This window comes from Truncatella angustata, assembly GCF_020726525.1.
Source record: "Truncatella angustata strain MPI-SDFR-AT-0073 chromosome Unknown BKA67scaffold_2, whole genome shotgun sequence".
Taxonomy (NCBI): Eukaryota; Fungi; Ascomycota; class Sordariomycetes; order Amphisphaeriales; family Sporocadaceae; genus Truncatella; species Truncatella angustata.
In genome coordinates, this window is record NW_025763382.1 from 3,585,348 (window position 1) to 4,573,200 (window position 987,853).

At 49.2% G+C, this 987,853-nt stretch overlaps 321 protein-coding genes and 3 non-coding genes across 324 annotated transcripts; 168 read left to right on the forward strand and 156 right to left on the reverse strand.

Annotated features, from left to right (window-relative positions):
• Positions 1-1,492: 1,492 nt before the first annotated feature.
• On the reverse strand, positions 1,493-2,478 carry BKA67DRAFT_532490 (Alpha/Beta hydrolase protein; the record flags this gene model as incomplete). The annotated part of the gene is made up of 2 exons (XM_046099541.1): positions 1,493-2,223; positions 2,280-2,478. 2 exons carry the CDS (start codon positions 2,476-2,478, stop codon positions 1,493-1,495), a joined length of 930 nt encoding a protein of 309 aa, XP_045961510.1.
• A 365-nt stretch (positions 2,479-2,843) lies between these two features.
• BKA67DRAFT_184366 (protein phosphatase 1 regulatory subunit SDS22) lies at positions 2,844-4,637 on the forward strand. The gene is made up of 3 exons (XM_046095306.1): positions 2,844-3,459; positions 3,535-4,413; positions 4,476-4,637. Exons 1-3 carry the CDS (start codon positions 3,204-3,206, stop codon positions 4,493-4,495), a joined length of 1,155 nt encoding a protein of 384 aa, XP_045961511.1. The 5' UTR covers positions 2,844-3,203; the 3' UTR covers positions 4,496-4,637.
• Positions 4,638-4,796: 159 nt separating this feature from the next.
• BKA67DRAFT_513602 (aldo/keto reductase) lies at positions 4,797-6,112 on the reverse strand (the record flags this gene model as incomplete). Its single annotated transcript, XM_046097581.1, has 2 exons — positions 4,797-5,623; positions 5,968-6,112. 2 exons carry the CDS (start codon positions 6,110-6,112, stop codon positions 4,797-4,799), a joined length of 972 nt encoding a protein of 323 aa, XP_045961512.1.
• A 1,551-nt stretch (positions 6,113-7,663) lies between these two features.
• On the forward strand, positions 7,664-9,669 carry BKA67DRAFT_532493 (cytochrome P450; the record flags this gene model as incomplete). The annotated part of the gene is made up of 4 exons (XM_046099542.1): positions 7,664-7,905; positions 7,961-8,722; positions 8,775-8,942; positions 9,099-9,669. The coding sequence occupies 4 exons, from the start codon at positions 7,664-7,666 to the stop codon at positions 9,667-9,669; spliced, it is 1,743 nt and encodes a 580-aa protein (XP_045961513.1).
• A 511-nt stretch (positions 9,670-10,180) lies between these two features.
• On the forward strand, positions 10,181-11,114 carry BKA67DRAFT_655553 (uncharacterized protein; the record flags this gene model as incomplete). The annotated part of the gene is made up of 2 exons (XM_046106776.1): positions 10,181-10,765; positions 10,818-11,114. The coding sequence occupies 2 exons, from the start codon at positions 10,181-10,183 to the stop codon at positions 11,112-11,114; spliced, it is 882 nt and encodes a 293-aa protein (XP_045961514.1).
• Positions 11,115-12,343: 1,229 nt separating this feature from the next.
• Positions 12,344-14,665, reverse strand: BKA67DRAFT_532495 (Noc2p family-domain-containing protein; the record flags this gene model as incomplete). Its single annotated transcript, XM_046099543.1, has 1 exon — positions 12,344-14,665. One exon carries the CDS (start codon positions 14,663-14,665, stop codon positions 12,344-12,346), a length of 2,322 nt encoding a protein of 773 aa, XP_045961515.1.
• A 421-nt stretch (positions 14,666-15,086) lies between these two features.
• BKA67DRAFT_532496 (ESCRT-1 complex, Vps28 subunit) lies at positions 15,087-15,847 on the forward strand (the record flags this gene model as incomplete). The annotated part of the gene is made up of 2 exons (XM_046099544.1): positions 15,087-15,170; positions 15,218-15,847. 2 exons carry the CDS (start codon positions 15,087-15,089, stop codon positions 15,845-15,847), a joined length of 714 nt encoding a protein of 237 aa, XP_045961516.1.
• A 2,343-nt stretch (positions 15,848-18,190) lies between these two features.
• Positions 18,191-20,764, forward strand: BKA67DRAFT_184558 (uncharacterized protein). The gene is made up of 3 exons (XM_046095308.1): positions 18,191-18,612; positions 18,669-18,697; positions 18,854-20,764. Exons 1-3 carry the CDS (start codon positions 18,302-18,304, stop codon positions 20,590-20,592), a joined length of 2,079 nt encoding a protein of 692 aa, XP_045961517.1. The 5' UTR covers positions 18,191-18,301; the 3' UTR covers positions 20,593-20,764.
• On the reverse strand, positions 20,744-21,512 carry BKA67DRAFT_184554 (uncharacterized protein). The gene is made up of 2 exons (XM_046095307.1): positions 21,157-21,512; positions 20,744-21,038 (listed from the first exon to the last, which is right to left on the reverse strand). The coding sequence occupies exons 1-2, from the start codon at positions 21,415-21,417 to the stop codon at positions 20,937-20,939; spliced, it is 363 nt and encodes a 120-aa protein (XP_045961518.1). The 5' UTR covers positions 21,418-21,512; the 3' UTR covers positions 20,744-20,936.
• A 717-nt stretch (positions 21,513-22,229) lies between these two features.
• Positions 22,230-23,726, forward strand: BKA67DRAFT_512984 (DAHP synthetase; the record flags this gene model as incomplete). Its single annotated transcript, XM_046097524.1, has 2 exons — positions 22,230-22,732; positions 22,790-23,726. 2 exons carry the CDS (start codon positions 22,230-22,232, stop codon positions 23,724-23,726), a joined length of 1,440 nt encoding a protein of 479 aa, XP_045961519.1.
• Positions 23,727-24,619: 893 nt separating this feature from the next.
• Positions 24,620-24,691, reverse strand: BKA67DRAFT_t59. Its single transcript has one exon. It is a non-coding gene; the product is annotated as a tRNA-Gly (tRNA).
• Positions 24,692-25,941: 1,250 nt separating this feature from the next.
• BKA67DRAFT_184585 (galactose mutarotase-like domain-containing protein) lies at positions 25,942-27,380 on the reverse strand. Its single transcript, XM_046095309.1, has 2 exons — positions 27,009-27,380; positions 25,942-26,882 (listed from the first exon to the last, which is right to left on the reverse strand). The coding sequence occupies exons 1-2, from the start codon at positions 27,264-27,266 to the stop codon at positions 26,190-26,192; spliced, it is 951 nt and encodes a 316-aa protein (XP_045961520.1). The 5' UTR covers positions 27,267-27,380; the 3' UTR covers positions 25,942-26,189.
• A 1,082-nt stretch (positions 27,381-28,462) lies between these two features.
• BKA67DRAFT_554842 (Rap1-interacting factor 1 N terminal-domain-containing protein) lies at positions 28,463-34,506 on the reverse strand. Its single transcript, XM_046102019.1, has 3 exons — positions 31,137-34,506; positions 29,285-31,082; positions 28,463-29,229 (listed from the first exon to the last, which is right to left on the reverse strand). The coding sequence occupies exons 1-3, from the start codon at positions 34,191-34,193 to the stop codon at positions 28,694-28,696; spliced, it is 5,391 nt and encodes a 1,796-aa protein (XP_045961521.1). The 5' UTR covers positions 34,194-34,506; the 3' UTR covers positions 28,463-28,693.
• A 172-nt stretch (positions 34,507-34,678) lies between these two features.
• On the forward strand, positions 34,679-35,222 carry BKA67DRAFT_554844 (uncharacterized protein). The gene has a single exon (XM_046102020.1). The coding sequence runs from the start codon at positions 34,726-34,728 to the stop codon at positions 34,924-34,926; it is 201 nt and encodes a 66-aa protein (XP_045961522.1). The 5' UTR covers positions 34,679-34,725; the 3' UTR covers positions 34,927-35,222.
• Positions 35,223-35,982: 760 nt separating this feature from the next.
• BKA67DRAFT_655561 (guanine nucleotide exchange factor) lies at positions 35,983-37,604 on the forward strand (the record flags this gene model as incomplete). The annotated part of the gene is made up of 5 exons (XM_046106777.1): positions 35,983-36,016; positions 36,066-36,140; positions 36,200-36,276; positions 36,339-37,447; positions 37,496-37,604. 5 exons carry the CDS (start codon positions 35,983-35,985, stop codon positions 37,602-37,604), a joined length of 1,404 nt encoding a protein of 467 aa, XP_045961523.1.
• Positions 37,605-40,700: 3,096 nt separating this feature from the next.
• On the forward strand, positions 40,701-41,720 carry BKA67DRAFT_655563 (polyketide synthase; the record flags this gene model as incomplete). The annotated part of the gene is made up of 2 exons (XM_046106778.1): positions 40,701-41,306; positions 41,457-41,720. 2 exons carry the CDS (start codon positions 40,701-40,703, stop codon positions 41,718-41,720), a joined length of 870 nt encoding a protein of 289 aa, XP_045961524.1.
• Positions 41,721-43,522: 1,802 nt separating this feature from the next.
• On the forward strand, positions 43,523-46,943 carry BKA67DRAFT_512972 (choline sulfatase; the record flags this gene model as incomplete). Its single annotated transcript, XM_046097522.1, has 6 exons — positions 43,523-43,583; positions 43,620-45,102; positions 45,156-45,252; positions 46,019-46,167; positions 46,259-46,436; positions 46,545-46,943. 6 exons carry the CDS (start codon positions 43,523-43,525, stop codon positions 46,941-46,943), a joined length of 2,367 nt encoding a protein of 788 aa, XP_045961525.1.
• Positions 46,944-52,041: 5,098 nt separating this feature from the next.
• On the forward strand, positions 52,042-53,924 carry BKA67DRAFT_655566 (uncharacterized protein; the record flags this gene model as incomplete). The annotated part of the gene is made up of 4 exons (XM_046106779.1): positions 52,042-52,220; positions 52,298-52,505; positions 52,563-53,275; positions 53,327-53,924. 4 exons carry the CDS (start codon positions 52,042-52,044, stop codon positions 53,922-53,924), a joined length of 1,698 nt encoding a protein of 565 aa, XP_045961526.1.
• Positions 53,925-55,487: 1,563 nt separating this feature from the next.
• On the forward strand, positions 55,488-57,576 carry BKA67DRAFT_590880 (lysophospholipase; the record flags this gene model as incomplete). The annotated part of the gene is made up of 3 exons (XM_046104635.1): positions 55,488-55,535; positions 55,599-57,320; positions 57,517-57,576. 3 exons carry the CDS (start codon positions 55,488-55,490, stop codon positions 57,574-57,576), a joined length of 1,830 nt encoding a protein of 609 aa, XP_045961527.1.
• BKA67DRAFT_184945 (uncharacterized protein) lies at positions 57,554-59,072 on the reverse strand. Its single transcript, XM_046095310.1, has one exon. The coding sequence runs from the start codon at positions 58,874-58,876 to the stop codon at positions 57,653-57,655; it is 1,224 nt and encodes a 407-aa protein (XP_045961528.1). The 5' UTR covers positions 58,877-59,072; the 3' UTR covers positions 57,554-57,652.
• An 817-nt stretch (positions 59,073-59,889) lies between these two features.
• BKA67DRAFT_655569 (uncharacterized protein) lies at positions 59,890-63,786 on the reverse strand (the record flags this gene model as incomplete). Its single annotated transcript, XM_046106780.1, has 2 exons — positions 59,890-60,478; positions 60,539-63,786. 2 exons carry the CDS (start codon positions 63,784-63,786, stop codon positions 59,890-59,892), a joined length of 3,837 nt encoding a protein of 1,278 aa, XP_045961529.1.
• A 2,229-nt stretch (positions 63,787-66,015) lies between these two features.
• On the forward strand, positions 66,016-67,954 carry BKA67DRAFT_184984 (cation efflux protein). The gene is made up of 2 exons (XM_046095311.1): positions 66,016-66,336; positions 66,397-67,954. The coding sequence occupies exons 1-2, from the start codon at positions 66,127-66,129 to the stop codon at positions 67,840-67,842; spliced, it is 1,656 nt and encodes a 551-aa protein (XP_045961530.1). The 5' UTR covers positions 66,016-66,126; the 3' UTR covers positions 67,843-67,954.
• Positions 67,955-74,814: 6,860 nt separating this feature from the next.
• On the forward strand, positions 74,815-77,786 carry BKA67DRAFT_514091 (glycoside hydrolase family 3 protein; the record flags this gene model as incomplete). Its single annotated transcript, XM_046097625.1, has 7 exons — positions 74,815-75,009; positions 75,062-75,187; positions 75,242-75,500; positions 75,559-75,778; positions 75,840-77,142; positions 77,192-77,682; positions 77,738-77,786. The coding sequence occupies 7 exons, from the start codon at positions 74,815-74,817 to the stop codon at positions 77,784-77,786; spliced, it is 2,643 nt and encodes an 880-aa protein (XP_045961531.1).
• A 1,537-nt stretch (positions 77,787-79,323) lies between these two features.
• Positions 79,324-82,193, forward strand: BKA67DRAFT_554898 (calcineurin-like phosphoesterase). The gene is made up of 2 exons (XM_046102021.1): positions 79,324-80,065; positions 80,138-82,193. The coding sequence occupies exons 1-2, from the start codon at positions 79,685-79,687 to the stop codon at positions 81,929-81,931; spliced, it is 2,175 nt and encodes a 724-aa protein (XP_045961532.1). The 5' UTR covers positions 79,324-79,684; the 3' UTR covers positions 81,932-82,193.
• Positions 82,194-82,858: 665 nt separating this feature from the next.
• BKA67DRAFT_513377 (general substrate transporter) lies at positions 82,859-84,703 on the reverse strand (the record flags this gene model as incomplete). The annotated part of the gene is made up of 3 exons (XM_046097561.1): positions 82,859-84,176; positions 84,234-84,503; positions 84,600-84,703. 3 exons carry the CDS (start codon positions 84,701-84,703, stop codon positions 82,859-82,861), a joined length of 1,692 nt encoding a protein of 563 aa, XP_045961533.1.
• Positions 84,704-89,297: 4,594 nt separating this feature from the next.
• On the reverse strand, positions 89,298-91,401 carry BKA67DRAFT_513325 (putative fumarate reductase Osm1; the record flags this gene model as incomplete). The annotated part of the gene is made up of 4 exons (XM_046097557.1): positions 89,298-90,843; positions 90,902-91,139; positions 91,213-91,281; positions 91,368-91,401. The coding sequence occupies 4 exons, from the start codon at positions 91,399-91,401 to the stop codon at positions 89,298-89,300; spliced, it is 1,887 nt and encodes a 628-aa protein (XP_045961534.1).
• Positions 91,402-93,123: 1,722 nt separating this feature from the next.
• Positions 93,124-94,450, reverse strand: BKA67DRAFT_554913 (uncharacterized protein). The gene has a single exon (XM_046102022.1). The coding sequence runs from the start codon at positions 94,341-94,343 to the stop codon at positions 93,603-93,605; it is 741 nt and encodes a 246-aa protein (XP_045961535.1). The 5' UTR covers positions 94,344-94,450; the 3' UTR covers positions 93,124-93,602.
• A 2,269-nt stretch (positions 94,451-96,719) lies between these two features.
• Positions 96,720-97,544, reverse strand: BKA67DRAFT_532518 (B-cell receptor-associated protein 31-like-domain-containing protein; the record flags this gene model as incomplete). Its single annotated transcript, XM_046099545.1, has 4 exons — positions 96,720-97,095; positions 97,148-97,300; positions 97,358-97,443; positions 97,524-97,544. The coding sequence occupies 4 exons, from the start codon at positions 97,542-97,544 to the stop codon at positions 96,720-96,722; spliced, it is 636 nt and encodes a 211-aa protein (XP_045961536.1).
• A 984-nt stretch (positions 97,545-98,528) lies between these two features.
• BKA67DRAFT_655576 (FAS1 domain-containing protein) lies at positions 98,529-99,241 on the reverse strand (the record flags this gene model as incomplete). Its single annotated transcript, XM_046106781.1, has 2 exons — positions 98,529-98,621; positions 98,678-99,241. 2 exons carry the CDS (start codon positions 99,239-99,241, stop codon positions 98,529-98,531), a joined length of 657 nt encoding a protein of 218 aa, XP_045961537.1.
• Positions 99,242-100,397: 1,156 nt separating this feature from the next.
• BKA67DRAFT_655577 (uncharacterized protein) lies at positions 100,398-101,320 on the reverse strand (the record flags this gene model as incomplete). The annotated part of the gene is made up of 3 exons (XM_046106782.1): positions 100,398-100,944; positions 101,025-101,157; positions 101,215-101,320. The coding sequence occupies 3 exons, from the start codon at positions 101,318-101,320 to the stop codon at positions 100,398-100,400; spliced, it is 786 nt and encodes a 261-aa protein (XP_045961538.1).
• Positions 101,321-101,537: 217 nt separating this feature from the next.
• BKA67DRAFT_554929 (At2g23090 like protein) lies at positions 101,538-102,637 on the forward strand. The gene is made up of 4 exons (XM_046102023.1): positions 101,538-101,848; positions 101,975-102,046; positions 102,132-102,202; positions 102,278-102,637. Exons 1-4 carry the CDS (start codon positions 101,840-101,842, stop codon positions 102,348-102,350), a joined length of 225 nt encoding a protein of 74 aa, XP_045961539.1. The 5' UTR covers positions 101,538-101,839; the 3' UTR covers positions 102,351-102,637.
• Positions 102,506-104,187, reverse strand: BKA67DRAFT_554931 (uncharacterized protein). The gene is made up of 2 exons (XM_046102024.1): positions 103,761-104,187; positions 102,506-103,620 (listed from the first exon to the last, which is right to left on the reverse strand). The coding sequence occupies exons 1-2, from the start codon at positions 103,958-103,960 to the stop codon at positions 102,597-102,599; spliced, it is 1,224 nt and encodes a 407-aa protein (XP_045961540.1). The 5' UTR covers positions 103,961-104,187; the 3' UTR covers positions 102,506-102,596.
• Positions 104,188-104,541: 354 nt separating this feature from the next.
• BKA67DRAFT_185449 (WD40-repeat-containing domain protein) lies at positions 104,542-107,830 on the reverse strand. Its single transcript, XM_046095312.1, has 3 exons — positions 107,568-107,830; positions 106,390-107,512; positions 104,542-106,340 (listed from the first exon to the last, which is right to left on the reverse strand). Exons 1-3 carry the CDS (start codon positions 107,589-107,591, stop codon positions 104,581-104,583), a joined length of 2,907 nt encoding a protein of 968 aa, XP_045961541.1. The 5' UTR covers positions 107,592-107,830; the 3' UTR covers positions 104,542-104,580.
• Positions 107,831-108,311: 481 nt separating this feature from the next.
• On the forward strand, positions 108,312-108,673 carry BKA67DRAFT_655581 (RNA polymerase N/8 kDa subunit; the record flags this gene model as incomplete). Its single annotated transcript, XM_046106783.1, has 3 exons — positions 108,312-108,347; positions 108,404-108,549; positions 108,622-108,673. The coding sequence occupies 3 exons, from the start codon at positions 108,312-108,314 to the stop codon at positions 108,671-108,673; spliced, it is 234 nt and encodes a 77-aa protein (XP_045961542.1).
• A 3,861-nt stretch (positions 108,674-112,534) lies between these two features.
• BKA67DRAFT_554938 (uncharacterized protein) lies at positions 112,535-115,193 on the forward strand. Its single transcript, XM_046102025.1, has 6 exons — positions 112,535-112,824; positions 112,877-112,975; positions 113,029-113,145; positions 113,198-113,363; positions 113,420-113,831; positions 113,883-115,193. Exons 1-6 carry the CDS (start codon positions 112,693-112,695, stop codon positions 114,928-114,930), a joined length of 1,974 nt encoding a protein of 657 aa, XP_045961543.1. The 5' UTR covers positions 112,535-112,692; the 3' UTR covers positions 114,931-115,193.
• A 57-nt stretch (positions 115,194-115,250) lies between these two features.
• On the reverse strand, positions 115,251-116,010 carry BKA67DRAFT_554941 (uncharacterized protein). Its single transcript, XM_046102026.1, has one exon. The coding sequence runs from the start codon at positions 115,795-115,797 to the stop codon at positions 115,372-115,374; it is 426 nt and encodes a 141-aa protein (XP_045961544.1). The 5' UTR covers positions 115,798-116,010; the 3' UTR covers positions 115,251-115,371.
• A 2,055-nt stretch (positions 116,011-118,065) lies between these two features.
• On the forward strand, positions 118,066-119,120 carry BKA67DRAFT_554943 (HAD-like domain-containing protein). Its single transcript, XM_046102027.1, has 2 exons — positions 118,066-118,279; positions 118,335-119,120. Exons 1-2 carry the CDS (start codon positions 118,233-118,235, stop codon positions 119,056-119,058), a joined length of 771 nt encoding a protein of 256 aa, XP_045961545.1. The 5' UTR covers positions 118,066-118,232; the 3' UTR covers positions 119,059-119,120.
• On the reverse strand, positions 119,121-121,453 carry BKA67DRAFT_554945 (RNA polymerase I-specific transcription initiation factor-domain-containing protein). Its single transcript, XM_046102028.1, has 2 exons — positions 121,111-121,453; positions 119,121-121,044 (listed from the first exon to the last, which is right to left on the reverse strand). Exons 1-2 carry the CDS (start codon positions 121,348-121,350, stop codon positions 119,206-119,208), a joined length of 2,079 nt encoding a protein of 692 aa, XP_045961546.1. The 5' UTR covers positions 121,351-121,453; the 3' UTR covers positions 119,121-119,205.
• Positions 121,454-121,623: 170 nt separating this feature from the next.
• BKA67DRAFT_554947 (pescadillo) lies at positions 121,624-124,072 on the reverse strand. The gene has a single exon (XM_046102029.1). It carries the CDS (start codon positions 123,829-123,831, stop codon positions 121,726-121,728), a length of 2,106 nt encoding a protein of 701 aa, XP_045961547.1. The 5' UTR covers positions 123,832-124,072; the 3' UTR covers positions 121,624-121,725.
• A 348-nt stretch (positions 124,073-124,420) lies between these two features.
• On the forward strand, positions 124,421-125,776 carry BKA67DRAFT_590882 (GPI transamidase-like protein component PIG-U; the record flags this gene model as incomplete). Its single annotated transcript, XM_046104636.1, has 2 exons — positions 124,421-124,568; positions 124,656-125,776. The coding sequence occupies 2 exons, from the start codon at positions 124,421-124,423 to the stop codon at positions 125,774-125,776; spliced, it is 1,269 nt and encodes a 422-aa protein (XP_045961548.1).
• Positions 125,777-126,615: 839 nt separating this feature from the next.
• BKA67DRAFT_554951 (outer mitochondrial membrane transport complex protein-domain-containing protein) lies at positions 126,616-128,767 on the reverse strand. The gene is made up of 2 exons (XM_046102030.1): positions 128,162-128,767; positions 126,616-128,042 (listed from the first exon to the last, which is right to left on the reverse strand). Exons 1-2 carry the CDS (start codon positions 128,310-128,312, stop codon positions 126,805-126,807), a joined length of 1,389 nt encoding a protein of 462 aa, XP_045961549.1. The 5' UTR covers positions 128,313-128,767; the 3' UTR covers positions 126,616-126,804.
• Positions 128,768-139,580: 10,813 nt separating this feature from the next.
• Positions 139,581-140,752, reverse strand: BKA67DRAFT_532530 (uncharacterized protein; the record flags this gene model as incomplete). Its single annotated transcript, XM_046099546.1, has 2 exons — positions 139,581-140,287; positions 140,518-140,752. 2 exons carry the CDS (start codon positions 140,750-140,752, stop codon positions 139,581-139,583), a joined length of 942 nt encoding a protein of 313 aa, XP_045961550.1.
• A 324-nt stretch (positions 140,753-141,076) lies between these two features.
• BKA67DRAFT_554965 (tRNA synthetases class I-domain-containing protein) lies at positions 141,077-144,471 on the forward strand. The gene is made up of 2 exons (XM_046102031.1): positions 141,077-141,289; positions 141,343-144,471. Exons 1-2 carry the CDS (start codon positions 141,240-141,242, stop codon positions 144,173-144,175), a joined length of 2,883 nt encoding a protein of 960 aa, XP_045961551.1. The 5' UTR covers positions 141,077-141,239; the 3' UTR covers positions 144,176-144,471.
• Positions 144,472-149,078: 4,607 nt separating this feature from the next.
• BKA67DRAFT_186077 (general substrate transporter) lies at positions 149,079-151,608 on the forward strand. The gene is made up of 3 exons (XM_046095314.1): positions 149,079-149,584; positions 149,644-151,110; positions 151,170-151,608. The coding sequence occupies exons 1-3, from the start codon at positions 149,528-149,530 to the stop codon at positions 151,281-151,283; spliced, it is 1,638 nt and encodes a 545-aa protein (XP_045961552.1). The 5' UTR covers positions 149,079-149,527; the 3' UTR covers positions 151,284-151,608.
• A 375-nt stretch (positions 151,609-151,983) lies between these two features.
• Positions 151,984-153,051, forward strand: BKA67DRAFT_655594 (Endonuclease/exonuclease/phosphatase; the record flags this gene model as incomplete). Its single annotated transcript, XM_046106784.1, has 3 exons — positions 151,984-152,064; positions 152,215-152,275; positions 152,336-153,051. The coding sequence occupies 3 exons, from the start codon at positions 151,984-151,986 to the stop codon at positions 153,049-153,051; spliced, it is 858 nt and encodes a 285-aa protein (XP_045961553.1).
• Positions 153,052-155,017: 1,966 nt separating this feature from the next.
• On the forward strand, positions 155,018-155,587 carry BKA67DRAFT_655595 (uncharacterized protein; the record flags this gene model as incomplete). The annotated part of the gene is made up of 1 exon (XM_046106785.1): positions 155,018-155,587. One exon carries the CDS (start codon positions 155,018-155,020, stop codon positions 155,585-155,587), a length of 570 nt encoding a protein of 189 aa, XP_045961554.1.
• Positions 155,588-155,917: 330 nt separating this feature from the next.
• On the reverse strand, positions 155,918-157,057 carry BKA67DRAFT_532535 (uncharacterized protein; the record flags this gene model as incomplete). The annotated part of the gene is made up of 1 exon (XM_046099547.1): positions 155,918-157,057. The coding sequence occupies one exon, from the start codon at positions 157,055-157,057 to the stop codon at positions 155,918-155,920; it is 1,140 nt and encodes a 379-aa protein (XP_045961555.1).
• Positions 157,058-158,179: 1,122 nt separating this feature from the next.
• Positions 158,180-160,450, reverse strand: BKA67DRAFT_513487 (Sodium/calcium exchanger protein-domain-containing protein; the record flags this gene model as incomplete). Its single annotated transcript, XM_046097571.1, has 2 exons — positions 158,180-158,652; positions 159,454-160,450. The coding sequence occupies 2 exons, from the start codon at positions 160,448-160,450 to the stop codon at positions 158,180-158,182; spliced, it is 1,470 nt and encodes a 489-aa protein (XP_045961556.1).
• A 1,959-nt stretch (positions 160,451-162,409) lies between these two features.
• On the reverse strand, positions 162,410-163,760 carry BKA67DRAFT_655598 (major facilitator superfamily domain-containing protein; the record flags this gene model as incomplete). The annotated part of the gene is made up of 2 exons (XM_046106786.1): positions 162,410-163,568; positions 163,636-163,760. 2 exons carry the CDS (start codon positions 163,758-163,760, stop codon positions 162,410-162,412), a joined length of 1,284 nt encoding a protein of 427 aa, XP_045961557.1.
• A 1,205-nt stretch (positions 163,761-164,965) lies between these two features.
• Positions 164,966-166,348, reverse strand: BKA67DRAFT_643344 (uncharacterized protein). Its single transcript, XM_046105823.1, has 7 exons — positions 166,250-166,348; positions 165,939-166,089; positions 165,827-165,856; positions 165,705-165,762; positions 165,635-165,638; positions 165,186-165,528; positions 164,966-165,134 (listed from the first exon to the last, which is right to left on the reverse strand). Exons 2-7 carry the CDS (start codon positions 165,998-166,000, stop codon positions 165,035-165,037), a joined length of 597 nt encoding a protein of 198 aa, XP_045961558.1. The 5' UTR covers positions 166,001-166,089; positions 166,250-166,348; the 3' UTR covers positions 164,966-165,034.
• Positions 166,349-168,295: 1,947 nt separating this feature from the next.
• BKA67DRAFT_655599 (uncharacterized protein) lies at positions 168,296-170,019 on the forward strand (the record flags this gene model as incomplete). The annotated part of the gene is made up of 5 exons (XM_046106787.1): positions 168,296-168,385; positions 168,448-168,561; positions 168,614-168,728; positions 168,777-169,041; positions 169,095-170,019. 5 exons carry the CDS (start codon positions 168,296-168,298, stop codon positions 170,017-170,019), a joined length of 1,509 nt encoding a protein of 502 aa, XP_045961559.1.
• Positions 170,020-170,344: 325 nt separating this feature from the next.
• Positions 170,345-172,094, reverse strand: BKA67DRAFT_590888 (putative cellulose 1, 4-beta-cellobiosidase; the record flags this gene model as incomplete). The annotated part of the gene is made up of 7 exons (XM_046104637.1): positions 170,345-170,402; positions 170,456-170,586; positions 170,642-170,885; positions 170,945-171,157; positions 171,214-171,302; positions 171,355-171,558; positions 171,693-172,094. 7 exons carry the CDS (start codon positions 172,092-172,094, stop codon positions 170,345-170,347), a joined length of 1,341 nt encoding a protein of 446 aa, XP_045961560.1.
• Positions 172,095-173,546: 1,452 nt separating this feature from the next.
• On the reverse strand, positions 173,547-175,155 carry BKA67DRAFT_532541 (uncharacterized protein; the record flags this gene model as incomplete). Its single annotated transcript, XM_046099548.1, has 3 exons — positions 173,547-174,813; positions 174,876-174,995; positions 175,151-175,155. The coding sequence occupies 3 exons, from the start codon at positions 175,153-175,155 to the stop codon at positions 173,547-173,549; spliced, it is 1,392 nt and encodes a 463-aa protein (XP_045961561.1).
• Positions 175,156-175,536: 381 nt separating this feature from the next.
• Positions 175,537-176,871, forward strand: BKA67DRAFT_186261 (D-isomer specific 2-hydroxyacid dehydrogenase). The gene is made up of 2 exons (XM_046095315.1): positions 175,537-175,978; positions 176,073-176,871. Exons 1-2 carry the CDS (start codon positions 175,672-175,674, stop codon positions 176,789-176,791), a joined length of 1,026 nt encoding a protein of 341 aa, XP_045961562.1. The 5' UTR covers positions 175,537-175,671; the 3' UTR covers positions 176,792-176,871.
• An 80-nt stretch (positions 176,872-176,951) lies between these two features.
• BKA67DRAFT_655603 (isoflavone reductase) lies at positions 176,952-178,154 on the reverse strand (the record flags this gene model as incomplete). Its single annotated transcript, XM_046106788.1, has 4 exons — positions 176,952-177,486; positions 177,605-177,669; positions 177,723-178,004; positions 178,062-178,154. 4 exons carry the CDS (start codon positions 178,152-178,154, stop codon positions 176,952-176,954), a joined length of 975 nt encoding a protein of 324 aa, XP_045961563.1.
• Positions 178,155-179,391: 1,237 nt separating this feature from the next.
• BKA67DRAFT_512097 (beta-glucosidase) lies at positions 179,392-182,442 on the reverse strand (the record flags this gene model as incomplete). Its single annotated transcript, XM_046097446.1, has 12 exons — positions 179,392-179,900; positions 180,086-180,244; positions 180,295-180,422; positions 180,477-181,043; positions 181,094-181,260; positions 181,306-181,435; positions 181,498-181,607; positions 181,658-181,746; positions 181,793-181,926; positions 181,977-182,140; positions 182,191-182,282; positions 182,334-182,442. 12 exons carry the CDS (start codon positions 182,440-182,442, stop codon positions 179,392-179,394), a joined length of 2,358 nt encoding a protein of 785 aa, XP_045961564.1.
• Positions 182,443-183,904: 1,462 nt separating this feature from the next.
• Positions 183,905-186,886, forward strand: BKA67DRAFT_655605 (uncharacterized protein; the record flags this gene model as incomplete). Its single annotated transcript, XM_046106789.1, has 1 exon — positions 183,905-186,886. One exon carries the CDS (start codon positions 183,905-183,907, stop codon positions 186,884-186,886), a length of 2,982 nt encoding a protein of 993 aa, XP_045961565.1.
• A 639-nt stretch (positions 186,887-187,525) lies between these two features.
• Positions 187,526-189,181, reverse strand: BKA67DRAFT_186298 (uncharacterized protein). Its single transcript, XM_046095316.1, has 2 exons — positions 188,449-189,181; positions 187,526-188,384 (listed from the first exon to the last, which is right to left on the reverse strand). The coding sequence occupies exons 1-2, from the start codon at positions 189,021-189,023 to the stop codon at positions 187,613-187,615; spliced, it is 1,347 nt and encodes a 448-aa protein (XP_045961566.1). The 5' UTR covers positions 189,024-189,181; the 3' UTR covers positions 187,526-187,612.
• Positions 189,182-189,712: 531 nt separating this feature from the next.
• BKA67DRAFT_554993 (uncharacterized protein) lies at positions 189,713-191,233 on the forward strand. The gene has a single exon (XM_046102032.1). It carries the CDS (start codon positions 189,874-189,876, stop codon positions 190,966-190,968), a length of 1,095 nt encoding a protein of 364 aa, XP_045961567.1. The 5' UTR covers positions 189,713-189,873; the 3' UTR covers positions 190,969-191,233.
• An 875-nt stretch (positions 191,234-192,108) lies between these two features.
• Positions 192,109-192,476, reverse strand: BKA67DRAFT_513757 (uncharacterized protein; the record flags this gene model as incomplete). The annotated part of the gene is made up of 2 exons (XM_046097600.1): positions 192,109-192,192; positions 192,267-192,476. 2 exons carry the CDS (start codon positions 192,474-192,476, stop codon positions 192,109-192,111), a joined length of 294 nt encoding a protein of 97 aa, XP_045961568.1.
• Positions 192,477-192,828: 352 nt separating this feature from the next.
• BKA67DRAFT_554996 (nineteen complex-related protein 2-domain-containing protein) lies at positions 192,829-194,491 on the forward strand. The gene has a single exon (XM_046102033.1). The coding sequence runs from the start codon at positions 192,895-192,897 to the stop codon at positions 194,395-194,397; it is 1,503 nt and encodes a 500-aa protein (XP_045961569.1). The 5' UTR covers positions 192,829-192,894; the 3' UTR covers positions 194,398-194,491.
• Positions 194,492-200,391: 5,900 nt separating this feature from the next.
• BKA67DRAFT_532549 (uncharacterized protein) lies at positions 200,392-201,430 on the reverse strand (the record flags this gene model as incomplete). Its single annotated transcript, XM_046099549.1, has 4 exons — positions 200,392-200,425; positions 200,483-200,714; positions 200,768-201,183; positions 201,249-201,430. The coding sequence occupies 4 exons, from the start codon at positions 201,428-201,430 to the stop codon at positions 200,392-200,394; spliced, it is 864 nt and encodes a 287-aa protein (XP_045961570.1).
• A 3,631-nt stretch (positions 201,431-205,061) lies between these two features.
• BKA67DRAFT_532550 (uncharacterized protein) lies at positions 205,062-208,151 on the forward strand (the record flags this gene model as incomplete). Its single annotated transcript, XM_046099550.1, has 2 exons — positions 205,062-207,579; positions 207,628-208,151. 2 exons carry the CDS (start codon positions 205,062-205,064, stop codon positions 208,149-208,151), a joined length of 3,042 nt encoding a protein of 1,013 aa, XP_045961571.1.
• Positions 208,152-209,398: 1,247 nt separating this feature from the next.
• Positions 209,399-211,697, reverse strand: BKA67DRAFT_532551 (WD40-repeat-containing domain protein; the record flags this gene model as incomplete). Its single annotated transcript, XM_046099551.1, has 4 exons — positions 209,399-209,990; positions 210,044-211,352; positions 211,424-211,526; positions 211,578-211,697. 4 exons carry the CDS (start codon positions 211,695-211,697, stop codon positions 209,399-209,401), a joined length of 2,124 nt encoding a protein of 707 aa, XP_045961572.1.
• A 4,162-nt stretch (positions 211,698-215,859) lies between these two features.
• BKA67DRAFT_512545 (P-loop containing nucleoside triphosphate hydrolase protein) lies at positions 215,860-220,662 on the forward strand (the record flags this gene model as incomplete). The annotated part of the gene is made up of 3 exons (XM_046097480.1): positions 215,860-216,171; positions 216,227-219,642; positions 219,699-220,662. 3 exons carry the CDS (start codon positions 215,860-215,862, stop codon positions 220,660-220,662), a joined length of 4,692 nt encoding a protein of 1,563 aa, XP_045961573.1.
• Positions 220,663-220,881: 219 nt separating this feature from the next.
• BKA67DRAFT_555013 (uncharacterized protein) lies at positions 220,882-222,030 on the reverse strand (the record flags this gene model as incomplete). The annotated part of the gene is made up of 1 exon (XM_046102034.1): positions 220,882-222,030. Exon 1 carries the CDS (start codon positions 221,715-221,717, stop codon positions 220,884-220,886), a length of 834 nt encoding a protein of 277 aa, XP_045961574.1. The 5' UTR covers positions 221,718-222,030.
• A 1,784-nt stretch (positions 222,031-223,814) lies between these two features.
• BKA67DRAFT_619486 (aspartic peptidase domain-containing protein) lies at positions 223,815-224,882 on the reverse strand (the record flags this gene model as incomplete). The annotated part of the gene is made up of 2 exons (XM_046105461.1): positions 224,396-224,882; positions 223,815-224,332 (listed from the first exon to the last, which is right to left on the reverse strand). The coding sequence occupies exons 1-2, from the start codon at positions 224,856-224,858 to the stop codon at positions 223,815-223,817; spliced, it is 981 nt and encodes a 326-aa protein (XP_045961575.1). The 5' UTR covers positions 224,859-224,882.
• A 2,387-nt stretch (positions 224,883-227,269) lies between these two features.
• On the forward strand, positions 227,270-228,648 carry BKA67DRAFT_532555 (putative zinc metallopeptidase; the record flags this gene model as incomplete). Its single annotated transcript, XM_046099552.1, has 2 exons — positions 227,270-227,447; positions 227,516-228,648. 2 exons carry the CDS (start codon positions 227,270-227,272, stop codon positions 228,646-228,648), a joined length of 1,311 nt encoding a protein of 436 aa, XP_045961576.1.
• Positions 228,649-231,249: 2,601 nt separating this feature from the next.
• On the forward strand, positions 231,250-235,382 carry BKA67DRAFT_514537 (uncharacterized protein; the record flags this gene model as incomplete). The annotated part of the gene is made up of 4 exons (XM_046097653.1): positions 231,250-233,263; positions 233,312-233,541; positions 233,592-234,523; positions 234,572-235,382. The coding sequence occupies 4 exons, from the start codon at positions 231,250-231,252 to the stop codon at positions 235,380-235,382; spliced, it is 3,987 nt and encodes a 1,328-aa protein (XP_045961577.1).
• Positions 235,383-236,508: 1,126 nt separating this feature from the next.
• BKA67DRAFT_532557 (uncharacterized protein) lies at positions 236,509-237,002 on the forward strand (the record flags this gene model as incomplete). Its single annotated transcript, XM_046099553.1, has 2 exons — positions 236,509-236,640; positions 236,730-237,002. 2 exons carry the CDS (start codon positions 236,509-236,511, stop codon positions 237,000-237,002), a joined length of 405 nt encoding a protein of 134 aa, XP_045961578.1.
• Positions 237,003-237,246: 244 nt separating this feature from the next.
• Positions 237,247-239,186, reverse strand: BKA67DRAFT_186928 (uncharacterized protein). The gene is made up of 2 exons (XM_046095317.1): positions 239,089-239,186; positions 237,247-238,954 (listed from the first exon to the last, which is right to left on the reverse strand). Exon 2 carries the CDS (start codon positions 238,861-238,863, stop codon positions 237,430-237,432), a length of 1,434 nt encoding a protein of 477 aa, XP_045961579.1. The 5' UTR covers positions 238,864-238,954; positions 239,089-239,186; the 3' UTR covers positions 237,247-237,429.
• Positions 239,187-239,216: 30 nt separating this feature from the next.
• On the reverse strand, positions 239,217-247,423 carry BKA67DRAFT_555042 (uncharacterized protein). The gene is made up of 3 exons (XM_046102035.1): positions 240,224-247,423; positions 239,566-240,170; positions 239,217-239,509 (listed from the first exon to the last, which is right to left on the reverse strand). Exons 1-3 carry the CDS (start codon positions 247,037-247,039, stop codon positions 239,392-239,394), a joined length of 7,539 nt encoding a protein of 2,512 aa, XP_045961580.1. The 5' UTR covers positions 247,040-247,423; the 3' UTR covers positions 239,217-239,391.
• A 288-nt stretch (positions 247,424-247,711) lies between these two features.
• BKA67DRAFT_186950 (uncharacterized protein) lies at positions 247,712-250,511 on the forward strand. The gene has a single exon (XM_046095318.1). The coding sequence runs from the start codon at positions 248,087-248,089 to the stop codon at positions 250,169-250,171; it is 2,085 nt and encodes a 694-aa protein (XP_045961581.1). The 5' UTR covers positions 247,712-248,086; the 3' UTR covers positions 250,172-250,511.
• A 430-nt stretch (positions 250,512-250,941) lies between these two features.
• On the forward strand, positions 250,942-252,159 carry BKA67DRAFT_186953 (eukaryotic translation initiation factor 4E-1). The gene is made up of 3 exons (XM_046095319.1): positions 250,942-251,376; positions 251,442-251,513; positions 251,588-252,159. Exons 1-3 carry the CDS (start codon positions 251,188-251,190, stop codon positions 252,074-252,076), a joined length of 750 nt encoding a protein of 249 aa, XP_045961582.1. The 5' UTR covers positions 250,942-251,187; the 3' UTR covers positions 252,077-252,159.
• A 487-nt stretch (positions 252,160-252,646) lies between these two features.
• On the reverse strand, positions 252,647-254,517 carry BKA67DRAFT_532562 (AMP-binding enzyme; the record flags this gene model as incomplete). The annotated part of the gene is made up of 2 exons (XM_046099554.1): positions 252,647-254,238; positions 254,295-254,517. The coding sequence occupies 2 exons, from the start codon at positions 254,515-254,517 to the stop codon at positions 252,647-252,649; spliced, it is 1,815 nt and encodes a 604-aa protein (XP_045961583.1).
• A 1,141-nt stretch (positions 254,518-255,658) lies between these two features.
• BKA67DRAFT_187038 (bola protein) lies at positions 255,659-256,628 on the forward strand. Its single transcript, XM_046095320.1, has one exon. The coding sequence runs from the start codon at positions 255,864-255,866 to the stop codon at positions 256,329-256,331; it is 468 nt and encodes a 155-aa protein (XP_045961584.1). The 5' UTR covers positions 255,659-255,863; the 3' UTR covers positions 256,332-256,628.
• Positions 256,629-256,925: 297 nt separating this feature from the next.
• BKA67DRAFT_590901 (uncharacterized protein) lies at positions 256,926-259,373 on the reverse strand (the record flags this gene model as incomplete). The annotated part of the gene is made up of 3 exons (XM_046104638.1): positions 256,926-257,228; positions 257,295-259,126; positions 259,199-259,373. 3 exons carry the CDS (start codon positions 259,371-259,373, stop codon positions 256,926-256,928), a joined length of 2,310 nt encoding a protein of 769 aa, XP_045961585.1.
• Positions 259,374-259,660: 287 nt separating this feature from the next.
• BKA67DRAFT_187048 (uncharacterized protein) lies at positions 259,661-262,996 on the reverse strand. The gene is made up of 3 exons (XM_046095321.1): positions 262,183-262,996; positions 261,822-262,136; positions 259,661-261,768 (listed from the first exon to the last, which is right to left on the reverse strand). The coding sequence occupies exons 1-3, from the start codon at positions 262,573-262,575 to the stop codon at positions 259,948-259,950; spliced, it is 2,529 nt and encodes an 842-aa protein (XP_045961586.1). The 5' UTR covers positions 262,576-262,996; the 3' UTR covers positions 259,661-259,947.
• Positions 262,997-264,065: 1,069 nt separating this feature from the next.
• Positions 264,066-266,926, forward strand: BKA67DRAFT_555054 (histone acetyltransferases subunit 3-domain-containing protein). Its single transcript, XM_046102036.1, has 3 exons — positions 264,066-264,173; positions 264,257-264,872; positions 264,987-266,926. The coding sequence occupies exons 2-3, from the start codon at positions 264,392-264,394 to the stop codon at positions 266,516-266,518; spliced, it is 2,013 nt and encodes a 670-aa protein (XP_045961587.1). The 5' UTR covers positions 264,066-264,173; positions 264,257-264,391; the 3' UTR covers positions 266,519-266,926.
• A 2,528-nt stretch (positions 266,927-269,454) lies between these two features.
• BKA67DRAFT_187140 (uncharacterized protein) lies at positions 269,455-272,172 on the forward strand. The gene is made up of 3 exons (XM_046095322.1): positions 269,455-270,706; positions 270,758-271,649; positions 271,719-272,172. The coding sequence occupies exons 1-3, from the start codon at positions 269,583-269,585 to the stop codon at positions 272,037-272,039; spliced, it is 2,337 nt and encodes a 778-aa protein (XP_045961588.1). The 5' UTR covers positions 269,455-269,582; the 3' UTR covers positions 272,040-272,172.
• An 800-nt stretch (positions 272,173-272,972) lies between these two features.
• On the reverse strand, positions 272,973-275,036 carry BKA67DRAFT_555059 (uncharacterized protein). The gene is made up of 3 exons (XM_046102037.1): positions 274,701-275,036; positions 273,835-274,215; positions 272,973-273,781 (listed from the first exon to the last, which is right to left on the reverse strand). Exons 1-3 carry the CDS (start codon positions 274,878-274,880, stop codon positions 273,332-273,334), a joined length of 1,011 nt encoding a protein of 336 aa, XP_045961589.1. The 5' UTR covers positions 274,881-275,036; the 3' UTR covers positions 272,973-273,331.
• Positions 275,037-278,602: 3,566 nt separating this feature from the next.
• On the forward strand, positions 278,603-281,653 carry BKA67DRAFT_514153 (heterokaryon incompatibility protein Het-C-domain-containing protein; the record flags this gene model as incomplete). Its single annotated transcript, XM_046097630.1, has 6 exons — positions 278,603-278,726; positions 278,793-279,071; positions 279,195-279,476; positions 279,539-279,718; positions 279,780-280,327; positions 280,379-281,653. 6 exons carry the CDS (start codon positions 278,603-278,605, stop codon positions 281,651-281,653), a joined length of 2,688 nt encoding a protein of 895 aa, XP_045961590.1.
• Positions 281,654-281,909: 256 nt separating this feature from the next.
• On the forward strand, positions 281,910-282,963 carry BKA67DRAFT_555065 (family 45 glycoside hydrolase). Its single transcript, XM_046102038.1, has one exon. The coding sequence runs from the start codon at positions 282,354-282,356 to the stop codon at positions 282,789-282,791; it is 438 nt and encodes a 145-aa protein (XP_045961591.1). The 5' UTR covers positions 281,910-282,353; the 3' UTR covers positions 282,792-282,963.
• A 4,374-nt stretch (positions 282,964-287,337) lies between these two features.
• Positions 287,338-289,026, forward strand: BKA67DRAFT_655631 (uncharacterized protein; the record flags this gene model as incomplete). Its single annotated transcript, XM_046106790.1, has 4 exons — positions 287,338-287,390; positions 287,451-287,526; positions 287,583-288,936; positions 288,989-289,026. 4 exons carry the CDS (start codon positions 287,338-287,340, stop codon positions 289,024-289,026), a joined length of 1,521 nt encoding a protein of 506 aa, XP_045961592.1.
• A 245-nt stretch (positions 289,027-289,271) lies between these two features.
• On the forward strand, positions 289,272-290,412 carry BKA67DRAFT_187276 (uncharacterized protein). Its single transcript, XM_046095323.1, has one exon. It carries the CDS (start codon positions 289,565-289,567, stop codon positions 290,156-290,158), a length of 594 nt encoding a protein of 197 aa, XP_045961593.1. The 5' UTR covers positions 289,272-289,564; the 3' UTR covers positions 290,159-290,412.
• A 462-nt stretch (positions 290,413-290,874) lies between these two features.
• BKA67DRAFT_555076 (family 47 glycosyl hydrolase) lies at positions 290,875-293,102 on the forward strand. Its single transcript, XM_046102039.1, has one exon. The coding sequence runs from the start codon at positions 291,142-291,144 to the stop codon at positions 292,894-292,896; it is 1,755 nt and encodes a 584-aa protein (XP_045961594.1). The 5' UTR covers positions 290,875-291,141; the 3' UTR covers positions 292,897-293,102.
• Positions 293,087-294,385, forward strand: BKA67DRAFT_555078 (uncharacterized protein). The gene is made up of 3 exons (XM_046102040.1): positions 293,087-293,216; positions 293,270-293,410; positions 293,463-294,385. Exons 2-3 carry the CDS (start codon positions 293,390-293,392, stop codon positions 294,228-294,230), a joined length of 789 nt encoding a protein of 262 aa, XP_045961595.1. The 5' UTR covers positions 293,087-293,216; positions 293,270-293,389; the 3' UTR covers positions 294,231-294,385.
• Positions 294,386-295,768: 1,383 nt separating this feature from the next.
• BKA67DRAFT_555080 (Mss4-like protein) lies at positions 295,769-297,354 on the forward strand. Its single transcript, XM_046102041.1, has 2 exons — positions 295,769-296,476; positions 296,668-297,354. Exons 1-2 carry the CDS (start codon positions 295,937-295,939, stop codon positions 297,181-297,183), a joined length of 1,056 nt encoding a protein of 351 aa, XP_045961596.1. The 5' UTR covers positions 295,769-295,936; the 3' UTR covers positions 297,184-297,354.
• A 1,591-nt stretch (positions 297,355-298,945) lies between these two features.
• Positions 298,946-300,952, forward strand: BKA67DRAFT_555084 (Clr5 domain-containing protein). Its single transcript, XM_046102042.1, has 2 exons — positions 298,946-299,245; positions 299,305-300,952. The coding sequence occupies exons 1-2, from the start codon at positions 299,094-299,096 to the stop codon at positions 300,653-300,655; spliced, it is 1,503 nt and encodes a 500-aa protein (XP_045961597.1). The 5' UTR covers positions 298,946-299,093; the 3' UTR covers positions 300,656-300,952.
• A 985-nt stretch (positions 300,953-301,937) lies between these two features.
• Positions 301,938-302,309, forward strand: BKA67DRAFT_532576 (uncharacterized protein; the record flags this gene model as incomplete). The annotated part of the gene is made up of 1 exon (XM_046099555.1): positions 301,938-302,309. The coding sequence occupies one exon, from the start codon at positions 301,938-301,940 to the stop codon at positions 302,307-302,309; it is 372 nt and encodes a 123-aa protein (XP_045961598.1).
• Positions 302,310-302,707: 398 nt separating this feature from the next.
• Positions 302,708-304,439, reverse strand: BKA67DRAFT_655637 (cytochrome P450; the record flags this gene model as incomplete). Its single annotated transcript, XM_046106791.1, has 3 exons — positions 302,708-303,758; positions 303,843-304,034; positions 304,093-304,439. The coding sequence occupies 3 exons, from the start codon at positions 304,437-304,439 to the stop codon at positions 302,708-302,710; spliced, it is 1,590 nt and encodes a 529-aa protein (XP_045961599.1).
• A 4,927-nt stretch (positions 304,440-309,366) lies between these two features.
• Positions 309,367-309,987, reverse strand: BKA67DRAFT_655638 (prokaryotic phospholipase A2-domain-containing protein; the record flags this gene model as incomplete). Its single annotated transcript, XM_046106792.1, has 2 exons — positions 309,367-309,550; positions 309,644-309,987. 2 exons carry the CDS (start codon positions 309,985-309,987, stop codon positions 309,367-309,369), a joined length of 528 nt encoding a protein of 175 aa, XP_045961600.1.
• A 1,374-nt stretch (positions 309,988-311,361) lies between these two features.
• BKA67DRAFT_512827 (uncharacterized protein) lies at positions 311,362-314,898 on the reverse strand (the record flags this gene model as incomplete). Its single annotated transcript, XM_046097508.1, has 3 exons — positions 311,362-312,159; positions 313,129-313,144; positions 313,412-314,898. The coding sequence occupies 3 exons, from the start codon at positions 314,896-314,898 to the stop codon at positions 311,362-311,364; spliced, it is 2,301 nt and encodes a 766-aa protein (XP_045961601.1).
• Positions 314,899-315,901: 1,003 nt separating this feature from the next.
• On the forward strand, positions 315,902-318,074 carry BKA67DRAFT_187399 (uncharacterized protein). The gene has a single exon (XM_046095324.1). It carries the CDS (start codon positions 316,060-316,062, stop codon positions 317,797-317,799), a length of 1,740 nt encoding a protein of 579 aa, XP_045961602.1. The 5' UTR covers positions 315,902-316,059; the 3' UTR covers positions 317,800-318,074.
• A 3,991-nt stretch (positions 318,075-322,065) lies between these two features.
• BKA67DRAFT_555095 (uncharacterized protein) lies at positions 322,066-322,692 on the forward strand. The gene has a single exon (XM_046102043.1). It carries the CDS (start codon positions 322,170-322,172, stop codon positions 322,653-322,655), a length of 486 nt encoding a protein of 161 aa, XP_045961603.1. The 5' UTR covers positions 322,066-322,169; the 3' UTR covers positions 322,656-322,692.
• Positions 322,693-325,182: 2,490 nt separating this feature from the next.
• Positions 325,183-327,720, forward strand: BKA67DRAFT_590911 (calcium spray protein; the record flags this gene model as incomplete). Its single annotated transcript, XM_046104639.1, has 4 exons — positions 325,183-325,904; positions 326,007-326,558; positions 326,685-327,078; positions 327,154-327,720. The coding sequence occupies 4 exons, from the start codon at positions 325,183-325,185 to the stop codon at positions 327,718-327,720; spliced, it is 2,235 nt and encodes a 744-aa protein (XP_045961604.1).
• Positions 327,721-329,098: 1,378 nt separating this feature from the next.
• On the forward strand, positions 329,099-330,165 carry BKA67DRAFT_555100 (small-subunit processome). Its single transcript, XM_046102044.1, has 2 exons — positions 329,099-329,286; positions 329,355-330,165. Exons 1-2 carry the CDS (start codon positions 329,191-329,193, stop codon positions 330,063-330,065), a joined length of 807 nt encoding a protein of 268 aa, XP_045961605.1. The 5' UTR covers positions 329,099-329,190; the 3' UTR covers positions 330,066-330,165.
• On the reverse strand, positions 330,166-332,561 carry BKA67DRAFT_555102 (uncharacterized protein). Its single transcript, XM_046102045.1, has one exon. The coding sequence runs from the start codon at positions 332,124-332,126 to the stop codon at positions 330,378-330,380; it is 1,749 nt and encodes a 582-aa protein (XP_045961606.1). The 5' UTR covers positions 332,127-332,561; the 3' UTR covers positions 330,166-330,377.
• A 1,991-nt stretch (positions 332,562-334,552) lies between these two features.
• BKA67DRAFT_555106 (FAD dependent oxidoreductase-like protein) lies at positions 334,553-336,173 on the forward strand. Its single transcript, XM_046102046.1, has 2 exons — positions 334,553-335,518; positions 335,584-336,173. The coding sequence occupies exons 1-2, from the start codon at positions 334,870-334,872 to the stop codon at positions 336,033-336,035; spliced, it is 1,101 nt and encodes a 366-aa protein (XP_045961607.1). The 5' UTR covers positions 334,553-334,869; the 3' UTR covers positions 336,036-336,173.
• Positions 336,174-336,690: 517 nt separating this feature from the next.
• BKA67DRAFT_655648 (uncharacterized protein) lies at positions 336,691-337,347 on the forward strand (the record flags this gene model as incomplete). The annotated part of the gene is made up of 3 exons (XM_046106793.1): positions 336,691-336,902; positions 336,977-337,113; positions 337,172-337,347. The coding sequence occupies 3 exons, from the start codon at positions 336,691-336,693 to the stop codon at positions 337,345-337,347; spliced, it is 525 nt and encodes a 174-aa protein (XP_045961608.1).
• A 1,025-nt stretch (positions 337,348-338,372) lies between these two features.
• Positions 338,373-340,899, reverse strand: BKA67DRAFT_590912 (glycoside hydrolase superfamily; the record flags this gene model as incomplete). Its single annotated transcript, XM_046104640.1, has 3 exons — positions 338,373-339,288; positions 339,344-340,536; positions 340,603-340,899. 3 exons carry the CDS (start codon positions 340,897-340,899, stop codon positions 338,373-338,375), a joined length of 2,406 nt encoding a protein of 801 aa, XP_045961609.1.
• Positions 340,900-341,282: 383 nt separating this feature from the next.
• On the forward strand, positions 341,283-343,160 carry BKA67DRAFT_187473 (arginase). The gene is made up of 8 exons (XM_046095325.1): positions 341,283-341,710; positions 341,775-341,871; positions 341,940-342,200; positions 342,252-342,275; positions 342,343-342,364; positions 342,423-342,465; positions 342,556-342,781; positions 342,853-343,160. Exons 1-8 carry the CDS (start codon positions 341,414-341,416, stop codon positions 343,074-343,076), a joined length of 1,194 nt encoding a protein of 397 aa, XP_045961610.1. The 5' UTR covers positions 341,283-341,413; the 3' UTR covers positions 343,077-343,160.
• Positions 343,161-343,345: 185 nt separating this feature from the next.
• BKA67DRAFT_655652 (uncharacterized protein) lies at positions 343,346-344,470 on the reverse strand (the record flags this gene model as incomplete). Its single annotated transcript, XM_046106794.1, has 2 exons — positions 343,346-344,040; positions 344,122-344,470. 2 exons carry the CDS (start codon positions 344,468-344,470, stop codon positions 343,346-343,348), a joined length of 1,044 nt encoding a protein of 347 aa, XP_045961611.1.
• Positions 344,471-344,861: 391 nt separating this feature from the next.
• BKA67DRAFT_532590 (uncharacterized protein) lies at positions 344,862-346,063 on the reverse strand (the record flags this gene model as incomplete). The annotated part of the gene is made up of 4 exons (XM_046099556.1): positions 344,862-345,664; positions 345,725-345,925; positions 345,979-345,992; positions 346,044-346,063. 4 exons carry the CDS (start codon positions 346,061-346,063, stop codon positions 344,862-344,864), a joined length of 1,038 nt encoding a protein of 345 aa, XP_045961612.1.
• A 110-nt stretch (positions 346,064-346,173) lies between these two features.
• BKA67DRAFT_555128 (raffinose synthase Sip1) lies at positions 346,174-349,645 on the reverse strand. The gene is made up of 5 exons (XM_046102048.1): positions 348,643-349,645; positions 348,388-348,586; positions 348,122-348,335; positions 346,668-348,071; positions 346,174-346,605 (listed from the first exon to the last, which is right to left on the reverse strand). Exons 1-5 carry the CDS (start codon positions 349,299-349,301, stop codon positions 346,376-346,378), a joined length of 2,706 nt encoding a protein of 901 aa, XP_045961613.1. The 5' UTR covers positions 349,302-349,645; the 3' UTR covers positions 346,174-346,375.
• A 292-nt stretch (positions 349,646-349,937) lies between these two features.
• Positions 349,938-352,066, forward strand: BKA67DRAFT_187603 (mitochondrial processing peptidase beta subunit). Its single transcript, XM_046095326.1, has 5 exons — positions 349,938-350,346; positions 350,419-350,544; positions 350,608-350,685; positions 350,753-351,438; positions 351,492-352,066. The coding sequence occupies exons 1-5, from the start codon at positions 350,179-350,181 to the stop codon at positions 351,877-351,879; spliced, it is 1,446 nt and encodes a 481-aa protein (XP_045961614.1). The 5' UTR covers positions 349,938-350,178; the 3' UTR covers positions 351,880-352,066.
• Positions 352,067-352,687: 621 nt separating this feature from the next.
• On the reverse strand, positions 352,688-353,442 carry BKA67DRAFT_655656 (uncharacterized protein; the record flags this gene model as incomplete). Its single annotated transcript, XM_046106795.1, has 2 exons — positions 352,688-353,017; positions 353,074-353,442. 2 exons carry the CDS (start codon positions 353,440-353,442, stop codon positions 352,688-352,690), a joined length of 699 nt encoding a protein of 232 aa, XP_045961615.1.
• Positions 353,443-356,458: 3,016 nt separating this feature from the next.
• Positions 356,459-357,475, forward strand: BKA67DRAFT_555133 (uncharacterized protein). The gene has a single exon (XM_046102049.1). It carries the CDS (start codon positions 356,676-356,678, stop codon positions 357,330-357,332), a length of 657 nt encoding a protein of 218 aa, XP_045961616.1. The 5' UTR covers positions 356,459-356,675; the 3' UTR covers positions 357,333-357,475.
• On the forward strand, positions 357,476-358,726 carry BKA67DRAFT_555136 (uncharacterized protein). Its single transcript, XM_046102050.1, has 3 exons — positions 357,476-357,817; positions 357,874-358,032; positions 358,085-358,726. Exons 1-3 carry the CDS (start codon positions 357,622-357,624, stop codon positions 358,480-358,482), a joined length of 753 nt encoding a protein of 250 aa, XP_045961617.1. The 5' UTR covers positions 357,476-357,621; the 3' UTR covers positions 358,483-358,726.
• Positions 358,727-358,835: 109 nt separating this feature from the next.
• Positions 358,836-360,778, forward strand: BKA67DRAFT_555137 (tetrahydrofolylpolyglutamate synthase). The gene is made up of 2 exons (XM_046102051.1): positions 358,836-359,075; positions 359,213-360,778. Exons 1-2 carry the CDS (start codon positions 358,941-358,943, stop codon positions 360,698-360,700), a joined length of 1,623 nt encoding a protein of 540 aa, XP_045961618.1. The 5' UTR covers positions 358,836-358,940; the 3' UTR covers positions 360,701-360,778.
• Positions 360,779-361,077: 299 nt separating this feature from the next.
• Positions 361,078-362,316, reverse strand: BKA67DRAFT_494104 (Mur ligase; the record flags this gene model as incomplete). Its single annotated transcript, XM_046097014.1, has 1 exon — positions 361,078-362,316. A coding segment is annotated over one exon (1,239 nt), but the record flags the coding sequence as incomplete, so codon positions are not given.
• Positions 362,317-363,221: 905 nt separating this feature from the next.
• Positions 363,222-366,165, reverse strand: BKA67DRAFT_555143 (UTP-ammonia ligase). The gene is made up of 8 exons (XM_046102052.1): positions 365,942-366,165; positions 365,792-365,800; positions 365,691-365,737; positions 365,578-365,633; positions 365,492-365,526; positions 365,158-365,188; positions 363,746-365,104; positions 363,222-363,682 (listed from the first exon to the last, which is right to left on the reverse strand). The coding sequence occupies exons 1-8, from the start codon at positions 365,988-365,990 to the stop codon at positions 363,520-363,522; spliced, it is 1,749 nt and encodes a 582-aa protein (XP_045961620.1). The 5' UTR covers positions 365,991-366,165; the 3' UTR covers positions 363,222-363,519.
• A 1,201-nt stretch (positions 366,166-367,366) lies between these two features.
• On the forward strand, positions 367,367-367,963 carry BKA67DRAFT_655661 (uncharacterized protein; the record flags this gene model as incomplete). The annotated part of the gene is made up of 1 exon (XM_046106796.1): positions 367,367-367,963. One exon carries the CDS (start codon positions 367,367-367,369, stop codon positions 367,961-367,963), a length of 597 nt encoding a protein of 198 aa, XP_045961621.1.
• A 912-nt stretch (positions 367,964-368,875) lies between these two features.
• BKA67DRAFT_590919 (pyruvate dehydrogenase E1 component beta subunit) lies at positions 368,876-370,462 on the reverse strand (the record flags this gene model as incomplete). Its single annotated transcript, XM_046104641.1, has 2 exons — positions 368,876-369,918; positions 370,420-370,462. The coding sequence occupies 2 exons, from the start codon at positions 370,460-370,462 to the stop codon at positions 368,876-368,878; spliced, it is 1,086 nt and encodes a 361-aa protein (XP_045961622.1).
• Positions 370,463-370,798: 336 nt separating this feature from the next.
• BKA67DRAFT_513595 (S-adenosyl-L-methionine-dependent methyltransferase) lies at positions 370,799-372,020 on the reverse strand (the record flags this gene model as incomplete). Its single annotated transcript, XM_046097580.1, has 2 exons — positions 370,799-371,731; positions 371,805-372,020. The coding sequence occupies 2 exons, from the start codon at positions 372,018-372,020 to the stop codon at positions 370,799-370,801; spliced, it is 1,149 nt and encodes a 382-aa protein (XP_045961623.1).
• A 3,654-nt stretch (positions 372,021-375,674) lies between these two features.
• Positions 375,675-376,494, reverse strand: BKA67DRAFT_655664 (uncharacterized protein; the record flags this gene model as incomplete). The annotated part of the gene is made up of 2 exons (XM_046106797.1): positions 375,675-376,004; positions 376,057-376,494. The coding sequence occupies 2 exons, from the start codon at positions 376,492-376,494 to the stop codon at positions 375,675-375,677; spliced, it is 768 nt and encodes a 255-aa protein (XP_045961624.1).
• A 2,447-nt stretch (positions 376,495-378,941) lies between these two features.
• On the forward strand, positions 378,942-379,691 carry BKA67DRAFT_532602 (uncharacterized protein; the record flags this gene model as incomplete). The annotated part of the gene is made up of 3 exons (XM_046099557.1): positions 378,942-378,990; positions 379,046-379,325; positions 379,376-379,691. 3 exons carry the CDS (start codon positions 378,942-378,944, stop codon positions 379,689-379,691), a joined length of 645 nt encoding a protein of 214 aa, XP_045961625.1.
• A 635-nt stretch (positions 379,692-380,326) lies between these two features.
• Positions 380,327-381,607, reverse strand: BKA67DRAFT_590921 (uncharacterized protein; the record flags this gene model as incomplete). The annotated part of the gene is made up of 5 exons (XM_046104642.1): positions 380,327-380,370; positions 380,438-380,616; positions 380,676-380,897; positions 380,952-381,148; positions 381,200-381,607. The coding sequence occupies 5 exons, from the start codon at positions 381,605-381,607 to the stop codon at positions 380,327-380,329; spliced, it is 1,050 nt and encodes a 349-aa protein (XP_045961626.1).
• Positions 381,608-385,183: 3,576 nt separating this feature from the next.
• Positions 385,184-387,050, forward strand: BKA67DRAFT_187828 (peroxisome membrane protein). Its single transcript, XM_046095327.1, has one exon. The coding sequence runs from the start codon at positions 385,461-385,463 to the stop codon at positions 386,649-386,651; it is 1,191 nt and encodes a 396-aa protein (XP_045961627.1). The 5' UTR covers positions 385,184-385,460; the 3' UTR covers positions 386,652-387,050.
• A 1,389-nt stretch (positions 387,051-388,439) lies between these two features.
• On the forward strand, positions 388,440-389,814 carry BKA67DRAFT_655668 (uncharacterized protein; the record flags this gene model as incomplete). The annotated part of the gene is made up of 3 exons (XM_046106798.1): positions 388,440-388,720; positions 388,863-389,113; positions 389,180-389,814. The coding sequence occupies 3 exons, from the start codon at positions 388,440-388,442 to the stop codon at positions 389,812-389,814; spliced, it is 1,167 nt and encodes a 388-aa protein (XP_045961628.1).
• Positions 389,815-390,345: 531 nt separating this feature from the next.
• On the reverse strand, positions 390,346-390,435 carry BKA67DRAFT_t58. The gene has a single exon. It is a non-coding gene; the product is annotated as a tRNA-Asp (tRNA).
• A 1,754-nt stretch (positions 390,436-392,189) lies between these two features.
• BKA67DRAFT_655669 (uncharacterized protein) lies at positions 392,190-392,747 on the reverse strand (the record flags this gene model as incomplete). Its single annotated transcript, XM_046106799.1, has 1 exon — positions 392,190-392,747. The coding sequence occupies one exon, from the start codon at positions 392,745-392,747 to the stop codon at positions 392,190-392,192; it is 558 nt and encodes a 185-aa protein (XP_045961629.1).
• A 5,725-nt stretch (positions 392,748-398,472) lies between these two features.
• BKA67DRAFT_655670 (uncharacterized protein) lies at positions 398,473-399,603 on the forward strand (the record flags this gene model as incomplete). Its single annotated transcript, XM_046106800.1, has 1 exon — positions 398,473-399,603. The coding sequence occupies one exon, from the start codon at positions 398,473-398,475 to the stop codon at positions 399,601-399,603; it is 1,131 nt and encodes a 376-aa protein (XP_045961630.1).
• A 2,961-nt stretch (positions 399,604-402,564) lies between these two features.
• Positions 402,565-404,823, reverse strand: BKA67DRAFT_590923 (P-loop containing nucleoside triphosphate hydrolase protein; the record flags this gene model as incomplete). Its single annotated transcript, XM_046104643.1, has 2 exons — positions 402,565-404,425; positions 404,519-404,823. 2 exons carry the CDS (start codon positions 404,821-404,823, stop codon positions 402,565-402,567), a joined length of 2,166 nt encoding a protein of 721 aa, XP_045961631.1.
• Positions 404,824-405,070: 247 nt separating this feature from the next.
• BKA67DRAFT_555181 (uncharacterized protein) lies at positions 405,071-406,342 on the forward strand. The gene is made up of 2 exons (XM_046102053.1): positions 405,071-405,267; positions 405,322-406,342. Exon 2 carries the CDS (start codon positions 405,338-405,340, stop codon positions 405,863-405,865), a length of 528 nt encoding a protein of 175 aa, XP_045961632.1. The 5' UTR covers positions 405,071-405,267; positions 405,322-405,337; the 3' UTR covers positions 405,866-406,342.
• Positions 406,343-406,461: 119 nt separating this feature from the next.
• BKA67DRAFT_512589 (ferulic acid esterase) lies at positions 406,462-407,529 on the forward strand (the record flags this gene model as incomplete). The annotated part of the gene is made up of 3 exons (XM_046097488.1): positions 406,462-406,666; positions 406,719-406,888; positions 406,939-407,529. The coding sequence occupies 3 exons, from the start codon at positions 406,462-406,464 to the stop codon at positions 407,527-407,529; spliced, it is 966 nt and encodes a 321-aa protein (XP_045961633.1).
• Positions 407,530-408,215: 686 nt separating this feature from the next.
• BKA67DRAFT_655674 (uncharacterized protein) lies at positions 408,216-409,064 on the forward strand (the record flags this gene model as incomplete). The annotated part of the gene is made up of 1 exon (XM_046106801.1): positions 408,216-409,064. The coding sequence occupies one exon, from the start codon at positions 408,216-408,218 to the stop codon at positions 409,062-409,064; it is 849 nt and encodes a 282-aa protein (XP_045961634.1).
• A 483-nt stretch (positions 409,065-409,547) lies between these two features.
• On the forward strand, positions 409,548-410,966 carry BKA67DRAFT_590925 (putative lipoprotein; the record flags this gene model as incomplete). Its single annotated transcript, XM_046104644.1, has 2 exons — positions 409,548-410,655; positions 410,710-410,966. 2 exons carry the CDS (start codon positions 409,548-409,550, stop codon positions 410,964-410,966), a joined length of 1,365 nt encoding a protein of 454 aa, XP_045961635.1.
• Positions 410,967-412,014: 1,048 nt separating this feature from the next.
• On the reverse strand, positions 412,015-413,870 carry BKA67DRAFT_532613 (protein kinase dsk1; the record flags this gene model as incomplete). The annotated part of the gene is made up of 4 exons (XM_046099558.1): positions 412,015-412,545; positions 412,599-412,857; positions 412,906-412,954; positions 413,096-413,870. The coding sequence occupies 4 exons, from the start codon at positions 413,868-413,870 to the stop codon at positions 412,015-412,017; spliced, it is 1,614 nt and encodes a 537-aa protein (XP_045961636.1).
• Positions 413,871-414,525: 655 nt separating this feature from the next.
• Positions 414,526-416,105, reverse strand: BKA67DRAFT_532614 (uncharacterized protein; the record flags this gene model as incomplete). The annotated part of the gene is made up of 3 exons (XM_046099559.1): positions 414,526-414,820; positions 415,117-415,940; positions 416,082-416,105. 3 exons carry the CDS (start codon positions 416,103-416,105, stop codon positions 414,526-414,528), a joined length of 1,143 nt encoding a protein of 380 aa, XP_045961637.1.
• Positions 416,106-419,567: 3,462 nt separating this feature from the next.
• On the reverse strand, positions 419,568-420,689 carry BKA67DRAFT_655677 (uncharacterized protein; the record flags this gene model as incomplete). The annotated part of the gene is made up of 1 exon (XM_046106802.1): positions 419,568-420,689. One exon carries the CDS (start codon positions 420,687-420,689, stop codon positions 419,568-419,570), a length of 1,122 nt encoding a protein of 373 aa, XP_045961638.1.
• A 2,985-nt stretch (positions 420,690-423,674) lies between these two features.
• On the reverse strand, positions 423,675-425,370 carry BKA67DRAFT_188231 (uncharacterized protein). Its single transcript, XM_046095328.1, has 3 exons — positions 424,736-425,370; positions 424,192-424,670; positions 423,675-424,131 (listed from the first exon to the last, which is right to left on the reverse strand). Exons 1-3 carry the CDS (start codon positions 425,273-425,275, stop codon positions 423,858-423,860), a joined length of 1,293 nt encoding a protein of 430 aa, XP_045961639.1. The 5' UTR covers positions 425,276-425,370; the 3' UTR covers positions 423,675-423,857.
• A 795-nt stretch (positions 425,371-426,165) lies between these two features.
• BKA67DRAFT_655679 (Di-sulfide bridge nucleocytoplasmic transport domain-containing protein) lies at positions 426,166-427,749 on the forward strand (the record flags this gene model as incomplete). Its single annotated transcript, XM_046106803.1, has 2 exons — positions 426,166-427,314; positions 427,399-427,749. The coding sequence occupies 2 exons, from the start codon at positions 426,166-426,168 to the stop codon at positions 427,747-427,749; spliced, it is 1,500 nt and encodes a 499-aa protein (XP_045961640.1).
• A 747-nt stretch (positions 427,750-428,496) lies between these two features.
• BKA67DRAFT_590930 (fungal-specific transcription factor domain-containing protein) lies at positions 428,497-431,213 on the reverse strand (the record flags this gene model as incomplete). Its single annotated transcript, XM_046104645.1, has 3 exons — positions 428,497-429,032; positions 429,120-429,641; positions 429,710-431,213. The coding sequence occupies 3 exons, from the start codon at positions 431,211-431,213 to the stop codon at positions 428,497-428,499; spliced, it is 2,562 nt and encodes an 853-aa protein (XP_045961641.1).
• Positions 431,214-434,237: 3,024 nt separating this feature from the next.
• On the forward strand, positions 434,238-435,928 carry BKA67DRAFT_590931 (S-adenosyl-L-methionine-dependent methyltransferase; the record flags this gene model as incomplete). Its single annotated transcript, XM_046104646.1, has 3 exons — positions 434,238-434,257; positions 435,009-435,848; positions 435,898-435,928. The coding sequence occupies 3 exons, from the start codon at positions 434,238-434,240 to the stop codon at positions 435,926-435,928; spliced, it is 891 nt and encodes a 296-aa protein (XP_045961642.1).
• A 50-nt stretch (positions 435,929-435,978) lies between these two features.
• BKA67DRAFT_188325 (uncharacterized protein) lies at positions 435,979-437,003 on the reverse strand. Its single transcript, XM_046095329.1, has 2 exons — positions 436,250-437,003; positions 435,979-436,187 (listed from the first exon to the last, which is right to left on the reverse strand). Exons 1-2 carry the CDS (start codon positions 436,861-436,863, stop codon positions 436,106-436,108), a joined length of 696 nt encoding a protein of 231 aa, XP_045961643.1. The 5' UTR covers positions 436,864-437,003; the 3' UTR covers positions 435,979-436,105.
• A 1,863-nt stretch (positions 437,004-438,866) lies between these two features.
• Positions 438,867-440,432, forward strand: BKA67DRAFT_532622 (cytochrome P450; the record flags this gene model as incomplete). Its single annotated transcript, XM_046099560.1, has 1 exon — positions 438,867-440,432. The coding sequence occupies one exon, from the start codon at positions 438,867-438,869 to the stop codon at positions 440,430-440,432; it is 1,566 nt and encodes a 521-aa protein (XP_045961644.1).
• A 733-nt stretch (positions 440,433-441,165) lies between these two features.
• BKA67DRAFT_655683 (uncharacterized protein) lies at positions 441,166-441,618 on the forward strand (the record flags this gene model as incomplete). The annotated part of the gene is made up of 1 exon (XM_046106804.1): positions 441,166-441,618. The coding sequence occupies one exon, from the start codon at positions 441,166-441,168 to the stop codon at positions 441,616-441,618; it is 453 nt and encodes a 150-aa protein (XP_045961645.1).
• Positions 441,619-442,661: 1,043 nt separating this feature from the next.
• Positions 442,662-443,664, forward strand: BKA67DRAFT_188450 (uncharacterized protein). Its single transcript, XM_046095331.1, has 3 exons — positions 442,662-442,854; positions 442,919-443,277; positions 443,332-443,664. Exons 2-3 carry the CDS (start codon positions 442,974-442,976, stop codon positions 443,469-443,471), a joined length of 444 nt encoding a protein of 147 aa, XP_045961646.1. The 5' UTR covers positions 442,662-442,854; positions 442,919-442,973; the 3' UTR covers positions 443,472-443,664.
• Positions 443,665-443,688: 24 nt separating this feature from the next.
• Positions 443,689-444,867, reverse strand: BKA67DRAFT_188432 (uncharacterized protein). The gene is made up of 3 exons (XM_046095330.1): positions 444,612-444,867; positions 444,497-444,559; positions 443,689-444,440 (listed from the first exon to the last, which is right to left on the reverse strand). Exons 1-3 carry the CDS (start codon positions 444,719-444,721, stop codon positions 443,858-443,860), a joined length of 756 nt encoding a protein of 251 aa, XP_045961647.1. The 5' UTR covers positions 444,722-444,867; the 3' UTR covers positions 443,689-443,857.
• On the reverse strand, positions 444,786-446,109 carry BKA67DRAFT_555215 (uncharacterized protein; the record flags this gene model as incomplete). The annotated part of the gene is made up of 1 exon (XM_046102054.1): positions 444,786-446,109. A coding segment is annotated over exon 1 (874 nt), but the record flags the coding sequence as incomplete, so codon positions are not given.
• A 1,897-nt stretch (positions 446,110-448,006) lies between these two features.
• Positions 448,007-449,087, reverse strand: BKA67DRAFT_655687 (uncharacterized protein; the record flags this gene model as incomplete). The annotated part of the gene is made up of 3 exons (XM_046106805.1): positions 448,007-448,421; positions 448,523-448,790; positions 448,847-449,087. The coding sequence occupies 3 exons, from the start codon at positions 449,085-449,087 to the stop codon at positions 448,007-448,009; spliced, it is 924 nt and encodes a 307-aa protein (XP_045961649.1).
• Positions 449,088-449,379: 292 nt separating this feature from the next.
• On the forward strand, positions 449,380-450,326 carry BKA67DRAFT_188547 (uncharacterized protein). Its single transcript, XM_046095332.1, has 2 exons — positions 449,380-449,447; positions 449,505-450,326. Exon 2 carries the CDS (start codon positions 449,728-449,730, stop codon positions 450,208-450,210), a length of 483 nt encoding a protein of 160 aa, XP_045961650.1. The 5' UTR covers positions 449,380-449,447; positions 449,505-449,727; the 3' UTR covers positions 450,211-450,326.
• Positions 450,327-450,894: 568 nt separating this feature from the next.
• BKA67DRAFT_655689 (thioesterase-like superfamily-domain-containing protein) lies at positions 450,895-451,866 on the reverse strand (the record flags this gene model as incomplete). Its single annotated transcript, XM_046106806.1, has 1 exon — positions 450,895-451,866. The coding sequence occupies one exon, from the start codon at positions 451,864-451,866 to the stop codon at positions 450,895-450,897; it is 972 nt and encodes a 323-aa protein (XP_045961651.1).
• Positions 451,867-452,446: 580 nt separating this feature from the next.
• BKA67DRAFT_555224 (uncharacterized protein) lies at positions 452,447-453,698 on the forward strand. Its single transcript, XM_046102055.1, has one exon. The coding sequence runs from the start codon at positions 452,670-452,672 to the stop codon at positions 453,552-453,554; it is 885 nt and encodes a 294-aa protein (XP_045961652.1). The 5' UTR covers positions 452,447-452,669; the 3' UTR covers positions 453,555-453,698.
• An 88-nt stretch (positions 453,699-453,786) lies between these two features.
• Positions 453,787-454,891, reverse strand: BKA67DRAFT_188569 (uncharacterized protein). The gene has a single exon (XM_046095333.1). The coding sequence runs from the start codon at positions 454,587-454,589 to the stop codon at positions 453,879-453,881; it is 711 nt and encodes a 236-aa protein (XP_045961653.1). The 5' UTR covers positions 454,590-454,891; the 3' UTR covers positions 453,787-453,878.
• Positions 454,892-455,043: 152 nt separating this feature from the next.
• On the reverse strand, positions 455,044-455,604 carry BKA67DRAFT_590933 (uncharacterized protein; the record flags this gene model as incomplete). The annotated part of the gene is made up of 1 exon (XM_046104647.1): positions 455,044-455,604. The coding sequence occupies one exon, from the start codon at positions 455,602-455,604 to the stop codon at positions 455,044-455,046; it is 561 nt and encodes a 186-aa protein (XP_045961654.1).
• A 569-nt stretch (positions 455,605-456,173) lies between these two features.
• On the reverse strand, positions 456,174-456,754 carry BKA67DRAFT_655693 (uncharacterized protein; the record flags this gene model as incomplete). Its single annotated transcript, XM_046106807.1, has 2 exons — positions 456,174-456,430; positions 456,481-456,754. 2 exons carry the CDS (start codon positions 456,752-456,754, stop codon positions 456,174-456,176), a joined length of 531 nt encoding a protein of 176 aa, XP_045961655.1.
• Positions 456,755-456,893: 139 nt separating this feature from the next.
• On the reverse strand, positions 456,894-459,046 carry BKA67DRAFT_188576 (uncharacterized protein). The gene is made up of 6 exons (XM_046095334.1): positions 458,645-459,046; positions 458,496-458,591; positions 458,405-458,441; positions 458,287-458,354; positions 457,826-458,229; positions 456,894-457,767 (listed from the first exon to the last, which is right to left on the reverse strand). The coding sequence occupies exons 1-6, from the start codon at positions 458,753-458,755 to the stop codon at positions 457,281-457,283; spliced, it is 1,203 nt and encodes a 400-aa protein (XP_045961656.1). The 5' UTR covers positions 458,756-459,046; the 3' UTR covers positions 456,894-457,280.
• Positions 459,047-462,376: 3,330 nt separating this feature from the next.
• On the reverse strand, positions 462,377-462,832 carry BKA67DRAFT_532633 (uncharacterized protein; the record flags this gene model as incomplete). The annotated part of the gene is made up of 2 exons (XM_046099561.1): positions 462,377-462,467; positions 462,513-462,832. The coding sequence occupies 2 exons, from the start codon at positions 462,830-462,832 to the stop codon at positions 462,377-462,379; spliced, it is 411 nt and encodes a 136-aa protein (XP_045961657.1).
• Positions 462,833-463,431: 599 nt separating this feature from the next.
• On the reverse strand, positions 463,432-464,968 carry BKA67DRAFT_555231 (uncharacterized protein). Its single transcript, XM_046102056.1, has 4 exons — positions 464,713-464,968; positions 464,552-464,645; positions 464,339-464,497; positions 463,432-464,284 (listed from the first exon to the last, which is right to left on the reverse strand). Exons 1-4 carry the CDS (start codon positions 464,729-464,731, stop codon positions 463,594-463,596), a joined length of 963 nt encoding a protein of 320 aa, XP_045961658.1. The 5' UTR covers positions 464,732-464,968; the 3' UTR covers positions 463,432-463,593.
• Positions 464,969-465,161: 193 nt separating this feature from the next.
• BKA67DRAFT_188636 (fungal-specific transcription factor domain-containing protein) lies at positions 465,162-467,378 on the forward strand. The gene is made up of 5 exons (XM_046095336.1): positions 465,162-465,633; positions 465,690-466,024; positions 466,088-466,187; positions 466,374-466,404; positions 466,472-467,378. Exons 1-5 carry the CDS (start codon positions 465,240-465,242, stop codon positions 467,163-467,165), a joined length of 1,554 nt encoding a protein of 517 aa, XP_045961659.1. The 5' UTR covers positions 465,162-465,239; the 3' UTR covers positions 467,166-467,378.
• A 90-nt stretch (positions 467,379-467,468) lies between these two features.
• On the reverse strand, positions 467,469-469,715 carry BKA67DRAFT_555238 (uncharacterized protein). Its single transcript, XM_046102057.1, has 2 exons — positions 468,937-469,715; positions 467,469-468,875 (listed from the first exon to the last, which is right to left on the reverse strand). The coding sequence occupies exons 1-2, from the start codon at positions 469,233-469,235 to the stop codon at positions 467,591-467,593; spliced, it is 1,584 nt and encodes a 527-aa protein (XP_045961660.1). The 5' UTR covers positions 469,236-469,715; the 3' UTR covers positions 467,469-467,590.
• A 6,478-nt stretch (positions 469,716-476,193) lies between these two features.
• BKA67DRAFT_555246 (uncharacterized protein) lies at positions 476,194-477,427 on the reverse strand. The gene has a single exon (XM_046102058.1). The coding sequence runs from the start codon at positions 477,265-477,267 to the stop codon at positions 476,377-476,379; it is 891 nt and encodes a 296-aa protein (XP_045961661.1). The 5' UTR covers positions 477,268-477,427; the 3' UTR covers positions 476,194-476,376.
• Positions 477,428-477,630: 203 nt separating this feature from the next.
• On the forward strand, positions 477,631-479,572 carry BKA67DRAFT_555247 (uncharacterized protein). The gene is made up of 2 exons (XM_046102059.1): positions 477,631-478,130; positions 478,189-479,572. The coding sequence occupies exons 1-2, from the start codon at positions 478,012-478,014 to the stop codon at positions 479,219-479,221; spliced, it is 1,152 nt and encodes a 383-aa protein (XP_045961662.1). The 5' UTR covers positions 477,631-478,011; the 3' UTR covers positions 479,222-479,572.
• A 353-nt stretch (positions 479,573-479,925) lies between these two features.
• BKA67DRAFT_655701 (uncharacterized protein) lies at positions 479,926-480,419 on the reverse strand (the record flags this gene model as incomplete). The annotated part of the gene is made up of 2 exons (XM_046106808.1): positions 479,926-480,053; positions 480,164-480,419. 2 exons carry the CDS (start codon positions 480,417-480,419, stop codon positions 479,926-479,928), a joined length of 384 nt encoding a protein of 127 aa, XP_045961663.1.
• A 2,015-nt stretch (positions 480,420-482,434) lies between these two features.
• On the reverse strand, positions 482,435-483,308 carry BKA67DRAFT_555249 (RmlC-like cupin domain-containing protein). Its single transcript, XM_046102060.1, has one exon. It carries the CDS (start codon positions 483,206-483,208, stop codon positions 482,654-482,656), a length of 555 nt encoding a protein of 184 aa, XP_045961664.1. The 5' UTR covers positions 483,209-483,308; the 3' UTR covers positions 482,435-482,653.
• A 931-nt stretch (positions 483,309-484,239) lies between these two features.
• Positions 484,240-485,944, forward strand: BKA67DRAFT_532642 (P-loop containing nucleoside triphosphate hydrolase protein; the record flags this gene model as incomplete). The annotated part of the gene is made up of 3 exons (XM_046099562.1): positions 484,240-484,649; positions 484,700-485,498; positions 485,555-485,944. 3 exons carry the CDS (start codon positions 484,240-484,242, stop codon positions 485,942-485,944), a joined length of 1,599 nt encoding a protein of 532 aa, XP_045961665.1.
• Positions 485,945-486,232: 288 nt separating this feature from the next.
• On the reverse strand, positions 486,233-486,668 carry BKA67DRAFT_532643 (uncharacterized protein; the record flags this gene model as incomplete). Its single annotated transcript, XM_046099563.1, has 2 exons — positions 486,233-486,424; positions 486,507-486,668. 2 exons carry the CDS (start codon positions 486,666-486,668, stop codon positions 486,233-486,235), a joined length of 354 nt encoding a protein of 117 aa, XP_045961666.1.
• A 248-nt stretch (positions 486,669-486,916) lies between these two features.
• BKA67DRAFT_635248 (membrane dipeptidase-domain-containing protein) lies at positions 486,917-488,828 on the reverse strand (the record flags this gene model as incomplete). The annotated part of the gene is made up of 4 exons (XM_046105651.1): positions 488,531-488,828; positions 488,307-488,466; positions 487,410-488,253; positions 486,917-486,952 (listed from the first exon to the last, which is right to left on the reverse strand). The coding sequence occupies exons 1-4, from the start codon at positions 488,748-488,750 to the stop codon at positions 486,917-486,919; spliced, it is 1,260 nt and encodes a 419-aa protein (XP_045961667.1). The 5' UTR covers positions 488,751-488,828.
• A 3,346-nt stretch (positions 488,829-492,174) lies between these two features.
• On the forward strand, positions 492,175-493,665 carry BKA67DRAFT_688750 (putative ACC synthase; the record flags this gene model as incomplete). Its single annotated transcript, XM_046109078.1, has 4 exons — positions 492,175-492,410; positions 492,466-492,670; positions 492,729-493,141; positions 493,192-493,665. The coding sequence occupies exons 1-4, from the start codon at positions 492,216-492,218 to the stop codon at positions 493,663-493,665; spliced, it is 1,287 nt and encodes a 428-aa protein (XP_045961668.1). The 5' UTR covers positions 492,175-492,215.
• A 1,706-nt stretch (positions 493,666-495,371) lies between these two features.
• Positions 495,372-496,522, forward strand: BKA67DRAFT_555262 (S-adenosyl-L-methionine-dependent methyltransferase). Its single transcript, XM_046102061.1, has one exon. It carries the CDS (start codon positions 495,550-495,552, stop codon positions 496,381-496,383), a length of 834 nt encoding a protein of 277 aa, XP_045961669.1. The 5' UTR covers positions 495,372-495,549; the 3' UTR covers positions 496,384-496,522.
• Positions 496,523-496,679: 157 nt separating this feature from the next.
• BKA67DRAFT_555263 (uncharacterized protein) lies at positions 496,680-498,250 on the forward strand. The gene is made up of 3 exons (XM_046102062.1): positions 496,680-497,003; positions 497,224-497,760; positions 497,847-498,250. Exons 1-3 carry the CDS (start codon positions 496,826-496,828, stop codon positions 497,975-497,977), a joined length of 846 nt encoding a protein of 281 aa, XP_045961670.1. The 5' UTR covers positions 496,680-496,825; the 3' UTR covers positions 497,978-498,250.
• A 26-nt stretch (positions 498,251-498,276) lies between these two features.
• BKA67DRAFT_643441 (uncharacterized protein) lies at positions 498,277-500,273 on the forward strand. The gene is made up of 5 exons (XM_046105824.1): positions 498,277-498,854; positions 498,920-499,033; positions 499,098-499,483; positions 499,542-499,637; positions 499,715-500,273. The coding sequence occupies exons 1-5, from the start codon at positions 498,615-498,617 to the stop codon at positions 500,061-500,063; spliced, it is 1,185 nt and encodes a 394-aa protein (XP_045961671.1). The 5' UTR covers positions 498,277-498,614; the 3' UTR covers positions 500,064-500,273.
• A 259-nt stretch (positions 500,274-500,532) lies between these two features.
• On the reverse strand, positions 500,533-502,540 carry BKA67DRAFT_555267 (cytochrome P450). Its single transcript, XM_046102063.1, has 5 exons — positions 502,199-502,540; positions 501,919-502,141; positions 501,164-501,862; positions 500,872-501,106; positions 500,533-500,814 (listed from the first exon to the last, which is right to left on the reverse strand). Exons 1-5 carry the CDS (start codon positions 502,349-502,351, stop codon positions 500,616-500,618), a joined length of 1,509 nt encoding a protein of 502 aa, XP_045961672.1. The 5' UTR covers positions 502,352-502,540; the 3' UTR covers positions 500,533-500,615.
• A 258-nt stretch (positions 502,541-502,798) lies between these two features.
• On the forward strand, positions 502,799-504,218 carry BKA67DRAFT_555272 (uncharacterized protein). Its single transcript, XM_046102064.1, has 2 exons — positions 502,799-503,434; positions 503,496-504,218. Exons 1-2 carry the CDS (start codon positions 503,049-503,051, stop codon positions 504,061-504,063), a joined length of 954 nt encoding a protein of 317 aa, XP_045961673.1. The 5' UTR covers positions 502,799-503,048; the 3' UTR covers positions 504,064-504,218.
• A 202-nt stretch (positions 504,219-504,420) lies between these two features.
• Positions 504,421-505,854, reverse strand: BKA67DRAFT_555274 (major facilitator superfamily domain-containing protein). Its single transcript, XM_046102065.1, has one exon. The coding sequence runs from the start codon at positions 505,823-505,825 to the stop codon at positions 504,545-504,547; it is 1,281 nt and encodes a 426-aa protein (XP_045961674.1). The 5' UTR covers positions 505,826-505,854; the 3' UTR covers positions 504,421-504,544.
• A 1,822-nt stretch (positions 505,855-507,676) lies between these two features.
• BKA67DRAFT_532652 (uncharacterized protein) lies at positions 507,677-509,205 on the reverse strand (the record flags this gene model as incomplete). Its single annotated transcript, XM_046099564.1, has 2 exons — positions 507,677-508,707; positions 508,764-509,205. The coding sequence occupies 2 exons, from the start codon at positions 509,203-509,205 to the stop codon at positions 507,677-507,679; spliced, it is 1,473 nt and encodes a 490-aa protein (XP_045961675.1).
• Positions 509,206-509,822: 617 nt separating this feature from the next.
• BKA67DRAFT_188789 (methyltransferase) lies at positions 509,823-511,043 on the forward strand. The gene is made up of 5 exons (XM_046095337.1): positions 509,823-510,308; positions 510,362-510,375; positions 510,423-510,509; positions 510,562-510,800; positions 510,855-511,043. The coding sequence occupies exons 1-5, from the start codon at positions 509,901-509,903 to the stop codon at positions 510,965-510,967; spliced, it is 861 nt and encodes a 286-aa protein (XP_045961676.1). The 5' UTR covers positions 509,823-509,900; the 3' UTR covers positions 510,968-511,043.
• BKA67DRAFT_188801 (uncharacterized protein) lies at positions 510,855-512,045 on the reverse strand. Its single transcript, XM_046095338.1, has 2 exons — positions 511,449-512,045; positions 510,855-511,393 (listed from the first exon to the last, which is right to left on the reverse strand). Exons 1-2 carry the CDS (start codon positions 511,896-511,898, stop codon positions 511,082-511,084), a joined length of 762 nt encoding a protein of 253 aa, XP_045961677.1. The 5' UTR covers positions 511,899-512,045; the 3' UTR covers positions 510,855-511,081.
• Positions 512,046-512,085: 40 nt separating this feature from the next.
• Positions 512,086-516,948, forward strand: BKA67DRAFT_673254 (BcNRPS1, nonribosomal peptide synthetase; the record flags this gene model as incomplete). Its single annotated transcript, XM_046108726.1, has 3 exons — positions 512,086-513,492; positions 513,523-513,661; positions 513,698-516,948. The coding sequence occupies exons 1-3, from the start codon at positions 512,155-512,157 to the stop codon at positions 516,946-516,948; spliced, it is 4,728 nt and encodes a 1,575-aa protein (XP_045961678.1). The 5' UTR covers positions 512,086-512,154.
• Positions 516,949-518,339: 1,391 nt separating this feature from the next.
• Positions 518,340-519,797, reverse strand: BKA67DRAFT_688760 (uncharacterized protein). The gene is made up of 3 exons (XM_046109079.1): positions 519,613-519,797; positions 519,485-519,560; positions 518,340-519,401 (listed from the first exon to the last, which is right to left on the reverse strand). Exons 1-3 carry the CDS (start codon positions 519,630-519,632, stop codon positions 518,355-518,357), a joined length of 1,143 nt encoding a protein of 380 aa, XP_045961679.1. The 5' UTR covers positions 519,633-519,797; the 3' UTR covers positions 518,340-518,354.
• Positions 519,798-522,003: 2,206 nt separating this feature from the next.
• Positions 522,004-523,012, forward strand: BKA67DRAFT_555289 (glutathione S-transferase). The gene is made up of 4 exons (XM_046102066.1): positions 522,004-522,173; positions 522,224-522,530; positions 522,588-522,671; positions 522,724-523,012. The coding sequence occupies exons 1-4, from the start codon at positions 522,107-522,109 to the stop codon at positions 522,992-522,994; spliced, it is 729 nt and encodes a 242-aa protein (XP_045961680.1). The 5' UTR covers positions 522,004-522,106; the 3' UTR covers positions 522,995-523,012.
• Positions 523,013-523,523: 511 nt separating this feature from the next.
• BKA67DRAFT_655719 (cytochrome P450) lies at positions 523,524-524,542 on the forward strand (the record flags this gene model as incomplete). The annotated part of the gene is made up of 2 exons (XM_046106809.1): positions 523,524-523,744; positions 523,792-524,542. The coding sequence occupies 2 exons, from the start codon at positions 523,524-523,526 to the stop codon at positions 524,540-524,542; spliced, it is 972 nt and encodes a 323-aa protein (XP_045961681.1).
• A 950-nt stretch (positions 524,543-525,492) lies between these two features.
• BKA67DRAFT_555291 (O-methyltransferase-domain-containing protein) lies at positions 525,493-526,929 on the forward strand. The gene is made up of 2 exons (XM_046102067.1): positions 525,493-525,794; positions 525,843-526,929. The coding sequence occupies exons 1-2, from the start codon at positions 525,518-525,520 to the stop codon at positions 526,847-526,849; spliced, it is 1,284 nt and encodes a 427-aa protein (XP_045961682.1). The 5' UTR covers positions 525,493-525,517; the 3' UTR covers positions 526,850-526,929.
• An 11-nt stretch (positions 526,930-526,940) lies between these two features.
• BKA67DRAFT_555292 (cytochrome P450) lies at positions 526,941-529,010 on the reverse strand. The gene is made up of 7 exons (XM_046102068.1): positions 528,704-529,010; positions 528,523-528,657; positions 528,378-528,465; positions 528,254-528,322; positions 527,600-528,196; positions 527,284-527,503; positions 526,941-527,221 (listed from the first exon to the last, which is right to left on the reverse strand). Exons 1-7 carry the CDS (start codon positions 528,908-528,910, stop codon positions 527,020-527,022), a joined length of 1,518 nt encoding a protein of 505 aa, XP_045961683.1. The 5' UTR covers positions 528,911-529,010; the 3' UTR covers positions 526,941-527,019.
• A 198-nt stretch (positions 529,011-529,208) lies between these two features.
• BKA67DRAFT_673257 (S-adenosyl-L-methionine-dependent methyltransferase) lies at positions 529,209-530,243 on the forward strand (the record flags this gene model as incomplete). Its single annotated transcript, XM_046108727.1, has 3 exons — positions 529,209-529,457; positions 529,507-530,052; positions 530,110-530,243. Exons 1-3 carry the CDS (start codon positions 529,331-529,333, stop codon positions 530,241-530,243), a joined length of 807 nt encoding a protein of 268 aa, XP_045961684.1. The 5' UTR covers positions 529,209-529,330.
• Positions 530,244-530,271: 28 nt separating this feature from the next.
• On the reverse strand, positions 530,272-531,599 carry BKA67DRAFT_555294 (uncharacterized protein). Its single transcript, XM_046102069.1, has 2 exons — positions 531,065-531,599; positions 530,272-531,016 (listed from the first exon to the last, which is right to left on the reverse strand). Exons 1-2 carry the CDS (start codon positions 531,457-531,459, stop codon positions 530,422-530,424), a joined length of 990 nt encoding a protein of 329 aa, XP_045961685.1. The 5' UTR covers positions 531,460-531,599; the 3' UTR covers positions 530,272-530,421.
• Positions 531,600-531,849: 250 nt separating this feature from the next.
• BKA67DRAFT_555296 (membrane bound O-acyl transferase family-domain-containing protein) lies at positions 531,850-533,578 on the reverse strand. The gene is made up of 3 exons (XM_046102070.1): positions 532,559-533,578; positions 532,423-532,509; positions 531,850-532,362 (listed from the first exon to the last, which is right to left on the reverse strand). The coding sequence occupies exons 1-3, from the start codon at positions 533,276-533,278 to the stop codon at positions 531,910-531,912; spliced, it is 1,260 nt and encodes a 419-aa protein (XP_045961686.1). The 5' UTR covers positions 533,279-533,578; the 3' UTR covers positions 531,850-531,909.
• Positions 533,579-535,499: 1,921 nt separating this feature from the next.
• BKA67DRAFT_532662 (uncharacterized protein) lies at positions 535,500-535,942 on the forward strand (the record flags this gene model as incomplete). The annotated part of the gene is made up of 2 exons (XM_046099565.1): positions 535,500-535,664; positions 535,754-535,942. The coding sequence occupies 2 exons, from the start codon at positions 535,500-535,502 to the stop codon at positions 535,940-535,942; spliced, it is 354 nt and encodes a 117-aa protein (XP_045961687.1).
• Positions 535,943-536,595: 653 nt separating this feature from the next.
• BKA67DRAFT_555301 (uncharacterized protein) lies at positions 536,596-546,795 on the reverse strand (the record flags this gene model as incomplete). The annotated part of the gene is made up of 6 exons (XM_046102071.1): positions 536,596-540,506; positions 540,543-543,036; positions 543,814-543,839; positions 543,879-543,933; positions 543,976-544,208; positions 544,239-546,795. Coding segments are annotated over 6 exons (9,006 nt in total), but the record flags the coding sequence as incomplete, so codon positions are not given.
• Positions 546,796-551,397: 4,602 nt separating this feature from the next.
• BKA67DRAFT_590941 (P-loop containing nucleoside triphosphate hydrolase protein) lies at positions 551,398-554,396 on the reverse strand (the record flags this gene model as incomplete). Its single annotated transcript, XM_046104648.1, has 16 exons — positions 551,398-551,451; positions 551,506-551,532; positions 551,582-551,722; positions 551,776-551,838; positions 551,901-551,962; positions 552,092-552,119; positions 552,176-552,237; positions 552,362-552,458; positions 552,514-552,549; positions 553,082-553,318; positions 553,374-553,432; positions 553,493-553,635; positions 553,736-553,771; positions 553,826-553,893; positions 554,088-554,140; positions 554,363-554,396. 16 exons carry the CDS (start codon positions 554,394-554,396, stop codon positions 551,398-551,400), a joined length of 1,200 nt encoding a protein of 399 aa, XP_045961689.1.
• A 704-nt stretch (positions 554,397-555,100) lies between these two features.
• BKA67DRAFT_655728 (t-SNARE) lies at positions 555,101-556,139 on the forward strand (the record flags this gene model as incomplete). Its single annotated transcript, XM_046106810.1, has 2 exons — positions 555,101-556,044; positions 556,115-556,139. The coding sequence occupies 2 exons, from the start codon at positions 555,101-555,103 to the stop codon at positions 556,137-556,139; spliced, it is 969 nt and encodes a 322-aa protein (XP_045961690.1).
• Positions 556,140-559,264: 3,125 nt separating this feature from the next.
• BKA67DRAFT_513610 (NADP-dependent oxidoreductase domain-containing protein) lies at positions 559,265-560,240 on the reverse strand (the record flags this gene model as incomplete). The annotated part of the gene is made up of 2 exons (XM_046097582.1): positions 559,265-559,494; positions 559,547-560,240. Coding segments are annotated over 2 exons (924 nt in total), but the record flags the coding sequence as incomplete, so codon positions are not given.
• Positions 560,241-561,291: 1,051 nt separating this feature from the next.
• Positions 561,292-562,564, reverse strand: BKA67DRAFT_655730 (uncharacterized protein; the record flags this gene model as incomplete). Its single annotated transcript, XM_046106811.1, has 4 exons — positions 561,292-561,605; positions 561,701-562,222; positions 562,273-562,329; positions 562,375-562,564. 4 exons carry the CDS (start codon positions 562,562-562,564, stop codon positions 561,292-561,294), a joined length of 1,083 nt encoding a protein of 360 aa, XP_045961692.1.
• Positions 562,565-563,108: 544 nt separating this feature from the next.
• On the forward strand, positions 563,109-565,353 carry BKA67DRAFT_189303 (FAD binding domain-containing protein). Its single transcript, XM_046095339.1, has 5 exons — positions 563,109-563,698; positions 563,765-563,906; positions 563,961-564,174; positions 564,228-564,463; positions 564,521-565,353. The coding sequence occupies exons 1-5, from the start codon at positions 563,538-563,540 to the stop codon at positions 565,301-565,303; spliced, it is 1,536 nt and encodes a 511-aa protein (XP_045961693.1). The 5' UTR covers positions 563,109-563,537; the 3' UTR covers positions 565,304-565,353.
• Positions 565,354-565,403: 50 nt separating this feature from the next.
• BKA67DRAFT_655732 (uncharacterized protein) lies at positions 565,404-567,054 on the reverse strand (the record flags this gene model as incomplete). The annotated part of the gene is made up of 3 exons (XM_046106812.1): positions 565,404-565,878; positions 565,949-566,075; positions 566,145-567,054. 3 exons carry the CDS (start codon positions 567,052-567,054, stop codon positions 565,404-565,406), a joined length of 1,512 nt encoding a protein of 503 aa, XP_045961694.1.
• Positions 567,055-567,840: 786 nt separating this feature from the next.
• On the reverse strand, positions 567,841-569,141 carry BKA67DRAFT_655733 (chaperonin 10-like protein; the record flags this gene model as incomplete). Its single annotated transcript, XM_046106813.1, has 4 exons — positions 567,841-568,137; positions 568,187-568,595; positions 568,658-569,028; positions 569,085-569,141. 4 exons carry the CDS (start codon positions 569,139-569,141, stop codon positions 567,841-567,843), a joined length of 1,134 nt encoding a protein of 377 aa, XP_045961695.1.
• Positions 569,142-569,875: 734 nt separating this feature from the next.
• Positions 569,876-571,489, forward strand: BKA67DRAFT_555351 (uncharacterized protein). Its single transcript, XM_046102072.1, has 3 exons — positions 569,876-570,531; positions 570,592-570,804; positions 570,863-571,489. The coding sequence occupies exons 1-3, from the start codon at positions 570,265-570,267 to the stop codon at positions 571,307-571,309; spliced, it is 927 nt and encodes a 308-aa protein (XP_045961696.1). The 5' UTR covers positions 569,876-570,264; the 3' UTR covers positions 571,310-571,489.
• A 525-nt stretch (positions 571,490-572,014) lies between these two features.
• On the reverse strand, positions 572,015-573,286 carry BKA67DRAFT_555353 (acyl-CoA N-acyltransferase). The gene is made up of 2 exons (XM_046102073.1): positions 572,791-573,286; positions 572,015-572,665 (listed from the first exon to the last, which is right to left on the reverse strand). Exons 1-2 carry the CDS (start codon positions 573,072-573,074, stop codon positions 572,425-572,427), a joined length of 525 nt encoding a protein of 174 aa, XP_045961697.1. The 5' UTR covers positions 573,075-573,286; the 3' UTR covers positions 572,015-572,424.
• A 773-nt stretch (positions 573,287-574,059) lies between these two features.
• Positions 574,060-577,458, forward strand: BKA67DRAFT_514796 (uncharacterized protein; the record flags this gene model as incomplete). The annotated part of the gene is made up of 2 exons (XM_046097673.1): positions 574,060-575,718; positions 575,779-577,458. The coding sequence occupies 2 exons, from the start codon at positions 574,060-574,062 to the stop codon at positions 577,456-577,458; spliced, it is 3,339 nt and encodes a 1,112-aa protein (XP_045961698.1).
• Positions 577,459-577,631: 173 nt separating this feature from the next.
• Positions 577,632-578,618, reverse strand: BKA67DRAFT_590948 (glycosyl hydrolase; the record flags this gene model as incomplete). Its single annotated transcript, XM_046104649.1, has 1 exon — positions 577,632-578,618. One exon carries the CDS (start codon positions 578,616-578,618, stop codon positions 577,632-577,634), a length of 987 nt encoding a protein of 328 aa, XP_045961699.1.
• A 1,079-nt stretch (positions 578,619-579,697) lies between these two features.
• BKA67DRAFT_555356 (uncharacterized protein) lies at positions 579,698-580,945 on the reverse strand. Its single transcript, XM_046102074.1, has one exon. The coding sequence runs from the start codon at positions 580,598-580,600 to the stop codon at positions 579,986-579,988; it is 615 nt and encodes a 204-aa protein (XP_045961700.1). The 5' UTR covers positions 580,601-580,945; the 3' UTR covers positions 579,698-579,985.
• Positions 580,946-582,334: 1,389 nt separating this feature from the next.
• On the forward strand, positions 582,335-583,833 carry BKA67DRAFT_189388 (uncharacterized protein). Its single transcript, XM_046095340.1, has 4 exons — positions 582,335-582,366; positions 582,498-582,703; positions 582,828-583,490; positions 583,538-583,833. The coding sequence occupies exons 2-4, from the start codon at positions 582,687-582,689 to the stop codon at positions 583,698-583,700; spliced, it is 843 nt and encodes a 280-aa protein (XP_045961701.1). The 5' UTR covers positions 582,335-582,366; positions 582,498-582,686; the 3' UTR covers positions 583,701-583,833.
• A 4,226-nt stretch (positions 583,834-588,059) lies between these two features.
• BKA67DRAFT_189410 (uncharacterized protein) lies at positions 588,060-588,679 on the forward strand. The gene has a single exon (XM_046095341.1). It carries the CDS (start codon positions 588,161-588,163, stop codon positions 588,629-588,631), a length of 471 nt encoding a protein of 156 aa, XP_045961702.1. The 5' UTR covers positions 588,060-588,160; the 3' UTR covers positions 588,632-588,679.
• Positions 588,420-590,142, forward strand: BKA67DRAFT_189418 (Intradiol ring-cleavage dioxygenase). The gene is made up of 3 exons (XM_046095342.1): positions 588,420-589,140; positions 589,197-589,724; positions 589,863-590,142. Exons 1-3 carry the CDS (start codon positions 588,765-588,767, stop codon positions 590,096-590,098), a joined length of 1,140 nt encoding a protein of 379 aa, XP_045961703.1. The 5' UTR covers positions 588,420-588,764; the 3' UTR covers positions 590,099-590,142.
• A 3,608-nt stretch (positions 590,143-593,750) lies between these two features.
• BKA67DRAFT_532678 (casein kinase II, regulatory subunit) lies at positions 593,751-594,713 on the reverse strand (the record flags this gene model as incomplete). The annotated part of the gene is made up of 3 exons (XM_046099566.1): positions 593,751-594,278; positions 594,336-594,581; positions 594,657-594,713. 3 exons carry the CDS (start codon positions 594,711-594,713, stop codon positions 593,751-593,753), a joined length of 831 nt encoding a protein of 276 aa, XP_045961704.1.
• Positions 594,714-595,412: 699 nt separating this feature from the next.
• Positions 595,413-598,819, reverse strand: BKA67DRAFT_532679 (RIC1-domain-containing protein; the record flags this gene model as incomplete). The annotated part of the gene is made up of 3 exons (XM_046099567.1): positions 595,413-596,105; positions 596,170-598,341; positions 598,403-598,819. The coding sequence occupies 3 exons, from the start codon at positions 598,817-598,819 to the stop codon at positions 595,413-595,415; spliced, it is 3,282 nt and encodes a 1,093-aa protein (XP_045961705.1).
• Positions 598,820-599,575: 756 nt separating this feature from the next.
• On the forward strand, positions 599,576-600,842 carry BKA67DRAFT_655742 (WD domain-containing protein; the record flags this gene model as incomplete). The annotated part of the gene is made up of 6 exons (XM_046106814.1): positions 599,576-599,688; positions 599,751-599,824; positions 599,886-600,124; positions 600,173-600,542; positions 600,591-600,635; positions 600,685-600,842. 6 exons carry the CDS (start codon positions 599,576-599,578, stop codon positions 600,840-600,842), a joined length of 999 nt encoding a protein of 332 aa, XP_045961706.1.
• An 848-nt stretch (positions 600,843-601,690) lies between these two features.
• On the forward strand, positions 601,691-602,956 carry BKA67DRAFT_555371 (FAR-17a/AIG1-like protein). The gene has a single exon (XM_046102075.1). It carries the CDS (start codon positions 601,862-601,864, stop codon positions 602,579-602,581), a length of 720 nt encoding a protein of 239 aa, XP_045961707.1. The 5' UTR covers positions 601,691-601,861; the 3' UTR covers positions 602,582-602,956.
• A 223-nt stretch (positions 602,957-603,179) lies between these two features.
• On the forward strand, positions 603,180-604,899 carry BKA67DRAFT_555373 (phospho-2-dehydro-3-deoxyheptonate aldolase). The gene is made up of 4 exons (XM_046102076.1): positions 603,180-603,389; positions 603,469-603,526; positions 603,600-604,502; positions 604,564-604,899. The coding sequence occupies exons 1-4, from the start codon at positions 603,387-603,389 to the stop codon at positions 604,716-604,718; spliced, it is 1,119 nt and encodes a 372-aa protein (XP_045961708.1). The 5' UTR covers positions 603,180-603,386; the 3' UTR covers positions 604,719-604,899.
• A 66-nt stretch (positions 604,900-604,965) lies between these two features.
• Positions 604,966-605,793, reverse strand: BKA67DRAFT_655744 (uncharacterized protein; the record flags this gene model as incomplete). Its single annotated transcript, XM_046106815.1, has 1 exon — positions 604,966-605,793. The coding sequence occupies one exon, from the start codon at positions 605,791-605,793 to the stop codon at positions 604,966-604,968; it is 828 nt and encodes a 275-aa protein (XP_045961709.1).
• A 733-nt stretch (positions 605,794-606,526) lies between these two features.
• On the forward strand, positions 606,527-608,318 carry BKA67DRAFT_555380 (putative cytochrome c protein). Its single transcript, XM_046102077.1, has 3 exons — positions 606,527-606,868; positions 607,030-607,250; positions 607,309-608,318. Exons 1-3 carry the CDS (start codon positions 606,794-606,796, stop codon positions 607,982-607,984), a joined length of 972 nt encoding a protein of 323 aa, XP_045961710.1. The 5' UTR covers positions 606,527-606,793; the 3' UTR covers positions 607,985-608,318.
• Positions 608,319-609,717: 1,399 nt separating this feature from the next.
• BKA67DRAFT_189597 (DNA glycosylase) lies at positions 609,718-611,178 on the forward strand. The gene has a single exon (XM_046095343.1). The coding sequence runs from the start codon at positions 609,931-609,933 to the stop codon at positions 610,954-610,956; it is 1,026 nt and encodes a 341-aa protein (XP_045961711.1). The 5' UTR covers positions 609,718-609,930; the 3' UTR covers positions 610,957-611,178.
• Positions 611,179-612,308: 1,130 nt separating this feature from the next.
• Positions 612,309-613,351, reverse strand: BKA67DRAFT_655747 (uncharacterized protein; the record flags this gene model as incomplete). The annotated part of the gene is made up of 2 exons (XM_046106816.1): positions 612,309-613,230; positions 613,299-613,351. 2 exons carry the CDS (start codon positions 613,349-613,351, stop codon positions 612,309-612,311), a joined length of 975 nt encoding a protein of 324 aa, XP_045961712.1.
• A 2,046-nt stretch (positions 613,352-615,397) lies between these two features.
• On the forward strand, positions 615,398-616,847 carry BKA67DRAFT_514540 (uncharacterized protein; the record flags this gene model as incomplete). The annotated part of the gene is made up of 3 exons (XM_046097654.1): positions 615,398-615,576; positions 615,728-616,625; positions 616,680-616,847. 3 exons carry the CDS (start codon positions 615,398-615,400, stop codon positions 616,845-616,847), a joined length of 1,245 nt encoding a protein of 414 aa, XP_045961713.1.
• A 326-nt stretch (positions 616,848-617,173) lies between these two features.
• Positions 617,174-618,957, reverse strand: BKA67DRAFT_590955 (uncharacterized protein; the record flags this gene model as incomplete). Its single annotated transcript, XM_046104650.1, has 5 exons — positions 617,174-617,304; positions 617,841-617,842; positions 617,927-618,162; positions 618,256-618,699; positions 618,877-618,957. The coding sequence occupies 5 exons, from the start codon at positions 618,955-618,957 to the stop codon at positions 617,174-617,176; spliced, it is 894 nt and encodes a 297-aa protein (XP_045961714.1).
• A 2,030-nt stretch (positions 618,958-620,987) lies between these two features.
• On the reverse strand, positions 620,988-623,314 carry BKA67DRAFT_189667 (uncharacterized protein). Its single transcript, XM_046095344.1, has one exon. The coding sequence runs from the start codon at positions 623,014-623,016 to the stop codon at positions 621,166-621,168; it is 1,851 nt and encodes a 616-aa protein (XP_045961715.1). The 5' UTR covers positions 623,017-623,314; the 3' UTR covers positions 620,988-621,165.
• Positions 623,315-626,620: 3,306 nt separating this feature from the next.
• Positions 626,621-628,030, forward strand: BKA67DRAFT_532690 (uncharacterized protein; the record flags this gene model as incomplete). Its single annotated transcript, XM_046099568.1, has 2 exons — positions 626,621-626,945; positions 627,000-628,030. 2 exons carry the CDS (start codon positions 626,621-626,623, stop codon positions 628,028-628,030), a joined length of 1,356 nt encoding a protein of 451 aa, XP_045961716.1.
• A 550-nt stretch (positions 628,031-628,580) lies between these two features.
• Positions 628,581-630,467, forward strand: BKA67DRAFT_532691 (Ppx/GppA phosphatase family-domain-containing protein; the record flags this gene model as incomplete). Its single annotated transcript, XM_046099569.1, has 3 exons — positions 628,581-628,687; positions 628,756-630,213; positions 630,266-630,467. 3 exons carry the CDS (start codon positions 628,581-628,583, stop codon positions 630,465-630,467), a joined length of 1,767 nt encoding a protein of 588 aa, XP_045961717.1.
• Positions 630,468-630,736: 269 nt separating this feature from the next.
• Positions 630,737-632,798, reverse strand: BKA67DRAFT_532692 (uncharacterized protein; the record flags this gene model as incomplete). The annotated part of the gene is made up of 6 exons (XM_046099570.1): positions 630,737-630,846; positions 630,899-631,105; positions 631,159-631,480; positions 631,529-631,845; positions 631,922-632,060; positions 632,118-632,798. The coding sequence occupies 6 exons, from the start codon at positions 632,796-632,798 to the stop codon at positions 630,737-630,739; spliced, it is 1,776 nt and encodes a 591-aa protein (XP_045961718.1).
• Positions 632,799-637,355: 4,557 nt separating this feature from the next.
• Positions 637,356-641,232, forward strand: BKA67DRAFT_189846 (uncharacterized protein). The gene is made up of 3 exons (XM_046095345.1): positions 637,356-637,550; positions 637,905-639,097; positions 639,188-641,232. The coding sequence occupies exons 1-3, from the start codon at positions 637,541-637,543 to the stop codon at positions 640,901-640,903; spliced, it is 2,919 nt and encodes a 972-aa protein (XP_045961719.1). The 5' UTR covers positions 637,356-637,540; the 3' UTR covers positions 640,904-641,232.
• A 1,489-nt stretch (positions 641,233-642,721) lies between these two features.
• BKA67DRAFT_189867 (uncharacterized protein) lies at positions 642,722-646,877 on the forward strand. Its single transcript, XM_046095346.1, has 4 exons — positions 642,722-642,933; positions 643,000-643,697; positions 643,752-644,039; positions 644,093-646,877. The coding sequence occupies exons 1-4, from the start codon at positions 642,903-642,905 to the stop codon at positions 646,721-646,723; spliced, it is 3,648 nt and encodes a 1,215-aa protein (XP_045961720.1). The 5' UTR covers positions 642,722-642,902; the 3' UTR covers positions 646,724-646,877.
• Positions 646,878-649,371: 2,494 nt separating this feature from the next.
• BKA67DRAFT_655755 (uncharacterized protein) lies at positions 649,372-651,254 on the forward strand (the record flags this gene model as incomplete). The annotated part of the gene is made up of 3 exons (XM_046106817.1): positions 649,372-650,686; positions 650,749-650,895; positions 650,956-651,254. 3 exons carry the CDS (start codon positions 649,372-649,374, stop codon positions 651,252-651,254), a joined length of 1,761 nt encoding a protein of 586 aa, XP_045961721.1.
• A 2,340-nt stretch (positions 651,255-653,594) lies between these two features.
• BKA67DRAFT_655756 (ribosomal L29 protein-domain-containing protein) lies at positions 653,595-654,835 on the reverse strand (the record flags this gene model as incomplete). The annotated part of the gene is made up of 5 exons (XM_046106818.1): positions 653,595-653,603; positions 653,670-653,895; positions 654,024-654,163; positions 654,400-654,475; positions 654,741-654,835. The coding sequence occupies 5 exons, from the start codon at positions 654,833-654,835 to the stop codon at positions 653,595-653,597; spliced, it is 546 nt and encodes a 181-aa protein (XP_045961722.1).
• Positions 654,836-655,748: 913 nt separating this feature from the next.
• BKA67DRAFT_655757 (vesicle transport V-SNARE protein) lies at positions 655,749-656,493 on the forward strand (the record flags this gene model as incomplete). Its single annotated transcript, XM_046106819.1, has 2 exons — positions 655,749-655,814; positions 655,876-656,493. The coding sequence occupies 2 exons, from the start codon at positions 655,749-655,751 to the stop codon at positions 656,491-656,493; spliced, it is 684 nt and encodes a 227-aa protein (XP_045961723.1).
• Positions 656,494-657,159: 666 nt separating this feature from the next.
• Positions 657,160-658,765, reverse strand: BKA67DRAFT_555422 (ATP10 protein-domain-containing protein). The gene is made up of 2 exons (XM_046102078.1): positions 658,133-658,765; positions 657,160-657,908 (listed from the first exon to the last, which is right to left on the reverse strand). Exons 1-2 carry the CDS (start codon positions 658,513-658,515, stop codon positions 657,257-657,259), a joined length of 1,035 nt encoding a protein of 344 aa, XP_045961724.1. The 5' UTR covers positions 658,516-658,765; the 3' UTR covers positions 657,160-657,256.
• Positions 658,766-659,180: 415 nt separating this feature from the next.
• Positions 659,181-660,621, forward strand: BKA67DRAFT_590957 (2-oxoacid dehydrogenases acyltransferase-domain-containing protein; the record flags this gene model as incomplete). Its single annotated transcript, XM_046104651.1, has 2 exons — positions 659,181-659,223; positions 659,291-660,621. The coding sequence occupies 2 exons, from the start codon at positions 659,181-659,183 to the stop codon at positions 660,619-660,621; spliced, it is 1,374 nt and encodes a 457-aa protein (XP_045961725.1).
• A 1,264-nt stretch (positions 660,622-661,885) lies between these two features.
• Positions 661,886-662,629, reverse strand: BKA67DRAFT_655760 (P-loop containing nucleoside triphosphate hydrolase protein; the record flags this gene model as incomplete). Its single annotated transcript, XM_046106820.1, has 2 exons — positions 661,886-662,320; positions 662,372-662,629. 2 exons carry the CDS (start codon positions 662,627-662,629, stop codon positions 661,886-661,888), a joined length of 693 nt encoding a protein of 230 aa, XP_045961726.1.
• A 5,652-nt stretch (positions 662,630-668,281) lies between these two features.
• On the reverse strand, positions 668,282-670,177 carry BKA67DRAFT_590959 (uncharacterized protein; the record flags this gene model as incomplete). Its single annotated transcript, XM_046104652.1, has 2 exons — positions 668,282-669,483; positions 670,093-670,177. The coding sequence occupies 2 exons, from the start codon at positions 670,175-670,177 to the stop codon at positions 668,282-668,284; spliced, it is 1,287 nt and encodes a 428-aa protein (XP_045961727.1).
• Positions 670,178-670,836: 659 nt separating this feature from the next.
• Positions 670,837-671,608, reverse strand: BKA67DRAFT_532702 (ADP-ribosylation factor; the record flags this gene model as incomplete). Its single annotated transcript, XM_046099571.1, has 4 exons — positions 670,837-670,929; positions 670,986-671,051; positions 671,108-671,352; positions 671,461-671,608. The coding sequence occupies 4 exons, from the start codon at positions 671,606-671,608 to the stop codon at positions 670,837-670,839; spliced, it is 552 nt and encodes a 183-aa protein (XP_045961728.1).
• A 1,697-nt stretch (positions 671,609-673,305) lies between these two features.
• BKA67DRAFT_655762 (emp24/gp25L/p24 family/GOLD) lies at positions 673,306-674,057 on the forward strand (the record flags this gene model as incomplete). Its single annotated transcript, XM_046106821.1, has 3 exons — positions 673,306-673,503; positions 673,585-673,792; positions 673,852-674,057. 3 exons carry the CDS (start codon positions 673,306-673,308, stop codon positions 674,055-674,057), a joined length of 612 nt encoding a protein of 203 aa, XP_045961729.1.
• A 465-nt stretch (positions 674,058-674,522) lies between these two features.
• BKA67DRAFT_190215 (uncharacterized protein) lies at positions 674,523-677,321 on the reverse strand. The gene has a single exon (XM_046095347.1). It carries the CDS (start codon positions 677,232-677,234, stop codon positions 674,724-674,726), a length of 2,511 nt encoding a protein of 836 aa, XP_045961730.1. The 5' UTR covers positions 677,235-677,321; the 3' UTR covers positions 674,523-674,723.
• Positions 677,322-679,393: 2,072 nt separating this feature from the next.
• BKA67DRAFT_190233 (uncharacterized protein) lies at positions 679,394-680,846 on the forward strand. The gene is made up of 2 exons (XM_046095348.1): positions 679,394-679,772; positions 679,897-680,846. Exons 1-2 carry the CDS (start codon positions 679,756-679,758, stop codon positions 680,759-680,761), a joined length of 882 nt encoding a protein of 293 aa, XP_045961731.1. The 5' UTR covers positions 679,394-679,755; the 3' UTR covers positions 680,762-680,846.
• Positions 680,847-681,577: 731 nt separating this feature from the next.
• BKA67DRAFT_190280 (uncharacterized protein) lies at positions 681,578-683,366 on the reverse strand. Its single transcript, XM_046095349.1, has 2 exons — positions 683,300-683,366; positions 681,578-683,228 (listed from the first exon to the last, which is right to left on the reverse strand). The coding sequence occupies exon 2, from the start codon at positions 683,027-683,029 to the stop codon at positions 681,815-681,817; it is 1,215 nt and encodes a 404-aa protein (XP_045961732.1). The 5' UTR covers positions 683,030-683,228; positions 683,300-683,366; the 3' UTR covers positions 681,578-681,814.
• Positions 683,282-685,554, reverse strand: BKA67DRAFT_555446 (proteasome complex subunit Rpn13 ubiquitin receptor-domain-containing protein). The gene is made up of 4 exons (XM_046102079.1): positions 685,120-685,554; positions 684,984-685,053; positions 684,403-684,922; positions 683,282-684,171 (listed from the first exon to the last, which is right to left on the reverse strand). The coding sequence occupies exons 1-4, from the start codon at positions 685,168-685,170 to the stop codon at positions 683,634-683,636; spliced, it is 1,179 nt and encodes a 392-aa protein (XP_045961733.1). The 5' UTR covers positions 685,171-685,554; the 3' UTR covers positions 683,282-683,633.
• Positions 685,555-685,635: 81 nt separating this feature from the next.
• Positions 685,636-687,096, forward strand: BKA67DRAFT_555448 (ribosomal protein L6e-domain-containing protein). The gene is made up of 3 exons (XM_046102080.1): positions 685,636-685,938; positions 686,280-686,615; positions 686,674-687,096. Exons 1-3 carry the CDS (start codon positions 685,828-685,830, stop codon positions 686,824-686,826), a joined length of 600 nt encoding a protein of 199 aa, XP_045961734.1. The 5' UTR covers positions 685,636-685,827; the 3' UTR covers positions 686,827-687,096.
• A 309-nt stretch (positions 687,097-687,405) lies between these two features.
• Positions 687,406-688,559, forward strand: BKA67DRAFT_555451 (uncharacterized protein). Its single transcript, XM_046102081.1, has one exon. The coding sequence runs from the start codon at positions 687,917-687,919 to the stop codon at positions 688,283-688,285; it is 369 nt and encodes a 122-aa protein (XP_045961735.1). The 5' UTR covers positions 687,406-687,916; the 3' UTR covers positions 688,286-688,559.
• Positions 688,560-688,842: 283 nt separating this feature from the next.
• Positions 688,843-689,322, forward strand: BKA67DRAFT_532709 (uncharacterized protein; the record flags this gene model as incomplete). The annotated part of the gene is made up of 1 exon (XM_046099572.1): positions 688,843-689,322. The coding sequence occupies one exon, from the start codon at positions 688,843-688,845 to the stop codon at positions 689,320-689,322; it is 480 nt and encodes a 159-aa protein (XP_045961736.1).
• BKA67DRAFT_190341 (uncharacterized protein) lies at positions 689,244-689,871 on the forward strand. The gene has a single exon (XM_046095350.1). The coding sequence runs from the start codon at positions 689,418-689,420 to the stop codon at positions 689,772-689,774; it is 357 nt and encodes a 118-aa protein (XP_045961737.1). The 5' UTR covers positions 689,244-689,417; the 3' UTR covers positions 689,775-689,871.
• Positions 689,872-690,695: 824 nt separating this feature from the next.
• BKA67DRAFT_555455 (peptidase family M49) lies at positions 690,696-693,441 on the reverse strand. Its single transcript, XM_046102082.1, has 2 exons — positions 692,881-693,441; positions 690,696-692,813 (listed from the first exon to the last, which is right to left on the reverse strand). Exons 1-2 carry the CDS (start codon positions 693,213-693,215, stop codon positions 690,815-690,817), a joined length of 2,334 nt encoding a protein of 777 aa, XP_045961738.1. The 5' UTR covers positions 693,216-693,441; the 3' UTR covers positions 690,696-690,814.
• Positions 693,442-694,810: 1,369 nt separating this feature from the next.
• On the reverse strand, positions 694,811-696,385 carry BKA67DRAFT_190355 (uncharacterized protein). The gene has a single exon (XM_046095351.1). The coding sequence runs from the start codon at positions 696,202-696,204 to the stop codon at positions 694,885-694,887; it is 1,320 nt and encodes a 439-aa protein (XP_045961739.1). The 5' UTR covers positions 696,205-696,385; the 3' UTR covers positions 694,811-694,884.
• Positions 696,386-696,874: 489 nt separating this feature from the next.
• Positions 696,875-702,870, reverse strand: BKA67DRAFT_555459 (SNF2 family N-terminal domain-containing protein). The gene has a single exon (XM_046102083.1). It carries the CDS (start codon positions 702,588-702,590, stop codon positions 697,197-697,199), a length of 5,394 nt encoding a protein of 1,797 aa, XP_045961740.1. The 5' UTR covers positions 702,591-702,870; the 3' UTR covers positions 696,875-697,196.
• Positions 702,871-703,491: 621 nt separating this feature from the next.
• Positions 703,492-704,148, forward strand: BKA67DRAFT_655771 (NADH:ubiquinone oxidoreductase subunit; the record flags this gene model as incomplete). The annotated part of the gene is made up of 3 exons (XM_046106822.1): positions 703,492-703,665; positions 703,724-704,035; positions 704,095-704,148. The coding sequence occupies 3 exons, from the start codon at positions 703,492-703,494 to the stop codon at positions 704,146-704,148; spliced, it is 540 nt and encodes a 179-aa protein (XP_045961741.1).
• A 1,056-nt stretch (positions 704,149-705,204) lies between these two features.
• BKA67DRAFT_655772 (uncharacterized protein) lies at positions 705,205-706,631 on the forward strand (the record flags this gene model as incomplete). Its single annotated transcript, XM_046106823.1, has 4 exons — positions 705,205-705,301; positions 705,370-705,571; positions 705,639-705,814; positions 705,994-706,631. 4 exons carry the CDS (start codon positions 705,205-705,207, stop codon positions 706,629-706,631), a joined length of 1,113 nt encoding a protein of 370 aa, XP_045961742.1.
• A 5,657-nt stretch (positions 706,632-712,288) lies between these two features.
• On the forward strand, positions 712,289-713,408 carry BKA67DRAFT_688812 (uncharacterized protein). Its single transcript, XM_046109080.1, has 2 exons — positions 712,289-712,611; positions 712,676-713,408. Exons 1-2 carry the CDS (start codon positions 712,389-712,391, stop codon positions 713,143-713,145), a joined length of 693 nt encoding a protein of 230 aa, XP_045961743.1. The 5' UTR covers positions 712,289-712,388; the 3' UTR covers positions 713,146-713,408.
• A 1,730-nt stretch (positions 713,409-715,138) lies between these two features.
• Positions 715,139-715,859, forward strand: BKA67DRAFT_532716 (Nitroreductase-like protein; the record flags this gene model as incomplete). Its single annotated transcript, XM_046099573.1, has 2 exons — positions 715,139-715,444; positions 715,536-715,859. The coding sequence occupies 2 exons, from the start codon at positions 715,139-715,141 to the stop codon at positions 715,857-715,859; spliced, it is 630 nt and encodes a 209-aa protein (XP_045961744.1).
• A 2,477-nt stretch (positions 715,860-718,336) lies between these two features.
• Positions 718,337-720,506, forward strand: BKA67DRAFT_512126 (major facilitator superfamily domain-containing protein; the record flags this gene model as incomplete). Its single annotated transcript, XM_046097449.1, has 4 exons — positions 718,337-718,748; positions 718,897-719,482; positions 719,600-719,768; positions 719,907-720,506. 4 exons carry the CDS (start codon positions 718,337-718,339, stop codon positions 720,504-720,506), a joined length of 1,767 nt encoding a protein of 588 aa, XP_045961745.1.
• Positions 720,507-721,633: 1,127 nt separating this feature from the next.
• On the reverse strand, positions 721,634-722,477 carry BKA67DRAFT_643507 (uncharacterized protein; the record flags this gene model as incomplete). The annotated part of the gene is made up of 3 exons (XM_046105825.1): positions 721,634-722,104; positions 722,289-722,358; positions 722,416-722,477. The coding sequence occupies 3 exons, from the start codon at positions 722,475-722,477 to the stop codon at positions 721,634-721,636; spliced, it is 603 nt and encodes a 200-aa protein (XP_045961746.1).
• A 2,309-nt stretch (positions 722,478-724,786) lies between these two features.
• On the forward strand, positions 724,787-726,272 carry BKA67DRAFT_590967 (major facilitator superfamily domain-containing protein; the record flags this gene model as incomplete). Its single annotated transcript, XM_046104653.1, has 3 exons — positions 724,787-724,869; positions 724,930-725,386; positions 725,439-726,272. The coding sequence occupies 3 exons, from the start codon at positions 724,787-724,789 to the stop codon at positions 726,270-726,272; spliced, it is 1,374 nt and encodes a 457-aa protein (XP_045961747.1).
• A 687-nt stretch (positions 726,273-726,959) lies between these two features.
• Positions 726,960-729,308, forward strand: BKA67DRAFT_555483 (cytochrome P450). Its single transcript, XM_046102084.1, has 8 exons — positions 726,960-727,455; positions 727,509-727,545; positions 727,595-727,686; positions 727,740-727,824; positions 727,890-728,397; positions 728,451-728,617; positions 728,681-729,063; positions 729,132-729,308. The coding sequence occupies exons 1-8, from the start codon at positions 727,234-727,236 to the stop codon at positions 729,174-729,176; spliced, it is 1,539 nt and encodes a 512-aa protein (XP_045961748.1). The 5' UTR covers positions 726,960-727,233; the 3' UTR covers positions 729,177-729,308.
• Positions 729,309-730,497: 1,189 nt separating this feature from the next.
• BKA67DRAFT_555486 (uncharacterized protein) lies at positions 730,498-732,225 on the forward strand. The gene is made up of 4 exons (XM_046102085.1): positions 730,498-731,125; positions 731,196-731,408; positions 731,463-731,755; positions 731,814-732,225. Exons 1-4 carry the CDS (start codon positions 730,979-730,981, stop codon positions 732,199-732,201), a joined length of 1,041 nt encoding a protein of 346 aa, XP_045961749.1. The 5' UTR covers positions 730,498-730,978; the 3' UTR covers positions 732,202-732,225.
• Positions 732,226-732,946: 721 nt separating this feature from the next.
• BKA67DRAFT_555488 (putative translation elongation factor eEF-1B gamma subunit) lies at positions 732,947-734,045 on the forward strand. Its single transcript, XM_046102086.1, has 3 exons — positions 732,947-733,209; positions 733,266-733,366; positions 733,423-734,045. Exons 1-3 carry the CDS (start codon positions 733,150-733,152, stop codon positions 733,937-733,939), a joined length of 678 nt encoding a protein of 225 aa, XP_045961750.1. The 5' UTR covers positions 732,947-733,149; the 3' UTR covers positions 733,940-734,045.
• A 1,963-nt stretch (positions 734,046-736,008) lies between these two features.
• On the reverse strand, positions 736,009-739,734 carry BKA67DRAFT_555491 (OPT oligopeptide transporter). The gene is made up of 16 exons (XM_046102087.1): positions 739,571-739,734; positions 739,331-739,456; positions 738,935-739,252; positions 738,857-738,883; positions 738,518-738,696; positions 738,395-738,468; positions 738,310-738,346; positions 738,136-738,260; positions 737,834-738,082; positions 737,658-737,775; positions 737,507-737,607; positions 737,339-737,454; positions 737,250-737,285; positions 737,006-737,202; positions 736,835-736,944; positions 736,009-736,781 (listed from the first exon to the last, which is right to left on the reverse strand). Exons 1-16 carry the CDS (start codon positions 739,621-739,623, stop codon positions 736,161-736,163), a joined length of 2,487 nt encoding a protein of 828 aa, XP_045961751.1. The 5' UTR covers positions 739,624-739,734; the 3' UTR covers positions 736,009-736,160.
• Positions 739,735-742,307: 2,573 nt separating this feature from the next.
• BKA67DRAFT_513361 (C2 domain-containing protein) lies at positions 742,308-746,940 on the reverse strand (the record flags this gene model as incomplete). Its single annotated transcript, XM_046097560.1, has 3 exons — positions 742,308-743,642; positions 743,697-746,672; positions 746,749-746,940. 3 exons carry the CDS (start codon positions 746,938-746,940, stop codon positions 742,308-742,310), a joined length of 4,503 nt encoding a protein of 1,500 aa, XP_045961752.1.
• Positions 746,941-750,599: 3,659 nt separating this feature from the next.
• Positions 750,600-752,012, reverse strand: BKA67DRAFT_514058 (salicylate hydroxylase; the record flags this gene model as incomplete). Its single annotated transcript, XM_046097623.1, has 2 exons — positions 750,600-751,526; positions 751,584-752,012. 2 exons carry the CDS (start codon positions 752,010-752,012, stop codon positions 750,600-750,602), a joined length of 1,356 nt encoding a protein of 451 aa, XP_045961753.1.
• A 986-nt stretch (positions 752,013-752,998) lies between these two features.
• Positions 752,999-755,533, forward strand: BKA67DRAFT_532727 (uncharacterized protein; the record flags this gene model as incomplete). The annotated part of the gene is made up of 7 exons (XM_046099574.1): positions 752,999-753,389; positions 753,445-753,650; positions 753,708-754,123; positions 754,183-754,567; positions 754,662-754,897; positions 754,946-755,336; positions 755,435-755,533. 7 exons carry the CDS (start codon positions 752,999-753,001, stop codon positions 755,531-755,533), a joined length of 2,124 nt encoding a protein of 707 aa, XP_045961754.1.
• A 2,165-nt stretch (positions 755,534-757,698) lies between these two features.
• On the forward strand, positions 757,699-758,159 carry BKA67DRAFT_532728 (uncharacterized protein; the record flags this gene model as incomplete). Its single annotated transcript, XM_046099575.1, has 2 exons — positions 757,699-757,960; positions 758,020-758,159. 2 exons carry the CDS (start codon positions 757,699-757,701, stop codon positions 758,157-758,159), a joined length of 402 nt encoding a protein of 133 aa, XP_045961755.1.
• Positions 758,160-760,551: 2,392 nt separating this feature from the next.
• On the reverse strand, positions 760,552-762,576 carry BKA67DRAFT_555519 (uncharacterized protein). The gene has a single exon (XM_046102088.1). It carries the CDS (start codon positions 762,283-762,285, stop codon positions 760,705-760,707), a length of 1,581 nt encoding a protein of 526 aa, XP_045961756.1. The 5' UTR covers positions 762,286-762,576; the 3' UTR covers positions 760,552-760,704.
• Positions 762,577-764,315: 1,739 nt separating this feature from the next.
• On the forward strand, positions 764,316-766,125 carry BKA67DRAFT_555520 (FAS1 domain-containing protein). The gene is made up of 3 exons (XM_046102089.1): positions 764,316-765,124; positions 765,181-765,641; positions 765,696-766,125. The coding sequence occupies exons 1-3, from the start codon at positions 764,648-764,650 to the stop codon at positions 766,012-766,014; spliced, it is 1,257 nt and encodes a 418-aa protein (XP_045961757.1). The 5' UTR covers positions 764,316-764,647; the 3' UTR covers positions 766,015-766,125.
• Positions 766,126-767,343: 1,218 nt separating this feature from the next.
• BKA67DRAFT_655787 (glutathione S-transferase domain-containing protein) lies at positions 767,344-767,998 on the forward strand (the record flags this gene model as incomplete). The annotated part of the gene is made up of 2 exons (XM_046106824.1): positions 767,344-767,487; positions 767,540-767,998. 2 exons carry the CDS (start codon positions 767,344-767,346, stop codon positions 767,996-767,998), a joined length of 603 nt encoding a protein of 200 aa, XP_045961758.1.
• Positions 767,999-770,162: 2,164 nt separating this feature from the next.
• BKA67DRAFT_532732 (uncharacterized protein) lies at positions 770,163-770,873 on the forward strand (the record flags this gene model as incomplete). Its single annotated transcript, XM_046099576.1, has 2 exons — positions 770,163-770,304; positions 770,617-770,873. The coding sequence occupies 2 exons, from the start codon at positions 770,163-770,165 to the stop codon at positions 770,871-770,873; spliced, it is 399 nt and encodes a 132-aa protein (XP_045961759.1).
• Positions 770,874-771,040: 167 nt separating this feature from the next.
• BKA67DRAFT_555529 (uncharacterized protein) lies at positions 771,041-772,105 on the reverse strand. Its single transcript, XM_046102090.1, has 2 exons — positions 771,539-772,105; positions 771,041-771,481 (listed from the first exon to the last, which is right to left on the reverse strand). Exons 1-2 carry the CDS (start codon positions 771,751-771,753, stop codon positions 771,316-771,318), a joined length of 381 nt encoding a protein of 126 aa, XP_045961760.1. The 5' UTR covers positions 771,754-772,105; the 3' UTR covers positions 771,041-771,315.
• On the reverse strand, positions 772,095-773,455 carry BKA67DRAFT_555531 (endo-1,4 beta-D-xylanase; the record flags this gene model as incomplete). Its single annotated transcript, XM_046102091.1, has 2 exons — positions 773,209-773,455; positions 772,095-773,135 (listed from the first exon to the last, which is right to left on the reverse strand). Coding segments are annotated over exons 1-2 (817 nt in total), but the record flags the coding sequence as incomplete, so codon positions are not given.
• Positions 773,456-775,621: 2,166 nt separating this feature from the next.
• Positions 775,622-777,765, forward strand: BKA67DRAFT_513400 (autophagy-like protein 22; the record flags this gene model as incomplete). Its single annotated transcript, XM_046097563.1, has 2 exons — positions 775,622-775,922; positions 776,123-777,765. 2 exons carry the CDS (start codon positions 775,622-775,624, stop codon positions 777,763-777,765), a joined length of 1,944 nt encoding a protein of 647 aa, XP_045961762.1.
• Positions 777,766-777,960: 195 nt separating this feature from the next.
• Positions 777,961-778,790, reverse strand: BKA67DRAFT_555542 (uncharacterized protein). The gene is made up of 3 exons (XM_046102092.1): positions 778,574-778,790; positions 778,467-778,516; positions 777,961-778,342 (listed from the first exon to the last, which is right to left on the reverse strand). Exons 2-3 carry the CDS (start codon positions 778,496-778,498, stop codon positions 778,111-778,113), a joined length of 264 nt encoding a protein of 87 aa, XP_045961763.1. The 5' UTR covers positions 778,499-778,516; positions 778,574-778,790; the 3' UTR covers positions 777,961-778,110.
• A 469-nt stretch (positions 778,791-779,259) lies between these two features.
• On the forward strand, positions 779,260-781,212 carry BKA67DRAFT_191026 (uncharacterized protein). The gene is made up of 4 exons (XM_046095352.1): positions 779,260-779,841; positions 779,926-780,219; positions 780,288-780,418; positions 780,491-781,212. Exons 1-4 carry the CDS (start codon positions 779,475-779,477, stop codon positions 781,052-781,054), a joined length of 1,356 nt encoding a protein of 451 aa, XP_045961764.1. The 5' UTR covers positions 779,260-779,474; the 3' UTR covers positions 781,055-781,212.
• A 1,064-nt stretch (positions 781,213-782,276) lies between these two features.
• On the forward strand, positions 782,277-783,416 carry BKA67DRAFT_532736 (uncharacterized protein; the record flags this gene model as incomplete). Its single annotated transcript, XM_046099577.1, has 2 exons — positions 782,277-782,614; positions 782,738-783,416. The coding sequence occupies 2 exons, from the start codon at positions 782,277-782,279 to the stop codon at positions 783,414-783,416; spliced, it is 1,017 nt and encodes a 338-aa protein (XP_045961765.1).
• A 1,613-nt stretch (positions 783,417-785,029) lies between these two features.
• On the reverse strand, positions 785,030-786,496 carry BKA67DRAFT_532737 (uncharacterized protein; the record flags this gene model as incomplete). Its single annotated transcript, XM_046099578.1, has 3 exons — positions 785,030-785,258; positions 785,417-785,837; positions 785,890-786,496. The coding sequence occupies 3 exons, from the start codon at positions 786,494-786,496 to the stop codon at positions 785,030-785,032; spliced, it is 1,257 nt and encodes a 418-aa protein (XP_045961766.1).
• A 3,072-nt stretch (positions 786,497-789,568) lies between these two features.
• On the forward strand, positions 789,569-790,835 carry BKA67DRAFT_655795 (S-adenosyl-L-methionine-dependent methyltransferase; the record flags this gene model as incomplete). Its single annotated transcript, XM_046106825.1, has 2 exons — positions 789,569-789,969; positions 790,019-790,835. 2 exons carry the CDS (start codon positions 789,569-789,571, stop codon positions 790,833-790,835), a joined length of 1,218 nt encoding a protein of 405 aa, XP_045961767.1.
• Positions 790,836-791,035: 200 nt separating this feature from the next.
• On the forward strand, positions 791,036-793,632 carry BKA67DRAFT_688831 (uncharacterized protein; the record flags this gene model as incomplete). The annotated part of the gene is made up of 1 exon (XM_046109081.1): positions 791,036-793,632. The coding sequence occupies exon 1, from the start codon at positions 791,185-791,187 to the stop codon at positions 793,630-793,632; it is 2,448 nt and encodes an 815-aa protein (XP_045961768.1). The 5' UTR covers positions 791,036-791,184.
• Positions 793,633-793,723: 91 nt separating this feature from the next.
• Positions 793,724-797,418, reverse strand: BKA67DRAFT_555555 (uncharacterized protein). The gene is made up of 6 exons (XM_046102093.1): positions 796,376-797,418; positions 795,731-796,324; positions 795,642-795,677; positions 794,466-795,593; positions 794,318-794,410; positions 793,724-794,161 (listed from the first exon to the last, which is right to left on the reverse strand). Exons 1-6 carry the CDS (start codon positions 797,055-797,057, stop codon positions 793,947-793,949), a joined length of 2,748 nt encoding a protein of 915 aa, XP_045961769.1. The 5' UTR covers positions 797,058-797,418; the 3' UTR covers positions 793,724-793,946.
• Positions 797,419-797,628: 210 nt separating this feature from the next.
• On the forward strand, positions 797,629-799,146 carry BKA67DRAFT_555556 (alcohol dehydrogenase; the record flags this gene model as incomplete). The annotated part of the gene is made up of 1 exon (XM_046102094.1): positions 797,629-799,146. The coding sequence occupies exon 1, from the start codon at positions 798,082-798,084 to the stop codon at positions 799,141-799,143; it is 1,062 nt and encodes a 353-aa protein (XP_045961770.1). The 5' UTR covers positions 797,629-798,081.
• BKA67DRAFT_555557 (Alpha/Beta hydrolase protein) lies at positions 799,147-801,521 on the reverse strand. Its single transcript, XM_046102095.1, has 5 exons — positions 801,081-801,521; positions 800,781-801,019; positions 800,402-800,724; positions 800,040-800,345; positions 799,147-799,984 (listed from the first exon to the last, which is right to left on the reverse strand). The coding sequence occupies exons 1-5, from the start codon at positions 801,230-801,232 to the stop codon at positions 799,223-799,225; spliced, it is 1,782 nt and encodes a 593-aa protein (XP_045961771.1). The 5' UTR covers positions 801,233-801,521; the 3' UTR covers positions 799,147-799,222.
• A 2,968-nt stretch (positions 801,522-804,489) lies between these two features.
• Positions 804,490-805,161, reverse strand: BKA67DRAFT_555559 (uncharacterized protein). Its single transcript, XM_046102096.1, has 2 exons — positions 804,950-805,161; positions 804,490-804,862 (listed from the first exon to the last, which is right to left on the reverse strand). Exons 1-2 carry the CDS (start codon positions 805,081-805,083, stop codon positions 804,535-804,537), a joined length of 462 nt encoding a protein of 153 aa, XP_045961772.1. The 5' UTR covers positions 805,084-805,161; the 3' UTR covers positions 804,490-804,534.
• A 1,014-nt stretch (positions 805,162-806,175) lies between these two features.
• Positions 806,176-808,114, reverse strand: BKA67DRAFT_555562 (major facilitator superfamily transporter). The gene is made up of 5 exons (XM_046102097.1): positions 807,929-808,114; positions 807,805-807,872; positions 807,590-807,758; positions 806,856-807,537; positions 806,176-806,802 (listed from the first exon to the last, which is right to left on the reverse strand). The coding sequence occupies exons 1-5, from the start codon at positions 808,010-808,012 to the stop codon at positions 806,333-806,335; spliced, it is 1,473 nt and encodes a 490-aa protein (XP_045961773.1). The 5' UTR covers positions 808,013-808,114; the 3' UTR covers positions 806,176-806,332.
• A 1,517-nt stretch (positions 808,115-809,631) lies between these two features.
• BKA67DRAFT_555563 (uncharacterized protein) lies at positions 809,632-812,322 on the forward strand. The gene is made up of 5 exons (XM_046102098.1): positions 809,632-809,974; positions 810,036-810,666; positions 810,829-810,892; positions 810,949-811,314; positions 811,369-812,322. The coding sequence occupies exons 1-5, from the start codon at positions 809,914-809,916 to the stop codon at positions 812,056-812,058; spliced, it is 1,812 nt and encodes a 603-aa protein (XP_045961774.1). The 5' UTR covers positions 809,632-809,913; the 3' UTR covers positions 812,059-812,322.
• A 3,248-nt stretch (positions 812,323-815,570) lies between these two features.
• BKA67DRAFT_643531 (uncharacterized protein) lies at positions 815,571-816,819 on the forward strand. Its single transcript, XM_046105826.1, has 2 exons — positions 815,571-816,241; positions 816,302-816,819. The coding sequence occupies exons 1-2, from the start codon at positions 815,775-815,777 to the stop codon at positions 816,645-816,647; spliced, it is 813 nt and encodes a 270-aa protein (XP_045961775.1). The 5' UTR covers positions 815,571-815,774; the 3' UTR covers positions 816,648-816,819.
• A 566-nt stretch (positions 816,820-817,385) lies between these two features.
• BKA67DRAFT_555568 (uncharacterized protein) lies at positions 817,386-817,890 on the reverse strand. The gene has a single exon (XM_046102099.1). It carries the CDS (start codon positions 817,712-817,714, stop codon positions 817,394-817,396), a length of 321 nt encoding a protein of 106 aa, XP_045961776.1. The 5' UTR covers positions 817,715-817,890; the 3' UTR covers positions 817,386-817,393.
• Positions 817,891-818,231: 341 nt separating this feature from the next.
• BKA67DRAFT_555572 (FAD binding domain-containing protein) lies at positions 818,232-820,993 on the reverse strand. Its single transcript, XM_046102100.1, has 7 exons — positions 820,367-820,993; positions 820,205-820,315; positions 820,009-820,153; positions 819,803-819,957; positions 819,582-819,739; positions 819,175-819,523; positions 818,232-819,113 (listed from the first exon to the last, which is right to left on the reverse strand). The coding sequence occupies exons 1-7, from the start codon at positions 820,493-820,495 to the stop codon at positions 818,598-818,600; spliced, it is 1,563 nt and encodes a 520-aa protein (XP_045961777.1). The 5' UTR covers positions 820,496-820,993; the 3' UTR covers positions 818,232-818,597.
• A 989-nt stretch (positions 820,994-821,982) lies between these two features.
• Positions 821,983-824,273, reverse strand: BKA67DRAFT_191447 (uncharacterized protein). Its single transcript, XM_046095354.1, has 5 exons — positions 823,997-824,273; positions 823,733-823,945; positions 823,585-823,629; positions 823,423-823,524; positions 821,983-823,369 (listed from the first exon to the last, which is right to left on the reverse strand). Exons 1-5 carry the CDS (start codon positions 824,060-824,062, stop codon positions 822,164-822,166), a joined length of 1,632 nt encoding a protein of 543 aa, XP_045961778.1. The 5' UTR covers positions 824,063-824,273; the 3' UTR covers positions 821,983-822,163.
• A 158-nt stretch (positions 824,274-824,431) lies between these two features.
• Positions 824,432-825,176, reverse strand: BKA67DRAFT_191254 (uncharacterized protein). The gene is made up of 3 exons (XM_046095353.1): positions 824,912-825,176; positions 824,841-824,856; positions 824,432-824,768 (listed from the first exon to the last, which is right to left on the reverse strand). The coding sequence occupies exons 1-3, from the start codon at positions 825,080-825,082 to the stop codon at positions 824,560-824,562; spliced, it is 396 nt and encodes a 131-aa protein (XP_045961779.1). The 5' UTR covers positions 825,083-825,176; the 3' UTR covers positions 824,432-824,559.
• Positions 825,069-827,472, reverse strand: BKA67DRAFT_555586 (Alpha/Beta hydrolase protein). Its single transcript, XM_046102101.1, has 6 exons — positions 827,114-827,472; positions 826,874-827,058; positions 826,576-826,822; positions 826,303-826,521; positions 825,560-826,228; positions 825,069-825,422 (listed from the first exon to the last, which is right to left on the reverse strand). Exons 1-6 carry the CDS (start codon positions 827,409-827,411, stop codon positions 825,271-825,273), a joined length of 1,770 nt encoding a protein of 589 aa, XP_045961780.1. The 5' UTR covers positions 827,412-827,472; the 3' UTR covers positions 825,069-825,270.
• A 963-nt stretch (positions 827,473-828,435) lies between these two features.
• Positions 828,436-829,417, forward strand: BKA67DRAFT_655805 (uncharacterized protein; the record flags this gene model as incomplete). Its single annotated transcript, XM_046106826.1, has 3 exons — positions 828,436-828,579; positions 828,651-828,998; positions 829,052-829,417. 3 exons carry the CDS (start codon positions 828,436-828,438, stop codon positions 829,415-829,417), a joined length of 858 nt encoding a protein of 285 aa, XP_045961781.1.
• A 1,264-nt stretch (positions 829,418-830,681) lies between these two features.
• BKA67DRAFT_555593 (peptidase S8/S53 domain-containing protein) lies at positions 830,682-832,783 on the forward strand. Its single transcript, XM_046102102.1, has 5 exons — positions 830,682-830,844; positions 831,080-831,302; positions 831,363-832,441; positions 832,504-832,596; positions 832,653-832,783. Exons 1-5 carry the CDS (start codon positions 830,815-830,817, stop codon positions 832,722-832,724), a joined length of 1,497 nt encoding a protein of 498 aa, XP_045961782.1. The 5' UTR covers positions 830,682-830,814; the 3' UTR covers positions 832,725-832,783.
• Positions 832,784-833,617: 834 nt separating this feature from the next.
• BKA67DRAFT_655807 (Aldehyde/histidinol dehydrogenase) lies at positions 833,618-835,257 on the forward strand (the record flags this gene model as incomplete). The annotated part of the gene is made up of 4 exons (XM_046106827.1): positions 833,618-833,653; positions 833,712-834,080; positions 834,157-834,567; positions 834,625-835,257. The coding sequence occupies 4 exons, from the start codon at positions 833,618-833,620 to the stop codon at positions 835,255-835,257; spliced, it is 1,449 nt and encodes a 482-aa protein (XP_045961783.1).
• Positions 835,258-836,195: 938 nt separating this feature from the next.
• Positions 836,196-836,947, forward strand: BKA67DRAFT_555616 (uncharacterized protein). Its single transcript, XM_046102103.1, has 4 exons — positions 836,196-836,322; positions 836,404-836,511; positions 836,580-836,607; positions 836,667-836,947. Exons 1-4 carry the CDS (start codon positions 836,258-836,260, stop codon positions 836,703-836,705), a joined length of 240 nt encoding a protein of 79 aa, XP_045961784.1. The 5' UTR covers positions 836,196-836,257; the 3' UTR covers positions 836,706-836,947.
• A 431-nt stretch (positions 836,948-837,378) lies between these two features.
• On the forward strand, positions 837,379-841,174 carry BKA67DRAFT_655808 (N-acetyltransferase B complex non catalytic subunit-domain-containing protein; the record flags this gene model as incomplete). The annotated part of the gene is made up of 9 exons (XM_046106828.1): positions 837,379-837,525; positions 837,677-837,967; positions 838,016-838,096; positions 838,149-838,238; positions 838,292-838,794; positions 838,844-839,159; positions 839,231-840,071; positions 840,165-840,280; positions 840,338-841,174. The coding sequence occupies 9 exons, from the start codon at positions 837,379-837,381 to the stop codon at positions 841,172-841,174; spliced, it is 3,222 nt and encodes a 1,073-aa protein (XP_045961785.1).
• A 471-nt stretch (positions 841,175-841,645) lies between these two features.
• Positions 841,646-842,283, reverse strand: BKA67DRAFT_655809 (increased loss of mitochondrial DNA protein 1; the record flags this gene model as incomplete). Its single annotated transcript, XM_046106829.1, has 2 exons — positions 841,646-842,068; positions 842,146-842,283. The coding sequence occupies 2 exons, from the start codon at positions 842,281-842,283 to the stop codon at positions 841,646-841,648; spliced, it is 561 nt and encodes a 186-aa protein (XP_045961786.1).
• A 653-nt stretch (positions 842,284-842,936) lies between these two features.
• BKA67DRAFT_555620 (terpenoid cyclases/protein prenyltransferase alpha-alpha toroid) lies at positions 842,937-844,786 on the forward strand. The gene has a single exon (XM_046102104.1). It carries the CDS (start codon positions 843,213-843,215, stop codon positions 844,539-844,541), a length of 1,329 nt encoding a protein of 442 aa, XP_045961787.1. The 5' UTR covers positions 842,937-843,212; the 3' UTR covers positions 844,542-844,786.
• A 2,422-nt stretch (positions 844,787-847,208) lies between these two features.
• Positions 847,209-849,221, reverse strand: BKA67DRAFT_673360 (uncharacterized protein; the record flags this gene model as incomplete). The annotated part of the gene is made up of 2 exons (XM_046108728.1): positions 847,209-848,813; positions 848,868-849,221. 2 exons carry the CDS (start codon positions 849,219-849,221, stop codon positions 847,269-847,271), a joined length of 1,899 nt encoding a protein of 632 aa, XP_045961788.1. The 3' UTR covers positions 847,209-847,268.
• A 54-nt stretch (positions 849,222-849,275) lies between these two features.
• Positions 849,276-851,433, forward strand: BKA67DRAFT_673369 (major facilitator superfamily domain-containing protein; the record flags this gene model as incomplete). Its single annotated transcript, XM_046108729.1, has 5 exons — positions 849,276-849,907; positions 849,956-850,206; positions 850,268-850,301; positions 850,362-851,268; positions 851,322-851,433. Exons 1-5 carry the CDS (start codon positions 849,751-849,753, stop codon positions 851,431-851,433), a joined length of 1,461 nt encoding a protein of 486 aa, XP_045961789.1. The 5' UTR covers positions 849,276-849,750.
• A 1,700-nt stretch (positions 851,434-853,133) lies between these two features.
• BKA67DRAFT_655813 (uncharacterized protein) lies at positions 853,134-853,836 on the forward strand (the record flags this gene model as incomplete). Its single annotated transcript, XM_046106830.1, has 2 exons — positions 853,134-853,323; positions 853,385-853,836. The coding sequence occupies 2 exons, from the start codon at positions 853,134-853,136 to the stop codon at positions 853,834-853,836; spliced, it is 642 nt and encodes a 213-aa protein (XP_045961790.1).
• A 979-nt stretch (positions 853,837-854,815) lies between these two features.
• BKA67DRAFT_532758 (nitrilotriacetate monooxygenase component A) lies at positions 854,816-856,523 on the forward strand (the record flags this gene model as incomplete). Its single annotated transcript, XM_046099579.1, has 4 exons — positions 854,816-854,968; positions 855,016-855,204; positions 855,252-855,499; positions 855,551-856,523. 4 exons carry the CDS (start codon positions 854,816-854,818, stop codon positions 856,521-856,523), a joined length of 1,563 nt encoding a protein of 520 aa, XP_045961791.1.
• Positions 856,524-857,224: 701 nt separating this feature from the next.
• Positions 857,225-858,941, forward strand: BKA67DRAFT_590986 (luciferase-like domain-containing protein; the record flags this gene model as incomplete). Its single annotated transcript, XM_046104654.1, has 6 exons — positions 857,225-857,291; positions 857,345-857,485; positions 857,539-857,756; positions 857,811-857,870; positions 857,922-858,656; positions 858,717-858,941. 6 exons carry the CDS (start codon positions 857,225-857,227, stop codon positions 858,939-858,941), a joined length of 1,446 nt encoding a protein of 481 aa, XP_045961792.1.
• A 434-nt stretch (positions 858,942-859,375) lies between these two features.
• BKA67DRAFT_601015 (cis-golgi transport protein particle complex subunit) lies at positions 859,376-864,567 on the reverse strand (the record flags this gene model as incomplete). The annotated part of the gene is made up of 3 exons (XM_046105326.1): positions 859,376-861,518; positions 861,571-864,428; positions 864,534-864,567. 3 exons carry the CDS (start codon positions 864,565-864,567, stop codon positions 859,734-859,736), a joined length of 4,677 nt encoding a protein of 1,558 aa, XP_045961793.1. The 3' UTR covers positions 859,376-859,733.
• Positions 864,568-865,566: 999 nt separating this feature from the next.
• BKA67DRAFT_655817 (uncharacterized protein) lies at positions 865,567-866,778 on the forward strand (the record flags this gene model as incomplete). The annotated part of the gene is made up of 1 exon (XM_046106831.1): positions 865,567-866,778. The coding sequence occupies one exon, from the start codon at positions 865,567-865,569 to the stop codon at positions 866,776-866,778; it is 1,212 nt and encodes a 403-aa protein (XP_045961794.1).
• A 379-nt stretch (positions 866,779-867,157) lies between these two features.
• On the forward strand, positions 867,158-869,069 carry BKA67DRAFT_555634 (Alpha/Beta hydrolase protein). The gene is made up of 7 exons (XM_046102105.1): positions 867,158-867,476; positions 867,537-867,654; positions 867,702-867,856; positions 867,913-868,023; positions 868,078-868,172; positions 868,236-868,613; positions 868,665-869,069. Exons 1-7 carry the CDS (start codon positions 867,290-867,292, stop codon positions 868,803-868,805), a joined length of 1,185 nt encoding a protein of 394 aa, XP_045961795.1. The 5' UTR covers positions 867,158-867,289; the 3' UTR covers positions 868,806-869,069.
• Positions 869,070-869,246: 177 nt separating this feature from the next.
• On the reverse strand, positions 869,247-871,215 carry BKA67DRAFT_688851 (uncharacterized protein; the record flags this gene model as incomplete). Its single annotated transcript, XM_046109082.1, has 3 exons — positions 869,247-870,827; positions 870,880-871,073; positions 871,128-871,215. 3 exons carry the CDS (start codon positions 871,213-871,215, stop codon positions 869,247-869,249), a joined length of 1,863 nt encoding a protein of 620 aa, XP_045961796.1.
• Positions 871,216-874,886: 3,671 nt separating this feature from the next.
• BKA67DRAFT_t57 lies at positions 874,887-874,959 on the reverse strand. The gene has a single exon. It is a non-coding gene; the product is annotated as a tRNA-Lys (tRNA).
• Positions 874,960-875,257: 298 nt separating this feature from the next.
• On the reverse strand, positions 875,258-875,892 carry BKA67DRAFT_532764 (uncharacterized protein; the record flags this gene model as incomplete). Its single annotated transcript, XM_046099580.1, has 3 exons — positions 875,258-875,449; positions 875,682-875,813; positions 875,869-875,892. The coding sequence occupies 3 exons, from the start codon at positions 875,890-875,892 to the stop codon at positions 875,258-875,260; spliced, it is 348 nt and encodes a 115-aa protein (XP_045961797.1).
• Positions 875,893-877,027: 1,135 nt separating this feature from the next.
• On the reverse strand, positions 877,028-878,296 carry BKA67DRAFT_655821 (uncharacterized protein; the record flags this gene model as incomplete). Its single annotated transcript, XM_046106832.1, has 1 exon — positions 877,028-878,296. The coding sequence occupies one exon, from the start codon at positions 878,294-878,296 to the stop codon at positions 877,028-877,030; it is 1,269 nt and encodes a 422-aa protein (XP_045961798.1).
• A 2,111-nt stretch (positions 878,297-880,407) lies between these two features.
• BKA67DRAFT_555644 (GTP cyclohydrolase 1 type 2/Nif3) lies at positions 880,408-881,379 on the forward strand. The gene is made up of 2 exons (XM_046102106.1): positions 880,408-880,846; positions 880,904-881,379. The coding sequence occupies exons 1-2, from the start codon at positions 880,572-880,574 to the stop codon at positions 880,956-880,958; spliced, it is 330 nt and encodes a 109-aa protein (XP_045961799.1). The 5' UTR covers positions 880,408-880,571; the 3' UTR covers positions 880,959-881,379.
• A 2,207-nt stretch (positions 881,380-883,586) lies between these two features.
• BKA67DRAFT_555647 (uncharacterized protein) lies at positions 883,587-885,455 on the forward strand. The gene has a single exon (XM_046102107.1). It carries the CDS (start codon positions 883,950-883,952, stop codon positions 885,231-885,233), a length of 1,284 nt encoding a protein of 427 aa, XP_045961800.1. The 5' UTR covers positions 883,587-883,949; the 3' UTR covers positions 885,234-885,455.
• A 13-nt stretch (positions 885,456-885,468) lies between these two features.
• BKA67DRAFT_191956 (FAD binding domain-containing protein) lies at positions 885,469-887,250 on the reverse strand. The gene is made up of 6 exons (XM_046095355.1): positions 886,765-887,250; positions 886,365-886,716; positions 886,236-886,314; positions 886,066-886,175; positions 885,797-886,018; positions 885,469-885,739 (listed from the first exon to the last, which is right to left on the reverse strand). Exons 1-6 carry the CDS (start codon positions 887,167-887,169, stop codon positions 885,651-885,653), a joined length of 1,257 nt encoding a protein of 418 aa, XP_045961801.1. The 5' UTR covers positions 887,170-887,250; the 3' UTR covers positions 885,469-885,650.
• A 3,551-nt stretch (positions 887,251-890,801) lies between these two features.
• On the forward strand, positions 890,802-892,762 carry BKA67DRAFT_192014 (uncharacterized protein). The gene is made up of 7 exons (XM_046095356.1): positions 890,802-890,982; positions 891,108-891,270; positions 891,324-891,354; positions 891,510-891,515; positions 891,601-892,033; positions 892,085-892,158; positions 892,208-892,762. The coding sequence occupies exons 1-7, from the start codon at positions 890,978-890,980 to the stop codon at positions 892,600-892,602; spliced, it is 1,107 nt and encodes a 368-aa protein (XP_045961802.1). The 5' UTR covers positions 890,802-890,977; the 3' UTR covers positions 892,603-892,762.
• Positions 892,763-893,331: 569 nt separating this feature from the next.
• Positions 893,332-895,094, forward strand: BKA67DRAFT_532769 (uncharacterized protein; the record flags this gene model as incomplete). The annotated part of the gene is made up of 6 exons (XM_046099581.1): positions 893,332-893,378; positions 893,443-893,496; positions 893,736-894,033; positions 894,192-894,210; positions 894,524-894,935; positions 895,082-895,094. 6 exons carry the CDS (start codon positions 893,332-893,334, stop codon positions 895,092-895,094), a joined length of 843 nt encoding a protein of 280 aa, XP_045961803.1.
• Positions 895,095-896,132: 1,038 nt separating this feature from the next.
• BKA67DRAFT_512864 (putative flavin-containing polyamine oxidase) lies at positions 896,133-897,754 on the forward strand (the record flags this gene model as incomplete). The annotated part of the gene is made up of 2 exons (XM_046097511.1): positions 896,133-897,355; positions 897,412-897,754. The coding sequence occupies 2 exons, from the start codon at positions 896,133-896,135 to the stop codon at positions 897,752-897,754; spliced, it is 1,566 nt and encodes a 521-aa protein (XP_045961804.1).
• A 1,222-nt stretch (positions 897,755-898,976) lies between these two features.
• Positions 898,977-901,808, reverse strand: BKA67DRAFT_655826 (kinase-like domain-containing protein; the record flags this gene model as incomplete). The annotated part of the gene is made up of 4 exons (XM_046106833.1): positions 898,977-901,258; positions 901,318-901,465; positions 901,532-901,678; positions 901,761-901,808. The coding sequence occupies 4 exons, from the start codon at positions 901,806-901,808 to the stop codon at positions 898,977-898,979; spliced, it is 2,625 nt and encodes an 874-aa protein (XP_045961805.1).
• Positions 901,809-905,195: 3,387 nt separating this feature from the next.
• Positions 905,196-906,302, reverse strand: BKA67DRAFT_532772 (glutaminyl-peptide cyclotransferase; the record flags this gene model as incomplete). Its single annotated transcript, XM_046099582.1, has 1 exon — positions 905,196-906,302. One exon carries the CDS (start codon positions 906,300-906,302, stop codon positions 905,196-905,198), a length of 1,107 nt encoding a protein of 368 aa, XP_045961806.1.
• Positions 906,303-912,048: 5,746 nt separating this feature from the next.
• BKA67DRAFT_532774 (uncharacterized protein) lies at positions 912,049-913,269 on the reverse strand (the record flags this gene model as incomplete). Its single annotated transcript, XM_046099583.1, has 3 exons — positions 912,049-912,475; positions 912,557-912,951; positions 912,985-913,269. 3 exons carry the CDS (start codon positions 913,267-913,269, stop codon positions 912,049-912,051), a joined length of 1,107 nt encoding a protein of 368 aa, XP_045961807.1.
• Positions 913,270-914,657: 1,388 nt separating this feature from the next.
• On the forward strand, positions 914,658-916,908 carry BKA67DRAFT_673397 (amino acid/polyamine transporter I; the record flags this gene model as incomplete). Its single annotated transcript, XM_046108730.1, has 5 exons — positions 914,658-915,288; positions 915,350-915,500; positions 915,579-915,999; positions 916,061-916,203; positions 916,243-916,908. Exons 1-5 carry the CDS (start codon positions 915,101-915,103, stop codon positions 916,906-916,908), a joined length of 1,569 nt encoding a protein of 522 aa, XP_045961808.1. The 5' UTR covers positions 914,658-915,100.
• A 1,309-nt stretch (positions 916,909-918,217) lies between these two features.
• On the forward strand, positions 918,218-919,477 carry BKA67DRAFT_590994 (uncharacterized protein; the record flags this gene model as incomplete). The annotated part of the gene is made up of 1 exon (XM_046104655.1): positions 918,218-919,477. One exon carries the CDS (start codon positions 918,218-918,220, stop codon positions 919,475-919,477), a length of 1,260 nt encoding a protein of 419 aa, XP_045961809.1.
• Positions 919,478-920,177: 700 nt separating this feature from the next.
• Positions 920,178-921,647, forward strand: BKA67DRAFT_655832 (uncharacterized protein; the record flags this gene model as incomplete). The annotated part of the gene is made up of 1 exon (XM_046106834.1): positions 920,178-921,647. One exon carries the CDS (start codon positions 920,178-920,180, stop codon positions 921,645-921,647), a length of 1,470 nt encoding a protein of 489 aa, XP_045961810.1.
• Positions 921,648-923,148: 1,501 nt separating this feature from the next.
• BKA67DRAFT_532778 (uncharacterized protein) lies at positions 923,149-925,665 on the forward strand (the record flags this gene model as incomplete). The annotated part of the gene is made up of 2 exons (XM_046099584.1): positions 923,149-923,885; positions 923,949-925,665. 2 exons carry the CDS (start codon positions 923,149-923,151, stop codon positions 925,663-925,665), a joined length of 2,454 nt encoding a protein of 817 aa, XP_045961811.1.
• Positions 925,666-925,714: 49 nt separating this feature from the next.
• Positions 925,715-928,078, reverse strand: BKA67DRAFT_555703 (aromatic aminotransferase Aro8). Its single transcript, XM_046102108.1, has 6 exons — positions 927,833-928,078; positions 927,630-927,770; positions 927,366-927,529; positions 926,961-927,213; positions 926,128-926,906; positions 925,715-926,068 (listed from the first exon to the last, which is right to left on the reverse strand). Exons 1-6 carry the CDS (start codon positions 928,017-928,019, stop codon positions 926,003-926,005), a joined length of 1,590 nt encoding a protein of 529 aa, XP_045961812.1. The 5' UTR covers positions 928,020-928,078; the 3' UTR covers positions 925,715-926,002.
• Positions 928,079-929,128: 1,050 nt separating this feature from the next.
• BKA67DRAFT_555706 (Metallo-dependent phosphatase-like protein) lies at positions 929,129-931,015 on the forward strand. Its single transcript, XM_046102109.1, has 2 exons — positions 929,129-929,615; positions 929,673-931,015. Exons 1-2 carry the CDS (start codon positions 929,291-929,293, stop codon positions 930,830-930,832), a joined length of 1,485 nt encoding a protein of 494 aa, XP_045961813.1. The 5' UTR covers positions 929,129-929,290; the 3' UTR covers positions 930,833-931,015.
• A 1,740-nt stretch (positions 931,016-932,755) lies between these two features.
• BKA67DRAFT_688868 (alpha/beta hydrolase fold protein) lies at positions 932,756-934,132 on the reverse strand. Its single transcript, XM_046109083.1, has 2 exons — positions 933,811-934,132; positions 932,756-933,728 (listed from the first exon to the last, which is right to left on the reverse strand). Exons 1-2 carry the CDS (start codon positions 934,074-934,076, stop codon positions 933,080-933,082), a joined length of 915 nt encoding a protein of 304 aa, XP_045961814.1. The 5' UTR covers positions 934,077-934,132; the 3' UTR covers positions 932,756-933,079.
• Positions 934,133-934,924: 792 nt separating this feature from the next.
• Positions 934,925-937,313, forward strand: BKA67DRAFT_555711 (Alpha/Beta hydrolase protein). Its single transcript, XM_046102110.1, has 2 exons — positions 934,925-936,633; positions 936,733-937,313. The coding sequence occupies exons 1-2, from the start codon at positions 935,237-935,239 to the stop codon at positions 936,950-936,952; spliced, it is 1,617 nt and encodes a 538-aa protein (XP_045961815.1). The 5' UTR covers positions 934,925-935,236; the 3' UTR covers positions 936,953-937,313.
• A 738-nt stretch (positions 937,314-938,051) lies between these two features.
• Positions 938,052-940,229, reverse strand: BKA67DRAFT_590998 (uncharacterized protein; the record flags this gene model as incomplete). Its single annotated transcript, XM_046104656.1, has 5 exons — positions 938,052-938,346; positions 938,398-939,152; positions 939,205-939,928; positions 940,007-940,116; positions 940,173-940,229. 5 exons carry the CDS (start codon positions 940,227-940,229, stop codon positions 938,052-938,054), a joined length of 1,941 nt encoding a protein of 646 aa, XP_045961816.1.
• Positions 940,230-941,157: 928 nt separating this feature from the next.
• On the forward strand, positions 941,158-945,755 carry BKA67DRAFT_512380 (ABC-2 type transporter; the record flags this gene model as incomplete). Its single annotated transcript, XM_046097467.1, has 6 exons — positions 941,158-941,485; positions 941,571-942,009; positions 942,123-943,020; positions 943,071-943,165; positions 943,234-945,327; positions 945,398-945,755. The coding sequence occupies 6 exons, from the start codon at positions 941,158-941,160 to the stop codon at positions 945,753-945,755; spliced, it is 4,212 nt and encodes a 1,403-aa protein (XP_045961817.1).
• A 186-nt stretch (positions 945,756-945,941) lies between these two features.
• Positions 945,942-947,324, reverse strand: BKA67DRAFT_532785 (uncharacterized protein; the record flags this gene model as incomplete). The annotated part of the gene is made up of 2 exons (XM_046099585.1): positions 945,942-946,471; positions 946,523-947,324. 2 exons carry the CDS (start codon positions 947,322-947,324, stop codon positions 945,942-945,944), a joined length of 1,332 nt encoding a protein of 443 aa, XP_045961818.1.
• A 787-nt stretch (positions 947,325-948,111) lies between these two features.
• On the reverse strand, positions 948,112-950,437 carry BKA67DRAFT_555717 (DNA polymerase III, clamp loader complex, gamma/delta/delta subunit). The gene has a single exon (XM_046102111.1). The coding sequence runs from the start codon at positions 950,277-950,279 to the stop codon at positions 948,570-948,572; it is 1,710 nt and encodes a 569-aa protein (XP_045961819.1). The 5' UTR covers positions 950,280-950,437; the 3' UTR covers positions 948,112-948,569.
• Positions 950,438-951,173: 736 nt separating this feature from the next.
• BKA67DRAFT_655842 (Dip2/Utp12 family-domain-containing protein) lies at positions 951,174-952,334 on the reverse strand (the record flags this gene model as incomplete). The annotated part of the gene is made up of 1 exon (XM_046106835.1): positions 951,174-952,334. One exon carries the CDS (start codon positions 952,332-952,334, stop codon positions 951,174-951,176), a length of 1,161 nt encoding a protein of 386 aa, XP_045961820.1.
• Positions 952,335-955,496: 3,162 nt separating this feature from the next.
• BKA67DRAFT_655843 (uncharacterized protein) lies at positions 955,497-958,283 on the forward strand (the record flags this gene model as incomplete). The annotated part of the gene is made up of 2 exons (XM_046106836.1): positions 955,497-955,606; positions 955,670-958,283. 2 exons carry the CDS (start codon positions 955,497-955,499, stop codon positions 958,281-958,283), a joined length of 2,724 nt encoding a protein of 907 aa, XP_045961821.1.
• Positions 958,284-958,869: 586 nt separating this feature from the next.
• BKA67DRAFT_192640 (uncharacterized protein) lies at positions 958,870-960,207 on the reverse strand. The gene is made up of 3 exons (XM_046095357.1): positions 959,741-960,207; positions 959,452-959,663; positions 958,870-959,386 (listed from the first exon to the last, which is right to left on the reverse strand). Exons 1-3 carry the CDS (start codon positions 960,098-960,100, stop codon positions 959,146-959,148), a joined length of 813 nt encoding a protein of 270 aa, XP_045961822.1. The 5' UTR covers positions 960,101-960,207; the 3' UTR covers positions 958,870-959,145.
• A 266-nt stretch (positions 960,208-960,473) lies between these two features.
• Positions 960,474-962,720, forward strand: BKA67DRAFT_192664 (uncharacterized protein). Its single transcript, XM_046095358.1, has 2 exons — positions 960,474-962,217; positions 962,288-962,720. The coding sequence occupies exons 1-2, from the start codon at positions 960,611-960,613 to the stop codon at positions 962,649-962,651; spliced, it is 1,971 nt and encodes a 656-aa protein (XP_045961823.1). The 5' UTR covers positions 960,474-960,610; the 3' UTR covers positions 962,652-962,720.
• A 2,275-nt stretch (positions 962,721-964,995) lies between these two features.
• On the forward strand, positions 964,996-966,114 carry BKA67DRAFT_192790 (uncharacterized protein). The gene is made up of 2 exons (XM_046095359.1): positions 964,996-966,001; positions 966,052-966,114. The coding sequence occupies exon 1, from the start codon at positions 965,049-965,051 to the stop codon at positions 965,655-965,657; it is 609 nt and encodes a 202-aa protein (XP_045961824.1). The 5' UTR covers positions 964,996-965,048; the 3' UTR covers positions 965,658-966,001; positions 966,052-966,114.
• Positions 966,115-966,280: 166 nt separating this feature from the next.
• On the forward strand, positions 966,281-968,470 carry BKA67DRAFT_192791 (uncharacterized protein). The gene is made up of 2 exons (XM_046095360.1): positions 966,281-967,062; positions 967,111-968,470. The coding sequence occupies exons 1-2, from the start codon at positions 966,688-966,690 to the stop codon at positions 968,278-968,280; spliced, it is 1,545 nt and encodes a 514-aa protein (XP_045961825.1). The 5' UTR covers positions 966,281-966,687; the 3' UTR covers positions 968,281-968,470.
• Positions 968,471-969,106: 636 nt separating this feature from the next.
• Positions 969,107-970,819, forward strand: BKA67DRAFT_532791 (uncharacterized protein; the record flags this gene model as incomplete). The annotated part of the gene is made up of 1 exon (XM_046099586.1): positions 969,107-970,819. The coding sequence occupies one exon, from the start codon at positions 969,107-969,109 to the stop codon at positions 970,817-970,819; it is 1,713 nt and encodes a 570-aa protein (XP_045961826.1).
• A 1,021-nt stretch (positions 970,820-971,840) lies between these two features.
• Positions 971,841-973,619, forward strand: BKA67DRAFT_513031 (acetyl-CoA hydrolase; the record flags this gene model as incomplete). Its single annotated transcript, XM_046097529.1, has 4 exons — positions 971,841-972,022; positions 972,085-972,325; positions 972,379-972,516; positions 972,573-973,619. 4 exons carry the CDS (start codon positions 971,841-971,843, stop codon positions 973,617-973,619), a joined length of 1,608 nt encoding a protein of 535 aa, XP_045961827.1.
• Positions 973,620-974,013: 394 nt separating this feature from the next.
• Positions 974,014-975,980, reverse strand: BKA67DRAFT_591002 (Alpha/Beta hydrolase protein; the record flags this gene model as incomplete). Its single annotated transcript, XM_046104657.1, has 8 exons — positions 974,014-974,183; positions 974,213-974,399; positions 974,525-974,664; positions 974,778-974,984; positions 975,034-975,201; positions 975,261-975,352; positions 975,577-975,750; positions 975,964-975,980. The coding sequence occupies 8 exons, from the start codon at positions 975,978-975,980 to the stop codon at positions 974,014-974,016; spliced, it is 1,155 nt and encodes a 384-aa protein (XP_045961828.1).
• A 2,155-nt stretch (positions 975,981-978,135) lies between these two features.
• On the reverse strand, positions 978,136-979,643 carry BKA67DRAFT_591011 (major facilitator superfamily domain-containing protein; the record flags this gene model as incomplete). Its single annotated transcript, XM_046104659.1, has 2 exons — positions 978,136-978,306; positions 978,381-979,643. 2 exons carry the CDS (start codon positions 979,641-979,643, stop codon positions 978,136-978,138), a joined length of 1,434 nt encoding a protein of 477 aa, XP_045961829.1.
• A 3,163-nt stretch (positions 979,644-982,806) lies between these two features.
• On the reverse strand, positions 982,807-986,375 carry BKA67DRAFT_512354 (ras guanine nucleotide exchange factor domain-containing protein; the record flags this gene model as incomplete). Its single annotated transcript, XM_046097466.1, has 2 exons — positions 982,807-985,884; positions 985,947-986,375. The coding sequence occupies 2 exons, from the start codon at positions 986,373-986,375 to the stop codon at positions 982,807-982,809; spliced, it is 3,507 nt and encodes a 1,168-aa protein (XP_045961830.1).
• Positions 986,376-987,853: the final 1,478 nt, after the last annotated feature.

A 987,853-nucleotide genomic window follows, 5' to 3' on the forward strand; every position in this document is an offset into this window, starting at 1 on the left:
TTCAATCATGTCATGCTGCACTCCACCTGGCGCGAACAACCTCCATATCAGTGCGTTTGATCGACGGTACGGATAGAGGGTGGCAATATCAAACGCACGTCAGATGTTTTAGTCCGAGCTGCTTCGGAGGCATAAAGGCAGTACTGGATCTGCGATCTCAGGAACCCTGTCACACACAGAGAATTGAGGGGGTGGCCAAGGCTTTTTATATGACTGGAGGGGTGGGCCGATGCCATACCAAGTCCTTGGGGACGAACGACATCATTCGAGTTTTGAAATCAAAAAGAATCGTACGATTTTTGGTCTTCAACAGGCCATCTATATGCAGGTTGTTGGTTTATAGTCAAATCATTCGATGTTGGCAGCGGGAACTCTATATAAGTCTAAATGTCAACCTTATTTCAAAAGCTTGGCGATGAGATGGCAGTTTATTTAAGATCTTGACATCCCTCAATTAGATTCCCTTTGAAATCTGCCATCTCATCTACACATTTTCCTAGCGCCAGGTTGCGCTTCTCTTGCTATCTTCCGGTCGACCCTTGTCGAATGCTAGTACGGCTTTGGCCAGCAACATCTCATCTTGGGGTAACAGGTCTCAGGGGCAGGAAGCCGGACAGTCAACAGCAAAATGGCTGCTTCGGACACTGAGCAGCAATTGTGTCTGTCACATCATCATTCAAAGATTATCACACCCTAGTGGAGTGTCGCATGCCAAACTTCCCTACAGAGTTCAGACAAATTCCATACAGCCCCAGTTACAGGTCAGACGGTTTCCCGCCCCGATGCTAGCATTGTCAGAATCGGTTTGTTCGATCTCGTGGTTCCGTTGCGGAAAAGACGGCCGTACCCGAACATGGATTTTGAAACTCATCGTGAAGACATGGCTATCGAGCGGTTCGTCCTAGTCAGGCCTGTCTAGCAGCGATTAGGGTCCGATTTGAAGTGAAACTTGTACGAATCATGTGTAAGCTTAAGGATGACCATGCGTGGATTTTGATACAAATAAGCATCTGGAACCACCCGTGTAACACCATCAGCACCATACCGTCATGTTATCCAGTTATAGTTCTGAATAATTGGGTCTCGATCTCTAACCCTGCTGGATGGGCCCAAGCTTCTTTGTACCCACTCTTTGCCCTCTTCCATGAGTACAGCAACTACCAAAACATTTGTTCGTTCTCATTGTCTGGAAAAGGTTGGATGACCCTCCCTCCAGAAGCCTACAAGAGTATTTTGGTAGAGAACAGAATGAAAGATTTCCAATCTCTATAGTAGATGTAATCCATCACATCACAGTTTGTCCCAAAGACACGATTTATGTCACAGCTTGTGCTTCAAGGCCCTTGGCCAGTGGGCTTAGTCAGTCTGCCTGTGTTTAAAACCGACCAGTCCTTCTAAATCTGACACAAACGACTAGTCTAGTCGTATGTTTTATGTGGCTCATAGAACCTTTTACTTCCTGAGTCTTGACGTGTGAGGCAATGATGTCAACCTAAACTCGTTTGTTAATACGGCCTGCGATAAATTCCGATACCGCCTTCCTACCTGCCACCCTGAACATGGTGTCGTTGTGGAAAGCGCCCGGGACAGCCTTCTTGTCAACTGGAAGTCCGACTTCCACGACTCTATCGTAAAGTTCCTGACTCAGAGAGGCTGGTACTAACTCATCCTTGGCGGCTTCGAGAATGAAGATGTTCGGTAGCTTGTCTGTGTTCCTGTACTTCTCGTATATCATGCCCATGTTCTTCCAGCTGTCCAGCTGATTTCGAAGAAACGGCCACAAATACTTGTATGGAAGCCACTTTTGTGGATAAAGAACCTCGAGCATTGCACGTAAATTCGTAAACGGTGTTTCCAGAATTATAGAGTCTAGACGTAAATTCGTGGGCATGGCATATTCAGCTGCCAGATTAGTCGCAACACCGGAACCGATAGACTGGCCCCAAAGGATTACTTTGGCGCTTCGAGTTGCAGGAGGATCTGAGGCAGCGATAGCTGTACCCGTGGTTGCCTCGTGCTGCCGGGATATCCAGTCCAAGCTCGCAACAGAGTCCAGTCTGATGCCCCTCTCACTAGGTCGACCCTTTGAAGTCCAGTAGCCCCTATAACTAAGGCATGCAAACGTCAATCTCACTGGGCTGGGTTGATCAGACAAATCCCTTTTCAGCATGGCAAGGGTCGAAGAGAGATCAGGAAGGCGAGGCGGTATAGAGGCAGCATTACCTGCAATCATGTATGAGCTTGCCTGGCATATCAAGGAGCAGGAAAGAAGCGCGCACCCTGAAAGTACAAAATGTAGTAGACTGACACGGGCTTCTGGTTCTTGTGCGGGTTGCCAAGATGCACATCAGCTACACACAGAGCCAAGTCTTTCCCGTCAGCTGCACGAACTCTCTCTTCGCGCCACGGGATGCCAACACATTGGTTGGCGTAGTCTTGGATCTTCTCCGATCTCGAATTTGGTGGCAGACCCGGCATGTATATGATCTTGTTTTGGAATGTGACAAGCATGCAGCACTTCCAAGTCCAAAGGGCAACAAACAGGCCACTGAAATATAGTGGTGCCAGAGCCACTCCTTCGAGGTGGAAGTATCTCATGCATGTGAAGGGAGGCCTTGCGATGCGGGCTGTCGTGTTGACTCCTGATTGAATGCGCCTGACGCGCAACGCGGTGGCAGCGCGGCGAAATGAATGCATAACGCCTCAAGTGGAAACATAATTGTTATTTTCTACTTTTGTTTTGTTTTCCCATGAGAGCAGTTCTTGAAGAGAACTTATGCTGAAACAGCAGAAATTACGCCATGAATGAAATGGTGAAAGATGCTTACTTCACTACATGCAGCATTGGTGCTGTGGAATAGTTACCCTGCATGGAGCTTACTTTAGTTACTTTTACTGCCTTGTCCGTCCGCTGGAAGAATTGCAAATCTGTTAGTTATTGGGTGCGGGCAGCGTGAGGAAACCCCCCGCCACTGACGTTTCTCCTGGTGGGGTATCTTGTGTAGAACCCCTGGGCTGGGATCTAATTAACGGCCGCCCCGCGTCAGGCGACACTGTAGTCATCCACCGGGTGGTACTGCGTCTAGAGTAAACCCGAACTAAACCTTCACTCTCGACTTCTACACATCTTCCGCTTCTTGGCGAACACCACTTCACACACCATACCCACACAAAGGCAAGAGATCTGCCAGCCAACCGTCATCATGCCCGGAGCTCTCGACGGGAACCAAGAAGCTGCCCGCCAGTCGCCCGGTCGACACATTGAGCTCGTAGAGGACGAGGCCCATTCTGAACGGGGTGATGGGGACCATAGTCCAGCCCTAACAGATAGCAAAGGCTGGGACGGAAAGCTGCGCGTTGATCGCAGCGCTCTCCTACAGAACCCCGAGGCCTTGTCAGATCCAGAGTACTCAGACGACGAGAATGTCCTGCCCGGTGAAGAGCTCGCCGCTGACGAAGGTATGTATCCCATACATGACCGCTTGTGATGTCAGTTGACTGTGTGCAACCGCTGACACGCGCATTCCCATACAGACATCCTGAACGACGAAGACCCAGAGACAGAGGACATTGCTCTGATACAGGCACGCATCGGTAACATCCCAGCTCTACACCTAGAACGATTCAAGCACGTCGCCCGCCTATGTCTTCGCCAGAACCTTGTTCAGCATATTGAAGGACTGTCATCGCTGGGCTCTACACTTGAGGAGCTGGACTTGTACGACAACCTCGTCGCGCACATCAGGGGACTGGAGGACTTGACAAACCTTACCACACTAGACCTGAGCTTCAACAAGATCAAACACATCAAGCATATCGATCACCTCACGAAACTCACAGACTTATTCTTTGTGTCCAACAAGATCAGCAAGATCGAGGGACTCGAGACGCTTGTGAACCTGCGTCAGGTTGAGCTGGGTTCAAACAGGATTCGAGAGATCAAGAATCTCGACAGCCTCAAGAACCTCGAGGAGCTGTGGTTGGCCAAGAATAAAATCACCGAGATTAAGGGTCTTTCCGGCCTCCCTAAGCTTCGACTGCTCAGCATACAGTCCAACAGAATCAAGGATCTCTCACCTCTTCGTCAAGCTCCGCAGCTTGAGGAGCTGTATATCTCTCACAATGCTCTGGAGAGTTTGGAAGGGCTGGACGGCAACCCTAGTCTGCGGGTTTTGGATGTATCGAACAACATGATCCAAAGTCTCAAGGGTCTCGAACCTCTCAAGGAGATCGAAGAGTTCTGGGCCAGCTACAACCAGATCGGCGATTTCAACGATATCGAGCGGGCGTTGAGGGATAAGGAGAACTTGACAACGGTCTACCTTGAAGGTAACCCGTTGCAGCTCAGGCAACCTGCCCTGTACCGGAACAAGGTGCGTTTAGCATTACCGCAAGTACAGCAAATCGATGCAAGTAAGTCAACCTTGGACCTACATACCACGCTCATAGTCCATGGCGACTAACACAAACCACAGCATTTGTCAGAACATCTTAGGGCATCGGCGTAAACGGGATTCATCGAGCTGGTTTGTTGCATAGCTGGGCGTTCAGGTGTGGCTTTTCTTAAGCATGATGGCACGTTGAATGCGGATTACAAGCAAAAGATACGCATGGCTCACGCCAGAGTTTGCCTCAGCCTCTTTCGTTTCGTGCTTATCGGGTTGTAACTGTAGTATAACATACACAACCAGGCCAGTCCAGATCAGGCTCTGCCACATGTGCATGATAAGGAACTATTTGGCTCTAGTATACACTGCCAATACCCCACCAGCCTCAATATGGTTTTAGTGTGCTTCTCAACCGAAGATCCACATCTTCTGCGTAGGGAAGTAGTTGGAGGGCTGGTTGAATCGGAGGCCAGCGTCCTTGGCCGAGATCTTATCAATGTCCTCCTGGTCCAAATCAAAGCTCGTCGCATCCAGGTTCTGCGACATGATCTCAACGCGGCTGGTCTTGGGAATAACAGCCAGCCCACGCTGCGTTGCCCAGCGCAGCAAGACCTGCGAGGGCTCCTTGCCATGCTTCTTCGCAATCTCGGTGATCACGTCATCCTTCATCAACGGCACCAACGCCTCAGCATGCTTGAATCCGAATTCCAGGAAACTCGCTGGGCCGAAAGAGCTGTACGCCGTCACGGCGATGCCCTCCTCCTTGGCCAGGTTGAGCAGCTCCTGCTGCACGAGGTATGGGTGATGCTCGATCTGAAGCGTGGCTGGCGGGATGCGTGCATACCGCACCATGTCGTAGATGAGCTGGGCCTGGAAGTTGGAGATACCGATACTCTTAGCGAGCTTGGCGTCGACCAACCCTTCCATCGCGCGCCAGGTGTCCTGGATCGTGGTCTTCGACCGCACGATCTGGGACTTGCCGTCGTAGTGCCAGCCCGGCGGATACCGGACCGACGGGTCGACATACTTGAGGGCGCCGGGGAAGTGCACCAGGTACAGGTCGAAGTAGTCGACGCCCCAGTCCGACAGCTGCCGCTTCACCACGGGCTCGACCTGCTCTGGGTCGTTGAACGTGGGCCAAAGCTTGGAGACGATGAAGAGCTCCTCGCGCTTCACGATGCCTTCCTTAATGGCGCGGGCGACGCCTTCGCCGCACTCCTTCTCATTTCCGTAGTCTGCACAAAATACCACCGTGTCAGCCTTCCATTATAAGCGATCAGATAGTAAACTCTGTTGTATGTAGAGTGCTACACAAGTAAAACGGCACGGAAACTTTTCCAGTACGTGAGCCGCTGACAGCTTGGCCATCAGTGACTCCAGTGGAGCCTAGATCCGCCTCTCCATTCGTTGGACAGGGGTTCAAGCACCCTCCATCGCGGGGTAGTGCCTTGTGGGATAGAGGGGTTAAGTTCTAGATCAATTGGTTCGAGTCGTCCAAGTTAGATGTTCTAAGTCTTGGCGCTATGGCGACCACAACAGAAAGGAGATCGGTTAAGTCATGCAACGGGAGAGTGCGTACCACAGGCTCCGTCGAGTAACCTGTAACCGGTCTTGATGGCGTTGTAGACAGTATCGGCGCAGACCTTGTTGTCGACCTTCCATAGACCAAAGCCAACCTGGGGCATCTCATGGCCACTACTCAGCTTGATGGTTGGAGTGGTCATATTGGATGCTTGAGTATGACTATATTGTCTGAACTGCCGCTGATTCGTGTGTGTGTAAACGGGGGAAAGGATGCGTCGAGGACTCTGTGAAGTAGAAGATCTTATTGAAAGAAGTCGCGCCGAAGCACCGAGCAAACTGGCTCGCGGGATGAAGCTCTTATACATATTGCTGCGCATCATTGTTACTCTAGAGAGGGGGTGCATCCACCGGTATAATGGACAAGTGAAGTTGCAAGATACTATCTATTTCATGCGGCAACACAGAACAGATGACCGTTGGCGCCGAGCCTCCGGCTACCAAGGTCGACCTCCCGCCTCTACTATCCGGCCGCCGGGAACACATCAAGATACGCGGTGGGCGGATACATTCGAGTTTAAACGCACGAATCAATAACGAGCATTCTATACGCCATGTTTTAGATCAAGGTTGCGCCCATGGCCCGCAAGCAGCATAGCTCGGAGATCGATTAAGCTTGACAGCATCTGTGACGATCTAGAAGACTCTGCATGTCAGCGAAATCACGCGCCCGGGCAAAACGCAACGAAAAAGAAGTATCATGATGATACGGAGCTGCTCATGTGTGGCGGACAGTGGATCTGGCGCCATCGCAGTGACTTTAGCCTAATATCCGCGGGGGTTCGGCTACCGGTAGATAACCATCAAAGTCGCAGGTGCAAGAACTGTAGGCAAAGACCCTGCAGGACGAACCTAGATTGAGAAAAAGACCCGTCGGAAGTATACAAATGTGCGTAGTCATGTCAGTTCAAACTCGCCAGGCTCTGGTGGTATAGTAAGTATATAATATAGCCCGTGTCGCTGACTTGGATACTGTTTGTAGAGTTAGAAGTAAGGAATAAATAGCTCAAAGTTCGCCCCCAAAACCAGAAACTTGTCCATTATCATAATCAACTTTTTGAAAAAAAAAAAAAAAAAAAAAAAAAAAAAAAGGTTACAAATCCAACACCACTGCTCTTCCAAATTTGAAGCAATCGAACCAATGGTCTGTAGGGATTCTCTGCGTTTCTCTCTTTGTGGGAGGATTCGTTCGCTCAACAGGCCAAAGACCACTTCGGCTTCTGCATTGAACGCTTAGGTTTGGCTACTTGCTAGCACACATATAACTAGTGGTGTCCGTTCGAAGAAATATGAACACGTTATCCCAATTTTCAATCATGCCTTTGATCCTTCTTCAATTTGAAGCGTTATCACTGCTGCGCTAAAATCTGACATAGGCAAGGGTGAGCAGATTGGTGCTGTTGTTTGGGGTTTAGCGCAAATACATCAGCGGATGATGATAGGCTACCGATTTATGTTGTGGATTATGTAGTATTTCTATGCTGCAAATAACTCCAGGTCTGATAGGTGCTCCACCGCAGTCGCGATGAGGCTCAGCAGATGCGCGGCCGCTGGGGACTGTTCTTCCTACAAGAACGGAATGCATGCTGGTGTTATTCATGACAAGGTCCCCAACTCTTTTGGTCTGGCAAATATCATTCACGGCACGCAACCGTGTTTGTGCGGACACTATCGCCTAGGCCATGTTTGAAACTATGGCAAATACATTGAGTCAACCGCAACAGTGGCTGGCGATGCCAGAGCTCAGTGTAGCGGTTCCAGTAGCTGTCGCTTTACTGTCACCGTTTCTCTTGACATACGCTTATACATCGTTTCGATATTTCCTTGCACTCTACAGTGATGGCCCTACTCCAGCTACACCACCATATTTCGTGCCAATGCTTGGGCACACTATACCCTTCGGATTTGATACTGACCGCTATCTTCGATCCTTGAGGTCAGTCAACAGCCAAGCTTCCTTGGAGTGGAGTAATACTGATATGAGATACTAGGAGCCGATTTGGGCAAAACCCTGTTCGTCTCCTGGTCGGTTCTGATATCCTCACATTCGTGCCTCACGGGGAGATGATCCAAACACTTTTCAAATCTCGTGAAGTCAATGGAAAGGCCATGGCGATCAAGTCCATAAGTGCCTTCGGCTACAAAGGGGAGGATCTCAAGCTCCTTGACGCTGACAATTCCGGTACCCTACCAAGTCCGAACCCCGGGTTCGAGGACTGGCCGCCGGAAAAGCGCTTCTGGTTCACCAATTATCGCGCAATGCACGGTCTTCTCCAGGGCGCAACACTGGTCGATATGTTGTCCAAATTCATAGAGAAATACACTGCACGGGTCGAAGGCAAGGGTGTCGGGTTCGATGAATGGACAACTATCGATGACCTTTTTGGAATGATGAAAGATGACTTGTTCCACGCCGCGATGCAAGCACTATGCGGAGACCATGTCTTCGAGGTCGCACCTGACATGGCAGAGAATTTCTGGAAATTTGACTCCAGCTTACCAACTATCTTCAAAAAAGTCCCAAGGTGGCTTGCTCCAAGCGCACATGCTGCGAGAGACAGAGTTCTTGGGGACATCAAGAAGTACTTGGACTATGCCGACGAGCATTTCGATTGGAACAACGAGGAGCTCGTCGATTGTGACTGGGAACCTATATACGGCGCCAAACTCATGCGAGTTCGTCAGCAAATATTTCGGAAAATCGGGCAAAGGAAGGAAGCCGGTCCTGCGGCCGAGCTAGGCTTGATCTGGGCGTAAGCGTATAAAATCCGTCTCAAGTGCAAATAGACTAACTTGCTTGTGCAGCACAAATTCCAATGTGATTCCGACTGCTTTCTGGACCGTACTTGGGATCCTGAAGTCGGAGAGTCTCAAAGCGCGTGCTGTTGCAGAGATTGACGAAGCTTTCCAAGGTAATACGGCCATGGCCGCTGCTGAGAAGCTGTGCTCTAGCAAGCTGTCCATGTCAATGTAGTAAGTAATTTTCGAAGTTATTTCTTCCCTTTCTAGCATGTCTACGAAGTCGACAACGCCTATCAGAGGCAATTGATCTCTTTGCGACTGTTTCAAAATACTCTAAAGACCATTCAATGTTTCCTAAGGAACAATCACTGACTCAAAATGACGTAGCCACGAATCGTTGCGATATGCAGTTGGGGTTATGACGGTGCGTTCTCCAAACGCTGATGGTTATCGCATCGGGAGGTGGGGTTTCAAAAAGAGCGATATCCTTGTGACATCAAGCTGGGCAGGGCATAGAGACGAAACATTCTGGAACACAGGCAGAATCCTTCCGGATGGCACTGATGAGTATCCAGTAAATACGTGGTGGGCTGAACGCTTCCTTGAATACCCCAGTGATCCTGCCAGCGGGCCAGTACGCAAGCCTGACCCAGCGATATACCGCACTGAGAAGAAAGCCGTACGCACACATGAGGATGACAAGCGTGCAACTGTTGTGACAGCAGGCACAAGTGGACATTCATTCCCCTATGGAGGAGGCATCAAGATATGTCCCGGGCGGTTCTTCGCAAAAAACGAAATGATTGCAGGCGCGGCTATGCTTCTCAGAATGTATGATATCGAGCTGGTTGATCCCGTTGCAGCGAGTAAGGTCGGTCTCAATATGCACTTCTTTCCATTTGGTGCACTGCCTCCGGACGGGAAGGTTGCTGTAAGGATTCGAAGGAGGAAACTCTGATTTTGCTTATTGTGAAATCTCACTTCATCCATCTACCGTAATTAGTACGTGGGTAGCAATGTTCGAGAACAAAATGCATTCCACTTCAGCATAGGACAAATTCTTCACTATCTATGCCTGACCATTAATACACCTAGGCTGAGTTTAGGTTTGGGTATGAAATTTGCCTGTAAATACGCACTAGGAACTCAGAGTATTCGGACTGTAGATTATTTATCCCATGGTATAATTAAAAGTCTCAGATGCCATGGGAAACTATAATGGAAGTGGTGATAATTATTCCCGGGTATGTCGGATCCGGATTCCTTGATCGAGTTTAGCGAAAAGCGAGCCTCGCTTAAGCCCGATGGCACCGATCAGTCCGACGTCATAAATAAGCACGTTCGGATCATGGTTGCAATCGTATATATGGCTACGATAGTCACAAGATATGCAACGTTTCTGAGCAACCTCTGAATACATTTCCGAAGACAATACACTGTCTTGATAGCCTACATCGAAAATTGCAACCATGGTGACTACCGACGACAATATCAATGCTGTGCGAGCATTCACCCAGACTCGTGAGGATACGTACGAGTATATTTCCCCAAAGAAAACAGACCTTTCGGGAAAGTCTGTGTTTATCACCGGTGCGTCCAAGGGCATTGGTCGAGCCACTGCACTCAGCTTTGCAGCCGCGGGTTGTAGCAAGATCGCCATAGGCGCTCGCTCCGACCTTGCAAGTCTTGAAAAGGAAATCCACGAAGCGGCTCGGGAGGGGCCGCCACCAAAGGTTGTTGCTCTCGAACTTGATGTGACTTCTGAGGACAGCGTCAAAGCCGCTGCAGAGGCAATCGCCAAGGAGTTTGATGGGGCGCTTGACGTGCTTGTTAATAATGCCGGATACCTCGAAGAATGGCAGCCTATAGCTGATTCGGATCCAGCTGATTGGTGGAAAACGTGGGATGTCAATATAAAGGGCACTTATTTGTGTTCAAAGTATTTCATCCCTTTGCTTCTGAAGAGCAGTCTCAAGATCAATATTCTCACTTCATCGTATGGTGGCCTTCGGCATCATCCTGGTGCTTCTGCCTATCAGACTACAAAGTTCGCAGTGAGTTATTTCTATGATATCCTTCTGTTTGGAATGAACTGAAAAATCGAAGGTCTGCCGATTGGCAGAATTCCTGAATGCCGAATATGGCGACAAGGGACTTGTCTGCTTCGCCATCCACCCCGGCAGTGTGAAGACGGAGTTGGGCTCTAGCATGCCCGAATCAATGCACTTTCTTTTGACTGATACGGTCCAGCTTCCTGCTGATACCATCGTCTGGCTGGCAAAGGAACCGCGTGCATGGCTTGGTGGGCGGTATGTTAGTGTTGCCTGGGATATGGAGGAGCTTGAGGCCAAGAAGGACGAAATCGTCGCTAAAGACCTGCTGAAATTTCGATTAAATATATAAATCCATCGGTACCACTGGAAAACTGATGGTACTGACTTATATGTACGCTCCTACTTGTGCTTTCATAAGCAAATTTGATGAAGGCGTGGTTCAACGTAGGTGCAGGCAAGTTTCGCTCATTTCATTGTGTTCGTAGATACACCATTGGGTCTGCCCGAGAGCAATGTCGTTCTTCAGAACAGCCGTCTCAAAGCAGAAGAAAAGTGCCCGCACCCCTTTAGAAAGGATGGAGAATGACAGAGCGTGGTCCAACTTCCTATTGTCTTTTCCGCAAAGGGAAATACCCGAATGAAGGCGGCGATTACATACGATAAACGCAAACTCTTCTAATGATGTCGTCTATACGTATTGGTATCACTACATTATGGACATTGGGTATTTCTATACAGCTGCCAGCGCACTAGAACTTTGTCATCCCAAAGAGCAATGGGAAATACTGAGCAACAAGCGACTGCAGCGGTTGGGTCATGTACCGGGCCAGCGTAGTTTATGTTATATCATTAGCAGGGCTCGAGTTATATTGATCGTCTAAAGGATGAAGATCAGAATCGGATGTGACAAGTGCTACAGGGTCGTTTTTGCTACAATTGGGTACAACATGGCATACTAAACAATATCCAGCACTGGAAAGCCAGGGTTGATTACACGTGTCCGGTTAATAAAAAAGATAAAGAACAAAGATAAAGAAAAAGCAATCGCCACAAAACTGTCTAATGCGAACATTTGGTCCCGAATGGTAGGTTCCAACCATCTACTTCTAAATTGTCTCCTTTTTAATCCACAGATAGGATGAGCATTTCAGTACTCCGTAAGCCGAGGCGGTGATTAGGATTATCACACAGGCGGCATGCAACAAGCTGAAGTTGTGAGCTATCAATCCGTTTTAGATCTGGCTGATCATCATGGAGCAATATCCATCCGTACTTTTGAATGATCATTTGCAGAGGTACATATTGGACAGACATATAATTCGTTAATACAAAGCAGGACACGAGGTAAGACTGTCGATCGACAGTGTTGAAACAAAGCAAATTCAGTAAAGATGTACTGTTCAAGTTGTTGGTCTGGACAAGTAGAAATGCGACAGAGACTGGATATTATGATGGATTTTGACCTCGGTTTTGCGAAATCTCAGAACTGGAATGTTGTTTCCTAACACAAAATACCTAAACATTGCTTTCTCGCAACGCTATCCATACAGTGGCAATCAACGCAGAGGCGAAGGCGATCTACTCTTCATCGTCTTCATCCTCTTCGTCATCATCTTCTTCAGAGGACTCATCGTTCTCGTCCATGTCAACATCCTCGTCATCCTCCTCCTCTACGCCATTGGCAGCCAGCGCCTCCTCCTCCTCCTCCTTCCTCGTCTTCTCGTCATCCTTACGAGCTTGCTCTAGCATCTTAGCCTTCTCAGCTCCCGCCTTTCTTTGGGCAACGACGTAGGCACCAATAGGCGTTTTCTCCCACTCAAAGTCCTTGAGGAAAGCGTCAACCTGTGCTCTGTCTTTGGGGGCAAAATCAACCTTAGCCCGCTTAGCCTCAATGAACTTGGTGTTGGCCTCTAGCTTTTGCACTATAAGCACCAACCCAGCTCGGAGCTTGTTGTTGTTATTGCCAACCTTCACTTTCCGTGACTGCTTGAGCCATCGCTTGAGCATTATTATGACAGGTAACGCGAACTCGGGGAAAGCGATATTCGTCGACCAGAGCACGAAATATTCTGAAAATAGTTCCACAAGTTGGTCTCCAAGGCCGTCTTGGTATACACGTGTCCTCAGGTAGGCCTTTGGTGCCTTGTAGTTGACATGGAAATCCAGAGGCTTGTGAGTAGCAGCCTTGGGTGATTTCCGCATCTCCGCCGAATTGAGGACCTCAAGAAGTGCAGAGGCCAAAGGAATATAGGTTCCAGTCGATCTCGAGATACGAAGCAGTGATCGAGTCATGTGAAAGCGCAGCGGGAAGTAAATTGCTGTGGGGATAAGTCGCATGGCTCCCAGAGTGACCTGAACCAAGGGATATACTAGCAGTCTCAACTGCGATTCTTTTCCAGCCTCGCTCTCCTTCAAAGGATTACAGTGCTCTGATAGCACACACGACCAGAAATCGAGTGAATGCACATACTGCCAATTGTAGACATTCCTGAAAGAGTCGTTCTTGTTATGTACAATACTGTTGCGCAGGTGAATTGCCAGTTGACGAATGAAACTGAACGCAGTCGTGTATCCGATGCCTTGGTCAATGCCCCAGAGCTCAGCTGCCGAGTTCTTCATCAAGTTGATGCCTTGAATGGTGTTGACGTTAGTGACACGAGCTCCAGCAACCAAGCCTTGATATGTGGCTTTCAGCACCGCTTCACGGATACCCTTGTCGCCGACAACCACCAATCTTCGCAGAACCAGGAATGCAGTAATACGGGTCGAGTCGCTGCTGGTAGACTGACTCCAATAATCGACAACTGTCTTGATGAGGTTCTTCAGTAGCTTACGAAAACTCAAAAGATATGGCACTAGGGGAGTGAGTGCGGCGAGAGTCAACTTCAATGTAGCATCATCTGACAGAGTACCAAGCAGGTGCAGAATCGCAGAAGTAAAACTCTTCAGTAGCAAGGACAAAACCTTGAACTTTTTAGAATCTGTCGGCACGTGCACCTTTCCAGAAGCTGTCTCCTTGATCGGAACGTGGTGCTCAAGCACCTCTGGAATTTGTTTCAGTGCGACAATCAGGATATCGTGGAAGGCTTCCGGACTGGAGATGGAATAACGTTGAGTTGTGTGGCCCTCCTCGTCCGTGTCGTTAAGGTGTGCGGCAGATCGGAACGCAAGGACAACCTGTCTTGCGGCTCTCAGAGAATAGTTCTCAGTCAAGGCGGCTTTCCATTGGGCGACCATTGCTTGCGTCAGCTCATCGGCGGCGGTGTCCTCCTCAAACTGGTCGTTTGATTCGTCCTTTTTGGCAGCCTTTTGCTCCTTCTTCTTCTTCTTCTTTGGTGGCTCTTCCTCGCCGGCGCTTAGTTCGTCGACCTCGGCTAGATCGGCGTTATCAAACTCCAGAGCTTCGGGGTCGTTCTCCTGCAAGAATTTGTAGAACTCGGGGTCGTCTTTGGCCAGGGCGTCCATGGCCTCTTTGCTCATGCCACCAAGTTCCTCTTCGTCGCCCGACTCATCATTCTCGTCAACTGACTCCATGTCGGAGCCGTCCTCATCTTCGGCTCCATCTGTGGGATCATTTCGCTTTCGCTTGCCCAGCTTCTTGGCGGCCTTCTTTCCGGGTTGTGGCTTGTCGATGATTTCGAAACCACCGCCAAAGAAATCGTCGACGCTCATCTCGCCGACATTGGCAGTCTTTGAGTCGCGCTTCGGCTTCTCTGAGTCTTCGCCGTCGGCGGGGCCCTTGATAAACTCTGCATCTTTTGTGCGTCTGCCCTGCTTCTTGGCTTGAACCTGTTGTCGTTGCTTGACCTTGGCGGCAGCCTTTCTCTGGTCTAGGACACCCTTGAGATGTTTCGACTCGAATTTCTTGGTCGCCTTGAAGTTCTTCTTTGCGCCAGCCATTGTGTTGGTAAACCGTATGCAGTTACGGTGGCAGGCGGTGGAGGGGACTTGCTGCGATGTTGGATGTTGGATGTTGCGCTACCAAAGTGCAAGTTCGATTCCTCTTTCTATGAGCCGAACCAAAAGTTTCAAAAAATTTGGGGTTATCAGTTATCGCTATGCCGATTGCTTATCTAGATAAGCATTAGCGCCCCCAGGTACGTACTCTGCGTAACCGCCCCGCGGAGCCAGTGTTCCACCTCCCACCTCACTCACTGGTGACTGGCAGCCTGAGCTCAGGTCGGCGACTGCCTAAGTAAACAAGTGGAATTTGATAGTTGCAATTTCGCTGAATATCTGACCGATCATTCGCTCCCGAACAAGGCGTCTCATCTATACGAGACAATCTGGAATAATCTGCTCTTGATTGGGAGGAAGCAAGATGATCTCCCGACAGGCATACGCTCCGACTCCTCACAGTTATGTGCCAAACACAACACTGTCGGCGACCATCGACTTGGACGAGGTATGTTCCGCATTGCAACTTCGCGCCTCTGGCACTGACCTTTGCAGGAGGTTAAACTTGCAGAGACTCGAGCTGAAAGAGACCTGCAAGACTCCCTAGCTGAGATATTCTCCATCATCATAACATTAGACGAACTTGAGAAGGCATTCCTCAAAGATGCAATACCTGAGGCGGATTACACTGAGATCTGCGAGCGTTCTTTGAAGCAGTACAAGTCCATATTAGCAGATGATACTGTGGCCAAGGCATTCGTAGGCTTAGACGAGTTTAAAGCTGAGTGGGACCTCGAAGTTCCTCGAGCGACAGAACGATTGAAGGTCGGCATGCCATCTACAGCTGTCAATGCTTCCGCAGGTTCGGCCCCGGCGCCTGCAGCAGCAACGAACAACAAGTCCGGGGCACTTATTCTCGAAGCCACTCAAGACTTCATCACCTTTTTAGATGCCCTGCGACTGGGTCTCCTCGCCAAGGATCAACTTCATCCATTGTTGACCGATGTGATTCAGAGCGTCAATAAGGTCACCGATCGCGATTTTGAGAACCGAGGCAAGATCATCCAGTGGCTGATCACTTTGAATCAAATGAAAGCGACCGAGGAACTAAGTGAGGAGCAGTCTCGAGAATTGGAGTCCGACATCAACTCAGCATACCTGGGATTTAAGAACATCCTCACTTAGTATGCGTGTTATCCAGGTTATATGGTATCGAAGATCACACCAATTAAATAGGGTCGTACCTCAGGAGGACCGACAAATGTACGAGCTTCGAGGGAATGTGAAGACGATTCTGCACGCTCCGAACTAAAGTCCGGAAATATGACAGAGGTACGCTACTTATTCGTCAAGTGGGCGGCAAACCATCTGCTGGCCATGAAAATATTACAGGCTTTAAGCAAAAACGAGTGTGATGTATTTCGGTGTATGTGTTGCATACCCTGATCTTCATCGCTCACGTCTCTCGACCTACAATGAAGGGTTGGTACTCACATATTCGAAGTACCGCGACAATTGTGGGAATAGTGCCGCACTTTGAGCCAAAGCGTTGTAAATTTGCACACTCGGTAGAGGTACTGGGACGTCAAGGGTGTATAAGCATCGAACATCACGTATGTGTCCCAATTAAACCTTCGGATCAAGCTCCGTCACGCAATTTCAAACGTTACAGCACACTCAATTGTACTTGCTGCAATAAATTGGGCTTCGGTAGCATGGAACCTTACGCGTAGACGCCTATAAAGACTGAGTCTTGCGCATCGTTTCGCCCTGGAAGCGTAACCGAGCGTTGCGGGACGTTTGAATCTATTGATGAAGAGAACGAGGCTCTTCTGCAAAGGTGCAACGACGTACGCGGTTTTTGCTGGCAAAGCCTGGGCAAGTGGCCGCCAGAGTGGGCGGTTATGAATGGAATGTGACGACTGAGGAATTAAGATAGCCTACGAGCTCAGCATCGAAAAGACATCGATTCAGGGCATGATGAGCGAACCAGTAGCCCATAGCATACTGCGTGATCGGCACTGTAGACAAATATCACCAAGGCAGCTTCAAGTGATGAACCAGCCCTTACACCACATTTGAATAAGCTTCTCAATCACTACGGTCCCGCTACAGGCCTATAAGCGCGCAGAAGTTATCAACAAGATTCTCAAAGGATAAATCAGCGTGGCCGAGTTCGTCAAACGCCTCATGACTTAGAGCATCACTTTGAATCCTAACTCGAAGAGCTTTACAAAGATGACATTTTTGGCTTAGCCAGCATTTTGGACACCATGTTCCCCCCAAGGATGTTCGGATAATCTCTTAAACAAAGCTTTTGACATTTTAAACGAGGCTTGGAGGGATATCGTGCACAAGCCCATAGAGCATCAGCAAAGTCGGCATAGCTTGACAGTGATAGCTTTGGACAGCCATGATGAGGCCTGGGGTGGCGTTGTAGACAGATTGATTTCTGTCACATCCTCTACCGAGCCAGTATTGGAGGTAGTAATTGATCACGACGAAGACGCCTGGGGCAATGTTGTGGGCATGGCGATTACGAATAAAGATTGCCGAGCCACGTTGATCAAGAAATTCTCAGCGATGGCCCCAATAAAGCAGGGTACAATGCAGAAAAAGCTTTTGGATGATGAGCGTTTGATGAAGGACACCGCCAAGGTTCTGTGGGCCAATTCTGTATTTGTCAGTGAAGCTTTACGACACGAACGTTTTCGGGCGGAGCTGGTCAGAACTCCGTTACAGGACAAATATTTCAGGGAGCGTATCAAGGCTTAGATGAAGCGCAGATGTTATGATGAGCTTCGCGAGAAAGTGGTTCAAGACATGAAGCGTACGCACAACCGTAAGCTCCTGGAGGAAGCAAGACGACAGATTTTGGAGGAGCTCAAGGCGGAACAGTTGCAGACTTTGCGGGACCAACCTGTCCCGGAAGCTCAGTCAAGAGATGAGCGAGGATATCACGGTAGAGCTCAAGCGTGCCACCTACCAAGACTTTGCACGACGGGAAATGGGGACTCACCTAGGTACCAAGGCGGGGGCTGCACTGCGTAACAAGATTTGCAGAGTCATTGCGGAAGGGACAAGGCAAGACCCGCATCTAGCCCAGTTGTTTCTCCTGGATCAAGGAACAGAGAATCGTGGTCTATCAGTTCCGGTGATACTGTGGTATCGAACAAAAGAGTGTTGCATTCCGGTGCTCGCAAGAGCACGAGAAAACGAAGATAGGTGGGTATCATAGTTGGCTTCCTTGATGTGTACAAATAGTGTAGTTCCTAAATGGATCACATGCGCCTACGTGATAATCGCACAGAAGGGACGGTATACTTTGAGTAAATGATTTGTGATGAGTTGCATGGTCAACGACTCATAGGACCTCTCCCTGACATAAAATGTTAGTGATATAGAGTATAAGATGTTTACTTCGCATAGGTAGTATAATGAGGAGAATCCGGGGGTGGGGGCCCGTGCGCTTAGTGTCAAGAATGGCAGGGGGCCGCGTCACCAACGAATCCCTTATCGTCGTTTTACAGCAGATGCAGTGAGATGATTTTCTCGTCGACACCGGGTATGAGTCTAATTATACTCATTGTGTTATATCGTAGTTGTCGTCGTGGCTTTTGAAGCTGTGCAGTGTCCATAATGCGTACGACTTTCCGATTAGGAGTTGCTTCTGCGACTCTGAACTTTGTGCTGGGGTCGCTTGAGCAAATACCTCTGGGCGCTGGAACGACAACTGGACCGACACACGCGACAAATTGGAAACTCAACTTTTCCTCGACAGCGCCTTACCTCTTTTCCTCGGTGTCTTCATTACTGCAACAATGGGGAAACACTTTCTTCCCAAACGGGCACAGTATAGTGCCATGCGAGATTCCTCCGTACACATTATTTTATCATGGCCGCTTGGATAACGAGCCACCTCCCAGCCCGGAATGGCTAGCTTTTGATATGTGAGATGCTATATCGCCATTCAAATGTTCGAAATGCTAATGGTATCTCTTGAAAGTGAGATGTCGTATGGCATCATGGGCGGTAGTAAGCAGTTTTCAGAGTCATTTTCCACACTTCCAAGATGCCTATGGAATGTATTCACCTGAACAAGATAATCCAGCTATCCGTGATCGTTTCGCAATGCTTCCGAAACCCCTCCTAAACTATCATGGAGGAACAAGCACTGACTCCGAGTTATAGCGAGAAATTCACATATGTTCACTTACCAAACAACCAAGCCAGTCAAGGCGTTGTATTTTGATGGAGAATCGGCCACTTTAATGGGCTTGGGCCAGATGGATACACAAATGTTGCATATCTTCGGCAATATTTCAGGCCCGCCACATGATGGCTGGGGTCTATACGAAGAATACGCTCGTGCAACAGGTCTTTGTGATTGGCTAGAGTCAGCTGGTCTGAGGGGTGCCGGCTGGGGATACGAGGGTGTTATCCGCATGAATGCCGGCTTCGAGATGATCTGGTGTGATTTCACCAGTCCGAGCCTGAGACTTTTGACGCAACTCAATGTTACTGCACCGCAGCTGCCCGAGGAAGAGGACAAAGGTGAAAGCAACAGAGTGGCAGATGAGGTAGAAGTGGATCGAGCGAGCTCTTACTACTCTCTGCCTCCTGTGCCAACGCGAACAGATCATTCAACCGACCCGAGTGATCCACCCAAGCCGCCGAATTGGAGGGGTCAGTTCGATAGAGAACCGTTTTTAAGGTCTCAGGGCTGGGGCTGGTTCTCGAGTGCGACTTATCACTACGGAAAGTCCAGAACTAGTCCCGGGCTCGGAGAAGTGAGGGCAAAAGTTGACAACTGTGGCGTGCTGTCTTACTATTCACCTCAATTTACAAATCTGACCCGAGTGAGAATTGAGACTGAACAGGAACTCTACAACCTTACAAGTCGTGGCATTTGGAAAGGCGAAGGTTCAAATGGGAATCGATCGACCGCTCTCGACGAACTGAGGAGACGCAGGCGTTACCATCACTTGGAAGATGTGACTACCGCAGAAGCTCTGTCCATGCGCCAGAACTCCGAATGGGTGTTGAAGGGCTTGCTGAACAGTTCTCGCGAATGCTCCGGGGCTGATTGGGTATATATCAGCAACGAAATTACCCAAGATGCCGGCATGCATCTGAAAGAGCTAGAGAGCCTGATCTCTTTCTCAGAATACTCACAGAATACGACAACGATTAAGTCATGGCTGTCTGCGTTACGGTCCCGGAGCCACTCCTTTTACGTGGCCTTCCTGGAGTATCCGCCAAAGCATGACCCGTCATCGTGGGAAGTCGGCTCTCAGCTGTACCAGGACACATATTCGCGATGTCGCTACAGATATACTCGGTTGATGGCACCTTCTGAAGGCCTGAATCTTACCCCTGAAGAGGAAGACCTACGTTGGGCAATCGAAGAAACGTACGGCGCCATATGCTCTGTCCTGCTGAATATTGGCTTTGAAATCGAGGCTAATTGGGCCGAACATTTCAATCAAATCGGAGAGGATGCGGCACCAAGCAAGCCTCTTCCGTCGCATTACTCACAACTGGCTAGGACGTGGGATGACGGCGTTCAAGAGCTACTGGCCTGGCTGGGTTGGGAAGATGCGTTTGCCGGCTGCTCTGAGGTTTGCGCCTGGGACGAGCGCTGCTACATCCCAATGTGGCCGCTCATGGCCTGGGGTCGTGGACCTGGAGGTAGACACCCGCCCGGCAGAGGCAATGGGACGCACCCGCCACCGCAATACCCCCCACATGGCGGTCATGAGGGATACGGTCCATATGGCGATGGTCCACCGCATAGAGGTCCTGGCAGGCCACCAGGTGGGGGTCCAGGTGAAAAACAGCCAAGGGGCCGTGGTGGGTGGTCCATGGGAGATGAAACCCAATTGTGGCAGCCAACTTGTGCCAAAGCATCCCTTTTCATGGGCTCGTAAAGTAGATGGTAGATTGTTTTCCGCAATTCACGCACAGGATACCCGTAGAGATATACAAGTTGAATGGTCTGATATCTTATATTGTAAGCAGCCATTCGTTTTCGCCATCGCGCAGTTTGGGCGACCACAGCATATGAGAATGATGCTTCTCAGATCTTTCCTCAGCACAGTTGCTCGTAAGTGTCCATCCACAATGGTGAATTCACTGACATAATTTCCCCAGCCAATCCCATACGAACAAGGGTATCTATACGCTCTACTTTTTTCTTTATTGGAGGGTCGAAGCCAAGGACGTCGTATCCAATGCGGACTATGTTTTCATGTTGCCAACCTCATTGCAATGTTCAAGGCGCAGTGAAGAGTGCTCTCATAGCCTTGACAGCATCGCCATCATGGGCCTTCAATAGTTCGGTAGCTTTTGATTTCGGCAGGTCCAGTTGGTCCACCTAAAGAACATGTGGTGTTAGCTCTGTAGCTCACTGACTGTGCGAACGTTCCTGATGCCTCTTCTTCGCTGTGGACATTTCTTCCGGAAACACGTTGTCTCGCGACACAATGACTTACCAATAACGTAACATCGGCAGCATCGATCTTCACCTTCTTGACCTCGGTCTTGGCGGCACCGGCACCACTGCCACCCAAGCTCAAACCCTTCAAGGCGTCTTTGTCTACCTGGGCAGAGCCGGCGTCGTCGTCGTTGTCGTCGAGCCGCGACATGGCAGCAGCTGCCTTGCGGTCCTCGGCGGACTTGGCCTGGGTGACCTCATCCTCGACGTCGCCAGTGGTTGCGCCCTCGTGAACGTTGGGGGGTTGAGGCTCAGCCATTGTTCTGGTGGTGTGGGTCGCTCGAATGGAGACGGCAAGGGTGGGATCGTTACGTGAGACGAATTACTTTGTCTGTCAATGTGACTGTGTGCTTTGTCGTGCTGCTTCCTTCAGCTACTTGGGTGAAGCCGTGCCAATGGGCAAAGCAAAAGTCGGGAGATATCGACAGCCCACCTGCACCAACAGCACACGTTGTGGTGGGGCTTACTGTAGCTTACTAGGCGGGGGCACTTCGAACCCCCACCAAGCTGCCTATTCCGTACTGGCAAGCGCTGTAAATAACTGGAAATTGGTTTGTTCTAGCAGGGGTCACAGTGCAGGGAGGAAGAGACACCTTTTACTTGTGTAAGCACATACTGTAGCTTATGTTGCAAATACTCGTCTCACCACCTAATGTTGACTCATAATGTATATTGGGGTTCATGATATCATGTCCAACATTCGCCCTTAAATCCTGCCCCTCCTCCTCCTCCAACGTGTATCTTGGTTATCACAACCCGCAGTCTTTGTTCGATTCAACCCTCGGTGGTTCCTGTAAAGCTCAAATCTCACACGCGTCTGGCATTTCCCATCCTGCTCACTCCACTACAATTCCTACTACTGGAGCAAAGACCTTGGGAGCACCCCTACACCAAGTGACGAGTGACGTTGCGATAGTGAAGCATTTCAAAATCAGAAAAGTGCCGCTTCTTCCTAATTGCTACTTTATTGGGATTGGAATCAGTTGTAGTGTCTTTGCATCTTGAAATATACCGCAACTCGCAGTTACACAAACCTGTTCGGTTAGCAATATCTTGCACCAACCTGGGAAAATGACATCAACCAACGGCACCAGCGGCCACGCCAACGGCACCACTGCCAACGAATGGACACCAGAGTCCTGGAGGACAAAGCCGGTCAAGCAATGCCCTGAATATCCAGACATCAAGGCTCTGCGGAAGGCCACCGGCGAATTGGACCACCTGCCTCCCATCGTTCATCCGCATGAGATCAACAAGCTGAAGCAGAGTCTGAAGGAGGTCGCCGAGGGGAAGGCCTTCCTTCTGCAAGGAGGTGATTGCGCAGAGCTCTTTGACTACTGTCGCCAGGACGCCATCGAGTCCAAGATTAAGCTCTTGCTGCAGATGAGCTTGGTTCTCATTCGGGGTACTAACCGAAAGGTCGTGAGAATTGGCCGCATGGCTGGCCAGTATGCCAAGCCCAGATCCAGTCCCTTTGAGACGGTCAACGGACAGCAGGTCCCATCTTTCAGGGGTGATATCCTGAACGGCTTCAAACTTGAGGACAGAGAGCTGGACCCCCAGAGACTCGTCAAGTACGATGACGCCTTTCTCCCGTACCTGAATGCGAAATACTAATAAGATGTGTACAGAGCCTACAACTACTCAGCAGCAACGCTGAACTACATCAGAGCTGCCATCTCCTCCGGCATCGCTGACTTGCACCGACCCCTGAACTGGGAGCTCGGCCACGTCAAGGACTCGGAGCTCAAGGTCAAGTACCTAGAGGCTGTCGATTTCATCACGAACGCCCTGCGCTTTATGCGTACCATCGGCGCGGACAAGGCGCACGATTTAGAGACCGTCGAGGTCTACACCAGCCACGAAGGTCTTCTGCTAGAGTATGAGCAGAGTCTGACCCGACTTCTGGCCAATCCCCGGTACCCTGCCGAGGGTGAATCGCAACGATTCGAGTACTACGACACGTCTGCCCACTTCATCTGGATCGGCGACCGCACGCGACAGATTGACCATGCCCATGTTGAGTTCTTCCGCGGCATTGCGAACCCCATTGGTATCAAGGTCGGCCCCACGACGCCCGTATCGGATCTTCTGGAGCTGCTGCGGACTCTGAACCCTAGCCGTGAGGTCGGCAAGATCACACTGATCACGCGGTACGGCGCGTCCAAGGTGCGGGATTTGCTGCCGGCGCACATCCGAGCGGTCGAGGGCAGTGAGTATAAGAAGACTGTCATCTGGCAATGCGATCCGATGCACGGCAACACGCGGTCTGTTGGCTCCGCAGGCATCAAGACGCGCCGCTTCGACGACATCTTCACAGAGCTGCAAGAGACGCTCGCCGTGCATAAGGAGGAGGGCAGCTACTTGGGCGGCATGCACCTGGAGTTGACTGGCGACGCTGTGACTGAGTGCATGGGCGGTAGCCAAAACCTCGACGAAGACGACCTATCGACGAACTACACCTCGTTCTGCGACCCTAGACTCAACGAGAAGCAGGCCCTCGAAATGGCTTTCATGGTGGCTGATCACTATCTCCAGGAGAACAAGGAGAGCGTGACTGAAAAGTAAAAGAAGTCGCTGATTGGCGGATCTGGTGTTCTTGTTGGGTTTATGCGAAGCAATAGGCGTTAGGGGATATGAAGACAAAAGTCTGGGATTTGAAAAAGCGTCCGTATGATGATCTGGGTAGTATGCGATTCGTGTCCAGAATATAAGCACTTGCTTCTGCAACTTTCAACAAGATCTTCATTGCTGGGTCTACATTGTGCCAAATCTCGACAAGTGTTTACAGAGGAGACTAATTGGAGTGTTAATGCCGCCACCTCTTGTATAAAATCGGTCTGGGTTTGCAAACACGGCTCAAGACGACGGCCAAGTACCCTTCGAACCGAGAAACAAACTAATAGGAGCCTGCTTATCCTCATGATCGAGCTCTAACATTATATGGTAGGAAGTGATCACTGATACAAAGAAGGAGTACAATTAGGTCATTCCCGCACCTGGCTTTGCCTTGTTTTAAAACAACGTGACCTATTAAAGCTGGTGAATCCCCTGTTCTTAGACCTCATCGTCACATATAGGGAGGCACACTGCAATATTTTGTTTAAGCAATGTTGCTTTTCGGGCGCGTATACTGTTTCTGCGGCAGAGAACGGGCTGGGAGAGGTCTCTCTTTGTCAATCCTCGTATATGTAAAACTCCGAGAAAAAGCAACAGCGGAGTTTGACGCCTTGACTAAGTGGTGTATACACACCATCAAAAAACACCACGAGGCGTTTGTTGTCACAGCGTTAGCGCCTTCCATCTTGCGAGCGCTAGATTCGGATTCACACAATGCATGTATACATAATAAACAATAGTGGAGTTTTGGTAACAAAAAAGAATGATTAGATTTTAAAGCTAAAAATGCATGCGTAATAAATGTAATATACAAGTATGATAATGTGTGATAGACAAAAGAATGCTGCATCCAGGAATCGAACCAGGCTCTAGCGCTTGGAAGGCGCTAATGATAACCACTACACCAATGCAGCATGCAACTCTCACGGAGGTGGTTGTCGATTTGAGCTTAGAATACTCTATGACATTTGCGCTCCTCACTAGCCGTAACAAGGAGCACTCCGGACTATACCCGACATTTGAAGTGGAGCCGGAGCTATGCGTTATAATAGTGTCACCACTCACAATTATGGGTTCGAACGCATGTATAGTAAGTAACACTATAAGGAACTGCATTCGTACTATGTATGTAGGGTCTGTTTACCGCACAGGCAACCGGTATTAGAAACGATAAGCAGAGCTGCTTCGGTCGCTGCTCAGGACCGCCTTCATGCTGCAACTGCGTTCGGGCGTGTGTACGTACCCCCGGGACTTTGTTCCAGACCTTGGGCCAACGCACGCGCACAGGTTGCCCCATGTAGCACCGATGGCAACGTGGGCGATAGTGGCGATCTAGAGACGCGCGAGACACGACGACTTGACTGGGGCACATCTATAATCAAAGCCCCCACAGCCCAGCGCGTTCACGAACGTAGATTTCACATTGTTTACCCCTCACGATCCAAATTGTCAATCTATGGAGCGCTCACATACCCCGTAGGCTATGTACCGGCCCATAGATGACCTCATCGCGGAGATTGGTGAGAGGCCTGCTCAGAAGAACGAGTGCGCCTACAAAGCTGATCGTACTCCAGGTCCGACAAGAGGATGGGAGCACAAGGCTGGAGTCGTCTCAGGGCCGAGAGACCTGGAACATCAGATCCTGTCGTATTCATTTCCAAGCCGTTAATATATTCTACTTTGACTTAGGATACTCAGTACAAAATTCAATTGCACTTTGGCTAAGCTATATATAAATCCTACCGTATCCCTCTCCGTAGTCAATGGTTCCTCGGTGCCGGGGCATCTTACTATTAGCCAGCGTGATAAAGCACCTTCGTGAAATAGGCCTACATTTGGAAAACTAACCACACACACACATATACACACACAAGATTGTGGTCGCTGCATGGGTGAGACCGACTGTAATAAACTCATCTTATCCTAGGTTAGAGCATTGGGTTCCCACCTAACAATCAATACCGAATTTACCAGGTCCTGGTAACGTGTATGATAATTGTGTGTCCGTGAGAGCTGTCAAAAATCAGGTTACCTGACATGATTAGTCGTGAGAAGTTCTTTAAATACGTGTACTTTAATGTGTTGGGAAACAGGTCCAAAGATATATCATATCTCCAGTCATCTTCGAGCTGTTTAGGTATAATTGAGATGGACTATAGAGTACAGGACTAAACACAATAGTCTTGAGTTTGGTTTTGTATGCCCGGTCACGAATGCCTTACGTTTTTGACCATATGAGCAATTGTGCCTTCAATCCGAGCAGCAGCGTAGCTTAGATTTTCATGTTTATGCTACGGCGCTTTTCACACGTCGGCGATGTGGCATTAATCCTGATTTGTTTCTTTTTCCGTCTGGCATGGCCTGGTTGCTTACCATCTACAGCCTGCCTTTCGCGTTCGGTTCCTTCCCAAGTCAGACCGAGATGACCTGAGCACCCTCAAAAGCGTCGCCCGCCTCCAGCTTCTGCCAGCCCTTGACAGCGCCGGCCTCGATACAGATCATGTTCTTGTAGCCGTCTTTGGGCTCAAAATCACCAATGCTGTTGGACTTGTCGACCCATGGGTTCCAGACAACAACATCCTCCAGATTGTCTCTCACGACACTGTACTTCTTCTCGTCACCCTCGTGGACGACTACGGGTTCTGAAGGACCCTTGACAGGAGTGTAGACGCGATCAACCTCGCCTGCAATGGTGATCGACCCTGATTGCTTCTTGGCCTTTGCGCCGTCGACCTTGTCCAGATAGTCGGCGTCTTCCAGACCAGTAACCGAGATCTTGTTGATATCGTTGATCTGGAGGTAGGTATGTAACAGGACTTGAACTTCGAAGGGCTTATCGTCCTGATTGGTGACGACGAGGCCTGTGCCTAGGTTGTCGGGGGTAAGGGTGACGCTGTATTGAAGCGAGAAGGAGTAGGGCCACAATTTCCTGGACTCATCGCTCAAGTTGGCATGACTAAGGCCGAAGTCGAGCTTCACAGAATTGTCCGAATTTCCAGTCGATTCCGACGTAGACGAACCCAGGAATTCCCAGGTCGAGGTACGAGCGAAGCCGTGCTGAGGTAGCTTGGATGTAGCGTCATGGTTGGGTGCCGTTCCGAAGACCTACAGTCGACAACGGTATGTGATTAATATATATGACTCCGCGTGGATTTTGTCTTTCTCTGACTGCGCATCCGCGAGGGGGAACGCGCCGTGAGAACATGTGTATCGTTCGCAGGGTTGACTCACGGGAAACACCAAGGGAATACCACCTCTTACGGCCTTGCTGCCGTCGAGCTTCGCACCCTTGGAAAGCCACAGCCGCTCATTGCCAGCGCGGCCCTTCCAACTGATGACGGTCGCACCGTACAAGAGGACCTCAACGCTCTCTCCGGAGGGAAGTACAGCGCTCACTCGGCTGTTGTCGTGCGTGATGTTGACCTGGGCCTGTGGAGGCAGACCCGGTGTCGTGGCAAGAGCGGCGGGCTTGTTGCGGCGGTCGACCATTTTTGCAGATGTCTGAATCTGAATATTCTGGGTATGCAGTCGATTGAAGAGAGGATTCGCGTGCTGGTCAGAAGATTGCACACGAGATGGCCGTGTTGTTTTCGATTCGCTTATCGTCACGGGCAAGCTTACAGTTAGTTGTGTTACAGCTGTGACGATGGTGGGGCTTGGTGATGTTTGAGGTTTGGCGGGGTGATGTCGTTGCGGGGTCAAGTTACTGCAGACCAATATGGAAGCAAAGCAAAGCAACCTTCAGCAAAAGAAAGGAAGGAAAGGAGACGAGAGGTTCCCAGAGCGTGGAACCAAGGAGGCAATGGAGAAGGACGGAAGCAATCACGTCCAGGCAGTAAAAGTTAGCGGAGTTCTCATACTATCCCCGTCCGGATAGATACGTCTTTTCTTCTTTCTTGTCAGTTGAAACAACAGCCACGGACAAGCTTCTCAAGGGAGTGTGACAATGTCTGATCTGCTCATTAAGCCCCGAGATTCCACAATGGCGGGGTAAATCGCAATGCTGCCGACGTAACTTGCAGAGCCTCGAAGGGTGTCGTTGAGGCGCCGGGCCAAAGAAATCATATCCGTATAGCGAAAAAGAAGCACACGGCTGAAGGCCTTGCATCTGCTTGTCCTGTCACTGGCCCATCGGACGTCCATTTGCTGATTGTTACATGTGTCCTGCATGACCTGAAACACGAAACACAGGCGATGAGCACATGTCGGCAGCAAAGGCCCCTTCGACTCCATCAAGGTCGCATTGCTTATTCCGTGCCAAACCAAACCAAACGCTGTAACCACGACCCATCAAACCAGATGTCCTGGGTGAAACCAATCTCCTGACTTTAAAAACCATGCCTGTCAGGCTTCAGCACGCGTGTACTTCGGCCTTGGGGCCGTCAACACCAGTTTGATCCAATTGAACCGTCTGGCGGTCGACTTATGGGTACTCTCGCTTTTCATTTGAAGCACTTTCCGACCTCAGTCATTCTAGAGGTTGTTCCATATTATACCATGGGAAGTGCAACGACGTTGGGAACAAGGTTGCTACGATGCCGTGACTTTTGTATGCGCTACTTGAATGCGGTCTTTCATCACGAAACCCTGTCCAAGGTTAGTCGAGAAGACTGTATTTGGATCCACTGGTGGCGCGACATGTTTCTACATGGTCACCAAGTTCGGGCAGGAGGCAAGAATAAGCCGATGCGATGCAACCTAGAGAGTTCATTTCGCAGTGCTTGTAAAAGTAAAGCCATTGCCTTCAGAGGCGTTCTATTCCGCAGACCAAGTCATGATATCCTGAGCAATGCCACCATAACTCCGCGCCAATGCAATATCCGTTCTGGTACACACATATACAATTCCCCCTCGTAGTTTAACAACATGCCTTTTCCACATGAACAATAAAAAGCATTGCCTTGTCCAGTATAGGTCTATTTCCGACCACGGAACTCCGCGTTATAGAGCTCCCTCTTCAAATCCATAAACATGTCCTCCACTTCATTGACGTCATCTCGTGACAGCGCTGATGTGCGCAGCAAGGCTAGGCTGCCTCTCAAGCTATCCATGATTTTTTGCCTCGTTATGCTTTCGGGTTGGGAAGCAACTGTTGCCTCCCCTTCCGCAATGTGAACGCCTGGTGAGCTCTCTTGGCCAGCTCTTGCGCTATCCATTGCATGCACTTCCTCCATAGTTATATCAGCCCCCGGGGCCATACGCTGCGAGTCGTCTGTCCTGACTGGAGCCGCCAGGGGCTCCACGATGGACATTTCGTCTTGCGTGTTTTGTGAGGCTTCTTGCACAATCTGCATGTTCACAGCTTCGAGCTCGTCCATTGAATTGTCTGCGGAGTCAAGAGTATCAGAGATCGGGCTCGACCCATCAAGATACCGACTCTGGTCTGAAGATTCTTGCAAGAAGCTTGTCGGCCGTTCTCCGCCAATACGTTCGGAGAGTTCCAATGATGCGACTAGGCTGAATGTCAGATGTTGTCTCGACCATTACATCGGATACGGAGGGCTTACTGTCATTGATCGGAAGAAGCTGGCTACCAGGTTCGATATCTATTTCGAGCTCTCGACTGTGCCTGCGCTTCTTATTACCGGATTCCTGAGTTTTTCCTCCGCCTCGCTTTCTTTTCTTCTTGGGTATCTGGTCCGTTTCTTGTGGCAAATCGGCCTCAACAGGCGTCGGGGGCATAATTGGCAACGGCTCGCCGGATTTGGACTTCTTGGTTTTCCGGTTCGACTTGTTAGATTTCATGTTCACAGCAATGCAGTCCAGTGAAGGCGAACCACCCCGGTCCTGTGACGACCGATCGTGTTCGTCTAGCTCGGCATCTACCCTGGTTGCGTCCGACGGGCGGGGATCGCACTTTTGCGAGTCAAGCTCGACAACAAGACGCAAGAGACTTCGCTCATCAACATCACTGGCGTCAAAGGAGCGGTCCTTGGGCTGAGATGCTTGTGAAAGCTGTGTGGACGCAAGCTGAGAAGCTCTAGCAAGTGCCCGCCGATCCCGAGGTGTGCGTGGATTAGGACTCGTCAAAGCGTCAACGAATACCTCGTTGTCCGACTTCGGAGTCTCCTGTGGCTTTAACTTGAGAGCCTTCGGGGGCGTTGTAGATCTCAGAGCAACAGGTGGCAGTACATCATTGCTGTCCTCCTTACCCATCAGAACACCATCTGCTTCGTCCTCAATTCCACCTTGTTCGTTTTCATCACCAATAAGTCTTCGTCGAGACTCTTCGTTGATCCCATTGGTAGCGGCGTCACGGTCTGGAAGATCTCGAACTTGATGCAGGCTCCCGACGTCTGCTTCGTTTGAGGTGGATGAGCGATTATGTAGTGGCGACCCCGAAATGGGCGAGGACGTGAACTGCCATTCATCCAAAACACTACTACTGCTGGACAGCGGCTTGTTGATCTCAGGTACAAGCGGATAGCGACGGGGGTCCGGGGGTGACGACGGTATATCATCTGTCATCTCGTGATCATTGTCATCCACAAGTACAGCCTGGCCCCGCCGAGGTGTAGGTGTTGACGACACATAGTCCTCAAAGCTCCGGTGGGATTTGGGAGTAACAGCTTTCTCTGGCAAAGAGATATCTGGGCTGCTCGCCTTTTTAGAGCTATGCAGTTCTGTGCTGCCTTTTTTCACACTCGAGCGCAACTCAGAGAAAAGGGCAGCATTGTCATGCTGTTTCTCCCTGACTTCCCTTTGTCTTTCGGTCAGAATTTGAGATTCATCAGAGGTGTGAAGTGGGGAAGATGATGCAATTGCGGCGAATTGAATCTGCGAGTCATTATGCTTGAGTCGTGGTGTTGCGCTGCGTCTAGCAGACTTGAGCCGGGAAACTCGTGGCGTCAACTCTAGTTTCTGCTGGCTGGAAGTGGGGACAGACGGCTTGACATTCCGCGGAGTATTCGATCGTGAGCGTCTAGATGAGGATCTTCTGTCCGCTGGAGGACTAGCCTTCGAGACCGTCTTGATTGCCGGGGCGGCTGCTTCAAGGTCATCCTGCGAGTTGATGAACACAGGTTCCTGCCCAGTAACCTTAACGTTTGCAAAATCGAATCCAGGTAACACAATATCGACATAAGGGTGTAGTGAGAGAAGCACAGCCTTCAACCGCTCAGGGTATTGAACCTCGTCAGCTTGCTCAAAGGCGCGATTCCACATAACAGTGACAGTGCTAACAATTTGTCTGTGCCTGCTTTCGAAGGCTGAGCACAACAGCGGCTCGATAGTGTCAAGTTGAACCTGCTCCAAGTTATCTGCCTCTATAAAGATATTGCAGATACGGGTCCAAAGAAGCTTGACCTAAGATGAATTAGCAATTGTGACACAATAGAAAGTCTGTACTAGTAGACTTACAGCTTCAGATACATGAGCAGACTGGTGGTTGTTGTATCGTGCCTCTTTGTCCTGAATCCAGAATCCAATGCTGTCTTGCAAGCTGACCAAAGTTTTAAGCACGAGGAGTTGATTACATCTTGATAAGAATCCAGCAACCTCCGTTAGCAGAGGCACCACAATACCTTCAGTTTCGAATTCGCTGTAGCGCTGATACGAAACTGTGAGAAGGTGGTTGATTAGCTTGTACAGATTGTCATATATATCAAAGGAGGCAGATCGTGGGCCAGAAATGGACGTGCCCCATAGCCGGCGGCGAGCAGCCTCAACAGCTTGACGATCCCGAGGTTGCTTGGCGACAGAGATAATGTAGGTGCCAAATCTAAACAGGTTCATCGTGTTGCTCGACTCGAGGCTGTTAGCCAAGATGTCTAAAACACTCTTAGACAGGGGTTCAATAACTGCTAAGGCACAGCCAGCCTCTCCAGTTTCATTACTAGCTCGCGTCACAAGAATTTGGAATAAGGATTGCCATTTAGTCCAAGGAAGGCCGGGTGTTGACCTCGCCCCCTTTTCCAGATGGTTGATAATCTCACGATATCCATGGCCGATCGGAGGTTGGCTAGTGGAACTACTCGATGAGAAGCTGGTCTGGCTACTCTGTAGGGACTCGGATAAAATATTGGAGATGGCCACCCACGGGCCAGAAGGTGAGATGGTATCCATCGGGAGTGAATGCATCAATTCGTAAGCAAGATCGATCTTGGCTTTGTGAGACCTTGAGACCAAAAATGGTGCTAGCATGCTCTGAACAAGGTTTGCAAGGTCATCGTCGTCTTTCGTATTGGGTGGCAGGGATGAGAGTATTGAGAAAAGATGATGCAACGGTGTTCGGGTAACTCCTTGATTCTTTCCGGGACGATGCGAAGGCGTCGCTACTGGGACGAAAGTGTTTTGTGTACCCATGGAGAGCTGCTTCTCAGTGAACGGTAATGGGCCCAAAGAACTAACAAGTGTCGAGATGAATGCGTGTGTGGCTTTATAAAATCTTTGCGAGGTCTCCTCACCCTCTTTTTCGCGAGCCAAGCCTTGTGACCATAAGCGAAAGAGGAAAGTAAGAGTGTGAGCCATGAAGACGGCTGTATCGGTAGACACCTTGACTTCCTTGCTGGCAGCAACTGCAACACTGCCCACGAGGGTCTTCCAGAGCTTAGCGGTAGCAGACCCCTCGTCGGCCAGATCCAGGTATGTCTTCGTCAGAAGAGGCCCTACAACTGAGAAAACCTTTGATGCATTCCGTCTTACCCATTTTGGATCCAGAGCAGGCAATTCATCTGCCTTTACCAAAGGCGAATCTGCGATACGGTCTTCTTTCCAGATTCGTGGCGTCGTCGAGTTGAATAGTGCCGTTAGAACTTGGGTAGCCTGAGGGATCTGATTCTGCCAAAGAGATGGAGTTGCGTCCGGGGTCTTGGACAGCAGCTCGGGGCTCACCATGGGGTTAATTAATTGTGGAATGCATGAATCCCAAAAGTTGCTGATTTGATCTTCACTGGTGTTGGGCTTGAAGGTGTAGTAGTAGAGATTGCAAAGACTACCAAGAACGACCCTCCGAAGTTCATCGCTAAGTTTCTTCCGCTTCAACTGGCTTTCATATGGCTGACGAATTGTGGCGATTACTTTCGAAAACGAGGGGTCGTGAAGCTGAATGCAATATACAAGACGGTTCCAGGCGTAGAAGGCTTCGGACTTGGTTTGCAAGTCGACCTTGTTAAAACACACCTGTATAACTTCGAGCCAGGGACCGAAAAAGTCCCACTTGGTTACCGGACACCTCAGGAGAAGGAGAATGACACTCCAAATCTGGGGGACTACCGAAGAATCGTTTACGTCCTTGGACTTTGACATGGCCTTCAACCTTCCGACATAGTACTGAATGTATTTGGTATCGTCAACCGTAAGCTCTAAGATCTCCATGACCCGCTTCGACAAATGCTTGTCCTTGGCAATGGTGAAACTTGCCTCGAGTCCGAGGGCAATTGCGGTAGCGCGGATCTCTTTCATGCTGCTCAGCATGTCCGTGAAAAGATCGAGTAGCCAGTCTGCATGCGTGATCATATGGGGTTTGGATTGCTTGATCAACTTGCGGTATATAAGAATGCGAGACATAATAATGCTTTTGCCCTTGAGGTGTTCCTCGATGCGATGAAGAGATGACACCAAACGGCCCACTCGATCTGCGGACATTACTTTTGCAGGGAAATCCTGCGAGGCGACAATCTGCATAAGATGCCTCACAACGTCTTTCGGTACTGCAGCGTTTTCGAAGGACCGGATGCAGTGATCCATGATGAAAACGCCAAACTCATTGGAAATGGACGACGCAATAGCCGGGAAGTTGAGAAAGGTAATGAGCAGTGCCGATGCATGATTGCTAAGGGATGAGTCGAGTTCTCCCGTCTCATCAGAGACGCTTGTGACGTCTCGTTGTATGAACTGAGTGAACAAACTCATTTTGGCTTGCAAAGCAATCCTGTCTGGCAGGTTGTTGGAGGCCTTGAGGGCGCGCACAAGTACCGAGTAAGCATCCAATTTGGATGCTCTGTCGGTGCCAGCAAGCTGCTTTGTAGTCGACTCCAACATTGTAACAATATTCGCATGTCGGGTCGCTTCGTCGGTTCCCGCAGACGGGTCGAGTGGGTTGAGGACTGCAGGAGGCGAAGGTTTGAGAATGGACTTTAGCGGCCGAGGAAGATTTGCCGTTGAGGATGCAGCAGCAGGAACAGAAGCAGGCGTTGGCTGTTTTCGTGCACCCTTGAGGTATGTAGGGGCGTCACGGTATTCGGCCTGGCTTGAGAAGCCAACCTTCTTGCGTGTCCTGCGTGAAGTTGGGTTGGACAGGTCTGATGAATACGGCGAGTAGTCAGGAGGTGTGTGTAGACTTCGTCGAGGATCGAGGGATGGGCGGCTCAACAGTTGGTTCTGCTTTTCCACTTCGAGTGACTTCTCTCGCGGGGGCGTCGGTGGTCGAGGAGGTAACGTTTCCAAACCGCTGGTGACAACTGCTTCCGATACCATGACTGCAAGTTAGTCGCTCCACCACTTGCAAGCCCACCGCTTGAGGATGGTGATTAGAGATTACTGTTCATGTGGTGGAAAACAGTGTGTATGCGCTGAAAAATCAAGAGAGCAACAAACTAAACAAACGCAATGCTACACACAACAAGGCAATGATGGGTGAATGAGTGTCGAGGTCGTTGGATTATTAGCACGGGCAGAGTATGTCACGTAGTTCAGGGCGGGTTGAGGGACCTCTCGAATTAAAATGTCCCAGGTCCCCATTTCGCTTCGCTTGGGGAACGCGTTCGGGATGGGCTTTCTTGGGACGCGGGCGCGTTTTAGAACGAAAGACCCTTGTTTAATTGATTTTTCCACGCCCAACCTCCAGCTTGGGTGGAGCTCTACTCCGACTTGGCGCGTTACTAAGCGTCGACCTCCTCAAAATTAAGGCCGATCCCATTTGGAGTCAGGTCCTGTCGTATTTGAAGCGCGCTGTGAGAACAAGAACAAGGACAAGAACAACAACGCGCAGCGCTCAGCGCCAGATTCCATGCTAACATTTCTCAGGCAACTCAGGAATTCATACTCAAGAGAAAGTCACTCGCGTAAGAACGGGAGGGTTCCCGGTCGCACTATTTCTTCTCATAGATATCCACTTGATATGGCAATCGTGGCTAGTCTACCAGTCAATCCTACCTATGCCGCAGGTTTTCTACTCGATAATTCCGTCTGCTCACGGATTAATATATAAAACTCTTGACATCCCTCCATTTTATATCCGTAAATGCCCACATACACTGGCAATCAATCAGCCTGTTTGGTAATCATGGGTTTGTACTCCAGTATGTATACAAGACGGAGGGAGTAAAATATGAGCCATTGTGAAGATGCGAAGCGAAATCAACTAAAATATACAGTAAGACGTTGCCCTGCTCCGCTCAAGGTCAAGAGCCACAATGCGGAGTGGAGCACAGCTAGTTCAGGTTAAATAAAAGGCTTGCCAGCCGCTGTGGCATGAATAAGGAGGGGGTCCATTGCCCACTGTACGGATCCGTACCGGCATGTACGATAAATAACATTTCCAGCTTTGAGGAACTACCCGATTCCTTCGTGTTGCTCACTCCCTTTGCTTTGAGACCGCGCTGCACTTGCATGCGACCTTACCTTATTTGGTCATCCGCATTTGTATCAAACGTCCCGATTTGAGGACCCTTGAACAGAGAGACGTGTAAGTTCACCGCATATCAATGCAGTCATAAATTGTCATCACCTTACATGTTGGCTGCTGTATTTACCGGTTACACAGCTTCCAATCCATCACCGCGACTTCGCAAATGCCCTCTTGCTGAGGTCAGACCTTGGCCAAGCACGAATTCTCTTTTTCCTTTCCATTAGAGTACGTTCCACGGTTCTGATGTCTCTACCGTTGTTGCCATTTCAGCCCCCTCCTGCCATTTTGGCCATGATGGCTTGAACAATTATCGTGCTCGGTTATGACCTCGGCTCAAGTATGAAAAAGGCTGTTTCTGGTTTCAATCCCTACATGCCATAACCATTCTTCAGACCGTTGTGGGGTTAAACACACATATCATCATGTTCCATCGTGTATTCCCTCCTTATCTTTAACTTGCAAACTTCATGTTGCTCAAAGGCCATCTACTTCACCTGTTCGTGGCTATATCTTACAATGTTAAAGCAGCCTCGCCACGGAAGACCTCGAGGCCTCAAAAGACTGTTCTCGTCGAATTCTACCTCATACAGCAGCCAGATTAGTCTCCTCGAAAAGCCAACCTGTACGCATGTCGAGATGGCTCAAACTATGGGCACCTTGACAGGACCAGGTAATCTCGCCTCCTGCTTAACCTTGATTATTTGCTAAATCAACCCAAGCAAAATTGGCTGCAGTGACCGACCTTCTGGACAGATTGAGTAAAGATCTGGAGACAATCAGTCTTCTGCCGCATCGTAAGCCTGATGGTTGTATGTTCTTCTGCAAAGTCTCAGATCGTTGACATTAAACCCAGAGCGTGACGCTGCACTAGAAGAGCTCAAGGTATACGGAAGGGACCCCAGAAATGCAGATCCTATTTTCACGAAACATGTAGGTCTGAAACCAAGATCTACCATCATGGCAATAGGACGGCAACCCCTGACCCAATATAGGGAATTGAGACTTTGTCGAGGCATGCGTTCAACAGCCCTTCAAGTACAACGTCCAGGAACGCTCTCCGTTGTCTCTGCAATGCATTGTTACTCAACGCGGATACCCGCCAGATCTTTGCTGATCTCAACTACGAATCGAAAGCTTGCAACAAATTAAAGAATGACAACCGAGACGATGAATTCCTTATCTCGAGAATTATTTTTTTGACCACATATGCCAAAGTAGACTTACATGACTTGATTGACAAGCATCACATCGGCGAGGCCATCATCAAGAACCTGGAACGGCATGCCAAACGCGTCACGATTGGAGCACCGTCAATCGACCCCATGGAAGGGATGGCTTTAATCGAAACGCTTAAGCTACTATTTAACATATCCCACTACTGCAAGGATCGGACATCAGAATTTACTGCGGCTGTTCCTCACATCATTACACTTATCTGTCAAGGATCTTATCCGACGAGTAAACCACTTGATGCGCCCGTGGTTTCTCTGGTCAACGCCTTGTTGAACCTCGATATTGGGGCAAAGGAAGTTCAGGCATCACTTTATCCTCCGGCTGAAGCGACACAGCTATCAGACCGCTTGATCGGCCTACTCAAGGCATCAAGCAAAGTATACAACAACGAGGAACTCGAGAATACAGTTACTGCTCTGATTGGTGTCATACGAGGACTTCATGAGTATGCTCCAGAGGATGTTAAAACATCACTGCGAGCCTCTCTGCTGCCAACAGAAGATGATCGCAAGGAAGTATTGGGTCGAAGCCCTACAATAGCGTCATGGCTGCTTCGAAACTCTACGAACCCTGTCACGCCGCAACTACGCGAGGCCATTTCCGATCTCCTCTTCGACATGTCCGACAAAGATTCGTCCAAGTTTGTCCAAAACGTTGGGTATGGCTTCGCTGCCGGGTTTCTCTTCAGTAGAGGACTTCCCGTGCCGCAGAATGCGCAAGAGGGCTTTGCTGATGCCGATGTCGAGTCTCGTCCGGTAAATCCTATCACTGGCCAATTCCTGGACGCGGAAATACACCCAAATATCCCTGAAATGACCGAGGATGAGAAAGAAAGAGAGGCAGAGCGGCTATTTGTCTTGTTCGAGAGGTGAGTATATGTTGAGGTACATTGACGACATAGCTAATCCTGTGGCAGGTTGAGAGCCAATGGCGTAATTTCTGCAGAGAATCCGGTGCGGGTAGCCCAGCAATCAGGACGGTTCGAGGAGCTACCCGATGATTACGAAGAAGAGGACGACGACTAGTTAAGACAACGGACAAGCTTTAATCGAAGACCACCAAAATGCACAGACTACTGGCTCATGCTTATACCCGTACATGGTTATATAGACACAAGTACAATGCTGGTTCTCTAGAACAATAATAAGTCCTTTCAACATGGTAAACTCGTGTACAAAAACTATTACAACGCGATTATGTCCTTTTATGTTGTCTAGTGAGAAATTTTACTTAGCCTTGTAGTCCAGTAATCTGGCAACCAACTGCAACCTGAAGAAGACTGGACTGTTGAAGAAGCATATAACCAACAACTATCAATGCACAACGGTAATAAATTGTCTCCCGGCTAATAATGTCCATTTAGTTTTGGAAGTTATCTGTTCATGACACTTCGTCGGCCAAATCATGGGTCCAAGTGTAGTCTCGACAGCCATGGCAATCCAGTACCAGGAGAATTTCATTGCCTCTCAAATTCACTTTTGTCGTTGGCATCCTCTAACTTCCTTGTCAGGTGCTAGTTGTCTTCGGCCATCACAACCCCAACCGTTCTACTACGCACCTTCCGTACCATCACTTCTGCCTGAGAAATCGCGTCTTGAAAATTTATTTTTTCTACTTTCTGATTTTCAACTTCAAACTACACCAGATTCTCCAACACATCAAATGTCATTTGTGGACCTTGGCTAGTGGATCTCTTGTCACGATCTTGATGGCACACGAACTTCATTCAAGTTTTCTTCATCACAAACCAAGCTATCCTCATCATTACCGCAATTGTTCGAGAAAAAATAATTCCATCCGAATCACCTCTCAGATTTATTAGATCAGAAGCCTCATCTATTTCGCATGCTTGATTTCTGGGGCTTACTAACAGGCAACGCAGTATCCTCAGAGCCAGGTCACCAGAACGCAGCTTATGCCAGCGATGAGATGCCGTCCCCAGCCCCGGAGCAAATCGGACAGGTTGGGTTCGACGAAGATGAGGCCTTTCGCGTCGAGTCTGAGTATTCTTGTTTTCTTAATTCTCGGCGCAAACACCACTAATTGTCTCTCTTTAGCATTGTTGGCTTCGAAGCCGAGACCGAACACGGTAACGAAGACGTGAATAGCGCCCAAGACAAGCAAGAATCTCAGAAGCCGGCCAAAGAGCCTGTGCTTGTGGCCAAGAAGAAAGGTAGACGTAAGTATAGCGATTGAACGCCAGCCATTTCCTGTCGGTGCTTTATCTGGCACATTTCTAACCGATGTCACAATTGTAGCTGCAAATGGTCCTAAGAAGTTCGGGGCTAAAAAGCCACTTACGAAACCTGGACCTACCATTGTTCGTATGGACCAGCCTGATGAGAGCGAGGGCGATGAAGAGGATAACTTCAGTGAAAGCTTCCCACCCATCTCAAATCTGAAGACAAAGGCTTCAAACAAGACCAACGAGGTTTTAAAGAAGCGTGGACGTCCTTTTAAGAGTTCAGCAGTAGATGATAGTGTCGAAAGTGAGGCCGAGTTATCACCCAAGAAGAAACAGCGAAGCCGCCGTGCTAAGAATCCAGCAATGGAAGCCGAGGCTGAAGCTGAGGTTCCCCTCCATCAAAAGCACCGAAGCGGTCCTGCTGCAACAGTTAATTCCAACCCAGAGGAGATAGAGGCCCCTCAACCAGCCCCTAGAGGCCGAGGTCGACCGCCCAAGCCAATGGCTGGCGGCGTCTTGAAAGCCTTGAAAGATTCTCGGGCCTTAAAGTCGCCCAGTCAGAAAGGTGCTCTCCACAAGGCGTCAGATGCTGATGTCCCAACTCCCAGCCGTCCTCGACGGGCAGCTGCTGAGTCTGCGAATTTAATTATCACCAGCCAGAGCGTAAGTATCTTGAAAATCCGATTTCTTTACATTATCACACAACGCTGATTTTCTTAGAACAAGAAACAGCTTAGTCGAGGTTCCAACGCTTCAACCTCGTTACCAACCAACAAGAAGGGAGCATCTCAACCTTCCAAGCCAAGCAGAGGGCGACCCAGAAAGCAGTCTAAGGGTCTTATCTACGCAGTCGAGAAGATCGTAGACGTCAGACTTGATGACAATGGCGACAAGATGTACTGTGTGAAATGGGTCAACTTTAACACTACCGAAAACACTTGGGAGCCCCTGGAGAATCTAAAGGGTTGCTTGGCTCTGGTCCATGCATTCGACAAGAAGAAACCACCCAAGGCGAAGAAGAACTGAGAGGCGCAAGCATAGGCCCGGATATACAATATGTGTGGCACCTTCTCCTGGAAGGCTGATGGCGCAATCCCTAGCCTATCAGGGAAGAAAAACATCAAGCTCTTTGCACAATCTACAGCGTCACTCTGTTTGAATGTGGTCATGGCAATGGGATCTGATCTTTGATGTTTACTATTGTGACGCGCTTTGTTGGGGCGGATTCTGCGCATGACTGGACTTTGTATTGCGGAGGTGTTCGTTGTGCATTGCAAGTTCATAGCTTACATAGGCCATGAAGCTATCGACACAGAGATTGCAGAAATCCGCATAAACCCGAGCATTCACTGCAACGACCCATCTGATCCCACATCATGTACTGGCTTTTCTATTGAAAGGCTGGACCAAATCTAACAATTGCCGAGGGTGTGGTATTTAATGTCGACGGAAGCCCACGAGATTTGACCTGTAGCCTTGAAGAAAAAAAAATTCTAAAATTTTTTTCCAGTCTACTTAGTTGGCAACCTCTAACATCCCGAGAGACATGGTATTCCTCGCAATGGAGGGCATCCCAACACCTGATGATACTAAATGAAACCACAGGACTGGAAAGGGCGGGACAAAGATCTCGAGAAGGGCCTCAGAAAGGAAGAAAAAGGAGACTACATGGTCATAGCTTTCTGAGGTTAGACATTAGACTAGCGTGAACCCCTAAACTCGGGGATTCGACAAGCTGGCAATCCGGCAATCCTAGTCGGTGCATGCAAATAGTTCGGATTTGCGCAGCTCCCGCGACACGCCTAAGCTGACACCAGCTTCACGCTTTGCTGTCCATTTCCCAGAACTCGGTCTTCACATAACACTACTTGGTCACTTTTCGCCTGTCCATCTTTTAGCGTGTCATATCCGTTCTTCTACAGGCAAATAATTCAAAATGGACGCTCTCAAGTCGGCGATTGCGCCGCTCAAACCCATCACCAACTCTCTCCCGCAGCCCATCCATGACCTCGGCGCCTCCATCATCGGCTCGACCTGCTACAAGACACTGATCCTCGACCTCGATCCAACAGACAGCGAGTGTGTTAAGCTCGCCATCTCAAAGGGATTGGGTATCGGCATTATCGCTGCCTCGTCCATTGTCAAGGTCCCCCAGATAATCAAGCTCCTAAACTCGCGCTCCGCGTCTGGAGTCAGCTTCCTGTCGTACCTCCTCGAGACCTCCTCGTACCTCATCAGTCTGGCGTATAACTTTCGCAATGGCTTTCCTTTCTCGACGTATGGAGAGACTGCCTTGATTATGGGACAGAACGTTGTCATCACCATTTTGGTGCTTAACTACAGTGGCAAGCAGAGCACTGCCGCCTTGTTCGTTGCTGCACTCGCCGCCGCAGCGTTCAGTCTCTTCGCAGAGAACCTCGTGGACAGAAAGACGTTGGGTCTACTGCAAGCTGGTGCCGGTGTCCTAGGCGTCGGTAGCAAGATTCCGCAGATCTTGGCTATCTGGCAACAGGGTGGTACTGGCCAGTTGAGTGCTTTTACTGTAAGTTACTACCACGGCCCTCTGGACTCCTCATAGACGCTACTGGCTTCCACCTCTACCGGCAATCACCCTCCTAGGTCAACCCTGAGCATATATTACACAGTCATTCGCCGAAGTTTATGGTCAAATGTAAGACTGACATTGAATTAGGTCTTCAACTATCTGGCCGGCTCGCTCTCCCGAATTTTCACCACATTACAAGAGGTTGATGACAAGCTGATCCTGTATGGTTTTATTGCTGGATTCGCTCTCAACCTAGTCCTCGCTCTCCAGATGGTGTATTACTGGAATGCCCCTTCAGCAAAGGCACGAGGCAAGATGAGGGAGGCTCCTGTTGCAGCTGCTCCCACAAACTCTGGCTCGTCAAGTGCGACACCGAAGAGCAAAGGCCCTACAACTCGTCGCCGGGGCTAGGCACAAAGTAGTAGACTTGGCACAAGGCGTCGTTGCTTATAGATAGAGTCGGCTCGCCGTGGACGCGACAAGCTAATCTCAGCCAAATGCGGACTTTGCTTTCCGGTACTAATAGGTGTGATGTGAACGACTTCCGTGGTGCAAGCCTAGAAATGACAACCAATAAAATCTGTCGAAGCATAAGATAGGGCACGCCTCAAACGCAAAGCCAAGAAAACATGTGCTTCCGAAAGCTCCGTGGCGGCAAGTGCCAAATACGACGGCAATCCATGCTTTATCTAAGTGATATTGCGGATAGATACCACATCAGCTGCGAGGATGACTGATGCACAGCGTCCTCTAAGAACTAGCTGGTTAGTCTAGCTAGATCAAGCACAAACATCGATATGGCTGGAGCCTAGCACAAGCGTTTCCTACACACATATCTTGGAACGCACTACAAGCGATTACTACGCAACCAAGTGGCTAACCCAGAAGCTCTCCCGGATTCCAATTGACGCTGTCAAACCTCACTGTCGTGGTATATTAGCCAGTCTTTTAGTAAGTATCTAGAATGGAAAAGCCGGCATTGTAATACGGGATCAGATGGGCTGTCATAGTTGCGCCATCAGATGCCAGAGTTTACGCGGATTTGTGGACTCTTGTATCTACTACAACTTGGCAGGCATCTTTTTAGTGGCCTGTTACAGGTACGACATGGTCATATGTCACATCACATGATTAATCTTGAATGGATCAGATAACGAAGGTCCAGATAGTAGGGTCACTTTTCACATTGATCTTTCTCCCCGATTTGACAAATCAGTCACGCCTACCGTCTTCGGCGAACTCACCGACATCCGGCTGGCGTTGGATTTGTGTCATCTCTACAACACTAAAAATGGCGACATCACCAAGCTCAGTCGCGTCATCCAGAAAAACTGGGGTTTGGAGCCTCCCTCCGTCATGGATTACAGGGCTTCCCCAGGTTTTCGCTGTCAGATCCATTGCATAAGATCTACGTTTGGCCAATTTTTTACCATGTACTCGCTGGTCTGACCGGTCAGGATGTGTTCTCCTCACAACATTCTCAGACTGACAAATCTTCAATCCGCTTTGTCCGGGCATTGCTGATGTGCTTATCTCATTCTACCGCGCCTGTGATTCGTAGGAAAGTGATTATATTCGTCGCCGTTCATGTTACGTTCGCGTGTTGGCTCGGAGGCTTGATATCCAGATTTAGTCGGCTTCCCCATCTGATAATAGGGTTGTGCCGCAACGTTGTTTTACCCCTGGAAGATCTTCTCCGTTTTGCTTAAGCAAACTGCTCGCATGCAGGCGAAGCGCGAGACCGGGGTTTGATTGGGCGTCTACGCCTTCTAGATTCGTTCCATACCCAAGGTTCTTGACATTGTCTAGCAGTTTTGAGTTAAGCCTACAGGAAGGTCCATCTTAACATGTTGGACACATTTTGTACTAAATAAGCGGTGTCCATCAATGGCTAACGTGATATTTCGCCATTTCTCTCCTCTCTCGCGACACTTTGATCTACGATCCATTGTTCCAAAAGGTGTCAGCGAATCAGGCCGCCTCCCGGAGGACATCCACATAAGCATTGCTTCCTGTAAGCTTCCGAACTTATCTATTGATCTGTGTGTAATCCAAGGCTTAAAGGTAGACTAAGATACGCTCCTTTCTCGTCATAGCTGCGATTCTTTATCAGATTTCAAAAGACCCAACTTCCTCCCACCCTTTGGTTCTCTCGTTACTCAACCCTTCTCTTCCATACCTCATATTTTGTCTTCCGGTCGTCTTTCTTCACCATGGCTCCAGATCTCAACTCGATGCCTTCGTCTCCCCATATCCCTCAGAACAGCACACGGGGTCAGGCAAGCGCGCCACCTCCACTGCCTTTGGCAGACCATGACCAGCCCAATGTCCTCTTCATCATGGCAGACCAACTGGCTGCTCCTCTGCTGAAGATGTACAACCCCGACTCTCAAATCAAGACTCCAAACCTTGATGCACTGGCAGCCAAGTCTGTCCAGTTCGATTCCGCCTACTGCCCTTCACCGCTTTGTGCTCCCTCGCGCATGAGTTTGATAACAGGATTGCTGCCCATGAAGATCGGCGCGTACGACAATGCCTCGCAGATCTCAAGCGATTGGCCAACTTATGCGCATTCTCTGAGAGCCAAAGGTTATCACACAGCATTAGCTGGAAAGATGCATTTCATCGGGGACCAGCTCCACGGCTATGAGACTCGCCTGACTGCTGATATATATCCGGGAGATTATGGCTGGGCAGTAAACTGGGATGACTCTGAGAGGCGGCTGGAGTGGTACCACAATGCAAGCTCCATCCTACAGGCGGGTACATGTGTGCGGAGCAATCAGCTCGATTACGACGAGGAAGTCATGTACAAGTCAAAGCAATTTCTTTACGACCAAATACGTGAGGGCCCGAACAAGAGGCCCTTCTGTCTGACAGTATCACTCACTCACCCTCACGACCCCTATACGATCGAAGAGAAGTATTGGGATCTTTACGAGGATGTCGACATTGATCTGCCGAAAGTCTCTATCCCCAAGGAGGAGCAGGATGCACACAGCAAGCGGTTGCTCAAGGTCTGCGACCTCTGGGACGAGAACTTCACCGACGAGCAAATCAAGCGAGCTCGACGGGCGTACTATGGTGCTGTTAGCTATGTGGATGACTGTATTGGCCGCCTGCTGCAAACCTTGAAGCAGTGCCGCCTTGACAAGAATACCATCGTCGTCTTCAGCGGTGACCATGGTGATATGCTGGGAGAGCGAGGACTTTGGTATAAGATGAACTATTTCGAGGGCTCAGCGCGTGTTCCTCTTCTGATCTCGGACCCTACCCGGTTCGAGCCCCACCGCGTCAAGCAGAATGTCTCGACCCTTGATATTCCGGCGACGCTTTGCGACCTAGTTGGCACAAAGCCGTTCCAGGGTCTTCCTATGGATGGCTCGTCTCTTTTGCCACATTTAGAAGGCCGCGAAGGTCATGATACCGTCATTGCCGAGTACACAGGAGAGGGTACTATAAGCCCCCTCATGATGATTCGACGAGGACCTTGGAAGTACATTACTTGCCCGACTGACGCTCCTCAACTCTACAACCTGGAACAAGACCCTCTCGAGCTTGTCAATCTCGCTCAGCTTGTCGACAAGGAGAGCCTGTCTCCTGGCGAGGAAGATGCAAAGGATAAGTTCCTGAAATTTGAGGCAGAAGCCAAGGCGCGCTGGAACTTCGAGACCATTACAGAAGAAGTGCTTCTTTCTCAAAGGAAACGTAGATTCGTTTGGGAAGCTCTGAAGGTCGGCCGATTTGATTCTTGGGACTTTGACCCAGCGAAGCATGAGGACGGTACTGCTAAGTAAGTTCTGAAAGCTGTAGTCTTGCGATTTCTTTTGTACTGACACCTCATAGGTACATTCGATCTTTCCTCCCTCTTGACGATCTCGAGCGCAAGGCTCGCTTCCCAATCGTCGACAAATATGGTCGTGAAACAGGTAGTAAATTACTTGTTGATCAAGCTGGCTCACATGGTCAATGATGGCTGAGCCATGCAAAAGCCTACCGTGCATTTGACGGAGTTGCATTTTTTTGGGGCGAATTTGGATTGGGTAAAATGATTTCTGGAGTTTTCTGTTTTTCTGACTTTCATACATGGCACTGCGATTCAACAGCTTGGCAAGAGATACCTTCTATCGTTGATTTAACAAGTCTAGTCTACAATGAACAAACTGTATCTATCATATTGGAAACCGTAAAGATTGAGCATCTGAGTTCAGTAACACTCAAACCAGTCGCGTTACAAGTCACTGCATCTAGTTTAAGGTTGGCGTAGTGAGATTGTGATGCCGCTGACATGACACAGAAACCCACAAGGGGAAACAAAGTTCTACTTTGTACTGTAGCTTCCTTAAGTTAAGAGTGAGGTTGTGTCCACCCACTTGGTCTGAGGGCAGATCATTACTCAGTCCCGCCATGAGCTCCCCCACCATTAGCGTGATCAGTGCCTGCTTCCATGACGGCTGCACGACTGGCTCGAGCCAAGGGCGTCAAGACAGCAGAGGTGCGTGTGCTCCAGGTTATCCCACCAAGATACCCCACCAAGATACCCCACCAAGATACCCCACCAAGTACATACTGCATGTATCCGTATTGACGCTTGTGCCTTATGCGTACTTAGCTTCCTTTTCAGCAGTAAGTGAGTGCTTAGTGCAACTTGAGGTCCGTCTTCAGCTTCATTCCTCCATCCAACATTCTCCGCCATCGCAAACACTGAGAGACCTACCACAACCACGATGGCGTCTCTCAACATATCGCAAGAAGAGCTCAAGGCTGTTGAGCAGACGCGCCAGCGCCTGTTCCAGCTCTCCAACAGTATCGGAAGTCTGAAGACGGACGTCTTCAATAGCAATCCGCTCCCCAGTCTGTACGTCGAGTTCTTGTTGTTTTGCCCAAACCGCTGGCCTCAGGTCTCGTCAAAACGAACAAACACTCACTGACATGCTTCCATAAAACAGTGAATCCCTCCAGGCCTCTGCCGATATCCTCCAGCAGAACATGCGCTCTCTTCTATCCGTCATCTCCAACAATGAAGAGCTCTTCACCCAGCTTGCCATACATCCCTCCACCAACTTCCCAGGCCGCACCCAGGAGAACATCTTGCTGCAGCTGCTACGCAAAAAGCCAGAACCCGACGTCGCTGCCTCATTAGACAGCGGCCGCAAGACGTACAACGAGATGGATGATGCAATGAAGGGCGACGCGAAGCTTATTGGTGGTAGGGATGACGACGAAGAAGATGAGGATCTATCGCCAATGAACCAAAGATGGGCCTCGCTGGATGCATACATTGGCAAGAGAGCTCAGAGGTTCATCGAGGAGGAGTTCCCAGAAGACTTCACAGCCGAGGAGCTCGATCAAGGCATTGAAAATGTCAGAACCGGCCTAAGGAGGAAGTTTGAAGAGTACGAGGAAGAGGATGACGAGGAGGAGGGAGGTGGAGGCGCCAAGATTGCCGCAGGTATGAAGAATGAAGACGATGAGGACGATGTGACCATGATAGATCGGCCGCCACCTCCACCGCCTGCTGTGCCATCTTTACAATCTCAGGCGAGCCAGTCTGGCACTGCCCCTGGACATGCTGAGGGCTTGAACCTGGACAACATGCTGAAGATTGCGACATTGGGTTCTCTAGCCAAATGAGCATAGTGGTGGTACCGTGAGCGCGGCCCATTCGGTAGATGTGCCATTACCAGTTCGCCAGCACAAGCATTCAAACACGCCCTCGTCGCTGGGCCCATTCATCTTGCATCAAGTCTATTGGCTGCGGTATGCGTGTGCTATCCTGACATGGTTGGGTGTTTGTGTGCGTGCTTGGTGGGTTTGTTATTTGTCTCTTAATGCGAAAGAAGACATTTTGGACAACGGGAGGAAGAGTCTATGATCGTAAATAGTCATGATTGCGATCTGACAAGGCGATTGTGTGCTTTCGATACTTTATTCGGAGCTAATTATGATCATAGTCTACTGTTGTCAGTACGTAAAAGCTGTAGTACCTGAGTAAGCCGGTTGCATTGTTCAGAATGCTCCCCGCCACCGCAGGTATACTCGATCCACAGAAGCTGAAACTATCCTATACCCAGTAGTGGAGCTTGTCTGCCTAGAAAAAGTCCAGGGCCAACTTTAGCTTCTCCATACTACATGATTGAAACGGTTTTCGTAATTCCATTACTCACGTGTTCTTGTTTTGCGCAATCTGTTTCGACTCAAGAACCCCTGGCATGAGAGACAGAACGCCTGAGCATGTGACTTCGTGGTTTTTGGCCGATGACTCAGGCAACCTTGCATCGAAACACGTCTAGCGGTTGCGGAGAACATGGAACAAAACGCGGATTGACGTCTGTCGGCTGACCAGGCACTAGCCCGATTCTCATCAGTTGTTTTACCCGTCTCGATATCTGTACTTGTTCATTCACAGCAATCGACAAACCGAATGAAATCAGGAGAGATTGAAGTGGTTAACGATCTGCAACCATGGATGTTCGTTGCCAATGCGGGGCTGTCAGCTTCAAGACGCCTTTACAGAAACCATTGGCGCTGTACGTCTTCATCCCAGTCATTGCATCGTGTTTGCAGCTGTTACTAACGCCCTACATCTAGGTATAGTACGTAATTAGACAACCTGCGTTCTCAAATTCCCTTTGTGCCTTAGGAAAATACCATTCTACAGCCTTCTCAGCTTCCAGGTGTTTCGAGAAGTGAGATTAGTGGTCTTAATCAAGCCAGAACCCTGAAGCCTATTTCCTATCATCGTTGATGATTTGACTGACTGCGATGCTTACACGACACAGTCTGCCACTGCGCAGAATGTAGACGGCAGACAGGCTCAGCCTTTGGTACTTCAGCTATTTTCCCCAGGTTCGCTCTGCCTCAAACAGGAGAGCTATCATGTTATTCGTAAGCGCAGGATTCCGAGCCTGACTCCCCCAGCTGCTAATGGTCTAGCCGTCCCACTCCAAGTGGCCACACTCTTTACTGGTGAGCACCAAACAAATAAGTATTCATTATAGCCACGTCTAAATCACCCGCCAATAGCTATTTTTGTCGGAGGTGCGGCTCCCGGCTCTTGCATACAACACCAGTAGGTCACTTGGCCCTTTCAAAAGGCTCAATAGCTTATCGCATAATCAAGGGCAAGAACGTGGTCTCGATAAAGGGTGGCTGCCTTGAAGGACTGGACTGGAAAACTGCCATTCACATATGGACAAAGTCGGCAATGGTGCCTATACCTGAAGGCTCTGAAGCTTACCCTGAAGAGCCCAGCGATTCTGAATACTCGGGAACCCAAGAAACTTTGGATCAACCAGCAGACTCACCAGGATTTCTGCGTGGGAGCGGCGGCTTTCCTGACGCAAGGCCGACTGTAGAGGTGGCTGAGCTTACGAAGGCGAAGAAAGGACTCTGTGAATTGAGTGCAGGTAGCCTCAATGATCAAGTACTCAATCACTAAATAATACGTCGTTACGTCCAGTAACATTTCAAGACTAGCTGAATATCTCAGCATGCAAAACTCATATGTCGTTGAAATAGTAGATGTAAGAATTCATCGATTTTCTCCTCTTTGGTGTGTTGTCTAAAACATAAGTGGTTTCAATAGAATCTCTTACCCGGGCATGTATCGTTTTCATTCGTCAAAGCAGTAACGAATTTGTTTCGAATGGCTTTACACTCACAACTGTAAGATGCATTCCAAACATTGCAGGATTTCCGCTATTATTATCGTCGTTAGAAAAGCACACACCGACGCAATTACACCAAAGGTCGTTACGTATACTAACTCAAGCAAGATCCACCCCCGGATGGCAACAAGAACGCTACCACCACCAAGCTGGTAGCAATGTGGCCGAGATGGCACATGTGTATACTCATGTAGCAATATATATGGCACAAATATGATGTACTTATTTACAAACACCCCCCCAGAACCCTTGCTATCGTGTAAGACAGAAATTGACAATCATGAGAAACGGCAGATTATAAATGAGGTGGGGAACAATATCAAGTCAGTGGGCGATGGCCGAGAGAGGGCCATACGGCGGAACAAGGCGACGCCTGCAATACCTTCTTAAGTCACAACTACATGAGTTTTCATGTGCCAACACCCGCAAGTTCAACCTGTTAAGTTTAACAACTACGGGTTATAGTGGCTACCTAACAGACGACTCTCTTTCCTCCTTCGCTGCTCCTATTTCTGCAGTGCCACGAATGCAAAGGACGACTTTGTCAAATCGCCTTCGGGCATCATCAAAGACGCTATACTAGACGTTGCAACTAGCGACCGGGGGCTGGCCATAAGGCTCTCTTCAATACATTTGACACAAATGCCTTTTCGCCTACTCAACCAAGAAACTTCTGAGAAAATTGCGACCCAACAGAAATGTTAATCAAGAGGGCCCATTGTGACAGCGCCCCGTGCCTACCGGATCCGCTATCATCAATTATGATGGGCAGTTCTCAGCTGAATTAGTGTGACGTAGCACTCAGCATCGTCGACATGGCAAGACAGATGCGGCGTGTTATGTTTATCTCTTTCCGTGTATGCAGTTCTGAATGTCCCAAAGACGCGGTCCGTGATTGGACCTCTTTTCACGCGACATGCAGTAGGTGCTGACACCTGACTATTACCTGCATAGTGTAAACAACTGGATGGCAGCCGTGATCATTATTTGTGGCGCAAGGAACTGCCTCTTGATGCACTGATCATTCGACATGAACGGCGGAACCCGTATCGAATCATACCGGTGCCTCATAGATCTATCGAATCATCGCAGTAACCAATCTGAAGGAACCCGGAGCCGTAGCATGCAGTCGCCCCGAAAGTGTTCACGCTGGGGATTCGAAAGTGATTGGATGATGTCGCATATCGACTCCGCACTGTTGACATGCAGGCAGGTGAACTGCCTTGAGTAACCCAACAAAGCAATAACAAGCCTATGTCTTCCATAAGCGCCTGATCTACTGTGTGCAGACGGTCATCGAAGCCCAACGCCGAACACGACCATTATGAGGCGTTGTTTTGATGCCATTGGGTTGAGAGCGCCGAAGGGGTCTACACCTATGATACCCAGATTGGACGAGGTGCCCTCTAAGCAAAGAAGTCCTAATGAAGAGAAGGACCGAGTGGGCTACGATGGAACGTAAAACGATTGCGTGCTGGGCAGAGGATGAGTGGCTGTATTGCTTTATCCCTAATCCAGATTGAGGCTCTCGGTGAAGAGGACCGCCTGAAGTCTCACCTCGGCCCGACCAGCCACGATAGGAATCGACCCCGGTTATTAAAGATTGCTTTGCGTGTATGGGGAAACTGAGCAGACAATAGCATAAACTCCACAACCCAGACGACTTTGATAGGTGAGTGCCTCTCGAGTCTTCGATTCTCGGCACTACGTCGCAACCAACGCGGAGTTGCCGCGGTTCCACCTATCGACCGAGAGGCTAGAGCCATGCACCCAGAAGAGAGCCCTTTCACCGGACTGGCGTCGCTCCGATCTTTACCGAGGAGAGGACCAGAAAAAATAAATAAAACCACTCAACGATGCATGCTATGCATATCTGGTGGGATGGAGGTTGGGGGCATCGTGGACTTGTGGCATAGAAAAAGGAACAGCTACCTGGCGAGTCTAGCCACCAATCTCGTGTGATTGGGTGGCAGGGTGCATTGAGCATGAATGAGGAATAGATAGATATGGCGGAACACACCCAGCAGAGAGATCTACCCCGACCAACTTCGTAATGCTTGATAGTAGGAGGCAAGTGGTGGGCACAAGAGTCCACAACGGCCACAACTATTTGCGAGTGAACCTCACTGATATGATACAAATGACTTCGAAAACCACTAGTCTAGACCTCAGTAATTCGCTGGTGGAAAGCCAGTGACATATTGTGGGACCAAAAGAGTGGTGATCTTCACACTAACAGACGTTCGAAGTTTATATGGCTGCATGGATTTGGGTATGCACAGCTAAGGGGGAAAGCCGACTTTGTTGTGTGGTGGAATTTTGCAGGGACACAGCCGCTATGGGGCAGAGAGACATTTATTATTGAGGCTGTCGCGCGCCGACTAGGCCAGACCTAGGTATTTCACCTTCGGCGAAATTGACGATGATTGGCGCTCTTCGGGATGGAAGAAGAGGGGGTCGAATACTGTTCTGGCCTACTTATCCAGTTGGAAGATGGGCAACATAATTGATACGCCCACGTGGCGAACCGCCGTAGCCTTGGACCAAATCCAGGCTGTCGTCAGGTGCAGATGGTGACTTCTGGGATCGTTTACCTAGGATCGTTTATCTACCTTGTTCATAAGCACAGCACGGTTTCTTGTCAACTCGGTCTCGTCGAGTACATTAGACAAGGTTTCGCGGAAATTGTTATCGCGATTCCCTACACCCCTACAACGTACGTTGCACTGCGAGCTGCTCGTTTTCTCTCCCCGGGCTATTTTCGGCTACCGACAATCTGGGTCCATTATCGGGTTCTTCCAGGCGCCTAGACCCTCACGGTAGCGGTACGGTTTCGGTACGGCACGGTGTTAACGCGCTACATTTCACCCAGCGTCCTGTCGCCGAGCAGCTTGATGAATTGAGGGGATTTCTCTCACGGAAAATCCGCTAGCTCTTGGGATCTGGTCTCTGTGAAATCGCTCTCCGAAGGACGATTCCTAGCCGGAGTGTCTGTAGACCGAGGAACACCGCTGCCTCTTATATGATGTAGCAACCTGACCTCGGTGCAAAGACCAGGAAAAATGCACCCTGCACCCAGTCTAGCAGAGCTCTTGAAGTCGGATGATCCCCGCCCCCAGCCTCACCAACAACAAGAGTCCAGTCAATCACTGGAGCAACATCAAATCCAGCAGGCTCAGGTAGGACTTGCCCAAGCTGCCGAGATTCACTCTGCACTTCGAATCAATTCGCCGCCCATTAGGTATGTCACCGCAGCACTCTCTGGGGACCTACCATGTTTGGGTCCGGTCATACGGAGGCTTACTTACACTCTTACAGGAAAGACACTGGATCCTCAATATCCACGGTTGCGACTGACGCGACAGTTGCGACGAACGGCACTGACGACAGTACCTCGACGGGTTACAGCGTAGAGTCTTCGCAGTCGATTTTTTCTGTCAAAGATGGCGCTGAAATCTCGGGTAACCGTCGCGCCAGTCGCAGGCGCACAGGCCCCCTCTCGTCTGCCCAACGAGAGAAGGCGGCGGTGAGATGACCCTCCGTACGCATGTGAAGATGCACCTGTATTGACAAGCTACTATAGTTGATACGAAAGCTGGGAGCCTGCACTGACTGTCGCAGAAGGCGAGTTGCGTGCCACCCAAACCATCACAACATGACCTGGGAAGATGCCATCAGGAAGTACCAGACTGCTCATAGCCCTATGCAGGAGCTTGCCCCCTTAGTAGGGCGCCCAATCAGCCCTGCCTCCGGCCTCAGGTATGGGTATGTTCATAATGCTGAAGATATGGACATCGACTCAACCCCAACCCCGCCCCCGGCGCAGACTACACCGGGACGCGCACTGCTGAGTGACGCACGAATTCGGACACCCTTGCCTTCTGGACCTCGTGTCTCCATGCCCCTACTGGCCGCCGCGCTACCTCCGCTCACGACTCTACCGAATATTGATTTCATCAAGTCGGAACTAGATACTGCCGCGTCGAAGTACCTTTCTGGTCCTCACACAGGGCGGTATAGTGCCGTTGAGGCACTTCTCATTCGCTGGCAAGACGATGAGAGCCCCGAGGTTTTGACCGCTATCGAGGAATTACGATCAGTCTTCCAAGTGTACTCGTTCTCGTTGAAGTCCATTGAAATCCCACCTTCCTCATCGGGTCTATGTAAGAACTCGCAGAGGTGGCTGTCGCGCGAGATCAATGACTTCACCGAAGACAGAGACACCAGAGATGTTCTGAAAATCGTTTATTACAATGGGTGCACTCTGTTAGACGACGGCGAAATGGTTCTGTCGAGGTTGGTTTTGATAATATCATTCGTGCTCGCTGTTGTACTAACTCGTCCTAGTCCCCTTGATCGTGACAGATCATCCATTATCCGATGGAGTGGCATCCAGGGGTTTCTGGAAGGAGCACGTTGTGATACGTTAATCATCTTTGATGCCATATATCATGCTTCTTCCAAGATGACTCGCCGTGAAGGAGTGCTTGAACTGCTTGCTGCATCTGCCGACGAGGATCATTTCGGCGTCATTGGCAGAAATACATTCACCAAAATACTAGCTCATCAGCTGCGACAACGTGCTGCTCAGCGATCGTTTGAGCCCCTATCTGGCGCAGAACTGCATACTAGAATCCTTTCTGCCTATGCCAAGGTGGTTCAGGACAAGCACCCCGATGGCCAACTTGCGAAGGTGCCCATACCTCTACATTTGCAAATGTCTGGAAATTCAAAGTTACCATCCATTACGTTATACCCAATTTCAAATACCCGGCCACGAACGCCGAGTTTCAACCCAGAAGGTCTGGGAGGCTATCAATTGACCTTGTCAATTAGGCTAGCCGATGAGAACCTTGACACAAACTGCTGGAGTGAGTGGCTCCGCATGATGCCCGAAGGAGTCAAGGATGTCAGGGTTGCAGGGCCTTACAATACGTTTCGGTGACACATGTTCACCTCCAAACTATTATACGTTTCTTCTCCTTTCTTTCTTTCTCTTCTACCATACTTACATGGTAGGATTCTATGAGAATACGACCACTAGAGTTGGCGGGTTTAGTGAGAGCCGTCAGTCGCTCATGATGTTTCATGTCTTATGTCTGCATGCATTTCGACTCAATACCATAAAGAATTCTTCCACACAGGTTGGAATGAGAATCAATATCTAAATGAAGACGCTGGTGGGATTCTCTGCTTTGCGGAATGCAATTCCACGTCTCATCTCATTCATATAGTTGTACTACTATTTATGATACCCATGAATGAGGGCGAGCACGTGAGCAAGTGGTTTTGGTTATATATATATATATATATATATATATACACACACACACACACACACACACACATATCAAACAGTAAGAGGTTATTCTTTGAGTGGAATTTGCGAAGATCTTTCCGCTTGTGAGGCGCATTTCATCTTACTGTAGGAAAATTAAGTTCAGTCTAAGTTCCGCTGACTATTACGTCTCACCCGTGACAACGACATCATTCATAGTAGTGGTGTTTTCTCTGAAGCACAGATGAGACACGCTAAATGGGCCCGACAAATGAGCCGAATGAGTATGTTGAGCGTTGTAGAGCACGTTTCGCCCGAGATAACCGAAAGTTTAAACAGTAAACGAATTTAATAGGACCGGTCTGTCCGGATTTCCCATCATCGGGGATTTTGTGAATCCGCCCCCCGGTTAGTGCACCGCCATGCTGGAAGTGATGGTGCGTAAGTTACTGTAAGCAAAGCAGGCGGAGCGTTCATCGTGCCAAAAATTGTGGGCAAGGCAGTGATCGGAACCCAGGGATTAGCGGGAAGGCCTCTGGCGGGCTTATTTACTGCAAGCTCGCCAGCTCGATGCCTCACTGAGCACGGTGATCACAGCGCTCTAATCCCTGTCAGTTCAGCTGACAAGCTCAGCTTTAATTACAGCCCTCCATTGCCGCATGGACGCATGTCATCATTGGTCTCACAACGGATCCCTACGCCCATGTTAGGCAATCTTGCGCATGCTAACTAACTTACTCCGTACATCGATAAAAGGAAGAGCATTAATTGAACATCATCTCGGAGGACCTCGTGTGTTCCCCGTGCAGTGTTCGTCGTGCAATTGTTTCGATATTCAGGGGCGCATCCAACACGGCTTGCCTGTACACATATTGCCTGATTGCATACTCTCCTGCTTCTTCTATGTTTTCATGGCCCGCTCGCTAGTGAGCGAACGGATCTGAGGCTACTGGCCATTGATTGCGTGGACACCATCCACATAGCTGCAGTGATTCAGGCCGAGAATTCCGAGTTCACCAGTTTCAGTGACAGTTCCCGACTTGGCTCGCCTTGTGTGACGCAAATTTCGCATTAGTCTGGGCGTTGCGGGAATACGCCTTGACGAAAATACGAAAAGAAACAAATAACAAAAGAGGCCGCTTCCCTTTCGTATTTCTCTATACAATACCTCTTGCTCTGACCGCGAGCGCTCCTAATTGCATTAGAGTTGGCTAGTTGCATCCTTACAACATGCAGCTCTCATTGCCGCCATGGCTGCTTTCGCTTCTCGCCTTTGCGGTTACTGCAAGAGGTACCGGCATGGCAGTCGAAAGAGCGCTAGCTGATACCATACACCTGCAGCGCAAAGCCTTTCCCAACTCGCCTACTGGAAGCTACGTTCCTGGCACCGTCGACTGCCCATCGACAAGACCAGCGATTAGAAGCGCTAGCAACATCTCGACATCAGAGTCGGAATGGCTGACCATCAGGAGACAGAATGTCTTGGAACCTCTGACTGCGTTCCTGACCGCCTCGAACATTACTGGGTTTGATGCAGAGTCATATATTTCTTCAAACCAGGGCAACTTGACCGCCATCCCCAACGTAGCCATTGCCGTGTCGGGGGGCGGCTACCGTGCCTTGATGAACGGTGCTGGGTTTGTCGCTGCTGCCGATAATCGCATCAATGGCACTTCGGAAGCGTATGGCATTGGAGGCTTGTTGCAGTCCAGTACATATCTTGCCGGCCTGTCCGGAGGTGGCTGGCTCGTTGGTTCCATATACGCAAACAACTTCTCTACTGTGGTGCAGCTCCGTGACGGCTCCCCCGGCTCGTCCGTGTGGGCTTTCGACAGCTCAATCTTTGAAGGTCCAGAAGAGAGCGGTCTCTCCATCCTCAACACTGCCGAGTACTGGAACGATATTTACGACCAGGTTACCGCCAAGTCGAATGCCGGCTTCGAAACCTCCATTACTGACTATTGGGGAAGAGCATTGTCCTACCAGCTGATCAATGCGACAGACGGCGGCCCAGCTTACACCTTCTCCTCGATAGCTCAGACGCAGGATTTCAAAGACGCCAGCCAGCCCATGCCCATTCTCGTGGCAGATGGACGTGTACCTGGAACCACGGTCATCTCTCTAAATACCACAGTCTTTGAGATGAATCCTTGGGAGCTCGGATCATTTGACCCTACCCTGTTCGGATTTGCGCCAATGCAGTACGTTGGCTCAAACTTCAGCAACGGGGAAGTCCCAGATAATGGTAGCTGCGTCGAGGGCTTTGATCAGTATGGCTACGTCATGGGGACCAGCAGTTCCTTGTTCAATCAGTTCATTCTGCAGAATCTGTCGTCGACAAGCATCCCGGATTTCCTCGTCACCGCAATCGAAGATGTGTTGGAGAAGCTAGGTGCCAACGATGATGATATTGCCGATTGGTACCCGAATCCCTTCTACGGCTACGACCCCACTGGCGATAATTACAACGTAAATCAGAGTTCGTTGACCTTGGTGGATGGAGGCGAAGACTTGCAAAACATCCCTTTGCACCCGCTGATTCAGCCCGCACGTGCGGTAGATGTCATCTTCGCCGTCGACTCTTCCGCGGATACTACGTACGCTTGGCCAAATGGAACTGCTTTGCGAGCCACGTATGACCGAAGCTTGGGACCTATTGCAAACGGTACCCAGTTTCCTGCTGTGCCTGATGCCGAGACGTTCATCAATCTCGGACTGAACAGGAAGCCCACGTTCTTCGGCTGCGACGTGAACAACTTCACGTCGACTATTGGCATCCCTCCTTTAATCGTCTACGTCCCTAACACACCTTACACGGCTTGGAGTAACGTCTCAACGTATGACCCGAGTTACTCAGACAACCAGAGAAATGAGATCATCCAGAATGGTTTCAACGTCGCCACGATGGGCAACGGATCTCTTTCGGGTAATACCAACTGGAGGACTTGCGCCGGTTGTGCGATAATGTCACGGACATGGGCTAAAGCTGGAGCTGAAGTGCCTTCGGTTTGCCAAGACTGCTTTGATCAGTACTGCTGGGACGGTACCATTAACAGCACAGCTGTCAGCTCGTTTGAACCCACAGCATTCTTGACCCTGGAGACTGCCGACAGCGCCTCGGTGTCTGTAGTAAGACAAGGTCCCCTACTATTAATGGCTTGCATGTTTGGGTTTGCAGTCTCGGCGCTGTTCTTTTGAGTCTGATTTATGGACGTTGACAATACATGGCATAATGGAAGGAAAAACACTGTTTGCATAGAATAGAGCTTACCAGGATAGGATGCTCAAATACAATACTTCAATTGATTTACTTGCTTGAACTTGCTGCTTGTGCTTACATCGGAAGTTTTGGTAAAGGCATACATACACTGTTACACGTACACGGCGTCTATCGTCTAACAGCTCTCAATGTTGTCTGCCGGCTGGATCCCCCGCCACCTCTCCTTCCTGGCGTACGCGCTTTCCGTGAACAACCTACAATCAACATCGACCACCTTCTTCAAGACGACGCCGGGCACCTCCAGATGTTTTGATAGCGCCTGCATAAAGCTCAACGCCGTACGCTGGTACGTCATGTGCCTCTCCTGGCTCATCTCCTGCGTCGTGATCCCGACCTCCTTGAGGTAGTCCACATAGTTTACAAACCCGTACTGGTCCCTGCCCCACGAGTTGCCCGGGCCCGTCGGGTCCGGCGCCGGCCGCACAAAGGGGATCATGACCACGTAGATCTCCTTAAGGCTCGCCATGGGCCGCAGCGTGTGCGAGACGATGTACCCCGGCCCAAACGGGATGTTGCTGTCGCACCGCCGGGGGACCAGGACCGCGAGCCGCTGGATCCTGGACGCCCACGACGTCTCGGCCAGGTTCCGGAACGCCTGCTCGTTCGACGGGCTGCAGATGAACAGCAGATCCCGGGACCACTCCACGGCGACCCGGCCCCGCGCGCCCTGCAGCTTCAGCAAGTTCTGCCTCTCTGCCGCCGCCGCAGCAGCAGCAGCAGCATCCGCCGCCGTCCGACCCGAGGCAGATCGCTCCAGGTCCCGCGCCAGTCTCACGGCAGCGAAGCGACGCGCGGCGGCCCTGTTACCGCTTCTGCTGTCGTCATCGTCGTCATCGTCATCATCAGCATCATCATCGCCGCCGCCGCCGCACAGTCGCGTGGCAACGGCCACGCACTCGTGGTTCACGTGCGAGGTCCGGATACTGGGCGCGCACCTGATGTTAGTCGCGGCGTCCAGGCTGGTGACGGTGTAACTCAGGACCTCGTCGCGGCGTGGGACCGCGGACAGCGGGGCCGGGCCCGTCTCGTGCACCACGTGGATACGAGGCGAGGCGGCCAGGTAGAACTCCCAGATCAGGTGACGAATCTCCGTAGGCAGGGTCGCGAACTGGGGGAAATCCGTGGCGGGCATCGGCCAGGTCGGCGGTGGCGGCTGGGGCTGTTCGGGCAGCCGCTGGGACGCCGGACCTGGAGAGGCCGGGTAGGGGGCAGGCATGGTCATCTGCCAGTCATGTGATGTGTTCCGGCGGTTTGCTTCCGACATGTCGTAGACTGGCAGTGACGACTGCCGCCGCCGGGTGTACTCGCCGTTACCGGAGGAGCCCGGCCATGCCTCCATGATAACTCGGTATTGCTAAATATATATTTGCATATATATTGATTACAGTTCAGTTGGGGGACTGGACGCCGATATATAAGGTTGACTTATCATAGGGCTCACGGCGCAATATGTACGCGCGGGTTGTCAGATGTGGGGTTTATTTGAACATACGGCACAGTGTTGATGAGTCCCTTCGTGATTTTGATACTGTTATGCTCGTAGCACCTGGTCAGTGTTGACGCCGTACGAGCTATGGCTTGCAACGGTGCAGGACACGGCGCGAGAATCGGCAGCTGCTAGACTTGAGCCCGAGGAAACTTAAGTGAATTAGTCTACTCTAACTCCCCACCAAAGAGCCAAGAGACAGTCGGCAAAGAATTGGTGCAATCGCCTCGATCTCACTATCACCGTTATGAACGAGACTGCTTACATGATCCTGTTTTATGCTCGTCTAGTCTATTGAATGAAGCCTGTTTCGACATTTCTAGACCACTTACTGAATTGTAGCAGCCTGGTATTTTTATATCTCAGGCTAATGGTGGGTAGTTAGTCAAAAGTCTATAATATGAGGTTGCGCCAACTCCTGTGCCCACTACTTGATCGAGAACACGACGTTTATACAAGAAAGAAAGAAGGAAAAATAAAATTTCATGTTCCGTGCTATTTCTTGCTGCACTTCAAGTCTAGCATTGTGAATCTTTCAAAGGAAGGGGTATTACTGGTCATATATGGCAGACGCGCGCAAGCTCATTCTACAATATTCCATGCAACGGAGCCCATTAAGAGGACAATATACGTGCAGTCAATTGACACCATAACGCCTGTCATCTCACGATGGCCTTGTGTAGCGAGTGACGAAAAAAATCCACATCCACGTCTATACCAACTAGGTGGCCTGGTCCAAGTGAGTGTTGCCTTTTCGCAATCCAGCCTTTGCTGCATATAATCTTCAATACACAAGACGCCTTCTCACAAATGCCCCAACTCCTTCCAATGATAGTACTACTTCAATGACGTCCGATACCGCCATTTTAATTCCATGCCTTGCTCAACGGGCTTGCAATCTTCGGGGCAAATTGCATGCTCTTGCGACGAGCTGCCATAAGTCGCATCATAACGCTCTGATCCTTGTGCTGGCTTAACAATCCTTGGCCAAGCTCGGCGAATGTGTTTTGCTTGGGTGGTGCCGTACGTGTGAGCATTTGCTCCTTTTCAGGAGAGTACTCTACCGACCACTCTGCAGTGGGTGTCTCGGGCGTCACCTCCATCTCGGTGACGTAGCGATGAAGCGCTTCCGGTGCAGGCGTCTTCGGGACTGGCGTAAGCATGCTTCCGTCCCACTCATCATCGTCGGCGCCTTCGATGTCCTCATCATCATCGCGGTTGGATGGAGAACGCATCCATGCGGTGCTGTCCCTTCGGCCCATGTGGTTGTTAGGAACAGTCTGGCAATCGCGCCCAGCACCGATTGACTGTTTCATGGGCGTGACCAAAGTGCCGTTGTGGTTGGCGAGAGCCTTGGGCTCCATACTCTTGCGCCGGCGGGCTCCGCCACGGGGCACAAGTGAAGTATCGATATAATAAGCTGACTCTTCAAGCCACTCATTCTCACGCTCACAACTAAAGGCTTATTAGTTCCTTCTCATCAAATCCAAGTTGGTACTCTGAACTCGAACTTACTCCAAGACCCACGACACTCCAACACACTGCACGACGCCTCCACTCTCTCGGACCTTTTCCATGGTCCGCTTGCCACCGTCCTTGTACACGACGTGTGTAATTCCGATCTTGGACGAGGAAAGATCCTCATTGTCGGTGCTGCTCGGGTTCCAGGGCCAGCTCTTGACGCAACGAGCACCCATCTGGGCGAGCAACTCGACAAAGACGGTGCTGGCATCTGCGCCCTCACTGGTATGAACGTCGACAAAAACGACGGCGCCTCGAAGCAATCCCGGGTTGAGATCACGCCTAGGAGTGCGGGCAGGAGTTCCCATGGATGACCATATATCAGACTTGGATGGTGTGACAGGCAATTGATCATACTGCTCATCGTCCTCCACTGCGACTTCGTCAGAAGACTCCTTGATAGGAGAGTACGAAATGACGGTCGCATTCCTAGTGGGGCCGGCAGGGCGCTTTGCTGGAAGGCGAGAAGCACTTGCACTGCGTCGCTTCATGCTCCTCGGTGTAGAATCGTCGGCAGGCTTCAAAGGGACCTTGGTAGTTGTGTTGAAGGTTCTGGTAGATGAGGGGCGAACAGGTGTGACTGGTAGGCCAAGGAGAGCCGGATCGATGGGAACGGCGTTCTCGTCCCCATACTCTTGGCTGGCGTCAGAGATCGAATCGTCATGATTCTGTGTCTCAAGGGCATCTTCGACCTGATCGGGCTCGAGGAGTGACATCTCATTTGCTTCTGCTGCCAACTCCACGTCTTCGTTCGTGACCGGAATGTCATCAAACTCAGGATCATCGAAGTGGGCCGCAAGATCTGCTTCGATTGCAGCCATCATCTCAGCCTCAGCATCACTGCCGGCACCAGCATCCATCTCTGCGCGAATTCGCATTTCGTCATCAAAGAAAGTTCCCTTTACGGGAGTTTGTCCAGCGCCCACAGGTGAACCCTCAATTAGCGAGTACTCTTCCTCGTTGGCTCCAGAAGCTGGTACGTGACTATTCTTGAGAGGGCTTCCCGATCTCCAGTCGCTGAGTTGCTTGGCTAAAGGTGTAAAGCCAAGCTTAGAGCCACGAGATACTGATCTAATAGCGCGGCCAGCATTCTTGATAGCACTGGTAGGCAGACCGCTTCGAGGAGTTCTCGAAGCTCCGGGCGTCGGTGTGGCCGGAGCAGCAGTGAAGGTCAAGGTGTCGTCATCATCCTGGAATTTGGACCCGGCCTGTACGCTTTGGACAATCTCGTCGTCCGAGTCGCCACTATCAACTGGCAGGAGGTCCTTCTCGCGCAAGCCAAACATGGAGTTAGAAGGTCGAATTGCAGGACGAGGAGGGGTGTCTGCAGGCGGGCTATCCGGTCGATCAATTTCCTCAACTACGGCTTCATCAATGTCCATGACGTCCTCCTGTACAACCTCGGCCGACTCGGGGTCCCTCGCAACAACGACTTCATCCTCAATTGCGAGTGGCTCGAGCTGGGTAGCAGATAGTGCTTTCAAGGGCGACATTCTGTCTTTCAAGGCTGGATCAGCGTATCGAGGCAAAACGGCAGACAGACGCCCGGGAAACTCAAGTTGGTCGGGAGACTCGAGGACATCTTCCTCATGATCCTGGGACATGTCGATATCTTCGCTGTACTCCTTCTCGTCAGCCAGGTTGGTAGGTTTGACAATGCTGTCGGGCTCTTCCTCGTATTGGGCCTCGTCATCCGCATCGTCCTCCAAAAGTGGCTCATCCTGCTCCTCAGCGCCGAGCACAGGGTTCGCGATGGGTGACGATGGCACGAACTCCTCCGCGAGCTTGGATGGTGGTGCCGAGAACTTTATCGGTGACGTTGGCCTCTTTGCCGGGGATTGAAATAGTGACATCTTCATTGGTGATCGAGATTGGTTCGTCGGCTCTGCAGGTTGTGCCTGGAAAGCCAGAATTGGGGCCTGGGGTCGCTTGGCAGGTGACTGCAAGACAGACGTCTTGAGTGGTGATGGGTGGAGCTCTGCGTCATCCTTGTTGGACGAGAAAAGCAAGGTCGGGGCACCCTCTGCTCGCTTCGCCGGGGACTTCAAGGCATCCTTGAAAGGTGTCGAGGGAAGTCTCTTGGCGGGACTAGTGATGACAGATGTGCCAGCTAACTCATCATCGTCATCCATGGCGTGATCGTGAGTATCGGCGCCGCTGGCGGACAGAGGTGCAGCGAAGTCGAATTTCCTGTTGCTGTGCGGCTTCACTGGGCCCTTCATGAGAGGCTTAGGTGGGGGTTTGTCATATGCGGCAAGCTCATCGTCGGAGTTGCTCGCTCTGGAGAGTGGACGGTTGTGACCATCCTTCTTAGGACTTAGAGGTGTAGGTTTCTCCTTCTTGTCTGCAGCGGATGTAGTGGTTTTGGCGGTGGCTCGTGTAGCTCGGGTGGCGGTAGCAGTCTTACGTACGGGCTTGGCCTTCATGCCACTAACAGGTTCAGTGTCCGTCTTTGACTTGGCCTTGGTGTGAGGAGGGGGAAGCATATTCTCCTTCTCTGGCTCTTGGAAAGTGACTGACTTCTTAGTGGGGCCGCCGAGTCTCGATGCCGGTCTGACAATGTTGGACCTCAGGCCAGGAGTAGGGTTGGTGGTGGCTTCGGTGCAGATAGAGCCAGCGGACTTGGCGTTGCTAGATGCTGTACCCGATGTAGCACGACCGCGAGTGGTCTTCTTGGGGGGTTCGGGCTCAGCTGCGGTCGTGTCTTGATCTGCTGTGCTCTTCTTTGTGCGTGTGCGTGTGGCCTTTACGGGCTCAGTCTCGGGCTTGGGAGGGTCTTGAGTGGCCTTCTTTGCGCGTCCACGGGTGGCGCGAGCGGCGGGTGCTGGTGCTACTTCTTCCGTTGATACAGCAGGCGCTGGCTCTTCTGGTTCGGACTTGGCGTCAGGCTTGGGCTGAGGCTCCGTCTCTGTCCCGACGACCTTTCTGGGCCTACCGCGTGTACGGGCTGGCTTGTTCATGGTGTCTGTAGTGGATGCCTCGGGGGCGACCTGGTGGGATTCCTCATGTTGTTCATCTTCGTCGGCTCTGGTTTTCCTCTTCATGGATGCGGCTGTGCGCGTCACGGTGGGCTTGGCTGCTGCTGCTGCCGATGTTGGGTTTGGCTTTGGCTTTGGCTTTGCCGAGGCAGCAGCCGTCGACTTTGTCGCCCTTGCTCCTGAGGCGGCGGTCGAGGGGGTGGTGGTTGCTTTAGCGGCTGCCCGGGCGCGGGTCATGCGCTTTGGTGGGCTTGAGACCTCCATTGGTGTGGTTGTCGTTTTGTTGTTGCTGTTGTTATTGTTGTTGTCGCCGTCGACCTCAAAGATATGCTTTGCCGACAATGATGCCTCACCTTACCTTGCCGTAAAGTCTGGATGCAAAATTGCCAACTTGCCAGGGTCGTGGTTTGGCTTTGGCGAGGGGAGATGCACCGAAAATAAATTGAGCCTTGTTTACTCCACACACGCGTCCTGGTCCCAGCTCGGCTGCAGCGGGGCCACGTTGACACAGCAACACCCACTCCGGTTGACTCGACTGTCTGCACCCTTTCTTCTCTTCTTCTACTGTATCTTTGTCGCCGACAGTCCAGTAAATGTCAAAAACCATCATGGGGCAGCCCCTTGTGCAAAAGATGCGTCTGATTCATTGCACTTTGAACGTCTGTGTAGTCCAGAGACTAGCCATTATTCACCCCTCAAGGTCATTCTAGCTATCATGCACGGGTGCCCTTCAAAATCAAACATCATCATCTCAATTGGCACGCAGCAGGACCCAAGCTCAAAATTAATAAAATATTCCATTGGTAGTAGAGCTCGCTATACTAGTTCGCTTTATTTCACTGTAAAATATTATATCCACACATATATACGTTTGGCGACGGAGACTCATCTGTGCCATTCTTTCATTACCCATGTGTACCCCGGGCCTGTAGACCCGACGCCTTTTTAACAACACCCCCTTGGCCAATGTGGGCATATTCATACGTAATATGGCTCAATCAAGGTCACTATCGAACATATATTACCATAGGGAGAAGTAAGTCTAGTCCAAGTGTATAGCATACCCTTCAGGACTGAAGTATGGACGGTAAGTTTTTTTTTCCGTTCTTTTTTTTCTTGGAAAATATTCAACACCCTAAATGTCATGTTCAAGTGAAGGTACTGAGACCCATGACATATGTGTACATACGAGGCGTGGGAAGCATTGCACAATCCACTTCATGCCTCAGACCATGGGCGCTCTACATAGTACGAATTACTATCTTCAAGCACACGATGCATAAACCCACTCTAGTAGTCTCTAGCCTCATTCCGAGTACAACTTCGTGCTACGGCCAAAGGAAAATTGAGCTGCTCGTTCGTGCGCGACCCTTGGTTGTACCGGTCTGTATCACTATCACATCGAATAGTACCCAGGACAGAATCGCCTGGTCTGGACGTACTCGAGCGAAGTCAAATCATGTGCAGTAACAAAAGGTTTGAATTGTAGGTCGTGCGGCCGCATATTCCATGTCCAAATGGAGTCTCGTCTCGATCCTTGTTGAGCACCTTGACGGGCCACCAGAAATTTCTGCCTCCTATTGCCTTCACAAGTGATCAAACGTATGCTGCAGCACCCGTGTATCCGTGCGGAGCAACACAGCATTTACTAAGTTAGTTAGGTAGGTTAAGCTACATTATGTTGTGACTGAATTCCAACATTATCAGGGGATTGGCGATTTCGCTGTAGCCGTCCTGAGTTCCAAAAGCTGATACCAGATGTTTCTGGAACGTGTTTTTCTTTTTCTTGGCGATTGCTGGATATCATAATTATATGAAATTCCCACGTGCAAGACATCTACGGAGTACCGTAGGTTAGTGGTTCAATCTCGTCGTCCAGTACCAATGAAAGTGCAGATCGATCACCAGTTCCGATATCAGCTCAGCATTGGATTTCTCGGGACGCTGCACGTGGAAGTGGAAGCTCTGTCCCACTGTTCTACGCTTATCAGCCAATCATGGGCCGTGACCTGACGTAACTGAGGCATGATACAATTTCAACTCCGAAAAAGCACATTTGAATCTGCAGAGGTCCTCAGGCCCCCCCGAGGCCGATCGTATCAAGCGGAACCACAGAGGGGCGACATCCTTCAAGCCCTGGCAAGCTTTCTGAACACAAACGGTGCGGCATCTTTGAATGATGGTTGAAACAGACCCTCAGGAGCCAGCGTAGACTCTGCATATTTCTTGCTCGTGTGTTGGAATGTGGCAGCAAGCAAGCAACTGCTACAGCCAAAGACACCTAAGTTACCTATCTGACTGTAGGCACGTCTACATCCGAGCTCGCCTGGAAGGTTGCCACTGCTAGTGATTACCCGCGCCATCGAGAGCTTCCAGTTCATTGACTCTCATAACTACTCACTCACAGTTCATTTTTCTCTTCCGCAACTCCTGTCGCACCACAGCCATAATTTAATTATTTCCATCTCTCTCCTTTCACGTTTGCTTTTGGTGGGAACCAGCTGGGTCTCGAGGTCGGAGAGTAACAATCTACCACTTCATCCACGGAAACTTCGCCTCAAGCCATACCAGCATTGTCCAACACCCCTTCGCACCGTCGACACCATGGGGTTATCAAAATCCACTCGGATCAGCATCATGCTGGGTATCGATACCGTCTTCTTCCTCGTCGAACTGATAGCTGGTATCGCGGTTCATTCATTGGCTTTGACAGCTGATGCATTCCACATGTTGAACGACATCATTTCCTTGGCTGTTGGTCTCTGGGCAGTTAGAATCTCCAAGAGGCAGAGTACTAACAAGTTCTCCTACGGTGTACGTTCAACTTGCGCTTTGAAGAGTCTTGCTAGATCGCTCGCTAACAATTCCATGTAGTGGGTTCGGGCCGAAATCCTTGGAGGTTTCTTCAATGCTGTATTTCTTATCGCTCTTTGCATCTCAATCATCCTCGAATCTATAACGCGATTCATCGATCCACCCGAGATCACCAACCCACAAATCATCCTTATTGTAGGATGCTGCGGCCTTGTTTCGAATCTCGTTGGTTTCATCGTTCTGGGCCACGGCGGTCACGACCACGGACATGGAGGACACTCTCATGATGGAGACGAGCATGACCATGATCACGGGCACAATGACGCCGCAACCGCTGAAGAAGGCAGAGCAGGCGACGCTTTCGACGACGACGACGACGGTCCAGCCACCGACATCTTTCCCGAGGTCGCCATAGCAAGGGCAAATGCCGCCGGTAGTTCGCCGGAAACTGTTCGACGCATCCATTTCGACAATACCGAAGAGCGCCGTAGCCCGAGTCACTCGTCAGCGTCGAGAAGTCGCAGTCAGAGACGACGCACAGGTAGCCTCAAGCACGGACGCCTGCAGAGCATTGATGATCACAGCTTCCACCCGGCTAGTTTCCGGCAGAACATCATCGACCACGGTCGCTCAAGTGGGGATACAGACGACAGCTCAACTGAAGGCGAGGCCACTGCTGATGAAAACACCCCTCTCATTCATAACGGCAATGGCAAGGGTCATTCGCACCCACACGAGCATAATGCGCCGTCGGGCAGAGGCAGACGTGATTCTGGTGTCCACAAGGAGCATAACCACAGCAAGCCAAAGAAGCCTTCCGAGAGCGGTGGTGGACATGGGCACAATCACGCAGACATGGGCATGAATGCCATGATTCTGCATGTACTTGGCGACGCGCTCGGTAACGTCGGCGTCATTGTCACGGCCTTGATCATTTGGCTATCTAATTGGTCATGGAAATCTTACGCCGATCCTGCTGTCTCCCTTCTAATTACGGCTATCATTCTCCATACTGCCTTGCCACTCACAATGGCTAGCGCCAAGGTCCTCCTTCAGGCCACGCCAGATGAGATCGACATTCAGGAAATCAAGGAGGATATTCAAACGCTGGATGGAGTTATTAGCTGCCACCACATTCACGTGTGGAGGCTGTCCGACACTAGGATTGTTGCATCCATGCATGTTCAGGTCGCTTTCGGAGCAGCTCAGGAGGGTGGTGCCAAGTATATGACCTTCATGAAGCAAGCTCGGAAATGTCTACATGCGTATGGCATACACAGCGCAACAATTCAACCGGAGTTTTGCTTGGATGAGGCTTGCAGCCACAACGGCGAGCCTGCTTCTGTCGACGGTAGTTCTGCGACGCAGTGCATCAATGCGGAAAACGAACAGTGCCTTCTCGGTTGTACCGACGACTGCGTCGCCGAAGGCTGCTGCTCCGTACCACCGTCACAAAACGGTGCGGGTTCGGTGAGATCAACTCATTCGGATCACAGCCATCATTAAACCTTCGTTCTGGCTACTCATATTAATGGCGAATATTCGCTTCGGCGTTCTGTGGGCGCCGGTTGTAGTGCATCGGGTAGGATATTTCCTTTTGTTTTTAGTAGAAGACATTTGAGTAGAACGGCAGCATTTCAGAGCCGTCAGGTGTACAAAAGCCAGCGTTGACTACTTGTACACTTATTTATTCAGGAGCAACTATTATTAATACATTGCCACCTCGAAAATGATGGTACTATTATCACTCTTTCAGTGTCCAAACTACCAAGATGTAGAACTTTTTCGAAATCTGAGCATCCTCAAGAGAACAGATACCATAATGCAAGTATGTTCACATACTCATTCAGTACGGTTAAATCTCCCGAGCAGAATAGTTGACGCACTCAAATCGTAGCAAGAAGCATATTATCCCGTCAATACCAACATCTATAACCCTACTTCTCAACCCTTTTGCGAACTCATAGTCCCATCACATCAGCATCATCTTCAGCTTCGCGATGCAAAATCTCTGTATTGACGCTAAAAGCTGCGTATTCGATTATCCCTCGTCTCCCAAGCACGACCAAACACGTGCAGATCCAAGCAAACGGGGCAGATCTTGACCAAACCTCAATAAGCTTCTCATCAGCTCCTTCCGCTAGTATATGCATCCTGCGCGACTCCCAGGAATGTCAGACTTTCTATAACAGCGCCAACAAAGCCCAGCTTTGTTTGGTTGTAGCCTTGCGTATTGACTTAGTCGTCGGATCGTTCAGTCAACATGAGTTGGTGAACGGCTTCCTTGTAACACCAAAGCTGAGTGATACTGTAAAGCTCCCTGATAACATTGGCCCATACAAAATAGATGGTCTTGATATTAGTCCAAACCCCTCGCCCAAAGGCGCTGATTAGAACACAGCTACCAAGCCCGTCGTCAGTAGCGTCAGAACAGGCTGCAAACAAAGTACCGCGAAAATCCCAATCGACTTGTGGAGTGTCAGTATGGTCCAAGTGGCAACAGTGCCGATGACTGGAGCTGTTACATTCCCAAAATCCCCAAGAGCGAGCATTTCTTGAACGGTGGTGACATATTCAGGTTGCGGCATATCTATAAATGCTGAACTCTCATTGTTGAGTAGCAGTATATTGTAGCCGTATGGCTGAACGCCTGTAGGTAGGTGCGACTCTTCCAAGGCAGAGGTTTATGATACTGAGCAGAAAAGCCTAGCACAATCAATTGGTTCGTTGACTTTCCCAGCTCCCACGATAGTCGTTCATCCTCTATCATTGCTATTTCGAGTCCTAATCAAATGAACGAAACACTGACAAAGATGGTATCGACAGCGTGAACGCGTTTCTTGGTCATTGGCTTACCACACGCTTGTGTGGGTATTCGTGGAGGATAATGCATTCTTTCTGTAAAGATCAGAGTTTCCAGGCCTTCCAAAGAATAGCCATGCGGGAAGACATATTCGTTGTTGATTGAGGAATAAGGCTGCATTACCGCAGTGTATGATCAAATACGAGGATGAAGGCAATAGTTCAGATTGGCGCAAAGATGGCCAAAATGCTGTGCTGTGTCTATTGTGGTTTGTTCACTTTATGCTTCCACGATCCCATCCAAATTTAAAATGAATGTAAGTATCCAAATAATGCTAATGGGGTGTGAACGAGGGCTGCCGTGGTGCTGAATTACCGTGTCTGCAGCTACCTTTCTGAAATGTGAGGCTGGCGCCGGATTTGTTGAAACCCCCCTTCGACCGTACTTACGTTGCCCACCCATTGGCGATACTCTTTGGAAATTAGAGTGATGAGCCTGAAAGGATGGGAAGAGAGAATTGGCCTTTCCCAATCGTTATCTATCTCTGAGGCAAATCTTTCTCCATGCTCTGGGCTTTGCTTTACCTCGTTGAGATCCTCTTTGTACTTCGTCGGTCTTGTTTTTGGTCCGGAGAAGCGCTTTCGCCTGTCGAATGTCACGATGCTTAGTTGGGCACAACGCGTGAGATTTGGGGGGAGGGGGGGGGGACCACAATGAGTGCACCGTGGTGTGGTCTTCGTCTGAATTCCAGGAGCGTTCAAGCATCCAGTTGACCATGATGAGAAGTCTTGATTTCGGAGTGGGCCATATCTACTGCCATATGGTCTTTTCTATATTCCGGTGCCGTATTTCAACGTAACAGAGGATTGGAGTGGTGACAATTACGATTTACTTCTAGAAGGGAGTCCACCGCCTTACACTTATAAAATTGTCAAACTGCTCTGGAAGCCTCTTCCCAATGACCTACATGAAGCTATCGAGCATAGTTTCATCTCTACGGCAGAATATCATGGGGATATTGAAAATTCTTAGCATTACTGTTTACCGTAAAGCTATCACTTCCCGTTTCGTTATTTAAAACGATATATCTTGAACAACGGACAACACGCCATCAAAGGAGTTACTTTCCCGGATCGAAGTGGTTCTTAGGAATGCTTAGGACACAGGTTGCACAATTCACTACCTTGCGAAGAATAGTAACAAAAGTAGCAATCGCGTGTTCATCCGGCCTTATGAACATCGAAACAGGGGGGATACGTTTGTTGCTTTGCTCCTACTAGTGATCCCGTCGTATCCTTCGTTCTTAGAATAAAATCCGTTGGAGTAAGACGGGGTAACGTGCTGCAACAGCGTAGACCTATTTTTGCGGATCGGTTGACCCAAGACAGGGTTCATAATGAGTCTAGCCGTCCAATGACGTGCCCGACAATTCAGAATCGGCTGCGGTGAATTGTCAAAGCAACATCTGTGATTACAATTTTCAATCCCGATCACGCACGACCGTAGGGTAAGCGGATGGCTGGGGAGGGAAGTCAGTTATATGGACGGCGCCATGACCGCAGGAGCGATGGCACGTGTCTCCGCTCCTGAGTTAACGGCACCGCCGGCCCTGCTGCTCCACCGCGCCGGCCGACCGACGGATCGGACCCCGGATGTGTACTATCATCGGGGCGTACGTCGTGATCAGTAGATCATGTGATCTTGTAAGGGATTTTGTTACTCAAGTGTGGTTTCAAAGTAGCTAGAACTGGCGGCATGTAATACGTGGTAACTCACATCTTTCGTACAGCCCACCAATCTGAGAGCTGTTCAGTCGATCCAACTCCGTATGTCGTGCCTCCTCGGCCATTTGATGCAATAGAATTACAGGGATCATACTTGACTGACTTTCAATATGGTCAAATATCCATGCTGATCGCTGTAAGACTGTTATTAGACTAGGTAATTTAAGCTCGGCAGTAGTTTCACTTCCGACAGCAATATGCAGCCGGGCTGCTAGTGGCAGTGCTACCGAGATCCTCAGGAATGATCGATTCTCACAAGCTTGAAATGCCAAGCTGCAAGATCTACAGTGGGGGAGAAGAGAGTATTAGTGGATGTTAACGGCTTGGAACAGGTGAGATACGAACCAATCAGGTGATCTTGCTTGATTAAAGAAGTAATCCCGTGAAAGGATTAGATTGCGGCTATAGAACAGCTGTCTTTAGCCTCTATCCGTCCGTGCAGAGTTGCAAGCCGCCTAGACGCGCATGACGTGCCGTGGGAAGTAGATGGCGCATGTCTAGGCTCTAAACTACACGGGCTTGTGACTTTCATTATGCAGTGGCGTAAGCAAGCAAATATCTAGTAATCTATATTCTGCCCCGTTTGTCTGATATGAATGCGCTGTCATGGAATATGCATCATATTAAGCTATCTGTGGACGCGGGCAAGTAGATGGCTCAGATAGCCGTCGGCCAGACGTGCCTTACTGCCCAAGTTAATCTTGATGGTCGCAAATCTGAGGACAGGGGTCCTTGCTGGACAGGTATTGTATGCAGTGTCTCGTATCTTACGACGGTCTCACACCGCCGCTTCAAACACATTTGCAGACAAGCAGTCTTTCCAGGTCCATATCCCTGATATTGGGACAAGAAATGTAATAGTGGAGATGGTTACCGTACAAGTACTTACTTAGTTGAATGAAACAGCATCCTCCATGAAACTACCATGGAAGGGCCTTTATCAAACCAATGTTATTGTCGGTATATTCGTAAGCGCGGGGAGTCATGAACCAAAGCTCATGAATCATAGGGCGAAAACTTGCATGAGCCAATGCCGATACGCCATCTTCTTATCTGCAGCGGTGGTAATGTAAGCGTTTGCGTATTGGTCAGAGTTGTGTTTATAGTACGGCAATTGACCTTAGCCATATTGTTCCTGCAAGGCGTAAAATATTATAACACGTCATGTGTCATTAACTGATGTACCTCGGCCGAACGACGACCAGTTGTGCAGTCCGGCCAACGAAACGAGACAGGCAAGGGTATGCTTGTAAACTACGAAGTCGCGGAAAAGTCTTCCGGGCCAGTCCTCTTTGGCATAACATCGAATAGTAACAGGATAGGAAGAAGTTGGGTAACATTAAATCAGACATGTGGACGAGTGATACGTGATGTTTAAATGAATAATTTCAGAGAATAAGCTTATTCTGGATCGGCCCACATCGATTCAGAAGTGTGACACTGGCCTTCTCAGTCCGGTATGGTCTGGTGGTCAACAGGTTGATGAATAGAGGGATCGAGGCGATGTACTTTGTCCCCGGAAGCAAAGTTGTCATTGATCTCAGGTGGTTCCACGTACTTATACTGTTGTGAAACGAGTATTGTATAGTTCATGCTAGAATCTGACACGGCATTAAGAGATCCTGTAATAAGCACTGTAATATGTTTTGCGTCTGGCTTTATTATTACTCAAAGCAGTGACCACAATTGTTAGTGGGCATTTCGTATGTCCGAGGTAGTCCAACCGTCGTTGTCAGCAAACATTGCAGGTCAACCAATGAACCAGTGTTTAAAGGTAGATACATACTTCGTCGTCCAATTGCGGCGGCTTGATGTCATGGGAGATTGTAGCCCGAGATGCGTCGAAGTAAGAATAGCGTAGGGAAAATGCCGAATAATTCCGTAATGTTATCCCAGATGCGGCGCCTTGCTTTGCATCTCGAGGGTACCTGCGCTGTAACCAAAGCTTGTCCCGACAAGTAGGTTCTACCGCAATGACCAGGGTCACAAGGCCATGAGGGAGGCTAGTTCAGCTTGGTGACACGGGTATAGGAGAATTTAACAGATGGTTGAAGCCGATTGGCTGTTATTGGCTTTTCTGGAAACGGATGATTATCTATTGCTCCGAAATAACGATCACGAAAAAAGAAATTTAGAGATGTTCGTTCGGCACGTGTCATGTGCCATGCCCAGGATGGAACGTCTCTAGAAGACATCTGGTTCATGGAAAGACAAATTGCCGTGCGTATATCTGCACAGGTTCGTCCGTTCTGCTGTCGTATTCTCATGTAGATTAAACCTTATCGACGGATCTTCACGACGGGTTCAGGATGACAAAGTACAAAAGCAAGCTAGCTTAGGTAAGTTGGCGATGTTATGCAGCTGCGTAAATTGCGATGTGACCGTATTCATTGCACATGAGGTCACGTCGAACGAAGTCCATTGATCACAGTGAAAGGTAATAAATAACGTCGTTATTGTGTCGGCTGCACGATTTGGCCTCGGTAACAATTCCTGAGACATTGGAATGCGGTCGCCATCCATTATCCACACGCAGCTGTCTCCAGTTTTCTGTCGGCCCGCAAAGCCGTGTGCCTACTTGGGTTCGATTGGCTTCTCTTCCGAGTGGCAGGCGCCATTAAAACCCTTTGTTATCACCCAGCTCACCTTGATTTCTCAAGCTCTGGGACCAATCGCGTAGCTCAAAGGCACCCGGCTGTACTTTGAAATGACTGGCCGGCATTCTTTCGCAGCATACCTTCAGTAAGGCTAGAGCTGACCGCTGACTTTGGAGCGTCTCGGCACCATCATTCATTTACACGCAATATGCTGTCTTTTTCGTAACGGATGTTCCGTGACAGATTTCACGAGCCAGACCAGCCCACCTATGCCCAGCTTTGAGCCTAGTGAAGGGCAAGATGGGTTGAACTACAGCTTGCAGAACAAAAACGGTTTCTGATGTCCAGGAACCGTCAGATACTCCACACGTCGAGCCCGTGGGTGACCAGGATCTGTCACCCGGCTCGCCTGTGAACTGTCCCGAGTCCAGCAACTAAATACTTCACCAGCCAAAGACAAGCCTCGGAAGAACCCCACACCCGCTCTTCTCATCGAATGGCACTGTCGGTTCTTCCTATATTATGCAATGAAAGCGTGGCGGCGCGCCTGCCCCTGCCTTGGTCTGACGCCTCCAGATACCGCTCGAACGGTCCGTTCCTACCGATGTGGCCATTTTGAGGAACGATACCGTAATATAGTGGCATATGCATGGATCAGTCAAGTGACAGTCCTGGTGGCCGGTTCTGTATACGTGCCTATCTCCGCTCGTACGCTCCGCCGGCTTTGCGGCATTCTCTACATCCCTATCGGAAAGACATGGCAATTGGTCGTATTTTACGGTCGGGGGCTGGCCAAGCAATAGTTTTCTCGACGACGGAACAGGAAGTATTTTCTGTCTTCTTCCCGTTGATGTTGCTTGCACTACAGTGTAACTGGACTGGATGACCTAGTAGAGTGGATGCTAGAAGACGTACACCGTCTTATCCGTATCTTTGCTAATCTTTGGTAGTCACACCACATGTCTCAATTTATTTACTACTGTCCTGTCACTTCATGACTCAATACCGGCAGATGTATTATTCGTAATGCGGCTTACGAATTTGGCCATATTTTGTCTATATAGTACCTGACTCTCTTCTGCCGTGGCTACTTACTTGGTAGCCTCGTTCAACTCATTCCCTCGTTAGCTTTGTTATCAGAATCACACTCGTTCTGGCTGCTCATCACGAAAACTCGACCTATGCACAGCTGACTTATCGCACACAGCGGATTTTCCAACAGGAACGGTCGGGGAAATTCGCCTCACACTAGTCTTTTGCATCCTGTTCAGTAGAACGAGTCCAATCAGCCAACATGGAGAACACTGAGACAAAGAGGTTTGGCGATGGGATAGATCCTAATGCGTCGCCCTTGGGCAGTGTTAACACCGCAACCACCCCTGGCACCGAGTACTCGCCTGCAGACAGTCCTTTGCCCAGGAAAGTTACTCTAAAAGATAGTCGGCTTTCAGCCCAGGAGAAGTTGGCTTCTCTGAGTTTAGAAGAGAAGGTAGGAGGAGGCCCTTTCAACTCTATGATCGACACCAGCTCAACGACTTTAGGTGTCCCTCTTGACAGCCGCAGACTTTTGGCGGACGAAAGCCATCCCGGAAAAGAGAATCCCGGCAATCAAAACCAGCGATGGACCAAACGGTGCTCGAGGCGGGATATTTGTTGGAGGAACCAAAGTAAGTCAGCACAATGACCATCTCCTATACCTCACAACTGCTTAGATTCGATAGGCTGCGCTGTTTCCATGCGGTATCTCTTTGGCTGCAACATGGAATAAAGAACTCTTGTACGAGGTCGGGCAGCACCTTGCTGATGAGACCAGAGCAAGATCAGCGAATGTGCTTCTTGCTCCCACAGTTTGCATGCACAGGCACCCACTAGGTGGAAGGAATTTCGAGTCTTTCTCCGAGGATCCGCTCTTGACTGGTAAACTTGCTAGTCAATATATCCAAGGCCTCCAGTCCAAGGGCATTTCTGCCGCCATCAAACGTGCGTAGATAGGCTTCACTATCGTGGATCGTTCATGCAAACTAACGAGACAATGCAGACTTTGTTGCAAATGAGCAAGAAACTTTCAGGATGACTATCAATTCAGTGATGATGGAACGACCGTTGAGGGAATTGTATCTTCGCCCATTTGAGATTGCGGTTCGTGAGGCCAATCCGTGGGCAGTAATGTCGTCATACAACCTGATCAACGGCGTCCATGCTGACGAGAATATTCATACTCTGAAAAACATCCTCCGAGGGGAGTGGGGATACGATGGGTAAGTGTTCCCCAGGAAGATCTTTGTGGTTCCTTGATCCCGAAAACTAAGTATTGTTTAGCACGGTCATATCTGATTGGGGCGGTACAAACTCGACAGTTGAGGCCCTGAAAGCGGGTTGCGATATCGAATTCCCATTTTCCACTAAATGGAGGTTCGACAAGGTGCTCAAGTCACTAGAGGACGGGGTCTTGACGCAGACTGATATAGACCAAGCAGCAGAAAATGTCCTAACATTGGTGGAGCGAACAAAGGGAGACGACATGACTGAGGAACGGGCAGAACGTGAGGACGACCGAGCTGAGACAAGAGCCTTGATACGCCAAGCTGGTGCTGAAGGCTTGACACTCTTGAAGAACGAAGGGTCCATTTTGCCGATTGCCCCGGAAACAACCAAGATCGCAGTCATCGGGCCCAACGCCAATAGAGCGATAGCAGGTGGTGGTGGCAGTGCCAGTCTCAACCCATACTACAACACACTACCTTTAGACAGCATTCGAGCTGTCGCTCAAGGACAGGTCACTTACGCACAGGGGTGCCATATTTTCAAGTGGCTACCGGTTGCGTCGCCTTACTGTGCTGATAGATCTGGTAAGCCTGGGGTCACCCTTGAATGGTTCAGGGGGGATACATTCGAGGGTGAGGTCGTTGTTAAACAACGCCGAACAAACACGGACCTGTTCTTGTGGGATTCTGCGCCGCTAGCGGAAACGGGACCGAAATGGTCTGCAATTGCAACAACCTACCTCACGGCAACCCAATCCGGCAAACATACGATCAGCTATATGAGCGTTGGCCCAGGGCGTCTATTTGTCGACGGAGTGCCAGCCCTTGACCTATGGGACTGGACTGAAGAAGGTGAAGCCATGTTTGACGGATCGATCGACTACATGGTGGATATTGATATGCAGGCTGGCAAACCTATTGAGCTTCGTGTGGAGATGACAAATGAATTGCGGCCTATCGCAAAGCAAAAGACCTTCCACATGACGCACAGATATGGTGGGTGTCGTATCGGTTTTAAGCAGGCAGATGCTATCGACTATTTGCAAGAGGCTGTAGAGGCGGCAAAGGCAGCGGATGTGGCCGTGGTTGTCATTGGTCTGGATGCTGAGTGGGAGTCGGAGGGGTATGACCGAAAAACCATGGACTTGCCATCAGACGGTAGCCAGGACCGCTTGGTCGAAGCAGTGGTCAATGCAAACCCTCGTACCGTCGTTATCAATCAGTCAGGGTCCCCAGTCACGATGCCATGGGCTGACAAGGTGCCGACAATTCTCCAAGCATGGTACCAAGGTCAAGAGGCTGGCAATGCACTAGCCGATGTATTATTTGGCTTTGAGAACCCCAGCGGAAAACTACCTGTAAGTTTCGTTTGCTCAGGGTCCGGATTCGCAAGCTAAAGTGGTTCAGTGTACATTTCCCAGACGCATCGAGGATACACCGGCATACCACAACTGGCCAGGCGAGAACCTTCGCGTCCTGTACGGCGAAGGTCTCTACGTCGGCTACAAGCACTACGATCGTTCACGCATAGCACCGCTATTTCCGTTCGGACACGGTCTCTCCTACACAAGCTTCGATTACGGCCGAATTTCTTTGAGCAGAAAATCGCTCGGGCCCAATACACCGATTCATATGATAATGGCTGTGTCCAACATTGGCTCTGTCGCGGGCGCCGAGACAGTTCAAGTGTATGTGCGAGATGAGAAGTCCAAGCTCCCTCGACCTGAGAAGGAGCTTGTGGCGTTTGAGAAGGTTTTCCTCGAGCCCGGCGAGACTAAGCATATTACTATTGCACTGGAAAAGTACGCCGTTGGGTACTACGATGATTCACTGCGATCGTGGATTGCAGAGGAAGGTGCTTTCAAGATTCTTGTTGGCGCGTCCTCTACGGACGTCAGGTAAGTGAATACAGAACATCCCATGCTACTTCGGCATCTAATCAATTTCTGCAAGGCAAACTGTCTCCTTCGAGGTTGAAGACTCCTTCACTTGGATCAAGTGAGGAAGAGCCTCCTCCGCCGGGTTTAGTTTACAACAACGAGTAACAGACAAGCCGGTCTCCAGTGTGCGTTGTGGTTCTCATACCGGTAAGAATTTCGACGCATAGGCTTCAGGGATTGCTATCACACGCAGACCTAGCATGGCATTTCTCAGCACGAATGTTCAGTAGGCAATGGGCATATCATTGGACGTAGGCAAGCGTCTGAGAGCCATCAAACTATTCTACTACTTTGGGCCTGTCAGTTATTGCAACCTAATGCAAGTGCTCCTAGCCCAACAAATCATGTCAAATCATGAAAGTTCTCCGTTTTGAACGGTTTTCAATCGTAGCTACATACACGTCTGTCACTACTTGCTTGCATGACCTATGTTTGGAGGTTATTTTACATGTATGAACGCGTGGCTATTCTTGCGTGGGTTGTCACAAGACCATCGTCGTTGACCTCATTGATAGGCGTGCTCCCTCCGTAGAACCGCTTTCGGAAATCCGCGCATATACCTGCCGTACGAGGCCATCATGGCCTTTTTGGAGCATCGGAGGTTATCTTTGGGTGGGTCACATGGAGGTGGAATTCGATATTGCATTATGATGTATACAGGTCGGTCGTGAACGTGATCAGTCTCGATGCATGGACGGACCTCCTCAGATCTCACTCCTGTCATACCGAACCTTAGTACATGCAACCCCGCTGGTAGTCAGCCCTATGAAGGCTACGTGTATGCCCCCAATGGCCGGTACTTATCAATCGGAATGCTGCTCGCATAAGGATTTGATAATTTCATGTTAGCTTGACGAGGTGATACGCATGAGAAGCTTGCAATTAGTAGGGATAGTCGTCAACACTCAGGTTTGCAGTGCTGTTTACAGCTAATTACCATTCTGGTCCCAACTGAAAGTATGTCTAGGCAATAAAGTAGGAGCGTGTGTATCCGTCCCCGGAAAAGTCTCCCGAAAATGGAGAGGCATGGCATGTAGGTACAAATATTCTGATCTAGTTCATCGGGTGGTATACGGAGAGAGTGGTGTCAAAAGTAGCACATATACATGGCTGGTTCCAGAAAGCGCCCCCCCCCCTTTTTCAGCGATTTAGTGCCGCTTTCAGCGGACTTTCAGGGGGGGGGGGTGTGACAAGGGGCAGGTCCCGATTGAATTGCGGAGCTGCAGGGGAGTTTAACCTAGCTGCCTTAGCTGCCTATGGCCACCGTTTTCCTGGCTCAGAGATGCAGAGTGTTGTAAAGTTGGTGCTCATGATTGCTGCACATATTTGTGACAGATTTAAGGATAGACTACATGAGAGGGGAAGAGAAGAGGAGAGGAGAGGAGAGAAGTCGACGCGAAACCTTGTATTTTCTCCAGTGTCACAGGAAAACCGGCGTTTGCCATCGTTGAACTCCAATCTTATATTGGCGTTCCACATGCGAGGTACGAAGAAAGAAAGAAAGGCGCTTCGTTAACCTTGCGCATGTGTGCTGTGGGCACTAAATAGTGTCGAATCTCTGTCTTAGCGATCCACTGGAGGCTGAGGCGCGGGCCCTCCAATGGTCCCAAAATGGTCCCAAAATGGTCCCAAAATGGTCCCCTAACTTCCACGCCCAGGCACAACGAAGCACACTCTATCTAACCTTACTCTACTCCATCTGTAGACCACCAAACGCAATCGAATACCCCCTTGAACGAGCCACAGACGTGATCTTCTTGTACGACGGGTAGCCCGAAGCTCGAGGCCAAAAGAAAGAAAAAGAAGGAGAAGCAGAAGGAAAAGAACAAAAGCTCGAGCAGCGGGTAAGGAGCATACACGTCATTCTCCCCCAGATGGGCCTTTGAGCGCATCTTCGAGGCCGCGTCCTCGCCTACTGTATATCTCTATAGTACCTACAGCAGACCGAGGTTGAATCATAATGGCGGCCACGTCTTACAGCAATGGCTATAGCCATAGCAATAGCCACAATCCCGCCTATGGCCTGGTCCAGAGCGCAACCAATTCCTACTCGCCCTACAATCGCCCACCCTCGCCGTCCTCCGCAGCCGACAGCCCCCCGTCTGCATCGCAAAGATTGCTGGCTCGTCTGAGGATATATTGGCACGGCCGTGGAAAGAACCTGGCCTGGAACTTCCTCATGCAGGCCGCCCGCCGCGTCAAGGCCAACCTGGCCGCCCGCCGCCTCTTGAGCTTCCCGCACCTTCTGGTTCTGCTGTGGATGCTGGTCATGCTATGGGGCGAACGCTGGGCGTTCACAAGACAGGTACAGAGCTGCGACTGGGACCATTGGGAAGACTGGGTAAGTCCATATGGAAGATCCCCAAGCTATCCCCGAGCGCACTCGAGTTAACACATGTGTCTGTCCCTCCAGCCAGAAGAAGCAGCGCCCCATCGCTTGGTACTCGTCGCTGATCCGCAGCTCATTGATCCGCACTCGTATCCCGGGCGCCCGTGGCCCTTGAATCCTCTCACCTATACGATAACGGACAACTATATGCGAAGATCCTACAAGGCCCTGCAAAAGGACCTCAGGCCAGACACCGTCATGTTCCTCGGGGACCTGTTCGACGGTGGCAGGGAGTGGTCCACCGCACACGGCGAATTTGACGAGCCCGAGTGGATGCGCGGAGAGCGGCCTGCCGACGAGGCCAAATACGCAAAGAAATGGAACAAAAAGTACGGAGAGGACTTCTGGCTGCAAGAATACTTCAGATTCACCGATTTGTTTTACGCCAACTGGGCCCTGGGTGGCCTATCTCCAGGCGCCTGGCAAAGAGGTAGGAAGATAATTGCCAGTCTACCCGGAAACCACGACTTGGGTTATGGCCCCGGCGTCAAGCCGGTGGTGCGGAAACGCTTCAGCGCCTATTTCGGCGAACCCAACAGGGTTGACATCATCGGGAACCATACCTTCGTCTCTGTCGATGCTCTCTCCTTGAGCGCCGGCACTGACCCCAAGAAGAACGAATATCTCAACGGCATGAAGGCCATTTATAGCCCCGTCCACGAATTCCTCGACGACGTCGGGGCCGAGAAACGGAGGGCGGCCCAAAGGGAGCTCAAGTTTTGGAATGGGCAGATGGAGAACTTGAACTACGATCACAAAGTCGAGGAGATCAGTGACGCCGCCTTGAAGCCGTTACCCTCACTAGACGCAGGCGACAAGAGTCCAGATTTCCCAACTGTATTGTTGTCACACGTGCCTTTATGGCGGGACCCAGGAACACCTTGTGGTCCGTTAAGAGAACGGTCACCACCAACGAAGCCCCAAAGGGGCCAGACCGCGCCTGTCAATCCAGACCCCCGCAATGCCCTCCATAGCGTTGGTCATGGCTACCAGTACCGTAACGCCCTCACGGAAGAAGATTCTGTTCGGCTCATCAAAAGCATTGGAAACGTTGTCCAGGCGTTTTCAGGGGACGATCACGATTACTGTGACATAATCCACACCGAGACGAAGAACAAAGTTCGAGAAGTCACAGTCAAAAGTATCAGCATGGCCATGGGCGTTAAAATCCCCGCGTTCCAAATGGTCTCGCTCTACAACCCAATCGATGAGAAGGGCGAGTCTCTGCTTGCGGAAGGAATACCAACCCTGCAGACACACATGTGCCTGCTCCCCAAGCAGCTCTCGACATACACCACATACATCGCTTTAGCTATTTTGTCGCTTCTCATCCTCGCCATGAGAGCCTTCCTTGTGCCGGTTCTCAACCTGCAACCCTTTGCTCTTGATGTTGTTCCGCAAACGGATCCGTTGAGCTTGCCTACGTACAACAAGATGAAACGAATCGAAGCAGATCCCGAGGACGGCTACGGTGCACCCTCTTCGGGGCACTCGACCTCAAAGTTCCTTTCCGGGCGTACAAGGGCCCGTGGGGCATCTGTCACATCCAATGGCAGCGCACGTGGCATCTCGCCGAACCCGAAAGGCGGGAAATGGGGATGGGGTGGCGCGTCGCGTGGCCCCCGCATCGAGATACGGAGAGAGCTGTACGACGGGGGCAAGTCTCGCGGTGTCCAGTGGCAAGCATCGCGGCGGCCCAACTGGCGCTCTACACTTCAGACTCGTACCCAGCTCTTAGGGAGGGAGTTCTGGACGACGAGCTGGAGGGTCGCCTGGATGGTGCTCGGCTTCTTCGCGTATCTTACTTATGAGGGATAGCTGTACTGCATTATCAAGAGGGAAGAATGTGTATTGTTGAATTGTTGTATTCTAGATCATTGCTTAGAAAGGCGTTGGGGAGGGGTTTTTGCATTGCACAGGCGCGGCGGCATAAAATGGTTGTATATTGCCAGATCTGTACGAGGCATATTTGAAGGGAAAGTGGCACTGCACATGGGAGCGGGACGTGTATCATAGGGTGCTCACCATCGAGTCCGTCAGAGGGTATCACATACCTTGTCCGTAACTAATATATTGGCCAATGGTCAAAATTACCCATGTCAGATGATACCATGACACCGCCCAGCATCCCAGGCAGACTTGTATACAAGAGAACAGACAACAGGGAAGACATGCCAGGCTGCTAGAGCAACGGCTCCAGGTCTACCAAATGACAACATGACAGTGCCGAAGTGGCCGGGATTGTGAGGTCCTACGCGCTACAACCCGACCGCTACTCCGTTGCCCGGACCCTACAATGCATGGTGGCTTGTCACGTAAGAACACTGATGGGGGGGGGTATATTGATAGTATTTTATCGTGAGCACGACGACGCTTACACGGCAAGGTCATGAAGCAGTCCCCTTTTTCTGGGTCCTATATTGAATTGGGATATACGATATCCTTGAGTATTTGAGCGCCGTAATCACCAGGTATTTCCCAAATGATTCATTCCAATGAACCCCTCAGAATCCCCAAACCATAAACACATCTTTGATATGGTGGCAAAAAAAGAAGAGCCTCCCGTCATGTTGACATATATGGTCCCGAATCATGTCCGTTGAAACTCCAAAACAGCAAACTCCAACGCTGGTATCCTATATGGTAAAATAAAAATAAAAATAAAAAAGCATGTTATCCTTGAAGCCCAGTTGATGATGGCCTTGCGCAAAATAATGAGACATGGTGACCAAGACTTCCTCACGATCAATAGCTAAACTCGACATTGCCTAGCCCCATCGATTGTATTATCTTATCCTCCTCTGATCTGTTATCTCCATTGGTACCGGGGTCTGTATGGATCGTTTCTATGCTGTCGGTGGCGCTTGATCCAGTGACTGACGGTTGAAGTTCGTGCTCCGCTGGCGGTATGCCGCTGTTGGCAAATCCTTCGTCTCGTAATTGCTGAAAGCTCCAACTAGGTTCGAACTTCTTGCTGTGCCACGCATAATCCACGCGCTCGTACATTTCATCGATCTGCTCCAGGCTGATTTTGCTGGTTTCGAATACCATGCAGTACACGAACAGGCCGGACAGGACGCAAAAGGCACCCCATACATAAAACACCTTGGATCCCATATCCGCGGCACCAGCGCCCGTCCCTGTCATGTACGGTGTGCCGTAGGCGATGCCGAAGTTGAGAAGCCAGTTGGATGCTGTGGAGACGGACATGGCCTTTGCCCTGACCTTGAGGGGAAATATTTCGGCAGTGACTACCCAACATACGGGGCCCCAAGACGCAGCGTAGAAGAAAATGAAGAAGGATACAAAGATGATTAAAATCTTGCTAGAAGTTTCTCCGTCGACGTTGTTGGTCACACTGGCGAAGATGGCGATGGTAAGTTGACAGATAGACATGCCTATCGCACCGATGATCAATAGATTTCGCCGACCCCATGTCTCGACAACAAACAAGCCGGGCAACGTAGATACCACGTTGATAACGTTAGTGATGATGGAAATTAAGAATGGACTGTTCACGTCGACACCGTGGAAGAAGGTGGTCCCGTAGTACATGATGAAGTTGATACCAGTGAGCTGCTGTAGCATCTGCAGACCACAACCTGTCAGAGTTCGACGTCCTAGATGGGGTGCACCGAGGAAGATGTCCTTGTAAGAATCAGGCCCGAGGCTCATTTCGTAGTCGTGGTTGGCTTGAATCTCGGCAAGCTCCTCGACAAGCGCGGGATGCGTGATGTCCAAGCGTCGAAGTCGGCTGAGTGAAAGAGCGGCTGAGTCCTTCTGGCCTCTTTTGATGAGGTATCGTGGAGTTTCCGGAAGTATCAAGATACCGAGAGCCAGGATGCAAGCCCAGCTGAACTGTAAGCCGATGGGGATCCGGTAGGCAGCGGCACCATCCATCCCCTTCACTGCAATGTTGACCACAGACGATGTAAAGAGGCCGATGGTAATCGAAAGCTGATAGGCACAGACAAGTGTGCCACGAATCCATTTCGGGGCCATTTCCGACTGATAGAGGGGGACCAGGACCGACACGGCACCTACGCCGACACCAGCAAAGAACCTGTGGTTTGCATCAGCACTCACTATCAATGGATGCGTCCACTGGATATACACATACCGTCCCACCAAGAGCATCGGAATGGCATCGGCGCAGACCTGAAACACCACACCGAAACAGAAGACGCCAACTGATAAAAGGAGTGATAATCGACGGCCGAGAGTATCAGCACACGGTGCTGCGATCAAAGCACCAAGGGCGGTCCCGGCGCTGAGTATGGCGACAATAATGGCGGTTTGCGAGGGGGTTAACGCGGGTCCAGTGGAATCGTGGTAGCCTGTGCTGAATTGCTTCGTGAAAGCATCCATCGCCATGATGCCATTGATGGCGCTGTGCTGCATGTTAGCTGACAGACTGAGGTGCGACGGTGGAACAACACGGCACAGTAGAGCAGGTGTGACTGTGTCGCTGTTGCGGGCTGCTCACCCAGTATCGTATCCGAACAGCAGGCCGCCGGTAGCGACGAACAAGCCAACCATGATGGCTGGCGCTGAGGAACCGGCGACATTGTCGGGTTTGTGCCAGCCCATGGCTATCGCCATGGTGAAGGTGTTTGCGTCGTCAATCCAGGATTACGTGTCGAGGGCCGAATCGTTTGTAGTCGATTGAGTGAAAGGGTCAATGTTGGAAGCGATTTTGCGGGTTCCCATTGATGGAGATGGAGGCAGTTGTAGTGGGTAATAATAGAGTAGAGTTTCCAAAGTGGAGAAGCGAGAACTCAGCAGAGGGAAAAGGCGGGAGAACGTGAGAGAGGGAAAGTGAGGATCAGCACAGCGCCGGGTCGTGCTGGGGGCCTGGGAGTGGCTCGTCTGGATGTGAAGGGGGGTGGTGGTGGTGGTGGTGGTGGAAGGGGGGCCCGTGGACCTTTGAATGGGTGTCTGCTCTCTCTAACGAGGACATCAGCAGCGACAGCAGCACTGAGATGAGAAGAGAGACCGCAGACGCCTCAGCTGGCTGGCTGGCAGCCACGACGACGCGGACTAGGACTGGGGCCCTGGATGGGACGAGTCTTGGGAAGACTTTGGGGGAGGTCTTGGAGACTCTTGGGACTGGCGGCGGCGCGGTGCAAAGTGCCCACACCAGGGCTGTCGGCACCCTATTGGTCTGGCTGTGGCGTGTGGATGCGCTCTAAGCGAATGCATCGACGAGGACCAAAGCAGGTAAGCGCATTGCGTACAACGGGTTTGCGCCTAGGCAAGCTGGTGCTGGAGCCGGACACATCCTAGTCATCCTACTCTAGCCTGACTGGCTCATCCGGCTCTCGCCAAGTCCCCAATGATCGAAGCCAGTGCTTGTTCGTGCAGGTCACCGTCTCTACAGAGCAATATTTGAAATTCCAACCTGGCTGCCTCGCTGGACCGGATCGCTGCTGACGGTCTTGTTTTGCAGCGCTACTAAAATATGGCTTGTGGCACAACAGGCTGGTGAAGATGGTACCTAGCTCAGCACGAACGAGGCATTCTGTCTTTTGCTGTTTTTGGGTGCGCTGCTCGTATCCACATTGAGTGCTGCAGTTTGACCTCTGATTGGCGTTGTTTGGCAGGATGGAGTTCAAGCTGAGTTCACTACCCAATTTGAGAAAAGAAAATCATTCTGGGGTATAGTGCGCCGATCAAGGCAGTGCTTGCTGCTGTTGATGAGCACTTTAAAAAGACAATCATGTGTGTTGGGGGCAGATCCAAGGTGCTTCCATCGACAGGGCTACCATTCCAGCAGGTGACCGACTCCGCAAACGGCCACATCTTGGAGGTCTCCAAATCTGAATAAGGGAAGCTGCATGGATTGCATGCAGCGTATTTCACTCATGCCTCTTGGCGCAGGAGACTTGGTTGTGCGCTACCATGCTGCTGCTATCGTCTTGTGGTGCACTTGAATTATAATTCCTGTAGCCCTATTCAGCGGTCCATGTCGCAGCATCTGATGCCAATGCCGGACTCAATTCCAGAGCAACGGAAGCGCTTTTCTTTGCCCTGTTGGTTCAAGAAGCGAAACTCCCAAAATCCATCGATCTCCTTGCTTGTAGCGCACCACTGCTAGCGGTCATGATCACAATACGGCTCACGATGTGAGATAAATGCTGAGCATGTTGCGGAGTAAGGTGGACAGTATACGACTCAGGGATAGCGCAGTGAGCTTGTTGTTCAGCCCAACGCCTTATCATTATACCCATCATAAATTTGGGGCGGTGAATGGGATGCAAAAGCGACGACTGCCATTCTGGGAACTCCGTGTGCTTGCTTGCTCATTGAGTGTGGCCTCCTGATGGGTCAAATTCCAGACTGACTCGAAGCCGATGGGCTGGCTCGATTGATCTAAGACAATTTGCGGGGAAAACACGTCTAAAGCTTCCCCGGGTAGTGGGTCCTGTCAGTTGCCAGTCCCACTGATGCGAGCCAGCATCTTATTATTAATTCATTCGGGCCTGTTTCCCCAGCATCAACAATATTGAGGTAATCAGCGTGGTCACATTCATTGACCACTCCGTTGACAAAGTTAATTGCGTTTTGATTCCTCTGCTCTCCTTATTTATTTGAAAAAAAAAAAACCCCCCCCCAGAGTCCAACCTGTCGAGATTTGGGCGTTGGCACCGGCCATCTGGATCGCTCGTCACTTCGTGCAGGATCTTGCGCTGCAGCTGTCCGCCAGGCCATGGTTCGTGCCCGGTGGGATGAACCAACCTCTGTGAAATCATCAGCACCGAGATGTAGCTGCAAGTACCCTCCAACCCGAAAAGAATACGAAATACATACATAAATCTTTGGATTGTTGTCTGCCCCCATGCCTTCTAAATGTGTTTAACAAGTGTAGAAAATGCCTGGGATGTGTTTCATTTGTCATCATCAATTGTTGAATTCACTTCGGTTATGCTGTCCGTGAAGAGAGGTATTCAAACCCGGATGCCGCGGGTGGACGGTTCGTACACCAAGGCCACTAAGACAAAGTGCATATGCCCGTTCACGCTTCGAGCCCTTCGTGTCCTAGCATTAACTCTATGTCTAGAACGGAAGATTGTTTCTCATCATCCGTACATTTCTCTAGGTAAGCCGCCATCGGACAGTGGGCAATTGCAGCTGCTACTTTTGGGAATGGCAAATGATTTGGTAATATGGTTTTAATTAGGGTCAATTATAACATTCCATGAGTCCAAGGCTGCTTCACGCTTTCAGCGAACATTAGAAACAGCACTTCCGGTAACACATCAATCAATATCTTCCCAAATGACATTTGGAACTCGTGCTGAACCGGCTTGGGAGAAAAGGAAAGGGGACGAAAAAAAAAAAAAAAGGGGGCGCAAAAGCGAAGTAAGACACCACGCTTGCGTACTTCTGTCAAAGTGAGTCAGCGGCTGGCAACAACTTTCAGCCCATGCAAAACACAGCTTGAAATGGCTTTTTATTGAATTTTTCTTCTGTTTGTCGAATGCAAAATATTAAATACAAGGAAATATATATAATAGAGCTGCAAGTCTTGATCGTCTTATTACGGCGCCTCCAATTCTTACCTACTCTCCATGTAGCAATATCATAAAAGATCACAGCATCCAAATAAAATATGCGTCTCTTCCGTCCACCTTGCCCGGTCTTGGGGTTCACAGAAGCATTCCTTCGCTGACATGACTGCCTTGCACCTCCAACCCCTTACTAGTGTGAACAAAAGAAAGAGAATCCGCAGGGGAGTCGTTCTGTACACGGGATACTACCTGGCTACCGGGTTTCTTCCGGCCTCACTGCAGTGATAATGCAAGGTCATCCTTTTGATTGTAGCACAGCATTCGCTCAGACCGAAGCTGCAAGGGTTCAATACACTCCGTACGTCACCTCAGCGGCATTTGGCGACGCTGTGGCGATGAAATAGGGAGATGAGAGAAAGTCGTTGCACAGAGGAAACATACTTCTCCTTTGTAGAATATGAAGATTTCTAACCTTCGGTAATTCTCTCGTATAAAACCTAAGCGTTTTTAGATGGAGGATAATACAAAGCCAGCTTTTATTAGCATCTAGAACTACCAATTCGTACCTCTACAAAGCTGAATTGCTAACTGAGCCGGATCCCTACATGCCGACGTCTACATCCTCTAAGCAAGAGACTATCATGGCAAGTTGTGGGAAAGAAAATATGACCTGAAGCAAATCCGAGCCTGGGCTGTTGTGGTTATCTATCAAACGCCAACATGTCTTCATACGAAAGTACAGTACATCCATTGCGCCACAACCTACTTCGTCAAAACTGTATGTCATCCGGATCGTGCCCTTTTCGCGCAGGATGTTGCCTTCTGAGCGCAGCGCAGGGATACCGAAGCCATCGGATCCCCGTCCGTCTAAACATTCTTATATTTTCAAAACCATGCGTAAGCTACAACCACTAAGGAGACCATTTCACAGCAAATGGCGTTTGGCGACTCGCTTTCTGACCCTTTTTCTATCCCATGCCCAGGACAATAGGCTACTCTGCAGACCTGTCACTAGCTGTTCAAATCTACACAGCCGCAATGCTGCTTTATGCCTGGATATACGACATGAGTCAACGTGGATAGCTATTCGATCTGCCCCTTAGCCTAGTAAATTTTTATAGATCTCGCACGGGAATCTTACTGTGGATGTGGCGTTTGTCATGTCAGGTCAAATTACGGTAGGTGACACAACAATGAGGGCGTGATATGGGGCCCATCAACGAATTGAGAAATGTTTAGAAAACGTCATCCGCCAGTCGTATAAACATTTAATGGAGGACGATTGGTGTTGCAATCACGTCGAATGATAGGATAGTGGCAGGCCCTGAGGCTATCCCAAAGTATTTGTTCACGAAAAATATCAATACAGAAGCAGCTCCTTCGCGAAAGGTGGTCAGAGCATCGGGTAATCCCAATCGGTTGTACGTATCTCGAGAAAGGGAGTTGTCACGTGTGATTGATGGGCCATGTTGGTGGGCGTCGACAGCAGCAAAGGTGATGTTCATACTGTGAATGCATTCGAAGTGACAACTATAGATACAGCTATAATCTACGCCGAGGTATTTTGTGATATCCACTTGCATCATTCAAGGATGATGCGGAGGGTATCTGACCGCCATAATCCAAAAACCTTACCCAATGCGCCGCAAGCAATGTAAGACATGATGAGATATTTAGATCTCAAGTGTAACTTCCTGCCCCTTCACCCGCCCTATCACCTGTTGAGGGGCGTACTTGGGAATGACCTCGTCGTCGTGCAACATCTCAAACTCCTCCGTGGCATCACGGCCCATGAAGTTCATGATAGCCTGTGGACCACCGGGATGCTCCTCCAACCAGTTCGAGAGATCCATGACAACACCTTTGACGACGACCCATAGATCCTCCTTTGTGTTGTGCTTGGCGACTTCCTCCAAGGTAAATTCCTTTTCAGGGACTTCGAATTTCTTGGCGCTCTGAGGCTTGGAGGCATTCTCAGAAGACTTGCCAGCATCGGCCTTAGGAGTGGGGCCGGTTGCGGTGGTGTTGCCGACGTTTGTTGACGAGCCTGAAGCACCGTTGCCCCATTCTACTGAGACCTTACCGGGCTGTGACGGATCAATGTGCAGAGAGATCTGACCCAGACGGGCTGCGGCACCACCTGCGGCAGTGTTGTTGAGTGCTTGTTGGAACAGATAGTTGCTTGCTGTGTCACCGGCAACACGACCATAAACGACACAACCAAGCAGGGACGAACCTCCGAGACGGTTGGCACCGTGAACACCACCGGCCAACTCACCGCAGGCGAAGAGGCCGTCGAATGGCTTCAGGTCTTTGTTCAAGACCTGGGCCTTGTCGTTGATCTCAATACCACCCATGGTGAAGTGGAGAACCGGCTCCATTACCGCGACATGGAAGTCGTCATCAATATCAACTGGCAAGTTGTGGAAGAACTTCTTGCCCCATGGGTCCTTTTGCTTGCCATCGGCAATGGCGTTATAGGTCTTGAAAGTGCTTTGAAGGTGGTCGGGCGAGCAGCCAATCTCCTTGGCGAGCTCCTTGCCAGTCATCTTCTTCATCAGACCACGGCCAGAGTAGTGGCGAGTATGGAAGTCCAGGGTGTTTGAAGCTTTCGAGTTCAGGATAAGGCGAATTGGGAACTTGCCGTTGTCCTTCTCCTTCCACATCATGCCGGAGACGTAATCTCTGTGGCCAAGCTCGTCGCAGAATCGGTCACCGTCGGCGTTGAGAAGTAGACCACCCTCACCACGGAGAGCCTCAGCAGCCAAAAACTTCCACTTGGATCCAGGGTCCTTGGGGTCAACGAGACCAGTAGGGTGAACCTGAACCTTGTCCATGTCGATGCCGTTTCCACCAATAGCCATGACCATCTTCTGGCCGTCACCAGTGGCGTGTGAACCGTTGGTGGTAGCAAGACCAAAGGTGTCGGGTCGGTGCTCCTTCAACAAAGAACCCTCGCCGAAATCAGCAGCATAACCACCAGTTGCCAAGATAACTGGGCCATCAAGACTTTGGCTTTCTCCATTGTATTCGTATGTAATACCAGTGACATTGTTGCCGTCCTTGTTGAGGCCGGTGACGCGGGCCTTCTTGATGATCTGGACTCGTTCCGGCTCGTTTTCGGCGAGGTCTTCCAACCTCTGCATGAGGGCGTAGGTGATGGCCATACCAGGGAATTTGGCATCATGACCTCTGTGAGTTCTTGGTTGGGAGTGGCCGCTGTACAAAAGGTTAGAACTCGGGATCAGATGCATTCGAGGGGTTCGCCATTACTCACCCTAGTCGCGAAACAAGGGTCAGATCAAGGTTGAAGACATCTTGCAACCACTCGACGGCGGCAGCAGACTTGTATGTAAGAACCTTGATGAGATCTGGTCTCGCCTTGTCACGGGCGGACTTCAATGTGTCGTCGTAGAATTGTTTCACGCTGTCTTGAATCTTGTGGTCGACTTGCGTACGGGTCAAGGCACCGTTGATTCCAGATGTGGCTTTAGTGGAGTTTCCACCAAAGAAACCTGGTTCGAAGCGAGGTGAGTTAGAAGGGTGCAGCTCGTGGTACACAGCCTCTGCATGCAGTTGCGTGCTTACCTTGCTTGTCAAGAACGACTACATTGCCACCGGCCAAATAGACTGTGTGCGCAGCACTCAAGCCGGACACTGCGGAATTGCATGGTCAGTTTCATGTGATCTGGATCAGGCGACATTGACGTCGGTCAGCGGGGACAGCTGGGAGAGGGTCTTACATCCACCACCGACGACGATTACTCTCGGAGCCATCTTGGAAGCGGGTGGTATAGATAAAGGACTATCAATGCAGGATAATGGTACAGCGCACGAAATGATGATGGCTGGATGTCTGGCGATAAGAGAGGATTGTTGGGAGGGAGAAGGAAGTCAAGTTGGAGGAATGCGAACGAGCAGGTGATAGATAGATATTGTATTCGCCGCGTTGCTATGGACCGAAGCTAACTCCGTCCTCTGTGAAATGCTGGAACGCTGATTCGTGAGCCGAGGTCAGAGCATGGGCAGGGGTTCCAGCTAGTTCCAGCATCAGAAGCTCAGGAATAGCGCCCATTTGAGCACTAAAACCAAACCCATAGTAATAATGGCCCGAGGCGCAAACGATAACATTCTCCACCCGAAGAGGGTCGTGGGGTCGAAACACTATGTACTTCCACAGTACGGGGTGTGGAACTTGGAAATGGCCATCATTTCTCCCTTCCAAGGGGGACACGAGAATCGAATGACCTAATTCTGTGGTTGTTTTCACAGCACAGATTCATCAGCCTCTCTCGTCCAATTAGAGGCATATAAATATGTATATGCATCATTGATTTCAACCTCGAGAACTACCGCGACATAAAGACGTCCGAGTCTCGCTGCAACTTTTGCCCGAGGTTTGTCTCTAGCGTTCAAATGGGCCAAAGGGTAATCGCTATCATGTAAACTCCATATACAATGATCCGTAGAGGTAACTGGCGCTCAAGTTTCAACCCTTTCATTTTAAGTCTTATTTTCATGTTTTTCTTTCCTTCCTCCACTAAAGAGAACGAACACGCTCAAGGATGCTTGCATGCATTACCATTCCTGGCAGTGAAGATGCAGACAATTGTGAATCGCTAGCGCTTCTCCGCCCGAGTCACTGGGCTCGTTTCGGGAAGAATACCGACGCCTCGAGTCGAGGCAACATTCGCCGATTTTCGTCAGTTCTAGCACCGAGAGCGGCTTCCCCCACAGTGTGGACTAAGATCCGGGAATGGAGAACGTGGGGAACTCTGGGGGTTAATAACGTCCGAGAGACAGACGTCAACAAAAAAACAAAATTTTAATCCTTTTTCGTCCTCCGAAACTGTTATTCTTTCAAATGTCTTTCTCCGTTGTAGTGTTCGTCAACCTCACATGGTGTTGTGAAATCTCTACCGACATGGCACCGGGAACTTTTGACATGTGAAGAGCGGCAAACCCCAGGTCTCAACTAGCCACTCACTAAAGGTACCAACCATATCACGCGGGGAAGCCCGTAGTGGGCACGGCTTCCCCCACAGATCGAGTACAGGCGTGTCATTGCTGTCAGATGATCATGCTACCACAGTAGAAGCAACGTCCCAGGTGGTAAACAGTGGTTGTTGGAATTTGGCATGTGAAAACGCGACTACTTCTACAACTCAGACGTCATGCAACCCGACCCGAGCAGCCTGGCTACGACGGCACACATATCGTCTCTACCAGTTGTCGCAACTGATCTTGCGGAAGATGGATCACAGATGGAACGATGAGTACTTTTACAGTGCTCTACACGTGGTCAGCCTGGACATAAGTTGAAGTGCTGGATTTCGTCGACTGCCACATGCGATGCGATGCAGCTAAAAACTGAACTTGGTACTATTGCGGGTAGGGTCTTGTCTTACGCTTTTTAGTACGTGCCGCATAACCCTGCAGATTGGCCAATATTATAGTATGCTCTTCGAGATACAGTGCTCGTGAAGGACTCAACGTTACGATTTTTTTTAAAATTACCAAATACTCAGATCGCAGCCCCGCCTCCCTCGAGGAAGAGCTCTCGCTCCGGTGGCAGGCAGCCGAAACGCTGCGGCAATACCTTCAGAGTGGTGTAACATAACACCGGGATAACATAGAAAGATCGCTCTGATTGGCATATAATTAGATGGGTTGCTATAAAATTCCATTGACCTGACTCATCCATCCTCCGAAAACGAGGGTTGGGAACGGTGGTGTCTTGGCGTTGCTGATCGTATCTCTGCAGATTGTCATCAGACCTAGGACCCGGCTCAACATATCTGAAGAGAGACTCAACGCAGCACGGCTCTTGCAATTATGGGTACGTCTGAAAGATAGTAAAATTGCTCAGATTACGAGCAAGTATCAGTATTCACTGCCGCTTGGTTTTTATTCTTGACTTTGGTTACTCTATAATTCTCAGCCATAGACTCTGGTCTCCCACGGCTCCTACCTACACCCTACCGCACTAGATTGAAGTCGATTTGCAACCGATCAGACTTCCAAGCAATGGCTTCCTTTGGAATATATCTGTCCATCAGTCGTAACAGATCAAGGTCTACGTTTGAGACATCCGTAATGTAGGTGGATAAGCTGTCAATGACGAAATACTGGGGATCTCGTGCTGAAAGTCGAGCATTCCTCTCAGAGGTGATGGACGATTTGAAAAATGTCATGATTGCTGGACTTTGAACAGCCACTGCTGAAACACCTGAGCTCTTGTGAAAATGCTCACATTGAGTCCAGTCCTGTTTTAATGGAGCTGTAATATATCGTCGTATGCTACTTTGCCTCCGAGTCGTAGAAATGCAATTCCAGTGCGCAATTCCCTGACGCGCGAAACTCTCGTTACGAAGAAAGGTTGGGTGCTCGATAAAGTGCTCTCGTTTCAAATTAACGCGCAAGCATCCTGCTGGTACACAGTCTCTTATAAGAAGCGATTCGCGTTGGGTCCCATTCCTCTTGTATCCGGCGGGTGGTATCTTGTAGACTATGACCGTGTGGCGACGCTCTGTCAAGGCGCATTCGCGGCTCTCTTGGTTCACTATCAATAGCGGGGACACCAGGTTTCGAGTTGGCAGGAGTGTTCCTGTTTTGGCGCAGAAAAAGACAAGTCGCGAGCAGTATTCATCTTCCAACGCATCTTCCCAGATCTTTAGCCGTAGCTCTTCAGGAAGTTGATCAAAATAAATTAAAGACATTTTGAAGGTATGTAAGTTACTCAAGAACTTTAGAGCATGGTTGAAGTTCGGTCATGTGGTAATATTGTGGCGGTGCATTCATGTGGCGTTGTGTATTTCTTTTGGGATTGTGATGAGGTTGTAATGAACAAGAGGGTGAGGAGAGCATGACTCGCTCAAATGCCCGGCAAGTTATAGTAGATATATATCTCGACTACAGATTCTCGCTCATTAGTTCCTGTGAATGTGTAACAGGTGGAAACATGGGCCAGAAATTTTTTCGAGATTTACCTAGCAACATTCAAATAATTAAAGCGACCGTGGTAGTCATAAAGATTAGGCGTGTCATGACGCCTATGCTTGAGGAAATATCACGTGAGGGATAGAGGGCTTTGGAAATAGAATAGAGGTTGTTCTTCAGTGGAAATGACGACTGTCTATCGATACCAATTAGCTAATCTGCAAATATCTGGATAACTTGCCAAGAAACTCTTTACACGTCAAAACCTCTAGCTCGCATTCACCTTCAATCTGCGCTTGTGTCTCGAGATCCCCTCTCACGTTCCTTTCCCGCGTATCGTCTTCAGTAGATTTATCATACTGTTATTCTCGATCACAGTATGAGTGCGCACAGAGTCGGCATGGGCGTTAGTGCTTAAACCTTTCCCGTGGCGGCTTCTGTACTGGTTAACAGCCCCACAAGAGCTTCATTCATGCCGTCATGTCGCCAATGGACGTACTCGGAATAAAAGGAAGCGAGATATATACTGGTCTCGTCTCAAGTCGGGTCTTCCGTGGTAGAGAAAACGACTACTGTCGCATTTATATTGGGTAACAACGCATGGTGTTAAAATAGACAAAAACGTTTCATGATTTGTAGTCTTCTACAAAAATTCCCCCTTCCCCCCCCCCCCCCAAATCAGGCATCGCAGCTCCGTATGTAAGTTTGTCAAACACGTCAAGGACATATTGGTGAAAAACTATTGCTTCCACGCCGTGGACGTGAGTTGGTGCTATCGTTCTTGATTGTGGTAGAAGACACACTGGATACTTTTAAGGGCTGTTAACTGCAAAGGTAGTATGATAGAGCAGATATCAAGTGGTATCTCTGTAGTAATTTGGGATGTTTTTGCTTTGTTTAACAGAGGTGATTTGTGCTGGTCACGTTGTTTGTATCCGGATGTCTTGAAGTGGAAAACTCTCGATATATCTGAACTAACATCTTGCAAGCGAGGCACTTCCACGGAAAAAAATTTGCCTGGTTCCCTAGCTTTGAGGAGAACGTTAATGAGACGATGGTCTCGTTGAAACGAGAAAAAAAAGTGTTGAACATAGTTGTTTATTGCAAAACACTGTACATATTGCCCATGGCTCCGCGCAAGTTTCATCAGATATTCAGAAGAGCCTTTTGAGGGCATATGATAGATGATGAAAGAGTTCAACAAGACTTTAAGCTTGCCGCTGAAAATGCCCAATCTTGATATCCGTTTCAGAGCGTAGGCCACTTGCCACTTTCGACCTCTGTTTTTGCTCTCTTGCATTTACACTAGCGAGGCAGCAAAGCGTCGTTCGACTAATATCAGCCTAGCTTATAGGCACAAATATGAAGATTTAGGTCTATAAAAGAAGTTCTCAAGTACAAGGGCAGCCTCTCGAAAGAATTGGAAGTTCACTTCTAACATCAGTTAATTCAAAGATGCTAAAACCGCTGCGTATTATGCATGTAGAACGTGTAAAAATGTCTGATGGTCCGATTTCGATTATGTTGTCACGAATTCTCATTGTAATTTGCATGATCCAGAGGCCGACACAGCTTGCTGATGCTCTGGTCCAACTCCTGAGTGGAGTTGGCAACGCTCACTTCAAGCATAGGGTCTGAACTACCTTAGGTGCAAGGCAGCATCAGGTCCAAAACATACAGAAACTACGTAGCTTGATGCGTCTGGGAACAACTACCAGCACCATCTACCTATTGTCCCATTTCTTGTACAAATGACGTAACTATGCACGGGAATGGAAATTTGTTAATTTGCGAGGTGATGAGGCCGGGTGAGAGTTTGGGTGCATTAAATGGAAACCAAACAAGTTATTTCATCTATATGTATACAGTCGTAAGAAGACCCAACGCCAACACGGGACTGTGTTGGCCCGTGACCACAACCGATTACCGATTACGCCGGCTATCAGAACCATGCTTTTCTGCCCATCAAAGAATCCGTGCGAAATGATGTCCTCCGCAAACTGTTCACTAGCGGTCTCCGCCACTAGATGAGTAACATCATGAGTGTGCTTTGCGGATGCCCAACCCGACGCTTGCAAAGTAGACAGTGGACATCTAGCTACCAGTCAAAGGACGTCAGAGGGTGGGGCATCCTCGGCAACGTCATCGAACACTCTCTATTTGTCCTTGCGAGTGCCAGCAGCGGGCTGCGTGGCACCATACTTCTCGGTGAGGTCGTGGTACTCGCGTTGCAGACCCTCGGACTGCTTCTTGAGTGTCTCAATGTCCCGGTCTTTCTTGGTGAGCTCCTTCTTGAGACGGGAGATCTCACCGGCGTCTCCGGCAGCAGCGAGCTTGGCACTCTCCTTGGTGTTCTTGTCGGTACCCTCGTATTGCTTGAGCTTCTCCTCAAGGCGAAGGGTTTCGATGATCATGACGTAGGTGCGGTTGAGAATCAAGGACAGAAAGAGGGTGAAACCGCAGAGGTACATGTTGCGCTGGGAGTAGAACTTGCGAGCTTGGACTTCAAGGCGCTCGTGGCCCATGACAGCACTGGTTGCGGTTAGTGTTGAGCTGATCAGGCGGAGCTGAGACAAGCACTTACCCTTGGCCCTTGATGCCATCAGTGGCAGCGGCCAATTCAACTTGCACGCGGTAGACGCGGTTGACACTGTCGATGAAGAGGATGAGGATGAAGATGAAGGTTATCTTCAAGCCATGTTGCAACCTCGCTATTATGGGGTTCTCGGAGATGAAGCTGAACATGGGGAGGTTAGGACCTAGAGATGTGGGAAGAACGGCTGACGGGACTTACGTGAAGAGCTTGCGGCGGATACCGAATGGCATGGGAATGACAAGCAGCATGAATAATGCCATCTCCGTCACAAGGAGCATGAAGACCTGTTCATAAACCATTAGCGAGTCGAACATGACCATGAGGCAACGCGTCGTGTGGCCGGTTGACGGTCGGGAGCACTCACGAGAGTGTAATAGAGCGTCATGTTGACGGTATTTCAATTTGGTTGTGTTGGGTGTTTTGTTTGTTGTTCTGTTCTCGGGTTCAGACTCAGATTCAAATTCTGCCCTGGAAGACAAACGGTACGTGGTAGTCGTCGCGTGTATTGTCTTGTCGTGTCTTGTCGTCGAGCAAAGAAGGAGGGTTTTGGGTGTCCTGGGACCTTTTATGGCAGAAGTCAAAAAGGTGGCCTATCCCAGTTGCCGGAGCTGCCTTGGCTACGTAACTCTCTGTCAATCAATCGTGCGAAGGTGGGCTTCAGCTGTGTCGGGTCAGCAACGTCATACGTGGCTTGAGCTCCAGCCGCACAGCGCGAATACAGATTACGGCCTACGGATTGGGGTGGCTTGTGAGCTGCGGCCCCCTAAAGAGTTTAGGCTAGGTATGGCAATGGCATTCCGGCCCACTGCATCGTCATCCTGCCGTACCTGGCACAGATGAGGTCCTATTTACATGCAGTAGCACAGATGTTTGTTCACAACCGTTTGCACAGTATACAACGTGGACAGTCCCATGTTTATGCCAAGTATTGTGCCCAACAAAGAATTGACGGCCATGAATGCATCGTTCAGAATTCACGTCAGTCACGTACCAAGCATACTGCAGTGGCACCTTGCAGTACGCATACATACATCATTACTCTAGGTTAGTCTAGCCTTAACGGCGCTGTAGGCTTGCCCTAGGACGCGCTCTGGAACATGGTTCGGCACACGAAGCCGCGCTGGTTGAGGTAGTTGGCCATGGCCCGCGCCTACAAGCTGTGTAATAGTCATCGTGCTCTGCCAATGCTGTAACCCCGAGTTGTTTGTAAGTGGTCTGTATTGTATCATGGTTCCTCCCCCAAGAACTCAAAACATGTACCAAACGACTACCGACATTGTTGCTGGGGCTAGGTTAGGTGGTGACGGTGACGGTGACAAATGCAATTTCACCTGTGGAAAGGTCAACCAGCACTGTCCGTTTGCAGCAATTACGCGTAGTTTCGAACACCTTTGATAACCCAAACCTCACCGTTGCCGACCTTACTAGCCACACTGTCAACCTCCAAGTTATCCGGCTGGATCTGTACGTCGTTAGCATTATTGCTGGGGCATACTTGGGAACAAAAGAATATCTTACCACTTTCTTCCCATCCTTAGCCTCCCACCACACATCCCTATCACCTAGCAGCGTCTTGACCTTTTCATTCTCTTGCCAAGGACTAGCCGGCACGATATGCGCTTCTGCAAATCTTCTCAAATTCCTTTGTGCCCTCTCTTGCCCATCCTCACCCTCATAAGCAGTTGTGCCGAGAGTATCATAGTCTTTCGCGTCCTCCCATGGCTTGCGCGGTAGTTTCTCGACGGCACTGTTTAGAGGCGCAAGGATGGTCGAGTTCTGGGACGAATCTTCCAGGCGTTGCGATAACTCCAGGATGTCGCGTATAAATCCCGCAAATGTGTTGATGCTGCGCTCCTTTCCCATCACGTCAGACAGCATCACGCCGCCTTGCGACGGCTGCGAATGTGGCGGCTTCAGAAATGACGGGAGTGAAGGACCGCCCGGGCCTACAGGATCCATTGCGAGGGGCCGCTGGTCGTCGTCCTTGGATGGAGTGGGGCGACGGTTGAAAGCTGGAATGAGGAGTTGTGATGAAGCGGCACCGAAGAGAGTGATAATCGTACACAAAATCAATGGCTTCATCTTTGGATTATACGTATGAAAGTGATTCGAGCGCCCACCTCGAGGCAGTCGTAACTCACAAGTTGTTCCAAGCTGTAGTGCATCAAATGGGCGGGATGACATCATTAGTGCGACCAATCAGCATGCAAGCTGAGTTACTGGACTCTCTGACCCGTGCATGAGTTACGCTGCCTACACGCAACTACCTCTGAGAAGCCTGGTATAGTCTCACGGTAATAGACGCAAGTAGCAGAATGGTATCGGCAGCGGATTGTGGACATGGGGCAATCACTTCCGGTGTGGAAATCTGGCAGGTTGTATGAGAAGAGCCACGGGTCCACCATAGACTCGAGAGAGCAGGACCACAAAGCTCACGGGAGTTGAGCTCTGCTCACGTTCAGGAAACCCGACCATCAATATACTGTCTGGGCTACGTACGATATCTCCGCTTCTTTATTTCGGGTACTACGCCTGGTACACTACAACGTCACAAGCAACGTAATAGATTCTTTATACCAGATCATTTCAAGGACTTTCTTCGCGCGTCATGTTGTTTGCTCGCTTTGATCGACTCTCAAGGCCGCTGCGATGGCCGATATGGGAGTTTGCTAGAAAGAGAAGTACCGCGATCGCGTGGTTCTCTACTGTGAGGTTACCGAAACGCTGCTGCCAACAAGTAGCCTGGCGTCGCCTTTGTTAGTAGTGGGCCTCCGAAGCAATTGGGGCTTGCTCCGAGAGACTCCGTCTGAATACCTCATATCAAGACGCTGACGGTCCTATCGGAAATGGAAGACTGAAGTGAACGTCAAAATGTCTACAGCCTGTCACAGTACCAAGCCCTGTTGAATCTGCCACGTATCATCCACTCTTCACCAGTGACTAATTAGTACCATCCCAAAACACGAGATAGCGGGTTTCTTTAATGATGAACAGCTGATGGATCTTACGATCTCATCATCAATTCTACAATCTCGCTATCATTCTTCTCCGCTCCCTCGATAGAAGAATCCCTTGGGTTGCCATCTCATGAGAGTCTGGCTTGGTTCGCGAAGGCTTTCGTCAAGTGCCCTACGTGGTAGCTGGGTAGTGGATAACACAAAGTCTTTTTATATTTTCATGTGTCAAGCTACAATTTTCGTGCCATTTAAAAATCGTACTCCGGAGAGGGCCGTCACGGTTATCGTCCAGCTTGTCTTCTTTTGGATCTTCTCAGGGATGAGTCTGGTACATCTTCATATTCCGGCTTCTCTTTTCTCTTCGTACCGGCTTTTTTGACGTCTCCAATAGCAGGTTTCGCGGCCGACGGCGTTAGTGTTGTGTCTCCCTCAGCCGCGGGCAACGGCTCATCCTTCATCACCACATACGCAACCTTTTCAACATCCGTTGCGCTTACGCCGAGTCTCTTTACCAAAGCATGAGCGCAGTCGTTTAGTTTTTGATACTCCTTCGCGTTATATTTGATGGGCGTCTGCTTTCCACTGCAGGAGAGCCACCAAAAGGCTTCATCGGAGAAGAAGATGACCCGTTCTGGATCATGAACAGAGAGCAGCAGTGATGCTGTGGCAGGGCCGATGCCCTTTAGTTTTGATATCGTACCGAGAGCGGCATTGGCATCCGGTGACTTCCAGTATGCTCTCATAGCATTTTCTACCGTCTCCTTTACTGCCTCTGCATCGTTGGATGAGACAAGCTTCATGAGAGTTGGCCGAAATTTCCCATGGCGACTTGGGCAGTGTTAGCAACCTGAATATCCGGAGGCTGGCAGGTCGAACAAGGCATTGCATCACACTGAAGCATGACTTACAGCTTCCAGTCTACCAGTATCTTCACATCATCATGGCTCATCTGCTGTTTAGGGCTCTTGGAACTAAACAGTTTGGTCGCGTCATGGTAGCGAAATTCATCCAGCTCCACTAATGTCTTCTGACCAGGCTTGGCTGCTTAGAAGTTAGCTTTTGAGAAGAGATACTCTGCAATGTCTGATTGGTACTGACATGATTTGCGGTTGGATATCGATTCGATCAATGTTGGATATCGGTCCAACAATTTTCTGAAAGCATCACTTGAGATATTCTCAGGCAGTGGGATGTTGGAAACCATGCTGGTTTCTGGGTTGCGCGGCACTGCAGGCCAGGCGTGTTTCAGGTCATGCCGTTGCAAGATGGTCTTCGTTCTTGTCCGAGCAGTCGATTTATATAAACGACACCATAACTACTACCCTACAGCATTGAGTGGCAAGTTTTACAATATGGCCCTCGATTCAAATAAACGGGATGTTTGGCACGACGCTCCACCTGCGATCAGTCTAAGTATTGGATGGTATCTAGACTGGGTTAAGGGATCCGTGCACGAATGGGCCGTTTCCCCCTAGTACTAGACCACCTAAACTTTTTTCTGTTCCAGAACGTGGAGGCCCCCATTAAATCCGGCGCAGCCGCTAAAGGGACTTCACTTTTAAGGGTTCAATTCCCGCTGATCTGATTTGATCTGACCAGAAAATCGCATCTTTTTTCCGTTCGTCTGCGCCGATAACAACAAGGCTCGTTGACTACTGTCTTATAACCCGTCCCTCTCACAAAATCTTTCAGCGACTATACTCAACCAGAAACCACCGTCAAGATGGGTAATGTACGTATATCAACTCAAACTCGACACCGCCAGACTGCGGCACCGCCCATATGGCGGGGTCGTCTGCTCAGCAATAAGAACCAAAAAAAAAAAAAAAAGGTTTACTGACATGGCGAAATAACATAGGGAGCCAAGGCACAACAGAAGCGTGAGCGCAACGCAAAGGATGGCAAGGTTGCCAAGTCCCAGCTCAAGACCGTATGTTTTTCCAACGAGGGCACGGCACATGATATAAATGCTTGTCAGCACCCGTCAACTAACCATTGCAATGCAATAATTACAGAACGAGAAGGCCATGAACATCCAGTGCAAGATCTGCTTCTCGACATTCCTTGCCACAAGTCGTGTTCCCCAGTAGGTCTAACCTTCTTACATATAACCCTTTGTGCTGTGAATAAGAGACGACTTGCTGACATTCACTCAATTAAGGCTTACCGAACATGCTCAAAATAAGCACAGCAAGACCCTAGCCGATTGCTTCCCGAACTACGAGGCGAAATAGACAGTTTCTCCCACTACAATCGCATAAAACGACATATCAGACTCGGTGTGGAGCTGGTAACGCGATATACAGACCTTGACGGTTGGTGAGCACAGCGAAGGCGTACATTGGTATCAAGGAAGAACAGATCAGACAGCGTTGATTTGACGAGTTGACGAGCAATGAAGTTCCACGCATTCAAGGAACCCCCCTAAATATTTTTGTATACACTCTCTCTCTCTCTCTCTCTCTCTCTCTTTCTCTCGCTCAGTGCGCCTCTACAGCCGCTGGCTGAGATTGTCTCGTCTTCTCTGTGTCACTTGCTTGTCCTTTTCCACCGCCTAGATTCACACCTGCTTTCTCCTCCTTTTCCCACTTCTCCCTTGCCAACTGTGCCAGCACGTCCTTCAACATATCTGGGTACCATCTCTCGCCCACATCCTGGTGGCTCTTGACTCTATTCCTAAGCGTCGCCTCGCCCAGTGTCTTCGACATGCCACCACTTCGAAACGTAAATTCCACATCGTCCAGCCTGCCCCCATTGCGCTCCAGCACCCTCCTCCGCTGGGCCTTGACATCATCCGGTACCTCGCCCACGCCGACCTTTTCTAGATCCTCAAACGTAGCATCGCCCCTCACGCCCTGAAAGAACGGGATACTGAACCTCGCCCCGTCGCCCGCCTTGGGGCTCAGCACCCGGTGCGTGGTCGAGCGGCAGGCGCCCTGCGTGAGCGCCTCGAGGCCCTGCCCGATGGCCACCACCAGCGTGCCGTCGACGGGCGGGCAGTCGATCCACTCGCCCCTCATGTTCTGGACCTGCAGGCCCCTGTGCCGGCTGGCCTGTAGGAGGTAGCTCGTCAGCATGCTGTCCTTGTGCGGGCCAACGCCCTGGCCCTCGGCGCCGGGGGCGTCGAGGCCGAGCTCCGATAGGTCCGGGTACTTGACGACTTTCAGCTTGTGCTGCTGGTCCGCCCCGTCGAGAAAGTACTTGTCGAAGGCGTCCCCGGGCAATCCGACCGCCTCGGCGATCAGCGAGGTGAAGTAGATGCTCACCCGCGCCATGCGGGAAATGTACTCCGTGAACACGGGGCGGAAGTCCGGGAGCACGGAGGCCGAGGGCCACTGGTTCGGCGCCAGGAGGTTGTGGTGGAGCGGCGATCCGGGCCCGGGAACTGGGTGCTCGGTGCTGAGGTCGATCTGCTCGCGGTGGTCGACGGCGCCTGCGGTGATCTCGGCGGAGAGCTGCGAGTAGCCAAGGAAGGAGGGCGCGTTCTTCATCTCGATCTTGAGTCTGGGGTGTTTGTCAGTGCTCTATGGTGAGATATATAGGTATATACTTTTGTGTAGACCCCATGACATGGCGGTTTCGACAAGTGATGAGGCTCCGCACGTAGCAGCTCGAAATATTTCGCCGAGGAACTTCAAACGTACTTCTCTTCTTGCGGGATATCGAAAAAAGCTTTGCCTTCGTGGATCACTTTCGCGAAGAATTCATCTGAGATTCCGACATTTTTAAGGTATAGAAATCCCACTTCCATCAACGCGTGCCGCAAATCAGCCAAGAAGGCAGGCTTAGTGCTTGGATCACTGGCTAAGGCAAGATCAAGAATAGGTATCTCCTTGAACGACATTCGAGCGCGGGTTGGGTTTCTTTTTCTCAAGATACGTGGGATACTTGGATCAAAAACTCCCAAGTTAGTGAACTGGTCCACTGGGGGAAATGGTGGTGATCACCCCTTAAAATGGACTCTGTCTACGTGATGAGATTGTTGCTAACGAAGAACCAGGCTCTACTGGTTCATGAAGAAAATCAAGTACTCAAATTTTGTTTTTGATTCAAATGTTAGCTGGCTTTGAGTTACGAAGGATACTCTCATACGACTACCGATGGCGTAATCCCCCTAGATCGGCCGGTTCAGTAACCGGTTGCTCCACAATTATTTGATCGATGTCCGTTTGGTGCTGTCCAAAACCGCACATCTCTACATGCATCCTGGCTCACATAGGTCAACTCTTGATCCTTTCTGCCAATCCTAGTTCTCAACGCCGAACCGTCTTTCTCTCGATCCTAACATATTTTCATCATTGGACACGATGCAGAAAAAAAAAGATAATACTGGCCCTGAATTCCAAAGATTGGAGTTTCACCTCCACTCGGCACGGACGGTCTTGAAGGAGTGGCCTCGTGTCGGACAACCGATCTGATGCTCTTTTTGTATTGAAAGTCAAATACGGTAAATGGTCGGAAGGCTTAAGGCGCAGTAGGCTTGGATGAGAACAACTTAGTAACCCGATAGAACATGTCCTCGATCGGAGGCATGGCGAATGGCGGTGCCGCATCAAATAGTTCTGCAAGTTTCTGGGGCGCGACCACCACCGGGTAAATGTCGTCGTCTTCCATGGCATCATCGGCCATATCGATATCCATTTCGTCATCGCTAACGCCATCTTGATTTTCGTTCACTACAGCAAGGAGATTTGTCTGCTCGGTCTTGGCAGCATCTGACTTGTCGAGATGAATATCCGTAAGCGACTGAGCCACGGCGACCGAGTTTGTGTCTGTGCTCTGCGTAATAGAGCTGACTTGCGCCGAGGAGTCCACAACTAGATACCCACTCGAACTGGGTGTTGTGACTAGGGAAACCACGGGAGATGCTAGCTGGTAAACAGACTCGGGCTCGGATTGATTGGCGTTGAAGACAGCGACCTCCGACTTGAATGCACCCAGCCTGTTGGGGCGTGAGATTGCCACAGCAAAGGTGCGAGACGGGTAGTCGACTTCGAGCTGTGCCAAAACCTGAACTGCTGGATCCGAGCTAAGTTGAATACCGTAGCTCAGCTCATCCTGGACGATGTCATAGACAACAAGATCTTGGGACAGAACGACAAGCTGTGAAGCCAGAACGCGAATACTCTGGATCTGGCCATGGATCAAGCCATCAAGGGAGTCAACCACTGTCCCAGATTCAACATCCACAAGATAGACTGCGGACTCGGCACCGTTTTGGAAAGCACAGGCTATCATAGAACCATCCTCGGAAAACGATACAGCACCGCTACGCTGTATTGTGGACTTGGATGATGCTACACTCGGGTCGGCAAGCGCCTTGTTCTCCTGTAGATGAACGGTGCTGGCACAAACCCAACTCTCCATCTCTCGACCCGTTCTGCTTTTCACAATGATACCATCTCGTTGGCGGACAGCAGGTCTCCATAACCTCAGCACCCCATCCTCACCGATTGTGGCGAATGTGTGAGACGTTGAATCTGCTGCTAGATCCAACACACGCTCATCTCGCCCCGTGTAGTGTGGGGCGTTGATACGGGATACTAGTTCCAAGGCTTGGCCGTCTGGCTGGGTGGCCCAAAACTTCAGGAAGACTTCCAATCTCTCCGAAGATGGCCCGTCCAGCACTTCGGTATCCCTCGACGGCGGTTGCCACTCGTCTACTGTTGCAAGCCATTTGGCATCATGTGTGTACGCCATATGAGCAACGCGCGGTTCCGTGATAGGATAACCTTTTGATGTTGTATTCACATCGGTTGGGTGCGTCCGGGTCATGGCCTGCTTCGCAAGGCCTTGAGTAGTACTTAGATCCAAGGTCTGCAGAAGTGGCATGGGTGAGGTAGCTCCAGGAGCGCTGCCCTGCTGTGAATTGCTGACGCACAACAACAGTCGTGTTCTGTCCTTCGGGTTGATGACTGCGGGTATCCTGGAGATGGTTCCTTGATCTTCGACATGCCCAATCCGTTTGACGAAATTGTCTTTAGATGGTGGCTTGGGTGTAACCAGAGACTGAATACCGGCGATATAAGTAATAGGTTTCATCTCTGCAGTCGTCATAACCATGGTGGAATTGTCATCCAAGTGAACAATGTAACTCGAACCGCGATCGGAAATGACGATGTTCTCAATGGTAGCAGTCAGATGCGGGAGAACGTCGATCTTCTGAGTATCTAGCTGCCATTGCACCAAGACAGACTCAGAGCCTCCCGAAATGATGTAATTTCCTGATTTGTTAGCCAACTGCAGAGCTGCGAGCTATAAGAACAAACATACCATCTTGTGACCATTTCACGGCATGGACGGCTCTGCGATGCCAATGATATTTTCGAGGTTGAAGGGTGGCGCCTCGAGCCCCGACTTTCTGAAGATACCTGAGCTGCGGCAACAGATCGTTATAGAAGTAGATTGCTCCGCGAGCACATCCAACTACGACCTCAAGAACGGGCTCGTCGCCGATCTGCTTTTGCGACTTGCGGTTCAAGTGAATACGCTCAGCGACCCGAAGATCGAGGCAAGTGATTTCATCGGGACAGTCAAGGACGAAGAATTCGTATGCCAGCTCTTTGATGGACTGGAGGTCTGTTGACTTGACTGCTCCAAAAATGATGTTGTTCCGGGAAGTCGCAGCTAGAGCCTGTCCATTGTTCATGGACTTGAGGTTTTCGATGATTTCGCCGCGAGATAGAAGGATCTTTTTGTTCTTCAGTGTCACGTCTTGGACGTAGCAGGCCGTGATTTGCCAGGTGTCATTGACGAGAAGGGATACGAAGGGGACATCGAATGTACGATTCTTCATGGACATGGGCTGAATGGTCAGATCGGTAAGGACGATGCAGTCGAGCTGTATGTGCTTGTCGAAGCCGGTGCCGGTCATCCAATCGCCTTGCCATATGCGACCAGTCGAGGAAGCAATCCACAGGAGGTTTGGGGAAGTAGGCGAGCGTGCAATGGCGACAACGCGTTCGTTCACCTTGGCGGACAAGTCGAGGGCGATCCTCCGGAACAAGAGAGAGTCTGCGGCAGAATAAACCTGGACCGAGTTGGTGTATGCTATGATCAAATACTGGTCATCGCTGGTCAAGATGGGATCGACGTCCAGCATGCGCCCTCCCGTAGGTTGAGAGAGCTTCCACTGAGAAGGGTCCTTCTTATTTGGCGACTTGTTGGTCTTCTGCTGGTCATGCTTCACTTGTTGCGGTCTGGTCTCGACGAGGGGTGAGTCTGTATTGGCGGCATTTTGAGTCACGGGTTCGGCGACGGGGAAGCTTTCGCCATCGAGTTCCTTGAGGGAGACAAGAGCTTCTTTGTCCTTGGGCTTTCGTTTGTCTCGCTTTGCCCGTTTGCTTCTGGTCTGTTCGTCGGCTTCTAGCTTTCTTTTGCTTGCGGCCTTGGCCACCTACACCACTGGTGGTTAGATAGTTTGTGACGTGTAGCCAGAGGAATCTGCTTACATCAATTGTCGAGCTCGATGCCATCTTGAGTGAATGATAGGCTGGAGTGAATGATGGCTGCAACGGCGGGCGTGCAATCGTCAGTCAGACAGTCAGTTCAAACGTGCCGCCTGGCTCCTACATAGTGGAGGCAGACAATTCAAAAAAAAAGTTCCAGGAACCAAAGATAAGCCCCACAACCGGGTCAGATAAGAGACGCCCACCATCCACCGTCTACCGTCCGGGTGCTCCAGGAGGAAACGAAGACGGGTTCCTGTTTACTGACACTTGGTCTTTAGATTGGAACCTGAACGACTAACAACCTACTTTCATACTTTGAACCAAACATTGTCAAATACCTATAAAGAAATAAAAGAGAAAAAGAAAAAAAAAAAAAAAAAAGGGAAAAACCCGCCGCCCGGCGCGCCCCCCCGTCTGTCCAAGTAACGTAGCGGTACAGACTGAAGAAAGCACCAAAGCACCAAAGCCCTGTCCATTTGTGGGGCCTATTCCTCAGTTTTCGGATGCGACTCGTAGCTGATTGGCCCGTGCCTTTAGACCTGCAGGAAGGCTACCTTTCACTGAGATTCACTCAACGGGTTAACTTACTGCACAGCGACTCTAAAATTTTGGGGAGCCTCAATTCCAGTCACGGTCGAATTCTTTGTTGCCATCAACACCAGCTACAACCCATCTTCCGCACACTATACAGCCATATAACGTCCGTACACAGTGGTCGTACCAAAATATAAACAAGCATACAAGATGATTATTCCTATCCGTTGCTTCTCATGCGGCAAGGTACACCCCTCCCATCCCCCCAACCCGAACGTGGGAAGTACTAATGCGGCAGCCAGGTCACCGGTGATCTGTGGGAGAGATACCTGAAGCTGGTCGACGACGGCGCCACGGATGGTGAGGCCATGGACCAGCTTGGCTTGAAGCGCTACTGCTGCCGCCGTATGATCATGACCCACGTTGATCTGATTGAGAAACTCCTCAAGTAAGCCATTCACTCACTCGCACCAATCCCTCCGAACCCCAGAACACGTCGCGACTGACAAACCAAAACTAGATACACCCCCGAAGGACGACACGAGAAGAAGGTCACCCTTCACCGTGGCTAACACCCACTTGCATGGGACCTGCGCCCGACGACGCAAACCATTCTTGGAAAACTGCATATTATGGCGTTGATGGAGCGATTTACATATGGTATTGAGGGTTTTGGTACACATTTTCGAGAAACGCAGGACTATGGATTGTGCCTTGAGCACGACAAACTTTTTTGGGAAATCGCCTGACAGCCCCTTCCCTTGGACCGCTCCGGTGACCGCGGCCAGTCTGCTGGTTGCAGGAATGCAAAACCTGCCATGCAATGGCAGCGGCGCCTATTGTTAGGTGGTGGACATCGCGCTTAAGAACCCAACATACCCGCGTTTCTCGAAGCAGACACGGCGGAGGCAACAACTCAGAATCGACAGGCTTCCTTGTTGGCTCACGGGGTCAGCATTAACTCTGGATCATGTGATGAAAGCGAGGTGACAGGAACATGAAGTGTTGCCGGTGACCCTGCGTCCCCCTTGTGCAGCCGGCCACCGCCCAAACTATTCGACCGCTACTTTGGTCTACAAGGGATATTAGATACCATGCATGCCCATGACTTCGCGTCAGGTATGGGTTGTCCACATCTGTGGGTTGCAAGCGGATCCTACAATGCCTGGCCAAGAATCCATGACCTAGAATACAAAATTCAGACCTTAAATTCAAAATCTGGAGTTAAGTCGATGTAAACACTGCAAAGAGGAGTCTATCCTACGGTTGTATGACGACTTTGGAAACGAGACGCTAGGTACAAGAATGCCTGTATCTCGCATAGTATCAAATGGAGGGACTTGTCAGGTCCTGCAAGTAGCAAACGAAAGCATCTATCGCGCTTGTCGGACACGATGCCATGCGCGGTTAGAATTTTGCAAAGCCCAGCTACAGCCGGATCATTTCTTCTAGACCTGCTAGGTGTTTGCTTGGTCTGCGTGGCGTGTAATATCCAGAATTTCTCTAGTATAGCAACCCTGCCGCGGCGTCTGCAATGCACTTTGTAACCAACAGCAATTTGACAGGTTCCCGAGCTAGTGTAGTGCGGCGCCTATGCACATGTTGGAAAAAGGGCATCGAAATCCAAAGGAGCCACTTCCTTGAATCGAAAGTACCGCTGGGTTCTGGAATTATTCTCTCAAAAAGGGACCATGCATATTGAGGCGATACCGGGACAGGGCGGTCGGAGTGAAAAGATGGGCAGCAAGGCGAGAGCTATTGAAGGACAGGTTATGTTACCAACATCGCGATAACTATCTTCTTAGTCTCTGTTTCCGAATTCTGCACACGATTGCCGATTATTCTAGCCTTAGAAGAGCCCAAAAAGCTTGGATGGCTTCTGTACCCTGACTGGTTGCCCGTCTGACTGGGACTTCCTGGTCATCCTTTCTGTCGGTGAACGCTAAGCAGTCAAACAACTACCGACTCGATTGCTGAAAGGCTCAAGCTTGCAGTCCCCAACCCCCTCTGCTCCAAGATCGGCCAGCCAATGACTGCAGGCACCGGCCGTGGGACAGTATACCCAAAATCACCGACATCCACGGATGCAAGTTCCGCAATAAAGGTGTACAGATTGTGGCCTGACTTGATCACATTTCCAGGACTCTTTCCACGCTTGTCACGAACCGGGCCCAGTGCAGATGTTGATACGTGGGCTATGGTCGATTAGTGCTGAGCTTCAAGAGCCCCAGACTTTGGTAATAAAATTAAAATACACTCTGGCAGTTGTTTTCAGGTTCCCGTGGGTCGGCTACTTCAGCAGGCTGTACCGAGTCGTCGTGATACTGTTCGGCCCCCAATGTCCATTTCTTTGGCATAATTAGTGTCCAGTCTTATCACCTCTGACCACCATCTCAAACGTGATGGTTACATTGCCTGGTGGCGCCGGCCGGGCATTGAATCACATTTCTTCAAACGTCCAAAGGCGTGGCTCACAGAGGCACCGTTTTCTGGTCGCAACGCTGCTGATCGTTGTACCGCATCGGACGGCCTCCAGTGCGGCTTCTCCAATTCGGGAGGCACTCGCTAGTGCGGGTTCCATTAACATGAACCAGATAGTCGGAAACAAATGTGGGCAAAATTACACCATCAGATCGGGCAGGCAAGTAACACTCGTCACGACTGTGCTGGGACGTGGCACCTCTCGCGTTCCATTGAACGTTTGTGGCAGGACTACCATTTGTCCGTATTTCCGATCATGTAAAACCTATATAGACTTATTACCGCTATCAAAGCCGTGGAGGCACGGTATGTTGCCTACCCATGGTCACCTTAAGCCATTGCACCAAGCATCGTCCGAAGTCAGACGTTCCATTTCCCTTGGACAAGCGGCGGGATGCGACAAGGGAGGAGTGTATAGAGCGGCGGGAGCCAAACCCAGCACCCGGTCCTTCAAGGCATCGAGACAGAATCCTGTCCCCACTGAACTAATACGATTTCTTCGGCTCTACCGATCAGGAGGAGCCCATCAAGCAGCTATCCGTCTTGGTGCCAATTGAGTACGATTTCCAACTCGCTTGGCTCAGGACTTTGTTGCCCGGAAGTGGTTGTAATAATATGCAAGGTTTAAAGGGCTAATTCCTAATATCTATAGCTCGCAGCCCCGCCCATGCTGCCGGCAGGGATTAGGAGTGAAAACAAACCGCTGTGACTCGCTGGTTGAAGCGAACCACCGCTATTAAGCGCTGAGGCCCTGCTCGCTACATGCAGCCCATCAATCAAAGGGGGCGTTCATCCTCCGTAAAATGCTCTACACGATTTGCTACTGGTGGGCATCTTCACGAGTGGTGTATTCACAGGCAAGACGCGCATTCCGCAGGCTAAACCGGAAGACTCCAGCGCGAGACACCCTGCATTGCATATCGTCGCCTGAACCACCAAGACGCAATGTAAGCCAGACTAGTCGACAATCCAAAGTCTGTCTCTCCTCGCAAAATTATCAGCAGAGCCTGGCGCTCTCCAGACCCTCTGAGCAATTAGACAGAAAGTCTCCCATGAACCTCGAGACTATCGCTGCCGGTAACGCCGTATCCTAATCCTTGAGTTCCTTGAGTAATAGTCGCTCAAACCACTCGCGCTCACACGAATGGAAGAATCACTATTCCACTATTCCAGCGATCACATCTTCTTTGAACGACTCCCATACTCGTCTAGGTGGCACTCTCATTCCCTCTAGGTGACATTGGAGCTTCAAGGATATGTAGTAGAGCTGCCGACTTGCCAGTGGAGTTCGTTCAGCCCCTCATCGTTACATCGAACAACAGAAAGACAGACAGACGTCCCAACAGGCGTTTCTGATCACTCAAGTTGCCAGGCGATCAACTTCAGGCTCAGCCAATTGCGCACTACTAAAACACACCCTATATCTGCCAGCATTCTCTTGTTATCTGAAGACAGGTCGGCCCGGAGCCGCGATCCATTCTTTGCGGCACAGACAGCTTAGAGTCACTGCCTGCCTGCCGACCGTTGGGCGGCGCGTGTTACTTTAAAGTACCAATCCTCCCACTCACCGAGTCCCCCGTTTGTGGATTGAACCTCTATCCTGAAGCTGGGCTTCGCAGGTCTCTTTCATCCGGCCATCGGCAAGGCGCATTCCTGCTGCGCTCCGATAATACTCACTGGCGCATTGGTGTCCACCACGATAGCTATACTATTAAGCGCGCCGTGTGGGGCTTCCAACCATCCCCTTGGTTCAAGAGACGCGAGAGATCAGTCGCAGCAGGAGGCTTCGAAGACTGATTTTCCGACAAAGTCAGCCTCGAGCTCGACTAGCACTGCTTATTTACCATAGTCATGGCTCTTGAAGCTCCCCTGAGATCATCAAGCGCAGGCATACACTCTCCCTTTTCACCGCACACAGACATATCTATGTCCTCACAAGAATCACCGGCGCGTCGATCACAATATCGCCCAATGTGAGCGTTGAGAAGGATCATGCCGTTTGCTGTTTAAATGCTGACCACAGTAATTTAGGTCTGTTAACTCTGTTGAATCGAACTCCCTCCGTCCTTCCTCTGCTGCCGGTCGATCGTCCTCGATAAATAATCATTTAATGAGTCCGAGTGATATCGTAGGACCATCGCCAGTGACATCAGTAGGGACGGAGGTGACTGAAATAGAGGATGAGGCTTCGGATGACTTCCGCATCGACTTTGCGAGCCCGACCTCTTCAGCCTCACCTCAGGTGGGTATATTAGACATAGGGATGATACAAGATCACGCTAACTTTTTGCCAGTTACTCATGCTGAAGACAAACTTACCTGACCAAGTGCGTCAACCTTCTAGTGAAGAAGCAGTATCTGTGATACACGCACCTGAGAGCTTCCAGAGTTGGGTGAGCCGTCCAGAATCAATCATTTACTGTACTGCATCTAAGACCAGAGTTAGGCTTCTTCAGATTCGACAATTGAACCCAGAGAGGAGAGCGGCAAGAGGACGTCCCCAAAAAGTTCACCAAAATTCAACGATATCAAGATTCCCTTGGCTGCTGCACATGCCTCAAAGGTAAACATTGAATTAGCATACACTTTGATAACTATCCTGACCTGTGACACAGGGGAGATCTCCAGGGCTGCCTACTCCACCGCCCATATCCACGGACGTGAAGCCAATCCGATACAGTCTTGACAGCGCCACTCCACGTGCCCAAAACCTTCAAGAGGTCCAAAGCCTGTTAAGCGAGTCTGCAAGGCTACGCTCGAGCAGTGCCAGTAGCCTCGAATGTACGTCTGAAGCGATAGCATTTCATTAGGACATGGCTCATTGACCAACCAAATAGTGATACCTGAAAGCAGAGAGCCCGAGACAGACGCTGAGGCAGATCCGGAAGCTGATGACGAGGAAGAATTCGTCACACCATCTGGGGGTGAGGATATGGAAATCAGGTCCCTCAAGACAGCTCTAGCCGAGTGCTGGACATTGTGCAACACACTTGCTACCTTGAGCACTCATCACCGCGAAAGAGTGTTCAACACATCTGGAACTCCTGACGCCCATGAGAAAGCTTGGAAGGCGTGCTGGAAATTATGCCAGCGACTCTACGACAACCGAGACGAGGACGATCAATGTTTTGGCATGAAGATGAATTTAGATCTGTGCCGAGACTTTTGCCAGTCCCTCTTCGATGTGAGGACCAAGAAAGACGAGACGGCAGACTCAGTATTGCGAGTCAGCTTCGAGCTCAATAATCAGTGAGTCTATAGTGATACAGTATTGCGAGAACTTACTGACAGCGTTTTCAGTTTGTATAGCGCCCAAGACAACAGGAATCTGCCAGAAGCGTTCCGGGAGCGTACCCTAGATTTCTACATCACTCTTTGCCACAGGCTCATGAAGCAGAGAAATGAACTAGCAGAAGAAACGGACTCGCTTCTCCGGGCTTGTTGGTCCCTTGCAGAAATGTTGTTCAGTTTGAGGCAAAACAGGCGAGACAATAAATCGCCTGATGAAGAGCTGCTGGGCTCGGCTGTACAAGCATGTTGGGAGTTGTGCGACATTTTTAGAGAAGGGTGGACTCAGATCCGTCCTGACAGGGGCACACCGAGACCAAGTCAGACTAATTTCTTTACGCACCAACGAGAGCGGGATTATGGAGATCAGGATGGTCGCGCAAGTCGGGCTTCAAACCGCTCAAAGCGTGAAAGCCTCAAGAGTGCGCCGCAAGAGAAAAAGACCAAGCCGCCACCTGTGCCGGAGACTCCAGTAACAGAATTCGAGGACATTGGTCAAGATACTCCAATATCACCTGACAGCCAATCGCCACAAGTACCGAACATATTGGTTCTAGGAACCGAAAGCAACAGAGGAGGACGATGGTCAAGCAATGCGTCGAACCTTTCCGGCTACTCGCAGAGTAGTCAACGCACGTCCAGCACAGCGACGACGGCCACATCGTCAGAGGAGATTAATATCTCGCGGCTCAAGACCTTGCTGCTCAAAGCCGCCATGAACGTCGGATTTTCGAGAGATGATGTCAGCGGTCATGGTGGCGCTGCTTCGCTGCAAGCATTTGTGAAGTCATTGCCCGCTGGCTCATTTGGTTCGTTATCTACGCATGCCACGTTGCTACAGAACTACAAGACCCTTGTCCTGTCGGATTCATCATTCAGACACTCGTCTTCGCTACCCAGCCGGGGAAAGCGTATCTCGGCCAACGACCTGGCCCGGAGCGTAGTCTGGATGACACATCGCTCAAGCCACTATGCATTTTTGCGTGATTTGTTCAAACTTGTATTTGGCTTCCACTTGGAAGAGGCCGAGTCGAGGAAGAACGTTAGCATTGCCGTCTGAAACGTTATTGAGGTTGAAAGCAGAAATACTTGTGGGGGACGAACTGTTTCCGGATACTGTCGCTGTCCTTTTCTCCCACGATTTAGAGTTACTTTTTCTTTGTTTATAGCCTCTGCTCAAGATACCCTTTGGTGGATGGATAGTCGGCGCTACTGGAGAACATGGGGGAAGGTATTCTGAAGATTTTGAACGAAGGATTGCTTAATCAAAGTCGGAATCCACTCCTATAAATAAGGATAGAACAATCACATCAAATAAGACGACTGGGTCTCGCAAGTGGTGAACGGTGATTATGCCCAAGAGAAAATTCGTATTAGCTCATCATCCCAGAACAAACTCTATGAATAGCTCGGAATCGAGATCGCGATTTGTTCGTCGACGATGATGGCCCCTTTTCCAGTGCAGTCGACCTCAGGCGTACCTGAGACAACCCTCCGCCTCTTATCGCCGGACTCTCTCGATGATGCCGATGACCAATTGCAGGATATCGTCGAACCCGGCGAACGTCACCTGGCCGTTGAAACTGTGTCGATGGGTCGCGGGGACGGGGCAATCGTCGTGCTCTCCGCGGTACCACCAGCCTTCCTTGTCCCAGCCCGATCGTGCGGCCTCGGTACATCCTCCTGGGCGAGGAGAAGGCACACCGATCTGTTTGTCCACCATGGTGTAATCCGATGCCGGGAAGGGCTCGGCAGTAGAGCCGACTGCTGCGGTAGCATTGGCCACAGGATAATCTGAAACCGCGAAAGACTTGCCCTCGCCGAGTACTGTATGGACGGAAGGGAGCTGGAGTCCAGGGACCACGGGGAAATGGTGGGGATTGTTTCCAAAGCTGAAATCGTGGTTGTGAGGGCTGTAGAAGGGCATGGCGAACGCTGTTCTATTCGTCAGTCGTTGTGCAATGGAAAAAGGCTTAGGCTCTCCCAGCGATAAGGCAACCTGTTTTGTTCAAAACAGAAATATTGGGAAGGGACTAATGTATACTCACGCTCTGGTAACGGAAGCTGAGGCTGGAGCGAAGGGTTGAAGTCCTCTAAGCTCGGGTCGTTATAGGCGGGATTATAAGCCGCGGCGGTTGGGACGGCCATCTTCTGCTCACCCAGGTGCCGAAAATCATCTCCTTGCCCGTCCTACGAGTTGGAGAGCACATCGACGACGGGCTGGTGGATGGCAGAAGGTGCTGGCACGGCCGAGGCGGGACTTTGTGCCCGCATCTGCCCGAGTTGCGACGCTGACACTGGAGCTGGAGCTCGCACTGCTGTGGCAACCCCGCGGTTGACTAGTTTGCACCTATTCAACAAACAGTCAATATGCTCTTGCACATTCACCGCTTTGCCAAGTGTCTGGCAGGGATTCAAGGGGTCTTGTGTGATGACATGTAGGAGTTGGTAGGTACTAACCCGAAGTCAGGGTGGTCCCCATATGTCTGCTTCACGTACTTAAACTGGGCATTGTCCCAGTCTTTGTTGTTGAACTTGATTCTGTATCTCTCGATAATGCTTTCCTTGTCATGACCAAGCAATATCTGATTAAGAACCCAATTAATTTGTTCAGTGGTGTATTTGCGGCCGCCAGGCATCGTGGGTTGGTTACGTTGCTCCTGGGAAGGTAGACGTTGTCCTGCGTGGCATCAATAGAGTTTAAGTAGTGTGGATATGTGTCAGAAACACTCGTTCTTGTTGCTGTATCTGTACCGACGGAAGAGTCACGCAAAATATCAGACGTTGGTGCGTGGCTGTGAAAGCAAGGGGGACTAACAGTCGGCGGATAAAGCAGCTCCAATTTTTATATATGTGCAAATCGCCTATTTTAGGGCAGGTGGTGAGTTCCCCCTAGTGATTCACATGCAGGGTCGACTTGTCTTGTGAATAAGATTATTGGATTACTGGACGTCTATCTAAGGCATTATGAGACGATGAACAACCATTTTGTAACGCGGCAGAAGCATTGCATGATTCTGGAGAACAGTGGCGATTGGCTCTCTGCTACAATAATCTTTTCGTTGACCAAAAGTACTATAATTGTGTACGGTCCTGGTTAGTAAAGATTTTAGTCATCTGCTCTTGCCATATGTACGCTCTTACTCCTCTCCTTCGAACCACAACGCTGCACGGGAAATCGAGAAACGAATGTCCTAGGCTATATCCGGGCTGTAGAAATTAACACACATATATCGCTACCAAATATCGGATGCTGATGGTATCAAGGAATGTGTTTATCTTGTTATGCAGGACTTTATGCGTAATGCCCACATACTAGCCTATCGTTCCAGTGCTCAGAAGCAAGAATGGCAAAGCCCATGCAGTGTGCAGCGGGACAACAACTGGGTTCTACCACTCTTTTTGAGGTTGTGAATTCCATTCAAGAATCCCAACTCCTTCGTCTTTATCCTTGCCTCTTTTGATACAATATACTTGAACCACCCAGGAACCCAGGACTTGAGTAGTCTGCCGCTGTACAGAGCTTTCCTATCGTGGTGAAAGTGTTAAACATTGGGAATGAAGTTTATCGCTGAAGACTGGCTTCGAATTTATCGCACGAGCTCTCCATATTACTCGAACTGCTCTCGTTGCATTGTGTGCATTATGTGCCGACTGCGACTGGCAGCCAGTGGCTATCTACTCATTCGTCTCCTATCTTAGTATGATATGATTAATATTTCAAACCCGGGTCATTTGTGTTTATATGTAATTGCTCGTCTTCTCATCATAAATCTAACAAGAATTTTACGTTATCCTCTACTTGCTCAATTATAATAGAATGACCAATTTCTGGTATCTTTAATCGTCAGGGGTACGATTGTTGATGCGACCATTTCCCGCTTGGTAGTGCATTTAAATTGGTAGCGAAACAGTAAGGAGACCTTTCAAAGGTGCGTATACTCTTGAATACATTACCTACTCCCAATACGGTAGGCCGGCAGAGCGATGTCACCCACGCCCTTCCCCCCCAAGGGGGTGGAATATCGCAGCTGCCATGTAAGTGGCAGATATTGAATTGACTAATATTAGCCACTAACATACGATTGTACGCCTTTGCAACTACATATTTCGGAGAAGCGAGGGTTTGACAGCTCTGTCCGCGTTTTAGAACGTTAAGGAGTGATGTGAATGCAGGAGTCGGAGACGGCTATTAATGGTGTGCCGTAGTAATGACGTCGTAATCCCTGCTTGTCTCAATGAACCACCGCATCAAGATGTTTGTTGAAAAGTAATATAAAGACAGCACCCTGCATCGTACAACGACGATATACAGTGTTGAACTATCCGAAGTTTGTCCGACATAATTGCTGGCTCACAAATATGACCTCGTCCCAATATGCAGACCTCACGAGCTTCAAAGCTCTCAGGTACGCACTGTCTGCTCATGTCCTAATGCACAACCAGCTAACGCATTTCCCACAGCTTTGACTGCTATGGTACCTTGATAGATTGGAGGGCCGGGTTCCTTGCCTCCCTGCTCGCGGTGACCTCACAACTTCCGCCATCACACCCTTTCAATGAGGACCCGCCGCTGAAGGCAAAACAGCGCTTCGACGAGCTCCTCGCCGAGGTGCAGGAGACACATCCGCGGTCGCTTTCCAACGAGTTGATCCCTTTCGCAGTGACGAAGCTGGCCCACGAGCTGGGCATCGCCGCACTGCCGGACGGGATCGCCGAGCCGCTCGGCAATGCCCCCGGGACGTTTGTCGCGTTCCCGGACACGGTGGCCGGTCTGCAGAAGCTCAAGAAGTACTACAAGCTTGCTATCCTGAGCAACATTGATAATACGAATATGAAAAACACCCTCAGGCAGTTGGAAGGAATCGAGTTTGATGGGGTTTACACCGCGCAGGATGTGGGTAGTTACAAGCCAAACAGGAAGAACTTTGAATACCTCTTCGGTCACATCAGAAAGGAGCTAGATGTCGATCCTGGCAAGGGGGAACATTTGCATGTTGCGAGAAGTCTTTATTACGACCATGTTCCGTGTAAAAAGTTGGCACAGAAGAGTGCGTGGATATCCAGGGAAGCAGACGAAAATGAACTGAAAAAGTTTGAAGACTCTGTCGCGTTTGAGTGGAGGTTTGATACGATTGGGAAATTTGCAGATGAAGTCGAACGTCAATTCCGAGCAAAGGAGTCGTGATGAATGGATGGTGAATAGGTAGGGTATGGCTTGGAGAAAGGAAAGTGTTGGTCAAGAAATCTAATATTGTCCCAAATCTTGTATTAGGTAGCTAGGTTTCACTTTGCTATTCTTTGCCTGGCAGCTCGTTCAGCTGGCGGTCAATACTTAGTCTTCTCCCATCACGATATCCTCATCCTCGCCTCCCGTATCTGTTACACTTCCATACGCGCCTTTCCTCTTGCTGTATCGGCCACGGTACTTCCTTTTTGTCGAACCGTTCTCAGACCTTCGCACATCATCGCCTCTCCATCCTTTTCTGGTCTTGATCGGTTTCAGAAATCCGTCTACATGTACTGCACCGAATCGTTCGTCTTCACTATTCACGTCTGTAGGCACGCCGTTCTCTTCCATATGATGTACTAGTTTCATATGGCGTACTAGGTTTGATCGCCTTGAGAACCCTTCTGCGCTACGTTCGCAACCCCGAACGCCACAAAAATGCGAGTTGGCAACGGAGATGGAGCGCGAGCGTGACCGGGTGGTGGCTCGACTTACAGATCTTGATCGACTCCTAGATCGGCCACGAGGGTCTGAGGACGCGGATATCACACTTGAGGCGCGTATATGACGTGCCGCTTGCGATTGTGTCTCGTCTTCACTGTAATAGTCCTCATCGGCTGCTTCAGTATCAAGATCTGTGAGCATACCAGGGTGATATTGTACCCGTAGAGTCTGATCGTTTTGGCTGAACGCGCCCTCTGACATCGTATGTAGCTCTATGTTCTCCCCAAAGAGTTCGGCGCACCGCTTCGCGGCACGGTTCAAAGCATCTTGTGGGAATCCAGCCAAAGCGGCAGCACCAAGGACGTCCTTCCAATCTCTGGGCATAAGACGTGCCGCATTTCGACGTTTTCGAGCAGGCCTTTCTCCAAGGCCAACAGTATCGGGCTTGCGTTTGGTCGGCCGAGTCTCACTTGGTTCATTTTCCGAGACGTCACTGTTAGAGCGCTCAGGTTCAACATCTTCTTTGAAAACGGGAACTGGCTCCTTGCGCAGCCTGGCAACCCGGACAGCCCAGTCTCTGTCCGTCTCACCCTGTAGCCGAGGGTAGAGCTTCCGAGGCCGGCCATTCTTTTTATTTAGCGGTGCTCCTTCTGTGTCTGCTTCGCTGCCTTCTCGAGTCGGACCCCGGCTTGTGCTTTCGTCATGCTCTGACGAGGGCGGTGGTGGTGTTCGAAGCCTTAGTGCAAGCCCGGATTTTGGCCTACCCCTTCCTCTCTTCGCCGGAGGCCCTGAGCCTCTACTTCGTGAGCGCCTGACATGATTTGTGGCCTCTGGCTCCGAGCTACTGGAGGAATCGGACAAGTAGTTTACCACAACATCCCTTGAACGATGCAAAACCATTAGCGTAGCATCCAACTTTGCTAGGATGTCACGCACTGTCGGACGCATAAGATCATACGACAATTGGTCATCAGTAGAAACAGTCGGGTGTAGCAGTCTTTCGTGCGAAGGCATCATGTCGTCCTGCTCAGCGCCAGACCCGTCATTGTCAGAATGTCTGTTTCTTTGTTTCTTTCCTTCGTGTAGCACTTGTTTTTTGCGACTGGTAGATTTCGCCCGGGATCTTGACCTAGGATGCGACGACCTTGCGATGATGCCCTCTGTATCCGACGACGAAGCTGGCTCGCTGAGCTCTTCATCATCATCCTCAATGCCGTCCCCTAGATCTTGAGGATCTGCCAGTGCATCCTCCCATGAACGGCTCTCGAACTTCTCCTTAGCAGACTGTAGCACAGCCGCACCCAGCGCTTCTTCTAAAGCAGCGCTAGGAAACTTTGGTGCGGCACTCCTTATCGTGTCTTGGTCGTCACCATTGTTCTGGTCATGCCGCATAAACTCATCTGGTGGCACTTCATCCCCACTCATCGGCCACGCTGTCCAGGAACCTTGGGGAAGCCATTCATCTTGCTGCACAGTCTGGCTCGTAGCAGCATTGATGTCCTAAACATGTTTAGTACCTTCCGTAAGGCTTCGAGCGCAAAGGTTTGCCTTGAGTAGAGACGATACCTTTTCAGGGACAGGCCGATCATTGTTACCAGGATTTGGGTGCCGCCGTTTCAGCGCGTATGCGTTGTAAAGATGCACCGATAAGTCTTGATTTTTTATTTCGTTTAGGGTTGTAAGAATGTTGATTTCCTGTTGGTTCATCTCTCGCCACGTGGAGGATGGACCATCCCAGCGGTTTGGACGGTCGTTCTCCGAGCCAAATGAGCTCGAAGTCTCGTACTCATCTTCTGATTCGGGCATTGTGATGTGCTTTTTTGGCCCAACAATGGCCGCATCAGGAAGGCGGATGCAGACTGTGAAAGTTGACAAGAATCAAGTAGCGATGTTTAAGCTAGACTTCAGCGCTGACTGGAAATTCCTAGTGGGGCAGGCTCACAAGCTTTTACAGCGGCACCTCGGTGCAGGACCGCATTTCCCCCGGAATTTGGTTTATTCTAACCAGACGCACAGAAAGATACATCTTCGTTGACAGTTTTCAATTAAAGCAGTGATAAACAAAGAAATCTGGTTCTTGGCAATACCGGTGGTTCAAGTAGACGGTGCAAGACTTGCTTGATGAATTTGACATTGAGAACGCCTATATGGTATTATAAAAACACTCATCTACAAACCACTCTACGCCGGAGGCTTCCTTTGCTTTTGCTTTTCCAGTTTCCTCCTCTTCTCGCGGAGTTTCTGGTCCTCAACGCTCTTCTTGTTGTTGCTGTACAGCATCTGATCATGTAGCTTGCGCTTCTTCTTGCTGAGCATACCCCTGGCGCGCTCAAGATCCTCTGCATCTTCCTTGGCCTGGGCTGTGAGCTTCTTCCTTGCTTCCGCCTTGGCTTTGGCCCGCGGATTTTGCGTTGCCTTTTGAGGCAAAGGCTGACCGGTCATCTCAGCAATAAGTTCGCGCTGGCGTTGTAGTTCAGCATCGTCCTCATCCTCCTCGGCATCCTCATCCTGTGCTTCTTCATCTTCATCTTCAGCTCCTGAAAAGCCGCCAAAAGTTTCGTCTTGGTCTTCGTCATCTTCGGAGCCTTCATCCACGTCCATTGATTCTGCCCCATTCTCGACGGGCTTGACAAACTTGACGGACTTGGCAGGTTTGACAGGCTTAACGGCCAGGCTGTCATCTGCTTCTGCGACTTCTTCCTCGTCTTCTTCCTCGTCCTCAACTTCTTCCTCGTCACTGTCTGCCAGTGCTTCTTCCTCCGGCTGCTGATCCTCCAACGGGATGGTGGGATCGTAGCCGCCGTGTGTGGATTGCACGAAGGGACTCAGATGAGGTGGAAGTTGTGCGCCAGGAGCGTAAAGATGTGCGGGTTTGAGCTCTTCGTCATTGACGCTGTCCCAAATCCATTGTGGCTGGATGTAAATGCGACCAGGTATTCTTTGGTTGGGGCCAAGTTTCTGAGAAGTCTGGTTATCTTCGCCGTCACCATCTTCCTCGGCCGCAGCCTGGACTGGGGGACGATCTACGATCTGATGGGTTATTGAGGGGTCGTGTTCATCAGTAGTGTAGGCACCTTCGCCCAAAACTGCGTCCCAGCCGACACGCTTGCATCCAAAGGCCTTCAGGATGAACTCCAAGGGCTGTCTCGGTGTTTCACGAGAAAGGAAAACTGTGTAGTTGGCAAAGAGCGTCCCAGGGTCGGTGCCAGAGTTGGAAGGTTGCAGGAGCACATCGCCACCAGGTGCAGCCGGCTCAAACTTGTCAATTGCATCGGTCGCCTGATCCTCCTTGTCTGTCGTGGTCGCGTCAGTATCGCCGGCCTTGGACTCGCCCTCGCCATCCTTCAACTGCTTGAAGACCTTGTTCACTGCGGCTTGAGTCTCAGGATCGATGGTCTTGTCGGCCTCTGCAATGGCGGGCTGATCTTGAGCTGGCTTGTCCTGGATAGCAGCGGCATGATTGCCCTCAATGGTGAAGGCACCCAGCTCGGCTGCCAACTCGTCCTTCTTCTGGTCGAATTTGGGCGGGTAGACAAGGCCAATGGAGCTGTAGAGCCTGAAGTTGACAAACTTAAGGAGGGTCATGTAGAACTGAACGAAGGTGCCCATGATTCTGAAGTCGATATCGCCAACGATACGCTGGTTGAACTTGTAAGGGACGAGCCAGAGAATGTCCTCGCCCTGGATGGTGGCCTGGTAGTAGATACCCTTGATAGACAAAAAGGACTTGCGCAGGCTCTGGGAGACGATGAGGTAATGTTGGAACTCAAGGCACAGACGCTCGCAGCGGGCAATCATCTTTGCGGGAACGCTTGAAGTGGATGGAAGCTGGGCGAAGAGAAACAGCATAGAGAGAGCGTCGTCGAGGTCTCTCAGCGCGTCGACGAAGGTTGGGTATCGCTCGCGAACGAGATGATCGAGGGTGTATGGGGGCTTGCCATTCTTCTCGGGCCTTGAGGCGTTGCGCTCAAGTCGAGACGCATCGCCAACATCACCTCGTCCGAGAGCGCGGGAGATCTTCTTCTCGAGGACCTTCTGGTCTCTGAACTTTTGCAACAAGGGCTCGTGCAGCAGGTATTGGATATCCTTGGCATAGTAGAAGGTGGTCGAGGCGGTAGAGCTCTTGCTGACCTTCTTCCTGTTGTTAGGCTCGCGGGGGAAGATGCCCTTCCAGATGCACAGTTTTCTGAAGTCGGGCAGACTGATCTGAAGCTTCTTGATGGCCTGGTTTCGGGTGATGTAGTTCTTGGCAGCACCGGCCTGACCCTTCTTCTTTATCCGACCCATTGTGAATGGCGTGGAATTGCAGTGCAGTCCTCACGAGATGGGCTCGCGTGGTGATTGGGATTGTTTTTTGTTCTTCTTGCGGCGCTTTCCCGGGAGTGAAGCGCTCTTTGCAAATAGTACGAACAAATGCGATCCGACTTCGACTCGACTCCGACTTTTTTGGCCAGGAGCAAGGGCCCCGCCAAACATCTGGAACTTTTTTCCCAGCTTGCACTTTTTCTGCCGTTTCCCTTATCGATTGATTGACCGCCCTGGTTTAGGTTCTGGGGTAAGCCCAGGCGGGATTAGCGCTTTGCGTCTAGCGCAGGCCAGTTTGCCAGGCAGGACAGGCTTTCTTTCCAGGAAGGCGCCCCACTTTACGATGTGTGGTCGCGATTGACTGGACCTGATCGATTGATTTATTGATCGAGTTCCAGTGGCAGTGGTACTTAGTTGACACCTCTACAGTTCAAGCACTTAACCTTAGGTGAAATTACTCGTACAGTAGCTCTGTTTCCCGTTTCTGAGAACAACGGCAACGAGCTCACGGGTCTCGTTATTTGTGTGCTCTCTCGCTCGATGATGGACCTGCATCATGAGTCGAGATAATATGACCTTCAAGGCGACCTCTGGGACCACAGGTCTCTTCGTTGCCGCTGCAGCTCTCCGTCTGCTTCTCTTTACGGCCTTCCCTGCTCTGCCAGATCTACTTACCGGTCGTGTCGAGATATCCACCCCTGTGAATAGCTTCAAGAGATGTATGTCCATGCCCCAGTTCCCATATCTCCCCATGCGCAATGCAATCCCATGCAATGCCTAGTGTAAATACTAACTCGTCGCCACAGTACAAGAGGGTCTTTTTCTGTACAACCACAATGTCTCGCCATACGACGGCGGTGTCTACCACCAGGCACCATTACTTCTGCCCCTCTTCTCCCTCCTGCCCGACACGACTGCCTACCCGATCTTTACGTATCTGTTATACATCATAGTCGACCTTCTGAGCGCCAACGCTCTGTACAACATAGCCGAATCCGGAGAGGCTGGCGCGTCAAGGCTTTTCAAGTCGCCGCGCAGGGACAAGGCATGGAGTGGCTACGTCGTTGCCGCCCTCTTCCTGCTCAACCCCTTTACCATAGCCACCTGCCTTGCACGCCCGACAACCGTCTTTACCACGTGCGCCATCCTTCATGCCATCTCCCAGGCAATCTCCGGCCAGATATTCACCTCGATGCTCTCGCTGTCCTTCGCCGCCTATCTTTCCATGTACCCAGTTCTCCTACTTCCGCCCCTGGTACTCCTCGCGTATGATCGGACATACAAATCGAACGGCCAGTCGCTCCTACAGTTCTCCACTGTCAATGCCCTTGCCGTCACCTTGAGCCTAGCTGTGCTGTTCCTCTCATCATTTGCGCTGACGGGATCGTGGGAGTTTCTCTACTCAACCTATGGCATTCAGCTGACCCTGACTGACTTGACTCCCAACGTCGGCCTATGGTGGTACTTCTTCGTTGAGATGTTTGACAGCTTCCGGTCCTTCTTCCTCGGCGTCTTTTGGCTGCACCTCTCATCGTACACGCCCGCCTTGTCTATTCGTATTAGACATCAGCCCCTGGTAGTCCTTACACTCCTCACTGGTATCTTCGGCATATTCAAGCCCTACCCTAGTATTGCCGACACATCGCTGTTCCTGGCCTTGGTCTCGTGCTTCCGGCACGTGTTTCAACTACTTCGATACAGCTTTCTGACAGGGTCCGTGGTACTATACTCTACATTCCTTGGCCCGGCTTTCTATCACCTCTGGATCTATGCTGGAAGCGGAAATGCCAACTTCTTTTATGCCATCACCTTGGTGTGGAGTTTGGGGCAAAGTCTTCTCGTGAGCGATCTTGCATTTGCAGCTCTTAGAGATGAATGGGAAGTCGAACGACCCGAAATGAAGGGCAAAGAGATCAGGCAAATATAGTTGCCAGGTGGCCTGTAAAAAAATTTGTCGTCTCCGCCGGGTCCATCTCGATCAGTACCATATCTCGGAAGTCTATAAAGATCTGTTCAAGTAACTGTGTGCTTTATTTTGATTGGTAGAAGAGACTCAGATACGTGTAAAAATGACCTCGGTAGACACTGCTGCAAAACAAAACAACATCCAATAATCTTTGTAAATCAAAAATAGTCAAACGGAGTCGGTAAATATTTGAAGAAAGGAAAATGGCTGTGACTGCTGAAATGAATTCAACTCGAGATTCGCAGCTCCGGGAAATGATGTCACAGGCTTCGGTTCATTCAGTACATATTCGTTCTGCGTGCCATCAGACGTTGATTGAATAATAAGAGCCAATTTTTCTATTACCAGCTTGTAATGGTTACCAAAATCTGACCTGAAAATCTCCAGTGCAAGCAATCACCAAGGAAGCAGTACGACTATGTATTCGTCGGACGAGCCTTGTGGCATTGTACGCAGCCGTCACAGCACATCTTTCCTGCTCGAACGCTCATTTGATACAACATAACCGAAAGAGTTGTAAGTATTTTGCGCTTTCTGCGAGAACCTGCGCGAACAAGACCATATTGTAAGAAATTGAAAATTACAACCCCAACCAAAGTAGTCTTCATGTACCATTGCAGAGCATCTAAAACCGAAAGACTTTCAAATTAAAGGTCCAATTGGATGGGTGTGAGTGACCAAGGCTGAGCGTAGTTCGTAGTGTGGTTGGCCAAATCAGAAGCAACAACCTGCCAGTAGGCATGTGGGAGAAAGCCAGGGCATCTTATATGTTAACAGCTTTGCAATGACGGATAATTTGCAAGAGTCATCAGAGTGGTATCATTCAGACAGGCTATAAGGTATCTCAGAGGTAAATATACACTTTTAGTTTACATTTCGATTCGCAGTCGACGCTTCATCTTCCACGAGAATAATATACCCAGGGCAGAATGCCACAACATAGAGTGTCACACTCCGCCGATCGATGCAGTATGTAGGCTTAGGTTTGCCTAAGCTCTACGGGCGTTATCACCAATCTTGACATCAACTCCGACTTCTGCAGAGTTTCCGTCGCGAGGGGGTTGTAGTCCAGACCCTTCCTCCTCAACATCAACTGCTACCTCGATACCATTGCTCTTATACACTGTGTCATTATGGTTTTGCGGTTGGCGGGGCTTGGCTTCGAAATCAGGTAGACTGTTGAACATGGCCCCTATCTCTCCAAATCGGTCAAGTCCAGTCTTTGGATTTTGTGGCGCCTCGAAGTATTGTGTGGGTTCACCGAACGGGGGCAAAGAACGGAAGAACATAGCACCCCCGACTGCTACAAGAGCTGTCACCGTACCCCCGACTGCTAGGAGAACATGTGCTGGATCCCGATTTAGGTCTTCAGCCTTCACACCTTCTCCACGCCACTGTCTCCAGATGTCCCCAATGCCAGGCACGTTTTGGACAACATTTTCTGTGAACTGACCCAGTGTACCGAGCGCTCCCCGTGGGCTAGGACTCGCCCAAGGCAAATGTTGGCCAGGGTTTCCAGCTTCCCATATGATCGGCTCGGTGTGCATAAGATGCAGAAAGTCTTCCAGAAGCTGCCCGGCTTGGCTTCGCTCCATACAGTTCTTCATAAAAGGATGTGGTGTCTTGACACGGAGCAGCTCTAGAACACCCAACGCCAGGAAATCCAGTGACGATGGCGTATCTCGTCTAAAAAAGTATCTATTGCCTCCACGCACCTCGCCCAGCACAGAAAAGAAATCCTCGCTTATGCTTTTTAAACGGATAGCAGCCAGCTGCTCCGGCGCCATGCTTTCACTCACCGTGGGCTTGATGGGCAACCGGAGGAAGCCCGTGGATGTGATGGGGGCCGTGGTTTTGTTTGACTCAGAAGATCCGTCTTCAGGGTCAACATCCGCAGCCAGGTGATTCAAGCCAAGGTGTTCCGTCTTCGCAATAGCGGCGGAGCGGATTTTTAGTGGAACTGTCCATGTCAGCGGAAATGGTAGGAGCGACGAGTACGCCGGCCGAGTCAGATCCACCCAGGCGCTTGGCGAGACGTAGAGAGAGAATGCAACGAGAGCTGATCCTCGAGATAGAATGTAAGACGAGTACGCCAGGGTATCAGCCTGCTGGGTCTTGCTGAGGGTACCATCAATCGACCATACTGGGTTCCGTTGGCCAAGATAGGATACAATGTTCGTGTACCCCGAAGTCCATGTACCTTCATGATGGAGTGCAGGGAGGATATCTACACATAATGGTCAGATCGGCCGATCGGCGGTGTGATATCGTTTGGAAACAAGCAATTGGGAAGGGTTTGTAGGGGCGATGGGTGGGTTCAACTATACAAAGGGACATGAAACCTACGATCAGGACTGACAGATGCGTCATTGCTAGCGACCAGTGACCAATCTTCTTGTGGGACTGCATGTCCGAGATATGAGAGGGCCGCAAGGCATTCAGGGTCTATGGATGGCAGGCCGAAAGCCGAGCCCCATATGTGAAGTTCGAGCGCCATGTGACTGACTGAGAACTGCCTGGTGCCAGGCACGTAAAATGCCGAGAAGTTGTAGGGCAGCTCGGCTGGTAGCTTGGGGATTGATGTGTGTCGTTGCAACTAAACGTAGCGGAGCTCATGTACCTGACCTTACAAGAGTGTGATCCATGTGTAGAGCTCCCTCGGGATGGACGGCGTGTCAGAGGACGGAGAGGGAGATCAGAAGCTATTGGACCGCATTTGTGAAGCTGTCGTAACCGAGGCAGGCAGAATGACTCTTCTTACCGACTGCCGAACGTCTCAGATTTCCAGAAGTGTGCAATGTCCAGGATGATCTATCAGAAAACCCGTTCAGATGAAGATTCGCTAACGAAGTTGCGCCGAACCCGAATCGTTGGAACGCGCCGTCATGAGCGATCACTGCCGGACCATCGTTATCGCGCCGTTTTGATACCCAGACAGGGGAGGGAAAGCCCCCCGTAAGAAAAGAGAAAAAAAAAAAAAAAAAGCCCCCCTTCCCCAATCTAACGCCCTATCAACACGTGGAACAACCACACCAATGCGCGTCTACGTCACGTCAAGATCCGTGCGTCGCGAAGAGAAATTAGAGTTGCGTTTGCATGTCGCCACCTGCCTGACATCTGCCCCTGAAGATTGCAGGCGTTGTGAATTTCAGGGGGAGGCGAAATCCACGGTGCCTACCGCTTGCGGGAAACTCTTAGTCCGAAGATTGTGAGAGGCTATACAAGTAGCGCAACAACTGTTTCCAGTTTTGCAGCTCTTCAGCTTTTGGTAGAAGGCCCAGACGTTTGTACAGTAGTTAGAAGAGCTTCACGCTCAGACATTTCTGCTATTATCGACTTATAATGATGTGTTCATTCCCCATATCTTAAACTCTAAAATATCTGTAAGACGGGCTAAATGCTTGGTAATGTGACGACTTCACAGGTACGCTCTCCTTTTCTATTCATCTACTCATTTCATGGTGACGCACGCACAGCATAATTTGGAAACCCTCTTGGCCAACGTGTTGCTCAAGCAAAATGTAGAGCATTGAAGAACATGCCAAGTCTTCCGGTAAACCTTGGGACACTTCTCGTGGTAGCAATGGCGCTTAAGCGACCTCGAATACGATAGAGATATTTCCTAGACTAGACATATGCTCATTGCAGAACTTGGAACACGTTGTATTATGGAATTACGAAGTACTACTTTTATAAACAACCTGTTTCCTTGCTGTCAATACGTCCCATGCATACGTCGTACAGTCCGTGCACCAGACGGTAGCCGGCACATCACTTGGGCAGGCCAACTGCACAATGGCACAAAATACATAGCACGAAGGGCCTGCTCCCTATTTCAGCCATTGAACCGAATCTTATTTCTTCCCGCTATGTGCTTGTATCCTGCTGCACTGCAAAGTGCTCAGCTTTGGGACGCGGGCACCGCAAGCCGGACCACACCGAAGAATATCTGGTTTCCGTGGGGGTGTGTTAGCTGCAAGCTGAGATTGCTCGCATTGGTGCTCAAACCAACATGAGTCGCGAGCACCGTCAGAAAACGTGCGATCTGCTCGGCATCTGGCGATCGAACCCAAACCCTTTCCAAGTCTCCTATCCCAGCGCTTCGTGCACACGAGGAACGTAAAGTTAAGCTATGGGTAGAGCCCAAACCAAACGGTCCAAAGTCAGTCTTTGCTTGGGTGGAAAACTTGGAAAACGTTGCAGGTCTGGCAGGTCATCCGACATTGTGCATAGTCTAAGTATCATGTGCGTTATATGGCTCAAAGACAACGCATCACGGCGCATACAAAACTCCGGCGGATCTTAGCTCCAATGCATCATATACAGGCCGTGAGGTGCCACAGTTTTCCGCTGATCCCCCTACTGCATTGGGGAAACTCCGCTATATTAAGTGCTTAAGTGATCGTTTAAGTGCTGCGTATCACAGTAATCATGCAGTAGATTAATCAAGGTGACGACTCATTCGTGAGCCTCCACACTCCTTGAACGATGGTTGAAAGTGGAGATTTCATTGACCCGTCGCCATTTCCGAAGGGGCGGTATGCCAATTCTCTGATGTGCCTGGTGCATTTGAACGGCGCCATCTTGACATGCATTAGGTTGGGCCTTCGTGCCCTGAAGACCTTCGCTTAGCAGTTCCCATCGCATCAGGCTCTGCATGTCAGTGTTCAAACTCCACAATGTAAGGGAGACATGGTCGTGTGAGATATCGAGGGTTCTTTCGTGAGTTTGGAGTTGGACTCGCTTCATCTGCTGCAAGGAACGATGAACCTGGCTCCAAGGTCGTGGCATCCTGGGTGGGGCATTCGTAATGCGACCTGTCCCTCCAGGAGGTAATTATACACAAGGCATACGTTTCAAGCAATGCTTGCGTGATCGTACGGGGATTTCTAAGCACTGATGTCACTTATTCAAATGTCATGCTAGACAAAAAGTTCATGTTGTTCAAGTTGTGTAATTGATGAAATTGCCATATCCAAATATGGTGGTCGACTGATATAAGTCGCCATGCGGTATCCTGTAATATGCCCAGTGGTCCTAATAATGTTCCCGTAATCATGATTCTCTTCGTCCATCGGGGTATCCGGCGCAACGCGTGCCACTTCTTCGCAGAAAGACGCCCTGACAATGCTTCTATAGGTACATGATGTCGATAAGATTCCCAAGACACCCTTCGTTGCAGGTTTAAACAAAAAGAAATTCAAGTAAACATCAACTCGTGTGATCCCAAAGCACCGTTCCATGCGTGGGTGTTAATACCAACAACCCAATATTAAAGTTCCGTATCCGTATAATAGTACATCGATCGATCAGATGCGATACACCATGATCAGAAAGGTAAGAGATTTCCTTCGAGCCAGCTCTGTGGAGGTTGAGTCGATGAAGGCAAGCAGCGAAATATGCAAAGCAGTGATTATCGTACTGCAGATGTTGTCAGGATATATTGCGGTGTAAGTGCGCGCAAGTATCCGCCAATGTGGTTGCTTGGATTATAGTTTGTGGCTACTCGGCAGTGTTACTCGACATGCATGCACGAAGTATGACATGCATGTTCGAGTGCGCCCTCGAGGGCGCGAGGTTGAAGAATTAACACTGCTCGGGGCCATTCTGGTAGAAGCAGGGTATGCTCGTGTTCCGGTAGCCCACTGCTTTGGCTCAATGCACTTGCTCATCCATCGGTCTCAGTATGTTGTGGTCTCTCAAGTCTAGCTTGTCATCATAGCTAGCCTAAGCTCGCTTGGGCAAGGGAGGTAGAGGCCGACTCGGAGGAGGACCCGGGCAGGGTGGTAGTTGCGAAGGTCTTTGCGAAAGCATGGAGATCTCTGAAGAAGCGTGGAAAGCCATATGGTTGGATTTGAGAGGCCTAGTGGCTTCTGTTCTTGCTTTGAGTGGTTGTAGGTTGCGAAGACACAAGGTCAGTCTAGCGGATGCCGAGTATTATAGTAGTGCTTATAGAAGAGAGTATAATCTTCTGTATGTGTCTTGGTCTGGTGACTAGTTGGTCTGATGAAGTGAAGTAGGCAGAGTATTCGGATCGAAGGGAGGAGACTGCCTTATGTATCTAGCCGGCAAACATAGTCCTCTGTTTGCCCATGTCCGATGAAGTAGATGAGGAATACCTCCAGGGTTGTAGCTAGTCTCATAGTGTCAAGGCTTCAGGGATACACCGCCAGACCTGAAAAGGTACATGTAAACACTAGTTACATTGGTACCCATAATATTAAAATACGGACATGGAGTGTGCGTACCCATGTAGGTAGTCAGCTCAAAATAAAACCACCCAAACCGTCAGGGCCACAGTGACGCAGCCAAGGAAAGTCTTAGTCCTGGTCCGGGCGTGTGCCACAAGAAAAAAAGAATGAAACGAGCGCAAGCCCCTGGCACCATGATCGTTAGCTGGTGCAACCCCCTGGCGCATCAGCACGAAGTACACGGTACATCGAGCTGATCACTTTGCGCCGCGTTTGCGCAAGCTGAAATCGGGGATGAGTAATGTTGATCAGTGCCTTGAATAGCGGTCGACCCAGGATGCTCAATCGTCGCGCAGAGATCAGGATTTTTCTGCCATCGGTGGAATGAAGCACTCCACTCCTTCGCAGAAGACTCATGGAACAATTAGAAACCCACCGCAACCCCAGACGCGAGCTAGGTCTGATGAAGAGTGGAAAAAATTTTGTGCAATCCAGGGCAGCTGGACATTTTCCAACATGGCCCCATCAAAGGGGAGGGTGGATCTCATTTTCACGAGACAGGAGCTGCGTTGACGATGTTGTTGGCGGGCACTTGTTGCGTGCAGTTGACCGTTGGGTCTACATCGGCCGCTTCAGACCAGATTACTCAAGGCTACCGGCCGAAGCGCCCCAAAGCGAAATCAAGTTGCAGATTCTTCCGTTGAGGCAACAGAATTAACATGATTAGCATCTAGATTCTGCAAGGAAACTGTCATTGAGGCTCTCGTATGTATACGCCCGTAATCCAAGTTACCGAAGTGGGTTGTGCGTGCATTGGGTGAGACACTGACTACGGGTAGTCTAGTTGATGCTTCTTGCCGCATTGTACAAGAGCACAGAGAGGGGGCCTTCATCAAAGTTACAGGGTCGAATGGTGGTCAGCTGGTCTCTGCACCCTGCCAGATAGCCTGAAATTACATTGGCTTACCCCTGCATGGCAGTCCCAAAGAGGACACCTGGAATCTCACAGGGCTCTACAGCACATGTGTGGCTTAGACTTGCGAGTCTGCACTAAGAATAACACAAATCAACAACCCTAAAGTCAATCTGGTGGTTCAAATATAGTAATATGCTACATATACTATATCGATCTCAGAATATGTGCGACTGGTGATATGAAAGCAGTGATTGGAAGTGGAATCTGAGGACCTGTTTCATGCAGCCAGAGCTTCGGGGGTAATCGTGCGAACCGGTATACTAAGAAGAAAGTCTACATATGTACCTGGCATTCTACCGTATGCAAGATCTCCCGATAACCCGCAAGAAAAGCAAAACTTATAGTGTACCGCACGCCTCCAAATATAGTTGTCCTACCTAGTAGCCTTGCGACCATTGAATTCAGAGCATTTGCTTCCTTTTTTGTCAACCTGGTGGATTTCCTAAGTGGGAATATTGCATCTGTTGTGCTTGTCTCTAGGCCTGTCTTGAAACTTTAATTACTTGAGTTCCGCTCAACGAAACCTTGGTACCAAAAGGCCGTCTGTCGGAGTGGCCGGACGCAAGCCTCACAATTACGGAGCTCATTATGGAAACCTAGCTACCGGTCAGCAGCCACGTTCAAACTGACAGGAGGACTGAGCAAGTTGATATTTGACAGGACTAAAGTGCCGACAGGCACTTTCCCTATAGGTTGGAAGCACAGTTCAGCTCAAGTGCAACAATACTTGCTCGCGATGTGTTGCCGATGCTCATTGTCCCTTTGATGAGAATCTCCCACTTATGCCGTTATAGTGGCTCATCAGTCCATCAACAAAAGCTTTGAGTTTATCAATGCCAAGTCTTGTGTGCCATGATGCGAATGAGGTCTTACCTTTTCAGGCAAGAACTTCGCGACTTTCCCCAACCACATCCACCTGCCTGTGAGTGGGCGGATAACCAAGCAGCCAAGCGTCACCCAACCCAGGAGCAATTCTCATCCTCAATGTTCTTGGACCGGGCATGTGATATGACTAAATGCAGGTTTACTGGAGCCTTGGAACCGTAATCGAGGCCCAATTGCGTGGATATGAGGGGTTTGACAGCAATTCACCGAAATTCACAACCCTTCACATCAAGGGCTAAATGATGATGAAGACCTAGCAGCATGCGGTGGTGAGTCATAATGCGCTGGCCTGTGAGCGTCAATTGTCCAGTAATATGGCGGTGATGGGAAGTATTCACGATGGCGTGGGCGGAGTCGCAAACCTTACAGGTGGCATGCATTCCTACCCTCATAGCAGTCAACATTATGAAGCTGCATGATGTAGCGGGAATTCGGGCTAGATATCCTGCAGCGTTTCGCCAACCTGGCACCTTAATTTCGTGACCGACGTGTGTTTGAGTGGATTTTGTCGAAACATGATGAACACCATGAACACCTGGTAAGGTCGATGAGTTCTTCTCTCTTCATTGGACGGATGCAAATGGCAAAGGGAAGTCATTCTCATGCAAGTTTTACAGCAAGAAGCGGGAGCTGCGACGCAAAGGCAGCATTGATCTGCTTAGCCATGCAATGGCACCTCCTGCATACCCTTACAATATCTTCATATAGATTGTATAGGCCTATTTTCCCGCAACTGTCGATTGGAAAATATCCATAAGACAGATGCCATCTATCTATACATGAGAGAAAAGTGCTGCATATAGTAAAGCAAGGCTACCGCATGAGGCTGTAGGTATAAATTTAACTCGCATATGTTTCAGTCGGCATAGGCTGAGCGATGCATACATGGTGCATGTCAGACTTCGACTAACCAAGATACTTGATACCTGACATCTACAGCCTTGCTTTCATGAAATGGCTGGATTTTACTCCACATCGTTGCAGTCACAATGCAGTTCATTATTACTCAGAGATAAACGTATACAACCTTGTCGTGGTATGTTTTCGACACCATAACCGCCAAGCCAGACAGGCTCCCCATGTCAAGCGGTAAACCGCAGCGAAGCTCAAATATAGATATGATTAATGCCGCGACAAAACCAGCCGTCAGAGTAGTGACGAGCATGCCTCTTCCATATTGTGTACTTATGCAGTCATGGTGTCCACAGGCGTTTGTGGAATTTGATTGACCGCCAAAAAGACCCTGAATCTGAGAGAGGATTTGTGGGGTACTGGCAGCACTCCAAGTGGGACTTTCATCAACGAGTTTTCCATGCCATGTAGTTACGGAGTAGAACAACCGTTCAATTCAGAGTACGCTCTACAAGAGTTTCAAGAGGTTTTGAATAAATTTAATTTTTTTGCTCTCGCAAGTGCCGAGACAAGTACGCTTAGACTCTCTGGAGGCCCCAACGCAGCTCAAATGCCCCTGTTCAGCGAGTTTAGCTGAGGCCATTAGTGCAAGCACGAACCATTTCGGAAATTTGACATCCTTCTAGAAAGGTTCTACGACAGATTCCATAGCTAACGTCGACCAGGGGACGCTGCTCGGAACCCCCAGAGTTCTTTTGCCTTCGTAATAAAATTTCTTGCTCATCCCCAGAATCCCCTGTTTCAAGACGTTGGACACTTTTGCATCATCATGGCGTCGCTCAGGCCCGCAAGGGCGATCGCTTGACCGTTTTGTTGGGCCTGCGCACGGTGTTCGCAACAGATTATTGTAGACCTTGGTAACGAATCAGGTTAGCCACTTGGGAAGACAACGAAACAACAGCAGATGAAGAAGAAAAAACCCAGAAAAGAAACAAATTCATGCCCAGCAAGAAGCAGCAAACACGGACAAAAAAACAAGGGTTCGTGTTGATCATCAGCAATGTAGCAGATCGTCTGATGATGTCGCTGAATCGAATGAAAACTTGGAAGCCGGTAGGACATAGCCTTCACAGCTTTCGGCACTTCTACATAGCTCCAGCCCTGCCAACTTTACCCAGCATACTGGGTCGGCATAATGCCCAAGAGTGGGAAGCCGAAATTTCCTGTTTAGAAACACTCCATTCACAATTAAAGAACTTCGTTGAAATCCAGAGAGCTCTTTCTAGTATCCTTGACGATTCGTGCCAAATCTCGATACAATGTCGTTTAAGCTCTCGGCCTGTCAGTACGGTTAGCACTTACTTAGCAGGGTAGATAGCAAGAGCAAAGGCCAGCTGTTAGGTATCAGCTCAAAATCCCTACCGAGAGTATTGTTTTCCTTGGTGAGCTAAAGCTTCAACATGTTCGACATCCCAGTAAGGCATCCCTCTAAGCGACCTGTTCCATGCTGTGCAACTTGGAAGACTGCTCACTGCAGCTAACAATAACGACTACTTGATATTTCAGGAATTGTCGTGATACAGACTCATTCCAATACTTGTATATGAGCTCAACTATCGACTACGACTTTGCGGTAGTATTGGCCTGCTTAGTTTGCTTCCTGGTACTGAAAACCTGCCCACGCTGCACCTGGAACTTTTAGCCAGCCATCCATATCAGCTACCCTCACAAAATCACTTGGCAGTGATAAAGTCATTGCAATATGCAGCCTTGTGGCTCCATTTTCTCCCTCTCCTTCGTTTCTTCTCACTATTTCTTCCTGCTGGATTTCGATCTATGCAATTCGATGAAGCTCAATCATTTCCACGTCATCACATCTGGAGGCGATGCCATCAAGAATGCGTCCAGCTGTCCTATAAATAGTTGGCGATGTTGACTGAATGCGCAATGTCATTCAACTACCGGGTTGTCGTCTCAATACGTTTGTGGGGCACAATTTTGGATTACGACAACTCCTGGTGTGAGTGACTGCATATGGTCAACTTGATATAACTAAGTGTGCAAATCTCACAATTCTTCGGAACAAGCTGACCATTCAAAAACAGTTGCCTAGATATGCGCACAGAAGCTACACCATGGCAGGTCCCAACGCCAAGCCTCGGATAGGGCGAGTACTCTTCAACGGCGGGAAGAAACAACTGTGGCGGATCAATTGGTTTACCCAGAGGCTTGGGTAGGTGTGCATGCGTTATCGTTCAACTAGCCAATGATATGTCGAAATATCCTTCTGTACCAAGGTACGACTGAGCTTCAGCCCCCTTGCCGCGTTCGTCTCCCACGTGGACACAAGGGGAAAAAACAACATCCCTGTAAAGGCCACTATTACTGACAATGTCTTCGGTACTTCGTATTTGATCTCGAGATGCCACGCTGCGACATCACCTAACCAGTTCAACTACTTTGTAGTGTGCCGACAACCGATATTTCTATCACAATGCTCAAAATGATCATTCCGTGCCGCATAATCACCGAAGTGCTACTGTGCAGAGTTGAGCTGTTGGTTTGGCAGCAATTGCTTCACGCCAGCGCAAGCTGAGGCTACGAAACCAAGACACCATTTTCCGATCTGCCGCCACCATTACAACCTAAGGTTGGCTGTGGGGGGATGCTTCGTGGACACAACAGCAAGTATGCAACCTCTCCTCTGTGACCCTGGCCTTTCAGGTGTCACCACTCTCCGTGATCTAGTCTGAGCAATATGTATTGCTCAACGCCTGGGCTTGCAGTTACGCAAGACACACCTTCAATTGCGTTCCACACAATCCCAACCAGATGGCTGCATGCATATGAACTGTCACTTCGAGTGCCTAAGCTGTTTGTGTTGGAGATAACGCTGCTACTTGGAACCACCAACTCATGATGACGGCTGCCCCCTCATCTGGTGCCAATCAAAATGTGTGAAGCAATCCGCTATGGTGAGGAATTTGGGGATAACCAACTGATCTAATAGACGCTAGCCTCGCACCCATGCAATAGAAGAGATTATATACAGCGTCACGATATCGTCAAGACGCGGTGTACCTTTCTGACATGGAGGTTGACCCGAAGCACTGTCAAAAACACGTTTCAATGCCAAGGACGGAACGGGGTGTCAGTCAGTCAGCGCTTTGGGTAAACTAGCATATGCTAAGTGGTATCGCCACACCAAAAAGTTACCGTATCGGCGGCGCAGCAGCAAAATCAATTGTTCTTCCGACGTTAAGCACTGAGCTCATGCAAGCTAGATTGCTGAATTCTACTTTTGGAGATACCGCACAGAGCGGACTTTTGGCCCCCGAAGTGGTTGAAACGCAGATTCATCGAACGACAGACACCTCATCTCATCAGTTGTCGGGGTAGCAACCAATCGATCAACTCGGAGAGACAGAAAGGACCACGCCCCGCGATCAAACATGTTGTACCTGTGACTCCCCAGTATCCCGCTGCTAGGCTGCCAGATACTAACTTACAGGTTTGTGATGGGATTTATTGATGGACAAAGTCATAATGCTGCCAATATCGATGATACTGGCGTGATTTAATCCTTGGCCGGTTGCTCAGCTGACCTAAACCCACACACCACCTCGTTGATACTGCCCATGCAAGGTACATTCCCAAATGAATGTCCAGAGTACCTAGGTCTGGCACTGTAATGGTGTCAATCATATGGAGACATTAATTCCTGGAAGTTTTGCTCCTCAATGAGCGAATACAATCTGTTTCAGCCTGAGAGGCACCAGTTTACGGATCCAGCTCAACCGTGTATTGATGGATGTGTAGCCCTGCCTAAAAGATCCCGGCGTCGTGTCTCTCCACCCCGTATCTCACCCACCAGGTTCTGATGTATGTACTACAGTAGAGCTGGCAGGCGCAGCATTGATAACGAGATTGCAGCTTATGATTACAGTATCTCTCTTAACAGCACCAGGCTCTCCCGCGACCGCAATACCCAATTACCTTGCATCTCTTCGGTCCTACGGAACAGGATCGCAGCCCGAGCTGTTCGGCCGCCTCGGGATGGGAAATGGGGTTGACACTATCTTGGCGCCATGGAGTGGGAAACGCACCATTTCCCGCTCGTTCACACCACTACGAACTCGATCCCCTTTTACCATGAAGACAACGGTTATTTCTTATTTCATAGATATTACATCATCATTCTTACAAGTAAGCACACTAAATAATGTCCGGCCATGCGCAAAACACACGGTCTAAGCCTCCAATCCATTGATCATCGTGTTCAAAATCGTGATGGTATCCCGGATTGGCTCTACGAGGAGCCGGCCTGCCGACCAGCGCCGACAAGCTCAATAGCCATCGGCTGGCAGGCCCCCATGTCACTTTTTGAAACTTGATCGACAATCGTCTGCATCTGCATGCGCCGCATGTCGTGTCACAGAGGATAGCCAACATGGTTGATGAACCTTGACTCCACCTTTCACAAGGCTCGTCGGGTCGGGGGAGCTCTTGGCAACGCAAGCTGGGCCGCGAACTACGAGGTTATGGCAAGTCTATCTCCGTCCCCACAAGCGCCACAAACCACGATAGCGGCTGATCCTCATTCTGTCGGATTGCCTATTGAGCAGAAGTGCATGCCGGCCGCAAGTCGGGCAAGAAATAGATTGCGAGTCAATATTTGGCAGGATCAATCTCTCGGCCGCTCATTCAGCTTTGCTCGCTTTGTTGTGCAGGGTCACTATTATCGGCCCACCAGCATATCCTGCCGTCTGAAAACCCAGGAAGATCTGGGGGGGATTGTTTTTGTTTTATTTTTATTACGAAACAGCTGGGGAAAAGGAACGTCTGTGAGTCAGTGGACCGATCAAGATGGAGCTACTTCTCCTGCAGGTATCTGTGTCGAGATGATGAAGTTCTCCATCATGGCTTGACCCTGGCCCTGGGTCTTGTCGTTGTTACCAGCCCCCAATGCGACCGTACCACTGCCTCCCGCCGCAGCGGGAACTTCGCGGCGCTTAACGACCAAACACAGCACTCGCCCGTAGATGGAGAAGCCTTCGTACGATATGTCCATGGCAAGCTTCTTTTTATCATCGCCCCCAGTGCCGTCTGCCGACGTTTCCTTGCGGCGTTTATGCGGGGGCGGTAAACCTGCACTGGCTGATTGCGACTCTGCGTCCACATCCGCCGCACCGTCGTCTGATGCAATGAAGAGATCGCTGTCAGCATCTTCTTCTTGCTCGACCCCCGCGTCTGTGTATCTTGTGTGTGCGCGCGCTCGCTTCGGCCGCGTGCTTGGCGCCATGTCCTCGAGTAGAACTGTGGGGGCTGCAGGTATAGCAGCCAGAGCAGCCCCAATGTCGTCTTGGCCGTCTTCTTCCTGCAGCGTGATGGGGGCCGAAGCGGCGGCGAGATCGATGTCGATGGGCGCTTCGTTGGATGCGCCGACGAGGCTCCGACCCGATGCCGAGGTCAACTTGGTCTGAGTCTTGTCATGGAAATGCTTGTGCTTCGTGAGTAGTGAGTGGCGGGTGCTTGTTTCGGTCAGAAAGATCGAGACCTCGAAGTCATCTACGCCGTGGCCCGGTCAAGGGCCCGTTGATCAGTACATGAGCTGTACCGAAACAATGTTCCTCGGATTGGAGGTACACTTGTAATGTAAATAAATCGCTGCATAGATGAGTGACCAACGTGGCTTAAACATGCCTGAATGACGGCGTGCGACCTTCTGCGGCCATGCCAACAGTCGGTTGCTTGTTTGTTGGTCTGTCTCTCGGTCATTCTGTCATGCCAGAACTTACCTTCCGCTACGACATCCTTGATTCCCTTCTTCTTGGTGCTCTTCTTGCGCGCGCGCTCTTTCTCCTCACGCAGCTTTGGCAGAACCAGCGGGCGGACAGCTTCCATGATCCTAGGCAGCACATTGTGTCGCGGATGTAAGAGCCATGACTGCGCGAGAGCTGGGTTGTCCAGGTAAATGCGCACTTCGAGCACAGAGTACTTGGTGATGCGAAGATATCGGCGAATGGGCGCCATTACTGATTCGTCTCGGTCGCTGTGGTGGTCATGGTCTCTCGGCTGTATCTGGAGCCAACGATTTCCAAGGGCTTGCAGAGCTTACGATGGCTATGTCGTGTTAGCCACCTCAGAGCCACATCCAATGGTTACTGTCCCGCTGGAAACATGCGTCATCACGATTTGATTCTCCAAACGCCTATAAAAGCGGGAGACTCAGCCTTGCATTAGAGGCGTTAGTGCCCTGTGGCTAGGGAGTTCCAGTGGATTGATTGGCAGCTCGGCAGCACGTAGAGAGCTATGTACATGGTGTGCATGCGTTAAGGTTAGATCACTAAATGCAGCCTTGTGCCTCCCTGTAGTACAGCTCAGGCTCTCAATACCAAAATTTCAAAGCTCCGGTTCCCGATCAAATCCTGATGGGACACTTGCAGTAAACAGGTTAACTCTTTCGCGACGCGACCAACTATTGTGAGGCGACAGCTTCCGCCATGTTCCTGAAATCATCATGTCAAAATCCTGGACGTCAACCCTGAGGCTTCCCAAGTCCACTTTCCCGTACGCAGTCGTCGTGTCGACTTGACATGACTTGCTCAGCTGAAACTCTGTAGACCAAGACCCGCACTCCAATCGAGGGACCAGTATATCAAACGATCCGCCGACGAGTTTTATGAATGGCAGAAGAGCAACCGACCCGGCAACGACACTTTTGTTCTACACGATGGCCCGCCATACGCCAATGGCAACCTGCATGTCGGCCATGCGCTCAACAAGATCCTCAAGGACATGATTCTGCGCACCAAAGTCCAGCAAGGACGCCGCGTCGACTACGTGCCGGGATGGGATTGCCACGGCCTGCCCATCGAGCTCAAGGCTCTGGGTAGATCTGAGGACGGCGGCAAGAGCCTCACTCCTGTCGAGATCCGCAAGTCTGCCAGGAACTTGGCGAGCAATACCGTCCTGAAACAGATGAAGAGCTTTCGAAGTTTTGGTGTCATGGCCGACTGGGATCGCAGGTGGACGACCATGGATGCTGCATATGAGATGAGACAGCTCAGACTGTTCCAAAACATGGTCAGCAAGGGCCTCATATACAGAAGGTACAAGCCTGTGTACTGGTCGCCGTCTTCCAAGACTGCCCTGGCCGAGGCCGAGCTTGAGTACCAAGACGACCACGTATCCACATCTGCGTGGGTCAGGTTCGCCCTCGACGAACCCTGGAGACAGGTTCAGGAGCTAAAGGAGGCTGCTGGGCATGTCAAGGGCAAGCTGTATGCCATAATTTGGACAACGACTCCGTGGACATTGCCTGCCAATCAGGCCATCGCCATCCACGAAGAGATGTACTATTCTGTTGTTGTCGACGGCGAAGATGGGTACATAGTAGCCCGGCCTCGCTTGGATCGAACTGCGGAGATGCTGTCCGAGAACGCCAGTCCGGTCACATCTATCATCTCGGGAAAACACTTCAAGGGTCTCCAATATCGTCATCCGCTCAAAGGCGCAGCAGCACCGCTACAGCCAATCATACATGCGGATTTCGTGACGGCAGACTCGGGTTCTGGTCTCGTACATCTGGCACCAGGTCACGGTTTTGACGATTACGAAGTATGCCGCACCTTGGGATTGCCAGTTACGGCGCCTATCAACGACGAGGGAAAGTTCACCGCAGATGCACTGCCGGAAAATCCAGAAGCTGTGGCTTCGGCGCCATCCATAAATGAAGGTGGTAGCCAGTCAATCATTGATTTACTGGGAAATGACGTTTTGCATGTCGAGAAATATAAGCACAAGTACCCATACGACTGGCGGACGAAAAAACCTGTTGTCATCAGGGCCACAGAGCAATGGTTTGCCGATGTGTCGCATATTAGAGATGATGCGCTACAGGCTTTGGAAAACGTTCGCTTCTTTCCTGAGGTCGGCAAAAAGCGACTCGAAAGCTTCGTCAAGGGTCGTAGCGAGTGGTGTATATCGAGACAACGTGCATGGGGTGTCCCAATCCCAGCTCTGTACGACGAGGACGGAGTAGCTGTCGTCAGCGAGAAAACCGTAGACCACATTCTGTCTGTCATGCAAGAGCGTGGCACGAGTGCTTGGTGGTCCGACGCATCAGACGATCCAGCGTGGATCCCCTCCGGACTGCCTGGAAAGTACAGGCGAGGTACTGATACAATGGACGTATGGTTCGACAGCGGTAGCAGCTGGAGTATGATGCCTAGCCAGGCTGATGTCTATCTAGAGGGCTCTGATCAACATCGTGGTTGGTTTCAATCGAGTCTGTTGACACGTATCGCTGCAGGTGCAGTCGAGACAAGTGATTTTGTCAAAGGAGCTCCGTTCAAACAACTCATCACCCATGGTTTCACCCTAGATGGAGAGGGCAAGAAGATGTCTAAGTCACTTGGTAATATTATTGAGCCCCAACAAGTCATGGACGGCACTCTCCTGCCACCTGTCAAGCAGAAGGGTAAAGCTGCTCAGGGTCCACCTACATATGATGCCCTGGGATCTGACGCCTTGCGACTGTGGGCAGCAAGCAGCGATTACACCAAGGATGTTGCTATTAGTGAAACAGTATTGAAAGCTATACACACTGCGTTGATCAAGTATCGAACCATCACCAAAATGCTGCTAGGATCGATGCACGAGTCTGCTCGCTCAGCGCCACTGATCACCGCAGATCACATCGCACTCATTCATCTGCAGGATACTATGAAAGAGGTTGGTAAGGCTTTCGGTAACCATGAGTTCTATAGAGGTTTCAATGCGCTGAATCGATGGGTCACGAACGATCTGTCGGCCTTCTATGTCGAGGCGTCAAAAGACAGACTGTACTGCGGAGACGGCGGCGGTGTCCTGGAGCCTATCTTTAATGGTTTCATGAGAATGCTTGCACCGATGACCCCGTCACTCGTCATCGAGGCGTGGGATAATCGCCCTGAGTGGATGAAGAACGACCGAAACATGGTTCATCCACTTCACCAGCTTTACGACGATCCTGTTGTCCCACAAGATCGCATTACTCAGGATCTGATAGTACTTCGCAAAGATATACCCACTCTGATGGTAGTCCATGCCGCCATCAAGACAGGTCTGGAGAAAGCCCGAACAGACAAAGTTGTGGGTTCGTCTTTGCAGAGCTCTGTGATAGTGTCGACTTCAGATGCAAGCATCGTTGCTACGCTGGAGAAGTACGCAGAGGAACTTGCGAACATGTTCGTCGTCTCATCTTTCGAGATTAATACCGAGGACGCCAGTTCTACGTATCCAGATTGGGACAAGTACACGCAGGAGCTTGAAGCCCACGGAGGCAGTGGTAAGGGCATTGTCATGATCCGTCCACCCAAGGAGGCCAAGTGTTCCCGTTGCTGGCGCTATATTGCGCCAGCTGAAGATGAGCTTTGCGGTCGGTGCGAGGACGCTGTAGAGAGTCCACTATAGAGAAGGGTTTGATTGTAAGATTTAGGCAGTGGTTTAGCAATTGTATAAAATGTACGACGGCTGTAAATAGAGGTCGCTAGGCACAAATTTTATGTACATTATCTCGAAATATCACCGCACACAAATAACTAGAGTGGTGACGTTCACACTATCAGACTATCAGAGCCGGGTCAACCCTTACGAGATGGAAATCTGGGGTATTTAGTTTTGCCAAGTCTGAATATGTATGGTACAGGCAACTGTTGCCATCCCCCCTCCCAGATGATGATAAAGCCGAATGCTCATGCAATTTACCAGCTGTCAGTCTATAATGAGATCAATGCATTCCGTTCCCTTGATTGCCGGTCGGTTCATAACGCCCTTCTGTCTGCTCTGCATACACAGCGCAGGCCCTGGTCCTGAGACCCGTATCACCGTTTTCGCTTTGATATGTATCAATGTTGATATCAGAAGGCAGTGACCTGCCGAGCCTTCACTAGATGTCCATAAATAGTGGGGAGGGGAGAGATCATCGTCGTCAGAGTCATCGTTTTTGATATTGTAGCTGATGATGAAACGCTTCTGAGTCGTCGAGTCGCTCCTTATTGCTCCTATATTGCCGAATCCTTCAGTAGAACGAAAAGTTCTCGTGCTTGAAAGTTCTGTGTTCCTACCAGTATTAAGCTTCCTACATCTTGATTGCTTCAAGTAAGCAAATCCGAGCTCTTCATGCCCGCATTGGTGTTCGTTGAGAATATTCTCGTCGAGTGGCTTGAAACATCTGCCTTCTTCCCCCCACTTCAAAATTCGGCCTACGATCAGCCCGGCTGCCGCCAAACAGTTGGGAAGACCCGGCAGACATTAAAGCTTGGGTTCATGAAAGCCTACATCTCTTATGTGATTTTCTCGTAAAGCTCCCCTAGCAGTTGCTCCACACGGACAAGTGCTCCGACGAGATGACGATTGGGTTCCCTCGTCATTCTTGAGCACCTGCTTCAGGCGGGTGAGAACGACTCATGAAAGGAATTGCACTTCCGAGGCAACAATTTGGAAAGATTGTTGGTGATGCGAAAGGCTCCTCGCGTCTTTGCATTTAAAAAGTACGGGTGATTGTCCTTGATACCTCTGCCAAGAGCACCATGAGGCCAGGTCGCAATGGCTCTATTGCACCAAACTTGATAGAAGTGAACCAGGTGGCAAGGATAACCGCTCTCCGAAGCCCGAAAATCCATATCAAGGCGTTCCTGTCAGGCAGCCTCCTTAGATGGCAATGGAAAGTGTGCGCGTCATTTGCGTCCGTTCGGGGGAAATTTATACGATCCTCCCCGTTGATATGAGCGTGCTGGGTGAACACCGTGGTACCTTCATGGTAGTCAAGCTCTGACGTCACCTCAATCACCTGGCCGTTCGATTGTGGTCTTGAAATTTAAGTAATAGCGTGAACCATTCTGCATATTCTGGTCGTGTGAATAGGAGGCATGGCGATCGCCAGTCGTATAGGCTCTGCGTGATGCGTAAGAAAGAATTTGACGCACACTGCACGCGTGATTGACGACTCCTATCTCTTTGTGATTTGTAATTTGTAATTTTTGCTTGCTTCCAATAAAGCGGCGAACAAATGATATGTTAAATAGAAATCTGGGATGGAAAGGACTTGAGTCTTGTCCTTATCCTACCTTTTGTTAGGTGGGTATGATAACGGCTCGACACTCAGAACCCCTAGGAAATAGTGAGATTGTCAAACTGGGAGGTTGAGTTTGTAATACGCGTCAGCTACTGAAAGGAAGTGACAAAACAAGCCACAAGATGATGATTATATATCACCAAGAGCGTATAGAAGCTTTTGGAAATTTCAAACTGGATTTTGCGTCAACCATGATTACAAACAACAGTATGCTCAGCTTTCGGAAACTGCTCCCTACTTAAGAAGTCTTTTTTCAGTTCGTATATTGATATTTACTATAAAAGACCTTGAGCCTACTTTAAGTTCTGTATATTGTAATGTGAGTCTTCATTAGGGCAAGAAATCAGCAAAGGTCACATCAAGATAATAATAACAAAAGCTTGGCGGATGCTGAGCGGGTCACCTATTGGTGTTTCCAGCATGGGGGATCACCTGGAGTGATTCTTCGAATGCTTGTGCTAGGCATAGCCTGACGCCTAGTAAGTCGTAGACACTGATGGAGACGTAAATCGCATGAACATTTAATGAGCTCAAACTGAATCTCAAAAGTAAGTGCTGTTAAAATAATGTGAAGCAATGAAGAACAAGCCTCGTTGCTTTGCGACATGTGTTACTTGATTGCCTCATAGACAACGACATGAGGCTGGAAAGAGCTAGACTATGTATTCTACGATTTTACTTTTCGGCCGGCCAAGCCAGAACACACACATAATTCCGCGATCCATGCCGCTTGAAGCGGCAGTGGTAGGATACGTCTTTGGCAGCATCTGCGAGCATGCATGATATTGTTCAGGACCGATGGTATTGCTTCGTTATGGTGAACGTACTGGAAGAATATGAGGGCAACGCCGGCTCATTCCTCTTCTCCATGGTGTTGTAATTGTTTGTGGAGGTCGTGTGAATCTCCTTTTATCATCCTCCAGTGGAGAAATTAAGGCACTTGTGAAGGGTGGTAAATGTCTCACTGATGTTGGAAAAAGAGTAATAGGCATTTGATTGAGATATCAGGTGAAAGAGTAACTCTACGAGTGTCGGAAATATCGTCCTGACTGTGCCTGTTCTCGGGATATATTACAGTGTTCCGTGGCAAGCCTTGATAGCATTCAAGATCGTAATAGGTGACCGTAATGAGTCTACCCATCATCAATGGACTGCTTGCCACAGGCGGCCATCGGCAACGCGGACTAAGCGAGCCTAGCCTTGTCATCTCAATGAAATGCGCACCGAACCCAGTGCGTCGCATTGGAAGAGGATCTTCCACTCCTATGAAATGGATGATTGGGTTTGCACATTCACGAGTGCCAGGATTTGAGTGTCAGTAGCTGAATTCTAAGCTGCAGGAGACGTGTTACCATGGTTTTGGAACCGACGACCAACCAGTTTGTCTTCCAACGCAAGTCCATATGTATACAGTATTATGAAGTCTCTATTTTAAATTGTACCATTAAGAGACCCATCATCGAGCCCTTCAATGCTGATTCAACGTCTTCCATGGATTGTATAGTTTACAGCAACTTGAGGATAACTTAATTGTCTTTACTTTGTGTGATAAACAACCAATATTAAAGTGACAATATTCTTCACAAGTAGACGGACAGCGAGGGCGATGTTTGAACGGTAATCGAATTCAAATACAAGACGGGAAAGATATCAGAACACTTCATTGCTTAGACCATGCGCTCCCGAGATACTGACATCCTTCGGTCGTATAGCACAAGGGCGATAAAGTTTTGAGCCAATGCATCAAGATTGCCAAGATCAAAATCTTTGATCTCTTCTCAGGGTACCTACCAGTAGAGTGGCAAGTGGCACACACACAAATTCACAGAGAACACAACCGACTTTTAGTGGGGGTTCATTAATATAACACAGAATAACCCCGGAGATCACTAAGAAATCTGTATGTTGTGCAAATATGGATCTAACAATATAATATGGAACAAATGGTTTGTCACAGTTGGACTAATAAATGTTCAAGTTCGTATGACTACTTCGTGATTTCTGTATCGATAGTGTTCGCAGCCGAGGTCTATTACTAGACATCTGGAAGCTGTCATGTAGCTCAGTGGTATGCCCAAGAACACAGAGACCATGCATGCTCAGATCGGCGGCCATATGGGCGAATGAAGTCTGTCACAAACGGTTCTGTGAGGACCATTAACGCTTCCACAGACCGAATGAATCGACATTAGCTGTCCGGAGGGGAACGAATTGCATCCGAAACAACACAATTTGTCTTGACATGGTGATTGTGTGACGATCGGCCCGTCCAAGATGGGAGTCGAGACAACATAGCGACTATGGGAATCCTTTCGCGCTGCTCACGAGGTATTGCTTTTAAGCTCCAATCAATCGAGGCTTGTCCGCCAGTCGTAAGCTGACCGGGTTATGCTTGCCTGACAGCAAGATGAGACACAGGAAGTCCAAACCGGACTGGAGGGAAATTCTTTCGTGTCTCGAGCATGACCCTCAGGCCTGGACCTGACTAACCCTTGTTCAGCAGGATGGAAGGCGGAGGGAGGCGGCCCGTGAACGAAACTGGTAAAGAGTTAAATGTTGTGCTCTTGGTTGTGAGCCTATGGTAGAGCACGGTAGCAAAGCTTCGAGTGTTCGCGCATGCACCATTGATATCGGCCCCCTTTCCCACTTCGCTTTGCATGACTTTCTTGATTGAACCACAGCAATGGGCCGGTATGGAGCCATCGATTTCAGTGGTGTGGCATCCGACCTGGACTAGGGGATGTGACCGCACAAACCCCCAAATTAAGCTTACCCCAGATTGCTGGGTCATTCTGCCTTTGGCGACCGCCTGGAATCGAGGGCCGCATTCCGTCTGTTGCCCAGCCCAACCCCCAGACTCCAATTCAAATCCCGAAGCGAAATTCCGACCTTGAGGCGCCACTCCCGACTCGACGTGGTGCGCTTAAGCGATAGCCAGAAACAATGTCGTCAAGCGCTTGGAAAGCGCACAGGTTTGCCAGAATATCGGCTCCAAGTTCCACAAAAGCCGTTGCGACATGTTTGCAGACTCGTGAACAGTTCTTTGCGGTGGAGCTCTAGCACGCTTGCGGAGTAGTTGAACCCGCCGATCCGGGGAAGGCGTTTTCCCCAGATGCACTGAACAATGCCATCAATGCCAAACATGGGGATAATTCCCTGTTCCAAACCACTTACATGCTGCCAACGACCTATCTCCCCAACCCAATGAAGCTGACAACCTTCGGAGCCAAGCCTGGGCGCGCCGTCCTGGTAGTGGCTATTGATTGACTTGCTCACAGAAACGAGACCAATCTGGCCAAGGCTCTAGCCATGTAGCCATGCCCCTTGTAAGCAATGTTTTCGAACTTAAGACAGTTATGACAGGGGTGCGGCACGCGATTTTCGGAACGGATTGGCAGCCACGATTTGGATGTGTTACCTTTGGGTGCTCATCTCAGCGTCCTTGCATGCATGCATGTTGCTCGAAGGATCCTGGCTGTCACCGTCTTTGGAAACTATGGACGACCCTTGATATAAAGAACACGCTTGCCCGCGTGTCGATGCTTACTTGCTTTACCCTCGCCAGTCGTTGTCACTCGACACAGTCTTTTTGATCCCGGGTTACTCACGGCCAGTCTGTGATATAAACAACACCGCCATTGGTGTTACTTTCTCTATAGATTTAGGTTGTGCTGCATACTGTTGCAACCATGTCTTCCGAGAAGAATGAAATTGACGTCCACGACGTCTCGGCCTCTCCCGAAAAGGTAACATTGTCATCTAAGGCTGTTGTGGTTTGTTTGTTAACATTTCCATGTAGGAGAAGGTTGAGGTCAAGGTCGTGAAGGGCAATGAGGCTTTCGCAGAAGCCATGACTAAGGAGCCTCCTAGCGGTACTACCAAATTCCAGTTCCTGCTCTATGCTTTCTCACTCGTCGGTTTCTTCTGCTCGACCATGAACGGATACGATGGTTCTCTCATCAACAACTTGCTCCAAAACCCGGCTTTCAAGGCATACTACGACGTACAAAGCTCCGGTATCTGGGCTGGTATCGTGTCATCCATGTACCAGATTGGTGGTGTCGTCGCACTTCCATTCGTTGGTCCGGCCATCGACACCTGGGGCAGAAGGATTGGCATGGCTATCGGCGCTGGCCTTATTATCATTGGTACCATCATCCAGGGCACTTCGCATGGCTCTGGTGGTTTCATGGGCGGTCGCTTCTTGCTCGGTTTCGGCGTTTCCATTGCTGCTGCTGCTGGTCCCATGTACGTTGTCGAAATCAACCACCCCGCCTACCGCGGAAGAGTTGGTGCCATGTACAACACCCTTTGGTTCTCGGGTGCCATCATCGCTGCCGGCGCCGCTCGTGGCGCACTCAACGTTGGCGGTGACTACTCTTGGCGCCTGATCACATGGCTTCAAGCCCTCTTCTCTGGTCTGATCATCCTATTCGTCTTCTTCCTACCTGAATCTCCACGATGGCTCTACGTCAACAATAAGAAGGAGGCTGCTCGAGCCATGCTTACAAAGTACCACGGAAATGGCAACCCCGATAGTGCTTGGGTATCTCTTCAGATGCACGAGTACGACGAGCTTCTCAACATGGATGGTGCTGACAAGAGATGGTGGGATTACCGTGCCCTGTTCCGTAACCGCGCTTCCGTCTACCGTCTCTGCTGTAACTTGGCCGTGTCCATTTTTGGTCAGTGGGCCGGTAATGCTGTGCTATCGTATTTCTTGGGTGCTGTCCTGGAGTCTGCCGGCTACACCAACCCCATTCAACAGGCTAATATCACTCTGATCAACTCCTGTCAGCAGTTCCTTTGCGCCATTTGTGGTGCATTTCTGGTCGACAAAGTAGGCCGTCGACCACTGCTGCTCTTTTCCTTCACTGCCTGTTGTGTTGTTTGGCTCGGCATGACCATCGCCGCTTCCGAGTTTGCCAAGTCTGGTGGTGGCATCAACGAGGACGGTACTGCCCGACAAGGTACCAACAATTCTGCATCTCAGGCCTCGCTCGCCATGATTTTCATCTTCGGCTCGGTATATTCCGTCGGTATCACGCCCCTTCAAGCACTCTATCCTGTCGAGGTTTTGTCCTTTGAAATGCGTGCCAAAGGCATGGCCTTTTCCTCCCTTGCTGTCAATGTTGCGGGTCTGCTCAACCAATTTGCTTGGCCCGTTGCCATGCAGAAGATTGGCTGGATCACCTACGTAATTTTCACTATCCAGGATGCCGTTCAGGCCTTCATCATTTGGATGTATCTGCCTGAGACTAAGGGCCGCACTGTAAGTTTAGCCTTGAGTAACCACGCAGCCAACACGTACACTAACTCTATCCTCTTCAGCTTGAGGAACTCGATGAGATATTTGCTGCCAAGAACCCGGTTAAGGCTTCCCTCCAGAAGAAGGAGATTGGTCTCAACCAATACGGTGATGTCGTTGATGTCCACGAGGTTTAGATGTCGACGACCACAAGGTTTAGATACTTTTCAGATTGGACAAACACATTCAGCCCCTGTTGCACTAGGAAGATAACCTTCTACTATACCTTTATATAATTGGACGGCAACCCACCCCGTCTCTTCCTTTCAATCAATTGATACTGTGTACCTTACTCTACCTCAACGCTACGAAAGCTACCACTCAGTCGGTTGTGCACATGTGCGGCTCCTAAATTTCAGCTAATCACGTCACAAGGGCTAGCTCGGACCCTTATGCCAAGCAGCGGCGACTCTTCTTCGCCTATATTCCCCTTTGATAAAAAGTAGTGCTGACTATACTAGCTGAACTAGTTCCCTTTGGTCCAGCCACCATTCAAGTTGGCGTCACTTATGATCGTACATTGTGACCAACCGAGCGTAGGATAGGCTTTCAATTTTAATCGAGCGGATAACATGGGCGATTCGAGACAAGATATAAATATAGATGATACAACGGCAGCAATATCTCAACCTAGTTCTGCATGCAACCGAGCACTGCAATATTCTGTATTGTACGGATTTGACTCGCAATATCAAAACTTTCTTTGACCTCTTTACAAACGCTTCGCGGGTTCTCAAGCCTTTGGGGTTCACATTATCGTAAAGCTCACTACCAACTCCATTTGCAATGCGGTTGGTAACTTTCGTCTTGACTATTTGCCTCACAATAGGATTGGCAATGGCACAGACAGTGCCGCTCCGCATTGTTTCTTTCAACATTCGCTATGCCGCAACAAACCGGGGTATAAACGAGCGGCCTGTAAGCAATGTCCAAACTGCTTCTACCCTTTCTAGCATGCATGAGGGCATATGTTGTCGATAAGAGCGAGCTGAGCTCTTTTTGACTGTCTCATAATCTTTGAAAAGGCATCGTTTATCTAGAAGAAGGAAATACTGACCCGAGACGTAGTGGTCTACTCGAGCTCCACTGGTCATTGATTTGCTAAAATCCACAGCCTCAAGTGCCTCCCGTGAGTATGAATTCCGCCATGCATTGTTGCAAAGCGAGACTAACTTGGTTCTTTTCTTAGGCACCGGCTCCGGAACTGTGATCAGCCTCCAGGAAGTGCTGAGCAGTCAGCTACAGGATATCGATAGAGGACTCGGCAATGATTGGGCGTATATCGGTGTTGGCCGTGATGACGGCAGGACGGCCGGCGAGTACAACCCGATCTTCTACCAACCGTCGAAGATGCGTCTGGTCTTCCAGCAGACCAAATGGCTGTCCCCTACGCCAGATGTGCCGTCGTATGGATGGAATGCCAACAGCCGGCGCATTGTCAATGTCGGCGTCTTCCAGCACGTGGCGACCGGGAGGAGGTTCATCGCTGCCAACACGCACCTGGACAACGCGAGCTCCGAGGCGAGGACCAAAGGTGTCCAAGTCGTGTTGAGGGTCATCAAAGACATCCAATCCAGATATGGACCACTGCCCGTGTATTTGACGGGCGACTTCAACTCCCAGCCCGGGGAGGATGCCTACACGACCGTTGTCAATGATGGATATCTGGCAGACATGTATACGTCGGCAAATACAGTACAGAAGTACGGACCGTACGAAACATTTACTGGCTTCGATCCCGCGACGGTGGACCAGATAAAGTCCCGCATCGACTTCATCTGGTTAGGGCCCAAGGCCAACAACAGATGGACAATACTTCGGTACGAAGTCCTCAATAACGTCAAGAACAACGTATACATGAGTGACCACAGGGCGGTTGTGGGTGACGTTTGGGCAAGGTACTAGTAGTGCGCTTTGATTATATGCTTGGACTTGACCACATTCGTTTCAAATAACTGCATTACTACAGTTATATTGGTTTCCATTTGATTTATATTGTAATTACGGAGTTCGGACTATATCACACTCTTTTGTGCGTAAAAACTGAAATATACACGCTCCTTGAAATTGTCTGTCCCGTTCAGAACTGCAATGAAACTGCCTTGGGACGAAATTGGGAACGCATGCAATCGCGGACTGTCAATGTATGTCAAGCCAAAAATCTTAAGTATACCTGCTAGACCACCAACTTCACTTTTATTATTTATCCCTTTTTTCTTTTCTTTTTTTTCTCTTTTGGTCCCTCTTTATTACGGGCTACAAGTGACCATACGCTGACTTACCAAAACTAAACTACTCTTAGTCAATGCTGAATTCAAGTCATTTCAGGTGAGGTATGGTAGATAGTCTCTTCCCACTTGAATCAACGAAGACAACACTGACTACGTTTTTTGGGATTCATACTCGAAACAACTAAGGATTCTTCAGTTGTGCCGGGGTCTACGATGGCCAGAGCCGCTTAGCAAGTTTTCGAGATGGTTGCTGACATGATATGATGTTTGCCCCCATTTCGCACTTAATTCTAATTACTAGCTGTGCATTTGATATGCTTGATGCAACACAGGGGCAGGTGTAAGCAGGTTACTTATGAATGATATTTAGGTCCATAATCTCTTTGACGATATCTAAAGTAAAGTACATGCAAGCATAGGAAATAAGGTAACCAAGGCCAAGCCACTGGGGCATGCCAGGATTTCTTGTATGAAAGATTGCAGCTCTGCTTACAAGCACTCCCCATATGCCGTTTTACAATTGCATGATTACCAGGATTTGACCTCCATGCAATCATTAATCTTTTGCAGAATAAAGGGTGCTGTAAAAGGGGGGCTAACAGTCTGTACACTCACAAGGGACTATCACAGCGTGTCAGTCTTTCCACCCGATGGAGAATGTCACCAAATGGAGGTTAGTTTAGCAGAAGTTGATAATCCTGATGAGCGGTTACATTTCAGTGTTGACATATGGCTGTAGTACAACCACTCAACTACACGTTGCAGTTATGAGAAATAAAATAAAATAAAAATCAACCCAAACCAAACCCCACTAAGAAGGATGTGCAAAGGTGTTAGTGGCCGTAATTTGTGCAACGTCGATAATTGATCCTATACTGTACTTGCACTTGTCTAGACAGACCAATCAAATTATCGTATAATCTATAGAACTGTGGACCAATCCGTTACCAGCCGGTGGAGGTCCTTCGTTCTACTAAGTTGCAAACGAGGCGAGTGGTCGCAAAACGACACCAAAAGAACGTGTTGTCGAAAAAAACCAAGCGATTTGTTACGGAAATCTTCCAAGAGCCACAAGCAGCTGTAGCGCGCCGCGTCATCGTGTGCATCTTGTTCGGAGCTGAAAGCAGCTGAGGATATCTGTTCCCGCCATGATTCTAGATCGCCCCCAAAAACAATAGTCATAGTGTGAAAAGCATGCAACAGCTGGGCTCTGGCTGGTGTTTGATTGGTGCAGCACCATGAAAATAGACCGTTTCCACATTTCCTTGCTCGCTCTAGCTCTTTGCACTAACCGTAGAGCGATCTAGAACATCATAGGACTTATATCCATCAATCCCACCAGCGGCTCATTTCAGCTGAAAAAGTACAGAGTGAGCTTAGTTCCATGCAACATGGTTATGTCTATTCAATACGATGCTGCCGCATTCTGATGAAGCTGGTCACGAGACTGGTGGCTATCCACGGCCAGAGCGAGACCCACTATGCTATGTATATATATACAGACTTGGTCTTCACCACCTCCTCGGTCTTACAAGGAGGAATCGGTGAAGCTCCAGAGAGAACCACATTCTGTATCTGTTAATTACCATAAGCAGTCGTTTTATAACCATACAGCCAGAGCGAGGTTTTGAAGTTGCAGGATGTCTGGAGCCTCCTCAGTTGAGCAGGAGCCGGTGTGGTTCTCAGCCGAGGACATAGCAGCACTCAAATCAGTCTTGTTCACGGCCTGCAACGACCCGACGGCCCCCAATTTTGTCCCAAACATGATGAGCCTCCGCCACAGTTTGCTCCCCGAGCTCTTCAACGACGTCGTTCGACTGGCCAAAGTCGCCGGTGCCTGGTTCAAGGCGGCCCCGGAGGTGCCCGCCAACGACGATGACGACAAGCTTTATGGCCTTCACGAGTTCCAAAGGCGCGCTTCCGAGTTCGGCCAACGCGCCACGAGAGAGATTCGACAGGTCCAAGACATATTTAGGCTTGTCGCGGAGCGCGGCCAGTCCGGCGGGGACGTCGCTGACCTGAAGGGCAAGGCGCAAAGATGCGTGGGCCTTCTTGAAGACGTCTTCAAAAACCTGATATCTATCCTCGACAAGCTCAGAGATATTGAGCCCAGAGGAGAGATACCTGCTGACACATACAAGGCTCTGGCCAGCATTCAATGGCGACAGATCCAACAAGAAACAGAGCAGGCTAGAGATAGCGTTAAATAAGCGACTTATGCATGGCCTCGAGCGATTTCAATTCACCTACTTTGGGATCTGCGACGAAATGCGCGTTGTACGGGCCGACGTCGTAGCATGATGGTAAAATGGTCGGCCATCCTGGGTTCCAAGGTTGGCTATTTGGCAAGTCACTCCTGATTCTGCAGGATTCCTCAAGTTGTCACATCACGCGGAAGGGGAGTTGTATTTTTCTGGTCGTAATACTGCCGTGAAGCACGGGTTTGATTATAAGGTTGAATGAGTGGGAAAGCTGCTTGGCCCCTATCTGGGCATATCTAAGCGTTCGTCCAGCATCACAATACACAAGCAAGGACAGTCTCATTCCTGGTAACCCTTCCACTTCCACTGCGAGGGGGCAAACACGATCTCGAAGTGAACCTTGTCAAAAACACCTACTGCAGCACAGAGATCGTGGAAGCCCTCGAGACCTGTTACGGGCAGATCTCTCTCGGTATCGATCTCCTCGTGCAAATTCCATCGTCCAACCTCGCGGCCCTCTTTGGTGTGAAAAATCTCGACCACAATCCCACCGCCGTGGCCTGGGATAATATCGATTCCGAGACCCACAGTTTCACCACGCTTGAACGGCGCCGTGAAGTCCTTGCCTCCCCATCTGTCGTTGATGTATTTGCGACCATCATCGCCATGGATACCCACACTGCCGCGGTGCCAACCAGGCAGTCGAAAGGCGGGGTATGGCGGAGCCGTGAAGCCCAGGGATAGACTAATCTCGCGCCTGCTATCAGGCAGTATTTTGACCTCGTAGTACGCTGTCTTCTTCCGACCGGTCGCCAATGGACTATGTGTGCTGGCGCTGTACAACGGTGGGTATGAAGCGATACACGTGTCTGTGGCACTGGGATAGGTGAATCCTTTCCAGACTCCCAGACCCGTCTGCGCTAGAGCGCCTTTGAAGGACGGCGGGGTGAACAGGTTGATGTTACCAGTCTGAATTGCCTTCTGGGTTTGCTGATCCAGTTGCATGGGGGCGTAAAGTTGGAACCGCCTACACCAGTCCTCGCCCTCCTCAGCCTCGGCTTCTGTAGCGTTGTTGGTATGAGAGCGGTCATAACTGCCGAAGTAGTTGGGAGGCGGTGGGAGCAAAGATGTGTCCGGTACTGCTTCTTCCCACGCATGCTTGTTGGCTTCATTCTGTGAGGGCGGAGGACCGGCGGGGGGCGCATAGTCGTGAGCGGGAGGCGGCCCAGGAGGTGGCGCAAAGTCGTCATATTGAGCCTGCTTCGATGAAGACGGAGGAGGGGGGCCGTCGGGGGGTGCAAAATCGTCTTGGTTCGAAGGGCCTCCAGCTTGCTTGGCGGGGGGCGGGCCTGGAGGCGCTGCATAGCTTGTGCTCTCCTGTGCTTTCGATGGGTACGAGCTGCTCGACGGTCGCTGTTGTGGTAGCTGCGTCGGCTTGGACGCCGGGGCGTTGGATTGGTCCTTGCTGCCGAAACACATCATGTACGAGGTTCGCGTCGTGAGGTGTCGCGTCGTGTCCTGCTGTGTGGTGATCTTGCCGATCAGATCAAAGATATGTCGGCTCTTGAGGGTCGCGCCTAGGATTTATAGTTCAGTATTTCCAGAAACGCGTGATGGCTGGATGGAAGTGAATGCGGAAATGGAAATGGTGACGTGACGTGGAATGTATTATAGCTGCAAATATGTGAAGTGGATGATTGCATGTATGTAACTGTCATCACACTGATTTAGGCAACCTGGCGGGGAAATAACGATGACAAAGGAGGCGGTTTTTGTGATGGCAAAGAAGGTGTTTAATTCATTATCTAAGCAGGCTGTGCTTTGCCTGGAGTTGTACTCGATACTATTACCTTGGGACAACAATAGGTGGGTGGACGGTGTGCAGGTCTGTTGGGTGCATTGCTCAGCCTCAGTCAAAACGGTGAGCATGTGCAAGATCCATCTGACGTCGTTCTTGGCCGCTTTTTTATTTTTTTAAGTAGTCTTGGACCCCCCCTCTCTCAGCTTCCCCAGACTCTCCAGTTCCCACCATGTCTCCAATAAACCGTACCTCCACTACATTGTCATAGAAATACAATGCGGAGTATGTACTGCCGACATGACCAGAGCCTGTGCGGGGCTTTCAGGGGGGTTCTAGGAGCCGTAGATTCCCGCACAGCACAAGTTTGCCTAAAGTGCATCACCCACCATCTTCCCGGTTTTGTTATGCTACAACCCAAACAATACCAATACTCTCATAAATTTACTTTTGGGACGTGTGTGCATTTTCAAGAGGTCTTACGTCGGACGTCGCTTGCTCCGGTCTGGTTTGCTGCGGAATCAAGTGTGCGGTTACCAAGGGAGTAAGTAGTAGTATTGTAGCTGACAGCATAGATGAATATGCTATGAGAAACCATTGTTTTTATCATGATTCGACTAGATATGTTCTCAAACTATTGCAAGGGCCAAGTTGGCTGGCGTACTTGACCGCGCCCACTGATTCATTTGGGGCATGCACCTCAACTCCTGTCGTCTAGTTCCAACGCGGTACCCATCTACAAGATCGCTTCACCATGCGACCTCTATAGCCCGCACTTTCCACCCCAACACGTGGTGCTGGGATCAACTTCCCCAGTCATTTGCATCACTTCCTTCCGGGTAGAAGAATGCTACCACACCGATGATAACGTATGTGGCACACAAGAGAGCACCCTCGAGGTAGTTGCTCCTACCATCCAGCACGAGAAAGTTGACGATGAAGGTCGACACGAATAGACACACCGTTTCGAACAGCGTAAAGTAGAGGGTCATTTCGCGGTCCATGATCCACCCAAGGATAACCACAAGCGGGGTGACAAAAATGGCAATCTGAATCGAACTACCCAGGGCCACTCCGATGCAGAGATCCATCTTGTTCTTCATGGCAACCGTGACAGCTGTGACGTGCTCGGCGGCATTGCCAACGATGGGCAGAATGATGAGACCAATGAAGATTTCACCTAGAGGACTACTCTCGACAAGCCCCTCAATGGAGTCGACCATGAACTCGGCACACACAGCGACGAGAGCTGTTGAAATAAGAAGCATGACAATAGCTGCTGTTTTGGAGAGGTCCTCATCGTGTGCTTCGGCATCAGCTTCGTTTTCAGCTGTCAGGGCAGAAGACGGCATTTGCGCTGGCATCATTGCACCAGGTGCTCGGTATTGCATCTCCTGGTTGAGCCTGCCGGGAAGCGAGTTCGTTCTTCGAATGCCATAACGAACTCGGGGAACGGAACCGGTGGCAGGTGTTTGGAGATCCTGCGCATTTCGTTTGAATACCGGCGGCGCAATGTTCTGAATCGGAAGGAAGGACAACCCACGCACGTTCTTAAACGGCCGTTTCCCCCCGAAATCACCATCCACGTTGCCATCCATGGCATTGACCGTGTCAGCGAAATCCACACGACGTGGCTCGCCGTTACTGTTAGCGAGCCCAGTAGTTCCAGGCAGGACGAGCCCAACAACGTTCTCAGAAGTCGGGGATGCGACGACGTTGTCTTCGGGATCCAACAGGGTCGAGTTTGTTCGGCGTTTGTGATGCTTACGCTTGTGCTTGTGCTTCCTTCTTTGACGCTTGGGTGGCTCCTCTTCAATGGCTTCCTCGCTGCCTGCGGTAGTGGGACGGGGGAAGAAGCCAGCCGCCGTGGAATCACCAGACTTTGAGCTTCCGGCCGGAGGGGTAACAGTCTTGCTCCCAGCAGAAGTGGCAGTGTTGGCATCAGTGTCAACAGAAGCAAAACTGGACTTCCTACGACGTCTGTTGCGAATGGCTCTCTTGACACGCTTCGAGACCGTGTTTCCCGAGTGGCTGGAGTCGTCGCTGTCCGAATCAGACGAAGAGCTTGACTCTGAACTAGAGCTGTCAAGCCAGGCAGCGGCAGGGCCCGGTGTAGACTCCTCATCAATAATGTGCTGAGGAGTTGACTCATACATGTAGGCGTGTGACTTGAGCTGGAACAAGAGGTAAATACCATACACCAAGAGCAATATGACACTGGTGCCCCGGCTGATCTTGAGAGATTGCTCATCAGCCTTGGCATCATTGCTGAATGATGCGTGAAACGCCGTGGGCAGTACCAAACTGATGACACTCAGACTGAGAAGGCAAGCGCTCATCTGGGTGACGGTGCTGTTGTAGATCTGCTCGCGGTATCGAAGACCACCTAGGAAGAATGCCATACCAAGAATGAGAAGTAAATTGGCCAAGATGGACCCCAAAAGGGAGGCTTGGACGATTCGAATCTCATTCTTGACCAAGGCAATGATGAAAATGATCAGCTCAACAGCGTTACCGAAGGTGACGTTGAGCAGAGCGCCAATCGCATCGCCGAGCTTTCGCGCCACGGACTCGGTCGCATGGCTGAGGAGGCCAGCCAGAGGGATGATGGCAATGGCGTTCATGGCGAAGACGACGGCGGGTGACAGGTTGGGGACCTGTGAGACGGCGATACCGACAGGGACGAAGACGAGAAGTACGTTGACCCAGCTGTGGCAAAGCGACTTCTTGGTGTTCAACCAAAATCGAACAGCAACATTAGGTTTCTTCTGAGGGGCGCCATCCTGGTTCACGACAGTCCCCGTCCCCTCAGCTTCAGATGCCGCACCGACTGGCTTGGCGGCATTGTCGGTATCCTTTGCGGCAGGGTTGTGACCGGTGGTATTGGGGACAGCTGGATTGCCGCTGGAGCCGTTTCGACTGACATGTTTCTCTTCTGCTGATGAAGCTCCCGAGTTGTTGGCTACTGGGAGAGTGTTGCTAGGTCGCCTCGAACCTTGGTGCGCGTGTGTTCTAGCCCATGAGCGTATTCGATCTGTATACGAGGGTTTGGGGTTAGTTGAGGTTTCCTTCATCGATAGGTTGTGATTTGGCAGATGCGGCGCCAAGGTGGGAGGTGTTCTTAATGGAAGAGCAGGAAAACAGGAGGGAGGTGAGGCTCGGTCAAGGCGCAACCGAAATAAATAGCAACGGGCTCTTTAAATCTCTCCGACCAGCGCGAGCAAGGAGCAGTGAGCAGTGAGCACTGATCGGAGGGATGGGGGATGGGAGATGGGATGACCCCAGAAGGTGTCATGCGAGGCGATAGCGCATTGGTCCGCTGTTGGGGGCATCTTTCCCCACTGAGACAAGTGGCTTGGAGATCAGTAGGCGAACAGGGCTTGCGTGCAAGGGGAACAGCGTCGCCTTGACCCAATTGATAAGACGTCGCCATGGAACGCGAAGATTGCGACCACGTTGACGATGTCGGTCACGTTTGCCAAGTAGATGCAATATCAGATTCCTTGGCTGCAAGAACACGCGCCACCGGCATTGGCCTGCACAAAAATTCCAACTTTGAAACTGCTCGTTTATTTGTTTGTTTGACTGGTTGTTTGCCTGCTTGCCTGCCTGCCTGCCTGCTTGTCGTTTGCTTTCTGTCTTTCCTTTTGCCGCTAGCATCAGATACGTACATACATACGCAGCAATTGTATGATGGATGCCGTGACGAATTGCTGCTGGCTGGCTTGATGACCGTTGTGCACGATGTCATGACGGCGTGGAGATAAGACGGGTTCCGATTGCACTAACAATGCATACGGGCGATGCACATGCAGCCAGATACAGATACTTGCTCCAAAGTGCGGGTGGGAACTGGTTCTCGACCAAGGAAGAGCGGGTGTGGAAACAGGAACTTACGCATTTCTGACGAGCGAACCTCGATGGTCCGAGAAGGTCGGTCTCCTCGAGGTCAATGCTGAGTTATGAAGCCAATTCGGTAACCTTAACTTTGTCCGTATCAGCATTGTGTCTGCGAAGGGGCACCGGTGACAGGCGTGATATGATGTGATGTGATGCTTTCTTTCATGTTCTGTTCTGCTTGGCTACATACCGAGTCGCTAGCGCGAGTACCAAGCACCTACAGGTACTGCGTAGGTTGGTCGAGCCAAAGTCTACCAAGCAAGTAGTTATGTATGGTTGAGGCTGAGTAGTGGGCACGCTGTGTGGCTTTCTGCGATGCAAATCCACGTTCGTGGCAATTTGCTGTGCAATAGATGTAATGTCAGAAAACCATGATTACTTGCCACGTAGATGAGCTTGAGTCTTTAGTTTTGTAGGAAGACACAATGTGAGAGAGAATTAAAAATTAAAAATACAAACAAGATCTTCCAGTAGATATTAAGAGGACTCGTGTGCAAACTGGAAAATTAATGTTATTGCTCTGATGGCAAAGGCCTGGAATGGGCTTGGGTGGGCTTGAATGGGCTACCTCAGGCTTGGCAATGTGCCGATTTGCCGGTCGCCCATCAAAATGTTACCCTCTGGCTTTTGTGGTCCAGTCACAGTCCTTCTGTTCCTGACGAAGCCCGGAGTACTCTCCACACTCAATTGCTGTCAAACGGCAAATGGGATGAATTGACGTCACAGGAGACAACCAGGGTAATCATGGAAACGCAACTTGTAATTGCCATGTAAAGTTGGTCAAACATGAAATCCCCATAAACACCCAACTTCACACTGACAGCCCAGCAATCGTGCTGTTCAGACAAGCCTTTTCGTGCGCGTATATCCCACGAAGCCAAATCTCTGCCGAAAGCTTGACATGATTTGGCTTCACCATTCCAAGCCACTATTTCTCTTTGCATCAATCTAGTGGCTTGGAGCCAAGTAATGCGGAAGGAAGTACGATCCGCCCCCGTGATGAACGGCAACCGTGATAATTCTTACAATTTATACAAACGTCAAATTACTGTCGATATGTAAAATCGATCCTGCTTTGAGGACTGATACGGCCACCTGCGATTGTGTCTGGGAGACAATAACACCAGGACTCGCTATCTGGCGGCCTGTTTTGATCCCAACATAAATCTCAGTACTGTTGCAAACCCGACAGAAAGCACGATTGCGAATCCTGTGAATAATTGTACACCAAGATAGCCACCAGACGTCTCCAGTATAGCGCCGGCAATTGGAGGACCTGCTAAAGATCCAATCCCTTTCATGATAGACAAAGCGCCAAGACGAGTACCTAGGTAGGCAAAATCATCCGTGATTGAAGTTAACACAACTGGCTGGAACGCCACCACACCCCCAGAGAAGAAACCGTATAGCACAGCAAATGCTATGTTTCCCGCGGTGTTGGTGGCGCTGATCCAGTAGAACACGCTCACGGCGCTGAGGAGGTATATTATAATAAACGTATTAACTGTCCCGAGGCGACCGGCCATGGCCGACGGTACCAGTCGTCCGAACATCGAAGAACCGTTGAGAATGGCTAGCAAGTATCCTGCAACCGCCATGCTTTCCATACCGTGCGAAGTGGCATAGGTTTCGATATAATACAGCGGCTCGAAGAAGGCGAGGTTGTTGAAAAACACCGCAACCACGTATATAAGGTAGCTCCTCTCTCCCAGCCTTGCTTCTCGTATAATGGTGCCCAATGAACGTGCTTTTACCATACACCGGCCCGTCACCACTGCCTTCTTGTAACGCGGTCGCGTAACGATAATGGCAAAGACGCAGAAAGCAAGCGAGATGAATCCCAGAATTCTTACAGTCCAAGCGAAGCCGATCCTCTCTAAAAGCGCTTGGAACATGATCGGATAGACCGTTGAGCCCAGCCCGCTACCCATAGTTGCGGCGCCCATTGCCCAAGCTCTTTTCGGAGGTGTAAAATACATAGGCACCAAAGCGATGGACGGTATAGACAAACAACTAGTACCAAGGCCGATGGCGATACCTTGAGCAAGGAAGACATGCCAGTACTCTGAGCTTATACTAGTCATCATAAACCCAAAGGTAACGAGGAAGGTTCCGGCGATCAGCAGCGCACGAAAGTAACCTGCATCGTACAGAGGTCCGATAAAGACGCCGATCGACATCAAGCAGAAGGCCTGGGTCGATCCAATCCAAGATATCGCTGACGGCGAGCTGTTACTGAGCAGAGTCGTCTCGTAATACGTTTGGAAAACTCCAAAGGTATTAAGAAGGCCTCTTAAGCAAAAATATTAGCCGCCTCACTAAAACGACATTTCCAGAGAGAAGCGGTTGGGTCACTTACAATGTGTTCAGGTAAAGTGCGAAGCAACCAGCGACTTGCATCCACGCCAGGGTTCCCCCATTGGGCGGGGCTTCGTTATCAACCGGTGCATCCTCCGTAGCCTGCGTCTTCTCAACTGCTGGCATTATCGTCGAGTTATTAACAGCTTGCGTTTTTGGAGCATAATATGTAGAGACTTTGATTTTGTACCGAGCGCCAAGCTTCACATACCCCATGGGGAGACATGGCACTGGTCACCCACGTCAGCGGATACTGATCTCGGGAATTACGGGGAATTGATCGCCCCCATTCCACACTTCGTTCAGCGCTGGGTTATAATTGGGTGTGTAAGCCATGTGAAGGAATCACTTTCGAGGATTTCGGAGCTTGACTGGTCAAATAAATACCCGATAGTGTATGTTTTGTAGTTTTGATGCTATCAGCATCCGTGATGAGACGCTTATGCTTGATCACAATACTAAGCTAGACTCGCACTTGCTTCTAACGAGCGTGCCTAGTAGCAATGGTAATCTAATAGCGATAATTATCTAATATGCATATCCTAAAGCTTGAGTGAGGGTTTTAATTGGTAGGGACCATGCGCTGCTGCGCTGAATCTGGAGATCTTTCTTGATGGTTAGGAGGAACTTCAGAATGAAGATTGGGTGAGCCCCATGATACGGCCATCCTTATATTGACTCCCTTGAGACCTCATGTGTTTGAACAGTTAAGGAATATGTCGAAGTCAGTCTTAACTGGAAATACGACCAACTCAAGGCCAAGAAGCGCTTCAGAACCACGAGTCAACCCTCATGCCCATAATGAAAACAGATCAGTATCTAGATTTATATCCGTTTCATTTATTTGCTCTGAACGGAGGATTAATTAGATTGGAGAGTTAGGATCCATTCGCTTGCCTATTCGATCTTTCTGAATTCTAATCGAAGCTCCTCTAAATAGATAATGGTTCACAGCTGAACTGTACTGCAACCGTATTCGAATTGATTATCGCATTTTCGCTCTCATTGCCGAATTTCACACCACCATCTGACGACTGCGAACCCACACCACCACAGATATTGGTCACGTTGTGGAACCTCCTATCAGGCCGTAATTAATCCGCCTCATCTGTGTCATCTTCGTCTCTAAGCTGAGTCCCTTGTGTGCGCATCAGAGTATCGAACTTAAATCATTGACCATTCGGGTTCATGGGACTACTGCCAAAGGTGTTGAGAGCGTATCGGCCTGGCTGGTTAGAGGCGTCTCCGTCTGTCGACCTTTTCTCTCCAATAAGAATGGGCGCAACAGGTCGGAAGAAGCTTCGTAAGGTCGGAAGACAACAACACATGATCGGTAGATTCGACTCAATGCATCTTGGTGTCATAACAAGCGGAAAGTTCATGTTTCTGGGATCATGTTCTTACATCCAGAGTGTACCCTTCGTGAGTGCATATGCCTGGTCCTGTTTGGCAAAACTTTGTAGTAAGATGACGAGTCGCACGATGAAAGTGATCAACGTCCTGTACAACTATTAGTGGTAAGAAACCATACATATCCCCAGAAACACTTACGCTGATCCGACTGCGAATAGCCCGACTAGGATTATCTTTTGTCTGAGAGGAATCTCGAGACTAATAACAATTAAGATCGGAAGCGCCAGCATTAAGACATCTGTGAGGACGCCGATTCCCGCAGTTGCCACATATATAGCACCCCTATCTAGGCATTCTGAAGTCTGAGCCAAGGTCGGATCCCAACTTGCTGATAGTGGCTTGCATGCAAATAGGAGACTGAGAAATAAATCCATCGACGAGCCTACGCAGATAAACAACGTAACCCAAACAGTGGTCTGGTATGTTTTGAAAGGAGAAAATCCTCTGTTGAACAGACATAATGTGGCTCTGGACGAGGCAACTGTGAAGGTGTAGACAAGAGGAGCAGCAAAAAATCACCTACTACTAAGTTTAGCAGACACTTCTTGGCTGTTGTAGAAGCAGCATAAACCCGGAAGCGAGCTTACTTGGCTGAAATATTTGTATCATTTAATTGACATCTCCCATGCATGTACGCCGACGGCCTTCACTACATACAGGCGGAGGAGTTCTTACTGCGTTGCAACGGAAGTTACCCAAGCAAAGATTATAGTGGCTATGAAGTGAAGAGTCAATATTTAAGAAGTTCTGTGATCCCGTATATATGACGTGGGACTTACTATCTTCGATTTGAAACTTGCCCATGATTCCTACTTTCGTGTAGAGTCTTTGAAATAGAAACACCACGCTAGTATATTCTCCACGATGCAGACAGTAATTATCTGTATATACCCTATTTGTGGTGGATTCGCATTGTTGACCTGATAGTCGGCGGGAGCAGCCATGATGGTCATTGTTCCGTTGATGAAGGGCAATTCGCAGTGGTGGTGAAGGTGACTTTCTCAAGATCAAGATGTTATCACCAAATTATCACTTGAGCTCACGCTGAATACGTTAGTTGCTAAACTGGATGTGATAGATGTTGTTATCAACCACGTAATATGAGGAATTTTTCAATCGTTAGCTTAAAAGAACCAACAATCTTTTATACCTCAAGATTTACGATGTCATCAGACAACTGAGATTGTATCACGGGGACTAACCCTCACTGATGATCAAGCAAAGTAGTACCGGCGACCCTATCGAATTATGTTGGCATAAAGCACAATGTTGGTACCATAGATAAGGATGCGACATAATACATGTGCAGTAAATTAGTTACAGGCCTGCTTTCATATACCTGTGAAGCTGCTCAATAGACTCACCGTACAATCTTGAGAACAATTCCTGCAGTTTCAGGACTAAGTAATGCTCTGTACGATTTTGTTAAGCCGGGCCCTTCTTTATATGGAGATGTCAATCCCCAGACGGCTAGACGGGAGCGAACCGTTGTAATACACATGTACGTCGATCATCCAAGATCATTTAGGACACTCTGGTTGTGCGATAAGTTTGTATTTGAATCCCTAAACTCAAAGCTAACGAACTACCTCACTTGAATTTTCAGCTCTTATTCTATGAACAGTGTAACACACTGGGAACTGGAAAGAGACATTTATGGCCGCCAAGAGAACCGACCCATAAGTGGTATTTCACATGTGTTATGCTTGACAGTCTGTGCCGCTCGTGTTAAAAGTTGGGTTGGTGGGGGAAGTGTTACTGGGACTTTCGTAAGAGACTCGAGTACCTATTCATCGGCTTTTACCAATAAGCATTGCATGGCCCCAACCCATTGTGCAAGATAGATATGCACTTCTTTGAATGATCGCGACAGTTCCAGATCCATACTTCCGACTCTACCATAGCACCATTCTCGATGACACGGGGCATCTCCACTTGGTGTCTTCTCTCAACATGTCAAGCGACTTTATGTCTACAAAGCTCAACAATTCGACCGGCTTGCTCAGACTAAGCAAAACCCGTCCAGAGGGTCAAGGGGACAGGCCGTGCCATATTGACACTACTTCATAATTTGTGGTTATGGTTACCAATCTTGGCAGGCACAAGCATCTGGAAACCTTAATATAATTCATCAGTTCATGTACAGAATTTAGAAGCAAACATGCAAAAGCAGGCATTTGCAGCAAACATATCGGAACAGCCGTTCCGCAGTACACCCCAGTACCTGACTTGGCATACAGCTTCTGTCTGGCCAATTCGTTCAGCTGGAAAACGGCACTCTGAATCGCCTGATAAACTCCCAATGGTTTGTCGTTCTTTAAAACAGATCTATTTGCCATCTCCTTTTCTTCTCTTCTCCCCCCATGGAAGTGGGGAGGGCAGGAAAGGGAATCGTTGTCCTTTCTCTTTTCCTTTTTTCTTTTTCTTTTCTTTTTTTAAAAAAAAACACGAGTATAAAGGCAACCAGGAACATATCCACTATTTTACAACGTGGAGCAAAATGGGATACAGGGGCCATAGCCTGATAAGCATAGCGAATGAAGTTCTAGTATCAAGCCATGGGGCATGACGCACCGTAGAGGAACCCGTTTGAAAGCGCTATAGCGTGCTAGTTGAAATCTCCGAAATGCTTGCACTAAGCACAGAGACCTTGAACACTTGGACAACTTGCAGCACGGTTTATTCTATTGTCTAGTAAAGCCAGACGATCAAAACGAATCATACCAAACAATCTAGTCATTAGATTGTCTTGTATAAGCCTAATTTGCTCTCTGGATCATAGTGACTTTGGATTATGAAGCAGAGCAGGGCCGGACTCGAGCAAGTGAGCAAGCTTCGGGAAGGGTTACTTAACTGGTATCGCGCCGAGCCAGAAAGCATGGGATGAGGCCGATCTGAGGTATGCACCACCGCGATGCTAACCAAAAAGCTAGCAACCAGGCCGTCAGCCCCTTGTTCGACCAGTCCAATCCATATCCGAACTTCTGAATTATTTGCTGGCAGAATGCATGGACGGCTGCGTTCAGTAGCCGTTCTGGTTCTGGAGTGTCTCCGTCTATTCGCAGTATCTCCAAAAAATGGGGAATCTCAGTTCCCCCTCATATAAAAAGCAAGTCTGCCCACACACTGACCCCTAACTGACAAGCTTGTTCTGTTACGTTTCATTAACATCAAACCGTAAGCGAGAGGTGGAAAACAAAACTCAGAGCTTCCATTTTGGAGTAATTTTGAGCTGTTATCCGTTCGCGATGTTTCCATACCTGTCGCCAGCTCTCGTAGCCCTAGCTATGTTGGCTACAACGGTCGCAGCTGGTCACGGTAATAGTACTTCGTCTTGTGTAAGTCAACAACTTCTCGGCAAACAATGAACCTACAGGGTACTAACAGCATCAAATGATAGTGCGTGTCTCTGCAAAATTTAGGCATATCAGTTATATATCCCGGCAACGAGTTATATGAGAATCGTACGAAATCTTATTGGTCGATCACGTCTCAGCTAACTCCTTCGTGCATTGTAAGACCTCACATCTTTTTTATGGACATCAAGCTTACTGCCGTCGTTGCAGACTCAGCCGACATCTGCTGAACAGGTTTCGTTGGCCGTGACGACCTTGGTCGAGAGGTCTTCTTGTCAATTTGCTGTCCGAAGCGGAGGTCATTTTATCTGGCCTGCCAACAACAGTGAGTGAACCTATTTATGTCTGCTGACAAGGAACTAACACCATATAGTCGAGGAAGGTGTTACTATTGACCTTGGGCTGATGAATGCAACGACATACAATGAAGTATCCAAGGTCGCATCTATTTACCCCGGCTCTAGATGGAGAGGCGTCTATGAAATCCTCGATCCTCACAATGTAACAGTACCAGGCGGTCGTGCTGCTTCTGTCGGAGTGGCTGGTTTCCTCACCGGCGGTGGTAATTCCTTCTACTCGGCCCGCAAAGGCTTTGCCTGCGACAACGTAATTAACTTCGAGGTTGTTCTAGCCAGCGGGTAAGTTGATTGCCGCACAAGTAGGAGACACTCTTTTGCTAAATCAGAAATAGCGAGATCATCAATGCCAATACCACCGATAACTCAGATCTTTTTCAAGCACTGAAGGGAGGACAATCCAACTTTGGCGTCGTTACTCGGTTCGACATGCAGGCTTTCGATGTCCCTCTTTTGTGGGGAGGTGTTGTACAATACAACAAGACCACTGGTCCTCATCACATTGATGCGTACGTTGACTGGACCAACAACGTGCAGAACGACGTGAATGGTTCTGCTATCGTCTTTTGGTCGTACCAACCATCTCTCAAGGACATAATCATCATCGCTGCTTACGAAGACACGGGTGGTAACGTAGAAGCACCAGCGTTTGATGAGTTCTTTGCAATTCCCGATAATCTATCGACCACCATGCGAACAGCTAGCCATCTAGAACTCACGAACGAACTTGAGCAGCCCAGTGGCTATCGCGATATCTGGTGGACAGGAACTATTAAGAACGACAAGCGCGTGTATGAGAAGATCATCGAGCTCCATGAAGAATTGTGCGATTTCATGGACGAGCAGTCTCCAGATGGTGATTTTGTAACCCAGGCTATGTTCCAGTCCATCCCCACAATTTTCTCTAAGCACAGTGCCGCCAATGGTGGTAACGTTCTAGGACTTGATCGTGAAACAGAGAATGTGGTCATGCTCCTGTTCACGCTCGCGGTCAATGGTGTTGAGCAGGAGGCCGTCGCCCAGGAACAAATGCGCAAATTTGGTGACGCGACGATGGAATATGCTGCCAGCATTGGCGCCACTGCTGAATGGGAATACATCAATTATGCCTATCAGCAACAAGACCCTCTCGCTAGCTACGGTGCACAAAATGTTGGAAAAATCCAGGCAGCGGCTCTTAAGTACGACCCGACCGGCGTTTTTCAGACACGAGCTCCTGGTGGCTTCAAGATTACGCGATTCAAAGGCACTGTAGGATGAAGACATGATTCTCTAGCATCGAAAGTTGGCGCGGTCACCGGTAACGTACAAATATTGATAGTGACTCTCTAGCATATTGAAATGATAGGTGTTATGGCCAGGCATGCAAAATCATACTTGCTTCTACTGGCGATGCTTGACTGAAATAACATACACAAACGGAGCGATGCGGACACAGCCAGGAAAAGGAACAAATACAATGTGGCAATGAGCTCTTAAATGATCGTATGTGAAGAGATAGAAAAAAGAGAGTCTACACAACTACGCCAGGTTTATCCCAATCGCAATTGGGAGTTTCAATCTGGCGTAAGACTTCCATTTTAGTTTAGACCTTGACGGTGGAACCGACGGGACCAAAGCGAATGTTGGACCAAACGACCTGACTACGATTTCATGAGCTCTTTGTTTTATTTTCATCAGCAAAGGGGGGACTTACGCGTTGGGGATATTGGACTCGACATCCGAGGGAACCCCGGACGATTGTGCACAGTCACCGCGGGCGGCGCCTGGTTCGCCCTCCTTCTCTGGTGGGTATGTCGAATCGAGCCATAGCATATTTGCATAATGCTAACAAGATGTTAGATTGGAGTATGTAAAGTCGACACCAAAAGATGAAACTCACGTCGTCCCAAATAGACATGACCAGGACCATTGGTACCTGAAGAGCCTTGTTGAGCTGTGGGAAGCCTCCAACCTCAGAGAATCGATCTCTGTCGCCAAATACCTTGAATTGGTTCTCGCAGAACTCCGGGGTAATGGCGCTACTATCGGAAATACCGTCGTATGTTGGGCTAGGAATCTCAATCTTGGCACCATTCTGGACGAAGAACTGGGTGACCTTGTCGGGCTGGAATTGGGTGACGACCCTTGAAGCAAGGTTAGGGTAAAACTCCATAAACCCCATGGATTGGCAATATGAACTTACGTGAACTTCTTGCTTGTGTCGACAAGTTTGCCTTTACCGTAGAAATCCGTGTTGCCCATGCGATACGGGTTATAATCGCAGCCATTAGCATCGCACTTACCGGCGAAACGATCATCCGAGTAAGTACCACCGCATTCATTCTTTGTGCAGACGTGATAAGTGTTTTCAGTGCAAGGATGGGGTGTCAACGCAAAAGAGTGAGAGTTAGACTCCCTGATTACTGATCAGTGTACCGAAATTTCATGTTGGGGTTGGAAAGCCGGCCTTACCAGACATCGATCTCAGCACAGCAGGCTCCCATAGGACCGACACCAGCGTTCTTATCATTTGTTGACGGTGCCCAGCCTTCGACATTCGCCTGTTAATTGTCAACAGATGACAATGATGAGACGCGAACTGTGGATACGCACCTTGCCACCCACAAACTTCAAGTCCCTTGCGCACTGCGCATCACAGTATCCAGTACCGTACTTGGCGCCGGCCTTGTTGGTCGAATAGCTTTTCATTCCGCCGTCTTCCTCCATGGCAACGAAGTACAGGGCAGCATTGAGACCACAATCAACAGTCGACAAGTCTACATCAAAGGTGAATTCGTTATTCATGAGTGTGAACATCTAGTAGGCTTGGTTAGCATTCCACGTTTGAACGCATCAGTTGCCAATTCTTATTCTGTAAGCATATAGCAGAAGCCTCGGAGTGTACACCATGGGGCAGTGACTGTTGATGTAGCAGAAGGGTAACTATATACCTGATATTTGGAAGCTCCGTTCATAAGATAAAAACGTGAGCCGATATTGGTACCATATTCATGTTTCGTGACAAACTTCAGGGTCAAAGCATTGCCGCTTGTTGATGCTCCGTATGTTTTCGAGTACTCTGCACCCTCGAGGGCACATTTCTGGGCACAATCGGTAGCAGTGCTACAGACACTGGTCCACGCGTTACCATCGTAGCAGTTCTTAGTATCGCTAGTACCATGGAGCCAGCGCCAGTTTGAGTCAATGACTACCTCGGCATTCGTGCTGGTGCAGCTCCCACCGCTAGTACACTTGCTCCAAGATAGTTTTGGATGGGTTTCCGTCTGTTGTGTGCCGACTTGCTGGGACGTTGCGAGGCCAAGCAGACCTGCTGCAATGAATAGTGACAACATGATGTTCGAGTTTTGACGTGACAATTTAGAGAGTGTTTGATGGGTTATCCTTCAAGGTTGCGAGATGACCTACATGATATAGAAGGTTCCTTTTGAAAATAAAGCAAAGGAGAGGCATGGTCGGCAGAGCTTTCCTTGGTCCCAATTTGCCGCCGGAGCAATTGTCTCCTGGGTTTCCTGTCTTGTTAGGCCAAGACTAAGATTAAGTCAATCCCGTTTGCTTACTGCTGTGTGGATCTCATGGGACCAAACTCAGTTCCGTCGCTTTAATCTGCCAAGACCAGGGTCCATTGCCAATCGGTAGATCCGCCTCTATGTTATGATAGATAGATGGCTAATGGAGAGTGAGTGTGACAATACAAAACATGTTTAGACCACTTGATCTAGACAAAGAAGCACGGGAAATGCCCAAGAACACAGCCACAGTAGAGCATGCAGTATATTAACCATGTAACACCTCAATGGTGCTTAAAATTTCGACACACGAGAAAACATCATAGCAGTCTTTGAAAGACCATAATCAAAGGTTTGTTTATAATGCAAACTCGATCTCCATCAGGGATAAACATATCGTGATCGCCATCACCCATCGTGTAGGATCCATTTGAGACACCCTTTATCCAAGATCCCATCATAATAGCGACCAAAACTAGCCAAGTTCACACTACCGGCAGTAGTAACTGTATGCGTTATGTATATGTTTCATTGTTCTAGGATACATTTAGCCGCGGCTCGATATTATACCGTTGTGTGCTACATGACCGATCTTGGGTCCCACTTCACGGAGACTTGGGCCCGGCGTTGTTTCTCGCTAATTTGGTGGCCAAGTTGGAGAAAGCGCATCCGGGAGCACCGACATGAAGCGAGCAGTGCTGATCTCGGGACATGAGTGGATACTTCATCGGCATCTTCACCATTGCAGCGGTCGCAGAAATCGAGTGTTTCTATTATTGCTACAGGATCATGGCTATAAACCGAGCGCACTATCTTCGCCTCGAGAATGATATCAGAGTCCACAAAAACAATGAGCAAACTTTTGATAGGGACCCTTAGTTCATATGAACATTTCAACTCCACGACTCTTGGCAGGACAAAGGTGGTGATGCCAAGGTGTGGGGTACAGGCAAATGTCAGCTCTGGCTAATTACTGGCCTTCTTGGAGGGTTTGTGCTGTCAAATTAGACTAAATATCTTGATTCTAGGACAAGTCACGTTGTGTAGTAACGGACCGTAATATTTTGGGTCTTAGGTCTTGGTGGTTGCGTCGCGAATTTCCTTGGGATTGCCTGGCTGTGTTTGTATATCTACATTTCGCTCATGCGCCGGCCACGCATCGTAGCCTGAAAGAAGGAACGTTGTAAGGACTAATCCTTGGCTAAGGGATCAGGCTAGCCTGTTTGTTTGCGCGGAGGTCATACGTCCAGATAGATTATTTCATTTCATCCTGAACAATCATGATCCAGAGTCGATCTGAACTTTCTCCAACTCTTTCACTATCCTCTCCGTGCCCCAGCTTTCTCGGATGCCTTCCCACAAAATATCGATTTCGCTGGTCGGTGTGATCCCGTCAGGACCTGGCGGTCGTTGGTCCAAGTTGGAAGGGAAAGGATATCCCTCCCCCAATGCATTGATACACGCCTTTGTACCTTCGCCTGAGCCCTCCCTCGCAGCAAAGTCTTTAAGGGCATCCCAACAGCTGCGCACCATCTTTGGGCCGTTGACACTCTCCATTGGCCTACCGAATGCACTACTAATCTGAAGGAGATTGACACTTCGATCAACAGTCTTTGTGTTGTTCTCTCCGGCCGCGTGAAGCAATGCTGGATTGAAGAACACAGCATCGCCCACTTCCAACGCCAAGCTCACCCAGTTCTCGTTGAAATACTGAGTAAACTCCGGTAAACGCCAAGCCATATATCCTTCAGGCAACAGTTGGGAGAAGGGCAACAACCTAGTTGGTCCGCTTTCCAAAGGTACATCGGAGTGTGCAATGCCACCTTGAAGTGTCAAATATTGACTTGCCAGTTGCATCGTCCGTGGAAACCGGGCACAAGCATCTGCTGTTTGGAATCCCAGGTGATAGTCCCTGTGAGCCGATTGAGGCTTCCCACCAGGTCTGACAATATTCAACTGTGCGGTGACCTGGTAACAAGGGCCAAGCCAAGCCTCGCTCACTCGTGCTAACCATGGATTTGAGTAATAACGAACAAAACTGGTGGGATCAACTTCGGCGTGCTTCTGGAAGGAATTCCAGATCCGCGAATTAGAACCGGCGGCTGCAAAATGGTCGCCTTTGGCGGATTGAGCTTCTTTCTCGATTATCCGCTCAAAAGCAGTGTTGGATTGCTTTATGGCTGCATGGTCTGTGAGGAAGTTCTTCAGTACTACAACTCCGGGGCCAGAACTCAGTGCATGGTGCCACTCGTCCTGAAGGTCATTGACAGCTTCTGTGTCTGATGTAGATGTTGTCGATAAGTCGTATATCGGTATGTTTGATTGTACAGATTTTGCCCGCACGTAGTCACACTGCTCCACTTTCCGCTGGCATAGCTGTTTTAATGTGTTCAAGGACTCAGGCATTCGAAGTAAGACTGCCCTAGCGGTCTTGGTTGCCTTCGGGAGTTGATGAGGCAAGGCGCGGGGAAGAGCTGCCATTTTTGATGATGATGATGATGATGATGATAATGACGATGGAGCCTGAAGGGAATAGAAGTTGTGACTACTAGATTTGTTGTTTGGACTATTTCGCAACCGTTCGTGCGAACCTCAGGTTTTCATTACCTGACATCGCGTTCCATTTTCCGCAGCCAAACCCCGTCGACGCTGTTCTGAGTGGTGTCCACGATACCTTCGGGAGCGAAGGATACAGAAAGATCGGAACTCAGTTTCCGAAGGAGAAGACTAAATGACAATTTAACGAGTACTTAAAATAGAGTAAGTATGATGATCTGACTGCATTGTCTTCAAAAAGTCCATGGTGCAGGTGTCGCCGAACAATTCCTCGGGGATTTTGACCCGTTTTGAAGTATGGGGTAAAACGCGCTAACTCCACACACTTCATGTTAGTGCCGAGAGCCTATTTACGTCAAGCGTGGGGGACATTTGTCTTAATCTCAAGTTCGTGAACTCGGAAGGGTGTGGCAACACACATATACATGCGGGGACTAACTCAACTACTACCTCATACGTTCAGGTGCGGCCACGCATTCAGAAGGCTGGGATCGACTCCGAATTAGCCCAAGAAAACACCATCTCGATATTGGAATCAAAGAATTGGTCGAGTGTTGGGATAGCGTGCGACGAGTGAAATCGGTGCAAGTGTATTACTATCCTAAACTAGTTCGATGGAACGAATAGGCAACCAGGCAACTTGCCAAATTGAATCGTTGGGGACCGTGGTACGACGCTAAGAACTTACGACAACGGCAAAAAACCCCGACCCTGATTTCTTCCCCAATGACAAGCAAGGGGTTGACCTAATAAATATCTTTGTTGAGGGCGTTGTAGGTGAAGAAATCTGGCCTTGCGTATCTATTGAATCTTCGTTGTACGCCTACTTAGTATACTGAAAACCACAATGGCAAAGCCCATAGTATTGCAGCTCGGCGACGACATCAAGTGGAACCATGACCAATACGCGGCATTCAAGTCCAAGTTTGACATTAGGCGGTCTTACAGCATGCCGCGAGAGGAGTTCAAACAAGCCCTGAAGGACAAGAAATTTGGCAATTTCGTTGCCATGTATCGTCCCTTTTGGAACACGGGCGGCGAGATGGGAAACTGGGATGAAGAACTCATCTCATTATTACCAGACTCGTGCAAGATATATGCCAGTGCGGGTGCTGGCTTCGATTGGGTCGATACGGTAGCTCTAGCAAATAAGGGTGAGCTCAGACAAATTTCCCAAACGCCATTCGCCCTTCTCCCGTGATATTTCAGACCTGGCGCACGATACAATTAGCTGACAGCCGGGACCAGGGGTCATTTACTGCAACGCGGCGGCAGCATGCACAGAGTCGGTGGCTGATGCAGCTATATGGCTGATATTATCGACATTCAGATTGTTCTCGTGGTCTGCGATAGCCGCTCGGTCAGGTAGCGCTGACCAGTTCAAAGACGCCAACCAGAACCTGGCCGCCATAACGCGCAACCCCAACGGATTCACGCTTGGCATTGTTGGTTATGGCCGAATTGGGCGCAGGATTGCCGAAAAGGCGCACCTAGCAATGAACATGAAGATTGTCTACAACGATATTGTCGAAATCCCGTCATCTGTCCCCGCTACTTACCATAAGAGTATGAACACTCTGTTAGCAGAAGCCGATTGCGTCCTCGTTGCAACCCCGTTCTCGGGGGGCACGCTCATTGACGAGCCCGCTTTGGCGAAGATGAAGAAGGGCTCTCGGTTGGTCAATATTGCACGCGGAAAACTCGTGGACGAGCTCGCCCTAGTGGATGCACTCAAGAGTGGCCATCTTTACTCTGCTGGGTTGGACGTGCATTTCGATGAGCCAAACGTCAACAAGGAGCTGATTAAAATGAAGAATGTGGAGGTCTTGTCGCACAATGCTGGCGCGTCACTTGATTCCCACATTGGATTTGAGAGCTTGGGCATGGAAAACATTGTCACGTTCCACGAGACCGGTAAAGCCGTATCGCCTGTTAACGCCCACTTGATTAAACAAAGTAAGCTCTAGTCAAGGGCTTTCCGAGACCATACGACGACTATGTGGGCACCTCAAAGGGTGACAACTGGTTGATGTGCAAAATGTCTGTTCTGGTGATACTAAAGCTTAGACGTTGGTAGCGACACTGTAAATGAATACATTTCCATATCTGATGTGCCTGCCAAATAATTTATAGTTGAAACGGCTTAATAGGCGTCTCTGAGCCATCCAAAATTCCTTGGAACAACTCCTTGATAGTCTTCCCCTTAACATCGGGGTACAGCTTCTTGAAATCCAAGTAGCCAAAGATTTCGGCAGCCTCGGGAGTATTGTCCCCCCGAACACCCCACGATTGCCAATATTGATTGATGAAGAGAATTAACGTTGCCTGCTGTCTCTTTTCTTCCACCTCATAGTCTTTCTGAGCTTCCGTGATCGCCTGTTGGATCTTTTCCGCCGGAAGGTAATCACGGATCGCCTCTTCTCCGCTGAGTTCGCTCATCAGGTCGACAACTTGATTCATGGTGGATACTTCAGTGTATGCATAGACCTTCTTATTGAGCGTCCTTGGATCCACGATGATCTTTGCAACGTATTTTCCTACGTCACGAAGGTCCGTGAACCCATTTCGAACCGTTCCGTCGCCCGGGATGTTGCTGAAATGCTCAAGCACGAACTTCTTTGTGCGTCCTGAAGGCAGTGGGGGTACGATTTGGTTTGACCACCTACAATCATTGGATATTAGCACAGGCTGTGAAACATGGCAGGAGCTGGTACAAAATTCCTCTGTGGTAGGAGGGGGGTAGTGATTAGGCCTGTGATAAAGCTCGAGGATTCACTTACCAGCCGACGTCGATCAAAGTCCACGGCAAATGGAGACGCTGGACCGCTGACAAGACCTCGTCTTTCTGGCTCTAGTTAGCGCATGCGTAGGGCAGATTATACGCCTGTCATAACTTACTCGGTCAGCTAATATCATGACGCCTCTGGGTCCCGGGGTCTGGAAGGAGCTTGGCACGAAACGTTTCACACCGGCTTCTTTGGCTGCTTCCGCTAATAGAATCTCGGCGCCGAGATCAAATGCAACTATGCAGGATACGACAACATCTATGCCACTCAAAATCTTGACGAGGTCTTGTTTGGGCCCTCTCAGGTCTCCGACCACTACTGTCACACCACGGTCCTTGAATTTTTTCACTTCGGGTTTGTCCACCGAAGCCTGCCTGACCAGCGTTGTAATCTCCTGTTGTGTTATTGATTAGCAAGGTGACTCTTTGGTGATATCGACCGGATGGCATACGAAGTTTGTCGACGAATCCAAGAGGCCGTCAAGCACAGAGCCTCCAGTCCTCCCCGTCGGCCCCACGACAAGTACTTTCGTTGGTGTGGACATATTTCGTTTTGTTTTACGAGATTGCTTTTACTTTGACTTTTCGATCGTGGTGGATGTTGTTGATATTGCTCTTCTTCTTATAACCTGTTAAATATTCGTTGTGATGAGGAGTCGTCGAGATATTTATATAGGTTCTACGAGATTGGTAATCCTAAGATGGGGGGACTGATTATGCAAGAAATCCACCGGTCGGGTGAATGATGATGGGCCACATTGTTTGGGTAGTATCGGATCGTCCCGTATTGCGATAGGTGGACGCCAAGCCCGTGAGATTTATAACTATTTGCGTGATACGTAGCAGAGAAAAGTCTCCGAATTTGTATAGTGGCTAATCTATTAACCTTGGTCTAAAGTAAAATAGTGTATTGCACCATCAAAGAATATCGTCTCTCATACTATGTGAATTTGTCCTTCATCAGCCTTAGGTCGTCTGGCGCCATAAAATTCTATGTAACATTTCTCCCCTACCTCCTTCTTCTTCTGCTTCTTCTCTTTTGTTCTGTTGTTCTATTGTTCTGTTGTTCTGCAGAAGCGGGCGGTCATGTACTGACAATCATATTATTTAGTAATATTGGGACACCACGAGGTCGGTACGGGCCAACCTGATCTACGGACCCGTAGTGTCTGACAAAAGTCTCCGAGCAGTTCCACAGTACGTAGTGCTTACCTGTGGTCGAGAAGACTGGAGACTGGACTGACATTGCATAGGCACCTAAATAAATAAAGTGGTTGTACACACCAAGTAGCCAATGATGCACATGGACTCATTTGTCCAATGGTCCCAAAATTCCCGAATTAGCAAATGCATGAATAGTAATTGATTATAACCTATGATTGTACCTAGTTCGGGTCCGAGGGAGATACTCTCTTCTCACGTACGTCTGTCGGCATGGCATTATGGCGATGGCGTCAGCGTCCCAACTACTCCTATTCCGTAGCTCTGTTTGACAAAGCAACCAATCGTTGGATTCTTTCCTAATCTCGTTCCCGATCACAATTTAGAAATCAACAAAGTATGAGTAAATAGTACGACTTTCGACTAGTGCTTGCACCTTAAGGAACATCAGTACTGCTTCCATTGACCTGCGCAACAGAAGATATGCGCTGAGCTCGACCACTATTTCTGTCTGGACTAACGGTTATACAACCGAGTTTTCGTATCCGTATCAAGTCGATAGGGATAGGCTGTTGTAGCTTGGTGATATAGTTTTCGGCACATGTGGCAGTACCGGGCCACTCAAATGGCCAAAGTAGATGCCAACGGGAGATCTTGACTGCTCGACCCTACGAAAACCCGGTACTCTCCTTTCTGAAGAAGCCATTCCTGAGCCATAGTATCCCACGTACTGAGGTCTCGGCGCGTCAAATTAAAGTTGACAGTGGCAGACTGACCTGGTGCTAGGGAAACTTTATCAAAACCTCTCAGTTGTCGGACAGGTCCATTAGGGATCCCAATGTAGACTTGTACTACCTCTGCACCTCTCAATAAACCCGTGTTCGTGACAACGGCGGAAACCTTTGCCATTGTGTCCCACAGGTCGGCTCGGCCGCCTTCGATCACAGGACCGGAAGCGTAAGCACCTGTTATAGCACTTGGCAGCACAGATGATTCAATTGCGGAAAAGTTGAATGTGGTGTAGCTCAAACCAAACCCAAACTCATACCGCGGAGTGATATTCCGTCTGTCAAAGGCTCGGTAGTCAATATAGACACCTTCGGAAAACTCAGATTGTGGAAAGTAAGCATCTGTGTTCCAGAAAACCATAGTTAGATTTCCATAATGTTAATGGGGAGGAATATTCTTTAGGATTTTGTATTGTCCTGGACTACTACGCTCACTTCTCGAAGAGCCTATTGGCTGAGAAGGTCATTGACTAGTATTTTCTCGAACGACAATGGAACTGAGGAGTCTTATTCTTTGGTTGACTTACATATGCCGTCTGGCACCGTCTCATTTGCAATAGCTCCAAAGTCGCTTTCATTATGTGGCACGGTATAAGGGAGCTTTCCCGATGGGACTGCATCGCCATACAATATTGAAACCAATGCACGACCAGAATTCTGCCCTGGTACATGAGCAAATATCAAAGCTAGAGTTGATTAGTTATAGTTATAGACAATAAAAGAATTATCATGCTACCTGTCACATTCGGATGGTCAACAAATTGGTCGACTAAGCGAACACCTGCGTTGTGAAAAACCACAATGGTGTTGTTACATTGGCTGGCAACCTTCAGGATGAGGTCATCTGTAAAGTCATCATGTAATCTACAAACACAAGTCAGTAGTGGAATATGAGCTTCTACAACATGAACCACTCACCCCGAGCGATCCCAACCTTCGGTCGCAAATGCATTTACAGCAACAATGCAGGCGTCCGATGATTGATCCACCCCTGTATTACTGTCGAATTGAAAATCCCACCACAAGTGGGTATCATCTTCAAACGCACGCTGGCTTAGAGCTTCGAAAGCCGAGCTCAAATACGCTGGCTGGGTTGCACCGGATCCACCACCCGCCGGCAACGTACCGTTCGACGCTATCTGTGAGCGAGGGCCTAGTATATTATCGTCGTGGTACAGCGCGAATTCTTCAAGCGATAATGACTCTTGACCTCCATTCCACCCTGGAGTTCCCCACGAATATCGGGCAAATGCTTGGGCAGAGTATCCGAAGAGTGATATAAGTTGTGGAGACTTTAATGGTAGGGCGTTATTTGTATTCTTGAGCAGGACGTGACCTTCCACCGCGCCTTGTAGCAGTACTTCTTTCGCATCTGGACTGGTACCAATGACTTTTTGATGAGGTGCGGCAAGGTTAGATGGCATGCCGACACCTGTGAGCGGGAAGTCGGTATCTTGATTGAATTGATACCACGTCGCCACAACCCTCGATGCTATGAGCGAAAGGCCTACAGAGTAAAGATAGCCATAACTTACCGAATAGCCATGTCATCTAGTCTGGACTCCGGCACCGAGCCGTTGTTGACCGCCTCAGCCAGCTTATCTCCCCAATATGGCGAGGCATAGGGCATGACCATATCGAGCCCTGCAAGAGCTGAGGCTACCCCGGCGTGTTGAGCACCCCAATCGGAGACAACAAATCCCTAGGGGTTTAGTCTCAAGAGCGACTTGATCAAGAACTATCATACCTGAAATCCTAATTCAGTCTTCAACAGACCATTCTGGGTCTTGCTATTCGCACATCCGTAGGAGTTGTTGATTCGCTGGTAAGAGCACATGATTGAACCAGTGCCAGCTTTCACGGCGTCCTGGAACGGCCTGCGTGGAAGTTAGCATCGCTGTCTCGAACATTTCAAAACTATAGGGTCTGAAAAGCGTACCAGAGATAGAGCTCATGCATCGTCTTGTCGTCAATGTTTACCGATACTGCACTGATATTCCTTTCACTGTCAGGGTTTCGATTCGTCTCCTGTTCGTTCCCAATAAAATGCTAAAGATAGTCAGTATAATACTGGATAACTGCCATTTTACAAGCCATACTTTGGTACTGGCCGTCACACCAACAGACTGCATGCCCTGCACAGTCTCATATGCTAATACTCCTGCAAGGTAGGGATCGTTGCTGAAGCCTGACATAGTTAGAACCACTTGTAGCTCTCGAGTCTGCTAACCCACCTTCCCAGTTTCTGCCACCAGAAGCAATGCGGCCTAGAGGACCAACAACAGGACCAAGTGCGACTTGCACACCTTTCGCCTTGAACTCTTTTGCCATACCAACACCTCTTTGCTGTGCAAGATTCCGATTCCAGCTAACGATTTGTTGAATACTTGTAATCAAGTACATCGAAGGGACACGTACCTGGCACCGACTGAGAAACCAGCTGGCCAGCTAGACACGAAGTTTGTTGATCTTAGGCCGCTAGGTCCATCGCTCAGGCAGAGGCCTGGAAATCCTAATCGAGGGACAGGATGGATGTTGCCAGAACAGATATTGTCGCCAGAATAACCGCCTGTTAAGTTGACCTGATATCCATCAAGTATCAGCAGATTGGGTACTAATTCCCGAATTTGACTGTACTTGCTTTCTCCTCTAAGGTTAACTGAGCGACAAAGTTGGCGGCTTTGGCATATGCACTCTTCCAATTTCCAACACCGCTTGCATTAGCTAAGACATTATTAGATCACCTTACATCAACTTTGGGCATCCTGTACGTACGCGACGGGTATACTGGCGGCGATTTGCCGTAGAACGCTGCGTCATCTGTGATAACATCTTGTGCCTCGGCGTGCTGGGCTGCTGGCAAGGCACTGCTCAGCAGAATCATATTCAGGAAGTTCTTCATCTCTTAATCGCAGTATGGCGAGTCTCGCAATGTGCGGAAGTTAGAGACTTCTCAATGGCCCGCACGGAAAAGCAGACATTATATCATCAAACTTTGGAAGACACTCTTTTATAAACATGAGCATGATCTGGCGGGACCTGCATGGGTATTCGGTGGTCTTACGATACTTCTGACATCAACGAAAGCATTGCAGATCATCACCCGCGTTGGGGAGCGACCAGCGAGACTTTCCACCATCAAGAAGGCTCCATTTGCATGTTGAGTTCTCATGACGCTATGATGGAGAAAGAGGGTGACGCATCGAACCTGCACTCAGACTTGGTATTAGTACAGTAAACGCAAACACGATGTGGGGAAACAGCGTGCACAGCATCACCCGGTGCTGATGTAGTATCACTAGAGAATATTAGTAGTCCACTGCATATGCATGGTTATTGTTACCCCGTGGGGAACCCTGTCGAGGAAAATCGGTAGTGAGTCTCGGCTCTTCGCATATTAACAGATACATAGCCCCGGGAGATACGAATCGAAAGGCGGTGGGCTATGTCCACCCAGCGTACACATATGGTGACTGTCGTGGTCCATTTTGCGCAGTAACAAGACCGCCATGGAATGGTATATATGATCTGACGCAGACACCCATGTCATAGTCCATAGGACCAACCGCGGGCCATACCCGTGGTTACTCGACTGTCTTCTATGTGTACATTTTCCGCACCCGCGGGTGACATCGACCTTTTTAACCGAGACACTATTGTAAACGAGTCTAGATCAGTACTTGTCACTTTCGAGATGGCTCTAGGGAGCTTTCGGGCGTATCATGAAATAATCACGAAGAGCCCAGGCGCCCCTGTCAGGCAGGCAATATACGCCCCAGACGTTTGTTTGGAATGGAGGGTTTTGCCGTCTATAGGTGTATGCTACGACGCAGTCTAGAGCTCTTCGAGTGAGACAGTATCGCAATGTGACCCTAATGAGGTTTTATCTTTGGCAACATAAGTTCCCTCCCTAGCCTTGGTCTTTCTTCTGGCTTTGCGGCGCCGTTGCATATATCCAAGATTGGTACTGTATGTGTATTAATCTCAACGGTCCAGACCTGACTGCGGTGAAGGTGGACCGCTGCATCTGAGCTATGGCTGAGATAAACAGCCTGGGGTGCATCGACAATAGTGCTGACTGCGGCAGGTTTAGGCGGCTCTAGCTTCCCTGTAACTTAGTCTAGACTCCATTGAACTCGCTTTCTTTACCTGAGACCCCTCAGTCGCAGCAGGTAAATCAGCAACGACCCGAATTGACCACAAGCGCCGGAGGCAATGACGTCGCTGTCGGATCGCATCATACACCACACCACCACACCTTGAGACTCGACTCTTACGTTTTCCTGTCGAATCTTATGGCTCTCCGATCAGCAACGCAACAGAGCCTTCGTCCCTAAGACGCCAATATGGGTGCCCGTAATCCTATAGCCTTCAGGCCTGGCCCGGTCACGTTCTGGACCACATTAGCCTACCTCGCTTTACTTATACCTCTAGTCCTCATTCACGAGACCGTCCCACCCGCCCCTTCACCGGACAGAATCGAAGCTGGTCTCAACCTCACCGAGGCCTGGGCCGATCTTGCTACGTTGGCCCGGGCCTACCATCCATATAACAGCCGAGAAAATGATCTCGTTCGTGCATGGCTACTCCGGCGTGTACACGAGATCAAGACAGAAAATGGAGCAGCCGATAAGAACCTCGTCATCTTTGATGACAATATTAGCAATGTCACCCTAGTGGGCGAAGAGAGGGCCCCAAAGCCTCTGCAAGGCCCAGACTTTCAGCCCAAGACGATTGGCACGTACTTTGAGGGCAACAACATCATTGTCTATATCCGCGGCACAGATGATCCCGCTGGTACTTGGTGGGAAGACACCCATCACGAGGACAAGGTCATCGGCAGGGGAGGCGTTCTCGTAAATGCACACTTTGACTCCGTGTCCACGGGGTTTGGCGCCACGGATGACGGAATGGCTGTTGTATCTGTCCTTCAGCTCATCAAGTACTTCTCGGCGCATGGTAACCAGCCACAGAAAGGAATCGTCGCTCTTCTGAACAACAACGAGGAGGATTGGCTCTGGGGTTCCCGTGCCTTCGGAAGCCATCCACTCATGCCATTCTGCCACACTTTCTTGAACCTCGAAGGAGCTGCAGCTGGAGGCAGGGCAAATCTTTTCAGGACCACCGATGCAGAGGTTACTCGAGCTTATCGAGGAGGCCCAAACCCGTTTGGCTCCGTCGTCTCTTCGGATGCATGGGGTCTTGGTGTCATTCGCAGCGGAACTGATTACTCGGTCTTCCATGACATATACGGCATGCGAGGGCTGGACCTCGCCTTTTATCGTCCCCGCGCGCGATACCACACAAATCAGGATGATACGCGTCATACATCTGTGGACAGTCTCTGGCACATGCTATCGCACTCTGTTCATACAACAAAGAGCCTGTCTGGAGATACCGGTGACACGTTTGTTGGGGATCGTTCTGACGGAAACCGGAAAAAGGTTTCCAACGGAGCCCCCACTGACGGTGTCTGGTTCGACCTTTTTGGAAAGGCTTTCGTCCTGTTTGATCTCCATGATCTCTTCGCATGGTCTCTAACGCTCCTGATCGTCACCCCACTCGCTCTCATGCTGTTCACCTATGTCCTGGTCCGAAGCGACAAATACTACTTCTTCTCCTCAACGAAAGCTGCTTATGACGAAGCTGCCCTTGAGCCAGTAACACTTGGTGGTCGAAAAGGTATCATCCGTTTTCCCTTGGCTCTACTTTTTGCAGGAGGCCTGGTCATAGCATCGGCATACCTGATTAGAAAGATCAACCCTTTCGTCATCTACAGCTACGAGTACACAGTCTGGACCATGATGCTGTCGCTGTTCTATTTTGCCTTCTGGGTTATTATGGCCGGTGCGAATTTTGTTCGACCGAGTGCATTGCATCGCGGCTTTGTTCTCTTTTGGCTTTTCACCATTACATGGGCTCTCCTGGTCGCAGTCACAGTCTTCGAGGATCGTTTCCACATTGCAGCCGGCTACCCATTCGTCTTCCTCCAGACTGCGGTATTCTTCGCTACCCTACTAGCTCTCTTCGAACTTTTTGGTTTACCAAAGAAGACTACGTTTGCGAAGAAAGTCTATGATGACCACGACACACGCGATTTTACAAACGTGCGCATAGATGATCGCGAAAGAAGTGATTCAACTGACCAAGGCGTGAACGAGGCGAGTGCCGATGTGAACGGTGGAAATGATAACGACGATGGCCAAGCACCAGCTGAGGAGCCTGACGAAGAGCCTGATGAGACGAGTCCATTGGTCGGTGGAAGCAGCAAGAAGGATCGCAAGACCACTTTTGGTACAGTCTATCGGCGTTCGATCTCTGCCATCATGGACAACACGACGACCGACGACAGTGCCATAACTGAACCATTCGGTCATGAGCAGTTGTGGTCTGGCAGGCTTCCGAGCTGGCTATGGTTTTTCCAATTTCTTCTTATCGGGCCGTTCTTCCTTGTTCTGTTCGGACAACTCGGTCTCGAACTTGTTGCTTCTGTGAAAGAAACCGGTGCTGATGGTGGAAGCACCTTGATCCCTTATCTTTTGGTTGCCATCGTCAGCATTCTTTTGGTTCTTCCTACCACTCCATTCATACACCGGGTGACGCATCATATTCCTGTCTTCCTTCTCGTTGTCTTTGCCGCAACACTGGCTTACAATCTTCTCGCTTTCCCTTTCAGTGCCTCCAGCAGATACAAGATCTACTTCTCTCAGGACATCAACTTAGATACCGGGAAATCATCTATTCATTTCATGGGCGTGGAGGAATATGTTCGTCAGGCGTTGGCCCCAATACCATCTGCTATGGGCAGGCAGGTTGTATGCGAGACCAAAGCATCTGACAGGCCAGATATGGGTTACTGCACCTACGATGGCTCAAGTGTACTTCCAAAGATTAGCAGCGGAAATAGAACGCTCGCGGACTGGATCAGCTTCAACCCTAAGCGATACGCCAACAAGCTACATTTCCGGCTCGATGGCATCGAAACGAGGACTTGTGGCGTACGGTTCTCAAAACCTGTCGCAAGCTTCGTGGTGTCGGGAGGCAGTTCCCCTGATAGTCGTTTCGGGTCAGTGCCTGAAAAGGGCTTGGACAGCATCATGCTCTACCGTCGCAATTGGAGTCAACCATGGATAGTGGATGTCGAATGGCCTAAGCAGACGGATGTGAGCAACAAGATCGACGTCGAGGTATTTTGTAAGTGGAATGATGCGAACAGGCCAGGTACTATTCCCGCGCTCGAACAAGCGCTTCAATATACCCCGGACTGGGTGGCAATCACGAAGCTGAATGATGGACTGGTTTATGGTAAAAAGTCTTATGCGGTTTAGAGTGGGTAGTATTTTGTAGTATGTCTAGATTGGGTGGCAGTGAACCGCATAATGACAGATAAGGAGTCTGTTACACTATGCTATAATCTTCTCACACACTTCGCCATTAGCGATCCAGTTGCGAATAGACAAAGCAACTCTCAGCTTTGAGCTCGACAGTAAACACCTCCTATAATGTAACACTACTGATTTACTATTTCTGGTCCCGCAGGATATCTCGTGAAACTCAAAGGTTAATATCCTCCGTTTTGTGGGCACCAACTGTTCTTAGACATTGGGATGATCTGCCTTCAAACCAGTCTATGCAAGGAATTTCATATCAAACCTCGCTATGCTGCCCTATACCAGAAAATCGCTCGCTCCCATGCCCGTAACAAATCAAAAGCCGATTCGATGATCGCTTCATCAACGCGCAATTCAGGCCATCACACGAGGTATCTTGAACTATCAGTTCTGCAATTCGTGAGAGACTTTTTCGACCACGACTGTCCCAAGTGCCATTCATCGTACTCATATCCGCAACCTTGGCATGCATTCTGCTGTGCCCGCTAGGCGTCGCAATAGGACCTTCCGACTTGGTATGGTGAATTTGTAGACGACCCGGCATAAAATGGCTGTATTCCGCAAGAGAAGCAGCTCTGCACCAGATAAATACTTATTACTGGCTCTCAAGTGTTTGTTTTTTCCCCCCTTCCGTCAAACGCGCTCCAGATACTTGAAAGACGTTCACCTGGACGGCGCAGGGCTCATTTGCCGAGGTTTAATGGCCCTCAACGCCAATCTCAACGTCTTGCCGTCCACAGAATTTGTCTTTGGGTCGTACCAGGCCAGCACGTCCACCACAAGGGATGCTTTAGGACTTGCTACTTCAACAAGACCGCTAAATTTGACCGAACCCCGAGGTGGAAAGGGTTTCTTTGGCTTCCAGACTTGCTGCCATTTCTGTCGAAGGGCTTGCCATGCGCCAGCAGTGTGCCCCGAGACCTCTCGAACACCATGCACGTCTTTAGCACTGGGCTGTTTGCCGTCTGCTGACTCTTGAGATTTTGAAAAAGGGCTGATGGGTCCTGGAAACCTGCCACCGGTGGTGGAATCAGACATCTCTCCTGACGACGGTGGCGGTGAGGGAGCAGAATCTGTGGAGCCGTCGGCGGTCTGTCTTTTTGTTGGACCCATGGCCTTTTCGTCTTTTGTGTCAGGCTTTGCATCTAGAGATGTTGGGTCTGAGACCGATCCTGGCGTCCTCGATGAAGGGGGCTTCTCCATATGCTGGCGTATCCTGTCGAGTGTCTGTTGGACAGTGGCGACCTGTTCGGCCCTTGGCTCGTATCCGAATTGCTTGGCTACATTGTAGAAGTTGTGTTTTGCGAGAGCGACGCTAAAACTCCACATGGACAAAGTCATGGCAGTAGGCATCAGAGTGCGCTCCAGCTTGAAGACTGTGTCGGAGTCGACTGGCTGGGAAACAACCGACAGGCTGTCCTCGTCCCAACACAACCTAAACACAGATATATGAAAATTAGCGGAAGAGTTAGACAAGAGGGGAATAAAGGGTACTGTACGCTTGTCGTTCGAAAGCGGGCGGGGGCCTTTGGGGATAAGCGACGTCGAGCCAAGCCCTTGTTATTTTCCACTCTGGGCCGAAATCGTGGCTGATTTGCGGGTGCTTCTCGATGGCCTTCTTGCAGTACTCGGCGAGGGAGGCCTTGATGCTCTGGATCTTCTGGGGATCCCTGCTCAACTTGGCGAACTGCTTCCACTCGGGATCGGTTCCCTTGTATGGCGGGGATTCGACGAGCTTGGTGGTGCCGGGCAGCGGGATATATAGAGCTGTGTCTTCTTCTGCCAATTCCTTTTCGAGTTTCCTCCGCTCCTTGGGGGACATTTTCGCAAACTCCTGGTCCAACCACTTGCCCAGCACACCGAAGACGGATGTGGTGTAGAGCTGGTAGCAGGTGTAGTATACGACGAAGGCGCCGGCGAAAGCCCATGGCCTGAACCATTTCCTCCGCACTTTCACCCTTTGAAGTTGTATTTGATCGGGATCGGGTTGCCGTCTGGTGCTAGGCCTTGTCTGAAGGCGCTGGAGTAGGCCCGGGCGGAAGTGGCCCGGCTTTGTTCGTAACAAGCGCAGCATGGCGTCGGTGCTGCTGTGGCACGCCTTCAACGGCGGCCGAGAAAGGCGATGATGATGACGATGAAGATGAAGATGATGATGATGATGGGAGGGCGTGGTTGGATTTATTCGCGAAGTGTAACTCGGAACGAATAAGCGTGAGGGTTCCTGGGGAGGGTTGCGCCGCAGAATGATGATTCCGTTGCTATCGCAAGTACCGTGTGTAGCGGTGAATGATTGGAACTTGTTTCTTCTTCTTCTTCTTTTCCTTCTTCCTCTTCTTCCTCTTGGCTTCTGAGAGTGACGACCCTGGTTGTAGCCTCGCCCAACGCCGCCGCTAAGTCCATGTATTAATTAACAACAGGGAGGCGAACTGCTAAGGTCAGAGGCATAGTCAGTTACTGCTAACCTAGTCTAGTCTAAAGGCAAACTGCTGGAAGGTACGTACCCGATGGATGGACAGGTGGACCGCACAGTGACGACGTCCCGGAATGAACTGTAAGCCGGCGCGTGATCTGGGCATGCCTTACCGTGTGGACCATGCGCTGAGCAAGACGTCGGCACTGTGCACGTCCCTAGGTTGCGCTCACAGTGGGCGGGTGTGTAGGCAGCTGGTAGGTAAGTTAAATCACGTGGAGCAAATGCAATGAATGCCCTCCGAGAGCCAAACGGAGCAATTACGTCTCCAGCTCTTTGTGTTAGGTTAGATAGTTACCCTTGGGTTAGACAAACTGCTGTATCCCCGTAATCCGTACTCCGGACCGTAGTTGGTCCTGCCAGCTTCCAAACCGATCACTTGCAACAACCTCCCCGTTTCCCAGCCATTCCATCACATCGCATCGCAGCGGTCGTCAAGCGAAACCCGTACAAAATGAAGCTCCTCAGCTTCTTGGTGCCAGCTTTTGCTGGTCTGGCAGCTGCGCAGCATCACGCACCCGAAGCCGAAGCATACATCTTCCGATCGCGACAACCCTCAGGCGAGGCATCTGCTCCCTCCCTATCAGCCCCCATCGCTGAGGCCATCCTGCAACAGCGCCTTGGCTATGCCAACCAGCTCGCCGAGAATATCCCCGAGGACGAGATACATCATATCGCCCGGTATGGAAAGACGTCGCAACGGCTCTTCGCCGAAGTAGCCACCCATGAGCCAAACCAACTCGTCCTGCTTCTTAGCAACATAGACAAGACCGCCATGAAGGCACTGAAGAATGTGCTGTCCGCCCAGGAGCCTGCGTTCACCACGCCTCGTTTCGAGTCTCTGCCCCCGGCGCCCAAGGGCCAATGCTCCATCGAGAGTGCAGTGACATCCGACAAGAAGTGCTGGATCGGCAAGACTCTGTATCTCGAATACGACGTCACAAGGGAGCCCAAAGCTGTCAAGTCGCTTTCAGATAACCTCTCCAAGCTGAGATCCCTCGCTTCCTCCAACATGGAGACGACTCTCATCCTGGCTCCAGTCGGCACCACCTCCGACAAAGTGGCTCGCCGGGACTTCTTCGAGACCGAGGCCGTAATGACCGAGCCCTCCAAGATCCAGACAACCTCCGGCTCCTCAAAGCCCGCCTCCTCCAAGAACAACGACCAAGACCAATCGTTCAAGCCACTTCCTTTCGTCGCCAAGACGGGATCTCTCCCCGCGTGTTTTGCCTCCAAGAATTCTTGCGAGACCGCCACCTCGGAATGCAGCGGCCACGGAGCTTGCCTGAACAAGTTCGCCGCTGGTGCTGAGACGGCTTGCTTCGCTTGCCACTGCCAGAAGACCCACGAGGGCAACAGCAAGAGTATTTGGTACTGGGGCGGAGTCGCTTGCCAGAAGCAGGACGTCAGTGTTCCGTTCTGGATCTTTGTTGGCTTTACTCTTTTCATGGTCGGTGCTGTTGGCTTCAGCATCAACTTGCTCTTCAACGTTGGGGAGGAGAAGCTGCCCGGTGTCATCGGAGCCGGCGTCTCGAGAGGTTCCAAATAGGCTGCTTCAAGGTGAATAGGAGAGCAGGGTGTCAGAAGAGGTTGTCCTACGAAAACACGCGCCCGGATGAGCTGGCGGCATGACCGGCGGAACGACTGGCGGAATGGGGTATAGGCGGACATCGGTGCTTAGAAAATCGATAGCACTGGTGTATTATAGTGTACAGTTAACCGATACCGTCATCGGATATAGTATTGCGAATCTCGATTTGGTTGTCGAGCGAGGGTTTCATATTGTTTAGAAGAATCAAACATGTTCAACTAGATGGTTTTAGAAGAGAGCATCGTGACTGCTTGCTGTGCCCCCCACCCTCTTCTTCCCCCTTTAAATAATGCCTGATGCAGGAAGCGTTGCAGCAGATCTACGCTCAAAACGTACATGATTCTGACAGAGGAGATGCAAACCATACATTTCAAGTTGATGCTGCAAGCACAAAAAGATTCTGCCTACAGCGAACGGAGTGGCTACTGGGCATGCCTCCAAGATTACGCGCGCAAGCTTGGGCACTTGCGAAATGACAGAACCGCTCTTGATTTACATCGTTGGTGCGTCTCGATGTCTGTTCTGTTGGAGCCAAACACTGGATCAGCTTTGGCTCGATCTCCGGGAACCCGCTGCGTAGCACATTGCAGACATGACGGCGTGGCCTTGCAGGTTGCCACCACGGCATGGCCATGCTAATTATTTCATGGATTTCCACAAATCAGGTCCCATGAGCCCGATTTGGAAGATGGCCCTGATTTGCGATGCACAACTCGGAGGCGACGAGATATTTCAGGGACGACACATTCCACAAATTTACTAAACATGGGGGTAAATTGCTGGGTTCTAACTTTCGATTTTGTTGGGCATCTCGCGGGTACGCGGGAGCACATGCCCGTTCTCGTCTTGCGATATACAATGCTTCAGACGCCGAACACTCGAGGCAGGAGTTGGCATCCAGTCGTGGGAGAAGCAAGGCTTCGGCCAGCCTACCTGGCTGGGTGGCCCGTCGACTATTTCCAAGCAGGACATTCGGCTCCCCATGAAAGCTTCCCCGAGTCTTTCCGTGGTCGATCGATCGATGCCCCTTGAGCACTTCGCGGGTATCGTGGGCTTTTCCTTGGCAGTCCGTTCCATTCGTCTCTGCGCCTGTCCTCCCTAGTCGCGTGGGGGGCCACGGTCACGGTCGCCGCCTATCCTCTCGAGAGCCTCCAGCATGACGACCGAGTTTCCTCTGATGACCTGTAGGGAAAGGGTTAGCCCCAGCGTGTCTCGTCTGGCGGGCAGGGGTAGGGGGTAGGGCCGTTATCACATACAACCATGCCCAAGCGAACCTTCTCGCCGCCGTCCTTTTCCTCTACTGCGTCGTCGAGAACGATGTTCAGGAAGACGTCGTAGCCCCGCAGGACGCCAATGACCTTGCGGCTGCCATTGAGCTGGACGAACAGCTTCTTGTCGAGGTACTGTGCCAAATTTATGTGGTGAGCATTTGGGGGTCTGGGGAGTTGATGAAGCCTCCCATACATGGGATTGCGGGACACCGGGAGGGAGTCTCAACGTACCTTCTTGAGTTCTGGCTGTGCTGGCGCCATCTTGTTGTGTGTTGGGTTTGGGGTGTGGAGGTTTGGATCTGTAGGACGGGTTGATCGCGGTCACTTTCCCAGGTCGCTGTGTTGGAGGTCGCGCGACAGGGACGCAGAGACGCTCTTTTCGGGAGCTAGAGCCACTGTAAGGTCTGCCTAAGGTTAGTCTAGTCTCGGCCAAGCTGAGGCCCCTCCCCGCCGGGACACTGGCTGACTGGATAACGGATGCCTGGTCTTATCGATAAGACAGATAACAGCCCCCAAAGTACTGTATGTAAATACGTCAAGTCCACCTCGAGCTTCCGGAGGCGCCAAGAACCGCGATGTTTTATTTGTGCTACAAACCGAGGCAAAATCCAGCATGAGTGCACTTGGGGCCAAGCGCAAAGCGCGCAAGATTATCATACACAACGAGGACGACGATGAGGATACACCGCAGCCCACATCCGACTTCGACCAAGGACCCGCGCTTCAACCCACATTCAAGTCGCGCCCATTGAAGCAATCCTCCTTGCGCAAGGCGATCAGCATATCAGACGAGACCCCGAAGCGCTCCGCAGAAGACGACGACCAAGACGGAGGCGCTCCCATCGTCGTGCGCCCATCTCTGGGAGGCCGAGGCGCCTCCTCAAAGCCAAAGAAACGCGCAGCACCTAGCTCCAAGCTCTCTTTCGGCGCGCCCACCCAATCGCTTGGAGCCGGCGACGATGACGATGCCATGGTTCTGGGCGGCGAGGAGCCTCCCATTGAGGCGACCAACGGCAGCTTGGCAGCATTCGCGACAGAAAAGGGTGCGCGCAAAAGGGGCTTGACCAAGAACAACCGCCTACCCTTACCGTCGGGACAGGAAGAGGATCAAGACCGGCCGCGTTATAGCAAAGAATATCTCTCCGAGCTCCAGAGTGCAACCCCAAATACACCCGCCAACATTGAGTCCCTGCATATAACAGACGACCACGTGGAAATGTCTCTGGACCCGTCTGAGCTGGAAGGCGCGACTCTCGTCGAGACATCCTCGACATTAAAACCTACAGCTATCTTGACCGACGCCGAGATCCAGGAAAAGAAGGACCGACGCGCTAGGAGGGCGCAGGAGCCCGGCGCAGACGACTTCATCTCCTTCTCCGACGACGATCGTGGAACTGGAGAGTCGTACCTCTCGCTACTCGCGAAACGTCAAGAAGGCGTCATTTCGCAGAAAAAAGAAAAGCGGTTGGTGAATGATGACAATCTAGATGAAGACGACTCGTTCTTCGTTGAGGATGGCGGGCTCTCATTGGGCGCCAGAGCAGAGAGGCAGGCGCAGAAGAAGAAGCGAGCAGATATCGCGTCTATGATCGCAAAGGCCGAAGGTGTAGATGATGATGAGACCTCAGATGACAGCGAGGCCGAGAGGAGGGCTGCATACGAAGCCGCGCAGACCCGAGCAGGCATGGACGGGCTTGCCGAGGAGCGGGAACAGCAGAAGCGGCGCCTTGCTCGGGACGGCGGCCAGGTTCCTCCCAAAATCACACCCCTACCGGACCTGAGCGTCGCGGTCACAAATTACAAGGCCAAGCTCGCACAAAAATTGAGCGAAGTCCAGGCGGCGAAAGCCGAGATCGAGAGGATCAAACGCGAGCGGGATGATATCAACCGAAGGGAGCCGGAGCTTCAGCAACTGCTGAACGAGGCAGGTGAGAGATATCGGTCCTTGATGGGAGGGACTGGACCTGCTCCTGAGAACAGCGACACAAATGGCACCGTGGCAGCAGCCAAGTCATTGCTGAATCAGTCCAAGCCCTCGGACACCCCTGGCAGGGGCCTTGAAAGCATGGGTACAACGCCTTTGAGGCAATCGGAGCAGATGGACGAAAGTGCATAGAAGATCGCAAAATGATACCCAAATTGAAATTTAATAGTGACAGATACATCCGAAGAACTGCTAACACGCCTAAATATATTTGTCGAGTTGGAAACTGCTTCGTGTATGTGAAATATTGGCTGTCGTCGTCTAACTGAATACTACCAAGACAACATGGACATCCACACGTGCTTAGATATAACCCCAGAATGTCATACTCTAGCTTTGCAAGGATATATGCAGGATGGTATTGTTGCTCACGTGGAAAAACGGGTTACAAGACTGCGAAGCGAACTTACACAATCCGTGTTCTGACCCTAGACGTCCGTTGGGAAGAATTTTCAGGATCAGAGAGGAAGCATACATCTGAATATCTGGAAAGTAGGGGGCATCTGGGAATTGTACGTTGCTTGCAAAACAGTAGAAGACAAGGTAACAATCCGCCTCCACCAAGACAAACACTACTTCTGCGGCCCCGTCGATGGAGAGTCGTCAAGCTGAAGCCTACCAGACGATTGCTTCCGCCGTGACAGGCACCGGGCTTTCCATTCTCTGATATGGGGAAAACGGGTCCTGTTTACTTGCGTTGTCTGCCATTGATGGTATGCTGTAATTTTTTGATATTACAAAGAGCTATAGATGCATAATATCGGAACCTTGTAGGTCAAACAACATAGCGCATCGAACCATGGTCGCTACACAACGTAATGCGGGAAAGAGGACCAGAAAAAGCATGAGGGAAGAAACGCCACACCCCGTGGTCGACTCGGCACATTCTCCCTCCACTCAGCCGAGCACCGAGGGAGGGGTCGACGCCCGCATTCCAGTCGAATGACTGCATCGACCTCGTCATGCACAGTTCGATAGATGTGGTGTGCTGCCGAGTTGGTGAGACTGCCAGGGCTCATGGGTGCTAGAGTCCTTCTTTGATGAGCGATTACAGAAAGCCCCATGAGTTCTGCGCCACACGTGTCTTCGAGCGCGGCGCTGACGGCGGGCGAAGGAGAGACCCGACGGTTTGGTCAGTCTCCTCAACGGAAGTAATCTAGTGAACGGCGTTCGGTGTTGGCCCAGTAGTATGTCCAGCAGCGTGTAGCTTTGGGAAGAGGATGGATTTTTCTTGTTGCGTGGTCGTGCCGTGCGAAGGCTGAGATTTGAGTAACCAGTTCTGGGAACGGGAGCATATCGGCGAGGGTTAGGCGGAGGACCATCAGTTGGGGAGATGGGCATAGAGAGAGGTTGGGCCCTTAGATTACATGGAAGCTATCGTCAACTAAGTCGATTCACCGACGGCTAAGCCAGCGATGGACGACACAGATATGGGCAGGTCTCGGATCTTATTTTAGGTCCAAACAATTACCAATTGGGTCAAGATCAAGAGAAATGACCTAGCTAAATCTTTTGTGACGGTATGAGGAGAACACTGGTCCATATTGAAGCACCAGAGTAGTAACTTGATGTTAATCTATACTCGCCATCTTGCAGGAACGTGTACGTCGACCTTATCAATTAAACCCTTCTTCTGATCTGTTCAATAGGCAGACGGCAATGCATGCTGCGAATCCAATGGCGTGAAACGGTGACCCAAAAGTGATCCGTGTGATAATTACCTCTAATTACACAATAGTAACAGCACTGTGACTTTCAAGATCAGCTCTTTAGGATGTACTAATAGTCTTTTTTTGCATTTGGCGAAGCCTACGGTACGGTACGTAAGCTCATGTTTGCTAAGTCGAAGACGGTCTTTTTCTTTTCCCCTGCCGGAGAGCAAATGAGGATCGGCTGATATCAAATCTACATTCTTGATTGTTCCAATAATACTGGTACTATTTTTTGTTTTAGTTATCTTAAGTTACATTCATCATGGCTTTGCTATACTCGGCCATTAGGGTGCTTGTGAAGATCGACAAGTTTCCTTGGTGTCATCATATTGACAAGACCTTAAGACTCAGACTAGATAGTACCAAATATCGACTGGTAGCTCCGGTTAAATCGACATTCCGACAATCTAATAGAATTTTTCATTTCATCGAGCTTCCAGTGGACTGATGCCAACATTATACGCGACCCAAGCCTCGTGTGGGTGCCTAGCTACACTCTCTTCAATACGGGCCACTTAAGGTCGGGATATAACCGAGGTTTCCAAAAACCAAAGACTTACTCATCCCCGAGTGCCCTAGGTCACTCCAGTGCAATACTAGAGATAGCAGTTGGTTAGTCAAAACAATACATTAGCTTACGATTTGTATATACCGGGACTATTTCGTTCCAGGCTTAGTAGTTCTCACTACAGCTGTAGAATTAACGAGCCCCCGATACCTTATAATATTTATTACCTTATCTAGAAGTTCCTCCCCCTACATAGATAGGGTATCCAACCTCGCTATTATTATGTATACCTTACCGTACTAGCAAGTCCGTATAGTTTATTTTTATCTGACTTCTAGACGTCTAGTGGACAGGAGACTCTGCTGCGGTGTCCCCACCCCGTCTATCCATAGCTCTAATTTGTCTAAATTTGATAACGGTAGCATTGCAGCACTAACCGGTTGAACCTCTTCGCTCGTAATTTTGACTTGGAATTCGGTGCTGGAGTTCTGAAGCCCAGCGTCTGCACGCTCGGACAAGAGGACGTTCTCCATGCACAATGCTCTTCGCGCATTGTTGATTGCGTAGCGTGTCGGTAAATTTGCAGCTTGTGTCCTATTTTACTCACTTGCTTTAGTCTCAGCGTCATCCTACATAATACATGGAACATCCACCCACGGATATATGAGTCCAATACCTTGAGTAACGCTCGAAGCATCCTGGATACTCGTGTCATTGTGCGCAACTGGTATTCCCTTGAAACAATTCGTACTCATCCCATCCCACCCCCGGGGGGTGAGTCAGCGTGCTCCTAGGCGAAAGTCTCCTCCAGCGGTAAGACAATGGATGTATATCTCATTATTCATTCTTCTAATTATCTATGTGAGAAGCTTTTTTTTTATCTCCCAAATTTTAGGCGCACACTCGGCATGGATATTTTTCGACAAGCATGTTATTTGGCGCATATCCCAAATTAACGACGCAAGAGCCGCATTGAATATGGTGACCCAGGATTCGTATTGACCAAACAGCCGAATCTCTGCATTGTTTGGTAAGTTTTTCTGGTCTTATACCTACCAGCAAGATGATTTGTAAGTTGTTGATGCAAGACTCGTCATGACCGACGGATTACCATCAAGATAATGCCCAGAATATGCCATAAATCCCCCAAAACATATGGAAATGTTGCCTTTGTTAGTACTTTCCATTATGTTGGCTTAAGCCAGGACCTCACGATGATTGTCTGACTACCAAGATTGTTGGAGGTTGACATGAAGCTTCATGCCGTCCTTACATTGATCGACTGCTAGATATAACCAAATTAATAAGAGCATCACAGTAGATGCACGAATGCTCTGGAATACACGCATATTACGCAACTTCGCTTGAGAGGCGTCTTGTCCTTATCGAAGAACAAGGTGGCCTCCTACGTGTCTGCAATATTATCTGTTTGACGGCGTGCCTTTGACATCAATCATATGGTTTGCCCATATTGATATCTGGACGGTGGCGGGATTCAGAACAATACAACCTTATTGGCCACGAATTAGGCGCAGCATTCACATGTCGAACCATTGCCTATGTGAAGTACAATTTGGATCCAGATATCGAGCAGCCGTGCGAGACTTCTATTTCTGCTAGAATGACATCTTTGAACTAATCAGGACATTGCAAAAACATCATGTACTTTGTTTTGTTTGTTTTGTATATATGATTGCGACCATTTGCAACAGAAGCCCTGCTCATATGCGCAAACTGGGCTTTCCCCTATCAGAATGTGAAAAAAGAGGTTCGGATTATGACGCAAGTACGTCGACCATAAACCTTAGTCTCGTTCTAAAATACCTGATTATCGGGTTTTTGATGGACCTCTTCCATATGTATATCTCGATTACATACCATAAAGACTCGCTAACGAGATAGACTGATATTTGATACAGCGACGCTGGCAAGCCAAACAGTTCGACAGAGAACGTCTTGTGAACTACTCTAGGCGTAGATCATAGACGGACCAGTCAACTGTATTTCGGAATTCGAACTGTACTATCCATGTTGTCTTGGCATGAAAATCTCTGCAGGTCAATAATGCATGGTTCAGATATCAAGAGTGGACGCTTTGTTTACTTGAGATCAGAAAAAGGTCAGGGTGCACGACGTCCCAAATTCCCAATCTCGGGTGCCGCAGCCCCGGCAAGTCCCACCTCTTTCTAGCGAGTTTTCTAGGTTAGCTCTTCACCCTATTTCAACTCCACTTCCGTCCTCTTCTCAACCCGTTCACGACAGCCTTATTCAGAGCAAGCGTTCCCAGGAGATCTACACTGTGTTCCAAGCAGCCCCTACCCGACCCGAGCAAAATGTTGGACCCTGGGGAAGGCGAAACGTACCCATAACCGTGACATGCGGAACAGCCGAGGCAGCGTGGACCTTGTCGCAATGCGCAGAAATCTCAAGTGTCCTCAGCTGGAATATACCTAACCTACATACCTGCAGGTAGTTACAGCATTAGCGCCGGCTCGTGATCAGTACTGCCAACACGAGAGCCTTCGCAATCCATCTGCATGGTTGCACCTCGTCCAAACGTGCAAAATTTATCTATCTCGATATTTACCTGACGTGTTTCATTACCGATTTTTTAATACTGTGCACAGAGCTTGGACACCTCACTTCAAATGAGCAGTGTAGCCGGACATGCCCGAAGCCACGCGACGAGAGGGCCTTAGCTCCGGGGAAAGCCACCCGTCAACTGCTAAGCCAAACCGCCTTCCATGGGATCCACGTCTCCTGTGTGTGTGATGGGCGTCGAGTCACCGTTTCCATCCCCCCGAAAAAAGAAAGTAAACCAGAAAATTTAACGAGACATGCACAAGTTCCTTTGGTCAATACCCTGGCTTAGTGTGACTCACGCCAAAACTACACACGGACCCGGTGTGTCATGGATGATGGGAGGATGTGGATCGGGCCTAATCCTGCAAGCACTTTACCTTTCAAGCAGGGATGCGGGATGACTGTCAGTGTCCGGGGGACTTTTTGCGAGTCGACAAACGGCCCTTGGTAGGACCGGTTCATGTTCGTTTGACGAATCGTAGGACGTGCCTTGGGATCTCGGCGGCGACCCAATCTAGAAAGCGAGCTCATGGATGCATTTTCAGTTAGGCGACTACTTGCGTCGCGGACGCTAGGTTTCATTGTGACGACGACATGAGTATTGGAATAAGGGGGAGGCCATGTCTAGTTCCTTTTCTTGGATCACAGGTTTGCCTATTGTGCTATTTTGGAATCTGTGACCTGTGCTCTCAACAGATTGGCCTCTGCTCGGAATCCTGCACGGCAAGAAGGTTCACAAGGCTTGTGGAGAAGAGATTATTATAGATGTATTATGTACAATTGAATGTGAGAGGCCCGGATCTGATGGATTCAGTATTGATCAGGGCAGAAAATACCATCAACGATAGTAAGAAGTGTAGTGATACATCAATCTAAGATCATGTCCTCCGAGTCTTGCAGTCTTGCAGTCTAGCTGGACTTCTCGCTCATATCCGCCAACTCTTTCAGCTCGATAGTAACGTATTTCGCTACCCGGCCATGGCGGACATGCGAGCCATGAATGCTCGCCAAAATTTTCCAAATCAAAGGGCATCGCGCAGAACGATAGTGATACAAATAGCCACCCAGAAACAAAGCCAAACAAAACTCAAAGACCGTGAACGCCCGCTTCTCCGTAATGTGGTATTTGGTCATTATTTTCGCTCAACTGCAAAACCGATTCTTCCAGGAAAGGCGAATGAAGCAGAGACGTAAATCATTAGTGCCGGCCACAAACATAGTGTGGCTGTATTATTAATATGAGAGAGATTGAGAGAGAGCGCGAGAGTGAGGGAGATAGTCGATAGCTGATGTGCTGTGATTCTTCATTACCAGATGAAGAAATTAGAAGAAGTGGCGATTGCTTCGAGGCGTACTTCTACCAGAAGGATTAGTTATAAGAGGATGTTGGTATCTGGAAACACAAGAGACTTACTGGGCGCTGGAAATATCGTCGACATGGTTACAAAGAGCGACGAAGAGATCAAAGAACAGTTGTGTGTTACCATTGAACATCTCGAGCTGCATGGTGCCGCTTCGCTTGAAGGTGTTCCGGCTGCGGATAATCAGAGCAAGGTAGTGTGCCCTGAGTTTTGAGTCGGTGTCAGGAGTGTTGGCATAGGCATAGCGAGCGGACGCCAGAATTGTGCTGCATTGGATGCCGGATTCTGCCCAGTATTAGCGACATACGACAAGGACAGCAAAGAGTATATAGACCTACGAAGACCTTGTTTCCGAAGAGCGACCTTCTTCAACTCCTCCATCCCAAGCTTTTCGGCTGCACAGTAGATGACGGTATCCTTGAGAATATCGCCATCGGTGTCGCTATGATAAATGGTTGCCTCAAGGGCATTGCGGCCTTCGTCCGGCTTCTCGAGCTCCCACGAGTTCCTCTTCTTGTTGTGAATGAGTCGAGGGTAGTAGTCGCCCTTGTACATGTATTCTAGGATGGAGCTGAAGATCTCGGGCTCCTCATCGGGAATGTGGATCCGCTTATGGCTTGCGGTGTCGGTATCCATAAACAGTGATGATAGCTGCTTTTGAAACCATGGCGATGCCCCGAGGACATCTTCGTGGGCAGCAAAGATTCGTTGCTCCTTGCCTACAATGAGGGTGATAATGGATGGAGTCAAACTACTGTGGACAGCGAAAGTCAATACGATGAACAGTGAGCCCAAGACAGACATTAGCACAAGTCTTACCCATTAGGCGACAAAGTCGGGTTGGTAGATGTAGCAACGGATTGACGGCGACGACCCGACTCGTGACGGTGTTTCGAGACCCCCGAACTGCCCTTGCTGATTGACGAACTCGACTTCTTGTGACCTTTCGAGAAACTCTTGGTGGATGATACAGGAGGAGGTTCGACCCGGCGGCTGAACATGGTGATGGCTGTAAATGATTGATAATGGATGGCGATTGCCGTTTTGAGACCAGACCCGAGGATTCAGTTGTTCGGCAGGGTGGGAAGGGTCGGCGGTGTTGGTGTGTCTTGAGATGGAGGGCTGCGGAAATGATGGCGATGCGAAAACGATGCGAAAGAAAACGAGAAACGAGATGATTCTTTCTGCCTACCTGGTATGGCTTTGGTGCTGGATAATTGCAGACGGAGATTCTGATGGGTTGAGCCATCCTTATGTAGCCCTGGACCCATGTCGGCAACCCAGTGCGCCTCCTTCAGGCTCCTTGCCGTATTTCTCAGGTTGCATAGGCAAACACGTTGAATGGTGATAGTAGTTGACCGACGCGCCGTGAGTCCCCACTTTAACTGGTATCCATATCAAGCTTGGACGCGGACTCACGTGCAAAGCTAGTCTCCATCTGGCCCCTTGCAGCGGTCGTTTAGTGCCAGTTCAGACCTCATGGTGGTAATGGCTGAGTGCTACGGGGAGCTACGGAACCCAGAACAAGGGCGTGCAAGGGCGAGTCTCGAGATATGCCTGTTTTACAAGGATGACTTTAATTATGGTGCTGAAAGTTTTTTCCCTACTGAATTACGGTCACACTTTAACACTCCGAGTCATGCCTAAATTCACAGTTTCAGGGGGTTTTCCTGTTACGGGACCACTAAAGAGGATCCCCGAGCCTGCTATCAATGGGCAAATTTGAGTAATCGCAATGAGATTGACCGAGATCGCCTCACCCAATACATGTCCACGCATGCAATTTTTGACTGCCTGTACGGAGTAAGTAGTTCAGACACCGGGACAAAACTTCCCCCCAGGCAATTTGGCAATGGCTTTGCGTTCAGTGAGGCCAGAAATATCCAGACGCCATGGCCTCACTGATCACAAGGTTTGCAACCTCGCAGAGGTAGGATCAATCAATTGCCGCAAATTCACAGATCCCCCCTGACAATACAAGGCATTAGCAACTTTTCATCGCCCCCAAATCGTGTTCACCACTATCACAATTCATCTGGGTCGTTGTTAGTGGTTCGCGGGGGTTTTCGCCAAGATCTTCGCTTCGTCGCTGTCCAAAGGCCTTGTGCACAGAGCTAATTGCCGTTTGCACTATCAGCCGCTCGAGCTTCATGTTCATAGAATCATGGTAGCAGTTCAACAACCCCTCCTCGGCTCGGCCACAAAAGCAACGGCTGATTTCATGTCTGTTTTCTTTCCTTTGAAATTCTATATGTTCTCATTTCGGTATACAGCTGGCAGAAAATGGTTACCCTGTCCTCGGCGGTTCTTGTCTCAAGCCACATTACGCCATGTCAAATATCAACCTGTTTCCAGCATTTTTGGTCATTAACATGAGTTCGCAGGGCAATGAGGATGTCCAAAGAATGTGTCATCGATGTGACCTACTCCAACCAAGGAATTTTCAGATTCCCGGCATTTTCACCATTCATGTTTGGCCTTGACTGCCAAATTGGCTTCGTTGCAATAATCAGTGCTTGTGTCTGCAAATCCTCATGTTGGGCAGCTTTGCCAACATGTCCAAACTGTTCTGTCTCTGAGACAACCTGGAAGATCATTGTTGTGGCCAATTGCCCAAATCCTTCACGTCATTATCATCAGCTTGTTCCCTATGCCGAAGTCTCCTTTCATCTTGGACTGTGGTTATCCATGTTGCAGTCCTGATTCCTCAGCATAACCCGACCACAAGACACTAAAATCTTTCGACCAGTCAGTGCTTATGTGTCTCGTGTCAACATCAACAGGTGTTGTATCAGCGCTATGTGATATGTTATTTTTACTCTGTCGCATCCTGTGGGGTACCCTGAGCATTCAAACAAATTATGGAAATTCCCAGTAAACTTGTTAATTCTTGTGCTAACATATGCCGATCGTACCCTGATACAACAGGCAATCTTCGGCGCCCAAGGTTGATGTACATGCTGGAACTTCTTTGAGCACTGGTCAAATCATTGCTCTCCGCCACACTTGGTCTTTAGACCTTGAAATCTGCACGGGCACCTATCGCCGCCGCCATATTGTCTGAGCCTGTCCGCAGCGTTTCTTTGTATCTCCGCTGATGTCTCAACTGGAGGGTAAGCCATGGGTGCTTAATGATACCGTAATTCTCAAATACCACATGCACACACATAATTAAAGTTATTGACCATCGCACAGCAACAGCTACTTGAATGTACTTAATCCAGACTACTGAAAAGAAAGCGTTTGTACTGAATAGACGAATAGCCTATGAGGACAGACTAGTGCGAATCTTTTTCTTAGGATCTGTAAAGATCTGCCCGATTGTTTATTCGGAGGTGATGTGTGAGCGAAGTGTATACAGGATGTGTGTACATAATTTGCGGCCTGGACTTTTAGACTAGATGGATAAGTGGAGGAAGTTTACTCATCTTCAATGGATTCTCAAGTGTCAGCAAATAGAGGGGAAGAATCACAAGGGCTATTATAATGTTTCGTTATAGTAGTGGAGCTTAGCTCTGAATTATAGTCCCCATTCCCCACACTTTACACAAGGCCATAATATACCAAAGATTATTCTCAGACTATTGAAACTGCAGGAATTCATATGGAAATATCCTCATGACATTTAGTAATTTGTGTTACAATTTCAAGTAAAAGGCCCCCAGGCGTAAACATGTCAACATGCATGTGAGCTGTATAATTGGTCAATAAAACATTGGCCGATAAAAGTGTTATTGTTGAGAAGTACATCATGGGCAAGTCCAAGGCACAAAGTTTCAACTGCCTAAAATGCCTGATTTGATTGACGCAATAGTTTGGTGAGATAAAAGAACACTGAAATGGTGATTTTTAATGTAAAATAAAAGTGAAAATAATGTTTGCATGGATGTTTGGATTGACGGCAAATCGCCAATAAGTTGTGGATGTTGAATTACTTCACCGTCTAATTAAATTGATGAGTACAGCACACGTGAACAGAATGTGACGGCGACTCATTATTTCGAACTTCAAATTCTTATGAAAAATTGTTTTCGGTTAGCAGAGCATTTGTTTAGTACTCTCGGTTCTGCATTGTTTAGATCACAGTTACTCACCAAATTTTCGACGTCACCGGATTTCCTCGTGATCAATTTCATTATCTTTTTTCGGAGCCAACCTATCAATTGAACAGTTGGGGCTAGACTGAGATGCTGCATCACCTAAATTCCAGTCTGATTTGAATGAAGCCATCTGAAGACATCGTCTTGTGGTCGCACTTTCCCGAAAATCAACCAGCTACCATCACAGCTAAGCCACAGCTTGATATCATCAAATCCTGAACATCAACCTTATTAGTTGATCACACCCCGCACCATTTTTCGTTTCTTCTTTTTTTTTTGTTTTTGTTTTTTTGATCATTCGCCTGAAGCTTCCACTGTCAATAGGTTTGATTCGCATCAAAGAGTACGTCAAGATCATATTTCATTTCTGTGGGCCAGTTTGAGCTTATATCCAAGCAGATCAGATGTGCATCGCATTTGACTTGTGGCTTCCACCAGGAACACCGATTCATGCGTTCCTGTGATATTTGAACCTTTTGCACCAATCCTCTTGTCGCAGAAGCTGCAGCTGACTCAATAAATTCTGCGCATCATGACTGCCAAACAGAGCCAGGAGGAGGGTGACCTTTTCCCCATCACCAAAGACCTGCCAGCCACTCCTTCGTCAGATCACATACCTACCGGCCCGAAGCGCAGCATGACTCCTCGTGGACTTCTCTTTCCCAATCTCGACGAAGCTCATCGCAAAATCACCTCCCGTCTAGGACCGAATAATCTTTTCAGCAAATCGTCCGCCGAAGGGGAGTTTAGCTCGGACATAGGCTTGCAGGAGCTTTGCAGCCCCACGTCAGTCGACGGACTTCTCAGTCAGGAAACACCAGAGGCTTCTGGGGCGCCATGTCAACATGTTTCTGATCTTGTGTCACCCATTCCATTCCGCTCCATGGCAGGCAGATCTTTGACCGACCGGCAGAGTATTGCACAGCTCTTCAGAAAGCGTACAGATAAGGATGTTGTCGCAACCACCATCACAACCGTAAGTGACAACGGTGGCAAAGATGTCCAACACCACAACATTACTGACAGCACCGTTGGCCATATTGTTGACCAGTATACTGCAAGCACCGATGACCAGTCATCGTCCGCCCATGGCGGCTCGGAGCTTGCATACACATTTGAGCCGCTTAATCGCACACAAGGAGCTGCTACTCGACAAGGATTTCGTGGCGAGGAAGACCGCATTGGGAGGAGGGTAAGCAGAAACGTCTGCCGTGAGACAAGCTCTCCCCCTCAGCTTCGAATCTTGGGAATTCCAAACGAAGCACAAAAAACTTCCGAATTTATCGGGTCCCGGTCGGAGAACGAATTCGAAAACGATTGCTTGAGTCAGTCAGATCCGGAACGATGTGCATCCACTTTGGTCCATCCAAGTCCATCCCCTCGGGCGTCCAGTTTTGGGGCTCTAGATGGCTTTGATGCAGAATGGTTGACGGATAATGATTCTGTTCGCGTTATGGGAGGTCGGCGAGAAGTCACTCAGAGCCTAGTACCCCAACCATTACGAATCCCATCGAATCGAAACAGAAAGGTCGCTGGAGAGTCCTCTTTAAACCCTTTTTGGAGCGATTTCGACACGTCTTTGACATCTGGAGCTGCAGATGCTTCGATTTCATCTCACGATGACCCCTTCAAGTATGATAATGACCATTACCAACGTATGCGGCAGCTTGGAAAGGAGAGAGAGGTCAGCTGTGCGTTGAGACGTATTAGTCTCTCAGGAACGCTTAGTGGAATATTGAGGACCAGTGACACATGTCCTCAAAAGATCTCGAATGCGGAATGTTTACCGCAGAAGACATCTGACGAGCGACTACACCATCTTGCAGAAGACCGGTGTCAAGAAGGAAGCTTCTTTGATCCGGTTGCTTTTCGGGCTCTGCATGGTGACAGCCCATACAACCCCAATACTGACATCAGAGTGGTTATCAATAAGAGCTCAGAACTCACTCTCAACCAGAAAGTCGGTAAATCTGAACGCAGCAAATTCGGGCTGTCCATAGAAAGAAGCCACCGCGACCCAGACCGGTCTCCCTACAGCCAGGTAGCCGATGGGGACTGGGTCACTGAAGCGACAAGTGAATCCGATTGTGACGTTACCCCGGGCAATGGTAGTCTCGGTCAGGGTATCAAAGCAACTGGAAGCAGTATTGCAGACTATTCAGACGACGCTTACACAGATGCTTTGCCAAGATTTAGTTCGAGAGAGCGCATTATAGAGCACCCATACGATCCTGCTGAGTCCTATGAGATGCAAGATCTAAAAAATACGAAGCGACCGGCCTCTCCAAGAACATACGTCTCGCGCTTCAATGGATTCGGACAAAATAGCTCACGTTTCGACTCGACTCTCCCCAAACAAGTGAGCTCACAACCCGGCTTATTCAATCCTTTCCGCCGTGACTACAAACGAGCGGAGCCAAGCAGTTATTTCACCTACAAACCGGACCACACTGCACGAGCCAAATACGAGTTCCGTGATTCAACATCCACGTGTGCTCCTCCCGTCGATAGCAGTCGAGCAGTTTGTGGGACTCAGAGTGCACTTCTGTCTACATCAATGGCCTCAAACAATACTGCAGAACTACTGGATGACAATACATATCCTCTTTCTGTGCCAAGAGAGGTTGTCACAGAAACTCACAAGCACAAACGTGGACATTTTCGTCACCCAGCTATGCTTAATATTCCTAAATCTCCCTACCAAAGTACACCAACATCGCAGCACAGTGAGGGATACCAGCCATCTCCCAGGGTAGCGAATACTTTCTCTGACGCTCCTACCTCTACATCATCGAAATTCTCTTTCAGATTGCTTGACCTCTCAGAAGCGCAGGAAATGCAAAGAATTCGACGCGCAAGCGAGGACACCAACAAGACTGAATCGACAGTAAAAGGCAAGCGCTCTCTCAGCGAAGCATTATCCGCGCGTCCAGGATTTACTCCTCTCCCTCTCCCTTCGGCTGCTTACATGCGGAGAGGTCACCGTGTCCGGCATGGTTCACATCTATCCTCAACTTTCACACCACCTTGGCAAACTGCTCATGTCGAAGGTAAGTCATAACAGTTGATATTGACTCAAAACCTGCTAACTTTGACAGATACTCCGGACTTGAGTGAGTGGACACCACTGGATGCCTCCGCTTCGAGGTCTCTGACAATGCCTCATGGCACAGCTGCGGACACACCCACAGCATCAAAGAGAATTCCCTTTCAGCAGAACCGATATAACCGCCGTGGTGACCATCTCAACTTTACATTACCCAACGACAAACGAACTCGGCCTGGGCCATCGGACAGAACACTACATAGCATCATGAACAGAGATATCGAGGCCGTGCGTGCAGCGGAAGACCACTACGTCTCGTACAAAGCGAAGTCGCGACGACAGCTATTCTTCTACGCGATGCTTTGTCTTAGTATCTTGCCTTTCTTCGCCATATTGGTACTCAATGGAAACTTCGACAATTCTCTGTCTTGGTTGACCCAGGGAGAGGTCTATAAACTCACCAAGAAGCAGCGGAAGGTCATCAAGATATTCTTTGTCGCAGAGATCGTTGTTTACGCTTCCCTGGTTGCAGCAATCATTGCGTACTACGTCACCGCGAGCAAAGACCACCATTGAAAGCCCTTCTTGGTGATGCATCATGACTCCAATGCCTTTGCGGTTAAGGCGGAGGAGGTATTGACGTATTGCAATCTAAGGGTTCTGGACAGGTACCCAACTATTATTTGTGTAAATCTGTATTTTGGAACTACGCTCTCGTTCAATCTCTGTTTCACTGACTATTTAGCAATATTGAACACTGTCGGCTGCGATAGGAAAAGGCGTTTAGGAGTTATTCACGCAAGCAACGGTGTTGGGAATGCTCACAATCGCAGAGCATCCTTTCACGGAATTTTGCATTTTGGGTGTTTTTCAGAGCAGTACCTTTCGACCTCACAAGTTTGTGAGCATCAAATCATGAAATGTCCGCTTCAGTACAGTGGATGATTATGATTTCATTAAACCGAACGTACCGGACGTCTGATCTCTTTGTTTTTGTCCAAGATGGAAGGGCTGCAGTCAGTCCACTGTCTTTTACATCATTACTCTCACTTGTCTCATTAAAACACTGCCGACTTCTCAAGTGGACCAAGCCACCGCCTTTTCTTTTTACCTATTTCTAAAAATCGGCGATTTTGCACCTATAGTATAGGCATACAGGCGTATGGGCATATAGGGATAGCATGAGCACATGGAACGGATTTCCATACGAAAAACCTGAGATGTCAACAAGGAAACGAAATCACACAAGACTTTCATTGAGGAACAAGGATTAGGTAGATGAAGATGAAAAGAGACAAAAACAACAACGTAATGCTTTGTTTTGACCATAGTCATACTATGAATCATATCGGTCGACTTCAAATCTCACTAGTGATGTGATTCACATTCTACAGTCTCGGTTGCTCTGATCGTGGTAAACGAGGCACCACAAACATGTTTTGGATACTGTCTGCAGTCATGGATCTTACCGAAGTACGATCAAGACATGGTAACGAATTAAATATTGACATCAGGTAATCCTGGTCTTGTCCCCAGCCACGAGCTGCAACGCACTCATGACAGAAAGGGTCTAGAAATTCCAACACTGAGTAATACATAACAATTTGCAAGAGCGGCGCTTGCTCTAAACCAGGTAAAAAAAAAAAATTTAAAAAAATTTGAGACGGTAGCCACATATGTAACTGTACCGATGAAGCTAATACAACAACCTAAAACGCCTTCCGATATGCTTTCCCTGGTGTATCTGGCATAATCGATCACGATCAATTCTTTTGAACGCCCAAAACTCATTACAGGGGAGTCCGCCCGGCGGCCGTCTCCAATCAAGGCTTTGGTTCGCTGACCAAAGTGGGTGCTATACGTCGCTTCTTGGGCTGGTTGGCGGTCGCTGAACTCTCATCCTTCTCGCTCTCGCTAGCATCCCGTTTGACGCCGGCAGTGACAACATTGCCACTTCTGGGTGTCTCGGGTGGCGTGGTCATGGGCACTCCTGTCACCTTGCCAGAGTTGGTTGCGGCGATGCTGGGCACGCTACCTCCAATCAACGTTGGGTTGGACATGACTGCAGCTGAAGCCTGCGTGGCGACTGATGAAGTGCTGTTTGAGCGGGCTGGAGAAGATGGCCTCATGCTGACAAACGAGGCCGCAGTCAAGGCTGGAGGCGAGGGCGCAGTGAATGAGCTGGCTGAGTTACGATGTTGGTGAGCACCATGAAAAGGTGAAGTAGGGGCGAAGGAAGTCGGCATCGGTGTAGGCGTGGCTTGATTGGAAGAAGTCCCAGTTGCAGCGGAAGGTGGTGCCTTTACAGATGCTAGTTCGCCTGTGTATGTCGTGCCCAACTCGCCCGGACTGAAGGATATAGTCGAACAAAATCCATCAAATGACGAGATAAGCAGGGTAAGACCGTCGTTCGACCTAGGACCGTCAGCTCTTGTATTTATGATAGACGTGATGTTGAGTTAACTTACCATGCCAAGTCAGTGAAAGTTGTCAGATGAAGGTTGCTGACCACACAGATGGGGGTCATCTGCTGAGTGTCGTACAACAGCACTGTGTCCTGTGTCGCCACGGCGTAGATCATGCGATATGGCAACGCGAAAGTCGGCTTTGGGCCAGGTGTTGAGGCGCCCGTGTCCGGATTCGAAGGCTTCGGTGTTCCATCGGATTTGTCGTTCTCCGCTGGACCAGCTGAACATGGTGGGGGAGGAGGGTCCATAACTGATGGTGCAGGCGATGGTTTAGAAATCGGCTCTGGAAGCGCTGGAATTGGTTCTTCGGCCGAAGATGTGTCAATCGTAATATGTTTTGTAACAGGTGGCGACTGCCGTAAGGTGTAGATGATGGGGGAACACTTAATAGCAATGGATGGCTTCTTGTGTCCCGGTAAATGTGCCATAGGAGGCTTGTTGATGCCGCCCCTGGTATAAATGTAGACAGTATTAATCACCTCGTACGTATTCCTTGTGCCTTCGCCAGGGTGCTGGACTTGATATTGCCCTGCTGGCGTCATAAGGAGACTACCATCTGGGGTGAAAGTGAGGCGCCGAAAAAAGGAGGTCAACGTCTCGTTGGCATAAAGATTCGCATTCCTAACGCCCATGTTAGGCTTCGGCGACGGCTCCATAGGCATGACGGCCGGAAGTGGCAAAGAAGGGGCAGGTGAGACGGATCTTCGTGAAGAAAACGACGAGCGTCTGCTGTGGCTAACAACGCTCGGAGGGTTCATTGGCAAGGGCATCGAGGTCGGCGTGCCTGGAGCTGATGGCACTGGTGAACCGACTGCAGCGCCTGACGTCTCAGCGGATGCAAGCAGAGACCGGTGGCCGAAATCAGGAGGAGCGGGACTGCTGGATGAGATGCGCCTGGCGGGTAGATCCATCTTGGCGTGACTGGCTAGGAGCGTGTACTGGCCATCTTTGTTCTTCAGCGAGTAGATGTGAACGGAGCGATCGGAAGACTGTGTCGCAATGTATTCGTTTAGAGGATCCCATGCAACGCCTTGGACGTAATGGCTATGCTCTGCGATTTGGCGTACTAGAGATCCGGTAGCTGCGCTGTAGATGCGGGCCACGTTGTCCATGCTGCCAATGATGAAGTGTTGAGCATCCGGGGACCAGGCCAAGTCATAAATTTCGGCGCCGGTCGAGCGGCACATGTGCTTCGTTCGCCACGTCTCCTTGTCATCGAGGTCTTCGTTTCCGAGGATGGTATGGCTGCCTTCGGCCGGGACCCATAAGATTACATTGCCATCGTCGCCGGCAGATGCGAGAATCTCACCTAGAAGAAGGTCCAAGGTTAGCATTGATTCCCCGAGTCTAATATATGGCGTTCGGAGAGGACAGTCTTACCCTTAGGAGCCCACCGCACCACGTTGACAGCTTGAGAGTGTTTACTGAGCGTGGAGAGATACTCGACCTTGCGTTCCTCGCCATCACTATCTATCCTCCACAACTATTGCCTGATCAGCTCGCGGAACTTGATGTATATGCACTTTGCTCCTACCCGAACGTTGTTGTCACCGCCTCCGGTTGCCAATCGTCCCTTGCCATTAGGTTCGAAATGGGCCGAGTAGACAGGACTCGTGGAGTCGTGCCAATTGATGATCAGGGGAGTGCTCTTCATCTTGAATGTTATATCAGGTTCATAGACGGATCATTACAAATGATTGGTTGAGATGATCCGGGCGAGACGTCTTCAACAAGATCTTGAAGTGTATCGTCCGAATAAGTAGATGATAGGTGCAGTGGAGGCCGCTCCTACCGCAAGGCAAGGCTCGTCGAAGCAGCCTCAGGAGTCAGAAGCTCTTTGCTGTCCCGGCCGCCTTGGTGCAGGAGTCGTTTTGGGGGGGCGGACAACTTGTGCGCCTCGGGGGCATCAATACCAGTTCCCGTTGTTTGTAATTGGTCCTTTGTACCCGATTGATCGATGGCTAAATCTTTCAAGACGAGCAACTGGATGGTTGTCGGTTGTTTTGAAGTTGGCCGTAAAGGCTTTGTAACTTTGGTAGTGGGGAAGTGAAGAAAGCTGGTCCAGCAGTTTGTCTGTATCGTGCGTCGTCGTCGGCGTCTGTTCTGATAAGTTGGCAGACCTCGTTGTAATTTAGGGTGAGGTCTTTGTCAATTTTTATTTAAAAAAAAATTCAATTTTAAAGAAGACGCGTTTCTACAGCAAGTGTTCGCAAAAGGCAGGATATTGGGAATTGTCAGAAAACAGTGATGATGCCGTTGTGTTGTCAGCAAGCTCAGCTGTATCTGTATGTATCTCGATTGCGGATTCTGGCCCGTTAAATTGGATTCAATCCCACATGCTACAGGCTACAGACTGCACTGCAGTACACACGTCTAACCTTAGTCTCAGTCTCGACAGCTTGCCGTGTCGCGTTTGAATTTGGATTTGGACGTGTCAGACCAATGGAGCCCTGGGCTTATGGGGCACCCTGTCGCTCGCCAATGTTCCCTCTTCCGGCTTCAACATTTACTGTACCACTAATAGGTTAGGTTAGAATGTTTGTACAGCACTCCGTTTGACCCCAGGCGCGTTTCTTTGAATCAACGAGTACCATATTCTACATGTAGGTATTGGCTGGTCAATCCCCAACACTTGCACTTTGGCCATACGTGTGTGCAGGCCTATGAAATCCTTCGCTATGTAATTTATGAACGTGAAGCCTGTAACCGTTAAGTTAGATAGGTGTTGAACGTTAGACATATGAGCGGGCACAGTGTCTATATTGCTTTGCTTAGACCAAATGTTGTTAACCTAGGTTAGCAGAAAACAAATGGCGTCCACTACAGGACGCTGTATCAGCCTGGCCGGTAAGCAGCCAATTCTACCTTGTCTTGGCCTTTCACCTCATTCTATGGTATGCGAATGCCTCTCTATTACTCTGTACTTCTGTAGGTTAGAGCTTCATCGCGGTGCATACGTAGTAGTACCCTGGACCCCACGGTCAGTGCACTAGCTTTTGTCCAGGAGCTGATAAAAACCCGCTCTGCCACTGTCACCATTGATCCTTAAAGCACCTAGGTTAGGTTACACATGTCTTGGGCTGGGGATTACTGGGTGCCATATTCCCTTGATCCTCGGAGTCTTGTGTGCTTTACACGCGAATTCTCAGGATCGGTAGCCACAGTATGTCACCGTAATCCCACAGGCGGAACACTGAGCTATGTTCGCATCAGAAGGATTAATCTCCAGTCGGTTTGCACTGGGTCAATGCCACATATCTGCAACCCTGTATGAAACAACTCCAAAGTATACTTACCTGCCAGGTCGGAGTCTGTCAAAAAGCCTGTAGATTGTGCCGGTAATGAACTCATTCTGTGCTTTCCAAGTCTTGTTGTAAATTCATGTTATAGATGCACATATCCTGCCAAGTCTTCTACTCCCTTGAGCCCCAAATCAAGGCTGTCGCCAAGTTAATATATCCTCCAAGTTACTGTATGCATACGCCATCAAGCCAGCGGGCCCAACAGCTATGCTTAACGCCGACTATGGCAGGGCTGATGCTCTCGTGTAACATCCGGGGTCCTCGTTTTACTCGTCGAACAGATCGCCATGAAGCATGAGTGCGTCGATCGGATCAAACGGTCATATCGCAGCTTTGTGTAACCCTCCGATACAACAGTATCAGAATTTAATCCCTACAACAGCCCTAGGTCATTGATTTGGCGTCATGAACCCCTGCCGCAGCAGGGCGTCTCAAACATTGGAGCGGTGTGACCGAAGGGACAGGCTATGAAATTGTCCAACCAGAGTGCAATGCCGGTCAAATTGCAACTTATCCGTTCGGCGATGAGCTCAATCAAACATCGAGAATGTATTGCACACAGGATTAAGTCGGTAGAATGCTTCCAATCAGTAATCTGGCGATCGAATGTCGTATGACATGTGCCGAGCAACTGGGAAACATCCATCAACGTTGTGGACTCGGACAGCTGAAATCTGTCAGATCTGCACTAGTTAGACTAACAGAAAAGATGTACCCAGAAGCGTTCGCCGAAGAACGCTGTGAGATCGATTGGCAGCTGCCCGCATCACCTACATAATGCGTGTGCTCTTAGTATGCTCTTAGCACGGGGAAGACTCATCAATGCCAAGATGCTAACCTTAGAGTCTGGGGCAAGTCTGGTATGCAACAGATCTTGCGACGTTTTCTTCGTGCTTACACCCATCCACTATTACACACCATTCCGGGCCACTTTTGCGTTGGTTCCCCATCATTCTTGTCTTGGCATATGGGACAAACATCAAATTGCTTAGTTCATGGTACTAGTTACATGATTTCCAACCAATGGTCGTGATAAGATTCACGAAAGAGATGGTGCAAAGCTCGTCCAGGCATCCTCATGACTTGATCGGGAGCCATATTTCTATGGTATCGGGAAGTAGAGTGACCTTACCGAATGAACTGCTTGGCGAAGCACCAATGGCCTTCGCCTAAGGTTAGTTGCGTGTATAGTACTTAGGCCTTCGATGTAGATAGTCGTAAGGTATAGGATTCCGTGAGAATCGTGAAGAGATGATGCTATTAGAACTAAGAAGTAGTGTTTGGTGGAGGCTATCAGGCATTTAGATCTGAATCATTTGACCTCTGAAGCATACATGTGCATGCAGACAAGACCGACACCCCCTTCAGCAGTTGCACTGCATCCCCAGTATCACGAGTCCAGTACCAAACCTACAGATCATACGTGCTGGGATGCAGAGTACTTTGCGACGTTTGGCTGGTGGCTGGTGGCCCCGCCGCGTTTGTTGCGCTAATTACACACAGACGAAGAGGCTTCCCGTAACAACCATGATGCCCACAGCAAGCGCCGCCAATCCTACAATCCACCTTCTTATCCGAGCAGTAAGGCACTTCTTTCTATGCTTAGCCTACTTTCCCCTGTAACTGTGCCGCACATCGGTTTGCGTAGACGACCAGGGGATCATAGACTTCTCTCGCAAGGGAAGACTCAGCGAGAAGGTTCCCGAGCTTTGGAAGAGGGCTTCTTGTAGACAATGTCGCTTGGTTGGTTGGCTGGACTGCTCGGTAAAGGTCTTCTAGAATACCAAATATAGTATCTATTCCGACGGCCACCATGCGTATCAAATACCCATGGCAGTCTCAATTTTTGCCGAACGCTTGTCATCTCACTGCATACCTACCTAGTTACTTGCTTCTTGACCACTGAACTCTGGCGAGGTGCTATCAAGCATTATAAGATCGCCCTAATAGGCCCATGCCATTCGCAATCCGTCATTGACGAATCGGAGCAAAAGAACATCTGAAGTCTCATTTCTCGTTCCCGTATCTTTCGCCCGATAGCCCGCCTCGCCGACCTGGAATGAGTCAAGCGGCGTGGGACCAATACGCACTCAGCACTACCCTAGTACTAAATGTTGTTACCGCATGCAGCTCGTCCAGACTCCAGAGGCCTGCAGAAGCATACCCAGCTCTCGGGACGGGGTTGTGGATGTGTCAGGGACGCCTAGAGTGACTGCCTAGAAGAAAATTTTGTATTCTCGTCACCCAGTATTAAGGATAGGCCATTCGCTGCCTCAAACCTAAGGTTACTCATACCGATGCTCTACGACGACACCCTGAAGACCCTGAGAGTTTTGCATTTTGTCATCAGCAGTCATAGTCGGCTGCTTAGCGCGAACGTGCTCTGACGCAACTTCAAGCTATAACTGACGCGGCAGCAGCAGGCCCCAGTGGATGGTGAAGTCAAAATTCGCCTGAAAGTAGCAAGCTTTGATGCTTTGGAGTATACTGCATCCCGCATCGGAAACCATAAGCATGTCGGACAAAACAATTATACTCGCGAGTTCCGCGGTCGGCTTGGGATTGGTCGGGCTTTTGTCGATTCCAGCCATTGTCAGTTCAGCTGCGCAGTTGAAAAACCGTGAGCCGCGAACCGAGGTTTATGAAGATGAAGATGGAAAATCAACGCCCGAGGCTGTTAAAGCTTATACTGCCAAGATACCCAAAGCATTCATACTGTTGTTTTCCCTGACAGGTCTCGGCTTGTCCATTGCTTTGGCTGTCCTTTCTACCTTGGGCGAAACGAATGGCATCTTCCTTGAGAATTGGTTCAGTGTAGGAACTTGGGTAAGAAAACCCGCCACAATGTCTGTCGCCAATTTATACTGATGTAATATTGTAGGGTCTTTTGGCTGCCCAGGCTGTCTGCATTGCCGCAACACGCAGTTCAAGGACTTCTCATGACCTGGGGGTTTACTCAGCTCTCTCGTGCTTACTGCTTGTAATTGTTCTGGTCATTCAGGATGATAAGATTGCGCAACATCTGATCAAGCATGATCCAGCAATATTTGCCATGCGGGTGGTAGAGGTTTTTACGCTCATTGCACTGGCCTTCTCGAGTGTCACAATCCCGCGGAGACCGGATGTTTACCACAAAGGCAAGATTGTCGACAGGTATTACACGGAATCGTTCTGGAGCCATTTCAATTGGAGTTGGCCTGCAGCTGTACTTCGCCAGGCAATAGAGAAGAAGAACCTTGACCTAGATGATCTTCCAAGACCAGATCACTATAGCCGGGCAGAGGAGACGACACTAGATTGGGAGAGTCGCAATTTCACGGGTCCACTTTGGATCTCAATTATCAAGGCGCACAAGTGGAAGTTTGCCATACAATGGTTCACAACGCTTGTGACGTCTTTCCTAAATTTCGCGCCACAATGGTGTGTTTGGCACCTTCTCAGACTATTAGAACAACGGACGTCCAATGAGCCATTGGGCTACGAAGCCTGGATGTGGGTGATATGGATTGCTGTGGCTATGATTGCTCAATCCTGGGTGGAGGCCTATATTTTCTGGCTTTCCTGGGCCGAAATCTGCATCCCTCTCCGGGCTCAACTCTCTTCTTTGATATTCAAGAAGTCTATGAGGCGTAAGGATATCAAAGGTTCCAGTAAGAAGAAGGAAAAGGCACCGGAGAATGCCGACCCGTTGACTGCAGCCCCATCTGGAGCTGTGCCCACGGTTGATTCTCCACAAGAAGAGTTGACTGAAGATAATGAGGAGGAACAGCTCAAGAAGAACAAGCAATCGACTGTCAATTTGATTGGTGTTGACGCCAAACGAGTTTCTGACTTCAGCTCGTTCAATTTCTATTTTCCTGGAAGCGTTTTCAAGCTTGCTGTTTCGCTGGCCTTTTTGGTCGATCTACTTGGCTGGAAAGCTCTCCTAGCCGGTTTCTCGAGTATGTTGGCGATCACTCCTGTCAACATCTTCTTTAGCAAGAGGTATTCCGCAGCACAGGATCGTCTAATGAAGGTTCGAGATGAAAAGATGGAGGTTGTATCCGAAGCGCTACAGGGCATTCGGCAGATCAAATTTTCAGCACTGGAGCCGCAGTGGGAAAAAAAGATCGGTGAAGTCCGCGAGAGGGAACTCAAATGTGTTTGGGACGCGTTCTTCAATGACGCGATGCTTATTGGATGTTGGGTCACAAGCCCTATCATGCTGGCGGCAGTTTCTCTCGCAGTATACGCCGCCGTACACGATGTCCTAACTCCTTCAGTCGCATTTGTCAGTCTAGGAGTCTTCAGAGCTCTGGAAGTTACATTGTCCATCATTCCAGAGTTGACTACTGACTTACTAGATGCATGGGTCTCCGTGAAACGATTGGACGATTATTTGCAAGGTGCAGAGATCGAAGACATTATGGGTGAAGCTGACGAGGTCACATTTGACAATGCAACGATCGCTTGGCCAGCCGATGAGAAGGACAACGATCCCGAAAGATTTGCTGTCCGCAATGTTACAGTCACATTTCCAAAAGGCGAGCTATCAGTCATATCAGGCAAGACAGGAAGTGGAAAGACATTAATGCTTGCTGCCATTCTTGGTGAAGTTGACGTTTTGTCTGGATCTGTCAGTCGGCCGAAGGCTCCACCGTTGGAACAAAGACACGACAGCAGGGCCAACAAGAGTAATTGGATCTTGCCTGGTGCCATTGCGTATGTCGCCCAGATTCCTTGGATTGAGAATGCGACCATCAAAGACAACATACTGTTTGGTTTGCCATATGATGAAGCACGTTACCACAAGACCATTGAGGTCTGTGCTTTGAAGAAGGATATCGAGATGTTCTCTGATGGTGAAAATACAGAGATTGGCGCAAATGGAATCAATTTGTCTGGTGGACAGAAGTGGCGAATTACATTGGCTAGGGCTATCTATTCGAGAGCAGGTATATTGGTTCTTGACGATATATTCAGCGCTGTTGATGCTCATGTCGGCCGCCACATCTTTGAGAAGTGCCTCAATGGTGAGCTGTGCGCCGGAAGAACACGCATCCTGGTTACTCACCACGTTGCACTTTGCGAACCGAAGACCAAGTACTTGCTGGAGCTCGGCAATGGTGTCGTTTTGAACGCTGGGTTCCGATCGGAGCTTGAAGAGGACGGAATTCTGGAACAGATTAAGAGCCACCAGACCGATGCTGACATACCTACCGATGAGGACATAACCGCTGTCAATTCAGAAGAGACTTCTCAAATTGATGACGAGCCGGCCGAAACACCTCTTGTTAAGGTACCCTCCAAAGTACAACAGCCCCGCAAATTTGTCGAGGAGGAAGGACGCGAACAGGGAGCTATCAAGAAGCATGTTTATGCTACATATTTACAAGCCACTGGAGGTTGGGTCTTCTGGGGTGCCGTTACTCTATTTTTTGTGGCTGTCCAGGCTTTGACCCTTGGTAGATCCTGGTGGCTCAAGATCTGGACAGAGACGTACGAGACAGAAAAGCTCAAGAACCACACGGATCAGCACGCATATATCTACTCACTTAACCTTCAGCAGGTTTCTTCTCACAGAATGATGCAACCTCTGGTTATGCAAGAGGATAGAAGCTTGGGATTTTATCTTGGTATCTACGTTCTTCTGGCAGTCACTAGTGCCGTACTGGGGACTGTTAGATATTACTACATCTTCCGAGGATCTATTCAGGCGTCTCGAAAGCTATTTGCCAAGCTGAACTTTGCTATTCTCAGAGCACCTCTTCGCTGGCTGGACACCGTCCCGGTTGGAAGAGTGCTGAATCGCTTCACCGGCGACTTCCACAGCGTGGATACCCGTTTGGCATACTCGCTTGCTTTTGGTGCCGCTTCTCTCTTAAATCTTATTGGCGTCATCGTTGCTGGCCTCTTCGTTTCACCGATCATCCTGATTCTCGCCTTTGTACTCCTACTTATTAGTATCTACTACGCACGCATATATCTGCATGGCGCCCGCCCCGCCAAGAGACTTGAAAGCACAACGAAATCCCCAGTATTTGAACAGTTCGGGTCTGCCCTGAACGGTGTTTCAACAATTCGGGGTTTCAACAAGGCGCAAACTTATGTCGATCGCATGTATGGCAAGCTCGATGATTGGACGATTACTACCTGGCATATGTGGCTTTTTAATAGATGGATGGGTTGGCGCATGTCGGTAGTAGGATCGTTCTTCGCCAGTTTTGTGGCAATGCTCATTCTACTAACTCCTGACATGGATTCTGCACTGGCCGGTTTTGCTTTAGCTTTTGCTTTGGACTTCTCAGGCACTGTCATGTAAGTCATGTTTGATATTTTTCATTTAGAAGGGGAGAATACTAACTCATTCGTAGGTGGACAATTCGACACTACTCGAACATCGAACTGGAGATGAACGCAGCAGAACGTGTCGTGGAGTACAGCGAGCTACCCACAGAAAATCTCGAGGGGCAAAGTCCTCCGGCAGCATGGCCCACTGAAGGGCGAGTTGAGGTTAACGACTTGGTCGTGAGCTATGCTGCTGATCTATCGCCCGTATTGAAGGGACTGACATTCAGTGTCAACCGTAATGAGCGTGTTGGTGTTGTAGGCAGGACTGGAGCAGGCAAGTCGTCTTTGACGTTGGCCCTCTTCCGTTTCTTGGAAGCCAAATCAGGGTCAATTTATGTGGATGGCGTCGATATCTCCAAGATCAAGTTACATGACCTGCGGTCACGTCTCGCCATTATTCCACAGGATCCTGTACTGTTCTCTGGTACTATCCGAACCAATCTTGATCCTTTCAACGATCACACCGACGTGGAGCTCTTTGACTCGCTGCAACGTGTTCACCTAGTTTCAGAGGAGGAGACGGCACCAGGAACACCAACACCAGAGTCGATCACTGAGAATGGCTCAGTCACCAAGAAGAACACGAATATATTCCGTGACCTTTCGAGCTCCATTTCTGAAGGTGGCCTCAACCTCTCTCAAGGACAACGTCAGCTCCTGTGCTTGGCGCGCGCCATCGTCTCACGCCCCAAGGTCATGGTGCTTGACGAGGCAACGTCAGCAGTCGATATGCACACTGATGCTCTTATCCAGCGATCTATTCGTGAAGAGTTTGAAGACAGCACGCTGCTCGTCATTGCTCATCGTCTGAGCACCATCGCGGATTTTGATCGTATTCTGGTGCTGAGCGATGGCAAGGTTGCTGAGTTTGGCACACCGAAGGAGCTATGGGAGCATAAAGATGGTAATGGAATGTTCAGAGGCATGTGTGAAGAAAGTGGCGAGAAGGACAAGTTGAGAGATATCTGTTTGGGTAAAAGGGCGTGAGTCTTTAGAGCTTAATAGGGAGCATGTAAATGTAAGTAGATTTGGAGAAATTCGCTGTTGCACATTATGTTTCTAGGTTTCCCGTCTCAGAGTATATGATATGGGTTTTGTTACTATCAGTTTAGGGTATCAAATTGGATGATAGGTCAGACTGGAAAAAAATGTTTTCTTCGTTCGCTGTATGATTTGGACCAAGCGCTCGATGCTCAATTCCTAGCCAATCATATAGCCGGGGTTATAACACTCGTGTCACCACTGCCAACAGCTTCTGCGTTGAACTTTACCGCAGCCAGCACAAAATTCTTCCAGATCTCGAAGTCATCGCCATCTCGCGGCGCATACACAAGAACAAAGCCCCAAGGGATGACTTCGCCCCACGCGCCAGCAAGCTTGTGCCGCTCAGCCCACCCCAGTTCAATTGCCCGGGTAGCATCAGAAAGACTCAGCACTAGGTGGGTGCTTCCCTCATCGTGCGGATGCACAATCTCGCCCTTGGTACCTCGGAGATACATCGGTGTGTTGAAGTTATCGGCAAGCCATATGGCGTTCCGAAAGGGCCCCTCAAGCCCCGACGGTTTGAGCTGGTACGTAGTCGGGTTCGCCGCGACCAGATCGGATAAGTATGACTCCATCTTGTCCAGCATCGCCGGGTGCACCTGCTCGTTCGTCTGCCGCTGTGGCGCGACATAGCTAGGCACGTTTGGCCGAGCGCCGTGCCTCCGTGGTGGGATGCGTCCATCGATGAAGAAGGATTTCCTGCCTGCGGTACCCCACAACTCTTCGGTATCCTCGAGTGTCCATGGCGCAGGAGCTCTGGTGTCGGATCGTGATATGGGATGCAGGCAAGCTTGCACTAGCCAACCCAAAGGGTTCGGAGGTAGACCACCGCGCCCGAGAGCCAGCCATGCGCGATAGTTTGAGACCCAGTATGAGAAGAGAGGAACACCTACGGCAACAGAAACGGCAATATTTCGATATGTTGCGATATGCCAATTTTCTAGGTTGTGGCCTAGTTTAAGGCTATCCAAAGCGCGTGCTATAAGGGTATCTGCCATAGTGTTTTCTTGTGCTCTCACTATGGAATTCAATGATGCATGACTTGATTCTGTGCTCTCCAGAGTCGTGCAAGTGCTTCAACTTTATGCAATCCCGCGAATGTTCGGAAGGATTCAAGTCGTATGATATCGTGAGATCAAAGGTTTTCTCGGGATCCTGATGGGAATAGTGGAGCTGTGACCGCGTCAGCATGGGAGAAAACAACACCGAGTGCAAACCGGCAGGTGTGGGGGCAATCCCTCGACTATAGTTATAGACTGACTGACTCCCGAGGACCTGGAAGGCCGAAACAGTACACTAATCCCACAAAGCAAACAGGTCTGGATGTCTACTCAGAAGTTCGTCCAGAGTTCATACAATCAGGATGCTGTCCAAAAGATTTTTGGATCTCTACGATTGTGTTGTTTGTCTCGGAAGCAAAAGGAAATTCGCGACCCAAGTACCAAAGAACCAAACAAACAAAATTACCTGTTTGAATTGTAGCTACCAATAGTGCAAATCATGATCTGGAATCCTTTAAATCCTTTGGGTGTATTCAGTTTGCTATCGAGCTCAACAGAGATAGGCAAGTAGATAGTGAGAAGCCTTCGGGTTTCGCGAGCTTTGTTTGACGTAGATGTGTTCCACACAAACCTCCTCTACGAAGTGGGATCTACCGCGTTACGTTTACCAATTGCCTATCCATTCGAGGTTCAACCTGACATTAGATTATGATATCGTTTTCATCGCTAGTGTTTAGTTAACGTTCGTACTTTGTATCATGGAGGCGAAAAAGTCCATACATCTAATCTCACGATTATCGAGATCGAAACCACGAATTATTACGAATGGTCTGAAAATCAACCACTTAAACGTAATCACGGGTAATAAACCTATAAAACATGTTGCGGAATGGCAACCCCAGTATTATAACGGATTTTGTATATAAGCCATTACCTCCGTGGAAAGCTTCTATACCAAATATGTCAAAGGCACACCTCGGCCGGTTGTATTTTTTTAAAGGACATCGGCGGGTTCTGAAATGGTGTCACTATCACCTTGCGGAATGTACACTCGATCCCACAGAACGTACGAAGTAAATCGCACGGTTGTGGAGCTTGTTTATAGATCTATCTCACTAAGTCTCACGGCAATGCCCTGAACTAATCACCCGTAGTGATGACGCCTGCTCCATCAGGGAATTGTCGGTACTCGTCGTGAGTGCGGTTATTTCACGTGAAGGAGTCCCTGGCCACGGACTAAGCCCAGCCGCCATCTGCCACAAGTGGCAGTATTCCGAAGTTACTAGTGGTGTACTTCGGGTTTATAACACTGAAATTCAACTCGCCAGCCTCTCTCTTGAAGCTGGTACATCTAAAGTGAACAGATCATTAGCGAACAAGTTTCTCTGAACCATATCCGTCCATTGGGAGATTCGTGCTGCATAGTAGTTTGGTAGATGAGCGTTTGGACTAAAGCCTAATACACCATCGTATCCAATCCTGGTGTCCCCCAAGCAAATGTTGAGGCGTGATCAAAATTGAGAATCGATGATTGAGGATTGATAACCAGGTAACATGGAATGTATCAAGAACCTCGCATCCCCTACATTGAACTCTAGCATAGCTGACGGCTGATGATACGTTTGAACCAAGTCCATATGTGTCATCATTAGTTGTAAAGTATACTGCACCGCGCCGTTATGCTTCACCGTTTCTAGTGGCGCTTGGGACGGAAAACCGCTCGGCAACTTAATCTAACATGAGACGAAACGGCTGCGGAGGTGTTCCAATTGGAACAGCTGCAACTAGGCCAGAAGCTAACGTCACGGGAAACTGGAGACATCGTAAGCCATATGAGAACAACCCATCCAGATTCGAAGAACTTACCCGCATTTCGACTGGATGATACGGCGTGGAGTTTTCAGATTGTTGTAATGATAGGTCATTTCTAAATGAAAATTTGTGCCAAATGCAATGTATTGTGTTGGTGTGACTTTAGAATCTTCTAAACCCAAATTGTTGTGATCATGCCCTGATGCAAGTCCCACTACAACCATATCCATCCTCAAGATCGACCTTGTGGTATGCAGATGCCAATATACTACCAAACAATTCCTACAAAGGCTTTGATGCAAACCCTAGTTGCTGGTTACCTCCATGAAACACCACGAACTGCGACTTCAAGAAGATATCGCCATAAATGGAAAATGGTAGACCACTAGGCGTAGCTTGTAGTCCACCAAAGCAGGTCGTTGCATCCTCGAACGTATTTCCATCCACGGGGGCGAAAGGTATGATCGATCCAGGAACTAAAGCTTCATAATTATCAATAATGGCTGTGAAATCCGGCAGTGTGGCAGAGCACGGGTATGTATACCCGCCAGCGCCTGTGACGTCGTTCACTGCCCCTTCGACATTCTGGTAATAGGCGGCTGCAATCTGATCCGGTACGAACAACAGTGTCGTACCGGTGTCGGCGATAGCAACGTGTGGGAAAGAGATTGCCGTTGAGTTGTTGACGCGGAAGCCCGATGCTGTGAACTGCCAGAATCCAGATGATGCGTTCACTGGAATGAAAGATATGTCCCCAGTAAACTCCGTTGGATCTATGAATCCGAAGTTGTAGTTCCCAGCTGCAAATACTAATTAAGCGACTCCGACATAAGACACCGTACGTATGGGACGGGGGAACATACCTTCAGCTTGCTTAAGGTTGGCGGTAAATAAGGGGGAAGCCAAGTTATTTAGGGCATTGTCGAAGAAGGTCTTCTGCTGGGTTGGCTGGACCGTGTTTAGATCACTGAAAGCTAGGCCAAGCAGCCCATCAGTGCTGGCTCTGGAGGTGAATGCGGATGAGACCTTTTGAGCGACCTCAACTGCCTGGTTTGGCACTGTAACTCCTCCAACTGAAACGCTGTCTGTAAAAACAACTCCGCTTGAAGCGCTTCCATCGCCGTACGTGATCGACCACGTAGATCCCTCTAATTCTTCTGCCGTCGAACTTTCCTCTGGATTGTATATCGTCTGGCCATCAACCTGAATTGACGGTGTGAGAGATGAGAACACCCATAAGTCTGATGAGCCCGTATCAAAGTCTAGGTTTAGTGTTTGGGGCGGTGTTCCTATTAGTACCGGGCACAGATACTCTGAATCGAACATCTCAGGAATGGCAGCCACCTCACCTATCAGTTTGGTCAGAGGGAGAACTCATTGGCACTCAATATTAGAAGAAGAAAAACTTACCCTGACCTACAACAGTCGTGCTATTGCCGGCATGGCCTTTCGAAAGACCAAGTTCTTCCAACAACTGTTCTATCACTGACTGCAAGTCATCCGGAAAAGACACACCAAACTTTGCGTAAGTACGCGCAATTGCCAAAGGTCCCTTTTTTATTCCAGAAAACGCCTTGTTTGGTTGTTGGTGGATTTTAAAGGTCATGCCACCCAACGTCGAGATTCCCGATATATCTATTTCAATGATCTTGAGCGGAGAGCCCCGAACAACAAGATTTTGAACGAAAATAGCTGCTGACACAACAGCGGAAAAATATGGCTTCATGATCTCGGCTGTGGACCTGACGTAGCATACGGAGGAGAAGGTGACCTGCAACCCTGGAACGTGACCAGCTAACAAATGACAGCAGGAAGTTGCAAGAAGACCAGCTCACTGTTGAATTAGAAGAAGAGACCCATTAGGACGACAGAGATATACGAATGCCGGTGGAAAAGAATGTATATAACCTGGCCCTGGACTCAGATTGATTACAATTTGGGACCTGGTTTCACGCATGGTTATCAGACTCAGATCCCGCTCTTCCGAGGCCAGCATATTTAATCAACAAAATCAGCTAGAGACCACTGGAAAGCGTTTACATATGCTTAAAAATGACTCAAAAGCCTAGGCGATGGACCGTTAGGATGATGTGCTTGATGCTTGTGAGCAAGGGGGTCGCATCTGATGGTAGATCAGTCAAAGGGACCCGTTACATGATCCTTGCAACATCATGCCTTCGGAATTCTTGAGGCTATTTGGCGCCTGCCCATGCTCACGCAATGCCGGCTGTGTGGCAGACGAGGCTCAAGCACATGTCCAAATTCTTCATTCGAAGGACTCAAAGCCAATGCCCTATGTAGATATTTGGTGGAGCTTGCGGGTTGTGGTCCTGTCAGATCAAGCTTAAGTCAGATCCCTGCCAACGGTCGAGATGAGCCTGCTGCGCCTCTGCATACTTAATTTGCAAAGCAAAAACAATCGACATTGCAGACAGCTACACAGCGACCGAGCAATTGTTTTAATAATCAAGATCCAAAGCAGGTTTTATTGTTCCTTCCAAAGAAAGCAAGAGAACCAAGATTAGAAGCTCGCATCTGTTATTCATGCATCGGCGCAGTGGGAATCTTCAAAATGTAGTCTAGTGCAGGTCGATTTGCGCAGGCAGTGTCAGATACGTTGACTTATCCTGACCCCTTAGGCCTTATGAAAACCCTAGATTAGTCAATATGAGGGGTTTCATGCCATTATCTCTGGACTGATGAGAGGGCATTTCAAGCGTTGAGATTGATTCACCAGTCAAGAGTAGGAGTGTAGAGCTGGTAAAAGACTGGTTTCGAGAGAAGCGGATTAGCGCCTGGGCACCAAGGTCTGGCAGTAAGTAAATCTATTACTCAAGAAGATTGCCGTCATATCTACTTGCGAGAACTTGAATTTCAACGGGAGATGGCTGTGCTGACTAACGGCCAGCAGCTTTGGCTGTAAAGTTACTCAGGACCGAGCTGCAGCCAGAAGAATAAGTTACAATGTGATGGGGGCCGGAGCCATGAACGGATAGTATAGATACTACTTTGTATCCACAGTCTTGCAAATTGTATATTCGCGGGCCGTGTGTAGAATAAGCTGCTTCAAACCATGTCCGCAGGGCTTGATGGTCCTCCTCTCTCCATACTACGGTATTGCTAGTCTAGACGAGTGACAGGGTTGAAAGAGAGCAACGACATGGACGCTGATACGATACAATTCGCTGAAAATACACTGTCTCCGAGGAATACGACCATTTCTTTTTTCAAGTGGAAGCGGTCCTAACGACATTCACTTGGACTTAACTAAATCGTAGTCTACTTTGAAATGGTGTGCATCTGTCCTACCTTCAACTTGCTAACCTAGTCCTGGTGACTGCAACAGGAGGAGCTATTCAATTGCCCCTCCATACAATGTATTTTTAGGTGCTAACGTTGCCCCACTGCCAACCTGCTTAACAGCAGTACGTAGTTAAGGCAACTGCACTTTACGCGTGCAGTGGCGCGTTAATTACATTACTTATTTACCTACTCGAAGCTTCTTTGTTTCCAGCCTGATCTTTCCCCCCCAAGACCAGCAGCTTAGGTGATGCGATGGCATTATGCGAATACACGCCCAAAAACCCATCTAAGGCACTCTTCCTCGGTTGTCTTTTTGTCTTTTTCATTTCGTAATTCTTTTCAAGTTTCTTTTTGAATTTGATTTTGGCTTGATCGTATCCCTGCGCCTGCGTTCTTGTACTGGCCATCCAGGCGCATCGACGACATCCATCACGATGCCGGAAATCGATCCACTGGTCCTGTCGTACTCTCATCTCAAGGACTCCCCAAGGGCGCAAGATGCCTTGCACACTCTGCGGAAGGTTGCTTCATTGGTAAAGCCAATAATGAGAGCTCGGGGCTGGAAAGTACGACAACTGACAGAGTTCTACCCCCATGAACAAAATCTACTGGGTCGGTAGTCCACAAGCAGATCGATCATGTACGGTTCGAGTATCAACTAACCTACTCACTCACTCTAGGGCTCAACGTCAACCGTGGACAGAAGATATGTCTTCGACTTCGATATCCCGCTGACCGCAACCAATTCCTTCCCATTGAGCAGGTGGTTGATACGATGCTACACGAGTTGTCGCACATCGTGCATGGTCCGCACGATGCCAAATTCCATGCTCTATGGGACCAGCTTCGAGACGAACACGAGGCCCTCATGATGAAGGGATATACCGGCGAAGGCTTCTTGTCTGAAGGTCATCGTTTAGGGGGTCGACCAACCATTTCGATACCAGAGGCACGTCGGCTCGCCAGGGTCGCTGCTGAGAAGCGTCGCACACTTTCCGCAGGATCTGGTCAACGTCTAGGCGGAAGACCGGTCCAACCAGGGGAGGACATTCGGCGGGTCATTGCCAATGTCGTGGAACGCCGCAATCAGACTCTCCAAGGCTGCGCTAACAACACCCACAACGAAGACGAAATTCGGGCTATTGCCGATACAGCCACCAAAAGTGGCTTTAGCACACAGGCTGAAGAGGATGCAGCAAATGAGGCCGCTATTGCGCAAGCTTTGTGGGAGCTGGTACAGGAAGATGAGAGGGTCAAGTACGGCGAGTCGTATCAACCAGTGACTGCAAGAAACCCGGCTGGTAGCGCAAGACGATGGGAATCTCCCCAAGAGCCTCCTAAACAAGAAGCTGCATGCGCCAAGAAAATCCCACCACGGCCTCCGCCGCCCGTGCCGGATACTCGTCCGGCGCTTCCTATGCCCAGCCTTGACACCGGCCATGTTGCTGATTCTGTCCCCTCATCCTGGACATGTCAAGTCTGTACTTTGCAAAACCCATTGGATTATCTGTGTTGCGATGCATGCGGCGTGGAGAGGGCTGAAGAGACTAGTAAGGAGCTGTCGCAACGAACGACGAAGCGCCAACGGACAACAACCGTGTATTTGACCGGGAGCCCAGAAAGGGGACCAAAACCACCGACACGGCCAGAAATGTCAAACTCAACGAAAGCCGCCACGCTCCAACCTGGTAGCCTATTCGATACAAACTTGGCGTCGAGGTCGAAAACTTGGACATGTTCATTTTGTGGGCGCGTGCGAGATTGGAATCTCTGGACTTGCGACCTTTGCGGTAAGGTCAAGGAAAGTTCGTGAGGGGATTGTCCGACATGACAAGGAACAGCACTGTAAATGACGATAACTACGACTGCCATGAGAACCATTGATAGACAGATACCCTGATGCTTAGCTAGATCTGTTTGGAAAACCTACCTGATGCCGCACCATTGAATCTGCTATTCTTCAAGCGAATCTCTTTCCTGGACATTACTGCGCCTTGCACTATCGTTGTTGCGGATTTGCTTACAATCTGGAGCAATTAAATATAGCGTTTGGTAATTCTGGTCCGCCGCACAAATTGATTAGTAATCGATTCACTCAATCCAGCCACGCAGCTGGCTAATAAACCTCACATGTCTGATGTGGTGAACTCGAAGCAAGCTGTTTCCCTATTTCCAACCTCCGCACAGTACTCCGACTCAACATTATTGTTCCGCTTCTTCTGGAGGTCATCATTTATTAAACTTTTGGACAAACGACTTGGCAGGGTTCAGTCTTGCATGTTTTCATTGGCATACGGTCAACAAGTATGGACATACCTTAGTACATAGCGATTGCTGCTTCAGATATCGGTCATGAGTATGTCGTCCTTTGGCCCCCTGCAATGCAATGCAAACCCCAAAAGCCCAAGCCTGCCTGCCCCAAGAACCCTTACTTAGTACTTACTATGTATGCACGGATCCGTACAGTAGGAACCGACGCGACATAAAAAAGCGGGCTGGGCCCTTGCTTATGACCCTTTATGACGTCAAGGGCGATGCGGAAAAGTCGTACCGCACTGGCAAAAAGCTGACTAGCGCGGCTTGGCTTTGATCTCTGCTGTCTAGACCCATCGATGACCGACTTTTGATCTGCATGCCTGGGAGGTTTGGCCATCGGCGGGAAGTAACGCAGAATACTACTGTACGGATCCGTACCTACTAGGGTCTAGTTCGCCTTGCCCCGTGATGGTGATGGGTTTCTGTCACTTTACCCATCCATTATCTGCCTGGCGGTGGGACTGCGACCCCCCAATTTGACCCATAGGCCGATGCCATTCTTCATTTCAGCCAAACAATTCCCATCTGTTGACCTTCCTTCGGGAGTTGGTGTCCCATTCTGAATTTAAGCGCAACACTAAATAAAATTCCCACCTTCAGCTCAAGTACACATACGGTAAAGCCCACAGCCAGAGCACACATGGAACCTGGCTAACTTATAGTAGAGGGCAATTCCAACGGAGCCCTCGCCGGATCCTATCCAACATAGCCATTTTGTTTGCCATGACACCCAGTCCTGCTCATGGTGCAGCAGCAGCGCCGTCGGATGTGTACTCCCGGCGAAAAGCTGTATTATCATTCGATTTGAGAGCCAGCTCTATTCTAATGTAGATGGCGTTGGGTAGTACTGCCATGACGGCATAATGTTTTGGCACAACTCTTGCCAGTTGGATGGTTTTGTTTCGTGCCTTTCTCATTGCTAGTTCATCATTCCTGAAGTAGACTATTGCTAGGTATTACACAAATCAATTTCACACACCTGGGATCTACACGGTAGCACGAAACCCTGCTTGACTTTAGTCCTTTTTTCCCCCCCGAACCTTTCGACATTTGATCTGCAGTTTTTCTCCACGGGCATTATTATCAGCTCGTGTCCAGCGCGCGATCTCCCTCTTTCACATACACACACACACACACACACACACACACAGGTAGTTGATTGACACTTGGTTGGGTGTTTCTCTTCACCTCTACTTACTAAAGTGTGGTCGTTGGTTCGTTTTGCTCGTCTTGAAATTCGACGTTGTTCAGCATTCCAACAACGTTCGAATCTCGACCTCTGCAGGAAGTACAAGCACACCCCTAGTCCTTGTAAGTGCGTTTTACATAGTATGAATTGCATGTTTAAGCACCGACCTTCCCCGCCTCATCATCGACATAGACCGCAACAGACGGACGACAACTGACCTGTGAGACTAAGCCCTGCGCAAGGGATGGCGAGGCGGAATTCGTTCGTATTTCATACGCCAACTCACTTGCAACAATACAACACCATACATAGCCCAATCTTCAGGCCCTACGTACATGGCTGATCATACAGGCGGGATACAGCAGACAAGACAAGGTTCAGTCTTGAGCAGACCGCAATTCACTTCACTCTCTGCATAGTGTAAGGCTGCACCAGTCCGTTCCAGACTATCCCCCACTACCGACCATCCGTCTGCATCCAAACACTACCGGCGCGCCTTCGACTTACTGTAGTACCCTACCTTGACCATTAACAGGGCACCTAAAGCTGTCCAGTGCGCAAACCTAGAATTCAACCTCAAATCTCTGACGATTGTGTGCCCAGCTTACTGTACAACCTCTGACGCCATCCATATCAAATGGGCTTGTGTCAGTTTCGCACCTACATCGTGTCTTAGTGGTTGGCGCAATGGTATCAACAGCTCTGGACCCAGCCCATGATCACGCTGAACATGTCCGCTCATCAATTCCCGACCCCTCCGAACGAGCTCTGCCTCGACATGCGGCTCAAACACGGTCTTCGCCCGCAGATTTACCACCACCCCGCCGGAATCCCGAATTGAGTCTGAGAAGGAATGGGCCTCTGCAGCTGTTGGACCATGATCATATGGCGGCAGATGGCGACGCTGCCATGTCTCCCAGGAGCAAGAGGTCGCAGTCGGGAAGCCCTTTCAAGCTTGCCCTGCCATATGTCTCACCCGGTCAACTCGCTTTTGCGGCGATGCAGTTTTTGCCGGTTCCCGTATTGGTTCTCAACAACTTGAAAACAGTAGTACTGGCGAATGAAGCCATGTGTCGGCTACTTGGCATGGTGACAGATGCAACTGAGCCTCAAGATGTCACGTCTATCGTGGACCAACTCCGCGGGCAGACCATGTCGCAGGTGGGCATTGACCTGCTGCAAGATGGCCGGCCTGTTTGGATCTCTTGGGACGAACTTCTCGACTCTCTGGTAACTGATGGGCTCACAAAAGCCGCCGAGTACATGACGAGACCACCTTCTCCGGATGGGGCTGTGCCTGGGGAGTTAACGCCGACAACTCCTGGTCCCAAAGAATTCGTTGAAGAATCGAATTTTGTCCATACACAACAGGCAGCCTCGAAGCTTGGCGGTGATTCTGCAACCTCGGTCGTCGAAGTCGTGATGTCATCTAAGACGTTTAACGCGACCACCAAACCCCAAAATACCGACTCTCAGCAAGTTCTCGCCAAGATGATCATCAACATTTTTGAAATAGAGGAGCACCAACCCTATTTTACGTTGACTTTCACCAATACAGAAACACCTACTGCAACAATACCAACCAGGAAAAAGGTATCGAGATCTACGACAACAACATTGGAACATGTTGACAAGAAATCGATTTCCAACTCCAATCCTCCGTCGGTCAGCTCGAGTCACGACTCAAGCTCGCCATCTACGACGTACAACCCGAGTGTTGTGTCGTTGTCATCCAGTCCTTTCCCCCCGATGGGCCCTCCTTCACGCAGCACAAAATCGACCTCGCCTTCCTTGTTTCAGAAAATAATTACAATCAAGGATGCGCTTCTCGAAAACACGCAAATGCCCATACTAGCTATGTGGAAAGATGGCAGTGCGCCGGTCATAAACTCCGCTGCTCGTGAACTTTTTATCGACCCCTTTGCGGCACCGGAAGCTGGGCGAGATGGTATTGGCTTTCTCGACAAATGGCAGGTCTGGGATGAAGAGTTTACACGTCCATATGATCCGAGTGAATTCCCAATATCAGTTCTCTTGAGGACCGGTGAGCCGTTCTCCGGCTGGCGCATTGGCATGAAGAAGGTACTTCAAGACAAGAAAATTATATTTGACGTTCTTGGCGAGATTATCAATGACCCTGCCACAGGAGAAATGGTTGCCGGAGTTGTTACTTGTCGGGATATAACTGATATGGCTCAAGAGATCACCACAATCAAAGAACAAGACGAGGAGAGATTCAAGCTTATCTGCGACACTATGCCACAGCTGGTTTGGACGACGACTCCAGATGGCATGCATGACTTCTTCAATTCTCGCTGGTACGACTACACCGGCTTGGCACCAGAGGAATCGCTGGGGCTTGGTTGGAAGAATCCATTTCACCCGGATGATATGCCTGCCACGGTTAGAAGATGGAAGCACAGCTTGCAGACTGGAGACCCATATTATACGGAATACCGATGCTTGAACAAACACGGCGAGTGGAGATGGATGTTAGGACGAGCTCTGCCTCTGAGAAACAAGCAGACCGGCCAAATCGAAAAATGGTTTGGCACATGCACCGATGTACATGAGAGCATGGAGACCAAGTCTGCTGCTAAGCGAATGCGACAGCAGCTTCTCAGTGTTCTTTCGCATGGGCAAACAACAATATTTTCTGTTGACCGGAATCGGAAACTGACCATGCTTGAAGGTGCCCTGATATGGGACAATTTGAGGGCCAAAAAGGCCGATCGGGTTCACGAGGACGACAGCAGCGATGACGACCTTTACGCCTTGAAATTTGTCGGGCAGAACGTGGACGATGTTTTCAACGACCTCAACCCACGAACGGAACGTGGGGATATCGTTGACTTCTTGAAGCCTCTCCACGAGATGCTCGACGGAAAATCGCGGCGGGAATTTATTAAGGAACATGAGATGGGTAAGCACACAAGTATTCATGGCGGACTCCATGCTTATGGGTCTTTAGATGATCAATTTTTCCGCACAAGATTGATTCCTACCATTGGCAAACAGTCGCGAGATGGCATGACGAGTGAATCTGTTGTCGATGGTGTTATCGGCATTATCATGAATGTGACCGAGTTGAAGGAGAGAGAACATGATATTAAGACCCAGGCCCAAGAAAAAAGGCAACTACTAGCGAACGAGGCAGCTGCAAAGGAAGCCAGTCGTCTCAAGAGCCAGTTTCTCGCAAACGTAAGTTGTGGTGGTGTATATGTAGTGCTTTGACTGACGTCCGTCCATAGATGTCACATGAGATCAGGACGCCCATCACTGGCGTTATTGGCATGGCCGAGCTCCTCCTTGACCTGGAACTCGGCGAAGAGCAAACAGAGTATGCACATAACATCGTCCGATCGGCTAACGCTCTGTTGACTGTCATCAACGACATCCTCGACTTCTCGAAAGTGGAATCTGGGCGATTGGACATCGAAGAGGTACAGTTTTCACTATCAGTCGTGGTGCAAGACGTTTCGAAGATGCTTGGCTTTGCCGCGGAGAGGAAGAATCTGGAATTTCGATCCAACGTGTCCGCAGACATCGCCCACGATCTGGTTGTCTTGGGAGACCCGGGGCGCGTGAGGCAGATCATCACGAATTTACTGACAAACAGTATCAAATTCACGAACAATGGACACGTAAAGTTCTCTGTATGGAAAGAAAAAGAAACGCGGGATACCATCGAGATCAAATTCGTTGTCGAGGACAGTGGGATCGGCATTGAAGAGGAGGTCCGACAGCGCTTGTTTCGACCGTTCAGTCAAGGTGACCCATCCACAGCGCGAAAATTTGGCGGTACTGGTCTCGGCCTGACTATCTGCAAAAATCTCGTTGAGCTTATGCGCGGTAGAATCACCTTGGAATCGTCTTTAGGGAACGGCACAACCGCAACGTTTTGGATTCCATTTAACAAGTCCCAAACACCACAAACGTCGTCCATCGTTGAGGTTGGTGCTTTACCCGATCGTTTACAATCCGAAATGAGCGTTTCTTGTAATAGCTCAGAGTACGAGCACATGCTTCATACTCCACCGAACGGTCCATTAGGTGGTACTACGAATAAACCGTCGCCCAACAGAGCACGATCGATCAATATACCATCACCTCTAGTCTTCACTGAGGAGGATCTATCGATGCCAGAACGGGCCAAGTTTTCTGTTCTTGTCGTCGAGGATAAGTAAGTAGTCTGAACCGCCCTAGACCGAATTTTTCTAATCTCGGCCAGCGCTATCAATCAGCAGATTGCCATCAAAACTATCCAGAAACTTGGCTTCAAGGTTGAAGCTGTTTGGAATGGAAAGGAAGCTCTCGAATACATGGAATCTTCCCAAGCCGGTAAACAGTTGAAACCAGATATTATTTTGATGGATGTTCAGATGCCTGTAATTGATGGATACAAGGCCACTCATATCCTACGCCACCATGTCCCTTACAAGGAATTTACAAGGAACGTTCCCATTGTTGCCATGACTGCATCGGCAATCCAGGGCGATAGAGAGAAGTGCAAAAAGGCTGGCATGGATGACTATCTCTCCAAGCCAGTGAGAGGAAAGATGCTAGAAAAGATGCTCGTCAAATGGAGTCGGGCCCGAAGGATGAGTCCGACTTCCACTGTGCACACTGATGTGTCGGTCTCGGATTGCTCAGAGGCTGGAGAGCATTGTCTCAGTGCAGACATACCCACGTTTGGTCTGCGTGATGTAGACACTAGATCTACAACGCCAAACGATGAAACCCCTTGCCCGCCAAACAATCATGACGGTGATCACGCTAATTTGCTGACGCCAAAACCACTGACTGGAAATGGATCACATGAGGCGACAGGTTATCCTTTTGGGTCATTCAGTGGCAACAATTCAGGGCAGAGCAGGGCCCTAAACCCGAACGAGCTGGCGATGCAACTCCGGGACGATAAGCTCTTGGACGCTGCTGGCGGAACTGACGCATCCAAACCTCAATTGGAGAGCCAGCTTCCCAAAGGCGACTCGTTGACTGAAGAGAATGTTGAAAAACTCGAGAAAGAACGGATGAGGTGAGGGGTTGCGATAGATTTGGTTCGGGCTTTTTCTTTTCATGGCGTTATGGGTAATCATCATCCAGAATATGGAGATGGCTTTTCGCATTATGATTCTCAGCGACCTGCATCACCAGGGTTGTACAACCCGTCTGCAGCACTGAGAGCAGTTTGACTGGCGCAGGAGACGACCATTGAGGCCGCATTGGATTGAAAATGTACATTGAAGTACTGGGTCACCACAAAAATATGTATTTTGGCATCATCATCATCGCATCGGCGGCGTTTGTCGGGTGGCAAAAAGGAACACAAGTCACCTGTCTTATTAGAGGCATCCAGGCAAGGTCGGGGAAAACATTTGCATCGTGCAACACATGGTATGTAAATATAGCATTAGCCTCATGGTGCTGGGCGCTACACATTAGAAGATGGAGTTATTCCAATCGATAATTATAACTTCAGCTAGAGTAATATTCCAAGCTCAAGACACAACAATGATCATACGAATCCAAAGCACCAAGTGTCGAACGCGGCTCATAATGCATGGAGAAAAAATCGCATAATACCGCGTGATAACCAAAGATGAGTTTTCGTCTGCTTCACTCGGAAAGACAAGGGAATATTTTTTTTTAATTCTTTTGGCGAGTCGGGTCACCAGTAATTTGCGTTCTAGATCTCTGACAAAACGCTACTATCGTTACGATCTGGCCGAGCCAAAGGATTCGAAAGCTGCACCATTTGAAAGACACGTCTCTGGATACTTGGATTGCAAGAAGATGAGGCGGCTCTCGATGGATCCTCAGACAAAACAAGGATGTCCCAGCTGTAGTTGGTGCCTTGCGCGTTTGTTGCTGTTGCGACCCAGAAGGATCCACATAGAAGAATCAAGTAAATAAAATGGCAGGCCACAAGCCAACCTGCACCGAAGAAAGAAGAAAATGGTCTTCTTTCCCGATTAATCAAATTTATTCTTCTTCATGTTATCAGAAAAGTACGAGTCCCCGAGAGATACAGAGCGCAAGAGCCTCGGGTGTTGCCGTTCTTGACAGTATCTGCGCGGTCCTCTGATTCCGGCACTTGGATCAGCTCCCGGCCCCAAAACCACACATCTTCTTCCCGGTGGGACGCCAGCGCCCCGATTGTAAATTATGGACTCGTTCGATAATGTCGTTAGGAAACGGTTCAGCAGCCTCTTTGGCAAATCCTCCTGGTTGCGCAAGCGGCTGGCGAAGCCGCGTGCCAGGAAATGGCTCCGCGGCTTGAAGAAGCGAAGCGGCAACGTGCGTAGCTCTCTCAAGTTTGGAAAAATATTTGTAGGCTGCCGGGACTTCCTCTTCCAAACGGTCAGATCACTAATACATATCAAAAGTCTCTCGAAAAGCTCTCCGGCCCCTTCCGGGCCTTCGGTACCGCCTTCGTAGGACTCGGCACCTCCTTCAAACAGCTTCGTGGAAAGCTGGCCTCGCCCTTCAAGAAGCTCCCCGGCATCCTGCAGTCAGTAATCATCAGTAATTTCGAGACCCGCGCCCCTTCAACCAAGGCAGGGACCTATCGGAAGAATGAAACTCTCGATCGTGCACAGCTAACCACTTGGTTCACAGCAGGAATGGAAACGGCATTTTGCAGTGGTTTCAAGCTCTAGGGACAGGTTTCACCGGCCAGATCCAGAAATGGCTTGCGAAAGCCCAAGTCAAAAATACGGGCTTGGTGTATAAGACGGCGCAGCTGGTAGGGTGGGTAGGGGACTCTATCACAAAGAAAGGGGAGTCCATCCAGGAGAAAGCCAAACGTATCAGGGAGAAAGGCGAAGAAATCCAAAGGGGGAAGGAGCAGAGGCGGAACCAGCTGGACTTGCTGACAGGCTATTCAGAAGAGGATCTGAGCACATGCCTGGGGTCGATAAGATCACAAAGCTCGACCAAACTCCATGACGAGTAAATTGAGTTGCTGTAACGAGCGAGGAGCCATGTGCGAGTAGCGATAGATAGATAGCCGCCTTCATGGCAACAATGTACAACAACATATACAGCGCCTCATGCTTCAATTCGACCCAGAATGCTTTTCCATGCCTATACCAAGAATGTCCAGAAGCTTGGGTAAACGAACTCTTCCTCGAATATCCTTCTTACCTGCTCCAGCACGAAGCGTTCTACCTTGCCCACATTCTTCAGGCTTTGTTTCATGCCTTCCCGCTGTCCAATCTCACTCTCAACCTTGATCTCTTGCAGCAGACCGCCCATCCGACCCTTTTGTCGCTTTTCACCTTGGACACGCCCGGCACCATCCTCCGCCTCGTCCGATTCTCCGTCGTCCCCGACGGCTGTAACTGCATCATCGGGGCTAAGGAAACAGAAGTGAACCCGCTTTCTGATATTCGCCACAACTCCGACGCCGTCGAACGACAGACCGGTGATGTTTAATTTAACCGGTATGCCCACGAAGCTAGGCATGGGATAATCGAGCAGTATCTCGGCCGTCAGCATGAGCTTGATATCGCCCGCATACTTGATCCGGAACACGGCCTGCAGGTCCTCGATGCGCGGCTCGCGGAATTTCCTTTCCTCCTCATCCTCGTCGTCCTCGTCGCCAAGATCACCATCATTGACCCCGTCCACATCGTCGAACTCTTCTTCGATCGCGCTCCCCGCCAACGCTCCCGTGTCCCTGGTCGGCGGCCTCGAATGGCCTGCCGAGGTTGGTGCAAGGGTAGACACGCTATGTTTCTCCCTCAGTGGGCCCCCTGCCGGAGGTGAAGCAGCAGGGAAGTCCTGTATACTAATCGAGCTGTGTGAGCGGTTGCGATTATGGCCGCCGCCGCCTCCTGTGCCTCGCGAAGACGGCGACTGCGGATAAGACGACCCGCCCGACTCCAGCCACCCGTTGAGATGCTGCGAGGTGGCCACGGCAGCTAGCGGCGTCTGTGTGCCCGACGGCCAGCCGGTCGCGATGTGGCTCGGGAAGTAGTGAGCCATGTTGGCCGTGCCCCCAGTTATGCCGGGTGTCGAGACGCCCAGTCCCAAGAAGGGTGAACCGACATCGGGCGTCTGCGGCGCGCTCCGCAGGCCCGCCGTGTGAACGTGGCCGAGATGATCCGGCGCTGGACTGGCACTCCTGCTATTGCCGGCTCCGCCAGCCAACCTCCTCCTCTGCTCCTCTTTCCGCCTCCGCTCCGCGGCCCTGATAGCGTCCGGGACCTCATCGACGTGGTTGGGGCCCCTCCCATCTTCCGTTTCGGCCCCGTCGGCACCTTCTTCCTCCTCGTCATCCAGCTCGTCGGCCTCTGGCATCTCCTCGTAGAAGTCTGGGAGCGGGTCGCAGATATCCTTGAGGGTGACCTTGGGAGGGATGCTGCCGAACTGGAAGTCGTGCACCTTGACCGACTTGATGAAGCGCGGCAGCGGCACCGTCTGGAACTTGGTGTGAATGAAATCGCGGATGCGGGCGGCGAGGTCTTCGCCATCCGGACCCACGGTGAGGGTCTCCCAGTTCAGATCTATCGACATGATTTTCTTTTCCAGTCTGCCGAGCCCTTTAGCCCTGAGTTCTCCTCCTCTCTCAGACAAACGCGTGCTGCGTTCCGTGCATTAGGCAAGTCTGTGTGGTGTATTAGCGGTTATGAGATCATTGAGCTGAAAGTTTGAGGCTTGGAAGCTTTTAGTGGGGGCATCTCTAGGCGAGCGCCCGCCTGGATGGTATAATTAGTCGGTTGCATTTCAGCGCAATCTTACAGGAAGCGCAGCCTTAAACGACTGGAAGCAGTATAGCAACTACGTGCGTCTGACAGACAAAAAAGGCCCATCATGGTCATACTCTCATGAATTGACAGACAGTGGTCGGAAGCTGTGACGATCAACAGTTTACACAAAGGGCATTTCACGCATCGTTATTGGCTACTAGACCTATTTGTCTTTATGCTATATATCAATGCTGTCCCAACGCCTCGCAATGCCCTCCCAAGAACACAACCCAAAATCCATAGCATTCATCTGAATGATCCGGAACTACCTAGACATTCACTGGCTTCAAGACGATTACTCTTGAGCAAGCTCTTCGGCCCCATCATCGCCAATCGCATTGAGGTATGCTGGTGGTCTGTGCATCGAGGGTACATGGAATTGATGCCAACAGTTTGGCGCTTCTAGGATATACCTTTGTCATTGTTAGTGTCGGAACATTGCAACAAGTAAAAGGTGAAGCGAGCTTACCTAGCCATGGCTTCTCTGAAACGGGACTTGTACTCCCGTGGACTCGTCACAGTAGGCCGATTGCGACCCCCTCCAGCGAAGCCGCGTCCCTTGATCCAGCTCTCAAGCGTTTTGTCCCACGTGTATGTGCGAATGCAGTCAATAATTCCGACGACGAGTTCCTTCTTAGCTTCATCCACAGCGATCATAAGACTGTAATCCATAACATTTTGCCTGGCGAGGAAAAGCGTGTCGTTCCGGACCGAGGCGCGCAGAAGTTTGGTCGAGTGCTCACGCGCAAAGAGTGGTGATTCATATATATATTCAACCATGTTTTCGTCTAGAAGAACCTCGTTCTGCTCGCCAGTTGACTGAATTTTTCGATTCCGCATGGAGCCCTTGAGATCGAAAATCCTTGTTGGCGCTCGATCATAGAAAAGGTTTTCCATGAGTAGCAGATCAAGTTTGATCTCAGTATTCGTCAGTGGATTCTTGATTATGACCTGGAAAAAGCCCAACATCTTTGCTATGACGGAAGGCAGATCTCGGAACAGGGCTTCGGCCATGTACTCAAAGTATATAGGAGCGAATTTCAGGAAAGCGGAGGTCTCAATTGGTGATAAAGACTGTGCATAGATTAGTAGCTTTCTGAGCAAGGGTTGGGGGTGTGAAGACTTACCTTCATCATCAGTCGATCATCCTGGGTCTTAAGGAAGACTGACTTTGACTTTCCGCCCTTGGAGTCGTATTTCAAACAGCGTGACAAGGACTCAATGATTCTATGAGCAGAGCCACACTTTATCCGCAATGCATCGAACTGTTCTGCATAGAATATCTTGACCAACATCTTGGCGGAACCTTCATTGAACTGAAACTTGAGATGTTTGCTTCCAACCTTCCGCATGCTGGCCTCGAGACCTTCTTCACTGGCCATGTGCCAGTCAGCTGTGGGGATGCCGGGACCTTCTGTGTCTATCTCACTTTCAAGGACCTCTGGATCCTTTCGCCCGTGAAATTTTCTAGCCTTTTCGCGATATTCTTCGCAATCCAATGTGAAAGCTATCAATGAGCTTGGCTCATCCTCTCTGACAATAATATCAGAATGATCGAACAAGTGATCCATCGCGCTAATAGGATATTCCAACGCTGGCCATTCGCTCGCACTTCGTTCTGCCCAGAAGTTGGTGAGAATTTTCATGAAGTTTGTCTTGTCCTGTTTCGGTAGTTCCAAAGGTATGTCAGTGCTAGGATCGAGAGAATCCGCAATCTCCTCCAGCGCGCTTCCCTCAAGGAGAGATTGCTCCGTATCGCTTTCTCCCTGCTCGTCATCTGTTGGTAGTTGGCTGGTATTTTGAGCTTGATCATCCGTTTCTGCCTCGGTAGCGGTATCTTCATTTGGACGCTCCTCAGCTTGTGGTTGTGAAGTATCGGTCGGAAACTGGAGCATGCCTGGCCGAGCTATTGGGGTGGCATCATCGCCATCGGCGCCAGCATCGGAAAGAATATCAGTGTGTGTATCAACCTCTCCACTATTCTTGGTGCCCTCAGTATCTTTGTCCATCGCAGAGTCGTCTGTAGCCTGACCCGGCTCTTGGACGGCTTCATCGGGATCTTCGTATACTTCCACTATAGCCTTGGTTGTAGAACGTTGGAGGAAAGCCCGAGCGTGTGACATCTTAGCAGCACGCTGTTTTTCATCTTTCTTTCTCTCTTTCTCAAACTCGCGACTCAACTGCTCAAAGTGACGTGCAAGAGTAGACACTCTCGAATCCTTCTTACGGCCAACAAATCGAGGAATAGAGGACTTGCTTCCGTGTTTGGACCGCAGACTAAAGAGCTTCTTTTCGCCTTTGACAGATTCGTTTGTGGGGATTTTACGTAGATCTATGCTAGAAGCCTGCTCTGTCGTTGGCGTTCTGTCCTTATCCTTGCCAAGGCCGAAAAACTTCCTGCTGCTAGCAGACTGGGTACGCGGTAGAGTCGGCATACTATGTGCTGGCTGTGACATAGCACGGACCATAGGAGGCGATACGTGCAACCCCTTTCTACGGGACGGAAGGTTTTCAGGAACCACAGTCCTTTGAGGCTCAAGCGTAGCTTGAGGCGAGTCTTTGGTTCCGGCATTCACCTCTCTAGCCTCATCAAGAACGACAGACTGCTGGCGCCGACGAAGTTGGTCGATCTGCTCAGCCACCGACATTGATGGGCCGCCTACATTTGGCAATGCAACAGACGGTGCTGGCGATGTGGTGGGAGTTGACAGCTCAGCCTCTGGCGTTTCGTCCGGCACAAGCGGAGGAACATCGATGGACTGGGTCTGGCTCGGGTTGAGAAAGCTTTGTCTAGGAGTCGCAGGCGTGGTAGCCAAGTCCAAAGGCTCGGCTCTTTCTAGAACGGCGTCAGGAGCTAGAACAGGCGCCGCTTGAGCGTCGGCCCCTACGCTCATATCAAGGTCTGGGACGATCTGCACGGGCTCCTTCTCCGTTAATCGGTCACTAGGCCGCTCCTCACTGATTCCACTGATTCCACTGATTCCGCTGACTTCGCTGATTTCACTAGCTGCACTTTCAGGTCCAAACATTTGCGATGGTTTTTCAGTTGCGTCTGGTGTCTCAGTTGGAGTTTCGTTACTGATGAGGGATTCCTTCGACTCATCTGTGAACATTTTGCGCAATTGAAGCATTGTCAGCCTTCGAAGGTCTTTCTCGGTGGGAAGGAAATCAATTTCGAACTTGGCAAAAGCAGCGTCCCATTCCGTGACTTTTGTGAATATCTCACCTCGCAGGACTGCACTTAGAGGAATGACTTCATAGTACTTGGAGTTCATGTATGAATCCTGCAGCCTTCGGATGATTAAGACATGATCGTCTTGAACCTTCTTCGTCAAGCGCTCAACTTCGGTTTTGCAAGCCTCTGCTTTCTCGGGGGCAATATTATCCAGCCTGATTGCCTTGATCCTTGCTTTGATGGATGCTGTGAACCGAGACCATCGATCTTGTATTGCCGTGAAAATTTCATTCTTTAAATTGAGATCATGCTCAACCTTCCAAGTAATTCGTGCTCGAGGAGCAACGATTTCCAAGAGATCAATGGGGTCATAATGAACACGCACCACCTTGTCTTGCAACCCAAAGTAGCGTATATGATCACGGTGATGGTCATGAGGACAATCCCAAGCGTCACCATCCTCATTGTTGACCAGGCGCGTGCCTCTGCTCCAGAACGAAAGCTCGAGATACTTGCCAAATGAGTACTTCCAAGTTCCCTGAGACATTTCTGTCTCGGCAGTTTCCTTCTTACAGTTTTTACAGTAGCTCCACATGGTGATACTATCCTTTGATATGCCTTTTTTGTTATTTTGCTCAAGGAAAAATGTGATTCGAGCATCGCCATGGACATAGGTGCGATGATGTGCGAGCATTTTGCGATCGCAAGATGTGCCAGTACATATCGAATCGGCACCATAACAAACATCCTCGATGTATTGACCCAAAGTACAGTCCGAGTCAAATTTGTCGTTCTCCGCATGTTCATCATAGAATTGGATGGCAATAAGTCCAGGCTCGACGCATGGGACTTTGTTCTCCGTACAGACTACAGAGTACAGCACAACAATATTTTGATGAGCAGATGGTTCGAAAAAATCGAGATTGGCTTTGATGTGGTTCTCCCACTGCCGCGTTTGAACACGATAGTTGTACAAAGCTTTGTCATACTCAACATCATGGACGGCATGCAGCACTTCCATGATGGCACGCGGTGCTTTTTGTCCCGTCTGATGAACCATGTGGGGTTTGATGAGTTGGAATTTCTGCGGCTTAGACCTGTCCCCTTCGCCACGCTCTTCGACAATGTCTTGATCTCGCAACTTTTTCAGGTGCACAAGCCGCCGTTCTTGTTCTCGTGCTCTCATCAGCAGATAAGGCTGAGCGAACCTGACAAATGGAGATGCAGAGAGGATTCTGGTCTGATATTTGGCCACCATGTCACTATAGAATGTTGGCATCGGTGCATCATCAGGTATTAGACTATCATTGGAAGCTCGGCCATGTGTCTCGTGAAGTGAGATCAACTTGTTGATCTGCTGGTTGGCTTGTGCGATCGCTGAATCTGATTCCGGCGGCGTTTCATTTTCCCTGTTGCTTTCCACGGAGCTTTGCGAGGGTAGCTCGTCGAAAGTCATCGTGGATAGACTTCTTTGCCGTGCGTCGTCATCGCTGGTGGCGAAAGTGCTCAATGACACTTTACTCTCCTCGCTGTGCTGACTAGGTAACTCCTCATTGTCAGGAAGCTGTATGTAAGAGTCGCGCATTAAGCAAGACTCTAGCTTGAGATTGTACACAACGTATATCATAAAATCAGTAATCTGCTTGATCTTTGTGAGAATAGGTGTAGGTGCACCTCGAAGAGCTATTGTGCAGCCTAGCTGTTCGTTGCTACTAGAGAGGAACATGTACGTCTTCTTCCTTCCGGGGATTTCTTCGTTGACGTACGTCTTGACCTCAAAGCCGACGCTTCTGCCTACGCGAAACCGTTCTACAGGGAGACTCAGCATGTCTATTGACGATATAATAGGTGCCTCTAAACATCGCGATACTGCATAAATGACAGATGGTTTGACGTTGTATGCGACGGCAATATTATGTTCAGAGAGATATTGTAATGCCAACCCAGATACGGACTTCTCGGCTAGCACCAGCTGGGGCCGTAAAGTAACGATGCGGCTGACAATCACCTTGAGGAATTCTTTCTCTTCATCGATTGCCGGTTTTAAACTCATGAAGTGCTGTTGGTGTCGCCGATATTCGATGGGGAATGAGACAATGACAACGCGAGGACTCGCCAAACGCCTCGGCATGCTCTTCTGAGCTAGCTTTTTGGTAAATATTACACCGGAAATATAGCTGGTATCACCTGGTCGTCCGCCTGGGATCTTTTTCAGCTTGACGTAGTGTCGAATGTCAATGTCATCGCCACTTTCGACATCAGGGTCAACAGACGTGGTACACTTGAGCAGGATCGGCATAAGCGCCTTCTCCCAGGCTGCGAGATTTGGTATTTCGGAGTCTCGTAAGAGTTGTTGGAGTAGCTTCCGTACGTGGGATAGACTTGCTGGGTTCAGTTCGACGCGGGGCGCTTTCTCTCCTTTCATTGACGAGCTTCTTGTCAACCTTGGGGCGATCCCCGTGGCAGGGCCCTCGAAAGTGGGCAGTGTCTCCGTAGACCCGGCTGGACCTCTGAGATGGGCACTTCTAGGTCGTGGTGAACGGAGGTGGTAAACGCTTGCACTGGCGATGCTAGCATTGCGTTTTCGTGAAGACCTGATGTACGAGCCTGGAGCCCCGTTCTCATTGAAGACGCTCAGTCCGCTGATACTCTTTTCCGCCGGGTATCTAAGCCGATTTCTTCGCCCAGCTCCAAGATACGGCCCAAGAGTCGATTTGTCACTGTCCAGGGTAGACAAACTGGGGTCACCTCCAGCCATGATCTGAGAGATACTGGTTTGCTCATCCCCACTTGATTCATCTGACATGAAAGGGGCCAAGTCAGGATCGATTACATTGTCGTCATGGAATGCAGGAAGACCAGTCTTCTTGGCGATTTCCTCGTTGGCGGATCGCCGGAATGGTGCTCGATCGTCTGCAGCTGGAGAAGGCTTGAACCGACCAAAGAGGTTGTGCTTAGAATGATGTCGCTTATGGCTAGACGATTGGGGCCTTGCCGCAAGAGACTTGAGAGATCTCGATGAGCTAGGTCTGCTTAGTTGTGGGGCATCGATTTCGAGGATGGCGGAATTGCGATTAGATGATTCACCGATCCGTCGAGTTGGAATAGCCATCATAGGCGTGTCAAGCGACCTCACATCGCGACCGTAGTCTTCTGGTCGTCTGACGGGGCTCGTGTCCCCTTTGTCGGAATCGGGCAGCTTGAGCGTCACAGACTTCTGGTTGGAGCGAAAGATGGCAGGCAGATAAGAGTCGTCAGCCGAATCTTCCGATATGTTTGCGTCCTGCTGCCGCTGACTGATAATGTCGAGACAACGTTTGCAGACCCTCAATGTGCCTGCCACGCCGAACTTCTGACCTGAGATGATGGTGGTGCATCTACTGTCGAATATGCAGCCACATGTTCGACAGTGATGCTTTCTGCGAAAGGCTGAGAATGGTGCACCGCAGTGAAAACATTCCTTGCACGCCTCGTCTGCCATCCAGAAGTCCTTGCTGAGAACCTGTTTCCTCATGTGCTCCAAGGTGGCATTCACGGTATCTGGTGCGCCTTCGTCTGTAGTCGTTCCAGGTATCCGGAAGGCGCCAGACTTCATTCTATGCGGCCTATCATCACGACCCCATGTGTCATGCCGCACCTTCTGATGGGCGGAAGATATGATATTGCTAGGCTCTGCAGTGCTCTGCGAAAGGGAGGAAGACCTCGAGTGCGAGCCTCTATTGCGTGAGCCAGTAATACGATCAATGACAGCTGGACGCCGCGCTGCGTCTCTTGCACTAGGTCTAGCTGTAGGGGAAAGGAGGCCTTGGTCCTCAATGTGTTGATGCACGGATGCCGCCGCAGAGGATCGTGTGCTCTTGGCAGGACTTACAGGTGAGTCCAAATTACCATCCGCGGCTACAATCTCGTCTCGGCGTTGACGGCTAGGTATCACGATCTTTTCTAGGGACGCTGCACTCTTGGACTCGGAGTTATCATATCTGCCCGGTATTTCCAGGTTTGGCAGTATCCCTGCATTGTCATTTGGTCGTGCGGAGCTCTTCCTGGAATCGGTAGTGCGAATAGAGATGTCGTCTGCCCGGCTGGACGCACTACGTGGAGCATCTTTGAACGCACTCACAGTGACAGGTGCCACAACAGCCACCGATTTACTTATGGTCGAGATGTTTTGACGGCTTGACGACGCCGATTTAGTTGTACCAGAAGCAGCCGACCCTAGATATTTGGCCGCTTGCTGCTGGGAGCTCGTTTCCGGAAAGCCACCAGATGGCGGGCGCAGGGAGTCGGTAGAGCCAGAAGCCAGTGTAGAAATAGTCAGGCCTGTGTCGATACGTGATATCGAAGCTTTGGGCACAGTTGTGGTAGTGGTTGTGCTGGAGCTCCTCTTGGAAGCAGCATCCGTATCAGCATCATCTTGGCCTAGACCCTTCTCCCTCCCCGTGACACCGACGGCCTCTTTGAACCTCGAGTACAGCCCGCTGAAGCCGCTTTGTACCAAGTCGCCGGCGAAGCCCTTGTTTTCGGGGGATGTGCTCGATTCTGGGGGCGGGTTAAGCTCGTTAAAGGTGGTCAAGACATCGCGCTGATTTGCCGAGTCGTGGATCTTGTCCAGCGCCTGCGCAAGCTGCTCCTGGCTGACGGCAGGTCGCACTGGTCCCTGTGCAGGACCTGCCCAAGATGAAGAATCGCGACGGGCTTTCGATGTGGTGGGAGAGGCGATGGTCATGGGTGAGGCCTGTGGTTGGAGCGGAGGATGCTTCGTCGACATGGTTGGTATCGTCGTGGGTCGGAAATAAGACTACTCATCGGGGCGTTTTGTAGAACAGGTGCGAAAGTCACCTTTGAATCAGACGGTCAAGCATGGCATGTCCTCATGTTGGGCTCGGGTTTATATACCATCGGCGTTGCAGCAGCTTGAGCAGTGACTTCAGATGCAACTTGGTATCGGCGGCTGTCAAGCAAAGCAAAACAAAACAAGAGTTTCAACAAGTCAGCGGTAGTAGCAACAAAGAAAATCGTGTCACATAAAAACTCGTGTGGTATTCGTGAGGCTAAACGCAAGTCAAGTGGTGACGATGAGCAAAGGGGAACACAAAAGTTCGGTGTTGCAGTTGCAGCTGTCGAGCAAGTCGGAACTTGGGACTTGTGATGGTGGGCCAGAGGAGCTCTGGAAAGCTCCAAGGATTGAGCAGATACGGATGCGTACTGTAGTTTACCCTAGACTACCACTGAGCCAGGAGCAGCAAATGCTATGTGTCTTTCGAAGGGTGCTACCCGCTGAAGCTGGCGTATTTACCCCACTGCGCACAACTAATAGTACAGGCGTCCCGTCCCGCTAGATATGAAGATTCACAGAAGTAAGGACGGAGTACTCTATGCTAGTCTAAGTCCGTACTGTGTAAAGAGTACCTACTGTAACTTAACTATGTATGTAACGACCCAGGTTGGGTAAATAGAGGGGCAGCAGATTGCTTTTGCTTGATGTCAGGTTCACGCGAATATGATGGGTGGCTGTCAGCCCCACATCGCGCTGATGCCCGGATATCCAACTTCATCCAGAACGCGTCTGGACTCTACATATCTTCACTCAATACCAAAGACCATCATTTCTGCCACCCAAGGTTGTTTGGAACATACGAGAACCAGATCCCTGCATAGAAGGCATATCGAGTCGTTGGTTTTCGGAAATGTTACCAAAGCTTTTTCTCATGGTTGCTTTTTGAAGCAAGGACGCTCTTGCTCTTTGTAGAACAGTAGCATCCACAACATTGGAGGTTCACGGCACATATCTCAACGAGCCCTGTAATTTTTCACCATGGCCAGGTCAAAGGTCGCTACAGCCACCCATGGCAGCTCGCAGCCTGTGTCGTCGGTTATGGACTTGTTGGATGAGCAGCGGCTTCCAAGATCTCTTTTCAAGATCCACAAGCAGCAGCAGGAATTACTGGATAAGTCCGACTCATGGGCTCAACATCTCAGCCGTCAGTCGAGGCCTGGAATAAACATACCACCAGAGGTTCTCAAAAATATGAGGGACTTTCATAGGCGGCAGGCTGCATTGACTGCTATCCATAAACCCCAGGAACCTGGTGGCAACGAACACGAAAGCACTCGTATAGATGGCAATGCCCCACCTCATTCGTCTCCGTCGCCAGGGCCGTTGTCCGATGATGAAGCAGAAGACGAGGAAGACGCTGGCACATCTATTACATGGTCCCCAAGCCCTCCAAGGGATGACGGCGTCCCGCCAGTGGCCAGAGAACCTCCACCTCACAGCCCGACCCCTGATCGGCACGTTCAACCGACATGTGAAGCCGCTCAACAGGAGCCATTCATTTCGCAGATCCCCCCGAGGTCGCCATTGCAACCGACGATGGATGCTGCAAACACTCGACAAAGGTCATCATTTCCCGATTTCCCTTCAAGCAGTCTCGGTTCGGAGGCGGACCTGGAGGTTGCTGCCCCAAAAGCTTTCGCAAAAGCCTCCGCATCATTGAGAAAAGATGTCGAGCTGAACCCGACACCGCCCTCAGCCCAGATTCAAGTTCCTTGTACTTTCGATGCTGCGGCCTTCATCCCACAACCCCGTGCAGAAATACCTAGATCAAGGCCATGCTCGGATCTTGCTAGCATCGACACAGTATTTGGCCGTGTTGCCACAAGTACGAAGGCAGCTGTGTTGAAGAATATGCCACCTGCCCCTGCGACTATTTCTGGCTATGATATTCCGGGTTCCCAATCATCTGTGGATTCTGCGTCATCCGTAATCCCAGCAACTAATTTTGCAAAGCCGCACAGAAGTCCGGCAAAGTCGCTTAAAATGCCACAGCCGACCACAACCGCAGTCAAGGAGACTCTCAGGGTAAACCAACCAACTGTCTCGGAGTCAAAGAAGGCTGAGACGCTCACACGGTCCACTAAGACCACTAAGACCACGGAGCTGCCTGCGCATGTGACCACTCGCACTTGTCGACAACGAACGCCGGTCTATAAACCGCAATCGCCCCGATTAGTGTTCTCCTTGCCTGAATCAGATGAGCCTCCCTTTTTACGGTATTGTATTGCATACCCCAGCTACAATGGAACCCTAGAGGATTTTCTTGCAGGTTGTTTATCTATACCCAAAGGGCGACTTGCGACGTACCAGTATGATGATTTCATTCGAGCGTGGTTAGAGGAGTATCTGTCGTACGTTAAACGCACTGACGATGCTCTACCGTGTATCGATTGGTACATGGATACGGCCGAGGAACTGCCTACATCTTTTCAAACCAAAGTTGTCACGAAAGCAAATCTGGAAGCAATACTCGAGCTATATGCCGATGATATCGAGTCAATGCGTAACACTGCAACGCGAAAGAACATGCGTGGATCATCTGAATCCCCGGCCCCAGCACTTCTGCCACCAGAAAACAAGGAGCAGAAGCCTGGCTCCTCGGGTCTTCAAGAAGCCAAAAGTGGTGAGGGGAAGGTCATATCTCAAGACGACATAGAATCACTGATAATGACGTCAAATCAAGAAACAGATAAAGAGGTTCAACCTTCTGGACCTCTTCTCGAGCAGCCCGAAACTGTAGGCGAGGATGAGCGGTCATCCCAGCATTTTGCAGCGGGAAAGGACATTCGTAGATCATCTCAAAAACGTCCTACAAACCCTAGCGTCGATGAGCCTGTCGCAAAGAAAGCACTCCGTACCTCGCAGCTACCATCAGAAGCAGGCACAGCTGGGAAGCGCTCTTTAGCGCCTAGAAGCAGCAACCCAACAAAGACGCTCAGCAAGGAAGGGTTCAAAGCTTTCATGAAGAAAAAGAGGAAAGAGGGGGGGAAATTGCGCGACGATATCAGTATCGCAAGTTCAGCGCCTGTTCGCGCTACCCCGACATCAGGTCAGAAGGGTTGACAGAGCTAATGAATGATATGTACCAAGGCGAGTATGTCTTGCTGTATGGTAAGAGCATGTGTAAACCGTTTGAGCAGAACAGCAAGCTTGTATCACTAAGGTTACATTAATCGTAGTCAGAGATACCCATGGCTACTAAGTAGCAAGTGTTGTTAGAATAAAGCAACCAGATGCATGCAGTGCCTAGCGTTTAACAGGTTGCCCTTTTAGTTGCAATGGAGCAAACTCTGGTTGACAGATATGCAAGCATGCTCCAGGGGTTTCAGAACGTGCTACTATAACACAACACGATGATAATAAATATAGTAGCAGCCCAACGCAGGTAGGTGGGTGGTAGATTCAGCATGTACAAGTGCACATGTACCGGACCGCACTTGACGATGGTGTTGGCGGCGGGCTCTCTTGTTGAAAAGTCTGTGCACAAAATTGCTAAGCCCCCACCATGAATAAGGCTCTGACCTCGAGCTGAGGTCAGAGTTTGAGGTCAAACGTGGGAAAACCCTCTGAGACCAAATACAGTACATTATTTTTGTGACGACATATTCTGAAGTGGCTCTGCCTGGCGCAAAGTCGCGATATCGACCCCAAAGCCAAGACAAGACAAGACGACAAACGATTATCACGATTTTCTGATCTGATTGAATCAAACGCACCTCCCCGCAATCTAATTACCTTTTCTCGACAACAGGAGCGACTCAATTCAATTCAAGTCAATTCAATTCGGTTGCCCCACGACGAAATCAAATCTCAAATCCCATTCACAGGCCGACTTATCACCGTTTAAGTTGCGCCTTCCTGAATTCGCGCCAAAAAAAAAAACCAGTGCCTGAACATTTGGACTTACAATTGTTATCACCAAGCACTCGCTCCTTTGAACCATCCCATCCCTCTTCCCATCTAAAGCAGGCGCCGACTTCGTCTTCTACCGATACGATACCGCACTGAACTAGGTCGCCTTTCCCTAATCCATCACAAATCACCAACCTCATCCGTCCCCGCGTCCAACCACAGACAAGATGGCCGAGCAAGTCGACTTGAAGACAATCCCCGTCTCGCCCGACGGCGACAACAACGACAATGGCATCTCTGCTGCTGACATGACCGAGAAGTTAGTCACTGTCTTCCACGACAAGGACAACTTCAATGTCAAGCACCCCCTCCAGAACAAGTGGACCTTGTGGTTCACCAAGCCTTCAAACGGCAAGGTAATTATTCTATCCTATCCTATCTACCATAGCCTCCACCTCCATGATAGACTGACACCACTTAGGGTGACAACTGGAACGATCTGCTGAAGGAGGTCATCACCTTCAACTCTGTTGAGGAGTTCTGGGGCATCTACGTAAGTTTTGATTGACAGCCATAGATTCGTTCGTAACATTCTACTTGTGCTAACGCACCTTTCCCTTTCTCTAGAACAACATCGCTCCTGTCTCAGACCTCGCTCTCAAATCCGACTACCATCTGTTCAAGGAGGGTGTCCGACCGGAATGGGAAGACCCGCAGAATAAGCACGGCGGGAAGTGGTCCTATTCCTTCAAGGAGAAGCGTGCCGTCGACATCAACGACATCTGGCTACACACAATGATGGCAGCCATCGGTGAGATGCTTGAGGACGAGGACGATGGTGAGGTCATGGGGGTTGTCGTCAACGTGCGTAAGGCATTCTTCCGTGTCGGTGTCTGGACTCGTACTATCGGTAAGCCCATTCCCGGCAAGGGCGACGGCGACATTGCTGGTGGCAAGGGCCGACCCGTGGCCAAGGGCCAGGCCATCCTTCTGGAGATTGGCAAGCGCTTCAAGAACATCCTCAAGCTCCCCACGGACGAGGTTGTTGAGTTCTCGGGCCACACAGACGCGGCACATAGTGGTAGCACGCGTGCCAAGTCCAAGTTCACCGCCTAAGCAAAATTCCTTTACCCAAAACTCGGCGATATGGTAATTTCGAGTGAGCATCATGGACACGACCGTCGCTACATACGCGTATCGTTTCTACGTGGACATGCCTTGACCTCCATTATGGCCATGATCTTATATCCCTAAGCATGGTGGCATTTCATTGGAAGGGGAATGGTAAAACAAGGCAGCAACGAAAAGATTTGCTTGACTTGTGACTTGACGAAGAGAGGCCTCGGACTTCATGTACTATTGTCCAATTCATATCATCTTGAGAGAACACCGGGGGAGATACCATCATTTGTGGACGGAAGTGGCAGCTGTCTTTTGAGTTCTGCAGTGGTTATCTAAAGGGCTTCTGTTGCCCTCGCAGTCTTATGCTCACATGAAACATCAAATACGAGTCCTTTATGCAATGTTCATTATCGTGATTGATGGATCTACCCAACTCTAATACTTCCCAATATTTCAGTGTGCTATCTACGGCCTGATGGGCAACCCATACATTTAGTCAACTCTTTGAGAAGACCACTCTATCTTGTTGGTATATACAGATATTGTAATATCCTCTTCCCTATCTCACATTTCATCTCCACTGAAATCATCCACAAACACGGCCTTTACAAGGGTTTTCTTGTTGACCTTGCCCATGGCGTTTCGCGGTATGCTATCGACCACTCTTAACACCTGGGGAATCTTGTAGTTGGCGAGTCTGTCCCTCAGCGCCTTCCGCATCTCCATCGGCTTCCAGCCCCGCTCCTTGTACTCGGGGTTTAGTACGATGACGGCGCCGACTTTCTGGCCCCATTTACCGCTGGGCACCGCAAGCACCGCGGCCTCGGCCACGTTGGGCAGGGAGAGCATCTCGCGCTCCACCTCGAGCGCGGAGACCTTTTCGCCCCCGGACTTGATGATGTCGGCGGATGCGCGCCCGAGGATAAAGTACATTTTGCCCTGTGCGAATTCGCCGCTCTCGCCGCTCCCGCTTCCCGGAACAGCCCTCCGCACCGCGATATCGCCCGTCTTGAACCACCGGCCCCGGCCGTCCTCGCCCTCGACGAACTCTTTGACCGTCGCTTCGGGGTTGCGCCAGTACTCGCGGAACACGTTCTTGCCCCTCAGCTGGATCATGCCCTGTCGTTCTTTGCCTTGGCTGTCGTGTTCCTCGCCTTCCTCGATAATCTCGTTCGTGTCGGTATCCACCAACCGGGCCTCGACGCCCGGCAGTGGCCAGCCGACAGAGCCATCTACACGGTCGACATACGAGAGGCCGCAGGAGAGCGCCATACCCACCTCGGTCATGCCGTAGCGCTCAAGCAGCACATTGCCATGGGACAACTCCTTCCAGGCGCGTTTTACGGGTGTAGGGAGGGCAGCTGAGCCGGAGATGGAGACGCGCATATTTGAGGGGGAAATTGCCTGTCGAGCAGCAGTTGCGACTGGCTCGGGCAAGGTGCCATGTGTTGTCAGAAGACGTGTATAGACGGTGGGCACCACGGTGAAGAAGGTTATGGGCGCCTTGGACATGCGCGCCCATTTGTCGTCAACAGGCGTTACGTTACCGCTTGTGTATGGAGGGGTGTCGTAACCATTTGCGACGTTCGGTAGCAGCTTGCTCATGTATGGGTTCGCGAACCGCCGCCAGACAGCATCTGCATTGAAGGGAAACAGAAACTCGATTGTACTTCCGGCAAACAGAGGTGTCAGAACAGCGTTAACGGTGCCGTGGATGTGGTGTAGCGGCAGAACATGCAGTAGGCGGTCTTTCGGAGAGTACTTCCACGCCGAGAGCAGCGAGTGGCATTGCGCGGTCAACGCCGTTTCGGGCAGGAGCACGCCCTTTGGCCTAGCTGTGGTACCAGACGTGTATAGCATCATGCCTGCTCCTTCCGAATCCCTATTATCAGATATCGCTATTGAGTCAGAAGTCGAGCTACCTCCATAGTGCTTGGGCAGCTCGTATAATATAGGGTGTGGATGTGGTGCAGCATTCGGCGAAGGGCTCGGGAAGGGCGTTGAGAGGATCTCTTGTGCCTTGGTAGCATATTTGGGCGAGTGAAGCAGCAAAAGCGCTTCTGAATGGGAGAGGATATACTGCAGCTCGGCGGGCGGGAATGGAGGGGAGAGTGGGAGTGCAATGGCGCGAGCTGCGAGAATCGCGAGGAGAGTGACTGGACGTTACATTAGCACAGACGGCCTCTAACTCTGGGACATCGAGGGTGCTCACCGACGTAGTCATAACTGTTCTCAACCAAGAAGGCTATGCGCTCGCCCTGGATATCTGATTTGCCTGCCGCCTCATAGATCCTGTCGCGTGCTCGTACTACATCCGGGAGCAGCTCGCCATATCTGAAAGTGCGCCCCGAGAGGCAATGTGTTACTGCTGTCGATTCCGGATGGTGTTTTGAAATGGCCTCGAAGAGGGGGAGCCTGGGAAGAGTGGATGCCATCATGTACGAGCAGTAGATGTGCCTATGCGAGGGCCGAGGCAAGGATCGCCGGGGAGTAGGCCGAGTGAAGGGAGCAGCAGCAGAAGAAATTGTTCTTGCTGGGGAGCGTAATTCTGCAGGCGGTTTACGAGTCGCCTTCCGACAATTCGAGGCCCAGAAAGAAGCGGAAGAAGTAGAAAGAGAAGAAACAGGCCCATTACACCTCCACATTACGGAAAGGGGGTTTATATAAACTATTAATACAACTATGCAGGTGGTGATACAGTATACATATCCCGGACAAGGAAAGGAGGAGTATTGCGGAAGGTGTGGATAAGCTGCCAGCATCGGAGGTTGAGCTCTAAACCGTAGTTCTAGCTACAGCACTACTATGCAACCATGTTTGTATGTATGTACTCCAGTGTATTGGGTAAATGTACCTGCTATAACTGGTCGAGGTCTAGCCTAGCGCTCAAGTGATGTGTGTACGGTAGGGTACATGAGTAATTGGAATCTGGAGGGGCATTTCGCTCTCGCTTGAGGCCTGCGGCACGCACTGCAAGTTGCATTTACATCCTGGACATTGAACTTGGGGTTGCTTTTGGCGGAGAACCCGGAGTTTAGTAGCGTGCGACAGGGGGCTTCAGTACTGCAGTTGCCGGTGCTCATCCAAAGAAAGTACAGGCTCATGGTCATCGATTCGTCCAGGTTAGCTTGGCCTAGAATTTGGAAGTGGCCGGGTCCCTCCCACGCGAAGGCATTTGGGGGTTATTACATTACAATCGAGTCGCGTCAAAAGATTCATTTCACCTCATACTGTCCCGGCGTCCATAGGAGATTACCACTTCTTGCCGTGTGAGCAGCAACCTAGCAACCATCTTCAAGTGCTGGCTACTGACGTCGGTACCCGCGGTGCAACTATCGCAACGGCCAGACGTCCAGTGCATGAAAATTAAGTTAGCAAGCAAGATTCCAGATCGCCTGCCTCTCAATAGCATTTGCATTTTCATTTGCAACCAACAATATAAAGAACCAACGCTCTCACCGGAACCTGGAAGCCGATTCTCCCCAACTACACCAATAAAGTTCCACATCGAAACCCAACAAACTGTCTTGCCCCAGCATTTATATCAATTTCATCCCCAGATCTGGCGAAAGCTGCACCCAACGCACGCATCTGCAGCAGCTACGGTCGCACTTCTAAGCCCGCCCGGTAATTTCCCTCGGCACCTTACCGAACCACCGCTGCAGTAGCTCGACTATCACTCCACGCTGAGTTGAGTGTCAATTCTCTCAATTACGCAAGGTGCAGCCAAACAGCACAAGACACAGCTGTGTCTATCATCGGGAGGACATCCCCCTACCCCATGCTTTCCCGATCCACACTGCTCCGCCCCTTGGCAGGTGCTCGTGTCGGTAACAGCAGCAAGGTTCTCGCCATCAGCCAACAAATTCAGCTCAATTTGAACTACCACAGAGTCAGAAATATGGCATCAGAGTCCGCCTCATCGCAGACGCCTGTGGAAGACATCATTCGGGCAAAGTTGACAGACGCATTTGCTCCTACGCATTTGGAGATTCACAACGACTCGCACCTGCATTCCCATCACAAGGCCATGCAAGGTTCCATGTCCAAGGAGACACATTTCCGCATTTACATCACTTCTGATGCCTTCAAGACCGCCAGAATGCAGCCTGCGAGGCATCGTATGGTTTACCAGCTGCTCAAGGATGAGATGGCGCGTGAGGGAGGCATCCACGCCCTGCAGTTGAAGACAAGAACCCCCGAGGAGTACGAAAAGGCCCAGAATATTGAGGCCGAGCAGGCAAGCTAGAAGAGCAGTGCGGTCTGTATAAAATTATTGATCTCACTCATAGATGTATAAATGTCCACATGTATATTGCTGTCCTCCTACATTGGTGCCTCCCATGGACTTAACTACGCATCTGTTGTCTCAAGCGATCTCTGACCTGCGATGCTTACTAGAAAGAGCTTTGACAACCGAGATTAATCTTGACGACTTCCAGGTCGTTGGACGGTTTCATAAACTCATCTCCGTTAGCCACTTGGGCTTTGGCTGATAATGTCGATTTGCCTGTTTGCCTCAAAATCGTATCCCTCGGAGCGGGATGGTTTTCCTCGGCATTCGAAGCCTATCTGATCTGCCCTACTTAACTTGTAGCTCCCTTCTAGGTCGCAAGGTTATCCTTAGCACTGCTCCATGGCCCTGTAACATGACCGAAAGGATATTGCGCTGTCCAGATTCTGGAAACCCCAATCCTTCCTTGAGAATCAAGCCTGCCACAAATTTGTCAGACGGCTCTTGCAAAAAGGCGTTTCCCGCAAACGGATCTCATTGGAACGCTGGCTATATCCACAGGGAATGGTAACCATACTACTATACATTTTTGTTGTTTCCATGAACAAGTTACCGATGGTGATCGTCTATGCTCAAAGGCTCCACTGTGATCATATCATCATCGTGATCATGCATCTGTATACCACCGAATTCTTCCTCGTCAGAGTCGTCATGTTCGTCGTCGTGACCGTGCATTCCTTCGACCTCAGCACGATTTGGGAGTGCATCATTCTTGAATGCCCGATTTCCGTGGTTTTGGCCGGAACTCGCACCAGCATTCCATGTCGTCAATGGATCGCTTGCTTCTGGTAGTGGCGAAAGCGATTTTGTGGCTGTTGGGCTTGGAGGTTTAGCTTTATGCTCTTCCGCGACCTTGTGACCCATCAGCTTTGCATGTTTAACGCTGAGATCGCTCTTCTCCTCCTGGACATTCTTTACCGTTGGATCGAACTTTTCATTTGCCATCTGTTCCTCAGTGTGTTTGGAAGGCTGAAGCCTCTTCTTTTCAGAAGCATCTATATCGATGAGATTACCAGACTCCGCGAAGTCTTTGTCGTGTAAGTCAATTCTATCTTCTTCCTTGGGAATTTCACCTTCGCCTCCTTTGACATCGAGGAAGCCACACCGGTTCAAGATCTTAGGAATAAGCTCCGGATAACGCAAATGACCTTGCACGTCCTCGCTCAAGTCGAGGTTCTCAACGCCTGCGACGTCGTCGCTAATTCGCTGCAGGCCAGCGATGCCGAGTTGAGCACTTGTAGCTCTGTAAAGGAAAGCAAGAATGAAGTCGTTCTCGCTGTAGACATTGAACAATTTTCCAGATACGACAGTCCTCATCATTTGCCAGTGTCCTGGGTTAGATGGTATAGGTGCTCCAATAAGTACCACACTGTCGATCAAGCCAAACGCCTTCCTATCTGCCATTTCTCTCAAACAGCAGTAGATAACTCTGGCCCCCAGCGAATAACCAACAAGGGTCACCGGGCGCTCCCCTTGGACTCTGTTAATCAAGGCATCGGCAAGAATCTTGCCTGCTTTTTCTGATCGGTTACGGGCCAAACTGAAAGGGTTGTCGAGTTTACTAGCCATTGCGACCAAATGGATGGGCCAAAGAGCACCCCATAGACTCGCCAACACTGTCCGTTTTATGATCTCCACCTTGATGTTAGCCCAGGCGTATGAAGTGATCATATCCTGGAGCGTAACACCCAAGCCTAGCAGACTCTGCACCTCGTATTGTAGGGCGAAGACTTCAGTTTCGTCACCCAATGGACGCCAGTACTTGGTGACGTCACCTTCTTCCTTAAGCCAACCGTTGATTCCGATCGTGACTCTCAGTCGTCGGGCCGCGGGTCCTTCCTTCTTAGAATGCTCGCCCCATTCATCTGCAAGTGGCAAGAAGCAAAAGTCCTCTACTTCCCTGGCGTATTTATCAATAATTTCTCCTGTCATCTTCGCGCCATAAGCACCGAATATGGTACCGACTAGGGCGCCATTCATCCAGAAGACGCCAAGGAAGCTGGCAAGCCCTCCAAGCCCAACGCTTCCCATCAGTCCTCCCACCGCACCAGCGACAAGTGGTGCTGCCAGTCCGCCTGTGACGCCAATGATAGCTGCACCAGCGACCGAAGCCAGTCCGACTTTCCAGAAGCGGCCGGCCTGCCCGGATTCTGCGCGTTTTTTTGCTTCACCATCGGCAGACATTGCACCTTTCTTCTTTTTCTCCTCTTCGGCCTTTTGTGCCGTCTCCACCATCGTTGTTGCGATCTCGACTTCTTCCTTGTCTAAGAACAAAGGCGAGATCTCCAAAGCCGAAGCGAGATAACAAACTAATGCGCGAGAGTAGGCAGAATAGTTGCCAATGCTAAGGAGCATGATTAAAGTGCTACTTAACACTTCCTTGCGATCATCCATAGGAATGGTGGTCAACCTGGTAGGTATCGGATGGTATAAATGCTGCATAGACTCTAGTTTCTCCTTCGAATCCTTCACAACGCACATCCCAGAGGCACTGTCAAAACTGATCAAGTCCTCGCCCTCTTGGGGCTGCTCTGCTTTCTTCTTCGTGATGAGTTCATCGCGCTTTCTGCGTGCATCAAGAACCTTCTGGTCATCGGGTGCAATCGCGATCTCTTTTAGCTTACCCAGCACCTCATGGCGCCATGAGTCGAAGTGTCGCAGTGCGGCCTTGCGCAGCCGAATGAGTTCGGGCGGTGGTGGATCTCTGCGCTGATCTCGAGCTCGTGGGCTCTCGGCGGAGCCTGTACTCCCTTCGCGGCGTGCAGCATCGTCTGCAAATGTGTATGCAGGTGCTGGCGATAGAGTCGATGTTATTGAGTTACCACTTGCTGTTCTGCTGGGCAGCGGTGGAGGCGAGCCTTCCGGGGAATCGCGGGGCAGCTCTATCTGGCTACGCTGGTATGCAGTGATTGCTATCACGAGATTGTACAGCGCCTTTCGTCGAGCTGAATTGAGCGCGACCCGAATCTGCTCCGGCTCGCTGCTTACAGGCGCCATTTCTGCTGTTCGCGCAGGCTTAGTTTATACGTTGACACGTTCAAGTTCACAGTCGATACGTTGGTGCTGTTTGCAGTTGAAGACACGGCCCGTCTTTGTTGTCGCCTAATACGTGACGTCAGACCTGCAACGTCAGGTCACAGAAGGAAGTCGGATAGATTCGACTCTGGGGCAACAAATAAAAAAAGGGACTTTTAAGGCACTGTCGAGTAGCAGGCACCGAGATTCTTGAGCTGCGCCATCCTCTGGGTTCCCAAGACTCTTATGTTAGTTTGTGAAGGATTGCACTAAAAATAGTTGGGTTTAGGAAAGTCGTCACGGTTCAATGGATTTTCGTGTGTATTCCTTGCGCTAGGTTTATAGCTAATGAGTGTCCTGTTACTGCGTATCGCATATTTGACAGTTTCGTCACTCCTTTAATTCGCTGCCCTGTCTTCTTCCATTATCACTGACCGTGGTTGTTAGCCACCCTGTTTCCCCCCAAAGCTTTTGGTTCCGCATTCGTACACTCATGTCATCCAATTCTCTCCGCATTTTTTGTGAGAGTCGACCTGTGTCAACCACTGACCAATCATTAGATCACCAACTCTGTTAATTCTGAACCGCCGTCCACATCTGCCTCTGGACCCGGAGTCGGTGGCGCAAGATTCTCGTTCTTGGTCATGATCCAACAGCTTGCATACATGTTGACACGGTCAATGCACAAACCACCCTTTCTGGAGCCCATACATTTGGCGGCAAAGCCATGACTTTCGAATTGCTTGATGTACCAGGGTTTGAGGCCGGCAGAGCGGAGCATAACGCGCCCTCCCATCTTAAGAGCACGGTTGAGCTTTGTGATCTGTGCCACGGCAGCGGTCGAGCCTGGGTCGAACCAATCCATACTGTCCATGACCACTGCGACTGTGAGTGTGCCTGGCTGGATACGTGCGATTACTTCATCGATCTCATCAGTATGAATGCGGAGACCGTCGAATGCATTGGGCCGTGATAGCCGTGCGTGCGCCTGCTTGGATAGATAGTCCGGGTGGCAGTGACGGGAGAATTTGCCGTCAAGACAAATGTAGTAATATGGGTTGTCCGCCGCAATATGAGTGGACTCGACCATAGGATCAAGCGTGTCAACCATGAATTGCCAGATAGCGTGCGATCTGGTATTCTTGGCTGTTGGCTGGGGAGCACACACAGCCTCAGACTCGGCGTGATCGGACTCGATGATGGCCAATTGGTTCTTGGGCACTCCGAGAGCGGTCCATAGGAAGGATTCCTGACTAACGACGAACTTCGACACCAACCGCGAAAGAAGCGCGGGGCGGATTCTGTGGCGCCAGATTTCCCGCTGCTCGTTCAATGTTTTGGCAGAGAGAAGATCCTTTACGGCACTTCGGCAGCCAAAGACACGCGTGATCCATCGGAAGATACGGATGCCATGCTTTGAACCTCCAGTGTCGTAAAGGCCTGTCTTTGATTTGGACAAGACGTGGTGGTTTTCAAGCCAGTACTGGAACGCACGACTTGAGAGGTGAGGTGACATCTTCGTAATGAGCAGTGAGCGGAAGTTCGGGTGCTTTCCGTCACCAAATATCTTCCAAAAGTCCTCATACGGCAGAGACGAGTATGCAGCAACCTTCAACTCGAGTAGATGGCACTGGGTTGGATTCAAGTCGACAGCATGAATTCTTGCTGGGCTTTGGAGTGCATAAGACAGGATGTTGTCTCCTGCACTGCAGATAGCCAGAACGACATCATCTGACTTGAGGTTGAGAATGCGTTCATCCACACGAGTGTCTTCCCAGGTGAAAGCATAGATGTATTCATCGTTGAATTGAGTGTGTTTTTTGAGCTGATCATCGTAGTAGATTCTCCAGTGATGGTTTTGGTAGAAGAATGACGGCAGAGGTAGGTTGGCAGACAGGTTGACAACAGCAGCATCAAATGCTTTGGAGCGGATTTCAGGGGCCGCTCTCTCCACAGCACGCGACAGGGCGTTCGAGTGGTTCTTCGGATGTAGATACGGGGACTCGGTGACAAGAGCATCGACCTTTTCCACAATTTCGTGTGGTAGAGCGGATGACATGGGTGTCTTATGGCAGCCCAACCAGACATAATAAGGGATGCGACCGAGAGTGTAGTTTCGACTGTTCACGTTTAACACAGTACCAAACCGGTATTCCAAGTAGTCTCGTCGTCCTGGCTCAAGTGCGACGCGATCAATGTCAAACCACGCACGCCAGAATGTGCGTTGGAGGAAGTTGGTATGGCGGTTGATTAAGCCGCCAGTGTAGTTGCGAAAACTAACATCAACTTTAGACTGTACATAAAAATCAACAACACCCATGATACCATCGGGTGCTAAAAGCGACGGAAGGGCGTCGATAACTGAATAGTAGTCCGGCTAGGAGAGCGTTAGTATTGGTTCTGAGAATATCCTCCACCTGGCAGGCTTACAATCATTGATAAGCTGTAAGACATGGTGATCAGATGGACGCCACCTTGGTCAGGGCGTTTCTGTGAAAAGTAACCAGCGTGAGGCGAACCAGGGGTACGGCCGCCGTCGAAGGCTAGTTCATGGTCCTCGAGGCGGAACTTCCTCGCATCTTGGCAGATAACTTTCACATTAGTCCAGCCTAGACGCATAAAGCGCTTGCGGGCTACCTCGCACAATGACGGTGAGAAATCAACGAGATAAACACTGGAGAAGAAGCGAGGCACGTCAACGAATTGTCCCATCGCTTCAATATTAAAACCAGTTCCACCACCGACCTTATTGACGTTAGCTAGAGAGGAGGACATCACGGCATAAACTCACATCAACCCAAATCCTCCTCTTATCTTTTATAACCTTGCCATCGTTTGTAGCTCTGTATTGGAGCTGAGCTGCTACTAGGGCCAACATGTCTTCACGGCCCTTGAGAAGTGCTCCTCTGGTAACGTCATAAGCACCAGCTTGGGTCTTGTAGAAGCTCTCAAGAGCATCCTGTTGGTTTCCCTCCTCATTGCCATTATGGGGCTTTAGAAAACACGAGTAGGCGAAAAGCCACAAAGCTCGAAAAAAAGTTGGCTTCTCATCGTGATTCGGAGCGCTTTTATGTTTTAGGCATGTAGAGAAGCAGAAGCTTACGAAAAGAACAACTGCTACTCCAGCAAGGTAGATTTTGGTTTGCGGGTGAAATGGTAAAACGTTACCACCAGGAGAAGCCATGATACTCTCTCATTGCTATATGTAGCAGAGGAGCAAGATGTTGAAGTGAGCTTTGTACGAGAACAAATTGGCAATGACTAAGAAGTATTGGCAAGGAAGAATGGAAAATGGAAAGGGTTCATTGCAAAGGAATCCAAAGAAAATATATGCAGTGCTTTGCCTTTCGTCCTCGTTGGACGGGCCATGTAGAAAGAATGGTCCATTAAGGGTCACTTTTTTAAATTTTCTTTTTGGGCTTTTCAACAAGCTCAGTGGCTCAGGCGATTCGTGTTCCTCAGCAGCTACGGATGCGTGCCTCAATGAATGGTTGTTCCTGTACTCTGAGGGGATCTTCGTCAACAAGACCCTGAAATCTCCTTGCCCCACCAGCCCTGCGAACCCCACACGAACGATTATAGACTGCGTGCAACTTGAGTCAATGGGAACTGTCGTCCAATCGTTTTGGCCACGAGCTACAACGTCTGGGGTAGAACACTCTCCATCTAAGTTCAAGGCCTAGTATGTAGTCGTTTTTCGGAAGCTGCTTTTTTTGCATGGGCCACGTGTAGTTACAGTAGGTTGTCTTTCGGAGGAGCATTCCGGTCTCGAAGATTCACAGACCGCGATAGGCTTTCATAGAGGCGAGGTATCCGTCATGGAAGGCTATTGATATAGCTCGCCAGGATGATGCTACTGTAACCTGTTCTACGGCCACCGAGAGAAATCAAGCCGTATGACAAGGTCCCTCTGCTACAGCTAGAACGGAAATGACTTGCAGACAGGTTGGGAGGCATTAGCCGCTGTCGGCGGTGCCGGTCCCAAACTGCTTGCGAGAAAAACAGGTCAATGACTGACGTACTGAAATGCCTCTATCCAAAGAGCTTTCTGGAGATCATTGCTGCAGTTTATATGACTTGCCCCCCTTCCCATCGGTTCGGAACAGGAAGATCATACCAATGAACGAAACCGTTCGTAACCCAGGGAGTTGTGGTCAGAGGATCTGTTTGCCATCAGGTAATTGCTTGGCTTTGATTTGGGAAAGTAGTTTATGTCCCACCTCCTTAATATGCATTTGCAAGACTATGTTCCCAACGCCTGTCAGTATTCAAATGTCAAGTTCTTGAATTGAAACAGCACGTCGGGGTAGAAAACAAGAGAGCATAATCTCTACGATTTCAGCAACTATAAAGCGGGATAATGTTAATATTGACGGATAGATGTTTTGAGAGGAACGCAGCAGTATAATGTGAGATCAGACGGGTTATTATACAGTAGCCAGACCTGTATTGTAAATGCTGGCGTTCATGCTGCTTCATGAATTTTTGTGTGTCTGTCTGTCAACAATTACTGCCCCAGCCCAGTACTGTCCAATACTTAACCTTAACTTAACCTAACCTAGACAAGCAGGCAACCTTAGTGAACGCTCTGACCCCACCCCACAGTGGAGGGGCCACTGACGCTGTATATCTTTATGTGAGAACAATTGTTCTTCTACTTTGTACAAACGGCGCTTCAATAAGCGAGGTCCTATCCTGTCCCCTGTCGCCTACCCTTATTATGTCTTGGAGAACCCCAGGCGCGGACGGGACAGCGCAGCAACTGAGTTACAATTAGATCAAGTTAGTGTGGAATCCTCCCCTTCCCCTTCGCCGTCTGGCCTTGGCCTTTCCCTTTCCCCATTGCGCCTGACACTTGTGGGCAGGTGGTCTGTGTGTCATAAGCTCAGTCGCTCCCTAGTCATCCAAACAGCACGTCAATCGACGGTTAATTATCGATTTATATCCATTTCAGTAGGTCAATTTCTTGCGCTCATCGTGACTATCATCAACTTCTCAAGATGCCTCCAGCGCCAAGCCAAAAAGGTACTGGGAAGAAGAACTCGGGTATTGTTCGTCAGCGCAGTCGCAACACCACACCAAGCGCAGGCCTTCCACCCTCAGGAAACCCGAACCTGCCATCCAGTGATTTCGTCGAGACCGAGTTCATCAAAGAGCTGAAATTCGAGTCGTTACCTTCTATATCCTTCGACGATTTGGCCGAGTCGAACGCCTCGAATGCTGCCATACCAGATGCAAAAAGCCTGGATGGCCTGATAGCCCGCCTGGAGAAGCTTCACGACACCATTGAGAGCCGAGGCGCGTTCTGCGACCGTGGAATGCGACTTGTCGCCGGCGAGAGAAGCAAGATGCATTTCGAAGACCTGTCCGCCTCTGGAAGGGATGAAGCGAAGCCGCGCCGAGATGATGAAGAGAGGAAAGCCAATAAGAAAAAGAGAAAGGCAAACGACAGTCTTGCTCCGCCGCAAGAAGGCAAACCAGGTAAGCTGCCCTTCTGGCGACATTACCCTTCCCCACCATGAACAACTCAGCCTGTGGTCCATGTTCACTGCATGCATCACCGACACCCCAGTAGTCTAATCATCTCATGTTCAGATCGGTCATCACCTAAACGAGATTCGAGCAAACCTCGTAAGCTCTCCCGCGACAACGATTCCGCCAGCTCGTCCCTCTCACCAGTTGCCAAAGAAACACCTGGGGCTATGGACGTAGACGAGAAGCAGAAGCCCAAAGAGGAGAAGGAGGATGACGATGATGAGAGCTCTGAGGATGAAGGTGCCCCTCCAAGACGCGAAGCTCCTCAATTCCAGACCTTTGGCGAAGACCCCTCCACATATCCCGATCCGACTGTATATGAGATTCTTCCAGTCACACCAGACATGCCACCAGATCAGCGGAGGGAAATATATAGTGTGGCAGTTTACCCAGAAACAGATCTTGCCGACCTCATCGCTGGCGATCCGCCTGACAAGGACTTCACCATTGCCAAGCCAACAAACCAGATCTCCTTCGGCACTTTCACAACCTACATCGAGCCCTACTTCAGAACCTTCAACGAAGAAGACCTGGCCTTCCTCAGAGAACGCGGCGACCGCGTCGCGCCCTTCGTCATGCCCAAGCGCGGAAAACGACACTACTCGGAGATATGGGCAGAAGAGGACGGTGCGATGGCCATAGACTCTACCCCTCCTGGCCGCGACACGCTGCCTCCGAACCAGCCTCGTGGTACTATCGACCATATGGCTGATGATACAGCAGAGTCCGACAAGCTCTCGGTAGGGCCAATTCTTTCACGTCTACTCCAGGCCATGCGCCCCGAGGCACGCGCTCAGTCTAGTGAAGACAAGGCCATGACCAATGGTATCAACGGCGAATTTGAGGTTAAGACCGAGACGAACGGTGAAGCGAATGGGATTAATGGGATTAATGGGATCAGTGGAGTCAACGGAGTCAATGGGGTCAGTGAGGAAGATAGCAAGAGTCTACCACCTGCTTCATGCATGCCGGAATCCAGTAGCGAGGCTTGGAAGAAAGCTACGCATCCTAAGCTGGACTATACACAAGTCGATGAGCGCATCAAGCAGGAACTACGCCATATCGGGTTCCTGCCGCAAGATGGGTTTGATGGCGACTACGATGGCCACTTCGATGATGAGGTTGCAGGCCGTTTGCGGCTGCTCCAGAGCCGGCTGCGCGACCAAATGCTAATTAATGGTGCTCGCAAAGCAAGGCTCACGGAGCTTGTTAAGGAACGAATGGCACATCAAGAGTATCAGACCATCCTTGAAGATCTTGACACCCAGGTCCAAGGCGCATACCTTAAGAGGACGCGTACTCTGGGCAAATCTAAGAAGAACAAGCGACCAGGCGGTGCTGGCGGGGGCAATTCGGCAGCTGGCAATGCCGCGGCGGGTATGGCTCGACCGGGCATCGGCGATGTCGCAAAGACTCTCATGGAACGCCGACGCCGGTGGATCGATAGCATAGGCACTGTCTTTGACGATCCCAATCTCGGCAGGGTTCCTCGAGCATCGGATCCTGACAGTTCCATTTTCAAGCCCGAGGTGATGCAGCCCTTGACGAAAGCGGAGCGACAGGTTTGGGATGAAGAAGCCGAAGAGGAATGAGCTATGTAAATTAATGATTTGTATTTGGCCTCTGTGGAAAGAACTACTGGCGATGTTTTTCACCATGATACCCTCATAGGCGTTCGGTGTTCCCTCCTGGAATTATGGTTAAAAGAGCAGTGCAGCAATGAAGCACACAGTCAAGTTCTTGGTGGAGTTGGTGGTCATTGAGCAATGAACAAGAAGTCCCTATTGTACAATGACACTCCCCAATAGCAAGGCACACTTTCCATTGTACATGCTACATGAGTTTTAGAATTATGAAACTTGTTCTATATATATTGAATATCTTTCAGATACCTTCACAGTCTTGTGGATAACACTGTTTAAACAACAGTAACTTCCCTGTTTGATCTGCTGTACGCCTCCCTGATTTAGAGTCAAATCCTAGGGGGGTCTAAAGTTGGGGACCTGCGAACACAACCCATGGCTTGTTACCTACACTAGGTATTACATCCACAAGCTCAGCGGAAGTTCATTAGAGACGCCTGTCCTAGCGGAACGGCCCACGATACTGGGCTATCCATCCGCACAAGGAAGTGATGAAGCATAAGGAGGGTTGTTTGGTTAATATTGTGCATCTATCCCATCCCACCGGACTGGTATGAGCCAAGGCTATTTACCATGTACTAGTCTAAGCTTAGGGTTGTCACCGCACCCATCTCGTGGGTATTCATTCCTTAAATGTTGAATCTTCATATACAAACTTTTGATCTCTGGGATTGGCCAGCTTGATCTTGCTGTTGAGGGGGGTTCTTTTTATTTTTACTCCCATCAAAATTTAGGTCAATCGTTCAGCATTTGTATGCTCACTTCATCGAAACAGATGTTGAATCGTTGATATTACATACACATTGGCTTGAACATCACGATATCTTGCGTTGGGTACAGGCTTATGATCGGATTCAAAGCCCGGCATATGCACTGTTCGCAAAGATCCACTCATTTAGGACTAGAAGTTCATCTTTATCATCCAACATGTCTACTGGCACCTTCATCGCTGGTCTCCTCGCGATGCCAGTGCATCACAGCTGACCGGTAAAATTGGGCCTAGGTATAACATCCAATTAAACCAAAGCTTCGAGCAAGGTATTGCAATGTGACAGCCCAGAGTGCCGCCGAGGATCCAGACTTTGGTGTCGCCTTTTCCTACGCATTTGTAGACTGTTAGAGGTCGGTGGTGGGCTCATTTATATCCCACCTGGTACTCACCCGCTGCGTAGCAAGGTTGGCTTAAGGTACGGCGACAACATCGTTGTGCAATGAGATGGCACAGGAACTGCCGTCGAGAATATCAAGTATAATGATTGTATATAAACGGCGCAGGTGTATGTTATTTAAAATCCCACAGCGGAGATGGCCATGTTTAAACGGTTTTATGGGACGATGTCAATGTGGGATGGGGAGAGGATCGTGGGAGTACTAGAGTTGACATCAGCAATCTGATATGGTCACTAAGTATAGACCGAAAATTCCCACGCCGAATTGTTCAACTCGAATGCACTGAGGGTGGCCTTTGCACTGATGTAGAATTCGACAACATAAACCTCTGGACATCAAATGGCGGATATTTCAACCACAAGTATCAGAATACTTTCAAAACTGGTGTTTGTCTTCATAGCGACAGCAAAGTTAACAATGTATACACCGTTATCAACATTCTGGCCAGCACTCCGTAAGTTAATTCTCAAAATTTTCAGTCTAGTACTAGGGACCTTCAACTTACGACGCTGTATCAAGCTCGGACACACCCTCTCCTTCACTTTCAGCACGATGAACTACACAAGAGTGTCTAATGCAACCCTCACATCATACTCTCCAATGACAACATTCAGTGGCAAGGACACCATGTTGTCATCAGAGACCCCGATCGCCAACGCCAGCACGTCTCGCCACAAAGGTTGCGGTGTCACATCTCAAGAATTATCACTGTCTACTACTCAAGGGACTTGAGTGTAATCCAAGTTTATTTCGGGGTGAGTCATAAACGCCCGAGATGACTACGCTGGCATGGAGCATTTCCGGCCAGAATTCACGGAGGCTTGGCAGATCCGACGTACCATATGGCAAAGTTTACCGTGTTATTCCCTCCCTACAGTGCAACTTTCATTGTTCAGAAACATTTGTCATCAATACTCCCTACCTACATGGTCTATATGTCCATTTTGACTGGCCGCGCTACAAACGTTAATAAGTACGGCTCGGTAATTCGCTTCGTCTGAGCGTCCATATTTCATGGTACAATGCGGCGATCTTAAGTAGTGCAAAGAGAGCAGCATTTCTCCTGTGACAAATATCGGGGATGAATCCGACAAGAAGTTTGAGACTGCCCGATTAAGTGAAGTCGTTCAGTCAACAAAAGCCGACCCGCGCCATACTGCACGCCTATAGATGATACACCAAGTCGGGCCGTGATTGGTCAATGGCTCTTCAGAAGCTCGGTGCTATCGAGCGCTGACTATTTACGATGAGTGCACATGTCTTATCGTGCATTGCGGGGTAGCGGAGCCCCCACGCAAACCGGCGAAGCGCGAGTTTTCTCTCAAGTTCATTTGGGTAAGCTTGAGAGTGAAAAAAGAAACTGCTGCTTGCTATCGTGAGTTTGAGATTCTAAAATACTTCTGTATCGAGCTTTTGCCATATTATTGTATCTGGCTCCTTGGCTTGGCCCTAGGACGAGCCGTCTTGCCAAGATGCATCTGGTTCCCAAAGAGGTGTGTTTTAGTCAACGTTACCTCGGAACGTGACGGGAGTCGTGGTCCCTTGCATTGCTATGACAGCAGGAAACAGAACCTGGGCCTTGGCTAACACAGCGACGCAACACAGATCGACAAGCTCGTCATCTCACAGCTTGGATTTCAGGCTCAAAAGAGGTTGGCACGAGGCGTGAAGTTAAATCATTCCGAAGCTACTGTAAGAATTACTCATTTCAAGATGCGTGGCTGGCCACCGTCCTGCCTTTCACTATAACTCAGCATGCCATGCTCACGCGGGAAACCAGGCACTCATCGCCAACAACCTCCAAGAACTCATTCGTGATGGTGCCCACACTGTTGCAGATCTTATGGCCCTGGGTTCGACTATGCTAGGGAGACGCCATGTCCAGCCCTCTGTGCCGTCCACGCTCCATGAGATCCAGGTCGAAGGTACGTTCCCGACGGGCACTTATCTTGTCACGGTGCACAACCCCATTGCCAGTGAGGACGGTGACCTTGCGCGCGCACTCTACGGCTCTTTTCTGCCTGTCCCAGATGCAGACTTGTTCCCATCTGCGGAACCATCCTTGTATGAGGGCTCAAAGCAGCCAGGCGCCGTGATTGCGGTGAAGGGGAAGATTACCCTCAATGAAGGCCGTAAGAGGGTCAAGCTCAGTGTCACGAGTAAAGGCGACCGGCCGATCCAGATAGGCAGTCACTACCACTTCATTGAAACGAATCCACTGTTGGAGTTTGATCGGAAGCAAGCTTATGGCTTCCGGCTGGACATCCCCGCAGGCACGTCGGTAAGATTCGAGCCCGGTGACACGAAGACGGTGACTCTCGTTGAGATCGCGGGGAACAAAGTCATTCATGGTGGCAACTATTTAGCCACAGGTCAAGTAGACCTGGGCAGAGTGGATGAAATTATTGCGAAGTTACAGGAGGCAGGTTTTGCACATCGTCCGGGACCAGTAGGCGATATGGGATCCATCAGCGCATGTGAGATGGATCGCAGTGCATATGTGACCATGTTTGGACCAACCACCGGTGACCGCATAAAGCTAGGAAGCACGGATCTCTGGATCAAAGTTGAGCGAGATCTAACATCGTATGGCGATGAATGCAAATTTGGCGGCGGCAAGACACTTCGCGAGGGCATGGGACAGGCCACTGGCAGATCAGATAAGATTACATTGGACATGGTTGTTACCAATGCGCTTATCATTGACTATACTGGCATCTACAAGGCAGATATTGGTGTCAAAAACGGCTTCATTGTCGGCATCGGCAAAGCTGGAAACCCAGATGTCATGGATGGCGTCACTGAAGGCATGATTGTGGGAAGTTGTACCGATGTCATTGCTGGTGAAGGCAGGATCATTACGGCTGGAGGCTTCGACTCACATATCCATTTTATCTGTCCGCAACAAGTTCCGGAGGCCATCGCCAGCGGTATCACCACCATGTTGGGTGGTGGTGTGGGTCCAAGGTAAGTTAATATCTGATCATAAACAAACGGCGAGCTAATACAACGTTGTAGTGCTGGAACCAGTGCAACGACATGTACACCTGGTGCCAACTATATGCGAGAGATGCTTCAAGCCTGTGATGAACTTCCGCTCAATATAGGTATCACCGGAAAGGGCAACGATAGCGCACCCGAAGCATTGCGTGAACAGGTGATCGCTGGAGCTTGTGGGCTGAAGCTCCACGAGGACTGGGGCAGCACACCTGCAGCTATTGATACATGCCTGTCCGTCTGCGATGAGTTGGATGTTCAAACCCTCATTCACACAGATACGTTGAACGAATCTGGATATGTTGAATCCACTATTGCGGCCTTCAAAGACCGTGTCATTCATACCTATCACACTGAAGGTGCTGGTGGTGGTCATGCTCCTGATATCATTAGTGTTGTCGAGCACCCTAATGTTCTACCATCCTCAACAAACCCCACCAGACCATATACGCGCAATACCCTTGACGAGCACTTGGACATGCTCATGGTCTGCCATCATTTGTCCAAGAACATTCCCGAGGATGTTGCGTTTGCAGAATCTCGAATTCGTGCCGAGACCATTGCCGCGGAGGACGTGCTCCACGATCTTGGCGCCATCAGCATGATGTCCTCTGACTCTCAAGCTATGGGACGCTGCGGTGAAGTAATCCTGCGGACGTGGAACACAGCGCATAAGAACAAAGTCCAAAGAGGTACACTGAAGGAAGATGAGGGCACTGATGCAGACAATTTCAGAGTAAAGCGATACGTGAGCAAATATACTATCAACCCAGCGATTGCTCAGGGAATGGGACATTTGGTCGGAAGTATCGAGGTTGGCAAGCTTGCTGATCTTGTAGTCTGGGATCCTGCCTGGTTCGGCGCGAAACCTAGTCTGATTGTGAAGAGCGGACTAATTGCCTATGCGCAAATGGTGAGTACACGAACGCTCCGTGCTCCGTATTCCCAGTCGCTATATATTGTTTTGCTAATTACTATTTAGGGCGACCCCAACGCCTCTATTCCAACAGTACAACCGATCATCGCACGGCCCATGTTTGCACCGCTGGTACCAAGAACGAGCGTGCTTTTTGTTTCCCAGGCATCTATCTCCTCGGGCACGATTGCTACGTATGGACTACGTAAGCGCGTCGAGGCCGTCAAGAACTGCAGGAATATCAGCAAACGCGATATGAAATTCAATGACGTCATGCCTAAGATGAAGGTCGATCCAGAAAAGTATACCGTCGAAGCCGATGGCATGGTGTGTACAGCAGAGCCTGCGGAGAGCTTGCCATTGAGTCAGCAATGGTTTGTGTATTGAGTGGCTGCTGAGAGGAGGCGACCTTAGGAGACAGCACGACAAGAAGTTGTAGTAGTAAGAGAGTATCAGCATCGGTATCTCACTGTATGGTTGTCATTCACTACCATATTCCGACATGGTTATCATCAGTCGAGGACGGTCTTTCAAGGCTCATACCACCGAAGCAACACGGCGTATGGAAAGATGCTGCAAGTCGAAAGTCATTTTGTAGCTGTCCCAGTTACTTCTAACTAAATGTCATCAACTAAGCCTTTGAATAAAACCTATGATGGTTGCCTCGTTACATAGCATTTCCGTAGACTTAGCCTCCGGCCGATTTCGTTCAAGGATTCTCCCAAGCAGACCTGTCCAGACAGAGATACCCTTCCGTATTCGTACGCAGCAATGCCAGCAAGCTTTCATTACTCAACCCGTCCCCGATGAATTGCGACTGGAAATACACCTGAAGATAACAAATAAAGGACGAACTCGGCAATAGCCTCCGTTAACAACCATATGGAAGACTAAGTGGTTTGGTACAGCGGTTTCCCAATCGAACCTCTCTTTTCAGCCGACGATCGATTGTCGAAGTTCCTACTCATCAGCAGAAGAAACAAAGATTCAAGCAAAGCTTATAAGAGTTTTGGTAGCTATGACGAATTCCTCGCGAGTTCTAAGGTGGCTAGGCAGACCGACTGTCACCACGAACTTTGCCCTGGACAACCTTTTAGGCTAGCATAATATACTATTACAGGGGTGTGTTGCTGGGTTTGATGAGCTTTAGAATATTGATATCCCTGCAAGCTTACCGTACAGCCTATCAAATCCAGACCATTGTTGCGCTCTGCTCTGGGAGAGGCGTGACCACGGTGGGTTCGGATTGCTGGATCGACTACATCGAAACAACCATATTCCAATTCCGAGACGGTTATGATCTCCACCTCAGTCATTCGTTGCACGGTTGGTTGAAATTGGGCTTTAACGGTTTGATTGTGTAGGAACAGTATGTATTTATACCTTACAACGCGAACTAATAACCTCCCCACACGAACGCCTGATCTGTACCTGAAACTCTGCAGTGAGTCATGCCTCACTCGCTAAGCAGTGTATTTCGTAGACTCATACATCCCAAATCAAAGCAAAGTAACCAGATTCCCAAAACCTGAGCTTCTCGCGGTGCCGATTCATGGCTGCACACCAACGGCGGACGTGTCCATGATAAGCTGACGTCTTTTATACACATCGACACAAAAGTGGTATCTTCAATGACAGCAGAAAAGTGATATAGGAACACTCAAGGCACGAACAGGTGCTTAAGCGTTCTTCTTCTTGCGGCCGGACTTCTTAGGTTCTTCGGACGCAGGCTCTGCTGCCTTGGACTGTCGCTTACGCTTCTTCTCAGGACTGGCGGGTGTGACAGCAGCGTTCTTAACGGCACTAGTCTCACCCTCCTCGATGCCATCAGCGGCAGTGCTCTTTCGCTTGCGAGTCTGCTTGGGCTTAGGGGTCTTGGCCTCCTCCGGCGCGGCAGCTACAACTGGGACAGAGTTTTGAAGCTGCTCGACGATGGCATCCTGGTCATTAACACCAGCAGCGGCAGCCTCCTCGATACCAGTCAAAGCGGGTTGTGCAACCTGGTTGGCGTCTGCGTAAGTGAGAGCATCTTGATCGCTCATATCTCTAGCTGCAAGGTTGCCAGCCTTATACGAATGCACGCGGGCATTGTAAAGACGAAGGTTGAATTGGTACGCGTTGTTCCAAGCCTGAAGCGGTCAGTTCATGACTCAGCAAACATGTGCTGACAAGTAAAACTTACGTTCTTTTCTAAGGGTGTCATAGCAGCCCAGCGACGCTGGCCCTCTTCCTGAACTGCACCTTTGGGAGCATCTTGGCCAAGGTCATTGGCAATGATAGGGCGGGCAGTCTGCATATATAGGAAGTAAGGGGTCAAAGGCCTCTTTGGGGCGTTGGGATCATGCTGGCGCTTCTTGCGTTCTTTCTTCTCCTCAACAGGGAGAGCAGCCTCAGCAAGCGGCGGAGCGAATCCCAAGGCAGCGCCATCAAGCCTGGCCAGAGCGCCGAGACTAGGAATGGCGTCTAAGGAAGTGGGCTCTCCCAGAAGAAGGTTGCTTTGACGGAGATAGTCGGCAGCAAAGTCTCTGAGAAGCTCCTGAATGGTGGAAAGTCGTGAGTGAACCTGGTATCAGGTTAGTCATGTTGTTCATGGTGTAAAATTGCAACTGCGGATGAGCTATAAGATAGGATCTTCATGACACAAAAGTAGCAAGGACCATGGTACTTGACTACCCCGGTGTCAGGGACAAGGCCAGGTTGACCAGACATAACCATATCAGTGGGTGGTGCAACAACGCGTCTCCAGAACAACAGTAACGCGGCATGATGGAAGTTGTCCCGGAGAAAGAATGCGATGACTGATGCATGTATTGCCCAGCACATCTCGTTCTTGGTATAAACAGGACTCATATCATGTCGAGTCGCAAGACTTCGTCATCAAAATATCATGCATGATCAAGATATATTGTGGACAGTCCATCGACGGTGAGATTGGGACTGGCATAGAAAACACGAAAGAAGCTGGTGTTGATGGATGTGCACATAGCCATGGATGCGAGGCGGGGTTTGGGGCATGGCGTGTCGAGAGGCAATAAAATATCGACTTACAGAGTCGCGAAGACGAGCATAATCGGCCTTGTTGATCACCAGTGTTGCACCGCTGTTATCAGGCAAGACTTGGGGCAGAGCAGGCGCGGGTGCTTGAGGCAGCAGTACTGGAGGCGCGACAGCTGCAGCGACTGGCGTGGGCGGGGCGGCCTTCTGATCACTCTTCTTGGGACGGGCCATTGTGAACTGTGGATGTGCTGAATATGTTGAAGTTGTAGCGTTGTGATGCTCAAAAGTTAATGGCCTGAACGTTGTCCTGAATCAATAAGGCAGGGGGTGTTTTGGGGTTCTGCAGTGGAGCAGTAAAAGAGGAATTTTCAGTGAGGTGGAAAAAGGGAAGAGAGGAGCGGCGCGGAACAGCGCCTGAGGTTGGGGGGTTTCGCATTTATGTGAGGGGCCAGGTGGTCACTGATTGCGCTGGATCAGCCAGCTCCAAGCGGGCGCCGAATTTTCGATTTTCTCACTTTTCACAGGCACCACCTAAAGGTGCCTCCACCCAACAACCCCAATCCGCCTGGGCATTCGAGTCCTCCGCTAAGGTACTTCTTCCAGCACGAGTCCACAAGAGCCAGCTTTTATTACTATGGACCAAACCCCGTTGCAAAGGCGCAATTGTCTGCTGCAAGCTTCTCTGAATGTCTACAAGTATCAGAAATTCGATTCCAAAACACCCAGTTCTTTTTATATCTTAAAATCCGGACAGAGGACAACGGTAGCAGCCTGCACAAATACCTGGACTTCATGTTGTTGTACTGACGCGCTGGGCCAGCAAAGTCTCCAGTGAGCTCATACGATTAGATCAGTGACATGAACAGCAGCCACGCACAAGACCGGGGCTTGCAACTTCCTGGCCCGGGGTACTTTTAGCAACCATTTCTGAAGGTCGTGGCATAATGACCATAACTGCCTAGCATGTCTTCTTCTTTTTCTCACTGTTAAATCTGGGGCCTTTCCATATTGTCGTTTGATTCTCTACTTTTTTCTGAGTATTTTTCCGTGTTTCAACGTCACAGGCGGTGCATCGAAACCCTGTTATTGCTGCTATCATTCCAGCTCATGTTTAGAGGGTTCATGGCGCGTGAGGGTGCTGATGTAGCGAATTTCGTGGTGTTTAGGCCATTTCATGCAAGGCTCCATTGGTGACACCCGCCCACGACGCTAACTGGCTGATTCAAAATGACGCTGCTGCACTGGGCTCAAGTTTGAACTTAGCCAACTAAAGCGGCAGTCCAATCTACACCCCAACTCTTCGGCAGCCCTGGGTCTTCTGAGGGTCCCAAAGCTTCCCACCCTCCATCTGTGAAAACATTACTGGGGAGTTTGCTTTCAAGTGCTCTCCGCTGCCAGGAGTTCCATCGATCTGACCACTACTGTTTCCTGACTGCTGCATTCACGCAGCCAGGCGACTGACTGACCAAGCTACCATCGCTACAAATCACCCCGCTAGTATCGCCCGACTCAGTTGCACGAGCTGATCTCTTTCAATTGCACAGGTAGGCCTTGCAACCACGCTCGAGTACACTGAACACATCGGCTTTGGTGCATCGCCCTCCATGTCTGGTACTTGATCGATCATGTTTCCCCTGTACCAGCGTCATTGACCGCAGCACTGAAGCTCTTTCCGTTCACTGCATGCTCCAGCACTTCCAACCCAGTGCTAGACTAGTCGACACGTCTTTCATCCAGTATCCTTCGCCAAGTTGTCGACAGAGGCACCTCCAGTAGCTATTTCTCAAGCACCAGCCGTCATGCCTGGGGAAACGCCGCTTATATAGGACCACTCCCAGCGATGCTGTCCCTCACTCTATCCCACAAGTCATATCCAGCTCAAAGCGCCCAGCGCCTGTTTCGCGACGTATGGCCACAGGTATTCCATCTTGAGCGGGTCATATATTCTCTATATTACAGTTCAAATGACGGCCCTTTACCTCATACGACGCTCTCTTCCATTCATCCTAAGCTTCTGGTATTATTCATGTAGTACTTGGATTCCATACCTTCCTGACTTGTTCAATACAAGTTACCTTAATCTCGGGTTCTTACCCACTGTGAATTTACTGCACCAAACACTCATGTCCGAGGTTACACCCGCGCAGTTTAAAATATATATATACATATATATAAAGCTTACCTCATGAGGTTGGAAGCGAATGTCGAAGCTCTTGCCTTAGATGATCCGCTCATGGTCGGTTATACACCTCGAGTGCGGCCCTGATGGTCCATTGACAGCACCTATGCCGTTCCTTCAACATCCTACATACTCGCGTGTTATAACCTACTTCAATAATTGTACAGCATAAAGCACGCAAAGTCTTATATGCATCACCAACCACTTGCATGGCATTCGATAGCGAACGTCCTCGATGTTCACCGTTGCTTCCAGGTAGGTGCTCACAGATTTCCCCTATGCTAGATATTGCCTGTTCATCATAAACATTACCTATTTTAATCCTGAGTGTGAATTCATAAAGCTTTAAGGTAGGACTAAATGGATCATAGTGTCGAATTCATGCTACTCATGTAAGTATTGCAATGCAACGGAGTCATTCTACTGATTCATGTATACTCGAAATCCTTCTCAGTTTTCCAATGCATAGTCATAGGTCTGATGGTTACCGACGAGCATCACAATCGGTATGAAAACACGAAATAATACAATTGATGTCTAGATGTTGTTCATGATTGTAGTGTCTTCGTTTAAGCTTAGGGTCGATTATAAGGCTATGTTTGAGCTCCTGCTAATTTGTGCATCCAGTGGGTTGCAAACCTATACATAGTGCTGACTTGAAAGCTGCTTTGCCGTGGGAATAGTACAGACCACGAATACGGGCCAGGCTAGGAGAAGACGCTTGATGCAACTTCTGTGTTTGCGTATGCGACAATGAAACTCATGAGAGTTGGGGTATAGAATTCCGTCGGTGGGAGGACATGTGTTTGTTCCTCATTATGGGGAATGGTCGGATTCGACAACTCAATCGAGAGATACTCTTGGTCGGGAGCAGCGTTTATGTTGAATCTTCGATAAACACTACAGTGTAGTGTGTACATGGAGTACAAATGTAGCGAGTTCGGATACACGGTAGCGTGTTGTCACAGCATACTTTAATTGTGGGAGAGTAGCCTCACACGCGAAGCCAAAGGCATGCTTCGCTTCCTACACCGTCAAATGACTGACAAACACCGCCTCGTGAACAAGCCCACTTGTTTGTGCTCTAAATGGCTTGGCAGCGCCTCGCTCAGGGCCCAGATACTCTAACCGTGAGGGGTTGGAGATTCATTCCCATCACGCGAATCTGATCTGCATTGGTGCACTGTCTGCTGCAAATCAAGACAAGATTTGTCGTGACGACCATTCAAATGAGATTAGTAGCGGTAGAAGTCCAAAAGGCAATTGCGCCATACTGCCGATTACTTGACCTCTGCATAACTATGTTTGTGCGATTGGTGTTGCAGAGAGCATCTAGAGAAGGACACGACGCGATAACGCTGCAGTATGCTCTTATCTTGTTGTTGTTGTTGCTGTGGAATTCGCGGAATGGACCCCTGCCAAACGATTAAGCCAGTACCACAACGTTTCACATTCAAACCTCCACCCATTTGTGCATGGAGCTAAAATATCCAATAGCAGAACACATTCTGCACATCGCGGCTTGGCATCGTTTGAATCCAGAAGATCCCCTCGTTTGTCGGGGGTGAGCTTTCATGCTGCCCCTCCAAAACACGTCACAGCCGCGACGAAGCATCAAGCTCGGAGGCCCCTGGATTTTTCTGTCTTTTCTTTCCGAGACCATATGAACTTGAGTCTTCTCGAGACTTGCCGTTCTCTATTTTACATCAACACCATAAACGCGATTCGATCCTCGAACTTTGCGCATATCTGACAAACGTTTGAGCAGGTCAAAATGTTTTCTTTCAAGCCCTACCCCGCCTTGTTGGCGTTGGTGGTTGTGCTGGTCTATGCCAGACCGGCTTTGGCGTTCGGTGCTGGCAATATTGCCTCTATTTCCAAGGTTGAAGGCCAAAACTGTAAGCTTGCACTCGGTCTTAGGCTGTCTTTTAGTTGTTTCAGCAACTGATAATGTTCCTCAACAGGGCGTCACGGCGATATCGAGGACACTCTCCTCACCCTTCTCTTGGCCCGTGCCGCCGGCGGCAAGAAGTTCGACAAGTTGGCCGTTTCACGCGTCTACTTTGGCAATTGGCTCCGTGATTATTCCCAGGCAATCGATGTTGGAACCGTAAAGGCTGTTTCTGCTGAGGCTATCCGACTCTTGCTTTGTATTCTCGGCTTCCTAACATTTGGTTATGGTTCCAAAGAATTCGAGGTTACTGCTGACCGCCTCGGCACTTACCGCCCAGAGGACCACATTGGTGAGTAGACCTTCACAAAATGGCGATTTGGACTCGCGATATTAGCCCGATGCTGCGTCCATCAAATATCATCCCGATATGTACTGGTTTGTGTGAAAATACGTGGCTGACCCAAGACTGAAGATAACCCCAAGGGCTACCCTGCTCCTGGCGTTGATGCCCGCGATTATGACAGGCGACTTCGTGGCCCCGTCGATGAGCGTGTTGAACTCGCCATCGATGAGCGAACTGGTCTTAAGAACTATATCGCTAATGAAAACATCAACATCATGACAACCGCGCTTCACATCCGGAAACTATTTGGTCGGTGCATTGAGCTTGGCCGCTCATACAACCGCAACAGAAACAAGGATGACTTCTACGAAGCTCTGAGATTGATGGGCACCGGTTTACACGCTTGCGAAGGTGAGACGCGTTGTCGGATGCTACTCCAGGATGAGAGGCATGCTGGACTGACACCATACTAGATTTCTTGGCCCATAGCAACTACACTGAGCTGGCTCTCATTGAGTTGGGCGAGCGCGACATTTTCCCTCACGTTGGTCGTAGCACCAAGGTTCGAATTGAAGGTGCCCGCGAGGAAGTTTACCCTTGTGTCACCGGTACTTTTGGTGGTGTGGACTTTCTGCACTCTGTGACTGGTGAAGGTATGGAATCAAAAACCTCGCTGTTTTCTCCGCTTTTGGATGAGACTAATGCATAATGTAGTGTCTGACAAGTTAACCCAGAATGAAATCGACGAACTTGAGGGCACTCTTACGCAGAACTCCAAGAATGATACCAGCTACATTGAGAACCTTTTGGACAAGATCCCGGATGGCCTTATTGGCGGTTCGGGCGACAAGAAACAGAAGATGCATGAGATCCAGGACAGTGCCAGCAGCTCTCAGCTGGAGAACACGTCAATCTCCCCTCGCGACCCAGAGGAATACACTCTTTACGTCCAGAACATTTTCAAGCAGATCATGCCCGCGATCGAGTTCCATGATGAGCTCTTGAAGAATATTAGCGAGGCTATCGAGAAGATCCCCGTCCTACCTAAGATTGTTGAGCAGCTCGAGGAGCAATTGTCCGTATGGGTCTTCTCCATTATGGCACCTCTTGTCGTTCCGGTCCTTCAGCAGGTCAAGAACGAGCTGCGAACTGGCTCTGCCGAAATTATTGCTAGCAGCGAGAATGAGCAGCACGTTGTTTTCAACGACGATGAATGCTCTGATCCTACACACTCCATGTTGTCCAAGGATCATTTCTCTAATGTGAGTATCGCTTACACCAAACTTTCAACCATGAGCTAACAGGATCAATAGATTCTGAACGAGGCTGCCGGCAAGACTGCCAGCAAGGTTGTTGCGTGGGTTGTTCCGCAGTTGATGGAGGCTTGGGATGATGACAATGTCGACATTGACCGCACAATGAACCGTATTATCAACGGTGTGATGCATCATCCCGCTCAACGCGACATGGGTGAGGATGGTGCTAGGGATTGCAGACAGATCATGATTCGCTCCGTCGAAGATTGGTGGAACCAGAAGGACGACGGTGAAAAGGACGAGTTCCGTGGGAAGCTTTCACGCCGAGGTGTTCAGAACGGGGAGAACCACAAGGAAGGTGTTCACGACACAGGTCACGGCTGTGGCAAGCCCCTCGGAATGCACAAGAACTTCGCTGAGGGCGGTACTTTTGAGGATCGCATTGCCGGCGCAGCCGCTGATGCCATCGTTGGTGGTATCACTGGTGGTCTATCAGATGTTGTTCAGTCCCAAACTGGCATCTCGTTGCCAACCTCAGGATCAGGCAGTTCTGGTCGCCGGCAAGAACAGTCAAGTGAGGGTGGTCTGGGTGGTTTCCTCAGCAACATCGGAGGTTCCATCCTCAGCGGTTTCAACAAGAATGAAACAGAGTCCTATGGCGAGAGCCGCCATGACAACAATTCCAACACTGAGACTCGTACAGAGTACGGACGCTCGGGTGACCGATTTAGCCAAGCGGAGGCTTCAAGGACTGAATACTCTGGCGGGGGTGAATCTGAGACATATCGTCGCTACGAGCAAGATGAGGACCGTCGAGGCAACACGAACACGTACGGCTTCGAAGAGCGTACTGAAACTCGCCCCAGCCGCCAAGGGGGATATGAGCAGCGTACCGAGCGTCGCTATGATGACAACGGAAATACTTATGAAGAGCGCTTCGAAAGTCACCAAGAGAGCTCATTTGGTGGTGGCCGCGAAGAGCGTCATGGCGGAGGTCGTCGTGACGATGACTCCGGCGGTCGACGTGATGAAGGGTTTGGCGGTGGCTATGGTCGCCGCGATGACGATAGGCGAGAGGAAGGCTTCGGCGGTGGTCATGGAGGTCGTCACGGCGGAGACAGAGGTGATGAAGGATTCGGCGGAGGTCGTCGAGATGATGACTTTGGCGGACGCCGGGAAGATGGCGGCTTTGGTGGACGACGAGACAACGATGAGCGTCGTGGAGATGATGACTTCGTTGGCGACGCCATTGATATGGCTGGTCGCTTTATGGGGGGTGGCGAGCGCCGACGAGATGATGATGGCGAACGCCGTGGCGGTTGGGGCTCCTAGGAGAAGTTGCGTGATTGCCTATGATATCCCATAATTATAGACTTCAGGCACAACCATTGCTGAGGCGTCGGTGTCATAGCAATTATGACATGGCCGACAAATAAATTTGATTTGGTCAGATCAGAAGCTGGTTGTAAGGCATGTTTTTCTTGTTCTACGTATGTTGCCGTGTGAAATTTTTCGTTATCTCCTAGCCTAGCAAGTATCCAAAACGTCGTCTACATAGGCCCTGTTTTGCAATGACCATTCCTAATATCGAATCCATCGCGCTAAGGCCTTTAATTAATGCCAGGGGTAAGCTGTTAGTCCTATATGATATTGCGGAGAACGGGATATTAAATGGGTCACTCTATACCGTCTTTAGCTGCCAATATCATCGGGACGGAGGTTCCGTGATAATCGCCTTTTTACCAGATGATGAAACCAATTTTACCAGAAAGCTTCCTGGCGCGGAGCTCCGTCAAGATTACGTGCCTTGTTTTGAACAGCCTTTATAGATGGCATCAGATTGCCAATATGGTTGTGACATCAGAGGCAGAGAAGTTCCGATTCGCTTTTTCGAACAGCCGTACACTTTTTGACGTTATTTTTAATGGCTATTATAATATAAGATCTGGCGCCACAAAGCAACCCAAATGCATATTCTATACCCAGCACGCCATTTCATCGGCTACTCACAAACATTCTATCCTACATCAACATGCGTTCCCTGCTTCTCCTCTCATCCCTGGCCACCTATGCCTGCGCCCAGGGCTCTTCCGGCAGCGGCCAGACCACTCGTTATTGGGACTGCTGCAAACCTTCTTGTGGTTGGGGGATGAAGACCAACAGCGGTAAGTATGTTGGTACCTGCGATAAATCCGACAACCATCTGGGCTCCTCCGATACCAAGTCGGGCTGCGACAACGGCGGATCGGCATACATGTGCAGCGATCAGAGCCCCTGGGCAGTCAACGAAACCATGTCTTACGGGTGGGCTGCAGTCAAACTTTCGGGCTCCAATGAGCAGACATGGTGTTGCGCGTGCTATGAATTGACTTTCACGAGTGGATCTGTGCAGGGCAAAAAGATGATCGTGCAGGCTAGCAACACCGGTGGCGATTTGGGCCAGAATCATTTCGATCTTGCTGTAAGCTGATTCGCGAGAATCGGAGTGACGCAGAACTGGAATACTGACACGCATGAACAGATGCCAGGTGGTGGCGTCGGCCTCTTCAATGCCTGTACGAATCAGTACGGTGCTCCTCCCAATGGCTGGGGTCAACAGTACGGTGGTGTCTCAAGCCGGTCCGACTGCGACTCCTTCCCCGAGAAACTCAAGGCTGGTTGTTATTGGCGCTTCGACTGGTTTGAGGGTGCAGACAACCCCAGTGTTACGTTCAAGCAAGTAGCCTGCCCGGCTGCGCTGACGGCCAAGAGTGGCTGTGTCAGGAGCAATGATGCTATCAATGAGACCCCTACCGGACCTAGCAGTGTTGGCACTTGGACGCCTACCCCTACGTCTTCCTGAATCTAGTGACAGAGTCCAGATATTTCTACGGTAGAGACAGTCATCTGAAGAGCTTGTGGCAAATGAAATGATGCGTACATAGACAATGCTTCGAATTTCCAATCACATACCTGTCATAGGGTGAGAGCATACCAAGTATTTGAGCTGCTCAGTTTCAAACCAATAACGGAAGACAATGCATTCTTCGATACTGTTTTACTGAAGATAAATATGTTTTGGTGACACTTCAAATCTGAGCTACAAAGTAACAAATGTAGTCTTTGTGTTCTCTTTCTTTGGTTCTACCTCTGCTTTTTCTTCTATCAAACTAGCGGGTCTTGGAGTATCTATAAGTGAGGCAGGATCATAACTGATGTCTTGGTTAGCAGCCATGGTTGTCTGCATATGATTATAGTGTAGATTTTGCGTACCTGAGTATCACTGCAATGGTTCCAGGAGAAAATCAAGAACCAAAGAACTTAATCATATAATAATTAAAAACAACGCAAAATTGCATCGGGTCACTATTTTCAACTTTGTGGTTGGTAGTCGCCTATTACGTTGTCATTTGACTGGCTACTATTGTGATGGCCACCCTCGAAGTCATTGTAGCCGAAGTCCGACGAGTGATCTATTGCGATGGTATTCCACGCATGATATGAGTTTATTTTTGTCGTCCTGGCGCAATGCACATTCCACTCTGGCCGCCCCCATTTCTTTATGCATCGCTACACATCATCTCGCAATGACGCTAGGATCTAGACACTCGTGGTAATCTTTCTTGACATGCGACAGGTGTAGTTGTATCATTTCACCACGAAGCTCCGCAATGCATGGGAAAGCATCAAAATCCTATTGTCAGTCGGCCAGATCAAGAAGGCATCAATACCAGCAGCAACAACGACGACCAACTTTGGGCTCAAAGCGACTAACGCGAGGAACAGTCCGAGCACGAAGAGCTGGACAGCTTTAATGGCGAGGTTAAGTGTCTTGCAGATAATATTTGTACATATCTGAACTAATTGGGTACTATACTGATAGCGGCAGTTATGCCAGCCGCTATGAGGAGACAGATTCCGATGGAGATTTACATGGAGCTGAAAGGCATCTTAAGGCGAAGGATGAGCATGGACAAACAGCCCTGATGAGCTTCATAACTTTGATGTATGTGCTACCGAGGTCGTTGCAGCTACACTATCAGCAGTTGTACCAGGAGAAGTGCTTTGACCTAGACGTTGAAGATATATGAGGAGGATGAATAGTCGACGCAGGCTTCTTTGATGGCTTGGCGGTTATCGGAATTATATGACAAGCTCATTGATGCTGAAGCTTCTCTCTGTGCACCAGAAGAACCTTCTAGTGCAAGTGCTAGTCACCTATGTGGAGCAAATGCTAAGTATGCGGAAGGACTCGGACGATTGTTCCTGCTTGTGAGGTTATATGCTAAAGTTATATATCATGGCAGACAAGCTGAGATGCCGTTAGCGGAGGAGAAAGCGTCATTAGTAGGGGTCTAAGAGGATCAGTTCCTGGTTTGGCATTTCCTCTACTCACCGACTCCATAATAATTCCCACCCGAGCCTGGGAGTAAGGTCCTTCAAGTAAATCAAGCGTAGGTATCAGAGGAATGACAATTACATAGACGCTCTCACTGCAAATAATCAATAGAGCCATTTATTTAGGAGACAACAAGGAGGCTTATGTCAACCAACACGTCAAGGGCAGTGCACTGGCTTGTGGAATTCTTGAGGAATATCTCACGGACGTGAAACGAGAGCGAGGAACTTATGGCGGCATGGAGACAAAATCGTAAGAGAAAGGCAAGCAATGAACAATCCAGACCTCTAAATTGCTCGCAGAGGGGAGGAAAAACCCGACACTTGTTTATGCGTAATCTATGTTGTATTTTATACTATAACGGATCTCAAAGGGGGTTTCTATTTGTGTAAAACGCTATTATATTTGCTAGCTGATTTTGATCTTTGAATTAATAATGTATGGTTTATCATATGTTAAAAGAAGAGCCTTTTGGGGTAAATTGGGTGAGATCCGTCGGACTTTTCCTCCCCTCTGCAATATTCAAGGTTTGGTATGGAATACTAGTCAGAAGTGTACCGATTTTCTCCCCACACATACACGAAGTCTTGCAGTAGTGAAGGGTGACGGGTTGCCTCTGGACTGGGGTTTGAGAATACCGTGTGGAACCAACCGCCTCGGTGCCCGCGTCTACAGACTTCCTGGATTGCACGATTGGAGCCTGGATGTAAGGTGGACACTGAACTGCGTGGATGGGTATTGTGCCTTTTTGGCGTTCTTACAACACAATGGCGGCGGCTACCTTTTGTTTCCACTGGAGGCATCGCTGAGCTCTGCCATTGGCCTCGGATGTTATCATAGCCAAAACGTAACGAAATCTGAAGATTAAGATCATGTACGACTTGTCGCGACATGTCTCTGTGGGCCAGATCGTGAACAGCTTGACTCTATCTGGTGAACTGATTAATAATAATAAAAAGTAAAAAAAAAAAAAAAAAAAAAAGAGAATTGATATTGATTCATGGCAGTCTAGACCGCGACTCGGTATTCGCGGGCATTTGACACGTCGGATGTGATATCCCAAGCAGAGGACTGCGGGTCCCCCTGCAGATGTTGAGCATCGCGTGCGACGGATACGGGATGAAGCAGAAGTTGTTATTTCTTTTGTCGAAGTATTTGGGCGAGAATGTTTATGTGACATCACTCCAAGTATTATTTATAGTATTCGTTTGTTTGTATGGGATTTCTGTGACTGAGAAAGCCTAGAATGAGGAGCACCAAGTGTAGGAGCTGGATGGACCCCGTTTCAGGTCCTGAGTGTGACGTACTAGTACGTGACAAGCCATGCTCTGCACTAGAAGAATGATCCTCGATTCTCAGCTTGAAGACGAGAGAAGGTCGTTTTTTTCAGTAGAAGCAATATGAAAAGAAAGAGTGGATGCATATCTGGATACTCTTGCCAACGTACTCCGCGCTCCCCGTACCACCTTGATCTGCCTGGGACGGAGCTCAATAGACAAGCTTTCTAGACAAGCTTTCCAAGCACATGTGGGGCGTGCGCTAGCTGCATGGACAGACGACGGCGAAGGTGGATGGCCCGGGCCAGCCATTGGCCAGGGGCTTTGATAGTCTGGCATGACTCGTCAGTTCAGCTGCGGTAGCCACATCGATTAATGCATCATTCCCTTTGGGGAGGCATCAGTGCCTGGGTCCGGGCATCCAAACCACGCTGGGGATCACATCCAACTTCAATGTTGGGCCAGCTGATGATGAAGTGAGGCCTCGATCGCACAGCCCATCAACAGTTTACCCCATCCGCCCGCCTTGTCGTTCAGGAATCGTCTCCGTCAGTTCTCTTTGCACATGCATCATGACCCTTACCTGAAAGGTCGTACTCCGTACCCAGGAACTTTTCACTATTTCCGAGGTGCTAGCCAGGGTTAGCATAGCCAGGGCCCAGCAACAAAATGTTCTCATTTGATCCCCCCGTCACCCAGTCCCTCCATCTCTCTCTTTTCTCTTGGCATGCACAATCTGATGCCCGTCCGCCCCCCCAGAAGCGCCCCCGACTACTCTACTGGTACCACTATTCGTAACGAGGATCTCGAATCCTTTCTAGGTTCCTCATCCGTCCCATTCATTGCACCTGATCCTCTTCCCAAATCCATTCACTGGCTCCGACCGTAACGTTGTCCAGAGCGGCGGCAGCAACGCACTCTCTGGTCTTCAAGGTTCTCAATTTAGAACTGGTGATGTCTTTCGTGCAGAGCGAAAGCCTTAACACGTTGGAAATATGATCGTCGAGCATGTGTATGTCAATTGTCTTGGCTTTTCTTAGTCGTCCCGAGTCTTTGTCTTTCCCCGCGACGTTCCAAAAACCCGTTGATTGGCACATCTTGGCGCCAATGCTGGAGTCTTGGCGAATTCGACTGACGTCTCACTCACAGCACTTACCCAGGTCCGAAATGTTGTGTACGTTTACTATGACACCTTCTATTTTTATTTTGTTTTTGGTTCTGTCTTTGGTCAAACCCGACCCTTGAGTTGTCGCCGCTCATCTTTGTTCTGCCTGCCATGAGACATGCTGTCAACGGCGCGTGTGTGCATGGTTCTGGGGCGCTTTTTCTTTCCCGTTTTCCCCGTGCCACGCGACCATATCATGTCTCCTCCACAAGATACCCACGCGCACTTGGAGCATCGTCACCAGCAATGGTGCAATACGATACCTGTGCTATTACTTACATGACAGATCCAGTGCTAATGGCAGTCTAGGCTCTTGTTCAGCAATCCTTGGCAAGGTGGAAACGGAGGCTCCAGCACTATCTTAAGGAATATCACATCGATATCTGTAAGTAACATCCCCTAGACAGACACTACGGACTGGCCCTGACCCCTCGATTCTAGAAGGATATAGCATACTCTGAATCCATAACAGAAAACATCACAACACTCTCGACGAATTACGCACCAAGCGATGGTACTGTTCAGGGGCTCCTCTATGTCCCGGATATTGACCCCGATGACGCATGCTCGGAGAGAGCAGCCGCGTATATACCCAAGAATGCTACGCGTCAATCAAACCTGCCGCCCACAACTTACAACCTAGTAGCTTTGGCCCCATGGATTGACGCCAACTGCACAAAGGCACTGTTGACATCAACCCGTGCCGATCAGCTCCGAGCATTTCTCTTCTACCTGCCCAACAATGATACATCTCAACCACCTGGTGCCGACGATTCAACCTGGACCCTGGACGATGGCAGCAGCAAGTCCTGGATGTCCAGCTATCACTACCCAATCTATGTTATACCCGGCGCCAGCGGCACTGAAATGATGCACGAACTCAGTCTATACTCTGGCAGTCTGAACCAAGTGCCCTACGGTGCTAACATCTCAGCTCTATATCATCCAGATTCAGCAGATTACGTGCGGATATGGACGGAGTTACGGGTAGCCTACGACTCACCCACCCTGCCCATTTGGGCTTGGATATTGATCATCGCGGGCGTGTTTATCTCCGTGGCGGGAGGCACTTCAATGTTTATGCATTGTGCACAGCGTCGTCGCCGTGCAGCATTACGTCGACGTGTCATGCGCGGAGATACCGACCTGGAAGGGTTGGGCATCAAACGTGTCACAGTACCCCCACAACACATCCTCGATTTTCCGTTGTTCACATACAACTATGACCCTCCCTCGGCATCTCTACCATCTCCTAATTCACCACTGTTTGCCGAAATGAAAGGCACATACGGTGCATCATCCAGCACCGATCCGACGGCAGGCAAGCATTTACCACCACCCGACTATCAACCTTCATGTCATATTTGCCTCGAGTACTACGAATCCAAGGTCTCCGTTATTCGGGAACTCCCTTGCGGCCATATCTTCCACCCGGACTGTATCGACGAATTTCTTGGCGAGATCAGCTCGCTATGTCCTATTTGCAAAATGTCAATGCTTCCCAGGGGTTACTCACCTAAGATCACAAACGGTATGGTGAGACGAGAGCGGGCGACTAGGCGTCTAAGGCCTAGGGTCGTTATTAGGCCAGATCCGGAAGATGCCCAGTCGCGAATAAACTCGTGGAGCAGTACTGTGAAGAAGCATCTTTGTAGCCCTCCTTCCTCGCCAAGACAGCCGGAGTCATTTGCTTTTGAGATGCCCGATATGACGCGTGATCCTGACACGACACGACAACGTATGCGTGAGCTTGCTGGACCGGTCGATGACCGCAGCGACGATGGTAAGCCTCCATGTAAGTCTTGGTGCCTTTCGATTTCTCAACTCAAACACTGACATTCCGTTAGGGAGAAAGGCCGTCGCAAAAGTTTTCCCCTGGCCATGAAATGTAGTATCACGGTGGCCTCAGCATTGCGTGTTGGCGTTCAAAAATCATAAAAGAATTGGGTGAACATTTTAAAGGCGTTTAGTGGTGCGAGGTCAACACGGTGTTGACTTGGTTGGGAGTATCTACGAACTTACGATAATTGGTGTAATTGGCATGTTCTTGTGGGATTTGATACTGACTTCGGCGCAAGTCAGGTCTCGGCGTTACTGCAGCTTGGATATACCCCATCATCGGATATTTGAAATCTATCAGCGGAACAGTTAATGACATCAATACTAAGGGCTTGGCGGATGCGTGCTTTGCATATTTACTGCAATCGTCTGTGTCACACATGCTTCCAGAGTTATGTACATAGTGGGTGACAGTATAGCATTACATGGTTATGGAAGCTGGATTTGCACAGCCCCGTTACAATACCCTATGCTGTATGTCGTGGAAATGGAGACATGGCGTTACATTGGGTGTATAATTATACATTAATGATTACGTCTGTAAACATCGGGATAATGGATTAGCTCCAGGGTAAATCTCTCATATGATGATTTTTCAGCAGCGGTTTTTTTCATCGATCGCGGTGATCGCCATCCATTTCGTACACCCTTTGCTCGTGTTGCCCCGTCCAACTCCGCCACACCGAACCTGGCATCGTGCAGCTCATGCTAATGATCGTCTTTCGGTGCGTGATAAGCATATATATTCTCACCGAACTGATGCGAGTGCTGCTGGTACCGATTGTACGGTATGCTATCTGAGCCTGGCTCAGCTCGTGCAGAACTCAGTGGCTCGGCAGCCTCCTTCTTCCGGGAACGACGAAGCAGAAAGATTACCAGGCCTATCAATGCCACCACTATCGCACCTCCTTACCGCATTGCCTGCTATCGCACGAGCTGATAATTGTGTGTTGCGTTGGAAATTTGCTGCAGCTGAATCCGAAAACGAGTTCCCTGATCACGAGGTCGTATTTGTGCTTATATCACCCACAGTACCGTTTTGGCACGCTGCTAGGGCTTTGCTACCCATGACCGGAACCAGCGTGCTGCCTCGACGAAGGGCTGGCTTGCGAAAATTCAGGATTATACCCGAAAGGTGTACTTTCATGCCAGTCCAACATCCCGTGGCGTCACTATAGCCAAGTGGTTGAGTGAAGTTGGCACCAAAAACTTGGTCTTGATTGTAGCCACCGAGCACAAGTGATCCGTCAAGGGCGGCATCATGCACCAACCTACATTCGGCGCCAGAAGATGGAGCAGAGTCTGGCACTGACCTGGCCAGTGTCCGCCATGGCGTTAAGCATTGTCGAGTTTCATCCCATTCCCATTGCATGTATCATGGTAGATCCATGGTCTCAGGCTAACCTTGGTATCCCAGCTGGAACACTCGCCGGGGGATTCGTCGAATCAGGTGTAAATGCATCAGTTACACCAATACTCGTAGTCAAACCAAAAAGTTTGGAGACGCCTAACTCGGCCCGTTTGCCTTGAGTTCCCATCGATGAGCCGCCGGCTGCGACGAGGTCTTTTGCTTTGTGGAAGGAAGTTGGCTGGCCGTCTCAGTGGAAGTCGTCTTGGTCAAGTACAACCAAGTGACCCAATTACGGGGTTAGGCCAACGCTGTGTGGTGTGCTCACAGTAGCTATATTATCTCATGGTGGACGCGCAGGTACGGATGCGTGCGTGCATATGAACGCGCCGTTCTGCACGCGCACAATGCGAGTGTCCAGAGTGTCGGAACAAAGCAGCCAAGCAGCGCCCGCAGACGGTAAAATAGGGCCCCATCAGCGGGAGATTAAGCCCAAGTCTAGCTAGCGAATGAGCGCTAAGCGCTTTATCACCTGTGGCAGCAGCAGGCAGATCCATCCGACCCCCGGTTTCAAAGACGGTGTTATCGTCTTTGGCCTTGGCGGATGCGACCCTTGCAACTGCCGCCCATCAGCGCTCGTCAGCGCCATCTCTCCCGGTTTGCGGTCGTCAGGAGTCGGGAGCGGCTTCTGGCGACGCAGACTGGCAGAATCCCGAGCATTGTGCACGCTGGCCCGGGACGTTCCTCCCAGATCTCCACGTGCTGTCTCAGCCCTTCCTCATTCCAGCCGGCACCTTGTTACGTGGTTCCTCCATGCTCGCCGAACATGGAGAGTGGTTGCTCCAGAACAACCACATGACCATGGCGGCCCTCGTCAGGCGTCCAACGCGACTGCTTTCGGTAGCAGCCGGTATCCTCGTCTTCTATGTCCTCATCATATTCATACCGAAGCAGCCCGACCGGGTGTGGAACTTCGAATATGTCCAGAGCAGCTACGACTGGTCGGCGTTGCCTCAGAGACACCCAGTTCCAAGCGTCACTCCCTTGCCGACCGGCACACTGCCCACGCTCCCCAAAGTGCAGTACGACTTCGCCTCCGATGAGCAACCCACCAAGGACAGGCTCGCTGTCTTGAGCGACCGACGAGCCGCTGTCAGAGATGCCTTCGTGAAGAGCTGGGATAGCTACAAGAAATATGCTTGGATGTACGATGAGCTCGAGCCTGTGTCGGGCTATCCAAAGGACACTTTTGGAGGATGGGCCGCAACGCTGATCGACAGCTTGGACACGCTCTGGATCATGGGGCTGAAGGATGACTTCTACGACGCCGCCGCAGCCGCAGTCACAATCGACTGGGCCACCAAGGAAACCTCCATCAACTTCTTCGAGACAACCATCCGGCATCTAGGTGGGCTGCTGGCTGCGTACGATCTCAGCAAGGAGAGGGCCTTACTCAACAAGGCAATCGAGGTGGGCGACATGCTCTATTCAGCATTCGACACGCCCAATCGCATGCCGCCCTTCTGGCTGGATTTTAAGAGGGCGAAAGACGGCACTCTGCAACCGGGCACTCACGATCCGGCTGCCTCGACCACCTCGTCGGGCTTGGAATTCACCAGATTGGCGCAGCTCACTGGCGACAACAAGTACTACGACGCTATCGACCGGGTCTCACGTTTCCTAGAGCAGTCGCAAAATACGACTAGGCTTCCCGGCATGTGGCCGACGTTCCTGGATTTAGAGTTCATGGATGTGTCCACCGGGAGCGACTTCACTCTGGGTGCATTGGCGGATTCGCTTTACGAGTATCTGCCAAAGATGTACGCGATACTGGGTGGCTTGGAGCCGATGTACGAACAGCTCTACCGAGGCGCAATGGATACGGTGACAAAAAACCTATTGTTTCGCCCAATGCTTCCCGACCAGGACGATATCCTCTTCACGGGTGATATCACTGTCGACCCGTCCACAAACGCGGTTGAGCTCCAAGGTGAAGGCCAGCATCTTTCATGTTTCGTAGGTGGCATGTATGGGTTGGGTGGGAAACTGTTCAACATTCCAGAGCATGTTACAATTGGCGAGAAAATTGCCAAGGGTTGCGCTTGGGTTTATGATTCCTTCCCCACGGGGGTAATGCCGGAAATCTACAACCTGTTCCCATGCCCAAGCCTCGAGCCTTGCGCGTGGGATGAAGATGCCTGGACGGCAGACGGTGATTCCAGCCTCAAAAGGGGCTTTAAGAACGCCCGCGATCCACGCTATCTACTTCGACCAGAGGCCATTGAGAGTATTTTTCTTATGTACCGTATGACAGGGAAAGAAGAATATCAAGAGATGGCCTGGCGGATGTTTCAGTCTATCAAGAAATCAACGGAAACCGATTTGGCCTTCTCGGCAATCAGCGACGTTACCGTCAGTGGTGCTACGCAGAAGCTGGACTCAATGGAGAGCTTCTGGACGGCTGAAACATTGAAATACTTCTGGCTGATATTTTCATCCCCAGATCTTATCAGCTTGGATGAGTACGTGCTCAACACGGAAGCACATCCATTACTGCGGCCGAAATGAGCATTGAGAAACTTCACATGATTAGCGTTCTTGCATTTCTTGATGTAGATCTATCAAGAATGGTTTGCATGTATGTGGCATGATAGCATAGGCGTTCTAGGATGGGTCCTCATTCATAATTGATATTTTTCACTCGCTGTCCTGGTACAAATGCTTACAATGAGACCGCATTTATTTAAATTACGTCCATGGTACCACCGGCGTCAGTATTGCCTCGGTATTAAGCTTCTTCACGTGGAGCTCTGCAAAGATATATTTATATGTTGCTCTAACCATCATGGTTCGCGAGGAGTCATTCATGCTCCTGCTCCCCCTCTCCTGTAAGAATAACGTCTTTGTTTATCTGTTTGTGCGAGTAATAAAAGAAAAGAAGAAGAAAATTGCCTCTAAGAGCAAACAAAACACGCCAAGGACAATCGATATACATATAAACACAATTGTACACAAGCCTCAGAAATCGACATGTCCTGATTTTGTATCACAAATGGCCTAAATGTCGACCACCTACATCACAGTAAGTTCCCCGATCTCCTAGATTATATCCCTGGCTCACCATGGTCTGGCAGGCGCCGCAATTTCACAACACGTCCTTTAGGGGCTGGAATCGTAACCGGCTACTACGCCGTCGCATCAAGGGCACTCCTGCACCATTAGATATCAAGGAGTATCGTTTGGATCCCGCCAAGTGGACCAACGGACTCGGTCCATTGAAGAAACGGCGCGGATCCAGACACGCCGGCGTCGACGTCGGATTGACGATAGACGCCATCCTGGGCCAGAACAAGGACGAGCTCATCTGTCTCGTCTGCAGGCAGTTCATCGAGGACTGCGATGCGGAAAACGACGGCGAGGACGACGACTGCTACCTGATCTGGCGACGTGGTCCCGCGCGCCGCCTCTACAAGTCCATCGAGATTCGCGACACGGGAATATCCATGGGCAACGGCGCCTACGTGAAGCCGGGATGCCGGATCGAGAAGTGGAAATGGCTGGGTGAGTACCTTGGTGAACTGCTCCCGTTGGGAACCGCTAATATCCACGTGCCTGGTCTGTACACGTTCGAGATCGCAGGCATCGCGAGGGTTTGTGCTCAGACGCACGGGAATCTGACCCGGTTCTTCAACCATAGCTGTGACAACAACGTCGAGGTAAGAGTCGAGTGTGTTGGCGGGAGGCAGATTGTCGCGTTTCAGGCAAAGAGAGACATCGAGGAGAACGAGCAGATCTTCATTGACTATGGGCCGGACTACTTTAGAGATACTGGCTTGAGATGTGTTTGCGGTTCGGTGGCTTGCCGGTACAAGGGCGCTGCCGGCAGGAAGAGAAAGAGATAGCTTTGAAAAAGACGTGGTAATAGAGGTAAGTCGGCGATACTCATCTCAAGTTTGATATGTTTTGAATGGTAGGCGATGTCTGAAAAGTATAAAGCTCATGTTGATTTCCGATTTGTGACGAGTTTTGGAAGTCCATTATCAGGACTCACGACTCCGGTCTCCTTTGATATGTGGCCATCTTCTGCATTGCATGAGCCGAGTGCTGGGCAAGACAACATGTCATTTGCATCAGGTACAACACAGTTGGCACCGATCCTATTCAAATTAGTCTTTGTAATTTTGTTCTCATTGTTGCAATATTATTTCTCATCAGAGTGGAGAGCGAGTCGAAGTCGCCGATACTGCGTAAGCTTGTTCATTAGCTTTTGGCAATTACGCTCTCGATGAAGCACGCCACCTGCCACCTGCGGCGGTATGACAATCTTCTTCGGCCTTCTTACTTACATGTGCCTCATGTAATGACCTTATTCTTCTCCCCAAGTAGCAGCTTACCTATCTCCTTCCATGTCTGTTATGCTGTGCTTGAATGGCAAATTAATGGAAATTTTCGCTTGAATTTCTTTGTCGATATGAGCTTGAATCGTGGCCGCACACAAAAGACAAGAATTCTAGCCTTGTCCGAAGGACCGCTCAAAGTGGTGTATGGTTTACGTCGAGATGAGACAATCAATTCTAGCTCCTCGTCAAATAGCCCGAGGATGCTTGTCACCTTCGTTCCTGATGGTCTCATAAAGTCCCCGGAAAGCTTCTCATGGACTGCAGCTATATCCGGCGCTATATAATGAATTCAATAGTCTCAGCAATTTGTGAATTACCCAAGAAACTTGCTTACATCGGTCAGGCTCTCCTCTGAAGTATCAGATATGGCTAACTCTTCGCCCGCTAAGAGATCCTCGTAAGGCTGCTCTGTATTTAGACGCAACTTTTCGAATATCAACAATGATTCTGTCGAATCTACCACAATACTGTCAGTCCTCATCTTAAGGTTTGATTTCAGCCAGTTAAGAATGCCATGTGTGGAATCTCCCCCTAGATATAACTATATAATTATAGAATTAGCAGAGGCATGGTATTATGTATAGTATCACTCGAAACAATGCTTTCTTCTAGGAGAGTATCCTTGTTCGATGGCACAATGAAACTCATTTCGCAGTAAGAACCAACGTAGCGTCGCCATGCGATTTTGTAGTTCACTTGAACCCTTTCCCTTTCCCTTTATCTATGCCTTTTTTCTCAGTGTGTTACTGGATCGACTGATTGCAAAAGTAGAGCATAAAAAAGCACATGAATATCCACTCTAAGTGACTCGATCACTAACAGGAGAACTATGAACGCGCCTCTAAAACCGGGGCTGGAAAGCACTAACCTTAGTGCATGTCTTTCTCAGCTTTGTGCATTCCAGCCAATCCGTTACTTCGAAACTGCCTGCCCCTCACCTTAGCGGCGTCTCAATGGGTAGCACAAGGATCAACTGGCAAATGAAAATGATGGTGCTGCACATATCTTCCAGGCAGAAGTCAGGTGATATCGCGACTCTGTTTAGATTTCAAAGTGCCTACATATCTTTCTGTCGAGCGTAGGGCGCGTGAACCCCGTGTAGCTTCCTCTATAAGAACCCGTATATGTACCCATGCAAGCTGTGATGGTCGCGTAGAATCATCATCTTACAGCAACCAAAAGCTTGAACACCAGCACAATTACTGAGCATGGCACAAATTGAAGCGCAAGAAAAAACTGTGGCTGCGCAGTGTTACTGCAAATCCGTTCATTTCACCTTGACGTTAAAGACCTCAGATCTTCCTTTGAACACTCATCTCTGTCATTGCTCCATCTGCCGTTACTCTCACGGCACGCTGTGCGTTTTCCATGCAACACTGCCAGACAACGTTGCTCCCCACTTCGTCGCCCCATCTAGCCAGGACAAGTTGACATCATACCGCATTCCGAACGCTGATACTATCTATTACTTCTGCTCCACCTGTGGTTGCCACATCGGAGGCTCGTTGCCTGACTACACCGATTGGACCGTCTCGACATCTATCTTCACAAATAATGAGCCTGTCTACCAGATCAACTCGCACGTCTTCAGTCAGTCTGCTCTAGGCGGAGGCTATAATGACTTTCTCTTTCGTATAGGCGATCGAGATATGAAGGACTGGAACCCGAAGGGAGATTCAGCTCGACCGAAGTACAACGAGGCAGCATATGGCGCTGATAGTGAAGAGCGCCTGCGAGCTGAATGCCACGTAAGTAATTTCCGCAATCCTTTTTTATTCTTTTAAAAAAAAGTTTACCTCTTTTACCATGCCTTTGGAGCCGCGATCGCCTATCAGAGGCAATTGTCCTTTTGTGACCAGTTCGCAGTATTCCCGAAGACCCCCGGCCCCATTTATGAAAAAAAGGAAAAAAAATCACTCACCGACTTCAAATGCTATAGTGTGGTGGCGTTTCTTTCACTGTCCCTAGACCTCGCGACGGGGACCGTGATGATCCCGAAATGAAGCGTATTGTGTCCCCCGTTGACAAGCGCAAATGGATTGCTACCATTGACGCATGTGACGACTGCCGCCTCACAAGCGGGACGCACGTTGTCTCGTGGACCTTCATCCCATTGGATCGGTGTGAGCCCAGCATCAAGCCAGATTTGCTGATTGGTACAATGAAGACCTTCGAGTCCTCCCCTGATGTTTTGAGGTCATTTTGTGGTGTCTGTGGCGCCGTCATCTTCTACTCCTGCCACGACAGGAAGAACATCGTCGACCTCGCTGTTGGCGTTCTGAGGGCACCGGAAGGAGTCAAGGCAGAGAACTGGTTGACTTGGCAGGCCGGGCGTATTGGATGGGAAAAGGATGGTTTGCAGTACAACGAGGAGTTCATATTGTCACTAGCAGAGGGCTTTAAGAAATGGAGCATGGAGAAGTATGGTCACGTTGGCGATTCACGCTCTGTGTAGGGAAGTCCACCGTGAGAGTTCTCTATGTAGCTCTGATGCATCTACCAGATCTTCCAGAGGCACTGTGTGAGCATCGGCCAGCAAGAGTTCTCAGCACGAGTAAATGACAAAATCCTTATTTACTAAGTGGCAGCAATTTGATATAGAAATCAAAGTGACAATTCAAATCCACTACTGAACGGGTATCTCAACGACAAACCAATGTAGCAATAGCTCCAAACCTCTGTTTTCTTCCCTGCTGCCTACTGTTCTCTGCATGAGATTGATGGGCAAATGCCAGTTTAAAATACAACATCTCCTGGGCGGAGAGCTACCTTGATTAGCGGTCCTCATTCCGCCAATTACGTCGACGCTGCACGGATTGCTAATCGGTAGCGCTACTAATATATAAGGCTGCTCATTCTCAGCTGCTGTGCCACCAGTTACTGCCAACAACAACTGCCACTTGTAGAAAATTCCGTGTAGGACTTTGACGTGGAGCGGCGACATGGTTGAGCAGTATGTTCGGCTGTTACTAGAGATTAGCGATATGAGCTCGTATACGAAAACGACTGACACAAAAACGAGGCCCGGTGGCATGTAGGCTTATGGATTTTCAGAGCGAATTTCAAGATTTCAATTAATAGCTTGCTTAGAACGCTTTTACGTTTCTGAATTAGAAAGACGGCTAGTAATCGTGGGTTTGAATACTTGTGCGGCAAAGATCTTATACTGAACCAGCAAACAGCTGCTATCAGGCATCGTAGTTCTGCTCTATTACTCGTGCATGGTAAGCTCATAAATTGCAGAGCCTCATGTATTTATGCTCCTATTGATTACTAGCGGATAAACGCCGGAAGTTGTGCTTATCGTGGTTCAACATGGTCATATTCAAGGGAGCGAGAAGGACCATGGAGCCCTCGGGGCAATTGCACAAGTGTCTCAGCATGTTTAATGATCTTGTTCATGCTTTAAATCTATGATGAATGGATAACGCTAAAAAAAGACATGAAAAGTGGGTTGATTGGTTAGGACGGATCATGGCTATAGTGAAGCGCGCCTGGCGAGGTCTTGTGCCGAAAATTTCTTTTGGGGTGTGAGGAGATCAATCAGTGAGGTGGAAGATATTCTGGCAGTGACGAAATTAGTGACACGAAAGGACCTAGTTGCTGAGGTTCAAACTAGTTAGGATGGTGAGCGACGCGCACAATATGACCGACGGGGATTCGTCTTGAGCAGATAACATTTGCCCATGTATGATCTGCAGTACGTTATTTGGAATGCTCCTTCGAAACCCAATCATCCTTGTGCTGTGATTTAGTAAGACCTTGGATGTCACACTGTCATTTAGTGTGCATAGGACTCTATCCTCACCACACGCTTCGAATTTTCCGCTGTGATTTACCGTTCCCCTAATGAACACAGATAAAATGCCACCCACGGACACGTCGCTAAATACTGCAATTGCGGTCTTTGGACGAAGACAATGTGACGGCTATTTATTGATTAGAACTTTGAGCTATTCCTGCGAGCCGGATCCACATAGTGGTCTGCGTTTGCAAGCACCAGGAACCGTGATGCAGTCAATATAATCCAGACCCTTGCCGGACGTACTCGAATATATCTGCAAACGCGTAGGGCTGCATCAAGGAGGCCAATATCGGTCGAGTGACATGAAACGGTAACCAATCAGAATCAATGCCAAGACCTCCCTTTTAGCTTTGGTCGCACCCCTGCTGGCGCGGCCATCTGCCGAAACCGAACCTGACTTCACGCACGGTGTCACCTCTCATATGCACCGTCGGAATCATCCGACAAAACCTGGGCGGCTTATTGCCACTCAACCTCAATATTTAGATGAAGCTATCATATCATGACAGCCCCAGATAGCCGATATATCGACGCTATAGCTCAGAGGCACGAGATCGGCCATGTCACAGCCGGCTCGCGCGGCCGATGCCCCGCCCCAGCGTGGAGACTGGGAGCGGCACAAGCGAAGGATCGCACAGCTATACCTGGAGGAGAACAAGCCCCTAAGAGAGGTCGCTGATGCCATGCGTACGGAGCATAACTTCACTGCTACGTATGTACCACGGGTAAGCCCCTCGATGAACGGAGACACGATGCTCACGATCGTGACAGACCAAAGATGTACAAGCAGCGCTTTCATCAATGGGACTTCCGAAAGAATTTGAAAGCAGGTGAAGTCAAGAAGTACAAGGTCCAGACTGCAGCCGGGCATGAGACCCATCTTCCCGTTGTCCACGGACGTAAATTAGGCTCTAAACGGCTGAAGTCTCTGGTTGTCAAGTCAAACAAGTCCCTGTCACGGTCACCGGGGTCAGAAAGCTCTTATGGTACGCCAACGCCGACCACACCAGGGCCAGCCACGCCACTGCCGGGCACCATTAGTGCTCCAGATGACGTTCGTCTTGCCGAAAACTCTATTCGTGCTGTGGTAGCATATTCGAGGACGCAACTGAACGACCAGCTCTGGAACCTTGCCAATTACGACGAAAAACTCACTGGTACATATTTCTGGTCACAAGGGATAAACCTTGCAGCATACAAGATTGCCGAGAAGCGGGATCTAGCCGCCAACTTTCAAGTTCTGAATAAATCTTGCGATGAGTTTAGAAGTGTCCTTAAGAAACAGGATCCTTTACTTGTATGGGCAACATATAACGCCATCTTACAGCTTTCAAACGTCGGAGAGGATATAGCGAAGTCTTTCGCCAAATTAGCCGCGGGTTTGTCGCAAATACATTTTGGAAGGTCTCATCCTATGACGGTGCTCTGGTCCAGTGTGCGGCGGATGAGCGTGCAAGATGTTCAGAAACTAGCACTACCCATTACGGACGCGCAATTCGGTCTGTTCCACGACGACTCAAGACCAGGCAACTCGTTCTGGCCTAAGCATACTATCAACGTGGCAAAGAAGCTTCATGATCTAGGCCTGATCACTCCAGAACAGACCCATCAGAAATTAAACTATGCCCTGCAGTGGATTCAGCAAAATCCAGGGCCGGATATCCAGGTAGCTGAGGAGCGGCTGAACTCGACCCGAATGTTCATTGCGTGCATATATATTGACCATAAAGAGTACAGCAAGTCTGACGCTGTTCTTAGCGAAGTTGAACGATGGAAAGACAACGGCGGCCTGATTAGTGACAATCAATTAGTCAACTGCACAGAGATACGAGCGGAGCTGGAGTGGAAGATGGGCAACAATGACAGGTCTGAATTCTTGTATAAAAAGGCATTAGCGACGGCGCAGGAGCTGCTTTGGGAGAAGGACCCTGGCCGCATCGGCTTCTCGTTTTCGGCCCTGGAAAACTTCTATATCGAGACGGGGAACGAGGACGCCGCTGAGACGGTACGGGCGGCTTATAACGCACATCTGCAATTATTTGTGGGCGATGCCGAGGAAGGAAACATGCTGATGGAAGACACGAGAGTGCAAGAATTAAGCGACTATGAAAGCGATGGCTGAGTGGAAGTCGTGCACATATATGGACAGAATGCCAATATGGTGGTCCCTACCTGACGCGTCTACTGACATTGTGCGAGGAATATCCAGGCCTGGAGAATTACAAACCCTCATATCGACAGCTCTCTCCAATCCGTGTTGCAGCGGTTTGAATATACTATTCAAGACCTCACATTGGTGAGGTGGGCAGCAGCACCAACCTCGTCGGGTTGCAGCGCGGGGCTGGCTGATTACGAATGGGAATAGGTTCATAGTTCCGGGCAACTGAAAGACTGAATAAACAAATGAAATGAATGGCCGCCGAGTGGATGAACTGAATGAATGTATGTGCTACCTATTCATACTGCATAAGGATATCGCATTTGTGGCGTCTTGAAACGGACTGGTTGATACCTCCCCAACGCTATTGCTTCAGCTTCTATGAGAAGACTGCTTAGGGGTTGTGACACTCGCACAAATTAACGCATGCCTTAAACATGTCTTGACTGGAAAAACACCTGGCTCACCTTGTGTACATGTTATTGTCTGCTGCCCTGGGCATGTTTATACGACGATGATTTGCTTCAACCGGCAAATGGGTTAATAGGCCAACGCCCAGATATTTTATGGAATATCACCACTATACGAACGTCAACTATCATATTGATCCGTAAGGCAATTGCGCAACTAGTGTGTGGAGTGGAATAAGGCTTATTCAGAATGCATTAGAATGATGTGAGTGACTACGGATAACATTAAACTGTGTCTCGGCTGTTCCCGGCACTTGCAACGGCGGCGATGGGAATCAGTGGGGGAGGGGGGGCTATTCTCCAAGCTCACCTGGATGTGGGGATTTCACTACGCGTCACAGTAACTCTAACCATTGCGCACTGACTTGGCAGGTCTGGGCCCACATCGTTACGGGGCTCGGTTACGGCTACGGTCGCGGTTACGCGTACGCGATGAATTGCAAAATCACTTCCTAACAATAAGCAGGTGCCCCTTTTCGGAAAAGCACGTGCCAGATTCATTTCCCGTGAAAAGATCCAGCCCATGGCGAATCGTTATCGCTCCACGCTCTAACGGAGCCGTATTCTTTTCCTTCAACTTACGATAACACTCAATTGTCATTCGTTACTCCGTACATCCGCCAATTCCGCACGCTCGACCCCATTACTATAATCCATTCTTCATTGTCGCATTGAGTGAGCATCTGAGAGCATCTGTGCCTCCCTGTTCCACCCGACGACAATTTTCCTCCTCCTGATATTAACCCAGTTGAAATCACCCTTCCAAGCCACACATCATGGAATACCGCCGCAAGAACGATGAGCCTGGCTCCCCCCTACAACGCTTCGGTCGTTGGCTACGCCTCAAGCAATACCAAGTCGAGGTCACCTTCGCAGTATACATGTTCACGCCCACCGAGAAGTTCGTCTTCTGGTCGGTCGTCTTCCTGCTCTTCTCCATGACCACCATCGCCTCCGCTCTCTACCTCCCCCAACACATCTCCTTCCTTATCGACCGCGCCTGGTTCTATGTCAATGGCGGAGAGGCAAGCAGCGGTGCTGCCTCCCTTGCCAACGTCAACGTGAACAAGGAAGCCCTCTCGCTTTCCGTTACCTCCGTAGGCGTTGCAGCTACCCAAGTCGCAGCCTCTACCGTTCGAGAGCTATGACCAATCCTCGCCTTGTATATACGAACCAGCATCATGGAAATTACATCATCTAAACACAAAACAACCTACATTTATCGGGGTGAAGCAGGCGTCAGGCGTAAGGATAGACATGGAATGAACGGCAATTTTGGGATGAGGTTGAGCATGTTTGCCGACCCTATGTTATGTACGAGAGAAAGAACAAGGTTGGCTATTCAGCTGCTAGAAGACTATCTACATGAACTTTGTGGGAGCTACTCGTCCAGCAGATCCTCTAATATAATATTAATAAGCTAGATGTCCAAAGGGGGGGTTTTTTTTTTCATCCATCCGGTCAAACACACTACAAGATCGACAGTTTGAGTGTACATTCACTGCCTTATTATGCTTCTGAGCTTATCGACGCGCACTCTGGCTACCTAGATCAGGCCCTGCAGCATTTTCTCGTCTCCCTCTTTCCAAGGATGCTCGACCTCGACACGCTTGATCAATTCGGCAAACTTCTCGCTTCTAGGTGCGATGGAAGTTGTATATGGTTTCGGGTGCATAATGAGGCCCGGGGCTGCTTCTACCAGTGGCTCAATAACCTCTCCGGAATCTCCATCGACGGCCTTCCTGATATCAAGCGTAGCCAAGCTTTGCGCGATGACCAAGAACAGGTTCGCATCGGCCAGGTGTTTTCCAGGACAGATTCTTCTCCCAAAACCAAATACGTAGTCCACGCTCAGCGGCTCCGGACTCGGGCCCAAGAATCTCTCAGGCTTGAACTGTTCAGGCTCATGGTACGTGCCCGGGTCTTTTGCAAACCACGCAATTGCCGGGACGACGACTGATCCTTTCGGAATAAAATATCCTTGACACTCATCGTCCTCATCTGTCGCATGGGGAAGGCCCAAAGGCGCGATAGGCCGCCACCGTAATGTCTCTTTCACAACGGCTTCGACGTAAGGAAGGGTTTCCCGGTCCTCGAAGCTGGGAAGCCGAGTGCCGCCTGTAATCCGGTCGATCTCCTCTCTGGCTTTTTGCTGCACTTCTGGAAACAAAGTCATGGCAAGGAAAAACCAGCTTAAAGCGGCGACTGTAGTGTCAGCTCCTCCATCGTACAGGGCATTCGCGGCCCACTTGATTGTGTCTCGCTCTCTGGAATTGGGATTATTTTCCAGCAAGCCTTGGACAAAGGACGGACTTGCAACGCCTGCCTCAATTTGCTTTTCCGTAAACTCCACAGGTACGCGGGCTACATCTTGTAGCGTCTTCTTGTACTGACGCCCTATCTTTTTGAAGTTGGCACCAGGCGCCCAGTCGGGCAGATAACGAAGCCAGGGGATTATGTCTACGAGCCAAGCACCCGGCATGGCCGCTATCCCGAACTCGTACATGAATTTGTTAACCATGGTAATGAGAGGATCATGGACCTTCGGTGACGGGGTGTACCCGTAAAGAGTTTCGAGCAGAAGAGAACCCGTCAGACTGTAACGGACAGTGGTGTGTTAGGATTCTGGTGCTCATTCCAACTACTGGGCATATCAAGGGCGGTGTTGGGGCTATACTGACCCTTGCAAATTCTCAGTCAGTTGCTCAGAGTGTTTCATGGTGCGCAATAGAAAGTGCCGGACTTGAAACTCGATGGCCGAATGGAGCTTGGTCATTGAGCTTTTGGCGCCTAATTGACCAGCCATCAGTTTACGCAAGTCTCGGAAGTATTGGTTATACCCCACAAAGCTGAGGAGTTTGCTGTAGTCGCAGCTGCCGGCCGATTAGCATCGCACGTTCGATCTCATTCGGCAATGCTGAGATATCTTACAGCTCCACCGCAAACATCATGTGCGGCCTCCCGGAGTACTTCGCTGCCCTCTTTTCTAAAAGCTCGACCGCAATATCTTTGTCGTGAATGAGGACAATTGTTGTCCCCAGGGTGTTCACAGAGCTGATCGGGCCATACAGGTCCTTGTGCTTCAGCCAGTGCTGCCATTCCAGCTTTCCGGACGGTGGAAGATCCAATAAGTTTCCTACCAAAGGCAGCCCCTTTGGGCCAGGAGGAAGCGGAAGCTGGTCACGCTTCGAAAAGATCTTTTGCACGATCCAGACAGTCAAAACAAGAAGGGCGCCGAAGACAACGGCCGGGCTGATATCGCCAGATCCTAGGGCCATTTTTGTAGACCTCTCATGGAAAATGAATCAATTGCTAGTGGCTCGATTCTTTGGAACTCTCAGCATGTGGGAGTTCACTATTTTAAACTCATGCTTGTAGTCTCATGCCACGTCCTCTGTCCTACCGCATCGTATGCACACCCGCATACTCTTGCCTTGTTCAGCATTCCCGCTATCATAGCATTTGATCTTACTGGAGAAGTACTAGGAGGCGGTATGTTGCAGGGTCGTATTGGCCCGCATATTTAAGTATGTTACGTTTCGAACTGCAGAGGTGGCGACAGACCACCAACTTCAGCAGAGTGGGAGACTCGGTCTTGGAGCAACAGAAAATGATGGTCGGTTCCCCCCTGGAATAAACAATTATACTTTTGAATTCTTCATCATCCTGTTGTTCTCAAGTTAAAGAAATAAGGCAGCAACACTGCGGAATACTCAGTCATCGTAAGATTGATGGAGCGCCTATTTCATTTAACACACTAGCGTGTCAGTTGGATTGACTAGAGTACATAGTTCGACGATCCAATTTGAGTTCCACTGCTTGGCCAAACATGACGTGGAGATTAGTTATGTTGCGACTGACGATTGGACAATTTTCGTTCTTTATACGAATGTTGCTTCAGTGCTTGCGCAGTGCTGCGGAGCGGGGTCAGCCAGGCTCCAATCATACCTCCAGTGATTGAGCAAAAGTCTCTGTACGTTGGATTGCTATGTGATGAGTGCCTGTACCACAGGGAATATAGACGACAGTACTTCGAACGCTTGCCACAAATCTTCTAACAGATGAGACACGCCTAAACCATATTAGAAACAATACACCTACCAAAACAGTACATAAAAAACCCCCAAACACAGCCCTTCAACAGCCCCCGCCCCCGCCCCTCCCCCTCCTCTTCAAGAAAAAGCAATCAATAACAATAAAACCAGATATTTTTACCATCTTTGTATGATTTATTGTGACATTATAAAAGTGATGAGTCTTGGTGGGGAAAGTACCTGTGTTCGGAGACTTTTGCTCGCCCATTGTAACACCTTAAGGCGACCTTGCTGATCATAGCGGAGCTCCGCAACACACAAGGACTACCTACATATCAAGTACTCCCATGTCAATCCAGGCTCTCCGACCGAAATTTCCAGCGTGTCTTCGAGGGGATTCACCCCAGCAGACTCGGACCGAACGCCAACTTAATTACACCGGGATATTAGGTCCGTATTTTTGATACTATACGGCCTTCAGAACTAAGTAGTCCCCTTCTCCATACGTCTTCATATAAGGTGTACCAGAGTCTGTGTTACAACAATTCGCGATGTAAATTCAATACTTTGACAGTATGTAACCAGTACCTATGGCTTTTCAATTTATTCTCAGCGATTTCTATCATCTTTCTGTCTACTTCGGGTCTTCCAAGCAAATTCTTCTCAAGCTCCTCACCCACACTATATCCATTTACATGAGACGCACATGACAAACCGTAAATTATACCATATTAGTCATGAATACTAAGCAGTATCTCATATCATGACTTTTCTTACTCTCATGTATTATGATGTGGTGGAGTATGGGACTTTTCACAAATTTTATTTTCCAACTCAAGAGGGACGAAACACAATTCTATAGACACAAAAACCACCACCACACACAAGCGTAGCTCAAAGGCTAACAGGCCCATGATAGCCTAACCGACAAACTTCTGTACCATTCGCAATCAAATAACAAGCCTACGGGTGATCGGACGCTTCAGACCAACATGAAGCAAGGCCTGGAAATCCAAATGTCGCGATGGAAGGGATTGGAATGGCATCCTCTTGGAGCACGGTTTGGCCTCCTTTCTAATGGGACGGGCCCCGCAGTCTCTTCTTCACATTTATATTAGAACTGGTAAACACGCCTTTGTGCCCCTGGGAGCACGCGCAAGCTACTGTCGCAGCCACCGCAACGGCGTTAAATAAACAAACAAACAAACAAACAAACAAGTGTATTATGCTGTAGCTTAAGTATTTCGGTTAAAACTTCATCTTGTTGACCCACTCCACATTTTGATTTATTCGGCGATAACGTAGTTATGGGGTTGTATCTCGTCACAAAACACAGCAAGTCAAGCGTAGTCACCAGATTGGGGACTTTTCCTGCCGAGTTGCCTTTGTTACTGGTACAAGAACAACGTCTGGCACTTTGCTGAAGTTTTATTTTACATCCTTACGTGAAGCACTTCTTCGTTAAGAACCTAGTTCATCTCAAGAGAGATGCGGTCTGCTTATCGAAAGGCCTACCCATTTGAGAGACATGGCTCTTGGACCATATGGCATGACGCACGCGTTGAGTTACAGCTCCGTGTGGACGACATATGATAAGATGATCTGAAGATTGTTCTCCCTACCGGCGGCAGTGTCTTGGCTCTGTCTTTGAAGACTTGTACCGACAAAATCGGCCCCATCGTTAACGGACAGGGGACCTGGAGTGCTTATCGTACCAGCGCACTTAGATTAGTGCTACGGATCAGTGAAATATGACGATTCACACGGTTTATTAGTCGGCGGTGGTCGGATTTGCTGGTCAAGGCAATATTCAACGTGATAATTCGGAACTTACTTTGGTTGCACACAGTATAGAGCCATAAATTTGCAGCTGCGTGTTACTAAGAAAAGCACGAGCCAATCATATGCATATATCTGGCAAGCTTCATTACCATAAATTCTTTCCGCGAGTTTGACTTGTTTAATAACAGTAAGGTAACTAACATATGGATATGTACCTGGATCAATTTGGTGCTTTATTCTCCTGCACGACAATACCAACGTCTTTTGAATCTGCTCGCCATGCCCGTATCTTCTTAAAGCCACCGAAAAATAATCACATATCAGTGTTTCGTTAGATATCTTTCCCACCAGTTTCAGCATAAACCTAGAAACCAAAAGACGAGATCCACGAACGGGACCCTTCTTTGAGATACGAAGTCGTGATTTCGAAGCGACGTGGAACGGTAGCGCAAAGTCGTGCACAGAGATGATTGCAAGCCTTGAGAATTCCGTTCAAGCTCCGGAGCGTTCCATACAACTAGGCACCCTAGAGGAGTTCTCTGGTACCGTTTTTTGGTTGTACGTAGATTGCAACAGTCCCGTTTTCAGTTTTGTATGTGCTGGTTTTGAACCTTAAGTCGCTGTACCCATAGTTAGCGTGCATCAACAACATTTATCTCCCAAGCCTTAGGTTCCCCAAAGTAGCTAGTTGCTAGTAGAAACCCAAGTATGCAGTCAGAATCGCAAGTATAAAAATCATGGTTGCATTCTGTCTGCAAAGTCTCAGGTTGGGCGGCTTGTGCTCTAATTGGAAGGAAGGAAGTGCTACGGTAGGTATCGATCGTAGAGGTTCACCAAAAAGACACCGGCCTCATAACGTCAAGGAAATTTTGACTCATGTTGGCGCTGACTGTTCCTTGAATGTTATACTTATACCCAGTTGAGCTTAGAACCAAAAGATGACGGGAAAAGTACCCGAAACTCAACCAAGCATGAACTGAAAAGTCATAACTCAGAATCGTGCGTCAGCAACGCTCGATCATTTGCTCCCAGGCTCGTACATTTGCATGCCTTGGGGCCACCTGCACAAAAGTCGGACCGGTTGCTGACAGGTGAGGTTTATACCAGCAAGAGGACGAGCAGAACAAAAAAATGCACATGGCGGAGATGCATAATGACGAAACAAAATTTTATTTCCAAAGTTTCCGGTTTGAGATCTATAGACCATGCAGGCTAGTTTTGGACAAACCAGTTGTCTCACATCCCTTGTCACTAATGACCACGTGCTCTGCATGATTTCAACCTCCGGCCGTTGTGACTCTGATGTATGGCGCTGTCCCATACCTGTCCATTTATGTACTTGTGAACGAACATTTCGGGGCTCTCAGACACGGGGTAGCGGCTGCTTCTCCATCGCGCTCTTTCAAATGGTATGAAGGATCAGTGTGAGATGCAACATCATTTTCTTGAGATGGGAATGCTGAAGCCGAGCTGCATATGTTAATGAGTGGTAGCGGTGCGAGGCATCGTGTACAAACTTTGGAATGGCTGGTTCCACAGGAGCTGCTTTTGTCAGACTCCCATAGAGAGAAACTGCCAGTATGATGAATGTTTGGAATCGCATTTTTGCTTCTTGGTTTCCAGGAACCTTGCTCGGAAGGCTTTGTTATGACTAGAAGGGGCGGGTGAGTACCCAAAGGTAACAGAGCATCACCGGAAAGGAAAAGCATGAGAGCTATATGTATAGTAATATATGGTATCTACGGCACAGATAATTGAGCTGGAGTTTTCTGTTCGAGAGATGACTCAGCTGATTCTTCCTTATGTGGATCTTCCCTACCTGATTGGAAAGTGTGTATCATGTCAGATTCAGCCTACGACACCTCGATGCTATCATGGGAGCTTTTAAATCTTAATGAGTGAAGACAGGGAACACCGGTGATCAGAGAAAACCCAATGACACCAACCGACAATTTCCGAAATTGTCCCATTTTGAATTACGTTGCTCTTCTTCGTACCAATCAATCCAGTGAACCGTCACCTTGAAACTCCAACTATATCCACGGGAGCTCTAAGGAAACATTCGGTCACTCACTCATACTCAGCATATTTTGGGGGTTGATATTGCGATACGACTAGATTTAGTGGGAACCAATCGTTCGCTCAACGTGATGACATCAGCCTGATAGTGTAGGAAGCCGACACCATCAAGAAATAAATTTCTCTTTTCTGCGCAATCAAATGCCCAAATTGATGGAGGCCAGACTTCACCTCAGCTGACTGGCGTGTTATTGATCTATGCTAGACTAAACTACGCCAACATCTCGGACATCCTTATCGGGTAAGGCGGCGCGAGCCTGCTGTTGGGCGTACACCTGAGGACTGCAGGCTATTTCTCACTCCTTAATCCCTATGCGTAGTCTGGGAGTTCGCCCTTGGCCTTGAGGTCTGCAACTAACTGGTTGTAGTACTGCAACTTCTCCTCGTACAAGCCGTCCCTCTTGGTGGCGTCTGAGCCACCGAACTCGACTACGGCGGCGTGATAAACGTCCGCCAAAGCCTTGCACACGCTCACGTACTTGTTGTAGACATTACTGTGTATCGAAAAAAAAAAAAAGTCAGCGGGGTTGGTTTTCCTCTCGACGAAGATGGTTTTGTTCCAAAGGTTTATCTTTGCTCGCACATACCACTGGTAGTAGAGATCCTTCTGGAAGTTGGTGTCGATTGATGCCTTGGCAGCCTTGGTGAAGCGGCTCTGGGCACGGTAGTTGGTGTAGCCGAAGTCGTGGCGGTTGCAGGCTGGCACGTAGGGGAAGCCCAGGGGGTTGTCGGGCGAGTCTGTGCAGCCGTCGCTGGTCCAGTCGAGGTAAGATGGGTTGAGTGCGTTGCGGCGGGTGGTGAACGCAGGAAGTGTGATGGTGAAAAGGATCTCATCAGTGATGGCCTCGTTGGCGCGCTTCTCCGTAGGGGCGGGAGCGGCCAGCACTGCGGCCGGGAGGAGAGAAAGAGCGAGTGTGCTGATGAACTTCATCTTGACCTTGTGGCTCCAGAAGTCTGCGAGATCGATGCAGTTGAGGGGAGGAGTCAAGAAACTTCGTTGAGGGAGACAAACCACAATAAGTGTTAACTCAAACCACCACTTGGAATCTTGTGCCGATCCTGAACCACAACTATACACCTGTGGCTCAACCACGATATTTATAGTGAACTACCAGCGTCGACTTGAGCACCGGAGCTCCCACGTCTATTCACATGTCGATCCCATTCCCGAAGCAAGCGCCAGCTGAAAGGCCAACGTTGCCAAGTCGACTTGTGGGATTCGCCTATTACCAACAAGTAATGCGCCGGGACCCTGTACGTCGCCCATTCGCACACCGAGATACCCCATATCCTTGGGATCCGTCGAGTGTAGCAGCGGAGCTCCAATTACATACTTAGAACGGCTGCGTATTGGTGGCTTACAATTATAGCTGCCACCCGATACTACCTGACTTGGCCAATCCCTGCCGATCACTTCCGGGCACGTGGCTAGGCGACTCGATTCCGGATTGGCTACGGGCCCGGATACAGATATACTGGGCGTCCTTGCGCCAAGACAGGATTCCTGAAATTCCTTCCAAAGTACCGCAGCTAAGAAGGAGGGGTTGCAACTTTGCAACGCGTTTTCGAGCTGGCCACGATTCTACAGCGTATGATGCTTGTGGATTCAATAGTAATCCCTCAATGCTACCCCAAGCCAAGACCAAGAGCCGGTCTACCCCTGCAGAAACCCCACACTCTACAGAGATGGAGATAATATGCCTTACTGTATTGAGTACACAGCGATGTTTAATTGATTGTTGGCGCAGGCCGGAAGCGACGCATCAATAATAAGATTAAATTCACCGCCGGAGCAGGAACAACATAGGACATCAGTCCGCCCCAGCTCTTGTTCCTCGGCTCATAGAGAAATTAGGAAAAGGACAAAACTTGCACAAACGATTTGGGGGGGGGGGGGGGGGGGGGGGAGGGGGTTTACACAAACATGATGCAAAGTTTGGAGATAACCATCAAGTTAGGAAAACTCGACACGGCACGCATTTCCCACTGTCCTTTGTCAGTGCTGCATATATACTTAGCAGCTGTGAAAAAAATAGTTTTGATATAGCCCGCCAAGACACGTGCATAACTCCTGTACAGACTCCAATCTCGAGCGTATAGAAATAGCCAAGGCATACCGTTCAACCCCGAGTGTTCTGGTAGAGAATGGAGTTGCCCATGACCGACTCTACAACTTGATAAATATGCCCAGCCGTGAATGTCCTTTTCTTTTGATCCTCGAATTTTCGAAGTGACGCACTCGACAACAATTCATTGAAACCCTGGACGAATATTTCCATTATCTGGACTTGGAATTGGGTGGTCCCTAGTCGTCCTCACCCTCGTCGTCAGAATCCACTTCTCCTTGCCTGAAAACGACCTTCTCACACAATTGAAGAGTTTTCCGGACGGGTAATCCTACGACGTTGTCCACGCTGCCGTCCACCTTTTCAATCAGCACCATGCCGGCGAGACCCTGGATCGCGTAACCACCAGCCTTGTCTACGCCCTCTCTCGTCTTTACATAGCTTTCGATAACATCATCTGGCAAGCCATCCGTCTCTTTCGCAAAGTACACCTTCGTTTCCTCGGTGTACGACGAGATCTCATAGCCCGGGTGCGTGGGCTCCTCCTTGGGCGCCATGCAGCACACTGCCGTGAGGACCTTGTGGAATCTTGTGTCTCTGAGGTGCTTCAACATCCTGATGTGGGCCTGCTCGCTCGAGGGCTTCTCCAGGATTTTGCCCTCTCGTGTCACGATGATGGTGTCGGCCGAGATGACGACGTCGGGCTCCTTGCCCTGCTTGATAGCGCTCGTGTAGACATCCAGACACTTCATGCGTGCCGTGGAGGCCACGTACTCGTACGGACCAAGTACCTCTTTCGAGAGGTCCTCGGGCTTGGCCGATGGGACAACCTCGAGGTCCGTGAGGCCGACCTGGGCCAGGAGGGCTTTGCGCCTGGGCGATGCGGAGGCTAGGATGACCTTGTGCGTCTTCATGTACTTGAGAATGGGGATGTCGAAGGGTTGGGGGCTCTTCCGAGGCGGCGCTGACTGGCGGAGCTTGAGCCCATGCTCGCGGGCGGCGGTGATGTAGTCGGGAGGTGGATAGTTGGGGGTGTCCTCGGTCGCGGGGACGAGAGGCTCGTTCTCGGCCATAGCGGATAGCGAAGAGTTCAGAGAGGGGGAGAGAGATGATGTCTTGAGTCAGGGGCTCTTCCCAAGAGAGCCGTTGTTCACTATCTATCTATCTATTTTTCTATCGACGTCTGCCTCAAAGTCGGATCGAGTCGAAAAATGGGTGGACTGTTGGCTGGCGACCGCCACGGTATGGTGGGGCGCACAATGCAGGTACGTCACAAAATGTCGCCTAAGAACCCCGCTAATTACTTGGACGGAAGGTTGTCAGAGTCCGTGACATGGAAGCTTTGATTTGATAATAAGCAGCGGGGGATTTGAGCCTCAACACTTGCTTTCTATCTTGTCATTCCACACGTGCTATGGGATCGAATCGATCTCCGTTTTGGCTCGTGCGCTCCTGTTTCCAGCTTCGTCCTAAGTTCCTGTCGCCGCCAGTTGTTCGGAATTGCTGCAGGGGCTCCCACCCTCGGGATCGTTGACACGATCTGGGGAGGCGGGGCAGTTTCACATGACAACCCTGCCCAAGATTTCAGGTGAAGCGACGCGCATGATAAGTCAGATAGGGCTGCCAAAATCATTATCACCAAGCACCGGCGCCGTCGGATGAACATGCATTCTTGTTGCCACTACCACGTCGCACATTACTTCTGCGATTGACGGGTCTGCATCAGGGAGAACACTGATAGAACTCGTGGCTGTCCTGTCATGAGATATATGTGATCATGGCTGATAAGTCATCTCACTCGCCAAGCCCCGGCCTCAATGGCGCCGATGAGAAGACCAGGTTGACTGAAGAGGAGAAGAAGCAGAATCACATTGCATCAGGTACAGATCAAATAAATGCAACCTCGGATTTTAGTACATATATGCTTACAACACATAACACAGAACAGAAGCGCCGACAGGCCATCCGAGATGGGTTCGACAAATTATGCGAACTTGTTCCCGGACTTGACGGTCAAGGGCGCTCCGAAGGCCTCGTCCTGAGTCGCACCGTGGAATACATGCGCGAACAGCTTGAAGTCCGCCGGAGGTTGGTACAGGAGCGTGAAGCTGGTGGTGAGGTAGTTGACGAGAAACTCAAGGAGTATGCACAGTTCCCTCCCTGTATCTTCCTCTCGCTAATTGCTTCAGACCGTTGAAGATTCTCGAGCGGCTCGAAGAGCTGGACCGAACAAGGACGGTCCACAAGATTGAGGATAACGATTACTGAGGCTGCCAGCTGGCCCTTCACTCGTATGCATCTATCTTGGCCTTCAATATATCAAGTAATTCCTGTGGAGACATTTCCTTGTACTTGTCACCGCTGGCATCACCTTGAGAAAGTGTAGTCGTGTCCACCGTGACTGTGCCTTTTTCTATCTGTCTTGAACCGACCGTGACGATGACCCCGTAGCCCTTGGCCTTGGCCTCGCGTACCTTGGCTCCGATGCTGGTCTTTCTGTCGTCTATGTCGACGGATATCTGAGTAGCATTGGACACTGGGCCATCATCGCTGCTCTTTGACCCAGAAATACCCAACAAGAGGTTCCGAGTTGTATACGCCAGATCAAGGACCGGTTCGCTATCATTTACCACAAGTATCATGACCTGTCTAGGATTCAGCCAAAATGGCCACTTCCCATTGTAATGCTCAATCAGCAAGGCCATCAATCTTTCGACGGAGCCCAGAACAGCTCTGTGGATAAGTACGGGTGTGACCGGGCCCGACTCGGCCAGCCTGGCGGCATCGGTAGTGACCTCGCCTTTCTGTTCCAGCTCCGGTGCTGGCGCCTGGTACTCCAATTCGAACCGCTTCGGCAACTGGAAATCGAGCTGGATCGTAGCGGTTTGATGTTCCTTTCCGTCAGAGTCTCTCAGAATGATGTCGATTTTGGGGCCATAAAATGCACCGTCGCCTTGATTAATACCCCATTCTAATCCCGAGGCATCAAGTGCTCTTTTCAAAGCGCCCTCAGCTCGATCCCAATCCTGGGCAGAGCCGATGAAGTGGTCGGCTGGTCTGGTGGATAGCGCGAGACGGTAAGGCCCTAGCTTGAAGACTTTGTATGTTACTCGCACGAAGTCGAGGGTGTTTCTGATTTCCTCTTCGATTTGTGACGGTCTGCAGAAGATATGGCCGTCGTCTTGGTGGAATCGGCGGACCCTAGTCAATCCGCTCAGTGCTCCAGAAACCTCGTTCCTGTGGAGTGGAGAGAAGTCGGCGTATCGGATGGGGAGGTCTCGATAGCTTCGGCGCTGAGAGGCAAAGATCAGGCAATGGCCTGGGCAGTTCATCGGCTTGAGTCCGTACTCGTCTTCCTCTCCATTCTCGGTGGCATCTGCTCGCGATGGGGATGTGCTAGTTACTGTGAACATATCCTCGGCGTAGTTGTCCAAGTGGCCTGACTTGGCCCAAAGAGCCTTCTTGTAGATGGTAGGAGTAATTACTTCGTCAAAGCCGTAACGAATGTACTGTTTCCGTAAGAACTCGACAAGGCGATTGAATATCTTTGCGCCATTGGGCAGAAACATGGGCGAGCCGGGGCTGTATATCGAGGTCGTGAAGAGCTCTTGCTGCAAACCGAGCTGCCGGTGGTCTGCTGCAGGTTTGGGAGGTGTCCCTGCGGTCGCGCATGACGAACATGATCTCTGCGTCAATGAGAGGCCGTTGCGATATATTCTAGGTAACGACCCCGATGATCTTGCAGGGCGCAACCGCGATATCCTCCTCAACAACATCCTATGCATGGTATGTGGCTGTTGCGAACCATGAGGATGGGAAGCTCACAGTCCAAAACGCTCCGCGTCACCCATAGAGAGCCAAAATATCAGTCGTGCTAGATGCCCACCCCATTTCTGCTAATCTACCTCCCCCGGTCGGGATTGTACAACAAATAAAGTCCGTGATACGCTTTTGGTCCGTGCTGACCCGTGCTTATCTTCACCTCCAAAGCTCAAATTCGAACACGCCGGATGGCATTCCGTAACCGCGATGGTTGACAGTTTTAGAAGAACTGGTAAACCTAGTTAGTTAGGGTTAGTGTTTTACGTGCTTAGAGTTTGTCCGGGGGGCGAAGGGGGGCGGCAGTCCCCTTTGTCGGGAATACGGTATTTGTTAAAGTTACTGGGGAAGGTACATATATACATACATAGTAGTATGTACGTAGCAGATAAGGGGTGGGCATCTGGCCGGACAGCAGAATACCCTCGATTGAATCTTTGGCGCAGGCTACGGTGCAGGTGCAGGCACTGGCGCAGGCTCTGTTGCGTTCTCTGCCTGTAAAAGCCTAACCCCGTCTAGTGCAACTCCTAACCCCTGTCACACGTCGTGCACTATGTCGAACATGGTAAGAGCAGTTTGATATCGAGCTCATGTGACAGGGGTCCGCCCAGTCATATGGTACTACATCCGGATTATGTAAACCTGTATCGAACAACGTCATATCGCGACGGGCCGCTGCCTTCAACTCGCATCGCATTCAACAATCACTTTATGAACATTCGCAAGGCAACAGGCCCTGCCTATTCCTCCATAGCAACTATTTTCGAGTCCCGATTCACTCTTATCCCCGGAATTCTATGAGTCATCGCGTATGCAATATCACATTACCCTTGTACTCGAGGCTCATCCGTTGCTAGCTCGGCATATAAATAAACACTTCCGTCTCCATATCTGCAACAACGTTTTCGCCACTTTAGCGTGCGACGCGCTTCAGAACTGCTTTCAACGCGACTTGATCTTCACAATCTCGGTCATTCTGTGCTCTAAGTCAGAATTATTTTACTAGTCTCTATCCTCCAGACTAAGAACAGTTTGACTCGCAAAAGTCGTGAAGGCGACGTATCGTTGATGGCATAAGTCTGGTAAAGGCTATATGTCAACATCCTGCTGAGTGAAACATGTCACCAAGCAAGAAAAGCAGCTACGCAAGTTTGCCCTTTGAGAGCTCCTGGCGTATGGTCGAGGGCGGTGAGAACGATAGTTTCGACACTTCCATCGTACAAGATCCCTACGAGGACGATCTGATCATCTCCAGTGGTCCATCGCAATCGCAAGGAACCATCCCATCTCAGGACTTCAGCATAGGGTCTCAGGATAGTATTCGCGACTTTGCGACGAATGCAGACGAGGACCAGGTCATTCTAAGATCCCCTTTCCATCCGTCACTAGCATCAGCCGATAAAGAACGCACACCAGTGCCTGAGTTCTTTATGCCCAAGGTGGAAGTTGAAAGCCCGAGAAGGGGCAATCGCTCATCAAAATCAACCATCCGCCCAAACACGGATGAGTTACACGCTATTCGCCGTCGTGGCTATCGACAGGAGGAAAGTGGAAGTCATCAGAAGAGATCTTACGACAATGGACAGGGGAATTTAAGGAGGCACGACTCACATGACTCTCAATATCGCACGCCCACGCCGTGGGAGCGATTTTCGTATGCATTACCCGGAGCACTATTCGAAACTGCAGCTTGGTGTCTATCAGTGCTTGGCATGGCTTTGCGCTACGCAAAATGGCCGCTGGCCATTCTTCTAGCAGCGTATCTCACCTTTGGTGCTGGAATCATTGCCAGGAACATGATCAAGGACTCGATCACGACATCTTTATCACCGGTATGCCGAATCCCAGGCGTATCGTTACTGGATTTGCCGTTCTGTCCAGACTTGCCGTCAGTTCCTGGAAAGGAGGGCTCGGGTCCGGTTGAGTTTGATGAACTCATGAATGTGCAAGCCGATTTCGAAAAAGTTCTCGAGACATCTGCATCAGGTGTTTCGCTGCCTATGGAAATGAAAAGATCAGAAGCAGCTGTGCGAGATCTCCGCACTATCATCAAATATGAGAAGGATCTCCCCGCACGTGACGAGTTACTTTATGAATTCGACGGTTATATCGAATCCATGCGAGGCATTTCAAACGACCTTCTAAGCTTCAATACTCACGTTGGTAGCGCAGTCGATTCTGTCATATCCATTAACCGCTGGACCTCACGCTACATTGACTCCATATCTGCAGAACGAGCAGCGCACGACAACACACTATCTCGAGTGACTGATTGGCTGTTCTCGCCATTCCAACCCGCTGTTTTCGATGAGCGCTTGCTTCTCGACAAATATGTGGAGCACACGGCACTGGTTTCCGACAAGATAGCTAACTTGATCGTCGAGGCTCAAGCTGTGTTACGACAGCTTACGCAAGCCGAGAATCACCTGCAGCTCATCAATGAGCACGTTGTGCGTTCTGGCAACGAAGTCAAGGAGAAGAAAAGCGAAGTCTTCTGGACGCTGTGGACACTTGTCGGGGCTAACAACCGCCGCCTGCACAACTTGCGAGCCCAACTGGGACTCTTGCGAGCGGTCGAATCGCAGCGGACTTCGGCGGTTGAGCAGCTTGTGGGGTTGGTGCATGATCTGGGAGACATCCAGACGAAGCTGAGCGATTTGAGAGATCGCGTTGCAGCGCCCGAGCTGCTAGCCGACCAGGCGAGCATTCCATTGAGCGTGCACATCGAGACAATCAACGCAGGTGTCGAGAGGTTAGAATCTGCAAGAAGCAGGATCAGAGCCGAGGAGAATGATCGAATACAACAGGCTTTAGCAAGAGCTAGGGACGACAATCATTTGATTGACGCTCCCAAATAGTAAAGCGTAAGGTTTTTCGTATCGTCTTCCAGGGACTCGAACTCATGACTTTGGCATTGGAGTTTTGGCGTGCCGTGTTTGAGGGGTTGAAATTATGGAGATGGAGAGAATTATTGATGGCAAGACCGGTCCGTTCGCTGTCCGTAGAGAACCATAAAGCTGCACTGGATTGATTTAACATTTGGGACCAAACTGCTGCGCTCTCATCTTGGTCAATAAGCAGGGGCAAAAGATCCGACCAGAAAGTGAAACAGATGGTCTAGTCTAATGCACTGGCACAATTCCAACTCTAGAGATAGAATACGACCGGTGGTGGTGAATAACCCACTGTTGGTAATATGATTTTGTTTTAACGATAACAAAAAATCACTTGTTGGAGGAAGAGCTATCCGGCTTTGGTATAACAACTAAAGGTGTGACTAGACTTGTGTGGATGGCACCTTGGAGGGAACATCCCAGTTTCAAGAAGGCAATATCTGTGAACACCATACGGCAAACCAGACTGAAGGGGGTAGTTATACTATGGAAGCATAAATCAGCCCCTGCACATTAGGCGAGGTTCTTGCTTGGTATCAAATACAAAAGGTCGAAAACTAGGTCTTCTTTGTCCTTGCAGTGATCTATAATGAGATCATATTCCAGTGGCTGACCTTGTTTTATGAGCACAGATTTAAAACCCCAATACAAGTTTGACTTCACTATGAAGGTTCTTGTCCGACACTGGACAGATCTAGTAGATGACGCCGTGAAAGGGAAACCCTGTTGAACTACGACATCGTCGAGGTCACCACACCATGATGTCGTCGAGGTCACAGCACTACCAGCCACAAATGGGTCAGAAACCCTTTATTAGGGTGTAGCTTGCATGCTTCTCCGTGTTTTTTTTTTTTCCACGATAGGCACGCAGAAAAGCTTTGAGGAAGAAACTCCTACACAATTACTCTCATCCGCTCACCAGAATCCCACTTCAGCCTCATTCATTCCGTTCCCTATCTCTTGCTTTGTTCTCCTTTGCTGGCAGGCATTAGCGTTGCCATTCACTTCAAAATGTCCCCAAATCTGGATGATCACTTCCGTGAAGCATTCCCACACGGCGGCCTCCGAATCGTCCAACCTGACTCGACCGACCTAGATTTCTTCTACGAAAGCTGGAAGGCTCAGTGTCCCGATGACAAGACACTGAAGTTGGCAGATTTTGCGGCTTCCCAGAACATAGCAGCTACAGACTGGAAGCTTGGTGGATACGCCCCAAACGTCTATAAGTTTTTCAGCTTATTTATTGAACAAATATGGAAACGACACAGTGTTGACATTGTTATAGGCGTAGTAGAAGGTGAAGCAGGCACCAAGAAGCTCGTCGGGCACTACCAGCAAGGTACACGTATTCTCTGGCTTTGGGGAAATTCTGGCCAATATGGCAAAGTTCGACCTCTTAATTCTTCACAAGGCAACTGATATATCATTTCCCCAAATTGACGACTTGCGCTTACAATTGCCAGCAAAGCTGTGCCCACTTTCTGGTGGACTATTCACCATTGAGGAATACTCTGGAGAAAGTAGCAAGAACAGCAAGTGGAGCAACTCTTCTTCCTCTCAGAAATCAGAAGGTAAATTTTGGTTTACTTACTCTGTTTGGCTTTCTCTCGTATTCCTAATAGCTTATTTTGACGCAGTACTTGCGGTTCGACTCCCCAGCGCAACTCTAGGCAGCCCCCAGTCCACCTTACATCCACACAACATTTCCAACAATAATACAACACAAGAATTCCGCAAACTGGAATCCGAAACCAAAATGGCTGCAAACGCTAATCAGCCTGGCCAATCCGTATCGGCTCGGGCTTCGATTGGTAATAAATCTCCAACCACATTCGATGGGGCTGTGATGTCCACGGATGAAGACTGTATCACAGTCGGTGATACCGCAATCTTCTTTCCACGCGACGTTCCGCCTGTGGTGATTGGTAATCGCGTCAGGTTTCCGAATTGCGTTATGGATCATGAGATCTTTTGGCGCCAGGTTGATTTGCGGGTTTCTGCTGACATGAATGTCGAGAATGATGGGGATTCTCTCAAAGTTTACCGCCTAAAGTCTCGTGCTTCTGCCGGATGTCGAGAGAAGGATGACTGGCCATTTTCTTCAGAGCTGAAGATAGCATGCAAAGACCTCACTCTGGTTCAAGCCTACGACAGGGCCGTTCAACACCTAAAGATAGACGCTCGAGCGCAACACGTTTACTTGAAGGGTACCAAGTTGTATTTTCCCAACTACCTTAAGGCCGAGAGGATTCCCGATGGAATCACATTCACAACGACTCAAACAAACGGTCAAACCAGCGTGGGATATACTGTGTCTATTCTTTGCAAGAAAGGCAACGCAAAGCTAGTCCTAGACAAGGGTAATAAAATCCGCTATGTTTCTGACGGCATACAAGTATGCGAGTTTGCATGCGGTAGAATGGATCTCCGAGCTATGGCACGATTTCTAGAATCACCTGACTCGCAAGCTGCGTCGAAAAGCCTTACTTCCGCAGAAAAACTAAGGGCGATGGGACCGCAACCTTTCAGTCAGAAAGAGAATCAGCTCATGATCCGCGATGTTACCATATATTACCCCTCAGACATATTACCTCCGTCCATCAAGGATAAAAGGGTAGTCTTCAGTAACTCTCTCGATTCTATGCCGGTCAACGACATCACCATGCATCCGCCTACCGGTCACGACATTCTCTATGATGGCAACGAAGTTCACATCTATCCACCTTCATGGAAGATGCTCGACCGGGTCCGTCTCAGTGGTGATATTGAGCAGCGAAAGTGCAACAAAGTCGGCAGAAGTGTTTGCCTTGGCAAACCGGATCAGTTCACTCCCCCGGATGTCAACGCAATCCAGGGAGATATGTTCCGAGAAGCTTGCACAATACATGTAACAGGCAGTAGTACCCAAGCCTCTTATACAGGTAAGATAATGCCCTTAGGTTGCCTGTCTTATATGTTATCAATCTCCAAGAATGGAGCTTCGACCCTACAGCTTTTGCTATTCCTCCACCTCCACCTCCACGACTATGTTGTTTCTTACGATTACCCGCATTGCTGCTTATGGTTACGCATTTTATCCTCCGAGTTAAACAGAGCAATCGGCATAATTGTCAATGATCTTTTTTGTACAAAAGCTTCAGCTAACTGGAATATTTCGTACAGACGATAGTACCGTAAATGAGTACTCCGCTGAGAATCTGTTGTTTGATATAGCAGAAGACCATGTCGCCATTAAAGGAGGAGTAAAGATATTCTTTCCCCGTGACCTCGAACGTGTTGTAAGTAGCAGCTACATCCTATTCGGAAACAGCGAGGGACAAGTCAAGTTATTTCAGTCTGCCTATGGGCCCACCACTGTTATGCTACCGACGGGCTGGCGTATGTGCTATCACATCAAAGGGGATGAGATTGTCCGTACGGAAGAATTCAACGCCAAGCGTGATGCGTACATCGAGGATATGGAAAGCGTCATGACGGCCCAGGGAAAGCTGGTCGCTCCAGGTTCCTCGATAACACAAAGTACGCTTGATGTTGGCTCCTACCCCGTGGAAATACTTGATTTCTCAGGGACAAAACTTTACTTTCCAAGTAACGCTAGGCCGATTGTCCAAGATCGCCTAATCCAATTTCCTGGTGGATTGACACGAACATATTTTATGACTGATACTAAAGAAGTCGCGATTGCTGTCCTGCGACTCGGAGAAGAATGGGACTTTTTGAGAGACGGTGAAAACACCATCATCTATCGTAAGAACCACCCATCGGTTAAGCCTAAAGAGGTTGAGTATCAGGAGATCGATATCAAATCTATCGAGCAGCACCCCATCCATTGTGAGCGCTGCCCGCCCATTAAAACCCCGTACGAAGAGCTACACATCACGTGCAAGGGGTCTTACTGGTTCTGGTATCCTGAGAATCTCAAGCCTAAGGGTGTTTACGGCGAGAATGGATTTGAACTGCACTTTCCCGGTTCCAAGCGATATTGTTTCATTGATGGCATCAAGTTCCATTTTCCACCCAACTGCGATATCGTTCTTTCCCATGAGGTACATATCTACCCCAAATCAGAGCAAATCATGGAGAGATACAAGGACGAGATAGCCAAGAAGTATTACCATCCCAAGCCGCCGCGCCTTCTAGGCACACAAATCGCCATAGGCGACAGCGACATTACGACTCTCATTATCGATCCTGCCGAACGTGATGCTGCAATAAAGGAGGAGGCGGACTGGCTCTCATCTCAGGACCCTACCGAGTGCAAAAAACACGAGGTAGCCGGAAAGCGAAGCACCATCAAACAGGAGCTCATCGAGAACGAGAAATGGAGCAAGAAGATGAAGACCAGGGTGGAAAAGGGAATTGTGAAGATCAAGGAAAAGTGCCTGCCAATTATCCAGCAGGAGCAAAAGATCTGGAAACAAACAAAGACCATCTATCAAGAGGCGATCCAGAAGGAGCTGGACAAACGCGAGAGAGAGGCTGACATCTCCGACGAAGCAAGAGCCTTGATCAAGCACGCCGAGGACTGGATGGCTGACCAGGCGATGAAGCACCAGAAGATAATGGACATCATCATGGCGCTCAAGAAGCGCGATAAAGAAAGAGAGGATCAGGAACTGAGACAGTGGGAGACGTATATTGCTGAACTCCTCCCATTGCCCATGACGGGCACCACACCAACGCCTGCCGATGGTGTTATCCGCCTTGGTAGAGCGGATAATGATACCCTGGAGGCTATGATCGCTGGGATCATAGGCATATCTGTCCGTCCCACCCGTGTACCGGAGGAGGCACCAGTCCTGGAGGCCAAGGGACTGTGAGAGGAGAAGAAAAACCAAGGATAAAAAGAAGTAAAAGGAACAAAACCCAATTCTAGACAGATCAATAGAGGAAGTTGTTTAACCTTAGCTTAATTCTGTGTGAATATGAAATATGAGATGAACACCACCCATCACGAGACAGATGAGCAACATCTGGAACTATAATAAAAATGAAACTTGCCTTATATATATAAGCAGACTGGCTTCTAGTATCTTTTAATAATGTACCTTAATTTTCCTGTCCCTCCGACAGTTGAAAATGGGAGCTAGGATCATTAGTAAATCTGAAAACAATTATGACCTTCGTACACCACCGGGTAAAAGTGGGATGGAGAAGAAGTGACCCCGAGTTTGATTGAGGCTATGCTAGGCGGTGGCTTCAATGTGGTAGATGGATGACCTCGTTAGGCATACTTGTGCCAGGACTTCTGCTGTTGTGACCACACATGCTCATATTATGATGATTCGGTAAGGGGTAAATTTCGTGAATGTGCTTGACTTCCTCATGTCGTCTCGGAGGTAGGCTTTGTCTCTAACCGTGAGGCATTTTGGATTCCTAGGTAGTTGGAAATGAAGAAGGATGCGCTATCATGCTAGAGGTAAGAGATATCTATGTTTAAGCTGTCCAGAGAAGCTCTACTTAAAACGGTTAGAACTTAATGCCGTGCATAATTTGTGGGAAAGGTGTATTATCACCGGTCTAATTTATAGGCCGTGGCCGGGATGTTTCAAGGAGTCCTATGTCGTCAAAGTGAGAATGAGCAGGTTTAATATTTGGAACAGAACACCGAACTATGAAGTGAGTTATATTACGCCTGACAATTTAACCATAGCAATGTTCGATGTCGAAAGTTTCACGAGGCTGGAGAGACTAAGTAACTTTTGCGAGATCAAGGGCCCCAGTATCCTTCATAGAACTGGTAACAAAGGCTGCTATAGGTCTAGCCTAGCACTGCCCGCTTCAACCTCGTATGAGATCTATTGCTCAAGAATATCGCCTTATCGTAATCAAATGGTTGGTTTCATCAAGTATGTATACCTCGTTGATGACCGAACTGTCTCGCTTCAACGTGGCCTCGCAAATACCAGGTGGAATTCATACATAATAATATATGTTGAGCAAGTGAAATTCGGACAGTTCCTTGGTCTCTGTTATGCGACACCAGAGTCAGGCAAATATTAGACGTTTTGACTACATCACACAGAGCCCTCTTGGCTGCCAAATGGACATCAACAGTTCTCGATCGTCACTAGCCGAACATTCCAGTCAAAACAAGAGATGGAAGCGGTTGGTCCATAAACATATCCACTCTTTCTGGTCGTAATTTCCGTGGCGTACAGCCGCGTTTGAGTGATAGTTGTAGATGTCTTCCAGTATAGCCGATGCAAGATGCCCGTGTCGTATAGAATGGGGCAACCCAAAAACCACCAATCTGTGCTTCGAGCGAAATATTGCACTAAAAAGCTTCCATCGACTAAGAAAAAGCTTGACTTGAGGAGCTTGTAATTAGCTAAACTTGTGTTAAAGTAATAACCTCAACTTGGTTTCACACGTCTGCTACCATAAACGGTTATACTTTTGAGTTTGACAAACTGGTGATTGAGGTTGAAACAGGAAAGTGGCCCCCTTTTTTCCGACGACGACCTCTAGGCAGCAGACGAACTAATTCTTAGCGCAGCCCGCCATTTTTTAAGCGTAATATTTGGGGCCCGACGCTCCGTTCTTGACCGGGGCGAGCTTCAAATGTTACTCAGTGGAGAAATCGTATTGAAATCTCCAGACTCTAGGTCGAGGTTCTAGGCGTCTTCCAATCTGCAGCATTCGTGTCGGGTCGGCTGAATCCTTCAGAGTTGCACGAATACAGCAATGATCATGCGGGGTCATGGTGGTTGGCTCATGCAGAGGAAGAACATATCGTAATCGTCACAACACGACCCAGGGAGCCAGCTCGTATTGTGAGTTCAACCGTTCAATCAAGATTTGCTGCAGCGACTGCGCCCTGTTGTCTGGCTCGATGCGGAGAAGTCCGGGCCCCCCAAAGCGACCCACATTCCAATAATCCAAGAACTTGACAGCGGCTATCATGTGCAGGCATCTCATCTCGCCTGAGGGAGATTGGTCAAGTTTGGCGTCAGACGCTCTCTGCTTACCAGAGAGCATCATAGCAACCTCAAACCACCAAGAGCTCTTCATCCCTTCTCAATCGCTTGTTGCGGATGATAGAGTCTTGCCAACGACCTTCGAGGTAATGATGGAGTGATTGACGTGGATTCACTCGCTTGCTTTTGACCCAGGTTAACGCCCCGTCGCCGGCTTGCAGATGATAAGCAAACCTTCTTACTCTCGGGCTTGTCGCAACACACTAATCCCGACCATCATCAATCATTCGTTTCGACTTGTACTGTCTATCATTATCGCCTGACGTCAACGTTTGTTCTTTAATCATTACAAAATAGCCCATCGCCAGTGCTCGTTGCTCGAAACAATCTTGTTGAGCAAGCGGCGGCTGTATCGCCAACCGCCACTATGAGGATTTCGAAAGTGTTCGCACTTCCCTTTCTTGGGGCGCTCGTCGCCTCTCAAAATGTCTTGCAGTCGACGAGTCTCAACACATGTCAGGACAACTCTGGTTTCCAGGCAAGCAAGTTTGACGTCGTTTTCGACCCGAGCGATAATAGAGTCAATGTCAACATGGTAGCAACTTCTTCTATCGAGGGGAATGTCGTATTTGATATAGCCGTCGCAGCATACGGCTATGAAATTATGCGCAGAGTTATTGACCCTTGTGATAACGGAATCGCTGGGTTTTGCCCAATGCAAACTGGCGACACGTCAACTCCCTTCATTCTTCGGATCAGCCCCTCTGCAACAAGGATGATTCCGTCGATAGCCTATTCATTTCCAGACCTCGACGCCACGGTCAAGGTGTACATAAACTCCACAGATAACGTTGGTCAGAGTCTGGCTTGTCTCGAAGCCCGAATTTCGAACTCGAAAACTGTGGACCTGCTCGGCGTGAAATGGGCCTCTGCAGCAGTCATAGGTCTGGCACTGCTCTCCAGTGCCATCATCAGCGGTTTAGGGCACTCAAATGCTGCCTCGCATATTGCTGCTAATGCTGTGGCTCTGTGCAACTACTTCCAAGCACAAGCCATGATTGGGCTCACTGGGGTGTCTCTACCACCGTCAGTTCAGGCTTGGACACAGGACTTTCAATGGAGTATTGGTATTATCAACGTTGGCTTCATGTACGTTTTAATTGTCTCACGTCATATTCCTCCTGGCCACATGAGCGAAGTTATGAATAGCTCAATTGCCGACGAGAATTATGAAAGGCTGACCCTTGACAGGCAAAACATCTTTACATGGTACCAGAGAGCTACCGGAGGCACGCCATCACAACTGTTCAGCACCCTTGAGACTATCTCGGTACAAGTTTCAAAGCGTTCCTTGCCTGTCCTCGGGCCTGCTATGGGTTTGGCAAAGCGGGCCCTGGCAATGTTGCCTGGGCGCTCGACCGAACATGTGGCAAATCTAGCGAAACGGACCAACATCAAGAATTCATCAGGCAGTTATGTCGTTACGGGCGTGCAACGCGTTGCCTATAGATCCAGGATTGAGTCGACTAATCTTTTCTTGACCGGCTTTACCTTCTTCTGCCTTGCTCTTGCCTTTTCGGCCCTCGCCGTTGTGGCGGCAAAAGGACTTTGCGAGATTGCGACGAGAATTGGATTGATCAAGAGCGATAAGTTTCAAGACTTCCGCAATGGTTGGCGTGTCGTGCTTAAAGGCGTTCTATATCGCATAACTCTTCTTGGTTTCCCAGCTATCACGATTCTTTGCTTCTGGGAGTTCACCCAGAACGATTCTCCAGCGGAAATGGTCTTGGCTGTTTTCTTCCTGTAAGCGCACCTACGATGTTGCCCTTTTTTTTCCTTTTCTTTTTTTTTCAAAGCTCATACACCCTCCTGGTATCAAATGACCTCCAGTCTCCAGGCTGACACAATTTTTTTTTACAGATTATACAGCACAGTTGCCCTAGCCTGGGCTGGTTGGAAAGTGGTCCAGCTCGCTCGCCGGTCCGTAAATTTACACAAAACACCGGCTTATATCTTGTTTTCCGACCCTCAAGCTCTGAACAAGTGGGGATTTCTATACATACAATTCCGAGCATCAGCATACTATTTTATAATACCCATCATCGGCTACTATTTAGCTAAGGGCATGTTCATCGGCTTAGGTCAGGATGCGGGAATTGCACAAGCTATTGGCTTCATCATTCTCGAGGCAGCCGTTCTGATTACCACTAGCGTGATGCGACCATGGATGGATAAGAAGATGAACAGTTTCAACATTACCATTGCTGTTGTCAATTTCTTGAACGCTATTTGCCTGCTTCTCTTCACTGAAGTCTTCGGACAAGTAAGTAAATCATTTCTCGGAACCTGTCAAATAACAAATGAAATCTCAAAACCACATTACTAACATAGTCTGTAGCCGGCCATTGTCAATGGCATAGTCGGTGTTGTCGTTTGGATCTTGAACGCGGTCACAACGATCGTGCTTGTAATCTTCTGCATCATAACGACTGCTTTCGTTTTCTTCCGCGAGAACCCGGATGGGCGATATCGTTTCATGAGCGACGAGCGTGCATCATTCATGAAGTCGATGAACTCCTTGTCAGCAGCGGATCAACTCAATGCACTCGCCAGCACTGCCCGGGGTGAAAAGGGCCACGGCTTGGATCTCGACGACGGGGAGAACGAGTCCAACTCTTCTCAATCTGGTCATCGTCATTCGATGCGACCGTCCACAGCCGGCTCGGGGCCATCACGGAGTTCGTGGCGAGACTCCCGAACGCGTGTCGGACCATCGCCGTTTGCGACCGATGCTCATCGTAACAGTCCTTTGAACCCGACGAGTGGTAGAAATTCACCTACGAATCATTTAAGCATAAATCCGCCAGCCAGCACCAATGGTCACAATGGGCCACCATCGCCTGAGGTGCGGAGTCCAAACAACTCAAGCCCCTGGCAGAGGGGCGCAGGATATGACCACGCTTAATTGTTCCTATGTTCTGGAGTCTGTGGTTTTAAGATGTCGTGAATGATTGTAGATGGCGTACCGACTCTCAAGTAAAGGCGTTCTCAAGGCCATGAAAATTTTGGGCCACTTGGTCACCACCAAAGTACTTATAGATTACAAACAACGTCAATATTGTGTAATTTCTTTAATATAACACCTGAAGTTTTTAAACTTGAATACCCATCTTTATCACGGAAACCATGTACCAGGGTGATCTGGACCCCCTCCAGGCTCCTCGAATGCGTCACGTCGTCTGATCTTACTGACTCCAGGTCTATTCAGAAACACAGCTCTAGAATGTCTCGTGTTCAAGATCTGCATCAATTCAGATCGAAGGCGGCCGGAATCAATACAAAGCCATGATCACACCATGTTATCATTACAGCCTATATCAGAGGGCCAAATTATCAGGTCAGTAACTGTTCGTTGGCTTCTCATACTGATTTTAACATGCATTGACCATCTTTGTTGTTAGTAGATCTTGACAATCGCACATCCTAAGGCGTTTCTACATCATCCGATAAAACACGGTATCTGGCGCACAAATAGATACAGGCCTGTCAGACATGGTGCGAGCGAGGATATGGGATGATGATGCTGCACTCGCCGCATTGGTCTTGGAAGCCGTGTTCGCCTCAGAAGGAACATATTGTCGGGTTGGCACTGCGACCTCGCTCAAAGAGGTTGAAATTGAGATCATGAGACAGTCCGACAACCAACCCGAGCATGTTCTTTTGTTGTCGTTCCATGATGGAAAGCACAGCGTACGACTTGTTTGGGCATAGCGAATTTGAGATAGCGAAGTCGATTTACTATGGCTTCCAGAACTCTGAATGATAAATGGACTCGTCTTAACCATGCTGGCAGTCATTCGTGTTTAAATTCAACTCTCATCAGTACGTGGTTTCAAATGTGAAGTTGCTCACACCACTCTTGGCCATAAATTAAAATTGGTTGACAACATGTCGCTGGGCATTGCGTCCAACCACTGACGATTTGGAAGAGAGCAGTGAGAGCACAGAAGACCTACAAGACCGTATTACTTAAAATGTTACTGTAGTTTATCATGAGTTACTGAAGAATGTAATAGACGGTTATCATCATCTCGAAATGCAAGCTCGAATATCGTGTAGTAGACGAACTTGCGCGGCTTGTCGATCCGAAGAGAGGCGTAGCTCACGGGGAATGTGTTATGTGGATTGATTGGGAAGTGGTTGGATTGACCGTGCCGGTAATTATAACCAATACTGTAACCATGTAAGGGAAGTCTGGAAAGCCCCCGCACGGACCATACCTCAGGCTAATGACATTACCCCATAAAAATATTCAGATATCCAAGTTTAAGTCTTATCGATAAGAATTCTTTTGCCTGCCAAAGCCAAAGAACGATTAAACCACCAGAGGACATTGGCCTCGTACCATAGATACCGTAACCACAAACCGCCCAAAATGTCCTCACTACGCAACGCCGTGAATCGGCGCGTCCATAGGGAGCGTGCTCAGCCCATAGAGCGCCAGCGCCTCGGCATCCTCGAAAAGGCCAAAGCAAGTCCCCCACACAGCCCCCGACTCATCATCGTACACCTTGACTAACCCGCTCCCCCGCCTGGCAGGATCGAAAACTCCGTGAAGTAGACCACAAGCGCAAGCAAAAGACCCTCAAAGCCCTGCGCGCCAAAGCCTCCGAACGCAACGATGATGAGTTCTTCTTCGGCATGTTGTCGCGGCAGGGACCGCAGGGCCGACTGTCCAAGGGAAAGCGATGGAACGGAACCGTCGACGGCGACAGAGGGAATCGCGCCATGTCCGTGGACGAGGTCAGGCTGCTCAAGACACAGGATGTTGGTTACTTGAGGACGGTGCGGAACACAGCCACGAAGGAGGTAAAACAGCTGGAGGAGAGGGTCGTCGGCATGGGCGGCAGTCTAGACGGCAAGGGACTGCCGGCAGACGACGCCGAGAGCGATGACGACTGGCTGGACGACGCACCCGTGAGTCAGAAGCCCAAGAAGATCGTCTTTGCAGAGGGTGTGGAAGAGCGGGAAGAGAGGCTGGCGGGTGACATGGAGGATCAGGAGGACGAAGCCGATGTCGACGAGGGCATGGACGGCGAAGAGAACCCCAAGAAACTGCGAGCCGAGCAGCGAGAAAGACTTCTGTTGAAGCTGCAAAGACGCCTAGCAATTGCCAAGAAGCGGCTCAAAGCCGTGTCCACGGCCGAAAACGAACTCGAGATGCAGAGAGCAAAGATGGCCAAGACACAGACTGTTGGCGGTGTCACAAAGACGGGCAAGAAGTTCAAGGTCCGCGAGAGGAAGCGTTAAAATTATCCAAAGCCATGAAATGTTTTCTATTCGCCACGAACCATAGTGAGCACCCGAGTGCTATCTACAGCAAATGATACCCATGAAAGAAAATAATTTACCTAAATATACAATCCGACTCATATTCCGCTCCATGTCACAAACACCGGACCATGTTCAAAAGGTATTGTCATATATACCAGAGGGATGCAAAAAAGTTGCCGCCTGCAAGCAACTAGGTATCCAAATCCACACTATCTTAGTGACTAGTTCCCATGTCCTCGTCCATTTACCCAGACCCTATCCATCATTATATCATTACGTCTACCCAACTCACAACTTCTCACTTGTCAGGCACTTGCTCAAGCCAGCGACGACAGCCACCAATGCCTTGAACGCGAGCGTCAGTGCCCAGATGAAGCACTTGAATGCAAACGTGATCAGCTTGATAACCGTCCTCGTCGTGCTCGGTAGCTTGTCTTTATCCTTGACCTCGAGCTGCTTGCCGAGACTGCTTGTCTGGCTCTCGAGGTCCATCTCCATTTCCTCGAGCTTGTGACGTCTCCTCTTCTTCTTGCTGTCCTTACCGCCAGTCAGCCTCGACGCAAGGCTAGTTCTGCTCTCCCGCCCGGACTCGCGCATATGCGCCGGTGGTGGAAAGTTTGGTGGTGGCTCAAATGTCTCTATGTGGTTGTTCTTCTCATCGAAGTTGGCGACGATGAGCAGAGCTGATACCGCAACGTCGAGAATATAGTGGGCTTCTATCCGGCTGGCGATGAGGGTATCGAGCTCCATCCAGCCCTCACCGGTACCATTGCGGGTCAGCTTGGCCAGGTGTTGCGGCGACTCAATGTGCTCGAGGGTGTATTCAGTCCGGCTCCAAGCTGGGTTCCGTTCGACTGTGATGCAGAAAGGAGTGGCCAAGGCTGGATGTACCAAAAAGTAGTTTTGGATGTCTTCATCCCAGACGAGGCGTGCACATTCGCGCTCCGCTGTCATGACGGCTTGAATGTCACCAGGCTTGTCGAGGGCCATCTTCGTCGCTGCGCTGGGGTAGAGGAGCGCAACAAGACCATCTTCTGGGGGTAAGCGTCTCGACTCCTCCTCGAGAGTCGTATTGATGGCCTCATGCCATGTCTTTGCTTTGTCGGGCTCCCTAAGTGCCGCCAGGATGCCTTTGGGGCTTGCATCTGCCCCGGGGTCCCGCTCTTTGAACGGCTTCGCAGGATCATGACGGCTTAGCGTAATATATGCTGAAGCGGATGTTGGAACAATGCGCATGTGGTAGAAAGGCTGCGTTTGGGAAGACAGATAGTATATCGGTGTGTCCTTCTCAGGCTCCAGTTTCAAACAGAAAGTTCTGCCATCGCTTTGCGTTGCTTTCCACCCGTTTGCCGCTTTCCAGTAGTCCCGGAGGTCGTCTGTGGTGCTTACTGGCGGGATTACGGGCGGATCTTGCTGTCTTGGTGGCCATCTCCGTCCCGACTCAGCGCTCATAGGACTCCTAACTGGACTCCTGACCGGCGGGCTTCGGCTTTCAGAGTTCTGCGGCATATGCGATTGTCTACTGATTACTTGCCGTGGTATATGGCTCGGACTCGTTTGTGTTGGATAGTAGTCCTGCTGGTTGAATGGCAATGTGTGATCATATTGTGGAAATATAGATCGAAAACCAGTTGGTTCTTCCCTGGAAGATGATTCAGGGACATCCTCAAAAGGCCTCTTTGCAATTGAGCTTCTGGATCGAGTGCTGTTTCCTCGTGCCAGGGTGGTGGCAGCAGAAAACGCCGTATCTGTTCGTTGCGGCGCATCTTCCACAGCGACAGGCTGTGCTACAGCTGGTCCCTCGACGTATTGGTCGGGCTGCGGCGACCCATCTATCACGAATAACGAGAGGTCTTCTGGCGTTCTTCTTCCATGCCGTGGGGGTGTCATTTCAAAGGATTGGCCATGTTCCTGCCCCAGAGATTCGGGCGAGGCCGCTCGAGGTCGTGGGGTCGTCTTCCTAGACGGCGGTTTCGCTGGATTCGTGGTAGGAAAGAGAGAAAACGACCCTCCGGAGGGTCCTGCGGTTGGCGACATGCTGCCTGATGTCTTGACTTCGATATCACCCCAAATGCTTTGGCCTTGCTTTGAACCGGCTTGCGTAGAAGTCACTACTTTCTAGTTGTATAGACGAGTGATTTCGTTGCAATTCGTAGATTGACCTCTTACCAAAACATGCCACCGCGACTCAATTGAAAGATTACAAAATACAAGCGGAGGAACTACAGATCCTCGACGCACGATGGAAAGACCGTAGACAACTTGCTACAAGTCAAACCAGCAAATGGACAGAACTGAAGGAGAAAACTTCGTTCGGCACTTCAGCGACGAGGGGTCGGTGGAGCGTACAAAGAATTGTATATACATTCCCACATTATAACATTACCTTACCACAGACGCCGAGAGAGATGCTGAACCCCAACCCAGCCCTGCATCACCGGCGGCGCTGAGTGGCCCATTCTTCAGTCGCATTTCGCGGACCTGATATGTAGGCCAACGACTGCGCGCTCAACGCAGACATGTGGTTGGTGGGGGTTGCTGGTCCTCTCAACCGCCTGCAAGTGCCTGCATGTGTAGTTCGACACGCGGGACCCCATCTGTCATATCAGGAAGTGGAAGCAAACAACTCTTATTCGCTGCCATGACGAAAATAGAATAACGCGATTTCCGCTATTGACATGGGTGTCACTTCTGCTGGATGTGTGTGGAGGGCGCGTAGAAGTGCTGTGATGTTGTCGCTGATTCGCCCGACTACTAAGGCGACTGCAGGCGGTGGTTGGCGGGCGAGACCAATACCCCTGTCCATTGGATATTCCCGGCGGCAATCATGATTTTGGTGGGACGAAGTTGTCGAAATCCCTTTTGGCGTCTTCACCGTCTTCTTGCATTTTTCCACATTTGAAGCTTGAAAAATGGAGTAAAGCCCGGCAATGGTAATCTTCATTTCCAAGACTATTAACTAGTGTGAAGTTAAGCGTGAGCGCCTTGTGGACCGGCGAGATGAGGTCTGTGAACAGCCGACCAACGCGCCTATTGAGCTTGGCTAATGTAGTCGCACGTTCTGGCCAAGTGAAAGATGCATACCTGGGGTTGAGCATCTGCCCCAGCCTACTATGCTGGATCTACAGACCGTCTACATTTTTATACTTATGTATTACTAACCTCGCACAACTTATATGTGATGCTTCGTGGATGGCATTCATTAGTTACTGTGCAATTCAAATTTGAACTGGTCCACCTATTACGTTTCTACCGGGGCACTGAAATTATATATTCAACAATAAGTAGTAAGGCTTTCGCCACAGGACTACTGACTTGGTTTGCTAATAAAGCAGATGTAAACCATGGTCGAGATTCACACCGAGAGGACTATTCGGAACATGACGCCTGATCTTGCAGATTTGTTGCGGTTGCCAGAAACACAAAAAATGTATATATATAATTTGGAGTTCGTCTCAGCATGTTGCCCAATTTTACTGTTAGGAAGAGCTACTACTGGCTCGAAAAACTGCTGGTCATACCATCAGATGCAACAGTATCAATCGGAAATCCGTGTGAATCACGAACCTCCAGGTTAAACCAGAGATTAAAAAACCCGCAGACAACATCATTACAAACACACCAAATACATAACCACACTGACTAAGACAAATATAAAGGAGGGTTGCTTGAGGCTGGAAAGACTTCGATTTAACAAGCATTACCTACCAATATCATAAAACCCCACAAAACAAGCACATCTCACACTATCACGACAACCAGATAACCATAGTACTCTCCAGAAAGCCTTGGAAATGTGGATTTCGATCATCATCGCTTTTGCGATCTGCCCATACACTATAGCCGCACATCCTTACCTTGCTCACCCTCCCAAGGTAGACATGTTTGTCAACCACACGACCAATGCTCCGGACAAGCGAGAAGTAAGCAACGATTGGGACTGGAATTTCATGGTATTCCGTGACACACTGTGTACCGGTCAATATTTGACGATCACTGGAAAGGCACCGCAGACGGGCTGCGAACTCATCAGTCTTAACTTTATGATATCAGTAAGAAAGAGTGGTAGTATTGTGCCGGGGAAGACGGTCAATTTCTATGCTGATGAGGAATGCATTGAACCTCCCAGTTTTCACATCAACAACAATAGTCTCGCCAACTGTGTGGGGGGGCTGAATATCGTGGCATACAAAGTCGTGAATGGTCAATAAGCTTTGCTACTGTCGCAAAGGCAGGAAGCATTGGCTCGGCGGGATGATCCAAAGATCAAGGGCTACGTATGTTACACTGTTCGATACACTTGCAGACGGTAATCACATGAGAGACATAATATTTTATAGTCCATAATTGTGGGTATCTTACAAATATGTCGAAGTTTCCTGTTGAGAGTTGAGCATTGACATGGTTCTTAAATGTGAGAACACTACAAAAATGATAAAATTGCGCAATTCAAATCACATGCTAACAAAGAACCCCGACGTTATGAAATGATGGTATAAACCACAATACCTAAGAACATGATCATCACAACAGCAAGCTGTTTTTGCATGATGATAAACAATCTGCATGGGTAGTAATGCAATAACATAACTGCCCCACCCCCAAACTCCGATGGCCGGTGCTTATGCTATGCGGCATCACAACGGCCATTATCGCGTCACTCAGTATTCGGGAATACTGAGTGTGAAAATTACAGTCATCCAAATAATTTTTGAGTTGCAAAACATTGTGAACCAGAATTTTAGGATGGTGCAGATTGTTGTCATCGGGTAACTTTTACATGATCTGGAAACAGTGCTTCAAGACTAATCTGCGTCACAGAGCCGGAGTCATCGGTCTCAGCGTTGCGCTGAGGCTGCAAGAGGACGGCCAACAGGTTACAATCGTTGCTCGTGATCTCCCAGGCCCCTTCGAGACCATTGATCCCCGGCTACAGATTAATTATACCTCACCATGGGGAGGTGCGCACAATCGTTGGGTGCCGCCAACAAATCTAGTGGAACAACGTGAACACCAAATGGCGCTGCATACATTCGAGAAGATGTTGAAGCTTCAAGGAAATAATTCGGAAGCTGGTATCACCTTGATGCCCGGCATCGAGTATCTTGAGGCCCCTAGTCAGGCATATCAGGCACTCACGGAAGCTAAGGCAAGCACCATGGGATTGGCTGGGTTTCGTTTGCTCAAACCAGAAGAGTTTCCCGATTCCAGAGTAAAATTGGGATTCACATATGATACTTGGTGTGTAAATCCCATGGTATATTGTAGCTTCCTTCTGCGAAGGTTTGGTTTTCGTGGAGGCAAGGTGCTGAAGCAAGAAATCCGAGACCCCGCAGAGGTCTTCACCATGAAGGAAGTCGCAAAAGTGGACTTTGTCGTGAACTGCTCCGGCGCTGGCTTCAACGACGGCAACATGATTGTTACAAGAGGTGAGTAGCTGCTTCTGCTGGCCGAGGCCATGTGCTCGCTACGATGATGGTACTGAAACTCTTAGGACAAACATGCTTGGTTGCTAACTCATGCCCTGCGACGGTCACGCGCCAAAATGCTGATGGATCCTGGACTTTTTCTGTACCTCGAAATTTCGAGGGAGGCACAATCATTGGGGGCACGAAAGAACCTGACAATTGGGACCCAGAACCATCGTCACAGGTGAGGGAAACCCTCCTGAGGAAATTCGCGGCGACGTATCCTGCAATCCTTGGAACGGAAGGCAAAATGACGGTTATTAAAGACATTGTGGGAAGGCGTCCTACTCGGAAAGGTGGTCTACGATTGGAGACAGAAAAATTGCACAATGGAAAGCGTGTCATTCATGCTTATGGACTAGGGGGAAGAGGCTACGAACTCAGCTGGGGTGTCGCTGAGGGGGTTGCAGACTTACTTGCTAAGGAGCTGCACTCTACATCAAACCCTCAGGAGGCTTTCGTCAAAGCAAATCTCTGAGGCGCACCTTTTGGTTGCCAATGATTCGATCTCGCGATCTCTCCGTATGGTAAAGATAAAGTCAAAAATCGTATTACTAGCCGACTCCATCCATATTAAAGACTTATGCTCGCATTAAGCTTAGGCTTGCATGTCATTGTCCTGTCCTCTTTAGTTGTGTGATGTTCACATACAAAATACAATGGCGATAATCCATTAGAAGTATCCATTGTGGCTCTTGTCGAGAAGGACACTCCAGAAGAGAATGACTGAATGGCGGCTTTTAACATTGCAAGCAAGTAGGTGAAGTGCGTTCCAGACTAGTTAGTATAGTTAATCTAATCATCAGGAACCATAGCGAAACCAGGAAGGTACGAATGGGGAGTGTGCATGTTTTATGTACGCCTAACAATAACATCCCACAGTAGTAAAATGTATGCACCTTCGTGGTTTCCCTCTGCAGTTGCTCTATCGAAACCCAATAAGTCACAGCTCGATGCCAAAGCACTTCAAGTTCTGATCTACGGTTTTCTCTTCTTCAACCAACTGCTCACCACAACACTCCACACCACACTCGTAGCACTTGCGCAATAACTTCCAAGCCGCTCGCTCTCTTCATCGTCCCACCATCCCCGATCGTCCCAGCGTACCATCCTTCTTCTCCGCAAAGCCCAAGATGAAGATGCTCTTCAGCCTCACTTTCGCCATTGTTGCTGCAACGGGCATTTTGGCTAGCCCGTACCTGGAGTTCTGCAGCCTCCTGGACATTCAGAATGTCGGAGCTCAGGGTGTCGTCATCCAAGCCTCTTGCAATGGCCGCTGTGAACAGCTGAACATTGTTCCGTGCTTTGCCAACTCCTACGGCACTGTACTCCCTGCTGGTCTTACGTATGGCTTCCTTTGTCATGCATTCTAAACCTCGGACGATCCAATGGTACTGACATGGTGCCTCGGCTCCATAGTAACGGCAACTTCAACACAACTTGCAGAGACTGCGTTCTAGGTCTCACCAAGAATGACACTGAAACCTACGGGTATGCATCATGCATTTGTGCGAGCGGTGCACCCGACGTTGTCGTCAACACCACTTTCAATACCGGTGATTATCGAATCCCGAAACGGCTAGGCAAATGAAAATCTACTAATTGTTTCTTAAGCTGATGCGATTCGATACGAGACCACTCTTGGAATGGCCTGCCCCTACGGCAACAACTCTGCCATCCGATCCGTGCAGTGCGGCACTACGGCCCTCAAACACTCATCCATTCTCTTCAACAAGCGAGATCGAAAGGTTCGCCGATCAATGAGGAGTGTTCAGTTGTGGAAGCCTTAGACGGGTCCCGCAGGTTTGAACGGATCCAAGAACAGAACAATAATATCATATCATTGATAAAAGGGCGTTTGGAAGGAAACTCTTACAATTTTTGGAATCTTGGTTGTGTGCAGAGCAGACTTATTGCTGCCATAATAGCATTGACTTGAAGCTGGAATGTTCTGATGAGAAGGGAATCGGAGGTACTCATCCTGTCGCGTATGTACCTTGGGATGTATCTATCAAATGCCGGTGTTTGTAGCAAACGGTACCCGGTTGTAATATTAACAAAATCCACGTATAACACCTATGCATGGACCGCTCTTTCTGAAGAAAGCCTATCGGTGATGAATTATAGCAGAATACCGCTCCTAAACCAGGCTATCAAGCAATGGGTGCCCCCAAAGTCTGGACCATAGAGCCTGAAAGCTTACAGCAAAAACGACCTGTAGCACCCGGGGAACATTTCTCGTGGGGCTTGTCCGAGAGAACGCGATTATACTAGACCTCACGCTATCGTCAAAATGTTTTTGGTTGGTAGACAAAGGCACGCGGTATCATTCAGGGAAAAAAATCAGATTTGCGAGATAAAAGCCATCTCGATCAGTACTGGCTGAACGAATGATCAACGGATGAGCGAGTGCCAATGGAGTTAGATGTGTTCCTTTGAAGCTAGGAATTCGATCCGAAGAGTCAAGCCTCCCCATATTGCCGCATATCATGTTATGTCATATCTTTGATCCGTTCATTCGGGGGCATGAATTGGATATCCCACTAAGTACCTATTTATGTAGCTGCCAGCCGAGTTATGATAAACTAATAGGCCACATTTTCAGCAATGCATCTTGTTTGCCAACGTAGCGAAGACTGAATAAGAGCTGGATGGCAAAAGAATAAGAACAGTGTGATTGAAGGGTCACTGTCCTATATCCAGCTCAGGGCCCATATATCAACAATGCTTCAGCTGCTTCTCAGTGTTACACTACTGTATATGTCGCATTGATCCATGATTCACTAGTGGTATTATATTACAGGGTGTTATGATGTTAATCAATAACGCCGACAGGCAGTATGGACACATAATCTAACGGTGCGGGCTCCGCCCCGTCGGGAGTCCCTTCAATTGTCAGTTCATCTCCATTGTTTATGTGGATACCTTTGAAATAGATGCGTGTTGCCGAGTGGCCGTTCAACTGAGATGAGAAGGTATTGCCGAGTTTGTCTTCAAGATCGCCCACCCAGCTTCCCAGGAGCTTGTCGTTGAGAGAGATCTCATAGCTGGCGCAGCCTCCAATCACATCGTAGTAATTGACCGCTATATCGTATACACCAGACGGAACATCTAAAGTGGTGGTCGCCGTTCCGGCTGTATCATTGGAAGACGTCCGGATTGCCTTTGTATTCGACGCTGTCTCAAACGGCGACACGAAAACGACTTGGTACCCACTGAAGTCCATATCCTCAGCTTCAATACGCCACTGATGATTGCCCACACGCCCATTCTCGTCTGGTATCGATGATTTGTTCCGATAAAAATCATTAATAGCGTCCCGCCAGACAATCACATGGCCTGTCTGGTACTCCAAGCGGAATGCAACCTCACCAAAGCGCTGCTCGTCGATCAGACCTTTGAGGGACGCCCACTGACTTGTGAATGCCTGCACTTTCTCCGCGCCAGCATAATGTGCGTCATAGAAGTGTTGTATGACCGTCTTGCCGGACTTGAGGCGTTGAGTGTATGGCACATGATGAAACCAGAGGAGCAGCTCGTCTGGTGTGGTTTTGATCTGCTCATATTTTGCGGCTATCTCCGGCGGATACTGACCGGAGAAGCTGGTACCATTCCAGACGGTTCGGTCCATTCCTATGGTAGTTGCATCCGCTCGCGTCCACTGGCCCCAGCCGTTGTCGTCCTGCGAAGCAGGGTTGGGGCCATAGTGAGGACCAGTTATGTCCGTGAGTCTGGATGCCAAGGTTACCTGTGTAGTTCTCATATGCCGGCCAAGACGCCATGGACATTTCAGTGACTGTATCGACGACTTCTTTGTTGAGGCCAAACGTCAGACGGGTCCATTCCTGCACGATATCGACTTCATTTTCCTGTGGGTTCCATGCTAGTCGGCCAAACGCGTAGAAATTCGACATAGCAAGATGATGACCAAGCCACGTGGTATTTGTCCCTACGTTGATCACGGCGGAATAGCCATTAAGAGTCCTGTTAAATCTCTTTCCAGACAATGTATCTCGACCAATCACCGATGTCTCGTTTTCGACCCGCAGATCATAATCTAGTATTGTTTTCCACAGTGGTGGTAAGTAGACAAGATGGTTTTGCTGGCCCACATATTCTTGCGTAACTTGTAATTCGATAGCGATATTGCTTTCTAACAGATTTGCGAACAGTGGTGAAGGCGGCTCGCGAACCTGGAAGTCGATGGGGCCATATTTGATCTGTATGACCACATTGTCGTCAAATTGACCATCTAGGTGCTTGAAGAAATCCACGGCAGCGTTGGGACGATCGTTCTTCCAATTTGTCTCGTTTAGGTGATGGTCGTAAACGAAAGCACGGAACATCACCACTCCGTTACCATGTGGCTGCAATGCTTTTGCGAACAAATTCGCCCCGTCGGCCAATGTGCGGTTGTATGTGAGAGGTCCGGGCTGGTCTTCCGAGTTGGCTTTCACGAGGAAGCCGGCCAAGTCGAAGACATGTTGGTACAATTCTGCGGTCTTGTCGGTCCAGAAATCGATGACGGAAGCGTCGAGCGGATCTGAGGTGGACAAATTACCGTTGTTCCTCGGCGCATCAAAATCCAGTGAGATCGCCAATCGAACCCCCCATGGCCTCATAGCATCAGCTATCCGGCCTAGACCCTCAATGTTTGATGAATTCAGGAGGGGGATATTCGCAGCCAACGCTGCATTTACGTTGTTTACCACTACTCCGTTGATACCAACTGATGCCAACAGACGGGCATATTGTGCGACTCGGGTCAGGTTACCAAGAATTCCGCCATTCTTGAAAAATATCGACGGTCCCGCATAGCCTCTTTCTATGCTGCCGTCGAGGTTGTCCCATTGATTCGCCCATTGGATCGGGGCACTGGGATTGCTGGAATAGGCCACCTCTGAAAAGTTCCCTTGAGCCAGCATTGACAAGTATTTGAAGGCTCCGTACAGAGCACTTCGTTCATTGTAGCCAATGATCTAGACCTTGGAGCCTGTGGTGTTGAGATAGTAACCATCTCCTCCCAGTTCCAGGATTTCCGGCACCTGAGCTGCAGTTGCTCTAAGTAAATCAAGAGTCCCAACTACGATGCTGGATTGTTGGCTACTGAAATGCGAACTAACTTCGAGCTTCTCGCCCGAAAGACCTTCGACGCCCTTTTGCAGCTCTTGCCCAGCCGTAAACAAGAGACTGGCACTGGAGTCATTCAGTGCAACAATTGTGGATGGGATCCTGGCATGCTCCAGCACATGGTCTGGAAGTCTTGCATATCGCAGCCATCCGTCAAGCCCATTTTCCGCGCTGACGAGGCCGAAGAAGCCAAATACTTGAATTGCCCGCATCTTGCCGTACTGCAATTCAAGATCGTTGCTTCGACAACGCCATCATGCCAATTGTATCAACCCTCGTAAGCATTATATTTGTGGCCTAGGACCCTACTCTGCAGTGATGCGTTCATAGTGGTGAGGTAGTTACATTTGGGCTAAATTGACCTGAGGAGAGACTCAGTATGCACTCGGATATGCACATCCTTCTGATATTAATCGGCGACAGCAGCCTTGATCCGCATGGGGAAACATGGCTTTCGCTCCCCCCCCCCCGCATTCGATCAGTATACTCAACCCCTTGCTAGTTCATAACGTTAGACTAGCGCTCATTGGAACCCTTGCATAGGGTATTAAGGTGCTCCATAGGTATCACGATAAGCAGCACCCTTGCAAAGGCTCGACCTCCGAATTGCAGATTTACGGCCGAAAGGTATCTCTGAACTTGGCTGCCCATACTCCGTCCGCTAACACCTTCATGTTCAACGTTTGCTAAGACGGACTCGAGACACTCGAGACAGCGGCTTCAATCATGCGCTATTATACTCTCTTCAGATCCTACTTTCTTCCAGCGTCACTGGTACTGCTCGGATCACGCGTCTTGCCGATATCTACAGCGTTGGCTTGGGAGTTTCCACAGCCACCGGCATTCCATACCGAACAGATCCCACTACACTCGGGTCCCCACAGCGATGTTGATATCATCAGCGGCAGCCAGTTCAGCGGGCTGAAGACGTATGCGAATCTACCGTACTTGAACTGCCTCTCAGACGAGGAGGCCAATGACAAACCCTATGACATCGCTGTCCTGGGCGCGCCCTTTGACACCGTGCGTGGGCAACGCCGCAGCTTATCCAGGTCCAAATGATTGACTGACTGACAATGCTGCCCAGGGTGTCACGGCACGTCCCGGTGCTCGCTACGGGCCGACCGGTATCCGTACCGGAAGTCAAAGGATCGCGGCCTCGGCCTCGTGGAGTGTATATACTGGTCTGGACCTCTTCTCCCAGTTTTCACATCGTCACATGCTCCTTTACGCTACTGACGCTACATCCCAGGCAAGAACCCTCTGAAGTCATGGGCCGTCGTTACGGACTGTGGCAACGTGCCGCTCACCTGGCTAGATAACAACTATGCCCTCAAACAACTAGACAAGGCGCATAGGGTTGTTTCGGGACGCAGATCTGCTAATGTGAGCCACTCCGTGACGCCTAGAATCCTCACGCTGGGCGGCGACCACACGACGACATTATCAGCGCTGCGGTCTGTCAAGGAGAGATGGGGACAGGTAGCCGTCGTACATTTCGATAGCCACATTGGTGAGCCGTGACATATGAGCTCATCAGAGCGGGACGTTGACCGAAGTTTAGATACTTGGGATCCAAAAGTGCTCGGTAAGGCCAAGAAGCTACCAGTGCTGATATCTTGATGCGGAATCATGCTGACCCACGAATATCTCAGGGGGTGGAATCTCGGACTACGCGTAAGCTCTTCGTTCTCCTCGAAGCTCATCCGCACCCCATGCTCACCTCCCTGCTCAGCGGTCTCAACCATGGCACGTTCCTCCACATCGCGCACGAAGAGGTAAGGACTTGAACGCGCGCTGCTAGCAAACAAACCTCGACCCCGACACGCACGGGTCTGCATCGGTGCGCATGCTCACAGACGTTCAAGGGTCTGATAACGAACACCTCTGTCCACGCGGGCATCCGCGCGCCGCTGGCGCGACGCAAAGGCGACATGCGCAACGACCTGCGTTGCGGCTTCCACGCCATAACCGCGCGCGACTTGGATCTCGTGGGTGCGTCAGGCATCATCTCGCGGATCAAGGAGCGCGTGGGAGACGCCAAGATATACATCAGCGTGGACATCGACGTGCTGGACCCTGCATTTGCTCCTGGCAAGTCACCGTTCTCTGGACCTGTTTCACTCACACCCGGCCTTGCTGGATTTTAGCTGACTCGCAAATAGCCACCGGGACGGCCGAGCCTGGCGGGTGGACAAGCAGGGAGCTACTCACGATCCTGGACGGACTGAGCGGAGTCAGAGTCGTTGGGGCTGACGTGGTCGAAGTGGCACCGGTCTATGATAATGCAGGTGAGACAACGGTGCTGGTTGCAGCAGAGATTGGGAAGTCATTGTTGGGTCTCATGGTAGATCAACCTGTCAAATCATTGACCGACGAGAAGGATTAATTCCTCGATATGGATAGAAAATCAAAATGCAAGTAGATTGGAAATACGTGGATGTCTATAGGGTGATGCTCTCGAGGAGAATACAAGAGCATGATGCAGCAAACGTATACCATGAATCTCCCGACAAACATGACTAAATAGACCTGCTCCCTCCATCCCATCGTATTATGACGCGTCTAAATGCAGCTGACGCTGAAGGGAGCGTTTCATATGCGCGACACTCTCCGTCTCTTTTGTTGATACACAGGAGCATTGCATGGCATGGCTCCTTACACTCTGTCCAGCTTGCGGCGCTCGGTACGGGTGCGCTTCATCAACTTCTTGTACTTCTTCTTCTTCATCTTGAGCTTTCTTTGTCTCTTGACGCTGATGGCAACCATCTGATCGGCTTGTCCACGGACCTCCTCGCGGCGCAGCTGGCGCAGAGCCATGCGCTCGAGGAAAGTCTTTGGAACAGTGTCATTCTCAACCAGGGTAGGGCTGTGAGCGACTATCCTGACCTCGCCGTTAGCCTCGGTCGTCTCCTCCAAAGTGAAGATGGCCTTGTAGACGCGGGTCGTTGGTTGGGCGTCAAGGGCCTCTTGGGCGCCGGTTTCGGCAGGGGCTGCCGATTGCGGTTGGGGCAGAGGAGGGGGGCGGAAGGGGAGGAACTGTCCAGACATGGCGTTGAGCTGAATCTGGATGCCAGCTTCGGAGCCGTTCGGACGTCTGACCTCAATCTTCTGCATGTGGTCGGCGGATTGCTCTGCGGCCATGGCGTCCTGGTGGGCCATGGACAGGCCCTGCATGGGCTGCTCGAGGTCGTCTACGGTTCTCGAGAGGGTGGACATGACATCGCTGAACTTTGGGTTTTTACTCCGCGCCACGAAGATCTGTGCAAAATCGTCGTTGCTCACGGTCCTGGGAAAGCCCTGGGTTATGGATATGGGCCGGTGAAGGGAGAAGAAGGTAGACAAGGCGAGAGCTGGGGGGGCCAGGGCACGTTAGTTCTGCTTCTGCTTCTGCTTCTGTATTACTCTGGCCTTGTATAGCCATACTGACGCACCTTCTTGTGGCACATGGTGAGTGCTGGGCACACTTGGCAGCTTGCCGAGGGCATCTGTGCTATCTTTGGCCTTGCGCTTGCGCTTCTCTCCAGCGGGCTTCTCGGCGGAGGACTTGGAGGACTGCGCGGGCGACGCCGTCATCTGGCCAGCGGGCAGCCCCTTGGAGGAGTCGTTCGGACTCGAGGGTTTCGAGGACGAGTATCGCCGCCGTTGCTGGCTTCTGGGGTTGTATGAGAAGGAGGCCGAGGCGGTGGCGGCAGTTGTCGCTCGGGCTGCTGTCGGCGCAAAGTTGGAAAGGATCGCTGCCGGTGGTGCAGCGACCACTCGCCGCACCGATGAGGGCAGCATTTTTGCCAGGTGCGTAGAGGGGCTTTGGGTTATGGGTGGTGAGGTGGTGAGGTGGAGATTGGGAGACCGTCAAAAGGATGCCGCGAAAGCTTTCCAGGAAGGCTCTCACATGAGATGATAGCCAAATGACCAAGTTTAGGGTCGGATTTGCACCCGGCCCGGCGTCAGTTGCCCGACCTTCCGATCTTGCCCGCTAACCCACTGATGGCGTCTAGTGCCCACCACCCCTGATGTTGGTGGCTGTAGTCGGGCGGTTTTGGTCTGTGAATGACTGGTCTCTATTGTGCATCTACAGGACTCATTTGCATAGGAGAGGTTACTCGCCAGAAGGCCAGCCTCACGAGCTTGACTTATATGTCTTTTGTATTTATTTTATTTCCAACCTTTACCATCACTTACTCTTCAACTTCTGGGACTCAATATCAATCGTCTCGGGGATTGTCTCCCTCAAACTTTTCCCCTCGGGCTCCCAGCCAAGATACTTCCTCGCCCTCGCAGCAATACCATGCGAGTGCAGCTCCCAGCTAGGATGGCCAACCTCCTTTTCAGTAACCTCGCGGACATGCGGCTTACTATCATCCTCGAGAAGCCCCTTCTTCTCGGCCGCGGCCGCAATGAAGCGCGCGATGTCTGACCACACATGTGCACCGCCTTCGAGGAAGTAGTAGGCGTGTTCGCCGAAGATCTCCGGGTTTGTGTTCTTGGTGGAATCCAGAGCTGCCTCGACAGCGAGCACGAAGAACGTGCCCAGGTCGCGGACGTGTACATGGTCCCAGGCGGCGGTTCCCGGGGGAAGTATCGGCGCGTAGCCCTCACGTAGAGTGAACCGCGTCAAGCCTGGGACTTGCATACTGCCTTGGTTGACCGGACCGCGTCCCTGGCCGTAGATGGTAGGTGGGCAGACGATGAGAGTTTTCACACTTCCGGACGATGTCTTGTTGGTCGCGAGGACGAATTTGTCAATCGGTCGATGTGGACATTTGTCTGGCAGCTCCTCGGTAATGAGCACCACGTCATCTATGTCATGTACCGTGTCTCTGCGGAACTTGACGTCTTCAAACTTGTCGAGGCCCGCGATGAGCATGGTCCCCGACACATGGATCCAGTACCCAGGCTTCTCTGCCGAATGACTGCTTGCAAGTCCTTTGGCGATAGCACGAGCTGATGGCTCGTCGTCGGCGGAATCCGCCGTGTCTGCCTATACGTCAGTATCCGCGATGCTAAGTCGAGAGCATATGTGACAAGTGCACGTACGAACAACGATGTCCGCTGCCGCCGCAACCTTTTCAATCACATCCTCGGAATCCAGACTTCCATACACCAGCTTGATGTTCTCTCGCGGTGGGTACCTTTCTAGGAACAGTTTGCCTCTGGACTCATTACGCAAAAGCAGCGTGTACTCAAAGTCTGGATGCTTTTCGTAGAGTTGGTAGAAGGCTTCGCCTCCCACGAAACCTGATTTCATGTCAGACAGGCTGGATGATTCAACACACCATGGATTTACGTACCTGTAACGCCCGTCCTGACAATACGTCAGCTTTAGAATTCAGAGAAAGATAGGGTAAGTACTTACAGAAAAATCTTTGGCGCCATGGTGAATTTTGCGCCACGATGCCTAAATACTTAGAAATGTGCTTTACTTCTACTTATAACATTGGTTCCGAAGGGGCTTATAAGTCACAAAACGTCTTGCTGCACTCTTATAAATCAAGCAGCGGGGTAAGCTTAAGCCCCTTCGGTTAGCTTGCAATTGTTCCGATGCCTGCTCACAGGTGTAGGACTTCAGCCAAATAGGAAAGTGTTACATATCTTTTTCATAAGCGGGATCTCTCAGCTCTCGGCTACTCAATTGTACTTTACGTCTATGTTACGATTTTGTTTCTTGGTCTTCAGCCACCCAGCTATCTATTCTTCATCATCAAAGTGGTCAATAGTAAAGTAGACCTTGACTTCAACCTCATTACTCCACCCAGCTTTGAGCCCCATCTCTTTCCAAGCTGCCTCTACATCGATTTGCAAGACGTGCTTGTCTGTCTTGCTCACGGAAACCGTCGCAGGTGGAATAGCCTGGCCTTGAATGGTGGCTATGAAATCATTTTCAAGACTCATCTGAGGGAGCGTGGAGATGTAAATGCCTACATTTCAGTTAGCTCATCATTAGTATCCCTCCCGGGTGGCCGACAGCTGGAAGACTTACCAAGAACACCTAGCGCCTTGATTCTTGTATCTAGGAATACACGGCCGTTAGAAAGCAGCTCGAATTCACTTGTCACGATAGCCGCAGCGCCCGTCATCTTGCCAATCAGTCCTACGTTGGCCGTGTAGACACTGCCAATGCTCTCGCTGGTGAATTGCTCCAGTGGGAAGGCAGAGAATATATCGTAACCCCTTTCTTCCAGTGAGACCGGAATCAACGCTGCTGCCGACGTAGGCTTGACGATAGGAGACACGATGCCGCTGCTGTGTGCTCGTACGACATAGTTCACAGAAGGCGTGATACCGAAGAAGCGCGACAGCGGAATGAGCTCTGTCAGGGGGCGTGTTGAGATATTGAACACACCAAGTATGGGCACGCCAGTTACCGCCCGGCCGTGATAGCACCCGACTTTCAGGATTGCGTCATCGTCATATCCAACATACTGATCAAGTGCACGGCCGAGTACACTCGGACGGAAGATGACGGTCTTGCCCTGGGGTGTTGGCCCAGTCATCTGGTAGATTAGATCAAGGTTATGTTGCCCGGGGGTATCGGTGATGTAGATGGGTCCACCACTTACGCAGCGAGCGGCTGCATGGAATCCAGAATAGTCGTGGATGGTCTGAAACATGTCCCAATCGGGTAGGATGTTCAGATGCTGAGTGAGCAAGCTGTTATGAGCGTTTGTCCATATGTGCCAGGGATGCGACTTCGGAATTGCGGGGAAGAAATCGTCAGAATTTCTGACTAGAACAGCAGGTCTGTTTCGCGGTAGCTGCGAGTAGAACAGAATGTGTGGTGTCTGGGACATGCATGAAATGGCCTTGATACTGAAATGTCGGAGTGACGAGATCATCCAAGCATCCAGGTAGGTATTGGTTAATTCTCGTCGATGCTTTGCCGATTCTATGGTGTCAATCATGAACTGCGCGTCGGTCTTGACACCATCGATACCGCAATCTGAGAGAAATCGATAAAAGTCATCGTAGAATCTGCCCACATCTTCTTTTGCAATCACCGTCATGGGGCCGCCAAGGGGCAGGTTACGCCTCTTAGAGTCCTCCCGCTCCACCAGAACAGTCTTGTAGGTCTGGTCCAGCTTGCTATCGGGCGTAATACCGCCCCAGTAGCCCAATAGCGCGTGCCACACAGCGATATGCTGGATGTTCTGGTGTTTTGAACGAATATGCTTAACCGTTTCCTTGAGCCCCTTGGGGAAGGTTTTGGGATCAGCTTCGAAACTCTTCCAACCCCGTTGAAACTGGCTTTCATTAGTATAGTCGATGTCTTGCCAGTTGTCATCAATGATGAGACTGGTAACATTGATGTTGTTCTCCGCCAAGGTATCCACAGCATTGAATACCTTCTCGTCCGTCAAATCTTGACCTAATGCATTCCACGTGCCTGTACAATCAGTATGGAAACTGGGGATAACATGGCCACACGTAACCTACAATAACCTAAACCATCATACCAGTTCTCCATCCATTCAGGTTTGACACCTTCCTGAAGTGCTTTGAGTTCGACATCGAGCTCGTGATTGACTTGCTTCGCTGCTTGAATGACACTTCTGGAGTGGTAAATGACAGCAGCTAATGCGCTCTCAAAATTGTCACCAATTGCAGCCAGCACTATGCCAGAAGTTGAGCTTTCGCCATCGTTACGAAGCTAGAACACCGTGTGAGCACATTTTCAGCTTAAAACGATTTGCAGAGCTCACGTGGATCTGAGGTTGTCCAGATTCTGAGTGCTGTATCACTGTTACCACATCATTGACGCCGCTCACAGCAAGCAGCACTAGGTGTTTGCCCGTGGGACTAAGGAATGCTACCATGACCGCATCTTTATCAAGACTAAAATCAGTCTTGCCATGACGCGGAGCGAGCCATGGCGTCCAAATACGAACAAGGGAGAACCATCTACACTCATGTCAGCACTTGATGAAACGTGTGCATAGAGACACATCATGACCTACCCTAGGAAGCCTCCCCAAGGAACACCGACTCTGAAATTGGCATAAGCGGATACCTCATCCTTAGCAGCTTCGATGGGTGCCTCAATGGTCCACAGCTGAGTGCCCGGGCACTGGCTCGTAGCAGATGCAACCTTGAGGTCTGGGTTCAGGTCTTGGACTACATCGGAAAATTGAATGGAAGCTTGAAGACCCCTTTCGGGGTTGATTATGATGGCACCATCGCCGATACTCTGCTCGTCTTTGACCCATCTCCACTCCCTATCGGAAGAGCCACGGAACTTGAGTGTGAAGTTGAGCGTGTCTGCAACAGATAGCAAGGTGGTGAAGTACAGGCGTGTCTTCTGCCCGGGGGTGTTCTGCAACGAAGTGGGCGCGGGCCCTCTGTTCAAGGGGGATAAGGCAGTCTCGGCCCAGTCGCCCCCATGGGAGTTGTGCCAGACAGCGAGTTCCCATGGTTCATTTGCATCTTTATCCTCGACTTCCAGGAGCACGGTGAACTTGATGTTACCGTCTTTGAGCTGGGTCACCTGTCCTAGTGGTGGATAGCTGGAGACTGTTGCCCCCATTTCGCCTGTGACGATGGGTTCAGGTGGGGGTTTCTGCTTCGGAATGAAGACAGCTTGGAACTCGTTCCCAAAGTCGTAATCTTCGTCACTCATAGCTGCGATAATGGCGTGGGAGATGTTCAAGTGGGAGAGCAAGCAAGGTGTCTAGCAGCAGATTTGGATTGGAAGTGCCAACAGTGCAAGAAGGGTACAGACGGATGGTAGCCCATGTATTGTAGTGTAATGTAATGATGGCGGCTGTAGAGGTCTATGTACTGCAATAGACTACAAATGCAATTGCGACCCGATGACCTGCACAGTACGTACCTGAGCTGCAATACTCAAATGGCGGAGCTCACATTAGGATCCCGAGCTGCACTCGCAGCTGTTTCACCACCAATCAGTGTGGACAACTTGTATGACGGCCTCATGCAGGAATTGTGGTTCGAAGCGAGTTGTCCGTGGGATAGGATTGATTGATTGATGATGGGGATTAATACTTCACCTTAGTAGAGACGGCGGGGCGGTACGGAAGCTCGAGCCAACCAACATGCGGTAGGTGTCAAGCCACAGTTGGGACGGGTTGAGTTTGAGTTGAGCTGAGCTGAGCTGTAAACCGTCGTGGGTTGTGGATCGCACCGCAGCCACCGCCACAGCTTGTGGCAGGCAGAGGGCGCTTTTTCGTTAGCCGATGTCATGAAATTCGGCAGCGAGCGGAACGAGCAGAGTTCTCTCGGGCCAATTGGAACCAACCAAGTCCAGCTTATTGCTGTTTTCTCCTTGTTTTGGCCTCGATTCTCAGGCGGACACAAATTTGACCCGTGCACCGACTCCCATTCGCCTGCAAGCTTTCTGATTGCATGTCTGTGTCTGTGTCTGTGTCTGCATTTCCCAGCCTGCCCCAAAGCCCAAAAAAAGCCGATCCGAGATTGTGACGAACTCACATCAAACCACTCAATCCTCTCCCTAACCACCGCCCATCACAGTCCCGATGGCATCCAGGAGACTAGCTTTGAACCTCGCCCAGGGCATCCGCAGCCGAGCTGTTGCTCCTGCTTCTGCCTCTGCTCTGAGCACATTAAAGCGAGGTTTTGCTACCCCCGTGTCATCGCCCATCGGCGCAAAGACTCAAACCACAACATTGAAGAATGGCCTGACCGTGAGCCCTCCCCTCCCCCAATTGGCCAATCCACTCGAGGGTTCGCCTGTCTCTGACTCCCATTGACTACAGATTGCTACCGAATACTCGCCATGGGCCCAGACCTCGACAGTGGGAGTATGGATCGACGCCGGCTCCCGATCCGAGACGGACGAGACCAACGGCACTGCACACTTCCTCGAGCACCTCGCCTTCAAGGTACACACACGCCGCCACCTCGTGCACCGCACCCGACCATGGACTGGCTGACAAAACAAACAGGGCACAGCCAAGAGGACGCAGCAGCAATTGGAGCTCGAGATTGAGAACATGGGTGGTCACTTGAACGCATACACCTCGGTGCGTCAAATTCGAGCCCGCGACCTTGAGTCTTGAGACAAAATCTTGTTACTGACTATATCACCAGCGTGAGAACACCGTCTACTTCTCAAGGGCATTCAACGCCGACGTCCCGCAATCCGTCGACATCCTTGCCGATATCCTCCAGAACTCCAAGCTCGAGCCCAGCGCCATTGAGCGCGAGCGCGACGTTATCCTGCGCGAGTCGGAAGAGGTTGAGAAGCAGCTGGACGAGGTTGTCTTCGACCACCTGCACGCCACCGCTTTCCAGCACCAGCCCCTTGGCCGCACCATCCTCGGCCCCAAGGAGAACATCCGTGACATTACCCGCACCGAGCTCAACAACTACATCAAGACCAACTACACAGCTGACCGCATGGTCCTTGTTGGTGCTGGTGGCATTCCCCACGAGCAGCTCGTCGAGCTCGCCGAGAAGAACTTCTCCGGCCTGCCCACCACCTCGCCCCAGAACTCCGCCTACCTGCTGTCCAAGAGAAAGCCTACTTTCATCGGTTCCGACCTGCGTGTCCGTGACGACACCATCCCCGCTGCTCACATCGCCATCGCTGTCGAGGGTGTCAGCTGGAACGACGACGACTACTTCACTGCTCTGGTCACCCAGGCTATTGTTGGCAACTACGACAAGGCTATGGGCAGTGCTCCTCACTCCGGCAGCAAGCTCAGCGGCTTCGTTCACCAGAACGACTTGGCCAACAGCTTCATGAGCTTCTCTACCAGCTACAGCGACACTGGGTAAGACCCGTCTCAGAAACGGTATCCTAGCATTCTTTACTAACATGCCATAGTCTCTGGGGTATCTACCTGGTCTCTGACCAGCTTAGCCGCCTCGACGACCTGGTCCACTTCACCCTCCGCGAGTGGTCCCGTCTCTCCCAAAGCGTGACCGAGTCTGAGGTCGAGCGTGCCAAGGCTCAGCTCAAGGCTTCGATACTCCTGTCCCTCGACAGCACATCCGCTGTCGCCGAGGATATTGGCCGACAGATCGTCACCACCGGTCGCCGCATGAGCCCTGGTGAGATCGAGCGCACCATCGACCGCATCACCGAGAAGGACGTCATGGAGTTCGCCAACAAGAAGCTATGGGATCAGGATGTTGCTGTCAGCGCTGTTGGAAGCATCGAGGGTCTGTTCGACTACCAAAGAATTAGAAACGACATGAGCAGGAACTTCTAAGCTGGAAAGTGGTGTCTAATAGAGGTGGCTTGCGTCTCGCGTCCGGGGAGAGGAAAACCACACGGTCATAGAGTGTAACAGATACCGCACACTTGAGTTGTACCATAAAGAGTTTTTCATCTGTTTGTATTGCATTGGAGTTTATACCGCAGCCCTGGTGCCTTTCAAGAGTGTCTTTATAGCCTGACCAGCAATGCATGGCCTTTGTCAAGCTTCCGCCTAATGGGTGAGAGGCTTTGCGAATGACATCGATCAGAACGTTTCATCGACCGTGGCTTTGATGGTTTGCATTGTAACGCTTTCGACTCAGTGATGTGCCTCTCCTATACACGCTATATGTGTTGGGCCCCCTCAACGCCAGCTGGAGTCTTCGCTACGGGATATCAGTCGGCTCTATGATCAACACGCAGTTTAGTCTTCTTGTAATTCCACTTTGAACGAATTCTGTACTGGACGCGCTTCCCAGTACGACGGCACATTGGCCTTCGTTGCATTCGTCGATCATTTCGTCAAGTTCGTCGTCGTCCTTACATGGCCCCTCTCTTGCATATTCAAGTGCAATCATGCCGTATATATAAGCCGGCGCCGACTCGTCTTGAGAGGCTATAAAAGCACTTGCGAAGTCTATGTATCCCCCACCCATATAGTTCCGCATAGCAACATCGTTGACGAATACGTCCAACTTTTGTAGACCGTGGAGATATTGATCATTTTCCGAATCACTGTACAGGCGCCAGAATAAATAGCAGCGGTACTTATTACGCGGAGTAAAAGGGACTAACCGTTATATGCTCTTTCACGATGGCTTTCATGTCACTCTGCAGTAACAGCGCTCTCGTGTTGATACGTTTACATTGCTTCCTCGGCTCATATTCCTAGATCTGGCCGATACTGATGTGTACTCGGCATTTAATTGAAAGGTTTTCTCTCCCCTCGTCCTCAGCTGCCAGTAAGCCTTATACTTCACGCCATTTGAGGGCCTCCAGATGACTAAGCTGAGAAGGCATATACCGTCAAGCAAAGGTGTCACCTTGACGAACTCATGACAGACAGGATAGTTGCCGGCCACTTCCCAGTCAAGCAAGCCGGTTACGTGGCCCTCCTTGACCATGATGTTGCCCCATGGATATTGGAGTGACTGAACGTGAAGGGTTGAACAGACGGCATTCTATCCGTGAAAGTACCGAGAATTACCTTCTTGGAATTGCCTTGAATATGCTGAGCGAGAAGCTGGGCGACCTGCTCGTCGCTTCTTATCACGCCGGTTTCCTCGCCAACATCTGACCAAACATCTGACATTGGCTGCAATAATGCCATTCTGCCACCATACACCCAACTTGCATCGCCATAGAACTCTCTCGTGACGGCGCGAATATATACCAAATGTTTACCTAGTTGTGTCCTGGCACGTTTGAGGTCATCGCTAGCTAACTCGGGAGGGCTTCTCCAAGTGCTTGCCTTCGACTCGTTGCTGAGGAACCAGGAATTGATCTTTCTCTCGACGCCTGGAGTCCAAAGCTCGTGGAAACGGCATGGAAGTGTGCTCCCGTTCGTATTCGTCATTATCGATTTCCACAGCATAGCCGAAGGCACTATTGAGGATGAGTTTGGAGCTGATATGCCAGACCTCTCGACAGTTGTTAATTAACAACAGCTTATAAGCGTCGATAATATCGTTTTAATATTCCTGGCGGTATCAAAACCTCCAGGGAAAATAGAGTAGGCATGTTGGTGGGACAGAGTTTACTATGGGTGCAGAATTGATAGGCCTTGTGGTAGAAGAGTGATACTGCAGTAGTATAATCTATATCGGCAGAACCTATTTACAGGACTAATGTGAATGATTTCGTAACACGAATTTTTGGTCAGCACTACATTAAATATTTCACAAACTTTGTGTAGTGCATTTGTTACCGCAAAAACAATATGCTCGGCTGGCAGAAATTTGCTGATTCAAGCATCCATATATTCTCCGATGTCCCACTTCACATCCTTTGACGGAATTTCCTTTCTTCTTTGATATGCCTTTCATCTTGCCTTTTTCACTATGAGCCCACGCTTGACACTCCCTTTCGGATTTCGAGCATGAGGTACAAACGACGCGCGGCTAAAGTCTATCAGTACACCATTCAAATAATTCCGTTCTGCGATATCGTTTACAAAAGTTCGAATTTTGTGCATGTTGTGAAGGATTCGGAATTATTCCTAGGTACCACTAGGAATCTACGCGTCGACATTCCAAGCCCACGACCCCATGTCTGGTCCTCTATATCCTATTTCGACCTTTCTACTTTTCCAGTTCTACTTGCGCCCACCAGAACCAAAATAGCATATGCTCAACAAACATGCCTGACTTACTTTCCGGGCTAAAGCTGAAATCTGTCTGAACATAATCTTAGAAAGAGCGTTTAAAGAACCATATAGGCGTGCTACTTGATCTGGTGCAATTATATGACGATTTTCATCCTTCGTTGCCATCAATGTCCAAGACACTAGGCTCAGATTGACCGTAAGCTTTCTCGGACAAGATGCTATCCAGGGAACAGAGTTGAATTTAATCCAAATTGCGACAGGTCGACTACCACATCGTTGAGAGAATTCGGTTCCTTCGTGCTAAATCTTTTCCCTTTTTTTCGATTTCATTTTTTTATGTCGACTGATTGACAGAAGCACATAGGTATCACCCTTCTTTCTAGTATTTTGGGTAGGTGGGACTTAAATTCTGAGACAAGAAATTTAGAGCCCTTCAATAGTGATCTATTGATTGAGTAGTCTCTTGATATGGAGTGTGATGTGACGGTGAGGGACAGAGCTAACCTCCGTTCCACTGAAGGCTACCTAGTGTGATTGCTGCAGGTAGATACATGAGGCCACTGTTAGGAGGCTACATAAATATGTGTCTCCGTATGCTATCTAGAAGTGAGGGGAGTGGCTTTCATTTGCGGAAAATAATATGGGCGGTCGATAAAGCGTACCTGAATAGATCGAGGATACGTGGCTAAAATTTTAGAGCCAACAGAAATCAATAAATAACAGTTCTAACTACACCTCGAATCTCAAAACAATTTGCAGATGAATTGCTAGAAGCTTAGCTCTGTGTTCGTATTGATCTTAAATAGTGCTTCTTTACATGTTCCAGAATGTTTCAGTCTCCGGACCATATAAGAGAGGCGTCCCGTCCAGACTTCCTATACTCCTTTCAGCTGGGCACTCAAGATATATGTTGCTCTCTTACGTCCCGTATTTCACTCGCTCATTTAACACAAACCTAACACTCGAGTCTTTTTCTACAATCTGTGCCGCCACTAGCTAAACTCTTAGTATTGGCAATAAACAAGGGACATATATTTTCGAGGTGTACGGCCGCTCTTTTTCCTTTTCGTCTGTGTAGCTACCCCCGCAGGGAAAGAGGAAAATTTTAGAGACACTGCATAATGAATTTCGAACGTATAGATGACTGAAGGATATTAGGAGACAAAACTTTTCGGTCAACTGCTACGGCTATCTGATTCTCAACAACGAGCAGGAAGAGGCCATGAGACATGCATGCAAATATTAGGGTGCTGGAAATTTTGAAGAGAGAGATAGGGTCATGGTTATTGTCAAGGACTGTATTGGCAGTGACATATATTTTACGCTTCCAGATACGTTACCAGTATATGTTATTATAATTCTCTGGTCTGCTATGCCTGCCTACAGGAGGACATAATGATACCGGATGTCCTGTCCACTCTTCAAAGCGATGAAGACGCGTTCGACGAGATGATCGATGAATGGTATAAGAAACAAGATGAAACCCAAACTTGGACACACGAATTTTGTCAAGAAACTGGCATTACTGGGAATTCAAGGTGAAGTTGCTTCGAGTATTCGACGACGCAAAGTACCCACCAGAACTACTCGACCAAAATAAGTTCGAAAATAAAAATAAGAAACCGACTATAAGTAATAAAGCACATTGGCAGTTGAAAGATGTCCACACCAAGACTTTTCACCAAGACAACAGTACTACACTATGATCTCAAAATCTTATGCTCGAGGCAGTCGAACACTTGGCACTGGTCCTTGTCTATCACAGCATTCACTAGCCTACGGGATGAACAAGCAATGATAAAGTTGACAAGATGCCCAAGGCAATCTCAGTATAGCATCATGGAAATTAATTTTTTTTGAATATTTGTCAAGTACGACCCATCATATCAGAGTCGAGATAGTTTCACAATGGTATAAAATTGTGATCTACAATCCAAAGCCCACGCAGAGTATTTCTGCTAACAACCCACCTGTGATTGCAAGTTCAAGCTTGGAGCGAAGGATCCCATATAGTTATTGCAATTATCAAAGCCTAAAACCACGATAAAATTTTATCTTTAGCATCTAAATTCTTGTAAAAGCACGAACATGGCCCAAAACCCCAAGAAGGAATTGGCCAGCGATGTCCAACGCAAAGTAGATAGACTTGGGAAACCCGGGGCCAATACAAAGTTACAGCAGGAAGGTGACGGAGGTGCCCAGAGAGCGGAGCTGCGGTGCCTTAAAGATAACTTAACCCCGCCATGGAAGCTCTCCAAAAGCATGCGCGATTACGACATTTGCCATGGATAGCTGCTATGTCTCAATACGGGCCTCGGATGCCGCCATTTGGGACTCTGAGACTGCAGATAAAGAACTCGAGATCTTTCATTACTTGAGGCACGGCAGAATCTACCTCACTAAATTAAGAACTCCGCCGGTTCAAATTCTAGCAAGTCAACCTGTGCACGAACAGACCTTGTTTCCAGCGAATCTCCAATACAATGGCCGTCCCACCCAAGTTCGCAGGCCAGAAGCTGCAGTTCGCCAAGCCGCAAACGCCGGAGAGCACTGGCGTGGCAGCAACAGCACACACACTAGAGATTTATCTCGACTACGTGTGCCCATTCTCCGCAAAGCTCTTCAACACGCTCTACAACACCGTGGTTCCCATTATTCGGGAGAGCGGCGAGTGGTCGCGGGGTCTCGAGATCGTCTTCCGCCAGCAGGTCCAGCCTTGGCACCCGAGCTCGACCTTGGTGCATGAGGCTGCCGTCGCAGTCCTGCAGCTGCGACCGGAGAAGTTCTGGGAGTTTAGTGATGCACTGTTCAAACAACAAAAGGACTACTTCGATGTCAACGTCGTGAACGAGACACGCAACAACACGTATAAGAGATTGGCAAAGCTCGCAAGCAGTGTTGGCGTCGATGAGAAACAGGTGTACGAGCGTCTAGAGGTCAGCGACAAGGCATCGGACGAAGGTAGTTTGAACACTGGAAACAAGGTCACGAATGATTTCAAGGTGCTTATCAAGATAGCTAGACTGGTTGGTGTTCATGTCAGTCCGACGGCCATCTTTGATGGCGTTGTCAACAACGAGATCAGCTCTGGTTGGGGGAAGAAGGAATGGTCCGATTGGTTGGAGAAGAATGTGGTGTAAGCCGTACTGTGTAGCTCCATCCAGAGAGTATCTGAGCGAAGAGCAAAGGTCTATTAGAAGGCGTAGAGTCTTTGAGAGAGGACAGTCCTCGAAGCTGTGAAGTAAACGTCATGAATCAATTTGATCTTGGTAACCACGCAGCCATGCTATTATGATGCTCTACAGAATCGCTAGTTGGGCACAGACCAGCACTAAAGACAGCCCCTGCTAGTTGGATGGACGGGTTCTCAACACGATCCCAGGAACATATTCAACCACAAGCGCGCGACGAGTTGCCCGTAGTATCGTGATGTTTTTCATTACGGCAATCAGAGGATCCAAACTGAGCTCTCTGAGGCCAATCTTGCGCACAATATCAAGCACCGCCCCTCGTGCGCAGTGCTACAGAGTCCAGATATGCAAGCGACTGGCATCAACCGCGGCCAAGGCATCCCCCAAGGTTGCTGCGACTGCTCCTAGTGGTGCTGCTCCTGGAACCAAATACAGTCAGACGAATTCTTAACCTGTTCCAGTAAGGTCCATGTGCTAATTTCCTTGACAGAATATCCTGAGAGATTGCAGCTCTTCCATGCCGGAGTGTCTCGAATCACGTTCATAGCGTGCGTGAAGTTATCCACCATCCTCATCTTTACTTTCTTCACATACGTGGTGACGCCGAAATATTATGAGAAGGAAGGCTGGACGGCAACAACAATTCGAAGTGAGTATATCCAAGTGACAACCTTGTAAAGGCTTGGTGTTGACAATAAAAGCTGCCCTGAGTGGCGTAATCCCCCTTCTCTTCGTGGGGTGGACAACATCACCTTTTGTGCTGCTTGTTTCCATGCGACTTCCGCCCTTTGCTCGGACCTCGGAACAACACTTGAAGCGCTACCTTTCCAAGCTACCTGCCGACACCGCGTTGGAGATCTCTACCATGAGTCTCATAGCAAAGCCACGCGTGAGCAGGGTTCTTCTGTCGGAGCTACGACCGAAGAACCAGAGGTTGGGGATCGTCAATTATGTCAGGGACACGTCGACAGAGAATGCCGTTCGTAAGTGGTATCATTTTCGCGCTGTAAGTAGGTTCAGCATCCAGACGAATAAGACGAAAGGGCCACTTTGGTTTTGGGAGAGTGTCCAAGAATCGATCAAGCGAAATCAGCGTTGAGATTTTGCTTAGGACATTGCGAGATGGTGTCCTTGTACGATATTCTAGATGACGCAGGATATTCACAGCAGAACGCCTGATGTCTTCATATGTTGCGGGTGTATGTATGATGGCGCTTGGTATGTAGAAAACGTAGAAGAAGCACATATATCAGGTACGCACAAGTTAATACCTTGAGATATGGACAATAAAAGACTGCAGCGTGTTTTTTCATCTAGACGACTAAATAAATGCGCACCGTTCCTTCAAGGGGCTTGGTTGAATCATATCAACTACTTGATCACCTAAACTGCCTACTCGAGCATTATGATTTTATCATGTATAAATTTCCAAGCCGATTCATGACACTGATCCAGTGCAAGTCCGAAGTCGGAAAAGTGGACCGCCAAACCGGCGTAAACGCGATTTTTCTTAAGCAGCTTCCTTCCTGATTCACTAGACAACGCCCACATGATGACATGATAAGCAGCTCAGCCGGGATGCGTCATGTGTCTCGACACCTTCTTCTTTCCACTGCCCCTCTACATAACCTGACGAGCCCAAGCTTCATCATCCGGCGCACAATGGCAACCCAGGGCGGCAGAACGTATAACGTGAGTCCCCTGCAGCACATAAAAGCTGAGCTACAGAAGCCCCCCACCATGACCTCAGCACAGCATGCCCCTCGCTTTGACTTCCTGTTCTGCCAACTCGACGAAACCATATCTAATGAGCAATCACCCAATGACAGGATGCAATTGATGCCCTAAACTCCCTCCAGACGCCCTTCGCCATCATCGAGGCCCGGCGCAAGGCTGGCATCCGCCCTGATGCCGCCTCCATTGCCGAGATGCGCATCTACCTGCGGCGCATTGGTCTGTCGCCCTCCGATCTCGACCGTCTGAACATCCTGCACGTCGCGGGCACGAAAGGAAAGGGTAGCACATGCGCCTTCGCCGCCTCCATCCTGCAGAGGTACCAGGACTCCCGCGGGGTGCCGAGGAAGATCGGGCTGTTCACCAGCCCGCATCTCATCGCCGTGCGCGAGCGGCTCAGGATCGACGGGAAGCCGATCGCCGAGGACACCTTTGCCAAGTACTTCTTTGAGGTCTGGGATCTGCTAGGACAGGCGGAGGAGCGCGAGAAGGAACACGACGCGAATCACGCGGCCACGGAGCATGAGAGGGGCGGTATCCCCATGGCTACGCGGCCGATCTACGCGCGATATCTTACACTGATGAGCTACCACGTGTACTTGAAGGAGGGCGTCGATGTCGCCATCTACGAGACGGGCATTGGCGGCGAGTACGATGCGACGAACATCGTGGAGAGGCCCGTCGCGTCAGGTATCAGCACATTGGGTATCGATCATGTCTTTGCTCTAGGGGATACAGTGGACAAGATTGCCTGGCACAAGGCAGGCATCATGAAGCCGGGTTGCGCAGCTTTTACAATTGAGCAGGTGCCCGAGGCGGCGGAGGTATTACAGAAGCGGGCTCAGGAGAAAGGAGTCGACTTGAAGGCTCTGGAAGTCGACCCGAGACTGCACGGGGTGAAAGTCCGTCCTGATGCGCTCTTCCAAAAGAAGAATGCCACTCTGGGTGTGGCCCTCGCCGAAACGGCACTAGAAAGGCTAGATCCAACCTTTGTGCGCGATCCGGAAAAGTTGCCTCAAGAGTTCGTAGATGGCCTGGAACAAGTCGTCTGGCGGGGTAGATGTGAAGTCAAGCCGGAAGGCCCAGTGGTGTGGCACATTGACGGAGCGCATACTGTTGACAGTCTGAAAACGGCCACGAAATGGTTTGCAGGCGAGTGCTCCAGTCGAGAAGGACCCAAAGCCTTGATATTCAACCAACAGGGCCGAACAGAGGCAGTGGATTTCTTGGAAGGAATGATTTCTGCTTTAAAGGACCAAGGACAAGGTACTTTTGATCATGTGGTGTTCTGCTCGAACATCACATACGCCGCGACTGGCTATAAACGCGACTTTGTTAACCACCAGTATGACCCGGACGCCATTCAGAAGTTGACTGCTCAGCACCAATTTGCAGACAAATGGTCAGCGCTGGATCCCGGCGCACAGGTTGTGGTCCTCCCAACGATTGAAGACGCAATCAACCATATTAGAAACCTGGGTGGACACGTCAGGGGCCAGGAGACGGTACAAGCACTTATCACTGGCAGTCTACATTTGGTAGGAGGAGCTCTGGGAATTCTAGAAAAGGCAGACGCGCTCTAACGGGCACCGGCGGATAGAAGGAATAACATTGATACCCTCGATTAGTATATAATTCAACATTATCTCGGAGCGTCCGGCTCCAAGGTTTGTAATAATGCACCGACCAGGTGCAAACTGCCAGTTACCAACACTATTGTTTTCTCGGCATTGGCTTCAGCATGCCTCCTTGCCTCATTGATCGCGTCCGATACGTTATCAGAGATGATAAGAGAAGTATCCGCGCCGGGGAATGTGCTCTTGAAAGTGTTGAGAGCAGTTTCTTGGACTGAAATGTCTCTCTCCGGTTCGTCGCCAACTCGTGGCCGTAGATCATTCCTGGTGAATATCGCCTTGTGGAATTCGTTCCTTTCTAGAAGGACTTGCAGTAGTTTTCCAACATCGCGCTCCTGTTGGTTGAAGATCAAAATTCGTGAGGCCCCATTTTGCGATTCCATTTTCCCCTCATACCATTTCGCGACTTCGCGCAGACTCTCCACAGTGTGAGCTCCATCGATCAGCCAGATTATGTCTTTTTCTACTCTGGTCTCAGATCTTCCCCTAAGCCGGGCTTGGCGCAGACCCTCGGATATCATTTCGGCAAGACTTTCGCGATTCGACTCAAAGGTGCTGTCTGATGCGCATAACCTCAGGTGTTCCTCGACAGCTGCTTTAGCCAAGGCCTGGTTGTATTTCTGAAAATGGCCTTCGAGGCTGTCGGCATTGTCTGGTCTGACTCCACCCCATCGCTCAACGGCCTCATCGTCCAGTTCTACCAATGTGGCGCCCTTCTCTTCGGCTCGCTTCCTCATCACCTGCATGGCCTCCTTGCCTGTTTGACTATCCAGCTTCCGCGTGAAGCACTTCCGGCCGGGCTTCGCGATCCCGGTCTTGTGCCATGCGATCTCCGGCAGAGTTCCGCCCAACATGCCGACATGGTCGATGCCTAGCTGAGTCACTACGCTCGCCGTCACTGCCTCGGAGGGGAGTATGTTGGTCGAGTCGTACTCGCCGCCGATCCCACACTCGATGACTGCGCTCTTGACACCTTCCCGGAGGAAGACGTGGAACGCCATGATGGTCAAGAAGCGGAAGTAGAACGGCTTTGTCGCCGGCCCCTGAAGCTCAGCCTCGAGCCTTTCGTCCGCCTTGGTCTCGGGGTTCTGCTGCAGATATTCCGCGCGCCCGGAAGAGGTCATCGCGTCCCATACCTCGAAGAAATAGCGCGTGAACAGTTCTTGGCTGATCGGCTGGCCGTCGAGAACGATGCGCTCCCGCACACTGACCAGGTGCGGCGAAGTATATGTGCCTACCTTTCCGGCCGTGGTGCGGAGAGCGCTCTGCGTGAGTATTGACGTGAGATATGCGCAGACGGAGCCTTTGCCTTTTGTGCCTGCCACGTGTATACACCGTAACTTGGATAAGTCATTCTGTGAAAGTCCTGCTCTGCCGAGCCATGCCAGCATCTCGGGAATTGCAAGCGCATTGAGGTCTTGTTTTTTGCTCGTACCTTGCGTTGAGTCCGACGCCGGAGTTGGAGCTTGTGGAGCGAATAGTGAGGTAATCGCGATGTTAGATTGCAGCGCCGCAAGATTTGACAACGCATCCTCATATGTGCGTGCCATCTCGGAAGAGTATCTACTGAAGATCTTGGATGGTGGGAGCTGAATAGAAACCTTTTGTAAATGAGTGATGCGAATGCGCCGGTGACTAAACGTGGAGACGAGGCCGAAGTAACGAGGACCCATAAGCTTCATTGCTTGTACCCTACGGCTAAGGCTGCACCATGTCTGCTCATTGAAATTGTGAAAGTGATAAGTCTCCTGAGGTCCGAAGATAATTGATCAAACAGAAATGATTTGCCGTTGATCCTGAAGCAAATATCTTAAATTCTTGACATACTTAACCTCAGGAAAGATTCAGGGCGGGCGAACTTGATCCGCTGGCGCAGCTGGCGCCAGTTGTGAAGACAGTCTTAATAGACTGGACGAGGAAGTGATGTAACAAAACATTGCTATGTATATCCATTGGTTTCGAGTCTTTGTTTGACCTTTGCCATAATGGCCCTCTGATGTTAGAACAATTTTTGTGCTATACTATGGAAATGGTCTTCAAAATCATCAGCCAATGGACTGGACAGCAGGCTTTTGGAGGGGTGCCTCACTAACAAATTCAGCACTCTCGTTCCCGATGGGCTTTCCAGATTTCACTGCTGGCTAATGAGTAACAAATTATAAATAGCGAACTACATGGACCACATGCAGTCAGGTTCGGCATTGATGAACAAGATATGAAAAAACTTGAACTCAACCGTTTACGGTGGAAAACCTAATGTTGTGCCATGTTATCACAAATATGTGCAGTAGCACGAATCTTGGTTATTATTCAAAACTCACTAAAACTGAATCTCATCGCTATGCGCTCTATCTGATTTCTCCAACGTATTGTTTGGACATGCCAATATTCAGAATTATTTCGTCTATAAGCCATCAGACGTCCTCTAGAGCACAATTGAGATATGGGAAATACACCGTCCTTCGTAGGGGATGAAATGAAGAACGACAAGGGTGGTTTAGCCCTGGATAGTTGGGACTATATTTACATTTGCTTATTTTACAGCTCAGCGATAAAACTCGACATGAGCCCGTATATCGTCTATGTGCTTCTAAAGCTGGCAACCGAAACCACGCAGACGGGTTTCTGCATTTGCTCGCTCTAACGCATTTTGTTTAACTTTCTTTGCTACTTAGAGCTCCTCTCATTGATTCCCAATCCATAAAGTTTTCATCATTCTAAAAAGCCAACGCCAACCATGCAATCTATAACCTCATTTCCCCTGGCGCCTAAAAGCCGGAAGCGCCACCAGTTCTGTTCGTAAGGCCTTCCTTCTTGCGGGTTGCTTGCTCGATCACCTCGTCGAGACATCCTGCACTTGCTGCCACGAAGCCAAGGTATGTAGGAGAAGGATCCAATACCTTACTGGTGTACTCGGGGTGTGCTTGCACTCTGTTGGACTTGGTCAGCATTTCATCTCAATTTCGTTAAAGCCCGTTCCAATGTATTGCTTACCCAACGTAGAATGGATGATCCTTCAACTCAATGCATTCCACACGTACACCCTTGTCGTCCAAGGCAGTCAAGGCAAGCCCTGCCTCTTCCAGCTTCTCAATGTAATCGGGGTTCACTTCATAACGGTGTCGGTGGCGCTCTTCAACGACATCACCGCCTCCGTAGATGGCACGGAGCTTGCTCCATTCCGTACCGGGCTTGAAGTGGGATGACCGCGTGCCGAGTCTCATTGTGCCACCCATCTGTTCCTTGGAGCCTTCCGGCATGAAGATGATGAGCTTCTGTTCTGCGTGACCATCCATCTCCTCAGAGGTTGCCTGCTTCAAGCCCAACTTTTCGCGAGCATATTCGATGACAGCAATCTGCATCCCTAAGCAGATGCCGAGGTATGGAACCTTTCGCTCTCTGGCCCATTTTGCAACATTGATCATGCCCTCCACTCCTCTTGATCCGAAACCACCAGGAACAAGAACACCCTGGGCGTCACAAACGAGCTTCCAGGCATTGTGATACTTTTGAGGGTCCTTCTGCTGCATGTCGTGCTCAAGATGCTCAGAATCGACTGATACCAGGTTCAATTTGCGCCTGCATCGCATAGACGAATGCTCCAATGACTTCCGGACACTAAGATAAGCGTCATCGAGAGATGTATATTTGCCGACCAAAACAATGTTAACCGGCTCCAAGTGCTTCTCAGGGACAACGGTCTTCTTCCAGAGATTCCACAAGGCTTGACCCTTTTCAATCTGCGCGGCTGGCAGCGCAGCTTGCTCGTTGAGACCCAATCCTTTCTGTAGGAGCTTAAGTAGGCCTTGCTCCTCGAGGAGAAGGGGCACCTGGTAGATAGTTTCCATATCTCGCACACCGATAACCTGCTCATAGTCCACTTGACAGCTGACAGCGACTTTTCGGATGGTTGCGTCATCGAGCGGTCGTTCGCAACGACAGGCAATGGCGTCAGGGATTAAACCGGCGCTTCGCATTGACCTGATAGCATTCTGAGTTGGCTTGGTCTTCTCCTCTCCGTTGATGACAGGAACAAAGGAAACGCCAATGTTGAAAAAGTTCTTCGGTCCAAGTCTGTGTCTGAGTTGGACCAGAGCCTCAATGAATGGGCCGGACTCAAGGTCGCCGACTGTGCCACCCAATTCAATAATGCAGACGTCTGGTGCCTCTCCTGAGTCATCGACAGGAATTCTAGCCACTCGCTCAAGCCATTCCTGAATGGCATCTGTGATGTGGGGAACGACTTGAACAGTCTTTCCGAGATAGTCTCCTCGTCGTTCTTTATCAATGACGTGCTTGTAGATTTTGCCGGTGGTCATGTTGCTGTCACGGCTCAACTGGATACCAAGGTAACTAAACATTTAATCAGTAATGCTCCAAGTCATTTTGGAGTATCTGAAACCCACCGCTCATAGTTTCCAAGGTCAAGGTCAGTCTCTGTGAGATTTAGTTAGCATGTTTCCTTGAACACTTCTACGAAGTGGTAGACACAAAAGTCCGCGCCCTGGCGAGTCTGCTATCATCGAAACCCCAATCCTATGTTGTTGCATGCCTCTTGCCGGAGCAATGGAATCATACAAAAAAAAAACATGGGATGCTGGTAGGGTAACACTGGCAAAACTTGGGATGACTGGGGCGAGAATATCTGGTTTTTTCTCTCCCCGCCGTGCCAGGAGCGGCATAGATGATGCGACTGCGCGGGCTCTTGTATCTACCGCTTGCTCGTCTTGTTCGTCTTACCTCCACCATCGGCCAGAACGAAGCATTCTCCATGCCTGACGGTATTAGTGAGTTACATTTATTTATGAAATCCCCAAAATGCTTACTCGAGAGGGTTTAGTAGTCCAGCATCTGTGTTCAAGTAGGGGTCGAGCTTTTGTGCCTAAAAAGTATAAAATAAGCAAGAATTCAAGATTTACATTGAATTTTTTTATCTTACCGTTACACGAAGACCCAGAGTCTTGAGCAGCAGGCCAGCGCTACTGGCTATTCACACATGTCAATGGACTGAGGAGCACCGAATCTTGCGGATTATCATACCGATAATACCTAATCGACCACAGATTAGCATGCTGTCACAATAGGACCGAGCAGGGACTCAATCAGATTTGTTGACGAGCCTTCTTGTGTCGCAGCTCATCACACCCTCTCGACATGGTCAAAATATGTTCCGCGGGGCATGAAACTTACCCTTTCCGACACCAGAAATGACACCTCCGTTGACAAGAACCACTTTCATCGTGACGGTCGATAGCTTTGAACTGGAGGAATCTGTATATAATGCTGCCGTGAAGAATTGCTGCACTTCACTGGCGCAGTGTCGAAAAACTTCCGTACTTGTCGCTGCTGTTGAAAAGAGCAATTGCCCAGGACCCACTAAGCTGCCTGGAGCGTGCTTGCTGGGAAAAAAAAAACCTTGCGCGGCTTGGTTGGTGACGAGGTTCTGGGGCTAACCAGTTTAGTCTTGAGCTTGACTCACCTTTAAATGAATATTTTTTTTAACAAATGAGATTGATTAGTTCACAAGGCAACAATGCGATTGTTGCCGTAGACTAGTATGACTATTGCTTGCACCTATCACAGCCCACCAGAGTGGATCTATGAAAAGAATAGATGGGGCGTACCATGCATATTTAATTTGGCTGGATCTGTCACAATCTCAGAATGCGCGTCGCAATACTTACTATACGTCCTAGATTGCATGGCAAGTAAAGAAATCCTGCCGGCCGAATGATAATGCAATTGAGAGGACCTTTACAGAAGCTTGATGACCAGGCTGTCTACCTGAGTTTGATCTTAGTTTGACCTCTTCGAGCTTGGAGCTCTCAAGATACAAAACTTGTTCTACTACTCCTACATTGTCGTACAACCAGCTCGAATGGAACCTTTCAAAGGAGCAAAAGGGCTTTCGGGTTTAGATCCCTAATAGCGGAGTCAATCTCGCAGTGCTTGTTGTGCTACGTTCTACGGACTCGTACATGATGTTTTCAGCATTGGTAATCACGTTCTTGAGTTGTACTGACATTTATACACTCACTGTCACATATCGCACGTGACACGCATGTCCTGTAGTCTGTACGGGACGGGGAACGCCATGCCTCGAGGTCATGAGCCACTCAGTCGCTAACTAGCATGATGCGGTCACAAAACTCCGTCGTTGACCCAATGCTACCAGCACTGGATTGTTCAATATCTAGTCCCCCACAAACTCACCCAGCATTGCAGGAAGAGATCTTGAATTGCATCGTGATGCACCTTCCCTTTTCACGTTACATACACCTCACCGTTTGGTATGGGACGATGATTCACATGAATTCGCCATGGTCCTTGAAAAAGGCAAGAACGGGGTTGATTCAAAACCAAGCTCTAATTTACATTGTCTCGAAAGTCTATTTAAGGCTTGAATTTAACAGAACAAGCTACTCATGGCCATATCTTTTAGAACACAAGAAGCACATTCCACAGACTTCAGCAGCTGCTCCTCTTCCATATCACACCCGAAACAAGAGAAGCCTGCGAGTGTAATCGTAAAGACCAACTCGACGAATGTAAGCACCCCCGAGTCCTAGCTCAAGTGTGAGCAATTCAACCGACAATTTGTGGTAGAAACTCACAATGCCTTCTTGGACGCTTGCTGCCAACACCGGCAAGAAAGTCCTGCAAGAGCAGTTCCATTCCTTCATGGAGCTCCACTTCGCCAGTCCGCAGCCATGCGATCCTTCCCAGCCGGACCCGCACCCGTTCCTCTCCCCGTTGCGCTTCCGGATTCGACGTCACTGGCCTCCTGGAGTCGCCTACTACAAACCCTCCGAAATGCGTGGACACCCTATCTTCTCAGGCCACTTTGAGAAATACGGTGAGCCGGTCTTCATCGACTCGGAGACCAACTGCGTCTGGAGAGGCAGTCTGCGAGATCTCATTGACGTGGACTGGGCCACGGACCCGAGCGTGATCGACGACGAGGATATCCCGGGGTTTCAGCAGCACATCAAGACGATGGCACTTGCGAAAAAGTACGGAACTGTTCTCTGGATGGCACAAAATGAGACCTACATATTCAAGGACGATGACGGGGGCGAACGCCGGCTTGAGCTCCCCCCAAACGCCCACGTGACCATGTATTCCTGGAAATCTGAAGAGATTCCGATGCCGTCTGAGGATCGGATCATAAGGATGCGTTGGGAATATGTGGGAACTGAGATCGCGAGCTAGAGGATGATTCCGCTGATGCACATGGATTCGGTACTCGTTAAGGGGTAGAGACCATGACTTCAGCGTTCACTAAACAAATAAAAATCCGCCGTGGCAGCCATCTGTACTGTGTGATAAATTGTGTTGCGGTATTCGATGTGCAGTAAAACTACTAAGACATGATTCTTTCGGGTACTGCACGCTCGTGACGTCTGTAAAGTATTCGAACTACATGATTCCTTGCAACCGTCACGCTAATGTTAAGACTTTGGTACTTGAATCTTTGTGTCTGGGTGGGTATCCGGGGTGTACCGACGCTAAGACTAGCCAGGGGGTTGCTCCATGATTGTAACAGATTGGGAAGATTATTTTTATTGTCGGGGTTTTTTTTTTCGTATGAGGCTAACTTGGACGTTTGTATAGGGTGACAGGTATTCATAGGTGTATTTCTCTCTGCTCGCCAAGCGACAGCATCCCAGGATTTCATATAGGGTGTATTGTCTTTTGCTCAACATTAGTCGTTGGGCAATCCTGTCTGAATTTGCGACTGGGTTTTCATGAGCAAGATTGTTGATTTGAAAACAAGTGTCGGGAAAATGCACAATCAATCAGCTCAGTATTTGAGCGAGGGGCGTCCAATTCACTCGGCTTCAATTCAACCTGCCTAGCTTAGGTTACAAGTACAGAAATACCATCCGTTGACGTCCATCGCTAACGAATAGTGAAATGTTCAACCCCAGTCTATACCGCGCCATCCTGCAATTATCAACGAAATTGGGTGTTGTATGTGTTGTTCCACGGAGTATGATATACATGAGGCACTTGGGTCAACCCAAATGCCTCATATTGATGGCAGTAGCGCTCATCTTAACTCCTGCCTGCTCTCGTTAAGTTGTCTTCCTACAGCCTCGACTATTTGCCGCCGGCTTGCACTTATAACTTGAGCATCTTGGCAATGTAGTTCTCGATCAGCTTCTCGTTGGGGAAGGCCATCTGCTCAAGACCCTGGGCGTAGGGAGTAGGAACCTCAGCACCGGTAATACGCTGGGGAGGAGCATCGAGGAAGTCGAAAGCGTACTCGGAAGCGAGAGCCAGAATCTCGGATCCAATACCGAAGGCGGGGAAGTCGGAAGTAACGGCGATCAGGCGGCCAGTCTTCTTGACACTGTTGACAATGGACTCGACGTCAAGAGGCTTGATGGATCGCAAGTTGAGAACCTCGGCCTCAACACCGTAGTTCTTCTTGAGGGCCTCGGCAGCAACGAGAGACTGACCGACGCATCGAGAGATGGTGACGATGGTGATATCCTTGCCCTGGCGCTCGATCTTGGCCTTTCCGATGGGAATAACGAAGTCGTCCTTCTGGGCGGCCTCGGACATGGGGAAGGATTGGCCGTACAGAAGCTCGTTCTCGAGCACACAGACGGGGTTGGGATCGCGGATGGCAGCCTTGAGGAGACCCTTGGCATCCTCAGCGGACCAGGGTGAGACGACCTTGAGACCGGGAATGGAACCGTACCAGGCACTGTAGTCCTGGGAGTGCTGAGCAGCGACTCCAGATGCGAAACCGTTGGGGCCACGGAAAGTGATGTTACAGGGCTGGATACCACCGGACATGTAGAGGGTCTTGGCGGCGGAGTTGACGATCTGGTCAATAGCCTGCATGGCGAAGTTGAAGGTCATGAACTCGCAAACTGGGTGCAGACCACTGAGGGCGGCACCGATGGCCAGGCCGGCAAAGCCGGACTCGGTGATGGGGGTGTCAATGACACGCTTATCACCGAAGCGGTCCAAGAGTCCCTTGGTCACCTTGTATGCACCATTGTACTGGGCAACCTCCTCACCCAGGACGAAGACCTTGTCGTTGGCCTCGAGCTCCTCAGCGAGGGCCTCGTTCAGGGCCTCACGGACAGTATACTCCTTGACGCCCTTGGACTCAGCGTATGTCCTTCTTTGCAGAGCGAATGTGGCGGTGGCTCGGGGGACGGATCGGATGGCAGAAGCAGCGAAGGGAGTGGTCCGCGAGGCGGAGGTAGCTGCCCGGACAGCTGGTCGGAGGTATCGCGACATGGTATGGATGATATGATGGGGGAGAAACGACCTCAAGTCAATTGATGATTAAAGGGGACTGTCCAGGACAAAAGAAGCAAAGATAGCCACCGGGATATGCCGTCCTGATGTCTTGACGGGTGGGAAGAAATGAGGTCGAGTTCGAAGTCGCGGTCGTGATGCGCAAGGAGAAGACGGAGCTCCTTGCTTATGATTATGGCTGGCGGGATTTTTCGCAGTAGCAAAAAGCTGCCAATCTCAACTAAAATTCTCGGAGCATTGAGGAAGCTGTTGGGCCAATCAGCTACTGTGTTATGGTGGACCCACCGTTGCTTTCGGCGCGATTACTGCGCACCCGGACATTTTGGACTGAGAGGGTTCGAGCCTCGTTGGGGGATCGCCCGTCCCGTCGAGGCTCACCTACTTACAGCGTGCCTGATGCTTATCTGTGAGGCGAGCGACGCAGCGCATAGAAGCACGAGCGGGACACAGGAATGCGCACAAGTAAGTTTGGTATTCATCAGTGTTCTATGATTTATATTAGACATGGCTTGCTGGCCATGCGGTGATGCTCTTGATGCTTGAATTATGATATGTACAAGAATGCGAGGCCGTGGCCTGGCTGCTACTTGAATATGGCAAGGCCAGGCCACGGCCAGTCCTCTATTAAAGTTGATATCCCGTCACTTGCTGGCCTCATCATTTATCGGTGTCATTACTGACGATGCTCCCCTGTTGCGCCAAAAGCACCTGTGCTGTCCCATTTCCCTCATTGGTCCTCATGCGCAAAAAAATAAATATGCAAGCCTAGTTCTCGGGCTTCTTGCCGATCATCAGGTACATCGGCGTGAATAGCTTCTCCCGACCACCAGCAACGAGGCAGTCTGCCGCCACCGCCAAGCTGTCTGCTGTCTTCTGAGTGCCCGCAGGTGCCAGCTTGATCACCTCGAGCAGACCAGTGAAACGATGCGCTGTCCATCGTCCCCACTTGGTCATTCTTGCGATGGTGAAACTGTCAAAGATACTCTGCATGTACTTCCACTCACCAGCCAGAGGCCAGTACCAGGGGAAAGGGTCAGGGCGGTCTGCCAGATCCTCATGGTGGAGCAGCTCGAAGCCTGCAATCTTCATAGCCTCGATACCCTCTGACACCTTAACCATGTTGGAGATGCCATCGCCCAGCTCGATTCCAAGACGAATCTCACGGTGGTGGATGTTGTCATTGTCATAGTTGTCGGTCATGAGCCACTCGTAGACACCAAAGATGCCTCCGGGCTTCAGGACACGTTGGATCTCGCTGTAGACACCAGAGAGCTCAGGGGCATGGACGGTGGCCTCAATGGCGTAGACAGCATCAAAGCTGTTGTCGGGGAAATCCATCTGCATGAAATCACCCTTGACGAACGAGAGCTGGTCTGACAGACCCTCCTTGTGGGCGTAGTTGGTAGCGCGCTCGATCTGGTAGTCGTTGTTGTTCAAACCGGTAACGTGACAGCCAGTAAACTTGGCAATCTCACGAGCAGGTCCGCCGACACCGCAGCCCACGTCCAGCACTCTCATGCCCTCCTTGATGCCGATCCTGTACGCCAGGTAGTGCTCGTGTCGCGAAATGGCCTGGTGGAAGGTCTCGCCGTGGGAGTAACGGGCGAAGTGGAAGGACTGGCCCCAACCGTACTCGTACAAGTCGGTCGCCAGGTTGTAGTAGTGTCTAGTCAGGGTTGCGTACTCGGCTGTGCGCGCCTAAAAACCAAGAAACTGGAATCAGCATGTTTTCTTTCTTTCTCGGGTGGAAGATGGTGGGCGTGGCGCATACCTTGCGGTCCTCCTCCGTCTCGTCCTTGGCTGCCTTGTTGTCCCAGTGCTTGAAGTACTCGTCAACGGCAGCCTTCTTCGCATCGGAACCCTTGGCGAACATGGCACGCATACCACCGGCAGCTTGGGCGGAGTTGCCGTGCATGGCCTTGTTGAAGGCGGCATCACGCTCCCTGTCCTGCTTCTCGAGCTCGACCTTTCTGGCGTTGCTGGCCATGTTGAATGATTTAAGGGGGCTGAAGGCGGTGGGGCAATAAGAACAGTCACTACGAAACAAGTACGGAAGCAACTCAACAGCAAGAAGCAGGAGTGGCGACACAAGCGGTTTTATGTAGAGACTTGGTGAGGATTGGCAAGCGAGGTCGAGGAAAGGACGACGAAGAAAGCGATCAGATGTCGTATTCGGGACACTACAGTACAAAAAGAGGGAGAAGTCTCACAAAGGGGTCCCGATCGTGCCCAAGGAGTACAAGTCGAGGAAAAGGGACTATGGGAAATTAAATTGTGGGTCTAATGTTGCCGTCGCCCAGGCACATGCAGATTTCACCCAGACTTCCCAACCCGAATTTCCTTTGCTGCGACCCTGACTGTAATCCGCAATGAGACCAGGACTTGGGCTAGAAGCTCCCCACAAGCCATTGGCCAATTGCTGCACGGTAGCCATTAACTTAGCTTGCTCAATACTGAAGGCGGTGTCAACGGCGCTTTCCCTCAATGGAAAGTCGGACTAGTCGGGAGCAGAGGAACACGAATACGAATCCGACAGCCACAAGTCGCGAAAACGACGCTACGACCCAAGTGAGGCGCAACTTCGCAACTTATACTCTTCCAAGTGTATCCTATACGGTACTACCGTCCATTATCCGAGAGCCAGCTAGTCTAGCATTACCACCAAGCATTCAGTGTACAGCTCTCGATTTCGTTTTGTCACTTTGAAGTTGCCCAATGCTAAGCAAGACGTGAACGCTTGTGCACACTTATGGAGGTCTATCCACCGTCGCTTCCCCGTTGAAAGATTTGACATCGCCACACGAAGCAGGATGCTTCCATCAATCCGTCGCACACCTAATCGTAGTAGGCCTGGAATTGACACGAGTATGCTTGCGGAACATCTCTCTTGCATGCCAACCACACAGCTTTGGTAGCCTAAGCCGCAAAGCTCCGTTGGTTCTGCATCAGTTTTGACGCGCGGTATGCCTTTGCGAGTGTTCCTTCGTCCTGATCTAAATGTACACCACCATACAATACACAGCTGTCGCAGCAACAGCTTGGTGTGTATGGTGACAGAACAATGGCCTTTTGCTCTGATCTAAACTATGCCGCTAGGAGGAGTCCAGGAGGTTGCCCTAGCCTGGTTACCCCGAACCAACAGCCTCGATCTGGGCACAATTTAGGGTGTAATTGATGTGTTTTTGTCTGGTGGAGAGTGAGCAGCTCATGTCTAGTCAACTGCTTGCCAAGCTGTAGAGCGCTGGGAATCCTGCTCCACATGCTGGTGCTGAGGACGATAGCTGTGCCCCAGTTGTTGCTGTTCAACACGTTGCCGAAGACCCATCTCGTGGATCAAAATTGCTCATGGGGTACATCCGGACCATACAGGACGTTGTTGATGTGCTCACTACTTCCATAAGGTAGCAATGATTCGGCTACCAGCGATCGTGACGGAGATAGGCACAGGGATGCCGTCGAAGTCATCTGGGTCTTGGTGGCCGTCATGATAAGGTTACAGTTGGACTGTTGGCGCTGATTGGTTTGTCCTCCAGCTACAGGTGGGAAAGCTTGGTGGCCCAGGTGCTCCTCTCCTCCAATGATTTGGCTGGTAACAGTATCATGGCAGACACAACATGTGCCGTCACTGACAGAGGTAAGGCAAACAACGTATTGTTGCGTTGCCCAATTCACTGAAAGAGATCAACTATAACGAAAGAGTGGAAATCAGTTGTCGAAGTCAATATATTAAGCGATGTCCATTATCAAAGCAGACGCTGCCAAGAAGAAGAGAACCCTTGATGGGTTCTTATACCAGGCTAGCTATACGAGAAACTGCAACAGCAACAAAGCCGAACAACAGTTGTTGGGAAAATACAACCAATAGAGACATATCTACGAGTGGAGTTATACGATGTAGACGGCTTCTCAGATTATATCTTTTTGTTAGGACATTGCATTGATCAAGGAAGCTTTGGTTCTTAAGCCATCCAGGCAACAATCACCAGTATGGCAATTGAGGGCGGATTGTAAGTGACCCAGTGGTGCTCTTGGCATTGTTCCGCACATTGCTGCATTTTCTTAAAAAAAACACTGCAGCAGTCGCTTTGAGCATGTCAGCGAAACCGCGATATACTGCTGTGGTATGGTAAACCGAGCATGCACAAGTGGGAAGATTTGTGGGCGCCAGTTAGTCGTGATCAACACAAGCTTGGTTCCGCCTATACTTGATGGCCCGGGAGTCGGGACCGTGATGGTTGATTGTTTCTGAAGAATTTACCATATGCCCGGTAGTTGGACCGAATATCTGGGGTTAACTTGACTGGGAAATGCATGTCAGGTGTACATTTCGATGCATGGAGACCAGTGCTCCAGGCGCATTATGTTGGTCATATGTACCATACGACTTGCACAGGCTGGTGCGGCTAAATGCTGTTGGGGATCAAGAAGTGCCGCGCTGAGAATGGGCATGTGTCGGAGGCTCTCAAGAAAATCTACTGACTTGGAAAGCCTGTTCGGCAGTGTCAATGGAATTACAACACGTGATTCTGAAGGTTCTTAACCTCAAGCCTCTCGGAATGCTGCAGAATAATGAAGCGATGGCAAGATTCACGGGTGTCAACGTCTTTAAAATTCTTGATACGCTCAAATAGAGTATGTAGTTATATCAGGGATCATCTTGATCAACCACCACACTTGGCAAGATTCTCAGTGTGATCCCTCATGCAATACCATAATCTCACTAATAATTGTCCACAACTTCCAACTTGACAGTGATCTTGGAGGATGCGTTCCTGAGCTTCGGTTTGCAGATTTGCACGGACTTTAGCCGTAGAGTAGCCGGACTCAAATGATATGCCCGCCTCACAAACCGCACAGTGCAATCTATTGATTTACCCTTCTCACACGCTAAACTTGTAATATTTATTAACCTCTTACAACCATTTCCATCACCTTATGACGATCTCATCTAGCGAAGATCATCCAATGGCAACAATATCAGCAACGCAACTGACATCTGCGCTACATCATCATTGGTAGCTAGCGTTATGGCAGTATACCAATCGATGGGTGAAAGAGTAGCTGTTTCAAGTATAACACTGCAACAAACCCATCAGTGGCAGTAATTATGTCCACGGATAAAATTCAACGATAACATATGTTTTGCTTATACATACCTGTGCCTGCGGCCAGATGTCTGCGTTTTAAAGACAATGCTAGCATAGCAGTATTCAGCAGATCAAGCATAATCACCTCTTTCAGCCAACTTCCGGATGGCATACGAAATCTGAAGTCAAATTCTGAGTTATTAGACTATTTCAAATCTTCTTATTCAGACAGAGCAAAAAATATCTTGTTCGGGTTTTTAGGTACAACGCCTCGCTCTAGTCTCAACTATTGAGACACTCCGCTCGTGTTGCATGCGCGCATGTTCACATCTTTTTCTGGCTGGTACAGTTGAAACTGCCCGAGCAAGAAAATCATATATATAGTAGCCTTCGATGGTTGTTTCAGGTATCTTCTTCAGCATTTAGGTCAGTTATTTCATGCTCTCGTTCATCTTCTATGGTCTTGAGATGTAGAAGACATTATGGGCAGCTTATCAGACTATCAGAACATCGTATCTGCCAGAAAACGAAGACGCAATTCTTTGTACTCCATCTTAATCTCGACCGCAAGGACCCAAGCCCGCCAAGTTCTTCTCTGGCCCGCCGGTTTCAATGGTTATCATCGGGTAACCCTTCGGGCATGTCTCGTTGGGAGACATCCCGGGATAACCATACACAATCCAGCACAGGTCCTCCAACCAGGCCCAACCATTGCAGCTTGTTGCCGTTCTTGTTCTCCTGTGGCAGTTCTGGCAACATTCGCCTGGGCCCGTTGCCGGAATCAATGTAAACTGGTCTGTGGTAATTAATGGGTCATAGACTCCCACAAAGCTTGCATTCCTGTGGAAGTTATTCAAGGAACAGGTATTGAAGGTTGAGGGTGTCTACTTGATGTGTCAGTATTTTTCTTAGTTCTTCTGATACTAGTGCACTTACTGCGGCTGCGGGGGAAACGGTGGTGGTCGCCACGGGCGCGGTCGTCCACAAAAGCGGTGCGATGGTGCTGGTGCTGGTGGTAAATTGAGACGAAGGCGCACTGGTTATGGCCACGAAGATTGAATGTGACGACATGGGTGACAGTGTCGTATCGCTGCCTCCATGGTCTTTCATGAGGCTGCTGCCGAAGAGCCCTCCCAAGATTCCAGCAATAGTGACAACAACCAAGACAACCATACCGCAAGCCATCCAGATTCTTCGATGTTGGCGAAACTGAGCCCTGGTTCGTTCTGCCAGGGTATTTGGTACGGCGAAGCCAGTGATTCGTACAGGAGACTGTGGGTTCTGGTATACGATAGTAACTCCATTCTGGGTCCTGGGGGCAATACCGTCGAGGTCTCGGAGCTCTACGGCATCCCTGACCTTCATTATCGACATGTTACTGAGCTCTGTGGGTTTTCGTGGGGGATTAGTCGCTGAAAAAAATCACATGGAGGTGTATTATAGTGAGGGTTTGCCACGAGAGACAGACGCACGGATTCCTGACTCACGATGGAATTTTTGCGGCCTGCGATTCATCACACTGAAGGATACGCAGGTTTAAGGCATGAAACTTGTCTTGTTTGCGCATATCAATGGTAATTACTACTAAGCATTGGGTGCTGCTTTTGATTGAATGTGCGAGCACGCTGGAAGCTTATCGCAGCAGCACCTTCGTTCGCCAAGCTGTTGTACAGTAGCTACAGTATTTGTCGCCTAACATTGTTCCAACAGTTCCACTTATGGTCATAGCAGCATCACTATTGCGACTTATCCCAACTTGCAGGTCAACAGATCCCGGTTCGCTCAGTTACTTCTGATGATACGCAGGAGGTTAGAGTGCCCGTGGATGGGATTGCTGGACCATAGCAACAATTCATGGATATGGAGCCACCGTCCTCAAGGCCTAAATATTGTGGATCAATTCAAAATTAAGCACTATCTGCTCTCTTCCAATGGAGGCATTAACAATAAGTATATTCGTCAATCAAAATATCAGGCCATGGTAGGCTGATCGCACTGCTTACTGAGTACATTAACTTTCGCTGTTATTGGCTAAATGCAAGGCATATGACATGAGCTGAACTTGAATTAGGGAGTTGGGCTCTTTTTACACAACGGAGAATCACCGACAATACATTTGCAGGCTCAAGCAAGTATGAGATTGTACGATGTTGCTTGCTTCTGGATCCATCAACATACATGCAATCATACATCCAGTCTCACGGTTCATATTTCTAGAGACCACGCTCTAAAGTACATTCACTGGACTTTCTCAGCATTTAAATGTGGTAATGCTTGGATTATCCTCGTACGGGTTTTACCAGATATCCTCACTCTGCTGTTTACAACTGAGGCAGTCACTGACTATAAGTTAATAACTCGCAGTACAGTACCTAGAGTTCTGTCTTAAGTATTGGGCCTTGGCCCAGGGTATTTATCTCGATGACATCTGAGGGCTCGGAACCTCTAGAGTAACGTAGGTCACCAGTGTGGCCATCCAAAGCTCTAGTAGGGACCGTCATCTGAAGTAGAATTTGACTTCTGAGCCTAGCTGTGCCTTGGAGCTATTAAGCAGTATAGTTGTTTTGCCCGATGCAGTGGTGCTTGATTCATTTTAGTTGGTGTCGACAGGGGAACTTGTAAAGTGCGGAACTGCTGGAATTAGAGGGGACATTCCTTCTCGAATCTCGATCGGTCTCGCGTGTAGGTGCGTAATTCCTATCGCGGGGCTTTTAGGTGTTGTTAAGGAGACCGAAGCTTCAACGGGGACAGCAACTTTATGTAATGATAACTGATGAAGTATCAAGGGTTTGTCGAAAAGAAAATGAGAACGGGTGGGTCTACATCTGGGCACTTTTCGGGGTCCCCAGAGATGTGGTAAGTACAACATTGTGTATATAAAAGGAGAAGCAAAGATCTGTAAGTTTACTTGAATTTTGTTGATGTCAATATGATCTATTGAGATGGTGTGCAAATAGGAGATGCTCTACAGCTAAATAGAACATGTTGAAATATACGTCTTAATCCACCCCCTAGACTTGATTGAGTTCCTAATTGCTTTGTCACGATCACTATCGCGTATCTGTTAATAGAACATCTCAAAAAAAGGTTTCATGTTCGTATAGGAATTCGCAGATCGTATATTGGCATCAAATGAGTGAAATGACTGTTTGAATCCTGCTCTGGGTTTTGGGCCCTTGGCGCTTATTACCACTGTTTGGTTACAAAATTCGATACTCGCGTGCATGTAGCTAATTTGGCGATCAAAGGATCATTGTCGTTGACTGATTCCAGGAAAATAGAGCATGTCACATACAGAATGCAGGTTATAATGGACTGCTCTGCGACCTGGTCGGCTTGCTTTCACTTTGATTCAATACCCTTACCGTCATTGGAGTACCCTTCGATTGAGTATGAAGGATCCGTCAATAGCCACGCATTATGGATTCCAAATAACTATTAATAGCTCTATTATAGTGTTACAATATACCCTCCCTATGACATTCCCGGCAGTGATTGCGGCTAAATAGCCCAGCACATGGCCGAGGCTCGCATGAGATCTCCAAATGCACCTGTGGTAGTATCGTTACCCGAATTGTAATGCGGAACTTCATCTAGAACGTGCTCTCTGCGTCACTGTATAACTCGATTGGGCCTGGAATCAACTTTCTCGGTTCGCCGGCCTGGCCAAGAAGGTTTCCATGAAGGGGACCGGAGGAGTATAAGTCTCACTCAGTTTCCTGTTCACGACACTGGTTAATCAGTTACTGAATATCGCAGCTGGGCTCTCGACTGGACAATTGCAACCCCTACGAGGTTACCGCTCATCATTTCGACTCACGATGCGCTGCAATATCGGAGCTGCCGTCCTGGCGGCTATTGCACCACTTGGTAGGTTTGATCTACAATCCGCTTTGTCAGCGTGCTAAATAACTTAACGTACCAGGCGCACTCGCTGCCGACTCTGTAGTCACCACAGATCCCGAGACGGGTTTTACTTTCTCCTCGTACGCAGCTTCATACGCCATTGGCAAGACGCTGACCATTCGTGTCGCCATCCCGAGTAATGCGACTCCCAACGCTCCATATGACGCCGTCGTCCAGCTTGCAGCACCTGTCGAGGTCGGATGGACTGGACTCGCCTGGGGCGGTAGCATGGTCCAAAACCCACTGACAATTGGTTGGGCAAACGGCAACAGCGCTATTATCACACCTCGATGGGCCACGTGAGTTCTCACGGGATACTTTCGCAAGACTTTACTGACGCACGGTGAAGTGGCCACTCAACCCCAGCGGTTTATAGTGGTGCGACGCTACAAGTCCTCAAGATTGGCACACACACCAATGGTACGCACTGGCAGGTCACCGCAAAATGCACCGGGTGCACCTCCTACACAGGCGCAAGCGGAGCCAAGGTCCTCAGTCCCACGGGGTCCAATCGCCTGGCTTTTGCATATTCCAAAAGCAAGCCTTCGAACCCATCATCGGGCTCTTCTAGTTTCCCTGTCCATGACGTGACTAACTACTGGAGTCACGATTTCGCCGCGGCGCAAAACGTAAACTTTGCTGCCCTTGTTGCCAAGAACAGCTGAATGATTTAAGTCGTTCTTCGATAAGCTGATGCCGAGTTTAAGAATGAGAACGTGGAAGTTAGAGTGGATTTGTTACAGGGTGTGAGTAGATATCAAATAAACATGGTCTCAAATCCAATGAGAATTTCTGGTGATGGTGGCGGTGGTCATTCTAACGAAGATTGCATTTGTGCTCAAGTCCTTTTCGATAGAATGGCACCATCTTCAGCGTTATCTTCCTCAACCGAACGGAAATTTTGGAGTTTTTCATTTAGCATCACAGCCAGCTTTCTTTAACCTTAGATCATTGCTTCCTCACCCGGCTCAAACTAACATATATCGTGTGATCGCATACAGCAAAAGCAAATTGCACTCCTCACCACCAAAGTGCTGCACCATGAGATATAGAGAATGGATATGAAGCTAGAGCCGAATCCGCTAAGACTTGTTCACGCTTGGATAGAGGTGGCGAGTCACGAAAAATGAATGATGCAATCACGCAGTGCTACTTCATCGAATTTCTGTGCATCTCCTATGATCCAGGCTCTATAGGAAAAAACCCCAAGTCCACCTCTTCCCGGGAAAATTATCTCCCGGCTTTGCAGTCAGACTTTCTTGCAATACGGTACTCATCGGACTACACGTCGTATTCAGAATTATGCTTTAACCGACATCTCGCCCATTGGCATTGCCTTGAGCCCTGTTCACGTTCGTGGTCAGCTAATGATACGAGGCAAAATAGTTTGAAGCGGCAAATATCTGCTTACATCCATCGACAGCTTCCGGTGCCTGCTGATTGACCTTGCAGGCATTGTACTGAGCGGCAGTCTGGGCGTGTGTGCCAGCCTTGGCGCAGTCAGTGTTGAGGGGGCAGCCATTATCCATGGCCTTCTGCAACGTGTCGTCTTTCCAGCCGAAGACGTAGTCTCCGTGAGCGGCGGATCCACTGTGTCACGCAAAAAGTCAACATCTCGCACACAAGAAGGTCATCTTGAGAAGTCTCACCCCAGGTTCATGCTGTAGACAAACGGCTTGCTTCCATCAGTAGGCCACGTGCTTTTGTCTGAGAAAGAGCTGACGTTCCACATTAATTCGTACATGATCTGTGGAAGCTTGACTGGGTGGGTGGAAGGGCAGGAGTTAGAACCACCAGCAGCACCTGTTGCGCCGCCGTATGAGACGTGGCTCTGGTGGTCAGGACTGTCGAGGTTCTTGCCATCCCAGCAGCTATGAAAGGTTAATATCAATGTCTCCTCGCAGGGAGGTCCTCTGGAAACTTACGTAGGGAAAATGATAGTCTGTCGAATCATTTTACAGCTCGAGTCAGAAGGGATATCGACGGTGTCACTTCCACTGCAAGGTGCACCACCAACGAATGTGTTATCGTTCGTAGAAGTCCAGCAGCGGTGACAGATGTTGCCCTTGCTGACCTTGCTAGTATCTGTGTTTGTTGCTGAACCGGCAAGCATACGGAATCCCTGTAATCTGTAAGTACAAGCTCCTAAGCTCTACACGCACGGGTTGTCTACCTTCTTGAAAGCTGTGGTTTTTCCACTTGGGATATAGTAGACATCGAGGCCACCATCTTGAATAAGATGTCCCTGAGGGCCACCGTTGCCGACCTGTGGCACACGGATATAGCTGCCGTTCTTGTGGTGGAAGAACATGACGGCGGTCCAGTAGTTGGACAAATCCTCTTTGAACGTACAAGAGGTACATGTCGACTGGGCTGCCAGATCGTGAGTTGAAGGGTCCATGGTAACATTGAACGAGTTTCCGCCGACTATCTGGTGCAAATGCGGTGTGTAGGTCATTCCAGGGTTAACGAGAGGGTCGGTTCGCTCGACAACGAGCTGAGAGCATGCGAACCGAAGCATCTGCTGAGCTGCGACGTTCTGCGCCAACAGCGCGGAAGCTGCAAGTGTGGTCCAGTACATCTTGACGAGTGACAACTTTGATTCGATCAAATTTGACAATGATTCTCAAGTAAGTCGATGGTTCAGGTATGCGCAGTGCAGAAAAGAAAAAGTGCTGCCCGGCAAACACATATGTATGGCGAGCCAAGTCGCGTGACCTTGGCACAATGAGTCTGAACATCGCCACCGTTGGTAAGTATAACTGCCGAAGTCGAGCAGTGTCCCCACAAGTCCTGTCATTTGGGTATAATATGAATGTCAGACAAGGATTACAAGCTGAGATTTCTCGACCAATCGTCTAGCTGTGTGTTGCGATCCAGCCGTGCTCTGATTGGCCGGATACTGGGAATGTCGTCCTTTTATGATTGTTGACAGTTTTAACCGAAGACTTTAGCCTCGCATCGAGAGGTTACATTCAGCTGAGTCAACGGACAGCGGTATGGAATATAACCTGACGGCAATAAGAACTCCATTGACGGTGTGCCAAGCGCCGCAGAAGGACTGGAAGCACGTCGATCGTCAAGTACCCCTGCCCCCTATTAACCTTTACCCCGTGGGGGCTACCAATGGGAGGTCTGCAAGATTAGTACGTATCTCTAGGCGGCTCAAGAACATCGCCTTCGGCACTTTTTGTGATGCCGGTCTTTGGTACGGGACGATATTCCGTAGTAGAAACGCTTCATTATATAAGTGACAAGACGCTGTCAAAGAGAATTCCTTTTGAAGCACACTGATTTCTCAAAAACCGCATACGTATAGAAGCACTAGCAAAAGAGAAAGTCCTGGGTTTCAATCGTCAACATGCAGACAAGTACGGGCGCCGATCACAAAAGAAATCAAACCACGCTCTTTCGCCGCTCTGCATATTTGACCCGTGGGACAAGGTCAGATGAGTGCTCAAGGTTGTGTTCCAGGTGGGTTATTCGGTCCGCATTTAAAGTATTCCAAGCTCTTCGACCTTGCTCGATCCTGAGATATGATGAAGCCGGCCCAAAGGAAAACTACCCAAGATACTTCCCATTCCTGATAGCGTCAAGACTCGATCGATACTTGAGAAACTCGCCAATACTCGCATGATTAATGTGGTTCTCGCCCAGTCAAAGAACCACACCTTACAATGGTTTACCGATTAATAGTCAACGCGCGGCACCTGCCACATGGAATTTATACTATCAGTGGCAACCTTTGCCGCATTGGATTGCGACGACGGCTAGCCACGTTGACGAGAACCATCGCTGGGTATCTCGCTATGGAGTGACCATTGTTCCGCTACAATGACACGTCTGGCGTCGCAACGGGACCTTGGGGGCTTCCATAGTGTGAATTACAGAAAGATGTATCCCGTTGGTTCGATTGTACGTCATGCTCTTGGACTAGACGGTGGAACTTTCTTCTCTTGTGTTCTACAGCAAAGGAGCAGAGAGTTCTCGACGCGCTAGTTTTCAAGGCATGCGCTTAAGTCACTCTCGAGTCATCCCTCCTACATGAAAATTGAAGTGTCCAAAATTTCCCCTACTTTCCAAACTTGACCTCCGGTGTATCTAGCTTCGTTACTGTGGTCAGATTTTAGTAAAGCTGATAGGTGGTACTGTGTTCCAACACGCTTGTATCCAATCATCCAGTACTCAGATCTGGTCTATGAGTTGTAGATTCCTAGCATACTCTCTCTGGGACATCTTGTGCCGAAACACGTTCGAGTAAATTTTTACAAAGTATACGCGCCCGTAGCACATGTCAAGGCAAGTGATAGTGTTCGGTATGCCCATCACAATAAGATGACGCTATTGCTGTGGTATCCCCGTATGACGATTGAATGGCACCTCCAGTGCTTAAGATTCACTAAGTAGTATGCTTCACGCGACGACCATGGGGATGTGTCTACATTGCACTTTGCTGGCATAGAGTCATGAGCTTCACTTCTTGCGTCCTTCGTACTACATTAGCCATCACTAGTTCAGCTCTTATATGGGACAAAGCAGACGGCCATGAGAATGCCCAAAAGCAGCTCCCCTAGTTATTGTGGCTATAGCGTGCCAGAGCAACTAATTCTAGGGCCGGCTCTATTTAAGCAAGAATGTCAGGATGTGTTCCCAATATCTATGAAAGACATAGCTAATGGTATTTAGGCTATTTTGGTCTAAGTGGTCGACTTCAAACTCGCCCAGATTATATGATGTATTTGGATCCTAGTGAAGACAGAATCACACAAAAGGGCAAAAACATACAACACCGGGGATTCCCCAGTGGTCACCCACCTGAGTACTAATCCAGCGCTTCCCAGTTTATCTAGGGCAGAGCGGACGGGATGCCGAGTTTTCTAGGAGCTATGGTCGTATGTGATGATTTGGTGTTGTAGCAACGTAGAATTACACGAAGCCTCAGGAAAAGAAAAAATAATACGAAATACAAAAGAGACAAAAACATACAACACCGGGGATTCCCCAGTGGTCACCCACCTGAGTACTAATCCAGCGCTTCCCAGTTTATCTAGGGCAGAGCGGACGGGATGCCGAGTTTCCTAAGAGCTATGGTCGTATGTGCTTGAAAACTCTGAAATTATTAAATATATTAGTAACACATGATCACGATTTGGTATACATAACCAAGCAGTAAATCGACATTTTACTGGTATTGCTAATAAAAATATATATACTATATTTTACGAATCCGAGTGCTATATGAGGTCATAAGTTAGTCTTCTCTATAGCATAACGAAGGGGGAAACCTTCTACCCCTTATCGAGGAACATAGAAAAGAACAAGTCTTGCACCTTATTGCGCGACTTAAAACGGCCGCGAAACGCTCGGAAAACCTGATAGTTCTTAATTATCTGGTTGGGGCTTCTGAACAACACTGGGGATGTGGCTTGCAAGGCTCCCTAGAGCTAAGCCGAACATTATTTACACTATATAAGACGTCAATACGCCCGTGACAATAACCCAAGCACCGCCGTCAGGAACAAAGATGCTAAGTGAACTGCCCCACGGCGCAGATACATCCCGAGACCCTTCATCAGGCTTGTGACACGCCAGCTTTGTTGCCTATCATGAACGCGCATATCCGACCGCATGATTGAAAGGGTTCCAAGCCTGGGCAATAGCAATAACTACATATTCGCGGAGGGTACTCAGCTGGCACGTTTGAACCATAACGCCGAAGCATGAATCATCGAATGCTCCATGATAGCGTCCATTGAAGTAGTGGTGGTGGTGAGATAAGATAGATCACTCTCATGTGGCGGCTAAATACCGTGTCAGATGAGTGTGCTGATTCGAGTGCCGAAAGAGCTTCCAGCGAGCCTAATTAAAACTTATGATCGCGAAGCTGTGGGCCTGTTTATACAAGGGTCCACATGTGCTATTGGATCTCACACTGGGGAAGCTGGGGCTAGACTGCTGTGACTAAATGCCGGATGACAATAGTTACGGTTACGACTATCTTGCAAGCAACTAACCTAGGCCTGAGTAGCGCAACTAGGCGACGAGAGGAAAGAGAGGTCCACAGGGCTTCATTGCTTGTCGTGATCTGATGGGCAGGGGAGATGAGCCAAGTTCAATCTCCTCGCCATGTAAGTATAAGTGAGCACTGTCCTGCATAGTACGGATTATCTCACGAGTCATAAAAGCAATACCGCAGCCGAGCCAGAGGAGGATCCCGGCAGCATGTGGTCCTAGCTCCCCCAGCCGAGGCAGTCACCCAGCTTTGTGGAAATGCGACCATTCGTGATGGCGCTGAATTGCATACGCCAGATTGCAACACGCATCGGTTCACGGAACACTATCCACAATACAGCAGCGCAATCTTCAAGCCTCTCGCCGCGATTGTGTCTTGCCCTTTGTTGCATCTCTGGACATGCGATTGCAATAAAAACACCATGGCAGCGTCTGCAGACCCTCTCGAGAGCAATTCCCGCCCAAACGGTCAATCTCACAAGAACAAGAACAAGAACAACAACCCCGTCAGCCAAGTGCTGTCCCTACCACCAAGATGGCTCCATATGTACAGCGATTTCATCACCAAGAACGCGCAATCAGTTTCGCAGATCGAGAGCGCACTGCGCTCACTGACGTACATTATACCTGGACGCTTCCGCGATGCCGAAATAGCCTCCGAGTCGATACATTCAGGCGTCCAGCTCCTATCGCTATACCACGATGCTGTCTTGCTGAAAGCGCTTGCCCATATCCCGGGCCTAGCTTCCAGGATTCCTAGTCCTCATGCAAGATACACCCGCTTCTGGACCGCCAAAAGTCGCATTTACCGTAGAGTAGCACTCCTCTTGCAGGTAGTGCAGTACACAGAGTTATTGTGGGAGATGGCAGCAAAACGGCGCGGCGAGAAGGTGCGATGGCGTGTGGTCATACTGATCGAAGTCATGAAGGCTGTATGCAAACTGTTGCTTCTGCGAATCACGAATTCGAGGCCACTAGTCACACCTGTTCTCCCCGAACGAGAACCCATACCCGAGCAGGAGGACGGTCAGAGCAACGAGGACGCCCTCAAAGAGTTGATGGGAGAAGAAACCGAAGAAAGCTTCCTTGCACTGAATGGCAACGCAAAACCAGCACATGAAAAGGAGTGGTCTATGCCGCGCACAGGCAGCAATCTACCAAGCTTGCCGAATCCAGGCGACATAAGTTCATACCTGCTTAGCAAGGTCCTGACAGCGGACGATATCAAACCGGCAACGAAACTTTTGAATTCTCTACACGGTTCCGCGCAAGCTGCCGAAATACTACATATCCTTGCGCCCCTCGTATACGCCATAGCTCTTGCAAGAAGCGAAAACAAAAAGTCATGGACGCCATGGCTCGTAGGGTTGAGCATTGAGTATGCCGCAAGACAGATCCGCGATAAGAGTTTCAGAGCGACAGCACTGGAGCGTGATGAATGGAGTAAGCGAGTGTGGGCCATGGGTTGGTGGGCGATGAGAGGCCCCGCTTACGAAAACCTCACCAAGGTTGTAGTAGGTGGCTTCAAACGGCGAATGCCTAACTTCGTAGGAAGCATACTCGAAGACTACGAGTACTTGTGGGAGAACTACTACTTCAGCACCAGTGGTTGAACCAGAGGCAACATCGAGGCCTTGCTGGATGCACACTGTGTCCCTCTCTTCCTACAGCATGCAACCTGCGGATATGATTGTACGATTTTGTTGGGTGTCAAGACGAGTACTAAACGGGCATGTTGGAATAAGGGGCACGGCGCTGTCCGATTAGCAGGACAAAGCACTATCACACTCATGAAAAGCGAAAGCACGGGCTATCTATAACAAGCACTTGATTGTCGCGAATGCTTTAAGTAACGAGGCTCGGTATGCGCAACAAGCAGCATAATTGACCAGCGTCACAAATACCGGCAATACATAATTAATACTCATGACGATTACATTTTGGGACGGGCGGAGAACATGGCATGAATCAGCCACATCGCTCGGAAGGCACGCGAAACAACGACAATCGTATCTTACTCGTGCTTTATAAGCGGCCTCTTGCACTCTCACACGGCGCTCTGCTTTGATCATCGCACTTGTTAGTCAAGGTATCTTCCATGCTGCTTGCCAGTCACTGCTAGCCGCAATCATCGGGTAGACCAAATTCTTGTGTCAGCGCGATGATGATGCAAGTTTCATCAAGCTGAATATGTCCGATCCTTTCCATTGAAGGTGGATAGTAGCAACTGAAAAGAACACTTGCACTATCGGCGGCAGCTCAATCCCTCCCACAATTCGTCAAATAGTTCAGAGAAGCCTTGGAACCACCGCCGAGACCAGAGAATACCACACCCATTTCGAACTTGACCCAATCGTATATTCAACCGGTCATTTTCAGATCCTTAAAAGCAATACCCATATTTTAAGGCATGGTTGAACCTTGGCTTGCCCAGTGCTTAACAGCCAAGCTTCGAGTGGTCGACGTCAACGCGAGAGCGCTTGTCATTTCTCCACCTGCGCTCTTTCTGTTGGATAGACCAAATTGGCGAAATCGCAGACCTGCAGGGTCCGGATTCCGTATAATCCTGGCTGTACTTCACTGTGAGCGGCTACGTAACCACCCACACACGTAAGTACAGTTGACACCATGACACTGCCCTCAATGTGGAACGAATCCTTATTCCATTAAACCTAATTTCTCGGCTAAACCAGTACATCTAAGTGAAGAAACTATCGACTTGCGTGAGGGTCATGCTTTCACAACAAAATGGTCTGGGCTTGCCTTTAAAAAAAAAATGGCAAATAAGATGACGTGTTGAAATTGCTTCTGGAGACTGGAGCACTTCCACTGTTCTATACTGTTCTGTTACAATATCTGGGACGGCTGGTGCTGAAGCAGGATTGACTCGGAGTAATCATATTATGGTACTAGCAAACATGCCTGCATACCGCGTCTATCCCCAGCGGCCCAGGTTGTGGTATGAGTGTGTTATTTTAAGAGATTTGCGTCACAGCCGAGATGGTTCAGCAACTGATCCGTTGTCAAGTGTAACCTTGTTATTTCGGTAGTTGCTTATCTACCAACATGCGAAGTTTTGGTCCTTTTCGTTGTTCAGTCATTTGTTCCTTCCACATGTTATCTTAAGCTCATGATTAAGCTTGAGTAATAAACAACCATACATTTTGTGCGCGCGCATTCGTGATTGACAGCTTGTTGACGTGGGAAGCAAGCGACAATGAAGGCGATCGTGCGTGTGACATCGCGTCTGATGTTGCGAATAGCGGTGTTTCTTCTCGTTATAGTCGTTCTTCTCCACATTCTAAGGCCCTGGAAATCGGTATTCGTGGGACACGCATTTGAACAATCGAAAGAAGGACACCATATCTCACTTTTGGGATATTGGACGGGGGAACTAGAAGATGCAAAGAATGAAAGCAATTCTGCGAGTGAGATTCCGGTCAAGAAGCCATGAGAAGAACACACGACGGTTCGGTGGAACCCAGGCAGGGGCTGCGGCTGCCTCGAATCGAATTGCAAGGCAAGCTTTTGTCTTGCGAGCCTGGCAAGGTTATGAATACAAGGATGCGCAGATGCTTAGCATCCGGGCGATGGTCAACGAGCTGTCGTTGAAGTCTGGGGCCGAGTACGATGTCCATCTTCTAGTCGAGATCAAAAACCTCAGCTTGCCAATATGGAGCTCGTCAGTCGAGTATCAGCGAGTATTGGAAAAAAACTGACCCTCGAGAATTTTGGGGCATAACAACTTTGTGGTCCGAAGAGCTGCTGAAAATCTTTTACACTACTTCTGGATTTGATGGAGTCGACTCATTCCAGGAGCACAGGCACAGTTCCATAACTGGCGTATTTCGGTCAGGACACTGGCCGGTGCAATGGTTTTCCCAAGAGCATCCTGAGTACAAATTCTTCTGGAACTGGGAGATGGACGTCCGATACACGGGACACTATTATGAGCTTGCGAATGCAATATCCAAATGGTCGGACAAGCAACCACGCAAAGGATTATGGGAGCGCAGCAGTAAGTTCTACATACCAAGCGTGCACGGCACATGGAGCAAGTTTGTCGACATTGTCGGTAATATGACCGCCGGAGGGTCTGAACCACCCGTCTGGGGGCCAGTGAAATTCGAAAACGCATAAGGTTTGGCTGCATATCCAGAGGGCGTCTTCCCTCCTACAACCTATGAAAAGGACAACTATGAATGGGGCGTCGGCGAACCGGCGGATCTCATCACCTTCAACCCCATCTTCGACGTCGCCAAGTCCACGTGGCTACATGCCTCCGACGTCACGGGATATAGCACAAAACTGGAACTGCCGCCCAGACGCTGCTCTGTCGTTGCCGTCACCCGCATGTCCAAGCGTCTGCTCGGTATCATGTACGAGGAGACTTGGAGCAAACGACACAGCATGTTCCCCGAAGTCTTCCCGCCAAGCATTGCGCTGCACTACGGTCTTAAGGCTGTATACCCTCCATTGCCAGTGCATCTAGACCGCGCCTGGAATCTCGAGTGGCTGAATCGAGTATTTAACTGGCCCACGAATGAGAAGGAGAGCGTCTTTTCGTTCTTTGATAACGCAGCGCCCGGCTTTGGTGAATTCAATCACCTGGGCAGCACATTCTATTTCTTAGCACAGTTCGGTAGCTCACTCTGGAGGCGGTGGATTGGTGCGAACGAGGGCGGCATTGGCGGACAAGAATGGGAGGCAGAAAACGGAGGCACGATGTGTCTGAGAGGTGCATTGATACACCCAGTGAAGAACGACGGGCTGTGAATTTCACAGGATTTCAACAGGCGTTTTTACTACGACACGACACGATACATGCATGATAGATAGGTTCCTCTTTAGCAACAGCGATGCACCAATATGGAGATCCCTAAACACTTCTTCTTTCGTTGATTAAATTCATGGGAATTTCAATCAAGGTAAATTATAGTCCTGGTGAGATATATGCCAGTCTTCAATCGTTACTGCTGACACCCTAAGAGCAAATCATGCGATCATTAATATCGAGCTTTGTTTCTGTTATTGCTAAGCAAGTCGTGATTCAAAACGAAATAAACAATTACATGCGTATTATTTGGATTCGAAGTCTAACAAACATAGGCTCCGTAGATTGATAAGCCTCCCTCTAGGACTAGTAGTGGTGGGCTTATCTCCTAGTCCTCCTTTCTGTACGGATCCGTATGCGCCATGTTCTTATCATCACAACCCCAACACTAACCTCATCTCATTCATGTAAGATCATATGAAGTGTTAATGGACAAAAACACAAAAAGTATGAGCTGAGTAGCTCGTATCATCCTCTCGATCCGGGAATTGAACCCGGGTCTCCAGCGGTTACTAGTCACATCGAATGACAAGCTGGCATACTGACCACTATACTAATCAAGATGAGATGGTAGAGATGGTGTCTCTGCCTTGGTTGAAAGAAGGGTGCTTAACGCGGTATACGTAAATCATGCACAGAGTTTTCGTCTGTATCCACCTTCAAGATGACAATCTGGAGCGGCTTGTCTAGTAGAAAGGTTGGCCACGATAACCACCTTAGCGTATAGCCTAAGATCTGAGACTGTTTATAGAGTTGCACGTGTTATACATACGGTGGGTGCTATTTGTACTAGAATCAAATGCTAGGCCTTGAGCTCCATGAAGGGGACGATCAAGGTAAAGGCGATAGACAGATAGTACATGTGATCGGATTGGCTGGGTCTGGTACTGAAACGTTGGTAAGCGCAATGAAATACACAGGTTGAAGGTAGATCTCTTGTTGGGACGCATGAGACAAATGCAGTACCAAATATTGAGAGGCGAATACCAGGAATCTTGTCGGCAGTGCCAGACTAAGTCGCGTGTCATTGTAATGGCTGGTGTCATCTTGGCTAAAGCTCGATTGCCTCAGTCCAGGGCCTAACTGGTGGCTGTCAAGCAATCACAATGTGCTCCTCATTTCGGTCAGGCAGTCAGTCAGCCTGATCATTTCATCCTGGCTCATTTTCGAAAGAAGATTTTCGTCTTGTGCAGCCTTCGAGGCGTGGTGGGTTCGACAGAGGTAGCCATTTTGGGAACGCACGTTTCGTATCCCTTTAGGCCCTGGATCTGTTCACTTACAACGAAAGATGAATAATTGCTGCTGCTTCCTGGCCGAGGTTAGCCTTGGGCTCGATCAAAATGAATTAGCCAAGGGCATTGCTTACTTGCAACTCCTGCCACGATAAGTTATTGGATCAAGACTGTCTGAACCCGGTAGCTTGCTGCATCAAGGCCTCTTCATTTGAAGATTTCGCGAGGCAATCCTTGAGACTGACTAGACTTGAAGCAAACGTACCAATCAAAACTATGATCTGGTTCGAGAATCAATGACATACTGACATGCGAATGCTCAGGTTTCCAATGTGCACTCGCCACGTATTTCGCGAGCCACGCAATTTGTGCACATACAGGTATATACCACAGCAATGAATGCCGATGTCGTGGAACACTTGCAGCCTCATACTCGGCCACGTGCGTCGTACATTCCCCAGACGAAGTGAATTACCCACAGGCTTATGAGGGAGTTGGCATTGGTAGTCATATGCCACAGTTATACGTCTCTGCTTTCGAAGTCATACATACATGAATGATACCATGTGATGTCTCGAGTTGTCGAATGAAAGAGAGAAGGCGGCAAATAGTGGACAATGTATCAATCCAAGGGCTTTTCTTCGAGGAGCTCTCTAGGAAAGGTTGAATAGGTTCACCAACCAAGGAGTCGGCAGCGAATCGTAAGTCACGAGATCGCAACTCAACGCAGCAGGGGTTCAGGGCTTGCGAGGATCGATCCGGCTAGCCCCGGAGAACGTTCAGACCGTGACATCGCCTAGTCATAAAAAGCATGGCAAACATGGGCATGAAAATGGGGTCTTCCACACCGTCCGGCGTTCGGGTAGCGAAGATGATGGAATTATGCGTAAGATTATGGTTCGCCTGAAACTGCAAAAGAAATCCAAATTGGTATCGAGTGAGAAAGCAATAGTGCAAGAGTTTGCGGGTATGATCTCCAGTCATGTCACCCCCTTCGATAACAACCCACCCAGTGCAAATGCCTAAAACGCGTGAGCTACGAGCTCCCTTTCCTTCTATGGTGATGCTGTTGTCGCGCCTTCAGCTTAGTCCCATTTCCGAAAGCCAACCCAACCCGCGGTTTCTACAAGATTGATAGCTCTCCGCAACATATCGCGGTCTTTTTGAAAAGTGAGAACTGTCATTGCCTTTTCGTAGTCGAAGAATTCAGGTACAAAATGAATCTCGGCCTTGCCTGGTAGTTGACTTCTGTCGAGCTCGGCAATAAACCACCAAACCAATTTCACGCCGTCTTCTTCCAGATCTCTGACCTCCAAGAAGAAAGGCTCTGTAAGGTTGTGATACGTTCTGGCCATATCCTTCACATCCGCTGCTTCGATGTCGGATGGAGCTCGTGTCGGCATCGTTACAGGTCGCAGCCGGCATGCGAATCCGCTCTCTTCTCGGACCTCTCGAACTGCCGCATCCTGGCGCGTCTCATTGCAGTTGCGCCGGCCCTTAGGTAACACCCAGTGGTCCTTCTTGATGAGGTGGAGGAGGCAAACTTTCTTAGACCTTCCCGACAGGTCAAACAAGATTGCTCCGCAAGATTCAACGAACTTTTCGCTTGGGTAGATTTGGGTCTCCCACATATAGGCCGCCATGTTTGAGTTCAGTGCGCAAGCCTTGAAAAGGGTTTAAGCTATGGAGGTGAAGGCCTGTCGAGACGTTTTGTTGTGGCTGAATTCTGGGTAATTTGTTTGAATGATGAATTGCTTATTTGCAGTAATAGTCCCAAAAGCGACTAAATCCGCAGCCAAGACTCCACACGAAATGAGAGGTCAGGATCAACAACCCAGTTGGGGTGAGAAATGATAGAAATAAAATTGGATAACTCAAAATACCCATGTCCATGAAGAGGCAGCATTCGTGCCTTTTGTAACCATACAGCGGTCTCACTCCAAGCAGTCAGCGAGTGGCACGCCAGTTAGCACTCGGAGCCTCGTCGAAGCTAGGAAATCTTGTGCCGGCGAAAAGCATACCGAAAGCATGGATCTTGATATGGCAGACGCCTCATTCGATTGCGGTTGCGTTGATGACTAGTTCGGGATGTTATAGGTGACGAACCATGCATTTACCCCAATTTGGATTACCAGTATTATGATCCCGGGCAGTGATCTTACATTGAGCCGATGAGATGAACAGGGCTAAAAGGGCAGCACGAAGTTCGTCTCCGAAGAAGCCTATCTCGCCTAATGAGAGGTTGTACAGGGCAAGAGCCGAACACATGCGGCCAGTTAGCTGCAGTGAGGCTCACGCTTCGTGTGGTTACCATTGTACTTGATTGGGGAACGACGTGAAGCATATCCGTGGTTGGATGGTTTCGAGGAGGTAGGCGTCATATTACCATTTTAAAACATGGGTACGCTCGCCGCATGTCCATGCACGTCAGCGCTGCCAAAGCCATCAACATGGACTATATGCTGTCAAGGGTTAGAACTCTTAGCAAGTCTCTGCGGCACTAGACAGACAAAAGATGAATCTGGCGGTCGTTGACAAGAGTGGGGCCATCTACCCGAGAGCATCGAGTCAAAGTCTTGGGATGGAGCGCGGCCGGGGCATAATGATGTTTTGCTGCAGGCTGACGGCCCTGCGTGGTGAGATCGGCCCTACAAGGATTTCCTGATACCGGCAGACGCTCAAGCAAGCAAGCAGACGTTCAAGAATGACTGCCAAAGGTCATGCTTACCCCTGTGCACTTGCAAGTGAGCTGTATAATTCGATCACTACTTGACCATATCTAGAGCCGAGGCCAACCTTCCATTAGGTACAACGTGATTATCAGCCAATATGTTGTGATAGTTCAAGATTGAATACACCAACGCATTGAGTCGTCGCACCAGTGACTGTGGGGCTCGTTTGCTCCGCGTTCTAGACTTATATGGAGCACAAATGAGGGGTGATAATGATAGTGGAATGAGCTGGGGTAGCGACAGAACCAAAGACCGATACCAGACAGACGACTTCCATTTGGGTTCATCTGCAATGAGACAAACTGGGCGGTTCGAGAATCTTGCGCAGAATCCACAGAACCAACACGAAACCTGGCAGGTGGAACATGTGAAAGTGGGCTCACACACCATCTTGAAGCAGCTTCATTGGGAACAGGCGATAACAACCGTTCTCATGTGGCTTTTGTTGAGCGATAGCATGGTCAAGTGAGCATGCTAGCTCGGGTGAGGTTAGTAGGGTAATATGTGTAATGTTGTAATAGAAACAAGATAGAGCGATAAGCAATAATTTTTGATTCCCGCGCACAATGTCGGTGTTCTAATAGGAGCCCTCCGAACTACAATGATGCACGGGCAGGAGGGTCATGTGGTCAACAGCAGGTAATTCTAGGAATGATCTACTCTGGAAAGGTGTGGCTGAAGGCTGACGGAGTCTTGGCTCAAGAGACAGGTCGCTTCGGGCAATGAAAATGAACTCTTTTAGTGAAACAGGAGAGCATCAGAGGAACATGCCGCCCGTAGTTGAACACAATGTATGCTGGCCACAAAGGTGGAGAGACGTGAGGGGTCCAAGAAGCTCCGGAGCACAAGGAGAAAGCAAGAGTCGACAGCCAATAACATTTAGAGACTTTGAATGCCCGAAGCGGTCAATGATCGGCAGTCTCCTCAGCTTCGTCGAATAACAACTAGTCTCGAGCATTATGTGTGCGGACGTCAGTTGATTTGTCTTGATAACCAGGCATTCCAGACTCCAGGCCAATGTACATCCAATGCTCGTAGCCTCTTCAGATACTGACGTTTTGACCTAAGGATAGGTGATTGTTTAAGTGTCGTAATGGTAGCCTTTCCTCTCCTCTCTGGCAATGTGATATACTACAAATGTTGCGTTATGGTTTACGCTGGTGATTGCTGAGGCGTATCTTGGCTTAGCCTATTGATACGCCGCAAGGCATCAAAGGTTTGGCTCATGAACGGAATATGATTTGACCCATGTACAGTACCAATCTTTGTCCTGTTTCCATACTCAAATGCCTTGCAGTGCCACTAGGCTGCCTCGCAGCCACCCAGTATCAAGATATACTGTATTCACTGTCTACCGCTAGACAGCGCAGGTCGGCTTGTGGAGTTGAAAGGTTGTACTGATGGACGGCAAAACCAGAATCCGGCCTCGGGGCGGAATTGCGCAACCCAACAACTCATTGTGTGAAATGTGAAATCTATGACGCCTTTGTACCACTTTGCAGCAAGGACATAAGTCCACGCAAAGTCCGAGTCCGAATTTACTGCCCTACGTCTTGACTGACTATCCATAGAGGCTATGCAATCTAGAAAGCGGCGATAAGTAATACCGTCAGCATACGTTATCGATAGAGTAGTGATTGTTGGAAATCGCCGGTGAGCTGCGCTCTGCTTAGATTGGAGGCTTCCAAAGGCTTGACCCACCATGTTGGATTTGTGAGCATACTTTCAGGGTTTAGTGCTGAGTGATAACATCACGCCTCTTGTCGCGATTAAGCGGGCATGGGCAGATGACGCCCTAGGCTCAAGTACCGAGTTGTACAATACCTTTACAAGGTGAATCGGTACTTTGATTCACTGACGGCCTGGATCACTACAGGGGTCAGCTACACAGGGTGTTGGGGACACTAATCCTCAATAGACAATGGATGAGCTGATTTGGCCAGTCAGCATCATGTATCTGCCATAATAGCTCTCTATAGAGCTTAGCCAGGAAAGCAATATTCGTGACCCATTAGAATGCCAAACCGTTCTTCAGTGCACGACAGTAATGCCAGGCTCCCAAAAGTTGCCTTCGCATTATGAGTCACAGACCTCACTCTCTCCTTTGGGGCCAACAACGATTTGAGAAAGCGTTGCCTTGCCCCCACGATACCGAGCACAGCCAGGGACTCCAAACACTGAACTGCAGTAGCCACATTGCTAGCGAATGCCCCTCAGCAATTGGCCAATTCATTCTCGCGCTGGCATTGACTGCGTGTCCTTCTTTGCTGCCTTCGGAAGCCTATTGATGAAGCTGGACCAACATACAAGAAAGTATGTATACTTCGCGGATTAACAAAACAACCCAATTTTCGTTTATTTTTATTACACGGTACATTGTCGTTGTTCGCATTGTCTTGTCTTGTCACTCGTTCACCGAGTCAGCGATGACACGGATGAGGGAACATGTAGAATTGTTGCCATTGAGCTTCATACACTCCTGTTTAGCAGTCTGCCTTTGGAAGGTGCGGGCTTCAATGCCTCCATAGCCCTCCTTCATGTCCCACGTTTTGCTTCCTAGCTCCTCCATTATGTCTGCCTTCCCATTGGGAGCTTGGCAACGTGTCCTAGCTGACGGGATGATGACATGTCAGATAAACTTTGGACTTTGATCGCGAGAGCTATGCAGTAGAACCCGCGCTGCCCGCTATGCCGCGTCTCAGCAATTGGGCAACACAAGGCCAACTCTATCTCGACTCTGTAGCCGCATGAAACGAGGCACCAGAAAGCTTGCGACACGACACAGATTCAGCACATCAATTAAAAGAGTATCGCCTGCCCTTGCTGCCTCGCCCAGCTGGAGACACAGGCCCGGTTTTTGTTCTTCTGGCACATCTCAATTCGCGACATCAACATGCTACGATGCAGCGCGCATACCTAGTTCTTGTCTTTGGCCGAGTGGGCGCTCACATTTTGACACGGAAACATCAAGAGGGGAAGAACTAGGCTCTGACGCAAGTACGTGCTATGTACAGTATGCACACCCGCAACTCGACATTGCTACCCAATTCATGAAGCCTCCGGGCGGACTCAGGTTCGCAGGTAGCACTCAATTCGTCTTCACGATTGGATCTCTCGTCAAAAGTATGGGTGTGATGAACCCGATGCCTATTGGGCGTTAATACAGTGGACCTGAGCGTATCCTGGATGCAAATCCACACAGTTGATCCACGAGGATGCATCACACGCCCTTTGCTTTGAGACACACCCCCATCCACCAATCTTGACCAGTGGTCACGTTCTATCTACCCCTCTTTTCTCGTTTCTATTCCACAGCATGCTGCGATTGACAAACATTGATTAGAAAGTCTGGACAGAGCGACTCGATTCGTTTGGAAAAAATTGTGCAATGTGAACCGTTGCTTGCAGTAAGTAGGTCTCGATGCGTTCCAGTTGGCATTGACGCAACCAACTTGCGCGCCAGACTTGGTGTATGCCTAGACTAAGCGTTCGAACAAGTGTCGGCCGTTGGTTGTGCCTAGGTGGTCGGCCAAGTCATGCGGAGAGAATTGCACTCTATGGCTACAGAAGTATCTCAGCTATGGAGGTACTTTGAGTACTTCAGAATCAATCTAATCCTCTCACGCAGGGTCGATCCCAAAATAAGCCAGCGTTGTGGTGTCAGATCCCTGCGCCCGCCCGCCGCGTCGGCCCTGCCTTATGACTGACTTCAGGTTACTTGGTTGTACATGGAAATGGGAAGTGACTCTTCGGACGACACCACCACGTCCATCACCCGATGAAGTACACCCACAACTCAACGGCCAGTCTGGGTTTGATCAGCTTGGATTCCTCTGGGGGCTGCCTTCGCCTGCCTTCTCTCGTCTGTCTCTATTTCTCAATGAGCCATCCATTAATGGGTTCACCACTTTCTACCCTTTCTTCAATCCATTCTGTTCTTGGTTTCTACGCACTTCCAGTCTATGGCTTTTCTTAAGACTCAAGTGCACTCGCCGCCATTTTGTGTGCCTCTTTCCGCTATTAATCTATGCATGCTTTCTGGGTAGTGGGTTTAGAAAGTCCTATACCGCTTCCCTACCATCTTTGGGCTTTCCCCCGCAAATAGTGGCAACCCAAGCAACCCACCTCACGATTGTTGGTTGTTGCGATTATAAGAATACCTAAGAGCAGATTGTTCCCTATCCCGTTGTTTCTCTGGTTTGCAAAGTTGGACAATCGAATCAAGCCCGCCATCACAGAGAGACTAACGGATTTCCAATTTTAACGCCTATTTCCGAGTCCGTCTTCTTGCTTATTCGACGAACTTCCAATAGCGACCTCGCCTCATACACGCCTGTACAAGCAACATTGCCAACGACCTGTACTGCAACAAACTACGCTTAAAATCTGTCTACATATTATTTGGCGTTGCTATTCGAGGCATTGACCGGGTTGATTTGTCAATTGAGCCAATTGCTCCCACGCATTCTGGTTTCTGCCTGGTTCGCCACCTGACCGTTGACTCTCCACTTATAAGACTCACACGGCTGACAAACCTGCTCGCATGCTGCCTGTCAAAGACTTCACACAGCAGTTGAACAAGATTACTTTTGCTTCGACAGAATTCTTCCCCAGATCAAACACCAAACCCAATACCATGGCATCTCCGAATATTGCCGCGGGCTCAAAGAAGCCCTTCGATATCAGCAGTCTCATGTCACCGCCTGAACTGCCACCAATGGATTCGTTTGCGAGGCCAACGGTTGTACCTAGGACAATGGATCAAGCCACTTCAAACATGAGAAGGGTACATGGACCAAACCCACCGCTCTCGCCACCGATCAGTCCTCTCTCAAAGGTTAACCATTCAGTAGCCATTGAGGCAAGAAACAGTACTCCCATGAACGATCCGATCCTGTATCCTGCGCACGATTTATCACCACCCCAACAACCATTGTTCGCCCGGGATGACTCAATCGAAACGCAGCGAATTGTAGAAGATCATGTTGAGGCGAGGAAAGCTTCTCTATTCAGAGAAGCAACGCCACCGCGCCAAGAGGAATATGAATTAATGCTGTACTTCAAGTCAGAGGTCATGAAGAAGTGTCAGGAAAATCCCAAGAGCTGGCTTCAACGTGAGCGTGCTCAACTTCTCGCGGATAGAAGGGCTGGTTCTTCTCGTCTTCACCATCATAGACTACAACCAATACTACCAGCAAAGCCCCAGTCAATCCGCACCCAGGTCCAGCGAATTTCCAAGCCACCAAAACCTTCCGTCAGACCGTTGCAGGCTTCTGCATCCGTACCTCGACCAATCCGCGCAATGTCTCCTGCTGCTCAGATTCCAAGGCACGCAGTAATCAAGCGTGTCAGCGTTACTCCTGATCCTGCATCTAGAAGAACTGCTGCACCCAGTCGAGAGGACAAGGATTTCAGCGCTCTGCCGGACTACTGTCCTCCTCTCAACTCTCTACCATCAAAGGCAAACAGTCTAAAGGTGGACTGGAAGGGTGCTCCCATTGATCTGAGCAGTGATCCGCAGCGGGATCTGCTTCATCCGGACGAACTAGCTCTAGCAGCAAATTTACGACTAGACGCTGCTACATATTTGACCAGCAAACGCCGGATGTTCATTGCTCGTCTGAACTGTCTCAAAATCGGTAAAGAATTTCGGAAGACGGATGCTCAGCAGGCTTGCAAGATCGATGTCAATAAGGCTTCGAAGTTGTGGACAGCTTTTGACAAGGTTGGCTGGCTAGAGAAACAATGGGTTGCACGATTTGTGTAGACCGATATCCGGCGGGCGGTCCCAATTTGCAGAGACAGCGGTAGAGGACCTTATCAGGCATGGGCCTCTACGTACGACGACGGTGTGGTGGACACACGATTTCACACTTCTCACATGCCCAACCAACCGCATAGTTTCGGCCTACTTCGAATTCACCGACGTTTGCCGGTATCACAGCGACTTTATCATCTCTACTCCATGACCAGCTTCGGAGTTTGTTTATGGTTTTCATTTGTTTACACGGCATCACTACATCTCAGGATTCCGATATTCACAGCATCGGGGCATTTTATATTGATACCCGGAGTGCGCAGCGTCTAGCCCCAGGTCACCTCCACTCCACAGATTGTTCCCGGTTTTAGGTTGCGTTCGGATTGTTTGGCATTGCATTTATTTCCATCGAGGATACCTCTGCATATTCCCGGCGTTCTCTGTGGCCCACAGCAGAGTGTGAGATGGGCTTCATTTGATTTGATTTTATTTGGTTTTGTGGATGGATGTGACTTGGCCAGTTTGGTCAGATACACTGGAACGGTTCTTCACTTTGACGAGGCAGATTGGACAGAATGTGCGTTTGTGGAATTCTCATGAAGGGATTCTGCTTATTTTACCCAGCACAATGGAATTGGCGGTCAAGATGCTTTATCGTGGGTCATTCAACCTGACTATGACGGCTATCTGATAGGTAGACGATAGGTAGACGATGCATTCTCTCGTCACTACGAGGTGCCATTACGAATAGAGACTTGACCCCATCATTAATAGCCACAGAGTCTGATGACCCAAAATGCCCCTAAGTTTCCGATAAATCTCAAGTTGTCCGCCGTAGAGCAATCCCAGCTTCATATCTCAGATATATTTTCCCAAGTCATTCTGTCAATTCTCTACTCTACGAAGTCCGACCGCGATGGGCCCCTGTCTGTTACCCGTTTGCCCTTGCTTTAGTGCCGCCGGCGATTCCCAAATCAGCAGAACGGTTTTAAAGTGCTCGGCGGCAAGCCTCCGAACGAGCCTAAAAGGCGCGATCTCAGATCTAGACGTGCAGATGACATCAAGGGGTGGGGTGGGCATGCATGAGAAAGACCCAATTGAAAGGATAAGGTTATCGATAGGCACTCAGTCCAAACCGCAAAGTTTGGAAAATGCGACAGGCCCCCCTACATGTCCCAGGAAACGCGATTAGTTTACTCTAGTCTAGAGGGGAAATCACTTTTGTGTCGGACATTCTGTCCACAAGCGAGATCGAAAACGCAAGCGAACCATGGGGGAAGATGAGTTACGACAGGGCATCTACAGTTGTTATGCCGGTAATGCTTTCATGTAAAATGCGATGCAACACAGTGACAAGACTGCTGCACACTCGCACACCCTGTAATGAAGGATGCGAAACATGAATACACACGCAAGACACTTCCGCTGTCACGGTCCGGTATGCGGCTGACGCCGTTCAGCTTGTGAATAATAATGACTAGGGCTAGTAAAGTCAATTCCAGTCTCTCCTGCGCAAATGAAGGTAACATACGGTTCTAGACATTGTACATACAAAGTACGAATTGCATGAGCCTTACCATATGGACTCGTCACGGGTAAAAGTAAATCTTTTGTCGCTCGACGCATCACATATCATACTCCGAGCTAAAGATAAATCCACAATCTCCCACTGTCTCAATTAAAACATGGACACCCGCTTATTATCATTGCGAACGAGCAGCCGGGCGCCAATATCAGACATGTGAATATGAGCATTCACGACTGCCACACCAAAGACCCAAACCGACCTCCTAGAAACAATTAGATGAAGTGATGCAGATGTCAGCATAAGAATAATGGCAATGATTGTATGGTTTTAAGATAGAGGCATACAGACAAGCACAACAAGCGACGGGATAGTGTGGATCACATACTTGATTTGGGACAGTTTGAACAGGAGCGAAATTACGACTTGAGCGAAATCACGACTTCTTCGAATGGAAAAAGATGAGGAGAAAATCCCCTACATTTCAAATTCAACTGGCAATTCACTTTGACTACCACGTCTTCTCTTCTTCGAATGGTAATCGCGATGAGCTAGGCTGTGACGCATATGTCATACGGCTTTGATAGGGTCATGACGAGATGAGTCTCGGGAACTGAGAGTCGTCCGGAGTTTGCTCCGTATCCACATAACTTGATGGATTTTGGTTGCATTTCTAAGTTTCCGCCAATGTTTCGCTGGTCGGTCTCCGAGTACCACAGTAAGTCCCTTTAGTCGCATTCCTAAGGACGCCATTCATTTACCTATGATGACACTTACTTAGGATTAGGATCGAGTTCAATTGGAACAGCGGCGGCTGTAGCCTATGACACCTTGGATCTACCGCGCCTGCTAGACTCGGAAGTTTTAAGTGCAGATACCTGTTCTTTAGCGCTTGGCCGAGCTAGGTACCTCGTTGCTGGCGCACCCAAAACTGCCCACTTTATTATATATTACTCTAGCAAGATTACTCAACAATTCTTAGACTATTTATTTGCATCATCCGTTTCTAATTTGTGTTCCTGGCATTATGATGTTTTGTTGTTCATAGGCGATAGGTTTGGGTGAGCGAGTTATTGAATCCATTGCTTGGCAGGACTACGCATCCTGTTGATGTGTACTCGCCGACTAATCAGTCCAAGTCGCCAACTAACACCTAATCATATACAACATCCATCGCCTCCGGTATGCCAGACACAGTTGTCGAAAGGTTCATTTGTGTTATCATAAGTGCCGCCATTAACGATCATTTGTGGTGGTTGGATCACACGGAAGGGGTTCTCTTCAACCAACACAGCTCAAATGGAATCTTTCTCAATATCTGGCAAGAATAATTTTGTCTATCTATAATACTCTCTGCATGAAACCGTGTTTCAGAGATTGCTGTGATGATGCTATTACCAGGGTTCCCTACCTTCTTCCCGGTGACGTGAACCCCCTAAAAATGTTCATACTCCTTCTGCGCCAGCTTTTGTAGCTTCCAGTAGGTCTTTCTCGAACTTGGCTTGGATCAAGGTGACTTCTTCAAGCCTTTCTACGTCCAACTTTGTACCCTCAAAAGCAGCCAAACTTTCCGCTGTTTTGACCACATTCTTGATTTGCCGACCATTCAGATCATGTTCTGACAAACGCTCCAACCCTTCCTCGTCAATGTCGGCACCACCAGGAACGCGAGAGCAGAAATTTTGCCAAATTATGCGCCTTGATTCTTTGGTGAGGCTTGTGTATCTCAAGGGAACGTGAATTCTGCTCTTGAACGCGTCGTCGAAGGTCGCGACGCGGTTGGTAGTGAGGAACAAAATACCAGAGTAATACTCTAGAACCCTCAAGAATACAGAAACCATCGCATTTCTCTGCATGTCGTGCAGACTACGCCTCTCCAAGAAGACGTCAGCTTCGTCGATTAATAACACTGCTCTCCATGTGCTGGTCATGTCCATGATTCTGGTCAGTTGACTATCCAGTGAAGTGCTGTCGGTACCCAGGTCTCCTGAAGACACCATGTAGAGAGGGCAGCGAACCCACTCTGCAACACATTCTGCTGTTAACGTTTTGCCGACACCTGGGGGTCCGTGCAATACCATCACGAGCCCTTGGCCTTTGCCTTTGACGATGTCATCGAATGCGCCATCCTCGTTGCCATTCCTCTGTGCGTGCATCGAGACCAAGGCCTGAACAGTTCTCTTCGGCGCGGGATCTAGAACCAACTGGTCGAAGCATTTTGTGTTCCACTCAATTTGTGAAAGTTTGTCGACGAAAAATTCCAGGAATCTCTTGTGAGTGAAAGCGAAGCCGCGGACCGTTGCATTGGTAAGGAGTCGATCCTCGTCCAAGAGTTCATCCTCAACCCTGCTTTCTCCAGTGTCATCTAAGCCGGAACCATCGTTGTGTTTCCGAATCTCGCGCTGGCGCTTAGCAGCCTCACTACGTGCAATCTCACACACGCTGAAAGCGTCATTTGGATCGAGACGATGATAAGTCTTGCAATCGATCATAACTCGCCCCGTAAGATTGAACCGCTCATATCCGCAATCCTTTCTCTTTACTGCCACGCCACTGTACTGTAGAAAATTCTGTCCGACCAGTTTCTCAAAGCGGTGTCCGCGTTCGATGAGATATTCACTGATCTTATCCTTGTTGGCAAGTAACTCGAGCGGTTTAACATTTAGTTGTTCGATACGCAAGGTCCCAGAGTACTTCGGGATACGGAATAAAGTCGTACGCGTGCCGAACATGTCGCCGTCGTAGTCTACATACTCAACTGACAGACAGAGGGCGGGTTCTTCACCTTCCGTATAATAAAAGCTGAGGAGCTTGTAGCAGCGAGGTTGTCCAAGAAGACTGAGGAACACAATACTCTCAGGCTTGAAGATGGTCCAGAGATGTTCATAGTTGATGGCTTTGGCGTCGCTGTTCATTGCCCTCCTGTAAGATTTGAACTCATCCTCTAGGGTGTTGTCGATGTGTTCTAATAATATCTTAAGATGAGCCTGGCCTTCCTCGTCTTCGGCAAAGCGTTTGGTTCCCTCTCTCTCAATATCCTCGCGGTGAAAGAAGAGGCAATATGCCGGGAAGTCGATCTCCACCTCAGAGCTAGCATCAATGGGCTCGTTTGGAAAGTCGCCCACGACATCCTCGAGAAGCTGCTTCAGTAGAGGCGAATTGACGTGAAGTTGTGTGCACTTAAAATCACCATCTTCCCAAAAATGGCGAATCTCGCAAAGGGCGAAAAGGTCCCACCAATCCCGCTTGTCATCCTTGTCATCTCTGCTTTTGCGTTCAGTGTACACTTTGTTGCCATCCTCGTCGCTATATCAATTTCATTAGTACGTTCCTCTCATACACAATATGCAGTCCCAAGACATGCTAGAAATGGCAGGAAAGTATCTAGATAGTGCTTACAATTTTTTATCGAGATGCTTGATCTCTGGTTTCATAGTCTGATCTTCAGGCTTGGTATCCTTAACTTCTCCTTCTTCTCCAGAAGGAGAAGAAGCACTGGGCTCTGCTTGTTCTCCGTTGGGTTGGTCCTCGGGTGTTTCGTTGGTTGTGGTGCCATTGGCTTCAGCGCTGCCCGGTTCGCTCTGAAGTGGCACCTTCTCCGTAAAGAGAGTATTTGCAGAGGAGTCTGCCGTCATGTCAATTGCTTTTGAGGAGTTATCGGAACAGGTTGAGGGTGTGAACGAGAGAACAGGAAATACAGCCATTGTGCTGTCCGCAGGCGACTTAAGTATCTGAGCAACCTCAGACTTCGGCGTGGAGCATGACACCGCAGGATTCATTGCGGCGAAGCGCATCGCACGAGATAGTCAACAAAGGCCGAGTCTCCATATTCTAACTGTCTGCCTTAAAAGTTGGCAAGCCATGATTGGCTAGTATGCATGCCAGCAGATGCATATTTCACGCTACATGCAACGCAAGCGAGGCAGCCGCAAATTCACTTGTCGGCTGCCTGCAAATCAAATGAGAATATCGAAAATCCCCAGGCCTCCCTCAAGCTGTCCCCATGTTCGCTAAGAATGAATGCCGTACAAGGGAATGAGCACAGCCCTAAAACAGTGCCACCGTAAGAAGCCCCACGCTAATGCAATGCGATGGGAGTTTTAGTGCGAAAACCTTGAACCTGTGAAAAAGGTATACCAACCGAATAGGTAAGCAGCAGCTTTGCAAGCTCGTTATAGTTGAGCACGCTGACAATCACATCGTCAATTGAGAACAAAGATGGCCACCGCAAGAGACGCACAGCCAAGCGTGCCAGCGCTGCCACCCAATGTCTCCATCTTTTCGCCGACAGACCCAAACGCAGCCAAGACCCTGCTGAGCAGCCGCATCTTTACGCGTCTCGCTATCAGTGCTCAAACTGAGCCGGCACAACTCACGGCTGCGCTGAAGAACCCAGCACGGCCCGAGATCAGCGAGGCCTTTTGCCTCAGTCACGGGAATGCCGTGTTGATATTCGACGGTGGCTCAGAAGGTAGCGACCTGGAAGATTCGCACCACGAGCACTTCCGCCTCGTATGTCTGGCCCTCAAGGATGCCGACATTAGTCTTGATGTCGCTGGATGCGTTTTTGATACCACGGATGTTTTGCAAGCGGGATTCCAGCTCGATACATTGAGCTCTGGGTCAGTTCTAGTCATCGACTTGATGAGTGGAGGGGATGATGACAGCTCCGATGAGGATGAGGACGACAACTCGACTGGGCAAGGGTTCTTGATGAGCGGAGATTCTGGTGCGACAATCTCATGAAATGTACCACTCGTATCAATTTGTACGTCCAGGAACAGAACTACCCGACTGACACGAAACGATGGCAGAAGCATATTGTGTCTCCAAGAGAGGATCCGATTTGTTATGGTTGTAGATATTATGTAAATACATTCTGTCGTGTATATATTTGACAATGATCTGGTTCAATTGTGGCTAAACCTTCAAATAAGGAAACACAACGAATAGGAGTTAAAAGACCGCAGTATGGGCTTCATTTTGAGGTTTGTACTGGACGGTCACAAAACTACCACCAGTTCTCTCTCCCGCGTCTTTTCGGTGCCACTAGATCGCCTATAAAGTACATCTAGGCGTGGTGGCCATGTCAACATATCCTAACATAGAGAAGCTGGCGGTTCTTAGGTATAAATCATTGCGATATTGTTTTTTGTCAGCTGTACGATACAGGGCGATTGCGTACGATGTCGTGATAAGCAGTGGGGTTATAAAGCGGGTTCTTCACCAATACTCTTCGGTTTCCTCCCGACGCTGCCAGTAGCCGTTAATTATATCCAGTTCGTCTGAAATAATACTTGCTCTGACTTCCAAGATTCTTGCATCAAGAAATTAGGCTCGAAATGTTCAAAACAATAGCCTTGGCGCTGAGCGCTTCGACCGTATTAGCATCTCAGATAGTTCTATCCCGACCATCACTCAGCCCACATGCACCAGCGACTGGCAACGTCAAATATGCGCTCCCAACAGAGCGAACATTTCTGCTCAATGTCCCACCAACGTACGATCATGCGGATTCACACCCTCTCGTGCTCTCTTTTCATGGCGGTAAAAGTTCACATAATTCACATGCTACGATTGGGTGCTAAGACGTTATCAGCTGGTGGTTTCAGTGAGAAGCAACAACGTATCACGGAACTCTCCGACCCGGCCCTGCGTATCGCAGGCAAGCCGTTTTTGACTGCCTATGCCCAAGGCGTGAACAACACCGATTGGGATATGAAGCACATATGGAAAGGCGCGCCCTACGAGAACAGTACAGTCCACGATGTAGGTTTCCGTAGCCTGTGTCTGTGTCCCGCATCGCTCACAAGTGCTAGATCGCCTATGTACACGATATCGTCAAGACCATCTCCGCGACGTACAATGTAGACTCGAAGCGTATCTACGCTTGCGGTAAGTCTAACGGCGGCGGGTTCACCGCTCTCCTGGCATGTAGGCCAGATACTTCCAGCCTCATCGCAGCGTTCGCTCCCGTGTCACCGGCGTTGTATCAAGGGACTTTCTCTTTCCATAACTGCACGCCATCTCGCCCTGCGCCGATATTCCACGCGCATGGAGTGGAGGACACCATCACTCCGTTTCATGGCCGCACTCCTGAAGAGGGTTCTTTCGGACCCGAACCAGACGTCAGGCTATGGAGACGCCAATGGGCAGAGCGCAACGGCTGCAAGGGCAAGTATGATGGCGAATGGCCTGAACCCCAAGTCAAGGAGATATATGAGGGTGTCTGGGAGGAGGTTTGGGATTGCCCAGGTGCCGAGGTCAGAGCGCTGACGGTGGAAGGTCTTGGTCATGCTTGGCCTAGCACACTCGGCCTGGACCTTGCCGGGTCACCCAATCAGACGGCCAACTTCAACTTCACAAGTCCGCACCTCGTCAACTTCTTTTCTCGACATAGTCTTCCGTGAAACGGCCATGAGGTTGCTGTCATCCCAACTATGCCATTCACCTGGGTCTCTTCTAACTGCCATATGTGAGCGAGATGAGATCAAACGGTGAAATCTTGTTGGACTTTCGAAAGCACGATAGGCATATATTTCGTTTCGCTTCTAGTGGCTTACTATAGTATTCTACATACAGAGGAAGAACCGTGCAAGACTGACAGTAAACCATATCGTAATGGCATTCACGAGTGTACTCTGTCGTTGCGGCGTCAAGCAACAACATACTATTACTTGGCCACTGATGAGGGACGGCTGCATCGCCTAACTATATTATGCTGAAGTTGCAATGTGTCCCTTGAAATCGTCGTGTTCCCATTTGCCACAAAGGCGTCTTGTCATTTTGCATAAGTATCGAAAAAGTACGGAAAGAAGTAGTGGCGCTGACGGCATTAGTTTCCGAGAAGGATCACCTTAGCCGTCGTGGTCATGTTGTTTTTGTAAGGGCTATGCTACACTGCCCCGCGGCGAGTGCAGATGGTAGGCTTCGTCCGCCTTGGGAACTAGTTAGTTACAGGGCTTACTATGTCGAGCGATACTTAGCTTTTATATCATATGGATTCCCGATCCGTGCTCCAAGTCATTGATCAATAAATCTTGAGATTTCAGTATCGTCAGGTCTTCAGTCGAGCAACAACTATCGGAACATCAAAATGGGCAGCGAAGAGGAGGCATCCAAGCGGCTATCAGGGCCCCCCGAAGATGCGCCTCCGCCATACTCAGAAGTCCCAGTTCAGTCGTCCAGCGGATCAACAGCGCACAGAGCACCAAACCCGTCCGCAAACAAGACACAATCGAAGCAGAGCCCGCCGCAAATACCACAAGCACAAATCAACCGCCAGTTTCCTCCGGCCTTCTCTGTGTACAGTGCGGGTGCCTTCGTCAGAACCTATACTTTGGGGGAGCACCAGTCGCAACCACTCTGTGCCATTTCGACACACAGCGGATGGAGTGGACAGCCCGACGTCGTGTTGCACAGCGGCCCCAGCGAGTCGTCTCCACCACTAGCAGGCGTCGACAGCGGCGCATTTACTCGTTCTGCCTCCGTCGAACTCCCGCCATTACCCGGTTCAGGGCAACGTGCTGCGGTAGAAGACGTAGAATTCCAAGGTATTGGACACGGGACACATAGCTTCTCCATCGAGGTGGGCGTTACGGGACGACGTGAGCCTTTTGAGTGGCGACATAGTCACGGTGCAGAGGTGGATGCGCTCGGAGGCTATGGTTCGGGCTGGAAGCTGATCCGCCTGGCGACAGATGCGCCGGACGGTATGCCTAGTAAAGCACAGTCCGTAGGCGGAGGGTCTCGTTCGACTGACAAGAAGGAAGTCGTCGCTGTGTGGGCCGGTGCCAGCATGAGCGTTAGCAAGATCCTCAACTTTCGCTTTGTTGGCAGCGGCGCGACGGGAGTCCTAGGTGAGAGGTGGGCTGTAATGGCAGTTATCACAGCGCTGAGGATCTGGGACAAGGAGAGAAAAGCCAAAAGGAACAACGCTTCTTGATGAGCTAGTGTTGAGAACCGAGAGCTCCTCTGGTCTGCTAGCAACGCTTGTTTATACCCATCTGTCAATGCGTTGAAATGAATCATATCAATATATGGTTCGGCCATAATGAGACATGTCCGTTTATAATAATCTACTCTAGTCTAGAAGCATTTCGCACACTTCTGCCCGCATGATTTCGATTGGACGGGAATAGGTCTGTAACGGTTATTCATAGCTTAAGCCGAAACACTAAAACGATCGGAGTTCAACCTCCTGCCAGTCCTGATGTAGAAGGTGTACCATCAGTTTCATCGTGGGTAACAGGGATCGGTGTTCTGCTACCGTACCTGCTGTTACCGCCACGCGTAGGCGGCCATTCGCCACTATAATTAAACCATAGAATACATACTTCTGATCTGATTCCGACATTTCAGTTGCACCTGTCTTTGTAAACTGTGTTCCCTCATACAACATAAGCTTACTATCGAGAAGCCGAACATCATGCGGGGCTTGATTAGTGCCATATCTGGAACCGTTGCGCTGACTTTGCTGCTCAATGCTGGCACTCTCGTCGTCGGTACCAAGACACCACAAATTCATACACTGCCTCCGCTTCGTGAGCAAGCAAAGATAGTGGATGCATGGACCGAGGAGAGAAAGGACGCCATCCCGGCGATTCTGCGTAAGTATGACATCGACGCCTGGCTAATCAGCCAGCGCGAATATGCTGAAGATACAACTTTCTGGGCACTCAAGGACTTCATCCAGTTCTCGGCGCGCCGAAGAACCACTCAGCTCTTCCTAGCCAAGGCACCGGGAAATGGCTCAACGGATTATTCGTGGATCGACAATACACCACGCGTATGGGAGGAATTGAAGGAGATCCTCGAGGCGGCGCAGCCACGTTCAATCGCTTTAAATACCGCCTCGGAGCTTGCATTTTCGGGCGGGTTGCACGCTGGTGAGAAGGATGCTATTGCTGCCGGGCTCGGCAAGAAGTGGGCCGACAAGTATGTGCTCGAGCCTATGCTGGGCATCGAACTCGTTGCTCTAATGGTGGACGATCGGCTGGAATGGTATAGCAAGCTAATGGAGACTGCGTGGGCTATCATCGAAGAGGGATTCAGCAGCAAAGTCATCGTTTCTAACAAGACAACTACGGAAGACGTTGTGTGGTGGATGCGCGAGAAGATTCAAGCGCTGAACTACACAACTTGGTTCCAACCAGGTGTTTATGTGCTTACGGAAGATGATCTTCCTGCCGGTGGCGACAAGAATGAGATGGACCCGAGAGACCATGTCATCAGATATGGCGATATCATCCATACAGACTTCGGGGTCACTGCTCTTGGCCTCAATACCGACACGCAGCACCTAGCGTATGTGTTGCAGCCCGGCGAGACAGCAGCTGATATCCCTCAGGGATTTCTTGATGGCCTGAAGAAAGTCAATCGGCTTCAAGATATCACGAGAGAAAACATGAAAGTTGGCCTCACCGGCAATGATATCCTCAGAAACATTCTCTCACAAGCGCACGAGGAAGGGATTAATGGCAAAATCTACTGCCATGCGACCGGCGAGTTTGGCCACAGTGCCGGAACGGTCATTGGTAAGCCGCGTCAGACTGATAACTGTGTAACTCGAAGTGACTGAACATTTGTAGGTATGACGAACCTTCAGGATGGTGTACCTGTTCTCGGAGATCTTCCGCTGCTCAAGAACACTTACTACAGCGTCGAGCTGTTCGCTGAACACTTTGTACCCGAGAGAAACCGTACTATCATATTTCCACAGGAGGAAGATGTTTACTGGAATGAGAAAACGGGCACATGGGACTGGGTTTACGGGCAACAGACGGAATTTCTCCTTGTCTATCCCCCAGGTGAAAAGCCTAAACCCAAGTCATTGGGAGAGCTTTAGAGACACAGGCATGGGGGTACTGAGCTCGACCAGTCATGTATGCGAGTCTTTCGCATATAAGCATGGGTGAGGGTCTTGACTTTGTATTCCTCTTGGAACCCCAGTTTCTATATCAATTCATAAAAGTTTTCTATTAAGAAACAGGAACACATTGACCACTTGTGATGGCCATTCTCATTGCACTATTTGTACAGTCCGGAACCAGCCATTGTATTACTATTTTATTTTAGTCGCCTGTCATCGCATTGAAATGGCCGAGGTATGAACAAAGTCCTGTTGGCCGTAATTTTGATATTCAAGTGTCTATGAAGATACTTGCCTCGTCTGCTTGGGTTTGTGCAGAGCTAGCCTCCCGTAACCAATGTCAATCATCGGTCTCGTTAAATATATCCTTTCTTGCAAGATACCGGATACAGTCATTAATGAATTGAGTAGTTCCGAGCATACACACATATATACGCATTAAAGGGGCAGAGAAGGCCATTGCCAGTGGCATAGAAAACAACATCGTTCCATGCCCGAAATCTATTGGACTTCTAAGCGAGCTATGTCGACACCAATTACTGGAGGGTGCACTAAAAACATGTGGCTTCACAATTTGGATGGTATCTATGAGCCGCTTCCCGAGGATAATCAAACATCGTGCACGAAGCCAGAGTCTCGAAGAAGTTTTTTTTTTTTCGCTGTTCAGTCTTATTCTTTTCTAGGCTGGAACAGTGCCCCCGAGCACAACTGATGGATCCATGCATACAGCATGACAGCAGCCCATGTCTCAAATCAACGCTTCTATCCATTCCAAATTATGATATGTGAAATGCTAGGCAGAAAACGAGAGAAATCTAACCTCGTATATTGGATCTTATTTTTCACTGACACAAGTCAGTCGGGGAAGTTGCAGGCCACTATCTCTTTCGACCGCCTCAACTTCTGCAAAGCCACCTCTGGGTCTGAACGGTGGTTGTATGCCAAACCCTAATGCTGCTGGACCCTTTTGCCCCTGAGCTTCTGCAGAGAAGTTGTCAAATTCTCGATAAACGGAAAAAGCGGACTATCGCTTCTTCACCTCCATCGCCCAACCTTCTATGCCCTCGCCACGGACACCGGGGACTAGACCCTCGAGTTTGACATTCTCCATGCCAGGTGTATCGTCTAGCCATGGGTGATTCGCCATGCCACCAGCATTTGCTCTCTTTTCTGGCAACAGCTCCAGCATCGGGGTCAGGAAACTTGCCACCTCGGTCGGATGGTATTCTAGTGCCTCCTCATCCTCATCGTCTGATTTCTTCTCTTTGGCTTTGCGCTCCTTCTCCTCACGCTCTTTCGGAGTCAAGTCTTTGCTATCCTTGAAGTGATACTTCTCTCTCAGTACGTCCGACAGTGCCCAATGGCGTAATCGATGAATGTTTCGCAGCTCGCCTCGTTTGTTGAAGATCTCCTGCGACCAGCGGCCATTCTTCCAGAGTTCCTTCGGAAAGGGGCCGAGCAACTCAATAATTTGGGCGATATGATCATCGTCCTTCCCATACTTGGTACCAGATTGAGGATCAAATAAGTAATCGCCAGTAATGAGTTCAAAGACCTTGTACTAAGTCAGCAAAAGCAGGCAACCCAAGTTTAAAGCAAGTAACCCACCATAGCAGCCATGCTCCACACATCTGTGCTTGCACCCCATTTCCCACCAAGAATGACCTCAGGCGACCGGTATTGCCTGGTCTGGATATCATTTGTGAAATGGTGTGAAACCCAACAGGCGTTGCCCAAGTCAGCGATTTTCACGTTGATAATAGGTCCCTTTCGTTTCTTTTTCTTCTTGTCGCCAGGTGAGGCTGAACCTGAACCTGAGCCTGGTTTATCAAGAGAGATACCGGAAACCTCTTTAGTAAGAATGTCCCTAGAAGAGGTTAGTCTGGTAAAATAACCGCGTTCATTGTCAACCTACGCAGTCTTTTCCCTGGAATCGTCATTTGGACTCTTAGCACCTGGAGTTGCTGTCCAATTTGTCAGCGATGATGCTTAGGCTACCAAAATAGCCAGGCACGCGGAGGGCCGGCTTTCACAGAGGGCATTGGCTGGGAAGGGACAATATGGCAGGTTTGCGACAGCACTGTCAGAGTGGCAGGAGGACTTACTGTCTTGCATCATAGCGTTCAAGCTCGTATGCGACTTTGGCGAGGGGAATAGGTTGTCACGGTTGAACGTGGCGTTGAGAGGGGAAGGCAGAGGCTGACTGCCCGTGATAAGCGTCCTTCTGCGTCTGCGGCCGTTTCTGTGGTTCTCCTTTTCTGTATCAGATTCGGTCTTGACAACCTTTTTGACAACCTGTTCCACATCGCCAATCTCAATGAGGACGTTTTCAGGCTTCAAATCGGTGTGAATGATACCACATTCTCTGTGCATATAATCCAGGCCCATCAACACCTGCTTCGCAATTTGCATGACCAATTCTCGTGGAATACCCCGGTGGTGCCATTTCTTGATGAGACCAAGAAGATTCTCCCCTAGCACTTCGAACACCATACAGACATGCACGCCGTTGGGTCCTTTATGGTCGAATGAATCCAGCAGACTAACAACATATTTCCGTCCCGGATGATTTGGGTTCGCCTCGACAATCTTTTTGAGGAGCTTGATTTCGTCGATGGCGGTTTCGGTATAATGGCTGGCGGATCGCACAACCTTCAAGGCGACATGCTTGTTGTTGGTGTTGTCTCGTGAAAGCCAGACTGTCGAAAAGTGGCCCCAGCCCAACTTGCGCACAACCGTGTATTTGCCATCTTTGAACTTCTCACCGATCTGCACAGGGTGATACCCACCCTTGCAGTAGTCTTCGGAATCTTCTTCATCGGCCGTATTTTCGGCAGCGTCCTCAGGCCCCGACGATGATGTGGGCGAATGTTGATTCATGGTGGCTGAGATATGCGGCGCCCTGGAGGATATATCGTGGTAAGCAGAGATTCGCACGGGATAGTCAGGAATGGGGACAAGTTATGCACAGCAAACGAATGGCAAGCGCTGGGCGCGTAGTGAAATAGGCAGAGTACCAGCGCAGTTGCGAGGTGCTTGTGGGCAAGCAACAAGGAGAACTGCAGGCATGCGGCCAGGCGCCTAGCCTAACCTGACCCTGACCCTGACCGGACACTGATGGCTGTTTCTGGTGAGGACCAGGCTGGATAGGACAGGACAAGGACAGGACAAGGACGGGGCACACGGTCCTATGCAGTGTTGGAGCTTGAAATCCCCATGGTCGCCAGCACTTGCAGCTTCACTTCAAAGGGGGGATGGGTACGGATACAGGTGGTGAGAGGTGTGGTGGGGGAGTGTGGATAGGTGAATTAGGGTCCAAGGCTAGTAACCTTTTCTTCATCATGTTTGTGCCGCCGTGCTGTGTCACGGCTCGCAAACCTTAAGCAGACGGTAGGGAGGAGGAGATATGAACGCCGAACAAGATGATCTGGGGTTGCAGAAATGGCGGAGAAAGCAGAGGAGGACGAGTTGATTGAGACGGCCTGACAGCGCGCCAGTGAATTTGCATGCGCTGGTGTGAGCGATAAATCTCGAATCAAATCAGACCGCTACGCGATGCAGGAGACGCAGGTGAAAGCGGGTTCCAATTGACGATCCCCCTCCCGCAAGCGCTTTGATCTGGCTTAAGTATGAGATCCTGAAGAGTTGCATAGCGCCCGCCCAGACTTTCAGCTAACTCGACAGCCGCTGGCTTTGGAGCAACTTCAGATAAGGTCTGTGACTTGCCCCAAGTGTGTGCAATGGAAAGCGAAGCATCATAACTCTGGTCTTTCCATGACGCGCTTGTTCCATGGATGTCTTTGCCAAGTATAAGAGCTGATCTCGACTCCCTTGCTCAAGGAAGTGTGCAGCCCCGCCTCCAATAATACAATGCCATTCAGGGAGCATGCTGCAGACTGACATGTTTCGCAAATCAAAGCCAAACTAATGACATGTCGGTCGGCCACAGATGTGTATGCTGAACGTTTTGAAAAAGGCTTTCAACTGGCACTGACGGATACTCATCTGTATGCACTGGCAAGCAAGATGGAGCAATCCGAGCAAGGGGTGCTGTCGCATACATAACGAATGTTGTAAGACGCCGATGATCGCGACAGGTTATATAAGATATGAAAGTTTGACTTACCCAGTCGGGCTTGGGGCTTCAGTTGTAATGATTGGTTTCAATCCGTCCTTCTTGCGCTTTTTGCTCATCGATGAGCTGCCATTCGCGCCGGCCATTAACGGAGGTTCTGCTTGCGTTGGAGTTTGAGCTTCCGCCAAAGGTTGAGTGTCTTTCGTCAGAGGCTGGCTAGCTTTGACAGCCGCTGTCACTTCTTGCGCTTCCGAGCCGTTCATGGCGTCCGATCGTGTGTCTGAACCGTCGTGAAAACTCGGGAAGCAGAAAGCTGTTCCGGTTACAAGTCTGAGGTATTCTCCCAGGTTTGCACGAGACTCGGTGTGCGATGTACGGTGCAATTGCGACTTCGAGGGTAATGCGCGACGACTCCCAATCTGCCCAACAATACACGATGCTGGATGCGACGCGCCGGACGTGTCGCTGTTGGTTGGATTGGTGTGATCTAAATTCTTTTCGATAATCCGACTGTGCCAGATGTTTTTCTTTTCTTCTTCTCCAATTCTATGCGCTTTCGGAAGAAATGTGTTTTCAAGACACGAGGCGACGGCACTTTTCAGGGTGCAGGCGAGGTTGGCAGAGTCGACGAACCGGAGAGGCGAATAGGACGTTATCGATGAGCAGACGATAGGATAGCTTAACGTGGGTGGTGGGATGATGATAGTGGATGGCGGGGGAGGCTGAAGTCTGGAGCTCTGTTCCCAGGGTGAACAGGCTTGTTCGGAGGGTGTACAAGTATGTAATGGATGTTTCGCAGATTCGGGGTCGTTGCAATGGATCTTCAGGACGTCATGGCAATCCAAGCTTGTTTTGTGTCCCTCAGTATCGCTTGCCTGTATTTACTTTATATGGTATGTTATGGGTATGATGGTATTTGCGGTGGGATCGAAAATGACGCATGAATTGAGTGTAATCACCAACTTCAAACTCTATTGGCGTCTTATAGTAGAACAGAATACACAAGAGGCACACACAATGTGGGCTGAATTAAGGTACATAGCAATGCACAAACACAGAGAGTGAAGCTCGCGTCAGAACAGCTCGAACGAGATTGAAGAGGAAAATTCTAGGAATGACTCGAGGCAGGTGGGTAGACTGGCGACTCGGTGCGTTTATTAGAAATGATTAGAACCAGAAACCGCTTTATGAGGCGCGACGTCTGACGCTTGTGTGCAGCTTCTTTCTTTCATGTACGGATACCAAGCCCAAGACACTGCGCTTCATCAGTAACCTTTGGCACACACACAGTCCCTGGCCTTGTTCTCCAGTAAGCTGTCCTTTGCACACCTAAACATATGGTCTTGGTATGTGAATATTCTTGTTCGTGTTCATGTTCACAGGTTCCGCCAGTACAGACACCCCTGACAGGATGACCTCAGTGGCCCACAATATCTCTGTACGACATTTGGACGCTTGCGATTCTTTCATCTCGAAACATTGCAGTCACACCACATATCCACGACTTCGTGGACCGCTAAGGCGTAGGGGTTACCGCAACACGATCAGTGCTCTCTCCTCCATTGTGTCGTTGCGATAACTGATGTTCTCAGCGATGTGGTCTTTTTTTTTTTTTTTTTTTGGGGCATTCTGTGAGTGCATGTCTGGTCACGAAGACACGCGAAGTTCTTCATGGCAGTTTGCCTCACTCTGGCTAATGCACCGGTGTTTACGAATTGGGCAATCCGGCAGTGGTTTTAGCGTGGAACCTATCGACCACCCGTGAGGTGAGTAACGGGCCCCTGATTTCGATCCTCAGACATGCAGGTCTGAGATATCATCAACTCGATTCAATCTTGTTCCGCTTCTCTGACAACAACTCTACGCCAGTCCACAAATCTGCCAAGGACCAGTAGCATCGGATCTAATTTTGCCATATGTGCTTCAAGTCACATTACTATGCTTCATCTTGCTCACTCCGCAGTCTCTCCACACCTTGTGACGGCCTGATGTCTCGAATTAATTCACAGCAGCCTAAGCAGACAACTTACGGTGTGTCCTAAAAACAAATCATCGAGGCACATCATTCCACCTCATGTTACTTACACCCTTGCGATGTTCAAGGCAGTGGGGGGTTTGACGGATGCAGCTGTTGATTTCAGCTTCGTATAATATGCCACTGTTCAGTTATTATCGTTAGAGCCAATGACTTGCAGGATACCATCTTCAAAAGTGCTTAACTACAAGGTATAATTGCGTCATGCTTCCATGCAGCGGGTCCCCGACTCGGACTCGGGTCGGGCATCTGCCAAACTCGATCTACCCCACCTCACTCCAGCCACTAAATCGGAATATGATCTGAAGACTCGCCATTGGTTAGGAATTCTTCGAGAACTTGGTCACATTATCAGATTGTGATTCTAAGGCCTCACCGACACGCGAAGAATCATTGGGAAGTGGACGCGATGTTCGCGCAATTCGAACTTCTAAGGATTTGACTCTGGCCCGGGTATCAATCTTCCTACTTTTGATCTCCACAAAACTATGGCCAATGGGTGTTTAGGCATAGAAATTGTACTCCAGTGACTGGAAGTCTTTCACACGAGCTGGGGGGGTTATGATACTGGATTGCTGGCAGCAGAGCAAAATCGAATCTGGACGACTTTTACAGTGAGAATCCATGCAAATGAATGCTATCACATGATCCAATTCAGCGTCTGTCTCGAAGTCCGATCCGTGTACAATAACGTCGTTTCTCTGATGCATTGTGCTACCTCCGCAGAGTCCATCGTACTCATGAGGTATGCGGCCTGTCAGTCATTTCTTGGTTTCAATTTCCCACCGTGGGCATGAGGGAAACGACTTCATTAGCAATTTCATTGTAATAACAGACCCACAAGAAGCTATAAATAAGTTGATTGCCTACCACCTAACAAGCAAAAGGGTTGTCCAAAAGTTCATTCGGATTCAGACACCTCACCGTTTCCGGCGCACGCGATACTCATGGAGAATATGTGAAATAGTAGGACGAGGAAGATTCGCACATAGTAGAGAGTCGATGGTAAAATGATGTTCTTAAGAGTATGTGTATTCGTTTCACGTCCGCCAGTGATTTCGAGCCAGCCTCTTACTCCAGGAAGGATCCACGAGTCTGCTCAGAAGTATAGGTATCCAAGCATCCCATCGAATCGTGACTGCCAAGCATCTGGTGTAAGTCGCATTAGTAGCAGCATGGTCAACGCCAAACTGCTTATGACCGGTCGGTACTGAGCCGCAAGCAGAGTGACTCAACTCTATATCAACTCCTCCAGCAAGGTCTGTCTTGAGCTAAGGAGCAACTAGGTCCCTATAACAACTACCAAAACTGATGGGGCTGTAGGAAAACAATCTGACAATGCAACCAAACGCCGCAGTTACTGCTGTCTCCTTGCTCTATCCAACAATAGCGGAAAGGGCGACTGGAAACGGAGAGAATGGGTACCGTAGGTTGATCAGCTAATCGATGTAGCCGTTGATATCTATTCCTTACGGATTATCCCACTACAGAAGATATCATCATCGCCGATGTGCGAGAAGAACAAGGCAAAGCTAGCTGCTATGATGGATAGGCTGGGTATGACTACAACAAATTGAAAGTTGCATATTATTGCATCACTGCATGTGGCACAATTTCTTTTTCTTCAAATTCCTGTAGAAACTGTTGTAGAAGCGCGAACGAAGGACGAAGGCAAGCAAATAACCCATGGCGAAGATGGCTAGTCTTATATGTACCGATTCTCGTCGCGTGTTGGCATTACGAGAACTGCAAATGTGATATATATAAGAACAAGCAAGGTCCCGCACGTCAATGGCGCAAGGGATTGCGGGCGTCTAGGCGTGATTTGGGGAATCCCCGATTTGAAGAGCCGGAACTTAAGATGACGTGATTGTACGAAACGCGCACAATACTTGTCAAGCTGAGCTGGCTGTTATGGCGATGTCTCGTCATTTGGTCGGATGATCACTCAACTTTTTGGACGAGGCGCCGATATCCTCGAGTCCTGGGCTGTTACAAATGTTCTTCCCCTCCTCCAATAGCGTCTCTCAACTTTCACTTCCAGTTGGCCATTGCCATTCAGTTATTTCGTAGCCTCGAAGAACAAACAGCAACACGGTACGATGGGTTCACGTCACTACAAACTCGACTCAATGAATTGCGGCCTGTAGCTATACTCAGCTTGGATAGTACTGTTTTGTTCACTTGTCTCTTCACAACTCTGGGTTACCTTGCTTAATCATGTCTCATGAGATACGACGCATGTTCGCAGAGTAAAAGGTAAGAAAAGCCTACAAAACAGGGCGAAAATACGTTGAAGAATTTCAAGTAACCACAATATGACGGCTGGCAGAATTTCAGCAATTATTTTGATTATTGATTACTTGATACGCTGCACTAACAAGACTCATTTCACGAGCTCAATTAAAGATTACGATTTACAAGCGCTGCGACATACGCCTATTTTTCATCTCATCTTCATATGCTTTTAGTATGTGTAGCGGTAACAGAATGTCTCGCTACCAATTTGGACTCCGCCCAGGGTGTTGATAATGTCCCTGACGCGAACGTCGGGGCGGATTCCGCCCATGTAAACCATGGTGTCCAAGGTCAGGGCATTTCCGGCAGCATCGTTACCGTTAATGCTCTCGATGCGGGAGGCGTCGGCGTTCTGCCATATCCTCCAGCTGTGGTCGATGAACGAGTGGTGCATCCAGAAGATGGGGTCACTCGGGCTGGCCCAGACGTCCGCCATGGTACCTCCGATGCCGTTGTGTCCGTAGCCGTGGGGACCGTACTCGAGACAGCTCTCGTAGTCCGCATAGCTGGTTCGCTGGTTGCAGTAGTTGATGAAGTCTGTGCTGCACTGAGCCGTGTTGCTCTCCGTCAACTGACGCGACAAGCAGTGGGGTGAGCTGGTGCTGCCGGGGCCGATGTTGGCAATGAGGCCGGCGAACTCGCCGTCGGTGACGCACTGCGGGCTGCTGCTGGCCGGCAGGCTACCGAAGTAGGCCTTGTTGGTGAACATGTCGGACTGGCCAAACTTTCCGGCATCGAGAGTCTCATCCCACCAGACCATGGCGCGGTCGAACCCACACTCGGTACGGAGGACTTGCTCGAATGTCCACAGGTAATATCTGTGCCAGATGAGGAACTTGGCGTTGTTGTGCACGTTGTTCATGTAGTCCTGGTGGATGCGGACAAAGTCTTCATATCGGCTCTTAGCCGGGGCGAAGTTGCCGGAAGGGGGCTTGTTCATCAGGCACTTGACGGCCTTGACGAAGGCGAGACGATCCGAATCCGAATATTGCTTCCACTCGAAGCGGATGTTGGGGTCGGCGCTACAGGCGGCAGCGTTGGCCGTTGACGCGGTGGCGGCCATGACGGAAAAGCCGTGCGTCACGGCGGTGGCTTCTGTGGTGTCGGTGGCATTATCAGGATCCGGGAGGCCTTGAATCGCCCGATCCTTTCCCGCCTTGGCGTCCTCGAGGGACACAACCTCGAATTTGGGGAACGCCTCGGCTGGAAGGTTTATACTATCGCCAAAGGTCGACCTGCGTAAAATAGACGCAGAAGCCGCCGAGGCGGTTAAAACGAGGGACCAACGCATGCTCTCGGCTTAGGGAAATTTGTAATTAAGATTGAAGCTATTAAACTTTTTTTTTTGTTGTGGTATAAGTAGCGATGGTATAGCAATCGCTGAGGCTGAACGAATGTGGTGTGCGAGACGTTGATCTACAGAGTCAAGTCGACACCGGGGGCGCTCGTGGGCTATTTCTACTTGTTTATTAAAAGACTACTTGTCGATCTTTTTGGCTGTCAAACCCCCTTGCACCTGCGTTATCAATGCAACTCTGAATCATCAGGCGGGCAAGGAACATCCGATGGAGCCATCTATAATATGCTAACGTTAGGAATAGAAGCGTCCCCCCCCGGACGGTTATTTCTTTTGATCTTCAACGCTCGTATTGATGGAGTGCTCTAAACTCAATTGGATGATATGGGGCTGACAGGCGCCGGTCATTGGCGGCTATCTCGTATGCTTACTTTAAGCTTGACCTCATTAAGGGGTCGCCTAGAACATGTCCAATCGTTGGCTTGCCGCCTTACCGACCATGGCCATAATTTCATAATTTCCCCAACAATCCCCTGCAGAAAATGTCGGACAAAAGAAAAGACGAGCAGACATTTTCTCACCGGCGTTGCAAGCTGACATGGGCGCCAAGCACCCAGTCTTCATTGGCACTTCCAACTACTCCACCCTTGCTTGCTGGTTCGATGAGAATGGCTCGACGTATGTCACACTGCATGAATAGGGCTGACAGCTGAATCAATTTTCTCAGATGGGCGCATTCCAAGACGAGACTACTACTTGTTGTACATATATCTCGTGACATAGTATTTGGCTGTGCCTTAATCATATGGAACACGAACTTGTTTCTCCGGATAGTCGCCCGTCATCATGTAAGTCATTTTGTGGACCTTGACTAACTTTATAGTCGCTCTTTAAGTTTGCCTTCCGATGCCCGGAGGCAGGGCAGCCGCAACGGTTTTTATTTTATCTTAGCTACGGTGGATCGAAGCCGGAGGTCGGGTCGCACCTGGGTGACGACGGACTTGCTGGTGATCAGCAGGATCCGATAACTACTCGCCCAACACTTCTGAAAAGAGCGCGTCATTTGCACGATTAGCCCCGAAATCCAACCAAGCTTGTCGGTATCAAAAGAGTGGGCGTAAATGCAAGGCAAGGGAAAAAGGCACGGAGAGCACTGAAATATTGCTCTATCTCCCTTCAAGGGACAATACTATCGATTACCTGGGGCCAGAAGAAGCAATCTCGTTTCTGGCGTCTGTTAGCAGTCGTTTTACGTGACTATATCCATTGCACCGAGGAACTCCTCATCGGAATTTCAGCTACTTATTGAGTTTAACTATTCATATGTGTTATGCCATCGGCCTGAAAACTTCGTATTCTATGTCTTGCTGCTATGGGTCATGGCCTCCACTATATGGAACCTCCAGAGTTAGTTATAGACCGCGCATCGTAAGGAATACGTGAGAGCACCTCGGCCGTTACGGTCCCTGGAATCGGGGTAAATTGCAAGGGGAAGATCGTCCAGTAAGGTGAAACAAATCACCAGTAGAAATAATGGATTCCAAGCAGATTGCACAGTAGCAAACGGCATTATGTCAGCAGAAGGCGAAATGCATCAATATGTGCGCGGCATGCCGATGGGACTTTTGATAGCAAGGACTGGTAAGTATGGGCGGCAAGGAGGTTTGACCCGGCAAGTGTAGCATCTCTTAGGCTGCAGTCAGTGGGTCAATGTTAAACTAAAATGCCGCTGTCATGTAACAACACTAGCGATCAAGATGCCGAAGAGAAAGAAAGAACATGTGTGAGTCCAATGCTCCGAATCTGCAGTGCGACGTGGACGTATTATTTCTACTTCCATTTCGACTTAAAAAAAAAACGGGCAAGTTTTGAAGGCAGTGTTCCCAGATAAATTTCAGCCGATGGTCTCGAACAGGCAGAAAGTGGTTGAGACGAAAGGCAAACCCGCGATTCCATGTAGTAGAGGTCCATCTGAAATTCCAATATTGTCACCTCGTGCTTCAATGCATATATATGGCATTCGATCGGCGAATCGGGTTGCATTTCTTCCCAGGACGTATCTCGGCCCGAGATCTGCAAGGATTTGCTGAGCCTGCTGGTCCCCAATCGCTCCGGGTTTGTCCACCAATTCGACAATCAAACCCCCTGCTTGCATGCTTCTCATGCAGTTTGCTATCTTTATCCACGCAAGAGGAGGAAGAGGCAGCTACGCATGATGAATGTGCTGGATTCTTAGAACAGTTCAAATAGCTGGCCGACTCTTCCTAGCGGCGAGACTTGCTTCGTGTCTCACATTTGAGTGACAACTTTTCCCACCACGTTCTCACAGTGATAGATACCTGATTCTCGTTCAATGCTGCCAGCTATCATGCCATCGCTCTATCGCCACTGTACTGACTGGGAAGATAGTGAAAGACCTCCCATGGTAAATCGGGTTTCCGCCAATTCCTTTCCGCCGTGGTCACTAACATTTGAATGTAGAGACCTTTGAGAAAGTCCAAAGACGCGCGTTGCCGGCCAGACCAGGATTGGCGGGATGTTATCATAATTGCTGTGGCCATTATTGCAATGGCCGGGTGCATTTATTTGCTGCATTCATTACTTGTGCAGTCTGAATGACTTCTTGTGCGCCTGGTTGAGTTAGTTGCCTGTGATCCACCATGGGAGCATTATTGAAAGCCTGGCAGCATTTGGCAAAAAGGGCGCCGGGATCGTTGGGTTCGCAATTGCCTGAATATATACTTACAGATGGGCGAAGCAGATGATACTTTCGCCGAAAACTCAGAGTTAAAACCATTAGTCTAGGCTGAATTCTCAGTCATGTAGATTTAACGCTTAAACATTATGATGCTTGGTCTCCATAGGTTGTCTCGAGATGGTAATTCATTGTCAGAACATGCCGATTAGATTTCGTTGTGCACAGTTATGCCAACTCTCCCATTAGTAGATGGTTACCTATCATGTAAACTGGAGATGACTCTACTGATGTTTACTGGCGACAATGTGAGTCCATAGACAGAGTGCGATAAACTCCACCCCGGCCGCCTAGACACTACACCCTCAGTATTTGGTTGCACTTCCTCAATCAAGGCCACAAAACCCAACGCCAAACGCCTTCGACCTTCCATGCTAATGATCCAACCAAGCTCAGTGAGAGCGCGCCTAGCCCCTCTTTCCTTTCTGTGTCATCTTGCGGAAAGCTTCAACACCGCTCGAACCAATAGGTCGATGGGATCCGTCCCGCGAAGGCTCGAAGGTGCTCTTGGGAGCAACCGTGTAGGCAGCTGGAAGGCCGCTGACACGAGCGCGATTGCTGAGGTTAACAGGAGCCAACATACGGGCTCGCTCTGCATCACGTAGTGACTGCTGCGAAGCAACAGGGCGTTGGGTGAGGGTGTACTGGGAAGAGCCAACGACTTGCTTGAGTTTGGCGGCCCTACAGATCGAGTTAGTAAATGCTTCTTTGCTGAGAATGAGGCGAGGAAGAGCAACATACTGGTAATCGAAATCCCGAGTCTCAACCTGGCGCTGCTTGTAGTCATGGGTCTTCCTGAGGATTGGTCTGCTCCATTCGCCCAGTAGCTGTTCAGCCAAGCGTTTGACAGTCGGCACGGCCTTCTTGCTCTTGGTGTAGAACAGAACGATCTTGCCGATGCCGCTTGCCATCAATGTCTCCTTCTCGATGGGAAGACGCTGCAAGGCCTGAAAGATGTCACGCTGGATATTGTAGGCCGGCAGCGAACCATCGCTCAGGGGCTCGAGAAAGAATTTGACCGACTCAAGAAAGTTGGCATCGGGATCTACAATGGCAGATTGCTGGTTGTTTCGGTTGAGAAGGCTCATGACCTCGGGAAGCAACTTCAACTTGTGGAGGGCGGGCTGGCCCTGTTGGCGAGCATTGTTGTCGTCTCGACAAGCGTTTTCCATGGCGGTTTTGAGAGTGGCGATTTGCTCGTCAAGCTCGGCCTCGAGATCCTGCCGTGGAGGTTAGTGTGATGGACGGTATGATAAATGTGTATATATCGGAGTATACAACGTACAACTTCGTCCTTCTTCTTGCGCTTGACCTTGGTCTTTGTCTCGCCAGTAGCAGCTCTCTCTATGGCTCGACGTCGTCTCTCCTCGGGTGTCAGAGTGCTCTCGTCGACAAGCTCGGGTGAAGGCCTCTTGCTGGATGTTGCACCGCCTGCTTTCCTAGAACGCTTCCCACTCAAGATCTCGCCATCTGCACCATCGTTGTCCTCGTCGTCGCGTCTGCGCTTTTTCTTGTCTCTCCTGCCCTCCTTGGGCTTCTTGGTGGCCAAACCCTTGCGCTTGCCGGCTTTAAGAGTTCGAGCTACATCCTCGTCGATCTCTACGGGCTTCTCCTCGATACGAGCGGCTGCGGGATCGTAGTCGCCGAATTGATCCTCATCGATTTCTGATAGGTCGTCGTCTTCTGAGTGGGCTCCGTCGGAGGCGTCTTTGTCTGAGTCGGCAGCTGCTTGTACATCGTAATCACCTAGTTCCTTGTCCTCGGGCGCGTCATCCTGTTTCTCCTCGTGGATGGACGCCGGGGGCGAGCCCTCGTCTGCTGACATGATGGGATGGGAAGGCGTGAGAGAGACGCCAAAAGGGTTGATGCTGAGCGGGATGTGAGAGCCGGAGGTCAGAACAGCGCAGTTGTTTATTGAGGGAGCAGATTCAAAGCAGCTTTCGGATTCGGATTCGGATACGTTATGGAGGTCAAGCTCAGACTCAGACTCAGACTCAGACCCAGACTCAGAGGAAGATGACGATGATGATGAGGTGGCGAGAGCACAGAGACTATCATGTAATTTGGGAAGAATCACCAAGTTTCGAAGTAAATTTAGAATGGTGCTCGGTTTGGCAGTCGCGAGCTGGAGTTGAGGTCGAAGTTCAATCGCCCTGCCGACTCTCCAGAAATGTTCAAGTGGGTCCCAACTCAAGAGCAACGAGCACCTGAAGGCAAGTGCAGGCGCAAGTCCCTCCAGCCTTGAGATTGACCAGGGTTGATTGACGTTAGCGCCACTGGCATACCTACACACGTAGTCAGAGTACAGAGTACGGAGTACGGATTACGGATCCGTACACTTCCCTTACCTGCCAAGCCCCGTTAGAAGAATTCAGAATGCAGGATTCGGAATTATAGATTAAGAATTGACCTGATCCCCCGAGCCGCTTGGCCCCGCCCACATCCAGTGCGCACGTCTGGCAGTTTGTTTACTGTGGCGTGCCCGTTGCCCGAGTTGCAGCTTCCCAAAAAGTTGGATCGGTTCTTCAATTCGTCGTTCGTTTATTCGCTTCGCTTCGCTTCTCACATATCCATATCTATCGTTTATGTTCCCAATCGTTGATCTGCACACGTCGTTCGTTCGCTCTCGAGATTAATCGTTGCTGTGCACCCTTTCGAAACACTGCTTGCTATGTACCGGACAGAACTGGTCCATTGATTGATTCTTTCCCAGCTATGGAGAGGCGCACTTTTGAATCCCCCATGGATTGGGAATATCAGAGCACCGGGCCGCTGGATCCCACCAGCCCGTTTGTACAGTCTGCTCAGAGAGCCCAGAACAACAATGCCTTCGGTCTGCCCCGGACAAACACCTTTGGTCAACCAGGTCGGTTTTCAAGCCTAGGCGCAGGCGCAGGCGCAGGCCCAAGCACAAGCACAACCACGAGCACACAGAACAGCCCCCATAAACCGCTTGCCCCAACTCCAGGCCGTGCTTCTTCAGCGTTCTCTTCATCACATTCTATTTTCCACCGCACAAATACTGCGCCCCCCTTCCGGAACCCTGCATTCACGACACCCCGCAAACCCTTTGTCGACATGGACGCCCTGTCCGAAGCCTCAGCTGCCGAGGACAGCCCGGCCCAGACCGACATGGACAGCTGTCCAGATACCCCCGAGACCGATGGCAGGGACAACATGCGGAGTTTCAGCCAGATGACCCTCACCCCGGCAAGGTCCAAGGCTCTGAGTTCTGCCATGTACAAGCGATCCCCCGGGAAAGGCGAAATCCCCCGCGGCTCCACGGCATTTGGCACAAGAGACAAGGTACGGAAGCGAAAGAGACGTCACGATGATAAGGACATCAGTGGCTTCCGACTCCCATACAAGCAATCAGATGAGTGGGACGATACCGAGGCCAACGATTCTGACGACAGCGTGTACCAGCCAAACGATCACCATGGACCCAAGAAGTCGGCACGCAGGAAGGGCTGGTTCGGTGGATTCCTCTCTGTCATCCAGAAGCATCCCGACGCTCCCATCGTCTTGGGATCCTGGGTCACGTTACTGTTCAACCTGGCCGTTGTCGGCCTGGCACTTTGGCTTCTTTGGGTCGTCGTGGCTAGCTTCCGGGATGATTTTTGGGCGGCCAAACAGGAGCTGCGCGCTGTCGTGGTAGAGGAAATGGCCAAGTGCGCCAGAGACTACGCCGATAACCGCTGCTCGCCCAGAGAACAGCGTCTACCCGCCATGAATGTCATGTGCGACGAATGGGAAGCTTGTATGAGCCAGAACCCGGACAAGCTTATGCGGGTCCGACTCGGTGCCAGGAACATTGTCGAGATTCTCAACGAGATCATCGAGACTATGCATTGGAAGACGCTGGTAAGTCTGCGGCAGAACCTCGGTCCACCCTCAACATTCCACGCCGGAGGAATACTAACCCAACGATACTAACTGCCGCCATAGGCTGCCTTCATCGCTCTTTTCGCCATTTTCTGCTTCAGCGGCATCTCACTCGTAAAGAGCAGTCAGGCCCCATCAAGCTTCGCTTTCGTACCGCACCCACCCCAGTCGTCGCAATCTGCCTTCCAACCACACCCACAAATCATGTATAGCCACGTTCCGCAAACACCGAGATCTCGCTATCTAGAACACATCCAAAACGACGAAACACCTGATACGGATGCTTCGCCTGACGTACAGAAAGCTCTTCCGCCTCCGTCCTACTACCACACCCCCAGCGGGAGGCGAAGTCCAAGCAAGGGCGATAGGGCCCGCAGTCCAACCAAAAGCCGTAGTCCCTCGAAAAGGTGGTAGACGCCTTGTGGCGGCGTAATGTTAGCATAGAACAGTTTCAGAGGAGTTGCATCACACATTGTCGAATAAGGGCCGGTCGGAGCATAGGGTGAAAAACATAAGGCAGGGTCACCGGAGGGAGTTCGCATTACATGTACCATATTTCATGTCTTATAAACCATACGCATTGGATCGTTACTACAAGAATAAATTAAACGATGTCGCAGCCAAGGGGGAAAAGAACAGAAGAAGAAAAGGTTATTGAGGGTTCTTGGGAACCACAGCAATGGCGAAAGCGTCCCATGCGCAAAGATTTGACATGGTTTCGTCAAAATAAATCCCCCCCGGGTTGATGATGGTAGCACGAAGCTGACAGACATTTCGCGCCTCGTAACCGGGGCACGGCATGCCCAGAAGTTAGTCCTTCATGCCAGAAAGACACATGTGGCCTTGCGACGCTGCCGGAGAAAATCAAGACAAATGTGCATGCAGGAATTTGCCGGGTGTTGTCTCCGTTCACGCTCGAACAGCATAATCGAACCTCCGTGGATCTGAGCCACCTGTAATATATGTAATTCTACATCATGGGCAACACAGTGCGAAAGACATCATCGAGGGTCTTTCCCCCTCCCCCCTCTACATGCTCTCTCCCGCGTTCCAGAACTCTATGCTTCAAGGAGGATGAATATGTATATCAGCTATCCCAAATGAACCGCAAGGGAGATATTTCTCTCCCCCGTATACCAACGAGGTCTGGGTGACGCGCGCTTACAGTAACGCAAAACCAGCTTCCTCCAGCATGCGTCCACCCGAAGGCACCATGGGCCTGCCCTGCATGGGAAACGGCCAGAAGAGCGGGTTTTCGATGCTCTTCACCGCGTGTGCCATGGGCCCGGCACCGAGCTCTTCTTCGATCCGAGACTGCTTCCCTGTGCTGCTCGGACCCCTCATCTTGTTGGGTCCCATTGCTTGGCCATCGGCATCGGCCTGGGCTTCCGAGCCCGGAAGTCCTTCGCTGAGTGAGCTGGTTGCGCCTTTAGTTCCGGTCCCCCATGTGCACATGAAGTCTTCTTCCGCCAAGTTCGGCACGAAGAAGTTGAGGCTATGTGTTTGTGGTCTTACGAGATCGTTCATATCGCCATTGGAGGAGAGCCCGCGTGATTGAGGAATGTTGACTGGAACGTTCCACTTCTTCGCCATATATCGCAAGATGTGAAGGGCTTGCTCGGCGAAATTATGGCAAGGGGCCATTTCAGTCAGGTCTGCGATGCCTTGATTAATGGCATCCACGCCTCGCGGGTTGACTTTGGTAGTTGAGGTGCTTGAGGGCGACCTGGGTCCAGCTGTGCTAGACGACGAAGGTCGTGGGTGGGTATGGCTCGCATCTCCACTTTCTGGCTTCGCCGTTGAACCGGAGGAACTAGTGTCTGGCATGGTGTCTTGTATGGGCGTATGAACGGCGCCCAAAGCCAGCTGCATGATTGCCGCGGTAAGGACGAAATATGGGACGAATGACGGCGTTCTTCGGAGGGTATATAATTGTGAATATGACTTGCATAACCCCTGAATAGCATCTGCGGCCTGAGCGCAGACATCCCGGGGCCTGATGCTCGAGCCAATGATTCGTAGTTTAATCAGAGGCCGGAACAAGAGCAATATTGCAAAATGGTAATACATATGTGCAAAAAGGACGGCAGGGGTGAAGTTGGTACCGAGGCGTAGTACTTCGGGTATTTGATCATACCAGTTGAGATACTCTGTGTATATGTTGAGAAGGTCACGGCTCGTCACCGGCTTCCCCGGTGAATGGAGCACGTATAAAGACTTATGAACCAGTCCACTCAGCTCGCAAAAACACGTGTAGACGGAGCGCACATTAGATGGCTGCTCACAGGACCGTTGCAAAGGTGCACCTAAGTCATCAGATGCTAAGTACTGGGAATCAACACCAAGGGATTGATCAGCAAGGGGCTGCACTTACCACTGTCAGTGTAGGGAACCCATAAAGAAGCCTCGATATCGTCAATGATGGCTGGTTTGGGCGGAAGATGTGGAAAGCAAGAACATTGGGGCAACGAGCCGGTTGCTAGGGACCAAGCATGGTCTAGAGCGAAGGCGCCCCAAAAGGTAGCAGCTTGAACAGCCATCTCATCCGAATCACCGTCGCCGTTCAACCGGTGCAGACCCATTTCGATAGCCATGCGCACGCTTTGTCCCGCATAATACCAACTTTCCGAATCTCTGCCACAACTTGCTTCACGAATAGACATTATGCCCAGGGCTTGGATTGTGGTAAGTGTGTGATGATTCGACTCCTTTGCGAGTAGCCTGAGAGCCTCCTTGAAAAAGTGATCACCGGAAGTCGTCGGGTCATCCGGATTGGCGCGTGTGCTGGGTTGGGAGGAAAACCTGCAGCCGAGCGCAAGCAAGGCGTTGATTAAGATGGGCGAACAATATCGGGCACGTCCATCGAGGAAATCCTTCAAGAAATGCTCTTTACTGAGAGATGCAAATGTTGGGTACTCCCAGCAGAAATATAAGGCGAGCAGATGTTGTACCAGAGCCGTATCTCCCGTAATGCCAGTCCACGTAGTAGTGGGCGAAGACTTCGTATCTGGTGAGTCCAAGGGGGCAAGTATCTGACCGGTTCCCTTATAGCGCAGCTCATCAGTGGATGCTTGATCCTGCACCCAGGTACCGACACGGTTTATCGGGGGCACATCCGATGTCCACTGCATTACATCCGGGTGGGAATTGCTCCGCGTAGACTGCGTCTGGCTATGTGAGGAGAAGGCCCAGGGACTCTGATGATCAAACTCGTGCTTCTGACTGTGCTGCGGTCCGAAGGAGAAGGATCCGTAGCCGCCCGGGAGAGCAGTGGCGGCGGTAGTGTTAGTATTGGTCGTGTGAGTGCTGGTACTGCCGAATCCAAAGTCTGCTATCCCAGACAGTGGTGGAAGCGTGAGACCTGGGCCTGGACCCCTTGCATTTGAAGGTCCTGGGCGCTGTGCGAAGCTGTGCAGAGTGCCACTGCCACTGCCGGCAGACAAAGCGCCACCAAGCCATTCCGAAATACTCTCGACAGTCTGACCATTGCGCAAGCGTACGATGACCTCTTCCCATTGGCCTGAGCTCTGGAGCGCAGACATGACAGATTCATTATGGCGCTGTCGTTTTCGCAACTGCTCGATTTCGCTGCGCAGATGCTCTTTCGACTGGCGCACAGGTACCTCGTAGACACATTCCACGGCCTGGGATTGGCATCTCCTGCAGGGATTTTTCCCGTCGCACTTGGCGCGCTTCTTGCGACATTCTGTGCATGCATTGGGGGTGACGACACCTAGACCCCTCCTCCTCTTGTTCGCGGCGGCCTCTGATGGGTTCGAGTTACTCGGCGCAGGATGTTTCTCGGAGGTGGCTGAAGTCGGTTCGGCTCCGGCGTCGCTGGCCGGTCCCCGGCCTTGTGATCCGCTACCCCCCTCCATTGAAGCTATCTGCCGTTGGTATGGCTATGCGCATGACAGTACATGCTTACTCCGGGGTTCTAGAGATCCGATACCGAAAGGTAGTTATGGCTAGTGCTGGGGGGGGGGGGGGGGGGGGGTTGTCGCAAACTTGCAAATTTCGGGATTGCGACGAGTCCCGGGTGAAACAAAGCCGCCGTGATGGGACGAAGTACATGTGACAGCCGGCCTTCAAGCACAACGGCTGAGAACATGAACTGCGCGTGCAATAAGATGGACGAGCTTTCTCGTCTGGGCTCCTGCAGTTCGGGCCTTGAGGGAGAGGAAAAAAAGTTAGGCAACTTGGGGATTGGTTGAAAGGTCACAGTGCGTGACTAACAAATTGCGGGCGGCACTGACTGACTGACTACCCTAGACGCGCATATCGTTTCATAGAGAAGAAGGAGGAGAGGAAGAAACCGAAACCAAGGAGACAAACAAGGTCGGATCAACAGTGCCTGCGCAGTGTAAGAAAGTGTCGGAATCAAGGCCGTTGACAAGAATTCCGAAGTGGGATGGACTTCTGACCTTGATCTTGGAGACGGGTACCTAGTCTAGTCCAGTCAAGTCTAACTACCGGTATTACTTAACCGTAGTCTAGTCTACAACAACATCGCCCGCACATCAAGTTGAGCCACGATCGGGGGCCCCGTTAGAGCTACAGTTTGTACTTGTAGATTGTGTTAGATAGGTAGCCTCTTTCGATGGTAAATCCCCGTGCCTAACATACCTAGCACGAAGCGAATTGGAGCTGTGACTACGGGGCTTCCAGAAGAGTTGTCCAGAGACTGACCCCTCCCGTCACCCATGTGCGCGGTTCAAGGCAAACAGAATTGCATTTCATCAGATTTTCTGTTGCGCTGCCCTCTGTGTGGCTGCACCAAACCAATTGACAATGACGTCCAATGGCTTGAGTTGAGCTCTAACCAGTTAGTAAATAAGTCCATGTAAGCTCCAGCTCCAAGTGTGAGCTCTAACCTAGCGAACTTAGCTTCGCTATTGTCCCCCATGTACGGCTTGTACGGATCCGTAACCATGCCAGGTTGCGTCATTCTTTGATTTCAGCTAAGCCGCCAGTGCAATTGGCCCATGTGGAATAGAGTCGATTAGCGTCCAAACCAAAGATTATTGGTCCACTTCTGAGCCTGCGACAAAGACAAATCAAATACGTCTTGATCAACAACATATGTTGTGTGCGACTATGATCATAGGTATGCAGTTTCATTTGCAGAAGCAATCAGCGCGCAAAGCTTGGCTGGCCAACAGGTCAGCCGACACTTGACGGCCACCCATGGAGATCGTGCCTTTAATTCATGAAAGCCACAACACCGAAGACATCACCAAACGAACTTGTGTAGTATCTTGAAGGTGGCCGTTTTTGTCACTTGTGCTATCCCGGCTCAAAGTAGTAAGCCGCGAATTTCGACTGAAAGATCGTGAAAACTAAAGCGAGGAACTTGAAAAGTTACAGATCTCGACCGAGGAGACTAACCGAATTTCTTGATGGCGTACTGTCTATTTGCTCTGGATAGTTGGCCGTTTAGTAACAAGGAAGCCAAGTCACCGAGACACCAAGATACAAGCCTCGACGCACTTTAAGAAATGCCAGTTGGAATATTTGGCTCTCAGCGATCGCAGATGTCTGGTGAGACAGACTTCCTGCCTATGCACGTTCACTGCTGAACTGTCTTCGCCGCCACGATGGAGAATCGGATGTCAATCCGGCTCGCACTCAGATGCCCGTCGATATGTGATCCATGACCATGTTCTTGCGACAGGTTTCCTAGTCTGTATCGAGTTCTGAGTGTAAAGAATGAATGTGCAAGTCGATCACGCAGACGGCTATCCGTATTTAGGCGACTTCTCATACCAGTTGGGTCATTGTCTGGGCCTGATGTCGCTTGAATAGCTTCGCTTTCTCAAAGGCAGGAGAGCCGCAAACTGTTGTCGGGATATCCCTCAACATTGCTTGCACCCAGAAACGCCAAATAGGCAGCTGTTCGCAGAATGCATAGACTTCGGGAACGGCAACGAAGCAATACGAGCCCGGAGCAACCCACTCGGCATAGTAGTCTACATAATGTGACACCAGAACGTGGTACTGCTTTCAAGTCTATCTCTATTTCATAGCTCAATCATCAGTGCGTTGTGTATCTGGTCTCGAGTCAACGCTATTAATATTGCCAGCTAGATCAGTTCTCTCTTGTTTTCGCGTTTAATAAGCATATAGCGCAGAACATTTTTCATGATTAACCTTCTTCATCGACAAACTGCGCCATGTCCTCGGTTATTGTTCGACAATGCATTCGTTAAATAACAAGCTCTGTAGAAGCTCGGGTTTCTGATATGAGAATGGTTCAATGGATCAAGAGCCAAAAGTGTGTTCACTGTAATCGAATATTAAGATAAATCTTTATTTGGCTCAACATTGAAGAGAATATTTCTATAACTTTAGGAACTTAGCAATTGTGATAGGGGAAGGTTCATCCTCGATAAAGCGAAACAAGCACAATAATCATCACACAACCCCTGCTCGTGCAGGTCCTTGCAGTCCGGAGCTCCTGGTGGCTCCAAGGCTTGTTGTAGAATCCTACGGGATCCATGTGTACCTGTTGACTAGGGTTCCGGGGCTATAGTCAGGCGGTTTGACCCGCAGATGACCCATATATATATATATATATATATATATATGTATATTTTTGGGACAAATCCCTTGTTAAACTGAACACTATACCAGGTTGAGTGTTGTTGTCGCTCAGAGCCCTTAGCAGATAAAGCTTACAATAGCCCTGGTTCCTAGTGCAGAAAAGCATGGTTGCCTTGTGTTGCCCAATCACACTCCATTACCAGAATGGATCACTTGGATGTCCCACCATAACGCAGTACTGTAAGCGAAAGTCCCAACAACCGGGAGTGCGCAGTGACTGGTCGATGTGCGTACAGAAAGGTGTGTTGTGGAACCACCAAATATTTGCCATAGTTGTAACAATTGGGGGCAGGCGCACCATGGCACTGAGCTTCTCCAAGTAAGGCAAATGGTGATCATCCCTGTAACTTCCTTGCTGGGACCAATCGCAAGTCACTCGTGCATATGATAATTTCGACAAAGTGTACCATTTTGTAACGTACCAAGTTCTCGGGTCAAAGGGCGAGATCCTTCTAGTTTCGTCCGTTTCATAATACGGGGCTGGATGGTGACAACGACAGGGCTTAATTCATCGCCAGACGTGCGATTTCGATATTAGAAGGACATACGCGACTAAGCGACTATTCAGAATATTCATGTTAGCTGCAGACAGTGAAGTCATCATGAATCCAATGAACCCCCCTCCGCGACCTCGTCAGCTTACGAATCACATCCAACAGACGCAGCGGCAGGATCCCGTTGCGGCATATGCAACCGTAGGCAAACCTCCCCACCTCCTCCTCCTCAGACCACCACACACTAAAAGGCTCGGAAAGTCTCATCAGAATGGCCACATGAGTGCTTACAATGGCGGGCCTGTTATCATGGCTGGCACCGCTCACGCGCAGTCCAACCAGTTCCATTCGCCGAGCGTAGCGATTCCTCTTATCGCTCGGGATAGCTACTTTTATAAGAGCTCAGGAAGCACTATTCCGTAAGCAGTTTTTATCATCTTCTGGTCGTTTTGAGCATGTTTATGAAGCGCATATTGCCTATGAGGAGCAATCGGGCCCTTTGTGAATGTTTCACAAAGCTCCTGAAAACCGCACAACCCATTTGAGAGTTATGATCACTGACTCCGAACACTGAAGCGATCCGTCTGCTGTATTGGAGAATGAACGGACATATCATGGCTACAAAGATGGTAAATACTGGCTTCCTAATGACGCAACAGAACAAGATCGATTAGATCTGCAACACGTCGCCTGGAGTTGTTATATGAGCGGCTCACTTGCCTGGGCGCCCTTGGAAGAACCTAGACATGTATTAGACATTGGGACTGGGACGGGAATATGGGCTATTGAGTTCGCAGAGAAGCACCCCGGTGCCCAGGTCATCGGGACAGACCTTAGTCTCATTCAGCCTCAGAATAGGCATCTACCAAACGTGGAGTGGATACAGGAAGACGCAGAAGACGAATGGGCGTACTTTCCTTCCCCGTTCGACTACATACACCTCAGAATGATGGTCACCAGCTTTCAGAATCCGAAAATCGTCATGCGGAGAGCCTTCAACCATCTACAGCCTGGAGGATGGATCGAGTATCAAGACTGGAGCGCTGATATCTACTGCCAAGACACCAGCACCCTGGGTACCTCCATTCACCGTTGGATTTCCATGCTTAAAGATGGCGCTAAACGACTAGGTCGGGATCTGGAGGTTCCATCATCATATAAAGAATGGCTTCAAGAGGTTGGTTTTGTTGATATCAAAGAGACTATCATTCGTGCTCCGTCCAACCCTTGGCATGAAGATGCAGACTTGCGAGACGTCGGCCAGTGGACGTTGGCGAATTCAGTTCAGGTCGTTGAAGGTCTATCCTTAAGGATCCTTGGCAATGGACTCGGAATGTCAGTACCGGAAATATTGCAATTGTCAGCCCAGGTGAAAAAAGATTTAAGTGACAGACGACATCGATTTTGGTGGACTTTGTAAGTGTACGCTCGCTAGAATAACGATAAGAGGCTAATTGAGACGTAGCCGGGTTGTCTGTGGGAGGAAACCATTTTGAGAGACCTCAACCAACCAGCTACAATGATTCTTGAAAGTACCCTTTTGTTTCCCTTTTATTTTCCCTTTTTTTTCTTTTTTCTTTTTTCTCTGTTTTCTTTTTTAGAACGTTCTGCCCACAACCCACCCTTCAAACCCGAAACCTCCCACGCATTCGCTTCTGATAGCTCTCGACAAGCTACCGGCGAATTACTCTTGTTGACGTTCCAGCTGGCCGGGGCAGTGCTGCCACAGTAGCTGACACACTGAGATCTACACGACTGATGTTGCAAAAGAGAAGATGTTAGCTCATGGTAATAGACATTTGTAGAGAGGCACCTGCCATAATGGACAAGTTACACCAAAATCCCTAAGCCATTGATCGATACATCGAGGATGGTAGAGATGACTGCAAGGTAGCTTGCGTAAATCGACACCATCCGAAAAGTCTTCCGTACAGATGGGACAAGATGCATCCTGGCGAACAAGTTCTGAACCCGGTTTCTGCAAGAGCGGTGTTGGCCGCTTCGGTATTGCCAAACTGCATCGTTCGATGATATCCTTGATGCGGGTTCGGACATTTTGTTTTTGCCTTCCTGTAGAAGTGGCCGGGAGAGCCGCAGTGTCGTCTTCTAATATTGTTTCTAGTCTTCCGCCTGGTACAGGTGGTTTGGCACTCGAGATGTCGGTGTTGAGCTCACGATCCTCGGTGTTAGGGGGACGCGTAGACTTGTACTTGATGATCGGAATAGAGTCGATTGTTTCCTCCTCTAACCCGCGTCCTCTCCATGTTGATCTTGTCCGAGCAGCCACTTCCTGTAGTGCTGCCAAGGTATTTGTTTTCCTTGCGACACAGACACCAATAAGTATCACGACTGCTAGAGTGATACACAGTACTGTCGAAATGGTTGGCGCATTTCCATTGATTTTCGAAGAATCCGGCGTTGCCCCTGCCATTACATGTAGATCCCAGGGTCGCTGCTGGCTGAGTCAATAGATAATAGTCGGATGAATGTCCACTGCGTAAGGGTCTCCCTTATGAACTACTTATGAGAGAGCCATGGCGGGCCATGTTGTGGGAAACATCATCGAAAGGCAAAGTTTCAATATCGGGAACTGTACTACATACAGCATATATTTGGTACGATTGCCAGCAGCCCAGGTCTAGGAAGCTCAGAGGCACTTTGAAATAGTTGGGTTTAATTGTAACACCGCTTATTACGCTTGATGGGATCATATTAGGACTGCCAGACAGCAAGCAGTGGGATACATGGTGCGCAATTGCGAACATGAGGCTCATGCATGTATTCGCCTGGCATCTCCTCGGGATTCTGCTTCTGAGGTATGAGCCGAAGGTTTGGATTTGGCAGTTGTCCGCTAAGCTGTACCCCTGATTTTAGGTAAATTTCACGTAAATGATCGCCAAAACAAGCAATCAAGGTTTTGAGCAGCTGCATTGGCGGCCTCAATTCCCCTAGACACGCGCAATTCCAGTGAGCCATTTGCATCTATAGGGGTCGGCATGACCCGTGAACTGCAGCCTGCGGGACTTGAGGGAATAACTGGCTTTTATTCCCGCAACGTAAATTGATTTTTTGCAGGCCAGTTCTTCAATGATGCTGCGTTGGACGGCATGGACGCCATGACGCCTAGAGATTGGCCTGGGGAGACTGGAACCCCCGGGATGCCTAAATAGCTTATTCCGGGACAGGCCTCCACCGAAACTGGGGAAGATGATACCATGCCGAATCCACTACTTGAGGGATGACAAACCTCGTTTTGTCAGGACGCTTTCCTGCCAGCAGTATTTGAAGCTTCTCAAAAAGACTAAATGAAGGTCACCGTCTAAGTCCCATGGCCTATAAATCTCGAGAAATATTTCTATGCATTGGCGTTTCCTATCTGGACGTTTTCAGTTCTGTTGACACACTAGTATCATTTGAGCATACGTTGTTCGGTTACTAACTTATGTCCAAGGTGCAAACGCAGCTGGCTTTCTGTATGGCAGTTGGCTACTAGTCTAAACTAACCTAGTCTGGTACTAGGATAAGGTCAGTCGATATGTCAAAGCAGTCGAAAGCTTTGTAACTTGATGAATTTTTGGAGAATGATGTTTTGATGGGACAATTGAAACCTTGCTTCCGTCAAAAATCGCTGGCAGCGTCATCATTTTCATACGCGGGATTGCAGGCACATTATTAGCAATAAACTCTGCGTTCAAACCGATCGTTACTATGTTTTCCTTCAAGCACCGCGTACGCATGTGTGTTGTAGTAGAGTCACAGACATCAGTCATTGACACCGCACAAATAAACAATTCGTATACCAACATGTCGAAGCTCCTCAACTGAGAGGGATATGTTGAAGAAAGTGTCGAAAGTCAAGCCTGGGTATAGGATTCAACAGAGTGAACTTCAAGTTTACTGCCTTGTGGATGAGGCTGTTGATGTGATAGTGGGTACCATCATTTGCCGATTATGGAAACCTGGATCGGCGGGGTGCATCGCTACTACAGAAAAGTAGTACCCAATGACTTTACGTTGCTCGTCATTTGCTGGGTTGCACGCATGCTTGGTGGACAGATCGGTCAATAATGTTGATTCTGGACGCATTTAGCATTCGGAATGTGGCTATCCGGAGTATTGATCTGCTTGTATCATGCCTAGCACTACTTCCTATACTCAAGCGGTTACCCATGCTGCCACGTTATTACAGTACGTGCTACAAGCCCCCGGTTGTACGCGAAACTAGGGTGCGGTGCGTAACTGGTCAAAAAGTGGCGGCGTTATTGAGCTGGTAAGGATGGTGACATTTCGTTACTAAGCCCCGCGCGTTGGCGTTAGCCCTTGATCAAAGCTAAGAGCCGTCGTGGACAGGAGGATATGTCATGGCCGCTGAGCTGCGCTAAGTTCGCTTCTCAACCTCGAGGATTCATTCTCCCCGAATTGCGTATCGTCAACATGGATGTTCTTTTACGACCAGCTGTATTGGCGCCAGCGCTGCTGGCCACAGGATGGCTCGTTTATCTGCTTCTGAAGCCTTCGAAGCTGCCACAGCTTCCTGTAATAGGAGCACGGCCTGGCGAGTGGTTTTCCCTCACACGAGCGAGATGGCGCAACGCAAGAGATATGCGGGATGCAACACTCGTGGCGTACAAGCAATATCGTGATCAGCCATGCCTCCTCCCTATTGCTGGCGGCAACGACAATGTCGTCTTGCCAATCAAGGAACTTCAGTGGCTGCTGGATCAGCCAGACTCAGTTCTCAGTATGCACGCCTCGACCAGTGAGGATCTGCAGCTTCAACACACAATCATGGACCCCAAGCTCGTCGGTGAGAACCCACTGCACCAGCAACTTATTTCGACGACCCTGACCAGAGAGACTGGAAATCTTATCCCTGAGCTATATGATGAGTTACGCCAAAGCATTGATGAAATCTGGGGCAAGGACACCTTGACCCACCGAGAGGTGGTGGTTTGGGATGTCATGCAGCGGGTTATTGGCCGAGTCACTAACAGGGTGTTTGTCGGTTTGCCGCTTTGTCGCAATGAGGAGTTGTTGAAGACCGGCATTGCCTGTGCACAAGATATTCCCGTCACGGCGACGCTGCTCCGCTTCATTTGGAAACCTCTCCGGCCAATTGTTGGGCTGTTCATCACTATGCCTCACCGCATTCACACGAACCGATTTTATCGTATCATGAAACCAGAGATTGATCGCCGTCTAAAAGCATTTGATGCCCAGCAGGTTGATCCCGAAGCGAAAGCATCGAAAAGCGAGTCGAACGACTTCTTGCAATGGTCCATCAAGCAGGCCAAAGCCACTGGCGATCCGTATCACTGGAAGTCGTACAGTCTAGCGTGCCGCATAATGTTGTTGAATTTCGCCTCCATACATACGTCCTCGTTCGCTATCACGCATGTCCTACTTGACCTGGCCTCATCGAAGCAGGAATATATCGATGAACTGCGTGAAGAGATCCGGGAAGTCCTTGCAGATCACGGCGGACAATGGAATAAGCGTACGCTTGCAGCTCTATCCAAGTTAGATAGCACAATGCGGGAGTCACAACGACTCAACTCTTTTGCAACACTTGCCACCAGTCGGACTGTTGTTGCACTGAACGGTGTCAAAACGCCTTCTGGTGTTGAAGTACCGTTTGGTGCAAGAGTCTGCGCACAGTCTTACCCCGTTTTCCATGACGAGAGCATATACCCGGATCCGTACAATTTCAGACCATTTCGGTTTGCCGAGAAGCGAAACAATGCTACCGAAGGCACATACATCGAAAAGGCACGTCAAGCATGGGCAACAACTAGCACTGAGTATACGGCTTTTGGTCACGGACGACATGCATGCCCTGGCAGGTTTTTCGCGTCGAGCGAGTTGAAACTTATGCTCGCATACATCCTAATGAACTATGATCTAGAATTTCAAGAGAAGCGGCCGGACAATATATGGTTCGGCATGAACAGGATGCCACCGATGAAGGCGACATTGAAGTTTAAGCGGAGATCGATTTAGTGAGATGACAGGAGTGAAGAAAGGTGGCCATGTTCGTTTCACGGCTAACCACATGCGTGCATCATATGACTCTTATTTTTCCTGGACAGTGTGTGTGTGACGTTGTGCGTCTTGGCAGCATCAGAATATGGTCAAGCTACGTGCATGAGTTAGTCGTCTATTGAGTGCCCCCGTTTGAAAGGGATGATGGAAAAGAATGGGGAAAGAGATAAAAAGAAAAAGAAAAAAAGAATCACCCAGTGGCACTGGTGCTATGTTAAGTCTCAAGGCCGTGTAGGATTTATTGCTGCAAAAGTAACGAGTCACTCATTTCAACGTTGAAACATACCTCATGCATCTATCGTATATATCGAGACTATTCTTGGCAGATTGACACATCCTACAGTTTCCTCTATCGCTCCACTGAGCCTTGCTAAGCTGGTGTGTCGTGTGAGGCGGAGCGTTAACTGAGCCTCAATAAGCCATGCCAAGGTCGATCCTATGCTGCGGGGACCAGTTATGGTGACAACAACCTCATGACGATTTAAGCATTTCGGCGGCGCAGCAAGATATTGGACACTAAAGGAATTAAATCTTGCTGCGTGACGTATGGGTGGCTATTACTGGTTTTCTTTCTGTTTAATGGAGAAAGTCTGGAGAAGTCTTTCCAAAATCTTTGCTTAATAGTCATACAGCGAATCCTCGGCACCGCCAAATACATCCCGACTTTACGAAGTCGTACGACTTATGCAACATGGCAACTTCTAGTTCCGATTCGTTCCAAAATAGCTTCAATCAGACCGCGAGCGCAGTATCCGCGGGAGTCATAGCCGCCATTGTCCTCGCTGTCGTTGCAGGCATCGGATCAATCATCGCAGGCTTTTGTTTATGGAATAGAAGCAAGAAGAGGCGCGAGGCAAGAGATACTGCTTTTCAACCTATGAGCAACGCCAACAATTACCAATACGGGGGTACCGCTAGCCAGTACAACAATATAAATCAACAAGCAACACCCTACAACTCTGCGTCGCCGCATGGTGGGCAGACGGAACTGTATGGAAGCACCGTATCACCGAGGTCTGAGGCCCCAAATACACCAGCGCCGTATCCTGAGGCTGCTGGTCGTGAAATATCTGTAGCAGCACTACACGACAATGCGCAGGCCGAGCTTGGTGAGGATAGAGTAAAGCGAAGTGAGCTTGCCTAGAAGGTGCATATAAACGTTGCTAAAGACGGTATGACACGAACGAGTCGTGCGATATTCATAACAGCAAAACAAAACCCCGAAAACATTGCCAGATATTTGCTCCGGGCGGGAACCACATTTAGTTGATAAATTTGATAGGAAGCGAGGACTTGAAACTACACACAATGGAGTTAGAGCATACATAATGAATAGCAAGGGCAAATGGGAATATTAGCCACATCACATGTTCAAGAAGCACTCAAGATTGAGTTTCCTTGAATTACATCATATTATTATCGATTAGAATACCCAGATTCCCGAGGGTTTAAGATCTTGTTTGTCGAAGAGAAAGATGCCCATATACAGACTTTTGGGTGAGGCGGTACATCGACATTAGGGCTCATCTCATTGTCCAGCCATAGCGCCTTATCCGCCAGGAGCTTTAATGGGAAGTTCAAAAATACGTGAAGGGAGGACTTCTTGTGCGGCCAGGTCATCACCATGTAACCAACGCCTCACATTGCTTGCACCACCACCAGTCCCCATCATGATCGAAGCTGTTATACAAATACCATCCTCGAATCTCGCAAGTATGCGTTTTCTGTCCGACTGGTTGTCTGCTAAAAGTTCAACGTCTCTAGTTTTTAATTTTTTTTTAATCTTTTTAATTTCTAATTTTTATTAATTCTTTTTATCCTGAGTATCTAGACCTTTTGCTCAGTTTCTTTTCGTGTTCTGTATTTGCAGTCTTCGAACACCAGGATATGGAGCAGCCTTAATGATCTCTCTTGTCACACCGTCACGAATCAGACCGCTTTGCTTTTGCGAAGTCTTCAAATTAAACGATTGGTCTGGTGGCAATCTCGTAACCTGGCATATAAGTCCGCGGGCAGAAGTAGCTCCAACTGTGCATGTGGTACCGGAGGTTCAATGGCGAAGCCCGTCTTCGACGTCGCGGCAACTTAAGAGCTACTACGGGTTGACCCGAGCCTTAACATTTATATTATGACATAAGCTAATAGATTTAGGAAGTTAGATGGGCGAGAAAACTTCAGATTTCTTTATGACAATTCAGACAGTGCGTCCCTTGTCAAAGTTATACATGCCATGAAAAGCTTCATATATAGCCTCGTGTTTCCAGGACTGTTATCGGTACCTCCCGAAAATATCAGCTTCAAAGCAATAGCCAGAATGGACTGGTACTCAGACCCAAACGCTCAAAATCTTAGCAATTGGAGTGATCAAGATGTCAGTAAGGTAAGCCGTTGGCGCGATTAGCCTCAATGTTCCAAATATCAACTAGCTAAGCATATTGAAATAGCTCAGACGCAAGCTTATAACAGCGAACCACACACTACATTGTCAAGATATAGTGGATGTGTATGGTCATATTTCCAATCCGCAATCCAAAAAGTCCAGAAATTTACATCATGTCTGGATATATGGCACCCGCGCTCATGAAAAGCTCTGATGATCTGATCGAGTATTGGGTAAAAGATTCTAGCACTGTCGACCCAAACGCAAAAAAAGGGTACTCGGAGCGATTCATCCACGGTGAAATATTCAGAGTGTATCCCGAGGTAAGCTGTGTGATGCACAGCCATGCGGAGGCGGTATTACCTTACGCGGCTGCCGTGCATGTGCCCATGACACCCATTTTCCACATGGCCGGCTTTCTCGGTAACAGTTCACCCGCTACACGTCATGAAGTTATAAGAACTGAGAATTTCTCAGGCTCTCAAGTGCCTATTTTTGACATAGCAAAAGTGTACGAACCTGGCGACCAGCGGGACATGCTCGTCCGCACTGCCCGCTTCGGCACAGCTCTTGCAAAGACTTTTTCTCAAATCCGGACTCAACTTCTCCTTCTCTAGACCACAGTGTTGTCCTAATGCGCCGCCATGGGTACATCACTCATAGTATATATATCGAGACCGCTGTATATCGGGCAATGTATACCAAGATCAATGCGGGTGCGCAGACGAATACTCTGTTAGTCAGAAATGCCTTTGATAATTTAGACCAGAACGACCAACCGAGTAACGTATCTGAACCGATATCAGAGGCAGTGTTAGAAGATTGTCAGAAGATGAATGAAGGTACTCAGGATAAATCATGGGCGTTATGGGTTGCTGAGGTGGAGAACAACGGACTATATGTCAATAATGGCTAGATAGAACCTGGCACCGAGTGCCCAACCTCATAGATGTTGCCTATACGGTGGACTGTGTATGTGTACGAGTACACACACAGAATCTCGTCATTTAAATTCCAAGCCAGTGATGAATTGCGCAGCAGCCTTCACAATTTGTTCCACGACCTCGACCTCCTCGAGATTACGAGGTGCGTAGATCATGACCCATCCTTTGTTGACAAAAGGGAGACAAAACCTCTGTCCCCAACCCTTCTCGACTACTTGGGCCGCGTCCCGATCACCTAGCCATACGTGCAGAGAATCATCTGATGAGTGCGCGTGCGCAATCTCATGGTCAAGAATTGGATCGCGCGCAATGGGATTCAGAGTGTCCAGGTCCCTTCTCGCATACAACCCCTCAGTCGTTCTGCCTTCGGTATGCGATGGCTTGACCTCAAATACTTCCGGGTGCGCCGCTGCCAGGGAGGTGACAATGTTGTGCAACCTGCTCTGCGACGCTGTTGAGAGCACCCTCTCTGGCACCTGCCGTTGCGGGAGGATGCGGGGCATCAACTTTGGCCGCCGCGTTGCGCGGATGGGGAGGTCTATGAGATAAGCTTGCCCTGACTTGCTGTATACCGAAGTATCCAGGAGATCGTCATTATCGAGCAGCGCTTTGATGCGCAATTTGGTCATCTTCCAGTAGCCGCTTGATGGGTCGTTAACTCTTGAGCTTCAATCAAATAGTCTTACGGCACTACTCACGCCCATGTCGGCGGTGTGCCACCTGTACCGAAGGACCTCCAATCAACAAAATCATTAATGGTCCTAAGCATGTGTAAATAATCACCTCCAAGTATGCGGTGGCATGGAAACTTGCCAAGCGAAGCCGACAACAGCGGTGGTGACGATACCCGTCAGTAGAGGATTCGTTCTTACTGTGGATATTGCTCCTCCAAACCCTTCACGTGCAATGTGGTTGAGCGACATCTTGGCACATGTGATGTGGTATCTCTATCGATGGGTTGATTTTGAGCTTAAAGTGTGATGTTGAAGCTCAATTACTTTACTTGCAGCTGGCCGGACGTCCGATTTACTCACGTCGTGGGGGTCACTTTACCCACGGCCGCGTGCACAAATTGGAGAAGCTGGTGCCCAATACGCCTGCAAACTGCACATTTCTATAGTGTCGGCATGGCAATCTCACGATGCAGAATTCATTGCGGTAGCAACGAACATCAGTATTAGCAGACAGCAATGGCTGCTGACACTTCATACTCGCATCACATCAACACCTTCTTGAATGCGTCTCCTAGGCCTCTTTCGTCCAACCATGTTTCCACCGCCTTCATGTCATTTCGGTTCGCCCTCTCACCCCTTCGCTCGCCTAAGAGGTCTGTAATCTCCTGCATGCCTTTAAAGACGCGTTTGATATCGCCTGTGTCCCTGTGTCGCTCGCTGACCTTTTTGTGATGAGCTGGAATGTCGCCCCAACTATCCGTCTTGATGAACTTCATGTAATCATCGATGCTCTTGGATCCTCCCTCTAAACAGAGAATCCCCGGTTTGCCAGCCAGGAGGAAACCACTCAGCCCGTACGAAGGTCCATGGTTGATCAGGTCGTCTCGTTTCGAGCGTGTGCTGATTGACGGGAAGTAGAACCAGACACGTACCAGAGGCTCAGTACTTGTCGTTGCGGTTTCTTTTGCTATGTTGTTCTTGGTGGACTCAATGTGACGCAAGCAAGCCTCCTTGACAAATTCAATCGCACTCAGCATGTCTTCGCTTGGAATTTCGTACTGCAGACTTGTCACTTCTGCCTTGCTCATCCATGACGGCTGCTTAACTCTGATACGGATAGCTGGTGGCTCATCTGGAGGTTGTGGTCCCTCGTATTGTGTTGGTATGATTAGATCCAGTATTACAGAACGCGAACCTGGAGGCTCGCTCAGCTCATCTGACAAATCTAAAGTAAGGTAAACAGAAAGGGAAGGAGCACAGGTTCCAGGCGCTATTATATTGCCACCAATCCAGTTCGTGAGATCAACACGCGCAGACTCAGAGTTTGCATCGAGCTCAGCATCCTCCGGATACATGGCCAGGAGAAGATCGATCTGGCTGAGCTGGAGCTCCATCAGGTCTAGCGGTAGGAGTTGTGACATCTCGGTGGACAACTGGACAGTATACTTTGTTCGCTAAATTTTCACAAATCGAGCCGTCGATATAGAGTAAGATAGCCTAGGCCGCTGTACCGCATCTATGATTTGTGTGAAGGAAACGAGCGATATAGGAGATTCTCTTCATTTTTTGCCCACCAGCTGCCAGGCGGCTGCACCCGGCATCTGCCTATTGGTGGGCCGAGACGGAAGTTTGCCAAGCCCGTCAAGCCCCGATGGTCTACTCTTTGGGGGAAAATATATATTAAAGTTCAACGTAAAATCTTATGCCTTTTGCACTTCTGAGTTTATGCTGTCTGACATCTTTTCTTCCTAGTAACCCCCATCACGCTTCCAAAAACATTATGAGCGCCCTATAATTATCGTTCAGCGTTATTTAGGGCGCCGAGCGATGCCCCGTTCGACTGGTCGACGTCGGGACAGATGCTACAGTGTAGCTTATAGTCTTGAGCAACATAAACCTGATGATACCAGAACTCATGCTCAGATCGAGATGATTTGGAACTATTGAACTATAACACCTTGACTACTCAATACCGGTCGGGCATATCAGTGATATAACAAGACACACGCCGGACTGATCGCTGACGCGTCCGATACACTAGCGGGCCCCGTCGAACGTTTCAAAGCTCCATGAGCACGGCTATTGGCACGTTTTATGTGCACTGGACATGGCAGAGCCAGCTAAAATTGGAAGTCAGGATGGTTCTATACGCAAAACGGTCCATGGCGTGGCTGATGAAGCTGAGCGAATTCGCTAACTTACGGGTTTGCGTCGTCATCTTCCAGAAGCCATATCCTGCAGCCCGAGGGTTGGCGGGGAGCTTATCTTGAATTAGACCGCTTCTTCCCTGGCTTCTTCGTTGGTGAGGTGTTAAATTGATTCTTGCTGCTTGTTTTGCTTGGCCGATGTTTTCATAGCATCGTCACAGTCCAACTAGCAGTATCCCGTTTTTGGTCGACGGCGATTTGGTGTCCTTACCTTTCATGAGCTGATCCATTTTGCACGTGGACAGTGCAAGTGAATAACCAACGACACACGGTTGCTGAACTACCTTGGACCTAAGCAACGACTGGGCGGGCCAGCTTATGTTTGCTTCTACTTGCTACCCTCAAAAAAGATCAGGCAGCAAATCATAGAAGTTTGTACAGGACCAAATCTGGGTCCAAGATGCTTCCATCCCATCTCTCGCCACTACGTCTCGTCTGGACCATCGTTCTCTTGCTCACAACCTCCATCGGCGCGTTACCATATAACGCGATATCGCCATATCCTAAAGCATATTGGCCGGCAACGGCCGGTATCTTCCATCATCGGTGTTCATCGCCAACACAGGTGGAGTTTAGCAAGAACCAATACGAATGGCACCCTTCAGCGATCTGCCAGCGTGGTACCTGCTGTTCAAACCTGTCCAAGAGTCCTGCATGCTCCCTAGAGGCGTGTGCACTGGTTGAACAAGAGTACAAGAAGAGCGAAGAAATGAAGTCGAAATTCAAGGGTATACCCGGGACTAAGGGGACCGGATCTGGAGGTTCGACGAAAAGCTCCTGAATGGAACAAAAATAAATAAGAATTACTGGTTAGGAAAGAAATGAGGAAATATGGAAATATGAAAAACAAAAGACCAAGAGATGCTGCGGACGATAAGCTATAACGTATCTCCATGGTTATGTCCAGCATTTGCTTGCCAAAACCGGCGCAATGGCACGGATAGCGGGACGATGGATATCTAGACATGATTGGGATGGGTCAACACACATCTTTTACAGTAAAAGCGCAATACTACAGACTGCACACATGGCGCTTGTCTTGCTGGCTCATTACATTAAGCATGATGGGTCTCTGGGATTTAGTCTGCAGTGGATCTTGGTTCGGTTGAAGGCAAGTCTCAAAATATATGCGAAGTCATGTATGGACAGTGAGGCAAAATATAATTCGAAAGAATGCCAGGCAGCCGTAAAACTCATGTTCAGTAATGAGAAGGGATCAATGAATTCATTGGACGCCATGTAAATGCGTTGTTTGACCATGCAACGCCATTCTCCAATGCCGAGAGTATATAGTATTGTTTATACAGCCAAATTCCCAAGTTCACCTTTACTGGCCAGCGCGAGCATATATAGCATCGTACACCTTGCCCAGCCATCCATATGCGGCACCTCCTCTTGCGACGACTCCCAGCCCACCAGCAGCCCAAACACCAGCAACAAGCGCTGCAAGCCCGTTGATCCCCCACCATGCCCTGCTCCTTCTCTTTCTTAGCGCCTTGTCCACGGTAGTCTTCCTCCAGTTCATGGGCGGCGCAAGGTTTAACCACTTTGCCCAGCCCCATACGAAATGGCCAGCGCCAGCGGTCAGGAGGAGGGCATACGCAATCCAAGGCTGCAGGCCATGTCGCGCAAAGCCATGCGAGACATACTGCAGACCAATGTTGGAGCTGTCACCCTCGACAATCAAGGGCAGGATGCGATTTAGGAAAATGTGGGCCACGACGGGGGAATGAGAATGTAGCCTGCGACGGAGACGTAAGAGAGCTGCGGCCATATCCTGAGCCCATGCTTTGAGTGTTCCGATGTACTCAGAACGGATGTATTCGACCGATGCAGCGCGTACATGCCCGGGGTCGCGCCTCCGTATCGCTTCAGGTTCTGTGACCGGCGGATGAGGCGCAAGGCGAGTCCGGAGGCGACGTGGGCGACAATGGGGAGACCGACGAGAAGAGGCTCGGATAGGCGTGTTTGGTATATCTCGCGAGCCATGAGGAGGAAGGGCTCGGAGTAGGGTACGGAATTGTATATCAGGGGTACGATCGAGGTGTTGACCATGTGCAGACCGGCAAAGACGGTGAATGTGTAGGAGGAGTAGCGCTGTATCCTCGTTACTGTGATTCGGTCAGCAGGCGGCCGTGTATAGTTTGCTACGTGGCGGAGGACGAACAGTAATAAACTGGTCCATGGCCGCTTCCACTGAGCCCGAGGGCTGAAGAATGCGGGCTGGACGTCCCGGACTTGGACTTGGACTCGGCCTCAAGGCTGCTCGTGGAGCTTTCCAAGCTTTGCTCAGGTAGAGGCGGGAGAGGTTTCTCGTTGGGGCTCTCTATCGGTTGGGGATCCAGCTGCAGGAGAGATATCATAGTCTCCTGGGAGGCCTTGTGATTCAAGGGAGTTTGCGACTCCATCTTGGCTTCGTTGGACAAGCGGTGAAGCTCAAGGTGCAACGTGAGACGGCAGCATACACACACACAAACGACGTCGATGTCGGTGCCGCAACTTCTGATGTCAATCCCGAGTTCAATTGAACCCCTGCCCTACCTACCCTACGTAATTGCCCTGTAGCTCTCTCGACACTATTTAACTCGGCTCCAGTTCCAGCTCCAGCTCCAGCCCCAGCCCCAGCGATCTTTAGCGCATGTGGCCCCCCAGGTGTACGCCAAGCGCCAATTGCAGCTCACTAATTTCACAGCGGGCTTCAGCCGCCAAACAGCTCTGACCCAACCTACATGAAGAGTGCCGGTAGGTTACTGTAAGCAAGCAAGCAAGCAAGTAATTAAGTATCTAATTAGTCTAGGTTAAGTAATTAATTAACTTACTTGTAGGACCCCCCACCACGACATCCCCCGTCCTTAGCTCGTTTACGTACAGTAGGTAGGTCCTGTAACTACTCAGCACACCATCATCGAGACGCAACCGTCTCGCGACAACGTCGCGGAGAAGCCTCGCCTAGCCCGCTTTGCACGTCCACGATTGTACGTCCGGAAGTCGTCGTCAGGCATATCATACACCTCACAACACTGCTCCGCCCCGAACTGTCATCGCACCATGCCTCCACGACATCAAACTCTCCCGAGCGCCCAGACTGCCTCGGCTCGCGCTGCCAGGCAGTCTTTCTACTGCGAGCTGTGCTCAAAGGGCTACAGTCGGATGAACGACTATGAAGCCCACCTCTCCTCTTACGATCACTCGCATCGCCAGCGCATGAAAGACATGAAACAAATGGTCAAGGACCCGACGGCAGCCGCTCGAGCCAGGAAGGCAGAGCAGAAAACCGAAGGGCTCATCAGCATCAAGCTCGGCGAAGGCGGCGGGAATGGGAGTGCTGCAGCCGCCAGCGGAGCCATCAAGAAGGGGGGCTTTAAGAAGAGCGGCTTTAAGAGCGCGTTTGCGCCCATGGACGGCGACGACGCCAAGGTAGAGGCCGTACTAGAGCCTGCCAAGGAGAAGAAGACGCTGGCGCTGGAGGATGAGAGCGATACCGAAGACGAGGACTACGAGCATTATGATCCCAGGAAGCCAACAGATTGAAAGCTCAAGTGCAATCAGACGAAAACCGCCCTCCTCGTGTCGCTCAGAGTATCTGTCCGACCACTTTGCCCACTCCGTGCACACAGCAGCATAAGCATATCTCGGCTCAGAGCCAAACCAAGCTCTGCAGAACGTCTTGGTAGTTCCGACTAGGTTGCATTGCCATTCTTGGTGGTGAGCTTTGATCGCCCGGGAAACGCGCACTGCCAGTGGATTCTTGGGAGAATTGGACTAGATATGATGGTTGCTATTGCGGAAATCGATACCCTTTATCTTGACACTGTTACCAAGAGATCTGGGCAGGTGGAATTGCACATGTATTTTGGCAGAGGATGATAACATATGCGCATTGCGGTAACAGCTTGCCAGAGATGGGTCGTCAATCCTCAAAGTCAGAAGAACGCTCAACGCTCCTACCAGAAGTTGGACTCTGGACCCTATGGTCCCTGCTCGGGGCCCTGTGAGAAGCCAATATCCGTTGCCGGTCATCACTTTCTGCTTAAACGGGAACGCTCGGAAATGCTTGCCGCTTCTCCAATGTGATGGCTTTTGTGTTTCGGTATCGTTCTATCGTCGCAGATTGGAATTCTTGACTGGCTGAAGAAGCAATGGTTCATTAACATTTAATACCCAACTTCATTTACGCCATTCCCACAATTGATATCTCGCAGTTCACCTTCCGTTCTACAATTTTGTCTTCAGCTTACCATCTGACTTTGGTCGAACGATGCACTGCTGCGTCATCGAAGCCACCAACGTGCCCTTCTCATCCCATAACATTCCTTCAGAGTAGGACCGTCCGAAGCCGGCCGCAGTTGTCTTTCGCTCCCTCAAATGCCAAGCGTCTAGAGCCAGGTCTGGTACAAAGAATCTCAGCGCAAAATCCAAGGTGCTGCAAGCGCCCGCATCGTCAAGCCACATATGGTTATGGTTCAGTGGCATGAATGACAGGGCCCCGTCGAGCATGAACGCTGTGGCCGACATCCTCTCGCCACGTGTCTCAAGTGATTCACGCGACCTTATCCAGTCTGCAGTAGTCTTCTCTGTAATCGGGAGGTGATCTTGTGTTGTCCGCTCTTGTTTGAGGATGCCCAGGGCGTTCTGCCCACATACACCTTCAGGACAAAACCTCGATTCGAAGAGTAACTCGCCGAGCTCGAAAGATTTTACAGCCTGTGCCCCGGCTTCTTTGCTCAATTGCCCCTCCGAAACAGCCCTCTCGACCAGCTCGGGGAGTGTTTGACTCTGCTCCGGACCTGAGTACTTTCCTGCTGGCGGAGATGAGTATGTAAGGAGCGCAGGCTCCTCGATCTGAAAGTCTGCCAGTAGCTCCATACATATACGCATATTTCCGTCTGGCTTGACTTGGCTCACTTGTACCCGCCTCGTCGCAAACGTCCGCGTGTCTCTTGTCTTGTGCACTGTACAATGCAGCTTCTCTGTCGTCGACGCTGGGCCCAGGAAGTGCCCGACAAGCGAGTACAGTGAGTGCGACGCCGGCACAGTCTTACACGCAGCATGAGTTGCTACACCGAGAGTGCACCCGCCATAGGCGATTGGGAGCGTGTTGCCCATCCGCTCAGGAAACACCGCGGATACATACTCGCCGGGACTGACCTCGTCAAGGCCAATTTGACTTGCCAACTTCACAGCCATGACTGACGTTGGAGTTCAATGAGCGTTTTGCAGATTGTCAAGCCGATGGTTCGCAGATATACAGGTTAAAGGTAAGCTCTAAATGGAGACCGGTGCCGATCCTACCGAGGTTCGCATTTACCCCAGATCCACTTTAGGCCGCCTTCCCTAGGTATGATCATGTTCGACCAACTGACGCTTACAAAAGTTCCTGAAGACTACAATTAATTTCTATCATAACAGAGCATGGATAGGTTTCGAAAGCCGCTGGATTAGTAAATGATTTGGATGTAAACCTGGTGATTTACTTCGGGATCAATTGGAGTATTTCTTTGGACTAATGGAGATTCGAGGTTATGCGACTTAAGAATTTACTATTCATTCCACTAAGATGCATTCAATAAGGAAGTTTGTAGACTACGATGTTACAATCTGCATGGTAGTTGTCGCCTGTGTCATGGCAGACTCTCATATGAGGCATCAGGACCAGCTTACGTGGTCATCACCACAGACAGATGAACGGCCCAGAGTTGTTACTAGAACCACATTCGATTAAAAGGTTAACCACGATAGGACTATCAATAAGAGTCAATAAAGCATACATAAAACCCCAATCATTTTGGTAGTTCAGTGTACCAGGCAACCACGACCCATTGTGGGGCATAATTTTGGTTAACCTCAATCCTTTTCAAAGAGCCTGGGGGACTTTTGGATTCTTGAGCTGCAAGCATTTTTACATATATTCTAACATTGTTGTTTCACGAGTTTCCTCAGCGATTATAGAAGAAAAAAATTAGGAGTCGTGTAAAGGATAGTCCATCGCCATGGCATCGGCGAACTTTCATCTCTTTAACAAGCTCCCCAGAGAATGCCAACTCATTATATGGACATTCTACCGGGACGGTAGAAGTGGCATGCGACATTGCTTTTCTGTGGATGGTGACAGCCTACTGTACGCAGCACTGGAAAAAGAAGACTTCTCTTTAGTTGACAACACAACCACTGGTTTTGGTGATCTCGACCTATGGAGCCGAGCACGACCATCCATGCCTATGGAGCAAGTCAAACTTGGCAGGGATGTATCGATACTCGCACACATGGCATGCGCTGCTATCATCTTTAAGAGCACCCCAGACTCTTGGTTAACGCTGCCTGGGGAGTTGCGAAACCGTCCAGTAAGCAGACACAAGTCGTCAGAGGTCTGGCTCAACTTCGCGGAGGATACTTTCTACTTTGACCGGGCCTCTGATCAGACTCCCGTGTTTCGTTGGCAACCTTCTTGGTTTCGACCTCTTTATCCTGGGAAATCTGAGATTGTCCCGAGACCCCTCAGTGACCAACATTGGATATTCAGAGTCCAGAAACTGGCCCTCCGGATTACTTCGTCGTTACGTGGATGGATCAGGCCTTGGGATCCAGTTTGTCCCCCATGGGACGTGCAAATACTTCAACGAATGAAGGATCTGCGATCGCTACAGCTGGTCGTACATGTGGCTGACAGCGAAGCGGCAGCACAGTGGCAGTCGTCTCTGGACTACCGTAAAGGGTTTATTACAGAGTCTCGCTTCGACTCGTCAAGTTGCTTAGATGGTCTAGGGAACGCGGCCCGTCTGGTTGCTTCGGGTCTTGACCAAGCGCGGCTTGTTAAGAACGAAATTCGGAAGATGGGAGTAACAGCCAAAATTGATGTCATGGTGGATCTATGCTAGTCCCCGGCACCTTATAGCAGGTGATTGATTGGGCGCAGTGGAGGTTGAGAGCTTTCTAAGGAATTGGTCCAAATAACTTTCATGTGAAGGCAAATAACAAATTATCAGTATTATATGAGAACATTGTAAATTGCTCCTTTAAAGCCTTGCTCTAGAGTTGATCTACAACATTCTATAGGCGGCTTGGATGTGACTCTATGTAACGAACACGCTTTTGGGGTTGTACAGCAGCAAATTACTGGCTAGCCGAAATGAGCGACTCTTCTCAACTCTACTTGTATTGACATAACAATCCACAATCCACAATCTAGCAGCCTCTATTGCCTACTTATGAGCAGCACCCCATCGATTCAAACGCTGTGAGACCTTATTATACACTACGACCGTCGTGTCGCAAAGGACACCTAGCTCCTTCGCTGCAAAGAATATGTCTTCCACATGACCAAAGCGGTCGATCTGTCCGTGTCGTATCCTGAGATCCGCGACGACATGATTGGCAGTGGAGAACATGGGCGTGTCCCTCGGCTCGAAAGCCTCCCACACGTTCTCCTCGACGCAGGCCGCCCTGCCGAGCGTCTGGAGGGTCTGCTTGTCCACGCCCGCACCGTAGCGCGTCTTGATTGTCGCGCACACGTTCTTGAGCTCGGCGATGGGGACGTGAAGGTAGCAGAACGTGGCCCAGGAGAGCGAGATCTCGTCCCAGTCCTCCTTGAGCAAACCGCGGCGCCGGTCAGCGAGTCGTTCGAACAGGCATTCCGCCAACTTGCGCTTGGTGGCGTCGTCTGCTTTCTGCAGGGTAGCGGAGGAGCGCTTCCGGATGGCTTCTAGCAAGATCAGGGCTCCATCGGGCGTCATGGTCTGGCAGTCGGGACACTTTCTCGTCTTGACTTCTATGGGGAAGCCTGCCATAGCGGTGTTCAAGCGGCTGGCGGTGAGTTCATGCTTGCAAGCATATGTCGTGATCTTGCTCTTTCCTGCACCTCTGACAGAACGTACGGAACGTATCGAGGAGATCGAGTTGGATCGAGATAACATTATCGGTAGTAGGATGAGGTTTACTTCGATTTCTTGCCTTTCTGAATGTGTGCAGTGAGTGTGCGGGTTACTGGGTTCTATACTGAACTTACTCGTTGCAATAGGTTGAGTCAATGTCTTGGCCTGAAGAACGTTCCACAGAAGCTGGGATGCGTCGTTCTGTCTATTTAGCTACCTCAGGGTACAAAGCAATTCATCCCTCCTTAGCTAGAATGAAACATAATGGTACAAACAACAGAAGGCCTTTGTCCTACACTGCCACGGAAGAATTTGAGCTTAGTCCAATTTAAACAAAGTCTATGACATTGAATGTGCGGCCACAATGAGAGGAGACAATAAACACTTCTGAGATGTGGTGCGTGTTTGTTTTGTAGAGCATCTATGCCGCATATTTTTGAGCTAGCAGTATCGTGTTGAACGAATACATCGACTTGTCGTGTGTTAGCCGATATGATTATCGCTGCGTTGGAAGCACCATAGGCTTCTCCCCTAGATCTTCACCCATCTCCTTTCCACTGACATACAGGGGCTTGATATCCTGCAAAACAAACATCATTCTCGCCCATTCCGTCTTAGAAGTGTTGATCCACTGATGCTGCGTAGCTCTTTGCACAGCCACATCACCTCTCTTCATCATATGTCGCTCACCAGAGTCTAGCACCATCTCAATACTGCCTTCCAAGACGATCCCAAAATCCAAGCTTTGGGTTCGATGCATATCGCAAGCGAACCCAGGCGCGAAGTCCACACAACGCAGAACGGAGCCATTTGGGTTCACGAGCCCTAGTTGACCGGCCATCGTCTGCTTGTGCTGCGCAATGTCCTTGTCGCCGTTCAAATCCGGTGGTGACTGAGCCGTGGTATACACTACGCTAAAGCCCATGTCACCGTCTGCGTACGGTGTCCACTTGAAGTCCTGGTGCTCAGCGACGATGGCCTTGCCTTCGTCATTGTGGCCGGTGTAGAACTGGTGGAGCTGCGGGAGCTTGGACACTGGACCTGCAGAGTCGCCCATAGTTTCAGTTTCAGAGAGTGTGGAAGAATTGAAGAACGACTTGGAGGCAGGATCATAAGTTTAGGTGAGCAGGTCTCATGAAATGAAAAGATTCGAGGAGATGTTGCCATCAACTGGGTGCAGGTCTGGGGGATTACCCCACACCCGGCCGTCCCGTATTATTGTTTCCTTTTGCAACTCCGAAGTAGCACTGCAGCTGCAACAGCGAATAAGGTTCAGGCTGCTAAGAGCACTACTATGAGTCCAAATTTGTGCGGTGCGTAGATTCCTCAAAAGTTACGGAGTACTTGACCTGCGTGATCTACTAAAACTAAAAGAATGGGACATGTGTTACGAAACTTCAATCCTATGGGCTATACTGAAAAGTGTTGTACGTAGACACCAAGAGGTCTGTGATCCATCATAGCATGAAAGTCTGGTGAGTTGAATGCATAATAGGAGGGGTTCGGCCGAACAATGTATTGCGTAAAAGTGCATCACATACGTCGACGTCGTTTAATCGAGATAAGATTACACAATTGACATACAAGAGCCGCAATATTTACTGTTCAGGTAACACCTTCAGCAAATCATGAGAACACGGAGCCACCCTCGTCGAGACGCTTGGCCTCCTGCCTCAGGTAGTCGGCTTTGAATTTCCTGTAAGCGGTTTCAATGCGCTTCTTCCTCGCAGGATCGCTAGCGATGGTCCTTGCTGCTGACCATGTGCCCAAGAGGAATCCCAACTCGCCGAATACTATACTGCCTCCCATGCCGAAGAAAATGTATGTCGCCCAGTCTCCAAGGCGCGTAGGTCTCAGGTAAGGGGTAATATCAGGCACAGCCTCTGCAATTTGCGTCAGCATTCTTATGCATTTCACATGTTGAATGACTTACCGGTCCTTCCGCCGGCGAACACGACGTGCGTGGGTTTCTCAGTGGCACGGAACGCATTGAACATGCTTAAACGTGCTTTCCTGAGTCTGAAGGCGGCATACACACCGAGTCCCAATCCAACGAGCGTGCCGATCGTTGCGGGTAGTGAGACCTTGCCGGCGGCCTTCTGGAGAACTTCGCGATCTGATGGCTCCAGGTCATGCTTCAGGTGCTCCTCCGCCAGTCTGGCAAGGTCCTCATGCTCGGGAGATTTTCTAAATGCAGCGATGGACATGTTGTTAGATATCGAGTATTTTTATTGTATCGTTCATGGAATAGACAAAAAGAGATTGGGGATTGCCGGTTGTTTGCTGAAGGACTAGATATGGAGTCTTGCTAAATGACGTCACGAACGCGACAATGTTGTTTCTGCGCTAATCGAACCGCAAACTTAATGACTACGTCAAACAACGTTCACTCAAATATTTAACCTTAGCTTGCAGCTGCAGTTTCAGCAAGCTGTTCGCGGAGAACTGGGTCCTCGATTCGGTTTAAGTTACCTCCTATTATTCACCATTGCTTGTTTCCATCGATTGGTGGTATGCGTTGTCACATCCCCACCAGTGAAGCCGCCTTGGGTCCCATCTCCGTCGTGCATGGCAACGGCTTTGACAATCATTCATAGCTGCTGCCAGTCAGTTTTGCTATCAAGAACACTACACGCGACATATTGATGAATGGTCCAAGAACCGATGACTTGCGACCTATTAGGTAAAACAAAAGGGTATATTTTCCGTGTGAATACACAAACGGTCGAGCTCTTATAGGGCGGCCCTTGACTGCTTTCTTCCCAATGGTTGCGATGTGATCTCTGATTCGACCTTACCAACAACACTCAATGGGTCGACCTGGGCCATTATGTATCTATCCTTGTAGTGTGCGTTCTTGGTCGTTGTCTGTACCCCTTTCGAATCAGCCCGATGCAGACTGGACTGGCTTGTACCACGACTATGAGCCCCAAAACCTCCCTCTCCACTCGTCTGCCGCTGTAATTCGTATTCATCGTCAATGGTTGAGAACCGATGTGCTCTCTCAATTTGGATCTCCTTAGTGACGAAAATCTTATCAAGCTTGGAGGTCAAAACCGGCCAGAACACTGGCACAGATGCGCAAATCGTTGCAATATCGACTTCCAATGTAGCAAGAAGAACACTGATCGGGCCATACCAGGTCGGGTCAAATGTTGGTGAAGTAGTCGCCTTATGATCGACAATCGTAGCCGTCCGCCAGATGGAGAGGAAATTGACACTGCATCACATTAGTTACAAGTTTCGAGTATCGTTTCCATTAAATATACGGCACTTACAGTCCCCCCATGAAAAGAAGCCCGAGCAACCCCATCTTCGCTCGAGCGGGAGTGTCTTTTCGGAAGTAGAGTGGTACTGGTATTGCAAGAACGGCGATATCGAGAATCATGTTGATAGCCGATGCGCTAGAATATGTGCCATAAAACGCATCTGAAGTTGTTGCACCATAGGCGTAGCACGTCGCATCTGTCATTGATAAAGGATTCCAATATGCTCGTACAGGAAAGCATGGAGTGAATGCCATGAACGCATATGCTGTTCCCCATAAAGCAGTGAAAGTCATAACAATGATGGTGACAAATCGCAATGGGCCGTCTTTGAATATGCGTAGGTACTGGAGGAGCAGTGCTAGTTTCACTAGACATGTCGACATCGAGTACGTGGCGTTTGCAACGTAAAATAGCTGCGAAATATCGTTAGTAAATACTGACGATTTCTTCGTCAGACGGAGCAGTAGTACCTTCAAGTACATCTGCATCTCGGCATATGTTAATGTCAAGAAATGTTTCCCAAATCCACTTTGAGTTGCTGATACCGCATTAGTTATCGAACCAAGACTATATCGCTTGAAGGCCTACCGAGACAAACGCAAATGGAGCCGATTGTGCCCGATGCCTGTACGGCGTTAGAGATGAGAAACCGCAGTATTTGTCCACAGCCGAAGCTTACCAGTGTAAGTACTACGAATAGATCATCAAATCCAGGGGAATAAATGATTCGAAAACGAGTGTAGATCCGAAATATCACACACAACCAAGTCAATACCTAGTCTCTAGTCAGCAATAGTCTCTCGACGAATTGGCAAGATTTCTGCGCACCAGAAACACGATGACCGTCGGTATGAGGGTCGAAGCCTTGTTCCATGACGGCTCAGGCTCGTTGAAGTTGTTGTATATCCCCAGGAGATCCCATAAAGTTTGTTGCGTCATGTCTCCTTACGCAATGAGTGTATTCCTCAATCCTCCTCAAACATCAAGTCGTCGCTTCAAATTTGATTTGCCGGAGGCAATCGTCCATTCTCGTTGGGGGTACCGGACGATGTATTTCATTAAGCCTTAGAGGAAGCAAGGTCCCCGTGTTTTCAAGAGACCAGTGGTGCGGGTTCTTCCAAAGGAAATCTCTTAAACGGCCGGGAAGTGGATCTCTATATCTTCGGGCACTGCGCTGGGCCTGGCTGAAAACTGTCGGCTAACAGATCCACAGCCCTGGTTGACACTGGGTCGCTTTCATGACAAGGGGGTCAGGACAAACATCGACGAACAGCCAATTCGCGAAGTTATCGAGAATGAGATCGAGCCCAACATGGGATCCATGCAGTTGACATTATCTGTCTGCACTAGCTTGACAGCCCTGGTTTCCGCACTTGGCGCGACGGCTTGGTCTTGAGTTGGTCTGTCAGGATTGTATACCATGTATCAAGGGATGAACCTTGTCGCGGCTCGAAAAGCGCCCACACTACTTATCTATTGCCGTACTCGTGCGGTTAGAGATGCGAGAGAATGACAGGGGCATCTAGCATCGAGACCAGGGTGGAGACTTCAACCCGATTGTGTCGCCTCTGCTACTCCTTAGACACTGCTTGGAAAGGGTTAGAAGAAAGAGTAGCACCTCAATCGGACATGAAGGGTCATGAAGCGTTTGCCTGACAGATCCACCGCGAAATGAAACTGCATCTGTGGTCCGATGATGGATGATGATGAGCGGCAGCCAAATCGTGTCATACGTCCAAAGAATGGAGGTCGTCCAGACCTGCTCTTTTGCATAAATGGGCAAGGTCCTTCGAAACGGCGACATTTTGACAGTCCATCCACTCCGTAAGAGAGAAATCATACGTAAGAAATTAACGAACAACTACCGGGAATGGGTCCTCCCTGCCTCGCACTTGCATCTGTGTTCGGTGCGAGTTCTATTTGTTTACTACATAGTATGTAGTATGTACGTACGGTAAGTTCCTTGAATTGGTAGATCGGCGACCCACAGCCATGCACCTGTACGATGCAACCTTATCTCATCTCGCCACACACCACCAACCACACCAAAGGCTGACGATCGTCCATAATGAAGTCGTAGTTCTCCAGCAATGCAATAGCAACTTGTTTGGCCATCATAGAGACTAGCAACAGCAAGTGCAATTGAATATTGAAATTGATACCCCTGCCAATCCGGCTCAACTTCGAGCGACCCGGAGAACGATTGCCTTATTAGGGCTTGGTGTGAAATGTTTGGACCCATGATTTCATTCAAAGATCAAAAGCATACACGTCTTATTCACGGATAACTACGCATAATATACGCCGACGCTGATGTATACTGCGAGATACGAGGATTCTTCTTTTCTGTATTTTGTATTGATCAAAATGATAATAAGATTGATGCGCGGTAAGCGACTGTAAGAAGCCAAGGTCTAAGTTAGTTCTCTTCTTGGAACCGTCCTAGCTCGATGACAGACAGCGGACTTTGTACTCAGTAGGCGCCGTACACCGTCGTGGGGGACTTCTACTCCATAGCGCAGAAGTACAAATCCTTCCACGCATGAAATCCATGCAACGTACAAATATTTTCAGGTACAGGAGCCGCAAACGGTTAATTTCATGTTCTGATTAATGCCATTCTCCAAGACACCTCAAGTGTACAGTAGTATTGGCATACTTGCTTTTATTGATCTTTCATTCTGCGATGGTCACTTTGATGCTTCGGATATCTAAGAGTCAGGATCTCTAAGTAAAGCTATCGTCATATATGAATGTTCGACTCGTGTGCTTTGACGCTACGCTGCGGTGCTTTCTCTATTCAATAAGGAGGGGGCATAAATGTTTCACAAACTTCGTGAGCCCAGAACTCATACTATTCAGGTAAGCCTACCAGTACTCTCCATGCGCAACCAAGAGCGTTGTGTATTGTACTCCGTTTGTTCTAAATTCTGGTTTGTACGGGCATCGCTCTGCCTGCCTCAAGCTGAGTATGCGTCTCTCACAAGCTTTCTTGATACAAATCACCACTTGAGAGAAGGACCCATGGGTGCCCAGTGCCCCTAACAGCGAGTGATCCTCTAAATTGTGGATACTGCGCTGACAAAATTAACCTGAGACAAACTGTTCCACGTGGATGCAATACATCTTTCCAGAATTGGGGGACCTCTAAGCGCCTGGCGCGTTATTTCCCCTCCCATCTATCAGTATGTCGGCACTCACCTCCAGCGCGTGTTTCCTGCATCGTTCCTCAATCAGGAATAAAGTGAGGCTCCGAACCAGCTATATGGACGGGCTCGACCTAGCTATGGGCGGCTTTTAGCTACCACTTTATCAAGATTGAAAGCGCCGAACATGCACGGCAACCAGATTGGCGTATTCCTGTCCGCCCTTCTACTTGCTCACTCAGAAATTTGCGTATCCGGCTTCGATACAACATCAGCCGGCGGCAATAATTCTGGCAGGTCAGCGAGGCCCGGCGATGAGGATCCGTAACTCGAAGCATCTACTAGTAGCTCGGGCCAGGGAGACCCACGTTTCTGCCGGAAACAAGCATGTTCCCTCAAGCACTCTGGAATTGAGGACGTACCCCTCTGGAGAATGCGACCCTGCAATTCGATACCATAATTATCAATTGTTAGGAAATGCCGTGCACTTGATTACAGTGTGAGACCTGCTGTCGCCACCAAGTCTAGAAACCGTTGAGTGGCAATATAAATTAGCTAAACAACCTAGCGAGCCAAGCTTAGGAAGCCTTATTCCACGCAATTTCACATTATCGGACTTATATAACCAAGTGTAACAAAATTGGTCAGTTGTGTTTTATTTGCATTTGAGCATGATGCCATTCGTTGCGATGTTTCAAGTTGCCGATCATCAGCAACCGCGAACGAGTCATGGAATATAGGTTTTACAAAGATAATACCGTTTGGACCAATAATAGTGTAATGCGCCGCCACAACAGCCAGACGTAATGTAGCAATGCCATACCAAGACATGCTCAAACCATGACGATCCTGAACTTACACGTCGATAAGCAAGATCTCCAATTCCGTGACTTTTAACTCCTGAAAGGAAGCAGCGATCTCCATAACAGCAGTCAGCTATAATCCCTCGTCCAAATGACTCATGCGATAGTTCTAGAGCTCTCGCCTGTGTGCACGCTATGCGGCTAAGAGGTTGCTCCCTTGATATACTAATGATTGGGCAGCTCACACGCCGACTCCTGGATCTTCCGGGTTTCACAAACTCGTGGTTCGATGATCAGCGACTAATGTTGACGCGTAAAGTACGGATGCCGGCGAGTCATGGGATATAGTGCATCATGAGACACCATCTCAACACTGGCATTCTCTCATTCAACTTTTCCATTGCCATAGGTGTCAATATCTCGTCGTAGTATAGAGTCCTGAATTTCTTGATGACTGGCTTAAGAACTTTTGTCACAGACCTAGGGGTGGTCTGGTTTCATCATACCAAGTCCACCCTTGTGGAAATTTTACAAAAATCCTGCCTCGTCTAGCTTCTTCTGAAGAAAGCTTAAGGTTCTCTGCTCTCTTATTGGTACTCTTTGGTTTTCACTCAATAGTAGTGGGTGGCCTCGGGGGTCAAGGCAATTGTGGCGATTCTGCCGGTGTGTCGATCCCATACGGCTTGATCCGTTTGCTGCCTTCTGCATTGCAAGGTCTAGTCGTCGATCTTTTTAAGTTATGGCTACCTTGAGATTCCTTTCGACGGCGATTCATGGTCATACGGAGCTCGAGCACTACGTCTCCTGTCTGAGACACCCAAACCTCCAGCGTTACGGTGGGAGTTTGACCTAGTCATGGGTTCATTTTCCACATTAATCATATTTTCTTTATCGGAGGATTGAGTGTATTTACGATGGCTCAGTGAAGCGCCACGCATACCCATAGACGCGTAGCTCGAGACATAGCCATCAGCGTCTTTTGTTACTCGAAACAAATTGAACTCGCCACGCGCATAATACCTATACATGTACCGTGCGACTTCGGGCTTCCGTATAGCCGGACACATATTGTATGAACTGCGTCAACTTTTGGGTTCCTTGGGTACTTGAAGTATTTGCTGGCAACCTCGTCAAAATCGTAGATAAAAATATCGCCAGAACGTCTCTGCTTCAGCGCTTTGCTTGAGCTACTCTGTGAATGATAGCATACCACCGGCGGATATTAGCTGTAATATACTAATGGATATCGCCGTTATGGGATTACCCAAATATGACCTCTTGTGACAGAGGTACTGTGTAACGATACAGTGTCCTGCATGACGATTGCTTGGACAGTGAACTCCGCAGAAGTGGCAAAGCAGCGTCTTGATAGTAAGTGCGAGTGTAAATATACTAAACGAGAATAGCTTGTAGAACAATTGATCTAAATCTTGCGTCTAAATGGAGTTGGTTGGTTCAACCATTGTGCAACGTCATGATTTGAATACCTCTTTTGGCCTTAGCTAGATTTGATCTAGACTTGTGACTGGCTCTCCAAGGACGAACAGTAGCCGTTGTTAACGAGACACTTGAGAGTATTGTGTCCTTATTTTCTTTTGGGGCGGTCACTAGATAGGCGTAACGATCATCGCACCAAGTTTGATATGATGAAAATTGCAAATAGTCATGCTGACAATGACGTAAGATTATTATAAAGGATGTTCCCCTAAAGATAATGAGTCGTCTTATGTTTCAGTACGAAATTTTCTCCGACCTTCCATGAATATCCGTATGTCCGTTGATAATAATAGAACCTCAGACACCCTGATTCACAAATTCACACCTGCAATCAAACACTACCGTCTTCTATCTTCCGTCGCTGAGCTGTACAAAGTCCGAACGGATCAATCAATGTGACCAAGAACGACCGCTCATCCTTGTCCTCAATCCCTTCAATCTCTGTAACTCCATCTTTCATGAGATGTAATCTTTTATTCTTAGGCAGGTACCGCCCAGGGTGCCATACGTTCCACATCACCGAGTTGATTAGCATCAACGTCGATTCGAAAACCCAGAAGTACCATTCGTAGTTCAGCAGGGGGCTGATGTTTTCGGGACCAGATTCATAATTAACAATGACATTCGCTATAACAAAGTATTCGATTGTCCGGTAAATTGTTCGTGCCAGGATCAAGCCCATGCTGATGGAGAGAACATTCAAAGGAGTGTACACTTTCTGAACAAGCACACCATTTTTATGGCAGCGATGGAAGAACACGCTGGCGAGGAGCGCAAACAACGCAATGACGACAAGTTGAACGATTAACGATGCCTCCATTAAGGCGTGGCCGAGATTTATGTATCGCTCCGGCAATGCGGAGTTTGCGCTGTATGACACTCCAATTGCGTTCAAAGCCTCCACAAAGCTTGATAACAACCCGAACGTGGTGAGCACACGGCCGGGGTGGATGGGTGATAGGTGGGGAATGTAGTATAGAATGCGTCCAAGAACATGGTAGTTCACTAGCTCGAGCAGAGGTCTGTCCAATGAATGTGAGTCGAAGGGAATTCGTGCGGCGGAGAAAATATCTTACGGCGACATGTATATCAAGCAGATGCTTGCGATATATACGTTCAGATTCGTCTTGGTAAACTCATAATGGAAAGCTCCATACTCACGTAGCGCGAAGCCTACAGCAAACATGATGCAGCAGAGGGGATGCAACATTGTCCATTTCCATGACTTATAACGACTGTGGCCTGCTTAGCTTATTGTGATACAGAATCAAAAGCACGAAAATACTGACGAGCATTGCCAGAAGTGTACAAGGCCGGCAATTAAGAACGCGACTGCAAATACGACTGGAGCCACAGCATTCGGCCTATAAATGTATATGCTCTCTATGCAGCAATCAAATCAGTACCGATCTTTTATGAAATGGCAGTGTATGGTATTGGCGAGCCATACCTAGAGTGTTCTCTGGCATGTTAGTTTGAAGATTTGGAAGTTCGTGGTCTTGTGTTGTAGTGATTTATTATGGGTGTGACACGGTGTGGCCATTTCGTTTGGCGTCGACTATTTTATAATGATACTTGACCGTTATGCCTAGCCTAGTGTTTGTGCTCAATTAGGAAATCGCGAGTATCTTGGTATACAAAGTCATAATGAACAACTAGCAAGGCGCAGTAAGGCTGAATTTTACCTTTGGTCACTCCTGTGCTCATGGAAAACTTCCAGGATATTAGATCGTCCAGTCCTTGGTACTTTCGCATATGTAGACCAATCGGGCAAGCCGGCAGAGTCAGCGCTATCCGTCTCAACGGACAGATTGCATGTGGTCTATACCGTATCGGGAGAAAACTATGGCCAAGACTTTTTAAGGAGCAACTGACGGTTCCAGCTGGGCGACATCACCACAACACAAAAGGAAATATAAAGTCGCAATACAATATACATTGGGAGCCCGCCATTGCCACGTTGGTCCTAATCTTATAATGGTGAATTGCCAAGCACCAAAGATCATGGAGTCAACCCCGTCTAATCAGAAAGCGCCAGAAGACGTAGAAAAGCGTCAGTGCTGGGAGTGCCAAAGGCGGCGCCTCGTCTGCGATGGCATTCGTCCCGTCTGCAACAAATGCAAGACTAATAAAGTGGTCTGTCCCGGCTACGAGGATAAGAAGCCGCTTGTATGGCTGGCACCTGGGAAGGTGACATCCCGCGTGCGCCGTGCCAAACCAACTGCAAGCAAGAAGAATGGCCCCGGAAAAGCGACCGAAGAGAAGACTGAGGCTCTTATGTGCCAAAAGAAGGCCCAGCCAATGGTGGAGACAGTATCCCGTATAGATCTGAGGTCCGACGCCGAAGATGTTGTACAAGCAATATACTACTGCAAGCACTCCGCATCCACTCTAACCATAATCCAGCCATACTAAGCCCTGCCGCAGATAATGCAAGCATCTTTCCCTCTTGGGAATCTGTACGGAAACTAGCACCAGGTGGGTGTGAATGGCTTGTACCCATACCACTGGATGCCCTACATAATGTGGATGCATCAATCCGACATAGCTTGACTCTCTGTGCTATAGAATATCGCCTGCACTACCTGACAGGGGCAACATCAAGCAACAGCAGTGATGGGGACGACCTGCGATCGATGAGGACCAAATCCCTTTACCACCGCGATGTTGCCATTCGAGCGCTCAGCGAAGCGATTGGTGACGACAAGAGACGAGCCACGGATGTTACCATTGTTGGCGTACTAATGTTCTTGTTGATCGATGTATGTAAACAATATCGTAAGAACCCGCACCAGACCTGTGAACTATTCTGACAACGGAAGAAGATACGGCAATGCGCACTTAACTGGCGATATCACTTCGTGGGCCTCACGTCCCTGATGGAGCTTCGAGGCGGACCGAACGAATACTTTAGGCTTGTTCCTCGTGCGTATAGAAAACAACCTGCATCCTTAAATATCTCTTCATCTTTTAGGAGCAATCATTATACACTATTCTCAGCGTATAGGACTTCTAGAAGTGAGACTAGTGGTCTTAATCAAGCTAGAACCCCGAAAGAACATCCACGATTGTGATGAAGAATCAACTAACTGTGACGTTTTCGAAACGCAGATCTCAAAATCCTGATAGCTTATTACTACATGTAAGTTGATTTCCATACTTTTGAATTGCGACGTAGGAGAAATTTTGTTGATATGGTTGAATGATAGTGTCGGTGTCATTGGGAACACCACCAGCCCAGCACACGACTTGTTGTATCCAACCCAGCATGCCGAGTACATCGACTTGATAAAAATGATGTATGAAGACGGATTGTTCCCTACCCTTCTTTCTCCGCCAGCCCTGTTCTATATACTCGTCCGTATCAACCTCCTCCGGCAGCAGGCATCGCAGGCGTGTGAACCAACCAATGCTCTTCAATCTCAGGCCCGTAGGATTATGGAAGAAATCGAGCTATTCTCGCCAGCTGACTGGACAGGCTCACTATCTTCATGTGGCCCTGGGCTGCTCCTCGTAGCACAGATGCACCAATCCGCGGTGATGGTCTACTGCATATCCTCGATGCAGAGCGTGCAGGTTCTGCCTCGGTCTACAACCATTGACTCCCTAAAGAAGATCCACCACAAGCGACTGTTGTCACTTCTCAGAGAAGGAATGTTCTCCACGGAACTCAAACCCGGTCTATTGAAATGCACAATGTGGCTTTTGCTAGTTGCTGGCACTGAACTGCGGACCGGAAGCCTGGCAGATCAGGCTTTCGTGGAAGAGCAGCTCGAAGACATGTGTCAGGACATAGGTTCGTCACTGCCACGGCTTGGGACGATAGTCTTGAGGCGATTCTGGAACTCAGAACGGGCCGGCTGGGATGATTGTTTTGAAAAGCCATATGCATTCGTTACATAAGAGCCAGAATCAGACCGCCAAGTTTGAACAAAGTGCTGGCCTCGCCAAAATCTCCATTCCGAAAAATGAGCTACAGATGTACGGCCACAACACATATACAACAGTATATTGCGTTCGGCCTGTGCCGTTGAATGTAGCTGAACGTAATTATCTCCACTCGCATACATGTATTACTTTCAGGCGAAACAGAAAAATTAGGAACAATGAGTTATGATATGGAACTCAACAGACCGAGTGGCAAATATTGATAAGCTCACGGATAGTAAACATGATACAAGCACACGTTCAGTTTAGTATGGAAAATGTCATATAAGTCAGATAAAGTTATTCCATTGTAATGCTACATGTCCACTTTGGGACCTCCTGTAGATGCAAATCCTTGACGCCATGCAATCCCATGCCGTTTTGACATAAATCACAATCCTTTAGTAGTGTAGCCTTGATCGCTTGCTACTAGTCGTGCCCATATCTCGCTTTCTTTTCAAAGTCGAGGTTGATAATACAAATGTCTGGTTGGTGTTTTCTTGAGGTACGCTTGATCCGGGTTTCTCGGAGGCCGGCTGAGAGACTATAATCGCCTCTCTAGCCTTCATATTCCGTTCTTCCACTCTGATTGCCCACAGCAAGGTGAGCAATACTTCTTGAGACGGTAAGCTGGCGCCTTCTGGCCACAATAGTGGGCCACGGCTCTGATCTCCCTTGATACCCGGGGATCCATCTGCCAGCCTCTCGACCCGGTCATCGTGTCCCTCAGATACCAACCGCAATAATCCCAGCGTCGCATCCATTAGAGGACGCGCCAGCATGGGACTGCTGGTTAAGATTGTCTGAAGAGACTTGAGTCTCAGAGTCAAAGAGGCCGAAGATAGATTCGGGCTCGAGGGGGATCGAAACGTGTCCCGCGATCGCGCCTGAAGCTGCGCCGCTGAGATCGTCGTCAAGGAAGGGTGAGAAGTCGAATTCCGGTAGTTCTGCGGGAGCGTTACCATCCAGATGATTGTGCTCAAAATTGATGGGGTCGCTTGAAGGACTAAATTGTGCTTGAGAGCTCCAGCTATCAAAAGAAGTGGACGCTGGCAGGCTGAGAGCATCGCTGAAGAGGCCATCAAAAGCATTTGGAACTGCAGATAGAGAGCCAACGCTGGTTGCGGTCTCTGCTGAGCTACCAATGACTCCGATACTTCCAGTGACGGACACTGCAGGTCGCACAACACCGCGGCTGGATGTTGTGTCACGTCAGAGGAAGTAGGAAGAGTTGTGGTAGACTTGGCGAGGGCAGTAGGTGCCGACTGAGGAATGGCATCATCAGGGACAGGGGCCAGCTCGGGGGAGATGGAGGCAGGGTCGACAGTACCCTCATTGTCAGGCATAAGGATGAAGTCATTCATCATGCTGGGGTTTCCATCAATCATCTCCGATACCCCGAAAAGGGGTTGAGATAGGGTAACTGGGCCATCCAGAGTGTCGAGCAGAGGGGACGAGGTCGTGGTTACAACGCCAGATGACCGGCGGAACTTGCTCAGCTCCTCGAGCAGGAGTAGGGTCTTTTTCTCTTGTTGCTGAAGCAAGGTCTCAAGCTCCTGGTTGCGTTTCTCCAAAGCCTCGACCTCCTGTCGCTTTCGCTCGCGGGAAGACTGAGCGGCGCGACGGTTGCGAAGGACACGCTCGACTCTGCGTTGTTCCTTCTCATCTTCTGTCTTGGCTCGTTTCCTTTGGTCATGTTAATAGGATGCCATGAGGACAACACGTTGCGGGTCTCAATAAGGCTCACCTGGGGGGAAGGTTGGTCTTGGGCTCTGGTAGGACTTGACCCCATGATTTTCTCTTCTTGGTAGGCTTCTTCTCACCATCGGCGGGGGCAGGTGATCCGTCCTCTTCATCGCAAGGGGATGAAGCGTCGCCAACCGATTCAGGAGTCATGACAGTCTCCAGTGGGTTCATGGAGGGCGCGGGTGTGCTGAAGAGAGAGTACATGTCGCCGGCAGGGCCAGACATGAAAGATTCGGCAGGCGAGTTCTCGAACTTGACTTGCGGCGTGGAAGCCGGGGTGTTGTCTGTCCAAGAAGCCATTTTGTGTGGGGGTGATTGGGCCGTCAGGAGGACTTGGTGTTTACTGCGGTTCGATAGCGCAAAAGAGATGGTGATGGGACCTCTTGCTCGACGCGTGGTGGATGCAGGAAAGAATGGGGAATGCTGAGTAGAGAGGTGCCGTCCTAATGCCTCAATACTAATAACAGCTATGCGCAATCATCTATGGCAGGGCATGCTTTCCATGTGAAGATCTTAGTGTGAGTCAGTCACCTGATGAGTCAAGGTATGCTAGGCAGGCAGGCAGGCAGGCAGGCGACCGAGCTATGCGGAGGACAGAGTGTCCTTGGTGATTTGGCTGGTGCTTATGGTCTTGTGGTGTGGTTCCCTGGGTAGATTCGAGGGCGAACAGGCCGCCTTTATCTAGAGGACACGTTGTTCGACAGAACAGCTGAAACTTGGTGCCTGAGGCCGAAAATGGCTCTAAATTCGAACAGACGCTTAAGCTCCGTTAGAGCCAGGGGTGGCACAGGGAGGATTTTGGGAAGGAAGCGCAGCTCACGGAGGGAGACTGGGCGAGGAATGCCAGGGGGCACCTAGCTCCAAATGATTGGCGGGATCTGACGGGAGGACGGACCCAGGGGAACGCCACTGTCCCACATGAGGAAAGTGGAGTCTGTCCGCCCCTTGTCCTTTGGCCCCGCTGGCCCCTCTTGCTTTGTTCTGAGTTCTTGCTTCCCTGGAGCCTAGCCCTGGTCTTGCGTCAACCCTCGCATTGTCCTCGAATTGCGTGCCACGACTGCCCCCAGCCCACTGGAGCATCCACTGCAAGTTGCAACTCTCGTCTGTTCTATTCTGCCATACGCCCCGTAATGTTTGCACGGTAGCTATCCTATTGTCGCCTTCAGCAGATTAAACCCACTCGAAAAAAGACGAGACACGCAGCAAAGCACGCAAGTCACTGTGGCTCACAAATTTCACTCAACGGCAATTGCGTTTGAAACATGGCCAGTACATTAACTGAGTAGGTTTGATTTGACAGCGAACAAGGCATGTCATCATGAACTCAATCAAATGATTTGATTTTCCTTATCCGTTGAACAGCTTCTTCTTAGTCTTCCTGTTGGCACGATCCATATCATGCGAGGCCTTATTTTTCTTGGAATGAGACACAAGCCAAGCTGGCTGTGGGTTTGCCTCTGGTGGGTTTGCTGCAGGCCATTGCGGCGCTGACTGTGAGCGGTCGCCAACTGTCGCTAAACTTAGCATCACGAATATGCAGCGTAAGATCCATCCTTCAAGCCAACAAAAGCCCATCAGCATTGTTCAATGTCATCATCGGAGCATAACGCAGAGCGAGCCAACAGGAAATATCTTGCGCAAGTCACCTGAATCGATGGGCAGCGAAGCATCAATTTTGAGTGCCGGTACTATTTGCACAGTGTTTCGTACGGGCCATTATCTAGAAGTTGGCAATACATACTTGGAGGCTCGCACTCCGAGATTGGCAGAACCATGTCGCCCCTTTTGAATTAACCACCACAATTCCACCCACCCGAGTCCAGACTGGTTCGCTTCTAGGCAGTAGCACTCCGTATTAGATTCACAATCAATATTCTCGGCAACACTGGGCACATTGCAAGGTCTCGTCTCTCTCGTACGCAGACTCCGATTCGACAGTACGGGTCATTATATTCGCAATCAAATTGATGTGCAACTCGAAACAGCTAGATAGCCGAGTAACGGTTCTGCAATGTCACCTCCGTAGCAGGTATGCACCTGAGCCCGCTTCTGCAAAATGCCATGTGCCTGATATCGCCGGCAAATCTGGAGAATGATTGCTGCATTCAACTCACCGCAATACCTTTGAAAGGAGCGCCAGGAACGTATCTATTTTCAAAGTCCCGGCAGACGCCAATAAAGGATCAGGTGCAGATTTTGGTTCCCCAGAAGGCTGAAGGATCATTATTGTCATGTCCAATGTCGTCAGTTTCTGGGGTCAGCCACAATGCGAAATGCATTACTAGGGAAAAGATCGCCAAGTTCCTAAAATGGAACTCCTTCAACATGATAAGATATCTCGTTGACGATCATACATCTATATTCAGAGCCATTGCAGGATGCAAATGTGCTGTATCTGAGGTCATTCGGGGGGGTTTTTTTTTTGGTGGAATCTTGCTGCCTTCTTTACACGCATACGAGTTGGGTGATCTGACTAACTACTTGCACACATTCAGTTGGCCCGGCCGCTTATGCTGTGAAAGGAGGACACTGCATATCAGCTACTACAACAAGTCAGACCATCATCACCGTTCAAGTCATCTGTAGTTACATTTGGTCCATCTGCAGCTGTGTAACTCATTCCAATTGTGGACTCGGTTTCAATTGTGGAATACAAAGTCATTTAGAAAGGGGCCAACTTTACTTTGGAGCTGCCAGGACGGGCAGTTCAAATTGCACGTATCAGTGACACCATATTGAGAGATCCACTCAAATCACGTCAATACAGCTACAAAGACAATAAGCGTGCTTTGTTCTTCAGCGACATGATCCACGTAACGATAGGAGGCTGGCTGACGTTCCCCACGGCGTGGTTGCTTACGCCAGCCACATGAACTTTATCACCACCTAGGGGTTCAATGGCTGGTATCGCCTTCCGCCTCATACTAGCGCATACGCTTATACCGAGCCGTCAGATTGAGGCACTCGCACCCGTGAAGCCGGGCTCGTATCAGATTTGACCACGACAGATACGATACACTCTCCTATTTCGTAGGTTACGTATGGCCAGTCAGCGTCAAGATCTTTGTTTGTCTAGTAGCGACGAGTAACGGATATTGAAATAGGTTGCGGAGCAGCTTATGCGAGCTTGCAAACATGATCATCCGAGCAATCGCACCAAAAAAAACCTCGTCGGATCTTCGGTCGAGACGCAGAAGCAATGTCGAACATGTTCCGCTCCAGATTGCTGGAAATCAAAACATCTCCCGCCCTGACTGCCAAAGGAGACGAGCTCAAGGGTTCGTCCACACGGTTCCAGCGGGAATGCTACGCGGCTTCCCCGCAATATTCAACCGATGGCCCCTTGTGCCTCAAGAAAAAGGCCCTCTCTCAAACATGATTACCCTTCCGGAATAGATTGATCGTTTCGTATCTATCCATATTTGTCCTTCTGGAAGCTTCACCTGATCGATGGACCCCGGTGGGCCGTGTCCCGGTGCGAATGCTACGACGCTCTGCACTGGCATATGAAATAGAGGGACTTGCGAGCAACTCAACTCCGCCCTCCTGCCCGGCCTAGGTGCAGATTTCCCCATTAGTCTAGGTTGGCAAGCATGCACCTTTACACGTGCCGTTGCTTTCTCAGGGGCAAGCAATTGGCGAGATGCCAGAAGCGGGTAGCGGCCATGGCAATGATTAAGCCCAGACGGCAGATTGACTTCAATCAATTGTCGCTTTTGCTTTATTATTCCTTGCGTCCGTAGCTTATCGTCCCTCAAGGTTTCGGTTGGTCTCGAACTTACGTGACTGTGTGTTTCAGATTCTCAGGGGCGGATGGGGTCCGTAACTTTTTGGTTCAGACTTCAGACTTCCGTGACGATCCTTGGTAGTGACCCCTGCCGTGCTATCTGAGAGCCCGATATGATATAAGGACCGTGCGATGGCGTGCTCCTGGAAGCGTAACTATGTCTTGAAATCATGAAACACAAATACTGCTGTTCAGAGCTTGAAGTGCTGGTATTGTAATCTTAACGATCACGTGCTGGAACAAAAACTTCACGCAACTTGACTCAGCCGAATAATTTTGGACACAATTCTTCGACCTACTGGTAGAGAGGATAAATGAATTACACGCTTGATCAAGAAATATCCTTTGCAATAATGAAACGGCCATGGAGCAATAAGGTTTGTGTCTAGGGTGCAGGCAAAAAAAGGCCGTGTCCAAATAACGTAAGCCAATGAGGCAAATTCAGCCATGCTACCTCAACTTACAAGACAGAGGCATCTACTCTGGCTTGATTCTGGATTCTCAAATTTCGACAAATAATCACGCTCATATGATAAATGAATTACTGAAATTTGTCTTGGGCGTTGTCACGCTTGCGGGAAGGGTGGAAAGGAAGCGAATCATGTGACACCTACGGAGCAGACTGTCGGAAGGCAGGGCCCCTTACTTACCCGTTTCGCTCCTCGTCCTGCGGGCATTACCACAGTCACATACTTTCCGTTCATGTTGGCCTCGCAGTTGACTCCCAAACTTGTTCTCGTGGTCGTGTAGAACAGCTTTGTGTCCTTGGCCGGTGTCTACACATACTCGGGAGATGTTCACCTCGGTACACATCTATACGGGTGGGGGCTTACCGAAAAACGATGCGAATGGACCAATGCGCTGAAGCCCTGAATCCTAACCAATGGGGTTTTCCTGACATGGCGGGGACTCAACAAGACATCACAATAAGAATCATAAGGTTGGATAAGGATGACCCTCGACTCCCTTGGTCCGTGTTTCAAGACGGGTGTCGTACAGCAACAATAAAGGCCTTTTTTTTTTCTTCTTCTTTTTTTCCCCCTGATCCAGCGTAAAGACTGGGCGAACACTCCTGCATCAGGCCATTTGTCGGTGGGCAGGACCCCTGAGACTCGCCCCCAGGAATGAAAGGAGTTATACCTCATGCACTTAGGGTCATGGATGATGCCATCAGGGTAGCCCTTACTCTTGGCATGTCAAGTCTATGTGGATCACTATTGTGTCGATCAAGTAAATGCCGAAGAAAAGCAACATATGAATCAGATGCAATCACAATTCTTTGAGCCGCTAGAAGCGGTTCATATGAGGTATTGCTTGGAGTTTCGGTGAAACACCGGATTTCGCAGAACAACATCATTGTACGAGAACAGAAGCTCGTTGTCGTACCTGATATACGGGATAGGATTGTAAGCTCTCGTTGGTCAACCCATGGATGAATTTAACATAAGGGTCTGCTTTCTCGTAGATGGTTGGTCGTTACATCAGCGTGAGCCTACTTCCATCACGGTGTATTGCCAATGCGGAGTACTGGCCAAGCAGTAAGGAAACTAACAACGCTTGACCGCAACTCCGAGCATTTCCACGCGACTTGTCCTATGAGTCTGATGTATTTAGTGCATTTCTTGGTGTCCTGGGGCGATTCAGAAACGGTAGAAGCCAGGTATTTCACAACCTCTTTCCGCAGCACAATCACGATTTCTTGCCAGCAGAAGCTGTCACGGGATCTTACATGCCTATTGTTGGGCGGCAGCAATTTTACTATCAGATCTCAATTTTTACCATGGACGTGGGTTTACTGAAAAGGGATCGAAGCCTATAAACACTGACCATGGCAAGGGCGAATCACAAGTCCTGTCGCGGGTACTAGACTAGTTATGGATGTGGTCGTTCACGTCGAAACGCTCTCTGGGCAGAGAGCCCAAAACGGCTTTTGTTTTCGCGATGGGAAATACTAAAATTTTCTGTAAACTCACTCCTGTGCTACATATGATTCGCTAGATGGCTGTCGCCAACTGTCCTGTTTCTGGTAAGTCGGTTTGAATACGGCAAGCCTAAAGCAGTTATACATCTGTATGTCCACCCGCCGCCGTCGCCCGACGTCAACGTGAAGGAGGTCTCCGCGATAGTAATGATCAATTCTGGGAACGAAGGATCGATGCTAGAACACATATATGGAATATATGGAACATGATCGTCTCACTGGCTCGGAAAGGTGTGCCTGGTGTAGAAGGTCAAGTATTTGCACATGTCGAAAAGGAATCCTTTGTGCAGCTAGGAACCATCGAATAGGGATAGGAAGTCTCGTAGGAGACTAGAGAGCGTCTCGCACATGGCACTTACGAGATTCTAGCGAAATCAAGCTACTCGAAATTTAATAATTGCACCGCTCGAGAGGCACAGTTCGTCCGATCAAGTTCCAGTGTACGTAAGTCCGCGTAGGTTGGGATTCACTTGATTCGGAAGCGGGCACATACATAGATCAGATAGCCAACTTGATATACAACATCGGTGATTGACTTTGCACCTTGTGTATTCCATGGTAGCTTGGGGAGGATGGCATCATTGAGGTAATTTATTGGTCAGTACCATTGAGAACATGTAGGCAATTCATCTTTGATTCACTCTGAATTTCAAGTAACATATGGGCTCGTCATGAGTATAGTGAGATCACAACTCTATGACGTCTATTAGTGTTTGCTAAATCGTAAGGCAAAGATTTTGTTCGACATTATTTATTTGTGCGTATCTTGATACTCATCAGCACTGCGAAGACAGAGTATTGCTTGCCACAGTGTCACAGTTTTCTTTCTTATCTAGCTCATCGTCGCCTTCGCCCTCATTCTATATGGGCTCGGAGTACGAGTCCGAAGATTGCACTCAAGAACCATTAACCACCATGGTCTCTCACCCACCTTGGATTGTCGGGTCTCCTGGCACAAGCCTTAAGAAGGAGAAGAAGTCCGATCCCTTCGCAGAGTCGTCTTCAGGCTCACTACGGTCCCTTACCGAGACGGAAGACAGTATAGCGGAGCTGGAAACTGTCCAGTCGGCGCCGCCTGACGCCAACAAGAACAATGGCCTAACAAAAACACACTAGGAGCAACCCTCGAGTTTGCAACCCCCAGCCATGACACCCCGTCAACGTTTATATACGCCCATGGCTAGGGCCCGAAATCCGCAAATCCGACGCAGAGTCACCAACCCACACGCGAGGGCTCGTGGGCGGCCGCGAAGATCCTGGCGGCGCCGGTGTGCGCGATAAAGGCGCCGCAGAACACACTAGGAGTATCCCCGATGAAGATAGGGAGAGAGAGTGGGCTCGAGAGATACACGCACTCACAAAGAATCTGACTGCTGATCGGACTAATCGTAAATTGGGAAAGAAGTTCCGGAAAGAATGGAAGAAATACTAAGCACAAAGGAGGCGGCGCGAAGCAACGCAGACTTTGTGATACGAATGAACATGGTAGGTAAGGTAGCATAATTTCCGCCCATCGCAAGGTGAGATTGCAATAAGGACGGGGTATTCAATATGGTGACTGTAAATCCTAGAGTCAAGCCTGAGGGGGACTCCATAACGCCATACATATCCAGAAGTCATGATACATGATACATCGTACATCGTACATCGTAAAAGAGGGCGTCAGGCTAGAATCAGATCTCCAGCATCTGCTTCAGGCCAGCTTCAGCGGCGCGGTACCACCGACCTCTCTCCTCCAAATCGTCCTCAACGCCTCCCAGTGCGGCCTCCTTCCTCCTCTTTGCTTCCTTGGCGGCCGTTGTACTGGTAGCCCGCTTCGTTTCTAAAGGGGCCAATTCTGTTTGTAGTCTGTCCAGCTCCTTCTTCTTCCTGGGAACCTGGTTTTGAAGTTGTTCCAATTGTCTGTCCAGGTCGGCCATGGTCCTCTTTTTCTCGTTCACCAACTCAGCCGTCCTTGCCAAGGGTAGATTCATGTCCGGATTATCGGCATTGAGCCGTCCCTCGTTTTCTGAGCGCAAGGCGGCGACCTTTTCTTCCAAGCCGCGGATCTTCTCGGGCAGTTCTTCTAACTTGGCGGTTTCCAGCTTGACGCCCTCGTAGCGTTTGGCAAGTTGGGCTCCCCTCCTCTCCAGGTCCTTGACCATGTCCACCACGTTTGTTTTCAGGGCCTTCAGCTCTGCCTTTGCCTCTGCGTTCTGGGCTTCCAGTTCGACATTCTCCTGGGGACTGACGATCAGGGGTGGGTCGCCGACGATGGCTCGTATGAACTTTTCCTTGGTGACCTGCTCGACGTAGCTGAAGCGCAGCTTAGCGAAGAGCTCGCGGTAGTGGACCAGATCGGCCTCTAGGCTGGCTGGTGTGGGGGCGTCGAGAGAGCTGTTGGATGCATCGGATGTACGTGACTGTGTGCGGTAGGGATCTGTCGGCGTGGTAGAGATGGGCTCTGAAAGCTTTAGGATGCTGAGCTCTTGGGACTCGTTGAGCAATTGAAGGGCGGTAAGAACTTGTTCTGGTGAGGTTGGAGTTGTTGCGGCAGAGGCGGTAGATTTCTTGGGGCGCGGCATTGCGATTGGGTGGCAACACTAGATGGCTGTGCAGAGAGGAAGCTGTCTTGAGCTGGGTCAACAACTGTGATTTGTGGGGGTTTAGTTATGCAAAGGCGACTGCGACGACATGCGAATTCACGATAGACAAAGACAAACAACACGTGAAGGAACATGCACGACTATTTACTTTGACCCAAAAGAGGAATGGTCAGTGTTAGACTCTAATGGAGGGGGACAATGGAGGGGAAAAGGGCAGGAGGGGGATAAACAAAGCGGGACAGTGCATGGGCTTAGCGTTGATGTGGGGGCTGTCTGGCCCCTGTGGCAGAGGCAGCATCGCCCCGACCCCTACTGTAACTGAACACACAGAACACAGCAAACAGCACACACAGCCTACAAGAGCGGTAGCTTCAGGCAGAATGCAGAATCGTGGGGCGGGCCCTCAAGCTGTGACGCGGCTTGTCATTATTCCACTTGTCTCCGAGGCCCACGACAATGCCAGTGCCAGTGCCAGCGCCAGCGCCAATGCCGATGCCGATCCAAAGCAGATGTAGATGCAGATGTAGAGGCAGCTTTCGTCACAACCCCGATAAATAAAGGTCAATCAAAACATACATACGTACATATCTACATACATGCGCACACTTAAAAGCTACCAGCCGTTCCTCCCTTTCCTTGCTCTCCCGTCACGTCAGATCGCCATTCATGCCAACCTACAGTGCATGACTTCTCTACTTGGGCGGTCAGGCGGTATCTGAAAACATGTCTTCCACCAACAAATTCGACGACGAATGGGTCGCCGACCTCCTAGACCAGGAAGCGGCTGACTGCGCTCTCAAATACTCCACCATGGGCATGGAGGCCTACACCAAGTCCGCCAAGTGAGTCTATTCCCACGTCTTCCATATCGCATGCAACTCAACGCCTTTCACAATGTAGGCGTCCCTCAAACCTTCCCAAGCCAAACACACGCTTCCTATCCAGTATTGTCAAGGCGACCAACAACCACAACCGGAACCTTCTCGCTCAAGAACGTGCGGAATCACAAGCTCGCCTGAACAGTCTGGACCGCACCAAGCATGAGAGTGAAGAGCGCGAAAAAATGCGTCGTCCAGGAGCCGCTGACACCCGCAAGCGCATGCTAGGCGGCATCAACGCTATCATCGGTGGCTCGTCTAAGAAGCGCAAAACCGACGACGACGACAGCACCAAGGATCTCGAAAATGACCCCAAGCGCCTTAGGCAGGACCGAGGAGATATTCACGCCCCTGGTAGAGCACATCGGCACCACGACGACGACAGAGATGGCGACCCACCCGCCAGAAAGGACAGAAATGCTAGGAAAGAGCTGTTCGCTGACCACGGCCCGAGGCGGGGTCATCCGCGCGGCCATCGTGAAGAAGAGCGAACGAGGCTGACGCCAGAGTCAAGATCGAGGTCGAGGTCGAGGTCGAGGTCGAGAGAGCGCAGACATCGCAGCCATAGACACAACGATCGTCACCGACGCACGCACAATGGAGATCGTCACCAGGTCTCCCGAAACGTGCAAAAGGACCACGATCCTACAAAGACTCGCGCAAAGGAACAGCTCTCCAACGACTCAGATTCTGATCCCCTCGAAGATCTCATTGGTCCCAAGCCGCCGTCTCCCGTCCGGAAAAGAGGCCGTGGCGCAACGTCAGGAACGTCAGCCATGGACGGTCGCTTTGAATCAGGCTACGATCCAAAAACTGATGTTGCTCTGGGCCATGAGGAGGAGGACGATGACTGGGGCTCGTCATTAGAGGCGCTTCGTGCTCGCGAGGAATGGAAGCAGAAAGGCGCCGAAAGGTTGCGCCAAGCCGGCTATACCGATGTAGAAGTGAAGAAATGGGAGAAGGGGGACCAGAAGAACGAAGAAGATGTGCGATGGACCAAGAAAGGCGAGCAACGGGAGTGGGATCGAGGCAAAACTTTCAAGGACGGCATGTAGGAAATGCGTCGGAAGTCTCCCTCAAGCGCTCTCCTACAGTCGTTTAGTAGGACTCGCCAGCCATTAGATCATGTCTGGCACTGAAACCAGCAAGCACTGATGCAGCAGAGCATAGCCCGCATTCCAGGTGTATTCGTACCACGTGGCTAATTGCGGATTCGATTTAAAGTTGGAGACAACATCACAATGATTTGGGCGACATTGCATTTGCGGAGTTCATGAGATATGATAGATTGCATAGAGCGGCGTTTTGGTATTGGGCCCGGTCTTTTGACTTACTGAATTGAACTTTACCCCTATGGCCAAATGCCAATAGCTGTTAACACATCCTTCCCCATTATATAATTTTCCCATCATGATGGCCTCCTCTTACATGACATGTACCTGGATGCTCGATTTCCCTTTCGATATGTATCGAGTGCTTCCTCAGCCAAGACGTCAGAGTGGGATCTGAAGATATATGCTGACATGCCATTCGGCGCAGTGTGAAAGTCCGACTTGTCAACCTTATCACGACGGGCCCCAAGCTACGCATGACTCGCAAAGATTTGATTTGATAGAATGGTCTATAAAACCCACAGAGAAGCGAATTACATGACGGCCTGAAGCATTGCCAGCTCTCCAATTGTTATGCTAGTACTTGGAATATCTGTGGTCAAGGCAGAATGAGAGTAACCAGTTGCTCGTGTCGTCCCCTGACCAATTCACGCATCGTAGGTGGTGACCTTGACGCTGTTCCAGGCACAGATGTTGCTGTTTAAGCAATTACCAGACACGTTGACTGTGGTGCCACGGACGAGGTCGGTGCAGTCGCCGTCGGTGTAGAAGGAAACTATTTGGGCGGAACATGGAGAGAATGTCAGCTGAACCAATAACGGAAAGAAAAAAAAAGAAGGAGGAAACACTGGTTTTTGTTTTATGTGTCCTATATTGGCTACTCACCCTGGTAAGAACCATCCTTTAGAGCACCAAGCTCGGCCGTGGTGGTAGCGAAGGGAAGGGGAACACATTCGTTCACGGACGCTTCCGTGATGTAGAAGTCCAGGTCCAAGTCGCTGCCGCTGCAGTTGGACATGTTCTTCCAGCCTTTGATTCTGGCCAGGTAGTCCTGCCCGCCCGTTGTCTGGCCCACCTGGACGGCGGCGGCGGAGATGGCGGCCGCGTTGGCGAAGAGGGAGATCAGGGTTGAAACGTGCATTTTCTTCCCGAAGGCCGGGGGTTGAGTGAAGAAGTAGAAAGATTATATTTTCTTAAGTAGATAGCGGTTGTTTGTGTGTGATGTAGCAGATAAACGAATGGATACAGATTTTGTCTGCAAAGAAATACCAGAAAGCACGGCGCGCTGCTTCTTATTATACCTGCCCGGGCCCCAGTATTTTTTTTGTCTCCGTCCAACGCTTGATGGTGAATTTCTTGAAGTTTCCAAGTGACTCTCCCGTAACCTGAACTTGAAGAGATTAACAGTTCCAGGCAACGCCGCCCTGTGAGCGTAGGCCTGTCGGCATCGTGGTATGCCGTTCGACTCGTGATGGTCCTTTACGACCTGTATGCCAAGGGCCCCATGCTCGGCGGCCCGAGGCGCAGCGGGTCCAACGTACCGAAGGATTCGGTAAATTTCGTTGCCTGGCAGAGATCGTCAGGAGTTATACTCGGGTGGTATAAGTACTGTTGCTTCCCGTTGAGGCGCATGCCTTTCTGTGGGGTTGACGGGCGTTTTCATGCTTGGGTAATCACTGAAGTTTCGGCACCGACTACCGTTGCTCATACGGGATTGCTATTCGTCTGTTTTGGATTGTCTGTGGTAACCGCTAATGGTGGTTTTGTGGTTCTGCTATCATTACAGTTACGAACTAAATCGGTAGCAGTCCTAAAAACAAAGAGGAATCGGCATCAAACTATGAGTTATGGACCATCAAAGTACTTCATGACTACTAGTGACATACCCAATGGGAGTTTGTCTGGTATTTTGCGCTTTTAGACCTCACCGTTTAGATCCCGTCTTGTTTTACATGGATGGGGAATTTACTTATACTTCTCGACCGATGAAATCCCTGGAAATTTCTCAGAAAACTCTTCAAGGGAACTTTGAGATAAATCTGAATGGCTACTTTGCAAAAACTCTCAACAAACCTTGAAGAATGACTGAGAAGTCATTCTCTGCTAAATAACACAAGTGAATGAATGAATGAATGAATGAATGAATGAATGAATGAATGAATGAATGAATGGATGGATGCATGGTACATTATTCTCACTAGACTAGTCAATGTCCATCGAATGTAACCATCTAGCATACTAAAATGGTGATGGTTTCATTCTAGTCCTGATGCCAGATACAAGCACCCAATACCTCTCCTATCATTTCCTATTTCACGTAAATTCCTTCCTAAAACCGTTTATCCATTCGAAGCAAACACTATATCCTGCATTAGTCGCGGTCCTTATCAAGTAGCAGTGATTATATACATACAGAACCGATTTCACATGTGCTTCCAGTACTCCGGGTTGTTATTGTCGGGTTCATAGACCTTGCATGTCTTGCAGATCTCATCGTCTTCACTCGGCTCCCACTTCTTGATTTTTCCGCACCTTTTTGCACACTTCTTCACTCGGTCGTGGCACCCACACTTTTTGGAAAAGATTATGGTACACATTGCTGCGGGCTTAAGATTGGCTGGTAATCGCGACTAAGCTGTGAAGAAGGGTGCCGGCAGTTGTTTCGAATATATGATCAAAAAACTCTCAGTTGATATTGGTTTATTTAGAAGCAGCACAGAAATTGCTTTGCGGGTGAGATGAATAATTGGAGTTCGGGACGCATCAGAGTATCTCGCCAGTCAGCAGCCTTTCCGATTCAGAGTCTTGCCCGACGGTCGTCTCAGATATTGCACAAGCGACAAACTCGTCCACTAGGTGATAAATCGTTCGCAATTGTGCTCAGTGCTTTCCCAACCATAGCAATTTTGCAGAGTCTAGAACGCAAAACGGGATGATGCTCTCATGACTATTTTCGGCCCCAAAGGTGGTTCAATTGACAAAGTCAGTCCACGTGCTCTGTCATTTGATGATGCTGTATCATTGTGTAGCCGACCATCGGTCGAGCATCGTGAGGTTAATTCTGGACGTTGGTGCCTTCCCGTTCTTAATGACAGTTCCGTTTTCATGATAGATGAGCATGTTTTAGCTCCCGTAAAGAATTTCAACAGCCAAAAACGGGCTGCAGTCATGGGGGGAAAATGTGTCTGCTCTCATTGACCAGTCCTGTCAAAATTTGTACTGAAAATATCAAGCACAGATACGTCAGCACCTTACACGATCATAGCACAGTCACCAATCGTGATGTAGCGAGTCGCCTCACTTGAGTCCTTTATTCTTCGCGTATAAGCCATGCAAGGGTGAAATCTAGAGCCTGACTTCTGTGCTATTCTGACATTAGACGTCCAGCACTGGGCCCTGATCGCCGTATGCCGGGTCCCTCGAAAACCATGGGATCTTCTTGATGCTCTTCACTTTGGCCTCTTCGCCCTTTTTGCCATAACACATATCCCAGTTGCAACCCTTGGGGTAACTGCCGACCATTTCGAAATCCTCACTGCCATCCTCTTTCAGTAGCCTGTGTCCCACGCCTGCTGGTACTACCAGCAGATCGCCCCTTTGAGCCTCCAATTCAATCTTGCCAGGATTCTCCTCGCCTCCAAAGCATAACGTCGCCTTGCCTTGTGAGATACAGAGGACTTCATGAGTGGTACTGTGGAAATGCGTTGTGGTGTACATGCTAAAGCGCCATTGTGGATCTACAACGCCAACCAACTCCAGATGCGACTCGATGGCCGACGGCGTGGTTGATGATGGGAAGACGCTATGATAATGTAACAAAGGCTTTTTTTGCATTGATGTGTTGGGTAGGAGATTGTGCGCTGGAATTTGATATTTGGACACATGCAATGATGCGAGGGGTGTCAACGTAGCAGCCATTCTCAATGTCATGAGCCTATGAAGGTTGGATAAATGCTCAAGGCTTTGAAGATCTATATTAACTAAATTCAGTCCTCTGATAAAGTATGCAATTACAATTCGATCATTGAAGTTCGGAAAAGCACATATGGCACCCCACTCACGCCAGGTTTCGCGTTTCATCAAGTCGACGTCATTAGTTAGCGCCGATGCTGCAGTGTATCTACGAATTACTCGGGAATTAAACTAAGCAGGGTAACATCTAGACAAGAACGATTCCAAGCGAAAAGAAATCAAGAAATGAATGAAAAGCGCCGCGCTTCAGTCCCTTGTCAAGTCGCAATCTTGGGCATTGTGCGACTCTTTTGAGACGTTCGACCCTAAATGAAACCATTGCAACGAGAGCGACGAAGAATGTGTCCCATCAAAGTAACAGGCTTGGGCAAAAGGACAGAAGCAAGTTCGCTTTCTGTTAATTATCAGCGTGGCCACGAGTTGGCCCATTGTAAAAGTATTTTGTAGCCCATTGCGTTCCTGCTGTTTGCGCAAGCCAGTCTACTTTCCCTCACACAAAGCCACAAAGTCCCAGTATAAACCATAGGCAGCAGTGCTAGGCGCATCGGGGTGGGTTGTATGAGCCCTCTACTTGTGTCACAACTTGCAAACAGCACAATAATTCAGAAAGTGAGACGTGCTACTGCTAGAAGTTCTCTCAGTGATCATGGAACGTACTTCATTACACCGACAGAATATCTAGAGCAAGAGACGTCCAGCTTACCTCAGGTGGCCGCCAAGGTGCACGGCAGATGGTCATGATCCCAGTGCCATCCAATAGGATGCTGGCGATTACCTAGAACTCCCTGAGGCTAACCATAGCCTTGGGGTCGAGGTAGAGTCCCTGCATAAGGTGGCTGCAATACGGCCATCAGGGTTCTCCGGGCTCTTGAAAATGCCTGCAAGGTGTCTATCATAAGATGAAGTTAAGAAAGGACAGAAGAGCCCACACCTCTGAATTTTAAACAACTCATAAATCAAAATATTTGAGAACGGCGGCCATAGTCAAAATGGCGCCAGGAGCACTCATTGACTCGCCTCGCTCGTCCATCTCTGGACCTGCAGATACCTCAGGAGACAAGCGACTTCCTGTCACTCTTCTGTCAGGGTTCTTGGGTGCAGGAAAGACCACGCTTTTGGAGCACATCCTTACCTCACCCGACCATGGACTCAGAATTGGCGTCATTGTCAATGATGTGGGCGCCTTGAATATTGACGCAGCTCTCTTGACGACCCACGACGTGACCCGCAAGGAAGAGCAGGTGGTTGCTATGCAGAACGGCTGTATCTGCTGCACACTACGAGGTGACCTTCTAGAAGAAGTCGCCCGCCTAGCTGAGGATAGCAAAGTGGACTATCTAGTCATTGAGAGCTCAGGGGTCAGCGAGCCCATGCAGGTTGCTGAAACCTTTTCAGAAGAGTGAGTCACATATTATCTATGCCGGCTTAATTGCTAATGATATGGTAAAGATTTGCAGAGATGCATGTTGCAGCCGGTTACGATCTCGAAGCAGAAGCTCAAGCTCAAGAAGGCGAACAGAAAAACAAGCGCCTGGCAGAAATTTTGAAGTCAGGAGGCCTTTCCAAAGTTGCCCGACTTGACACTTGCGTTACTGTTGTCGATGCAGTTAACTTTATGAAGGACTTCCAGACAGCAGACTTCCTTATCGACCGCCAAATCGACGTACCTGAGGAAGATGACCGCAACATCTCTGATCTTCAGGTCGACCAAGTCGAGTTTGCTGATGTGCTTGTCATCAATAAATGCGATCTTGTCTCGAAGGATGAGGTAAATCGCATCCGAGGCGTCATTAAGAAACTCAACCCTGACGCCAAGATTCTAACAACAACCAAGTCTCGACTCAATCTGGAAGAGATTCTCGATACACGATTGTTCTCTTATGAGAAATCCGCTCTTAGTGCCGGCTGGCTAAAAAGCCTGAACGAAGAGATTAATCCCGAGACCGAGGAGTACGGTATTGGTACATTTATCTACCGAGCCCGTCGACCGTTTCACCCGGAACGTCTGTGGAACACGATCAAAGACGTGTTCATCGTAATACAAACAGAGTATGAAGCTGAGGATTCCATGGATGTTGATGGCGAAGATCACAACGAGTCTCAAGATGAGTCAGATACCGAGATGGACGACGAGGACCAGCCACAACTTAATCCTCAAGCCCGTTTAGAGAGCAAAATGAGAGACGAGACGTTCGGCCCGCTACTCCGATCCAAAGGTTTTCTTTGGCTCGCAACTCGACCCAGAATGGTGATTACCTTTGCCTATATGCCCATGTGACTGTGTAGATGAGCTAACATTTACAGTTCGGCGAATGGTCGCAAGCTGGCGTTATGCTTACAATTTCTGCAGGCGATTTGTGGCGTTGCGAAGCGCCTGAATCAGAGTGGCCGAAGGATCCGAAAGCCCGCGCTGCCATTATGAAGGACTATGAAGGAAAATGGCAGGATCGCCGACAGGAAATTGTCTTCATTGGGCAAAAGATGCGTTCAGGCGGTGAAGAACGTCTTCACTCTGCCTTGGACGCTTGCTTGCTGACCGATAAGGAGTTCAAGTCTTGGGAGAAGGCCATGAATTCTAAGCACCCGCAGGAAAAGCTTGACGGGCTTTTCGAGGATGGGTTCGAGGACTGGCCGGAGGATCTCCATGCGGATCATGGTCACGACCATGCTGGGGGAGAAGTTTGTCAACTTTAGATGTATTACATGGAAGCTGAAATACAATGAATATCATTAGGCAGTAACCTCATCTGATAAAACATTACAAAGAGACAGCGGTAAATTACTAGCTCGGGCCCGTTCACAGAGCACGACCACAGATAGAGATGCCATCAAACACACGAATGTTCGCACGAGGTTTTGCATACCGACAAGCTTATCAATACCATGTAAGTAGGTGATATTTTTTAGGTCCTCTGAGCACCTTTCAATTTTCTTTATTATGAGTGTTCTTAATCCTCATATTTCAATTCCTTTGTAATCCTTCTAGTTACTCTCATCCACCATCAAACTCAGACCGACACCCACAGCGCCGACTACAGCACCTGCAGTTTGGACTATCACAGCACCTGTGCCGCCTATATCAGCACTCTGTAGGATGCCAAAAGCATTTCCTGCCGCAACATTGCCTATAGTAGCTTGTATTGTGGCCGCGATAATGCCCAAGAGAACGCCCAGCTGTGTCAGTTCTGTTCCGTCACTTTCGTATCACTGTTGCATACGCCTGACTACATGAGAAGACAGGGTAGATACAACTTACCTGTAACGGGTCCAAGCGCACCAAAGCCCAATATCCGACCACAGCGCCAGGGGCAACAGCTGTACTAGCACCAAGAGCGGCAATGCATGCTCCAATAACGGGCAAGATGGCCTGTGCCGAAGTTGCAAAAGCCAGGAGCGGCAATAATACGGAAGGATGCATTATTCTGACCTGTTTGAAACCTTGGATCCTTTGTTGGTGTGTTTGCTCTGAGTCTTGATTCTAGGACAGGATGTCTTCATCGAAAACCCGAGTTTGTAGAGACTTTCGGGCAGAGACCAGAGGACTGAAAGAAATACGGTCGACCCACGAGACTATTCCATGACTTGGACTACTAAGAATGGTCTCAGACGTCAAGAATACATATCTATCAGCAATTTCTTGTATTTGCAAACGCATGAACACTTCCATTATGACCAACAATCAGGCACCAGAACATGATTTCCCTTTTCTAAAGATAGCAGGTAATCTCTTCATGCTGCATCTATGAACCGTTTTCCAACTTATGCGCTTTAGTTGACGGGCATCCAAATATTGGGCCTGATTATATTGCATCCGGTCATGTTTACATTCAGCCCAGATAGATAGACGGCTGGAAGTCAACAGTCACCTTTATTTGTGCGGACAAGATGTCAGAACGTCTTGTCGCAACAGCACACAGTAGAAATGAGAGACGATACTCCACCAATGATGCTGGGCGAGCACCAAATGTAAGTGAATGTGCAGCTACGTAGTCTATGACGTATTGTGAAATCATCAAATCATGATCCGTATAGTGAAAAATGTGGCTACCGTTGATTTTGTAATTTATCATAAGAAATCAAACAGTCTACATATGATGTCGTCTTTGCTATGAGTTGTTCAGCCAAAAAACGGCTTCACGTCATCTTCGAGAGGTCGAACTGTTCTTAGAGATCTCGACACTTTCTCGACATGCTCTAGCACTCGTAGAACATTAATTCCCATGACCCCTTGCAACTCAGCTTCACCCACTCCTCGACTTCGGAGCTCGTCGAAAAGCGCCGGGTACTTCGAGACATCCTCTAACCCTTTGGGCCCCTTGTCCATGCCGTCAAAGTCTGAACCGATTCCAACGTGTCGATAACCAATCAAATCGCCTATGTAAATGATGTGGTCTGCCACAGAACTGAGAGAGGCATCGTCGGGGTTTAGCTCTAGGAATGACGCATAGAATGTCACCATGATAACACCGTCATTACTCTTCAGCGACCGAAGGATATCATCGGGCACATTCCGAGTATGGGCACAACGTGTATACGCATTGGAATGCGAGTAGATCACAGGTGCGGCGGTTACATACAATGCATCACGCTGCGTCTCGAAGCTCGTGTGAGATAAGTCCACGATCATGCCGATGCGGTTCATTTCCTTTACAATTTCCCTGCCTGCCTCGGAAAGTCCCTTGTGGAGAGGTACTGCAGGCTCCTCGCTGTCTGCATAGGCATTATGACAAGTGTGGGTCAACGTGGCATACCTGACGCCGAGAGAGTAGTACATGCGCAGTATGCTCGCACTATTGCTGATCTGGTGCAGGCCTTCGATGCCCATCAGTGAGGCTATTGTAGGGATGGAACTGGATATTCTGCTGATGTCGGTCGCTGACCATGCATGCTCCATATATATGGGATATTCTCGAATGAGGCGGTGCACGAGATCGATCTGCTGGAGGGTATCATGGACTATCTCATTGAGCACAGCTTCCGAATGGTTGTCTGCGTTCTCTGGGCTACACGAAATTAATGGAGTTCAACGCGTATAGAATAGTCTTAAACGACGTACCATTCAACATATACGCTCCAGAATTGACCTCTCACCCCTCCTTCCTTCAGCCGAGGAAAGTCAACCTGTCCAAAGAGCCCTGCTTCCTGGCTGAAATTCTTTTGATAGATATGGTTGCGATAAAAAGCTCGGATCCATATTGGAAAGTCATTATGGCCATCTATGTTCGTAGATATCGGGTCAATATGTATACACCTAAAATTTGAGACTCATTTATTACTGACCAATCAATAGGTTGGGAGCATACACCTCATGACTAGCATATGATTCTTGCAGCCGCGCATAACGGTGACAATAAAAGTAACTCGAGACTACCACCAGGGATAAGAAAATAGTAGTAAATAATATCGAATGTTTGGGTGGCGAACGATACGATCTCCTCGCTAGCAGCGTAACACGAGGAGACCCCTTCGCATCACTGGGAAAAGACGGCGACCGCATCATGATGAACGGGCGTAGATATCTGGCGCTTGTAGTTGTTAGAGAAATTGTATCACAAGATCAAATTGGAGTTATGCCATGTATGGATAGATGTTTAAGACGACAAGTGCAGGACTCTTCGTGTCTTATCAACCAACCCCAGCCTCCGGGATTCGTCGTGGGAGCTTAGCGGCTCGGACCGAAGCATGGCTTGGGAAGTTCTACAAAATGTTGGCACATGAGACCATCGCCCTAGGTCACTAATTTACATTATTTCGAGAAAATAATAAAGCGTATTGTTTAATCGTCTATGTATATTTTGTAGTCATTATTTACCATCGAATCAATTGACTTTTCTTGCCTATCGATCGATATAGAAACGATTAAGCAGACAGAATAGTACCGCCATAGGGCAATAAATGCGTTAATTGGAATGTGGAAATGCTCTTGAAATGGAACTCAACAGTCCTCCATTGCGGAGCCAGCGGCATATTAAACCTACCACGTGGGCGCACCAAGCAGAGGCCCGGCGAGTGCTCTCATCGTAGTCGGGCTTCATAGGCAAAATAGAAGAAGAAACTTCTTAGTCAAATCTAGGTAAACTTGTCGGATGCATGCTCGGTTTCTGTCTGCTTCTTCCACATTTGCGCGCATACCCGCTCATTGGCAACTAATTCTGCGTGTTTTCCGACCTCCACGATACGACCTCTTTGTAGCACAATGATTTGATCAGCTTTGACGATCGTGAACAGTTGATGCCTTAATAAAATCGGGTTTTGACCAATGAATAGTCTAAACTAATGGAATTTTACTCTATGACTTATGTTACTGTGATCGTGGTTCTGCATTCTAGTACTTTCTCCGAAGACCCTTGGATTTGCCTTTCGGTTTCGGAATCGAGTGATGAGGTTGCCTCATCTAACAAGAGAATTCGAAGCGACTTGAGGAAAGTTCGTGCAATTGCGATCTGTGTATAATTAGCATGTCGATTTCGACAGTGGAGAACAGTTCCCGGATACTCTTTGCCTTTCTCGGCAGATAACTTGAGACCCCTTTCACCAACGGCAGTCAAATATCCCTTCCGGAGGTCAAGAATATTGTGCTGAATGCTGGTTAATTTCGCATCCTCGTATACGTCTTGCGCCGAAGCTTCAGGTTTTGCATAGGCAAGGTTGTGCATCAGACTGTCGTTGATGTGCCCAGTAGTACATCAAACGGGACATTCTGCAGAACAGGCTGCTGGGCATTGTAGGCATTGTATGCAAATGTCACAATAGAGCACGATATCTTGCTGTCACAGTGATTGATATCCACGACGCCATCGCCGTCTTGAACCGCCGGCTTCTCTTCGAACTAACCTAGTGCGAATTGTTAGCTGAGTACCGTGGTAGTACGCCTATTGGCTACTTGCCTATTCTAATATGCATTCTGCGTCAACTAAATTGTTTTGAATTTGCGTATAAAAGCTGCCGAAAAAGTTCAATGGAACTTGTAGCTGAGCCAGGTATGTGAGAAAAGTCACGAACATCGCGACATTCTGTAAGTTCATTGACATCTGATACGCATTGAGGTAACAGACAAGAAGGGTTCCCGACGTGAAGACACCATGTTGCACGGTGATCAGCATATTGAGCATACGAATACATTTGGATTTGCCTTTTGGAAATCATGGATACGGTTTCCGTATCTCGACACTTCTATCGAGACGACACCGCTGTGATGCACAATCTCGTAAGACATCAATGCATTAGTCCTACTAATCGTTGGTATACGATTGCCTTTTGAGTCGCAAGTTAGCATACTTAGCTGCTTCCGTTTTCCGTTCTCTCTTGGCCATTTATCTTCGTGCTCGTCCTCGGTATATGCCCATGTAAATTGTGATATAAACGTAAGAGAATGTTACCGATATGACCATCAGGGAGTAGTATACATCGAAAGCCGAAGAAATAAGCTGCAGCAGTCCTGAGGTTGACTACCATGGGAAATAATTGAAATATATGTGTCCGCCAAGAAATGTGTTGAGCGTGTCGTCTTTACTAAGCGCACTCGTCACTTCACTAAACCGTTTGATCAGATGAAACTCTAGGGAGAGCTGCATCACATGTTCGAATGTGGCTGAGCTGAAGCGGCGCTATGTCGACTGGCTAATCGGAATCCAGAGCAAGAGCCGAAAAGATCCTATGACACCTTCCTGACCCTGTAATCCTCGGAAGAGCACATATAATAGTATTTGCTTGTTTAGGTCCCAGGACTAAGTGAAGCAAATCCGACTCTTATCTGGTGCGGCGCAAGAATGTTCATCACTTGTTATGCGATCAGGAGGAAGAAACCAAATATTGCCCGCACTTGAAGCGCCGAGGAGTCAGAGGGCCTGTCAAATGTGAGCTCTTGGTTACTACCCGAGTTGAAATGGGTTGGTGAGATATTACCAGAGAAACATTACAAGGTTGAGAAACCCAAGAAGGTAATCCAGCCATGTCGTCGTCTGAGCGTCGCCGACCCCACACGAATGTTGTCTTTCTGGTTGTTGCTCAAGACTCCGTAGCCCGATCCATTGCCGTTATGATGGATGGAGTCTCTTCCTCCTCTGGGACTAATTGGCGCACATAAAAGAGGCGCCTTCCCGTGATGGTCAGGAAGGTAACAACTTAGCACACCAGGAGCACCAGCCGAATAACCGCAAAGCTAAACCAAACATTGACCAATGCTCTCCCAGAGCCCTCATCTGGTGATTGAAATTTGATGACACAAGAAGTCCAAGCAAATTCATAGATGATGCTTATGAGCCACTTATGGCACTTATGGCATTGAACCGGAGACGCTGTATACGGGACACCTGGGTCCGGTAGGAGTCCAGCCAGATAAATGAGACCCACCCCGATCGTGAATGGCTAAATAATGTTATCAAATTGCTTTCCTAGTGATAAGGTTCTCTTACTATGTAGTCCGTAGATAGCCCTGTGTTATCTGAGATAGATCTTCGGCTCATGAAGAGCGCGACAATTGAGGTTCCGGCCCTTCCATCCACACGTTAGTGCACATGAGGCGTGAGTGGGACACACCAGGAAACAACATAGTGCGATATATAAGATAAATACGAGCCTGTTAGCTAGTTGGTGTCGTGTAAAGAGGCATGTAGAATTGGACCCCTGGAGCTGAGTGGCCTGGTAAATGCGTGATAGAAGGTACCCGACACAGAGAGTAATGGGGGACGCCCAGAAAAACATTTCGATGTTTTGACTATTCAGTGTATCTTATAGATAAAACAAAGACTTGATGCAATCATACAGGAAATACTGAGCGGCTGTTGGTAGGCCATCAGGCGGACTATGCGGCTGGGTAGACGGAACGAAACTTCGGCTGCCGGGTTTACCATCTTCAACGTGACAAGGTCGGGATCTCCGACGTATTGTTTGATTTTCATAATAGAGTGGGATATCACTGAATTAAGTCTTTCTATTCATTAAAACTGCCTATCATTTTAGGAAAATGGAGAGATACGGACTTTCGCAGCGTGGTGCTGCCAATGTCGAGGCCATTTGGCCGAGAATTGAAAATGCCGTGGCGGAGAGAGAACGCCTTGAAGACCCCTGTATAGATATGGCGACGTCTGAGAACTGGCTTCTTCGTGACGAACTTATACAACTCTATAAGGATGCTATTCGGGAAAACTTCTTCGGTAAAGTAATACATCACTAGGTGTTGCACTATTTTTACACTGTGTTAATTATGATTCAAGCATCTATCATACCCAAACGGCTTTGCGGGCGATCAAGATCTTCTGGATGCTATAGAGAAGTTTTTCAATTCTTATTTTAATCCGCGCATACCTGTCGCCCGAGAGCATATCGCAACTGCGCCGGGAGCGGCCTTTTCGCTAGATGCTTTGTTGTACAACATAGGCGAAGCAGGAGACGGCCTCCTTATCACGACTCCGGCTTGGAGTAAGTGCTTCGAAACCCTCAACTGTTGCTTCAGATAATGAACCTATCTCATTCGTAGATGGATTTGACTGGCTCATCAAGGTCAAGTCCGGGATACACCCAGTCTTTGTTACAATAGCCTGCTTCGAGGATATCTTCACACCGAAATTGATCCAAGCACTGGAAGACGCATTCGATCAGTCACCGTATCCCATTAAAGGGTTACTTTTCACAAATCCAAATAATCCATTCGGTCAAGCCTATCCTAAGGAGACCATCGTGGAGATCATCAAGTGGTGTGATAAGAGGAAGATTCACCTCATCTCAGACGAGATTTATGCACTCTCCAAGTTCCCAAATCCTGATCTGCCAGACCCTGTGCCATTCATCTCTCTGTTGGAGATCGACATTGTCGAGCTAGGTTGTGACCTGTCTCGTATGCATACCATTTGGAGTATCAGCAAAGACCTTGGCTCTAGCGGCCTGAGAATGGTATGTCACTTGGTCTTTGACTCCGTTTCCCATCGCTGACACTGGTCAAGGGTTGTTGCATTACTCAAGGAAACAGACCTCTAGCTACTGGGATGTCTCTGGCTTCAAATACACAGATGTCATCGCTTACAGCAATTGCGACTACAAGCCTTCTGTTGTCGCCAGAGCTCCCGCGCCTCTTGAAACTCAATTCGCAGCGGCTCACTGAAGCATATGTACAGTTGACTACGTTACTACGGGCCAGAGGTCTTCGGTGGATTCCGGCGAACATGGGACCTTTCATCCTCGTGAAAGTAGCACCAAGCGCGAAGACATGGGAGGACGAGGCGGCGGTGATTCAAGCGTGCAAAGGATTCGGCGTATCTCTCTCTTTGGGTCGTGGCTACCACGGCCCAGAAAGTGAGAAGGGCTGGGCGCGGCTCAACTTTGCTCTTGCGCCTGGACAGTTGACCGAGGCTCTTCGCAGACTCTCCCTAGGACTAGATAGTGTGACGCAGCAAGGTGTGAGCACGCAGGTGGTTTAGGCTCTTATCGATGCAGTTTTGGAGAAGCTGTGCCACCGGTGAGATTGAGCTTGCATCGTTGTGTGCCGTCAAAGTGTATATCCTACACGAATGATTGATAAAGAAGTTCTTGATTTACTCCAAATCTTCCCTCTGCACAGTAGTATTTATGCACGTCATATTTGTGACTTATTGGATAAGCTCAACGAACCCTATTTGAATTCTTACATGTCAACCTGAAAGTGTCCTGTAATCACGAATGTTGGCAGGAGTTGCCGGCCACTCAGTCGAATGGCACGGCCAATGGCCCGCCCTTGGCTCAGACAGCCTGCTGCTTTGCGTGACACAACGGTGCGCCACACCGTTTTTATTTGGCAGGCTTATTTTGATCTGCTGCCCTTTCAGAATGCGTCCAATCACTGCTGCAAGATGCTGCCTGATCCTAGGGACGGAGGTTGCATCGGGCCGTGCCCCTTGGCAATGTTGCACGGAGCGAGGCCAGGAATAACGGATGATCTGCGATCCGACGCCAGCAAATGGCGAGGGATACCTGCAGGTAATTTTGGGCGGTGCAGAAGACTTTTGGCAAACCTTACTGTATATCCCTTCCCTATTGTTTGCCTGCATGCTCCAGCCTATGTAGGTAACCGATGCAATGTCACCGTGACAACGCCGCAGCAGGAATGGCACCGGTATTAGACGCAAACAGGCGAAATGAATTACGTGCAATAAATGAAGCTATATGGGCTGTCCAAAGTGCTGGCCCATCGATCGATCGGCTTGGGGTAGCGCTCGGGAACTTCTGGGTCGCACAAAGGTGGGATAGCAATCGTTGTGTTTACACGGGCAACGACCTTTCGGGCCCCGAGCTTGTGTTGTTGAGTATCTTTACTTCCAGTATGATTGAAGGAAGACGGCGGATGATGTCTTCTTCGGCACTGACTCGCATGATTTGTTTTTATCTCTGCCTGCATACGGAGGAATACCAAAGGCGACGACGTCCTTAGCCGCCTCCAACTCGATATGATATTATGTCTACCTGTATGCAGGCCATAGCCATCCATGATCGCCGGAGTGTGGGAGCTACGTTGCGAAGACAGGATAACTTATGGTATGTGCTGAAACGGTTTAGCGCCAACAGATCAACGGCCCGTGGTACCTGTACATGCACAGACACTACTGCGAAAGGCTAGGCCCGCTCCTCCCTGTACGCTGAGGTGCAGGCGCCGCGATACCATCTTTTTGAACAAGACTGTATCGACATGTAGAGGCCGTTCAAGCCCTGAATGTCCTGAAACTAGAAGGAACAGAAACGCTGGAAACACTGGAAGCACTGAAGGCTAGCACTGTAAGTCCGCCGAATTAGTAGCCCCACCCCACCCGGAGGTATGAGGCCAGCCGCTGAGGTCCGGCACACGGCTAAGGTTAGGGCGTCACGGATCATATTCTTGGCAGCAACACCTACTACTACCAACCTTAGTGCTATGTACCTACACCTGTTAACGAGCGCTTCTGGGAAAAGGCTGGCTGAGTAGAAACAATCACCGTCGAAAGTGAAGTAGTTCCAACCCGACAACGCTCGATGTCTTGTGACGAGTCAAGGTGGAATTGAATGTTGTCCTTGATGAACCATTTTCTCAACTACCTGAAGTATTTCTTGCACTGGAAGCCTCGCTTGTTAACCAAGTCCTAGAATGATCTCGCGGGCACTGCAAACATGCGCCATAAAGGTATTGTAGCATTCCCATCCAATCAAATCTGGCCGGGGGCCGACTTCCCTTGCATGAGGCAAACACCATCATGCATCTAGCGAAACCGCCATGTCGTCTTCAGGATCTTGTGTTAACGCATCTTTCTTAGCTACCTGCCATTCACATCACTCTGAATCGCCTTCAACGACGCAACATGTCCGCCCCGTTTTTTCCAAAGCAAGCTGTGAAGTTCGATGGAGCTCTCGCCCAGGAGCTCCAAGGGAACGTGAGTGAGGGCATTGCGCAGGAGCTCATCAAGGTCGTGCCGCCGATCAAATCGGGCTTCGTCATCCATGATAATGGATGCGGCTATGGATCCGTCACGGGCGAGATCATGAGTTCTGGCGTTCCCTCCGACATTAAGATTCACTCAACTGACAAGAACGCCAATTATCTGGCACAACTGCGTGCTACGCTCGCCAAGAACCCCTCCTGGCCCGTCGAGATTGCCGAGGTCAACGCCAATGACTTGACATTCCCTGACAATTATTTCGACTTGTCCATCACCGACTTTGTCCTCCTCGGCCTTGACGACGAAGTTGGGGCTGCCAAGCATATCTTACGCACTGTCAAGCCCGGCGGAACGGCAGCCATTGCGGTCTGGAAAGACAAGCCCTGGCAAGCTGCTTTGAAAGAGGCGCATCGCCGTACTCGAGGCGACGATGCACCCTTACCCCCCTTCCTTGCCGTTATCGACTATGATACGGAGCAGTTCAAGAGAATTCTGAAGCAAGCTGGTTTTGAGAACACCAAGTTCGTGGAGAGGAGTGCGTGGCTGCACATGGCGGATCCCAAGCGCTGGGCGAGAATCGCCTGGACCTTCCTTGCCACTCCTGTTGGAGGCTGGAAGCAGTCGGATGAAGATACGTGGGACCAAGCAATCGAGATAGCCGCTGAGGAGTTCCAGAAGGGCGATTGGCATGTCTACGAGGATGGTGTTCACAAGATCCGCATGGTTGCAACGATCGCTGTTACAGAGAAGCAGTGAGACCCAATCCAAGCCCAGGCCAAAAGAGATGTATGGCCGGTTTTGCGAATAATCTATGTCTTACATTTAGTTAGGTGATTTGTGTTGACCCATGTCCCGGGTTTATTGAGTAGCCATTAATATGAGATCCGTCCCAGCACCCTGATACCGTAATTGCTGTTCATACAAAGTGAATAATTTTACCGTTGACCGAATACTTGGTTAGACTCTGGTAAATAGGGCTGCAGTAGAAAGTAACGTCGGCAGCCGGAAGAGGGGATCGATGCAAGGACCCGAGCACGCAGCGGATCTCTTACCACTAGGTAGGCAATAGATATAACAACCTACGCTGCAGGTTCAATCGAACCTTGAGCTATCCTTTGGTGCTCGACCAAACTTTATACGTAATTTTCCATTGCAGTAGCAGATCGATGCCCTGAAATCTCATTTGTTCACAACAAACATGGCTCCATCGGCAACTGAACACTATGAGCACGCCTACCCTCTTGGCAACGATCTCGAGGCCAAGCGTTTGCGCAATCAACATGATGTGATCAAAGATGCCATGGGAGGCTTAGTATTAGCCCCGGTCGATTTCTCTGCCTCTCCGCTCAAAATTCTAGACTCGGCCACGGCTGACGGTATGTTCCTCCAAGAAAAGTTTAACGAAGGGACTTTATATTCAAAGATCCCACCACCCCCCAAATAGGAGATCCATGAATTCAGATCTGGGTTCTTGGTGAATTTATGAGCTTCACTATCCTCTCACAGCACGAAATTCTGCCACGAAGCGAGGATCGTTCTAGCTCGCAAAACGAGCGCACCTCATGCATGATATACTGACGGATTCCTAAAATACAGGAACATGGATCCGGGACCTTGCAGCCGCTTACCCAGATGTCAAACATGAGTTCATTGGTATCGACATCAACCCCGCCGAGTTTCCGGCCGAGCCCCCCGGCGGCACTACCTACCAAGTTCACGATATTAACAAGCCGTGGCCGGAGGAGTGGGCAGGGCACTTTGACTTCGTGCACCAGCGCCTTGTCTTGGTGAGCGCCGGCGCTCGCCAGGAGCAAGCGCTGCATTCTCTAGGTGCTCTTGTCAAGCCCGGAGGCTGGATTCAAGTCATTGAGGCTACGAACGAGCTTCCGGAAGGATGTGGGCCGGTAATGCATGCCTTTGTGGACGTCATGAACGGCGTCTTCAAGTTCATGGACGCCGATCTCAAGTTGACCGACCAAATTCCAGGCTGGCTTAAAGGCGCCGGCTTTGTAGATATTCAGGATCGCAACGTGCCTCTCAAGTTCGGCGCTCAAAACCCGGATGCTACACTGGCTGGGCAGGGCGTCTTCTCCACAAGCGCCGCTGCTGGGGGCCTTGGCAAGTTTGCACAGAGTAAGCCATGAAACCTTATTCTTGAGGCTACCTGCCACAGGCATATAGCCTGCTGCTTCCATTGTAGTACTAATCTGATTCTACAGCTCTTCCCCAGGGCACCATCAGTCTGCCGGCGGAGAAATTGGACACACTGGGCTCTGACTTGGACAAGGAACTGAAGGAAGTGGGGGGTGTATATCCATTGCGCGTCATCTGGGGACACAAACCAATCTAGGCAAATTGTGATCCAGTCAAACGTAACCACGAAGTTCAATATAGGCCAAGTCGGCCGGCCCTTGCAATGAATCCTTCCGCGTTTTACAATTTAACGAGAGAAATAAAAGACTGTGATTACGAAATTTTAGGGTAGCATTCTTTAGAATCTGTTTTTGTATGTATGTCAGATTGTCGCGATCAAATCATGTGGTATATCGGGGCCCGAAAGTCCTACCATGTCCATGCGTGTAGTGTATACCCCTGTCAATTTTCCCTTTTGTTGGAGATATGCATACCATACGCCCCACTTGTGAGATGGGCTGATTGGGACCTATCACCCTGGGCCATATGCATGTGTGCAATTTTAGGCCCTTTATACATTGGCTTTATGGCCTGGCTCGTCACTGGAATCCTTTTGGCGAATCCTTTGGGTGAATCCTTTGACCGCTATCGAGTGGGTGTGCGATTCGATCACACCATTTCCAACCGTCAGCCGCGTTCCCGTCAGCCAAAAACGGCTGTGGCTGCTCAACTCTTAGCTCAGCGTAAATTTTCTCTCCATACCAAATTTCACTTGCTCACTCAAGACTTCGTTCATCTTTACTTCTCTGATTTTTTGCCTTCAAGCAAAAAGCTCGCGTGTTTCTTCACCCAATATGGATCCCTCCCAGTTGGCTAGTTTGACGCCGGAGCAACTGGCGGCAATGCCTGCGGCTCAGCCTCCGGAAGGCGTCCAGTCCAACTTTGACCATCCGGACTCGACAGCGCCCCGTGCCATCGCTGTCATCTCCGTCTTCCTAGGCATCATGATCATGGTCGTGGCGTTGCGACTGTATTCGCGGATCTGGGTCGTCAGGAAGACCGGGCTCGACGACTGGGCGGCCCTCGCCGGTGCGGTGAGTTGCACCGCAGCCCTGAAGATAACAACGTAGGAGTTTATAGCTGACAGACCCCGTCGTAGATCTGTACTACCGGTCTTGCCGGTACCGCGCTTTACCAGCTGTCCCAGAACTGGTTTGGGCCTCACATGTGGGATATTCATCTTACCGTCTTTCTCTCGCCCGTCTACAACAGGGTAGGTATCGCATACACTTCTGACACTAGACTCAAGCCCCAGAAAAAGCTGATGACTTCATTAGTTGATCTTTGTCTTGACCATAATGCTTATGCCCGCGAGTTTCTTCGTCAAGGTCTCGGTTCTCTTGTTTATCTACCAGATCTTCCCGCGCCGGGCGTCACCTAAAACCGCCTATGCCGTCTGGGCCGGTCTGGCCATGAATCTCGTGGCCTACTCGGCTCTGATAATCTACATCGGGGTCTCGTGCGCGCCCCGCCCGGCCGATAACGGCATGCTCCCGGCACAGTGCACTGCAAAGGTCAGACAGGACCAGGGTGTTGTGTCCGCTGTCATCAATGCCGCGATGGACTTGTACGTTCTGGCCATTGCCATTCCCGCTATTTGGACGCTGCAAATGGCTACGCGCAGGAAGATTGGTATCACTGGTGTGCTTGGCGTGGGTATAATGTAAGTATTGTGAGGTTCTGGGCGTGAATATCTCGCTGATGACATTCTTTTACCTTAGTGCATGCGCATTCAGCTTTGTTACGCTGTATTACCGTGTTGGAACAGATGGAGCGGATGACCCATCGCGCAACCAGACCGTACCTCTTATTTTCACGTAAGATATGACCTGACTCCACATGCCCCCCCCCCCCCCTTCCCCCAAAAAATTAGATAATCTAACAACATTTCTAGTGTTCTTGAGCCTACTTTTGGTATGATCACTGCCTGTCTTCCCACCATTCCCGCATTGTGGGTCGAGGTCTCTGCCAGGGCAGGCAGCTCGATTCGTGGTCTCCTCTCACGGATCCGCACCAGGGGCAGCACGAGCCGCCTGGATAGCGGTAATCACAGCAGTAGCAAGTACAGCAACAGCAAGTATAGTAAAAGCGGGTACGAGATGCACAGCCGGTCGGCGGACCGCTCCAACGTGTCGTCGCAGAATCGAAGCCACGTCAATGACATGTTCATGACCGATATCGAGCAGACGCCCATCGTGCCGTATGCTTTCACCAGAGACAGCCATCAGAGCTCGGAGAGGTAGTCGTTGTTATAGCTAAGGCAGAGGGTTTTGTATCAACAAACAGATGAACCTGGGGGTTTGTAGCGATATAGCGAAATAGATAATGGTGAGGAGGCGTAGATGAATAATTGTGTCGAAAATGTCTATTTAGGCTTAGTTGTTTTCTTTGATGTTTCATTTGAAGGGTATCATTTACGAGACTCAGGAATATCTTTACGACTTTTAAAATACAAAAGATCTATCGTTGAATGCTCGTTTAGAGTCGTTGAACTTGTTGAAACAAGGCCGGTGAAGACGAAGGTTGTAATGAATAGTCTCTAAATGAGCATCTTCAAGTTTTAGGCCCACCGAGCCAGCCTACCCGGGAGTTGCCACAACGCTGCAGCGTAGCCCGTGGTTGGATAAGAGCAAACTGCCGTCCGGATAAGCGAACCCATCTATGTCGATCTTTTGGCTCGCCTCATTGTAAAAGCTACCAATGAGGTTGAAATCATCGGTATTGTAGTTTATTCAGTATTGTATGCTCGCCTATTCTACAGAGAGCAAACATGCTATATAGCCTCAAGCTTCCGCTCATGAAATCATCCTCTTTCGTAGAGTGACCTTCTCCGTCACGTTAGGAAAAGACATGCCCTCCAGCACCATCCTTGGCGGCTCTCCGCCATTGTGGTCCCAGGAGACATCATAGTCAAGCAACAACCGGGCTACTAGAATTTTGAGCAACCGCACTGCGATAAAGCGTCCGGGACATGCATGGTTGCCGTAACCAAATCTGCGTGTTGATGGTCAGTAGACCACGCCACAAAAGTATGAATTCCAATGTACGTACGTAAGATTGCTGTAGCTCGCGTGTGAGGCTGCCCAACGGTTCACCCCGTCTTCTTGCTTCGTGTTAGCAGCCGCCAATTTCACGAATCGAAAGCCGTCGAACGTCTCCGGGTCCGCAATCACTTCAGGATCTCGTTGGCATGCCTCAGCAGGAAAGGCGATGCGAGTACCCACTGGGACCGTGAGCCCATCTGAAAAGGTAAATGGCTTGCCCTTGACTACTCTGGTAGCATTCACTAAGTGGTGTTAAAGTCTCTCACAGCTAAAGTGCAGGTGTACATCGGCTAACGTACAAGAGAAGACGGGATGCAGACGATGTGTCTCGCGAATGAAACTGTCCAATTTTGGCAGCTCGTTGAAAATCGCGTTAGTCCAACCATGTTTTTCGACGGCCGCCTGGGCTTCCTCGCGCAGCGGTTCGACGTAGGATGGTTCTTCGAGCAATTTGAACACTATAGACCCAGCGCTTATGGCGGGCGACTGTCCTCCGGCCCACACGAGCTGCAGCGTCTCGTGTGCCAAGGTGTGGACTGGCGAGTTCTGAGCATTGGGATCAAACGGAAACTCGTGTAGGAGATCCAGGGTCGCATCTATAGTGTCAAATTCTCCTTTCCCGCGGATGCCGAGTCGATGATCCTCCATTCGCTTGGCGACGAACGGCTTGATCATATTGATCACACGCTGTTGCCTGAAATGCTGGTGGTACTTGTACAATGGCCAGGTAACCCAATCTCGGAGAGAGCCCTCGATCGGCAAATTCAACATGATGAATCCCGTGATGAAGTTGCCGTTGAGATAGTTTGTGGTGGCTTTGAGAAATACCTCATCCCGCGCTAGCTCTCTGCCAGCAATGATGCGGGCCATAGTCCTCATACTTATGGCAGTCAGGAAATCCAATGCAGGAAGACGCTTGGATTCGCCATCCTTTAGGAGTCCTATCTCCATATCAAAGGCACGCGATGACTCCTCGAACATGGCGTCCGAAAGTCGAGCTAGTCGGCGCATCAGCGAGATCGTATTCTAGGGCATGACAGACGGCTGCACGAACGCAATTGTGGGTTCACCCCTTTGATCACAGCAAACACCATGCGGCTGGACTCAAATAGGTCCCCGACCCAATTGTATAGGAACAGGATATCAGCTATGCTATCGACGAACTCAAGGTGGTCCCTGGCGGCGTGTCGTACATCGTGAAGGTACTTGATCGGAAGAATAAGATAGTCTCTCTGCCAGTACCGAACGAAAAAGGGCTTTCCGGTTACGGTGGAAATCTACAATGCACACGTGAATATTCTTTCTCCAGACAGTTTCCACACCATGAGACACACTTGCCGATATCCCCGTTTGACAGCATCGGAGACAGGGTTAACGCTACGCCTCCCCGGCTTTACGAGCTCAAAGTCGCGGGTTTTCGTGAGCTGCAAGGCCCAGCGAAACGCCCAAAAGACCAGAATCAAAAGAATAATAATGTAGTGCTCCATCTCATCGGGAGAGTTCGTCGTTGGTCAACCTTGCGAGTGGACGATGGCCAAGACGGCTATAACACTTGGTGATGACCACCTCCTTGGGCGGTGTTAGTAGTGATTGTTGGTCTGAGATACGAAACGGATCATTGGGCAGGGCCCCCCCTGCCCCCTTCCCGTTTTGGGTGGGTTGCAGTGGAACCGACGGTGGCCGAGCGTGTACTAGTACAGAGCCCCCAATTGTTTCCAGGGTACCCTATTGGCTGATTATAACCTCCTCGTCATGGTAGTACCTTTAGTAGCACCTTTAGTAGCCAAACTAGACTAGACTAGCAGCAAACGGCGCCCGGCGGGAGGCACAGCCCAGCCAGCCTGCATGGTCTGCTATATTCGTTTGTAACATCCGCTGCAAAGTGATTGGACGGCAGTGGGTGTGCCCCAAGGCAGCTCCATGTCCGCTGGCCAATCCCCTCCGCATGCAAGGGGCCGTATCAAGCAGAAGCAGCAACAGTTGCTGCAAGGGAGCTCTGAGCTTGAGCTTCAGCCTGCTGTGAGCCTGCTGTGAGCCACAGCCTTTCCAACCATTCTAAAGCATAAGGATCTGTTTGTACTTTGACCTCCGCCGACACCTAAGAACATCCAAATCCTCCTGCCCCTTGCTCTGCCCGCTCCTCTCTGCTCTCTGCAATTCACTGCATCGATCGAACTGCACATCATGTCTTTTGTCGACGTTCTCATCATCGGCGGTGGCCCTTCGGGTCTCTCCGCTGCCCTCACTCTCGTCCGTCAGCGTCATACAGTACAGCTCTTCGACACCAGCGAGGGCCGCGCCAATCCTTCCCACCGTCTTCACGGCTTCTCCGGCTTTGACCGCAAAGCCCCGTCTGAGTACCTTGCACATGCTTATGGCGAGCTCAAGCCGTACAGCACCTTCACCAAAGTCGAAGTCGAAGTCACGAACCTGGCAAAGGTTGACGGCGGCTTTGAGGCCACCGACTCGGCTGGAAAGACCTATCGCGGCAAGAAAGTCATCCTGGCCAACGGCGTCATCAGCAAGTTCCCGGAAATCCCAGGCTATGCCGAAGCTTGGGGCAAGGGCATGTGAGTCGGCGCTCTTTTTCAAAGCAGGATCTAGACACTTCTGACCACTCACCCCTTCTAGCTTCCACAACCTCTTCGCCCAGGCCTATCAGGAGGACCCCACCAAAGTACACGCTGGTGTGCTGGCTGTCGACTGGATTGCCATGCCTCAATTCACTTACCATATGTCACACTTGACTACCCAGCTAGCTAGCAACGTTACCATCTACACGCACGGCAACGAGGAGCTCGCCAACCAGATCGCGCCGACCCTCGAGGGTAAGCCGTGGAAGGCCGACACTCGCAAGATTGCCAAGCTCGCGCTCAAATCGCCTGAGGAAACCACAGTCGAAATCACCTTCGAGGACGGCAGTACCGCGACCGAGGCGTTCCTTGGCCATGCCCCAATGACCCTGGTCCGTGGCCCCTTTGCCGAGCAGCTTGGTCTAAAGCTGTCGTCAACAGGCGGAGAATACGAGACGAGCGGTCCCTTTCAGGCCACCAGCGAGCCGGGCGTTTATGCTGCTGGCGACACAATCCACATGTTCAAGGTATGGCCGAACGCCGTGGCGACTGGAGCACAGGCTGCCGCAGGAGTGGCTGTCAAGCTCCAGGAGGAAAAATGGAATCTTCCCCCCATTTTCGGTTAGATCTTCGCTATAAGCTTATTGAAAATCACTGCAGCCATATGTCCTAGTGATACTCTATGTGGGAAAAAGAAATGGAGAATTGAGTACTTCTTGTTCTAATTTGACATCTTAACACCATTCGCGTGTATCATCGCCAAGCAGTGACGGGATTCCACAACCTCTAAAAAGCTATATGCATCCGCGTTCATATGTGCATGCTTATATTTACAAATAGCCCAAATGATGAACGAAATCTAGAGGGTTTGGTATAGTTAACCCATTCTATATCCAGTGCCATGAACCGGGACTATTAAATGAATAATCACACTGTCTGTACGTTCTCTTTTGCGTCATGGCAGCCCAAGATATCATTAGAATCATTTGTAAGGAATTTCACTATTTAGAGCAGCCCTGACATCCGATCAAGCGCTTGCTGTACTGCGGCTAACATGACATTCCACACATCGACGCCAGGCCCCGCAGACATAACCATAGAGCTACCTCAGACCGACTCTTTTGTCTCCGGTTTCTGTTCCTCTTCCAAGCCAAATTCGGTTTGCAGACTCTCCCTGAGTTTGAGCTGCTTCTCGACGAAAACGAGCAAGAAGCCGAGCAAGCTGAATGCTAGAGCAGCATACCAGACAGTCTGCAAGCTCACTGTGTAGAGACGGAGCACTTGTGTCTTCGTCTCGCCCGTCAGTGAATTGAGCAAAGGACTATAGGCTTCAGAGAAAGCACCACCTCCGGCCACCGCCTCCTGGACCTCTGGGTCGGTGATCAGATACAGGTTCCGGTTGACCTGGTTGTTGACGATGAGCGACGGGATGGTGAACCCCCAGACGAAGCCGAACGAGCGCAGGAATGCATGAACTCCCGTCGAACTCGCCACGTCGGCCTCGGGCAGCGACGACTGGATGGCGGGCAGGATGGACATGATGAGAGAGCCGAGCCCGTAGGCGCCGAAGAACTGCCAGAAGACCCACTTGACCGTCGACGTGGTCTCGTCCATGCTCGAGAAAAGGCCCGACGCCAACGCGAAGAATGCGAAGCCCGCCCAATGCAGGAACTTGTAGTTGCCAGTCTTGGCCATGATACCGCCGTTGATGATGGCACTGGGAACGAGGAACACATTGAAGGGTAACACCTGCACTGAAGAGAAGAGTTGCGAGGAACCTTTCAGCGTTTGAAAGTAGAACGGCAAGTAGTACACCGTCCACTCGAGCAGCATGCACGAGATGAAGTTATTGATAAAGCCAGTCACTGCCGTACGGTTTGAGAAGAGCCGTGGGGGCATAATGGGCTCCTTGCAGAACGGAGAGACTTGCTGCCCCGCAAAGACGAGCCACCCGATGCCGCCCAGCACAATCGGCACGACGACACGCGCTGAGGACCACGGGTACAGCTGACCGCCCATGATCAGACCCACGAGCATGGAGCAAGTTGACGCGATGAAGAGGAAGTTGCCGAGGAAATCGATGCGAGCAATCGCCTTCGTCCAGGTATCGTGCTGTGGAGTCTTGAGGCGCAAGAATGCGGCAGCAAGGATGAATCCAATACCGCCGATGGGCACGCTGATGTAGAAGCACCAGCGCCAAGTGGCCTCTGTTCCAAATGCGCCCCCGATGATGGGCCCGATAAGCACAGCCAGACTGCCCGTCGACAGCACGATGCCGAGATACTGTGCGCGCTCGCGCTGGGGCAACAGGTCGCTGACAATAACCTCCATGAGCATCATGACACCGCCGCCGCCAAGGCCCTGCACGGTACGACCAGCGACGAGCATCCCCAGGCCGTTGGCGCCGCCGCTGATGCCGCTGCCGAGCGTGAAGAGCGCCAAAGACACCAACATGGGCCAGCGCCGGCCGTAGATGTTCGCGAGCTGGCCGCACGTCGGCTGAATGGCAGCGGCCGCGATTGCGTACGACGCGTTGATCCAGATGTACCGTGACCCAGCATCGATCTCGCGCACGATCAGTGGCATCACGGTGGTGAGAATGGTGGCGTTTAAGTTCGCCGTGAAGGCCGATAGGCACAGGCTTACGAAGACGAGCCAGAAGGCCAACGGCTTGGGCGTGGGTTTGGGCGCCTCCGCAGCTGCTTCGGTTTCAGCTGGTGCATCTTTGGTGGTGGGCGCTACTGTGTTGTCGGGAGATGATGATGTTGTTGGTGGCTTCTCTGTGGTTCCGTCCAGGGGAGTTTCCTCGGTTCTTGTTGGCTTCTGGACATGGTCATTTGTATGTGTTGACCCAGTCTCCGCTGTTGTAGGAAGAGGTGCAGCACTTTGGTTCTGCGAGGCCATTTTGAAAATAAATCTTGACACAATAGGAAGCCAACAATTAGGAGAGAAAAAAAAGAGAACAGCAGTGAGCAGTAGACTGAGATCAAATTGCTTCACCTAACTGCGAAGGAAAGAAAAGCTAGAGAATAGCTTCCACGCAGCGAAAGCAGCCTCACTCAGAAGGTGGAAGAAGCCTTGATCACGTCTGCCAAAGGTCAACCACTGGAGAAAGGGAACCAGGACAAATCTTGTGCCACTACCAATCACTTCTGCACTTTACTGCATGAGACTTTGGGCTGGGTACACAACATAGACAGGGCTGCATCGACAGAGCGGCGGGTGCCGCACCGGGCGCCGATGCCAGGCCCGCACCCGTCTTATGCAATGGCGTTTGCGAGTGTTGGTGATGGTGGGACGGGATGCTTGCCAAGGAAGTGGTGTTAACGACTTGGGGGGCCTGCAAGTTTATCCTCATGGACGAGAAAGGATTTATCCGCTTCAATGAGATCTCGGTAAGCAGAGAAATGTTATCTAAAACTACCCTGGTCTTACTTGTAGCACCTGTCCATATTTGCAGCCATGGACGCGTTTGGGCCAATAGGCATGGATCGCTCCATACGCTTCTTCAGTCCCACGTAAAGACAGCGGAGGATGAAATGTTTAGCGAAAGGTAATTCGAGCTACGCTACTGGGTCTTCAATGGGCGTAGGGACTTTCCTTTCTCACTTGTCGATGTCACGAAGCTACACCCGTGGGGTCGTGAACTGATTACAGCGGCTCGGCAATCAAGAGACCCCATCTCGCCCCCAATGCTATTTGCATCTTCGAATGAGATCGACTTGAAGCAGTTGATCAGGTTGGAGTGTATGAGGCTTGCTGGCTATACTGTCAGATTGCTTCTTTCCTTAAGTTGATATAAGCTTCTAAGCTTGTCCTGCTTTTGTGGGGGCTTTGTACTAGCTTCCGTTAGAGCAGCGCTATCGGCAAAGCAGGCACTAGCAGGGCCTGTGACAGGACGCTAGACTGGCCCAGAAACTCTAGCCTTGAGCTAAAGTTATGGGGCCGACGTCTTTAGCTAAAACGGTGCTGCTCTTGGTAGCCCTACCAAGCCAAACCGTTTATGCAGATAGAGTACGTGCACATCGCTTGGAAGATGCAACAAACCGAATTTCCGCAAAGCAGCCTAGGATTCTGCCCTGGCTCTTGCGGTATTGTGATGGAACGGATTAGCCAAGATTTTTCAACGACAGGAGCATCTCATGGACAAGGTCGGGCTAAAAGGGAAGCATCATAGCACAATCCATAAAGAAGCAGTGCATGATATTCTAGCTAATATGAGATATTCTACCATGAAGTCTATCTTTTCACGAGAAGGCTTCCGATTAAACACAGCACAGCCGCACCAACCGAGGCAGATGCTATGATAAAAACTCCTCCATCATCTGTCAAGCTCTGAGCCATTCCTAGGACTATGGGGGATAGAAGACCGCCGACACTCTCCATTATCACCATGCTGGCCAGAACCGATTCTTTCACATTGCCCACCAGCACCGCATAGCTTTTGATGAAACTAGGAGCGCCTAATCCCAAGGCCACAAGGACCACCAAGGCATATAACATTGGTGCTGCACCAGCTATGACGAAGCATGGTAGAACAACAAGCTGCGTTGACGTTGAAAGTAGTGCATAGAATAAGTCCCCACTGAAACGAGTACCTGTTACCTCAGAGCCATCTTGCCAGTACGTTCCATGAAGAGGTGACGTATTGTGATGGGAGTTCCCCTTTCTCGTCCGACTGAAAACATTGCCGAGCTTCGGAATCAGGTAAAGAACAACGAACAGGTAGACGGAAGAAGTGGCAGCTGCAAGAGATACTATGTAGTTATTCTCAGTGTCCGTAAAAGCAAACTTGGTTGCAGCATGAACCATTATCGCCGGAAAGAGGTAAGCCTGCGTCGTGTTGTACAGCAAAAGAGCGAGACCTGGCAACAAGGCATGGCGATCCTTCAACAGATACAAGATGGGACTCAAGAAAAAAGCACGACCTCCTTCAGAATGTGGCGATGTTGTCTCTGGACTTGGCTGATTAGTGTCCACGTCCGAAGAAGGGATTGTAACGAAGCCCTTCAGGTAGACTGATGACAGTGCCAACACCCCAATAGCAACGATGAAACTGAAGAAGAAGTTTGGCAATAGCGTCATGGTCACAGGACTCATTGACATGCCGGCCATGTACAATGCTAATGAAGTTCCCATCAGCTGCGAGAATCGAGCTTGATCATTGACCCGAACGTATATTGCCGAAAGGCAGTAATGAAGTATGTTGTCTGTCGCCAAACCTTCGAAGACTCGTCCCGCGATCGCGACATATATGCTACGCAGTAACACTAGATGCACGCCATCAGCAATCTCGTTTTGAATCAAGGAATATGGGTATTCTGACCAGCAACTACTAAGAAGGCTATGCCGGTGGCTCGACACGCCAGCCATAGATACAGTCCAAGTTTAGGATGAGACTTGGTCCATTGTTGTAAGAAGCCAACAGCTATCACGCCGAATACGTTGGCTACAGTGGTGGCTAGTGCGACTACTCCGGCGTATCGTTGCTTCTCCCCATGCTCACAATGAGCAGGGTCTTTGCACAAAATGCTGGCATAGGCGAATATGGTGGTCGCGGAGGTTGCTGCTATCGCAAAAGCTACCGTAAAAGCTAAAGGAAGGACACGTCCAATCTGCACCTTGCCTACGGCTTGTGTTGTCACGTATTCAGTTTCAGAGCTGCTCGTGTGAACAGTAGCATTCGAAGTGCCTACGTTACCGTTTGTGACTTCTAAGGCGGTTTCGAGGAGGGGAGTCTGCTCCGATCCTGCCGTAGTCTCCGCCATGGATTAGGAAAGTGTGCCGTAGGTACGGGAGATAGGACTGTTAGGAAGGCTTTGGTAGAAGAATTGATAAGGCCATTCACTGATGAATCGCTCGAGTATTTTATCTATATTTATCAAGGTGTATGGCTAGATTCATCGTATCCCATAGACTAATTCTCCAGCCAGATCTCCAGTGGTAACTATTGCATTGGGTACAAGCTCGACTTCGGGATCAGGCCAATATCACACGCGTATGATACACATAGCACCTAAGATAATTAATTCACCAATTGCCAATAGCTCTGGAATGGAGGCTCCTCATAGAAGTATTGCTGACCCAATATCCGCGCTGCGTTGGGTAATTGGCCGGCGGCCGGTATCTTCACACCCCGCATGTAACTTTGCTCGGGACCCGACCTTATGTCGCTGGCCCTCGGCATTCATGCGGGCTACCATCCATGTACACCCATACAAGTCGCTAGAAATAGAATGCTTGAGACTAGAACAAATAATACGAGAACAGACTATGCTTCTCTGAGTGTGCGCAGAAGCGGCGATCACGTGATCTAGAAGCGGCCGATGGTGAATGTGCTTGATGGTAACCAGATTTACTCAAGCGGCCATTTCGACGAGGAGCTCTTGATTAGGGTGATAGTGCTTCCACCGTCCATCGAATTTACTGCTTACTAAACATTACCATCTGCGAGTCTCTGATCATGGCAGTTGTCGAAAGTCAGATGGCTTACCTAGAGCCATGGCTCGACAAACCCGAAGGGCCGTATGTTCGTGGCAAAGTTGAAGAATCGTTTCCACGCCAGAACTTCGCGAATGTTGATTACAAGGTCAAAGTTCATGATGCCAGGGCGAGGAAAGACGAGTTCAATCTTGACACACACGGGTTTGCTTTTCATGATGATGAGCCTCTTAGCGATGAAATCGTGGAAGCAATTCGGACTAGAAGTAAACTGTTCGTAGAACAGCAGTATTACCCTCTCGTCGCCAAACTTGTTAAGAAGAAGACTGGAGCTAATCGTGTGGTCATATTCGATCATACCTACCGGAAGCGCGACCCATCACTGGCTGCGAACGAGAACCCAAACGGGAGAGAGCAGCCAGCCACCTTGGTGAGTAATCCAGCGTATGATAGTCATAGACCTTACAGTAACATGCGAAACAGGTACACTGCGATCAGTGTGTATAAACTTTCCATCATCACAACTCTGACTTATACACAATAGGTCGGCCATCGGCGCAGTCGGGAGAGTCAAGCGCCATGTTCCAGGAGACACTGAAGAGTTATTGAAAGGACGAGCACAAGTTATCAAGTAAGTAATGTACCTAGCTCAGGCACGCGAGTATATCGTTAACGGGTCCAAGTGTCTGGCGCCCAATTCATGGTATAGTCGAAGATTGGCCACTTGCTCTGATGGACTATCGTAGCCTCAAGGCTTCCGATATACACCCCACAAGCATATTTAGGGAGCGCCACGAGATGCAGGGTCAGACTGTATCTATCAATTATTCGCCTGACCAGCAATGGCACTACCTCGACCGACAAAAGACCAGCGAAGTGACATTTATCAAGATTTGGGATAACAGTGATGATGTGGCCAAGCGTAAGATTTCAATTGTGCTCAACTGCCCCCAACATTAGCTAACATTGGATGCAGTGTGCGCTCATTGCGCTTTCCCACATCCGGACGCAGTACCTGGAGCCCAACCACGGGAAAGTGTTGAGGTTCGTTGCTTAGTTTTCTATCAGAACAATAGCGATCTAGTTTGAGTGGTCATATTAGTATAACTTGTGGACATATCAAGTTCAGGAGGCAATTGTCTGCCAAACAGAGGTATAGTTATTTGGTATTTTGATGCATTAAGAACAAAATCAACATAGTAACTAATTTTCGAGCCCATCGCCTCTTCCCCAAATTGGCGCATGTATTAAATCATGGTGCAACCACATGATAACTACAGCGGCTCGCACGATAATCACAACCCACCTAGGCGCATCTCCCGTCTTACTCCCTTTGACACTTGCCTTGGTGATTTTCTCCATCGTTGACATAACTGGCCGCCAAAAGCTTAGAAAGATGGCAGCACCTATGGATTGCCGAAGCCTGGTAGGCGGATGATATACCGGTATTTCAGCCAGAAATTTCTGGTATGCGATAGGCATATCAGACTCGCTGGCTCCTGTCCGGAGTATGCCCTGTGAGGTGTGGAATCAGCTTGTGATATTATGCATGTTCAGACGGAGTAAGCACCATGTATCGGGAACTTGGTCTCGCTTCATTACGTAAGAGCGTGACTAGAGATCTCGTTGGGAAAGTAGTGGCCTCGCCCTGAGCATACTCCGCCGCGTCTTGTGTTACCAGCTCAGCCCTTACTTCAACCTCAGCGTAGGCGATACCGCCTCCTTCCGATGCGAGGACCTTTGCGTACATTTCAGGTGTGAGTTGGTATGCGGTACCTATCAATTGCACAGCCTTCTCCTTCCTTGTCTCCTGGATAGGCGTTATGCTTCCAAAAGCCGGCTCAGAATAAGGAAAACCAGCGCTATCCAATGTAAGTATCCATCCTGGGACTGTGACCGTGGCAGTGTCAAGTGGTACTATTCCACGGTCGTGAATGAACTTAGCCGCGCTGAGATTCGACCCATATGCCAAGTACCAAGTATTTGACGTGGGTGGTGGTAGTGTTTGCACAACGAGCATGTTTTGAAGGGTAAGATTGTCACAGATGTAAGGATTAATTTGACTTGAGAAACTCCCTAGCGAGGTAGATTACATGATTGAAAGGAAACATAACCAACTTTTCCGTTGGCGGAAGTCATGCGCCGGGAAGGATGGCCACCGGTAGCCGCTTACGTTGATGTGGATCATTGAACTGAAGCGGAGCATAGTTCGGTCTCATTCGCGGAACGAAAGGCGAAATTGTACCTCTGTCGGTTGAAATAAGTCCTACGAAATAATGGGCTTGACTGTGAATTTTGTGCTGGGTTTTTTGCTATTCTCTTGGCCACACTTTCCCTTGGTCGTGTCTCCATCAGCCTTTTTCGCAATGTCAAACATTTCGTTATGCTCATTTGATGAAACCTCTCCGAGAAATGCGTTCATGCGTGAAATCGCATTTGGATTGAAAATACCGGCATATCACATTGATTGCAATGCTAGTTTCATTCAAAATGGCGGCGATTCGATTTCAGCCATCGAAGTTGTGGCTTCATGTCGCTCGCGCGGCATAAACATCACCGTCTCTATGATCATGAGCTCCGGCTCCATTAGAGATCTTATACATGTTCTGGACTACAACTGCAAAACATTGAATTCTCACCCACAAAAGATTGTCGACCCTAACCGCTACATGAAAGGCAACCCGGCTATGCATCTGGCCACTCAGAGCAATTTGTTCGATAATGCCATATCCCCTCCAAAATCGCAACATTCCCAAGCCACTGATACGCAACTATCACTTATCTATGGTAGTAATGCCATCGACGGCCGTAATATCATACGGTATTGTGAGGCTTACGACACAAAACATATTCCGCAAGTAGAACATGCCTGGAGCGTCATATTATCCGCAGAGCCAATCTTCCGGACACGGTTCGAGGTCATCGAGGAGAAATATTGTCTGGTTGAAGGAGAAATAGCTCCTTTTACTTGGGAAGAAGAGACCGTCTTTGACCGTGAGACGTACGTAACGGCTCCGGGGCAGCTTGAATGCGGCACTAATTTTATCGGGGTCAAGTTCAAAGTTATCCATCTGGAACAGGCTGAAGAACCCCGGGAGAGTACGGTCATTTGGATCATTTATCATGCATTGGTGGATGGCTACTCCAGCATGTTGCTTCTGAACAAACACAGGAAGCTCCTTGGTGGAGGCAAAATAGAACCTGGTCCTTCCTACACACAATTCGTGGGCCAGATTGCTAAGCTTCAAGATACATGGCAACCCGGCGGCCAAGACTTTTGGATTGCAGAGGAAATGAAACTGGACCAAGCGAGAAGTCAATTACAAGTGGCATCGCCCGGAACGCCATCAAACCCACACTATGCATGTCAAACCTGGAAATTAGAGGTGTCACAAGACGACTTATCAAGCTTAGCGAAACGGAGTGGGTTTACTGTGGCATCAATATTCTATGCTGCATGGGCACTGACACTAAGAAGATATGTGGATTCGGACCATGTGTCATTCGGGCTTATCCTGTCAGGCCGCAGCCTACCATTGCCAAACGCAATGAGCGTGATAGGCCCATTAATCAACACCGTTCCTTTTCAAGTCTCTTTGGACTCTTCCCAGACGGTTCATGACTATATTTCATCTGTTTTCAAGCATTGGTTGAAGCTTGATGAGCTCCAATGGACCCTCCCGAGAGACAGAATCGACAAAGCATTTGCAACGACGCTTAATATCCAGTTTGAGACCCCCTTGCTGGAGGAAAATCCTTTAGGGTTGGTTGGGTACCCAAATTGTTACCACGAGTCTGCAATCCCGCTCTTGGTCGAAGTGTTATGTGATGGCCATGTTCGGATACTATATCACGAGCACGAGTTCTCCTCAAAAGACATAGAGCGACTAGGAACCATGTTCGCCAAAGCTACTAGAGTCCTCACCGAGCAGCACTTGACCGTCGGGCAATGTTGTAATGAGTTAGTCGCAGAAGATATCAGTCAACTCTGGCAGAATGGAAATTGCTCTTCAACATACACATCACCAGGATTCTGGCATGAGAGTCTGGTAGATCTATTCGATCAGACAGCTAGAACCCATCCTAGCGTCACGGCTATCGAGAAGGGTTCTAACAAATTAACTTTCCTAGAACTAAGTGACAGGGTGGAATTGGTAGCTCGGTTCTTGACTCGCTATGTCGAACCTGGAGGGATCGTCTGCATTCACGCCGACCATAGCATCAATTGGGTAATCGCTATATATGGCATCTTGAAGGCTGGAGGTGTTTACTGTTCTCTTGACGCTGCGCTGCCTAGCCACTTGAGGGCTCAGAACTTTTACCAATCTGGTAGTGGTATCTTCCTGTGTGGTGGCACGACAGAGAAAGCCTACAAACCTGACTCATGTGGTCTTTGCTTCTCGATAGACGACATTTTGCTTCCTGAGAATAACATGAGTCCCAGTAATACAGAAAAGCTCCTCCCAAAAACCAACCCAGACGACGGAGCATATTTGTGTTTCACTTCAGGATCCACGGGGGTACCGAAAGGTATTCTGTGTTCACATCAAAATCTTGTTGCATTTCAAAAAGACTTCGATGTACGTTTGAGATCGAGACCTGGCTGGCGTGTCGGTCAAATAATGTCCCCAGCATTCGACGGCAGCATCCATGAGATTTTCTCCGCCTTGAGTTACGGGTCAACACTAGTGCTTCGAAGTTCTAGCGATCCATTTGCCCATCTCGCAACTGTCGATGCTACCATTCTTACCCCCTCAATAGCCAGAATACTAGAACCTGGAAACTTTCCATGTCTTAAGGTCCTTTATTTGGTTGGAGAAGCGGTTCCACAGGCAGTCTGCGACAAATGGGCTGCTAGTGTCACGACATATAACATGTACGGACCGACGGAGGCCACATGCGGAGCGACTATTAAGCGCCTAGAATGCGGGAAACCAGTGACGTTAGGGAACCCAAACCCATCTACACGGATCTATGTCCTCAATAGTTTGCAAGAGCTTGTACCTCCTGGTGTTATAGGAGAGATATATCTTGCTGGTGTGCAAGTGTCACTTGGTTACCTAAACAACGCCGAAGAAAATGCTAAGCGCTTTCTGGAAGATCTTGTGCACAGAGACTCCCGGGAAAGAAAGTATAGGACGGGGGACCGAGGCTATTGGGACGAAAACGGAGAGATGCGCTTTTGTGGGAGAAATGATAGGCAGGTTAAATTGCGGGGATTTCGCATCGATCTGGACGATATCGAGGTGCGGATTCGCGATTGTATCCCAGGATGCACTGATGTTGCCGTCATTCATAATCAAGGCGACCTCCTGGTACTGCTGCAGCCGAAAAGTTTGGAGCTTACAAATACCAGAAGGCTATTATCACTTTCTCTACCAGGCTATGCAGTGCCTCGACATATAGCTGCTGTCCAGGAGTTCCCACGAACCAATGCTGGAAAACTAGACTACAAAGCCATCAAGGAGTTCATGATTCCAGAGTCTAATCTGATCCCCCATAACTACAATGTCCGACTTTTGGAAATAGCCACCCAGGTCTGGAAAGAAGTGCTCGGGCACGAAAGCATGGAATTTCATATGAACTCCAATTTCTTTGAGCTAGGTGGACATTCCCTCCTCCAAATTGAGGTAGCGAACAAGCTCTCTCGTCTGTTAGAATATAGCATCCCTCTCATCTCTATCATACAATCCCCGACGCTTGGTGAGTTGGTTGAGAGATTGGAACATGTATCCACCCCGGTTAGGGATACCTCCCAACGATACTATAAGATCCCCTCTGTCAGCCCCATCGAGGAGAGCTGGTACAGGAAGTATCACTTCAACGGTGGATCTTCGTCCTTCAACGTGGCCATTTACTTCGACCTCGGCCCAGACGTCGACACTGATAAGCTTACAAGCGCATGGAACTATGTCCTTGGACGTCATAACATTTCACGATGTCGTTATCAACTTCGATCAGATGGGACTTTGGAGAAGGTTTTTTTGAGTGATTCACCCAAAGTACTAAGAGCTGATGAGGTCGACGTACGAATAGAGGTGAATCGACCATTCGAGCTGGCCCGTGGCCATTTAATTCGTATTACATTAACTCCTCACGCTCTTCTCATCGTCGCCAGCCACATAATATGCGACTACACTTCATTGAACACTTTGCTTCGGAAAGTTGGTTCTAGGTATTTTAATCCAGAGCATGATGACCTGACATCTCCCATCGGCTATATAAATTCGCTGACACAGGCTCATCCTACAGATGTGGATTTCTGGCGAGAGTACCTGTGTGACTTACCAAAGCCAGACTATATTATCGGAGACTGGAGGCCGAGGCTTTCGTACAGTGGTACATCGCGCACATGTCAGATCCCGGCAGACCTTTTTCTTGGGCTACACCAATTCGTTTCTTCTAGAAGAATGACACCACATCAGATATGCTTAGCAGCCGTTTCACTGGCCTTGCAACATCACTCTGACACAATTGATCTGACTCTAGGGGCACCGCACCTAGGCAGGGACGGAACCGAAGCGCAAACCGCTATAGGATTATTTCTACAGCCTCTTGTCATCCGGATTCGATATCCGCCTCCTGTATCAGCTGAGGCCGACACCGATTTTCTCCGTGTAGTCCAGAAATCGAGTCAGAATGCACTGGCTCACGCCATTCCATGGGATTCCCTGTTGAGGGCTCTGAGTATGCGAGAAGAGTTACCGGATACAGACCTCTTCGACGTAATGGTGTCCTATCACGGGGGTTTTGGAGGGATTTCGATGCCAGGCATGGATGCAAAACCACGCTACACTTGGACAGAGGGTGCGAAATTCAAGCTCATGGTTGAGTTTATTGTGGCCAATGAGGAGGCTCTCCTGATGCGGCTAGAGTATAGCGACGAGTGCTTTAATGACAAGGATATGAGCCTTGTGGAGCGGTTGATAGTGGGGGCGTTGGAAATGGTTGTGCAGGGCTCATCATTTGAGGCTATCAAAAGGTCGCTTTCAAGTATCAGCATCGTAGATGAAGATGAGGTTGCTTTTGAGCCGGAAGATTTCTATGGTGTAAGATTAGACAAGTTTTGAGATATCCATTTCCTACAAGAAAGCCATTGTCTGGGCTGATAGCATAGATGGCCTATGCTCAGGTGCTCTGTCACTCAATGACATACGAATCCAGGTCTAGACAAAAAGAAGATCCGCTGCAAGCTCTGTATGAGATTTGGGGGCTAGTGAGATGCAATCACGCTTACTAGAAAGCGTGGCACCTGAATTCTTTGGGTTTCATGATTAACCACGTGATCTGAGCCTATAAACGGCATTTTGAGAAAATACCCTATGGTACTCACTGGAGTGGGAGGCGAATATTCACTCGGGAGCCGAATCTGCCTCTAGACTAGTCTAGTCAGATATCAAAGTTCGTAACCAGATGATCGGGCTTGGCCAGCATGACTAGCAAGGTGATTCTTGGGACTGGACTAAGCTTAGAGAAGAAGGGGTGAGGGGTGGGGACGGGTCGTATTGGCTAGAATCTACATAGATCAACTTGGGGAGATGGATCTCATGAGCAGTAGTTTCCGCTTACTTTGCGGAGATGCAATTCGGTTCGCTTTTGTCAAATCCGCTCCTCAGATCATGCCTACCATAGACGTGCTAGTAATAAGAAAGGGGATAATGGGTACTTCGGTTGGCGGCAATAACATTGCCGGGTCCCACTATTTGAGCAGGGGCTACACTGGAGGCTCAACCAACACCCGAAAGTCCCTTGAGCACTAAACGCCGCGCTACTCACCCGTCAGAAGCCATGTGGCCCATCGATGAGGCGGAGTGTACGTATACGAAAACACCCACTATTTTTGAAAGTTAACACTAAGAATAGTGTCACTGTGGAGGGAATGGTTCGCTCGAAAGGCTTATTGAGAAAGAACAATCACTATCAACGGTTCTGTCGTAAACGCGTCCGCTCTGTTAATGGGCCTAATGGATGTCCACTGACTGATCGCCTGCAACACTTTATCAAAATCCAGAATTTACCTTGTAGTCGCTGTGAGTTACTCATTCTGGTGCTCTTTATTGTGAGCAATATATGTCGTCAATTCCGATATCCCCTTCGCTAGCCGACTCGGCATCACCTCCGACAGCTCGAGTGAGTAGTGAGTTAGTGTCTATCGATCGCAAGTTTTTGCGTGTAGGCTAGAAGCAGGTAGCACTGGTCAGGTCAAAAGGACTGATTCTTATGGTAACATTGGCCAAGACGCTCCCATCCCACCGATATTCCAATTGTATGAGCTGTTAGTGTTTCTGTGAGCTGACTGCACGGACTGCATGCTGAATACTTCAACGCTAAAGAGCTTCGGCTCCTACAAGAAACCGTCCGCTTTTCAAAGTGATATAAGTGCGTTATTGCTATGCTTGTAAGACATCTTGTCTCTCTTAAATTTCGTGTCGGTGACAACCCACTTTTATAAATTGCCTCTGGCCTTCTTTATTATTTACATGTTGGTCTCAAGCCGATTCGCAAGAGTTCTGAATCGCATCTCGAGGTCCGAATAATAATCCCCAGCTTCAAGTCGCTGGCCTGCTACTAAATAGGTCAACCCACTTGGACTGAGTTCTGCTCCCGCCAGGCTCCTCAGTTTATTGATAGTCTCCGTCCCTTGCCGAACCTCTTTCAACATTCTTTGAACTCGGAAGGCTGACTGCTCCTCGGCATCGACAGAAAAGTCCCCGAACGTAAAAATAGAAGGACCCTCACCTAACTTAGAATCCTTCTGACGCTGTCTTTCGGCCTCGACAGTCACTACACAGACCTCAAGGAGCTCAAGGATCTGATACATGAGGGTGGTGAACAAGAGGAGGCATCGAAGATTACTTGAGGCCTGCTGAAGTCTAACCAGTTGACTGACTTTCTCGAGTGCCTTCTTGACAATTCCCATGATGATTTTGAAAGCCTGAAGGTCTGTCATGATATACGTCTCTAGGTCGGTGATCATCTGAGAGCACTCTAACAAGCATTGACTGTCGATCTCGCCTCTTGGCTGCCGCCCAAGGGACATGGACATCTGAGGGGAGCGTACACTTGCCGCATGATCTGGGAGTTGAGCACCAGTGGCGGGCTCTTGCATCAATAGCTCCTCAAAGCCTGCATATAACATTGGACGACAGTCTTCACCCATGGTGGGAGCTCCGGTAGACTCCAAGGAGCCCGATGGCGCTTCATTGAGACTATGGTGAGTGGTATGAGTAATGCCGGAGTCATCGGGGCCTTCAAAGTTCCAGTCATTAGTCCACACCATGATCGTATCTTGCTCATGGTTCTGCAGACTGATTTCGCCTGGGGTAATGATAGAGCCCCCCAGAGGGTCGGCAGAAAGACTTTTCCTTGTCCTGTTTTGCTGTTGTGGAGGTTCATGGCTGAATGTTTGTTTTCTTTTTGCTCGGATTCCCGGAACTTTGCCCACTCTGGATTCCATGTAAATACATTGAGAGCCGGTGTTTCGACATCTTTCGCAACCCGTCTTTTCGCCCGAGCATTTGACCTGCCAATTGCCATCGTCAGACTTCCGTCAATATGCAATAGAGCCTAGGGCCATAATTCACTTATGCAAGGGATCAAACGAACCTTAGCCGCACAGCAATGGTTACATGCATTGCGAAGTTTGACCGGATGCGAACGATGCGAAGAATCATCCTGTGGACTATTCCAAAGCTCAGAAGCTGCATGTTTTCATGTGCAATTGATCAACGAACCTCTGTGGTGAAGGGAGCATGATGAGAAGACGTGATAAATCAGCATTAGCAAGACCATGCACTGCGTTAATGGAGTCTCCCGATGAGTGTAGGTGCAAAAGATGGGAGACCTCAGATTTCTCCAAAGCCACAAAGCAAGAACACTCGAAGTTGAGAAATGTGCATTCCCAACATGCATGCAGCGGGTCACCTCTCATCCGAAAGGAGCGTTCTCAGGGACGTCTGTCCAGCCTTGTTCGGAATGCATGTGACCTAGAACACCATCTCGTCTTTCTTTAGATGTACATTGCGTATATGCACACGAGGGAACGCCCAATCACATGCTGTGATGATCTAACACCTAGACTCGCTATATGCTAGATTGCTGTGAAACATGTAAGCCGACGGGAATTGGCCTATCCACACGTCGGTCAGGCTGTGGCAATATTAACATTGCGTCGCAACCGAAATAATCAGGGTGTAGTGACTTTTAGAATGCTACCTTAGGCGGACTTTCGTACAACCACACTCTACAGGAGAGTATCATATGATTAGAATACGGCACGAAACCTGACAACCCCCAAATCTTAAGCACTTATGAAGATTACACATCCACAACCAGAATTTCTATAGTATCGGATCGGATTCTAATCACTATGTATGGACGGTCATGTTAGCGCTCGACGCAGCTTCTGACTGGGACTGGGGGAACGCTTGCAGGGGAGACGATTGCGGTAAGCCTGACTATCTGGGCAAGCTTATTGCCCTGTAGGGTGGAGGCGTCTTCTTTGCTAGACGGGTACTAAAAACAGTTTTTTACGCAATCTAACGCAGGAACGTTTTGAGTGTCCCCCATCGATAGTGTGGTCGCTCAGAAGGATCTGAATCCATGGACCATCCCCAACTCCTTTACCTAACTTGGAAATTCTTCACGGTGATGGGAAACGGTCAAATACATAGAAGGCAGGACTCGTCTGACAAGTGGAATGTAATTCGGCGTTTCCTTCGAGTAATGACGGCAATGGTGGCAGTTCAGCCCTACACTTGCCTCCCAATGGGTTCCGGGCTGCTAGGAGTGGATACCTCTGCACATAATCATCCTGGTATTCGTCATGTGGTACGAGCTCTCCCTGAAGCTAGGGAAACCTCGCTAGCTAGTGAATAAGGCTAGAATGCACAGAGCTTGCGAGTTAGCCGCCACCCGGGTGATGTATCATTGTTATAACAGTTCCAAGCCCCTGTTTCACGAAACTGCACTGATTAAATGAATGCACAGTACTTTGCATTAAACGTAAGACCGGACGAGACACTAGCTCAAGCCCTACATATTGTCGGGAAACAAGCGGTCAACTTAACAAATACACACCAAAGTTAAACGAGTTCTTAACTATCTAAGTTGAATGCGTTTATGCCTCGGTGTTATGCCAGAAATCGTCTAACCTTAGGGAAGAGCTATTTTAAAAAACCTATCAATTGTATTGCTAGCGCAACGGGTCGGCGGCAATGGCGTTTGAATTACGGGAGCATCCGCGGCTTCGTCGAGCCTGAACTAACTAGGTTAGGCACCATAGTACAGCATCTAGTGGCTTAGCGGCATATGTTCAACATATATAGCGTTATATTTCTAGTGCATGAAACGTTTATACGCTGAATATATATTAGAAATATAGCGCCACATACATTAGAAATATGTAAGACGAGTAAGGCTTAGCAGCTCATGCAATGCCAAGTAAGCACTAACGCGGCGGTATCTTCTCGCACGCACAGTAGCAAAGATTCTTGCTTTAGCAAGAATAAGTCTAGTTCTAAGAAATTCTCATTGTGCATCCTTGACCACTTAACGTACCCTGAGTGATCTTTACAAAGTATAAGCATATGTCGAACATGTGCTAAATATATGTGACATATGCTTAACATATACTAAACATATATTCAATAAGAAAATTCGGATAACTTAGATTAAAGGTTATTAAATATATATCGAGCCTATGTCAAACATATGATAAACATTTGCCATTAACGCTGTTTTCTGTCCCTGCGAAGCTCTTGCCAGGCCAGGCCAAGCCACCAGGCTCTGTACCTGGTCAGTGTGTTTTTTGTACCTGGTCGAGCAAATCCTTGCTTGGTCTTACTGCATGCATATATTGGCGTGACAAGGGCCCTGATTAGTTGTTGATCGAGCGTCAATCTTATCACCCTGTCGCTGACGGATTTGAGACTAGGTGTTCAGCTAGCCCGGTAGCAGTACTTACTCACTATAAAAACGCCCACTTTCTTGCATGCATAGGCGTTTTAGACCCACACTATGTTATGACAATACTAGGATAACTTCAATACTGCATTAATACATATTGCTAATAATGGGTTTCAGATGGCCTGGACTAACTGTATGAGAAAATGGTATGTCGCATAGTTCGGGATCCGGGGCTTGCAGCATGGCACAATGGAATATAATTATCTGCTGGATCTTCGTGTAGAGGACTAAGGAACTCGATCCTCCATCATATCTAGCACGATGCCTGGAGATATCGTACTTGGTGACTTGGCTTACGATGGCCGAGTCATTCTGTATATTATTAAAGGTGTGTTGTAGATTGTGTTAGGCCCCACGAGAGTTACTAAATAGTAATAGCGGATCAAACTAACTATATCAACTACATCAAACCATTGATATTGGTCGAAGAGCTCGGTCTCGACTATGTCATCGCAGTCATCGATACCAAGTCGTCGTTGTACTACAGTATCCATCCAGAACGATACGTGCCTGCCTTGAAAGACTGGTGCTCAGTCACGGAGAATGAAATTACAGTATTCGAAGGTACTGCTTGCCTGCAGTATCTTGCTGAACAATACGATGCCCAAGGGGTGTGGACCGGGAGGAACCCGGCTGAGAAGGCAGCCGTGCTTTCATGGACTGCATATCAGACTGCTGGACTTGGGCAAGCCCTCCCTCCATCGGAGCTAGTGTAGCGTGCTGACGCCAAGATCACCCGTAGGGCGACGGCAAAGTACTGGCTGTATTTCTTGAAAGGATATCCCAGTCGTCAAAACCCAGAAGTGCTGCCGAAGACTGTAGCCAAGTGAGTTGCGATGTGGTGATTTGTCAGCACCTGGGCATCCGCTGACCAACAGATTACACGAGAACTGTGTCAAGCAGTGGCAAATTCTGGAACAAAGACTTGCCCTCCCGAATCAGCAATACATTGCTCTTCCCGACAGACCAACTGTGGCAGATCTGTCTTATTTTCCATTCGCTATGCCCTGGATGTTTAAGTTTCTAGATGTAAACCTGCAAGATTATCCCAATATCAAAGGTTGGGGTGAGCGAATGGGCGATAGACCAGCCGTCAAGGCAGTGTTGGAACGTGGTCCTACATATGGCCATGACATGGATGAAAAATAATGTAGTAGTTTTTAGCCCCTTTCTAGAACGTATCGTAAGCTATGTCCAATCAGAACCTCGTTGTTTTTTCCATCAGGAAGGTCGGGATGCCACCACACTTCAATTGCCTCGGTCTCCGGGTCGGGGCGCATACACCAGTTCTTATAACCTTTTATAACGATATTATAGATCTTCGGATCCCATAGATACAGCAGTCAGCGAAAAAGGATTAGGGGACAGTGCTACCTATTTCTCCCGGGATACAAATTTCTCGATCATAGTCCAGTCAAGTGTACGCCTTCGAGAACACAGGGAGACCATAATCTACTAAGTGAACCCAATTTGCAGGTTAGTGCTTCGGCCTCATGTGTGAAGAGAAAGTTGATGGTCAGGGCGTTAGCAGAATGTATCGATTGGTGTTCGGAATCTTGGTTCTCTTGCTCTTAGGCCTTATCATACGCTGCTCCAGCTACCATAGGCGCATTTCGAGGCTAGCCAACAAGATCCTGTCTTGTACAATCAATGTAAGCTAAACTCAGAAGGCACAATCATGGCTAGGTGTGCTGACGCCAGTAAGCGATATCTCTTATTGATCTACCCTATCAACTCTCACGATAGGCTAAGACCGAAGCAGATACCCACCTGCCCGTATCAATGGCCCAATGGACAAGGTGACATTGCGAAGTTCCTAGAGGGTGAGAAGAATAGCAATGACTGGTTCGAACAATTTGGGAGCATCTACCGGATCTGGAGTGGTACAAATCCAGAGGTGTATGTTCCTCTCAAGAACTCAACACTTCGTAGCTAATTGTGTGCAGAGTTTTAACCAACCCAGATGACATAAAGACGGTATTCAAGGATTCAAACACGCATCTGAAAGCAATCAACAATGATGCAGGCTGGCTTATGAGTGAGCTTTTGGGCAAATGCCTCGGCCTGGTCAGCGGATATGAATGGCAACAAATATGCATTTCTACCAACGGCGCTTTTGCTCACAGTAGTGTCACTGCACATATTCCGCGAATAGCCAGCTTTACTGAACGCTTTTTTGCGAATGTGAGCTCCGTAGGAAAGTTAGATCAGGGTATTCTCAACCCAGGTGAGGACTTGAGGCTTCTACCTTTCTGGATCGTTGCCGACTACTTGTACGGCGATTTAACACCAGAAATGTGCGACAAATTACAAAAGTTGATCCCACTGCGAGACTCATTGTTTAAACGAGTCATTCAAGGAGGTCTGACACGATTTACCTGGAGCAAACATCTACCAACAAGCACGAACGCCGACTTGAAAAGTTTCAAAGCCAAGTGGAGAGATTTTAATAATGCTGCATATGAATCATGTATACTGGCGCGAGAGAACGTGCCGATAGTGCACATGTACGAGTATATGCAGTCTGGGTCGATCGGTGCCGACCACCTCTTACAAACCTTGGATGAGATGCTTTTTGCAAACTTAGATGTCACAATTGGTGCAATTTCATGGAATCCATTGTTCCTTGCGGCACATCAAAATGTGCAGGAAGAGCTTCGAAAGGAGATCAATGCTGCAAGAGCAAGCGATGGCTAGCATAGCCGTTGGAAGATGTATTTATTGAGCTCGGAGACGCTGTTAGCAGCTTCTATACTCGAATCTGCTCGTCTGAAGCCTTTGGCTGCATTCTCAGTACCCCAAGCTGCTCTAACGGACCGTGTGGTCGGAGGCTACGTGGTGCCAGCTGGGACTAGCTTCGTTGTGGACACCCACGCGCTCAACATTCGAAATCCGTACTGGGGAAGCGACAGCACCGAATATAGACCATCCAGATTCCTTGACCGCAATATTTCGGAGATGAGGTACCATTATTGGCGGTTTGGATTTGGTCCTAGACAGTGCCTGGGAAAACACATCGCTGAGCTCATCATCCGCACCGTAGTTGCTCATCTGATAGAGAACTATCAACTACGACTTGCCTCGCCGAGAACTTGGGACAAGGCCCCGAATGTATGGATCACGCAGGCCAACACCAATATCTACTGTGAGAGACTGAAGTATAAGTAGCCGATTTGCTAGTTAAGAAGGCAGTCAATTGACTACAAAAGCTACAAGCCCCTAGGCTACATACAGTGGAAATGGAATAAACAGGCACACATTGCTCGCTCGTCTATGTTTCTCGCATGCATGCTTAGAAATGGTGTACTAAAAAGATGTGGTAGACCAACACCTGATATATATGCGCCCGCAAATTCATGAGGGGTCGTTACTTTTTGGTTACATGATTTGAATGGTGAAAGCATCACAATACTAATGTCCATAAAGATATAACTTGTGAATGAAAAACTATCCTAACTTACAGCAGGAGTGGCGATGTTATTGCCAAACCTATAGATCCGTTCATTTTTGCTGCTTCGGCGATCACCTGTCGGGAACCGTGTCATGCGGATGGCGAGTCGCGCTATTCTAGTCTCATGACCGGTCATATAATATGCGACTAGCACTGGTTCCAAGACAGACTTTGTTCCATTTTCAAAGGTAAGAAAGCCACCATTCACAATTTTGAACTTAATGGCGCAGGGAACAGGCGCCGAGTCCTACGGGCGATCGCAGCATGATGCAACTGCCGCTAGCATCACCGAGGTCCTGCACGATGTCACGCAGAATTTGTCTGATTGCTTGAAGAGGCTTGAACAGCTAGGCCCAGGCTTGGCAGGGTCTATCCACCACGAACACTATCTTCCCGACTGGAGCAATACCAGGCATGCAGCTCAAGCTGTTGACACATTGCATAAAATCCAGGTGCTTCTCGACCCCCCGGTCTTAGTCCTTGCAGATCACTTCTTAGGTACGACGCAAATACCAAAACTTCCTCGGCCCAATTAACTTTGTTCAGGTTATACAAGAACACAGTGTCTCTGCGCTGCAGTGCAAAGCGGTATACCAGATTCCCTGGACAATAGAACAATGACGCTCGATGAATTGGCTAAAGCGACAAACTCGCGAAGTGATAGACTCGGCCAGATCTTGAGGATTCTATGTAATAGTGGCATATTCAGTCTAGACGAGGCGTCCGGGCAATACTCAAACACCCCAGCATCTTTGTTGCTACGATCAAATCACTGGACTCAGTGGCATAACTGGGTCCAACTGTATGGAACTCAGTTCTACGATATCGCGCGAGGGATCCAAGCGTCAATTCGCAAGGGCACAGTGAGAAGCGCGGCTCAGATCAATTACGACACCGACGACAACATGTTCTCCTTTTTCCATTCCCAAGGCTGGGTGCCTGAACTGCACAGAACCCTGGGTGGAGGCGCCGCCGCGCAGATGCCCGGAGTACTTGAGGATTATCCTTGGGACGAAGTTGCTGATGGTCTGGTCATGGACATTGGTGGCGGCGGAGGAGCGTTTATCACGGGCTTGCTCAGGAGGTTTCCGACTATGCAGGGCGGTATATTTGACTTGTCCCATGTGATTGACCACGTTCGCGGTTTCTTCCAGGCTGAAGGGCAATATGCAGACATTGGCAACCGCGTCCAACAGCAAAATTTGATCGCGGGTGACTTTTTCAAGTCTATTCCACAATGCAAAGTATACACTATGAAGTGGTGTCTTCACGACTGGAGGGATCCTCAAGTCGTCGAGATCCTCACCAAGATCCGGGAGAGCATCATCCTTGGTCCACAGAGTAGGCTCATCGTCTTGGAATCAAATTTGTCCAATGAGCACTCTGATAGATTGAGCGTTTATGGGGATATCAACATGATGATGACTGCCAACGGCCAGGAGAGAACAGAGAGACAGTGGAAGGACCTAGCAGAGAGTTCTGGCTGGAAGGTCATGAAGGTGTGGGATCTGAGAAGAGCGTGGGTCAAGGCAATGGACTTCAGACCTCTTTAAAATGCCTGAAGATAGAAGGGTTTCAAATCAATGCCAGTTATCCTTTACGTCCATAGTGGTGCAATTTCGTATGAATACTATTAGCATTCCAGCATAGTTAATGTCTCAGACTAAAGGTGCGCTCATTTCTACTTAATTTCCAACTATCCTTTGATCTCCACCTAAAATATTCACCGTTCTGTTCGTTTGGTAACTTTGACTCTCTGGGACAAATTTGGTATATTCTGTCCTTCGATCAAAGTTGGACTTGGTCGATGAGTGACATGACCATCCCATTCAATGTCATAGTCCAGGAGCAGAGTGGCCACCACCATTTTGACCATGCGCACTGCAAAGAATCTGCCAGGGCAAACGTGAGTTCCGTATCCCCACCTGTATTTGGACGCTATAATGAGTTGATCTGAAATTACATTCGTTACATGAGACGAGCTTACGCGAGGTTTGTCGGGTGCATTGCCGTTGCTCCCCTTGATGCGCTCGTGCTTTCTTCATTTTCGGATGTCTCTTGTGCCTTTGCAAATCGAAAGCCATCAAAATTAATCTCAGCATCGTTTTGCATTGCCATCGTGGGAAAACCAAAACGGGTCCCTACCGGCAGGGTCAGGCCATCTGGGAAGACGAATGGCCTTCCACAAACGGTGCGAGAAGATGTAACTACGATTGAACCATTAGCAAGAGGACATGGTACTTGATGCAAATAGGTGAATATGGATCGAGCTATTTCGATATCAGAGTATGACAGCTTCTTACTGGAGCCGGTAGGATATAGCCTGTTGATCTCACGAATAAAACTGTCTAGAAGCGGCAATCGGCCCAAAGCCTTTTCCGTCCAGTGACCAGTCTCTCCTCGTGCTTTCGATGCCTCCTGGACTAGCATCTCCTTGTATTTAGGCTCTAGAAGCAGCTGGAAGATGATATCAGTCACCAATCCGCCCGGAGCGGATGTACCAGCCCACAGGTTATGCATGAGCTCATCAAGGAGACGCGGAACATCGATCTCGCCTCCCGATGGAACCAGCATCAGGGACCATTCAATGGCGTCGAGTCTGTTCTGGGAACCTCCAGACTTTTGCCGCTCCTCTATGCGTCTCTGCAAGACCGGCCGTAGCATGCGAGTGCATTGCCTTAGCTTTCGTCGGTGCCAAGCAGCGAGCGGGTATGCAAGCCAATCGCGCAGGGGACCAAGGGGCAGCTTAACGATGATGAGACCAGTGAAAAAGATGGACATGACAAATTCTGTAGAGGTTTTGATGAAAGTTTCGTTACGACACAATTCCTCGCCAATCATGATGCGCGAGGCAGACCGATGGACGATGGCAGTGAAAAACTGTTGCGCATTGTGGCTCACTAACGTACTATAATCAGAAGCTTATTCTACGATGAATAACGCTATATCCTACTCACCTGGCTTTCCGTTCAACTCTGCATTGAGCGCATATTCAATTTCCTCTTCCACGATGGGTGTGAGTTGTGCTGAATGTTGATGTCAGTGAAAGGCTAAATGCTATGATATCTGGAATTGGCATACGCATCCGGGGATTGAGCCCCTTGGTAACTACCTGCACGGTCGAGTCGCTATCATAAAGATCCCCTACACTGGTATGTAGAAAGAATGCCTCGATTTCATTAGCTGGTATACCAACACATCTTCGTTGCTAGAGACCAATGCTCACATCGCTAATCGTCCTGAAGAAGCTCAAGTGGCCCCACTCAGCATCACGGAGGGATGAAAGGTACTTTGGAGGCAGAATTAGGAAGTCCTTAGCCCACCAGCGTACGGTGAACGGCTTTCCCGTTGGCTTGGTTATCTTGAACCTGTCAGTAGAGCTTCTTTTATGATACTCTTAGACGTACTTTCTGATACCCCTCCCATACAAGATCTTGTACATGTGACGGCCAAATAAGGGCTCGTACACGATTATCGAAAATCCTGGGGAATGCATCGTAAATATTGTTCTTTGGAGCAAAAGTGTACCAGACCACGGCGGCGATAGTGCCAAGAATTAACACAGACGGTGTCACATCCCCAAGTGGCTCGAAACTGATGAAGACCATTTTCATGGTGATGATTCGCTGGTTCAATATTACCTGAGTCGAGGTCTGCAAATTCTTGTCGCCTGGCCAGTATTGTCTTGGTGAGCTTGATTGCCTCTGAGCTATATCATAACCGCGTGTCTACGTTCTATAAGCTTGGAATGATTGATTGGAAGCCTTGTTCGCTTATGATTGGACCTGCCGCCGATCGTGCCATCCTTGCTGCAGGCAAGGTCGGGGCCCGAAACCAGCATAATGGGTACGATCATTCGAAGGAATAGCGCACACCAAACGCTACCGTGTGCGCGGCACATTATCAACTAAGGGTAAACTTGTCTTTGATGGCTGTTTTGAAAAAGGAGGTTTATTAGTTCTGAATTTGAATCAATAGCTGCGACATACGAATATATTCCATCATAGAGGCTTGTGTAGCATTTCAGTCTCATCATGCCTAGTAACAGCGACACAACGGCACAACACGATGCCATCCGGGAAGTAATGGGAGGCTTGGTAGTGTGCCCAATAGATCTAGAGACACCTGGTCTACGCATTTTGGATTCAGGCACAGGAGATGGTCAGTTCATCGCAGCATTGTTACAGAATCTTGCTCTAAACTTCAACAGGATACTGGTTACAGGACTTGCTTGCGAGGACCCCAGGATTAAAAGAAGCAACCCTTGTGGGAACTGATGTGACCAACGTGAAGTTCCCAGAGGATGGCACGGCGGGCCCTATCACCTTCCAGCTCCAGTCCATAACCGAACCCTGGCCTGATGAATGGCACGGGAGCTTTGATTTGGTACAGCAACGTTTAGTACTTGGGGCTTGTGGAAAATATCCATTTGCCACGGCAATCAAATCTCTCGCAGACCTCGTGAAGCCAGGTGGCTGGGTACAGCTGATCGAGCCAGATCAAACCTGCGGAGTTGAGGATGGCCCAGCTATGCGAGATTTTATCACGCTAGTCACTTGGGTATTCGAGCAAATGGGCGGCCACACCAGGTACGCCTACGATGTAAAGCATTGGCTCGAGGACGCAGGCATAGTAGATGTTGAGGAACGCAGCGTGCCGCTTTTTCTTGGTGCCAAGATTCTGGACGAAGACTTAGCCAAGCGTACCGCGCGCTCGACAGCAGATGCCATGCTCCCTCTACTCAGTTTTTTGGAAAGTAAGTCGGTTGTTATCATATCACTATCGTATAGAGCTGACATGACAATTGGTTTAGGGAAAGGGGGAGATCCACCTCTATCTGGTGACGAACTGAAAATGCTAGTGCCACGGCTGAATGATGAGCTCCTGGCGCGAGGTGGATTTTATCCTCTTCGAGTTATCACAGGCCGTGCACCTGAAAGAGAGTAGGCACCTAGCGTTTAAAACTTCATGTTGGTAATTATTCTTGTTCTATGAGCCTCGTTCGGCAAACGGTGTAGTTGTTAAAATAGTGTATGAGAGACTTTGATTCACTAGGCCATCCTCCAACCTCGAATAAGAACGGGCCGATTTGTATGGCGGTCCTACTTTCCGATCTATTCACGATCTAATTGACAGTTATTCTGTTTGTCCCGTGGCTCGTTCCGTTGACAGTTGAGGCAAGCTCGTTTTTAAGGTTATCTGCAGCGAGCGACCGCGCAATACCAGCACCAGCATTCGCTCCCATGAACATCGCCATAGGTATGATCTTGAACGGTGACCCACAATCTCCCGCCACAAAAACGCCCGGAACACTGGTTTGGAAGAAGGGGGGAACATTTTTTATGTCGCCTCTTTCGTCCAGTTCTAGGCCTAGTTGCTCGACCAGTGGTATATTGACCTTTGTTGACGGTTGATGAACAAGGAACTCCACTTCCTGGGAAGATCCGCCATCTAGCTCTAGTACTAGACCAGAGTCTGAGCGTTGGATGCTAAGCAGACGTCTATCGTCGAATGTTACACCCGAGTTCTTAATCTCGATTGCCATCTTCTCCTTCAAGGCACTGTCTCCGTTAGTAAATACAGTGACTCGCTCTGCGAACTTCCTGGTATCGCCAACCACCATAGCGGCATGGAACGGGCTGCTCAAGGCTCCATCGGCGAGGAGACCAGCGTGCTTAGACCCGCGATTTTCGTAGCCAAAAGTGAACATGCAGTGGAAACTGTTGGAGACCAGTCAGCGTTGTTTGAAGACGAAGTAATTTTCTCACATTCGCGCAGGATAGTTCTCCTCAAAGCCTGGGATGTCTGGGAAGATGTTCTGCTTGCCGGCTGCAAGTAATAGCTTTCGGCACTTCCAATGCCGTCCCTGCTCGTCTGTAACCTCAAATGCTTCTTGAACCTTCTGTATTGACTGTGCCTCGCCATCCGCGAATGTCACAAGGTCCGTCGCAGCTAGTTCGTTCCGTGTTGTGACGCGTAGCTCTTCAGCCTGACGGCCCTCCCATCCGATCACTGTATGCGTTGGCAGAGCCCATGAATTTCTCGGCTTCTGATTATCAAGGATTAAGATGGTGTGAAGCTGTCTATAGAGCGTAAGCGCTGCTGAAAGCCCAGCGTGTCCTCCCCCAATGATAATAACGTCGAAGGTTTTATCATGTGACATTTTGACAGCACGTTTGTGGTGTTAGAAAGCTGACATGCGACTGCTCAGCTTTGAAGGTCTTTCGTAGGGGGTGTGGGAGGCAGCGGAGTTTATTAATCCAGCCCGTGGTAATGGATTGCACCGTTGCAAGGTACCTTATCGGGGTATTAAGTCAAAACAGGCAAGCATATGCCAATACGCCATTTTATATACTGCTTATTTGTATAAGATGCTTGACAGGGGAGTGAAAAAGAAACACCACCACTGTAATTCCCATGGGTCCCGAATTATTGCAGTCATCCAATAAGTCGTTTCACGTGCAGCTCTATTAGCGTACTTGCCACTTTGAACACAGATCCAGTCTTGCCCATCTATTTCCGAGAGACGGAAGATATAGTCATAGTTGATCATGCTGTTATTAAACGTGAGAGCACATACTTTTGAGTTTATGCCTGATCTTGGTTCTATCGTCTACGTGGGAGGTGGTATGGGTACAAACCTATCAACATATGGCCCAAAGAGACTGAAAGGCAGAAAGTTTTCTTCGCCCATGCGCATCCGCAAAAAAGTATCTCCTGCCAAGGGAAGGCTGGTCCAGATGGACCAAGTCACCCAGATATATCCAACAACCCGAGCCAAACGGCGACTTTGGCCTATAGCTTGTGATCTCCTCAATCGCCTCCAGCACCATTGGCCGAAATCCTCTACTGTAATAACCACTGCCTGGCAGACAAAGAACAAGAAGAAGCCAATAACGAGACCACTTTCAGAAACATCCTCGGGCCGAGGCATCAGCCGCTGGGATAGGGCATGGAAAGTCCCCGATAAGAGGAATGCAAGATATAGTGTCGTATATGACGACCAGTTCGTACCTCTAGGAATACCCAGGGCGTCGATAACGGTATCGGTATAAGACGTCAAAATCTGAGTAAGAACAAAGTGTTAGTGAGAATTTTGTGGACTCTGTCTTCGTATAGGTCTTACATGACGAAGTTGTTGATGCCAGTATTTACCCCAGAATAACCGGACAGTCGTCACATCGGCGATAGACCCAAATGGAGGCGGCCAATCCTATTCAAATCAGTATTTCCTCGCCTAAGAGTTGAGTTCTGTGGCGTACCTCAGGTTTCGAGATACCAAGGGCTACCGCCACGATGGATAATTGGACGTACTGCATGCTAAGCATAAAGTAAGGCATGGCGGCGAAGACGAGTGTTTTTGCAAAGCTCCAGCGCCTGTCTGGATGCCTCAGAGTGAGGTCATCGCTCCGGATTGTCCCCACTACGCCGTTCGCATCTGTGAAAAAGAAGCGACGACTCAAGCTGAATAGGAGATCCGCAATCAAGAAGCATTTGATGAATTCCAAAGTTTGTAGAGCGAGGAACTTGGATTTCTTCGTAGTCTGGACTGGATGCACATTCTTAACTTGATGATTCCAGCGCACTCCACGCTGGTTGAGAATCAGCGCAAACGCCCATCGGATCTTCTGCCAGCTCAGTGCTCTGTATCCTAATGCTTCCTGTTTAGGACGGTCAATGCGCCAAAAGTCACCTTCAGGACCACTGGGGCCAGTGAAGAGCAATTTGGCAAGGGTTGCTAGATAATAGGACCAAGCAATGGAGAAGGGCTGTGCCAAGCCAGGGTCGTTCGTGAAGTGAGGATGGAGGTGCGTGTATACGGCAAGACCAACGATGAGGCCGGCGAAAATATGATTGCGGCACCTGAAAGGAGGTAGGATTAGGGCGAGAACTTGGACGGCGTATAGCGCTGCGTGTGGCACAATAGATGCTGAAGGTGCCCTAAGGCTCAGCGGGCGTGGGCTATCAATCTCAGTGTCCATAGTGGACTTCTACTCTGCTATGCCAGACTTGTGAAGGGTATTCCCTCTGATTTTCCACAAGCACCTGGTAGAAAGAGCATGATCTGGCTGAAGGCTCTATGGACACGTGGGGAACTGGCCAATAGGAATCAATGCTCGGTCCCCGAACTTCGGGCACCGAGCATCTTGGCGCAAGCGATTCCTTGCATCGCTGGAACAATAGCAATTCACCCCCATAAGCACTGTAGAAAAAAAAAACCCCCACTTAGAAAGGAAAAAGAGAACTTGTGGTGCTGGCATGGGATGGCCGATACGTTCATATATTAAAATGGGGTTGCGGGCAGAGTTGCACACCAATTACGGATGCCGCTACTTGGACGGGCTGCCAAGAAACTAGGTTAGACTAGCTGATAGCCAGCCAGCCGTCAATGAAACCTGCTCTCAGAGCTGCTAACAGAGCGCGTGCGTTTGATTTATGCTAATATCGTAAATTGGCCAAGCTTATTTACATATTCGTATACAAACTTTTCTAAATTGAATCGGAATAAAGCTCCGGGCTAGTTAGAGAGCTTCTATGATCCGATTGTTGTTCCGCTCCGAGAATTTGCCGCGTTAACACGCTTTTGACCAAGGGCTGACCAGCTGTCGCTAGTCTAGAGCAATAAGTGAAGTGACTTGGCCATTATTAGATACTTAAATTTAGGCAAGAGAAGGGATCGAAGCAATAGTAAATGTAATGACTACGGAACAGTCACGATAAGTAGGCGACGTAGGTGAGGTCGACGACGAAAACTAAAGACTTAGATTGGAACAAGACTACAAATTAACGGACTAACTAACGACGGGACGGACAGGACTGAAATATAGTGGCTGGCAGCCATAACGACTGGGCGATCGTTATAGCTTTTTACTTATATCTGGTTACTTTTCATCACCGAAACGGCTTTTAGTTTATGAATTAGGCTGAGCCGGATAATTTGGCCTGTTTACGCGAGTTTGTCATAATCAAAAATTTCTGATTTGGTTTGGCAGCAGCTCTGCCTACTCCATACACGAGGCGCCTAGATCGATGGTTTCAATAGAAGCAAGTTATGGTATCTTAAGCGAGGCTACTATATAGCCGACTGAACCTGCAATTTCTTGCACCCCTTTTTGTTTTCCACTCCATTCGATACAGCGTCAGCACTCACAGCTACCAGAGATCTCGTATATTGTCCAATTCATAGAGAAATACTCATACAAAAGCAGACCATTGGTCGCGCGTCTAGATTAACGTGGTTTCTGGGTTCTTCGCAGCAGTTACAGATTCTTACTACTGCTGAATTCACCTACTTGCCATTGTAAACCTAATTCGAACTGCTTTTATATCAGGCGTCCAGTTATCATTATCTCTCGATATTCGACACCTCTCCCCCATCCCCACGCCAAAGGGTACGAAAGCTCCTGATCGCCGGCGCTATGGCAGAGCTTCACCTATATCGTAACCAAGGCTCTCGATGGGTCGGATCTCTCAATTGAGCGGCAGCTAGGACTGGCTTAGAAGCGTACGATCTATGCCGAGAGGGCGTTCGAATAGCGTAAGTCGAGCTAGACGCTGATGGCCACAACGTTGATAGAAAGGATCCGGCGAAATCAACACGGAGGTGAAGGATACGACCTTAAGGGCCACTGAGTCCCGTCACCGTCAGCGCTCCGTATCGCAGGATAAGGCCCATACGAGGCGGGCCAGCAAAAGAATGCCTCCTCCGCCCTCCTATAACCAAGAATCCGCTTCTCAGTTTATCTAGGGCAGAGCGGGGATGCAGAGTTTTCTAAAAGCTATGGTCGTATATGCTTAGAATTGCTAGAATTAATGGATGTATTATTCATGTATAATCTCGATCAAGCATATCCAATTGAGTACTAAATTGAGATTATACTTATAAAGTTAATACATCTATATAAGTTATAGTTTGGAAATTGACGAAAACTGACAAAATGGCAACTTTTGAGTGTTTTCTAGATTCAAAATTGAAATAAAGTTAAATATAGTGATACGCTGGTTTACTGTATAATATAACGAAGGGGGGAAACTCTCCACCCAGGCTAGAAGAGCTGGTATCTATCAATAGGCCGGCGAGCGCTCCCGAATGACACCGGGAACGCGGCGTGCAGGGCCCCTAGGGGTTCCGCTGAACTTTTCTTAATAGTATATAAGATGATCAAGAACTACGACGATGAATAATGCCAAGCCGCGTGCTCCATGGTCATCAAGGAACTTTTTGGTGACGCGACCTCTACCAAGGTCCACATCAGCCAATACGTCAATTTGGCGTTGCTTGTTGATCGACTAGTCAAGTGTGGGAAATCTTTGGTGAAGAAAGATGCCGCGGCCGAGGCTCTGAACAGCTTGAGTGCGTACTACCAAGTAGGTTACCCAACAAATATTCTACTCAACGATCAAGTCCGGTATGCACAGGCTACTAAGAGCGGTGTCTACCTTGGATTGCACTGAAGCGCTTTATCGATGATATCACCATCGAGGTAGTCGAGGAGAAGTTGCTTGCTGTACTGTCGGACCTCCTCTCGCGTGTCGTGGTATCGAACATGGCAGACGCTAAGCTCGAAGCGGTAGCTGGGATGTCTATTGGCATAGATGGCGTCTTGATTTTTGTTTTCATGATTACTGTTGAAAAGGCACTCTGAAATATCAATGACCACACTCGATATTTGAGGTAAGCCATACTCGTAGGTGTCTCGCCAATCTGATAGCCACCAGGAGGGCGGCATTTCGTGAAGGCGAAGATATTCCCGTGGAGTCTCTTTCTATGGAAGAGGACTGAGTCTCCCGCCCAATATCGTGCCTTTAGTACACGCCACCGCCGAAAATTAATGCGCAGGGTGTCTGCCGTTCAGGTACGGTCAAGAAAAATATAAAGATCTAATAACTTTGATTGGAGAGCAGGATAGAGCAAGCAGTCAGGACGCTACCTTTACATATAGCAAACCTGTGGTCGGGCATTATTTGTGCTGGAATAGTGGCCCCAATGGCCAGGAACGGGCGAACACGCTCATGCCCAGTTGTGAAAATCAATACGAAAAGACGAAAAAAGGTTTGCTCTGCAAGTAACAGCTCGACAGTGGTACAATGTAACACTGTAATTGAATGAAGAACTGGGGTTAGGGATATTATTGTTCACTTACGCCATGAGGCGTATCATTACTTGTCTGAAGAAGTAGTTCCAAGTTCGTCCAGTATTGTAGTGAGAAGGATATTGCGAAGGTTATCTTTCAATTGGGAATATGCGGATAGCTGTTAGACTCTAATGTGCACACTTCAGGTCAATGATACACGCAGCCTAGTGAATATGATTATAATTTCGTTGTGTAGCTATTGTGAATTGAGCTGGGGGTATGTAGATGAAGTTAAATATCAACAAAATAAAGCAGACGGACCGAAGATGTATATCTAGCCGCTGAATATAACCAGTAATAGAATTTGCAATCTTTTCTACATGTTGCGGACACTTGAATGCGCCATAAGCAAGTCGGATACAATCCGACTTACGATTGGAATTTTGGCATGATGGGTCCCTTTATAACTCGAAGAGCCCAGGGACTGGAGCACATTATTCCCAGTCCCCAAACTCGCCTGCACCGTACGGGTTCCATTCCTGCCCAGGATAGGATGTAGCGCTCATCATGGGTAGATCGTCACCGTCATCATTGACGGCAGCAAGTTCAACTGGCTCATCCACAAGGATTTTCTCTTCTGGCTCCATCTGTTGAACTTGTTGCTGAGGTTGCTCTACCTGAAAACTACTCGTCCTTGAAATCTCTCCAGAGGCCAAGGCACCCGCAGCAAGGCCGGCTGCAGCACCATTGATGCCATTAGTCTGGCTCTCATTATGTTGGGTTGTTGGATTTTGAACAGGCACCTGATGCGGCCGTATTGCCTGTGAATCACGAGGGGTTGCATCATACAAATCCTCGTGATCAGGTGTATGATTATTCGCCCTGTCCACATTTACATAAAGGTCTGGGCTGGAAGCATGATGAGCCGGAGCAAGTCGTTGCCCAGATGGCTCAGGGCTCACACTGAAAGGCTTATGCGAGGCTAAGTCCGGGCTGAGTGAGGTGTTTCGAGGAGGGTCATCAACAATTGAGAAGCTGCTAACCACATGACGAATGCTGTGGTGCTCCGAGTTGGATGCGCCGGGTGGCGGTGATGGGGTGTGACTGACACTATTGGCAGAATGCTGGTCATGAGCATCCTGAACAGACGCAATCGGTGGCAGTGGAGGGTCTGCTAATTTACCAATAGCTGAGTTGATTGGAGAGAAAGTACGTGCTGAATCAGGAAGGGGCTGATTCTGCGGGGAGGCCGTGTCCTGGGGTTGAGGCTGACCAGGTGTTTGATCTACCATTGTGATAATATGCTCAGGCTGCGGCCTCAGTGTCTGTCTATGTTTGTTTTCGGCAGGGACCGACTCATCCTGTGACTGAGCCAAGATGTCCTGCTCGGACCCTCGGGCGCTGGGAGGGGATAAGAAGGTTTCTTGAGCCGGTTGCAGATGCGGCGATCCTTGTGTGTCGATACGGTAGGCCTGTGTTTGAGATGTAGCGCTCTGTGGCACTGGAGGCTGAGCGGTGCTAAATTGCTGCTGAGCAGAACTGATACCATGATGAGAATGCGGGCTCTGAGCGACGTTCCCTGCGGCTTGTGACAGAACTCGGCCTTGTGGGGGACCATAGGGTGACTGAGCCTGCTGCGACAAGGCTGGAGAGGGCAGTCGCGGATCAGTCTGAGATGTGCCAGTGTGCTGCGGTAACATCTGGTGAGAAATTTGCTGAGATGCACCCGTATGTTGAGGCATCATCAGTGACGCCTGCTGTGATGCACCAGTGTGCTGTGGCATCATAGGCTGAAATTGTGGCCCGAAATTCTGAGGCGGCGATCCCCGACCCACGTTGTATGGGCTAGTGGCTACCATGTTAGGCACGCCATAGCCATGGACTGCTTCGTATCCGCGAGGAATTGGCACTGAAGCATACTGGGGTTCCTGTCGCGGAGGCATTGTCTGACTTCGACTGGACTGCATCATGGGCATGACCGCGGAAGAGATCTGGCCATATCCGACCCGTGTCTGAGAGGGAAGCTGACCACGATCGCCAAGCATCTGTGGTGGCGGTACTTGGCCACGACCTGATTGAACAGATTGGGGAGGGCTTTGTGGATTACCCTGTTGCTGGCCAGGTGAGCCAAATGAGGCCTGAGGCAATGAATCACTTGGGGCCGGCTGGCCACGTCCAGCTTGAATTAATTGGTGCGGTGTTGGTTGTATCCCCTGAACAGGCTGATTTGGCTGGTTTGTTGTTTGGCCACGGCCTCCCTGCATAGCACCTTGCATCATTGGAGCATACATCTGCGATCCTTGAGGTGGTCGCTGTTGTTGTAATTGTTGTTGTTGTTGCTGACGCTGAGGCTGCTCCTGTTGCTTTGTTCGTTTGAACGCACCAAACAGTTTTGACGAAGTACTCTCTTTCTCCTTGTGTTGAGATGCCTGATTAGCAAGAGGTGGCTGGGGAGATGCTGATTCTCGTCTCTTATTGGCACCACCAAACAGCTTGGACATGGCACCTTTCTGTTCTTGCGATGGACCTTGTCCACCTCGGCCTGGGCCATGCTGTAACTGCTGCTGCTGCTGCTGACCTGAAGGACCAGGCATGTTTGGGGGCTGCGTAGCCGTGCGAGTGAAACCCCAGAGCTGAGATTGAACCTGTTGGGGTCCAGAGCCTGGCTGAACTGGATGACTATGGCCTGCATGACCGGGCTGTGCGTGAGTCTGAAGGATTGATTGTCCAAGCTGGCCTTGTGGCATGCCGCCCATCTGACCGGAAGGCATTCGTAATGGTTGGTCCGGAGTGGTGCCTTGTACCAGCTGTTGACCATTTGAGATTTGTTGGGAGAGCGGGCTGCCTTGTGGTTGACCAGGCTGCGATGAAAGCCTCCTTTGAAATTCCGGGCCACTTGGCATCGGCGCAGGAGACTGAGATGGATTTGGCAGGGACGGGTGCCGTATGTGTGGGGAATGAGTCGGTGTGCCGGAACGGGGGTCTTGATGAATAGAAGATGTCTCAATGGAGGCTTGCTGCCCATCGCCTCCAAACTCATTTGATAATCCCGGGCTCTTTGATGGTTGGGGCGGCCCTTCAGGTTTCGAAATTGATGTCTGAGAAGTGGATGCTTCTTGTTGCAAGGTTATAATATTGCCAGAAACTGTTCTAGAAGGGCCAGAGCCAACCGGCTTTCGATTAGGAGATGGTCGAGGAAGGCCGGAGGATCCGCTGACGCTTAGGTGGTCCTGAGATGATCGGCGGGAGAAATCATCTGATGGCGCAAGAGTCCTTTGGTGTTCACCAGACGGTGTAACAGGGTTCGATTGTAACGGCCTCCTGATATCATATTCCTCGGGTTTCAAGTTAGTCTGTGACCCTTGTTGAGGAGGAATACCTGGTCGTTGTTCTTGGTATAGTTGCTGTTGTGATGAACCTGGGTGTGCTTGAGTCGACAAATTTGTCTGTGATGGCTGTCTCGTCTCCAACATCACGCTTCCTTGACCTATAGCTGTATATACTTGTGGTATGCCGGGCTGCCCTGCTTGATGTAGAGAGTGATGTGAGCTTTGAGGGCTAGGTCCTCCAGGCCGCTGACCTTGCCATCCGGGATGATACTGCCCGGGAGCACCTAGCTGCCCTTGGGGTGGCACGCCTGGACCCGGCTGGCCTTGCGGAAAGCCTGGCTGCCCGGGGTATCCCATTCGCGGGGGAAATTGCTGCCCATTTTGCATAGATAATTGGCCAGGTGGCGGCGCCTGCTGTGGCCCTTGTGAAGCTTTTGAATCTTTGGTACCAGTCCCAGGCCGGTTACCGAACAGACCACCCAAGAACCCGCTTGTCGACGACTTTCTCTCCTTGCCATCTCCTGTATGCTGTTGTCGGAGAGGACCCATGGCCATGTTCGGTGGTAGTCCCATTGGGGGCCCCTGCACAGAGCCCTGAGTACTGCTACGAGTTCGGCCACCCGGCGGAGGAGGAGCCATCATGCCGGGTTGACCATACTGGAGAGGCGGCCCGGGTTGCGGCCCCTGATAGCCTGTAGGTCCGCCCGTTGGAGGTCTAATGGCGGCTTGCATGGATGGCCCACCAGGATGGACTAGCTCTGGTTTACCTCCTTGTGGATCGTCCTTAGGACCGCTCTTAAACATGTCTTTGAGCTCAGAAAGTCGCTTCTTGGATCCAGCACCGGCTTCTCCTGCACCGAAAAAAGTCTTCTTTTTCTCAGGTGGACCGAACTGTTGGGGCCCTTGTCCTGAGCTGGATTGCGTGTTAGGACCACTATTGCCCAAGTTGCTAATACCGAAGAATGAAGCCCGCTTGTGCTTCTTTTCTTGCGGCTCATCGGTCAATTCACTCGTTTCAGAGACAGAAACCTCATCGGTCTGGACAGAAGGCCCATCCTTGGCAATGGAATCAGATCTTCCACGGTGCGGCAGGAATTTACCGCCAATCTGGTTTAAAAGACCAGATTGAGATGGACGCCGATTATCTTCGTCCAAATCCTGTGTGGACGCTCTCGAAACGTTCATGCTGTCACGGCGTTGTTGCTGTGCATGTTGGGCAGCCGGGGTTATCTGGATCTGATCCTGCTGGACTTGTTGGACTTGTTGGACTTGTTGGGCTTGTTGGGCTTGTTGGGCTTGCTGGGCTTGCTGGGCTTGCTGGACTTGCTGGGCTTGCTGGACGGGAGACTGGTTTGAGCTTCCAGCCGGGAACAGACCGGGAAACCTTTGAGCAGACACTGGTGGCAAACCGGTATTACGCATCGAACGTTGTGGAGGCTGTGAAGGACCGCCTGGTGTAAGTAATTCAGTCTCTTTGTCTTCAGCATAATACCCTGGTTGTTGCATAGGAGGACTATTCTGCGCCTTCCTCGAAGAATTTAGGGGCTCGGATAAATGAGATTCTTCCAATTTCCATTGACCTTGCGGCGGGAACCGGTGAATGGGATTGCCGGCAGCCGGAGAAGAGGACATACCAGGTCGCATACCCATCTGCGCGAATGGCTGTCCTGGCGTAGGTGGAGACCCATTCTGGCTTTGCACAGTGAATTGCGACAACGCGCCCCCAGGAACTTGCGCGCCGCGACCCCCCGTGAGTTGTTGTACTTGGTATGGCCCAGTAGCAGGAGCATGCTGCTGCGGAACTATATTGCCGTTCTGCATAGCACTGCGATCGACTGGGAAGCCATGGACACCTTGCGGGGCGTAGGCACCATAGTCGTTATGGCCATTCATGTACTGCGTAGGAGGCAGACTTTGGGGCACTTGCTGTGTGAAAGTCTGTGGCTGTTGTGAGGATGCCTGGTTATATCGAGATTGACCAGGCACTTGCTGTCCATTTGCAGTCTGAAGATTCATGCTGGCTGGGATCTGAGGTACCGGTGGCACTTCCTCCTCTGAAGGCGCAGTTGGCGAATCGATGGATTCGCTGTCACTTTGGCTTTTCTTGTCGCCTAACAGACCAAAGGTCGACGTACGACGAATGGGTGGCAGCCCAACAAAAGAGCTTATTCGGGGAGCTTCCGCGGGGCCGCCTTCTTGCTGGGGGTATTGTAGCGGCGATGCGACCGGCCTCTGACCCGTCAGCGGCGCCGTCATACTTCGGGGCGGTTCACCGAGTGGCTCTGGTAATTGCACTGTTTCAGGTTCCTGACTAATGATTTCTATCCAATCGTCCGATCTATCGTCGGTGCTTAAACGCGCTGCATCACTGATAGTCGAGTCCGTCGCAATGGCAGCGGCTGGCGGTGGCGAGGGACGCGCTTGCACGGGTGTTACAAGCTCAAAATCCTCCTCTTCGACGAGCGGCGTAGCCGTGTAAGGATCCCAAGTTGGCTGCTGCTTGCTGATGGGGAGTGGCTTCGGCAACGGAGGCACAGGCGGTGGAGGGGACTCGTTACGCTCGAAGTAAGACTGATGGCGATGGAGCGATGCAGACGACGATGTGGGAATAGGTGACGCTAATCCGATGTCTGGTGGATTGTGGGGAGCGGGTACGACCTCGAAAATTGAGCTGTTGCGCCTGGATTGAGATTGCGACTGCGGTGGCGGCAATGACAAGCGTCGATCACCTGTCGTTGTCGATATCCAAGAAGAGGGACGGCTGCGACTGACACGCGATAATGGAGAAGGACGGGAGCGGGAAGGCGAACGTGAAGAGTTTCTTGACAGATGCAATGGCGGAAGACGGAAGCTGAACCTAGATCTAGAAGACAGGGTCGCATACGGCTCAGCACCACAGGTGAGATTGCCAGAATTATCAGTGCTAGGGACAGAAGCGTGGGATGCGGCACGAGCGTTAGGATGAGCTGATGATGGTGCTGGCGCTGCAGGTGCCCTGTCGTTGGGTTTTAGTGCTGCCGTGCCGGGCGGCCGCTGCGTGGTACTACTGGCTAGATTTGCGGCTGGCAACACTGTAGATGTAGCCGTAGCTAGAGCTGGAGACGGGGGCCTGGTAGACTTTGAGTCCCGGTGGACGAGGTGCTGTATTAGCGAAAATGAGGAGGAGTGAGCATGATAATTTGGGTGGACCTCTGAGCCTTGTCGGCTCTGTGAACGACTCCCGATTAAGCTAAAACCCCAAGAGGAGCGCCGACCTTCATTTCGTGTCTTAACTGTTTGTGACGTAGCCCGGGGGGGAGAGCCTAACCGTGCATGCAATTGTGGTTCTTTGGAGTCCTAGACAAATAAATGTTTCTATTAATATCTCAAGCTCTGCATTGGACAAACGGAGACAGCGCGGGGCAATGGGTTGGCATTGAAAAGAAAAAAAAATCCGCCGTGGAAGCAGAAAGCAGAAAGCTGAAAACGAGATGAAGAGACAACCAAAAAAAAAAAACCAGTGTTGAGATATAACAGTACTACTGAAGCCACTCGGGACGGAAACGAAATGTGTCGAGGTAAGCAAGGCAGGCAGGCTGCTAGACTAGATTGAAGGATTCGTGCTTGATGCAGCTTGCAGCAGCAGCATCAGCGTGTGGAGGGTATGGATGCAATGGATTGCAATAGAGCCTGAGGCGATGGATCAGCCCCCAGTGTCGGGTCCATTAGCGCCAATAACAGCCAAAGCCACCCGTTGCACAGTGGAATTGATTCTCCATATTATTGGTGCACAGGAGCCCCGTTTTTCTTGTGCGAATGGAACACAATTATGGCGCTCTTAGCCGAGAAAGGATCATTGATCCTTTTCTCGGGAAGCTGAGCAGAGACAAGATAAAATTACACTTATCACCTGCCCCCAACGTGCAAGCGGCCCAAGTCTGCTCGTCAAGTATGGGTATGGTGTGTGATTGATTGATTGACTGATTGATTGATTGATTAAACAGGGGAAACGTCGCCAATTCGAAGAAGAATAGTAAAATAAAATAAAAGAAGGTTTGCGCCAGCCACTATGAGTGTTCTCAAATCAAATGTGCTGTCTCCGTATCAATGAGAGAAAAAATATTATGGAAATACCTTGTCGCCAGAACCACGAAGCTTGTCTTTGCCCTTGTTGAACAACTTCAGTCCAGATTTCATACCCGCCTTCGTAGCTTTGTTTCCAAACGAGCCCGCTGCCTGCAAGAACTCTTTGCCCTTGGTCCCTACTTGATTTTTAGATGTTCCAAATCCGCTCACGGGTTGCCGACCGGACGACAAGGCATTACCCGTAGATTGCCGCACCAGGCCTGCCGGCGCCGACGCCAGCTTGTCGTTGCTCGCGTTGAGGTACTGCTGGTAATATGGCTGTTGAACAGGTGGTTGTGTGCCTGTTGGCGATGATTGCAAGGGTCCATGCCCAGAAGCCGCCGTGGCTGCTATGCCAGCAGAACTCGCGGAAGATGATGGCAATGGCTCGTGGCCCGGTTGACCTTGCATATGCTCCAGCCAATTGGACAGACCCGATTCCATAGCTGTGTATTGTGTTCTTGTCTCGTCGAACTTTTGTATTCTAAGCGCTGGCGATGGTAAACTGAGTATCTCCCGCCAGCCCGTAATGTTGACGAATTTTGGTGGCGACGCCACTGGATTGGCACTATCTAGCACTGGTGAGGCCTCACGGGGCGTTCTGGTGGCAAGGGCCGGATGCTCCTCCTCGGGACTCGGCGACACCGGGTTGGAAGAAACTTGGATGAGAACCTTCTCTTCCGCGAGTGACAAACGTCTGTTCTTGTGATCAGTGACTCCAGGGCTTCGTTCCGACGACATGACAGATATAGGCGACGGTGGCTCGATCCCGGCGATACCTAGGCCCCCTGGGGTATGGCTGCTGACCAGGGAAACCTGGTGAGACATGGTACCTCCATTGTCAGGCTCGATTTGCAAGGCCAGAGCTGGCGTGTCTCCGTGGACGGTGGCACTCGTAGCGGTCGAAGTTTCCGCACTTTCGTGCACTGCTTCTGATACTTGGGCGCGAATAACTGGCGCCTCGACCGGGTTGACATCACTTTCTTCTGCTAACTGCTCCCACGAAAATCGTCTCTCCAAAACCGGCCCCGTCGCCGAACTTGTTTGTTCAATACTCGTGGCTGCTACTGGAGGCGGGTGTCCCTCTAAGGCAGGAGTCTTGACTGACCTTGACTCCGGAAGAGCTGGTGAAGTAGTGCTGCCTTCGTCTCTCCAAACTTGGCTGGTGTCCCGCAACGACTTGTCTTCATTGAGACCCATGTAATCATCGTAAACTCCGGATAAATATCTGCTCTCTCGCGTCAACTCTGGCGAGGGCGCTGGAAGTGACTGGTCAGCACCCGACGGAATGGTGGTAGAATTTGCCAGGGCCGAGTCTACTGGACTAAGCGATTTGATGATATCTTCCCTGAGCTTATCGCTCTCGTTTGGAGACGATGTATCCATGGAACTCATGGTGAAGTTTCGAGGGAGAAAATCAGGCGCTACAAATTCGGATGATGAGGTGTCACCGCGTTTCGGGTTCAATGGCGCAGTTGGAGTGAACCCAGATGCCGTAGTTGCCGTTCGTGGGTAAGTTGAGGATGAGTATTTCGATGGAGAATCTCCTGAGCTTGGCGCTCCAGAGATTGCTGTATCTTGATTGACTAGTGGCGGTGCGTTGGACGAAGATAGAGGGTCTGGCGTGTGCAGCGGTGGAAGGGCTTGCGGTGTCGGAAGATGCTCTGGACGGCCCGCAATCACCTCGTCGGCCATTGCTTGGTCATGTCTGCCCGTGGTATTGCCAAAATCATATTCACTAGCCCCTGACATCGTGTGGGGTTTGGGAATCGTGTTCGGGGCAGAATTAAGAGAATGAGCATGTTTCACGGTTGTTGTAGGCGCAATGTCGCCTACTGCCAAGTCGGTAACAGGCCAACTTTCCGAGACATCTTGAACAGGAGATAGTTGCGATATTGTAGGTTCTGGCCGTTCCATAGGCGTAGGTGTTGCCGAGCCAAAGTTTGTAGTTTCTGATACCCACCCACCAGGTATCGAGGGTCTGGACGGCTTTGTTCGTTCCTTGACGGTTGCGTCAGGGGATGGTGGAGAGAATTGTGAAGCAGCATTCTGACCCTGCGATCCGGGGTATTCGGAGATCTCGGAAGGAGGCGATCGTAAAACTGTCGTATCCTCGTCGCTGAGCGCGGGGCCCTCGATCAAACTTGATGCTCCATGCACATCATTGCCGACATTACCTTGGAAATTCTTCGGGGGTGTCTTTTCCGAACTGTCAGGAACGCCATCGCTCGGCTGTAATGTCGAATCGGGCTGGATGGAGGCTTGATTTGCCTCGGTCTGTTTCGAGTCTACGCCGCGGTGCTCCGACCTACTACCAAAAAGCGTTGCTTGTGCTGGCTCCTCTGTATCTGGAAACCCTGGCGCCGAAAACAAATCAGTTCCAAATCCTGACATGCGCGTCAAGTCGGGTAGCCTGGGACTCATCGATTTTCGACGGTCCTCGGAACTTTTAAGAGGTTGGTTCCTGCTAGACAAGACTACGGGCGCTGCTATGTAAGGGGAAGAGAAGACTTCTTCCGGTTTGGTGGTTGGCTCTGGTGCGGCTGTTTCCGCAGGATATACCTTGTCAACATGATGGGTCAGACGGTCGAGGCCGTACTCACTCTTTCTCTCGGCGACAGGAGTAAGCGTTGACTTGAGCCCACGGGAAGCCTCCGAATCATCCTCTCTGTCGAAGCTAGTGCGCATTCCTTGTATATTGTCGGTAGAGTCCATTGACCTGCGCTCCTTCTCCTTCTCCTCTTCCATCCTACGGTAAATGTCAGCTGGGCGAATAAAGGGCAATGGTTTGTTCGGTGTGCCAGCTGAAGCAAGAGCTTGGTATTCCGGTGAATCTGACCTTTGTTGATTCCAAGGTCGACCGCTCGAACCAGGGCGAGATCCTGGCCTACTTCCCGATGCATCGTCTTGTTGTCCCATGCTACTTTTGCGTGGGGGGAAGCGGGAAGTCGATACCAGGGCAGCATTCGTCGGCGCGGGGGCCGGCGACCCACGGCCGCGGTCTTGTGTAGCTGGCGAATAGTCTCTCCGACCTGGGTATCCAGGTAGCGATGGAAATGGCCTCGAGGTCGCAGACTGTGGTGATATCACCCTTTCTGGATATCTATGGTCAGGTTCGTTAAATGTCGACAGGTCCGTGTAGGGCTCGGTCTCGATGGGCTCGGGTTGCTTTACCGGCGTCGGCTGCTGGGTCTGGATGTGCAGTGCGGGCGGGCCGCTAGGATTCCTTCGTCCGAAAGACTCTCCTCTGATATGGCCGAACGTGACGGCTGGCTGAGAGACGGCTCGGTTGCTTGACGATTGCGGCGTTGGAAGCTGCGTCGCTTGTCCGATTGGCCTAAGTCCAGCAGTTACCCTCGAAGGCGGCTGTGGCTCTTGAGGTTCTTCGTCATCGTCAAATTCGTTGCCCCAATCGTCACCTCCATAGTCCTGCTTCTTTGCCTCAACCCACTTCCTCGTCTTTGTGCGATTCACATTTGTCTGAAAGGCATTGCCAGGGGTGCTGGGTGTCCTAGGGCGAGAGCCGTCAGCGACGCTGTTGTAGACTTTGCACGCGCGCGCGCGCGCGAATAGAGCTAACCCAACTTACATCGGCGAGGTATTCCGATAGATATTGTTGTACGTGCTATCGTCCATTTCGACCGGCAGTACTCAGCGAAAGGAGCACCTAAAACGACATCGCCGACAGCTTCAAACGGGAAGAGACAAACCAAACGGAGAGGACCCTTGAAAGGAGAAAGATGCGCAGCTCTCCGAGTCCAGTTTAAGTTTAGGTTCGGAACACAACGTATGTCGAAGGCTGTGCTAGAGATCCGCCCTCCAGCGCTGGCTGAATTGAATGGGGTTCGTGTTGTACGCTTATCACGTCCAGAGGCGGCTGGCAGAGCAGCGCCAATTAACTGGGGCAAACGGATGACGTGGAAGGGATAGATCAGCTATTTAGGTACAAATGGACATTTGAGTGTGTGTAAGTGTATACATATACTACAACAATCTATTATGGAGTGGGATGGAATGCAATGCTGTTTAGACTACAAAATGTTGACAACAGGAATGAGGAATGGGATATTGTCAACGTGACAGATGCCCTGTTCTCTGATGTTGTTGAAATCCATGAGGAAACGGGGCAACTGTCCCACATTCATCTGATCATCAACAAACTTGGAAGAGGCGGCACATGTGGTGACGATGGCGAAATGCGGGCGGGAGCCGGCGTTATTTTTTATTATTATCAAAATGCACTGCCATGTGGATAAGTCGCCCGCAGAAGCCAGACTGGGCAGTAGTGTGGTTACATACATAGTACATAGTAGTTGGGGGGCATTAAGGCCTGCATGATAGCGGCTCAATGATGCCCATTCCTTGCCTCAACGCCCTGACAGCACTCTCACCTCCAAAATTATGATTATGATTATTACTATAGGCAGTAGAACAGAATGCTCACTGCACAACGGTAGGCACTTTTCAAGCTTAGCCCATGGAGTTGGCTCAGTTTTACTATCGAAATACACCTCAGCTGGCAAGTAACAAGAAGCTCCATCCTGCTGTGGCCGTAATATACCTATCTATATGCGCACAGAGGACACAGGCCGTTAGGTTGCGAATCCCCCAGATCTACAAGCCCTGAGGGGATGTCTCAACAATGACAGGCGGGTCCGTCGTGCCAAAAAGTAGAACATTCAATACCTAGCTGTTTCAAAGTATTTCTTATTCCAACCACAAACTCAAAGTTTGAAATTACTCAACGTTCGGAAATTATAGGAGGTGTAGCATTGATTGAAACATCCCTATACTTTCTGCAGAATTCATCGTGAGTAGGTATCAGTGCAAAAAGTCAAGAGAAAGTTCAGGGTCGATGATACATTGTCGACAACAATGCGGACATGTCGAGCAAAAGGCGGAGTAAGACATGTTCGTCCCCTGCACTTCGTGTCCTTGTGCGCACACGTGTTTTATCTACGAAGTCTAAAATGGCAAAGTGTGTCAGCTTGAGAACATATAATCTATGCAGAGGACCTGAGTGACGAAATGGTGCAGCTGCAGATATTATGTCGGTTCCAGGCCAAGCACCCAGCAACCACGGATAAAATGAGTTTAGCGCCGATCTTGTCACTTAAGCTTAGAGCTTTGGGTCTTTGGAGCTTTGGGACCAAGATCAATCCAAGGATCCGATCTGTATTGGACAAGCGGCTTCTGCGAGGCTCGCTGTTACAGAAGCTGCTGCCTCATACCGGCCTTCTTTAGACAGGCATTCGTACAGCTCTTCAGAGCTTTCCTCCGGTTCATATGTTTCTTCTGCAGAAACATCCTCTTGCATTTGACCATACTCGTCTCTGGAGTGGTTAGAGGAGACTGATATCTGTACTTTAGACTCCTTGGACGGTGTTTTCTTCGATGGATTGTGCGTCCACTGTGACAGGGGCTAAGAGCGACCTGGATTTACAAGGTGATGTCTGTGTCGTTGTAATAAATTCGATGTGAGTATTGGCCCACTAGCAAGAATTTGTTGGCGAGGCACACCATCGACCAACAGCTGAGCGGAAGCTTGATGCCAGATTTGGATCAAGTCTGACCATGCAAAAACCGGGACAAGAGGGGTGTCGGCGGCGAGAATAGAGCGCCGCTCTAATAGAAGCTGTCGCGTGAAGCCGAGCACAACTGCTAGCGTCCGTTCGGAAATATGCTGTGGTGTGCAATGTCTTATAGCTGACAAGCGCTCGGGTGCGGATGCTTTTATTATTAGTATTAGATACTCCAGAATTTTGGAAGGGACAGGTTAACTGTAGTTCTTCTCCAAACATCCCTACGCAGCAACCTCGGAAGATAAATAGTTCAGAACTTCTTACGAGCAATGATATGGTTATAGTCTGGATATACCGTATCTTGTAGGAGCTCTCGAAAGTGCCATGAAGTTTTGTGACTATCCTCCAGTTTCGGAATATGGTAGAAGGGGTCATTGTCATCCCTGGGCTCTGTGACCAGACCCTCCTGCTCTAGATGTTGCTTGATGCGATAAATCAGATTCAGGCTTGCAGATGAGCATTTGGTATACTATCACCACTTCAGCTTTCGTTTGTACACTCCTCTGAGACGCAGCTGTGATACCAGAAAGTCATACTGAATACAAGTAAGACCAGAAGGACCATGAACGTAGACGCCTTGGTCGTGTTCCTCAACAACGCCGATGAAGGACGCTACTTCTTGAGGAGACCAGCTGGTGCTCATAATCAAACCGCCGAGCCTGTTGTTCGTCTGTTTCACCGGCAAGGCCCGGCGAGCCATTCATAGGCGCGCTGAGGCAACCGCTCCGGCCTAAGAGATGACAATCCTTCCCGCGATCCAATACAACGGGTGGCATCACTATCTTTTGGCGTACCCAGAGAGTCGACGAGAAGCACGTCGACAGTTTCAACGGGGGTGAGTATGAGCAAGTAATGGCGAAATGTATTCTCTCCCATCTCTGGGGCCGGGAAGGGAAACATGGAGAGTACTGCGGCGTCTACCCCTGTCGATATCTGTTTCTGACAAACGACGATGGGCTCGCAGGGCAGTCTTATTGGCTTCGCCCGGGCCTTTGCATCTCGGAATGCCATCATAATGCTGCTCTGCTCGACGACGGATGCCAGTAGCTTCAACACATGGATTACGATACGTCCCGATCGAGGCGTGGGGATTGAGGGCTTGTCGACAAGGCGAAGAACAGCGCCGACTGGTCCCAAGTGGAACTACCTTTTCTCTACAATCATCTCGATCTCGAGTTACCGGAGGTATGCAATAAGTTTTGGAAGAAATCCGGAAATGGACGGGTCTGCGATGCGATCAAGATAAGGCGCCAACATATCAAGGATGACAAAGAATGTCCGGTGAAGAGGCGGCAAACTTGGACTAAGAGAAAACCGGTTCCTCTGAGATTGGCCTGATCATGTGTCGTGAGATTTGCTTGTTGCATTCCACGCGCAATTTGGAAATTCTCGAAAGAAAGACGGGGTGCTGACAAGGTTTAAGCAAATGCGGGATCGCTGCCGTAAGAAATAGAATGTCTGTTCGACCATGGCATACTGGAGCTTCTGGAAAGGAACACATACAAGGGTCAAGGCTACCGACCGTGCTTAGCAGGTTTTGGGAAGAATTACTCATCAGCCTTGGTCAATAAAGCAACTAGCAAAAAAGAGCAGAGGAGTATGTGGCAGAACGTTGCAATGCCGTAATTGTCTACTACTCGCAAGCTCAGATTAATTGTCTAAGTCAATGTTCTAAGTCAATGTTCAACCAGTGATAGAACACCGAGTTGCACTTTTGTTCGATCCCTTCACTGTACATCAGCCCTGGCAATCTTTATGCTTGATCCAGTCTGTCAACCATCTCGTCATAGTAGTATTTTCGCAAAACCTCCGTGAACTCGATCGCCCACATTCTACTCCAATGTCCAGCCTGTACGCTATGTGGTACTGTGTCCGATTAGGGCAATGTGGCGCAAAGGCGCTTGAAAGCCCAGAGACATAAGTTATTGATTGCGCGAGAGGTCTTTGCAGTCAAGGGACAACAGGCCTGTGCTCGTGTGGGATCTGCCAACTCCGCTGCACGAGGGATCGCTTAAGCGCGCTTGATCATGGCCTCGCGGTCGGGGCCGGTACCAATCCATTTGATCTGGTTAATGTTAGTGAAAGTCTGCCAAGCAGGAATGCCCCGAATTCAGCCTACCCGAATTCCAACAAAATTCTCGATGTACTAGAAAGGTGGTTAGCATGAGCCTCCCTAACACTGGCAGGTATCTTACCTCAACGTAGTCTCTAGCCTGCTTAGGGAGGTCGTAGAAGGACTTTGCAGTAGTCGTCGGCTTCTGCCATCCTGGCATTTCATGATAGACAACCTCGGCTCGGTCTAGGATGTCGAGATCCGCAGGGTAAGAGTCCAGTTCCTGCAGGCCATCAGTGTCTTCCTATTCACTAGCATTTGACCAAAGAGACTAACCTCGCCGTCAACCTTGTAGGCGATGGCGATCTTGATCGTTTCGAAGGTGTCTAGAACATCGAGCTGAAAGGTGTCAGTTAGCTGCCACGGGTAGGGCCAGCAGGCACCCAGGGATGAATATCTACCTTTGTAAGATTCAAAGCGGAGTAGTAGTTGATCGAAGCACTGTACTTGACAACGACAAGGTCTACACAGTGCAGGTCAGCGACATTGACCAACAAATTATAGCAGTATGATGGTTATAATTACCAAGCCTAAGTTACAATTAGCCAGTCATCCGGCAGAGTTCTGCTTTGATCAAGTACTTACCATCCACATCTGCGTCTTCGGCCAGTCGATGTTCCCTAGGTATATAGTTAGCCTTGGAAGGTGTGGAAACTAATTGCCTGTAGAGTCTAACCCATTCTCGGCCGATCTCCTGGAGTTTGGTCCCAATCCTATCGCAGGTAGTTAGTTTCTCATCTATAGCTCTAGGCAACTAAGAACGCACTCTCCAGTATCCTCCGTCTTGAAAGCTCCCTGCCCGACGCGAGTTGTGTCTACCACTGGTCAGCGTTGAATCATGCTCCGAGTGCAAACAACGTACAAGCCTTCACCACTCCGATCGTCTCTGTGAGGTTCTTCGGGTTCAAGGCGAGTCCGCCTATAATCCCAGCCAGCGTTGTATTAGACGAGGTCACAAACTATTGATCTGTTACTATAATTGCAAGATTTGAAGACCAAACTGTGACAACTTACCGGGTATGAGCCATAATCAATGTCGAGCATTAGTGCCTGTTCAAACGGGGACGAGCACAAGTGCCGGGCCCCAGACCCCTTTCCTTTTCAAAGAGGACTCAACTTGTACCGGTCGTTCTGCCCAGATGTAGAGCGCGAAAAGAGTCCGACATGGAAAAAGGCCCTGAAATCATCTAGAGACAAGGTCACCGCATGCCAAGCATCGCGTTTAACTTCAAGGGACCAGATTTGGTCCGTCTGTAAATGATTCCAAGGCTCAATTTTCACATGGAAAGCGTCAGTCCCTTCAACAGCCAAGCTCAAGGCCCAGCAGACCACAAGTACAAGCCAGTCCCCTAGGCCGTTCCGGAACCTCAGTGGAGAGCCAGAAAAACCGCAGAGCTCAGTTCAGCGAAAGAATGTTGGGATTTGACCAACATAGTGCCTTTGCCAGAGTGACTACTGCGTCCCGCCCCCCTGCCTGAGATTCCTTCCCGGGCCAAGGAAAGGAGTATGAGACCGCGAGCAGGGTTGCTCGACCCACCAATCGGTCAATATCAGGATATAAACTGCAGAATAGGGCTCTCACATTCGCTCCTTCCACCACGATGTTCATATTGCTGTTCTGGGCTGACCGGATGAACGACACGCCGTCCACGACGTACTTCGCCAACTTCGGTCGATACTCGTTGAATCGAGCAAGCTCGTCCTCGATGTCGTATTCGAATAGGTCTCCATAGCGCTTTTGATAGCCAGCGGCCAATCGTCGGAGCTTAGACTCAAACAGCTCGGGGTTGAAAACCTCCGCTAATCTGATTCCGCTGCGCTGTGCAGGGTTCAGCAAGATGTCCAATAAACACAACCGTAAAATCTTCTCTTACCGCGGCTTTGACGGCATACGAAGGCCCAATACCTCTGTTCGTTGTCCCTAGCTTTTTTTCTGGAAGCAGTTAATGATATATACCACTCGGTTGTGTTTGCCCAAAGCCCAGGGACCAACCTCCGAGCTCCCTCTCCTCTAGTCCATCGGCTGCCACGTGCATCTGCAAATCGATGTGCACTCGGTCGGAAACAAGGATCCGATCATGTACCGAGGGAAGACCCTTCTCCTCGAGCTCCTGTAGCTCCTTAAAGAAGCTTGGGCTGAGAGCAAAGTCAATATCTCGACATACTTGTGACAGAGGCGCCCTGTATGGTGATCGATGTGATGAAGGTGAGCAGACGTAGAGACATGGTTACTTACACGTGGAAGACGACTCCCGAGCCGATGAAGTTCATACTGGGTGAAATGTCAGTTTCACTGTTGTCTGGGCGCAGTGGGTTGAACAAGTACCATTTTGGGTTGATGAGACCAGAGGGAAGCAAGTGGAAGCTATGAAAAGGTGAGCAGTTGTTGAAAGACTTCCGTGTCTGTTTACACCCACCTATACGACACTCCGTTGGCGCTATGGAGAAGGAGTCAGCCATGTCCTCTCACGAGTCAATTGCCAGGAGGCAAGGAGCATTCGACTCACACAATGGAGTGCCCAGCGTTGTGACCCCCCTTGAGTTTCTATCAGTATGCATTCGCCATGGTGGATCGTGTCGTTGCTCACAGCGGCTCGGGCGCAAAGTTGTGCATCGTAGGCAAGGATGTCGGTCAGCTTTCCTTTCTACACCATGGTACATCGTCAGAGATCAGTTCTGCAGGCGTCGCGTGGCCAGAAGGGTTGGGTTCGAGCCGGAAGGCGGAAGGGAAGACATACGCCCTCATCTCCTATAAAGCGCGGTAGGTTAGCACCACAAAGAAGGTGGATCGCATCCCGCCCAATGCCCGGTATCAGCAGGGCATAGCGCGAAGAAGTGAGGGGTGGGAGAGGACGAGACATACCCCATTGGGAACCTAGAATGACTGTGATTGTCATGCTGCGATAGTTGTAGCTTGAGCTTGAAAGCACGATATTCGTCGTCGTTGTACGGAGGAAAGAAAGGACTCGGCTTCGAAAAAAAGCCCCCAAAGTTGGTACCCCTCCATCTGGATGGCGGGATGCGACGGAACGGATTAACTGCTGGAGAGGAGGGGTGGGTGGGACCCTTGGCGCCTGAAGCCTGAAGGCTGCAGGTACACGGTACTTCTCAGAGACCTCTCTGCCAGTGGCAGTGGTACGGATTAGACTAGCTAGACTAAGGTTAGGTTAGGTTACATATGTACATAACTACAGATCCGCACTGTAACTGCAGCCCGTGCAGCCTGCGCAGCCTGCAGGCCGGCCATGACAGCGCTTGTGGACACGCTCTCTTGTTGAGCACCCCATTTCCTCTCGGCCATTGCGACGAGCTCAAAACCCATTCGTTTTTCCAAAGAGACAGTTCGGCGCCGATTATCTTATTCCCCTTGTAATTCACACACCATCTTCTCTCCTTTCCTACGGCAACGCGAGCGGCTCCTTCAATTCGGTTTCTCAATCCAGGTGCTGCGCTTCTATCATCTACAAGCCCTCGGCGCTTTTCTCAACCCATCGCGAACAGCCTCTTGTTTTATTGCTTCCGCGCGCCTTCGAGTGCGTCCACTCTGCGAATAGTCGACACCGACCGCCCACGCCCAAGTTCAACGTGGCCTACCGTCGCCATGGCCGTTGCATCCATTCAAGACCGGACTGCCGAGTTCAGGACCGTGCTGAGCCAAGTGCAAAGGAGGCAGGCATCGTCAAAGGTCGGCGCACAGAGGCGATCACTTCTTACGGACCAGGAGAAGGCTGACGCAAATGGCGATGCCACGGCTAGACCGAGACGATCAGACTTCGCGCGCAAAGCAGCTGAAATCGGAAAGGGCATATCCGCGACCATGGGCAAGCTCGAAAAACTGGCCCAACTGGCAAAACGGAAAACTCTATTCGATGACAGGCCAGTCGAGATCAACGAGCTCACCTTTATCATCAAGCAAGACCTGTCCAGCCTCAACCAGCAAATCTCCGGGCTACAGAGTCTGACACGGCAACAACACCCCAAGGCCGATCAAGTAGGAGAACACAACAAGAATGTCGTGTTCATGCTGCAAGGGAAATTGACCGACGTCTCGGCCAACTTCAAAGATGTGCTGGAACTGAGAACCAAGAACATACAGGCGTCTAGGGCGAGGACCGACAACTTCATCTCTTCGGTGTCGCAGCATACGCAACCTTCGCTACAGCAGTCAGCCTCGCCCTTGTACGGCACACCCAACCGGGGTACTCCATCACCCGGAGGCGATACATTATCTCTCAACCCGGTAATGGGCGACCAGCAACTGCTCTTGATGGAGGAGGCACAACCACAAAATACATACATCCAGCAAAGAGGCGAAGCTATCGAGGCCATTGAAAAGACTATCGGCGAACTAGGGTCTATCTTTGGCCAGCTAGCACAGATGGTATCAGAGCAGAGCGAGCAGATTCAGCGTATTGATGCCAACACCGAGGATGTAGTAGACAACGTTCAGGGAGCACAAAAGGAGCTGTTGAAGTACTGGTCGCGAGTATCTAGCAATCGCTGGCTCATCGCCAAAATGTTCGGCGTTCTGATGATATTTTTTTTGTAGGTCCCTCCCCTGAAACTGTCTTCCATAACAAAACCCCACTGAGCAACATGCTGACTGCGTTTACAGATTATGGGTATTGATCGCTGGTTAAAGAGGAGTTGTAAGTGCTCCGGTGTACCAACATCATTCTGTACAACAATGGTCGCCCACATGACTGCACCATGCTTTAGATTTGTGATAGCAGCATCATTAGCACTAATGCATCAATTTCAACTTGGAAAAACGGTTGTTGTCAGCATATTTGTTTGTGACCCCTTGGGAAATCTAATTTTCGGTAGGCAAGCATTGTCTAGGTCTTGCAGGCATACGTCGGACACTGGTCCGACCTGCTGCTTGTATGAACCAAGGGATATTAAGATCATGGCTACGTGGTCTGTCAGCCACGTATCACAGGTAACGCAGACGGCAAAAACCACTACGGGGACTGATTAGAATAAATATGGGTAAGTAACACACCACTGCCTTCCAGGGCGGCTGGCTGAACTACGTAGGAGGCATCCGGCTGTATCAAAAGACCTCTTAATATATATTGAGAGGCTGCGTCGGGATTGAGAACCCTTTCTCTCACCACTTAAAATTAGCCGGCCACCATGGACCTGGCTACAGCAATAGGTCTCGCTGGAACGGCGTACAAACTCTTCATATTCACCAATAGCTTCGCTCGCAACGTGAAAGGAGTGCTTGGGAATGGAGGACCCGATTATTCTTGGGACTTGAGCACTGTGGTTAAGAATGTGCAAGCAGTAATCCGTCGGTTGGAGGATTAGCAGCTCTCAGGTGCGAAGGATGCAGGCGACAAAGATGATGAGGTGAATCTGCGGGCTGAACTGGCCTCATCCCGAGCAACATCATTTCCCGTGGGTTTTGTACGTTTGGGGTGCCTTAAAGAAAAGGGTATCGAATGTGCAAGACATCAATTTCCATGTATTCACTGGTGTGACTCATTTCCTCGAGGAGGGTCGCTGCCATCATCTCATCCATACTTTAGCACAGTGTGCTAATTATGTGTTCCATAGGTTATACAAGACCTAGGGTCCCGAGTGTCCGAAGTAGGAAAATAATTCGAAGAGACATCGCAGAAGGTCTTGGTTGAAAATAAGCCCGAGGTCAAAGCCTTCAAGGCTGCTGCCAGAGGCATGTGGAGTGCGGAGGAGTTGAGAGAGATTCAGTCGCGTTAGCGCATGGGGCAGAACCAACTGCAAGTCCAAGTTCTCGTCGCCATCCGGGGGGAAAGTTGCAGGCTCTGGAGACGGGCGACTGCAAGACATGTACGGGAACTTGCGTCGAGTTGCCATTTACCAAGCGATATCACAGGAGGCTGCCTTCCATATGTTACAAGCGCTTTCTAGGAACGAGAAATTACAATAAGGTCGTCACCACGAGCTTTTGACAGAGATAACGGCATTATTTTCCTTCCAACGCATCCAGACTGTTGATTGGGGGCAGCTGCTGTGAACTATGGGAAGATGAAAAAGAATGCTGAGAATGGGATTCTGGGCCCACTATGGTATCCCGTCATACATGGTCGCGAAGAGAGCATTGCCGATGCGCATAAGAAGATACTCAACTGGCTCTCTCAAAACTCTCAGACTCGAGGGGATCGGTGGGACAGCTTTACTTGGTTCTTAGAGGGAAATGCCACTGCCTATTGGCCCAGTGGTAAGCTCGGTTCGGGCAAGAGTACATACAGCCTTACGGTGCATCATGGATGATCCAAGAACAAAGGAGTGTCTCAAAGTATGGGGCTCAGGAAGGAATATCTTATAAACTTTCTGCTACTTCATGTAGTAAGGAGATCAGAAATCCACGCTCGGTCGTCTGCTCTTCGGGTCCGTTGTAAAAAGGAGACTTCTCGAAATCAAGCGTGAGCTGATTCCAGTTGATCTTGAGAAAAATTTCAATGCCGTATGCCATGGCCATGAAGCCTCGGCCACAGATACAACCTTATTTCAAAGCACGCGAAGCATTACGAACCATGTATCAAAGGAGTCCGGACCTGTTGTTCTTCATCGTGATAGATGGCCTGGACGAGTTCAACCCGCCGAACTCCCTAACTGATGTATTCCAAGTCTGCTAGATCCTAGAAACGACCTACATAAAGCATACGAAGCTTTTTCATCTAAGGTTGATCCTCTTTCTCCAGCACCAAGCGCAAAATTACTCAGGATAGGATTGGCTTCGCACCACTGGCAACGTGAGTTGAGTGCTTTGGCCATGTGGTCTGCAATGCAGGAAGATGATGAGCTTATTTTCAAGACCTATGTGTGTCCGATCAGCGAAGCTGAGTTGAAGCATCATGTTGAATAAATCGAAAGTAGACTGAGAAGTCGAAGTCGAAATCGAGGACTATTGGAAATCCAGCTCACCCCATGTGATGCGGAGTTCATTGCTCGCTTGGATGATTGTCCACGCGGCGACGTATACAGTCCCACAGACCGGCTTTTGGAACACAAGATCGACTTTCTTCGCCATTTCATTTATGGGTTTTTATAGCAGAAGGAAACACAAGAACGATCCTTGCTTATCTCTATTAGCTGGGCCGATAGTGAAGTCCATGCTTGACATTTTTGAGACGTGGTCATGATCATTAGCACTTTTATGCTCGATGCAATGAAGAACTGGGAGTGCTATTGAAATTAGCCTCGCTTGCAGGGATCGAAAGCAGCTTGTGTAAACGATACCGAAGTTTCGCACACAATCTGGAAAAGTGAGTTTATACTAGAACTTATTTAGGTTATGTCGAAACATTTGGGCGACGCGCGACAATCCCGGCGCATTGAATAATCGCTTCCGTCAAACTACCATGCAACTCCACACTGGTCAACAAGTTACGAGCTTTTCAAAGCCAGACATAACCCTTTTTTTTTTTTTTTTTTTTTTTTTTTGCTTTATAGTCATACGACCTGATATATGACAATATTTTTTTCAAGATGTTGTTATATACTCAGAACTATCGAGCACATATTTGTACGCGGTCTCGATATGAAAGCATAGGTACAACCTCAAACGATGATATGTTGAACTGAACTCATATTGCGCGAGTAAAGGTATCGGACAAAGTGACTTGTAAGCGCTTGGATTTGTTCATGACTCTTTCTATATGCTCTACAATTTCAGTACATCCAAGTTTTCAGCCTGCGTGCTCTTCGAAGGCTGTAATCACAAACAAGCTGAACAATCATAAACCCCTATGCAATCTCATGGTTGAGACGTGGTTCATGCAGTAGCACCGTTTTTGAGGGGTTTGCCTTCCCGCTTGTCGGGGAAACCGAAGTCAATGCCGAATGGTGGGTACACATATCTTAGAGGCTTGCTGTCAGCGGTCAGTTGCTCTGGTACCTTGGCCAACTCTTTCAGGTCTTCTGAGCTAAGGTCAACAATCTTCAAGTTGTCCTTTATGCGGGACTCGGTGACAGATTTGGCCAACACAGTGATCCCTCTTGCAACTACAAGCGAGGTGATTAGCGAAGGCAACCTCATTTGTTACTTGGGACTTACCGTGGTAGCTGAGCAGGATTGTGCCAGCACTGACCCCCTTCTTTTCGGCAAGACCAGTGACAATTCCGCTCTTCATCAAAGGACCACCTGTGCTTCCCAGAGGGCTATACGCCATGATGTGAATACCCTTCTCCTTGCAGATGTCGACAACTTCTTGTTGCGGTAGAGCCGGCGAGTTCTCGATCTGATTCACTGCGGGCGTGATGGTTGCGTGCTTCAACAGATTCTCAATGTAGATCTTGCTGTAGTTGCAGACACCAATAGCCTTCGTCTTGCCAGTCTTTACCAGGGCCTCCATATCCTTCCAGGTCTGAACGTGGTCGTGGTCCCAGAGGATATCACGCTCGCCGTTGGGCAGAAGAGGAAATCGGTCCGCGTCTCCACCATCAGATCTTGTTCCGTTGGGGTTCATGCCCACAGCCCAGTGGACAAGATAGAGGTCGACGTAGTCGAGACCAAGCGACTTGAGAGACTTGTCAAGACCGTGCTCGACACGTGTCGAATATGTGTTCCATAGCTTTGTTACGACGAAGATGTCCTCACGCTTGATTCCGGAATCGAATGCGGCCTTTAAACCTTGGCCAACCTCGTCTTCGTTTGCGTAGCAGTATGCAGCGTCGATGAGCTTGTAACCGGACTTCAGTGCGATCTCGACGGCCTTGGCGACCTCACCAGGCTTTGCTTGCCATGTGCCTGGGATTTTGTGTAAGCCGTCTGATTACCCAACTTCGTGTCGCCATTTTCACTCTCCCCCATCCGCGAAAACTGTATGCTACAACCACAAGAGGCGGGGCGAACATCACGATCGTGGGGTGCGGGGCAACATACCGAAACCCACGGCCGGGATCTCTGCGCCGGTGTTGAGCTTGAAAGAAGTAGGTGCCATGGTTGCGAATGTTCTCGTGTATTCTATAGTACTTTGTCTGTATAAGGATTTGCAATGGAAATGGGTGGGTATCAATTGGTCTTCTCTGGAATTCAAACGACTTATAGCAAAGGCCGCGGCATGTGTTATGCGGCGGATAGGACTATTTATGCGCATCAAGCAAAATACCGCGGAGCTCCTACTGTACCTGCGAAGTGGTACAGTATCACGTCACCGAAAGCAGCTCGCCTGACGGATAATTTATTTACATGACAACAAGGTATCCTGAGGAATCTCCACCAAAATGAGCGGGAATCACACCCCGAAGAGCACTTGGCAAGTGGAAATCCAAGCCTGGCACAGCGGGCAGCGCGTTTGGGATGGCGGGGTATGTCGCGGGGCTTTCACGATAGTTACTGGGAGTGGATTACCTCAAGGCACTGCGCTGTGGGATGGCGTGAAACTAGAGGCTCTCGGTCATCAATGGTTTGGATTGGACTTTCTTGCTTCTTGCCTCCAAGAACTAATGGGGCGGTTTCCACCGAGAAGCGTAGAGTCTCTCAACTGACTCGGCATTTGATTGCGCTGCCGTTTGTGGAAATTCTGGACGAAACTTGGAGTGACAGTGGGGTGTGTTCGTTCGGGCTGATCTTAGACCGAAGGCTAAACGATAAATTCAGCTCATGTGTGTGGGAAGCCTGGTAATTCTACGGAGCAGAGCAATTAATGACCAATTGTCAGCAATGAGCACTATATACATAATTCTGCAGTGTACGGTACATAGGCAAACGGAAAAACACACTCAATGTACGACTATAACCAACTAAACTGGCTGTGGAGGCGGCTAGGTGTTAGATTAAGAAGACCTGTGCTGAACGTATTATATTCGGCACGGTCCACTTTGCTCCTCATACTCGACACCAATCTGGACCGTCTTGAAAATGCCCATACCACCAACAATATTCTCTTGACTACCGTCTTCTATCAACACGCCATTCGTAGACGGCCTATTTAGGAGGCATCTCTCGAAAGCACCGTCCTTGTGACCTGTGTTGCCGTTGCTCGCCCTAGCGTCGAGTTGAATCAGCCCATCAGTGTCGTGCCGCCGAGATGTAGCTATGAGTTGTGGGAAGATGCGCTGGATAAATGGCTTCAGTGTTGGAATATTACCGCCAATGATTTGGAGATTGATCTCTAGTACACACCACATTAGTGCAGTTACTGTGTTCCCTAGTATGAAGTGACTATTAACTCGTGTGAGGGCGGCCAAGAAATTTGTTCGTACTTACGTGTAAGGTCTTTATCGGCCAGTAGTGCATACAGGGAAGATAGGCGAATTATGGCGATGACGCAGACGAAGGTACCCATTGTCAAGATTAAGGCCACGCCGATCTTTTGCTTTCGTGGCATTTGCAGTGACCTCAACTTTGGCAGTGGAAGCAGTAAAGTCGCGATGTCACAGGATATGTTGAGCCCGGCGGACACGAAATACCAGACCGGAAGGTTGACGCATTTGGCGGTCAGTGAGGCCTGAAAGTTCCATGATGCTTCAATGGGCTGGCATGCGAACATAGTGACACAGGCACCGACGAAAGAATAGCACATCGTGTAAGTGAACACACTCCAAACTGCGCGTCGCATGCCCCTTGTGGTGAAAATCCGTAGGTAGAAAAGTAAAATTGATCCTTTAGCTAGGGCTGTCGAGAAGTTGAGAATGGATGCGGCAAGGACATTTCGCATGAGCCAGTTTGGGTAGAGATCAGGCTCAACTGGCACATTCCAGAAATGCTTCCCCAGCCCATAGTCTAGCACTGAATGTTACTCAGGTTAGTGAAGTCACGAGACAACAACTGGTACTTACTATCTAATGAGAGTCCCATGACCACAGCAGCGAAGAAAACAGAACCAACCATCAAATCTAAAACTAGTTAGCATATACGATGGTGAAGAACGACTCACTTACAGTCATCCTTTGCCAAGCCGCCAGCAACAGTTGTTCTCATATATACGCGTATACCTGTAGTGATTACAGCCAGCGGAAGGAAAACAGATATGGCAGTGATTAAACTTGTGGCTTCGTACGGCTCACCCGGGTTGCGAATATATCCAACGGGCGGATCCATTGGATACATCACTCCATTGTCCAAAGACATGATCAGCGGACCTTAGAACAAAAGGTTTCAACAAGAAGAAACACACAGCCCATACCCTCACTACCCAAAACTGCGGTCGACTACTTCATATCTACATAAGGCCTTCTCTCTCTTCAAAATTGTTGGGACAGTCCTCAGGTGCTAACGACGGTCGCCACGTATCCACGACCCGACACGTCGGGCCGGTTCCAAGATAATTTCCGGGACGGAGCTCGCCTCGGGTTTGAATTCCACGGACAAGGTTAAATCGTATCATCGTGTCCATTTTCTGGGGTTTGCAAACATTGAATCTTTTGGTGGATATTCCTTTCATGACACGAACACGAAATGTGATTGTAGCATGTGCAGCCAATAAAGATTTCTGGACGACAAACATTTTCATACTGATCATGTATTTGGTGGGATTAATAGGTCCTCAGTTTGGCTCGGCGGGCTCCTTTTGTTGTATGACTATTAATACAATGATCTGGATTTCGGATACGAGGGCTAGCAAACCCTCCAAGATGGCATTTCTATGCAGTGTCTCATGCTCCACCTTCCTGGCCGACAGGCTTCTGGTCACCGGTTCTTGATCCTAGCACCTTGAATCTCGTGAATTCAACAGATGTATATTGAATTTAATGGACTTTTACAAGGTAGTTCGCAAGATGCAGGGGTGAGAGGTAAATCGGACCAATCGCGGCCCATTGACCATTGCTGGTGCCGCAATGGACGACCCGACAGGCTGGGACCGTATCAAAGATTTCATATATTTGCATCGGAGATGAGTCTCCAACGAGAAGACATACCTAAACGAGGAAATATGTTTTATTACAGTGCATGAGTGACTAATTTTGGGAGCAATCTAGACCAGCAGAACCAGCAGGTACCCGGTTTTACGTGGCTATAGAATCAATCCGGTTCCCGGTCATTTGCGACAATTTTTATTGCTTCATCAATTTCTTAGACATTCCGAATTCCGAGTCCTCTCAGAATGTTGGTACCGACTGCATGCTTATTGTTTGCGGCTACCTTTGCTGCTGCCGCATGCAGCAATATCACAGTTACTGGTTGCCAAGCACTGGCATTAGTTTTACCTTCCAAGGTCTTCTTCCCAAGCAGCGATGCTTACAAATATGAGGCAGGAAATTTCTGGTGAGTTATACGCGTTCCGAGTTTAGGGATTTCTTGTGCTTTCGCTCATGTCTTCGTGTAATATAGGTCAAACACAGAGATCTTGGCGCCCGGATGCGTATTTCGCCCAGAGAGCGCAACTGATGTTTCTACCGCAATCTTGACGTTGCAGAGTGGCAAGAATGAGTCTGTTTTCGCGGTTCGTGGCGGCGGTCACATGGGTATCAAGGTCAGTGTAGCATGCTGTGCTGGGCCCCCGGTGCTGACAGATTTGACGAGATAGGGAGCCAATAATGTCGACGATGGTGTTCTTGTCGTTTTGTCGAACTTGTCAAGCATTAACCTATCTGATGATCATCAATCACTGACGCTTGCTTCTGGATGGCGATGGGGCGATGTTTTCTCTTGGCTCGAACCGCATGGACTGACCGTGGCTGGTGGTCGACTTTCACCTGTAGGTGTCCCAGGTCTCTTGCTTGCAGGTGGAATTAACTTCTGTAAGTCCTGAGATACTATCTTTGAGTTCTTTAGGTGATTAATCAAAACATAGTGGGAAACCAACATGGTTGGGCTGCCGACAACGTCCTGGAGTACGAAGTCGTTCTGGCTTCAGGTGACATCGTAGTAGCTTCCTCAACAGAGAACGTAGATCTTTTCTGGGCTCTCAAAGGAGGCAGTAGTAACCTTGGTATCGTCACGCAGTTTAAAATTCGTGCCTTTCCGTCGCCTGGTATTTGGGGAGGCATTTACGTGGCTGACCAGCATCACACATCTGACATGCTAGCGGTAAGTGGACCGTCTTTTCGTCACACAGCATATCACGGTGCCTAACTATTATGATAGGCTATTGCGAACTTTGCAGCATTCAATACTGATCCACTTACTCACCTAGTCGCCATGACAATCTCAACAGGCATTGACACTTGGAGTCCGGCTGCTGTCTTGTTTCACGATAGCCCCGGTGATACCAATGCCGTTCCAGACGCATTCGCTTCATTCTTTGAGATACCTGCGGCATCCAATTCAGTCATCGGGAATCGGAGTATTGCATCTCTAGCTGCAGAGATCGCCGCTGGAGTTGCTGATGGTCACAATGATATGTTCATTGCTGGAACCACTGTCGGCCGCGATTACGATTCACTTCTTCAAGGCGTACGATTGACCAATAACATCTTCTCTGCCAATATTCCATACCTATATGACGCTATTGGCGCCAATGCAACAAATGTAATCAAAAGTGCCAGTATCAATTGGCAGCCGATCGGAGACCTGTGGGTTGCGGGCTCTCAAGCATCGAATCCCTTGGGCAATGCCCTTGGTATTGATCTCAATAAAGGCACGTATCTAGCATGGGCAGAAACAGTGGAATGGTATGGATCCGAGTACGACGAGATTGTGGCAACTTGGGCGAAGAATACGACTGATGCTATTAATGCTGCCGCCAAGGAAGCTGCCATTTATGATCCATTCACGTACATCGGTGATGCGTCTGGCTTCCAACTTGACCAAGCATTTCCTGGATATGGCGAGGAAAATCAAGCTAAGTTGCTGGCAATTTCGCGGAAGTACGACCCAGGGAGGTTCTTCCAAACCCTTCTACCAGGAGGTTTCAAGATTGGACTTTAAGCAAACAAGTCAGAGAGTATCAATCTAAATGACATACGACAACACCGCTTATATATAATACACTGAGACTCTTAACTCATGCCCAAGCAATTGCCGTTGTTCAACCACTGGTTGTGATATGGCCGCCAGTGGGCTTTCCGTTCGCTTCCTTCCGCCTTATCATGAAAGACCAATGCTCCCAAGGATCCTGAGCCAAAACTTCCAAGTCAAATGGATCCTCATTCTTGGCACCTCTTGCTACGAAGCCGTGTCCAATAGCGAGTCTGGCATACTTGATAGCTTCCCAGGGCCTGCCGACAGCATTATACTCGACAGCAGCGTATGTGTAAACCTCGTACATTCTCGAGTACAGGCGCTCTTGCTCGTATAACGATATTAGCGTCTCGGCCATTTCTGGTGAAGCATACGATTCCTCGGAGTAATCATTGAAGTGCCGTTGCAGATCGGTGATTTGTGCGATTCGCGCGTCTGATGCTTCCACAATACGGTCCATTTGTGTACATTGTGTGCACGCGCAGGGAAAGTGCCAGGTATGATCCAGTCGCGTAACACGTTCGTCCCTGGGGAGAAGCATGCTAGTCACATCTGTTAGAACATAGGAGGCCTAGGATACAGTGTTCAGTGTTCTGCGCAAACTGAACTTACTCGACATAAGTGATAGTAATCTCCTCGCCAGCTGTAATAGGCCGAGTGGCCCAAACGTTCTGGGTGAAAGTATCGGGGTCCCAGTAGTAGTGGGCATTAGGTCGACAATCGTGGTTCATCCGAGAAACTATAGAATTGATATATGTCAGGCGGCATGCTTATTAATATTGTGTCGTGTGCAATATTTATGACTTACCCTCAGGGAAAACGGTGAAAAAGTTAACCGCCTGCTCGCCCGACGGCCGATTAATGACCTCAATGTCAGAGATGTCAAAAGCGTTGGTGAGGATGATCTTATAGACCTGTTCTTCGCGGCTCTGGACGGCATCGTGGGTCGAAAGATTCATGAATATCTTCTCGTGGTGTTTCGGTAAATGACTGATGGCCTCCGCTTGCATGCTGCGCACTTGTTCTTCAGAGACGTGGTCCCACATACTGAAATCGGTCATGATGGCTGCCGAGACGCTCATTATGTGGTCACCTAGTGGCAGATTATGACTTGCGACAAGTCCCATACCCTTGTTAGGCACATTCTCCACGTGCCACTTGTCACTTTCGGGTGCGTTGAAGTTTTTGACGGTCTTGTACAAATCCTTTTGTTCAAAGGCTGGGCTCTTTGCGAGCTTGAGCGCTTCTGATGGCGTGGTCAGAATGGTTATGCCTCTGCCACCAGCGAATCCAGGGTTTGCATAGATGCAAAACTCTTCTGTGTTGTTGTGGCTTGAAACACAAGTTGTTGCTATAGGCCATAGATCTTGAGCCTGCAGCTTCTCGCTCCTAATCTTTTCCTTCTTCTCTACAAGCAGCGGCGATGTCGGATGGTCTGCATCATTTTTGAACGTCCCTACAGCTTGCTCAGCGGATTTTGTGATCGCTTTTTCTACAGATGGGAAGACGGGTGTCGCTACCGGATGTAGTAAATGGGTGTGCTTCGACTCGATGGTACTCAGTTCGTCTGGCCCCTCGAAACTAGCATCGCAGAACGAGTTTTCGAAGTTCCCCAGAAAATTCTCCCAGTGACAGCGGCCATAATCAACCATATAACCGAGAGAGCTCTTTCCTATCACACCGGTCGCGTAAATGGGCAAAAAACGTTGTGGTTTCATTTTCAATTAACTGAGACACCGAGAAAGAACAACAAACAACAGCAACAGCAACGCTGTCCATCGGTGCAATCGAGCAGGGCGTCGGGAGGTAAATACACAATAAGCAACATGTGACATTTGACCATTTTTTGGCTAGAACAAGCTTGGCAGTCCATTGATGCTTCCAAACATTTCGACTTTCCCGTTGCAGGATTGATACGCCAAGCTTCGCTAATACGGCAGTTGGTAGTATAGCTGGAAAAGGCAGGCGATATAGTCTTTTGAAGAGTGTTTTTAGTGGGGTCGGAACGGCTTTGAACAGGGGCAGCTCTTACTTGGTTGACGCATTTTTATTGCCTAGTCATGTCTGCAATTACTTCCAACGAATTGATCCGAACTTATATGGGACTTCGGAAGTTTCTAGAGTTGCATAAGTAAATCAACATATACCTAATGTGGCTCAGTATTGGAATTCTGTATGAATTAGCAGGCCATCGCGCGTTCCTGCCCCGGCGATTTACAAGCCGCTGTAGTACCGTGTTTCATGTCAAATATCGCAAGAACTGCTCACGAAACAACGCGTTCTGCAGTTCCATACTGCTGTAATGAATATCAACCATCAACAGACGTACGTAGGATTGGGTGTGTATAGCTTTGCTTTTGTTTTGCTTCCTTAATTGTGAAGCCGAAGTACTTGACTGCACAATGGTCTCATTACCAAATATTATCCAGTAATCAATTTCTATATGCCCTTTGGCAAAGACTACTGGGGTATCTAATCCTGTTCGCAAATGCTAGAAACCACTTTTACATACCAACCATAACTTTCAGAACGAGGTTACCCTTCTCGTCTTTCACTTTTCCAGCCATTTCGAAAGCCTTGGGAATCTCGTCGAATCCGTTATACTGATGTGTGATAAGCTTGCCAACATCTGGTAGCGCAGCATTCTTGCTAGCCAGCATGCTGATAACATCAGGGTAGTTGTTCGCATATCTGAAGACACCAACGAGGTCAACTTCGCGTAGCGCCGCGGCAGAAAGCGGTAAAGTTTGAATCGGATTTCCCATGCCAATGATCATGACCTTACCACCGGCCTGTGTCGACTAGATTATGTCAATTACAATGTTACTACCAGAGTGGAGTGCGACTTACGTAAATGGCAGTCTGCATACACGACTCAACGCCAGTGCACTCAAACGTAGCAGTAACCTCTCCCACGGCCTCGCCCTTCACTTTTGTCGAAGTGATCTTTTCTGCCAGATCTTTTGCATATGCCAGTTTGTCTTCAATTGTCTGTGGTCTCGCCATCGGTACAAGCACCGAGGCATCCGCGAAGCCGTTCTCGACTGCGAAATTGATGCGGTCTTCTTGAATGTCGGCAATGATTACTGATTTGGCACCTGATACCTTTGCTGCTGCTGCGACAAGCAGGCCGACTGCGCCAGCACCTAGAATGAGGACTGTTGAGCCCGGCTTCAGATTCGCTCGGTCGCGGGCATGGAAAGCTACTGAAAGCGGCTCAACGAGCGCGCCATATTCTAAGGAGACAGTTTCGGGCAGTCTGGTACAAGAACGTAATTAGTCTTGCTCTTAGGCCTCACAGCACAGCACATCTCAACTCACTTATGCACCCACTTAGCAGGGTGGTTTATTCTGTCTTGCAGAGTTCCTTGGAAATGTGGAAAAGCCTTTGCGGAACTGCGAAATCTCATACCCTTGCAAATATTGTATCTGCCCTCTTTGCAAAGATCGCAAGCCTCGCAGGGCAAGCCAACCTCAAGTGCTACTTGATCGCCGACCTTGTGCGTGGTTACTTCCGAGCCTATAGCTGTGACAACTCCTGCGGACTCATGACCTAGGGCCATAGGCTCTTTGCAAATGATGTCGCCATTTCGGTAGTGGTTGAAATAGTGCAAATCGGAGCCACAGAGGCCAGTAGCTTTGACTGCGACTTGAACTTCAGTCGGTTCGGGGGCTGGCAAATCTCGCGATTCCTGCGTCTTCTGTTAGCCTGTAATCGCTATGCGATTCGGTGTCATATTCGCCTTACCACGCGCAAATCTTTTGCTCCATGTAAAACAGAGGCTCTGATGTCGCCGCCACACATGGTAATGGATGATTTTGAGCTGAGTGCTTTCAATGCAGGTTTAAGAGATCTCGAGTGAGATTTTGTCTAGGATCAAATTACAAGCAAGTTTGGATTTTAAAGCAGCAATTGAATTTTACGAGATGGAACCCTGAAGATGAGGAATGAAGAGGGAGAGTTGAGTTTCTGGCTACCAGCAAACGAGAGCTCACGAGTTCCCATGAAAGTTTTACCTACCCTTCTCGTATGTTCGGCAACCCAAGTTGCTCCGATATCGAAGCCTGACACTAAGTACGGCACGATATGACGGTGCTGTACCAGTTACCGCGGAGGGAGCTCCTCTGCATGCGGGCATGTGGAGTTTAACCCGCCCACCGGCGTTGGAGTTTTGATAGTGAATTCGGCCAAAAGCGACTTTTCTGGCAAGTTACCCCAATTTCTCCGATTTCACCCCACGTTTCGGCACGTTGGATATTGAATATGGAGACGGGGCCATTGAGTTTCGTGCTGTACTTGACTTGGTACTAGGCATATAATAGTCCAAATCGCTACAACACGATCTAGTGCTAGATTCAGTTGCAGGCATTACATACAAGAAGCAACCGGTTGTTGATGAGATGTGTGGTGGGGGCAGTCCAATTGCCGCTTCAATAGCCGTCTTTATAGCCGGCATTTCGCTACCGCGTATAGGTACAGTACGTAGTTCATGCATACCGGTCAGAGGCCTGTCTATTCGCACGTTGGCGCGGCTGATACGATAAGTCTTGGCATGAGGTTAATATCCTGAATTCGATATGTTAGTAAGTGCAAAAGGTTTCCTATAGAGATGCGACAGGTTCATATTATTCTACCTCAGGAAAGGAAGTTTGGGTCATTTCTCGTGCCTGTCGGCGAAAATTGCCGTTCTGGCACAATAGCGGGGGAGGGGCAGAATTCGTGGGATATTGTAACGCCGGCCCAAGAACAAGCGAAAGCAGGAATCGACTTACGTTCGGGAAATGGAATACGTCTGAGTGGTTAACCGCCCTAGAGCTAGGTACATGACTGCAATGTATAGGCTCTTGTGGGTTGTTTAGGCGGCATATGGAACGAGACGGCTTGGCAATACACTGCCCCGAATGGCGGAACGAAGTCACTTGCATGCATGTGTCGAACGCAGCTTTTCGTGAGCCGATCAAGACCGGGGAGAACTTTTATACTTTTCTCTGTACTGACAGTCGTCTACTGCTTGTTGAAACACTACACGCTCGTGTTGATCTTAGACCATCCTCATACTCAATTGCATCTCAAAATGGCCAACTTATTCTCCCTCGAAGGACAAACAGCGCTCGTGACTGGCGGCACCCGTGGTATTGGTGCCGCTTGCGCGATTGCCCTGGCCGAAGCCGGTGCAGATATTCTGTTGGTTCAAGTACGACTTGGTCATCTGAGCCGTCAAAGCAAGCTACGTGGCTGACGTTTGTATAACCAGAGGAACACAAATGTGACGGATACGCAAAGACAGATCGAGGCCTTGGGCCGCAAAGTCTCGGTCTATACAGCAGACCTGAGCTCACCCGAAGAAGTGAAAAACGTGGTGCCCAAAGTACTGGCCGATGGCCACCAAATCCGAATTCTCATCAACTGCGCCGGTATTCAGATCAGACATGCCTGCGAAGTGTTTCCCGATGAGGACTTCAACAAAGTACGCAATGCGCATCTGAGCATCTTTCTTTCGACATCTGGACTAACAAGCACTATAGGTCCTGCAAGTTAACCTCAACTCTGTCTTCACCCTCTGCCGCGACGTTGGTGCACACCTGCTGCAGCTCGAGCCTTCACCGGTGACCGGTCGACGTGGCAGCATAATCAACTTCGCCTCTCTGCTCACATTTCAGGGTGGTCTGAACGTGCCCGCTTATGCAGCATCCAAGGGCGCTGTAGGCCAACTGGCCAAGAGTATGGCGAACCAGTGGTCTGACAAGGGCATCACAGTCAATTGTATTGCGCCGGGCTATATCGAGACTGAGATGAACACTGCTCTACTCAACGATCCGAAGCGACTTGCCAGTATCAGCGAGCGTATTCCCGCGGGGCGGTGGGGCAGCCCGGATGATTTCAAGGGCAGCGTGGTTTACCTTTCGAGTCGCGCCAGTGGCTATGTTACAGGTCATACGTTAATAGTTGACGGTGGCTGGATGGGACGGTAAATTGCCTGGCTTGCAGACACTAAGGGAGGAAGGAAGGAAGGACAAAAGGCAGAAAGAAAGAAAGAAAGAATACCCCCAAGAGATTTGTAAGAGACTATCAGATCGCAGATAATGGTCATATAGACAGGGGAGGGCGCTCTCAGGTGTATTGAGATTATTGAACATTTGTTTCAACTACTACTCTTTCAAATCTTTCCCCCGGTCCTTCTCAGATGAGTGAAGTTGGCTAACAGCAGCCCAGCATGTACTTTAGAGTCGGATGATCTCAAAGTCATTGCACCAGTCCAAGTTCCTGTGTTGGTCTACCCAGAGCCGATTTCCCTGACGTGATAAAATCACCTTGCCAGACGGTTTGCGCATTAGAACACGAGTTGTGTTGTACCAGTTGCATTGGTCGCGAATTCTGAATAAAACTATGAGCGGAACTCTTCGTGTCCAGATTTCATGTTCAGCCTGGCCAAGACAATTGCAAGGTTGACATACTGTCTTTGCAGTAACACAATGTTAGTCCGAATCAACAACCTTCGGAATTGCTTATCGGCTCGAGGACCCATTTTCAGGATGCCTTAGCTAGGAAGCACAAGTTCTGTTTTCCGTATTAAATGTAAAATTTAGAAATAAGTCTTCGGCAGAGTAATCTCGTCAGGTTGCACTGGTACCCGAGCGAATGGAAAATCGAAAATGGAGAAAATCTACGTAGAACCTCTTCTGGCCGCTGTTTGATAACAAGCGCTCGCTCTTATTGAGTGAGGTTTTTGCGGTTTTAGTTCCGAATGCGGCATCATGTCTTGAGACATTGCAATGATATATTGCGCTTTGTATGCATGCATGATAATCCGAAAGTAAACTGTCATACTTTCCTAGGCTATAATCCACATAATACGTCACGCGTTTCCAAGAATATGTCAAGGCTTCTGAACCTTTTTGTTTATTCCCTGCCATTTCAACCTGCATGTTTATGGTCTATATCTCTTTCATGCCTCGTAGCAAGATAATATCTCGACGCAATTCTGGCTCTCTACTATAACTTCGGCTCTATTGAGTAAAAACGACCCAAGAATTAGCAAAGACTTTCTTGCTTGTATTCTTTGCCGAACAATGCAAACGAGAGCACCTCAATGCTTACTCTTCTCGTTCTCGTAATAGTGAGCCATCTGCAGCCCGGCTCTCCTGTAGCCACACTTGACATAGAAGCCTTCGTTGGCTTCACTACAGTCGAGGATGGTCTTGTAGCAGCCGACCTTTTCGGAAATGAAGTCGAGTGCTTGGATGAGTCGCAGTCCCAGCTTCTTGCCCTGCTGGTCCTTCGCTACTGCAATATCCTCAATATGACCGACCTTACCGAGCGCATGGATGCTATGAATGAATGCATTAGTATCTTCAAACAGCGATTGACAATCGGAGTGGGACAGGACCCTTCGCAACGCAAACACATTTGTGCTATGCACTGAGACGGCCCCTCCGCACAATTTTCTTCTTACAATTTCTGTTCAACAATGAGCGCGCCAGTGCCCACAATGACGGGCTTTCCACTACTAGCATCCTCGATTACCAAAACGTAGTATACGTCCTCCTTCTTCTTCAGAGTCTCATATTGCTCCGCAAATTGCTCCTTGCTAATATCGCCAACGGTTGTCAACACCCTGAGGCAGTCGAGGAAGCCCGCTTCATAATCAGACTGTTGGAGGGCTCGGATCGTGTAGCCTTGCGGCAGGGCTGATGCGACCGAAGGACTGATGAGATCAGAAGAAAAGAGGCCTGCCATCGTGGATTCGGACGTCGAAGTCGAGTGGTGAGGCTTGAAGCGAGTGTCTTGGTAACGAAGAAGAAAAATAATAATAAGAAGAACGACAACAACAAAGAATGCTTCAATGGAGTGCTCGAAGATCAATTGTCGCTCCCCTTTCAATGCGACAGTTTGCAAGAATACGATCTTGATGTGAACAGCCCGTTGCCCCTGACTGCTTAGCGCAGCTCAGCCTCACAGTAGCGCTCACGTACGTGTATTTAGTGCATGGTCACTAAAAATATCTTACATACCTAACCTAGGATGGTCTCTGCCGGCTGTTCGCATACACGAACGCAGCCGACGTATCGCAACATTATTATCCAGCGCCAGGCCCTTGTCGCAGATGTTTAGATGGATAAGTTAACACGGATGCTTTTGAAAGTCTACGGCTAGAATATGACTTTGACTCGGTCAGGTCTTGTTCGGGTATCGTGGTTCGGCAGCCTACATAGCTCCTAATCAGATTTGCGGCATATCACATGTGAACCACTAACCTAGAGTCACAAGATATCCAGGCCGTGGTTTTGGAAACCAAGTATCAGTAATTGCGCTACAAGTGCATTATCACACCCAGCAAGCCCCAGTTCACACAGGTCTCGCCTTCAAGCCGGAACTGACATTGTAGGGCTGATAGCTGAAAGGGGTGTTTATGTCGGTAGTCACCGCAAAGCCTCCCCACCAGCTTCAGGGGCATAGCCGGCGGCCCAACAACATGTCGCCCCCACCATCATCACATGCGTTCAGATGACGTTGGGAACCAACCAAATTACACCCCTGGGAGCATTCTTATGCGCTGTTCGGCTCGCCCACCACCATCCTGGTTTATTGCGCGCCGCATGAACCATGATGTTCCTGTAGTCCAACTTGTGTCATTTTCATCGCCTGCACACCATGATCGGGGCTTCTCACATTACATGGCTCAGTACATGGACCAGCACAGGTTGAGAGATTGATATCAGCGATGGAGGCTGGCGAAGTCGAATTCAGCTCTCCCAGAGCTGCCTTAGCAGCTGCCGAAAAGCGTAATAGTCAAGAACAAGCTTCTTTGTCGACTGCGCCAAGCCGCACCCTCCTTCCCGGGCCAGTAGCAAGTATAGTCAGTCTTGCTACTAGGTCGACGTCCTTTGCTCTTCGTCTGGGGAGCGTCATCGGCGGTTACGGTATCGGCGCCGCAAAGATCACGACACTTTCCAGTCTTGAACTGGGCCGCGGAATTCTTGAAGGGATATTGAGCAGAGCAGGCAAAGACGTTCTGGCAAGATCGCAATCCGAGTTAGGAAGAGAGAATGCGGAGACCATACTGGAAAGGAGCCTAGAGAGTTTGCATCGGACCATGCTGCATGTCGTCTTTTGGACTAACACGGGATTCCAAGTTACCGAAACCACCGTGTCTTCTATATCGCAGCTTTCTCAGCTCTTATTGTCCTCACTGGACCAATTCTTTGGCTCTACCGACTCGTCAAGGGCGATTGCGAGTATCATTACACTAGTTCGCCATGAATTCCGAAACCCAGCCACGGGTGTGCAAGGGGAAAAAGTTGGTGTGACAGATCTTGTCCTTGGCTTGTGCGGGCTAGCATACTTGCAAAATACGTGTAGCAGGACGATACAGGAAGAGGCACGACGTCTCGGACACGAAGAAATCGTGTGGGATGTTGTTGTCCTCAATGATGGTACACGTGCTGATGTATATGGTGACAGCCATCATTCTACAAATCCAGCCACCAAAGGCGGTGAAGCTAGCAACAGCCAGCTCATTAAAGCTTTGGAGAAACAAGGAGCGCATGAAAGCAGTTCAGAAGACGATCTGCCAGAGATGGATCTGAGGAGGCAGATCTTGGGAAGACTGCCTAAAGATGCGAAGGTCTCAATCTCGACTTCTACAACGACTACTAAAATCATTACCATAGAAGTTCAAGGGGACAATGATCCTCCGCTATTAGCTCCGCCCGGCGCCGACTTGATTGAGCGAGAAGTCACATTGCCTGACCGGAGCTCTTTTGCATCACAAGATACTCCTACTTACCGTCTTGTATACCGCATTAGCCGAGAAAGAGAAAGAAGCTCTATTATACAGCAATCTGAGGCAAACATTGAGCCAGCGTGCTTTGAAGTGGGAGAGGAAGGAAACCGTCCCACATCGCACGCGGATCTATCGGAAAAGGGACCCCCTGTACCACCAAAGCCGCGTCAAGTAGCAGCGCCTCATCCTCGTGAGGCAAGAGAAACACAAGCATTAGGTACAGGTTCTAGTGCGAGCGAAGTCCCTACTTCCCCTAGAGCGCGGGCGTCGCAAATTCCAGTGTCTACAAAGTCGCCGGAAAATGCTGCGAACCAAAAAAGAACTAGACGGCCACCGGAGTCTAATGCATCGCCTATCGTCGGAATAAACTCTCAATCGAGCTCTGCGACGACTGAATCTAAGGGCTTAACAACGTCAGTTGAGAAAAGAAATGGTCTCAGAGATGTCCTCAGGAAGAGTCCCATGACAGGCTTTAGCAATCTTATGAATAGAGGGACTGACAACGGCAATGCCATGGTCAAAGCTCGCCTCAACTCTAGATCATCGTCAAGGGGCGACAAGTCTACAAGATCAAAGGCACAACCGAACACTACCCTAGTTGTACCAGAGCCAAACTCAAACATGATCTCCAGACAGGACACGCTGCGCGCGTCTCAGCGCGTCATCCCCAATTCTCTCTCTACTCGGGATTTCGGCATTTCAGAAGCTGAAGGCACCCCGCTCGGAATTGGATCCAAATCAAATTATGCTGGCCAACAGCACCGGCGGCGAAACTCGATTGCCTCACAAACTGATACGCTATCTGTTCACTCCGTTGAGAGCAGACCAGGCTCTCCTACTGTCTATCGATCAAGCCATATGTCAAAGACCAGGTCAGGAGATGATTTTTTAAACTCACCCGCTCAATCTCCTACAAGATATCACAATCGAGCAAGGTCACAACGTGGTGTCTACTCTCCCAGCATTCATACGCTGCAGGCCAGTAGCTCACAGACGTCTCTTGTTCTATCATCTTATCAACAAAAGAGTGCTTACAGCGACTCTGAAGCGGTTGACACCCTTCGAAGGACTGGCATGATCAATGGAATGTTTCCTGAATTCCACATTTTGAGAAATATCACTCGATATAGTCGTTACGCATCTGCTGCTTACGGATCGCGTTTCCTCAACCTTATGGGGATTGCCAAGGAGAAGCAAACTCTAAACCCCCTTGAAGAAACACATCAAGATGTGCGTTCATTCTCACATCACACCGAGTTGCCGCCCGACAGCGTACTGTTGTCTTCGTTCGTGGATCCACAGGGAGGCTCAGATGCAACTGGCTCTACTGACACTGGTGTTCCCCTTGTTCACACCATAGCTATCGACCGAGAGTCCAAGGCTGTCGTCTTGGCGTGCCGCGGAACTCTCGGGTTCGAAGATGTCCTAGCAGATATGATGTGTGACTACGACGACCTGAAGTGGCGTGGAAAAGCATACAAAGTCCATAAGGGTATACATGCTTCCGCACGAAGGCTTTTGTATGGGGGTGATGGTCGCGTGCTATATACCCTCAAGGAAGCCTTGGAAGAGTTTCCTGGTTTTGGCTTGGTTCTTTGTGGCCACTCGTTGGGCGGCGCTGTTGCCGCCTTGCTAGGAGCGATGCTGGCAGAACCCGCTACTACGGGAACTGCTTTTGTAACCTCCGCACAGCAACATAAAAGACTACTTGCGGCTACTGGTATCACGAGCCAAGCCCATGAACCTATTTACTTGCCTGCTGGTAGGCCTATACATGTATTCGCCTACGGCCCCCCAGCGACAATGTCGCCGGCATTCCGTATGGCTACACGTGGGTTGATTACCAGCATCGTTCACGGCAATGACTTGGTCCCATTTCTCTCCCTTGGTGTACTACACGATTTGCAGGCACTATCGTTGGCTTTCAAGACAGATAACGATGGCGCGAAAGCTGAGATCCGCCAGCGTATTTGGCAACATTTGCAGACGGGGCTTTCCGATAAATGGTATAACAATGCACCGAAACTGTCTACTGAGGATGAAGACCAGTGGGCGTTTGCAGCTTTGAAGACCCTGCGTGCTAGCATGATGAGCTCAAAGCTGCTGCCACCTGGTGAAGTATTCGCTGTAGAGAGCACGCCTGCCTTGAGAAGAGATGCATTTACCAAAGCTGGCGAGAATTACATTGGGCGCTCTGCTACACGAATTGTCCTGAAGTACATCAGGGACGCCGAAAATCATTTCAGGGAAATCAAATTTGGCGCTAGTATGTTAACCGATCACAGTCCTGGACGATATGAAGATGCCCTGAGACGGCTGGCGCTCGGCGTCATGTAATCATGAACTAGCATGTAATATTTCGAATATCGACACATACATTTTTTTGCATTACTCTTAGAAGATCGTTTACTTATTCACAGGAGATTAAAACACGCTTGTGGAGGCGCTTGATACCCATTTTGTGGTTTATTGGTACAAGTGCCACTTCATAATGACTTCCGTCGACGAGCTTATTCGGGCTTCTCTGTCGTGATCTTGCCCTCCTTATTGTAGTATATCTCCGTGACCTTGACAGACCGCAGATGATCCACTCCTTTGCTCAACTCGCAATCATGGTGGAATAGCCACCATCGTCCTTGAAACTCGACAATGGAGTGATGCGTCGTCCAGCCTAAAACAGGCTCCAGGATACGTCCGGCGTAGGTGAACGGGCCTAACGGGCTCTCTGACGTTGCATAAACGATGTAATGTGTATCGCCTGTCGAGTAGCTGAAATAGTATAGTCCATCCTTCTTGTGCACCCAAGCCGCCTCAAAAAACCGCCTGTCGTGATCATCCGCATCGATTGGCTCGCCTGTCTCCGGTGCCAAGATTACCAGGTCTTGCACCTCGCCATCGAAACTATGCATGTCATCGCTCAGTTTCGCCACCTTTGGGAACAGGGCCTTCTTTCCCGCACCAGACGGCTCTTGCGGTCCTTGCCATTTCGCGTCGAACTGGTCGTTGCCGTCTTGGTAGCACTGCAGCTGTCCTCCCCACAGGCCACCAAAATAAAGGTATCCCTTGCCGTCCTCGTCGACAAACGATGCCGGGTCGATACTGAAACTCCCCTTGATCGGCTCCGGATCCGGCTTGAACGGTCCCTCGGGCTTCTCGCCCACGGCGACTCCGATGCGGAAGATGCCCTCCTTGTCGCGGGCCGGGAAGTACAAGTAGTACTTGCCGTTCTTCTCGGCAGCGTCCGGCGCCCAGAGCTGCTTGGATACCCACGGGGCGTCCTCGGTCTTCAAGACCACGCCGTGATCCACCACGTCCTCGTAAGGTTGCTCCAGGGAGGAGGTGGAGAAGACGTGGTAGTCCGCCATGTCGTATTGGTCTCCATTATCATTGAACTTGATGTCGGTTTCACGGTCGTGCGAGGGGTAGATATACACGCGTCCGTTGAACACGTGAGCGGAAGGATCCGCGGTGTATACGTGAGTTATCAGAGGTGGCATTTTTGGCTGGTAGCGTGTTGTTTGTGGTGCCCCCGTGATAGTGGGTTCTTGATGGTGTACTGGTTGCGGTCTTGGTGTTGCGGGGTCATACAGCAATGAGGAAACTGGTATGAAAGAATGGTTCTCAACAACACTGGTGGACTCTCTTTTTCTTTCGTACTAGACTCTGTCAAATACTACTGGATATTTCCTCATATATATCTCAATTGCGTATTTATATAGTGTTCGCATCGGTTATTGGAGTATCTCGTCCCGGAGGAATGGGCGTTGCGCATATGGATTTATCCTAATTTAACCGGTTTACCCAGTAGGCGATGACCCGCAGACCCACACCGAGAGAGCCATGTTGACGCTGTGTCAGAGACGATAACATGTTTCAAGTCGCATCACAGGAAACCTCATCTTTGAGTGATATTTTGATCGAGGCTGACTTATAAAACATGGCCATGGGCCGTGTTGCAGTTCAACGAGTATGAATGATTCGATGCTTTTACCGCCATGCGTGAAAGGGGTTGAAAGTCGACAGATACTTGGCCTCTAACTCAGCCCAGAGCCTACCTAGCCCATAGCCCTATAAGAAGACACGAGTTTTCATTGCTAATGAGATGATCACTATTATTGACCTGGCTATACTTCATCCGTACAACCGTTCCATAGAAATAGTTAGAAATCCTTTACAGTTATCACTAAATTCGAAAGTTTTCTCCCAAGGTATGCCTATGAATACTTCACGCATAATACATATGTTGATTAGATAGAACGTTTTCGGTATGGAATCAAATCTTCAGAACCTAAGAATTCCTAAGTTAATAAAGGCTTAAGATAAACCTGATGAAATGAGTAGGCCCAATATAATGTGATTTGCGCGAATTGGAATTATCTCAGCAAGCATTTTGATTTTATTGCCTACGAAAGGCTTAACCTTATTTCATATAGCAGATCTTACGACACGAGGATGCGGAATTTTATTATAGATAGTCAAGATTATGGGCTTGCTCATAGGCTATTGTTTCATTGGAAACACGACCAAGGCAAAAACGGTAGCGACGTTAAGCTCACAGACTGGGGATCGGGACAAATAAGGAATGGTATTTGATTACTATAACTACTACATAATTATCACGCCAGCTCAAGACGACCAACTGAAATTTGACGTTCCCTATCACCGTTCCCAACACCATCATCGAACATCATGGATAACTTGAAAGGAGACTATCATGAAAGATTGATTCTTAATGCGCCCTGTATTTTAGGGTTTATAACCGTGTAGTTCATGCTGTCCCACAAATACCTGAGCGCATCGGTATAACGTTGTCTTCCTTTGAACAGAAGCGTGTTTCCTTGCTCTCACAAAGAGGTAGAAGATATTATCTTCGAACGTAAGTAGTGCTTGCCCGAGCATTGGTTGTGTACCTTGGTCCTGGGTTTGCCGTCCACCTCGGTCCCGTATTTACCGCCCTTCCGCGAGCGTTCGTCGTCCATCTCGGACCCGGGTCAACCGCCCTATATCGAGGCGGGTACGGGGGTCGGACCCGATAATAGTTTGACCAGCGAGCTGCTGATGCTGATGGCCGTGTGACCTCGGCGGACTCATAGGTGGTATACGTGGTGTAACTGGAATCATCCTCAATGGACGGCTCTGGGAATTTCCTGCGCTTCGTACAAGCCAAACAACACCATGCCAAGACCACAAGTACAGCCGCTCCGACGCAGCATCCCACAATGATTCCAATCTGAGCTTGTGTCAATCCACCGGACGTACCTGCCGAAACTGGTGTGACAGGTGCAGCTGGTACGCTGGTTGATGTTGATGTTGATGAACCTGCCGTTGTGCCGCCGCCGCGCCCGAGTGTTACAACGGTTGTGTACACAATTTCGGAGCTTGTAATGGTTTGCGTAATCACTATTTGGCGTTCCGCGAGGCGCGGTTGGGCCGTGACGGCGGCCCGATGGGACAGTGACAAGGCTGTCGGTGCGATCATCTCAGGGCGAGGATCTTCGGCCCCAGAACATTGTAGATAGAGTTAAAGATAAACATATCAGCGGGGCGAGCTGCCACTAATATTATCCATTCGGCCTGACAGATGCATCGCGCTCGACACGTTTACGTGCAGCACATCGGAAAGTCAGTTTCCAGGTTTGTTCGCATCTGGGCATTCTTGCGCTTCTCACACCCTCCCGTCTGCAGGATGCACTGAATGGATCAATCATATCACGACTAGGCCGGACCGCTGACCCTCTTAGGATTGATTGGAAAGCCTTAGCTCTGGACACAGCGACCGCAAAACTAGCCAGGTTATGCAGGATATTACTTGCATTAACTAAACGGTTTGCAAGCATGACTGACAGACACCTGACGTGTAGTACAGCATAGCCACTAATGCACGGCAATGCTGTAGAATGTATCCGGAAGCCGAATGATAGTCCAGGCGGCTTTAGCCACCAGTTTTGCGACATGAAGTTGGGGGCCAATTACTAACCGTGGCGATTACCGTAATGTCAAAATGCAGTGGTCCAAAAGTCCCTATGCAGTACTTTCTCTCGGCACCTCAATAGGTAGGAAATATGCACATAGCTCTTATGGCGCTTACCCCTTGTGGCTGCTTTTAACGACGCAGAATTTAGTTCGTAAGGTGAGCACAGATTAATATCGTACGAGTAACGCGCGAACAGAAAAACTCATAACAAATATTTTTAATATAAGATTAATTCACTAGAATTCAAATTATAATATCTTCATTTATAAAATACATATTATATGTTGAAGTAGTGAGTGTTGGCTGTACTATTATAGCGGGAAGCCTAAGTGGATCATGTCGGCCTTTGTCGGAGTTGTTCTCGGCCTGATCACTATAAGGTCTGAGAGATAGGACTTGTAGATAGCTTTCTTTTCATGCTTTTCACGCTTTTCGTACAGTTAGTCGTTGGTTTTTGCTGCGATGTATTCGAAGATAACGAGAAAGGCTCGTCGTCGCTAATTAATAATATTGTGAGAGTATGGGTGTGAATAGCACTGAATTATAAGGGCTGACAATAATGGTGTGAGACAACAAGCCTACAACGTCACGAACTGTAAAGTTGATTTGGGTTTGTAATATGTCTTGACTAGAAAACTATTCTAAGTAGAGATTGTGAGATCTCTCTATATAGCTGTCATGACACACAGCCCCATTCTGGGTACTGTAGCAATATGTCTTAACTAGAAAACTATTCTAGACTAGGCAGAGATCGTGAGATCTTTCTATATAGCTGTTATAAACACCCAGCCTTAATGTGTGTACTATAACAATTCAAAAACATTAGTTTATTAAAATATTACTACTTTATAATGTCCTTTAACTTATTTATGAATACCTTGTAAGTTATATACGACCACCCTTTAAGTAACGTTATATACGAGTTATAAAATTTACTTTTTATAAAGAAGCGCCACCCTTTAGCTTACATGTAGTCTCTAGCTAACCCTGTAGTAAAAAGAGAGTAATAGCAAGTCATCTAACATAAGAATAGCGTTAAATCGTCAAATCCCACAAGGATCTCGTAGTGCCAAGAGAAGGCATCTTAAGGTGAATGAAGGACATAAAACGCTGGGCAGTGGGATAGAATTGAAGTAATTGCGGGACACGGCGCGGCCATTCACAAGAAGATATCTCGCATACCCCCTCATCCTTTGTAGGTCCCGGTAACGCTTCCCTGTGCGGGGTAATTACCTTACCATGAGTATTATTCAGTAGTAACATAGATTCTTGTCAGTCAATGTCCTCTCCTCACTTCATTTGTGGGCTTATTTAGTTTATGCAAGCATTCAGACTGTTTTTCGTTACCTTACATCAATAATGGCCGATAGCAGATTCACAGCTGACACGTTGGAGCGTGAAGAACAGGATCTAGTGGAGTCCCCTCTGCCGTTGCTGGACTATGGCTATACACCGTGGACAATAAGCAGCCAACGCGTAGCGGACTTATACGACTCAGGCGTCAAACTCTGGACGAAGGACGACCTGGCAGACATTGAACGACAACTAGAATGATTCACTTTCTTAGATAGATTTACTATCCGATCTATTGATGGAAAACAGGTCCAAGTGAGGAACCCTTTATTCGGAGTACAAAAGCCAATATGGTACGGTCATTTAATACAGCATTCGCCTTAATCTGCTAAGCTTGATATGGAAAACACATGAACTAATTCTCTCGAGGGTTTTGTAGGAAACCATTTGTTGAATACCAAGAGTACTGGCTACTTACTGCTGGAAAGCCGGAGGGTCCTTCCGAAACCTACTACTGCTCCTATCTAGTAGGCTGGCAAAATCAGCTAAGACGAGACTTCCGGGGCAACATACAGGGATGGCAGAGACTTTTCGAGACTAAGATGAAGCTATGGAATGCGAGTGTCACTTGTGAATCTTTCAAGTCGCTTGTTGGTAAGGTCCTGGCTACCCACAAAGTGACCAAGATCGTCTGCTTCGGTCTCGGCGATATGGCGCGTCGGCCCCCCCAAGTGGTGCCACCCCCCAAAAAGGCTGACCAAACAGTAGACGCAGAGTCGGATGGTGCCGAAGTAGACTCAGAAATGATGCAACACGCGGCAGCATTGACCATGGCGGAGGAAGCCCGTCGCCATAATGGCAAGGAGGTCCAACTACTTGCGCAGGATCCAGGGTATACAGATGACACCAAAGGTCTCTTAGAACGAATGGGGTTCAAAGTCGTCGGGGATTTTGGGGCCGGAGGCTTTGCAGAAGTCGATGACGAGTCTATTGTGTTTTGTGCCTATGTCTCTGCTCCTGTCAAGGAAATCGTTGCTGACCTCGCTCGCCCTGCTGCATTTATCAGCTTATTTGACCAATGGCCGCCTTTTAACAACAGAAAGTAAGGATTTTCAGACTGAGTTAGAGGTCTAATTCTAACGTTTACAGTAAACCGTTTGCGGACCCCGAGTCCCCCAGGACAAGGCAAATGTGGCAAAGCTATGAAGGCTGGGATTTCCCAACTTCTTCCATTGAAGTGGAGTTGATGAAGGGGTTGCACAAGCTGACGATATTTGTCCGAACGGCAACAGATGGTGCTGGCAGCACTTGAAACGAGATCAATTTGTTAGCCCCGATAGCATCCAAGTAATTACTCATCATCAACCCAAAAGCGGTTGTAGGCAACTACAGGATCTTGGTTGGTCCAACACAGTTATGAGTCTTGAGAAATACTAGCTGAATGCCGATTTGAATTTCTAGATGTATTACATGATGTTTCGTTTCTTATTAGCTCTGCATCCGGCCCTATGCTCTGTTGTTGATCTGAGATAGGAATGATCGTAAACTGAGACCTCTTAATTAGGTGTAATAGCTCTTTGTTAGTGCCGCATGCGAAGGTGAATTCGTTGTTAGTTCACCTTATATAGCGGTTTTCTTTGTCTATGCCGGATGCGGCGAACATGAGATAAGCTAGGTTAGTTGACACCAATAACATCAGCAAATTACGTAAGCAGCACCCCGCTTTGACTTCAACATCCAACAAGTCAATAACGAACGACGGTAGACGTTGATTATGGACCAAAATACACAGTCAATTTGCTTTGTACATGCGTGAAATTGAACATATGTAACAGCAAACGTTGGTGATGGGAGCAATATGGATAATTGTTCTGTTTTGTCTATACGTGGAATTTGACAGATATAACAGCACATGTTGGTGATAGAACAACATGGATAGTCCTTTTCTGGGTATGTACGGGGAGTTGAACACAGATGATAATATGTGATAAATCGATATAAATTAGACTTTCCTCGCATTCGATTTCTAAAGTTTTTTTTAGATCATAGCATCAAATCAACTGTATTCAGTCTCATAGCTGTCATCCCCTAATTCTTCTTGAAACTTACCAATCGTCTATTCTCAATCCATCCAATATGGCGGCCACTTGCGCAACTTGTAAAGAGTCAGTCCACAAGATCTGTAACAATTGCAACCAATGTGCCAAGAATCGTTGTTGTAACTGCAGTACTCGTATGTTTATATCCACAAAAAAGATCGTGAGTATTTACTCACCAGGTTATAGTCGATTGCACCAATGTTTAACAGAATTGAACTATTTTGTTATACATTGGAAGATGGAGTTGACGATTGATTTTAACGTCTATCAATTATCTTGATGTTGCTCTTTAAAACCCTGGTGTCGGTATTTCACAACTGGTTATGGTGTTTTATATCTGATTATCTCTTTTCATATCTTGGTTGTCGCGCTTTTATGTTATTTGTCAAACTTCCAATGCTTTAAACTGGCTTCATATCTAATGGAACTTGATCAATTCCGATCGTGTGCAAGTGCGATATATTTTATTAGCATACATCTGCTTGAAAGCACTTTGTTAAATGCAACCTTAGCTGGAGGCTCTTAGACTGTCAGTAAGTCAAAGACAGACTGCCGGACATGGACGTGCTTCTTAGGAGCAGTCATAAGACGACCCGGTCACTCAAATTTGGAAGCGCAAGATTCCTTAGCCTGTTGAGCTACGTCAAGGAGCGAAGGAAACTACGGAGAGCGAACCTTAGATATGAAGACCCGGATAATACACAAAAGCCGGCGAACCCCTGGAGTCCGGCACTAGAGTAGGAGATTAGCATGAAGTTCTCGAGATTGAATTCCCCTCGCTTTATAGGGTTGACGAACCCTTAACTACTGCTCTGCTATCTATAATCTGGGTGTAGCATTTTTTATTTCCAGCTAGTGGATGAGTTTTCGGCCATGTACCAAAGCTATGGTAATTTCAACTTGCCTCATCGAGCACATATATCATTCTCTGTGCTTCTTCCCGCCGGCTCGTTTCGCTGTTATTTTTTCTTTTCGTCTTATCGCCGTCGCCATCGCCGTTGCCGTCGTACTAGTAAGCCTGTTTCTGCCCTTGCCCTTCCCCCTTTCTTCTTTCCTCCTGCCCCCTGCTACAGATACATGAACTCGGACTTTTTTATCTACCCTCAGATTTAATGCTAGTTCGTCGCAGGTGTTGATGGATGCTAGTGCTTTTGATATTTAGTGTCTATCTAACAGCGCTGCGACCAGGATAACCTTACGACACGTACATTCCTTCAAAGAACTCTATTCCCTCTCCCAAACCGGAATCTATATTGGCTATAGTATTAATCAAAACTGCGACTGGATCAAATTTGAGGAGGAAAATATCGGATAGTCGCCTGTGGATTGTCGGCCGATCACGTCATCTGTAGCCGGTTTCACTATTGTTCTTGGTTATGCTTTTAGCCAGTCGTTAATTCTACGGTCCCACGATTAGGCGGGATTTCAGTTTTGACACAAGCAAGCCATATGCTTAAGGTATTATTTCTTTATTCATTTGCAAAGGAGCACCGGATGCTTGAATAGTCCAATTCTATATCTCGTCAAACTTCTCTTACTATAACGGAATAGCCCGTCGATCCATTACCATCTTCTTTTAAGAACAGAGGGAGATATTCAACCACAGGTTCCAGGCGTGGTCGGTTAAGCAGCTCATCGAAAGTCCAATACCCCGCGCCTCAAAAGCGTCATCGGCGAGGGCGCAACCGGCGAGGAAGGTGGTTGGGAAGTGAATGGCTGAAAGAAAAGTGTAGTATCTTTATGTCGTGTACGACTCGAAAGCTGTACTGGTGGACATTCGATCCGCTAGAGGACTGAAAGTCCTATCCACGCTTCACTACCACCACATCTCGTAGTCTAGAGCTTGCACAAATGTGCAACCAAACTTAAGCAGAAGTTACACACGCATCGAAAACCAGCGTGTTAGAGCCATATCATGATATGCAATTAAGTGTATCAGTATTTCATTGCGAAGGTTTTGCAACGTAGAGCTGGTCGCGCAACATTGCGCGTTCGAAGGCGGTGCTGCTCACCTGCTCACCCTATTGGCTGTGTGCCGGAGCTGTCTGCACATTTTCTACTACTTGGCGCTATTGAAGTGCATGCATGGTCAGATGATATTAGTTTTTTCTTATCGCATGACTAGTAGTGCACGAGATTGAACTGATGGGGTGACATTGGTGGGTCTATAGAAATGGTGGTATAATGAGCTGGGCAAGCGATTGCTGGCTGCAGGGAGAGGCTACTTGAATCTTGTCGTCCCTGTTGATCACATGTGCTGCTGCGGCAGTGTCGGGAGTGGTACCCGAAGCGGCACATAAGACAACATCAGAGACCATTGCATTGCCCCGAACCGGGTTCTATGATATCTAGGACCAATACAAACCTCAGATATGAGAGTTTGGTATCCTAGTGTCTTCGATGTAGTGGACATATGTTTATTCTTGAAGCCGTGGCACAATGCGAGATACCGGCAGGGCGAGTGCTCGTACAGGGTATCGACCATGCACCCGACTATAGAATCTCAGATAAGAAACGACAGTCCCCTACAACTTCATAAAAACAAGTATTTATCGGCAACCACAGTTGTCGATGTCGTTTTCCTGCATCTGCGACGTTTCCGTATATTAATTCGTCTAGTCACGTGGTCAGCTTGCATACATGCACGACTGGCTCCGCAAGTAGTGATTGATGCGGCGCATTTGACAGAGATAATCGAGTTGGAGTCGTGGTGCGTTTGAAGTGACTGCAGTTGACAACTTCGTGATCAAAGGAAGGCTTCATGTTGGTAGTTCATTCTTGAGACGTGGCCGTTGACGAACAGCCGGTCGAGTTTTCAAACGCTGGTTGTGGTTGAGAAACTGCCATCTGTAAGTAGTCTTACAGCCACTAGCAGATGGTTTATTATCGATCTTCTCCTGAAAGACACATACACCATGATCTTAAATTGAGACTGAACCTCGCAGGGCTAGAAAAATTATCGAGTTGAGGTGAGGCGATAGGGTCCTCTCGAAAGCGAAAATTGAGGGGAAAACAACGTTTTAAGGTCCAAGAAAGCAATTTGTCGTCTAATTGTTAGCTACAGGCGCAACCAGGCCACACGCACTCCTCTTTGCGCATGATGCGGCTCTTTGACATCTCTGCGGGCCTGGATTTCTTCGAGAGTCATCTAGCGGTTGTTCGGAGGCCGGCCACTCGCCGCGGGATTCTGCCAGGAGTCAATGCGAGATGAGGTTCGAGGGGACAGTGACGCTTTTCAGTTGTGGTCATGGGGAGCTGACGACTGGCCTACCCACATACCGAAGCGGACCCGCTTGTGTAAAGTCTATTCGAGGCGGTGCTTCGTGGTCTTCTGGAAGCATGAACCAGAGTTGGAAATGTGCAAACGGCGATTGGGCAGAATTGGGGTTGTCGTCGTCAAGATCGGCACTGCACGTCAAAGTTAGTGATGAAAGGTACGGGATGAGGTGCCGCGCACCTCGGGAGCTTTGAGCTGACGCGGTCCTGGGGAGCTTAGCCTCATTCGGTCCCAAGTGGATGAGGATATTCTGGGTGCTGGAGTTTATGCAAAACCTTTGATTGGACGGTTCGTCTCGTTTGACTTCCATGGCCCACAGCACTTACGGCATTTCCTTCTAGAGCGAAACATGATGACAGCCTCCAATATACCAATTACTAGCTACAGTCTCACCAGATGTCTTGGCAGTTGATTATTCACATGACTCTTTGTGGTGCTTTGCTCTTTGCGTGCGCCAGTCCAACGATTTTGGAGCTGACGAATGTTTTAAGCGCTAAAACAAGGTTGAGCGAGACAAAGTGGGTTCATGTCAACTTCCAACTCTTTGTGAAAGCACGAGTATTGGGACATCGTCATCTCAGCTGCGTCTCAGTGAGCAGCCACGACGCTGGTGAGAGGATGACAGTGGACAGCGAGGTATTGGAAAATGCGAATGGGCCTTTTGAGAACTTGCATAACTTCCAAAGCCTTCATCTGCCTCCCTGCACGTGCATACGTAACGCTGGCCACCTCCAATGGAGTCTTGCCCTGAATGCCAAGCAACGCTTCTGCAAGACCGTCGTCAAGGGGCTCAGCGTGCGGATATGGTCGAGTTGTGGAGAAGTTCTCATGGCTACACGGCCCATGGGAATCGACATGATTGTCTAATATAAATCAGAGAAACATCACCTTCATTCCAAATCTCGAAATTCCTCACCAGTCTCTCAGTGCTTGACTTACCTTCCTTTCAGTTCGAACACACATTCACTTCGTCAATTTCCATTCTTCCATACTCGCAAATATGCGCTTCGCCCAGACTGTCGTCTCGGGCTTGACCCTTCTGTCGAGCTCAGTGCTCGCCCACCCCGGCCATGATGTTACCCAAGAGATTGCCGAGCGCCGAGAGTTCCTCAGCTCCGTCAAGCGTGCCGATCTCAGCCACTGCGCTTCTAAGCTCAAGGCCCGCGGTATGGACAAGCGCAACGTCGCACGCCGAACGGCCGCTCTTGGGAAGGCCCGCGCCAAGCGAGGCATCAACAAGCGTGATCTGGATACCGTGCTGGCAACTTCTCACAACGAGACCTCCCTTGGGTACACTCTGAACACTGATGCCGCTACCCTCTTCAGCGGTAACAGCTCTTGTATTCTCACCCCTGAAGTTACTCAGGGTCCTTACTGTGAGTTATCGCATCGCCATCCAGACTGTAGGTGTTGGTGGCTAATATGTTTCTAGACGTTGGAGGCGAGTACGTCCGACGCAACCTGATCGAGGACCAGGAGGGTGTGGACACCGTCATTGACTACCAAGTCATCGATGTCGACACTTGCGAGCCAGTCCCTAACGTCTATCTCGAGATGTGGCACTGCAACTCGACTGGTGTCTACTCCGGTATTGTTGCTTCCGGCAACGGTGACTCCTCGGATGAGACCAACATCGACAACACCTGGCTCCGCGGAATCCAGAAGACGGATACCGACGGTGTGGCTCAGTTCGAGACCATCTTCCCCGGTCACTACACTTCCCGTGCTACCCACATCCACTTGATGGTTCACCAGAACGCCACTCTTTACTGCAACGGAACCTTGGGCAACGAGGTTGTCGCTAGCCACGTTGGCCAAGCTTTCTTTGACCAGGACCTCATCACGGCTGTCGAGCTTACCGCTCCCTACAGCACCAACACCCAGGAAGTCACAGAGAACGCTGACGACTCAATCCTGTCTGAGGAGACTGCTACTGAGGGTATCGATCCTTTCCATGAGTGTAAGTGGTTCATCCATGTTTTATCTTTTTCGTCTGTGCTCATTGAGAGCGTGTCTCACAACAATCGTCTCTCCGCCATCCGGATGTCATACCCTTGTTTCAAGTACGTGCAAATACTGACTTCTCGTTTGTGTCTAGACACTCTTCTAGGCGATAGCGTTTCCGATGGTGTCTTTGCTTGGCTCGCTTTCGGTATCAACACCACCGAGACCTCATCCGTCACCCCCGCTGCTTTCTACTACGCCGAGGGTGGTGTTGAGAACGAGAACTCCGGTTCCGGCGGTGGTGGTGGTGGTGGCGGCTCTCCCCCTGATGCCAGTGGCTCCTTCCCTAGTGCCAGCGGCTCTTCTGCTGCCCCTTCCAGCACTGCTTAAGCGCTTTGGAATGCTGATGGTTAGAACTGCTTGTGAGCGTGTCGACTTTGCCTGTACATAGTTCTGTATATATAAAATTGTGTTCTTGTTACCACGTGCGCTTGCCCCTGGTCAACCGATAACACAGATAGACATCATTGAACAAATCTGGTCTTTGTTCCACATTCTCTTCTTCATCACTTGATTGTTTCGCCTGTGTACACAGAAATGTCCCTATATGAGGACCAATATTTATCGTCCTCAAACCTTCCGGTTTTCCATCAGGACTATATTGGTACGCATTCCACAGATGGGCTGCAAAGCTTCTTGACCGACTCATAAATGGTCTTATCGCCAAAACTGAAGACGAAGTCAACTCAGAAACTTTGACCTTGTGGTAGAAGCGCAGGCGTACAGCTGTCGCTGAGAGTGATAAATAAAAGCGTGTGCAGGAAGGTTTATAAGGTGTAAGACGCATAATGCTGCATTATAATGATAAAATGAACGAAATAAAGACATGTATGAGGGAGGTGGCCAGTACTTATCCTCAATTCGAGAGTGGACATTTCGACCATTTATGGTCCAGCGAGTGCCATACAGCGAACACGAATTCGGTCAGAAAAGGGTCCACCAGGTTGATCTAGAAGGAGAAGAAAACGTCTCTTGGTTTGTTTTGCGCACATTGCAGCTGCGTAATAGCTCGTATTTTCAGGTGCGGTGATAATCAGTTCTGCTCGGATTCCGAGCTTCACCTGGAAAGGTCCCACTGGAGTGACGCCCCCGCGGGGCCGCGGGGCCGCAGGGGCACGACCCATGCCGACCCAATAGTGAGCATCAGCAACATAGTGGAAGACATGTTCAAAGATGTTATGATTGGTTGCAAGAAAGCCAATAACGTTATATGAGATAAGCCGGTGTATAACAATCACACGTCAGTGGGCGTTCAAGCTGATATGACTTTCCTTGCGACTGGGTATTTTTGCGATGCCTTAAAAGTCGAGATGTTCAATCATTAGGATGTCAACCTGAACTGCATATGACTTGCATTGGCTTTCCTCTTCCAGTGTGTTACGAGGCGACCTATAAGCTCACAAAAAGGGGCTTATTGCTAATTTCGAAAAGTAAAAGAAAAACCGCCACTGAAGCAGCGCCAATACTGGTTCTGAGTGACGCCATAATCGGACAACACGACCAGCTTTTGGGCAATCATTCAACGAGTCTTGCTGGTTTGCGTTGTCCGACTTAGTCGTTACGACGGCACCAACAGGCAGAAACTCTGGTACTCAAACTTTGCAGACGGACAACCCATCAAGGCTGTACGAGCTAAATCATGATGGCGATATCGCCAGCATAGTTTCATTTGTCTTCAGGGAGCCTCATGTTTGTGTAAGAATCGAACTCTCATAGTCCTAAAAATTGTGAGGCTTCTGATGTTTTCGATGAGCTCGAGCAATTTCTTGCTCTTCTTATGTCTCCCGAATGTCCCTCCTAATATCGGCAACGACGTGTCTGTGGAAACCCAGCTTTGGTCTGCAAATACGCTGGATGAAGTTGAGCACGATAGGTTATAGAACCTATAGTCCAGGCCCCTGTACTAGTTGGCACCATATGTCATCATGCTAATATCGACCAGATGACAACACATTGATCTTGAATATTGTGCCGGTCCGTACCTGGCTTTATCCTGGCTGTGACCTATTATTCACAGACGAACGACTATTATGTCACTGCAAGAGGATCTTATGAGAGTCCTAACCAACAACACTGTCACGAGAACGGTATCAAGTCCGTCAATACAAACCGAGTGCGGACACAGCCAAGCATGTACCAGCAGCAAATTTGAGATAAAATGCACTCTGGATGAACACTGTCAGGATAGTGCGCCCGAATGCAAGGTTTTGATCGTTCGTTAATCCGAGTGATATTACATCTCTCAGCATCACAAGACACCAGATGAGGTTAGGGCACGAGGCTCTGCCACAATTTTGGGATCTCTGGGAGTGAATAAAGGGAGCGATATATTTGGGCCGGGGCTTCCATGGCGCCGGTTGGCGCCTGCTGCTCAGTCACTTCGTAGTATGAATTTTGTAATCCTCCTACAGGTTTTCAGAGAAACGCCCAGCTGCATATACAAATTGGCCGTACTGTCACCTCGCTCAGGAACAAAACAAGGTTACAAACACATTTATATGTCCGTTCCGGGTTGTCTCCTGATGCAATCGCAATCGCTTCAAGCGAATGGTGCCTTGTGTGCGAGCCACATGCATTCATTTACCTGGTCATTGAGTTTTGGGCAACCGAGAGCTGACAATTTTGCATACAGCCGTAGAGTGACTGAGTGGCTTATAAGTTGGATTCGGGCCAGGCCATGTATCTTCCCATGCGAGAAGGCGAACTATCCATTCAGGCAGCCCACCCCAAACTATGTCAAAATGCGAGAGGGGTTGCTTTGGAAGCAGGCGTCTCTACGCTTAGCTAGACATCCGTTATGGCAGACGAAAGCACACATGTCCCAGCCGACACGTGCTCCGAGAGATATGAGGTCTAGGCGAGTATGGAAACGTCGGCCTGTTACGAAACGCTACTAGAGGTCATGCCGTGGTATTTCGTTGATTCGGCCATGAAAGAAAATCGTTGGGCACAACTGAAGCAAGCTGACACGACAGATTAGAACGCCTTCATTGGTGTCAAGTTCATACTTGTAGCGCTCCACTACCTTAACGAGCGGCGATGAAATCTCGTGTTGCGGCTCATCAGCTTTCACTATTATTTTGATGCTTTGAAGCTGGCTTGCTAGACGGCAAGGAGTGATTCCAAGGTCTTGAGACATACACGTGATAGGTTGACGAAAGCGTAAAATGTTTCAATCGTAAACCCTAGTTTTAGGGGTTCTTCTTGGCTTACATACGGATAGGAGACGTTGTGGTGGCGCGTAGCTGTGGAGAGTCCCAGACATGACGGGCAGATTGTGAGTCAAGATTAATTTTATGTTTGATCCGACCAGACCATAACAATGTTCTCATTAGAAGGCTGCAACGACATATGTGAGTAGAAGATGGAATGTCTGTAGACTCTTCCGTTTTAGTAGTGGAAATAAAATAAAACCGGTCAGATTCTCAACGTTCTAGCCCGTTCCCAGAAATGGTATCGAGGTCGGCCTCTTATCCATTGCAACTAGTAGACGTTACAACAAGATCTACCTATATAGGTCCAGAAACATAGGTCTTGTAACATGTGCGGACCTAGGTTTGTGCCTGAGAATACAACGACCTAATCAGAATTCCTTAGAACTCCCTTATACCTGACAAACATGAGCAGTTTGTAAACACTCCCCCCAATGCACAGGTCAGTCTTGTTGAATAAATACCATTATACCCTGCTGTAATTCATCTGATGAATACTGGGGGAATCTCTAGGAACGCCATCGCGAGCGGCAACAACCAAAAATAAACAGGCAACCGGCTGGGACCCCATTCCTATATCGAACGCCGGTCCATGTGCAATTCTCCATCCTCAACCCCTCCAACAACCGAATATTACCTGATCATCTTCATGGCCAGGTCAATCTGTGTTTCCTTTGCACACCCACAATACGCACTGCATCAACGCGTCAAGTCCTTTCCCCGCGTTGGCGTAACTGGGCGCTTGAACGACGCCAGACGATCAGGGACGCTCAACTAACGTTGGTTTGACCGCCACCTGCGATGACAACGTCGTTGTCGTGGTCCAATGGCACATCCTCATCGAGTAAGCCGGCAGCTTCGTCGTCGTCGTCGTCCTCTTCCTCATCATCGAGATCCTCGAGGTCCTCACCATTCTCGCCCTTGAACCCGCTTTCAACCTCCATTTTCCTGAGGCGTCTCAGCATATCGGTTCTTTTGGAATTTTGCCATCTGATCAAGGCTGCCGGGGCGTGCACTCGGAATCCGTAGACTCGTGGGATGTAACGCTCAGCGCTCTTGGGCGGGACCAGGGCGGGATAAACCTGGAACATGATGTTGTGGAAGGAGGTACCGAAGTAGGCGCCGTCGATAGCGGCGTGGCGTGACGACTTGGGGTTGTATACGTCTTCGCAACGGGCACAGTAAAGCTTGACAGGCTTTTGGTTGGGTACATCGGTCTGGCCCATGGGCAGCAGGGGGTGGGAGTGGCAGAATACACGGGGACACTTTCCAAAGTCGGCCTTCTTGTACTTGTCGAGCTGTGTGAGGGGAGGTTAGAGAAGAGGATCTTGGGGCTGTGGAGAAGAGAGCATTACCATCTTTGCCAGACCCCTAGTCGTGACTACGTATCGGGCATGAATCAAGCCGTAGAGGTGTCGTGCGGATTTCTCGATTGTTTCCCTCATATCGTCATCGCAGTCGAGATCGAAGACGTCGGTGATGAGATCCAGCGCATATTGGTAGTACTGGACTTCGGTATTGAGGCCTGTCAGGTTGAAGCGATCGGTGAGGTAGTCCTCGTCGATCTCGCAAAAGTATTCGTTGCCCCGCGAAGAGATGAACTGGGAGCGTCTCTGTCAGTAAGCGGTCGCTGTCAAGAACACAGCCCACGGGACGAACGGGAGGGATTCACATACCCAGTCCCGCCAGTAGCTGGTGTAATCGCTATCTGACTCGGAAGCGAAGTCGTCCATCATGGCTGGGATACGGTGTTACAGGCCGATGCGCGGCAACGGGAAGGTCGGACACTGGGCGAAGGGGGGCGAGATGAGGAGGTGAGGGTTCTGATCCAAGGATATCAGGCGCCCGTCATCACGCGCGTCGGATGCAGAGATATCTGGACGATATTCCTGGCGCCGGTATTGCCCAGACAATTGGTCCGTGGTCTACTGTTGCGGTGCTGTGCCGTGCTGTACTGTAATGCTTTCCAAGCAGTTGATATTGGGTTTATGGTGGGGGGTTTATTATCGATGGACGGAGGGACGCGGGCTGGCAGGTTGCGATCAATTCCTCAACTTAGTGGTGGGGTGCCTGCCTTGGTCACTGCAATCAGTGCGAAATATGCACAGGATTACCTTTGGCTAAGTATGTACTCGGTCTGAGGTTAGCTAAGTTGTTAGCGGCTGCCCGCGCAAAGTGGTTTTTTTTGGGTGCCGCTCTATCGAACAAGCAGGAATCCTGAGTCAATTTATGGTCCGTGCATAACTTCCTCTGCCCATACAGATGGATCTATGTAGGCATTCTTATGATTACTTGATGGCAGCACGTACAGTCTGTAGTAAATATCTAAGGTGATCCATCACCCGTATTACTCTTATCAACCGGGTGCTCACACCTTCGTTCACTTACAACAGGTCAGATCTGCATGGCATCGACCTCTCTTGACCCTTGTTTTATGCAGGGCTAGCTGTCCCAAAGCTGCTTCCATCACTTGCGGACTGAGTATCTGATCCCGTCTCCGAGTCCCGTCGAGAGCCTCCGTTAAACCGTCGAGAAGGCACCTCTAGTCTGGCCATAAGCCCTGGCAGCTCGTCTTTATCCTGCTCCACCCTGAGATTGACCAGCTGCATAGCTTCACGCAACGTCTCGCCGCTCTCATCCATGGCCGCCAGGAACCGTGCCAATTCCTTGCAGAGCTCCCAGTCCTCCTCGCGGATAGCTCGCGAAAAGAGACGTACAGATTGCTCCGACGCCTGCCCCAGCTCCTCAAATGTATGCAATATCAGCAAATAACCGCCCGCAGTCTTGAGCGAGCCCCGCTGAAGCGATTCTTCGAAGAGCTCTCCAGGTGGAGGAAGATACGCAAAGAGTGTTCGCCAAGATCTGACTTCTGTCTTTCGCGTGCATTGCACCACGATGTCCAGGTATTGCTTGAACGACGACAACAGCGACAACACTCGAGGCAGAATCGCTGCTTCCGGTGCTGGTGCCGAATCAACTTCCTCATCGAGGACGTGGTGCAGGAGGATTTCTAACCCATGTGCAAAGTATTCTAGGTCTTGGTAATTTTGCGCCAGCTTGAGCGCACCCAGAGAGTTGTTAGTAGTCAGGTGAAACCGGAGCACTTCCGGAAGAAACAGGTGTGTCTGAAATTGGTTAGCACCCCTGCAACAATTACCATCAGACTGGTTGGGACGGGACTGGACTTACCCTGATCGAAAAGCGGAAGAAGGAGAAGGTGATGTCTCTCCGCTGCACCAAGTCTGGCTCCACACCAAGCACGATCGCCTTACCTAAAAGTAGCGACAAGGGGTAGAAATCAAGCGGCATGTTCATTGTTGGCGGCAGTTCATTCGTTGAGTTCGTTGCTGCTTGAAGAACCTCTTGAACATCCGGCCACCCCTTGAGGTCGTTCCCTTCAAACACCCACAAGGAGCTCCTCAGACATGATTCTTCGGTTTCCGCTGAGAAATGACTGTTTGAATCGTGAAGCTTGTACACGGCAGACTGATCTCGCATGCTAATATAGAACTCGACATTCTGAGATATAACGCGCATGTCGTACTTTAGATGACCCTCGCCGTTAAGCGATGGTTGTAGTAATACGAGCTTGCCATCAACCAGAAACAAGACTGATGCGACAGCAACATCTTGGGATGGATCTCCATCGAGTAATTGGCTCTCTGGCAGTATCCAACTCAGACCCCTGACTCTGGCAGGCGACCTGACTATACCGTGGAATGCGATCTGGCCGACTTGAACAGGACGAATCGTGTTACCGACCGGGACAAAGACAAAGTGGTACAGCAGGTTTTCATATGTATAGACTAGTAGGGAGTCGTCCCCAGAAGGAGTAATTAGTACGATTGGGGCCGGTAACTGTTGGGTGAACATGGCTGTGCCACTATCAAGAGCCGCTTCTCTCGAATAGAGTCGTAATTCGTACGACCGATTGGCTTCTACTGCTGCGACAAGGATATGCTGATACCAGCACATGCCACCTCTAACGACGAACTCGTTTTCTGCAGCATCGTTTGCAAATGTTTTCCATCGGCCACTGTTGATGCTGTAGTGTGCAAGACCTCGTCTACCAGCAACGGCCACATATCTTCCATCCGATGATATTATGGTGGATCTAATAGGCCATTGATTTAGGAGATAGTTCGAGGGTATCCTCGCCGTATGCCACAAGAACGGTTCCGCGGAGATACTGGTCAAATCCGGGAGATCATATCCCCTGTAGACCATGACACTAGAAGACGTCTGCAGAACAGTTCGAAACAGATTTGGAGGACTGTAGCATCCTGTCACCGCACTGCGAGCCATTTCAAGAAGCCATACGGCTTCACCCTGGCGGCCTACCATAAGGATCTCGCAAGCGCCTCCTATCCAGGAGGCATCCGCAACACCAGATATCCAATCTTCTTTGTTGATTTCCGTGATCGACGGATTGGCCCCAAAACTTGTACTTAGCGATTTGCCAAATACACTCCAAGTTGCCCAACCGTTTTCATAACCGGCAAAGAGGCAGTAACCATCGGGCGAATAGGTGATTGTAGTAAGTGCCCCGGAAGACTGCCTGGAGACGGAGGTTTTGTGTACGTGAGAAGATGGAATGTTGCCAGAATAATCTCGCACGGAATAAACGCGCACACTGCCGTCAGCACATCCTACAGCAATTAATGAGAACCTGGCGTTTACGATCGCTCTGATAGCACGGGAATTTTCATCTTCAGGGGTATGAAAGCAGTGGCCTTTGAAAAGCCGTTTAGGGCCAAGCTCGTCATCTTGTGAAGGCCCTTGTGAAGCTGAAGTGCGCTGTATAGCGTAAGCTTTGCCATCACTTGTGATCCAAGTAGACAGGTTCATGGGTCGATCATGTGTCATCTCTTTGATGGATATCTTCTTTTCCAGCCAGCCCATACGACTGACCAGCTCGGTGCTTGTCTGACTGCCAGTGCTGTCCGGGGTCCACCGGATGCATTGGACCGCAGCTGGTTTCTTTGTGGCTACCACCAGTTCGTCTTCGAGCGCGAGCACATGTTCGATGCCGGCGTCCACCTTGATGACCCTCCGGAATCGAACACTGATGTCTCGGACACCGGAGCCTTCTCCCGGGCCAAGGAAGATCTGGTCTGGGGAGGAATTCCCGGGCCCTCCGAAGTGACTCTGTCGGCGTCTTTGGATGTTTGTGTGGTCTGAGAAGTGGGGTTTATACACTCGCGAATCGGCATCTGTGGCAAGAGAATATGTAATAAGGTAACCTGAGCTTGTCTGGACGACGAAGATGGCAGAGTCGGGACGCAGGAGGAGGGCTACGTTGGTGCCGTAGGACCGTATGGAAGCTTTGGAGCGCACCACTACAACAAGTACAACGGTGGGCTGGACGCGGAATATGTCAGATACGAACAGAACTATAAGCCTCGGACCCAATATTACGTACTTTGGTTTGCCAAACTGTCATGGTCGTTGATGTGATGGTGGCGAACAGATGACCGGTTCTGGAAACCTTCAGAGCAATGATGGGCTCCCCAGTTGGCATATATGCTTCTCTGGAGCTCTCAAGCTGCTCTTGGGAGCTTTGTGCGCTTGCATGGAGCGGGAACTCATGTTCAACCGAGTTGATACCAGGAGTTCGTGGAGAGAAGAGCCCTGGGGTCAACGGAGTGGGAGGAGCAGGCGGTGTTTCACCGGGACTGGTTTCTGTCGGTTTCAAGGCCGCCGACTCAAGCGTCAGGATAGAGCCGTTGTCGTCGGCAAGCGCAGAATCAGTGCCATCGTGAGATAGCACAGCTTTTGGCCTGGACGGAGCTTGGCTGGTGGTTGCGTATATCCGGGGAGTCGCAACGGGCCAATACATGGCTGCTTTGAGCCAAATGAGGCCTCATTCGCGTCACCGCATGCCAGCGATGTATCAACACTTCTTGGAGTTTTCGCCGCTGCTGCCAATGCTGCCAATTGCCCTGTCGGTGACAGCGAGTTTGGATATCAGATGCTGTGTTACAACGGGGGGTTGATGTACCGCGACGCCAGCCGCCGCAGCGACTGTAATGTAATGCCCATGCAGTAACTACCTAACCTAAACCCCTGCAATTGTGACCGCTGCGATCCACAAATGCTCCAAGCTTGTGCAAGCTCCCAGCAGCGCCTTTGTGCAGCACGTGAATTCCATCCAAGTTCATGCGTCTTTTGAAGCCAAATGATTTGTACAACACCGGTAAGCCTCTGGTCCAAGAATAAAATATGGACATATCAAAATGTAGAATGAATAGAGACACTGCCTTAACACCAATACAATGACATTCCGCTGAACTAATACCCTGCGCGTTGTATTACTTGATTGGGCTAGCGTCCTTCTAGTTACAATAAATTTGGAGCATACGGAATGCATAATAACTGGCCTCCATGCTTGTTTCCAGCTAGCTGTTCGAGCATAAAGAGCTCTGCAACACCTCTTCCCAAGATCTGATGCAGGGTCGACAACAAATCTAGCATAATATGTTGGTTTGATTTCTATTATTTACTTGTTTGCCTTCTTGCAGCCTGCCCCAACACCCTCCTGCTACAAGATTGCAACCCGTTCGCAATAACTCATGCGAATTGCCGCGTGATCACCATGTCGCGATCCTCTAGAGTGGCCTATGTCCATCCAGACAAGTTCAAGGCTGTTTTCCCAACACTAAAGCCGACTGTTTATAACGACCCAAACACGGCAAGAACACCGGGCAAGTGAGTCAACATGACCGCTCACCTACTGCACCCCCTTGTCCGGTTTTATTGATCTGCAATAGTCTTCGAACAATTGCTTGGAACCCTGTAGGTACATGGGTTGCGACAGGATGTACAGACAAGACCCTACGTGTCTGTAAGTTTATTGTGTCACACCTAAGAATGGGTTAGATTGCTAGTTCTAATGGGAGATACAGGGAATGTGGACAAGCCTAATGTCCGTCAGTCTACCGAGTTGAAAGGCCATACGGCTTCCATAGAGAAAGTAGCTTTCAATCCTGTCAAGGAGCTGGAACTCTGCTCCGTTAGCAGTGACGGCACTGTCAAGTTCTGGGATGTCCGAACAAGAAACATCATCAATGAAGTCAAAGGCCTAGGCGAGGCGTTTACCCTTGCTTGGGCCCCAGACGGAGAGAGTTTGGTAGTTGGCAATAAGGTATGAAAACATCATATCTAGCTGTGCCGGTATTGACGAGATTTGAAGGCAGATACGCTCTTCGTGTTATCACCAACCCAGAGTACCCCCTTGTCAACACATCAGCAAAGCGTACAGACCAACAATCTTACATTTTGTTGGAGCGGTAAAAGAATATATGCCACCACCTCGGAAGGCTACACGAGAATCCTCACATATCCAAGCCTAGAGCCTGCCTTCCTCTACAGCTACAAGGACCCCAAGGATGCGGAGATGAAGCTGCATGGTCACACGTCAGCTTGCACCACTGTTGAATTGCACCCAATGAGTAGGTTTCTTGCAACGGGTGGAACGGATTCACTGATATCCCTTTGGGACACCGAGGAATGGAACTGCCAGCGAACCATCACAAAAATGGTGGGACCCATTAAAAGCATCAGTGAGTCCCATCTATACGCGGCACCTTCATGACTAATCTCTGGCGCAGGTTTCTCTTTCGATGGTCATTGCATCGTGGGTGGTAGCGACGAAGGTCAGTATCTCCTCTTGTCTTCCGTGTCATCGGTACTAATTTTCATCAGGCAATGCAATGGAGTTCCACAGTTGCGAGACCGGAGAGCATTTGTTCACATACAAGACTGCCTCGCCCTGTCCGTTGGTGGCGTGGGCACCGAATAGGTATGCACTTGCATACTGTGAGCTTGGCACACTTCGAATTATCAGCGCTGGAGCAAAGTAGGGCTCTTGACTGCAGTTGTTTGAGTTCGAAAATGGTGTAAGGTTCTTCAAGAAAAGACAGGCTTTTTGATGACGGTGAGCTCACCTATCCAATATGCCATACCACGATGCCTAATTGAAGTCTCAGTCATCGTCAGTCATCGAGTAGGATGTTCAGAGCGATGAGCCCCAGCTCCAATAATTTTACTTCGTCGAGGGCATTTAGCAAGTGTGCGTAGCATTACAGACGTCGCGGATGTTGCAAGGCTCAGCAGCTTTAACCACATTCAATTAAAGGGCTGACGAACTTGCCTCGAAATTTTTCTCTCTAAATTTTCCTAAATTTTCCTAAATTTTCCATAATACCCATATCAGGTGAATGCTTTCCAAGGACATGTACATGAACGTTGGCTTGATCGTGCGCTTCTCACTACGCCTATCTTTGTGTACTATCATCTTAACGGCCATGCCCATCATCCAACCGGCTGTTTATTACCGGGACTCGGAACCACTACGAGAGGCGTCCGTGGAAAATATGTAAGTTTGAGTTCGCTGAAGTAATGACCATTATATTACAATAGAAGAACGAAATTGATGGAATAGAAAAATAGGAAGTGTCCTACTTTTGCTCTTTATTCTAGAGTTGTATAGAAACTTCTCTGTGACCTTTCTAAAAAGAACTATGTGAATGGAATGTTGAAGTAGTCGATTCAACTGTTGTAACTATGTAAATCGGACACGTTTAGTACCCGGCACCCCGAAATGCGAACGAATTGCGGGCGTCGAGGCCGGGCCGCACCCACGTGGGTTTTCTCAGAGAATTGGCCCACTAAGCAGAAACTACGGACCCTGCCTACAGTGGGAATTGAGCCGGATTTTACGTCATGGCAGCTGTAAGTGAGCCTTCCATTGCGAAATAAATAAACGGAAAACTCGCTTCCTTAATTTGATATATGCTATTCACAATCAATCTATAGTCTTTGCTTTATTGTTTCTTTGTACACGCGTATAGATTAGACCAGAACATCGTCATCCGTCAATATGGCGGTTCCTCATCCCCTGCAACGCTTGCGGGCACCGTCTCGTTCTGTATCGCTCATTCTTCACGCGGCAGGCATTACCTCCTTTCTGCTCTCCTTCCGCTTTCTCTATACATGGGAGACGCCACTTTCCAACTCGTATGGAGGCAACTACCAATTTCTCACGATCATTGGCCTGGCTGCCTCTCTTCTCACTTTCGTGGTGGCCCTGCTCTCAGACCTGACTTTGTCTCCTCGGCTCTTCCGGCTCAAGAACTATCTAGCTGTCATTGCGGCACCGCTGGAGGTTCTGATCACCGCCCTGTATTGGGGTCTATGCGCAATCGACAAGTCGCTTGTCTTCCCACCAGAATTCCAGCTGGATGTCCTGCCGGACGTCGGGTTCCACGCGGCGCCTGGAGTGCTGTTGGCGCTGGACCTGCTACTCTTCAGTCCGCCGTGGACGATCCAGCGAAACAACGCTTTGGTTTTGAGCCTGGGCGTCGCATTTGCGTATTGGTTCTGGGTCGAATACTGTTTCGGCAGGAACGGCTGGTACCCCTATCCGATCTTCGATATCCTCAGCGTCTGGCAGAGGGCGGCGTTGTTCTCATTCTCGGCGCTGTTGATGACCGGGAGCACCATGGTCCTGAAGTGGGGCTATGGCAAGGTAAATGGTATCGAGAGTTTCAAGAAGGAGGCTGTTTCGAAGCCTGCTGGCGGGAGGATCAAGTCTGCGTAAGTAATGCGCAGCGTCAAAGAGTACAGCATAGCGTTGCTGGGCATGAGTGTGAGAGTATTGGAAGAAGGGAGAGTGTGCATAGATAGATATCATGTATTTTTAACTGTATTTTTTTTACTTGTATTTTTTCTTTCTTTTACTAATAGGCAATGCTTAACATGGCAGCCCAGGGTCAACGAGTACTGTTGCAAGGAGTGAGATGGATAGGCCAGTCCCATCTATCGAGGGGAAGATGCTAGCACTCAGAAAGCTGGGAAAACATGGGGAAATCAATGTCGTATATGCAAATACAGTAGAGGCTCAGAATCGATAAACTTGCTTGGTGGCGGGAGCACTGGGCAACAGAATATACAACCGATGCAACTTGGAATCGGAGTCACCGTTTTAACCCTTTGAATGCCGGTAACGGATGCGTTTCCGCATGCAACAAGAAGGTCTGCTGTACACAGTACAGTTTCCTGGCACTTCTGCCCACTAACAATCGATACATTAACAAGTTAGTGGCGGCGAACCCCGCCAGAGCAAATCATAAGCACAAGTGACTCCCCCCACCAAGAGCTAACTTGACCTATGTGTGTGTGTGTGTGTGTGTGTGTGTGTCTCTATGTGTGACGCAAGGAATTAAGTAAACGTACTTTTAGGACCAGAAAATTTCAGGTGCTTATTCTGTAGCAAGCATTGCTGCAAACACTATTTTTAAGATTCACTTAGGAAACTGTCAATCGGTATACAAAGGTCTCGTGCTCTGCTCAAGCAATCATCTTCCCCTGTTGAGATTTCCAGCGAGCATACTCAATCGCCCGTCATGGTGAGTACCACCCACTTACACCCTCCCACACTGAATTGACCTGGGGGACTTTCCCACTCTGACTCACATGTGATTATAGAGCTTCTTCATTCAAAACAAGAACGTGGGCAACAAGGCCGACAGTGAGGACTGGAGAAGTATGTAATCTCATGTACCTGTCATTCTAAGAAATTACGTCCTGCGACGACCGCTCACCATTCTTCCCTCCAGTTCGCGGCTACAACCCTCTTACCGCACCCGATCTGCTCCAACATGAAGTCCCCCAGACCGCCAACAGCAAGAGGACCGTCATCGAGTCCCGCGAGGAGGTAGCTGCCGTCGTGCAAGGCAAGGACCCCAACAACCGACTCCTTGTCATCATCGGGCCCTGCTCCATCCACGACCCCGCCGCCGCCCTCGAGTACTGCGATCTCCTGCTCAAGGAGAAGGAGAAGTACAAGGATGAGCTGCTCATTGTGATGCGCTCCTACCTCGAGAAGCCCCGGACGACTGTCGGTTGGAAGGGTCTCATCAACGACCCGGATATCGACAACACCTTCAAGATCAACAAGGGATTGCGGCTGTCCAGGCAACTCTTTGTCGACTTGACCGACAAGGGCATGCCGATCGCCTCCGAGATGCTCGATACCATTTCTCCCCAGTACTTGGCCGACTTGTTGTCGGCTGGTGCTGTTGGAGCAAGAACAACGGAGAGTCAGCTGCACAGAGAGCTTGCCAGTGGCCTGTCTTTCCCGGTGGGCTTCAAGAACGGCACAGACGGCACGCTGGGGGTTGCAATCGACGCCATCGGTGCCGTGCGACACCCGCATCACTTTTTGTCCGTGACCAAGCCTGGTGTGGTCGCCGTTGTCGGCACTCTGGGCAACGAGGACTGCTTTGTGATTCTGCGTGGTGGTACAAAGGGAACCAACTACGACGCGACGTCCATTGGTGAGGCCAAGGCAGCTTTGGCAAAGTCTGGCACGCGGGAGAGGCTCATGGTGGACTGCTCGCACGGCAACTCCAGCAAGAACCACAAGAACCAGCCCAAGGTAGCTGCTGAGTTGGCAGACCAGATTAGCAAGGGCGAGCAGGCCATCATGGGTGTGATGATCGAGAGCAATATCAACGAGGGTAAGTGCATGAATAGCCGCAATTCTCGTATCGATGGGGAGAAAGCTGACACAAATCACAGGCAATCAGAAGGTACCCCTAGAGGGAAAGTCTGGTCTCAAGCATGGTGTCAGTATCACAGATGCCTGCATCTCGTGGGAAGATACCGAGTCCGTGCTGAAGACCCTGGCAGATGCTGTGAAGCAGAGAAAACAGCTTGCCAATGGCCAACAGTAGACATCTCTCGGTTGATCCGAATTTATCGTTATGTTTTGTTCTATTTAGCAAAAGTTGCGTGGTTCTCGATACGGCATAGTCTCTTTACGAAGTTCGGATAGCAAGATGGAGTATGTGAAAATGGTAAAGAAAAGTTACAGGTAGAGCCTGGCAGCAATTAATGAATACAATCCTCTCGCTTTGCTCCGTGCCGTTACTAAATTCATATGTCTATACAGGCTCAAAATGTGCTGAAGACATAAAGTAATCAAATCTCGATGCTTGTTGTTTCAGTACCAATTTCATGCGATTTGGCGCGTGGGAAATTTGCCACGAGGTATATCACATCACTGCCCCCTCGAATCGTGCGCTTCGTCAAAAAGATGTGGAGCGGTGTTGTTTTTCCAGCTCCATTACATAATAGGACCAAGACGACATAGATATCCTCGTTACTCTTCTGTCGAGCCTGCGACAGAAGCTGGCCCATCACGAGACTCTGATGCCCAAATAGAAAGGCGTTCGGGGGCAGGGGTTCAACGCTGATGCGATAACGACGGGGAGGCAACTCTCCTTTCGCGCTCTTGGTGGGCTGGAGGACAAGCATTTTCCGCCAGCTCGCTTCTGGCCGACACCAGGAACTGTCTGGGTCACACTGGCCAGCCTCTTCCTCGGTCTCCTCCCCGGAAGGACAGCTATTTGTTTCGAGGTGTGTCACGCACTGGCACTGCAAAATATGGAGCTCCCTGGGAGCATTGGGAACCCAACAAAAGCGACGGCTCCTCATGAGCAAGGCGCTAGGGTTGAAGCTCTCGGGCAGGAGGTCGGCGACCAAATGGTTGATCTCAACAGTGTCCCAATGAATGGGTTGACGCGGACGAAAGAAGAGATATGTCTGTAGGCGTGGAGATGCGGATATAACATCGTGGAACCAATGGTTGACTCGTTGGACCGAAGTCAGGAGGGCGCGTTGGCTTATGGGCAGAAGAACGAGCTCTAACAGCTCCGGCGTGCGGAGGACTGCCCGGACCGGCAGAGATGCGGAAGCCAAGCTGTCAACCTGCGAGGCGGGCCGCGTTGAGTCGACTGTTGCAGCCATATATGTGGTATTGCCAGTATGTTGACGTGGTGTCTCGACTGTCCCCCTCCTCACCATCGAAATACAAAAGGACGGAGGCTATACTTAGAGCTCGGGGTATACTGTGGTTTTCGTCAAGCTGAAATCATACAAAAAGCCATCTTGGGGGTTACTTGCGGTAGCGGGGACGCAAGGAACCAACTGTCAAAGAATTGGACCGTCGAAGGGGGCTGGGCCCACGGGTAGCAAACATGTGTCGAAGTAACTTGTTCTCATATCATGCCTTGGTGCCACGGGTTCTACGCCGCACAAGGGAGGGAAGGGAGGGAAGACGGGGAGCTCCGGATTGTTGTGATGGTACAGAAGCAGCACTACGTTGACGCGAGGGAGAATAAAACAAGGAAGCAACACGACCAAAAGTACGCTTTAATGATGACGGATAGGTTTTCTTCTTACTTTCCGAGACGCCTCTTCATACATACTGCCTGTGACAACGATCCGAAGTAGGCATTGGGTTAATTGGACTTGGCAACGCGTATATACAAGACCAGCGATATCGCAGCCTGCGTTCAGGCCATTGAGAGGCCAAAGTGGCAGCACCTGACTTCTGGTTGATATGTACGGACTACATGTGAAGAAACAAAGGAAGACATTCGAACTGAAGTGGACTAGATGTTTGTCAGATGAACGCCTCTCCTCAACTTGGTCTCTTGAACCATGGGAGGTGCCGTCCATTCTAACCTGCTTTAGTAGTGTCAGCTGTTTTGGAAGCCGAGCTGAGCGTCTACGTGGAAAAGAAATCACGTGCCCCGACGAGAAAAAAGCTCCATATTTCCAGCTTGGGAGGTGGCCAATCAAGGCCAGGCTAACTCGATTATCCCCAGCCGGGCCATTCCATTTGAGCTTTTTCGCTCATCTTCAAGCCTACGATTCCCGACATCAAGACTACGAGTCTGCCGACCCATTGACCCGTCAACACAGCTCGCCGCCCTTCGTCACATTGGAGAGCTGCTTGCCCATCATGTTGGCTAGATCCTGCATGCGCTCGACGCGCATCCTCAACGGAGCCCGAAATGGCGCCTCCAGCTTCGCCAAGGTACGACGACGCATCATTCGATCGCCCTCTGGTCTTTGAGTTCGGCTGCCCTGTCCCTCCTCCATGAGAATCCATCGGGACATCAGGGTCACCGCCAGACTTCTCAATGCCATCATCACCACTCAAAACCACAGTTGAAGCTAACCCGAGCCCCTTTCTAGCGTTCCGCTTCCACATCGAGCTCCAGCGCCTCCGCCGAGACCCCGACACGTTTGAACTTGGCCGCCGCCGCCTCGACAGCCGTCGCCATCGGCTCCGTCGCTTGGTACTACCACCTCTACGGACCTGAGGCGCATGCCATGACACCTGCCGAGGAAGGTCTGCACCCCACACAGTACCCTTGGGTTCACGAGCAATGGACCAAGACCTTTGACCACCAAGCGTAAGTCAGACCGCAAAATCCCCTCGCCACCTGTGGCTAACCACTTCCTCCCCACCAGCCTCCGCCGTGGTTTCCAGGTCTACCGCGAGGTCTGCGCTGCTTGCCACTCTCTCGCCCGTGTCCCCTACCGAACTCTGGTTGGCACCATCTTGACCGTCGATGAGGCCAAGGCTCTGGCCGAGGAGAACGAGTACGACACCGAGCCCAACGATGAGGGTGAGATCGAGAAGCGACCCGGAAAGCTCTCCGACTACCTGCCCTCTCCCTACAAGAACGACGAGGCTGCCCGGTCTGCCAACAACGGTGCTCTGCCCCCGGATTTGAGCTTGATCGTCAAGGGCCGCCACGGTGGCTGCAACTACATCTTCTCCTTGTTGACCGGCTACCCCGATGAGCCCCCCGCTGGCGCTCAGGTCCAGTCTGGCCTCAACTTCAACCCTTACTTCCCCGGCACTGGAATTGCCATGGCTCGCGTTCTGTACGATGATCTCGTTGAGTACGAGGACGAGACTCCTGCCTCCACCTCCCAAATGGCCAAGGACGTCACCGAGTTCCTCAACTGGGCTGCCGAACCCGAGATGGATGACCGCAAGAAGATGGGTTTGAAGGTTTTGACCGTCTCTGCCGTCCTTACCGCTCTCAGCATCTGGGTCAAGAGATACAAGTGGGCCCCGTTGAAGACGAGAAAGACCGTTTATGACCCTCCCAAGGCTCAACGAGACGTGCGCCTCTAGACGAAACAAACTCCTGTATGTAATACTAGGCTCCCAGAGGTTCCTTTGTTTTGTAGCAAAAGACAAGCGCGGGGGCAACCGGGGATAGTGACTTTAGAGTGTAAATCAAGTTCTTCATTTGTTACCCATTACCACTGAATTACGGTCTCCATCGGAATGAAGAATTTATACTACAGAAGAGGGGCGCAATTAGATTACCTCGCAGTTCTTTGCTGCAACCAGGTTTGATGGTAGCCACAGATATTTAGATGCTTGGTGTACGCCGAACCATGATTTTTGACTTGTGATTCATGCATGCTGATTGAACGCTCTCAGCTCTCAGCTCTCCGCTTACGGTCAGGGACTCTCAAAGGATCTTGTATCACTTTAGCAGCCCAACGGCCTCGTTGGTGATAATGTCACAAAACATCATCGCTCATCGAGAGGTGGACGAGTCCTCTAGTTGGCAGTTGTACGAGAGTGACCGTCCATGTTTGTCTTGATTCTACGCTCTTTAGGTCTTTTCTATATTTTTCACAAACAAAACATTCTGCATGCTCTGAAAAGAAAATATCCAAGAGAGTCTGCAATTTTCGAAGGTAATTTTCAGCCACACGGGCTGTTCAAAATTGTAGTGTTCCATGTCTCCCAAGGTCAGTCAGTGCAAGCCTCGGCGGTAAGTCAACTTTAGTGAGATCATCCATCCACTTACACCCATCTCACTACTACCCGAAATTTTTTAGCCGGCCGAGCTACCCTGCATCTTCTTGCCCCCGATTGTTCTTTCAGGCAGCATATATCCATTGTTAGCAGTGCAACACAATTATCAGCCCTTCTTTTTATTTTTAGCTTGCATTGCTCTTGTTTTCTGGAAGGGCGCAATTGAGTGTATCAAGGTACCATTTCGTCATGTCGCCTTGAACCACTTTATTGTGTAGCATGCCTTTTGCTGCACTCCTCACGATTGTTTCTTACGAACAGAACGGCAACTCTGGAAAAAGTCGTCCATTAACTCAGTGGCACTAGATGGGTCTCATTGATCTGCGAAGAGTCGCATACCCTCCTCCGGACCCTGGCAAAAACTTCCGGAAAATTAGCAATTGGCTTGAGGCCATCCAGTCATCAGCCATGGAGGACGCTACCGAGTTGCAGCTGGCAGACGACTACATGTTCGGCTGGGAGATGAGCGATGAGAGCGAGCGTGAGCATCTGGGTCTCATGGCCGCCAACGGGCAGTGCGATCCTGCGCACCTCGGAGAGGTCAGGCAACTGAGTCTGATGCGGGGCGTCGAGCTATGGGATATGATGATCTCGTGTGCGAGATCGCTAAGAGCCCAGCAAGTCGACCCGGGCTCCTTGGACGGTCAGGATATTCTCACATATCTTGCGAGGTTGATGGCACCCCTCCCCGAAGAGGTCGAGCCTTGTGCAACCAGTTCGCAAGTACGCATACAATCACGTGTAAAGCAACTACAGATATCAAACAACCCAAAGGAAGGCAAGAGAAAGCGAAAGAGACAGAACGAGTCTCACTTCTTTGAGAGTGATGTTCCTGGAGCGACTGGATCGCCTATAAATCAGAAAGTGACTCCTCACAAAAAGGCGAAGAAAGCGGCCAAGCGAGCAGAGAAGAAGAAGAATCGGCGCTCAAGGAGGACGTTGGAACGGCTGGAGGGAGAGCCCCTACCAGTAGAGCCCACTCCAGCTATTCCTGTTCTCCAAGAAGCAGCGATGTGGTATCAAAGTAATGATAAAGTCGCGACTCTCCATGCAGACAAAGAGCAGCCTATCGAAACTTCGCACTTGGAAAATGACACAGCTAATAGCGAGGGTTTAAAAGTCGGCCACTCGTAGATGGTCAGGGGTCTACGAGTGCTGAGAACAACCTGAGCACACAATCACGCGACCTATGCGTGGAAAAGATTGTGCCAGAAGTGCCTTCGATCATCAATTCACTCGGTGCTGAAATGCTGGATAAAGCCCCCACCGCTCAGGGTACGACGTTTGAGGCCGGCATTCCACTTATCAAACCTCCTCAGGGCATGAGGTACGGGCTGCGATCTGCATCACGAACGCCAGTCAAAGTATCGGCACCTCCAAGCCGTAGTTTGGACGAGAGTACCCCAGCCTTGCAAACGTCCAAGGGCACTCGCGTGACTACATCCAACTACTTTACCGCCCCGAAACCCAGCCCCCTGAAGCCGAAAAGTCCGCGGCCACCTCGTAACACGGTATCCGCCCTGCAGTTTCCAACCCTTACGGCAACGCGGTTTGGACTTACGCAAGAGAAGTTGGCCGATGACCCTTTGAGGCTTATGATAGCCATAAGCTTTCTTGTACGCACTCCCGGAAGGATATCCGTCCCGGTATTCCAGGGCTTAGTAGATAAATATCCAACCCCTCAAGCACTCGCCGAGGCTGATCCCGAGAACATCATCGCAATGATCAAGCACCTTGGCCTGTCAATTGTCCGGACTGCACAGATACAAAAGTACGCCCGTATCTGGATCGAGAGCCCGCCGAGCAAGGACATACGGTATGGGGTCAAGAACTATCCCAATCGAGGCGACGGGTCCGACGTTCGGGCTGGCGAGAGGCTTCCACCAGAAGAGGAAGATCCGAGAGCGTCGGCGTGGGAAATAGGTCACATGACACAAGGGCCATACGCGATAGACAGCTGGCGCATTTTCTGTCGCGACGTCTTGCTCGGCCGGGCACAAGACTGGAGGGGGAAAGGGAGAGAGGCAGGTTTCCAACCAGAGTGGATGAGAGTTCTGCCCTTGGATAAGGAACTGAGGGCCTATCTGCGTTGGATGTGGATGGGAGAGGGCTGGGACTGGGATCCGAAGACCGGAGAGCGCGAGCCTTTGAGCGACGAACTGCGCACGGCGGTCAACGAGGGCCGTGTGCAGTGGGATAACACAGGTGCGCTGCAAATCGTTGGGGCTACCGCAGTTGCGCATGCCCAGTTCGAGGGCGCTCATGCTAGTTGAGAGCCTCCAGATATGCCGTATGGAGCATGGCCTTGGAGTCGGGACGCATTCTGGGCCATTTGCTCGCGTGGTAATCAGCCTTGATGTTGCCTATCGCTTATAGCCCTTGGAAGAGCGGCATCCGGCCGTAGTGACTTGATTATCGTTATACACCTAGAAGGATAATATTAGCACGATGTGTTAATATGATATAGCCTGAGTAGATCAATTCATAGAATTACATAAATTTGCAAAAACACCTCGGGAGCGACTTCGATGTTTCGTAGTAGAGTAGTACTGTAACGGTGGTACAGTATATCATGAGACCGGGGGTCACATGCCGTTCGCGTCTTGAGAGTTTCTCATCAAGTGGAACGTTCTCCCTTTCACTATAGGACTTTCGCGTTTGTAGTGTAACATCACTCCCAGCACAGGGTGCTATCATCACAGCGAGGGACATGGCCTGGGGTGCTTAATGTGTATACATGTTTCAGGTCGAGGGGCTTGTCTATTTACGTGGAAGTATACCGAGATAGCTTGGGAAGAGCATCGTGGGTTGTAGGTGGATTCTAGGCTCAAGAGGAACGATTTCCATACATCACAGGAGCTGCGTTGATCTGGCGTCGTGATCATGGAGAGCTATTCCTGTAAAAGCTGAAGCGGGCAGACAGGCGCGGCTGGCAGTACGTGTACATATTTCTAATACATCAGAAAAAAGAAGAGTAAATCATGATACGTCTACTTGGATACAGCGGCAAAACAGCGCGGTCGTGCTACGGTATGTGCAATGATATGGAGAGTTTGTCGTAATCGAGGCTAAGTAGATGAACTGCCTTGTTGTAACCCCCGGCCCCCCGGGGGGGGGGGGGGGGGGGGGGGGGATCCGCCCACATGAATACTAACCTTTGTACTGCGATATTTGTTCAATATCTCCTTATATATGAACTTGAATGGCAGCATCCGACTTGAAAGAGCTGATGAGCAGTGTCACATCCAGAACAAGTCTCAATATGTATGTGCTAAGCTCGAAACTTCAACTCTCTTCATGACGGCCGCATTTGTGTTTGTCATCGGAATTTTCTCTACCTAATCATCTGCTAGTCCAAGCCGCAACGAGAACACCTGATGCACCGTTCAATGATACTCAAAGCTTCTTCACAGAAATATGTTACTTGGAAGGATGGAAGTAAATGTATTGGTCAGACAGCAATGTCTCTGATATCTCTAATATCTAAAACAACAGAGTAGCTGATATATATAGCGCCATCGCCAAGTCCAAACCCTATAGATGAAGAAAAAGAATATTGGGTATATAAGGAAAAGTGTATGTTGGGTGACTGTGTTGTCATGGTAATGAAGAATTGCCCAGCAACTCAGTTTATGTCCAAGTAAAGCTCAAATATGGCTGTCCTTGGTGATGCCACCAGGGCTTTGCTCACAAGACCGCCAAGAAATTCCGAACCAGAATCATCCGATTCGACATCCTCCGCGTCATGCAGAAACGACATGCCCACAAGAGACGGTAGCGTATGCGGGCAGCGGCCCTGTCCTGCGGACGCGCGGTGTGTATGAAACGAGCACTGTCGGTATCCGAATTGCCGCTCCTCATTCCGCAAATTATTACTAGGCAGGCGCAACTGCGGGTTCTTGAATTGAAGCTTCGTCCGGCTTATGGAAGATTTGTCCAGGTGCGCGACGTAGTCGTCCCAGAAATCCGGGACCAGCCCAAACAGCATCTCCATCTTGGGATCCATGGTCCCGTCGAGCGAGCTGCCCTGGGACCACGCCGTCATGGCCACGATCCATTTTCGTAGGCGGTAGCTGTCTTCTGCATCGCACTCGGTATATACTTCTTTCACAACGCCAGGCGTGATGTCCCAGTCGCAGCGGAGATATAAGTCTTGTATACCATCCATGGCAGCATCCTGTAGGGTGTCGAGACCGATCCTTGCTGCGAAGAGGTGCACGTGGACCAGGTCCCAATGCAGTTCCTCGCGACAGTCTAGGGCACACGCTTCATCGATGAAGGGCTTGAAGCTGATATTGTCTCCACTGTTATGACTTCTAGTGCTGTAGTGTAGGTCGACCCAATAAGCGAATAGCTCAAACATGTCAGGGCACAAGTCTTCGAGCCATAACGTATTGAGCTGCGCATCGGGCTTCAGATATGTAAGCCCAGAAGCATCGAGGCGAGTCGCAAAATATGGCGCAGTTGAGGATAGGGTTTCCTTAGAGAAGGTGAACTCGCGGCTTTCCGGCCCGACGAATACACTGACTGTGTCCGACTTGGGGATGCTATCATGAGAGCTTGTGTTAGCATGATCCTCTGGTCGAGTTTGCCTCCTAGATAGCTATGGACTTACGGCTTCAGAGCCAGAGAGGAGGATCTCTTGCAGGTGAACTTTGCTTTCAACATTGTAAGGACTGATCTAACGGGTGACTATTGTACGAAGTATAGAATGGTTCGAAAAGCACACGACATGAGGCGAACCACGAACGATGCTCAAACGATTATATGACAGCGATGGGCTGGTCTTGTAGGGAAAATGCCCGAACCGGGATGATGGACATAGGTACCGATATTACAGCAATAACCTTAACAGACACAAGCTCTCGTCCAGCACCACTGCTTCAGCTACCCTGCTGGCGTGTCAACTATAGTGGAACCTCCGGGCATTGCACCGTCGCTGTTGTCTTGGCAGGAGTTCGCAGCATCGAGCCCGTTTCTACGCACATGGCTAGCCATCGGAGGTGGAGACGACCCGTCAGAAAGCTTGTCGCAGTCGGGGCATCGAAACACTAATTGACAGGGGACCCGTGAACTAAAAGCATCGTGTGGAAGAAGCCGACAGCCGACAAGCTTACTGGGGAAAACAGCACGGGCCCAGACGTTTCGAGGCTGAGTTCAATACCACAATAAGAGGTGGTGAAACTCGGACGATATGCGGGTGCTAGGATCCTGGGGTTCGGATGAAAAAAGAGCTGGTTGAAATTGATGGGTAGGGGGCACTTGTTTGGTGATTGGTTGAGCGTCTTGGGAATACTACTTGGACTCCGAATGCAATAATTTCGTGGCTGATTACTCCAAACTGGCGGAGAGATAGTACGGATCCGTATGTAGCACTGAACCATCGTGCGCGTCCTTGCACTGCAGCTGTCAAATTAGAACAGCGTGCACATGACTTGTGTAGTATAGGCAAGGTCGGGGCTTAACTCTGGCTATCTTAAATTTCAGTGTGGGCTTCGCCCTCACCAGATCGGACGAACACGAAGAAGTCGAGCTTCAGGTGGGATGCGACGCATTGAACATGGGAAAACTCAGATCGTTGTTTATCATCTCAACTTTTGCAGGTTTGGGAGGGAGGGGGATCTTGTGCTCTCTTCCCACGCGTTGTTTCACGTCGATCCTGGCAGATCATGGGCATAAGAAGCTGAAAAAGGTACCCATGAGGCCTGGGGATTCAAGATGTTTCGCCATCACAAAACGTCAAACTCAAGACCATGGGTGCATTTTCAGTTGCTGGAGCTGAAGGCAGGCAAAAGCCGTTGCATCGGCTACGGTGGCATTGACACTGTGATAGCGATCATATATATGCGGCCAGTTTGTCAAAATCCGTGTCATTACTAAGTTAGTCCGTCAGATTCAGCAAAACGAAGTCCGTGGTTATGATCCACCGCCGCGGTACGAGTGTTGTTCGTGTAGTAATTCTGCAGACAAGCGGGTCTGGTCTGAGGTCTAAAAGGGACCGTACAAAAACAAGATGTATAAACAAATAAGCTGTGTTGACAAACAACGTGAATCAACAACCAAGCGGCATATAAACAAACATAGCGTATCGACAAGGACATTAGATCGTTCGAGTGATCTGTCGGTGCGGTCCGGTGGGCACTAAGAGATTTGACGACGTAATCATTGGTGTTGGGTCAAAGACACGCCGTCGATGGCTAGACTTGTTGGCTCTCGACGTCAGCATTCACGCTGCGGGCTTCCTCTTCGTATCACCGACATAATAGGTAGACGCCGGCAAATAGCCGTGGTTGATTGCACCATCCGTGCAGAAGCCTATCAACTCGTTCGGCAAGTATGCATTAATCAGCGAATTGCATAGTCACTGCTTTATCAATGGAATCGAATACCCGGTGCAGGCGGAGATATAAACGCCTGCCACCTAGCAAGGGAATTAAGAGATATAAAATAGGCCTGCCTCCTCCTCACGTCACCGTTATCAGGCCTCTTTTCAGTATCAATTAGGATAATTGACCTCGTATAACAAATATATTTGTCTCAACCCCCGAGTCCCATACCCCTCATCTAGTCCACTGCACGTCCCCCTCATTCATCTCACTCAGGCACGCCAAGCCGAATCTACCCGCCCTGAGCACAGCATAGTTGATCTCGATCTACGGAAGGTCCCGTGCCGTTCGTCAATTGCGTCTTGATTGGCTTCTCATCACTATAATTATGTCAAAGTCACTAGAGAATGTCCCGGCCAAGAATACACCGTATTTCACTCCAGCGCAGGAGCCGCCCGCCGGCAGTGCTTTGAACCCAGAGACGGCGCCGACATTGTTCCAGCCTCTCAAGATTCGGGGTCTTACACTGCACAACCGCTTCGTTGTGTCGCCCATGTGCCAGTACAGGTATGTGCAAATGTTGCCCGACTTTCCTCAGCCGCTGCTTTAGCCTCTCCGCGAATGAGGCCGGGCGTTGTGAACAGTACAAGTTTCAGGGAGCATTGCCCTGGCTGCAACATGATTACACTTGCTGACAATTTTCTCGGTGATACAACAGTGCCGAGGATGGGCACCACACGGATTGGCACTTTGCTCATTTGTCACAATATGTTATACGAGGGACCGCATTGACAATTGTTGAGGCTTCTGGAGTAACACCTAATGGCCGCATCACTCCGGAGGATGCAGGAATCTGGAAGGACAGTCACATCGAGCCTTTCAAGAGGTTCAACACTTTTGCGCACTCCCAGGGTCAAAAAACGGGTATCCAGCTATCTCATGCCGGACGGAAGGCAAGCACTGTTGCCCCATGGATTGCGCCGAGACACGGCGGAGGCAGTTTAGTAGCACCGCCTGAGCAGAACGGATGGCCGGACAATATCTGGGCCCCCAGTGCCATCAAGTTCGCTGAAGAGTTCCCTGACCCGAAGGAAATGACCAAAGACGACATCAAAACACTAGTGCTTGCCTTCAAAGACGCTGCCGTGCGAGCTATTAAGGCTGGGTTTGATGTCATCGAAATCCACGGCGCTCATGGATATTTGATCAGCGAATTTTTGTCGCCGCTGTCTAACAAGCGCACTGATGAGTATGGAGGAAGCTTTGAGAACCGAACGCGTTTGTTGTTCGATATCATTGAGGCAATCAGGAGCGTGATCCCTGAGTCAACGCCCCTCTTCCTGCGTATCTCTGCCACGGAATGGATGGAATGGAACAACGAGCCTAGCTGGACTCTCGAGGACAGTATCAGACTTGCAAAGCTCCTTCCTTCCGCTGGCATCGATTTGCTAGACGTCAGCTCGGGCGGCAACAATGCGCAACAGAAGATCCAGATTAATCCTTATTACCAAGTTAACCTCGCCGGCCAGATCAGAGATGAACTTAAGAAGGAAGGGCTCGACCTCTTCATCGGTGCTGTGGGCATGATTACTGAAGCGGAGATGGCTCGGTCTATCGTACAGGAAGATACGAACGGAAAGAACAGGAGGGCAAGCGTTGGCCAAATTGAGGTTGAACAGGAGGGTGGTCAAAAAACGCAAGCTGACCTGGTTCTCATAGCTCGCCAGCATTTGCGGGAGCCTGAGTTCCCGCTACGCGTGGCTCATCAGCTGGGCGTTGAGGTCAAATGGCCGATCCAATACCACCGTGCTGAGTGGAAGAAGGGTCAAAAAATATGAGGGGTGTGCTGACGAGAAGGTGGTGGGAGAGAAGGATTCGTGAATCCTGAGTGTCGGAGCGTGGTTGCACAGGATTGATGACAGGAGGCATGGCACTCAACGTGTCAGGAGTGCAACAAGTTAAAGTGTATGAAGACCATGACTGAATGAACTATCAAGACAAACTCGATACTGTATTACTGCTGTCGCCGAATGGGACTCGCAAACGTTTTCTGCCTTCTCTGTCGGTCGCCTTACCACAGACATCATGCCTATACATCTCTCCCAAACCAAAATGAGCCAACGTACTATCCCTACCAAATCCATGGCATTGACTCGGGTAATCCCTATTTCGCTTTTGGTGGGTACTTTTTTCCATTCATCTCAACCTTGGGCTCACATGTGCACCACTCATCCTGCGAGACGTTGTCCAAGACGCTAGGGATATGAGCACCACAGCCATACCAGGTAGCTTTCTCTGCAGAGTGTGTCAGTGGCTATGGAAAGAAATGGAACGTCGAGGAATGCGCAGTACTGCAGGTGTTGCAATTGACTCTCATACACATGTTTGCGGTTTACGTTGCCGGTTCTGATTGGACGGACTGATTGATATCTGGTGAAGATTATGAAAATAAGGCGAGGCTGTTGTGTCCACGCGGGGTCAAGAGTTTATATATAACTTGAATTTTTTCCCGAGGAGTTCGTGGAGATGTCTTCACTATCAATCGCCGACTTATTTCTTCATCGCCTGGCAGTTGGGAGTTCGGCGAGCACAATCTTGCTCCCCGATATCGCCGATTGATTAGTTGCTATTCTACAGTGGCGTCGCCGCAACTCGGGCACCTATGAAATGGGACTAATCTAGGTTAAATTATCACATGTGAACAGCGAATTGTCTCCAACTGTACAAATTCATCATGTCGCTCTCTTGTGTGTCGACGCATTTATTCAAGGGGGATTTATAGTAACTTATAATCGTACAAAGTTTGTTAGGCTTCTTTATACAACCACTACCACTTAAATCTGCCATCAAGGTGTTCTTGACCACATGCATGCGTACCCCAAGCGAGCCGCGTTTCATCTGCCAAAGTTCAGATCACGATGTTTGAAGCTTTTCTTCCCTATTCTCAACCTCGCTCTCAACCATTGATCTGAGTAACTGTGTCGCAAGTTCAGTACCTTGCTTCACGAACTCCGACGTGCCTTGAGCCGGAACGTGCAAAAAGAGCACTTTCCGGGGTCGGTTCTGTTTATACAGGTGTGCAAGACTTGAGAAGTAAATGAAATCACATAGATAACGGCCGGGGTCTTCAGATATCCGGAGTTCTGGGCCATCCTTGCCGTAGATCTGTATACACATGTTCAATAAAATAAGCATCGATGGTTTTGATGCTCATGATATGAGGAGATTCAGGGGGTGTTGGCTTACCGGACTTCTATCAACCCACTTCCCGTAAATATCATCGATATCAAGATCTGTCAAGAGCTCCTCTGGTGCACCATGCCAGATCCACTTATCGCCTTCCCGCTCTCTCCTCTTGTCGTCCTCCAGGAGATTTCCGTCGACGTCTTTATGCTTGTACCCATCCCGATGTGCCCTGTGCTCAATAGAATATCGAGCGGCTGGCCCAGCCATGCCGATGTGTAGCGCCAGATCGACCTTCTGCTGCGGATAGTCCCAAAGTGTCGGCACAAGCTCTCGTACCGTTTCATAATTCACCCTCACGGGCTGCGGATGGACAAGCAGCCGTACCCTGGGCATCTTGGTAGAGGTCCGGTGAGAGGGATCCTTCACCCTATCCCATGGCAGGTACTGGGGAAGCGACGAGGCGATTTCCCAAGACGGGTTGACTGGATATCCATCCTTGAAGGGCTACCGTCACAAAAAACGCTGCATATTAGCACTTTGAACAGCCAGCATGTTCGAACTCAATTGTCGACGCAGATTTGCGAAATTTGAGACAGTGCATAACAGCGGAAGAGGCAAGTCAGGTACTGCGGCACACGTGCGCTTACTGGGACGGAACGAGACGGTTGAGTAATTACATACCCCAAAACCGGTGACCAGGACCGTTAATTCTTCATGGCCATCACGGCCTACGTCGTTCGGCATTGAGTCGATAGAACCCATTGTAAATCACTGTGAAATAGCTTATAGGCCTCGATAGACAAGCCTCTGTAATGGCCTCGCGCGCCTAATCAATAGCAAAGGTCTCCTGTATCTCCGGAGGGAGCCGATGGGTCTTTATATGGGTACAACTGGCCTGCTGAGTTAGGTAGCTAGACACACACAAGGAAGGGTCCATCGCGGGGTACGGTCGGAGGGGTAATAGGAGGGTAGTTTCGATCGCTAGGAAAGAGTCAGGTAAGGCCAGCACTTGAGAAGCAGCATTAAGCGTGCACGTCATGACGAATGCTTTAATTGAGTCATTGTGAACCTTTTGGCCTCGTGATGCTGCAAGCCGTTCGTATTCAGACTCTGAGAACTGATAAAAGACGTGTCATGCTGTCGCGGACAAATATAGCGTCATTTGAAGGCATTGGCGCGCTGGCACAGCCTATTTGTGAAGACTGTTGTTTGAATAGTCGAGCATTAACATGATTCTTCTTTGTTTATTTTATTCAATTTTGTAGTTAAAATATAGGTTGAGCAGCGCAGTTCAAACATCCATCAATGTTCTCAGTTCATTGCAGCTCCAAATTGAAACAGTAGCGCATCCCAGGCTCAAACCCCGTGCAAATCTTATTGTACGTAGGTTGCTTAGCAGCCGCGACCTACGCCTTTGTAGATTAGACTCTTCGGAAAATAAACAAATCAGGATGGTCTTCTAACTATTTCGTTGTTTCCTAACCTCTTCTTTCGAGCTCATTTCACAGAGACCTATACATGCCGACTAGTATGATTGATGGTGCGAGCTGTTGTTAGCCATGTCGAGCGTAGGTGACTGTATCCTGGTGGACAGGGCAAACTGATAATAACGATTTGAGCAGGTTGAAAATGAATCAAGCGGTGTCACCGGTGTAACACAGCTCCTCAGAACAATTGGCAGTTGGGGGACACCAAGGTAAAGATGCAGATCATAGCAATCATAAAAACCAATCGCTCAACTATCTTGACGAGTAGTGGCCGCGGTTTACAGATGTTCCGGTCTTTGATAGTGGCATCATCTACAGCTGTGCGTATCGGCTTCTTTCACGCCACAAACCATCTCCTCACTCTTGACATAGGCAGTGGTAGGGCTTTCGCTAGCAGCAACGCTGGGTTTCCTCACTGGCTCTGGGTCTATCGGCTTCCTGTTCGGATCATGCATCGGATTTGTTGGGGCTTCGATCGCATATCACCAGCAATGTCTCTCGCAGGCGATTCTAGCATTACAAGAAAACCCGCGGCTGCTTCAACTGCATTTGTCCTATAATTTCCCTCTGAAAGGATTTCAGAGAATGCAAGGGGCTCAGCTGGATGAGCGTTTCTGGCGGGAGAGTTTACACAGACAAATGCACCTGATAAGCGCATGGCAAAGTGCTTCAGTACAGCTGGACGAGGTGCATGAGCTCATGACGAGGCGAGAGGTCGAAAGTATTGTTGCGGGTGAAAGTCAAGGACTTGTAGGGGATGATGCGGTTAACGGGTAACAAGAGAGGTTGTGACAGCAGTTCCACATGCCTTCCTTGATTCATCATCCCTTCACCTGGGAATAAAAGAGTGCACATAGGCGTGTCATCACTTCAAATGTCTAATGGGATAGGTGGGATTTATCATTAATTGTTCATTGTATTGACATTCCAATCTGTCATACATCATTTGAGCTGCGCAGATGCCTATGCACACGTTGTATCGTTAAATCATGGGTAAGGCTCCTCTTCAAGTCATGGCCTAGGAACGCCGGTTTATCCTCGCCATTTGCTGGCATGCTGGTGAATTCAAGTCGTGACTGTGATCCGGGCAACGGCCGTGTCATGCTCCAATCGTCGCGTCGTTTCATATCCTCATGGTCCTGTAAAACAAAAAGATCTTCCTGCAGTAGTCCTAACGAAGTTTTGCAAATCTTGAAGGCACTCCAAGCTAAAACGTCTTCTAGAGCATCATTCAATGTGTAGTAGAAAAGAAAAATGACCAAGTTGGGACATGCAACCTTCCATTATATGGAGCATTGCGATGTTCCGAGTGGTCGTTTGATGATGAGTGGTCTAGTATTTGCAAGCGTGTATGGCGCCAGCAAGATTAGGCGAAAGTTGAAAGTATCCACAGTACGGTGGAGTACCACGTACAATGTACAGAAGGAATTGTAGTAGAAAGAAAAACTTCGGGCAGAGTGTGTTTGGGCGAGTGGTGGAATGCTTATGCAGCTGGTGATTGGGATCTGCGGTGATTGTTGCGGTTCCTCAACTCCTTGAGTCGTTGATCAATATAGGCCAAACGTGTTGACAGACTGGAACGAGTTGGCGAAGCATCACGTCCAGAGTCTGAGGTCTGCTGTACTGTTGCGAAAGGTCGTCGTAGTGCAGAGAGGTTGAAATTGGTAGGCTGAGAGAGCCTGTTTGGAAAGGAATGGCTAGTCTGCGAAGAAGAAAAAGGAGAGCCCAGTCTGGTAGGAATTGATGTTTTTGGTGAAGGCGGTGAGGCATGTAAGTTTGTGGCATGATCCAACACGCTCGTAGGGTAGAAAGGATCTGCGACGTTTGTTCTGGGAACGAAAAGTTTGTCATTCTCCGAAAAGTTTGTCGAGCTGAAGACAGTGTTCTTTGTGCTGGCCGCAGCCTCTGCTGGCGGGCCCCAGAGCGCAGCAGCTATACTCGGACGACGCTTGCGAGGCTGATCCTCGAGACCTTTGATAGATCTTCGTTTTTGTGTGCTAGACCTTGAGTGTGTCAAACGAACAGGTGACTTGAGGAATTTCTGTGGGCCAAGGGTTTGGGACTGTCGTTCGAAATTGACACCCTCTGCAAGTGTAATGGAGGAACTAGGGCCATAGCTCTTTGCCAAGAATGGAGATCCAAGTCGCATGCGGTCTGCTTCGGGAGATTCCAATTTGATCAAGGGCGCCAAAGGCGGCTCGGGTTGAGAACTTGTCAAGAGAGCCATAGGGCCTTGGGGCTGCATTGCCTCAGAAGTGCTCAACGTCAAAGACATCGACATATCCTGGGCGGAGAATGTTGCAGGCGAGGGTGCAGGAGTAGATCGCCGATTCCACCGTCGGTGAGCTGCTTTGTTAAAGGGAGCTGGGGTTGGAGAGACGTAAGGAGCACGGCTGTGATTGGATACGGCTTTCAACTTGCACAATTCACGCAGATGAGCTCGTGTAGCGGCGCATGTGTGAGGCCAATCCATGTAGATATTGGAAGACTCGGCTCTTGGAGTATTGCTCCCACTTTGTACATAGGTGGGTTTCTGCTTGGAACCCCTCCAGCTGCGCTTGGCCTCGCGGGCCACGCGAGCGCAAACGCCGTTTGGCGGGATACAGCTCTTACCCTGATTGACAGGCGTTACTTTAGGGTCTTGTAGATAAAGCATATATGTCGACCACAGATGTGAGTCCATCGCCTTGGTCCAGGGCGCTCTTCTCGGTTTCCTTCTGGACAGGTGGCCGGCGTTTTCATCGTGCAATGCAGACAGATCGAATGCGCCCTTATCTACGTCGGGGCTGATGCAGTCGCCATCTTCTGAAGTATGCGAGAAGTGGCTGAAGAGTGAGGAGGCTGTGTGGGTTGAGAAGGCCGTAGATGGCCTACTAGATTCGTACTCAGGACTTGACTCTAAATCGGAATCGCTCCATGTCGATCCAGTGGACCAGTCAGGAAAGTTGGGTACTGGTAGCGACCGGGCAAAATCTAATGCCGGAGTCTTTGGTGGTGAAAAGACACGCGAGTGAAGGTGATGGTAAATATCCAAGCCATCGTCATCTGAATCGGGAATATGTGCCATCATATTTTGGTCATAGTCGGCGATCGCAAAGTCCGGTTCCTCCACGCTGGGGATAGGCACATCTGCAGCGGCCACTGATGCAAGAAACTGCTCGGTCGGCGCATGCAGGTGGGACGACGCATTGCGCTTCTTTAGCTTGAAGCGTGGCCGCGGCGGGAATGGAAGCTGTTCATCGCCTGCATTAAAAGGTTCCGGAGTCCTGGGCAGGTTGGCTGCATTGCAAAAGCCCTTGGGAAGCGCCGTTGCGGCGAATTGAAGCGCAGACATTGTGTCGCAACCAGTTCCGATTCACAGCGGAAATCAAGTCGCGCGCAGGGAATCGTGTGGTAGCCCCGAAGATCCAATATCGAATATCAGATCTAAGCGTCTGTCGCGCGGTAAAGCGCAAGCCTAGGCAAATAATCTAAACAATCGGTATCGTCGCGACTGATTGTGCGCAATGCAATAGTTCGAGTCTGAGCACAACTTGCACAAAAGATGGTTGAAACTTGACGTGCCGGCGGGGGGGGAGATGTCTAGGATTTGGGTTCAGCGTTCCTGGAAATCTGGTGGCTGGTCCTGGGATCCAGCAGTCCTAGTCGCAACTTGATACCCTGCAGTTGTGCGGCAAGGGAACAAGCGCAGATGGTCGACGCGCACTACCCTCCGTCTGCCCAAGTATTGTCCGAGTTAGATGCCAAAGAAAATACAGTAGATGTCCAAAAGAGAAGAAGAAGAAAATGTCATAAAAATCGTGGCCGTTGTTGGATAGGTGAGGAAATATATTGAAAGAGGGAAGGCGTCTTGTGTTGAGAGGGCTGAGAGGCCTTCTAACTGGCGGTATCGACGCAGCGGATATGCTAGCAGGACGTACAGTAGCACATTACTTAGTAACAGTCTCCCACCGTAAGTGCATTGATGGGGGAAAGCTGCCCACTACGGTGACCACCACCACCAGAATGCGACCTGAAGGGGGAGGGAACAAATGACGACGGAAGCCCGGGCAACTTTGGAACGGAGAACAGAGGGTGGAAAGATGAAGCCGGGAGATGGGTGCGAGATAATAATGAAGCGAAAGAGAGAGGGTAATAGCCAGGTGGAGTTGGCACAGGTCATAGCAGGGTATACGGATACCAGTAGATAGACATACTACCAATTGACCCAAGACGGTCAAGTGGCGCTGTGCTTGGGGGTGTGCTAGGATTGTTTGGCTGCGTCAAGACCAAGACCAAAGACCGGACGAAGCCCTGAGTCGTCACGCTAGACCTTTGAGCTACTGGCGGCATCGTATGTGTCGAACCCCACTGCGCATCTGTAGTCACCGCTGCACATGAGCGGTCAGTTCAGATGCCCGTGAAGAGTATGTTCCCAATAACTGAAGCGCGCGCAGATGTTAGGGGCTGGTCACTTGGGCATAGGTTGGGCTGGCTATGGACCCTCACTGCAACTCTCCAGTCTGGACTGGCAGAACCATGGGCCAACAAATCTCGACCAGCCATACACCCCCCCGGCTTGGTGAGGTAGGACTGGTCAGAATACCTTAAGATAGTGGGGAGGAAGCGTTGGAAATCTGTGGTGCTTGCCCCATGCTGGCTGCATTCTAGTGGCATACTTAAGTGCTCTGCTAGTTTTGCGACGACTATCACCTGCTCATGCACAGCGGCTGCAGGGCGGTAGCCAACGACGATGAACACAGCAGCGCATGTACATGGATCGGCGCGTGCGCAGTGCGAAAGGGGACGCAGCGAAACCAACACATAGGCGAACCAAAAGATAGGTTGTACTTACGCGTCAGGGAAGCGTGAGAGCCACTGTTGGGAAGTGTTCACAGCGGCGCGTTTCTATGACCAGTCTGTCCTGATGTTGCGAACTATTCGCTTCAAACCCTCGATGTTTTGGGCTTTTGCTTGCGTTGTTTTGGACCGATCTGTTGTTTTGGACTGTTGCTGCAGCAAGGCGCGCTCGCAGCATGAAACTGCGAACAGCGCTGGACTACGTGGAGTCGCTATGTACTGTAGCTAGACTCTAGAGCCTAATGAACCCTGTGTTGTGAACATAGATCGACGCCGGAGTATACTTTATTCTAGTGGTCCACCGCACGAAAGAAGCAGATGGGAGGGGCCGACAATATTCTACAGTACGGGTTTCTGAGGTAGTTGACGGCTTTTAGCCAAAAGTATACATATGTGACTATGTGACTAGATGTGACCCTCCTTGTGACATGCCAAGTATGTGTGGGCCTGTACGGAATAGTGAGGCCTGGTTGAAGACCAGAACTAATGTGGTCTACCATGCAGCTATTGCTTTGCTCGGCCTGGAAAGTGAGAGGCTGAGAGACGAGCTGCCGTTGACTCTTTGCCGCCCGTCAGGTCAGTGAAGAGGTCACAAAGTATGAGACCCTGGAATTTTCGAACTTTAGAAACATAGTGTGAAGCATAAGCTACTTAGTATAGATATCCAAAGCCATCCAGGTTGTGGGTTGGGTCGAGTCTCATTTCTCACTAACCTCGCTTGTTTCCTTGCGTTTGCCCCTCTCTGCCGCCTTCTCCCAAGGTATCACGGCGGTAGTAGCAACGTGAAACTTGTGCAAGATTACACGCCAGCATAAAAAGAATGGGGACGTGGGAGTTGTGTGTCAACTGGAAGCCTACCTGGTAGTTGACTGAATGTGTGTTTGGAATGATAACGCGAGAATTACGCGAGTTAAACGCGTCAAAAGGTGGATCATTCTTTCTCCACTCGTCTTCTTGGGGTACATACATAGGTAGCATGGTGGAAAGCTCCAATCACTGATTCGGTTATAACAACATCCAGCCGTTGCGCGTACTGTACCAACCCGATGTATTGTCCAGGGTTCACACGAAACAAATCACTTCTCTGTAGCCTAGACGACACAAGAATCACCGTAATGTAGAATTGGTATCTAGTTGAGATATTATGAATACAATCTATTGTCTTATTAACACAAGTCTTCCCCTGCCCTCCCTTTTAACACCAGAATGAAATGATCGGAGTTGGGGTGCTCAAAGCCAGTCTGTACATCGCCTGTGACTAGCTTCAGTGGAAGTTCGTCTGAGACATAGCCCTGGTTCCTGGGTCGGACAATAATTCGCCAGTGCCACGCCACACCCACATACAAGCCCGCTTGTCTACTTCGCAGGAGCTTCGTTGCTCTTGCTAGATAGATATTTCAATCCTTTCGGAGCCCAAGCCTCTATTATGTCCGTATGAAGCAATGAAAACGCACAGGGATGTAGCACCTGCTGTGGTCTCTCCGTCTATCAGCAGCAGCTTGCGTGTGGTATCCTGTTTTGTCGAACTAGGACATCATGCTTGTGCTACTACCGTCTAGCGAAGAGCAGAAGATTGATCTCCCATATGCCTGTAAATGGTGGCGTGGTAGACTGCGCTAATGAACGGCGAAATTGTCGACAGAGCTGTGTGAGACTCTCATCACACCTGATGCGTTGGTTTTGGCGTATTGTGATGGTATTAGATCAGCTGTGAATCTTCACATGGGCCTGTCAAGGCACGATTCAAAGTTACTCGGCTAGCCAGCCAACAACTTTGAACATACGTAATTCATCTTGTCTATATATGCATGCGCTCCAGGACATCTATACAGAAGTTGGGAAATCCTTGGGGACCACTTTGATTGAGTGTTGTCAGTAGCCTCCTCCGCTAATCGTGTGTTGAGTTTGAGACATTAGTGTAGCCACACCAATGATGTAAACTCAGCTGGAAAGACGAGCAAGACATGCAAAGGGCGGTTGACACATAATAAGGTACCCTTTTCCAATCGCGTCGTGCATCCTTTATCCTTTTGTTCGTCTGTTGAGCATCTGTCGGAAGTTATCACGAAATGATTCCTACAACATAAACACGATTCACGATGCTCAGCTCTACGCGAGTCTCTAGTTTGCTCAAAGTCTTGGTAGCACTAGCCATGTTCTTTGGGTCTATATCGTATCTCGGCCTATCCACATCAGATTATAGACGGGTGCTCCAGACATTCAAGGGCGAAAAGGCACGCTTTGTTGACGACTTCCTCCAAGATGATGTCGGAGGACCCATAGATGGCAGCGCAATCAGTGCTTTATGTGCTAACACAACATGGACGAAGGGACTTCTGTTTCAATGTGAACCTCCACCAGGGGGAATAGGCGAAGTGAGAAATGCTCATCTCAACTGTATAAGATTTGCTATGGAAGCAGGAGGTGAGTGCTTTATTGTCTCCCGACTCTCATGGTTACTGAACTGATGAATTCTAGCTGAACTCATTATCCCCGAGATCATCAAGCGTAGCGACAAGGACATTTCCATCGTCGTGCCAGACACAAAGGGAATTCCGCGGGGTATACTCTTCGACTTTTTCTATGACAAGCAATACTTTAACCGGACGCTGTCAAGAATTTGCCCACAGATGAAGCTGAGGTGGTCTTTAGACGAACTTTACAACATCCCGATGGGTAATCCAGTCACCATTTCCGTCTCAGACATTGGAATGACCCAGGTAAATGGGTCGCTAATGGAGTTTCCCCAAATCTGGATTACGAAATTTAGAGAATTTATCGATGCGAAATCCAACCCCAGAACACGAACATGGCCATTCAAAGTTATTGTTGGTAGAAACACTTACGTTTGGCCTACATCATATGACCCTCCAGGCTTCGTCGCGAATTTCGGACGCATATTGCGGTTCCGACATGACGTTAGACAACTTGCTGCATCAGCGCTCTACTCCATGGAAAGAAAATGGGCCAAGACGCCACGACCAGATCAAAAGCCGCAACCCAAAGATTACCATGGGTTCGTGGGCCTTCACCTGCGGACGGAGAAGGACGTCTGGGGTACCGATTTCCCTGTTTACGAGGAACAAGCGGCGTATTATCTGGACTATGTCATTCAATCGCCGTATCGGATCGCCTATCTAGCATCAGGGGCAACACCGGAGAACATTACGGCATTTACAGAGCGTGCGCGCGAGTTCAACATCACCGTTCTCACTAAGAGAGATCTTCTCGAGGCCGATGAGCTTTCATACCTGGACAGCCTGAGTTGGGACCAGCAGGCCTTGGTTGACTTTGAGCTGCTTCTCAAAGCTGACCTGATGGCAGGGGTTAGCGCGAGTAGTTTTGCTTGGAACGTTGCGTTGAGGAGAGCAGCAGCGCAAGGCTATGTCGGTGGCCATGCGCCTTTCTCCAACTCGTCAGAGCATATTCGATGGCAGGATGATATGTCCGTGATCATGGGCAAGGACGATACCAAGAACATGGACATGCAGTCAGGTATTTGGCCTTGATAGAGGTCAATTGATCATACAGGTCTAGACTGAATTTGGCCCATGTATGAACAGGTGCTTTGCTAAGCTTGCTAACCCAGGGTACTAATTTAAGCATGGATACTTATCAGGGAACATACGGAGGACTTTAGCTCAAATAGTCACTTGCTCAACTGTATTACTTTGTCCACCTCTGCACTAATACAAAGTTGAAACTAGTTGAACGACAATTCAACTTCGTTGTAGCAATCTAGTCTAGCTTGTTTTTGCCATTTCCAATTCCTGGAAATAAGGCAGTGCTTGACAGCCAGAATGATTGCCCAGGGTAAAAGCTTCGCACGGTATCCGCTGTCCACTCAGAGTTTGTGCGATGACGCAACTCCACAGACCCTACAGCGTTCAGCTCCCACTTCAGCGCCTGACGATGACCCTCCTGTTGCCAGCTCTCAGATTCCTCATTGACGCACACAGTTGTCATGCACACAAGATTTCACCAGTCTCAAGCACAGTCGTCTACGTCCATTGCAACTCGTTACGAGTCTAGCTAGATTGCACTTGCTCACAAATCGCCATGGCGTCTGCGACAGATGTCATCACCTTGGAAAACTTCCAGACCAAAATGCCACGATGGGAGCCCAACCTCTCCAACCATCTATACGCATTGGTTGATATGGGAAGGTCTGTGTTTCATAGATACCGCACACAGAGGGATTCTGGTAGACAAGAGATTATCTGACTTTTCCAAGCAACGGTATTCGTTTCTCCATCTCAGATCTGTCACCACCGAGAGCACGTCTTCTGAACTGCTTGTACCGTGAGCGCGCAGCTATCTCGCTGTTCGATGCACTCAGCTCGTCGTCTGCAGGTGGGCCTATGTTGTTTCCCACGGAGACAATCACTCAGGTTTCTCACACCCTGGCTCGATTCAAATCCATTGCAGACGCCTATGGAGTACCGCAAGAGCATATATCCGTCCTTGCAACAGAGGCTATGCGAAGAGCGGAGAATGCCGATGCCATGCTAGATGCCATTCTGGAGGCCTCTTACCTTAGGGTACAGGTGCTTGCTCCAGAAGTCGAGACTTTGTTCGGCGCTATGGGTGCACGAAGTAGTTTCGCGGAAGTCAACGGGCTATTTCTTGACCTCGGCGGCGGTTCGGTACAGATGTCTTACATGAACTCGGCCACGGAAGGCTACGAGTTCGCAGCATCACAGACTGGAAAGAGTCTACCTTTCGGCGCCGCCAGGCTGATCAATATCTTAGACAATGATGATTCAGGCATGCGAAAAACTGCGAAACACGACCTCGAGTCTGGCCTACGAGGGGCTTTCGTTAAGCTGCAACAGGAGTTTCCCAGTTTGAAAGCTCTTAGTGATGGTGCCAACCACGAAGGAATTGATGTCTACCTTTGCGGAGGCGGCTTCCGAGGTTATGGCAGCATGCTGATGCACAACGATCCAATCCAACCTTACCCTATTCCAGCTATTGGATCATATACTGTAAGCGGCAAATCTTTCAAGCAAACAGACGTCATGCGCAAGGTCAACGAGAATTATGATGCCAAGATTCATGGCATGTCCAAAAGACGACGAAAGCAATTCCCTGCCATTGCCACTGTGGTCGAGGCACTGATTGAGGTAGTACCTCGTATTCGAACGGTAACCTTCTGTAGTGGGGGCAACAGAGAGGGTGCTTTGCTCATGAGACTTCCCAGTGTCATTCGAGAAGCAAGACCGCTCGAACTTCTCCACCAGCCAGGTGATTCCATGAACGATGAAGTGATTCAATCTGTCATAAACACCATGGTATCAGCTGTTCCCAATGGCCTAGACCTATCCAACATCCCCACAGTCTTCAACTTAGGCCTCGGGCCGCTGTTTGTAGGCAAGATTTGGTCGCATCTGGGTGAGCCGAGCGAGGCTAACGCCGCCTATGAACTGCATCGGACCGTGACGCGCGATCCAAGTACACCAGGGTTGACTCATCTGGCACGCGCTGTTCTCGGTCTCACTGCCTGTGCTCGATGGGGCTCAACTTTAGGCCCAGTCGATCGGCAGTTATACTCTAATCTTCGAGCGCTCACATTTATTGATTCGACGGAGGCAAACTATTGGACGGACTACTTCGGTGCTGTTGCATCCGTTCTGACTAAAGTTTGTCCTGCAGAGCCCCGAACGGCTACGCATCTACAAAAAGCTATAAGGTGTGTTTCGAGTCTAGAATGTGATTATGTGAATCTTCTAACATACTCGCAGGTTTACAGCTGAGATGGTGGAAGGGAAGAAAAAGTCACATATAGAGCTCACCATATCAATCTCTGCTGATGCAGCCAAAGGCATTGATCTGCACGACATCGGGGCTGTCTTTGAAGGAGTAGGCAAGCACAAGAAAGACCCTTTCACTGTTGCCAGGAGAGTCGAGCCGATCGTGGTCGAACATAAAATCCATACACACTAAGCAGAACCAGCCCAAACGATGGGGAAACATTTCAAATAATTCCAAAATTCTTAATCAACGGTGCCGACAAATCCAAATGAATCTCGAACAACAGGTGCTCTGGGGTATCAATCAAACACCTGAACGCCTTGGCGCAATCATGCGATATTGACACCGGCGGTTTTCCAGTCTCACCAACCAGACAAAAGAAAAAATCAAAAGTAACCTTGGTCGCTACTTCTGAACATATCCACTCAAGAACCTAAGTCGATATCGCGTTCTTGATCACTTTATTTTGTCGTCTTCTGGCGCTTCGCCGTTTGACCCTTCTTGGGACTTCGGCCACGCAAACTCAAAAGAAGTTTGTCCAGGAGGTCGGGTCTGTGTTCGACGCTTTCAACTAGACGTCTATCAATACTACCACAACACAAAACCCTACACATGATACTTACAGAATTCATCTCGGTGTCTTTCGAGGAGTGGGAGACAGTTGTTCATGAAGCGTCGCGCGGTTTGCACAGCATCGGTGCCCGGGACTTCTAAGTCGAAGGCCAATGGCTTCTTTCCAAATGATGCGACTTCACATATCACGACAAGTGCCGAGAACAACCTTACGGATAGTTTTCGTAATTGACATGCGCTTCGATAATATGCATGACCTGTTCGAGCCAGTCAGTTTGACAATCATAAGTTTAGCAAAACACATGCTTACTTGGCGGAATATTACTGGCTGCCATTGTCTTTCCGAATATATCTCGATACATCAGGATCAGTTGCATGACTGATACCCATAGGCCCATTCGGTCCTGTTCGTTGACTTTGGCCCCATTCATCCAAAGGGACTTGTCGAGCAACGCAAAAACCTCTCCTTCTAGCCGCTTAAGGCCGAATTTGGCAAGGTTTCTCAAACCTGTCTGCAAAGCTTTTGGAAGCACGCGTACAGGCGTAGAAGGGTTCTCAAGAAATACGAAGTCCTTTTGACTCCAAACTTTGTACAAGCATCGCATTTTGTGAACCTTCCGAAGAAGATCATGCTGGGATAGGTGAGCATAGCATTGCAGCAGCCAAGAATGTGTGCCTACCTGTGGCAAATTTGTTGACTGTTTTGCATATTTCAAGACGAAGAGGTCCAAGGCAGACTGAAAGTCGGTGATTCCGACACTATTCATGTGGTGCTCGGCCCAATCCTGAAGCTTGCTGCCGTCGGGCTGTTCATCGATGTTCAGCTTGTAGTTATTGGATTCTCGTTCGTTTCCAGCGAGACGACCATCCTTCAAGACAGTTTGAAGCAACAACGCCTGCCGAACATCGGTGTTGGATCGGAAGAAAACGCGAATGTCGTTGATAAAATCGACCGGGGTTGGTCGACATACCACGGGTTGACGATTCGCTTCAGTTTCTACTTCTCGTAAGCCACGTCTCATTTCATTCGGCTGTGGTGTTTCCGTCCGCCAGCGAGAAAGATCTTAGCTTACTTGAGATTTGAGGGAACAACAACTGGTTGTCCGCAAAAGGATTTCGGAAGCATATTTGTTGACCAGTAATGCCCTCCAGCCAGAGACTCGGTTTCGATGCCCTATCAGCACACGTCCCGCAGACTTCGTGATCGTCACACTAATTCAGACGTTAGATCCTTTGATCTAAGAAACACAAACCGCATAAAATACATACTTTGACTTTGCGGATGCGACAGCAAATGCAAGCTCCTAATGCTCGCACGTCTGCTACTTCATCTCCATTCTTCAGAGGTCCAACACGCTTGCCTCGAGACAATCGGGAGCTGTTTGGCGGGCCATTTCTGTCACTGCTGGACCGAGGGCTAGACGGTGGAGACGGTAGTGAGCTTTCTCTGGTAGACCTTATAAGGCCTGGTCTAGCCACCAATACGTGTTGGACGGCAGTGCTCAAAGAAATTTGTGAAACATAATCTGCCTTGGGCCGAAGCTCTCGTTGGGGGAAGGTGTAGCTGTCATCAGCTCTCCTAGCCTCTTTAAGCTTGTCCTTGTGCTGTGTACGATCTTCTACCTCCCTAGGTGATGGAGGAGCACCGCCTTTCTCTGATGGCGGCGGAGTTGTCGCCGAGGTGAGTCCAGGCATAGAAGAATCTTCAGACTTGGTACCAGATTGTGCTTTTTCGACTTGGTCGGTCCCCCACAAAGCCCAATCGAAGAAATCTTCACAAATGCTCTCGTCGCCAGGTTCACTAACTTCTAAACTATAAAGAAGAGAAGAGGGACTGGGAAGATTGAAACTAACGGCACCCGGATCCTGGAGGAGCCGGGGCTTTTGTACCTGTCGAATGACATGCTGGACTTGCTCGACGAGCTGGGGTAGGTTCCCGTGGTTACCCATTCTTATGGTGCGTGCGTATAAGTCACTGGTCATATGTACCTTGTTTCTGTCTAACCCAAGTACAACCGAATCAGCAGACGTCAGGCGCAGATAGAGCGGGTCTCGTATTTTGAGTGGGGGAAATTAGACGATAAACTGTCTTATTCAGGTGAAGGGCAAGCAATGAAGGTATTCCAGACCTGTGATACTGGACTCGAAGATGTAGAGACCCCATGGTTGCTCATCCGCGAACACTCCCCGGGGCGTATAGCAGTGTGAAAGCTCATTGGCGAGATAGTATGGAGCTAGTATTCAATTGACGAATAGCATACCCTGCTTTCACCGAAAACCGTCGTAGCACAATAATCGGCTCTTCACTGGTCGAGTCATGTGACAAGCGGCCAGTTCTGAGGCCCCGTTCTCTGTATGCACAGCATTTTGGGGGCCAGGACACCGGAGCCTCTCAACTGCTATGTGGTCGGGCGCAAGGCTGTGAATTAAGTCTATATAATGCTATAGAACTATAGACTGAACGTTAGTTACAGTGTTCATGAGATATAGATTCAGACAATTTCACCCAAATAGGCAACGGGTTGGGAGCCTATCAGGGAGCCTGCATCTACAAGGTTACAAGGAAGCAAATTATTGGAAAGTATTAGCGGCAAAACAACTGAGACCTGACCAGTCAGCGCCAATAGCATCACCACCTTCCCTTGGGCATCGACGACCGTACGCCTGCATATACATGATACTGACGAACCTTTTCTATTTCTTTGCTCATCAAACATACCCAGGGGTCGACGCAGAGGATCAATTGATATGGGTACGCCGTGGGTTCTGCCTTGATTATGATCGGACCCGCCATTCAACTCACCGACTGCAGCGCACACACCTTCCTTGTCAGATTACCCTTTTCGGTATATGCCAAATATGCTGATTGGCTCGTAGGCAAACAATACGGGTCAAAATATGCAACCTTTTATGTCAAAATAACCCGGTCACTGGTGGGGGTTATCGTGTGGTGAGAGTTCTTGATATAACTTTTGCAGGGGTCAGCGATGAAGGACTAGCTCGAATGTTTATCCACGAGGTGATCTGATGTGCGCGAGTATAAACGGTTTGGTGGGATTTCCGATTACGTGTTCGAGGTTCGGCCTTTTGTTGTTCCGCCTAGATTTCGACACTTCTAATGATCAACACATAATTGTACGGCGAGAAGAGACTAACCACTGTGTGCTGTTCAATGTACGTGTGTAGGTCGTCGTCAGTATTTTGTGGACTTTTCTTCTAATGAGTAGAACGAGCAATGATAGAATGTTTAGTGTTAAAATATAAAAAAGGGTATTACGCATATCCTGGAATCTCTGGACATTTCACGCGCTTTCAAAGCAGGCGCCGGGGTCACGTACGTCCAGCACCCCACTGAATAGATGTTCTGATCGGATGAGAGAATCGTTGGGAAGAGATGATGTAGTAAGTAATGTAAGCTCGGGCGTCCATAGAACAAAAGTGTCGAAGAAATCAGTCGTATTTTGCTAGAACCCACACTTTACAGCTGATTGATCCAAGTATTGGTTTCAACGCCTGCTGGTAGCTAAATTCATAGTGAACCATGCCACGCTGCAATCATATGTATGAACAGAGAACAGAAAAATATGCTGCTGGTCATGAGATGGTGGTGCGACGCCGCCGGATACCACTAGGTCTGGAGGACTCAACTGCCAGATACTGCAATTGATGATGCCGAATATGCCAGATATATGTCCCAACACACACTTTGTTATACCGCATAAAGGTTAATATTATAGTATACCACTGAGATGCCGAACCAACAAGTATCGCTTTACTATACACAGGCGTTTTCCGTCAGTTTATATATACCTCGAATATGGCTAGAATTCCCAGTCGTGGCCTTTTAGGTGCTCATTCCAAGTAGGCCGTATTCTAAAAACCAAGCAGATATCGTGCAAGAATTTTATATACCGCCGTGTTTGTTTGGTCATGGAACATAAAGAAACAAGAATAGAAACCAAATAATGAATACAGGAATTGAACGGCACGGGAACACAACCCACAAACCAAATTGTGATACAATGCATAACGGATCCGGGTACTCATAATACTAGGTATTGCACTGTCAGGAAGGTATTTGTGTGTACATACAGCAGTGGATCTCAACATGGCGAACCCCTCCCAGAGGCACGACTCAGCTAATCGAACAAACACAGCGGTAACCGATTCGGTAGAACACGGAATCAGAGCTGAGAACTGGCGCTGGGTAGGGTCTCCAGGAAGGCTCAAATTATATAGAAGCAAAGTTCAATTTTGAATATGGTCAAATAAGTGTTACTACGCGTCAGGGTGGAGTAATTGCAGCAGTGACCACTGACGCAGACGATTGGTTTACGTAGCTGGTATTCGTAATACAGCAGCATAGCATGGAATGTGTGGGCTTTGACGCGGCCTGCAAAGGGCAACCGTATTTCTACCATCTGCAAACGAGTTGAGGGACAGAGTTGTGCTCTATGCAATCCCGGAAATCTCGGTGTAACACGACAGGTCGTACGATATTGTTTCTAATCACTTTGATAATATAGTAGCATTATCACATGGGCGATACGGTCCTACTAGAAAGAAAAAGAATAAAGAAAACAAGAAGAATAGTACTAGTGTACTGTACCTTTAGTGAATTGGAGTTTTGTTACGTCGAGATCGGGATGACCTGCTACATTAATGTGCTTCACTGCTCTCCTACATATATCCTACACAGCTGGCTCGCAGCCAGGTTCTGTAGCTACCCATGCAGGTAATTCACAGGAGAGCCAATCATATCTCGGACAATGTCCTCCAGCGTCTCGACCACCCGGACATTATGGCTATATGTTTGTGCTATGTACTGGATCCCCTACAGTAGGTGGGCTTTTTTGTCGCTCCCGAAGCCGGCGCCGAGGAGAAGCAGCACGAGTCTAAGTAACAAATCCATCCGCTAGGCAGCCTTGACAGGTATGTTAGCCCTAGGTTAGACTAAAGGATGACGAAAAATTTTCTGGCACAGGCAGTTTGAGTATTATACAGTGGCGTGTAGTACTAAACAGCGTGGAGGGTGGCTGTGTTACCTCCTCCTTTCAGCCCTATGAAGCGTCGTGTCGGCGACAATAGCGAGGATAGTTTACCACCTCTGATGCGTCGCCACGCTCACTCAAACGATTGGCCAGGTACTACTTTGTGCGAAGAACGTAAAGAATGCGAATGAAACCCGCGCCAAAACTTCTGGCCGTCAGCACTAGTGATATGTAGGATATTCAGAGAGCCTTAAGTTAGTAGCAGATAGCTATATGTACAGAGAGCAGCGATGCGAGAGGCGGGAGGCGGCCGATTTGGGCGCAGACTAGAAATTTCAACCTCCTCAGGTTTCAGTATGGGGCGGAGTGGATGGCAATAGTGTTCATGAATTGGCCGAGATATCGCTATTTACTCAACACAAGGACAATCTACCATCAGAGGATACAGAATGAGTCAGCGGGACCTTACGGGCTGCAACTTGTACCACGCGGAATGAACGAGTTCTCAGTGCCGAGACGCATATGCGCGAATGGCGCTGGCTCTGGTCCGTATGTATTCCGTACTGCTGGGTTGTGCAGTTGAGTTTTGTAAGGTTAAAACAGTTGAGGCTAATAATAGCCCTGTGCAGCTCTTCGGAGGACCCCTAACGCCACGTTAGGCCAGCTAATTCCTCAGCTCTGGCAGTAGCGTTTGTAGCCCGGTTTCCTTGGACAAGGGCGGGGTTTTGACTTGTTAAGAGCAATTTTGCTGGATTGTGACGGTGCTGTATTTTGAAATGAAGTTTTGAGTAAATTGTGATGGTCAGATTCGGGGCAATTTCGCGCTGTCATAATCCGATATTTGTTGGTCGTCTTGATCGCCCTGAGACGACCAGGGTAAAGTGAAGCAATGGAGAGGGAGAGAAAGGAAATGGCCTTGGCCCAGTACCCCGGGATTATTCCTTTCGGTTCTGCCCCTGTCTGTACTTGGCGAATGACGCATTGCGAACATGTTGCATGTGGCCGTGGCTCGACAGGATTGCGTCGTTGGCTCTGAACCTGAACCTGAACCTGAATCTGTCGGCAGGTCTTTGCCAATTGGACGGCTCTTCAATCCCGGCCGTGTTACATTGTGCAGAGGGCACTCTCACTCACCCACGTATTCGGGTTGGTTTGCATTTACAGTAAACCGGCTGCTTGCATTTGCATGGTGGGCACACAGTGGGCTGGGCTGGGTCAGGAACGATTGCCTCATGTCCGGGGTCGTCAGGTGCTCTACCGTTTCTAGAAAGATTAAAGACTTCCATGCATACCGCTCACTATACCCGGTCCCTCAGACCTATCCAATTTAGTTATCAACTCCAACTTTTATGAAAATCACCCACAGCAATATCATCTCAGTGGTTACTCAGTTAAGCTTGTCCCATATTGCCCACTTCTTGCCGCAGCGCCCGAGATCGCATCGCCCAGTCCTAGTACATCTCCACTGCCAATTTTTGCTGCTTGCGCGTCACAAGCATCTGCACATAACCATTAAAGCACGAAACCGTTGTGTGGAGACAACGTCACCAGCTAAAAGGTGGTTGAGACCAAGGATCATCCATCGAAACCCACACGAGTCGTGGGCTTAGCGAGGGGAGGCTTGCGCAGCCCTCTATTTCTCGAACTTTGTTACTTGTAAGTTCAAGAACTCAGGTCAGGGGTTCATTGCAACAAGCAAAGATGGCTTCAAGTAAGTCAAATCGTGCCAGCAGTGGCCGTAGTTCTATTCCTGCCTCCCTTTCTTCCTCTTTGTACTCGGAGAACACGACGGCCGAACGGGACCCAACTGCGGAGAGCCCTCGCATCACCGAGGAAAAGACAGGCACGCCGACAATAGAGTTGTCCCCCAGCGAGCTGGAAACTTCACATCAGCCTGACGGTGCCAAATCGGCGTCTACCTTATCTCCCGACGTCGCAAACACAACTGGCCAAATGGCCAGTACTGGGCCAGTGCTCATGCCTCCGCGACCCGAAGTCTCGCGGAGGAGATCCACACTGAGTCGGCTGTCATCGTTTTTTCCGTCACTGATCAGTCCGACCTCAGACTCGAGCTTCAACCGAAAAGCATCGCAAACGGATTCACCCGTCAAAGAGAAGCACTCAACCATGTCCGAATGGGAGGCTCAACTCCGAAGTAGATTCGAATCGCCCAGTACCGATAAACTAACACTGGGAGGATCTTTGGGCTCGGAAGAGCAGAGCGGGCACAAGAAGAAGTCCTCCCAGGACAATGTAAAGACGGGTAAGTTGAGGAAGGCCCAGGCTCCACCGCCTCTCCCGAAAGTGCCAGCACCACCAGTGCCTTCCAATGCGTCTGAGAGACCTATCACCCCTAGTGATCCAGGGTTCTACTTCACGGAGACGAGACCATCTCCGAAGTTGGCAGAACCCCCGCTGTCTCCGAGACGCAGAAGTAACTCTTTACATCATGGGCCGACCTCTCCACCCGCGCAGGCCACTGCTCTGGCGCCTTCGCCCACAGAGCTGCGGCAGAGAAGTTCCTCCGCACAACCACCTAACGGCAGACTGGAACCAGGCACTCCCGTTCGACCAACACCCGTAGCAACCGCCGTCGATTCACGGCCAGGATCGAGCAATGGCAGCCAGAGTCCCACTCGGGAAGTCGAAAAGCGTGGTAGACTTCGACGATCTTGGTTTCCAGGAACGAGGTCTCGCTCCAACTCTACGGATGTGAGAGGCGGACAAGGCTCAGGAGCTTGGACATTGGGTCAAACGAAGGCAGACTACAACACATCTTTTCTCGAGAAGGGAGAACGCGTACCCGAGCTCTGGAATGAAAGTGGCAACGTCTTGGTCTACTTGCATCCGAAGGCTAGTGGGAAGGGGCCTTCTTTTAAGGTTATGCAGTTCGTTACCGACTATTCGCTCAATTTCCAAGACCTAGTTGAAGCCGAAGCCAATTCATCGCCGGGTGCTGGGCGGCCGCGCAGCACAAGCTTCACAGGTCGTAACAGCCTGTCGACAACCGACGCTGAACGACGAGACGAGGAACCACCATCACCTCCGGAGAGTGAGACCCTCGGCGAATCAAAGCTGTACTTGGCCAGTATTCTGGAAGGACAACTGCAGCCTGGCAATGGCCCGCAACCAGACTTGGATCGCTTGCTTGCGATTCGTAACATGTTCGCCCTTTTGACGGGACAGCCTTTGGTTGGGAACAAGGAACAGCCGACCATATTCGCAGTTCTCATGAAGGTTGCCGGTCTACTGGCAGAGGTGAGCACATCCATGAGAGACTTTTCTCTTGCCGAAAACACTCCCAAGAGAATACTGTTTGGAAGATGCAGGTACTAACATGGGTTTTAGTTCGAGTTCACTAGTGTAGACGGCACTACTTTTGGAGACTCAGTGGATATGAGCTTCGGATTCTTCATGGAAGGTTTGGCTGTAGCCGATGTGCGAAATTCCAGAGAGAAGACACTGGAGGCACTCATTCTTGGCGAACGCATGAAATCATGGGACCTTTACAACGAAGCCTTTTCTCACGCCGTAGGAAAGTACCCTGCCTTGCGCGACTTGAGCTCTCCTCTTTGGGAACAGGTATCAGCACCTACACGGCAAAGACTAGAGCGCGGACACCTAGAGCTCCTAAATCGTCAGAACAATGTCAACAATCGCCTTGAAAACTTTGAGTTTCCAGCACTGTTTTCCGGCATAGCCAGCTCGGCGACACAGTACAAGACCGTGAAGTTTGGCAGATGGAGGTCTTCCTTCAATCGAATGCGGTCATTCGTCCTCGGTTATTACAAATCCAGTTTTGGTAGCTGGCCGCCGAAAGCACGAAGCAAGAAGAACCCATTTACAGAGAGCGGGTTAAACCGACAAGTCCTGAAGATCTTGTACTCTGATCTCTGCGCATTGTACGACCTTATTGTCGACCGGCACTCTTTAACACCGCGGTCAATGGACTCGGACCAGATGGAGGAGGACGAGAATGACCCAATGTCGGCATTGCGCAGGATCCTCACTGAATTTGATCTTTCTTCGCCCCCTGTCCTACCCCCTATACCATATGACGTGCCCACATTACCGGATTTCAAATCGGTTCAAGAGAACTATCACGATCTACCAGCCAAGGAGCAGAGAAAATTGGATAGCAACTACAAGGAGCATGAGTTCCTCTTGATTCTCAGCAAATCGTACGACTTTGAGACTTTGAGGCTCAAGCTTCCTTTCATCGAACATTTCAAGGATTTCGAGGAGAAAGAAGCCAAGGGCAAGCCCATCAGCGAAATTGCGGATCAGCGAATCGGATACTGGATTTTCCTCTACGTTGTTATTCAGTCTTTGCCGATGTTGGTGGTCGACGCTCCGGGACTCCATTTCACTGAGGGCGTGGAGTATTTCCTGTGTCAACCGCCACGGGGTCAGCCGCCGTGGATGGGCGATGATGCAGAACCGCGCAAGAGGTGGTACGAGGTCTCGGGCGGTGCAGGTTACGTTGAGTTGAGTGAGGATACCGTCGAGTTTTCTATCGAGGGTATATACCACAGGAGCCATTGCTGGGTTGCTGCGAAACAGTGGGAGGCCGGCATGGCAGGCCCTATGGCGGAGCCCTTGGAGCTACCTCCACTAGAAGCACCACAGTCTGTCTTTACTGATAATGACCCGGGCGTCTCTATGATCGAGCGAAGTGAGTCGCCCACAACCCTAGCACCGGGGGTTGCGTTAAGGCCCAGGGGCTCATCCCCTGCTGGCAGACCGGGCTACCGGTCAAGCGTCGCTCTTGGACTCGAGCCAGTGTCCATGCCCGGTGAAGACACGCGGCGCGGAAGCGTGCGTACGTCGCGTGTCTTCAGTGGGCGGGACGGCTCTGTTGGCCCCCGGCCAGTAAGTGCCATGATGGCACGAAGTAGATCCTCCGGCAATATCCATGGCGTGGGGCCCGCACCCGGCTTTGCCAGTCCAGATTCAGGAACAAGCTCTCGGCAGGACTCCCTGCAAGCCGGTACTAGCACTTTTGACGATATCCTCAAGGACGTTGAAAGTAAGCCAAAAAAGAAGAAGGGTTTCTTCGGTTGAATCTTGTTCTACGAGATGACATGATCACGAGACTTGACGCATAAAGAACAGAAAAGCGAAAATACGGTAGAAGAGTCGGTTGATTGGGGTTCTATCCTTTCCCTTTTCCATTTTCCACATCTGCTTTTGTTTCATTTTATACATATATTCTGGTTTGAATGTATGATTACCATAGCATTGTAGTACCGTGTGGGAACACCGACATGGCACTTTTGTGTAGCAAGCAAGTTTGCATATAGATGCGTAGCATGGCAGAGTCTGACGGCTGTTGCTTGAAATTAATGTCTTTTTTCCAAAGGTCGAATCTGAACTGACTGTGACAATGATGTTGTAATGTCTTTTAATTTCACATTCACTTGTTCTACATGTCAAAAGTCCGGGATCTTGGTGTGTGAATTGTAATAGTGAGTCTATACAGTAGGAGAAACGCAACAAGAACAAGGGGGGGTGGGGGTTGATGTTCGGATTCTAGGGCTATGCAGTTTGTGTACAACATTCGAATTCAGGGTTCAAGTTCGGTGAAGATTGATGTCTTTTTCTTCTTTTCTTTTTTCTTTTTGGTTATTGGAGTCTTCTGTACCAAGTCTCCAGCTTTGCCGCGGTGAGCCCCTGACAAGCATGGCCATCATGCGACAATGCATGCGATCTTCCTTCCAAGTTTGACTAGCAATGCAGCAGAGAACAAGGGGGATCAATGATACTGTCATTGACGTCGAACATATGGATTCTTATAGGCAGACCACGGCCGCGGAAGGATGAGACGTCGTTGCTTTTTGCCATGTCGCTTGCAAGCCCGTAACGGTGCAGACTAGGTCGCTTGCATGCAGTGCAACGTCGGACAAGACATAGCTGGACGTTTATGGTTTTCTCATCTCGAGACAAGACAGGCAAACGGGTCATATAGCTTGGGGAAGTTTGACGGCGGTACTTGGAAATCGAACACTGGCGTATGTGTCGCGAACGACTTGCGTTAGGACCGTGTACGGGAAATGTATACAAGGTGATGCCGTCCCAGATGCCCGGAATGTGTGGTCGGTCGACTGAGCTGGAGAGAAGTCATTAACGTTAACCTAGTCACTTACAGTACCTGCAATCCCTTTTCCCGACGGTGTTACGACTGGACAGTGGGCAGGGGGCGTCAGGAAAAGCTGTGTCCGCCCTGAGGCTCTACCGAAAAAGGCCTGGCGGTCGGTGGAGATGACGGTGAACAGCCGACAAGTTGCTCTACGACCAATCGTCGACCAGATCCTACCTCCCTGTCGGTGCCTCTGGCCCCGCTCCCCCCCACCGCCGTTCGAGAGGCAAAGCAAGCACCCTGGCACCAGACCTCTCCGCGTCCATTACCTTAACGTTAGACCTTGCAGCGTGCATGCCGCCTGAGCGAGACGTGAGACGTGACACCTCGTTCGCCCAACTAAAATAATTTTGGGAGAGATGACATCGGTCGACTTTGAGGCCTTGTGATATGGTGAACGCCTTCTCGAGTCGTCCCTTCCCCTTCCGCGCCCACATGACCTTTGCACCTCTGCCTCTCCCTATATAGTCGTATAGTCCTACAACCCTCGGTCATTGCTACTGTAATATATTTCTTTGCCTCTGCCTTTGCCTTGTCTTGCCTCGGAGGATGCGCATGCATCGCAACTACTGGTACCTGTAGTCCCGTCGCAGCTTTTCTATTTGTAAACGCGACGCCGCAACCCCGGCAACGACAACCCCCCACCGAAACTGCCTTGCGATCCAGCTTCTGCCTAGCGATCCAGCTTCTGCCTACGTTGCCGACCACCTTTCTTTCGGATGGCTTCAATTGAAGAACGGGAGGTTATTTGTGTGATTTTCGTCTGATCTGTTCAGTTACCGGCTGCCGGAATCCGATCTCCGCAGTCGGTATCCCATCTCTGCCTATCCTGACGCCTCCCTTCTGTATCCAACCTGGTTACCATCTCTGGCCGAAGTCTTCCCTCGAATCGTCTCGGCTCAAGGGCCACCCAGTCCTGGCCCGATGGCTTCTCAGGAAGATTCGACACAACTAGGTTCGCCACAAAGTCCCAGCTGTTTTTGGTCTCCCCTGACAAGCCTCTAACCGCGATTGTTCGCAGCAACTCAGAACACAGTTGACCCAAGACGACTCGGCCAACAGAACTCGGGGTTTTCCGACAAAGACATAGCAGACATCGTATGCATGTTATACCCGCGAACCGAGAATGCCAGGCGAGAAGTCGAAGGCCTCGCCGACATACTAAGCCCACATATCGCCGGCAGGTACGCAGCTGATGCCGTCAGGACCGACCCCCGGCGCGAAGACGGTCCCGGCGAGTTTGGGAGGGCCCGCGCCGTAGGAGACCATGCCATTGTCTTGAGGCTGTCGGCGAACGCGAGGTCTCCGAACCTGGGCTTCACCTTCGGCCGTAACTCATCCCGATGTGATATATGCTTCCATAACGACCCTCTGCGGCGGCTGAGCAACATCCATTTTCGCATCTACATCAACAATCATGGGGTCGTCATGTTGGAAGACACTTCAACGAATGGCACGATTGTGGATGATGTAATGCTCAAGAAGAAGAGAGACGGACGAGACGGACAGCTGAGCCAAACAAAAAGAACACTAGAGAGCGGCACAAACGTCAAGATTCTCATGCACGAGAATGCGCAAGACATGGAATTCATCGTGCGAATGCCGCATCGGGAAGGATCTCTTGAGCTCGAATACCAGAAGAATCTCAGGGAATACTTCCGGAAGCAAGGCAAAGAGCTTGACCTGGACCGTACTATAGGTCCCGGACCAAGCGGCCCTGTGAGTTATTTCTCTTGCTTGCCGTACCGCAAGTTCATTGCTGACTAGCGACAGGTGAACCTCTTTCCGCCCCCATTCAAAAATGATCGGGACGGCCCCGAGACTGAGCCACTTGATCCGCCAGCCGCCTATCGACATCCTCGGGAATTTCGTGGTGGCGAACGGTACAACCGCGTCGGTCAGATCGGCAAAGGCGCATTTGCGGTCGTGTACAAGGTGACAGATAGGTACACTGGTATGCCATATGCTGCCAAAGAGCTCGACAAGCGCAAGTTCATGAAAAACGGTGTCCTCGACCAGAAAGTGGAAAACGAGATGAAAATAATGCAACGAGTTTCTCATGTAAGCGATCTGTCTCGCTTGCAATTGTCGTGGCTTGGACTAAATAACCACAGGAAAACATTGTGCAATACATCGAGCACTTTGATTGGGACATGCATCAATTCATCATCATCATGGAGTACGTCCCAGGAGGTGATTTGGGGAAGCTCGTCGCGACCAAGGGAATGCTTAGAGAAACGTACGTGAAGATTATGGCTCGGCAATTGATCGATGCCCTGGGATATCTGCATGACAACAGCATCACACACCGAGATGTGAAGCCGGACAACATCTTGATTTCGTCTCTGGATCCGTTCGTTGTCAAACTAACAGATTTTGGCCTCTCTAAAATGATCGACACGGAGCAAACATTCCTCAAAACTTTCTGTGGCACATTACTATACTGTGCCCCTGAAGTTTACTCCGAATATGGCACATACGACGAGAAGGGTCGCAGGCTTCGTCAACAGAGTCGCCGGCCCCCTACTCGAGAACGATATGATCATGCCGTTGACGTTTGGTCCCTCGGCGGCGTGCTCTTCTATGCTTTGACTGGTCACCCACCTTTTCCTGTGAGGAACGGTACAAGCTATACAGAGCTTCTCCATCACATCATGACCCAGCCGCTTGTCGTAGCCCCCCTGATGGACGAAAACGTTTCTACGGATGGTATTGACTTTCTCAGACGGATGATTGACAACCGGCCTGAGACACGAGCGACAATCGCCGAACTGCAGAGCCACCCTTGGCTGGAAAGCCCTGATGTGGAATCTGCCGATGAAATATCCGATGACGGATTGGAGCAGGGAGCATCTCAGCTTAGTCTAAATGACAGAGCGCAACGACGACAGCATGAGTCCATTGGTGACATTGGTTCCAGCGCTCTTCTAGACCCGGAACCTGATTCGTCCATGGAGTTGGAGGAAGACAAGGAGAATTATACCTTTGGCCAGCCTCCACCAGATCGGTTTTGGGGCGAGGTCAACAACTCGGCTATTGGAAGCTCTGGTGCTATCCATGAATCCCGGATGAATGTACCATTACCCGGAGAAAGTGGAGAAAGCCTTGGAGAAACTGATATCCAAGAACACGAAATCCACGACAGCTTCGATTCTGATGACCTGTCAACTCCTCGACAAAAGCGAAGATCGCAGAACACATATCGGCTGGCTATATCAACCGACTCCACAATCGACGAGAGTGCATACCATGCCAATCAAGCTATTGGCTCTCAGAGCTTAGGTGGCGATTCTGCAATTTTGGAAAACCTTAACATGAAATCTTTAGCGCGCACCACATCCGGCTTGCGTTCTGAGATGGGTGATTTAAACACGAGCAAGCGCAAGCCTACCTATGATACAAGCGACGAACTCGAGAGTGTCTCAGCGAACATGAAGCCGTCCTTCAAAAGACTCAAGTCCAATGGAGATGATTTGTCAGATGACGAAGACGACGACGAATACACTCTCCTTGCCAAAATTCCGCCGGCGGCCAAAAGTGACTCTGGCCGCCTCATTGACTATCCTGTGGACAAACGAACATTCTGGGATGCCGCAGACAAGCAGACGTGGCATTTGAACTATCCCGAAATGACACATTCACAGCACAATGCATTCAAGGCCGCCGCTGAGGAACGTAACGAAGACTTTGGCGCAGGGAACACGCCGTTATGGGAGGTTGCTATGCGTTGGTTTCCACCGACCAACAGCAGGACAGAGGCAGATGCTTCTTTGCAAGAGACTCGGCCTCTCCTGCGTCGGGATGACCGGCCCTTGGGCGAAATCACTGAATGGGACATGCCCCCGACAGCTCCACCACCACAATCGGAAGATGATGGCCAGGACTCACTGCCTGATACTCTGCCTCCCGAGACGCAATGGCCCCCGCCATTGATGGTCCAATCAACCTCGAAGACAGTCGTTGCTCGGTTCACCTCCCCACCAGGGTCTTTGGTCAGGAGCATTTCGATTCCTATTACGGATCCCGTCGTGTCATGGGGTAGATCAGCCGATAATACTATCAAATATCCACAGGCAATGGAGAGCAAGGTCCCAAAGCACGCCTTCAAGATGGCTTTGTGGAGAGAGGGATACACCGGATCCTCAAGCGACTTTAGACCATGGGACCGTAAGCGATCAACTAGTACTACGCGCACCTCTCCTGAACCCGAGTCGTATGCATTCTTCATTTCGACCAAGGCTACAAACGGGTTGCGCATCAATAACGTGCCCCTGTATTCGCACGATCCTAAGAACGCCAAGTCTCCCTCTAAAGAATGGGTACAGCTTTACCACGGTGATACCGTCGTTTTCTGGGGTCTGGATAATGTCAATAACCAGGCTAAGCTTACCTTTGAGTGTTTTTGGGGCGCGTCTTCGGTATTGAGGCCTATGGATGAGCATCCTGTTTGTGTCTCTGAGCTCATGGCAAGAAAGCTTGACAATACTTGGACCAAGGGCGAGAGGACACTCATGTATGACAGAACCAAAGAGGAGGCGAACCGCGATTGGCAGCATCGCATGCAACACATGGCGCGTGAGCAGGAGCGTAGCAAGAAGTTTGAAGTCAAATGTGCCGAAGCAGCTAGGATCCTAGCTCTGCGCAATAGCAGACAAGCTTCACCAATGTCTGCCCCGCCCGTCATGGGTAGGCTCGTGCCGAAGTTTCGACAAGACAGCCCGGCGGCGTACACCACACAGCGCTGACGAGACAACCTCGACCTGGCGTTTGTATTGCCGTTCTTTTATCTTTTTATTGTCCATTCACTGTTACTGGCTCGACGATATCGTGAGAGCATCAAAGAATCTGGATTCATTGGTGAGAGTGGCGCATATCAATTACTACGAAAATCGGTTTGGTGAAGGCGGCGTTCAATGGACCATAGAATATGAAGGTTATGACGTTATTCGAGATGGGAACTGTGTGTGCTGGGAGCTACGGAACAAATGGAGATACAGTGCTGGAATTGATAAGGGATCAGTCAAATTTGCTGCTAGAACATTAAAACTACATTTATCTTGGAGCTCGGAGCGATTTAGAATGAGACGAGTCTTCACTAGAAAGAGAGGAATTAGTCGAGCAACAAAGAAACAAAACAAAAACAAAATTTAACGACAGTAATACAACCTGGACTGCCCATGGTGTATTTTTAATATCTTATCTTCGGATTGAGATTTGCTTGCAAGAAATGGTGCGCCATGTGACTTTGATGGCTTACGTGCACACTAGACTACAGAATATCTGCATGGCCCAAGGAAACAGCTAACCTTGACCACTGTCCCCATGGGCTTTCCAAGTGGACAAATGAACCTTAATTGGTTTTTAGAAGGATGTAAAAGGTGGTGTACAATTCAGTGTGCAAAAATGGTATCCAGCAGCAATCTGTGTTTGTGTCTGTGGGAGGGCACGCGCTGTCAGCCTGGACGAGTATGGGGAGCAGAGGATTAGCAAGGGGACTCTAGCTACTACAAAAAACAGAGTCAAGGCGATCCTAGCCCGGTATCTAGTTGCTTCACGATACTACTGAGGTTGGCAATGTCTGTCCTCAAAACTAACAAGCCTAGGCGGTACATGGTTTCGTTATAACACAGTTGACAGATCAATGTCATTTTCAGGTGTTGGGAAACTAGGACCTGTCACTAGTTATGTAGTGGATGAGCATTATGGGAGAAAATGGTATGGATCTCGGTATATCAGCAGCTTGATTTCATGTGTGCAAGAAGCTGTCAATACGGTCTCGTAAGAAAACGTAACATGTTGTTTTGTTCAGTTTCTATATCAAGGTTCTAGACTAGTCGTCCTTCACCAAAAGGCGGATTGTCTGTGGCTTCCAAAAGGGACGGCAAGAACTGAGAGCTTGAAGACCGTGTAAAGGAGACGCCAACGGATATCATCATACTGATATCGCTTGGAGCCTCCCGGAGTGAACATGGATGTTCAAGAACTGGTTGTTATGAGTGTCTTTCTGTTGTGACGGTTCGTATCGAATCATGGGCCGTCGCGAAATATTCTAACTTGGTGTACAGATCCATAGAGCTAGGACAATCACGTCACGAGAGATGAAATAAGTTCACACTAACGTATAGTAAACCTCATGCGACCTTCCACTTTGAGCAGCACACCAAGCCCATTTGGAGAAGGTTATACGGTTTTGATATGTTGCAATCAAGGTCGAAGGCAGTCTCTGTATGGGCCGCAGATTGGCATGTTGACAGTGCCAAGATGCTCGGCGTCCTGAATAGTCTGGCAAGGCTCCCAGCCAGTAACATGAATGACTAGAACATCAGTATAACATCATGGTAATCGACAGAAGAATACGGATATAGGCTGTTGGGTAGCAAAAGATATATCATCAATGACAATGACCATGACCATACTGTAGGCGTAACGTATCAAGCGGAATTATACGCAATCCACACAGATGCATGATTAAGGAAGGTGCCAGACCTCCAAACCTACCGAGTCCCAGATGCAGGGGGCAAATAGACAGACAAAAGGAAGATAGGACTGATGTCTGAGAACATGGTCAAAATGCGGCCGTTGCAAGGGTGGTCTATGCCGAATAAACAACACTCACGATGGAGGGGCCAGCTGGCGGACAACTGGCTCCGAAGCGCCAACCACCAAGTTATTTCCAAAAACGGCGACTTCTGACACCTTGATGGCCAATGTCCACACCATCCTGGGGCCGGAGCCCATTGTACCATCAAAATCAACCACTCGTTGAGCCGCAATATCCAAGCGTGCATCGCTCGTTACCGGCTTAGCGGCTCAGTTCAGGACATTATTCGTCTCGGTGTCATAGTTTAAGGCCCAAGTAAGGCTGGCGCGAGTGACTGACGGGGTTGTCGTGATGCCTCCCGAGTTGAGGTGGCCATCAAGGTTCTCAAGCATTGAAAACGTGCCAATGCTTGCGCCCGGTGGCACATGAACCACTACATTCATTCGGCGATCTTTCCTGGGCCATCGAGACCCAGAAGAACCCCTCAGTCTCACTTTATCAGGCTAAGCAAAGCAAAATCCAGTTCTGCGCAACGGGTACCCGAAAATTCCCTTGAGGCTGATAAACTTTGTGTCTCCCAATCTCGTGGCTATTTGCCCGACCCGACCTTGTTCCAGAGTGACGTTTCGATTCGTCTGGGGTCATACATCCATTTCACCTATTGTGCGCGGGCCAACTAAGCAATCCTGCGGTGCTGCTGCTTGGATTTCCCAAGAGACGAATAGAGTGGACTTGCGTCGCTGTCTACTCTTCAGCCAGGATAGGGCCCGTGGGACTTGAAACCCAAGGCGACTCTCGACTTGTCATCCATATGGTCCCTCAAGGTCGGTAGTGGTAGTCCATCTATAAAAAATGGACGGCCCGGTCGATCACAATGGCCACTCACATCTTGGGTACGACAGCTTGACAGCGGTTAATTCCGTGGATAAATACCTACACTCAGGGACTGGCAGTCACAGCCACAGTCACGATTCTACCTGTCATGATGCTGCGGATTTTGGTAGTGATTTCCTAGCTGCTTTCGCCTTCGACAACACCGTGGAACCTTCTACTCTGCAGGTGTCCCACACCTCGCACGACGACTCTTGTGTGGACCAATGTCCTGGCAGTTACAACGCTCAAGGTCTTCCACGAGGCACATTCCCAGCAGCACCACATCCCCGGCAACGGTTCACGACATCATTGTGCTCATTTCCTTACGTGACCGAAGCACCATTCCTGCAACCGCCTGCACAACACTTCCATCAAGCACACGCTTACTTTCCCGTTGACTCGGAGTTCAAGTTTCCTGTCAACCATGCCGCAAGATACATGAATCACCCGCTTAATAATGGCCAGCACTACTCTACCCCTCTCAATGCTCCCGGCATTTGCACCATGTCCCAATGCGATGTCGTCAACGATTGCGTTTCGGGAGATTGCAGGTCAGTAATGACCTGCTCTGAGGGAGCATGTTGTACCGATCCCAGCTGCGCTGATGCGAGCTGTGAGGATCTCTGCGATGGAGATGTCATATGCCATGGTGAAGCTTGCGCTGATCTGGGGGACACTTGCGATGATACTCTATGTTTAACCAGCCCACCGTCGGCGTCAGCTTTTGACTCCATGGGTTGGACCCAAGACTTTGGCGGTGATTGGAACTTTCATCAATATCCGGGACATGGTCCCTTTTCTCACAATCCGGCCTGCAACCACACAATTGCAGAACATGATGTCGCGATAACATTGCGACATCTGAAGGATCCAGCAGCTCCCTCGCAGCAGCAGCAGCAGCATCATGCTTTCCTCGGATCATTCGACAGTGATCAGTTCATCCATGGAGATACCGAAGTTGCGTCGACAATAGAAACTCCAACCCTAACGGCCGATCATGCCACAAGTCCCATGTCTCACAGGCCTAGTCTTTCTTCCTCTGGTTCCAAAGATGCATCAGGACAGCACGTGTGCCGTTGGCTCGTTAAAAGCAAGGGAGACATCCATGCCCATATATGCGGTGAAACGTTCCAGTGTAATGAAGACCTTCATACACATCTAGGAAAAGACCACGTGGGACAGATGTCTAGCAAGACAAAATACATATGCTTATGGGAGGGATGTTCTCGCAAAGACGATCAAGTCTTCGCTTCGCGCAACAAGCTTCGGCGTCATATTTCCACTCATACCTCATGTAAGTTCTTGCCTTCCACGATGGAAGCGATAGTGTTTGCCTTGCTGACTGGCCCCTCTCAGTCAAACCGTTCAAGTGTCCGCACTGCAAAGAGAGTTTCTCAGCGCAGCAGGCATTGGACCAGCATATTCGCATCCACACTGGGGAGAGGCCATACAAGTGTGACTACGCCGGTTGCGATAAAGCGTTCAAGCAAAAGAGCGCCCTTAGTGAGTTCATCTTGTTGTGATCATGCCCTTAGTTTTGGACCAATGCTAACGTCTCCTCAGCTATGCACAAGCGCACCCACACAGGCGAGAAGCCACTAACCTGTGAGATTTGCGGCAAGTCGTTTTGCGAATCGTCGAACCTATCGAAGCATCGAAAGATCCACAACGCGGACTACAAGTTCAAGTGCACGCATTGTCCGAGATCATTCATCCGTGTTGACCAACTTCGGCGGCACCAACAGAAGCATGATCGAGAGAAGGAGAAGGGCAAGGGTCGTGTTCTAGAGCCTTCGATACCGGAAGATGATCTTGAGGCCGACTGTCTACATATCGTCAACGAACAGTTTCTCGATGTATGAGTTCCCACAGAACTGAGTACTTTACTAAGAGAAGCCCGACCCAAATCTGTACATATTCGCATGGTTGCTTGCGGTCCAACGAGGCGTCTCGTATCCCCATCTCCTTCCATACTTGGCTGATTTCGCGTCGTCAGGCAAAGCGGCATATATTCTTCTGACAGAACCCTCCCGGTCTCAGCACGTCAACTTGCATTTCCGAGATTTTGACAGACCCCATGATAATAAGATTACTGTCGAGTCAGAAAAGCTGCTTCAAATGGCGCCAGCGCATGGACCGAGGGTTTTTCAACTTATAAGCTCACTATGACCCGGAGCGCTCCCGCCGACTACCCAACGGCGATATTCTTGCTTGCCATATTGTCGCCTCGAAATAGCAAGCAGCATCGTCGGGGCTGTCGGAATGGGCAACACAGTGCTGCCGTCTGAATTGATCTCGAAGCTACAACTCTGCAGATGTGATCAACTTACTCAAACAAGAAAGAAAGAAAAAGGCAAATAGAAAAAAACCGAAGCGCCCGGCGGTGTTTACAAATGACATACGCAATAATATTGAGCATAGGAGCAAGCAACAGCATGACATATTTTCATGATACCCTAGTGGAACAAAACTTTCAGGAAGGCCAGGTATTGTGGTCAAGGGCGGAAATGGCGTGTTAGGTGGTCTAAGTCATTGGCGTTTTCTTTTCCTTGTTTTTTTCTTCTTCCATTTTTCTATTCATGTTTGCATGCGGAGTTTCGAGGGCTCCTGGTGTTCCGAGGGAAAACGAATGAGTGCACGATGATAGACATCAAGCATGGACATGATCATACATGGTGATTTGGTCGGTCAGTGTCAGATGGGCCACATAGGGTCTGATCGATCTAGCGAACATCAACGATATATATTTCAGAATCCCCTTTTCTTAGACTTTCAACGACATGCTGCAAATGTGTAGAAGAAACCCGCGAAACATTCACCCTCTTACAAAGCGACGACATGAGATAGTATCGAGGCGAGCAGAACATTCTATAGCCGTGTATGTCTACCGACTGCCCAGCTCAGAGTCAAATGGTATCGGGCTAGTCCACTTCCCCCAGTGCTCACCGCATAGGTGACTTCCTGCTACTTATCTAAGCTCGCCACATGTATTTGCCCGAGGTTCAGCCCCCCCTGTGCCGTGGCTTTAGAACATAATGGCGTCTAGAATACACCACCAATGTACAGGTAAATCGCCCAAGGAGGTGATGTGTCGTCAGCACCGAACTACAGCTCTTCGTCACCAAATCTGTAAGCGTGTATGTTTGCGAACGGACTGCTACATCAAGGCAACTGTCCGATGCGTGGTGCTTTTCCGTAGGGTTGTCTCCATTCTGGCAAGAAGTACCAGAGAACATGTGCTCGTTCCGCCAAAAGGCGATCAGCAAAACGCGAGACTCTGTACGTTCCACTGCGAAGCATGCCGTGATGGAGATGTGGGAAACGCCAGGTCTAACGTGGGAAAAGGTTGTGCTAGACTAGCTCCAAGTAGCGGGAGCCCTATCTTGGGCAGAATCTTCATACATCTATCTGATGGGGACGAAAAGCCTGGAAATGAGGTTCGTGTCAAACTTGTTCCCCGGTGGGCGTGGAGGGTGAGCAGCTGGAGAGGAAGGCTTCCCTTTTTGCGACCTTCACCAGAGACCGCACGATCCATGCTGGGATTCCGAATCACCATCACCGCACTGGACGACTCGAAAAGACGGTTGGTGCGGGAAGACAAGCTCGTTCATTCCACATGTAGATAAGCATGGTAAGGCAGGGAGGGGAGAAACGACTCGGAGTACCACGAATTCCAACCAGTTGATCGCCGCCGGGGGCCCGTGTTTTTTTTTTTTTTTTTTTTTTTTTTTTTGGTTGCAATACCACGAAGAGTTACGCCTTGTTCTCTAACATCTTTACGTAGGATGGATGTAGTCACCGGTCTTGAATGTGGGGTCCCAAGGCAGAGCTGCATGTTAGAGTTGATTCAATAGAGCCACAGCGAGGCAGTCCTACAAAGCCATTGCGCGTTCATGTCTCAACAGACATGATAGCTCCTTTCACGTCCCAGAGCGTCTCCGATCACCGTGGCCGAGCAGGACGTATCGTGATGTGATTCGTAACGCAACGTGTGCGATTCATTGACAGCTACATTTGGCTGTATAGAATGACCTCGTAAACACCATGACCATTGATGAACCGAAAAGCCGTTGATGCCATGCAAAGTCAGAAGATTCCCTTTTTCATCTTTTTTAGGAACCGTTGCCGCGCCTCATCTACATCCAGCCAGCCATGAAACATTCCCTTCGCCCTCCCCAAGTTCACAAACAAACAAAGCCAGTTTAGTTGGCCTGTGATTTGGTTAGCACTCGGCGGCGTTGGCCGGAGGGGGAGTTTAGGGAGGTGTTGATGCGTACCTTGACAGCGTACTTGCGTTGAGGGAAGTGGGTGCTGTGCTTCTTCGTCTTCTCAAGAACCTGGCCGGCCTCGGCAGGAGACAAGCGTCTTCGGATTGCGCGAGTCTGCTTGGGGCGCAAATCCAAGGGCAAGTACTTCTTGTTCTTGTAGAAGAGGCGGAGCTGGGAGCGCTGCTTGAGGTTGATGACGGTGAGAACGCGGGCGATGGACTTGCGGATGTCGTGGCTGTTGTGGAGGGTGTTAGCATCCAAGTGCACTCATTCAGTCGAGGCCGGGATCAGGCCGGGTCGGTCTGGTTCGCTCCTAGCCCGAGCCCGAACAGGAGAAAGCGAAGTTCGGACATGTAGACGTACATTCTGTTCAACTTGGCACCGGAGGAGTTGATCTTCTGGATTCTGAGCTGACCAAGGTCGGTCTTGAGCTCGCCCAACTGCTTGAGCAGATCCTCCTTGCTCTTGCCCCAGAGGGCTCCGGCCTTGACCTTCGAGGTGGACTGTTGGTAGGACATGATTAGCCTCAGGAACACAGTTTGTCTGCTCGAAATTGACCGCGGTGATGGGAATTGTAGGCGGTATCGGGGTCTGGAAGAGAGGATTGAATGAACTGTCGTGTGGTGTGGCGTGATCTGATCGGTGCAGTGATGCGAATTGGAGCTTGACGATGGATTCAATCCGGGGGCGGCTGGGCGTCGTATCGATTCAAGGGCAGCAATGGCAGCAATGAACTTACCATCTTGATTCTTCGGTTGGCGGCGTAGACGGTGAAGATTGTCGGTTCGTAGGATGTGCTGAAGGCGTCGCTTACACTCGAGATTCTCAGTTCTGAAGCGCGGGACAGTTGTCGACAAGCTAAAATTTCCCTGTCAGTAATTTTCGACCCTTAGGGTTGATTTTCTTGTTTCTGTGGGTTGGCATCCAGAAGGTGGCCCGTGCGCGCTGAGGCAGAGAGACGCAGTGCACGGTGGAAACTTGCAACCGTTGTCCGATTGGCCAGACTATGCTCCCTTTTCCCCCAAGCGGACTTGGACTTGGCCCGGGACATGGAATGCAAGTAACGGGGCCATGACTTACTCAGGGTCAACGTTGTACTTCACGCAAACCTCTACCAGCATCAGCCAGGCATCGCTGTCACGGTCAGGGTTCCAGAGATCAGGACCAGAAGACATGGCGACATAGCTGGGCGGGTGTAGATGGGATCTTGGAGAAAGGATGGTGCGGATACCAGAGGATGCAGTAAAACGATTCTTGAGCAAAACGAATTCTTTCATATGACGGGAATGTGATTCACTGGCTAGTTAGTATAAGTCGTCGGGTACCTGGACGGCCAATCGCCCTGCGACTTCCCACTTATGCATCTTACGGGGCGCATCAGATGACAACAACAGAACTGCCACTGATGCACCGCACGAGTTACATGGACAGTCCAGTTGTACTGCTCTGATAATCCATTTCCAAAGACACCTATTCTCATGTTGTGCTTTGCCTATGCAGGTAAAAGCAGCAGTAAATATTTCGCGGTCCGTATGCACAATGGCCCACGTTCGACTGCAGAGCATCAGCTACGACGTCAAACGGCTACAGCCGCCTCAGCTGCAGCACATGCCAAGACCTGTTATCACCGTGGCTGTGATCACCTTGTAGCGCTACGTAACCCGTAACCCGCAACCTGCATGCCGCATGCCGAGCTACCCATGAGAAGATGGGAATCACTGCCATGATCATGTCATTGACCATTGACGACGACGACCATTAACAGAACTACAAGCCATATAGTTGAAATCAATCATAAATTATCTTAGCCTGAGGCAAGCCACAGAGACAAAAAGAAATAAAACTGCAGTTGAAACTGAAATTCCTTGTCTTCAAGCTTCTTTTCATCCAATCCAGACCTCTCTCCCGTCCGTCAGGTCGAGTCTAGTCTTGCCAGATCAACACCTTTCTTCTTGCCAACCATTCGAGCTTGTATTACGACAAGAGGCTGCCTACCATTGCACTCTAGCACCCTGGAGGTCAAGCATCAGCACGCCCGGAGATCCAAGATCTTGTTTCACAGACAGTGCATCACATCCGGCCACCACCATGGCAGCAACAGGAAACCAGGGCTGGGCTCAACTGCGCCAACAAGCCCGCAGTTTAGAATCACAGGTACGTTCGAGCGGCTTGTCCTCCCCCCCAGCTGAAGCCAAGCCCTGACCTCTAATACCAGACCGATACTCTGTTCCATACATATTCACAATTCGCACAACTCTCAGCCATACCGCCGAAGCCCACCCCAGAGGAAAGGGAGACAGAGGCAAAACTGGAGGACCTGCTATCGAAACGAGAGACCGTCATCGCACAGCTGACCCGCCTGCTCGACTCGGAAGCCACCCTGACTTCCTCCGCCCTGAAACAGAACAACCTCTCCTTGCTGCGTGAGAAGCTCGCCGAGCACCGTCGTGATTTGCGCCGCATCAAATCTTCCATCTCCGAGGCCCGAGATCGCGCCAACCTGCTGAGCAACGTGCGCTCCGACATCGATGCGTACCGCGCCAGCAACCCCGAGGCTGCCGAGGCCGACTACATGCTCGAGGAGCGCAACAGGGTCGACAACAGCCACAACATGGTCGACAGCGTGCTGTCCCAGGCCTATGCGACCCAGGAGAACTTCGCGCTGCAGAGGGAGACGCTGGCCAACATCAACAGGAGGATCACCATGGCCGCCAGCCAAGTGCCCGGCTTGAATACCTTGATCGGCAAGATCTCTGCCAGGAAGCGCAGGGACGGAATCATCATGGGCAGTTTCGTTGCCTTCTGCTTCCTGGTCTTCTGGTGGTTCTTGTAGTATGGTTGGAGGGGCATTAAGCAGAACAGCACGGCCACGACTGTTTTTCGGAGCGAGACGATTGTTTGATTATATCTGGCGTTACGCTCTTGCGCTATCGATTTACAGCTTGTCTGGACTACACTTCTGCAGGGCGTTACGGATCTGGTCTTTATTTATTTTTTTTGTACTGGTATACCAACAAAGTCATGGAATGGAATGGAATGCATGTCACTGCCCGGCACGTTCTACGGGTGCATATACACAGCTTGTCGTTTTCATGCCCACAAAAGCCACGGAACACGATGCAAAGTTGTCCCTAGAATATTTCGAAAAGTGCAACTCCTGCATCTGACAATTACTCCAACCACCCAGCCGACCAAGATAAAACTATCCTGCTCATGAGAAACCCCCCCTTCCCCCCCCCCAAAAAAAAGCCATCCCATCAGTGAAAATATATCATCCTATGGCGTCAAGCAGGTCTTCACTGATATAAATTAAATCTACCTGGTGCCACATGCCTCGCTGCCCATCTGATCATCGTGACTATAGGGCTTTTCTGGGCAGTTTCAAAGCCGGACGAGAACCTGGAAGGGTCCGAAAGGCGAGATCATCTCGTGAGTGTTGCGAACACGACAGAAAAGGCATGGAAGGATACTAAGAGAGCAAGACTGCTTAAATTATGTGCGAAATCTTTTGCCAGGGTATGACTCTATATCTGAGTCGGGTATCATTCATGTTATACATATTAGAGGTTACACATATCTTCACATCAATCGTCTGCTCAGGCCGTCTGTGCAGCTGTCGCAGCAGGAGCTTTGGGCCTCTTCGGGCCCTTCTCCTCGTCCAATAATCTTTGCAGGCCCTTCACCAAGCCCGTGCGCTCATGATCCTCGGCGTAGCCGCTGCCAGCCCAGCGTATCCTGCATTCGCTATCCAAGAGATAGACATAGCCAACTTTGCTGTTCAGCATGCCGATGCCCTCTCTGACTTCTTCGGAAACGCCTCTCCGCACCACAAAGTACTTGTCCCAGTTCTCCTCTCCTACGGTCTTTCTGAGGTTGCCCATGAACAGCTTAATCAGGAAGGCCTTGAGTCTGTCTTCCTCAACATTGATGCGGACATGCTGGGCTTTGCCCTTGTTCGCATCCAGCAGACTCAGGAGCTCAGGGTTGCTTTCTGCGGAGGCGAAACTCTTCGCCTGACCTTCGGCCCATTGGCCACTAAATAGACTCACTACTGTGACCTTGCCTTGCATGACTGGCGTCGTGTCGCGAGGGGACCGGTCTGTTTTTAATAGCGTAGTTCCATGCATATTGGGGAACCAAAGAGACAGATCACCTTTGAAGGGTCTCGGTGGTGCGATGAATGTCTTGCCCTTGTGGAGTTCAAGATTCGACCAGTCACGGAAGTACGGTTTACGGAATTGGGTTTTTCTATAATGAGCAGCTGCACATTAGCTCCTTGTCCAGCCCACTTGAGGCAAGAAGAACGATGGGGGATGTGGAATCGAGTATCAGAGTTGCACAGAGTGCTCTTGTGTCTGTCGCCATCTGGAGGGTCTTAAGCTCCTCGGAAACACGGACCAATTGTTCTCATCATGGAAGTTGTGCGTTGGGATGTGTTGAATGGGGGAAGGGGTCGTTGCAGGATGACATACAGCTCTTCACGCCGGGCCAGATGCTTATCCCAGTTCACGAAATCGTCTCTTCTCTGCCTGATGGAGCGATTGTCAAGGCCAGTGTGCTGGCCCGGTTCTGGCGGATAGGGCATGCCTATGGGCCGCGGCAGCGGTACTGGTGTGAACTTTTCAACTCGCGGTCCGTAACCTCTGGGCGCATTTTCAAGCGGCGCTTCAGGGATGAACTTGCCAGGAGCTTCTGCGGGCGCTGCGGCGGGTGTGGCGACCTTCTTGAACGAAGGTTTCGTTGCAGCTTTCTGAGCTTGCTCTGCCAGCCGGTAAGACGTGCTAAAGGATCGCCGTTGGCAGAGGAGGCAGAGAAGCTGCGGTCTCCTACGGAAAGGCATCTTGAAGGCCTCCATGATGGGAAGGCTTGTATTAGTAGCGTATGGTACAGGGTGTGTTGTACAGTGTTTTGGTTCGTTTGTGGTTCTGATCTAGTACCCTCAAACTCTCACCAAAAGCTACCGCCAAAAAGTTTTCCAGGACAGCTCGGGTTTTTCCAAGGCGTCTTCTCCAATTTCTAGCCTATCGACTCCAAACTCCCGTCGACCCACTTGCTTACCCCTAATCGCTATCGCTACCCCTAATCGCTATCCCTCTGCCCTCATGGCTATCGTTATCAATCCTCAGCAGCTAGCGCTAGGTTGATCGATTGCATACTGTAGCGGTTCCCGGCGGCCTTCCCCAGATTTCGGCTTGTAGCGGTTATAGCGGGGGATTCCAGCGTCATACGGCCTTCCTCATGTAATCAGGCGGTTTGTGCCGTATCGTTTTGACCGCAGCATTCCTTATGCCGAAGCCGTTGAGAGTAAGAATTTCTCCTCGCCATGTAGTCTGATTGCTCGAGACATGCGGTGGAAATACACAGCCGGTGATTTATACATACGTTGAAATGTTTCTTCAGCCGAGTTCACGCGTCGTCCGCTCTCAATGGCGTCTATACAAGGGCCTGTCCCGCTCCCTCAACCAGGGAGCCCGGGGCGCTTACCGCATACCGAGACACGGATTCCACACAAGCCAGAGGATGCAAGTGGTGAAGCCGGTCCTACTCGCAGATATCGGTGAAGGTTGGTCACGACTGTGTAATTCTATGTTGCAATTGACGTATCACTTACACGCCCCACCACCTTGTAGGAATTGTCGAGTGCGAGATCATACAATGGTTCGTCGAGCCTGAGGCGCGGGTGGAAGAATTCTCTCCGTTGTGCGAGGTACAGAGCGACAAAGCCTCCGTCGAGATCACAAGTCGCTTTGCGGGTGTCGTCAAGAAGCTGCACTATGATGCGGGTGACATGGCCAAAGTCGGCAAGCCCTTCGTAGACATTGACATACAAGGAGACGCCAAAAAAGAAGACCTGGAGGCATTGACGGCGCCGGGGCCCTCGCAAGGCCAGGGGGGGTCATCAGAACCACTCAATACCGAGAGTCTGAGTAAGCCACCCGAGAGCCAAAAGATCGAGACTACCAGCTCGGAGGTGAATTTGGCCGCCGCAGGCGAGGCGGAAGCATCAAAGAAATCGAATGGCAAACATGCTTCTCTTGCTACGCCTGCAGTGAGGCACCTATTGAAAGAACTCGACGTGGATATCATGGACGTACAAGGCACGGGTAAAGATGGTCGTGTGCTAAAAGAGGATATATACAAATTCGTTGAAACCCGCAAGTCTGGCAGCACTGCCTCAGCGTCCCGGGCACCTTATTCAACGCAACCACCGGCAGAAACTGACACTGCCGCGCAGTCAGAAACAAGTGTCCAGCTCACAAATGTTCAAGCACAGATGTTCAAGGCCATGACACGCTCGCTCAATATTCCACACTTCCTATACACTGACGAGATCGACTTTTCCCAAATTCATGCGCTTCGGACCCGTCTCAACAAGGTCCTGGCGTCATCTCCTGAAGGCGACATAGCAAAACTTTCCTACCTCCCCTTTATCATCAAAGCCGTCTCGCTGGCGATATATCAGTACCCAGTCCTCAACGCGAGAGTGGACATCGACAGCACGACGCGAAAGCCGAGCCTCGTGCACCGAAGCCAGCACAACATCGGCATCGCCATGGACACACCGTCCGGGTTGCTGGTTCCGGTCATCAAGAACGTTGCGTCTCGAAACATCCTTTCCATTGCTTCGGAGCTCGCGCGGCTGCAGGCAGCAGCAAACGCCGGCAAGTTATTTCCGCAGGACCTCAGTGGCGGCACCATCACGGTGTCTAACATCGGCAACATCGGCGGCACCTATCTATCGCCCGTCATCGTGGAGAAGGAAGTCGCCATTCTGGGCGTCGGCAGGATCCGCACGGTGCCGGCCTTTGACGAGAACGACGAGGTGATCAAGAAGCAGGTTTGTAACTTCAGCTGGAGCGCCGATCACCGTGTCGTCGATGGCGCGACCATGGCGCGGGCCGCCGAGGTCGTGAGGAGGGTTGTAGAAGAACCAGACACCATGCTTATGCACCTGCGGTAGCCAGTTCTACCTTGCGCAATCGCTGGCAGCCAAGGGGCCCAGGTAATCCACATGAACAATTCTTGGTTGTGACTGTCTGCTTCACAACTTATGTCGGGACAAGCACCCGGTCGACTGCTGGATGGGTTCTTGGTGAGCAACCACGCAGATTCGCACACGTGTGGCTGCATGTGCATTGGAACGTGGGGATGTGATCCAATATCTGATGTGTCATACGGTAGACATAAATGATAGAATCCAGACAAGCCACACCAGGACTGTTACACACATGAAGTCGTTTAGCTGCTCCCCAGATATAATGAATGATACTGGCAATTACACATCATGTGGGGTCAGGACGTCGTACATATGTAGGCGGTGTCATGGAAATCCGGGGTTGTGCATGTATCCCTCGTGCTTGGCTAGAATATTACTGGTTTGTTCGGCGCAACAGATCATATCTGCAGCATCGCCTTATTTGCATCTCGCCAACGGGGGTGCAATTCCCATAATTCTGGGAACCTATCATCACCACGTTGACCTTGGAGTTTCTCTTGCCTACACCGGTCTCAAGTGCCGTCGAATAGGAAGAGACAGCCGGTCTTTAGTGCTGATGCAAGGAAACCTTTCTGGATTTGGGGACTGCGGGTAGCCAAATTGGGGAACGCGACATCTTCTTTCGTATGGTTCTATTTTCCTGTCAAATGTCTAGGCATGATGCGGTCTTCTCTCATTAAAGCCCAATATCTTGAACAGGCCAGTGAAGAATTCCGCCTGTCCGTGTAGTCCGTTGAAGATTATTGTAGGGATGTGTTGTATTGTATGTCTCTAAAATACTGCTGCAATATGGAAATGACCCCTTGTATTGGACACCAGTCCGTTCCACCTTCGCGTGAATGGCGAAGATGCCACTCATCTTCTATAACTCGAGAACCAGTGTTCCTGCCTTTATTTACCAATACTCACATAACGCCCTGCCCTGTGCACGTAATCGGTATTCGCATGCAATCGTCCATATTTGCTGAACGCCCCGACTCCACGATGAAAAAGAAATAAAATGAAATGTAGCAAACCCCCCCCCGACGACCTAAAATTTAAATGCCATAATCGCTAGAAATGCAAGTCCAATGACTCCAAGGACCATGAGTGATGCGATTTTACCAAAGAGCACAGCTGTCACCGCGGCGCATATAGTGATGCCCACTTCTTGAACAAGTGCAGATATTGGCCGGTCTGTGCTCTCAGGTGAAGCAGCCAGTATGAAACTTGTCATTAGTGATGCCGCCTAGGCTTGCTCCTCCATGGCCTGAAGAACTTTGCTGAGGGCCTCCTGTTGGACTTCGTGCTCACTTCCGCTTACATCGACACTGATGACATCGGTCTCCTCGGCAGTGGGGGGCTCGAGGATGGAGAATTGGCTGTGCACCATGTTTGCGCCCATGTAGTGGCCTTGTCTGGCACCGACGCGCTGCAGGAGCACCTCCTCTGGCGCATGTAGGTAAACAAAGTGCAGGACGACGTCGTGAGAGTAATAGGGTGCCACTCTAATGACATCGCGGTACTTGCGCTTGAGAGCTGAACATGTGAGCACTACACCGTCGGCACCATCCGCCAGCTTTCTGAGAGAGGCCTCGCGCAACTCGGTCAGCCAATCCCATCGATCCGAGTCTGTAAGTGGGATGCCGGCGGCCATTTTGTCAATGTTGGCTTTTGGGTGGTACTATAGTAGCCGATGAGCTAATGCGTGGGGAGAAGGTTGTATCTCTCTTACCTCATCGCCCTCCAAGTATGGGAATCCTAAGCTCTCCGAAAGATGCGCGGCGACTGTGCTCTTACCACAACCAGCAGGACCCGTCACTAGCCAGATGTGGTGATGTCTGGGTCCGGCGTTGCCCTTCTGCGCAGCAGTGACTGATACGTGTGGTGCATGCGTCATAGTAGCGTTGGTAATGGGCTTTGCACTCCGGCCAGCAGTCGTTGGCTTGTTCATCTTTGTCGGGCTCGAAACTGGGTTGTCGTATGAAAGCATTTTGGCTGTCTATTTATATGTACCAAAAGAAAGGAAGGAGGACCGCTGCCTGTCAAGAATGCCTGCGCGTTTTGCGGAATGAGACAGTGTAAGAGTGACTATGCGCAAGTGACGGGAGGGTCGCAAACTGTTGCAAAGCACGGTAGAGCGATGGTGAATTCCCAGGATGAGAAAAAAAAGCTGCGCCTATTGAATTTGCTATGGATATACAAGGATAACAAGATAGAAAGTTTGGCACAGCGTCAAGAAATTTGCAATCGCAAAACCAAGGACAAACACTCAAAGCTGGAAGGCGCGGCCCATGACGGTTTTATGCCTGATGTCAGAGCCTTGCAATAGGCTATTGGGGCAATTGACAAATGGGTCCCGGGTGAATGCCCCGTGGTGAGCGTGATGAGGTAAAAAATTTGCCGATTTAAATAGAGTGCAAGGACACCCACCCTAGACTAGTTTTCCAGTTATTCCAGGTGCCCGGCTGGAAGCTTTGCTTTTCGCGGGTTGAACTTTGATCCTGAAGCCCAATGTCGTGCCCTCAAACGTCGAAGAGGGCAAGTCTCAGGGGTCGGGGAGCCAATTAGGAGCCGTTGAAGGACTTCTGACGGCTCGGTCCACAAGACTGAGGGGATGGACGATGGACGATGGATGATGACACCGGGTCAGGTACAAGGGGGCACCTTTCTCTCAAGGAAACACCACCGATGCACACGCCTCGAGAACAAGGAGAACCGGCTAATATACGGGGTCAAAGCAACAACTCGAGCATTACAGCCACACTAATAGAGGTTCTGTAGCCATCCCTCAGATAGCCTTCTAGCATCAGTAGAGTCCTTTAATTGCAACTACATACTTACACTATAGTGTGCAACGCTCATTCGACACTGAGTACTGTGTACAATGCCCAACTGGTCGACTTGACCTAGAAAAGGATAGAGACGTGACATGTTCGGACTGCCTCAACTTAGCGAGTTCGTGTAAGCTGAAATCAGCGGATGTCGGATTCCTTGCTGTGGATCGCGAACCGTCAGGGCGGGTGGGCCCTGTAACTCAGCAAATAGTCTTGGGGCTTTTAGTTTGAACTAGTACTCCTGTATGGGGAAGTGGGATGTAAGTGACATCGACGATTCATGGCTGGACACGAGCGCGACACCTTGCGGCGTTTTGCTTCTCTGAGAAACAGACTGGTCTCCATGCAAAGTGCAGTATGTATATGGGTTGCAATGACAACGTATCCGCGTGTGGCGGAACATGGTAGAAGGAACAAATCGCAACCGGAAAAGCGTATAGTAGCTGCACTCCGTAGTGTGTAGAGAAATGATGAAATTGCGGCGTGGGGGGCAGAGGACAATGTGTGGAGTCTCGACCGAGTGATCCGCAGATGAGCGACTTCGAACCTTCGTTCATTGTTTCCATTTGGTTGGTAGAATGTGGAGTCAAACGTGGTGTGTGGGTTTCTCCCACGGGCAAGAAAATTGGAATGGGAGAAAAAAGGGGAAATTCTGACGTGATGGGGGTGCCGGACAGATTGCAACCATGTTCGTACGAATATTGGCCCGTATACTCTTACAACGCTCACCAGGACGGCGCTCATAGTAATTCGAGTACAGAACAAGGACCAGCCTGAATGATTCAGAGGATCATATCCTCAAGACAGGATTGAACGCATAAAATCGCTTCGACTAATGAACATGTTTTACCATTCCTCGGATAAATTGGTAATACTTTGGCCGTGGTAATAGCCGTGACGAAATCTGGAGTGGAATGAAACCGGAAAATTGTTCACCAGCAGCTTTTTCTGTGCCATGGAGGCTTCATCAGCGCTCCTGTGTCGGACAAATAGTGTAGATGCACCATTCTAGTGGCCACGCAAGTACAGTCCGCGTGGTCACTCGCTGTCACTTTATTTAGCCCTATAGGGTCTACTTGCAGTATGCACGAGCATCAGCTTCACGATATCATCTTGCTCATGCGCCATCAGTTCGTTGTGTGACTTCCAGAATCTGCTGCATTATAGCAAGGGATCGGTTGCGACGTAACAGACGCTTAGATAGTGGGCGCTGCACACCGCAACATGATCACGAGGGCATCTGGGTTTTTTTTTCTTCCTTTCTCTTCTCGCCATAGTTTCGGCACGGTTCGGATTGCATTCCGGGCCCTACAGGCGGAACCCACTAACGTGCGTCCGGTAACAACACCGTTGTAGGTAATTAATGTCACGATAATCACATCGGCACAACTGTGCTCCCCGATAGGACAATAACGAAACAGGCAGGACACTCCAGCTATTCACCGCTCATCTCTTGAGCATGATACACGGGAGTGACAAATGGCCGTAAAAAGCAATGTCCAAGAGCATACTCGAGGCCGGGCTTTGCATCCACATGGGTCTACTGCTCATAGCGTGCTATTCAGAAGAAAGTGCTTACAGTCCCACAGCACGACAGATACATGGGGCAATTAGATGCGAGTATCACAACCAAACAGTCGATGTGTGCAAGAAAATGTTATATGCACGCACTGAAAAAGTTAGGCACATCATTCTTATGGCGGCCTTTTCTATTCAGCTGCAAAGCTGAAACACGATCTTTGGGGCGAAAAGCCCCCGAAGTCGAAGCTCAAACAGGTGCCAATCGCCGATTTGGCCTTCAAATACTCAAAGCTCATTGCACAACCCCTACATGGGTTAATGCTCCGAGAAGCGCTCTTCAGTATTTTTTATATAATTCCCATCTATAAGTACAACAACAATTTTCTGCGCACGAGATGAGGAGAGATGCGAGATGCGAGCACATATTGGATTAGACAAGATGATTTATGCTCTAACGCCTGATCAATAACGACTGACTCGTACTCACTGATCAAACTACCGATTGTCGAGCTGGGGCACAAGGCTTGTAAGAACGTCATCATCAAGCATTGTCATGGTTTTCGAGTCAAGTACACACACGAAGCTCATACACCTCAACGTGACGTGGTGAACCGCCACGAGCACTCGAATACAGCATCATAGGGCCTCGTCTGCTAGTTGATAAGCTTGTATGCTTTGGTCACGCCGCACACTTCTCGGGCTTACAGCTAATAACCACACTGGCTGAAGAGTCAATCGGCTCCCGCACTGCTGAGCCCAACCAACCAGAGACATCGGTTGTTGTCTTCATGGAATTTGCCTGAGATCTTTGGAATAGTTCAGTCCCAACTTACTTGTAAATTGTCCAGGACCACGAACACTAGTTCTACATATTTTGCAACCTGGTGAGCTAGGAGATAATACTAAGTATTGTTTTGTAGAGTGCAACAGGTCATATCTGCAGCGTCACACTGTTATATATCAGTATCCCCTGACCCCCCTAACTGACAATCACATTTGTTAGATCCTTGCCTAACATGTACCCGCCCTCGAGTTGTGAAGTCTCACCCAGATGCTGATGTTTTTGGATTACATTCGCCAAGTAAATTTCTAACGAAAAGCTTGCTTTGACCATGTGTGCAATTCGTTGGATAATATGACACTGGTTATATAGGACCAGGTGAAGGTTATCCAGAGACCTTCAGTTATAAAGTTGCTGTCACAGCCCACCAGCCTTGTTGTCGGTGTTCGACCGTACACGTGCTTGGGGGTGAGTGGATGGTTGGAAATGAGATGTTGAGGAATTCTAAAAGCTAGCCAAGAAGTGAGGGCAAAATACCGAGTTAATAGAGACAATTTTATGTATTGTATTTCCCACGCGAATCTCCAACGGCTATATGTGAGTGTATGTACAATCCCTCAATATCTCATTTCCAACCATCCACTCACCCCTGAGCATATGATCACAGGTCATTTTGTTGGCGAAACAGTGGTATGCAACTGGGCTTACGACCTTGTCTCAATGAATATTAGAAACCCATCCTGGGTAATAGTACAAACTTCCTGCTAGAAGTCGTTCTGGCCAATAGATGGTTCCTTCTTCTTGGGAGCAACATTTACATTGTGACAAGAGACTAGACTGGCATATATAATATTATTCTTTCGCGATATCATTGTTCGAAAGGCTTTCGTCCTTCTTAAATTACTAGCGAGTAATATGTTGACAATCATAACAGAGTTTGAATTGGAATAGGAGACCAGGGGACCATCAAATGGTCCTATTGACATTGAATATCCACAAAGTGTGAATCTTGATTTAAGTTCAAGTATGTCTTACTTTCCTTGAAAGGGAAGATGCGCAAAACATGCAAGAGCGATACTGTTCAAAGCCAGCCATTTCTCTTGTCCTGTGACAATCACCCAGATAATGAGGTGGCAACCATAGTCCTACGAGTCTGTCAACCATCTAGTTAGCGTGGCTGCATCCAAGACTGCGGAAATCCTGGTGTACTGTCTTCCCTGTCCTTCTTCTTCTTCGCCGTTTGGAAACAAAGAGCTCAATTCGGTGTAAAGAAAGTCGCACCCTCATCCTAGACTTGATTGGTGGAGCATACCAGCAGCTGATAATAACAGCCAAGGGGCGAGAGTCTCTCTCCTGTGCTGTTGTAGGTCTCTCCCAACTTTGGAACGCAGCCATTGCTAATATAATCACTCATTCGAGTGCTTTTATAGTCTTTTGTCTCCTAGACGTTAAACAGTACTGTTTATATCGCCTATACAACCACTGCATTTACATGATCAAGTGAAATGGGGGCCTTCGATCTTTACTGCAATAACCGGATGAGCAGGATACATATATTACAGGTCAACATAGACGAACTATCTAAGTTGCTACAGAAGTAGGCATAGGCGCAAGCCCACCACTTCCTCTTTCAAAGGATGCGGTCCTAGAACTCTCTAGCGAATTCATTACTAAAGCTCCTGATTGTACAAAAAAGGTCAAAGATGGATACGCAGTAAATAATCTGGATAGGCGTCCACTGAAAAACCAAAGCTTGTGGACCTGAGTTGTAGTCGGGTGCAAAGTACTCCGGCATAAAAAGAAACCCCCTTCCCCCCAGAAGAAACAAAAAACTGAAAGTCGTCGTGGAGATACCTTACGAAATCGCACGCCCAACTTGTACAAGGACGAAGAAAAAAGGAGGTTGGCTGAGGGAGGGCGGCTCAGCCAGGAGATAAGGATATTCAGATAATGGTACTGATTCTTAGGAGAGCAGAAAACCACTACGCCACTGTGACCTGTGGCTTCGTGGAGTGTTAACAACTTCCGTTTTGTTTGGCCTTAAGTAGGCTTCTCTTCGGAATGCCAAACCTTAAGATACTGCCTTGGGTGAGCGAGCAAGATTTCGCCTGATATGGTTCATGTTTTCCTGGCGCGGTGGTCTTGGCGCTCCAGGGGTTACGAGGTCGGAGCATTGGTGCCTCAAATGTTTGTGTAGAGTAGAGGTTATCAGGATGTACGCCCTGAGCCTCGCATAGATCGGGTCACGGTTGGTTGCATAGAGGACTCCTGGCAGAACAGAGTCTATACAGGCTCCAAGGATCGGACCCGGGGAGAACTTCAGGGAATATTGATCCGACACGATTGTTTATTTCCAATCCATATCCGATTAGGCATACTGTAATATTTTGAACCCTATGTTGAGTAACATACATTTCCTAACGCCGTATTCACCCCCAAGTACTTGTTGAAGGATATCGCTATTTTAAGTTAATTCGCAAAATGCTTTCGCCATCCGAGGAACACCTCACGCGGGAGCAGTGCCCTTCCAGTACTTGCTAGGCACAAAAGGCATCTTTGATACGACGGCCTTCCTCTCTCTGCCCCTGACCTTCACCTTGACCTCGGTTCCGCTCTTGTGCAGTCCGTCCTTGATGTATCCCATGGCGATGTTCTTGCCCAGGGTCGGGCTCGGGCACCCGCTCGTGATGACACCGATCTTGTTTCCCTCCCCATCCACAATCTCGGCACCCTCTCTTGCGGGCGCGCCTTCAACCACTAGTCCGACTCTCCGCCGCTCCACACCACTTCCGCCCTTGCTCTTGGGGGTAAGCTGCGGGATGATGACCTCGGCGCCGTGGAAGGCATCAGGCGATCTGCGATCCTTGCCGATGACCCAGCTCAGCGCCGCCTCGACAGGTGTTGTCGTGTCATCCAGATCATGACCGTAGAGACACATGCCGGCCTCCAACCTCAGACTATCCCTAGCTCCTAGACCGGCAAGCTGCAGCTTGCTGGGCCCTGCGCTCTCGAGCAGCGCCTCCGTGACGGCCACGGTGTCGTCGGGATGAATCGAGATCTCGAAGCCGTCCTCGCCCGTGTAGCCGCCCCTGCTCACCAGGACAGGATTGCTCAGCTCGCGGCCGCGGACCCTGAGCATGACGAAGCGGGACTGCCCAAAGTACAGCTCCTTCAGCTTGGCATCCTCAGGAACCAGCACAACAGACGCCAGGATCTCCTCGGACAGCGGCCCCTGCAGGGCAATCAGACCCCAGCCGTCGAGGACCTCGTGCTCGATCTTCCCGCCGCCGTCTTTCTCCCACTTGCTCAGCTGCTCGTTCAGGTATCCGAGATCCTTGTCGCGGCACGCCGCGTTGGTGACGACGTAGAACAGGCCCTCGTCGAGCTTCGTCACGATCGTGTCGTCGACGATGCCTCCGGTGCCGGGCCACAGCAGTGTCGACAGCGTACTCTGGTGCTTGGGCAAGCTCTTGAGCGAGGCCGGGGTGATCTTTTGTAGGAAATCGGTGGCGCCCGGCCCAGAGAACCGGTGCTGCACCATGTGGCCAACGTCGAAAAGTGAGGCGTGGGAGCGGGTAAAGTGGTGCGAGGCCGAGACGGACAGCGAGGAGTACTGCACGGGCATATGGAACCCGCCAAACGGAACCATCTTGGCGCCGTGGGCGACGTGAAGGTCGTAGAGGGCTGTCTTGCTCAAGGATTCATTTGCTTCGGGGGGCGAAGAGGCGTACTGCCTCTTCTGGATCTGTTGTAGGCCATTGGGGTGGGCAACGGCATGGATAAGCTGTCGTTGTGTGGCAAGAGGAGCTTGAGTGCTGCTTGTTGAGAGAGCTCGGGATAGCTGAATAAGACCCTGCGATCGTGGGGCTGGAAGCGTGGATGTGACCTTGCGGCCCCTGATGAAAGCTCTGGACAGCTTCATTCTGCTCAATTGGTTGTTCCAACTGCTTATAAAATGCCAAGTCGTAGCGATGTTCAATTGAAAAAAAGTGTGTAAAGTGAATCCTACAAGAGACAAAGCTGATTCGGCATGTGGTATTGGCCCAAGGCCGATAGTTACCGTCGATCACACCGATAGCGGGGGTGGAGCTCCGAAATGTTGATAGAATGTCACGAGAATGACAATGGAACGATTAGCGGACACTTGGCTCATAGAGCAATGTAACCAGTATTTATTTCGTTATCAACCCGGACTGATAACATTCCAGGTAAGTACGTGAGCCCGGACAGACAGTATTGATCACCATGGCCGGGATGCCGGTCAATAATCACATGAGACGCCGGTTCTGTTGTATTGCCTCCATGCGTGTTGGTTACCTTTATGCTTTATCCAACCAGCACCCATCTTAGGGTCGTTTACGCCAAAAGGTTCCAACGACCTGGGAGAAACCTGCAGGGACATGCTTGTTCGTGATGAATAGAGTTGGCGTTATGCTTTAGAGATACATATTCAAACGTGGCTCTTGAAACACCCCAGAGCCAGAAACTTAATAGGGGTCTTTGTGTAGTGTGTAGGGTAGTGTATACCAATCAGCCTCGTCGTGACGAATTTGCAGCATTTCTGATACCCGCTACTGGGCTGGGACACGAGAGACATGATACGTATATCGCAAGAAGAGGATATTTTGCAGAAAGCAGCTCAACAGATTTTCAACGACGAACATGCATGAAAGAGCATCTATTGAACCGCAAGCACGCCCACCCCCACACATGCAATAAGAACCCAAGCAGGAAAAAAAAAGTTACTCTTTTGCTTTCCATAAGATTTAAATCGTACAAATTCCCATCCTGTACGCCCTCCTCTCCCCCGTTCCAAAACCAAACACGATGCAGACCAGGAGAGCTTGCTTTGCCGAGTGAGCGGATTCACGTGGGAAAACCCACTAGAGAGAGGGAAGACTGTGGGGTATGGAGAAAGATGGATTCGTGATTTATGGACTATAACGTTGCTCCATAGGACAAGATTGCCAGATGCAACCAACCTTTGAAGCCAAGAGGAAAACCCGGGACGCGTATCGGGGGATATTTGGCGGACGTCTACTACTACTGTTTGCTGCACCTTTACGAGTGTCCGGCCTTGCGGAGGGTGGTGGCGAGCCACTCGAGACCCTCGTACAGACCATCTCCGGAAGTAGCGCAAGTAGATTGGATGTACTGTTGGCAGCGTTAGCGATCAAAGGCTTGTTAAAATGCCGGGAAAGGGGGCTTACCCAGGCACGCTGTCTCAAGCTGTGGAGGCCGAGCTTGTCGGTAATCTCAGCAGCGTTCATGGCGTTCTATGTTATCGTCAGTATGAGATGATTGAAAAAATTCAGGGGCGGTAACGACATACGGGCAAATCTTGCTTGTTGGCAAAGACCAGGAGAATGGCATCCCGGAGCTCATCCTCGTTGAGCATGCGCTGCAATTCCTCGCGGGCCTCGATGATACGGTCGCGATCGTTGCTGTCAACAACGAAGATGATACCCTGGGTGTTCTGGAAGTAGTGTCTCCAGAGAGGACGGATCTTGTCTTGACCGCCGACATCCCATACGGTGAACTGGATGTTCTTGTACTCGACAGTCTCGACGTTGAAACCTGTTGGGGAGGGAGGGAGCGGTTAGCCTGATATGATATATCGAGAACGAGGGGGCAACCGGAGAGATGCGAACTCGGTCTAGGCGGGCTGCAAAGACTGCGACATACCAATGGTGGGGATGGTCGTGACGATTTCACCGAGCTTGAGCTTGTAGAGGATGGTGGTCTTTCCGGCAGCGTCGAGACCGACCATCAGAATTCTCATCTCCTTCTTCCCCCATAGCTTGTCGAACAACTTGGAGATTGAGAGACCCATGATTGCGACTTTGGTGTGGATGCGCGACTAGGTGGTGTTTTGATTTATTAGGCTCGGGTGAGAGCGGGCGTCTATTATCTGGTAGAGAAAGACTAATGTTAGTCTTGGGTGGTTGAGATAGCGATTCGTCGATGGGTGAGACGAGAGAGAAAGAATGGGGTGGTTTTTTTTATTGTTCCCGCGATGATTGAGGGGCAAGAATGACGAGTTGTCCTGGGTTAAAATGAACGTGGTGCTGCTTGTAAATTTATGTGGTAACAAGCAGCGCAGGCAGCGGATTTTAGCTCAGGACAGATAACGTGAGTCTGCTGGAGCGCACTGGTGTTCCCCAAGATCTCGAACGTCTTGGAGTGCGTTGCTAGGCTGCCGCAGAAACAAGATGGCGTATACTGACGCGGTATTTGAGAAGAGGATACAGTATGTAGCAGTCAACAGCGACCGTTGTGGTTGGGAAGTGGGCCGGATGTCAAGAAGGCTGAATCGGGTGAAATTGAGGACACAGAGAGACACCAGACACGGACACAGACAGTTCGAAGAAAGGGTGGCACGCGCGCCTGCCTCTCTGCTCTCTGTCTTTTTGCAATTGCGGCCAAGGGGAAAGGAGATGAGGCATAAAACTTACTACCTGGCGACGTTGACAATGAGACCTGCTCTTGACGAAGAGAAGAGGTCTATTGATATGCGATGCGTCGTCTCGTCGAAAGGGGGTTGTGAGTTGTTGTCGGTGAAGACTGGATAGTGGAAGTCCAAGTCAGCCAGATAATGGATAGCAGCAGCAGCAGCAGCAGCAGCAGCAGCAGTAGCAGTAGCCGTGGCAGCTGGGAGCAGAGTGGGAGTGGGAGTCGGAGGCTGGGTGCTGGTGCAAGGGTGTGCAAAGCTTGTGCTTGTGCTTTCGCTTTCGTCTTTCGTCGAGCCTGGCAGTGGCGCGTGCTTTTTGGGGCCGGATCCAGTTAAAGGTTACTATGTACAGTATGTATGTATGCATGTATGGACGGATAGAGGTCAGAGAAAAGGCCACAAGGCAATTCAGTGGCCAGTGGCCAGTCACCATTCTGATAGACGATCCCTGGATTCGTAAATTGTGGGTTTTCTTTTGGGCAGTGGATAGCGTCTCTTGCACTTGATTCAATCATTCCATGCCCTAGACTGTAGTCCAGGTAGTGGCAAGTGGGCTCTCAATCTGGGTGACTTGCAGGTCTGTCAGTGGCTGGAAGCGCACGATCCAGCGGCGCCCGGCGCCCCCTGGTGCCAAGTTTCGGCCACCCCCTGGTCGTTGGTTGCCCACAACAGACAGAGGGAAGTGTGATGTGTACTCGGTCGATACGAAGTGGCCCCTTTCCTGATGGCACAAGATAGGGGACGTCTTCCAGCAGCTGCCAGGCATTTAGTGGAAGCTCTACGGATCCGTTACCCCCTCCACAGCCGCGAGCTCCAAGCAGTTCCAGGCTTGCCAAGGTATTCCACAGGTACCCCCACCCCAGGTCTCTGCGCTAGAGCCAGCCGAAGCGTTGTCTGGAGCCTCAAAGGCTACTCTAGGCTGGAGGTCACTGCATTCGACTGCAAAGTGTCAACTCGAAGCATTTTGAAAGCTCGTGAGCGCGATTGCGATTGACAAAAACGTCATTTCCTTTCCACCCGGCCATTTCTTCTCACACAGCCGCTTCTCCACCACCTCTTTGGCTTCTTCCGTATTCATTATGCAGTTTCTTTCGTCGGCAGCACTGCTGCTGTCTGCCGCCCTATTCCAAGCTGTCCTCGGTCACAATATTCAGCTTCCTGCTCATGGCCGCGAGTGTTTTCACGAGCAGCTCCGTCCCGATGATACCATGACGGTCACTTTCCAGGTTGGCGACAGGGAGTTCGGCAGTGCTGGAAACTTGGACGTCGACTTCTGGGTACGTTGGGGCGCACCCACCAATTATGTAGTCAATAAGTCCGAGGGAGCAAGCAGTGAGCTTACATGTGTGCTGCAATAGATCACGGCGCCCAACGGCCAGTACGAGACCTTCCAGAAGAGTGTGTCTAATGGCGATTACTCCTTCGACGCCAAACACGACGGCAAGTACACCTACTGCTTCGGCAACGAGCACTGGGGCGCGAACAGCAAGGAGGTTTCCTTCAATGTCCACGGTATTGTCTACGTTGCTGAGCACGAGGCGGACAAAGACCCCCTCGAGACTGAAGGTGAGATGACCGCCCATACAATCTTCATGTGCCCAACAAGTCACTGACCTCTGCTCCAGTCCGCCATCTTTCCGATCTCCTCCAAGCTGTCAAGGACGAGCAGTCCTACATTGTACTCCGCGAGCGCACCCACCGAAACACTGCCGAGAGCACCAACAGCCGAGTTAAATGGTGGAACCTCTTCATTGTCGGTGTCGTCATTGGCGAATCTGTTTTCCAGGTCTGGTGGTTAAAGAGATTCTTTGAGGTCAAGCGTGTTGTCTAAACACCCCGGGGTTGGTTTCCGCGCCACCAGTTAAGCAGCGAATTGGGCAAGAAGAGAGTATTATTACAACACCCACTCACCTGCGACCGTGGATTTTTGATGTCTGAGCAAGCGCTCGGGCAATGTACGAGCCTGGGTGTACATTACGTGTAGGACCCAAAAGAATGAATTCAACGTTTTGACGTCAATAGCCTTCTGCATGCTTGAATCGGCTCTGCAACTCCAACCTCGCACCTGCTTCCAGTTGTATGCGACAGCCGTCATTGAAAAATCAAGTATCAGTATTGGTGATATACTGCTGAGTTTTTGTTAGCCATGAATCTCTGTTGTAGGGCTACACCGTGTACTGTCTGCTTACGACGCTGGAAGGAGCTCGATTACAGGCACTTTGGAAAGCAATGTTCATTCTCATAGACGGTAGGTACTTCTCAGACATTGCAATTTGGTATCACATATATACAAAAATGAAGGTTGAAATATTCAAACCATGTGCCCTACAAACACATCTCTTTATACGCCAGATATATGTAAACAGTCCTGAAAAAAACAACAGTAAATATGGACCGTACGCCTCATCAGATCATCCGACCTTTATGTGCACAAATCCTCAAGATCATGCTATGTGACAGTTACCATCAGATTCGTATTCTCACAAGACCTCTATCCTTATGCAGCAGGATCACTCTCTGGGACCTCGGCCGCCTCGTGCTCTTCTTCAACCGGCAGATCCACATTCTTAATGGGATGCAGCAACATGGGTGGCAGGCACATACGGCCTTCACCACCACGAAGAAGGCTGACGGTCGAAGCGTTCTTGGTCTTGTCCTCGGTGAGCTCAAACTCCTCACCACCGTCGTTGTTGACCTTGAGTCCCAGCCAGCGACGGTACAGGTTGGGAGCGAAGCCAGAGTCGTAAAACCATGTGAATCCGCGGAGATTGTGCTCACGGTCGCCAAAGACGGAGGTACGGGAACCGCCTGAGGCGCCATTCTTGCCGTTGTTCAAAGTCTGCGCGACCACCGCTGTCGGCCATTCCCTGTCAACATAGAGTGGGTGCGGGGCGAAGACTGCCTTGTAGCCGTGCTGGAGGGCCACAGTCGCAGGCCACATTTCCGGGAATGCAAATTGCTTCTTAAATGCTGTCATGCGATGCATGGTCAGAAGTAGGCGGCGGGACATGCGAGAGGCTGTGATGATTTGTGCTCGTCGTGGCGGTTTCTCGTGGGTCGTATTGTAGCCCGTGATATCATCGGCCAGTCCCCAGGTTGTGCCTTCCGGATCAAACATGGGGTTGAAGGCAATATACTCGGCCTCTTCTCCAACGCCCCATGCATACTTGTCCTTCTCATAGGTTGTATCTGGCTTGGGGTCGTTCTCTGTTTCGAACCAATCATTTTCCTCGACCGGTCGCTCAGGACCCCAAATGATCTTGTCGCCACGAGGTGCGGATTGTGCTTTGGGCTTGTCCTTTTGGTTTATGCCTTTCCAGATGTTGTCGGCGCCAGCAGTGCCCATCTCGGCTTGAACACGAGCCATCTGCCTAAAGTCGTCCCAGGTTCCATGAACTGAAGGCAGGTAAAACCGTGCATTGCGTTCCCATAGACCTTTTCTGGGCTGCTCTTTGGCCCAGTTTTCAATCTTGGTGAAAAAGTCGTAGTAGTGACCCGTGTAACGAATGTCCATTTCCCACTGCCAGAAATAATCGTACTCGGGATGCTGATAGGCGAAGCATTGCATTGCCATGGCTAGGCCACGATATACACCATGAACGGGCAAATCAGGACCGCGAGCGAACAAATCGTAAATACCCTGGTAAAGAGCAAGCATTTGGGTTTCCGTCCAAAATGTGACAAGCCCTTGAAATTCCCGGGGAATCACGTCACGGATCCGCTGCTCGTAAATGGCATGGTCTGCCCAGATGGGATGTGCAGCGTCGTTCCTCACCTGTACGAGAAGGTGAATATCGTATCGACCGCCAGAAGCAAGAGACAACTCAGTGATGAGCGAACGCAGGTTCATGAGATCCTCCTCTTGGAAGAAGTACTCGTCCCAGCAGCGGATAACGACAGCGGTTCGCGGTGATTTAGTTGTAACTTCCTTGCTGCCGGCCTTGGTAGTGGTCACATCTTCTGCTGCAATGGCCTCAGAGAGCATGTCCCGCGCCACAAGCGTAGCATTGGTGGTCTTGTCGTCTACGAAGAAGCCACGAGGCGTGGGTGTCCGGTCAGGCAGGGCTTCGTACCGGTTGGCATTTGATCGGTAACAGCGACGCTGTGCATCAGCCCAATCCATGTTTCTCCAGTCGACTTGATGAACTGTTGACCATGTTTGCTCGGAGCCCTCCTTTTCGCCGTGTTCGCCAACACCAAGACCGCCAGTCCTTTGTGAGTAGCCAAGCCCATAAGGGCCATATCTTCCATAACGTTCGTAGCAAATATCCTCGTTGATTCCAAATATATCGTACGAACCAACAACTGCCTCCGGAAACCCACTAGGACGCCCCTCGTAGTAACGGATCGGGGGTACCCGCACCTTGTTGTCGGCGTCCAAAAAACATTCGCTGATCTTCTCAGGTGTGGTCTGGAAAATGCTCTTTGGGTGCTTCAAGAACTCCTTGCTTTCGGGGATGGCGCGCTTGTGGAGACTAGAATCCTCTGTGAAGTTGATGAAAGAGAGCTTATCAAGAGGAAGCTCATCCTCGGCGCGGGGGTATTCTGCGACATTGTTTTGGATGGACACGAGGTTTCTGATGCCGCCGTAGTACCTGGTGAGGAAGGGATACGACTCCCACACTGGAGGGGCCGATGGGGCTTTGTATACGCCACCCTCTCGTATCCTCCTATTTTCGTTCTGGCTTGCGCGAACCAACGTGAAGATGAACAGCAGTATTGTCGATACCAGGGCTATGCATAGATATCGAACCACTTTGTTGGGTAGCCGATAGCCTATGGACCTTCCCGTTCTCCTGGTAAGAGAAAGTGGCCTCTTGATCATGGGGGTCGCTGCAGACGATAGTAGACCGGTCGTATGCCTGGACGCATTTGTACTTGGTGAGGACTCTACTGAATAGTCCTCGTAGTCGGAATCGTCGTAAGAGTCGTTTGAGTCGCGCTCTTTGGCAACCTTTTCGTACACGGGGAGCCTCGACTGCCGTTCGTCGCGGGAGAAAACACCCATTTTTGAAGATGTGCGTTGGAGCCTTTCATGACAAGTCAGCTGGGTGCTCACCTGTTGCAAGCCAAGTTTTGTTTGTTGTCAATGGATACCTACACCGAACCACCCGAATATATTATGCTCAATCAATAACTAAACCAAAACCAGCCCCATGGGCAGTCAAAAAATGAAAGGAATCACGACGCCTCCAATCGCGATTTTCGTCGGTCTCAGGATCACCAAGTTTAAGCTTGTTTTGTTGCGGGTGCAGCACGTGCAACGAGTCAGTGTATTATGTAGTGATCGTGCTCCGTAAGCTGCTACGTCAACAGTCGACGCTTTAACGTTCCTTAGCCGTTGTTGTTGCCGTTGCCGGGTGCGGAAAGAGAGTGCGACTCTTAAACTGCCAAAGCGAGAGAATTTTTCTTCCTTTCTTAGTATTTCAGGTAATCATACGGCGTGTTGCAGGAGTTTGGTTTCCTTCGAGAGCGATGGCTTCCAGCCAGTATTCTCCGTGTGTCCCTTGTCAATCTAACAAGCGCATGAATCGACTGAGCTGCCTTGTTTAGGACGGTCTCCATCATCTTGCCCCTTTGGTATCCCTGTCGAAGGAGGAGCCAGGTTTAGCTCTCCACCAACACTTGCGTCCACTCACGGCCGAGAATTGGGCGGGCTAGATCTTCGTGGCACCTGGATGGGAGTTGCCAGGAGCAACCACCTCCAAAGGCAACAGCAGTCTTCTATTTGTGCCTGTCAGACCGCAGACCGCAGACCGCAGACCGCAGACTGCAGACTGTACAGAGTAGACTGCAGACTGGTCACATCTTAGTAGTGTGGATTCCGTCCACGCTTCGGGTGTCACAGTCTTACACCGGCATCAATTGGATTGGATTCGTTCGCTTTCCGCCCAATTGCATTTTCCAGTATCACAGCAGGCTGGCAACGGCTCAACCACATCTCTGGCCGTGCCTTTTGCTATTCCCTCGCACTTTATCGCGCTGCATATGCATCGCAGCCTTCTGGTTCCCGACAGTAGTTCCACGCCAAGTTCATCGGCACTGTTCGAGGTCACCATACGACCTCCATGGGAGATCTGTGTGCCACAGGAACTACTACGAATTTGGCACCTACATTCTTCTGCCTGGCGCGACTACGCCAAGTTAAGCCCGACATATCTGGGCCTGTTTCAACATGACCACAAACCGACCATCAAACTGTTGTGTCGGCGCCATCGGTTTGCCATCTCGCAGAGCTGCATAGGCTCGAAAACGTGATGACCATATGCTCTTGGAATAGTACATAGCCGGACGTGGTTTGACATGACTTCGCAAGCTTTATGATTCAACTGACAAAGATGTTACGTCTTATCACACAATTATCACAGTCCATAAATTTCGAAGATATACTACAAGGTACCCATTACATGGACGGCCAGCAAGCGCCGCCAAGCGTCCGTATGTTGTCGACATGGACAGATACACAGGGAATCGCAAGTTCTTGCAGTTCCGATGCTTTCCACCAGGATGCCCTACTGTCCTGCGTCTGCAAGCCGGAGCAGTCACCGACGACTCGCGTGACAGCAACAAGGTCATGTGTGACCTTACACCGTACTTTGGTACTGTCGTGGCTTGCTCAATATGAACCGAAGCCGGGGTCTTTTCGCCGAATAAGAAACAAGGACGCATGCAGCTTGCCAGTAAGTTCATGTCAAGGTTTCCCGATATCACCAGACCATGCTGACCATGTCAGGGTGCGCCTGGCTAACTAAGTATGTGAAGACAGCTGTCAGGCACGGCTGCAGTAGAATATTGATAACACATCCAGTGGGGCGACTGCAACTATATACTATGTACGCCGCTTAAGCACTGCGAGCCTTACTGGATTGAGACAAGCCCAACCCGGCAGAGAAGGTTAGCAACCCGGGGGTTTGGCATTGACAAATTACATCACACTGCGGTAATCTCAAAGTTTTGTCTGGTCATCCGATATGCGCTTTCTCCATGGCCTGTCAGAAATTTGAACGATCGAGATATGACTGTTATCTAACATTGTGCAGTTGTTTCCTTTCAATCACGAATTGAAATCAATCGTGTTGTCCAGGGCAATTGGGCCAGCTTCAGATTGGCTGATTCCGTCAAGGGCTCAAGGAGGAAAGCCTAGCAGCAATAGCGCCAACACGACTGAGAGCAACCAGCCTGGATCAGTCATTCTGGCACATCAACAATTCTGACGTTGGACCTCAGAACATTTCCATGCTGTCACTGTCGTACAATAGGTCAAATGCATCCCAAGTTCAAGTGGGCACCGGTTATCGGTGATGGATACCTGCCTGGCTGTTTCGGTTGCACCCGACCACTCAGAGTTGCTATACGGATTGGCATGCAAGGTTAGTATTCAGCTAGCCGCGGAGTCACACCACGAGGACAAACCGACGTCAACCCACGATCAGACACGTTCCAGCTCTCAGGATTTCTGTCCTCAAATATCCTCATGGACCCCTCAGCTGCCTGCTGTTTGAAAAAAACCCATATCCATACCTAACCAAATGCTTTTAGGCTTAAGGTTTGCTCATCTCCACTCCTCTTCATCCGTCTTACTCCCTCCACGCTGGACACCTATACATATCACCAATCTCTATATCCAACGTTATCATGTCTGTCTCTGAACTACAGACTGAGTCTAGTAGCTCGACCTCAATGATCGACGACGGCTACAGCAATGAAGGAAATGCAATGCAAAGAGCCATCAGGCAGGACCCAATGTCTATAACTCTTGATGGCCCGGCTATTTTCACGCTTGCTACATCTCTCGCACTAAGTGTGCATTTCTTTCAACCCTCACTTATTGCCTTGGTTACTGCTGTCGCCCCAATTCTCCTCTACATCCGAAATGATTTCCACAATTATCTCAAGCTAGGTCCTGGTGGGACACCAGCAACCTTTCAAGGCTATCTCAAGATCAACTGGCTGAGGCTATGGACTCTGAAAGATCCGCTTGAACCCCCCGAACCTGATGCAAGCAGCTATCCATCGGCAGGAATCTTGAGCAAGAACCCTCTCCCTCTTCGATGTGGTCCACGGCCAACAGTGGTGGGCATTGCACCTCAACGACAGATTGACCAGCAAGGACCTAGAGAATGCTACCTGGCGCTACGAGAGATCCTGGAAAACCATGGCAAGAAGCACGACGACGTTATTGGTCTCGGCACTTCATGCTTCGAGAAGCACGGTCTAGGTCTATTCGCACGACATCCTGTCAATTACACTTGTGCAGGGGAGATATGCCATGTACACAATTCAGACCAGTCGATGCATATGACTCTGCACCCAGATGATGTGAGGGAGGTATTACTCAAGGGCTGGGGTCAAAGGCATCCACTTGCGTGTAGGGGCAGGTGGTTCAAGATGCCCGTACCAAGACAGTTTGTCATGATCTATTCTCCAAGGACTATGGACGAGGTCAAGATCGTGTGCAAAATCATCGAAGCTGCAGGTTGGTGGTGCATGGCAAAGGACCAACACATCAATACGTTTGGAAATGCTGATAACTGAATTTTTTGATGCTCAAGCATGCTGTCATGAGAAGCGTTGAGATGTCTGTCTCCTGAATTCAAAAGCAAGATACCAATTCAATTACAGGGAAAATTCCATCATGTAGCACCATTTTGGTTTGACTTGAACAAATAGCTCAATATCGATATCGGAAGCTACAAGCCTAAAAATCATATCAATGACAACCTTACAATTTTTGCATATTGCGATGACCAGTGATGTTCTTGTCTCACGTAACGGCGTCTACTTGCGTACTCATAAACGATCGGCTGCAGTATCTAAGAGACTGCTTTTCAATGTCCCTAGGGAAAATGTGTTTTTAGTTGTCCTTAGCAAAGATTGAAGAAAAATTCCCTCATTACATGGCCCATTTTTACATAACAGCATTGAAGACTGAAATAAGTAGTGCCTCTAAATATGCCCAGGTTTCTATGGTCGTATATGTTTGACTACTGATTAAACAGACTTTACAAAGTGGAGATGAGCCGTAGTCAACAGAACAGATCCTAGATCGGCACTTCCTTGTCCTCGGTATGATCGTCTTTATCCGAGTTGTGACTGAAGACGGCGTCGTTGCCATAAAAAACAAAACAAAAATAAAAACCAGTCAGTAGCCTGCGTACGGCCACTGGCACATGTAACTGTGCTCCCTCCACCTAAGTATGGTTGGTATTGTAAGTGCCAATTCTATTCCGTTCTTAATGAGCCTAGATAAAGGAACCGTCTTGGGAAGTATTGCACATATCAGCGAGGGCCGGGAGTTGCCATACACGCAAAGATTGATTAGTGCCGTGCATCCTTTTTAATGTTACATTTCCTCGAATGCGCAGTTAATTCTACAGCAACTCGATGGCCACTATGCAAGGCCGAGAGGAAAGGTTTAACCACTTTTCATGTCGTGGGGCTGCCTAATGAATCCAGTCACCTCATCATCAGGAACCGAAACTCTCTTGTCGGGTGAAAGTCATCCCCTCCAAGACCCTCCCGACGTGTCTGTTGACTGTTATACAATCCAGGTCAGAACCAAGCAACTCAATGAATCCATTTCGGACATCATACGCCACCCTCGCCGGTGTCCTTGCCCGATTTCCTGTACTTCTCCCGCCCCGTAGCGAAGGTAGCTCTTACAGTCCTTCCATCAAAGGCCCTTCCATCCATCATCTCCACACACGCCTCGGCTGACTTTGGGCTCTGAAATTTGACGCTGACAACACCATCCTTTTCAAGGTCATACAGGGTGACGCTCGTAACCGCCCCCAACTTTTCGCATTCCTCTCGGATATCGTCCTTGATATCCAGCAGCGCCGCAGGATCTTCCTCGAGTTCTTGTAGCGTGAACATGTGGTGTAGTATCACCACCTTATCCTTTCTCTGGTTCGTCTCGAGCTGCGCACCGTACGGCTCGTCATCATCCCAATCCGCCAGCTTCGCATCCAGCTTTTGCGTGCGCTTGATGATCTTTTGCTTGTCCTGCTCGCGCTCCCTGCGAATCTGGGCCGCCGTTCTCGGCGCAGCGTCAGCCGTACTCGCCCCGCCGCGACCGTTGGCAGCAGGAGCAGCAGCACCACCAGCGACAGCAGTCGCAGGAGTGTGAGCAGCTCCACCAGCGGCCGTCTCATCTCCCGCCTCGTGCTGCACCTTCTTGTAGCTGCTGTCCGCAGCCTGGACTCTCATCTTCCCCGAGGGCGTCCCGCTGGAGCTGTACCTGAAGTCCGTGTCGTCTAGCAGCATGATGGCCATCTCCACGCTCTGGGGCTTGAAGAAGACGACCAGCGCGTCGCCCTTGAACTGGCCCTCGGCGTCGGTGTACATCTTGATGCGCGGCTTCCCGCTGTCGATCTCCTCGGCGATGACGCCGCACTTGCGGCTGAACACATCGTGGACCTCGTCCACCGAGGCGTCGAAGGGCAGTCCCGTCACGTAGATGGCCGTGTTCTGTCTGGGCTGTGGCGGGGCCTTCTGCTTCTTGCGCGCGGCGGCCGCGTCCTCTTTCCGCTTGCGCTTGTTGTTGTTGTGGTTGCTGCTGCTGCCGCCCGCTTCCGCGTCGTCGTCGTCGTCCGCCGGGGAACCGCCGTACATGCGCTGCTGGGCGGCGAGCTCCTCATCGTCGTATGTGGGGATCCAGCGCTTGAGCTGTGCGTCGAACTCGAACTCGGTGCCGCCCTCCTGCACGGCGATGTACTTGTTGTCGAGTTTGGAGAATGAGATGCGGTGGTCGGTATCAAACTCGCTGGGGTCCGTGGGGAAATTGAGGACCGTCTCTGCCATTTTGAGCGCCTGTCCGGAGAGTTGCGGTTGACAATGAAGCAGAGGTTAGACCGAGAAGCTCTCATGTAAGAAGATGACGAAGGTGAAGCTTTCGAGATGCTAACTTGAATGCGGAATAGTTTGGAGCGGGTAGGCAGCTGTTGGCCCGGCAGTGTGTAGTGGAGGTCCAGGGACCGGGGATTGGGATTTCGGGGAAAAGCTACCATAGGTGAGTCAGCAAGCCAATGAGACGGCATCACACCGTTTACACCGTTTTGTTTTAAGACTTACCTCGCTATTGTGGCACGACATACTCATCAACCTCTGTACTTGCCATGGTGGCCGTGGCATAAGATGGCTTATGATGATTCACGGCGATCACTGTTTAATCGTTCACGTCCAGTGTCTGGCCTCGTAACATCGCATGGTGTTGAGCCCTGACCCTGCCAGAAGTCACAGGCCAAAGCCTAGTTAGACTAGTATATAACAAAACTGTGTATGCGACACAATGCACCAAGCACTCATCTATTGCCGTACATCAAGCTTATGCGGCAACATCTATCATGATCTCATCCAAATGTACAGAATTATGGTTGCAGCCTAACGTGAACATTAATGAGAGCGGTTACTTCTTCTCCACCGTCTTCTTGACACCCTCAACAAAAGCCTCGACAGCAGCACCGCCACCCAAGGGCATGCTGCTACCCTTCATATAACCACCATTCTCAACCTTGACAGAAAGCGCCTCTGCAACAGTGGGCAAGCCGCCATCCCGCAGAGCCATCGTGAGACTTGTCAAACTCTGGTGGAACTGAGGACTCCTAAGAACTTTCTCCAGAAGGGCTTTCTTTTGTCCGAGACTCATGGCTTGCCTGGCTGCTTCTATCGCGTCGGCTGTGGGCTCAGCTGTGGCATCTCCAGAGTCGGCTTGTTGGCCGATGATGAGCACTTGGGGAGGCAGAAAACTCAGCAGCTCATCGATCTGCTCTTCTGTGGCATCGCGTGCCATGGGGACTGTCGTGGGGGGTGTGAGGAGATCTGAAAGGAGGGGATACAACTTGTCCTCCCCTTGGCTGGCACCACCAGCGCCACCTGAACCGCCCTTCAGAGAGTCAAGGAAATTTCTCACTGCTTGTGCAGCGTCATTGTTCCCGCCGGCAACACTACAATACACATGTTAGCCAATGTTCTGGCAGCAGTGTAGATGCTTGGCTTAAGTAAAATTGCCAGCTAGCTCATCAATTGTCATGTCTAATATACACGGCGGGTCTCACGACAGGTCTTCCCACATCCTACACCGGCCAGGTTGGATATCATGCCGCCGTGATGCTGGTTTCCTGAAGAATGGCGTCTCGTCTGGCAATGCCGGCAAACATGGGTTAAAATGCACCTACGCTCGAGCTCCGTCTGCACCTCCCTCTCTGGAGCCTTGTCCCTCGTCTCGCACATCTCCACCTGTAGCGCCCGAGCCAGCCCCTCCGGTGCCGGCGCCAGCGCCACCGCGGGGGCCGTTGGAGTCGCCGCCCTCGACATCCTCCATGGTCTCGTCGTCGTCGTCTTCTCCATGTGGGTCGTCATTGTCGTTGCTTGCCACAGCACCCATTTCTGCTTGAACGTCGACCTCTTCGCCCTGCAGCAGGGCGTCGACCACTTGTCCAATCTTCAGATCTCGGGGGCTGAACCATGCGGGGTCGCCATTTCGGCCTTGAGGTTTCGACTGCATCCAGAACATGTGGCGTTCTGATGAAGAGGTGAACTTGAGGACAAAGACACGTCCGTTTGTCTTGGCTGCGGGTCTTGTCTGTTTGCTGGAATCGTGGGGTACAAAGTGAGGATCCGTCGGTACCATGACCAGGTCAAGCTCTGGTTGGTCGAGAGGGGCACTGCGTTGTCTCCAGCAGAAGTGAATCAGGTCTGACATGAAAGATCAGTAGCCGCATTGGATGAGCATTATAGTAGAGGCAATGGGACGAACCATCTTCTTCGTAGAGGTAGACGTAGCCCTTCTCAGGCTTTGGCTTGACCTTGTACGGCTTGGCCGAGGGCTAGACGTTGGATATCAGCTTGAACGATCGGGGTGAATGAGCGGACGGACGAGTGTTGGCACTGACATCAACCTCGCACATGCCGGCCTTGAACGTTATGATGGGCGAAATTGACATGGCTGTGTGCTACAATGCTGTGAACTACGGGGAGAATTTGGGGTTTGGGGAATGAATATGGAGTCGACTGTTTGTCTGGCGACTTTGTCTTCGTTTGCGTCTGCTTCTGCGGTTGTGCTTCGGTTACGTTTACGTTTACGGCGACTTGATTGAGAGAAAGATGCAAGGCTACCAAGGGCATTCGTACGTCGCCTCGGGGGCTTGCTGCTTAGCTTTGGTTCTTACCTCAGAGCTGAGAGCTGGGAGACGAGGCAACGAGACCACAGCACACAAAGTGGGGTGGAGCTTGGGCCTAGTCTGTCGGTCATCAACCATCGGTCATCGGAGCTTTGGAAAAGAGGAATGACATAATCATGGATATTTGGAAACGGAACCCCCCCCCCCCAATCTTTGAGGCCAACTGTGGCTTGATCCACTAGCGTAAGGCAAACCTCTTGGCCCAATCGCACCAGCCACTTTTCTCTTATCCAGTTCTCTGCACGGCCACATTCATTTTTCGGGGCAGGGCTTAATCGCGTAAAACGAACCCACAAGATTTTTCCTGTGTGCATACGGAGACCGAGCAAGAGGAACACTTTGACGATCTCAAGATTCAATTCCCAAACGCCAAATCCTACAGCGTCGACAACTAACCACAGCAGCCAACAATCCTTCACAATGTCGGCCCCGACCAGCAAGAAGTTTGGCAAGTCGACCCGGGAGGTCCCTCACCACTCCCAGAAGGCCCAGAAGTGGTACCCTGCCGACGATGAGTCCAAGCCCAAGACTGTAAGTGGTTACGTTACGTTACGAGATTTCCGACAACAGTAGACTGGCCGTGGTTCATTCTTCCCGATCGATTGCTTCGCACGGAGATGTGGAGGGAGTAAAGAGCACGGAGAGCACGGGAGAGTTAGGTCATCCGTTCACGCCTTCGCAAGTTCGGCTCAGCAAATTTGGCACAAGGTTTCAACGACTACCGAAACGACAAACGCGAAAACATCTTCAGGCGCAATCAGATCGGGAAGCAATGGTCACCATGGCAGCAGCAACTACGGAGCGACCTTGCGATGCATTGGCGCGCGCACATGATTATTTGCTGCAACAGTTGCTAATCCATTGAAATCCAGGTCCGCAAGGCCATTCGTGCTTGGGCTCCTCGCACTTCCCTCCAGCCCGGTACCGTCCTGATCCTCCTCGCTGGTCGCTTCCGCGGCAAGCGTGTCGTCCTCCTCAAGACCCTTGACCAGGGCGTCCTCTTGGTCACTGGTCCTTTCAAGATCAACGGTGTCCCCCTCCGAAGAGTCAACTCCCGCTACGTCATTGCCACATCCCAGCAGGTCGACATCAGCGGTATCGACTCCTCCAAGGTTGACGAGATCTCCAAGGCCGAGTACTTCGTTGGCGACAAGGTCAAGGACAAGGCTGGTGAGGAGGCCTTCTTCAAGCAGGGAGAGAAGCCACAGGTATGTCACAGCAGAACAAGTCCCGACGGTGACAAGTAACTGACAACAGCCCCCACAGAAGAAGGAGGTCAGCAGCAGCCGAGCTGCCGACCAGAAGAGCGTCGACAAGCCCCTCATTGCCGCCATCAAGAAGGTCGACTTCCTTCCCAGCTACCTTGCCTCTTCTTTCAGCCTGCGCAAGGGTGACAAGCCCCACGAGATGAAGTGGTAGAGGACTTTCTCAAGAATTCTGCATGGAAAAAAACGGAAACTTGGGAGGGGATGGTTTGTTACTTTTAAAGGGAAGACATGACACGAAACTTTTCTAGAGGCCGCAGATGATAGGTGTCTGCGGAAACTGGGCTGGCTTTGCCAATTGCATCTGGACGTTGACGGTCATCGGTCACATTGATTCTGGCGTCTGTAATGAGGTTCTCAAGTCAACAAAAGAGCATATGACAAATCCTCATTGGTTTGGGCAATCAAACATTTGAAATCCGTTTCATCACATGTGAAATGCAGTACCATGTCTAATATCCAGCTAACAGCCACAGCATTCGACACATTTCGGTTACGATGACGCCCATGACGATATGACACCGGTTTCCCTGCGGGCACGGCCAGGACCTCAATCGATGTCTCGTCTCCTATCACTTCAATCACTGTCCATGACTTATGCTGAGAACAATGCTAGCCTAGGGTATGGTTTCGAGTGAGTCTTGCTACTTGGCTACCGTGTGTGGGGGAGTCGCCCATGCTTCGAACCTCAACGATTGCTTCGGTTTAGGTAGGTTGTAGGCATTGGCCGACATGAGCTATCACTCTCGTGGCACAAGCTGGAGGTTGTACGCCACCCTCCACTGCTGGATATTGGCAGCATGGCCCATGAGAAAGACCGGAACCACAAATTCACACATTCAATATGTATCTCAACCCTGTCATTGTATGGTCACCGTCAGGGGCAATCTTCGCTGCCGCGCTAGTGGTAGTAAGCTGGCTGTGCAACTGCTCAAATTCCTTGCGTCTGCCGTTCAACCGTGAGTTCACAAGAATTGCGGTCTAGAAGGCTGTGAGGTGCAGCGCGATGCAGGGCCGATCAAAACAATGCCTCGCAGAGAATGCGTCTGCTTTTCCCCGACTTGCGACTGACTGGTCACGAGGACCCAAGCAGCTCAGTCTCGTGGATGACAACTGAATATTGCAAATTGTGTATTTCTTCTGGCTCTAATTTTCACATCAGATACTCGTCAAAGACAATCGAAACTGGTGCTCGTTGACGAGCTGTGGCTTCACTGTTGTTGAGCCATCCGTGAGGGTTCTAGATGCCACCAGTTACGGGGAGTAAGGCTAAGCCTGGCCCGCCGTGCCCACCATATGAGTACCAATCGCTGCGTCGAAGGTTCATCGGGCTCCTTGTTTCCGAACCTGGCACTAATCAAGACGGAATTGTCATTCGGTTGCAACCGACGCGATACTTCAAGAGTACTAGAGATTCCAAGATCATTCAAGGAACAATAATGGCATACGAAGCGCTATCATATGTATGGGGCTCCAGGGAGAACCTACAGTTTGTCTACGTTGGGCAGAAGCGCCTATCAGGGATATCAATCACCCGAAGCCTTGACATCGCTCTCAGATATATTCGCAAACAAGACACGCCTAGGGTGATTGATGCTCTTTGTATCAACTAGATAGACGATGAAGAGAGGAGCTCACAAGTCGCCGTAATGGGCAGCATCTTTGACAATGCTGACCGCGTGATTGTATGGCCGGGCCCAGAAGCAGACGACAGTGATATAGCTATGAATGCCATGCAATACCTCGGCAGTCCCATCGTTATGAATTTTCCTCCTTGCTTTGGGGAGGCTGCACCACATGCCATGAGCGCAGCAAAAGGAGTCACCGAACACAGATGGATTCACAGTGGCAACCGACTTCCACTTGGGAGCAGAGAGCTTTGTGCGACATATTATCTGCTGTCTCGGGAATGGTTCAAACGTTTATGGATACGGCAAGAGATACGTTTAGCTAAAAGCACCACCACCATTCTTAGTGGCAGGCGTTCGGTTTCCTGGCATCATTTCCGCAACGCGATGATGGCTTCACACCGCAGGCCGACGTGGTCATTTGACTTTACTGACGACTTCAAACGGGGGGGTTTTTTTTTCAGGCGCCTTGAAGGGTTTATATACCAGCACCAAAGTCTCTCTTCGTTTGACTTAAAATATTTCTTCAACATACAGACGGTATGGATCCGCGAGATCGTATCTACGGAATACTAAATATCCTAGATGATCGACTCGCCTTACGAACTGTACCTGATTACACACAGACACCGACACAAGTTTTTGAAGACGTTGCAACGCGATTTATTCAGTCTTTCAAAAACCTTGACATTCTCGTTGCGTGCGAATTTGCGCTCAATCATGCTGGACCATCGTGGATGCCTGACTGGTCGAAGCCAACGGCTGTAGGGTGCCCCGAGTCAGCATTCTTTGGGTCGCTTCCGGTACAAATGTACACCGAAATCACTGATAAGGCACTCAGAGCTGTGGGACGGATAGCCTCATTGGTAGAGGATACGGTGGAGGATATTTTCGGTAGCTGCAGGTCATATACTGACTGGTTACAAGCCATCAGCAGCGTCATCCAAATGGCGTTCGAAAAGCCACACCCCGATACTGATATACTGCTTGAGAGCTGCACTAGAGCTCTTGGTAGCCTATAGGCTGGCAGATCAATACCACCCTCCCCGACAAGATTTCCCAACCTCGCATGATTACAAACCTTTTCTTGCAAGATTGACTACACTGCCATCCTCGCATGAGATTCAAGAAAGTGTTGAATGACAAAATTATAGGCGAAGTCATTATTTTGACAAGAAACTACCTTACAGGAAGGAAACTCTTATTCGGCTCTAATCAGTCAACAGGTGTAGCGACTACCTCAGCGCGAAGGGGCGACCACGTATGTACCTTGATTGGCTGTCGAACGCCTATAACATTGCGCCCAGTCGACGCCAACAGCTTCCAGTTCGCGGGCGCATGCTGTATAGATGGCGTATCTCACGGGGAAGCAATCATCGACCCCTTTTCGGATAATATTCACCCAGTCCGTGTGGGCTCTCAAATTGGTGACCGTTGGGGATATAAGGATGAGAACAGCGGCAAAACCAGTTAGCCAGACCCGCGCCTAGAGAAACTGGGCATAGATCTTGAGGGGTTTCGTGAAGAACTCTCTGAGGGTCTATCTGCGATGTGCATAGTTGAAGCCGATGTATTACGAAGGGCGGGTATAGACACTCAGGTATTCGAGCTTTTATAAACAGGAAACACTTTCAACATCCGATCTCCGATGCAGCCTGGTGACGGTTATCAGTAGAGCAAGCGTGCGATTGATCGATCGCAATAACATGTTTCCGAAGGAGAGCGCAAGCATTTCTCACAGGAAAATTGATACACGTTACTCATGAAATACCAAAAAAAAAAAAAAAACCCTCATCAGCAAGATCCAATCTTCGTCAGGACTAGCTATAGTCTCCCTATCTATCGGCAATCCAATCGTTTCGATATGCGTTGCAGGGTATCACAGACGTGCCGCTTGTAGAAGGTAAGATTAGAAAAGCCAGTCGGTTGGGCCACGTTTTGGAATATGTCAAAAGGTGCTGATGAGAATGTATGAGCCGCGAAACCTAGCAGGTCAAGTGAAGTTGAGGAATTGCGAAGTGAAGTAGAGTTCGAAGAGACCAGCAATCAGGCCATGGAGTCTACGTTCCCTCATAAAATCTGCTTTTTCAAGTTTTTATCTTTGGTGCGAGGTGTCGGGCACCCATGCTACCAATTCATACAACATCCAACTAGATCTAACCCAGCATCGGTAAAGCAATTCCTGCACGCCTTATCTGACCATATTGACTTACCATACCATCCCATATCACACTTGAATAATATCATTTCCAATCCAATGGTGGCCACTAGATTAATAACTTATTCTTGACCCGGGATTTATGGGCCAAAGCATGTTTTTCAAATCGGGAATGGCATGGTAGAGACCGGTGAGACCGTCAAAGAGATGGACACCGTACAAGCGTGAATCACTAAATAAGAAAGGAATCAAACTGTGTTTACAGGTCAATTATTTACATTTTGATTTTTCAAGGCATGCTATGCTATGGCAATACGAATTCAGTTGTATGCGATACCATGCAAACCCGAACCGAACTAGACATTACGTTCAGCCCAGCTTTGAATCAGGCCCTTCGGAGTCGCGTCATAGTGCTTGACGGTGATCTGGCCAGTCTTCTCGTCCAAGTATGTGTTGGCCTGGACGAAGACCTTACGTGGCTGCTTGACTCTGAGGACTTCTCCACGAACCTTTTGGCCCCAAAACTCAGTGTCAACCTCTGACATGCCAAGGAAAAATTTACTGCCAGTCTCGAAATCGGCAGTGCTCTTGTACACGTGCAGCTTCTGGAGGTACTCACCCACTGCCTTGCGGCCGGTGGTGAGGATCTTCGAACGGTCCAGGTTGATGGTCAAGCCATTGACATCGTCACCTGCATATTCAAGCTTGCAGAAGTCGTCGCCGGCTTGCAAGAAGCATTGCAGAATCGAGTAACGAGCTTGCGAATGAGGCTGCCCCCACTTACGGCTCTTGGGATCCCACATCTCCAACGATGCAAGACCAGCACGAGCCATTGTAAGGTAGGAAGCATAGAGCAAGTCGCCGGCTTCACTATCCATGTTCTCTGTTCCATCGCCGAATCCGAAAATTTTGAGAGTTGGGAAATCGCACGATAGGAACATAGCGACAAGCTCAGCACGGCACTCCTCGTATGCACCGGCGACACTGCCGAAGACGGAGCCCCATGTCTGACCAGGACCGTACCATGAGGTGATGGGCTGGTTGGTGATGGGGGATATCGGGGGGTTGGACTTGTCAAAGTTGAAGTCGCCAGGGGCAGTTTCTTGAAGCAGCTTACCACATCCATGGCCTGTCAACTCGTGTAGACCGACCTGAACCTCAAAGGCTTCGTCTCGATATTTGCGGTAAACATCCAGATCCTTTTCCGCAATGAATGGGATCTTCTCGTTGGGTGCTTTTGCGCTCAAGACGTTACCCAACGAAACGTTCTTAAAACCTTCAGTCTGTCGAATATCGTCGTAGTTGGGAATGTTGATGCCTGCAGGGATGCCAGATCCCGCAAAAGTAAGCACCTCGAGAGAAGTGAAGTCGGGTGCCAAGAACTTGTCTTTCTCAAAGTCCTGGCTCCATGGCAGCTTAGGGATCAGCTCAGGAGCTGCCTTGACCAAGCCGCTAAACGCCTTTGTTCTCTCGAGGTTGACGACGGCGGCAAAGCCTTCCCACTCGCCCCTGACACCGGCCGGATCTCTGTAGGTCTCGATGAAACCAATGTTGGACTCAACTGCCGGGCCCTTGTCTCTGATCCAATATCTTTGTGAATCCTTGAAAGCAAGCAGCGAGCCCGTCTCGAACGACTTGGCGTATGCCTTGTACATATTCTTCTGTGTCTCGTTGTCGCCATTCTCAGCAGCCTTCTTGATGTTCTCTGCAATGGCAGACATTTCGTTAACGTAATCGCCGTATATGAGTTTGATAGTTTTCCCCGAAAGCGGTCCTTCGTTGACGGAGAACGAGGTTTCCTTGCCAACGTCGCCTCCCTCACTAGGCACAGTGGTATCGGCCGAGGCAATCAGAATGTGGAAATTGCCCTCGCTTGACTTGAGAAGTCTGGTGTTCTCGGGCAGCAGACCTTGCTTCTCCATCCAGGCCGAAACAGCATCAATATCATCCTTGGTGATGCTTGGAGATTCTGGATAATAGGTCGTCATGTGACCTTCCTCAGGGTAGCCCAAGTGCATCAAGGCTGAACGGTCATGGGAGAAGATAGCGCCGTTCGTGGCCCTGTAGTGCTTCTCAGCATCAGAGTCGGTGGCGGCCAGAGCAGCGAAAGCAGACTCGGAGGACCTGGGAATGAACTTGGCATCGCCAAAGCTCTTGTAGTTGCCATTGTTGCCAAGGAATTGGCCAGCATACTGCAAGAATTGATCGAGCTCCTCGTCAGAGATCTTGGCTTTGGCTTGCAGAGCCTCCCAGTCACCACCGGAGCTCCTGTACAAAGCTAGAATGAAGTCGTAAATGGACTCTGACTCGGGCGAGATCTGTCGTAGCACAATGCGGGTGCCAGCAAAGGCAGCCCTGGATAAAGTGTCAGCAGGCTCGTCGTGCGGACATGCAGTGAGCAAGCGCCGCTGGTTGGACTTACTTGCTGATGAAGTGTGCGTATCTCTTCTGCTGGTCCGTGAGAGCATCGAAATGCTTCTCAATCTCCAACCTCACAATAGTTGGAGGGGAGTCGGCGAGATAGTGTTTGAGATCGGCGGCGTCCATTTTGGCCAAGGTTAGTGAAGCGTAGGACCGGGTTGGAGTAGATGCAACAAGCTTGTTGTGGGCGCCAGTCAAATTCAGATTGGCGGCTGCTGGAAAGTTACACCGGGGTACAAAAGAGCTGCGGGTTAGGACTGGCACGCTGCTGAGTCTTGAGGTTGTCTGGAGTCTTTTCAAGGCCCCTCGGGACAGATTCATCGAAAGGCTCCTCATTGAGGGAGTGAGGGGCAAGGCAACTGCCAACTGAATCCACCGAAGTTAAGGTTGCTGTGTGCTCCTGCACCGTCGTTTGCCGCGTCCAGTAACGTCCGTTACCGCCTGACCTTCCTAACGCAGGTAAGCACGACAATAATGCGACATAATAATAATAGGTATGTACTTTAGACTAAGGGGAGGGAAGTTTACTTTGAAACCCAACTAAACTTGCAGGCAGTTGCGTCCACCCGCGACACCTGTAAAAGGTAGCGGCTAGGCTAGTCTGGTAGGCAAGTGGGTGCCAAAGTCCGCCCTAAAACAGCCAGCCACAGCGTCGAGTAAGCCACGTTGGGACATCGACGACGTCCTTATTGCAAGGATAAAATCTGGGGTAAAGACCCCGGCAACAAATTCATCAAGTACAAAGTTACATACACACAAACAACAGCCATCATCCAAAGCAACACAGACCCATACGCTCTCGTGGGTCAATGTGAAGGACTTTCATTATTTTTAAGGAATGCCTCCGACATTCTCCGCCCGGAACAAAGTCCGCAATGCCTGGGAGTAGAGATTTGCAAGTCTAGGAGCCATTATGGAAGCCTCGTGTAGTTGTAAGTGAGCACTCAAACATACACATATACAAAACTCGTCGATATACAATTGCGCCCTGTGCGCCGCATAACGAGTGATCGGGCGCTTGAAACCGTAGTTCCAAAAGGCTCCATAGGTCATGACCATCATTACTATCGTAAGATCAGACTGCAGCAACGAAGGTTGTCTACATCCGGCCCATTCTTTCAAAGACATAGGCTCTATCCCCGATATCCCCTGACATCCAGGTTATGCGACTTGTTCCTATGAAGCTGAATAAGAAGGTGTCGGCGATATAACACATGAGAAATATGCTTCTACGAGAAGCTTCCTTGAACGGAACCCACCTGAAGCAAACCCAGCGGAGTGATGCATAGATCTATCGCGTCGCATTCACATTGCGAAATCCAGGAAGATTGATCTGACAGGCATCTCCCAGTGTACCTTCCCGCGTGAACGAGACAGGCAAAAGCGGCAGCCGTAATGTTTTTTGTGCGAGAGCTTTAATTCGAAGGCGGTGTCAGACTGCTGTGGCAACTTGCTCTTGACGTCGTGGAGACCGGTATTGAATTTTTACACCTGGGATCCATTGCGACTGACCCCAATTGAGATGCCTGGAATGCCGGTAACCTCCAGGATATCCCGAATTAGGGGCTGAAGTCTTTCAAGCTTTCCAGCGACAGTCGTTGTTTTGGTCGTGGGTGATTCGGTACACCCCATGCTATATTCAGTCTCGGCAACTTTTTGCGCGGTACAAGTATTTATAACGATCAGCCCAACAATCAAAGCGTAGTGTAACTGGTGAAAGTAACATCTATTGCGTGGAATTTTCTCTAGGACTGAATTTTGATAACAGTATAAGCTTCCAATCGTAACACAGACTTGTGTAGTGCACGTTTATATGGCTAACTTTTGTTCTGAGTGACATGCAATGGGTCAAGATCCTAGTACACCGTTGCAGGTAGCACATATACCCGAAGCCTTCCTGCCAGCCAATCTGCAACGAAATCTCAAGGGGGATCGCATTTGAGTATCAATGAATTTTTTTTGAAACATATATACAGCACATCTTCGCGATTCTATTGTCACTATATCACAATTTGTCCTCGAAGACCCAGTTTTGGTTGACCTCGCCCTTAAGCTGATCCGCACCATCTCTCCTCAGCTCCCTGAGCGCCATACCGTAATCTCCCTTGTTCGGTGTGCGCAAAAGTGTGTGTATGTGAAATCTCTGCGGTTCCGTGTTGGAGAGGAATACGCCGCTATGGTGGTCAAACTCGACTACAATGACCGGACTCTGGATGCGGAAGTAGAACGAGTCCTTGTCCTCGTATCCTCCAATCCACGAGAAGTACGTCTCGTGGAACCAGTCCTTGCAGTCCTGGAGTTTGAGCTTCCTCGACTGGGCGGGGAGGTACAGGAGGTACTGCTCGAGGATGCCGAGGACCAGGTCCTGCTGCTCCTTGGAGAAGTCGCCCACCACGATGCCCTCGTATGGCACCACGCGGTTGTCTCTGTACGCTCCCAACAGATGGCGCTGGTCGTCGTGGTTCCAACGGCCCTTGGGCATCTTGTCGTCCTTCATTTTCTCGTATGTCTGAGCCTGCTTTTGCAGGTCCGGGCTCAAGCTTTGCATAAGCTGCAAGCCAAGTTTGTCCTCCTCGTGTAAGATCCGCGTGCCCTTGTAAGGCCCATCGTCAATTATGTTCGGCTCAGCGCCCGTGAACCACGGGCTAATGACGATCTGGGGCCCGTAGAAGAAGACGGACAGACACAAGTGGTGGCCGTAGAAACTGTAGCCCCACGGCGCATCAACGGAGGGGACACCGAAGACGCAGAAATTGTAGGAGTACTCGTTCATCACCTTGGGCGCTTTCACCAGCTCTCCCAGGAAGTGGTTTACGCGCATGGCGCCCAGCGCCTTCTCGTAGCCCTCAGGGCTCAATGTGACCTCCAGAACCTTCAGAACGGAGTCGCGGAGGTCGGACGAGATCTCGTCGAGCCGCACGCCCTTGTCAGACAGAAGAAATTCGGGATTCGACCATGTCCGCCATTTCTCGCTGTCGACGTGTAGGAGCGTCTTCTTTTTTTGCCTGGCGTCGAGCTTGCCAATAACGCTTTCGGTAGTCTTGACAATGTCCGCGACGGGGACGCCTTCGTCGCGCAGCTTGAACAAGTCTTTGCGAGGGCTACCGTCGGTTGTGACTCCTCGGTATGGCTCCTTAAGCAAGTCGAACCAGAGCGAGACAAGTCCATACAACCATGGAGGGCGGTGGTGCTCGAGCAGTTCGGCGGCATGGCTATAGGCATTGCATTGAGCTATGGTCTGGAACCGCGGTGTGTTGAGGTCCGGCAGGTATTCACGGAATGTCTTGGACAGTTCAACCTGCTTATCCTCGTCAAGACTGGCCATTTTGGGTGGCAGTCTGGACTGAACTGAACTGAATTGTCCCAGGGTGAAGTCGTCCGAGACAGTGACAATGCAGGCTAGGTCTCGGGTATAGAGGCAATGTTCGGACAGTATGCACGATGGTTTCCTTGTTTGAGCTGGAAAGAGATCAAGTCACGGTTGATTAATACTATGGAGATGGCCAAGACGCAGTTGTAGGCGGAATTCCCGAGCAAGATGTAGTGTTAGCTAAGTTATGGTACGGCAGATATAATGCCCGAGCGGAACAATAAGAAGCCTGCTCAATGGATAGTGCCGCCGTTTCTGACCCAATTCGGGACTATAAAAAAGGACAGGGCCTCGAATTGATCGAACGATGTTTGCGGCCTACTGCTCATCAGCTGATGGGGAGAGGCGCGAGGGTTCTTTCAGATCTTGACTTGGAGTCGGACCTTGTTTTTGGACCGAAAAAGAAGTAGCTGACGATGAGCACCCCGCCATCTTCCCACATGGCCATCTGTGGTGAGGGGCACAAGGTCGCGGGTGGCTGTCGCCGCGATGCGGAGACGCTGTGGGGAAACGGGCAAAGGAAGACGCCGTCCATAGGCCCCAATTGTGGTAGCTGAGTCGAGAACGTAGTCCGACAGGCGACGAGAGGGTTGTTATCCAGCCAGCCATTCTCTTCAAGCGGTTTCATGATTTGCAAGACAAGCGACACGTCTGAATGCGCAGTTGTAGGTTTAAGTGGTCAGACCGAGGGGCCTTCATGTCTCATTGAGGTGTCTCTAGTTGGTACAGTACTTTTTGAATAGTCGCCAATGCGTCTTCCCACGACCCAAGTCCCATCCGACCGTAACGCCTTGCCATATGTATAGAAACCTTGTCCATGCTGTCCGGTCCCGTTTTCACCATTCTAGATCTTGCTCGGTTTGGCTCTCCAGCAGAGACGCATTGCATCAGGAGTCGCACAATATATAATACATTAATTGAAGTGGTACAGCAGATCCTTGGCCCTTTCATCGCTTCCTATGATCTTTGCCCTTTTTATGGTTCTTGCCTTTCTTTTTGTCCTTTGGAATCTCGAGTGGTGTGCCCTCGAGCATTATCGTCATGGTGCTCATCATGAACTCATCAATATTGTGGACCTGTTCACCCCAGGCGTTGAGCTCAGTTTCCGCCAGTTCACTGACAGACTGTTCATAGAGTCCCAAGTTCGACCGCCCAGGAGCAGCAGAAGCATCTCTCGTAGCCGGGGTACCTTGCCTAGCACTGGATGTCCCCGAGGCTGATGCCGTAGGCGCATTCTCGTCGAAGTCGGCGTCATCTTCCCGAATCTCCTTTTCGGCTACATGAGCAGCAGCGACATCTTCTCTATCTTCGGCCTGTTCCAATACGCGACCAACTGCCCGCTCGCCACCTTGCTCAGCGGTGCCAAGTACACGGTCCATGGCATCCCCAACCACGTCCTCGCCCACATTATCGTCTGCTCCTTTCAGGGCATCATGAACGGACACTTTATTGAAATAATCTGTAGTAAAGCCACCCTCCTGAATAACAACATCGTCGAGCATCTGCTTCTGGCTAGCTTTGCGCAAAATGTTGGCCTCAATGGTGTGCTCGGAGACCAAACGATATATGTGAACGTCTCTTGTCTGACCGATACGGTGGCATCTGTCCTGACACTGTTTGTCCATAGCCGGATTCCAATCCTGGTCGTAGAAGATCACAGTGTCGGCACCAGTCAGATTGATGCCCAAGCCACCAGATCTTGTGGACAAGATGAAGCACAAGATACGTGGGTCGTTGTTAAACCGGTCGGTAAGGATTTGGCGTTGTTCAACTTTGGTCGCACCATCGAGGCGGAGATATTTGTGACCGTGTATGTTCAGGAACTGTTCCAAGAGATCCAGGACTTTGGTCATCTGTGTGAAAATCAAGGCGCGGTGACCACCAGACTGGAGCTTGCGCAGAAGTTTATCCAGAACCTGTAACTTGCCGCAATCGTACTGTAGAAGGCGTTTATCTGGGAACTGGATACTCAGGCGCATTCGTGCTTCGTGCCAGGGATCCAGTGGAACCTCCTTAGGCATGAATGGCGAATATCGAACAGGAGCCGCAAGACGCAAGTCGGCTTCGGTGAATGCATTGACACCCTTGGACCCCAAGACGAATTGATCAATGTCCCTCGTAATGACGGCTGGTGTGATACATGCGAACTTGGATATTGTTGTTTTCATCGATTCTGCACGCTGGTCCAGATTTAGGACTGCAGAGCGCAAGAATGTGGAATCCTCTTCAAACCAAGCCATGACTTTGGCTGGTACCTTTGGGCGTGGTTTAAATGGCCGCTTACTGACATCGATAGTGAGAAAATCCCGGAGTCGTTTACCATAGACGGGCTGCTGCTGACGACGAAGTGCATTCAAGTATACAGAATGCTGTAGCTCCTCAAAACGTCGCCATCTCGATGCACTTTCTAGATAGATAATGTTCGATTCGACAGTAGACGGGTCTAGACTCATCGAACCTTCTTCGGCACGCTGTTTCTGAATTTCACGTAGCCCCATCAAATCATGGTGTGTTGTCAACTGTGCCACGCGATGGCAGTCGCCAAGTGACAGGTCCTCGTAGTGGGTGGGCAAGAAATTCAGGAATCTCAAGCTGACAGTACGCATTGGCTTCTCTGCCAGGAGCTTATCCTTTAATAAATGGTTCGTAAAGGCATACTCGCCGATGACAGAGGTTCGCTGACGGAACGACGTCATGATGGGCCGCTCCACAAATAGGTCGGGATGGTTGCACACCTTCCGGAGCTGCATGAGGCAGTTGATGACTGAGATGTAGTTACCAGATGCTAAAGCCTCTCTGGTGTCTGTGCGGGCAAGGAACCCATCGTATAATTCTCGCTGGCGGCGAGATAAACGGCAAAATTCCACGTGCTCATATTTGGCCGGCATCTGCTTTTCGACGTCGGCTTTGAGACGACGGAGTAGGTACGGCCTCAGGACTTTATGCAGTTTGGCGATGATGGCTCTTGCTTCATCATCCATTTGTTCCCGGCCGCTTTCTAATATTTGCGATTCTGGCTTGCGGAACCATTCGTGGAACTCTGCCAGATCTGCAAAGCCACCGACGCCGTTTTCTGATGGCATTAAAAAGAAAAGTAAGGACCAGAGTTCTGTGAGGTTGTTTTGGAGTGGTGTTCCGGTGAGCAGGAGGCGTGCTTGAGTATTGAATCCGAGCAGAGTTTGCCATCGTTTCGACTGAAAATTTTTGATATTGTGCGCTTCATCGAGGATCATGTAGTGCCACCGTCGCCGTTTGAAGACTTGATGATCCTGCAGTACGATCTGGTAAGATGTAACGCACACGTTCCACATATCATCGCTCTGCCAACCCTGACGCTTCCGCTTTCGTTCTTCGATGCTTCCATAATAGGACAAAACTTTGAAACCAGGGAAGAATTTCTTGAACTCCATTTCCCAGTTGAGCATGACACTAGTTGGTACGATGACAAGATGAGGCCCCCAGATTCCATGATGGCAAGCAAGATGAGCCAGCAACGAAATGGTTTGGATGGTCTTCCCGAGACCCATCTCATCGGCCAATATACCATTTGTTTTGTTTTGATACAATCCTGCCAGCCAGTCTAAGCCAAAATGTTGATACTCTCGCAACGTGCCGCGGAGTAAGAACGGGATCTCCGTCTTCGGCACGTGAGCAGAGGGCGATACAGACCTGCTTGCGCCGACTTGCATCGCTGAAGAAGCACTGTCAATTTCTGACGCCTTGGTATCGGATGTTCTGGGAGATTGGCTATCATCACGGCTGGCCGAATTTGTGGCACCGTCAGTTCCTGGGCTCGCATTTGCAGTGTTTGGCGCGACCGCAACCTCTGTGGTAGTGACCGCTGGAGACTCGACATCTGGGTCTGCCATTGGAACATCAGGGCTGTCATTTTGGACCTGTTCAACAGTCTCAATAACCTCCTTCTGCACCGCGCCCGGTTGAAGAGGCTCGGGCACAGTGGCAGGTGCATCAGGTTTGTTAGCTTGATAAGGGTTCCTTGGAGCGTCCACCTGTTCCGTATTTGGCTGAATGGAGTTGGACGCATCCTCCGACGCATCATACCCATTAGTGTTAGTTGTCGGTGCCCCGTCGACAGATGGTGATACATCTGCCATTGAAACATCGGTTATCTCTTGAGATTCGTCGGCGGGTGCTTCTTTTTGCAACTTTTTCAACTCAGATTTGCCGAATAGCATACCCAGCAAGCCTGTGGGTTCTTCCTCCTCTTCTCCGTCTTCTTCGACACTGGCGCTTTCCGATTCCTCCTCGTCTTCGCTGTCCATGCCTTCGTCACTCGACCCCATATCGTCATCCATGTCTACAGACTCGTCACTAGTCTCATCGCCCAGAGGTCGAGAGGATGCGGCGTCGTCGTTATCCTCGCCCACAAGGGCAACTTGAGCTTGAGGTAGATCCGGAATATTGGCATATTTTTGTCGCAGCTGTTCTTGATCCAACTCGGCATCCGAAGTGACGGACTTGGCATCCTCCTCATCGTCGGAAGATGACATGTTATCTGCATCTTCACCCATGGCTGCACTGGACTGGGATGTACGATCCAACTCAATGTCGCCATTACTAGCATCATCCGAATCCATGCCGTCGTCCTCCGCATCGATGTCTTCCATATCTTCCTCTTCATCTTCGTCAGAGGACATGGCTTCGGAGTCGAAATGGGCGCGACGTGCCTGGAGTTTAAGCTCGGACATATTGACGGCCTCATTGAGGGCCGCTTTCACCTCTCTTTGTCTCTTGGCCTCAAATTCTTCCAGGCGGCGGCGATTAATCTCAAGACGAACGTTCTCCCACGTGCCTACCAAGGCCCTCACAACTGATTTGTATCTTGCTATCCACAGAATCCTAGCTTCTGCTTCAATTTGTTCCGCACTCTTTGGTTGCCGCCGTATCCATTCATCGCGACAGGCCTCGGCTAGTCTTTTTGCTGCCTGCTTGTGTATATAATGTTCCTTGACCAAGAGTTTTCTGAAGTTGGTCGCCGCTCTGACGAGATGATCGTAATGTGCCCATTGCCGCGCCGGTTCCTCGGCAGGGTCGGGAACAAACAGCGCACAGCGCTCTTCGCTCAATATCCCCCCGGGTCTCGACTCGTCCTCAACTCGTAACAAGACTTTGGCGTCTGCCTCTGCTTGCTCTTCCGTGTAGACTGGCGCATCATCGGTAGGATCTTGCCAACCACCGTCTCTGATATCAACATTGGATGCTTTCTGAACGTAATCGGCAAAGTTCTCTCCCAGCTTAGGTCTGGCCACTGTCTGCCCTGGGAAGACGTTCACTTGACCGGGATGCACAATGGGAATTGCTGTGGCTCGCACGCGCAGTTTTATTCTTGTCGACCGCGGGCTTCCTTGATGTGAAAGATACGAGTCGCGCGGCGCAGAATCGAAGTCGCCACGTAAATTGCGAGAACTGCGTTGCCTAGCAGAGGTTCGTTGCGGAGAGACTGGAGGCGGCGGAGGAGATCGCCGACGATTCGAGACCTTGGGAGCGGACTTTGAGCTGGAGACGGGGGCTTTCTTGTTGCTGGCAGGCTTGGATTTGGACGTAGGCGTAGAGGTTTTGGCCGGAGTAGCTTTGCTGGACGAGACACTTCGAGGGTGGCCATTGGTCAGGCGATTGCCCGCAGGCGTGCCGGTCTGTTCGTGCAAAGTACCTCGTGCAGGGCGTTTGCTCCTTTTCCCTTCAGGAGAATCGAGGTGTGCTAGGTTAGTGCGTCCGGATCTGCGCTTCCCATCTTCGACGAATGTTGTTGGGATCTGAGCTTCGAACCTCTTCCATGGGGGCGATATGGGCTGCTTGACGTCGGCGGCACCGACTTGGGCAGTACTGGCGTCGGCCTCGGCCTCGGCGTTGGCAACGACGACGTTGTCGGTGGATGTAGGGAGTGTGCGCCCTGATCTACGCTTGCCATCCTCAGTGACTATGGTGGTTGGTTTATCAGCCTGGAACCTTTTCCAGGGCGGGGATATGGGCTTGGGCTTCTTTGATTGAGAATTGGACGGTGGCGTGGACAATCGAGGTCGCTTGGCGGGCCTGTCTTGGTCCGGGGGACTTTGATGGGCGCGTTGGAGGGTAGACGCGTCTTGCGAGAGAGACTGGTCGATGGCGTCGTCGTCGTCGGATTTAATGGGAGTTAGATCAGAGTCACTGTCGGGATCGTGGGGATTATTGACAGGACTGGTGTCTATAGGGTCTAACTCTGGTTTCCCATTTGTGACAGCAGTTGCGGTCGCATTCGTCTTCTTGTTCCCGTTCTCTCCCGCAGCTCCATTGTCGTGTGCGGGTGCAGCTTCAGCATGGGGCGGCGACGCGATGTCTGTCATAGCTGTCCGGGGTATGGAGAGGGGAGGGTAGTCCTTGATCTCAGCGATCGTTGCATTTGAGATGCTAAAAAGTACGTCTACGAATAGGAAATGCGCGGATGAGTGTCACTGTGAAGTCTGGGCATGTTCAGAGCTCCGTGTGAGCCGTGGCGATGGAAAATGTCATGGAAAAGTGCTTTTCTGTTGGATGCGATGATTCAAAAAATTTCCATGACTCCGATTGCCCGATTCTGTCGTTGCGTTGCGCCTTGTTTGCAGTTGGGCAGTGGGCAGCAGCAGTGAGCAGCAGCAGTGGGCAGCAGCCGAGAGTAACTAAGTACGCGCAGAAACGTCAGCGAGCGCGGCTGTCATGGCTTGGCTGTCCCACACCCTCCAGCAGCCACTGTATTGTGTGTAACTTACGCAGGCTGACAGTAGTCTAAGTTAGCGTTAAGCTTCTAACAGGCACCTGCATCCACTAAAACTTGGAGGGACACCGCTGGCCAATTGCAGGGCCTACATTGTGTGGTCACCGAACTCTGGTGGGCAGCATTTTCCCGCCCGGCTGCCAGCATCTTGCTGTCTGCTGCACGTGACCTGTAAATACAAAAGCCATTACTTGCACATGCGGTACGACGTACTGTAAGTCTACAGTGTGTTAGATACCTAACCCGCTAACCTGGGTAAGTTAAAAGTCAGCGGACGCCCCCCCCGACGGCTGCCAACTCCACTAAACACAGAATTGGCCCGAGCTCAACCATTGAGGTCCAGCTTCGTTCAAATGACCTCAAGCTCACAACCATCTCGAATACCCGTACTGCAATTCAGATTGGCATTGAGGCTCCGGACAAGCCAAGGCAAGTCTCAATGGCCCCCGCTGGCCTTTCCCTGTCCCAGGAAATAGCTAACAACCGTCAACCAGATGCTTTCCCGTCGAATTGCCCAGGCTCCGGCCCTGCGATCCCTCATTTCGCGACGAGCACTTCCCGTTGTTCAAACCCGGACTTTCATCCCCAACGCCGTCAACGACAATGCCATCTTGGAGGAGAAGTACCCTGAGCCCCCCAAGTTGACCGAAGCCGAGGACCCCAACCAGGTTCGTGCCCATGTGGTCGCATGCCCCATGACGATGTCTCTCTAACCGCCATCTCTAGAACGGTGCATACATCAACCCTCCTCGCGTCAAGCGACAGTTCCGCGACCCTCACGCCGACTGGTGGGACAAGCAAGAGCGAAGAAACTTCGGCGAGCCTGTACACGAGGACCACGACATGATGGGGATGTTTACTCCCCACGAGTACACCTGGGTGTCCCCGGCCAAGGGTGCCCTGCAAATCGGTGCCTTCGTAGCCACCGTCTTCGGCCTCTGCTGGGTTATTGCACAGGTATATCCTGACAAGCAGTCATTCCCCCGAGAGTTTGAGGGTGGTCTGGAGCGGGAACTGGGCGGATCGGGCGCCATGAGGGTAAGCAGCCCTCTGGAGGACCGGCAACACATGCCGCATTTTACTAACACGACGAACAGGCAAGATCGCCCGATGACCCTGAACCATACCAGTCTGAGGAGGCTGAAGAATAAATGTGTACATATACTGGTGTGCGGACGGAATCAAAAACATAACAATATCAAAGGCCCCCGAAGAAGGGGATCGGCAGTACTTGGAACAACCAAGTTGTCTCATGTGACAGGCCATTGTGCCAGAGCCTAGTCTTTCCATTTGTCGACGAAACATAGACGCTAACTTCATTTCACACCCTGGATTCGATGCAAATACCCCTTTCGCTGGAACCGATAAGCCAGGACAGTGCGGCGGTTGGCTTCATGTCAGTTGCGGATTTGAAGCCAGTGCTTCCAGCGAACCGGCCTCCAAGTGGGTTACCATACCACATTATAAAGCGTTCTAGATGGTATAATGCTGCTTTGAGCCCGGGTTGGTGGGCCCATGACCAACTCATCGCTCGATGCCCGGCTCTGCTGTTATCCCCCGTTTCCAGTCTTCACTGACGTTTTCAATGTACAATTTGCGACCAGATTATGGGTGATGAACTGTAGCCTCGTCCAAGTCTTCGAGCAGATGAATGCTTCGCTACTCGATACCTATGCTACAGTTGCTTTGGCGAGTGCATGTGACAAGATGGCATTGGTTCTCACCCAACTGAATGGTTCCTAGGTATACAAATTCTTTGAGCAATAGCATCCCAAGCGCTTGCAGCCTCAACAGCTAGATAGCGGTCATGCATGGATTTGATTATGTGCTTAGATCAAATACCCCATCGTAGTTATGGCGTCAATCGTTCGGTTGCTGTAGGTAGTCACAAGGCGCTACCACCACATGGGTTTATACTGCTTCCGCCTTATCGCAACTCAACATTGGCAGGAACGGAGCCATCGGTGATGGGTCCAAGTGATGCTAGAGGGAGGGCACGATGCATCAAGTCTGCCCGTCCAATCAAGAGACGCCCGTGCTGGTACTTCAAGTAGCTCTGCCGCTATTATCAGTCCTCTCAGTGTTGTTCGACTTGGTCCTCTTTATCTTCTTGCCAGTTTCGTCTCTGCTCCAGGCTTCAAACCTTTGGTCCCATATCATCAAAATTTGCTTTGTATTTTGTCCGTGTCCTAGCTCTGTCCACCACAATGCGATACGAAGATTGGGACGTGCTCCTATTCCCCAAGGATGAACAAGTTCCTATGAAGGAGTTCAAAACGCAGTGCCATGTAGTTCACGACAATGGTATGTCTAAACTGTTGCTTCCCGGTCCCTCCATTCGTCGTGATGGTAACCAACTCGAGATGATACAGAGTTCACCTTCACTCTTGGGTCACACGGCCTTCCAACCATGACCTGTTTCATGCCAGCACTCCCAACCGGCAACCCCTTTTTCATCTCTTTACACTGCTGGTCCATGCCAAAGATCAGCCAATACACCAAAAGCAATTTCAGCAAACATGAAAACCTCGTGAAACTCGAAGCACGCGTCTTCGTTGATGGAAGACAAGTTGCGTAAGTAAAACGTCCCGTATGTCCATGTATCAAAGCGCCTCTGCCAACACACAATCATCTGAAACAGCTCGGCTATTATTGATCGAGGAGAAGGAAACTGGCCACTGCATATCAGTCACGGTTTCGAGTTCACCAAGAATGGTGACTTAGAACACCTGAAGTTCCCTCCTTTCCGCAGCGAGCTGCTTCGACAAAGCTACTGGAGCCCTGCCGATGACCTGGGTCGCATCAAGATTGTTATCAGTGAAGGTTTTCTTCGCAATTCTTTAACAGTGCCTATCGAACGGGTCAAGAACATCATCGCCTTCTCGTTTCAGCACGCACCTATTGGCAAGTCATCCTTATTAAACACCGTTTCCAGCTAGCCCTGAGCTTGACGGCATCAAATTATTGGACATGACGATAACTAACTGAAGACGTAGATATCCTCGAAGCTTCGGGTATTGCTTGGCCGAACCCTGCCATGTGGCGCCGTGGTCCATTCAATCCGACAATGCAGGTGCCAATCGAGCATCCCACCGACGGATCCGATTCCCATGTCCACTCACCTCGTCGTCGATCAGCACCCTCCCCTGAGTACCAAACAAAGAATGCGAGTGCGAGCTTCCTTGGATCAATGCCCAATACCCAAGCATTTCTGCAGAGTACGACACATGTCGACCCTTTCGATTCACAGCATCAATCAAACGATTCGTCTGACTTTGATTGGACCACTGGCCTGGTTTCTACGGATTTTGCAACAACTCTGACGAACTCCTTGCTGAACCAGCCGGCCCCTGCTCTCCGTAAAACGAATTCATTGCAATCACCGGCAAGCGCACGAACCTTTTCTGGGGTTTTCTCGTCTCGCTCGGCTTCGGGAACTGCTGATTTCGGCCAAGATCTTGCCAATGTCAACCCTGTTACCACTTTTATGAATGCAGACAGTAACGGAGACAAGGTTCCAAAGCGTAGCCGCAATGCTACTCCTGCTAGTCACCGCGCACTTGACGAAGATGAAGAGCCCAAGCGATCAACACCACATGTCCGAATTGGATTCGGAGACGACATGGCCAATTAACAGGATTAGGCGTGGGAAAGTGGTTGTCTGTTGACGACCATTACACCGCAGCACATACGACTTGTTTTATTTGCGAGACGTATGCTCTTAACGGTATACTCAGAGGTTTCTCTAGCTCGGCTGAAGTTGTCAATAGTAAACAAAGGGGTCTTGGGTTCTTGGAGGTGCGTGATGATATTGATTCTCCTGGCGATATTTTAGTAGTGACAACTTAGCTTCAGGGCCAGAGGACCAGCTTAGATAATTGAAATTACCGTCTATAATCCCGAATGCCAACGTCTTATACGTATCTCAGATTTCGAGTTAAAGGCTTATCCCTTTGCCTGTATGGCTCTGGCCTGCGAAATTTATACTGAACAGACATTCACACCTTGAATGCATGATTTTGAAGATGGCGTAATATTTATTTTCTGACAAGAGTCAATTGGCAACGAAACTATGATCCGATTAACACATTCGCCCAGCTACTCCGCGTATAACAAGGTCAACTCGCCAATGTAAAGGTAGTAAAAACCCCTTCGATGCAAGGTTTTCTTACCGGAATTGGACGATCAAGTATCTGGTTACGAGCAGAGTCATCCTACTCGATCGGCAGCTCTAAGCATTATGTTTATGTGCCTAAAGAATTGCCTATGATCGACACCAAATCTATCGTGTGTAAGCGAGTGGGTGAGTGTATGCGTTTGAAGATTATTTCGATCTATATTTTGTTCTGTTTTGTTTTGTTGTAATGTATGTCATGACACATAGTGGTCGAAAGTCTCTCTTGTGTATTGTCGCAATCGAGCTTCGGGCGCACCATCTACGGGATAGACTCGCGACACTTTACACATGCCCCTAACTGACTTGAATAGATCTATTCGAAGACGTGCACGAGATACACGTTTCGTATAGTCGAGAGAGGAAGTAAAAGCCACATTATCGCATTCCATTGCGATATGCTGTCTGGGCGAGTTATTGTTTTATTGATGAATTGGTGCGGGTCGACTGCTGGTCAACTGCTGGTGTTAATTACTGGGCACTGAAAAATCACATTGAGTGGGATGTGGATGTTGGGGCCTTTTGTACAGTACACACCAGAAGGCGACTAAATGACAGATCCACGACAGATCTAAACCAGGACAAACTTATCAGTAAAGCACGCCTTTAACTAAGGCTGGTTCAAAACAAAGGATTCGATGTATTATCTGCGAAACAATGTCCTAAAGCGACGCCAATCAAGAGCCTCCTCGAGCAAAAACACGGTCCCTCAGGTAATCGAACTCGCTTTCGCGTTAATCATGGAATTTGATCATCCTGTGTAACATTTGAACATCATCGGAACATGACGGGTTACTAGCCACTCGGCTAATTTGTCTTTCCCAAAAGAATTGGCTAGTAATAACATGTTAAGCTAATACGCCACAAACGCGTTGCTAGGTTTGTGAAAGTTGCTAACCTAGGTAGTGTTTAATGGATGCTTCGGGTATCCACGTGGAACCACTATAGCTCTGTTCTTTAACCACAACACCACACTTGATCAATAGACCTATTTTTGATCACCAATTGTGTTACATGTCCATCATTGTTAGTCCCGTGGGGTCGGGGGAGATCAAAATACGCAGATCGCTATTGAAACTGTATCCTGTGCACCAGTATACTCTTCAGACATTGGGATGACGACGCTGAGCAATTCAGTCGAACCAGCGGACTGCAAACGCGGCGAGTACGTACTGTAACTATTAACGTAGTCTTTGACACGAGGTCCAAACTCCCAACATGGCCCATCAAAGGAACGCGCCCGGATTGAGCACAACTCCGAAAAAGCACCGCCGAGATTCTTCACCTCTTCGACGCGAAGTATAAACCTCTACTGATTTTTTCTTCCCGACATGGTCGCTGGGCCAATAGATACCAAATTTTTTCTTTCGGCTTCGACGATCCCTTGATGTAATGTATTGTGGCGGGTGGTCTTTAGTTCTTGTTCATGCCGCGTGACAAAATCGTCAATGCTGAGCCTACATCACAGTTCATACGAGCTGTATGAATATGAACCACGAGAAACCGTCTCATGGTAGGAGTGCGATATACAGCCTTCCACGGGACTGTGGGTCTAGACAAGTTTGGGAGATTCTCTGAGATTAGAGCTGCCAGTTTGGGCAGGCATTCCATTACTATCCCGGCGATTTTCATCCAGGGAAGGTAGCCTAGTCAAAGCTATCAATTCTACAAGAAGTTGTCGACGCTCGTCACTAATGCTCCACTCTGACGACAAGAGTCATGAGAGGTGTTACATGTCTTACATCCGCATATTGATGAATCGACGTAGGAGACACGATTGCGACACTCAGTAGGTCATCTGTGTTCCATCATAGTTCCAGCAAGGCCTTACCGTTCTAGCATGCATGAAACACCAGGAACTGATTTTGACTTTCAATACTATATCCCTCAGCAGACTTCGTATCCTTTTGCGCGCGCGCGTTATTTCCCATGGTGACATGCTGTGCGACCTCAGTATAAGCTTTCGGCCGGCAATGTTCATCATCATCACCATCTATCGCCGCGTAAATGAACAATACAAATACCTCCAAGTAAGACACTGCGCAGTGGCCGGTAACGACGCCATAATGCAATATCACATACATATTGAAGGAGAATGACTCATGTCTAACCTCGTGATGAGATCTGCAGGTCGCCGTTTGGCTAGAAACCTGCTTCTAGCTACTTCGTCTCGTGAGAACTCTTCTGAGATACCAGCGGAGACTACCCATTCATTTCAGCTAATCGCAAGTCACAAGATGTGTGGATTTCATCCGGTCCTGCGAAAGGCGGTATCCCTCTCGCATATCAACAGTCATATGAAGGCTATGCTATAGCATGGAAACTGGAGAATGTCCAAGCTACGGATGCTCCTAGACGAGTTTGACTTCATTTCAAGTCATATGTATATATTTGTATGAAATGTCCATGATGCGTTGTTTCTTACTCTTACTCGCCATGCTTGTCTTAGGCTCACATGCCTAAATATCGTCAGCCAGTACATTCACCAGATCATGCCCCTCCTTTCAGGCATTTCAGAGATTTACATACAGCTGAAAAGTATTTAAACAGCGATTTGTATCACATACACCGGTTGTTGGACCCATTTAGACAGCCAGGCTCTGCTTGTTATATTGGAAGATGCTAGGATTGTTCGAAGGAGTTATGCTATGAGATATCATATGCAGCATATGATGAGCCCCAGTTTCCTGGATAGTAGGTTCTCGCTTGCTATTACTTGAAGTCGAATTGCCATGCACTATACGTGGGGTGGCCGTGAGTTTGCGACCATGATTAGACTGCTGTTATACTGCATTTTAGCAGTTACGACGGGTTATGATTGATAGAGAAGTGTACCATAACATTTTAGCTACACTGGAGAATGGTAATTAATTGCGGTTGCCGGTAAGGCAGACGTGGTAATACTTGATATGGATTTGCTGTCGATGTGAGGATGTGGGTGGACGGCATGTTAAAACGACTGGTGACAAGACTGTAGCATTTACTCGTCAAATTCCGTGTCTCGTTGGAAACCATACGGCAAACTTGTGCCCGTCCAAGACCGATCGAGGTATTCCACACTCGCGGCCCACCATTCCTAAGAGTAGAAGTATCTCGCAAGATTTATAGTGGTCACTACCCAAATCGGCAAAACACTGAATACGCAATTGCAAATTCTACCAATCGGACTTCACCATGTTGACATCATAGTGGAAGAAACAGCGAACTTAATTGAGATGTCAGATTTTATGGTTTTCTTGACGTGTAGGCTACCAGAAATAGACTCTAGCGGCGATCCAATGCGCCGGAATGGGAGTTAGCCAAGTGAATCTTCACCGCTATTCGAGATCTTCTGTTTTAAACTCAATTCGATCGGATAGTTGCTTTGCCATACCACGTGGAAACTTATAAAATCTCCTCAAGGTGCGTGCCTCGGCCTATAGAAAGGTCCGATGATGACATTGGATGTCGCTAGATGCTGCTACTAGATGCTAGCCATCGGGGAAACATCCATGCTAAGAATTCGAACTCGGTATGGCAGGTTGGATAGGTGTGCACGCAACCTCAATTATCAATAATTTCTTAATCCCAGCGGAACAATTCACTTCAGCTAAATAATCCTCGTCAATATTCCTGATTCAAAGAGCGGTCCATTCGTGAGCCAAATTATTGTAGATACTCGATTTCGCGTGTTAACACCCTGATATCAAACATACTGTTTAAGAGATTGGATTACTACCAATGGAATGAACTCCGTGGCAATATTGTCAGTTGGTGTCGTCTAGCAAGCCGTGCAGTCTAGGCCTGTGTCTCAGAGATCACCTAGATTTCATTCTAGGACATGACTCAAAGGCTCAAGTCCCGGCTGGGCTATGCAGCCACAGGCCATGCTGACAAAAGCCGGCGAAAACGACCCTGATGAGTGACAAGTGGACTGGCAAAGTGCTTGTGCATTTGAAAACTCAGTCTGTTGCTCAAGGGTATTGGCAACAAAGTTCTGTGAAGATCGTTGAAATCTTGGGTCAGTCACAGTCCCAGAAGCAGGCTGATTTTCAGTGCGTCCTGGCGTAGATTACATACAATATTAGGTTCCCTGACGCCGACATCATGACTCAAGCACTCTTGAACGCTCAGAGGGCTGCAAAATCCCTGACTTGTCAAGCTCTCTTTCCGCATTAGTTCCCGCACATGGCTACTCGAGATTTTGACAGAAGGTTAAATTCAATCTAGGTTGTTTCCGCCCACGGCCCGGACTATCAACCGCCGACGATATGTCACAAGCAGCGGGTGAGCGAGACAGCCAACTCTATAGACTTTTCAAGCCGCTATTTCATCCAATCAAATATCAGAACTCATCATCCAAGCCTTCAAAAGTAACTGTGCCCCAGACTAAGGTTGAAATAGTCTCGCGTACTGACTGAGGGAGTAAGTTGCGTCCTGCAAAAACTCGATTTGCAGTGGCAATTCGTCCGGGAGTGGTCGTCTAGAGTAAGACCCGGTAAATATGTGACTACTCCAGTTTGGTACGTTCAACACACCTTGTCGCAAAATTCAGTGAACATGGCCACCCTTTCCCGTGTCTTTCAAAACTTATATTTGCACTTTACGAACTTGGCTTACCGAAGCACTTCTGCATTTAGACTCTTACAGTCATAGACAAGATCTGTTACCGCGGTGAAGGATCTGTTGTGTTGGGCTGAAGTTTAACGCGCCCGGCCGTATACCAACAAGACAATACTTGACCCGAGTTCTTGGTGATGGATCAACGGTAAAACCTTAATACAGTTGGGCTAGATTCATCTGGTGTTACATTCACGCTAATCGATACAGAGAAAGTTTGAAAAACAAAAGAAGAAAAAAAAGGGATTCGACAGCAGGGTGCCTAGGCGTTACCTTTTACCCATATGAGTCGTTGGGCAGGGCGGTATAGTCGACTGCTGGTTGAAAACCTGTGGCTGTCGACATATTGTTTGACTGTCTGCATAGTCGTGTCTCAGTCGTCAATTTGGAGTACGATGCTGCAAGAGCAGTTGCGGCTTTGGTCGGCGACCTGACTAAAATGTATCACTAAGATGCGTGATGACCTCTAAATGTGTATATATATGATGTCTTCTCGAGCAGATAATGACTTGATGGTCACCGCTCTGCAAGATCCTCGACGCTCCTGCCTTCCTATTATTTGCAGCTTCAGCTACATCCCAGCACCTAACAACATAGATTTTCTGTTCCTCCCTCAATATGAGATTCCTCCAAGTCCTCGGTTTCGCCACTCTGGCTCTTACTTTGCCTAGTCCAGCACCCCTAGACGACAGCTTGGCATTTGCTGACTTGGAAAAGAAAGCTCTGGAAAATGGCGTCGTTGGTGAACTGGAAGCAAGACAAGGTGGAGCTATTGGAACCGCCATTCAGGCGATCGTCAGCAACCTTCAGGATGCTACGGACGATAACCTTGCCGCTATTCGTACGTGTACTATGTTATTTTTACCGTTCGGAGGCTAGATCGGATAACTAACTCTGAGAAATAGAACTTGCTGCCAGTCAAATCAGGAATGCCACCACCGCCTCTGTGATCATTACTGCAACCGCTGTTATCAGGACCAATCTCAGACTGATTGCCCAGTCCATCAGAGACGCTATAGCCGCCGTAGTAGCAGCAACGACCGGCGCCACAGGTGGCATTCAAGGCGCGATTGCTGGTCTTACCCAATCCGAGATCAACACATTCGTTGGCGCCCTTCAACAGCTCATCACTCTACTTCGGAATATTAGGGCTCAATTGGTAATTACTCAGAATCTGTCTGCGGCAGTTGCCACGGCAGCCAGCGCCGAGCTCACTGCGATCCGAGCTCTCATCAACCCCCTCGTGGTACCTCTTCAGGCTGCAGCAAAGGCCATTCTGGTGGCTTCCGTAGTAGCGCAACTCACCATTACTGGTCTCCGCGAGGCTACGCAAGGCTTGTTGAATATCGCCGCGCAGATCGTCGCTGCTCAATAGGCTGAAAGTCTAAGAGGGATGGTTTGCAACAAGTTGCCGAACTGACGAGTTCGGCCACGAGCAGCCCTTCCAAACCCGGGGCATTTAGACTCCTTGAGTTACAGTCCCACAGTTATTTCCTTTTTGATACGTACAGATGTCGTGAAGTTTGGTCTTGGAATTTGTATATAACAACACACTTTCTTTGAACGCGCTAGCCTACAGCTGGCACAGGCTAAGCTATACACTCATTACGATCAGCTATGAATCTACCGAATTCGATGATGGAGTCTTCAATGTGCCCCAAACGCTTGCATTTGCAGGCTCTAACACACATCACAAGGAAATCTCAACAATGAGTTATCTTCCTAAATGACTAGCTTCCCAGGCTTCCCTGAAGATATATCATGGAGAAACCACTGCCCGCTGACGAGCTTGATCACACCAAGACCCAATCTGGAACCTCCTAACTGTGGTCCACACTCCCTTCGTGGAACGTGCTCAATCTTTCGGCGAGGAATCTATGCGCATCATTCTAAGTATGGTGTAAACAATCACCATGATAATTGTAGGTACGGAAATTGCTACCGTCCTGGTGATGTGAGTACTGTTAGACAACTTAGACATCCAAATAACGACCAATAGAATCACCGCCGTGGGCAAGCGCCCACACATATATGCAGCCTTAGCACGAGTCTTTTCAAAGTCTTCAAGCATGAAGTTACACTATCCTGACTGAAAGTAACGAACATGAAAAAGACGGATTTACCAGTGTAAATGCTCACTTAGATTCAAAATAACCACATCTGAAGAAGAGACTGATTGTTTACATGATTTATACATATACCGTGAACGATAACGCAACTAATGGCCACCAACCTCGACATTGGCAAAGAACGCTGCCATAAATGTAAGAGGAAAGCTAATGCTTTTGTTCAGACCTTTACCAAGTTCAGATAAATTCGGAGTGAAATGACTCACGAAGACGATAATTACTACAGGAAACGCTTGAAAGGCGTGTCTGACTTGCCTAATGAGATGTTAATCATTACCTACGGGCAGGAATACTACTGGCTGGCTTTCATCCCAATGGCCTCAGATGTATTTGTTTATTATCTCTTGTCACATGAGAGGAATTGTCGTTCAGTTATCGAACCCTTACAAGGGAATTTCTCGATAGCCAGTAACCCGACCTAGGGATTGTGTGGATTGAGCGGGATGGTACAGTATATTTATACCGCATATCTGATAACCTGAAACTATCCTAGCGCGATGGTGCATACGAAGCCTTTACCCCGCCTCCCAGTCCAGTTCCATCAGGAAATTCTGGTGTTACTAACGTCAGGCACAAAAGTCATCACGAACTAAGGCCTAACTTAAACTCAAATTCCGGAACTTCGAATTGGAGTTTCTTGGAACTGCTGAGTTTATATTCGCTATCCAGGTTGGTGCCAAAAGGAGTTCCATGTGTTGGAACTTGGACCAAGTTCGGGATCCCATCCTTGCTTAAGCCTCATCAAACCCAATCCAAGCAGGCTAGCGTCGCTTTGTCAAGCTTAGCAAGCTGAGGGACCAACAAGACAATTACACGGGGCTTACATATGCTGAGAAATCGTGCGCGCGGGGCTGCACGACGAGCTGTGAAGGACTCCAATCTGCATAGCTAAGCCGCGCGGGTAACGCTGTGCAATGCAGCTATCTCGAAGCTAATGCAATTCATTCGACACAATAGGCATGATGGCGTGTTTTAGAAAGTTAATGAACCCTGATGGCGTGCCAGCATTTCAATAACAATAATAAGGGCTTACTAACGTCATTTGTCTTCCCGCATAGGCCAATTGTCCTCTCTGTGATCCCCTCACTTACACATATAAGCTTCCGTGTCCTCGAACTCAAAACAAATAAGCAATCACTCCATTGACCACTTCCAGCATCGATTTCATCGTCCTCATCATCAATAGAGACAAAGACATACATTTATAGACTTACACTAGACAGTTAACTCCCTATCACAATGGCTTCCTCCAACATTTCCACCGACCAGTTCTTGGCTGCTGCCAAGTTTCGCCGCACCGTTTACGCTTTGAAGCCTTCATCGCCTGTTTCTGACAGCCGCATCGAAGAGATCCTTCAGAACGTTCTCTCATTCTCTCCATCGTCATACAACACGCAGTCTGCTCGTGTCGTTCTTGTTCTCGGTGACAAGCACAAGAAGTTTTGGGACCTTGTTATTGAGCACTCCAAGGATATTCTCCAAGGTGCTGGCGCCTGGGACGCCATGTACCCTAGATTCCAGGCGTTCCAGAACGCTTACGGCTCTGTAAGTCTCCATTCTCAGTCCTACTACTCTCGGTCTCCTGTCCTAACATCCCTAACCCCCTCGCAATTACGTGCTAATCATGATTATACAGGTCGTCTTCTTTGAGGCTGGCAACACCATCAAGCAAGCGCAGGACACACACAAAGCATCTGCACACATGTTCCCTGAGTGGGCAGAGCATTCCTCTGGTATTGCTCAGATCCTTGTTTGGACCGCGCTTGAACTTGAGGGCTTCGGTGCCAACTTGCAGCACATGAATGCTATCCCACCAGTTGAGGCCGCCCTCAAGAAGTTCCTTGAGGTTCCTGAGGACTGGAAGCTGAAGGCCCACCTCAACTTCGGCGAGGAGGCCCAGCCGCACCCTGAGGTCCCCGCGAAACTCCCTTTCAGCGAGACTCTTAAGATTGTCAAATAAGCGGTGATAGATCAGCAGTCAAGCCTGACGAGGGCTATTCCAGACTGTGCGCAAAACTAGCTTAGACAAGAATCAAAGAAATTAATCACCATACATGGTTGTGCTCAATCACATCTGCGAATGTTTAAATTAGCTCAGCCGAAGTTATCTATATACTTTGTATTCTCACACAGGCAAGATCAATGATACGGGCTAACAGGCAGTGCTTTAACTGCTTCCATTGCTATTAAGCAGGGCCACGAACGTGAGCAATACAGGTTTGCTTGTAAGAGTCTTCGTATATATTTAGTAGACAATCTGGTGTTGAATGCGAATATTTTAGCTAGCAAAGAAAAAAGAAGAGGATATTATAATGGTAAGAAGGTATCATCGCCCCGAAAGTGATATTGACTCATCGTCTGTGCCTGGATACACACTAGTCACTGATAGAGTCGTTTGGAGTGCATCTTCCTATACTCTAGACGAGTGCATGTCATCATGATTGGGTGTAATTACATAATGGCGCATGCACTAAGGCAATTCGCCGCAAGACTGACGTCCACACTAAATGGCCGCACATTGTAGGATCAATAGAAACGTAGCTTGGCCATTGTCTAAGAAAGTCCTCACATACAGTACAAAGGCATCTGTGTCAGTTACGATCAACAAGGCTCTAGTTGCAGGGTTTTCCGGATGGAATCCGACCACCGCACTATTTGGAACAGACTTTAACAAGCAGATCAACAGGTAGCAAGCCCTAATCAAACCTTTGGAAGGGATGACTGGGATATGAATGAGCGCGGATGTCAATTCAAGTAGCAGAATGGCCTTTACGCAAAATCAGCCTTGACACATCGTGACATAAATCCCATCCGCTCTGAATCTGATATACTGATTTAATATGACTTTGAGACCGTGCCGCGGAGGTCCAGCGCTGTGGAACCCAGAAGACAACAGCAGCACCATCGAAGTTGCGGCTCCGCGGCAGTCTGATAGTGACGCTGCCCACGGGAATACCTCCCTAAGATATGACCTTACAGGATAGCATTCGTTTTGAGGAAGCGGCTTCTTTCAGGTTGCCCAGTGGCGATTAGATGAGGCTTACTTTGAGTCAGAGTACGGCTAGCAAATTGCGTGGCATCTCGATCATATCCCTACCATGATGAAACTAGGAAGAGCTAGCGGCTCCGAGTGAAGTGATCGGTTAGGTCTCTTGTGTATGATGTCGCGAAGACGAAATCAACGGTTTATCTCTTCAGAAGGATGCTCGATGATCGCATTGGGATATTTGTCAGCATGAGAATGAAATGGCTAGGTTAGTCTAGTCGCGGATTTTACTAGGAGACGTTATGTCCAAGAGGCTCTTGATCAGCTTCAAAGAATCCGCAAGACTTGTATCGATTTCGTGATGGCAGCCTTGGTCTTCCCACCAAGATCGGCTAACGCATGTAGACAACAAGGTCTCGAGCCAAAATCCAATTGAATGTGCTGTTTGCATATGTAGTTGTTTAGTGCTGAGCCCGCTTCCAGTTAGTGTTTCGGAGATCTATTAGATAAGAATTTTATCTTATCAATCTAAGGAAATTGCAACTGACAACCCCGCTTCTAAGGTTCTTGGTGTGCAGGGTTCGGACAACGGTAATAGCAGCGATCGGTAGCACAAGCTCAATTTGCATGACCGGAGAATGATCAGACGGTAAAATAAAACGGCTGGATGACAGAATCAGCTTAAGTTGCGCTTAGACGGCAACATTATTTACTTCAGGAGCTGCATGGTTCGCAACACGACTTGCTAATTTGATCCGAGATCGAAAGTCACAGATTTCGTGCCCTGTACTCCGAGCACAATGTTGCACAAGTATCGCCCAGAGACTTAAGAGGTGCGGGAGTTAGCTAATGCAAAAGCAAAAGCTCTGTTGCAGAATATTAGCCGATTTCCCCAGCGCCATTAACCACCCAGGCAGCCAGGCTTGCCAGGGGCCAGCACCTTGCAGAGATCAACCCCCACTGTGTTAACTTAGCGGTTCACCAAACCAACTTAGACCCCATTGATCGCCAAATGCCAACTTTAATGCACTCTAATTCATGGGAGGATTTAGCATTGCGTAAACCCTGGCATATTTCCATTCTATCTTCCTGCTTTACATATTTAGACTTGCTGCCACCAGGGGTCCACATGTATACATAGCATTCTGGAAGGGTCATGGCACTACTGCAGGGCGTGAATGCTCTCAGGCTGCATGCTGCGTGGGGACGGAGCACGATTGTACCCTCGCCTTTGCCACAGTCGGGTCCTACGCAAGTAAGTCCCAAAAGATACGGCTGAGAACAATAAACTTAAATACCTAAGCACGTCGATCCCAATCCGCAATAAATGTTCGGAGTTTTTCTTCTTCTTCGTTCCCTTTCCTGAGCATTGCTACCCGCTCTCCAGCAAGAACGGCTACTTGTTTATTTACTTTCAAGTATATCGAAGTGTTGCTTGTTCGTGCTCCGTCATGAGGTTTCTCAACAGGACTTCACCACCTGTGGTGCCAGAAGTGGAGGAGCCTACTCACCCGGTTGAGCCAGAGAAGGCTGTTAACAAGACCGAAAACCCGGATGATGGTTCCGAAAGAGACGATATCTCCAGCGATGCGCAGGAAGGTGTGAAGGACATTGAGGCTATGGCCAAAGTCTGGTCAAAGTCAAACCTCATCGCCGCCTATGTCCTTATCTGGATTATCTATTTCGTCAATTCAATGCAGGAGGGCACAGCAAACCTACTAGCAATTTACGTTACTAGCTCTTTCTCGCAGGCACCGTTGACTGCGACCACCGGCGTTGTATCCAGTCTAGTTGGAGGTTTATTTAGGTTACCTCTTGCAAAGATTATCGACCTCTGGGGTCGGCCTCAAGGATATTTTCTCAGTAAGCAATCTTCGGAATCATTCATACCCTTTCATGAAGAGAGCGTATATTGCCTCTCAGGTAGCGAACTCTTCTCGACTATTTAGAATACTTCCCAAGACAGCTCAACTCAGCGTGAAGAGGCAAATACTGACTCCAAATACTGTAGTGGTTTGCTTTATGACATTAGGCTTGATTATGATGGCCGCTTGCCAAAATGTGGAAACATTTGCAGCAGCCCAGGTCTTCTACTGGGTAGGGTACAATGGCTTTGTTTACATCATTGGAGTTTTTGTATCCGACACCACATCTCTCAAAAACCGGGGCCTCATGTTTGCATTCGTTTCGTCACCTTACATCATCACCGTCTGGATTAATGGCAGGATCGCCACTGCATTTCTCAATGGTCCAGGATTTCGTTGGGCTTACGGAGCTTTCTCAATCATCGTGCCCTTCACGATGTTAACACTCTGGGGTCTCATGGTATACAACTACAGGAAAGCCAAAAGACTTGGGGTCCTGGTTCCTCGAAAAGCAAGCGGGCGAACGAAGTGGCAATCCTTCAAGCATTATGTTATCGAGTTCGATATCGTTGGCGTTCTGATCCTTGCTGCTGGTTTGGCGCTCTTTCTATTGGCATTCAACATTTACTCCTACCAGACAGACGGCTGGAGATCCCCAATGATCATTTGCTTCATTGTATTTGGAGTTCTTTTGATGGTTCTCTTTGCTATTTACGAGAAGTATTTTGCGCGGTACGTCATCATGCTGATCCCATGCTCCAAATTCGGTAAAGAGAAGGGGTGGATATTTGAACAATTATTTTTCGGATTTCCCATAGAATGATCTACTGACCATTTCTGCTGATGTAGCGTCAACTTTATTCCATTCAGCCTATTGAAAGACAGGACTTGCCTCGGCGCGTTCATCGTGGCCGGGAGTGTTTTCATCTCGTTTTATCTTTGGGATTCCTTCTTCTACCCTTTTATACTGGTTGTCAATAACCTCGACCCTATAAACGCAAATTACGTCTTGAATATTGTAAGTAATTAGTTCATAGGTTTCACACATGAATTTTGTCCAGGATTTGAGCATGTGCAACTCTTTGACCACCTCCGAGCCAACGGAATAGCTGTTTCAAAGGGTTCATCATCAAAGCTAACATGCTTGTTGCAATAGTACACTATTGGTGCGTGTGCATGGTCATTCGTTATCGGTTGGGCTATTCGTTACACTGGACGCTTCAAGTGGATCGCTACTTATTTCGCCATTCCATTCACTATCCTGGGAGCCGGACTCATGATTGCTTTCCGAGAACCAAACCAGGGCATCGGCCTAATTGTCATGTGCCAAATCTTCATCGCAGTTGCCGGTGGCGGTATCGTCATTACCGAACAAGTCGCAGCTCTTGCCGCGACGTCACACCAGTATGTCGCTGTAGTCCTGGCTGTCGAGAGTATGTTCTCGAGTATTGGGGGTGCTATCGGCCAAACAGTAGCTACGGCTATTTGGACCGGTGTCTTCCCGGGAAAGCTGGCCGAATATCTTCCAGAGTCCGAAAAGGCCAACGCATCGACCATTTATGGGAACGTAGCTGCTCAGCTGGCTTATCCTGTTGGCTCTGATACTCGTATTGCCATCCAGCGCGCCTATGGCGAGACACAGAAGCTGATGCTCATTGCCGCCACTGCTGTATTAATTATTCCTTGGATTGCGGCCTTCTGTTGGAGGAATATCAACGTTAAAAACTTCAAGCAGACTAAAGGTAATGTTATCTAAAGAGGCATTGCACTGTTCATCTGTCTGCTTCACAGATACATATAGAAGTCGATCATCGCAAGTTCACGCGGCACCAACAATGTTGAGTTTGAATTCCATGATCTGCTATTATAATGAAAGACAGTACTGTACATGGGCATCTTTACTTTTCGTTCTTTCGCGTCAAATCCAGTGCACTTCACGTTTTGTAAGCATTGCCGTGGCGAATCAGGCAAGGATCCTATAAAGAGCACCGATGATTACGGGCGATGAGAACAGCTAGAGGGGACTGCTCATAAAGTTTGAGTTAACTGAGGGATGAGGAACTTGCTAACCTGGTTGATTGGTGAACCAAGGAATCTGGCCAACTGAATGAGCATCTTCACATGGGAGGCTAGCCAGGTATTTTCTTTTCACACAAATTATGGCTTAGGATGACAGTAAATGAGCAGATATGTTATTGAGAGGTACGCTAGGCTTTCCTCTTGGACTGGACATTTCACTGGGCAAAATATGTTATCTCATGACCAGCATGTAGAAATGAACCTGGCTCATATGTATATATATAAATCAAATGATATATGTGAAAGCATGGACTACTCATTAATCGGACGTTAATTTGAGAGTCGGCAAGATATCTTGAGATTGCCCACCATTGCACCGCTGTAACAGTCTGCGAGGATGGATGGGAGCCAAACATCTCGAAAAGACGGGAGACAATTTGCAGTGGGATCCATCATCCTATTTCGTAAGCACCAACACACAAAACTTCTAACCTGATATCATACTCGAAAAGTCAACGAAGTGGAAATAAGGTTCTACGCACTGACAAACTGGAATAGCTCCCTCAGACTTGGAAACTACGGAGACACCAGCACAATACCAGCACCAAACGCGGGAAAGCTCAAAATAGCCAGGCCAGACTATAAGTAGGACTACCTCATACACTTTCATGGGATATTTTCTTTTTATCTAAATACTCAAATTGCGTGTCCAGCACTCAAATCTACCTTGAACACCCTCCTGGATGATGCGCGCTGGCTTAGGGAAACGAGGTTTATGACAGCCTCATTCTTAGATAATTCCGATAGTGATTGCGCACTATGGAAATGGTACATTATGGCAGTCCGTTGTCAAACAATGCCAGCTCAAGCCGCGAGCACAGTCGAACTTTGAAATTGCTGGAGCTCTGTCATGTCTTCTGCCACTACAAACTTTGTGTGGGGTGGCATACTGGACCAGCCCCCAGCTATCAGCGCAAGCGAGACACCCAGCTGCATGAAGAAGAGTAGAATGAGTCGGACGGCGAACGAACCCATTATCGGGTCCAGAAGAGGCAAATGGTCGAAAGCATAAGTTGTGTTATACGCCAGGCGCACAAGTTGAAAAGGGATCGCAGCGGCGGCAGAGAATATCATAAGCCTGGCGGGCCTTGTGATCGGATGATTGGGGCCGAGTGCTGAAGAGCGCTTCCATGTTGGCCAAATCCACCAGCACATCACAAAGATGACGAAAAGCATCAGACAATTGCCAATTTGATTGAGATTTTGGGCGGCGACACCTCCCGCCGCAGTCGCGCTTGGGGACCCTCCGTATGTGGCTAGTGCGATACCGGCTGTCTGCGTTATTCAAAGATCTCAGTTAGTTAATGTTCATGTGATGCTAGGAAATATGCTTCGGGTTCTGACTTGATGAAGACCACTAGTCTCACTTCTTGAGAGACCTGCAGCCAAAGAAAGTCATCGACTACTATTTTATAAGGGCAAAGACAGTTTGAGGACACAGGTTGTCTTCAATACATACGTTGGTTAAATGAGTAATGCCAAGGATCGATTTTTCGGTCCAGCGTCGAGGATATGGGAGCATGATATTGCTAATGGGCAATACATATTAGCTGTAGAATCGGGGTTCGAGACAAGGGCACACTTACACTTCATAGAGGATACCAATGATTGCCAGTGAGAGGCATGCTAGACTTCCCGCATTCGTCATGATAGTCACTGTATTTGGAAGCAGTGGGTCGTGACGATGAACTATTTGATACGCGTCTGAACAGAAGCGAAGGCCGAAGTAGGACAAAAAGATAGGCCAGCACACCAATCCAGTCTTCCCATGTTTCCAAGTGATCCAGCAAGTAGGAAAGAACAAAACCGCATATATAGTAAGGTCGGCAATGGCAAGATTGATAATGCTAGAAGATGGTGGTGGATAAGAATCCGTCAAGTCCGACATTTCTAGATGAGGTTTCGTGATAATTGGCTGCTGAGAGGACGTGTATTTAGAGAGAAGACCGCCAGTAAAAAGGCACAGAAGGGTTTAGACAGCTGTTGCAGTATATGAAGTGGTGATAAACGATTGTATGCGATGTAGGATATGTTTTATGGGATTCGGTAATAATGGAGATTGCCACTTGGTTAACGGCAGTCGATCGATCAATATATATCGACTACTACACCTAGTACGTGAGCCTGAGCTTTTGCGTCTTTGAGCACGATTGAGTATTTGTCAGACCTTGCAGCTGGTTGGTAGGAGGTATCATTCACGGACGGCAAGCTATTTAACTCCACTGATAGGGCTGTGTATGCAGAACTAAACGATGTGTAACGACCGGCTAAGCTGAATATAAAACGACTACTCGTTGTGACTTCCCCTGCAAGGGCACCTTTGAAAGGATGCCTAAGCATGAATGCAAGGCGCCCACGTGTCTGATTCGTGTTAGTTGCGAAAACTGCCTCGCACTGGATGTACGAAGCATTAGCCGACCATAGAAGTATAGGAGGATACCCCTACTAGATGAGTGGCTTATCAAAAAGTTCACATTACTCGCGCTGGGCAGTGCACTCAACGACGACATTTACAAAAGGACGACAGCTTGCAAACCATGCACCTAGAGCCACTAGTTAAGCTCAGCAGCCTCAACTGCCGGAAGACCAATAGTATTACTTACCGAAGTGAGGGTCGCGCGTTAACCCCAGCGCTATGAATAGACGCTCCCGGGGATAGCTGCTCCTCTTGCACACAGAGTCAACGCATTTGAGCGAAAACTCTACTTGAATCTGTCAAGCAAGCGCAGGGGCGCAATTGCCGAAATCCATGACTGGAGTGTGCCTTGCGGATCTGCCTCTACGAGACCCCAGTGTAAAATATACCGAGATATAAGCTTTCGCTACAGAGATTGTCGGCCACTCGAAAAATTGACAGATTCGCCCATCGTCCTAATAGGACACCAAAACGGCTGGTTGATTGATGCAAGAGCGAGCCAATCGGACTCGGAAGCGAAACACCAATGATATCCGCTATGGTGTCCTTGGCTCATATGTGCAATTCATTGAGTTCCACATTCCTCTTGGTGTAATTAGCTACACAAATTGGAAGTCATGGTGAAGACGTGGAACTTTTGGTCCGTTCCTCATCTTAGCTATGCAGCTAGGGATTGGCATACACGGTAGACGACCTACAGAAGCTACGGAGTACAATTGACGACGTGGAACCAAAAAATAGGACAAAGAACAACACGAGCGATTGCCGGCAACGATTGAGAGGATATACGCAAGCCACCCACACTCTACAGTATCCACGATAAACACTAGTACTTGGCCACCGTTAGTTAATGTTTCGAAGAGACACGTCGGTCTTGGCAGTGATGTGCTCATCCAAACGTGCAGTTCGCATTCGGAAAGCTATGCACTATAGTCGGTACTCAAAAGCGTTTAACGGTGAGGTTGTCCCGCAATTGGCGTCGCCAATTTGGCGATGCACCCCTATGGTAGAGTCTGGTAGCATTGTGCGCATAGCCAACAACTTCAAACAGAAGAGTATCATTTCAAATTTGAGGCACGACATCCGCTCGCTCCGAACCCTGGAAATGAAATTTTTTTACGTGGATAACGACAAGACTTTTTCGCAGTTTGTTTTTGCAGAGGACAGGGTATGGAGAAAGTGTGCTCCAAAGCCTCTGGACGCGCCACAGCTGAGATCCTCGGATCCTTATATCATTGGCTGGACGTCTCCACTGTCTTATAAGCTTAACATGGCCTGACATTACCGGCAGGCTCGAGACCAATAGGTAGAAGAATGTCACGTCTCGTTTCGTAAAGTTACTCCTGAAAACTGCTTTACTTCTCACAAGGTCGATCGTTTTCCGCCCACCAATATTGATCGCCGCGATGATCGAAACAACAAGAGCAGAAGACTCAGGCATGGCACCAAGATCAGCTGACATAGAAAAAGGTAGCAGCACTGATGCCAACAATGCGCCGAACCACGAGGATCTGGTCGTATATTGGGAACAACCGGAAGATATGGATCCCCAGAACCCCATGAATTGGAGTGCTATTCGCAAATGGTCAATCGTTGGTATCTTAGCCTTTCTAAGTCTACTTGTGTAAGCTCAAATCACAATAGCAACCCATGATTGATAAACTGACAGTAATATATCTTCTAGTCCTTTAGCTTCGTCCATGCTAGCACCAGGTGTACCGCTGGTTCTAGAAGAATTTCAGACCAACAACAATCAGCTTGCAACATTCGTCGTTTCAGTCTTTGTGTTGGGCTTCGCCTTCGGTCCACTGATCCTTGCACCTCTTAGTGAGCTTTACGGTCGCAATCGTATTTACCACGTCTGCAATGCGCTTTTCACCATCTTCACAATCGCATGTGCTCTTGCGACCAACATAGGCATGCTGATTGCTTTCCGATTCCTCGCAGGGTTCTCCGGGGTCGCTGTTCTGACGATAGGAAGCGGTACTATTGTTGACTTGATGCCGCCGGATCAAAGAGGACGGGCAATGGCTCTCTGGTCTGGCGGACCGATCCTCGGTCCCGTCATCGGCCCAGTCTGTGGAGGATTCTTGGTTGAAGCTGCTGGTTGGAGATGGGTTTTCTGGCTGATCGCCATCGCGGTAAGCACGACCTTTGATGCACACGTACCTGTGCTAATAAAAAACAACTCAGTCAGGAATCACGACTTTGGTGTCGCTTTTTGTCCTCCGTGAGACTTATGCACCGGAAATACTCGAGAGGAAAGCGGCCAAACTGCGGAAAGAAACTGGCAATACAGGATACCAATCCAAACTGAAGAAGCCAGGATCCTCAAAGAAGCTCTTTGCCACCGCCATCGTCCGGCCACTACGAATGCTCTTATTTTCGCCATTAATTACGATCTTGTGCACGTATGTGGCAATACTATATGGCCTTATGTACGTTCTTTTCACGACGTTTACATTTGTATTCGAGGAACAGTATGGTTTTGGTGCCCAGAGTGCTGGCTTGGTCTTCATTGGAGGCGGTGTTGGCAATATACTTGGCCAACTGCTTGTTGGTATTCTATCAGACAAGATGATCAAGGCGAAAAAAGCAAAAGGTCAGGAGCCTCAACCAGAAATCCGGCTTAGTCTTTTGATTACGGTACCTTCTGGGCTGGCGTTACCACTGGGTCTGATTATGTATGGATGGACGGCCGAGAAAGAGCTCCATTGGATGGCACCGATTGTCGGCACAGGTATCATGGGATTTGGAATGATGGGTCTCTTCATGAGTATTTTGACTTACCTTGTCGACGCATTTCAAGCCCATGCAGCTTCAGTAACTGCAGCCAATGCTGTGTTGAGGAGTGTTCTAGGAGCGGTCCTTCCACTCATTGGCCTGCAGCTTTACGATCGACTGGGCTTGGGTTGGGGAAACACTTTGCTTGGCCTGATCTTGCTGGCTTTTGCCCCTGTGACTTGGATATTGGCGATTTATGGCAATCGTCTCAGGATGCACCCAAAGTTCGCCAGAGAATTCTAAAGGACTCAATTGTACTTGATCGCATAATTAGGCCACGATGTACAAGTAGTGTATATCAATTGTAAAATCATTCTACCCAATATCTTTGGCACAGCGTAGGTCACACATTTGCGGTATTACAAGGCCCATTTGCTTAGTGCCGGGCTTGTCCCATGTCCGGGAATGGTTTTGTTCAACGGGAGTGAACTCACACGCACACCGGCGCCTCTCGCTTCTCGCTTATAGGAAGAAACCTTATGTCATCAAATGTTACGGTGCCAACACATCTTTCGGAGTTGGCAATCGATGCGGCGTTACTTGACGATTGATGCCTCTTCGGCGCATATGTAGTACGACACAAATTCAGATTCGTCGACCGACACCCGGAGCGACTGCCATATGATAAAGGGGGAATGTATATCAACAAGTTTTACAACCCGAGGAATTTAACGAGGAATCCGAAAACACGGAACGGCATTTACATACAACCAATCAGATGCCCAACTGACACGACCTATCTCGACCACCCCAAAGTTATTGTCCAAGTTATGGGGAATGAAAATGGGAAAAGGGGGGGGGGGGGGGGGCGGTGGAATATCACCAAGGTTAGCGCAGGCGAGAGCGAGAACGAGAGCGAAGATCGACAGCAATTTCGGCTTTGGCGCAGTTCAGGCTGTGCACCATGGAAAGATGGCACGGGCCGAGTGTCCGCTTGATGCGTTAAGAAGTCTGCTCCCTAAAGTCCATACATCTAGTGGATGTGCGTTGCTGAGAGCTAAGGAAGAGGGCACATTGAACTCGGTAATTACCCCGTACTCGTATTTGTCCACCGCTAGCTGCTCACACGTGTAGCTTGAATATTCCTTCAAGAGATGGAAAGCATAAAGCAACGACTGCCCGCCGACATTTTTGTTTGATAACGTTTCGTTCAATTGAACGTCTTTCATTGAACACCGAGCCCAACCTCGTCTTGCTTTTCATAATGGATATTACGCAGACTCGCCACAACATCATCGCGGAGCGGTGGCCTGTCATATTGGCTGCTCTTCTGGTAGTGCTCCTCGCAGGCGTCTACCCTTACGCACTCAGGGCCGTTCAAATTGCGCGTATACCCACCATTGGCACCGAACTAGGCGGCGTAGATAAGCGCAGACAAGCTTATATCGCGTCAGCGCGACAATTGTATAACGATGGTTACCGCAAAGTGCGTAGTATATTGGAATGGAGTATGCCACAATTTCTGACAGATAGCTGCAGTTCAAGAATGGTGTATTCCAGATTACAACGCCGCGGAGTATGATCTAGTCGCCCATGTCCACGACAGTTTCGCTAACTTATAAAAGACACAACCGTGGTGGTACTGAGTCCCAAATATTTGCCCGAGATCAAGAAGTTGCCAGACTCAATACTTAGTATGGATGCTTCGGTCGTTGAGGTATTGATGAATAGTCACCCACCCAGCCTTGTTTAGTTAACTGATCTTGCCAGACTATTGAGGCCAAGTATACCAAAATCGAGCCCACAGTTCCCATCGTCCCACACACAGTGAAGGCTGAGCTGACCCCTGCTCTCGGTAAATTCTCGAAATCTCTGCTATTTGGTTGCTCGTATATTACTGACATGTAACCATCAATATAGTCCGGCTGAACCCGACCATTGCTCAAGAAGTCCGGGAATCCATGGCACTTGAGTTTCCACCATGTTCCGAATGGACACCTATCAATATTCACCACAAGCTTCTTCGGATAGTAGCTATGGTCTCCGGTCGTATCTTCATCGGTCCGGAGCTGTGTCGCGATGAGAGATACTTAGATGCCGCTATCAACTATACCATTGAGGTAATGACGGCACAGAGGGCGGTTGTTCAGATGCATCCCTGGTTGCGTCCTTTCTTTGCAGCTCGGCTGCCTGAGATCAAAAAGTTAGAGAAGCGGAAGCAAGAAGCTTACGAGTTTCTTGGTCCCATGATTGACGCTCGTAGACAGGCCTGGAATCAAGCAAAGAACGACGGTCCGGATGATATGCTACAGTGGCTTCTGACCAATCAACCAAAGTTTCCTGATGAACATAGCCAGAACCTTGTCGAAGTTCAGTTGGGTCTAAGTTTTGCGGCGATTCACACGACTGTGCTGGTTGCGACAAATGTGTAAGTTCTGTTGAGACGCCCGCATGGTATTTGGGTGCTCAATATAATCGCAGATTTTACAGTGCTGCGGCTTTGCCGGAGCTGATGCCGGAACTACGCGAGGAGATCGAGGAAGCTTTAGCTCAGAACGACGGTATTTTCACGAGCAAAGCCCTACAGGCCATGACGAAACTGGACAGCTTTCTCAAGGAAACACTTCGAGTATACCCGGCAACAATGGGTGAGCTTTCAAACTTCTCTGTGTCCAATATGCCGGTCTATATTAATCCGAATCGCTCGACAGCCTCCTTTCAGCGCAAGGTTCTGCGTACGTTTACTCTTTTAGATGGCCGCGTGATTCCCGCAGGCGTCACTATTGAGATACCGGCAACAGCTATTAGTTCAGACCCGGACGTGTTCCCAAATGCCGATCAATATGACCCTCTCAGGTTCTATAAGATGCGTCAGCAGGCTAAGGAATCTTCAAACGAAAGCGGTGCACTGAATCAATTCGTGAGCGTCAGTGCCAACAGCCTCAATTTTGGGTACGGTCGTCATGCTTGTCCGGGAAGATTCTTCGCCGCCAACGAGATCAAGATGATATTTGCCAACGCTCTGATGAAATACGACTTTAAGCTTGCGAATGGAGAGACTGAGAGATATCCCAACATGGAGTTCGCGCATATGGTGAGTTGAGATAATCCTGTCCAGGGCAAGGACCGCGCGTCATGACAGAGCACTAACAGGTGATGCAGTCGATCCCGAATCCATCAAAAGAAATCTTGTTAAAGCAACGATAATCGCTCAAACCAAAGATCGAAGAACATTCTGGGCATTTAGCAAATAGACCGTGGAAGGAAACAAAGCACTCGTCGTGAACCGTTCTCGTAGTAATTTAGGCATGAAACAATCAATTGATAACATCGCATATACTGGAGTTTGACATAACTTACCTTAGGCCAATTACGGGCATTTGAGAAGTCGAGAAGTCGTCTCGTGGAACCACCTCCCAGGTCTCAGTTATGGCAAATTGCCGTCATCGCTGCCATAACAAGGCACGCTTTGATGGTTGGACATAAGTTTGCTAGGAGCCCAGGTAACGGCTTAGAGGCAAGGCCATACTCCAACCAGATAACGGTTTCTAGTTCCAGCCTTTAGACGAAATCGCTTACGGTTGAGTGCGCATCAAGCTGTCAGATTATGCGTGCTTGTAATACTCGAGGATCATTGCGGCTTGGAAAACCCAGGGGTTGCAATCTTCAGCACGTGTAAGTCATCATATAGTCGGCCGGTGTGTTACATTGCGCTATCAAGTCACTAAGTGATACAGTCTAAGTAACAAGAACATATGCATCACTGCAACACGTAATTGCATGCCATGACCGCTGTGTAGCCTGTCCCTCAAGACTGGGTGGGTTTCAGAATTTCGGCAACTTCAAAATCGGGGCGTGGGGAAACATGGAAGAGCGCCTCAGGCGACGCGGTACAACCGTATCATGGAAATAATTCCAATGTTGCTGGGGAATAAGTGTTTGCATGACTTTCAGGAATGCCGAGAATAAGGAACTATTGGATACGCTTGTTGTTCATCCGTCACATTGCAACCATGATTCGAACTCCCAAACGCGCGGCGTGGTGTGGGCGCGGCCCCTTGGTATTATCAAGCAGCAAAGTGGAGTTCATGTCGGACGGAGATTCTCAGCAGAGCGCGAGACCGCGAGACTATCAGGCGAGCAATGCTGCAACCTACATTCACAAGGGTTTCAATTCGATAGTGTGTTACGGGTTGTAATAACTGAATTGTGACAAACTTTGGAAGGAAACGGGCTTTATGAAAAAGCTGGTGGCTCGGAATATTGCCCAAAGTATGTTTTGGAAACAAGTTCTACAACTATGATTAAGATTCTGTGACTCCGATCGTAAACACTACGCCCGACGACATATACGCTACGTCGTAGGGTCTCGTTTGGAATATCCAAAACATCTGTAAGAAAGCACCTGGCCGGGAGACGTAAAGCCCTGACAGTTCTCCGCATTGGTAGGTGTGGAGAAGGAGAAAAAGGCTGGCATTGTTAGCAATCTCGCATCGGCTGGGTTACCGAAATCGTATAGTCGGGTCCATGCACCTTGCCGAAAGGCAGTGCCTAACTGGATCCGGCTTCGACGTCCATATGAAATTCGGCGGCTAACGAGACATTTGACAACAGCCTTCTAGATGCGCTGATTTCTTAGCCTGCTAGCACGTGTAAGGAAACTCATTTGCCCCGAGACATACAGCACTTCCATTGGCGTAATCTACGGAGGTTCCGAATGTTTGGCCTTGAGGTCGCTGTTCACAGCAATATGCAATGCTATGACCATCCGTGCCCTAGGCCTTGCATGGCCTATCCGTCAGAATGGTGCACTGCTTGCCGCATTGAGGTTCATAGTCCCGCAGAATCGACCTGCCGACCATAATAAGTGCAGGCTGCTCGATTGTGCGACGGCGATTCGTCATGAATTGTTCATTTGCGTAGTTCACCACCATCGTGTCCTCAAGTTATGACTGTCTATACCTCGGTGAGGTTTTAGAGTGCGACTATCATCGCAAACGGTCATCACAATGGCAGAAACCCGAGCGCCTCAATTTCAAGGCGTGTTAATCGCCTTTCTTCTAGCATCTACTGTCAGTGTCGCCGCGCGATGCTACACAAGAATAAGGCTTGTCAGGATATTCGCTGTTGAGGATTATTTAGCCGTGGCAACATATGTAAGAGGACCTTCCATGTATCAAGCCTATGGTAGTGTCGTTCGAATACTAATTGTGCCGTTTTCATTAGATTTTCTATGCCGCATATACTACGTGTGCTTTGATATCCATTCAGCACGGCCTCTGCTCGCACGTCGCCGATGTCCCGCTCGAAGAACGGCCGAAGGCTATCATGTGGCGCTGGATAGCAGTCACATTTTACATTTTGGTGTCGGGAATGACCAAACTCATCGTTGGCATCTTTTTGACGCGTGTATGTACCAGGCAACGATGGCATAATGTAGTAGGTTTTCTTTTCCGACATATCTCGTTCGCACACAGTACTGACTGGAGCTAGACCCTGTGGGTAATCATGGGTATCATCGCTGTCTACAGTGTTTTCTATGCAATTTTAAACATCAACACGTGTCATCCCATCGAGCACGAATGGTTGCGATACGGAGTTGAGCCAACGGACATGACAGGATGCAACGACAAGTTACTGGGAACGATCCCGACCTATATCGCAGCTTTCCTCAATGTTATAGTGGACTGGATTTTGGCAATTGTACCCGCAACAGTATTGTGGAATTTGAAAATGGAGAAAAAGCTAAAGATAACGACCTATATAGTATTAGCAATCGGGTCGATGTAAGTCATGGTATAGGAATACCTAAACAATGGGATAACCAACTAATCGAGGTTCTAGAGCGTCCGTCGCCTCGATCGTGCGCATTCCATATGCGCAAGACTTCCTCGTTAAGCCAGATTACCTATACCAATTCACAGATCTCGGCATCTGGAGCACTGTCGAAATCGGAGCCGGCCTATCTGCTTCATGTCTTGCGACTCTGAAGCCATTGTTAAGAAGAATGAGAACAGGCCAGGCGTCATCAAATCCATTCGACGAATCTGCCTTCAGCGGGAGCTTCCAGTACCATAAGGGTCGACCGAGTAGCATCCCGAGGATATATCGCCCGGACCTATCAAACCATTATGCCATGGTGAGCATCACATCAGAGGGCAAGTTCTCGAAGCTTGAAGAGCTGGATGCGATAGTTGTGAGAAAAGAGATATCGGCTACCCACATCGTGTAGGGCCCATGGTGGCTTGTATACCGCGAAGGTTTAGAATGGTCAAAGACAGACAGTTCGCAAACCATTTCATGATGATGATAACATTGAATAATTGTCACTCGACCCTGATTAATGCATCTCCCGTTTCTAGTCGCGATTGAGTCACTGGTACAACACCCTAGGGTCAGTTGCTCGATCATGCTATTCAAAAGCTCGGTCGCCAAACTTGGTACCACTCCAAAAGGCTATATGCCACATCGACATAGCCAACTGGCAGTATTGGTCAAATGACTGAGAACCTGACACACCCACCGCTTCACAAAGTTTTTGATGTGGGTTTAGCGTTAAGGCACTTATTTCACCGTCAACACAAATCCCTCGCAACATTTGGCACACCATTCTAGGTTTCCATGTGACTTACAACGACCATAAGCTAGACCACATGCATAGAGTATTTGTCTGATACGCGGGCACTGCTCCCCATTGTGCTGTATACCGATGGCCAGACGTCATAGCATACCTACGAGCACTTCCCGCCATGGTTCGTTAGTCATGACTCATAACGAAGTGCCACCTATCGTAGGCACTGTCAAGCTATAAGTCAATCTGGATTGAAGGATTCTGCAACGTTCGCGTAATGTTACATCCCGTTATTGATTGGTGTAGCAATTAGGCTGCCACGGCAGTATTGCTATTTGCATACGACGACTATACTAGATCCGCCATTAGACCATCAAATCGAAGACACTAAATTCTATGGGATTGGAAACAATTGGCCAAGCGCTGACCACTCATACAATTTGTCATGCAAGCATGCGGCAAGGAATGCGATACACCTTGTAGACCTTGGACGCTTACAAATGTCAAGAGATCGCCTTGTATACTTATTGAGCATATACCTATGTATCACCATTACTTTTCACTGTCTTGATCTCCGTTCATTTGGATTCGACGGCATCTTGAAGCACAATGGCCCCATTTGGAACACTATATACTATCCCAGGACGAGTACATCCAAGAACAAGAAAGGTTGGTATCAAAGAGTCAGTAAGAAAGTATTGATGAGTTAAAGCTCACGTATCCAGATCTTCGCCGCTGCGACGTTGAACGGCCTTGAGCTTCAAGTACCGAGTGACTTTGAGCCTGGCGAGACCAACAAGACGCCTGAGTTTTTGAACAAATTTCCGTACGTCGACCTGGGGAAGGGAACCTATAGCTGAACCCCGTCACTAATGGTCGAAGATTGGGCAAGGTCCCAGCTTTTGAAACCCCAGAAGGCTTCAAGTTGGTCGAGAGTTCTGCCATCGCATCGTACATTGCAGGACAGGGCTCCAAACGCGACCAATTGCTGGGCGCAACTGCGGAGGATCGCGCTAGGAACGAACAATGGATTCTTTTCAACGAGCTGCATCTTGAGACAACCGCTTATACGTTAGCTGCATGGCGCATGGAAATTGAAGAATTCGATGCGAAGAAAGAGAAAGCAGCTGCAAAAGACCTAGTCAGATGGTTGGACTATTACGAATCACATTTGGCAGGAAGGCAGTGGTTCATCAACGCTGATGGGGCAGGGCCGAGTTTGGCTGACTTGACTATCGGCGGGACATTGTTCGCGTTGTACTTTGTGTATGTGGATGCGGAAATGCGCCCACAATACGCGAATATCTTGGCCTTCTTCGAAAGATTGAAGCAGACAACGGGATTGATGGAATTGTATACTGGGCCAATGGTTGACAAGAGAAAAGCATGCCCCAACTGACTGGGCGCTGGCACTGCTGGATCGCAAATAGACATCTAACACAGGTTCGGCATAGAAAATATGAGGTACAATTGAGATGTAGGGCAACTCTGGTCAGTCATTTCCCGTGTTCGGTTGCGATTCTCCCAATCACAGCATACTCCGTCCATCTGAAAATTCCGTGTGTGAATACAATCGAGGTAGCCAACCAGTGAGGGACTGCTCAGGCGGCCTTCGTTCTGGGGCGGTTCAACCGAAAGGTTGCACTAATTAGGGCAGGAGACTACATAGTCCCAACTTACCGTTATGATCTCAGCTGTACCATTACCTTCAACAAAGAGAGTCGAAGTCAACTGTAGAGAAGTTGCTTCGTCGTGCATGCTTGGGTTGCATAGTGTAGCCTTGACCAGAACCACAGGCGAAATGATACAAAGAGTAATGCTTCCTGTCTTTGGAGTTCATAATGTGCACCATTGCAGAGTTACCCCGCTATTGGGTCGTCAGCCAGACTGGTAACAGACAGCAGTGTCCACCGTACGAGAAACCCAACTAACCTAACCATTTTCCCCCACTTTTGCAACGCACCCCCTTTCGCAACCATTTCCCCGCCAAATCCGTAGTTTTCAATATTTGTAACTTCTTGAATGCATATGTTAAAAATATATAAAAAATGTCATTAGAGTGTGATTATGATTCTTAAGAAGTATAAAATACTATAAGAAAATTACGTAAATTCTTTTGAGGTTAAATAAATACTTTAAAAGTTAAAATTTTGATTTTCTACTAGGTCTTACTTTAAAATTCTATAATTAAATAAAGAAAATAGCTATTAAGTAATAACTTAGCAAATAGAGTACAAATAGAAATACATTATATATATAGAGTTTATAATTCAAGATTATATAAAAATATGATTTTTAAATAATTTTTAAAGTAATAGTATAATTCATATATTTAAATATTTGTAATTAAATTAAGAAAATAGTTATATCTTTATAATCTTTATTTATATATCTATTATATTAATTTGTATTATGGTATGAAAAAGGAATATTAAATAATTTTAATTCAAATATTTAAGAATATAATATATATATATCTCTCTTCTTATAAAATATTGATAATAAAATAATATTTTTTATTTTATAAACATTTTTAATAGAATAAAATCCTTTTGAATGGTTTTAATACTATTATAATAGTTATATATTTAAAGTTTTTATTATAATAAGTATTTTCTTAATTTAATTATAAACATTTAAGTATATGAATTATATTATTACTTTAAAAATTATTTAAAAATCATATTTTTATATAATCTTGAATTATAAACTCTATATATATAATGTATTTCTATTTGTACTCTATTTGCTAAGTTATTACTTAATAGCTATTTTCTTTATTTAATTATAGAATTTTAAAGTAAGACCTAGTAGAAAATCAAAATTTTAACTTTTAAAGTATTTATTTAACCTCAAAAGAATTTACGTAATTTTCTTATAGTATTTTATACTTCTTAAGAATCATAATCACACTCTAATGACATTTTTTATATATTTTTAACATATGCATTCAAGAAGTTACAAATATTGAAAACTACGGATTTGGCGGGGAAATGGTTGCGAAAGGGGGTGCGTTGCAAAAGTGGGGGAAAATGGTTAGGTTAGGAGAGTTAAGGTTAAGTTACTGTACGTAGCCTTCAGTGGAGCAGAGGCTAGCTCTGCTCTTCTTCACACCCTTACATCACACCTCATCAAATAGACTACTATTGACCATCATATGTGACGTCTACCATCATGTTCATTGCGGACCGTGCAATGCGTAAGGAGTACTCAATGTAGGAGCTGCCGGGGGGGGGGGGGGGGGGGGGGTTCCCCACATAAAAACGTTGCCCCTGTGGGCGGGGAGTTGTAGTTGACCAGTGTACAACAAATGCAACAGGAGAACTCCAGTGTTGAGTGGAGCAGGAGGGAACGTATAATCTAACAACCAATTTTCAAGGAATGTGAACTTGGCTTTGCTCGCTACTTTTGTCGGAGGAGATTCCGCTTCAGCTATGTGATGGTACTTCTGTCTGTTGCGTACAAATGCTCTGATATTGTAACAGAAGTTCTTACTGTGAACTACTTATTGTAAATTGTGCTGTACACTAGAGACGTGTACCTGGTAACTAATGGTGATTTGCCTTTCCTCCGAAGGAAGGTTTCTCTTCTTGGTGAGGCGAAGAAGTATGGGATATGCACTATAGAGCATAACACTTCTCAACACTGACCGGATCATTCCCCCACCATTTGACCATAGCCACACCAGTCGTTCCAAGAAAGAGGAAGATGAATAGCAGGTTCGCGTTGAACCCTGTGTCAAGAGCTGCTCCGCTTATATAAGCCCACTTGTTCCAAAACTTGTGGCGATATCGGTAGAGAAAGAAGTTGGTGAAGGTCCCAAGAAGAAATGTGGTAAATGGACCAGTACTGAGGTTCCCGTAAAACACTGCTGCACTCGCAAAGAAGATAGTCGTGTTCCAAAGATCAAACCGAGCTCGAGGAAACTTCTTGTGCAATAGCCATATGATGACCGGCGCCACCGCTCCTACGAGGAAGCCATATAGGACGGGGCTGAAATAAGATGATGCAAACAGCTTTTTGGGCCCCACTAGCGCATACTGGATACCCGCGGTGTTATAGCTCTTAAAGTCCTGGCCTGTCCACTGTCCTAATGGATCCGTGACCTTGCCACTAACGTATTCAAATTTTGTGTCAAGAACCCATCGCATGACGCCGTAGTTGACCGGGAGGGATACCATATTAGCAAATATTTGCATACCAATAACATCTCGAGGAGGTAGGTGAAGATAATGTCCAATCTAAAAAGTGCTTAGTATAAGTCGGGTGTGGCTGGTGATCTCTGGCTTCTCACCTTCTGGTCCTCAAGGACTATGCGTGCATCATACCAGACATTACCAGAGATAATGCGATATGCGAGCTGCCCAAGTGGATGGCGTGAGGAGCCTTTAGCCTCAATCATGTCTAGACAGGTGAGCGTCAATACATAAACTCATTAGAAATCCCAAGAATCAAGTCAACTTACATCCATATATCAGCTCGTTGAAGAATCCGACTTTTATTGAGTAACCAGACATAGCGTAGACAAGGGACATAGGCAGCATAGCGGCTGCACCAAACCCAAGCGCCACAACGTAAGTCCAAGTTGGCATCCAAACTGAACCAGCAGCGACAATGGCCAACAAAATGCCAATGGGAATAATTGTTAGTAAAGCCCATTCCCTAGTCGTGATCAGCTCTAGTTATCCAGGGATTATCTGCAAACATACCACCAAGTAATACCCCGGTATTGTTGAATAATGCGGCTAATAATGATTAGCCGGCGTTCTCTCATAGCTTCAGCTGTCATGATACTCACCTCAGTCGATCTTTATGATAGTGATCCTGATCTTTCCTTGCCTTCCAGATACTCCAGATCTTTGGCCCGAGAAACAGTCCACACCAGACGAAAGACGAAATATATGACGCATACCACTATATTGATCGTGGTAAGCATATATCACACACATATTGACCAACAACATACCATGAAGATCTCCCAAGTGTATTGCGCGCCGGAATAGGCGAGTCCAACCTGTTCATACTTCGTCTCGTTGACATGCTGAGTGCCACTAGCATCTGTATATACTGCTGGGGGTAAGTCGTAAGATACTACTATGTGGATATGCACTGCTTACTGAGACTATTGAATGGATATGACGAGCCGTTCTTCTGGAATACACCGTTCGACATGATGTTATAGGTGGGTGAGCCCCAAATTTGGCCGAAGTATGCGACTGGAATGAGTATCCAAGTCTGGAGCACAGTGAGTAATTTGTGCGGGCTTACTGCAGCATTACGGAACAGTACTTACAGTGATGACAAAGGCGATGAATATTGTAACCTGAACACTATAAGGATAAGTGATGATCGTGGATGTGATATTTGACCAGTTTAGCGTGATATTCAGGAGACCTATTCCACCCCGACCAGCACCCAGGAAGTTGACAGTGTGATTACGACTTGCGAACCAGCATAATGGTGCAAGAGATGCAACTAGTGGGAAAAGATACTCGGGCAGGAATTGCCAGACGAACGTTCCCAGCAGCACAAACCAGAAAATCTGTACTTCGCTTAGCATACCCAGCATTCATCATGTCATTTTGAGAAACGGACCTTCATTTGCTGCCTGGCTCTATTGGTGTGATACTCTGTCTTGCCTTGCATGCTTCGGTAGAGTGTAACCTGCTGCATAGAAAGAGGAAATATAAATTCGGGGTCATCAATCAACAATCTTCGCACTGATGGATGTCAATGAAATTCAGAAGCTCTAGTAGTGATGACACTCACCCATGGCTGCGAATGAAAATCCAAGCAGAGAAGCCCCCTACTAGGTATTAGTTTGGTATCAAACTATATTCGGGACTCAACTTACCCAGCCGAAGAAGAGCGCCACCGCCGGATGCATGGTGATACCGTAGTAGAGAGCCGCATTTGTGGGTAGAAAAGCTACTCTTGTTTAGCAGCCATTCACCGGATACCTTTTTGAAGTACCTACTCGCCCACTGGCCCTGACTACCCGCATTGGCGGCTATGCCAATGATTGCGTGCTCTTTAATGGAAAATGGCCCAGGATTGAGCGAGAACGAGAATCTACCTAGAGGGATAGTATAGTCGGGCAAAATCCGGGCGAGAAACCTTCCGAGTGGCGCAGACGCTAAAATCACAAAGAAGACCCTGCAATAGTTTTTTTTTTTATTAGCGATGCCATCCTCAATAGACTCGATAAGTATCTCGAGTGTGTTGCCTAGAGTCCGGGTATCCGGAGTCGAAGCATGCAGTCAAAGTTCGAGAAGTAGGACAAGAGTAGTATGCGGCGGCTTCAAGAATTACTTACGGGAAAGGCGCGGTGGTAGTTCTGAAACTACACCCCGATGGTTAGTATAATGGTGTACCAAGCACGACTTCTACTTACTATGAAAGCTGAGATACGAAACTCCCTATCACACAGAAAATGCAGGACAAGAAGACTGATCGAAAGGTGATGACAGGCAGAGTTGGGTCGTCTTCAAAGCCCACCACGGAGCGAACGAGTTCGGGAATTCGGGCGAATTCCTCTGATTCGAAGTCGTAATGCGGTTCCTCATTAGATTCTTGGCTAGATGAAGATTCGGACCAAGGATGAAGCGAGTCGTCTTTCTCTTTGGTCTTCTCGACTGAGGGACTTTCAAGTTCCGTTTGTGATTGTACGACAATAGTCGGTTCAATCTTATCAGTTGGCGAAGAACCCATACTGAGATATCGAGACAGACTCAGTACTACTCGACAATGATCCGTGGTCGACGACTCAGCTGGAATGTATAATTCTTACCGGTAGGCGCATGATATATACATGATGTATCGACTGGGATGGCAGATTCCGATAGTCTGGCTCTCTCCATCGGTCGCATGCCGGGCGATATTGCCCGCAAGTTCAAGTGGTAGCACACGTAACATTCTAGTTTCAACATCCAATCAGATCTTGAACGCATCGACGATTATCGGGAGGAGAAGACGCAAGTGTGGATATTTATGGTGTCCTTAGCTATGGATTAGCCGATGATCCACATACAGTGGGCGACTGCTGGCTGGGCATTTTTTCGTGCATTGCAACCCGGCCGGCATCAATAACCACCACTACTACCTCAAGCAAAGTAAGCGAAACAACTAAAAGCTATATTAGTATAACGCATACCTGCGCGCAAGTGGGGGGGTTTTTTTTTTTTTTTTTTTTTTGCCGTGAGTTATAACTTTTTAACGGTCGGGTTTCGTGCTATAGCATCAAACCCACAATATCTCACTGCCTGGAATCGACCAGCCATTAAACGTATTTGGATACATTCATACCTTTGCCATGCCAACGTCTTTGGCACTTAGAGTGGCCACAGTCTTGGCACATAGGTGCATCTAGGTCGGCGTCGGATCGGTGCACCCGATGTTAAGATAATGCATGGGTTGCGTTGATGGCGTGATTCAGCCGATACTGACAACAGCCAAACCTGCATGTTGGAAGCTGAGCGACCGGCAGCGTTTCGGCAAGTCTTAAAATTCGCATTAGGGTGGATTCTTTCTTTCTTAATCGACCGATGTTTAGTAATTGGAGTCTTCCACTAACACACCTCCATGACAGTATTTCCGTAGCAGTGGGATATTACAATGCGGCATGAAGAATGCTACTCAAGAATACGCGCTCCACTTACCGCGGAGATTCAGCAAGATGCAGTCGGTCTTTTGAATAACATATATGCAGAGGGGTTCGACTGTTCATGCCCGGTTCAATGACCCTTCCCGTTTCGGCACCTTTATTAGTATAGCTTCACTTGGAAGATTACAAACAGTATTGTTGGAGTAATGTCAACAATAGTTTACTGCAAGCTGACTGTATTCAAATTGTTTTCACGGCCATGGAAACCCGACCAAACTGATCAATGGCATATAACGTCCCTATACAATGCTAGCAGATAGCCAAAGAACTGATCCCTAGAATCACTTTACCACCGGTGATACGGCAAAATTACCTAGTTTTCCCCACGAAATTGAGCGAACTTTTCTTGGTCTGCTGACGTATTCTGTACGACCTCCCAGTTGTACTCAACAAAGTTTTTGACACTTGAGCTTGGGTTCTCCAGTACCTATCAAAAATTCAGAGGAAAGCTTGACGGTGACCAATGACGACAGCCAAAGATTCGGCAGACCACAAGACCTGAATTTAGGTCAATGGGCAGCACGAGGAAGACCGCAATACCTGGTTTTCACAAGATTGAGGTTCAAGGACGGGTCTCTTGGAGCTTCAGGTCTCGGTATCATTCTTCAGCACAATCACATAACATATGAATTATGATGCAATACAGCTCTAGTTACTTAGACATTATTCATACAATCGTATCGGATAGCTGACATGCACACCTCATCAGTATCTGGAACACTTTCGACCTTCTGTCCCGGAGCGTTCGCGATCTCCAGTACGAAGTCATTAGCAGCGCACGCCGTTTCCCTTGTTCCTCCCTGCCTATGCGACTCCGCGCACCATCCAACACCCTGAGGAATCAGCGCTAGGATTTCAAGTCGTCCGGTTTCCGCCATATCAAGCATGCTGGTTTCAGTCATGATGTTTCCCGTGCAAACGGTCAAGAAAAGGTGGACTGTACGGCTTGTGACTAGTAATGTATTTCCAGGACTAGCCATGATCCGACGAAATCCTCTGGTGATGAAACATCTCTCCAATCGTTGCTAGCAGTAGTCACAAGCTATACCATGGCACGCCTGGCCTTTTTTTTTTCATTTTTTTTTTTTTCATTATTCCAGTTGCGGTGTGACCTGCTGATGTCAACATTCTCCAGCTCCACCACATCGAGAAGCGCGACCTCTACTGCTAACAGTTCGGCCTGGTCGATGGGGGAAAAACTGCCTTGATAACGGTTTCGTAGATACGCCTCGAAACCTTCCTCCGCATTTCTCTGTAGGCTACTCCTTCGATGGTTTTCTTGTAACTAAACGATAGCTGCCAGCTCGCCATGGTCTGCAAGCTGCGAACTCGACAATCTAGCGACGGCTCATAAGCGGCGCATCTCGAAGCTCAAGTCCGCTCGAAACAAAGCCCCCAGTTGTTCTTACTAGTTCGTAGTACCACATGCTCTTCCGTTTTCGCATCTCGGCTACCTTGTCAATCAGTTAACGGACGGCATTAGAGACCATCATGCAAAGATATCTTTACTTGGAGGCCAGAATGTGCAATGTAAGAGGTGGCAGTTTTCGATTCAGAATCTCCCATGAACTTGGTCGTTGATTGCCAGCTTTGACATTCGAATAGATGTCATTGGTCATGGCTAGATGGATTAACTTGTCCCATTACAGCAAAAGCTTTTCCCATGTATGGGTCATGAGTAGTGCTGTTCTTAGTATATAACGACAACAATTCGCCAGTTTTACATACACGGCCATAGGTTGCGTGATCATCAAGAACAACAGCATGGAAACACAATCTGTCAAGTCATTCTTGACCGGGGACACGGTTTCGTAACTTGTTAAATTGAGGTAGCCTATAAATGTGACCAAGGTGGTATCCATGCTCACAAAAGGCGACTCGTAATCAGTGCGCAAATGCACAGTATTTTAACGCCATTTAGTCCGTCGTCAACCCTTTTATTACCGAATTATGCAATTACCAACCATCCGGGTCTGCGGTTGGAGCTTCTGCCTGCTCCAGGCGACAAGCTGCCACATCTCTCCAGCGGTCCCTGATTGGCACTGACTTGTCTGCCCCTTTCAACTACCGTATCCATAGTGCTGGGTAAAGCGCCCTTTCGCAACTAGCTCGGCGTTGCTTCCCGGCTTCGGCTATTCTCTTTCTTGGAGAGGAAGCTGCGGCGCATCGGGTTTCCGCCTTTAGGACTGTCTGCAGACAATGTAGAACCAGCCTCAGCGAATGAGCTCTTAATAATGACCGTTCCCGAGCCGACGCTGACCTCCTTTTCATTTGAACCCTGGTCGCTAACGAAGAATAATGTCTCACCCAGATCGTCGTCGCTGCCGAAAGTATGATGGTCCTTCACCTCAATGCGGAATTGCGTATCAGCAGTGCAGGTGTGCTTGAATGTTTCGTTGAATTCCACCTGACCTGACGGTGATTCATGGTGCTTTGTCTTTCCAACGGTCTTCTCCTTAGAGCCCAACTGGCGGATGAGTACATACACATCAGCAGACGGAGGGAAGCCGGTTGCGGAAATAATTTGGAAAGTGGCAGTGCCCGCACCTGCACTACCAGGGGCTATACTCGCGATAGACATCGCCCCAGCACTCGGGGCGCGATGATGTCCATTGCTAGCACCGATGGCAGTGCCAGGCGGTGTTATGGGTGATTCGGCACCGTCCAGACCCGTCGCCCTTCGAAGACTTGAACCAGGAGCAGGGCTGCCGCCATTCTCTACTATTGTTGGAATGTCAGAATTGGTCGGGTTTGATCCAAAACCACCATCATCGTCCTTCTTGCTGCGGCCTGTAAAGCCTCTCTTGATGAAGCTGGCGCCTTTGCCTACTCCATGGCCGATTCCCCCAACGACGGCGGCACCTCCCTTGATAGGAGCACCTGCCACGCCAGTAACAATCCTGCCCGGAGCGCCGAACGTTCCAGAAAACGTGCCGGTACCCAAACGGGATCGCGTGACGTAATCCGGTCTGAACAACAATCTTAGGCGAATGGAACCGGATTTACCATCCAGAAGCAATCTGACTTCTTTGGCTTTGAATGGATCTAGATGCTCAAGATTGATGTCTGCTCCGCCTAAGAAATCCGGCTTATCAGCGAAATCATAGTCATAGATGTTGACATGGAATTTCGCGGCCGTCCGGGAGGGGACTGGCATCTCGAAGTACTCATTCCATTGAGGATTGAGTGTTTTCTTCTGCGTTTTTGTCTTGAAGACGTCCTGGCCATTGAACTCAAATTTGGCGTATGGGTCACTCTTTCCATTGGAATCGGCAGCTGGAAGATCTGATGCGTCAAGAACATCCACGCGCAGGTTGCCCATGTTGTTGATGCTTTCACTGGGGTCTAATTGCATCTTCACTGGGATGTACTTCAAGCTGACTTTGATATGTGTTTCTCTGTTCTCTTCATCCTTTAGCCTAAGGATAGTTGGATTGTTCTGTGTTTGATCAGTAAACGTTGTCAAAGAACCGCGGCGCTGGTGTTTGCTTACAAGGCACTGTTTCAGAGTGTCCAAGGTGTTACCCGCGAGACGAGCAACAGTATGGTCCTCGTCTCTTTCCTCGCCAGGCTTTTCCCGCTTCTCCCTGACTCTGAGTGTCAGACGTGAGAACTCCAACTCGCGAATGAAACAATCTCCAATCTCGTCGAATTTGAAGTTCTTCGACTTTGCTGTTCCGGAGACATAAGAGGGATAGCTCATATCGTCGACGTACACCTCCAGGTGCGTCCCACTCTTTGGCATTTGCCCTTCCATAAGCTTGAAAATGAGGTACCCAGACTCATGCTTGAGAAGCTCCTCTGGGTTGAGACGGACCTTGGGCACTTTTCTTGGGGCATCGCGCGACTTCCGGGCAAAGGTTGATGGTGTTGTTGGTGATTTTGGCATTGTGGCCGATAAGGGAGTAGTGGGCTCTCTTTGAGAGACATTGGTCGCAGTTCGCTCAAGAGACGTAAATTTGCCTGCGTCGACTGATCTAGTGGTCTCAAGGGGGTTTCTGGGTGATTCGTCGGCGGAAACCTCGTTCTCTTCTTCTTCATCTTCATCGTCGGGATCGGCCACATTCAAGCATGGATAGAATGAAGCGGTATAACTTAGGACGCCCTTTGGAACTCCTTTACCATGAAGACGCAGTCCATCTTCACGAGGCGCTTTTTGGTCATGTACAAGATATTCACCGCTTTCATCCTGAACGACGTATTCGCTGGCCAGGAGCTCGATTTGGCCAAGACTGCGATCTTTGCCCATCTTCTCCGCGTCCATGACATCCAACGCCAGCCGATCTCGAGGGGAATGTACGGGAACATACATGATTTCATCCCATTCGGGGTTGAGGGTGTTGCGATGAACAACTGTACGGCCTTTCTCGATACCAGACACTACGATGCGGACGTAAGGATCCGACTTGCCCATAGTTTCAAAATTTCTCAGGTCGCGAGCGCCCTTGAAATGTAATCGCATGACTCCAATTGGTGTTTGGTAACCACCGCTACCAGCCAAGACACCGGATAGTGCTACTGGTTTCCATTGCGCAGTCACCTTTACACGACCACTCTTGGCGCCACTCAGAAGGAACCAATCCTTTCCTTGAGCTGACATCTCCAGAAGATCGTCCAGCTTGATATTGTGAGCACCAATTAGCTGATCTCCGGCTAGATCACGGTCGTCTTTGATAGCAAGACCCAGTTCGGCCTTCTTGCGGTCTGTGATGAGCATTTCCTTGGAGCCATTGTCCCAGATTGGGTTGTTCGTACGCTTCAACTTCTTAGTGGAGTGGACTACTTTCCTGTTGAGCAACAACTCCGCATAGGGATTGAGCATGCCCACCAGACTTTTGGTACCATCAAGATCTTTCGCCTGCTCAACTGTGTAACGCAGGATACCGGTGTTGGACTCTGGTGGTGGCTCGACTTTCCCGTCTTCCAGTTTCCTGGGTTCCAGGACAGGAAAGAAACGAATGTCTGCTGACAGGACACCTCGCGCTTTGCCGCTTCCGATGACTTCTATTCTTTGGTTCTCGTGGACCGGGAGCTCCTCTAACTGTTCGAGCTTGAAGGAAGCCACGCCGAGCTCTTTGTCCTTTCGGAACTCGTTGTAATCGTAGACCATCATATCTAAAGAATCATTGAACGAAGAGATAATGACATAGTGAACTTCGTTCCATTTCGGGTTTGGCGTATCGTTGATGGTCTTGGTGCGCGCAATTTCAGTCCGGCGGTTGAGTGTGAGGGAGACGTACGGATCTGGGTTACCAGAGAAGTTGTCGGGATTCTTGAGGCCTTGAGCGCCGTGGAGAGTCACAGCAACAACACCGATCGCCTGATCGACAGGAGTACCCGCCAACATCTTGGCAACCTCGATAGGAAAGACGTTGGGGTAGTACATCATAGGGGCCAAGTTGCCGTGAATTTGCTCCAAGATGAAAGTCTCGAGACCGGGGATGAAGTTGATATCAAATCCAAAGGTCTCACCACCTAGAGGCTTGCAAACGTAGTCGATGCTGGGCCGCTCCATGAAGCACATCTCCACCTTCTCAATGTGGGGAAAGGGGAACTGAAGCTTCATCTTGAGGCGCATGATACCTGAAAAGGCCATGTCCTCGACAATCACATCGAGACCCTTGCTAATCATGGCTTTACCGATGCGGATCTCGAGGACAACCTTCGGGTTGATCTTGTTCTGGACCTGGCGCGCTGTCATATCCGCCGTGTCATTGGGGGTGAAACTGAACTTCCAGTCCATAACGACGGTATCATCCTCCTCTTTGTTGTACGTCTTCACGTGTTCCATACGAGGGGGTTTAGAGCCGAGCGTAAACGTCTTGAGCTTCAGGCTATCGAGGAAGGCAGGCGTTGCCGAACTAAGGACCTGATCGACCGAGTTGATGATGGTTTCCGCGAGGACGGGCTGGTAAATTGGCCAAAACTTGAGCATGAAAGCATTGATCCACTCCAGTGACTCGGTATCGCTGTCTAGCCTCTTGAGGCTCATTTCACGGGTGATATCATCCCGGAAGTTGCGCCGGACGCGTCGAAGCGAGGTACGGTAGTAGGTGGAGCAGATGGCCATGACGATGAATACCCAGGCCAAACCACCGCCGAGCAGCGCAACCAGCCATGAGGCCAAGCAGGCAAACATGATAACACCAGCATTGTGATACCAGTCTCCATAGTATTTGTCGGGGATCTGGCCCTCTACCCAGGTTTGGTGGTCGAGTAAGCTATCGCCTTCGAGAACACTGTCGTGAGGCCACCCAAATTGCTGCGTCCAGCCAACCTTGGCAGCCAAGGCTTCCTTGTCTTGGTTTGGATCGATTGGCCGTCCCTGAGCGTCTTTCTCGTCTTCGGCCAATTGAGCCTTGGAGGCTTCTGGTAGGTAATCGGCCTTGGGTCCACCGTCGTCGGCATCGGTCGTCACAGCTACGGCTTGGTGTTTCCGGTGATGGGGTCTTAGCTCCTCTGGTACTGCCTGCAATTGCACCACGGCTTGTTAGAGGACTTCAGGGTCGCAGATTGCCAGTACGGAGAACGTAGCAACTACTTACGGATCTAATCTGCCGCCTCTTTTCCTCTGGACTGGCGTCGGGGTCGAAGGAATAAGCGGCCACTCCAGCATTCTTGCTTTCTTCCACCATTTTTCTTTGGGCATCATCTGCAGTGACCGTAGAGTCGGGGTCCTGGGCAGCTTCAATGGCGCCCTGCTGCTTGAGCTCGAGGGCTGACTGTTCAGTTGCCATTGTTGCGCTGGTCTTGCTGCAGAAGCAGCTTGAGTTGCAAGCGGACCAGTTGTTGATAATCTATGAGCTGAAGAACAAGCCCACGATGTAATCAGTGATGTGGCGCTGTTCGAAAAAGTAGTATTGGACTTTGACGTGCAATATGATGAGTCGGAGGCCGCAGTGTAGTGTACGCTCTCTAGCGGCTGTCGCTTATCGTAATAAGGCTGGCCGTAAGCATGTGTTTTGCTTGTTGGTCGCGTTGTGTACAACGCTGAAGCTTGAGCTTGAGCTTGAGCTTGAGCTTAGTCTAGCTTGGACAAGACAAGCCTGCTAACGATGGGTGTAGGTGGACCGATGAACCACTCAGACCAACTGACAAGCAACAGTAAGGAAGGTGTATCACAACCCGGTGTAGCTTTCTGGAAGGGGAAATGGTAGTGGTAGTGGCAGGGTGCCTGTGCGAATGACAGTTATCGCCTCACCGAAAATCCAACGTGGAAAATAAGAAAACCTTGGTTAAAGAGGAAATAAGAGGCAAGACAGGCTTGGTGACAATATGGTCAGGTATGGTATGGATATTCCAAGTGCCGGGAGGCGCAAGTGTGTCCAAAAGTAGTGCTGAACAGATACTATTAGAATTTAGACTGGCATTAGCACGGCGACAGAGAAGAAGACGACGACGACGACGACCATGCGGACACTACTGCGGCACAAAAAAAAGGGAAATCAATAGCGTGGGACGATAGTGAAGGAAGCGTCTAAAAGCTTGGAAGGGGGAGGACGCCAATGCAGCAGATGCGCAACACCAAATTCAAGATTTTGACGATGCAGCACCAAAAGGTCAGACCAAGGCTTCCTCGGGCTACCTCTCAATCGTGCCAGATTCACATTCACGTTTGTTGATCCCAGATCGTGGAACCCAAACTACGTAATGTCACTTCACTTCCTACATACGGATCCGCAGTCTAGGTCTAATACTTGGTACGGATCCCGTACTCAAAATCGCTGTAAAAGTGGCCAGGGGTCCAATCTTAGGTTACCCAAAGAACGGGCTACCGAGATGAATCCCAGCTAATTTGCGCCAATTTCAGCCAGTCACAATCTTGCGGAATGGCGGGGTCTGCAGAGAGGCCACCACCTTTGGGGCAGTGACAAATGCACGTACCTGAACCGTACCCTACCTGCCTGCCACGGGGAAGCCGTTCAGCCGCCAGAAACCCAAACTCTGGAAGCAAAAGAGTGAGCAAGAGCAAGAACAAGAGCGAGAGCAAGAGTAGAGCAAGGGCAACAACAAAACCAAAAACAAAAGCACTGCCGAAATCAGGCCCGCCGTGTTCACCTTGGGTGACAATCACATTACATTGAGCCCATGGAAAACAACAGGGCCTGCCAATTGAGGCTCTTGTTGTTGCTGCTGTTTATTTTTCCTTTTTATTTTTTATTTTATTTTTTTCTTCTTCTGTTGTTGTTGTTGTTGTTTGCTGTTGCTGCTGCTTCTAAATCTTGGTCTTACGTTTCTCACAACTTGTTTGGATTTTGACTACGGCGAATACAGCAAGTTAGTCACTCTTCAATCTTATTCCTGCATTAGCATAGCATGTCAAAAACTTTCACCTCAGCACAGTGTACATGTGATAGTACCTGCCTCAGTCTTGGTTATTGCGACGGTGCTGTCAAAACAAAACAAAACAAAACAAAAAAACGTTGTGCGATGAACAGATAACACGGATTTCCGCTCTCTTTGAACAAGTATCGTCACTCGAAGTCTCCAAATCCCACCCCTCAGGTTTCCACGAGCCAGTCGTCGCGGTGGATCAGCGATCTGTCCCAGGATCTTGTCAACCTAGGTTAGCTGGTCCCTTCTTCCCCAGCGGTCCTTGCAGGACTCTAGGTTAGTATTGTCTGTCCACTTTCGACATTCCGCATTCGACCTGCAGTCGTAAATAAGTGACACGGGATCCTACAGCCGCAAAGACCAGCCTGAATAGGGTTTGAGTTCATGACATTGGGTGAAACTGGTCGGCTAAGAGCTCTCGTGGGCATACAGTTCCGAGTACGGCAAGCAAAAGATAACCGTGACCAGGCAAACCAGGTCTGTGAGGACCCTTAATTCAGTAATGTGCCGCTGGCGCCGACATTGGTGGATCATGCTGCGGCCAAAGCTTCGACCCTCTTTCAATTGGAGTCCTGTGGAGGCCTTGTTTGTCAATGATTGTCCCTCGAAATCATTCGAACTAACGTGCATGCATGAAAGCCTGGTCGGTATGTCGCGTCATGAAGATGTAACTAAGTGGCGGTCGTTCGTGGGCTAACCTTGACTTATACACCGATGTCGCTGTTACAGTCGTGGTACGAATACGGGCTACTGTGCAACGTTTGCACTCTTATGAGGTTTGTGGACCTTTAGTCTATCAACCATCTTACTTGGATTTTGGGAAGTCATCACTACCATGTATTCAGAAGGTTTTCTTCATAGTCGCTGTCGGCCTGACCAAACATGTCACATCCGCTGGCAGGATAATCAGGTCTGAAGGTTCATGCGGCGCATATTGATGACTACAAAGGATGACCGACGTGTTATCAAAGGTTTTGGAGAGAGCCCATCGCCTCAGCTTATTCGTCGACAGAAGGGAGAGAGCGCCAGGGTGCGACAACCTTTTCATGGCTGACTCTTGATGGTGACTAGTGGACGGCGGATCCACGGCAACAAATCACTTTAAACACAAGGACGTCGCTTGCGACGGTGAGTATAGCTCGATTTAAAGACAGGCGAAGCTCACTTGCTGTCTACATGACAGATGTGCTCCTTTCAACTTGTAATGGCCTTTATTGGATTCTGGCGCACATTACTGTTCGAGGGCAGCTGTATTGTTCTGGAAAGTCGTCGACGCACTCGGTTCTGAAGACAGTTGTCCGAGCAAGACATACTTTAAAAGTGGCCCATTATAGTTGTTCTTAAACCGTGATGCAAGCTTGACAGAACGAACAAAGTATCTCGGCGCGGAACTTAATGGTTCTAAAATGGTTGACCAGCATTGTCTCGAGATAGGAAACCTCAGATAAGCTCAGGAACTTATGTAGACAGAACCTCTATAAATGCTGGAACATCTGCCCAACACACCACAAACTCCAATCCACTTAATAACGAGAACATCCCAAGTAGATGGCTCAAGTGACTGACCCGAACGAAAAGCGACACTAACTGTTTCTACAGACCGTTTCCTGTCACCCTAATTAACGTTTATTAAACTGTCCACGGAAACCACTACCAACACTTCTGCTCGAAAAAGTGAGTTCCACCCTACCTTAACTACCAAGTATGCATCATTCAGTATCCGCATTAGAGTGATATCAATTTTCAGGGGAGGGCACCTGGAAGGCTCGTGATGTCCTCAACTTCACCGTCAAGGCTTTTATCATGCGGAGAGACGACGATCATGCGGCTAATCAGCGACTTGCCAGAGACGAGCTTATTAAAGTACTCTAAAATCGACTGAGATGTTCTATGACATACGATTTGTACACAATCTAAGTCTATTCCGACTATGCCCCCGTGTTTGTATATACAGTCCAGTGCTCCTATTTCCACACAGCCTATCCAGGAGGGTAACTCAAAAGGCAGAGAAGAATCACTTTACGCCGCACTAACCGACAAAACCCACCTTCGAAACCGCATATTAGCTGACAGTGACACCATTCGATAACTTCAGCCCTACCGGCAGACCGTTAATGAACTTTTGATTGAAGGGTTTGCCATCCCTCCCAGCGATCTTTTCCTCAATATCCATGTACATGTCATATCCGTTCATCTCCTCAATAGTTAGCTTCTTACTCTCGTCTTCCACCTTGTAGCCATCAACGTCCGTGTTGCTGGAGAAGCCGATGCGCTCGTTGATGTTATATGCAGCCTTGGCGGCAGAGGCCTGAACCTTGGAAACGCGGGGCAGACGAACGTCGGTATACACTCTAAGGGTCTCGGCGACGTCGCCGCTGAAGTATGTCTTGTTGAACAGGATGCCTAACGCTGCGGCATCCTCGATAGCCATGCAAGCTCCTTGGCTCTGATGAGGCATCATTGGGTGGGCAGCATCGCCGAGAATGGCCACACGGTTCTTGTTCATATATGGGTAAGGGTCGTGGACCCAGAGGCGCCAGGGCTGCACTTCGATACCAATGGCGAGGTGCTCACGGACGCGTCTGTCCAGCTCAGGAAAAGGTGCCAAGAGATCCTCGACGGGGAGGTCCTCTGCGCCCCAGGCTTGTGATGTGTAGTCGCCCTTCTCACGGGGGAAGAAGCAGTAGTATGATAGCAGCTTGCCGCCGTTGCAAGGAGAGAGGACGATCTTGTCAAATTTACCCTCCTGGCCACCCCAGTACTCGAGTGCACTATCTTGGGAATAGTCGGTCAACCCTAGCCGAACAGCGTCTTCGGTCATAACGTTGGCGTGTAAGCAGCTGGCGGGCCCAGGACGCTTCTCAGGGTGGATGCCAATGATACCACGAACTGCGGACCCGATACCGTCTGCACCAACGACGAGATCGGCTGTTATCGTGACTCCATTCTCGAACTCTATTTTCCCACTCTCCAGATCGATATTCTTGGCCTGAAACTTATGTCAGCTCCCACGGTCGCTGCGTCAGTATCAATAGAGGGATCTCACCTTGTGGTTGACAACCAACTTGGCCGGCACGCCCTCGCCTTCTTCTTGCAGAGCAGTGTCTTTGAGCATAGCGTGCATGTACTGACGGTGAAACATCCAGTATACGTAACCCCAGCGCTCCTTGTAATCCTTCAAGTCGTAGACACTATAAGGTTCACCGCTGTACCAGTCGCGGCTGATGAGCTTCTTTAGCAACACGGGGTCGCCCCTCTGGACATCAACGCCCCATTCTTCTAGCCATCTTGTGCCGTTGGCTGCACATGATACTGAGGCACCCTTCTCGCCAGCAAAGTCTGCTCGCTCGTAGATGGTGACCTTGTGGCCCGCACGGCGCAGGGCAATGGCCACGGATAGTCCCCCGATACCTCCGCCAATTACAGCAACATCGAGTTGCCTCCAACCGGGTGGTGCGATGAACTGTGATCCCATTTTGATCTCTGAATTATAGTAGCCAAGCAAGACTCTGAACAGGCTCGTGTAAGTACAGAAATCGTCAGCCGAGATGCTAAGGGATGGCTGATCTGCAGGAGATCTTTTGATGTGTGGTATGCTCAATACCGCGGACAGTACATTGCGTTTATAGGCCAACGACGAGATCTGGGGTTTACTTTAATCGATGCATTTCCCGACTGCATGTCGGAACAGTTCCTCTCCATTCTGACGATCCACTATAGCGATAGAGTTTTGTAACTAGTTGTGCTCCTTTGGATTTCCTTACAATCACTATGCCCCACCATCAACTGAGTGAGCGACAGTAGTGGTATCGTTGTCAACGATAGCGGGTATGTACCATTGCGGGCTGGTGAGTGAGGGCAAAAGAGACATAAACATGATGCATAGTGCTTTACCCGACAGCGGCAAGTGCACCTCTTCTTGGCAATGAGGACTCAGTAACCTAACCTAGTCCATTACTCTCCATTGCCCTATAGAGTAGGGCGCGACTTGTGGTCTGGGTGTAGTAACAGCCTAGTCCAGGCCCGCTTGAACCTTATCTCCTGAACCGTGAGCCAATGAACAGGTCACACTATTGTCTCTCATGGGTATTTACGGATCCCATGTCCCGCTGCACCTCCGCTCCGTTTCTCTTACGATACTCCAGTGTGCGATCCGCGACAGACTCTTAATCAAAGATTGTGACACTATTATTATTATGCCGGTGGTGCAACAGCCGATATTGTCTACCATCGAACCATTTTGAAGGTGAGAGAGCATACAATCGTGTGATTACACCCGTGCACCGGAAAAAGTTGTGCATAAGCGGTGTTTAGGTGTTGATTGCTTCGAACTCGTGTTCCGAGCCGACTTCCGCCACAGGCAACTTGCAACTTGCATCCGGCCCGGCGCAGATGCGGAAGGTCGAAAATTCGGCCACACGATAGAGATCGTTGGCCCGTCGAGGGTCCAATATTTGCTCTATGCCCCGACCCAAAGTGAGACCCGAAGACCGGCGACGCTCGGTCAAGGCTTGCGATACCTGTAAGCATCTCAAGAAGCGATGCGATTCCCTCTCACCGTGCACGCCATGCACGAAGAAAGGCATCCCAGAGTCTTGCGAGTACTCCGACAGGGCTCGGGGTCGCCTGGACAGGCCATTTTGTCCCCCGCAAAGACCTTCGCATAAGCAGGAGTCAAGATCCGGCTCAAATCTTAGCCTCGCTCCCAGTAGTAGCGCGGCACAAGTAAATCATGAGACGGCAACATTCGAAGATACTCGAGACAATACTCGAGATAATACTAGAGACAACACACCTGCCCCGTATGGCGGGCAAAAGCCTGTTATGTTGTTTAGTTCCTCTGGAGAAAAAGGTAGGTGCTTTATAGGTAGTTTCATGGTTCGTATTTACTGACACGCGGCGGGTAGTCTTCGTGGGTAACACAGCAGCACTATCATTTCACCAATTTCTGCGGAAGACCTTGAAGCGATATGCCGGACCCTCAAGTTTTACTGAAGGCGAGCAGAGTCGAAAGATGCTCGAAATCGACATACCCAACAGCGAAGCTAGCGCGTTCATAGACGATCTAGGGGAGGTTGAGAAAGTAACCTTCATACAGTGCTTTCTTGATGCTGTAGGTCCCAAAACCAGTTTTAAATTACCACGAAAGATTGGGCTGACAAAAATTTAGTCGTGTGGTCTACTTGACTTGTTCACTCAAATGGAGATAGAGCGGCTTAAAAACCTTGCTCGACATGCACAAGAGAATGGTCTCAGCACAATCAAAGGCACCGACAGAGAAGATATCGCCTCTTTCTACGCCGTGATTGCCATTGGAGCGCAGTGTGGTGGGAAAGACGGCCAACAGCGTTTTACTGCGGCACGATACTTCACGAAGGCGCGCCAGTTAGCTTTCGAAAGCATGCTTGAAGATCCAACGACCAACATGGCTCGGACATTCCTCTTGATGGCATTTTATATGTTCGGTGCCTGTAGAAGGAATACAGCTTTCATGTTTATAGGTGTAGCTTCGAAAGCGGCCGTGGTCCTAGGGCTTCACGTGTCGGGACAGTATAAGTATCTATCGCCTGAAGAGCGGGGCCTGAGGTGAGTTGATACTGGCTCATGTGTCACGGCGATCATGCCATAATCTGATGTGATCATAGAATCCGTACTGGGAAGAGCATCAGGGCTTTGGATTTAGTCTGTAGCTCGATACTGGGCAGGCCTGGTAGCACGATGTCACTACGGTCAGATGACGTTTTCGCAAGCGATCTTATCCCTGAATCATCGGGCCACCGAGCGGTCGCCCTCAGTGCAACATACGAAGCATCGACAGTCTTGGAGTCCATCGTGCACAAAGCTGCGAAAGACAGCAATATGGATGTGATTGCGGCTGAACACTTTCTGCAGATGTTGCGAGAATGGAGTCAAGCGTTGCCACCACTTCTGCGGCAACGAGCGGGGAAGGACTCAATATCGAGGGAGACTTCGATTGGAAACATACATGTCGCTGTAAGCAAATCCCAGGGTCATATTCTACCCTTTTTAGTATGTCTATGTATTGTATTATGCCTATTTGATGATGGTCTCGAAAACTCCGATCCGTTAGGAGATGTGTCATTACTGACTCGAAAGACTGCAGTGTACATATTATTTCGGCGTCATACTAACAACTCGACATTTTCTCATCCAGCACACTATGCCGCTATTGCGCAGACCCTCACAGCAGAGAACAGACGATAATAGTTATACCTCTAAAGACGGTGGGAGCGTGGCCGAGATGGCACATGTGTGTATTGATGCTGCAGTATATATGGCACAAATGTGTTCCGAAGCCGTTGATGCTGAAATTCTGCTCGGAAACATGTGCATTCTGAAGTAAGTCCAGCTGACTTTATCATGTATACCAAGCTAAATCGTTACAAGGGCATGGATTTTCGCTGCTGGTTTAGTATTGGGCTTCTGCCTATTGTCAGGCGATCAGTCAAATACTCAGGCCAGAGATGCATTTGATGGCTCGCGGCGGGTCCTTTCCTGGCTTGGTAAACTCAGCCCACAGGCAGCTCAATACCATGAGATACTGACAAGCTTCTCGGACGCCATCAACACATACCAGGATAAACTGGCGCGTGAACAAAAGCGATCCAAAGCACCCTTGGTCGAGAGAATTCTTACATTAGAACCTTCATCGAACCCACAGGATTCTCACCGGTCCATATCATCCATAATTGGAGGAATTGATGCCACGCTATCGGGATCGGAGGCAGTCGACAGCGAAACGACCCCAACGTCGTGGTCAGACATTTTAGGAACGCAGGTAAGTTGTCGAAGTCGTTCGCATGGAGCCATCCATTGCCTGTACTCTCTAATTCGGCCTACATCTTGTGAACAGTTTGGGACTGACCTCAGTCTTAGTCGTTACTAGACTTCCCAATGCCCACGGGTGAAGACGAGATCATGCTAAATCTGTTTTGGGACGGGTACGCTATGAATTTTGGTGAATCAGTTGCTTGACGAAGTATACTGCGGGCAATACTATCTCGTACTCGTATTTGGATATACTACTGCCTAATATCGTCTGTTTATCTCGGTGGCATATTTTTAACGCTGTCCGAAGAACAACGTCTTTCTCTTCGCAGAATTGAGGGGAACCAATACGATTACGCGCAAAAGGGCCAGTTCTCAAGGGAAAAAGTTCCAATCTCTCAAACTCAGCGTGGTATAATACTTAGGCCGATATAAATCTTACGTCATTATATACCACGATATAATCCGCCTCTACCAGCACAAACCGGGCTCATACTTTAACACGACTCAACGGTAGTAACGGCTCAAGAATATATGACAGCGCTAACAAAGAAACTCAAAGGACCCAATCATGACTCGACTTTACATGCGATTCTAGACAAAGTTGCGGTGGCAAGTTCGGATCAGATCCTTGAGGAGAGGATCCTTGGCTTTTCATTCCTTGCTCAGTTCGCCTTTCAAATGCTGTAGCGTAATGCCAACTACATGGAGCCGCTCAAGCAGCTGGCCATCTTTTCCCCAAGTTCAGTGCGTAGCTCGTGTCGCTGTAACGTCAGATGTAACAAATAAATTCTTTATCGCTGCTGTGAGTACGGCTTTGGAAACCCAATGGCCAACTATTCTCGCGAGATGTCGAGATGTGCAGTGGACTTACACCATACTCCGAGGACCGATCGATATCAACGCCATCATTCATCAACACTTTGAGGCAACCTTTGTGGCGGTACAAAGCAGCTATGCGAGCAGTTGCTAGACTAGGGTTCGCCGAGACTGCGCTGGGATCGGCACTGTCTTCGAGCAGTATTTTGACCGCTACAGCATTACCGACACCACCATGCGACGTATAGTAGCGCTAGGTCATGAGTTACTGAAGATACAAATCACCTTGAGTTCCGGCAGGAGTCATTCAAGGGCTTCAACAGTCATGTCTTTTCCGAACGAAGCTGTTCTGCAGAATACCGTACGGCCTAAGCCGTTGAGATGCTTGCTGGGATAACAAAAACGTCTCTCGTAGTGCAGATATGGTAGTAGCAACGCGTGACTTACGGGTGTAGCTCGGTAATAATATGTGTAGTTATCGTTGGCAAGTGTCCACGCACTTGATCTTTCGTATTGTTGCACATGACGAAGAAGGCCTTTTGTTTCAATGGATGGATCATGTCCCACAGCTAGGTGAAGTGGACTCTCGGGAAAGCGATTATTCCTTTTAGCAAAGAAGTCATCTTCCGTGTCCCTGACGAGTCCTGCCTGGAAAGAATGTCTTACCAATGTTCCGTTTACCAAAGTGTTTGCATACTACAGCCAATATATAAGGGTGTAGGTGTCTATCCGTATTTTGTTTTTGAGGTGATTTTAGCCCCGGTAGTGATGAGTGTCTTGAAAATATGAATGTGCCCTCACAATGCTGCTCAATATATTGCACGATAATCGTTATAGCCCTTGGTCTCGGCTTCGAGAAGCCATTTTGGATGCAAAGATAATTTTCGATCATTTAGCATCGAAGTCACTCAATTATCATCTCCGGCAAGGCAAGCTTGCTAAAAGTTGAAGCGATCGGTTGTGCCAACATGAAACTTGACTAATGTAAAATCTCTCTCACCAAAGTCCTTGACCTTCGACAGCATACCGCTAAGCTCCAGGTAGTTTGATAGAAGAATATCGCTAAGTTGCATAGACTAAAGCATACGCTACAAATTTGCCTACATCGAGGCTTGATTCGTGGGCTAAGGCCAGGTCAGATTGCGCGATACAGCGTCGATTGTTGTGCCATCCAAGTCGGAAAAGAATATTCCACGAATTACAAAGTACATTCTACCATGTTGTTTTCTAACCTTGATTCGAACCTGGAAGAACCGAGAATACTCGAGTGAGGTGATGAACCCAATCAGGTATTGCTGGCGATTTAGAGGTACTTCTTGGAGGATAGGACTTTGTTTTGGGAGAATACAAATCTAAGCTACATATAATCGTAGAAAGAATTAAATACGCGGCGCAAGATGCAGGTTGAAATACATATCGAAGCAGACCTGTACCATCATTCTTCACCTACTGTTGATCATCGTTTTTGACCCAACAGAGCGACGGGGCATTGGCTAGGGCGCCACATTCAAAAGACCTTTTCCTCAGAACTTAGAACGATATAGTGCAGTATAATGCTCGAGACGAGGTCGGCACTGGGCTTCCTCATGTTGTGCCTTTTCAACTGTGCCACCGCTGCCGACAGTAACGAATTCATCTCGCCCAATTTTCAGTCCTCCTTGAATACCGGCCGATTTGCAGGCGTTTCAGCATGGGATCTAGGATTGAGTCAGTTGATAGCATTTCAGTCGACCTGGGACGAATACAAAATTGAATTATGGCAGCAGAATTTGGACGTCGGTAATGCTACTTCATCGCCCACCCTTGTTTACGAACGTAAGCCGGGGCATGTGTCATGTCACTGTTTGGTACAGTTTGACTAATTCGTATTCAAGAGGACGCTGGAGATTATCTCCCTCAGAGCTTCTATTGGACTGTGCAGACCTATGAAATTCAGTTGCCCAACTCTCCAGTTTTCTTCTTTTGGCTCCGCGACAAAAACTCCCATAGTCAGCAGAGTTCTGCTTTTTTTTAACATTAAAATTCCTATTATCTTGAGTAGTTCAAGTACAACATCAATCACGAGTACGGCCGGGTCAAGACCGACTTCAATTGTATCGTACACGACTGGAACGTCCGCGTCGGCTACCTCGAACTTAACGGCTGTGCCTACTTCAGGCACCATCATCTCCAGCAGCATCCCACAGGCATCGTATTTGGTATCGACATCATCTAAAAATGCTAGCGGAAGGGTCTCCGGAGGGCAATTATCGGTATAGCAGTTGATATTTCTGTCGTTGGCCTTGTTGTACTAGTTTTAGTTGGTATTTTCTATTTAATAAAACGCAAGAAGCGCAAGGGGGGAGCAAATAAATGAGAGCCGTCGCCAAGCTGGGATCCTTATTATGTGTTCAAAAACCCCGAGGTTCCACAAAACTATCAACAAACCGATACTAGACACAGTACAGAACTAGTAGAGCTTGGTTAACTCTGTGATTAGATTCTAACATTAATACGACAAGTCATTCACATAGACCCCATTCCCCTCCCCCTTGAGACTAATATCAGTTAAAATAGGTGTTTAATTCTTCGTGAAAATCGGCACCAATGGCGATTATAACTAACAATAGAGTCCGCAATATCAGTACTGTGTTTTTCGTTAATAGTAGTCATGTGGTATTTGTGAATAAAACCGTGGTAAGTGACATTCATACGGAGAAGGTCCTAGAAGAGCCGCTTGTTCCTAGCCCTACCGTTGGTCTAATTGTTCACGACCTCGAAGAGTGTCCTTTATTTCAATGGAAGTATGCCGCGGAATTATACGTCAAGAACATTATGGTAGCGATGCTAGTACATAAGCTTAGTAAGAAGGGCTGTTATAGAAGCAGCTCTATGATTTGTTAGTCTTTTAGGCTCTCAGGAATGTATACTGAAATATCTTGGGCTAGTATCAGGATGGCCTTGATTAGACATTTATAATAAATGTTAAATGATACTGCTTAGATAGCAGGAGTCTCCCTTGCAGATTGCAATTGACAAGTCAAAACATTTGGTGGAATGCTGTTCAAGATTGAAACCACTAATTTCGGGTTTACTCTGACATCCGCTTTGGACTTGGAATAATTACCCTCTACACTGGCTAAATCACTATTCAATCCGCATGCCAATCGTTCCGAGATTCATTTCATAAGAAGGTGGAGTATCAGACCTTTTCGTGATACACAGTTCCTGACAACAAATGCAGCAATAGTAAGTGCATCGAGCCGATCATTTCCTTGGCACTAATGGTTGTTGCTACGCTTCACTGCATGATCTCTGGCACAGCTGTGTAATAGTGGCCCTGCTACGAACCTTCTTGCCAATCCCTCCTTCGACGATGGCCTCATGCCCTGGACTCTAATTTCTGAGCGTGCTAAGACTGGCAATAATACCAACAACTATTTGTAAGAACTATTTCATTACGCTACGAACTTGAGATAGCGATAGGTGCTTCGGCATTCTTGAAGGTGCTCAAAACATGCCGACTTCCAGCGAACCCGTGTCTTATCTGGCTATTGCAACAAAGTACACTCTGTCTGTAGATTTTCAAGGATGCATGAATACTAGTGCAGTTATCTTATTCAAAGCTGCATTATCGGTACCATATGCATAGACTCGACCGGACCATCTACCGTTGTGGGTATTCAGCGTTCTATAACCAAAACCTCGACTCCCTGGGAGACGACAACGGGAATATATATATACCGATGGTTTCAGATGTGACATTTATGCTCGCTGCATCCTGTGCTAAATCTGTCACAGTTGCACTACAGCTCCGGTTCGCCAATGCAGTTTGTTTTTCAAGGTCCGCCTTTGCAGCTATGTGACCCCGATCCAGCCACGAGTATTCTGGAGGTGATTCTTTCAAAAACAACGAGCTCGGTGGCTCCTAAGCTCCACTACTGGTCCAGCCACGGATACATCAGAGACCAACAGCTGCACGGCTGAGACTTACCGCAACGACGTCGGAAATCACTAGCACTACGGGGTAAAGCATCACTACCCCCGAATCAACAACGGATCCGTATTGGTTCAAAGATGGCTAGCGACTTGGAGATGGCCGATAGCTTAACGACAGCAGCCCCTGAAGAATCCGCATCATCCACCGATGCAGAAACGACGATCAGATCCGAGTTCAGCACATCAGGCATGCCTGATTCGATGATTGGTAGCTTTAGATGAAGGGGACTAAAACTGGTCATTGGAAATGTGGGTAATCGTCGTGCGCTGTGCCCCTTCTGCCCCTCTCTTTGAACACGCGCACGGGCCGCACGGGCCGCCCTGCAAAGCATGATGAACCACAGTAGTGGACCTATGAACTTCGTCGCTGGGCTTCCCCGCACTGCTGCTAATTGGTGGCACTTTCCCTCCGATATGGCGGATTCAGCGGTGTTCTCGAACTAAACCTTAATAATTAGATGCTAAGCTTAAATTCTATTATACCGTGATGCGTAGTATACTTATATAATGTCTGCGCTAAGCCAAGTATATATTATTTGATCAAGAGTAAATCACAAGCCACCCAATTCCTGTGTCTTATACTAGTGAGCCATGTTTGTCTCGTATCGCCGGAGAATAGCAGTGTAGTCGTTGTACCATTCCTCAAGCCACCCTGTCGCGTCAAACATGCGAGTCGTGTAGCAACTCAACGTAGGATCAAGAGACTTAATACATGCTATCAAATCTCGCAGCTTCAGACCACACTGCTCGATGCGGAAACTGTCCTTTGTTAGACATTTTCCGTAAGTGTTTGCTGGGTCGGTAGCCGCCACCAAGACAGTGACCAGCACGAAAAGAGAGTATATCACGGTTGGGGCAAAACAAAACGTAGGGAGGCTGAGTAACAGAACAGGGTCCATCTCTGCGGCAGTGTCAATGACGGCGTGGCAGTTCTGGATGATGGCTTCAAGCGCCGTTTTGAGAGGAGGGATGATATTGGCTGGTATTGGGAAGTCTTTGATAGCGATGCGTCCCGGGATAAACGGTGCTGCAAACGATGCCTTGTTTGTAGGGGTATGTAGCACAAGTTCGTAAATATGTATCATGGCTACATGACGCCACACTTTGAGCGTCTGTGACGATGCAAGGCTACGTGGAACCTGAGCTGCCCATGCGTCGACCTTGTCCTTCAGAGTCTCAATTGTAGCATGAGAACTGTAGTCGTTGCCGTCTACGAAAGTAGCTAATTGGCAAAGACAAAGGTGGTTGGAAATCTCTTGAATCAGCTGGGTGATGCGAACGATCTGACAAAGCAGAATATCGGATTGTTCCCCTCTGCTTTCCAGGTGTAAGAGGCAGTCTTGGTGATGAGAATTCCACGTGACTGTAATAGGCCGACGCATACTTATAGATGATGTCGAGAGTGCCACGAAACAGGCAAGCCAAGTACGCCGTGCCTCGAGTGATGTTGGATCCTCGTGCCGGCAGAAATACGCCACCGGAGAGGGCTGCAGCGAAACCCCGGCAATCCCGAGGTCAATGGCCATGTCAGCAGCTAGTTGGACGATCTGATAGCAACTTGCCTGCTGCCCTCTCCGCGTGGTCTTGTTCCAAAAGGCCGCCACGAGCAGCGCCTGCACGAGTTCAAGGGATCGCTGTCCCCTGCCTATTACCTCGTCGCCAAGGATGTGCATTGTTTCTCGCACGAGCTCGTCGTGCACGTCGAGCTCAGTGCCTTGCGTCTCCTGCGTGACACAATACACCAGCACAGAGAGCAGTAGTATTGGAGATTTCGCACGAATACGGTCCAGTGTCATGGTCAGGCGAATCACTGGCCACGCAGCTCCCGCCTGGTGCGCAAAGAGGCGGAGCAGATCTTGTTGTTTGCTTGGCGGAATACGGGCGTCCAAGAACGATAACACGGCATGATTGTGGTTCTCCAGCAGGCTACCGGGCGACCGGTTCGGCGTCATGCTTCTGCTCTGGTCTCGAAGCGCGTTCTTGAATTCCTGGACCTGAGCTTCGAGCTCATTGATGCGGTCGCGCTGAAGACGAGATGCCGCCGGCACGCACTCCACGTTGTTGCGGCTACACCGCTCGCACGCCGCTCCAGTGGACGTACTTACATCGCACTTGATCTTGAGACGATGGCACTCTTCACAAGCACGATACCGTTTCCTCATATTGTATTCGAAATGTGCGATATTTGTGACTAGGGTAAAATGAAAGGATGGCCATCATTTCATAGCTCCTCAAGGATTAGTCATAGTCCCCAAGGCTTTTGGCTGTGGGTCTCTGCCTTCGTACAATTCCAGACTTGAGTCCTCAGCGAACATCTCAAAATCGCCATATAAATCCACACTTCATTTGCTAGTCATTTGTAAAATTAATTTATTGGAGCCCCACAGCTTGGACTCAGTCTGTTTCTTGACGGCAAAAGGGAGTATTAATGATTAGTTCTAGGCCTACCTTATTTAGGTTCTAGGCCATGACACCTAGGCTGCCTTATTCTCAAGGCTTGATTACTTGTGACCCCGCTCCCACCAGTTATATAGCAGTTTCATCTGACCTCAGCATTTTCCAAAGCTGAATTTCTTTAATTACCCAACCCATTCACTCCCCACACATATCATCAATCTCATTTTATACTACAAACTTTTAGTAGAATCCAGTATCGAACCTGTCGCTTGAAAAATATCTCGCTCAAGAACAAATCGCTCTTTTAACATGAATTCACACCCGACGCCCCACAATACAATGTCTCTACCCTATTTGGACTGGGTTATCACCACCGGTTCAAATGTATAGGATGTTATAGTCATGTTATCCACTGTTCTTTCAGTCATACAGCTTCTCTAGTGTAGACTAGTTCCGGTTCTGGGAACCTGCCCGATCCTCCGCCTCTTCAACATCCTCCACATCCCCAAGACAGAATGCAGTATTCAAGGATTTCCTCATGCCTATGAACACGAGCTCAAAACGAATTTCAAAAGTTCTTTCAGGGATCTGTCCGGGACCATCAGGCTCAATCCCTGGACTATATCCGGCTGTCCTCACCCGTTAGACTACTTGCGGTCTGCTTTAACGAACCACCTGTAGGACCAGAAGTCCGTACTTCCCTCTTAGATCCGAGGAATATTTTTATCAGGGTCACATAGCTAGATACCGAGAAATAGAGGTGGAAGGAAGGCTTGCAAGACCCAAGTGAATGCTAGTGCCGGTGCTGGTAGTGATAACGCCCTGCTTGAGCAGCCCAATCAGTACTTAGAAAGAATATAAAAGGCCGTCGAGAGTGATGCTGCGGTAACGGGTAAGTATCAGACTATGCTAATACCCCTATATTTATGATATGAGGCTATCGAGCGCTACAGTGGGTGGCATTATGCTCGGGTTCAGAATGATGGCTGAAGGTATACTTTTTCTCAAACCAGCTTCAATCACCTGAAAGCAACGTGTCGATCTTGAGCATATATATGCCAATCAAAAGATGGATATTCGTATCAAAGAAGGCGTCATACTCAGTATCACATGGTCATGATTGAAAATGATAAAATGTAGGCAAGAAGGCAACTATCCCACAGCGCAGCATACCAGGCTTATTATTTAGTAATTTACCATGTACATCACGCATCCTGGGAGTTATTTTGGGATCGGGATCAGTGCAGTTTGTGGGTATTTTCAAAGTCTCATACTGCATATTCTACAGTCGCTGGCATTCTTCAGGCGTCGTGCTCGATGCGTAGAATAGTTTCGGCGTTATGCGTTATCGGAATCTCAGTAAGGAGTGAAGCACAAACATACTCACAACTCTCACGAGTCAGTCACAATGTAATCACGAATAGAAGACAGTTCTCGGTCGACTCTATCTTATGTCACCAAAAGTATGGACTGGCTTTTCCGCACTAGGGGCCAATTGAACTAAACAAATATCTGAGGTATCAGCTGAAAGCAGACATCCGGAAGCAAGACACACATCATGTCAGCGCTACACAGTGCTAGAAATGGACCAATTCGGAAAGAAATCAATTCAAATAGACGGACGCTGAACCTGAAGCCTACTGTATTGGCGTGGTCTGAATGCCGGGGAATTTTAAGCTAAATTGCTTCTCTGCATAAGAATGGAGTCGGCAAATTTTGGCCGTCTCCGCTCCTAGCGATGCCTTCGGTGATTGGTGTTCGCGTGTCTGGGCAAGGGCTGTGCAGATTTGGACATCATGGGTCGTGAGATTTTAACAATGCTTAGAACACCAAAATCGGGAGAGAAATGCTAACTTAGTTGGACTTTCCTCGATCGTGGGACTCCAAATACGACGACTGCGTCTTGGCTGGCCGTCATGAATCATGATTGTCAGCACGCGAGCCTTGATCTGTGGGAGGCTGGAGCTACCTTGCGCTGCCCTGATCCAAGTTCATGTATAAAGAGCATGTCGTGAGCTCATCGACTTGGAGAAAATGACTTTCGAGTATCATATTACACACTTCAATCTTTCTCACTGACCAACATCTATCTTTCCACACGCCGCTGCGTTTCTGAATCCCCTCATCATGCGTCCATCAATTTGGTCTTGTGTGTTAATGGCTGGCTCCTGCCTGGCTCAGGGTGACCTTGCTGCGCTTCTCGCCTCTCAAGATGACCTCAGCACGCTGCTTGAGCTTGTCAAACTTGTGGATGGCCTTGCAGACACTCTCTCCTCGGCTTCTAATATTACCATCATGGCGCCAACAAACCAAGCCTTCGCAAATGTACCACGGGACATCCCGGAAGGTGAGGCCATCGAACTTCGCAATGATACTATCTCGATTGGAGCTCTCCTTGCGAACCACGTCTTCAAAGGAGTATATCCTTCAAACGTCATCACCAATATTCCTACGTTTGCCCAAACTTTGCTCGACGATTCATACATTACTGCTCGGCAGCCCTTTTCCAACTTTACTGGCGGTGCCTACAATGGACTCGTAAAGAACGGAGATGATGTGTGCATCCTGTCTGGAGAGCAAACCGTCTCTACCGTCACCAAAGCTGTCCGTATTTCCTTCATCTGCATACACAATCTACAGTGCACTGATGTAACATACAGGATATTACCCTGGGTGAAGGTATCACGATCCACAAGGTCGACACAGTACTTGCATTTGGGGCTCCGTTGCAACTCTTCACATTTCGATCGGGCTACCTCGCCATGAATGCCGCGCTGGAGGCTGCTCAACTAAACTTCGCGCTAGGCGAGACTGGAGCCGACGTTCAAGGCCTCAATATCTCTGACTACACCATCTTTGTCCCCACGGACGCGGCCTTCAAGTCGATTGGCTCCGTGCTTGAGTCGGCGGACACAGAGACGCTCCAGGAGGTCCTTCGCTACCACATTATCCCCAACAATGTCATCTTCTCACCATCCTTGGGCAATGTTACAGTTCCGTCCCTCCAAGGGACCAACCTGACTTTCACTGTCTTACCAGACGGTTCTGCCTGGGTGAACAACGCAAAAATCACGTTTCCTAACACCATTTTATATAACGGTATCGCCCACGTAATTGATAGGTTAGTGGATTGCAATCGCAAGAAACTGTATATGCTAACCTGGCTTATTCTCAGCGTATTGAGTCCAGGACACTTTGACCGAGCCTCTTTAGAGCCGTCTGCGCCTGCATCTGAAAGACTCGCCTTTCCCAACGCATCATCGGTCTCGAGCTTACCTTTCTCAAGCGTCGCTTTCTCAACGGATCTTATGACATACACAGCAACGCCAGTGCTGCTTCAGACTGTTGCTACCGTCGCAACCCCTCTAGCCGGTGCCACCACCACAACGTCAAGCCAGCCAATTCCTGTTCCAACTGGTACTGGTATTGGACTATTCCCCCACGTGGTTTTAGCCCTTTCTGTCGCAATAGGTATCGCTGCATTTCTTATCTAAAACTACCGGGCTCTAGGGAGGAGCAAAAGGCGAATGATATGAGAGCTAAGTACTAGTGCATGACTAGTAGCTACTATAGAATTATGGAAATATAATATACTCTCAATATCATCCATACTATAGTCGCTGATATCTTCAAGCACAGCTTGATCCCCCGTGAACTCTGCCGGATGGTAAAGGTAACCAAGACTACAGCTCACATAAACGCTAGAATGTTCAATTATATTGTGCAGATATTGTATTAGATGAAGTCTGTCCTTGGTATCCTTTTCACACAGAGCCTCTTACTGTAATTTCTTATCTGCTGCTGAGTAAGTGAACGAGGTTCTCAGGACGATCCCCTTGCCTTTCAATTGGACTGAGTTGGACTCTCCATCTTTTCTAACTCAACTCGCCAGTAGTTAAATGCCCACCCATTCCTGCTAGATATCTCCCCCCACGTATAACAAACCCCATTTTCTAACGAAAGGGACCGTCGCCGCCTCCTCCGCTGCCAGAACTACTTCTAAGCTCAAATACTAACCCTAAATAGTTCTTTCATAATTGTTAACCATCGTGGTTGCGAAATACCAACCGGCGCATTTGGAAATTGGATTTAAAGGTGGAGATGAGCACAAATCAGCCCAGGTATGTACGGACTTTCTGTTTTAGTAAAAACCGACCAGATGTATAGGCTTTTAATAGGAATCGATTGGGCATGTAACAAGATTGCGACTCTCTGCCAGCGTGCTTCAAACTCCCCATATCGCTGTACACAATAACCACATCAGGTTAATAATCGCTCAATGTCCCAATTAGGAAATAAAGTTTGTGATTTTCCGAACAGCCGTGGGGAAAAATGGTGCGAAAAGTCTCCACCGCCCCGCAGCAGTCTGGAGCCTGAGAACGTCATCAAAAGAATATACCAACAGGTACGGATCTGTATACACAGCATAAATACTTCACATGCATGATAGGTCCCGCTGTAGAAATTCACAGTGGTAGGAACCTTCGTATGTACGAGGATATGATGAATAATTTGTGGGGCCCTCTTACGATATTCTTGAATTACAAATCTCATGATTCACTTTTATAGTGGACATTAGACTATCCTAAGTTAGGTCAGTGGTGGGCCACTTCCTTCATGGGCCGAGATCGTCTGCCACTCGAATTAGACTGTGGATGTAGTTGTTAGGACACACTCTAACCTAACTTGTTTGAAGACGTAGCCGCTAGTGGCGGAAGGCATTATTATATAAAGTGCAAGGTGCAGCTTTGCGTCAGCCTGTAACTATCAGCAACATTCCACATTATCATACATCATTAGCCAGACACATCCGTAAGAACGAAATGCCACTTGAAGTTTATCACCTCCAGCTCTCTCAGTCGGAGAGAATTGTATGGCTCATCGAGGAGATGGGAATTCCCTACAACTTGCACGTCTTCAAGCGAAATCCCCAAACTGCTCTAGCACCGGATGAGTTGAAGGCGATCGTATGTAATCACCTTGAGCCCGTGTAGACTAAGTTAGCTAACAAACGATTAGACACCATATGGTACTGCGCCCTATTTTAGAGACACATCAAAGATTCCCGAAGTCGCCTTGTCAGAGTCGTCAGCCATAGTTTCGTATATTGTCTCCGTGTTCCCTTCCGCGCCTGGTCACCCGCGTCTCATCAGAACCCCGGATGATCCGGACTACTCGACTTACCTACAATGGTTTCATTACGCCAACGGTTCCCTCCAACCTTCCATCGCGCAACAAATAACGATGATACTCTCCGGACTTGGTGAAAGTATCGCTACGAAGATCTACCGCAGCCGACTCCTCAACCAGCTCAAGCTAGTTGATGAGCATTTAGCGAAGAGCAAGTGGTTTGCAGGCGAGGAGCTTAGTGCTGCGGACTGTATGATAATGTTCAGTCTTTCGACGCTGCGCGGTTTCAGCCCGGTTGACCTAGGCCCGTATCCAAATATTTTAAGATGGATGAAGGACGTATCGTAAGCAAATTTCGGAATCATTTTCTACCTTTTCTTGCATGTCTATGGAGCCGAGTTTGCCTATTAGAGACAATATTCTCTGCTTGACTGCTTCGCAATACCCCCGAAGGATCATTCTTCTCTCCTCCCCCGCTTCCACATTATGAAAAGTTCCTAACTCTGATTACTGTAGTGAGAGACCAGCATATAAGCGAGCGCTAGAGAAGGGCGACGATGGTATGGCCCCAATGATTGAACCCCAAACGAGGATGTTTACACAGTTTCCGGCGTTTAAAGACGCATTGGAAAAGGTGGCGACATGAACAAGGTCGATCGAGAAATTGCCTGGGGCCCTAGGCCAAACATATAGACTAGAGTCAGAGGGTCAGGAAAGAGTCATTGTGATTTAAGCTTCATTATCCCGGATAACGTTTTTACATTCTGAAACCGTACGACTCTTCTCAATCGATATATGGGTCTCTGTATTTCAAGAAGTATATATCCATACGCAACGCGATGAATATGGAAATGCCTGCCTGGAAGCTATGCGATGATACCCATTTGAGTGCGTCGCCGCACTGAAAGGCGATGCAACGATTAATTTGAGCCTAAAATTAATGTGTTGCATTTCCTCGATGGTTTCCTATAGTACCGTGAAACCAGCACAAAAGGTAGCTGAGACTGAATCACACTTTCCAGAGAAACGATGCCGATTAATTCCCCCACGAGGTTGGTAGGGAGATAGATACTTGAAGATGTGCAGTTTCGAGATTCGATGACTCTGGCTCCATAGCTCTGGATTTCTTGTTCAAGTAAGAATGCCGACCAAAACCAAGAGAACTTGAATCTGCTCGCCGAGAATCCTGGTTGTTACGGCAAATTTGATAAGGCAGGCGTGCTCGATAGCAAGCCAATCATGGAAAGCGTGCCTTTTGTATTACAGATGGGCATGGGGAAAAAAGCCTCGGCAAAATCTTCGGATTATATCAAATCGCTCCGTCTTCACCTGTTGATGACTGGATCCCACGGTGAAAATCATTGCGTCAAGCATCAACAGCCCTGGGACTTCTTGTTATGGCTGTTGACAGCTTCAGCAGTGAGTCGCCGTGTAATGATGGATAGTGGTGACGGATAGTGGAGATGGAGGAAGAATTAGAGGGCCCAGGAAGTTGTGAATCGTTTGCCCTCCAACTTAGTAGCAATCAAATTTCGTAGACGCGACCTATCAAAATCTCTATATTGCTTCTTGACGTTTGCTTCAAAGTGTATCAATTGTCCTCCGACTCTGCGGAGGCTTGGTTATGCCGCTAACTTGGTTCAGAGTGGAATCCACAAACTTCTAATTCCACGTGAGTCCTAGCGGAGCTTGTTTGTTGTGCCGGTTGTTCTCGCTTGAAACAATGCCTGGAGATTTAACATGAAGGGACAAGAACTACGTGACTCGAGTTTTAGGTGTCCGTCTCTAGCATTGTAACAAAGTTTTGGTGTCCTATCATCGTCCACCATTTAATTTTTATAAGACCTCCCAAAAGCGCAGTAGCAGCCCCCAAGCCCCCGATGTAATTAGTGGCTTGTGATTGACCACTGACAGCTCAGAATCTTATCACGGCTTGAGCAGCTGCAATTACGTCACGCAATACTTTCGCCCAAGATACCGGGAGTCACACGTCTCAGGTACCATTTTTCAGCCTGGACAAGGGCCTTGCAAGAAACATGTGTCGGAGATGTAGGTACCCAACAAGCAATTCTAAATGGCCCCCCAGAGCGATGTAGGGCCTTGGAATGCGTACCTCGCATTGGAGCCATCCGTCCATGATGACGACAGCGGGGGAACCATTCCAAAACGCATGATAAAGCTGGTGCTGGGCCGAACAATTAACAATACCGATGTCCTCCGGTTACGCATGCGAAAGTATAACCAAAAGAGCATACAGATTTGTTCATCTACAAGTTCAAAGATATTTTTGACTCGCCAGGGTTTAAAAATCAGGTATGTGAAAGGCAAAAGCATCCCGCGCCAGATCCTGGTCTGCCGATGTCGTGCGCATCGCGCGCCTAGCATCTAGCCGAGTACAAAATCATGCGACGACCCCATGTCATCAACCTGTAGCTTTTTCTCTCACAACTCAGCATACGTTCAACACTTTTTTCTAACCAACACTTATTGTACAGACCAGCAAACCGCATAAATGACTGCACCCGAGGTATCTCACGGCCGGGGTGGTGCCGGTAACATCAATCCTGATGACACCAAATACATCGACGGCGAGATCGTGCGCGTTGGAACACCAGGCTCGCAAGGTGCTGGCGCATACAGCACTGGACGAGGCGGTACGTGTGCCTACTATTGCTCATGTTAGCGGGTGGTTTTGAGGCGTGTCCAGGCTTTGAAGTTGTTGTTGTAGTCTTAGTAGCACTGATGAGCGCAAATTGCGTCCTTTGCCTGGCTTGATTCCCGGCAAGCGCCACCGCAGGATTGACAATTACTCTGCGCATTTTCTTAGGCATGATTTCTTTTGCTTAGCCAGATTGATCTGTGTCGACCATGAATTTTTCTGGCCAGGTGGTTTTCTTAAAAATTTTTTTTTTCTTATCAAGCTTGCGTTTGGTAATCTCGTAGGTGGCTAAACTGACTGTCTATAGGAGGAGGGAACATCGGCGACAAAGGTATCGCGCCCACCGTGCGTCAAGATGCAGACATCGTCCCCGAAGCTGCGGTACGCCCGCTTGAAGACGAAGACGTTCACACAGGCCGTGGCGGCGCCGGCAACGTTCATATTGGGCCTGAGCACAAAAAGAAAAAGGTCATCGATGGTGCAGCGCATGAGGAGCCACCTGCTAGCCATGGCAGTGTCGCGGATAAACTGAAACACAAGGTCCTGGGCGTTTTCAAGAAGTGAGGCATTGATAACAACGAAGAACGATGAATAAGCAGACTTAGATTGGTCTGAATCGGATACCCCCTTGGATGAGGATGAGAGGAATGGAGATAAATCAGCTTTACAGCTTAATGATACTCAGCACTTACACTGAAATTACGCAATTTCATGATTCGCCACATATAAGAATTAAAAGATAATTTTTGGTCAAAGCTTCAAGTACATCCTATCTTCATTCCCTTGCCTAATCTCGGACACTGTGAAAACTCGTTCATGCGCATTTGAGCAGATACGGACTGTTATTCAGCTCCGTGGCATAGGTTATACTTTATCCTTCTACATGGCTTCCTTCATACACATGTTCTAGTCGGACACAACCGGTCCAACAGTGCCATAGTTGATTCATTTCCAAATGTTGGTTTCTTTGTAAAGTGATGTCTCACTGACGCGCATCGAGGAGCGTTTAACGACTTGGTGGGAAGGTGATGACACCAGCCCACTGCATTAAGACCATGTAAACAAACATAAAAAAGTACCATAGCGCCATGGTGAGCTTATCGGGATTGGCCACATGCATTAGTTCGAAGATGGTGTTTCCTAACATGAGAACCAGTGTAATGAAGATGGGGCTATCCACGGTTAGTTTATGCAAATCGGATTACGGGTTTCTTTGGTGGAGTTCTTACGTCCAGTGACTTTTGGCAATTGTCATGAATATACCTTTTAAGTCGCGTTGAGAGTGGCGAACATTCGGGTGAACCATATTCGAGCCTGATAGAACCGCTGTGGAGTGGTCAGAATCATATTGGATTTCGCAATCGATTAGCGATTTATGTGCTTCTGTATCTGGATCTAGGTGGAATATTTCCATCGTTGGTGAACATGCCACAGTCCCGTTCATGAAGGATCAAATGTCACTGGCGTCGAAATAAAGTTTATGGATATTGGAAGGGGTAGTGGACAATGTAAGTCACAAGGTGTCGCGAACCAAAATGCTGGGAAAAGGGCCTAGAATACCAAGTAGCTAGGTTCCTGTTTCGGTGCTTGCAGTGTTAAATGATTGAAATAAGTACGATGGCAGGGATGATTTATCAGGCCTTGCTGTTGCTTCAGAATCATATATTTGTCCGAGGCATTTCGGAACACCGGCACCATTATTGTATTGAACAACAACGTCGGCCCGGGGCACTCGTTTGGCGTATCTAGCTCCCCAGGATGAGGCCCCATAATGTAACGGTCTCACCACACTAAATACCAAGGGTTTGAAAGTTGAAATATGATCCTCAGCTCTACGTGATCATAACCACTCTGTAATTTTGTTCCCCGCACGCACATGGAACTGCGAAAATTGCGTCCTTGCACGGAGGCCTCATAATAGTATTGGCATGCAAGATGTCTTGTGCAGCAGGGGATCCTCTTTTTTATTGGGCCTCCGACTGCGCCGCAGGCAAAGCAAGACGATACAGTGACTCATCTTATTCATTGTTCCGAGGCAGTTTTCACCTCGAGAGGCTCCGTCACGACGATCTACGTTGCGAAATTTGCCGAACGGCGCTTTTTGAACAATCACTCGTTCGTAACATCATGTTTAAGCAGACCTTTCCAGTCAAAGGTGTTTATTAATACGAATCGACACGATCTGACATAGTATGTCCTACACTGCTCTGAGAAGCGTGGTTTGCACTACGCCACCATCTATTTCAAGGCGTTGACGACTGCGGTGTAAGCAGCTTTGGGGCTGTAGTTGGTATCGAAAAGAAGCGGGTTTGTGCTAGCTCTCCATGAGTCCTGTAATATCGTCAGCTGAATCTCAATACGTTCTATCTTGAGAATAAAACTTACGGGATCTCTAACACCCCAGACGGTGATACCGACACAAGTAGGGGTATCCAAGCACGCCTTAGTAACAGCAGAATAATCGTTGCTGGGTGCGGTCTGAATGTCCAATTCCGTAACTGCGACCTCCTTAACACCCGTGGCTGCAAGAGCCTTCAGTGCTGCGGCGGCGTTGCCACCCTGTCCAGCAGAGAGATGACCCTGGGAACCAATTCCATCAATGGGCACGCCGGCGGCGATCCACTTCTTGACGTGGGCCACCATACCGTTGGTGAGCTTAGCGTAAGACGCAGAATCGAGGTTGTAGTCGTTGATGTACAAGATAGCGTCCGGGTCGGCTTTTCGAGCGGCCTCGAAGGCAATACGGACAAAGTCCTCGCCTAGCACGGTGTAGAAGACGGAAGAGCGCATGGAACCATCTTCGTTGAAGATCTCGTTCACGACGTCCTAAGAAAAAGAGTTAGTGAAAATCCTGGTGAAGTAAAGAGTTCCCTAAACCAAGTGAAAGAGAAGTACGGACCCAAGCCCTGATCTTTCCCTTATACCTAGTGACCAAGGTTGTAACATGGTTTTGCAAGACGCTGGTCAGCTTGGTCTTGTCTCGGATGTTGCTAACCCAGCCCGGAAGCTGGCTGTGCCAGCACAGTGTATGGCCACGAACGGTCTTGTTGTTCGTGGTGGCCCAGTCTACCAAGTAATCGCCACCGGCGAAGTTGAATTTGCCCTCAGACGACTCGGTTGTGTCCCATTTCATGCTGTTCTCGGGCGTCACCTGGCCAAAGTCCTGTTGGATGACGGCTGCGGACTTGCCAGTGCTCAGACGGTTCTGGTCTGTGCATGTACCATAGTAGAGCTTGCCTTTGGCCTTGATGAGCTGGTCTATTGAGGTGGTAGATTGTCGTTCTGCCAGTTCCGTTGCAGGAGCTGCAAGAGCGGCAAGAGGGCTAAGGAGAAGCAGGAGCGTGGATTTCATTGTGCCAGATATGTTGGTTTCGAGGCTGATCTTGATGTTGATCGAAAGGAGAGCGATATCCTTGCACGAAAGACTCTGGCTCTTTATATAACCAAAACCTGGGGCCACGCGCGGTGCTACTGTTCAACGTCATAAGGCAATTCTTTAATTGCTTGTTCGCACCAAGTACAGAGTGATTCATCTCCTAGCATAATAGACATACCGCAAGTGCCTATCCTGGTCTCCAGCGGCCAATTTGGTTTGTCAATGCTTCTAAATTAGGCGATCTTCAGGGTTAATATAGATGATGCATCCAATGAGATAGTATATACACTATAGCAAACCTTACTTCCATAAGACATAACCACTAACACGAAGGCTAAGCTTGTAAGGTCTGGCTGCTTCTAAATAGCCTGAAGTTGTTCCCGGCTAGGGTTATTATAGTCGTTCCACATGACTCGCCATAGCTGAATATCTCGGTGTTCCCTCTCCGAACCTCTCCGAGCTTTGTCCCGGCTTGGCTCGCAGAGATTGCTGTTTTGGTATCTGGTAATGGTTAATTTGAGAAGATGTTTAGAGAAAATCGACAACCTATGGTCTTCAGCCCCAATCAGCAGGACGCGAGGGTGGTACCAGGTTCGGAAAACTTTCGTTGACCTCGACCATGTCGGGGTGGTTTCTTCCATCTTGATTCCAGGGTCTTGCTGGGTATTCATACCAGGGCGAGCGTGTTCTCGAGAGCAACAGTACTGTTGCATTGGCAGACGTTTATTTGGCTTGTTGCTCAACTAATGACATCAGACTCACCAGTGCCTCTATTGGCGCTGAAATCATACAAGGACAAACGTGCCAAGTAAGGATGGCCAGGTATTTTTGAGTTACTGGAATATACTTGCATCGATATTGATGACATGGTATTAGCCAGAACTAACACCCTGGAACTAGCGTACCTTGATGGAATTAGTGCTGTAGTACTATTTTGTGCAAAGGCAGTACTATACCATTTGTTGGAGACACTTGAGCATTTATTTAACTTGGAAGAAGAAAAAATAAGAAACAACAGCCAACTTTAAGCGCTCGAATCGTATGCCAAAGCCCTCCCTCGTACGAGCTTTGAGGTAGTAATGCAATGAAGGTACGAGTCCGCGACCCCACCAGCTCGACATGGGGGTGTCGATCCAACACTTCAATGTGACGACCATTGAACTGTTGTTACTGTAGTTGCTCAGAATTTCCGACAATATTTCAATGGTTGGGATATATCTTGGACTCGTGTCTCGAATTATCTATGAAATTTGGCCCAGCTACTGAACTTACAGTTGCTCGAGATGTGTGGTTTGGGCCGTGGGTCACCGAGCAGCCATGCAACCTGAACGCATCACCTGATATCTCATCGGCCACCCACTGGTATGACATAGGTGAAGGATTGAGCTTCGAAAACCCGAAGACTCGAATGATTAAGCTGATTCGGATGCCTTCTCGTGCTGGTTTATGTGCAGTTGTTACCTCGCCCATCCAATTTCTATTATGTTTCGTCATCTCAGGTGTGGTTCGGAGTCATAAGATCGTTGGAAAAGAGACTCAGGCTTCCCCAACAGCAACTACCGACCCATTTGGTGGAGCTCTCCCTTGCATGGATATTCAGTAGCGTTGCAATGGTTTGGACATCGTCCAGTGAACAAAACCCAGACAATATTCGAATTCGGGGGCACGTTGAATTTCTCGCTCCGGTGATCTTTGCGTTTGGAAGTGGTTGCAATAGGTTGATGCAAAGCAGGCCACACACTCACCGACCAAACGCAGCGTGGTGTATTGCTGCGATAAAGTTTTGAGTTGCAGCGCAGGGCTTAGGCACGGGTGAGATCTTGTAAGTTACTTGTACTCGTACTCGTACTACGTAGCACATGAGCACCTGCGCAAGCCTGGCATCAGTGCACGCAGGCGCCCAAGGACTCTAAAGACCCCAAAGAGCCCAAAGATTATGGTTCCCCGGAACGACGACCAGCTGAGGCGCCCGCCACAATCGCGCTTACTGTCTGTTCAATCATTTGCGTCCAAGCACTCACACTCCTCCGCCTTCGAAGCCGACGATGAATTCTCCTCCACCACGACGACAGATACTGGCACCGGCAGAATGAGCAGAAGAGCGTCTGACAGTGACGGAGAAGGTGGCCCGCCCGCTGGCGCTCGCTATCCGGGCGAAGACACGCGGCCCACAAGCACCAAGGAGCTTGCTGGATGGTATATGTACGCATTTGCGGCAGAGACATACGTAATATGCGGTAAGCTTGAACCTCGCCCAATCTGTGTGTATCGTATGTCGCTAATCTGACCCTCATGAAGCTATCTGTGAGTTATTTTTATCTAATCTGCTTGACATAGGTCTCGGTGCAGCTTGCAGTCAACGCCATTGCTGCGCGCGCCTCTACAATTAGCTTTAGCTCCCCGAAGCTGTACCACAACTAATGCGCATTCCGTGAAGCATCTTTTATACCGATCCTCCTCGAGAGTCTCGCGCGAGAAAATGGCGTCCTCCTTTCCGATCGAAAGACACCCTGCGGTGATAGCTCACAAAAACCCAAGGGCAACGATGGACAATGCATTGTGGAAATCCTGGGAATTGAGGTCAACACGGCGAGCTTCGCTATGTACACATTCTCCATCAGCGTCCTTTTGCAGGCGCTTCTGGTTGTCAGTATAAGCTGCGCTGCTGATCACGGCAATTATCGAAAGCGGTTGCTGTTGACTTTCGGATGGACGGGGGGCGTATGTGTCATGCTATACATATTCGTTACCAAGCAAGTCTACTTATTAGGGGCGATTATTGCCATCGTTTCAAACACGGCATTCGGGGCCTCTTTTGTTCTCCTAAACTCATTTCTACCACTGCTGGTTCGACACCACCCGAAAGTACTATACACTGAGGCCATCACTCATCACGAGGGCTCGCATAACGATGCTGGCTCTGTAGTGGAAACCGATCATCCGCTCAGTGGCGCTGCATCCATCCATTTGCCAGTGGATGATACTGCCTCAGTCCATCACGACTTGATCAGGGCATCGGCCAAGTCCGAGCTGACCTCAATCGAGCTTCAGCTTTCAACTGAGATTTCAGCCAAGGGTATAGGCATTGGTTATGGAGCTGCTTTGTTTGTTCAATGCGTCTCGATCATGATATTAGTGGCAATGGGAAGCTCAACATGGTCACAACGTGTTGTTCTTTTCTTCATCGGTTCATGGTGGACCATTTTCACCATTCCAGCAGCTATGTGGCTTCGCCCGCGACCAGGGCCGCCTCTGCCTGCTACAAAGACGAAAGGCAGATGGGCGTGGATATCGTACACGATCTATGCGTGGAAAAACTTATTCCGCACAATCGGGCTGGCTAGACACCTTATTGATATCGTACTTTTCTTGGCTGGATGGTTCCTGCTTTCGGATGCTATCGCTACGACGTCGTCGACTGCCATCCTCTTTGCTAAGACGACGCTTGGTATGAAGCCGTGGGCACTTGGGCTGATAAACGTCATCTCCACATCAACCGGCGTCATGGGTGCTTTTAGCTGGTCGTGGATTTCGAGAAGGTTGCAACTGCCGCCGCACAAGACAATTCTAGCCTGCATTGCGCTGTTCGAGGTGATCCCAATCTACGGTCTGCTGGGTTACCTGCCATTCGTGCAGAGATGGGGCGTTGTTGGCTTGCAACAACCGTGGGAGATGTATCCACTGGCTGCTGTGTACGGTTTCGTGTTGGGTGGTCTTAGCTCATACTGCAGATCGCTCTACGGCGAGCTCATTCCCGCGGGTTCGGAAGCAGCATTCTATGCTCTATATGCAATCACGGACAAGGGCTCTAGTGTGTTCGGGCCTGCCATAGTTGGTGCCATCATTGATGCCTCTGGGGAAATCCGCCCTGCTTTCTGGTTCCTTGCTGCCTTGGTTGGTCTGCCCGCACCCTTGATATATTTCGTAAATGTGGAGCGTGGGAAACAGGAAGGCGAGCTGCTGGCTGAAGTGATCGAAGGGTTCAAGAACCAGGAGGATATTCCAGCCGATCGAGCTCAAGTAGATGAAGAGCGAAGGGGAATGCTTGCAGAGTACAACCGAGTCGAGGATGACAGGTGAAGAGCCAGGATATAATATTATTCATCAAGTTGGAGGTCATAGGAGATGGGCGTTACCTATCTCGTTCATCGTTTGCTGCATAGCGAAGGCGTTGGCTAGGGAAGCGTATTTTCCCAGTCTTGGGTCGTGTACTCTCAGCAAAAATAATTATTACTATCTTGCGTGACTAGGAAATTTACTGAACATTGCTAGCAACTGATGCCACTTTTTAACCACAAACAATTGGCGTGTAGTCCTTGTGGATGCTCCTGTATAGGCACATGCAATCTTCAAGTGTGTAAGCGGTTTTCTCTTGCAAGACGATATCATCGGTTGTTGTGACCATCGTGTGTATCACTGTACAAGTCATGCCATCTTGAATTGTATCCCTCTCATTGTCCGGGAGAGGGAATAAATGTTCTCGCACATTTTATCCAAGGTGTATTCTTTCAAGCCGACGACTCTTAAGGCAAGCGAACACCCCACCGCCTTTCCCCTCTCTCTTATAACCCAAGAAGAAGAAAATTGGGCAAGAAATAAAAGAAAAACAAAACAAAAAGGTACAATCCAAGAAAAAAGTTCACTAACTTGGTGGTGCCTACGAATACGTTAGACTGCGGTATAACAATGGCTGCTTGTGTGCAGTCAGACTACTTATGTAGGGATGGTCTCCCAGCAGTAGCCCCCCACACACCACGCCTTCGGATTTGTAGGTACGCTACCTTGCAGGATAAGTTAGGTGGCTGGATGTCATGATATGATGGCGACTTTCCTGCAAGATGATTGTTAGACTTTGGGTGCCCGAGGATGGCCAAAGAGAGTTGCACACAACTTGGAAAGGGCTCGACAGATGAATCTGCACTGCACGAAAAGGTTCTCCGGCAACAGTGTCTCAAGTAAGAGGAACAAAATATCTATCTCAGGTATCATCAACTTCGATTGGGCCTCTCGGTCCGGGGGTATACTATATTATATGCACAAACAAACAAACAAATTGGCAGGCACTCAGTCCGCTGCATTTCCCCGCCGCCGATCGCGACATGGACATCCTCATGGCCATTTGCCCTGCGCCGATAGCGTAGCATAGAGCTAACAAGTGCTAGACTAATTCAAGTCAACGGCGTTTCGCTGAGGCTTCAAGCTTCAGCTGCCACCCTAACGCAAAGATCGAAGAAATCGAGCTTTGTCGTCGATTTCCAATCATTTGTGTCTGTCGCTTTCTCTCCAAAGGTGTCATGTGTAAATGTAGACATTTCGACCAACCTTTTGCTGTTCACGATACAATACAGTGAGATATAATTATGTCGCCTTCTTCTTCTTATTTCCTTTTATTTAATTGAAAAAAAAAGGAAAAAAAAAAAAAGAAAAAAGCCCTCTTATACAGCGACTGACCAGTTTTGTTGTCGCGCTGTACCATTCCAACTCTGGGCCCTAACACAGATACCAGTACAACATTATCTAAACGCACCACCAAGCAAACTGTTTTCCAGCTGGCCACAACAACAACACCAAGCAACGACCACGTCCAATTGCATAGCTCACATTCGGCGCGTGCTTCCTCCAAACTTCCACAACTGTCTTTTCCGTGTAGCGGCATCAAGAACTAGAATTAGAACGACGACCGCAACGACAACAACGGCGACAAGTGCGAACACAGGCACAGGCACAGGCACAGGCACAGGCACAACACGAGCACGAACCGCGAAGCGCGACCGCCACACTTGACCAACATGGCGGCGTCGCGCAAACGGGCCAGAATCGAGGCCGAGCGCGCCGGAGACGAAGTGCATGCCGAGTGCAAATATACAATTCAGCACCCAGATCCCAACTGGTGGGAAAAGCGGACGGACAAGACGACAAAGCCCCCCAAGAAGCAGAGGCGCAGTAAACCGAAGCGCAGCGAAAGCGCCTCAGAAGTGTCGGGCTCTGGCTACATACCAGAACACGACTCCAAGCTGCCCTTGCAGCTATCGCCTTTTACGCCAAATGGCAAGTTCTACTACGACCCGGAAAACATCATGGACCGCCATTACCAGGTCGTACATGAAGGGGGACAGAGAGACTGGGACAAACTGACTCGATACAACAGCTTCGTTCGTAGGTCGCTTCTCTTCTTCCTTTTCAAATCAGATACATGTTTAGCTGCGACTTCTGCTAACGTCGATGCTTCCTCCCCTCTAGTTCATGGCGTCAAGTACCTCTCCGACAATTACATCTTCGTAGCCAACAGTGCTAGCTTGGAACAGCCCAGACCACAAAATAACGACGAGCCGTCCAAGGTGAAAAGCAAATCCGACGAAGCTTGGGTCGCCCGCATTCTCGAGATTCGCGCATCAGATGAACATCATGTCTACGCAAGAGTATACTGGCTTTATTGGCCAGACGAGCTTCCGCCAAATTCCACATATCGAGACAAGGTTGTTTCCGGGAGGCAAGCGTATCATGGGCAACACGAGCTGATTGCTTCAAACCACAGTATGTTGCTCCCTATCTTCAAGCTTCCGTCTTTTTTTTTTCCCCCTCTTATTGACACTATAGCTTAGTGGATATCATCAACGTCGTCAGTGTGACAGCTCCCGCCACTGTAAACCAGTGGGACGAGCACGACGAGGAGCAGGTTCAACAGGCACTCTACTGGCGGCAGGCCTGGGATGTTCGGTCCATGGAACTCTCTGTAAGACACTACCACAATACACCGCAACATCCACCGTGACTCCCTGTGCTCTACTAACATGTAATCATGTAGTTGGTCGCGGAGCGATGTATCTGCAAGGAGCCAGAAAACCCGGACAAGACTTTGATTCGTTGCAGCAACCAGCAGTGTGGCACCTGGCTTCATGATGACTGTCTCATCCACCAGGCTCTATTGGAGACCTGGGAACGCCTTGGCTCTAATCAACCGCACATGTCCAGCTCAGTCAAGCAGGAGAGAGACAATGATGCGCTCGGACGGTTGCCTAGCCCAAGTGAGACGGACAATGCTCATGCTACACAGCCGTCTATCGCGGTTAAGCCGGAGGAGAACAACATCAGTTTGGCTGAAGTTGAAAGTGTCCCCAGCTCAAAAGTCGATCCTGAAGTCCAGGAAATCAAATTTGCTCCGAGAGCTTCTCAGTCCAAGATGGGGCGTTCGAAAAAGTCGACCACACGTCGTAAACCCTATATTGGGCACTTCGAGGCCGTCATAAAGAACGAATCAGGAAACCCTCCCATCATGGAGATCACAGATGTGCGCCGTGACGTACTTGGAGGTGAGAGTAAATGGAAAGAACCTGTCAATTGTCTCAAATGCCACGATCCCATCCGATAAGGCAGGGCTGTTGGCACAATTGAGGATGCAAAGGCATTTATAATTTCCATCTCCACAATTTTCATCGCAGACCAAATGGCCTGCGCATGCGTATGCTTAATCTTAGAGCCAGCCATGAGCTTGATTTATTGCAACTGCTACTCAGTTTTACTTGTTATTTTATTTCATTCAATGGCAAGCTCGGCGTTTGGGGGAGCGAATATCCAGGATACCCTCCAGCATTCAACGAAGAGGCGTCCCTCGTTCATAACCCAGTTCAGGGTCAGATGCTCATTTTCATTTAGTTAGCAGCAGTGAAGTACCTGAGGACATGAATTATATGATTACGGCAGCAGTTATAGTGTTGGTGGCAGACTCTGTGAACGACGCTTGCTCCTCTGTTGATAACGCACACTCTGGGACATACAAAGGAGTTTGTTTCAAGGGGCGGGGTGCAGATAATTGCCCGTTCTTTCGAAAATTGGGTACGTCAAAGACTGAGCTTGTACGTAGTACCCTGTCAGGGACAAGTCTCCTCTTGTACTCTCGTTATGATAATACTAAAGCTTGTTTCTAGCATCACTATTATACCGCAACTCAGAACCACTGTGGCTTGGCTGGTGATCATCAGTTTTGGAAAAATCTTCTCCCTTCACAGGGAGATGCATTAGTACGAATTTTCCGATTACCCTGTTACCTCTGTAAATGTATGCTTGCATGCCTTTGGGCACTCTTCCTAAAACAACAACCCCCCTTTAGAGGTTGCCACCGATGCCAGAGTTGGTCTACATTGGAAGGTGTGTACTGAAGGTGTATGTGTCGGTGAATCCCACAACAATTTCGTTGCAAGGACTACCTGAGCAAGACGCAGTCAATTCCCTACCAAGAATCAAGGCTCATATCTTGCTCCTTATCTTCATTACTGACTGAAAAACGTGGAAAAGCCTTCCCCGGCTAGGGGTCAGCCAAATGCGAAAGTGTCCCAAGACATGAAGAAACCACGGCTTTCCATAACCTCAATTATTTAATAATTAACTTTATCCGAAAGTTCATGGTTGCGCTGGTTTTACAAATCATAGCTCAGCCACTTACCAATAAATGCGGATGACTTCTAGGACCATGTAGTATGCCTTTTCGCCGTCGTCAGACTTCTCTTCATGACACTTACAATTTGCGACGCAACATACAAAATTACCGCTGACTGAAGACTGTATGACTCTTCTTATATGGATCTTGCAACATGATGGCCCCTACTCAGAATCTCGCTTTCGGAATCCGAGAATTGAAATACCCTGAGGAGACGAAAACACCATACGGTTACGTTCCTCACTTCGGAATCAATGTCACGTTTCTCGTCGTTTACTGCATTCTGACCCTCTATGCTCTCGTCAGTTGCTACATGTGTTTGGAAGTCAAGCACAAACGATGGCTCCTGCGCAGCGTACTAGTCACGATAGCATTGTGCATCGAGCTCGGAGGCTACTTGGAGCGCGTCAGGGGTGCAGACAACCCGAAATCGTACCGCGACTTTTTAATTCAGCTCACGTTGCTAAACTCAGCACCCGCATTCATCATGGCTGCGTAAGTCGGCTCTTCCTTTCCTTCCATAGCCTCAGTGTCTACTTACCAAATTGACCTACTGATACCACCGGCCCGCCACAGCATATCCGCTTCGATGGTACAATACGTGAAGACTATAAACAGGCACCGACCTGTCCACAGAATTGGTCCCTACCTCTGCTATGCCTTCGGAATCCTCGATATTGCCGCGGCCGCATTCGTCGTCTTCGGCAGCCCGTCCGCGTTCCACAACATCTCGCCGGGCGACTCCGTGGACAAGGTGCACGACAACACCCACACCTTCCTGCACCTCATCCTCGCCGCCATGATCGCCCAGATCGTGACCGTCAGCATCTTCCTGGCTCTCCTGGCCCTGGTGCTCTGGCACTGCGCCCGTTCCGGCATACCCCTCCCCAAGGACTTTATCCTTCCAATGGTCGGCGCCGCCGTGCTGATCATGGCCCGCGCGGTCGCCAAGATCGCCGAGGGGGGCATAGATGCCGATGAGTGGCTGTTCCTGGGGCTCGACTCACTTGTCATGGTCGCGGCGAGCGCGCTTCTGGTCGCCGCCCATCCGATCTTGAGCTGGCCACCGGTTTTGGGAGGCGAGGATCCAGAGGATCCGGAATATACAGACGGTGATGATGATGAGGAGGAGGAGGAACAACGCCCCTCGCGGCAGCAACGGGGCCTAAGGCGAAGGGCCGAGAACCTCTCGCTTCCTCTAAATTCGAGGAAGGGCAACACGATTACGTGGGCAGATGGTGAAGATGGCGGGGAGACTGTCAACGATGGTGGCTCCTCTCATATCGTGGGAAGGTAAATACACCAGGGGCTAGTTTACTTGACTAATATGGCGCTTTGCATGCGTCGATGGGAGAACTGTGATCGCACTAGTACATAGTAAATAAATCTCACATTCAAGCTTGTTTAGGCCTCCATGTTGGAAAAATGATACACACTGCATCGCTGGCAGACCTACAGATATGCGGCCAACAAAAGACAACAGTATTTTACTGGAATCTTTCTGTCACGTAGTTTGATCCTTGGATGGTCTCATTCCGAGAATTCAAATAGCCTGTTTGTTGTTTACGCAACGAATGTGGACATGTTCAAGGCACAACTACCACAAGGGCGGAATAGTTGTTTCTCTCTCTTTTTCCAGAACTCACGACGTGGAGATTCTGTATCTGCTACAACACTCATTGCCTTTCTTCGGCACGGAGGTTTTGTGTCCTATGTCGTTTCTTTGGACAACGGAATTGAATGGGTCTGAGACAACCCTGGAATCTTTGATAGAGTAGATGGACAATATTATTCAATTTGTAAATTTTAGGTGAAATTGAATGATGATTCGGAAGCATAAATGATCTTTAGAAATTCTCCGCGAGGCTGCTGCGTGCTTACCTATCCCCAGGAAGTCGATTTCCGGGCCTTGCCTGGCATTATGACAGATTGGGAAAAGAAAGTGCTTCGTGTTGTCAAACAAAACTCTGACATATTATCTCCAACAGGACCCGTCACGGTTTGAGAAATAAAGCTTATAGGTGAGGATGTGACTAGCACGATCGTGAAAGTCACAAAGAAGTTCAACGATATGCGCCAGCCCAGGCGCCTAGTGCTGAATGGAGCCTACGACGAGGAGGAGCTTGCAAAGATGCCTATCGACACGAGGAGGATGAGGGTGAGTGCGTCCAACAGACAACGCTGCTAAGATCTGCTGATCGCTGTGATATAAACAATGCATTAACAGAAACAAACTCATACTTATAAGTATTGGCTTCACTGATGTGTTGCGTAGATTCAGCTTTCCTGTCTTCTTTTCCTGATATTAGTTATTTCTTTGGTTCGGCCGTATCTACTATTGAATGCCTTTCATACACCTTGAGCTACAAAATAAAGCCCGACCGCGCTAGCTGAAAATACGTCTGATGTAATCACTCACTGTAATATTCCGCCAGCAAATCCACTTTGAGAGGTAAGGTCCGGGCAAACCAATATTCTTAAGCGCTCTAATTATAAATATGAGACAAATTCTTGAATAGCTGTAGTTTCTGTTCCAATAAAACAGGCAATCTGGGTGTTTCGAAAATTCATTTAGTGTCTTCACAAATTAGCTTCGCTCTAGATTTCCCAGTTCCTGCTCTCTGATTAGAGTTCTTTGTCTCCGTCTATAAAATTGCCATTGACTCGCGAGTGGGACCGGGACCGATACGTTCACTTGCATTCACTAACATGTATGTATCGCAGACCTTGCTCAGGTAAGTCATGCTTCGCTCTATCCACAGTCATGTATGAGAACCGTGGGGTGGGCTTGTACCATTCAAGAAATGAAACACACACGTCAAGCTTCCTGATTGGTATTGTTTCGCGTAACTCTATATTGGTCACTGAAGGATACTTTTTATGATCATCTATATTAGGTCTACCATACACTTACGAGGGTATCTTCTTTTCTTGCTCTATCTTCTTCTCTTTTTCCTCCCCAAATGGAAGGTAATTCGTATAGCCATTCTCTCTAATACCGTCCCAAGAACCGTAGAACCTGCTCCGATCATATTCGGTCAGAGGCTGGCCTTTAAGTATCCTTTCCGGCAGATCCGGGTTACTTGTAAACCACTTCGCAAACACAACACCATCCCAACCCTTTTCTGAGGCTTCTCCACTACATTATTTAGGGTCAGTTATTGTTTCTTTAGATTGGACCAAGGGGTCTTTGAGAGTATCATGAAACAGTTACCGAGAGATAATTGTTTCTAATAGGTAATTTCGGCTTTGTGGACTTGCTTGAAACAGTGGGAAATAAATTCGGGATCTTCTTACGCGTTCTTGTCATCCCAGCCACCACATGAAAACACTGGGATGGACTTGTTCGCTAGGATCTTCCGGAAAGGCTCATTTGAAACTTCCGGGAGACTCCAGGACTGGTAAAAGCCATCCTTCTCATTCTCGGAGCCGATGCGGTCAAAACGTGGCTCAATGAAATGCACATAGGATAGCTTCTTGTCTCCTTGATAAGTGTCAGCAAGCTGTCGGCATAGGTACGACCATGTCTCAACACGCTCTATGCCTCGTGTGTGTTGATAGAGGCCAGTCGGCTCCAAACGAATGCCGATGTTGGAGGCACCAATGGCGTCTGCTAAAGCCGTGATAAGCTCCAGTACAAACTTGCTACGCCTCTCCGGAGACCCGCCATATTCGTCGGTGCGCGTGTTGATATTGGAATGAAGAAATTGGTCAAGCACTGTTTTACCATTAGTTTGAGTGTTTATTCACGTTTCACGTGGCTGTCTCACGATTACCGTTACCGCCATTGATCTCAACACCATCAAAGCCAATGTCGATAGCTAACTTGGCGGCAGCAACAAAATCGTCAATTGTTTTCCTGATCTGGTCCTGGCTCATAGCAATGGGCGGATGATCTCGGTATGCAATCTTCTCTTTTGTGAAAGGAGTCCGGAACGGAAACTTTTCATCATCATCCCACGCAATGGATGAGGAACTAAATGGTCCGGCCCCGGAGAATTGCGGAACAGTTGCCCGTCCTGCGTGCCAGAGTTGAGCATAGATGTATCCGCCCTTCGCATGTACTGCCTCGACAACCTTTCTCCAACCAGGGACTTGCGATTTATCGAACAACCCAGGGACATTCGGCATGCCACTTGCTTCGATCGAAGGAGGGATACCCTCCGTGATCAAAAGGCCACCGGAGGATGCCCGTTGCCCATAGTATAGAGCGACAAGATCGTCCGGAAGCCATGTCCGGTTTGGATGTTCGGAGGTGCCATCTGCAAGCGGCACACCCCTATTTCGAGTCATCGGTGCCATGATGACTCTGTGTTTAAGCTCAATACGCCCGTTGGCGATTTTAAGCGAAGTGAATAGTTTCTCTGTGCTGGCCATTGTGTGCGTACTTCACGTTCTTCTTAAAAGATGCAATTCAAATGGATTATTGTAAACCAGACTCTTTTGAAGCAGCATATCTTCATTATCATAACATCGAGGGTACCGACCAAGCAACACTCGCAGGCTCCGACGGCACCATACTGAAGATGGTATCGCAATATCCGGTCGAAATCGCATCATCCGATCCGATAGCGGGGGGCCCACAACAAACGATAATCTGTCTCAGCAATGTCAGTAAGACCTGTGGGTGGCTGCCGAAGCCTTGGAAAATGGCCTTTTTTCCCCTTCTTTTCTTCTTCTTCATAAATATGTGTCATTGCAAGTATCAGGATGGATGAAATGAGCTTCAATAGCCGGTATAGGCTCACGTGCACACAAAATAAAACGCTTTGTGACATGTGTTTCGAATCCAGACTCGTATATGTCGTAGTAACTCAGTTCTAACCATGGAGTCACTCGTGCAAGAAAGTCTCGATCCAACCTTGTAACGCATTGACAGATTACCTCGCAGATTGAATCATGTGAAGGCGATACCAAACCGCTCCAGCTATGCAGGAACTTCACTCGGTAATAATGACCGGGTACTGACTAGATCCAGGGCAGCGCTCTCCTGTCGACATCTTCTAAAACTTGCTATCGCAATGGGCTTGCAGATACTGCGAAACTTCGAATGGGCTGCGTGGTGTCGGAGGCAATTATGCTGCAACCTGATTGTCATATGAGCTAGCCTTTCGGCAGGAGAATCTCGCCTAGATATATACATGCAAGCTGTACATATCGATATCCGCCATAAAATTAGTCTGCAGAGCCACCACAGGGCAACTCATAGATGATGTTTTGATGAGGAAAGTCAAATGGCGCAGACTTGCACAAACCGTTGTGCCGTGATTCGACCGCCATTCTCTGAAAACGGGAACTAATTGGCCAAGTCTTTGGCAACTTCGCAATAGAATATATATACAAAGCTATATGCCAAAGAGGGGCTTCTCATATGTCGCCATATGTTGTTACATAAACATATCGACAACTATGAACAGCGTTGGGATAAGTTGCAATAGCAATTCTAGCAGATCTTAATCAGGCTACCGCTGGTCAGCTGTTTGTCGGCGACCAAGACCCACCTAACCTAGTGCTTGGTTTACCGGCCTCTACCGGTGTGGACTCATGTTCGCAATACCGAAGACGCGATCAAAGTATTTAAAGCTACCGTAGTGAACCAACTAATCCAAGAGACTATGACAAATGTAGAACCGTCAAAGATTATTCCTTGGCAAGTTGTTGCGAAAGATGCATCGTCTTCAAGGATTTTTCAGAGGGCAAAATGTTCTTTATTGTTATTTCTCAGGAACCTAGACTCCCATTAATAGCAGCGCAATACGTTTCAGTGGAGTGGCCGCTGAATCTGCAGGAGCGGAGGGTCTCACTTAATTTAGTATAATGATCGACCCCTGTGCAAACTTGCCAAGTTTCGGGAACAAATGACGGGACTTCTCCTATCGTTCAACCGCTCATCGTGGGTGCAGTAGAACGAACGCCAACGCAACCATCACATTTCACGTTGAGTTTGCGCCAACCCTTGCAACTCGACACGATATCCCGTGGCTAGGTATTCCGTCTTGCCCTCCATTTGAAGCCTCACTTGCCGGCGTATGATATGGGTGATGCTAGCCTTGGATGGCGATGGGAGGGCTACTGTGGCTACTACCCAATGGCCAAGAACTTTGCTTGGCAGCAAACAGTCAGGGATGCTGAGCCTAGAGACTTGGCAAGGCTTATCTCATTCGTGATGACGAGACCTGGGTTGAAGAGCCGCACTTCTTTGAGACGCCGAGCTTTAGAAGCGAATCCAATACCTGAATTTACAGGATGGACTTTTGTATGTATCAGTACCCTGGTTGCCTGGCTCCCTGGATGATCTTTTCGGCTCGGCTAGGCGAGAAACTGGCGAATCCCGCTCACACACTTGGTCCGAGATCTCCATGGCCCACTCTAAAAATTGGCGTCGTAGGTAAACTCAAGTGAAGCTAAGTAACGTTAATTAGCTAGTAGCGGGCGGCACTATGCAAGTTTACCGCCTTGCCCACAATTCAGTACGCAGTGCAGCGAGTAGTAGTGTATCTTGAGAGACCAGCCTTATCGGCAATACCATTAGCGAGGGACTCCCTACTGAGTACGAGAAGTCGGACGTAAGCGCTTGAAAAGAAGAGAGATTGGGTTTCGAATGTTGACAAAATTAGAGGACCAAACCAGCCCCAAGTTTGATTCAAGTCCCGTCATACGACGCGAAAGTCTTTAACGCATGGTGCTTCCGGCTTGTTCTTAAGCTAACGCAGTCTAGCCAGCTTCATGGGCCTTAACTATGTCACGTACTCCGTAAGGCGAATGATATCTTAATTCCGGCCGGCATTGTCGCAGACGTATCTAACGCCGGACGCCATATTCGCTCACTCACTCAGGCAGAAGCCGGCAAGAGGAAACGTGCAGTGCAGAGACTTTATGGACTATACGAATTCCGGGATAACATGGCGTGCCAAAAAAGAAAAAAAAAGAAAAAAAAGAAAAAAAAAAAAGCCGAAAGAACTGACCTCCGACTGCGGTTCTAATTCGTTGGTTTTTACTCCGAAGGCTCGAGCTTAGTCGAATGACATTCCGCAAATCTCCAAATCAGCAGATTTTACCCTGTATGGCTGGACACACACAGTAGGTGGATTTTTCCCCCCGAAATAAAGCGAGGGATAAAATGAGTCATGCGTTACTGCGATTCGCTTCGCTGAGTTGCAGGGTGACAGCGAATGTGATGATGAAGGGCGTTTGTCAGCATCCAGATGGCCAACCGTGTCAGCGCGGTTATTTCCGCGTCATCCGGCCAACTTGATTCCTGGTCAAGACAAAACAGGCCATTGGACGATCTTGCAGGCAGTCACAATGGAACATTTTCAATTGTCGTGGTTGCTTGTTTCTTGTTTCTGGTGGTTACTCATTCTCCCCCGTAACATTACCATATATTGTGACTGCCTCACACAGTTTGAACATCACACTTTCCATCTGTAGCCTTCAAGACTCGCCAAAATGGCAACTGCCACTGTCATTTCGCCACACGTACAGAACCCCCAAATTGTACCTCAGTCAGTGTTCGGCGAAGAAACACCACGGTCCAGCAACACGAGCACCAGCAACGAGAAAATAGATCTTTCCGCTGCTCCTGTTCCGCGAAAGTGGTTCTTCAAAAGTCATAATCATGGCTCTTTAGTGGATCGTTCTGCTTCACCAAATAGAAGCAAAACGTTTTGGAGGTCGCTCAAATATCTCTGGAACTTATCGCCTCAACAAGTTGATGATTATATGGCATCGTATCAGATCTACAACTTAGACTGGAACAACGAGAAGGATATGATTGCCGCCCTAGGAATTGACTATCAAGAAAAAGTGGGAGATTGTCTCAAGGCTTATTATGGTGTGATCAACCATTTGTGCGTACCAGACATTCAAACCTGCTTCCCCAACACTGACGCGACTTAGATGTGCCCTTGGTGAGGTGGAAAAAATGTACATTCCACCGTTGATGGATAAACACGCCTCGGTTATCGACAACCAGCTCTTAAACGAGGAGTCTATTGCCAAGGAGATCAACCTCAAGGCCGGCGACAAAGTATTAGACCTTGGCTGTGGGCGTGGAAGGGTAGCTGCCCACATGGCCAACTACACCGGCGCAGTAGTGACCGGACTCAACATTGACCCCAATCAGATCGCACAGGCAAAGGAATTCAACTCTAAACTAGGGTTGCAAAATGACTTTGTGGAACATGACCAGAACAATCTGCCGCTTCCTTTCGCTGATCAGTCGTTCGATGCATTCTACGAGATCCAGGCGCTAAGTCTCTGCAAGGATCCGAAGGCTCTCTTCAAGGAGATCTACAGGGTGTTGAAGCCTGGCTCTAAGTTTCTTCTCATGGACTGGGTTAGTTTACCCGCGTATGATCCGACAAACGAAGAGCACCAGCAGTTAATGCGCCGAGTAAAACCTCTCATCGGGGCGGTAGGGACGCCCACACCAAAAAGCTTCGAGACCGCACTTCAAGAAGCGGGTTTCAAGGTCACCATTTCTGATATCCCGAGTATGGACGAAAAGCAAGCTTTGGTTATAGACAAGGTCGACATCTACTTTCGCGCTATGCGTCAAATGATTCTTGGTGCTGTGAGGATGAAGTTGATGCCAGCGCACTTCAAGACGTTGATCAACAGGTTATGCTTGGATGGCCAAGCATTCGTGAAAATGGATGATTTACGACTCTGCAGCACAGTATATCGGGTTGTTGCAGAAAAGCCAAGCAATTAGGTGTGGGTCGTTGGTCGTTTCGTGTGGGATGATGCGGCGTTCGAGTTATTACTTTGGGCCTTGTGTCTTCGTTTATAATTACGAATCATAATCTATACATTATTCATGGTTAACTACATATTTTTAAGAACTGTCAAAAGTACTGCTCGGTGTTCAGTTTATGGGCAACCATGTTTGCGAACTCGAAGTCGACCGTTTCCGTTCAATTCCTTTGTGCATTCATGGACAAAGAAGCAGCGGATCGCCGCTCCATGATGTCAAGTATTAATTCCTGACAAGATGCAAGTGAATACTTCAACATCTGTCCCGCGTGTTTATTGGAATCTTCCTCTGTGAACAAATATGGAAGATGGCGACGACTAGTGCATCACCAAGGTTTGGTTTGGCCTCTATCGCCAACCTATTTGACCGAACGAGCAAAGTCTCGTCTTCAAGAGGTAAATCAGGAATACAGAACTCGCGACTTGTAACCCCGAAGACTGTTGCTTTGGACAAGGTATCGACTTCGTCCATCTCTGGTTCAGAATGGAGCTCTGGTTCCTGGGAGACCGATGACGACGAAAGTTCAAGCGGAAGCACACACTACAACTCCGATGAGGTGTTAGAAGAGCCGCCAGCAAATATTTTCGGGAGAAAATCTCATGTTGATCCCATATTGAGAGCCATCGATCTCCAAGATAAAGCCGGGATATTTGTTACCAGTCTAGCTGGAGAAGGACGAGAGGGGCGTGCTCTATCCCAAGCAACTTCGGCATGGCTTGCAACCCACGAGGGAAGAAGGCGCTTGTGGACAGACTTTGTTTCTAATCGCGATGAACCATGCGCTGTGTGTAATGCAACCCGAGAAGATGCTGTTCGCTCTGTCATGGACAAAGATCTCGGGTTTTGCAGCTCACTCAACCTCAAATACAATGATTCTGAACAGTACGCCTGGTCATTCGGCCACCGATACATAGTCATAGAGAGACAGTACTGGAGCCTCCGACCAGATCAATTACCTCCTGAGGTGTGGGCGGCAAGACTCTTACGGAAGTATACCACGGTGCCAGTCCCAGAGGTCGTTGCGGCGTGGAAAGAGGGACAAGTCGCCATCACCATCACCGAGCGTGCGCGAGGTTGGCCTCTGGCACAGACATGGTACTCCCTTTCCGAAGACAAACGACACAGAATCGCAGAGCAAGTAGCCGATTTTGTAAAGCAATGGAGAAAAATGACATCAGCCAAAATATCAAGCCTCGATGAAGGTCCATACCTCTATCCGGATCACCTCATTGGTGGGTCTGCTGGCCATTCGGTCTATTTCAAGGACGAGTCTCAATACCGCGAGCATGTCCGGAGACGGTTCGAATCGCAGGGATGGGATGACACCATCACGAATTTGGCGATGAGGCTCATGCCGATGAACGAGCCATTTGTCTTTACCCATGGCAATTTGACTCTCAATAGCATTTTTGTCTACGGTACTAAAGTAACAGCCATCGTGGGGCTGGACAAAGCAGCTTACCTGCCAGTATGGGCCGAATCGTTGGCTATACACTTTGCGCATGGCCCCGCTGAACGGCAGTGGAAGGCATTACTCTTCGGTTACGTTGGGTACGAGCAAATCAAGTCTTATTGGGACGTGTGCCAAGATCTCCTGGTTGCAAGCTTCAAAGGAGTGCAAGGGGCGACTGAAAGTGGTAAACGCGAAACAATACAGGCATTGTTGGCTACTATGGTCGAGCAGAAAGAACACCGTGAATCTGAAGCAGCGAAGCAAGTAATTCAATCGAAGCAGAATGGGTTAATGCAGGAGGTTGATGAAGGGGGAGTGCAAAGGCCAACACAGAGCGAAGGCAATAATGAGAAGCCCAAAGAGGACAGGATGTCTAGTCAAAGTAAACAAACAAAGACTGATCATAGTTCCAACAATGAAAAGATGCTAAGCGAAAAGACTACCAATCTTGTCATCATGAGCGACTCGAGCACACAGACAGATAAGCCGACTACACCAAGACCTCTATCTCAACGGCCGTTATCGCATGTATTCAGAATGAAGACCGCAAGAAAGGATCTTCAGGTTCAAGGCCAACCATTTACCCCCCGGCCAATAGCAGCACGAAGAAAACCGTCAGTGTTTCATGCAGCTAGCGGTACACAGGCCCAAAACTATTATCCGAATGGCTTCAGTGTTCTAGATAAGAAAGGGGAAGGGTTGAAGTGTGCGCTAGAGGCTATTTACGACAGCTTTACGGCACAGTATCCGGAAAGGAGAGGCGAGATCTCATTGCGTAGTTTGGGACTACAATTCCTGTCAATCAAACAACCTCAAATTGGTGTCACGGTCGGAGCAGAGTATTTTCTAGAAAAGCTGGCCAAAACGTTGCAAGCGTGGGGAAGGAGCCTCTCTGAACCTCTTGATCTACAACTGGGCTGCATTTTGATTGATGGGAGAGAATGGTTGGACCCAAGTAGTGACGGGGCAAACTCAGGCACCAAAGCTATCTGGATCACAAACGTTAATGCGGATGGTATCATGACTTTCAAATCTGCCGAGGACTTTCGTGGACTAGCGCCCAACCGTGGCAAGTTAGGTGTTGCCTCCGATTCTGAAATAAGTCCTACAAAAATCGGCAGCAAGGGTTCTATTGTTCAAGGTCTGATTGATGTCACAGGTGAAGTGGACGGTACAGACTTCAAGGTTACAGGAATCGACTCTGGCGACAGACAAACCCAGAACATCAGCGAAATGTCTGAGGTCCATGGAAATGATGATAACGATGTCCAAACCATGCCCTTTGAGACCAGGGACTTGTGAACGATAGATGCTTGCAGGTAGAAAGCGATCGGGGGACTAATAGTTGGCCTATTTGGCGCGTATCAAGTCCGTCACGGGCATGCTTGGTTGGAACAGTTTCAGTATTAGTAGAATCTCTTGATCGCTTCCGCGGTACTTTTGCTTCGCATTGAATAGACTGAATACAAGGCGTTGCTGATCCTGAGTGACACCTTGCCAAAAAAAGAAATAGAAATTTTCTTGAGGGTTGAAATCGATAAGAAGCACCTGAATTTGCAATTCTCTTCAAGGCCTAGCTATTGTTAAGACCTTGCCAGTTTGCATTCATGACAAGTTCAAAATGAGGAACATTCATCCGTAATAGCAGTGATATGTAGCGTCGCATCGCCAGATGCTCGGTTTTCGACTACACAAAGAGCCCCTGGCTTCACCCGGAACAAGCCATTTGAGCCGAGGTCAAAGTCCTGATGAGAAGTGATCACTTTTACTTTTCCTTTTGCGATTGAACATAGACGTGTACGATTGGTGACCGGCTCGAATCGATGTGTCTCTACGGCATTTGCGGTCAGCAATTGTTCCTGTAAAAGGTTTGAGGGGTCTCTAGCAGTATTTTGAAACAGTTCCAAATTGAAAATTACCTCAAGTAGGCAATATCAGCGCTGTAGATATGCTAGAAATAGTACAAATGGTTCCAAGATTTGCTTACTGCCTGACTTGAGGGCAAGGACGTGAAACCCTATATCGGGGCCGATATTGACTTCTTCTACGTGGGTCAAATACGCTGCTGAAAATGCAATATCTTGCTTCTGTTAGTAGTCGACCTCAATACGAGCATATTGGAGCGGATGACATACTCTCAGCACCGTTGGCTGGATCAGTACGAATGCGTCCAGGCGCGATCTCCCAAATTGCCGGCGCTAAATCCAGTGTACCGGTATTTCGAGCATCCCGTAACTGCCGAGTAGGGGTGTTTTTATCATTTGAGACTTCGTCTTGCAATGTTACAGCGGTAAGCTTGGTTGCTGGTGAAGTATCTTCAAGCTTCAGCAACTTCCTCTCAGACCGTCGTACGGTGAGTGAATCCGGTTGTGCGATCGAATTTTGCAGATCAGCAATCGGTATTGGTGAATCATCGATTGGAATGTGGGTTTTGAGTAGTTCCGGGTATGTATCTTGGTGCCATTTGGTGAGATCGCAACACTTCTGATTTCCTTTATAAAAACAATTTGCACATGAGGTTACTTGTCGCCTGACATGGATTGACGCCTGGAGAGATATGACAATACATCCAATGAAAGGGCCTCTTCCTTCTTCACATCGTTTGCAGGGTGTCCGGGCTTTATTGCCAGTGATTTGAATAAGTAGTGCGGAAATATCTTGAGGTCGACCTGAACTTTCGAAATATTTGGGTGACAGAGGATTGAATACAACGCCACGCTTACGGTTGAGTGGTAGAAGATCGCAAACATATCCTTTCTTGGGAATGGGCGAGATAGGTGTGCTTCTTAGATGTTTGTGGACAATATTCTTCCATGTCCATTGTGCATTATCATCCATTGCAACATTGGCAGCAGCTAGGTCGGAGCGTGGCGTTGAGGCTGATATCGCAGCATTCTTCTTTGATGAACTTTTTGCAGACATGGTTATGTATTTAACCATACCCTCACTGTCCCTCTTCGCTGGCGAAGTATTATTATTGTTACTCTTTTGGTTATCAGATTGTTTCGGATCCTGCATGGGTGGCTCAGAAGCATCGAGTGCTTTCTTTGAGACAACAATGGCGGGCAATCTACCAGTACCTCTTTGATATCCGGTTACTGAAAGTGTGCCATCTCTGTTGTCGTTAAGCGTTGCCCCCCGATGCTTTGCATTGAAGTGTCCACCCAATGAGTCAAGTGTCTTGAAAACAATGCGACATGAGCGCACTGGACAAACCCATGGTCTATCAACGTCGAAGTAAAGCTGATATTCGGTTGGAAGGACTGCTAAATCAGTAAGAGTTGAATTTGTGAGGGACTGGGAATGCTTACTAGCACCACGAGTGGCAATTTCTTGGCCATTTGCCACTGCCATACGTTAGTACGTTTCGACGATTCGTAACGCATGGAGTAGTACTTACACCTCCAAATGTTATATGGCCTTCCACCCGAGGCCGTCAACCCGTTTTCACTGACAGTAGGATGGGTGTCACTAATATCAATATCAAGATCGACCTCATCCTCGTCAGTTTCATCATTATCATCTTGCTCAGCATTTACTGATTTATCGTCATTGTCCGTGGCCTGCTTCACAGGATCCTCGCTAAGACTTAGGTCACTACTCAAATCAGAATTCTTGATGTTCTGCGCCATCCTGAGCGATAGACTTCCGGCGCCGGATCCTTGTCTACCTCCGAGCGGCTGGGACAGCTCGTTGCCCTTAGCATTGGCTTGAGAAGCCGCGGCCGAATTGGTATCCTGGACACTTTGAGTTTCCTGCAATGCCGGTCCCGAAATGTTCCTTGGTTTCGACGACAAAAAATGTGATATAGAGTTTTGAGCGAATTGCTTGAGCGAGGGTATGGCAGATGTTGTATTACCAGGTTTTGATGACATGATAGGTTGCGCGAAGTCCATTAGATTTGAAGAAAATAAGTGTGATTGAAACGATTCGGTAGCATTCAACCCTACACTTTCGACACGTTTTCGTTTCAAGTTTCGACCAGCACCAGAGCCTAACAATCGATTAGAAATTGGCTCCATACAGACAATCGCACATCACACACCTCGAAGAATGCCCGTAATGCTTCCAGGCTCGGTTTTGTCCCTGAATTTGTCGCTCGGTTGTTTGATTGCTTTACCCATATCCTCCGCTGGCCCTGGACTTGGTGCGAGTTTCGCTGGGACTGAAGACGAAGCTCCAAATGGCGCCTTTGAAATTGATGATGAATACCCGCAATTTATGTTCATCGAAGCCCTCGGACTTTCATAGTCTTGTGCCATGTCCGAATTGAATATCTTCCTGTTAGGCGAAGTATTATTTGATGGATTAGGTGGAGTAATGACTGGTCCGAGTACCTCTTGTTCCTCTATGAATGACTGGCTCGCATGCTGTGAGGGCCATCTGTTATTGCTGAATATTGTTGACCAGTTGTTTCTGCTTTTAACTGGCGAGGGCAGCTTTACAGCAACACCTTTGCCACGGTATAGCTGTACAAGCAGCAAATTGCGAAGACCTGGGCTGAGATTGCCGTGGGTAATAGCTTGATGAACCTCATGTGGGATGGGCTGCCGCAAAAGTCCCTCGCGAAGCTCATTCATGCATATCAATGCAGACTCTGATTCTTGTGATAGAGTGCCATCGACCAAAGCTTTGCTTAGCTCCTTGCCAGACTCGATGTCAGGTTGTATAGAGACAGAGAGTGACTGGCGTCTACCAGGGCGACTAGGCCGATGCACAGAACCCATTGTGAGGTTTTGCTACCCTAATGCTTCGTGTCTACTACCCTTGAAGATTTCGCGTGATAGTACAGGAATACAGATCATTTATTTTCAGGGTACCCTTCCTTTCGTCTAATCTGTGTTCTCATGACGCTGATGCCGCATAGTCACAACTGTTTGGAATCTGCCTCTGTACTGTATGGCGTCCTTGGAGAAATCGATATGAACTTCATCATATGAGGAAGTTGGACACAATATCAGGTTGTTGCAGACTGCGAGTGCTGTGCCATTAAACACTCGGTGGGATGATCGCATTCATCATCAATATCGCGCTCCAGGAGCGCGTTACCCTGGGAGATCAAGGCGCCGAGAGCACTGGCCACTCAGGACCAACCAGGCCCAAAATAAACCATTCCAGGCTTTAACAATCACCATCCCCCCTAACTCAAGGGTCCAAATGCAAGGGACCACACCGGCATGCGGGCTCAAAATTGTTTTACGATCTATCATTAAATCAACCACTCATAAGTTACCGTTGAGATTTGAGCACTGATAATATTGTGTAAGCACAGTGAACGAGAATAATTCGAACTCCTCCGGCCTTTTCCCTGGGGCCGCTGCGACCTGGTGTCACATGACATCATCGCGCTTTCTTGTTTTCTTTTTTTTTCTTTTTTCTTTCAGACTTGATGCACCAGGCTCTGGCGCTCGTAATTGTACAGGTGCTTTTGAAATGCCTGTGTTAGTGAATTATTCGCTCGTAAGATTTGATGTGAAACTTGGTCGCCATGAGAACTTGGCATCTTGTATTAAATCGGCAGTTCAGCTTTGTCAGCGGAAGCGGAACGGATCGTTTGTGGTGCCCGCCTACGTCCCAGCTAACATACGTATCACCGTCACCTCCACTAGGCCCCTCTTGAAAGCTTAAAAGCCGGTCTGTGAGTTGCCGATGGCCGTAGTACGGTGCATATATAAGGTGGATGGTGTCACAGCCAAAGGCGACAAAAATGAGATCTCATGTATCTCATAGACTGTATTCTTCAAAATAGCCATGGCAACATCGCGATCTCGCGGATCAGCACTATATGTCAACGAAGACGGCACTGCCAAAGTCCTCCGCAATGTAGCAACACCAGAGCCGGATGCAAGGGAAATCCAGGTCGAAGTGCTCTATTCAGGTTCCAATCCAGCCGACATTGCACATGCTCACCTCGGAATCACTTCAACTGTGATGGGCTATGACTTCATGGGCAAGGTCACTAAAGTCGAGCCCAACTCTGCCTATAGAGTTGGAGATTTGGTTGCGGGTTACACACCTACAGGTATCGGAAGACCATCAAAGTACGGCGCCCACCAACCATATCTCGTTGCTCCAGAGAATTATACCTGGCGGGTGCCGAGCGACGTACCGCATGCCCATGCTGCTGTGCTATCAGTGATTGTTTGCACTGCAGCGGATGCATTGTTCAATATCTTCGGGTTTCCCTTACCTGGAGAGCAAGGACCAGATGGTACCAGGGCAGGACCATTGTTGATCTGGGGAGGGTCAACTAGTGTCGGTATCGCGATGATGCAACTTGGACGCGCGAGCGGCGCGCATCCAATCTTCGTGACTGCTTCGTCCAAGCGACATGCTATGCTCAAGGGACTTGGCGCCACCCAATGCTTTGACTATTCCGACACTGACGTCGTGTATCAAATCAAAAGGGCAGTTGATGATGCAAAGGTTGGTCCGATACTTTACGCAGCAGATTGTGTAGGTTCGCCAGATAATGCAGAGAAAGTGACAGCAGTTGCTTCGAATCAAACTAAGCTAGTTTCAACGAGAGGGCAGCGGGATGGGAGGTTTCAGATGCCGTTCGCGACAAAGGGTAATGACATTACATTACGAATACCCGGAACTGATAACATCACGAAAATATCAGCTCAACCAGCGCAACAGGCTCAGTTGTGGAAAGGGCTCGAGTGGGCGGTAAAGAACTACGGCTCGGGCTTCATGATGCCGGCTGTTGACGTGTTTGAAGGAACGGCAGAGGACGCCCTGCGGAGAGTCAACGATGTAGCAGAGGGTAGAACCTTTGGGAAACTTGTGTTGAAGCATCCATTGGCTTGAGGTCTTATAAATTTGAATGTTGAGAAATATGTTAGAAACGAAATCCTACGGCTTTTGTAAGACAGTATCTTTGTCCCACCTAATATGGAATACTCGCAGACACGCTTCTCCAAAAATCGCAGCGCAATCCACGGTCGCCCTCCCAAGACAGAGAATTAACTAGACGGAAATTGTTGACAATCCCCGGACCCAATCGCTCATAGTAAATCAGCTCAGGCGTGATTTTCACCTCTGCTATGGTGCCTCCAGTCGTGTTAAGATCCAACTGCAACGGTTGATACGGTGTATAAGCTGGCCAGGCGATCTGGCCATCTTCGCCCACGGGTATAGTTGCATTGGCGTAGCCAGCTGTCGCATTTTCCACCGAAATGATAGGGCTATCATGCATAATGAAGTTGCCCCAAATTTTCTGAAAAGCACTTCTAAATTTTTCATTTGGTACTGTTGCCCCAACGGCGAAATAGACAGAGAGATCGCCGCCATGATAGGCTGGGGTGACAGAGTATTGATACTTCCAAGCCTTGCGAGCATCAAAACTAAATGCCTCAGCCAGCCATTGTGCTGGGCAATTAAAAGTAGACTCTGCCGCGATATTGAAGACCGTCTGTTGCAGTCCGGTCGCCATCTCGGACACGGTCAGTGCCGTAGGGCCAGAGTCACCAAGTGTATCGAAGCGAGTCGCATTGTCGCCCTCTCGCGCTGTTGCTATCTGATAGATGGAGTTGAGAGCCAAAACGTCAGACGCATTGAATAAGGGAAACGTATTTTTGACAAAAGCGTCGTATTCTTCGAATGTATCAACGTCTGGATTGGTGAGAGGTACACCTTCGTTTGCATTGTTCTTGTTGAGTGTTAGCAGAGTGAACTTGTTTGATAGTTGTTAATAAGGTACTCACGCCGACAAGGATACGCTTGCCGTTGACCTTCCCTTGAAGGAGTTGCTGTGATGGTCTGTCCTGTATGTATCCGTCATCAATGACGGGCAAGAAAGCGAAGCTTCCGAAATAACCCATGGTTGTAGATACTGTCCCACTGACGTTCTGTAGAATTATAGTGTCTGTATTGACCAAACACTCGAACGCGCTGCTATAAGTGGAGCTGTGGCGACATTCTGCTTGATCGACAAAAGCTTCGTAGTAGGCAGTGGAAACAGCATCATCGTATCTGCGTAGTGGAGCAGTGTAGGGACTAGCAGCGATGATCTATAGGGTTGTTTAGTGATACTCGATACTATGAAGGGCTTTGGAAAGTCACGAACATTATTAAATAATTCAGAACCAGTACCACCGTATCCCAGAACGTGATACATGATTGAACCAGCCCCCGAAGACTCTCCGGCGATGGTGACGCGTGTCGGGTCACCACCGAACTTAGCAGCATGCTTCTGCACCCATTCTAGAGCAAAACGTTGGTCAAGTAGCCCTGCATTCAAGGCGCCATTAGCCTTCACATCAGGCGCAGCTAAGAAGCCAAATGCTCCAAGGCGATATTGAATCTCGACGACAATGAAGCCGTTGTCGTTGGTGTTCATCCACACACTAGGATCGTAAACAGCTCCAAATTTGGAATATCCACCACCATCTGTTATGAAATTAGAAAGAGATTATGTTGGAAGTTTAGGCTTTAGAGTTCCTTACGAATCCATACTAAAATAGGCAACGAGCGAGCGCTCGGTGCAGCGTAGACATTTAAGTACAGACAATCTTCATCTCCGTATCCAGAGGTGAAGCCGTATATATCAGGCAGGCCAAATGCTCCAGTCTGAGGACAAATTGGAGGTTGCTCCGTTGCAAGAATAGTCCCGTTACGAGTTACAAGAGGATCTTGCGGAGCTTGCCACCTAAGCTTCCCAGTTGGAGGGGCTGCGTAACGAACACTGTTCGAATCTTGTCAGTCGATCAAGTTTCTCGTACGCTGCAAGCTTGTGGCGACGTTACCCCTTCCACACATTCAGATCAAATGTGTTGTTGTAGTACCCCTGATAAACTGCATATTCCAGGTCCACGGTGAGTCCAGATGTAGTGTTAGTGTTGTAGCTAAGAGACGGAGCAATGAGGGCGATAGCCACCCAGAAAACCGCAGATATCATGATGAATGTGAGGGTAGTAGTATTACACGTCGTTACGCTGGAGGAAAGAGCTCTCTCCAGCGCAGTCTAGCGTAAAGCTACAAATATACTCTCCAATGTACGGACCACCAAACCAGGGATCACGTGACCGTGACAGTGAATACTTATTGCAGTCCTCTTGGCCAGGAAACCCGCAAATTCAAGGCAGGAATGTGTCGAAGGAATAAAAAGAAACAAGACGAACAGCAAACATTATGGCTCGGTATTAGCTGCAAGGTACATACGAATAAATGGGGCTTTAATCAATTTGGACGGCCAATATTGGGTACAAATCCGAAGTTTATCTTTGAAAATGATATCTCGTATCCACTAACCATATGTAAGTCGCTTCTTGGACGGCGGGTCTTGGGGTACTATGGCCCCAGCCAGAACTACATAATCCCCCCGCTGGAGACTAGGCGCTGGCATCTGAATCGTCCCCAGGCAACGTACACAAGAACATTGCCGGCGTACTCAGACTCACTTATGTCACTATAGGAGAAACTAGTCAATATCCTCTTAAGAATTTAGAATCACAGGACATCCAGCATTTGTTGTTCACGTTCCTAGTCCGGCCCTATTTTAAGATTGAACAGCGATCGGTTGAACGTCTCGGTGCGCCAACTCTTGTGCCAGTGCTTACAGGCGGGGCCATCAACCACATGTCATCTTAGCTCAAAACTTTACATTAGTCTAACCTAGTCCTGTTGTCAAGCCGTATCAAGAGAAACGCTCAGCAAAATTCAAGAAATGTCTTCACTATATCACTTCAACTGCAATTCCTGGGCTAAGCTATGTCCGGCTATAACGGCTTTGAATGATGTGCGCCAACCAGCATCTCGGGAAAATATGCCCTCAGGTTAATATGTTTGTCGGAAACTTTTGTAAGGCATTCCTGCAGACATGTCCACGCCATCCCAGGTCCCCCTTCCCCTCATCGCCTGTGCGTAGACGGGAGCTGGGCACTAACTCACCGGCTTGTTGCTTCATCGCTCCCATTTGCGACCCTCACATTCCTCAATGAGGACTAAACAGCTATTTCAGAAGCTGTTGGTATTTTGAGATGAAGACTCAAGTAACGCATCAACAAGTGTGTCGACGACCAAAGTCCCATGGAGTTGAGTCATAGCCGCATTCTATAATCAAGCATGAATGCTGTCCAAACTCGTTCTCAGTCCCATAAAAGCTTCCCTGCCGATGCTTTCCCGTTTCCTGCACATCTTGCTTCCTTAGATACTTGCGAGAGTCATCTAGCACGAGCATTGGTTACAAGCTTATCTCATGGGTGGTCGAAGTAGAAAAGGGTAACCAAATGGGCCAGGCTATTGAGGTCTCCGTACATGCGAGATGAGCCCCTTCGCTTAGGACCCGAGTCTCGTAGCATACCGTAAGCTGTGAGTATCTACACCATACTCTATGTGTAGATCCATTAATTTCTCAGGCTTTCTTCCAACTGAGTATATTCTCCAACGGAAATAGTAGCGCGTTTTGCGGCCAGCTTCACCGGTAGCTCAGCCATACATGTACAACTCCTCTGTTGCAATTTTCGTCTTTCAAAACTTCGTCATGCTTTCATTGGATGAGACTATATTGTTCGCCTGCGGATTCTAGAAAACCCTAATGGATGCCTAAGTTATCCGCCTAGGGCCAACCACTTTAGGTAAGCCTTTAATAGAATTGCTCTGCTCTTCAACCGCAACACCAAACTCGATCAATAGACCTATCTTTGATCACCATCCCTTTTACATCTCCATCGACACCTCAATGTTTCCGGGGGTAGAGCCTTAGATCTTCACACAACGCCGGTGTTGGCAATGTTTGACGAAGGTAGTATGGAGGACGAATCCAAAGCGGTCGCCGTCGTTAAGCTCGGCGCTGGCTGTTTTATTTTCTTGTAAACTTGTTGCAAGCGCTTTACCAAGCCGTATGTTCCGAGTTAACAACATAGTCGGGGTCGACGCTCGGGATTGAAGAGAAAGAAGTGGCACTTACCGCAGAACACGACAGACCCTTTAGGGTACCCGAGTAACCAATGACAACGTATCCAACCAAGCCCGAGAAAATTAAGGAAAGTTTGTTCTTCGAAGTTTTTCAAGATGTGGAGATTGTACTGGTTGTGTTCATGCTCAGCCGGCAACATATCTTCAGAGCATGTGGTGTGTAGTGATCCAAGAGGATTCTCCTTATTTTTTTTCGACTCTCCTTTTTATCACATTCGAATTGATAGCTTGTGACACTAGCCTGCGCTCCTTGGATTCGTGTGGCACATGCGTGTCAAATGTGTTGCTGTTGATATCCGGTTACCTTGGGCCTTTCGCGGCCACGACCAAGCTCAGCCGATGATTCTGTACCGACCAGAGTTTCCTGATACTGTTTATAGATATAATCGTGATATATTGAGTCAATCTTATTGTTCTTGGTTGTGTGAGTGACCAAGCCCGGCAATGTGTTCTTCTCTGTGGGATAGATGGATGATACACGCAGCGCACTTCAAGCAATGGCGAATATGTTGTTTCAAGTAATCCAGCTCAATAGCGAGTCGACCAGCTCTGCGCAATTTTGGCAAGTCTTCCACCTTAACGATACTTGGTGGCGGGAGGGGATTGTAGTGCTCAGGATCCATGATGGATGGCGAGGTTTTGAGGGATGGATGCAAAACTTAGAATCGCAAGACTGAGTACTGAAACGATCAAGGTTCTAGACCGCAGATGGTAGTCCTAGCGATTCAATTGAATATCAATAATAATAGAAATCAATCATATCATGAAGAAAAAGCGGATAATGATTTTGTGTAGCGACGCCTTTGAATTTGTAGTAACGACGGAAATGATATTTAGTTTTCCTTCCAACTGTAGACCAGTGATATCACTAGAATATCTCTTGTGCAAGATCCAGATACCTCGTGCTTGTTCCTTCGACCCCATGATCAGGGTTGAGGCAGTTACGACTCCGAATCACGGCCAATCGTTCGTGCCAATCTTGATGTGGAATGCACTATTGATTACTCCTGGTGCGTCTATAATGACAGGGCAATTACTTGATCAACCGAACATTGACTCCATAAACACCATGATCTAGGTGCATTCGTAACACACGGTTGCGCGTCTGGCACTTGCTTATTAACTATTACTTGGCAGGCAAAACCGTTGGATGCACCTATTTTGAGCAGTAAAAGGGCTTTTCAGACAGGTATGGGCTGATTAATCAATTGACTATGTACTTATTAACACCTCCCATCATCCTCCAGGAATCCTGTTCGACCTGGAAACTATTAGACCCACCATCTACTGTACGTCATCGACAACAAAGTTTGGTTCGCCCCTATAAAATTGTGCGACGGTGCTGCCAAAGTCTTCGAACGGGAAGTCCGTTGAAGGCCATTCCTTGGACCCGGCAACTGTGACGCCAGTGTTCAAATCCTTGTAGGTAATCACGAGCAAGTAAGGAGCCGAGCCACCTGGCTGCGAAGGCTCGTGACGGAACTGCCACTGAACAGCGGCGTCGGCGCAACCACGATATGGTGTGATGTCTGGGATTGAACCGACGGATGACTGGTCAGAGTAGAAGCAGTTGGTACTGAGCACTCCAGGTATGGTGATGTCGTAAGACAAACTGCGCGTCTGGTGTTAGACAATGTGCCAAGAAAGACATAAACTTCCCCAGAATAGAGGAGATGGGTTCCATGGTCAAAGAACGTACAAGGCGCCAGTGCCATGAGGAATAGTGTTGGCACTGAAGTTGGTAATGTCGAACTCTGTGGCTTGACGTTGCTCGACTGGCGCGCCAGAGACAACGGAAAGGAGGAGAGTAGAGATGGCTGCGATATTCTTCATCTTGGCGATGTCTTAGTGTCTACGCTTTAAGTATATAGCAAGTGCCGTATATTGGTGTCTTAAATCATGTAATTACATCAATCTTGTGTGATACTTTTGTTAGATTTCAGCCATCAGTCGTTCCTTCAAAGCCTCTTATAATTTTCAAGGCGTCCAGTTGGTCTTCTGCTAATCATTCGTAAAAAGCGTCTCATGCACGTATTCCGGCCGCAAGTTGCCGCTTTTTACTTGAGGCTGAGTAACGCACAACGAAACGTTTCCATCGTGTCAATGGTCAAAAGTGGAACTTATTGGTTGGGCGTTATTCAGCCACTCTGTTGCCCACAGATCCTGGCGACCAATGATCTGGTCCTCGTCCAAGATATGCGACTTCCCGTCCGGGGGCTCCTAGCTGAAAATGCTGACATCAGATTTAGAGCAAGCTCAGCAATCCTCCAACACGAGAACTTTTAGAAGATCCCTGAGATTGAGGAATGTCAAATGTTTGGTAGTTGCATGCGCACATCGACGGTCCATATTACAGGACTATAGCCGGATACACCCAGAAGTGCCAATAAATCTCTTCGTGTGTATCACATACATGGCTGGCGATACGGTGATCGAATCGTCCAGAGAATCATTCAACATGACTGAATTCTCTGAATCAACACTTAGCCCATGAGTGCAGATCCACTAACGTGATCCCGGGTGCGCCTTCTAACATGCAATTTGGCAGAGGTCAATAACACGAGAGTCAATACGTCAGCACTTTGCATATGATCGTATGTTAATCAGACCGCTGGATTTGTAAAATTCCAAATAGACTTATCTGCCCTTTCAGAGATTATGGTTTGTTTTTCACCTCAAAATTGATTGTCAATGAGTGACACAAGTCACACAACTTTCTTGGCAGTAGCATAAGCTTCATAAGTTTCTACGACATAAAAACATATGCATCTTGGATTTGCTGGTTGCCTACCGAAGAACCTCCATATAATGGAACACTCAACATTCATTTGGCAGTCAAAAGACTAATTAGCACAGCATTTCCAACTCATGACACAGGCAGCGCCGCTCAAGCGTTAGAAAATAGATACGATTAAGCTCGATCGATGCTGCGATCAAAACACAATCATTTTCATCAGGCTACGGAGTCATGCTGCATAACAATATCTGAGCCCGCGGATACGCAAACTTTCCATAGACTTAGCTAGCCTATACCCACACTTCAGTTTCTGCCTACCAGTACCAAAACTTAGTGCGTATGTGACTAAAGTGCATATAACCGAGGTGGTTGGTTGCTGACTGCTTGACCAAGGATTATCTTGTTTTTACGACCATACAACAGCCTCAAATATATGGCACCAACTGCAACCACAAATAACATGGCGCAGTTGACCCCATGACCAGTTGGATACCCCCGAGAAGCTTCCTCGGATTTGTAAATCCACACACCCGGAATCTGCCCAATGCCAGCCCCAATACTAACGTTCAGAGCAACTGCGAGGCCTGTGGCAGCTGTGTTCCACATGTTCGAGGTCAACCACCCAAGCATAGGTGGAATGGATGAGAAAGCGCCCGCCGAACCTATAGTCAGGCAAATATAGCGACCCACGTATGCGTCTACTGGAGCAACCGCTGATGCCAGGAAACCAATCGCCCCAACAAACGCCGCTCCAGCGCAATGAAACCCACGAGCGTTAAAGTGATCGCTAGACCATGCCACGAGTATCTGTGCAACTAGAGCGTTAGGGGTTAGCTGAGATCTTTCATTCTAAGACACGCAGACAGACCATAAGCGACGGCCCAGGGTGGCACCGTCATCAGCTGTGCTTGGAGATCTTTATATCCTAGACCAGCTATGATTGAGGGCGTAAATAGAGACAATGAGCTGAAAGGAAGGCTAACAGCAAAGTAGATTAAGTAATGTCCATAGAGTCGCCAGTCCGTCAAAGTCGCTTTGGCGTCAGCCCAGGTAATATCATGACTGTCTCCCTTGCTTCCTTCGATACAGAGTCGCTCAGCTATTAGTGATTTCTCCTCGGCAGAAAGCCATTTTGCACGTTCTGGAAAGTCGGGCAAGACAAACCATACAGCAATTGCGGATAAGCATGATGGAACGCCTTCGATGATAAATAGCCACCTCCACCCTGAGAGTGCAGAGGCCTGGTTTATGTGGCCGATTCCGTAAGCGATTGCGCCTCCAAAAGCGCCAGCCAGTGTCGCGCTGGCCAAGATAAGAGCAACGCGGAGGCTTCTTTCGTTGGCCCTATACCAAAATGTCAGGTAATACACGAGTCCTGGAAATAGCCCAGCTTCAGACGCTCCAAGCAGGAATCGCACCCCAGTGACTTGGCTGAAGTTCTTTGTGGCGCCAAGCCCAATTGTGATGGCTCCCCACGACATCATGAGAAATGCAATCCATCTCGAAGGTCGCAACCTTTTCAACAATATGTTGGATGGAATTTCGAATGACTAGTAAAAAATCAGCGGGTATGCCTGATGATACTTCGACGAAAGCATTTACAAAGTAACCAATCAGAAAGATCATCAGCGCAATGTTGAATTGCACTGGAGTCATATGTAGCTCTGTCTGCATATCATTTTTTGTTGTCGAGTTGAGGATTCGAGCATTCCCAATGTTGGAACGGTCCAAGTTGCAGAGGAAATATATGCCCGCGGCAAGTGGAATGATCCTATCAGTATCAGTAGAGGACAGTTACTAGTAAACGACTCGCGTACCTGAGATCTTGCTTCCAAAGCAAAGCGCGCTGCTCTGCAGAAGAAGCTAGAGCACTTCCTAGAGCTGACTGTATTGTTTTGAGATACTGTAGCGACTGAAAAGGTTTCCCAATTATTTACTTACATCCCTGAGATGATATGAGCTATGCTGCTGAGCTTTTGTAATGCCGCCAATTTCGACGTTGGTTGAAGGGTTTTCGTCCGCCATCTAATCATATCACTTTGTATCAAATCCAATGTTTTTCTTCAGAAGCAAAACCTCATCCTAGAAAGCTTGGAAGAAGGGTTCCTCACGAGCACATGCTACGCAATGCGGGGAAGGCGCAGTCTTGTAGAAATCGTTTACTGGAAACCTGGTCCACACAGGACCCCTTGTCATGCAAACAGGGGAAATACAAGGGTTTATTGGTAGGATCTTGTTACGGAGGGGGACAGATCTGCAATGAGGCCGTGGTAAAAACAAGGATCTATGCACATGGGCTTTCAAATTTGGACTAAGAAGTCAGTACAGAGGTTGTAAAACACATAAGATCGACACTAAACAATTATATTGAGTTCGAGTCACGATGTTCGAGTATGGTAAAGATGTAATCAGAGTGAGAAACAATATATGCACAAGTTTAACGAAATACGCGGTCTGGTTGACCGCTGCATGTCTGACTACATATATATGTGGACCAATTTGCTTCTCCACGCATCGCCAACACACCTCACCGCAAACACATTTTTAGTGTGCAAGTGGACTTTTATTTGGCTGGGTAATTAAAAATGATTCCTTTAATGGGTATGGTCGAATGAACCAAATAAGCAGTTTCAAACCCGTGTCGTCAGACTTGAAATCAGATTTTACAAGATGTGACTACAAAACTCCAAATGAATAGATATCAAATTCTCTTGTTTCCATAATGGTTATTTTGAATACTGCTGGAAGGCTTCTCGACACCTTTTGTCTAGGTTGACAGAAGCTATTATATCAAAGCCCGAAGTACAGCTCGAGGCACTGGTTTCACCCAGGGGAATGTTGCTTTTGTTAGGTATGCACGGAAACTTAAATATTGGAATTCCGAAGAACTTTGATATGAAACTGCGGCCATTATACCATTGATGCACGGAAGGCTGCCAAGTGCCCCTTGTTCTTTTCTCAGCGGATGAGAGCGGGATAGTCACTTCCCCTTCCATTCGCATTTCTGCATGCAGTTAAAATGACGCATAATTTATTCTGAGATCTTCACTTGCAATGGCGACAAAAGATACTGGATGCCTGAAAGTAACCCAAAATTCCTTGGAGTCCTTGGAAATCGATAGCGTATGCGTTGAGGCAGGGGCCGGTTTACTAAGGGCGAAGGAGAAGCCGTCAAATCTTGAAGAGGGGCAGTAAATTTCCTTCCTATTTAATTTCTTCCGTTCTCTTTCTGTGCCGAGACTGTTCAAGTTGTTCAGTGCCCAACTAGCTTTCTAACTTAGAAAGTAATAATAAACCACATAGGAGGTCACTAAGTTAATATAGGATAAACTGGCACAAGATATTGAAACGGGGTATTCCTTTTATAGTGAATGTTGGCCACTTCTCCAACTGCTGTCTGCCGCTCACCTAGCATACTACTTGCTTCTTCTACCACAACAGGACGGTAGTAATCATGAAAATCACACGAACTACGCTAGTAAGGACGACAGATAATAGAATATGAAATGCGGGAGGTATGCATTCAACATCATTTGTCTATTTGTCCGTGTAGCAGAGATTAATCATTCGGTCCTGCCGGTCGTGACGCTAAAAAGCAGTTCTGTGGGTCCAAAATTATAAGGCGCAAACCCGTGTTTGCTTCACCAACAGCTACCTATTCTTCAGGGTTCTACATCTCACTGTCTCCATTGCAATCTTTGCAGCATTCGTTTCTTATTTTGGCACACATATTTGAAGCTTTCCATTGTCAGCTGAGCGCAGTACTGTCCTTTGCAACTTTCAAACGACTGGTGTCTTGTCGTTGGAAATCAGTCGCGTACCTTCCGTTGACTGCAGTTTTGCCACTATTAAGGGACTAAGAAAAGTCAAGCACATCAACGCTACAATCCATTTCCTTGGACGCAGAATACGCATGAGCGGCGGAAATGGCACCAACAGCTGAGGATATACTATGTGAAGACATGGAGGGCTTGAGAGTTACAAAAGGTACCAATATGACGTTTGCGAGCTGTACATCGGCAACACTGACTGACTGCAAATACGACAGGTGGAAGCGCTATGGGACATGCCCAACAACCCACTGCTTTGAGATCACTCAAAACATCCCCCGAGAGGCGCGTCATGAAACCCATGTCCCACGGTAATGACTCTGCATCTTCTAACTCATTCACGTCTGACTCAGATGACGATTCCTACTCCGAGGATGAGGATGAGGATGAGTCGAGTGATGGGAACTCTGTACAACAGACAACCGGCACTACGGCTAGAAGATTAATGTACTTGCCTGACCTCTTGCACCGTCTACCCAGCCAAGATGATTTCAACGAGATCATGTCTTCGCCGCTCTTCACAAAGCCCGTTTGGGATTACGTTCACTCACTTCCGGCGAGCACCAGAATCCCTGCTTTCTCGCAATACGCCCTCCTCGGAGCTAGTTCAGACGACTTTCAAGGATCATCAGATGGTGGCCTGTTTTACAACATCACTGCCCCCTCCAGCGTGTTCATCTGCGGTAATCAGGGCTCAGGCAAGAGTCACACTCTGTCCTGCTTTCTAGAAAACTGTCTTGTCCCTTCAGGAAAGCTTGGCTCGCTTCCCCGCCCATTGACGGGCATCGTATTTCATTACGATACCTTTGTCTCCGACCTAGATGGCACACCTTGTGAAGCCGCATACTTGTGAGTGGTTCAGATATATCCAGTCCTCATCTCGATTTCCTCCCGTTTTCGAGGTCTTATCTGGAGCTTCCGCACAAGACTTTGAGAATATTCCCGTCCCCTTCAAGGAAAACCATATGAGCACTAGACACTCGAGGAGCTAATCCGATATGTTGCGACTAGGGCTTCGCACCCAAACGTCAACGTTCGAGTTCTCTGTCCGCCGACAAATGTTCGAACCATCAAGGTACGCTAATCTCTTTTATCTGCAAAGTCGCTATGCTCTAGTCTAATCTATCACAGCATATCTACAGTCGATTACCCGGCGTAATTGTGGAAGAGCTCAGGCTTCGTGATTCGGACTTGAACACAAAGAGAATGCTAGACCTGATGGCCGTCGGATCCGGATCGATGCCTCTCTACATGCACGTCGTTCAGAGAGTGCTTAGAGATATGCGTATCGAGCAGCAGACCACTGGGCACACGTTCAACTACAGACAGTTCAAGCGCTTATTAGATGCAGAGAATTTGACTCCCATTCAAACAGTTCCATTACAACAACGTCTTGAGACATTAGAGAGTTTCATGGTGAAGCAGCAGGATCCGATACAGTCAAAAAGTTCGAAACGTACCAAGAAGGCCTCCTCTGGTACTGATTGGACGCCCAAGGTACGTATCTTGTGCTCGGCAATGTGTAGGTTCAAGGCTAATTTTCCATCGTAGGCTGGCCAACTGACCATTGTGGATCTTTCCTGTCCATGTGTGACATCTGAGATGGCGTGCTCGTTGTTCAACATCTGCCTATCTCTCTTTTTAGAACACAATGATCCGTCCATTGGTCGCGTTGCGGCTCTGGATGAAGCTCACAAATACATGGGGGATTCAGCTGACGCTCAGACTCTGACTAATACGCTACTTTCTACGATCCGACTTCAGCGACATCTAGCCCTTCGAGTCATCATATCCACCCAAGAACCAACAATCTCGCCAAAACTCCTCGATCTTTGCAACATCACTATCGTACATCGTTTCCAGTCGCCAGACTGGCTTCAGGTCTTAAAGAGTCATCTTGCTGGTCTCTCAACTGCGTCTAAAATCCAGCTAGTCGACGACCAGGAAAGACGCAAAAGTAATGACGCTATTTTTCGAAGTGCAACGACCTTTGACGGAATCAGGGGCGTTGATATCAACTCCAACAATCCCACCTTAGAGATGATGTCGCATATTGTCAAGCTCAGAACAGGAGAGGCTCTGATATTCGCGCCCAGTGCTTTTGTTGGCTTGGAGAGAAAGTCCAGGGGCAAGAACCCGCAAGCTGTCGTGACGCCAAAGCGACTGGATCACGATGTTATGCGAGTACGAATTCGAGCACGAGTTACAGCCGATGGCGGAAGAAGCATGATGGCAATATAGGCACCTGTTGGATGACGCAGCATGTTGCTAACGTGTGCTTGCCAGCATATTCCTCAACAGGAATAGAATTGTTATACACATTGTGGAGTATGACTTATTATGTATTATTAAATAATGGAGAAACTAGTGGTTCTAATCAAGCGTATGCTTGATGGTTTGTACTAGCTAGTCATATTTGGGGCGATTAGAGTACGTCTCGGTGTTCTGGAGTATAGAAAGTATATAGATATTTGTTGCCCAACCAAGAGGATGATTTCGTCAAGGATGGTAATAGTAGACGCGAAACAAGGGTTCTTTTTTCAAACTTTTCTTTTGTCAATCTTTTTTATTTTACCCACCTAGCCCAAACGCCACACCCATCGTGTAACTGATGAGAATTGGTCACCATCACTGATGATTTTATCGTCGAGCGCCTCACATGTATTTCTACTAGTGATTGAATAGGTCCCGCGTCGGTACTTTATGAAGAGATTGCAGTCTCATTCTGCCTGCTTCAAAATGCATACATAACACAACACGTAATATTTAAGTAAGCTTTGTGAAAAACTCCAGATCAGCCAAGCACAATACTGCTGCAGTATGCTTGCTTTGCTTTGCGGTCCTTGGTTTCTCTCAAACCATCTCAATAATCAAACTACTATTTTAATACCTGGATATAGATTATTACGTTTCTCCGCCCGTAGGGCGGGATAGATTATTTGTTGTCAGAAGGCTTTAGTATGGCATTGGTTTAGAGGTCATTTCGCGTGTTTCATTTGAGCACCTAAGGATGCAACGACTGAGTCCACAACAAACTACATTCTAGATATCCTCTCGCTGCCTCCTTACCTCTGTCTCAAAGACTGTGGCAGCAAGTGTAGTGCCACCACATGTCGATACTAGCCTACAGATGCTGTAAATAACGGCCCGTGATAGAAGAACGCTGATGCAGCATGCGCGCGTTCAAATAGACTTCACTGTATAAGGTGCGCTTGCAAGTCACATCGCGGGAATATGCATAGAAAAATACAGCCTTGGCACCTGTTAAAGGGTATGGCACAGGGTCGCTGTTGGCCAGAAGAATTTTCAAAGCATAATACCTACGGTGTCTGAACTTTGTACAAAATCATTCAATTAGGGCGCATGTGAATGAAAACATCAAATGCAGCTGTGGCTCATTCTTCACTACTCCAGATGCTCTGAAACATCACTTCGAGAGGTCGTTCAAACACAATCCAGGGGGCTTCAGTTGTAGATGTGGCCAGCATTTCAAAAACCAGCAAGGTTTGGTAGATCATCGCAAACATCATGATAGCGACTCAAGGGGAATTCACCTGTGATTGCGGTGCTCAGTTTGACAGCCAACAGATGCTCGAACAGCATTACAAAATAGCCAAGCACAAAATCGTCATTTGTGACTGTGGTGACCGCTTCGGAAATCAGGAAGATCTCCGATAACATTAGCAGCGTCCTCTAAAGCACATCATCTTGTGTGAAGATTGCGGCAGACATTGTGCGACAAAACATGATCTTAATCAACATCGAGATGGTGAACACCAGATGCGCTTTCGGTGCGATTGTGGCAGAGACTTCAAGACGGAGGATGATATGGCTCAGCATCGTATGACTGCACGAATCCATCAAAAGCTCAAGGTTCGTCACTCCGCCATTGCTGCGAAGGAAGCGCTTCACTGACCACAGCCCAGAGAAAGGTACGACGGCGAAAAATGAAAAGCGGGAAACAACATGCCAACATACCTGAAACATCCGTTCCGCAGCGTGTGAAGCCGAAGCGAACCCGGGGGCCGGCTTCCCCGGGCTTGTCTCAGCCGGCTTTGGAGCGATCATCCACTGCATCAGACCTTCTGATTTTGATCTAGAAAATCTTACGGCTAAATCTAGTTCTTCGCTGTGGTTGCGGTGAAACCATTTGGGTGCCAGGCTTTGCCAGGATGCATTTAAATGGAAGGTGGGCGGGAGTTTTTCTTTTCCTCTCTTTCTTTGTTTTTTCCCCTCTCTTTCGCTGTAGACAAGGGGTCCATGAACTTTTTTTGACAGCAACTACAACTTAGTGAATGGTGTCACAGCTGACAAATGGCTTCGATCTGGAGGGCGAGCGACTGGGTTAGAGAATACAAGATACTATTGAAGCATATAGCCAAAGTATGAACATAGTGTTCTTTGCGCTGCCGTGAATATCAGCTTCCTACTACGGTAGCTTTCTCCAACTTTGATGGTTACTGCAATGCGACCGACAAGCTGAGCGACAGACTCAAGTTGTTACGATTCAGCTATGCTGACATGTCTGCTGCTGTGAGAACCAATCATGTTGTCAGCTCCACGCAACAACTGACCAGGTGTCAAATACAAATAACATGCAATATTCTGGATGTTTAACCTGCTTGGCATAAAATGTGATATCATGACCACAATTGAGGCAATAATGGTAGGCTTTTAACTCCCGGGAATATGGATGCGTGTGGGGAGAAGCGAGCATCTTTGCCAACTTTGGTTCGCTATCCTTGTAGGGCTTACGGATCCGTACTTTGTCCACTTAATAGGCTTTGACCGCGCTGCGGTGAGAGCGGCCGCCGTCGCTATCCCAATACTGTGTACTCCATACATCGCCCTAATAGTACAAGAAACTATGGGAAGCTCGGAAATTGGCTTCTCCAATACACTGGAGGAAACACCGGCAGAAGAAGTCAATGCTTCGATCAATCCCTATGCCCCATTTCCGTTGATGTTTGCACGTAGTGATTCCAAGCGAAGATGCAGTACAAAAATTGTAGATGCTGTCTGAAGCTGACATAAATTGCTGCTACCTGGAGAGCAGGTTGTAGTATCTTAGTCCGGTGGAACAGTTGCAAGTTGCCGAAACAGTTGGAGTGCTTCTGTGTCTCGTGGGTGAGCTAGGATTCCCATACAGCCATAGTCAAAAGGCTGCCTGAGCAAAGCGCTTGGTGCGGCCGGTTATTCAACACTATATAAATGAAGTCATATATGAATCAACAACATTTTTCTGCTAGTTTATTTATAGAGGTCTACAGCGTTCTGGAGCCATGTGGGAGGAAAATTGGCCGTCTCCTCGTTGTCGAGGTCATCGGCCGAGTGCTTGCGCCACGAAAGATTGAAATCTGCGAACAAATGGGAGTGGCCTGGCGGGATGCCTTACCCCTGATACCGGTGTGCTGGAGCAAGCATCGTCCTTGACAGCCATTGTCGCCAAGTGGATATTTGGTCATTTCGCCGACAGGGTAGTTATTAGGGAAGCGAACCGTAATACGCATTGCCGTCGTTTCGCTCTGGGTCCAGTGCTAAAACGGTACTTTGGGTGCCCTCCAGCCAACCAGCCTGAGATGCGGTTAAAGCTTGTCAGCGGTTGCAGCGCCTGGAATAGAGCTTGGTCCTGCCTCTAGACCCATTATGGCAATGGTGATCACAAACAGGGCTACGGATCCACATCGACCCGGGCATTAGTGAAGTTGTGAGATGGGGACGAGGAGCCGAAGGATTCGATTCTCGAGGTTTGCCAACGGTTGATTCACGGGGGTGTGCATGTCTCGTCTAATTCGCACACTGAGAGGCGACAGTTTCGTCACTACTCCTTCCTCCAACAATCCTGCAGTGCAAAGTGAGAATCATTCCGAGAATGCCGTGATTTGCGAATTAACAAAATCAACCCATTCGACGACGTGTCTTGAGATTAAATTGAACCGTGCGACACTACAGTGGAAATGGCTCACTATAATCCGCACGAACAACCAGGCCTGGAGGTGCATGAACCAGCCGGCCTCGAGGTCGTGTCAGAGCCAGAGGCACCGCAGGTGATTAATGGACCAACAGTCTACGGAAAACCATTTGATCCATCCAACACCTATGCGCATCCGGTTGGCGGCGTGCCGCATCAGCAATACCAGGCGCCGCCTGTCAATGGTGGATACGGTCAATACCCTCCCGAGTCGCCATATCCCGAATCTTCAGTAGCGCCTCCCCAATCACAATGGGCACCGTCGCAAGTCGGAACAGTAGGGCCAAGTGTGTCGGAAAAGGGCGCGCCGGAACCTAGGATATTGGGTATTAAGAGGAAGAAATTCTGGCTCATATTCGGGCCACTGATAGCGGTCCTGGTTATCGGTCTGGCTGTCGGTCTAGGTGTCGGACTGGGTACAAGTCATAAGAGCAGTAGCTCCCCGGCATCAAGGTGAGCCAGATCTTTGAAAATGGCATCTGCACTCGTTGAGACAAGTCTAACTTTTCCAAGTAGCTCCTCAAACGCAACTTCGACCTCAACGAGCTCCAGCGCGACAGCAACAGCGACTGTTTCAGCAATAAAGTGTCCGTCAAGTAATGGAAGTTACTACGAAGCCTCAGGCAACACCAAGTTTCTCGTGCTTTGTAACCTCGATTACAACGGTGGCGGGGGTTCTTCAGATATTGGCAATGTAATAACAGACACCGCGGAAGATTGCGCAAACAGCTGCGCGACGAATGGTACTTGCGCCGGCGCTGGATGGGGAGACTATTACGGAAGCACCTATTGCTGGATGAAGTCCTCATTAGGCAGTTCCCAAAGTGCCTCAAATTGGTATTTTATGATCAAGGAATAGCCACATCAATCTCTAAGGCATGGCGTTTTACGTTGGCTGTGTCGGATAAGTGTTAGAATCCCTCTGACCCAAGCACCAGTATATAGGCTCCTACTTGTCGGGTAGCCGCCGACGCAAATATATATCCCATCTACATAGCCATTGTTCGAAATAACACATATCTTACTTGCGGTTCTGCTATGCCACAGAACCACATTAACCCGTTGACGCAAGGGTGGCGATCTCTGCAACACTATACAAGGGGTCCAACCGGCCCCTGCATACACGTTTTGATACAATGTTGATACACCTCTAACCATTTATTCATGTTGATTAGATTGGGGTCCGTAGCTTTCCTTCGCGCTGTTTATTACGGTCGTCTTTTACACATGTCTTCCCGTCTACACGAAGATCCAACCCATCCTCCATTGTACTAGCGGTCCCAGTTTCCGAGCTGGTATACCTAATTGGTTTGGCGCCCAGTTGGATTTGGATCTCGTGGCCACTGTCCAAAGATGAGGAGTGATCGACACCAAATTTACTTGCTCATTCTGTCTACGGCCTTTTGAAGTAATAACGCCTTCGCATTTGGTGTTGAAGGTTAACGCAGCTCAATCAGAGTTTTCTTTGCCAATGCTTAGAAGTTGATTTTCTGCCACTCAAGTACGATCGTGGTGCCAGGAAACAAGCCACAATAACACTAATGCCTACCTCCAGCCCCCCCCCCCCCAGATGACGGTGTCTGTATATTCAGACGCAGTGTTGGTTTATCTCGCCATAATTACAATAAACTCAAGGCAAATGCAGCTTGCGATGACCACAAATAGGCCTAGACTGAACACGAAAGTGATGTTGATCCTCTTCCTCCTGAACATGTTGAACTTTTCAGCAAAGGCCAAAGCAGTGATAATATAACGACATTCTGGCGAATCAAGTTGATCGCAACCGTGATGGTCATCAGCTTGATACTGACACATTTGTAGGTGCAGAAGTGACACGTCCAACTTTTTCAGACCGATAAGAACGGGAGACAGTAAATGAACTGAAGGGACAGGGCCACAATAGTAAATATAACAAATATAGCTCATGAAGCATGTGCGGCAAATCAAAATTCCTGGTTTGGAAAGACTATGAGATACAATCACAGGGCCATGATCTTGCAAAGACTAAGGGTGATAAAGGAGATTGTCTCACTGGAGTAAAAGACTTTGGGGGCCGTTGGTGATGGTGTACAGATCGGCACCGAAAGTGGTGAAGTCAGCGGTAGCTCCATAGAGATTGAAGCCGAGCCAGACAGGTAAAATACCCATCGTGTTGTAGATATCTCGTTCAACTCAGATACCTCTTGTGTATCAAATGAAAAGTCACACAAAGATGATTTTTACAGAAAACGGTCCCCGGAAATGTATGTTTTCGAGACCTGACTGGCGCACCGCAGGCCTCGGCTTCCACACGTTGTTAGCGATCTCGTCGGTGCATCTAAGAAGGCTGCCTCGGAGCAAAGTTTTGCCCAGGCTCGTTTTGGAAGCGTGTGGTAGTTTGTGACCAACTCAGAAGATTGGTGGTAATATGTTCACGTTTGCCTTCATAATTCCCGCAAAGATTCTCCCATTGTTAGCATCTCACGTAGTGATGCGAACACAAGTACTCAATGCCCTTTACTATTTAGCAATCGAAGTCTCGCCCCAAGCTCAAATGTAGGGTTGCTCTCCTCGGCGGTCTAGCCACCGCCAAGTAATGTCCTGAAGCTCAATGACGCTGCCTGATCTATGATGGGTGTTGCTATATTTTGTGGAAGTGATTTGTGATGTAACATACTCCCACGACTGTTCCCACGACTGTCATATCCGTCTGTTATTACTTGATCCCCGAACAAGTAATCTCCTAAGTAGATCTACAATCCACAATTGAGTGCACACGATCAGTCGACCACGATTTGTAGCTGTAAATATCAAGCTCGTTGACTATTCATTAAGCAAGTCCAAGGTGGTGCAATACGTGTCTTTCCAGATCGTTAATAGCGTCTGTTGGCTTTACCTTCGCCAGTATATGTTGGTCTGGACGCACAAGAATACAACCACCACTTGCAAACTCAGCAATATTCGAGAACAGCCTCTTTTGTTCTGGAAAGATGAAGTCAAAGTCGCCTGGTGCAGTATAGCGATTAATCTTGATGCCTTTCTTCGCGAGCCTCTGCTGAAGCTCACCAAACGACCTTCCCCAAACGCCGCCGGAGCCGACTAGGACAGTGAAGGAGTCATAGGCGCATAGATCTAGGATCGAAGCTTTTCGCGCAGAAATGTCCTCCATTGACCATTCTTTGACGTACGATACATCTAGTGGTTGATGGGGACTCAAAACACTAGAGCCTCCACAACTAATCCAAGCATGGGGCAACCTGGCACCAGGCACAAACTTTGGAATATAATGCGAGGCATGCGAGGGTGTATCCTTCTGCCCATAAACGTAGCCAATATGGAGTTCCAACTGTACATCGCCGGTAAGCAAGATTTTCCATGAAATTTGCAGATATGACTTAAACACTCACATTGTCAAAATGCTCGCGCTGACCCTGCACTTCTTCATTGATCATTTCTTGCTTACCCGGGTCAACGATTGACTTCAGCAGATTAGCTCGTGCTTCTTGAATATCTTCAATGCCAGCGGTGCCCAGAGTCTTCAAGAACGAAAAAATCGCTTTGCCATTCTTGACACTTTGGGCTGCATTGACCATAGCAATTGGACGCCGCTCCTCGTTGTACGATTCGAGTATGCCTGGGTCGGCCCATCCACGGTGCACCGCGGCAATTTTATAGGCGAGGTTATGAACATCAGCAATTCCGGTGTTCAGCCCGAGACCTCCAGTCGGGGGAAATGAGTGAGCTGCATCACCAGCGCTATGTGGTAGTTTAGTTCTCGGATGCGAAGGTTGGGGTATTTGAAACTGGTGCTTACAGAATAACATTGCCGATGCGATACTGGGTTGCGACCTTTCTGCTAAGTACCCATGGCCTATAGCTCAAAATCTCGAATGGCACATCTGCGCCTATGGCCGCTGATACCACATTTCTGCTGAGCTCATCTGTCCATAACTGCACAGGATACTTATTAGACTGGACCGAAGTTAACACAGCTGTCCAACGCCTTTCATATTCCAGTCCGACATTGAAACTTACATCGAAGTTACTGATGAGGACTTGGTTTCCGGATAAGCTATAAGCAATGATGAAACCAGAACATGCAGGATCGGTGATCCAGTGGAGCATTCCCACTCTATCCTTCACCACAGGCCGCAAATCAGCGTTGAAGTGGATGGTCATCATAGTTTCGTCTTTATATAAATGTTAGCTAAACGAGAATGCACTGCTGCAGATGGACTTACAGCTGTCTTCGCCTTCATGCCCAATCCCTAGACATTTTCGGACTTGACTTCGTGCGCCATCACAACCGATGACATGCCGTGATCGCACGTATAGAGGATGGTCATCATTGCGCTCTTCAAGTATACTAGTCACAGTATCATCATCCTGCCCAGTAATTAGCCATCATTGGCCTGGTACGCGGGTGACTATTCATGCCTGACTACAGGAGACGAAAGCAAATCCCTTTCGTATCTCCACATTTGGGTCATTTTCCAGCGCTTTCGCTAGAAACTGCTCAAAATCTGGTTGAGGGATATTATGGATCATCTAGAAACAGTCAATATTTTCCATCTTTACGCCAATTATTTCAACCTTTACCTCCGGTGTGTCGTCCAGCACCTTAGAATCCATCCTCTCATACGGTAGCACACCAATCCGCTCACCAGATAAGTTAGTAAGAAAATTGACCCAAAATGCGTCTTCTCTAGGTGAACCTAGGTTGCGCATAGCTTTGGTGTCCAAGCCAAATTGCCGGCATATTTCGAAACTTCTTGGGCTAAGTGCATGCGCTTTTGGGGCTGCCAGTCTCTGAGGGTACTTCTCAACGAGCAACGATTTTACTACAAGGGAATTAGTATCGTCTCACAGCTCAGTTGGACAGACTCGCCGCCTAATTTCGAAAGTAGATACGCTTGAAGTAGACCGCTGGGCCCACCGCCTATAATCAAAACTGGTATCTCTTCACTGTTTGTATCTTTCTGTCTAGCAACACCGCCTGTCTTGACGTCTCTATTCGAAAAGGAGTCTGAGGTCGTGCTGTCCACCAGTGCATTACCAGCTAGGACTGACATATTGGCCGACAGGCTTTTGAAAATGCAAATGCACAGAGCGAAGTGAAGTCCAAAGTGCAAACGCTTGTGTAACATCACACCAAGTACCTACGTATTGGACCAGCTACAAAAAGAAACTCTAGAAACTCTAGAAACTCGCAAATCACTATTTCCCCACAACGATCCCTAGTGCCCCACGCCCCACGCCCCACGCTACAGTCTCCACAATGCGATGTTGCAATGGATGGCACCACGCATCTACGGATGTACCTGACGATCAATAACCTTCGGCGGTTTCTATACGCGCGAAACAATGTGGTGCTGCTGCTGAGGTCACTACCGACACAACCATCCCGAGTGCCGTTCCTCCGCTAGAGAAGAACCAGAGAAATAATTTCTGTGGTGTTCTCAACACCATCTCCCCTTCAGCCCTTGGTTCCTCTATTTCATCTTGCGCCATTCTTACACCCACCAAGCCATACACTTTATACCCGCCAACGTTGACATTACCCTTCCAGACCATCTCTAACAGCTCATCCGCATATTGACGCGTCAATTCTACCACCGAAAAATACGCAAAGACAGTAGGATAGTGTAACTTGATGTTCTTTGTCCCGCTCAGCCTCTGCACGTCAACTGGGGAATCTGACCCGGTGCCAGCCCATACCAAGGAGCCACTTTCATTGCAATGGCTTCTGAGTCGCTATCAAATATTACTTGTTCCACAATATCGAAATCTACGCCAGCGCCAGCTTTCGTAAGGCATATTATGTGGTGTCACGTTGTTGGAAGTGCTCTATAACGGATGCGGTGAACAGAAACCACGGTGCCAACACCGTTACTGCCGATAATTAGAGAATATAATGCTGAATAATAGCCGGAACGGAAATGTGCATACAAGAAATGTACATCAGAATACACGTTCCGTACTAGAATCTCAAACATACAGATTCGTGTGCCATTGAAATTTGGAACCATCACCATGCTCCTCCAGTAATACAACTGCCAGAGTCTTGTTTTCTTGGATCATGACGAATCGTTAAGCATGGAAGATCTAAACTGAGAGCCCTGGACATTTGGTAAACCAGACGTAGTAGAACGGGCGCGTTTGACACAGATATCGTGAAAGAAACTTGTGCTCGCTGGAGGGAACATGGATAAGATGGTAACTCTATCAAAGAAACCACGTAAAGTCCGCTTAAGTGCTCTAATGGCACTCATTATTGATCGAAATCCCGAATGCTGGGATTTAGACCAAGCTCCGCTCCAGAAAGGGAATATGAGAAAGACCCTTCTTAAAGACAAGGCGACTATAACTCGGTATCTGGTACAGGACTCCTTGTTCTTACACACAATGTGCTTTGAGAGACTGAAGCACATGTTCTAGCTCCGTGCATACGCCCCACTGAACCGACATTGCATGAATAATCGTCTGTAGAGAATTGAGGTCGTACCTCAAATTTCTCGACTGTCCTATGGTCGAATTAGGTGTTCGGATACTTGAAGCGAAAAACATCTGGGTTTTATTTCGGCTCTGATCCTCGTAGATCGAATTGCTTGCGACTGGATCCGGCCCATCCAGCACGATGCTCCAGTCAACCGTATTTGGTAGTGCCACTGTGGATACACCGTTTAAACAGAATAGAACACATATTGTCGCAGCGGCGAATATCGGAATCGGCATCCACATGGAGTTGATGTGGTTCAATGGTAGCTGTGCAGCAAGATCCTGGATTGCAGCAGCATGTAGTAAAGCGCGTTTAGCATCAGCAGAGCTATCAAGCCATTCCGAGAACACAATATGTTTTGTAGACGAATCTTGGGTGCGGAATAAGCTCTGCTCAACATGATAAAGACGACATAGCTCCTTGCTCATGGTCATCAACTTGGAAGCAGCATCCAACCCAACAAAGTGCCACCGCATGAGAAGCCCGAGTTGTTCGAGTGAATTTTGAGACCATCCTAGCTCTATGTGGCGGCGAATCTGAAGAAGCGCACCGCTGATATCGGAGGGCGAGGGCGGACACCAGATTGATGGGATATATAACGGATCCTGCGTCTCTCGTACTGAGGCGTGTATACCTTCGAGCACCACACGCACATCAATGTGTGATTGGAAAGCCCATGTGTTTGAGCTTGCTCCTAAGGCGGGATCCAAGGCTTGTGATTCGAAGAGTGCACCGTAAATACCACGGAAATTGGCTGGAGTACTCTGGATGATCTTCATCTCCGAATACCATTCATCAACTGTCTGGCAGTCAAAGAGACGGGGACTGCTGGACAACGTAAGAGGGTTGGTTGTATGTACGACAGCCGTGGGCTGACCAGACAAGAAGGAGAGCTGTCCATCCAAAATATAGTGTCCCAATAAGGCACGTAATTGCAATTCTCTAGACACCCAAACTCTCCAACTTTTCATCTGTTCTTCGCGATTATCCGGTCCAGGAAGACTCAATGGTGAGAGACTAGAGAAGTTGAACAAATCGCAATGCCTGGCCCAATTGAAGCTGAGACTCTGATATATTTGGCTGGTCGTTCGTAAACTCTCAGTCTAGGTCACGTTAGAGCGGCAATGCCGTGCAAGAAGGTAGGTCTGAGACAAACTTTGGACATCATGGCATATGTTTGACCGAGCAGTGCGGTCAAGACTAGTTGCAGACCATTATGAGAGTCATATGTTCCTCGATGACCCATGAGATTCTGCCACTATAGAGAAAAAATATCAGCTATCTTGGACTGAGAGCCGAAGTCGGATGGTGAACCTACCGATGTCGAGACTGCTGTATATGCTAAACGCCACAACGCCTCTCCCTGAACCATTTTAGTATAAGTCAACCTGATTATCTAATTGCCAGGCAGGCTGAGAGCCCTCTGGCGGAGGACAGTCATAGGCTCCGAGTAAATGAGAGCTTACCTTGTAAAGAGCATCTTCAGTTCCAATGAACAAGGAGCCGAGCGCAATGGCATTCAATAGTAAACTGGGAGAACATTCTCGAAACACAAATGTTGGGCGATGGAGAACCGGGAACGTGGGGTTGAACTTATTGAAATATGTCTGTAAACAGTTGTCGAGGAATGCTGGCGTCAGGTCTGGCAGCGTCTCCACTGCACTCGTCACTCGAGTAGACTAATCTTTGTTAGAAATTTGTTGGACTCGCTGGTTGTTCGATGTTCCAACCCAGGAAATGGCCACGAATGGGCACAGGACCGGCGGAGAGGGAGGTGATATGTTTGAAACTGCCATTACTGACGATGATATTCACTGTTCGAATAAACTCACCACATTGGTAATCATCGTACTAAGACTCTGTATTGCCTTGTGTGATTCGCCATTATGTGCAGAAGATTCATGGTTGTCCTGCAATCTAGGATCAATCTGTGCGTCAGATACCAGCTCATTTGATTGCAAAGTCGGCCAATCTTGCGGAGGCAAGGTCAAGGAGTCCCAGTCAGAAGAGATGATTGTGTGAAAAAGTTGCTCCGCATCCGGCCAAGCGAGACCACCTTCGAAATCCGTGAACGGGACTGAGTAGGAATATTCATCTGAGGGTGTTACCTCCAACTCTTGTGCAGTCGACACCCGGCGATCAGATGATCTACTAATCTGCTGTGTAATGTCGCTGCCACCACTTAGACTTGCTGCATCATTGTTATATGTGGTAGTGCTATGTTGTTGAGCATATTGAACGGAGTTGCTTGCTTTGTCATCTAGGCATAGCATCAAATTAGCTGATCATAATCCTATGCTAAGACATACATAATTTGCGCAAAGAGGTAGTGCTGATTCAACGGCCCATGTAAGGGAGCGAGCAACTGTGCAAAGTCTGAGGCTGAAATTGGCATCCTGGCATACTCGGAACACTTACGAATACGCATGTGCCGCGTCAAAGAGTCAGAACGCGCGAAGGCCCTGCCGCATGTCGAGCAGACAAATGGTTTGTCCCCGGTATCTGCAAGTTGGCACTATACTCAGCTCCACAACTCATATCACAATATCAGAACATTGTCATAAGCTTGCTTACGGGTTCTCTCGTGTCTCTGCGAAGGCCGAGCTTAGCTTACGTGACGTCATTTGGGGACGGGACAAGCTCACCTGCAAATGCTCGGATTTTGTGTAGCTTTTCTGGCACACCCGGCAAATGAAGCTATGCTTAGGCCTTGCATTGGACATCTTGAATCGACGGTGGAGTGTGGGACATATGATGAGAAAATCCGGGGACCAAATCAACTGACAGGCGGGGAAGTTCTGACAGGAACATTGCATTGCTTTGTGGTGGCTGGGATGGCCCAGGTGAGCTAACTACCTAAGGCTACGCTACGCTAAGCTTGGGCTTGATTGTTTGCCTCGCGACACGCGTAGATGAACCAGGATTCTTCGAGATAAAAAGATAAAATAAATAGATGAAAATCCAGATTCTCACCCAGACGATTACACAGTGCAACCGCAGCCCTTCAGCCTTCTGCAATTACTGGTACAACCAAGAAACTATCCCACCGACCGCCGGTGTGTATTTGATGACGCCCAACGTTCTCGTCCAAAGGCTTATCGCTTCTCAACATTTCAGTCTCGGGCAGTCGAAGATCGTGGCCAGCAACTCTCAACACTACAACACTTCGAGTCAGCAGTTTTCACCTTCAAGTACTTTTGGACTCTTTGGGAGTATCACACATTTGCGCCATAGGCAATATGCGATGCACAGACATGCTAGAAGGACGGAACGTGAACTCGGAAGTGACTTACTGATACCTTCACCAGCTTCGAATACCATGCCAATGGGCCATATCGGAATCTCTAGGCTAACAACTTCTCCTCGTGGGACTTTCTCAGCTCTATCATGAGCGTATTCTAAGTTGTCGTCGATCATCCGTCTTGAAACCCGATGGCTAGCCCGCAGCATTCCGTCAGGCCCTAAGAACTTGGCGATGTTCACGTCGGGTACTTCTGGCTCTGGAACTGGGCATTTATAGTTCATGCTAACCAGCGGGATCCCATCTTTCCCGATCTTGCGTATCTGGACGACGACATCCATGTCATCGTGCTCGTCGCAGGACATGCAGAGTTTTGCCATGGGGTAGCCGGCGAGTTCAGTGTTTTCGTCAAATTGGACCACAAAATCCGAACAGTCAGTGAGATGGTGTGCATCATGGCTGGTCTTCATCTCGTTTTGTGGCTTTGACAACGACAGAGAGCCTTTCGAAGCATCAAGGAAGTATCGTCGGTGCTCCGTTCCAGGCACAGGATACTTCTCCGTCGGTCGCTCTACAATGGTCTTGGCACGGCTTCCATCAAAGCCAAGCAATGAAACACGCAGCGGTGGTGTCGACTCCCAGGTATTGTCCATATTTTTGCAGTATTTGTCGAAGAAAGACTGCAATTCGTCATTGACTTCCTTGCGATATAAATCCCACCCTGTTGGGTATCAGCAATTCATGAAGCCGTAATTCATCACTAGCACCTCCAAATTGGCTTTGAACTACACTTACATTCCTGGTACGGGTGCACCCGGAGCCACTTTTTCGTTGATTTGGCCCGCTTGAATGTATCAAAGGAGCCTCTGGAGTGTAGACCAGTCGAATAAGAAGCTGTTAGGTACAGTGGCACGTCAATATTTTCGGTGTGGATAAGCTTCGTCGCCCAATATTCATCTACAAAGGGATGGTGCACTTCCAGCATAGCTGCGGCATCCTCCATACCGCCCTTTCCTTGATAGTCTCAGTCAAAGCTATAACAAAAGTATCGAATGACACATAACTTACCGGCCATGCCATTATGTATCATCCTGACGAAATGCGTATGGGGAATGCCTCCCCGAGCGAGTAGGTCTCTATATGGGTCCGTCGCTGCCTCCCATGGGGCAAGAGCTTTGAGCGCTGGGTGGGCATATCTAGATGCATAGTTGACTTGCGCAATGGCGAGCCAGGAGTTTCCGGCCATGGCGACAGAACCGTTGCACCATGGCTGTTGTGACGCCCATCCAATAGTATCATGGACGTCTTCTGCTTCCTAGTTCACCAAGTCAGTTACACCGCACCTCATGCGAGCGAATATTCGTACCTGCTCGCCCCAAAAGGCGATGTCACCATCTGAGTCTCCAGCACCCCTTGCATCAATGTTGAGAATTGCATAACCCCGACCGCACCAATCGGCTGGATCAGGCGCCTCAAACTTCTCATAACCCGATGTCGTTCCTAGGGGAAGACCGCATCGGAAAGGGCCCATGCTGTCATAGGTTTGGACGCCTGTCGTGGGTATGAGCATTGAAAACATCAACAGAGGTTGAGCACGAGGGCATACCGCCGCTTTTCCCGTAGGGACTCCATGCAAGGACGGCTGGCACTTTCACATCGCCGTCCGAGCTTACCGGCCGGAATACATCGGTGAATAGCGTTGCGTTGTCTCTCATCTTTACAGCGACATCCTTCTCAAAGATTGTATCGACATCAAACTTACGACGCCCCTCTGTCTTCTGGTGCCCGGCTCCAAGTATACGGCTCGAAGGGTGGAACGGATCATACAAGTAGTGCGGGTGCGACGAAGGAGCTTGTAGAGGATGGAAGCCAAGTTCCGGGAATCTTGCTTTCAGTGCTTCCATGATGATTGAGTACGACAACTATCCAGTAGCTATTACAGTAAGAATACCATATTGTCCAGGTATCCTACAGCCAGAGCGTTCTTTATACTTCGTCCTCCACATTCCGTTTAGCGGGGAACGCGGGGCATGAGCGTGGGGATCCTTTGCCCAGCACTTCAACTTCTACGGAGTATACATGCGTGGATGTGGAAAGCCATCGATGCTCGGATTTATCTCCACTCCGACTGAACTACCTTGGAAAAACGACATAGATATGTGAGTCAACAGCATTTCTATGCTTTGGTACTACTGCAGTCTGTAACATGTCCTCGGTGGGAAACCTTTCTTCGTACCCTCATGAGAATATGTAGGGCTTTGCACCTTGGCCAATTTCCAGATAAACAGTTCGTAGCTGATGGACTTCACTCCACTGAAAAGTAGTGCTGCCAAGCGCGAAATTTCAAGAACGTAAGGTGAAAATTAGTAGCCACTTGGACATAATGAATTTCTATCTCTCGTATACATTAGCAGTTTTAAAGATGCCCATATCGAACATGCATGTGGGATTACTCAACCCCCGTCCATATTTAGAGATTCGATATCGTTGTTATTCGGCGCAAATGTGCTATACACGCTTTTGCAATTCTTTCGATTGCGGTTCACCTTGATGACACCGCGTACGTCATGATATCATACATCACCGCGGTTGGTTCTTAATTTCCGCACAAACTGCGGCAGTCCGTTTGGATTAGCGTCAAGATTAGCAGCAATGGTTGGAAAGCTAATAAAAGGTTCCCGAGCTGCAAAATACATAGTGCTTCTGTTGAACGGATACTTCGGGAAATGGGACGTCAAAGACTTGACTGTGGATCATTGAAATCTGACAATGGATAAGAGCCAGCTTATGCCAACGTCATTACTGCGCTGCCCACTAAGGAACTGTATATAAGAATGGTTTGTGACGTTGCTGTAGGTTGATCGACACCTATAAAGCCCAAATTTATCAGTATCTGATATTACAGTTGCTCGTACCAAAACTGAAAGTATGTCCTCAAGAGTATTCCTAGTCACTGGCTGCTCGACCGGCTTCGGGTATTACCTTGCTCAAGAGATCATCGACAAAGGTGATATCTGCATCGCGACGGCGAGAAACCCAGGTCAACTCAAGTTTGAAAACACTAACGAGAAGGTAAATATGACACGCCTTATCCCTGCGATCTTCTCGGTGGACATGTGCTTAGACAATAACCCAAACTCCAGAATTTCCTCTCACTCAAGCTAGACGTCACAAAACAAGAGGATATTGAAAATGCCTTCAGCAAAGCGCTGAAGCATTTCAATCGTGTTGATATCGTCGTCAACAATGCCGGTTATGGTTTGTCGGGTCCATTTGAGGAATTGGATGAGCAGTCTGCCAGGACCCAGATGGAGGTCAACTTCTTTGGTTTAATTGCCGTGACGCGAAAAGCTATGAGCGTTATGCGGGAACAGAAGCCGCCAGGAGGACTCATTCAGCAGGTTACTTCGATCGGTGGCCAACGCGGTGTTCCGCTTTTTAGCATTTACTGCGCGAGCAAGTGGGCGGTTGAAGGTTTCACCGAGGCAGTGGTGAGTACATATAAGTGACATAAAAAATAGGATAAACCACTGATTTTTAGCAGAGCAAGGAAGTAAAGCCTGAATGGGGCATCAAGTTTCAGTGTGTCGAGCCGGGTGGCTTTAGAACCGATTGGGCTGGTCGCTCGATGAAATTTCCGGAGAAGAAGCACCCGGCGTATGATCATCTGGATGCGGAAAAGATGATGGGAGAGCGCAACGGCACCCAAGCTGGTGACCCCAAGAAAGGTGGTCAGGCGATGTACCAGCTTGCAATCATGAAAGATCCTCCATTGAGAATGGTTATTGGTAGTGATGCATACTCGGCCATACAAGAAAAGCTCAAATTGTATGGGGATAACTACGGTAGGGCGGACTTGAAAGAGCTAGCCAACAGTACCGACGTCGAAGGTTACAAGCGACCTCAATAAGCGGTTCCTTGATGTTCACTACATACAGCTCAAGCCTGATCGTAAAATCATTAACTATGACGTGGATTAGTACTTTATTGCACTGTTCGTCTAGGTTACAGATGTTCTACATGATATTTTCCTGGCTAATTCGCTGCCTTTCAGAGCCTGTGATGAGACACCGAGCCTTTAAAGTTGACGGATTAAATACCTCTATGCCCTTACGAGGTATATGTGAATGCCTGACGTTGTGTTGATCACTGCAGGGCGCTCAACTATAAATATCGCTGCAGTCATCCGGTACTGATAGTGATCACGATCAATTTGTGTCTTCTGACACAGTATTGCAATACGGTTGCCCTTAGCGCCCCAAGCCAAAAGCGCCAGCAGGTGCTTTCGTACATTTCTGACAAACGCATGAGGGATACATACATCCGTGATGATATGGAGATGTTCATGTGCCGAAAATATCCAACATCACCTATGTGTATGCTCAAGTCCACTTTCACCATCCGACATCCGAGCATATCGCTACCCATGGTGCCCAGAAACTGCAGGTACACGACTGTGGAGATAGTGCTTTGATGTGTTTGACGTAAACACCGAACAGGATAATGCGAACATACGGAATTGACATCCGCTGCTCATGAAAATATTTCTTTTGAAACTAAGCTAACGAATTATTTTAACGAGCTTTTCACCATGTGTTCATCATTCCCGTAATCGATTTGTCCGATAGCTTTGTGCATGTGAGTGGTATTATATACAGCGCATACGGCTAGTGCCATTCCCTAAAAGGCAGGCAAACGACAAAACGACAAATGCTGTGGCAGCATTGAACCGGGGCAACGTTTCTTGTTTTGTAAGGAGGTATAGATTCATATGAAAATGATTCCACTACAGGTCAAATATGCTATTGACTTGAACTTGAGCAGCCGTTGTGGAAGGGCTGATGGCAGGTGGTATACCAACTCATGGCAGACATGATTTGGCCAGTTCTCTTGATTCGGCAATGCCGGGCCCTCAAGTCAATATACTGATCCTGCTTCCTGATCGGTCAACGCCAAGAGATTAGCACCCTGATGGACAGAGACATAGTATATGTAAGGCCATGGAGCCAAGGAGCCAAGATCTCTTGACATTCTTGGCTATCGGATTCTCGTACAGATTTGAGGCCTTAGACGTCAGGGATCACGCATTTAGACACCATGTTTATACCTACTACTGTTGTTTCCACCGTCCTGGCGCTTGCGGTCCGCGCCATGGCTCTCCCTGCCTCGGACCGTCGTGCTGCAAACGCCGTGCCAACTAGCCTCTGGGAGTCAATCGAAGCTCCCCCGGCCGCGTGGGTCAAGGAAGATGCCGCTGCCGACGCCGACGAGGTCCTTGAGTTGAGGATTCAGCTCAAGCATCAGAACATGGCCCAGATGCAAAAATTGGCAATGGATGTAAGTCCCTTTACTTGAAAGCTGAGTACTCTTTGGGCGATCCAAAATAGCTCGGGTTTGCGTATCAATTTCTATGGCGAGAGCCGACAGTTATTTGATGGGGCAAGTCTCGGGGCTCGAGTGAGCGGCATAAGCCCGATCCTGCATGGAAGCAGCATCTAACGCTCTACTTTGAATACGATCGCAAAATGTGGAAGGCCTTCGCTGGTGGATCTGTCGTCTAATGAAGTCTAAGATTGCCACTCCAGGCCATGCAAAGTATGGAAAGCATATGACCCGTGATGAGATCGATGCGATCATCGCACCCTCGGGCGAATCGCGTCAGCTCGTCTTTGAGTGGCTTGGAAACCATAGTCTTGCCAACTCCGCTGTTCTCAACCCTCGTGGCAACATTGTTGTTATAAACACAACCATCAGCGGAGCTGAGACGCTCTTGGGCACAAAATATGACACCTACTGTAAGTACATTTCCTGAAAAGCCAGTTCTCATGTGCGCATAGCTGACAATGACCGATCAGCGAACACAGAGACCGGAGTCAAGGCAACCAGAGCCCTCAGTGTGAACTTGCCCGAGGTTCTTTTTGATCACATTGAGACTATCCAACCCACCACCTTCTTCGGCTTCCGCCAGTTGAGGCCTCAACTTCGCGTCAATGATAGCAGCATCAGCCCTGAGGTCACCTACACAACTCCGACCATCCTGGCAAGCCTTTACAGCTTCAGAGGCATTTCCACCTTGACTAAAGGCAAAATGGGCATTGCTGGTTTCATCAAGCAGTACCCCAGTCAGTCGGATCTGAAGACCTTTTTGGGTAAATTTGCCATTTCAGGGTTTGGTAATAGCGCTCAGTCTTACACTTGCACTACTGTCAATGCTGGTACCTGCCCAGCCAGCAACCCAGGTGACGAGGCGAACTTGGATGTGCAATACGCCCGTGCCATTACCAGCGATATCCCCAACGAGTTCTACTCTGTTGGTGGTAACGACAACCAGATCTACGAGTACCTTTCAGAATATCTCTTGGGTCTCAGCGCCGCCGAGCGTCCGAATGTCATATCTGTCTCATATGGCGGAGATGAGAGCTCTGTCACCAAGAGTGTAGCTCAGACGACTTGCAACCAGTTCATGCAACTTGGAGCCGCTGGTGTTTCTGTTATTTTTGCGTCTGGCGACTCCGGTGTTGGTTCAGGCTGTACCATTAGCGGTAAGAAAGCTTATCAGCCCGACTTCCCCGGTGGCTGCCCTTATGTCACCATGGTCGGAGGCACCACAGGAAGCACGACCGAGTCTGCCTGGACCTCAGGTGGTGGTGGTTTCTCCAACTACTTCACTCAGCCAGATTACCAGACAACTCAGGTTCAGTCTTGGCTCTCTAAGAACAACGACGGTAACACGGCTTATTACAACAGTGCCGGCCGCGCTTATCCTGATGTCGCTGCGGCTGCCACCTATTTTGAAATTGTTGTTAGTGGCAAGACTGAAGCTGTCGACGGAACTTCCTGTGCTGCGCCAACGTTCGCCAGTGTGATTGAGCTCGTTAATAGCAACCGTCTTGCTGCTGGCAAAGCTGCTCTTGGTTTCCTTAACCCTTGGCTGGTAAGTTATGTCTTCTATTTATGGTTAAAACAAGACCATATTGCTAATCATGAAAACAACAGTACGGCAATGCTTCCAGCGCTTTGAACGATATTACCTCTGGCAAGATCGGTGGTTGCCCCGTCATCTCAGGCGCAGGTTTCACCGCCATTGCTGTAAGTTGATGCCTCGTCCATTTTTGCAATTACCTTGTGCTAAATCTTTTTATAAGGGATGGGACCCTGCCACGGGCTTGGGCACTCCCAATTACCAGAAACTGTTAGCAGCCTCTGATGCTGTTTAAGTGGACTGACAGATAGCGGCCGGCCGGAACCACGGACCAAGTTTGTGCTTTCCTCCCTCCGAACTTAGATTCGAATCGGCAGTCATTATTGGTGCAGCCCTATATACGAGTGCCATTATCCTGAAGAATTAACTTGAACACTGTTGACCGTGAAAAAAGTCCCATAGTTGATGTTATATTTATCGTGATTTTGTCAGTAAGCTCAATGGCCAGGGAGTGTGACGGGTTAGATTTGGGTACATAGTATTCCATGGAGGGCGAATTCAATTTCTATGTACAAACTGTTACTGCAGTGGGCCAGGTTGGATTGTCACCAACCCAGGGCCACGAAAACAACAAACTGTGTGGGTTGGTTCGGCACAAAATGGTCTGTAGATAATGCACAATTGATCCAATATGTGTGTCTTGTCCGCACCGTGGGGTGCAATTGGCAAGCAAAACACATTCAACTAACCTAGTTATCCCGTGGTCTTTCGACGACTCAGTATCTTGATACCTACAACCCAATCTGCGGTCCACTATTGACTCAAATATGGCTCGATGTAGAAATTTGACGCTCGAAGCCCATTGCCATGTCCTTAGTCAGTAAGGATGTTGTAAAGCAATCTGCATGGGGTTTGCAGTTGGTCGCCAAATTACCTTACAGTGTATTTTGGTAGCTCCGTCACGGCTGTCGGAAATGTTTCGCTATAACTTCCACCCCGCAACAGCCAAGGGGCAACCATCAGATCATGTCCTGCAGTCATTATGGGGCTAACTACACCAGCGGCCGCGATCTATATCTTTCAGCGGGGGTTCATTTCTTTTTGTTTTATTCCGACGTTTTCTTCTCGTGCGTAAGAGACTTGCCATATTGACTACGACATTCGCAAGTTTGTATTAGACAAAAGACCATGCCTGCCGCAGCGGATTACAAGATTTCATTCGATGTAAGATGATCCTAAGCCACATCGTTACCGTAAGACATTCTTCTGATCTTCACTCTAGAAATTTCATAACATTATCAATAATGAGTTAACCACCACTGCTACGACGAGACACACCGTAAACCCGAGTACTGAAGACGTTCTCTGGGAGGCTCCTGTGTCGACTCAGGCGGATGTTGATCGTGCTGTCGCCGCAGGAAAGGCTGCTTTTCCTGCGTGGAGTAAGCTCTCCCAGGATGAGCGTGCCGACTATTTAGACAAGTTTGCCGATGCCATCGAGGCAAACACGCAGGATTTCATAGAGCTTCTTGGTAAAGAAGTGGGAAAACCACCGCAGGCTGGAGCGTTCGAGTTGCACCTTTGCATGGGGCTTGCTCGCGGGATCCCTCAACTCCGCCTAAAGGAAGAGAAGAAAATCGACGACGCCGACGTAAGTTGTCTTGGCCTTCCATCGCTGGGAGACCACATTTCCAAGTGCCAATACAACCTGCTAATAGTTTCTTTAGCGTACAGCTATTGTGCGCTATGTCCCTCTCGGCGTTGGAGTTGGTATAGTGCCGTGGAACTTTCCCCTCACCCTTGGGGTTGGCAAGCTGTTCCCCGCTCTTCTCGCTGGTAATACATTCATCTGGAAGTCATCACCTTATTCGCCCTACTCGTCACTTAAGCTCGCCGAATTGGGAACGAAGATCTTCCCTCCTGGTGTCTTCCAAGCTCTTAGTGGTGAAGAGGACTTGGGCCCTCTACTGACTGCTCACCCCGATGTGGCCAAGATCAGTTTCACGGGTTCTGTCGCAACTGGTAAGAAGATCCAAGCGTCTGCGGCAAGTACTTTAAAGCGTGTGACGCTTGAGCTTGGCGGCAACGACGCCGCGGTGATCTGCGACGATGTTGATATTGATTCGGTCGTTCCCAAAGTATGTGTCTTAGATTTCGGCCTAATAGTTGTGATCAGCGCTGATCAGATCGAACAGGTCACGTTCCTTACTTTCGTCCACAATGGCCAGATTTGTATGAATATCAAGCGTATCTACGTGCACGAAAACATCTATGATAGGTTCCTCGCCGCCATGGTAGCCACAACTAAGCTATTCAAGACAGGTGATCATACTGATCCTGAGGCGTTCTTCGGTCCTGTGCAGAACCGTATGCAGTACGAGAAACTTCAGGATTTCTACTCGCAGATCGGCAAGGAGGGGTGGAAGACAGCATTAGGCGGCGAGCTGGGGCCCAAAGAAGGTAAAGGCTTCTTTATGCCGGCGACGATCATCGATAATCCTCCCGAGGATTCAAGCATTGTGCAAGACGAACCATTCGGTCCTATTGTCCCTGTACTCAAGTGGAGGGACGAGGACGACGTGGTTAGCCGTGTGAACGCGTCGAAAGTAGGTCTTGGTGCCTCGGTTTGGAGTAAGGACGTACCTCGTGCCCAGCGCATTGCGGAGCAGCTTCAAGCCGGTAGTATTTGGGTCAACACTCACTTCGAACTCGCGCCCAATGTGCCATTTGGTGGCCATAAAGAAAGCGGTATTGGCATGGAGTGGGGTGAGATTGGTCTCCAGGCTTGGGCTAATCCTCAAGCTTATTGGGTAAAACATTCCGCGTAAGAAGCAAGACCCTAAGTGCGACGTTGCGTGACAGCATCTTGCGGATTTGATGTGGGTATATAACAGATTGAAGTATGAGTCTGGCTCAATCTTGCGGGCGCCGGATAGTGATATGACATAGATACTGTATTAGCACTAAGCATGCCTTTCTTTTTGGCGCCCAGTCGGTCGCGAAATCTGCAAAAGCACAGGAATCGATGATTATTTGCCCATCTTTACCACAGCAATCATCACATGTTTACCACATATTTCTGCTGTACCACATATTTCTGCTGTACGTGGTCTTGCCTAGCTAAGAATCAACGCCAACCAAGTACTGATGCGAGAGTAGACGTTCTATGGAATGAATTTCGTCGATCAAAAGGATACATACAACACAAGATGTTTTTTTTGGATTGGTTTGTTTCATGCGCTATCTCGGCGCTGTCTTGCGTTCTGAACTGCTCGACTCGTTGTTCGGACTGCATTAAAGCTTGTGGCGTAAGCGTGTATATTAGTTTAGCAAAGCCACAGGCAGACTCAAGAAAATCATACAAGATCTGAATCTATTAACCCCACTACAATACTTGGATAGATATGATGTAGCAGTTGGTAGTTAACAACGAGATGATTGCGGAAAAGAAGCAAGGGCCGAGACAAGACAGGTTTGGACCGAGCTTTTGCATCGAGGCGCCTAGTACTCTGTCGGAACACACAATTGTATATGTCTTGAGAGCGTTTACTACGAGCACCTGAAGAGGGACGGCTTCGAAGAAACCACTGATCAAAATCCGCAAAGGTCGCAGCTGTGAAGCGATGCCGCCGAATGCTGAAGAGGGGAGCCGATATGTGTGGAAACGAATCACTCATTGCACATCGATTATGCTCAGCTGCTGCCACCTGCCGCTTATCGACGTCATGAACCACGCTCGTGCACAGTCGGAGTAAGTTAGCCTTAGAGCTTCCGTTGAGCTTCGATCGCAAAACTTCAGTCGCTCTCCCAATCCGCAGAGGCAATAAGATGGCATCGCAAGGTGATGATGGGAAGGATCCTTGGGACAAGGAGACCAAGAGAAAGTTTGAAAGGTCTGTATTTCTATTGGACAGCTCTCGTTCAATCCGTCTCAATCGCGACAAGACCATGAAGAACTGACACTTTTGCTGCAGCAAATCCAAAAGCGAGTATTTCGATCCATGTCAAGAAGCTGCCGAACGAAGCATACGATGCCTGAAACGAAACGGAGGCGACCGACAAATGTGTACAGACTATTTTGAGTATGTTTCGAGAAGCCGAGCTTCGCCGTCGCAAATCCAACAAGGAACGTGGCACTAACACAATGCAGGGCATATCGTGCTTGTAAGAAAGAATGGGTATGTCGGCAGGGTCAATGTTGATTAGATATTGTAAGTGATGCTGACTATGCCACCAGATAAATAGGCGCAAAAAGGAAGGGGGCTTCTTCTTCTAGCCAGGCAGCGCTCAGCTGTTTGGGGTTGTGTCCATGAGATTACAGCCGTGTAACATTATGGCTAACCTGTTGAGGTTGGAGATATCCATGTGTAGAAGCATTGTTCGATGCAAGAATCAAGTGTACTATCACTGTAAGATTTCGAAAAGCAGAGGAAGATATTTGTGCAATTCAGCGCTATGGAGCCCATACGCACGCTAAACTCCTCTTTCCCATAATAATAACAGCAAAACAGTCGAAGACCGCTCGCTCTTTTGAAGATGCATGTTGTACTTGATGCGGAACCAGCATCAGTTTCCTCAAAGATTCGTTTGCTTGGGTGGTGAGGTGACCGCCTTCCGTTTATGGCCCAAAGAAGGTTAAATAAGCTCGTGCATGACTGTCGGACCCCGCCAAATGCTTTTGAGTAAGATAGCCACAGACGGCACCGCAAATACAAGTGTGCAACAGAGCCCAACTATATTATCGTATGACGTGGGCACTGCAATTCGAGTCGATGAGTATAAGTTGAGAATTGTGAAGCGGGTCTTGCTTAACGTCCTAAACAAAACAAATCGAGTGAATTTTAGACCTAAACTCTGGCCATGAGACCCCACCGAGACTTGCAACCTTGCCAAATTTCACGTCTCCCTCTCTCACCACTACGACCAGGCCATCACGTGATACGATCATCATGAGTGCATCTTACAGATCGGCTTTGCCATCTCTGAGGCAGAACTGTGATGCAAATGTGCAGATTGCTTTCCAAGAAGAAAGATGGGCTCAGGTCATAACATATGCCAAGCAACAATTCAAGCGAACGCATGATCCATATTATGAGGTAAGGACACCATACAGTGGGATCAAGCCCATACACATGCCGTCTCTGAATCACCCATACGACCTTTGCCTCATTTGAGTTGGAAATTGTTGTTACCCGCCACATACTTCGGCTCCATGTGGCACTATGTATTTAACTGATCACTATCCAGGCGATTGAAACTGCTGTTAGGTCCCAACTGGATACTCCCGCTGATCAGCATGCTGCCATCTTTGCTGTTGAGAAAATCCTTGCAGATGGAAAGCCAATCAAAGACTATTGGATTATCGAGCTTTATGACTGGGCTTGCATAGATGTCGACAAGGACTATGCAAAGACTATTGGCACTCTGAGAGCTACTTTCGTCAAAGAAGCCTGGAAGCCAGACGTTGATAAAGCGAATGCCGCTATCCGCCAATTCTACGCCTGTGTGCTGAACAATGATTGGGAGAATGCACAGAAGGTATATATTACACATATTCTGTCTACGAATCATAGCTGACATTCTCAGATCGCGGCATTGGTGGACCAGAAGTTCCCCAAAGACCCTCGGCATCAATTCTACAATATCCTGGCGTACTACATGTTATCGGTATGATCTTGAAATCATAACTTTACATGCTGTCAACTGACATCTCGGAAAGTCCCAGCTCCCACCAAAGGACCCGAAAGGGACTATGTTTCGTACTTTAGCTATGAGAATGATTGATAAGGCCCGAGACTTACGTGACAATGTGAGTGGTGGTTTTCTAGGATTAGGGCCATCCTTCGTGCTGAATATAAACAGAGTCCCATATCCGGCGGTTACCCTCCCCGCGCCATAGCCAGCGAAGAGGAACTCTTATTATGGCTACGCATCCAGACCACTTGTGCTAAAGATGACACGGAGGTTGTTGCTCTCCTGAAGAAGCCCGATTTCAGTGCGTTGAAACGTCTTTCAGAGGGCAGTGTCTCTGTATTCAAGGAGATTATGAGCCTTCTTGAACGACACGAAGCCTGGAATGAACTCTTCAACGTTGCCCAGGAATTATTCGACAAGGGGCTTGCTTACTTGGTCGAAGCCTCGAACGCGCAGTCCTCTAAACCTGTGCCAATTCAGGACGTGGTGGCCGGCGATGACGAAATTCATAAGAGAATGCAGAATATCTTGACTTTCACTGAGACTCGTGCCGAAGAACTTGGGAAACCCAGAAGGGAAGCAGAATCTCGAGCCTTCCAGAGTGTAGTTATGGACTGGGCACTCTGGAAGCAGTTTATTACCGCTGCAAGTCATTTGGAAAACGACAGGAAGTAAGCTCATGACCTTATTTCACATGAGACCATGTATTGACTTGTCTAGGGCTCTCAAACAACTCCGCGGTTTCGTCACTAAAGTATCCAAGGTGACGAAGATTCGCCCTATCTACAGAAAACAAATGGAAATTGCGAATCTCTCGATCTTATTCATGAGATATCAAGTCTCAACATCAGAAACAGGTGTCACATTGAATGGACACGACGCCGCCGCGAACACTCGTGTTGAGCATCTGGCGGCCTATACAGTATCAAATTACAAGATGGTTTCTTGCTTTGACGACCTAAAGACTTTCTTGGAGCAACTATCTATCAGCGAGATAAAGTCCTTGCTCAATTGCATCGGCATTGAAGGCGGGAAAGTATGTGACTATTGAGCGAACCACTTTATTTGATTCCCGACAATACAGACAGAGGCTAACACATCTCCTAGACAGATAATGACACATTCAAAAACACCATGTTGCTCACTCTACGTTTGAGGTTCCGGTACCTATTTACGACCTCCCCTCGATCACTCGCGGTGGTGCCGGGACATGATAAGCCCAAGTGTAACTTCTGCGACTCCACTGTAGATACGGGCGCCTGTGAGAAGTGTCTTGTTTCCATTGCAAAGTCCTGCGCCTTTATGTATAACCAGGGCTTTCAGGATAAAGCACTGCGGGAGCACATCGACAACTTACAAGACGTCGACCCGTTTGCATACTTGGCCATTATCGGCGCTACTTGCTTGCTCAAGCTTGCCGGCTTGACGTCTTACAACAGCGCCATTGGAGTGTCCGTTGTCAGCGATGTCGACACAAAACTGGTGCTCCAAGCTATTTCATGGCTGAACTCGCATTACAGCCGAGTTCCTCAGAAAGATCCAGCAATCACTGTCTTTTTGACAAAGCTCTACTTACTCATCGGCTGTGCTCCCCAAGCTCAACTTCTGTGGGATACACTGGGAGTTAAGAACGTCACTCTCGATTCACTCGGACCGCTGTTTTCCGACCGTCTATCAAGCATTGCCCCTGGCTTGTGGCGACTCAACTCCAGAACTCCCATGAACCAATATCACCAATACTTCCAAAGTGCTATTCGAAAGACCATTCCGTCCAACATACGAACTGCTCTTGAACTCGCCAACTATCCCAGCGTTCTGGGTCTTCTGGACACACAAGAACGTCTTGGTCATAGCTGCACCATGATAATGGCTAATGTTGAAGATCGCCGAGGCCTGCGAGCAATTGGCAGCAAGGCTGCTTTCGAGACTAATGATGACCCGCTGCTTCGTAAGTGAACCTGCCGTCGGCTTGATATATTAATCTGCCCATCTAACAATAACTTCATCTTACTTGAGTCTACCCGGCTGACAAAATTGCTAGGACTCGTCAAGGATGACAAGCAACTTTTGAATGTCACGGATGTTGTAGCCCTGCCGAATCACGAGTGCGCTCCGGGCACTCTAGCTGATGTCACCAGTATTGGACCTGGTCTTTCGGTACGTGCAACTCCGCCCCATCCTGACCCGCATAGCATATCACTGACCACGAACCAGGATGTCCGAGCCAAGCTATCGCTCTACGCCGAGCGCTTCATATCCCTGCTTTCGTACAAAGACGCCAAGGAGTACAAGCCAACCAAGCCCATTCAAGTGGCAGAACTTGACCGGTCATACGTCGCCGAAACAGCGGAACAGATTGCCAAAAAGCTGGAGGCCCCTCTGATGGAGTGTCTGGATGGAGCCCAATATCTCACCAGCGCCGAGTTGTCCTACTTTACTGCAATCAACTCGCTCCTGCGAATTGTCATTCTCTCTACACGGGCCCCCTGGACGAAGAATGCGTCCCGGCCACCTCAAACCACGGATGCCGTCAACCACATTGCCTCGCTGCTGCAGGCCGAGACTGAAGGCCTACAAGAAAGGCGCGGCGATCTGCCCGAGAGCATGAGCGCGGTTCAACAGTTCGTGTCGCTTCACGCCCTGGGCATGCTTCGAGAAACCGTGCAGGCGGTCAAGATCACGGCTAACTACCTCGAGCGTTCCGCCGTACCCCTCAAGAACGACGCCCCGAAGTGGCTGGGCGAAGACGTCAGAGCCCTGAACAGCACGGCTGCTGGAGCCTCTGGCTTCGTGAAGAAGCAGATCAAGCTTCTCAACGACGAGGCCAACGCATCAGGCTGGCTTGATAGGATTTCCGAGTTTGCATTTGGCGAGCTGGCAAGTGGTGCTCAACCTGTCGGTGAGGCCCCTAGTGATGCTGAGAGTGGCGAGCTGTCAGCCATGGTATTCATTGCTTCTGGCCAGAAGGCTGGCCTTGAGCACACGATGGGTGAAATCAAGGACTCATGGCAAGAGGTTGCTAAGGGTTGGAGTACAGTTAAGCTTGACTGATTTCTCTCAGCTAGGTAAATTGGGGGAGGGAAAAGGTATCAGAGAACCAATCGCCATAACGGGATTTTCCCGAACCAGCACATGCGCCTTGAATGCCCATTTGTTCCATAACCTCCACGCGATGTTCAATAAAATGCCAGAAATGCCCCATTTTCCTTACAATGCCATATCCATGCCTATGACCACTGCGGCATTGGAGAGTATTGCAAATTCCCTTCAGATACGGCCTAACGTTCTGCAATAGCAAACGATTCATTTGCATGCTGGCATAGATGATGCCCCGATCGATCAGCTCTTTAGCTGTCATGTTCGCACCAGTGCAATTATCCTCGCATCAATAGCTTTCTGCTCGAAAATCTTCTTGGGTTTACGATTCGTAAAAATAAAAAAATAAAAAGGCTGGGCGTTGTTCCAAACTCGCACCATCCTTTCACCACTCGTTGTCGCTTTCATCTCGGTCACATTGTGAATTTAGGACTGGATTCCTCGCGAAGCACCGGAACTTCTTCTCCTTTTCTTGTTCATGAAAGCCTTCTTTTCCTCCTGAAGTGTAACCCAGACCCAGAACCAGGCCATCATCTCTACAAAGGCCAAGGTGAAGAAGACGCGATTGCGGAGCCCATCCCAGCCGCCGCCCTGACCGATTCCAGACAGGGCGATGGGATGGGACATGCGGCCGCCCGACCTCTTTCCCTTGGGTGTTGTGAGGAAAGTGACGACGGCGAGTGAGGTGAAGAGGAAAACGCGGAGAGGGGCTTGCGAAGACCAGTGGTGGACGAGCCAGATCTCCTGGGGGAGGGACAGCGAGAGCATGTCGGAGAGGCCAAGGATCAGGAGCACGAGACCGAGGAGGGAGGTCGAAGGTGTAGGCGTGTTGAAAGCTGTTGTCGTGGGCTAAGAAAGGGGGAGTTCAGCTAGTCTTCAATACAAAGGGGTGGTTGCGATGTAAGGGTGATGTGAGAGAAACTCACCATGCCCATGGCTTCACCCAGCAGATACACCATTGCCTGGTCAGCGATGGAGCGTGGGTTCGTAAAGAAGAAATAGGCCAGGGTTATGTGAAAGAGACATAGCGAGGTCAGGATCGTCTTTGCTGATATGAGCGCCATGACGGCTGTCACTATGTTTTTCGGTGTCGGTATGCCGGTTCAAGTGTTCAATTTTGCCGCTCCTCTCCTGTATCCAGGATGTTCGATGTGTCCAATATGCAATATACAGCACTGGGAGGGCGAGTGGTGAGCTCCTGCTACAGAACGGAGACTTGGACACCTTCCGGATGAGAAAATCGTTTAGTGACCCAGGAAAGAGGCGAACTGGGGAAGGCCGGCGGATAGGAGAAGGAGAAGCGTCTGACGAGGCTGGGTGTGCTGTTAAACGCAGCCTGGAGAAGGAGACGGCACGTTAACGTAAAGTAATGCAATGCAATGGAATTAAATCATAACGTATGTACCTGAAAGTACGGATCTGCTTGGAAGTTTCGGGGACCAGCTGGCGCGTCATGCCATGTGTCGGGCCGCCTAGCCACAGCGCAGTCTTATCGCTATCGCGAGAGAAAGAGGGACAAAGAGAGAGAGAGAGCGCGCGCTGAGGTGGGGCTGGGGTCTACCTACATACCAGGTTAGTCTAGGTCAACCTACTGTACGTATCAGTGGGTGAGCAGGTGAGGTCGGTCTTCACTAAAGTCATGCAAGTGATTGCCGTCCGCCGAGTGAGCGAGCCGCTATTGGTGGGGTGCCTACCAAGCTTCATGCTGTTGTGCATATGCTTAGGTACGGATGTTGCACCTTTCTTAGGGAATATCTCATTGGGAACCTGGTCGCCCATCCGTGTTCAAGTACACGTAAAGTAGTTACGTTCTTTTAACCTAAGGTTAGTCTAGTCAGTACTTGGATTCTCCACCCCGAGGACGACCAGAACAGTGACATTCTGTTCTGTAGGAATTGGCTCCAGGCTGGCGGAGATCACGAGCCGGGCCGTTGGAAGCAGTCACGATAACACCGAGTCTACTATCACACAACTGTCAGAAATCACATGCACCATGGCCCTTGACACAGCTCGTCACGTTCGCTACTTTCAGCGATGCTACGCATCCATCCTACCACACCATTACACCGCCAACGATAGCAACAGGCTGTCGCTTGGCTACCTCATTGTTGCAGCTTTGGATTTGCTTTCATCGCCCTCGTCTCATACCTCACCATCTGCCACAAAGCCAGCTTCATCCTCACTCCTGCCGGCAAACGACAAGCCCCAAATACGCAAGTGGGTCTTGTCGCTGCGGCACCCATCAGGTGGCTTTTGTGGTAGTCCGCAACATGTCTTTCCCGAGGTCTTCACCACAGGGCTTGTCAGCAAAACGACCCTTCCCACGCCCAATCATACAGAAAATGCCAATGTGGCTGCAACGTACTTTGCTTTGATGCTTCTTGGTATCTTAGCTGGTGATTCGGATGAGGATGCGAAAGCCATCTATCTGGGTGTTGACAGAGTTGCGACTCTGGAATGGCTCAAGAAGCTGCAGAGACCCGATGGTAGCTTCGGTGAGATTGTCAAAGAAGACGGCTCCATTGGTGGTGGGAGAGATATGCGGTATGCGTACATGGCTTCAGCCATCCGCTGGGTTTTGGGTGGAAACGCGGGTGACGGCTCGCTCGATTTTGACGTCGACAATCTTGTAAGCCACATCCGACGCAGTCAGTCATTTGATGGAGGTATTGCAGAAAGCGCCATGGGCGAGAGCCACGCCGGGTATGCTTACTGCGCTGTGGCAGCATTGTCGCTTCTAGACTTGGCTGCAGAAGACGGAGAGAGGCCATATCGCTACATACTGGCCGGAATTCCCGATATATCGGCACTGGTCCACTATCTTGTGTCTCGACAATTCGCTTTCGCCGGACAGAACGAGGATGAGGACGACGTGGAAAACGTCACGGCCGATGATACGCCAATCTCGGATTTGGCTACGCTTAGTCTTGATGACCTTTCCATCACTGGCTTCAGCGGCCGGCTCAATAAGGTTCCCGATACATGCTACACCTGGTGGGTGACAGGAGCTCTAAGATTGCTTGGTGGAGCATTTCCGGGGCCTACAACTGTGCATAGTGCATCAGGAAGGGAGTTTCTGCTTCAGAAGACACAGCATGTTATCGGCGGGTTTGGAAAGCATGCGGGTAAGCCGCCGGATGTTTTGCACTCGTATCTGGGCTTGGCCGCGTTGGCTACCATGGCAGGCGAAGAACAGGAAGCAGGACTGGGTCTCTTCGATTTTAGACTATGTATTGGACGGGAAGCCGCAAACAGGGTGAAGCAAGGGAGAAACCACGTGCTTGAAAGGGCTGCAGAGGCAGAGGCAGAGGCGGACGAATAGCATGGTAACCCACTCGAATCTGGCGGTCTCAAGCTTCAACCCAGCTGAGTGAACATATCCAACTTGTTCGTAATAAAACATCCATCGGTACGAAAGCTAGGTTTTACTTGCGAAGATACATAGCGTCTCTATAAACAGACACAGATTGATGCTACGAAGCAGTGGCTCAGCATCCTGTTCAAGCATTTAGAAAATTGCTTAGATCACGACTCTACATGCAATTTCCCGGTTTTTTTTTTTTTTTTTCAGACATAGCATCTATAATTGGTCATGGACCGGACAGTTCGAGCAAGCATGTTAAATACGGCATTTAAGTGGTACAAATTTTGGTACAGAGGGATTTCATGATCGATCATTGAGCACAACGCCTACATTGCTGCAGTTCATTTGACACTGTGACATTGTTTTCCACCCACATTCCATGACACACCAACCTCTTTTCTTGGATATGCAAAATCAATACGAAATGGGTTCAATGATGTTCTGGGTGCTGTTGTCCAGAGTGTTGACCCGGAGTATGCTACATTCGAGAACACGATGACTCCGATGGCGTTCGTCGAGCCCTGATTATCGATTTGTGGCTCAAGAATCCGGCTTCCCGAGTCTGCCTCTAGCGATGAGAATACTCGCAAAGCTGTCCGTACGGCCCACCATGAGGTGCACACGATCTACCAGTCATGGTATTCCCGTCGTGATCTGTTTGGAAGGGTGAAAATAGTGCATCACCTAATGAGCGGTTCCCACTCAAATGGCCAAACAAAGAAACTAACCGAAAAATAGTACCAGCTTTTCTTGAACGAAGGTTGTCTCCTAGAATCCAACGAGAGGATGAGCTCCATGAGGTCACTGAACAGGCCAACTCCAATTGAGGCGACTTTCGGAGAGTGCTCACGGAGACCAAAGACTCTATCTGGCTGATCATAGGGGAGCTGTGCGGTATATCCCTATGTATAGTAAATTCTCTGGAACGTAGAATCGAGCCAGAAATCGGCCCTGAAAGATTTCGTTTGTCTTTGAAAAACAGCATGATTAGAACAATGTTGACACATATTTACGACGAGGGTGTTAGGGAAGCCGTCTTCGAGGCGTCTGAGAACTGAGAAGATGGTGGCATGAGAATAGAGGGGCAATATCCTTCACACCTGAATCAATGGAGGCGACAATGAACCCTGGGCATGGGGTTCGCGACAACGATTCACTTTATAGACGGGGCGGCGTCAAATGATTACTCGTATCTCTTGTGGGTTCTATCCGGTATCAGAAGCTTTACATATCGCCTACTAACATGATGCTAGCTCACAGGTATACTCGCCGGATACTTTTACTAGTGCCTTTAAGTATAACTCCCGAAGTAGTGAGGTGCGGGAGCGGTATAGATGACTCGTACTTCAGCCTAGAGCAAGTCAGGATCCTAAGGATATGATGAGAAACTCTCTCGGTCGCTGTCCTATACAAGACGCGTTTCTAGCTGATATTGGCCTAAAAGTGCAGGTAGATGATGACTAACAAGTCGGAAGGATGCAAGTGCTTACCTGAGTGAGTAACGTCGCCCTTGGGCGAGTTTTTGCTCCACACCAGGTTACTCCAGAATCTGAGCCAAGTTAGAATAATCCCAACCAGTTATGATATAAACAGAGTTATTCAACTTGCTTGGATCTTTATACATATATTGGTGATTAGCGCACAATGACCCAGGCAGTTGCTAACTCGCTTCGGTCATGCGACATAATTACCCGTTGAGTGCAAGGTATGAGGGGTTATATTTTCTCGTATGTACCGCGCAATGTTCATCCTCATGACCCTGCGACAATTTCATCGCATACATTAGGAACGAAAAGCATCCCTTATAAATAGCTCAATCATCACAAATATTTTGCTCGGTGCCATGGGAATGAAAAGTCATTAAATACACCATTCAATACGATGACTGACCAAAGCGGGGCACCCGTCGTGGAACCTCCATCATATGAAGCAACCAGCGTCACTAACTCCCGTGCTCAATTGCGCGATGATGAGCTACCTATCTTCAACCTGGACGGAACCTTGGTCTTTCCTTCAGACCCTCCGTCAACCGCCATGTATCAGCTCAATAGCGACCCCTGCGTCGCGTCCAGCTATGTTTATGAACTCCGACGATTGAAGTACAGGCTCAGCTCGACCGGTGGGGAGGGGAGTATCCGCCACAGCAGATCGGATGTCTTGTATGACATGCGACCGAGTCGGACGCCGCACTATCTCTATATAGGCGGACGGACTGAAATACTCATCTTTGGAAAAGCCTCAAAAAGCATCACTTTTGGAGAAGTGACAATGGTTCCCGGGTGGGGTGCCGCAAGCTGGAAGATTCCCGGTCACTTTCGCACGAGTCTCGGCTTATTGGATCGACTATCTCAGGATCCAGAGGTCAGGTGGCTGGACTGGGACTCGGGGACTTTAGTGGCGATCGAAAAAAGATATGGGACTGGGGGAGATGGTACAGGGCATTCGATGTTGCGTAGGCTGGAACTAAAGACTAAAATCAACGACAAGAAACGCGACTTGTTGGTTGCTTGTTGGATTGCCAGACTGTGGAGGGAGGCGCTACCTAAGGCGGCACCCATAGAGTGATGGTCGCTTTCATCAACTGGGCTCACAGACGTCACACGGGGTTTAGAAACCTGTCGGATTGCCAAAACTGCTATACTCATGTGTTCCTCCATCATTCGGAATCATAGCAACGGCGCCAATCTACGGGATATCCCACCACTGCTCATGGAGGTCTCTCAAATCAATCTTCGCGGGATCGTGTAGATATGATGTGATGTCCCTCTCTAAGTCGCTCTCGGCTTTTGTGCATCCTCTGCCGAAATACCATGCGAGACGGTTGCCCGTGTCCGACAGATATTCATATTCCCAGTCTTCCCAACGCGGATCCCTCGATATTATGGCGACAAGGCTTGCACTTCCTGGCCATAACCCGTGAATCCTCGCACCCGGTTTCCCACCATTGTACCAGGAACTACAGTTTTCTGAAAGTACGGTCGTCTTCCAGAAAGCGTCCGCGTACTGTACGAAGTCATCTGTAGCTTTTTTCGATGGTTGAATGGTTTTGATACCTTCTCTGCCGACCTTGCGCAGGATTTTGGCGTAGAATGTCACTTGCGTTTCGACATTGTGTGGGACGGTCCCAGACCTTCCCGACCCGTTGGGTCCGTGGACAAATAACAGATTGGGAAATCCAGGGGTCGAAGTTCCTAAGTAACTGTAAGGAAACCCGTATTCGCCATCATGAGCCCATAGATTTCTGATGTCTTTGCCATTGGCGATGATGCTAAAAGGCGGCACTGAGTCCACGTTCGCTCCAGTGGCACAGAAAACCGCGTCGACTTCTCGATGTTTCCCATCGACCGTTTCGATGCCGGTCTCTGTGAATCGCTTGATGTGTGTCTGTATGTAGTCTACGTTGTCTTCCGTGATTGCTTCAAAGTAGCCTGGTCCTGGTGTCAACCGCCTGCAGTGTGGCGAAAAGTCCGGGATAAGACTTTTGATTAGTTCAGGCTTCTTTGCCAGTCTTTTCTCCAAGAGTTGGATGAACTCCTGCTTTGACTTCTCGTTACTCTCAGAGCCTTTCAGCCAAGTGTCAAAACCACGCCAGTACTTCTCCTCGAAATGTTTCCGATACTTCAGATACGCCTCCGGATCTTTCTTGAAGGTCTCTCGCAACTCCTCTGAAATTATGATAGGTTTGATGGATGTAGCGTCGCCAGAGAATGATGCAGCGATCCAGGTCTTGTTTCTCGCATAATGATCGAGGTGTGCCACTCGTGACTGTATGTTTGAAACCAGCTGTATACCGGATGCGCCGTTTCCAATGACAGCCACTCGCTTGCCGGACGGGTCAAAATTTGGATCCCAGTTTGATGCATGTCTGAGGAGGCCCTTGTAATCTTTCAGTCCGGGGTAATCGGGTAGTTTCCAAGCATTGAACCTTCCGATTGCCGTGAGCACAAAGTCGGTTTCGTGTGTGTACACTTCTCCAGACTTTAGGTTGTGGACTTTGACGAGCCACACCGAGCGTTCTGCATCCCAGCGCGTTTCTTCGACACGTTGGGACAGTTGAAGGTACTTGTAGACGTCGTACTTCTTTGCAATGTTGGTCCAGTACTCTCTTATCTCAGCCCCTTGTGCAAATTCCTCAGTCCACTGAGTGTTTGGCTCAAATGATGTTTGATACACATGAGCCGGGACATCACATCGCACGCCAGGGTAAACATTCTCGAACCAAGTGCCTCCCTATTTGGGTCAAGTCAGTACTTTCTCAGATAAGCAAGGGCGAATCTTCCTTACCACGTCTGCGTTCTTTTCCAAGATGGTGAGTTGAATCCCAGGAACCTTTGCAGGTAGAAGCACACCGGAAATAAGTCCTGCAAGCCCGGCACCAATCACTGTCACCCTCAAGCTTCTCGGCTCATCCACGTAACGATCCACTAGTGATATTTCAGGCAGATCATACTTGTGAGGTAGAGTTGACGGTTCCGACTGAGGCTCTTCCAAAAGCGGCTTGATTACTTCTTGCACAGTTGCCTTTCCATTAGATTCCTTTTGTTGAGCGAATCTTGAACCATCAATACTTGTATCACGGTCTACCTCCTGAACCAGTGGTGCATGGGCCGCCTCCGGCACAATCACTTCAGCTGTCATATTGAGGTCGTCCGACTCAAGCCATAAAATATTCACGGGAAGTTGATATCGAATGAAGCCGACTGAATTTATGGCAATATAGTGATTCTCACCAAGCCACCGACCCGATAGCGGCTATCACGACATATGTCGAGTATGCCTATCATGCGTTATCAGAATCACGTATTCAGTGGGGTGAGCACGCCATCTCCACCCCTCCATCACATCATGTTGCGCGACTGCCAGTCCGCAATAGGGACTCGGCCGACTGACTAAACCACGCAAGAGAGAAATGAAAAATAACGGGAGTTGATAGTGAATGTTTAGGACGATTGCCAAGTAGGCGGCGGGTGGTTGGCATTGCTAGTGATTTCAAGATAATGGAGTTGGTGGTATCCTTGGACAGGCCGAAACGCAGAGATGCGCTGGGATAAGTAATGGCGTGACACTTTTGTTATCAGGGGTGAATGATATAACTTGGATGGTGGTAATCATGGCCCTTTTTGTTTTCAATGTTCATTGTTAAACACAAATCAGCTCACCAATCAAGATGTCAGTTCAACCTCGCAAACGATGGTGGCACATTCAATGGTACTCAGATATCGATACCAACGAGGAGAAGAAATTGATCTTGAAGCTTGATCTGCTCTTCGTTCCTTATGCCGTATTGTCGTACTGGGTCAAGTACATAGACCAATCAAATCTAAGTATGCTTAACGCAGTGTATAAGACTACCAATTGCTGACCTTTCACAGACAATGCCTATGTGGCCGGGCTCAAAGAAGACTTGGGCTTTGTGGGAAATGAGTTGGTGCAACTGCAGACATTTTATATAGTAGGTGCGGTGGTAGGACAGCTTCCGTTCTTGTGGCTGTTCACCCATGTTCCGATGCATTGGCTTATTCCGTTGATGGATGTCGCTTGGGGCATTTTTACCCTGCTTCAATATCGCGTGACTTCGTTCGCAGAGCTTGCTGCATACAGGTTCTTGGTAGGATGGTTTGAGGTACGTACCTAACAGCAAGGCTCAGATTGAAATATGGGGAACTAACATTGTCGCGTGTAAGGCGGCTTTCTTCCCCGCGATCCACTACGTCTTTGGTAAGTTATATAATCTTAGCTCTGCTGTTATCTATAGATTTGTCTAATAGAGTTGCTTAGGATCCTGGTATCGAGGTGATGAGATCGCTCGCCGGGGTGGTGTCTTCTACGTTGGCCTGTCTTTGGGAACGTTGACTGCCGGTCTCATCCAGGCAGGGGCATCTGCACGCCTGGATGGTGTCAATGGCCTTGCTGGATGGAGGTGGATGTATATTATCTGCGCCATCGTCACTATCCCTATAGGAGTACTTGGTTACTTTTTGATCCCAGGAACCCCCCAGCACCCCAATCGATGGGTGCTCAAACAGCACGATATTGATCTGAGTATAGAGCGACTGAAGAAGGCCGGCCACATAGCTCGCGGGAAAGTAACACTGAGCACTGTCAAGAAAGTCTTACTGAATCCGCACTTCTGGGCAATCATCGTCGTAGATGTTTTGTTCTGGAATGCAGGCACCCATACGTCCGCTGGTACATTTCTCTTGTGGATCAAGAGCCTTGGTCGATATTCTTCAGCTCATGTTAACGAGCTGGGCACGATCGCCCCAGCACTCGGCATATTCTACACGCTCTTCGTTTGCTTCTCTTCTGACCTCCTCATTGGTCCAGCCTGGGCCATAACGCTGGCGACGACCTGGAACGCTCTGGGCCTCCTGATTCTAGTGATTTGGAATGTGCCTGAAGCCGCGAAATGGTTTGCCTTTTCAACCATATACGCGTCGGTGGCCATGTCCAGCGTGATTCATGGCTGGGTCAATTCGCAGTTACGAGGATCGCCGGCCGAGCGGTCCTTCACACTCGTGCTTATGAACGCAATCTCTCAATCTACCACTGCTTGGACGCCTCTGTTGGTCTTCCCGACTGTGGAGGCACCGAGGTACACTAAGGGATTTACATTTTGTTTCGCGTGCGCTGTGCTTCTCATTGGTGCTACACATGGCCTCAAGGCTTACGTCAAGCGTAAGGAGTAAGTGGTTATACTTCTCTCATTAAAGTGATAGTTGTTGACCATAATTCTAGGAAGAAATCTCAGGACTCTGCGTCGGACATATCCGAAGAACCCCCAGTAATTGGTGATGATAACAGCAAGAGCGCTATTCATACCCGACAGTCGGCTGCCGCCAGCTACTAGGCTTTTGTTTGGCATATAAGGTGGATTTATGGGTGACAGCTTGGATTCCTCTAATGAGTGCAGTACAGATGCTGCTGCAAAAGGTAATTATAGCTTATGTAGGGACGACGGCCAAGTTTATCGACCTCTTCTTCGTATTAATCAATTTATTAACTTCAAGGAATCAAGTGCAACTGAGCACCATGTGTCTGAGAGCTCACGTTCGATTGATTATTATATCTCTCTTGGCCAAGGAACCGCCGTAGTCGTCTCATCCCGTCAATAAAACTCATGATCTGTATTAGAAGCTATTTGTGTAAAAATACTTGATTACTATGAACATGAATCTAATCCTAGCCTATTTATCCGACATCTCGATCATACAAACTTCTATGGTCGCCTTGAGAAGCAATATTATGACTGCTTAGTGACGACCTTCTGCTGGAGGCTAACTGAAACCTTACCACGTCGTTTTGTCAATTCGAGCTTGAAACACGGCACAAAAGTCGCCGCAACAAGATCAGTAATCCAATGAACGAGTGATGCTACCATTCGATCGGGTTTGTCTACAACATCACTGAAATGTATTTGCTTACTATCGTGGCACTGGATTCATTGGGTTTCTTGTATCTAGGACCTTCTGGAGCAGGCACCGAGTCTGCATAGCAGATATTTACAACTCGCAGCTATTTCTTAGCACGATACGGTAAGTGAATAATCTAATTCAGACTTGAAGGTAGCACAGCAGCTATAGTCCTGCTTACGAGAAACCATGGATTCTAACCTGGGAAATTCCATAATACCAACCGTCAGGCGGTGTACTATTGTCGCATTTTGGTGGCTGTCATGATAGCCACCTGAAAGCGGGATCTGGTCAACCTAAAAACACTGCACTAGGTTAGATATTCTTACCTAACATATTGCCCCAAAAAGAACAGCATGTCTTAACTTTCTACTCTGAAGGCTGTCACATCGTAGTTTACTACTTAGAGTCTATATAATGACACAAAGAATATCTGCAACGTATTTTTTTTGCGGAATCAGTGGCCACAGCATAGTTGTACCAGCGTCATCTGCAAAAGAGACATCTGCAGCAGGAGCGGCAGAACAGCCTCGTCGGGCTTCTGCTATTTGATCGATGATAATTGATCCATGCTGTTCAATGAGACGTAATTCTTTTGCTATCATTTCAACACAACTTACGGAGGACAAAAGTTTGGTGCCTCCCAGTCATCAGCTTCAGGCAAATTCCATGATTTCTCCCACTTAACTCACCATTAGGAGAATGGTAATTATATACAAGGAGCTTACCTGGTGATTTTAGAATAATGGCTCGCATTGTCAACAATATGTGAAGCTTGACATTTCGTCATTGAATGTTGAGAAACGTTCTTTAGTGTTGGTCTATAAGAAATTTTGGTTGAGTTTTTGCACTGCAGCTATGGTCCATCATGTCTCAATGTCATAAATATTACGACATACTTCCCGCTGGAACTTATAGTGTTCATGGCCGTGAGCTGCTTGTCTCAGATGGCCTAAGAGTGAAGAGTTGCATAAACGAAATCAGATCATCTCCAGATTGCTCATTTGGCATGTTACTACCTCTTCTATAAGTGTAAGCACCAGATTCTTCTAACCATAAGTAAAAATATACATAATTATCCAGTTGTCCTTATTTCCAAACAAAACATCAATACTCATTCACTCTCTTCGAATCTGCTATGAAGCTCAAGTCTTTCGCAAATTTTGTTTTCGCAGCCGCGACTCTTACTACGGCGGGCCCTATCCACCCACGTGCCGATGTGTCCTCTACGACAACCTTTGACCAGATTAGAATCCCTTTCCCTAACAGGGTTGGAGCCCAGGTCAACCAGCTTTTGGGGAACACGCCACTAAACTTCACAGATATCTGTGAGAGCTTCTTCTCCAAGTATTAGGTCATCGACTCATACGTTTATGTTAATCCTTCTAGCTACAGGAAATAGTAGAGGTGTTGTTACCGTTGGCATCACGCCTTCATCAGGTGCGAACGTCGGCGTTTCACTTCAAGACAATAATGCCGCACAGTCAACAATTAGAATACCCAGACGATCTAACGTCACGTCATTTGACTTGGAGTCCTTCAGATTTGGATGTGTCTACGGAGGGCTTAGCGGTACAGACCCCAAAGGCGTGTCAATTTGTATTGTTGGCGTTAACGGGTATAGAAATGGCTGGAGAGTTGCCAACCAGGTTTTCACCTTCAACCCGGGTCGAGTTACGAAGAACACCTTGGTGCCCGCTAGATTGTCCACCAGCTTCCAGAACATTCATTCGGTTCTTTTCGCCACAGTTTATAGCGCCAGCATTACTTCCGGGGGAGCGACTTATTTTGATGATGTCAAAATCACTGCTCACTCTGGAAACACAACATCAGCCACCTAAATTTGCTTCGAGGACATATTTTCAACTGCCAGCCAGGAGAGAGAGTCGAGGGCGAGAAGCACAGTGATCATCTCCTTGTAGAAGCGCAGTGGGAGTCGGAAGCAATTCATTTTTAAGGACATTGTCCTTCGTACCCTCGTTTAGACCCAGTTTAGGTAGACGTACATGGACCTAAATTTCCAGCTTCCGAGCTTCTACTTCCTCAATAAGAATATTTCTCTGAAAGGATGATTCTTGTTATTTTATCCTTACCGTTTCTCTCATTACTCACAATATTTCTTCCTAGCCCTCTACAGAAATGATCTTTGTTGTTATGAAATGACCAATAATAGCAATGTAGTCATACAACATGGGGCGACACGAAAATCTTAAAAACTCATCAATGCTACAAGGAGTTTTTGTTAGTACTATTTGCCATCATACTATCTGAGTAGAATTGGGGGCTTGGCGTTCATTCTTTTTCTTTTGCTAATCCGTATTGTTCTGTAAGAATTTTCGGCAATCTTAACTCACGATCTATGCTATACACGATAGTGTGTATGTGAAACTGAAAGACCTAACCTATATATTCTGAGTCATAGATAGTCTCTTGGCAATTATTCCCCGAATTCATTCCTTACACTTGTGACATAACAGATGAAGCTTGGCAGCCGAATGCGCAATCATAGTGCCGAATTAACATATGTGGAATGTCACATAACTATTCACCCGGCTATGGAAATGGGTCATGTCTAGCAAAGCCCTGTGAGATACTAAATGATGACATTGAAGCGCGGGATCACGCCAGAGACAACCAGCTATAACTACCCCACTTGCGTATGGCATCATAACCCTGCAGTGTCACCATGCATCCGGGATAGGATAGCAACAGTAGCTCCACAGGTGCAACATTTCGGTTTATATCTGGACTGAAAGCTGCCAGGAAGTTTGGAATGACACGACTTCACGGATAACAAAATAAAGCTAACAACAGATTAGAATGTCACAAAATGAAGTTAACAGCCAGAGTTCCCAGGCCAATGGGCATGGTGAGGGGACCGATGAGGGCATCCTCGGAAATGGCAAGAAACAAATATTCCTAAATGCGTTTGACATGTCTACTGTGGGACATTTGTCACCAGGACAATGGAAAGTAAGTTCTACCATCTGCAAAACCTGACTCTTGCTAACATATCATAGAACCCTGCTGACAAGTCAGCGACCAAACGGAAGCTTGAGTATTGGGTGGAGCTCGCGAAGCTCCTTGAAAAGGGTGGCTTCAACGCTCTTTTCTTAGCAGATACATATGGCGGCTACGACACATATGAGCAGAGCCTCGATAACTGCATCAGACGAGCCGCGCAATGGCCGATGACAGACCCTACAATTGTATGTCCAAGTCTGTCTATAATGAAATCATACTGATTTTCGCATAGCCTATCACCGCCATGGCGGCTGTGACCAAGAATCTGGGCTTCGCCATTACGGCGTCAACATCCTTCGAGCCCCCATTTCTGTTGGCAAAGCGGTTCTCCACTTTGGACCACTTCACAGGAGGACGGTTCGGTTGGAATATCGTCACGTCATGGAAAAAGGCAGCTTTCAAAGCAATTGGTCTTGACAACCCTATCGAGCATGATGAACGATATCGCCAAGCAGACGAGTATCTCCGCGTCTTGTACAAGTAAGCTTCTGGGACGTGTGTGACGAGGCACTGGAAAGCTGACCAAGGCAGGCTCTGGGAAGGTTCCTGGGCAGATGATGCAATCTCTCCAGATGTCGACAACGATAGCTATGCTGACCCAGATAAAATTCGGACCATCCGTCATCATGGAAAATACTACAACCTTGACTCCCGACACATCGTGGACCCGTCGCCTCAAAGAACCCCTTTCCTGTTCCAGGCGGGGACATCAGCAGCAGGATCTGAGTTTGCCGCGAACCACGCGGAAGGTATATTTGTGTCTTCCCACTCGCCAAAGGTGTTGAAGCCGAAGATTGATAAGATCAGAGAGCTGGCTGCAAGCAAAGGGCGCGACCCACGTTCAATCAAATTCTTCGGCACCTATACGCCTATCGTAGGGCGCACCGATGAGGAAGCCCAAGCAAAGTATGAAGAGCTCAAGAAATATGCCTCGACAGTCGGGGGGCTCGTGCTTGTGAGCGGATGGACTGGCATTGATCTTTCGAAGATCCCCATCGATCAAGAAGTCACAGCTGCGGACTCATTGGAAGCACACAAGGTTCGCAGCCTTCTAGATTCCTTCACCACAACTAGTGAGCACATCCCAAAGTGGACGCCGAGAGTCATCGCGGAGAAGGCGGCAATTGGAGGGTTGGGGCCAGTCGGTATCGGTAGCCCCCAGACAGTGGCAGACGACATGGTGCGCTGGATTCAGGAGGCCGATCTAGACGGCTTCAACATCGGCCATGTCACCACTCCCGGGACTTTCGAAGACGTGGTCGAGTTGTTGATTCCGGAGTTGAGGCGTCGTGGCATTTACCCTGAGGCGAAAGATGATGGCGAAGGGCTCACAGCAAGAGAGAGGATCTACGGACAAGGGCAGAGCGGGCTGCGAGACGACCATCCCGGCTCGACTTACAAGTATGACAGGTACAAGGAAGAACCCCCATACCAGCCCAACATTGAGGGGGCGGTAGTTGGGGGAGAGGAGGTTGCCGAAAGCGCTGGACCAGCCGCCTCCTGATTCGGACGAATTTGTTCGCAAACAAGAACATGCAATCTCGTACTATGGAATTCATGATGACGTGCTTTCAGTGTTGCTGCTGTGGATCAAATCGACGCGCTTGGCTTCAGACGCATTGCCTGTCATTTTAGAACGGGTTGCACGGCTCCCACAGTATAAGGAATTCATGAATGGTTCAAAGCCAAATTCGATCTTCAAGGAGTTTGGACTGGAAGCAGCCTAGAAGATTGATGGTCAATTTTGTGCTGTATCCTTCTCCTTGCTAACAATCTACTGCCAAATACTGCATGCCATTTGTCGCGGTTGTTATGATGCGCTAGCCGAATCGTTAGCATCCGGCACTGCTGTCACCTACTTCAAAACTTTGTGACAAACAAGTGGTTCTTTAAAGCATGACAAGATCGCGCTTCGCCGATATCCATGAGACCTCTCTCGTGATACCAAACTCAATCTATCTCCCAAGAATCGAGGCGCCGATCCAATGGACGACGCAACCCCGCATCGGCATGGCGTGCGCCATTGCTCGTGTTGCGTGATCCGCGGCCACTATACAATCCGACGTAGCCCAATAGCTGCCAAATGCCGCTCCGTGATTGCGTGATATCTTGAAAACCGATGACACTTTGTGACGGACTTTAAGATACTCGTGGTGATTCCGGAGACTCTTTTTTTCCAGAACACACGCAAACCGCTTATTCACAATGTCTGAGGTCAACGGGGCCGAAAAGCCCAAGAAGAGCCTTGTGCTCAATGCATTCGTTGAGATGTGTAAGTGTGTCTTGCCTGACTACGACCTTCTAGCTGTTGACACGGAAGTGCAGGTAGTGGCCACCAGTCGCCTGGGCTTTGGAGACATCCCGATGATCAATCCTGGCGCTTCAACGAGATATCGCATTGGGTAGAGCTAGCGAAGCTCCTGGAGGAAGCTAAGTTTCACGGCATCTTCATCGCAGATGTCCTTGGTTCGTTGTTCTCTGGAGATCGATATCAGTACGTGAGTTGATGCATAAAACAGGCGGCTACGATGTGTACAGTTCCTCCCTCGACCCAGCCAAGATTTCAGGGGCTCAATGGCCTGTCAACGAACCCCTGGCGATTGTCTCCGCCATGGCTGCAGTGACGAAAAGCATTGGGTTTGGTGTAACTGTCTCTACAACTTACGAAGAGCCATATCATCTCGCAAGACGGTTGTCCACCCTCGATCATCTGAGTGGTGGACGTCTTGGATGGAATGTAAGTTTCGAGCTGCCACGCCAAAGCCTGATGGAATGACTGACCTTGTTCTAGATTGTGACTAGTTATCTTGACTCGGCTGCGAGGAATATGGGCCGCACAGAACAACCACAAGTGAGATCGCCGAAATGACCAAGATGACCAGGTTACTGACATTATGGTTAGCATGACGACCGTTATGCCCAGGCAGAAGAGTACATCAAGGTCATGTATAAGTTGTTTGAATCGTCATGGAGAGACGACGCAGTGAAACTGGACCGCAAGTCCGGCGTCTATACGCAACCAGACCTGGTACGCCAGATCAACCACGAGGGCAAGTTTTTCAAGGTCCCCGGGCCACACATTGTGCAGCCAAGCCCTCAGAGAACGCCACTACTTCTCCAAGCCGGCACCTCACGAGCTGGTAAACTCTTTGCAGCTCAGCATGCCGAGGCGATATTCGTTTCAGCCCATGCACCACAGGTCTGCGCCAAGAGCATTGCCGAGGTTCGCGAACTGGCGAAGTCGCAATTCGGACGCGACCCATCGAACCTCAAGGTCCTGGCCCTGGTAACACCCATTCTTGGCAAGACTACGGAGGAGGCTCAAGCCAAGCTGAAAGACTTCCGGCAGTACGCTTCACATGAAGGTGCGCTCGCTCTGTTCGGTGGCTGGACCGGGATCGATCTTAGCAAGTATGGCGACGAAGAGGAGCTACGACAAGTCGAGAGCAATGCCGTCAAGTCCACAGTCGAAGGTTATGCACGTTTCTCCCCCGGCACTTCGAAATGGACAAAGCACACGATCGCTGAGCACGTCAGCATTGGTGGCAACGGGCCCATCTTCGTGGGTACAGCCGAGGAGGTTGCTGATGGGCTAGAGATTTGGATCAAGGAGGCGGACGTAGACGGCTTCAACTTTGTGAGTCGCGCATTGTCCTTGAGATTGTGAAACGGAACTACGGCTAACACGCTGCACTAGGCATACGCGCTCTTCCCTCAATCATTCAAAGACATCATCGAGCTTCTGCTTCCTGAACTTCGCAAGAGAGGTCTGTTCTGGGATGATTACGCCGTGAAGAACGGCACATACAGAGAAAACTTCTACCAGAAGCATGGCCAGAGTGGACCGTTGGACGAGCACATTGCATCGTCATATCGGTGGAGAGCCGGCGTATCAGCAGATCAGCATCCCATACCTGAATGATTGTTGTTGGAGTTCAAAATAGTTCGAAGACTACCCAGTTCGAAATCAAGAAATATTTCTAGTAAATAGTAAATCGAAAGATGGCATGTCATCAGAGTGGCTAGATTGCGCAATAAAGAAGAAACGGGTACCATTTGTACGGCATTAGCTGATCTGATCCAGATCAAGTGGCGCATACAAAAGTTCACGGAGCATACAATTAAGTCTTAGTACTTTTCCACCAACAGTGTGATGCAAAAACCTCAAAAATTACTAGATTAGGCGCGTGCGTAGGGGAAACGCCCAGAGTATAATATGGGATGAGATGGGTCATCGCAATGAAATCAGTGAGCCACCTTGCTATGATAATAGGAATCAATTCTACTCTGCCCGTGGTAGCAAGGAACGACGGGGCGAAAACATGCAGCATGAGTGTTCTGCGCGATTTACGAGTTATAGGAGATATTGTGTAGTTCCTTGGTGAGCGGCATCGTTGTCACCTACCCCCCTGAATAGCCTAATTAGCGTGCTCGTTCCCGTGCAAACTGTACTCATCCTGGTTGGACATCACCAAGGGGCCTCCAGACATATGCGGGAGGCGCTGCAGAAGGAGTGGAGTCGAAGCGATATATGATGGCCACGAATATTTAAAGATGATGATCCCGCATTTTGTAGCTGGTTTTCAACTTTGATTGTAATAATTATTGTTTATCGACTGAATCCTTAACCAGAGCAGGCACACACACACACACACACATGACATTCGTTGACTGCCAGGTTTCATGTTTCGGGCATCATGGTTGCCACCGGCTATCAAGCAACGATCCGTCCACTCTCACCTTTTGTCTGAATGGCCAAGACGAGTGGACCACCGCCCGGTCCACTCGCATCTAGACTCAAGGTAACTTGTTCTCGATCGGCAACAACCCTGACCGTCTCGCCCAAGTTCCTGAGATCTGTCTCACAGTGACCGCTTTCCCCTTCCACAGGCGTCACCCCTTCACTACCCGATGTCGTTGAGTCACCAGGTCCGTTTGGCCTTACTTCTCGAATATCTACATTCGGAAAGGCCAGGTATCCTTCCCGTTGCGGGATAAGAAGAAGTGGGATGTCGGCTTCTGTTTCCGGGGAGCTGCTAAGGTCCTTCTCTGATTGTGAGGGAGCTAGAATCACAAAATGTCCCTTCCTCCGCCCACCAATCAGCCATGCGTCACCTGGAGAGGTAACGTCGTAGGAGAACTCCATGTCAGACATATCCTTGAGGGGGGTTACGGTGTCCCATATGCGAGTCCACTTGAGACGTAGAGTTGCTGGGACAAGTTGATTGGTGGTCAACGGCAGTGGGGTGTCTGCATGCTCGGATGAAGTTGGAGGCGCTAGATATGGGGGCGGCTGAAGACGAATGTCCGCAGTATGCACAACGTCGATACTGGGAATCTCAACCGGAATAAGGATTGATTTGACTTCATCGTCTGAAGTGGACATTTGTTGCAAGACCAACGTCTTGTGCTCAGCCAACCACGCTCGGAGGAATGTGCGCAAAGTGGCAGATAGGTCTTGCCCATCTGGACCTTTGCCTAACCCCATCAGCTGGGAATTCCAGTCGATTGCAGAAAGAAAGTCTGTGGAGACAGCTCCGAGCAAGGCGGTTCTCTCTAGGTCGAATGCACGAAGGTCATGCTCGACATGAGGCAGAATCGTAGAGGCCAACAGCCTGGAGTATGTCTGCAGAGGTGTACCTTTCAACGCCCCCTCAATCGACTTTTGTACTGTTATAGCAATATCTTCTTGAACAATGGTATAGTCTAGTTTGAGATAAAGGGTCTTGTTGATCTTCTTGGTGACCTTGACGCCCCTTTTGCGTAAAATTTTGTAGAGCAAGGTTGCAGGCTGCCGAGGAAAGATAACTGTAGGATCGCTGGGAGCCAGGCCATATTTCGACTCAAAAATGTCAGAACTGATCAACTCGCTTCTTAAAAGACGCAGCGGACTCTGATTAGCTGTGGAGACGGTAAAACGGGATAGCAATGCCTTGTGCTTGAACACATCTTGTACGTTGACACCGAGGGCCAATGAGACAGGAATACTAGGGGTTGTGGAGAACTGGAACGATCCCTGACTCGTCTTGTAGGCGACTTCGATTCTTACGGAAATAGTTGAAACCTCATTCTCGACAGTGTAAGGGAAGCGGATCTTGATCTTCGTTCTGGGTTTAATCCAATCAAAGCTGAACAGGCCTGCTTCGGGCGCTTTCGAAAAGTCGGGGCTCTCTGCGGATGAGTTGATGACCTTGGCCTCAGATGTGAGGAGTCGCAGACCACCGGTGGCGCCTTTGACTTTAATCTCAGCATTGGTAAGCTCATTCCAACCAGAATTGAGTTCAACATCTACACTGTTGTTCTTGTCGAGCTGAACATGATTTGACGCCAAGAGCCGGACATCGAGGGCATCCGCTCGATGGTAAATGGTGAGACGAGAGGATTTTAGACATTCACTTGATTTGATGGCAGGCTGGTTGATGTTCCGCTCAAGGTGAAGACATATGTTGCTGGCAATGAGCTCAATCCTGTCGAACTCGTAGTTGCCAGGTATCGTCACCTGCAGATTGTTAGAATACACGACGCTTTTAGTTTGGAGATGGCCAACTCACACTACTATCAAGCTTGAGCTTATTCCATCCAGACTTGATAGTTACTGGCTCGGGGAGCTCAAGCCAGACCTCTCTCTGCGCGCCAGCAATCTGTCCCACCATACGTGCCTTGGCCTTCTCGACTCTCAAATCATCGACAAGAAGACTACTCAGTTTCAGGGTAGCCGAGAAACTGTCTCTACCGTCGTGATAGTCAACCGTTTCGTCAACCTCGACAGTCGAGAAAAAGTTGGACAGCGGCACTCTGACTTCATTGGAGTTTGTCCTCGTTTCGGATAGTAGGTCGTCCAAGAACCCCTTGATAGCATCATTGTCGGGATATTTGGCAGATTCTTGCTTGCCAATGCGAAAGGACCGCTGCTGCTTCTGCCGATCTCGTTCCGCAGCCGAAGCCTTTGACAGTAACTTCAGCATTACCTTGACGAAATCGTCCTTTCTGGAAAGCTGTTTTAGACATCTTGAATACATGACAAGCATGGATAGTTCCAGTAGACTCCACCCACTCTCGCCAAAGAAGGGTGTTGTCCTCCAGAAGAATGACGACGCAGTACCATAGTCTTTTAAGTGATACTTGAGTACTGCGAGATCTGCCATACAACCTTGCACGGAGTATGTGTGATTTGCTACGGTATAGTGGCGTAAGGCTTTATCCGTTAACGTCTCGTACAGCCGATAGAAGTCTTCGCTACTGCTCAAGGAAGCTCTGAGAAGTTTATTCTCGAGGCCAGAGACTGAGATGACAGCTTTCTGATGCTCCCCAGGTTCTTCGTTTGCAGGAGCAGGGTCATCATCGAGACTGATTTCGACCAAATCAATCATGGATGTCTCACCTATAACAGGAACACCAGCCCACCCATCGCTCCATTCCCTCTTCTTACCAGCCTCCTCAAGGATGTTTCGAGATAGTGTGTAAAGCTCAGCTCTCCTAGCGGCCAGCTCCTCCAAGCCGACCTTGAGGAAAACGTTGTTTTTCGCAGCCTGATGTTCAGAGAGGGCGGAATTTTGTCCTGGTCCCGGGAAGACATTCGGGCTTGCCGGTGGGCGGATATTAGTGGGGCCCGTGCTGACACGCAGCGACGAGTTCCTAGCGGGATGCATCATGGTCTTGGGTTCGGGGATGTTCGCTTTTTGTTCATGGCCATCGGATGGAGCTAACGCTGTAGGTGGAATCGGGAGCGCTTTGGTGGAAGTTTGTGCGAGGACTTGCTGCGCTATAGAGAAGGCGAACGAGGCGACCAGATTGTCAACGATCTCAACAAGCGCTGGAGTAAGTGATGCAGGTCTCGCATCGGTCAGGCCACTCCTTTGGGCCAGGGCTAGCTGCACGTCATTCCGCATGACTTGCGAAACGGAAGGGATGAATTCGAGTGTGCGCCTACAGATCTCTGCCAACATGGAGAGGTCCTCTTGCTCGTTTTCCGTGTGCTTTGGTGGCGGCGCTCTGGGTGCCACACCATGTATTATTGACTCTTGCTGCTCCTTCAACTTGGCCAGTAGCTCTTCCCGAGTAGACCATACATTGCCAAGGCGCTGCAGAAGGGCGATTTGCCTCGCAAATATGTAACATCTGAAGTCGAATACGGAAACCTTGTTTTCCAAAATCAAGTCTCGGTACGGCTTCTTTGTTGCACTGATCGGTATCTCGTCAAATGCGACCTTGGCTGCTCGTGGGGCGGATCCGGATGAAGCCTGCATGTTGACAACCTCATCCTCGGCGTCTTCGCCGCTCGCCTCTGTGATGGCCTTTTCTGCAGCCTCTTTCAGTTCCTCGGTAAAGGCCAAGAGCGCATTGGTAGATGCCCCGGATTCGCCGACAGTTTGCTCCTTGATGACCATGTCTAAACCCACGCTCAATTCGTCATAACCAACAAGGGCGTCCTCGACTAGGCCTACGCTTTCGAAGCCTCTGGCGAGGCCTTCTTTGAGTATGAAGAAAGTACAGAAGTTCCACCCGGGTAAGCTGCGCTGGTTGTCCTTCTCCTTGATGTCGTCTTCGTACTGGCTGACCCTCATGTCGAAACTGCTCAAGATGAGACTGCGCATTTTGGAGATGAGGTCGTCCCACACGGCCTCGATTTCGTCGGCCGTCTCCTTGTAGCTGCTGGGGACAATGTTCGTGATGCGCGGCAGAATGTCATATGGCACGTCATTAACGCCAATTCGTATCTGCGCGATGCGGTCGGTGGCCCCCTTGCTGCTCGAATTGAAGTCTGCTCGCAGCTTCTCCAGCAGGGTGGTTGAGCCGGGCCGCCATCTTGACGTGGATGTTGGAGCGGCGGCCTCGGACTTTCCGGTGACCCTCGACTGGGCGGCGGCGGCGGTATTTGGCACGACGACATGGAGAATCAGCCACTCGAAGGCATCATGGTTCTCGGCCGTGCTCTTCTTGGTGCTGGTCGACGGAGCCTGTGCCTTGATCCAGTCCCGTATCTCTTGTCGCACAGTCGACTTGTATGAGTCACTATCATCACAGCGAACCAGCAGGACTTTCAGATACGGCGTCGTCCTCAAGCCAGGGATCTGGTGCCTCCGCGCCGGGGTGCTGCTGCGGTGGTCGGCGGGCTGCTGGGCATTCGCGGGCTCTGCGGAGGTGGCGCCGATCTGTGTTTGAAAGCCATTGTTGCCGCCAGGGTGTGCAGGCGCGGGACTATCGGTTCGTTGGGAGTTTGGGAAGAAAGGGTCGGGAGAGAATATGGGCTTGGGGTCGACAGATCCCTCGGGGGAGAGCTCGATGTGTAAGGTGTCTATAGATCGAAGGGGTCCGGCATGGGACTGCCAGTGCAGATTGCGCAAGGGCAGCCTGGGTATCAAGCCCGGCGCGAGAAGCTTGTATACTCCATGAGGGTCGAAATACTCGACTGGGGCGGGTGGTCAGCGTGGGGGAGGCAAGGCGCGATGGCAGGGCACATGATGGACGTGGAGGACGTGGCCAGAGCCAAGGGCAGGCGGGAGCATCGACATACCAGTTACCTTTGAGGTAGAAAAGGGCTGTTCCATGATGAACAGGTTTCAAGGTATTATCATGACTTCATGACTGAATACCCCTGGAGCAGGTTCTTGTGGCAGAGCGGTGCAACTCGTGCCGGATTGGAAGCGCCTGGTCGAGTTCAGTTGCTGCGGTGTACCGAAAGCTCACCATGAAGCTTTTCTCGAAACGCGCAGGCGCATGCGCTCGCGCTCTTTGTGCGGTGCAGTAGCTACAGGACGGATCCGTAGGTATCAACGTGACTTATTATTACTTTGCATGATTGGGGGAAGCTTGTACGGCGTACAGAGTACAGCGTACAGCGTACAGAGTACAGAGCCCGGATTACAGCGGGCAAGCGGTGACAAGTGGCAGCTCGACTACCAGCATGTAGGTCGCCTGGCCTAAGGTTAGGTTAGTAAGGTATAGTTATTGCAAAACTCCGTTCGCGTCATCAAATCTGCAACTGCACGTGATTCGTGGTTCCCGAAAAGAGACGACCTGGAAATCTACCTTGTGCTCACTTCCTCTGCTTTTAATTGGCAGATACTGCGCATCCCACGATGACAACTTGCTTCGAGCTACTTGCCGTTCAGCACGGGCGGACGTTGTGTTCCGCCCTATTGGAATACACCCCTCCCCCTGAAGCCAGCTGTGAGGTGAGTGATGCGGAATGTCGTTAGGCTTTATTACATGCAGATCGAGGGTAGCGTTGGGCTTTAGTCCAACCTAGCAGCCTGGCAGGCAGGGCAGGCCTAAGGTTAGTTAGTTGTTACTGCAGCTCCAGGGTAGCGTTAGCCTGATGGCGGGGTTCCTGGCAGAACTCCAAAGATTTTTGGGAAAAAAGTTGCCCCTCCATGATCGCCCATCACCACGACTGTTACAACAATCAAAGTAACTTGTCAGACTGTTTACGTTCAGATTGCGCCGCAACATTCTCCTCGCTCACTGCAGTAGGCCATCCATACACCCAGTGAGAGAAAATCCCGCGCCCTCCTCGTCTGCCAGCTTCTGCCACCCGCTCCATCGCCATGTCTTCCCTACAAGCAATCCGCTACCAGCGCGGCGAGCTTCTCGTCCTCGACCAACTGCGCCTACCTCACGAGCACCACTACGACGCTGTTTCTACCTCGGAAGAAGCTTTCGACAGCATTCGGTCCATGCGCGTACGTGGCGCCCCAGCCATCGCCATAGTAGCAGCCCTTGGTCACGCCGTCGAACTGCACAACGGCGCGCTCGCCTCTTCTGCCACTCCCCAAGACACCATCTCCTACATCGACTCGAGGCTGGACTATCTATACGAATCGAGGCCCACGGCCGTCGATCTGGGCAACGCAGTCACCGCACTGAAGAAGGTCATTCGGCAGGCCCCCGCAGACCACTCCAAGATCGTGCAGGCATACATCGACGCCGCCGAGGAAATCTTCCGCAAGGACACCGAGACCAACAAGTCCATCGGCTCCCACGGCGCCGAGTGGCTCCTCGAGAACGCCCCCGTAGCCACCCTAGAGGGCGCGGTCTCGGTTCTTACACATTGCAACACCGGCTCCCTGGCGACATCGGGCCACGGCACCGCTCTGGGCATAATCCGATCATTAAACGAGAAGGGCAAACTGAAGCACGCTTTTTGCACCGAGACGAGACCATACAACCAAGGAAGTCGCCTAACGGCATTCGAGTTGGTCTTCGAAAAGATCCCCTCTACCCTTATCACAGACTCCATGGCCGGTGCTCTATTCGCGACGCGAAAGCAAAAGGACCACATCGCTGCCGTGATAGTGGGCGCCGACCGTGTTGTTCGCAACGGTGACACAGCCAACAAGGTTGGCACGTATGCCCTTTCCGTGCTGGCCCGCCATCACGGCATCAAATTCATTGTTGCGGCCCCGACCACATCAATCGATCTGGAGACTGAGAGTGGTGCCGACATCAAGATCGAGGAGCGTAAGCGCGAAGAGCTGACCCAGATCACCGGTGCCGTAGTTGGCAAGGACGGCAGTGTCGATGCCAGCCGGACAGAAAGAGTCGCCATTGCCGATCAACGGATCGGCGTATGGAATCCAGCCTTCGACGTCACACCTTGCGATCTGATCGATGCCGTTGTCACCGAAAAGGGCGTTGTGACAAAGGGCTCGGATGGCAAATTCGATTTCAGAAATATCATGCCTGAGAGATGGCAAGACGTGGTGGGGGAACAGGCTTCAGATCTAGACTGCATGGATACAACACCTGAGAAATGGTGAGCCGGCCGCTATCGGCCAAGCGGCACCTAGAAAAGTTGTGAAATCAAAATAGCCAATACAGTCGAATCCATCTGCAGAACTCCAGATGCGTGATCTACCTACAGTAGTCAAGAGCGAAAGCATTCTACACAACCAACCCCCGACAGCTAGATCGGTTACCATTGCTATGTTCGTTTGCTGTGAGTTTCTAGATCAATTTGCATCAGAATGACGGCATTCTGCTCAGGACAATATAGTTTGACTTGCTTATCCAAGTACCATTGGCGCTTGGATTCCTCCATACTGACGCCTGAGAATACTGAAGCCTCGGCATCTTCGGTAGAGCGGGGCCTTCTATGACAGCCACTATGCCAAGATTAGCAAAGCACGAGCTATATAGTCTTAACACTATTGTAGTCCTATAATAATCGACCCTAACTTAAAACTCGGGCTTCGGGGGCTGCTAGCCAGGATCCATGAAAACGAGAAACTACATAGACATCAGGATCTCCTTTCATAGTTCAAAGAACTGATGGAAATCAAAGCCGCCCTTCTTGTTTTCACTGCGTCGATTTCCGAACCTCGACATGCTGTAGCACTTCCAATCCCAGGAAAGCCCAACCGCATTTCGAGCCACCGTTCGTTGGCCACCATGGCAGAAGGGCCAACGATGATCTTTGGGCAAAAGATGCTTTTCGCTAAAGCTGCCCTGAAAACCAGTAAGATACACTGCGACCACAACCCTGCCGTAAGCTCAGGCCGATAACATGTCTTAACAGTAACTGTTATACTCGTCTCTATTGTGACTGGGCCATTTCGTGGCCAGAAAGGCGCATCGACGCTATGGAGACATGTGCTGTATCGCGCGCTGCGCGTTCATCGAGACCCGAGCACGACGTGAGTTGTTGTCTCAGTACGCGATCGGCATCTAATCAGTCTTTCAGTGTGGGTCAGATACCTTTGGCGTCTACGGTCGACCAGTACGAAGCATATATGAAGAGAAAATCCATGGACCCTGATGTTGTGGAGTTTTCCAATGGAGCTAAAGTATGCTGGTTTGGCAGCTGGGCGGACGAGACTGTTGTACTATGGTTACATGGTAAGGCTAGGAGACCTGCTCGTACTCTGCAAAATGCTTCTCACAATCTCATTCAGGCGGCGCCTATGTCAGCGCGGCTACTCCTGGCCACATGACGCTCGTTGGGAGTTTGATAGAAAAAGCGGCTTCCAATAAAGCCAAGCTAAGTTGTTGTTTCCTACAATACGGTACCTTTACCCAGTCGCAGTTCAACGCCGCACTGATCTGACAAGAACCATCAGACCTCGCGCCAGGTGCAGCGTACCCAACGCAGCTACTGCAAGCTGTCACTGCCCTGCAGTACTTGACTCAAGAAGCACAGATACCACTTTCTCGAGTTAGTGAACACACTGTTTTGTATGCTTTTGAGGTCTGCCTGAATCTAACCTTCCAACTCCAGATCGTCCTTGTCGGAGATTCCGCTGGAGGCAATCTGGCCCTTGGTCTAATGTCACACCTATCCCATCCCCACACCTCGTTACCGATCATCAATTCCCAAGATAACTTCAAAGGGCTCCTGCTGATCTCACCGTGGGTTTCTTTCGACCAATCGGCGGCTTGTATGGTGGAAAACGCCGACAAGGATTACCTCGGTAAGGCGAGGTTGAAGCTAGCCTCCGACAAGTTCATGGCGGGCGGAGAAGTAGATTACTATAACACACCTCTGGGAGCCGGCGCCGATTGGTGGAGAGGAATCCGGGCCCAGGACGTATGCATATTGGCAGGAGAAGACGAGCTCTTTCGCGATGACATCCAGTCTTTCGTCGCCAGACTTTCTGTATGAGCAATCCAGAATCCTACAGAACGATGAACTAATCCCAACACACAGGTTCATAATGGGTCGAAGACAGCCACGTTGATAGCAAGGGGCGAAGCGCATGATGCGCCCGTTCTCGATGCTAACCTAGGTATCTTCTCTGGACAACAGAAGAAGGCAATGGATCAGTGGGTACTAGCGCATGCTGTTTGAGTAATGTCAATTAGCTGTGTAGTATCAGAACCCCAGAGACGATCTAGAGTATGCCCCTATCCTACATGAGAGTCCACTGTTGATCGTCGTCATCTTGGCCATGGTGTTCACCGTCCGTCTGTAAGACTAGTTTTCAGCAGTTCCTCCAAGAACCCCGGTGGTAGTGATGCTTTGCCTTCAGATTTAACTGAGTCTATCTGCTGCGCAAGTTGACGATCATTTATAGTGCCTAGCCAGTGAGTTTTCTGCAATCGTACTTGTCACAAGCTACCATCTCCCGTCCTCCCACCGCCACTACGAAATATGATCACTTTGGCTGTGTTTTAAGGCCATATTAGTACAATTATTAGCCCTCCGCTTTCTGCATGATTACATGATCAGACTTCGTACATAGCAAGGTTTATTAAAACATCTCTTCTATGATATAAGTACGCAGGTGTCCTAGAGACTCTTGCGATCTTGCTTGATGAAGTCGGCTGCTCTTTCAGCCACAGCATATACTGTTGCCTGGATATTGCCCGAGGTCTCGAGAGGGAAGATACTGGCATCAACAATGCGGATGTTCGAAGTGCCATGCACGAGCAAGCGTGCATTGACTACGCCCCTCTCACCTTGTGGCCGCATGCCGCAGCTGCCAGACGGGTGGAAGGAAGAGATCGCAACCTCTCTGATGATATCCTTGGCGTTTTCTATCGTGTCAGCTACGATGTCTGGGTGTCGTACGCCGGTCAAGGCATCTGAGAACGGGCTGGTGTTGACAATGTTCTCTGTAAACTGAACACTGTTTGCAAGAAGTTCAATGTCGAGAGGGTGCGACATGAATGCAGGATCATAAGCTGGCTTGGTATCGACGTCGGAGGATGTTATATGAACATTTCCTCGGCTGAATGGATGGCTCAGAAGTGCCATGGCTGCGATACAACGGTGGTCATAGGTAGGGACAACTCCAGATGCATTAGCGGTGGCCAGCGTGGCCGGGAAGAGATGGTACTGGACTTGGTTGTAGTTCTGCTTTTCCATGAGTGACCGAAGGACTTGAATCTCCTTGCTGATATGAGTCGTGCTCAGGTGCTTGTCGAGTAATTGCTTGATTTCGGTAGGCTGTACCCGTCCCTTTCCGTTCATGAAAGGAGTATAGGCGGAGGCAAGTTGAGCCTGAGCGAGCCAGCCTGTACGATTCGTCGCGTAAAGCTTCATAGCATTTTCAAGGAATGTTGCATTCTTCAACAGATCGGTATTCGGGATGTCATCCTTGATTTCGAAAAGTTGCGCAACTATGGCATGGTCCTGTAGGTGTTCACCAACATTAGGGTTGTCTATGACAACCGGTATTTGATACTTCTCAAGCAGTTTCCGACTGCCGATGCCAGAGAGCTCCAAGATCTGAGGAGACTGGAGTGCGCCAGCAGCCAAGATAACCTCAGCTTTTGCGCCTGCCACATGCGTCTCGTTGATATCGTTCTTCATCAAAATTCCAGTCGCAACGACGCCCTTGCTCGTCTTCTTCGTCAGAATCTTCTGCACAACCGTGTTGGTAAGAACTACAAGGTTTTTTCGTGCTCTTTGCTCAAACCCATAATGAGAAGTTGCCGAGTACGATCGCGTCTTCGTTATGGGGTCGACAGACTGCATGTTCTGAAACCCGCCAATCGCATTCCCCGTTCTCGGATCGCCCGACATATTGAGGCCAAGTATATCAAAGGTTTCCACCCACGCGCCATTGAGTGTCTTGGTGTAGCCATCGCCCCATCCGATCTGTAAGGGGCCAGTGTTTTCGATACTTGGATCGTACCATTCGTCTACATGAGTGACTTCCTTTGCATTGGTGCTCGGTGGAGTGACAGTCGCCATTTTGTGGAAATAGGGTGCAAGTTCGTCAAACGACCAGCCCGAATTGCCAAGTGATCCCCAAGCATCGATGTTTTCCTGAGATGGGTACATAATCACCATTAGATTGATGGCCGACGAACCACCCAACTGTTTACCTCGAGGCTGACCAATAACGCGACCCAGCAAGTTTGGCTGGCAACAGTTAACACAGCTGGAAACACGGCTTTGGCGTGGAATTTAATACCTGTGGTACAGATCTGAAAGACCAGTCATAGTCGGGTTTACTAACGGTGGACGTTCCCAAGCCAGGCGTGAGAACCAGCGGGTCTGAACTCTTGTCTGCGCCAGCCTCCACGACTAAAACACTGACTTTGGGATCTTCAGTGAGACGAGATGCAACAGTCAGGCCTGCGGTTCCACCACCTATGATGATGTAATCTTCCATACCAATCAGATCTAAGTAGGCAGTGGGACATCATATACTTGACTTACCAAATGATAAGGATTCATCTGATGTAAAGCCTGCACGCACATCGGGCAGGCTAGCACAAGCAAAAAGTAGGACGGCGAGCAACATCATCGTGATGCGGCTTATGCAGAAGGCAATGTAACAAGCGTTGACTACGGATCATAACATTTGAAGATGCATCTCTTTATGTATTCTATGAAAGCCTCCGCTTGTAGTGCCCCTATGCGTTCCCAGATGTAAGCAGATCTGGACCTCTCTAGAAGTATATGCATAGCATGCAAAGCAACAAGGCTTGAGTTGGCGAGAACAAGAATTAACCCCGTCCAATCGGGCTTGCTTTTCTCAATAATTGCATGCCCACTGCTACCAACTTTTCCGGCAAAGACACCCAAATCTAGCATAGCACTGCAGTTATTATGCAAGATGTGTGCTTGGCGTAATCCCTTGTCATGTTTGTGGTCGCTTAGACGGTATCTGACGGTTTTGAGACTTTACCGAGCCTTTGTGCAGCGTTTGTACCCCTAGCCGGCGAAGATCCTGCAGTAAGGTAACGAATTAGACATCTGAAGGGAAAATGATGTGGAAAATTTGGACAATCTAATCCCAGTCCTAATTACCGTTTCTAACGTTGGCGTTCCATAGCGTACTTTTTCCTTTACCTCAACCTTCACTGTTTTCGTCATTCCTTTTCCAATTCTTTTCTCTCTCTCTTCCTTTCACTATGTCTCACTGAATGGAGTAGACAAGCAGCCGTTGACTGGTCTAAATAATCGGTAGGACTTCTAAGCCATGGGTATTGGCAACTTTTGTCTATCATAGCTCTCTTCAATGTATGTAAGCTCTTTCTTTTGGTCTGCTATAGAAATACCGGTAAAGCCCTGCACCCTACAATGAAGCTTCCAATAGCCATTAAGTAGCCTAGATCATCAAAACGGGCAGGTCCAAAATACTTGAGAAGTCATTCTTCTGAGCCATATGTATCAATGAAATGTCCTCAACCAGTAAACATCAGGCAAACATTGAGATACGTTTGAACAAACTATCAATAAGTATTGACAAGCCTTGTCCCTGAACCATACCCTTGCTTGGCTGTTGTAACTTACTTCCTGCTCAATTCTCGATCAAATCAATAGACGCAAAGGGCTAAAGTCAGAGATGTTGCCCCAATCGTATCACGACTTTGATTTCCGAGAAGAGCTCACCAAACCTATTCCCTCACTTAAGTAGGTGTTGGCGAACCTCGAATGCCAGTAACTAACTAGGACACAAGTACTCAAGCATAACTTAAATGTCCACTAGATGACGAACACGACTTTATAGCCGAATTGAGTCATGTTCATCGCCATATGCCTATATCTTAAGTCATGGGGGGTCGGGGGCGAAAGTTATTAGGGGCTTCTAGAGTACATAATATTATATGCATTAATTCCGTAAGATCCTTAAAATAACATTTACATAATATATATGTTGACCCATGGCCGTTTGCTAACATTACCTCTGATCTCTACAACACTGACGTTCATTTCCATAATCAACCAAGTTCCGGTTTCTTATATTTGAGATGATCTATTGTCATGGGCTTTACCTGCACAATTTAATAGCCCCGACGGTCGAAAAGATTCTTCTCATCTCGTTGAGTGCAAGGAAACCTTCTTTCTTGCCGGGTTATTCTCTCCATTATCTGCAATAGGATACTTGTGCTTTGAATTCACTAAAATAGCAACATTTATTCCACTCCCTGTGAACCCGCTGGTACGAGGAATTTTCGCGTGTATCTGCATCGTCGCCTTACGAATAGTTATCGTTGTCGGACTTCGTAGATACTCCAGGCTTATTTGCACGGCTGGGCTAGGTTGGGATGATATATCCATTCTCCCTTCTGTGTTAAGCCTATGCATATACTCCTGCAGACACGTAGTCTAGTTAATGCTTATATCATGTCATCATTTAGCTCTCTATTGTGATGCGGAGTGTTACAGAAGTTGGATGCTCGCTTCAGACAGCAATTGTGGATGCGGGAATTCAGACTTGGCTGCTTCGACAGCAGCTTGCTTGACGCAAAACTGTACGATGCAAGATTTCTAGTTTGATACATACGAGGACACTAAGTCATATGATCTGGGCATTTAAGTATTGCATATATAGATATATATACATTTATATAGTATATTTATCAAGCATCGACATATCATTAATATAGTCCCTCAAATTCGAGACACAACTCTCTCAATCAGAGCAGGTGATGCTCACGATTACGTCGGCGGCCGTTTTCCTGCGGTCTCTATCCATAATCCATGATAGATCCAATCACAGGGAAGATGTACTGTTCGTGTCAGCCGTCTTGAGCACTTTCAAAGCGTGCTGTGTCAATTTTTCTTGGATCTAAGTTCTAGTATAGATTCTTACTATTATACCGGTTAGGTGCCCTTTTCGGAGTTAGGCGCTAAAGCTCATTGTCGGCTGAACACTTACTAATTGAACAGTGACATTTCTAGTATTTGGTCAACACCTTTGGTCTTTATAAGGTGGTGCTCTGTCGAAAGTTCAGCAATCGTTGTACGTGGCAGAAGTGGTCTACGTCATAGTTCTTTGCCTCGTCAAGTTGTTATTTATCTTGTTCTATATACGGGTCTTCTCAGGTGGAACACTTCGAGATACATCATATCCCGCGCTTAGCTTTATGTTAGCGCCTTCGCTCACCTTCACGTTCCTGACTGTCTTTTCTTGCCCTCTCTGTGGAGCTTTACTGGAATAAAGACATCAAGGGAGGCATGCACCTTGACGTATTCGCCTTGGCGTACGCAACCTTGGGCTTGCCGTCGCTCAGGAGGACTTCCTGAAATTAGATGAGCTTTGAGACTCTCACGAGTCAAAATTTCAAATCAAATTCGGGAGGGAATTTGCCGTCGGATTAATGATAATTCTCGGATCATCTGGCTTGATCGTCAGCGTTCTTCTAGTCAAAGCTTTCACTGCCTGCAGCCAATATATTGATCCTACCTAGGATTACGTACCCAACGTCAATTTGGACGACCGTGGATTTGGCAACTGGAGTTCTTTGCCGGTGTCTGCCGGTCACACGTTCCTTGCTATCTTGCTGTTTCCCTCAAGTTTTGTTGTTTGCGTCTAAGTGATCAGGAAGCACTACTAGGCTGAGAAACCCTTGAAAAGAGTCAAGAGAGGATTTGACTGAGATACATTCGAAGCGGCACTGGTCATCAAAAGGACACCATAAAGAAGTCGGTAGCCTTTCACAGAGATCAAACCCGCTTCCCAATAAGTTTGCTACCTTCATATCTGTAATATCAATATTCTTCGGACTATATCCAGGCTACCCCTAACCTTTCAGGATGGGTCACATAACCCGAAGGGCTTAATTCGCTGGTGGCCACAGGGATCATCGCGCCGTTTTGAGGTTGACTGTAAGCGACGCAAGGTGGATGAGAACATGAAGAAAAAGAAGAAATGGTTGCTCCAGATAGTTTGCCGGCGTATGGATTAAGCACTGGAAATGAATAAAGCCACTCCTGGAATGACATGGCTTCGACTTGGGAAACGCTGGTCTTGTCGACGAAGCTGCAACGGCGGTTTAAACTAACTCCCGCATGTTACTTCTTTTCCGTTGCCTCATTGCCCACTTTAATTCCGCTACTCTAACCCCAGCGGCAATTAGCGCCGCGGCTAGGCCGGTCGCGTAGTAGAAGAGGAAAAAGCTATGAGTACCTGCCTTAGAAACCACCAAAAAGCAGATACCTCAGTCAACTGAGGTGCATCAGGAATTGAGCCCGATGCGGGGGTCGAACCCGCAGCCTTGAGATTAAGAGTCTCACGCTCTACCGATTGAGCTAACCAGGCGGGTTGAGCGCTTAATGCGCTGATGTGATGAGTTGGCGTTAAGCTATCTCATGTAGACCATTACGATGGAGACGAGTAACTAGAGTATTGTCAAGATGGTGGAGTCTGGTAAGAATTTTCGGTCCAAAAGTTTGTCTTGACGACTCAAGGTTAAAGTGGTCGGAGACGACCATGCTTCGAAAACTTGACTCGTACTAAGTGGTAGGGCCGAGTAAGGTATGCTTGTATAGCACGAACTTCATCACTGTAGCATGCCGGGGAAACTATAGCCTAGCACTGGCTCGTTGCCCCATCTTGCTTAACCGAAGAGAAGGCCATAGGAGAACTCATCAATGAAGGCCTTGCCAGTTGTCAAGCCCACAGCACGTGTGCGAACAACCTTGTCGTTTGTGATGGATTCTGTGGTGACATTCAAATCAAGAGTAGCGCCATCAGGGAGCTGAAAGGTGGACGTAACCTCTGCAATTTCCGTAAGGCCTTTGGCCGGCGGCTACGTTGAGTTTCTCCCAGTTAAAGTCGTGTGACGACTGAAGGGTCGTCACAGCTAATAGTAAGGATTTCTCCACCCTTGGCGATATAGCAGCTATGACATTCATCGTCGTCGTGGTCAAGCGGGTCGCACCGTATAAATGAGCAAGGGCTTGTCCCTGTGCTTGGGGTTCTTTAGGATGGTCTTGTCATCCCAGTTCTTGTCGTGGTATCCGATACCCCTAAAATCGGACAGGGGTGCCATTAATGGACAAGTCGACGACAATATCAGCATCAGGAATTGCATTGGTCCAAAAGAAGCGTGGCAGATGCACCTGCGTGATGTCGGGCATATTCGGATCGCAAGGATAATGAGCAAATACTTGCTAGTTAAACAGTATAGCACTGATTTTGCAGTAAAAAGATGCCTGGGAGACTTACGGAGTTGAGCGTGATTATGGGCATGACACCGAGTTCAGAAGAGTCTAATGTCACGCTGTATTGCACGTTATCAGCTTCGCACCTTGAATCCTGGAAGCCAACGCCAGTGCCGTTCCACCAGGCCGAGATACTGTCTGGTCCATTGCTGATGGTAGCACCACTCGGGGACAAAATCTGGTGAAAGTATCAAGTATCACTAACAAATACACCAGATATCTCTCTAGCCACTATTCTGCAGTATCATCGGTGCTGTCTTTGGTACCGTTCAACGATGAAAGCCCACGTGCCTGAAGCCCTGTAGTCATCGCATCAAAGATAGTAGTGCCGTCAATCTTGGTAAAGCTAAGGTGGAATGCGGCCAAAGCGAGCAGTCGATTTATGATATAAGGTGTGGGTGAGGGCTGTATCGATGTACCGCTGTACTAGAGGTATATATGAACACAGTAGCCCCGAGCCAGGCAATGATCCCGTATTTGACGTGTTATGAGAGCCGCATATGAGAAAGGGCAAAGGTCTGGTCCAACTAGCTGCCGAGGGTACTCTCCACAAAAGACCTTGCATACTACGAGGTAGACTGGTACCCCTGCGTATGTGCTGCTGTTGGTTGGCTAGCGGTGTCGATAATATCTCATTTCTCAGGGACGTATTGTCAACGTATTCGCATGGCCGCTTTGGTACGCTGCAGGTGACACATTGTGGTCTACCTTCGTAACATTTAATATGCCGCCGCTTGCATACTATACAGCCGGTTCAAGGCCTGGTATGCTTGCGCCGAATATCGCAAATGCAAATGGATTTGGTTGCTCATTTGTCGAGGGCTTAAATGTCCTAAAATCTCAGGTACTCGGAACATAGAGGAGATATTGAACAAGAATGAATGTGGCACAATACGCGAAACGAGAAGTGGTTGAATAAGTGCGAAAGTACAAGACCTTCGGCAATGCCTTACTTGTATAACCGTTTTGAATGTATCTGACAGCCACCGACTTCCACAGCCAAGATACTGCGTGTATGAAGCTACTACTTATGTAGCCCAATGAGGATTGCGCCGTCGAGGATCCGTCCGTATTGGACACGAGTTTACTGGAATGATAGCTCCAGATTAACAGTAGTGATTTGATGAAGGTTAACAACTAATGTAGCCTAGATGTCAAATCCTTTAGATATAGACGTCGCTGTGTAATGCGTGTAATATCAACTTCTTGTAGCCTTCGACCGCAGCTTCAAGGTCCTTAACCTTGAGCGCTTCGTCTGGTCCATGAGCCACTAGAATGGTTCCAGGTCCATAAAGATATCTTGTGTGGTTGCCTTTCAGATTGGCAACATCTGTGCCATAATTGACGGTGATGTTTTCAAACCCATTGACATCACAGTTACAGTCGATGGCGCCGTACCCATTGTTGCAGCTAACGTCGAATGCCTCCTCATCGACGCTCGTGAAAACCTCTCGAATCCGGCCTTCGACTACTTTTGCACCAGTCTCTTGCGGTCCAATTGCAATGCGCACAGCGATGCGAGCCTCTGCGTTCTCTGGTATAACATTCAAAGCGACACCACCCTCAATCCTGCCCACATTGACTGTTGTATTGCCCAGTCGTTCTGAGCTGCCCAGATCTTTGTCTAGGACTTTAACTAAGCCTCGCATGAGCACCTCAGTTGCACTCTTGCCTAGCCATGGGTAGCCAGAATGTCCTGCATGACCCGTAGCCTTGATGGTGCAACCCAAAAATCCTTTGTGTCCGCATGCCAGCTTGCCTTCGGTCGGCTCACCAAAGATACCTGCCTTGAATTTTGGTTTGGGCTCATGACTGTCAAGCGAGTCGGAAAAGTACCGCATCCCTTCTCCCTTGTTCTCTTCATCAACAACATAAACCAGCATTACCTCAGAAGCATCAAAAGCCTCATGTTCTTTCGATTGAATTAGATCCAGCAACGCCGTGATCTGAGCCGCTACGGCAGCCTTTGCGTCAACGCTGCCACGGCCGCTGATGACAGTCTCGCCATTTACTTTGTCGCCGCTGGAAATGGAATATGGGATGAAAGGCGGCACAGTATCAATATGACTGCTGACCAAGACCGTTGGGTTTGGTCTCCTGGTCTTTCCAAACCACGCGAGGACGTTGAAACGAGGCTTTTCGGAGTCGCCAGAGGAAGACGTGGGAGGTAAAAACTGCAGTTCCGCTTGAAGGCCGAGATCGGTCAGGTAGTCGACAAGGAATTGCCCGACGGCATTCTCGTTATACGTAACGGAAGGAATCTCGACAAGAGACTTGTGCAGAGCCAAAAGTGTATCGCGGTAGTGTGGTGCGTTCGAGTCGGAAGTGGATGCAAGGACGGACTGCGAGGATATGGCGGTGGCATCAAGGAACTGAGCTGCCGAGCTTAAGCTGGCAGCAAGAATCGCGGGGAGCTGACTTTGCAACTTCATGATTGGGCCTTGTATGGGGTGCAAACTACAAGTTTTCTGTGGAATGATACGCCAGCATCAACAGCTCAGAAATATGACTACCCTGGCCCCAATTGTTCGTGACAACCAAGTGTTGCTTCCAACGAAGCTCTGCAAACTGACACCCCGTTCTGTTCATCTTTGGTGGAGCTCCCGGCCTGTGCAAACTGTGGTTGGGGATGACGTCCGATCTCCCGTTGCAGTTGGACTAGTCTAACCCTAGTTGGTAGTCTATGTAAATGAAGCGCGTCCTGTCTTCGCTTGGCGCGGCACATCGGCCTCAGCCACAAGATCTACCAGATCCGTTGTCTATTGTCTGCGAATCGAGACGGGCGGCGATGCACCGAGGCAACAGAAAGACATACAATACAGTATGTCTGTTGACAGTTATAGACATGGTTGTCGAACAAATACCAACAGCACTGGTGAGACTCCTAGTACTGAAACATCTCTACTCTCACCATCACCTTACCCTCAAGTCAGCCCAATAGCCCCCGTATCCGATATCCTTATGTCTGAAATTATCAGTAGATGCGTGAGGCAAACTTTTTTTTTAAACAATACAAAGAGCCTCTTGCGATAGTTGGATGCCACTTCATGTCAAGTCCGCTAAATGGATCACTTCTGTAAGCACCAAATTCCAACGCACGATGCCCACTATTTCTGTAATGTTATGCAAACCGGATACTGTTGAGCAGACAACTCTGGACTTCCATTTGCGAAACAAAACATCAATAGACCGGTGGTTTTATCTGGTGAATCTCTGCAATTTTCTTGTGGCCTCTCCTCTTACTTGGGCGGCACAACAATGTTCTGTATTGAACCGAGTTTGAAACCTTGCATGGCGCTATACCTTCATGCGGATATCGAATGAATTTTGCTACGTTGAGCGCCACTGCAGGTCCTAACTGTTATTCAATGTGCAGGACTGCCTCATTTAATAATTTCATACATTTAATAAAAATTTATTTACATGACTCACACTCACAACCAGGTGCTGCCTGAATTCCCAGAAATCAATATGTGTTCTACAGCCGGACCCCTACTTCAGAGACGGCCTATTGTCGACTATGGCCTCATTTGAAAGCGCACCTATGCTCATGAGCATAAATTCGTAATCCATGTCATCGGAGACAACTCCGCACGGGAAAGTAAGAGATCTATCCAGATAGTCACAGCATATCCCCATATCCTGTCTCATCGTGGAACGCGCATAAGTAACTTATCGCATTCGCATGTTGGAAAACGGAGACCTCGAATTGACACCGCTAACAGACATAAGCTACCGCGATCTCAGTATCGATGATTTGTCAGCGGTGGGAAATTATCCCCAGGATACGAAGTATTTTGGTAAAGAAAAGATTTGGCAACAAAAGGGGCCGAGATGCGACCAACGCCGAGTCTGAGTTCCATAGTAAGGATTGGCGATGACCCGGTCGGGTTGCAACAACCCCTAACTCTGCAACTAACACCGCGTGTATGCTCATGAACCCGCTTGTAAGGGGTTGGAAAGTGTTGTAGAAGCTTTAGAATCAAGAATCAAGCGTCATGTCTGCTTCTCCAAAGGCTCGATTGGGCCTGATCTCTCAAGAGACGATGACCCCAAGATGCATCTCGTGATGATTCTCGGCGAAGATGAATAGCCTCAAGATCAGGCGCAGGATGAACAAAGAAAACAGGCTCCATCGATTGCTTCTTATAGCCACAAGCTACCTAGATCTTCCGTATGCGGCAATAATGGCTCGGACGGATATGGCGTGAAAACTCCAAACCGCTTTGAGCATTCCTCAGAAACCGCTCTGGAACTATCGTCGACCATAGGCGTCGCAGCCCAAGTATTCTGCTTAAGCAAGTGTGGACTCACCGGGATTACCATTTTCCAATGCAACGCAGGGCACCTAAAGAAGACTAATATTGACACAAGACTTGTTTGGAAATTATGTGTTTGAATCACTGGTGTTCATGTTGTGAAATTGTGCACAAATCTAGGAAGGCTCTACAGTCAACTGTTGCACTTGATTATATAACTGATGACTCTGTCTCCGCGTTTCTTGGCCATGGTGAAATTATGTAAGTTGTGTAAATCGAAATGTGGTGGTTGAATTCTTCTTGGTGTGGAGTGATTGACTATGCTTGTGTGACCCTCTGCGAACCCCGCGTCTTGTCACCTCACTCATTCCGTCCAGCAGGGCGCCTTTCTTACAATTCATCACCAAGAGTGTCAGTTTCATCAAGGGTTTACCTGAAATCGATTAGTATGGCAGCTTTCACACGCTTCAAGCTTGTCTTCTTCGTGCCACCTTCCTCAGTTGAACAATGCAAGAGCGCGATCTTCGCTGCAGGCGCTGGTCGCTACCCCGCCTACACTGAGTGTGCCTGGACCTCGCTAGGCACCGGACAGTTTCGTCCCGGTGATAATGCAAATCCAAATATTGGGAATGTTGGACAGCTTGAACACACAGAAGAGGTTCGAGTAGAGATTCTGTGTCGTGGTGAAGATGTTACGAAAAAGTCAGTTGAAGCATTGAAAAAGTAAGCTATCAAATGTTCGTGAACTTGGAACCAGATAGCTAACGTTGAAGTGTGGAGGGCTCATCCTTACGAAGAACCCTCATATGATGTATACAGACTTGAGGACTTTTAGTGGATTATCTACTTGGCCGGCATTGAATTTGTGTTGGGGAAACGTGAACATTGTGTTCTAGCGCATGGTTGTGTTGGCTTAAAAATTGCTTCTTTTCTACAGTGACTATATTGTGTAGTCGAGGTGAGCTGGCGGTCAGCGACGACCACAGCATCACGTGTGAATTGAGTAGTAGGTCGTAATTATCTGACGCTCAAAGGGATATCTACTTGTTTAATTGCTCGAACACCTCCCCTATGGTATTGACATTTCGTGGCCCATAACTAACCCTTCATGAAACCCAGTCTCAATACTGAGGTCTATGTTTTCTCTGGAAACACTATCCAATGCCCAAGTTAGGTATGCCAGAGTAGTCATAACGCTTCCTGGTGTGACTGTGTCTCCCGGGCACTTTCTACGACCGCTTCCAAGACAGTAGAGCTGTTTTCTGCCGATATAGTATGAGCCTTGCCAGGTAAACAACTATTTCTATACAAGTTCCCCAAAAAGCGGCCAGGACAAAACGATTCGGGTGGCTAGTAGGCCTTAAGAATCCTTTTTTTTATAGGCCAGGAATTCACCAGCACAAATTTCCCTCTAGGAGTGAACTAGCCATTTACTACATCGTCATCGTTCATCAGACGAGATAATGTAGTCGGCGTTTATGGCCTCCTGTGCATAATCTGTGTTTGGTTGGTACATACAACAAGCTAGGTAAGACTCATGTCACCGAACTCAAGAAACCGTGCTTTCCAAGAAAAAGTAGTGTCGAAAGACACTGTGTCTTGGGTGGAATCTGCATCCTATAAACAGTATCAATCTCAAATCGAACATGCTTGTAGATGTCTGGTCGTGAGGAAAAGACTTTCATTAGTAGTAATGCGGAGGTGTAAAGTTGTATCTATCGCGGCGTTGAGCAACCGCCCTGTGGATACATGAGCTGATTATCGTCAAATATTTTCTTCGACTCTGCCCCCTCTTTCAGCGGCTTAGACATTAGAGACATCACCGCCTCCACTTCGTACTGATTTTCGTGCTTGGCGGATTCGAGCATCATCAAGTAGAAGCCCTTCTGGTTTTGGTCAAGCCTCCGTGTCTGTCGCTTCCTCCTTGCCAGAAACTCCGGTATGCACTTCAAAATAAGAAAGACGTCCGCGGAAGGCGCAATAGCAGGTATCGGTAGATTAAAAAAGTAATTCTGATTGTTGAAGAACCACTTGGTAACTCATGATCTTTTTGCGGTGATTGATACACTCAAACAGCCACTAAAGCAGTGACTAGACTCCAGGTTGGCGGGGGGGGGGGGGGGGGGGGGGGTCATAGAATTTGGTTAGTTCTTGAATCAGAGTACATGTTATATGGGACGTATCAGCTTCCTAGACTAGCTAAACATTGACGCAGTCTTCGTGATTGAGAAGATAGTGGAAGACGCTCCTCCATTGGCCAAGCTACTCATCTCTTGGCAAGATGATAACATGCTGAGTGCCTCGTAAGATATACTTTCTAAGAACATGGTCGTTAGTTCAAGTTGGGTAGATCGTCCTTCTCTTGTCATACAGTTCCCGGTATTGTTTTGCTCTATTGATTACAACGAGGTTGCCAGAACAGGCCTCGAGGCCGAGGATGTCTCCGTACGTTATTTGAAGCTTGGCGGATCTCAACCACGCCTTGGCGCTTCCAAATAGGCCAAGGTATTTCTGGGACGTAGAGTATTGACCGAAAAGAGAATATAGTATGCCAAATGCGAAGCTCAACTGGAACATGGAGACCAGATTGCCATTCATAGTGATGATAGCGATACGTTACCACAATATTACAGAGGTCTGGTTTCTACTAGATTTTCATGATATACCCTTGTTGTAAGAACCAGCAATATCTTCAGTATATACTGATGGCATAACCTGGTCCCTTACCATGTCTCGTAGGCGGCCTTGTGCGGACATTCTGCGCTGGCTTCTGTATGGGAGTTTGTGCGGTACATTCTGGGCATTTTTTGTTCCAGTCTTGCAGCTCTCCAACAATTGCCACACTCTGATAGACATCCTGAACTTCATCCTGATAGGAAAGATGTGTTACATTAGTGTGATGGTCTTTAAGCCAAGCCAATTCAGCGGTTCCAGGTTTACATGGAGACATGATCATGTCCCAGCCTAGGGCGAATCAAGTAACTCATGCCAGTAAAACTAATTTATTGTGGCCTCGAGGGCTAGCTAGCGAATCGGAACTTCAAAACCGTCGGATGTGGTAGGGGTCGATTCTGTCAATGCGTCGTAGTGAGGAAATGTTGTGCGGGGTGAATCCAGTTTCGTGACAACTAGTTGAGCTGCTGCATTCAAGATAGTCAATCAAGAATCTGAGTCGGGCACTAGTTTGAGCCGCAAAACATACAATGGGGATCATTAAATATAATGCTGTGATATATTGAATGAGTACTCTGTGGTATTTGTTTACTTGTTCTAGGGGGCCATAACTAATTCTAGTCTAGGCGGACGTTTACTGTAAGTTAAGGTTAGTCACCTTTGGCCTTGCCATCCATAATTACTTAACCTAGGTTAGTGGAGTTCCCTCGGGCCCACCTCTACAACCGATGCAAGGGGCTCTGATACTGACAGATGTCAACGTTATGTGTGTGATAGTACGTGGCCCAATGCCGATTGGAAATCATCTTGGTGAGACGTATCATGGCTCAAAATCAGGCATTGAATCCGAGGCCGCTAAAGCGGCCAATAACGGTAACAACCATGAGAGCTACCTGCATGTTTTCTATATTCAACTGTCATGGCCCAGATAACAAACTGAAGCGCCTTACATCGCCGAATCGCGGGGCACGTGTCACAACCATAACTCGAAAATTTGCATGTGGGAAATGCAACCATGAAACTCATGATTCTCATGTTGTGTCGGCGCCGAATTTTGGACCATCATATCATATTACTTGTGAATTGACAGCCTGCATCATTTCCAGTGAGGAAACTCGACCTCTATTCGAAGCAAGTAAGTCAACATAAAAGTATGTGCAATATGACAGGTTCGATGGTGTCTAGATGCATGGTAGTACTGGCCTTGGTCGCCATGTCGTTTCGAATGGCCGTCGTAGCTTTCCCCGTTCGAACGTGTGCCACGGTAGCTCCGGTGCAGAGCACCCTCGATGTCGCTACTTCGGCATTGACCGTGGATCACCACCCATTTGGTATCGCATACTATACGAACGATATTGCTTTTGTGATTATCCGGCGGAGTGTCGCAGTGCTGAACGTGTCGGAATTTACACCCGTCCTTAAGCACCAGATCATCCCCTCTCCAGACGTTCTAGCGCACTTGGGCTTAAGCGACAGCGACCCCGATGAAGACACCTATATTTTCCATGGTCTAGTCTTGTCGCCGGATCGAAAGAATGTATATGCAGCCGGCGGTCATGGGGCACTGATACTGGACACGGAACGAGCAGTCGCCGGCCGGAATGATTCTGTTGTCGGTGTTCTAGCGAATAACGGCGTTGCTGGAAACTATTCGGCCATGGCAGCCATAACGCCCGATAGTCGCTACGTGTTTTTGACGCAGGAATTCGGTAGCCCTGTCAATGGCAAGCGAGGTGATTTAGAGGTATGGGAGGTAAATACAGACACGAATGCGGTAGTGACTGGGGTTTATAAAGGATACATCACTCTTGGGTATGCCACAGTTGACATGGCATTCTCAAGCGACAACACGAAGCTATACGTTACCAGTGAAGCGACTGGTATCGATGACGTTGACGGGCTCCGAGGTAGCATCTCCGTTCTTGACGTCGAAACGCTTAAGACGAATCCATCAGGTGCTTTGCTCTGGACTGTCGACGCAGGATGTCATCCGGTGCGCATCAAACTCGGAAGCGACGGCAAGCGTGTCTGGATCAATACTCGTGAAGCAAACACACTTCTTGTGTTTGACGCAGATAAGCTTAACTCGAACGAAACTGCAGGGGAGGCGCTCATTACTGATGTTGTGGTCGGCACATCACCTGTTTCGTTGGCCATCGTGGGTGACTATGTTCTCACAGCTGACTCCAACCGGTGGGGATACAGCAATACTTCGACTGGTTTGACGGTAGTAGATACGTTGTCAGTACAAAAAGGCATTGTGGCAAATTTTCCGCAGATTCGGACTGGACAATTTCCAAGAGAATTCGGCCTCAGCCCAGATGGCAATACTTTGTTGGTTTCAGAGTTTGACGGATATGCAGTTCGTGCGGTCAATGTGAGCTCTCTTAAGGAAACAAGCAAGTTAAGACGAGGTATTGTACGTCACGAACTCTAATTTATACTGGCGCATTTTATGATCGAAGTCAGCTTTCTACCATTTGGTCGCACTGGTATTGCTACAAGAAGGACCCCAAAACACTCAAATTGCCAGAGGGTATTCAGAGGTTCAACAAATTCAATGGATGGGTATGCGACCTTAGTCGTGCGCTCCAACCACAATTAGTATATGCAAGAATACCACCAGGGTAGCGTAATGGCTTCATTATACTGTTTCGGCTTATTCTGTGAAAGACTGCATCGCTTGTAGTAAATAAGTGAGAAGGTTCTGGAGACCTCAATCTCTGGTAACTGATTTGACATTGATGTCATGGTACTATGTTTGCTGTTCACCTCATGTGCACACTGGAAATCTAGCGAGGTAGGGCTTAGAGAAACGCCTCAGTGTAGGTTTCAGTCCTCATTTTGGCAGATTTCATTGCGACAGTTTCATAAGCTTCAAAGCAGCTGCTTCTTTCTCAACGTTGTGTCCAAACATATAGGAGTAGTTCTCTGCTGGATTGGCTGCACATTTGTCAAAAACTTGAGGCGCGCTGACTAAGAAACAATAGGAATGCTCACTGGGAATCTGGCTTTCATCCAAATAATCTTTCAAGTCCTCCCTGACAAGATGCGACTGGTCCTGGCCAACGTTGCTGAGGATTTGAATGACGCTCGCTCTACCGCGGCGGACCTTCTCGTATAAGTCCAGCCGCTCCTCCACATCATCTGGATTTGCACCCTCAAAAATGACTCCTAGAGCAACACCATCTTCAATACCTTGTGCCCCTCCCTGGGCCTGATCTATCAGGGCATTAGTATCGTACGCGACGAGAAGATGTAATACTTACGAGGTAGCATAGGATGGGCTGAATCACCAGCCAGCGCCATGTGACCTTTTCTCCATCGCGGCACGGGCGCTCGATAAAGAAGTGGCCATCGTTTAATCTCCGTTGCTTTGCTAAACCAGTGTCGTCAACTTACAGGGTCATCTGGTAACCTGCAGACCAGCAATACTCACTTGATTACAGCAATAATCTTTGGACTAAAACCCTTGAATCTTTCTGTCACGGTTTCTTTTTCCACGGAAGCAAGATAATCTGATAGATATCTTAGAAATGACAACTCGCAAACGGAGTGGTCTACGCACCTTCCCTAGTTGCATTCTTGGCTGCGTTGTCGTAGAAAATCCCCACGAGGTTGTGGATGGTATTATCCCGACAGGTATAAGCCACAAGCCGCCTTGAACCTTCATTGTCTATGAATAGACGTGTCAGGCCTCTGCTGTCCTGATTAAACCATTCGGTATCAGGATCTGCCTCGAGAGCCTTAGCTGGTATGAGGAACCGGTAGCAGTAGTTGTAATGCTTCGGCTGTACAGGTGGATTTCTTCTGCCTAAAACTGTTTCGCAAGCAATGGAGTGAAGCCCATCAGCACCAATGATAAGGTCACCTTGAACAATTTTTCCATTGGCGAGACTAAGGGATGGTATATCTGTGTTCTACACTCATTAGCCGAAAGTGTGTCATGCGTACGTGTGAACACACACATAGCCCACGACGAATGACTTCAAATGTATAGTCACAGGTGGTCCTATCCCATCCTGATCGGTGGCAATTTGCCTCAACGCATCGTGCAGATCAACTCGGTGGGCATACCATAGCTCAGCGCCATAATTCTCGAGATTGTTTGCGTGTTCATGGCGAGCTACCGTTTTCAGTGTCTGGGGATGAAGCCAGACAACGCTCTCGGCCTTGACAAATCGACACTTGATGGGATCTAAACCCCATGAAATGAGGTGGCGTCCAGCGTTAGGGGGTAGATTGATAGCGGCTCCCACTTCCTCGTTCATGGACGATCTCTCGTAGACGTGTACAGTATGTCCAGCTCGACGAAGAGCGATCCCAGCTGTTAATCCAGCTATGCCAGCTCCGGCTACCAAAACATGTAACATATTTGCGAGGATTTGGCGAGGATGGAAGTTTGAGATGCGGAACCGAAATCATGTTTAGCATGTCTCTTAATGACCGTTTCTGTGGTACCATGCGGTTTCCGATGCCGATTTGAGCGATTATAAAGCGCAAGTCAGTAGGGGTTGCATGCAGCTCTCGACGCCGTTATCGCACAGTGTACATGTAAGCCCCAGTGCGTGCATGAGAGTCAGATTCCATGACCAGGTTGCTACCTGGTTGTTCAACCTTGCACATGGAACGGCGATGCAACTGAGTTTGATGGTACACTCCCCAAGAAAGGCCTTGACCAGGGCCATAGAACATAATTGTACGTCCAGTATTCCTTACCGATCGAATGACCATAAGTCTACGGAAATTTTATAACCTAGCAACAGGTAGGGTGCTCTGCAATGCTGAGTTAACCGAATCTTGAACTCCTACGTAGCCGTGAAGGATCTGTAGCATCTGATGCAGCTGTAGGGGCTCAAGGGTGCGTAGCCACTACTTTTATTAGCTCGGTTGTCTCAGCGCACTGGTCTAGACTGTATGATTCCTTCGACTAACTAGACAGAAACATGGACGGTACATAGACATGGGTATTCCTGCGATAAGCGTTAAAACTTTCGGTTGCTCATTTGACTTTGACTTGTGTTTCGACATGCAGTAGATTTGTCAGGTGTGCATCTTGGCATCACCTACATTGAGCCAGCCTTTTGCTTGACCTTGACCATTTGCTTTCTATTTTCGGCCCCCACGTTTGATCCGTGCTATTCCCAACGGTTTGGCCGCAGACTGGCTGTCCACTGCCCGTTTTCATGCTTACGAAATGAATATCGATCGCAACGGTGGCTGGACCATAAGTTGAAAGCGCCAGCTCCAATGCAAATGCAATTCCTTTACCAGTGATTGAAGGGCATAAAGAGCAACTTTTGGTCATCAGTGAAGTCATAAATTTCCAAGTACATACGACGACTGTTCTCACTGTTCTAGCGATTTGTTTAATTTACTTTGGTCAACTTACTATTTTAGCTGGGATCGGTGATGTGTCTTTCGACATTGTGCTTCGATGCTGCATTGTCCACTGACCTCGCTCAAGCAATGGCCAAACCATTGCCGCTCATTTCAACTCTTGAGCCAGTGTCGTTTGGCCGTCTGCTCCAATCACGATTCTCACAGTTGTCCTCGGCCCAATCGTCTCTCAGGCGGCCGATTATTGGGGTCGAAAATGGCTTTTGGTGGTTTGCACATTGTTTGGCGCCGCCAGCTCCGTGGTCGTTGCACGTGACTCCAAGATAGAAATGCTGATCGCGGCTTCACCATTACGGTTGTAGCTTTCGGAGCACAGCCGCTGTTGCATACTGTCACGTCTGAATTTCTACCGAGAAGATGGCCTGGCTGGGGCCAAGCTATCGATATGGTCTCGACTTGTCTGGGAACAATATTCGGGCTTCTTGTTGGTGGCTCACTTAAACGGACGAGCAACCCAGATCGGACGGCTTCAGCACCTACTTTCCGATTGGCATGGCTTGGTACTTAATCGTAGTAGCTTTTTTGCGTGACCGTATATAGTCCCCCCCCCCCCCCAATGCCTTTAGAGAAGCAGAGACAGTTCATCGTTTCCCAGAACTTGGCCAAACTTGACTGGGTTGGCTACTTCCTCCTCGCGACAGGTCTTGTCTTGTTTGCGGTTGGGCTTTCCTATTCCAAAATTCCTTATAATTGGAGTGATCTCGAGTTTCTGCTATCTTTTCGATTGGTCTTGTGTTGTTCTTCTGCTTGATTGGATACAATACTTTCCTGAAAAGAGATAGAATGTTCCATCATGGACTCTTCCCTGGAATCATAAATTTCTCCATCAGCGTTCTTACTGTTGGCTACAAAGGTATTGCAACGCTGCCAACCATTATTTTGCATTCCAGATTAATGTGCTTTACGAAACGGACGCACTAATTTTTGGTACGCTCCACAGTGTTATGCTGATTTCCGCATCTATTGGGGCATCTTGCCGCTGGCTGATACAACGCTGCTTACAGGCGTGTCCGTTGGGTTACTGTTGCAGGCTTTCTTATATTTGTGATTTCCTTCATTTTGCATGGCCAGATCGAAGACTGGATCAAGCAGCGCAGTCTGATTCTATCCGGTACTTCTTGGAACTGCCATCGGAACGTCACTGACAACGCTGGCAACCGCTGCCTAACAATCCACGCCGTCAGAGCTTATTGCCCTTGCAAGTGGTCTTGCCATCAATGTGTGGTTGCTTGGTGGCATAATTGCTATAGCTATATTTGATTATTTTTGGCTTCGTTCTCTCATTACCTTCCACTGACTCTTTTTTCAAACAGTACAGTATTCAATGATGTACTAGGCATATGGCAGAGAATATTGCTGAGGCGGTCATCCCAGATGACCTTTCTTCGGAGCAGTTTAGCGATTTCGTTACGGCCCTACGCACGCAGAATAAAACGGCTAAGCTAGCAATTCCTGGCGCAACTCCTTGATCATCAATGCAGGGGCACGAGCCCTTCTGAACACATACGCTCAAGCATTCAGACATGTAGGGATAGCCGCTGCATGTTTTGTCGCCTTAGCTTTGATCGGTATGTCCCTGTTCCCGAAATGTTTTGTGATATCTAGTACTAATGTGTCTGATTACTTCATGCTTGTCTGACCCGAAGCAAAAATTCAGAGATAAAATTGATGCTCCCATTGAGAAATCGTTCGACTCTAATTCAGTTGTTGAACAACCTGGATAATTCATCAGCTAATTATACTCGAGCGTGGGAGGGGGTGATTTGTCCCCAATTATACTACGGAACATAGATCTGTGTTTATGAACTAGAAACTAATATTAAGTGGGGGGGGGGGGGGGGGGGGGGGCTGTTGTGAGGGGCATATGTCGAAGTTATATAGGAGTAAACTCATCCGTGAGCCAAGCGACTCCTGTAAGGATGTACCGAGTCATGATAGCATCTGATGATACGGAGTATGAAGCATGTAAAAGATTGCAGGAACCTATGTCATTGCTCTAGAAGCACATGGTCAATATACCTCGCGTTGTGAACATCCTGGTTGGCTTATTGGAAACATCCTGACAATGGAAGTTTCTCCTTTCCAGTTTGGTCCGGGAACGCACTTTAATACATCGGCTTGCAGTAGAAGATTTGCTGGACTGAGTTCAGGCATTGAGCCCGGAATACAGAGAGATAGCTTAGGTAACGCATCGTATACTCAATTTATAAAGCTCGCTTCCTGCAGGGCCTGATATTTCTTCACGGCGAAGCCCCCTGACCAGGATCGCGATCTGCCTTGATCGAATTTGAACAAGGATGCGGGCAAGGATACTAATGGTAACGAACCAAATTTGAACAGGCTATTTCGTGGCTTGAAGCAAGTTTACACGCAATCCAGGAAGCCGGTAAGAAGGGTAAAGTAGGTAGAAAACAACGCGATGTTTATTCGCGAAGTAGCGAATGCCCTGATTCCGAAGTATAATTGCTACGCTCATATTTTAACTCATGCAGGATATCGGCACTACAGATGCGCCATTCGTAAGCCATGGACGGCCCTAAGAAGAATTTGTGCCGTTATGTGTCTGATACACTGTGTATTACAAATGGCGTTGCACAAATCCTATGGCAGACAGAAGGTTGATTGAAGTAGTCTGTGGTCTTATGAGCTGCCCATTCGGTGTGACCTGAAATACTTCTTTAAAGCCACTGCTATCTAATCGCCAATGTCGACAATAATTCATCTTTCTCTTTTCCGAACAAATCTCAAATACGGTGACCGTATTGAGTAACAGCTGTTAAAATGTGGTATGTGACTCTCAGTGGCTCTCATCGCCTCTCCTTTTCTACTTCTCCTGTTATCTGAGAGGGAACCCCGAAATCTCCCTTGTCTCTCCCCAAGTCACCAATACTGACATCTGACTGTCGCGCAGGCATCTGGGCAGCTCCCCAGTAGTGGCTAGAAACCATGCTTTAGTTTTCTTGTCTTTCTTCTTCACAACAATAGCTACAATTGCCGTCGGGTTGCGGGTCTGCACTCGAGCCCTGGTGATTCGAAGATTCGGTGCCGATGATTATCTTATGGTATTAGCCATGGTAAATTTTAAAGTTTCGGGACCGAAAGTTGTAAGAGCTGACAGATTGTTTAGCTCGGATCAATTTCGTTCTTCACGGCTGCCAGTAAGCAATTTTTGGCGTCATTTTCCACCCTTTCTTCCATGTCTACGGAGCCGACATTGCCTATCAGAGGCAATGTCTCTTTTTGACTATTCCACAAGACTCCCAGACCCTTGGACCCATTTCAAAGAATCAATTGCTGACCTCGAATGCTGTAGTGTACGGTAATGCTTCCCCACTAGATCCACTTGCTTGGGTAGCACCCAGTCACACGGAGGGAATAATTTGACTGACAGGGATGTTGTATAGAAATACGATTCGGCCTTGGTGACGAAGTGAGATTGGACCAACTTGTCGACTTCCTGAAAGCTCTTTATGCAATGATTCTATCATATACATCGACTCAACTTCTACTCAAGTTCTCTCTCCTGTTCCAGTATAAGCGGATTTTTCAAACTCCTCAGTCAAGAAAGCCTTTCACTGGATTGCTGGTTATCTTGTGTGCGTATGCATTATTCGCGGAGTTCTCGACTATTTTCACCTGCTGGCCTATTGCAAAATACTGGAACGATGACATTCCTGGCGGCTGTATCGATCGAGCAATATTACACTATGTGATCGCAGGCATAAACATCGCGATTGATCTGACATTACTAATCATCCCAATCCTGCACCTTAAGAAGCTACATATTACACCTAGAGCAAAATGGGTCCTTATAGCATGTTTTGCTTGCGGTGGCGTGTAAGTGGTCTATTGTTGATGTTAATTTCCGAGTATCACTGACCAGAAAAGTGCATGCATCGTAGCAATCATCAGGCTGCAAGCCCTTCATGCTAACATTTCAGCCACAACCGATGAACAGCCAAGTAAATTCTGCTTCTCCACTACAGCGTATACTTTACTGACTTATCACAGGCATGTCTGTCAACATAGCCATCTGGTCCCATCTAGAGCTCAACATTGCGATTACCTGTGCTTCAGTCCCAGCAATTAAACCGATCTTCGTCAAAACAATCCCGAAGCTGAGTCCATCCCAAAGCTCTCAGCGAAGAGATATATACCCTTCTTCAGGCAACAAATCTAGAGCCGGCGTCATGCATAGCCAAACCATCAAGCAGAACACTGTGGTTAGCACCAATGAATTCGAGGAGCGTGATATGGGAATCAGGGTTGATGACCGTATTGAGCTGGAGACCATATACATTGCAGACAATAGCAGCGAGAAGAACCTTGTCACCGTTTCTTGGACTGCTGATTGTTATACGGCGACGCCAAACATACAAGCGGCCACCCGTCAAGCCCGGGAATAACTGACGATAGTCTAAGACTGGAGCTACTCAGGAGCCGTAGGCGAGTACGCTAGAATAGCACCTTGTGGTATATGACTATGTTGATATACATAGAAATAATCTTCGGCCTGTACTTTTAACGTGAGTCAATCAAATAAATAGAAAGTACAACACAAGCCCCCCTTTTGTCGACCATAAACCCCCAGTCAATCTGGTGGAGAATACGTTCACCGTGTGGGCCCCACCCCACGATGTTTAGCCCACTATTGTCCGGGCCGTCCCGGTCTCCATTAAACTTTGCTCTCAGAAGATAGCGCTTCACGATGTGCCTCTTCAGATCTATTGTATCTTTGATGTCTAAAAAAATACCGAAAGACAAATATCCATACCTGGCCACGGAATACTATTTCGGCAACCTACTCCGAGCTACGGGTTATCAATCTGCAGTCTTTCTCTTTGGTCAGCGTTGATCTATGGAGTGGGCCTGTTCGTACCGCCGCCGATCGCGTGAAGCTAGTCGAAACAAAGGTTAAATGCTTATCAGCTACAGAGAAAAAGCGTGAGGAGAACGAATTTCTCAACATCCTCAGCACAATTACATCAACCTCCTTATCACATTTGTGCCTAGTTTGGATGTTTTCTTGTGGCAGTTTCTCAAAAGTGAGGGGCAATCTTGGAAAGTACGAACCAAAGTTTACTCCAAGACTAATCGTTGGGGTATCCATCCTTGCTCTGTTGACATTCTTCTGCATGGCTGCCAGCTTGGCTGAGTTCCTATCTGCTTATCCTACTGCAGGGTAAGTGCGCAAATGCGACATTCTCGATCTTCAATGCGTCTGTATACAAATCGAGCATTTTCAGTATTGGTTCAGGGGTACCAAAGCTTTCAACCGGAGTATCAGGGCAGAAGCTAATGTATGTTCTCGTGACAGAGGCCAGTATTATTGGGTTGCGATGATTGCACCGCCATCCCTTCAGAGGGGGCTTTCCTGGGTAACAGGCTGGATCAATGTGTCTGGTTTGGGTCGCCCTTGTTGCTACGAATAGTTCTCTTGCAAGTACACTGGTGATCAACGTTGTCTCACTTATGATTGTCGATTACGAACCCCAACGCTGGCATCGATTTCTTGTATACATTCCTACCACGCTTGTAGCATTCTGCGTCGATTCCTTTTTGGTTCCGATGTTGCCTCGCACCGATTTGCGCTTATATGGAGCATTGGCGGCTTTCTAACCATATCTATTACTCTACTTGCATGCGCGGCTCCCAACTATGCGACCCCAAAATACGTATTCGCGACGTTTATCAACACAACAGGATGGCCCGACGGTATTGCCTGGCTGCTCAGTCTTTTGCAGGGCGGCCTCGGCCTAACAGGTTTCGACGCCGTGGCTGACATGATCGAAGAAATTCCAAACGCAGCCATTGAGGGCCCAAAGATTATAATAAACGTAAGCAATTTTTGGGATCACTTTACAAACTTCTTGGCATGTTTACAGGGCAGATAATGCCCGCCATATGTACTTAATCTCTTTGTGACTGTTTCACATTACCCTTGAAGACCTCCGACCTACTACGAAGAAGTGATCACTGACTTCAGGCGCTGTAGTGCCAATACATCGGCATCAGTACGGGATTCTTATTCTTGTCGTACTGTTGTTCGCATCAGGCGGAATTAACAATGCACCGGATATTATCGAGGCAACAGCTTGCCCATTGCTTGAGATTTTTTATCTGGCCACAAGCAACAAAGCCGGGGCTATATGCTTGCTGATGTTTCCACTTATTTGTCTTACTTTCGCAGGCACGGCATGCTTGACGACATCTTCTCGGATGATTTTTGCATTTGCTCAAGACGGTGGATAACCTGCATCCATTCTGTGGTGGAAGATGCATCCATTCTGTGGTGGAAGATACATCCTACTCTGCTGGTGCCTCTAGACTCTTTGTATCTCAACGTAGGAATCGTGACCATTTTCGGCTGCATCTATCTTGGGTCTACCACGGCTTTCAACGCCATAATCGCTTTTGCGGTAACGACACTCGGGCTCAGTTATGGAATACCAATCGCCCTGAACTTTATCTATATGAGACAAAGACTGCCAGAGAGAGCTTTTACACTGCCAAGTTGGCTCGGATGGACGTTGAATATCATTGGGCTTTTCTATACCATTGTAACAACTTTCCTGTTCCTGTTATTGCCTTCACTCCCCGTCAGCGGCACCTCCATGAATTACTGTGTTGTTGCACTTGCGATCATACTTTTGATTTCAATATTTCAGTGGTTTGTCAATGGCAGAAAGAACTTCGCCGGACCGCGTATCACGATTCATGGAGAGATCATCGAGGAAGTGTAAGTCTAGCAAGGAGGGAGTACTCCAAGATAGTTGCGGGCACGCTCAGCTGTCACTGAAGAGTACTACTACTTTGTATGAACCTGAAGCTACAATTCAAATGCCTCTCACCTGGATATATACTCTAACATCTATTATACAACAGGATCAGGCCTTAGGATCGACTGGAATACATCATATCAAATTACTGGTCTTGTACGCTTTCAAGGTTTTTCAAACATTTCCTAGATAGTATATGACTATAGTGTACTAAAAGTCTGTTGGCTGTTCACAAGCGGGGCTAAAATGCGACCTGTGATTTAAATGATCAGACCCCCGCCCATTTCGTGGGCCATCACAACGCATTCTTCTCATCAGAGAGATACTTCGACTCTTCTTCGAGACGGCTTACTCCCTTGTACTCTTTAGCTTTGCTTCTTGACGTCTGTAGCATAGGTGCTGTGATGCATCCGCAACATATTCCAATTTAGCGTGCCGGTCCTTCCCATGTCGTTAAACCTTAACATTTTTAACCAATCCTTTGGCGATCGTTTACTTTGTATATGCAAATGCCCTTGTCAATGTTAACTCAAAAACACCCCAATCTGCAGCTCTGGTGCTCTGATCACCTAGAGGGCCTAATAGTGTAACGTAGCACCGCCGATGTTCGTATCGTCGCTTGCACACGGACATGCATCATGCATGCACCTGATTCCCATTTCGAGGGAGGATTTGCCTTGGAAAAATTAGGCCAAGGGTGTGTGCACTTGAAAATGACGATTACTAGAACGATTTTAAGGCTGTTCTTTAAAACGCGAATAAGATAGCTTTTCATGTCGAAGATGATACGAAGCTTACACCATTTGATAGTGAAGCTCTCAGATGATCACATTGCGCGCTTGAATTAAGTTCTTAAGTCTGCGAAACAAAATACATATCGAGGAGCATGTGTGACCTGAGTTATGGTCACTCGCAAGTTGTACGGCCCGTGCGTCATTTGTAGTCGCATCCAAGATCAAGTTACATCATCGCGAATGATAACCAATCTAAAACTGTGACTCTTTATCGGCTTGGTCAAAGATGCGTAGAGACTTGAATTCTGATTCGGTTTTCATGCAGAGTTTTGCCTCAGTATATGTTGTTCTATCACCCACGGCTCTGTCTTCAACACGATGTTCCCGTTTCCGCATGAGGTTGCTAGATTGGTGTTCATTCTTATGGTTGGGTCCAATGCATCTGTGATCCAACAACGACGTAACGCAACCAGCTGCTACAAGACTCAAGTTGCTATCCTCGGTGCAGGTGTTGCTGGGGTCACAGCGGCCCACGCGTTGGCCAATGCCTCGATTACGGACTTCATTATTGTTGAGCGGAACGACTATATCGGAGGAAGAGTCGCTCATACATCTTTCGGTAGGACTGACGACAGCTCGTCTTATACGGTAGAGCTCGGCGCCAACTGGATCCAGGGACTGGGCTCGCCTGACGGGCCTGAGAACCCCATTTGGTCTTTGGGAAAGAAGTACCATCTAGATAATACATACTCCGATTATAGCTCGATCCTCACCTATGATGAAACTGGATATATGGATTACGCAGATCTACTAGACGAATGGGACACGATCTACGACATCGCCGAGGACGACGCTGGAACAATACTGACAGAGAACCGGCAGGACTATAGTGCGCGTACAGGCCTTGGTCTTGCAGGATGGAAACCGAAGAAAGATATGCACGCACAGGCCGTGGAATGGTGGAGCTGGGATTGGGAGACGTCATACGTACCAGAACAAAGCAGCTTCGAGTTCGGAGTTGCAGGCAATAATCTGACCTTCAACCAGTTCAGCGATGAGAACAACTTTGTCTGGGACCAAAGAGGCTTCAATTCCTTTGTGATCGGTGAGGCCTCTGAGTTTCTGGCCGAGAATGATTCCCGCATATTGCTGGAGACGACGGTCACGGGGATTACGTACTCCCAGCGAGGCGTAACAGTATCGCTCGGGGATGAGGGTTGCATTGAAGCTGAGCATGCAGTGTGTACCTTTTCCCTAGGTGTTCTGCAAAATGAGGTGGTCGACTTCAAACCGGCTCTACCTCGTTGGAAACGAGAAGCAATCGAGTCATTCCAAATGGGGACGTACACCAAAATATTCCTGCAGTTCAACGAAACGTTTTGGGATCCTGATACTCAGTTTTTCTTGTATGCCGACCCGGATACACGTGGATACTACCCAGTCTGGCAATCTCTTTCTACACCAGGCTTCCTCGAAGGATCCAACATCATTTTTGCAACCGTCGTTGGAGATGAGTCATACAGAATAGAACAACAATCTGACGAAGAAACACTGGCTGAATGCATAGCCGTGCTGCAAGCCATGTTTCCAGACATAGACATACCAGAACCGATCGCAATCAAGTATCCTCGCTGGAGCCAAGAAGAGTAAGTTTTTGGTTCAACGACCCTAAAACGCATGACGATTGACGTATCTGTGCTAGATGGGCATTTGGATCTTACAGCAACTGGCCAGTCGGAACGACGCTCGAAAGGCATCAAAACTTGAGGGCGAACATTGACAGGCTGTGGTTCGCTGGCGAGGCAAACTCTGCAGAATACTTTGGGTTCTTGCACGGTGCCTACTACGAGGGCCGGGAGGTTGGCGAGCGAGTTGCGGCAGCACTTGTCAAAAACGAGACATGTGCTAGCAACAGTACTGGCTCCTACAACATGGCGCGGTACGAGGTTCTTTACGGCACTACTAACCTGAGCGAGTTCAATGTACAGAACGGATGGCCAGTCAGTAGCTTCTTAGACTACGATGTTGACGACAATAATGAGTGAACGAAATAATGAGGAATGAATTCAGAAATGTCAATGTAATGAGTCGAGTTTTGGATACTTTAAACTGAGTATGGTCGTTTGAGCAAAGAGAAAATGAGAGGAAAAAAGAGAAATAAATCTGAGAACTATCGCTTGGACTATAATGCAAATCGCAAATCCATTTGCAAAATAGACATAACGCTTGCCAAAATGAACAGGCTGGACATGTTGGTGGAGTATTCGCACATGGTCATGGCCGACGCCGGGCTATTGTAGAAGAATGTCCTTAGAAAATTGAAGAGGAAGACTGCACATTCTATACCTACAGGATAGAGTCCAGCTTGTCTCGAATCAAATCGAAACACGCTGAAGAACCCGCTGCTATAGAATGCGACCTTGTCGCGTCTGACACATACGCTCAAACTATTTCAGAACATATAATCCTCAAATCGCCTAGTACAAGAACGAAGGGTTCTTTTCTTTTGGTTTTTAGTTTCTTTTGCCATTTGATAAAAAAGCCACCTCTCTAGGACACTTGAAAGAATCGAAGAATCGGGATGCCTATTTTTAGGATGGTGGCGGCGATAGGAGGCTTCGGTTGCGGTTATAAATCGGTTCACTGGTACATCATATATGATCGTTATTTTCGTAGTGCAAGGCAATGACATTAACGTCTCACCGATTTCAGGAGGCTTATACGATTATCGATTCAACCAACAGCTAATGTGGACAATGGCCGGAAGGCCTTCCCAGAACCGACCGCCTCATACGCCACTTGTAGAGGATTCCAGCAAAAGGGGAGTGGCTCGGGACACGGCCATGGACATGGGGAAGCAACAAGTATGAGTGCTTTGGGAAAGGATTGAATTTGACATCAGTTAGTTATTCTCATCAAACATATCCCGAGCAAGAAACATGATAGCGAGATCCTTAGCAAAGGCTATGACGAGCGTCTGCAAGTTTACGAAGAAAATAAGAATGCGAATAATAAGATCAACCCGGTAGTCGTTGTCAAAATGAGAAACTTAAACCTCCACAAATCCTCTTTACTTCTTCAAAGAATGGTCTAAATATTCGCTTGCGCCAAGCGCTACGCCGAAGATATATGCTATCGAGTTGACCTCTTCAAAGATCTGCGAATCTACAAAGCTATGCCATCTTTTCATCCAAATATTCCTAACACCTCTGAAAACAATCTTCATCTCCACTATGAACCAAATCTTACAATCATGGGTATCTCCGCTCAAGCAGCTATGCTGGTATCCGTCTCTCTTTTCGCCTGTTCTACATTTGCTGGCTCCACAGCAGGATCCTCCTCTTCACCTTCGTAAATCTCTTCGATCATCTCGCCCGGGGCCTGGATAATGGGGCTGAATTGATCCACCTCTTCAATGCTCTCTTCGTCTGCCTCACGCGCTTCGAAGGTCTGACCTCCGGGCACATGTTCCTCTTCCTCTTCATCCTCCTCCTGGATTGGCATTTCTCCACTCCGTCTGCCCAGGCCCGATGCACTGACATTTCGCGAATGACTGCCACTGTCCTTTCTTCTTCCGATAGGCGCTGGACTATGGTTGCTGCCGAATTGGAGCATAGGTCCCTTGAAGATATTCTTCTTGCGTTTGGCAAAGAAAACGGAAGGACCTCCCATACCAAACGGACTGGGGCTTCCCGGTGCAGGATTTTGGTCGTAGGATGGCAGACCCTCGCTAAGATTTAGCTGCAAAGGGGGGCCGGCCCGAGCGAATCGAATATTAGAAGGAAATGATGTTGTAGTGGGTGTTGCAGGTAGTACTTTCACCGAATGGTGAGGTGAGCGTCCAGAGCCCATAGGTGTCTTGGTTGTCGAAATTGACCCGTTAGACGATGTGGAAGAGGCCTTGGAATGCGAGTGGTGATGGTGTGGAGGCATTGTCCGTATCGAGCTTAAAGATGAGGATGTCGACTTGCGGCCCCGTAGTCCTGTCGATGATCGCCGTACTGGGTTTCGAGGGGTCATGGGTGCTGGGGACAGTGACTGCCGTTTATAAGAAGACGAGGATGGCATGCGATATCCGGATTGCAAAGTGCCTGTTCGAGACAATGTTGACATATTGATAGAGCTGCTGCTGTTCACACGTGAGCCTCCCTTTGGACGACCATTTCCATGAAACTCGGCCGTTGTGGCAGGCCCGGAAGCCGAGGTGGAATGTTTGCTGGTATGCGGGCGAGGGCTGTGAGTTTTCGAGTTCCTGCCATTTTCACCATTCTCAGCGGCGAGATTCGGGGTGGACTGCGTGCCCCTTCGGCTTGGTTTATGCCGCCGGGTGGTATCTACCAGCCAGTGTGTCCAGTTCTTCCAATGGGCTATGATGGCTTGCGAAGGCTTCTTCCGCACCTTCGTAGCTGGCTGCTCTGGAGGCTTGAGGCCGAGAGCATCTGAAGTGGTTACGAGGTGCAAAGTCGAGCCTCTAGATCTTGCACTCCGCAATATGCCTTCCTTGGGCGGGGGGATTGGTCGTCGATGCCTTGATGTGCTTGCAGATCGGACCGAGTCCTTATCTATGGGAGTCGGCGGGAAGTCCTTCTCAGGGCTGTGATCGGTAGTCTCTGGGAGGTTAGGCAGCTCCGTGACATTGTAGTCGGCCGGAAAATGGGTACTCCTTCGCTCGCTCCTGCCGCGTGTTCTCGGTAACGGCGGTGGTTCTCTTAGAATGCCATCCTCATCAAGGATGGGAGCCATACGCTCAAGCTTGCCTGAGGCGCCTGAGAATCTTCGGGAATTTCTGTTCTCTGCCTCCTTCTCTTTCCGCCTCCTCTCTCTCCTCTTGGCCTTTCGCTCCTCTTTCTCCAAAAGCAATGTCCACCACCCAGCGAGTGCATCGCACTTCTGCGCTAGCACGCTTTCGATAACCTTATCAATATCGACGCCAGCACCTCGCATACGCTCCAAGCAATCCTTCTCCAGTGGTGTGCTAAACGGCGGAGGCTGACGCAACTTTAGTATCGCTTGCTGCTGGGGCGCATGCTCTGCCAGGAAAGGGTGCTGGAGAACATCGGGCAGACTTGGTCTCAACAAAGGCCGCTTTGAGAGCAGGACCTTTACGAGGGAGACGGCATCGGCTGGCAGATGTTCGGGATATTTGGGTTCCTCAGACAGAATTTTCGACCTCGTCACATTATCATCGTCGTCGTCGAATGGAAGTTCTCCGCATAGTAGTGCGTAGAGAATGACACCCAGGCTCCAAACGTCTACCTTTTCTCCCGCATATTTTTCGCCCTTCAACATCTCTGGAGCCGAGTAGCATATTGTGCCACAGAAAGTCTGCAAATAGTTGGACTTGCCTTCGTACTCGCGAGTGAACCCAAAATCGACCAGCTTGACATTTTCGTGTTTGTCCAGCAAAATATTCTCGAGCTTCAGGTCTCGATGTACGCAGGACTGCTGATGAACGTAAGAGACGGCGCCCACCAGCTGCGTGAACGTTTTCTGGACTTTCTCGGCGGACAGAGGACCATGGTTGAGGAGATAGTTGTAGAGCTCGTCGCCTGTGGTATATCAGCTGTTATTCTTCACCATTGACAGTCATCTAGCATAAATATCGTACCAGCACAGTATTCCAGAACCAACCAGACCATGGACTCGGTCACAATTACTTCATACAGTCGTGCGATGTGAGGATGGACGAACTGTCGGTGGTGGTGAATTTCGCGTGCGAGGTTCGAGTCATCTTTCTTGGCGGATTTGAGGACAACCTGTGAGTCAGGGCCATGTCAGCCCAGCGCTTTGGTGTAAGTGATATGGGGGGGAGGAAGGCAAACCTTTGAGCCGTTGGTAAGTTTGTGATGGGCAAGATAGACCTTGCCAAAAGAACCCTTGCCTATCAATCGCCCGAGGCCATAATTGCCAACATTCTTGAGATCTTTATTGGAGAACTCGTCGAGCAGTTCCTGGTAGGAATTGGCAAGCTATAGATATGTTCAGACCGAGGTCAGCATGAGAAACCTCGCGTTGGCTGCAGGTTGGGGCGGCGGAGCTGCTGCTACTGACCTTGGCTTTCCGTCCCAGCGCTTCGGCTTTCGCCTTTTGTGTCTGCATACCCTCCTCTTGAATATGCGACGACGGCTTTCAGCCTCGCCCACGACCTCCCGGTCTCGACCGTGCTGAGTTTCGAGGGCCAGGGTGATTGTGTGTATCAGTGTAGACTCTTTCTGAACGTCTCTTTGGTTAGTTCGCCAGAAGAAACGGCGATCGTCGCCGTGGGAGCTTCTGAAGACAAGACGGCGGATGGCTTCGTGACCGGTATGCGATGTGCTGGTTCGATACTGCGAAGTGGAAATATGCTGCCAGTCGAAGACGCGCCAAGCGGTATGACGTGCACTTATTTTGTCACGTATCTTTTGGCGGGCGAGGGCATTGGTGTCTCGGCTTTTGTCGTGTTGTTTCGTATCCTGTCCTGTCCTGTCCTGTCGTGCCGTCGTATGTTGACAAAGCACTCTTTATCTCGCGATAACTCGTCCGACAATTCGGAAAATGTTGGTCAGTAGCGCAGGTACAAGAAAGACAGGAGCTACAGTCCAGTATTCATTGGAAACTACTGTCAGTTAGTCTACTTCAGCTAATTCAACGCCATGCAAGACCACCCCCAGGCCGGGTCCAAGTCCAGGATTAGGTCCAGGTTCAGGACCAGGTCCCAGATTGCATGCCCAGGATCAGCTGTGGTTCCAATTCGAGAATCTCTCCAATTACAGCACCTGTCGAGCCTGTCGAGCCTGAAGGTCCAGTGATGGCACCCCGACCCGCCCCGCTACAGCCCACTACATCAACCCGCTTAGTAGTTGCTGTTAGCGGTCCGGAGAGTTGCGCCGGAACCCATTCATGATTTGATCCATTCACCTGCAGCCGCCCAGTTCCCAATTCACAACAGTGCCAGAGTGCACAGCTCACGGCAAGGTTAGCTAGTTAGCATAGAGAGCGAGAGAGAGAGAGTGGCTTCTCGGTCTCGCAGTGCGGTATCTAAGCAACCCAGGAACATATTTCATCGAGTGTATTTGCAGCAATAAGCTGCACCATGAGGCCCTACAAGGCAACCCCAATATCGACAGTAGTAAGCAGCATCTTCATCAAAACACTCCCTCGGACGATTAAAGGATTGGCAAGTATCTGCGGGACCGGTCAGCGTCCATCACAGGAAAATCCCGTCAGATAATTTACCCATCAAGCCCGTGCCGTCCTATGTATGGACGCACGGAGCATGCCACGTGAGTTGCGAGTTCTTTGGAGTTCAACAGCCATGCTTTCCTCGTCCCCGTGTCGCCCAAATCTCAGGGGAGCACAGAACAGGGTGTGTCGAGCAGTTGAAACACTGGAGTACGAAGGCCCATCCAATGTCGACCCATCTGCCAACCCCCCTATATGCAGCTAGACTAGCAGTCACAAAAAGCAGGAACTCGACATCTTCAACGCAACGAATCCCACGTCTCGGAGATTTGGGAACTCAATTTATTTGTTTCGCGGCCATTCGGAGGGCGGGTTGATCAAGTACCCCATTGAGCTTAGCACACTTCACTAGGCATACATGGTTCCACTTCTCTCAATGGCTGCCAAACTTGGTTGTTGCGGCGCCTGAACGCGCTGATGGTCGCTTGAGTGTTACTACCAAGCCTGTATCTACTTGGATAGGAAGGACAGGTGCACAATAATAATGCATCTCGAACGGGAGTGTTCAAACTGCAGCTCATCGAACTACCGACATAGAAACAGGACCCATCATGACAACAGCTCGGATGTGCTATCCATACACCAAGATGGCGTTGCGGCGACCCCATGAGGCGTATTGCGCAAACGTCAACCTGTATTACCCTCCGTATACCCAGCAGACTCGGTCCAAGGCAGAAACTACTACTCACGTGGATGTGCTCCTATAACCAGAAACGAACAGTAGCAAGCAACTGCTATCTGGGCATGGCCTCAAATCCGCAAGAATAAGTGAGATTGAGGTGCTCACGGACAACTCAAAACAGCTGCGAGCTGGCAGTACGTGGTTTTATTATTCGAGTGTGGACAATCTTAGGTTGTGGTATCAATTTTTGGACGCCGTCCTTTTCAAACCGTAAATATCAGTCTGCTGCTAAAGCTCGAGTCCAATCTTTCCGTCTCTCCTGCTCTTTCGCGTCATCCGTTGCTTTACTTCATCAGTTTATTCAGCGACTCTTTGATTTTGCCACCGATACCGGTGTTCTCTCCTTGCTGCGCGGCCATATAATTAGTATCATGTTTTGATACGCGCAGGGTTATAGTGTAGACATACCGAAAGGCGCCTCTCAGCGCCCTTCATAAACACGCGTTCATTGTCGACGGATTGATCGCTGAGACCACTACGCTGCCGCTCAAGCTCATGCTGATGTTGCTGTTGATCAGCATGGCCCATCATCTGGTGGACTGCCTGCGCAGCGCTATCAGGTATACCGTGCCCGTCTGAGGACATATTGAGAATTTTTAGTAGCTGGAACTTAGTGTGTATATTTTTGTCTTTGGTCAGCAACGGTTGATGGTGACAAAAGGGAAGCTTCTCGGAAAGGGGAGCTCATCCGCCGTATAAGAAGCTAAAATACAACTGCCAATGTTTGACGTCAGACTGCGACTACTCCGAACTCAACGCGGAGTCTCATATGCCCAATCAACAACACGATGCTATCTGGTGTTGCGGTATGCTATCATCGACACGTCATTTAACAGATATAGCAGACTTTTGTTTGGTTGGAGAAGACCGTGTGAAGGCACTGCCGCAAGCGGGGAAGAGGTCACGAGATGTGCTAACAAATATGATAGTCAGAAGCCAATGAGCAATGGAGGAACTCAACGTCAAGGTAGTTTAGGGTTCATAAGAGCGGTCGTACAATGCAGTTAGCGGAAACCTTTGCTAAGAGATGAGAGTGCTCTGCGTTTCGACCTGGCATCGTAATGACCTAATGTGTATGTATTCCTTATTCCTGTTTGCGTCAGGCGCAACGATATTTACGTTTTTTCCACTAGTCGCGTTCGAAATTTTGTTGTTTCTATCCCGAAGCAGTCGTCAGTTCCGGACCTGGACCGTCGTCCTACACATGGACTCTACTTTTGGCGACATACTGTGGGCGAAGCCCGACATCATGTGATATGCCACCGCTGTGGCAGAGGTACTGACTGTACTTTATCGGGGTTGTCATATCGATAACTTACAACGCTGGGTTTGTGCTTTTTTTCAAGCACTAGACTACGCGCCGAAATCCATTCACCTGTTCAAATAGTTGCAGTTCCTCCAGGGGTAACAATCAATTACAATAGAAGCATTTCTGCCCATGCTTCAGGCCACAACGGGCAAGGATGACGTTGCTGGAAAGCGTGCATCAAAAGTAAAAGCATGGCGGTGTCAGGTTGACCAAAAATTAGTATTTGATGACGCCCGCTATCCCGCTGAATACATTGGTACATTTACATCAGTGCTCATGGTACGAGTTCCATCATATCGAGCCACTCCATCGTAAACGCTGTCATGATCTTGGCCCAGTCCCTCACGGTGGCCAGGTCGAGATGGGCACCGTCGTCTCTCATGGTATGCCATATTCCGGGCGGAAACGGCGAGGGAATGATATGTAACGTGTCAACCCCACGGGTGATGAATGGAATATGATCATCCTGGACGCCACCTCTGCCGAATTGGTTGGGCTGCTTATCTGCGTCGGGAAGAAATGGGCTGGAAGCATGGCTTTCCAAAAGGCCCATGTTCCTCATTCGCCGTTCGACGTTGGCCATGCCTTGGTATGCCCAATGCGTCGTCTGGAAGTAGGAGGGCACGTTTGGGTCTGCTGTCCCTAGCAAGTCGAGCAAGACGAACATGCTGATCTGCTCGAGCGGGCTTTTGTACTTGGACATGGCCGGGTTGAAGGAGCTCTCCCACTCGGCGGCCAAGCTCCTGGCCCCATACAACGAGTCGGTGTCTGTCCAGGAGACAAAAGCTTCCTCCCCGTCCAACAGCAGTATCTGTACACCCATATCCATGGGCACGGTGCCGCCTAACTCGCCCAGCGACACCATCTCGTCGTGCATTCGCTGCATATACCCATCCACGAACCTCGCCACGTGTAAGAGGATGGCACAAGGCACCGCGCTGTCCGTGGCGCCAATGAAGCCGTCGGGCTTCATCTTGCTATCGTAGTGTGCCACCAATGTCAAGTAATTGGCCTGCCCCGGCTTCGTCCACGGCGGCTCTCTCCTCGCTATGAGGTTGGCAAAAGGTATTTGTTTCTTTCCCGTGGCGGGGGTTGTCGATGTCGAGTTCTGCCATATCAGCTCCCATTTCGGCAGCTCTTTCCTGAAGAAGCCGGCCAAATGTTCTTGGGCCTTTACCTGGCCCGGTGTGCCGGGAACCCGTGGTACCAATATGGGGGCGAGGAGACCGCCGGAATCTATGTTGAAGTCGGTATCGTTCAGGGTGACGTTTCGAAGGAAGTCATCAGACAATGGTTGGTAGGCCGTCACAGCGACGAGCAAGAGGTGCAGGGCCAAAAGCGAGAGAATGCGGCCCCATGGGTGAGCAAGTTGGCTCGTCATAGCTACCTCGGCCCAGCGAGGTTGACGCGCATCTGAATTGAAGACACAGAATTGATTGTTCTTCTAAGCGAGAGTGAGTCCGCTCTCGTTGTATTAGATGCGGTCGACAATGCCGTTGTGACTATCGCCAAGACAGACTGCGCTGGTTTCGGAGTTGCCAAAGTGTCCCCATAAGACACTTTGCTTATTGGGGACCTTACTCAAGCTTCATTGAAAAGTGGGGCCGTAGAAGCTCAAATGTCCGGCCATGTCTGCAACACGCATACGGATCCGTGTAAGCCAGGCCATAACTCATAACGCGGAGACTATCTGGTTTACCTATATGTATAACATTTAATAGTCCGGAAGCACATTAATTAAATTGCAACTCCGTTTGTTTTGAGACCAAATAGGAAAGAGATCTGATATCACTTCCCGTCCTTGAATGTCGTCGACATTTATCTAAACAAGGGACCTTGAAATCAGTCTTGTGTCCATTTATCATGTTACATCTCCGTTCGAAAAAAAGAGTGTCAGTCATTTCGCCAGTAATCCAACTCAAATAAACTCGCAGTCGCAACCTATATTTTGAGCACAAGACTTCGTCGAAATGATTGCGTCACGTCGCAAATGGGGGGGAGTTGGTTTCTTTTTGGCAAATTCAATTCCACCTATATCCAGGCAGCTGTGCTTCGATTATTCTACTGTTTCACCACTAAATAAGCCTCTTGTCGTTGCGCAGCTCTTGTTTTCCTCGCCATCATCATTATTACTACCCAAATACTCGAATTTTGACAAAGGCGGCAACAACAAGTACTACAACAAAAACCAAGCATATACGCGTGAGCAGACTTTCGAAGTGGCACGGTTCTCGCACCTCCCCGGCCTTTCAAGCAAAGATACTCAACAGTTACCACTAGTAGTCTTCAGAGGCACGTCTGGCGATGATGGAAAAGGACCTGTACGAAGACAAGTAGTCGAGATTGGTGATCACTGTCATTGAAGCATTGTTGACCTCAGATCTTGTCATGTAGCGTTCTACTCGAGTTGTGTTTAGTCGATACATAAAAGTTCATGATGCCCACAAATGATGCCTAGTGGGCTTCCATTAATATGAAACGTAGAGTAAGAATATAGTAACCTCGGAAGTCGCTAGAAAAAGGGAATCTTCTCAATAGAGCGCCAGCAGTATATTATGGGACAAAATGGGACATTGCAGTGAACCTATGTAGTGAATGCTCGAGGTTATGCGATCATGAAGATTTGTCCCGCTAACTTGGCGAATAATTGTGAAATTCAGGATGTACCGCTAGCACTAACCACTTAACTACTGTGTAGTCTAGCAAAGGATGCGCTGTGTGAATTGTGAGAAATCTCAATGGGTTCAGAACTTCTCACAACATCAAACAGCAAGCAAGCCTTTAAATAGACGGTTGTGAACCAACACTGTCCCAACTCTAACGCATCAATACGGTCACAAAATATTCAATATCACGTGTTCTTGGACGCTGCGCTTGGTCCCATCGCCTAGTGCACGTCGTCAGCCAGCCACCAAAAAGCAGGAGGAAATTTGGACTTGTAAACAACAGCAGAGCGTTCGTCTAGCTAACCCCTGGGGGATTTCGATGAAAAAAACGTCTTTCCATACACTAACCAGTCTACAATCTATCTTGGGCAACGATGATCTGATCAAGAGTTTCAAATATGAAGGCGCATAGAAGTCATTCTCGATCTCGATTCAACAAAGCAAACGGAACACTGGACCTCGTCAAATCTGGTAATCGCAGAGAAATTGTCTTGAGGCTAAATGAGTTCGCATATCGACAGGAGACCCCTTGCGATGTGAGGACCCACAGATTTCCAGGTCATTGGCGCTGTCCAAGCCTAGGCTCTATACCCTATGCTGTCAGGCGCATCTCAGCTCCGTCGAGCAAGGAAAAGTGGCCAGCTGAGATCTAGCTGAGTTGCTTCATTCCGTGGGACTGGTGGCTTGACAATCGAAGCTAGCAACCTATGGAGGTATCCATCTCATCTCCCTTACATGACTTGTTCGGGCATTTGTGCGAACTGCACAAGATAGCGGCTACTAGACTAGGTATAGTGCAGCTAAGCTTCCAAGTGGATTTCGCTGCTCGATAGTCAACAGCCATAGCGCTCAACCGGTGCCGACTAGGTGATGACAGCCGGAAACACGCCTACTCATAAGGCTCATACTAGACTTACATATAAGCATGATGGCATTCCCATACTCTCCAGGGCTTGCGTCTGTCGACTTCCTAGACTCGCCTATTCCCTGAGACAGTCCTGTCAATTTGAGCATATCGCTCGTCCTCTGACGTATCGCACGTCGTCCGTTCGCTCATCAGCTATTGCTGTAGTCATTCGTTTTACCATAATACATAATCGTACGCTAATTTGCCATGGCACCCTCTCTCCTTTCTGCCGCTGCTGGCACTGCTCTTTTTGCTACTCGGGCTCTTGCTATTAAAAAAGCCACTTATGAGAACGTCGTGAGCTGGGGCACGCACGACTTCTTCGACCATTTCGACTTCTTCGAGGTGAGTTGAAAGAACCCCCATTTGAGTGTGCAAGTGAAATCAGAACGGTTAATGTAGCCAAATTTAGAGCAAGACCGGCGACCTCCCCGAACGCTACGATGTGGATCCAACTGGTGGGTTTGTAAAGTACTTGAATAAAGACGATGCCTACGATGCAGGACTTTGGTACTACGACACGGATGGTCTTCCTTACATCGGAGTCGACCACAAAAATCAGGTTAGCGGGGACGATTACTTCGGTCGTCCTAGTGTGAGGCTTGAAAGCAAGCAGTCATTTGGTAAGGGTCTCTACGTCTTTGACATTGAGAAGTTCCCTTCCCTTGTGGACGGCGCTTGGCCAGCTATGTATGATTGATGATCACCACTCACTCACAACCTTTGTACTGACCACACTGCAGCTGGACCTATGGAGACTGGGTAGACAGTTATGACAACTGGCCCAAAAACGGCGATATCGACATCTATGAGGGCTGGAATAAGATCGATACCAATCGTCAGACACTCCATACGCGTGGTGAGAGCGACGCCTGCTGGATCAAGAACAACAACGATATGACAAACACGATGGACTCGTATAGCTGTAATGCTGCCGAGAAGGGTGTCTTCAAAGGTCTACAACAATACGAATACCAAGGTTGCAGTTCTCGTGAACCAGCTGGTACCTTTGGTCGCACCAACGGAGGCGTCTACGTCGTCGAATGGACGGACGAGCACATTAAGATGTGGTCGTTCGATCAGAGTAGTGTTCCTGATGACATTCGAAATGGTGAACCAGATCCATCTCAATGGATCGACATCAAGCCCACCTTCAGTACTCTGGGTGGCGAGGGCTCATGTGACGTTGATGCCCTCTATAATGACCAGAAGATCGTGTTCAACCTTGATTTCTGTGGTGTAGCTGGCGACACCAGCTATTATTGGCTCCAGACGGACACTTACAAGGCCGATAACACAGTTTCTTGCCCTAGCTATGTGGGCAACCACCCTGAGGCTTTCTCGGATTACAGTTTCGTCATCAACTCAGTCAAGATCTATCAGGAGTCATCTGGTTCATCTTCAAGCAGCTCTTCGTCCTCGTCAAGCAGTTCTTCATCCTCGTCAAGCACTTCTACATCTAGTTCGTCCTCGAGCACATTGTCGTCTAGTGCAACCATCACCAGCTCTTCTGTTTCGCAAACATCAAGCAGCTCTGTTTCTGGCAACTCTTCCGTTTCTGAGTCAGCAAGCTCGTCCTCCGGCAGCTCTTCCGTTTCTGAGACAGCAGGCTCGACCTCCGGAAGCTCTTCCCTTTCCGAGACAACAAGCTCGTCCTCCGGCAGCTCTTCCGTTTCTGAGACAGCAAGCTCGACCTCCGGAAGCTCCTCCATTTCTGAGACATCTAGCTCTGTTTCTGAGACAGCAAGCTTATCCTCCGGCAGCTCCTCCGTTTCTCAAACTGTGAGCTCCTCTTCTGGACCTGCTTCAATTTCGCAAAGCTCTAGATCTTCAGCTTTCATTTCTGGTTCCATTACCGTTTCCGTCACTGGTTCTGCTTCTTCGGCCAATACGGCGACTGAATCGTCCTCTGCTTACACCACTGGCCCTGCTGATAGCCCTGATAGCAAACATGATGATCACAAAGAGAGTAAGGAGGAGTCTTCAAGCTATCCTGTAATTTCAGGCTATCCTCAGCAGGAGAACTCCAGTGTAAGCGGATCGGCGCACCCGACTGGTTCACATTCCGATTACCCTCATGGCAACTTTTCTATTTCCGCTAGTTCCTACACAACATCAACAGTCTACCAGACCAACACTTACACTGTTACTGCGTGCGCTGCTGATGTTACGGATTGTCCAGCGAAGATTGGTAAGGTCGCCACAGAGGTTATCGCTCTCTACACCACTGTATGCCCGGTGACTGCTACGGAGACTGTTGTTGCATCGTCGTCCAAGCCTGCGACCACAGGAGTTCCTTCCGGATACACCACTAGCACTCAGTACATTACCAAAGTGTACACAATTACTTCATGTGCTCCCGCTGTCACCAATTGTCCCATCGGATCTGTCACTAGTGAGATTCAGACCACTGTTACCGTATGCCCTATTACCGATGCTATGACGACAGCTACTACAACCAACCCAGTGAAGACAGGCAGCTCCGGTTATGGCTCATCCAACAAGCCAAGCAGCACTGGTAGCTCGAGCTCGAACTCGAGTTATGGATCCAACAATGTCTCCGATGACATCAGCTCTAGCACCCGAGTCAAGTCGAGCGATAACAGTAGCCCTAGCATTGGATCCGGCAAGGGCTTATACGTTACAAGCTCCAGTAGCCCTGCCAAATCAAGCTACAGCGACATCCCTAGCAGTGGTGCTGGTTACTACCCAGTCAAGGGCAATGGTACCTACCAGGCCGCGGGCACTGCTACCGCTTCTTACATTATTCACCCTACTACGGCGGTTGTGGTTCCTATTCCGTCCAAGGCTGCGAATGCCACAACTTTGGCGGTATCTTCGAGTTATGTTGCCACCCCGGCCCCAACCTCATCTGCTCCTAAGGTTAGCACAACCGTTGTTATTGATAGTGGCGCTCAGTCACTCAAGATTGGTGCCTTCGGCTTTTTTGTTGGTGTAGTTGCCATGGCCTGGGCGTTCTAAGCTGTCTATTTGGATGTGCACATTGTTGGGTACTTCCATCTGCCAATGAAAGTCAAGAAGAATTCATCACTGGCAAATAGAATATGACGTTAGCTTGTAAAGTATATATATACATAAATTTTGCACAACGTAGTCAAATCCTGCATTACCCCGAATTCTGCGGCGTTCTGTACGACTCCAGACGAAAGCCCGCATAGATGTCAGCCTACCAACTAATCAATGGAGATTGGTATGGTCAGTAGTAATACAAGGCCTCTAAGATCATTTCGCTAATCATATCATGACAATGCGCAGACTAATCTGGCCCTAACCGTGTCATAGTACTGTGAAGCCCGCAAGTGAATAAGGAATTCTTTTCTTTTTCAACGAGGCTGTTATATAGATAGTGGATTATAAGTGGGTATGCTGGATCTGAACATGTTACTAAGCTATTGGCTGGTTCACGTTAATCACCTCGTCCAACCAACAAAAGTTACATGTTTGGTGTATACAGCAAAAAATAGTGGCGACATGACAGTTTGTAAATTTGAAAAAGTTGTGTATCGTCGCTTTCGATGACATTATTAGTGACTTTACGACGTGCGTGACCGCTCTAAAGAAGTAGCCCTAGACTTGCAATCAGAGAGCTGAACTTCGAAGTCCTCACGAATTATTATTCCTTCGGTCAAATTTTGTACACTTTCGCTCTGACTGTTGTTATCTTTCTTACTCCTCGCTTTTGAGTAACACGTTGTCTGATTACGACGCACCGTTGTATGCTTGGTAGTCTCGCCTTTGGCGTAGTCCGTCTTCGTGGAGATATGGGTGAGCTCGCAGGCAGGGTCGAGTGTCATTTTTGTTCCATTACCAAAGAAGCTGTCAAAAACGACTTTTATACTGGGAATGCAGACTGTGATTACCGACAGGTTGTATGAAGCCTGGAGCCAAGTGGTAGATACGACCGCCAGCCATGTGAAATCGCTCTCTGGGCCGTTGTACAAATGTTGTGTATCCAATAAACTAGGAATCATCGTAATAGGGCACCTTGCAGGGAATTAGATCTGGCCTTCCGCCGGGCTCCGGATCAAGGGCAATGCTTACATGATCCGAAAAGTAAACAAGGTAATAACCAACACCTTTTTGTTTCTCGTAGTCTGAACCCTCCACATCATAGCAACTGCCAATGTACACAGAAACACATCAGTGATGATGTTACTGATATTGACAAACATGAAAGTTGATCTAGCAGTGGGACAGCTCATGACGTCGCTCGCCAGCCACGGTGATGGTAGCGGACACTGGAAGACAGTGGCGAGAATGCTCGACAATGAAAATGCTAGAATCAAAACCAGGAGAGCTTTGTTTGCGTAATGGAGTCGACCGTTGTCATTGATCTTCTTTATGAGCAGAGACATCGATGTCTTCGTACATGTTGTTATAAAAATGGCGAGGATTGCGGTGGAATACTGTAACTTTTCTTTTTGGTAAGTATCATACTGTAAAATTTAATCCGTATATAATAAACATACCTTGCGAATCTTCTCTTTTTTGCTATCGGACATGTTTGCATGTGTCCCCAGACCTTCTTTGGCCGCTACTATAATCAAACTGGTTTGGAGGAGCATTGCCACTGTGCCCAGGAGTAAAGCATAATCAAACAATTGTAGGGAACTCAGTCCACGGCGGATCAAGAGCTTCGCGGCAATAGCAGTAAAGGTAAGCAAGGCGAACACAAGCGAAACCGAAACGATTAGCGCAGTATGGTCATCATCGCTGAATTTATAGAATGGATCAGCAACAGTCAGTTCTGTCATGGTTGAAGCCGGATGTGTGCTGTCGGCAACACTACGATGAGGCAGCGGACTGGCACCAATGATATAAAGTTTCGGCTTACCCCTTTGCTACATATCACATAGATCCCTGTGCCAATCATACTTGACCAGAACGGGCGGATGATTCCTCGACCCAAGTAAATCTCTGAGAAGCCGCGGTCATGCACCTCTCATGCCTCCATGTGCATTAGAGCTGCATATGTAGTCTCGCTTCCAAAATTGAGATTTTGTAGGTTACTGCTGTGTTGATATACCACGATGTGGCTTTCCCGGAGCCACCGGCTCATTACCCCTGTATTCACACCTGATAGAACCCAGCATAAGTACATATGGCTTGGGAAACTCCAAGGCTCTGAAGCGGTTTTGGGTCAAGTATGGTTCACGACATTAATTGATGTATATTCGATGTTTGCAACCTGACGACAACCTACTATTGCTTGAAGAAAAGGGAAGATGGTACCGAAAGCTTACCGCACATGTTACTACATGTGCGTTTAGAAATATTAATAAATACGCAACAGTACTCTTGATGAGGTGGTTTTCAAGTGGTGTGATATGCATTCACAATGTAAGAAGTGATTTATTTAATGATTTAATCAATTCCAGATAAAACTCACCATCAAAGCACATAACATGACCAACAATTACCCGACCAGGCCGACTGCGCTTAAGACGTAAGAACTAACGAGTTATCGCCTATATGTGGCGTCGGGGAACCAACAGACTAGGATACCTCACTGAACAGGGGTCGGGGAACCAGTAGACAAGATTGCCTCACAGTGCAGGGGTCGGGGAAGCTGTCCGCTTCACATGGTTCAGCGAATTTTGAATTGATGAGACTCAAACAGCCCCAGGGATCATCCGTGTTTCCATGAGATCTGATTCGTTAGTGTCGGCCCGGGAATCTGGTACGCTTGGCGGTCCGAAATTGTTTACTATCAACTAACCTTAGACTAGTCTAAGGTTAGAGGCATTTTCACATGGGGCATGGTATGATGTCTATAAGCGAACACTGATTTGTTAGCCCAGTTCGTTCAGTCTCACCAGAATCATATAGATCCAAGTGCGAACCGGAGAAAGGTCTGCGAAAGGTAGAAAAATACTCTCGTGGGTATTGTCTCGCTTATGGCACCGTAAAGAGTAGCGCAACGGATATTTTATCAATATGATGAGGTAGTAAGTATCCGTAGGTCTTTCGTACATCAATGGCGTGGCAATTTTTAATGTGGAAATGCTACACATCATATTACCCTTGCTGTAATATGCATGCATTGCCCACCTCGCATGGCCTGAGGCAAGGATTTCCACTCGTTCGATGGTATGCGGTACTTTACCAATTCGATAAAATAATTCCATGTCAATTCAGGTAAAGAAATCACAATTTTCTTTTGATCCAGTCACCTCATGAGTGAATATTGCAGACTCCAAACTCTTCATTATTCAATCCATTATCCGAGAGCTGCTCTATGTTACGTCTCGTTTTTCGGCTGTATGTCACCATGCCTAGTTCAATTTGACGAGCCCCACCAAGGCAATGTCACAGTGACAGGGAACTATACCTGGTCTGCGTAAATCCAGGCTTCGGCTGCAGGCTGTAAAAAGCAAGATAACCAGCAAATCTCGCACACATGCTACCGTTCTTTTTATGGAATGGATCGTTGGAAATTTGCTCTATCTGCTAATTGTACATCGCACCTTGTTTGGTATCTTTCTCACCTTTGTGGTAGCCACTCTATTATATCTTCCAACATTGCTGCCTCACTTTGTTCGATAACTCGTTCAGTGCACGGTGGTATTTTTCAACGCTGTCAAGATGGCCCAAGATGATAAGTTTGAGTTAAATACTATCAATGTTTCGGAGGAACCTATGGCTATGGGCGACAAGCCATCGCATTCTGCTTCGGCTCTGGAGCAGCAAACAAGAACTCGCCGTCTGTTTTCCTCCGCACAGCTCTTTGCATTCAACCTTGTGTACTTAGGAACATGGTACAGCACTGGTAGGTATGTGTCGATATGATCAATACACTCCTCTAATGGCTCATGATATTGACCGAAAGCACAGCAATATGTATTTTGCCCTGGCCAATGGCGGCCCTGCCACGTGGCTCTTCAGCTATATTATAGTTTCCTTCGGGGCTCTTTGTCAAGCTGCTTCATTTGCCGAACTCGCGAGTATACAACCCATTGCTGGTGCTCAATATACGTGGACTTATGTAAGTGATCGGAACTTGAATACATGCCGTGTCCTATGGTGTCCCCTATCTGAACAGCTTCTGACCGGATGATAATAGCACTTTGCCCCCAAATCACTAAAGCTATTCCTTACGTGGACTCAGGGATGGATAACCTGGCTTGCTTATGTCGCGCTACTTGCAAGCTGTCTTAACAGCAACACCGTGGTGTTTGAGGGTCTCATTCAGCTTGCTCATCCCGATTACGTACCTGGTGGGTGGCACACAACGCTTATCATCTTAGCGATGCTTTTGTTCTGTACCCTTGTCAACATCTATGCCTTCAAGATTGTGCCGTGGTTTGAGTTGTTGAGTGGAATATTGAACGTTTGCCTCTTTCTGATCTTCCTTGTCGTTCTATGGGTAATGTCCCCACGCAATAGCCCTGATGTCTTCTTGGTCAAAAATATCTCGAGTGGCTGGGACAACTATTTCATCTCAGCAAACCTTGGAGCTTTATCAAATATCTTCCTCTTCATTAGTGAGTATCTTACCATAAATTTTACCCGGCTTCTGAGCAACACATTAAGATCATTGAACAGGCTTCGAGAGCGTCGTTCACATGGGCGAAGAAACGCGCGATGCTAAGAAATCAGTGCCGCGAGCTGTATTCTGGTCCGTGGTGTCCAATAGCGTCCTTGGTCTTATAATGCTTATCACTTTCGGCGTAAGTTCATTCGGGGAGGTGCAATGTCAGAAGAATCGCTGATTATATTTGCAACAGATATGCATGCCTGCCCTCGACATCCTTCTCAACTCATCGAGTCCTCTGGTCACGATCCTAGTCTACGCGACTGGCGAGAAAGTAACCACAGGTCTCGTATCTGGATTGGTTCTGATGGGGATATCCGGTAATATGGGCGTTGTTTCGTCCGTTTCTCGCTTGACCTGGGCCTGGGCAAGAGATGGCGGTCTCCCCCAATACTTCGGATATGTTGACGCGAAGCAGAGAGTGCCTCTTCGTGCTGTGCTCTTGACTTGCTCAATCGTCGGATGTTTATCACTCCTCAACATTGGAACTTCGACTTACATTGCTTTTGGAGCAATCACATCTCTATCATCCTTGGCCGCATACCTGAGTTACGCCATCGTACTGGCTTGTGTTCTATACGCTCGAATCACAAATACCATTACACTTGGTGAGTGGACCATGGGCAAGGCTGGCCCATTCGTTAATCTAGTCGGCTTGCTTTACACACTGTGGGTCATGGTTTTCCTGCCTTTCCCCAACAATTTACCGGTTACAGCTTCAAACATGAACTATTGTGGACCAGTATTTGGAGCTGTACTCGTCGGTACCATCGGCGTCTGGTTCCTGAGGGCCAAAGGGCGCTGGCAAGGTCCAAATCGAGCTGTTGTAGATTTTGTCCTTCAAAATGAGTTACAATAAGCTTGATCTATATCCTAGGAGAAGCATAAAGCCAGGAGTTGTCAAAAGCGCCGACCGAATGAGAAGGTACGAGTTTGGTCAATCGTGAGGAGCGACGGACGCCTCGCCTGCTAAAAGGATAAAATGTGGTTGTATCTAAAGCATAAAGAGGCGATCCATTTTGACATACGCGTTCAGGTAGCCGGCAATGGTCCTATCTGTGTTATTCAACCAAAGTTTTTGTATTCAAAATCCCATGGACAACAATCTTGAACAAGACGCAACACTGCTTGAGCTTTTTAGGTTAGCGTGATTGAGCACCCTTATAATGATCCTGTAATTAGGAGCCATTTTAGACAATCAAATTACCCCAACCATAGCATATATGGGGTCAGTCAAGGACAATAATGCCCGATCAAAATGTTCTTATGGGCTTTGATACCTGTCTCATAAGTTTGGCTCCCAAAGGTAAAACGTGGAAATAACATAGTTTCTTGTTCGAAAGCGATAATAGATATCCCTTACCTATTTACAAGGTTGCCATGATCGGGGTGGCAGCGAATTAATAACTGCATGCACAGTCTTGGTCATTGGCAGCGAACATGGCGAACAAAATATATCGCAACAGCCTAGGTTCAGCAGTCAAATAGTGAATGACGCAGGACAAACGAAAGAATCAATTAATAATATCGCAGGCTGAGTACCAAGACCAGTGACGGTACTTACTCAACCAGCGTTGGTTCCTGCAGCAGAAGTAATGTAATCAAAGAAAGCTAATTAAATCTCTCTAAAATAGCCCGAAACATCAAAGCACTTTGCAAATTATGATCGTGATTGCTCATCAAGAACCGCAATCCGAGAGATCTCCGAAGAAGGATGTGGATAGCCTAGTTATGTATCAAGATAGTCCCCACTAATCTGCACTGACGAGTGACACTGAGGAACAAACCGACCTTGACCCGAACCACAGCCACGTGGAGTTCGGTAGTCGTCGCTTCAAGCTTTGTACAATATTTTGATGCGTCAGTAGCTTGCGCAAATCAGTCTTCGTTTGCAGGCATCTTCACAAAGCATGGGGATATGATACGTGTTTTCCAGGGTTAGATCAAGGGCTTGGGGTATCTGGTAGCGGACACTGGCCCACTGTACTAGAATGCCATTGAAGAGATGACGTCGATGATTTTTATCTATGACCTGACATGATAGAAGACACAAAGACGAGAATGATGGCCTGACAGCTTTTGCTAAGGGCTTGTATGTATATAATGGTCTGCAGTATTCTCCTGGAAACCTACGATTCCCAGAATTTAATAATCTTTTGCACTTGACAATGTCCAAGATCCGTGTCGCTATCATTGGCTCCGGCTGGGCCGGTTTCACACTTTCTCAGAAACTTTCACTTGCAAAATACGACGTGACAGTCATATCGCCAGTCCGAACGATTCAGTATACTCCCTTGCTGGCCAGTGCGGCATGTGGACTTTTCAACTTTCGCCTGGCGGAGGAGCCGGTTCGGCGTAGGCATAGGACGGCTCTTAAGTACTACAAGGCCGTTGCTGAGGATATTGACTTCGAAAAGCGAATCATTCGATGCAAGACCGCAGCAGTCATCGGTGGTGAAGAGGCTGAGATTTTCAACGTTGAGTACGACAAAATCTGCATTGCCCCAGGCTGCGACATCCAAACATTCGGTACCCCAGGAGCTGACAAACATGCTCTATTCCTGCGGACAACAAACGATGCCCGACTGATCCAACAACGCATCCTGGAAATGCTGGACAAGGCCTCACTACCAAACATCAGCGAAGAAGAGCAGAACGATATCCTTAACATTCGCATTGTCGGTGGTGGTGCGATCGGAATCGAGGCAGCTGCTGAAATCTTCGATCTTTGGAATGAGGACATGCGCTTCCTATACCCGCACCTTGATGGAAAGATGACCATCACCATTCATGACGTTGCTCCTTCAATCTTGTCTACATTCGACTCGAAACTCAGCGAGTATGCAACACAGTCGCTGAAAGGCAAGCACGTGGAATTGAAGACGAGTTCGCATATTCAAAATGTGAAGCCCGACGCCATTTTCACCAAAGAGGACGGTCGGCTTCCGTTTGGACTTTTGATATGGGCTACTGGCAACAAGGCCAGTTCCTTAGTCGAGAGGCTGCCGGTGAAGAAGCCCGAAAAGGGCCTGCCAAGAATGATTACCGACAAATACTTGCGAATTCTGAGACCAGACGGCAGTCATATGGAAGGTGTTTACGGTTTGGGTGACGCGGCGGACATTGAAGGGGAGTCCCTGCCAACACTCGCGGAAGTGGCACTGCAGAAAGGAGAGTACCTATCCGAGGCTCTGAATCAAGAAGATGCGTCCACGAAGCCTTTTGAGTACAAACAACGCGCTCTGCTGGCTTATCTGGGTCGGCACGACGGAATAATGGGCGGTAAAGAAGACTGGACAGGCTTGAGCGCTTGGCTTGCCTGGAGGTCTGGCAGTCTGGGCTGGACAAGAAGTTGGCGAAGAAAGATCATGATCTCAATCAGCTGGTTGTTTGTCTGGCTCGGAGGAAGAGACATTGCAAGATACTGATAGGCCAGTAACATAAAATAAAAACGTTAATCCAGCATTTCTTAAATAGGGAATGAACAATGTCAAAGGTGCATACTTCCTTGTGTTGGGCTGTGTGGGACTCAAGCTAGTTTTTTAGTGCCTCCGTAGTGATGGCCCGAGTTGGATTGGCGAGCCTGCCGCCCTGTGGAGTGTGGGTCTGCAAATACTTCGTAAATCCTGCGATGAGTCTTTCCCATAGAAAGTTCTCGACATCATGGATTTACTCAGCATTACTGTTGTCTTTTATTGAATTTGCCCATGACTATTATACATTGCCATCTCGTTGATTCGCTTTGGCAATTCTTTGGTTCTAACCGACCCTGACTTTCTGTGTGACAGTAACCTCTTTCTCCTACTCTCCTACGAAGAGGAATCTGTCCGGTTTTGCCACCCACAGACCTCCCCCTTCCAGAAAATCCAACTTGTCTACTTTACACAATTTCCAAGTCCGTTTCAACTCGGTCGTCTCTAACATAGAAGGAAAACCGGGAAAGCACTCAATTTTTTTTTCTCATACCCCAGCCGCCATAGAACAAGCGCAAATAAGCGGTAAATAATTCACCTCACAAGCTATTACATGGTGGAGTGTGTATGAATTGTGTTACTTCTAGGCTTTCAGCTGTGGCAAAAATAAGACCGGCAAGGATTAAGGCGTGGCCATTGCCCGCTAGGAACAGGAATGGATGCTCGAGAAGAGCGCAATGATGCGGCTCAAGTCTTACTGGCAAGAGCGCATGAACTTCTGTCTGAGTTATCGATCTTTGCATCCCACTTCCAAGACATGGCGAACCTGTGCAATGGTGATGGTGCCCACATTACTGCAGGTGCTCTAAACTATTTAAAGCAACAACTCAAAAGCGAGATTCAGGCACTCAGCAGCATTATTAGCAAACAGTCAGGAGAAGATAGTGCAATGTCCACCCATCGTATCTCGTCTACGAACCTTCCGTTCTTCGAATCTCTATGGGCTTTTGCCAAACGGTCTCACGATATAGTTGCTCTTCGCAAATGGGTCAGCAATGGACGTGTCGATGGAAATGAAATACTGGCGCCAGGTACGCATATCGTCCACATGCCCGGGGATTCCATTCCATCCAAACACACGACCACGCTGGTAGATATCATTTCCGATGGAGGTCAAACCTGGATCAAAATTGCCGCGACAACAACGAAACGGCTACTATGGGATATGACAAAACTCGGATGGGCCATAGGTGCAGACGAGAGCGATGAAGAATATGCAGAAATGACGGACGAGGAACTCGATGACATTCCACTTTTCAAAACCGCCAAAAGTCTGGCAGTCTCGGCAGAGGCTTATACAATACGAGGCAATTCTCCTGCGATAAAGTTGGTCTTGCCACGAATTGCAAGTGGAGAGTCCAAAGATGTCGATTTTGTGCTCCAGCGGATCCGCAAATCAGGAGTTGAGATTCTGTGCAGCAACGAACTACCATCATCACCGCCGTCTCCACTCACGGAGGAAATCTTGCACCAAATGGCGCCGAATCCATTATCTGGGTTCTCTGGCACATTAAATGTAGATACCTCCATCCTGATTGGCCTAATTTCCGATTTCTCACACCATTCTGTCGAGAAACAAGAGTGGTTTACGGCCATGCAAAGGGGACATCTCGCCAACGAAGAGAAGCGACGGATTGCTTCGACATGGATTTACCCGGCCATGGGTCGCCGAAATTTAGTATGCACGCCTGAAGCGGCAAACACCTGCACAGAAATTGTACGGACAATCGGCACTCCATCGGAGATCGCCCGCCTGGAAGTAGTTCTCTGTCAAAACTCCAATCTCACGCGGGACCAATTGCACAAAAGATTCAGTGCTCTATCAGATCATGATGTCCCCCGAGGTCTGTGCCTTCCTGTAAAAGTGGCACAGACCTCTGGAAACCCACCTGAGCTCCCCCAAGAAGTGTGGCATGCTCTCCGCGATGTTACAGAGCCGACAAAATCCGTCTTTGCTTTTGGATGGGGATTGAAGTATACTACACTTACATCAAATGGTATAGGAATAGCCAATCTCACGAAAAATCTCGAGTCCGTTAAATATGTCGGTGAATGGCCCTCGGTGTGGCTTTGTCCGTACAGCAGATCGTTGGTCGGTGTGCCAAAGCATCTTCGTGAAGAATGAGTCATTCAAGCTGTAAAGAAAGAGTCGAGGAACTGTATTGACACTCACATCAACTGACTGGGACGTACCGTGCTGCTTTAACCCGGGGGACACCAGTGTTTTGCGATTCGACAACACGGTACGTTTCTTGAATACAGATCATTTTTGAGCTTGTTCTATCTCGCCGGCGTATACCTACTGGCAACAGGCTCTAGTATTGCGCCCGCGCACCCGAACGTACTTTGTATGTCGCGCAGAGAGGTCCCACTTGAAGTCATAGTTCATAAGGGCACTGGGTCTTCATTTACAGATATTGAAGATTGACAGGGATGAATAGATCTGCCAAACGTTACCGTCAGGCAGACTTACTTGGCGTCCTATGAAATGCCACCGGCTCGGTCCGAGTGTGTATAGTGAGATAGGTATGGCAGCCGATTGATTGTAACGACGTGCCATATACGCATTTTCACAGTTCAGCCAACTTGGGTAGCATTAGCAGTGCAGGTTTGAGATTATTCGAATATTACTGGCACACGACTCTTGTCTCCTGGGACTCAATGGGGTTAATGCAGGAGGGAAGCTGTTTGGTCCATCCGTCTTTGCAAACAGATTTCCAGAGAATACATGTATGGGTCTCCGTCTTCCAGTGGTTGTCATGCAAGGCATTGCTGTACAAATGTCCACGATTTGGAAGTCCTCACTTAACTTCACACAGGAGGATTGCAAGTGGCTCATTTCGAAAGTCTAGAATTCATGGAAAGCTAAGCGATGCCAAGGTCCTGTCCGGTAGTTTGACAGGGGTTGCGTCGTGTCTAGATGATGCGACCAATCCTACAGCATCTTCATCCTAGCCGATTACCGACGCAGTGGATCTGCACCAGGGCCGCCTAACCCCGGACACTGTTTGGATGAAACAGAACTATCTCGTCCAACCAATCAAGAAGTGTCTATTCACAACAGCGGCTATGCCAGTCTCTATCTGAGAAACTTAATCAGAAGCTCGTGGAGACGTCCACCTGATGTTTAGATTATGGATGATGGCGTACACACCTAAAATGAACACTCACCTGGGGTTGAGTGGGCTAGAGTACCATTAGCGCTGGAGGCGTCCCATTTTCTCATGTTGGATAACCCACATATCCCGCGATTATTGACAGGAGGAATATAAGCACTTCGTTTCATACCCAGGGATTTATCCCTCAATCGGCTCACCTACCGAACAAGGAAATTCTGCCCCTAAGGCTCTTACCCAGGGGAACAAACGATTGATAGCGCTACCAAGGTAGGGTGATGATCTGGGAAGAGATATATACTGAGATGAGCCGGCTCATCTTTGACATTTGATTGTTCTTGTTCTGTATCAGAGTTGTCTGTCGTTCTTTTCAGTATCACCGCTAGTTCGGTTTTTGTCATTCTTTCTTCTATAGCCTTCGAAGGCTCACGTTCTTTTTCGAGATATTCATCAATCTAACAAATTCACTACAATCATTCTCTACCATCATAGTTCTTAAACACAGAAACAATGCACGCAAGACTCTTGGGCTCCTTAGCCCTGGCTGGGCTTGCCCAGACCGTAACTGCAGCTGTTGCAACCAAAGCTTACACGGACTCCAACACCGGCATCGAATTCCAGACATATTCCGATGCTACCACTGGCTATAGCTTCGGTATGGCGATCCCTGAGGATGCCACCACCGACTTCATTGGTCAGATGGTGTTCCCTCTTACCGACGGCGCAGGTTGGGGAGCTGCCGCCTTTGGACCAGGAATGACTGGCAGACTTCTCCTCGTGGCATGGCCCAACGGTGACGAAGTTGTGTCTAGCTTCCGATACACGAGTGCATACTCCACCCCGGACGTTTACTCTAACTCGACGCTCTCAGCCCTGCCCATCGCCAACGGTACCTTCATCAACAGTACACACGTGTCTTATACATTCCTTTGCCAGGGCTGTGCCGTCGGCGATTCTACAACCTTCAGCTTCTCCGATGGAACTGGCGCGCTTGGCTATGCAGTCTCAAGCTCAAACCCCACGACACCATCGGACTCTGCCACTGCTCTTGTTTACCATGATCTTGGTGCCAACATCTACGTGGCAAACTTCACGGCTTCTATAAACGCCCAATACTCCACCTGGGCTTCGTGGGCTTCTGCTACCACCACAACTCCCTCGACTGGCGGTTCCTCCAACTCGACAATTCCCTCGACTGGCACCGGCTCGAACAGCACTGTCTCTACTCCTACCACTCTCAACACCACGTACGTAGAGAAAACATTTCCTTACTATAATCGAAAGCCTGACTAATTTACATCCCTTCGTAGATATGATGTCATCGTAGTTGGCGGAGGTACTGCAGGTATCATCGCGGCTGAGCGTCTGGCTGAAGCCGGAGTGAGTGTGTTACTTCTTGAGCGTGGTCCTGCCAACACCGTTGCCCTCGGCTCCAGTCAAAAACTTTCATGGAACTCGACCCTTACCCCTTACGACGTTCCTGCCCTTGGCAGCAGCTTGTCTACCATCTCCGGAACTAAGTTCTGCTCCGATACTGCCTCAACAGCCGGCTGTCTGCTTGGTGGTTCTAGTTCTATCAACGGTCTGAACTTTATCCGCCCTGCCGCCCATGACTTTGAGCGTTGGCCTACGGGTTGGGAATGGAACTCTATTTCAGATGCGGCTGACCGCCTGTATTCTCGTAACCCTGGTACCACACAACCTTCCGCTGATGGCAAGCACTACAATGACATTGCTTACACCACTTTGTCTGCCTACCTTGGCAAGTCAGGGTATAGCGAGGTCGACTCGATTGAGAGCCCCAACGAAAAGCACGCCGTTTTCTCTCGTCCCGCTTGGAGTATCTCAAACCATCTTCGTGCTGGCCCTGCTAGGACCTACATGCCTTTCGCCGAGCAGTTGAACAACTTTAACCTCAAACTCGAGACTAGCGTCATCCAGGTACTTCGTACAGGCAGCACCGTCACCGGTGTCCTGACCCAGGCGACCGATGGCTCCACTCAGATCATCAACCTCAACAAGAACGGTAAGGTCGTCCTTGCTGCGGGTGCCTTATCTACCCCTCGCGTACTTTGGAACTCTGGCATCGGCCGCTCTGATGCCCTGAGCATTGTTAAAGGTGGCACATCCGGTGTCTCACTTCCCGCTTCGTCTGAGTGGATCGACCTTCCTGTCGGCCACAACTTGATGGATCATGCCCAGGTCCCCCTGCAGTTCACTGCCAACCCAACTTTCACTGCGTTCGACTTCTCTGGTCTTGCTGCCTCGCCCGAGGAGACTGATCTGGATCTTTACGAAGAAGGTTCCGGTACCATCACTCAAGCTGCTCAGCGCATGCACTTGTGGACATCTATCAATGGAACTGATGGTGTTACCCGCTACCTCCAGGGTACTGTGAGTGCCATGAAAGATAACACTGTTACCGTGAAGGCCTTCCTTACACACGGTTCTACCAGCCGTGGCGAGCTCGGAATTTCGGCCTCTGGTAACACTGTTCTCAACACTAAGCCTTGGTTGCAAACCGATGAGGACCTGGCTGTCTACTCTGATTTCATCCAGTCCTTCTTGGATATGACATCCAGTAACTCCACTACCGGCCTTAGCAACAGCAGTTACAGCCTGAGCTACGCAACATCTGGTGCCACACCATCCAGCATCATTACGTCGTCCCTTGTCTCCGGCGATCACTGGGTTGGAAGCACCCGAATGGGCACTGACGATGGTCGTGAGAACAACGGTACTTCCGTCGTTGACACTGATACCAAGGTCTACGGAACCGACAACTTGTTCGTCGTAGACGCCTCTATTCACCCCGATCTACCCACTGGTAACACCCAAGCCATCATCATGGTTGTCGCCGAGCAGGCCGCCGCTAAGATCGCCGCATATGAGGTCACCAACTGGAGTGGAAGCACTGGCTCCAACACGACGACCACTGTTCCCAGCACTGGCACAGGTAGCACTTCCAAGTGCTCTCGCAGACGCAGACGCTCGGCCGCTCGCCAACAGCTGAAATTACACTCTTAAGTCCAGGAGGTCGATACTCCTGGAGTCATCACTTGATGGCAGATTCCTATTCCATGTAAATAATTCAACGATACTGTATCATATAGACGAATGCCCACAGCGTGTGCATAGATTTGGCCTATCAAATCCAAAATTTTCCGCCTAGGTCTGCTTCTCTTATTTCGTGACTTTTGCTCGTCATACATAGTGGTAGCAGTGAACTATCGCCAGGTAACCTCTTGCCTAATATAGCTTCGTAGTCAGGTGCCAGAACTTCGGTGGTTGTGTTTGTATTTTCTTTTCTTCCTTTTGTTTCCACTTCTCAGTGTAATGTTCTCCACTGACTTATGGCGGTCCCTCATGAGGACCAGGACCTCCGGACCACTTTGGCCAGACGCTCAATACCAAGCTCCATATCTTCTTTCTGTAGAAAGACGAAATTAGCGAACTATTTTTCAAAAGGAGAAGGACAGGTCAATGTACAGTAGTCATTGCAAATGTCAATCGGAAATGCGATGTATCGGGATCAGCACCTCTTGCAGATGTGCTGGTCTTCTGGGCGCCTTGCCATGGGTGATAGTAGTAGCCAGGAGTTAGCAGCACTTTTTCTTCTGCTAGCTCACTCCACAACTTATTCGCAAATGCCTGCTCTGGATCAATCTCTTGCTTCGAATTCTTGATTACCTGGTATTTGCCATTCTGGGCAAAATAGAATTTAGTCCACAAAAACATACCACCGGTTGGTGGAATGAAACTGAATATTGGTGTTCTCGTTCCTGCAGATCCCTCGATCGCTGCTACAAGACCCTCAGCACGTAGTTCAGGGAATTGAGACGCAGGTGAAAGGTCAAAAAGTTCTTTGATAGCAGCGGTCATCCAGTCGCGCCGTCTCTGGTATTCCAACCTCAGATTCTGCAACCAGGTGATGTAACCACTCGTAGTCCAAGATGCGAGCAGGGATAGTACTAGCGCCTGCGAGACCCCGGAAGGATCCTGCGTCTCGACTTCGGTAGCTCGAAGCAGACGTTCGGTGAAGAGAGGATTGGCCACGAAATAGCCCAATCTCAGACCTGGCGCCAGGGTCTTGCTAAAGGATTCTAGTCTGATGACCCGGCCTTGATAGTCGACATGCAGGAATGATGGAATAAGTGAGGAAAGATATTCATCGTTGGACGCCGCCTTGTACTCGGTACTGGTAGCTGAAAGGTCAAATTCGGGATATTGTAGGAAGAAGTAAGGGTCATCTTCAACGATGATTACGTCTAGTACGAGCGATTAGTGATATCTTCTTAAACACTTGCGGTGTGGGTATTTACCGTATCTAACGCAGATATTATATACCTGCTTCCGCCTTTCTGCGCTCATGGAGACACCCGTTGGGTTCGACCCAACACTGACTAGGTACAAGACATGCGGTCTATTCACTCCAGGGTGGGTTGAATCCCAACTTTCAAGTGTCTCTTCAAGTGATTTATTCATGATTCCTTCTCCATCCATGGCAATTGGGGCAGCGAAATTCTCATTTGGAATCCACAATGCCTGCGCAGAAGGATAGGTATAGCTTTCGCACTACCACATCTAGAATTAGTAATTGTACCAGACGGGTTGAATGGTATTGAGGAGTAGTATGTAACATTCAGAAAGAGACCAATTACCGATTAAGGCAATAGCGACCGCGTGCATGCTATGGATGGTAGAAAATGGTTCCGGAAATCGCTCACAAGGATATAATCGCCCTTCTCACAAAGTAACCCCACAACCTTACACCATGCGTTGGTGTTACCAGGATGAAGCAAGACATCATAGTCCTTGTAAGCAGGGCGATGAATTTGTTGTGTAAATTCAAGACACCATTGCCTCAGTTCAGCATTGCCTGTGCAATTTCCTACACTTCAAGTCAGCTCAATGCATGTTTAATTCTTTTTCTTTTTTCTTTTTCTTTTGTGGGGGGGCGAAGGTTTCATTAGGAAGAAGGTTCGTCTGACCATATTGTAAAAACTTGGACAAAGGCGGTGTTGAAGTTGGGTTATTCGATATTTGGAGCTCAATGTTGCCTTCCTTAGGATTTGGCGCCGAAACGGAAAATGATGCATTGTGTATAGGAAATAGCGATGGGTGTGGTAAACCTTTCCAAGAGTGTGTTAACATGCATTGTTTCAAGGGCAAACTGGATCACACTCGTATATACCTCCAGCTAAACTAACCATGCCGTCATATGCCATGTACTTAATAATCTCTTTTAAGGGACTTGGGTGGCGGGATCGGGATGACAAGTTGAGGTGATGTGACAGATCGATTGCGCTGGTAATTACGCCGTTCACCGCGGGCGCAGCTGGCTCTTCCAGTGCTGCTGCTTTGGTCTCGCTATCATCCATGATTTTGCCAGATGAAAAAGTTTTTGCTTATATCACGGATACTTTAGATTGCGAGATAGGGTCACAGGTTACGCAGTTCTATAAGATACGAGAGAATAGGCACGTGGCCACCAGATTAATATGTGTGTTCCTTCGAGTCCACTTCGGACCGCCAATTCGGTTCGGATGTTACCTCTACCTACAGTACCACGCGGTGGAGGTATTTCGGAGAAACCCGACTACGACGCGGATAGTTTTTGAAAATTCGATATCTTTCTTCGTCCTCGTTAGTTTCGTAAGGCGCCTCTAATGTTACTTGATCATGGCCCAAATCCCTCAATCGAGTAATGTTGCAAGGACGTGGTGTGTCATACACTATTGTCAGAGACCCACTAAGTATATACGCCAGAGCTATTGGGCTATCGCTACCTAGGTAGCTTAACCGAGCTCCGGCCGCAACTTCAATGCTCACTTACGGGCATGGTGGCTTCGCATCAAGCACGTGAAATGGGACAGACGTGTACAGTAAGTAGGCTCACTATTCCGTTGTCCTTCAGGAACAGAATAACAAAGCACTTATGCATCTCGGGCGCCGTCACTTATTGCGGGGTCCTGACAACTTTTAGACCTGTCTATATACCTGCGTGATCCTAAAGCCAAATACGTGATTGAAACGCGGTACTCTAAATTCACAGTGTACCTACAGATAGCGCAGAATTCGTCTTTTTGGAACTGAAATCACATATGTATGAGGCAGTCTCAAGCTAGTAGCAATCGGTAATTAAATACCACCAGACGGTCATGGTAGCCGCTAGCTTGAGATATATCATTCAGAATCGTGGTATCGACCATGTGCTCAATATGAGTGATGAGAACATCCCTGTGCAGCTAAGACGGTGCCTACCTAAACAGAATCGCCGTTTGTAAAGAAGATTTAATGGAGCGGAACATTAACTTATCGGTATTCTGTCTTGAGCTCATGATAGCATAGCGGTGGGTCGCATGCATCCACCATCCTGGTCAAGCTTCCCGACTGCCGATCATTGCTTCAGCCACTGAGCGTCGTTGCTTGGACCACGCCTCCAGAAGGTTTACAGTTGATCCCAGCAACTACCATCACCATTCACCATTCACGAAGAAGTGCAATTAAGAGGCATGCCCTCATATCTTAATGTATACCTCAGGTAACCACACTAGGTAGCCTTCTGTTCCTCACCGTTACATGACGCACTATCAATGGACCTACTACTGATCACCATTCCTAAAGCGTTTATCACATCTTGTTCGTCGGAATGGAGTGTCTCCGTGCAGTTTCCTGTTTAATAGAGACTTGCCCCGCCAGCTCCTATTTAAATCGCGACTGCTCACCAAACGATCAGGCAGTGGGGGTAATGATAACCAACTTCGGAAATTATGATCCAGCCTTGGCTTGGAATTATTTCATCACTATGTTGCGTAAATTACTTGCATTTACATGGCTTATAGGGGTATCCATTCAGGCGGTGGTAAACTCCACTTGGAAGAATACAACTACTGACAACCTCACGGCACCCTTGACCTTTACCGCTGGCGGTACTTTCAAAATCTCCATCTTCGAGGATCTACATTTCGGCGAGAGTGAGTTATCAAATGTTGGATTGTTGTGCTCGATGTGAACTGATCATCTTTCATCAGATGCTTGGGATTCATGGGGTCATCAGCAAGACATCAACTCGGTGAAGGTACTCAATCAAGTTCTCGACTCCGAAACTCCAGGTCTTGTTGTATTGAATGGCGACCTGATCACTGGAGAAAACACGTACTTGGAAAACAGTACAGAATATGTCGATCAGATCGTTGGTCCAATTGTTCAGCGCGGTTTGACATGGGCCTCAACCTATGGCAATCATGACCATAATTTCAACGTGACTGGATCCACTATCCTAGCCCGTGAAAAATTATGGCCTAACTCACGAACTCAACAGATGGTTTTTGGTCTTGAATCTGGCATATCTAACTACTATCTGCCCGTATACGACCCATCATGCTGCGCGTCTGGTTGTGCACCCGAGCTGCTTCTATGGTTTTTCGATTCTCGAGGCGGCTGGTATTACCAAATGTTAGACGAATCCGGTAATCAAGTGGGACAGCCTGACTGGGTCGATATAAGTGTCGTCAATTGGTTCGAGTCGACGAATCAGGAGCTTGTCAACAGACACGGAAAAGTCATTCCGTCACTCGTGTTTGTGCACATTCCGACCAATGCGTCTCTAGCACTTCAGGAAATCGGAATTAACCCACATCACCAGCCTGGCATCAATCATGACATCCCACTTGCCCAACAAGCTCAAGGATGGTGTGAAGATGGCAGTAACGACACCAACTGCTCGTACGGCGGGCAAGACGGACCGTTTATGTATGCGATAGTCTCAACGCCTGGTCTGATCGCTGTGTTTTCAGGTCACGACCATGGAGACACCTGGTGTTATAAATGGGACTCATTGCTCCCGGGTATGATTGTCGAAGGAAATGGGGTCAACCTATGCTTTGGGCAGCATTCTGGTTACGGTGGTTATGGCAATTGGGAGCGGGGCGCCAGGCAGGTGCTCGTTACGCAGGAGAAGTTGAAGAACTTGGAAGTCGATACTTGGATCCGCCTTGAATCGGGAAATGTGGTTGGTAGTGTCTCACTTAATGCCACATACGGGCAAGACAACTATACAGCAACACCAGATACTCGAACCTACTGCCCGACTTGCAACTATACTATCGTGACACCAATACTGGAACACCCCCGAAGAGAAGCAGCCAGCGTGAAAGGTGCCTCAGGGATCCATCTGGAGCAACAACTTTAGGTAGTTTTAAATGGGACAGAGGACAGATATGTTCTCAAACCGCAACACCACACTCGATCGCTAGACCTATCTTCGACCAACAATTGTGTTACGTGTCCATCACAGCAAGTCTCCTGTGGTGAATTGAGACACGTATGAATGGCCATATATATTTATTAGCAAAACCAGTAAAATATTGATTTACTGCTTGATTATGTATACCTAATCGTGATTATTTGGTACTAACATATTCACAAATTTGGCAATCTCAAGCACATACGACCACAGCTCTTAGAAAACTCGGCATCCCGTCCGCTCTGCCCTAGATAAACTGAGAAGCGCTGGATTAGTACTCAGGTGGGTGACCACTGGGGAATCCCCGGTGTTGTATGTTTTGGTCTTCTCTATACTCTATTTTATTTTTATTTGAGGAGATTCAGCGCCGCGAGTGGTGTGATTACCTGTGAAACTTGCATTTCTTGAGAGCCCTGCAGCTTTGCCACGATCGCGTAGGTCATGAAGATCGCGAGCGTAGATGATACAATCTATAGTAGATGAACTAGAGGAAATCAGTATCAGAACAGGCCTTCCCTTAAATCCGGGGCGATCGTCATACCTAGTGCGATATTAAGGCATTGAAATTTTCTGTACCGTCGAGAGATATCTAGTTCATCATCTCGCATATTCTTCGCGTGATCGCGCATTATTACAGACAACCCAAGCATCTTGATGCCTTTGATGGAGTTGAGCACGACGGATGGGAAGTTGATGCGGTGCTGTATTGCTTTAAGCCACCGTCTCTGTCGTCCGCTAATGCCGCTGGCCAGCCACATTAACAATCCGAAGGAAACTAATGACGATAGTCAGTCGGTGGACCGGTGGCTCTGCGACTTCCCAGCAATTAGCTGCTTAGCTAAGGCGACGAAGATTAGAGTAACGCAAACAGCGCCTAGCTGCGTGTAAAGGAGGCAGACGGCAATTGCTATTTGTAGAACACTAGGAACTAGGTTCGCCAGAAATAGATGGAACGTCTCCGCGATCGTTTGCATATCGGTGCTAACTAGCGATATCATCGCGGACTCTCTAACACTGCATATAGGCAGCGCTATCATCCTGGCATAAATGAGTAAGATTAATTACCCACACATGCTCGCCATTATGCGAAATGTTAACTATGTCGCCTAGCCTGTGGCGATCTATAATACACTATATTATAAGTATAGAAGAGGTAAGAGCGTGATTCGACGACTTATAACTAGACTAACGTAGATAAGCGTAAACCCACCGAGTAGCCCGTAGCCCTTACCTATCGGACGAGTATCGACGATCTAAACGTAATTAACAGCGTCTTAAATAAGATATGTTTAGCCAAAGTTAAGGCCTACGAGTAGTAACTTAGGTATGATAATGATTAATAATTAACTTTAGAAGCTTCGTATATATTGAACCAGGACCACTGTCTTGTCCCCTTGGTTATGGGCCTCGCGACGAACTCGCTGGTTCACTCGCGGACTGATCACTGAGAAATGAATGGAAAGAATGAACTTGGTGGCCAAAATAACATTAATTAGCGACAACGAGCCATTCTCGTTGTCTTCCGAATGCACTGCTGCAAAAACTGACAACTTGACTCTGCCAAAAGTGTGAAAAGCATGCCCCAGGAGACTATTTACAAGTTCCATCCCTTAGACCTTATAATGATCAGACCCTGAACAACCCCGACGAAGGTCGTACGACCCACTTAGCTCCCTTGTAGTAATAGTACAGCCAACACTCACTACTTCAGCATTTATACGAAAGCTATAAGCTAAGTACTAAATTAGTTAATGTAATAGCTTAATAGATTAGGGTTTAAATTCGAGAAACTAACGCTTTAAGGACATATCTACTTAGCGAGAAGGGGTCGGTTTTTCTATAGCCTGTAACACGGTAACGCATAACCTAGCCTGTTCACCACGCTAAACTCTAGCTCCTGCCTTCCGTTTAATGCGCTCTGTAACGGACAACATTCACGTACACTTACCATACTGCGCTGAATTAGTACTCAGGTGGGTGACCACTTGGGAAACACCGGTGATGTATGGTCTTGTCTTCTTGTGTAATTCCGTCTACACTAGGATACAACCAAATACATTATATAATCTGGCCAATTTTGAAGTCCAGTGCCACCCATTTGTCTACTCAGACTATCTGTTAAATATGCTGATTGTGCACGCAACTCACTCAACTCACTTGTGTCATGCCCCTCAAAGCCTGAATGGCTTTCTCTCAATCACTCACCCGAACCCAGAGGCCAATCGAGGACAGGAAATCCTTGACGCTTGTTTTAAATGCATCCGGCTCGTCTGTTGGAGGACTATGGCCTGAGTGTTCAAATACTACCAAGCGCGCATTTGGAATTCCGTCACTGATCTGTTTGCCATATTCAATTGGCACAATCAGGTCGTGACGGCCATGGACTACCAGCGTTGCGGCCGTGATATCTTTCAGTCTGTCCCGTACATCAAATCGTGGCACATTGTACGAGAAGGCAGCGTTCTGCGTGGCTGAATGTAGATTTTCCGGCCTCTTCGTTGCCTTCTCACCCTCGAAGTCTGCCACTGCCTCGGCATCCTTTGGCGTTTTGGGCGGCTTAGGTGCATACATAGGTACAATCTCCTTATAAGCCTCTGCGAAATCCTCATCGTCAAGTAGCGTCCCAGACCATAAGCGAACCTGACGATCCGGGTTGGGGCTGATGCGGTCTGATGTTAAAATAGTCTTCAGAACCGTCAACGTACTCAATGCGCCCCAGGGCCAGGTGTCCCTAAGGATCAGTGCCGACAAGCGGTTACCATGGGATAATGCGTATTGGAGAGCTATGAACCCTCCGTAAGACCCCCCGGCGAGAATGATGTTTTCAGCTCCTGCCCAAGACCTTGCTTAAGGTCAGCCAAATCTGGAGGTTTCATCTGACAACGCCGCGATAGCAGCATTATCAGAGATAAAGTGATACTCACCTGAGCTCGTCAACATCCTCTACCCATCGTTGATCGGTATAAGGTAGTTTCTGGTCGCTTGTTCCACTGCCTCTTGCGTCGTAAACCAACACACGGAACTGATCTTGCAGAAAGCCGAACGATCTTTCCGGCTCGGCATGACTTGAAAGCCCCGGCGCTCCATGAAGAACAATCACTAGCGGTTTCTCTCTCTTGTTCCCGCCAAGAAGCTTGACGTAAAGCCTGGCCCCATCGCTGAGTGTTACATATTGTTGACTCATTCTCATTAAATTGGTGCGGTTCGAAATGACCGAGTCAAATTATGAATGGTCGTGTCTCGTAGGGACACAATTTTGTTGGTCGCAGAGTTCGATTGAACGACTATTTGTACGTTAAGCTTCCCGTTATGCTCTGATCACGAAACCGTTATGGCCTTGAATGCGTTATGCACCCATCCACCAGTGCTTCGCTTGATTTGCCGCATCGGTCAATGACGTGATGTGATGCAGTTGCCCTGGCGAAGAATGCGTGTGATTTTGACAGAGTAGGCCACTTGGGCTTGGTCATGTCCGAGCACCTTTTCTCTCCACGATAAAATGTCATAAAACCACATCAGCGCTGGATGACTTGTTGGATTGTGTTTATTGTGCCGCAACAAGTAATTACACCTCAATGAACCACTCAATCTGAAATTAATATACTTTCCGTTTTTGCCCATGTTTAAACGATAATCTTACAGAAAGAATGCAGGGAAAGGCAACAGATTAATGCATTGTGACAACACATTATCAAAATGTTTGAGATACTGGATTTCAAGCCCTTACGGAGTTCCATCCATAGCAGCGATGGCAGATCTAATAAGAAAATTCCACTTTCCCTGTCGCTCACTCCTTACCCTTCGTTGATGAACTTTTCTTTTGACGGTGCTGTTGCGGTAGCTCTAATTTCATTTTCTGGATGTGCGAGTAAGGAGACGCAATTTTTCGCTTGATTCCTGATGCTTTGTGTATGAGAAATCGCTAGCCACTATCAAATCCAAGCCGTCTGGTGTTTCGGGCAATAGCGCCGCGATCGGCTCCGGAACGCGCTGAAAACTGGCTAGAGCCTCCAGACCAAGCAAGTCTACCTAACAAATAACGCAATGTGAACCTGCAGCGGATATACTGGTGGAAATGGACACCAACCCAAGAAATGATGGGTGAAGCATCCGAGATCCGTCCCTTGAACTTGCATTGCTCATCTCCTACGTGCAATCGCGACATTCGGTACTTGTTGTACAGCCGACTGAGCGGCCCCGGTTAAGCAAGACTCCGGCAGCAATTATGTGATTCGATTCATAGGTTCAGCCGTGATCCGACCGAATCCTTTAGCTCCTATTCAAACGTGGATTGGGAAATGCCACAAGTGCATCAATTGAACTTCCAACAATACAATAACTCACTACAGGATGGGCAACACAATCTCTTACGAAACGAAGGAGTATGAGCTCAACCTTGGCTCAAAGGGGACTGTAACAGGTCTTCAGTACGATGCCAAATCCATTCGCTATGCTGGCATTCCCTATGCTCTTCCGCCTACAGGCGAGCATAGATGGCGGAAGCCAAGAGCTCTTCCATCACACTACAAATTTAGCGGTCCTAACGGAGGCTCTTTCGACGCGACGAAGTTCAAGCCTGTATGTCCTCAAGAGTCTTTTGGTGCCAATCCCGAACAAAACAGTGAAAAGGCATTCTCCGAGGATTGTCTGATATTGAATATTTGGACACCTGTGCCGAAGCCTGATGACAAGAGGAGGAAACTCCCTGTCTTGCTCTGGTTGCACGGTGGGTGGTTCCAACTGGGAGATCCGTCACAAGACAAGACTATGGATCCCACCGAAATGATCTCGACAGGCGGTATGAACGCCATTGTGGTCGCAATTGGATACAGAATCAATATACTCGGGTTTCTTGCTGCCAAAGAGCTTGCAGCTGAAAGCGCAGGCGAGTGCGCGGGCAACTATGGCCTATGGGATCAACGTTTAGCAATGCAATGGGTCAAAGAAAACATTGAGCTTTTCGGAGGTGATAAGCACAACATCACTCTTGGAGGTCGAAGTGCCGGTTCTTATGGTGTAGAAGCTCAGGTCCTCCATGACTTCCGGCATGGACGAGCTCAGCCACACGAAGAACTCTTTCACAGGTTTTATATGATTTCGAATGCCATCCCCGCGCAGCCGAAGACCTTGGCCGAGTCTCAGCCACAATTTGACGAGATATGTGCTTATTTCCATATCCCGGCCACAGATTCCGGACCCGAAAAGCTGGCGAAATTGCGGGCCCTGACATGGAATGAGTTGGTTTCTGCAATCCACCTTCTCAAGAACCATACTTTCCGGCCAGTCACGGACGACCTCTTCGTAGACTCCGGTATGGTTGAATATATGCAAGACGGTCGATTTGCAGCACATTTCAAAGAGCGTAAAATGCGGATCTTGATCGGCGAGGTCTTGAATGAGGAAACACTTTACGCAACTTACAATCCGCCGCAAGAAGCCAGCCTTGATGCCCTGCGTTTACAAATTGGTAACTACTATGCGCCGGCAACAACAGACCGCATCATCGAACATTACCAACTGCCAAAAACTGACGATATATCGGAATGGCGGAAAGTCTTTGGCAAAATCATTGCTGATGGTCAAGTCCGGGCTCCATCTAGAGGTCTTGTGCAACATCTTTTTACTCACGGCGTACCGATAAGCGATATTTGGCGCTATCGAGTTGCCAAAAGGCTGTCGTTTATTACAGAGAAGGTCGCGCCTGCATCGTTTGGTGTATCTCATGCCATGGATAAGCCATGGTGGAAGTAAGCCAAGGTGTTTTCTTTTTTTCTTCCCGTTTCTTTTTTTGTTTCCTTTAATTTTTTTTTTCTAGCAGATGTTATATGCTAATTATAAGTCTATAGCTTTTCCATACAGCACGGTCCCACAGTCAAAGAATTCAGGTTGATGGAAGAATGGATAGATATACTTATTGCTTTCGCTCACAACGATCAACGCTACGATTTTGGTACACGAAGTATTGACGAGATCAAAGTAGTTACACCGCAAAACAGTATTGAAATTCAGAAGGATGACAAGTGGAATCATTTGCTACAGTTAAGTGATATATTTGCAAGGGGATAGAGCGACATGAGTACTGGCAATGAAAAAGAAATTTATACGATTGACTTTTGATTAATAACTTCTTCCTTGTACTGCTGGGGAAATGGCACGGTGGTAGCACTTTGATAGTAGGACTAAATCGTGCGGGGAAAGGCAGTATAAGCGGGTTTTCTAAAGACTGTACGCCTTGAAATCACATGAATGGCTGGTTGTTCTTCGCAAAGTCGACCTGACAGGATAGGTATGCCAGGATGCGATCAAGCAATAGCCGTCATGTGTGGACCGGGCAGGTTTTGATCTATGGGCTCAGTACGACACTTCTACTCTTTTATCTCATCATCATTTACATAGCTCATACGCAAATTGGAAAACCTGTCATAGCTGTCATCCATGATGTTTCAACTGGCGTAATTGTACAACAAAACGGATGTTTGAATCTGCAGAATATTAATATTTTCCTTATTTAAACCACAATAATGAATACAACAGATCCAACCAATATTATCCCATCGTTCGACCGAACGGCATCTCTTGATCTTCCATACGACACTTGGGAAGTCGTAAATCTTGGACGAGACAGCCCAGCTGAATAATTTCAAGATGACATAGAGCTACACGCTAAATCCAAGGTACAGTGGGATTGTGCTGGCCCACACTGTAACCCCTACGACTTTGCCTGCAATCATTTTCTGGAAATCGAAACTTACTTTCGACCGATCAAACCGTTCCCGTCGAGATACGCGCAGTAGCATTTTTTGCTACGAGCAAGGAAAGGAGCCAGTTATTAGGGAACTAAGAATATTGACGGCAGCTCCCTGAAGGATCGACCATCTCTACACTATGGATCTAGTGATGGGTATGGTGTGTGCCAAAGTGATCAAACTTCGGTACGGGGATCGAAAGTGCTAATCATTCATTTTTAGTTAGTTTGACGTATATGGTTGATGAGAGTGTAGTAACTAACCTAGTCGTGTATATCATGCGTACCGACTCGAATGATACATTTGCCTAGTCTCATATCATAGTCGGCATTAGTCGATGCGGAGATTCTCCCTATATACGTAGAGCGAAAGTCGATTTGACGGAGGGGCGTAAAGGCTGTGTTGATAAAGATTTCCGCTTAAAGTATACCCCCTAGGCATAATTCTTCAGGGTTCTGTGCTTCGAAATGCTGGGTTTGTCGAGCTTTCTGTATGGCGCACGACCCAAGCCTAACTAACTCTGCCACAAAATCTTCAATCATCTTTATGTGTATGACTTCACCAATAGTATGTCGCCGAAAATTCATAGTTTTGATGAGTTCCGGAGCAGTTCCAAGAAGCTTGAGGTCGGCCTCTGCGCGTGTGTCCAGTGGGTTCAGCAATATGTTACAGAACACTGTCAATACGGCATTGATGGGATAGAATATCATCAACCTAACAGGTATTTAACTACGCTCGTTGTTGTAGTGTGGTGGGACCACTTACCAGAAAGACTCACATGCCAATTCTCGCACAGCTGTGCCTAAAAATACCAAGGTTGAGCGACTTGCCTCTACTGATAGAGCGAGACTAGAGCTCACACCCTCTATCTCACCACTCTTACGGTTGTACCAGGAGCGACAACGACTTGTTGTCTGATGGATTGTGGCCATGAGATAGTGATACTCAAAATTGGTGATAATGTAGTGCATCTTTTGAGAAATGCTTGTGTTGCGGTCCACCTTACCTTCTTCGGCGCGATACGATAACTTCGGGCGAATGCTTGGGTCTAGGGAAAGACGCCATTCTTCCAACTCGTCGTCAAGCTCACGAACATCGCGAAGTAGCTCAGCGTCAGACTTCCGGAGTGCATTTATGGAATGCAAACGCTGTACGGCTTTCGACTTGATCATCGCAAGTTTCAAGTCGCCTGGCAGATACGGATTGCCAGCTGTATCAATATACCATCCGCGTGCATCTTTTGAATATCCTTTCGGTAGTGTAAGATCGCAATGGTCGTCCGGGATGACGGGCGGTTGGCCAGACCGAAGCGCTATGTCCTTGTCGAATGAATATAGCATCCAGAAATATTTGCGCAAGTGACACTCTAAACGCCATGATTCGTCAGTCTCCCCTTCCGGTTTTGCGGCGAGGGGATCAGTCCCATGGGTGTGGGTGCCCAGCATGAAGAGTATCCGACAAGCCATTGTATGAAACATCGAGGCCGATTGAAACTTGCCGGAAAACAGATGATATATACACTGACACGGGTAATGAGTACGTTAACCATGTTGTAAGATGATCTGCACTTACCTGCATCAAAGCAACTTGGAGGACTTCGATACTTGCGTCAATCAGTACCTGGGGAAGTAAATATTGTGCTTTCAAGGCGCAAGCGTCGATATCAAGGAGCGGCACACCAGGCAGTGGCTCAAAAAGATTGACGACACAAACGAACGAGAAGACGCAAGCTTTCGCTGTTGCATGTTCGCTGGATAGGATCTTGGGCGGAGGTTGATAAGCGGTGTTAATGGTTCTCAGGAAGAGCTCCGGCTCGACAATGGGGAAGACGAGGCGAATAGGACTATTACAGAAGAGCGAAAAATATTCCTCTGTGACTTGCCGGTCTGGTAAATCAAAGTTCGAGGCAGGGACAAGAAGAGCGTCGTGGCCAAGTTGCGGATTATGCCAGAGGGGCAGACCCAAATTGGGAAAGACACCGACTTGCCCAGTCCGAGATTCGATCCACTTTTGACCGTTGGGGGAGAACAATGGCAAACCATGGTAAGAGCTGATCTCGCCCAATTGATACCCAGCAAAATGAAGTTTGCCGTAAGATCCTACAACATCGGCACCGGGCGGCTGATCAAGTAAGCGGGCCGGAGAAGAGCCCAGGGATCTAGGCGACGCCGCATCAGTGACCCCTGACCCGCCATCGGCGGAGGAACTGGAGACGCTGGAATCGTGTTTCCTCTTCTCAGCTAGAATCTGTTCCAGCCTTTCGATTCGCTGAGATAGGCCCTTATCCTTGGCTTCTCTGGGTAATGTTATATAATTAGCTCAATATCCAATAAGGTGTGCCACTTGAAATGAATTGCAAGGTGGCAAAACACACTTCCGAGTTTTGGTAACTTTGTTGGCCGCTCGTTTTGGTCGGTCGAATGTGCATTCAAGATCGTGGTGTTTGCACCAATTGCATTGTGGAGATTCGCCGTCGCATTGGATCTTACAAAAGTCGTTTAAGTACCATGATCAGACGCCATTGAGCATGGACGGCGCACCTTGCGTTTATAACAAGAGTCGCAAGCTCTCTTTCTTGGTTTGGCGGTTGATTCCATCTTCACCTACGGGCCTCGTGTGATGCGCTTCGTCTTTCTCCCAAAAAAACAAAACTAAAAATTTGTCCCAATCACCGCGTTTTCAAGGCCGAAGTGATGATGCCTCTCGAAATTTTTCAGTGACTTGACGCCCACACTGGCGTCGTCGCTCGGTGCATGATTCATAATCTCGCCGCTGAGTAAGCGGAAGCACTCCCGGTTGTCGTTAGAAGAATATGAAACTTAAAAATGTCCATGGGCTGCCTGGATGGAATAATGGATCCCAGCAGGACCTCTGAGTGGGTCGATCCAGCATGGGAGAGGAGTGGCAGAGCGCTAAGCCTTCTTCCTTAGCTGCGCTAGAATCAAGCTACAGCGCCATCATATCCGAGATGCTGGCAGATCTCTGACTAAGCGGCGGTTTGAGCTCATGCCAACGAATCATTCATCACAACCCGGTCGTTGCAGTACCCACAGATTTCCCACATCGCTATCGAGTACAGGACTTTTCAACAATGCCGATACCGAGATCTCAACTGTTTCATTGAGATTCCGGAGATCTCACACCCCTGTACAATCTTTGGAATCACCCAAGGACGTGGATCTGGCTTGATATAGGACTAGTTGAACATGTCCTAATGTGGCTTCTTGATAAGCGGCGTCGGCCTTGGAAGCGCCGACATTGGTTTCGTCCCATACGCAGTCATAAAAGTGATATAAGCATTGTGGGTTATAATGATCCATAAGGCCCGCAATCATTGGATTCGGCCCACGCCCAGGACCCCGTGGCTCCGACCAAGATGCCCGGAGGTAATGGTTCAGAATATATATCATCCCTTCGACCCGCTCTCCTGACCATGCTTGTCCTTAACAAGCTCATCTCTCCAATCGACTGCTTCCATACTGATCTTGCTCTTCGCCAGAAGAGGAGACCTTGTACGACCCAAGCATGGATTCGGACGGCACTCTGACCGACAGTGATCGCTCCAACTACGATGAGAAGGACAACGCATGGGCTCTCAAGCCAAAGGTTGCTGCAGTTAGAGAGAGAGACGAGCGCTCTGGCTTTCATGCACGACAACTAGGCGTGACGTGGCAAAACCTCACAGTAAAGGCTGTCAGCGCCGACGCAGCAATTCACGAGAATGTGGCCACGCAATTCAACATACCCAAGCTCGTTCAGGAGTCGAGACATAAACCACCATTGAAGACAATCCTCGACAACACACATGGCTGCGTGAAACCAGGAGAGATGTTGCTGGTTCTAGGTCGACCAGGTAAGATATCACGAGATATGCGCGGCCTCCTGCCAGAGCATAACTGGACCCAATGGACAATTGTTTTAACTTTCGATTTCAACAGGTTCCGGGTGCACAACTCTATTGAGTCTGTTGGCCAACCGAAGGGATGGGTACACCTCAGTCTCTGGCGATGTCCGATACGGGTCAATGGATGCCAAGGAGGCCAAAAAGTACAGAGGCCAGATCGTCATGAATACAGAGGAAGAACTATTCTTTCCGACCCTGACTGTGGGCCAGACTATGGATTTTGCGACACAACTAAAGATCCCAGCAAAACTTCCCAACGGAGTTGCATCTGATGAGGAATTGCGCATCGAAACCCGTGATTTTCTGTTGCAATCCATGGGAATTGAGCACACCTTCGATACGAAGGTTGGAAATGAGTTCGTCCGTGGTGTTTCAGGTGGAGAGAGGAAGAGAGTGTCTATCATCGAGACTATGGCGACCCGAGGCTCAGTCTTCTGCTGGGACAATAGCACACGAGGTCTTGATGCTAGCACGTAAGTACCGACTCTAATTAATCGTTCTCTAAAAAGGATTTTCATTATTATTTTCTCTACAGAAAGCACGAAGTGCTGCAGTAGCCTCTGGCAATGTGCTAATTGTCTCATAGGGCTCTGGAGTATACCAAAGCTATTCGAGCGATGACGGATATCCTTGGCCTCTCGTCCATTGTGACCCTCTACCAGGCCGGCAATGGCATCTATAAGCTCTTCGACAAAGTGCTCGTTCTTGATGCCGGGAAGGAAATCTACTACGGTCCTATGAATGAAGCCAGACCCTTCATGGAAGAGCTCGGATTTGTGTGCCAAGATGGAGCCAACGTTGCCGATTTCTTGACTGGTGTTAGTGTCCCAACAGAACGGCAGATTCGTTCTGGCTGCGAGAACACCTTTCCTCGGGACCCAGAGACCCTCCGTGAGAAATATGAGGCGTCACTGATCCATTCTCAAATGATTTCTCAGTACGACTTCCCAAACACAGAAGCAGCGATTGAAAATACCAGATTGTTTCGAGAGGGTGTGGCAGCCGAGAAACATCAACAATTGCCTGCAAGCAGTCCATTGACGGTCAGTTTCACTACGCAGGTGAAAGCATGTGTTACTCGTCAATATCAAATCATATGGGGAGACAAAGCTACATTCCTCATCAAACAGATCTCGACATTGGCGCAAGCTCTCATCGCGGGTTCGTTGTTCTACAACGCGCCCAACAATTCCGGGGGTCTTTTTGTCAAATCTGGAGCTCTGTTTTTTTCCCTTCTCTTTAACTCTCTCTTGTCAATGTCTGAGGTTACGGAATCCTTCGGTGGCCGGCCGGTTCTGGTCAAGCACAAACACTTCGCCTACTTCCACCCAGCTGCATTTTGCATCGCTCAGATTGCAGCAGATATTCCGGTCATCTTGTTCCAGGTCTCAATTTTCTCTATAGTGCTGTATTTCATGGTTGGGTTGACCATGTCAGCTAGTATCTTCTTTACCTATTGGGTTATTCTTCTGGCGACGACAATGGTAAGAAAGTGTTTTCTTCGATGGCACAGCTTTGACTAATATTGCTTTAGTGCATGACCGCCATGTTCCGCTCCATTGGTGCCTCATTCTCGACCTTTGATGGTGCATCTAAGGTTTCCGGTCTCGTCATTGCACTAGCCATCATGTAAGCTCTCCGGCCGCACGACACTATGAACTATTTTATTGTAATCTTTTTCTCACGCTACAATTCAGGTACACCGGTTATATGATCCAAAAGCCTCAGATGCACCCTTGGTTCGTCTGGATATATTGGATCGACCCGCTGGCATATGCATTCAATGCACTTTTGTCGAACGAATTTCATGGCAAAACGATTCCTTGTGTCGGTACCAACATTGTTCCCATGGGCGCTGGTTACGACGATCCCCTGCACATGTCTTGTGCTGGCGTAGGTGGTGCAGTTCAAGGCGCAACCTCGGTGTCTGGCGATGCATACTTGGCTTCCTTGTCGTACAGTCATGCTCATTTGTGGCGAAATTTCGGCATTGTCTGGGCATGGTGGGCACTATTTGTTGCGATTACTATTGTGATGACCAGTCGCTGGCGTTCCGCGGCTGAAGGTGGCCCTTCGCTTCTTATTCCTCGTGAGAAAGCCAAGGTTGCCCGCGCCTTACAGATGGATCCAGAATCTCAAGTTCAGGAAAAACAGGCCATACCAAGTAGTAGAGATCGCAGTGGCGACAACACCGCTGTAGCGACCCCCGATCAGGGTTCAGTTGCTGACAATCTCATCCGCAACACATCAATCTTTACCTGGAAGAACCTTACTTACACTGTCAAAACACCATCCGGCGACCGTGTCCTTCTAGATGACGTCCAAGGCTGGGTTAAGCCGGGGATGCTTGGCGCATTGATGGGCTCGTCTGGCGCTGGAAAGACTACGTTGCTTGATGTTCTGGCTCAACGCAAGACAGAAGGTACTATCCACGGATCTGTTCTAGTCGACGGTCGCCCTTTACCTGTATCATTCCAGCGTTCTGCCGGGTATTGTGAACAGCTTGATGTTCATGAGCCGTTCGCCACGGTGCGTGAAGCTTTAGAGTTCTCAGCCCTACTGAGACAAGACCGAGCTGTCTCCAAAGAAGAAAAGCTAGAATACGTTGACACAATTATTGACCTGCTCGAGCTCCATGACCTTGCTGACACTCTCATTGGCCGAGTGGGGGCAGGTCTGACCGTGGAGCAAAGGAAAAGAGTAACTATCGGAGTTGAGCTGGTATCTAAGCCAAGTATCCTCATCTTTCTGGATGAACCGACATCAGGTTTGGATGGCCAATCGGCTTTCAACACTGTCAGATTCTTGCGCAAACTTGCAGATGTTGGTCAGGCTGTTCTGGTCACCATTCACCAGCCCTCTGCTCAGCTGTTTGCTCAGTTTGATACACTCCTTCTTCTCGCAAAGGGTGGAAAGACTGTGTACTTCGGTGATATTGGTGATAACGCGTTGACCGTCAAGGAATATTTCGGCAGATTTGGTGCGCCATGTCCCGAAGAAGCCAACCCGGCGGAGCATATGATTGATGTTGTTTCTGGTCATCTTTCTCAAGGGCGCGACTGGAATCAGATCTGGCTGGATTCGCCCGAGCACGATGCAGTCTCGAAGGAGCTTGATCGCATGATCAACGACGCGGCCGCCAAGCCTCCAGGAACAGTCGATGATGGGCATGAGTTCGCTATGCCCTTATGGTCCCAAATTACAATCGTCACGCAGCGAATGAACACCGCCCTGTTTCGTAACACCGATTACATTAACAACAAATTCGCGCTTCACATCTCGTCAGCACTAATGAACGGATTCTCGTTCTGGATGATTGGCGACACGATCAGTGATTTGCAGATGCGACTCTTCACTGTGTTCAATTTTATCTTCGTTGCACCTGGTGTTATCAATCAGCTTCAGCCGCTCTTCATTGAGCGACGTGACATCTTCGAGACCCGCGAGAAGAAGTCTAAAATGTACTCTTGGGTAGCTTTCGTCACCGGCCTCGTCTTCTCCGAGTTCCCCTACCTGTGCATCTGCGCGGTTTTATACTTTGTCTGTTGGTACTACACTGTTGGATTTCCTAACGACTCCAATCGTGCCGGTGCTACCTTCTTCGTCATGCTTATGTACGAGTTCGTCTACACCGGTATCGGTCAGTTCATTGCAGCTTACGCACCGAATGCCGTGTTTGCCTCTCTCGCCAACCCGGTCTTTATTGGTGTCCTGGTCTCGTTCTGTGGTGTTCTGGTGCCATACTCCCAACTTCAGGTTTTCTGGAAATACTGGATGTACTACCTCAACCCGTACGTATCCTGAAACTACCTTCTCCTTCGTCATGAAAACGGTAACTAACTGGGATGATCCCTAACACAGGTTCAACTATTTGATGGGTTCAATGCTCGTATTTGATGTCTGGGGAACCCCGATTCACTGTGCCGAGAAGGAGTTCGCTGTTTTCGACCCCCCGAACGGCACGACATGCTCGCAATACCTCGCTGACTATATGATGGGTGCTGGATCGGCCAGCAACCTCGTCAACCCCGATGCCACATCAGGGTGCAAGGTGTGTCAGTACAGCGATGGTAGTGACTACCTGAGGACACTCAATCTCAACACATATTCCTACGGCTGGCGCGATGCTGGAATAGTGGTCATCTTCGCTTTCAGCTCATACGCGTTGGTCTACGCTTTGATGAAACTGAGAACTAAGACTTCCAAGAAAGCCGAATAATTTAATATCCGGACAATTTTCTTTATTAGCCTCTGGCAGATCGTGGCGTTATCTGGGGAGGTGGAAATTCTGATTATAGTGATATAACAAGCATAATAATAGACATAGAGTATAGATAGAACGTAGCCTTTTAATGGCGTTGTTGGTTGGTTGAAACCAAATTGTATTATTATTTTTTCTTCTTCTCTAAAACCTGAACATGACGATGCCGCCATGCTCGTTTGAAAATGCATCCGCGATCGAGCCCAGGGCCGACGGAATACTTTTCGTCCCAATTAGTATCTGGTCCAATGCAGCTGAAAGTTCTAGCCGCCAGGTATCTCGACTCTGAACCCTCATGTAGGAAACGTCAATAACAGTATCCAGATACCGAAGAATACCATCTCGGTGAACTTCATCATTGTACTCTTCTCTACTATTGAGCATCTGATCCAGCGTTGACGGACTCCAGGCGCACACAGGCGCTGACGACTTGATAGGTATGACAATTGCTGGAATGTGAGTGAGAAGGTGAAAGCGGATTCTTGCTTCACCAGGCACCTTAGCCTGTGACCATGTCGAAGCCGTGCGATACGGTGAAATGCCCATGAAGAAAATCCCCAGTCGCTTGTAATGGCTACTAGTTGTCCCAGCATCTTCACCTGCATCCAACCTACAGATTGGTGCATCCTCATTAGTGATGCATGACAACAGTGTAGGCGCCAGCGCGGCATCAGCTGGATTTCAGTCAGCGATTGACAACCAAGGGACCAACTGGACCAGCTCACCTTTCAATCCCGGTCCCATGACTTCCACCACCGTGAAATCTTTCATTCTCGACAACTGAGATACCCGACTTGAGCAATATAGATAGGGGCAAAACCATCCTCTAGCGCAACTCAAAACATGTGCGGTGTCTCTAGACTCGAAAAATCTAAGGGTCGCCTCTTCTCCGATCAACTTGTGCTTGATCCTAACCTCAACACTGGTCAATCCGGCCTGACGTTTCACGCTGTGAGGCCTGCTGCCGCCTCGTATCTTGTCATAACCTTGATCCATGCTCTGCTCAGCTGTCCAAGTGGCGCCATGTTGAACAACGGTCTCGACGGCTGTCAGGGAACTACCAATCAAGGCGTCGGCTCCGAAGTGCATTACTCCCGCCAGAGCAAGATCGCGCTTCCGAAGGTTCGGAAGGACGAACGGATTATTATCACCCCAGGGCGATAGGTACAACGGCAGTTTCATGGTAGACGTCACTGACTGCACGCCAGCGCGTCCGAGACGGGCGACGAGCATGTTGCCCATAAACCTCTTTGCAAAGTGGCTTTCCTTCTCTGTTTCCTCACCAGGCGAAGTCAATCCGTCAGGCGATTGCTGCGACGGAACCGCTGCAACTAGTGGCAGCCCTCCTGTTTCGTGAGCTGAAGGCTTCCTTTCTGGAACCGGGCCTGGTGGTGCTGAAAGAGACCTCGGTGGGACGGTCGGCAGTGCGAGCTCGTTCGCTCCGTCCTGATACCTCTCTGGTGTCACGCCTTGGGGTACCTCAACGAGGACGTATGGCTGTGGATCGCCAGCTGGCGAAGAATCCATGATGTGTTAGCTCAGGTGTTTGCTGCTTCTGCTGCTACGTTTGTTCTTTCGTGTTCAAGATTGACATATCTCTCCAAAGACGATGTTGTGCCAGGGTATTCTTCTGCCTTCTAGGCCGTGTCGCTTGAACGTGATCAACGATGTCGCACACCTGCTTTGGTGGAAATGCATCGCTTCCAGCGCACGTGCCAAGCATCGTGGTCCCTCTCAGCCAATGAGCATCCGCCAACCCCTTTTAATGGCCAGGGAGCACACGAGGGTGGAAAACTTTTTACTAATGAATCTGGAAGAGCATAGGAAATAGATGTCTTCTACATTCCCGACCTCAGAGAGAAACAATTTCAATACATTAGCCGTACTGCCTAGGTTTTATGGTATGGATTAGCTTAGGGCAGAGCGATAAGCCTTTTTGCAGAACACTATAAAAACTAGACTTGATTCGACCACGACAAATATCGACATGATGCCAGTGACTGTAGGCAGATTTGAAAAAGAGAAAGAAAAGAAATACACTATAGGAGACCTCGAGGATACATACCAGGACCATATTGTACCCAAGAATGCGATTACTGGGCCCAAAGAGACAGGGGAAAGTCCTTTCATCAAGAGAAGAGGACTAGATTTCTGGTCTATATGCCACACTACAACTACTAAAGTTGTTGGAGGTCTCCTCAGAAGAATTAGTAGGGACATCCTAGAACCATATAACAAATGTCATTGACTTGAACTCGAAGATAGAACGGCGAGAGAAGACATACATGTTATAGTGGATGCCTCAGGTACACACACCTAGGGCAACCACTTTAGGCAGCCTTCAGTGGAACAAAGGTTAGCTCTGTTCCTCACCTTTACATCACTCTCCATATCGATAGACTACTATTGATCGCCATACATGATGTGTCTATCATGTTATGTGTGACATCTCTCGTGGCAGACAAAAGAACCTGCTCATCCAATAGTTGTTCATCCTACTGCATCGAACAAACAAGCTTGAACAAGGGCAAAAGACTCCCACACCAGTGAGTATTCTCCACATAACCTGGCACACCACCACAGAATACTTGCGCTGTTATTATCTCCTTTCATTATTTTTATGGTGCCTTGAGGCATGGTATCTCGCTATGCATGTCTGAACCAAAACCTCCAGAATGTGGATTGTCATGCCAAAACTCCGAAAGCACACGGTCCTGTGTGCCGATGCATTTTCCTAGACGCATATATTCTCTATACCAAATAGCCTCTTCGCTACGGCTCACTGCGTTCCCCATCCTCCTCCGGCAAATCTGGATCGACTGTTGTGCCAAGATCACGATCTTCGAGGAACTTCCTCCCGAGTAAATCGTCAGGCAGGTAATCCTGTTTGACCTTGCCATCTTTGTAGTTGGGGTTATATTTGTATTCTGCACCGTAGCCTAAATCCTTCATGAGCCTCGTCGGTGCGTTTCTCAGATGGATTGGGACCGGGAGACCCGCAACACCGGGTTCCCTCAGAGCGGCGTACGCATTGTTTAAACCTCTGTATGCTCGGGTGGATTTTGGGGCGAGACACAATGCAACAGCGCAATGCGCAAGAGGTATTCGAGCTTCAGGCATGCCGATTTGTTGCGTTGCTGTATAAGCAGCCGTGGCCAAGGGCAGAAGGGCGTTGTTTGCGAGTCCAACGTCTTCAGAAGCAATGACAACCATGCGGCGGGCGATGAAGAGCGGGTCCTCTCCGGACTGCAGCATCCGAGCCAGATAGTAGAGTGCCGCATCCGCATCCGACCCGCGAACGGACTTGTGAAAAGCACTGATGGTATCGTAATGTTGATCGCCTGCGCGGTCGTAAACTAGTGTCTTGGTCAAGGAGGCCTTGATGTCGGCTTTTGTAGTGTTCTCCCGGGCTGAAAGGGATATGGCAAGCTCCAGCAAGTTCAAGGCCGTACGGGCGTCGCCATCAGCAAAGTTTGCCAGATATGTGAGCAGCTCTTCGTCTAATAGGGGTGAAGGAGGTATCGAAGAGCTGGATAGTTCCATTTGCAGAGCCCGATGCAAGATTTTACCGACATCTGCCGTCGTGAGCTTTTGTAGGGTGAAAGTGCGACATCTGGACAGTAGAGCACTGACGACCTTGAAACTCGGGTTCTCAGTCGTGGCGCCGATGAGTGTGATTGTTCCAGCCTCGACGGGCTTCAAAAACACATCCTGCTGCGCTTTATTGAAGCGATGTATTTCGTCGCAAAAGATGATGGTTTTCCGGCCCGTGAGTTTGAGATCGTTTTCTGCCTCATTGAAGAGCTTTTTGACTTCTTGAACCCCTGAGCTTGTAGCATTTAGCTCAATGAATCTTGATCCGACCATCTGTGCCATACATCTTGCAATGGTCGTCTTGCCTGTGCCACTGCCTCCCCAAAGAATCATCGAGGGTAGGCGATCGGACTCGATCAGAGAACGCAGCACACCTCGTGGCCCAACGAGTTCTTGGCCGAACACATCGTTCAAGTTTTGCGGTCGCATGCGCTCGGCAAGTGGTGCAGCCCTGTTCGTCTTTGTCCGTTTTATTACTCTCCCCGCCTCGGCTACGGGGGCAATATCTAATTGCCCGTTTGCGTCGGGCATGGGCAAGTCCTCGCCTTGTCCATATCCAGGTCCATCGTCGTCGTCGAATCTTCTCTTGGTACCCCCGTTGAGCTTGGTCGTCTCTTTGGCACCGTTCACCACAGGCTGTAGGGTTTTGGAAGGTGTCGGTCGGGCTGTTTGTGTCGCCTGCTTTTTTGAGGCCGGGGTGTGAAAGAAGCTCGCGGCCGGTCGTTTCTGTGAGGAGAAGAAGCCGTTTTGTGTCGTAGGGGCTGGCGGCGAAGAAGAGGCCGGCGCCGTCGAGGAGCTATCGACCACGAAGTCCTTGCACTGCGAATCGATGTGATCATTGATTTTGACGGACTGGACCGGTTTGCTGCAGATGGGACACTCGACCATGCTGGCATATGGGCACGCCTATAGCAAGCGGATTCGCGCTGTCAGATTGTTTTAGATGCCGGAAAGCAGAAGTGCGACAAAGACCCAAAATATGCGCTGTCCAAATTACTGAACCGAGACGCGGTTCGTGAAGACAAAAGCATGCGCAAAGCCTGTGCATACATATACAGTAGGTTTACATAGTACCTCAGGTAGTTTTAGTCCCCCCAATGACGCGCCGAGAGACCAATCCAATGCAGCCAATTGATTCCATTTACAGCGTGGGGGCCAGAGCCGCTCGGCACTAAAACTGGGACAGGGACTAAGTTACTAACTTAACCTAGAGCCCGTGAGAGTTGGAGCTGGAGCTGGACTTGCTGGTGCTGTCTACATAGTACAAGTTACATGTGCTTGCTGTACAGAGTAAAGTTTGCTATTGACTTGGAATATCATAGCATGAGCTGGACTAGTATTCCAATCTACCCTACTCACTTATTACTTGAATCCACAGAACTAGCCAAGAGTTCAAATGGTACAGTCCGTGTATAATGACCTATGAACACCTTGAATGATTCTTTGTATCTAGACTAGCAAGACAGACCCTGCCTACATGATCTCAGCATATCTGTCGCTCAAAACGTTGGTGTCCGAGAACGAGAAACATTCCCGACCCCCACACTTTTTGAAGAGGTTATCGCTTCTAGTCACTGCGCAGCAACATCCGACAACCTGCTAATTAGGTGTATCACGACGAAACACCACTTGCAAATTTCATGACCGGTGCTCACCGGCGGCCTGTGTGCGGTGAGAATGTCTACTTGCTTGAGGCAAGATGTTGGCGGGTATCGCTTCCTAAGCACATCTATACAGTCCGTTCTCCAATCCTATGCTCTGAGTCTGGCTTGAATTGGTTCCTCACCTACGCCCCTTTTTCGCTGGAGGAGCCGTCTCCACCTCGCTATCCTCGTCCTCCCCTAACGAGTCCAAGTCATCATGATCAACCTCATTCTCGTCCAGAGGCTCCTCGGCGCCAATGACTTCTGCGTCGTCTTCGTCGTCTTCGCTGTACTCGTCATCGTCTTCGGAAGCCTCATCGTCCAAGAGACCACTGGCACCAACCAAGTCATCATCCATGTCGACGTCTTCAGCGTCGACATCCACGTCGCTCTCTTCTCCCTCCACATAAACAACACCTTCCTCACCATCCGCGTCCTCATCATCATCCGAGTCCGCACCCTGTTGCATACTGCGCCGGAATTGCATCTGAGCCTCCAGCATATCCAGCTTTCCCTTCAGGGCCAGCAGTGAGCTGAGACCTCGTGATCGTTCCTCCAAGACTCGGTTGAGCTCGCTGAGCTGCTTTACCAGACCAGGTTGTGTTGCCAACGCGCCTCCGTGTGCCACCAAAGTCCATTGCACCCACGTCATCAAACTACCAGCTCGACCAGGCCGCCGGTGCATTCTCGATGCTAATTTGGTGAGCAGACTGCCTGCTAGAGAAGAATCCAGGCGCTGAATGGTGTTGCGCACGGTAGGGAGATCGGTGGTGTGGAGGCAGGATTCGAATAAATCTGCGTCGTCGGTTCGCAGGGCTTGAGACAGCACTGTGCCCAGCGAGGCTGAGCTCGGCGGCACTATGGATTTGCCAGGCGCGGTCAGAGCTGAAGGTCGTGCAGCTGAGAGGGCTGAAGGCACATCTATTGTCTCATTCGCACGGACAAGATCGCCGAATGTGGGCGAAGCAAGCTCTTGATCAGACTCGGCATCATCCGTGGGCCCGTTGATCAAGGGCATCTCTGTATCCGCATCGCCATTGGAGGCTTGTGCATTTCCCGTCCCTTGTGTCTTCGGTTCCTTGGCTGCGGCTTTGCTGCTGTTTTCGTCATCGGACAACTCGTATTCGCTGCTGTCAGGATCGCTCGAGATTTCTATTACATCGCCAGCCACACCATCCGCGCCCATTAGCCCGGAAACAGCGGTGTCTGCCTCGTTGATGTTTGCCTTCAGCGTCTGCTTCGCATTTTGCTTGACGACCGGCTGAGCGATCCTGGCTGGCGCTTTGCGTTTCGTTGCCATAGTGTCAATGTGGGGTGGAAAGGTGAAGAAGAGGTCGGTCGAGCAGGTGTGGCGAGATGACACGGCAGAGCCAATGGAGCCCAACTAGTTCCGAATTGCGAATTGTTTGCGAACAGCAGAGGTGTGTACGCCCCGATCCTGGCCGCAACTTTGGGGCTACTCGAAGGTGATTTTCAGTTGTACATTGGCTCGATACGATATATCTCCCGAAATTTTTCTGTTCGAGGCGGAAGAGTCCCCCAACTTTCTCTAACTTTTTTTGTATCGATAACAGTAGCGCCAATTCAAAAATCAGATGCCTTAGTTCCTGGCCTGACAGGGACCGCCCTCGGTGGTAGGTTTTTCCGTGGTAGCGATCTTGAGCTTCTGTGTAGGCTTGGCTTCTGTCTAGAACCTGTGCGTCTTTGCCAGATCAGAAGTGGCACGTGCCCCTGTCCTTTCCCACGGGCATGCACTGGCACCCCTCAGGCGTTCGGTCTAACTAAGCAAAACATTGTGCTCACATTGTCTTTGGTGGAGGTCTTTTTTATTTTTATTTTCATTTTTTAATAAGTTTCTATTTCCTCCCCCAGTCTGCATACAATACGAATCTTCAGAGACGTCGAGCTTCTACATATTCATACTGCGAGGAGCAAAACCTCATGGCAGTTCTCCGGCTTCAGAACAGTCGTCAGTTCTCAATAATTTCTCCCACCAGATGATTTAGCCTTGCGACGGCAAAATTGCCTTCCACTTGAACAGCGATGAGTCACGTACATATGATACCCAAGGTATGTAAGGTGAGCATTGTGGGAAGGCTCGGTGAAACCTGGCCACGGCTGGGGAGAGAGTGCAAATGGTGGCCTGAGGCCAACATCTCATGATCTCTTTTTTTTTTTTTTTCCGCATAGCGCATCGCGTGCCGCGTCCCTACAGCAACTCGGGCGGCAGCCTATGTAGGTACTGTGCTGGGAAACTCCAGAGCTTCCAGCTATTACTTGTAATGATTGTCGGCGATTGCGCCCAACCTCAAAGCAAGTGCTTTTCCCTCCGCCTTTTCTTACCAAGTGTCAAAATGGCATGCCTGAACCTGCGACTTTCCACAACCTCTCTTGACGCTTGATCTTCTGCGATCCCGGTCAAGCAGCAAGCTACCCACATGCACCCATCCATGTCTCGAGGCGACCCGCCTTTATCTGCTCTGTGGAAAATGATTGGCTGCTGCGCTACCATTACAACCACTCACAACGGTGGCGTCGAGGCAGCCCTTGTCCTAAGAAGAAAAAAAGAGCTCCTTGGGGCTTTGAAGGACTGTTCTTGAAGGCGACAGGGCCTTGTTGGGTTTGGAGAGCGCTGATTTGACAGTGATTTGCCCAGCGCGCTTTGGCGCGTTTTTACAAATAAGAAGTCGCGATTCTCCGTTCCGCCCGATTTCAATTCGAGACCTTGCCTCTCCTTCCTGACTTTTTTTTTTTCCCCTTGACTTGCACTCCTTCCCCCCAAATACCCGACTCCCGACCAGCAACAAGCTCGTCATTTGTCTCTCTAGGCCCCTCCTACCAATCCCAACCCAACCCAACCACCCCTCGCCACTTAAGTGTCCCAGACCTCCGACATCACCGATTGTTTTTAGAAACCTCGCGAATCTCGGTTGTCGCAAAAGTTGAGCCAGAACCCGACAATACTATCTCAACCTTTTTGCAAGTACCTTCGTACCTTCCGCATCTTATTCCAAGATCCATCCATATTCCCATTTGGCAAGCTTTTAGGTGCACCGCCACTACGCGCATCTGTCCTTTTCTAGGATTTAGAGCTTAATTCTTGATCCTTCACCCGAAACGGCATTTGTTCATACATTGAAACGCGCCGCACCCGTCAAACACCAACTGTGACACCTGCCAACCGTCACGAAACCATCGCCACTCTCGTCGTCGCTGCACCCGTCCCACCACCAAATCCCTTTTTTTTTTTGGTCTGATTTACTTCAACGCACCAAAAGACGATTTGTTGCAGCAGCACAAACGCTTGTTTAGTTCATTGCAGTGCAACATCTTCGCGCCTCACTATCACGACATCGTCGTCGCGTAATATCGCAGCTGAATCCAATCTTTGTCGCGTCCGCTACTTCGCATAGTCAACATAGCCAGGTAAATATCTTCATCTCTCATGTCGCACTACATCATATCGCGTGGTCATTTCTTATCTTCCATTTTCTGCTCTCTGGCAGCTTCGTTTTCGCCAAGAGCAAGGCTCTTCTCGTTCTCATACACCTCTCCATCATCTCCTCGGATCCATGTACGTTAGCAAGCCCTCTGGAAACACCCTCGTGGCACTGCACTCGCGCAAACTCTCCTTGAAGCCGTCCATACATGGGACCCGGCCGCGGCGCATCGAAACCACACCGGCCGTCCACTCCGTTCAGAGACCCACGCCGTCCGTCTGCCGACTGCAATCTTGGAGTGCGCGTTCCTATTCGTCGGTGGCTTCAATAGTGCAGCTTCCTTTCGGTCGATCGCGCACGAACCATCCTGAAGCCATGCCTCTACCCTAGCTTCTAATTTCACCTTAGAAGCATGGATGGTGCAGATTTTTAGCTGGACGGAATCAGCCCGGCTTGAATAAATAGGGTAGCCTGTCTCGCGCCTCCTGCATTGACACGCGCCTTTGCGATGCGCTCTTCCAGCCCCTCTTCTAATTGGCCAACCACCAACCGTCGATCCTGCTGAAACACTCATCGCAATTCACAAGGCTGGAAGGAGTGCATATTGGTCTCCCTGCCATAAGTTGCGCGAGGACAATCCAGAGTCAATCTTCACATCTACATTTGGTATTTGACTTTTTATTTTTCTTTGGGTACTTTGTTCTTCCCATGCCGTGTGGCAGGCGCGTTTTGGTCAAGGAATGATATGCGCCACGCTGTTTGAGGTCCGTTATCGTGCCTTGCCGAGGCACTGTTGCTGCGAGTTGTTGCAAGTTGCCGCTCATGCATCATCAGGCTCAACGGATCACGAGTGTGCCCGTCGACTGTTCGTTTTTTATTCACCATCCTTGGGGGAAATTCTTACCCATCATCCATGTCATAGGTCTTCTGATTGCTAATGGCATATGAACAGGTTCATGTCGAGACCTTGCGAGTACCTTTCCATATTATAAATCACTCTCGCATCTTTCTGAATGGCAGTCATGGCAAGTGAACAACCACAAACCATATCTGTTGATCAGAAGATCAACAGTGTTGCGCCTGAGAAGGATGATATGGTTGTTGACGAACCTGTCGTAAAGGTGGTGAATGGGTGAGTACAACCCTTCTCTTAGCATGCGCTCCAACCCAAGCTTCTGACACAGTTGCTATTCAGTCATTCCCCGTCAGGGGAAGTCCCTCAGACCAATGGTAAATCACCATCGCCGGACAAGACAATCAATCAACAAGCATTCGCGGCAAACAGCGAATTATCAGTGCCGTCGCCGGCTGAGCTTGCGGCCGAAGAATCGATCAAGGAACCGGTATCAGAAGACAGCGAGATGAAAGACGTGAATGGTGCAAAGGAGCAAACGTCGCCAGATGCGCCTGCAACGAAAGACGAAAGCGCTGTACAGGCGCCCGCAAGTCCGCCGCGATCTGCTACTCCCAACGCAGCAGCAGCTGATGAAACAATGGATGTCGATACGCCAACTGAGCGGCCCGACTTATCCTCGAGCATTGAGCATGCCGATAGTACACAGAATACATCTGCTGTGAGCGAAAATGTTACGATCGCTTCGCCACAAGAGATTAGCCAGTCAGCGGATGTCGCCAAGCTCGATATCAAGTCCCCAGGTTTGGAACACAAGGATGAGCCCATGCCTGATCGTGCTGCATCTCCTGCCAAGGTGTCTAGAGAGCGCTCACTCGATGAGGAGGACGAGCCGTCGGCGAAACGGACGAAGCTTGACTCGGTTGTGAAGAAGCCAGTAGAACCGAAGACAGAGAAAGTCGGCGATAATATCGGCGTCGCTTCCTCCGTACTATCTCCAGCTCCGGATGGCGAGGTTGACAATCTTGTCGACGACATTCCCAACGAAAAACCTCTCAAGGAATTCCATGGCAAGGAGATTCGGAAAGAGTTAGCAAGGGTCAAAAAGACGAAGAACGGCATGCACTTCCGCGGTTCTGTCGAGAGGCTATGGACAAGCATCTGGGAGAATTACAAGGCGTTGATTAAGAATCCGGTGGATCTCTCCCTGTTTGAGGCCAAACTCCGCGATAATAAGTATGCGACTTTCGGCGATTTCAAGGCTGATCTCCGACTGTTGTACGAGAACTCTTACAAGTACAATGGTGCCGCCAATGCCATCAGCATAGCTGCTTTTCGTGTACGCAACGATTTGTTTGCAAAGTTGAGCGAGGTTTCAAAGTTGGAAGAACCAAGCAAACCTGACAAGGCCAAGGCACAGCCAACACGTCATGTGGAACACCGCGCCGCTACTCAGCCTCGGCGTCAATCACAATCTCAACCCCGCGCGACCGCCACGAGCCCGAAACCTAAAGCAGAAGCTGCGGCTGCCATAGCAAGCACGTCTACTCCCAACGCTGCTCCGGCCTTTGCCCTGCCGCCAAATGGTGTGCCCCAGATCCGCCGGGACTCAACGCGCGACGATGGGGATCGTCCAAAGCGCCCTATACACCCTCCCAAGAATCGTGATCCTGATTATGGTGCCCAAAACTCTCGAAAGAAGAAGCTCGAACCCGAAATGAAGTTCTATGCTGACGTTTTGGGAGATTTGAAGAAACAGAAGTATTGGACTCAGAATCAGTGGTTCCTTGAGCCAGTTGATCCGGTAGCTCTCAACATCCCTAACTATTTCTCCGTCATCAAAAAGCCAATGGACCTCAAGACAATGACCGAGAAGCTTGAAGACGGACAGTATCGCAGTGGTAAAGAAGTAGAAAAGGACATGCGACAGATTGTGGCTAACTCGGAATTGTTCAATGGAATCTCGCTTGTGACGCAATGTGCTCAAGAGCTGGAGGGGCTTTTCAAGCAAAAGGTTGCAGAGAAGGAGAACTGGATGAGCAAAAACTATCCGCCATCAGCACATTCAGCCACGGCTTCCGCAGCCAGCCCCGAGGTTAGTGACCTGGAGTCTGAAGCGGACAGCGAGGTTGAGGAGGACAGCTCTGAGTCAGTTCGCAATGTTCAGTCAAGGCTTCTTGAAGAACAGAACAAGTTGAACGACATGCTTGGTGCGAAGAAGCCCGATATGACCATGATTGAAATTCAACAAAACGTCGTTTCCATGCTTCAACGAAAACTTGTTGAGGAAAAGTCGAAGGTCGGCAGCTCCAAGAAAACCAAGACGCAAAAGAAGCCGACTTCCAAGGGCAAGGCCAAATCCAGCGCCTCTCAGGGTGCTGGAGGGTCTGCCAACAAGAAGACCACTGGGGGTGCGAGTGCTACAAGCAAGAATCGTCCTGCAAACAGCAAAAAGCCTTCGAGCAAGAAGCGACACATCGGAGTGATGGAGAAGCAAGTTATCACCGATGGTATCGGCGAGCTTGACGGTCCTACCCTGGACAAGGCGGTCGACATTATCAAGAAGGACACCAACCAGAAAGAGGACGATGATGGCCGACTAGAGCTTGACATAGAGGTGCTTTCCCAGGATGCTCTTGGCCGGCTGTTTGAATTGATCAACAAGTCTTACCCCAATATTTACGCTACGGTGTCCAAGAGACCGGAATTTAGCAACAACAGCAGCAGTAGCAAAGTTGAGAAGCCGGCGCAATCGCCAGGTCACTCTGCCAACCCTTCGAAGCCGAGGAAGAACAAGCCAATGAATAAGGATGAGCAAGAACGTAAGATCGAGCAGTTGCGAGAGCTCAAGGCACAGTTCCAACGCCAGGGCAGCAATAGTCAGGAGCCTGTGCCTGAAGACGAGGAACAGCGACCAGGCAATTCTAGTGAGGACAGTGATTCGGAAGAGGAGTAGGCTATGCTCGATCCGATTCAGGCATTTCTTGTCTTCACTTCTTTGCACATTTTTCGTTTCGCTTTTATTAATCTTGAGCAAGAAAGGTGTCGGCTGGAGACGGGCCCGACACCAATGGGATGGGCTTATGAGGATACGAAAGGCTTGGCCTACGGCCCAGAGCTAGCCGGTCCAATGTATGTATGTAAGAATATCTTTACCCGCATGGCAGCGATGAGTTCAAGGGGAGATGTGGCAAGCGTCCGCGATGAGTGTTTTGTGGTTACTCTCGCAATAGGCGATAAACGCCATCGTTGTATCGAGATATGCAGGCTTTTTCAGGTATATCAAGAAGTGGTTGATGGTGCAACCATACCGACCAGAGAGAACGTTGGTGATGAATTAAAGATCAAATTACTGGTTCAAACGGTTGTTTTGGTCCCACTGATGTGACTAAATACTGCCTTCTGTATCGTCGCTACACTCGCTGTTGATAAGCAATGTCAGAGAGGCCATAACAGTATCCATCTTATAATCAGTTTCAATACTGTCACTACTATGATTTGATGATTTGTGTATCTGACATGGCTGTTTCTCGGGCACGACTCGCGAATATGCTGCCAGAAGTTAAAAAATCAAGAGGGGCACGCTAAAGATAATTCCGGATTCCCATCATTGCCGTGATGCTTTTACTCATTTCTGGGCAGTCGCTGGAAATCCTTAATCGAGCGGACAAGATAGAACGGGTGTCTGTTTTCTGATATCTGGTGATAGAGGGGTCAAAGTTGTTCTAAAGTACGGAAGTCAGAGAGACCTCACTACAGTCTTGGGACAACACGTAACTCGTTGTAATACTTCGAAACTCGGTGGTGTTTCTGATGTACTATATAAAGGATACCGCACTTTGCGAGGCTTCCTCGCCACTGTTTCGTCCAGAATATTGTAGAAGTGAATCCATGGATCGGCCTGCTAGATCTGACTCGAAGCCTACTGGCGACTTTGGTATAACAGCCATAGGGTTGCCGTCGGCATTAAACATGATGATTGGCTTTGCTTTGTTGTAAATGCGCCAATTTTCCTTGAACCCACGGAGATGGCGATACGCGAACACTCCAGTGATGACCCTGTAATGAAGCTCGAACCGTCAGATTTCATGTGTCAGAAATTGGGGGGGCATTCAACTTCTCACAAAATAATGACCGTGTCTAAGACCGAGAAAGCTAGAGCTGTGCGATTTTGATAGATGGGCGAAATGGAGGAGAGCTCCAAGCATAGTGCAACAAATACAACGATGAATGCAAACCCATCAACATATGTCTTTATCTCATAGTTGAGTTTGAAAGCGTCATTCCAACGCGCATCGATGAATAACATGGTGTCCCATAATATCAACCCGGATGACTGAGTGAGTACATTGGTCAGATAAAGGAAGATCATTTGATGCCCCGGCCGGAGCTGGCCAGGAAGGATACACTAACAAAGCCAAGACCGATAAAAAAGGTAATCATGCTGTCCGGTGTGAATATGTGCAGTGGTAGCTTCACGGCGTTCAACAACAGATGAATCGCCCGCAACGGACCTTCATTTCTATGCCATTGAGCTTGCTGTATGTGTCGCTTTATCTCAGAACAGAGATTCCCGAGGTTTTTTCCGATGCCACTGCCGCCTCGAAAGCTATGTCCATGGCTTTGTTGTTGTAATTGTGTTTGATCTGCTTGTGGAATCCTGAAGAATGGGAGTGGTCCAGTGCTCCCTAGAGTCGACAGCAGGATGCCATCGGGACTTTCGCTGGTTCCTAAGTGCGGCCGGTACTCGAAGCTATCTCCACCACCTGTCATACTGGTCTGGCTGTATGCGTATGGCTTCCTATTGTGACTTGAGTGTCATTGCATTCCATCAGCGTCCTTAGCTGGCATAAACTGCCATGTAGGAAACGCAATCAACCCCGAGGTTTCTGTGAAAGATCCTTGAGCAGTGACCTGGCCTCATTAAGTAAGTGATTGTCCGGGTCAGTGCGCGCATCCTTATGCCACGCCAGCAAGCGTTGGTCGTATGGCAGAAGTCCGTTATATGGCAGGATTCCAATCCTTGTCCTTCAATAAGCAAGGAACGCTAAAAATAATGAACGAATCAATTTACCTCGACACACAGCAAAGCGCAGTAGGATTTCGCAAAGAAGGCTCACAGGAGGTCGCAGCAGACTTGGCAATTAAAGCACCAGCTTGATCATCGAAAAGTCTCTTTTCCTCCTTTCCCCCCATCTGCTTCTTTCATGCAAAGGTCTCACTCATGGACATGTTAATTCAGCTCTATTGATAATTTCTTCGGCCACCGCTCACCAACAACGCATGCATCCAATAGGAAAGCCTGCCTCTGAAAGATGGAGGCGGACTGGGATAGTCAACCTTGTCTTGGTTGCAGTCTGCGCTGCGTCCCTGCTCGGCAGTCTGGTGGCTAGCATCACACGAAGCAATTCCTCGATAAACACTGCTACGATCATCTACGAAGCTGAGTGTAGTTATATCTCAAGGCTTAATCTTTCTCTTCACCTTCTTATAAACCTAGTCTCGAGTGGAGTTCTAGCTTCTTCAAACTTCTACATGCAGGTTTTAAGCTCACCATCTCGGAAAGAAATCGACCATACCCACGAATATCTGAAGTCTCTTGACATCGGCATTCCATCTGTGAAGAACATTCGATTCATCTCACCATTCAAGCAGATATGCTGGGCTATACTATTATTAAGCTCATTTCCATTACATCTCATCTTCAATAGTGCCGTTTTTGAAACGGGCTACCAAGGGAGCTACTGGAACCTCACTATTGCAACTGAAGCATTCACTCAAGGTGCAGGGTTCTATGCGCCGGGTGCAAGTCTCTCTCCTGCTGGATCTCCCTCACCAGCATATATCCGTAGCACTGTCGGGCAGCCTGAACACCAACCAACACCTGTTTGGAAGGCCAAGGGCGGCATTGATGGTTACGGCCAGTCTCTTGACATTGCAGATTACTGGGACGAAAATTCCTTACCTCGCCTGGAACTCGCTGCAACAGCTTTGGTTGCAGATTCTTGGTCGAGGTTGGATCCCAAAACCTGTTTGGCAGAGTACAGATCATGCAACCCTAGGAAGAATTACGGAAATGTGGTTGTGGTTGTGAACAGTAGCGCTTCTAGCGCAGCTGGATGGACTCGGTCAGAAGTTTTTCATTTCGACCCGCAGAGCAATCTATCCTCAATATGGGATTCGCACATTCCTCCAAACGTGACAAACTCACTTTGGTATTCCGCCCAGTGCAAAGTAACGCGATCCACCAACCCGTCGGTTTATGACCACTGCGAGCATACTTGTCTTAATGTACTTGGACTCAACCACACAAAAACGTACGATGTCTCTACAAAAGCTCCAGATAATACTCAATGGACTCTTTCATTCCAGCCAGTAGAGCTGAATATCGCACCATCCGTCCGAGAAAGTTTGGGCTACAACGATACGTTCAATAGCCTAGACGTCAACTATTGCTTGGCACTACCGGTAAACAAGTGCAAGATTGGTGTTTCGAACACTCTGGTTCTTATCGTTCTTGTCTGTATCCTCGTAAAACTACTCACATGCGTTATGGTCATACGAAATCTCACTCATCACATGTCCTTGATAACTCCAGGCGATGCGATGGAGTCGTTCATTTCCAGGCCGGACACTCGAATCGAAGGTCTGGGTACTCTTGATATTACAGATAGTGAACGGTTGGAGTTCGGTCCTCGAACATTATCAACCGAGGCTTCCAGCGACTTGACGCAGATCATTCGACCTCGACGCTGGCAGACCAAACCCCGGCGCTACATTGGAATGGTTCCCCGAGCAGCTTGGACACGCACCTATTGTCTGTTGTTTTGTGCGATAGTGTTCCTCGTAGTCTGCGTCGCCCTGGCATTAGATGGCGGTCGCAGTCCTCTGTAAGTCCTCTCAAGTTCAATTAGGGCTACTACAGAAGCTACGAGATTATATCATTGACACTTTACTCAGGGCATATGCATTCGGTCATACGGATGAGAATCTCACAGCCCAACTTGCAGGGTCCTATATCGGCTCACTTCTAGTGGCTAATACGCCACAACTCATTTTATCGTTGTGTTATTTTTCATACAATACCTTTTTCACTCGACTCGCGGTTGAGACGGAATGGAACTCGTTCAGTTTAAGACACCAGCCACTACGGGTATCGTACCCCGTGGGGAAGCAAGTGTCTAAATATCGTCTTCAGTTACCTTATAGATACAGTATACCTCTCCTTGCTGTTAGTATATTGTTGCATTGGCTCGTCTCAAATTCGGTATATATTTTTATCACCGAAGGGGGTAAGTTTAAAATGATATTTAACACAAGTTAATATCGCTAATCCGATGAAGGCTACTGGGAGATAGAAGGCACCGTCGAAGGTGCAGCGAGCTACTTCGGTGTTTCCGACGACGCTATAGTAGCCATTGGGTACTCGCCGCCTGCTATACTTGTAATGCTTGTTGTTTCCGTTGTAATATCTATATTCCCCGCACTGTGGGGTCTCCGTAAGGTCAAAGGCGACATGGTCAGTGGCGGCACGAATTCTTTAGTGATATCTGCCGCTTGTCATGCCGTCGTGTCTCTAGGGGCTGTACGCCAGAGTTTGTCTCCCCAAAACAACGACCGTGGATCCGTCGAAACCTCAAATCATGGAACGCCTAAACATACGGCAGTAGGTAACCAAGCCATGTACAATAGTGTAGAGAATCCCTTCATTACGGAGGAAAACGAGGACCCTGAAACACGAGCACTCCGTGAATTGTCCAGAGGCGAGATCAGATGGGGGGCTCTGCCGTTACCTGAACATTTAGCCACCCAGTTAATGACTGAAAGTGGGCAACATGTCAAACACTTGAGCTTCGGTGGAAGAGACGATGATGTACAAAAGCCCAGGGGTGGTCATTTATATGCGTAGAACGTAGCAATTAGAGTTAGCCAATCGTAAGATCATAGGCATATCAGGACAAATTAGCTAATGACTCCCCTTGACGCAATGTCAAGTGAACCGAGGTCAGTCGATGGTTTGGCCAAGGTAGCAATCCTTGCTCGTCTATCAATGATTTTAGAGAAAATCTATGGGACATCCTACCCGTCCCCTCAACAAAACAACAACTATTTACGATTCGACCCAAACCGACCACCTGGTCTCCCACGTCTCCTCAATATGCAGACATGAAAAAAACCAAATACGAAACATCGACAATGAAGTTCTCGCCTTTCTTGTTGTTGATACTTGCTTTGTAGTCGGCGCACTTGCCTATTTTTAGACCTTCACGGCCGACCAGACTACCGCTTGGGACCTTTGCAATTCCCAGCGCGGTAACAAGTTCTTCACTCCTGAGGCCATCGATCATGATGGTCCGAACTGTGACGAAACTGGCCGTATTTACTTGCGCCAGGGCAGCGAAGATGTTAGCGGCGACAAGAGTGGCGTACGTTGGGACGGCGGTCTCAATGAACCTGTTTTGATCGAGTAGAACGCTTCATTACAGTATGACTTCTCACCCCCTCCTTCACTTGTTGCTTTCCGAAATGATGAGAAAGTAGCTATTTATGAAAACCGCAGCTACGGCATCTACAGCCTCTCAGACGCACTTAATGGAAGCTGGTTCTTGGACCGTTTGTGGACTTATCATGATTGCAAGGCCCCAGTCTTTAATAGAGAAAAGCGAGAGTCAGATCAGTCAGAGTTTCGCTGCACCTCTTCGCTCGTTGTACTGCTTTTTCCGATACCTTGAGGGTTCATCCAGAGACCAATTCGGGGAGGGATTTGATCTGATTTTGTTTAGGCAAGGTATCTGAGAAGCAACGATCGGTTCTAAACGTGTGCCGCCAGAAGATAGAGGAATACATGAGTTCGTGTCAGTTGCGTGGCATCAGCTTGATTGATATGTGACATAAAAAATCCATCCAAATGGGCCTAGCATTTGCGTCTTCAGAGACATCAATTGCAACTTTATCTCTATGGTAAACACCGCCTATCTGCCCGTCTGTATCAATGATGGTTGACAACGAATTATAGGGAGATGCATTCAGCATGACACGCCTGCAACTACGTGACAATTATTTAACCATTCTGATCATCACCCACAAAACGGTGGCAACGCAAAAAGTGAGAGGCTTTGAAGATGCAAAAGTCATCGACGCCATCATGCCGGCTCTACGCAGTCACGGCACCAGTCGTCTTTGCACAAAGTAATCAATCAATCATTTTCATGGTGGAGGCAACTCCTTTAAGTTTGGAAAGCGAGCGGCAAAAGGAATATACGAAACGCATCGAGTCTCGCTCCTCCTGACTCTTCATGGTGTTACGGCCGGCATTGTTCTTCAGGAGATTGCGATCGGGACGGCACGCCCATTCCCCCATATTTCCTTGGCGATGACGGGAAGAGTTTGCGACCACGCCGCCAAGCTTTCTGGAAGGCTTGTCGGGTTCATTTCTCGAATACGGCATCGCGAAACTTTGTCTCTGAAACATGCTGATATCGGTAAGATGTGGATGCCAAGATATGATAGGCTTTGCATTATGAAGGTTTCCGAACCAACCCAACAGGATGCTTTTCTGAGCCACATGTAAGGTGTTGCGCACTTCCCAATTACTGTGGGCCATCAGATTGTGATGAAGCGCTTATTATGTAGATCGTAGCCTACTCGTTGAGGGCTGGACATGGAAGAGCTCATTTTACTGGAGCCGGGGCCGCTCTGAATATAATACGGCATCGTCGGCATGTACCATACGAGGATCTGCCTCGTCAATATCTTGGCTTCGAGGTTCGGCATGCCAAGCACTAAAAAAGAGATATGCTGCAGCACCAAGAAACCTGTAACAATGCGATGGAGCGGCGGGTGTTCGGCAGTTCACGCCCCAAAACGCCCCCCAACCCCAAGTTCCAAGCCACTCAGCCCTCCAAGCGATCCAGCTACCAACCATAATTGCTTATCCAACCCACCAAATTGCGGCTCGTTCACACACAGCCCTGACAGCGTGGTTTCACCCAGCGGACCACGCGACTGGGATCGTGGGAGGATCGACATGCCAGGCTTGGCAGGTCCAATTTGTGGGGGAGGCGGGCTTGCATCCTATCGTCCATCGTCACTATTTGTTAATAAGATCATGCAGCTGGTGGGTGTCTGGGTGTCGCGTGTGGTTCGGCGATCCAACATGGAGAGCCGATATTCCCGACCACGATCATCCAATTATTTGCCAACGTTCAGATTGCGTTGCCGCAGCAAGGTTATCTGCACAGCGCATTCAGGAGCAAGTCTCATCATGTACCGTGGCCTGACCGAAGGCTCAGTACATATACAGACTCCCACTGGCCGCGTCACAGGCTAACGTTGAGAGCCATTTTAACAAGACGTCGTCAGTCGAAACGAGGCTGTCGCGCTTTCTCCCCACAACGTCGATCTATGTCGGATTAAATATCCACAGAAGCCAGTCAGAAAATGCGACGGAAACATCTGATGACAGATAGTCTACAAGGGATACCATGTCTTCAGTGTGCGAGTGTGGGATATTTCTGGCCGCGGGCCATTGAAACAATGGGGCTACGGCCTGGTCTCCACAAGCTTACGACTACTCTATCACAGCGGCCATCGCTCCTCTCTACGACTCGCGGCCACCGCTGGCCTCCCACTTCGGGGAATTATGCCACGGTGATCCTCAGCAATTTTGCGGCCGTGAGGCATATGTTCTCGTCCAGGATGACTACGTACTCACACTTTCTTAGCCTCTGGTTTGTGGAACCGCTCATCAACGGCCGCCGAAGCTGGTAAGTCCATTATATCACATTGTAGGTGCCACAGAACAGAAAGATGGTCCGTTTCCCATGTTTCTCTGTCTGTGTCTCTGTCTCCCCATTTCCAGGCTCTCTCATTTCCTTCTGCTGTTTTGTTATTGTTGCCGACACGATCCTGCGTGCACCCCGAGTAAAGTCTCTTGACACTCAACTCAACCAGCGTGGCATTTTACTCTCGCCGACATAGGTCCATTCGAACATACAGCGATCAAACCCGACTGGTACCAGCCAAGGGAACCGACCGTTTCTTGGCGGTGCCACACATTGCACCCAATCCGGCTTGGCCCGACCGACTTACACCATAACTGCAGGTGACACTTGAGGAGACATCACTATACTCAGTGCTTCATCTTCTTTCTTTGGCAATTCGAACTCTTATTGTTGGGTTGAAATTACTTCTTGTATACCATACCCACCAGCACCAGATTGTGTCGGAAACGAGGAGAAAAGTGCACAGCAACTGGCCCGGTTCATACAAGGATATAGGCCAAGGTCAAGCGACAGCCAGCGCTTCGTATTGTGTTGAAAAGTGCCGCCATTATCGAGCTCCAGCCCACTCGAGTCAAGATGCATGCAAAGCCTCAATTGCAATTATACGGGCCGGATGGGCTAATTGAAGGGCTTGGACTGAAGTCGCTATTCGCCTTCATTTCGGCCAAGGCAATGCGCGGAGGGCCTCGTCTCTTTTCCCAGGTCGCGATATGCATAATCGTACTCATCACTCTGACGAGGTTGCTACCAACAAGATTTACCGATGTCGCATTTGGTTCAAGTTACACGAGAATTCTGAAATGGAGGCCAACCGCAGAACATGATGATGGGAGTGTCGGCGGAGGCCTAAGGATAGTTGTGTTCGGAGGAGGTGATGTTGCAACACCCAACAAAGAACCTCAGGAGTCCGGATTCGCGGACAAGTCATGGACAGAGGTCCTTTGCCAGCAGGTAAGACCAGTGCTACGAACGTAGCAGTATATAACTGACAGAAACCAGTTGGATGATTGCAACGCGCATCTGTCATACATGCCGCGCACTGAGATCCAAGGAGGATCCATCATCTCGAATGCCTTGTATAGAGACCACCTGGATGCAATCACATCATGGCCGAACGCGACACAAGGAGCCGGCTACGATTACTCATGGATGCTGGAGCAACATCCTGTGCCGACGCAACTGCCAGATCTTGAAGAGCAGGTCACTGCCTTTCTCACGACGCCCGCGCCCCGGCATCCGCCACGCGAAACACTTTGGGTTTTCAACTACGGTTATTGGGATGTTTGGAAGCTAGCGGCTATGCCACGCGATACCGCAAAGGAGGCATTGGAAATCCAGGCCGAGCATCTCTTTTCGCAAATCGAATTACTGTACGAAAAGGCACGTCACGACGATTCAATTGCCTACTCAGACTTTTACACTGTCCTGGAGAATACGACAGCGCCCTCTAGCGAAACCGATACTGCTGTGGTGCTGGACGTACCAGCCGAGTCGTTCCGTATCTTCATACCATCCCTATTTGACATTTCTCTCACACCGGGTTTTGAGACTTCCCGACCACAGCCTCCTGCACCCCACTCGCGGGCAAGGGAGATGGTCAATGCCGTATACCTAACCGATCAGTGGGAGCAACTCATGACCGAGTGGATTGACGCCTGGATCGCTATTCCCGATCCGATTGCCAACGGTACCACCAACGAGACAGCTCTTGTCGAGAAACGCGATGCCTCTGGACGCAAAGTGTTTGTTCCTAACGCGCGGCGCGAAGCTATTACATACGATGTGCCCAAGTATCTCAAAGAACTCATCGTCGACCGCCAATTGCGAGACTCTGAAGTTGCGGACCACAATGGTCTCGGCAACAAACCTCTTGAGGAGGGTTTCCTCGAGGTTTCGCAGCCTTGCATGTCCCTAAATGCCGGGGGTAACAGCACGACCATAACACTGTCCAAGCACAAAAAGGCTTTGCCTAGCAGCCAGGCGCCTATAAGCATGTGTTCGACGCCGGACGAGCACCTTTTCTGGACAGAATTTACTGTTGGGCAGAGAGCCATAAACGAGATTGGTAAAGCTGCCGCAAACCGTTTCAGGATGCACGTGTGGAAAGGGGCCAATTGGCTCAAAAAATGGCAAGAAACGGAATTGACACCACGGGAGTTCACTGGATAAAATTAAAAAGAGAGAGAGAGAGAGAGAGAAAAGGAGAACAAAGAGACACATGCACTCATTCAACTCTTGACTGTATGGCTTTGCGACCATTGCCGACGATCAGTTGACCGCCCCCCTGGTCGTCACCAGTCCTCATCTCGGCTCATAGCCAACGCTTCGGCCTCAGGTGTTGGGATCAATGGCGTCCGGTAAAACATCCAGTGCGACCAGTGCACTTCACAAAGTTAGGCCGCACTTGGCTTGGCCCTCATCATTTTTGAAGGGCAATTTTCAACTTCGCAGGGTAGCGAAGTCTCCAGGCTTGGGAGCGTGAGGTTCTCACGGATAGAACACTATCATTATATACCCTTTGACGAGGATTAAAGGATTTTCGTCATGCATTAGCCGGCGTTCCGAGGAATTAAAATTTGGGACTTGTACATACTGGATCTGATAGTATATAGCGGTTGCAATATACACCCAAAAATACCCATTTGTTTGAAATATGAGAAAATCATCGCCGCTGTTGTAAAAGCTGCAAGGTAGTCGGGAACAAATGAAAGAAAGAAAAGGGGAGCAATTTGAACGTGAACTGAGCAAAACATTCCATTGTTCATACACATCTGCATACATAACCTTAGAGTATGTGGCGACGCCCACTGGGCCCAGTGGTCTCATTTGAAGGCGCTCCGCTCCACCTTATTGTTAAGGAGGTTCAATGCTGTCATGACTGCTTATCTCCGAACTTTTCTCACACATTGCCACTCTTCGGAGAGCTCTCTTCTCCCACCCTTTCAGTGCAAGAGTGGTGGTTTTACTTTCGCTATGGAAATCACTTGAAAGCGACATGGCAGGATTAGCAACATCTCACTATGTTTGTGTCCGATGCACCACCGCTCTGCTGCGGCGTGAAGCTCACTTGGCCGCTCGCAGTGGGCGACTGAGCGCCCGTGGTCTGCGACAATCCTCAACAACATCCAATGCTGCCACCTCAGACACGCCGGCCGAGAGGAGCAACCATTCGAATGGCAACGCAGCCTCCACACACAAACCCAAACCTGAAAATGAACCAGGCCCCATGGCCCGACGTCTCGAGGAAGCGACCGAGGAAGCACTCTTTACCGGCGGACGCGCCGGCCGCCGCGCAGTCGAGGACGCTGGCTTTTCGGAGGAGCTCAAAGCGCGGCTTCTTGCCAGGGTACGAGATGCCGAGTTTCGATCAGAGAATGCATCCGCCTTTGCCGAAGCCGGTCTTCCCGCCTCCGCCGGGCGCGGCACCGCCCATCTCGCCGCGAGCCAGCCCTGGACTGGTGCGGAGAGCACTGAGGATGCAGTGCTCAGGATGCTGAACGATGCGCATAAGCCCCTGGCACCGAGCCTCAGGGGGAAACCGAGGTTGCCCGATCTGAAGCCCGTGGATATGCGCTTCACGAGAGATACGAGGAGTCAGGGTCAGCGCGCGGCTGGTGCCAGAGATAAAGCCGCCGTCTATGCGGGAATGGGCCTGAAAGACAAGGAGCAGAACGGGCTTAGCGAGAAAGAAAGAGACGAGCTGAAAAAGGAGTTCCGCGAGAGGTTCAAGCCCGCCGCCAGGGCAATGCCCAACACTTTTACTGGTCTGGCATCGCTGGCCAACGAGCGAATTGAGGACGCAATCGCCAGAGGCCAATTCAAAAACATCCCGAGAGGAAAGGGCGTAGAGCGCGACACCAGGGCAGACAACCCCTTCATTGATACAACCGAGTACATCATGAACAAGATGATCAAGCGCCAGGACATTGTGCCGCCCTGGATCGAGAAGCAGCAGGAGTTGATCAAGACTGCCCATACATTCCGGACAAGACTGCGAAACGACTGGAAGCGTCATGCTGCTCGGACTATAGCGAGTAAGGGTGGAGCGCTCCAAGAGCAGATGGAGCGTGCGAGAAGATATGCTAGCGCTGAGTTGCTTCACAACCCGCGAAAGCGCAACGTTGAGCAAGTCGTTGTGCCGACCAACTCGACAGATGACCCCGTCATGGTCAAGGTGCGGCAACTGCTAAGTCCAGAAACTGCGGAAGAGCTTGCAGATGCTGAAGCTACCGCTGCCATAGACGATTCAGCAGCCTCCACCACCTCATCTCCGCCCAATGAAGGGGCTGCGACCGAAGTAACAAGTGCAAATGTGCCAGTTCAGGATGTGCCGCTTCCGCCGCCCTTTCGCGATCCAGACTGGCTGCGTACCGAACAGACGTACATGGATCTCTCCATCACCAATCTAAACACCATCACGCGGTCCTACAATCTCATGGCGCCCGAACTCGCCAAGAAGCCGTACTTTAGTCTCGAAAGGGAACTGAATGCCTGCTATGCTGATGTAGCACCGCAACTCGCAGACGCCATCAAGGATCGCGCTGCCAGACCCTCGAAACCTCTCGGCGAGAGCGCCGGGCAGCGACCGGGAAACATCCTGGACAGGTTCAATGGAGAGGCGCATCGTAGCAAGGTTTATGACTCCAAGACACCCAATTATGGATTCAGAGAGATGTTGAGGGATTTGTTCAGGAAAGAGGCCAACTAAAGTTTGGGGTAGCTCAGCTCAATTCTAGAATCTTGGTATAAAATTACTACCCCCCCATATTGATCATGGTCCCAGCAATCTGAGCGTGTTCTTGGAATCCCATGATCTTAATTGCCATCTCTCGTCAACCCTTGCTGTCATCCTCATGTTGTCACGGCTGCTCCTACCTGGCTGGTCTCTAATGAGCTAGAGGGGGGCCGGTCAACCGCCGCACGTTGAACAGCATGAAATAACAGCTTATCATTGTATAACAGTTTCTCCTTCTAAAAACGATCTGAACCCTATGAAAATGGCTTGGCCAGCACTTTGGCACATTACGCATTTGGCTCTAGCTCTACTGTAGTACAATTTTATTCTGTTGCACTGTAAGCTCCCATGCATCGCATGCCACTTCCTGTACCGTAATTTCGCTTCAAACAAGCCCAGGTTTCGTTACTGAGACGACTGGCCAGTTTCTTCCAACCATCGAAGCTGTATCCAAACTCACCGTCGCTTGCTGTTAGTGGTGCCGGACGAAAGGAAGCGGCAGTCTTGCTCGGCCCGAGAGGTTCATATAGCGGGACCGCCAAGTGCTCCCTGCTGAGAACTCCTGACCAGCGAAGCTCATGAGCTACCCCTGTCTGCACCCACGTCATCCCGCGCTCGTGTCCGGAGTCAAAACTATGCACGCAATAAAGAATCGACTGACAAGCAAATCATAGCGATCGTAAAAAGACAGAAGTCATCTTCCTATTGTGCAAGAGCGAACGACTTCCATTGGCCCATTTCCAAGTCACCTCGGCCTTCGCGCTCTACCGTGAGCCTCCTTGGCGCGTTCGTCTTCATTTAGACCTTTAGGTAATCGTCACGCAAGTGGATCCCTTCGGACCACTTTGTTGAATTGACTTTCGAAACCCAAGCTCCAATCCACGCATTCTCTTCCCTTGAAACTTCCATCCGAGCATTGTAGGGAAGCGGCTATATCTGGACACTTCTCTCTAGTATACTTAAGCCCTACAAGTACTGCTTTGGAGACTTCAGGATGTTCCCAACTGCTGCTCAGCTGCGGAGCTCGACTGCTCCGGCAGTCTCGGCCCTCTTGAAGGAGCGTGTTCGGCGCCCGTCCATGCTCAACAAGCTCTGCCGACCAGAGGATCTCCTGGAGCACTTCCCCAATGGCGCTTATGTCGGCTGGTCCGGTTTCACTGGTGTCGGTTACCCCAAGTATGTGTAATACTCTGATCCTCAAACCTTGTGCCCATTGTGCTAAAACTTGCAAAAAAAAGGAAGATTCCCACATTCCTCGCAGATCACGTGGAGAAGAATGGTCTTCAGGGTCAGCTGAAGTACTCGCTCTTTGTTGGAGCCTCCTCCGGCTCCGAGACAGAAAATCGCTGGGCCAGTCTGGATATGATTAATCGTCGAAGTCCGCATCAAGTGGGCAAGGCCATCGCAAAGGGTATCAACGAGGGCCGTATCAACTTCTTCGATAAGCATTTATCTATGTTCCCTGTAGATTTGGTCTATGTAAGAAACAGCCCATGATTTGACCTGGTTACGAGACACTGATTATGATAAAGGGCTTCTACACAAAGGATCGTCCCAACAAGAACCTGGATGTTGTGGTTGTGGAGGCGACAGACATCAAGGAAGACGGAAGTTTTGTGCCTGGCGCCAGCGTAGGCGCAACTCCTGAACTTATCCAGATGGCCGACAAGGTATATTTTGGTTGAATCTAAGGAGGGGTTTGATTCTCGTGCTGACATGTTCTTAGATTATCATCGAGGTCAACACCTCATTACCTAGTTTCGAGGGACTGCACGATATCACCATGACAGACCTGCCACCTAACCGTAAGCCGTACTTGATCATGGGTGTTGAGGACAGAATTGGCCGTACCTCGGTCCCCATTGATCCTGAGAAGGTCGTCGGTATTGTTGAGTCAGATTACCAGGATAAGACTGCGTCAAACACTCCTGCAGATGCGAACTCAGCCGCTATCGCTGAAAACTTGATCGAATTCTTCGAGCACGAAGTGAAGCATGGCCGGATGCCAAGGTCGCTTCTCCCCATTCAATCTGGTATTGGTAACATTGCCAATGCTGTTATTGGAGGTTTGGCTGATGCAAACTTTCATAACCTGAAGGTCTGGACCGAGGTCATCCAGGACACCTTCTTGGACTTGTTCGATTCTGGCAAACTCGAGTTTGCCACTGCGACCTCCATTCGTTTCTCGCCTGAGGGATTCAAGCGATTCTACGACAACTGGGAACTGTACTACAATAAGCTTCTGCTTCGTTCCCAGCAAGTATCTAACTCGCCTGAGATCATCCGACGACTTGGCGTCATTGGTATGAACACACCTGTTGAAGTCGATATTTATGCTCATGCCAACTCAACTTGTGTCATGGGCAGCCGCATGCTGAACGGTCTCGGCGGATCCGCCGACTTCCTCCGCTCGGCGAAATATTCTATCATGCACACACCTTCAACGCGCCCTTCCAAGACCGACCCGACTGGTGTGAGTTGCATCGTGCCAATGTGCACACACGTCGATCAGACGGAGCACGACCTTGATGTTATCGTGACAGAGACCGGATTGGCCGACGTTCGTGGCCTGTCACCCAAAGAGAGGGCACGCGTCATCATTGACAAGTGTGCACACGATGATTACAAGCCTATCCTCAAGGCGTACTTTGAGAAGGCAGAATATGAATGCATGAAGAAGGGTTGGGGACACGAGCCCCATCTTCTGTTCAACAGCTTCGACATGCACAAGGCTCTGCAGGAGCAGGGTAGCATGAAGAAGGTTCAGTGGTAAGTATTAGCCTATATAATGGCTGGCGAATAGGCGCTATGTTATTGTGATATAGGTGGGCACCAAATACTGTACAAATCTTTGACAGCATAGAAGTAGATGCGAATTAAACCAAATTTCACCAACAATCGACGGTAATTTGACATCAGATGCACACATTCCAGTCATGTGTTCTTTTTCTATGGAATTGTAAGATCACATACACAACCAAGCACGGCTTCACCTTCGCGATTTGCCTGAATCATTACGGCGAGGTTACGTAACAAGCGGACAGCGTGTCTGGCCAGTAGGATCGTTAAGTGCTGTACAGAGGGCCTTGAGCTTTATCAACTCCAGTCCTTAAATACAAATACGCTTCCCCGGGCTTCTATTCACCATGAAGCACATCATCAAGTGCTCAGTAACATAGCTCCTCAACAATCTCCGGCGAGTTGGCAAACGCGCTTCTTTCTCTCAATCTCTGCCGCGCCAGAGCTGACTCGGCAGCCGGCCCATCAATAGCACTTGATCCCTCCTCGGGGCCGCCTACCACGAATATCCTCACCTCGTCATGATCATAACCGTCCCCTCTGAATACCGTCCCGAACCACTTGAACGTATCCCCACCACCCAGCTCCGGCTCGCCTTCTGCTCAAGCGCCCAATCCTGCGGCATCGGGTCAAATGGATATCCACTGGCGTTGTAATGGGTCAGATTCCCGAAGATGTAGGCAAACTCGGAGGTGTGGATCATGCCCATGCCCGCCGCGCCACCTGCCTCTACTAAGAACGGATCTAGCATCGTCTGGTTCCAGTCGTACAGATACACGTCTTTGCCGCGGGCGGCTAGTCGCGATAGGTCGGCGGACAGGTCATGAGGTCGTCGCGGGAGATGCGGGCGGTTCGGTGGAACTCTGGGCTCGGGTCCACTCCTCGCCTGGAAGCCGGAATGGCAGCAAATTCTGATATCGGGCAGAGTACAAGAAGCTCGTTGACGTGGGAAGATGAGATGGCGGGCAAGTACGACGAGATGAAACTCCGCGTGTCGTTTGGGGTGGAAATGGGGCCGTCTGTGAAGTATGTCACGTCGTCCTCACACCACCTCGTCATAGTCGTGACGTTGGCGAAGCCGGCCCTCGGCGATAAGTCGAGAGGGAGGAGCAGGGATGAAGTCGCCGTCCACCATAGGCAGCCATATGTCCCCGATGTTTGTGGCCGATGTCGCATTGGTATGTAGCCAGAAAAGCATTGAGGAGGATGTCGACGTCGAGGTCTCTAAGACATACCACGGTCTTGGGCGAGTCTAGCCCTGAGCCTTCACAGCCCCTAGCTTTGATAACCGCCTCCATGGTTTTCAAGGTAAAATTGCCCGTTATGCCAGGCTCGAGAGCTTGCGACTCGCAGATCGCATGCTAGAAGGGGACCGAGTGCGAGGCGACATAGGCCATAGGCCATGATCTGCTGCCCAAATATGGTTATCCGATCAGGGTTGCCACCAAAGTGCGCAATGTTGTCGCGCACCCATTCAATGACGAGACGCTGATCGCGGAGTCCGGCGTTTTGTGCAACTTCTAATTTTAGTGCCTCGGATTGGGCAAAACCGAAGACTTTCTTCTCGTCAGGTATTCAATCTATCATCCAAGAACAGAAGAACCCAAGTACTTACCTCCAAGGCTGTAGTTCATGGCCACTTGGATGACCGGTGCCCCGGTCTCGAAAATCTGTAATATCAAGTCATCAGGCGTGATTTTCAGTTCGCTGTTTTTGACCGCTTATGAAACCGCCACCATGAATGTAGACCACTACAGGCAGATTATTCTCACGTCCTGTGTTGTCTCCGTAGTCCCTACCATACTCTCCCCTGCCGCCATTGTATCCTTCAGGTAAACCAAGCTTCGGTCAGGCGATATTAATGTTGAGACAGCCCTCTGAGATATATACCATGTTGCTCAATGAGAAAGGTAGCGTATTAGCCGACAAACTGCGGACATGCTGCCCCATATGTTTGCGCATTGATTGCGGTGCCCGAAGAAGGAACGAGGGCGCCGCTGGTATCTTGACCGTATGGGATGTCGAGAAATACTTCGATGCCGTTTCTCTCAAGTCCTTCATAGGTAAGATTTTGAGTAGTGTTGTGGATGGTTGGATATATTGCCCTTGCAGATGTAGCTTAGATGTCAAATTATCAGGAGTGTGGTGAGGGCCCAACAACTCAAAATTTGAAGCAACGAGAAGGCTGAGATCCGCTGTGCATGATTGGTGCGGTGGTGTGAATGTAAGGGGCCTAAGCAGTCTGGCCAGCTTCTCTTGAAAAAAGAATTTCCGCGCCGCTGAGCAAGCTGGATTCAAATTGGCTTATCCCCATGAACCTTATCAGAGACCCCATGTTGGGACTTTATCTTTTTATTTTTATTTTTCTAATTATATAAGCTATAGTTGAGTGGGCGTTGCTTGAAACAATCATATTCACACCACTGCAGAGTAGATACTATCTACGCCGGGGTTATGTTTTTGATTTACCAATATCTACGGAAATACTGACTGCATAGGATGGCTGGTGTGAGCCCCATACGTAGCGCTGTTTCTGTTAGAAAAGACACATTGATGTCAACATACTTTAGGTCAACGGCACGGACTTTCATGGCGGCTATAATATATGATGTAGAAGAATGTGGCTATTATCTCGAATCTGATCAAGCTACGATAAGGCTGAAGTAAAATGCAGGCTGCCTGAGGAAGCAAAGCGGGCATACACACGAACAACCAAAGAGAAACTGAAAAAGAAAAAGAAAACGAAAAAAAAGGCGTTGTCCCCAGCTTAGTCGAACTGAACTGGGCGCCTTTGGGGACCGAAACCCGACCAGCAGCCGCCCATGGGTGCAAGAGCACCCCAAACTACCACTGCGCCACGATGAATGGGACTTGTGCCCCAGGGCTTACAATGTTCCCACGCCGGGGACTGGTTGGAAATAGATGCAACTGATAAGCATTAAGTAGCTGTGCGCGTTTAGTGGCGGGACAACGCTGGTTGCTACTGGACACTTGAAATTGCGTTACTATGACAAACTGACCATTCCAAATTATTATTCGACTGACCCTTTTTTGGCGTGTTTCCACAGCCCATGGAGGAGAAGGAGATCTGCCTGCTGCAGTACAAAATTTCATCAAAAGGTTGATTCCGAAGCGCAGAATGCAGATCATATGGGAACAACAGCACGTAAATTCGCCTCCAAACACTGCTGGGCGCTTTCTTTCCCTCATGTGGGCAACTGATCGTGTTCATAGGGAAGTGAGTCCCATAAGTTTCTTCTTCGTTCTCACAATATACAGGATGCTACGTGTTTTCACTGGATATGTACCGAGCTTCATCAACAAAGTAGAGAGCACCACCGCTCACACACACATAAAGGACGAGTGTGCTAGGCTGAATCGTGCAACTGATTCTCATGAACGTATCTCTGAAACTCACGTCGAATACAACAACAGTGACCGCTTCCTTCTTCTTGAGTGATCATGGACGACTACTCGGCCTCCATGGTGAACTTGCCCCCTCCTACTATACCCTATAGCTATCTGCGAGACACCACAATGGTACTAAAAACGTCCGCGCTGCCACTACTCTAACACAACTGGATTTTGACGACTCTATATTGAAGTCGATGATTAAGGTGTTCCTGTATTAATATGAGATAGGACTATAAACTACGCACTTTCAACTTTTACTAACTTACCGACCCTGTTAAATCCTAAGGCCTGGTGCTCTGGAATAGTTAAGATATGATACCATGGAACTCACCATGTCCTGGGATATGAAGAGAGAGCCGTCCTGTCCTCTGACCCAATTGTTTCCCCCATTTCAGCACAGTGTGCTCAAGAATGATGGTATACACCGAAGCCGGGGGGAGATAGCTGGATGTGCAAAGTCAAAAATTAGCCGGGTTAACTGGTGCCATTTCCCTGCCATAATTCGCCTGGAGAAGTTGCTTGCGAGGTTTTCGAGGAGAGCAAATAAAGGACAGAAACAACAAGCTGCACTTAGGACACCCACTCACTGACCAACATGGATAAGCTTTCTCTAACAAACGAATGCTAGCTTCATCTGGTTATTTGGACTTGATATTTTTTCTTCCCCTCCCGAAACCCCTTCGTAAGAAACACAACACAACCCTTATTGACGCAGTGCAGTAATCTACAGCTTGGAATTGGAGCCTAGAATGCGACACCGTCCCTCCAATGTTACTAACCCCTATCTCTTTATGAGACATTTCAAGGTAGAACTGGGCTGGGCTTTAGGACTTTCATCTCGCAATCTTCGCTGGCACCGCCTCCTTGAAAGCGGTTATTCAGTATCATCCATGAGAGTTTTGATTTGAACTTTATGCTAATATTGAGAGCAGGTGGTAATCCTCCGTCTCCAGCTAGACTTATTCTCATACATGCAACTTAATTATATCCACGAATCTGAGAGACCACTCAGACCGATTTCAGCCATTATCATTGTCTTCTTTACAGTGTCCGCTTCCCCTTCTCCATTACCATAGCTAAACTTCTGTTTCCTTCCCAAAACCTCTTTCTTCCAGGACAGCCTGTGGTGCGACATCTTCAACGGTCTCGTCGCTGAATTTCAGGTCGTCCTCGATAGAGACGGTATCAGTAATTCTAAGGAAAATGATGGGTGCTGCAATTAAGAGAGCAGCGGCACAAACGCCCCACTAGACCATGTGTTAGTGTTTCCTGTTCAACTGACGGACCGAAGATGAGGGGGAAAAGAGAACAATAAACGTACCGTAGCAGCGAACTCCGTCATATACTCAGTACCCAGATTATCCAAACGCCAGAAGATGGCAGCACCAGCACTCTGAATACCCTTGTAAAAACCTGCCAAGTTGGACAGTCTACGACCGGAATTCGAAAGCGAGCCCATGTACCAGTAGATGCACGTCTGCCAAGCGGCATCATAGAATCCGTAGAACATGTACAGGAACATGGGCCCAACAAAGAGCCTGCCACCACCATTCTCCCAGTCCCAAGTATTGGTCTTTTTCCATTCCTCGTCTTCGGTGACGGCCCGATCGACCTGTTGAATCTGCCAGGCGTAGCCGCCTCCCCAGATAACGAAGGTCAGTGCGAAAAGAACCACCAATGATGCTTTGGCACGCACGGAACGGCGTAGCTTGGCGTAGTCGAGGGCATAGCCGAAGATAACAGCACCAAAGATCTGCGCGAGCCAGTACAAAAGATTGTTGAGTGACTTGCCACGAGCGTTGAAGTGTGCGCCGTTCATGCCGTTCTGCTGATACGTATAGAAGATGTTGGAAGCAAAGAACATGGGGAACAGAAGAACGATCATAGGATCCGTGGTGATGGTCTCGAATAAGCCGATGAACTCGGAGCGCCAGGAAGGGCTCTTCATCAGGATAACGTGGGAGCCGTCTTCACGTTGCACCTTGTCGGCGTTGCAAAGGAAGAGGGCAAGGATGGCACCAATGACCATGAGCACAATGAAGCCAACGAAGGTGCCGTCGGTGGCATCACCGCCTGTGTTGTTGATGTTCTGACCGAGCGGGATCAAGGCGCCAATGACAGCGCCAAGATTGAAGATGATCCAGAACCATGAAATGTAACGGCCCTTGGAGCGCTCAGGTGGGTAGGCCATCATGATTGCGCCTTGACCACACCACAACAGACCGGCACAAAGACCGAGAAAGCTTCCGGCGAAGATGACGAACCCCATGTTCTGGGTGTGCTTAAAGCAAAGGATACTGGCAGCGTAGACGGAGTATCCCAGACCACCCAGCGCCAGCGTCAGCCTAAGACCGAGTTTGTTGGCGAATGTGCCGGAAAAGAAACCGACAACGGCGAAGACAGAATACAGGGCTGTTGAGGCGTTGGTTTGCGCCGTGGTGTCGCTCAGCCCGGAGCCGCCCAAACCGCCAAGCGCATTGTACATTCCGGGACAGAGGAAGCACACCATGGCGACCATGAAGAGCTGGACCTTGGGCGATGCATACCAAAACTCCTTCTTGCCAATCCTGAATCCCTTGTACATCCATCCTGACGGACGCGGGATGGGGTCAACGGTGGCAGTTGCGGCACTGTCGGTGGTAGCATGTGCCGGCGCCGCGGTGATGGCGGCAGGATCCGCTTTGATATCAGCCATGATCTGATGTGTTGCAGGCGGAGCTGGCTGTGCCTCAATTGGGGATCCAAATAGTCCAGCAAGGATGCGAACACTCTACAGATAAATGCGTGGTTGGATTTGCTGCGACAAGCGTACTTCGTTAGCGAGCTTTCTTTGTTTTGTTTTATTTTACTTGACAAGCGAGCAGCAGGCCGAGGCAGTCCCAGCACAGGTACTCTGAAGCTATTGCAGGCGCCTGTAACCATAATTGTATGGGGTACGGTACAATGGGCGATTAGGGTACAGGTACTGGTACAACTTACATTAGTCCAGGAAAGGTGTTGCCGGTAGGCTCGAACTGTCTGCTGCTGGTCGCGTCCCAAATTGCTGGGCAGCGTCAAATGCGGATGGCCACCGAGAAGTAGCTGCTAAATTTACATGTAAAACAAGAGACGCGGTAAGTTAGCAGGAAACAAAGTTGATTAAGAATTCCCAACGATTAAGAATGAACCATGAATTGTCGATCAGGGATTCGCCGTCGGGTGGAGCTTGTTTGGTACGAGTACGGAGGGAGTGCTGGAGACCGTCTAATCAGATCATCCAATAGCCGGCCGAGGCCTGTAATTCAGAGATAGGAATCTCTCCAAGGCATGGACAAGGGTGCTGTGGTTATCTCGAGTCCACTTCAACCTGCGGGCCGCAGCTGGCACGTCGGAGGGTATGGTATGGGTATGATACCGCAGCAGTCCGAGGCAGGATGCTATCAATGATCAGGGTGGGATGGTCGGCGGGACATATCAATGAACGTTGTACGAGGCAATCATGTGGGTGAAATGCAAGGAACTCCAACAACACACAACGTAACACTGATTCCTTCGAATCGAGGTGGTGCCGTCTATTTTGTATCAAGTCCGAGTGCAATCACCCATCACCCCTCACCTTGTACAGTGCTGATACTCGCTATCAAAGTAGCACTAGATTAACCTTACCTAGACCGGCACGTAGAAGCTTGTCGGGGAATGTTACAAGTGAGCACTACTGGAGCTACATTCGTCTGACAGATGAGCCCGATCGACGACTTCCCAAAGATACGGGATGCACCGTGGCGGCCGATTTTAAGCATGTAGCTAACTTAGGTCGACGCGGAACACGGTTTTGCTTTTAGCGAATCGATATACGAGCATCCTGAATATGTCATTGGGTACTATGCAAACACAATGTCAGTTCTACCACGCATCAGGCCGACGCCCCAATGCGAATACACAGCAACAAGTTCACTGCTTAAGAGTACATTTTCAACCCTCGCCCAAGTGTACGTGTGCAGCCATGATTTGACAAAGAAGAAGAAAAGAAAGAAGGAATGTAAGCAATGCAAAGCAAAAGCATTACACCAAGGATGACAGGCCGCCTGTGTGTCGATAGGGGAAATTTGCAGTCGGTCCGTAGGCCATGTTCTGATTCGTACTTTCGGCTCCTGGTATCGCACGAGATCAGTCTGCTGCAGGGGCTACAATTGGCTCGCCCACGAAAGCTGGGGTAAGTGTCAAGCCCCTTTCAGGAAGGCGCCCGGGTCTCTTTGGACATGGGATACAGCGGCCTCGACTGGTCGCTAGTGCTCAGTACAAGTAGAGCCATCTTCCCTGACTTCCCCAGCTAGCATTGTAACGTAACGTAACAAAACAAAAAAAAGCTGTCTGGTACGTACCCAGCCAGAATGTAACGTAATAAAGTCGACTGGTGGAAACAAACTTGGAGAAAGCCATGAGTATTGAACATTGACAGCTACTATGTACGTCCTGAAGCATATAGACTCCAGTGTATCAAACACCCTACCAAGTCCTTTAATTTAGGCAATCACCAAGTTAGATATTGAAGCTAATAGAATGCTGTCTGTACCTCCATTATTACATGTGGTGTGGTTGAAGCTTGGGTTTTCAGGGTTCAAGCGGCGGCGTAGACCGTAGAACTCTTCTCCAGCAGTGGGGGGGGGGGGGGGGGGGTTGAAGTTGGCAGTTGGGAAGATAGCACTCAACTAAAACGACACTATCAAGGAGCCAAAGTCAACGGCTTCACGCCATGTTGTCATCGCTCGGAGTTGCAAGTTCTCGAGTTTCTGGCACTCTGCTCTTCATTCTGAAAATTTGACACTCTTCACTGCTTCAGTCAAGTCCCAAGGTCGGTTGTCGGTATGCACTGTATCTTCAACGGTGCCACCTCATGCATCAAGGTCACATTGCAGCAATTAAAGGATTCTACCCCACTCAGCCTAAAGAAGCTTTCGGGGGTAGCGTTCTACCACTGGAAGAGAATCGGAACAGGTGAAATGAATTGGTAAAATATTGCCAAACTAGAAATCAAGTTCTCGCAGCCGCATATGTCCTGGCACCACAGCAAGTCGTCATAAAAACATTGCTGCAAAAACCATTTGAGATTGGGTTGGATGCGCATCCAATTTTGTATGAAAGGGGCCAATTTGTACATTTCAATTCAAGGCCGGGTCCGTTGGGACAGCTAGACACCTCTCCTGCTGGTCTTCCACTCCACTCCAGAAGGCAAGCATGCCTACTGTTGTCCTTCATGCCTCCCTCACCAAACCAACCAGCTGCTCCATCATATCCCAATTATACGACAGACAGTCCCGGGGCGTCATGAGCCAAATATCAATACCAAGATGTAACGAAACGTTGTGGTATCCCAATGCCTTGAATGCGCCGTTCCCGTGCCATTGCCTCAAATCATTCCCCGACCAACTCCTCATGGCATGTTGAGCCACGGCTTTAAACCCTAACCCAACAACGATTTTCCCATGTCAATAAAAAACCTCCAAATGAGGAGCTGATTTGAATCTTCTGCTGTGCTCTGCCCGCCCGCTGTAAATCCCTTGAAAGAGGATGGAAAAGATGAGGCTAACTAGTGTTAACCCTAATATGCTCATAACAAGAATAAAATAAGAACGATGGGGTATCAATAAATAATGCAAAATGGTCATAAGTCCAGCACTGGTTGTTGTACATGGAAGTGTAGAAGGTGAGGAGTGGCGGGCAAAAGGTGGTTGTTGTGGTCTGTGTTGTATACAGCACATGTTCAGTGATCAGACTGCTAAAGTCGCATTGCTGTGGTTTCCTCGATCTCGTGACATCCAAGAGAAGAGGTCGGTTTTTTGCCCAGGATTTGGAGTCGCTGTAGGGCCTTCCACGGGAGTGCGGGCGACAGTTTCGCGTGGTTCCAGTAGCAGGCTTTTACGGTAGTAGCTGACTTGCACATTGCCTGAATCTGCCTCCTTTACACGAACAATTTGAGCCTGCAACCAGTCTTGGAGATCTGAAATTTCAGTAAGTCTGAAGGGAATTTGAAAGCGTTGCAGCTCCCCAATTATTTTTGCTGTGCGCGTATGCTTGTCAAAATTTACGACGGTCAAGCCCTGATCTTCCGAGCCTGACCCCGGCAATTGCTTAGTCGCAGGATTGCCAATATCGACAAAAGTCAGATCGGTCAAGAACATGCCCAGGAACGGCAGGCATGGCGGGACATGACCCTGTAGTCGAGCGCGCAGAACCTTGTTATTGTTGGATGGTTCAACAATCGCTTGCAGTGTCTTCAGCATTTCTCGTCTCTTCGGGCTCACAAATTCCCAGGTCTTCCGAAGTCGGCTAATGATGGAACTGTTGAGACTGCATATGATGGCCATCAATCCATCATAATTATTGAGCTGCAAACACTGATGCGCGATCTTGACCCACTGTTTGATGACGGCTGCCCGCTTCTTGACATCAGGATATTGAAGAATAGTGTCGGCAACCAAGTTTGAAAGATCGGTTGAAAGTCCCGACATGGCCTTGACATTGGGTGATTCCACGCCACCTTTCTTCATCCATTGTGAACCAAGTAGCTCCTCGGGTAAAATACAACAGAAAATGTTCATTTGCTTCATTGTCAATTGGCGGGCGACCTCTAGAGGCTCGAAATCAAGGACGGATGGTAGGCTACCACCAGTTTTCCAAGTTTGAAGCAAGTGTTGCTGATTCTTGGACAAAATAGGATTTGGAAGTGGCGTGTCTGCAGGAACATATTGAGCAGTGGATGTGCTTGTCTTGCCCATAGAAGACACAAGCCTCGGTACCAAAGAGCCTTCAATGGCAGAAACCTTTTCGGTGAGCGCTAGCAATCGCTTTCCTGCGGACGGAAGCAAGGAGCTAAGCTTGGACTCGGCGAAGCGACGAATGACTGAAAGGGCCTCATGGTCGGTCGACTCGCGCCAATGCGACTCGAGCCAACCCTTCATCACGTTGTAAACCCTGAGACGCACAGGGTTTGCAACGTGGGGCGCCTCACCCACATAATCGAAACGATCAATTAATGCTTCTGCGAGCATTTTAGGCGTGCAGAATAGCCTGAAGGTCAAATAGAATGCAGATACAAACATTGCATCAGGCGTAGACTCATGGGTAGTCAAACGCTCAACAAGAGCAGGGAGAGAGCCCCCAGTGACCTGGCCCTCCTTGTTGAACATAAGCTCATGGGCGTATGTTTTTTCCAGTAATTTCGACTCCACATCATCAACTTCTTCAGGTGTACTGAAGCTTCCAGCGACACTGAGATCTGACACTGATGGTTGATTCCTCGGAACGCCCGCGGAGTCTGGGGTGGTTGCCCTAGTCGATGTCTGGGAGATGAGACTGACCTCGGAATCTCTGCTGAGGTATGTGCTGTTGGTGCCCGTGCTGGACGCAGTCGAAGCTTCTGAGCGAAAAGAGCCATGGTATTCACTGTCATGAGACGTCTCGGTTGTAGGACTATAAGAGTCTTCCCGAAGAAGTGTGGTAGTAAGTCTGGGTAGCGGCGGCAAAGCAGTACGCAGTGACCCAATAGACGAAGGAACGCTAGAAGCCGCGTCATCCGTGGCAAAAGATGGTGGTTGTGATGTTGGATCAGTATTAATTCCAGATTCGCTTCGTTCTGCAGATTCAGACCCCGCAGGAACCGCAGGTAGAGGTTTGTCCATGGACATATGCAGATGCCGGGTTCGGGTAGGAGAAGAATCCGAGGCCTTTGAACTAGCGACGCTCGCTGTCGCAGGCGTACTCGGCCGGCTTGCCGCAGCTTTCTCAAAAACTCCCAAGTCAATCCCCAGGCCTTGTTTTTCCGTCTCAAATTCGAAGTCGCCAATCCTCTCAATGACCCATCTGGTTTTCTCCACACAGCTGCCAGCCGCTTGCACACAACCCATGGCAGCCGAAAGAAGCTGTCCGTTATCCTGAAGCATGATCAAATCTTCTGCCTCAAGTTCAGTACTGCTTAAAATTCCCCGTGCAGAGTACACCAGGTCTCGGATGCGGTCGTACATGGCAGCTCTAGCTTGATCCAAAGATTCGGAGCCAAAGGGATTGTGCCGACAGACGGTGTCGACAACGGCAAGGAGATCTCCACCCAGGGTTGCAGACTGTTTGATTGCCAAGGCTAATTCTGAACGGGACTGAGACTGTAGTTGTAACCGTCCGATGAAAGATCCGAGGTAGGACAAGAGAGTGTCATGACTTGAACTCAACCGTGCTGAAACCAAGTTTTGAGGTTGAGACAGCGATGATGGGCCGGCTAGAGACACTCGATGTGATATACTGGCCGACAATCGACTCCCTCGATTGTAATTGGTCTGTGACAGCCGATGACCTGTCGTGTTTGTTGGCGAGTAAACGGAGGACAAGCGCTTGTTGGATGGTGCGTTTTCTTGTGCACCGTCGGTTAGCTGCGTCTCCGCCAATTCGGCAGCAGTTCCCTCCTCAACTCCTCGGGTGCCGGCATCCCGGTCGACATCCTGGTTCTGATCAGACGCGATAGCCGACTCAGCTGGAGGTGTTGGCGGAATATAGGACTCTTCTACAACAGTCGCCATCACCGTCACAGCGGCAGGTGCGCGTTGTCGCCTATCCTCCTCGAGTAAATCAAGGAAGCGTACACCTTTGACAATGATCTTGAAAGCCCTTAGAATCATCTCATCAATGATGTCGTTGACATGCTCACTGAGCAGTTGAGCAGACTTTAAGACTTCTTGTAACCGCTTGGCTGTTTTCACTAGCGACGACAGCTCTGACAGCAGTGATTTGCGTCCTCTCCGCAAGGAATCGTTACGTTGGATAATCGGCGATTCCCGAGTCAGACAGTTTGTGTATTCCTGGCAAAGAGGTTAGCTGTACTAAATACCGAAAGTACGACCTGAGAACGGAGTGACGCTACCAAAAGATACCGAACACCTGCAATGATACCCTTCATGAACTCTTGATTCCCGAAGATATCTCGCTCATTAGTCGCAGTGCTGCGTAACAAGTCCCAAAAGTTTAAAAGTGCATTGAGTAAGTTTCGCATCTCCTCCGGATCGTACGCTTCGCAGTAATTTGTTGGCAGCCAGCCTCGGGCACCAGAAACAAGAAGAGTGCCGTCGGCCCATCCATTCGTGTGTATCGAATGTACTAGAACAACATCTCCTTCATTGAGTGGCAGAGTGACCGTCGAATCTGTTGTTGTATAGCTTGGATGAAAAGGATAGAAGGCCCTTAAGAAATTGTGGAAAACTGGCGGCGGCACAGGCGCTTCGCTGTGGGCATTCACGTCCTCTTCTGAGCCACTCGGTGTTCTTGGAGGTGTTATGTGCGAATCGGCGCACATATCGGCGCCCTGGCATCCATCTTGTGCTTCGTTGATAGACTCAGATCTATTTTTATGAATGGCGAGCGGCGCAACCTGGAGGCTCGATCGCATAGATTGGTCGTCAAGCATTATGAATGCTGCGGAACCTGGTGGTTGAAAACCATGGGAGAGAATCGATGTCGTCGAAGCGCAATAATTGTGATATCCCTGCGCTGCGCAGTAAGCTCAGACGCCGTCTATGTTTCCACAATGGATCGTTTTCGAGGTCGACTGTCAAAGACGACCTTCCCAGCGCGGGTCCTGCAAATATCTACAATGGCAGAGAAGCTTGGTTTGGTTGGGTATGTGGGAAAGGTGAAGCCCAACTATAGAGCCTCCTGCAACTAGAAGTATTAGTTGTGTTCGTACAAGCGTAAACTTGTTTTGTTGATTTTGGCAAAGGTGAATCAATAGTCGTAGATTTGATGGAATGAAGGGAGACTGGAGAGCCGTGACGAAAGTATGGTACGGGTTACCGCGTAGGTAGTGCTAGAGGGACTTGGGACTGGGATCTGTGGAGGGGTCCAATTTGGAATGTCCAGGATCGCTGGACTTGCACTTTGACCAGGTACTTGACGCACTTGCAGGATTGCCAGGGAATGCCCTTGACGCAGAAGTTTTGAGCTTCAGTCCTATGACGAGACCCATAAGCGTGAACCCAGACCGATGCAATGCTAGACCAAACCAGACCAGACAAGACCAGGCGAGGGATGGATGGGGCCAGCGTATTGTTCCGTGCTACTGTACCACACAATAAACGGACGACGCAGGGTGATGCGTACCTTAATATCTTCCAGGGATTTCACTCAAAGGCGGTACCCCTTTTGAAATCCGAAGGAATGGGCCCAGGTACCGTAGAAGCAGCTGATTTTTGGAGAGAGAGAGAGAGAGAAAAACAAATGCGAGTTGCAGACCGTTTTTCTGCAGAACAGACGAACCGCGCTCCTAGCCTGAAGCTACCACAAACTAGGAGAGGACGGGAGCAATGACGGTGGCGTTGATGTTGGCCTGAGATGGAAGACGCAGTCCCGCCAGTCTGTTCGTTTTGTATGATCCCACGTTAATGGTGTGTATGTCTGTGTGTGAGACTCGACTGCCGAAGGTTGCGATGCGACTCCGTCGTATGGATCTCGATAAAAGAATGGATACTGTGGACGGTCGTCGGCTGACGGTTGAACAGTGGGGATGTCAAAGATAGTCTCTCTACAAGTACAGGAGAGACGCGAGTAAATATCTCAAGTACCGTACTACTGCCACGTCCACGGACTCTATTCTCTAACACTCTCCAGGTCCTGCGATGTGTGACCTCTCACAAATCGTATGTAGGCAAGCTAGAGAGGTGTTTCGGGCGCTTTCGCTGATCCGAGATCTGTCTGAAGGGAATGTACAAACAAACAGTAGTGAGTGGTTGTATATCCGCAGAATTTCAAGAAGGGGAACCAGAAAAACATAAACGG

Coding starts and splice junctions, on each gene's coding strand:
- BKA67DRAFT_184366 (XM_046095306.1), top strand. CDS start 3,204: ATGCCCGGAGCTCTCGACGGGAACCAAGAAGCTGCCCGCCAGTCGCCC. Junction 3,460..3,534: donor AGAGCTCGCCGCTGACGAAG/GTATGTATCCCA, acceptor ATTCCCATACAG/ACATCCTGAACGACGAAGAC. Junction 4,414..4,475: donor AGTACAGCAAATCGATGCAA/GTAAGTCAACCT, acceptor CACAAACCACAG/CATTTGTCAGAACATCTTAG.
- BKA67DRAFT_184558 (XM_046095308.1), top strand. CDS start 18,302: ATGCGTACGACTTTCCGATTAGGAGTTGCTTCTGCGACTCTGAACTTT. Junction 18,613..18,668: donor GAATGGCTAGCTTTTGATAT/GTGAGATGCTAT, acceptor ATCTCTTGAAAG/TGAGATGTCGTATGGCATCA. Junction 18,698..18,853: donor GTATGGCATCATGGGCGGTA/GTAAGCAGTTTT, acceptor TCCGAGTTATAG/CGAGAAATTCACATATGTTC.
- BKA67DRAFT_184554 (XM_046095307.1), bottom strand. CDS start 21,417: ATGGCTGAGCCTCAACCCCCCAACGTTCACGAGGGCGCAACCACTGGC. Junction 21,039..21,156: donor CTGCCGATGTTACGTTATTG/GTAAGTCATTGT, acceptor CATGTTCTTTAG/GTGGACCAACTGGACCTGCC.
- BKA67DRAFT_184585 (XM_046095309.1), bottom strand. CDS start 27,266: ATGGTCGACCGCCGCAACAAGCCCGCCGCTCTTGCCACGACACCGGGT. Junction 26,883..27,008: donor GTATTCCCTTGGTGTTTCCC/GTGAGTCAACCC, acceptor TGTCGACTGTAG/GTCTTCGGAACGGCACCCAA.
- BKA67DRAFT_554842 (XM_046102019.1), bottom strand. CDS start 34,193: ATGGTATCGGAAGCAGTTGTCACCAGCGGTTTGGAAACGTTACCTCCT. Junction 31,083..31,136: donor CTGCTCATGTATCTGAAGCT/GTAAGTCTACTA, acceptor AATTCATCTTAG/GTCAAGCTTCTTTGGACCCG. Junction 29,230..29,284: donor GCTTCTTCCGATCAATGACA/GTAAGCCCTCCG, acceptor CATTCAGCCTAG/TCGCATCATTGGAACTCTCC.
- BKA67DRAFT_554844 (XM_046102020.1), top strand. CDS start 34,726: ATGCTAACATTTCTCAGGCAACTCAGGAATTCATACTCAAGAGAAAGT.
- BKA67DRAFT_184945 (XM_046095310.1), bottom strand. CDS start 58,876: ATGGAGGCATGGCCGGGCTCCTCCGGTAACGGCGAGTACACCCGGCGG.
- BKA67DRAFT_184984 (XM_046095311.1), top strand. CDS start 66,127: ATGGGGTTATCAAAATCCACTCGGATCAGCATCATGCTGGGTATCGAT. Junction 66,337..66,396: donor CTAACAAGTTCTCCTACGGT/GTACGTTCAACT, acceptor AATTCCATGTAG/TGGGTTCGGGCCGAAATCCT.
- BKA67DRAFT_554898 (XM_046102021.1), top strand. CDS start 79,685: ATGGCGGCCACGTCTTACAGCAATGGCTATAGCCATAGCAATAGCCAC. Junction 80,066..80,137: donor GGGACCATTGGGAAGACTGG/GTAAGTCCATAT, acceptor CTGTCCCTCCAG/CCAGAAGAAGCAGCGCCCCA.
- BKA67DRAFT_554913 (XM_046102022.1), bottom strand. CDS start 94,343: ATGTCTTTAATTTATTTTGATCAACTTCCTGAAGAGCTACGGCTAAAG.
- BKA67DRAFT_554929 (XM_046102023.1), top strand. Junction 102,047..102,131: donor CCAAGTCCCAGCTCAAGACC/GTATGTTTTTCC, acceptor CAATAATTACAG/AACGAGAAGGCCATGAACAT. Junction 102,203..102,277: donor GCCACAAGTCGTGTTCCCCA/GTAGGTCTAACC, acceptor CACTCAATTAAG/GCTTACCGAACATGCTCAAA.
- BKA67DRAFT_554931 (XM_046102024.1), bottom strand. CDS start 103,960: ATGTCGTTCAAGGAGATACCTATTCTTGATCTTGCCTTAGCCAGTGAT. Junction 103,621..103,760: donor GATATCCCGCAAGAAGAGAA/GTACGTTTGAAG, acceptor CAAACACCCCAG/ACTCAAGATCGAGATGAAGA.
- BKA67DRAFT_185449 (XM_046095312.1), bottom strand. CDS start 107,591: ATGGCATCGAGCTCGACAATTGAT. Junction 107,513..107,567: donor CATCGAGCTCGACAATTGAT/GTAAGCAGATTC, acceptor CCAGTGGTGTAG/GTGGCCAAGGCCGCAAGCAA. Junction 106,341..106,389: donor CGTGAAATGGTCACAAGATG/GTATGTTTGTTC, acceptor CTAACAAATCAG/GAAATTACATCATTTCGGGA.
- BKA67DRAFT_554938 (XM_046102025.1), top strand. CDS start 112,693: ATGAGTCCGAGTGATATCGTAGGACCATCGCCAGTGACATCAGTAGGG. Junction 113,364..113,419: donor CAGTGCCAGTAGCCTCGAAT/GTACGTCTGAAG, acceptor CCAACCAAATAG/TGATACCTGAAAGCAGAGAG. Junction 113,832..113,882: donor AGCTTCGAGCTCAATAATCA/GTGAGTCTATAG, acceptor CAGCGTTTTCAG/TTTGTATAGCGCCCAAGACA.
- BKA67DRAFT_554941 (XM_046102026.1), bottom strand. CDS start 115,797: ATGCCCTTCTACAGCCCTCACAACCACGATTTCAGCTTTGGAAACAAT.
- BKA67DRAFT_554943 (XM_046102027.1), top strand. CDS start 118,233: ATGACCTCGTCCCAATATGCAGACCTCACGAGCTTCAAAGCTCTCAG. Junction 118,280..118,334: donor ACGAGCTTCAAAGCTCTCAG/GTACGCACTGTC, acceptor CATTTCCCACAG/CTTTGACTGCTATGGTACCT.
- BKA67DRAFT_554945 (XM_046102028.1), bottom strand. CDS start 121,350: ATGCCCGAATCAGAAGATGAGTACGAGACTTCGAGCTCATTTGGCTCG. Junction 121,045..121,110: donor ATCGGCCTGTCCCTGAAAAG/GTATCGTCTCTA, acceptor AAACATGTTTAG/GACATCAATGCTGCTACGAG.
- BKA67DRAFT_554947 (XM_046102029.1), bottom strand. CDS start 123,831: ATGGGTCGGATAAAGAAGAAGGGTCAGGCCGGTGCTGCCAAGAACTAC.
- BKA67DRAFT_554951 (XM_046102030.1), bottom strand. CDS start 128,312: ATGGCGCTCGAACTTCACATATGGGGCTCGGCTTTCGGCCTGCCATCC. Junction 128,043..128,161: donor CGCATCTGTCAGTCCTGATC/GTAGGTTTCATG, acceptor CATTATGTGTAG/ATATCCTCCCTGCACTCCAT.
- BKA67DRAFT_554965 (XM_046102031.1), top strand. CDS start 141,240: ATGTCAAAATCCTGGACGTCAACCCTGAGGCTTCCCAAGTCCACTTTC. Junction 141,290..141,342: donor CTTCCCAAGTCCACTTTCCC/GTACGCAGTCGT, acceptor GAAACTCTGTAG/ACCAAGACCCGCACTCCAAT.
- BKA67DRAFT_186077 (XM_046095314.1), top strand. CDS start 149,528: ATGTCTTCCGAGAAGAATGAAATTGACGTCCACGACGTCTCGGCCTCT. Junction 149,585..149,643: donor TCTCGGCCTCTCCCGAAAAG/GTAACATTGTCA, acceptor ATGTAGGAGAAG/GTTGAGGTCAAGGTCGTGAA. Junction 151,111..151,169: donor CTGAGACTAAGGGCCGCACT/GTAAGTTTAGCC, acceptor TATCCTCTTCAG/CTTGAGGAACTCGATGAGAT.
- BKA67DRAFT_643344 (XM_046105823.1), bottom strand. CDS start 166,000: ATGACCATCATGGCTGCTCCCGCCGACTATCAGGTCAACAATGCGAAT. Junction 165,857..165,938: donor GCGAATCCACCACAAATAGG/GTATATACAGAT, acceptor ACACGAAAGTAG/GAATCATGGGCAAGTTTCAA. Junction 165,135..165,185: donor CTATTCGCAGTCGGATCAGC/GTAAGTGTTTCT, acceptor ATAGTTGTACAG/GACGTTGATCACTTTCATCG.
- BKA67DRAFT_186261 (XM_046095315.1), top strand. CDS start 175,672: ATGGCAAAGCCCATAGTATTGCAGCTCGGCGACGACATCAAGTGGAAC. Junction 175,979..176,072: donor GGTAGCTCTAGCAAATAAGG/GTGAGCTCAGAC, acceptor AGCCGGGACCAG/GGGTCATTTACTGCAACGCG.
- BKA67DRAFT_186298 (XM_046095316.1), bottom strand. CDS start 189,023: ATGCTGCGCTTGTTACGAACAAAGCCGGGCCACTTCCGCCCGGGCCTA. Junction 188,385..188,448: donor CCCGCTTTCGAACGACAAGC/GTACAGTACCCT, acceptor ATCTGTGTTTAG/GTTGTGTTGGGACGAGGACA.
- BKA67DRAFT_554993 (XM_046102032.1), top strand. CDS start 189,874: ATGAAGCTCCTCAGCTTCTTGGTGCCAGCTTTTGCTGGTCTGGCAGCT.
- BKA67DRAFT_554996 (XM_046102033.1), top strand. CDS start 192,895: ATGAGTGCACTTGGGGCCAAGCGCAAAGCGCGCAAGATTATCATACAC.
- BKA67DRAFT_186928 (XM_046095317.1), bottom strand. CDS start 238,863: ATGTCGATAGATCTGAACTGGGAGACCCTCACCGTGGGTCCGGATGGC.
- BKA67DRAFT_555042 (XM_046102035.1), bottom strand. CDS start 247,039: ATGTCGACGAAGCATCCTCCGCTCCAACCACAGGCCTCACCCATGACC. Junction 240,171..240,223: donor ATGATCGACTGATGATGAAG/GTAAGTCTTCAC, acceptor ATCTATGCACAG/TCTTTATCACCAATTGAGAC. Junction 239,510..239,565: donor TTCAGAGAAGCCATGGCTAG/GTAAGCTCGCTT, acceptor ACAATGACAAAG/GTATATCCTAGAAGCGCCAA.
- BKA67DRAFT_186950 (XM_046095318.1), top strand. CDS start 248,087: ATGGCCAGGTCAAAGGTCGCTACAGCCACCCATGGCAGCTCGCAGCCT.
- BKA67DRAFT_186953 (XM_046095319.1), top strand. CDS start 251,188: ATGGCCGAGCAAGTCGACTTGAAGACAATCCCCGTCTCGCCCGACGGC. Junction 251,377..251,441: donor CCAAGCCTTCAAACGGCAAG/GTAATTATTCTA, acceptor GACACCACTTAG/GGTGACAACTGGAACGATCT. Junction 251,514..251,587: donor AGGAGTTCTGGGGCATCTAC/GTAAGTTTTGAT, acceptor CCCTTTCTCTAG/AACAACATCGCTCCTGTCTC.
- BKA67DRAFT_187038 (XM_046095320.1), top strand. CDS start 255,864: ATGCTTTCCCGATCCACACTGCTCCGCCCCTTGGCAGGTGCTCGTGTC.
- BKA67DRAFT_187048 (XM_046095321.1), bottom strand. CDS start 262,575: ATGGCTTCTCCTGGTGGTAACGTTTTACCATTTCACCCGCAAACCAAA. Junction 262,137..262,182: donor AGAGGAGGATTTGGGTTGAT/GTGAGTTTATGC, acceptor AACGTCAATAAG/GTCGGTGGTGGAACTGGTTT. Junction 261,769..261,821: donor CTTACAGCTTATCAATGATT/GTAAGCCTGCCA, acceptor ACGCTCTCCTAG/CCGGACTACTATTCAGTTAT.
- BKA67DRAFT_555054 (XM_046102036.1), top strand. CDS start 264,392: ATGCCTCCAGCGCCAAGCCAAAAAGGTACTGGGAAGAAGAACTCGGGT. Junction 264,873..264,986: donor GCCGCAAGAAGGCAAACCAG/GTAAGCTGCCCT, acceptor TCTCATGTTCAG/ATCGGTCATCACCTAAACGA.
- BKA67DRAFT_187140 (XM_046095322.1), top strand. CDS start 269,583: ATGGCCCTGGGTTCGACTATGCTAGGGAGACGCCATGTCCAGCCCTCT. Junction 270,707..270,757: donor GGTGGTGGTGTGGGTCCAAG/GTAAGTTAATAT, acceptor ACAACGTTGTAG/TGCTGGAACCAGTGCAACGA. Junction 271,650..271,718: donor TAATTGCCTATGCGCAAATG/GTGAGTACACGA, acceptor ATTACTATTTAG/GGCGACCCCAACGCCTCTAT.
- BKA67DRAFT_555059 (XM_046102037.1), bottom strand. CDS start 274,880: ATGGCCCGTCCCAAGAAGAGTGATCAGAAGGCCGCCCCGCCCACGCCA. Junction 274,216..274,700: donor ATGCTCGTCTTCGCGACTCT/GTAAGTCGATAT, acceptor ACCTGATACCAG/GTTCACTCACGACTTTCCAC. Junction 273,782..273,834: donor TGACACCCTTAGAAAAGAAC/GTAAGTTTTACT, acceptor TGACCGCTTCAG/GCTTGGAACAACGCGTACCA.
- BKA67DRAFT_555065 (XM_046102038.1), top strand. CDS start 282,354: ATGCGTTCCCTGCTTCTCCTCTCATCCCTGGCCACCTATGCCTGCGCC.
- BKA67DRAFT_187276 (XM_046095323.1), top strand. CDS start 289,565: ATGATGATTTTTCAGCAGCGGTTTTTTTCATCGATCGCGGTGATCGCC.
- BKA67DRAFT_555076 (XM_046102039.1), top strand. CDS start 291,142: ATGCTCGCCGAACATGGAGAGTGGTTGCTCCAGAACAACCACATGACC.
- BKA67DRAFT_555078 (XM_046102040.1), top strand. CDS start 293,390: ATGTCGACCACCTACATCACA. Junction 293,411..293,462: donor TGTCGACCACCTACATCACA/GTAAGTTCCCCG, acceptor ATGGTCTGGCAG/GCGCCGCAATTTCACAACAC.
- BKA67DRAFT_555080 (XM_046102041.1), top strand. CDS start 295,937: ATGGCACAAATTGAAGCGCAAGAAAAAACTGTGGCTGCGCAGTGTTAC. Junction 296,477..296,667: donor GCCTGCGAGCTGAATGCCAC/GTAAGTAATTTC, acceptor CAAATGCTATAG/TGTGGTGGCGTTTCTTTCAC.
- BKA67DRAFT_555084 (XM_046102042.1), top strand. CDS start 299,094: ATGTCACAGCCGGCTCGCGCGGCCGATGCCCCGCCCCAGCGTGGAGAC. Junction 299,246..299,304: donor GAGCATAACTTCACTGCTAC/GTATGTACCACG, acceptor CGATCGTGACAG/ACCAAAGATGTACAAGCAGC.
- BKA67DRAFT_187399 (XM_046095324.1), top strand. CDS start 316,060: ATGTCACCAAGCAAGAAAAGCAGCTACGCAAGTTTGCCCTTTGAGAGC.
- BKA67DRAFT_555095 (XM_046102043.1), top strand. CDS start 322,170: ATGAAGACCAGGGTGGAAAAGGGAATTGTGAAGATCAAGGAAAAGTGC.
- BKA67DRAFT_555100 (XM_046102044.1), top strand. CDS start 329,191: ATGTCCTCACTACGCAACGCCGTGAATCGGCGCGTCCATAGGGAGCGT. Junction 329,287..329,354: donor GCATCCTCGAAAAGGCCAAA/GCAAGTCCCCCA, acceptor CCCGCCTGGCAG/GATCGAAAACTCCGTGAAGT.
- BKA67DRAFT_555102 (XM_046102045.1), bottom strand. CDS start 332,126: ATGTCGCCAACCGCAGGACCCTCCGGAGGGTCGTTTTCTCTCTTTCCT.
- BKA67DRAFT_555106 (XM_046102046.1), top strand. CDS start 334,870: ATGATCTGGAAACAGTGCTTCAAGACTAATCTGCGTCACAGAGCCGGA. Junction 335,519..335,583: donor CAACATGATTGTTACAAGAG/GTGAGTAGCTGC, acceptor TGAAACTCTTAG/GACAAACATGCTTGGTTGCT.
- BKA67DRAFT_187473 (XM_046095325.1), top strand. CDS start 341,414: ATGCGCTATTATACTCTCTTCAGATCCTACTTTCTTCCAGCGTCACTG. Junction 341,872..341,939: donor CTCGTGGAGTGTATATACTG/GTCTGGACCTCT, acceptor GCTACATCCCAG/GCAAGAACCCTCTGAAGTCA. Junction 342,365..342,422: donor GGTGGAATCTCGGACTACGC/GTAAGCTCTTCG, acceptor CTCCCTGCTCAG/CGGTCTCAACCATGGCACGT.
- BKA67DRAFT_555128 (XM_046102048.1), bottom strand. CDS start 349,301: ATGAGTGACGAAGATTACGACTTTGGGAACGAGTTCCAAGCTGTCTTC. Junction 348,336..348,387: donor CTGGACAACCTCAGATCCAC/GTGAGCTCTGCA, acceptor ACGGTGTTCTAG/CTTCGTAACGATGGCGAAAG. Junction 348,072..348,121: donor GTATGATGGTTTAGGTTATT/GTAGGTTACGTG, acceptor CTGATTGTACAG/GCACGTGGAATGCATTAGGT.
- BKA67DRAFT_187603 (XM_046095326.1), top strand. CDS start 350,179: ATGGCATCCAGGAGACTAGCTTTGAACCTCGCCCAGGGCATCCGCAGC. Junction 350,347..350,418: donor CATTGAAGAATGGCCTGACC/GTGAGCCCTCCC, acceptor CATTGACTACAG/ATTGCTACCGAATACTCGCC. Junction 350,545..350,607: donor TCGAGCACCTCGCCTTCAAG/GTACACACACGC, acceptor CAAAACAAACAG/GGCACAGCCAAGAGGACGCA.
- BKA67DRAFT_555133 (XM_046102049.1), top strand. CDS start 356,676: ATGGCCGTCCCACCCAAGTTCGCAGGCCAGAAGCTGCAGTTCGCCAAG.
- BKA67DRAFT_555136 (XM_046102050.1), top strand. CDS start 357,622: ATGTTTTTCATTACGGCAATCAGAGGATCCAAACTGAGCTCTCTGAGG. Junction 357,818..357,873: donor TGCTCCTGGAACCAAATACA/GTCAGACGAATT, acceptor TTTCCTTGACAG/AATATCCTGAGAGATTGCAG. Junction 358,033..358,084: donor GACGGCAACAACAATTCGAA/GTGAGTATATCC, acceptor TGACAATAAAAG/CTGCCCTGAGTGGCGTAATC.
- BKA67DRAFT_555137 (XM_046102051.1), top strand. CDS start 358,941: ATGATAAGCAGCTCAGCCGGGATGCGTCATGTGTCTCGACACCTTCTT. Junction 359,076..359,212: donor AGGGCGGCAGAACGTATAAC/GTGAGTCCCCTG, acceptor ACCCAATGACAG/GATGCAATTGATGCCCTAAA.
- BKA67DRAFT_555143 (XM_046102052.1), bottom strand. CDS start 365,990: ATGAAAGTGGTTCTTGTCAACGGAGGTGTCATTTCTGGTGTCGGAAAG. Junction 365,634..365,690: donor CTCTGGGTCTTCGTGTAACG/GTAAGATAAAAA, acceptor TATACTTTTTAG/GCACAAAAGCTCGACCCCTA. Junction 363,683..363,745: donor GATCATCCATTCTACGTTGG/GTAAGCAATACA, acceptor CAAGTCCAACAG/AGTGCAAGCACACCCCGAGT.
- BKA67DRAFT_187828 (XM_046095327.1), top strand. CDS start 385,461: ATGGCAGCGTCTGCAGACCCTCTCGAGAGCAATTCCCGCCCAAACGGT.
- BKA67DRAFT_555181 (XM_046102053.1), top strand. CDS start 405,338: ATGGCCACCGCAAGAGACGCACAGCCAAGCGTGCCAGCGCTGCCACCC.
- BKA67DRAFT_188231 (XM_046095328.1), bottom strand. CDS start 425,275: ATGTCAGCAGACGAGGGCTCGCCCCCGGCGTCCATCCACGAGGAGAAA. Junction 424,671..424,735: donor GCAAGAAGAAGGACGAAGTT/GTACGTTGTATA, acceptor CCTCCACGGCAG/GATCTCGAGGCCGAGCTTGA. Junction 424,132..424,191: donor ACTCGGGATTTCGATTACCA/GTATGTTGCTCT, acceptor CTCGATCTGTAG/GGCCGCCAAACTCAAGCAAG.
- BKA67DRAFT_188325 (XM_046095329.1), bottom strand. CDS start 436,863: ATGGCAGGGGCAACGCCGGATTCTTCGAAAATCAATGGAAATGCGCCA. Junction 436,188..436,249: donor GGTGTAACTTGTCCATTATG/GCAGGTGCCTCT, acceptor TTGCAACATCAG/TCGTGTAGATCTCAGTGTGT.
- BKA67DRAFT_188450 (XM_046095331.1), top strand. CDS start 442,974: ATGTGTATGGTCATATTTCCAATCCGCAATCCAAAAAGTCCAGAAATT. Junction 443,278..443,331: donor CCACATGGCCGGCTTTCTCG/GTAACAGTTCAC, acceptor AGAATTTCTCAG/GCTCTCAAGTGCCTATTTTT.
- BKA67DRAFT_188432 (XM_046095330.1), bottom strand. CDS start 444,721: ATGTCGCTCAACCACATTGCACGTGAAGGGTTTGGAGGAGCAATATCC. Junction 444,560..444,611: donor GCTGTTGTCGGCTTCGCTTG/GCAAGTTTCCAT, acceptor ACACATGCTTAG/GACCATTAATGATTTTGTTG. Junction 444,441..444,496: donor GGCACACCGCCGACATGGGC/GTGAGTAGTGCC, acceptor CGACCCATCAAG/CGGCTACTGGAAGATGACCA.
- BKA67DRAFT_188547 (XM_046095332.1), top strand. CDS start 449,728: ATGCCTCCACGACATCAAACTCTCCCGAGCGCCCAGACTGCCTCGGCT.
- BKA67DRAFT_555224 (XM_046102055.1), top strand. CDS start 452,670: ATGGCATCGGCGAACTTTCATCTCTTTAACAAGCTCCCCAGAGAATGC.
- BKA67DRAFT_188569 (XM_046095333.1), bottom strand. CDS start 454,589: ATGTTATCTCGATCCAACTCGATCTCCTCGATACGTTCCGTACGTTCT.
- BKA67DRAFT_188576 (XM_046095334.1), bottom strand. CDS start 458,755: ATGACGCAACAAACTTTATGGGATCTCCTGGGGATATACAACAACTTC. Junction 458,592..458,644: donor CGACGGTCATCGTGTTTCTG/GTGCGCAGAAAT, acceptor ACTAGAGACTAG/GTATTGACTTGGTTGTGTGT. Junction 458,442..458,495: donor TATTCGTAGTACTTACACTG/GTAAGCTTCGGC, acceptor AACGCCGTACAG/GCATCGGGCACAATCGGCTC.
- BKA67DRAFT_555231 (XM_046102056.1), bottom strand. Junction 464,498..464,551: donor GTACACTTCTGGCAATGCTC/GTCAGTATTTTC, acceptor AGCAGGCCACAG/TCGTTATAAGTCATGGAAAT. Junction 464,285..464,338: donor TGCTTGATATACATGTCGCC/GTAAGATATTTT, acceptor TTCATTGGACAG/ACCTCTGCTCGAGCTAGTGA.
- BKA67DRAFT_188636 (XM_046095336.1), top strand. CDS start 465,240: ATGGTGAATTGCCAAGCACCAAAGATCATGGAGTCAACCCCGTCTAAT. Junction 466,188..466,373: donor ATACTTTAGGCTTGTTCCTC/GTGCGTATAGAA, acceptor TTCGAAACGCAG/ATCTCAAAATCCTGATAGCT. Junction 466,405..466,471: donor CTGATAGCTTATTACTACAT/GTAAGTTGATTT, acceptor GTTGAATGATAG/TGTCGGTGTCATTGGGAACA.
- BKA67DRAFT_555238 (XM_046102057.1), bottom strand. CDS start 469,235: ATGGCTTCTTGGACAGACAACACCCCGGCTTCCACGCCGCAAGTCAAG. Junction 468,876..468,936: donor AAGACCAACCTTCCCCCCAG/GTGAGCCTTATT, acceptor ACATGACCAAAG/GAAACGAGCCAAGACAGAAG.
- BKA67DRAFT_555246 (XM_046102058.1), bottom strand. CDS start 477,267: ATGCCGCGCCCCAAGAAATCTACCGCCTCTGCCGCAACAACTCCAACC.
- BKA67DRAFT_555247 (XM_046102059.1), top strand. CDS start 478,012: ATGTCTTCCACCAACAAATTCGACGACGAATGGGTCGCCGACCTCCTA. Junction 478,131..478,188: donor GCCTACACCAAGTCCGCCAA/GTGAGTCTATTC, acceptor TTCACAATGTAG/GCGTCCCTCAAACCTTCCCA.
- BKA67DRAFT_555249 (XM_046102060.1), bottom strand. CDS start 483,208: ATGACATTGAGAATGGCTGCTACGTTGACACCCCTCGCATCATTGCAT.
- BKA67DRAFT_555262 (XM_046102061.1), top strand. CDS start 495,550: ATGTCCGCCCCGTTTTTTCCAAAGCAAGCTGTGAAGTTCGATGGAGCT.
- BKA67DRAFT_555263 (XM_046102062.1), top strand. CDS start 496,826: ATGGCTCCATCGGCAACTGAACACTATGAGCACGCCTACCCTCTTGGC. Junction 497,004..497,223: donor AGACTCGGCCACGGCTGACG/GTATGTTCCTCC, acceptor CCTAAAATACAG/GAACATGGATCCGGGACCTT. Junction 497,761..497,846: donor CCTTGGCAAGTTTGCACAGA/GTAAGCCATGAA, acceptor CTGATTCTACAG/CTCTTCCCCAGGGCACCATC.
- BKA67DRAFT_643441 (XM_046105824.1), top strand. CDS start 498,615: ATGGATCCCTCCCAGTTGGCTAGTTTGACGCCGGAGCAACTGGCGGCA. Junction 499,034..499,097: donor TCTCGCCCGTCTACAACAGG/GTAGGTATCGCA, acceptor TGACTTCATTAG/TTGATCTTTGTCTTGACCAT. Junction 499,638..499,714: donor ACCGTACCTCTTATTTTCAC/GTAAGATATGAC, acceptor CAACATTTCTAG/TGTTCTTGAGCCTACTTTTG.
- BKA67DRAFT_555267 (XM_046102063.1), bottom strand. CDS start 502,351: ATGGAGCACTACATTATTATTCTTTTGATTCTGGTCTTTTGGGCGTTT. Junction 502,142..502,198: donor TCAAACGGGGATATCGGCAA/GTGTGTCTCATG, acceptor TGTGCATTGTAG/ATTTCCACCGTAACCGGAAA. Junction 501,107..501,163: donor TCTGCATCCCGTCTTCTCTT/GTACGTTAGCCG, acceptor AACACCACTTAG/TGAATGCTACCAGAGTAGTC.
- BKA67DRAFT_555272 (XM_046102064.1), top strand. CDS start 503,049: ATGTCTTTTGTCGACGTTCTCATCATCGGCGGTGGCCCTTCGGGTCTC. Junction 503,435..503,495: donor GAAGCTTGGGGCAAGGGCAT/GTGAGTCGGCGC, acceptor CACCCCTTCTAG/CTTCCACAACCTCTTCGCCC.
- BKA67DRAFT_555274 (XM_046102065.1), bottom strand. CDS start 505,825: ATGCTCGTCGCTGGTCGTACCGTGCAGGGCCTTGGCGGCGGCGGTGTC.
- BKA67DRAFT_188789 (XM_046095337.1), top strand. CDS start 509,901: ATGGCAGTTGTCGAAAGTCAGATGGCTTACCTAGAGCCATGGCTCGAC. Junction 510,510..510,561: donor GGACGAGCACAAGTTATCAA/GTAAGTAATGTA, acceptor AACGGGTCCAAG/TGTCTGGCGCCCAATTCATG. Junction 510,801..510,854: donor CAGTGATGATGTGGCCAAGC/GTAAGATTTCAA, acceptor CATTGGATGCAG/TGTGCGCTCATTGCGCTTTC.
- BKA67DRAFT_188801 (XM_046095338.1), bottom strand. CDS start 511,898: ATGCTCGTTGTGCAAACACTACCACCACCCACGTCAAATACTTGGTAC. Junction 511,394..511,448: donor GACCAAGTTCCCGATACATG/GTGCTTACTCCG, acceptor CACACCTCACAG/GGCATACTCCGGACAGGAGC.
- BKA67DRAFT_688760 (XM_046109079.1), bottom strand. CDS start 519,632: ATGCTCCCTTCACCACAGAG. Junction 519,561..519,612: donor ATGCTCCCTTCACCACAGAG/GTTCGTTGATCA, acceptor GCTTTGGAATAG/TCCACAGGATGATTCTTCGC. Junction 519,402..519,484: donor ACCATTGCTGTGCGGCTAAG/GTTCGTTTGATC, acceptor GGCAATTGGCAG/GTCAAATGCTCGGGCGAAAA.
- BKA67DRAFT_555289 (XM_046102066.1), top strand. CDS start 522,107: ATGCCTGGAGATATCGTACTTGGTGACTTGGCTTACGATGGCCGAGTC. Junction 522,531..522,587: donor TATCAGACTGCTGGACTTGG/GCAAGCCCTCCC, acceptor GATCACCCGTAG/GGCGACGGCAAAGTACTGGC. Junction 522,672..522,723: donor CTGCCGAAGACTGTAGCCAA/GTGAGTTGCGAT, acceptor GCTGACCAACAG/ATTACACGAGAACTGTGTCA.
- BKA67DRAFT_555291 (XM_046102067.1), top strand. CDS start 525,518: ATGGCGCAGGGAACAGGCGCCGAGTCCTACGGGCGATCGCAGCATGAT. Junction 525,795..525,842: donor CCTTGCAGATCACTTCTTAG/GTACGACGCAAA, acceptor AACTTTGTTCAG/GTTATACAAGAACACAGTGT.
- BKA67DRAFT_555292 (XM_046102068.1), bottom strand. CDS start 528,910: ATGAAAATGGTCTTCATCAGTTTCGAGCCACTTGGGGATGTGACACCG. Junction 528,323..528,377: donor GGGGCTCAATCCCCGGATGC/GTATGCCAATTC, acceptor ATCAACATTCAG/CACAACTCACACCCATCGTG. Junction 527,222..527,283: donor ATGCACCCGACAAACCTCGC/GTAAGCTCGTCT, acceptor GTCCAAATACAG/GTGGGGATACGGAACTCACG.
- BKA67DRAFT_555294 (XM_046102069.1), bottom strand. CDS start 531,459: ATGTCACATGATAAAACCTTCGACGTTATTATCATTGGGGGAGGACAC. Junction 531,017..531,064: donor GAGAACTATCCTGCGCGAAT/GTGAGAAAATTA, acceptor GGTCTCCAACAG/TTTCCACTGCATGTTCACTT.
- BKA67DRAFT_555296 (XM_046102070.1), bottom strand. CDS start 533,278: ATGGACACTGAGATTGATAGCCCACGCCCGCTGAGCCTTAGGGCACCT. Junction 532,510..532,558: donor TTGGTATCTCGAAACCTGAG/GTACGCCACAGA, acceptor TGATTTGAATAG/GATTGGCCGCCTCCATTTGG. Junction 532,363..532,422: donor GGCATCAACAACTTCGTCAT/GTAAGACCTATA, acceptor GTTCTTACTCAG/ATTTTGACGTCTTATACCGA.
- BKA67DRAFT_189303 (XM_046095339.1), top strand. CDS start 563,538: ATGTTGGTACCGACTGCATGCTTATTGTTTGCGGCTACCTTTGCTGCT. Junction 564,175..564,227: donor TGCAGGTGGAATTAACTTCT/GTAAGTCCTGAG, acceptor ATCAAAACATAG/TGGGAAACCAACATGGTTGG. Junction 564,464..564,520: donor ACACATCTGACATGCTAGCG/GTAAGTGGACCG, acceptor CTATTATGATAG/GCTATTGCGAACTTTGCAGC.
- BKA67DRAFT_555351 (XM_046102072.1), top strand. CDS start 570,265: ATGTGTCGAACGCAGCTTTTCGTGAGCCGATCAAGACCGGGGAGAACT. Junction 570,532..570,591: donor CAGATATTCTGTTGGTTCAA/GTACGACTTGGT, acceptor TTGTATAACCAG/AGGAACACAAATGTGACGGA. Junction 570,805..570,862: donor CCGATGAGGACTTCAACAAA/GTACGCAATGCG, acceptor CAAGCACTATAG/GTCCTGCAAGTTAACCTCAA.
- BKA67DRAFT_555353 (XM_046102073.1), bottom strand. CDS start 573,074: ATGGCAGGCCTCTTTTCTTCTGATCTCATCAGTCCTTCGGTCGCATCA. Junction 572,666..572,790: donor CTCATTGTTGAACAGAAATT/GTAAGAAGAAAA, acceptor ATTCATTCATAG/CATCCATGCGCTCGGTAAGG.
- BKA67DRAFT_555356 (XM_046102074.1), bottom strand. CDS start 580,600: ATGATCGCACCGACAGCCTTGTCACTGTCCCATCGGGCCGCCGTCACG.
- BKA67DRAFT_189388 (XM_046095340.1), top strand. Junction 583,491..583,537: donor CCGCCTTTTAACAACAGAAA/GTAAGGATTTTC, acceptor TAACGTTTACAG/TAAACCGTTTGCGGACCCCG.
- BKA67DRAFT_189410 (XM_046095341.1), top strand. CDS start 588,161: ATGTCTTGGCAGTTGATTATTCACATGACTCTTTGTGGTGCTTTGCTC.
- BKA67DRAFT_189418 (XM_046095342.1), top strand. CDS start 588,765: ATGCGCTTCGCCCAGACTGTCGTCTCGGGCTTGACCCTTCTGTCGAGC. Junction 589,141..589,196: donor AGTTACTCAGGGTCCTTACT/GTGAGTTATCGC, acceptor ATATGTTTCTAG/ACGTTGGAGGCGAGTACGTC. Junction 589,725..589,862: donor TATCGATCCTTTCCATGAGT/GTAAGTGGTTCA, acceptor GTTTGTGTCTAG/ACACTCTTCTAGGCGATAGC.
- BKA67DRAFT_555371 (XM_046102075.1), top strand. CDS start 601,862: ATGGCGGTTCCTCATCCCCTGCAACGCTTGCGGGCACCGTCTCGTTCT.
- BKA67DRAFT_555373 (XM_046102076.1), top strand. Junction 603,527..603,599: donor CGACAGTGAGGACTGGAGAA/GTATGTAATCTC, acceptor TCTTCCCTCCAG/TTCGCGGCTACAACCCTCTT. Junction 604,503..604,563: donor CGAGAGCAATATCAACGAGG/GTAAGTGCATGA, acceptor CACAAATCACAG/GCAATCAGAAGGTACCCCTA.
- BKA67DRAFT_555380 (XM_046102077.1), top strand. CDS start 606,794: ATGTTGGCTAGATCCTGCATGCGCTCGACGCGCATCCTCAACGGAGCC. Junction 606,869..607,029: donor GCGCCTCCAGCTTCGCCAAG/GTACGACGACGC, acceptor GCCCCTTTCTAG/CGTTCCGCTTCCACATCGAG. Junction 607,251..607,308: donor AAGACCTTTGACCACCAAGC/GTAAGTCAGACC, acceptor CCTCCCCACCAG/CCTCCGCCGTGGTTTCCAGG.
- BKA67DRAFT_189597 (XM_046095343.1), top strand. CDS start 609,931: ATGCTGGATAAAGCCCCCACCGCTCAGGGTACGACGTTTGAGGCCGGC.
- BKA67DRAFT_189667 (XM_046095344.1), bottom strand. CDS start 623,016: ATGTCTGCGCTTCAATTCGCCGCAACGGCGCTTCCCAAGGGCTTTTGC.
- BKA67DRAFT_189846 (XM_046095345.1), top strand. Junction 639,098..639,187: donor TTGCCGGTCTACTGGCAGAG/GTGAGCACATCC, acceptor CATGGGTTTTAG/TTCGAGTTCACTAGTGTAGA.
- BKA67DRAFT_189867 (XM_046095346.1), top strand. CDS start 642,903: ATGGCTTCTCAGGAAGATTCGACACAACTAG. Junction 643,698..643,751: donor GTCCCGGACCAAGCGGCCCT/GTGAGTTATTTC, acceptor GACTAGCGACAG/GTGAACCTCTTTCCGCCCCC. Junction 644,040..644,092: donor TAATGCAACGAGTTTCTCAT/GTAAGCGATCTG, acceptor AAATAACCACAG/GAAAACATTGTGCAATACAT.
- BKA67DRAFT_555422 (XM_046102078.1), bottom strand. CDS start 658,515: ATGGAGGCCTTCAAGATGCCTTTCCGTAGGAGACCGCAGCTTCTCTGC. Junction 657,909..658,132: donor CTGGCCCGGCGTGAAGAGCT/GTATGTCATCCT, acceptor TGCTCATTATAG/AAAAACCCAATTCCGTAAAC.
- BKA67DRAFT_190215 (XM_046095347.1), bottom strand. CDS start 677,234: ATGGGTGTTTTCTCCCGCGACGAACGGCAGTCGAGGCTCCCCGTGTAC.
- BKA67DRAFT_190280 (XM_046095349.1), bottom strand. CDS start 683,029: ATGGCAGAGACGGTCCTCAATTTCCCCACGGACCCCAGCGAGTTTGAT.
- BKA67DRAFT_555446 (XM_046102079.1), bottom strand. CDS start 685,170: ATGTCAATTTCGCCCATCATAACGTTCAAGGCCGGCATGTGCGAGGTT. Junction 685,054..685,119: donor CCGGCATGTGCGAGGTTGAT/GTCAGTGCCAAC, acceptor TCCAACGTCTAG/CCCTCGGCCAAGCCGTACAA. Junction 684,923..684,983: donor CTACCTCTACGAAGAAGATG/GTTCGTCCCATT, acceptor CTTTCATGTCAG/ACCTGATTCACTTCTGCTGG.
- BKA67DRAFT_555448 (XM_046102080.1), top strand. CDS start 685,828: ATGTCGGCCCCGACCAGCAAGAAGTTTGGCAAGTCGACCCGGGAGGTC. Junction 685,939..686,279: donor ATGAGTCCAAGCCCAAGACT/GTAAGTGGTTAC, acceptor ATTGAAATCCAG/GTCCGCAAGGCCATTCGTGC. Junction 686,616..686,673: donor AGCAGGGAGAGAAGCCACAG/GTATGTCACAGC, acceptor CAGCCCCCACAG/AAGAAGGAGGTCAGCAGCAG.
- BKA67DRAFT_555451 (XM_046102081.1), top strand. CDS start 687,917: ATGCCACCAGTTACGGGGAGTAAGGCTAAGCCTGGCCCGCCGTGCCCA.
- BKA67DRAFT_190341 (XM_046095350.1), top strand. CDS start 689,418: ATGAGATTCAAGAAAGTGTTGAATGACAAAATTATAGGCGAAGTCATT.
- BKA67DRAFT_555455 (XM_046102082.1), bottom strand. CDS start 693,215: ATGAGGAGCCTTTCGATGAATCTGTCCCGAGGGGCCTTGAAAAGACTC. Junction 692,814..692,880: donor TACGCACACTTCATCAGCAA/GTAAGTCCAACC, acceptor CACTTTATCCAG/GGCTGCCTTTGCTGGCACCC.
- BKA67DRAFT_190355 (XM_046095351.1), bottom strand. CDS start 696,204: ATGGCCAGTCTTGACGAGGATAAGCAGGTTGAACTGTCCAAGACATTC.
- BKA67DRAFT_555459 (XM_046102083.1), bottom strand. CDS start 702,590: ATGACAGACATCGCGTCGCCGCCCCATGCTGAAGCTGCACCCGCACAC.
- BKA67DRAFT_688812 (XM_046109080.1), top strand. CDS start 712,389: ATGAGATTCCTCCAAGTCCTCGGTTTCGCCACTCTGGCTCTTACTTTG. Junction 712,612..712,675: donor CGATAACCTTGCCGCTATTC/GTACGTGTACTA, acceptor TCTGAGAAATAG/AACTTGCTGCCAGTCAAATC.
- BKA67DRAFT_555483 (XM_046102084.1), top strand. CDS start 727,234: ATGGATATTACGCAGACTCGCCACAACATCATCGCGGAGCGGTGGCCT. Junction 727,456..727,508: donor ATAACGATGGTTACCGCAAA/GTGCGTAGTATA, acceptor AGATAGCTGCAG/TTCAAGAATGGTGTATTCCA. Junction 727,546..727,594: donor CCAGATTACAACGCCGCGGA/GTATGATCTAGT, acceptor AACTTATAAAAG/ACACAACCGTGGTGGTACTG.
- BKA67DRAFT_555486 (XM_046102085.1), top strand. CDS start 730,979: ATGGCAGAAACCCGAGCGCCTCAATTTCAAGGCGTGTTAATCGCCTTT. Junction 731,126..731,195: donor ATTTAGCCGTGGCAACATAT/GTAAGAGGACCT, acceptor CGTTTTCATTAG/ATTTTCTATGCCGCATATAC. Junction 731,756..731,813: donor GTATTAGCAATCGGGTCGAT/GTAAGTCATGGT, acceptor TCGAGGTTCTAG/AGCGTCCGTCGCCTCGATCG.
- BKA67DRAFT_555488 (XM_046102086.1), top strand. CDS start 733,150: ATGGCCCCATTTGGAACACTATATACTATCCCAGGACGAGTACATCCA. Junction 733,210..733,265: donor TACATCCAAGAACAAGAAAG/GTTGGTATCAAA, acceptor TCACGTATCCAG/ATCTTCGCCGCTGCGACGTT. Junction 733,367..733,422: donor GAGTTTTTGAACAAATTTCC/GTACGTCGACCT, acceptor TAATGGTCGAAG/ATTGGGCAAGGTCCCAGCTT.
- BKA67DRAFT_555491 (XM_046102087.1), bottom strand. CDS start 739,623: ATGCCGGCCGGGTTGCAATGCACGAAAAAATGCCCAGCCAGCAGTCGC. Junction 739,253..739,330: donor TATATATCATGCGCCTACCG/GTAAGAATTATA, acceptor TCGATATCTCAG/TATGGGTTCTTCGCCAACTG. Junction 738,469..738,517: donor TAGTCAGGGCCAGTGGGCGA/GTAGGTACTTCA, acceptor AAACAAGAGTAG/CTTTTCTACCCACAAATGCG.
- BKA67DRAFT_555519 (XM_046102088.1), bottom strand. CDS start 762,285: ATGAGGAAACGGTATCGTGCTTGTGAAGAGTGCCATCGTCTCAAGATC.
- BKA67DRAFT_555520 (XM_046102089.1), top strand. CDS start 764,648: ATGCGTCCATCAATTTGGTCTTGTGTGTTAATGGCTGGCTCCTGCCTG. Junction 765,125..765,180: donor TCTCTACCGTCACCAAAGCT/GTCCGTATTTCC, acceptor TGTAACATACAG/GATATTACCCTGGGTGAAGG. Junction 765,642..765,695: donor ATCGCCCACGTAATTGATAG/GTTAGTGGATTG, acceptor GCTTATTCTCAG/CGTATTGAGTCCAGGACACT.
- BKA67DRAFT_555529 (XM_046102090.1), bottom strand. CDS start 771,753: ATGAACGGGACTGTGGCATGTTCACCAACGATGGAAATATTCCACCTA. Junction 771,482..771,538: donor ATTGCCAAAAGTCACTGGAC/GTAAGAACTCCA, acceptor AACCGTGGATAG/CCCCATCTTCATTACACTGG.
- BKA67DRAFT_555542 (XM_046102092.1), bottom strand. CDS start 778,498: ATGACATCCAGCCACCTAACTTATCCTGCAAG. Junction 778,343..778,466: donor CACCTAACTTATCCTGCAAG/GTAGCGTACCTA, acceptor ACGTATTCGTAG/GCACCACCAAGTTAGTGAAC.
- BKA67DRAFT_191026 (XM_046095352.1), top strand. CDS start 779,475: ATGGCGGCGTCGCGCAAACGGGCCAGAATCGAGGCCGAGCGCGCCGGA. Junction 779,842..779,925: donor TCGATACAACAGCTTCGTTC/GTAGGTCGCTTC, acceptor CCTCCCCTCTAG/TTCATGGCGTCAAGTACCTC. Junction 780,419..780,490: donor TTCGGTCCATGGAACTCTCT/GTAAGACACTAC, acceptor GTAATCATGTAG/TTGGTCGCGGAGCGATGTAT.
- BKA67DRAFT_555555 (XM_046102093.1), bottom strand. CDS start 797,057: ATGGGTTCTGTGCATCGGCCTAGTCGCCCTGGTAGACGCCAGTCACTC. Junction 795,678..795,730: donor GCCATATAACATTTGGAGGT/GTAAGTACTACT, acceptor AACGTATGGCAG/TGGCAAATGGCCAAGAAATT. Junction 795,594..795,641: donor AATTGCCACTCGTGGTGCTA/GTAAGCATTCCC, acceptor CTGATTTAGCAG/TCCTTCCAACCGAATATCAG.
- BKA67DRAFT_555557 (XM_046102095.1), bottom strand. CDS start 801,232: ATGATATCTGCGGTTTTCTGGGTGGCTATCGCCCTCATTGCTCCGTCT. Junction 800,725..800,780: donor GCCTATTTTAGTATGGATTC/GTAAGGAACTCT, acceptor ATTTCATAACAG/ATGGTGGTGGATATTCCAAA. Junction 799,985..800,039: donor GCAAGCGTATCCTTGTCGGC/GTGAGTACCTTA, acceptor ACACTCAACAAG/AACAATGCAAACGAAGGTGT.
- BKA67DRAFT_555559 (XM_046102096.1), bottom strand. CDS start 805,083: ATGAAGAATATCGCAGCCATCTCTACTCTCCTCCTTTCCGTTGTCTCT. Junction 804,863..804,949: donor CCTCATGGCACTGGCGCCTT/GTACGTTCTTTG, acceptor CCAGACGCGCAG/TTTGTCTTACGACATCACCA.
- BKA67DRAFT_555562 (XM_046102097.1), bottom strand. CDS start 808,012: ATGGCGGACGAAAACCCTTCAACCAACGTCGAAATTGGCGGCATTACA. Junction 807,873..807,928: donor GCTCATATCATCTCAGGGAT/GTAAGTAAATAA, acceptor AAAACAATACAG/TCAGCTCTAGGAAGTGCTCT. Junction 807,538..807,589: donor TCTTTCTGATTGGTTACTTT/GTAAATGCTTTC, acceptor ATTTTTTACTAG/TCATTCGAAATTCCATCCAA.
- BKA67DRAFT_555563 (XM_046102098.1), top strand. CDS start 809,914: ATGGCACCAACAGCTGAGGATATACTATGTGAAGACATGGAGGGCTTG. Junction 810,667..810,828: donor CCTTGTGAAGCCGCATACTT/GTGAGTGGTTCA, acceptor TGTTGCGACTAG/GGCTTCGCACCCAAACGTCA. Junction 810,893..810,948: donor CAAATGTTCGAACCATCAAG/GTACGCTAATCT, acceptor AATCTATCACAG/CATATCTACAGTCGATTACC.
- BKA67DRAFT_643531 (XM_046105826.1), top strand. CDS start 815,775: ATGGCTCACTATAATCCGCACGAACAACCAGGCCTGGAGGTGCATGAA. Junction 816,242..816,301: donor AGTAGCTCCCCGGCATCAAG/GTGAGCCAGATC, acceptor AACTTTTCCAAG/TAGCTCCTCAAACGCAACTT.
- BKA67DRAFT_555568 (XM_046102099.1), bottom strand. CDS start 817,714: ATGAGCTATATTTGTTATATTTACTATTGTGGCCCTGTCCCTTCAGTT.
- BKA67DRAFT_555572 (XM_046102100.1), bottom strand. CDS start 820,495: ATGCGCAACCTAGGTTCACCTAGAGAAGACGCATTTTGGGTCAATTTT. Junction 820,316..820,366: donor TGCTGGACGACACACCGGAG/GTAAAGGTTGAA, acceptor GACTGTTTCTAG/ATGATCCATAATATCCCTCA. Junction 819,524..819,581: donor CGCATCGGCAATGTTATTCT/GTAAGCACCAGT, acceptor ACTACCACATAG/CGCTGGTGATGCAGCTCACT.
- BKA67DRAFT_191447 (XM_046095354.1), bottom strand. CDS start 824,062: ATGGCAGTTTCAAACATATCACCTCCCTCTCCGCCGGTCCTGTGCCCA. Junction 823,946..823,996: donor CATTCGTGGCCATTTCCTGG/GTTGGAACATCG, acceptor AACAAAGATTAG/TCTACTCGAGTGACGAGTGC. Junction 823,630..823,732: donor CTGAAGATGCTCTTTACAAG/GTAAGCTCTCAT, acceptor AAAATGGTTCAG/GGAGAGGCGTTGTGGCGTTT.
- BKA67DRAFT_191254 (XM_046095353.1), bottom strand. CDS start 825,082: ATGCAATGTTCCTGTCAGAACTTCCCCGCCTGTCAGTTGATTTGGTCC.
- BKA67DRAFT_555586 (XM_046102101.1), bottom strand. CDS start 827,411: ATGGAAGCACTGAAAGCAAGATTCCCGGAACTTGGCTTCCATCCTCTA. Junction 826,229..826,302: donor GGTGCACCCGTACCAGGAAT/GTAAGTGTAGTT, acceptor GATACCCAACAG/GGTGGGATTTATATCGCAAG. Junction 825,423..825,559: donor CGAAGCTGGTGAAGGTATCA/GTAAGTCACTTC, acceptor GAAGTGTTGTAG/TGTTGAGAGTTGCTGGCCAC.
- BKA67DRAFT_555593 (XM_046102102.1), top strand. CDS start 830,815: ATGGCCCAGATGCAAAAATTGGCAATGGAT. Junction 830,845..831,079: donor TGCAAAAATTGGCAATGGAT/GTAAGTCCCTTT, acceptor ATGAAGTCTAAG/ATTGCCACTCCAGGCCATGC. Junction 832,597..832,652: donor CAGGTTTCACCGCCATTGCT/GTAAGTTGATGC, acceptor TCTTTTTATAAG/GGATGGGACCCTGCCACGGG.
- BKA67DRAFT_555616 (XM_046102103.1), top strand. CDS start 836,258: ATGGCATCGCAAGGTGATGATGGGAAGGATCCTTGGGACAAGGAGACC. Junction 836,323..836,403: donor ACCAAGAGAAAGTTTGAAAG/GTCTGTATTTCT, acceptor CTTTTGCTGCAG/CAAATCCAAAAGCGAGTATT. Junction 836,608..836,666: donor GTGCTTGTAAGAAAGAATGG/GTATGTCGGCAG, acceptor CTATGCCACCAG/ATAAATAGGCGCAAAAAGGA.
- BKA67DRAFT_555620 (XM_046102104.1), top strand. CDS start 843,213: ATGGCCCTTGACACAGCTCGTCACGTTCGCTACTTTCAGCGATGCTAC.
- BKA67DRAFT_555634 (XM_046102105.1), top strand. CDS start 867,290: ATGGAAATCAAAGCCGCCCTTCTTGTTTTCACTGCGTCGATTTCCGAA. Junction 868,173..868,235: donor CACAGATACCACTTTCTCGA/GTTAGTGAACAC, acceptor TTCCAACTCCAG/ATCGTCCTTGTCGGAGATTC. Junction 868,614..868,664: donor CTTTCGTCGCCAGACTTTCT/GTATGAGCAATC, acceptor CCCAACACACAG/GTTCATAATGGGTCGAAGAC.
- BKA67DRAFT_555644 (XM_046102106.1), top strand. CDS start 880,572: ATGGCAGCTTTCACACGCTTCAAGCTTGTCTTCTTCGTGCCACCTTCC. Junction 880,847..880,903: donor TCAGTTGAAGCATTGAAAAA/GTAAGCTATCAA, acceptor TGAAGTGTGGAG/GGCTCATCCTTACGAAGAAC.
- BKA67DRAFT_555647 (XM_046102107.1), top strand. CDS start 883,950: ATGTGCAATATGACAGGTTCGATGGTGTCTAGATGCATGGTAGTACTG.
- BKA67DRAFT_191956 (XM_046095355.1), bottom strand. CDS start 887,169: ATGTTACATGTTTTGGTAGCCGGAGCTGGCATAGCTGGATTAACAGCT. Junction 886,315..886,364: donor CAAGAATGCAACTAGGGAAG/GTGCGTAGACCA, acceptor GATATCTATCAG/ATTATCTTGCTTCCGTGGAA. Junction 885,740..885,796: donor GGATGAAAGCCAGATTCCCA/GTGAGCATTCCT, acceptor ACAAATGTGCAG/CCAATCCAGCAGAGAACTAC.
- BKA67DRAFT_192014 (XM_046095356.1), top strand. Junction 891,271..891,323: donor ATCTTATGGTATTAGCCATG/GTAAATTTTAAA, acceptor CAGATTGTTTAG/CTCGGATCAATTTCGTTCTT. Junction 892,034..892,084: donor TGTTTTGCTTGCGGTGGCGT/GTAAGTGGTCTA, acceptor TGACCAGAAAAG/TGCATGCATCGTAGCAATCA.
- BKA67DRAFT_555703 (XM_046102108.1), bottom strand. CDS start 928,019: ATGGATGATAGCGAGACCAAAGCAGCAGCACTGGAAGAGCCAGCTGCG. Junction 927,214..927,365: donor AGAAGGGCGATTATATCCTT/GTGAGCGATTTC, acceptor TAGATGTGGTAG/TGCGAAAGCTATACCTATCC. Junction 926,069..926,127: donor TGACATTTGCAATGACTACT/GTACATTGACCT, acceptor GTCTTTCTACAG/AAAGAAGATATGGAGCTTGG.
- BKA67DRAFT_555706 (XM_046102109.1), top strand. CDS start 929,291: ATGGAGTGTCTCCGTGCAGTTTCCTGTTTAATAGAGACTTGCCCCGCC. Junction 929,616..929,672: donor GGATCTACATTTCGGCGAGA/GTGAGTTATCAA, acceptor ATCTTTCATCAG/ATGCTTGGGATTCATGGGGT.
- BKA67DRAFT_688868 (XM_046109083.1), bottom strand. CDS start 934,076: ATGAGAATGAGTCAACAATATGTAACACTCAGCGATGGGGCCAGGCTT. Junction 933,729..933,810: donor GAGGATGTTGACGAGCTCAG/GTGAGTATCACT, acceptor ACCTTAAGCAAG/GTCTTGGGCAGGAGCTGAAA.
- BKA67DRAFT_555711 (XM_046102110.1), top strand. CDS start 935,237: ATGGGCAACACAATCTCTTACGAAACGAAGGAGTATGAGCTCAACCTT. Junction 936,634..936,732: donor ATGGATAAGCCATGGTGGAA/GTAAGCCAAGGT, acceptor ATAAGTCTATAG/CTTTTCCATACAGCACGGTC.
- BKA67DRAFT_555717 (XM_046102111.1), bottom strand. CDS start 950,279: ATGGTCGAGTGTCCCATCTGCAGCAAACCGGTCCAGTCCGTCAAAATC.
- BKA67DRAFT_192640 (XM_046095357.1), bottom strand. CDS start 960,100: ATGACAGGTGGTGGAGATAGCTTCGAGTACCGGCCGCACTTAGGAACC. Junction 959,664..959,740: donor TTTTTATCGGTCTTGGCTTT/GTTAGTGTATCC, acceptor GTACTCACTCAG/TCATCCGGGTTGATATTATG. Junction 959,387..959,451: donor TTAGACACGGTCATTATTTT/GTGAGAAGTTGA, acceptor GCTTCATTACAG/GGTCATCACTGGAGTGTTCG.
- BKA67DRAFT_192664 (XM_046095358.1), top strand. CDS start 960,611: ATGCATCCAATAGGAAAGCCTGCCTCTGAAAGATGGAGGCGGACTGGG. Junction 962,218..962,287: donor GATGGCGGTCGCAGTCCTCT/GTAAGTCCTCTC, acceptor CACTTTACTCAG/GGCATATGCATTCGGTCATA.
- BKA67DRAFT_192790 (XM_046095359.1), top strand. CDS start 965,049: ATGTACCATACGAGGATCTGCCTCGTCAATATCTTGGCTTCGAGGTTC.
- BKA67DRAFT_192791 (XM_046095360.1), top strand. CDS start 966,688: ATGCATGCAAAGCCTCAATTGCAATTATACGGGCCGGATGGGCTAATT. Junction 967,063..967,110: donor CAGAGGTCCTTTGCCAGCAG/GTAAGACCAGTG, acceptor GACAGAAACCAG/TTGGATGATTGCAACGCGCA.